Here is a 1,076,333-nt window from a genome sequence, read left to right as displayed (position 1 = left end):
GACGTTTAAACGCCCAAATTACTGCATTTTACGCGCAGAACATAGCGCACGCCGTATTAAGCGTCGAATCAAGCCCGACAACTCGAGAAACTCGATCATTCGTCGTTTTTGACCAAAAATGACCGTAATTTCCTTCCGATTGAGATATTTCGACGTTTAAACGCCCAAATTACTGCATTTTACGCGCTGAACATAGCGCACGCCGTATTAAGCGTCGAATCAAGCCCGACAACTCGAAAAACTCGATCGTGCGTCGATTTTGAACAAAAATGACCGTAATTTCCTTCCCGATTGAGATATTTCGATGTTTAAACGCCCAAATTACTGCATTTACGCGCAGAACATAGCGCATGCCGTATTAAGCGTCGAATCAAGCCCGACAACTCGCAAAACTCGATCATTCGTCGATTTTTACCAAAATGAACGTAATTTCCTTCCGATTGAGATATTTCGACGTTTAAACGCCCAAATTACTGCATTTTACGCGCTGAACATAGCGCACGCCGTATTAAGCGTCGAATCAAGCCGACAACTCGAAAAACTCGATCATTCGTCGATTTTGACCAAAATGACCGTAATTTCCTTCCCGATTGAGATATTTCGACGTTTAAACGCCCAAATACTGCATTTTACGCGCTGAACATAGCGCACGCCGTATTAAGCGTCGAATCAAGCCCGACAACTCGAAAAACTCGATCGTGCGTCGATTTTGAACAAAAATGACCGTAATTTCCTTCCGATTGAGATATTTCGATGTTTAATCGCCCAAATTACTGCATTTTACGCGCAGAACATAGCGCACGCCGTATTAAGCGTCGAATCAAGCCCGACAACTCGAAAAACTCGATCATTCTTCGATTTTAAAGAAAAATGACCGTAATTTCCTTCCCGTTGGAGATATTTCGACGTTTAAACGCCCAAATTACTGCATTGTACGGGCTGAACATAGCGCACGCCGTATTAAGCGTCGAAACAAGCCCGACAACTCGAAAAACTCGATCATTCTTCGATTTTAACGAAAAATGACCGTAATTTCCTTCCTGATTGAGATATTTCGACGTTTAAACACCCAAATTACTGCATTTTACGCGCAGGACATAGCGCACGACGTATTAAGCATGGAAACAATCCCGACAACTCGCGAAACTCGATCATTCTTCGATTTTAACGAAAAATGACCGATATTTCCTTCCCATCGGAGATATTTCGACGTTTAAACGACCAAATTACTGCATTTTACGCGCAGAACATAGCGCACGCCGTATTGAGAGTCGAATCAAGCCGGCAACTCGAAAAACTCGATCATTCTTCGATTTTAATGAAAAAATGACCGTAATTTCCTTCCTGATTGAGATATTTCGACGTTTAAACGCCCAAATTACTGCATTTTACGCGCAGGACATAGCGCACGCCGTATTAAGCATGGAGACAAGCCCGACAACTCGCGAAACTAGATCATTCTTCGATTTTAACGAAAAATGACCGTAATTTCTTTCCTGATTGAGATATTTCGACGTTTAAACGACCAAAGTACTGCATTTTACGCGCAGAACATAGCGCACGCCGTATTAAGTGTCGCAACAAGCCCAACAACACTCAAAACTCGATCATTCTTCGATTTTAACGAAAAATGACCGTTATTTCCTTCCCGTTGGAGATATTTCGACCTTTTAAACGACCAAATTACTGCATTTTACGCGCAGAACATAGCGCACGCCGTATTAATCGTCGCAACAAGCCCAACAACTCGCAAAACTCGATCATTCGTTCGATTTTGACCAAAAATGACCGTGTCACGTCCCGCGCTCTGCACGAACCGTAACGAGAACAAGAAACCACTCTATACACAAATCTAAATAAACATACCAATAACCGATTTGCAAATTGAAACCGTGTTTACAGTATTTGAAATGAAAGGCAGTTAAAGCCTCTAAAAGCTATATCTTGCGAAAATTGATCTATGTTTTTATATTTATCTAATTATGTTTTCATAATGATATTGAGACAATTTAAATTGTAAATAAAGTCGTCAGTTGAACAAACGTTGGAGATCTTCCCAAACATTCTCAAAGGAAGGACCCCGACGCTTTTCCATCTCCGACAGATATAAATAAATGTAGCGACTCAGAGAAGTCAGTATAATAATTATCCTTCGTCTATCGAATAACAATATTACCGTTCAAAGAGTTATCATTTTGTTACCGAAAAATTTTATATCTGTCAGTCAATTGTCAATATCAAAATCGAGCACGATTTGAATAAATCATTAGATATTGTTAAACTACTTTCAAGCAGCTTTATTCCTCTCCCGTGCTAGTATCCCTGCACATAGCAGGTAAGCCGAAAAGTGGAATCGGTTATGCCAGTAGCACCAAACTCTAGTCGACGCTACCCGTAACGTATGAAATAAATAAAAATTTGAAATAGTCCTTGGACTATTTCTGGTGGCAGCAACTACCAATTTCAATCTCAACTTGACTTAAAACAAATAAATTCGTAACAACCGTAATTTCCTTCCCGTTGGAGATATTTCGACGTTTAAACACCCAAATTATTGCATTTTACGCGCTGAACACAGCGCACGCCGTATTAAGCGTCGAAACAAGCCCGACAACTCGCAAAACTCGATCATTCTTCGATTTTAACGAAAAATGACCGTAATTTCCTTCCCGTTGGAGATATTTCGACGTTTAAACGCCCAAATTACTGCATTGTACGGGCTGAACATAGCGCACGCCGTATTAAGCGTCGAAACAAGCCCGACAACTCGAAAAACTCGATCATTCTTCGATTTTAACGAAAAATGACCGTAACTTCCATCCCGATTGAGATATTTAGACGTTTAAACGCCCAAAGTACTGCATTTTACGCGCAGAACATAGCGCACGCCGTATTAAGCGTCGAAACAAGCCCGACAACTCGCGAAACTCGATCATTCTTCGATTTTAACGAAAAATGACCGTAACTTCCGTCCTGATTGAGATATTTCGACGTTTAAACGCCCAAATTACTGCATTTTACGCGCTGAACATAGCGCACGCCGTATTAAGCGTCGAAACAAGCCCGACAACTCGCGAAACTAGATCATTCTTCGATTTTAACGAAAAATGACCGTAATTTCCTTCCTGATTGAGATATTTCGACGTTTAAACACCCAAATTACTGCATTTTACGCGCTGAACATAGCGCACGCCGTATTAAGCGACGAAACAAGCCCGACAACTCGCAAAACTCGATCATTCTTCGATTTTAACGAAAAATGACCGATATTTCCTTCCCGTCGGAGATATTTCGACGTTTAAACGACCAAATTACTGCATTTTACGCGCAGAACATAGCGCACGCCGTATTGAGCGTCGAAACAAGCCCGGCAACTCGAAAAACTCGATCATTCTTCGATTTTAACGAAAAATGACCGTAATTTCCATCCCGATTGAGATATTTAGACGTTTAAACGCCCAAAGTACTGCATTTTACGCGCAGAACATAGCGCACGCCGTATTAAGTGTCGCAACAAGCCCAACAACACTCAAAACTCGATCATTCTTCGATTTTAACGAAAAATGACCGTTATTTCCTTCCCGTTGGAGATATTTCGACCTTTAAACGACCAAATTACTGCATTTTACGCGCAGGACATAGCGCACGCCGTATTAAATGTCGAAACAAGCCCGACAACTCGAGCAACTCGATCATTCTTCGATTTTAACGAAAAATGACCGTTATTTCCTTCCCGATTGAGATATTTCGACGTTTAAACGCCCAAATTACTGCATTTTACGCGCTGAACATAGCGCACGCTGTATTAAGCGACGAAACAAGCCCGACAACTCGCAAAACTCGATCATTCTTCGATTTTAACGAAAAATGACCGTTATTTCCTTCCCGTCGGAGATATTTCGACGTTTAAACGACCAAATTACTGCATTTTACGCGCAGAACATAGCGCACGCCGTATTGAGCGTCGACACAAGCCCGGCAACTCGAAAAACTCGATCATTCTTCGATTTTAACGAAAAATGACCGTAATTTCCTTCCTGATTGAGATATCTCGACGTTTAAACGCCCAAATTACTGCATTTTACGCGCAGGACATAGCGCACGCCGTATTAAGCATGGAAACAAGCCCGACAACTCGAAAAACTCGATCGTGCGTCGATTTTGAACAAAAATGACCGTAATTTCCTTCCCGATTGAGATATTTCGATGTTTAATCGCCCAAATTACTGCATTTTACGCGCAGAACATAGCGCACGCCGTATTAAGCGTCGAATCAAGCCCGACAACTCGAAAAACTCGATCATTCTTCGATTTTAAAGAAAAATGACCGTAATTTCCTTCCCGTTGGAGATATTTCGACGTTTAAACGCCCAAATTACTGCATTGTACGGGCTGAACATAGCGCACGCCGTATTAAGCGTCGAAACAAGCCCGACAACTCGAAAAACTCGATCATTCTTCGATTTTAACGAAAAATGACCGTAATTTCCTTCCTGATTGAGATATTTCGACGTTTAAACACCCAAATTACTGCATTTTACGCGCAGGACATAGCGCACGACGTATTAAGCATGGAAACAATCCCGACAACTCGCGAAACTCGATCATTCTTCGATTTTAACGAAAAATGACCGATATTTCCTTCCCATCGGAGATATTTCGACGTTTAAACGACCAAATTACTGCATTTTACGCGCAGAACATAGCGCACGCCGTATTGAGAGTCGAATCAAGCCCGGCAACTCGAAAAACTCGATCATTCTTCGATTTTAACGAAAAATGGCCGTTATTTCCTTCCCGTTGGAGATATTTCGACCTTTAAACGACCAAATTACTGCATTTTACGCGCAGGACATAGCGCACGCCGTATTAAATGTCGAAACAAGCCCGACAACTCGAGCAACTCGATCATTCTTCGATTTTAACGAAAAATGACCGATATTTCCTTCCCGTCGGAGATATTTCGACGTTTAAACGACCAAATTACTGCATTTTACGCGCAGAACATAGCGCACGCCGTATTGAGCGTCGAAACAAGCCCGGCAACTCGAAAAACTCGATCATTCTTCGATTTTAATGAAAAATGACCGTAATTTCCTTCCTGATTGAGATATTTCGACGTTTAAACGCCCAAATTACTGCATTTTACGCGCAGGACATAGCGCACGCCGTATTAAGCATGGAGACAAGCCCGACAACTCGCGAAACTAGATCATTCTTCGATTTTAACGAAAAATGACCGTAATTTCTTTCCTGATTGAGATATTTCGACGTTTAAACGACCAAAGTACTGCATTTTACGCGCAGAACATAGCGCACGCCGTATTAAGTGTCGCAACAAGCCCAACAACACTCAAAACTCGATCATTCTTCGATTTTAACGAAAAATGACCGTTATTTCCTTCCCGTTGGAGATATTTCGACCTTTAAACGACCAAATTACTGCATTTTACGCGCAGAACATAGCGCACGCCGTATTAATCGTCGCAACAAGCCCAACAACTCGCAAAACTCGATCATTCGTTCGATTTTGACCAAAAATGACCGTGTCACGTCCCGCGCTCTGCACGAACCGTAACGAGAACAAGAAACCACTCTATACACAAATCTAAATAAACATACCAATAACCGATTTGCAAATTGAAACCGTGTTTACAGTATTTGAAATGAAAGGCAGTTAAAGCCTCTAAAAGCTATATCTTGCGAAAATTGATCTATGTTTTTATATTTATCTAATTATGTTTTCATAATGATATTGAGACAATTTAAATTGTAAATAAAGTCGTCAGTTGAACAAACGTTGGAGATCTTCCCAAACATTCTCAAAGGAAGGACCCCGACGCTTTTCCATCTCCGACAGATATAAATAAATGTAGCGACTCAGAGAAGTCAGTATAATAATTATCCTTCGTCTATCGAATAACAATATTACCGTTCAAAGAGTTATCATTTTGTTACCGAAAAATTTTATATCTGTCAGTCAATTGTCAATATCAAAATCGAGCACGATTTGAATAAATCATTAGATATTGTTAAACTACTTTCAAGCAGCTTTATTCCTCTCCCGTGCTAGTATCCCTGCACATAGCAGGTAAGCCGAAAAGTGGAATCGGTTATGCCAGTAGCACCAAACTCTAGTCGACGCTACCCGTAACGTATGAAATAAATAAAAATTTGAAATAGTCCTTGGACTATTTCTGGTGGCAGCAACTACCAATTTCAATCTCAACTTGACTTAAAACAAATAAATTCGTAACAACCGTAATTTCCTTCCCGTTGGAGATATTTCGACGTTTAAACACCCAAATTATTGCATTTTACGCGCTGAACACAGCGCACGCCGTATTAAGCGTCGAAACAAGCCCGACAACTCGCAAAACTCGATCATTCTTCGATTTTAACGAAAAATGACCGTAATTTCCTTCCCGTTGGAGATATTTCGACGTTTAAACGCCCAAATTACTGCATTGTACGGGCTGAACATAGCGCACGCCGTATTAAGCGTCGAAACAAGCCCGACAACTCGAAAAACTCGATCATTCTTCGATTTTAACGAAAAATGACCGTAATTTCCATCCCGATTGAGATATTTAGACGTTTAAACGCCCAAAGTACTGCATTTTACGCGCAGAACATAGCGCACGCCGTATTAAGCGTCGAAACAAGCCCGACAACTCGCGAAACTCGATCATTCTTCGATTTTAACGAAAAATGACCGTAACTTCCGTCCTGATTGAGATATTTCGACGTTTAAACGCCCAAATTACTGCATTTTACGCGCTGAACATAGCGCACGCCGTATTAAGCGTCGAAACAAGCCCGACAACTCGCGAAACTAGATCATTCTTCGATTTTAACGAAAAATGACCGTAATTTCCTTCCTGATTGAGATATTTCGACGTTTAAACACCCAAATTACTGCATTTTACGCGCAGAACATAGCGCACGCCGTATTAAGCGTCGAAACAAGCCCGACAACTCGCGAAACTCGATCATTCTTCGATTTTAACGAAAAATGACCGTAATTTCCTTCCTGATTGAGATATTTCGACGTTTAAACACCCAAATTACTGCATTTTACGCGCTGAACATAGCGCACGCCGTATTAAGCGACGAAACAAGCCCGACAACTCGCAAAACTCGATCATTCTTCGATTTTAACGAAAAATGACCGATATTTCCTTCCCGTCGGAGATATTTCGACGTTTAAACGACCAAATTACTGCATTTTACGCGCAGAACATAGCGCACGCCGTATTGAGCGTCGAAACAAGCCCGGCAACTCGAAAAACTCGATCATTCTTCGATTTTAACGAAAAATGACCGTAATTTCCATCCCGATTGAGATATTTAGACGTTTAAACGCCCAAAGTACTGCATTTTACGCGCAGAACATAGCGCACGCCGTATTAAGTGTCGCAACAAGCCCAACAACACTCAAAACTCGATCATTCTTCGATTTTAACGAAAAATGACCGTTATTTCCTTCCCGTTGGAGATATTTCGACCTTTAAACGACCAAATTACTGCATTTTACGCGCAGGACATAGCGCACGCCGTATTAAATGTCGAAACAAGCCCGACAACTCGAGCAACTCGATCATTCTTCGATTTTAACGAAAAATGACCGTTATTTCCTTCCCGATTGAGATATTTCGACGTTTAAACGCCCAAATTACTGCATTTTACGCGCTGAACATAGCGCACGCTGTATTAAGCGACGAAACAAGCCCGACAACTCGCAAAACTCGATCATTCTTCGATTTTAACGAAAAATGACCGTTATTTCCTTCCCGTCGGAGATATTTCGACGTTTAAACGACCAAATTACTGCATTTTACGCGCAGAACATAGCGCACGCCGTATTGAGCGTCGACACAAGCCCGGCAACTCGAAAAACTCGATCATTCTTCGATTTTAACGAAAAATGACCGTAATTTCCTTCCTGATTGAGATATCTCGACGTTTAAACGCCCAAATTACTGCATTTTACGCGCAGGACATAGCGCACGCCGTATTAAGCATGGAAACAAGCCCGACAACTCGCGAAACTAGATCATTCTTCGATTTTAACGAAAAATGACCGATATTTCCTTCCCGTCGGAGATATTTCGACGTTTAAACGACCAAATTACTGCATTTTACGCGCAGAACATAGCGCACGCCGTATTAAGCGTCGAAACAAGCCCGACAACTCGCAAAACTCGATCATTCTTCGATTTTAACGAAAAATGACCGTAATTTCCTTCCCGTTGGAGATATTTCGACGCTTAAACGCCCAAATTACTGCATTGTACGGGCTGAACATAGCGCACGCAGTATTAAGCGTCGAAACAAGCCCGACAACTCGAAAAACTCGATCATTCTTCGATTTTAACGAAAAATGACAGTTATTTCCTTCCCGTTGGAGATATTTCGACCTTTAAACGACCAAATTACTGCATTTTACGCGCAGAACATAGCGCACGCCGTATTGAGCGTCGAAACAAGCCCGGCAACTCGAAAAACTCGATCATTCTTCGATTTTAACGAAAAATGACCGTAATTTCCTTCCTGATTGAGATATTTCGACGTTTAAACGCCCAAATTACTGCATTTTACGCGCAGGACATAGCGCACGCCGTATTAAGCATGGAAACAAGCCCGACAACTCGCGAAACTAGATCATTCTTCGATTTTAACGAAAAATGACCGTAATTTCTTTCCTGATTGAGATATTTCGACGTTTAAACGCCCAAATTACTGCATTGTACGGGCTGAACATAGCGCACGCCGTATTAAGCGTCGAAACAAGCCCGACAACTCGAAAAACTCGATCATTCTTCGATTTTAACGAAAAATGACCGTAATTTCCATCCCGATTGAGATATTTAGACGTTTAAACGCCCAAAGTACTGCATTTTACGCGCAGAACATAGCGCACGCCGTATTAAGTGTCGCAACAAGCCCAACAACACTCAAAACTCGATCATTCTTCGATTTTAACGAAAAATGACCGTGACTTCCGTCCTGATTGAGATATTTAGACGTTTAAACGCCCAAAGTACTGCATTTTACGCGCAGAACATAGCGCACGCCGTATTAAGTGTCGCAACAAGCCCAACAACACTCAAAACTCGATCATTCTTCGATTTTAACGAAAAATGACCGTTATTTCCTTCCCGTTGGAGATATTTCGACCTTTTAACGACCAAATTACTGCATTTTACGCGCAGAACATAGCGCACGCCGTATTAATCGTCGCAACAAGCCCAACAACTCGCAAAACTCGATCATTCGTTCGATTTTGACCAAAAATGACCGTGTCACGTCCCGCGCTCTGCACGAACCGTAACGAGAACAAGAAACCACTCTATACACAAATCTAAATAAACATACCAATAACCGATTTGCAAATTGAAACCGTGTTTACAGTATTTGAAATGAAAGGCAGTTAAAGCCTCTAAAAGCTATATCTTGCGAAAATTGATCTATGTTTTTATATTTATCTAATTATGTTTTCATAATGATATTGAGACAATTTAAATTGTAAATAAAGTCGTCAGTTGAACAAACGTTGGAGATCTTCCCAAACATTCTCAAAGGAAGGACCCCGACGCTTTTCCATCTCCGACAGATATAAATAAATGTAGCGACTCAGAGAAGTCAGTATAATAATTATCCTTCGTCTATCGAATAACAATATTACCGTTCAAAGAGTTATCATTTTGTTACCGAAAAATTTTATATCTGTCAGTCAATTGTCAATATCAAAATCGAGCACGATTTGAATAAATCATTAGATATTGTTAAACTACTTTCAAGCAGCTTTATTCCTCTCCCGTGCTAGTATCCCTGCACATAGCAGGTAAGCCGAAAAGTGGAATCGGTTATGCCAGTAGCACCAAACTCTAGTCGACGCTACCCGTAACGTATGAAATAAATAAAAATTTGAAATAGTCCTTGGACTATTTCTGGTGGCAGCAACTACCAATTTCAATCTCAACTTGACTTAAAACAAATAAATTCGTAACAACCGTAATTTCCTTCCCGTTGGAGATATTTCGACGTTTAAACACCCAAATTATTGCATTTTACGCGCTGAACACAGCGCACGCCGTATTAAGCGTCGAAACAAGCCCGACAACTCGCAAAACTCGATCATTCTTCGATTTTAACGAAAAATGACCGTAATTTCCTTCCCGTTGGAGATATTTCGACGTTTAAACGCCCAAATTACTGCATTGTACGGGCTGAACATAGCGCACGCCGTATTAAGCGTCGAAACAAGCCCGACAACTCGAAAAACTCGATCATTCTTCGATTTTAACGAAAAATGACCGTAACTTCCATCCCGATTGAGATATTTAGACGTTTAAACGCCCAAAGTACTGCATTTTACGCGCAGAACATAGCGCACGCCGTATTAAGCGTCGAAACAAGCCCGACAACTCGCGAAACTCGATCATTCTTCGATTTTAACGAAAAATGACCGTAACTTCCGTCCTGATTGAGATATTTCGACGTTTAAACGCCCAAATTACTGCATTTTACGCGCTGAACATAGCGCACGCCGTATTAAGCGTCGAAACAAGCCCGACAACTCGCGAAACTAGATCATTCTTCGATTTTAACGAAAAATGACCGTAATTTCCTTCCTGATTGAGATATTTCGACGTTTAAACACCCAAATTACTGCATTTTACGCGCTGAACATAGCGCACGCCGTATTAAGCGACGAAACAAGCCCGACAACTCGCAAAACTCGATCATTCTTCGATTTTAACGAAAAATGACCGATATTTCCTTCCCGTCGGAGATATTTCGACGTTTAAACGACCAAATTACTGCATTTTACGCGCAGAACATAGCGCACGCCGTATTGAGCGTCGAAACAAGCCCGGCAACTCGAAAAACTCGATCATTCTTCGATTTTAACGAAAAATGACCGTAATTTCCATCCCGATTGAGATATTTAGACGTTTAAACGCCCAAAGTACTGCATTTTACGCGCAGAACATAGCGCACGCCGTATTAAGTGTCGCAACAAGCCCAACAACACTCAAAACTCGATCATTCTTCGATTTTAACGAAAAATGACCGTTATTTCCTTCCCGTTGGAGATATTTCGACCTTTAAACGACCAAATTACTGCATTTTACGCGCAGGACATAGCGCACGCCGTATTAAATGTCGAAACAAGCCCGACAACTCGAGCAACTCGATCATTCTTCGATTTTAACGAAAAATGACCGTTATTTCCTTCCCGATTGAGATATTTCGACGTTTAAACGCCCAAATTACTGCATTTTACGCGCTGAACATAGCGCACGCTGTATTAAGCGACGAAACAAGCCCGACAACTCGCAAAACTCGATCATTCTTCGATTTTAACGAAAAATGACCGTTATTTCCTTCCCGTCGGAGATATTTCGACGTTTAAACGACCAAATTACTGCATTTTACGCGCAGAACATAGCGCACGCCGTATTGAGCGTCGACACAAGCCCGGCAACTCGAAAAACTCGATCATTCTTCGATTTTAACGAAAAATGACCGTAATTTCCTTCCTGATTGAGATATCTCGACGTTTAAACGCCCAAATTACTGCATTTTACGCGCAGGACATAGCGCACGCCGTATTAAGCATGGAAACAAGCCCGACAACTCGCGAAACTAGATCATTCTTCGATTTTAACGAAAAATGACCGATATTTCCTTCCCGTCGGAGATATTTCGACGTTTAAACGACCAAATTACTGCATTTTACGCGCAGAACATAGCGCACGCCGTATTAAGCGTCGAAACAAGCCCGACAACTCGCAAAACTCGATCATTCTTCGATTTTAACGAAAAATGACCGTAATTTCCTTCCCGTTGGAGATATTTCGACGCTTAAACGCCCAAATTACTGCATTGTACGGGCTGAACATAGCGCACGCAGTATTAAGCGTCGAAACAAGCCCGACAACTCGAAAAACTCGATCATTCTTCGATTTTAACGAAAAATGACAGTTATTTCCTTCCCGTTGGAGATATTTCGACCTTTAAACGACCAAATTACTGCATTTTACGCGCAGAACATAGCGCACGCCGTATTGAGCGTCGAAACAAGCCCGGCAACTCGAAAAACTCGATCATTCTTCGATTTTAACGAAAAATGACCGTAATTTCCTTCCTGATTGAGATATTTCGACGTTTAAACGCCCAAATTACTGCATTTTACGCGCAGGACATAGCGCACGCCGTATTAAGCATGGAAACAAGCCCGACAACTCGCGAAACTAGATCATTCTTCGATTTTAACGAAAAATGACCGTAATTTCTTTCCTGATTGAGATATTTCGACGTTTAAACGCCCAAATTACTGTATTTTACGCGCTGAACATAGCGCACGCTGTATTAAGCGTCGAAACAAGCCCGACAACTCGCAAAACTCGATCATTCTTCGATTTTAACGAAAAATGACCGTAATTTCCTTCCCGTTGGAGATATTTCGACGTTTAAACGCCCAAATTACTGCATTTTACGGGCTGAACATAGCGCACGCCGTATTAAGCGTCGAAACAAGCCCGACAACTCGAAAAAATCGATCATTCTTCGATTTTAACGAAAAATGACCGTAATTTCCATCCCGATTGAGATATTTAGACGTTTAAACGCCCAAAGTACTGCATTTTACGCGCAGAACATAGCGCACGCCGTATTAAGTGTCGCAACAAGCCCAACAACACTCAAAACTCGATCATTCTTCGATTTTAACGAAAAATGACCGTTATTTCCTTCCCGTTGGAGATATTTCGACCTTTAAACGACCAAATTACTGCATTTTACGCGCAGGACATAGCGCACGCCGTATTAAATGTCGAAACAAGCCCGACAACTCGAGCAACTCGATCATTCTTCGATTTTAACGAAAAATGACCGTTATTTCCTTCCCGATTGAGATATTTCGACGTTTAAACGCCCAAATTACTGCATTTTACGCGCTGAACATAGCGCACGCTGTATTAAGCGACGAAACAAGCCCGACAACTCGCAAAACTCGATCATTCTTCGATTTTAACGAAAAATGACCGTTATTTCCTTCCCGTCGGAGATATTTCGACGTTTAAACGACCAAATTACTGCATTTTACGCGCAGAACATAGCGCACGCCGTATTGAGCGTCGACACAAGCCCGGCAACTCGAAAAACTCGATCATTCTTCGATTTTAACGAAAAATGACCGTAATTTCCTTCCTGATTGAGATATCTCGACGTTTAAACGCCCAAATTACTGCATTTTACGCGCAGGACATAGCGCACGCCGTATTAAGCATGGAAACAAGCCCGACAACTCGCGAAACTAGATCATTCTTCGATTTTAACGAAAAATGACCGATATTTCCTTCCCGTCGGAGATATTTCGACGTTTAAACGACCAAATTACTGCATTTTACGCGCAGAACATAGCGCACGCCGTATTAAGCGTCGAAACAAGCCCCACAACTCGCAAAACTCGATAATTCTTCGATTTTAACGAAAAATGACCGTAATTTCCTTCCCGTTGGAGATATTTCGACGCTTAAACGCCCAAATTACTGCATTGTACGGGCTGAACATAGCGCACGCAGTATTAAGCGTCGAAACAAGCCCGACAACTCGAAAAACTCGATCATTCTTCGATTTTAACGAAAAATGACAGTTATTTCCTTCCTGATTGAGATATTTCGACGTTTAAACGCCCAAATTACTGCATTTTACGGGCTGAACATAGCGCACGCCGTATTAAGCGTCGAAACAAGCCCGACAACTCGAAAAACTCGATCATTCTTCGATTTTAACGAAAAATGACCGTTATTTCCTTCCCGTCGGAGATATTTCGACGTTTAAACGACCAAATTACTGCATTTTACGCGCAGAACATAGCGCACGCCGTATTAATCGTCGCAACAAGCCCAACAACTCGCAAAACTCGATCATTCGTTCGATTTTGACCAAAAATGACCGTGTCACGTCCCGCGCTCTGCACGAACCGTAACGAGAACAAGAAACCACTCTATACACAAATCTAAATAAACATACCAATAACCGATTTGCAAATTGAAACCGTGTTTACAGTATTTGAAATGAAAGGCAGTTAAAGCCTCTAAAAGCTATATCTTGCGAAAATTGATCTATGTTTTTATATTTATCTAATTATGTTTTCATAATGATATTGAGACAATTTAAATTGTAAATAAAGTCGTCAGTTGAACAAACGTTGGAGATCTTCCCAAACATTCTCAAAGGAAGGACCCCGACGCTTTTCCATCTCCGACAGATATAAATAAATGTAGCGACTCAGAGAAGTCAGTATAATAATTATCCTTCGTCTATCGAATAACAATATTACCGTTCAAAGAGTTATCATTTTGTTACCGAAAAATTTTATATCTGTCAGTCAATTGTCAATATCAAAATCGAGCACGATTTGAATAAATCATTAGATATTGTTAAACTACTTTCAAGCAGCTTTATTCCTCTCCCGTGCTAGTATCCCTGCACATAGCAGGTAAGCCGAAAAGTGGAATCGGTTATGCCAGTAGCACCAAACTCTAGTCGACGCTACCCGTAACGTATGAAATAAATAAAAATTTGAAATAGTCCTTGGACTATTTCTGGTGGCAGCAACTACCAATTTCAATCTCAACTTGACTTAAAACAAATAAATACGTAACAACCGTAATTTCCTTCCGTTGGAGATATTTCGACGTTTAAACACCCAAATTATTGCATTTTACGCGCTGAACATAGCGCACGCCGTATTAAGCGACGAAACAAGCCCGACAACTCGCAAAACTCGATCATTCTTCGATTTTAACGAAAAATGACCGTTATTTCCTTCCCGTCGGAGATATTTCGACGTTTAAACGACCAAATTACTGCATTTTACGCGCTGAACATAGCGCACGCCGTATTAAGCGTCGAAACAAGCCCGACAACTCGCAAAACTCGATCATTCGTCGATTTTAACGAAAATGACCGTTGTTCCCTTCCCGATTGAGATATTTCGACGTTTAAACGCCCAAGTTACTGCATTTTACGCGCAGGACATAGCGCACGCCGTATTAAGCGTCGAAACAAGCCCGACAACTCGAGCAACTCGATCATTCTTCGATTTTAACGAAAAATGACCGTTATTTCCTTCCCGATTGAGATATTTCGACGTTTAAACGCCCAAATTACTGCATTTTACGCGCTGAACATAGCGCACGCTGTATTAAGCGTCGAAACAAGCCCGACAACTCGAAAAACTCGATCATTCTTCGATTTTAACGAAAAATGACCGTAATTTCCTTCCTGATTGAGATATTTCGACGTTTAAACGCCCAAATTACTGCATTTTACGCGCTGAACATAACGCACGCCGTATTAAGCGTCGAAACAAGCCCGACAACACGCAAAACTCGATCATTCGTCGATTTTGACCAAAAATGACCGTAATTTCCTTCCCGTTGGAGATATTTCGACGTTTAAACGCCCAAATTACTGCATTTTACGTGCTGAACATAGCGCACGCCGTATTAAGCGTCGAAACAAGCCCGACAACTCGAAAAACTCGATCATTCTTCGATTTTAACGAAAAATGACCGTTATTTCCTTCCCGTTGGAGATATTTCGACCTTTAAACGACCAAATTACTGCATTTTACGCGCAGGACATAGCGCACGCCGTATTAAGCGTCGAAACAAGCCCGACAACTCGAGCAACTCGATCATTCTTCGATTTTAACGAAAAATGACCGTAATTTCCTTCCTGATTGAGATGTCACGTCCCGCGCTCCGCACGAGCCGTAACGAGAACAAGAAACCACTCTATACACAAATCTAAATAAACATACCAATAACCGATTTGCAATTTGAAACCGTGTTTACAGTATTTGAAGTGAAAGGCAGTTAAAGCCGCTAAAAGCTATATCTTGCGAAAATTTATCTATGTTTTTATATTTATCTAATTATGTTTTCATAATGATATTGAGACAACTTAAATTGTAAACAAAGTCGTCAGTTGAACAAACGTTGGAGATCTTCCCAAACATTTTCAAAGGAAGGACCCCGACGCTTTTCCATCTCCGACAGATATAAATAAATGTAGCGACTCAGAGAAGTCAGTACAATAATTACCCTTCGTCTATCGAATAATAATATTACCGTTCGTCAACCGAATAATTAGCATTCAAAGAGTCAGTTAACATTTTGTCTATCGAAGAGTTATCATTTTGTCAACCGAAGAATTTTATATATGTCAGTCAATTGTCAATATCCAAATCGAGCAAGATTTGAATAAACCATTAGATATCGTTAAATTACTTTCAACCAGCTTTAATCCTCTCCCGTGCTAGTACCCCTGCACATAGCAGGTTAGCCGAAATGTGGAATCGATTTTGCCAGTAGCACTAAACTCTAGTCGACGCTACCCGTATCGTTTGAAATAAATAAAAAGTTGAAATAGTCCTTAGACTATTTCTGGTGGCAGCAACTACCGTATTAATCAGAAATCCAAATAAATAATTCATACACAATAATATCATTTCAATATTTCCCTTCCGACTAAACTCTAAATCAATAGAAAAAATTTTTACAAAATTTCAATCTCAACTTGACTTAAAACAAATAAATACGTAACAGAGATATTTCGACGTTTAAACGCCCAAGTTACTGCATTTTACGCGCTGAACATAGCGCACGCCGTATTAAGCGTCCAAACAAGCCCGACAACTCGAGAAACTCGATCATTCTTCGATTTTATCGAGAAATGACCCTTATTTCCTTCCCGATTGAGATATTTCGACATTTAAACACCCCAATTACTGCATTTTACGCGCTGAACATAGCGCAGGCCGTATTAAGCGTCGTCACAAGCCCGACAACTCAAAACACTCGATCATTCGTCGATTTTGACCAAAAATGACCGTTATTTCCTTCCCGTTGGAGATATTTCGACCTTTAAACGACCAAATTACTGCATTTTACGCGCAGGACATAGCGCACGCCGTATTAAGCGTCGAAACAAACCCGACAACTCGAGCAACTCGATCATTCTTCGATTTTAACGAAAAATGACCGTTATTTCCTTCCCGATTGAGATATTTCGACGTTTAAACGCCCAAATTACTGCATTTTACGCGCTGAACATAGCGCACGCTGTATTAAGCGTCGAAACAAGCCCGACAACTCGAAAAACTCGATCATTCTTCGATTTTAACGAAAAATGACCGTAATTTCCTTCCTGATTGAGATGTCACGTCCCGCGCTCCGCACGAGCCGTAACGAGAACAAGAAACCACTCTATACACAAATCTAAATAAACATACCAATAACCGATTTGCAATTTGAAACCGTGTTGACAGTATTTGAAGTGAAAGGCAGTTAAAGCCGCTAAAAGCTATATCTTGCGAAAATTTATCTATGTTTTTATATTTATCTAATTATGTTTTCATAATGATATTGAGACAACTTAAATTGTAAACAAAGTCGTCAGTTGAACAAACGTTGAAGATCTTCGCAAACATTTTCAAAGGAAGGACCCCGACGCTTTTCCATCTCCGACAGATATAAATAAATGTAGCGACTCAGAGAAGTCAGTACAATAATTACCCTTCGTCTATCGAATAATAATATTACCGTTCGTCAACCGAATAATTAGCATTCAAAGAGTCAGTTAACATTTTGTCTATCGAAGAGTTATCATTTTGTCAACCGAAGAATTTTATATATGTCAGTCAATTGTCAATATCCAAATCGAGCAAGATTTGAATAAACCATTAGATATCGTTAAATTACTTTCAACCAGCTTTAATCCTCTCCCGTGCTAGTATCCCTGCACATAGCAGGTTAGCCGAAAAGTGGAATCGGTTTTGCCAGTAGCACTAAACTCTAGTCGACGCTACCCGTAACGTTTGAAATAAATAAAAATTTGAAATAGTCCTTAGACAATTTCTGGTGGCAGCAACTACCGTATTAATCAGAAATCCAAATAAATAATTCATACACAATAATATCATTTCAATATTTCCCTTCCGACTAAACTCTAAATCAATAGAAAAAATTTTTACAAAATTTCAATCTCAACTTGACTTAAAACAAATAAATACGTAACAGAGATATTTCGACGTTTAAACACCCAAATTATTGCATTTTACGCGCTGAACATAGCGCACGCCGTATTAAGCGTCGAAACAAGCCCGACAACTCGCAAAACTCGATCATTCGTCGATTTTAACGAAAATGACCGTTGTTTCCTTCCCGATTGAGATATTTCGACGTTTAAACGCCCAAATTACTGCATTTTACGCGCAGGACATAGCGCACGCCGTATTAAGCATGGAAACAAGCCCGACAACTCGCGAAACTAGATCATTCTTCGATTTTAACGAAAAATGACCGTAATTTCTTTCCTGATTGAGATATTTCGACGTTTAAACGCCCAAATTACTGTAGTTTACGCGCTGAACATAGCGCACGCTGTATTAAGCGTCGAAACAAGCCCGACAACTCGCAAAACTCGATCATTCTTCGATTTTAACGAAAAATGACCGTAATTTCCTTCCTGATTGAGATATTTCGACGTTTAAACGCCCAAATTACTGCATTTTACGCGCTGAACATAACGCACGCCGTATTAAGCGTCGAAACAAGCCCGACAACACGCAAAACTCGATCATTCGTCGATTTTAACGAAAATGACCGTTGTTTCCTTCCCGATTGAGATATTTCGACGTTTAAACACCCAAATTACTGCATTTTACGCGCTGAACATAGCGCACGCCGTTGTCGCGTGTAAATCTAACCTGGCCGCTCATAAATGTCATCAGTGAGGTTATAGTGGCGGGTCTTTGGTTTTGTTTGATATCGAAGTAATTTTATGTTGCTTGTTTTTCCTTATTCTACCGCAATTAGAACATTTATTTATATAAAGTGACAATAGTATCGTTCGTGTGAATATACATATATATATATATATATATATTTATATTGTTTGTCATTTTAATATGACTAATGTTTTGTAATTTTTCGATAGTGTTTAATTTTATATTTCCTCCTTTTTTGATTGAATATATATATATATATATATATATATATGTCGGAGTAGAATTGTTTGAGTTTTGATTATGGGCGTGTAAAGAATCTTCGCCTGGATTGTTCATTGTAGTTTCACAATCAAGATAACGTTTATTAACACAAATACAGAAGGAATAAGTCTGAACAATAACAATGGTAACTAGACGCTGATGACAATGACCTTAGATTCGATATAGCGAATCCACGGCCCACGGGATATCTGATCTACTTTACTTCTAAGTCGAACTCGACTTACTCCTTGTGATGCAAGGATCGCTTGATCAACTCTTTTCTAAGACGTAGAGTATTCACTGATCGTACAAACACAATAGGTAACTAACTAGTGCAACTGTAAGAAAAAGAATGCCTCTCCGTCGCGACGACGCTGCAAAGGAAAACTATGGTGGGATGTGCCTAAGGGCACGAGGTCATAGGATTCGTCAAGGAAAACCTCCGCCCGGAGGGTGAGGGAAATAGACGTTGCTGTTAATTGGTTAATCTCCATGTTGGCGATTAGAAAAGGATGCTAGCCGCTCTCGAGAGAGAGAGTTCCTAGCGGGAAACGTCGTACTTAAGGAAAGCAGACCTCACGTATCCTGCCGCAACAGGCGACAGACACATGGGCTGATATAACAAAGACTGTTTGTCAATCTAAAGGACTTTAGTTATGCGTCGGCATCTGGCGACCATCTCACTCAAAGAATGGGGTCTGTGCGTGGCTGCTGGAGTGTCTCATTGCCAAGTGCCGTTACGGCCAATTCTTTAAAGGAAAGCTATGTAACTTCGTATCTCTGTTAGGTGTAACGTTCATCCCGTGACCGTGGCTACACTCGGCGACCGGTTGTCGCCTCAAGCCTAAGCTCATTGTCTCAAGTTTCGAATGACTGTGTCTGGGTTATTTCGTGAATGCTATTGAGGCTTTTCCAAGCAATTCCAACGGGTGGCCCCGTTGTCCTTTCATCTCCGACACGGCCATCCTGACTGTCACACGTCCTCGGGTGTATCTAGAATATTGGGTTTTCCCCCTGTTAGACTCGATATCATTGATGTTATTTACAATTTGACTAAGTATTAAAATAGGTCAGGGGTCCGGTTTGACAACAAAAATTTTGGTCAGATGTTTGATAAAGAGAAAGTTAAAAGAAAGCGGAAATTCGAAACGTTATGATTGATATTCGAAGTACTAGTTGCATTCTGTGAATTATCTGTCCGAGCGTAAGGGCATAATGGACCATTCTCGATCTCGTACCTCAACGGCTCTCACTTCTCTGGATCATAATACCACACTGAGCATTTGTGAAAACTCATCGTATTGCCTCACTGGGCACTCGCAAACTCATTGTATCGCCCTACTGGGCACTCTCAAACTCATCGTATCGCCCTACTGGGCACTCGTGCGAACACTGTACCATAGTGCCACGAAAACATTGAACTCATAGTATCGCCCCATTGGGCACTCGCAAACTCATCATATCGCCCTACTGGGCAGTCGTGCGAACACTATACCATAGTGCCACGAAAACCATTGAACTCATCGTATCAAGCGCTGTGGTCAAAATGATCCTCCTCTGAGGCCGGGGCACTCGCATCGCCATGGCCACTGCTCTCACCCTCACCGCAGACGTCCAATTCTGTAGGAACGCAACTATCAGGCATTTTCTTCAGCCTATCATGGCTGTATTTATACGACCGTTTGCCGTCTAACGTTTTTAAAATGTATCTATCTCCTTCCAAAATTTCTGATATCACAAATGGACCCCTAAATTTCGGATCTAGTTTCGTTTGATTCCTTTCCTCGTTTTTCTTTAATACAAAATCACCGACATTGAATTTAACTACTTTTGCTTTCGTTTTATCGAATCTTTCTTTATCGTACTTAGCGCTGTTTTCTATACTTTGTACGGCCTGTTGTCTTACGTTGGAGATGTCTACTTCCTTTTCCTCGATATTTTCGGATAGTAATAACCCATAGGGTCTTGCCGTTTTACCAATTAATAGTTCTAACGGACTCGATTTAGTTACACAGTTGGTTGTACAATTTAAGGCTAATTGAATCTCTCCGATCGCGTCTTGCCAGGATCGTCCGGTCGTTTCTACTGTCGTGAACATATTTTTCAACGTCCCCATAGTACGCTCTACCTGTCCGTTAGCTCTACTAGCACCGGTGGCTATTAGGTGAAGTTTGATTTGTTTATCCTGACAAAACTCTTGAAATTCCTTACCGGTAAAACATCGCCCTTGGTCCGCTATTACCCGAGAAGGGCTACCGAATAAGAATATGGCAGATTTGAGTGCCTTAACGGTGCTAAGTGAATCTATCTTACGAGTATGATGTAAGTACACGAATTTAGTAAAGGCATCGATTAAGACAATGACATATTCCTTCGAATCATTCTTGCCGCTCAATTTTCCCGTTAGATCTACGTGAATCGTATACCAGGGTATGCTGGTCTTAGGTATGGGATGTAACTCGGCTTGTATTTTGCCTGAATTTGTCTTAGAAATCTGACAAGCATGACAGTTCTCTACGAATTTGCGAACATATTTCGCCATTCCTTCGAACCAGTAATACTCGTACAGTTTCTCGAGCGTTTTATCCCAACCTAAGTGCATAATCGCCTGGTGTACGTGATTAATGACGGACCACCTAAAGCCTCTTGGTACAATGGGCAGGCAGAGGGTCCTGCCCCTTCTTTGTATCTTACGGTAAAGGGTACCGGATCGTAACTCGTACGTATTCGCGATGCCTTCCGCGAGCTCGTCGTTTTTCAATTTATTGACGATTTCAGAGATTTGGGGATCGCGACGCTGTTCTGCTAGGAGCCAATCCTTTGAAATTTCGGTGAGATTAATCCTCTTTTCCTCGATCTCGCTAGTAGGGGTAGGGTCGCTGTCGACAGGGTTACGCGAAAAGAAATCTACATGAGTCATGCGTTTACCTTCTCGGTACATGATGTCAAACGTAAAAGTCTGTAAATAGGCCCACCACCTATAAACTCGGTCGGTCAATTTTACTTTATTGCGAGCTGCCTTCAACGAATTGCAGTCAGTAACAACAAGAAATTCCCGTCCGTACAGATAGTGACGGAAGTATTTAATGGCGTTTACAACTGCCAGCGTCTCTAATTCATAAGAATGATATCTAGATTCCGCGGGACTCGTTCTCTTACTATAGTATTCTACTACCCGGTTTTTGCCTTCAATTTTGTGCATTAAAATTGCCCCATATCCGTCCGAACTAGCGTCCGTATGTAGTTCGATCGGGTAATTTGGGTTGAATATTACTAATACCGGCTCACTCGTCAGGACGGAAATTATTTTTTGTCTTATACTTTCGTACCTATCTGTCCAAATTAAGTTTTTACTACCGGAAGTAAGCGCGTACAGCGGTTTCATTACTTGCGAAAATTTAGGTACGAATTTTCTAAAGTAGGAGGCTAAACCTATGAATTGTCTAAGTTGAGTGACAGTTGTCGGTGCAGATAAAGAAGTCAATGCTTGTATTTTACCAGGGTTGGGGCGAACCTCTCCGTTGTGGATCACGTATCCGAGATAAAGAACCGACGTCTTTAAGAAAGAGCATTTGGAAAAATTGAAAGAGAACCCGGCGTTTACGAGGGTATTTAATACAATGTACAATCTATCCAGGGCTTCGTCTACCGACTCAGCAATAATTAAGACATCATCTAGGTAAACAACGACGTAAGAATATGCGAGATCGCCCAACGCGTTTAGAATGGCCCTCTGGAAAACGGACGGTGCATTCTTCAATCCGAACGGCATCGTTAGATACTCGTACTGGCCATCAGGGGTGACAAATGCTGTGTATTCCGTCGAACTGGGGTGAATGGGAATTTGATGAAACCCGCTGGCCATGTCCAGGCTAACGAAGTATTTCGCTTTTTGTAATCTCGCGACTTGGTCTGCAATAAGGGGTAGGGGATACCGGTCCGCGATCGTATTTTTATTTAGTTCCCGGAAATCCACACACAACCTATCCGAACCGTCCTTCTTTTTTACCAGTAGCATAGGGCTCGCGAACGGCGAGTTACTAGGCCTTATAATTCCCGCCTTAACTAATTCGCTTATTCGCTCGCGTACTGTGCTTCGCTCCGCCTCGCTTAATCTATAGGGGCTTCTTTGTACGGTGATGTTGGGATCGATCAAACGTATTTTCAACTGTCCCGTCTTTACGCGTGTACGCGGGAACCCCGTAATAAACGAACTCTTAAATTTTTCGAGGACAGAAATTAATCGGTCTCTATCTTCGCCGAGCACCTCGGTGTCGAGTTTGTTAATATCGATTTCGTTTTCGACGGTCTTATCACAACTATTGACGGCCTTTTCCCTGTTAATGGTGACACTATTTCGGGAAATATTCACGTTAAAACCTTGGTTTAGGATCTCGCGGCCTATCATGATGTCGTACGCTAGATAGCTGTCGTCGAGGATATGGAAAGTTATCTCCAACGCAAAATCGTTGATGCGCACTACGGACGAAACTTGCGATGTGCAATTAATACGATTGTTTCCCATCCCTCGCATTACCACTACATCGGTCGTTCTTTTGCCGGAAAATTTCGAAGCCATGGATTCTCTAATTAGCGAGCATTCGGCTCCAGAATCGAAACAAAATGAAAACGACTCACCCAGATGGCTTAATTTGCCCGTCGGAGATTCCACCACGCAGGAGTTGACTTGACGTTCGTTATTGGAGTCGAGGTTTGTTTTCCGCAGTAACGGGCAGTGAGGCGCGATATGGCCCTCTTCGCGGCACTTGAAGCAGGACACCTTGGATGATGCAGCTGGTCGGCTTTTCTCCGGACGTCGTGTAGTCTCTCGTCCCTCGGTCTTCATCCTCGTACGGCACTCCGCTATTTTATGCCCGGGGACGCCGCACTGATGGCACTTAATCGGGGGGTCGGACGGCTTTCGTCGTTTTGCTTCGGGGCCTGCCGATGAAGTTCCTGAGGAAGGTGTCAGCCTCTTCTTCGCGTAGTGGAAAGCGTTCATCTCCGCCGCAAATTGATCCCTAGTCCTCACATCAGTTGTAAGCGCTATCTTCTCGACACGCTCGTCACGTAAACTCAGGTGATAAAGAACGGCGGCGTTGACTGCTTCGGTTATTGTCAAATGTTCCCACCTTGCTCCAAGGAGAGAGCGGAGACGCGTACCATAGGCTCCCGTAGATTCATCCTCCAGCTGAGGTTCGGCCAGCATCTTCATTAACGCTGAGGTTGCCGTCTCTTTTCCACCGAAACGCGCAAGAAATTGTTCTTTGAACTTTGCCCAAGTGAAGCCTGCGACGGTCGATATCTGCGTGAGCCACTGCGCAGCAGTGCCCTTCAGCGCACGGCTTACAGTAAGAAGTAGTTCATTATTTTTAATGGGCCTTTCCTCCATGAGCTGATCGGCAGTTAAGCACCATGCGGCTGGATCGGCGCCTGCGTTATCAGGATTAAATTCTGGTAAGGATACTTCCTTCGGTGCCACGCTCTCCCTTTGTCCTCTGGATTGGTTCATGATGGCCATGAGCTGGTCCAACGTTACAAACGGCGACGATCCCACTTCTGATGTCGGAGTAGAATTGTTTGAGTTTTGATTATGGGCGTGTAAAGAATCTTCGCCTGGATTGTTCATTGTAGTTTCACAATCAAGATAACGTTTATTAACACAAATACAGAAGGAATAAGTCTGAACAATAACAATGGTAACTAGACGCTGATGACAATGACCTTAGATTCGATATAGCGAATCCACGGCCCACGGGATATCTGATCTACTTTACTTCTAAGTCGAACTCGACTTACTCCTTGTGATGCAAGGATCGCTTGATCAACTCTTTTCTAAGACGTAGAGTATTCACTGATCGTACAAACACAATAGGTAACTAACTAGTGCAACTGTAAGAAAAAGAATGCCTCTCCGTCGCGACGACGCTGCAAAGGAAAACTATGGTGGGATGTGCCTAAGGGCACGAGGTCATAGGATTCGTCAAGGAAAACCTCCGCCCGGAGGGTGAGGGAAATAGACGTTGCTGTTAATTGGTTAATCTCCATGTTGGCGATTAGAAAAGGATGCTAGCCGCTCTCGAGAGAGAGAGTTCCTAGCGGGAAACGTCGTACTTAAGGAAAGCAGACCTCACGTATCCTGCCGCAACAGGCGACAGACACATGGGCTGATATAACAAAGACTGTTTGTCAATCTAAAGGACTTTAGTTATGCGTCGGCATCTGGCGACCATCTCACTCAAAGAATGGGGTCTGTGCGTGGCTGCTGGAGTGTCTCATTGCCAAGTGCCGTTACGGCCAATTCTTTAAAGGAAAGCTATGTAACTTCGTATCTCTGTTAGGTGTAACGTTCATCCCGTGACCGTGGCTACACTCGGCGACCGGTTGTCGCCTCAAGCCTAAGCTCATTGTCTCAAGTTTCGAATGACTGTGTCTGGGTTATTTCGTGAATGCTATTGAGGCTTTTCCAAGCAATTCCAACGGGTGGCCCCGTTGTCCTTTCATCTCCGACATATATATATATATATATATATATATATATATATATATATATATTTATATTGTGTGTGATTTTAATATGATTAATGTTTCGTAATTCTTCGATAGCGTTATTTATTGTTTTGAGTAGTTTATTTTATAGAGTGTTTGATAATATAAAACACACTCATACACACACGTATATATACATATGTATGTATATATACATATTTCTTCTGGCAGTATAGTATTTATACCAAATGAAATGTTAATTATTTATTTTATATTAACTTCATTTAATAAGATAGAACAGACACACGCGCACGTATATATGTATGTATTTCTGGCAGTGTGATTTTCATTTAGATTCTTTAGCGATGTAATGTTGTGTATTTGAGGTTATGTGTCAATTATTTGATTTCATATATACATATATATCTTGTATTGTGACAAAATAGTACTGAAGGTTTTATTTCCAAATTATTGTGTGTTTAATGTGTTTTTACTTATTTGTGTTTGATGGTAGAATTTCTGTATGCAAGTCTTCGAGTCATTGCGGTGTTAATTATTTTGAACGTTTGGCCTATCGACAAGTTGTTACTTAGTCCCAAGTGTTACGTTGTGTGTTCTATTTCTTTTATAGATTATTAGTAGTAGTTTAGTTTAGAATATAGATTATTTATATATATTTTTTTTTTTTATATATAGACATGCATGTTTCATAATGTAGTTCCTATTTTATAACTCTTTATCGGAATGTAGGCTAGTTTTAAGTATGTATCTTAGATTTCTGATTTGCACACATATATATATTTCTGATAATGTAACCTTTATTTCTTTAATATTATAACATTGTATGTTTTATGTATTCGTTAGACTATTAGTTTTTTGAATTCATATATACATATATTTCATAAATTGATAATATTGTATTCGTTGCATAGTATTGGAAGTACTGTCTCTAATATTTACTAGGTTATTACATGTTTGGCATATATGTTTATACTTATATGTAACTCTCCGAGTTGTTGCAGCGTTGAGTGATTAAAATATATTTATATATACATATATTCCTGGCGTTTCAATCATTTCCCTTTCTGTAGTTATTCTTATTTCCTGGTTTGTTTGTTTGGTCCATGACTCGTTCAATCCATTAGTTGGTTCTATTTATTTTATTTTATACTGGTTGAGTTTATATTACATTATATTGAACCATAGGTTTCCAAATTGCAAATCGGTTATTGGTAGGTTTATTTAGATTTGTGTATAGAGTGGTTTCTTGTTCTCGTTACGGCTCGTGCGGAGCGCGGGACGTGACACCGTATTAAGCGTCGAAACAAGCCCGACAACTAGCGAAACTAGATCATTCTTCGATTTTAACGAAAAATGACCGTAATTTCCTTCCTGATTGAGATATTTCGACGTTTAAACACCCAAATTACTGCATTTTACGCGCTGAACATAGCGCACGCCGTATTAAGCGTCGCAACAAGCCCAAGAACTCGCAAAACTCGATCATTCGTCGATTTTGACCAAAAATGACCGTAATTTCCTTCCCGTTGGAGATATTTCGACGTTTAAACGCCCAAATTACTGCATTTTACGCGCTGAACATAGCGCACGCTGTATTAAGCGTCGAAACAAGCCCGACAACTCGAAAAACTCGATCATTCTTCGATTTTAACGAAAAATGACCGTTATTTCCTTCCCGTTGGAGATATTTCGACCTTTAAACGACCAAATTACTGCATTTTACGCGCAGGACATAGCGCACGCCGTATTAAGCGTCGAAACAAGCCCGACAACTCGAGCAACTCGATCATTCTTCGATTTTAACGAAAAATGACCGTTATTTCCTTCCCGATTGAGATATTTCGACGTTTAAACGCCCAAATTACTGCATTTTACGCGCTGAACATAGCGCACGCTGTATTAAGCGTCGAAACAAGCCCGACAACTCGAAAAACTCGATCATTCTTCGATTTTAACGAAAAATGACCGTAATTTCCTTCCTGATTGAGATGTCACGTCCCGCGCTCCGCACGAGCCGTAACGAGAACAAGAAACCACTCTATACACAAATCTAAATAAACATACCAATAACCGATTTGCAATTTGAAACCGTGTTTACAGTATTTGAAGTGAAAGGCAGTTAAAGCCGCTAAAAGCTATATCTTGCGAAAATTTATCTATGTTTTTATATTTATCTAATTATGTTTTCATAATGATATTGAGACAACTTAAATTGTAAACAAAGTCGTCAGTTGAACAAACGTTGGAGATCTTCCCAAACATTTTCAAAGGAAGGACCCCGACGCTTTTCCATCTCCGACAGATATAAATAAATGTAGCGACTCAGAGAAGTCAGTACAATAATTACCCTTCGTCTATCGAATAATAATATTACCGTTCGTCAACCGAATAATTAGCATTCAAAGAGTCAGTTAACATTTTGTCTATCGAAGAGTTATCATTTTGTCAACCGAAGAATTTTATATATGTCAGTCAATTGTCAATATCCAAATCGAGCAAGATTTGAATAAACCATTAGATATCGTTAAATTACTTTCAACCAGCTTTAATCCTCTCCCGTGCTACTACCCCTGCACATAGCAGGTTAGCCGAAAAGTGGAATCGGTTTTGCCAGTAGCACTAAACTCTAGTCGACGCTACCCGTATCGTTTGAAATAAATAAAAAGTTGAAATAGTCCTTAGACTATTTCTGGTGGCAGCAACTACCGTATTAATCAGAAATCCAAATAAATAATTCATACACAATAATATCATTTCAATATTTCCCTTCCGACTAAACTCTAAATCAATAGAAAAAATTTTTACAAAATTTCAATCTCAACTTGACTTAAAACAAATAAATTCGTAACAGAGATATTTCGACGTTTAAACGCCCAAGTTACTGCATTTTACGCGCAGAACATAGCGCACGCCGTATTAAGCGTCGAAACAAGCCCGACAACTCGCAAAACTCGATCATTCGTCGATTTTAACGAAAATGACCGTTATTTCCTTCCCGATTGAGATATTTCGACGTTTAAACACCCAAATTACTGCATTTTACGCGCTGAACATAGCGCACGCCGTATTAAGCGTCGCAACAAGCCCAACAACTCGCAAAACTCGATCATTCGTCGATTTGGACCAAAAATGACCGTAATTTCCTTCCCGTTGGAGATATTTCGACCTTTAAACGACCAAATTACTGCATTTTACGCGCAGGACATAGCGCACGCCGTATTAAGCGTCGAAACAAGCCTGACTACTCGAGCAACTCGATCATTCTTCGATTTTAACGAAAAATGACCGTTATTTCCTTCCCGTTGGAGATATTTCGACGTTTAAGCGCACAAATTATTGCAATTAACGCGCAGAACATGTATTGAGCATCGAAACAAACCTAGCATCTAGCAAATCGCGAGAATTCGTCGATTTTGACGAAAAACGACCGTAATTTTCTTCCCGTTGGACACATTTCGACGTTTAAGCGCCCAAATTATTGCAATTAACGCGCAGAACATAGTGCACGTACTACCTAGCGTCGAAACAAGCTGAACAACTGGCAAATCGCGATCATTCGTCGATTTTGACGAAAAATGACCGTAATTTTCATCCCGTTGGAGATATTTCGACGTTTATGCGCCCAAATTATTGCAATTAACGCGCAGAACATAGTGCACGCTGTATTATGCGTCGAAACAAGCCCAACAACTCGCAAATCGCGAGCAGTCGTCGATTTTGACGAAAAATGACCGTAATTTTCTTCCCGTTGGAGATATTTCGACGTTTAAGCGCCGAAATTGTTGCAAGTAACGCGCAGAACATAGTGCACGCTGTATTAAGCATCGAAACAAGCCCAACAACTCGCAAATCGCGAGAATTCGTCGATTTTGACGAAAAATGACCGTAATTTTCTTCCCGTTGGACACATTTCGACTGTTACGTATTTATTTGTTTTAAGTCAAGTTGAGATTGAAATTTTGTAAAAATTTTTTTCCTTTTGATTTAGAGTTTAGTCGGTAGGGAAATATTGAAATGATATTATTGTGTATGAATTATTTATTTGGATTTCTGATTAATACGGTAGTTGCTGCCACCAGAAATTGTCTAAGGACTATTTCAAATTTTTATTTATTTCAAACGTTACGGGTAGCGTCGACTAGAGTTTAGTGCTACTGGCAAAACCGATTCCACTTTTCGGCTAACCTGCTATGTGCAGGGATACTAGCACGGGAGAGGATTAAAGCTGGTTGAAAGTAAATTAACAATATCTAATGATTTATTAAAATCTTGCTCGATTTCGATATCGACAATTGACTGACAGATATAAAATTCTTCGGTTGACAAAATGATAACTCTTCGATAGACAAAATGTTAACTAACTCTTTAAATGCTAATTATTCCGTTGACGAACGGTAATATTATTATTCGATAGACGAAGGGTAATTATTGTTACTGACTTCTCTGAGTCGCTACATTTATTTATATCTGTCGGAGATGGAAAAGCGTCGGGTTCTTTCTTTTGAAAATGTTTGGGAAGATCGCCAACGCTTGTTCAATTGACGACTTTGTTTACAATTTAAATTGTCTTAATATCATTATAAAAACATAATTAGATAAATATAAAAACATAGATAAATTTTCGCAAGATATAGCTTTTAGCGGCTTTAACTGCCTTTCACTTCAAATACTGTAAACACGGTTTCAAATTGCAAATCGGTTATTGGTAGGGTTATTTAGATTTGTGTATAGAGTGGTTTCTTGTTCTCGTTACGGCTCGTGCGGAGCGCGGGACGTGACACCCCCGCCCTTGGAGTTCAAATTTCCAAAGGAAATTTGACTGATGGTGTGTCTGAGTTCGTTCATGGCGGATGTAGATATCTTAGCGAGTTTAATAAATTTTCTGGTGTTATTGGAATATTTCTATTTTCTTTTATCGGTAGGGATACGATGTATTTCCCGGAATCGTAATTCAATCTTGCTGTTACGCCACGAGGCTCTGCAGAGATCGTATTTCCAACCGTCGCTCGCGGTCCTCCAGCGTCGCAGATATACCCTCTTATCTGCCCGACGAAAAATATACATCGTATCGATGAGCGCATATTTATCACCAAATAACGAGTTCTGGAACCGTCGATCTCGGACCGTTATTTTCTAACGAAGAAGTCGGCCTACGTGATCATCGGCGCGTGCGATGGCGTGATCCGAGCATATGGGGGGTCGTCTCCCCGAAAGACAAAGAATCGGTCTAAGGAGGGCAGTCTCAATCGAACACTCAAACCGATCAGTCTCATTCGAAATCTATAACCGAGGAGTCCATTTTCGTCGTCCGAACAGTCAATAAGTCTACCACGGTTCTATCTTCAAATCAATCCGTTTGTAAAGTCTAACTATCTCATCGAGAGATATCGTCAAATCGGGTCACATTTTCTGCAACGCATAAGCTGTACTCATCGTCAAATACTTGTGACGCTCATAATATTGTGTAATCCATTGTTGAATATATACATCATATTAACCTGTTAACACAGTGTTAATTTCAATTAACCACCCCTGTTATCCTAACCGAAACACGGGGAACGACTAATTCGCGGCGTCGATTAGCCGAATCGTAGCGAGAATTTACGCCTCTCGCTGACGCGTTTTCCTCGCGACCGCGTCTCTCCGCGAACGGTCGTAACACTTGCTTTTTCCAACATTAAATCTTCGTAACGAGGCAATTTTCCCGTCTCCTTCATTTCTAATGCTCCTTTATCTATCGGATTTCCATGTACATCTATAAATAACACTCTATGGTCATTTACTCTCGTAATTGAGTGTCGGGTTTCTGAAATTCTTAGTTCCGCGATTATCGTAGGTCTCGTATCCTTTTCTCGTTGTTGAATTAGTTCTGGATTTTCAGTGGAGGGCTCTTCTTCGCTTGTTGTATCCGTGTTTTCTTTTTCTCGATCGAGCTCGGCTAGTGCTTCGTCAAAATATTTTACGGGTGTTTCTTCTATGGTGAGATGCTTTCGAGTAGAAGGTTTTCCCTGTTTATCGTAATGCGACAATACGCGTGGCTTAGCCTCGAATATCGGAGAGTCCTCGGTCGAGGTATCCAATTGAAATCTTTTTAGATGTGGATATCGATCTGGCGAATCTTCTTCTCGGTTCCTGATTGGCAAGCACATCTCTGGCGGATTTCGGGATAATGCATCTGCGTTCGCGTTCGCTCTACCTTCTTTATATTGGATATCAAATTCAAAGTCCGACAATTTCAACTTCCATTTCCAAATTCTCGACGTGGGATCTTTAATGGAATTCATCCATACTAACGGTTTGTGATCGGTTATTATCGTAAACTTTCTACCATACAGGTATGGTCTGAAATGCATCGTACAATAAACGATTGCCAGACACTCCTTTTCTATGGTAGAGTAGTTTTGTTCGGCGGAATTTAATAGTCTTGAGGCATATGCGATTGGTAAATCTTGTCCGATTGGCCCTTGACTCAGTACACCGCTTATTGCGTATCCTGATGCGTCTGTAGTAAGGTTAAAGGGTTTGGAAAAATCCGGATATTGTAGAATGGGTTCTGTCGTGAGAGTTGTTTTTAGGGAGTTGAATGCATTTTCTTGAGTTTCCTGCCACTTGAAGGGAATGTCCTTCTTTAACAATTGTGTTAGTGGTTTTGCAACTTTGGAAAAATTAGGTATGAATCTCCGGTAATATCCCGCTAATCCTAGAAATTGCTTGATGTTTCTTGCTTTCTTTGGTCGTGGAAAATTTAGTACTGCCTCGATTTTCTTTGAATCTGGTTTAACTCCGTTTTCACTGATCACATGTCCCAAATAATTCACTTCATGGCGTAGAAATTCGCATTTATCGGGTTACAATCGCAATTTAGCTTTCCTCAGTCTTTCCATTAATTTATTAAATTTGATTTCGTGTTCTTGGAGAGACCTCGAATAAATCACTATGTCATCCAGATAGACAAACATCTCTATTCCTTGCAATCCTGATAGCACAGAATTCATCAAACGTTGAAATGTTGCTGGAGCATTTTTTAATCCAAAGGGCATTCTTTTAAATTGAAAATGTCCGTATGGTGTCGAAAATGCGGTCTTGTGGGCATCCTCTCGTGCCATTCGGATCTGGTGAAAGCCTGACGCCAAGTCAAACGTGGAAAAATATTTTGCACTTCCCAATTGATCTAGTATTTCCGTTATGTTGGGTAGGGGATAAGCATCGCCAATCGTTTTATCGTTAAGCTTTCTATAATCGATAACCAGTCTCCATCGTTTATTTCCCTGTGAATCTGGTTTTTTCGGCACAATCCATAACGGAGAATTGTATGGAGATATCGATGGTTCCACGACGTCAGTATCCAGTAATTCTTGAATTTGGCGATTTATCTCTTCTCGATGTGCAGGCGGATAACGATATTGTTTGACATTTATTGGTACCTCGTCTGTCGTAATTATTCGATGCTCTAGGATTTCTGTTCCTTCCAACGTGTCTCCTGGAAGATGAAATCTGTCTTGATTCTTCTGTATTAATTCCTCGACGTTTTTTCTCTCTTCTTTATTCAAGTGTTCGAGCCGTAATAATTTGATTATTTCGTCGAATCTGCTTTCCTTTGATTTCGAGATCACGTTGCACGTCATGCTAGGAAGCGAGGTGGTATTTTCGTATTCTTTGATTACCATAGTAGGAGTGATAAATTCGTAGTCTCTTGACGTGGTATTTATTATCCTTAGGTAACCTCGTCCCTTGTAGTTTCTCACAACTGCGTTACCAAAATAGACTCCCTTAATTGGCTCTATTTTTGGAATAAATCCCTCGTTTATTTCCGGATTCGCAATATTGATTGAACATGTTACTGAACTTCGCTTCGGTATAATTATTTTTTCTCTAGTGTCGAAGGGTATATAAATATTTCCCCATTTGATATGCTTTTCCTCATAATCTAAACGAGCTTTACAACCTGCAAAAAATTCGGATCCAAGATTCCGTCTTGATCGATCAGCAATGAGTCATCAACTACATGAAAAATAACTGGATGGCCCGCAACCTGTATTACCGTCTGCCCTAGGGAGACCAGGCTCGTTGCCGTGATTCCTCGAACTTCTATCGATTCTTGCTCGTTGATGATTGCAGAAGCGGGTAAGGCAGGTTTCTTGATAATATTGATTTCTGATCCGGAGTCCAGTAATAAACTCGTCTTGGTTTTTAAATCTGGGGAGACTATTCGCGCGGTTGGAGTACATAGAGAATTATTTGGCTTTATTGAAATAATCCGGAGAGGTCGTTGTCCGAATCTGAGTCCGACTCTTGGTGATTTTCCTTCGCCGGTTGCTTGTGCTTCACTCTTTCTCTTTTGTCTGGAGATTCCGGATTCTCCGTTTGCGACCTCGTTTGGTTGTGGGATGACTCCCCCACAGTATTTAACGGTTGTTCGTTTGACCTTACGGTCGGCATTGCGTTCTCTCTGTCTCTCGTTATGGGTGGTGGAGTCGATCTCGCGGGGGCGGCTGCCCTCGTTCTGTTTGTTGCCGTCGGCGCCGGTCTCCTGGTTGCCGCCTGTACTCTTGGGCGATTCGGCGTATCGTTCCTTCGTGGCTCGCCCCATTCTCCCGAAGGACATGTCTGGTTTCCCGATGGTCTTGAGGTATAGGGTACGATTAATCCGGCATCTACTCGGGCTTTAAATTTGTAACAATCTTTCACTAAATGCCCGGGTTTTTTACAATAATTACATGTGATATTTTGTCTCGTAGTATTCGAAAAATTCTGCGATAGAGGTACCGATCTTCGATCTTGGATGTTGTTCCTGGTGTAGTTATTATTAGGAGAGTTAACGTTGTTTCGGTTGTTCCCGGTGTAATTGTTATTAGAAAGACGTGCGTTGTTTCGGTTATTATTACTCGAGAATGTCGGACGTTGGTATCGCATTCTGTCGTTTACTTGTTTTAGTTCCCGCGTCGCCTTTACGGCTTGGCGATACGCGTCTTCTAAGGATTGGTATTCTGATAACTTTACTCGTAAATATACTTCGTTCGGGAGCCCCTTGACGAAAGCCTCCCTCGTGTCCCAATCGATCGTATCTTGAACGTCTTGTGATATGGGACCGTACTGACTTCTTTCTCCATCAATTATAGCTAATCTGAGGTTTCTGACGCGGTCGATGTAATCTAATATATTTTCTCCTGGTCGTTGGAATACCGTTCCCAACTCTCCCCTGTATTCGTTAACGGTTTTTCCTGGGCCAAACATATCTTTTAATTTATTCCCGAAATCGTTTAAGGTCTCTACCTCATGGTCCTCTACGGCGAGAAACGCGTGTCCGCGAAGTTTATTCATTAATAGTTTTACTAACTGAGGCTCTTGATGCCTAGGAATCATACTTCGCGCTCGCTCGCATGATCTCAAGAATTGGAACACAGACGGTCGGTATCCGTCGAACACTGGTACTGATTCAATCGCGTCCTTTAATTTAATCGGTTGATAATTATCGGTCAGTCTTGTTTCTCGCGGTGTTATCGGTGATGGTACGGGTATTTCGGTCTCGTTCGTTTGTCTGCTTAGGCGCACGTCATCTTCTAATTTAATTAGTCTTGAGCTTATGTCGGTCAATACACGGAAATTTTCGTCCCACGCTTTCAATTTTTCCGTCAACGCCAAAAGCGTATCTTCACCTAGCGAATCTCGGGCGGTCGTCATTTTCCTACTTATTTTTTTAGTTGATATTCGTAAGAGCTTTAATCCTCTGTGGAGCGTATCCCACCGCTGCCACCAAAAATTTTTTCTGTTACGTATTTATTTGTTTTAAGTCAAGTTGAGATTGAAATTTTGTAAAAATTTTTTCTTTTGATTTAGAGTTTAGTCGGAAGGGAAATATCGAAATGATATTATTGTGTATGAATTATTTATTTGGATTTCTGATTAATACGGTAGTTGCTGCCACCAGAAATTGTCTAAGGACTATTTCAAATTTTTATTTATTTCAAACGTTACGGGTAGCGTCGACTAGAGTTTAGTGCTACTGGCAAAACCGATTCCACCTTTCGGCTAACCTGCTATGTGCAGGGATACTAGCACGGGAGAGGATTAAAGCTGGTTGAAAGTAAATTAACAATATCTAATGATTTATTAAAATCTTGCTCGATTTCGATATCGACAATTGACTGACAGATATAAAATTCTTCGGTTGACAAAATGATAACTCTTCGATAGACAAAATGTTAACTAACTCTTTGAATGCTAATTATTCGGTTGACGAACGGTAATATTATTATTCGATAGACGAAGGGTAATTATTGTTACTGACTTCTCTGAGTCGCTACATTTATTTATATCTGTCGGAGATGGAAAAGCGTCGGGGTCTTTCTTTTGAAAATGTTTGGGAAGATCTCCAACGTTTGTTTAATTGACGACTTTGTTTACAATTTAAATTGTCTTAATATCATTATAAAAACATAATTAGATAAATATAAAAACATAGATAAATTTTCGCAAGATATAGCTTTTAGCGGCTTTAACTGCCTTTCACTTCAAATACTGTAAACACGGTTTCAAATAAACGTTTTAAATTACCTTGATTTGAAAGAAATTACCAATTTTACTTTCTTAACACGGGACTTGCTATAGTTCTGTTCCTGGGTTTTTGAAGTAATCATTGCGAAAAGATCGTAAACGAAACTGTGCCGAGGGTAAAAGCATAAAATTCTTTGGTATTTCGCAAGGTGAAACAAAGTATGTACGTATAACAACTATATGTACGCGGCTTTCGTATTTGGAAGAATTTTGTACACCAATTTTTAGATTTAATGCTGTTCTTAAATCATTAAATATTGTAGCGGGCAGGGTTGTCATAGTTTCTAGGAACGCATTCCATCGTAGAGGATGTTTGCTCGTGCACGCGTGTTTACTCTGGAGAGAGACACATAGCTACGTTCAAAGTCAAAGTCAAATACATACACGATACATACACTTCTGAATCAAGGCGGAAAGACGGTCGTCACGGATACGATTACGGGCCTTAATCAGAGAAATACACGAAGGACGTAAATGGCCACTACTCGCAACGTACTCCTGTTCTCGTTACGACTCGTGCGGAGCGCGGGACGTAACACCGTAATTTTCTTCCCGTTGGAGATATTTCGACGTTTAAGCGACGAAATTATTGCATTTTTCGCGCAGAACATAGTGCACGCTCTACTAAGCGTCGAATCAAGCCCAACAACTCGCAAAACGCGATCATTCTTCGACTTGACGAAAAATGACCGTAATTTCCTTCCCGATAGAGATATTTCGACGTTTAAACGCCCAAATTACGGCATTTTACGCGCTAAACATAGCGCACGCCGTATTAAGCGTCGAGACAAGCCCGACAACTCGAGAAACTCGATCATTCTCTGATTTTAACGAAAAATGACCGTCATTTCCTTCCCGATAGAGATATTTCGACGTTTAAACGCCCAAATTACTGCATTTTACGCGCTAAACATAGCGCACGCCGTATTAAGCGTCGCAACAAGCCCAACAACTCGCAAAACTCGATCATACGTCGATTTTGACGAAAAATGATCGTAATTTTCTTCCCGTTGGAGATATTTCGACGTTTATGCGCCCAAATTATTGCAATTAAAGCGCAGAACATAGTGCACGCGGTATTAAGCATCGAAAAAAGCCCAACAACTCGCAAAACGCGATCATTCGTCAATTCTGACGAAAAATGACAGTAATTTTCTTCCCGTTGGAGATATTTCGACGCTTAAGCGCCCAAATTAATGCATTTTTCACGCAGAACATAGTGCATGCTCTACTAAGCGTTGAAACAAGCCCAACAACTCGCAAAATGCGATCATTCGTCGATTTTGACGAAAAATAACCGTAATTTTCTTCCCGTTGGAGATATTTCGACGTTTAAGCGACCATATTATTGCAACTAACTCGCAGAACATAGTGCACGTACTACTAAGCGTCGGAACAAGCCCAACAACTCGCAAATCGCGATCATTCGTCGATTTTGACGAAAAATAGCCGTAATTTCCTTCCCGTTGGAGATAGTTAGACGTTCAAACGCCCAAATTACTGCATCTTTCGCGCAGAACATAGTGCACGCTCTACTAAGCGTTGAAACAAGCCCAACAACTCGCAAAACGCGATCATTCGTCGATTTTGAAGAAAAATGACCGTAATTTCCTTCCCGTTGGAGATATTTCGACGTTACGCGCCCCAATTATTGCAATTAATGCGCAGAACATAGTGCATGCTATACTAAGCGTAGAATCAAGCCCAACAACTCGCAAAATGCGATCATTCGTCGATTTTGACGATAAATGACCGTAATTTTCTTCCCGTTGGAGATATTTCGACGTTACGCGCCCAAATTATTGCAATTAATGCGCAGAACATAGTGCACGTACTACTTAGCGTCGGAACAAGCCCAACAACTCGCAAATCGCGATCATTCGTCGATTTTGACGAAAAATAGCCGTAATTTCCTTCCCGTTGGAGATGGTTCGACGTTACGCGCACAAATTATTGCAATTAATGCGCAGAACATAGTGCATGCTCTACTAAGCGTAGAATCAAGACCAACAACTCGCAAATCGCGATCATTCGTCGATTTTGAACGTCGAATGATCGCGTTTTGCTAGTATTTGAGCTTGTTTCGACGCTTAATACAGCGTGCACTATGATCTGCGCGTAGAGGATAGTAATTTGGGCTTTTACACGTCGAAATATCCCCAACGGGAAGGAAATTACGGTCATTCTTCGTCAAAATCGAAGAATGATCGGGTTTTGCGAGTTGTTGGGCTTGTTTCGACATTTAGTAGAGCGTGCACTATGTTCTGCGCGTGAGTTGCAATAATTTGGGCGCTTAAACGTCGAAATATCTCCAACGGGAAGAAAATTACTGTCATTTTTCGTCCAAACCGACGAATGATCGCGTTTTGCGAGTTGTTGGGCTATTTTCGATGCTTAATATAGCGTGCACTATGTTCTGTGCTTTAATTGCAATAATTTGGGCGCATAAACGTCGAAATATCTCCAACGGGAATGAAATTACGGCTATTATTCGTCAAAATCGACGAATGATCGCGATTTGCGAGTTGTTGGACTTGTTTCGACGCTTAGTAGAGCGTGAACTATGTTCTGCGCGAAAAATGCATTAATTTGGTCGCTTAAACGTCGAAATATCTCCAACGGGAAGAAAATTACGGTCATTTTTCGTCAAAATCGACGAATGATCGCCCTTTGCGAGTTGTTGGGCTTGATTCTACGCTTAGTAGAGCATGCACTATGTTCTGCGTGAAAAATGCATTAATTTGGGCGCTTAAACGTCGAAATATCTCCAACGGGAAGAAAATTACGGTCAGTTTTGGTCAAAATCGACGAATGATCGAGTTTTGCGAGTTGTTGTGCTTGTTGCGACGAATAATACGGCGTGCGCTATGTTCTGCGCGTAAAATGCTGTAATTTGGTCGTTTAAACGTCGAAATATCTCTATCGGGAAAGAAATGACGGTCATTTTTCGTTAAAATCAGAGAATGATCGAGTTTCTCGAGTTGTCGGGCTTGTCTCGACGCTTAATATGGCGTGCGCTATGTTCTGCGCGTAAAATGCAGTAATTTGGGCGTTTAAACGTCGAAATATCTCCAACGTGAAGGAATTTACGGTCGTTCTCCGTCAAAGTTGACGAATGATCGCGTTTTGCTATTTGTAGGGCTTGTTTCAACGCTAAATACAGCGTGCACTATGTTCTGCGCGTAAAATACAGTAATTTGGTTGTTTGAACGTCGACATATCTCCAACGGGAAGCAAATTACGATTATTCCTCGTCAAAATCGACGAATGATCGCGTTTTGCGAGTTGTTGGGCTTGTTTCGACGCTTAATACAGCGTGCACTATGATCTGCGCGTAGACGACCGTAACTTGGGCTTTTACACGTCGAAATATCTCCAAGGGGAAGGAAATGACGGTAATTTTTCGTCAAAATCGACGAATGATCGTGTTTTGCGAGTTGTTGGGCTTGTTTCGACGCTTAATACTGTCACGTCCCGCGCTCCTCACGTGCCGTAACGGAAGCAAGCGAAAGCTACAGCATGCGAATAGCGAATATACGGTATAACATAAATAAAATACTTTAAGTATACTAACAAGATATAGGTACACACATAAAATATAGAAAACCGACGTTATTAACCATATCGAAAATATTGAGATCCATTCAATAGTTCGTATCTACCACTAATCCTAGAATTGATTCCTTGTAACATTTCTAACTCGCGATCTAATATTTTGTAGTAAATTATAATATTCGGTATACTATTCACGATTTACGAAATATTGATCTTCCCTTATACTGCAATATATTGTGAACATGATTTTCTATGGCAAAGCTATCACTACTACTCTTAATTGTCGAACTCTAATTATATAAATCACAATTCTATCTAATATCTAATTATATAAATCTTAACACTTTATTACGAATGAAAAGAAAGAAATAAAGATATATATGTTGGAGATGAAGGGACAACGGGGTCACCCGTTGGAATTGCTTGGAAAAGCCTCAATAGCATTCACGAAATAACCCAGACACAGTCATTCGAAACTTGAGACAATGAGCTTAGGCTCGAGGCGACAACCGGTCGCCGAGCGTAGCCGCGGTCACGGGATGAATGTTCCACCTAACAGAAAAGTACCAATATTATGAGACACACGTTGTATTAACAATCAAACCCTGGGCAAGAGCAATGTCGCAGTTATGTGAGTCTGCCTAGCAATGGCAACAGTTTGTTGGTATCCCAGGCCAACGTTAAACAAAGCCAACGCAACCGTAAGGAAAAGAAAGTTTCCATTACTCAGTTATTCTTGTGATCTCCTTGGTGAGTGACACATCGTTTAGAGAGCAATATAAAGAGCGTCATAGCGAGCAATACTTTTGTGTATAGAAATTCTATTCTGAATTTAATAAAGAGTGAGCCCGTGGACCGTGGATTCGCTATATCGAATCTAAGGTCATTGCCATCAGCGTCTAGTTACCATTGTTACTGTTCAAACTTATTTCTTCTGTATTTGTGTTAATAAACGTTATCTTGATTGTGAAATTACAATGAACAACCCAGGCGAAGATTCTTTACACGCCCATAATCAAAACTCAAACAACTCAACTCCGACATATATATATGTCGGGTAGTGGTTAACACTTGGGTTTGAGGCGTGTAAAGAATCTGCGCCAGGGTCGCTCATCGTCGGTGTACAATCGATGATGTCTTTTATTGTCACAAATACAAGATAAACTACCGGTCTCAATACTCGAACGATAATGACAATGATCGTGGAGTCGGTATAGCGAATCCACGGTCCACGGGATAACTGATCTACATTACTTCAAAGTCTAAGTCGAACTCGACTTACTCCCCGTAATACAAGGATAGCTTGATTAACTCGTTACTAATGCGACTGTAAGAAAAAGAATGACTTTCCGTCGCAACAACGCTGCAGAGGAAAACTATGGTGGGATGTGCCTAAGGGCACGAGGTCATCGGATTCGTCAATGAAAGCCTCCGCTCGGAGGGTGAGGGAAATAGACGTTGCTGTTAATTGGTTAATCTCCATGTTGGCGGTTAGAAAAGGATGCTAGCCGCTCTCGAGAGAGAGTTCCTAGCGGGAAACGTCGTACGTGAGGAAAGCAGATCTCCCGTATCTTGCCGCAATAGGTGACAGATATACGGGCTGATATAATAAAGCCTGTTTGCCAATCTGAAGGACTTTAGTTAACCAGATCCTAAGATTTGTAGCCGAACCTCAGCTGGAGGGTGAATCTATGGGAGCCTATGGCATGCGTCTCCGCTCCCTCCTTGGAGCAAGGTGGGATCATCTGACAGCAGTTGAAATAGTCGATGCCACCGTTCTTCATCATCTGAGTCTACGCGACGAGCGTATCGAGAAAATAGCGCTTACGAGCGACGTTAAGACTCGGGACCAATTTACTACGGAGATGTACGCTTTCCACTACGCGATGAAGAGGCTGACACCTTCGTCAAGAACTTCATCGGCAGGCCCCGAAGCAAAACGACGAAAGCCGTCCGACCCCCGGATTAAGTGTCGTCATTGCGGTGTCCCCGGGCATAGAATAGCGGAGTGCCGTACGAGGATGAAGACCGAGGGACAGGAGCCTACACGACGTCCGGAGAAAAGCCGACAAGCTGTATCATCCAAGGTGTCCTGCTTCAAGTGCCACGAAGAGGGTCATATCGCGCCTAACTGCCCGTTACTGCGGAAAACAAACCGCGACTCCGATAACGAACGTCAAGTCAACTCCTGCGTGGTGGAATCTCCAACGGGTAAATTAAGCCATCTGGGTGAGTCGTTTTCATTTTGCTTCGATTCTGGGGCCGAATGTTCGCTAATTAGAAAATCCATGGCTTCGAAGTTTTCCGGCAAAAGAACGACCGATGTAGTGGTAATGCGAGAGATGGGAAACAATCGTATTAATTGCACATCGCAAGTTTCGTCCGTAGTGCGCATCAACGATTTTGCGTTGGAGATCACTTTCCTTATCCTCGATGACAGCTATCTAGAGTACGACATCATGATAGGCCGCGAGATCCTAAGCCAAGGTTTTAACATAAATATTTCTCGAAATAGTGTCACTATTAGCAGGAAAAAGGCCGTCAATAGTTGTAATAAAACCGTCGAAAACGAAATCGATATTAACAAACTCGACACCGAGGTGCTCGGCGAATATAGAGACCGATTAATTTCTATTCTCGAAAAATTTAAGAGTTCGTTTATTACGGGGTTCCCGCGTACACGCGTAAAGACGGGACAGTTGAAAATACGTTTGATCGACCCTAACATCACCGTACAAAGAAGCCCCTATAGACTAAGCGAGGCGGAGCGAAGCATAGTACGCGAGCGAATAAGGGAATTAATTAAGGCGGGAATTATAAGGCCTAGTAACTCGCCGTTCGCGAGCCCTATGCTACTGGTAAAGAAGAAGGACGGTTCGGATAGGTTGTGTGTGGATTTCCGGGAACTAAATAAAAATACGGTCGCGGACCGGTATCCCCTACCCCTTATTGCAGACCAAATCGCGAGATTGCAAAAGGCGAGGTACTTCGTTAGCCTGGACATGGCCAGCGGGTTTCATCAAATCTCCATTCACCCCAGTTCGACGGAGTATACAGCGTTTGTCACCTCTGATGGTCAGTACGAGTACCTAACAATGCCGTTCGGATTGAAGAATGCACCGTCCGTTTTCGAGAGGGCCATTCTAAATGCCTTGCGCGGCCTCGCACACTCTTACGCCGTCGTTTACCTAGATGACGTCCTAATTATTGCCGAATCGGTAGACCAAGCCCTAGATAGATTGCACATCGTACTAAATACCCTCGTAAACGCCGGGTTCTCCTTTGCTTTGACTTCCTTATCCGCACCAACAACTGTCACCCAACTTAGGCAGTTCGTAGGTTTAGCCTCCTACTTTAGAAAATTCGTACCTAAGTTTTCGCAAGTAATGAAACCGCTATACGCGCTTACTTCCGGTAGTAAAAACTTAATTTGGACAAATAGGCACGAAAGTATAAGACAAAAAATAATTTCCGTCCTGACGAATGAGCCAGTGTTAGTAATATTCAACCCGAATCCAGGTATCATTCTTATGAATTAGAGACGCTGGCAGTTGTAAACGCCATTAAATAGTTTCGCCACTATCTGTACGGACGGGAATTTCTTGTTGTCACTGACTGCAATTCGTTGAGGGCAGCCCGCAATAAAGTGAAATTAACCGACCGGGTTTATAGGTGGTGGGCCTATCTACAGACTTTTACGTTTGACATCATGTACCGAGAAGGTAAACGCATGACTCATGTAGATTTCTTTTCGCGTAACCCTATCGACATCGACCCTACCTCTATTAGCGAGATCGAGGAAAAGAGGATTAATCTCACCGAAATTTCAAAGGATTGGCTCCTAGCAGAACAGCGTCGCGATCCCCAAATCTCTGAAATCGTCAATAAATTGAAAAACGACGAGCTCGCGGAAGGCATCGCGAATACGTACGAGCTACGATCCGGTACACTTTACCGTAAGATAGAAAGGAGGGGCAGGACCCTCTGCCTGCCCATTGTACCAAGAGGCTTTAGGTGGTCCATCATGCCTTTACGCTCGGACTGATAATTCACAGAACGCAACTAGTACTTCGAATATCAATCATAAAGTTTCGAATTTCCGCTCTCTTTTAACTTTCTCTTTATCAAACATCCGACCAAAATTTTTGTTGTCAAACTGGACCCTTGATCTATTTTAATACTTAGTTAAATTGTAAATAACATCAATGATATCGAGTCTAACATCGGGAAAACCCAATATTCTAGATACACCCGAGGATGTGTGACAGTGAGGATGGCCGTGTCGGAGATGAAAGGACAACGGGGCCACCCGTTGGAATTACTTGGAAAAACCTCAATAGCATTCACGAAATAACCCAAACACAGTCATTCGAAACTTGAGACAATGATCTTGGGCTCGAGGCGACGACCGGTCGCCGAGTGTAGCCACGGTTACGGGATGAACGTTCCACCTAACAGAGATATGAAGTTACATAGCTTTCCTTTAAAGAATTGGCCGTACCGACACTTGACAATGAAACATTCCAGCGGCCACACACAGACCCCATTCTTTGGATAAGATGATCGCCTGATGCCGACAATTCATTCGCAGTTTATGTTCAGATAGGCTAAGGAACCGTTACAAATCTTAAGATCTGGTTAACTAAAGTCCTTCAGATTGCCAAACAGTCTTTATTATATCAGCCCGTATATCTGTCACCTATTGCGGCAAGATACGGGAGATCTACTTTCCTCACGTACGACGCTTCGCGCTAGGAACTCTCTCTCAAGAGCGGCTAGCATCGTTATCTAACTTCCAACATGGAGATTAACCAATTAACAGCAACGTCTATTTCCCTCGCCCTCCGAGCGGCGGCTTTCTTTGACGAATCCGATGACCTCGTGCCCTTAGACACATCCCACCATAGTTTTCCTCTGCTGCCTCATTGCGACGGAAGATCATTCCTTTTCTTACAGTCGCATTAGTTAGATACCTAGTGTGTTTGTACGATCAGTGAATAATCTACGTCTTAGCAAAGAGTTAATCAAGCGATCCTTGTATCACGAGGAGTAAGTCGAGTTCGACTTAGACTTTGAAGTAAAGTAGATCAGTTATCCCGTGGGCCGTGGATTCGCTATACCGACTCCACGATCATTGTCATTATCGTTCGAGAATTGAGACCGGTAGTTTATCTTGTGTTTGTGACAATAAAAGATATCATCAATTGTACACCGACGATGAGCGCCCCTGGCGCAGATTCTATACACGCCCCAAACCCAAGTGTTAACTCCAACCCGACATATATAATATTGTACGTTATAACGTAATAGTATATAACGTTATTCGTTTTAACGTAATACCGTATAACGTTAAACGTTTTAACGTAATACCGTATAGCGTTATACGTTATAACGTAATACCATATAACATTATACGTTATAACGTAATACCATATAACGTTATACGTTATAACGTAATGCTACATTATGATATACGTATAAGGCAATAGCATATAACGTTATACGTTATAAGTTAATAGTATAATAACGTAATACTATATAACGTTATACGTTATAACGTAATACCATATAACGTTATACGTTATAACGTAATACCATATAACGTTATACGGTAATAGTATATAACTTTATGTATTATAACGTAAAACCATAGAGCGTTATACGTTATAAGGTAACAGTATATAACGTTATACGTTATAAGGTAATAGTATATAACGTTATACGTTTTAACGTAGTACCATATAACATTATTCGTTATAACGTAATAGTACATAACGTTATACGCTATACCGTAATAGCATATAACGTTATACGTTATAAGGTAATAGTATATAACGTTATACGTTATAAGGTAATATTATATAACGTTGGTCGTTATAACGTAGTACTACATAAGGTTATACGCATTAACATGATAGTATATAACGTTATACGTTATAAGGTAATAGTATATAACGTTATATGTTATAACGTAATGCTACATAATGATATACGTTATAACATAATACCATATAACGTAATACGTTATAACGTAATACGATATAACGTTATACGTTGTAACGTAACACCATACAACGTTATACGTTATAACGTAATACCATATAAGGTTATACGTTATAAGGTAATAGTATATAACGTTATACGTTATACCGTAACAGCATATAACGTTATACGTTATAACGTAATACCATATAACGTTATACTATGTAACGTAATACGTTATTACGTAAGACCATATATCGTTATTCTATATAACGTAATACGTTATAACGTGATACCATATAATTTTATAGTATATAACGTAATAGTATATAACGTTATACGTCATACCGTAATAGCATATAACGTTATAAATTTTAACGTAGTACCATATAACTTCATTCGTCATAACGTAATTGCATATAACTTTATACTATATATCGCAATACGTTATAACGTAATACCATATATCGTTATACTATATAACGTTATACTATGTAACGTTATACTATATAACGTAATACGTTATTACTTAATATCATATAACGTTATACCATTTAACGTAATACGTTATAACGTAATACCATATAACTGTATACCATATAACGTTATATTATATAACATTATACTATATAAGATATTTTACTATAACTATAGTAATACTTTACTGTAATTATATAATTTTATAACATTATACTATATACTATATAAAATTGTAGATTCATCGTTATTTCTTTTGTTCATCTAACTTTATGTGGATTCTTATATTAACAAGAATTGAGAAATCAATTCATCGGATAATATAAGGATTTACATTAAGTTAGGTAAACGAAGGAAGTGGCGATGTAATTAAATTTCGAAACCCGACATTTGACCGAAGCTCGTAAGGTTAGCGTTAAACAGTCGGTCGAGATTGTAAATCGAGCTTTTCAGAATTTTTATTCGTTTTAGCAAATTTTAATTTTTGAAAATTGGCTCGTTTTGAAAATTTTAATACGTACATAGTGATGACATTCGATTAAAATGCTTTAATTTATCTCTCGTTTAATAAAAAATTGTATCGTGTAATAATTTTATGGCATTTTCGTCTAATGCTTATCGACATGTTTCTTTCTTTTCTGTTCATACTGCGTGCTGCCTTTCTCCGTATTATAGAAAATATACAATCGACTCTTTTACGCTCTACACTTTACACGATATGTATTTGTCGTCGCCGAGGAGTCCCGATATTCCACCAATTATATCCAGAGACATAATACTGCAACGCTATTTTATAGCCTATAGTCTATATATTATAGTCTATAGTCTATAGTCTGTAGACCATCGGTATGCCAACAAATAATTTTCCCTGTACGTTTAATTTCTGTATTCTAAACTATACGCGTTCTAACCTTAAAGCATGAACATTTTCTTCGAAACTTCCGTCTTTTAATTTCCAGCCCGCCACTAAATCTATTTAAAATAATCTGTTTAACCAGTTAACTGTTTTTGACGAGTATAGTCGTCATAAAGAAATGGCAGTAGTTTGTGTTACGATGAGTATACTCGTCATGCATAAAAAGTACTTACAATACGCTGTTTAAATTGCAATTTAGTAATTGCAGTAAATTGCGGTAATGAAACTAAAAAATAAGATATTCATATCATTATAAGCTAATTCTATGTTACAACAGCCACGCATACTCCGTGTTTGACGAGTATACTCGTTATCGCTTACTTTTTCCCCAGTTATTTTAAGTACTACACATTTTTAAAAGTGGTCGTAACAGCTAGCCGGTTAAAATATTTACGATACTTTATAGAAATATACTTTTTATAAAATTTATAACTTATGTAAAAAATATATTTATATATTAGAAGAATATCGTAAAAAGTTACATGTACGTATATAGATACTTGGGTATGCGCTCAGAGATTGAAAGGAAGGTGCTGTGGAAGGTGCGCGGCCCTGATTGGTTCTTTTTCGTAGACTCAATACTTACGTCGTAAATTTAAGCACGCATATTGGCCGCAAGCGGTGCATATACAAACAAAAGAATATAGCATCACGTGACGGTTAGCGATAGAGCTAACTACATTTTCATCTTTGCGTTACTACAAATCTGCATATATACATACGTACATACTTATGTAAGTGCAACCGTCTCTCAATTTTTGCGGAGCATTCGTTTTAAGCGATCAAAAATCGCGTAAATAAAGTCTGTTTCGTAAATAGTTACGAAAGAAAAAATATGTACACATACGACGACTAGCGTGTCACGGATCAAATTTCTGTTTAGCACATGCTACGCCAGATGCGATGGTCCTTGCGAGATTCCTCATAGTCTGGGCGTTAAGGGCTATCCATTGTTAACGCTAACCCGCAACAGGCCTAAGGAGACACCGTAAACCGAATCTGTTCAGTTTCATTTCTCTTCACATAAACATTTTCGGTTTACAGATGGTCCTCATGTTTGTCGCACGCTCTTAACTATTACGGAGAAAGCGGGTGTCTGGCGAGATAACAGATTTTTCCCATGAACAAGGATGCCCATATCTGGTTTTCTTTGTCGTAATAACTTCATTCATTAGCCAATGGGCATCGCAGATCATTACCCTCACTTTTCTACCGAAAAGTGCGGACGACGAATCCGCGTTCTGAGTTCAAAAGGGCACACCCACACTGAGCTTTCTTCCTTGATGGTACGAGCCAGGCCCGAACAGTTCTTCTTCCGATCTTTTTGTAACAAAAAACCTAACAGTGAAAAATAAACTTGATTTCATACTGAATCTTGTGCTTTCACTTTAAAAATTACGTGACAAGCGCAACGTAATGGGCTTTCATTCTTATTTCACACAGCGTTTCAACATCGCCGAATAAGTTACTGTATGTATATACTTGTTGCTTTTAAGACTTGTGGGAAAATATATTCTCCGGCCGCTTGAATTAACACATCGAAGACGGTACGCTTTGACAAGCATACAGTTTGAATTGCCGTGTATTTTTGCCGCGTATTTTGAAAAGATTCAAAAGATCGCCCGGAAAGTTCGTTCTAATTTACATTTCGATTCATTAAATTTATATTTATCGACTTATACAGGCGCCATTTCCTTCCACCTTCCATTCTTCCAAAACCTCTCAGGTTTTCCAACGAAAAACTATTGAGTACGATGTTTTATTTCCACCAAATTCCTTAAAAAATCGGTACGGACCTCCCGAGCAGCATTTAACCAGCGTAGTATTTAATTAAAGATCAACGAGCATATTTAAGGATACTTCTAGTAACGTTTTTTTATAGCGAACTGCTTGAAAACAATTTCCCGCATGGATACTGGTGCTTAAGAAAATTTATTATTTTATTAAATTGCTTAAAAATCGGAACGAATTTCCGGGCGATCAATATTACATTCAACATATCGATAACAGTTTCGTATTATTCAAACATGTAACATACAAACATAACATTCACAACATTTCGTTCATAGCGACAGTCTCGCTCGGGCAACCGAGGCGAACAGATGTGTGTAAGCAAACGTGTGCTCCAGTCAAGTGATTCAGAGAAGTGCTACGAATAGTGATAGTGACAAACAATGCAACAGCAGATATCAACGATCAAGATTGCAACCAATGGAGAAAAATATTACATAAAAGGGTCGTCAGATTTACCAGGCTTACAGCAACAACAGCAAAATAATAACAACCAAAATGATATGGAAATAGAAGGAATGGAAGAGCAGCGGAGACAGGAGGAGTGCAGACACGACAACAAAATAAGTTACCAGGACGAAAACTGGAAGCTAGCAAAGACTAGCAAAAAACGTAAAATAATTCCAGGCACAAATGCTGCAGGAAACCCAGATACAGGAAAGCAGCGATGGCTGCAAGAATTACCTTTAAGAAACTCCTTCAGCTCACTAACGGAAGAAATAGACAATGACCCGACAAGCAAAACCACAACTAAAACACCTTACATATCAAAACCACCACCAATATTTGTTGAGGCCCAAATAATAGACCCGCTTATTGATCTACTAAACAATGTAGTCGGGAAGGATAACTACACAATAAAACAAACAAAATAAGAACAAGTAAAAATTCAAACAAACACCCCAGAAGTTTATAGGAAAGTAATAAATGAACTAAAGGAAAAAAATGCTATATACCACACGTACCAACTCAAAACAGAAAGGAGCTATAAAATAGTTATAAGAGGTTTACATCCAAAAACTAACACAAAAAAATTAAGTGAAGAATTAGGAAAAATTGGCCATGAAACAAGAGCAATAAACAATATGACAAGATACGATATGAAGCAACCATTGCCACTATTCTTAATAGAACTGGAACCCAGAACCAATAACAAGGAAATCTATGAAATCAAAAAAATACTAAATACAATTGTAACAGTGGAACCACCACGCTACAAAAAGATATACCACAATGCATGCGGTGTCAACAATACGGACACACAAAAAATTATTGCAACAGAAGCCCGGCATGTGTTAAATGTGCAAAAAATCACCTAACAATACACTGCCCATACACAGGAAAAATAGAAGAAGTTAAATGCTATAATTGTAACGGAAACCACCCAGCCAACTACAAAGGATGTGAAATAAGAAAACAAATACAACGTAAACTGTTTCCTCCACTTCGCAACAGATCACACAATGACCATCAACCACAACAAAGCATAACGGATAACGAAACAACATTGAAAGCACAACACGAACTAAACGCTATAAGCAGAAACATAGATCCCTAAGGTAAACGAAGCTACGCACAAGTAACTAAAAACATTAGCAAACCAACGCTTGCAATCAATCAGAATGAAAACAATAACATCGAAGACGTTACAGACATCAAAGAAATGCTCAAACAATCCATTAAAGGTATGGAAATGTTAGGAAAAATGGTAAGTGATCTAAACACAATACTAAGACAACAAGCACAACAAACAACAATCATGTTACAACTACTCACTAACTTGCTAAGTAAAAAATAGAGATGGACATTTTGAAAATAGCAGTCTGGAACTCCAATGGCTTGCAACAGCGAGCCCACGAAACTAAAATATTTTTGTATAAAAATAATATTGATATACTACTTGTCTCAGAAACACACATTTCACCCTAAAAAACTACATGAAAATACCGTACTACACCATATACGATACCAAACATCCCTCAGGTAAAGCACATGGAGGAACTGCAGTAATAATAAAAAATGACATCAAGCATCACTTACATAGTCAAACAAATCAAGAACACCTACAAGCAACCACTGTCACAATACAAACCAATGACAATTACTTCCAGATGTCAGCAGTATGTACCTCCGAGACACAAAATGACACTTAAAAAATGGGAAGAGTACTTCCAATCCTTAGGCGACAAATATATAGCGGCAGGAGACTTTAATGCAAAGCACACATTATGGGGTTCGAGAATTAGAGAGGTAGAACATTGGAAAAATACATTAGAAGCAGCAACCTCAACGTACTATCTACAGGAAAACCAACGTACTGGCCGACAGACCCCAATAAAATACCTGACCTGTTGGATTTTGCAGTAACAAAAGGGCTAAATGTAAGCAAATTAAAAATAGCAACCAGCCTCGAGCTTAACTCCGACCATACACCAATTATAATAGAATATACAAGCAAACCACTACTTTATAACAAGTCAGAGTCGTTTTGCAATAAAACCACCAACTGGCAAACTTTCAAAGAGCTGATCGAAAACAAAATCAACTGCAATATCCCGTTGAAAACACCTGAACACATTGAGCAGGCAGTAGCAACTTTGACAGAAATAATACAAGAAGCAGCGTGGGCAACCACCACCTATGAAACAAATAGCAGGCAATCAAAAATTATTCCGCAGGACATCCTAGACAAAATCAGGGAAAAAAGAAAAGCGAAAGCAAAATGGCAAAAACAGAGAACACGAGAAAACAAGAAAAACCTAAATAAACTTGCAAAGGAACTAAAGAATAAAATAAGGGAACATCATAATAACGAATTCTCAAAATTCATCGAATCACTATTCGCGCATGAGAATACCGACTACTCCCTATGGAAAGTCACTAACAAAATTAAGAAAACAGTAAAAACAATCCCAGCAATCAGAAAAATGGACAACACATGGGCCAGAACCAACGAAGAACAGGCAGAAGAATTCTCAAAGCACCTACAAAATATATTTTCGCCGTATGAAATTAATAACAGCATCCCTGGATGGCAAACAAATGAAGAAGTGAAAAATGCCAGCAACACAACTGATAAACGCTGCACCATACTCAGCACAACAGCGCAAGAAGTTACAAACTTAATTGAGGCAACAAAGACAAGTAAAGCACCAGGATTTGACTTGATCAATGGGAAAATCTTAAAAAACCTTCCCCCAAAGGCAATAAGACTAACAACGATAATATTTAACGCAATTCTAAGAATACAGTACTTTCCTACACTATGGAAAATAGCACAGATAGTGATGTTACCCAAACCAAACAAAAACCCACATCTAACTGCATCCTACAGGCCGATATCATTACTACCTGCGTTTTCCAAATTATTAGAGAAAATAATATATAACCGCTTAAAACCAACAATAGAAAAAGGAAAACTAATACCGAACCATCAATTTGGATTCAGGAATAAACACTCCACAATAGAACAAATGCATAGACTCGTCAATGAAATCTTACAGTCGCTTGAAACAAAACAATACTGCACAGCACTCTTTATGGATATCGAAAAAGCATTCGACAAAGTTAACCATGAAAAACTTCTTCAAACAATCAAAAAGCAATTTCCAGAACAAATCTACAAACTATTCAAATCTTACTTAAACAACAGAACCTTTGTAGTAAAAATAAATGATGCATACTCTGAAATTAAGGACATCAAGGCAGGAGTACCACAAGGAAGTGCCTTAGGACCAATATTATACACACTATACACGGCAGATATACCAACAACTGTCAACAGTAGAACACTGACGTTTGCGGACGATACGGCCATACTAGTGAGGCATGCAAATCTAGAAACGGCCGCCGCACTACTACAAGAACACACTACAAAAATAGAAAAATGGCTGCAAAACAAACAAATAAAAGTGAACACCAGCAAGTGCAACCACATAACATTTACACTTAGAAAAGGAAAAACACCAGATATTCAACTGAACGGCGCCCACATAGCACAAACAAAGCAAGTCAAATATCTAGGAATAAATTTAGACACACGCCTTACATGGAAGCACCATATAAAATCAATAATAAACAGAATAAGTGCAAAAAGGAAGCAGATGTACTGGTTAATCAATAGAAAATCTAAATTAAGCACAATGAATAAACTAAATATATACAAAACAATAATCAAACCAATCTGGACATACGGAGTCCCATTATGGGGGACGGCAGCAATGAGTCACATAAGCAAAATAGAAATAGAGCAAGCAAAAATTTTAAGGACAATAGTTAACGCTCCATGGTACGTCAGAAATGAAGACCTACGAAAAGATCTAAAAATTCCAACAGTCAAAGAGGATATCGCTAGATACGCAAAAAAGTACAAAGAAAGACTTGCAGCACACCCAAACCAGCTGGCTGCTGAAACAAATAAAACCAAAATAGAAAGAAGACTGAAGAGGAAGCATCCCGCAGACCTCGAAATAGAGATGCAATAGGAAACCTAGAAGATGGAACCCCGCTGGGGGTAACCATCCACATGCTATATTTTATTTGTTTCTATTTATTTTTATTTTTTTTATTTTTTTTTATTCTTTTATTCTCTAAGCTATAACATTTTACCAAATGTCCTTCTGGACAAATTGTAAAAATTTAATAAAACAAATAAAAAAAAAAAAATTTCGTTCATAGCGTCCACTGCTTTTTTTTTTACTGTTTTGTTTAACAGTAGTTAACATTTTTTATAAGATATCGCATTAAGTGCGTAAGACGCGAACGTGTTAAAATCGCGCATAAAAACTACCGCGTAAATCGCGTAAATTATAGTTTACCGCGTGAAAAGAATGGCGCGTAAATAGAGGGACGCATGTATTTACGTGCAACCTACGTCGATTAGGGTGCGAAGCGTGTGCGGTAAACCTATTGCAAAGAATTGCATATCAGCGCCTTCGTAAGTTTCTTCCATATTTGCTGTTTGAAAGTAAACGCGAAAGTAAACATAAATATTTAACATGTATATTAAAAATATTATACATCTAGGTATTTGTTGTGCATCTGTTAACAAACTTGAACTGGCAAGACTGAACGTTTCTAGGACCTTCTCATCAAATTAGTGACTTTTGTCGATTTTACGAATTTTAAACTATTCGTCGAATCGAAATACATACGTAGTACACATTCGTAGTACTTATAAAGTAGACGAAATCTTTGAAACTTAGCTTTAAACATCGGAAAATTTACGCAGTAATAGAATTTTTTAAACGTCCAAGATTTGTATATTTTGCATAGTTAAACCGATTATATCTACGTGCATCGAATGGCACAGTCGATAGAAATGTTAGAACGTGTAAAGAACAAAATACAAATACCGAATATCACGTTTCAATTTTTAATCTCGCATTTAACGGCACGTTCCTTTATCACATATCAATTTATAAGAAAAAGGAGAAAAGAAGAAGAAGAAAAGAAAAAGAAAGGAGAAAAACATGACAAGTAGGGGGTACAGTTTCGTTGTTTGCATTTTGTCTGATTTCTATACGACTAAACAAAAGCATTTTAACACGACTTAATCGAAGACTTTACATCTTTTGCTAATAATTCGTAAGTCGAGCAAATTTTCTGCAAACCAAACGTGTTCATTGGCGAGGCAAGCGATACTCCGATATCTTCGGTATTTGAATATTTGAATATTTGAATACATGGCACCAAAACCAAATATGAAAGCTTTGGTAACACGAGATTGATCGACGACAAGACACTACATTTTTAAACTAAACAACGTACTAAATTTAATGTAAAAAAGTCGAAAATTCTTCTTATATCTACCTATTATCTTTTTTTCGATACAAAAACGTTACCGTCTTACTTTTTTATGTAGCAAATAACTAAACTGTCGCGTATCTGAGATTCTCGCGCAATTTACTACCAAAACCGAGTGTATATTATGTGCTAATGTAATAAAAAATAACTCGTAAGAACTTGTTTAAATAACTCGAGTTAATAAAATACGAAGACGAGAGTATTTTTAATACGCGACGGTTTACGCACAAAATTTACCTATTTTCTGTTGAAATTGTTAAAACTGCTCTTTAACTGGAACATTAGTATTTGTCGCTTCTATCGATTATAAGGGCTCGCGATATCAATTTCTTTTCGGAATTGCGGAATTTTCGGAATAATGAAACGCCCGAAATATTAAACACGTAATACAAATGTATTCAATACGTAATTTCAGCTTTCTGTATTTCCTTTTGTTAGCAGAATCGTAGTGTAAAGTTTCAAGTTGAATGGTTCGATTGGTTTTATCGAAACAAGTTGCTAGAAAGCAGTATTACATAATTTAACGAAATTAATAATTTTGGAAGCAACACTCAGCAGGAGTGACATTTCTTTGAATATTTTTCTTAACGTCTATCGAAAGAGCGCCGTATAAATTAGAACTGAATTTGTTGAAAAGTCCTTAAACTAACAAACAAATGAAAACGATACCCGTCGTTACAAGCATCAAGTTTTTGAATTTCTTGAATTAAAATCCATACGATTTAAGTGTGTGCCACTGTGCTGGTAAATATACGTGTCTACGAAAGTTGCTAATTCTTTCTTTGAGAAATTTCAATTAATCGACCACTAGACCGCCGATACTTCTCAAATTGATATTTCTGTGATCATAATCGAAGAGCTAGAGTTAATTGTAAGTAATAATAATAAAATGCTAGTTTTGTAAAAAGAAATCGTTTAATCGGTCCAAATCTAAGCGTTTGGCGTCAAATATAGGTCAATTATCGTACGATGCTGAAACTGGGAATTTTCATCCATGAAAAATACGTTTTCCAAATTTTACGCCTAACTATCTATGATGGTGGAGGCTGCGTTAATTTATCGATATTTAAATTCAAATTTAAGTTCTTGATCCCTAGGCAGTGTTGCACACGGGGCAAGTATCTTATAGAAAGAAACAAATATAGGAAGAATAATTATCGTCCTTTTCACATTGTCCTGAAATAAGATCGAGATATAAAAACCTGCGAGACTACGATAGAATCAAACTATTTACAGACAACTATCTCGATTATATGAACAAAAAGTGAAAAATTGAAGAACTCATGAATATCGTGTGTAGAAATTACAAAATAAATATCGACAGCAAACACATAGATGAATATTATTATTATTAGTATTATGAATATTATTACGATGAGTAATCGACTGTTTAAATATTTGTCATCTCTGTGAAAGGTAATAGTAAGCTTGCATCTTCTGACAAACTTACATTCCCAGTTTTCAGACAAAATTTCCATACACTTCGTGCAACACGCGTAAGACATTCGTAAAAAGTAGCTACACGCGTTGGAGTTCTTTGGCGTGCTATGATAAACAAATACGAGTAGCATTTGCTTTGCGCGCAGGAAAATAAAAGAGAATACGCAGAAACGAAATGAATGTAAGATCGTAATATTGGTAAAATATATATTTGCATCGCTTTTTTTCTTCTTTTTCCACATTATATTGGATACATTGGATATTAATACCTACAATATATTGGATGTATCTCTAACGATCGGCATTTCTTATTAGTTGCAGGGTCAATACTTTTCGCAATCACTCTCAACAATTTGTACTCTAGTAACATAGAATGTACATTCCCGTCATCCTTCTCAGATTTCAACTTTTCTCTCCGCTTATATATACTCTTAGCATAATAATATTATGCGAATATAGATAGTATGCTGGATATTGTATTACGTTACGCGATACTTTTACCGTTTCGTCATATTTTGACAATGAACAATGGAATGAACGAGACGTATACCGATTTACCGATCAACGATATGCTCAGTTGATCCAAGACGAATTTCTCTTCCGAATAACCGTGTATTATTACCTTGATGTAGAATTTAGAGAAATTACCCTCTTTATCTTGTCTACGATTTTTCTTCGACTACTTTCTGTCGCATTAATAAGAAAATAGAAAACATATTTTCAGTAGGAAAATTTGACGATATATTTCTCTTTTTTAAAAATACTGGGACTGATTGATAAATTCGTGAATAAGGTCGATCGATAAACTTTCACTACCGTATATGTCCTATTTAATAGAATGCTGTAAAAATTATTTAAAGAACGTCGCGGCACCTACTACGTACAAGTACAGGTATTTTCAATTTTTCACGAAGGATACATATTTACGAAGAAATAAGACAAATAAATTATTTCTTAATTATACAAGTATAGATGGATCGTATACGAAACGTAACATCTAATACTTAACGTGCTGTGATCTAACAAAAACGCGAATGAAACTACATGTTACTCGACCTAAGAAATTTGCTTTATCCAACGACTGTCTTCAGTTTCTAGCAACGAATTTACGTGTTCAATGTTATTAGACTGTTTAGAGAATTTACGAAGAGAAAGCACGATATAGATATTCCTCTCTTTAGCGGAATTTTCAAAAAAATTCCGTCCATTTAATTCGATTAATTTTTGCGTTTTATTAATCGGTACCTACCGATCCATTGAAATTCTTCCGTTATCTCTTCAGGTTTCGTTCTATCAGAATTTACAGCATAATTTATCGTATCATCGAAATACGTTTCTCGAAATTGGTTTTCCAACGTACACCGAGTACCTACATGGTACGTATATACTGTATACGTATTATATACTATATATTTAGGTATATACGTACATTCGATACACGATGCAAGCTTCCAAAAAGAATCGGTAAATGGTAAATGACGTTAAACATGTCGGAATACTGTTGTCCAATTCGTTTACGATTAAATAGGAAACGATACGGGCTATCTATCTTGGATTAAACGTTGTTCCTACGACGATTGATATATCGTTTAAATCGCGATCAATCGGTTAATCTGAGAATGCTCTCAAACATACTGATAGAAATTTCCTAAAACAGACATATCTTTCCGCTGTATTTCATTCGATACTGTTGAACTGGTTATATACATAAGATAAAAACAAGTCTTTCCGTTTAACACGATGGATATGTATGTCTAATTATAATTGTTATTGCCGAGGATCACAGCAGTGGTCCGATATTAGTCTTCGGATTCTTCCGCATCTAAGATAGTTTTGAAACAGAATGGCTGAAAAGGATAACCCTGGCCATCGTAGAATTTGCTCATAAACTCTACCCTGAAAAAAGAAAATTATTACTATTATTATTATTGGTATTATCGTCCTGCATACACGTAATGTTTGTACAAAACATTCTGAGATTTCACTAGGACGCGCGGCACATTCGTAAAAATTTTCTACAGTAAGTGCACAAATGATTGAGAAAATATATTATATCTGTTCGAGACATTTACGTTGCTCAAAAGAATGAGAAAGGAAGACGCAAGTGGCGATCGTGAAAAACAGCTAGCTGGTTAAAATCATTACTCAGCTAGCAGAGTTGCAGTTTCCTGGTCCCCATTCCTCTGGCTCCTACCAATTAGTTCCTATTCCGATTAATTCAAGCGATAGTTATTCAAAACGACTAAAATGGATGAAAAGACAAAGAACGAATCGCGTTTCAAAGTTAGTAAGATGACGATACAGATATTGCTTTCCATCGTTATTTTTTCGTCCTTCTACTACTACTACTGTTAGAATTTAATCTTGAAGTTAAGATTAATAATCTGTGACACAATGTTTGTGTTGAAATAATATTCAGTGATGTTTATTAAACAGAACTACAAAACCAAATGTATATAAGCGAGTGATATAATTAACAACGTATGGAGATTGTTGATTGTTGGCCAGTTACTCTCAGACTAGACTTAGGTAGTGACCCGTGATCCCTTAAATATTTTGAACCCCACTCTCTATACAGTAATGAGTATGACCTGTGTAAGTGTCCTGTTCAAATGCCTGTGTGGGTGTCTGTGTAAGGGTATTTATGCCTATGCGTGAAATATCGTTGTATTCCAACAACTACTATAACTCGCGTATCGTCGTTAGACAGAGATCAGCTAAAAAATCGGAATACTTAGGAACGTTAATCAACGGTTATCGATTCATTGCTTTCTACGTACCAATGAAGCCGGAGGGTATGAAGAAAAGCCGATAGCCCTTCCATCATCACAAGGATGGCGACGGTGAAAGAGGCCCACGCAGCGAATGTCAAAAACAATATAACGCTTTGTACATAGTTATCCTCGGTAGCACCTAAACCTTTGCGTAACACCATATTCCACAACACTTCGGAAAGTTGTCCATGGGCCAACGACAAAGCCCATAAACGTAGATAAGAGGCAGTGTGAGATATCGTTGAGAGAACATATTCTATAGTATGAATAACCTGGTGTATCATCACTTCACCGAATGTTTCCGATTCGTGAGCATCGGTGGCTTGACTAACAGCTGCATTATTTTGTAAACCTTCGGTTTGCAATTCGATGTCTTGAGATGGAGTTCCATTGCTCTGAAATTGAAAAGCGATCGCAAGTGAAAACTTTGTACAAAACGAGTGAAAATTGTAGAGTCTTAAAGATACCATTTATTTATCTTTATCATTACCTTTTTACCGAATTTATAAGAAAAGTACACGTATGTATATGTATGAATACAAGCATACGGATGTATGCACAAGGTTGAAAAATATTGGCAACTTTTATACAAAGCGATTTCGATATAGCACTTTATAAATATCCATTTAATCCAGTAGCTAATGTAAAAACGGTTAACCAAGTCACCTATTACGCTGTAATTCGATTACGCGTTCTTTCTCCTTAACCAGTCAACTGCGTTTGACTCGTCGAACGAGAGCTTTATCTCGCAGCGTTTGACGAGTATACTCGTTGTCGCTTGTATTTATTTGCGATCCAGCCCCGTGAGAGATTTCTAAAACTAAATTCCGCAGTTAACTGGTTAATTCGTCGACCCAGTTTCTGAGGAAACGATGGAAGGTAGAAAAACCGATTCGTTCTGCCGATCGACTGTAGATAATTCCAACGTGTCGATACATGATCATTGTAACGGAGATAATCGTACGAGAATTATATTTGCTCACCATGACTCGCCCTTCTTGTCTCTTCTTCTGGAATAAGAAGAGAAGAGGCTTGCCAAGAAGCATTACAGGCACACATAACAGAGCGAGTATCACGCAAACCTTCTGAAGAATAGACTGACCCGGAAACATGAACTCCGAACAACCAAGCGGCACGGTAGCGTGACCCTGCAGTATCATATTAATAAACGTAATCAAAACCGATGGTGCGCACGAAGGACTGTATCTATGGTCTGTAAAAAAAAAAAGCAAGATCTGATTAATTTCACGATTGAATGGAAAATTAGATAGCAACGATAACAAGTATGATACGGTATAATACGTTACCTGTTGCAGCCGGATCATATAAAACCCATTTAACGAACATCAAAACTACCAGATAGAAAAATAATAAAACAAGGAAAAGTAACTGTGGCAAGAATTCTAGGAATAAGCTCGAGTATCTCTTGAAATGCCTGTTGGGGAAACGTAGAAACACATGTAATTAATAAGGTATTTCGTGAACGTGAAAACTACTTACTAATTACTATAGCGTATAATGTACAAAAATACTGTAAAATTTCGTTTCTATGTAAAATTTATTACACAGGCTGTTTCGTTCATCTTGCATTACTTAACATACGTAGATAGGATTATTGTTAATCGGAGATGGCCGATTTCAATGACCTTGAAATACAGAACGATCGTCAAGCTTGATATCCGGGATAATATTTTCCTACGTATGCATGCCGCTTAGCTATAGTTTTTTCTAGGTAGATATTTAATTTCTGACAAAACGCCTGTTCGTGTGACGTTTGTGCCGGATTTGAATTTGGTTGGCCGCAGCCCGAGAGAAGGGCAGGCCAATGGCAGATGGCTGTCACGATGCTGCGCGGCGTCGCGACGGCAGACCGCGATGGGGGTGTGCCGTGGTACTTGTTACTATAGTCCCAAGTCCTACATCCCACAGCGAGGTAGCGTCGATACGACACGAAGTATATGCGTATTATTACGAGTTTCTTTTCGGAGATCCACCGACACGACGCGACGCGTTCAAGTTTTATGGACCGGTAAGAATCCGCAGCTACCTGACATACTTGTCCTACGTTTTGTCCAGTTACCGAAGAACAAGTCCAGTGCGTTCAACGCGTATACACGGGTCAATCTAAATGCATCTCGATGCGGTTAACGTATATACTCGTCATGTATAAAATAAAGCTAGAAATAAGCAATTACCATTTACTATAAAGACTCAAAACTTTAGTAAAAAGTAATATAAACGATATTTAATGGTAATGTTTCCTTCATATTTCCAGCAAACCTGTTATGTATTTTATAAAAAAAAGTTCGATTATTTGATTATTCCCTTTGACGCGTATATCAACCGATTCAAATCATCCATGATTTTCAATGAAATTGCAAAATGTTTTCTATAACTCGCATAATATGTTTGTGATCACCGTATGTTAAGCGATTTTAATCCAAGATAATCGAAACACCCTATTTCTATATATACCTATAAATACAGATTAAGGAACAATATCTAGCATGTATGGACCACTTCGATTTTCAGCTATGTGTAATATCTACATGATTTCGTTTTTGTTTTCTCCAAACTTTGTTAGAATATTTTACAAATATACTCATACGTGTAAGTAACAAAAAAAAAGAAAAAAAACAAAAAATGTTATTTAAACGTGACTCTTTTATAGATTCGTTAAAGTAAGGAAAAGCGAAAGGCTGACGCTTTTTGTGGAAATGAAAAACAGAAACCTATACCTATCTATCGTAATACATGAATGCGCGTGATTATTAGGAAGACAATTAGATAAACTAATTAAAATTTCACAACTTATTTTCCTTTGAAATAACACTGGTCCAATTGCTATCCGATTTCGAGATTTTCAGTTCTCCGAGTTACTTTTGCGAGTTTTGCTTTTACGAGATGCATAGCATTTTAACACTTATACATATGTGTACACGTATATACACGTACATGTATATATGCAGCGCGTTTCACGTAAAATTCCCTGTTAATATTATTCATTTTCCATCGCCTCTTTTGAACTATTCCGAGACATTCCATAAGCTGAAAAGCAAAATGATTGTTTCGTATTCCCATCAGTGTGCCCTACATTACTGCAAATATACGTACGTAGATACTGATTTGAAATAATTTCCGACTATCGTAAATAGAAACTTCCTTTTTTAAGAGCTACGATAAAATCTTCGAAAGAAATTATTTCCAACTCGATGTAGCGATCGATCGAATTATTTCTTTTGTTCTTCTCTAGCTATCTCTGTGTTCATTAGATATTTCCGTACTTATAGGTAAATACACTAAATAAAAGATATAAAGAAGAATCGCTTGAACGAACAAAGAAAAGAAAAAAAGGAAAGAAAAATAAATAAAAAGCGATGATACGTTGAAATCGAAATCGTAACCGGAACCATCGCTGTATCAACTTACATAATATTAGGGATACTCATGAACACGCCAAAGATCATGTGCACGACACCGAAGATGATCGACAGCTTCATTTTGTACGAATTCAAAAATATTATCTTGTTATCGGCTAATACCCAAACAGGATCCATACCCAATGGATAAGGCACTTGCACGTAATTACTGGTAGCTGGATTCAACTCAATCATATCATCTTGCTTGATTGTATCTTCATACGATATGTGCCAACTAGACCCGAATATGTTAAATGACTTTGAGAACACGTCATTGTAGATGATGCCAGTGTAAATGGAAAACAAACCCATAAGAAGGATAATATAACGTCCGGCAAAAAATATATTCCAAATTTCGGACGCTGACTTTTGCGCCATAAACTTCTTCTCCAACGCGATCATATATACAGCGAACAGGCTCAAAATTATACCTAAAAAAAAAAAAAAAGGAAAAGATCGTCGCCTTCCATATTCCTATCTACACACCTACATTCGTACGTTATAAGAAATACACGGTGCGTTTCGTGACTACATAAAACCAGTTTAAAATTTCCTACTTTTTACGATGTTCATCTTTATTTCAATTTCGAATCTAATTAGAAACGTGCAACGTAGAAGGCGCGCATGATCGAACTTACGTTCGACGTTCAAGCGAAAGCTCCATGTTCAAGCTACGCTCACCGCGCAAACTGGATTTACATACAAATAAAATCAATAGAATGGTCAGATTTGAAGTCGTTCGAGTCGAAGCAATCGTTTCGATCGATTCTGCTACGTACGTAAAAATAAACCGAAGATAGAGAAAAACATTCGATCGATGTACGTGTAACGCTTCGTTTACAAGAAAATGACATTTGGACGATAATATCGAGCGAGCATATACGTCGATTCTCCACTAAACACGCGCGAGTCACGATCTTCTTTTTCTTCGCGATTTGCCATGATATTCTCGAAAAACGACATGTTAAGCGAGAAAGCTCTATATCTTCTACGCTTTTCATTTAATACGATACAAACCATACGCTGTAGCTTTATTTAGTAATTCTTAAAATCTGCTTTATCAGTGTAAAAGTTGTTGAAAATGTTGGTTCTTGAAATGCTCTGCGAATTCAATTTTCGTGCACGCTTTCCAAAAACGTATTTTCCAGTCTTGCAGTTCTTCAAACGTCAAAATGATCCTCGCTTTTAATCACGCAAGACTCGCGTTGTTTTTTAGAAATTAACCTCTGATTTAGTACGTACGTTTCTACATAAACGGATGAAACAAACAATGGTTCGTATAGAGATCCGACCACGACACAGTCAAGTGCATGCTCGGTGGAAATTCAAAGTCGATTTTCTCGGAAACGAAGTCCCTCAAATGAATACAATTTATTGCATATTTTCGACTTATTTTCTCATGCGCGATCATCATGTAAGACAGCCTGTATCTTCGACTTATTTTTTCACGTACAATCGCGCCATCTACCAACTGCCAACTGTATCGTTGTTTTATTAGGACACCGTGTATTACTATTGACACTAGTCAGTGTCGAGACGTAAAACGTTTATTTACCGTGTCCACAATCGCCGAACATGACGCTAAATAGGAAAGGGAAAGTGATAATCGTATAAAGAGCTGGATTAGCTTCGCGATACGATGCTACGCCGTAAGCGTCGATCAAATTTTGAAAACCTCTGGTGAACTTGTTGGTCCTGTTAAACGTCGGAGGATCTTCGTTCGTGTAGATAACATTGAGGAACGATGGTATCGTACTACCACAGAGACGCTGAAGAAAGTCAAATTTTAACGCAATTTTTATTATATTCTTGTAATATATAATATATATATCATAACTTGATATATAATATTATAATATAATTTGATTATAGTATAAACGGGAAAGCATATTTTCAGTTGAACGAGCCAGCAAAATATCACGAGGCGTGAAAGAAGAATATTTGAATATTATAGAATTTCTTCGAATATTGAAAAACATGAAAATTCGAAGAAAATCGCAGCGATGTTGAAGGAAGGACACGAGATATACCGCGTCTCGAAGGTATCCGGACATAATTTACGAGACATAATTTACAAGAAAATTTATCATCGTTATCAAATGCTCTAAATAACCATATTTCATTTCCTTATTATTCGACACAACGATGTATAGAACAATGTGTACGATAACAGGAGAAAATTAATTTTTAAAAGCTATTTTTTATAGTGAGAAATATGGTATAGAACTGTAGCTTGTTACTAGAAGTGTTACTCCTATTCGAATTGTTTCGTTCTTGAAACGTATCGTAAAACTTGTATACGTAATATAATTTGAAGAAACCAACCGATCCTTCCGTGAGACAGTCTCGGACAATGGTGAGGTCCGCAACAGGTACCCAACATTCTCCTATAAGGCACTTTTTTGTTACGTCCACGTTGAACAGATTCATCGTATGATAAATAGCCTTCATCTTTCGAACCATAATCGTCCAATTGGGCAACTCCTTGGCAACGTTATGTAACACGCGTTGACGATGATCTTGCGTTTGATTTAAAACCTGAATGATACGAAAAAGAAACGAAGATATTAACGATAAAAGATTCGACGATCCATTCGAATTCATCAGAATTTTTTCATCAGAAACGACTCGACAGTTATTTAAACGTGCGTAAACTCGATTTTGTTCGTACTGAAAATTATTGATCATATAAAACACCTGGACAAGCAGTATCTCTTCGGAAAAATATTTTTGTACATTTATGAGATATACGTAACATTAACGAAAAATATCTTACAAAAAGCCTGGAGAAAAGTGCAAATGACTTCCTTACATTTTACATTTTCTATCGCGTATGAAAGTATTTCAAAATATAGAGTTATACATTTTTTGGCTGTTAATCTCCTACGATATAGGTCTATTTTAGCAGTTATTAATTAGACCAATATTGTTCGTACGTACTGTAATACTCGTAACAGAAGATGGAAATACCTGGATACTTTGACGAATCAAAACATTTTCATCTTGGAACGAAAAAACGTTTAAAAGCAAAAGGGAATCAATCTACTACTGTAGTTACTTTGCTAGCGAATTACATAATCCGCGTTAACCAGTTAGCTGTTTCTGACGAGTATACTGGTCATGAAGAAATGGCAATACTTTGTGTTATGAAAAGCCCCGTTGGTAATACAATTAAAAAATAAAACAGTCGTTTCGTTGCAACTTAATTCCATATTATAACAACCACGTGTACTCTATGTTTGGCGAGTATACTCGTCATGAAGAAATGGCAATACTTTGTGTTATGAAAAACCCCGTTGGTAATACAATTAAAAAATAAAACAATCGTTTCGTTACAAATTAATTCCATATTATAACCACGTGTGCTCTATGTTTGACGAGTATATTCGTCATGAAGAAATGGCAATACTTTGTGTTATGAAAAGCCCCGTTGGTAATACAATTAAAAAATAAAACAATCGTTTCATTACAACTTAATTCCATATTACAACAGCCACACGTACTCCATGTTTGACGAGTATACTCGTCATCACTTACCTTTTGCAACATACTATAGGTACATAGTTTTCAAAGTTTTCTGAGAGGTCGCAACAGCTAAATGGTTAACGATGTTCGCGTGTACCGTATACGTACATATGTACAAGACTCACCAAGTTCAAGTCTTCCAGTCGCGTTCGAACGCCTTTCACCATATCCTCACGATCCGCGTGGCTGTGCGGACATGGGTACAAAGACGCATGAAAACCACTGCAAACTTTCCTGATACGGCTCTTCAGCTGCTCTCCTTGGAAAAACGCGACGAACACCGTTTTAAAAATTTGATTACCCTAAAACAATTCGCAAAACTTACGTACATATATCAAACAAGATTGTATTAGCGATATCGTCAATGTTAGTGAATATATCTAAATGTATCTACCGTGATAGCGATTAGAATAAACTAACGTTACGATATCGCACAGCAAATAAATATCCTTCTTTGAGCGTCAATTATTTGAAAAATATTTGTAGAATGAAATTACTAGTTGCAATAAATTGTTAACCACTTGAATAAACCACCGACGCCCAAACTAATGAAATTTCAATTTTAACGATGTTTTTTACCACCGCATACGCGTGGACATTTCGATGAAATTAAATTATATTTATACGTGAAAATTTCTCCCTTTTCACGATTTAATCGTAATAGCATCTATATGTATATTATGGAAAGGCAAAAATCACGAACGATATTCATATAATATTAGGTGGTCCCAAAGTCCCAAAAGGAAGTCATAAATGCACAAAATTTGTTTGTTTTATATTATTTTATTGAATTATATACGATCCGTTTTAGTCTATTACTACATCTATTATTTCCTTCTAAAATGAAAGGAACTTTTGGCACAACCTGATGTACGCATCTACGAGGGCAAATTAATTACTTAAAAGTTCGTCTCTTTGTATTATTTATACATTTAAATAACAATCGGTGCTATAACATTGACCATTCATGCTTAAAATCTTATAAAAAAAGATAGATAAATGATACAAAGTATACAAGTAATTTAGATAAATTTGTGCAAAATCAAACAAAGCGTGCAGGAGTTGTGATTTTTTTAATTCGAATGAAATTGATCGAGCTTGAATGTCTATCGCGTAAATAGATCAGCAAAAACAGCAAAAAACTAAATTATTATTTCCGAATCGTTAGGTATTTGTATTTTACGATCATCCATCGTGATAAGAGTTACTACTTCTGTCACAATTATCTGACTTTTTTTTCATTTTTACCGAAACGACCAAAAACAGAGATCAAATTTATATTGAGAACAAAGTAAGACGTTTCCTGTAGAAAGTAATTTTTCTTAATTAATAACAGAGATAAAGGCGGTGAGCAGATATTAAAATTAAATGGTAGCGCAGCGTATAGAATGATGGTATATGGGAAAAGAATAAAAATAAAAGGGAAGTAATGGTAACGAAAGAAGAATAGCCAGTTTGTTAATAAAATAATTAATTTGAAGTGAAATCACAAGGACGTTAAATGTAAATTTGTATCTCGCTTTTTCCAAGCACGCCATAAAAGCGATATCAATTACGATACCTAAGATACTGAGAGAACAATTGGTCGATCGACCGATTCAAACGACAAACCAACCGATTAATATAATATATATTTTCTACATTGTTGTGACTATCGATATTTACAAATAAAAAGAATTACAAACGATAGCAAAATATTAAGTTCATCGATACGAGGAATATCTTTAAAGAAGGAATCAACTTAAGATTTTATGGTTGATTATTATAGGAAAATGTGAAATTCCTTGAAAGTAAATCAACATTGAAGCGACTGAAACAAAAGAAAATCTTCTACTTGGTTCATGGATGGACTAGTTCGCATGTATTTAGCTTAATAAATTCAACAACGTACCTACGTTTCTTTTTCTTTTTTTTTTTTTTTTTTTTTTAATTGAATAAAACAAACATCTTCTCTTCGCATATTACGTACAATTACGTACAAAGAAGAGAAAGAGCTTCTACGTAATGATTTATGAAAGAATAATACCTAATGACAATAACGTAAAAAATAGAAAAATTAGAATATCTTACCAAATCCTTCGGATCCTTGCGTACGTGATTTTAGCGATAAATACACGTAAGTGAGAACGATGAATACAATAAAACACAATAAATATACATTAAGAGAATAGAGTTAATATCGTGATAAACGAATCAATTCTCTTCGTAAAGTCTATGCAAGTAATAGGTCATTTTTATATTTCTATAAATTAGATTAAGAGAAGTTAGATGATGGTTTTAAGAAAAAGGATGGAAAGAAGAAGAAGAAGCAGAAGAGAAGAAGAAGAAGAGATAAGAAGCGAACTAACAGTAGCTGGATCTTCCAATGGCTTATCGAGCTCAGCTTGACGTAAAAATACATTTCCACGGGATATTCGCCACAACATTCTCTCGAAAGCTGGTATTCGTTCTCGGCTTATTACTCCAGCAACGAACCTATAAAAGAAAAATTTCATCGAATAAAATATAAGGCTAACACGGTAATTTCGAGAAGTTATAATTGAATTAATCGATTATTACTGGCACACGCAACAGTGTAATTTATAATACAATGACACATAATGTAACGAATGTTACAAATATAACAAATAAAGTACGGTATCTGTAGAAAATAAAATATGTTAAAAAGAACGTCGTTTTAAAAACAACGTTTTAAGCATTGTAATCAATTTTGATCTATAATGGAATTGAGCAATTTCTCGTGTTTCGTAAAAAGTAAAAAAGATTGCAAAATGTATAAAGTTGGACAAATTGAATAAAAGTATAAGATTCTCTTAAAACTAATTTTATAGCGCAGCACTTAGAACATAGGACAGCGAATATGAATCGTGCCTACTGTTAGAGGCATTAGCAAAAGGCATTATCGTGAAAATGACGTAAGTTTCAAAAGAAGAATTACGTTCGAGTTAGTGTAACAATGACCATATATATATAATGTTATTGATTAATTTTTATCTCTACATTTATACCTTTTTTGTTCTATGGAAATAAAATATTTTTCCTTCGCCGATATATCTACATTACGTTTACATTTCAATGTATACTTTTAATGTCTTCAAGATCTAATTTCTTTTTAGAGATTACACGACAGGCTTACGAAATTATTCACGCACGTGTAAACGTGAACGAACGTACATATTATGAGTTATACGAACAATTCTCTTAAATGTCATTAGTATTAAATATCATTATTATGAAACTCGACTATCATCATACTGTAAAAATTTGAAACAAATCCGAAAATATAGATATATAGAAATTACGTTTCAATTATTTAATAGAAATACGCATTAGGCTGATAAAACCTCGATATTCAATGGAACCATATTTAACACTTGTTTATATATATTACATATATGCTTGAGATTATATGGTTATTCATGTGATGTAGTAACTTTTTACTAGACACATGTTTTCAATGAATATCTTGTTGTAATTTCACATTTTCAGATTCAGTTTCAAATTTTACCAATACGACGATGATGATGATAGCCGTCACGACAGTCGTTGTGACAGACGTTACAATGGAAATGAAATGCAAAATATTTTGTTGTAACACGTACGATATGGACATAATAATTTTGTGAACGCTTTCGCGATATATATAAATGCACCGCGTTCTACAATATCTACATATTATTTTCTTCTGTCACGCATTATCCTTTGCAGATGGATCGAGCAACTTACCTTCTGTTTCCAAATTTCTTCCCCTCTTATCGAAAAATTCGGCATTTTCAGATTACTCGAAACGAAGGAAAAAAGATTTTCACAGGACATCGAAACGATTAGCATTCAAATATTTAACAGGACGTTAAACATTTGTCGAATAGTCCGAAATATCATAAACCTGAAGGAAACTGTAATAATTTTTATCATGGCTTGTCACGGAAGAAATCTGTAATCTGATGCATAAACCGATAAACTGACTACTACTCGTAACGTTTCTTTCGTCCCCCTTTTTATCGTTAAACGATACGATTATGAACGCTATTTGTCCAAATGAATTATTGTCGCAAGTATCGTTTCGGCAAGACTTCGCGAGATGTAACAAAGGACAGTACAGATCACACTCGACCGAACTCGATACTCTTATTATTACAGCGTTTATTAGGCTGCATGATTTTTAATTTGCAGAGGAAAGTACTTTTCCGAAATTGTCTAGAACTAAACAATTTAAAACAACACCGTTTGTACTTATAATACAACTTATAATCGAAGAGCAAGAGACGTAATTTATAAAAAAGTAATTTGAAAATTTTAGAATTTTAGAATTTTTATGGGTGTTTGCCAAGCAAATCCGTTTAAATAAAATTTTCTTTTCGATTTCTCTTTCACACATTAAGTTTTTCTCATTGGCCTGAATATTTCGAAAATATCAAATTTCACAGGATTAGTTAGGCTCAGCAGATTATGCTTACAAGCGTTAGCGTTGGGTTTGAAAACTGTTTAAACACCTTAAAAGTTAGTCTAACCACTAATCTTGCGACATTTCATATTTTTGAAATATTCTCTAATTTTAATGTGAAAGTGAAATCGAGAGAGAAGTTTTGTTTGAATTTATTCTCCCATTCTCAAATAATACGCAGGAGCACTGTGTGCCCCGGTGCATAGGCTGACCTCCTTTCGCTCGTGCAAGGTGGGTTGCTCGTGTGCAGGGGTATTTTGTCCGATCTTTAATTGTCAATAACTCAATAAACAAAACATAAATCAATAAACAAAGCCGATAACGCAATTTCGTTATTCTTGATTCTCGTCTTATTTCCACTGCAAGAATCATCCCTTAAATTTTCTGGCACCTGTAGCTGAACACCCTATATATATATATACACGACTCGCGTCACGTTGTTCGCACATAATCTTCGATTACCGTTCTATATAAAGGAAGACGTCATAAAAAAAGGACGTTGAAGAGAGGTTGTTTTTTTAAATATCTCCGAGATATAGCAGATGTACGTGGACTGTGGATATTCACGAAAATTTGTACTACGTATCCAAAGGCGACTAAAGAAATAGAAGTTAAGCAGAGATTTACTTTACTTTCAAAATGTTACATTACGTTCTGTGCAGTTTTGCATGTTCCCGTAAACTTTATTTATGGAAAATAATGACAATAAATATCGCAATTTTCCATAAATGGATAAGAATCCGCGCAGCCTATGTTAATTATTTGTTATTAAATTGGAAAACATACTCGAGACGTCCCCGACTTGACGCGCTTGGATTCTGTGGTTCCTCGTTAATTAGCGTCCTGGTGATCGAGTCATTGGCCTCTTCCTGTTGATATAGAAGAAGATACGAATCTTGATTCTTCTACAGAATGGTAACATCGATTACACGAAGGAGGACGACGCTATGAGCAAAAGCTGCTGTGAACTACTTTAGCTACCTCCGTGAAAAATACTTGAGTCTTCTCGAGCACGTGTCGCAATTCCGTCAACTCGAGGTAGTTACTCTTCAGGTTCACCGCGTTTTGGCTCAGCTCTAAAATGTCGTTCTCCGTTTCCTCGAGATGGGCCTGCAACCAAATAAAATACCTTTATTCTTTACCCTTTCGTTCTATCGTTCCAATACGATGGATGAAACGAAGAGTAGAGGACGAACAAACGATTGGAGAAATAATTATTCGTTTATTGTCGCGATTTCTCGCATTTTCTCTATGGAATACAAAAAATACACGCACGTATACTTTCAACTTCTTACAGGACATAGGTATTAACTTTACAGCTACCGATCTGTAGTTCAGTCTAATCTACGTTTTTCTACCACATCAAATTAATCAGTTAGCTGTTTTCGACGAGTATACTCGTCATGAAGAAATGGTAATATTTTGTATTATGACGAGCTCTGTTGGTAATAGAATTAAAAAGTAAAATAGTCGTTTCGTTTATTTGTGATACATTCTTATAGTATACAGATTATTTAGGAAAAATAATTGAAATTAGTACAAACATATTTGTGTCAAAAACAAACGATTTAAACAATTTAATGAAAGTAACTTTACGAAATCGTATTTCCACTGGCTGTTGGCTAATTCTTTCAGCCCCTTGCCCTCTATATGCGCGTGTTCGCGACAAACGAATACATTTTACTTCGCACATATATTTTTTCTATCTATCTATCTATTCTATTTTTATATATATTTTAGATTGGTTAGAAATTTTTGCCGATATTATCATACCGATAATGTTTCGTTACGATGCTAACGGGATTGTTTTTCAATATATAAAATTGATACGAACGATTAAAAGATCGAATACGATAAGAAGCTAAGAGAGAGAGAGGATAATCGTGAGGAAATTAATTAAGTCATTATCGTTAGGAAGGAAATAGAAATCTTACCTCGAGATCTATGATCATACGAGGATTCGGTGCCCGTGGTAGTTGGGTGAGGTTATCAGCAATCGGTACTCCGTCCTTCCTCACTTCAGCTTCGATGTACCGAAGTTTCCGTTCCATCTCGTCGCATCGACGCACTTCGTTGACGAATTTTCGTTGAAAATAATTCACATCGCCATTGAGCTGCGAACGAATCAAGAGCGAAGAGAGTAAGCAAGAAGATCGTTAATTTTGAACGCACTGTCTAATCGCGCTGTTCGTTCTATCCCTATGCTCATTGCACGTACGAAGGTTCGTTTCATTTTAAGTTCGAACTGCAAGTTTTCTCGAGCGAGTGGCTGTTTCCAGTCAATAGAAAAAAAAATGCAATTCAAAAACATCAAAGACATCGATGAAAGGTCGTTTACCAACTCGGAACGCATAAAACAATACCGATTGCGAGCCACCATTGCATTACGTTCATACGAAACTTCCGGTTAAGCTAAGTTTCGAAGAAATCATTAACCAGTTAACTCGAGAATTTAGTTTTAGAAATCTCTCGCGGGGTTAAGTCACGAAGTGCGTAAATAAATACAGATGACGACGAGTATACTTGTCAAATGCAGTGAAATAAAGCTTTCGTTCGACGTATATACTCGTCAAAGGTAGTTAACTGGTTAAACGAGATGTAACGTAGTCGACGTCTTCTCGACTTCTGTATAATCTTCTCTTCCACTATAATTAATTATCTATACTCGCAAAAAAGCTATCGATATAGGAGGCATAGGAGGTGGAAGCGATACAGCAAGGTCGTAAGATCGAACAGTAGTTAAAATCCTCGAGTTTCTGGCCACGTAAGTACGAAAGTATTTGTATTACATGTACTATGGGAAACATTTTCAACTTTCGTTCACATGGTAATGAAACACCACTGTGCCAAGATTATCTTGTATCGATCGGTCGACCACGTTTTGCGGGACATCCTGTATACTGCAAACATATGCGGTTGCTCGTATTACACGTCGACGACAAAAAACTTAAGTCGTTTAGTCGAATTTAAAAATTTTTTAGAAAAGTTTAAAAAAATTCCGTTTTGAATGCTATTCGAATATTAAAGCAATTGTGTAGGTGTACTTGTACTAACCTATGTATTACCTATAAATATAACCTGTACACATATCTATATTTATAAATATAAATATAAATTTAACCTATATATATATATATATATATATATATATATATATATATATTGTATCTACCTATCTCGTAATTTTTATATACACGTGTATAATTTTCAGATTTCTTTCGATCTTTACCAAACGTAATCCATCAGAGTTCAAGTATATTTCATTCATATGAAATGTATTATCACACGTAATATCGCATATTCGTAAAAAATTTCTGCGAGAGTGGAAATACTTTGGCGAGTCACTGCAAGTACTTAGGGGCTCGTTCAAGGTTAGGTAGAATATTAGCTCGGAACAAATTCTTTTTCCGTGGTATATTTAAAAATAAATACGTATTTATCTGCGTGTAAATACGAACTTGTATCTTTCGTATCTCGAATTTCGTTTTACTTTATAATCCCGTCCCGGTATGTAGCCGTGTAACGCTTCTACGATATCAAAGAATTTAAAGAAAGATTACACCGATAATTAAACTTACATCACGAAACTGCACCGTGCCCGTTTCCCCGAGTTCGGAAACGGAAAGATAGGCCGCCTCTGGTTGAATAAACAACTGGCAGAGGGCCATCTGCTCGCTCCTGAATAATGCACCCATCCCAACAGCCAGTTATGTTTTGTCCTGCAATAACAAAAAAAAAGATTTCCATTTTTCTAAAAGTATAAAAGGTAGAAAGAACGATTATCTTACGTTAAGTTATACCAATGGCTACGTATACAGAGTGTCTTACGTAAATAGGACGAGCTACAACTCTGTGACGGTAGATGATAGGAAAAAGATTTCGTTCGGCAAAATTACATAGTTCTGAGTAATACACGATCCCAAATGGTGTTTTTGTAGCTATTCTCGAAGCGACGCTATTTTCGAGATTTTTAGCTGATCTTCACTCTTTGAAATAAATTTGTCAATTTTTGTCGATACGTAACGTCGATCGATGGATGAGCTTCTTTTTGATTTTCTATTTCTAACTTCTCTACAAAAGGACCAGACTGCTACTTTAGCCGGAAATACTTAATTTAAAATATATTTCGATTTCATAATAGAGCGTACGAAAACCAAGGAAAAGATAGAAGTAATAGACCTGAAAGTGCCGTGTTGCCATTTATGATATACAGTGTCATATAAGAAATGCAATGCGACTTTGACTCTTAATCGGAAATAATCTTTTAGACATTTTGTACGTTCGGTCGGCAGTTTCTTGCCGACTGGAAATCGATTAACTTTTATTCAAAACATTTTTTTATTGTGTATACTCTGTATACACACGTATAATATATACACATGTATAACGATACTAAGAATCGCATAATAAGAATTCGTTCAGTTTTAAGGTTTACTAATTTTCATAACCACCGTTGTCATATAATACTGTGATTTTCTTCGACTCAATAACAGCGACAGCGTGATTACATCTTTGTTTATCGATATTTCTTCGGGATTAAGTTGTGTAACGGAATTAAGCTTACATATTGCTATCGCTTTTTTCTTTTCTCGATTTCCGTTGTATGTATTCACGTATCTCGAAAGTTGTTAACTTATTATCGATCAAATTTTCTCCCGCGTATTTAATTGCGAACAGATGTCGTGCGTGCTGAGATAGAAGCACAGGTGGTGGTAGAAATATATTTACAATAACTTCATATGCATACGATAGTGTATATCGTAAGACAGCTTTAATTATTTATACTATTTAGACTATCATATAAATATCGATATATATAAATGATAAACATTTACGTAAGTAAAATATCGAAAAAAAATTAATAAATACGTATTGTATTAGATTACAAATATAAAGACTATACGAGATAAACGTATCCTTTTCAGATCGAATTTAAAAACCGTCGTATATTATATTTCGATAACGTGTTTCTTCGATAACGATCACGGATGGGATCACGGAAAGAGATTGTCGAAGAATAAATCGCGATATACACACATATAATCTATACGTATACATGTATAAGAAATAAGAGCGTAGAGGCAAGAAAAGCAAGGCAACGTGTTAAGTTCAAGGTGATTGTAATCTTTTTCACATGATTCGAAGTTACAACAACGTTTCCACGTAATGTAATTAATCTTGCTAAATTACTACTAAACACAGGTGTATTCCGCGACTCAACCTTAGATAATTCTACATGATAACTCGTTACGACTACAACTGTTTCTATTCTACTAAATGTTACCAAACTGATATTTTTATTTTTCATTATTTTACTTTATTTTATTTTTCGCGTAATTCTCCTAGTGCCATCGTAATTCTTAATATAATAAAATATTTGTTTTCCCTATGTTCGTTTAACTAATTATCAATTTAACCGAACGATATACCTTTTACGTTATACTTAGCTTTAACCAGTTAGCTGTTGCGACCTCTTTAAAAACTTTGAAAAGCGTGTACCCAAAATGTGTCGCAAAAGGTAAGCAATGATGAGTATACTTGTCAAGGAATAAGTATGTGTGGCTGTTATAATATAGAATTAAGTTGTAACGGAATGACCGTTTAATTGTTTAATTTTATTGCCGATAGGGCTCGTCATAACAGACCGTATTACGTTCATGGAATAGAGCGAGTGTTTAACATTCCTTGTAATTTTGAATTTCAGCTCGTATACATACGTATAGATAAGAATTCCATCATAAATCTTATCATATTTATTAGTTATAATACTTGATAATATTAATGATACATGTCGTTAATACGTATTATTTATATGTAACAATTTTATCGTCGTCGTCGTCGTCGTTGTTGTTGTTGAGCGTTAATGAAGTTTGAAACAATTTTTTCTTTCATGGGTACATAAAATATTCATAGAGATTTTGTACGAGTATCCAAATAGCATCTACTGTAAGCCACTGTATATGTACGTGTGCATATACATATATTCGATACATATGACGAGAAAATTGAACTTTTAAGCTTTATTCATAACGTTTCCTTTTAACTTCGTCCGACATGGTAAGTCAAATATGATCTCATTGGAGTCAAAGATAGGAAGTCGTTTATCGCAAATCAAACGTTACAACGGAACATCGTAAGTTTATGTCAAATACTGATATTTGCCGATTTAACTAACCGATATTTAGGGAAAATTTCAAAGAGTTTCAGATACGTCCGTACTGTAGACTCACAATATTATTTAAACCAAGTATAACTAAGTAAGTAAAGTTAAACTAAGCAGCTATAGAACTCTAACCTCTAGGTTTACAAAACAGTAATGACGATCGAGTTTATTATCTTGGTTATTATGTAGCTAAGGCGATAAAATGTTCTATGGAACTTAGCAACGAAACGTGATCTTATCGACGAATGATAAAAACAATGGTATATACGTAATACTTACAAATTCGGTTTACGAAATAATTTGTATATGTTATAGACGATTAGTTGAGCGATTAGGGAAAAACGATCCATCCGATAAATATACGTACACTGAGTTTTCGAGATCTCGAGCGTAATATTAGTTTTATTATAATGACAAAAAAGAATAAATACGGATTTTTCGATGGAACGTTTATCTAAAGGTGCATGTATTTTTAAATTACCATTAAATTACAGTACACATATATGTATGTATGTATGTATGTATGTATCAATATAGTATATTCGACGTAAATATGCAACATGCTCAAACATTTAAATACATTAGATATTATTTTTCCCAGACATTCACCCAACTCTATCGAGTAGTGATAATTTAGGAAGTTTCCTAAATTATCACAGTTGTAGGATTAATTAAACAATGAATTTGAATTAGATTCGAATAGATTAGTAAAATAATAATAGATAGGTATATTTTCCATATATTCCACATACTTCAAACATTTAAACGTAATCTGAAAACGCCCAAGTATCTGAGAATGCAAAGCACAAATTAAAGTCGTCTCGATCACAGTTGAAGTAATATCATTAGCGAAATTTTACGAGTTACGCGTTATAAATTATTAACCAGTTAGCTGTGGCGATCTCTTTGAAAATTTTGAAAAGTATGTACTTAAAATGAGTCGCAAAAAGTAAACGATGACGAGTATACTCGTTAAACACACAGTAGTACATGTGGCTGTTGATGGATGATAAATGAAATGACCGTTTTATTTTTGAATTTTATTACTGCAGTTTACTGCAATTACCGAATTGCAATTTATATAGCAAATTGTAACTACTTTTTAAGCACAAATATACTCGTCAAAAACAGCTACCTGATTAAGAATCGTCCGTTATTGCATTTGAAACGTTAGAGTCTATAATCCAGCATCGTAACGATAATCTGATAGAATAGATAATTTGATAGAATAAAATTAATTCTCATCCTGTATGTACGCGAATCTCTTCACATTCTTTGATCAACATTTTCATCATTCGTATTACTATTATTATATTGATTATTATTTCATTATATCTTGTTATTTAGCTACGCGCATGCCACAGATTAGGATAGATTAGATTAGATGCTTCTACAATACAGATTCAGATTTTGCTTAGATTCCTTTGAGTGTCTCATTTATCCTACCTTCGATTTTTTAGATAAGATTTATCGATTCTCTGTAGCTTTTTATTTTTTTGTCAAGCTCTCTATCGTAAACGTTTTTTTTTTTTTTTTTTTTTTCTCAAAATGAACTAATACGAGCGAGGAAGAATAGAAAAGGCTGTGATGGAATTGAGAAGCATAGGTAAAGAAGGATCAAGTTTGAAGCGGTTAAGACCTAGCACGACGATACGTATAATAAGCGTTAGAAATGGTCCTGCTGAATATGAAGGTTTATTAATGCAGCGTAGTGGACAATTGACCGCGTTTAATTAAATACCTTTGTTGCAGAGATCGGTCGAGTAGAAAGAAAGTTTTTTTTATCTTGAAACTGGTTCCACTTGCAGCTTGATACGACTGATATTCTACGAAATCTACACACGTACGCACTAAATGTTGCTTCTATATAGATTTTTAGATTTATCTCAAATTTTCTCAATGTAATCATGTTCGTCGTTGGTCTCGCGTTACAGCGCTCGCTGAAATCTCAATATGTTTCATACAATTCACATATACGACACTTTCACAAGCCACACTGTACACTAGATCGCGATCTTGCAGGTATATGAAATTTTGATCGATTAATCGTCTCCTCGACACATAAAACTAATAACGTCGCGTTCCCTATAAAACCAACGTATGTCCTAAAAATTATGAATGACTCTAATACATATATATACTTGATACGTATATATGTATGCGTATAATACGTATACTATACAGGGTGTTCTGTTAGGTGTCTTCGAATTGAGGATCACTGCTCGTCTCACTGCCTAGGCTGGCCATTTTTCGTTCGTGTAAGGAAGTTTGCTCGCGTGCAGGGGTATTTTAATCGAACTTTAATCGTCGATAACTAAAAAACAACACCGAAAATGCGATCTTTTCATTCTTGATTTTCGTCTTATTTCGGCTTCAAGAATCACCCCCCAAAATTTCCTGACCCCTGCAGCTGGATACCCTGTACAGATACGAACATAATCCATTTCATTAGAAGATAAAAATGCCTTTCGACAAACTGATACGTATAAGTTATTAAGTCGAACGATAGCGATACGTAGCTTCATGGAACAGGAAATTTCGTCACACATACACATACACGTACACGTACACGTGCACGTACACGTATGCACAGGCTGGCAATTCTTCACCGGTTCGTTCTCATATGGAGGAACCGAGATACCGAGATACCGAAATAGAAGTTAACACAAAGATAAGTAGAACGTTTCTTAAGTACATACAAATGTACTGCATCCGTATGCACATATGCTCAGCCTTAAATTATAAAGTCTACACCTTGATAGCGCAATTCCTTTTATCACTTCTCTCGGTGGAACAAAAACATCTGTGAAAATATCTCGAAACTCGGAGAATTGCAACGTTTCCAAGTAACGTAGTTTTCGAGTTACATATGTACATATGATACTTCTGTATATACAAAAGTATCCCATTGCTCGGCCTCCTTCCAGCTAAATGTTTCAAGCTGATTGCGAATTGGCTCAGTAGTAATATTAATCCGGCGATATAGTAACATAAGCTTATCAATGTCGATATAAACAATGCTGACCGACAGAACGACCGAATTAACCAGTTAACTGCATTTGAAGGGTATACACGACGAGGAAAAAATTTTCTTCGCTGCGTTTGACGAGTATACGCGTTGTCGCTTGTATTTATTTACGTACTCTCATGACCTAAATCCATGAGGGTTAATATTACTGTTAACTACCAACCAAACTAGTTAATAATAATAATAATAATAGTAATAATAATAATAATAATAATAATAATAAATAAGGTATAGGATAGAGTTGTTCAAAATGTTAAACGATAAAGCTTTGTCACATATCTGAAAATCATCGAAATCGCAATATAAAATACTACGACTACTTGTAAATTGTCAAACGATTCACCTAACGTGCCCAAAGTAATTGGTAATTAGTAATTGCATCAGGCATAAACATAAGTGGCAGAAACTATATTACCGACATTCTTGATATTTTCTATTTAATAATATTTGTTATTTGCATATGTTACGCTCCTTCTCGAATATCTGGCAAAATTTCTGTGAACGTTGACACGTTCTCGCATAGCTCTGTATTTAAGCGAGACTGGTGAAATTGGAAAATGTATAAATAAATGTATGCATGTGCACCATACGTAGGCAGAACAGCGTGCGGTATTAATCGACTGTGCGCGATAAAACGTATCTGCTACGTGCATATCCGAGCAATTGTTTCGAATATATAGATCGTATCGGTATTTACTCGAGATAATAGGAAAAACACTCGACTTTGGTTCTTTCTTTTGAGTTTTCGTAGCTTACAGCTGCTGCGATCTCGTGATAAAGCGAGGAAAAAAAAAGAAGACAACAATGATGGCAACAATTATATAGAATAAAAAAAAAGATAAACACCGCCGATCGTGCTCCACTTACAATTAGATAAGCACGCAATCAAGAACACACAGATGCTACAAAATACGTGTACACCTCGAAAACTAAACGCTTGTAGGTAAACGGTCGTACGATAATACGTATGCCGTGTGTAAATCCGTAGTCTTCTATCGTTGAATAATCGTTCTGTTACATCTAATGGACAAATATTTAACGATACCAAATACTTGTTATGTTGTTAGGCGAAATAAGTTGAAAAAGAAATGGCACGTACACAGCTGACTTACTTATTTTAAATAATTATCATTTCAAAGTCTGACTATCGTATAAGAATCGCGACCGAGTTTCCGCTATCTTCGGAAAATATTGATATGATCAAATACAGGGATAAATTTTGTCGATTTTCATCGTTTCGCCTTGTGGACGTTGCGTAATCGTAAATCATCCGAGATATAAATTTACGCAAAAACAATGGAGTTTCTGAATCGATAAAATTTTTGATAGGATCTATCTGACCGGATAACGTCGATCGCATAAGTTGTTTAAAAACGACAGATGGAACGAAAGACAAGAACCGAGGGAAAAATAATAGAAGAAGCAACGAGAGCGTTAGTGGTTAATTTCATTAAACGAAATGCGGTGTTTGATAGTGAAAATATTAAATCCTTGTTTACCGACGTACGATAAAGGTAAGCTAGAGACAACGAAAGGCTCGCGAAAGGCAAATTCAGAAACAACGAAAAGTTAAAGGAGAACCGTTTGATTTAAGGGGGAACCTTATTTATTCGTGTTCGTCGCGTTGATGGCTAATTGAAACTTTGGTAACGCGACGAACAACCATAAACTGATCGAGGGCGGAGTGTGCAAAGCGGGGCTTAAACGCGATCATTGCGTGCGAAAACGTGTTTGAGCGTCAGTTAGTCAATTAGCAATTAACAGAACGAGCGTACGTTTCCTATAAACTGTGGGAGAACATCAGGGCTTGGATTCTTAAGCATTAACGTTTCTAGTTATCTAAGAAACCAAAAATCCATTAACAATTCCTGTTACATTCGATGGTCTCGTCGTCTCGTTTTCGTTCGTTAATTTCTGATTTCTACCGATTAACCGTTCAGACACGGAACGGTTACGACACGGCTCGTGACAAATATTCTCGTACAGTGAGAAATAAGATGGAACTGTTCATATAAAAAGCAAGGCAAGAAAACGGTTCGTCGCTTCTACGATAGATAATACAAAATTGCCAAAATTGTGTCAATAAATGTTGCTCGAAAAATTAATATTTTGGAGGTTAGGAAGAATTGTTTGTTTCTGTTGACACGATTGAGATTGCGGTTGCGGTTGCTGTTCCTTCGCTTGCTCTATCTATGTGTTTCACTGGTATTTTCTATCGAGACGAATAGTCCGTTGCTTGCACAGCGATATGTACAATTCCACTGAAAGAGAACTCCTTTTTGGTCGTTTGTGTTCGTTTCATTTTCATCGCAACCCGGGAACCCTACGAAACCCCTTTTTCTTTCGTTTCACCCTGTATAGCGGATGCGAAAATAAAAAATATAGATGAAAAATACAGATGTCTATAAAAAGAGAATACAATGTATACATTCGGTATACGGAAAAAGAAATCCTGACACGCTATGGATTGATATTTATACCGGAATTGCTTTAATCTTTTATTTTTCCATGAGGAAAAGCAATTAATCTTCCTTTTCGATCGATTCAATGATACGCGCGAACAAGATGTTTCCCGATCGAACGACACGACGAACCCATCGTTGTTGGTTTACGAACAAATACCCGAAACTCGATCTTGCGACACAGTGCAAGCATCGACCGTAACGTAACGTAGCGAGCCAATTAAACGAAAATTGAACGAACAACGTGGATTCGTGGAACACGCGCAATGATATTCTCATGGAGAACGAGATCCAATTTAGCGGAAACTATTACGTGGTGGGACAAGCGGAAAGAGAAAAACAGACGTAGATTCCACACGCATCCTACCTGAGGCACTAATTAACCGCTGCTAATCGAGACGATTCAGCTCGAAATATTCCATTATTAAAGACGTGGCTGTATCGTTTGTTTAGTTCGAATTGCCACTTGCAATCTTACAAAATGTAAATGCTCCCTGTTTAGCCGACGTCACGAAGCAGAGAAAGAGGGGAATATTCGTGTTTGAGATCGATTCAAAGTATAAGTACCTGCATATACGCACGAAATTACTCGTGAAAGGACCGTGCGTCTTTATTCGTTAACACGTTCCATACCTCGTAAATCAGACGCGAGTACCTAGCAAAGGCAAAAATTGCGCCTGCGTACATACACGTACGTAGAAATTTTCAATAATACCTAAAAGCATAGTTCGTACGTTGTTTCACGAGCCATTATACGTTTTTCGATTCGCCGTTAGAATTCGTTAGCTAGTGACAAATATATACATAAGTATGCAAACATCATGGTCCATTTATCATTTTCCATGACAATATACATGAATTTGACCAAGTTGAAGAAGAACTCCTACTGTACCTACGCATGCAAACGAATACTTTAGCATTTTTCATTTCTGTTTGATATATCTCAAACACATTTTTTGAACAGAATATCCATCGCGTTACATAATTTCTATGAACGCATCCATAATTGTAGAATCGTGCAAGTCGGAAGAATTGTATCTAATTACATAACGAAGTTGCCAACATTACGGACAAAAGTTTTTATGGAGCAGGTCAATTTTTATTGAATGATAACCGCTTCTTGTAACATCGATTCCACCCTGTTACGCGTATTCTCCTTTATGATACACACCCTCCTGTTATGGCACGACGAATTAATAAATAGTGCAAGCAGCTGACATTTAGCATTTGAGTATCACTGCTTGCATTAGCAATATTATCGTATGTCCAAACACGTAATTTCTCCGCGCTTTTGAAACATCCTTCTTAAACTTAATTTATAATTCGAGTTTTTTCAAACTGCGTAAACTAATGGCAAATTAATAATTACATACTGCACGTAGGTAGTAGGTTTCTCCCACGGTTGATCGCTGATCTATAAATCTCATGTAGCCAACGAAAACACTAGTTTCCATATTAATTGCTTTGTATCTCTCGAAACAACAGATCTTCTCATGGGTTTAAAATAAATACTTTGTCGAGTGATAAAATAGTTTTACGAGGTTTACGATTGAAAGCACCAGTTTTATTTTTGTATATCGCCTTTCGAAAAGCAATTTAAATATCGCGTTCCGATATTTCCGTTAGATATATTACACGTAACTGCGATGATAGTAAATTGTAAGGAATGAAATCATTGCAGATAAATTTTGTCCGTAGTTTTCCAATTAAAATACATCTTGTCTTGATAATAGTCAAGTGTGCGGATACTTTTGCACGACAGTGTACGTATAAAAGAAGATTATCGTATCGAGACTTGGGAGCAATTGCTTGCTATTCTTCCTTTGTCCGATCAAACAACTTCGACGTAACTTTTTTACTCAATGTCAATCATCTTACGAAACCTCTGACTGTCGTATGAAAGTTACAAAGTGAGGAACATATGTACACAAGTGACAGCGATTTTTAAATTCGATATACTTGTCACGATCGGAATAACTGTTACTCGTATCAACACTATTCTTTCGTTCGATAATTTTCCCATTAAATACGTGTTTTCCTTGCTCCGCTAGTCACTTAAAATTATTATTGACGTTCGTTGTACAGACTAATAACATGTAACATCAAGTGAAAGCAACGTTCCTGACAGTTAATATTTGATCTTAGTTATCTCTTGACAAAATGACAAATTTTCAAAAAGTATTTTTAAAAGGTTTACATCACCAAAAACGTTTCCATTTTTCAACCGTTTCATACGAGAATACCAGTAGGTTTTAGGCGAGCGACGTAAAATAAAAGTCGGAAGACGAACATAAATGGACCTATCGCATTTTTTCTCTGTCTTTTTACGATAAGGAATTTCTTTAAGCGTTACGTTGAACCAGTTAGCTATTGCGACCTCCTCGAAAACTTAGAGAAGTTTTCTATTTCTAAAATGTGGCGGGAAAAGCGAACGATGACGAGTATACTCGTCAAGCACAGAATACGCGTGGCGTACGTTATAACACGGAATTAAGCTGCAACGAAATCACCGGTCTTATTTCTTAATTTTATTACCGACAGGACTCGTCGTAACAGAAAATGTTGTCGTTTCTTCATGACGAGTATACTCGTCAACAACAGCTAAGGTTTAAACGTTAATCAAATTGACCGCGGTAAAAGTAAAATGTAACTCGAACAAAGGACGAAAGAAATGAAATACAAAGCTGGTTGCGACTATCGCGTTTACTCACCCGCCGAATGATGTGGCGCAGGTATTCAAAAAACAGATTCAACGAATACAGCGATGTATAGCGTTTTCTACGAATGCAGTGGATCGAAACAACCACACGACCGGAAAAAGATGAAACGCGAAAGGAAGAAACAGAAGAAGGAGAGAGAGAAAGAAATAGGGAGAGAGAGTGAGGAAGGGAGAGAGGAAAGAGTGAATTACATAACAAAAGAGCGATCCAACGATTTGACTTGATTCCACACAATACCGGACCGACTAGCGCGCACTCACCGACTCACTTTACTGAATCTAATTCAACACTCGACCCAATGTCCCACCTCCGTATGTTTCGTATGTGGTGGGGTGGCACGATAAAGGAACAGACCTCGTGATGAGTCCGTTCATTGTATATAATCGTACACCGTAAAGATACATTTATTCAAATCAATTTGCTGTGTCAGGTACCACAGGCTCGTTCGTCGACAACGTCTGTTCCGATTCACCGGCGCTCTAAAATCGATCTCGAATTTCGAGATCGTTTTCGTGGTTACGAAGATAGTATGATAACGTTCGAATTATTTGCAAAAGGTAGCTATCGATCGGTTACGAGTCAAACGTTAATATAGTAAAAATGTTAATACAGATATTATGACAATATTATGGATAATAAAAGACAGCCGAATGTTGAAAGTTTAGCGTATTACGTGGAAGCTTTCATGTTTCAACTATAATAACAGTCTCATGTTACAAAGAATCATGTATAAAGTAAGTCTTGAAAAATGATAAATGGCAGGTTATTAGGTACTAGCACGAATAACGTTATTCAAATACTATAAAGAAGATTAGCTGAATTTTAGATTTTATTACTGTAAAGTATAATATAGTATAGACCAGGTATTATACATGAAATTTAATAAAATTTAGTATTTGTGAAAAGATTTGCTCTACTATTCTACTCTAGATAAGGTGCGACTGAAACACAATCGTATCAGATTATTGTATCCGATAAAAAGATTAACATGATTATGAAATATTCAATAAATTCAGGTGATTCGCAGAAGTTATCGGCGGAATAGAAATGGCAGACGAAACGATTTCGCTAGGAAACCGTGTGGCATTGCCCTTTTAAAAGAACGTACGTAAGAAAGAATTTACATAAATACACGTAGCCTAATCGGTAGAGATACAGGTCGGTATCTCGTGCAAGTTGGGATGATATCGTAACTCGTAACTGTAACTGCAATCCACAAGTACAACTACACGATGAAACGGGGCACAATGAAATTACATTTGATCGGTGGAGAATCGTAAACGCAGGAAGAGATGCGCAATGCGCACGGATGTGAGGAAGATTACAGCAACTCGACGCAACGCAACGTACACATAAAATTTTAAAACATAATCAAAGTCACAAGGACGATCCACTCGTCGACGACGAATCAACCCGATTTGGCCGTAACATTTCAACAAATATCACAATGATTCGAATTAAGGAGGCAAATTAGCGTTAAGTTGTTTGCCTCCTGCGACTGTTCTCTGTTCTCTTAATTGCTAGACCTAAATAGAACCTACTTTTTCTTTTATTAATTTAATCTCTGCTAATCGAAGAAGTCGAATTTGCTACGTCGCTACGATTTCCAATTTTTCTGATATAATAAGTTCGATATCTTTTAAAACGATTATACGCTTTACCGGTGACCTCCGATTTTCACTATTCCATCGCAGTCTTTTATTTTCTAAAAGCTTTATTTTATCGGACAAGCGCGAGAAAATCATATCTTTTTTACCTAAGAACGCGTCAAAGTTTTAATTCTTTCCTTTTTTTGCAAAAAAAGAAAAACAAAAGGCTCGAGTTAAACAGCGAAAATTGAGGTTAGGTTGAGGTTAGGTTGGCGTTAGGTAAATAACTGACAAATCTGCGATATTCTCTAAGGGATGAATGCTATTGATCTTGAGTAGTTCTATTAGTTTAACTTAATTTGTAGTAGTCTGTGTAACAAATGTCATTAATATTCATTAAACGATCAAAAGGCTATCAAAAGCACATATTTAATGGCAAAATCAAATGAACGAATAGATTACACATGAAATTGCTCGATAACGTATCAAATTTCGAAATTCTTCTTCTACTATACGAAAGATTGAAAATATGACTAATTATGCTTTCTACTTGTGGCCTTTGTTTATGATTCGATTAAAATCGATTTTACTGAATTTCACTGAATTTCCCTTTATTCGGCATTAATTCTATGATTATGAAAATTTCCATTCAACAGTTTCGCCTTACGTTCGTTGAAATCACTGCAACAAGAAACTAATGATTTCTAGAAAAATTGCTATTTTTTATTCGTAGTTGATCGTTTTTCCATTCTTTCTTTCAACTTGAGTTCTGTCCGATCCTACGGACAAGTGCATTTGGAGACCTCATTTCTACATGAAAAACACCAAGCCAAAGTTTAAACAGTAATGTCATTGCAGCCCATTTTCTCATTCCTGGGTCGTATTTTAAGATAATTCTTCTGAACGTTGTCATGTAACAGCTGCATTAAAAGTAATCGTATAATTTCGGTAATGAACTGGATACAAATCTTCGTTAATCTTCAGATATACCTACATATATACATACAGATAAGATAACACCTGTTGACAAATCGTCAAAAATTTATTAATTTCGAGTGAATGTTTTCGAAAAGCAAGGAAATTCGACCAATGGTAAAAGAAGCGCGTAATTAAATCGTGCGATTAAAGTTGAATAAAATTGCCATTTCGCAATTTGCTGCTTTCTTATTTGTCGAGACAATGGTACGTCTACTGCCACGAGATAAGAAAAATGATAACGGATATCTTCTTTTAGACTTATTGCACACACTTTAAATCAATGTTTCCTTGTCCGGTGATTGTTTAATACGTGTAGCAAATGATTGCATGATCCTTGCACTAGAAAATCTAGTAAAGGACATTTCCTAAGTAAACGTAATTTCAGGCTAAGGCTTATCAACGGAATTCCATTCGTTTTTATCTTTCACTCGAGAAACTTTCAAGTATCCACGTTGTGCTTATTTTCACAACAACAAATAAGCGTAAATATAAAAATTGCGAGATTTCCCTTTACAATAAGTTAAGTTTAATATATGTTAGTATATGTATGTGTCGATAGTATCGTAGATGTTTAATATGTAAGTATTAAGTATACAGTAATTTAGTTAAATTACTATTATATACTTTGCATACTTATATACTTTATACTACATATTATTATACTTTGTTCAAATGTACAATAGCTTAATATATGTCAGTAGACATATGTATCGATAGTATCGGAAATGTTTAATATGTAAGTATTAAGTATACAATAATTTTCATTTCGCTGTAAAGGAAATTCATCGATACAGATGAGAGTATTATCGAATTGAATCTTATTCGTTGACAGATTTCTTCTTTTTGTTTATTTCAATTAGATAACGTCGCATCAACCGTTTGTATGGTTTATTAGCAACCAAGGGCCAAAATTTACAGTTTGCCGTACAGTTTGGTATGTTTTACACTTTGACAGCGTAGTAGGTTTTGGGTCGGATCATTGTCCTTTAAATTGTCTTTCAAGGTGAGTCTCATACCTTCTATTTTATTTTTGTCTATTCAAGATGCATCTCCCGTGATCAACGATGATAATGCGTGCTTCACTGCCACGGTCAGGTGAACTTTGCACAGTTCGCAGATTGGCGCTTTTTCTTTCTTTTCCTTCGTCGAGGAGATATTGGCGAGTGAATTACGTGCGAGTTATTACAATTTTCGATCATCTCGTCTTGCTGGAATACAAGCAATGATCTTCTTTGAAAATGTTTTCGTTTTTTATTATTGCTTGTCGTGGTTTGGACGAAGATTGTCATCCATTTTATTCCAATTGCCTTTTGTTGTCTCTGTTTTCAGTTAAGAAGCGTATAATTTCTGAGAGCAAGCTGTTGCTGCAGTGGTCGGCAGTTGATGAATCGCGGTGGCTGTTGTTGCTTTGACCGCTTTATCCGCTCTTTCGTTCTCAGCGATGCCAAACGTGGGAGGATTGACCCAGACCACTGTAATCGAGTTGTTTCTTTGAATTGATTTGGCGTAGGATATTTGACATTTTTGCACGATCGGCTCATTTTCCCACTGGTTCTCGATCGATGTCGTGACATTTTTACATTTACGGGAAATAACGACATTTTTGTTTTGGCCGGTAGTGATCGTAGCAGTGATCTCAACGTATTTTCATGTTTTAACGCGTTAAATTGGTAAAAAAGGATAGATTCTTTTTGATGAAGTCCACTCTTTTCGACTGTTGATCACTGACGACCGCATATCCAGAATCGTTTAATGCCTGATATTATACATATGACATATACATGTACATACATCTGCATGTGATTTGCGACTGTTTCTTTTAGCTGTTCAAACTGTGTAAAACTACTGGGTCGGTTTTCTTTCTGTGACTGTGCTTGAGTAGAGCGGTATTGATTTCAATTTTCGGAATAGACCACGGATGGATACTGCGAATTTATCTCTTCTTTGTCGATTAGGTTTCCATATCGAGTTTATTCAGTTGTTTATGCTGCGATAAAATGTCAGAGTTCGCTGTACAAGTTTGCAATTGTTCCGTTTGAAGATGTTGTGGAACACATGGGGTTTTGCAGGATGGAGACGATTCTGATCTGCTCTGATCTGTTCTGATCTCAGGCTAATTTGGTAGTTACGTATTTTCTTCTGATCTGTGGTGATAGTTCTGATGTCTTCGCTGAGAATGCCATTGATTAGACTGAAACGGAAGACACCTACTGTTATTCTCAGTCTATTGTGTACAGAGCCAAATGTTCGCCGCTATTGTTTCAAGTATATCAAGTCTTTGATTGTTATCGTATTTCAGTTTGTTCAATAATAGCTTGATGGAGACTATTTCCTTTAGAGTGCTTGTCGTTGTCGTGAAGAATCAATTCTATGCTTGTAGATTGTCGATTATTGCTAAAGATAATTATTTCTTTTTATTAATATTAACCTTACCAGGCACGGCCAAATGACCGGTTTCAAAATTTAATTTATAATTGTACATTCAATGTTATTTCTCTTGTTCATCCAACATTATGTTAATTCTTATATTATCTGATTAATCAATTTCCCAATTTTTGTTGATTATAATAATTTGTTGATTAACATAGGAATTTACATAAAGTTGGATGAACGAAAGAAATAGCGATGAACGTACAATTTTAAATTAAATTTTGAAACTGGTCATTTGATCAAACCTGGTAAGGTTATATTCTTATACTATCTGATTAATCAATTTTTCAATTTTTGTTAATATAAGAATTTCTATAAAGTTAGTTGAACAAAAGAAATAACGATTTTGTCAATTTTAATTTATGTACAATTTTAAATTAAATTTTGAACCTAATAAGGTTAGTGTTAAAGGTAATAAAGCGAATGATTCCTGCATTTCCAGCGTTTCTAGTGTTTCTAGTATTTGTCTAGTGTTTTATTGTACTCGTATCTGGATGGTACAGAGATTTCCCCTTTTACATATTACAGTTAGATCATCGGCAAATAATAGTGCTTTGACCGGGTTTGTTATGTTCAATACGTCGTTTATAGCGACCAGTAATAGGAATACGTTTTCTAAGACCATTGTGGAGAAAGGAATGTATTATTAACTGTAACTAGAAAGGTTCTAATAGATAGGAAAGTAACAATAAAATTAAAGATGTTTCTTTCGTAGCTGTGTTTCTGCAGGTTTCTGGAGTTTCAGTTTCTCTAATCCGTATCGTAGACTTCTCCTACATCTAGACATACGACAGTCGCGTATTGTTTGCTGACGAATACGTCGCATGTGTACATATGTTCATCTCCAAGTTTATTAGATGAGCATGCGTGGAGTGCAACTGTTGGAAGCCACTTTGGTGTTTATCCTACTATTATATAGTAAGTATGTCTACTATGTAGTAACTGCAGCTTTTTTATGATATTCACTTAATGTTTAACAAAAATCATTCAAAGCAATCATAAATAAATGTAGAACAGAAAAAATAAAATAAATAGATGAATCTACTTCCTACAATTAGATCAGAGTACACAAGTACAAAACTTCCTATGAAAACCGCTAGATGGCACATTGTTCTCGCAACTACATTTACCAGCCTGCATTATATGAGATCACCGCAAAGCAGATACTCTATCCTTGTTTTTGGGGAGCAAAGTATTCAATGATCGTTTAGTGAGGATACTGTTGCTAAAGCCCATTGTGAAATAAAACCCGCATCCACGCATTATGTCGTGAGATGCAATTTTTGCCGGCCTCTTTACTTCACAAGAGGCTTTAATAAATAAATGTGAAATTTATAAATGCAATTTAATATATTTTACAGCAAATTATATTAAAGCTCGGTTTATATATATATATACGTGTTGTTGTACATTATCTAAATTTTCAATGAGTAAATAGATACCATATAATGATTATCGATAGTAAGATATACACGAAATGTTAATTATAGGCATCAGCCATTAATTGTATCGATAGCAAGCATCGATATCTACTTAATATTGAAACAAAAATATCGATACAAGTAGTAGGTGTTTGTATCGAATATTTTATTAACGAGGAATGACATTATTAGCAACAATATCTCAATAAAGACGAAAATATAACCTTAAATTATTTAGACTTGCCTGTGAATTAAGAATATTACGATCAAAGTCACTTCTCTCTATTTACATGTACAATGGTATCTTACTTTCTTCATTGCGATGTATCATATTCATTGATTCACTGATTCACTGATTCACTAATGTATCATATATCACCATTGATCATCTTTATACACATACATACTGGATTCTTTATACGACTTGGCTGTGCTTGTCAAAGCTATGCAATGTGCATAGACATGCGACTTACCCAGAGTACGCTCGCTGTGTTGATTATACACTTTCGGTACTCGCTTCATTCGATACGAGTACCTTTTCCTTCAATACTAAGTGGGCATGGTATCGCAATCGAAAGTATCAATACTAAAAATATTCGGTATGGAAATGAAAGTTCGAATATGTACTCGTATTTACTTGCACTGGAACATCCCTAGTTATTTACAATTTCATTAATAAACAATTAAATCAGGAAATGATAATGTAAACAATTTAACCAGCGAATAAATAAATAAATCAATGTATAAATTAGTAATTAAAAATATTCAATCCAGATTGTAAATAAGTTTAGAGGTGTAATTATTTTCCTGTTATTTATTAATCAATGTTAGAGCTATTTCGAGAAATAACATGTCCCACGAGAATAACAACAGTTCATTGTAATTTAAGAAGAACGGAACGAAAAAATGGAAACAGCAATCTGTTGACACTTGACATATACGAAAAGGAGCTTGCTAATATTTTCTCTAATAAGATTTTTTCTCCAGCAAATCATTATTTTTATCACGATTCAAACGATACGTGAACACATTGTCCGTAACGAAGTTGAATACCATCCATCTCATCGAGAATATCGTGTAACGCAACTCTAACTGTTGGAATAGGTAAGTAAACGCCAAATGTGGGCCACGGAACCAGTCCTTCGTCTGCGGTTTTAATTGGTAATACCATGCGCTTATTACACTGCTGTTCATAAGTAGTAAGTATGTCGATGATACACGAATGTAATTAAAGTACACGGATCGATGACAAATTAACATTACGATTACGAAGGGAAATTTCATGGATTAACTTTAATCCGTCTAGATTTTACAAATTTATAAAATTTAAAGGAAGTGAATAACATTACGATGAATTACCACTTAATCATTAACGCATTGATCAAGAACTATATGCTATGGATCTAAATTTATACTACGGTCGAGGTAGAATTTATCAGGAAGATTTTTTGGCTCAAAATACGACGAAATCAAGAGTAACGTGTGAAGCTTGTCACATTCCACTTATAGTCGAGCATACGTATAATTATCGACTGCAGAAAATACAGAAATCAGAGAAGGATATGTATGTATGTACTATGTACCAAGGAGTAAGAGGCAACATAGACACGAAGGGATTGTAAGGGAATGTAAACGTAATGCAAACGAAGCAGTAGAATGCCTCAAACGAGGAAATCGGGTAAACAGAAACTACCGTACTAAAGATATCGATAATAATCATAAGCAGTTGATGCGACATTAAATTTACACAAAATTGAATTTACAATTAGAATAATCCCTTTTAAGCCTGGATTTTGCATGTTTAAGATAACTATTCACGCTGTATACTCATTTTTTACTAACTATATATGAATCTATTTGCAATAAATATTTTGTAGTTTCTAGGTATATATATATATTTTAGATTGGTTTCAAATTTTACCAATATAATTTACGATATTCGTGTCTCGTTAAAGTGTTAACAAAATTTCAAAAAGTTTCCTGTAATCTATAACAAATATAATATATGTATCGATAAAAGTTTTCTATGTTCTATCTCATTATTGCTTTTAACTATTTTCGTGAGTTTACACTGAGTCACTGTAATTTTATATTTCATTGGTACTCAGCTTTTGAGTGCATTTTGTTTCGAATGTTATCTATCGTTAAACAAAAATATGTCTCGTTCGATCAAAGGATTTTGAAAAGTTGTTACGTTCTTCTCCAAATCGAGTAATAGTTGTAAGAGTCGAATAATAGTTGTAAGAGACACGTACGCTGAATTGAGCAAGCGAGTTATTGGCGAACAACCTACGCCGACTACTCGCACGAAATACTTAAGTAGCAGGAGCCTTGGACGACAATCAACAGCTGAGTGACTTCAATAATCGTACAGACCATCTGTCCGAGTGTAACACACATATGTATGTTAGGGAATGTGTGACAAGTTACGAGACTCTTGTGAAATCGTATCTACAAAATCTGGAAATGCGCACCCGATCCTCATTCCTTTGAAATTCCATCGTCTTCGCTCTAGTATTTTAATCTAATTATTATTGGGAAACGGTATTAATCGTAACTTTTTGATAACAACAATCGTAACAATTTGATAGTTTGTATTTAAAATTATTTAATAGCTTGTCCAAAATTCTATGAAATTCTATATGAATCTTTGTTGATTCAGTTACCTCTTTACGATCTCTTTGAAAGCTTGTTGAATGTAAGCAATGACGAGTTTACTCGTCAAACGCAGAGTGCATGTTGCTGTTATGATATAGAATTAAGTTGTAACGAAAGGACTATTTTATTTTTTTATTTTAATACTGACAGGACTCATTGTAACACAAAATATTGCCATTTCTTCAGAACGAGTATACTCGTCAAGAACAGCTAAATGGTTAACAATGGAAAATTTATCTTTTTATACCATTTTCTTGCCTTCTAACAGATAAAGTTACAGAAGCATATATTTTAGCATTACAGAGTAATCAAAGCTAAGGAAAATCTTTTACAAAAGAACTTAAAAAATTTCAATTTCGAATACCTAGCACTCTGCCAATTATTTTGCTTCGTATGATTTTAGATATTTCTTGGGTTATTCTGTCGCAAAGAAGGTTTCTAGAAGATCTGTAGATTTCTCAAGAAATTGGAAATTGTATCTATTGATACAGCAATTACACTACTACATTTCAATTCTCACTGTATCTGCCTGCCTGCCATAATGTTTGTCGTAAATATGGCAAAGATTTCCGACATGTTACACGAAATAGATTTATAATAGGTGTATTTGAGATATAGCTAAGAATATTCCATTATATAACAAATTAACATTGTCGAAGTTTACTTGACAAGACAGACATGATATTTTATAATTACAGAAATAATCAATCGGGAAAGAAACGAACGATAAAAATCTATATTTTTAAAACTTCATTAGTGAAAAATATAGCGATATTAGACATATATTTTCTAGACTTCTGATTTATTGACAGAAGCTTTAGCAGCCTGTCCTTGTAGCTAAAACCCTTATCGTTCTTCGCGTGCCATGGGAGTGTCATTGGCCCCGTACAGTCGTGTGCACGCGAACCTCGGACAATACAGAGCGTCGTTGGGCCTCTTGTCGCCACACTGAGAAACTATATTACACTCGTGGCTCTACAGTCTGTCCAACGAGAAAAGGCGTTTAAACATAAACACAAGTAAACGTAAGCAAACATAAAGTAGCGTTTCACCGTGGCAGCCAATGCGTTTCCTTATCTTTACTACCTCGTCTCATTGGACAAGCTATAGAACCGCGCTAGTCCTTACCGTACCAGCCACCAATCACCACTCAAAACTGCTATAAGCGAACCTAACACTGATGACTGATGACCGATGATTTACGGTTCCGGTGACCGGCAATACGATAATCTTAGAGATGAATCTCCTTTACAGAGGATTCGATTTCAAGTATTTAGGGCTTATCTCACGCGTCGAGGAATTATTTTCCTGTTTCCTCGTTAATATCATGTTATTCACGTTCTATCCGACTGTGAAATGTAAACATATCGTAAACGATACCTTAACATCATTTTTCAAGGAAATCGCTCACGACCTTATTGCCTATGACCTATAGTTCCTTTGTCATGTTCGGTCCTCGTGACGAGTACAATGCGATGCAAGTAAAAAAATGTTTAACCGTAAATATAGAGGTTAATTTTGCGGCAATTGTTTTTAAGCAGATCTGTACCGATTCAGCGGCGTAGAATCACGTGCTGTGGTGGTCGTATCTCAGAAGTGACACGACTCGAACAAGTTTTTTCAAGGAGAGTGAACTATATGCAAGCTTACAAAAAATTATTTACCGAACACATGACGTTAACGGAAAAGAAAATAGACCATAGGAAACAATGATCAAATACCGTTTTTTTATAATTTTTCATTCTTAGCCCTTCTTCGACGGTTTTCAGATCTTTCTAACAAACCCGAAATTGAATTATTTGAGTTGTAATACTTTTGATGGATGTAGATGTGCGATACGTGTAACGAGTTCAATTAATTATCCGAAATTGTATAGGAACACGCAGCGCAAATTTTTCAAAAGTGATATGTTTACATAAATGTACACATAGAATTAGAATATACAAATCTCGGATATGTTAATTTTTGTTAATTGGCATGTGAACGAATGGAATTACTTTAATCTACTCTAATAGTTAATTATCAGGGCCTTGAATTTTAAACTATGTAAAATTTTCAAACATAACACGTAACGATGTATTTAAGGAAAACTACTTCAATGTATGTACCTGCAATTAGTCACCATTGCATTTAAATTCATTAACGATCTAATACTGACAAGTACGAACGCTTCAATGTCAGAACGCTATTAAACATCCTACAGCAAAATTATATTGTTGCATCATCAGACTCCTGATTAAGTAACTGCAATGCAAGCAGGACATTGGAACAAAACGCTTTCGGAATAAATTTTACACCCAGCGTCTCTCAAGCGATCAATTATACCTACGACTTATTATATAACATAGCACGGGCGTAAAATATAACAGTTTTATCGTTAATCTATACACTAATATTTTTACAATAAATTTACTAATTTCTAATAACATAGCGTAATATGTAAGATAAATATATAAGATAATATAATACAGCATAAAGCTTAACACAAATTGTGTCTATCTTACTACTTAATAATATCTCAACTTATTTCACAGTAGCGTTATCTGCGCGTTACGGACGCGCCGCGAGAAGGCCAAATAATTATCTCAGCCATTGATTTTTCCTTCTCATGTGAGTTGAAAATGATTTGTCGGAGATGCGTTAGGTTGAGTTATATAAAAGTACGGACGCCGTGAGGCGTCCGTTTATGCCAGAACGAAATGAAATCGTAACGTAAATTGAACTGAAGCTTTCTGCCAATATCACGGAAACTAAGGCCGGCCGACGGTAACATGCATAGGAGAAGGTTATTCAGAACGTTGACCTCGACAACATATTTCAGAATCATTGAAATCGGTGAAGTGGTCCGCTTTGTAAATAATTACCATTATATTATTTTATCTAACGTATTTGAACAGAAATAGTATTCATAAAGAATCACGTTAGAATTTTATGTAAATTTTATTTGTTTTCTTTTTACCTTGCATATTTATATTCTAACTATTTTATACATTATTCAGGTATTAAATTACGATTAATGATATGATATTAAATACCAGATTACGTAAAACGTTTGTTCGTCTTTCGGTGTTACATTTTCAGGAATGTTATAGAAACTTTACTTATGTTGGCTCCAGTGAAGAAACATATAGGTTACTGATATATGGATTGAAAATTTCATCCTGATCGATTGATGCAGAAAGGAGAGGCAGGCATCAGAAGAGGAAAAATTCTTTAAATTTATTATTAAAGTTATACATATATTATATATATTATATTCAACCGTTTGTAGTTTGAGCATGTATAATATATACATATAACTGACATAAATCTACAAAAGATACTTTTTAAATTTTTGTTACAGGTTCTGATACAAAAAAAAAAAACGTTATAAAAGAGATATTTCTACCAAAACCACTCAAAATGACTGGTCTTTAAAAAATAACTAACAATAGAATATTTTTATATTTATTGATTTATTACTTTCTTACAAAAGGAATTCCATGTTATCCAGTACATTTTTGGTATTACTAACCCATCTAGGACCATGACCCCTAAATGAGGATTAGCACATTTGTGAAATTGTAAGATCAGTCACTTTGACTGGTGTGGTAGTTCTAGTATTAGTATCATGATCGACCCGGAATTTTCCTAATAATTGACACCATCATATCGAATGATACGCGGTAAAAATTCTACAAATGTGTGGGAAGTTATACAAAACAAGGAAACTGATTGATTCGGATTCGGTAAACAGATTGTAGGACCATTTTACAGTTTACCAAGTACAGTTTACAAAATTACAATACAAAATTATTTTCATTTTGAATAAATAAAAAAAAATTTTTTCATTATATTATTCCTTTAGTTATCGCTGCAATTTTATAAATATTATTAAAATACTGCTTATACTCTGTACTAGAATCAAATGATCAACTTTCAAAAGAAGAATTTTCCAGATGCCTCTCTAGATGAAACGAAAGCTCGATCAAGAACATATACTGTGTTAAATAATGAATAATAAAATTTCATCTAGTTGCAAATATTTCTATAAATATCGTCGATTCGAAAACTTGTTAAATACAATACATATATATATTGTACATTCTAATTATCAATCGATATGCTATGTAATTATTTGCTTCGTAACACATGCGATGGGTAAAGATACTGCTTTACAATCATTCTCCAAATAACGTCAATAAATAGAGTTACGTACGCGTAAGAATTTGTAAGAGAAGAAGGAACGGAACAATCATTATCAATCACGTATTCCTGGCAACGCAAGCGTGTAATTTTATCTTCAGCGAGGAAAAATCTAGCGGAGCCCTCGAAACGTAAAGGAAAATATACTTCTTATGCAGCGTGTCCGAGTTCTGCCTCCAAAAAATATTTTCACAGAGTATATTTAGATATCCCCCATTGTGTGCGAGTACATTAATCTGACGTGTACGTGCGAAACAGCAACGTGCCATAAACTTGCAACCTACTTGGAAACAACGCAACGTCTGGCCTCTTTTCTTTCTATATGGTGTAAAACCAGCTAAAAGTTTTAGAGTTTTCAAGGAAAAAACCTGTTCAACGAGCAACTAAACTGTGCAGACCACCTGAATTTTCAAGTATAAATATTTACGATGAACGATTTTTAACTTTTTTCTAGACTCTACATCGTTTTTAATCCAATCGAGTTTTTCTATGACGACAAAAATTTTTGTTTAGAAGAAATCTTTTCAATTGGCTCCGATGTTGTATAATATACCATAGTAAGGATTAGAGCTACACAAATTATCACAAATGGATACAATACTAGAAGCAGTCGATAACATACCAACGAAAGAAATAACAAAATATAGGGTGAAGTGAAAGTTGTTCATACAACCGGAAAGGAGATAATTTTCTGTGGAGAAATGAGTAGAAAATTTTAATGTAACGTTTGTTTATTCGAGGTTTCGTTTTCGAGAGAATAATAATACAAGTTGCTGTACAAAAAAATAGAAAATAAAATTTCACAAAAATTTACGTACACTTGTTATACCATCCAAGAATTCATAAAAAAACATAGATAACCATAATATCGTACTAATGTTTTCCCATTTTTTTGGTATCGTCGAAATCAAAATTTTCGTAATTTCTAATGTAACTATGTTTCAAAACTTTTGTCAATTTAATACTTAATATTTGTTTAATTTCTTCTGAAAATATACTGATCCGGTCTTTGCCCAGGACCTCACACGTATACATAATCTTTTCTTTTTTCTTTTAATAATACGGTTAACTATTCCGTGAATTTCTATCGGTCCGTGGAACAACACCGATTACCACACAGACGCATACAGCGAAGTCGAGACTCGTGAATCGTAAAGCTTCTGACTTCTGACTTCGGCCACACGTCGAAAAGAGAAAGACATTGCTTGGAGGGGGGATCGTATTGCCTCGTTATATACATATATCGTGGCAGTGATTATAAACAAAATACGATCGCAGCTAACAAGGTCGCTGTTGCGTGTTGCGTTGCGAATATCCCTAAACTGTGGTTCGTATTTTCGACTCCTGCTCAACCCCCTTGCTTATGGCCATATCCTGGTGCTTCATACTTTAAAGATATGCTCCCAAAGAACTGCTTGAAACAATGAAAAAAGCCCCATCGAAATCGGACAATCGACAAAACTATAACATAAAAACGCTTATCGTAGACTATCTTCTAAAGAAATCTACATACATGTATGGTGTTTTTAAAACTTCGCATGCTCAACAATTCTTCCATACGCATCGTTCTGATACATACATGTATATATACGTCTTTAACGGTTTTGAGCAGCGTAAGCCAAGAAAGCTTTCGGACAACCGTTTTTTCTTACGTTAGACTTACTTCACTAAAATTCTCGCTAAAATCTCCGCTTCCTCTTGTCATAGATTAATCTTTCGCACAGTTAAACCTTACTCGATATCACGAGCAACGCTTTTTAAGATTAGCTCGAACACACACACACACACACACACATTTTATATGCACATACTATGCGCAGATATAGATACCGAGTAAGTTCAAAGTCACTTTATGCTGACGTGTACTTAATTATGACACGATCTTTTGATAATGTTGTGTTTTTCAGTTCTTTTGGACAAACCGAATATATGTAAATATAAAGTTCAGCCTCCAGATTGTATATAGGGTTTCATAACTGACGAAGCGACGAATCCCCTTTGTATCTTTTTCTTTGTTGAGAGAAGCACACATTTTTATTTATTAGAAACCGTTTAATTTGTTATCATAACATAACATTTTATATATTTTACCAAATTACGCAAACATTCTCACATCACAGGTATTCGTATTTGATTTATCGTTATACCTATGCCTACAACATCTTCATTTTTAAGATCGTCAGGTATTATCTATATATATTAGGTCTTGCCAAAAGTTCCTTTCGTTTTATAAGAAAATAATAAATACACAAAATTTTGTTCCAATAGAACATGTTCTGATCATACATAATTCAATAAAATAATATAAAACAAAAAATGTTGTGCATCTATTATTTCCTTATAAAAGGAAAAAAACTTTTGGAACAACCTAATATTATTAAACAATAAATATCTGGGTAATGCGCCGTTGGAATGATTGGACTTTTTGGTGCGAGCTTTTTCTGGTAATGTAATTTTATTTGACAATTTATTGTCCATATGTTCGATTTTAAAAATAATCACTTACTAGTTGAACAAATCAATAGAGCCTATAACGTATGTAATCTCAAACGCGCTAGAGGAAAAGGCGTACCGTCGAACAGTCGTCCTAAACGTACTACAAGTTTCCGTCTCAAAGTCTGCCATCCCTGTCTATCTTAGAAAATTTAAATAATTCTAGTACTTTCTAGTACTTTTTACTTTTGAAATCGCATTTAAGTAATAGACGATTTTACATATGCCACGAACATGACTATAAGCTATCGAAATCTTATCCCATCATATCTGAAGTGTCACGAGGTTATTTGAGCTAATGTTGTATATTGTACATTGTACACGCTGTACACGCGGATTTACCTATACAAAGAAATATCACGGTAGCCACGATCGCCAATGATATAGCGATACTCGCAATTAATCGAGATCCCAAGGTAGCATCTAAAATGTTTGAGAAAGGAATTAGAGACATACACAAGGCTGACTGAATACGTGGCGAATATAAGCCAATGAAACAAACTCTGTGCACATCACTTTTGCTAGAAGAGAAGGGAACTGTCCTAGTGTCAAGTTGTATGGCCAACTTTTGCCATTTGTAGAGTCCGGTATGTACCTTGGAATGCATTTGAACAAAAGGTTAATGTAATGAGAAGAGCATATAAAAACCAAGAGGGAAGAGCTGCATATCAAACTACGTAAAATTTACTTATTTATTCGTAGGAAAACTCAACTATCACTATACGACAAATTAAATATCTACAAAGTTATCCTGAAGTCAGTGCGGAATTACAGAATTCAGCTATGTACTGAACTGCCAGTAATTCAAATTCGAAAATTCTAGATTCTAATATAGATTCAATAAAGATTCCAAACCAAACTCGTTGTCAGATTAATGCTTGACGTTGTCTGGTGCGTCACAAATGCAGCCATCCATAGAAACCTAGAATTACTAAACAGTTATTGAAGAAATCCAGTGATACAGTATTAACTATGACATAGACCGAATCGCGTGTGGATAAAATTTTATGAGAGTAAGAAAAGCGAAACATAACGAACACGCGAACGAAACGAGTTTTTTATCAGAACTTAATTTTCTATTCGATGTCATGCAAGATAAAGCAACATCTTCGCCTATTGACATTCTACGTATCTATAGTATAAAGATATTCAAGTAATCTAGTTTTACTGTCTATTGTTTAAAATTTAAATACGACATGCAAGATTATATAAAATATCTAAAATGCAAAACTCCTTATCATTGTTGTATATGTAATCGTTAATATTCGTAGATTGTGATGTATTGGCGCCACCTGGTGGTCGTGTACGGTGTATATTATACGTGCACGAGGCGATGGAATACAAGAATGTTTTCCGTTGCAACAAGTTTCCGCGTACAATGCGAAGAGCGCGCGTTCAGTTAGCTAATCTATAAGTTGTAATTACATATACGATATTAAATTGTAAAACATATATATATATATATATATATATATGTACATACATATTACCGAGTGCTACTATACTATGTACAACTACTGTAATACGTAACCAAAGATTATATATAAATATACAAATACATATAGGGTATCAAGTGTATGGTGGTCAAAGAACAAGGCGGCGATTCTACGTGTGAAAATAAAATGTAGAATAAAATTCGCATCGGAAGACGAAATACATCGCATTGTCTAAAAATGTCTCAATGTTCATACGAGGCTTTGGACGAGATAGCTCGTGTGTGCCTTTTTATTAGAATGCGAGATATCTCCAGCTATGATTTGCATAAAAATCAATTCGTAAGACCTTGCGTTTGTGAATGTGAAGAAGATTAGGAATGTTAAACAATGTACAAAAAAACATTATTTTGTCGTATCTGATTACCATTTATCCTTTTTCCAACTTACTCACATATATTTCTTTTTATAACTAATTTCATTTTTATGCAATACACAGTTTTACATATTCCGTAAGAAAGCCTTAAATGGAAAAACTTTATCCTACATTTTTGGCTTATTTTTGTACGTATCGATCATCCACTAGTCACTTGTCCACTTTATGCGGAACATCCTGACACGTATAATATATCACACGGATGAAATACCGCTTAACCTCTTAGTTTTTTTTTTTTTTTTCAGTAGTGTTTATAAAAATATAAATTTACATAAATATCCACAGTTTAATTATCAGATTTTCGCCACTCTAGTAAAATTCGATAGCAGCATAAAATACAAGGTATTAATATAATTATTTAATTAAGCCCATTGTTTTTAAGATTTCACCTACGTATCACAAATGTATGTAATTTTTACAACATTGTATTTTATATCTTTTTACTTTCATTCCCTTAATAAAGATGAAAGCGAATAAATTGTTTTTTATTATTTTAACAATATACATACATATGTCTTAACATGTCCAAAAAATTCGTAGAGTTGATGTTCTTATCATAATATTTTATACTTATAGGACGTAGATAGACTTTTGTCACTGACTGCATATTCCGAACAGGTGAATTCCATAAAAGAAATTATCTGTTGAAACGTTGTTACACAACTTCTTATTCTTAACTTTTCTTTATAACATTCATCTGGTTGTATTCGGTTTCATAAAGTACAGTAAAGATATCGCGAGATACTGAGAAAATTTCACTACGTATATTTATTATACAGCAAAATTGAAATACATTAATTATTAATGATATTCCAAGTGATCAACTATCGATACCACGTAACGTTTTTCTCCATCGCATTTGCATCTGTGCTCTAGTATATTACGCGAGAAACGATTAAGGATTAAAAAAAATATGCTTCGCGTAAAGGCGTTCGTGCATAGCAATCGTCTCACGAGAAACAGGAAACAAGACGAGAAGTGTTGCTTATTGATGCAAGGTATGGAAAATATGCAACGACCGTCTTTAACTATTTGCAATCGAGTTGAAGACCGCTTTTATTCGATAGTCCACATTCCGGTAATTTCAAATCGAAATATCGAACGGTGAAACTAACTATGCGAACGAACCAACTTCAGTCTGGAAATCGTGTCTCGCGTGTTATCTATTCGCCCGTGGTATTATCAAGTTCATCCGATAATGCATTTTAGGTAGCACGGAATATTCTATATTGAACGTGAAGCGAATATTCAAACAATATCTTTATGATTCTTATGAGACGAATAAATTGAAATCCATAAATTCATTTAAGCAATATTTATCGTAAACTAAGAATTATACACTCAGAAATGTATACATTTGAATACCCAATCTAACCCCAACCTAACCTCATCAACGATAAACATAAATATTGGGACATGTGCTGATAGTACGAAGGTAATGCTACTCGTTGTTTTTTTATTTCTATGTATTTGCTCAGTCTCGCGAAAGTATTTCAGCACTTGTAGATACACACATTTTACGAATATGTTATGTGTGTTACACGGAACATTATGAAATATCATTAAATGTTTTATACGAAACATTTGTGAATACATATTATGACAACTGTGTTCTATTTAAATTAAATAAAGAAGATTAATCGTTGTAAATGGAAAAAATTTTTCGAGAGGAAGAAAAAGTAACTTTTCGTGATATAACAACATTTAAAACAGTGATAAATGACTCGGTATTTATTAAAACATCATATTTTTAACGAAACGTCTCCCTCTTCAGTTTTGATCTCTTCATAAACAAAATTTATCAAATTCCTGCAGAACGTACATGTATCGAAAAGAAACACTAATTATTAAAATATACTCTTTCTTTACAATTTAAACTTCACTTTCTCCAGACAACATTTTCCCTGTTACCTTCGTTTCATCTTATCCACAACATCAAAGTTGTCCAAGTCTATGATTATCATGAAAATTACAGGATTTCATTCGCCAAGTTCCGCAGTATCGAACAGAGTGTGATTAATCGACAACGAGAGACTTATTCTCATTCACCCATACATTATGAACAGTGGTTCACGAAAGGATTTGAAAATCTATAGAAATCTTTTAAAAATATATACAATACTATAGAAGTTTGAATAAAGTAATTTGAAATTTCATTAGTTCTGTAGTAAGCCACAATTATTACAATTATTTATTTAATATATATATATTAAATAAAGTTTAAAATAAAATTGAAAGTCTCTTTTGATTTATTCTCGCAAATGTCATTACATATCTATTACTTACTTAAACCTAATTTCATCATAGCATAATAGTAAAATAATAATACAGAGCATAATCATTACACATTATCAATACATAATTTTTAATTCCGTAATTCAGTTACATATTGTCAAAAATGAGCATCTGTTGAGATACTTTTGAGAGATAGTACGTATAATATGTTTATGATTTATGACAGTTTCCTATTGTAAATGTTCTGAAAATGTAATTCGCGTGAAAATCTTGTACGATTATTAACAGGTAAAAACGTCCGAACAGATGATTGACACGATAGTGGTATCGATTGCAATTCCTGCGACAGTCACCCTTCGGTTTTATTCCCCTATACCTGGAAAAATCGATATTATCCGCTTTATTTATATCTCAGTGTTTTCTGCGACGCAGCGCGACGCAGACGGTACTGAATTAACAGCGGACTCTATGTCTAATTAAAAAAGGAAGGAGGGAGAAGAAGGGAATATAACTAGTAAAAACGTCTTGTAGTCAGACGCTCCTAGATTTTCCGCTCTTTCCACCTGCCAAAAGATTCTACCGCCTGTCTAGACGATGTTGACATTCACGACCGCCTTATTACTTTAGCATCGCTGATGCAAGACAACGGCGCCAAGTTTTGTTCTCACACAGCTGGCCGCGAACGTGCGCGCTCGCAAATACTCGTACGATCGTTCTAACTTTACACGCATAGATTTCGTACTTCAACTACACGCAAACACCGTCTGCAATTCATTTGCATGTTCGTACAATGTTCTCGTTCGTTGTCGCGAATGGTTACACACGACGACACATCTCGCGTGACTCTTCGATAGTAATACACAGTGGCTCAAAAAGTATTTCAACACCTGCAATAGAATATTCTCATGCATATACATATCATGTACATAACCTCGTGAAAATATTCCGACACTTGTAGGCACCCTTTATAAATTTACATATTACGTGTACGTTAGACGAAACATTGTGAAATTTCATTAGCATTGTTATGAGACTTGTTGGAAAAATATCATTTTAGTATATTCCTAGAGAATTTTGTTATTAGTGGTTGCCATGAAGAAGATGACATTATGTGTTATAAGTTACGAGCATGAGCGGGTACGAAATGTGAACAGATTAGTCGACTAGAGAGCTGTGTGAAGAGAGCGATGCGACGGCAAGAGTAGAGGACAAAAAAATAAAGAAAACTGTGTAGTTTACTTCATTTATATATATATCCCAAAAACATTGTATATTTTATTCGATTTCATTTAATTTCTATATGAAACGAGGTTAGCATTCATGTTGTATATTAATCTTTTACCAAGTATTTTGTAACTTTTACATATATGTAATGTATATGTACTGTACAACTATAAAATAAGAATGTTTAGGTATAAACTATGTCTTAACCCTTTGTTCACCCTTGTTTCATTTTAGAAATATACTACAGTTCATGGTTAACTGTATCGTCTATATCGGCATCGACAAAAGTTAAAACTTCTTATATCACGCTATACGAACTTCTCTAATATTTTACTTTAATCACTATTTAACTGTGTATGCACTTTCACCCTAGAATTTGATTCTGAAGCATATTTCGTTTATTTAAAAATTATATTTTAAGTAATGAAGTTAAATAATAAATGAATTAAAATAATATGAAAGTAATGGAGTTATTTGATTGTAGTAGATCATATTCTGATAATATTATTTCTACTCAGTCATATCTGTGAATAATTAATTAAATATTAATATTAAGAAACTATTTATATTATCTTATATATTTTTTAATTCACGCTCATTTTGATTATGACTCCTAAATATATACATATATCTACAAGTATAAGATTTAGTATAAATAACGTCATATCTTAAAAATTTACGAAATAATAGAAATTTCTTAATGATTTTAAATAATATATTAATCATTTCTATGCTTAGATATAATATAACGCATACATTAAAATTTAATTTGCGTAAACGTTATATAAAACACATTCTTATTGATATAATTTTTCAAAAAGCTGAGTATGTTAATAGTCTCTTAACGCAAATATCCAACATAAGCCTACGCGACGCAGTAACGTTCAAATTCTTGATAATGATTTGTTAAAATTATCTCCTGCGTTTAAAATAACTTAAAAGATTGAAATTTATGGACCCATATTTACGTCTCTGATACCTTACGCAACGCATATTAATTATTCGTCTAAAATGAATATATAAATATTTCTTTAAAATGTTAGTACGTTAACACACTAATAAGTTTAAAAGTTTCTACAATTTCCACAAAGTACTTAATCATTCGTAATTCAGCAAAAATTCAAATTTACAATTTAAATAATAATTCAGAATTAAATAACAAATGTATGTTTAAAACAGAATTATTTCCGTTACGACCTATTATAAATTAATTATTGGCGTTTCGAAAATCTAGGTAACCGTGTCAGAAATTTCTTTCGATACATCTGTGCGAAATCTAGTAGGAACGGTTGCCAAAACGCGTACCAACTATTCCCCTGCGTCTAATACACACAAGAACGCTTTCTTCGGCTTCGGCGCAACAGATATATAAACCCAATTCGTCTCGTACATCTATTCTTACGTTCATAAGGTTATTTACACTCGGTGTCTGACACCATTTTGGTACCAAAGCACAGTACTCAGGCCAAACGGCACTACTCTTGTTAAAGCACGCAAATCGTCACGGAAGAGTCGAAGCGACACAATTGTTTGCAGCGCGGTTCACCTTGACCGAAAGCTAATTGAAAAGTTACCATCGATGGAGAATATGCGCGTAGCCTAGGATAGAAGATTACCAAGGTCTAATTAAACAACGCTCATACAGTGGTGTCCGTGAAGATTAAGTACTTTCAAGGAGTTATTGCCGATGATTGTTAGCTATGCGAAAATGCACGCGATGAGATAACGGTAAAGAGTTCGATGCACATATCTTGTGTTTCGAAAACCGCGAAACAGCGCAGCAGCAGCACTGCCACGCGATATCGCGTAACGAAAAACCGACTGCACCGACTAATACTACGGCTACGTAACACACAATATGTATATTCGATAATTCGAACGATAGATAGAATACACTCGAGCATGTGCATATATGTATGTATGTGTATACTAAAGAACCCTTGCTGCTCGTCTTTATAATATTTCGTATTTCAATCAGTAATAGTGTAGTACGCGTGGTATAGTATGTAATATCAGTGAACCATTTGAAATAAATGTATATATGTACTTACAATTAGTTACACGATGAGCTTTACGTCAAATATTTTCAGATATCTCAGAAATGATTTCAACAACTTACCGATTTCTTTCGATTATTAGACCAATGATAACACATTTGACACATCCACCACGCCACACTTTATATCCTTGTGAAACTTTCACCGTAAACACGCGAACGATTAGCAGTGATGATTAGTAATTAGATTAAGAAAACTACGACGAAAACGATACCAACCGTTCGAAAGACCGTAAGAAACTGGCCAGTGGCCGCGACCCCACCACGCGGTATACCGTCGTCGAGGATGCCAACAAATGTAAACATCGCTACAGCTGATCGTTGTGACATGTGTGTGTGTGCGCGCACGTAAGTACGTATTTTAGTGGTTTGCTTCCCCTGCTTCGACTAATCGCGTCTGCACGTGCGTGTCTGATTTTACGATGTAAGTATGTAGATACAATCAAATTATACATCGATTTTTATATTATTATTATTATTATATTGCCAGTCGTAATATAATTTCATTATATTATTATAACTTTAAATAATAATGAAGATTACAAACTATGACTGCTAGTATACATGTTACTATCAGCTATCTTTGAGTATGATAGATGAATTCTAGACAGTTTTATATGTATAAAGATTTGTCACGTACGCGCGCGCGCGCGGACACATACCCAATGTAAAGATTTACAGTAAAGTTGACAATAATAAGCAAAACTGTTCATTACTCTTTATATACAGCTCTTAGTATGTATTACGTGCCATCAAATTGAAATATCTGGAAAGTAAATTATTTGTGATAGTTTTCGGGAAATAAAAAAGTGGAAGATGTAAAATTTGAAGGGAATTTTATATCGTTACCATGCTTTCATCTAGCTTATTGTTAAAACTGGTAGAGTAGTACATCCTTCTATTAAATGCAACGCGTTATGAGTGCAACGGAAGAACGGTGACACTACTAAAAGGACAAATTGATTGATTCTGCGGAAACCATTGACTCGGTCAAGGACTTCATTGAGAATTTCATTGAGCAAATCAGTTGAAGTAACGGGTTTCAAATTAGATACATATGATGCTCAAATAAATCGTGAACATCGAGCTCAACAATTTGAAAGAAGAAACAAGACTTTCATAAGGAGATTATAAATCAGAAATGAAAAGTTCCTACGATTGCTCTTATGATTAATTAACTGTATATAAAGATTGTTTTCTTCCAAAGTAAATACGTATATACAATTTCATATAAAACTATAAAACTGGACTATCAACTGTAACATACAGGATATAATATACGCATAAGGTTGTGAATATAACTATTTAGAAAATAATCATGCCATAATTGAATTTTTTAACTATTCCGGTGATTAAATATTTATCCATATTTAAAATATTCCAGTCACGTCGTTTTCTCAAATCATAGACAGTTTAGATACATGCAAAATGTCATACATATTAAGAGTCTTTTCTATCCAATTTATATGGGATTAAAAATTATAAAATGATAATATTAATTCTAAAAACTGAAAAATGTTAAGTGACAAAGAATTGAAATTCGAGATTCTTATGTATTGACATTTTTTAATTACAAAATCCATAGTCTATAATTGGTGTTATATACAATAAATATAAATAAATACATATTTTGAATTGACGTTATTTACTTAATTACATCTGAATATGTGCAATAGTATAATTTGTTATTTTTTAAACAAAATAAAGATAACTAATTATCATTTTTGTTCATGTGCGTATATACATATACTCAAACAGTTAATAATTTTCCGACCTTTATAACATTAATTTTTTCAATTTTTAACATTATCATTGTTATTGAGCATGCATAAATCCATAATTTAAAAATTTATTTCATACGACTATTCATAAATAGTGGCAGTTATCAATATGCTTGATTTAATTGAGAAACACTCAATTGACTGGTACTTATTAATATTATTTTGACTAACTAATCATTGATCAAATGTCTAATTACTATAGATCATATACAATATACATATTATATACAAATTATATACATATGTATGTTCCTAATTGTTATACAACCTCGAAAGAAAAGACTAAGATAAAACATAGGAAACATTTAAAGAATATGTCAATTTTATCATATTTTCATTATGTATTAAACCAAAAATATAGTATACTGTTACTAATAATTTAAAGTGTGAAATTTAGGGAAATATAGAAAATACTAGTTTTAGATTTCATGATTTATAGTCAATAGAATTTGGTTTTATATATAAACTTTCCTTCTCTTTGTCCTTTTCGAAAATTTACCTGGATTCAAGATTACTATAAATTATTTAATGCTTTGAAATAATCTTTTATAACAGTTATACAAATAATTTTCTTAAGTACAATTCTTAAATACAATTCTATTTTATGTCATATAAAAATTCAGCTTTTAAATAGAATTTTCAAATTAAAGAGGAACTATTGTAGTAAATTTGAATTTTCATCTTTTTTTATATGTACACTATTACTTATACCAAATATTATTAAATAATTAAATAATATACCAAAGAGTTTTAGTGTATTATTTTAATTAAATTTTAGCTTTTATTAAGTACATATAAATTAAAAAATGATCAAACATATTTACATGTTTAATATCAATAATATATTAAGATTAAAATTATTAAAATTATAAATTACCTTTGCAAATTTTGTCATGGTAATAAACACTAGCATTAAATAATAAACTTAAAAAGTTTACCTTTATCTTATAAATTTTCTACTTTTCAATCACATATTATTATGGTTGAAAAGAACAAATGTACCACTTGAGTTATTAACAAAGAGTCTAATATATATATCTAGTATATACATTTCTTTTACATGTTATTTAAACAACAAGCATAACATATTTTTAAAATCGTATAATAAAAAAATAAAACGTTTTTAGTAAGACCTAAAGTTTCAAAATCTTAAAATATTACTCTTGAACTTTTAAAACTTTATATAAAAAATATCTAACATTCCATAAACCCATTAACCTAAATTATGCTGAACAAATAAAAAAATATCTACTTTGATATTTTTGTAATTTGAATTCAGAGAAATCTGTCTAGCTTTCTCTATTATAAAGAAATTGATCAATTGCAATAGAATATACAGCAACTTTAGAAAATATTCAAGTACATATTATTATATTATAGTATTATAAATATTATTAATTCTATAACACATATTTTCCAATGTACAGAAAATATTGAAAAACGATTAACATAGAATGCCATCAAGTATTTTGTGATATTTCATAATTACTTGTACTCTTTTGAAGTGGTTCTATACCCATAGTCCATATCACTGGTGAATCTGTATTTATAGTTACTTCAGAGCAATTGTCATATGTATTTGAAGAACTCACAAGACTCCCAAATTGTAATGTTGCATTGTCTAAGAGATGAAACATATTTTTTTTCCTATAATACTGAACCGATTCAAACATATCACTTTCATTATATTGGTCAATACATACTTAAATTCCATTTCAAACCAGTTGTTATTATACAGTTAACAGGTGCACCAACTGGTAACAGTCCACACCAGCTATTGTTTTCTACCAAAATTTTAGGAATGATTATACTGTGAAGACCTGGTCTTAAAACCCATGTCAATGAATTGTTTGCAATTTGAATCACCTAAAAAATACATAAAATTTAATAAATGAAAGTATCTTAAAATAAATCTAAGTTACAATTAAATAAGTAATAATTACTTGTACATGTTCAATAATCTTATCGCTTCTATAAAGTGTATTAATATTTCCCATGATATGATCAAATCTCCCTGAAGTGTCTGCAAACACGTATATTCCATTTAGCTGTAAACAGTAATCGTATCATTATTGAGTATAATTCACTCAAAAAATCTTATAAAATATCCTACATTACCTTTATATCTTCTTTTTTAGCATATTGTCCCAATTGAAGCAAAGCTTTCGTATAATCTGTGTGATCTTGATCAGGTGTTTTAATAATCATTGAGCCCATACTCTTTAGTTTTTCAAGAATTAAAGGAGAACAACTATCCATATCACCAGTAATTAAATTTGGTACATATTCAGTATTATTTCCATTTAATAAATCAATACCTTGCTCTTCTAAATAATGTAGCCATCTGTACGTTCCACCATCAACAGTAACATTAACCTGAGCTGAATAACATATGCTTCTGAATGAATTATTTTTAACAAAGATTGCCAAATATATGTAATCTTCTTTATTTGCTATTCAACTAGTTTTAAGCACAGGAAACATACCTCTTTTCCAAATTTGAAGTAAAGTATTATCTTTCCAATAAAGTGGACTGTTCAGTATAACAACAGCGTACTTGTAATGTGTATGATAATTAAATATTTGAAGAGGATCCCACACAGAGGATCCCGTTGTAAAGTTTGAATCACAGTGCATGACTAGCTTTGATTTATATCTTTTTAGAACTGAAAAAGATACGTATAGATCTGGGTTACGTCACACAATTTAAAGGCACATAATTTTGATTATTTAAATAATATTAAAATATTTAACATTTACTGTAAACGTAATAAAAATTGGAAGTGACGTTCTCTATTTTTGTTATATCTTACGTAATAATTGTTGAACTTTATTCACGACGAAACTCAAATTCAAAATGGTACTTTTAAAATTGTACATAATTTGCATACATATGTTTTATACTCAAAATAATTATATTAACTCCATTTTATATAAAAATTTAAATGCATATTGTTTTGTTATTGCAACACAAAGATCATATGCTTTGGCATTACAAAAAATTATAGAATCCTTAAGTAAATTTGATCATATTCCACGTCTTACGTATATGTAACAGAAATTTTATTCAACAGGAACAGCTATATTGAAGTACTAAATTGTTAAAAATATAAATTCAAGTAAAACTACAATATTACAGCCATTTAATAAATCCGCCGTTCTTTAGCACTAATGTTCGTATTATTATGTAGTAGACATTAGCATTAAACAAATGTGTATAATTGTGAAGGAATTATAAAATAATTTTGCGATAATGTAATTTGTTATATTCACAAATTGGGAGAATATCATAATGTAATTTGTTATATTCACAAATTGGATGAATATAATAATGTAATTTATTATACTTACTTTTATTCTAACCTTATTGCATAAAATCATCTCGGAACATTATGTCATCTAAAATTTGGATTTGGAAAAATGTTCCCGGAATTATCGGTCGATGTGATGATATAATTTATTCACGTCCGATATTACCATCATGTCAGGATGTTCTTTTATATTTTGGAGGTGATATTCAGGTACATAAAATGTACTATATTAAACAATAATATAGTACAGTGTATAAACATTTATATGAACACATTTTTATTATAGGACACTCAAGAAAACATGGAACATGCAGGTAGCAAAACGTATATAGAATGGAGTTTAGAAAATACAGCCAAAATACTTACTATTAGCTTTCCTAAAAAACATGTGTTTTTAATTCGACCATCTAGGTGATATTTATAAGCTATGTTAAAAATGACATATTTGATTTTTATTATTATTAGCTGCAATATTGTTTTAGGGTATTAGAAACGTTAAGTTATTTTGATAACTTTGTACCATCAAAAGAATATGGTATACCAGTATTTTGTCCAACGCATAATGCTTTAAAACATTTACAAGAATTACTTAAATCTTTTGTAAATAGAATTAATATATATAATACAGACAAGGTATACATACTATAAATTATGAACTGTAAATTTATAACTTTTAATTGATACAAATATATTTGATGTTTAGGAACTTACTCACTTGAATATTGAGAAAGCAAAACTAACATTAGTTGGCTTTAGCAAAGGTTGTATTGTTTTAAATCAATTACTCCACGAGTTTCATTATTACCAAAATAAATTAGATCCTGATATTGAAATTAATAACTTTATACGTCTCATTGAAAGCATGTGGTGGTTGGATGGTGGACACGCAGGCTCTAAGGATACATGGATTGTGGAAAAATCCATATTAGAATCTTTTGCAAACTTAAGTAATACTATTTATTGAGGTTGAAGCCTTTACAATATATTTATTAAGTGCTTTGTTAACTTTATATTAAACGTTGATATATATTATTGTAGGGATAGATGTTAATGTTCATGTTACGCCATATCAAGTTCAAGATTCTCATCGTCCATGGATTGGTGAAGAAGAAAGCCATTTTTGTAATACTTTACGAAATTTAGGAATTCCTATAAAACGAACTTTACATTTCGCAGATAAGACAAGAAGTTTACAAAATCATTTTAATGTTCTTAAAGCTATTCGGAATTATACACAATAATGTTATTTACACAGTAACGTTATTTATAGTGATAACATTAAATGGATGTAAACGGATGTTTTATTTCATTAATTAGGTGATATGAAAATATATGAACTTCTTAAGTACAGTATCACATTTCATAGAAATTTTTTTTATGGTAGAGCCTATGATAGAATTATTTGAATTAAGTATAAAATATCAATTTTGTATTACCACATAAGGGAGAGGCTGAAGGGATGTGCAATCGGGTAGAAGATGACTCTATGTGAAAAGATAAGTCGAAAATGTAGGATGAATTTTTTTCATATGACGCTCCGTTTTCGAGAAAATCAAATTTGAAGATTTGAAAAGTATGCTTAAACTTGGCTAATACCGGACTGAAGAGGAATAAATAATCGACAGGAGGCTAAACTGCATATGAAAATAAGTCGAAAATATAAAACAAATCTTTCTGCAGGAAGCTTTGTCTCAGAAAAAAATAGATTTGAAAATGTATCTTGCGCTTGTACAAGACCAGGTTCTTAATCGACCATGTTTGATTTTACATTATTTTATTTTTAACTTATTTTCGTATATAGAATAACCTCCTGCTCATTTGCTCATATCTAGTCGGTACTTAGCCAAGTTTAAATATATTCGAGTAAATCCGATTTTCTCGGAAAGAAAGCATTGCATGAAAAAATTTTATTCTATATTTTCGGCTTATTTTTTCATATAGAATCATCACCAGCCCGGTTGTATCACTCGCCCGGTATCACCCTGTATAATTAAAAAATTGTATATTCATACAGCAAATGAATAAGGAAATCCATAATTGTAACAAGATGATATAAAATTTTAATTATAATTTATATTGAAATTCTTTTTATAAATCGCATTTAGCTCTTTAATTCGACATTTATGCATGTATAAAATGTGAATATAAAAATAAATATCGATAATATATGTAGCATTATATGTTTTAATGCTAAAATATTATTTTCATATGATAACTTAATATGAACATAAAATATATTTTATAACAAATTTTATAACATATTATTAATACATCATCTAAAACAATATTTTTACAAAATTTTGAAATATCTTTTCAACAACTTAAATAACATACCCTTAATATTATATAATATTACAAGTAATATATAAATTTTACAAGAAAATTTTAGAAAATAACTTTGATACACTGTAATGTTTTATCTACAATATAGAGATATTAATTTAAATAATAATCCATACAAAATAAATATTCTGTGATATTAATTTGAATTTTCCTAGCATCTATTTGAACATTTTGTATGATAGTAAATTATACTTCCAGATTCTGAAACAAATTGTTGTTAAATAATTAAATTTATATAGTTTCCATAATAAAAATAATTACCATTATTTAAGTGTGATAATTTAACTTCAGCCCATTCATCAGATCCATCGCAACAATCACAATATCCATCATTAACTTTATAAGATGGTATTTTTATTGGGACTTGTTCAAAAATAATCATAATGTCATTAATAGAAAACTAAATATTATATAATAAAATTTAAATTATTAAGTATACCTATAAATTGCAAGGATGAAAGTTCACAATTAAAGACACCATTATTACATGCATTGGTACCAGGCTCATCACTACCATCCAAAGGACAATCACAGTAGTTATCATTAATTTTAAAAAAGTCTATTTCGTCTTTTGAGGTAAAACAAACAAATTTCCCCCGTACATTTGGCAAGTATTTTGAAATATCTTGATCACGCGTTCCATGTAACGATACAGTTCGACCTCTTTTATCGCGAAGTAATTTTGAATGCAATGGTTCATTCCATCTTGAACTCATTTTACCATCGCTATAATTAGTTGTTCGTACAGATCCACTAATGTATTTTCCTACGATCGCTTGATTAAGTTTTTTAAAGTAAACTAACTGATAAGCAACGAAAATAATAGAAACTATGAATACACAAATTAATGTATACTTCAACTTTTTTCGCAAAAATCGACGTTTCCAAAATCTTTCGATTTTCATATTTACCAATTCCCTATACTAATTGGAAAAAAGTTGTAAGTAATACTTTTTTGTTAAATCAAAATTTTGTTCATATTAATTGGGTAGTTTCTTTTTTCAAGTATATGTTTCATATATCTTATAACAAATTCACATAAAATATATGTTTTTCATAATTAACAATCACACCATTCACACCAGGCTTTATTTACAAACAGCATGTAACTCATTCTGTTTCCTTCAAATTCGAACAAGTCAAAATTAATCTATTATAAACTGATTACACAAATGAAGTTGTCTACAAATCTACAAGTCATCGACAACTCCAATTATCGAAACAGTTCGAATTTCGCCTCGGAAGGTTAACGATTCGTAATTAAACACAAACTTTGATATTAACATAATTGTCATTTTAATTGCTACTATGGTAACAGTGATACTCTTCATAAAAGCTTTTAGTGAAAATTTTTATTCCTAGAATAAGCTTACAGTGAAAACGTTTTAATATTTAAATTAAGAATACAGGTATTTTAGGGATAATGTAAGGTAAGGATAATGAACAAAATTGTTATGTTTTTATCCTAACACTCTTAAACTTGTGAAACAGGAAATGCTTTTTATTAAAAATGGTAAGCAAATGTAAAATGTTACATTAAAACTAAATCGAGACCTATTTGTGAATTTCGTAATACAATGACGGCGAAATTTAATAACAAATAAGCAGTAGTTACCGTTACCGTTGATCTTATCATTTATAAGGTCAATAATGTAATGACGATATTTTCATGTTCTTTTAATTTTTTGCGAAGCATACAAAGAATTTTTCCTTTTAATATTAAATTTCGCAATTAAATCAGTAGTTTACAATTTTATAAATGAAAAGTGGGTATTCTTGTAACTTGTACATATATAAAATACGATAAACATAATATTATGTTACTATATTATCCTGATTGTAATTTTTGCGATAAAATATTGAATTATTCCCGGAACAAGACTTTAAAATTCATTTTATCTTATATTACAATATAGAAAAGAAGAATGTAAAAATTGTGTTGAATAATTTGTAATGATATAAGCGGATTGTTGCAATACATTAGCACATGTTTTTTTTAAGTTAATAAAGCGATTTATTATTACATTGGTCTTCCCATGCCACGACCCATTGGAGCATGTGGTCCATTATCCTGACTACTTTTGGGGTTTTTTATAGTTTCATCAACAGATAAAATAAGACATGCTGCTTCAGTTGCAGCTGTTAAGGCATTGATTTTTACTACAGCAGGTTCCCACACATAAGCCAACATATTATCACCAATGTCTTCGGTGTTGATATCAACACCATAAGTATGCATGCCTTTATGTTGTTTCTGTCGCAATTTGTTCAAAATATTTGTTGCATCAAAACCAGCGTTATCGCATAGTTGTCTGAAATTAATATAATTATTATTTTTTAAAAAATTAAAATTATAAATGTTAAAATAAAAGTTGAACTAAAATACGTACCTTGGAATAACCTCAAGTGCACGAGCTATTGCTCCAATTAAAAGTTGTTCTTTTCCTGCTATTACACGAGAATAGTCTCGTAATGTTTTCGACAGTTCCATCTCAATAGCTCCACCACCAGCTACATAGGCATTTGTTTTAAACAAACGTCTAACAACCATGATAGCATCATGCAAAGATCTTTCCGTTTCTTCTAAAAATTGTTCTGCTCCTCCGCGAAGTATAAATGTACATGTTTTAGCACGTGATCCTTCATAGAAGAAATTAAATCTAAAAATAATTATTTTGATATAATAATCATTAATTATTAATGTCTGATTATTTGTTGCATTTAAAATACCTTTCTCCTCCAATTTGTCTTTCCTCAAACACTTCACATCTACCAAGATCTGATTCTTTGATGTCATGTACAGTTGTTAGAATACTTCCACCACATGCTTTCATTGTCCTTTTTAAATCCTCTTCAGGAACTCTACCTGCGCAGAACATGTCTCGATCTGCGAAATATTGCGTAGCGACATCACCGATTGGTAATTTCGATAATACTACTTGCGCTCCACTCTTGTGAATCTTGTCAAGCTTGTCATATAAAATTTGCCATTCAGCATCAACTATTTTTTGATATTCCATAACATTATCCACACGTATTTCAGCATTGTCTCTTTCTGCTTTAAGTTCTAATTCTATATTTAATAGAGCGATTTTACAATCTTGATATTTCTTAGGTTGCATTTCAAATCCAGCATACGAAAATGTTTTCTTAAAAGCTACACCTTTAATCAATTCTGAATCTTCCAATGCTCCACCGGAAACCTATATAATATGTGCAATAATAAACAAATGTAACTTAGCATTTTTCACAATATTGTGTAAATTAGCTTTCAAATAAATTTACCTTTTTGATACCGATCATATTGAGAGGTAACATCTCATCAAGCATCATGACAGCTTTTACAACCATACGACTGAAAAACTCCTTTTGCTGATGAATTAATTTTGAACTCATAGATGTAGCTGCACACTCTTCTAAAAGTTCCACTAGTTTTGTTTGGTCAGACTTATCTATCTTTACACTTACTGCATTTATTTTTTCAATTGCTACTTGAAGTGCAAGACGAAGAGCTTTAATCATTATACGTGGATGTACTCCTTCTTCAATAAATGGTTTCATTTGTTTCAAGAATTCTCCTGCTAATAAAACTACACTCGTAGTACCATCACCAACCTATAATATAAATGATAAAATTGAGGCATGTATAAAACAATTACGAGTTTAATATAGAATATAATTTAATAAAATGTTTGAACATTATTGAGATAACTACATATCTTCAAGATGTTACCAGTCTATAGGTTCTTAACATACTGTTCTCTGTATATTAACTAGTAATGTTATATTTTGATCACATCACGTTTTAAGTTTTTACAGAGTTTATATTTATGACATATTATTTACCTCTGCATCTTGAGACTTTGCAATATCAACTAGGGTCTTTGCTGCAGGATGAACAATTTCCAGCAGTTTTAAAATGGTTGCACCATCATTGGAAATAGTTGCTTTTCCATTTTGATCAACAATAAGTTTATCCATCCCTCGAGGACCTAAAGTAGTTCTAACAGCATCTACTATTATTTGACATGCATTTATATTTGATATTAGCTGTTGTTTTCCTTGTGATGCATCTGTGCCTTCTTTAAGTAAAATTATTTGAGGTTGCTAAAAAAAAAATACACATATATGAATGAATTAAATATTCATTGTTAATGACGATTATAATAACAATAATTATGTACTCTCATGTATCTTCCCATTTTTAATATTTTATATTTAATACATGTACATGTGCTTTTATGACACTATGGCTGCAAAAAACTAATGATGTCTGTCAGATTTCAGCAAGACAAATGAATTAAGAAACAATATTTTTTTCTTTTGTTATCACGTTAAATATTTATAGTAAGTAAAACTGATCAGTTTTTATTGGAACTTTAGAAATACTACCACCTATTAATCATATTGTTTCCACATGCTCATTGTGGGAGTAAGCCGAAATTAATCTCCATATAAGGTTAGAGCTATAATGCAATACTCATTTTTCTGTATTTCGCTTTACTAGTATTCTAAGCTTAATAACTCATTTGTATAGAATTCCCCGTTATTATTAAAAATAACTGTATTTTGCTGACATAAAATCATATTAATTTTCGACATACAGCGGTTTATAACAAAATTCGTAATATAAATCTAAATTCATATTTTTTAGTAAAAGTTTTAGGTTTTCTGTAATTTAAATAAAAAATTTATTCAGCTTACCATTTTTATAAACCTACGTTATAACTTTTCAGTTTCTTAAAATTTTAGTCACTGTGCTTGAGTAAAGTTACTTCAGTAACCTGTAAATAGTATTCGAGATGATTCTACTAGGATACAAGCGTTAGGTATCATTCACACGTAACGGAAGTAGCTTCATAAAAAATGGCTGACCAATAAAAATCTCGAATTTAAACCTGTTAATATTTGAGATAATTTAAATTATAATTTTTGAAATAGATAATTATATAAAAATAAAATAAATATATTACATAAGTTAGAGTATGTATATATGTACATTTTAATACGTATATATTGATGCAATTACTTTAACTGTATTCCTAACTACGTAACATTTTGTGATTTAATAATGGATAGGAAATATAATAAAGTAATGAAAAAAGTAGATGATAATTCGGCTTTTTACTTTTATTAGTTTTTAATATTTTACAACATAACCTTCATCATAAAAGGTCGAATATTCGAAATCGTTTAAACGAAATTTGTACAAAATTATTGTTTTCGAGTACAGCGTAATATGTATATACGTACTCTCGTATTAACGTTTTAATAGCAAAAGTTTCATGCTACTTTGGAAGCGTAATTTTTTTACAATAACTATGATTAAAATAAATAACATCTATGTAATAACATTAATGTATTTTCTAGTCTTGCTTCAATCTTTTAATGTTATATCATGTATGCCTTTTATTTTACCTAACAGTAATATATATAAAGTAATAAATATTACCATTCCACTAGTTTAGCTTTTAGTAAGCTTTTTTACAACAAGCGACAGATGGCGTTGATTTAAACAAAGAGAAAATTTCGCTCGTTCATCAAAAAGCAGACGAAAACCGCAAGATTTGGAGTCAGCAGCTGACAGTCTGGTACCAGTCAACAGTACGAAGGGGAGTGTTGGGGTTGGGAGGGCGTGGGTGTAATTCGTGATCCGATTACACGAATAGAAACTGGGGTCCAACATTTACCGCATATTTATTTTTAAACATTATAAGCATTCGCTTTGTAAGTTTCGACCGGATGCTTTTATATATATATATAATATATATGTACATCTAATGCCAATACAACCACCTACATAATCTGCGCCCTGAGTGACCAGTGTAAGCGCTGAAATTAATCTAGTCGTGTTAGAGCTTTTAAGCGAGGCGCGCAAGTTTCTGACAATTCTGACGGCAATTAACGATAAAATTCTAAAAAGTGTATATCTTGTGTTGCGCGATACTATTAACTTTAAGTGTAATTCAACGAAATCGTATATTCGTGTACGTTTCGGAACAAGATAATTTTATTGTCGAGGTAAAAGCAAATAAATATTTAAAACTTAAAGAATTTGTATCGCATCTCCCGAATATAATTCCATATGCTTATCCTTCTAAATGTGATTTTTACATTATATATATGATTGTGTGTGTGCTGTAGTTTTTCACGTTTGTCGTCCCTAAAATGATTTTATACATTTTTAAATTGATATTTACGTGTACTAATATTAACAATGGTAGAAAATTCAAGGTGCCAAGGATGTGAGTTACATGAACTATGTAACACAGTACTTGTATTGTATTCATCTTGAATGTAAGATGCTGACGTTACATCATTGCACATGCGTAAAATCACTCCCACCTGAGGACGACGAGCCAATAAAAAATCGATATGTTTAAAATTTTAACGGACAAGCTTTGACTAAGTATTCTCTTAACTTTTAGTAGTTAATAGTGAAATCTTGAATCTGATGGATCTTGAGTAGTAAGTAAGCGGTTACATGTATTGTCGCTGTATTTATTTCGATAGTTTCTTTCTGTCTTGTTAAAATACTGCATAGCGCTTTCATAGCTCTGCAGTCGCGCCATTTTTACTGTTTCGTTTTGCTTTCATTACCGTTATCATTTCAATTATTTAATATGTGTTACAATAAAATGATAATAATAAGTGGCTATCACAATGAATATCGAGTTAATTTATATAACAGTGCGTTTAGTACACTATCAGTTAAAAATTTTAAGTTATTACAAATTTCATATTTGCTCTCATATATACATGTATTCTTTCTTTAAGATGAATAAATATTTCGTTTGTCCTCGTATTTATACTTGAGTGCGGTAGGTAGGTAATACGTAATTTAATATATAATCGTATCTAGTACATAAATAAGCTATATTTTAGCTGTTATAAATAAATTAGCTGTGTTTTATTTTAAATAAGAATGAAGTTATAGATACGAACAGCAATGAAATTGACGAAACTTTAGTTTCGTATCGTTATGTAAAACAAATTTTGTCTGTTTTGAGCATTTTTTGCGTTAGAAAGCGTAAGAAAAAAACTATTGAAATCATATACTATAGAGAAGTTTGATACATGTAGCGCGAACGATAATAGTATGGCAATTTGATTTATTTCTTAATAATAGAAATTGTAGAATTTTGACAATTTTTGGCTAGCTTACTTTCGCGGAGGACGTGCCAATTTCAATCTCCTTATTACGAGCAAATATGAAATACTTATCATGTTTATCGTTCAAGCGATATCATCATTTCGAGATGGAATAACAGCCAATCTGATAAACAAAGTCAGCTGTACAAATAAATACTGTATTTTTCTCAAGTGTTTTCAAAATTATATAAATTGCTGAACATGCATCTAGATTTATTAAAATAAATTATAAAAAAAGTAATATTGTCTCGAGTATTAAGAAAACGATAAAATAATAATATTATTTAATATTATTTATTATTACTTTATCGTTTAAAATCGATAAAAAATATTAAACTGTGTAAAAATATCTTGTGTATTTATTCGTATTCTTACAAATGATTTTCCTTACTATTTTAACGCGATGTAAAAATTCATAATTTAACGTAATGTGGATGAAAAGAGAAAAAAATGTGTACTTTCGTACATAATGTGCACTCGAGACTGGGAATGAGTTTAATTTAGCGCTAGTAAGTATTTTTAACACAATCACGCATACGAACGTTAATTTATGTGGCCATTGGGCTGAAGCTAATGTATAACGTTCAATCCTACTATCATGAAACCTTCATGTATGAAAATTGCCTTAAAGTTCAAGGGAAGTATACATGGTTAGAGAGAATATTAGAAGCAAAGTAAATATATTGATCAAGGGAATCGAAATAACAAGGTAAAATTTATATATATATATATATATATGAATATAATATATATAATAATATATATATATATATATATATATATATATATTATTTGTTTTTTTAGATCTTGCTCATTTATTTACCAATATTCTCTTAACTCTTTTAATGTCACTTGTTTTATACAGAATGCAATAGTATGTTTCCTCTCAGAACGTTTTAATATAATCAGTGAAATCATTTTTTACAGCCCATTGTTTAGTATACGTACTTGTGTACATGTATACGTAGAATATCGAACGTAACGAAGTTGAACGTGGAAAAGAATTTCTCATGGCAGAATGAATTAATGTCCAGTAACATTGGATGTTGTGCGAGTCTTTTTTAAAGATTTCGAAATGTTTCAAAGATTTCAAAGTCAGCTTTATCATCTTAAGTGAAAGCATACAATAGGTATCAATGTATTAGTATAAACTAATTACATTAAATTTTCTATAAAAAGCAAGTTTCTAATCGAAGCACTTGTGTCCGGAAATTATTATTTACTTTTAACAGTAAATCTATCAGATCTATTAGATCGAGTCGTAATGTTTGTATATATGCATATCGATGGTTCTAATTAAAGCGGTTATGAAATATATATATCATATTTCTATCTTAATAAAAGATAATATTAACACTTGCCAAAAGCACTTGTATGTTTTGGGTAATTACTAAATGTCATTCAAAAAGTTAAAGATTAGCTTTGTCTTTTGGAAAATATTGCGAATATAAAAAGATTGAATCGACGCAGTCTGTTGTATGGATCATTAAAACGCAGTGTAACAATTTTTTCCATTTCTAGTCTTTTCACGATTTTCGCTAATCGCAAGGATGCTAATTCATAATAATAATCCATTCAAACGCAAACACCTTGCTTATAAGCAGTCTATCAATGCCGTAATAGATATAAATATATTGTAATAAGTATAAATAAGAGGTATAAGAAAGAGATATAAACCGTGCTTCTAAACCTTAAATAAAATTAGAATATAATATCTTTGTTAATCCCCTGATAACCAGGTATTTAACCAGTTAACTGTGCTTGACGTCTATACTCGTCATTGTTTGATTTTATCTGCGAACACCGTAAGGTATTTTTGATACTAAAGTTCGCAGTTAACAGATTAAAAAGGTTGTTATCAGCGTTTGAAATGGCTAGTAGTGTAATCGTAATCCACATGATATTGCATGGTTCGCGAATCTTTAACCTTCTTCGTTTAAAATTCTGAATTCTAAAATCCTCTATCCTCACCTTTCCTTTTTTCACCTCCTCTACTTTCCGCGTCGTCTTCTATGCTAATTTCTCCCTCTGTTTTTCTACAATCTTGCACTAGATAGATGTCTCAGCGTATCTGTTCCCTTACAGGTCACATCTTCTTTCAGCTATCACGTTTCTTTCTTCCTTCCCTCTTTCCTTTCCGTTGTTCTAATGAATTTATAATTTACACCCTTCACTGTATCTGGATCTTCTTCGCTTGCTTTCCTTCTTTTATCAGTGTATCCACTCCGGCTTGACTTACCCATCTCTCTTTATATGTATTATAACCTTGCCAAGATTTCGTTACGCCTTTTGGCTTGTTTTCACTTTCACGATCGTGTTGTCATAGTCAAATTCGTCGTGAAGCGATATTAAAATCGGAAATTCAAGAAAAACGAGTTTGTCGTGTGATCCTCTTTCGTGATCTTCATATACAATGACGCGCGAATTCTTTTAGTAGCAAATACTTTATTGAATACATATGTACGTGTATTAATTCATTTGTGAAATATTTCACATTGGTGCAACGTGAAATCATCCGTGGAACATTCGCGTATCGATCATTTAGGGAAACTAACCAAGCAGATCGCCATCATAATGTTAAAAATCTGATGGAATTGAATTAATAGGCAAAAGGTACATTCTTGCTAGGACGAAAAACAGACGGCAGTAGCGGACATTTGCAAGTTATATCTCGAACAAGAATTTATATCCACTGTACGAGAAGCATCGGGAAAATTTGAGAGAATGAAGACCGTCTGGATAATCGGTGGGCCAGGATGTGGAAAAGGAACACAGTGCGAACGAATAATTGCAAAATATGGATTCTTTCACATAAGCAGCGGTGATCTACTGCGAGAGGAAGTTGCTAGTGGTAGTCCCAGAGGAGCTTCGCTACAGGAAACCATGTCCCAAGGTTTATTTGTCCCAACGGTAAATAATGTTTCGTAATGTTAAACACGATGTTAGATTATTCCATGAATTTGCGAATTGCTTGAAAAGTATTCGTATTGTATTTGCCAGTTGATTTGTTTTGTTATATCCTACGCGTTGTACGACTCGTTTAGAAGCCACATTACTGACTACCTCCATAAATCAAAAAATAGAGAAAATGGAATCAAAAGAGAGTTATTTAAATATTCTTCTACTCGATAATAGATACTGTTTGCGGCTGGATATCAAATACATCGGTTAAAGATAGAGCAATTAAGTATAGGGAATAATAGTAAATAATAATAGTAAATAAAAAATATTAATTACTCATAAAAAATATTTCATCTTACTCATATTCTGATCTTGATAAAACATTTTTTTATAATAAACAAACTGAATATCTCAAAAGTTTTTAAAAAATAAAAGCTAGGTGAAAAAATTTCAAATGAAGAAATTCATTGTCAAGAGATATAAGTTTTTTTTAGGAAAACACTTACGAAGCTACCTAATACCAAATAAATGGCAGAGAGTTATCGAAGTATGTAAATAATGCAGACGTTGTTTAACGATGTATTAATGCTATAAGCATATAGATACATATGTAATATCTTTAGATTGTTCCAGATTTTACTCTGTCGGTTTCTACATTATCTATCTATCGATAATAGGTCTTTAATCAAATAGTGACATTATATATGTATCATCTATTATTCACTATAAAATATTCAATTATTGCTATAATTACTCGAGTAATTTCTATTTTTGTTTTCATTTTACTTAAATAGAAACTATACTTATACGTATATACGTAATAAATGCCAATACTCTCCTTACACATACATATAACGATACATAAAAAATGGTGAATTTTTGTTTACTTTGTTATCTGTCGAAGTTGGTATCTATGATTAAAATTCGCGTACGTCATTGTACGTTATATGAGTTTTAAGAAATGTCGATACAAGTCTGCAAAAATAATCGTCAAGCGTAGAGCAATAAAGTTATAAACAAGATATACAGGGTGCGGCCAAATAATACGCACAAGCGAGCACGAGGTGATTCCTTATGAAAAAATAAGAGCAAGATATGGAATAAAATTTTTTCATTTAAGGCTTAGTTTACGAAAAAATCGAGTTTGAAAATTTATCAAGTATATTTGAATGTAGCTAATTCCGGACTAGACAGAACTGTATAATCGACAGAAGGTCATTCTACGTGTAAAAATAAACGGAAAATGTATAATAAAATTTTTTCTCAAGACGTTCTGTTTCTGAAAAAATAAATTTGAAAATTCATCGTACGCGTGTAAGTACTAGATCGATTCCTAACTAAACATGTTCGAACTCTATTTTCTTGAAAATAAAGTCTTGAACGAAAATATTTTATTTTATATTTTGTACATACTTTCGCTTCTACGATAACATCCTATCAATTATTTACTCATATCCAGTCGGTAATTAGCCATGTTCAAGTATACTTGATAAATTTTCAAACTCGATTTTCTCGAAAACTAGACCTTAAATGAAAAAATTTTATTTCGTATTTTGTACTTATCTTTTTATTCGGCCTCATCCTGTATATTATCTGGCGATGGATGGTTTATTTGTTATCCGAAGATGAATCACAAGCTTATTAAAGATCCATTTCCGCACGGCGATACCCGTTCTGTGTCCGTCTCGTGTTTGTGCTGTTTACGCGTTAGTATTTTTATACGACCACTGAACAGGGACGGTCCGGGATGTATTCGAGACGAACGTGCCAGTTGGTTTGAGGTTTCAAGTTAGACACGATACAAGAAAATGTTAGCTACAATAGCGATACTTTTGGAAACGAATAAGGCGACATTTCTTTTATTCATCCAACTTTATATAAATTCTTATATTATCTGATTAATCAATTCTTCGATTTTTGTTAATATGAGAATTTACATAAAGTTAGACGAACGAAAGAAATAACGATGAATGTACAATTTTTAATGAAATTTTGAAACCGGTCATTTGACCAGCCCTGGTGAGAATAGGTTAAGGATCGTCACTAATGTTACTATACTTATACTCTTTTACTCTTGGGCAAAAATATTTTTTTCACAGTTCGTTTTGCACGGACTGCCGGAACAGTTTCCATTAATAAAAATCACTAATCTGTGCGAAATTTAAAGTCGATTGGGTAAGGAAGATGGATACCCTTGAACCTTCGAACATAAAAATCATTATTTCAATGACGCGCATAATGTCAATTTTACATGCGATTATCTTCTAAGTTATTGATTATAGGAAAAAATACTGCATTCTATATTACTATATTCTATTCGGTTGTTTCGTTCTTGAAAAGAACGAACGTAAGCCTGGAAAATATTACGAAACTCTTTTTTTCAAATTTTTCAAACAGCTATCGTGTACATAGACAGGAATACATAGTATACATAGCACACACACACACGTATGTCATGTGTTTCATTTCCCATTTTGAAAACATTTTGAACGGAAAATGCACAAGTAGTGTGTACGAGTTAGAAAATATTTATCGCAAATATGTATACACTTTGTGTAAAACATTTAAAAGATTTTTTAAAAGATCGTCCAACACAGAATTATCTTTACATTATTTCATACTTTGTTTGAACATGGCGTATTTTTTAACATCGGACGAATACGTTTGACGTATATGATGAGCGAAAACGATGGAAAAGAACGTAGAAAAGATTATTAACTATATTCGAATGGGCCTATTTTTTAAGAAATGGACAAAATGATAGCTAATAAAAGTTTCAACGATCTTTTTTTGTATTTTGTCTTTTTCCTAAACTACTTTCGTAATCCATAACCTATTAAAAAATAAAAATAAAACAAATAATAAAAAGTAGACAAACGAGAACGCTGTAATTAAAATATACATAGCACGATTACATGACATAAAAGTATAAAAATATTATTCTTTTTTTTTACTAGGATATCGTACTGGATCTGATAAGAGAACGGATGGAAAAGGCTAAGAAGGAAAAAGCTACAAAAACTGGATTTCTTATTGACGGATATCCCCGTGAATTAGAACAAGGTCTCCTTTTCGAAAAGAAAGTAAGCATTAACACGACGATTATAAAAATATTACATATTATGTATAACTAGACCACACATGTTTATAAGAAAGAATCGTTGACGTTTATATGAGCGAATGTTTTATACTGTTTCAAGTATATGGTTTTATAATGTATAACTGCAAGATGTCTCACGAGGAAACATTGGTCATCGATATATACGGTTTGGTTTAAAACCGTGTCTTTTTAATTTATTCCACAGATTTATGGACCTTTTTTTTATCGTATTTCTAGTGAATATTTCCAGTTGTTTATCATTTATGACCAATTTGAAAGAAAAAGATGCCACATACGATAAAATTCTTGGATTTATCCAATGAGTGGCTGAGCAAGTTTCATGTTGTTGTGCGTATAAATAAATAATGAAAAGTAGAAAAAGAATAATTTTTTAACGAAAAGGTGCGTAACCTAAAAATATGAAAATCCTTTCAAAGGAAGTACTTATGAGTAATTATCCATCATACTTGTGCGATTTGTATGATTTTTTTTTTCTTCTATTTGATATACTTGGTACAATATATCGGGGAAAAAATGAGACATCCTGTATCTTTATAATAGATACTACGTACATTCTGTACATTTCTAATAAATTTCTTATAAATGTAAATATTCATAGACTAATTATAGCAATAAGCACTAGCAATTCCCAATAGAAAGATTATCGAAGTTTCGAAACACCAACGAGTCTATGTCGTAACGTTATAACGCAAAGAAATTTATTTACTTTTCTAAACTTCCGTGGAACTTACATATTTTTATTCACCTACAGTGTACAGTAGACTTTCGTATAATACGGTTAATACGTTACGTGCTATATGAATTGGCGTTACAGGAAATCGTGCTACACGGGAAGTTTTCTCACACATAACGCGTATAACCTAGCAAGTAACATGTTTGAAATGATTATCGCTGTGCCAACTTTTATCTTCTATGTTTCATCAAATAGGATGGTATTTTAAAAATAAATGGCATATGTACGAAGATGATTAAAAACAAAACATATTATTAACGTTTGTAAAAATCTCTTATTTCGAAAAATGTAATTATATAAATTTATGTATCATGTTTTTAAAAATTTTTTTAAATTGAAAAATACTTGTACAATTTTGATTGTTAGTCACTGTCCGAATCGTCCAAAATCACATTCCAACGTCTTCGTTCTGTTAGAATTAAATATTCATTTTCAATCGTCGAATCAGCTTCATTCATACAGGTTCGATCCTTTCAATGAATTTATTATCCTGCTTTGTTATATGTATTTGGCGCGTTATAGGGATTCGCGTTGTAAGAACTCGCGTTATACGGGAGTCCACTGTATATTACGCAAATACGTAATACTGTCTGTGTTAAAGTGTTATAAAGTAATGGACCAAAAGTTATGAAATACGTTATGGAATGGAAGGGAAAGTTGGGAATTGGTAACGTAAAAGAGAGAGAGAGAGAGAGAGAGAGAGAGAGAGAGAGAGAGAGACAGACAGACAGACAGACAGACAGACAGACAGACAGACAGAGAGACAGACAGACAGACAGACAGACAGACAGAGACAGAGAGAGCAAAACTAATAGCCAGTGTTTTCATGAATTTAGGTGTGTCCTGTCGATTTAATCATTTTCTTCGATGTCTCGAACGAAACATTAGAGAAGAGACTACTAGGGCGCGCAGCAGTATCGCAAAGAGCTGACGATAATCTTGAAACGATCAAAAAGAGAATTCAGATATTTAACGTAAAAAATGGAGAAATCGTTAATCATTACAAAGACAAAGTTCTAAGAGTGAGTATTCGTGCGATTATTTTCTAATTCTTTTCAATATATTGGGCTATTTGGAAAGTTTGTAGTGAAAAGGAGTTTGAAAGAACATATGTACATATTGTACATGTATATGTATAGTAAGCTTTCATGATATCGGAATTCGCGCTGTTCTGCGTTTTCACAAATAGTTTTCTCCTACATACTTCAGTAAGCGATTACGTTAAATTATGATAATTTTGGTGTCCATCGTCTTTTACCCAATATCAATTTTTATAAAATTTGAAAGTATTGGATCTTTATGGAAAACGAATGACATGCGTCACTTCGACGAGTTTCATCGAGTGATTTATCAAGTAGTTTCGTGATCGTTTGCTTCTTCGAAAGAGTCTCTTGTTCTTCTTTATAAATCTTCTTTTTTCTTTCTTTTTTCTTGTTGTTGTTGGCAAACGACGTATGTTTTCTCGATCAATACCAACTTTTTATCTTTAATCGACGTATTTGTTGTCCAATTAGACGTAGTAACTGTGTTCAAGCAGCGTTCCGCAAAGGTATACGCTTATGTATAATAAGTAATTCTTCCGGAAATCTCATCGGGTATATATGATACGCAGAATAGACTAAATGTAAAGAATAAAATAGATCGACTGTTAAAAATGCTACGAATTTTTCCAACAACTCAATATAAACAAATCCTAATAACGAATAGACGCAATAATGGAACCTTCTTCAATGTTTCATGTAGATCAATGCTGAAGGCAGTGTGGATGACATATTCGCCGAAGTTTCGAAAGCGTTAGATGCTTTGTTGAAATTGAAATAGATCCTGAAGTCTCTCATAGAGATCGTTCTATAAAACCGTCAAAATCATTCGATATAATTCCTTGGAAGTCTACGATCAAAATATAAAATATATATTACGTTTCTTATCCATTTATATTTATACAAATATTTGGTTTATACAAATCTATGAAAGATTTATTCAACGTTTTGATAGTTTGGCGTACAGTAACGGTCGAATACGTATACTAGATACCAAAGAGTACCTGTTCTTGTTGGTGATATATTCTATAACGAGTTAAAATAGAACTGTTAACGAAATAATTCACGATATTTCTTAGAAAATACCTCATTGTTTGATTGTTATAACATCGCTCGTAATTTTATCGATTGTTTCGAATAATAATAATAATAATTAATTAATTACGCTATTTCACGATCATGGAAAGCTCATTCTCCAAAGAACATTTCCTTCCTTTAGTTGAACGTCGACGTCGTTTCAATCGAATTCATCATCTTCATAAAGTCTAGTAAAACTTCGAAATCTGTCGACTGCATAAATCGAAATTCCGTTTCTATTGTGCGCATATCGCGTCGACATACAGGTTAATTGCTTTGTCCGTCGGTCTGTGTCTCTCAATTATCCAAGAGTATTCGAGTTGCACAAAAAAAATCATGCATTTTCAAGTAAACATTCGATCGGATAAGATTCTTTAGTGAATTAAAAAAATGGGAAAGTTAATTATAACTCTAACATACTTGATAGCGTGTTTAGGATTACACTCAATTATATGCGATAATTACTGTGAAATTAATTCACGACAGTTACCATACTACAAATTAATGAAATCTAACGCCCGTTCGAATCAGTTAATACTCTCACGGAAAACAGTGCAAAATGTGAACGAGTGCAGGAAGTTCGCTTCGGTGAAGAAGGCTTTGGCATTTAATTATGGTTTAGACGATGACTATGGTAAGACGAAAGACGCAGATTGGAAACGTATCGTAATGTTCCACGGTGTTCAATCGGTGATCAATAGTTAGACGACTGTGTATATTTATGCATTTACAGTGACAAACAAAAGTATTGTGACACGAAATAGTACCTTCTAAGTAGTCTTAGGTCTTGTGTAAATTCCTGAAAAAGTACGATTCTTTATTAAGCGAAATCTTCCGTAAAATATAACTCTATCAAGGGTTGAAAACAATTACGATTTCGATTCTGCTTCTTCAAATACTCACATAAAACTTTTATTATCAGAATAATTGTTACAATGAATCGAAATTTTCGTTCTCATTCTAATTCTTATATCAATTCTTATATAGCTCCTAGATTATTTTCTTATTTTTTTTTCTTTTGCTTTTGCAACAGATGCAAAACGATTCTACAATCAATTCTGGTATTAATTATACTATAATTTGTATCTTATGTTTGGCCAAAAAACAGTGTGTTATGTGTCTTTAATTTTTATCGTATGCATGTATGCTTAACGATACTGAATCGGCATGTATTTCAGTCTGGAAGTTATACACGTACCTGTCATAAGAAGATGTGTCACACGTACAAAGAGTCAAGTTTTAGACAGATTTATACAGCATTTCTTTGGAAAATCTGATCTATACTAAATATTTAATACCGGTCTTTGCTCGGTCACCGTATGTGAAATTTCAGGATACAAACGAAAAATACACAGAATGCACGTAATACGTATAAATATATGAAGTATTCAAATAATATTCGCTACATTTGATCTTGGTGAATTAAACAAATTTCTGTCTAGATTTTCCTTTAGCTGCGTTTATAAAAATGTGAATTTGCATGAATATCAGCAGTCTATCGGTAATAATATAAAACTGCATGCCAGAGTTTTGTTTCTGTTCACATAGAATTGAATATTGGCGTTCAGAATAAAAGTAAAACAACGAGGAAAATATGCCAGGCGCTTCAATGTCCTGAGATTTACAATTTTACTACGCTTGTGAAAGATAAGAATTATAAATATTACAGCACATATCCCAGCTTCATACCAACTGGTAAAAAAAAAAAAAAAAAAAAAAAAAGAAAATAAAGAATAAAAGTATCGACATGTCGCAAGTAACAGGAATTTATACAAATTATTTTTATTGTAGGTTCTAGCTTCACACTGGTCTGCGTTCCTAGGACAGGGATATTTGTATTTTCAAGCGATAACTTGAATTACAGCCAAGCACGAACAGCTTGCCAAAAAATAAATGCATCGCTGGCTCACATAATCAGCGAGGAACGTACTAACGGGCTTGCAAAATACATTTCGCCAAACACACCTACTTTCGTCGGACTCAGTAACCGTAGGAATGGAAAGTTTTGGATGAACGAATTTGGTATTTAATTTTAACTTTGCATACGGTAGAATTTTGTCACATAACGTTTACATAAATTCATAGTTTTTTTAATTATTGTTTAGAATAAGAACATGATGCTTACGGTTAAGAAACAATTAGTTTAAAAAGGATTCTAGTCTTTGATATCTCGCTTCTTTATAAATTCTGAAAAACTTATATACGGTATGATTAATAAAAATATTATACAATTTTTAGACGAACCACTTTTATGTTTTAATTATCGAGCATGGGGAAGGGGACAACCATCGCATTCAAAAGGATGTGTCACTCTGGTACAACCACCTCAATTACAACTTGGACCTTTTTGGAAAGTTGTCCCTTGTAGTAGTGTGTTATCTTTTATCTGTGAAATTTCACCGATCTATTCATATTTGCATAGCTAGAAACTTTACAAAGAAAATTTACAAGCAAACATATTAATAGGTAGCAGTTTCAACTACACATATATGTGTGACAAGTTAAAATAAAATAATATATTATGCTTTAAGTGCTTTTAATACACACATTCGAATGTACTACTTATTAAAGAAAACTCGAAATAAATATTTTTTTATCAGAAAATAAAATGTTAATTATTAAGTTACTTAGAACTTGTAACATTCCCATATTAATATAACTATGAGTATAAAATGTACAAAAGAGAAAGCAATGAGTTGTACTACTTTGTTGTTGAAATCATATCAAATGAAAAGGATAAGTTGATGCATTAAAAACACAAATACTAATTATATACATAAGTTTAATACGTGGTTACAAGTATGATACTCATTACTAGCAGAAAAAAGTTTTTCCTAACAAATTATTTACATTTGAATTGCTCTGAAAATGATCAATACGAAAGAAAAAATATAATTCTCACTCTTTGTTGATTATATACACTTATACAATTCTAGGATTATACCTTTAAAAATTGTGCTTCTTTCAATTATTTACTTATTATCTATGACATGCTTTCTAAGCTGATTACTTAAGACTTAAAACCAATCATTACGATGTATCGATACTTTATTTGTGGTTTTAATAGGGTTCGGAAATAATATATATACATGTGTATATGTATATATATATCGTAATAATAACAATTTGATTATGTCAAAGTTTCATTGCTTAATAATCTTTAATACAAGCATTAATAATAAAGTAAAAAATTCGAGTTTCAACATGTTACTCAAATAATATATATCTACACTTCATTCGAATAGTAAGTTATCTTAATATATGTATGTTGAAATTCTCCATCAATAAATATTTAATCGGTATTGTATTTATAATAGGAGAAAATATATATTATTTAATCTGCAATTTTATATATAATTTAATATATATTATTTCATATGCATGTACACTAAGCGGTCAAGATAAAATAATTTTTACTTACTCATTTCCATACTCGTATCAAAATTATTAAACAATCCAAATTTTAAAAATGAAACAAAATACAACATGCATTCTAATCTTTTGCTTCATAAATTACTAGCTATCATTTACATTCTTCAAACAGAAAGTAAAAATTGTAGACAATAATAATAATAATAATAATAATAATAATAATAATAATAATAATAATAATAATAATATTATAATAATAATAATAATAGTAATAGTAATAGTAATAGTAATAATAATAATAATAGTAATAATAATAATAATAGTAATAATAGTAATAATAGTAATAATAGTAATAATAGTAATAATAGTAGTAGTAGTAGTAGTAGTAGTAGTAGTAATAATAATAATAATAATAATAATAATAATAATAATAATAATAATAATAACAATAACAATAATAATGGTAATAATAGTAATAATAATAATAATAATAGTAAGAAGAAGAACATGATTTCTTTGTCATACCAAAAAAATTTATCTTCCATGATACATGATATATGCATAATTAATTTGAAACAATTAACTTGCATTCTATAAATGACTAAAACATTTCGACATATGCATATTAATAATAGAAATACTCATTTTTAATGCGTGTGATGCATCATATATTTAAAAATATTTTATATGTAAGCAAGTTTCTATCTACAACTTCATTTATAAAAAAATGCATGTTAGTACCACACAGGTGTTAGTCCATTTGTAAGATCGTTGCTTTGACGATTAATGTAGTAAATAGTCTATATATAGTCTATAATATTCGTTACTAAAGGAAGACAACGTTTTTCTTTATCAAAGTTATTGTATTCAAGTAGTTATTTCGTAACTTGAACATATATTTGACCTAGTTATAATTCAAATCTTCATTTTATGATGGGCTTGAAAAAAATTATTGTGTGATCATAGTAAAATATTATTAATATTATGCACGAACTTGGAAAATTTCCTTGCTTTCGTTTAGGACTATTATTGTCACATATCGTTAATTTGCAATGATGTATGACATTTAGATTTGCGAATAGAAGTCTCGTCATTTTGTAAAATTTAAATGTTTTTTTACATAAAAATCTTACATTAATCTTTCAGTTGTGATAATATATAAAAGTATAAAAGCATTTATTAATGATATTTTTTGTATGGAGTCATATCAATTACTGGACATTTCTGAAATGTGGTCAGTATGCTAAGCTGTTTTTAGATCAAATCGATTGTGTAAAATTATAACAAGTAACATAACTCTTCCACATCCTTTTAAAAATATTTTTACAGAGATATAAAACAAGATAAAAACTAGCGAATATACAATAAAAATACTAGTTTGAAAATTACTCATGGCTTGTATAACTGTTGAAATTAAATTTCTGGATCAAACTACCAATTCAATGTTATTTATTTTGCATTGTATTCATTTACTTCGCTTGTTCGACATAATGGGTGAAAAATCAAATATACTTAACACAATATCCATATAATACATAAAAATATACATTATCTCCTTATGTACAGTAATAGATATTGCAAAGAGAAACATATGACAACAATTTTATTTAAATATGATCAATGTAAAAGGTCAATTTAATTTATTAGGAAATCCGTACACGAAAACAATGTTTTGAATCCTATTATGCAACAAGTTTGTGCTTTTGTATTGAAGTTAGGGACAGACGCTACATGAAAGATATTTTCAGATAGGGTCTATTGCATTATAAGCATAATCTAAAATTCTTCAATGAATTGTAACATACTGATAATTATAATGTTCATGTAATAATTCATGTAAATATTTTGCAATTTCTGATTTACATGCAAACATTTTCAGAGAAAACTTTTTACTCATGGCAGAATTATACAAATTCTTCTATTAGATGAAATTGTTCTTGATATTAATTCTGTAAATAAATACAGATATGCATCCTGTATACAATTAACGACAATTAACTATAATAATAATAATAATAATAATAATAATAATAATAATAATAATAATAATAATAATAATGATAATGATGATGATGATGATGATGATGATAATAATAATAATAATAATAATAATAATAATAATAATAATAATAATAATAATATTGTTCGTGATAATAAACAAATTTCATATAAAAATAAACAAACAAAAGAAAGTACATATAAATCTAAAGTTGCCAAAATTTAACATCTTCTAGTGTCTTTCTTCTCATATGCAAAAGAAGTATTCTATATTTTATAACTATTTCATCCCAGTTATTTATAATTACATCCCATTTAAATAAGCTACATTCAGCTGAAATGTGTAAAAATTTTGTACAATACTAATACTCTAATTTATATATTACATTGGATATCATTCAAAATGTAATGATAAAATTTGTAGTTCAGCTGTAAACTATATAAAAGAAAACTACAAAAATAGTATCTTCAGACAATAAAAGTACTAACATTCTAGATATAATGAAAATAATATAAATAAAAGTATTATAAAGGTATTGTAATTAGAACATAATGTTTATTAAGTTTTCATTAAATTAAAATATTTAAAAAAAATTATATCTATTAAATTTTAGGACAATTTTGTGAAAAAGAAAGACAAAAATTACTATAAATCTGATGAGAAGTACAGTGAAATCATTACTTTTTGAAAGATATACTTATTAACAACGACATTTATAGTGACAGTGTTAGTTTCATTGGCCCTGGCACTTGAATCCTTTAATCACTGCAAATCTGTTTGTTTTAGACTAGAATTTTTGTATATTTAGTAGTTCATTTGCAAATTACTATAGGAATTTACTGTTTTTTTCAACTCATTTACGATACTGGGTATTTACATATTTGCACATAGCTAACGTATAATCTGAAATAATGTGATTATAATCGGAAGAAATATTATAAACCTGCTATTTTTTCTTTTTAGATAATACTGATGTAAAAAATTAAATATTGTTTTGCTTGTATTTATTTCATACACGTATCCTTAACCATCTCATTCTATACTTAAAATTTCATTTATTTAAAAAAATAAAAAGATTTGAAATATTCAACAGTTTTGTGATTATATGGAACAAAGTTATTAATATAATTTGTTTTTTTAAGTGAGCTTTAATGTATCTTGTCACTCTATTTCATTTAGGATAAAAATTATTATTCATAGTTTGCTGCCTCATTTAGTCATATTATAATACGTGATATAAAGTATCACAAGTATTTCATCATGTAGCACCATTTTAAGTTATATTAAACTTACTTCATTTTAAGTAGGTATATTTAATACTTTGTTAATGCATATTTTCTGGAAACTAAATAGTATTAACGTTTTTATGGTAGAGTTATAAAATTATGCAAAGGAAAATTAAATATATTGGCACTTGAATTATTTAGTGGACTTAAAAGTAATTAGTATTACGTTATAAATGCGAGGCAGCTTTTCAACGAAAATATAAAATGCATAGTCTTTACTGATTTAGTAATTTAAGTACAAATATACTCCTATAGTTTTGAGATACAGTTTAAGGAAATATATTAGAAAGATATACGTATTAATTTTAAGATGTTTTAAATGTTTTAAAATAAATCTCTATATATGTATACAGGGTGAATAAATAAGTATTACCATCTGACTCGTTATCTATTGACTTTATCAAAAAATGTTTGAAATTAAATTTAGTGTATTTGAGAAGACTGGTTAGATGAATGTATTTTAGTTTTTTGAAATATTAAAGTGACCTTGGATTTCTCAAATGAAACAAAAATTTATGAAATGTAACTGCATCTCGAGCCCAACAAGCTCTGTATCGATGGTTAATTATTCAAATTCTCAAACAGATTACAACAGGATATTAATAAAAAATGCAGTGTCATTTAAAACATTCCAAAATCGAAAATCAGAAATCGAAATATATTCATCTGGTCGAAATCTCCTCGAATACAAAAATTTCATTTAAACCATTTTTTAAATAAAGTTAATAGATAAGTTATTTCAAGTGGTAATTCTTATTGATTCATTCTCTATATCAGGTATCCATTACTAAATATGCTGTATTTTTACTTTAATTAAGTAATGAAGCTAATATCCTTTAATAGATATAGAAAGATTTGGAAAATTTATATTACATATGTTTTAGAAACTTTGAGATGTCATTAAAAGTAATATGAAAGTAACAAAGAAAATACTTATAGTGAAATAAGATAAACTGACGTAAGTTGAAAAAATGCTTCTTCAAGGAAGGAATGATATATGGAATATTTTACTTAGTCAAATTAAATAAATACTGTTACCACATTAGCGAAACAAATTAAAAATGCCGCTACTAAAATGAATAATTCTAAAAATTATACGGTAAGTATACACTACTGCTCGACGATATTTATAATGGAAAATGAAATTGAGATTTTAGCAGCATTTTACATGAAAAGACATACTGTAGAATTTGTGTTGATTAATCAGGGCTGTTGATTGAAGAGACAGGAGGTACAAATTGTTCCAAAATTTGTCCCATTGTTTGTTGTAACATTGCTTGCTTTTCTTCTAAGGCAACAACCTGTTTCGTGTAATTTTCAATTTAATTAGTAATTATAAATATTATATATATTTGTAGAACAAAATATTACAAATTAATACGAATTAAACATACATGGGAAATATTTAATAACTTTAAGCTAACTCTCTTATTATACTCACCCTTTCTAGTAGTTGATTGTAAAGTGCAAATGGAACATAAGCAGGAGGAGTCCCAGGAGTAGATGAGATTTGTTCAACATGTGAAGATGTGTCACATTTCTGGCTTTGACCTTTATCCTTCAGTCTACTTTCTTCACTTTCCCCTTCCAATTTATTAATACAATCAGCAACATTTGTCGTTGTTAATACTCTACATTAAAATTGGAAAATTATATACAAATTAAAAACTTAATACTCATACCATCATAAGCATTTATTGAAAAATGTAATTTTACCGTGAATTGGGACGTTCTTTTTTTTCTTCGGATTTATCAATACGATCTACCGACACAATCTTTCTCCTTTCCAATTGGTTCAATTTTAATTCCTCTACCTAAAAATGATAGTCAGCATAAAATACATTACATGTTCATACGATTATAATCATGGAAAATACATATGTACATGAATAAAATATATAAATTGAATTACCCAAGGTGCTTTTCTTCTTGCTTTTGCAGCCAATCCTTCAGGTTCTTCTTCCCGTAATTGTTCTAATATAATGTCTGCATTACCGTTTGCTAAGTTATCTTCCTATTGTGAATAGAAAATTACATATTTTAAGAAGAACTAACATTTTAAATACTACCAACACATATACTAAAAACTAAAATAGAGCCAAGAACACTAACAGGTGTTGTAGTGGTTGTGGTAATTGGTGGCCCAGTAACGTGGCGTCTTAAACGTTGTGAAGAAGGTGGACGTCGATGGGGTGCTTTAGCTCGAGAAGCTGTTAAATGTGAAAGCGGTGCACCTTCTCCTCGTTCTACACCATCTAACTCTTCACCCAGAGCTATATTTGTATTTCCATTACCATTATTAGTCCCAACATCAGCTACAAGACGTTTTAAATTTGACGTAATTGAATGTCCACTTATATTTTTCCTTTCTCCACCACTTCCTCCAATTCCTGGAGAAGTTGATGTCGTAGAAGATGTTCCTGTTGATATGGTTTTCTTAGTTACATCTGTAGTAAAAATATAATAATTTCAACAATTTATAGTAAAATAAACGATTTTATTTATAGTTTAAAATTTTATATGATTTTTGTTAACTAATTAGAATGAAAAATTAGATACCTGCATGTAGATCTTTTACATCCAAACTTTTTCTAGTGTGCACTTTTCCATTCTTTTTTATTTGATGAGAATGTTTTGTAATGGACTTCATAGATGCCTTAAGTTTTTGTTCATGATCTTGATGATCGGATGGAACATTTATTACTTCAACAAAATTATCAGGAAATAAGCCTACTTGGCCATTTAATTCTCCTATCCACCAACCCTAGAAGTTATTTTTCATACTCATGACATGAATATTCTCAAATTATAGTTTTCAAAACTTATTCATAAGAAACGGATAATACTCAATTTAAGTAATCAATACCTTATCAGAAGCATTTGTAGATAGAAGAGTTATTATATCTCCTTCGTTTAATGTCAATTCATCTATATTAGCAGCTTCATAAGGAAAAAGTACTTTACACAACCTTCTGCTCTCTTGATCTTTGTGTTTATCAGATTCTTCATAAACTGGAGGAGAAACAAAATTTGATGGAAAAACACCAACTCTGCCTTTAAGTCTACCTCTCCACCATCCCTCTTCTACTTCACCCAAAAATTCTATAGAATCTTGGGGTACTAAAGTTAGTTCATCTTTATTACATGGTTCATAATTAAAAAGCACTTTACAAAATCGTCTTTTAGATCCGCCGTTTTTTAAGGAGACATCTTCAGATTTAGCACTACCAGCTCCTTCGCTTCCTCCACTTCCTGTACTTCCAACCGTTCCACTTGATAAAGGTTCCAATACCTATATTTGATTGTAATTATTTATATTAATATATAAAAATTTTACATCAACATTTCTTCTACAGTGGAAATGTATATAAATCTTATCTTTTAAATATTGTACAAGCACCACATAGAAAATATATTAATATTAAAAGAATGAAAAGTTACCTTGACAAAATTATCAGGAAACATGCCCCGTTTATCTCTTAAAGTCCCTTCCCACCAACCACCTAACATCACTTTAATTTCAGTAATAACGTCTCCTTTCTTTAAAGTTAATTCATCAGGTTCTTGTGCTTCATAGTTATATTCTACAATTGCCTCCATATTTTTTATTCTAACAGTAACTTGAATATTTTAACACATAAATATCACAACCTTATATCTGCAAGAAATACAAACTAATTTACACTAAAAACATCAAGGATACATATGAATTTACATATAGATGTAGATAAACAGAGCACACGAATGACATATAAATGACAGAATACGAACTCTCGAATTAAGTCACTTTTTCTCGAATAAAAGTTTGATAGGTTAATTTATTTACGTGGGCAGTTGAGTGTGAAATCTTTAGTCGTTCTCCTTGTAACGAGTTCTTGTTGCAAATGAACAAATTACTCGTTGTGAAAAAGCAGACTGAACACAGAACGTAGCATACGTATGAGTTAAGACAAACTGCACGTTCGTAAAAGTCATTTGTTCTTCGTGCATCCTCCACCTTTCATATCACTGCACGTATTTATTATATTCATTGTATTATAATGTCTAAGAGGTGCGTCGGTGTAAACTGAAAATTTAGGCGTATCCCATATTCGGTTAACAGTTCGATATATCTGTCATCGCGGCCATCTTGGACTCCAAGCTCAAGTGAACTTCAAGATGCAATTTATGTGTAGTGTAAGGTGCGCATGCTAACCTATCGCTGACTCAAAGAACGCGCCAAGCAATTTATGATTCATTTTCGCTATGTGTGAAGCCCATCAATGAGTAGGCCATTACTCTAAGAGATGTTCAAGATTGTACGAACACGTTGGTGATTCATAAAAGACGCTGTTAACTGGATTATGATTGTTACTTCATATGTATTTACCATTGATCTAGATATTTCACTTTCTGTAGATGTAGGTTATCTACCGATCCTTATCACATTTCTCGTGAGTATTTACATGTGTTTAAAAGAGAACATTCGTCTAGAAAGTTATATGCCTTGCTATATATTTTCAAGCGACTGATTCATATAAATCGGTTACCACTAATAATAAATATCCTCACGTATCAGTCAGATATGCGCAAAGCGCATATAAAGTTTTCTACGTATCTAACGTTTTAATCATATGTAACGAGGTCATTTTATAAAACGTTACATAGTAACGTTATCTGATACAATAGGTAAAACAAATTTGATTTAGACGCATAAGCTAAACTTTACCGTAGAAGTTAATTTCAGCTGAAATATTAACAATATTTGGTAAAGGTATTAGAGAAATTCTTAATCATAGATAAAGGGTATATATATACAGTTTTATGATCGAATCAGATATTAAGTTGCACAGTTGCTTCTATGAATTAAAAAATTATAAATGTATATATGTACATTTGCATACATACATACATACATATATATATATATATATTCGTAGACCAATATTATCGATCAAACTGTTCAAACGAAACATGTGAGATATTCTTATCGCTAATAATAAGGTGTGTACTGATAAAAGAAACGCCTAATAAATGTTCTCATTGATTATATTTTTAGTGAATGGACAAAATATTTTTTGAAAGCAATGCTTCTATTTTTTATTATTTTAGTTCCTAGATATCTTAAGAAATCTTCATTATAGTAAATATCAAATAAGTGTATCAAAAAAAGATTACTATTTTTAAATGGACATCAATAAAAGAAGGTTTATCTTAGAAAGAATTTTTATGTGACAAGTAAAAATTGTCTTTTTTGTTTGTATCCCTTCTTTAAATAAATATTTCAGTCAATTGAGAAGGAAGATATTTTCGTAAGAAGTTGAAGAGGAAGGTTTTCTTTCGGAATATATATTTCCTAACAAAATATGGACATATAAGCGATTGTATTTAGTGAAATATTGACTTTGACCAAACTTTGGATGTTCGGACTAAAAGAAATCAGCGATTTTGTATTTTGCTGAAAAATTATTTACATACAGATAAAGAAGGAGAGAAATTTTTGGAACACCTTGTATTTCTCAATAATATAATCGTGTGTATTGTATTATTGAAAATATAAATCTGTCAAAGCGCACAGCGCGGTATTGCGCCTATCACCATAAGATTGTAATAACATCGCATTATTTATCTGCATCGGGTTTAAACTAATTACATGTATGATACTCTCGATTTCAAATGCGAGAAAGATACTTAAACAATTTCTGTTTTATAAAGTAATAAAAATATATAGTGGCGGGCTAAGGTTTCCAAATCAAATAGATTTTTCAGTTTATATCGTAAAAGCGATTCTAGACGAATTTTAATTAATATACCGTGTATAGGGACATGGCAAGTACAAGAAAAGAAAAGAAGAAAACAATAAAGCAAACAAATATTATTGTATAGTTACATGATATTACTTAAAAATTGTTTCAAATATTACTTTTGGTATATAAAATGGAAATTCTATCTTAGGAACTTGCACCATTGTAACTCCAAATATTAATGCGAATACTATAATTTCAATATTATACGCCTATATATTTCAATATAATATAATTTAAATATTAACAACGAGTAGCTTATAAGGAATTAAGATTTGAAAAGGAGGCAACGTTTTGGATTAATTAAAACAGACTTTTTCAAGAATAATAAAATAAAACGATATTCTAAATAACTGGAGAAACAAAACTGAAGAAACCATGCCCACGTGTACGATTGATCGGCCAATGACCGAATTTAACAATCTACAACAAAAATTCTTTTACATTCTCTATTGTTTATATGTATGCATTTATGTATGTAAGCATGTGTGTATGTATGTATGTAAGCATGTATGTATGTATGTATGTGTGTATATATGTATATATGTATGTATGTATGTACGTATATATCTATATATGTATGTATGCATATATGTACAATGAAAAACATTGATTTCGACATATGCGGGAAATTTGTTAGCAACTTTGGAGATCTAACGATGAATTTGACGATATATCGAACCGTAACCGTACATGAGCTTTGAAGGCATAATATTTATTAGATTCCGCATTAATCGTTTTCACGTGATTTCAAATCTTCGTTTCCGTAAGTGTACATATTCTATTCCATTTCTTCTTTTTTATATCTAATTGCTTGTAGGCGTAACGAAGGCTTTATTTTGTTTTTAACAGCATAAACGAGAAGTATAGTGATCTTAAGTCAAGACAATGTCTGTATAGCTATGCACCTATAGAAGTATCATGCAATACTTGCGTGCTATTACCGTGCTTCTACACCGATTAAATATAAATGAGTTGATGCATTATTCTAAAATATATATCATATAATTCTATCGTTTATACGAATATCTTGGCTATTGCACGTAGAATAATACAGTACCGATTTCAAACAAATTGTGTTAACGTTATTCGGTGTTAATCCTTCTCGTTATTTGTACGACCCTACGAGAATAAATTTAACAATTAAAATCGCCACCTAAAATGTATTTTTGCTTGTGCGCGTTCAAACGAAGCGCTACGATACATATACCTAACACGTACATATGTATTTTTCGTTCTCTAGTTCCTATACATTATTTCATTGTTAACTCTACGAGTCGAATCCGCCAGGTGTTCTCATAGTGATTATCAAGTCGCATTAATCGAAAGTTGGGAAATGAGTGAACTTTACATGCGGCTAATAAAAGCATGTTCAACTAACGAGCATTCATTTTTTAATTAATCGCGAAAATAAATGGCACGATTTTCATAGTAAAGCTGTACTTTACATTTTACATTTTGTCAATCACTTTATAGACGCAAAGTCGAAACATGGGAATAACGTTTGAGGTACGTTATCTTGCAAGTAGAGAGAGAAACGACGGCTTGCGAATATTGCGAATATAGTTTCCCGTATTTAGATTTCTCAACGTAACGTCATCGATCGAACATCATGCAACCTAACGCTTCTAGATCTTTTCTTACGGAACATTGTAAAGGGTAGAGTCTATGCGAAAAATCAATACTTGACCAGACAAACTTTACCCCCTTTCATGCTCGATAATATGTACATCGTACTTTTTAAAGTTATTAATTGACTATTAATTAACTAAATTACATTTGTATTTGTTTCCGATAAACTAACCTCTCAAATTTTAGTGTATTTTAGTAGTATATTTTAATTTTCATTACAAATCATTCGAGAAAAAACATTTGATTCTGTCGTTAATAATTAATAACATACAACTGTTCTTACGATTTAGATCAAAAGGCAATTCAGCGGTGAGACACGAAAAAATGTGATAAGAAATTTCAGTAAAAGAGCAGAGATTCGAAGAGACAGTTTTGGGGCAGATAGTTGAAAGGTATTGTATTTCGAATACAATTCCCATGTTTACACTTTACGTTAAAACGAATAAGGTGATTATTAGTTTGTGAATATTTTATATATTTATGCAGATTCATATTTTCTGGATACAACCAAACAAATGGAATCTAAACAAAGATTTGTTTCACCTAATAGATATTATAAAAGATAATATATTTTAAATCTATTAAGTTTTATATATTGTTGTATGTTACTTGCATCTGGTGCATTTTTCATCTTAAATTGTCCCATAAATACAAGAAATGATAATTGGTAATAATTTTTAAAAGATCGAAAGTGAGACACCTTTTGCAATAATTATGCGACTCAACAAAAACGACTCTTGTCAAACTTTTAGACAATAACGTATTCTAATAGTTAGTAGCGAAACTTACAACAAAATAATGGTATATATTCTGATATTGTAAAAAATGCTCAGTGTCTTGATTTATCGTGGAATGAAGATTAACCTGTTAAAAGTCCTTGTCACGAGGTGCGTAATTCCGCGATTTAATTAAATATGATGCTTCTGTGGTGTATAATTATAAAGACATTTATAATGATTATGTAATATAACGAATATTTTGTCATCAAAAAATTGAGATGTATTAAAGAAAAATTAAAGACTATTATTTTTTCTTGCCTGGGAATAGACAAACATGGAAAAGGAGGAACATATGTTTTGTCATAAATCTCTCAACTTCTGAAGTGTTCATTGTTGGAATACGTTATTAATGTTTAGCTTTGCCAACAAACAAAAAAAGAAACAAATGACTTATTTCCATCAATTTATTTATCGTAAACTGATATTGTTATGAGCTTTTCGATCGTAATCTTAATATATTCCAAGTACAAGAAGGTGACTACCTTTTTTCCTTGAAATCAAATCCTTAAGTACATCGAACGTCTGTATGTCGGTATGTCCGATTTCGATGCAATTACAAATCACACACGCTTCTTCATTAATGGAAAAGCAATGGTCCTCGGTTAATAGCCTTGGCAATGTCCACATCTTTTTGCATGCGTGCTGTTTTATGGTGACGATTGTGATATTAAAAGCTTAAACGAAGTATCTATGTATGTCTTACGTCTTACGCGAATGAGATCGTGCGAATGCTCGAAGCAACAGGAAGATACTGTATCAATAACATCGATATCTGTTTCTTTAGGCCTTGTGTGAACGTTAAGCGAGTTTATCCAAATGTTCGTAAGTACATATTATACATATGTACTGCTTGCAGCTTGTAATATCTGATAGTTGCGCATATATGTGACTTTCAAATGTATTATTTATAATTTGAAAATAAATTCGATTGAACCCTCGGCCGATCGCGATCGAGCCATTTCAGATTTGATCTGCGAACGAAATCAAACAATTGTACGCATTGTAGATTCTGATGTATCTCCATAGAGAAACGTTGTATTGGTAAAATTCGATTTTATAATTTTCATTATTCGCTCTATTATTTGTGTCTTCCTGTTTTTATCTAGTAAGGAAATTCCTTGAAAAATTTGCGTTACAAATATTATATAATTTAATTTTATATAAGTATATGTAAATAATGTTAAATATTAATTCCTTTAATTGTATATAAATATATAATTTTGCTATCAATAAAACAACGCAGGAAACGGGGGCAGAAACTATGTATGTACGTACGTATGTGTATGGGAGAAAAATGATTGGCTGTGGTGTCGTGTGCTTTGGCATCCGAGGGTTAATCAATCGTTAAATCAGAGAATCAACGACGATAACAAGTTTTCATGCACGATTTCCCGCACAACGCACAACTGAATGTGGCACGAGCGAAGAAAAACAATTCTGGAAACTTTTGAAACTACAATAATGTTATAAAAGATCAGCAGTTAGTTCGAGTAAAACTTACGAGTATAATTGTGCAAAATTATTGCTAAGAAGCAATTTGTAACATAGTATATTTAATATAATAGGACTGTGTTTAAAATGTTATAAAACGTTTTTCTTGTACAGTTTCATCGTATGTTTCGCTTAGTATGAACGAATGTCATACATATTTTATCGCAAATTTATTAAGTGCTTCAACCTCTTTAATTTCACATGAACGTTATTGATTATTACAAAAGCTTGGTGAGTGTTTCTTATGTTTCCTCCCGTGAGAAACGATCGTGACCGACTCACAGATGTCACAATGTTATTTCGTCTTTTATTTAAACAGTCACACGCGAATTTCATTATCAACCATTTTCAAAGTTGCCCTGATGATTCACAACAGCGAACAGCTGTTCGTTATTTACTGCAGTTGGAAACATTGTCATTGCAAATGGGCTCTTCTATCGTGCACGTGTATATCAAAGTTAATTTGTGGCTGTTTCAATAATTTGTAAAAAATGAAATAATCATACCGGCTTTTTAGTAGGGCACGCAAAGTTCTTGTAACGTCAGAGCATACATAAGTTGATGTAAAGTACGAGTCTCTCTCTCTTTTCAGTAATAACAATAACGCTTAGCATAGTACATATATAATTGTGCTCTTGTTATATATACGATTTGCGTTGCTCTACTCGTTAATACGCAGTACGTACAATCGTATATTAACGCGAATATTAGCGCGAACGATATATGCGTCCAACGAATTGTATCACTTGTTCGGCGCTTTAAAACCATTAGAAAAGGAATAGTGCAAAATTCACGATAATATTTGCAATATGGCTTGAAGTATTTGTGACAAGTGACAAGTCATTAGCTACACCGTAGACGTACATATAATATCTAGCCTTCGATACAAAAATCTCTTTCTATCTCTTGCTTTCTCATCTTCTAGCCTTGCCTCTGCGAGGCTCGCGACTCCTGCCTTTCGTAAAATTTTACTCAACAAATTCGTTCACATCGCTGTAAATCGCATAGTGTGTAAAATAAGCTCTGCTTAGTTCGTGATATTTTTTCAGTCGTCGCTAGCACAAAATTTAATTCGTTCGAAATTTAATTAAATTTCAATTTAGTAAAATAAACAATTAACACATAGCGTCGGTGTTTTAGTTTATATCGTGCTAAAGATCAATTGACTGAAACCAGCGTGACGAGGTAATAGAGTGTTTCTTTGTCTCTTTGGATTATATATTAGTGTAACTTTTAATATAATTAATCTTACTTGTTTATACATATATATAGCATTTATTTTCTGCTTTAGAAACTAACTAAAATATTAGAAACGTAGTAGTAACCAAGTTTTTATTTCTTTTGTAATTACCACGAAACCGATAAGTTTCAGTAAAATGAATCTTACTTTTAGTTGATAGCATGTTCTCGATGCACCGCTACATCCAAACGATCTTTCCTTATGTAATGTACGCTATTAGTTACAACAATAAAGCTCAAACAAATATGTACACTGTACACAAAATTAAATAGTTGCAAAAACGCTGTTAATAGATTAAATTGGTAGACCGTTACGCCCTTGATTCGGCTACAAAGTACGCGAATGTTAACAGCTAATACAAAAATGTTGAGGTTATCACGAACTTACCAGAGTTTATTCTACACTTACATATATTGAAATAACGCACCTCTCCTCCTTTTATTTTTGTGCGTAACCATAAAAGATAAAATCTTGTCCGGAGTGGATACTTCGTATTTATCGATATTCGAAGTATATCGTGTCTTGATATTATTCTCCATAATTATAGCAACTAACATGCGCACCTCCAAGGTTCAGCGGAAGGGACGGAGACCGAAACCGAGACGTGAGACCGTTCTTCAGACATAACTATATTGTTGGCTCCTTCCCTTTCAGAAGCTTCGAACAAACTAGCCTGAAATTCAACAATTCATTCATAAATATCGTTTATTTAAATTAAAAACTAACGAATCGTATATATACATGTATGATGCATTTTACGCGAATTCCTACCACGATACGATAATTATTATCATTCGGATCATCGCGTTTCTTGTATTTAAAAACTATAACTCGCTATCATAATAAAACATATACTATACTTTTCTCTAATTTAGAAAATAAATTGAACTCACTTTTAATTTCATTACATCGTTTAATACGATGTAAAGAAATGAAGTCTAAGGGAAGAATTTAACTCGTATTTATCTAGCCCATCAAATGTGTCCACCTCGTTTTTTGTAAATGAATTGATATTTAGTTTTTATCGTATGGTCTTCCTTTTTCCTTTATTTTTCTACCGTTTCCGTAGCTTTAATGTAATTTCAAACGATATAAATAGGACCACATGCACTTGTCTGGTGTCACTTGCACCATAAAAATTTTTACATTTTAATTAAGAAAAAAGGTAAACAAGATATAACAGTCCTGCGATTGTGTATGAATTTTAAAAGATTAGGCAAAGAAACTAACGATTGCAATTTTCACGCTTTTTTTTATCTTCTTTTATGTAACGAATTCTACTAAAATAACGTAAAACGAAAGACATGTCGAAGTTCCGCGAATCGTCGATAACGGAACACGTTCAGTCCTCTCATCGTCAATTAAACGATGAAACTTACGTACATTGAATATATTTTATACATATGACAAAAAGCACGCATATATCTGAAAAGAACAACAATACCCGACGTCCTCGTTGCTCTCGTATTCTTCTAGCTAAAGTAAGGAAAGCTTCCTCGATGTTTATATTTTCCTTACAAGACACTTCGAAGAAAGGCATATCGAAATTCTCGGCTATTTTCTGCCCCCTTTCCGCATCAACAGCCCTATGCGCGGTAACGTCACATTTGTTTGCTGCAACTACCTTCACTACATCTGGCGAGGCGTTCTGCAAAGAAAAAGCATTCAAGAGTTTTCATCATTTTTATCAAATATCTATCGAAATTCAAGTAAAACTGTGTGGTTTCTATTCTTTTCTTTTCTATTTTTTCTTTTTTATCTTTTCGTTTTTTTTACTTTGTATTCCAGCAAACAGGATTATTAACGAAATATTATTTCGTATTCTTACTTCTTGAATATTTCGTAGCCAGTAGGATAAATGATTGAAACTTTCTAAGCTAGTGACGTCATACATCAGAAGGATACCCATGGCACCGCGATAATAAGCTGTTGTTAGCGCTCTAAATCGCTCTTGACCAGCAGTATCCCTTAAGAAGTCGATAGTATATTAATAATAGTGATTGATAGAGACATAGTGTAGTAACAATTAATCGTATAATAATAAGTTAGCGTATGCAATGCTTATATTTTGCGGTAGATTATCATTGTTATTAACACATTGTTAAGCAGCGATGAACGACAGAAAATTGATGAGCAGTATGGTAAACAGTAATACGTAAAACGTAGTAAAACACAGGGGTGAAGTTCGCGAGGCAAGTAAAACATTATGAGAAGCGATTACATTGATAAAATCTTGTGAAAATCAATGCCAACATACGTAAAGGTGGTTATACGTAACCGTCGCATGGAAACGTTAGAAAATATTAGGCGATACGAACACATATTATGTAAATTATCGTTCATCTCTTTGCAAATTTATAATGCAAAATATCCGCTTTCACAGCCTCGGCCAGAGTATGGCCACATGAGTATGATTAAATTGTGTACAAATAAAGTTAATGGAACTTGTTATTATTGGTATATAAATTTATTTTATTATGAAGATAACCGATGACACGCATAATTTTTTGAATAAAATTGTTGCTGATATGTAATGATTTTGGGATAAAGTATAATCACCGATTATTGGGTTAGTTTGTCAGTAAAGTAGCTGGTCAACAATGTGTTAACGTTATGCCATAGAGTACTGTATTCGATGTATCCGTGAATGTGTTACAATCAATTACAGGTTGCCTGAACTTACAGTCCTTGAAAATGACTATATATTTCTAGATATGTTACTCTAGATTTAGCAGTTAAATTGATTTATACATATGTATATCCAACACGGATATACGTTTTAACGTGTATGTTTTCACGTATATATTTTACCGTGTATATGTTGTACGAGATAGAAGTTTCAAATATGTTGCTTAAAGAAATTTCAAAAATTGTAGAAAATCAAAATGTGATAACAATCTGTAGAATTCGTCACTTTTTCGACTTGCAATGTCGATTGTAAAAGATGGTCCTTCATATCTATTATCGTTCTGAATGAAAGTGACATATTTGAAAAAGATAATCACAAGTAAGGAAAAATTTACGTAGAACCACTTAAGTCAATTAGCAATAACAAATAATAATTGGTAAGTTATGGCTATAGCAGTCGGTATTTAAAAATACTCAATTAATATCATTTTTATAAAAATAATAAATATGTATAATTCCGATTTATAGATTTTAATTTAAACCATGCAAATAGTCCAACATAATTTAATAAAATTTCTTTCGAGAAGAATACCCTTACACATATGTAAAAGATAATTTAATATTATGCATAATAACAAAACATAATAATCTATCTCAGTTAAAATTTTCAATTTAGAGATTATTAAATTTACAGATTTCGGTATACGAATTTCGATGTTACATTACAAGAATGCTTTCATATCGACACAAAATACTATAATAGTTAGGTAAATAACGAGAGTCGCCTAATAAGTAACATTGATAAGCTTGCTCCCCTGTATCTCGGGAACGAGAAGAGTTACAGCCCCGTGTGAGCACTCATCTTGCAGCTACATCTTTTATTAAACATGCCAAATATCTCGATAAGTTTACTCGACACAGTATCGTTTAGAGCGAGACTGAATATGGATGCGATGTGAACGAGACTCAATCAACACCCAAGGATGGGAAGTTTTTAACCGCGGAAAACATTACTTCGATGGAAATTCATCGCCATGCCATTCATCGTGTCATTACATCAGTACAACGAAGGATTTGCGAATTTCACCATTCGCTCTAATTTTAAGAATCACGATAGAGATTAAACAAGATAGCGTTTGTGGTATCCTTCGAAACTCTCTTCACAGTAGATCTGATTCTTTTCAAGAATCCGATCCAAAACTATTGTTGTGACCGTGTAAAACAATAGAACGTTCGAGAGCGGTTCACATAACCATGATGGCAGGGAAATTATTGGCCGAGCCTTTGTAAGCGACGGTATACCGAACCAAACTATAAAAACAATATTAGTCTGACTCTTCGTTGGGACAGTACGAGGCGTCATTCTGCCCGTAGGAAAAATTTTGTAGAGAAAAATATCTAGAACTCTTCAAACCAAAGACAAAACATGTGATACGAGAAAGAGGCGATATGGCATACTGAATTCACACAGATCATCGATCTCTCTAATTACGCAAAACAATATTGGAGAGGACAACAGACTCGTGAATTAAAAATAAATAAATAAAAGAAAAAGAGATATCTAGGTCGAAATACAATTTTACATGGGATACATCACACGTATTGAAGTATATGCAGGATCTGCATTCATTAGACGACTTAACGTTGAAAAAATTAGCGTAGAAAACAGCGATACTAATAGTATTATGCACGGCTCATAGTTAAGCAGCATCAAAGTTAATAATATAGGAGATATTATCGGACAGGTTGCTGAAAAAAATGTTCGAGTCTCTAAAACTGATAAAATCCTCAGCACCAGATCGTTTCAATAACCAATACAATAACATAGTCCTCCAATGTTTGCAGAGAAGTCAGAACCATGTGTGGCGTCTACTTTATTCGAGTATTTAGGGAAAACCAAACACTTACAGAATAATTGCTCCCTTTATCCAAATCTTTATCCAAACTTTTATCTTCTTTGGATAAGTTTGAGAAGAAGATGAAGTTGATACAAAAATCTTCTCAGCGCACTCGACACGCCACACGGCGATCTCGAAAGCTTAATAGGATAAGAGAAGCTCAAAAAAGAAGTATATATATATATACAGACATATAATTATTTTTGTAAGACTTGTGATATTCAAACGAGGACTATGACCAAAGAGGAATGCAAACTCATATTAAATCAATAATGATAATAAAAAGAAAGAAAGAAATATCTTAAAGTTACTGTCTTTGAACAACTATAATCTAAAGAACGAGACATAGAGGATAAAACGAACTTATGTAATATATGTAATAAGAATAAGTCACTTTCGTTTAGGCAATGTTGTGACATCTAGAGAACGGAAACGGAACGACGTGTAATCTTTTCGAACGAAGCTCTTCAGATATGTAATTACGATTGGACTTCACTAACAGGTAAGTTTGTTTGATCCTTCCATCAGATTGAAAAGGAAATATGGTATTTTGTAGCTGATGAATTGTTCCATTTTCCATCTTTCATTTCCTTTTTGTTTCATTTCGGAAGAACTTTCATTCTCGAGATACAGACGAGTATGCGTTGCTTAACAGTCGACTCTCGTACTTAACATAACTATACTATTTTACGGAGATTAACGAAAGCAAAGTCTTGTATATTATTTACCGAATATCCTTTGATTTTCTTTCCCCTTACCCTTACAATTAATATCAATTATCAGTATGTGCCATTGTAGAATATAAAATTACAATAGAATAGAAAATTAAACAATTTTAATACATATAAGTGTGCAAAATTCTCGAATGTATATATATATATATATATATATATATATATATATATATATATTATATCATATTTCATTATAATATCTTTCGTAAATTTTTTCATAATTCGAAACAAAACGAAATTATATATGTACATACATACATGTGCAGAGAATGGGATATACAAAATTGCACTACATTGCTTTACTGCTGTTTCAATAATTTAAACACTTTTATATTATTAGCGATCTTAATAATATTAATCTTTATATATAATTTTATATTTACAGAATTAAAAGTTATATTTATATACTATGTTTATGACTAGGAGTAATACATTTATAATAAAAGATTTAACCTTTATATTATATGTTATAAGGATTAAAAATATCACGATAATGTAATGGAGTACATAAATTCATTGACTTTTATCGATGAATTAATTTTATCAATTGATTTTAATAGAAAGCACGTTATATTTATATTTCGGAACATAAAAATATAAATATACGCGCGTTTCATATAATTCACATAATATTTACATAACAAATAGGATAAATAAAAATATGAAACTCACCAAATTTGAAGTTTAATTGGCGTTCCATCCAAGTTAATTATTTTTTGCTTGAAATCGATACCTGTTGATTCATTATTCTTAAAAACCACAAAACAGACTTTTACTTTACTAAGTATGTATTAGTCAAACATTATTTATGAAATTCGTATAACAAAAATGATCTACGTAACTATAAGGAAAATGTCCCGTTAGCAATATTGACAAAAAGAAAAAAAAAAGAATGTACCAATTTTAACAATTTTATCTTGATACTGTATGTTCTAATAAATCATACAAATTTCATCCCATTATAATAAACGTGATAAAACAACTTCATTCATATTATATATATTAAAGATTCTTATTGGGGAAGACTCGTTTCCCTGCAATCAGCTGATTGATGTCGTTAAACAGTTATTTTCTAAAATATCGCTTTATCGTGATAATTTTTTCCAATAAAATTACTTCGCTTATCGTTTCTTTCCTTAAGCAAATGCAAGCAGACGCGAGTAAATACATAAATATCTAAATTTAAATGTTGAATATATATGCAAATATAAATAGAATGTGAATGTGAAATAAAACTCTATGGAACCATTATACGTAAGAACATATTATATTGCTAAAGGTAACCATAAATAGATTTTTCGGCAACAAAATTGTCTAGAAAGTAAGAATATGTACTTGTCAACAAGCTCTACAGCTGAAGGATCGAAATATAACATCAATGCGGTCCGTTCTTTCCTCTAACTTGGAATCATTGGATGTTCATTATCATCGGTGTTATCAATTCAATTGGTAGTCGCAATAGCTTCATAAAACTATCGTAAACAGCTTGTTTTACAGCGATCCATCAGCTTATTAATTCTTAACCGTCGAAGTATATATTGAACACGAACGTAATACGCGAGGATTTCGACGATGCGTCTCACCTATCGTTGATATATAAGTATCGTAGTAACGTTCGTCACAATAACGGTGCACGATGCAAGTTTTCCCAACGTTCGAGTCACCTAGCACCAGAACCTTGTAAGTGGCTGCGAAATCAAGCGCCATGTTTGCTTTCGAACTGAACTGTTGTTGAGTTGACAAGAGAGTCGTCGGCCGGCGGTTGTTCTTTGGATACTTTGGGGGTGGAGGATCGATTCGAAGCCTGCGCTTTTCTTCGTGCCGTTAAAGCTGCTCTCACAATTGCAACTTCACGTTGGTCATGCGCGACAACCTTTGACCCAAAGGAAAATGCGTACAATATTACGCTACGATTGAAAAAGATCTTTTCTCCCTGCATTTTCGCCGATCTATAATAACAATATGTGAATCTTAACAACTTAGGTAAATTAATAATTATAGGAGCAATACTTTATATATACGTTTCCTATGGAGGCTGACTACGCTATAGTGAAGTCTATAGATTGTAAATATTAATTAACAATATGGCAATAACGAAAGTATTAAAACTTAAGCACTTACCGTAAGGAACTTTTACTTAAGAAACTATATACATTCCTGTTCGTAAATGTTAGAACACTCGCTAGGAAATGTAACGATCTAAAATTTAAACTATGAAGGAAATAATTGCATGTAACGTAAGATTGCGATCCAATATACGTAGAAAACGGAAATTTTTACAACTATTTAAAAAAATTACCGTAATATAGTAAATTGTAATAATTATACGTTGACACGCACCTTCACGCCTCAAGTTTAATCTAAATCCTATTGAAAAAATTTAATATTAATTATTTCATTTAATTAGATAGTAAAACTATCATCTTAGTATACATGGGGTTAAACAGCCAAAAGTACGATAATAATATGAATATCAGGATTGATCAAAATAATCAAAGTACCAAAATATTGTAATTCTATATGATTTGAAAATTAAAGGCAGATATTGATTTTATTATTGCGTATTGGCTTTTAAAAACTAATAAGAGTCTGAATATTCTACTATATGTAGCTATGACAATTATAAAGAATAAAATCATCACAGTTGTAATTAAAAATTACAAAATACTTTTCAGCGTTAATGTATATATATATCTATAATTCGATAATTCTACACATTACTGGATATAATTAGCGGAATAAGCAATTCATGTTAGTTCATGATTCTTTCTTGTTCAATTCTTTTTTGTACAAAAATGATGCTAAAATATTATTAAATAGGGGATGATGATTATAGAGTTCATCATTTTACATACGTTACATTTACTAATGAAACATGCAAAGCATAATAACTAATATGTAATAAATTATAAATCTGTTCCTCTGAATACGGTATCGATTTGGACATAAAATCTTCTTGCAGTATAAAAATATGTTTTTAATTAATTAAATATATCAATTTATAAAGCTTGCTCATAGGAAACTCCAATTATACTGATTAAAATGTGCCAATGATATACACCTTGGATTTAAAAATTTGTTTAAAGAAATAATGTTGTAATTATTAAGACGCTTTTATTAGTTTTTATTCCTTATAGAAAATACTTTAGTAGAAAATAATTAACGTATCATAATATTTTTTATAGTCTTATTTATGTCTTTTCATTTAAAGTTAAATTTTAATAATATATATTAAATTAATAAATTTAAATGAACTTAAATGTATATGAGTAAAATGCTTCTACGGATGAAATCATCTTTTTCATTTGAAATATAAGTCAAAAGTATTTTGAATCTTTCCGTTATTACGTTATCATGTTTGTTCTCAAAATTACGAATAACAAAATCATGAAAACTTCAATCGTTAAAATAATTATTAATTGTATAAACTGCGAAAAAGCTCTTACGTTTTTTTTTTTTTAATAAAATACTATTTCGTAGATCGAAGTAAAAAAGATATAAATACAACAAACTTTTGTGTAAATTTTATTTTCTTTATACATGTTTCATCAACCACAATTTCAAATACGATATTACATTTCGTACATAGTATTTCTAATATGTTTCGAATACAATATAAATGTTGGGTCGATCTAATTTTTACAAAAGGTACGCAAGAATAAAATAAATTAGATTCTCATTTAAAATTAATACAATAAATTAGTAACTATTAGAAATATAATTTCATATTATAGGCCGCATTATCAACAATGATATTACGAGATATGATCACAAATGTTTGATATGACGAGAATAAATAAATACTAACAGGTAATTTCAGTAAGTACTTTCAGTAAGAGTTACTTTTAAACATTAAAAAATCAATTTGTTTCCGTACTTGTATAATATACGCAGAAATATAGAATTATCAGTGTAGCATATATCACTCAAGTTAGTTAGTATAAAACATTGAACTAATGAATATTTCAATTACTACTGAAACAAAGTCAATGTTGTATATATTCAAAAATAGTTCTACTAAATTCTAAATAATACGATAATAAACGTTTATTGTGTATAATGTTATCATTATACAGAAATAAAATGAAATAAAAGTCTCTGAAGTAATTCAAATATTAATTTGTTTTTGAAATATGAAATATGGAACATACAAGCAGAGAGGATGGTACTGGACTAAATTAAATTACATTTTTATAGTCCTGAAATATTTCTTCTTCTCTCTAATTCAGCAAAACAATGAATAGTGCAAACTATCAATAGTTTTTACTTTGAAATAAACTAATTCTTAAATTAGTTACTTCATTATTGGTTTCCGTAAAAGGTTCTTAAAGTCTTATACAATATCTATTATCACCTGTAGAATCAATTCGTATATTATAATAAGATTAAGTTAATGAGATATTAATGAAAATAATTCGCATTGTATGTAGGCACTTTGTTGTGGCCTTGTTCCTTAACAAGAGCACTGCTCTTCAAAACTGCCAATAATTATATTATATATTCCTTGTTTCTTTTATAATTATTTTTATTTTTAAGAAACGTATCGCGAACGTTGTGTATGATATGTTCCTTTCGTTGATATAATTTATATGTATTATCTTGAATATTCCTCATTTATTTAATCACGATATTTAAATAAATGTGCAAAGCACTGCAAAGCTATAACAATATTTTGTAATTACCTGGTATACACAATATACACAAACAATAATCACAAAAATATATTGATAAATATTTTGAAAACGAGAAAGTGACCTTATCCTTGCATCTAAACTAAACTTCTATAGCTATTATGACTAATATATCGAAAGTAAGAACACATTCGTTAATATCAAAAAGTAGGCAAGTTTCAAATGGTAATGTATACTACTACTTACTTTGGAATTTATTCTGATCTAAATAATTCGTTATTAAATTGATTAATTATTATAGATATAGCAAGAAAAAGCAATTTTTATGACAAAAAAATATGCACAATCTCATCTTTAGACAACTATCGTTGTTCGCTTATCGTTACAGTATACATTTCACTGATGTCAAAGATTAATAGTTAATCAATATTACTAATTAACTATTAATTATTATCGAAAAAGAATAACTATAAATATATTTATTTCAATGCTAAAAAGATATAAGTGATTAATCATAATTTCTCTACTTACATGTACTACATTTTTGTTAATACCTAAAATATATCTTGTTTTAGTAGATAAGATAAATAATTTACTACTTTGCAAACGTAAAAGAAACAAACAACCTAAAAGGATAGCCTTCCTATTGTAAGCAACTTGTACTTTGTAGGCATTTTCAACTATATATATACATATACAATATGTTAAGAATATATAAAATGAAATAGAACATAGAAGGATAAAAGCTCTTTAAATGTGTAACATTGTTTAAGTAATAATGGGAACCACTTTGTAATGGAATCTATAAAACTAAATTGATTAATTGTAAGTAAATTTTCTTTCAGCAAAAGTATCAGCACCATAAAAAGTACTATAAAGCTTTATAAATACAGGATGTACAAAAAAGTTGGAGAAAACTTTAGGGGTATGTATATAGTACTCATCAAAACAAGTAAAAAAGGTCTTAATAAACATGGATCCAAAAACCATTAGTTTTGGAATTACGAGATGTTTAGTGTATAATAGTACAGTTTTATAGTAAACCAATGTAAGAGATAAGAAAAATGCCAGTAATTGATGTGCTTGGAAACAATGTGCTTGGAAACAATGTGCCCAAGTGTGTGTGTATTTGTATGTGTAGATAAACAGGTGGCATATTGAACATATGCTGTAGAGTTAATATCTTATTGACAAAAACATTTTGTAACTCCAAAACTAATAGTTTTTGGACCTACATTTATTAAGACCTTTTTGATTGTTTTGATGAGTGCTATATGCTCCTGAAGTTTTTCCCCAAACCTTTTGCACTTCCTGTATATGTGTACATATATATTTTTTCAATAATATTCATTTATAGATGTACATCTTTCAAAACTTGTATAAGAAAATAAGTTAAATTAAACAATCATTTTATCTTTAAGACACTATTTTTAGGCATTATAATGACTGAATTACAATATGGCACAAATGCATAATCCTATACATATCATTCCCAACATATAAGCTAGATCTCTTTTGATACTAGGATCTCGTTTGGCAGAACCAGGAAGATGATATATATGTTTCCACTTAACTGTCCATAATGGAATAGCAACATGAAGAATATCTGGGATCATAAATCCAAGATCACGTACAACCTATTACATAAAAAATTACTAACTAAACATTATAATTTGTATATACATATTATATATTGCATATTGTACACATATACATATTCATTCATATATAAATGAATTGATGCAAATGATTGTAATATGTTATATTCTAAATTGCATATAGTTCTTATGATAATGACATATGATTCCTTAAATACTATTACCTGATGTGCATGTCCTTCTCCTCTGAAAACATTGGCAACAAATTGATCCCAACTACCTGCTAAAATATGTAAAATAGCTATTGCAGCTATACCAAATGCTTTTCTATGAGTTACTGGATTTTTATTATCTGCCACATGAACAACCAGGAAAGTAGAAATCAGCTCAGTGACAGAGAAAAACAATTGATGGTACCATTGGGAATAGAACTCATCATTCCAATAATTCATATAAACCCACCAAGTATAGTAATGTGAGAAAATAGCAGTTAAAAAAAGGATCATCATAGAAAGTCTAAGGCGATTATGAAAAGCTAGCCATGTTAAATGTTTCACTACTTCATAGAAAGTAACAACTCCAATTACAATCGTAATCCATATTTTTAAAGTATTCGATGTGGCATTAAAATACATATGTTTATAAGAGGCAATGCCAGACTCATATGATCCTGCAATAATATATCAATAATTTTTGAAAACTAATTGAATGTAGTTCTATAACTAGTCACATAAGATATATAAATAATATTAACTTACCCTTAAATACTGTGTCCCAACATGAACAAGAACAATACTGTTTGTCTACGTCTCTTGAATATTCCTGCCAAAAGTAGTACAAAAATGCAATATGCAATGGTGGGATTGTTAATGGTGCTAGTATTCCCAACGTTTTAGAACTGCACGATGCAAAATTTGCATACAGCATACGTTTTAATATCTTTGTAAAACCCATATGTACAAACTTTTATTCACATTGAAAGTCACTTATGTTAAAAGAACATACTTAGCAATCATTTGATAATCCGTTTTTTATTAAATAATTTTTGCTTATATTCGTATTAGGTGAATAAATTATACATCTGCATTGTACACAGTATTTTAAAATTATTGTGAAGTGAGATAATATAAAAACCTTGGCAATAATTCTTTGGTATATATAGAAATAAAATAAACTTATATCTTGATCTCGCACTATTTATTTTAATGTATTTCATTAATAAGATCCTGCTCAAAAATGTATTACAAATTTTTTAATCATTCAGCTTCCGTAAATTTCTTCATGATTGACCCAATTATAAGTCATAATTCTATAAATATCCTCTGCATTATTTATAGATCACGCTAGTATAATATTGTAATTACTTTCACTTATGTCCCTTAATCTCTTTTATAAAATTAGTAGCAAGTAACCGATTGTTTATAATAATACTGTTAATTTCAATAATAATCTTGTCTTGCATTTAGTAATGAAGTAATTACATAAATTAAAGTAATATATTTTGTTTCATAATCAGTCTTGTCTGTGCTCATTCATGTAAATCACATAGAATTCGAATCTATCACTTTCTTATGTCTTAAAGTAAAATATCATAAAAATTAATTTTTGGTTGGATCTTTGTAGCATTGTAAATGTCACATACAATATTTCATAAAATTCTACTTTTATATTAACATGACACCACGTAAAAATATTGAAATTGGCACAAATGTGTTAAATGAGAACTACAAAATAATGTTTCCATTCTTACTGTCTATCGGTTTTATTAGACGAAGGGCTTTGCCCCCTCTGAAGATTTCTCGCGCATGCGTAGATCCTGTTTCCATGCGAGAAACCACGTGTAAATATCTTTTGTAGGCTTGAATTGTTCCGATTTAAACAAAAATAATAAGTGCATATTACAGGCTGCTAACCCAATTAAATAAAGATAAAACGTGCTGTAAAAGTTTATTAAGTTTAAATTGTGTAAAACATAATGTATGTAACTCCGTATCGTTTTAAATACTACACAAAAGCTTCTCGTTTAAAGTTTGCTTTAACTTTGTCAAAGTATTTGTCAAAGTTATAATACATATGAATGTGCCATGATACCGATATTGAAGTTAAGAAAAATGGAGAAAAATGGTAAGTATATGAATATTGCCTTATGTGATTTATGACTTGCATAAATTATCTTTCATTGTATAATAGCTTTGCCCAATATTGAATGAATCTGTTCTTCTTTGAAAAATTTGAAATATAAGATATAGCCAATGAAAGTTTGTTATATTCAATCAAAAAATGATAAAATATTAGAAGAATGATCTTATCTTATCCGAAAACAGTATTTATTCTTTAGAAAGTATTTCTATTGAAAATTATTACACATTTTCTTTTTATTGTTACTTATAATATATACATATATAGGATTATTAGAATTCTATATATATACAGAATTTATTTTCACATTTTAATGTAGAAGATTCATATTAATAATTATATTAATGAAAGCAAATGTATCATTTTAGTTATTATTTTTATTAAAAGCAGTTAATTAATTAATTTAATAATAGCAGTTAATTTCATATATTTATTTAACAACAAAACAAATATATTTTAAGCATTGCCAAAGAGAATAAAAACTGAAAATATAGAATAACCGAACGAAAGTATTTTACAAATAAGATTATACTTTGCGTAGAATAAGAAATAATTACAAGTTTCTTCGTTCGCAAATAGATTTAACGATTTCTTGTTTTTGCGATTACTGCCCGAAATTTTTCATAAATCATTCCAAAATTTGCTAGATAAGTCATAATGATGTTACATTAATTAATGCACAAAATATACATTCTAAATAAATTTAAAAACGTTCGTCTAAATAAATGTATTAATGTTAGTGAATCGCACTCTTATTAAGAAGATAAAAATTAAAAAAAGGGAATGCGATGGAAATATAACTTATAAATTCTATCCTCGAGTATTATTATAGATATAATATTAACATCAGCAGATATCAATTTCCAAAATTAAATCTAATAAATATCGTTCTATATTTATTATATTTATTCTAACGTTTATCTTTTTATACCGTATAATATTTTTGTATGAAATATATATAAAAAAAATACATTATACATATGGTGAAAGTGTCTGAATATTTCGTTGAGATTCTAGAGTCTTTAGGATAAATTTAACAGTTTCTTATATATGTTTAATGTCAATGGCAGATTTCTCAGTAGTAAGCGGTACAGTCTTATTTGTAGGGATGATAGAGCGGATGACTATTACGGGAGGTTGAAGTATTGTTTTATTGCTAGGTAAAAAGAGACATTCGCTCATACTCGCTGTTCCATTCGTTTACGCTCGCTGGTCCATATGGAAGACCGATCTACCAGATTCATATAGACTGTACATGTATTTATCCACAGAAGCAAGATTTTGGTGACTTTTTTACTCTTTTTATTGGTTTTTTCTTCTTTGCATTTGGCGCAATTCATCTATTTAGGTTATCGATAAATTGTGTTGCAAGTTTATAAGTCACAGTACCTACACTTGATAATATGTAATTAATAATTGATTTGAGAATATGAAGATGAAAATAGAAAAGATTAAAAAATTCATATTTTTGTTTCAGATATATGAAGTTACAATTTAATTTGGAATTTATTATTATTTTGATAGTGTGTAACGTATACATATATGTAGTGTATGTAATGTGTGTACAGTATTTTATTTTTTAATAGTGTGTAATACTTTCTGAAGTATTGTAGAAGTATAGAATTCTCCACTCCATTGCGATTGTAGGATATCCTATTCTATATTATGGAATATATCCTATTCTATATTTTATTTATAATTTTGTACGTACAAGAGTATGTATTTTTAATTCAAACCAGCACTATACTGAATCGGTAAAGTTGCATGCGATACGAAAATGGTATGGGTGACCAGATGATCCTCAAAACGTGAAGCTTGTGAAAGCATTGAATATCATGTCTATTTCTGTACCTCGTCTATGATAGTGGTTTAAATTGGAACTAAATTTTCCAGTGAAATTAAAAATAAGTTATCTGTGATATTTCTTGTATTGGCTGTGGCAAATCGCAGAGGGCGTAGGAAACACTCAGATATTTTCCAAACTGGTATTTCAGAACCTGGGATACAAAGTCCCACTTAATATCACGTCTATTCTGTCCTTAATTAGTGATGTCATCACACCGACAAGGTAGTCAATGATGTCATAATGTCACATCTAATGGTTACGTCCATCGATCATGTCTACCAGTCACGTCTACAGAAGCCAATGGTCACATCTATTCTATATATATCTCATCTGTGGTATAATCGCAGACGAGTATAGGAAATATAGGAAATCTTATAGAATTTTATTCCACAGGAATTAATCATAGATAGTTTAAATTCTGAGTATAGATGGCATCGTAATATTATTTTTTACTGTATCGGTAACGGTAGAATCGATACAAAGCTTTGGTGAGTATGGTCATTGACTTAATGTATCTCGTCAATGATACGATACTTTTATTTGATATCAAATGTGACTCATTTACACGAATATTATAAAAGCTTTAAAACGTAAAAGGCGCAAAGCATTTAGAAGACATTGTAATTGAAAGAAGGATGTAATAGTTACGAGTATCAAAGTTAAAAGATTTTAGAGTAGTTTATAACTTTTAAACGAGAAGTTGAAATTTTCGACGATACTTCATAAGAATAGAAGTTGCCGTTAGCTGGATTTCTGCGGATACCATTTAAGAAATCAATCTCTGTAATGATTAGGAATACAAGGGTAATGAGAGAAACACAATACTACGTGAAAGTGCTTTATTCCTTTCGGAGATCGTTCATCGCAGACATCGGCGTCGGGAATGCCGCTCTCATTTTTCTTTTTTTCATATATGTGTACATATATGTATACATATACATACACACATGTACGGATGCATATGTGTACATATATATTATATCTTATGTACGTACGTATGTATGCATATATACATACATATATACTCTAATAAGCGATCCTAATTATCGAGTAAATTACCGTCTGATATTAAAAAATACGCATGTATATGTACATGTACAATTACAACACACGCCAGGACGGCAGGAATCCTGGTCCAGTGAGATCTTAATGGTGATTTTAAAACGAAGGTTGAATGTACAGTATACACATTTACACTTATCGTTTCAGCAACAACAATTTTATTGTACGTAGATTGCAAAAATTAAATAAATAATGACAGTGGTACATCGCGTATTGGACGGAAAGGCCCAAAACACTGCGCAAAGGTGTGAGAGGAAATTATAGGTTTAAATTCGGTCGAGGTGCGATTGCTTCTTCATCTCTCTCTTGTTTTTTTTCTTCTCTCTCGTCTTATCATTTTTCACACACATTCTGTTTCTCATTCATTTCCTTTCTGTATTCATTTTTTCGTTATCTTTGCTTCTGATCGCACTAATGCACTTTATCTTTCCTCATATTTATTTTCACGCTCTCTTTTTCATATATTACCAATTTTATCACGCTTTCTCTCTCTCATTCGCCCCGCCTTTCACTCTTTCTGTTTCGTTCACTCTCTCTCTCTCTCTCTCTCTCTCTCTCTGTTACTTTCTCTCACTCTCTCTCTCTCTCTCTTTCCCTCTTTCGTTCGCTCGTTCGTTTTCTCAAGTAAATGCGGTCCACATTGCGAAAAACAGAAACGGAGAGAGTCAAGTCTCGAATATGAGAATATTCAATGAAAAAGGTCGGAAACAGATTTTTGCGATTTATAAAAAATCTATTTTGAGGCATGCCTGGTAATACCAGACAAATAGCGTCGTTATCCGTTTCTCTGTTCTCCTTTAAACACCATCCGTTAATTTTCATTTGAAATGCTCCTACGTAGTAATAATGGTTTGGTTTCTTCTTTTTCATCTTGCTCTTTTCTTTATATTACAATAATTAACATCGTCACATACAGACTTATACACTAACGATATGACTACAGCTCCAAACCAGCAGAGCGTTCATCGATGGAGAAGTGAGAATTAATTTATTTACGCGTCTTTCTTTTTTTCGTTTTCCTCTCGCTAGCATTCGCTCCCACTTTCGTTCCTTCTCCGACTTTTCTTCCTTTTTATTTCCGGAGGGAAGGTTTCCTCTCTTTCATTCGTTTCCGATTGATAAAGTCGATATGCCAATTTATTTATAAAACGTTACAAAATTATTCGTGAGCGCAGCCGTGTGACCTTTCGATTCTACATATACGAAAGTCTCGCGTTCCTATAAATATATTCATAATCGCTGTTGCCTTCTTGCTGCGCAACGGACCAAGATTTTTCTATCGTAAACACCCTTCGTACCTCTGTCGAGCCTCCTATGATCTTTCCAACGCTCTCTCTAACTCCATCGCTCTCGCACATTCTCTCCACCTTTCTCTCTTCTTTTATCCCTTTGCCCTTGTTCGCGATTTTAACGTTACGAACGCCAGTCGACCCCTCATGCAAAAAGAAACGCTCCGTACGCGTACATCCGTTCAATTTTCTTCTCCTCTCGCGGAGAAACCTTGTCTCACTTTGTGCATCGCGTTTCCACGACCGGCCAATTCAACGAACTTATTCAGCGATATCAACGTGTATCGAGTAAGGCATAGGAAAGTTCGTCGGTGTTTTAGCGGATGTTCATAATATAGCGAATTTCCTTAATTTTAAATCACAACAAATCACTGCACTTAAAATTAAATAAATAAAAAACGCTATGAATAAAATTAGATTTAGTTCAAGATCGATGTAACGCAAAGGAAATCGAAATCAAACGATTGCGTAACGATTTAAAGTTTAATTTAATTAAGTTTAAACAACGTGCAATATTTTACAATCCGCTAAACTCTTGGCGCCGATCGCGTGAAAAATTGAACGGATAAAGGACGTTGTCGCGTGTTACAATTTTTCTCAAGGAATGTTTCGATGATTTCGAAGATAATGCATGCCAATAAAAAAGTAGTTAGGGGATCTCGTTGACGGGCGCGTTATGGCTAGTATACATTATACACGTAATAAAATATTTCTTGTCCGCTCTTTTCTTCATGGAAATTAGTTCGTTCGCTCGCTATCCTCCCTCCCCCCGCCCTATTCACCTTTTTTTTTCTATCCTTCCATTATCGTAAATCGGCGCGATTTTTGCATCTCTTGTGTATACGCGAATTGCCGACTCGATTGTACGAAGGCATCGTGTAGGGAACTATTGAGATGTATAATATAATTATGCGTACGTCTATATACGTAGTTTCAATGATGTTTTTTTTTCCTTTGCATTCTTTCATTCTGCTTTCATCTTAACGAACGATTAACCGATCGATCGATATTCGAGTAACGTTTAAGTACATCGGTTGACACGGGTGGAGCATTCGTTTGTATTTGCCTTCCTGTTTTAGTTTCATTTTTACGTATCGTCTCTCTCTCTCTCTCTTTCTCTTCTCGGTTCATCTTCTTCTTCTTATCTTTTTTTTTTTTGCTTTTTTACTTTTCGTTTAAACACTAGATTGCGGGGATTCCGGCACAAACAAGGAATGTCGTAGTACATTATATCAACATTTAATAAAATATCTGAAACATTAACAAATAGACTATATGAGTACTACATATCTGCCCTTAATAATGTTTTATAGCTAATCGATAAGTAGTAATCATTTTTTTCTCTCCTTCATATTGTTTCCGCTTTTTTTTCTCTTTTCGACTGGTGAATTTTAATCGACAAATAGATAGTAAATTCTGTTTATCATTGAATGCCTATTTCTCTTCTATCTTCCCTCCTGTCGTTTCCTTCTACTACCGTAACGCCGTTTCCCTTCCTATCTCGCGCGAGTTTCTAAAAATATTATGCGTGATCATCGCCTTTTCCTTCTTCTTCTCTCGTTTCGAGCACCCGATATAATTAATCTTCGCTTACGAGTCACACTCGTAGGTATCTCGATCGTTTCTTAAAGACTTTCCTCGCGTCTGCTTATCTCGTCTTTACCACGCCTTTATCTCCTCTTCACGGTTCGCGTCGTCTATTACGTTCTCCTTCCCTGGCCCATTTCTTCATCGCTTTATCGAGAGAAACCAATTATTGTGATTTTTACTTTCAGTGACAAACGGGCTTCCATTTACTATGGTAGAAACTTGTAGATGCAACGACGATAGGGCTGGCTAGTGGACGCGAACACGCTGCAAGACAAATTGCGTCGAATCGAAAGTACGTCGTTTAGAAGATTCACCGATAACGCAGAGCTCGTGTCACGAGATCCAAGCGTTTCGTTTGCATTCGAACGAAAATATTATCACCAGATTTCCAACGATACAGGCAATTTCGCGAATTAAAATTAAAATTTGCTTTGTAGAAAAGTAACCGAACATCACGCTGTTTTAGCTTCGTAATCGCGCGCAGCAGTCAGCCACAGGGGAAATAAGTTTCCATTTCCACCTATGTACTCCGTAATCGCTATATATATATATATATATATATATATATATATATATATATATATATATATTTATATTTATATTTATATACTTATTTTTTTATTCAAAATGTTATATCTTGTTTAGAGAAGGCAACGCGCGTCGCCTTATTTATTTACTTTGCTTTTTTTTTTTAATGCCTACAAATGCATCGTTTATATCTTTTCCGGCATCATGGACATACAACGTAAATAGCCTAGATCATCGTACAAATAAGTTGATCGATATTAATCGTTGCCCTGAGTGCCTTGGTACCCGGCTTGCGAACGGAACTCGGTTTCCGTGCCTCGTTAAGCACGTTCGAACCTCAAACCATTCCCGTTATCTTGTTCGTTCTCGCGTAAACGCGCCTCCCGGTTTCTCGCGCTCCTGTCGTCCACTGTTTTTATTATGCCATTGTTTTCCACTTTAGAAGCAGCTAAAGGAAAATTGTTAAGCGTCGCAACGCGTCGATCGGCCGCCGATCTCGCGCCATCCGCCGCTCTATCGAACAAGCGTGGCATTTCGTTCATTCGCGGCGATTAATCGACGGGAATCAATTTGAAATCCGATCGTCGAGCTGAACTACGCCTATGTCTCGTTCTTTCCTTCCCCCTTCCGTTCCCTTCCTTCTTGCCTTCTTTCCTTTCTTTGCCACACGCGAAAAAGTGAACGCGAATAAGTGTATTTGTAAACTGTACAAAGAGGAGGATGCGTCGTGGAAGCGCATTGTCGATTGGCAATTTGAATGAACGAGCGGGATGCGGTTCGGCTGGACGCTCGAGCGCGTTCGCGGAGAAACTGTCAACTCGCGAGTAAAAAGTGGCAGTCGAATCAGACAGCTCGTTGAAGCGAATTCCGGTGCGAGAATGATGCGAGTGTGAGGCGCGTGGGTGTGCGTGGGCGCACGGGCCGCGCGCTAGACAAAAATTCGGACTAGATGCAGGGGAAAGCGAAGAGGTGGTGTTTCGAGTTCGCGTTCGCGGCCGACGAAATGTTGCCAAGCTTTCAACAACACGTTTGTTTTTGATTCGCTATGTACTCGATCTCAACGCGAGCCACGAGATTCGTGCGGAGATCGGCCGACGACCGCGGTCTCTGCTGTGCTATCGTATTTTGACCCTTTCGCAGTTGCAATTGCGCGACACCTTACAAAACGCTTGAATGTATAGAAATAGTAGATTAGATTTACAAAACTCTTATCGTCAGCAGAGTACGATTAGAAAAAAAAAAGAAAAAAAAGAGACACCGTTTTGCTGTCGAGGCTTGCGGTATGTTCATTAGAAAAATTAGCCATTCTTTCTTTCGTTTCCTCCTCGTTAACGATACAATACAATTTACGTTATAGAATCACTTTGCTCGGGCGAAAAATAGATTATTATGTGTTTCTTTCTCTTCGTTTTTTTTTCTTTTTTTTTTTTTTTTTTTTTTTTTATCATTCTATACCCTTTCCGCGTATGTATACGAGTTACTTTTATATGCGTTTGTGTTTCGTACGAGTACGTGTGTGTATATTATATCCTGTATGAACGTGTGCGTGTGTACGTGTTCACGTGCATGCCGACTGTGTACTGACTTTACGGTAGTATTTACGCGTTTAATCGACTGTTTTTTTTTAAATATCTTCCTTATGTTGTCTGTTATTATCGTGTCCCACTCTGTAAGGCGATCGGTTTAGCTTTTCTTAGCGCTTATAAACGTAGTATTTTTTTTTCTTTTTTGTTTTAATGCAGGCCAGGTGGCTCTTAGCGTAACCCGGGGCAACTCGGCAGGATGTTTATCTGAACTAGTACCGTTAAGAGTATAGTATTTTGTTATTTATACATCTTTTTCTTTGCTTGTTTAAATATATCCTGTAGTAATTCTTGTTTTCATTTGTTAAAATGCGTACAAACGGAGATACGGAATTATAATATGTATAACGTACCGAGGGAGATGTAGCGTTCATTACTTATCGATTATTATTATTTTTATTATTATTATTAGTATTGTTATTATTACTTGTTATATAATTACACATTAATTATTACTATTATTAGTATTAGCGTTATTATTACATATTAGTACTAATGTTGTTGTTGTTGTTGTTGTTATTATTATTATTATTATTTCCCATTACTTCTTATTTATTGTTGTTGTTATTATTATTATTATTATTATTCATTATTATTAATCATGGTTTCATCTTTGCTGAATAACTCTCTCTGCGCGCATAGGTATATTTTTATTCGGCTTTCGTATCTAGTATTTTACGGTTTTACTTATGAAGTCATTATCATTATTATTATTATTATTATTATTATTTCTATTATTATTAATATTGTTATTCATTATTTAGTTTATTTTCCTTGCGTCAGAAAAATTGTCGAGAGTGATTATGCAAAGCCAATACGATAATTACATCATTTTTTTTTCTCCCCTTTAAATTACTTCAGTTGAAGCTTCACACAGCCAAAAAATGAAAAGCACTTAAAACAGTGCTCAACACTATATAAATGAGTTCTCGATTAATTAATTAATTCAGTAATTAATTAATTAATAAAACGAATCCCGATCAACTAGAGTGGCAGAGGCAGCCGCCACCGCATTGCCGCCCTCGTTTCCAATGGACTTTTTTTCTCGTTTCTTTCTCTTCTTTCTTTCTTGTCTGTTCAGCTTTCTTCGTTTCTCGCGTGGCCTACTATACATAGCTTAATCGTGCCCATTGTGTGTACACATGTTTTGTGTGTGTGTGTGTGTGTGTGTGTGTGTGTGTGTGTGTTCCTGTTTGTTCGTGTTGCTATTTGTGTTTGTTCTTTGTCCGTTCGTCTCTCCACGTATTTACGTATGCGCTCGTAAACGTACGTAGCAACGTTGCTTTATTACTTTCTCGTTAAAAACCGATTTCTCAGTATTTCTCCTTCAATTAGTTCGGCCTTCGTTCCCTTCCTCGTTCAAGTTACGTTTTAAATATACGTGTACATAATTCCTATTTGCTTGTTCCTTCCTCTCGTTCTACACGGATAGACGTATATTGCGCGTGTAACGCAGAAACGAATTGCTATCCACCGTTTTCGTTGGAGTAATTCAGCGCACGATCTGGCTGAAGTCAGTGCAACTGTCACTGACAACGAACGTTAATCTTTCATTTTCTAAAATTATCACGGCGTATCAGATAGTTGCCTCGTTTAGTGCCAATTGTAATATCTAACTATACCACTGGAAAGCGTGATTCGCTCGATCTACGAGTGGTCGTACTCGCTTCTATCTTCTTCTTCTTTAAACTATGATACGCGCCATAAGCCATGCGATCAACACTCGACCATCCCCTGTTTTCTTTCAAATTTTCCTCCCACGAGCTACGCTCTTTTTTACAAACTGTGAAACTCTTTTAAACTTATCACCGATTATTCGCCTAACCATGGGTAATTTTATCAAGGAATATCGAATGGAAAAGCGATGGAGATTTGTCTATGACAAATGTAGCGTAACAGGGGATGCTCGACGAACCTGCCATCGCTAATTATTCGTACGACTGTTTCGTTAAGTTAGTAAGCTCTAGCCCAGGCTGATTGCGAAACCACAGTTTACTCGGCGTTCTTGCTGCGAAAAGAAAACGTGACGGTGCGCATATCTCGTATTTCTCGCGTTAAGTAGCATTAAGTTTAATAACAAATTGTTCGTTCTCTACGGCACGACGCGGCGACAGCGGAATATAGGTAATTAGCTTCATAGCAGACTAGCTCTTTCTCTCTCTCTCTCTTTCTCTCCCTCTCTCTCTCTCTTTCTCTAGAATAATTTTCAGTTAGTTACATTGGAATGCATGCTGGACTCTTTTGTCTTGATCGTTTCAGTCACCCGTCCTCCTTGTTTCACACTTCCTTCCTCACAACTCACGCGCCTCCTCACTTTCATCTCACCCTTTCCGAGTCTCTTTCTCTTTCTCTTTCTCTCTCAGTCACTCATTCTTAGTTTCGCTCTGCCTTTTTACATTTTTCCTAGCACCAGCAGCCGGTTGTCAAAGCCGGATGATGCGAAGAGAAACGGTTGGACGAGCGACGATCAGCGATCGATCCGACTAATCGCAATATGCAAGATTTGCCGGAGTGGAGCCATGTGAATTTGGCAGAGCGACAAGTTCAACAGTTGGCATCCTTTTGCAAGCACGCAGGTTCTAGCACGAAGGAACATTATTTTTTCTTATTTTTTTTGCTGTTGTTTCTTTTTTTTTTTTTTGTTGTTTTTTCGCTCGTTCGTTTCGTTCGCATTTGCCGGCTAGCGATACCATCCATTTATTTTACGCGAGGAAATATACATCGATTGTTGTACAAAATGAACAGCATTCTCGCTAACGACTTTTACGCTTACGTCGAGAAGGTAAAAGAAGGCGAGGTGTCGGCGGCCACCTGCACTCGACATACCGTTCTCGCTGAATCGCTATGTTGCAGCGCCACTCTTGTGCAATACTAAATGGAACGCAGTGTAAATATCATAGGATCTTAATTAACACGGATTTGATTTGCTTCATTTCTTCTTCTGTTCTGTTTATTGTTGTTAAAGGTGGATTGATTGGTTCGATCGGTCTTTCGGCTCTCAAAATAGTTACTAGACGCAACGGAATGCAATGGAAGTTCGAAAGATTGTTTGTTTGACTCGTGGCAGGTGGGACGCTTGATGTCGGAGATCGATCAATTTTCTATATCGACCACGTGCCGAAGTGGTTGATCATGCCGAGAGAGAATCGACTCGTTTGCTAGACGCAGTTGTCTCGCTTCAAGAGAAACGCAGCCTCGAGCGTATTCAAGCAAAAATGGAGAAAGAGTGTTGGTTAAAAAGCTGAAAATTCTTAAGAAAACGTACAAACGATCGTAGAAAGGTTTGTTTTGGCCCGCGATCTCCGACGACGAAACCCCGATCGAGGTGAAAGCTCATCCTCCTTTCGTCAAGTTTTAGTTTTACGGACGACAAAAGTCTGCCGATGGCAACCGAACGGAATAACAACGCATTGGCTTCTCGAACTTGTGTATTTGTAAAAGTATGTATGTGTGCGCGTGTATATATGTGTTGGCATATCACCGATCCAGTCTAACATACAAAACCAGCCTCTTTCGCATATTGATCTAAAAAGGAATCGGGAATTTCATAACGATTACTCGATAATTCCACTTGTAACGATACCATACCTTGATACCGTACCAACTACCTAGCTACCTATCTATGCTCTATTTATACCTCTAACAGCTATGACCGTCTAACAGAGTTTAGTTTCTCATCTCGTTAACTAAATATCATTTCGCCATATTCATCTTCCTCCTCACGTCGATAGTAACAGTAGTAGTTGTAGTCGTATTTAGTGCTAGTATCAATAGTAATAGTAATAGTAACAGCGTACAGTATTGGTAGTCGTAGCAGTAGTAATAGTATCAGCAGTTGCAGCAATAATAGTAGTAATAATAATAACAGACGCAGATAATAATAACAACGGAAATAATGGCCACACTACTGTTGATAGTTAGTAATAATATGCAACAGTAGTAGTGTAACGATGACGGTAGTAATAGTAGTAGTAGTAGTAGCAGTAGTAGTAGTAATAGTAGTAGTAGTAATAGTGGTAGTGGTAGTAGTAGTGGTAGTGGTAATAGTAGTGGTAGTGGTAGTAATAGCAGCAGCAGCAGTAGAAGATTAGTAGTAGTAGTAGTAGTAGTAGTAGTAGTAGTAGTAGTAGTAGTAGTAATAGTAGTAATAGTAGTAATAGTAATAGTGGTGGTGGTAGAACTACTAGTAGTAGTACTAGTGGTAGTAGTGCTAGAGGTAGTGGTAGTAGTAATGGTAGTGGTAGTAGTAGTGGTAGTAGCAACAGCAGCAGTAGTAGTAGTAGTAATAGCAATAGTAATAGTAATAGTAGTAGTAATAGTAATAGTAAGAGTAATAATAGTAGTAACACTAGCAGCAGCAGCAGTAGTGGTAGCAATAGTAGTAGTGGTGATGGTGGTAGTAACAGTAGTAGTAGTAGTATCAGCAACAGGAAATGGAAATGCTAACAGTATCAATAGCGGTAGTTGCCGTAATAGTAATAGTAGCAGTAACAGTAGTAGCAGTAGCAGTAGTAGTACTAGTAGTAGTAGTAGTAGTGGTAGTAATAGCAGTAGTAGTAGTAGTATAGTAGTAGTAGTGATGGTGGTGGTGGTGGTGGTAGTAGTAGCAGTAGCAGTAGTAGTACTAGTAGTAGTAGTAGTAGTGGTAGTAATAGCAGTAATAGTAGTAGTAGTATAGTAGTAGTAGTGATGGTGGTGGTGGTAGTAGTAGTTGTAGTGGTAGTAGTAGTTGTAGTAGTAGTAGTAGTAATATAATAGTAATAGTAGTAATAGTATGTTTAGTTAATAGATTTATAACAGTAGTACTAATTTTAATAATAATAAATTTATCTTCCGCGCAGTTATTTTGCATTTTTTCACTTGTTGGATTTAGCTAGGCTGGTAATTTATAATGCGCGTCTTAAAATTTTCCTTTTTCTAACTAAAGTAGCGAGGCGAAAAGTTCAAGTATCGTAATAAAGGCTCGTAACGTAAATCTCTGTATAATTATTGTTTTTTTTTTTTTCAAATCTGTTACACATCGCTCTCGTTACACACGCTCCTCGATCATTCGCTTTCATCGTCACGCACACGGAACTTCGCTCACACGCATTTCCGATTTTGAATCATCGACACGCGCTCTTCGATTTTCCCTTAAAAACTCACGTGCAATTACACTTTCATTTTCTCATAGCCATTCTCGCGCTCTCTTTCTCTCTTTCGTACACAACGTGAAAGTCTCGCTTCGTCTAGCCTTTGCTCGTTTCGTCTAATAAAAGATAGATGAAATATTCCTCGGTAAAACTCGCATCTAAGATCTAATAAATCGAGTAATGGAATCGCTTTTTATTTATTTTTTTTCTTTGCTTACTTGCGTCTTATTACTTTGTTCATTTTGTTTTGATAGATCGCGCGTTACGATATATTATTCTTTCCTTTTTTTCTTTTTTAATTAGCTTTTAATTTACATCTAATGTGTTCACTTTTGTGTTGCAACGTCAGACTTCCTCCTTCATCGTAGTCGATTATCCGTAGAGATAAGTGTGGGTCGCGTTCCGACTTCTCGAAGAAATGTCTTTGTTTATCGGTTTAGAATTAACGATATCGCCCATCAGCTGGTACGTACAACGGTAGCCGAGTTTTCTTTTTTTGTTTTTTTTTTTTTTTTTAACGTAGAGAGAAAATTGCGCGTCGCGATCCACTCGCCGCTAAAGAGAATCGTCGAAATTAACCTTTCGATTCGTCCTTTCGTTTAATCGGACACTAATGGCATCGAAACATCACGTTTTCTTGAACGGCGAACTTACGTAAGTCTTCTTACGATGACTTCAATGCGGATAGATTCTGACGAATCGACGGGTTCTATCGCGACTTACAAAAACAATTGTGACCGTTTTTCGAATCGTTCGGTCACAATGATACGGCCCGTTGTACAACGCGGCAGTTGGAAGGGTCGATCTAAGCGGAAAATATTCGAGCATGGACGATGTTCTCGAAATAATCGTAGATATCGTTACGCGATGTTCTTTTCTTCTTATTTCGTTTTTACTGAGAATGGTGAAATGGCAGTCTTTGCGATTTTGTGATGCGCTTTTTCCACCGGGAAAGAGGCGAAACATCGAGACGACAGCGAAGAGATAGGGAAAGTGTTGTTGCTTCGTATCGAGCACCGACTGGCCTATCAATTCGTTTTTCACCAACTCGCCCCGCCATTTTCTTCCTACTTGTACGATTTCTCTCGCACCGCTGTATTTTTCTCCCTCTCTTTTACGCATTCCTATCCTAGCGACTGTCCTTTAATCCCTTGATCGCTTCATACTTTTCCCACGTGTAATTGCAAGATAATGGCGAAACAAGCCAGCAAGAGAAAATAATCTTGATCGTCGAGATTAGATTCTCGTTACTCGTCGTTCTTCTTCCCTTTCGATCGTCTATTCGTTTTGTAAGTGGAGCGATATTTGTAAAGATAACTTGAAATACTGCTTTGCAATTTGGCATTCATCGAAACTATTCGATATACGTGTAACGACGGACTTTATCACCGTTCTATAATTCTATGTTTTACAGCTGCGCGCTCGATCGAAAGGGCAAGAATCTTAGCGAATTTGCTTGCCGGAACGCAAACGAGAGAGTCAGCAAATCTGCGACAGAAAAAGAAACGAAATCCGGAAATTATCGGCTTTAATTGAACCATTAACGCGCAATTACCACTATCTCCTATCTCTGTCTTGTGTTTTATTTTCCTCTGCCCCCTAATCTGAACACAAAATCGAATTCGCAACTCGATTACAAAATGTTGGCGAATTAGCTTCGCTAAAACTGAATCTCTGCGTGATACTGCTTTCTATACTACTCCACTTTCTCTCTCTGTCTCTTCACAGTTGATGACACTCGTCGCGAGATCGGGACCATGAACACGATAGTACGCACCATCGGCAGACACGTTTCCGGTCATTCGTCGCAACTTTCCACCTATTGCTAGTCGCTTTTCTTCGTGCAAGCACTATCTTTTCGAGCTATCGGTTCCGCAAACTCGTCGCGTCACCGACATCCTACGATAAAGCGGAATCCCTCATTCGCCCATACGAAAATAATTGTTCGCGGAGCTTTTTAGTCGACTCGTTCTCCGATTCGCGCGTATCTCGAACGTGCACGAAGATGAACGATCCGTTCGCCGCAAGCTTTAGAGGAACATCGGTGCAACTATCTTTCCATTATAAATGCTACGACAATTTGATGTAATCGCGTTGGAAAGCGCGGCCACCGATGTAGCGTAAAACTTGAAACGATCCCACCGTTAGAATCTCTTCATATGGCGCAGTTATTCCACGTTATCTGTGTGTTGTTACTCTTAGTCCGTAAATCGTGCACGATCGACGGCTACTTAATGGTTGAACGAGAGCAACGCACGCCTATTCTCCGAAATTGTACAAACGTGGCTTGTGGTCACGCTACTAACTTCGTACATGTATATATCTGCGTGTTTGTTTGTTTGTTTGTGTGTGTGTGCGCGCGCACGCGCGCGTGCATGTTTGTGTATGTGTCGGTGTTATCCGTATGCAGGTACGAGTAAAGTGTTACGCTCCGAAAAACGAATTGCATTCCAACGGTCTCTCGGATCGAAGTACGTGCGACTTAATGTCGCTGTACTTTGAATATTTGTCCTCAGTGAAAAATACTGTTTCTCCGCTGTGAAACACACTTTGTTTGCTTAGCTGCTCGCCGTGCAACCACCTACCGATATCGTCTTCAAAAGTCTGTCCTCTCACCGCGAGCACCATCACCATTTTCCTTCCGTTCTTCTCTCCCCTGTCTTGTTCTCCTCTTCCGTTCGATCGTGGCTTCGTCCGTTTTCGCGCAGTGTTATAATCATTAAAACGAATATCTTTTATTTATTTACTTGTTCTGCTTGTTTAACGTACCTTCGCCTACGTGTACTCGATATAATTACATCGATAATATAATTAATTAGTATTATCTGGTACGATTCCCCTGGTTTCGTTGCCGGCCGATCCCCCTTCGATCCGCCATCCTGGCATGGCGCGTACGTGAACATCGCAGGAGGTAAGGGCTCGACCACGTTCTCTTATGTATTTTTTTTCTTTTTTTTCCTTTTTTTTTCTTTTTTCTTTCTTAATTCGCGAAGCCGCCGCGACTTAATTCTCTTCCCTTCGTTTCATTTATACCGTTTATTTGTTACTTTTTATTTATTTGTTACCATTTGTATTGAACACTGGAGTCGGTGGTGTGGGGAGTGGACGCGCGACTGAAATATCCTGCTCCATCCCCTTATTAGCACGTAGGTCCCTACGCGGGGTGCGTGTGTATCGTGAACACCTCCGAAACGGCTGTCCTCTCGTTCTCCACGCACGGTTCCTCCTCAAAACTGTCGCCACCAGTTTCCTCGTTTATCGCTTTCCCACCCTTGTCTCGGGTTTTTATCGTTACGCCTGCAGATACTCGTTTAAACTCGTTCCTCCACATTTTCCCTTTTTCTTCCCACTTTGCCTCATCGCGTTTCTTTCTTATCTTTCTCTTGTTCCGCCGACGGGTATCTTCGATTTTTCGCGCTGCGCCGATGGAAGAAATTAAGTGGCACCCGTATTAGTCAGCCGATTCTTGGTCGTTGAATTTCTCCGTTATTTCTCGTCCTTTCTTATCTCTCGTTGACACGTGGTAATGGATTGGAAGCACCCCTCGTATTGACAGACTATGGACAGACGGCGGGTTGGCGCGCACGTGCGCGCATGCGCAGCCGCGTGCAATCCAACAGTCAGCGCGCACGCGTACACGCGCTATCGCTAGCGCTCGCAGCTAGCGCGACTACGACGACGTGTGAAGGAGGCCTACGTCAGGCACCGTAGCAAGCTGCAGCTGTTTCTCGATAACCGTTCCAGCATTGGCCACCACGTTGCCACCGTCTCCTTCACTGTAATCATACGAACCTTCTTTTAATATTCTCATCCTCCTTCCAATCGTTTCGATCGTAGATAGCATGTCTAGCGTCAATGATACCGTCAAAGTATCGTCAGGTATGCAAACTATGCCTAACGTTTATGGTGACCCGTTCCATCGTGTCTTTTTTCTCAAATCAGACTCTTCAGACTGTTACATGGTTAGGAAAATCTCAAACGGTAGGGCGAGACGGAAACCGATGATCGATCAAAGCACCCACCTAGTAGTCAGACGTCAGTCTCGATGCTCATACAGGCTGGATTAATATTGTTATTATGGCGAGGGTTGCAGTTGGGCTTCTTCGTAATCTCGGGATGAGTGAGCAGTATGCCCTCTTCCAGCTCCATTATCTCCGACGACGATTCTGACATCGAGCTCTTCTTCAAGTGTTGACCTGCGAAACACACGAGATACAGTTCGACGAGTTGCATCCTCCGCTAGATGCGAAAACCGCTGTACCAGCACTGGGTAAACTCTGAAAGTGGAGCTTAAATCGCCTCTGCGTGCTTTCCAGATAATCCCGCTTAAGTGTGTTCTCGGTTAGCTGTAGCGTCGACCGAGCTATTTCCCGACCTATCAATTTCTCTTTCATCGTTTGCGTTCAACGTGCTCGAGACGAATCTGAGCAAATCGTCGTTCATCGACGAAGGCGCGAAAAATTTACCGGCCAGCGAGCTTGCTCCTAAGCGGATTAAAGTCCCGGTAAACTATCAGCGATAGAACAGACACGCGATATCGGTACAGACTTTCGCTGGGATTTGTCAGCCTGCCGGTAACTTGAAAGCGGAACCACGGCCGAGTATCCCCAGCAAACGCTGTCCTTAACTCGCTGCGCTTACCGAATGATCTCGAACCATCCCTTCGGCCAACGAAATATTATGTAAGTAAAAAATCTTGCTAGCTTCGCTTCGCAATCGACCAACTCCAAATTTTCTCTTTAAATAGCGTTTCGCGTGAATCGTTAGGGTATCGCGTTATCGAGTGCACGAGCAACACGTACATTGCGCTAATCGACGAACGTGAACCATTAAATTAGACCGAAAGAAAGATCTGTTTCACACGACAGAACGTTAGGAGCCTTCGTGTCTCGTGACCGACACCCGCCTTAACAAATAACACGTTGGGTCACGCTGTCAGGGAACGATCGCCCCTTTTAAAATTCAAATGCCGTCACGGTAACATTAATCGGTGCAGCCTAGCCATCGATCGATAGTGTAGTTAGTCCCTGTGACTCGGTTCGATAGACGCTCCCTGAGAGACGGAAATCATATCGGCAAAGTATATGACTGGAAATTTGCTCGGAGGATAAAATAGGAAGCTCGTACCAGGGAGATACGGGCAACTGGTCACGTGATTGAAGTTCTGCGACTGCATCTCTTCCTGGTCAGTCTCACGATGGTAGAAGTAGTTGAAGTTGGAGACGATGACGGGGACAGGCAGGGCGATTGTCAACACACCAGCGATCGCGCACAGAGAGCCCACAATTTTTCCCCAAACTCCGACGGGCCTGAAGCAAAGGCAAACGAAGAGTTTTATACGCGGCCAGCCACTGGCTCGAACGTCGATAGCTTCGTTCCTCGTCTAGAAACTCGGTGCTAGGTGTGGTGTTTCTATCTTGTGTGAGTTTTGCCGTGTCAAGTCGAATGTGGCGCTACTTATGCGGTACTGGAGGCTCCTATAGATATACACGGACCGTCTGCGTGCGTTCTGCCGCGTCGCAAATAGACATTGGCCATGATCGGAAAGAAAAACCACATGAAACCGGCGTACGTTGGTCGAACGCTGCATAACCGCAAAACCGTGTATACTTATAGTGATTCGCGTGTCTAATAAGAAGCGGGCTCTCTAGGCTAGACTAGGGGACTAACGTGACTTTCTAAGAAAAGGCTCTTCTTTCGTGTTCCGATGCACCGTTCCAAACAAGCATCGATGCCATTCCGTTGCTCAAATCCGATCGAATTTTCTAACGGTACGGCATGCAGTTCTCTACGCTTTCGCTCTCATAACAGTCGAGTAAAACACATTGTCTGTAATCGAACTCGAGTTCGAAGATGCGGATAGAGTTTCGCGATCGTTTGCATCGCCTTCGGCCGAGATGCTCGCACCATCTCGTTCTGAGTTTCAACACGGCCGTAATAACACGCGGCTCAGGGACGACTGTAAACCTGTGACTAGAAAATTATCGCGTCGAATCGAAGACGTAAAGAGCCGAGCGACGGTCAGATAGCGTTTCGTCGAATTAAGAGCCGGCCGCTTCGATCTCCTCGTGGTCTTCGAACGTTCCGCATCCTTCGGCAAACCAGCGACGAAACGTAATTTAGAAATTACCGTTCGGCTATTCGATTACCACGCGATAAAGAGAAAAAGAGAAGGAAACGATAGGAAGGAAAAAACGTCCGAGTAGAGTTTTGTTTCGATCGGTGTACGACCTTCGACGACGTTGAAATTCAACATCACGCGTACGCGTCTGTTATGCACACTATCTTTTCTAACGTCAGACAAAAATATTCCAACGAGATACCAATTAATTGTTTGAATGGTAGAACGATAAAAAGCTTTCCTCTCTCAATTACCAGATTATAGAACGTAATGACGCGGTTATTGCCGGCTAATCTATGGCTGCGAAATGATGCATTCTTTGTGGCCGAGTCTAATTGAATAACTGTCGCTATATACGCGAACAATACCGGTTCGAGCTGAAAGGCGGTAAAGAAGAATTCGCCACTCGTCACGCTCATTCACGCTCGCCCGATGAATGCATTTTACCACGAATCTTCCTCTCGTCTTCTCTTTCTTCTCTTTCTCTTCTTTTTTTCTTTCTTTTTTCTCTCTCTCTTTTAAAGCCATCGTACACGAGTCGTTGTTTCAGAGCATGCGAATTCTTCGGACTGCGGCTGTTGCCGCGCCGTCAAACGTCGCGTCGCATAATCGTCGATTGCAATCACGCGGATGCTCGCGTCTCGCGCCAGCTATGTCCATACGGCAGCGACCTCGGTAAGTCCGAGTGTGATCTCTAGTTTTAGTGAGTCATATAATATCATATCGAATTAGTTGCAAAATAACAAATCATTCTTATGCAGGTGTCACTGTACTATGGGCCTTTGTGATCCATGACTGATGGTAGTAGCAGTAATGATAGCGTTGTGAGCGAAAATAGAGACAGAGTACTTCTTAAAAAGAAGCAACACCGTTCACCTTCCCCGGCTGGTAACGATGAAAAGAACATGGAGTATGTTTGGTCGTGGACAGCCATGCAAAAACGTATCGAGAATGTATCGGGAGTAATCCGGGAAATCGGAATTCGGGACAAATGTTAGAAAAGAAATAGAAGAGCTGGAACGTCAGCTCTGCCTTGCCTGATGTCTCTAACTAGAAACTGGAATTGTCGGAGTGCCAATTGTTATGGAAGTCTGGTCAGAGCGTAGAACGTGGTTTCGAGATCGGTTCGGTTTCGAAACGCAGATGGAGCCACGCGTTTCTACCGATATCGATACCTTGGGATGTAAAGCGAGCGCAAGTAGCAACAGGCGAAGGATTTCAATGAGAAACTGCGATCAATCGCGGTAATGGGAAGCGAGAATCGACGTAATGAGACGCGACGTAGCCGAGGGCGGAACATTCGACGATGCAAGTTGGTTGGACGCGAGAAACCAGCTTCGATGTAGAAATGTAGAGGAAGCGAGTGACGCCGGTGTCTCGACAAAGGAGTCCAGCTCGATGCGTGTATCGCAATGGGAAACTAGAACGGGCCTCTTGCGTGTGCCGCGCACAACGATCACTGCTCTTATACCGGGTGCTCTACTCAAATATCAGGATTTTCCTTTGAACATCGTAGTTGCACCTTGACAGGAAGTTGAGCTTACCGATCGAGTTACTTCGTTTTGCTTGCATTCTTCTGCAGATTTGGCAAACACACCGATCCACGTGCAACGTCGTCTTTGATCAAAGTAAAGAATATTTTAGCTGTCGTTTCTACAAATAGTTTTAGGGGCTAAATGCAACCTGCGAAACGTCAAACGCTGTGTATTTATCGCCTTGAACTATAGATGGATGAAGCTTCCAACGAGTTTCTTCTTTTACACAGGTTTCCACGTCGCGTTCATTGCACCTGTGCGGTTATTAGCGACGCGAAAAGAGAGATTTACTAGTTGCATTCCCCTAAATAACGATGTGCCTTTTGAAAAGAAGAAGACACTTGCACCTTTATTTTTATCACACGAATTTAACGTTCCTTTCGCTACGAACGAACCTGAATCTACGAATCTGCGTATATGTTTGATTTAATATTTGATACATTGATAACTTAATATTTGATAAACGACAGTTTATCGGAACGCACGTATCCGCTGTATTCGCTTCAGATACGACAGCTCTGATAAACCTAACGTTGTCAAAAAATGAATAAAAGAAGAAACGATAAACCCTGAAATTGTTAGGTCGGAAATATGTAATTGAATTTCACTCGAACGAGGCAACATCAGCAATGACAATGCTAAATAGGACACCCTGTACGCAGACACGGTATTTATATGCGAGAATAATCAGCAGTCGCTTCGGTTTCGTTCCCATTTGTTGAATTTCAATGGGACAAACGCGCCGGCTACCTCGCCGTCAGCGTCAAAGTACAACTAGCTCAACCTTAGACTGCAACTTGCAAAGAACCGAGCGTACCTAGTCTCTGTAATAGTTGAACAATAGACGTGCCATGTAATCACGATCCTCGGCTCATACGTATTGCTGATATAACCAATGGTCGGACCAATCGCTTGTCCTGGAACGCGTTATACCGATCTCCGCCTCCAGTGTTTCTGGTGAAACCGCCGCGCTACCCTTCGCTGCCGTAGCGCGTTTATCGCTGCGAGATCCGAATCGTCGCGATCTGTCAGCCCTTTGGGCCGAGGGCGTTTCCAAGAAACGAACCGTGCCGGTTGCCCGAGGACACTTATTGATTTACGGCAAGCAATTGCTGAAGAAGCCCCTTCGGTAGCAACACCACAGATCTCGAGTCTCTCTCGACCGGCGCTCTTCAACCTCGAGTGTCTACCGTGAACCACGAAACTACGCTATCGATATCATAATCGTAGGCTGCGTGCGATCCAGTGCGTTGCCATTTGTTTCTTCTATTATTTTTTCTTCTCCGTTTGGTATTCCAAGTACCAAGTGGAAAAGGCAGAGCGGCAAGCAACAATACGGTATACGTGTCGGATGAATTATCGATCTGTATCATCGAAACAGATGCAAATAAAGAGACGGAGCCCTTGGAGGGCTGGTGAATGACACTGCCCCGTGTCAGCAGGTCGTGTTCTATAAAATGTACAAATTCTTTGACGGGCTGAATGGCGAGGAGAATGGAACCGAACGAGCAGGGAAACTGTATCACAGCATTTTCCTCGGATTCTCCGGTATAATCGAGTTTGCAACGTCGCTTTGACTCGCGCGTACCGTCCTTCTCGCATTCTTCAGCCCTCAGTTATTCTTGCAAAGGGTAATTTAAGCGCGCTAAACGCGCCGCTCGCTTCGATCCACAGACGTTTCAACTCGCAGCTGCCGCTTCTCATCTTCTTCTTCCACGAGATCACCCAAAGGTATCGCGAATGGGAAACAGAAATTTCGGCAGAATCCGAGGTGACGAACGAGTCGATCGTCAACTATGTGATAACTAGAAATGGTAACGTCGTGGTGGAGGGAGAGAAAAAGGGAGCGGAGAGCCGGGCGAGCGACTGAATCAGCGCGAACACGCTCGAGGGATGAAGTGTTGAAGTAGAGCGAATGATCGGAAGAGGCTGTATTTTAAGACGATTCTCGAGAAAATGAGACAACGAGATGTTTCCGTGGCTGCGTTGCTCCTGAGACGAAACGTGTTCGTGGGAGAATCTCGAATTCTTCGTTATGATAATACGATGGGAAGAAAACGAACGGGCGACGAGGAGGAAATAGACGATGACGAAGAAAAAGGAGAGAAAAATGACGAAAAATAAGAAAAAACATTGTCGATGTAGGAATAATTGGGGCGGGGGGGGGGGGGGGGAGAATGAAAACATTCCGATTGCATGGAGAGAAGTTAGAGCAGCTGTGAAGAAAAGATGCGGTGGTCAAAATCGAAAAGACTGAAAACTAGCGTGTTCAAGTTTATCAAGCGCCAAGTAGGTTGACAAATTTCAAACGAAAAACTAAGAAAGCGATCAAACAGAGTGAGAGGATTGAAAGGGTAGGACGTGGAATGGAAGGGACGTGCTGTAAGGAAGAAGAAGCTGAGAAGGAATACGTAACAGGGAGAAGAATAAATCGAGTAGTTAAAAGTAGTTAAGTAAAGTATCGGAGGAGAGTAAGTAGTATGTGTTCGTTTGTTTGGCGGGCATTAACTAGAGTCTTAAGTGAAAGTGAGTACATCATACGTCATGTCACCATAGCCCACGGTCGTCATCGTGACAACGGCCCACCAGAACGCGTCCGGAATGGACTTGAAGAACGAATTCTCGGAGCCGGCCTCCGCGAAGTATACCGCCGATGAGAATAGCACCACACCTGCAATGCAAGGAAGAAAACACCGGTTCAGTGGGTTTAACGCCCCCGGTGGCTTTGTACCTCATGTCCCCGTAGCCCACGGTCGTCATCGTGACCACCGCCCACCAGAACGCGTCCGGTATCGATTTGAAGAAGCTGTTTCGCGAGCCCACCTCCGCGAAGTAAACCGCCGACGAGAACAGCACCACACCTGGAACGCACACAAGAGGAACAGACGCTTCAAGACACGCTACTTTGCCGGCCTCTAGCTCTTAGTCCGTTTAGCAGTCCTCTCCATCCGCGTCTACGTCCACTGCCGTGACTCCTTCTCGTGTTCTCGTATCGTCCTCACGACCCTGCATACACGAACTGATCCATCGACCGATCAACCGATGGATCGATTGCCACGCCACGTGCCATTCTCTTCCAACTTTCCTCTTTTTCCGCACGATCGACCAAGATCCACGTCTTTATGGGTCTGCTTCCATTACGTTGATTGGATTTCCAGTCTCCTTGCAGATACGGCACGATCGGCCATCGTTTTTCGTTACCTAGAGATATCTTCACGCAGCCTTCCACCGATTGCAGCAATACACTTTCAAAGGATTCGTCTGTTCCCTCGCTTAAACGTTGGGCGCGAATCTTTCCACACATCCGGGCAACGACTCGTCGAGTGCCAGCGAATCTTTGGCATTCGTGCGATCACGAATATCGAAAACTTACGTAATCGTTTGTCGTCCCTTAACGAAAACCGACACGTTTCTAGAAAAATCGACGAACACGGAGTTTAGAACTCTTCCGGGACCCGAATTACGAATCGATAAGCGAACGAGCCTGTAAATCTGTTGGTGGCAGGCCACCCTCCAAACACACAGAAATCCTCGTCAGCGGAAACTGAAAAACCTCGGAAAATACGCTTCCGGTTTTCGACGAAACGACACTTTTCACCAATACCAGACTACCGTGTTATTTTCGCGGCGACGAGAAGCATCGAAGATTCGGTCGATTAAATTGCAAATTTCTGGCTACCGGTCGGCCCCTCAATTTCACGCTCTTAGAATCCACCGTGCAAATAAACGGCTGTGTCGTTGCTGGGACGCTCGGAAATTGACTAAACTTCCACGGACCACGTAAACACGTTCGACGCGAGGGAACCACTACATCGCCACTGGAAACTTTCCATACGCTTGAAAAAACCACGCATGACTACTTCATTTTGCCTATGACTATCGTGAACCGTTGCTCCATCAAGCATCGATCCCGATCTATCGAAACTGACGTCTGAACGTTCCAGCGACGAAGTATTGGTTGATCGGCAATTAAATGATTGCGAATTTTGTCAATATCGCCTAATGACAAAATCCGCGATCACTTAGTTGCCAACTCAATAGCTACATCTTTTGAAATTGCGGAAAGTGAAAGAATCGTTTAATCGGTAGGTTGCTGCTGCCGAGCTGGTCTCCTATAGAAGTCTAGTAAACGAAGAGACAAAGCAAAGTAACATGCAGAGAATGGTAAAAAGATGGGAAAAAGGAAACTCACCGATGAAGAGGAAAAAGATGAGCAAGCCGAGCTCCCTCATGGAGGCCTTGAGCGTACGACCGAGGATCTGAAGGCCTTTACTGTGCCTGGACAGCTTGAATATCCGGAACACCCTGACCAGCCTGATCACCCTGAGTATCGCTAGGGACATCGCCTGGTTCGTACTCTTGTCCTGCGGGCTTACCGGCGCCTTCGGTACATCAGGCACGTCCTGATCCTCGGCCATCACGGTACCGAGCGTGATAAAATACGGAATGATGGCGATGATATCGATGAAATTCATTACGTCACGGAAGAAGTTCAGTTTATTTGGACAGGCGAGGAAGCGCACCGATAACTCGAACGTGAACCAGATGATACAAATAGTCTCTATTAGGAAGAACGGGTCGGTAATGTCCGGCACTTCGTCCTCCTCGATCTTCGTGCCGTTCGTTGTCGTGTTGAAGACCTTGTAGTGCTTGAATTCCGGCAGGGTCTCCAGGCAGAATATCACGATCGACAGGAGGATCACGATCACGGATATAATGGCGACTACCCGGGCGCCTTGCGAACTTTCCGGGTACTCGAACAACAGCCAAACCTTCCTCTGCAACTCATGCGATGGCAGCGGCTTCTCCTCTTCCTTGATGAACCCCTCGTCCTCCCTGTTCATTTCATCAACATTATCTTTCGCAGTCTGCTCGCTCGCATGTCTAACGTTTACGGGTCCACGCGTAAACGTGATTGTTTAATGGCGCGTCTTTAAGCACAGGCGTACGTCTACTACGTACGTTGCCTCTTGTCTTGCCACGGAAGATGAAACGCACTGAATGAGAACGAACAACTGTCCTCTTTCCTTTTTGTTTTTCTAACCGAAAAGGTAACGAAGTTCGACAAGCGAGACATCTTCGAGCAAAGCTGAACTTGCTTCGAGTATGCGGATCATTCGACAATCTTGCAATTTTGATGTTTTTATTTTGTAATTATTGCGTTTTATCTCGTAGAGAATATATGCGCTATCGTTTAACACTAGAACTACCGATAGTTAACACGAAGATATTTCTACAAAACCAGTAAAAATGACTGGTCTTTAAAAAATACGTAATAATGAAACATTTTTGTATTTATTGAGTTATTACTGCCTTACAGAAGCAATTCCATGTTATGTAGTACATTTTTGGTATTATTAATCCATCTGGGATTATAATCCCTAAACGAGGGTTGACACATTTAGAAAATCGTAGAACCAGTCATTTTGTCTGCTGTGGTATTTCTAGCGATAGTATCTAGCGATCTAGCGATCGATCTGGAATTTTCCTGACAACTGATATCATCATATCGAATGATACACAGTAAAAATTTAAAAAACGTGCGGAAAGTTGTACAATACGAGGAAATTAGTTAATTGGGGTCCGTTAAACAGATTGCAGGACCCTTTTACACCTTGACAAGTATCAGACATTTTGAATGATATTGGTATAAGCAGCCTTGATACAAAATTATTTTCAGTTTGAATACATAAAAAACGAAATAAAATTCATTATATTATTCTTTTAGTTATCATTACGAAAGTCATTACATCATTGCGGAAAAAGATATAACATGAAGTAGGCATTTTAAAATAAAATTGTAAAACCAGCCAATTTGACTATGTGGTAGTCCTAGTGTTAAAAGAGGCATTTCTTTCTTTTTAAGCAAGACACTATTTAATTGGAGAATTTTGGATAACATTTTATTAGGATCACGCTACCTTATGATATATCGTTTACTGGTCTATGAGAATGACGTCGGTTCATACCTGAACTTGTTGGTGGCCAGCTCGCCCAGCTCGTAGAACTTGATTTCCTCGGAGAAGACATCGAGAGGAACGTTGACCGGGCGACGCAGTCTGCCACCGCTCTGGTAGTAGTAAAGTATCGCGTCAAAGGAGGGTCGATTCCGGTCGAAGAAGTACTCGTTGCGAAGCGGATCGAAGTATCGGATCCGCCGATGCGGATCGCCAAGCAGCGTGTCCGGAAATTGGTTCAGCGTACGCAGCTGCGTCTCAAACCGTAGCCCGCTCACCTGTCGAGATCGTCAGAATCGATTATTGGTACAGTGGTACACCGCAGTGTATCACTAACCGTAATCCTCATTCGATCATTCGTGCATTGCTAATTACGACGACGCGCCTTACCTACCAGCTTAACATTTTACCAACCGATAGCCGATTAATCGGTTTTTTTGTCGCCGACATTTACCAACCGAGAGCCTATTAATCGGCTTTTTGCCGCCGACAATCTTTCTCATTATTAGAGCAGTAATTTGTTATTTAGTACTAAGGTACCTTGCTCAGTTGCGTCAGTTGCGTTGCTTTGTAAACTCCCACAGTTTTATAGCAATTTGAAAAACTTACCGTTCGCGATGAACGAAAAGAATAGTATTGAAGAGTCTAAACGGAAACAGAGCCGGCGCCAGGGAGAATCTGCGCCTGAGCTACCAATCGGACGCGCGTATGCTGTCGAACCGCTAGCGGTCGGTAAAGTGCTAACCAGCTTATCGAACTTACCAACCTGTCCATTGTAAATCGCTAGTCTTCTACGCGAAACGAAATCCATCTGATTTTGCTTAAACTTGAATAAAGTTTGAATAAGTTTCACGGTGCATAGCTATTTATAGTAACCCGGAGAGCGATCAGCTCGCGTGGGAGTCTATGTTTGAAGAATGTTAGGAGAGCGGATAGATAGGATGGGTCAGTGAACCTTCTCGGAATAGTTTGCTTCGTTTGACGAGTGGTTGTTTGAAATCGTACAACTTGGAAGCGTCGGACGAGGCGAGCTAGAAACAGCTCGTTAACGCGATTCAAACACCTTCTTCGAGAAGATCTGCAGAGCGTTTGCGGCTGGCCGATACTACCACGATTCAACGATGATCGTGGTTAGCCAGTGTGCGGCAACGTAATGTCAATTACGAAGGGGAAAAGGACAGCTCGGGTGCGGCTGATTTGTTTTGGCTCAAAAATCAACCACTTTCTTTCGATGCTGCTGGCCGCGGCGGAAAACTAATTAACGAAACTAGGCTAATTGCGTGCTGCCATTAGCACGATTAAGAAGAAAAAGAAGAAGTATCGGTTATAACTGTCGCGGCACGACCAGCTTTATCGATAATGTCGGTCGAAAGACCAGCGTCGCTAGTGCACAGCCACACCGCCGCTGTTCGACGATCGCATCTCATCCAAGGATTGGCAACTAAGTGATTGCGGATCTTGTCAATACTACCTAATGACAAAATCCGCATTCACTTAGTTGCCAACCCAATAGTTCTCTTGGCTTCTGGCGAGGCAAAGACGTGTGTCTCGCGGAAATATTGAAATTGAACAAACAGATGTTTCGTTAAATAACGAGTTTTGCTGGTGGAACGAGGGAAACAATCTGCCGTGATTTCCCTTTCATTTCGATAATGAGGATCTTTTGTATCGACTGAGAAATTTACCTGCTTTATCGTTATCGATAGAATCGCGAGTTGCATTTGCGCGGATACACACAGATTCGAGGGAGGAAAGTTGTATAGGCGTAGAGGGTTTAGGCGGGGCATAAAAATCTATTATTTCGAAAGTGCAATTAGTCTTTTTGAAGATGATAGCGTGTGATTGGATTGAAAGGACGGGACCGCGGTGCATCAGGATGACGAGCGGCCCGTCGAGAACAGAAATTGGATTGGATCCGCGAACACACGCGCGTGCATCGTCCACCGACTGCACCGCTCGATATTTAGTCGCGTTATCGAACGTCCGTGAATGGTCACGATTTTTCACGGCGATCGTTTTCTGTGCTCCGCGCGCGTCTCCAATTTACAATTACGTTGCGACGAGAAGGAAACACGACGAGGATGAACAAACGATAAAGATACAGTGCGCAATCTGCTGGTAGTTTAGAGAACAAAGATCGTAGAATACGCGATGAAACAAAGACCAATAGTCGATAAATCGGTTTTCATAATTTCGCACGCGCTGCCAAATCACGTTCGTAACACGCGATAAGGAGACGAGAAATAGGGAAGGAATGGACGAGGCGGTGAACAATCGGTATGGCGAATTTTTCCACCAACGATCGAACGGTTTTACTGTAATTGGCGCAATGCAGTCGTGTCATCCACGAGGACAGATAATTCCGTTCACACAATACGACCTTGGTACTATATTGCCCCTGATTCCAAGACGAACTTGGACGACTGCCAAAATACGGTCTGTAGGTCACTTCGTGTCTTCAGATAATCTTGCCTAGTCGAAAAGAAAAGAAGTATACGGAGGAACGCGCAGCGAGCAAACGGCGCCAGTCGTTGACTGAAAAACGCGTGGAAATCGATCTGAATGCGGCCAGGGCTGGCTGGTTAACGATCACATCGCAACTAACGATATATCCTATTACGACGATTGTTTACTCGGCAAGCGAATCGAGAAACGATTTACATCGTTCTCTTTCGTTCTTTCTTTCTCTTCTACACGTTTATTTCTTTCCTTTGACATATCGCGACAAGTACGCTTCGTTATTCCGGACAATTGCGATCGGATACGGGCGGCGAGATTTTTCTGTCAAACTGAGTTGCAGCTCGTAGCTACGAGGCTATGAATTTCGACTGCAATTATCTGATAAATTGCTGAATGGAAGAAACGTGAAAGGTAACTGGCACCGTTTGTCACTGCACGTTGCAAACACAGCGCAGAAGAAAGCGCGACAAAATTTACATTAATTCGATCGAGTAATTTCGAGTCTTCGAAGTTTCAGCCGCGTCTTCTATACCTCAGCATCGTTTCACAGTTGCTATGATAGTTGACACTTTGACTGCCACGCCGAAATCACGTGTTTCGCTGAGGGCGCCACGGGAGTATTTTTATTATTCAAAACATATAATGGCAAAATAATAATAAATTGATGGTGCAAGACAATTTCTTCCCCAATGGACCGTTTATCTTATTGATGTTCACGGGTGACCACCGTAGCGCCTTGGTGACTGTTGATAGCGACATATTATAACAGGGCTTCGTTTATTTCAACAAACCATTCGCATTTGTTATTTCGTCGTAAGCAAAACGTGCAGAATATATTGTTAGAACGTGTAGAAGATATTAGTAAATATTATTATGATTATTTTTATGATTTCGACGAAATAATCGGCTGAAATGGTAGAGGTTCGGAAAAAAAATTATGCTTCTGATAAACCAATGGTAGTGGTAGATTACAACAGAGGAAATGTGCTGCAGATTTATCAGATCGAATGATAGTATATTCTACACCACATAGAAGAACCCTCGAGTGGTATACAAAATTAGCTTTAGAGTTGTTGTTAAATATATCAATATCAAACGCGATGATACTCTATAAACAAGCAACAAAAACAAAAATCGAGGTATCAGATTTTAGAATGGTACTCGCAACGCACCTTACACAGTGCCATTCACCAGAGCCGTCAAATATACTTATTCGACAAAGATTGCGACAAGAAATGCAGAAGAAAGAAGGGCAAGCGTACCTAGCACGAAAATTTTGCGGAAAGTGCTATAAAAAAATGTTAAACAGTTAGGATGAAAAATTGCTAAGAATCGGATCAAAAAGGTGACCACCTATCGTCCAGATTGTATCGATGAGCCATATTTATGTTTAAAGTGTTTTAACACAGTGCACCGCCAGATGCAACATTTGTCCTCATTTTTTTTATTGATGTTCTAATAAAAATGTTTAATTGTTCAATGGGGCACTTTTTGTTTCAAAGTATCTTCTATTTATCGGTTATACTCAAAATGCCCTAACTGTTAATTTTCATTCAATTTTTACAATTGTAATATACGTGGATCATATATGACCCACGTGGCAGTCAAGGCGTTAATTCGATTGGAAAATGGAAAAGAAACTGGCCAAAAGGTAAATCGTTACTCGACAAGAACGTTCGCCGTCGTTTCTGTCCATCTTTCTTCGTACACTGATATTTCTTTGATCTTGGCGAAGGAAACGCGACAGACGTTCAACACTCGTCGTGGAAACACACTGTAATAGCGCATCCGAGGGAAATCCGAGTGGAATCGAAAGCGAGTGCTATGTGCAGTCGCCACAAGGTGGACAAGAGGCAATAAGAGAGTGACGATGCTCACGTTAATGACGACCCTCTCGCAAAAGTCATGATCGTGCGGTATGGGCTCGAACTGCGTGACGCCTGTGTATTGGGTGTGTGGGTTCGGCCCATCCTCGTCCTGGCTGCTGAGTTTCGGCAGCGATCTGAAAAACAAAGACAGCCGCGTGGTTAAAGTGTCCGCGGATCACGGCCAGCGATAATAAATACATATGTACATACACGAAACACGCAGCTTGTATATAAGACGTACAAACGAAAACTAGGTTGCGCTACCTCTGCTAACAGGCCCTATACCCAGCTATTCTCTTAATGAGCTACTAGACTGGTAAGCCACTAGGTCGACAGTCTAGTAGACTGCGATAGCTTGATAGATCGGTAAAGTGACAGATCGATCAAGAATTAACGCCGATCGAGCTACTCGATCGCTAAAGTGGATCAATGGAATAATACATAGACACACAGACATAGAGAACAGGAAGCCGGTAACATCGGCTATCGATGGCCTACGTTCGTTAATTAGCCGTCTACTACAGTGGAAAATCTAGGGCCAGGGCTAATGCGATTCGACAGATCGCCAACAGAGAGAGAGAAAGAGAGAAAGAGAGAGAGAGAGAGACGCATGGAATTGCAGTGGTGAACGAAGTCCGGACAACTAAGCTCATGGGTTCACGCGATGTTCCAGGGAACGTTGACAGGACGTGGGGAATTTTCCCCCATAAATCGGCCGGATCGTCGAGTTCACCGTCTTTTCTCGAAGGAAATTCGCGTGACCCACGCCGTGGAAGAAAGCTGCAGATTCATTTCGAGCGGAAGTTCGAGGGCCGATTGCCGTGCGACAGGCAACACGCCAGTTGATTACGAAAATCTTAATCAACACTAGCCCATGAGCAATTGAAATAACGAGTGTCAGGCTGCTAGCCAGGAATCCGCGTTACTCGAAAATCATTGTTTTTCAGTCGTTCACTCCAGCACAGGTGTGACGAATGTTCTTTCGCAAGCGAAGTTCCATGTGGCTCGGTTACCTTGTTCAAAGTTAGGTCTCTCTCGAACTTCGAGAACTGCGATCGCGTTTCCTTATTTCGCTGCTTTTGCGGTGATTTTAATCGTTCGATGATACGATGATTCGCAGATGATCATTGATTATACGATTACAAATGATCGTCTGGAAAGTCTTGGTTGGAAATTTGCCTCTTTCCAACGAACTATCTTCCATTCGGGTGAAATGAAAATGTAAAGATTTCGTGAAACTTACGGTTCGATCTACAACTTCGTACGAAATTCTACGTAGCTTTCGTAACATCGAGCAGATCGCACTTGTCTTGTTGCATTCGCACAGCCATCGTAAGAGAATGTTATATGCATCGTTGGGATTAAATTGAAACGAATGTGGCGATTGAAACGATCGAACGTTTCGGAAAAGAATCACCGAGCTTTCGCTGAATTTCCTTTCGGAGGGGGAGCGAGGATGGTGAAGAGACGGCGTCGAGGTGTTGCACGAGCAAAGTGGGAAGGCGCGAGAAGAAACAAAGCGAAAGAAAACGGAAAGTACGAGCGAGATGTGCTATCAAACAGCATCTCCACGTTCCACTTGGCGGGGTCGCGATGGTCCTGGGTCGATTCCCGACATTCTTCTCGTTGTCGCGCACCGCTTTTTCCTTCGAAATGTCTTCTGCTTTAAATCGTTTCGTTGCATTTGAATTCTCCGTTTTTTTCATTGCCACATTCAGGAAACAGCGTCGGTGTTGAACTAACTTGTTTAATTGTTATCGCGTCACGGACGAGTTCTCGAAGACGATGGCGGTGTTCTTATCGCTCGCCACAGGCGAGCATTGTGCTCAGAGACAAATGTTTCTTACTCGCACTACTCGTCGTAGGTCGGCAGCGATTCCGGCGCGAGATAAAGGACAGATTAGCTGAGGAAACGCAACGATTCTCCGAGTAATGAATCGTCTACGGGCATCGCGCCACGCCGAACAAAGGAGAGCTTGGCCGGACGAATTTTCCGGGTTGAAAGCGCTTTGTTAGTTAGCTGTGGTCTCTGCTCGATGCCAGATGCTGTTCGCGGGCCTTTCGTAAATTTCTCCTCAAAGACGCTTTCCTCCAAGTGTTCCACGTTTTCTATCCACGGTATCGCCTAGCTGTCTCCTCATCGAGATCGACGAGAATACTTCTTCGGTGAGGAGATTCCACCAAAATACTCATTTGCACGAATATCGATCCGGTAAGTTTACGCAATTTCCGGTTAACTATCTCGCTGGAACCACAACTATTCCATTAAAATACGATTTTCTTGCCGCTGTCTACGTAACTTCTCGGAACGTAACGTAGCTACGAGTTGAGAGATATGAATTTTACAAAATGAGCCACATGTAACATACGTCGTGTAAAATATAGAAAATATTAATTATCAGGTGAGACGTGTGTAAAGATGTGAACCTATATGTTAGGTTGTCCGGAAAGTGTCTTTCTTTCGCAAACGTGTTTCTTGCAACGATGCACCTTCCTTTCTGCATTTTTTACAAGAAACAATTTCAACTTTTATATAAAACAACTGCAACTTTTACATATAAAAAAGAAACAAATGTATTAGGTTGTCCGGAAAGTGTTTTTCCTTTGAAAACGTGTTTTTTTACAACAATGCACCTTCCTTTCGGCATTTTCTACAAGAAACAACCAACTTTTATGTATAAAAAAAAACAAATGTATTAGGTTTCACGGAAAATATCTTTCCTTTGCAAACGTGTTTTTTACAATAATGCACCTTCCTTTCGGCATTTTCTACAAGAAACAACTTCAGCTTTTATATAAAACAACTTCAACCTTTATATATAAAAAAAACAAATGTATTAGATCGTCCGAAAAGTGTCTTTCTTTTGCAAACGTGCTTTTTGCAACAACACGCCTTCCTTTCGGCATTTTCTACAAGAAAAAACTTCAGTTTTTATATATATATAAAAAAAAACAAATGTATTAAGTTGACCGGAAAGTATCTTTCTTCCTCAAACGTGTTTTTTACAACAATGCAGCTTCATATAAACGTGAAACCAAGTCTGTGAAATGTCACGATGTTTATCTCAACAGAATAAAATGTATCGTACGTAATTCGGCATAAAAGAAAAAACGTTGTGCGTCTATTATTTCCACATAAAACGAAAGAAACTTTTCGGACAATCAATACACTGCGTAGCGTGGATGCTTTCGCGAGTAGATTGAGTAAATTGGCGTCAGACACTCGAGCCTGACACTGCTCTGATTACATGGCAATGATGAGACACAAAACACGAACGTTTCCTCGAATAAAAAAAAGGAAGAGCCTCGTAGCGTCGATCGATGTGACGATACATTCGGCCTGCGGCCGCATCAAAATTTCAATTTTGTCATTTTATTATGTACCACTACGGCCAACTATTTATCAAAATTTATCGATGATGTAAGTGGAGGGAAAACTTGACGCTGCGGTTCCACGCAACACAGAAGAAAATATAGAGCCGCACATGTAACGTACGAATTAGTTCATTGCGATGGATATGGTTTATTCCTAGAGCACCGATGACAGTCGATGCACTCTGTGCAGTCGGAGCGTAACTGAGAATAGCTTGATGTGTCGCAAAAATAGATACGCCGCGCCGCCACGATGCATCCACGAGCACGTGTTTCCTTTCGTTCTTTGGTTACCAGAACCGTCCGAAAAAACATTTAGTCCGTTCACGTCAGCTGATCCTTTGGAAAGCGAAAACCAGTGAATGAACGTTGTGGCGTTGCTTGCAATTTCATTTTCTTATCGAATTACTTCTAATATCGCTACGAACGATTAAAACTGATACGCCGTGTTCGTCGTGCGATCGTAGCTATGTCACTCGATTTGCAGTTACATGAATCCCCCTGTCGACAACGAATTTTCTATTTTCGCGATTCTACACACCTATCAATAGGATTTTTTTTGGAAAGCGCTCCGATCTCAACAGCAAACATGGTAAATTCGCAAAGTAACCGTAGTCGTTTCGACACTGTAAAACATGTTTAGCACGATTCGAAGCACGATGTTCGAAGAATTTTATACTGTACGCTTTTCACGCGATGTAGAGATATATTTTGCTGAAAGGATTAATTCGGATCCGCTCGTTAATACGCAGTGCGTATACGCAGCACAATGGAGACATTCTACCGAGCAGTGGATCAACCGAGACAAAAATAAAAATAAAAATCCAGCTCGGCGAATCATTGTTGGCCGCGTTGTTACAATGCCATTGTTCCTGCCAGACGATCGTCCATAGAAGTCAATTAACAAGCACTCGAAGGGACTGCAATTAATATTCTCAACTTTGATGTTCCCTAATTGAGGGAACAACCGTATTCATGGTCCCCTTTTCCATCCACCGGATCGTATTTCCGTTAAGATGCAGCAACAAGGAAGAGTGCACCGGGTTGAATGAAAACCCATTCGCATTGTCAGCGTCGCGAAGAACAGGTTATTTCCAGTCGTCAATGGGGACGAGTGAGCGAGAGAGAGAAAGAGAAAAGGGGGGGGGGAACTGCGGGGAAAAGGACTCGTTTCGAAGCCCACGTATCCGAAGAGCGACTGAAAATAGCGCATCGCTTCGCGGAAATAACGAGTCGGACGTCTTGTACCGTGACCCAGAAAACATGTGCTCTGTCGTTGTCCAGCGAGCAAAAGCGCGCGTGCAACGACACCACGTCCCACCACGAGAATATGAACGGCGCATCGCTAATTAACAGACACGCACCGTCCTCGTTTCACGATCGACTGCGCGATGCGCATTCTGTCCCCGTGAAAATTGCAGTTTGTTTCTGTTGCCTTCGTACCGCAAAGTTAATCGCACGTTTCCTCGTTTTCCGATCGCGTCCACCCACAACGCACGGTCATCGGAGAGAAAAAAAAATTTAAATGGAATTATACGACGTTGATCAAGCCGCGAGTTAGAAAGTTGGTCGGGGCAAACTATTGGGTTTGGCAACTAAGTGATTTGTCATTAGGTACTAATGACAAAACCCGCAATCACTTAGTTGCCAAACTCAATAGATGTTACACGACGATCCTGCGGATCGAAGACTTTGCAACTGCACGCGTAACGCGCCCTTCCGATCCGTAACGGTGGTTGATCGGCTATCATTTATCCGCGACGAAAGCAGAAACTACGTAATGTAGATGAGCAGGTCGTGAAAACAGGCGTCAGTGGCGAAACATCTGGCAAAACGTTGCAGGTATATTTCAAGTGGACAAGCCTCGCATCCGGAAGCCTCGGCATTAATAGAAACACAGCTCGTGAAAATCGAAAGAGCACGGAACGTTGGCAAGTTTGTTTTATTTTCTGTAGCATTGTTGTGTTTCGAAATGCGATATGTTTGCGTACGATTGGATCCTGCTCGGCTGGAGGAAATCTAGCTAGTTTCACTAGGTGGATTTAAAGCTTCTAAATGTCGAGACGTCACTCGGGGTCCTCGCCTTTTATATTTTCGTCCGTTTACTCGGATACGTGTGACTGGATAGAACCGTTTTTAGACGCAACTCGTCGTACGAACGAGGTGCGATCGGTTGGTCAGAAATAGCACGATATTTAACGAGCGAAGCTTCGCGTGTTTGTTGACGTGTGTTTTGTATTTGAAAGGCAGGGCACGCGGTATAACCGCCAAGGTGCCATAAACGTTTCTATCTTCGAAACTGAAAGGAAAACATCGTTCCGAAGATACACGATCGATAAAGAGTTACTTTTCGCAACAATTCGCACCGCGAAATTAAACAAACAACACGACGCAGCCATCCCGAACGCGGCTACGCTTTGTTCTCGAAATTACATCGAACGTCTGTCTGAAAGATTCTGAAACGTGGCAGCTCTAGAGCTGTCATTTAAAATGACACGATGGCCGATGGAAAAATTAAATTACAGCTGAGCGGATTTGCGATAGTTTCGATGTTCTTTGAGATTCCGAAGTCCTATCAGTTTCTTACTTCGCACTCATACTCCACACCATCGATCGAACAAACACTTAATTAGATGTTGCACTACACGTAACTACGCGATCTCGCCAACGCCAACGAAAGATTGACCGCGGTCAGTCGATCGGAAATACGGTCGAATTGCCCTTGATCCTCTCCACCATACACGAATACTATTTCAAAATTACGAGCGGAGTAGTATCTTTCGGAATAGGCCAACTATCGAGGCGAGTAACGATTCTGTTCGTTAGCCTAACCGGGGCAAAAGTCGCGTGATAAAGAAATCGAATACACGCGGCTTACGATCCTCCTAACTGCCATATGTTTTACATAGATGGTTGCATATCGTTTTGGCCTGTTACATCGGCCAATTCTCTTCCATCGCTTCTGCTTGAGAGTTCGATGGTGAGGCGACAACAGGGCCAAGTTAATCCATGGAGATTCTGCTTTTGCCAACTGATATTCTACTTTTTGTTCCAGACGCTGGAATCAGTGGGCGAATCAGTAATGACCCCACGGCAGCGTGTAGGATTACGTGGAACACGGGTCTGTTGGCATCCGGCGAAATGAGAAACGACGAAAGTCTGGATTCTTCTTACACGGCTTTTATCAACGAGCATCGTAGCGAAACAGAGAATCGGCTTCTCATATTTGTCCGACTTTCTGCAGCTTTTTGTCCGACGTAATAACGTTACAACGTGGGCTTTCTTTACTCGCCGTGGAAACCAGTACGATTGTTAGGCTACAAATGCCTCAGCAAACCATCGACTGTGAGATACCTGAAAGCGCCTTCTTTCCACGGAAGCGTAGTTTCGTTTCAGGCCTGTTGAAGAACTAAGAAGAAATTCTCCGAGCAAACCAATGTCGCTCCGATTTCATTTATTGGGTTGACAACTAAGTGATTGCGGATTTTCTCATTAGGTGGTAATGACAAAATCCGCAATCACTTAGTTGCCAACCTAATAGTATACACGTGCGTACACTCTGATTTTATGGAAATCAGCCGACAGGTTTCCTATGAAAACCGACGAGACATTCACGAGAGTCGCAATTCGGACACAGTTTGGCATAGGTCGAGCGAAAAAATTCTAAAAACCAGCCTCGATAACCATTGGCCTAGCTTCTATTGCAAAACTACAGCGCATTTATGAAATTGCACGTGTCACCCATATTTGGGTGACGGGGAGTTTTGAGGGGGTGTGTCACCCATATTCGGGTAACGCTTATTTGACTACTTGCGAAGATCGTCGTAGGTATTTGAGAAGATATTCCACAGGAAGTAACAAAACTATTGAATTATTATAAAAGTAATACGAAAATGTTTTATTAAGAAAATTATCTAGAATGAAAAACTTTAAAGAAGAAAGAACTCGTCCCGTGAAAACGCAAGTTCCCAAGCTTTCTCCGAGCGAATCCGCGTACTTGCAGACGGAGGCCGCAAATAGAATTATCTTGCGGCTGAAGGTGATGGTCGGCTCAGTTATTATCAATTACACGCTGACACGTCTGACGTTTGTCTTCTGCCAGTGACTGCAGTCCGCCTTAATAGGCATCGAACGTCACCATTACACAACGTACAGAGTATCAGGAATATTGTCGAGTCGCTGTAAATTGGACAGTGATAGGCAAAATTGGTGGCGTTGGACCGCGAGTGCCGACTGTGCCGCAGGATATTTTCCTAGGACGCCTGTCGGTGAAGATATCCGGGTGGGAGGGAAACGACGAGCAACAGAGACATCGACTGACGAAGAAGATTAATCGTTTTAGTGGCAGGGGTTTTTAAGAACTCGTGTCGGATTGTGCCATGCAGCGCGATAGCGCTTCGTTCATTTATTTGCGAGAAATGTCGATCGACACTATCGCACTGCTCTTTTTTCCGTGTATGCAGGTGGTTTAAGATTATTTGAAAGAGAAAAAGTAATTACGAGAGGAAATCCTGATATGACTCACGACGCTACCAAACATCGCATACAGTTCAGCACAGTACGTGAACAGCGTTGCGGTTAACACTTTACCGACAGATTAGCCGATTAATCGGTTTTTTGTCACCGACGCTTACCGACCGATAGCCTACTAATCAGCTTTTTGTCACCGACAATCTATCTCATTATTTGAGCAGTAATTTGTTATTCAGTACTAAGATACCTTGCTCAGTTGCGTCAGTTGCGTTGCTTTTTAAGCTTCCACAGTTTTATACCAATTTGAAAAACTTACCATTCGCGATAAGCGAAAAGAATGGTATTGGAGAGTCTAAACCGAAACAGAGCCAGCGCCAGGGAGAATCTGCTCCTGAGTTGCCGGTCGGACGTGCGTATGCTGTTGAATCGCTAGCAGTCGGTAAAGTGTTAAGTACAGCGAGACTTTCGCTGAACGTGTTGGACGGGTTCAATGCTGTTGCGAACTTTAAGACGAAAATCTGAATCTCAGTGCTTGGAAGATTAGAAAATAAAGAAGTTAGTGGGTAATATTTTAGTCGCGGATGGACGAAGAAGATCGACGGACATCTCGTCCGCGAAAATAGGGTGGCGCATAATTGCCGGTCATCGGAAGCGCCGATAGTTTCTCCCGCTACAGGCCGCCACGGTCGTTCCGAATGGTCGTCTTATGTAAACGCTCGTTATTTTCTTAGCTGGATGTTGCGTGGTTCTCGTCTGATACGCTGCACGTCCCAGGCAATTAATAAGCCGCGCTGAATCGCGATTCACGGCCACGTTAAAGAAGCTGCGTACGTCGAACGACGTACACGGAATGCACGTTTGCCTGCAGAACGGTCGTGCCCCTTGTAGCGCGGAAAATGTTAGATGCACGCGAACTGATATTAAGGAATTTATGGTTGGACGTTCAGAGAAGCTGTCGCCATTGCTGCATCCAATTATAATGCGTTTCTTTGAGAAAATGTACGCGTGATGTGCGTTCCAAGTGCGGAAGCTCTCTCCTTCGTTTACTCATTGGCTGGTAAACAGCTACCCTATCGTTCCGAGCAAAAATAGAATACAAGCGTCCTCGATATTAAAGCGTGCATTCGCTGCTACAATTATATATCCGAAGAAGGAGATGCCGACAAACGTGGCGGACGTTTTTCAGCAGCGGAACACGCAAGCGTGACGGACGTTACGGCGAGCGCCAAACCTATTGGGTTGGCAACTAAGTGATTGCGGATTTTGTTATTACCATCTAATGATAAAATCCGCAATCGCTTAATTGTCAAGACAATAGAAACTCGTAGCTAGCTGCGTTACCACGTCAACCTCTTGCCATACGAGCCGCGACGAGAATTTTGAGCGAAACCTGAATATCACGAGTGAGGCTCGTGGTCCAATCTCATGTCAAACGTGAATATCACGAGTCTCACTCGTAGTGTTAGCCTCAGGCCACGTATGAACGTATCGAATGTTGTCTTTCTTCTAAACAAGGCCGCGGCTATCTACTCAGTCGCACTATCTCATGTTTCAAGTTCCGACACTCTGCGTCGCTTCGACTCTTTTCCTGACCATTCGACCGCAACATTCGGGGCAGGATTTTTGCGAGTTTAAAGTTTTACATTCTAAATAATTTTTTAAATAAATCATTGTCATATTACTTTTATAACAATCCAATAGTTTTATTATTTCCTCTGGAATATCTTTTCAAATACCTACGATGACCGTTCGCAAGTAGTCAAATAAGCGTTACCCGAATACGGGTGATGCGGCCCTACCGGAAACTTTGCTGTCACCCGAATACGAGTGACGTGGCAAAGTATTAACACTTTGACTGCCACGCCGAAATCACACGTTTCGCTCAGGACACCAGTGTTTTAACACACTGCACCGTTAGATGCAAGATTTGTTTTCATTTTTTTTTTATTGATATTCTAATAAAAATGTTTAATTGTTCAATGGAGTACTTTTTATTTCAAACTATCTTCTATTCATCGGTTATATTCAAGATGCCCTAACTGTCAATTTTCATTCAATTTTTACAACTGTAAAAAGTTGAATGACGGTCACCAATGACCACCGTGGCGTCCATGAGAAACCGTGGGTCATATATGACCCACGTGGTAGACAAAGTGTTAATGTTATGGCAACGGGTTAATTTTTCCTTATCAGCTGTTCGCTTTTTTAAGCTTGTGCGACCAATTGTACGCTCGCCGAATTTACGAACGCGCCCCGTGTTCCCGATGACCTTCCCCCGCTGTTGCCGAGTATCTGTGGCGGAGACCTCGTTTTGAAAATCGTGCGCGTGCATTCGTGCTGCAGCATAATCCAGTACAGAGTTGACCCACATTAAGAGAGATCAGTGGCGAAACTGTGAGAACGACAAAGAGAAAAGCTGACACCGCATGCATCCCCGAAGCTCGCTCTAACGTTCCCTAGCGGACGAGGTAGATGAATCGAGGTGCTAACGACGTCTTCGTCGACCCCTGAGATCGTGCGTTCTCGAGAACCGCGATGGTCATCGAGGGCGTACTCTGTCAGCTCGCTTCGAGTCATTAAAGGTTCGAGCTGTTAGTCGAAAAGGCGGCCTCCCGCCGCGCGTCGCCTGATTTCCTCGAGCACTGCACTTACTTGGAGCATCGAGCGTTGCCAAGAGCGCCGGAAAATTCGATGCTGCACATTTTTTCCACGCCATCGAGTCATCTGCGCCCTACCAGTGCTTCGACCCAACATCGAACTTGCGCTCGTTTCAGCTTTCCAAACGCTAAGAAGTCGTTCCTTTCTTTTTCCCAATTTTTAAATATTTTGCCGAATTCGAACGAGGGAAGACGATGGAATTTTCGAACAGGCACAGCGGCGTCATTTGTTCGACGGAAATGCTGGATACGCTGTAGCTCGGTTCAACGTAATTAGCAATGCTGAACTCGGGTAATGCAGAAAGTCAAAGGCTAGGGAATGCAGAACAATTGCTTTTGTTGGAAACCCGTACGAGGATGTAGAATAATTGGTAATCGTAACAAGGTTTACGAGGCAAAATGAACAAACGCGAATGATCGATCCGCGGACAGGATTTTGCATGCGCCACACTTAAATCGCCGAATTCGTTCCATTTCGAACCATTACCCGGAATGAAATCGCGTTTAACGATGCGTACTCACGTTGTCTGTCTGTCATCTGTCTTTGCGCTTCAATGGCAAAATTCGCCGTCTCGTTAACCAAGAATAACATACACGAGAGTTTCAGCAGACAGCTTACTGAAAAACCCGTATATAAAAGAAACAAAAACGATGTTTGAACAAGCAGCTAATATTTCCATAGTTTTTCGAAAAATTGTAATTGCGATTTCTTTGCGCAACTTTCTGTATGTAAACGTGCGAGCCTCGCTTTCCAATTGCACCATTTATTCTCGTTTACCTGAATTAGCTGAAATGCAGTAGCGTATTGTCGTGGAGCATGAACGCAGCCTAAAATTTATCGCAACCACTTTGCGGTTCGTACGGTCCGCGGAAGCTGAAAACTCGCGAGGCAAGCGAGCATTCTCCAAGAGCTTCAGGACGGTTGGTTTGGCGAGGGCAGCACACACGTGCTTCTGCTGGAAGCACGCGACCACTGGAACAGGCTTGTCACAGGGCAAACATTGGCGAGTGCGGGCCGCCTACGTGCGTTCTAACGCACAACGCGAAAAACCAAGCAAAAAACCGTCACTCGACCGAAGGCGAGAACAGCCGCAGCAGCCACTTTCCGCCGTGTGCATTCCACCGTGATCCGTCATCCACCTTTTCCCTTGGAAAAACTCGCCGCTGCTTCAGCCTTTTTCCCTCCTTTTCACGGTTCGTCGCACGAATCTCGTTCGAGTAAGCAGATCTCCGTATGCGACATTAGCTTCGTTTCCGGGCCGAACTCTTTCTTACTCTGTTTTACTTCGTGTATCACACACGAGCGAAATACGCTTGTCTGTTAAACCTGACAATCGGTCATTGTCACATTGTCATCGTGTGGCAATTTGGTCCACAGCCATTCGGGTAGAAAGTCGTGTAATTTGATGCTGGAACTTTTTTACCTTCGTACGTTGCATTTCTTACGTTTGTAGAGCGTTCGTCGAAGAAATCGTTTGAAAGAAGCTTGCGCAGGTTCCAAAAGAAAGTCAAAATTACTTCGTAAATTTATTCGATTTAATTCGTCTTGCTACTTGAGAAAACATGGACTTTGATCGATTCCGTTAATCGAGTTAGCCTGGTCGATCGTAATTTTCGCTATTGTCTTTTTGCTGCCTTCCCTTCTGCTCCCTCCGTGTCCAACTTCCCCATTGCGAATTTTCCTTCGAACGCGAAAATCGCGCGAGCTTGAAAAAGCAGTTTCGCGAGTTTCTGTTCGGTTACACGCAAACACCTGGCGTTGCTTTCTCGCTCGTTAGTTCATCTTCGCGTGAGAGATTCGTAGGCAAACGACGATCCATTCTACTGCAACGATGTGAATGCAGCGCGATACGCGATCGCAACCAAAATTATCTAGCGAAACAGCCACCGCCCCGGTGTCTATCGAAACGCCATTACACGTACGCGCCCCACCGCTGGGGTTACGTTCATAAATATTTATGCAAGTAGTGATCGTAATGGACCCATCAGCGAACACGTCGAATAGACGGCAGCTCTCGTTAACATCGTTTGTTCATCGTAATCAATTACAGCGAACGACTGGTTCCATGCTCTTCGATATTCAACGTGGCAATCGGCTTTGAGGCTGAAAATGCTGGTGCGTTGAAAATCCGACAAAGAATAGCCGCATCGCCACGTAAATTCCAGTCGAGTTTCTCGAATATTACCATGTTGTCTTTGGAGAAGGACGGAAAGCGAGTTCTCACGTATACGCGACACGCGAAGACTAACGCGCGTTCCGCGTGCAACGGATGCTTTGCGCGGTGTCCGAACGTTGCTGAGCAACGTCCGGGTATTTTTAGAGACAGCCGACCTTTCCAGCAGTCGATAATTTCTGGCGAAAGTATTAGCGTAATTGGTTCGCGCGTCTCGGATCTCGGTGAAGAGGAGTCGAAGGAGCGGTAAGGCGTTGCTACATAGCTGAGGTTTATTTTCTCGAGCACGAGTCCGACTCTTGTGTAACTTTCGATCGCGTTGTACGAAAGGAACGCGTGCGTTTAACGAAAAGATGGATCGTTCGCCAATTTCGATTGGGAAAAGTCGATACGGAAAGTGGAATTGTCTGTCGTTGTTGAAACGAGCTATGGTGAAGTACGTGACGTGACGCGTTGTCGAAAAATATCGCGACGAAACGTAGAAATTTCTCGCGCAATTACGCGCACCAGCGAAGGCAAAGGAAACCGGAAAGAAAAACGGAGTATAAAAATCAAACGAAATAGAAAATCAAGAAATTCCGGCCTGCTACGGAAATGGAACAGAGAAACGAGGCGACGACAGGAAGCAAATATCGAATGTCAATATGAATTGCCGGGTATAAAATTGTTACATGTATTACGCTTCCGGATCGTTGGTCATTTGTTCGCCTCCCTTCGGCCATCAGCCTTTGCCGTGTGCACGGTAGCGGACACGTACACAGACAGGAGCGAGAACGCGGGCACAAACGAGGCGTGAAACATGGGCCGTCGATCACGCGAATCATGCCACCAACCGTAAACAGGAATAGATACGACCACGTTCTCGTAGAAAAATGAAACGAGCGGATGGAGATACGGTTGTCGGTATCGCGGCCGTATCCACCCTCTTTCCTTCTCGCCATCGTCTTCTCCGTCTGTTTGCTTGTGCCACACTCGAGCCCGAGTCGTAAACGTATTTTAGTGGCGATAGCTGCGCAACGTCCCGTTGCCGAGATAAACTCGAGTTATACGTTAGAACACGCCGCGTTCCGGACATTCGAAAACCTCGTTCTGTCCGACCATAACCATCGCGTGAAAGCGAAACGTTCGATTATTGTGTGGCGATCACGCGCACGTTCCTATTCTTGGATCTGCGGAATCGCGATCGCTACGGCAGGCGCACGGATCTTGGTAGAAAGAGAAACTCGCCGAGAAGAAGATCTAAAGAAACCTAGTCTAAGCATTCGCATCTACGTTCGAGCGATCGGTAGTGTCTAAAATAGCAGCTGTGGACTAACGAGCTATCGCTAAGTGGCTACGCGAGCTTAATAACTGAAAGGGATCGCGTACAACGTTTAAACCGTGTCAGTCTAACTGTACTACGCTAGATCATGAACAAATGCACCGTATGAACGGTGGCGGACGATCAGCAGTTTTTGATGCCGCGTGTAATATAGTAACGATATTTAACAGTAACATAGTAACAGTAGATAACAGTAGATAACAGTAGAGAATGGTACAGAGTAGTACAAAGTGATAGATAGAACGTAAGGTGTTTTTTGGAAGTTAATAACGCAGGTCCGCATGCAAAAAAAGGTAACTTCTGACGATCGACCGATCGAAAAGATAGAGAACGAGAGACGTGGATGGCTAGTGGTCGTACCTCGTGTCCCCGTGTTCCTCCGCACTATTCCGGTGGGGGCGTAGGTCCTGCCTCGGTTTGAGGACAGGGGTCAGCCCCCATTTCTCGATGAACTCGGTGCGGGAAATCTTGGCGCTTCGCGGCGGTTACGAGAGGGGGCGGATCCCCCTCCCGAGCCCCATGCCCCCGAAGAGCGGTGCACCCCCGCACAACACGCACCCGATGATGCTTCTCCACTCCTCTCCACTTCGCTCTCCTCCTTCTCCTTTTACTTCTCCTTCAACTTCTCCTACACCTTCTCCTCTTGCTCCTGCTCCTCCTTTTCTCCTCCTCCTCCTTCTTCTCCGCACCACTACCAACTCACGACTCTGCGACTCGCAACCCCGTAGTACGTGTGTTTCGGTACACCGATAGTTCTTGGCTCTTCTCGAGTTCTCCCTTGCCTTTTTCCACCTCCTCTCCCCTCCCTTTCCACTTCCTCGCGCTCCTCTACCTTTCCTTTACTCGCCGCCCCCAACCCGCCCTTGCCTTGTCTATCGCATACCCTCCTCTTCTCTTCTTTCTCTTACCCTCCCTCTGTCCCTCTCGTTTCCTCCTTCCCTCCTTCCTTTCGCTTCGGCCTTGTCCAACTTTGTTTGCTCTCTCGCACCAACACCAACGGACACCGACACGAGACCGATCCACCACGAGGAACCAGCACGAGCACTATGAAAAACGATCACTGTGACGCGAACACCAATGATCAGCGACGCTAAGAGGCAGCACCAGCAGCGCAGTCAGTAGCGGCAGCAGCGCACAACACACAGCCACCTATCAAAATGGCTGCTCGCTCTCTCTTTCCTTTCCTTTTCCCTCTTTCTTTTCCTCTTTCCTCAATCCCACCGAAAATCCATTCTCCACCGTTTTCCCTTCTCTCTTCGTTCTTTTTTTTCCCCTTCTCCTCGATCGTCTTCCCGTGTTTCTCCTTTCTCCACTCGCTGTTCTCCTCACCCTCTCTCTCTCTCACTCTCTCTCTCTCTCTCTCTCTCTTTCCCCCTTGTTTCCCTTCTATCGTTCCAGTCGTTTAACGTTTACATCTCCATTCGCACTCGGTTCGCTTCTTATCGCCTATCATTCGCTCACACGCTCGTTCCTCTTCGCTATAATAATACCTGGCACCCTTCTTTCAGCAGCGCACTCGCACGCTTGCATACGCACCCTTCTCGCTCGATCCTCCCTTTTACCGTGACGGCGCGTTCTTTTTATCCGCGCACAACAGTTCGCCAGTCTGCTCGCCGCGTTTCGATCGAAAGAGAAAAGAGCAACGGCGAACTGTCCAAGGGAGGAGAAAGAAAAAGAACGAAGAGATACGCGACGTGGCAAAACGGATAGGAGAGAATAGACGAGAAGAGAAGAGATGAGACGAGAAGAGAAGACATACAGGAACCGTTAACTGACGCGGTACGTTCCGTTACTCTGACGCATCGTTCACTCGCGATCACTGACGGTGGTGGTGTTGGTGGACGGGAGAAGTGAGCGGAACGAAAGCGGGGACGACGACGACGACGGCGGCGACGACCACGACGACCACGACGACGAACGAAGGTACGAGAGTGGAGAGGCGGGTCGAGCACGGTGGCATCCACGGCGCACGAGCCATCGAGATCCGTTCGACGCGTAACTACGGCCAGGCGAACGAGACCGAGTTGTCAAGGACGACAACGCCTTCGGTCACGGGGACGACCACGACGACGGTCATAAAGAGGACGACGAGCTACGGAAGGACGCGAACGGAGGCCGCGACACGCGTCTCGTCGTCGCAGCAGCGCGGAAAATCTCGATCAAACGGATCGCGGCCGGCCGACTGAAGCGCCTCCACCGGGAGGCACCTATCATCTGAACGCACCGTTCGGTACACTGACACACTGTGCGATCTTTCCGCGGGTCTCCTTCCTTTTCGCTTCCCTCCTCTTTCCTCCCTTCCTTCCTTCCTTCCTTCCGTCCTTCCTTCCTACCCTCCTCCTTCCTTCTCACCTCTTTCCTCTTTTCCTTCTCGCTCGCCGTTTCGGATCGCCACGCACGTACCCGTTTCTGTCCGATCGCCCCGCTCGCGCCTGCCCCCTTTCGCTCTCGGCCTCGCTCGCACGCGCGCCTCACACCCGACCACGAGGATCACGGACCGACCGACAGAGTAGTTTTCCGTTCCGTTCCACCTTTGCGCTACGCCGACGAGAACTCGTCTGAGAAACCTACCGCCACCGCTTTACCTTCCGCACACGCTCGCTCCTTCTTTTTCTCCCTCCCTTGCTCCCTTCTCCTTCCCACTCTCCCTTCTCGTTCTCTCTCGCTCTAGCTCTCTCTGTCTGTCTTTGTCGTATCCGAAGCGCCAGTGGAGGATACGCGGTGGAAGTTGGCGCCGGTGGAGGTGGGCCTCGTTCGTAATACGGTGGTGGCGGTCGCGCCGCTGCTGCTGCTATCGGTGGTGGTGGTGGTGGTGGTGGTGGTGGTGGCAGAGAAGAGATCGCCCTGCTGCTGGCAACTACCCGACAAAGAAATATCGCGAATAGAAGGCGCGGTGTTGCAACAAAAGCTCGCTATAAACGCCAGCCACATCCGTTATGCCTACTTTTCTCTTCACCGATGTTTTTCTTTTCTCCGTTCACCCTGTACCCGACTCTCCCCTTCTATTCCTCCTCCCCTCCACTTGCTTACAAACCTGCGCTCTTCCACAAATACCTCGTTGCCTCTCTTTCCCTCCCCCTCGCGCTCTCTCACTCTCACTTTTTCACCTGCACGACTCTTCTTTCTCGCTCGCTCCAATCGTCGCACCCCACCATGCTCCCCATCCACCGTCTCCCTCCCCCTCGCCCGCCCCTACTACCCGCCTGCTCGCCTTCTTTCTCTCTGTTTCGTCGTTCGTCTCACGAAACCGTACGCATCTGCGAGGCAAAGAAGTTCGTCGACGGACTACGCGCGCCGATTACGCGCTAATCCGCCAACCTCGACGGGCACCCAACGTGTGATTGACGAGCGTGCATTGGCCTGCTATCGGACCTGTGTTAACGTGCAACGGGAAACGCTTGTCCGATCATGCGACGAACAATGGAAAATTCACTACGCGATGATCGTTGGACGACCAGCCAGCCTCGCGGCAGCGTGAAATTTAGCGAGTGGAAGCGCGATACGCTGTCCCTGGAGAGGAACGCGACTTAGTCCGGCATCGTGAGGAGCACGAGGTTTTGACTATAGGCACGAGGAGATCAATGGCTGTTGCGTAATCATGCTGGGCAACGAGGTGTACCCTCTGCCACCCTCCCCTCGAGCATCCTCGCGACCCTCCGCAACCCCACCTCGGCCTCCAGCCCCAGTTCACGGTCCTCCTTCTCCCCCCTCTGCGGATAAGGCAGACCGTTGGTCGCGATCAAGCACGCTGGCAAAAAGTACTCGTTTCGAATGGTCTTTCGACGACCATGACAAATCGGACCGCAGGTCATCCGGCTGCTTGCAGATACGTTCGTAGCCTAACGACGTTCGCAATATCAACGACAACGACGACATCGACAACGATAAAGACGCTCGTCCTCGTGAGTTCTCGTATCCGTTCGTCGGCCATGCGCCATTTGTTCAACGCGCGCGCTCAAACACGACCGCGCGCGCACTCCTCCCGTGCCGACTTAGTCCACCGCCGCGCCGTTCCCTTTCTTCTTTCCTGCTGTCTGACTTTTTTCCCTTTGCACCACTTAATCTTGCGCCCGATCCTTCTCTCCTGCCAGCGATCGCTATTTCTCCAGGGGACTTTTGCTAGCGTTGATCGATAGTAGTCGCGCTTCTCTGTTCGCCCAACCAAACACCGACGATACCCGATCCTACTCGCTTTCGAATTTTCCCATCGACCACGCAATTCCATCATTTCTCACGGTTGTTGTATCTTTGGCAATTTCAAGGACTTGCTGCTATCTTCAAAGCAACATTAACATACCGATCTCTTAACCTGGTTTCCAGTTGTTGGAAAAAGTTACACGGACGTAGAACAATGATTGTGTGAAATGTATCGTTTAGAACGTATACCCGTGTCACGTGCTCGATCAGCTTAATCCGTCACGTTGAAAGCACGCATTTTAGCCTACGCTACGAGCAATAGTCGGCGAGAAGCGAACGTCTAATCGATATTTTCGTTCATTAAGAGTACTAACGATGAAATACGAAGTTGTATCATTAATGGATACAGGCGTTATATTGGTTCCGTTAGCGGGCAACGACTGGCTGCGCGAATCCCACACTTTCCTGATTTTCGTTGTACGAAAGCTCGTGCTTTTGGCGTGGTCATGGAAATTTAATAATTTTAAGGTCAGATGAAAAAATGTACATATATACGCTATTGGTCGCTAAACGCATAACCGTAAGCACGTTCCCAAGGAATATCGACAAGTTACGAATGCATAAAAGCTGGCTGTGAAAAATGGAATTGCGGAACGAACGTGGCTTACGTAAGAGGACGATCGCGCTCCAGCGCAAAGCATCGGCGAACAGTAACGAATCGCAAGCCGTAATTCGCACGATATTTCCAAGGAAATTGTATAACGCTGACGTCAGCGAAGACATGGCACGTAAGATATTTCGGTTTGCAGGCGCTCCAGCCTCTCGATTCGTCGATTTCTTTCGGCCCGGCGATGCAGCCCGCGATTCCCTTGAAATTACGAAACCCGATCTGGTTTCCCCTTTGACTCGCAAGTCGCGCGAGCAACGCGCGCCTCAAAGGGTTAGAAAGCGGGCCGACAATCTGCCAGTTCATCTACAACTTGGCGCGTTATTTGCCGCGAATAAAGCGAGACGAGAACGCGGAGAAAAACGCCAGTGGCGATCGATCGGAAAGCTGCGAAGTCGCGCGGATGAATCTCGCCGTTTCGGTTCCATTGCTTTCTCGGATTTTCCATGCGACAGAAATCGACGACTGAAATCTACAACGCGGTCGCGTTGCTCGATCAATGAAGTCGAACTCGGCCACATTGGCGAATCTACAGGATTCCTATTTTTTTTTTCTTCCATGTTTCATCCTTGGTTGCCGTGGTCCCTCTACTTTTTTCCCGCTTCGCCTGCACGGTCTCGCATCGATTTACAAGATGGAGTACGTCGTAGTGATACCGGATAACGTTGACCACGTACTCCGCTAGCTTTTCATACGTTTGTCGCACGATATTTCGCAGTTCGCGTTACTCGCTAACAAGTAAGAGGTATTGGCGCTACATATTCATGTCGGATTATGAATGAGTGGCCCACGCGTGCACCACTGCTTTATTCTGCCTCGTACTACCTGCCACGCCATCTATATTTCTCCAACAGTGCTACCACAGCGTTGGTTAAAAGTGGCCGAGCCAGATACGTGTTAATACCTGACGATTTCCAGCAGACCTACGCACACGCTTTCGTTGGCTATCCGTTCGTTCGATCGATCGCACCCATTCATTGATCGTCGCTGTTCTTGTATTTTCCTGTCCCTGCGCCTTTCGCTATTTTAACACGTAAACACAAACTTTAGCCAAACGATCGTTCTTCTTGAATCGGTGGCTGCAACTTGAAGCAACTCGGGCGGACAAGTTCGCAAAGTCTCGAGAGAAGAGACAAGCGAGCATCCGAGGACGAATTGGTTTACATCGTCGCGCGAGCTATTCGCCTGACGATTCCAGACAGAGGAGATGGGCCGTAAGGATCGCGGAACGCGAAGCGAACCTCAGCATCGCTGTGCATCGAGGCTCGCGTCTCTGGCAGAAGATATTTCCCAAGTAGTTTGGACTTGAGATTTCTGAGTGAAAAATACGAATAACGAGCGAGTAAACGGTCCGTTGGTGGTTCACGCAGAGAAAAAAAAATTGCCTCGTTGGCTGGTTAATATCCGGCACGAAAGGGATACGAATCAACTAGAAAGTTCCGTCGTGAAAATAGAATTCGAGCGTCCCTGAATCATTTCCGGAAAGCCTATCCTCCGAAGGGATTTTCCAATCGATAGCGTAACAAAAACAACTTCGAACTCGGCCTAACGATCGGTGACGCTTAATTAATCCCCGGCAAACGTTTTCCAAGCCGGCGTTCCCCCGTGTAACGAGTTTCTAGTCCGTGCTGCAGGTTCATTCATCGAATAAGAAAAAAAGGCATGCAGCTGGTCGGGTAAATGGGTGGAAATCAATGTCGGTGGCCCATTGATCGAAGAGGCGGTTCGATCTCGGCTGGTCGGTCATTGGAATTCGCCCGTTCCTCCTTCGTGACTTCCATGACACCATCGTGCCGACCTACATCGCTGCGACGCGACGTACCGTTCCATGTAAGTAGACGAACCCTCCGTGAAACTTCGGGTCGCGCTCGATCCGGCCGGAAGGAAATGGAATAGCATGTGGCAGCATTGCAGTGTAACGGCATTGATCTCACTTTCTCTTTCTCTCTCTCTCTCTCTTTTCATCTTCCCTCCTCGTTGCGCGCGTTAAGAATCCCAATAACCAGATTATGCGATTGCCAGCTGCGTCACCGGCCACTTCTCGTCTCGTTCTTCTCGCTACGCGTGTCATGCCGCGCCAGAATAGATACCAGCAACATCCAACAGCAGCAATCGAAAAGGATTACGTCTTTGAAAAACGTTCTTACACGCTGTATGATACCTTTTACGACGTTTCGTATCTTCCTCTGTCGTTCTTTTTCTTCGCGCGCGATTATCCTGCCTTTCGAACGTTTAGCCTACTCGTCCGAACGCTGTTACTGGTTACCGGTCTACCTTTCTTTTCGTTGCGTTTCCAACGTCTTATCCATCGCGCAATCATCTCCTATTTTCCGGCCACTTCCGTTTCTCCCTACGTGACCTAGCTCACCGTTTCTTCCGGCTTCTTTATTTCCTCCTCTCGCTTTATGCAAATGCCCCCTGGCTACCACGAGCGTAGTTTGGTTCCTTGTCTTCCCGTCTCTCGTTCTTCTTCCCTTTTTACCTTCGCTGTCCACCTTTCGCCTCGCTCCTTATCTCCGCGTCTGTTTCTTCTGCTATAATTCAAGTCCCCTCCTCATCCCCCTCCTCCGTTTTACTTTACTAACTCCCTCTCGCACCTGTACGAAACTCCCCGTTGCACCCACCAGCCTGTGTTCGCGCTGTTCGTCTCTCTCGCTCTCTCTTACAGCCCTTTCTACTCAGCCTGTGTCTGTCTCTGTTCAACACACGAAGAACCCTCCTCGTCGCACTAACCGCACGCAATCAATACATCCCTCTCTGCCGACCCTCGCCCTCCTCTACGAGGGACCAGCCACCCCGCCGGCACCCCAACAGCTACTCTTGATCCTGGCCCTTCACCGGCAACTCCCACTTTCCAGTTTCTCCTTTTTCATTTGCCCCTATTCTCCTCTTTGCCTTGTCTCTTCCTTTCTCTCTCGTTTTTTCACCTTTTTCTTCTGCTTTCCTTTCCACACACTTTCTACCTTACCATTGGTAAGCTCCTTCTTCCTCCTTTTCCACCATGTCCCGTCAGCTGATCCATCTACCGACAGCATGCTCGACCACCATAAAGCCAAGGTCAGTGCATGTTGCAGTAGCGTGTGCCGGACCATGGACGGTACTCTACTACTTACGCGAAGCGTAGCGTTTCTCCGACTGAATCATCGCGCGCATTTCCATCTTCCGCTCTTTTCTTCCTTCGTCCTGTGAGACTCGTACGAAGAAATTTGCTATACTCGGAATCGAGGTAGAGTTTCAAGCCAACCTCGGAGCGAGATAACGAACGTAATAGAGCAGCAACCTTCCGAAAGAAACAACCCATGCAAAATACGAATAAACTGAAGGTTTCTGAAACCTCTTAACGAGATGCCAAGTTTCGTAAATTCTAATTTTTCGATTCTTTCGTCCTCGGGCGTTCTCGATGATCGAAGGTCCGAGATATCGAGCAGCCAGTCCGCTGCAAACGAGCGAAGAAGCGGGAGAAACAGCCGAATTAAAGAGTTTATCGGTACCTTGGGCGCCTCCCTTACAAATTGGCAAAGTTTCGTTGAAATTCAGGTCGACCACTTCCTCGGTCCGAGCTTCTTTCTCTATCCAGATCGGACCCTACACATGGACCTTGCTACTTGCCTCGTGTCTGGCGGCACACCTTGTACAGATCTGCGCTACTTCAATTCGCCGACCAATTCATCACGCACATTTGATATTTAAAAATAAATATAATACCACGACCTTGCCCCGAATTTGAAATTATACGTTTGAAACTTTCGCCATGGCGATTGGACCGAGGATCACAGAGTGAAAAAGGGACGAAAGGAAAGAGCGAAGAAAAAATGGCAAAGATGGTCCAAGAAGGGAGTTTCATCGTCGTAATAAAATGATCTCCGAAACTTCTTGCACTATGCTTGTATGCTTCATTCCACGATTCTTCTGCAACATCCTGACCTCTGCAAATACGTTCAAACGATACCATAGACTCCACGTCTTGCCATTTTCAGAGATACAAAGATTTCTATGAGGTGGACGTTGTTCGTTACGTATTTCTGGAAGGAAAAGAACCGCGCGCAAAAGTTTATCCGAGTTCCGTCGCGTGCGTTACGACAGTTAGTCAGATCGTTGGACAAACCGATCTAATTCGGGCTTCCACTCGGAAACGGTCGTTTTGCGTAACTGCGAATAGATTGATTAGAGTTTCGCGTTACAAAAATCAGACAATAATTCGGCCAGGCAAATATTTCCGAGTGGGTGTATCCTGTTTGTTTGGGGGCGGGGGCACTGGAAGCAGCTTCGTTTCGCGACCGGATACGACGCTACAATTACTATGATAAAAGACACGATAAGATCGAAGCGTGGCTGGAAAGCAGCTCGAGTTCTAGCGTGGAGCACAAGCTACGCGCAACACGAGACTGCGTCAACTTTTAACGTTAAACTTTAAACCTTCTAATTACTTCCAGCTAAAGTGTGTTTTAAACGTTAATCATCCGCGATTTCAGCTAATTAATGAACTTTATGAACGCTCGCGGCAACACCAAATTAAACGCAGCTGTTGGTAAAGTCGAGTCGAATGTGGCCGAGTAAGATGCGACAGAGAAGAAAAATGGAAAGACAGTTAGCGTAAGGAAGATCTCGCGAAGAGAGACGATGTACCGATCGAAGACATCGATCGAATTTCACGTCGCGTTGTGTAGGATTCAACGCAGAAAAATTAATACTTTACCGACCGATACCCGATTAATCGGTATTTTGTAGCCAACGCTTACCGATCGATAACCTATTAATCGACCTTTTGTCGCCGACAATCTTTCTCATTATTTAAGCAGCAATTTGTTTATTAGTACTAAAGTACCTTGTTCATTTGCGTCAGTTGCGTTGCTTTGTAAGCTCCCACAGTTTTATACCAATTTGAAAAACTTATCGTTCGCGATGAACGAAAAGAATCGTATTGGAGAGTCTAAACCGAAACAGAGCCGGCGCCACGGAGATCTGCGCCTGAGGTGCGTATGCTGTTGAACCGTTAGCGGTCGGTAAAGTATTAACAACGAATCTCTTGTATAGGACGATTTCGGTGGAGAAATTAGAGGGCAGGCAGAGACGAAGCGGACTAATTGGTGGCCACGACGAAACTCGGCAGCCCATAGAAAACGTGGCCGATGGAAGGAAAGTTACGCGACAAAGGCGACTTTTCTCGTAGGTTCGTGATGAAAGTTGCAGCCGAGTCGATTCGAGGCAAGTTTTCCCTCGCGATCCTGCGAAGTTCCAAGTCGAAAGTTAAGACACGCCAATAAATATCTGTGTATATGGGCCAGCGAAATACAACCGCAACGCGACGTGGAGCTAAGCCAACGACGCGGCTCGTATCCGCAGCCTGGCCGCCCTATTTCCAATTACACCGCACAAGTTTTCATATCGAAATTCGTTCTTTGTGCCGCTGCAATAATTCGGCCAATTGATGCACGACGTTCCTATCCGCCACACCGTCTCCTAATATCTTCGATACATCGATTAGCCGCATCGTCGCCATCCGATCGTACCGAAAACCTCTATACATGTTCATCTTCTAGTTTCTGCTTATTCAACGATTGTACGAATTCTCGCCACTTTGCCAACCGCCCACAAATTATCGATCCTCGAGAAACTCGATCGCAGCGCGTGCTACCACCGAATCGACTGAAATTCGATAAACGAAACGCACAGCTTACGAGAAGCGTGAGCCTCGCTGAGAGAAAACGTAAGGTAATCTGATGTAAACGTAAAATGAGACGAAGCTACCTCGATCGAAGTTGCGATCGGTAAGGCAGGTTAACGAGCGCCACGATATCGAGTAGGAAAGAAACACGCGATCACGCAGCTGAAACACAGGACACGATCCTGCGGATGGACAGATAAAGCGAAAAAGTTTGTGCATGTGCCGATGGGGATGTTGGCGACGCTATACACACCGGTTACGCCACGCGAGAGTCTTGCGGCCGAGGTATTAAACTCATCGTGACAAAGCGTTACCACCAAGGAGACCTCGCGTCAAAGAAGACAATAGGAAGCGTACCAGTGGGTACTCTCGGTGATTGATCTTACCAAGTGCTTCTTTCACCATGAGAACGCCCGCAAGATCCACATTCGGAGCAACAAGAGATTAAACGAGTTGAGATATCGAGGGATAGAACCTGTTAAAAACTTTAACAACTCGCTAAGGATTCCTTCTGTCGATTACCAGTTACTTTTAAACGATCGCCCTATAGTTTCCTCTGGAAACATCTTCGATGGTCAAATACAGTTTCTTCTCATTTTGAATTTGTCAATATTTTATCGCACCAATTGTTTCGAAAAAAAATCACAGCGTCTAGTTGTTGGATTTGGTGCGGTTTGGAAAAAGATGATCGTCGAGAAAACGGAATAATTTAAAGCGTTGCATCACGTTCGACGTTTTTACTTTCGCGACTGTGCCGAGATCTCCTTCCACCGCCATTTGTTCCTCGAATTAATGTTGGCCCGCCTCCCATAGCCCGTCTAATGGAAACCTGCTAGCTAGCGAATTGGAAATCTATTATTGGCCGCGTCTCGCAAATTACATTTGTCGATAATCATGCGTTAGCTCGCGAATTGACTTTTGCCAATTCGCTGTTTCCTATTACCTTGTGTCGAGCAATCGGTCGCTGTGCATCGCACGTTCGTAATATCGCGGAGAACGTGTCTATTATCGGTTGATAAAAAAATGGTTGACACGGGATCCATATTGCTTCGGAAATTTTATTTCTATTTCTTTAGTCTGAGAAACTTGATTGTTTCATTCGAGAAACTCTTCTGTGAGAGCAAATGGAAGAATTTTGATTTGAATAGAAAGCAGGCAATTGTGTACGTCCGTAGGCTAATGCCGAAGAAAAACATCCAGCCAGCAGAACACCCGAAACTAGAAATAAACCCTTTTATTTGTTACGATCCTGAAGGATATGGCAACGATGGAAGCAGACGCGCCGCAGGATGTAAAACTTTCCTCGTTAACGACACGAGCGAACCTGCCGTGTTGAACGAAAAATCGGTAGAGAAGATAAAAAAGTCTTGCAATTTTTTGTCGTTTCCGTCTACGGTAATTGGAAAAAAAATTTGGAGAAATACTCGCGGAGAATCCGCCGTCACGTACTTGTCGATTTTTCTAGACAACCTCAGTTTCCACGTTTGTCTTCTTGCAGCAGCGTACACAGTCGTAAATCTAATGGGCCGAGGATTTCATAGGTGGCGCAATATTTTCGCCGTACGTTGCAAGATACGAGATCCGAGAATAACTCGCATTGTAACCGTACGACAGAGGACGAGGCGCGATTATCGTTAATCGCGACGCGAAAATCGACAAGCTACGCGTTAAACTAATTTTTCGCTCGACCAATATCAACCCATAATCTCCATACGACTTTCAACAGGAATTTTTAACTTCCCCTTTTGAAGCTGCTCTCTCGCTTCCGCTCGCTCGTCTTAGCTATCCTCGTATGTTTTTAACCTGCCAAAGACGTTCACGCGTAATTACCTCGAAACCAGTGTGTCATTAGATACAGCAGTAAACATAACACACACACATGATCGCTGGCAATGTAAAACGTAAAGGACATACGGCGATCGACAGGAATTGGAGATCGCGGAAGGGTAAGAGGGCCGCGTTTTCGATGCTCTTACGTGAGTCCTGACCGGTTACGTAAAAGAAATAAGGTTATGGATTGAGAAAAAGAGAGACAGAGACAGAGTGATGGTTAGAGGGGGAGGAAAGGAGAGAGCAGTATGGTGTGTGCGTCATGTCGGTTCCATTCACCGGCTTCGGTGAAGATGGGGCGAATCGGGTCGTGAGCATAGTTATCTAGGTCAGCTTCCCTGCTTCTCATGGCCTCGATGGGAGTGGTTAACTCTGGTTACCCCGTGAATGTAGCGCGAGGCATCAATGAAACGTCCAGAATGACCCTGATCTGACGAATTACCAGTAACAAGCCCGCAACTGCAGTCGATATGCCCGGCGACTTCTATGTCACCTGGCAAGCAACGTCGATACATCGCTGAGAAATTCTTTTTTCACCGCCACTTCTGTTTCTCGTTTCTGGTTTTTAATGAACGAAAGAACGAAGGGAAAAGGTGATAATAATTTTCCATGTACGCGCAGTTGTCCGAACGCAATTCTTCTTTCAGCGAATAACCCGATCTCGTATCTTCGGATTTGGATTCGATTTGTCGAAACGTCGTGTCGGTAGCGAGTCCGCTGGAAATTCTTTCCGAAAGGGGAAACGATTGACAGGGAAAAGGAATTGGAGATGTTTCCGTAGGAAAAATCGAAGTGGAAAGCGTTCGGAGGTGGAAATGGTCGGTGGGGCTTCGTGTAACGCGGTTATTACAAGCGGCACGTTCATTTCCGTCGATAAGGGGAAAGCGTAGCCACGTAAACGCGGAAACGAGTGACGTGGACGTGCATCGAATTACTGACCTTACCCACGGGAACGGTTCGCGTCCTCTGGCCGCTTTAACGAGCTTATAAAGTAACCGTTCCAGTTCTCTTGATCCATAAACGGCTCGGTTAAACGGCTCAATTCCACTGGTGTCTGGTTCTCGTTCGGGAAAATACAGGAAGCGGAAAGAAAAAACAGGGCGAAATAGCGAGGAAACAAAGATGTTAGAGGGTAAGTGGGACGCGCTCGAGCGTTAAACAGTTCGTTCGAGGCGGAAACTAGTCATCTGTTTGGAGGTGTAAGTCGATTCTCGATTCGAGAATCCCTTAGCCGATTACTCCGAGTACGCAACAGCGTACGTAAAGCAGTATTATCCATCGAGCTATTTAAGCTTCAACCCAGTGACCCAACTAGTTGCCGAGTTTAAGGCAACCAATCGCGTGTCCATACGATTTCCAATAGAATCGCCGTAATAATCGAAAGCGCACGATCGGAAATCCATTTTTTCCAGTCAGATTTCAAGAGGAAATATCCGAGCGGTCAGCGTTCGAGATTTCGAACGTTTTACTCGCGTGGAGATTTCATCGAAAAGTCACGACTCGATAACGAAACTAACGATAGCTGAAAACCTTCTGATTCTTCGTTGCCGTGCGATACGCATCGAAGTAAACGAAAGTGAATCGACCATGCCAGCTAATTGGTTCGCGTTTCACGTGTTAGCCGAGTGTCGATTCGAAAATTTGTTACGTTTCGATCGAAACGTTTTCAAAGACTCGTCTCGAAGATAAGAAGCTCGCGATACGAACACGAGAATTTTTCGCAAGATCGATGCGGCTAGAGTCGTCCGATAATCGTGCAAATCCTGCAAAGAAAGAAGGAACGAGGAAAGCTTCAGCGAATGGTATCTCAACGCGCGTTCCAATTGCGTCACGTCGCGACGTACGGAAATCGCGACTAACGGACGCGATACTCTACGCATGCAGACGTTCTAGCGCCACGTGACAATTCGAGTGAAAAGTTAGCGGTGTTACGCAACACGCAATCAATTCACAGCAACGTGGCTTACGGGAAAACACGTTGCAAAGCATTCGATAAAGCATCCGACGAAGCGGAAGCATCGGTTGAAACCGATCGGTTGCACAGATTGCAAACCGTAACGTGACGACGATCTTGCCGTCGCGTAACACCGTTCCCTTTTCTTTCTTTGGTTTCTCCTCTTTTCGATGTTTATCAAAGCGATTCCGCGCGAATGTTAGCTCACCGAAAGCGTAGCTGGCGTTCGAAGATATCAACGCCGTTCTATCTACTTCCTTTCTCACCCCATCTTACTCCGACCAGGCAACACCACATCCACATCCGTCAGCAAATCCACATGGTCCTTTCTGACAGCATTTTAAATCGTTGAACCGTAACGAAGCGGCGGCAAGTGGCCGCGTCTTTGGTCGGTTGCCGAGCCGAGCCGAGCCCAGCCGAGCAGAGCCGACTCACAGCCGTGCGGAATGCGACGCGTTGGCGAAGAATCGGACGCTATCGTCCGAGTGCCGAAGGATTGGAATTCACTCGCGTAAACAAAGCATCGCACCCTGCACAGCCCTGCGAGCTGGCGCGCTGGCGTGCAGTTTCCCTGTCGAGTCGGGCGATGATAATGCCAGGGCAGATTATTAGATGGCGCCAGCCATCGGCATCCTCGCTACCCTTATCGACTCCATTGCGTCAAGCGATCCTGTGCCGACTGCCGAGAGCACATGCATACCGCTACCCCGACCAACCATACGCGCAGGGCGGAAAATATTTCGGCATGTCAGTCGGCCTGCCAAGCAGGTCGACCAGTCGTCATCCAGCACGATTTTCGCCAAACCGGAAATCCTTTCAGGGTCAAGTTAAAACGCGACCAAATACAATGCGGGAAAAAGGGTTACGCTTCATCGCGCGCCAACTGCGTCGATTCCGATTCGCTAGCACGTGCTCGCTTTTGTCGATCGAATTCGTCTTTCTTATCTTCGTCACCTAACATCTACACATTGTTCCATACTTTCTGAATGATCAGGCGTACTATTGGGTTGGTAATTAAGTGATTGCGGATTTTATCATTAGGTGGTATTGACAAAGTTCGCAATCACTTAGTTACCAACCCAATATTTACACGTTTCGTTAAGCGGACTCGGTCGCGTACTGGCCTAACGCGGAAAAAAGATCGGAACGCTTGAACCGCGTTGCTGGAACGTTGATCCTGGCGCAAAATCTATGCAGTGCTGAATTTATGCCAATCGAAATTTCTTTCCAAGCTGCTGTCACGGTTAAAATACATGGAATGTGAACCGATAATACGACCGTAACACTTATAGTCGTAGCTGTAATTAGGTTAAGCAGAAACTTGGGAAATTTGTAAACCGCCAGGGTACTGGACACACGGAAAGCAGTTTTCATCTTTCTCAGTTGGCGATCCCATCGAACTTGTTCGTTCGTTGTACGGTTAACGCTGCAGATAAAGAAAGTACTCGGAACTGGCGTCGACGATATCGGAGTTAGACTTGTTGGTGTAGCGTTGAAGAACCCAAAGCGACCAGTACAAATGGAACGACGAAGATAGAAGTTGAAAAAGGAAAGGAGAAACGAAAATTGCGGAAGACAAAGAACGATGGAGGAAAAGAGAAGAGAAGTGGGTTTAGCGTCCCACATGACTATTCTGTTCTGGAATCTCCGAGAGAAGAGCACGCGTTTTCTCATTTATTTTTTCTCCGAAGATTATTTGCCCTCTCGAATCTTCTCTTTCAGCGTATTTCGTGATCTTGCTTAACGAACTTGTTTCCATGCTGGAATCGCGAATAATGTCAGCTTCGATTAAACACCGCGACGTGCAACTATCGAGAATTGTGAGATAAAAAAGAAGAAAAAATTTTGCCGACAACTGCAGCAACCGTACGATTGCTTTGATCGACAGAGGAACGTGTTTGCGAAGCTTTTCCGCCAGATACAGGAAATCTCAAATACACAGGTTGAAATGGGAAAAAGCATTTGAACAAAAATGTCGAGAGATTCGGGATAGAAGAAAATTTGACGAAAGAGCAGTCGATTGATCGACGCGAGCAAACAGCAATTCGATAAACGAACAAACAAGCGGATGCGATCTCGATGAACGGAAACAGCATCGCTATAGGCGAAGAGAATGCGCTTTCAACCGCGTTTTCCACGATCGCTAGATCGACAGAGGCGACTGATCGTGAAACATTTTCGGGAAAAATTCGTGTTCCTCGGACGACCGTTTCGAAGGATTTCGGTTATTCGTTGTCGGATGGAAAAGTGAGATTCGCAGATCTTAGGCATCGATCGTGCGATATTTTACGTCGTTCGCGCTATACCTCGATAATAGCTATTCCGCTCGATCACCATTGAATGGAAATCGTTTCGATGAAGCAGAGAATCGAAAATCCTAAGTGGCTCGTTATTTTTCCCTACGTTCGTGTGGCGCTTATGAAATTTGCATCGAGGGATGTTGGTCGAACGTTCGTGTTTTATGACGCAACGTTAAATTAATATGGCTCCGCGTCTTCGCCTTTTACGGCCGTAACGTGTGGCTGCCCTATTACGCTTGCAGATGAAATAAATCGGTCCATGAATATAATCCTACCATTCTCCACTAAATCCCAACGAAATTTAGAAATTTTCTTCTAACGTAAAAATAACGGTCGCCAACTATGCAACTTCCTTTCGAAATTTTCTACAAAAAACAATTTCAACTTTTATGTATAAAAAAAGGAAATAAATTAGGTTGTCCGGGAAGTGTCCTTTTTTCGCAAACGTGTTTTTTACAACAATGCACATTCCTTTCGGAATTTTCTACAAGAAACAATTTCAATTTTTATGTATAAAAAAAAAAACAAATTAGGTTGTCCGGGAAATGTTTTTTTTCGCAAACGTGTTTTTTACAACAATGCACATTCCTTTCGGCATTTTCTACAAGAAACAACTTCAGCTTTTATATGAAACAACTTCAACTTTTATGTATAAAAAAGACAAATGTATTAGGTTCTCCGGAAAGTGTCTTTCTTTCGCAAACGTGCTTTTTACAACAATGCACCTTCCTTTCGACATTTTCTACAAAAAAAAAAACCAACTTTTATATATATATAAAATAAAAACAAATTAGGTTGTCCGGAAACCGTCTTTCTTCCTCAAACTTGTTTTTTACAACAATGCAGCTTCATACAAACGTGAAACCAGGTCTGTGAAATGTCGCGGTGTTTATTTCAACAGAACAACATGGATCGTACGTAATTCGACAAAATAATATAAAACAAAAATGTTCTCATGAAATTATTTCCTCATAAAACGAATGAAACTTTTCCTAATACATAAAAGTACAAGAAAAGTTGGTAAGACTTTTTTCAACAGAAAACAGACTAAGTTATCTCGTCTTTCCTCAATGTTACACGTCCGTAAGTCTAAAAATTCAAATTGAATTGACGGGTCGACACAATGCACCTCGTGCGCCACTCCATCGACAGGAAGATCCGTCTCGCGGATCGTCGACCAGCGTACGTACACTCGAACGTTGATCTCTCGGGAATAGAAGGAGAGCGACACGGTCGTAGGATCGATGGGTTTATTAGCCGAACAGTTCCGCCAGTTCCTTTCTTTGTTCCTGTTGTTGCGCGATGCTGTGGTTGGTGTACGCACATGCACGACAGCAAGAGTTAACGATGCACGCGTTCATACGTGACACGTATTCACGGCATATGGCGTAACGAGGCGAAACCAGGAAGACAGAAAGGCTCGTGGGAAAAGGCGCGGAAGTCGCAGGGTGCACAGTGCACACGCACATGGAAAAGGTGTCGTGAATTGTCATTCGGATCGATCCATGCTGTGTTCTATTCGCTGGTTTGCGAGCGTCGTCGCACGATATAAATCATGCACGTACTTCAACGCGATGTTTCAACGATCGTCATAATAGCAATATTATTATTTACTTGTTTATCTATTTGTTTTATCAACCGAGCAAACCTAATCGGATTTTTGGATTAAGCTAATCGCGCGTTCCAAACGTTTGTCGTCATATTTAACTTGGTAACAAAAGATGTAATCGCCGGACTGCGCGTGTTTTATGACTCTTAAAACTACAAATTGAAAACTGCAAGGAAATATTACACTGTAGTTGGACGTAATAATATAGAAATATGTAGAATGAACCGAAGCAAAGTACATGCTGTAACAATTATAGCTATAAAAATACATCTGTTTCTAAATTTCATTTGTTAATTTATGTACATGAAAATACGAAGCTAATAGAAATATCGTAATGATCAGGTTTGAGATTGAATTATAAGTTTGAATTAAAACAAGCTTGAATTACAAGTTGAAGAAAAATTCTACAGTAGAGAAGAATTAGGTTTTGAGAATGTGGGTAGGTTTAAACATAGTTACCAGAGATATTTTTAACATTACACTGTATTGTCATCGCATTCTTTGCCATTCTATTTCGCTGTGATAATTATTACGTAATAGAGTACCTTGGAAATAATAGAAGACAGAAATTTCCACCGATTGAATTTTAATGAAAGAAAATCGTCTGAATTGTCTTTCGACTACATTGAAAGAGAACCCGATTGAAATTCAGATCAAAGGCGGACGATAATTTTCTACCGCGTCGAGAACCAGATCCCACGCAATCTTGCACGGCAAACGCATTTTCCTCCTTTGCGAACAATCCACGCAGATGAATATTTATCGTTTCGAATTATCGATTACGTACAGGCGTTGGCAGAGAGGCCGACTGACATTTTACGGGATTTCCATGCAGCACAGGATTACCCGGACCTTAATGGAGTTTCCTAAAAGCTTCTTTCGCAAACGTTACACTTGCTGCCAGTTACATCCAATTTTCTTCGCTAATAGGACAAACTATTGGTCGACTACGTAGCCGAGTCACGCGGCGCAATCGTCGTGAAATATTATTATCGTTGTTTGCCGAGCACCACGCTCCTTTTTTTTCTCGCCCGTTCGCAACCATCGCTATTCTTGGAACAATGAAGCGTTTTTTTTTTTTTTTTAACAAGATTTCCGGATAATTCTACCTACAACTACTCCGCTATTATTAGCCTCTTATTAGCTTATTCTAGTAATTGCGTCGTAATTACGAAGCTCGTATTTCCTAATGCTCGTTGGATAGAGCGTTTCAACGTCAGAGAAAAAAAAGAAATAAGAAGCTACGGTCTCGTGAATAATCGCGTTCTAGGCAGCGCATTTCTACGCGTACTTTCGCGTTTCTTCGAAAACTAGCGTCGACCGGGTCAACTCTATGCGTGAAATTCCAGTGAAACATGTCAAGTTCCCAACAGAGAGAATCTTACCGATGGTCAGCAAAAAGAAAGAAAGAAAGAAAGAGAATAGAAAAAAGGAAAATAGAAAAAGACGATAACAGAGAGGAAGAGAAAGATAGACGCAGAATATTTTAAGCCGGTTGAAATCCACACGTTATAGGTCACTCGCCTATTTCCGAGCCGGATCGATGAACGCCCAGTCACATGGGAATCACCATGAATCGTGCGTCCACGTTGCCAAGCTGTCTACAACCGCTGCTCGTATTTTACCATTTACGCGTTCCTCTGGGCTTGTTCACGCTCGTGTAAATTTCGCAAAGCGATGAAAACGATCTGGCGAATTGTACGCTCGCTTCGTCCGATGCCACGTCATGTTTATAAATACACAGATTTTACGTTTCTTTATCTTTGCGTAGCGATCTTTTAAATTCAGTGAGAATATCAGCGAATGGGAAAGAAGATGCGGAGAGTAAAGATAGCTCTTTGGTTGTGGCGTTAATCTTACGTGGAACGAAAGTGGATTATAGTTAATGTCAATCTAATTGCGTAATTAGAATCGATATGACGATAATATCGAAGAAGAAGGCAATCTCTTGTCGTGTAAAATAGCAAACCGATACTTTCGTTCATGCGGTTCTTGCACGTGTTTCCGCCACGTTGTAGCGGAACATACTGTAGTATCATGGGCAGAAAGGCCTAAAAATATCGGGTAAACCATAAGCATTGTCGCGAGCCGGGGTGCCGACAGGCCCATCAATGTCCTTTAGCTGAAGAGTTTCGTGGAAAAAAGGCCTACGTAACTGTAATATCAACCACATCTCAGTCCGCATCGGGGATTAAGCCGCGCTTGGGAACCGATGGGCTGATGACGGAAATAAAGATGTGGCGGCACTCGGCGACAATCTATGTCGCCGAAGCGAAGTGCCTAATGAACCCTCGATATCCCAACGGTCCTTTCGCCGAATGTTCGAGAACGCCTAACAAACGCGTGGATAGTGGGGATATTGAGGGATGACAAAGAAAAAGAATCGGATTCCGCCGAAAGTCAAGTTGTAAGAGTTTCAATCTTGAGAAGTTGCGCCTAGAGTTCAGAAAAAAATTGTAGCTAGTGTAAAACAAGTGTTAAGAAATAAATTTTCTTTTTTAGTTTTTTTTTATTTTTATCTTTTATTTACATCTTCGATTTCCTTTTTTTATTTTCCGTGACACTAGCGTATGGTCCGCGTGAGAGAGTGAACGTTGAATCCGTTGTGACGAGAGTTGCAAATTAATTATTGAGTTGTCTAAAGTATAGTACGTTATTGCGATTAGTTCATGTTAAATAACCATCGTTTCCTGCTTAATCAACATTTGTATCAATCCATATTCTTAAATAAACCATCATTTAATTATTAAGTAGTATAATTCGCGATACTACAATACTGTGATGAAATCACGATACTACGAATCTACTTCAGCTTCCTCTGCCTCTCCAGTAGACAGTTACGCTTAGCAGATGAGAAGAGGTTTCGTGAAAGGTGCTTGCCAAAGAAGAGAAAGTGCCACTTTCCTTCGAGATGAGTGAAGAGGGTGGCAACTGATAATAACAAGGTCGCATTTTAATTGGCGTCTTCAACCGCTTGGAAAATGCTAATTGCCAATTTGTCGTTGGACAATCCTCCGGCTGGTCGTTCCTCTTTTGCTAAGGCAACTGACAGGTTCGATAGATCTTGATCAATGTGCGCTACGAAGCAACTAGTGACAATATCGTGTTTTATTCGACGCAACCTTCCAGCAGGAATAATTTTCTGCTTCTTTTGGAAAATTCTTTTGGAAATGACAACCTTCGACGATCATAATCACGTTTTATTCGACGCATTCTTCCACGCAGGAATAATTTCCTGCTTCTTTTGGAAAATTCGTTTTAGAAGAAACATATTGGAGATTCGCGTTTTATTCGACGCATTTTTCCATGTAAGAATAATCTTCTGTTTCTTTTGGAAAATTCATTTTAGAAGAAACATATTGGCGATTTTAAAAAATATATATATATAAGAAACATATAATTTTAATAAGTATAATATATGCAATTTAAAAAATATGCGGAACTTCAAAGTTTTATATAATATATGTGAGAGTTTGAAAAGAAGGATGACAATCTTCAACAATCATAATCGCGTTACATTTAACGCATTCCTCCACGCAGGAATAATTTCCTGCTTCTTTTAGAAAATTCGTTTTACAAGAAACATATTGGATATTTAAAAAGATATATATGTAAGAAACATATCATTTTAGTAAGTTTGAACAATTTAAAAAATATGCGGAGCTTCAAAGATTCATGTAATACACGTGAAAGTCTAAAAAGAAGAACAACAACGTTCGACGATCAGAATCGCGTTTCGTCGGGGGTGTCCGATCAGTAAGAAGATTTGAATCGCGAGCGTTCATCTCGTGTGCCGTATCGATGTATCAAACGCGGATATCCAGACGGTCGGTAAAGTCAAACCCGTGTTCCGCACTTGCCACACTACTGTACCGTATTCAGAGATGCCGCTCCAACAACGACGGCCAGCGTTGCATTATCCGTACCATTGTCTACCATTTTACACGAAAAACCATTCTTGTATCCGTATCGGATTAACCAACGAAAGCAGAAACTTGTTTCTGCCAGCTTTGCAGAGCAACTCTGCATCGCTCGCATTCTGCATCGATGATCGTTCTCGAGCACGTTCGCGCTCCATAACCCAACTTTTTCACGACCCTGTCGATTCGTCGATACAACCAAACGCCGGCAAATCTTCCGATTGCGATCGATTTCTATCAGCGAGTCGTTGGAAAATCGACATCGGTTGTGTCTGCTATTTGAAAATTAGGTGTCAAAATTAATTGCAACGAACAGCATGAAATCGTCATAACGACACTTAAAACCACCGTTTACGATTAATTATCGATTGGATGCATGGTCGCAGTTACGTTCTGTAGCCTCGTTATCGTTTATCAATCTTGGTCGTTGGATCGGTCATGCATTAATATCGAATCGAACGGATTTTTTAGACAAATGGCTGGTGGCGGTTGGCAAGACAATAACAAACGAGGCTCGAAGGCAGCCTGATAATTAATACGTCAAAATCACCGGCGAACAAACGACCAGTCGTTCCATGCACAACGCGCCTAACTGAAATTCATTTGCGCACCTATACGCGTACAGAAAAGCTGCCCGTAGCCATTACACTCGTAGCCTGACAAATTTCAACCGGGAAACGCACGTGCAACTGGCAGCTCGGCCATTTCCACGCTTTTAATCGATCCGATCTTGATTTCAGTCACTTTCCCATCGCGCTTAGTCGACAGCTGACAAAAGGGAAACGCGACCGGTCCCGTACAGATCGCCGATCTCCCAACTTTCCGGATACCGTGGCGAAGGTTGCTGTTACGCGCGAATTCTACTTGAAACCTGACGATCGTTGGTACCGCGTCTGACAGGAACAGCGCGTAAATGGGAAGCTAGTCGAATGTGTTCATTGCATTCCATTCAATCGAAATGTATTGAAGAAACCTGCAAGTGTGAGGAGATCCACCGTCCCACTGGGAACGAACGATCGCACTTTGTATAGCGTCTAGCGATTTAGCGATCGATCCGAAATTTTCCTGACATCTGATATCATCATATCGAATGATAGGCAGTAAAAATGGTAAAAACGTGTGGGAAATTGTAGAAAACGAGGAAGAAACTGGTTAATTGGGGTTCGATAAATAGATTGCAGGACCCTTTTACACTTTGACAAGTACCAATCATTTCGACTGGTTTATCAAGTAAACTTGATACAAAATTATTTTCAGTTTGAATACATAAAAAACGAAATAAAATTCACTATATTATTCTTTTAGTTATCTTGCGAAAGTCAGTACATCATTATGAGAAAAAATATAACATGAAGTAGGAATTCTAAAATAAAGTTGCAAAATCAGTCAATTTGACTGATATGGTACATCTAGGCTAAAACTAACCTAACCTCAATCTAGTCTAGAAACACCACATCAGCTAAAATGACAGGTTCTACAATTTTATAAATTTGTCAACCTCCTTTAGGGATCATAATTCATATAATGAATTTTATTTTGTTTTTTATGTATTCAAACACAAAATAATTTTGTATCAAGGCTACTTATACCAACACCGGTCAATATGACTGGTACTTGTCAAAGTGTAAAAGAGTCTTGCAATATGTTTATCGAACCCCAGTTAACCAGATCCCTCGTTTTGTACAACTTGCTATATGTTTTTAAAATTTTTACTGCCTATCATTCGATATGATGATATCAGATGTCAGGAAAATTTCGGATTGATCGCTAGATCGCTAGATGCTAACACTAGCAATAGCACACCATTCAACAGACAGGTTCTACAATCTTATAAATGTGTCAACCTCCGTTTAGGTCGATCATGGTCCCACATGGATTAATAATACCAAAAATGCACTAAATAATATAGAATTGCTTCTGTAAGAAAGTAATAACTCAATAAATATACAAATATTCTATTATTACGTATTTCTTAAAGACCATTCATTTTCACTGGTTTTGGTAGAAATAGCTTCGTGTTAACTACCGATAATTCTAGTACTAAAGGAAATCTAAGGAAAAACGTACAATATATCATCTATTTAACGATTTACAAAAGATGGCAAAAACTAACGAACGTTTAGGACGCCTGGTGAGAGTAGCTTCGATCGATAGAGGACAGCAGGCGACTGAACGAAATTGCAGTGGAAATCGAATTTTCCTTTCGAGCTTGCACCGCAAGGCCTTTTGAATGCGTCGCTCGATTAGCAGAATTAAACGGGCCACCTCATCGGTGACCACGAAATGCAGCTGGCTAAGTGCTTGCGTTAACCGCAGGCAAGACGAAATGCTGCCAGGTAAGTAAAAGAAGAAACGAAATGGTAAAGTAAACAGAGAAGAGAAAGTGGTACAAAATGCAATTAACTGGCGCCATCCATCGATACGGACCTATGAATTCTCAATCGCCGTTTAATCGGTACAATCTGTTCCGCAGTTAGCATATCGGTAGTTGATTGTGTGGGGGACACAGGATTGCGCTTGTACGCGGCTCCGAAGGCCGGTCAGCCAGCTATTGGAAATCAATTAACCCACGACCGTGGCACGTCTCAACTCTACTCCTCTGCACTGTCGCGACCTCCCTTCCGTACATACGTGTGCACCGCCGAGATTATCGATATACAAGCGAGCAATAGCTGGAGAAGAAAACACCGACACCGGTGATTAATCCGGTCGCGATTTCCCGATTTACGCGTGCAAACACCTCTTCCAAGTTTGAATTTTCATGGCTGGCAGAGGTAGACGAGAATCGGCCCGATCTTAATTGCTAAGAGCTTCGGCCTTAATTGCTGACAAAGTCCATGAAATATAGATGTTTCGGGTAGGTGGGGGATCGTGTTGCTGCTTGTTAACTTAGTTGTCAATTCACAATGATAATCGACGATTCTCTTCCCATCGACCGTGACTTTCGCGTATTTATACATCTAATCGAAATATTACGTAACGGGTGTCCTTGTAAATAAATGTAACATTTCTCGCGGTGTTTGCAGAATGAAAGATACAGCATCGGTGGAGAAACGTTTGGAAAGTACGGAAAGAGATAGCCGGACGTTGCGTAGTTTGCTACACGAAGAATGCAAATGCAACGATCAATTTCTACGACTCATCGCGGTAAAAACTTTGTAACTGGGTCGGTGCTAGTCCATAGCCAATTTTGAGAAATTCAGCGCGCAGAGCGGAACAAGTACGTCCGCGTTTATACTTCGAAACCGGAGCTGTTCCAGCTTCTTTCTTCCAACGCCAATAAAATATATCGCTCGTAAAGTTAACTGCTGGCCAAATTGACTCTATCATTTGTACTTTGCGATCTCTCTTGGCCCATGAGAAAACCTACGAATAATAGTTTCGTTGCAAACAGTTACAAGAGAAAAAAGAAGATAAATCTCTTCTATGCGGAAACATAGCTCGGTTCGATTCGATTAAGAAATACACGGGAAAAGTGAAAGTAAGTTTATGTTCACAACAATATGCGTTTATATGGTTTCGCCGAGTAGGAGGATCGATTAAATGTGTACATAACAAGAAGCGGTGTTTCGTTCTTCGAAAGCAGCGAGTATAGGCGCAAAGTGATTGACAAAGGATCAGCGTAACCAAGTGACTCGAACCACGTGTCCTATTGCGCATCTGCATTATTCAATTACCAAGTTGCGAGTAAGCGTTACGGGAAGGCAGCTCAGCTGGAAAATGCGAGTTATACCATGCATCCACCAACGCCAAAGAACTCTTCTCCCTTTGTAATTCCCCGTTCGACTCGAACGCATTTTACGAGCCAACTCTTTTTTAATCCCATCACCGATGCCTTGTCTCTCTCGTTTACCACTTTTTTTTTTTTTTTTTTTTTATCGCCTTTAAAATCTCCTCGTTCCTCCTTCGAAATAAGTTTGAAATGAAATCGTCAAATATGTAGCGGCGCATGAGCTAGAGGTCAATTTGGATCATATTGTTATTTTGCATCGGAGTATCAACATCGTTAGCACATACACAATATAGTAATAAATAAACTCGACTAAGAAAATAAGACGAAGACTAATTTGAATTTTCCGGTACTCCCTCGACCAGTATAAATAGATGACCATATTCTCCAGTTTATCAGTCAGTCGTGCGAATCAATATCAGTATCTATCAGTTATCAGTTAGTTTCGAACGATCTTATTAGCGAGTTGTACACTGTCTTTTGCGAATCTGTTAGTACGAGCGTTGTAGCGGCACTCAACAGTAAACTTTCCAATGGTTTCTGTCCAGTGGCTACACAAAGATCCTATTCTTCGGACAAGATGATTGCCAGATGTCGATACATCCTCACAGAATATTTTCAGCTAGCCTAAGTGTTAAGGTTATTGGATGTATGTGAATACAAAGGAACGCGTGGATAAATTGTAAGGTAGAAAATATATATATATTTTGAATATTAAAGTGTAAGTACAAAGTTTGGAATACAATATGAGCTGGTCCAGATCTGCACGCTAGCAGCGTTACCCTATGACTGAAAAACCCTGAAGCCAACGTTGCATGTGTATCGTTTATAGTTTGCCTTCGACGCAGTCTTTTGTGTATGCGCTGTCAATGACTTCAGTGCTTGAGAAAACTAAAGACCAGATGTAGAGTTCTCTTAGAAGTGGCGACCACTTCAACACTAAGGAATAGGCTGTTCATGATCAAATACTTAGACGCTATAACAGCAAGATTTCCAATAGAAGCTGGCATGGCCCAAGGCAGTATTCTCGGACCTGTGCTGTTCACCATCTACACTGCCAATTTACCAACTTTAACAGAGATAACCACAGCGACATTTGCTGATGATACAGCTTTATTAGCAGCCCACTCAGACCCTATAATTGTCTCCTCAACTCTCCAGCGAGGTCTCGACTCTATAGAAAAGTGGTTCCACAAATGGCGCTTCAAAATAAATGAAAATAAATCCAGTCATATGACCTTCACGCTGCGAAAACAATCCTGCCCATAGGTGACCATAAATAATATTTCAAACAAAGATACAGTCGGGTATCTGGGCATGATTCTGAACAGAAGAATGACATGGAAACGGCACATCGTAGATAAATTCAAACAACTGAAATCGAAACTAAAAAAATTCTACTGGTTCCAACTTAAACATGCAAAGTAAAATAATGCTATATAAAGCCATATTAAAACCTGTTTGGAACTATGGGATCCAGCTATGGGAAACAGCAAGTAATTCCAACATAGAAATTTTCCAACGATTCCAATCGAAAACCCTAAGGTTCCTAATAGATGCACCTTGGTACGTCACCAACGAAACGATACATCACGACCTCAAGACACCCACAGTCAAAGAAAAAATATCAAAATTCAGCAATAGACATAGCGCAAGAGTTAACAACCATCAAAACCCTCCAATTGCTCAACTATTCGATACGTCGGAACAGATCCGCAAATTAAAAAGACAATACCCTTTAGATTTGAGCATTGGATTCAACTAGAATCAAACATACTATAAACTCTTATAATCCAAGTTACAGTACCACGCCAAAATAATTTACTTGTAATTTTCAATGAGAATTGATTGTAAAATGTCTACCAAATAAAAAAAAAAAGAAGCTGGCCTAAGGACCCGCTATAAGTCTTAGGATTTATTTAGATAAGGTTCTCCAAAGGAATAAATGGTCTCTGTTTTAACAGTCCCTAAATCTATCACTTACTACAGGAAGATACGAGAAATCTGCTTCTCTTCACGAACGACGCTTCCCGCTAGCAACTTTCTCTCAAGGACGCTAACCGCCCTTCTCCAACCACCAACATAGAAATTAACCAATTAACAGCAACGTCCATTTCCCTCACTTTCCGAACCAAGGCTTTCCTCAACGAATCCGATGATCTCATATCCTTAGACACACCCCATCATAGTTTTCCTTTGTGGCATCATCGTGACGGAAAGTCAGTCGTTAGACGCCTGTCCGAGTCGATAGTTGGTAGTTAGCAGCAATAATTGACCCGAGTTTCGCAACATCTTAAGCAATCATCATCCGAACTTGTATCGTGTATCGAAACGCATCGACCCTGTTGAAGTGGTCACCACTTTTAAGAAAGCTCTACATCTGGTCTTTTTAGTTTTCTCAAGCATTGAAGCCATCGACAGCGTATAGGCAATAATAGACTGGGACGAAGCAGACCATAGACAGTAGACAGACGACGATGGCTTTGTAACGTCAACCAGATGTCTACACATCCTTACGGCGTATCCTCAATATTCGTAAGAACCCAGCATAAAATCATTTTCATAGTTAAGGTCCTTCAGGCCAATAACAAGCGTTCTTTATATTTTTGCCTACTACGGCAAGATACGGGAAAGTCAATTTTTCTCACGTTCGGTATCTTCCGTTAGCAACTTTCTCTCAAGGGCGGTTAGCACCCTCCCTCACCCACCAACCTAGAAAATCAGCCAATTGACATCGAAGTCTATTTCCCTCACTCTCCTAATGAAAACTTATCCTTAACAAATCAGCTCTTTTCGTATCCTTAGGCCCACCCATCACTAGCTTTCCTCCGCCACAACATCGTCACTAAACTTTACTGATTCTCTAACTTTCGAACAGTCAACATCTTTTTACCGCGTTTCTACCCTTAGATCTATATAAAGTGTAATTTATACGTGACAACTCAGTATATACTAAATTGTAATTATTAAGTGCATAATAAAGTGCGATAAAAAAAAGAAAGTTAATAGTTGTGTTTCGGCTTTACCTTCTTATATTTTTATAATCTGAGTTGTGACTTGTGATTTTACGTGACAGCTTCGAGGCTTTCAGTCATAGGGTAACACTGCTAGCGTGAGGATCGGGATCAGCTCAAATTATATTCCTACTTGTACTTAGACTTCTGTATTAAAATATATTTTCTACTTTACAATTTATCGACGCATTCCTCTGTTTATACATTTAACAACCCCAACAGACCCGCAGTCGAACTTGTAATCGCGAATCCTAAGCAAAGTGTGCATGTAAAGTATATTACCTAGTTCCTCTACCTAGCCCAGGTTACACACCGCGCGCAAGATGGCAACTACATGTCTACACATCCTTACTCCGTATCCTCAATAGTCTTAAGGACCCATCATAAATCTCAGGAATTTTCTAGCTAAAGTCCTTCAGACCGAACAAAGATCTTTTTACTAAAAAGCGTTTTCTAAAGTTTATTGTTTGCTACGAGAAGACACGGGAAAGTTAATTTTTCTCACCTATGATGCGTCCGATTAGCAACTTTCTATCGAGGGCGGCTAAGACCCTTCCTAGTCCACCAACCTTCTTATTATCCAATCAGAAGCAATGTCTACTGCCCTCGCTTTCCTAACTAAAATTGTCATCAACAAATCCGATGGTCCCGTGCGCTAGACACACCCATCACTAACTTTCCTCCGACACAGCATCGTCACTAAACTTCACTTGTTCTTCATCGTTAGAATAGTCAACACATATCTTTAACGGGTCTCTACCGTTAAATCAATCACTTACTTAAACTTGTACATACGCAACAGCGTAACTACTTTCTTTACAAAGTTGTTGGAATAAACATTAATTTATACGTGTTAATTCAATGTATACTCAATTGAACCACTCCTATTATCGTAACAGAAATAAGGGGATCGATCAGTTCGTGGCATCGATTATCTAATCTGAAGTGTACATGTTTGTTTGTTGCTGTCTGGCCAGTATAGTTGTTGTGATAGAGCGCTATACTGCTTGTGTGTAGATTGAAACAGGTTCTTCTACTGTAGGTCACTACAGTATTGCTGCTGGCGTACTGCTGCATTTTTCTTCTCATTTTTGTGTTGCAGAAGAAAAATTGGAATTCCGGTCGCCGGGATTTGAAACCTGGGTCCCGAACGTTCGTAACCTAAGGCGCTAACCACTGCGCTACCGTCGTCCGACATTAAGTTAGTGTCGAGTGGTGGTATTTTGCTGTCGAGTGCTGCCACAAATCGTAACGGGAATTTACGACTCCCGTTGACGTGCTTTCTCATGATCGCGTCTCTCCGCGAATGGTCGATTAAACATATACGTCGGAGATGAAAGGACACCGGGCCTTCTCTTTGGAATTCTTTGGAAAATCCCCAATACCTTAATCTTTATAAGTTAACCCGATTATAATTGTCCGAGATTTGTGATAATGAGCTTGGGCTCGAGGCGACAACTAGTCGCCCAACGTAGCCGCGGTCACGGGATGAACGTTTTTACCTAATAGAGGTATAGGGTAATTGTATAGCTCTCCTTAAAAAGAATAGTTGTAGCGGCACTCGACAGTAAACATTCCAATGGTTTCTGCCCTGTGGCTCGCCACACACAGACCCTATTCTTCGGGCAAGATGATTACCAGATGTCGATGCATCTCCACAGTACATGATCAACTAGGCTGAGGACCCGCTATAAATCTTAGGACTTGGTTAACTAAGGTCCTTCAAACGGACAAATAGTCTTTATCCTAACAGTCTCTAAATCTATCACCTACTACGAGAAAATACGAGAAATCTGCTTCTCCTCACGAACGACGCTTCCCGCTAGCAACTTTCTCTCAAGGACGGCTAGCATCTTCCTCTAACCACAAATATAGAAATTAACCAATTAACAGCAACGTCCATTTCCCTCACTTTTCGAACGAGGGTTGTTCTCGACGAATCCGATGATCTCGTGCCCTTAGACACACCCCATCATAGTTTTCCTCTGCAACATCACCGCGACGGAAAACACATTCTCGTGCGATCTCGTCAGCAAGTAAAACAACGTCTTTACGACCAGTGGGTACTTCACGTTTTTAACTATGACTCCGACTTAGACTTTGGAAGAGAGTATATTTGTTATCCCGTTGACCGCGGATTCATTATCGAACCTAAGACCATTGTCATTAGTGTCTAATCACTGCGGTTACTTGTCGATTCTGTAATACTCACACTTGTGCTAATCAACATTACCTCGATTGCATAACAACGATGGCTAATTCCAGAGAATATCCATTACACGCCCCTAACTCTAATCATAATGTGAACCCATGTGATATGTTAATAAATATATGTCGGATTAACGTTGGAGTTCTGGGCGCGTAACGAGTCTTCATGTGAGTTGGCCATAGTTGTCTTATACCAGATGATGTTTATTTATAGGGATGTATTACAGAAGTTAACAAGTGATATCGATGATTGAGTGATTGAGATGTCGATGACGATGAATTTAGGTTCGATAACGAATGCACGGTCAACGGGATGACGATTGCGATTAGGAATTGGGCGTACGTGTACACTGGACTAGTCGCACTTATCGGATTGAACCTCAGTCCAAGTGGAACTGCCCTTATATACTCCTCTCCGTATTTGTCTGTATTCCTCAGGTCAATCTCTGTTTTTAAGGAGAGTAATTTAATTACTTTATACCTCTGTTAGCTCCCACGTCCCTCCCGTGACCGTGGCTACGTTCAGTGACCCATTATGTCACTTCGATCCCAAGCCCACTGTCATAAACCTCGGATAATCATAATTGACTTAATTCATAAACAGCTATTTCTCAGTTTTATTGTTTAAGTACGGCTATAATAAAAAGTCTGGGCTAAAGTATTGGGGACTTTCCCAAACATTCCGAAAGAAAGGCTCCGGTGTCCTTTCATCTCCGACATATATATTGTTAAATATACTCAAGTGTTTCTTCCGCATCTACCACGACCTATTCACCTCAGCGTCTTAGCGGATATTGTCTGTACTTATTTATTTATTATTTTAAAATACACTTGAGGATTTCAAACAGCAAGTTATCTCGTTATTCAAACAACAAACCATCCTTTACATTGGTAACCCCGACGTGAGTTGAACACGACTAAACATCCTCTACAAATATCCGTGGACCAAACTGCAGCGCAATTAAAACTGTTCTCTAGTAGCTTCGATCAGCCTCAACGAGATTCCCTTCATTTGTTCTAAGGACTCCATCCTAAAATCCTACCTATCCAATAGACAATTCATGGTAAAACACTTAGACGCTATAACCTCAACATTTCCAATAGAAGCTGGCATACCCCAAGGCAGTGTCCTCGGACCCCTGCTGTTCAACATCTACACTACAGACTTACCAACTTCGACAGATATAACCACAGCGACATTTGCTGACGATATAGCCTTATTAGCCTCACACTCAGACCCGACAATTGCCTCCTCTACTCTCCAGCGAGGCCTCGACTCTATGGAAGAATGGTTCCACAAATGGCGCTTCAAAGTCAATGAAAACAAATCTAGCCACATAACTTTCACGCTACTGGGCATGATTCTGGACAGAAGATTGACATGGAAACAACATATCTTAGATAAAACCAAACAGCTCAAAGCAAAATTTAAAAAATTCTAATGGCTCATCGGCCGACGTTCCAACTTAAATACGCAAAGTAAAATTACACTACACAAAGCCATATTAAATCCTGTTTGGATCTATGGAATCCAACTATGGGGAATAGCAAGTAATTCCAACATAGAAATTTTCCAACGATTCCAATCGAAAACCCTAAGGTCCCTAATAGATGCACCTTGGTACGTCACCAACGAAACGATACATCACGACCTCGAGACACCCACAGTCAAAGAAGAAATATCAAAATTCAGCAATAGACATAGCACAAGAGTTAACAACCATCAAAATCCTCTAATTGCTCAAATATTTGATACGTCGGAACAGATCCGCAGGCTAAAAAGACATTACACCTTAGACCTAAGCACTAGATTCAAATAGAATCAAACATACTATAAACACTTATTAATCATGTCATAGTACCACGCCAGATAAATTTACTTAAAATTCTCTAACGAGAATTGATTGTAAAATAAACGCAAATAAAATAAAAAAAAATAAAAATTTGTTCTAAGAAGTTTTGCGTTAATAAGTTGCGCGCTAATCGTCCAGCTTTCGTTCTGAACTCGCGCAAAGTATCGTTTACCGTCGACTTGAGTTCGCAAGAGGTTAATAAAGGTTAAACGTACTACGGCGAATGTTTGAATTGAAGTAGATGTCAGCGGAAGCGGTATTTTTCCAGGTGGAAGATAGTTCGGATGTTCGTTAACACAGTGCATGCAACGTAACCCGCATTCAAATGATTTACAGCCATGAAAAGTACGAAGGTAGAAAAGCGAGAAAAAAATAGGAAAGAAACCCTATACGATGCAGCACGTCCCAAAGGAAGTTCTCTTCCTGTCCACTTTTTACGGGTCTTTCGGGAAAAAAACGATCCGTAGAATTTCGCTAGGAATTTGAACGAAATTTCATCCGCGGCAAATGTTGAGATTATAACGCGGAATAATTCGAACGGTTTTTGTTCCTTTTCCCAAAAGACACGGCAAAATAGCGCGAGAAAGGATCGCGAGAAAGGATCGCGTTGCGTAACCGTAAGCGAGAAACGTTCAAGCAAAAGTAGTCTAAGATAGTTCGGGGCTATCGATTCGCTTTCGTCTTTCACGTGAAACTCACGGATGCTGGCGATGCTCGGAATATCTGACGTGTCGGTCCTCTGAGAAGCCATAGATGCCGGCTACCGCGGCCATACCTCAATCTCCACGGGCAACAGAGAACTCGATGGCCATTCCAGTTTCATAATACCTCGCCGAAGCTACGAGCGTGGATGATCCGTGTCCGGTGTCATGTCGTATCTTCGTGAAGCTTGGCGCTCTCTATTTTCAGCCCCGCTTCCCGATCGACCGTCTGCCCGTTTCGTTCTCAGCCGTAGGAACCGCTCGTCGTGCCGCTCCATAAGTGGCCTTGTCCCTCTTTTAAAATAATCCTCGAGACCAGCATCGACCAAGGTCGCGCAGCCCCTTCGCTTATCGCCGATCGCCTGTACTTTCACACCTTCCTCAACTCAACTTATTTATTTTTTTTTTTTATCTTCTATCACTTTACCGTTTCGTCTTTTCTTTCACACATTCTTCGTTACGATTGCACTGAGTAGGAATTGGTTCGTACACGAAAAACTGCCAACTGCTCGACAAAACGAACGTCACCTTACGTTGGCGAATCGCAGATGGTCGTAAGGTAGACGAACGTGCAACATTTATCGTAGATTCGTTTCGTCGAATAAAAAGTAATGGTATCTCTTAACGCCGGTGAGTTAGAAAGAAACTTCCGTTGCAAGTTTTCTGCAAGAAGAATTTCTTTTTTTTTTTTTTTTGCGAACTAAGCGTAGTCGAGTTGAAAGGAAGTTACTTAAGGGGATTGAGTTCTCCGTTAAGGAAGAAGCAGCACCGCGTGTCCGAGATCCGCTAGTCTCGCATTCTCTGTGTATCTCGCGAAAACTGAAAAACGAGGTCCCATTTTGCAAAAGAGCTCCGATTGATTTATACGCACCGTGATCGCTAAAATTAATCGAGTGTCTCGTACGTGTTACAAATTCCAACTCTTTGCGTCCCGTGCTTCGTCGAGAGAACCGGCGTGACCTGTTTACCAATTACGCGTTTCGCGTTACTATTTCAATTTTAACCCAACCGACGTAATAATAACACAACAAGAACGTCGATAAAAGAAATTCCCCTTTGTCGGAGGGGAAACAATTTCCCTAGACTAACCGTCTTACGAGCGAACTTTCTGAAAAATTCTAATCGCGATTTTACCAGCAACGACGACGATCGATCGCTCCTTACATTCCAATTCGATTCGAAACGAAGGAAAAAGCAGCTCGTACGAAACGTACGTTCCGCACCGACGATTTCAAACGGACGAACGCGAAGAGCAATTCGTTTGTCGAGCTTTGTTCCATCCTCTGTCGAACGAGTCGCACGATGCAGCATTGCGGTGCTGCAGCCTCCGTTACCGAGCGGATCGCGATAAACGCGACTTTTCGTCCATCGATTTCAGTCACGCGACCCTCGTTCAACGAAATAGAACGTTCGCGTTCCGCATCGCGAGTCAATCTTCCGCCATTGCTTATTCGCTGAATTTACCTTTTCTTTACTTCATTTCCGTTACCATATTTTTCTGCCCTTCCCCCGAATGGAAAACGAAGTTACAATATCGGCGAACAACGACCGTCGTTTCTCTCCAACGTCGTTTGCAACTATCCGCACTGATACAGTTTGAGTAATATTGCCGAGGTTGGTGTACGAAAAATGTCAGGATCTTGAACAAGCGACGAGAGATGACGTTTATTAACCTCTTAGGTACTGAATTTTGCATGGGCTGTTTCTTTGTACGGCAGAGTTTCACGCGAATTACGCGTAAACGATATGGCACTGCAACGTGTGACGGATAATCATGTTGCCTACGCAAGCACATTGGAACGAATTTTTTGATAATTAAATTGTAATTTTTCTTAGAGAAACGATGCGTATACTTGAACTTGAATAATTTACTTTAATAATCGATAATACAATCGAGTGTGATATATGTAAAGCACCACATACACGTCACAATTTCCGCGCTCATAGCGCGATAGTGTTTTTCAAATTGCTTTTCGTTTCCTATTTCCAAGCGACATTTTCAGCTTGAAGATTCTACGAAATTAGAAGAATACGGATCGCTATGTTAAAAAGAGCATCGAATAATGGTACGTTTATTTTAACGGGAAGCAACAATTGATATTTGACACTGGCAAAAACAAAGACTATATATTCTGTCTGTATATTGTTAACACTGTCATAAACGTCATAAAACGTTGCGAGGGCACAAAAGAATACGAAGCAAGACAATTGAAAAAGATCATTTAGTGGGAACGGTGAGCGAATGAGCGAGTAGAGCGAGCCACCATAGTGGTACGTCGTAATATAAGATGACATCCGCGAAAGCCACTATAGTGGCGCGTCGTACCTAAGAGGTTAAAGGGAGTATCTCGCAATAGGAAAGTTCGAGTCATTGGCGGACCTTCTCTCGTTTCCACGCTTAACGAGTATTCCATTCAAAGCGAAGCTCTCGCTTAACGATCACGACATCCCGTTGTTTATACACAGGTACTCGAGAGTGGAAATTCTATTCGTAGGAGGCGTAGCTCGAACGTGCCCGATCGTCAGCAAAAAATCAGCCAGGAGCAACTTTCCGACAAAGAAACCACTGAACCGCCACACCACCTCGTTACCACGACTAAAAACCTAATTATCAATTAATTTGCAATTATTATTTAATTACAAAAAATTAACGTAACGCAACTCAAAGTCAAAGCCTTTTTCGCGAAGAAAGTAAAGTAAGCCAACGTCAAATCGGGCGTAACTGCGCCCAAGTTACAATTCGGTAAACACACTCGACCAACCACTTTTCACTGTGTGCGATCGACGATTGACACGTTAAACTCGACGCAAAAATCTTTGAAAAATTTGTATAAGGACGACACCGACTCGCTGGACCGGAGAGCGTGACGTCAGAGGCTAAAGCCGCAGACCGCAATGTTCGAGTAATATTTATGCCTCTATTATCGTTCCAGCTACTCCAGAAATGGTAATCGATACTCCGTACGACACTACAGCACACACTTTCGCCGTGGCTCTGACGAATAACATTTCGAACGAACAACTCATCGTTTCGCAAAAAACTTGTCGCGGAAACATGATACCCGAACGAAACATTTTTCTACTGTTTCAACGGCCACTTGCGTGGTAAACAGTAGGACACGTTTCGATGTTTTCAAGATCATCGAATCGAAAGCGAGTGATTTTAACTCGCGACGATACTCGATCAGAAGTCGCACCGTTCGATGCAAGTTCTTTCCGCGACGTAACTGAAAACGACGCGGCCAGCCATAGTCACAAAGAATTGTCGGTTGATTCGCTTTGACTCGACCTCTGACTTTCGATCGTTTCGCTCTTCACTCAGATCCACCACTCGCCTCGTCTAAAGCTGCTGGACAACTCGTCACGTCACTACGAAATCGAACACCGTCTCAATATTTTTCGGAACGACCCGCGCAAATGCAAGTTTCCATCTTTCTCAATGAAACTCGGTGCACTTTCCGGCGATGAAACAAGCGCACGGTTTAAACAACGGGGGAAAAGAAAACGGAGCACTGTGTCGATTGAAAATTTTACTTTCTTTGCACACGAACGTGGCGGCAGTGTTTTCGCGGTCGAAGCGTGGAAGAAAATGAGTGGCGTGGCGCGTGCGACGCGCTACGTCTATTGTTGACAGGTCGAAAGGTAACTGCGGCACGTCCAGTTCTTCGAGGCAGCGTACCACGCGCGCCACGTGCTCCGCTCGCTTAGCTCCGCCTACCAGTCGCTTGGTGGCCAAAGAAACCGCCGTAAATCCATAACGAAGCAGCTTCTGTTAAAGCCGATCTTTCATCGTTATTCGCGATCCTAATTGGACGTGCGCCGTGAATCAGTGAATTTATAGCCGCTGTTGAAAGTGCAGATCGCGCGAACCATCGGTATTTCCGAACGGAAGTGTGGAATTTCTACTGAAGAGTAGAAAACAAAAGTTGGAACTGAAAGGAGCGACACGAACAGCGTGGAAGCCGCAGGGTAAATCCATACTACATTCCGTGGAAAGAAACGAGTTCCCCCAGAAAGTGCAGGTAATCCCTGGCGGTATCAAGGCCTCAATTAGTCTCGCAATCGCGCACGCCACCTTTAAAAATGTACACGTGACGCGTAACGAATTGTGGCTAGCAATTGCCGCCATGGTTTGACGCGCTGAAACTTGTGTTCGCGCGGACAGTGTCACAAGCGCGCTCGATCCTCCGATAATTTCCAGCTTTGTATTTTATGATCGAGCGGAGAAAGAATCGCCGAAGAATCGAGCGAATTTTTTCAACGAATTCCGTATCGAACAACGTTCACGCGAGAAACAGTGGTACCGGTAGCAGGTTTACACGCCACGTTTATCGACGAGGTTTTTAGCGTGTCGGGGAAAAAAAACCGAGCGTCAGCCATACCGTGCAACCATGTTCCTTTATCGCTATCTGCAGCGACAACCGGTTCGGTTAAGGATCTAAGTGCAGTATCGATGTGAAACTTCCGCACTGACTTCATTTACAACGCGACTATTATAGTAGCCACGAATATATTACTATGGCACGGATTAAACGTAGCTACTTCGATGTAGTCACACGATTCCGATGACCTCACGCGACCAGACGGTCTCAAGACAGATTGAAAATATTATTCACGATCGAACGATTAGCTTAACACTTTGACTGCCATGTTGGTCATATATGACCCGGCCACGGTTTCTCCTGTGGCGCCACGGTGGTCATTTGTGAGCGGAGCGCTTAAAGTTCTTATAATTGTAAAAATTGAATGAAAATTGACAGCTGGGTCATTTTTAATATAACCGATACATAGAAGATATTTTGAAATAAAAAGTGTCCCACTAAACAATTAAACATTTTTATTAGAACATCGATAAAAAAAAAAAATGAGAACAAATGTTGCATCTAACGGTGCACTGTGTTCAAACACTTTAAACATAAATGTGGCTCATCGATACAATCTGGATGATATGGTCACCTCTTTGGTCCGATTCTTAGCAATTTTTCATCCTAACTATTTTTTATAGCACTCTCTGCAAAATTTTCGTGCCAGGTACGCTTGCACTTTTTTCTTCTGCGTTTCGTGTCGCAATCTTTGTCGAATAAATATATTTGACGGCTCTGGTGAATAGCACTGTGTAAGGTGCGTTGCGAGTGCCATTCTAAAATCTGATACCTCGATTTTTGTTTTTGTTGCTTGTTTATAGAGTATCATCGCGTTTGATATTGATGTATTTAACAATAACTCTAAAGCTAATTTTGTATACCACTCGAGGGTTCTTTTATGTGGTGTAGAATATACTATCATTCGATCTGATAAATCTGCAGCACACTTTCCTCTGTTGTAATCTACCACTACCATTGGTTTATCAGAAACATAATTTTTTTCCGGACCTCTACCATTTCAGCCAAATGTTTCGTCGAAATCATAAAAATAGTCATAATACTGTTTACTAATACCTTCTACACGTTTCAAATATATATTGTGCACGGTTTGCTTATGACGAAATAACGAATGCGAATGGTTTGTTGAAATAAACGAAGTCTTGTTATAATATGTCGCTATCAACAGTTACCAAGGCGCCACGGTAGTCACTCGTGACCACCAATAAGATTGTTGGTCCATTGGGGAAGAATGTTGTCTTACATCATCAATTTATTATTATTTTGCCATTATATGCTTTGAATACTAAAAATACTCTCGTGGCGTCCTCAGCGAAACACGTGATTTTAAATAGCGTGGCAGTCAAAGTGTTAAAAGCTTCACGAACGTTTCTGTCCGCAATATCCATCTATTGGTAAACTCATCAAGCTTCCTCCTTCGGGACATTTGTGTACATTTTAACATGGACGCAGTGCGCGCGGCTTGACTCGAGCAATTTGTCGATTTGCAACGATGATAAGTAATAGGTCGTCCGAAAAGTTTCTTTCGTTGTATAGGGAAATAATGAAAAACAGAATTATGTTCACATCTGCCTGAAACAGCTGACAAACTAGTGCATTATGGGAAAAAAATAAAAGGGAGAAAATATCGTTCTTTCTTCCTACGTCACGTGAATTTGTGGATGAAAAGCTATTTCGGAAAAATTGAATTTCAAGAATGAAAAAATCAAATTAAACCTCTCGATAAGCTAAGTAAAAATCCAACTTGACTTCATTAAAGAATGCAGTTATGTATAAAAATTAGATTTCTTATGTACCGCGGAAAAGAAACTTAGTTGTAGTGTAAAATTTTCTTGTAGAAATAAACACGTAATTATTAGGTCGTCTGAAAAGTTTCTGTCATTTTATAAAGAAATAACGGATGCACAATATTTTCCATTTTATATTATTTTATCGAATGATCCATTATGATCCATTTTGCTCTATCAAAATAAAGACCACAACGTTCGTCAGATCAGGTTTCATGTTTGTATACAGATGCATCTTTGTAAAAGACGCGTCTGTAAAAGAAAGACATTTTTCGGACAACCCAATACAACATTAGAGTCTGCAAGCCAGCCATCGTCTGATTGTAAATTAATTTGTAATTAAATCAGCGTGTAATTAAAGTCGAGCGCAAAATTCTGCGCTGCACTCGTGAAAACAGCCGATGCACATCTCTGTTCCCTTAGGTTGCAGCAGGCGTATCACATCGTCATCGACGTATCGTAAAACCTTCTCATCTGTCTTTACGTCCAAAGTCGTTAACGAACAGTAAACGAGCGAACAGTTCCATTAGATTTCTCAACCGGTTTATTTAAAAGGCAGCTCTTTGCGAGAGCTCGTATTTCCACCAAAAATAAACGCGTTGGTAGAAGCTCGCTGGCAACTTACGGGGGACGATGAAAGCGAAAATGGTGGGGGGTAGAAGTTTGCAGCATAGAATTCTTCGAATATAATTCATAAACGAGATTGGATCGTATTACATCGGTCGCAACGATTTATCGTCGGTTTCATCGACTCATCGTTAGACGCGAATTTCCGAAGGATTCAGCTCGGCTGTCGATCGCTGTGATCGCTTGCGGCTGTGCCTGGAGGAAAATGCACGGTGCACTGGGCATCGCGTTAGGAAAATTCAACGGACGAGATTTCAGCAGCGACGCGCTGCCAGCTGACTGTAGCTACAGTCAACGATAACGTCATCAATAAATGACGAGAAGTTGGAGGAGTTAGGGACAATTATTGCGCCAGCGTGAAATTTCGTGCCAGGTGGACTATAACACGCTGGAAAGAGACGACGAATTCCAGCTTGTAAGGAAACACGCGAAGCTGAAGTCGCCTCTGCTTCGCAGATAATTTATTTGTTTTTTGATAGCTTCCTCTAACGTTCTTCGCTAGTATGAAAAAGTACTGAAGGAAACGACGAAGTATTCTTATCTTCTCTGATCCGTTGGAAGGAGATGACGCAGTTATTAATTGATTTTTCACGACATTCTTCTCCTGGATGCGTCATGGATATAATAAATCAACTGTAGCAAATTTCCTTCGTCCTGATTCCAAAATATCTATACAACATGACCTTCCTATAGACGCACACGAAATTGAACAGGTCAACAAGATCTAACAATCGTCTCCATCGGAACTTCATCAAACTCTTCGTGTATATTAAAAAATGGAAATAAATAACCAAACCGTACTACTATTCGATACATTTAATTTACCTTCAGCTTGAACGTTAACCCTTTGCAGTGCTATATCGAGTATGACTCGACATCAGATTTAATCTCAGGAGCTGCTTTCCCACCTTTTTTTTTGTGAAACATGCGAAAGAAAAGCAGGATTGCATCCTAGAAATTGTTTCAAGATATATCGTACACTTAAAAATTAGAAAATACCACAATAGTGTGAATAAAACTGGTATTTAAGTCAATTTCTATCTTCCTTTGTTTATTGAAATTGTCTTATTTTTTAGTTCAAGTAAATTTCAGATAAAACACTTAAAAGCGTTGCGAGCTGCTGCTAACGAAATTGAAATAAATTCCGAGTGCAAAGGGTTAATATTTTTAATTTTACCTATATTTCTTTATACTTTTAATTTGAAGTTTCGTACAAACAATATATGAAATCGTTAAATAAAATCATTACTGCAAATATAATTAACCGCTTAAACAATTTTTACACTTCTCTGTTTTTCAAGTAGTGAATATTAGTCTTCGATACTTGAAAAATTGCACCATGGAAACGTATAGCTCGCTGTGACGCACGCGGTTGGCTAAATGTTAAAGTCTAACACTTTATACTTCCTAACAAAGAACACAAAGAGCTAAGGAACCAATTTACGAACCAACGTTGCACTCTCATCAATTGGACATGTCGAAACCTAACATAAATAGGGAGAGTCACCTCTCGAGTGCAAAGAGTTCAAACTTGAAATTGATAGCGTGCGGGTCGCAGGATGACGGACGTACTTAGAGCGTTGCGAACTGCTGCTAACGAAATTGAAGTAAAATTCCGAGTGCGAAGGGTTAATCTCGTCGAAGGTTCGCGATATCAACCGATCGGTTGCAAGCTGACTGATCGCCATTTAGTCGACAACTCTTAACGACAGGATTGTCATAAAAATACATCGAGGTCTGTGGAATCATTTATTCGAACATTAGTACAGATCTCCATAAAAATGTAATATCGATCCTAGTTGGCAATCTTCCGTTTTGGCAACATTTAAGCCACACGTAAGCAACGCTAAAATGATTGCAAAGATCCCGCCATTATCGCCTGTATTATCTCTATATACGCGTATAAATTTCCCGACTAACGTTCAGAAATTGCAAACTGGTACCGGCAATTTTCTATCGCTGTAAGCTCGAGCCCCGAAGAAATTGGGCTAAGTATAAAATACAAGGGAAATGAATTCGGTCAACATAGTAGCTAGCGCGCGATACAGAAATTTACGATCGGTTCGTCCTTCTATCTCGATAAGTTGCTACATTTTTACCGCTTTTCGACGAACGTACTTGCAGGATTCGAAATGGGTCGCGGTCGATGCGTCTCTAATTATCGTTTATAACAGCTAACGAGTGTTTTTCCATCACGCGAGCGTGTTTTTCCTGCTTTTTACTGCCACGAGCCACCCGACGCAACGTCGTACGTTTATTCCGAAACATTCGCATCGACGTGATCTTACTAATAACTATTCGAGTCGAACACTTCTAACCTTATTGTAAACGACATTACAATTTGACATCGTAACTTTACCCCTCGAGCCTCTCCGAACATTTCTATAATCCTGAAACAAGTTGTTGGAATAAAGTACATATTATAACCTGTTAAACTCAGTGTTATACTAATTCAATCAGCTCTATTATCCTAACCGAAATAGGAGATCGATCAGTTTGTGGCGTCAATTATCTAATCGTAACGGGAATTTATGACTCCCGTTGACGCGACTCCTCCGCGATCGGACTAAACAATATCAGTGTCCATCGTGGCAATCCGGCGAAGTTTAGTTGGAAAACTCGTAATCTAGACAGGAGAAGGCGGAACTATGCGAAAGTCGGATACACCGATGGAAAGTAGCAAGTTGCATAAACAAATAGAATCGGAAGAGCATCGTATTTCGTTGTCGACCTGTGTCCCATTAAACGGAATCAGTGGCACCGATAAATTTCACGAATTAAACGGTTGCTGATAGAACAGAAGGCGAGGCGTGCATGCGTCGCCGACTCTATTGTTGCGCGCGCGTGCGCGAATTAATGCACGGACGCACATTTCGGCTGCACCCGTTCGTAAGATTAAATTATCATCCGCCTCGTTCACTCTCCGATTCTATCCCAACCGGCAACTATCTCGTCACGTCGATAAAACGCCTAAAATAAAAGGCTAAACTTGTGACAAAAAGAAAAAAAAAAGAAAATAAACCTGTCTAATCGCAAGAACTAATTAATCTTTGCTTTTCCGGCTATCCAATGATTCGACGAATCAACCTTGAATTCAATTAATGCTAATAGCACGATCAACGCTTAGCAGAGTCGTGCGATCAAATTCTCGGAAATTTTTCCGGTCACCCGGTACAACGATCCGGTCGCGGGACAGTGGAGGACGCAGAGACGAAAAGAGTGGGCCGAGAGGATGCGGCAGATGCTTTCGATTATTTGTGTGGAGAAAGAGAAGCCCGACAGGACTAAAAGTTCTCGCGGATAATCTATGTGCTTGCACGTCCCCTAATTCGCCTAATTCGGAAAGATCGGATTAATGCACCGCCACGTATCTCGCTTGAGCTTGAGTCGAGGGTGCAATTAAATTTCGACTGCAGACACTTCCTAACGATGCGATCGACTGCTGGAAAAGAAGATCGCAGCGAGGTCTCGCACGACTCGTTAAGGATCAGATTAATCGCGTGTCGTCGTGACCAGCATCGATGATGGTTCGATCGTTAAGTAGATTTTACAGGTTTTAACACGTTGACTGCCGCGCTTGTTTTCAATGAAATCTCCATCAGGCCACGAGTGAGTTCCAATTTAAGCGTGCAGAGCAAAATAATGCTATATAAAGCCATATTAAAACCTGCTTGGACCTATGGGATCCAACTATGGGGAACAGCGAGAAATTCTTCAACGATTCCAATCATAAACTCTAAGATTCTTAATAGATGCACCTTGGTATGTTACCAACGAAACAATACATCGCGACTTTAAGATACCTACGGTTAAAGAAGAAATATCCAAATTCAGTAACAGATATAACATAAGAGTTAACAACCACCAAAATCCATTAGTTACTCAATTACTTGACACGACGGATCAGATCCGCAGGCTAAAAAGACATTACCCTCTAGATTTAAAAATTAGATTCAGCTAGAATCAAACATACGATAATCACTTATTATTCACGTTATAGTACCACGCCAGAACAATTTACTTATAATTCTTAATGAGAATTAATTGTAAAATTCTTCCAAATAAAAAAAAAAAAAAAAGAAGAAAAGGCCACGAATGCCGCTGTACCAAGTGTAAAAAATTCCTACCAAAAGATATTCTTCATTGCAAACTAAGAAAAGGGAAGACGGTATCCAAAGAAGATAACGGGATTGTCGTACTCAAATGGAGAGATACACGGGATGTGAGAATTTTATCGACAAAACACGCTCCCATCATGGTACCAAGTATAATAAAAAAAAATCATAACATTCGTGCTATTTCTGCAAGCCAACAAATATCTGCAACATTAAAACAGACCGAAGACCTTTTTCGAGTTATTTTCTTAAAAAGCGTTATAAGGTATGGATATTTTTACACAAATCGTTATATTTCGACGTAATACAGTCGAATTAAACGTTTATTTGATCCCTGGAAAGTTTTAAAAATTTAGTATACCTCGGACCGATACGATCGGGACGTAGGGACTTGGAAAAATTTCGCGCTGGTTCGAAGAGACCGAAGACCTTTTTCCAGTTATTTTCTTGAAAAGCGTTATAAGGTATCGATATTTATACAGAAATCGTTATACTTCGACTAACTGTTGTTGAATATAACGAAGAAAAACGTGGTATAGATTATTCCGACCAAATGGTTTGTTATGCCATCACAATTGGAAAAGGAATCAAACGGTACCGAAAGCTTGGCATTCAACTCCTTCTGGAAATTTCTGTTGTAAACGCTTTGACGGTTTACAAAATTGCAACAAGGAAGCATGTATATATTAGAAGATTCAGAGAATTATTAGCTGGAAAATTATTAGGGTTATCTGAAAATACAAAAAATCCTCAGCATAATATTGCCATTGAGAGAAATGATTCCGGAAGAAGCACTAGACTCGTATGCAAACTATGTTATGCAGATAAAAGACGTCGAATGGACCGAACAAAGACACAAAAGAATCTAAAGAAAACAACAACTTATAGTCCAAATTGTGCCGATTAAACTCAGCTTTGTATAGAATGCTTTAAAGTTTTACGTTCTAAATAATTTTCTTAATAAACCATTTTCGTATTACTTTTATAACAATTCAATAGTTTTATTATTTCCTGTGGAATATCATTTCAAATATCCACGACGATCCTTCGCAAGTAATCAAATAAGCATCAGCCGAATACGGGTGACGCGGTGCAACCAGAAACTTTCCTGTCACCCAAATATGGGTGATGCGACAGTCAACGTGTTAAAGCACAGACTTTATCCTGTCACGAATTTTCCCCGTCTTTGTTAGCCTTCATTTCGATAGATTTCTTTATCTCGTTCGCGAACTAGGCAGGCAAATTCTATGCAAAGGGGAAGAAGAGGAACTAAAGCAAACGATTTGAGGTTTAAAAATTTACGGCTCGTCAGAAGAAGTTTCATTGTCGTACACCTGACGTGTGCGCGATATTTACAGCCGCGACTTTTCTAACAGCTAAGAATATCTACACCTGCTATTTACTACTCGCGATAATAAAAAGTTGTTCACGTTTCTGTTTATTCGCTTTCAAGTATCGTTCTTCTATGTTACTTTTCTTGTATCGCACACTCCATCTCCAATGTTTCTATTTTAGAAGCTTTTTACGCACGCAAAACAATGTAAAGTGAAATCTCTACGCTCTCGTATGGCGGGAATTCTGCGTTGCTGGAAATAAAAAAAAAAAAAAAGAAAAAAAAGAGTATAAGAAAAGAAATAAGAAAAGAAATAAGAATAAGAAAAGAAAGAATAGAAAAGGCGCGTTCTTATTTTCCCTGTTTCAAGCTCGGTTCCTCGACCAGAGAGAAGAGACGTTAAAACAGCACGAAAGGTCAAGCCTGCGGTTTGAAAAAAGCCAGTAACCATCGAACGACGTTCGGTCCGACGATCGAATCCTCGTTTTCTCTTTAATAATAGTTAGCCACGTACGCGGCCCGAATATTTAAGGAGCAACGCGGGAATATTTCAAGGGATCCGGAGGAACAGTTGGCAGTTGCCCCGGATCGATGCGAGTCACCGTTTAATTCAATCGGCAAGTGAAAAAATATCTGCCGGGATTATCGTCGTTGCGATCCTATTGGCCGATGCTCACCGTCGTCTCCAATAATTTCTCGGCCGAGTCTCGTTCGCGTAATCCGTCACATTTCAATCACTAAGAATGTTAATTCTATCAAACTCTTCGATCAGTTTCCTCGATCTTGCACAAGTCAATTCTTTTGATAAAACGTTACCGAGAGGAATTACCACGATCTGTTCGAAAAAAATCTCGAAAGAATCAATACACGTTTCACACTGGTCCGGCTGTAACTCGCACGAGTTCGACGACGATTCTCGATTTCGTAAAATTTATGATCACGTGCCGCGATACGATGCAAGCTCGCCGTCTCTTGTGATCCGTCACTGTCACCAGGCTGAACGCACAACACTGGTTTTTCGTGCGCGCAACGCGAGCACCGCGGTCGCAGCCGCGATCAAGGCGCGAGCGCAATAAAAAGAAGAAACGATCGGCAGCGACAAAGATGTAGAAACGGAGAAAGAACGATCGGAGGACTCGGCGGACCGCGTACCGCGTAAGTACGTTTCTGCTGGTCTCGTCCGCTGCTGCAGATATATCATCCTGCACCAAGGTCCGCCCCCAAACTGAGGCACATCCTCGTTCTGGTGCACGTCGCGCTACACGGCCACACCACTAACGATTGTTCCTTCGAGGAATGATTGTGGCGAAAATGGGGCGTAAATGTAACTACCCCAGCGTCGCTCCGCCAATCAAGTCTCATGGCCTTTTTGAAATCGCGTCGTCCTCGGCGATAGTCGCATTGTTAGCCAATTAGAAAACGAATTGTGAGAATCCCGTGACGGTTGGAATTCGAATGTTTGCGAGTGGAGGGGAGTGAAGCCGCGTGCTAAAGAGAAAACTGAAAAGCGAAACTGTTGTCGAAGTACAAGTTTCTGCGCGTAGAGAGAAGTCAACATTTGTTTCCATTGCATCGCGTTCTTTCTCGTTGTTGTTTTCCATCCGACGTGTCTTTATCGTTCAATTCGGTCGCGGGACTCGGATTGATGCAAAAACGTGGCTACCCAGTGGAAATAGCTTCTAATCTACGAAATTCTCTTCCACTTTCATTTACTTCCGGTGGAGGAAAACAGGTAAATTAATTAGGAAAATTCTGGACGGCGGTATCGAGATATAGCGAACCGATAAAAGCGAAATTTCTTGCCCAGGAAGAAAACCGTAGCGAAATTCGAACGCGTAACACGCGTTTAATTGAAAGCGACTGCTTCAAACTGCGACACGAATGCGCACGTTGCCACGCAACTACATAAACCGCATTTTAAACGAGACTCGAGATACGAAGTGCACGCGGTTCCAAATAACCGACAGGCCGAGTTCTTTAAATTTGAAACACTGCGACAGAGACTGCAAAGGATTCTCTGACTGGAGATTTGGCAGTCCGCTTCGCTTCGTTACGATTAATTCATTGGCGACGTAATAATTTTGGTGGTCGAAGCGAGGACCACGTCTGCGAAATGCAATCAGAAATACGCCAGTGAAATTTATACATCGAACGACCAAGTGGCTGGAAGACGAGAGCCATCATCGAGCTTCGTAGAAAACAAGACTACTGATGATCGTGAATCCTTGAAGGGCACTGACAACGACCATCTAATGGCTCGCTTACCAACGTAAATTCGTTGGTTGCGGACCTTAACACTAAAATTACCGGTAGTTAACACGAAGCTACTTGTTCCAACACCAGTGAAAATGACTGGTCTTTAAAAAATACGTAATTATAGTTATTGATTTATTACTTTCTTATAGAAGGAATTCCATGTTATGTAGTACCTTTTTGGTATTATTAATCCATCTGGGACCATAATCGTCCTAAAAGAGGGTTGACACATTTATAAAATTGACTGCTTTTGACTGCTGTGGCATTTCTAGCGTTAGCATCTAGCGATCGATCCGGAATTTTCCTGATAACTCATACCGCCATATTGAACGATACACAGTAAAAATTGTAAAAAGAAGTGGGAAGTTGTAGAAAACGAGGAAATTGGTTAATCGGGGTTCGATAAACAGATTGCAGGACCCTTTTACACTTTGACAAGTACCAATCATTTCGACTGGTTTGGTATAAGTAGCCTTGATACAAAATTATTTTCAGTTTGAATACATAAAAAACGAAATAAAATTCACTATATTATTCTTTTAAGTATCGTTGCGAAAGTCATTACATCATCGCGGAAAAGAATATAACACGAAGTAGGAATTTTAAAATGAAATTGTAAAACCAGTCAATTTGACTGGTATAGTAGTTTTAGTGTTAATCCAGAAAAGAAATATGTTCCTCGTTTGTTCCTCGATTGTTCCTAGATTGTTTCATCGACCGAGTATATCATCGGCGAAATATGAAAGGTGGGTTTGTCGATGAAACTAGAACGCCGAACATGAGACGTAAGAAGACGGTGATCACAGCGGATTTGCATATTAAAGTGGTGGAAGGTCCCGGATCGACGTATCTAGTTGGCCGCGATCGTTTCTTTTCTACGAATCGCTGTAAAGAAGTTGGCTGGGAAAACGGCAGCGAACATGTCAAGGTTAATGAAACCGAGCAATCGCTCGCAAAAACGTGGATTTTCCTTGGCCAATGAAAATACGGCGGTTTGCGATCCGCAAACAACAAATTTCCATACTTCACAGGATACGCACACACCGACCAGTTTCGAGCAGCATCGCGTTTAAATTTCATCTGAAAAGAAGCGAACCGTTCCCTTATCTCTCGTACACCAATTTCCTTCGAACAAGTGTCTATTCCAATGTCGAATGCCGGGTATTATGCAAGGGACACGTGAAAGGAGAAACTAGGAACGGAGGAATACAAAGCTGAATATCAATGTTATCTTTTAGCAGGAAGCACGAGGAGAAAAACAATATCACAGGCAATTGCATTCTGTTTCCTTGCGTTCGTCTTCAACGAGCTACGAATGGTCAATAGGCGATCTCGTTTTCTCTACTTCTCACTCTCCTCTTCGCCTGTGTCTCGTTCTCTCGCTTTGTCACGCTGAAAATTCAATTAATCGAGGGAACCAACAGACCAACAACGTCTACTGGCTGAAATTTTGTAGGAAAGTGAGAATGCAAGCTGCCTTCCGGCATGGTCGCGATTCTTCTCGAGATCAATTGTTCTTTGTAAAGAGTATGCGACACACTTTGTCGTGACGTCATACCGTTACTTGAGATTCGTGGTCGCTTGTCCAAAGAACGAATCAACGTGGCAAGTTGTGGGAAACGACTCCGGTCGACGAAAAAACGTGCAACGATTTTTTCCGCTCCAATCACGCTCCTTCGCGTCTCTAAACGTGCCTGTTACGCCCCGAGGCTTACTATAGACTGTGTTCCTAACCGTCTCCCTTGATACTACTGTGTCCCAGACAGATCATCTTACATGACCGGCGAGATATACACAATATAGCGATAAACGCATAGTTGTCGTCAAGCAGCGAGTTCTAAAAAACATCGATTCCCCTTCGGTCCGTTATTTTAGCTACACAAAAAAGGTGGCATACGTGATCATAGGCGCGAACGGTCGCGAGACCCAAGCGTGGTGGGGGTCGTCTCCAAGAGAAGACAAAGAAAGAAATCGAAGGGCAATCAGTATCATGTGAGGAGTCAAACCGAATACATCGAGAGGTTCAGAGAAATAAAATCAAGATCGCTTAGTCAAACGAATACGTCGAGAAATACTATAAAGTCGCGTCGAATTATAATAACAAACTAATTGTATCATAGTTAAATCATTTGTAACGTGTTAATTCTAATCTTAAATATTGTTAAAAATAGAAACATATATTAACCCTGTTAATTCAGTGTTACAATCATTTGAACTACCTCTGATATCCTAATCGAAACAGGGAAACGATTGATCCCCGACGTCGACTATCAAAATCGTAGCGAGAATTTACGTCTCTCGCTGACACGTTTCCTCGCGATCGCGTCTCTCCGTGAACGGTCGTAACAGTGCCGTTGACTTCAGGTTACTTGGGATTTTTCAACTATAAATTTCCACTTTCATGCTATTGGGTTGGCAATTAAATAATTGCGGATTTTGTCATTAGGTGGTAAAGTTGGCATTCGAAGATGCAGAAAACACGTCTGCGTAACGCGACACTCGACGTAGAAGTAAATTTTCGTCGATGAAGTACTTCAAGGATTTTGATCGACTTTCCTGCGAAAGTCTATCGATACGTCCTCAAGATCCTACGGAAGTGTTTAATTGAGCCGGATTTGAAAGCTTCGTGCATCGACAGAAACGCAGGAAGCAGCCCGGATCCTTCATAATCCGACGTGGATATTTATCTTGTAGCTGCATCGCTTTAGAAACTTTGACAAGTGAAAAGAACACGTAGTCGATTGTCATCGATTCGCGTCGATAAAGGTTGCCGCGTCATCGACGCAAAAATGCCAGCAAAGAGCAAAAGCTCGTTGGAAAGATGAACACGAGCGCGAAAAACGCGGTCCTACGTCGGCGCGATTTAGTCGCTCGATAAAAATCCGTCGCTTACGTCGATCACCCAGCTACGGCACGGGTTATTCTGAAGCGCGAGTTTTCGCAAGTATCGTTCGTAGGTTAAGTCGACTGGCTGCGACGAAAGCGCGGAAAACGTACGAGCCGCGCCGCGTCGCGAACAGAGGGAAAGTCGGTTGACCGTGAAAGGAAAACTTGTCAAACGGCAAGGCAGTTGGAGTGGGGATGATTCGAGGACGTTGTGCGGAGGTTGGCGTACGGTCGCGGCAATGGGGATAGCTTGAAATATTTATGATTCGCCGGAGTACAGAAATAATATATCGCGTGTAAGTTTGAAACTTCCGCTCTCTCGATGTAATTCGTAGATGGTCATCGATTACGCTGTTTAGAGAATCTTGTCCAAACGAATTTGTACAAATCGTATATCCGGTGATATCTTAAAAAAGTAAACGTTCATGGAATAACGAAGGTTAGTGTGACCTAGCGACCTTCTACCTTACGTTGTTTCCTCGTAGCCGTGCGGTTCTCTTACCGTCCCCTAAATTCGCCTAATTCTGTAAATGAAGATCGTGCAACATGAAAAGAGGAAAAACGATGATTAATTATTAGTCAGCCGCGGTACCGATCGCAACGACCAACGTGTCTTACCGGTGAATTTCAATGGATATTTTGAAATATGTAGCACGCGATACAGCGTAGAAATAGCTCGGAGGATCGCGCCTCTTCAATTATTCTTCGCGATATTTTAAACATTGGGGAAAACATTGCTCGTGCACGAGCGTTTCACGCTGAATGTTTTCGGCGAAAAGAAAAGTTCACTGTTCCAGTTAACCGGAATTTTAGAACGACCCTTAGGGGAGGGGCGGTGCGCCACAACATCGAAATAAAATGATTAATTATTAACTGGATGATACTACGACTACGATTACGATCGATGTGACGAAGGTCGAACCTGGAGGCATCGGCAATACCGACGCGATTATCAACGCGATGTATCACTTCGATATCGGTGATTGCCAGGTGACAGAGCCGGAATGCCGAATATAACGAATTCCAGCCACAATTGAACTCCACTTTGACAAGCCACTGACGATGAGAGACGACCTGGAGACATGCTACCGTGTCCACGTTTCAATCTGTCGTTCGTCTCTAGTTCGTCTGTTCTACTCGCAATGCCTGATACCGTTGCTACCAAACCGAATGAAAACCGACTTTGAATTGCTCGTACGTCTATGAAAATTACAAATTTTTTACAAACTCGTATCTTTTTCACTTCGACGAAGAAAATCAAGATACGTGGCGTAACTCGAAACAGCAAGGAATTTTCCCGCAACGATCGGTCGTGCAAATTACAGACGTGGTTTTCCCCATTGAAATTTACGGTATCCGAGACACTCGTTTAATCCTGCAAACACGATGCGTCCTCGTTTCTGCCACATCCACGAAACACTCACTAGCTCGATTCGCAATTTCGTACGAGCGAGACGATCGAGGACAGCGCGGTGTGAACACTCGATGAAATAGCTTCGACGGTCGAGCAATCGGCGCGATGTCTTTTCGATCGAGCGAAAATAACAGAAAATTGAATACGCCAAGAGCTGGAATTAGCGAGACGCGCACATAAATAGAAAGCCGATGTTGGTGGAAAATAGAAACGAGGAAACCGATGTGGTACACTCGCGAACGCGACGTTTGGCGAAAGCGAAGACGAGCGCGGCTACGCGGCGCTTCCGCGGAAGCGGAAAGCTAAGAGCGTGACTCGGTTAGTTTGCAAAGGCGCGTGCCGCGGCATCCTTCGATTCGAAACTCCTCTCTCTTACGCTTAGTTTGTTGAAGCAGCGCGCGCGAGAAGGTAGCCCACCCCTCGGTCACCTGCCATCGGCCACCCGCAACCACCTTTCTGCTCTTTCACTCGCCCTCCCTTTTCCGCTCGCTCAAGACCCCTTGCAACTTTCCATCGCAACCACCACCGGCTCGATATTCTTTCCGCGCTCCTGCACGGAACACGATCAACCGCTCCGGTGCGCGCCACTCGCTCCACGAGGCAATCTACTCCTCTTACTCTCCCACCAACTTCTCCACGGCCGAGTCGCGTTTACCGTAGTCGTTGTCGTTGCACACGTCCCTACCGTCGCGTCGACCAACAAAGTTAACCTACCTAAGCGAACTTATCTTTCCTATGGTTACGTTAACGTGTTAACGACCGTTTTAACCAGTCCCTGCCTCCTATGTTTCTTTTATGTCCACTCTGATCGTGTTACTGGCTTCCGTTAATGGCGCCACCTGCACCCGTTCGTAAAACTAACCGATCTGTACAGCCGATCGACGTTTTATCAAGCAGCGCTTCACTGATGTTTGCTTGTCGAATGTCATATTTCTGACAAAATAAAGCACTGTGCTTTTATCGAGTATAATCGTAGATGTCGTAATTCCGATTTTGTTTCTTTATCGATGAAGATTATCGATAGAAATATGGTTGGTACTCGATCTTGACCTACCCTCTGCCTCTAGAAATTAACTGGATCGCAATATAGAAAGCGGAAGTTTGCTGGCTTGCGTTGGTGGCGCCACCTGCACCTGTTCGTAAAACCAACCGATCGACGTTTTATCAAGCAACGGTTCATTGATTCTTGCTTGTTTAATGTCATATTTTTGACAAAATAAAGCACTGTGCTTTTATCGAGTATAATCGTAGATATCGTAATTCCGATTTTGTTTCTTTATCGATGAAGATCATCGATAGAAATATGGTTGGTATTCGATCTTGACTCGTCCGCCTCTAGAAATTAGCTCGATCGCAGTATAGAAAGCGGAAGTTTGCTGGCTTGCACTGGCATCGATCAAACTTACTTGTGCATAAAATCAGCAATTCTTTGCGTGAGGTATGTTGCCGGTGAACAGTCGTGCATCCCTGTGCTCGGTATTCCATCCACGATGAGCACGATGTTCAGTTGACGTTTAAACGGAAACGGGTGTCTCTTGCAGCAACCAACAGACGTCGTAAGATATACGTCGACTCGTAATTGTGAACGTAGAATGTAGAGTGTTTCGCGACACGCGAGACTCGATTCGTCTGATAAGCGAGCAGGTGGGCTATCTCGTCTTGCTTTCCAAGCTATTCTCTCCTTCCGGTAATTGCGTCGTGATTCGCTTTGTCTGGCTGGTTGCGAGCAATTGTCCACGTGAAAAGTACACGTCATTCGCGTAACTCCGACTAAATTAATGACAAGCCGTGTCGTCTTATGTCAAGTGTTAAAATCTGGCGTAAAGAACTGCTCGTTTCGTTCTCTTTCGACTTTTCGAGTATCGGGGCAACCGAAAAAAAAGAGAATTTATTCGCCAGACTTTTTACATGCAAATGGATCATTTTGAGCGCGTTTTACAACATTTCGTGCGGATAGCTGTTCAGGTACGAAATATTTTACTTTATAGACGATCAAACGTACGAAGGGTTCACCTCAGGGACGGCGCAAGGCAGGTTCAGCGCGTTCGCTGGAACCCGGCCCCGCGTTCTGAGGGACCCCGCAGTCTACGAAAATTATCCAATTAAAAAATACCGATTTTGGTTAACTTTTTACAGAATGATGATACCATTACTAGATGTAAGACATTTTTTTAGTAACGATGATTCAGTTTAAAAGAGTGAGAAAAATCATGAAAGTTCAGTGCAATTCCATAAAGTGCTCATACCCTGGAAACTACTTTAGATAAAAAAATCCAGACGATTTCAGAGAAATGTACTTTTTAGAGAAATTAAACTACATCAATAGTTTTTTGGAAAAGTCATACACGATTACAGATTTTGTACTTTCATTGAATTTTTTTGCCCCTCGAAAGCGAATTATGGCTGCGAAAAAATATTACTTGGATTTGTTTCAAAAACTTCTTATAAAAAGTACATATATGTAACAGCATTTGTAAATAAATAATTCCTCATTGTAAATTTTAACTGTAAAATTTGAATGTATATTCAGGACCCGCAAAATTTTTGAACCTGACCCCGCAAAAGGTCACGCCGGCCCTGCTTCACTTTTCCCAGCTTATATCGATAAGCATCGAAAAATTAACCTTATCGGGACGATCGTTTTCACGGATCAGCGTGGCAGCAAGCTCCGCGTGCGCGCGCATCCACGTTTGAAAATCCGACGCGCGAAAATCGCGGTCGCTCGCGTTTCCAGGCGAACAGCAGCGTGTCGATAAAATTTCGCGGAGGACACTGTAACGATCGTGTTTATTGCGAGTTACGTGATGGGCGCGAATGGCGTGCACGAGGAGGTATCGAGCGCGCCTGTTTCACCGCGGGCAAACGGCGCGCAAAGGAAAACGTCGCGATCGCCTAATGAATTGAATGTGAACGAGCGGAAGCGCAACGCCAACTTACCACGAAACAAGTCGCCGCTTATCGATGGGTTTTTTCGGGGCGTTACGATGAGGTAACACCGTGACAGAAAGCAGCCGGAGCCACGTTTCACGCGATCCTTTCCGCGATAAATAAGCAAACGCGGGGATCGACTCGACCCGGCTCGTGAATTAATTAACGTTTCGCGTGCCGTTCATTTTCCAGCGGAGCTCATTACAGTGGCCATCCGCTATGTAATAATAATGATTACTCGCCGTGGAGTTTGTAACCATTTTATACAGGCGGAATAAACAAAATGCTGTCGACTGCTGAATATCAAAAGGGAAAAACGATCGAACGCTTTGTAATGAAATTAACCCAAGATGTTTGTAAGACGATTAATTCTCGGATAACGCTATTATCATTTCTCCTTTTCTCACCTTACTTTATTTTTTTGCCAAGATCTATTTATAAGGCCTGTTACGATGATCCTTCTTGTTCTCTGTAAATGTTAATGTTGTGATGTTAGTTCTGCGAGAAAGCAGACGATTAAAATATCAGGGACGATGTTTACACGGTTCGAATTATTATCGCATTGAATAAAAATTGTAGCGCAGATCGCGTTTTCCTTACGCTCGGTTACCGTACAGTGTACGTGTAAGCGTTCGATGACATGTGGAGTTGTTAGAGCAACAGGAAAATCAAAATAAATGCTTTGCTAGTCGATAAGCGATTTCAGTCGATAAATTGATTCCCTTAGTTTTCATTTCCTCAGAAATCATAACCGACAGCGGTTGTGTCTTTGATTCTGGCGAGAGTGTAAGCAGAGTGCAAATGCCGAAATGAAAGATAGCGCAAGTTCGGCGCGTAAATCAAACCTTCCGTGCCTACGGCTATCTGTTTTACACGTACATGAATACGCCCCCACCTACAGCGGCTATCGATTCCTACGAACAACTTCAATAATTCGTTGAAATTTGAAATTTAAACCGATGCGATTGCCGAAAAGTAGCCGATCTTCCACGACAAAGGACCACGTTTAATTTCACAAGTTTTACGAGTTTCCTCGGTCGATATGAGATTTCCTCGCAGACTGATATTAGGACACCGTTGTATTAGGATTTGGGATACCGAAATTTCCACCAATAAACTTCTATTGAAACACATAAAGAAGAATCGTGAAATATTATCATGCTCGTAGATAGTAACACTAGGGGAACGTAGTTTTGTAAAATGGAACGTGAGTGGTTGTGGACGCGCAAATTGCAGTGGCAGGAAAATTATCGAAACTCGCGGTCGGGCGAATCGCTTTTGAAAAAACCAGGCACAAAAGACTATTTCGCTTTGATCGCCACAAACTATACTAATTTTCCTGTACCGTTAGGCCATACTTGCTGCTATTCTATATTTCACCTCTTCGCCAGTTCCATGCAAATATACCATTTTTTAACGATATTTTCAAATCTAAAGGGAGAAGTTTCGATAGAACCTTGCTGGGTTCAAACCTTACCTTGCATTACATACAATATTCGAATAAAAAATAGGAGATCCGACGTTTGTAACAAACTGGCTTGCAATACGTTTATTCGCAGTAAACTTTCTGTAAAAGCGTAGGGACCTTTATCACGGGAAATGAATAGAAGCGTATGCTGTTTTTCATCCACTTTCGGCTGAATAAAACAGCCACTCATCGATGGTAACGTTAAGCAGCTCGAATCGCATATTAGCGCGATCGACTCGGCTCAGCAACCCTCTTTACCCCCACCCTCTGCCGGTGTCGCTATCTGGGAAATTCATCTTGGCTTGGTTACCATTATTACCGTTATCCACTTCCAATAAGCATTATGCCGAGCAAGTCAGGCCACAAGTAGAATGCGAACGTACGAGAACCGGTGCAACCTCGAGCTTTCCAGTCGGGATCTTCTTTCGGTAATCGTCGATAATGCAGTTACCGTACAGTATGCCGCTAGTGGATCGTTTATCGATCGAACTCGTCGTTGACCTATTTTCGAATCCGGCTGAGGAAGCTTTCACGAGCGAATCCGTGGTCGTCCTTCGTCTCAACGGGCCGATACTTGGCTTTTGCTCGAGGAACCAGCGGACCCTGCTGCTGCGTTCTCACGTATCTCACACGTTTTTATCGTTCGAACGTGGCGTGGCGTCCTACCACGTGAGTGCGAAATGCTGGCGAAACGACGAAAGGCTGTTGAAACGATGTGTTGGATAACGCAGGGAGCGGTGAAATCGACCCGGTTCCAGCTGTTCTCCGTCGTCCTGCGGAAACTCTGCCTTGCCGAAATCCTCTTTATTCCGGAAAATCGATCGACCGAATTTCCTGACGTAGGTATACGTGCATCGAGGCGATACTGGAAAATCGGGACACGGACGCGGTGATTTCGCGGTCCACGTCACGCCGCTCGCATCGATTTCAAAGAGAGAGACAGAGAATACGTGGAAAGAGATAGCAGAGACGAATTTCCAGAGGAACTTTGTCGATTCGTCCGCACGGCCTGACGAATTAAGCTTCGGCTTCACCAAGTTATCATTTCGCCGCGTAATCGTTTCAGCAGCCGAACCAAGCGATTCGTCCGGTTGATTCGTCGAGGCTAACCGGTGACCTTACAGAAACTCGGCCTGGAAAAGGCCGATAATTTGAAAACCGATTATCTTCGATACGTTCGACTTAGGCGCAGCGTTTCGCCCAATCCAGCGACCCCACTCGGTCGAATCGTTACCCGAGTCAACGGAACAACGAAGAGGGCGCGTGTCGCGCTTTTCTTAGTCCCGTTTTGCGTACTAGGCGCGGCAAATGCGTGGATAAATAAATAGCGCAGCGGGAACAGTTGGCAGTCCGTGGAAATCGCAGAAAACAGGTGGACGCGCGTTCGTTGCATCCAGAAGTTGGATTAACGCGAGCAAAACGGAAGTTTCGCGTTCGCAGTGAAAATAAATCGAGTGTACCGAGAACAGGAAAATCACGCAGCCGACTAAAAATACGACCTGCCGAAAGTATCACCGCGTCGATACTTCCTTCCTACCCCTAAAAGGATCGCGCAAAACCGTGAACCCATCGTTTTTCTCATCCAAATATTTCCACTGAAAAATCGAACACTGAAAAATCGAAAGAGCTTTCGCGACTGCAACATCGCCTCTTTCCTCTTCTTCACCGTTGTTTCGTGTTGAACCACGGAACGTGGTCGGTAAAAATAACTCAGCAGAGAGGTTGTAGCAGGAAAATTGGACGAGGAATCCTCGCGTGAAAAGCAACGGCAATGAAAATGACGCAGCGGCCATTAATGCCGCATGAAAAATTACTCCCGCCTCCTACCCCCCTCCTACGTATACTCTGCTTTTACGAATTCAGCTGCCACCTCTTCGAGTATCGTTGCACGTATTATTCTAGCACCGGAGACGTCGCGACCATTAGTTTCGTACAGGGCCAAGGAGAAACGAGACGTGGACGCTCTCAGCCCGCGTACATCACCTTCGCTCTGTAACCTTCGAATCTCGTTCGATCGTTCAAACGCCAATAAATTTACCGGGTCTATCCGAACGAGAAGCTTTATTTTTCCTAGAAAAATTATCCGACTGAATGGCAATGGAAGAGAAAATGAGCGCTGTCCAGGTTCGCGGACAGAAGCCAGTGCAGAGAGAAACTTGTTCGTTTGGAGGAATTTCTAACCATTGTACGACCTTGGAAGCGAGAAAGACGCGGTGCAACGAAAGCTGCAAGCTGGGAACGTAGGCTCGTTGCGGGTCCCTGGAGGAAATGCCACGTAAATCAGCGTAAATAAGGAGGAAATTGCCAAAGTTGAGGCGATTTCTTAGCTTTCGAGGCAACGAAAAACCCGCAACTTCCTCTCGCTGGCTATTTTTCCGCTCGCTAGCCAGGTTCTACGGTCTGTCAGAAGAATTTTCCAGGCGCCTACAATCCGTGGGAATATTTTCGTGTAATTTGACGCTAAATAAATTTCCATTCGTCGTCGCAAGCAACTTGCGAGTCGCTTGACATGGCGGCGTGTAATCGACGCGCGCTGTTCATTCTGTCTGTTCGACCAACAAAAAATAGAACGCGGTCGGAGTCACGATGACAACAAAAATATTTTCAATGGCGCGGCGAGTAATTGATTCGTCCGCTTAAGCCAGCCGATACCTGTGCCGGTTTCGATCAGACGAGGAGTTTATGTCAACGAACGAATAAGCGGCCGATCGTTTTGACCCGGATCTTATTTCCCTCGTAATTGACGTTCAACCTGGAACGGTAGGTTTGCTTTTGCAGAAAGAATCGCCGGTGCCTCGCATTAAAAAAATTACTTACGCGTGAATGCAGAATAAAAGCAAGGGATTGTTTATCGAAGGGATAAAATGGCGTGGATACGATGGCGAGTAATAAACGACCACTTTACGCAGCAATGATATATCAGTCGGTAGCCAATAACGACAGGAAATAACGCGTTGACATACATTCCGGTTGCCTGCAGCATCGACAAGAGGCGAATCGACCGCCCGTTCCGCCTCATTTTCCACCAGAAGATTGGACGGTCTTTTTAACTTGTGCAGCAGCATGGTCGTCGCATGTGTACGTTTCTAAAGACATTTCGCTGTCATTGAACGACCCGGTCAAATGTTCTCTTACCAAAAAGGTAACCTCGCTGTTCCACGCGAATAAACGGAACAACATCGTCTGGTCGAAGTTATCCTCGTCTTTTGTGTGATATCCTTTGTAGGAACATTTCCAATGATTATTTTAAGTTATTAGATACGGTTGAATTTTGTGCAGAGTTTCACGCGAATTACGCGTAAACATAATTTTTCTTAGAGATAAACGCGACTTTTCGTCCATCGATTTCAGTCACGCGACCCTCGTTCAATGAAATAGAACGTTCGCATTCCGCACCGCGAGTCAATCTTCCGCCATTGCTTATTCGCTGAATTTACCTTTTCTTTACTTCATTTCCGTTACCATATTTTTCTGCCCTTCCCCCGAATGGAAAACGAAGTTACAATATCGGCGAACAACGACCATCGTTTCCATCCAACGTCGTTTGCAACTATCCACACTGGTACAGTTCGAGTAATATTGCCGAGGTTGGTGTACGAAAAATGTTACGATCTTGAACAAGCGACGAGAGGTGACGTTTATTAACCTCTTAGGTACTGAATTTTGCATGGGCTGTTTCTTTGTACGGCAGAGTTTTACGCGAATTACGCGTAAACGATATGGCACTGCAACGTGTGACGGATAATCGTGTTGTCTACGCAAGTACATTGGAACGAATTTTTTGATAATTAAATTGTAATTTTTCTTAGAGATACGATGCGTATACTTGAACTTGAATAATTTACTTTAATAATCGATAATACAATCGAGTGTGATATATTTTAGAGCACCACATACACGTCACAATTTCCACGTTCATAGCGCGGTAGTGTTTTTCAAACTACTCTTCGTTTTCTATTTCCAAGCGACATTTTCAGCTTGAAGATTCTACGAAATTAGAAGAATACGGATCGCTATGTTAAAAAGAGCATCGAATAATGGTACGTTTATTTTAACGGGAAGCAACAATTGATGTCTGACACTGGCAAAAACAAAGATTATATATTCTGTCTGTATATTGTTAACACTGTCATAAAACGTTGCGAGAGCACAAAAGAATGCGAAGCAAGACAATTGAAAAAAATTATTTAGTTGAAATGGTGATCGAATGAGCGAGTAGAGTGAGCTATCATAGTGGCGCGTCGTAATATAAGACGACATTCACGAAAGCCACTATAGTGGCGCATCGTACCTAAGAATTTAACGAGAGATTCCTTCGATCGCGCGTTATCTCGCGAAACACGCAGCTCGTAATTTGACCGCGAATTTCACCTCAGCTCGTGATAGGTCTTTTGTGCGTGTTAACTGATCCGCGCGAAAATCCCCTACACACAGTTTACGGAAGTGGAAACGAGAGGAACAGGTGACGGTCGTTGCTCGAGTATTTCGAGGGGCAGCGCGTACCTCGCTTAAGCTGTCGTTAGACCAACCGGAAGGGACCATTGTCTGCGAGTGGCGGTCCGCGAGGACAATCAAGTCCGAAGAAGCAAAGTACTTTCGCTCTGCAGCTTTCAAAACAATGACGCGTTTGCGGTAGAACCGACCGAGCTCTTCGCCGAAAGACTATCACCGTTGCCAGAGAAAAACGTTTTACTTTGTTTTTCACGGCGAAGGCAACCCAAAACGGACGGAATTTTCGTAGAAACGAACGTTTATTGTGCTCGGTCGAACGGTCTCGAGCAATCGCGTGCAAAAGACGAAAGAACGTTTTCGAGGAAATAAAAATAAAATTGCGTTTCGGGAAACGCTTCATTTTTTCCAACGGGAATTTCCGAATAATCGAGGCGACCCACATGGAATTTGATGCAGCTTATTACCACCACTTCTATGAAACTTCACGCGTGTTAGGAAGCGATAATTACGAAAACAAACGTAATATCTGGTGTATCTGTAAGAAGAAAAGTATTTCATGCGTCTGAACTTCTTACAAAGTTTTTTTTTTTATTATTTTAGGTGTAATAATGTGTTAATTAGTGATGATAGTGCTACTACTGCTGGTATGCAGATGGCGTTGATGGGGATCGCTGTTTGTCTTCTCGTTTAGATATGGATAGAAAAATCGTATTTACGGGCGCCGGGATTTGAACTCGGATCCCGAACGTTTGTAACCAAAGGTGTTAATCATTGCGCTATAGTCGTCCGACAGAAATTGCTGTTGAGTGCCGCTACATATTGTTTAATTTGTACTTTACAATTTGTCCAGCTAAACATTTGGTAAATTTCTTACAAAGTGAAACTTAAACTTCTTTTGTCTAAAGCCCGGCATTTCTCATACTGTTTCGCGCTCGTCGCGATAGCACAAATCTTTACAGCGGAACAGAAACGAGCTTTAAAGCATAAAAATCACAGCGATGAATCAAGATACGAAAGGATCGATTCGAGTACTAAACATGACACTGGCGAAAAGCCAGTGTAATCCGATGTATAAATGAACAGATGAACGAGGATTTTGTCGCTGAAAGAAACATATGACGTATCAGCCGGCGTATTTCCACCGGAGTATTTCAACGTTTGGATTCTTCGACTTGAACCGCGAGATCGGACAAACCACCCAGAACGTAAACGCAAACGTCATCTTCCATTGACATTTTTGGGCAAACGATCTGTTTGAAAGAAGTTGAAAAATCGCGATGAAATTATCGATCGTCCACGTTATTAAACAAGAACGAACGAAAGTTAAATCGTTGAACTGAAAACGCGGAAGTAAGTGTAATTTCGAACCGGAAATGTGGAAAACGGCCGAGCTTACGTAAGAAGAGATCAACTTTGGTTGCGAGGAGACTCGGGATTACGTAACGCGGTTGCATAATATATCGTCTCCGTGGACTTTCAACGGCGCGCAAATTGATTACTGGAATCATCGTTCCAGCGAAAAGAATTCAATTTTCGCGTGTCACTGGCACACGCATTCTCGAAAAAACGCGACAAACGTGCGCCATCATTTATCCACCGAACAACGTCTACGACCTAATTCTCGTTATCCATCGTCTTTCCCTAACGACTGCCACGCGATTGTTTACGGAAACAATGGTAATTAACCTTCTGCAGTTGGTGAAAGAGATGGCGATGCAATCGAACAGTGCGACAAATTACGTTCATCGGGTTGTTTCGCGTCTGAGGCGCGCAGAAAGCGGTGGCATGTTTCAAAAATGCTTGAAAAACGCTGCGAAATAAAAGGTAACGGGGCGATAAAAATGAAACTGCAGCCGTAAGCTGGAATCACAAGTAACAGAGGACGAGATCGAACAATCGAACGTTTTTGTTCGGGGATGACCTCGTGAAAGGAGAGAGAAAAAAAAAAAAAAGAAGAATATCGCGCTCGAGCAATCGGGTAACTCTGAATGGTCACTTGTTAAAAGTTTCGTGTTGTACAACTCGTTTCCACACGAGCCCGAGTAATTCCAATTATATAATAATGCACCGGCTGTTCGGAAGTTTTAAGGATAATTATAACTTTCTACGACCGGCAGTAATGAAACGGCTGGGTATTAAAGCGGCCGCGGCTTCGCGTATGTTCGAACGAGCGCGCGTCGAGACGTCGCGTCGCGTCACGTCGCCTGGGACGCGAATTTATCGGTTGCGAGTTGACATTTCTCCGCGCGTAACTCGCCGAGCGCGCCGAGTCAATTGCTTCGTTGCAGCATCAGCGAAAGCTTGGAAACATGCTACGTCGCCTTGCAAGTCAGCCACCCAAAACCAAACGCGAATCACTGCAACTGCCTATATTGCCAGCAGCTTTTCCAACAGCGAACAGTCGTTCGTTTCGTTATTGGAATTTAGCTTTCGTACTTTCAAACTCCTTCAAAATTATATGCAGTGTGCGTATTTTAGAGACATTCGATAGATCTCTACGTTACATTCGGAAGTAAATTAATCTTTGGAAACTACTCAAGTAACTCGCAACCTTTGTATTGGAAATTGTGTCTCAGCGATGTCCGCATCAATTACCTCTATTTCTCTCGTGAAATTAATTTGGCCACTTTTATACAGCCTGTTCCATGTAGTTGTAATTTATTTATTTATTAACGGGTTGAAAAAAGGAGTCTCCGGTTTACGACGTAAATATGCAGCCATCGCAGGTGGCGTGTGAATAAACAAAGTGAAGAACTTGGGAAAATTCATTAAAATTGGATAAAATGAGCATAAAGCTTATGATGCGATTATTACGGGAGGAGACTTAAGATGGCTTAAGCTGCGTCGAGAAACAATGTAATTTGAAACAAGATAAGATTTCACGATTTCTAACCATACCGTTTAGTATTTCACAAATAGCAGGACCATCGTAAGTCCTCGACACTCGAGCGACGTTACATTAAGTCGACACATCGTAGATGATTAGTTATAGTTATGGTTATCGTAGGACATGGTGGATACCCAAACAACTTATTTGAAAAATATTATTTCTGTAATTCAAAGATTTCGATAACAGTGTGACCAAACAATAGAACGATACTCCTCACTATAGCGTTATAGTAATATGTGATTCTTAAAGTGTCTATGCTCTTAGAGTACCTAGATTTCCCATAAATAAAACTTAGCATTTTGAACGGTGTATCAGTAATTTTGATATAGATCAATATGACGATACAGATTGCAATGAGATCAGTATAAATGAAAAAATTATAATAAAGATAAAAATGGAATAAGATGTTGAGGTTAACCGACGATGACTTTGTAATAGAAAAATATATTGAAATAAGTATGCTGATCCAGATGCTCGCTCTTACAGTGTTACAATACAATAAGAAGAAGTTATGATAGGGAGCACGTTCATATATTTATAGCAAACGACATTACCAAAAATATTAACCTTGTAGTTCTATCTGAAGGCTACAAGAAACAGCAATAGAAATCTACTTATAGCTCTTTTGTTTCTAGACCTTGTAATCCAAAACAAAATTTATATTCAACAGCACAATAATATGGACCTCTCCTTATTTCCAATTTTTTCTTTCACTAAATTCTATTTTCTCTGTAACAGCAATCTTCAGGTCACGGATACACAAAAGAAAAGGTGTAGAGTTTTTCTTGAAGTGATTACTTCAACATAAGATATGCTGATAACTGCTAAGTGTCGAGCAGTGCTAATAAAGGCCACAGTGGTGCCCTTAAGATATAACTATATTTTATAACGTATAACTATAACATAACTATAAGAATATAATATATATAAGTATATGGAAATATTTCTCAAGTGAAAGAAAAGGATAACCGAACACTTCGATTAATTTTGTCAGTTTGCACTGTAGCGCCACATGAGCTGGAGGACAATTTCAATCATGTCGTTGTTTTGCTAACCGTCAAACAAACTCGAATTTAAATTTTCCCGCTCTCCACTGACCAGTACAAATAAACGAACGCGATCGTAAGGTGACTAGTTTTCTCAATTAGTCTCGAACGATCTTATGAGCGATTTGTACACTGTCTTTAGCGAATATTGTCTGTACTTATTTATTTATTATTTTAAAATATACTTGACGATTTTAACTTCGAATTATCTCGTCATTCGAACCACACGACCAACAACCATCCTCTACAGCATCACGATTCTAAGTTGAACAGATCGCACTGTATAAGTACACGTCTGATAGGGATGAAACAATTTTAAATCATTAGGAAATAAAAGTAAGAAGAATGAAAGTATTCCGATGCATCATTAGTGTAATAATAAATTCATTCGCCGAACGACAACAGAAAGAAATAGATGTGTCTGGGAAATAACTTTTCATCAGAGTTATCCTGTTTCGGAACAAGTTTCGATATGATCAGGTACGAACAACCTTGTGGACGGTAAATCGTTCGGCCATCGTCCGTTGCGTGGAAAACGATCAGAGAGAAAAAGAAGGTTGCCATGTCCGAGCTAGCGGAATATGAGGCAGCAGGAGCTGATGGTCGCGGTGGTTTGGTCGATCGTTGGAAACGATCAATTCCACCCACTCGGCGAGTTTCGAGACTCTCGGGCAAGCAGCTCGAGGATCGAGCGTTTTCAACGGTGCAGTTTCGACTATCATTTGGAGAACGAACTGAGCGATCGCCTGGTTTCTGGCGAGCGTGGATTTAATTACGTCGTAATTAGGTCGGCGGTTTCAGACGTCGCCGTTTGCAAAGGCTTCGATACGAATTAAAAGAAGGTGTTTCGACGTGGAAACGTTCAAAATCACAACGAAACGATAACTGTTCTCGGTTGCCATTATGCTTTGAGCTTGCATCACGTTTCCTAGCGGAGATCGTGAGCTGCGCTAAAAGTACACTTACACGCAGAAATGATGCACTTTGTGGCAGCGTGGCCGTGCGAAGTTTTCGTTCGTCTGAAAGGCAGCATTTGATATTTTAAGCATCGAATGACCTAAGTACAGCGCGCAAAGCGCCTTTAACCCCGCCGATTTTAGACGCCAGCCCATCCACGTTTCAGGTAAACACCGATCTCCTCTAAAATGGCATGCTTCGATTTGTGCAACAAGAACGAATAAATAGAATCAATAAACTTCTCACCTGACGGCCGATGCTTACGCGCGTACATCCGTCCGCTCGCTATCTAAATAAAGTATCGCTGGTGAAACGGTAAACTGTTGCACGAGAAACTCTACAAAAATATATAGCACAACTTGACCAACCCTGTGTCGACAGAGTGGCGCTCGCGAGCAAGCGTATCATATTCAAACGTATCACACACGATACAGCGTCTGTTGGTCATGCAACTTCGCAAGACAGAAGCGGTCAGCGTGCGTAAAACATGCGTGTACGTGCGTAAACACGCGTCCACGAGTTCGCGTTCGAACTTTTCCCAGCGTAGTACGCGTCGTTGACGCAAGAAACAGAGGGGTAAGTACGTGGACAGCCGCGAAGAAAGCTCGAAGGGAAGCACGAGTCGGACGAACGCGTCGCGTAAACAAATTGCCGAGTGAAAATCGAAGCGTGTGCGAAAGTTGGGCGGAAGTTGTGCGGAAGTACAGCTGCACCGCTGCGGCATCAGGGCCTATCTAGGCATGCGAAACGCGAAAACAAGCGGAAGGCAGCTGCACGCGATCGATGCGGCATAGTCGAGACGTCTTCTCGGGAAAAACGCCCTTTGCGCTCTTCATACTTCCGAAGGAACGCGTTCGTTCGTGTTCGGCGGTGATTTGTCCTTTGGAAATGCCAAACGATCCTAACATAGCAGCCCGGCACACTTCCGAATAATCAAGTAGAATCGCCGTCATCGTTCGTAGTATCCCGTTGGTTTGCCTGGCTGATTCGTATTCCACGTTCGAGTCAAATATTTCCAGTCAAGTCGACCACTCGTTCGAACGCGTATTCTCATCGACCATTAACACGTTCAATGCTATGTTAGTTTTACAAGGTTTGGCAGTGGTGTCACGATGAATTTTTTATTATGCGATACGTATAATGTTGAAATATTACCTACAAGAGATATGTTACGGTGTATAATCATCATTGATGAATTTATCTTACTGAGGTCACCGGTACCCCCAATTTGTACCCAATCCCCGCGCTGTACTGCAATTTCGTTCGATTCACTTATCTTTTGCGATTATCAATTATTTCATATTGTTTGTTCGTGTTGCTAAATAATTGTTCTATGTTGTTACGTCCCGGGACCTACCATAAACCATAATCCATCCCTCGATCATACTTATTCGGACCCGCAATAATCCTAAAGAACCGTCATAAGATTTAGCATGTTTGCATTACTGTCAAGGTCCTTAATTGCCATCAAACATGTTTCAAGTCAAAACATTCCTTATGCTTATTGTTTATTAAGGTAAAACACGCAAAAATCCCGTTTTTTCCATGTTTCACAGCCACACATATATTTCATGTATCAATAAAACTATTTTTATGTTTTATACTGCATTAATTTCGTCACGCCATTGTAGTAACGATGGTAATAATAACAAATTTATAACTATTGACATTTGTTCAAATTATGTATCTCTACTAATCTTGGTGCGCAGGTCACCGGTGACCCCCACAGTGTCACGGTTAAGTTGAGTGCCGATTATCGGTGACCCCCATACAGCCATGGCCAAGTTTTGCGCCGGTCACCGGTGACCCCCACATAGCCACAGTCAAATTGAGTGCCGGTCACCGGTGACCCCCATGGCATTCAGCGTGTTAAGCGTGTGATGCGATTACAAGCGATTAGAGTCCCCTTAGAAACACGCGAAGGCGATATTTAAATCGGTGCAAGGTAATAAGCTTGCATAACACTCCGCTCTGTCAATCCTTTTTTCCCCTTCGATCGCGCAGCTTCCCGGTAAACAATTTTCCCAACGCTTTACCGGCCCCTGGTAAAATAAATCGCATCTCGACCAAACATCCTGCCCGTCGACTTAGAAATAACGAGGGTAGAAAAACGAATTCCCTGTCTGTTCGAACGCCACATCCTCGCTTCCAGGCTGCCGAATAAATGGCATCCGTTTTCGTTGTCATCGATGCCGGCGCACGAAGGAAATTTTCGCTCGCAAGACGGACGCAGTCGCATACGCTGCGATCGATGTACTGTGCGATTTTTCCCAGTGGCCGAAAACCGAAAAGGAGTACGAACAAACCTTTTCTCGTACGAGCCGAGGTTTTTCATCGCGATACCACGCTCGCAAAGTACCGAAATACCGTGTCCAACGAGAGACTGTAAAATCGAACGATCTCGTAGGAAGTCGAGGAGCAAAATAAACCATGGGAATAACTATGGAGCTAAGGAAGGAATTTTACTGGGACTGAAACATTCGAATATTCAGTCTTCTTGTCAATACCGCTGACGCGATGCAACGCGTCGGATTACCGTTCGATTCGCTCAGATCGTTTAATCATTCGTCAGACTATCGCTGGAAGTTCAGAGGTAACGTTTAATTCGACTCGTAATTTATTCACGACGTAGCTGTGTGAAACAAAAAAATATAGCATGCATCTGAGCGATTGGCAGCGAGATCCACGTGGTTATTAATAACCTTCTTTTCAAAAAATGATTTAATAGTAGCATGTATAATTTGGTGTATTACGTAACGCTCTCTAGATAACCAGGTTGAAAGCATTTTCAGATTCCATCCCAGAACAGCACAATTGCTATATTCAACCTTCGCCAACCTCTATCGCTAGATCGAATTATTTGCTCGACAGACACGAAATATAATTCACCACGATACACCGTACCGATTTATTATCGGACATAAAGAGTTTCCTCCGGTATCATCGGAGCAGTAGAAACACGCGCAAGAACGCGATCCTATTTAATACGAACACGATATGTTTCACGGGTATAAATATCATTTGCCGGAGGAACAGAATTCCACGACGTTCCTCTCTCCACGGATATAAACCGGGGAGAGAAAAAAAGAGGCGAGGTAGGCTGACGAACGAGCTGCCTGCCCCGTTTCCCCCCTCATGATACACACTATCACACCCCTAATTGCACTCCCACATTCGAACCATACCGGATGAGTGTAGCAACCCGTTCACCATACGAGAATAATTCTATGAATTCCCCTTAGACATGTTTGTCACGCGATCCTGCCACGTTAACGCGCGTTCCGTCTCTCAATTACCGCTGCGGATTATACGCCTTTCAACCTATTTTCCACCCTTTAGATCCGGCTGAAACAGTTGGCGATTATACAAGCGCGCGGCTATCACACGCAAATTTGCCGATTCGTCGCACTGCTCCAATCCTTCGGTCTCCTACAAACGAGACGACTCGGTTGGTCAACGAGTGGACAAAGTTCTACAACGAATCAGGTTCGCGATCGAAAATGGTTACGTAAGTTCGTTAATCGTGCGACAAACTTTATTCGTATCGACTCGATTGAACTTAATTCTTGACGAGTCGTGGCCGTTCAAGCTTCGCATCACCGAGTGAAATTGCACAAAACGGACCAGGAGGATCAGGTTATCGTTCGATGTATCTTTGCTATCTTTCCATCGTAGCAAAGAAACATTCGAAATAAACATCGCGATAAGCGAAATGTCTTTGTAATTGGATTACGCTCGTGAAGATAATTAGTTTCGGACGAACGACCGAGACTATGCTCGGATTGTCGGCGAAAAAATAGTGTTCCGCTAAAAGCGTTTACCCGTCGGCTAATTGCAAGCACGCAATCGATGTTCCGAATTAGAAGTACGAAAATAGAATCTGTGTATTCGTGCAGAACACGGGAATCGCGTTATCGTAGGTCGATGTACCCGTCTTAATTTCAGCTACGAGGCTCGATTCACAAAGCGCTGTCGATAACCTTGAACGCCCGCGAAGAGCGTAATCTGAGGAAAATCGTTTCTCCAATGCCGATATTCGATCCCTTTGAAGAGGGAACGCTACGGTGAACGAACAGCACCGTTGCGAAACAATGGACAAATTTCGAGCAACCAGACGGTAAACGGTGCGCGAGCGCGACGCGACGACTCCGGAAAAATGTACAGTTTCCTCGATGGCTGGTTGAACAACAAAAGAATCAAACGACCGTTCACCGCGTTAGCTGGCTGCAGCTCGCAGCGCGCATCAGCCTTCGCTTACAAAGGAAAAAAGAATCGTCGTGCCGACCATTGAAATTACGCGAGGCACTGTATACAATTTACGTCAGATAGCGATAATTAACGCGTTGTTACCTTCCGCAATTTCTCTATACAATTGCTTCTTCTTAATTTACACCGACCCTAGCTTCATCTATCACGTCGAAAGTTGAAATTGGAATGAAAAAAATATTTCTTTAACCCACGCGATTTTAGCGCCAATCGCTTATTTCCATTTTGATCGATCGAAGATCCAGGCATTTTTTGTACGGACTGCGATCGAAATGTACGTACGTTCGAGAAATTAATTGAAGCCAAACGTTGATATACAAAAGTTTCCAATCGCCTGGTCGAACCGTCAAGAATTATGAAACAGTGTTGGTGTAACCCGGACGATTGATAGCTTGGTAAGCCAGGTCCTGTCGTATTTGTCGGCGACATGTGCGGCTGTACGAGACAAATTCCTGTACGCGTTACCCCTTGCTGTGCGAGGTGATATTTCAGCGGGCTCTGATCGCATGCCAAGAACAGGCGTTTCGAAGGCGGCAAAACAAAGGTTCGTGAGGAAAACGAGACAGCCATCGAAGACGAGTGTAAGAAAGAAGAAGAGGTTAAACAACGACAGTTTACGCCGATAAACTGGATTCGTACTCGTTTTGGCAGCGAACTGAGATTAAAAGGAAACGATGGAATGGGCGATGAACGGCGGCACGTGTAACCCGAATTTACTCGAAGAAAAAGGGAAGAAGACGCGTTTCTAAATTTATTTCGCGATCCCTCGGAATCGATAACGAATGCAACATAAACGTTTCTCGTATATCAAATTCTGGCCTATTTACAATCTGCAGCGACTTAAGAACTTGAACAACTAGTTAATCTTACTGTAGAATACGTACGATTGCTGATAGCTACATGAATTTGGATCTCAACCAAACGTACAAAGTTCTGTTTGCACGCGGCGCTGATTCGCAAACCAATTAGCGATGACTTTCTCGCCAGAATAACGCGAAACTCGCATGGATCGTTTCGTCTCGACCTAAAGGAGACGACGTAGCAGCAAGACAACTTTCAAGGTCATGCGAAAGTTGCACGAGTTCGTTAAAAAAAGAAAAAAAAAAAGTAAAAGTTACAGTAACAACGATAATCCGATGTTCAGTAAATATTACTCTATCACGTGTACTGTTATTCACCGATTTCAATTCGCAATTCCCAGTGAAATATTTACAGAATATCGCTCGAACCTTATCGATCTTCACACACGATTTACCCAACGAAACGATTAAACCAAACGATAAAAGTACAACTAAATGCAAGAAGAAATTGCTGAAAAATAATGGTGCAAAGATCACTTGGATTTGCCAGTTACGAACGTGACGACGTTCGACGTAAACGACGATATATGGCGTACCGATAAATCGAGATAAGCAATATGCTTCTGCGTGAAAAGAAATAAGGCGACGCAACGTCCAAATAACTAAACGTGGAAAAGATTCAATCGCTTAACAAATCATACGAGCATCGTAAACGTTCTTCGTCTTGGCGTTATTAGGTCGCAAGCGAGCGCATTTGAAATTCAAATGTAGAAAGTTAAGGGAGTGTCAGCGGACACACGGCAAACAATTTCCTCAGACGTTATGCAACATTTAACGGCGCAGGGAATTTCGCAAACGGCGCGCCAATTACCCTTCAATTTTTTTAAATCCTTCGTTGCCTTCCTTGTCCTATAGAACACGTATCCTCCGGCAGTTGCGTAATTCCGACGATACGCCGCCTCGTCGGCAGTCATCGGGTTCAAACAGAAAGAATTTTCGCTTTCGCAAGCTTCGCCATTCCCTTTGTCTCTGACTGTCACGAGTCTTGCGCCTCGTCGTGGCACGCGCAAGCTCGCACGCGTGTCTCGATCGAGCAATTTCTGCCTCTTGCGAGAGATTGCTGTAGGTTGGATGGACAAATTTTAATTAACAGAAACGACCGTAGAGGAATGCAGAATCATCGGTCATTCGATTCGCGGGTAACGCGTTGCACGAGATTCTTGTCGCAAGGAACGCGGTCCTCTGACCATCGCAACTTGGTTCACGCATGTTTCAGATATCTGGCCGCTTCTGCCTGCAGCCTTTCGAGATCCCGTGAAGCTTCGTGGCAGTTCGATCAACGGCCAAAACAGCAGAAACATCAAACAAACATACAAACGTGTAGACAAACGAACGGGCAGACGTACGAATGGACGGACAGACAGATGTACGACACAAACACAGAGAAGCCTGGCGGATCGGAGAGTTCCGATTAAATTTGCGACAGTGAGGGTATTACAGCGCTGGCGATAAAACAGATAAGAGGGAAAGGCAAAGGCAAGATAAAGGGGCACACGTAGGGTGTTGTGCGTGACAGTGCGTTCGTTGGGAGACTATGGTGGACTCACCCGCCAGCAACCAGGATCATCTGCATGTTGCATGGAGGCGGCCTCTTTGTCGCTTTTTCGCAGAAGGGGCAGTCCGCAGCGGTGAGTCCTCTAGTTTCGCATGCGGTGACAGAATATAGCTATAGAGTGGTAACTAGAGACAAACAGACGGACGGAAAAAGAAAAGAAAGTCGATGTCCTGCTTAAAGTATCCGATCTCTTATCGTCTTGCGCGCGATGGATCTCCGTGTCCATCGATGGGACAGCGTGGCGCTCGCGTCCATGAAAAATTCACGGTTGTCGGCGAGATCTTGTGAAACCGAGGAGACAACGTTTACGGAAAGTTTGAAAGCACCGCGGTTACCATCCCTTGATCTATTTAGTCATTTCTCGCGGGAGAACGCCGCCGAGATTCTCCAACTTTCGCCAACTTCCGAGCCATCGTATATTTTAAGCAGGGATAGAAAAGGAAAGAAAGATAGACAAGTGTGGAGAAAAAAGTTGAGAAATACTCGCTAAAATATATATATATACATATATATTTATATATATATACGTATATTATACACATACTCTTATATATATTATATATTATATTGGGTTGGCAACTAAGTGATTGCGGATTTTATCATTACCATCTAATGGCAAAATCCGCAATCACTTAGTTGCCAGCCCAATATGTATAGAAATATATAATACATATATATATATATATGTATATAGGTATATACGGTCTAAGATAGTGGCGAGAGAAAGATATCGAGAGCAATGGAAATGGAAAGAAGTGAAAGTAAAAGAGAAACTCTCTACGCAGAGTAATAATTACGTGTGAAGGGATGGTCGTGTCGGTTGTTCCGTGACGGATCAACCTTGAAACCAGAGGCTCGTTGGCCGTCCTCGCGAGTCAACGAGGAAATCGTTCAGAAATGTTGCCAACAAAGTTCTTTCGTCGACGAGATCGACCGTGCACCGAAATAAATACGGCGCGAAACTTTCGCCATTTTTCGTAGAACGAAGCTCGTTTGAGGAACGAAGACCGAGAATCAGATTCGCGGTAACCTTTCGATAAAAGACCGTTTACAGCGAAACGGTAATTCGAGCTAACAGCTTAGGAACGCGAAACTCGAATCTGCCGTTATGTTGAAATAACATTTTTTTCACGACTCGTTGGTATCGATACGCGTGCTATGGTCTAACTTCGTCTAACTGTTCCTTTAAAACTTTCAACGGTCCAGAAAGTTTACGTATTAATCCTCGATCGAAACAGCGTTTTCGAACATCATGGTTTCATGTTCTAGATTCCCCGTCTTGTTTACCGTGCTGTTTATTTATCACCGGATAAACAGAAATTCCGTTAACTGTACAGGTAGATGCGATCATTTTCCACACGCTGTTAAATTAGTTCCTGTCTCTGGACGAAATAAACTCCAATAACAGAGGCAACACGATAAAACAGGGTTTTCGAATAATAAAAGTGCCGTGATTCGATTAATGCAGCTGGTAAGCCAAGAATCGGAAGGAAATTGTCCAGGTAAAAGATGTTTGTGCAGTGGTGTGGAAAGAGAGTTTGCAAGGATAAAGGAAAAGGCGATAGAGCAAAAGTAGGATCTCGAGATCTTACGTAAAGGTAGCTTGAGCGATTCCTCGTTGCACTCGCGCGACGACCAACGACGAAAGGGTTTCAAATTGACTCGGAACGATCCTTCTGTGTGTAACTATATACTTCGTGTCACGTAGTGCACGCGCGTGGATGTGTGCCTGTACGTGTGTAAATGTGTGCGCGTGTGTATGTGTGTGTGTGTGTGTGTAAACGTGTAACAGCGTAAAGTAGATAGATAGAGAAGAGAAAAGTACAGTGGCTAACTGGCGATGGCCCAGCAGATCGCCGTGGCAGCCCGCACTATTGTACCTTCCCGCATGTTGCGTTTATTACCACGAACCCCCGTGTGTCCCACGCACGTCCTAGGACAGCCGGTGGTGTGTGTGTTATGTGTGTGCCACTTACGAATATTCTTCAACAACTGTCACACCGTACACTGCCGCACAACGGTCACGAATGGCCCGACGACGATGTTCGATAACGCGCGATCCTTCGGCCTGTTCATCGTCGGCGACCAGGCACAACGTTCATTATGCCGCGACAGGCGAGTCCACAAGATCCACAGAGTCGTTCGTACGGTGGAAACGGTCGGTCTATCGGTTTCAGAGAACTCGTGGCTCGTTTTCTCGATACACGATGGAGTTTCGAGACGAAGGATGGCAAAGGACGCGAGGAGTGAAGAAGCAGGTTGCGAGAAAGAATGACCGTGACTGTCGTCGGTCGTGTTCACTGGCACACGCGTCGGTGGTCGCCACGCAGTCGCGAAACACAGTGGTTCTGTCTCAACGAAAGTGCGAGCGGAACGCGAAAACTCGGCGAGACTGTGGCCGCCGCGCCGTGTCTCTGTGTGTATCGAGCCGAGCGGCGCAATCACTGTTCCCCGTGTCAGCTGATCGGCGACCGACCACCAGCTTTGCACCGTGTTCTCCGTGCCAGTGAACGGATCGTTTCGACGCGGCGTGTCGCGCGCGCTTCGAACTTTCTCCAGCAGCACACGCACGCACCACCGCTGCACCACGTTTCAACCAGCGTCCCAGCACCACGAGAACAATTGTTTGGCGGCGTAACCTGACCAACGAGCAGCGACAAAGTGGGAGAAAAACGGTTTCAGTGGATATCGAACCGCGGCGGCATCGTCGGCCAGTCCGTTCGTTTCGTCGCGCTAGACGAGTCCACCTCGACCAAGGACATTCCAGGAAATTCGAACGCGGTCGTGCAAGGCATTCTCAAGGACGGCGAAAGCATTCGAAGACGTTGGCGGCTGACAGCGGGTAGTCGGCGAGGGGTGAACCGTACGGCGGAAGGATGGCATGGGCGAAGGCAAGGGAGCTGCAAAACACCGATAAAGCGCACCGTCACGCAATCATTTAATTTAATCGCGTCCTGGACACGAGTTCGCCTCGTGTAACCGCGTTCGCTTCGTCCTCGTCCCCGATTTCGTCCACTATCCGCTCGGTCGGGTTAACGAACACCGCGAAACCACTGCCTTCTCGATCGAAATTTAAAGCGGAGGAAAATACAGAAAGAAGGCGAACGCGATCCGATGGAAAAAGTAGAAAGGGTGAACAGAGAGAAGGGGAAAGGGGAAGAAGGAACGGACACAAAAACATTTGGCAAGCGCTGGTCACATTCTCCACCGAGAAAACCACTGCCACGCGGTCTGTCGATTCGATTAGCTCCGTTAAACCGTTGTTTTTCGATGTTTCAACACCCACGAAATTTTTTCGTCTGCTTCCCCTTGCCCTTCGCCCCCACCCCTTCCCCGTTAGTTTTCCACGAGTCGAACGAAGCACGCTGACGCTCCGACGAAAAACGCCAAGGTACGTTGGCGTCCGAGTGGAGTGTAGGTCACAGCGTGGCGTCACGCGTTCTCTTAATTTGTCCGCGCGAACGCTAGACGGGTCCACTTTGGCGCGTGATCCTGGCCAATCTGGAAAATCGTGGAAATCGGGTCGAACGGTAACGATAAAGTGCCGCGGCCACCAAGATCGCCGAGGTAAGTGTAGGCGTCGCGAGAACAACGAAGGTTTGTCGGCATCGAGCCGAGCTGACAACAAAGGGAGGACAGAGGATAGAAACGTGGACGCGCGACACGGAACACAGGTGACACAGTACAAACAGGGAAACGTAAGAGGAAGAAGAGGAGGGACGGTGGAAGCAGCGGGACGCAGAGTATTCGAGCACCGCGAGACACCACACACTGGCGCACACAGAGAGACGGTTGCTTCGACGACGACGACGACGACGACAACGACGACGACGCGACGCGACGACCTGTAGGCAAATTCACCTCGAACAACCACGTTTCCCCGCGTTTCGTAGGTTTCTGAATCGTCGAGCCGGACGTGCGTGTCGCGAGACCCTCGTAGATACCAGAAAAGGATGAAACGACCGACAGGGTAGGGGCGAAGGGGAAGGGATTGAGGGGCGGGCGGGAGATGGGAAAGGGAGGGAGAACAGCGGGAAGATGGTATAAGCCGAGGAGTACGAAAGGAACAACCACGGAGGATGGAGGTATGGAAACGGTGGTGGAAAGATGGTGGAACAACGGAAAGCGGTAGTTGAAAGAAGCAGCTGCAATGAGAAAGAGAAAACTTTGAAGAAGCGCGTGAAAAGTGGCGGAACTACGAGGAAGGATGACCGCAGGCGTTTAAACGGCTACGAGAGGTTCGCGTACGAGAGACAGTCCCGCGTCTCCGTCGAGTTAAAACGGTGAGGTGTTTGTGCGTTTACGGGTACGGACGGACAGAGAGACGTAGTAGGTTGGACCTGGTGGGACAGGGCGGTAAAGGACGGTGGAGGTGCCAGGCTTGCTGCTTGGAACCGCCGCGGCGCGGCGGCGTTGCACGGCGGCGCCACCGCCGCTGCAAAATCTCTCCCTCACGTTTCGCTTTCCTCGCCCCTGCCTCTATCCTATGTTTCTCTGGCTCTAACTATCTTTCAACCGCCCTATGCCTCCTCGCAATTTTCACTATTTCCATCTCTCTCCCTCTCTCTATTTTTCTTTGTTCATCATGCGTTCGTAGTTTTCAGCGACGTCTTTGTTACGACGATAGTTGCGTCTCGCTCGGTCGTACGGTCAGCTTCCAAAGAGCAAGCGAAGAGAAGTACGAAATGGAGGAGGGTGGGGTTTAGTTGGGCGTGCAACGTGTGGCTGTTGGCGTTCGCGGCACACGCTCACGCTCGATCCCCGTTACGCTCGTAGTCGCTGATTCGTGGCTATGTTTGAGACCGGGTTTCACCGCGTTTGTATATGCCGAAACGGGTTCGTGCGCACCCGTGGGTGCGCGTGAATGTATGAACGGCGAGGTAGAATGTACGACCGCGCGCTCACCGTCCCACCCAACCGGCCACCCACTCGACCATCTATCCACCTCGTCCCCGCCACACCGCCTCCGCTGCTGCTCGTGCGTGGAGTTCCAAAGTCGATATCTAGCCACACCGGCGACTCCAGTATTATCCTCGAACACTTTCCAACCGCCCTTCAGGATTTCCGAGTGTCTTGCCGCGATTTATTTCGTCGCAATAGCCTTATTTGCTTCGGTCTCTCGATCAAGCGACGCGACGCGACGCGACGTGACGCAACGCCACAGGGTCAGCCCGCTGCGCGAAACGGCCCAATCCTCCCTTTGACGGGATGAAGGGATTTGGAAGGTCGTGCGGCGCTACGGCCAACGCGCAATGAATGGATCATAAGAAGCAACGGTAGCAATGTAGCCTTCGTGCAAAATGGTTGCTCCGTGCAATCCACTAGCGACGATACGGAGAACTTGGAATGATTCTACCCGGAGGAGACGCCCGGCAATTCTCGTAAATCTTCGCTGTCTTACGCATTTTCACATCGATCGCCGAAAAGGACGCGAAAGTCGTGCGAGAAGGGGGCAGTTGAGAAAGTTCGACTGGATAAAAGTATCGGAAGTTTCGATAAGCTACTCGTTCAGAGACGATACCTTTCTTCGTGTCGTACGCTATTTTCAATTCGAACGAACAGCTGCAAATGTAATTTTTGCGACGATACAATCAACGAACAGAACGTCGAAAAGACGTAATCCGTCTGCTAGGCCCGCGACAAGCTTTATTTGATAATGTAGATACGAAAAGAGATAAATCTTGAAACCTGGCGTACGACTGAATATACGTAGAATTCGTAATACGTGGCGACGATTTACTATTTTGCGATAAGCTTGGTCGTTGGAAAGTCGATAATGCAGGAATAACGATATATGGCGATCGATAACGAATAATCAAACGCTTGCCTGTTACGTTTCTCGTTGTTTATTTGACTCGATAGATTCGGTCAAAGCCCTGATGCTCTTCAGACGCAATTGCTTTGCCAACTTTATCGCGAGAATTGTAAGTTTGCCAAGCGCCAAACAACACGTTGAACGTCCTCGAGTTCCAGAACGATAACGCCATCGAAAAGATGGGAAAAAGTTTTCTAAACGTTTGATTTAACTCTCAATCTGCCAAATAACGACTTGTGATCGACTGAATAGATATCAGGCTGAATATTATTCGTATGAGCGGCGGTAACTCCTTGCGAAAGGACGTGACCACGCGATCGTTATGCACGCGTCGCAACTATTCGATATTACTTTCTCGATTGAACCTTAAACGAGGGTACTTTGCGCGAGCGCTGAAGGATGCGACGGTTCGATACGTACGGGCGTAGCAATTTCCCCTCGAATAAACGTTGTTCGTTAAAGTGGCGTTCTTTGAAAAATTACGTGATAACGCGATCGACTGCCAAACCATCCCAATTATCTTCCTTTGTTTCGTTTCTGTTTCTTTTTCTCGCTCGATAAATCGAAAGATCGAGATCGATCTGGTGGCCGAAACGAGCCGATTAAAGAGATCGACAAACACTCCGGGAAAAAATATGCATGTTTAACTTGGAGATGGCGCATAATGTACAGATCGGTGCGTCGTGATCTTCGATATCGATGATAACAGGTTCGAACTAGCGTCGGCCACGAGGGAATCTAGGACACGTGAAAATCTTTTATCTGCACTGACCCAGACCTAATTCAGGATCCTCGATAATCAGAGCCCTGCACACGCCGGGTTGGTTCGATAGCGCGGTTTAACGCTAACAGCCCTCTCATCTAGTTCACGGCAGTGATCGATATCTGACTAATCGACAGCTACCAAATCGTTTCTATCATCCTGACCGATGAACTAGCGGCAATTTTCGAGCCCGCTGGCAGTTGCATCCTCGCCACGACCTACACTCTACACTAACGCATGTCGTAATTCCCAACGCAGCTGACCGTGATATCGTTTGACCTAATCGAGTGATCTCGATGCGCATCAAGCTTGCCTTACGAAGTCCAATGATTAACGACGTTCCACAAGACGTTTAGCCTGTTCGGATAAAAATCTCCCTTCCCTTTCTTTCCTTCCTGTCCCTCCAATGACGCGAATAGAATCCGTCGAAAAAGAAATAAGTATTTTCTTCCTTGCGGAAGCCTTTAATGGAAGGTTGAACCGCCCTTTAATTAAAATCAGACAAAGCAGGAAGAAAAAGGTCAGATAGCGCGCAATGATTAACGAATTTTCTAAGAGTCCTGACGATCTTGCAACGATAGCGTCGTAGGCAACGAACGTAGAAATTGACTGAGACGCCGCCTGGCGAGAAGCTCCTGAACTGGCACGTTCAAGCTAAGAGCTCGCGAGCTCTGATTCAAGAGAGCTTTCGTATCGTTCGTCGATACCTGCATTACCAACTTGACGCTGAATTCAAGCAGATTCAGTAAGAACGTGCGACGCGAATTCGCTGCGTTTCGATATAAATTTTCTCGCATTTTTTGGTATCTTTTATCACATATTGTGATCGATCAGAGGATCGACAGACTACGAGTACAACACAAGCGTCGTAATTCTTTTGCGAAAGATAAACGTATCTACATCAATTTTAAAGTTACCATTTTTATCGATTGATACATCTCGTGTTAAAGCAATACGATACGATACGATTACATGACTCGGCCAAAATGCTTCTTTCTAGCTACAGTCGGCTACTAATGAAGTTTGCAATAGAAATAACTTACGAAATAATCGATTACTCAAATCAAGGGCTACTTATAATCGATACAGATTTTCCAAATGAGAAACTACTCGCAATCGATGTTTAATTACCGATACAGAATTCTAAGCGACGAGCGACAGCTAGGTATTGGACGAACGTTATAATCGATTTACAACGATAGAAAAACGATACAAATTAAAAGTGATAAAAGAAGGAATTTTTGATCGATATTCTCGGTTTTTTCTTCTTTCTCGGAAGATAACACGCGCTTAAACCGCGACGACGAGTATTTGCACACCGATTGCTCAGTGGCATTGTCAACTTGGTCGGATTTCTTTCGAACGATAAAGTGACACTGATCGATATATATTGCTATAGAAAGGTTCACGGTCGCGGTTTACAAGCAGAAGCCCTGGACAACGCGATTCATAGCTTTCCGATACAATAAAATTCCAGCTTTGCGCAAACTGAAAATAGTGAGCGTCTAATAGAGCGTACAAGGCAGGGGGAAGATAAAGTCGGACAGCGCGCAGTATTAAATTACTGTCACCGCTTTTTGCGTCGAGGCAACTGATTACGATGGTTTCCCTGTCCACCCGGAAGTATCACCAACGAGAACATTAATCTCTCGATCCACATCGTCATCTTCTGCGGCTCATTCGCATTTTCCCAGTAGCTGCTGTTTGGTAAGACATCGCGTAAAAGTTTTTCGTGCAAACAGCATCTTGCCTCAGAGCCTAAATTAAGAGAGGAATCCTTAGAAACACACCGCCAAATGTACTTCTTCGCCGGAATAAATGCAAACTGTAATTAACCTGTTTACCTACAGTCGCTACTTAACCCTTTGCGATTTGATTTACTTCGATACGATCTGGCCGGACAAATAACTTGCTCGTACTACTTTCTGTTTCGTCGTACACGCTAATATTATACATATTAATAATATGACCGCGTACCTCGATTCTCCCATTGTTAACCACGGTCCAACAATACGTTATTGTCCTTGCCCAGCCAATAACCGTGACACGTGCCATTACGAGGAAAGTAGTTACGGTCGTTCGTGTCAGACGCAAGACCAACGAGATTACAGCGATATTTGGTGGCGGCCGGTGACAGAAAGTAGTTTCGCCCGGTTATGGTCAGACCACGCGCGCAGTAACATTCGCTCGTCCAAGTACAATGCGAAACAAGAGGCAACGGTTCGCAGATTTTTACAGCGTCGTTCTGTTTACGACGAAAGAAGGTTAATAAGAGGGAAAGCTAATTAACCCAGGGAATAAACAATAATAAAGGCGCGTAACTAGCGAGCAGATTCGAGTGAAATCGAAAGTAGTCAGACCGCAAAAGGTTAATCTACTCGAATAACGAGACGTCAATTCGGTACAGCCCATTTCGAGAAATAAGTACATTTGTCCGCGGATCGTAACTGGACGACGGTCGCACGGGACCGCGTCGCCTTACGTTCTCGGTTTTAAATCGTACGAAATTCGATCGTTGCTCGCCAATGCTCGCCGCTTAATAAAGAAAAACGTCTGGTGTCGTTTCATTCGATTACGACAGCACGAACGAGAAAATCCAATTTCAATGTCCAATATTTCCATTTCGATTATCGGCTACCATCTAATCTGCGTTTTCGTCTGCGTTTTCGTGCAGAGTTGGATCCAGCGGCTTTCTCTTTCCACGTCGGAGCATTCGCTTTAAGACTCTGCACTTTCGTTAATGCTTCGCTAATGATCTCGATTTTGATCAATTTACGATCGAAAATACATAGGTCAAGGACTCTTAGGAATCGAAATACGTCGCGAAAAAAAAAAAACAAAATAGAGTCGTAGATACAGAGCTGGTTGATGTTACATGTAGCTAACTTTCGACGATGTGGAACTCTAGCCGACATTAGCTGGTGTGTAAAACTACAAGAACGTTACTTACAAGTGTAATGTGCTGGCGATGATAACTGTTACAATCAGAGAATATGGTAGGCAGAAGGAACAACTTCCGAGAGATCGTAGAACGATGTTGGTAAGGATGAACAAAACCACAGAGTGTAACACAAGGAGTCCGAGACCCATATCACACTAGCAACACATCGTAGCTAGTCTCAGAGAAATCCGCGACCACAAAAATCCGCTGTTATGCTCGGAGCTCGCAATCTGTTAAGCACATTTCTGTTTCTTTCTTTTGTTTTCTTTTCTTTTTTTCTTCTTCCTTCGTTAAGAATAAATCGAATTTAAAGATTCATACAGTCGGAATGGCAACGATTTTTAATTCGAAAATGCGAGATTTGATTCCCGGGAAAAATGACTCGAAAGATTATTCGAGTATACGATCGCTTGATTCGATTTAACAGCTCGACGAATCTGTTCGAATTAAAAATTAACACTAAGTGAAGCGCGAATATCGTCGCAAACGCACGCCTGTTCCACGAATCTTCCGCGTCCTGTTAGTTTCTATCTAAGTACGATAATATTGCGTTGGCAACTAAGTGATTGCGGATTTTGTCATTAGGTGGTATTGACAAAACCCGCAATCATTTAGTTGCCAACCCAATAATTCTATTTTTCCGCATAACTTTCTGCCCATCTTCGTACCATAACTTTACAGTGTGCGACGAGGATCAAAATTTCGTCCGATGAAAATATTTTTTTTTTTTTTTTTTTTCGAAAATAATTTCGCAAAAATGCGTTCGTTCGCCGCTTACGGTACGCCAAGTAAGGTAAAATCAGTTGGACAGGGATGGAAACGAAATATCACAGATTTTTCTCATATTTAAACTAATAAACTTGCCATGGAGAGAGAGTGCGTAATTTCCGAAGCGCGGCGAGCTCCAATGCATAAACACGCGTCACGAACGCGATCGTAAAATTCGCGAAAGATTCATCGTACACGCGAACAGAGACTGATGTTCAACAACGACGGCCTGAAGCCGTGCATACGACTAATCGCTAACTATCGTGCCAGCATTGGCCCGAGATAGCGTTAGCCTGTTCAATGCTACGTCGCTGTATCTTCAGTGACGTAACAATACTACTGACGATTGATTACATATTCCTTATGCGTGCAACATAGATCCGAACGCGGTTAATTACAATAACAGGGAACACATTTGTTCAAGTAAAATAGATCAAACGATAATTTTTTCTATAAATGTGATAAACATTAGATGTAACAACGAACTAAATCGAGATGGTCAATTCGGAGAAAATATGGTACAGTGTCAAGTGACACGTGTGGTACGACGATCGAAAGTAAACATAAATCGATGAGAGTTTGTTCTTCGTAAATATAGGACGATTTTTTGTTGCAGTTGTTGGCTGGAAATGGTGAAAGAAAGGAAGGGCGACTATAGGAAAGAATGACGAGCCTGGCCTGAAGGCAATAGTTTACAACACAAACGCTTAAAAGGCTTCAGAAAGCTTGTAACCACTGAGAAGAAATACCACGAGTGAATGAAGGATCGTGTTAAAAAAATGGACTTGTGGAAATGTGTTAGGTAACGCTAAATTAGATCTCGCCTTGACTCGAAATTAGCACCAATTACGATGGGCCACGGGACGCCAAGAATGATTTATAAATACAGAAAAATGGCCGAATGTATCTTACAATGATACCACTTTAGGTAATCTTCTGCTACATTTGTAAAGCCAAGGCATACAAAACACACGAGTTTCAATATTCTTCGTCAACTACTCGGCTTTCAAAGGAGGACCAAAGACGATTGAACGTTTTCAAGTCACATAATGCCAGTATGTCTTTCACATACACTTAGCGCTGATACTTCTCCTGATGAATATATTTGGATCATCTTGCTATCGTTAACGATAGAACCGAATGTATTTGAACAACACAATCCAGATCTTACCATCAATTGATACATTTCGTAAATGATACCGACCGATAGCCGATTAATCGGTTTTTGTTACCGACCGATAGCCTATTAATTGGCTTTTTGTTGCCAACAATCTTTCTCATTATTTGAACAGCAATTTGTTATTTAGTTCTAAGGTACCTTGCTCAGTTGCGTTGCTTTGTAAGCTCCCACAGTTTTATATCAATTTGAAAAACGTACCGTTCGGGATGAGCAAAAAGAATGGTATTGGTATATATGGAATCGGTATAAACCGAAACAGAGCCAGCGCCAGGCAGAATCTGGGCTTGAGATGCCGGTCGGATGTGCGTATACTGTTGAATCGCTAGCGATCGGTAAATTGTTAGAAACGACTGTAACTCGAGTCGATTTCTAAGCGTTTCTAAGGGAAATATTTCATTTGCCGCGCTATTAATCGTACGCTTGCCTCGTCTCACGATATATCATCCGGTATTCTCCGAAAGAATTGGTTAGCGAATTTATCGGACGTCCGAAGCAAACAAAAAGGCGAGGAAATAAACGACGACCGAGAGAGACTCGATGTTTCCTCGATATCGGAAGCGTTCGCTGCTTCAACGAACCGAGGATTTTCTTCCCGCTATCACTGTCCTTCTTCTATCATTTCCTTCTTTTCGCTAGATCCTGACCGTTCGAGAGCGGCGCTGTAAATTAAATCTCCAGCACGAGCAGCAAATTAAATCTCCAACGCGAGCTACATACCTTTCTACTTTGTCGTTACGGAACAGAAGTCGGCCACCCATCGAACCGACTGCCGTGAATCGCGGGCGACAACACGGCTGACTATAGTCTGTAGTACGGCTGTTCCACTTCACGCGATGTGTATTATTAATCCTGGGAACGTTTAACTCGTCATCTGTCGCTCACGCGATTTAGCGCGCTCCCTCGTCCCTGCGAACGTCGCGCTATCTCTAACGTTTTTCGAGAAACTCGTCGCTTCGCTTTCGGCAAAACGAACTAATAAATTTTCGGATAGAACATTACAAAACGTATAGCAAAATTGTATCTGATATTACCCTTGTTCGGTTTCATTTCGCCACACATTTGGCGAAACATCTACGATTTCACCTGTATTTGCAGAAACACGTGGGTGGAGGTTGAAAAGGCTTTTGAAGAGAGAATAATAGCTCATTCATATTTATCGATCAAGCTGCCCGTACTTCCAATTACCAAACTCTGTAACTGACTGAGAATGCTCGATCGATCGGCCGATTCGAGACTCTTCATTGCGACCACCGATAACCTATTCTTGTTTGGCGCCACCGTATACGAATAAAGAGCAAGAAGAAGTGGTATACTGGAGATACGACATGCGATATTTAATTGTAGTCGGAAATTCTAGTAGCAAAATTGTTTGCAATTTTATAACGGGTGTCGAGATCGAGCGATATATATCAACACGATAGAAATTCGCAGAGAATTTTCAACGATGCACAAGTACGCGTGTACTGTCGATAAAAAAGCGATAGGTATTTATTGAAATATTTTCAACAACGGTATACGGATTTCAAACGGTAAGAGGATTCTCGTGACGTTCGATGCAAATACACGTAGAAAATCGAACGATCCAGCTTATAGAAAATTTCAGGCCAACTCTTTTCACCGAACCAAGCGCACTCGATCACACGATTCGTTGATTAAAAGTTTACCACGAATGTCACAACAACGGGCGAGTTGTTACACGACAAAAAGTATTAATTGTTCATGGGAATATTAACAACGTCTGCCAGTGTAGAATTTGTAATTCGTAGGCGATATTTGTGACGGGTAGGTGGACGCTTCAGTCGTCATATCGTGCCTACCCTGTTTCAACCCCCATTCTCATGTCTATCCCCATCTGAATCGACCATCTCCCGTGACAGTTTTCACGCGTAAATTCACACTCGTCCCTCATTTCAAAATCATCCATCTTGAAGCACACGTGCACATTTGATATAAAAAAAACAACGCATGCAACGGTTCGTGGCAGCGAACGATTAAACATGTACGATCTAGTCGGAGCAACGAACGCAACGCAAAAAATAAAAGAGGTGACATTTTGGCGACACGATACTCCAAACGCTTTAATTAAACATAGGATGAAACATTCCATTGCGCACTGAGAGAGAAACCTGAAAATATATTAGTTTTCTTTTATTTATTTTATTTTTTTTTTCATTTTTCTCGTGTAACGCAACATACAAAGTTGTCGTGTCTCGTTTCGAAATTTATACGAATCGTGTGAAAAATCGTGCACGGACAACGACGATCTCTCGCAGGATTAGGAAAAAACGTAGAGCAACCGTGTTTGCTGGGAGAATTCGTTTTCATGAAAAATGATGTAAAGCGTAGTTCTTCGTGAAATCGAATTACACAGGCGGTGTGAAAATTTAGAACGTCGCTTTCCTCCAGAGTAGCAAGCTTCCCTCCAAGCAATAGAATTTTACAGCCAATTTTTCGTTAGCGTCGCGTCGTTTAACGCCGAACATCGGCGCACGATTTTTCCCACGCCCTTAAACGAATCGTGTGAAGTTATCCACGTCGAGCGTCTCTACTCTTCGATCCTATGATCGAACGAGTGAAATTACCATCGTGCCGATTTATTTGATTGCATGGAAGTACGATCAAGGGAGAATCTGCAGATCGCGGTGGTTGGAACGGGAGTAGCAAGGTTTCTCTCAGTACACGAAGCTTTAGAACGATGGAAAGGAGGGCGGTTCCGGGACGTTTCGATTCCGACTTCCTGCATTTCCTCGCACATTTCTCGAGAGCAAGTGAATTTCTTTCAGGTCGGCACATCGAACAAAGCATTTCAGATATATTCGCGGCGAGAAACGAGAAGAGGACAGAGACGCGTCATCTCTCCAACGGTCCTCGCCGATAATCGAGTAGTGCGTGAAAGCTTTATCGTCCAAGGTGCAAGACTCTTCATTCCATTTCATTCCATTCCATTGCATCGCATTCCAAGCTTCGAAAGCATCGGGACATTTGACGAGACCTGATATTATGCTGGTCGCGTATATTTTTGTTATATATATATTTTTTCTTTTTTTATTTATTCTTTTATTTTTCCTTTACAATAATCGTATAATATATGCGATCTATCGTGGCGACTCGTTGACGACGCATTCGTTCGTCCGAATGACAGGAACATCGACTGAGGATGCAACGCATCGATTTAACCGACGACATGCAGCATAGACCAATACAATAGGCCTTTCGTCTTATCGTGTTACTTTTTGGCTCGTTCGTTTTATAATTTTTTTTTTTTATTTTTTATTTATTTTCAGCGCATTCGTTCGTGACGGGGGTACAACCAGTAAGCGATCCAACATCGAACATCGCAAGCTTGTGTGTGTTTTAATGCCTCGTGCTGACAGATATATGTCGGGAGATGTCGGGGAGGTCTGTGTCCGGCGCCCAAGGTCACGGTGTGGAACATACAAAGCCTCTGTGAACATTGTGCATTCGCTGTCAGTGGAAGCTGTGTGAAAGGCTGGAACGCTGTGTTCCGGAAGGAAATCAGGGATCAAGGTTATGCTAGGATCATGCTTCGTCCAAGTTCCTCGTGTTTTCCGCTTGGCGCCCCCGAGATCGCGTCGCGCCGTACAAATTTCCAACTACTACCGCTATCTCTCGCTAAATTTCAACCGGACGAAAAGAACAGTCAGCTATGCTGAATTGTATGCCGCTACTGTCAGCCAATCGATAACGAATCTATAATGTGCAGCGGAAATAACGTCGGGGAAATTCGTGAGTCATTGTCTTTACGTATCGGACATTTTCCTCGAAACGAAATAATTATATCGGTTACACGTACTTCCAGTAAGCTGTTATTTCCACTGGACATGTTGGGATTCCCGAGAGCGGGAAATCAAGAAGTCATCGCACGGATTCGAATCTCTTGTCTGATCTCGGCGCGAGCAGAGACGTGTAAATTATTCAAGATGAACCGATTCTAGAATAGAATGGCAAACACGTTTGGAGACGGTAGACGGCGGTCAACGACCAGGACCGGCCGGTGTCCAACAGAACCGCAATTTGCTCGCGGAGACACGAGGATTCCAGGATGTTTGCAGCATCGGGTTATAAGGCAGAACATGAAAATAAGGTACGGGTGAGTTAAAGACATACGGAACGAGTTACGCAGCTTGCGCGGCTTGGATCGTCTTCGTTAAAAGCAGAAACAGCAGCCTTTGACGAGCTCTAACTTTTTTACGACTTCATTCTAAACGATATGGTTCGAGCGTCGAACGTTCTTCGCGAAGCTTTCATTTTTTTGTCTATTCGATTAGGGAAACGAGCGCCGTTAAAGCTGCCACTTGGTTCGAACGTTATCGTCTATCCTCTAGAGACAGAAGACGGAAGCCATGGCAAGAACCGTTCTCGTTCCATACACAGAGGTATATAAATTGTATAAACGGCAAGGTGAACACGTAGCTCCGCTCGAACGGAGAAAATAGAAGAAAGGCAATATGCGAGAGAAACTCACCGTTTCGTCGTTTTAACGCGACGATAACGGCGATAGTCTGTGGCGTTTACGTCGTTGGGGTCGAAGCCCCTTCGATGCTTGGGTGGTGAGGACATGGTCGCAGCAGCCTTGGTACCGTTCGAAATCGCGTCCGGCTTGGCGCTAGTATTGTTGCCAATGGAGGTGCAGTTGTTGACGGTGATGTGCAGCGAGGCGAGTGGCGGCGGCGAAGGCGGCAGCTGGGCGGAGACCAGGTGGCCGGATGCTGAGATCGCGCGTTCCGAACTCGAAGCCGAAGTCGGATGATACGGACAGGCCGGTGGTGGTGGTGCTGGCTCGCCGATTACGAGGGTCCGATCCCCGTGACCGACGTCGCTCTTTGGCACCGCGTTCAGCTCGTGCCTGCTAACCCTACCGGCTCCCGGCCCACCCATTCAAATCCTCGATTATCGCCCGTTCACTCCACCTCTCTCGCTCTGCCTCCGTGGCTGCTCCTGCCGCGAGCTCCTCTCGCACACACGGCCACGCTTTGTTCCGATTTTCTCTCTCTCTCTCTCTCTCTTTCTGTATTTTTCTCTCCTTCGCTTCTTTTCTTTCTTCTTCTTCTCGCTTGCAGTTCTTGATCTGGCGAATCGTTCGTCTATCGTCTTCTCGGCCCTTCGATATCCTACTTTTTCCGATTCCTCTGCTTCCTTCGAACGACACGCTCCTGGTCCAATCGCCGTCCGATGTCCTGCAGACGCGGCACATTCGATAAGGACGAAGATAACTCGGCTGTCTTAGCTCCTCCCGACCTCGTGCACGCACGCCACCGATCCTTCGGTTAACCTTCTGCCTATCGACACAGCTCCGCCACTGGCGAGCCGCCCATTCGCGACAGACTCACGCACGTGCAACCCCATTCGCGACTCACACTTGCACGACGAGTATCTTTCGTCAAGCAACGGAAAGCGTCTGACGAAAACGTGCCAGCGCACGGTAAACGAAGCAGAAAGCGAGCGAAGAGGATAATTGGCGACAGGACGAAGATCAGTAACACGATGAAGAAACAGAAGGAGAATAGAGGCCGTGACAACGCGTGTACAATAGCGTACACAGCAACGTCCAAACACGGTCTTCCTTCCGTTCCGCAATCACGCCGACTCACTTCGCGCACCACATCACACGAATCTCTCGCCCTGTACGACTCGTGCTTTTACTGAATACCACCTGGTGGCAGCACCGGTGCGCGAGTCGCGAGAAATTGGCAGAATCACGGGGAGGAGGAAGGTCGGAAGGTGGCAAGGCCACCGTGTGCTCCCGATACCGATCGGATCCCTCTAACCGATACGCCGAGCTGGAAAGCGGCCATCGAGCGTATCCGATCGAGCGACCGTTCGACACGGCGCGACCTCGCGCCCCGAACCAATCTCCGGTGTGGCGTGCTACGCTTCACTTGGGAAACGCCAACGGAATTCTAATAGGCATTCCGACCAATGCTCGGCTATGTTCGCGCCCTCGCGAATCCCTGGATTCGTGCCAATTTTCCCCCATTAGTCTGGCTATCGACGACATTGCCTAATTTGTAACGAAAGGGTGGAACGTTCGAAAAGTAGAGCGAAACTTTACAATTTCTTAAACGATTACGTTTAAGTGGTTTCGCGCCTTTTCCTTTCCCTTACTCGGCTAGTGGTGAAACGCGACCTAAATAGTTGATCGTTAAACGCGAGAAAGAGTGAGCACGAGACGGAGGACTACTCGAACCAGAACATCCATTTACATCCAATCTCACGCATTCACACGTCCGACCAATTAACCCGCTATCCACGCCCTCCTCGCCGCCAAACCAAAATAGATATAGTTGCAATAAGTGCCGCGAGGCGGCAGCACCGAGAACGTCCCACGAGACAGATGCATTGGGAGATAAGCGAGGAATTTCGAGTTGAAAATATTCGAAAGCGCGGATAAAAGGGGAAGAATACACAGGACCGAGCCAGACGAAGAGAAGAGTCGCATTTGGCATGGTGCAACGCGACGAACAGAACCAGTCGGTGGTTACACCACGTGCTCGACCTACCGTGTCGATCGAGCTGGCGACAATCCAGCCTCGCACGAACTCACTCGCGATAGTTACAAACGTCTCCCTTCGTGTGTATGTCGCCGCGAGACCGATGATTCAAACATCTCGGACATTTGCCTTCACGGAGATCGTTCACCCCCGCGTCGATCAGACAAGTCGTGCGACGCATCCGAGTTCATTATTGTTTCGATTCGCCCAATCCTCTCCACTCGAGTGCACGGGACACCGTTGTCGCGCCTTCGCCTCGACATTGCCAGCGTTCGTTCACCTCGCGAAATGTCGCTAAATTTCTTTCCACACGATCGGTTGTAGCTTGCTAGTACGTGCTTCTCTTTGCCGAAGCAATTACAAAGCCGAGTTCCTCACGATGGGAACGCACATCCCGATCGTCAATCACTCGCGTCAGTCGTGCACCTCCCTCCCGCCCAAACTCATTTTTCCGAACGGTGAGCCAAACCTCCGAAAGATGGCGATGGCGTAGCACGCCACGAGCGCCCACCCGGTCAATACCAGAAAACGAAGAAAGGATCCAGAGGTTTGGCGGCACGCTAACCTCAATTCCAACGGCGCGCCACTGCCGCAATTCTTTATTGCCGCGTTCTTGCTCCCGATCCAGGGAACCTGTAGATCGATACGCCAAGCCCGTGGCCTTGAGCGCGGCAAACTTTTTAAACCATTTTTACGCGTTTACAAGATTCATCATCGCGTCGCTTTACATTCGCAACTAAGGAAACTGTCGAAACCGATCTCTCGCCTTCAGTCGTCTTTCAAAATCGGACGGCGTAGTGTTCTCCGTTCGCAGCGACCCGTTTTTCTAATTTAATCACGATAATGCACGGATACGAAACGGTGTCGGATTATTTTCGGATATCGAACGAAAGAGAGGGTCTGTCACGAAGCCATCGGCACTTGCACGTTTAAATCTCATACGGTACGGTTCGATGGTTGCTAATGACAAGCGTGATCCGATCACCAATTTCACCCGCACTAATCGCGCGTGCATTCAAACGGCAGTCTTCTGTTCGAGCGTTTTGACGGGAGAGAAAATAGAAAAAGGGGAAGAATAAAGAGAAATGAAGCGGGGCGTTAACGTGCTGTTTAATTGGAGGACGCGTCGAGAACCAGTCGCGTATCGATCCGCGATCGCGCTAATTCGATTCCAGAGGTCGCGTAATAAAAAATAGTTTTCTACTCTTCGTTACCTTCGCCACGGACATAGCAACCCACTTCGAAACCGGTTCCCTTTCAACTATAGACACACTTGCGACTTGCAGAACGAAACTTTTGAAGTGTCCCTCATTTGCCACATTTTCTACCCTAATCGAATTCTTAAACTCGTAGCACGCAGCGCACCTGCGAGTTTCGCTCGGTCGAAGCGCCGATCCACCGTTTTCCAATTAATTTCGATTTCCCTGCAATCTCCGACTCGATGCGATCATGCGAATCATTCGGCGAAAACTAACGAGGAAACCATCCCATCGCGCTAGAAATTGAGAGCTGTGCCGGAGACTGGCATTTTCAGTGTCTGCAAGAAGATACAAAGTTTCAAGAAATTTCGAATTTTCAAAACTTTACCCTACATTCAGTTTCTACACGAAGATTGAAAATTGACAGCACATTTTAAGAAAATCCGTAGCAATCGACGACTGTTTCTAAACTCCGCACTTTCCTGTTCGAAGATCTCGAGCGAAGCAGAGCAGATTCAAAATTACGCGCAATCTCACACTCGTACCGCCGTATCACCGAGCTAATTCTCTCAAAACTCGAGTCTTCTCTTTGCAGGCGATCGTCTACCCACCCGTCGTCCCGTGACGGAGAAATCGGCGTTGAAAGTGAGATTCGTGGCTATCATCCACGAAGGTGAGAAGCAGAGTAGAATTGCCGAGAAGACGAAGACGAGTTTGCAGACCGATGCTGCCGTAAATCGGGTTTGCGTGGTCGAGCGGTGTGTATGTTCGAGAGGAAGCTATCGTCAGGATTCGGCCAATGAGTGACGCGAATGGTAGCACGGCGTCGGTATAACTGACTCTCTCTCCTGACCCAGCGTACACGACCTGGCTTGTGGCAAGCAAGCAAGTAGCAGGCGTATCCGTGGTTGGTCAGCCGGTAGACCGTTTGCTAGCGATGGACTTGATCCGATTACCGACTTTTCCCTGTCGCGATCGATTCGGTCGCGGGGCCAACCCCTCCGTTCACGATTCAAATACACCTGAATATTCTTTTGACGTATGCTGATACATGCGAAATATCCCGGTAAGAAGAGATCGTTTTCATAAACTATGGTTTATCCTCTAACCTAAAACTTCTTTCGTTTTCTTTTTTTTTTTTTTTTTGTTGTTGTTTTTTATCTTACGATCCATTTTATTGCCGGTATGAAGTCACTGGTATACGTACATCGCTTTATTGGTATAAATTTTCCCTATGCCAGGATAGTAATTTAATTCATTCGGTTGGTAACAAAAATATTCTATAAAATTGTTCTACCATCGAAAATTAAATTCGATTCGAGTTATTATAACGAAGACAACTTCGCTTCTATGGTACTTGGACCCATTGCTGCAACCCGCTTGACACGTCTGTCGACTTGCGTGCGTTCCATACCGTGGGCTCTCGCAATAGCACACGCTGTTCCTTGCAGGATCGGTATCATTAAGAATTTGCTTTCGTCGCTTGTGCCGATGTCGCGTGTTACTCTCGTATCCAGGAAATTAGGTCGGTTGTTCCAAACAGGGGCAACATCGATTCCCGAACAAGGTCGCCAGGAATGCTCTTAAGCAACTCGTTTGAATTACTGCCGTTTCGTTTTCCCATTTCCAGCTAGTTCTTCCGCTTCGCGGAATCTCGCGACGAAATCAACCCCGTAGATGTCGTCACTCTCGAGTGCCAGAGAATTCACATTATTTTTATGATTATCAAAGAAGGACGCTCTTCGATAGCCTAGTTTTTTTCACGATTTTTAAAATGCAAATCCGAGGACACAATCTGCCGTGAACAGCAGAGAACTGACGTAACAATGTTCAAACAATGATTCTTCTAAAAAGGTCAATTAGGGATTTGTTTGTCAAGGCTATGCAGAGGATCCAGCTGCAAGCGTTCCCGCTATTTTCTTTTCACTTGGAGCAATGTTAAAAAATCTGGGCCGCTGGGTAGCGTACACCGTTGGATTTGAAGCAAAGCGGCAAAGGCTCGTACAGAGAGCGAACAACACGCTATAGGCCATCGTCGCCACGTAACAGAAAGTTTACCCTGGGGGCGGTGGTTTGTGGAACGGTCGCCTGCAGGGCGTCGTGACGCTCCGTAACCGTATACCGCATGTCGCCGACCCCCACGTTCACCTGTTTAACGCGCCGTGCCCCAGTAGTCGAGTTTACCGGACATGCACGACACGTTCTGCGCGTCGATGCTGATTCAACCGGCGATTAAAAGATTCTGATTAAAAGACTCATGCCACCCCTCCAACCTACCCGCAAATATATCTCTACTCGCAATATTCGGTATATCCTTCGTTTACCGACATATCGTTCTTGCTTCTTTGATCGCCACTATATTCGACGATAGCGTTTAAGATCTTCGTTTCGTTCTATTTGCGTCGAGTTCACCATACGTTGGCGTGTAATTCTTGCCCGACTATAAACGTGGAAATAGCTCGGCTTCATACGTTCCAATTTCACTGGTCGCAATGGCGTTTACGGTTTCATAATCGTCAATGGAGGCGAGTGAACAAAAAGCAAAATGTTGCCCGACCTCGTGCCATGTGGAACACGTGCTAACAAGGTAACACGAAACCGTTGACAAGTCGTACACAGTTTCGCGTACGACGACCTATTGGACGGGTTGCTAGTCGGCTCACAAGCCGTTTCAGTTCTATAGCTTAGTCGCGTTTCTAATGTACAAACATGCCGTTTGGCATTCAAGATCGCCTATCGAAACGTATTACTACAAAGGAATTTGTTCGAATAACCAGTTATCGACAGTAAGCAATGAAAATATATCTTTGGTTCGATTATTCTGACAGATTGTACGTTCAATTTCCGAAGGCTATCGCGCGATTGTTAAATGATTCTTTTTACGAGAAAATCGAGTAACTTAATCTGGCGTACGCTATTAAAGCAAAACGCCTTGAACGATTGTCGAAGATATTTTCATAGCAGCGATTAATATAATAAGCAGCAAAAGGGTAAATATGTACGTGCATGCGTAGGGAGAGTAAATGCACGGGTATGTTCGTTCCAGGGGTGCACGAGGGGGGAAATATGCGATTACCTGCAGGCGATTCTCGACCTGGGTCAATAGTGCACAGTTCAGTTGCCCCTTTTTTTTCCTTAAACGGCATTCATTAAATTGCCGCCCGCGACTTTGTTCGAACCGACCGGGGTAATGTAGAAACCGTGAAATCGCATGCGGCAATGCGTTCGTTCGACCGCTAAGATAATAAGAAGAATAGCGAAGGATCGACGAACGCAAAGAAAATATGCTCAATTGAATGGCTGTGAATATTTCGCGTTATTCTTGGAACGAAGTTAGCAGATTTCGGGCGAAACACTGCGCCGCGATGGAGGCAAATAACATTGTTTGCGAATGTCAAAGCCTACCTCGTAGTCCGTAAAACTGTTTTACGGCCGAAGGATATATATCCGTAGGTCGAATCGCGTGGAGTAGTCTAGAAGAACTGCATAGCAAGTATGTTAACGGTCACCGTGACGCCGAGGTGTCTGACGCAGGTAATTTTGCGAAACGATCTACACGAAAGCAACGATGTACTCGAGCTTGTCCAGCAGAACTGCCAGAACGCGAAAGTTGTTTGCCAAATTTTCGGCAAAGCGCATAGAAACTCTCGACCGGTTGGCGTTCGATTCGAATACGCCTTGTTCAACTTGAAGGGCGATCCTCCTTGCCGCTCGTGTACACTCGTACACAGCCTGAACTGACCGCAAACTATCCAATCAATTTCAGCCTGTATGCAAGTTGAACAACCTATATAGCGGTTGTCACGGTGTATCTGGCATACTCGGATCTACGACCTGTGCGATTCTATCGTTTCGATTGTCGAGAGGCGATATATGCACACAGTTGGACAAAACATTCCAGCTTGTTTGCCAATCCGAGCGTACGTTTTTCTGTGGTCCTTTGTATCGACGTATACATCGATTCTCGTAAACGAGATGACGCAACGGTCTCATTTTTTAAGTAAAAATTAAGGTAAGTTATTAACGAATCGGTCATTAGAAGTCGGTCATTAAAAGTCGGTCGATTCTATTTTTTCTTCTTAAATTTACACGCAATGAAAAACAAGTATCGCCAAGTATCGACCAAATACTTGATGAATAAACACGTTGCAATTGTTATCTGGCACCTGCATTAGTGTCGACAAGGTCGGGCGCGTCTTTTATCGATTTCCTAGAGCTTGCGTTAGATGGCAGCAGCTTCCTATGAGTAATTTTCGTCGCACTATCTATCTTCCCTGATAATCTATATTTACCCAAACTTTAAAGTATTCTGATAATGAAAATGTAAGTGGGAGGAAACAAATGTCCTTGAATTCTCTGCTTACGATACAAAAGATATTTAAATAATATTAGCTAGTACCATTTCATCGAACAGCGGAAAGGGTTCTCGTATAAATCAAGATTCGAACCTTTTCTAAAATCTCCTCGCTTTTCGAAAGCCATCGATATCTGTCTTGTAATGAATAAATGTTTAAATGATATTTTAGCTCCTACGAAATCAAAAATATTGGCAAACTCGACCGATTGACAATTCACACAATTATTCTCAAACTCTTAGGAAGCGTTATCGCAAAGTGTACACTTTGTGGAAACAAAAGCCGATCGTTACCTTTTCTTATTCTCCGAAGATATCCGTCGGTGTCGCGGTAACATCCTCATGCCGATGAAAGCGCCCCTCATGCCAGCATGCATCGTGATTAATCATTTAGTTATACACACCGGAAATTCAACGAAATTTGCACAATTCAACGAGGAAAGAGAGCTAGCAAGACGAAAAAAAATAAGCCTTCGTAGATCTGTGTCGTCGCAAAGACATTTCACAGACAAAGCGGCCTGGAACGCCATGAAATATTCTCGGACAATTCGCTGAAAGAATAGAAACGCGACTCGTGAAACACATTTCTACTTTATGTACTCGTTACTTGCCGAGAACAACCCTTTAAGACCGACCGAGCGAGAAATCGAGAAACCAGCTTTACGATTTCCAAGAGTCAAACTTTCAATATGATTTACCGTCGGTTTCTTCACCATACCATTATCATCAATGACTCACTAATCCTTCACTCTTTGACCATACGATTTCCGACACCAAATTCCTTCTTTTTATTCACGAGTATACACTTTGTAGACTGCAGTCAGTGTATTTTATACACCCAATTTTCAACGATGACAAATTTCCAGTAGACTTTTTTTCAATTCCGATTGTTGCGCATTGCCGATCGGGTTTCCTTCGCCGCTTGCTTATTTTTCCATCCTGTCTTTATATATCTCGCTTTCGATTCGTAGTCAGTGACACTATTGCACGCGTCGACGAAACACGGGACCTTTCATTTTCAATCGAGCAAAGCCGAGTTCGAAAGGCGATGCTCGCGGGAGGAACCATTAGGGTCCAGTGAAACGAAGAAATCGTTCGACACTGGATGATAGTTTGAACGACACATCGTCCGAGGTCCAAAGTCCTCCGTTGCTATTCGGCTGCAACTATACGTTGAAAGGAGGGGAAAGAGCAACAGAGTCTCGAAAATATCGCGTGCCCGGTCGCGGGAAATCGCACAGTTCAAAATGTAGATTTCGGTGAAAGTAAAGTGCTTCCCTTCGTGTTAAAACCATATCCGCGTACTTATTTTATGAGGGAGAGACAAACGGGAAACGAGTAACGATCGAAATTCGATAACGATCTTTCTTAGTCGATGACAGGATACTGGACGAATATTATGCGAAATAACGCTTCAATTGTTTCGCATTGCCATGACCCCTCCGATGCACTCGTTTCCGCGCAAAAGTTTTATTATTCTAAGCATAGTTACCAATGCAGGTGACGAACTCGCCGCGCATTCGTATCAGGAACAACCATCGCTTTATGTTAATTAACAGATAAGCAACACGATGTAATGGAACGTTGTTTCCAAACGGTCTGCTGCATATTTATGCACGTACGTATATATGGAAATATTTACCAAATGAATAAATATTTGACCGAGTTGATCGTTTACGTTTAATAATCCTCGCAATTTCGAACAAATCATTCGTGACGTAAAACTCACGGGACCGTTGAGGCACGAACTGTTGGCAAAATATTAATGAAATGTTTTCACCGGTTCGAACGTCAGTCATCTGCGCTCTATTATCATTCGTCTAATAATTTACAAAATATTATTGGCACGTTTGCTTTCCTATATTCTCAAGTGCCGCCAAGTTACAGTGTAAACTATATATAGGCTGCAAGTTATACGGCGGTTAAGATTTTAATGGCCAGATAACAATCTTAATGGACTCTGCTAATCTTCCGCGAGAGGAACAGAGGAGTTTAACGTCCCAGGTGTCTACGTAGTAGAGGTCGCGGCGACGGCCTATAAATTACAGTGCCTGCATATACTACGCGCATATACGTAGGTTCGACCGCCTGGCGGAGCGATCGGAAGCAGTCTGAACGAGCAAGTGCTTTCTTGAAAATGGACGAACCGTCGCTGGTAGCGATTTAACGGGACGAATGAAAAAATTTTCTATCGATAGCGATAACGATGATTAAAATTGCTCCTCTGTATAAAACCTGTGCGCGATCTACTCAAAGACGATAGCTTTGCCAATTTCTCCTCAATTTCTGTATTAATCGTGCAGAGGTTTGAATCGGCGGAAGAAAAAAGGTTGACGATTCCTTAAAAAGCCGCAGTTCCGAATTAATGGAGAACGAATGAACGTTGAAAGACAGTCGCGTCTATTTCCAGACACTCGCAGGTGTGGTGGCTCATCGAGATTTTTCGTGCGACTTCCATCGTGAGAAATAGGAAAAAGGAGAGGCGTAGAGGGGTGTCGAAGTGGCATCGTTACACTCCTGACATATTTGAATATGTGACAGAGCGTGGGTAGAGTAAGAGCCAGTATATTTTGGAAACGAAGGTAGCGCTCTGCCTGGCAACGACAAGATGGAACAGCCACGGGCGAAACGCCAGAAACTACGTTTCCCGTGGTAAATAGGGTAGACACTAGACGCGGCGTAGCCACGGCCGCCATTGATAAACGGGCACGATTCGACCCCGTTTCAAGGTTTTCCGATTCATAAGCATCGTTGGTGAATGGTTTAGATTCTCAGCCTGGTAACCTATTAAACGCGGACTCTCTTGATTCGAGTCGTTCTCCGTCTCCGAGTAAAGTCAACCGCTACCAGTTAAGCTCTTTCCAAAAACGGTCTAAGCAATGCCGATCGCAATCTAACTTTCGAACAAATGCGATACATCGCGTGAAAATGGGAAGACCTCTTGTACAGGCAAATACGCGTATTTTTCCATTTAAATATTTCCTTAATTTAATCCTTTGTCCTACAACGAGTGAGACTCGTGGTAAGAAATTTGAGCGAAAAACAATAAACACGAGCCTGACTCGTGGCTCAGTTGTCCTCAATATTTTCTTACTTTAGTTACGTGTAATTCTTCGTTACGTTCGCACGTTTAGGATATAATTCCCTAAAAGAATTAGAAGACCCTTATACCTATTGTGTCAGTGAAAGGAAAATCTAATATTGTTGATAGTAGTGGGAAGTTATTATGTTATTATTGTGAATAGTGATTCGATAGATCTTGATAATGACAGTGATGGTAGCGATATTGTGTTTACTATTGTGTTTCATTGTTTCGAAAAATATCACACAGTTGAAGATTACTAATTTTCTCAACATTGAATATTAATTTAAACTAAGTATTAATTTACAAATTCTTACTGATAGATTGTCCACTTTCAAATAATAAATCATTTTTGTTCACCGATCAATCGATCATAATTACTTCGCAGACATCTTAAAAGTATTAGTTGTTCCCAAACGTGTTTATTATTTCACAATTCCTTTCGTTGCGCAGAAGTATACGTGTCATAAAACGCATACATTTTGCGCAAGATTAAGCACACGACTAAACAGCTAAATGGCTTGACGCGTGACCGACCTTGTTTATTGCGGCCCGAGCAATCGGCAGTTAGCGGGTAAGACAAAGGAATAATAACGTAGTATCGTGTGGAAATTTCACATTCGATACGCGTGCAGAAAAGTTATTCCCATTTAACGTGGCATTCTTTTATAATCCTAAACGGATTAGACAAGGATGGTGATGCACGTGCTCCATTTTGATAACTCGGTTCAGCCGCTCGATCGGTTTAGCGGGAAATCAGCGCTTTAAGAGAATTTCAGTTTACAAGCTGCCGCGAGAAAGCTTTAAAAACAATTACGTCGCGTTTAATTGCGATCCGTGTAAGCGTTTACGGTATACGGAAGCGATTGAATCCGTTACGCTCGCCTGCGTCCGAAATTCCCCGGTAACAAGAGAAAAAACATAAAGGGAAGAGGCATAAAGTACTTTTACACGGGCGACCGATCAAATTTGTAAATCTATCACGTACGTTCCACGTGTTCCCGTTTGAATTTATGAAGCTGCGTTCCGTGCAACGACCCGCCGCATAAAATAACCCGCTATCACAGAGTGACGTGCTCGTGATTAAGCGTACGCAAACATACGATTCTACCTAGGGCTAATTTAAAAACAACCGTTCTCTCGCCTGCTGGTCTACGGTTAAGAGAACAACGTGGAAGCCGTGTTTTGCCCTGGTTCTGATCGAAGATTACTTTCCAGCGGAAATGAGACAGAGGGTTCAACGTCTGAAAAAATAAACGACTAAAGACAAAGGATAGATTTCGTAAGCTAAAATACGAGAAGGTACATGAATATGGATGGGCAGAAGACGTAAAAAATTGAATTTGTAAAAGGATTTTAGAAATCCTCGCGCTCTTAGAACCCTCTACGATTCTTTAGTTTTTTCCCCATTCGAAATATACCAATGTCATCAATGCTGCCGAAAAAACGTAGCGTAAATCTTTTTGCGTTTGCCTTTCGTTCTCTTGTTTGTCTTATGCATATTCGCGATCATAATTATGATCCCGTACTACGTAGGTTGAACATGGTTATCGCTGGAAAACAGGAGACAGATTGCTGACATTTTTATCTTCTTTAAAATTTTACATAATTTCGTCGATCGCACTTAACTTGTCCAGCTTATAAATTTTAGCGCGTGTTCGCGGTCTTTGCGTAATGCTATGGTTTTCCGGGTTGCTATCTTCGCGTACGATATCAGAAACAGCAACTCCATTATCAGGGTACGTACACGTGTTAACGCATTATCGGATCGCGTTCATCAGATTTCTGCATCTTTTCGTAATTTTAGACGTTCGGTGTTGACGATATGTAACGCCTAATTATTTAGACTGTAACATATTTCTCTATCTAACGACATATTCCTGCTTCGCTTTGTTTCGCTCGTAACATAACCTTCAAAATTCTGGAATCTTGCAATGCCTATTATAAACGTATATATATGTAATGAATATGTATATAAATAAATAAATAAATAAATTTGGTAATAATAAATAATAACAATACCGGTTAAGAGCGATCAAAATTTCCCGATAGACGGTACTAATAACAGAGCGGGGGTCAGGTAACATTCGACGCGATAATCGAGCATGGTGACAGCCTAATTAGCTCCGCGGCAGAGAGATACGCAGCCGAAGACCGAGTCTGGTGGACGTTCCATTCTGCGCATTCTCCACGTGCCAAATTCCAAGGTAATTCCCATTCTCTGACACGGGGACGCGTTGCTGGCTGCGTGCTGACCGTTCCGAAGCCACGCGATTCCTGTTGCTGAACGACGATTGCCAGCGATCCACCGGATAGCTAGCTGAACCTTTCTTCAACTGTGGGGGATCTAAATTTCGTCAGGTGCGCGCAATGACGTTAACTGGATGCAGTCGTTGCACGATCGATCACGCGGCCAGGCCGCACTGCGAAAATCGCTGCCACTGCCTCGAAACTTTTCGTTTGTTTTAAAAACATCTGCAACCCGCGAATAATGCCGCTGTGTCGTCGGCGATGCGACGTACAAAACGTCAGCCATTCGCTCGGCCGATTCTAGCGCCTTCGTTTCAGCGAATATGTAGTACGTATGTGTACATCTAATTAGTCGCGACATTGACGCGACGACCACGCCGCGAATCGCTTGCCCCGACATTGAAAGTGCCACGTGAAAAGTCACGTCGGTGTTCTCTGCCGGAAGAGGTCGGCCAACGCTGGATGACAGGCTAATCGCAGACTCGTAGACAGAGAAGCTGGAGATCGGCGAAAGACCATCTAACTGCAGCGCGAAGCGTAAGACGCTACAGTTGACGATTATAAAGTATTCATTAGGTAATTTTCTCGACAGCAGTGGATTTAAAGGATTGGGTGGAGAAAGGAGTGGTGGTAGTTTGAATCTGACGAAATACCTTTTAAGCTCTTATTACGTAATCGGACATAATCGCAGCGTTAGAACGACGCCGAGGATGAAACGAATCCTCGCAAGTCAATAGCTACTTGATATCATTCTTTACGTTCTCCTTGTTATGACGCGTTGACTCGATCAACGAGTAAGACTTTACCTACCGAGAAAACCGATTCTTTCCGAGACCAGTACTATCGGACGATTTTACAATTGGTTTTTACAAAATTCCTGTATGAATTCGTTTACTTATCGGCAGCCAGATGAAACGGGCTCTTCCGATAACTGCACTGAAAGAACAGTTGGTAATACCCACTTTTCGGTCTGTCTGCGAATTTATCGTTCTTGTACGAGTGTTTTATTCGCTCGTGCGGATTTTATTCTCTATGTACCGACAGCTATCCTTTATTTTGATATTTCTCGCCTCAGGAGGCGTCTTTTTCGGGGGATCGTTTGGCATTGGAATTTCAATGGTCTTTCTACGGCGATTTCCATTATTGTTAGTCAAAATTCATGAGACCGAGTGAACGCGGTTTAGTGTCGTCGCACTCTTGAAAGGGGCGTCCTAGGACACGAGCGCGCTGGTACACGTGCACTCACGCCGGTGCACTCTGCCACGCCACGCTAGAAAGGAAAGGGATATTAAAGCGAGAACACATTCAACGGAGCGTTGGTAGGCAAACCGTAATAACAGCAAGTGGAAACGTCAGAACGGAAAACTCGCTCGTTGTCAAGCGTCTGTTCGTAAAGCGGTTTCTGCCCAGGCATTACCCGCTTTCTTCCGCGAATCCTCTTCCTCGTGGTTTTTCATCTAAGAACGAAACCGCGTTCAATTCGCATAGTCGCGAGTTACGCTACATTACTTAGAATCGCGTCGCTCTTCTCCAAATTGTTCCAAATCTAAATCAAATCTGTATTATCGTATTCCATTTCGTGCCGTTTGCATTTCGAGACGAAACTACATTTCTAAAGGAATAAATCACCGACGATCTTTCCTAAAGCACGCCGAATTCTCGATCTTTCCGAGCAGCATTTTAGAGACGCGAGAGGCGTAAAAGCGAATCCATCGATTCCGCGGTAACCACGAAGTCGGTGGTGGACGAGGGGTGCTCGACCACTCGAAAGAGAAGAGAAAAAAGAGCGTGCCGACTGTTTACCGGGGATACGCGCGAGAAGCAAAGCGAGGCGAGGCGAGTGCGAGGCGAGTGCAGGCCAAACAGGAAAGCGGGGCAGAGGGATATGTCGCAATGCGTCTTGACGTCACCGGTGGGACGTCGTTGGTGGGATTCGCTGGTAGATCGTCAGCAGCGGGGCGGTACAGGACGAAAGAGGGAGGAACGGATGCACGTGCACCCGATGCATCTACGCCGCTACGAACCCCGCCATCTGTCGAGAATTCTTGATAACCGAGTCACGAGTTCGTTCGCTGATAAGACCGATCCTTTTTATCGATCTGCCGTTTCTTCACCGCGGTCGTCGCTACCTTTCCCTTTCATTCATCCTATCGCAATCACGAACGTGCCCCAGCCCTTGTCATTAATTTTTAGTAATTTCGATGGAACGAGGTGATGCCAAAGTGGAAATCAGATTCCGCGGAAGAAAATCCATGAAATTTTGTCGAATAAACTTCAAGGGGATAGCGGAACGTAATACGTGTTTCTTTGCTGGAGTTTCTTTATGGTGGCGAAACGCAAATTGATTTATCTATTATTATAAACGATATACGAAATCAGTCGTCCAAATTGTGGTTAGAAGCGTTTAATGACACGAATTAAACGCTTAACGAGAGTAAGGTCGCCGATTCGCAGCCATGAAATGGCAGTGAATTACTTCCACTTTACATTTACCGCATACACACGCGCCTCGTCGTAATCTGTCGGTCGGGCCGTAAGTCGAAGTCAAAGGGATAGAAACGAACAGAGCGTGTAACGATAACGGATAAATATAAATTTCACAGGGCTTGGCCCGACGTTGAAGCAGGCTCGCCCCTGAGTGCCGAACGATTTCGAATTTCCAACTATATTTAGTTAGCCTTTGACACACAAGACGAGAGAGACGATTCGCGCGTCCGACATTAATTTACCGGCTCTGGAATCTTTCACCTGAATATTTCGAAGCCGGCCGCTGCCTCGCTTACCGACTATGTAAATTCTTCAACCAGCACGAGATTTACACGAAGATTCAACCGCGTTACTAATTGCAGGCTCGTAATTCTAAGGGACGCAATATGCCATGTAACGGGTGCAACCGAGTAATTTTCGGCGAAACTTGCTAACGAATTTCCTTGGCTCTCCTGGGACAACGCGTTTCTAGCGAGACGATAAACACTCAGTAAATCTTCGCGAAATTCGCGAGCTTGTGATTCCGTTAATCTCATCTTGGGCCTAATATCCTGAACGGGGGCGACCATGTACGCCGAAAAACCGATCCAAGTGAATTATTATCGTCTCATATGAAGGACGCTCACTAAAATTACTTGTTCTCTCGAACCTTCCGCTCGAACGATAATGTCTGGCGTATCTGCTTCTCTCTCTTCCTCGTTTCCTTCTCCTCCCTTCCCTCCACTTACTCTCTCGGAGAAGATCGATGATCTCGTCGATTTCTCGTCGCTTAGAAACTTCCGGCGAAGGGAATTTAAGCCGGCGAGGGCGTTCATCGCGACCTTAAAAGACGAGGCTATTTTTGTCCCGTCCTTTCTAGCCGGTATAAACGTCCGAGATGAGAAGTTTGCGAACTTTCCGTGGCGACCTTCTTTCCTCCGAGAATCGGGGTTACTCCTCGCGCGTCGCGGAGAGTTTCCGGCCGCGTGTGTGCGACCGTCGTGGCAGCGCGAGCGCGAGCGCGCGTTCGAACGTCATCGAAAATCTGTTCGTGTGCCACGAGTCGGCTCCTACCTACGTTTCCAGATCTATCAAGAACGAAAGCCGAGAACCCTCAACTTTTTCGCTCGCAAGTTATACGAGCTCGTTTCAATACGCTCGTTTCCCACCAGATGACGGTTATCGACGATCGGTTTCGAAGCACGAACGGTGTCTCCCGACCAAAAAACCTATTAATTAATTCGTACTTCTTGCTTGAACGCGCGGCAATCGGTAGGAAGGGCCGAGGATTTCTCTGAACTGTCGGTAATTAAACGTTCGCGCTGACAAAAGCTGGACGGGTGCGTTTAAATAATCGAGAGGAAACGAAGCGTTCGTTAGCGAAACGCCTATCGCCTCGATGGAAGATTAAGAAACGATACAATTTCCTGAATATTCCACGCGATTGGTCCGTCGTTGCCGTTAATAGTCTGATCAATACCCGACGATTCGTACGATCTCGATTCCACGGAAATAATGAAAGAGCGTACGGTCGAGCGGAAAAAAGTAACCCATTTCCGGCGCAAATTGTCTATGTTCTTTTTAAAGGCCTTTACGTCTTTGTCCGCCGGTAATTGGGCTCTCTCTGGCATGACAATTGCCACTCGCATCCCGGTCTAATTTCAAGAAAGAAAAGCACGTGTGTGTATGTGTAGCGGTGCCAATTAAAGGCAGCGAAACGATGGTTACGCCGGAAAGTAATCACAGACCTTTCGACCGGCTATACGCGTCACCTTTCGAAATTGTGAAAGTCGAGTGCCGGCTCTTGCTTCCACACCGTTCAAACACAGCTGTTATTACCGCGTAATCTTCTACTGAAATTAGGCAGAGCATCTTCTTAAAATGATTTATTCTTGTCGTTAGCTTAAAAAAAGTTGTATGACGCGACTTCGAATACGTTTTAAAGTAGAATCGGCTGCATCTCTTCGGAGTCGAGGCAACGTTTCTAAAAATAATTTTTCCCACGTCGTTAATCTGAAAAACGTACGTAAGCAGATTTACCTCGTTATCGGAGAAATTTATCTCCGATTCAATTGCCGACGATATTCTCTACTTTTTCTCCTCGTTTTTCCCGCCCTTTTTTATGTCACCGATGATAATTTTTAGTTTATAACTTTCATAAGAGAGCATAGATTCACCGGTGCGTGTCGATATCGACGAGCACCGCTTTCAAAGCAGGCACGGAAAAGAGCATTTAGATCGCATACCAATGACCGCTCGCGTTTCACGCGGCTTTAAAAAGCGCTTCTCCTTTAGTGTCAACAAATACCTCCGTAACTCGCCGTTGTCACAGTCGCGCGTAATAAAAATAACCAGCGTCGCCCGTAGTCGCGAACTAACTGAAATCTCAAAAATAACTTAGTGTCATTCTCGTCGGTAAAATCCCTAAAAATTCATAAATAAGTAATCGACTATCGATCTGTTCTAATGTTACTGTCCGCGTTGCGATTAAAAAACAAAGTCTGTTGTTCGCACGCCGATCGTCCGATCGAATAACGTCGATATGCCTCGCTGCTTTTTGTTTGGAACGTCGTGTAGAGACAGCAATTTTAAACGGATCTAGAGTTGATTTTCGTTTATTGCGTATAAAAAAAGGGGGGAAGCTATCACGAAAGAGGAATGCACAAAAGAGGCAGTCACGCTCCCGTATGCGGATAATACAGAATTATAGACAGCCGTGGAGATTAGTTTACCGAATGCATTGCGAAAGTTTCCTATCGAGACCAGTAGATGGCTCCACTCGTATGAGTCATGCCGACCCGATACACGTGTATCCTTAAGCACGACGCGCCGCGCTTTAAACGGACTCATACTACTGCGGCTGCTTAATACGATGCTTGTCTCCTCACGATCCTCGTTATTGAGATACATTATACCTCTCAAGCTAAACACTTGCTCGCGTTCACCGATCCACACCGACAAGGGATACTTGTTTTCACTGTCGTGTCGCGAATAATACTGCAAATAACGTAGATAATTATCCGCGATTCTTTCTTTATGTTTATTTCCCCCGACAAATTACATATTACTATTCTCCCACTTATCATTATCCTCTTGTGTTATTAGCATCGTTTCCGTATCTTGCCTTGCAATTTTTGTCAAAATGTCTAATACCATGTACATATAACATATGCGATATCCGATATCTTTTACATTGAAAAACATATAACTAACGATAATCGCGTTTCTAAACAAACAGCGTCGATTGTGTGTATATTACAGAACGAGAGACGAGCTGAGATAATTTTGAGGAGAAATTCTGTGACGCCTTGGTCAAAGTCCGCATAGAATCATAGAGAGGCGAGCGTGCGCGCGCTCTCATTTCTCTACACTTGAACCCTAGCGTCTGGAGCGCACGTTCCATCGATTCATCGTGAAAATCATGAATGAACGTAATCCCTTCGACGCGGAACATGCAGTTTGGTTTCTCGCCCGGCAACAATATCAGTATTTTGTGAAACGAATAGGGAAACATCAAAAGGTTTCGAAGATAGCGTAGCCTGCCAGAAACTTTCGTTTGAATTCTCCTAGGAATTTCAGTGCGTTGGCATTGAACATTTTCGTACGACTATTTAATCGCATTAAAAGACAAATTAAACTGTGCATGAGGAAATATCGTTTGATATTTATAATCGAACGGAACAGGAATGTCAAGAGCAATTTACTGATTGACAGAATTTGGCGTTTAGAATTTCAGGCAAAGACACGAGTTAGAAGATTTAACGAAGCATAGTTGGACGAAACGATTACAATGAAAAATCATGCCGTCGCTTGAGGAGAAGGTCAGGAGCGTGGCGATGTTTCTGGGACACGACGAGCTTAATCTATTCAGCCCTGATTTAAATGACCTTCGATTGTGGACGGCAATGAGTTAAATTTAGGTAGCCCTTTGGGATTCTAGTTCACACTCTTGCACCTTTTATCCCGTCGCTAGCTTTGTTCTTTGCATTTCTTTACCGGCATCGTTACCAAACCGAAACAGTTCACTGCCCAATAAATGTCTCCTCTGATGTACAAAAGAGCACGCTATAAATTACTTCGATAATTTTCAAGCTAAGGACCATTCTTCGATTGCACCAAAGTATACCAAGTAACCGTACGTATCTTCTACTCTAAACGCATCTTCAATTCAACTTTTAATTCGATAGTTTCAGCGATTCGAACTTTTCGTAGATGGATTTCTGGTACTTGCACGTTCGAAGGAAAATACGAGTTCGTGAACTGAATCCATAGTAACTGAAACTCGTAATCAACAGCCACGGCTGTTCGTTAGAATTTCAATGCTTTGCCAGATCGTTCATGCGTACACTCGGCGAGAAAAGTTATCTGGTTTTGCCTTTGCACGTTGTTCCCGACCAGCGATACAAACACAAGCTTCGAACTGATTTCCCTTCGCAATTTGCCCTTAGAACCGTTCGACCAAGTAACTGGCCGTAAAGCTCGCAATGTGGCGATTGTGCGCACAAGAATAAAGATCGACTGGTCAATTAACGCTCCCTCCATTCAGCCTGCAATGCTGAATGAAAGTATCGTATCTGCGATATCTATACTCCGGAGGTGGCTATTATGGTGTCATCGTTAGACGGACAATTTTTGCTAAAACGCCAATTCCCAGTCACACGAAATACAACGAACGAGTCGATATTCGAAACCAGTCATCGGAAGCAGGTATTCATGCAATTATCGGGTCTGACAAGCTCGATGCCAATTTCCGCAACGATATTTCCAAGATTAAGTATGCTCGGATCAATGACGTCGTCGCCTGTACGACCATCTATAATATATACTCGTATAATATATACTCGTATAATACGTACTCTACAGCTCGTATTATATATATAATACCAACCCCCATATATAATATATATAATTATAAATAATAATAAACTAATTGTAGTAAAAATCCTACAATACATATATATATATGCGTCTGACGAGCTATAGATGGTCTATATATATTGCAGGATCTTTACTTCAATTAGTTTATTATTATATTTACAATTATATATATATATTATATATAATAACAATATATATATAGACCATCTATAGCTCGTATAATATTTATATATATATCTGTCGGGTTATCATTAGGGTGAGGGGCGTGTAACGAATCTTTCTTTGGATTAGACATTGTTTTTATACAAGAGCGAAGATAATCACTAGTACAATTATTAATTATGACAGAATTTGACAAGTAACCGTGGTAACTAGAGACTCGGGTTGTGAATGGCAATGATCCTAGACTCAATAACGAATCCACGGTCAACGGGATGACGAACGCGACCTCCTCCACAGTTCAAGCCGAACCCAACCTACCGATCCACGACTCGGGCGCGACTCAACGTACCTGTCCATAGTACAAGCAAAACTTATCTGACTGAATCTCAGTCCAAGTGGAACTACTCTTATATACTCCTCTCCGTACCTCTCTGTACCCCTCGGGTTAATCTTCGTTTTTAAGGGGAGCTATTTAATTACTCCATACCTCTGTTAGGCACACGTCCCTCCCGTGACCTTGGCTACGTTCAGCGACCCGTTATGTCACTTTGAGCCCAAGCCCACTGTCAAAAATCTCATACTCATCCATACTCAGATTAAATCATAAACAACTATTTCTCAGTTTTATTATTTAAGTACAGCTATAATAAAAAGTCTGGACTAAAGTATTGGGGACCTTCCCAAACATTCCAAAAGAAAGGCCCCGATATCCTTTCATCTCAGACATATATATATTGTAGGATCTTTACTATAATTAGTTTATTTACAATAAATGGATTAAACAGATGTTGATTAAACAGGAAATGATGGTTGTTTAACGTGAACTAATCATGATAACGTATTATAATTAAGACAACTAGATAGTTAATTTGCAACTCTCGTCACCACGGATCCAACGCTCTCTCGACAACGCTAGTAACACTCTGTCGACAACGCAATTCGCACTCTCTGACGTCTCAACTCGCAATGACTGTTAATTCGTTTATGTCCCTTAGCAACCCCTTGTCTTTTGTCTTAGCTCCACCACGCACATACTCAGCAACCCCTTGTTTATAATTCGCACGACACCCCCCCAGGCCCCTCGACAACGATACTACAATATATTATATACAATTATTATTATTATTATTATTATTATTATTATTATTATTATTATTATTATTATTATTATTATTATTATTATTATTATTATTATATATTACAGATACACGAATAAGGCTGAAACTTTGCAGCCTGAAAATTCTTTTCGTTGTCGCTGTGAAATGACAGTTGGAAGTTGACGCGAACGCGAAAATCAAACACGAAGATAGAAGGATCATGAAAAAAGTTTGAAAGCTGAAAGTTCCATCGACTAACTTTATTCCGTGCACGAGCTTCTTTACTCGACCGGGTATCTTTAATCGAATCTTCGAGTCTCATAGAGAAAGCTGGAATGCTGTAAAGATAAAAAAAGATCCCGCTTTCTGCAATACGCTATTATAAATGACGAACCGAGCTATTTATACGGAACGATGCGACCGAGGCCGTTACCACGGAAGCTATCTTAAGGGGCAGCATGGTTGTTACCGGTATCGTCCAAGACACGTCTTATTTTAGATGTTCAACTGCTATCTTGAAAATGCCTATGTTAGAGAGGATCAAAGCCGCGCCGATCGTCCTGGCTGAATTCCTCGAAGAATATTCGATGCGCATGTCGATCGAAAGGGAAGAAATGGACGAATGGCGAGAAAGCAGATTCAGACGGGGGACTCGGTTTCCCTGACACCCTTCGTCTAACGTAATTAATACGTCTATAACTCAATGGCTCGCGAATTTTAACGAGATCGATGCAGCCTGCGCGGCGAAGAAACGCGGCAACGTATTTATAAGAATAAAATATTCTTCGTAATTTCGTAATTTCGATCGATTTAACGCACGTTTAATAATTTTCGCAATTTCGCAAGAAATCTCCGAGCGTGTCTTAACTGTTGAGGATGACTGATAGAAGAACGAGTGGATGAATTTGTAATTGAAAAATATATTGAAATAAGTATAGGTATAATGTATGTTGACCCAGATCCTCACTCTTACAGTGTTACAGTACAATAGGAGCACGTTCATATATTTATAGCAAACGACGTTACCAAAAATGTTAACCTTGTAGATATAGCTGAAGACTATAAGAAATAGCAATAGAAATCTACTTATGGCTCTTTTGTTTCTAGACCTTGCAATCGAAAACAAAATTTATATTCGACAATAATATGCACCTCTTCTTTTAATTTCGAATTTTTTCTTTCATTAAATTCTATTCTCTTCGTAACAGCGATCACGGATATACAAAAGAAAAGGTGCAGAGTTTTTCTTAAAGTAATTGTTTCAACATTAACACTTAGCGAATCTATACGCTGCCAATCGCTACTTGAAGAACAAAGAAGTTTAAGTGGTCAATTATATTTCCCTGTGATGATTTTGTTTAACGATTTCACATGTTGTTTATATGAAACATCAAATTGAAGATATATATTAAAATCAATATATATATATATATATAAAGTATAGATAAAATTAAAAACATCAAAGATAACTAAAGATAAATAACATGGTTTGAACGTGATATTAAAGATTCATAATGCATTTACTTAGTCGTAACTGATGCTGTAACTTTTGAATTAATTTTAACACCACTCAATTGGTGTATTTTATCATATAGTGTACTTTATAAAAATAGAAAAAATGGCGCAATTAATTGTCAACAATTCCAGGTAAACAACATACAATAATAAATAAAAAAACAAAAAAAAAAGAAAACGCATTGCTAAGGTCACAAAGGGAGATCTGACCGTTCGGTGACCACTCGATTGGTGTATTTTATTATATACTGTACTTTATAAAAACACAAAAAGGGGCGCAATTAATTGTCAACAATTCCAGGTAAACAGTATTTAATAACAAATAAAAAACAAAACAAAAAAAAAAGAAAACGCATTGCTAAGGTCAAAAAGGGAGATCTGGGCGTTCGGTGTTAAAGGAAAACCAGTCGAGTAAAGTGGCACAAACGAGAAAGGTTTCTGCGTTAGCTGTGAACAGCCTCAGCCGGTGCTGCGTCACGATGCATCTGCATGTCGCATGTAGTCCGCAAAGGCGAAATCCAGTTAATAGTAGTAAACCTGCCCTGGGTAGTTGTTGCGACGATGTTGGTAACGAGGACAATGAAACGGTAATGCCGGTTCGTTGCGCCATGATCGAACGATGATCGAATCTCGTCAGTTTTACACGACAATCTAGTCGGACGTTGATCTCAATCTACCGATAAATTTTCCTAATTTGAAATTCAAAAGAAAAAGTGTAAAAGAAAAGTTCAACGAACGATTCGAAGGACTGCTATTGCTATTGCTATTGCCATTGCTGGAGAGTGGAGGAAACCATACCCCAGCACTGGGCGAGTCCGAGATTGTTACGTAAACACGAAACGTAAAATAATTACACGAAACGAAGTGAACAAGGCACGAAAGGCTAGCCCAATTTGCATAATCGTCACATTATTGCTTCGTTAACGTCAACACAGTCGGTGCGCGAGATTAAACGGATTAGAACAAGCCGGGCCGAAAGAGGGATTAAACTTCACGAGGCTCGAGCACGAGCCTATCTATCGTAGAGTAGATAGGGAATTACTATAATTTACAGCCAACGATCCTATTATACGTTTCACGGTTAGATGGGACACGTTGATCGTGCGCGTTCCGTGTCCATCGCTCAGATCCGATCAGACTTTGAACTTGCAACTTGCGGATTCCGGACACTCCGCCATGTCAATGGCCAATAAATCAAAACTATGTGCATTTTCCGCAACAGATCTACGTAACAGTACGTAGTATTAGTACAGTAATAGCATAGCTGCCGCTGCCTCGAGAATCAATCAGACGCTGCCGCTTGGAAATTGTTTGCGAAGCGACGCGAGACAAGTTAAAAATGTAACAAAGCCAAGTCGTTCGTCCGAGACGACGGGATCTGGTAACAGATATAGCAAAACCTGTCGCGAGTTCACTGTTTCCACGATGACGAAACAGCGAGAAACGCGAAGAAAAGAGAAATTAGAACGTATCGCCACTTGGCGAAACTTTGCTCGATCATCGATCAATGTTCTCCTACGCAACAACTAGCCGATCAGTAGCGTGGGATGTCGGATCGCGATCTAATCCGCCGGACAAGCGAGAAAGTAAGGAAAATTGGTTCGATCTCTCCTCACATTCGCTTCCTTGGGAGCCATCAAAGATTCGCGAAATCCGGAACGTCCTGCTCTCTGGAGACAAGGCGACTCGACTCGGAGTAACAAAACGACTCGACTTAGAGCAACAAAGCGACTCGCGACCATCGACCATGCACGAGGGAACGCGTTTTCCCACGACGATGAAAGTTTCAGTCGGGTAAAGGATAGCTCCAGTTGCGAAAGTCGTTGGAGTAGCGGGCAAAAACGCGAAGCGGAAGAAACAGACAGGAAACTCGATTGGCCGATTTATAGGAGTATCAGGTATATGTGGCGTGTTGCGGTCGAATTTGGCAAGAGTGTCGTTCACGAGCTTGTCCCGCCAGCGAATTCCATTTGGCAACGTTTCAACGCGCGTCATTTTCTCTGAATTCCAACCGATCACCGGTGCGACGGTGCGCGCCCATTGTGCCGGTCAAAGGAACGTGACACGCGTCGACCTAAGCGGAACGCTCTATATACGCGTTTCCAGCCAGCAATCTCTTACTTCTGTATCACCGATGAAAGCCATCTTATCGGTTGCCCGACTTTATCGACTTTTAGAGGATTTTGTCGCCGGCGAGGTATTCGGTTTGTCTTCGCCGGCCAAGGCGCTTGTTCTTGCCGTGTACATTGGTTCATGTCCGACCTTACGAGGACCCTTTCCACTTCAATCCGCGTACCTTTAAACAGCGACTTCTGATGGCTCGGTTCGATGACTGTCCTTCCGGAAATCGTAAAAAATTTACAATCGTAAAGATCGTTTACAAAATCGTAAGAAGTTTACAAAGATCGTCGTTTTCGACTTGAGGAGTGAAAGGATGGTGAACGGCGAGATACGTAGACAAATTTTTGGGAAATCTGCAGAAGAATTTATAAAATTATAAGGAACATGATGCCGAGCATCATCTGACGAAAATGCATCGGCAATGCCAGAATTTCGTCGGCGACGAACGATCTTAACCGTTTCAGTAGCAAACAACGCGATCACGCTATTTGGATTTTACGTGGAAAAGTGCCAGTACGTTTGAACGCTACGGACGATTGACGATATTTTGTATTTCATTGTTATCTTCTCGATAATTTTTATTGAACAAAACCTGAATTATTTATAAACTAATAGTACGCATATATAATAATACAAATATATTTCATAAAATAACAAATATGACGAGCGCTATTGTGCCGCTTGTTTCTCTACGAAATCGATGAAGACAAGCGCTATCGCGCTCTTTCGACCCTGTTTTTTCAATGACACTTAGGATTCAAACGGTTAACACTTTGACTGCCACGTGGGTCATATATGACCCGCTACGGTTTCTCCTGTGACGCCACGGTGGTCATTGGCGACCGGAGCGCTTCAACTTCCTACAATTGTAAAAATTGTATGAAAATTAACAGTTAGGGCATGTTGAATATAACCGATAAATAGAAGATACTTTGGAATAAAAAGTGCCCCATTGAGCAATTAAACATTTTTATTAGAACATCCATAAAAAAAATGAGAACAAATGTTGCATCTAACGGTGCAGTGTGTTAAAACACTTTAAACATAAATGTGGCTCATCGATACAATCTGGAGGTAGGTGGTCACCTTTTTGGTCCGATTCTTAGCAATTTTTCATCTTAACTGTTTAACATTTTTTTATAGCACTCTCTGCAAAATTTTCGTGCTAGGTACGCTTGCCCTTCTTTCTTCTACATTTCTTGTCGCAATCTTTGTCGAATAAGTATATTTGACGGCTCTGGTGAATGGCACTGTGTAAGGTGCGTTGCGAGTGCCATTCTAAAATCTGATACGTCGACTTTTGTTTTTGTTGCTTGTTTATAGAGTATCATCGCGTTTGAAATTGATGTATTTAACAATAACTCTAAAGCTAACTTTATGTACCACTCGAGCGTTCTTCTATGTGGTGTAGAATATACTATCATTCGATCTGATAAATCTGCAGCACATTTTCCTCTGTTTTAATCTACGACTAGCATTGGTTTATCAGAAACATAATTTTTTTTCGGACCTCTACCATTTCAGCCGAAAGTTTCTTCGAAATCATAGAAATAATCGTAATACTCTTTACTAATATTTTCTACATGTTTCAACAATATATTCTGCACGTTTTGCTTACGACGAAATAACAAATGCGAATGGTTTGTTGAAATAAACGAAGCCCTGTTATAATATGTCGCTATCAACTGTTACCAAGGAGCCACGGTGGTCACCCGTGACCACCAATAAGATAAACGGTCCATTGGGGAAGAATGTTGTCTTACATCATCTGTTTATTATTATTTTGCCATTATATGCTTTGAATAATAAAAATACTCCCGTGTCGTCCTCAGTGAAACATGTGATTTCGGCGTGGCAGTTAAAGCGTTAAGCGTCAAAGTAAACGACGTATGATCGCAGCATGCAATTTACGTTGCAGTTTGCGCGATGATCGTTCGCTTTATTACGCTCGTTCCTCTGTCTCATGAAAAAGCATCCGAAGCGAATAAAAACGGTATTTAATTCGCGTTCTCGTTTGACCAGAAGCGGCTAGACCCGAGTTGCTGTTTTGGAAAGTATCCAAAACGAAAATTGAAATACTCGGCCGCAGCCAGTCCACGCGAACAGGTCCTTTATATTGGCTTTCAAGAAGAGTATTTTCACGCGTCTATCTCTTGCGTCTCAAAGCCACAATCGCCTCGCGAATCAATGCCGTACCGACGAGGTATATGAATATAGGAAATGATCCATGTTCTTCCATTTGCCATCGGCAAATTTCATCTTCCATCTTTCTACTACGCTCGATCGTTTCGCCAAATACGATCTGATAGAGTTTATTCGACTTGTTCGATCGTTTCTCTCGCGAAAGAGCGATGCGAAACAGAGAAGAAATATTACATCTGCAAAGTGGATTAGGAACAACGACTCGCTGAGGAGCAAGACACTCGAAGTGTTCGACGCGAATAGAACGAACTCGAAGCGAAGCATCGATACGACACGAGGCGAAACGAGACAACGCGACGAGTAGTAACGAGACGCGTTCGTGTCGAGAGCTGCTTAGGAATCGAGCTGGCTGGTCGCAACGACGTGAACGTCGACGTCGATAGAGCATTTTATTTCACGAGCAGCCATAATCGGCAGGAGAAAAACCCGATAATAACAGAACGCGTGGAAACGCGTGCGCGAGAGCCTGTGTACACGCGAACACGGCTAACTCGGCAGCAACACGTGGCAGGTTATAACGTGTACGAGGGTTGGAGTTTGAGTCGAGCAGTGATTTGGCAAGCTCGTTCGACGTCTGGAAACGCTGGCGACGCTGATGGCGCACGATCTAAACTCCGCAGGAGGTTAAGGCCGAGGAATAGACGAACGAGGATAGCGAGTAATTGGATTAACCTGCCAAGGTTCCGGCTACGGTTCCGCCACTCTCGCGGCTCGTCCTAAACTTAAGACTTTGCCAACTAGGTGCTGTTCGCGAACCGCGTTCTACAGAAAAATCTGCATAACCACGTACGTGTGTGTTTCGCGTGTCACGTGCAGGCCAACTCTGTCGCTTGGTAGTTTGTTCGATATTAGCATAAATCTAATTTTATTTGCACGTTTAACGAATCGATAGTATTTTTATCAGAGTCGAGCGCTACCGGCAAATGCCAAGTGTTTTCACAGCATGTGGCCGACGCAGCGGCTAATCAAACGGACTGTTCAAGTAACAGAAAGCGCGTAATCACCAGCGATCAATTAGTTGGTTAATTGTCGAACGTCATGCATTGCATCGCCGTGTCTCATTTACTCAGAAAACAAAGAACATCGACGCGAGCAACGTACTGCTATTACTTGCACAATCTCGATTCCAGTACTTTCGCAGCAGCAATTAACAGGCTAAATATTAATTACACGTTCGTGAATTATCAAGTATTTCCTCTTGGTATTCTTTTAGCTTCTACGGAAGCTATATCGGGAAATAGATACGCGTACGTGTAGAAGACCCATTGGCCGCAGGTTGCGAGCGAACGCTTGTACGTATAATTCAATAGCGACCGACTTGGGTGATAATTTACCAGAATCGCCGTGCTCCGCGCAGTTCCCCATAAATTTCATTTCCTTTCCGCTGCTGGAGCTTTACGGACACTGGCGCGCTTAAATCCATTCTAAGTACCTAGGATCCGGTCACGTCGAGTGTTAGTCAAGAAGCGATCCGATCGGCGCTTAAAATCAATCGATAGAAGCTCGTTAAATAGGCTAGAACAAGTGGGTACTCGTGCGGGTCTAGCTTGTAAAAAGAAGTGGTCGGTGGCGTTTAAGCGGAATCAAAGCTAACCCGAGTTGCTTTAAGACGCTGCTCGCGAACGCCACTGGTGTTTGTCAAACCCATCCACGCGTCCGACAGCTTCAATGGATGTCTACATTCAAATCCATTTAAGACCGCTTTGGCGTCTCTTTCTCGATGTCCACCACGTCGCATGCCCAGGAGACATCTTAATCCGGACCCGCGAGTCGCTCTTCCCGTCACGCTCTCTACCTATCGCGCGCAACTTCTTCCCTTCGATTTATCGGACCTGTCTGCCTCGTCTCGCTCTCACGTTTCATTGCCACCTTCGCCAATTTACAATTCCGCTTCAACTTTTGCTCGCAGAATGGACAACAGTCGAATGACACTAGCAGGGCGGCGTGACTTTTGCGGGGTAGGGTTAACAAATTTTCCTGGGCCTAAATACACATTCAAATGCTACACTTAAGTTTTACAACGAGGAATTATTTATTTACGAATGCTGTTACATGTATTTTTATAAACAGTTTTTTAAACAATCCCAAGGAATATTTTGTCGCAGTCATAATTCGCTTTCAAGGGGGAAAATTCAATGGAAGTACAAAGTCTGCAAATGATTTTTGCAAAAAACTATTTAGTTTAATTTCTCTGAAAGCGCCTGGATCTTTATCTAAAGTATTAGGTTGTCCGAAAAGTGTCTTTCCTTCGCAAACGTATTGTTTACAACAATGCACCTTTGTATAAACGTGAAACCAAGTCTGTGAAATGCCACAGTGTTCATCTCAACAGAAAAAAATGGCTCGTACGAAATAATATAAAAGAGAAAACGTTGTGCCTTTATTTCCTCATAAAACGAAAGAAACTTTTCGGACAACCTAATAGTTTCCAGAATACGAGCATTTTATGGAATTACACTGAACTTTGATGATTTTTCTCACTCCTTTAAACCGAATCATCGCTACTAAACAAATGTCTTGCATCTGTTAATGGTATCATCATTTTGTAAAAAATTAATCAAAATCGGTGTTTTTTAATTGGGTAATTTTCGTAGAGAGGATGGCCTGGTCACTAACTTTGGATGCCGATCCTCCACACGATAGTAATTTTTCACGAAACATCAATCGCGTTTCGATCGTAACTTTCAATCTGCTATTTAAAATACGCATATTAGCGTATGCGTGAAATATTCCTGCAATAACACGACCGATATTTCCCAAGTAGCACGCGTCATTTTCCGTATCATAGTCAATTAAAAATTCCGCAGATTATAGAATAGCAGGTGTCTAGCTCGGATCGATACGCGATAGAGCACCGGGTAGAGGGCAAAGACGAGACTTCAGAACATTCCAACCACCTAAACGCGACTCGACGACCAGCAGAGATGTAGGATCAAACGTTTCGTCGCGGTTCTAGTACAACCATTGGATATCCAACAGCTTTTATATTCGTTCGCTTGCAACGTACTTATCGTTGGTTGTGTACTTGCGCGAATAAATATTGACATAAATCCGGCCATCGTCTAGTTACTTGATACGAGCTGTTTAAACGTCCTTTAACGCCTGAATGCATTAGAACGTGGTTCTGCTGCTACGATAATCCGTCTCCGCAGCGGCGCGTAAATCGAACTGCATCGGAACGTGGAATATCGAACGTGTCGCAGGAAAATGACTGTTCGACCGTGAATGTTATTACATACACGTTATTGGACCGTGTTCACAGTCTATTCGAAGATACGAGGGTTCTGCTATTGGTCTTCGAACCTCTGTTCTGGTCTTCGAACGTTTCTGTTTCTCAGTTCGAACAAATCTGTTTGTAACGACGTAAGAACGTGGCGCAATGCATCTTTTTATCGCAATAGACTCGATCCGCAACGATTACGTTATACGGTGCTACGAGATTAAACTCGAGCCAACGTAAAATACGTTTAGAGAAATGTTTAAGATACATCAGGGGAAATCAAAGTCAACGTATTGTAGAAATACGGGAAACACAACGTAAGACGGAAAATCGAGGAGAAACTGGCGAATTCGATTGGTTGAAAGCTTTCTTTTTCTTTCTCGTGAGAAGGCAGTTTTTTGCGGGAGAAGAGAAGTTGGCATGAATGCAACTGGCCGTATCGGCTCTACAAGAACCTCTTTCCGAGAAGAGATTACATAGGAGCATTTACGGGTGAAAAAGTATTCACCACGCCCCCTTGTGACCCGAAAAATTCTCAGTCGGTACTTGGTGGCCGATAATCGAATGCGCGTCTAGTCGTGGAAACCAGAGCGACGCGACGCTTCGATGGACTTTTATTCGAGCGAAAATTGCTTTAGCGTTCACCGACCATACCGCATTTGCTCGAGCCTTCGAATCTCCCAGTTGCCGAAACACAAGTTGGCAAAAGTGTTCCGATAGAACATGCACAATTATCGCGTTTCTTCAATTCCGAGTAAAACGAACGATCCTCAGCTTGTTCCGCCTCGTTGTCGTAAGTAAAATATAACCACGTGCCGATTAACGATTTCCTCGAGCAAACGTACAGAAATGAACGTTTGTAGGTCAGAGAATTCATTGAAATGCGAGTTACACGCGTTACTCGGAGACAGATTTCTGTCCAATCTTTGTACATTTCGTCCAACTTGATTCTATGTTGGCGCACCCGTCTATGGGGAATTTTTCTATTGAAATATGTATAATTTTGTGTGTTAGACTAGATTGGCCGCGTAGTAGCACACACGTATGTGAATATGAGTGTGTGAAAGTATGTGTATGCATATAACAACAGATGAATGTAACTGTTCCATTGGCAGTGTGGTATGGAAGATGGCGAGACAAAGAAAGTGCTGAGACGCGTACAAATGTATATCGACGAAGATCCCAGGAATCGTTTCTTAAATAAATCTAACACTATTTTAATTTGAATTCTAAGTGTAATCTTAGTGTTCCTTTACGTATATTTCGGCAATTAAAATCCACAATTTTCAACATTTTCAAAACTTCATACGCTTTGCCGAGCCGTATTTCGCGTTAGTTCAGGTTAGTCCGTGGTACACGTAGATTATTCCGAATAAACGAGGAATTATTTACGAAAGGACGTTTGCAGGGAGTACGAGACGATCATGCAAGAATCGTGTTGCAAGCGTAACTATGCGAGCTGGCACGTCGCTGGAATTTCACAATGTATTCTTCTTCCACGTGCCTCAAAGCTGGTAAGACTTGTTAATGCTACACGCGAACAAATACTTTAGAAAGAGAGGAAAACGAAGGGAAAAGAGGGAAACAGGGCGTGCTACGATCGTCGTGTTTCGTTACGTCTACGACCAGATAGCAAGCGTTCTCTTCCTTTCGATTATAACGTGTACAGTTTTATATGATCGCATATTCTATAGTCGTCTGATCAGCTCTGCTTCTCTTCAAGAACGTCACAAAACTTTCCATATATTTGACATTGACGAATCAACCGAATGAACGAACGACCGTCTGACCTATGCCGATCCATACTACTAGCGTACTACGTGAATCGTGAGAACGCGTTTGCTAAAATCGCAACACACAATCGCGTTAAACAGCGGCAACGCGTTTATAAAAATGCAAACAGCGTTTAATCCCCGTCGAAAGTGTGGCGCCGCTACACACTAATCACCGCCGGTAAACAAGCTCTTAAATATTTACAAAGTCTTGCTAGCTCGAACCTGGGTACGTTCGTTAGCTACCGTTCCTAACGTCGTTAGTCATCGCTCGCGCGAGAAAATATCTTGCAGTGAAATATTGGACTGGCAACTAAGTGACTGCGGACTTTGTCAATACCATCTAATGACAAAATTCGCAATCACTTAGTTGCCAAACCAATATCTCGCACGGATGTGGCAAAGGGAAAATACAGAAAGAAGAAGATGTTGCGGTTAAAAATAATGGTCGTTGAAGAACTAATAAGGCGAGTATGCGGAGAAATCGATGGATTGGCGAGAATTCGGAAGCGAGCGTAGCCAGATAACGAGTCCTTACGAGTTGATCCATAGAAAAAGGGAAAGCTCCAAAGGCGGCGCGTTGAAACGACCGACAACGTGCTGCTACCGCCGCCTATGCAGTCTATTAAACATAGATAGGAGTACCGCATTGCCGTGAATCGGCGTGGGGAAGTGTTAGGGGTTTGCTGCGCCGTTCTCTCTCTCTGTCGGTTTCTCCCTCTACCTCTCGCGTTCTCGCACTCTCTGTGCCTCTACGCGTACTAAGCTACGAACACCGCTACACCAGATACTACAGAACCTGTACTGAACCTGTGCGGGCTATACGAGGAATGAACAAACTGCGGTCCCAGGTCAGATGCGCAAGCTTCTCGCTGCTATATTTACTTTTACCTGTTCGCTTACCTGTGCGACATGGTCGGACGTTGGACGTCGCGTCGTGATGTTTTATTACGCAACGTGGTGGCGTTCGGTAATGTTTTTACGCGAAATTTCCCTGCGCCGCGTCGTCTGCGGGCTTTATGGAAATTTTTGCTTTGTCATTTACCAACACGCGAATTATTTGCCTACACGCTACTTCGCCATTTTAATCGCCGCTTAACTCGATGCGAAAGTTCAATGACGTTGCTTACGAGCCGATGAAACACTCGAGGAAATGATCGTTATATATTTCGATTGTATGATAATTCCGCGATCGTTAGAACACACATCTACACGCTCCTGTGAAACGGATAGAAACGCTGAAAGCCATTTTCCCGAAACACAGCAACCCTTTGTGTAAATTTCACGCGGACAAAGCAAGCTTTGAAACAACGAAAGGTGAACGAATAATGTTCAACGAATTATCAAACACGTTTACGAAATATCAACGGATTAAAAAAAAGGTATTTGTAGAAGAGGGAGAGAGGAAGATTTAAAAGGGAAATGGAAATCGGCACATCTATGTATTTACCCATCTGGCAAACCTTTCGTGATCGAATCACCGATTTTCCTGCCCCGCTGTGATTTATAACTATCGTTCTTCGATGACTTCTCCTTTCTCTTTTTAATTTGTTCTCGTTAAATTAATCCGCCGCGCGACAGGTCGCGCTATAATTGTTTATCCGGTCGCTTACGTCCGTGCCATATTTCCACATTAATGTTTCATTACCCCGTCTATTTTTATAGCATCGCAGCGGCCATGGTCGGCAAACTTTTCTCCTCTCGCGTTCTCCTTCTCGTTCCCGATGAAGAAAAAAAAAATACACGCCAGCAATAATTTGCGCTATCTCTTCTTCGTTTAACTCGCCAATCTTCCCAGCCATCCGTCCAATCGTTTCAAAGCGACCTAACGATTACCGAAAGTAGATTCATCGCTTTCTGTTAACGTTTCTTGATAGGCCAGACGCGTCGATACTCGATAACCAACCCCCTATCGACGTTCCATTGTGCGCTATAATAATCGCTTTTGACAATTACCCAACTAACAGGCTGATCTAGCTAAATCGATCGATTAAACCACCAGCGGAAATGTAGAAAGCTAGCTGAAATCGTAAAACATGTTGTTGGAAATAATCCACGACCAGTTACCATAAATTCCCTCGGTGGAAATATTTCATAAAACGGTGAAAACTTCGTAATCGAAGCAACGAGAAGGAAACAGTCTACCCCGCGGGCCGCTGAAACTCGGTACACCGCTATTTTCCTCTGGTCGAGGAAAACTCGAGAATCGTTCGATATTCGATCTCCTGGCGGAAAGTTTTAAAAAAATATCGAACTAATGATATAACACGTTGACTGCCACACGGGTTTTCAATGAAATCTCCTTCAAACTACGAGTGCCGCTGTACCAAGCGTTCTCTGCTAGACTTCCACCGATATTTTAGACTTACTTACTAGACTAACTTAAAATCTCTGCCCTAATTCGTTACCCTATTGAGTCAAATAGCAGTGAAAAAGAAAGCTTTTACGAGGCTTACACAAATTCGGATAGTGGCAATGAGGAAGAAATCAAATTTCCTAGAAATAAAAATATAAATAGAATTACATCGTCTGATTCTGATTCGGATATTAATAAGTGCAATCGTAATGCTACTGAATGTAATGAAGATACTATTGACGACATTTTACAAGAATTGGTTATTGAGGAAGAAAGAAGAACTGATGATACCGAGGAAAGTACAATTCAGTTTAGTGAATGGAATGAATTTAATGATCAACAGAAGTCATTTTCTTTTCCTGAGACAGACGGCCTCATTAGCCAATTACCTGGCGATATTGATCCATATGATGTGTTTGAGCTGTTCGTTGATGACGAAATAATAAACTTACTTGTATCGGCAAATTGAACAAGGATGTAAATATTAGAAGATTTAGAGAATTATTAGCTGGAAAATTATTAGGGTTGCCTGAAAATACAAAAAATCCTCAGCATAATATCGCCGTTGAGAGAAATGATTCCGGAAGAAACATTAGACGCGCATGCAAACTATGTCATGCAGATAAAAGACGTCAAACGGACCGATCAAAGACACGGGATAATTTAAAGAAAACAATAATTTATTGTCCAAATTGTGTCGACTAAACTCAGCTTTGTATAGAATGCTTCAAAGTTTTACGTTCTAAATAATTTTCTTAATAAACCATTTTCGTATTACTTTTATAACAATTCAATAGTTTTATTATTTCCTGTGGAATATCATTTCAAATACCTACGACGATCCTTCGCAAATAGTCAAATAAGCGTCACCCGAATATGGGTGACGAGGTCCTATCAGAAACTTTGGTGTCGCCCGAATATGGGTGACGCCGCAGTCAACGTGATAACAGCGCGGTGAAGTTTGGTAACGTTAACGGTGTGCCGAATGACGCTAGGCGGAGGGCAAACGATGTCGGTTCAGTGTCACGTAATTTTTGCTCGGCCGAGAGAGCGTGACGAAACGTTTGAGACGATAATAACGGGACGTCGGGGCAACGGAAAACCGGTGCCGGGTTACAACCTCGCTCTTGCTCTCATCCTCGTTTGTTATTCTTAACGTCGTTGCAACCGCGGTCGAATCTACGCGTACCACTCGCACCCTTCTCCGCCAAACCCTCCTATTTTCCACACTTTTGCATCGCGCGAAATGGCTGTCGCCGTTTCATCTCCCCACCCCATGTGCTCGCTTTTTTCCGCCGAATAAAACTTCTATTCCACGACATAGCGTTTTCTGAAAGGCATTTCATCGTCTGCCTGGCCTCTGCCGCCTTTTTAGTCCGAAATGGCCTTCAATTCCGACGCGCGATCTTTGCTTCGCGCTGTTATTTCTTCGCAATTACACGCGGAATCTGCGTATCGCGAAACTACTGTATCTCGTTAACGCTCCGCGAAATCTCCTGTTAAGATCGTCGCTCGTTCAGTGGCTGCCTTTTCACGCGCATTTCTTTGCTGTTTTATTATACTTCTTTACTGTTTTGTTAATTAGACGCTGTCCAATAGTCTTCTTTCTTGTATCTGCGGTAGACAGTGAGACGTGTTGTTGATTAAAGTAATAAGGAGACGAGTTAATGCAATGAACTATATTTACAGATATTTTAAAATGTAGAATACAAAGTTAATCGCAAGCGCTGCTCGCTTGATGATATTCGTTATGAGATTGCGCGATACTGCGGTACTGATACTAATTGTTATGCTGATTCGCTAGACTAATTCGTTATACATATTCGCTTGAATGAGTGACTGACTGACTGACTGACTCGATGATACTGATATTTATTCGCGCGACTGACTGACTGACTGAATGACTGACTCGATGACTCGATACTGACATTCATTCGCTCGACTGACTCCTGCAGAACATAGTCGTCTATTTGTACTAGTCGAGGGGAGGTACCGGAAGGTTTGAACTTGTCGCCGGTTGTAGGTTGCACGCAGCAGTGAAATTGCTTTGTTCAGAGTTTGTTTATTACATTATGTGCGTCGTACAGTGTTAATCCTCTGTGGCAAAACAACTATGTGAGACATCTTCGTATCGAAACGTCCTAAGACGCATATGCTGCTACATATCTTTACTCGATGCGAATTTGTTTGAACGCGTGCGAGCAGCTTACGAGGATGTTAAACGTAGAATGAAGCTGAAAAAATAACCATAAAGCAAAATCGATCGCCGCGTTATTGAACTTTCTGCCAACGTGAGTTCGCATTTGACGCGTCGCGTCGCCCTGACACCAAATCGACCGGAGAAGCGACGTCGTTTCGGCCTTCGTAGACACAAATCCGACTTCGTCGTTCGTATCACCCACCGAACTTACGCCACTTCTGAATATAAGTATATGTATGCACACGTACTTGTACGTGTATCTGACCACATACATGTGTATCACATGACGCGTGTACATAAGGAAAGGGGTAGGGAGTCTGCATCAGCGATACGTCTAATATCTTTATTTCTACGACTGTAACGCGCAAGGTTTACATGCTGATTTATTTAAATGAAAGAGTTTTGCATTTCCAAGGAGAAGAGAAACGCAGATCCGCGCGTGACAATCTGTATAAATAGAATAGGCGTTTCAGTGGCCACTTTAAAAATATACCGTGTAAACGTTGACATGGTTGTAAATCATAAAGCAATAGGATTATACGGCCAGTGAGAAGGTAGTACGTTTATGCGAGCCAATTTTACCGCGAATAATTACACGTCCGGCGGCTAAAAAAGGTACAGGACGGCACGGAAATATGGATCTCGTTAGAGAGAAAGTGTTACGATTTAACACGGCTGGAAAGGCTAGATAAGCGAGCGTTTCGAGTAATGAAAAGCCACCTATTGACCGGACAGAAATGAAGGAGGAAGGCGTTGCACGATGCGCCGCGGCCGGGGCGAACGAGTCCGTTGCAAGCGGACAAAGTAGCCGAAACAAGCTACGCCTCGTCCCACGTCTGCTCTTACGTGTTTTTGTGTGGCGCGAGCTTGTAACCAGGCGTCGCTTGCAACAGGTGCTTAGACAAAGGATAGTGTCTAACGCTGCGCTATCAACTTCCGAGAACTTCTTTCTTTCGCATCGATGATGGACGTAACGAGGGATCGGGTACGGACGGAAGCTTCACCGTCGAGCAGCGCAACAGACTTTCCCTTCCGCGGGATTCTTCTCTTTGCATTGCGTTGAAGCGTAACTTCGAACGCGATCCCTGCAATCCGAGAACGTGGCCACTCCACGGAGAAATGCTGTGCGCGCAACGTAACGCGCGAATATTCGTAAAACGTAATAGAAAAAAAACGGAAGAAAAGGACCGCGGCACGAATCGATGCTCGACCCGCAAAAAGTGAAGCACTCGTGGAACAATAGCGTGGACGGCGTGAAAGGGTCTGGCGTAAAATATATAGCCGCGTTGGGTGTAAAGGCGGCACGCGTGTTCACAATTAAACGTTAAGTGGGACGCTCGATTGATGTCCGATTAATAATAGCACGAAACGAACGAGAGTTGCGTGGCCAACTATTAATCGCTCTATTATTGCGATCAATACGTCACGTCGTATTTGTGATGTATCCTGAGTCCGATAAACACGAGGATGCGCTTATCGACCGGGGACACATCCTCTGGGCTCGCGGATCCTTCAGGCCGACCTCCGATTCTTGCGTTTCACAAGAGTCGTCCCGAATTGTTTATTTCGAAAGAAACGAATCCTGCAAATTTACGATCGCTTTTCACACACACGCGCTATTCCGCAAAAGTCGTTGTTAGTCGCTGAAACGCTGGCTACAAAGCTGCTCGACGAACTGCGGAAAATCAAAGAGGAGGAACGTAAGATTGGGCGTTGAAGCGTTACGGTCGGTCCTATCGAGCCCAAACCTTTCATTTGCAATTATTCTGTCTTTTTTCTTATATCGCGCGTTGGAGGAAACATTGTACGATGAGGAAGATCGAAATCTGTTCACAGATTCGAGCAAGCTTCTCGGGTGAATCTGAGTACGCGAACGGTTCACCGACGATGGTGTCACACGCTCAAGAAGACCACCCGCTCAGAAACAGTAATAGGATAGGCTAAACATCCTACATACCACAGCCATCAAAACAATAACCAAATAGTAACGAAATAGGCGTCTCTGAGATACACCAGACGATAACCCCTCCAGAGGGACTAAAACCTCAGTATAAAAACCCTCCAAAATAAGCGCTTGCCCCAGTCTGTTAAAACATTTTGAATCAGTCTCTTGTAATACTTTGAATCATTCTGTAACACTTTGAACCGTCACTCGGTTGGTTGATAAATTCTATTATCATATATGAAGTTCAATTTCTTTACCTTATTCGTGAAACGTTCGAACTGCGATCCGAGGAGATCACCGGCGATCTATCGGTTTCGTGATTTCTTGTGTCTTCAACGTGACAATGAAGCTGTTTGTTTGGAATTGGCAATTGCAGTCGAATTCGTGAATTCTGAATTCGCTAAACCTTCGTTCCCGGCAGCTCTCTTTTTCTTCTCGCTCTGTGCACTTTCCACACGCGATTATAGGTTGTCCGAAAAGTTTCTTTCGTTTTATAAGAAAACAATAGACGCACAGTGTTTTTTCTTTTATATCAGTTTACTGAATTATGCACGAACGTAATAATAGAAATATAACGAAATGGATCATACCTAATTCAATAAAATAATATGTAGCGGCACTTGACAGTAAACTTTTCAACGATGTCTGTCTCGTGGCTCGCTACACAAAGACCCCATTCTTCAGACAAGATGATTGCCAGATGTCGATACATTCTCACGGAATATTTTCAGCTAGCCTAAGGACCGCTTAGCTGTACGCTAAGTGTACACCTTAAATGTATTATAATAAATTTCTTTTGTTAAATATACTCAAGTGTTTCTCCCTCTCACTATCACGATCCATCACCTCAAATAAAAAACAGAAATCTTATGAAACGAAAGAAACTTCTCGGACAACCTAATATAAAACTGCGCCGCTGTGGCAAATCTAACGTGCCTAATTCCATTACCGAAGCTGATATTTGCCTGCAACGGTAATTAGGAGCGCAGAACTCTGCACAGGTTCGCGAGAATTTTTTTGCCACGAATTCCTAGAACGTCAGACGAAACGAATTAGTCGCGTTTGAATGTGGCTGCGGCGTTTTTAATCACTGGCCAGATTCGGATATTTTCCTTGCGTCTCGTAAATCATCTCGTAAATCATCGATCAAGCAAAACCAGGAATGAAAAAACGAAACGTGGAACTTATCGAGCTCGCGTTACGAGCTTTCCATCGGACAGATCCTGACCAATCGTTTTATCGTGCAAATCCGCAACCGGCCAACTCGTGTTTCCACGACGGACGAATGGCGCGTGTCAGCACGTTGATAAATGCATCGGCGAACAGCTTGAACTCGTTGCTGAAAAATCGAAGGAAACTGGGATGACCGAGCAAGTAGCGAGTCAAGAGCGAAATAATTTGCTCGCCTTTGCCATCTCTTCGCAATGCAATCGCAATCTTCAATTCGTTTCAGCAGCCTCTCCGTGAATTTCTCGCCTCTCTACCGATCGTATAATTATCACGATAGAATTAGAAGTCTTCTACGTTTCCAAGATATCCTCCATTCATATTCGAAGGAAAAAATAGCGCGCGATATCGACCAACCAGCCAGCAACATTTGAACTGTAACGATGACGTCGTTTCTGAATCAGTAACGATCCAGATGTCGAACAATTCGAGATTCAAAATCCAGTCTGTTCTCGGAATTCGTCTCTGAAAGCGGATTATACAGGACAGGTGTACGATGGAACAATTATTCTAACGATCCTGCTTGTGGACTGCAAGAAAATTTGAATGGGACACAAAAATGAAACGCACGGAGGCCAAACGGTTGTTACGTAAGGGGGTGTCCTGAGTTAGAATGTTCTAAAACAGCGTCTTTTTGTGATTTTTTTTAGAAGAGAGAGGAAGAAATGAAGTTATTGAATTTTAAGGTATGGTTTTATATATATTTAACGAATATAAAAAAATTTTTTTAAATAAAAAAGAAAAAACTAAAAAAGTTCGTCAAAAAGTTTATTTAAATAATTGTTATAGCACCTTAAAGTTTATTTTTTCTTTTTCAAAAACACACTTTTTCTTTAAACCCGGCAACATTTTTTATTTCACACTATTTTCTGCGTTTCTTTTAGTTTATCGAGAAGAAAAATTTGTAATAATTTAATCCTTTTTTGGTTTTTCGTTTCAGTTAAGAATTACGAGGTGGATCTTTCACGCAGATTAAAAACTGTTAGAAATCTGTTATAATTTCTTTTTACTTTAAAAAAATTTTTTTGTATTCGTTAAATATATATAAAACCATACCTCAAAATTCAATAACTTCATTTCCTTCTTTCCCTTCTAAAAAAAATCACAAAAAGACGCTGTTTTAGAACATTCTAATTCAGGACACTCCCTTAAACGTCCCAAGACGTCTGACCGAAACTGGGACAAACTACTGCCTAAACAGACGAACTCCGCATTATGTCTCCGCTAATAAATCTGACTAACTAGACGCGCTATATGTATATATATATATACGATGCAAGAATGACGACAGTTGCTGCAGATGTAGCATATTAATACGGAACAGGAGTGAAATCGTTCCTTCGTCTCCGTAGAAAAGCGTTGACAACTTGCTCGCCAAACTAAACTGTACTCGTAAGCGCGTCGTCGTACAAACAATTAATTTAGCGTAATCGTCGCAGGCGTACTAACTTGTCGCGGCTTACGAATATACTAAATATGCCGATCAACGATCAATGGAACTTTTTAATCCTACCATGAGAGATCGTTCGGGCGAATAGAACGACTAGCGTGTAGAGTCGAACATAAAAAGAAGAGAATGTTGTAAAACCAAGTATGGTACAGCGTGTGGCGAAAAACGACCCTAGAAGTAGATGAAAGAGGCTGGGTGACAACGAGAGTGTATACGATGGGGTGAGTGTTGTGAAGGATGAACGGTAGCTACATGATGAGAGGGTGTTTAAAGCGAGAGCCGAAGAAGAGAGGTTTGAAAGAGTATTAAGGAGCAGAACGTGTTAAGAGAGAAAAATTGTCACACGTATGTCTAACTGTTTAGAGAGAGAACTTAGTAGCTGTGTATTCTGAAAATGTATACCTTACGCGAGAGTAAAATTTCTCTATCTAATACTCCGCCCTATCGTGCAATATTCGTAATGATAATCACGCGGTAGTATATTTCCAATAATTAAATCATCTTCGTTATCAGCGTTACTGCCAACTAGCCTAATTGATCGCTGTGATTATTAACGACAACGAAGTTATAATTACCTTCAATCGTTTTAGAGCATTACCACGCGCTATCTAACGACAAATATTTATTCAATGACGAAACGATCATGCAGAAAATATTGCAAATATTTTTTAAGCGCATGCTATCGAAGCGCGTGTAACTCTGCCTCGAAACTATCAACCGATTATGAACCGTGCGCGTTCGATATCAATTTTCCCAGCGAAGCTGAAATGTAATTAGCTCGCCAGGATGATTTACGAAACCGCGCACGATGCAGAAGCACGAGCACACTTTCCATCGGTATTTCCGTTTCTCCCATCGAGATTAATTCGCCGCGGCCCAGCCGTCAACGTTATTAGAATAAAAATCAACGGAACGGAAAGGAATTACGCAAAATCTTGGCGCTGCAGTTTGCAAAAGAAAACCCGTAAAGCGAACGAAGTATCCAAAAATGTATATCTTTTTTTTACTTGAAATTAATAAAGACGAACACGTGGAGGCTAATGAGAGTTTTCAAAATTTAATAAAAGGGACGTGCTCGTAATTGAAAGGCAGCAGCTTCCAAAATTGAGTGGATATTTCAATATTTTCAAACTTTTCACCGCGAGAAATTTAATCACGAGATAAGTTTAATCTAAGTTTAGTCTTCGTGAAAGCGTGAACGAATATGCACACGCTTTCGCATTTTTCCACACAAGTAAAAGTGGTTGCTTCGCAGAAGTTAATTGAGGGTAAACTATGGGAGGAAGAACACTCGGGGAATTTGAGCTCGTAGGCGCGTTCATGTACATTGTGAAAATGAAAAACCCTTCGCCAGCATTTTCTTCTCGCAGTTGAGACATATTTTCCTTCTAACTCGTCCCGTCCCTAATTTTCCCAGCGAATTTCCCTCTTTCCGGCTCCTGCATTTATCCGGAAGATACGCGCAGACGTAAGTTGCGTATGGCAACAATTTTCACCTCTCGCGTTATTTTCCCTTCTCGACGTTAAATTTCACACCTTCCTGAGCGTTCTCGACGACGACGCAGCGAGTACCAAACACGTGCTACCAAAGCTGCCCCCGCGTCGTTTAGCCGGCAGAGTCACGCGATTAAAATACAACTGTGCAAATTTTCGCTATTTTCTAATATCGACCGGCCAGCACATTCCTTTCCATTTCTTTGCGGCATGTTCGCGGAAAAATACAGCGTGGCAGGCCCCATAAATCACACCGACTTTCGGCACCAGACGACTATTTATAGTTGATCCGAGCGTGTGTGCCTTTGTTGGCTCCGTAGCTCGCGTGATCTATAAATACGTTGCATATAGGCACGAAACGTCGCGTCGCGTAGAAAAAACTTTCCCATTTCCACGCTGGCCGTGTTTTACGTCCGCCCATCTAACGGCCTTTTCCTCGCAACAGCATCGTACACGATTCGATATGCTCGAAGGGAAACAAATTCATTGGTTAGCCATGCTACAGGCAATTTCTTGGAACGCGACCGGTGTCGCTTAGCTACCTTTCAGCTTTCAGACCTGAATTGGATACTTTTTACGATATTTTTCCATTACGTATTCGTTGCTTATGAATGAATACACCGGTCATTAAAGATATGTGGCGGCACTCGACCACGGAACTTCGCAACGGCTTCGCGACACAAATCGCTATATCTTTAAAGCGTAAGGCTGACACGTCTAATGTACCATCGAGGTCCCTACTGTTCTTTCGCCGAATATTCGGAAGAATGCATACGCGGCAACTGTTACGGACATTTAATAAACGCATGCGTAGTGGGGATATTGAGGGGCAACAAAGAAAAGAATCCGTTTGGTTTCGCACAAAAGATTCATTCTGCCCCGAGCTGCGAAATACGAAAGGCTTAGCGTCATAGCGAAGCAAGTACAATTCAAGATACGTGATTATTAAACACTAGAACTACATCACCAGTGAAATTGACTGGCTTTACAATTTTATTTTAAAATTCCTACTTCGTGTTATATTTTTTCCGCAATGATGTAATGACTTTCGTAACGATAACTAAAAGAATAATATAATGAATTTTCTATTGTTTTTTATGTGTTCAAACTCAAAATAATTTTGTATCAAGATTACTTATACCGATACCAGTCGAAATGACCGGTACTTGTCAAAGTGTACAATGGTCCTACAGTCTACTTATCGAACCCCAAGTAACCAGTTTCCTCGTTTCGTACAACTTGCAACACGTTTTTCAAATTTTTACTGCGTATCATTCATATTGAGATATGTATAATTTTATGTGCTAGATTAGATTAAATGCGTAATAGTACTACTTGTATGTGAATATCAGTGTGTAAAAGCATGTATGTTGCGGCGTCTCGAAAACGAATGAACGTAAACTGTTCAGTCGGTTAACAATCGGGTATGGAAGAAAGTGAGACGCGTGCAAGTGTGTATCGATGAATATCAATGGAATCATTTATAAAATAAATATTCAACTATTCTAATATAAATTCCAATGTAAATTTAGTGTTCATACACCATTATCTCGGCTATTAAGATCTGAAATTCTCAACAATTCAATATGGTGATATCAGTTATCAGGAAAATTCCGAATCGATCGCTAGATGCTAATACTAAAAATACCACATGAGTCAAAATGACTGATTCTACAATTTTACAAATATATCAGCCCTCGTTCAGAGATCATGGTCGCAGATGGATTAATAATACCAAACATGTACTACATAACATGGAATTGCTTCTGTAAGAAAGTAATAAATCGATAAATATAAAAATATTCCATTATTACGTATTTTTTAAAGACCAGTCATTTTTGCTGGTTTTGGTAGAAATAGCTTCGTGTTAACACGTTCGTCGCCACGTCGCACACATCTATGTGACGGGTATAGTTCCGTGGGGGCCCCGTCACCAAAGTATGGTGACGCTCTTCTTGTTTGAGTTAATTAAATATACGATATTATATATAGGATATACAACATAAAAATATTAAAAGCACATTATACCATACTTTTTATTAATTTATATTCTGGATAATATATTATATTATTCTATATCGCATGGTATTCGTTAAAACATTCCAAACACATTTGGGGTGATTTTGGGTACTTCGAACAATAGTTATAAACTCCGTCATCACTACTCTCCTCACATTCAAATATATTTTCACGCTGTTTACTGAACATTTTGAGGATGAAAAAATCACTGATGTACGTCTCACAAGTATGCTTTTCGACTAAATGAATGATCTGAGATATCTGCCATGAGATCCCTCAGAATACTCTAGCTGGAAAGCTTATCGCTTTCTCCATTTCAGAAATAAATGATCTTTTCTGTACAATGAATCGAAGGCGATGAACGATGAATTCCTGCTTGTCGCTCTATTTACGTTGGGCATACCGGCGGTCGCATTTGGGCCTCGCAGAAAACTTAGCCGAATCATGCTGGGCGACGAACGTGTTTTAACTATCGGTAGTTCTAGTGTTAACTCTTGATTGTTAATCGTTGATCGTTAATTATTGTTGATAGTTAATAGTTAATCGTTAATCGTTAATTGTTGATCGTAAATTGTTGATTGTTAATAGTTTAATAAACCTTTTTTGTTGAACATCAAGAGTATTTCTTGTGGGCACCTTCACCAACCACCTCACATACAACCGACTGTTTCTTCGACCAGTCGCGGAGAAGAATCGCGTCAACGAGAGTCGTAAATTCCCGTTACGATTAGACAATCGTCACCACGAACTGATCGATCCCCTATTTCGATTAGGATAATTAGAGGTAGTTTAATGAGTAGAATGCTTGATTAACAGTTCAAACATATTATATATTTCCAACAACTTTGTAGAGAAGATAGTTACGCTGGTGCGTAGATAACGAGGTAGGTGACTGATCTAAGGATGGAAACCTGGTAAAGATGTTGACTGTTTTAAAGTTGATAAACTAGTGAAGTGACGATGCTATCGCAAAGGAAAACTATTGTTCGGTGGTGATCGCCTCACCACTGGTCGCTTGCTCGTAGAATCTCTGGAGAACTCACGTTTCCTCAATTTTTATCTGATGGAGCAGTAACCGTAAGGAACCTCTTGACTCGAAGACATTTTATGCCAATTGACGGCCTTAACGGTAAATCAAAAAGCCTCGTTTTATGATAGTTTCTTAAGATTCTTGCAGTCCGCTTAATTCTACGTGCACAGCTGACGACCGCCTCGAACGTAAAGAGTCACCGGACGTAACACCGACCTTGAAATAAAATATTCGATTCGATTAAGCGGAATATGGTGTAACACATGATTTCTATAACGAAGCTGGCGGCTTAAATAAATGTATTTGATTCGTCTGGAACGCGAACCTGGAAGATAGTCCGGGTATTGGTGAGCGTTCGACACGCGAGCAGAAAGAACAATGAAACCAATGCTGCCTGGGCTTCTTCCATTATCATTTATTTCCCTTAACACCAATGTATCGGACGTGCTCGATCAAATTGACCGCAAGCCATTGATTCTTACTCCCTCCACCGACTCTTCACCTATACAGGTATCGCGTTGGCAGATAATATCGAGAAAGCTCGTCGATCAAAGTTCCTACGACGAAGAACGACGGAGTTTCGTCGGAGGTGCGAAAACGGAATGCCGCCGTATAATATAAAACTAAGTAAGCTACGAGCGACAGATAAGAATCGCAGCAGATACCAAGTATGCAAATGTCGTGGCGAAGGAAACACCAGCTAGAAAGATATTGCATCCGTTTAAACTGGCTACCATTTTTGAAACCTCGTATCACCGATAAGGGTGAAACAAAGCCGAGAATCGTTCGATCCTTGAGATCATCTTCGGCAGCAAAGATGCTCCTCAGGCGAACAAAAGGCGGATCGTAATCGGCGATTTTACATTCTCTGCCTGTGGTCGTTTTTAGCAAATAACCTTCTCTCTCTCTTTCTCTTCGAACGCAACGCACGCCGATTTAACCAACGAGGCGATCTTCAACGATCGCGCTACCACCGATTTCCTATTCGGCTACATTCGTAGATATTCGGCGCCTCGTTGCCAGGATTCGATCGGAGTATTGAAATGGGACGTCTGAACAAAAATCTCTTCGCAGCTATGGAAACTAGGAAAATGTATTTTGTACAAGCGGCCGAAACTTTCCGATTTACGTCCGGCAAACATGTACTTGCCGCGATGTATGTAGATGTATCGTTCTGGAAGCTTAGAGAGGGAAGAAGATGGAGGATAAAGAGAGGAATCGGAAGGAATATCCGCGAAGAGTTTGTTCTATTATTTAAATCGCTACAAACAAGCGCACGAGAATTCTCGAGACAGGGAAAACAGTCCTCGCCGATTCTTTCGTCGAGGTATAAATTCCTACGAGGAAATAAAGCTCGCTGGCCTTTCCTCGCTCGAAAACCTTTTCTCGCGGAAATTTCAAGTTTATTTTCGCAAAGTAACCAACCGTGCGAATAAACCGCAAACTACCATCTTATGTTTACCAAGCCCCGATTCCACGATAAAGCTGTTCGAGTATTATTCAAAATAGTTAAAAACTCGACCATTAAAAGAGTTAGATTTATATTTCAACGGAGTAATAGAAACCAATTGGATACACGTACTATATTTCACGATAACTGACACAGCTATCGTCTGGAACAAGATCGCTGGAAATATCAATATCGTTAATTTTTCACGAGCCAGCTCGATAGCAACGGGGAATTAAAACACAGGAGATGTATCTGTGCTGCTAAAATACCTGCACCACGAAGATAAAGTATAAGAGGTTTCTCAAAGAAGCGATTAGAGTACCTGATCTTTAGTTCAAGAGCTTTTAGGTTCGAATCTCGTACGAGCTCTTTAATTCATCTCCGGAAATTAATATTCTAACGTTCCTGGAAGGATCGATCGTCGATAAAGAAAGTAACTTCCCGCCAAAAACTAAAATTGTGAAATATTCTTAGACGATTCTCAGTTAACTCTAATATCTGGTGAATCTAGTTGAACGTTCAAGTTGTTAAAAAAATATATGGTTTGTTTCTATAAACGAAAGTAACTATTAAATCGACCGTTTCTTGGACGTTTGATAAATTCTGCAAATGCAGACTGTTTCTCGTGATATTAGTCTGGACACAATTGGTCCGTAAACGAAACATTAGTTGTACGTATTAGTCGTATAGAACATCGAATTATGTACAGGCATTCGTGCAAAGGAGCAGCAATTCACGATACCAGAAATGAACGAGCTATTCGGTGCGATCACAAGGCAGTAGTTAATTCGGTTAATTTAAGGAAGATTTATGGAAACCTGGCTGCGCGCAGGAAACAGAAGATCGACATCTGTTGCTAACGAATGACCGAATCGCTAACGAATGGCTCCGATATTCGATACACTTTCGTAGAGGGGCAACTCGTCGATCGATATTACGATCGATTTTTATGTTAAATGTTCGTGTTAAATTCATAATGCATTTAACAAACGATGAACAAAATCTTCCTGGCTATTTTAAATATTAAATCCGCTGTCACTAATGGCGTACGATACGGATCTTACATCGAACAAAATAGCTAAATTTCGATGTGTCAAAACGGATCGTAGTTATTAATTACGAACTTCGTTGTTGGTATGTTCACCTTCCTCGTGAAACCTGCAATTAGGTCGAATAACGCGCGTTAGAGAAGTGTGCACGACCAAGTGGTTGGTATAATAACTAGCTGTGCAATTCTCTATAAAGTGGCATGGTTAGTAATGCCACAAGCCATAAGAGACCTATTCCTTTATTAACTATCGTAGATTCATCGATTTCCCTTTTTCTGCTAATTTTCATACCAAGGGATTTGATCATTTTTCGAATGACAAACTTGTAGATAAGAAAAGAGTACACGTTGGCACGGAATCGCCTGGAATAAATAACCCGTTTCGAAAGTCGAAAAATGAATTCAACTAGGGCAAATAATTCTGACCTTCTCGTCGATGAAGTATCCCAAATCCGACAAACTTGGCCACAAACTCTTGGCCGAGAACGACATAAACGCGCTGACAAAAGCAGAATTATTAGTCGCAAGAACGAGATACGGGTAGAGAAGGAAGGAATTTAAGGTATAACCAACGAAACGTAACAAAGCGGTACGTAACAGAGATAATAAAAGAAATTTTTGGCACAGCGTGACACAGCAAATCCCAATCGAGTTGCCTGGGAATAGATTTAGTTGGCACGCGTAACGCCACGTAGAATGTGACCGTGGGCCGAGCAGGAAGCAAAAACAGGGTCAGGCCAGCGAAGTTTGGCCGTTCGTCAGACTTACCAGGGCCACCGCGTCACCGTTAAAAACCTCCCATATCGAATACAATCGCCGCTAAGTCCGACAAAAAGCGTAAGACTTTGCGAACGTCAGGCGATTAATTTGTTAATAAAGTTAATGCTGTCGCTTGGGAACAGGTTGCCGCTTTCGTAGAACGAAAAAGCATCTACCGGACGAAAACGTCGATGCTACGGAACGCCGTAATAGAAAGAAGCAGCACGTTCCAGTTCCGCTTGTGCGGTTTTACTTTCTGTGCTGCTGGCATACGCAGATTGCTGTATCGCGTATTCATGGCCCATTAATCCCTTTACGGTCAACATGTTGTCATGTCCGCGCGATTCACCCTGGCTCCATTCGGCCGTTTTTTTTTTTTTTTTTTTTTTTTTTTATATATATTAAGCCGCGACTACAGCAATATGTAAAAAATTATATTAACGAGAAACCAGCGCGATCATCAGCAGCTATATCTTGCCATATCGCGTAAAACTGTATATAAAAATAATGATCAGTTGCGACCTCTTCAAATGTGTCGGAAAAAGTAAACGATAACAAGTATGCACGTCAAGCACAGTATGTGTGGCTGTGCTTCGTAACGTTGAATTAAGTTGTATCGAAATGACCGTTTTACTTTTCAATTTTATCACTGCGTTTTACCGCAATTGCAAAATCGCAATTTAAACAGCAAGTTTCAACTATTTTTTACGCATGACGAGTATACTCGTCATAATGCAAAATATTGCCGTTTCTTCCTGACAAGTATACTCGTCATAACGCAAAGTATTGCCATTTCTTCGTGACGAGTATACTCGTCATAACGCAAGATATTTCAGTTTCTTCATGACGAGTATACTCGTCTTAACGCAAAATATTGCCATGTCTTCCTGGCGAGTATACTCGTCATAACGCTAAATATTGCCGTCTTTTCATGACGAGTATATTCGTCAGAAGCAGCTAATAACTGGGTAATGGTTAACGCGTTAAGAAACGATGCTCCTTAATTACGTTAGAATAAAGAGAAAAAATACGTATCGTTTGACTAAATCGATCGAGAAAACGAGCAATGTGACGAGCAAACAGTGTCGTAATTAGAAATACAATTATAGCGTGACAGTATACCATAGAATCGACGAGTGTATCCCGGTGGGCTATTACTTCCTGCTGGCACGATGGATTCTCGAGGTAATCCTCCAGTTTCGCGATTCTCGGTGAAATATTTAAACGACAACGTAACTTGCGCCACGGGACTAGGATTAGTAGGATAAATATAGCCTTAAAGCGAGTGAAAGTTACAAAGACGAGTCATATCGTTGATAACCTTCAATGACAATGCGCCTCGACCACCGGCTACCCTATCGTTGACTTCAATCCACAAACAATACACAAAGCTATTACGAGTTAGCCGTAATACAACTGGCTTTTATTTGCGTCTACAGTATCCATGTAAATATATTTAGAGTTAGAAATCGTGCTGTTACACTACTGAAAGATTTATATCTCCATACACTTACCAATATAACTGTCATTTGTTTAAATATTAAACGTTTGTCTTATCGTATAGCCCAACGAGATGTCTGCGTTTTGTTTCTACAACTATTATCACCTTTTCTTTTATTTCATCTTGTTATAAAAAATGAGTACAAAATCAAAAAAAGAAAAAAAGAAAGAAAAGAAAAAAGGGAAGATCTGATTAAAGTTGAGTTTCCTCTTACATATTCTCTTACGTACGAGATAACGAAAATTTGCAATTTTCCAGCATAACCGAGCTGCGGGCCATAAGGATTAACTGAAATAAACGTCTCAAGTTTTTGAGATATCTAATTCGGAATTAAAACTCTCGCGGTTGATTGTGCAATCTGCATCGGAAAACATTCACCGGAAAAACGAATATCGCTGGAGAGGAGTTTGCATTGCGAAATGAGGGGAATGAAAATTCGGATTCGACTTCGGATCGCCTTCACGTCGCCACAATAAGAGAAATTTTACGCGCGATCTTCTCTCGCGTTTTAGCTAGCGATCGATTTAACAAGCAAATAGAAAATCTTCCTTCCTCGCTTAAAACCCTAGCGCTCGTCTGTATATATTCGTAACGCCTCTGCCGAACGATCTTGTCACTTGAATATTTTCAGCAGGGCAAGTGTGATGTCATTAAAAGAAGCGGTTCGCGTCCTGAATTGCAGCGCATCAATATCGCGTAATTAGTAACCGCGGCAGTGCATAATTAACAGCAACGAAAGGTGTTTCGCCGCGTTTGTATGTCACGAACTCTGGCTTCGCGTAAATCGAAACTGCGTTTGCCAGACAAATATTACGCAGCTCTCCCTCCCTCTTTCTCGCGTGCCACAAGATCCTCGCGAATTGTACAATTGCACGAACTTCTCTTTTCAACGCTCGGATTGATCGCTTCTGCGACGCGATGCCGATTTTCTCGATTCCGATGACTAGACGCACCACCACGCCTGTACCGAAAGAATTCACTTTCGCTACAATTTATCCAGCACTCGGACGATATCGTAGGATTTAGAGCAGGTTAATGCGTTTCTCCGAATCCGGATCTCCATCGCGATAACATTTTCGTTTACAGTTTCGAGGAGCTCGCGGATTCCAATGGCTCCATTCATCGTGATATCGGGTCGCGACAATTATTTCCAGACGATTTTACTCGGCGTCGGCACACGATATCGGGAACGTGTAATTGGTCGAATAGAACTGTATAAACCCGGCTGCATCAAACGTGTATTTACGCGTCGCCTCTCATATGAACATTCCATCGTTATAAAACGAAATTGCTTATGTCGGTGTTGGCGTGTGTATCAAATATTTTAGTAAACAAAATTTGTCAGTCGATATCGAATTCCAATAAGGAATATCGAGTTGCGCTTGTAATTAACAGACGGATCAAAATAACAGTTGAAGATGCAAGAAGGACGCCAGGACCGCTCTTCCCCCTTAGCCTAATTCATCGATCGAGTCATCTGACCAGGATAAATCATATTCGAACATTCCTCGAAATACGTACGGTTTCCTATTTCGTATTTCTTTTTTCTATTTTTTCTTTAATTACGTTCATTGTTCAAACGTTAAAAAGTAATATATTGTTCCATACGACGTGTACAACAGTGCACTCGTAATAGAACGATGGTTTCTTAAATCAAAAGACAGTGAGAGAGGAGGAGAGTATTGAGATGTGTATAATTTTGTGTGCTAGACTAGATTTGCCGCGTAGTAGTGACACACGTATGTGAATATGAGTCTGAGGAAGTGTGTGTGTGCGCGACGTCTCGAAAAACAGATGAATATAACTGTTCCATTGGTAGTGTGGTATGGAAGATGGCGAGACAAAGAAAGTGCTGAGACGCGTACAAATGTATATCGACGAAGATCCCAGGAATCGTTTATTAAATAAATCTCTAACTATTTTAATATGAATTCTAAGTGTAACCTTAGTGTTCTTTTACTTTTATTTCGGCAATTAAGATCCACAATTCTCAATAAAGAGTTTCGCGTAGATTAATATTATCTGAGGTGATTAACGCGTAGCCATATTTGATGAAGGAACGAGTGGATGAATTTGTAATAACAAGATATATTGAAACAAGTATATGTAGAGAGATAATGTATGCCGATTTAGATCGTAGCTCACTCAATGCCACAATACCAAAAGAATATCATAGGGAGCACGTTCATGCATTTCTATCAACTGACGTTACCACAAAAAGTTAACCTTCTTTTATAACTCTAGCTGAAGTGTTGAAATGGAAAACTCTACATCTTTCTTAATGCAAATTTACCAAATGTCCAGCTGAACAAATTGTAAAGTACAAATTAAATAATAAAAAAATCTTTTCTAATGTTTAGTTTTCTTAGTCCTCGAAGCCATTGAGAATTGTTTAGCGATAAATCAATTTGCAGGGCCTCTCAGCCTCATAGTTTTAGGAACAGATGATGCAATGGGGTGCAGACAGTCCAGTTTTCGTAGTTGTATGAAAACCCATAGACCTATGGCTTCGAAGCTCTTTCGTAAAGTAACGCTGCTAGCCTGCGATCTAGACTAGCATACACGTTGTACTTATACTTAAACTTGCTCAAATATATCTTTCTATTATACATTCATCCACACATTCTCTCTCTCTCTCTCTCTCTCTCTCTCTCTCTCTCTCTCTCTCTCTCTCTCTCTCTCTCTCTCTCTCTCTCTCTCTCTCTCTCTATTACGAGATAAAACCTTAACATGACGATTACAAGAAACAGCAATAACAATCTTGTAACTGAAAACGACGTTAGTATTAAAAAGCACAATAATATGGGAGTCTCCCAGTTTTGAATTTTCTATTTCAACTTGAAACTTTTCCTAAGGCAATTGGCCGCTACGTATCAATGCAAAGTAAATGCACGAGTAAGCAGTTAATTGTACTCAGAGAATTACGATAACGATAGATAGGGCGTACTGACGCGTTACAATACGATAGCATAAAAATCACCACGTGTTAGTTCGCATCGAATCGGCGAATGTATAATTCAATACTCGACGCGTATTGGAATTATCCGCAGGGAGAAGATATTCTCAACTGCATTGAAAGTGAGAAATCAAGTTTCTGTAGGAACGCGTATGAATCGGTGGATCGAAGAAACTGCAATTTTCAAGCTCCTTTTAATAATAAATACGTGATAAAACGAATTCGCGAAAAGAATTGACCGCAGTACTCGACTTGGCTAACGATACGGACAGTAAGGCGAGAGAGGAAGGTCGTACGGAACGGAAAAGAGGATAGCGAAGCTACGGTTACTTCTTCTTTAAAGCGATATTGCTTCTTCCGGAAGATCATACTAATCGGGAATTCCTAATTAAAGTAGGCAACCGGAGAACATATTTCCTATTTTATCGAAATACAGTTCACGTAGTATCGTAAAATAAACGAAGTATTCTTTTAAATGAAATTTGATAAATATTTCCAGAACGAAGTACTAGAAAAATTAGCCAGAGTGTAGCGAATGTGCAGGGTGGAATTTGCATAGGAAACGCAGCTGCCACTTGCAGCAAATTCGAAAAAGGAAATTAGCTATCCTTTAATGCCCCGTCCGGAATGAGTTTACCGAGCGTACCTTAGCATCCTTACGAAACAGGTGCTAAACGAAAACAGCCAAGATTTGTATATCGTAAAACGCGAGAAGTTACTCGAACCGGTTAACGATAACCTTCTTGAAGAATTATTATTAGAAAAGAATATTAGAATTCTAATCTATCGTGCAGAAAATTGCCATTTCTTCGAAATTCTAGACCAAGCGAACCTGTTATACCTCGTTGGTATTTCTCCGCGTTTAACACTAGAACTACCACACCAATGAAATTGACTGGTTTTACAATTTTATTTTAAAATTCCTACTTCATGTTATATTTTTTTCACAATGACTTATTTGTAATGACTTTCGCAACGATAACTAAAAGAATAATATAATGAACTTTCTATTGTTTTTTATGTGTTCAAACTCAAAATAATTTTGTATCCAGGCTACTTATACCAAAACCAGTCAAAATGAATGGTACTTGTCAAACTGTAAAAGGATCTTGCAATTTGTTTATTAAACCCCAATTAATCATATTCCTCGTTTCGTACAACTTGCCACACGTTTTTCAAATTTTTACTGCGTATCATTCATATTGAGATATGTATAATTTTATGTGCTAGATTAGGTTAAGTGCGTAGTAGTAGTCTACTTGTATGTGAATATCAGTGTGTAGAAGCATGTGTGTGCGCGGCGTCTCGAAAACGAATGAACGTAAACTGTTCAGTCGGTTAACAATCGGGTATGGAAGAAAGTGCTGAGACGCGTGCAAGTGTGTATCGATGAATATCATTGGAATCATTTATAAAACAAATATGTAACTATTCTAATATAAATTCCAAGTGTAAATTTAGTGTTCATACATCATTATCTCGGCTATTAAGATCCGAAATTCTCAACAATTCAATATGATGATATCAGTTATCAGGAAAATTCTGGATCGATCGCTAGATCGCTAGATGCTAATACTAGAAATACCACAGCAGTTAAAATGACTGGTTCTACAATTTTATAAATGTGTCAGCCCTCGTTTGGGGATCATGGTCGCAGATGGGTTAATAATACCAAAAATGTACTACATAGCATGGAATTGCTTCTGTAAGAAAGTAATAAATCAATAAATATAAAAATATTCTACTATTACGTATTTTTTTAAAGACCAGTCATTTTTGCTGGTTTTGGTAGAAATAGCCTCGTATTAACTATCGGTAGAGTTCTAGTGTTAAGGAGCATCGAAACCCGCGGAGAAGAAAGTCGCATGCTAACAATGGGTTAGTCTTTCCAAAGGACGTGTAGGTTGGAAGACGAGCCAATGCGGAACGTGAGGGAAATTTTTGGCTACGACTCGGTAGACGGCCTCTGCGAATACGATCGGCGTGGACGATCGAATGAAAAGATCGGTCACAGAGCGACAAAGTCAGGATAACAGGCTCGAAATTCAAAGAGAAAGTATTTATCAGAAAACAAGTAGGTCTGGCGGATGGAGCTGAATGGAAAAAGGGGAGGAAGCATTGTGAATGGCGCAGGAGCGATGCCTGCGTCCCTCTTCCTCCCACGTACCCCTTGGTTGTTGTTTGCTTTGGTCGCAACCTAAACCCTTGGAGAACGAAAAACAAACGAATAGAAAGAAGAAAAGAAAAGCGAAAAAGCGTAGGGGTGGTTTTTAATCGTAGCAACACTCGCTCCGGCACGCGGACTAGCTGCGCCACGATACGACGTTTACGAGTTGCGTTTGTATGCGGCAGCGGTTGCGAAAGTGGTGGAGTAGCAAGCGACGTGGTATTGTTAGAGCGGTGCCGAGGAAAACACTCGGCACCGTTGAAAACCAGGCGAAAGAGAAACAAAGAGGCCGATGCTTGTCCGCGGATTTTTCAAAATCGACAATGCTCGGGTAGGCGTATTGAGGCAGAGGATGCGGAACCATCAAAAGATCCTGCAGGAGTTTTGTCGCTCGGACAAATAAAACTAAAGCCATTGTACACGGTTATCAGCTTTGTTCGAGACGCTTCCGATATCGGAGATATCTTTCGCCACCCCTTCCCTGTGCGATTCACCTTTAATCTGCTGTCCGATACCAGACCACGAGAAATATTTCCGTGCGATCAACGCGGCAAGCTACTGCCGATAAGCTACGTGCATAGAACTCTTCGTCAACGCGAAAGGCAGCGCTTTACCCTCTCGAGTGCTCTTTTTCACTTGACGGTTTCATTACGCGGCTGGACCAAACTCGGTAGCCACCGATCAAAGGTGCAATCTATATTACGAACGCGTGTGAGCAAACGGAAGGGAGATTTACTCGAGATCGTCGTCTAAAAACGATTCTCTTGTACAAGAACGAAACACGTAGCAGGATGCTGGTTTCTTTAAATCGAACATTGCGCGGCTGTATCGAAGAAAGAAGCAGAGGGTGAGAGAAGCTCGATCCCGTAGCAGATGCTGATATCGCGATTGAGTTGTAATTTATTAAATTGCCGCGACAGGCTGCGCAAGCCCCGCGAGAGGAGATAAAAAGGGACCGGTTAAGCGGGTGGAAAAATAATGTTAAATTATCCGCATTTGCTTTCGATTAATCATCGCCTGATAGTAAGAAACGTCGAGGTATTCTTCTAGCCGTGAAAGCTATCACCGTGATTTTCCACGTAATTTCGCGAGATCACCGACGATCGCGATTCTCGCTTGAAACCTTTGAGGGGAAAAAGGCCTAGAAACTACGATGACTAATTTAGAAAACGCGACTTTCCTTCTTCCTTATAAAAATTATTAGCGCCACATGGTCGCGCTTGTGCGGAAGTAAAACGGCTGTTGAATTCGAACTAGTAGAACGAAGTAAACCAACAAACGCAGTGCATTCGAGTATTCTCCGCTGAAAAAGTATGCTGAACTCTCGTTGAATACGAACTACCTCGGGCGAGAGCCCGCTCCATTCGGTCGTAAACTAGAGACGGATCTACGGCGCAAAGTTGATCGCGCGCGCTAAAAACTTGCTCTATGAAAAGGAAACTAAAAGAGGTAAGATAAAGATTGAAGAAGAAAGAAAAGTGTAGCAGTGGTATGACTCACTGATTGAGCGTCCGGTCGTTGCTGCCAGTAGTCGCAGAGCCCTGAACACCGGAAGCGGCGGCAGCGGCAGAGCCCGAATCGTGATGCCTCCTCTCCTTGTGGACAATGCCCATTAATTTCATCCATGGATTGTTGGCCGCATGGGCGCCCATGCCGCCGCTTTGCCACATTGCGCTCGCCAGTCTCGCTCCTTCCTAAGGAGCCCTTCCTGGGCTCCGCACGATCCTCTAGTCCTGCCGAAACCACTGCTCTCTTCTGAGGCACCACTTTTTCCCACCACCACTTATCCTCCCCCCTTGTCACCTTGTTTTGCTCGCAGCACCCTTTTTCGATCCGTAGCCGATCCGATACGCCACCGTCGCGTTCAAAATTCGAGCGTTCCGCGTGCTCGTATCCGCCGCCGACAACTGCACTCGCGGTGCCACGCACCTCGACCTCAATATCCAGCCTCCTCTGCAAGCCGAAGAGGTCCGCGCGACCAATGTCCTCGACGGGTAGTAAATTGGAAGGAAGCTGCGCCGCTTCGCCTGCTTTGGCCTGCTGCCGCGGCGAATAACAATCGGTAAGAAGAGCGAGCAGCCTCGAAATTAAGAAATCATGGTGGAAAAGAACGTAGGAGAGACGCAGCCGCCGACGCGGTTGCGAGTGCACTCTAGCGAGGATGCGGTTCGCAGGGCTACCAGGCCCTGGGTAGGTGCGAGGTGCCTTGATCGGCCCCGTAGGCTCCCTAGCCCGCCTCTCCAGCACCTCCACCATCTAATCCTTAGTTTCTTCACAAGGCTTTTTCGGCCCCGCACTACCTTTGCCCGATCCGCATTCCACGAACGAAAATGCTCGTTGCCAAACCACCTAGTCGTTTCTCTCTTCGATTGCTTCTGCTATTGGTGCACCTTTCTTCCGACGATACCTTCCTCTGCGTTTTACCCCTTTTCTTCTCTTTTTCCACTTGCTAGCTCTCGGCTTCGCCTCGTTCCCTCTTCCCTTCCGCCTCCCTTCCTTTTCCAATCCTACGTTTCTTCGTGGCTCCGTGTCGCCTCAGATTTTTTTCACGTCTTTTCTCTGGCCTTCGCTGCGAACACAAACACGCTTTTTAGTTTATCCCTGCGTTCTGCTTTTCTCGAATCTAGGCAAAGTACGTTGCAGCGAATGGAACAAAGTTTTAACCATATCGAGTCCGACTTCTGCCTTAGTCGCGCCGCTCGTTTAACTACCAGCCGAGCCTCGCGTCGCCGAAATACAGCACTTCCGAACTTTGTTTAACCGTCTCGCCAAATCGTTCACCAAGGCTCGTCAAACTTCGTAACGGCCGGCAATTAAATTTTACATACCGCTGCCATTGTATCGCAATCGAAAGTCGACAAACTGCTCTTGGATCTTACGGTTTCTGCAAAGAACACGAGACAAACCCTAGAGGGGAGGAGAACGAAGAGCGAAACAAGACCCGATTCCATGAATTTTCATCAGTCGAGAAGCTACTTCGCGACGCGTGTCTCTTGACAAGAGCGTGCGTAATATTTCGGATCTTCCGCAAAGGTAGAAAAATCGAGGCTGGAGATTATAAGCCGTAAACAATGGAAGTGGCGAACTCGAGTTCCAGGCTACAGACAAAGGTTGGCTATATCTATTTACCTAAGGTCGTTCGTTATAAAATAGAAGCCTCGAAGACAAAGAAGCTATTGAATGACACTCTTACAAGGAGCGTCCATAAAATTTTGAGCCTCTTTGTAAACGGGATTGCCTCGTATACCATCTCGTGTACCATAATCGACGCTAATTACCTTCGCACGATAGAAATCAGGGATACAATAATTCTCGAAAATTTCTAACAATCTTGCCACAAGATGTGCCAATTAAACAAAAATATTCGCGCGTATCGCATGGATCAGAAATGCGACTAATTCTTGTGCACACGTTCGAATACGAAAAATTATACGACACGAAGCGGAGTTTAAAACACGCGGAAGAAGAAGCTTCCGAAGCGTACGAATCAGGCGCGTGTGTTTCATACTCGGCAAAATATCCAGAAATTCGCGCGATAATAATTAAAATTACAGCTTGTGTTGCTTCGGTTATTTTTTGCACTGTAACAGAAATTCTACTCGGAATATATCGTAACGGACATTTTGCGTGGATGCGACGCGCTTGTCGCGTCTCATTAACCAGAAAATATTGAAGATTTTCAATTACCAGGCAGCCAGCGTGTCTTGGAATGCGACTCGCTCGATTACATCGATTACATCAGCTCACGTTGAATTAGCCGCGTAGATGAAATATAGCAAGATCGACGAAGGCGAAAACAAGCAATTGTACCGCGATATAAACGCTAACCAGATTCCGGCGAAATTAATTCGTTTCTCCGTGGAATTAATGCCATTTCTCGCAGTCGTAATTCAGCTGGGACAACGTGGCGGAGGAAATAGCCAGACCGAATTTACGAGCCACCGACCGCTCCTATTTTCACGAACGGGAAAAATCTCGTTATATGCAGAGATTTCTTGTCGCGCGACAAAGGAACGACGATCCGGTCGAAGGGGGAACTATCAATTTGTGGGCGGATAGAAACTACGGTAGCACGGTTGACCAGGCGAACGAACCGACTGAACTTTCGATTTGCCGAGCCGCGACGAATTCGAATTCCATCGACGCTGCTATCGATCGAACGAGCAGAAGACAAAGCGAAGTGTAAGACAATCCCGGGCAAACTATGGTCTAATTCCGGCGGAAAAGTTGTTGCGATCGATGAGATTTCTCGGTGGCAACGGAACGTTTTGGCGATTAGACATACACGGATCGGTGTTCCAGCAAGTTCCGACTCGGGACAGCGCAATTATTTCACATCGCGATCTGCGAAATTTGCCGCAGAACTTCCGTGTATCTACTAGACGCAGAGCCTTCCTCTTCCCAGCAACCAAAAGGACGATACATTTTTCTAGATTAACGCGAAACACGCGACCCGCGTTCGGATGCTCGAAGAAACTGAATCGTGTTGTTGAAACAACTGCACGCTATTCAAAGAGCATCGATTGCTGAAAGAACGATCACGAGATGCTCGTGAACGTCTGTTTCTCGTGAACGTTCTAATACTAAAACAGCGGCAATAACTTGAAAGAAACGACACGGAACGAAAATCTACGAACAATGCAAGGTACTGTATTTCGCGATTTGATTTGTTTCTCACGTGAGATTCTCCTCACCTTTGTCAGGCGGCGAGTCGGTGAAGTCGAGGAGATAAGCGACGAAGCGAGGAAGAGTACTGAGCGGTGCAGCGTCTCGTTGACGTGGAAAACGAAAAGAAAAAGAGAGTCGGCAGGTGGAATCGAGGGCTGCTGTACGAGCCACTCGGTTTCTTCGTCCTTCAGCCGCCGTCACGGCGTCGCGAGCGCATCTTGCACCGCACACGAGAATATAATCAAAAGAACGAATATTTCACTACAAAACGTCTTCGTCAGCAGCTTCGGTCTTCTTTCCTTACTTCCTGTCTATCTTCCCTTTCTCTGCCTTCTGTTCTTCCACCTTCCACTTTCACCTGGTTTTCACGTTCACCCTTTAGCTAGATTTGTATTGGCCCGAAGTCAGCCGCACGGTCGTTGTTCTCCACGACGAAGAAACGTAGCCACGCACAAGCTCGATTTCGATCTTCCTCCGCCTCTCGACTCGGATCGACATTTCCGCGCGAGTTTACTGCCGATTAGTTGCGACGATGCCCGTTGCTCGCCTCGACCGAACCAATGCCATCTGCGGGATCGTGAAGCAAGTTAAAGTACTCGGTTCGCACGTATCCTACGTCTTCGTTAATTTTCCTCTAACACGATATCGCTAAATCGTTGCAGAAAAGACGTTTGTAAACGCGTAAACGAATCTCGTGTGTTCGAGGGATAGAAGGAGAGAGAAAACGGTGAATCAACAATACCAGAGACTCTATCGTTTGTGGGAAGGTGAAACAACAGTCTACTCGTACGAAAATTTTTGCAACGTATAACTCGGAAGAAGGAAACGGAAGAATTATCACGCGTTCCAAAGAATAGGAAGCTTCTTTGCGAAGTGGCGTTCGAAATGACGTTTCCGACGCCGCCTCAGTAATTATCGCTTTCACGAAGGAACAGCGTGGCTGGCATCGTTAGAAACGCCACAGGTCGTTTCCTAACGTTGTCCATGGGCCGAGACACACGGAGACAACTGCAAAGAGACGAAAAAGCGCGAAGGGGAAGATGACAGCCTGTGGAATAAAAAAACCAGCGAGTATTACGTGCCAGGAGGATGATGGATCGTGATTTCTGTTAAGAGTTGGGTGCTCGCGATAGAGCCACCCCTACTGAATTAATAAACGAAGTGATAAATCCAAATCAAGTAATATCTTTTCCCTAACCGTGACGGAATTACGTCGTTCGTGTGCAATTGGCAAATTAATGAATTAAGGTCGATTAACCGTGCGATACGGTCAGAGTTGTTACAGAGATCGCGTTACTACGGCTTGCGCTTTGAAACTTAGAAAATAGGCACTATCGAAGATAACGACTGCTCGGTAGCTTGAAAAAGGACGAACGCAAATGTATGACCTTCGTCTTCTAGCTGAATATATTTCGAAACTCCGTTCGAGATACTTAAATGCGAATAGCATTTCGCTATAAACGAACAGCCTAAGTCGTTCCCTCGTCCAAGAACGTATCCTCCTCGAACGTACGTGTACGTATGGTCGAGAAATTTCTACGAGATATCACTCTTTCGGCTATATCGCTATGCACCGTACCGAGACGAACTCGGAACTTTCCAACTCGAAATTTAAAACGGTAAATAAATACAAAAATGACATAGAGGAAGTGATGGCGAGCATCGTAACAGAGCTCCTTAAATATAAAAAGAAGAAGGTGAACAGAGTGCAGAAAGTGGTCGAAGGGTAAGTAAATAAGCGTAGCGAGCCGAATAGAGCCGTAAAGAGGAATAAAAAATATATATGTGTGTGTGTGCGTGTGCGTGTGCGTGTGTGTTCGTGTGTTTGTGTGTAGGTACAGTCTCAGCCAAGGTTATTGGCCGGGGTTGTAAAGATTATACGAGAATTTCATTCTTCGCGTTTAAACTGGTCTCGTGACCGCGTAACAGTCCATCTGGTTCGTGACGAGATAAAGCAGAGATAAAGGCAATGTAGAGAATCAAAAAGCGGAAGTATATAGACGGGAGAAAGTAGAGGAGAGACGTAAGCGTTGTAGGAGAATCACACACGACGCGCTTTAACGACACTTAGCAAATAGTCATAACGGTGTATTGATTGTGAAAGCAAGATATACACGTGTGGAAATCGTCAAACGAGAATTATCGGCTCGCGTGGCATGAAAAACTGCCGGTGCACCGAAGTAAGTGGTCGCGTGAAGCAAAGCAGGAATCAACGACCTTGATTATGCCTTCCCTTCCCTTCCCCTTTGTTTCCCTTGCCACGTCCTTTTCCCGGCCGAGATAACCACACTCGATTGCGATCACATATATCTAACGGGTTCACGTTTTAAACGAAAGCTTCGCGACCAAAACAACAAACAGAAATAGCGCACTTTTGATTCGTGACGATGAAACACCGCGTTGGAATTGCTCGATAGATGCTCGGAAACAAGGCTAAGTTTTACCATTAAGCAAGCGTCGACATCGTGTATCGATGTTGAAAAGTTCAAACTGTTGGACGGTCGCGTGAGCGGCGATAGTCAACCATGATCGTTCCTTAGGTCGCGACGTCTAGGTTCAACGCGACTCGAGCGTATATTCCTTCCGCGAATAGCGATACCCGATACATCTTGAAACGCTCATAGAGTGGAATTGCGATGGTCTCTCCGTATACTCGATCGCTATCGTCCGAATGATTTACACAGAGAAATCATTCTACCGTTCACGCAATCGCACGATACGACACACAGGCACAACATCAACGACGGAGAAATATAAACACGGCGCATTACGCTTCGTGATCGCGTTCCGACGAAAACTGGGAGGCCGGTTCTTGCAAAACGTATACCGAGAGACGATTACGAGGAACGCGTTAAATTTGCGGGAGAACATCGAAGGAGAAAAAGAAGAAGAAACGGTCGACGAAGATTGGGAAAACCTGCAGAAGACAAAGGAACGTTCGTCGAGGAGAAGAACTCGAAGAGAGCGAAAGGAAGAAGCGTGACAGAGAAAATACACGCGTACCCCTCGGTCAAACACGAGCATCGAACTTGGACGTACCCATCGCCGACACCACGGCACGATTGCAGCCAATGAGATCGCGCGATCTCAGCCGCATTGGCGGTGCGTGAGAGAGGTCGCGGGCAAGAGAAGCACACGCGGCACCTCTGTTCCTCTGCTTTCAAGAAATCGAATCGTTTCGACCTCTCGATCCTCCTCGATCCACCCGAACTCTTCGATCGCAACCATTCCTCCGAATACCCTAACAAAAGTTCCACTGTTCTCCGCCCTTCCGTGCTACGCTCGTGGCACCTTGTTTTCTTCGTTTTTTACCTCTCACACTCTTTATATCCACTCGTGCAACCGTTCTGTTGTCGAGCCAAGGGAAACACATAGACGTAAATACATGTATGTACAACAGCGATATCACCGTGACCGTCTTCCAAGCACTGTTAACATTGACATTGGCAACGTCGCGGCGCGCTACCAGATCACGTTGCACCTCTCCCTTTCTTCGTTCACTCGGGACATCGAACAGCCACTAAACGAAACGCGATTCTTGCTTTTTTGCCACCGAGCGCCGAATTATATTGCCACGACAAACGACACCGGCACCGACCCACCGATACCACCAATACATCGCAATAATCACCAGGGAAACGCACGATATCCTCTTCTTGTTGAAAGAACCGTAACGAGATCGTGCACGCACCGAACACGGTATCATGTGGCTAGAGCCGGAGGTCACGCACCACCGGTCTTCTTGCTACGATCCTTCGGTACCGCAGCGAACTGCCGTTCACGGTGTCTCCGCGAGTATCACCGTCCCGTCTCGAGTATCCCGTCTCTATCCCCTTCTCCGTTTCTCTCTCCTCTTTTTCCCTCTAGTTTCCCTTCTGTGCGTGCTCTTGCAAATGCGATGCAATCAGCCTGCAAATCGCATCCCGGACCATCTCTCCACGGCTAATCTCATGGCGAACCGATGAGACCAAGGCGAAAAAAAAAAAAAAAAGAGATCGGAAGAAAAGAAACGGAACCAGAAGAACGAACCGTGACGAGATCGTACGCGAAACGATCACGACGATGAGTCGGAGCGAGGTACTCGCGTGCTTTGAAAATAGAGCGACGATGGGTCCGTAGATCTGCGAGGGCGACGAAAAGAGGGCCGGGGGTGGGTGTAAGGAAAAAGGCACCCCGACTTAAAAGAAAAGGCGGGCGGCCACGAGACTCCCGCGCGGAGCCCAACGTTTCGCCTCACTGCCGGGCTCACTGCAGGCTCTGACGCACCACCAGCCTGCCGCCCCCTGTACGCCGCCACCTCCGGCATCCCCTACCGAACACCCCCGACTCCCCTTACTATCCGTTACTACCCCTTCGACCGCCCACCTTGCTTCCTACCCTCGCCATCTGGCTCTCTGCCTGCATCGCTACCTGCCTGCCTGCCTGCCTGCCTGCCTGCCTGCCTGCCTGCCTGCTGCCTGCCTGCCTGCCTGCCTGCCTGCCTGTCTGCCTGTCTGCCGATCTATCTACTCGCCTACCTATCTTCTCTCAGTTTCATCCCTACTCTTTGCTATCTCAACACCTACGGCCCACACGGCCCAAACTACACTTTGTCCTATGTCGCTAACTCTCTCTTTTTCTCCCCATGCCTGTGATTCGTAGTACCAACCCTATCTCCTTTTAGTGTACCCGTACTGGCGTTCTCTCGTCGCTCTTTCGCGATCAAACTGGAGGGTTTCGTGCCTGTGTGCCGCACAGGCGCACCCACACACGCTTTGATCTTCATACTGTCGTTCTTTCGGCGCACACGCGCACCTAAGGCGTGCGGAATACCATGCCAGCGACCGGGCTACCGGCGCACACCTGCGCCGTGCCGTACCGTGTAGTGCTCTCTCCCCTCTGCCACCGAAAACCTCCTGAACACCATACACGTTTTCTCTTTTTCTCTCTCTTTCTCACCCTCGGATCATCTTTCACTGTCTCTCGTGGTGCTATGCTTCTTTTCTATAGTTTTCCTTTTCTGTTCTTCACCCCGCTAGGTGCACCGATTTCTTCCTCACCTTTTGACTCTCTCTTCGTTTTCACTTACTCGTTTCACCTCTCCGATGCCCACGGCGTATTTTATCCACAAGTGTTCGCTGGCTCTTGATTTCATCTTCCTATCGCTCTTTTTTTTTACTCTTCTTCCTTCTTTCCATCGTTATCTTAACGAACATGTTACGTTTTCCGTGCTTCTTTTAAAACAATAAAATTATTCTCAGTAGGAAGCTCTCTGCACATTCTCCCACGTAACCGTCTCGGATAATACGAATTCGCGCAATTAAGGAATTGCTTTTAATTATGTCTGACACGTTCAAAGATATTCGTTACTCCTCACATATCGTAGCTCTGTTAACACCGTTACCATATCTCCTCCGTTAGCTCTGCTTTTACCATTTTTCTATTTCACGTTTTGTCTCTCCTTGCGCTCCCTCCTGGTACTCCGGTATATCCTATATATATTCGTAGTCGTTACAGAATAGTCAAATTGATCGTAAATACGAATAATTAATCTTCGTACAAACGCTGATAAAAGATTCGCGATGCTGTTCTATCGCAGCATCTGTTTAAATCTCGTACCCAATAATTCGTATGTGATAATTTGCCCAACCATGGAATTTTATTTGAGCGAATCGACGTTCTATCTGCTCGCTGTTTTATAAACGAAGTAAACCAAGAAGCTTCTTCCTTGCTTTGTTCCGGTGCAGAAGCGTTGGACCTTCGAAGACAGCGGTTCCTAAAAGAAAATTTTTTGTGTTTGATCAAATAGCAAAACGAACGTTATAACTTTATGCAGTGTTGAATTGAAACAGTATAGAGAGCGCGCTCAAAGGTAGTATGTACTTTTCGCGAGAAGTGCTTTATCTTCTCCAAGTAATACCGTTTAGAAAGATTAATGGGCAAGCAATTTTTATCCGAAAAGCTCGATAAGGGGAATAAGCTCGCAGAGCAGTGCAATCGAATTGACTTTAAAGTTATATGAAATAGAATTACGGTGGAGCTTCAAGTCGTATTCGGTTTACGATGCCGGATCGTGGATCACGGATGCGAGCGATGCACCAAACGTGTGCTTTGCCCCAGTTCTCAAAAGGACCGAAAAAATTAATGAAATTTAACGATACCGTAGAACCAACGGCTATCGCCACATAATCGCGACCGTTTTATTCCGCTTGATGGCGTCGAACATTTTGTGTAGGTATTTTGGCACAAGCAAATAATTCACAATGATAGTACAACAAACATACTGTTAATATCATACTGCTTTAATATCAAACTATGTACCAAACTGTCTCGACGTACCGAAAACAGGAAATTATTTTTCTCTTAAGCAATTTCAAAGCGAAATGATTTCATGTACAAAGATATTGTTGGAAAGAGTATTCAAGATCAATATTAAGTTCTTGAATTGAATCTTTTTATCTGACATTTTCAGATTCAATAATTAAAACCAACGAAATGTACATTGACCTTGATTATAAATAATTTCAGTTTCCTTTATACGACTTAAAGGCAATACAATTTTAGAAATCTATTGTTTCGACTAAATAAACTTTTCCCACGTTGAAACGTTACCGTGAAGTTTATTAATAGAATAGCAGCTCCGGTAGAAAAGTGGCATTCGTTAATGGCGTTATCACCAACGACAAGAAACCGATCCAAACTCGGAACCGCTAATAATTAAGCACTCTACGGCGGAGGGTAAGAGGCACTGAGTTGAGAAACGAGGCGAACCGCTTTTTAAGTTACTTACGCCTGCGGTTTTCCAATTTATTGGGCCGGAGAAAATATGCGGTTAATTCAACCAACTGTTTCTTGTTAAACTATTTCATTGCGTGCACGGCTGTCGCCGTCATCTTCTTTCGTTCTCGAACAAAACAACATTGAAACGTATTCCTAAAATTGTTTTATCTCAAGTAAATTTTAATTACAAAAAAAAATAAGCTCAATTTCATGTACATTTCGATCGTTGAAATTTCGTACGTAACGTTTGTACATTTTTACATAATTAAAAAAAAAAGAGAAGAAAAAATACCAGATATTATATAGCTGTCTGCAAGATTTTTTTGGTCCAAGTGACGAACGATATTCGATAGGATCGAACCGAAGATCAGGCGTTACTCTTCTTCGAGCTCCTGTGGGTATTCGATTATCGACAGGCTTGAAGAAAAATCGAAAAATCTCGTGCAACTGTTCGAATAGAATAACATCATAAAGTCGACACAATTTGCCAGGCTGATTTTTAGACTGGTGAACGATAAGCGACGATGTGGAATCAGGAGTAATTCGGAGTTATTGCAGGGGAATTGTAATTTCCGGGTGACGCGCGCTTAATGTGGCGGGGTTAGTTGGCATCAGACTGTGACATCACGCAAATAGGATAAGGAATTTCTACACTCTCTAGTCCGATGTTTCTGAACAACTACCATATCTGTTTTTGATTAATATTTATTTCAACGAAACACACGTCTCTTTTTGCTTTGTCCTCTATTTTTACATCATCAAATAAATCGCTGTTTTCGAATATGCATTAATTAATTTTCTATAAAGTAGACTTAAATTTGATTTACATTTAACAAAGACATTTGACAAGCCATTAATTTTTTGAACCACGTGATGTAATTTCACTGGTTTCATACGATATAAGTATTAAAGCCAGAGTTTCGAAGCTAAGGAAATACAAGATAGATCGAAATAATTTGTACGAAAGACGTTCTCATAACGATGACCGTTAATATATTTACCTGTACTTGAAGATAAAAAGCTTCCTTCAAAAATGTCAAAAGCGCCATACATCTACAGTAGCGCTATGCACCGAAGTTCGACAATCAACCACTGGCGCCAATTCTGAATGGTAGATAGTTCCATAAGTTATAACATTTGACATTTAATAGTTTGTATAACGCTTTCTTCAATAAAATACAAGAATAACGGTTACAATAACACAAAAATAATAAGAAAATAGAGGCAGAGACAAGTAAGTAATAGATAAAGGCGAAGTCAGTTTCATTCACGCATATGATATTTCTTTACTGATTTGATTTTTCCGATTGATGTGAGGTTTAAGAATAACATTGTTTAAAAAAAAAAGCTATACAATTTCTTGTAATAGAATACCTACAATACAATTACCCTAAACAAATTTATTCAACGTACAGTAATTTTATCGTTGTAATTGATTTTCTTGGAAGTTTTTACTATTTTTAACCCTGGTATCGACATCGTATACACAGGTAAGAGACCGGAATGATTTGGTCCAGTTAATACGCGATGATCCGGTCACTTAACGATAGATGTAACCAAAGATAACTCTGGTTCGATACCTCAACGTCCGGTACATGCATATAACAACATAGATACATTAACACAAACGTCATATTTCACCTTTCAGAAATCTTTGTAAATGTTCTAAATAACAAGTATAGTCTAGTGAAACTTGCTCAACTATCAGCTAAGTTTATCGAAACGTACCAGAGATAAATGTTAAAATCGTATATATAAATTGTCTTTAGACGAATATTTACTTTTCAGTTTCACAAATTATAAAAAGCAGAAATAAATGCCAGGATAACGAATAAACGTAAGTGTGTAATTTGTTTTATTTGTGTATATATATATATACATATACATACATATATATATATAAATATACATGTAGCAGTCGTGAAGGTATGTACACATTTAGAGAATATTGGAATTATCGTAGACACAAAAAAATTCGGATATCTATAAACCTACCAGTTCCATATTGCGAGGTCTCACACAAACTGCTATAATAATTGAAATTCATGAATTTAATTCTGACAATATTTAATATGTACCTAAATTCATTTACCGAAATTACCTTGGTACCAATCATAAATATACAAAAGTCCGAATCAACAAAGTAAAAATAATTACATATAAATCAATAATCCAAATCTGCTTACCTTGCAATATCCTTACTGAGTACATGGTCGCTGTAGATTCTACAGAAACTAAATACTCAATGTAGTCGATTCGATGTTACACTAATATCAGTAGGAAATACAATATATTATTGGCAATTGCGTTAATTCATTATGTCGTGCGTGGTAACGAAAAAGAACAATATAAGAGATATTATTGAGATCAATAGTCTTGTACGGAATCATAGTTATTGTAGGGAGGGGGATCTGGACGACCTTCAGGAATTCTGTATTTCTCTTCTACTTCTTGGTCATTATCATCTTCGTATTTTACAGCGGTAAAGTATGATCCAGACGTTGAGAAAGTGTTACTATAGTCAGGGTAATCTGAAAAATTTTCGTATGAAAATTAATATTCCAACGAATTAACTGATTTAAATGAGACTTGACAATAGATTTAAAAAAATATACCATCCAGAGGTTCCTCTTTGATTCGAATTTCCTTCGTATCTTCATCCTGACGATCACCCCGATCTTTTCTATCTCTACGTTCGCGATCACGATCACGCTTGTCCCTCTTACGGTCCCTATCGCGATCGCGTTCGTTACTCCTGGAACGTCTTCTCTTACGATCTCGATCACGCTCACGATCACGATCTCGATCTCTCCTATCACGTGGTCGTTCGTCTCTTTGAATCTCTTCAATATCCGGATCAGGTAAGCGATCACGGCTACGTCTACGTTTTCGATCGCGCGATCTACTTCTTGACCTTCTTTTACGGTCGCGAGACCTTCTACGTTCTCTATCCAAGCGATCGCGATCTCTGCACAAAATATAAACATATAACAAAATTTAGTATATTTCTATTCAAAATGTTACAAATATAATATGTACAGTATGAACGTTTACCTGTCTCTATCAAGGCGTCCAGAATTCTCCCTCTCTCGTTCCAAACGATACCGTTCTCGTTCTCTTTCATTGTCTTCCCGACCAGAGTGTTTAATATTTACGTCTGGTCCACCTCTTCGCGTTCCTCCAAGTCCACCACCCAGTCTTCGCGGAAGCCACCCTTTCACGGTTCTGGCACGTTCGACATCCACCAACACTCTGCGACCATCTATTTTCTTACCATCCGCATGCTTATAAGCAGCTAGAAGTACCGATTGAAAATTACCATTTGCTCGCGATCCCACGTTCACTATTTAGTAAACTATGGGACTTCTATGTCCCAAGGAAATAAATCTGAGGTGGCAGAAAAGATTGTTATTCTAAAAAGACTTCAATCTTTAGACTTGACAGTGCGAATATCGCAACTAAGAAAATATCTTCTTCAAAAGGCTTTTTTCCACGGACCATGAAATTTCAACAATTCTCGTTTAAGTACAAATGAAAAATATACAGACACGAATACAAGAACAGTCTGAGAATGCGATACTGAAAATACAAAAGAGATAATAAATCGAGTATCGAACGATGCATTCACTATATTACCTATACATGATTCTTTTTTTTTTCCGATATTATTTCTATTTCCGTCAGATTTCTTGTTATTGCCTCAACGATATTATCCAAACTAATAGTTGTTACTATTTTTTCAGAAATGATTGAGGTCGTAAGGTATCGGCACATATTATTCCTGATTATACACGTACCAATTATAACGTGCGTTCTTTTATAAAGTAAAATGTACGTACCATCACGAAACGAGAATCCTCGAATTTGAGACTGGTTAATTTCTGTATTCACGAGATACATATATATATATTATATATATACATATATAGGAATGATGAGATTGCGATTCTTTATGTATAAAGCGTACAAAGAGTCGAATATTCCGAGATCATGTTCGCTACGTTTCTAGAAGAAGGTCCGATACCGTACCGCAATGACCATTTTACCGTATAAAATCACAAGTCTACGTTATATTCGCGGGGCATCAATCAGTAATAAAATGTACGGATTTTTCGGTACCTTAAATCTACGTTTGTAAAGTTCAAAAGTATAGCAGATACAAAAATACCTACCGCGGCTACTTACGTACGGAAGTTAACACAAATCTTAGAAGTACGTTTAATTGTGAAATGAACTTGTAAGAGACTCGCGAGCATAGAGTAGGCCAGCGCGTATGCTATTCATTGGGAAGGTGCCCAGTCTTCATATGTTCGTTCAATCTCCGAAGAAGTTTACTTTGCATTTACCTGGTGCGCTTTTTTTTCTACTTACGACCAAACCGTGCGCAAGTATCGTATGCTTTATACTTTATATATTATACTGTGTTCTAATCATATATTAAATTTAACGTAACGTTAAACGGCTTGTGTTTTTCTCTTGTTTAACAAGGGGAACTTTACCTTCACGAAAAACGTTTGTTTACCTTTTGAACATACACGTATTATTTTCTATGCACGCTTTCCAAGGAATTAACTAATTCGAGATGAAAATCCGAAGCCAGATTTTTCGAATAAATTAGTATTCTATATCGAAATTGATATGTTCAAGGACTTAAATGTAAACAATTGATTGAGAAAGAATGATTAGATGACCTTCCAAATAAGATGATAACTAACTAATTTAAAACTTTAGTAAAACGAAAACAGCGACGAAATAAGATGCTCGAGAAAGAACAATCATTTAGTTTGGAACATGCAATTTGGTACTAGACCTAACGAGAAAATATCTTTTGTCATAGAGTCCATTTATGATGCCCGACATTCGCTTGGTACACGTTTCTACTTAAATTTTAAGAGAGAACAGTTTGACCTACAAGTACTTATAATAATATGCCCATTACAAGAAAAAAAAAAGTAGGTGCTACAACCAAGACACGATGAAGTGTATTGTATTACCCAATGATGCATGATTGTTAATGTATTATTGAGAGAGAATGTGGTTAAATTTTAGTCGAAGAAATTTAAACATTGTCTATTCGTACCTATATACATATATTATATATATAATTTTTATATAATATATATAGATAGTTTGGTTATCACATTTGCAATCTATCTTTATGTACAGACGCAAAGTCTAACTGCTTGCAGAGCGTGTCCCTGAACCTTTTCCCTAAAAGCCCACCAATCAATTTCAATGTAGAATGCTAACTTTTGCAAACCGTGTAGTTAAAAATAAAAGAGTTTCAGCCCAAATCGAAAAGAGTCCTGACTCCCAATATTTTAAAAGTATAACTATCAGCAACCCCCAGAGGGGTGGTACTCAAAAACCGCAAATATAACAAAATCAGATAAATAGGGTAAGCATAGACGCTAACAAACGTTGTTGTATGTTGGATCTTACCACACATACAAACCTATCATATCAGGCAGGTTCAGGGATTTTGCATGGAATAGTGAACGGCACTAGTTGCCGGCAGCGGCCACCACGCTGTACCAAGAACAAGATAAAAACTGCATTAATCAAGACAGCCAATATTTCTTTTTTCAGTTGATCGTTTACCATATATGCATTTACAGAATGGTAATCCTGCATGGATGTATGGCGGGACCCCCCATACCGTCTGGTTTAGTACCAATGAAAATGGGTAGCCTAACTATAGCCCTGCCCCACTATAACTAGCTGGAAGTGACGCTAAGTAAAGTGAAATTCCAGACTATGGACTCACTGAGGTTCTCAACAAGGGATTGATGTTTCTTGCGTTTTACTTACAGTGCATATCTCTTTCGTGCTCATATTCAATGAACGCATATCCCCTAGGTTTGCCATTTATTGTATTATGAATTACCACTATCTAAAATATTGAATAAAAATCTTAGTAATCTGTACAATTCAAAGCGAACTAACTTTTATTTACATACCTTTTTTACTGGACCATATACTTCAAATTCTCTTCTAAGTTTGGATTCTGAAGTATCATAGTTCTAAAAAGAATGTGATAAGAATGTAAATAGGAAGTAAAACGTTTTATTGACATGGTTGTATGAAAATTAGTCTTCAATCATAAGAAATACTCACTATCCGAGCTACGAAAAGGGTTTTAAAAGGATCTGCTGTTACATTTGGAATACCAGCAGGATCCCATACTGCGATTTCTTGCTCTAATTTATATGCCACTTGCTCGGCACGTTCTCTTCTTCTGCGTTCGAGGCGTTCTTCCCTCGTTTCCACGCGTACTGGTGGTGGTGTATCTTTGGGTTCCTATAAAAAATGTACGTTATGCCTTCGTCATTACATTTCGTAAATCATTAAATGCTATTGATAGGCTGTCTTTGAACAGAAAAGACATTTCCACAATACGCGTATGCGTACAATATGAAAGTTTATTTCAATTTTTGTTACCTCGAAATATTTAAGAAAACCTCCAACGCCGATATAGCCTCCATTTTTCTTCTCATGCGGGAGCTTGCTAACCGGTGGTAAATAAGGTATTGGATCACGCGGAGCAAAAAGTGCTAACAAATTTGGAGGCAGAAATTGCGTCATTTTCTCAGGTACACGAAAAATATGATACTAATTTTAGTAAAATATCGAAACAAACAGCATCTTCATGTCACAAACAACACCCCAAAATGGCGACAATACTCCTATCGTCCAAGTATAGTTACTACTAAATTGTAGCTTGAACATTGACTACGAAAAGCCTTTATCGAGTTAGTAAGTTTTCATGTAAATTCCTCGTGTGCGCATGTTCAAACTAGAGCGATCTGAAAAGAACGTAAAATTGCTTTTTCATCGATATATATGATAAATTGTATTATGTAAAATCATGAACAGAGAAATATTTCTATGTTCATGTGGAAAATAAACATACACATAAAATTCTTTCGCAGACAAAAAGTTCTAGGTTATGTCGGAATACTAATAGTATAGTATCGATCTTGAAACAGGGTTTTTATTGTTACGATATTGCCTGAAGTGATTCCACCCATATGGTATCACAAATTCTTTTCATTCACTATCATTGTTACAATCGATAGTCAGAACTACATTAATAAGATATTCAGAACTATACAAGAAAAAACAATAAAATTTCGATTTCCATCAACGCAGTTAACTTTCTTACTGGATAAACCTCAATTGTACAACATATAAATAAAATAAGTGTTGCTTCCAAAACTTAAATTTGTAAGTTCGAGAATTATAAGCTGCATGTCATTTGCTAACTAGTGAAACTCAAATGTCACTAGTCGACAGCCGATAGTTGCAGTCGCAGCAATCAAATTTTGTTTACACATATTCTGATTGTACATTACTTGATCGCACATATTCTGCATAAGCTATGACAAAGACAATAATACAGTTAATATGGCACAAAGTTATATCAAACATCTCTGGTTCTATACGATGTTAGATTCATGTCATGCTTATATAAATTAAACACAATTAATTATATAAAAGCCATTTTTCACATTATCAACGTCATAAAATACACTTAAGTATATTTTGTATATGATATTCGCCATCATTGATATTGATATTTAAAATTTTAAATGACGGTATTTTCATTATTTAGTCAATATTTACCAGAAATTCCTCCAGGTGTCTCTGTTTGTACGTGAAACACTAGATATTCTGCTATGATAAATAGTTTACATTTTAAAATCAGCCACAAGGTGGCGCCGCCTATACCTCAAACAGGGTTTGGTACGACATCAAACGGTAGAACAGTGCATTATTATTGTGACATTTACATTTCCGCGGGTTAATTATTAGTTGTTTCGCAAATTTTAGTTAAAATACCTTATTTCTTTCAATAACAAAGTGTTCGATGTTAGAATCATAGAACAACACCTAAGAGGCTTAGCAAATGTGAGTACAATTTTGAAATTTGATTCATCATAATGCATGTTGTACAACATGCTGAGGGTACGAAATAAGTTCGATCGTATGGCTGACATGACGTCATATCCGTTTGTTTAGGATTAGTGCACGTTACGATTAACTTAAATTACTCGTTGAATAACACACTTGCAGCATTTTAGAACCTGAGTTCTTAAAATTTTTATTTTGAATAATAATATTTAGCCATTATAATACGTTTCAAAAAGAAGGAAAAATGAAATACGTTTCATAGAAAACGGTTTATTTACGTAACTTCTTTTTAAATGTTGTTCAATACGTTTATAAATAACTTAATTACATTCGCATATAGTTATTTAACGTCTACAGTGGAAGTGTGAAACAAAGCACAAACTCTGAAATAATCGTTTATTTTATGAACAGATAGAAATGGAAATAGAAATAAAATTTTCCGATAAGATATGCGCGTTACATCACCGTAATTGCATCGCAAGTAGGTACACTTCTATGTCTGTGGTATACCAACTCGTACTAGACTTTGTACTTTCCGTGGAACAATTGCCAGGCTCTACCGTCTAAAGAATTTTCGTTGTTACAAACGCAATAGATTTTGCAGGAAAGAAACACTTTTCATCTTCGCGTTGTATTTTATAAATTCCCTATAAAATTCCCTATCATACCACGTATACCTGATAACGACGATATACGTGTTACGTACTTGTACTTACATAAATAAGATTCTTTGTACATTTATACGCCTGGCCGAAACTTGACTTTAAGTATATACATATCGAAAATTCCGAAATCGAAAGAGACGAAGAGGTAGGTGGAGCAAGGAAAACTTGGTGTGTGCATCCGCATGAGCTTACATCATCGCAATTAAAATACAAACAGAAATCATAGACGCTCGCACGCACACTACAGACGAGCTCGTATTTCTGTAATACATCGGCTCGCCGCGGACGCTAAAATAATGTAAGATGAATTTGACTTTCGTCCAATATTCAACGGTGCCATATACCTGCTCACGTTCTCGCGCTCGCACGTTCCGAATAAAGAACGCTATCCGCGGCTGCATCCGTGCACACGCACGACGAATACGCAACGCGACTCCACGATATGCATACGGACACGGATGGCGCGCGCGCAATGCCTTCGATGTCGTGATTCCGTGCAATCCGCGATTTTCACGATTCGCTGTCCGTTTCGTTCTAACATCGTACGATTTGTCTAATCGCTTGCAACGATCACGCTCGGGATTATTCGCTGATAATAAAGTTTTTGTTTGCCTCGCGATTGTATAACGCGTAATCGTTCGACAATTCCCGTCGGCACTGATTATTTCACTCGAACGCGACGATACCAACCGAGTAATTGCGCTCGTCTTTTTTCTCCTGACAACTCGAACGATTCTTTTCTTCTTTTTATTTTATTTCTTTTTTGTGGCGTTTGGTCGTTGAACGAGACGCAACATTCTCATCGATAATCACGAGACGTTATCACGAGACCTTAACAAAGCACGATGCAAAATTTAGCGAAGCAAACTCGTGAAACGTGACGTATTGCTGCTCGAGCGAACGTTTATTAGAAGATGTAGCGGATTTAGCTGGAAGCAATCGGAAAATTTCCAGCTATCGTGACACGTTTGATGCACGCGAGTTGGGAGACGCTGATGCAACTCGACCGGCAGCTGCATGAAAATTACGCGTTCCGATTTCCGATAGTCACCGCAAACATTGGTACGCATCGAACCGCGATGCTTGAAACGCGACAAGAGTAGAAGACCGATAGGAGGAAGATGGAGAGAGAAGAAGGAAGAGGTCGTGATGAGAGATGGCGTTGAATATCGGAACGCACCCTCGCCCAAGGAAAAGATTCGATTGCACAGGCGTCGGCACGTCTCCGTCGAGTCGTATGCCGAGCATACTTGTGAGAATGTGCTCGTTTCCCGACTGCCATCTTGCTTTTGCGTGATGTCACGGCGTGGCCTACTTCCGAACACTCCACGTGCAAGGGTCATCGACCCTGCTCTCCTCTAGCCCCTTTTTGCCTAGCCGCTACCGTTCAGAACCACGGATACCAAATGCTCTAGCATCACAGGCCCTCCCTTGCCAACCCAACCACCAGCCAGAATTCCCACCTATCCGGCTTTCTCTCTCTCTCTCTCTCTCTCTCTCTCTCTCTCTCTCTCTCTCTCTCTCTCTCTCTCTCTCTCTCTCTCTCTCTCTCTCTCTCTCTCTCTCTCTCTCTCTCTCTCTCTCTCTGTTCACCTCCTGCAACCGTACCTTTTCCTCTTCCTCTTCCACTTCCTCTTCCACTTCTTCTCTCTTTCTACCTTGTCCTCGTTCCCGCTTTCTTTCTCTGTTCAAATTCAGCCTAGCTTCCTCTAATTGGCGTTGCTCGTCGTTCTTCGTACATCGATTCACCCTTGATCGTAAACGTCGATATAGGAAAATTAATATGCTCGAACCTCTGCAGGTAAACTAACTCGATGATGTAAGCGAAATTCCATCCTTGAGTTTTACTACAGCCTTACCTTCCAATTTTTCTTTTCTTTTTTTTCTTTTTTCTTTTTCGGGGAAGATATTCGAACGAACGAACCGTACAATGTAATAGGAATGTCTGTAGATTTTTCGAAAAGCTAAAATGATAAAAAAATAGAATTCAGTGTTATTGAAAAGAAACGTTGCACTTTGCATATAAGAATTTACCAATCTAGAGCATTGAGGGAGAAATAAGGTTATTGAGCGACATAGGGCAGTGATGTTTAGTCAACGGAAACAGTATCTGTTTTCATTTTGCGAAATTAGTTTTCAGTCGTATTCTCGTTACCTCATTCTGTTCGCTGCTATTGTCCAGCGAGTTCCAATTAGGCCACGTGCAAGCTGATATACAATTTTCTCTCTGTGCGAGAATATTACGTATTTAGCTTACCATTGCTCTTACGTATTTACGGTGTTGCCACTACGACTTATGCGAAACTACGAAGCTTAACGACGCGTTTGTTTTCAGAGAAGGGCGCTCGCTCTACGTTCCTCGATAGAGCAACCCACGTGGAAAATCGAAGGACGAACCAAAGAGATCGCTGACTCGCGTAAGTTTGTCTTACACTAAATGTTCCTCGTTTGCTAGAATCGCTCATAAGCGGGTAGACAGAGCTCGGGGAAGCATCGTGCGTACGCACCTGCTACACTTCGCGTCTACTAAAACTCCTTACGTAACAAACGCATCGACCAAAACAGCACACAGCAGATCGGCTATGTCCACTGTTCGTTCCACGAATCGCTGCTTTCTATTCGAAAAATCATCTCGCTCGGCCTCTCGGTTCGTAACGAATTAGCTTTTTCGATCGAAGTTGCTTGAGTCGTGTTATCGTTAACGTACATAGACGGAAATTTTGGCGACGTAGAACGTTTTCGAACGATCTCTACGAATTTATCGCGCGGTTCACGGTTTCTAGATGGCTTTTTTTTTTCTACGCCTATGTATCAAGGGTTAAAATATCCTTACCTTTATACTAAATTTAGTAAGCTAAAAATTACCTGTACACCATGTGGTAGTTTTATATAAAGTCGTCAGACCGATGTATGGTTTAAAAAAAGAGCGGAACACTGGCAGATTCATGAAGACGTATCCTGTTCGTGTGCCACAAACCAGACTCGGGTCAACAGAGTTGGGAAACGCCGAACGTAACGCGGTGCCGTACCTTGGAATCATGTGCACGCACACGTACCGCGCGTACGTGTGTACACGCGTACACGTTGGTCTTCCGCGCTGAGCACAAGCAAGTCCGTACACTTTGCGCTCGTCCATCCACTTTTCTCGGTGAGCGGAAGAATCCCAAAAAGGGTCAATGCTCGATTTACCACGCTACTTTCAATCTTACTCGACGTGTCTCTTTTCCGCCGTGATTTCTTACCTGCCATGCGTTTCTTAATCACCTCACCTTCGTTCAAGCTCTTCGTTTCTATTTATTTGTACTTGTACGCGGCTCGTATTTCCGTGTTTCTGCGATATTTCTTCCATTCGAATAATACCAGATGCGTTAGTTTATCGTGAGAAAGGAAGAGCAGCTCGTCTCAAGAGATTAGACTTTGTTCAATCAGGTTGCATCGCTTTCTCCGATGCTACGAAACGAAAGGCGAAACGTCGTACGCGTCGTATGGAAATGATAGTGGAAGCTCGTGCATGAAACGAAAGAAATGAAACAAAGGATCGATACGGAGAAGAAGGCGTATTCGCAACGCGACTGATATGGCCTGCTAATCTGCCAGTGTCCGTGCACGTATAAATCGGGTAAAAATAATTTCCGACCAATTTAAATATTTCTAAATGTCACATTTACATTCCATTGGAAACAATACAACGTAGATCTTTTGTTACTGTGAAATTGGCAAATCCATGGCAAAATCTTTGCCACAACTGCGATCTGCTTTTTCACATATCTCGCACTGTTTACGTGGAAACTGCTTTTTTAAAAACCTTCGGTTTTTAAAACTGTAAACGACTGTATAGGTGGCTGGAACATTCTGCAGCTACTAAAACTCGATGCAGTGCTCCTCCGAGAACGCAATATTTCAGAATATTTCTCCTTTGTTTTATACGTCCCTGTTGAACACCAACGACACCTCTGATAGTTGTATTAACACTAGAACTACCACACTAGTCAAATTAACTGGTTTTACAATCTTATTTTAAAACTCCTACTTCATGTTATATTTTTTTCACAAATACTTATTTGTAATGACTTTCGCAACGATAATTAAAAGAATAATATAATGAATTTTATTTTGTTTTTATGTATTCAAACTGAAAATAACTTTGTATCAAGGCTACTTATAACAATACCAGTCAAAATGACTGATACTTGTCAAACCCCAATTAACCAGTTTCCTCATTTTCTACAATGTGCCACGTGTTTTTCAAATGTTTACAGTTATCAGGAAAATTCTGGATCGATCGCTAGATCGCTAGATGCTAATACTAGAAATACCACAGCAGTTAAAATGACTGGTTCTACAATTTTATAAATGTGTCAGCCCTCATTTGGGGATCATGGTCGCAGATGTATTAATAACACCAAAATTGTACTACATAACATGGTATTGCTTCTGTAAGAAAGTAATAAATCAATAAATATGAAAATATTCTATTATTACGTATTTTTTAAAGATCAGTCATTTTCACTAGTTTTGGGAGAAATGGTTTCGTGTTAACTATCGGTAGCTCTAGTATTAACACTATAACACTATATTTATTGATTTAATATTTTCTTACAGAAGAAATTCCATGTTACATAGTACATTTTTGGTATTATTAATCCATCTGGGCCATTACCCCTAAACGAGAGTTGACACATTCATAAAATTGTAGAACCAGTCATTTTGACTAGTGTTGTATTTCTAGTGTTATCATCCAGCGATCTAGTGATCGATCTGGAATTTTTCTGATAACTGATATCATCCTATTGAATGATACGCAGTAAAAAGTTTAAAAACGTATAGCAAGTTCTACAAAACGAGGAATCTGATTAATTGGGGTTTAATAAACAAATTGCAAGATCCTTTTACAGTTTGACAAGTACCATTCATTTTGACTGGTTTTGGTATAAGTAGCCTGGATACAAAATTATTTTGAGTTTGAACACATAAAAAACAATAGAAAATTCATTATATTATTCTTTTAGTTATCGTTGCGAAAGTTATTACAAATAAGTCATTGTGAAAAAAAATATAACATGAAGTAGGAATTTTAAAATAAGATTGTAAAACCAGTCAATTTCAATGGTGTGGTAGTACTAGCACTAATCGTATACGTAAGCGCGCAGATTCGCTCACACGGTAGCTAGTCTTTTTCTGTAAATCAAATTTGCCCACGTTGGAGAAACTTATCAAACGCTGTTTACATTCCTTTTCACTTGCGCATCGTGTACGATCAATGTCGTTATTTTGTCATATTTTGGTACATGTTCGTTCACGCTGATCACACTTCAATCTCAGGCTTCTACCCGTGTGAAGAAATAAATAAATAAATAATAGTTTATAGTGTCTGTCGGAATTATCAAACGTTGTAAATATAAGTTTCATTTCGATCGCCCGATGTTATAAATATTTACCTACCGAGCGTGAAGACGAAGGAATATATCATAGGCGCAATTGTTAAAAACGACGTTAACACTTTGACTGCCACGTGTGTCATATGTGACCGACCATGGTTTCTCCTGTGACGCCACGGTCGTCACTTCTTATAATTGTAAAAATTGTATGAAAATTGAGAGTTGAGGCATTTTGAATATAACTGATAAATAGAAGATATTTTGAAATAAAAAGTACCCCATTGAACAATTAAACATTTTTATTAGAACACCAATAAAAAAAAAAAAAATGAGAACAAATGTTGCATCTAACGGTGCACTGTGTTAAAACACTTTAAATATAAATATGGCTCATCGACACAATCTGGACGATAGGTAGTCACCTTTTTGGTCCGATTCTTAGCAATTTTTCATCCTAACTGTTTAACTTTTTTTTTATAGCACTCTCTGCAAAATTTTCGTGCTAGGTATGCTTGCCCTTCTTTCTTCTGCATTTCGTGTCACAATCTTTGTCGAATAAGTATATTTGTCGGATCTGGTGAATAGCACTGTGTAAGGTGCGTTGCGAGTGCCATTCTAAAATCTTATACCTCGATTTTTGTTTTTGTTGCTTGTTTTTAGAGTGTCATCGCGTTTGAAATTAATGTATTTAACAATAATTCTAAAGCTAATTTATATTTATATACCACTCGAGGGTTTTTCTATGTGGTGTAGAATATACTATCATTCGATCTGATAAATCTGCAGCACATGTTTCGTCGAAATCATAAAAATAATCATAATACTGTTTACTAATATCTTCTACACGTTTCAACAATATATTCTGCACGTTTTGCTTACGACGAAATAACGAGTGCGAATGGTTTGTTGAAATAGACGAAACCTTGATATAATATGTCGCTATCGACTGTTACCAAGGCGCCACGGTGGTCACCCATGACCATCAATAAGATAAACGGTCCATTGGGAAAGAATGTTGTTTTACATCATCAATTTATTATTATTTTGCCATTATATGCTTTGTATAATAAAAATACTCCCGTGGCGTCCTCAGCGAAACATGTGATTTCGACGTGGCAGTCAAAGTATTAATATTCCATTAGCCTATCGCAGATTATCAACAATCGCAAAATCTATAAATCTAATTACAAGATCTGTAGGATACGTCAAACAGCGTGAAATAATTTACTACCGAAAGAGCAGAAAATTTGTCTGCGCTTTGAAATTGGAAAGTGTCGCGGCACGCGGCGATTTTTTAAAACAAGTGTGTCGCTCGCTATTTGGCAGTAGACGAAGCAACCTTCGATAAATGTTGGAAGCAGAGACGCGGAAAATAGTCTACCAAATTTGTACTGGCAGCTGGTACGAAAATATCGACGGCGTCGGAGGGTGAGTTGTCCGCGGTGAGCGACACGTAAATAATTAATATTGGCCGGCAAAGTGTAAAAAGTAAAAAGAAGAGACAGAGGAGGAGCGAAGGCGTGGTAGTGGGTGTGATGACGCGGAGGTATGACGCGAATATAGGATGAAGAGTCCAGCTTTCAGCGTTGAGGACGAGCGTATCCGAAGCAACTGAATTTTCAATGGTGGGGTTGGATCGATAGAAAGGATGACCCAGTGACCTGAAACCTGGTGCGCCGGTTAGTTTACGAACTGCAACCTCGATCGATCTGGATGTGCTGGATGTCCAATCGCAATTACATTTCCACCACCTTTCCGGTCAGCGAGCCAACGTTTTCGTATTTGTCGCGTTCCACTTCTAATTAGCAACTATCGGTAAGATTCGCTACGTTATCGTTCGACGGTGTATTGTACAATGCTCTTAAGGCAGCGATGCTCGTTTATCGAGAGGAAATGGCATTGTGTATCGCGTTTGTTTGAAATGAGAAACCGATGAGTTTGTGCTTGAAAAAAAAAAAAAAAAAAAAGAAAGAAAGAAAAGATGAAGAGTAGGCGTTACGAAGAGGTCGATTGCCACTTTTAGATATTTTTAATGAAAAGTTAACAATATGCCGCCAATGATTTGATACGATTTCATTCGTACGATTTGCATCGCATTCGCGTGTATCGCGCTGGAATATCAAATGAAATATCAAGTTGTTTCGCGATCCTCTTTATCGTATCGTGGTTCGAATTTCAACGTCTTGAAATATATAAGCCGGCAAATAACGAGCCTCATTATCGGTTGCAGCGAAACTTGTTGACTACGCGATTCGTTGCATTTTACATAAAATCGGCACTTGAGGCACCGCGATAACATCAGGTTACGATGGTCTGAAAGCTAGCACGGGCAAATAAAAGTATCGATTGTAAAAGGATACGGCGAAATGTCAAGATCGAGGCTTTATCGAACGGAGAAATTATTCTTGCTAACATATGTAAATCCATTTGTATAGTCGCCATCGAGAAGAAGTCTATCCTCGCAAGAGACGATAAGAACGATAAAAATAGACAAGTTGCACGGATACTTGCTCATCTGGGTCACATTATTATATATAAAATTGCAGACAAAATGCAGCGGGTGACTAACGAAGAGACTTTGCATCTTTCATTTGGCTACCTCACGTCAGACACTTTTCTATGTTGCATTTAAACATAAATTGGAAATACCAAGTTGAATATGTTACAGTGCGTTACGTACACGCGTACACATATTTTATTGCTCGATTTCCAAAACTAAAATTTCCACGCGAATTTTACGCCAATCCCTTGTGTCAATTTCACACACTTTTTAAACGCAAACGAATAAAATATCCTAATTATTCCGCCGTTTGCAGAACAATTTTTACCGAACTTTCTGACATTGACGCGCGATCATTGAAGCAACATGAATTATTTATCTTCTCATTTCGCTGATGCTGCGCCATCGCGTCGATCTGATACGCGAGGGACGCATCAAGTCGCGAAAACTGCACGGACGAGCATCAAACACGATACATTGAATCTTCAACGGAGAAGAGTAAAAGATACAAGAAGAGATAAATGAAGTACAGGTCGCGACAGTGCGAGATCATTTATCGCGCTGGTCTATATAAACGGGCAAGGAACGTGGACGCCAGGTTTTGAAACGCTCTATAAGGAGAATAGAAGAGAGATGCACGTTAGAAGAGTAGGTAGCTGCGGGGTGCGAAGAGAATTTCGGTCGGAAGCATGCGCGCTCGGTTGCGATGAATCCAGGGCTCGATTCCCTTTGCCCCATTGAAATGTTGCTCCCTTTGCCTCCTCATCTCTCTATTGAGCTTCCACCCTGCGCTGTTTATCCCCTTGCAGGAGGCAGGTGGCATCGAGGGAGAGGATACAGCGTACCGAGGGATACGCTGAAAACAGCAGGAACACAGGCAACAGGGGACGGATAACAGTAAATTGTTATTTTTGCAAACAGAATGATTTTATTTTGCCAATGCAGGAAAACACTGGCCGGTCGAACGACTCTACCGGCTCGCTAGAAAATTAGTCGACGTAATACAAGGCGGTTCGAGAGTTCCAAATATTCTCAAGTTTACGTTAAGATGACGACAATCTGCATTTTATCAACAAATTTGCAAATAACGCGCGATATGTTGAAACAGGTCGAACGAAACGAGAATCTCTTTCATTAAAATTGGCTCGACGACGAAGAGTTGCGAGGGAGAATCAATGGTAATTTAGCCGACTACCCGTTGATAATATCAGCTTGACGACAGTATCAGCGATTAAAGGCGCGTCACGGAAGCTATATCCCGGTGAAAAGTGAGACGAAATGTTGTAGCTAAGAGCTTTGCAACAGGAGTTGCGAGAGGAACTGGATCGAGGTGGAAGGTGTAAGAGAGCAAGGGAAGAAGGACGTACGAACGGAGGATTGTGGGTAAGGGTGTGGAAGGAGTGGGGAAACCAGGAGAAACCAGGGCGCAAGTATTGATCCCAGCCTGGGTGGTTGACACATTTACCAAAAACTTGGCGTGGTCTAGTTTCGGTCTGAGGTCACGAAAGAAGCAGCGAAGAAAATAGCTGTATGCTTTTTTCTACCGTTGAATTTTCTACGAACGCTGACCCATATTTCCATTAATTAAAGCTGAAATCGCGATTGATTTCTGGCAACAGTGCAACGTGGCTTCGATGCTTCAATTTCATTCGTAGCGTCCTCCGTTAAAGAGGACACGGATAGGGTGGGTATTTAAACAACGTTAGAATATTAATTAAACTTCTACCGACGTACAGCTGCTGCCTTTTGTCCTTTGCCAAAGATATTTCCAAAGTTCACCAATTTTTTCCATTTACCCGAAATACTACGAATTGGAGAATTTACGTGGACAAGATACCTCGTGGCGCATTGAGTAAACGTTTGCCGTGGCAATGCGGGTTTCTAAATATCCGCTGTCTATTAAGCCGCTATCCAATTATGAAATATCTGGTATATTCGCATAATTCTTGCCTCGTGTCGGACTAATTGGAAAGCGAAGCGTGCCAAAAACGTCCTCCCCCGCGATGTTCACAAGAACACGCTGTCTACAAAGACGATGATAGTGAACAGACTGCAGTTTGGAAGCTAGCAATTCTGATATTTACAGACGCATCGGTCATAGCAATCTACATAGCCTGTAAAAGCCTCCTTGCGTATCTGCTGTTTCAAAGCGTCTTCAACGTATAGCCACACACAGGCAGAAGTAGCAGCTCCACGATAACAATACGTGCGATCGTTTTCCCACGATGCTTCATCGTGCGTGAATTATGGGAAAGTAGAAATGGTGTAGGGTGGGGTTGGCCAGAGTGGGGTGGAATAAAAAATGGAAAAATTAAATTGGTGATCTCATAGAGGGAAATCCCGTGGTCCGAACTCGGGAACTTTGCCAAATGGGTCAGAGCTCGTATCGAGCTGGTACAGCAGCTACATCGTTGTACTGCTGACCTCAGCCCTCCTTGCCCTTCTTCTGCCCGCGTCCTCGTCGCCCTAGATGGCGATCTACAGTGATTCTAGAGCGAGGTCACCGACACAGACCAACTACATACATATTTTGTCGAGCTGCTCATCTTATGTCAGCCGTTCCTTTCCTATTGTTTCGCGACCGATGCCATCCTATCGAGCCTGCTGTCTCGTAAAAGTAATTCAATGAAAGTTAGCACGCATCAGAGAGCATCTGCCATAGTCACTGGGCCTCTTTCCTTTCAAATTACCAGCGAAAAAACGTATCGTCGTTTGCTCGTGCATATTTTATCGCTCGCTGACGATTTCCACTTTTCAAATTCGCATCGCTACACTTTGTCGAATAGATAACGTTTAACATTAGAACCACCGATAGTTAGCACGAAGCTATTTCTATCGAAACCAGTGAAAATAACTTGTCTTTAAAAAATATGTAATAATAGAATATTTTTATATTTATTGATTTATTACTTTCTTACAGAAGAATTCCATGTTATGTAGTACATTTTTGGTATTATTAATCCATCTGGGACCATCATTTCTAAACGAGGGTTGACAAATTTATAAAATTGTAGAACCAGTCATTTTGGCTGGTGTGGTATTTCTAGTGTTAGCATCCAGCGATTCAGCGATCAATCGGGAATTTTCCTGATAACTGATATCGTCGTATCGAATGATACGCAGTAAAAATTTGAAAAACGTGTGGCAAGTTGTACAAAACGAGGGAATAGGTTCAGTGGAGTTCGATAAACAGATTGTTAATTTAAATTTCATTATATTATATTAATATTTAAATATATATAATAATTTTGTTTTATTATCTATTAATTATAAACTATAAATTAATTAATTTTTAATCAAATAAATCTTTAAAAATTATAAAAATATAAATTTTTTATAATATTCTTCTTATAAATGTATCAAGCTATGTTATATTTAAATATAAATTTAATTTACAATAGATTATTAATAATATTAATTTCATATTAACATATTAAGAAAGTTATATAAATTAATTTTTACGCGGTATTGATATTATTATGATTATTTAATTTTAATTATATTAAATTTAAATCTAAATATAAATATAAATGAATAATTAATATCATTAACTAAACTCTGTTAATTTACAAATCAATTTTTATTCTATAAAAAATAGAATATTAAAAAATTATGGCAATTAATTGTTTTAATGATATCATTATAATTATTTATATCTAAATATAAAAATAAATAATTAATTTTATTGACTATTATATAATTTTATAAAAATAATATTAAACAATTTTTATAGGAAATTAAATTTTTTATTATATCATAAAATTTATCTAATTTATTACTAGTTATAAAATTTTATATTCTTTTTTTAAATATTAATTATTATTATAATTATTTTTTTAATTATTTATTAAAATTATTTGTTTTAGATTTAAATAATTTTATAATAAAAACTTTTATGAAAATAAAATTTTTATAATATTAATTATAAACATATAATTTTATAATTTTTATTATTGCAAGATTCTTTTACACTTTGACAACTACCAGTCATTTTGACTAATATTAATAGGTATAAATAGCCTCGATACAAAATTATTTTGAGTTTGAATACATAAAAAGCAAAATAAAATTCATTATGTTATTCTTTTAGTTATCGTTACGAAAGTCATTACATCATTGCGGAAGAAACATAAGATGAAGTAGGAATTTCAAAATAAAATTGTAAAGCCAGTCAATTTGACTGGTGTGGTAAGTCCAGTGTTAACCGAGCGACTCGTTCCACCAACCAACGAGTTTTATGTGTCCGTGTTAAATAGCTGGATGATCGATCGATAGGCAGCGCCGCTAATTCGCTCACTTTGTATTTATAGATATAGAGTGTTCTAAAATCGGTCACATTTAACTGCAATCGCTATGCGTAATCGAAAAAAGGATCGCGTTTGTCCGTAAAAGAAATTCTTGTTGTTGACGATATTTATGTATTTTAATTGCACGATCGACGAGCGCTCTTCCGCATGAAAGTAAATTGTGTGGCGACACATAAGTCATAGGATGAAGCGAAACGAGAGCGACTCATGTTGTTGTTGTTCCGCGGATTAAGGATACTGTCGTGACATACAAAATTAGCGCCTGGTTATCCTCAGGAAAAAAACAATGTCGCCGCTGAGGGCAACCGTCGTTCCAAGTCAAATTCCAATCTTTCGACTCCCCCCCGATCAGTATAAATAAGCGGACACGATCGCGAGCGAGGCATTAATTACGAATAATTTCGAGTAATCATTTTGTAGGTGATTATCGAGAAGTGAGAACATTTACGAGTCATTATCGAGTATCCGCGAGCGATTTATTTCATCTGGTTAAAATCTCCTGTACAAACGTCTATCGACGTTATCAGTTAATTAAGTAATTGATTTGAAATACATTGGACGGTTGCATCAGTAAGCATTCTGATTATTTCTATTATCAATATACCAAATCTTCGTACACCATACGCCACAATTGAAACGAAAAAAGAAATGAAAATGCTTTCGTAATCCTTGGATGGACATGCAGAAAAATATAATTATCGAAAACGTACTATGAATTACGCGATACGATGGTTCCTAATCTCCAACGATTATCATTGTTCAAACATAAATCTCGTCCCTTTCCTCTTCAACGCCATTCAGGCCGTTAAAAAGTCCGTCTGTCACTCGAATAATATTCAAACAACGCGTTATACAACACAAGATAAAAATACATATAGCTATAGGAAAGGATTAATCTTACGTTTATTTTATCAACGATATCAAATAATTGCGCGTCTCCGGCTAAATCGCAATATCGTTCTACGTAACATTTGTTTCTTCTTTTTTACGCTTTTTTAAATTTCGAAAACAAACTTAGCTTACTAGGAGGATTTTTCTTAGCTTCGTTTATTTCTATTGTTATTTACGTAGGTTGGAAACGTCTTTGTTAGGTGGAAAACCGAGCGTAAAAATATTACATCTATGAATTAAACACCTCTCCACGTGTAATTATGTAATGTTAATTGCTTGTATCTTTTATCGCATCACGAGATTGGAAAATATTATCTTTCACGCAACTCACGCCCATATAATCCGCCAGTACATAAAGATAACGATATGAAAAACTTCAGAACTAGTTTCATCGTCTGCAATTTACCATGCACGTCTAGCGCTCGTTAAACGATAACATTCTCCATATTTTAAATTGAAAGCGATTTCAGAGTAGCTGAGATATCGTCAATCCTTTGATCTGCGTTTCACGGAATAAACGGGTCATAAAAGGCTGACCGAAAGCAAAAGCAAAGAAACCGTGCAAAACCTTGAAAACCATGATTAATTGCGCTTATTGCTAATAACTTGCGATTATTAATAACTGCACTTCTCCTAGCATCTTCGTAAGCCATTTAGTTTCCTGTACGCGTATAATACGAACGAAGAGCATAGTATTGTAAGAGTAAGAATACTGCAATTTTTCGATTGGCAACGATCTTACGATCGTACGACTCGATTACGCTAATTATGTTCGACCTATCGCAAATTTTTCCGCTTCTACATCTCGGTTATCGTTTCTTCTTCATTTTCTCTTCTATTACAACATAGAGCAGTGCAGAAATAGTACGTGATAGTATTGCCTACGAAAAAGAGGAACAGAGGGGGAAAAAAAGAGGCAAGGAGATTGTCAGAGTTGACTATTTACAGACTCCGGACGCGAGTTCAACCTCTTTCTTCGATACTGACTCAGCCATAAATAGCGAATGCCAGTATCTGGACCGGTCCTGTTTCGTATTACGGTGCAGCCGATAAAAGGAAATCGCGACGCGGTTGAGATAACACGGACCCAGACGAAAATTTTAAGCGGAACGAGGTGAAAACAGAAACGAACAGAGATAAAAAAGGCAAAAGGCTGTTCGACAGTTTGTCGAATGCAGCACGTGGCACGGGGCACGTGCCTAAAGGTCGTTGCCCGCCTATACCGGATTTTGTTTGATCCCCACCTCTTCACCACTTCCTCGTCTCTCGCCTACGTTCTGCTCTTTGCCTAGTTCGAGCTCGACTAGTACAATGCACATACGAAACACATATACCGATTAAAGATTTATCGAGCAAACGTATATTATCACGTACTCGATGCTTCGCCTTTAATCCCATGCTTCTCTCTTTTTTCTCGCTCGCCTTTTATCCGCTTTTAGTGCCTCCGTTCAACGCGCTGAATTTCGCAATACGAATGCGTTTTATACATAGAAACAACATCGAGAACTTACTTCCTGACACATTGTTCGATCGTCAACTGAACGAACATCGACATTTACGAAACAGAGATCGAGTCTCAGAGATAGAAAACAGGTGTTTGGGGACCAGTTTTAGAATTTTAGCGAGATTTTATAGGTCCTCGAGTTACCACCCATCGTCGTAAATTATCGTTTCGAAAGCGCTGCCACTGCGTTCGAACGCGAACGTTTCACGATTTTTCTTCCATACCGTAACCAGTCGACCGAGTGAACGGACTACGTAGCAAGATGTTCGCTAACTCTTTTATACTTGCACGGATGTCATTACATAAGTGGATGTAATTTACAGCACGAATGATTTTTAATCTAATGCGAACCGCTGACGAGTTACGCTAATTGTAAGCCCGTACACTGCAATCGCCGCGTAAACCACCCGCTATTAATAGGAACCAGCCGCACCTATTTATCTTGCATAGGAGAGTCAAGTGCAGCTGGCCAGCCAGCCGCTGTGCATGGCCGACAACCAACCACTCGATTAACAATCGAGTACTAGAATTCTATCGTCGCTCCTTTTTACTATTCTCTTTCGTATCCTTTTTTTTCTGTTTTTCATATAGTTTGCTCTTTTTCGAAGCTCTTGATCAAATCTTACCGAGATGTTCGAAATAACATAGAAAGATTTTCATCGGATTTTAAAGCTGCATAGATATTATAGGAAACAAGTATCGATGTTTCGAATGTATAATGGTAAAGTAGGAAACGATGAAAGTGATAACCGTAGAACGTTCTATTCGTAGCTGATGCACGTGTAAACCAATCGCACGCATGAATAAAACTACAACATTTGCTTTTATACTCATACACGTGTTCCGCGTGATAAGATAAAAGGTGACACATTCAAGAGCATGTGACGATCTATCTGGTACGAAATGTACGTATCTGTGAAAAAATTGGTATCGGATTGCAAATGTTTAGAAACTCGCTTCTTCCTGGTAGCTTCAAAAGCTACCGGCAATATCTCATAATCCTCATAAAACGTATTCTCCTTCTCTGAAAATTCAACCTTAAGCATTCGGCACGCGAGATCGTATAATCTAAGTACATAGTTCAGGCAGTACTGTGCTAGCACCATCTCTTGTTCCTTTTTTTCGCAATGCGACATTTAAGCTTCGACGTGTTTTTCGGCTGTCGCGTTCCGACTGCATTAACTTTCACGTAAAATCCCATGTGATCTAGATACGTGTACATATATACGCGTATACTTACGTGAGAGGAGGCGGCCGCGCGGACAAAGAACACGTTTCCACGCCTATGCATCCGAACGGACATACGTACGTACCACGTGTCCTATCCTCGCGTGACTAGGTACCGGGAGCACGTGGCCCCCCACCACGCGTCCCTTGGGTCCGTCAGACGCTCACGAAAAAAAGACGGACGTAGATTACCGTGAGGGACAGAAAAGCCGACCTAGGGGGAGAGACACGTTCGAGGCCAACGAAGAAAATTCGGGAAGAATGGGTGGCAACTTGACGAAATCGTAAAAAAGAAACTCGATGGAGAGGGGCGGAATTAGATAGCGAGGGTAGAGACGCGGAAGATGCAGAGGGTTGGCGAGGAGAGGCTGGAGCGAATCGCGAAAAAGAATGGAATTTTTCAGGGCGGACGAAGAACGCAGAATTCTATATAAGCTCGTTGGATTTGTTATATGTTGCATCTCAAGCAAATGTTCGAGTAAATCGGATGATCAATGAAAATTGGAATTTCGATAGAGAAGTGGAAATGTAACGTTAAACGCGTTGCCGCTATTACGCGATAATTACAAATGACGCTTTGGTTGCCAGAATAACGAAGATGAATGTATCTGCGTTCTCAGATTTGAAAACTTCCACTTATCATGGTAATGTCGCAACGAGACACAAAAATGTCGTATTTCATGTCACTGTCCAACCACATAACGAATACACGCTAACCAAGATAACGAGTATTCAAATAATTTAATAATCGAACTCTTCACGCTCCTACTCTAGCGTCTAAGCTATGTACGTACGTACAAAGGTTGACAAATTTCGTCTGATACGACAGCCGCACTGCGGAACACACTTTTTTTAGTCTTGGCTTTTCTTCAATCCGAGTGCCAGAAAATTAAACATTTATGTATTTAAAGATAACATTTATGTATTTAAAAATATACAGACGATCTTGAAAAGAGAACACAATCTTCATATCTCCTTTGTCACACTGACCTCAAAACGGCATTCCACTTGAACGAATGAAATTTCAATAGAAAATTCTCATTTTTCCTATGCATCGTTTAATCCTAGAAATGATCGATCGAAAGACACGAAATATTGTATTAAGCGCAACGTGCAAGCTTTATTTTCATAATTGTTCGTACGCCAGCTTCTTTCAATAACGCCTAACTTTGACAGTGAGTACGTGACACAGGGGAATAGGTTCAGAGAGAAAGGACAGGCAACAGAAAGAACGGAGGATGGAGGTTGTCAAAAAAGGAAGGAAGGAATAGAAAGATGGGGTTGGAATAAAAGAGACTGAGGGGAGCACGAGAGAGAAAAGAACGAGTGCTCACCCAAGAAAGAGGAAGAGAGAGAAAGAGACAAAGAGAGAGCACTAGAAGACGGAAGAAAAGGGGAGCAAAGCGAGAACAAAGTTGGTGGGGTCGATAGTTGGCCGAGTTGGCGAGAGAGCCGGTTGTGTAACAAAGGAACGAAGCAAGTAACAAGAGCCCCAAGGTTCATTCGTCGATTTACTTCGGCTTCCTCGAATGCGCGGCGTTCCGCTGATAAATCAGCAACGATCGTCACTTTCCAACTTGTATTTACTTGCGCGTGGTTCATTTCCAATCCACCGATAACGACGAGATCGTGCGACGAACCATTCCGACCATCTGCTCGGTTACCCTTCTGTCTTTCGCAACGACCATTTTACGCGTCAGAATATTGCAGTTAGAAAGGGTCAATCGATATCATGCGCGATAACACGTTTCATTCGACGAAACTGCATCCTTTCGCTTCTATAATATTCGTATTTTTTGAAATTTTCGATTGGATTCGAAATTAACGATATTTTCAATACTACGTGTAACCTACCTAACCACGAGTAATACGAACGAAGGAAACTACGATTGCGATCGTGAAACATTTTACGTTTTTAACAACAGTATGAATCATGACGTAATTGCCCATGGAAAGATGCAGTTTACCGTTTCGATAAGAACACGCCTTTCGCATCTTCTGGCTGTTTCCAGCACGCGTCAGTCCACGTGACTATTCCGCATCAGGATGCACTAACCAAACCTTCGCTATCTAAATCTTCTGAGCTTGCAACCGTCCGATTCTTAACCTTAATGAACTTGTCAAAGTCGTAACGCGTACTTTCACGAACGATCGACTGTCACGAGAGAGAAGAATCGAGGGAAATATTCGAAAGAAAGGAAGCAGTGGAAAGAAATCGTGGGAGACAGAGTTACGTTTCACAGTGAAATATTATTCTGAAGTGAAGTGTACCGAAGAAGAAGATTGAAACGTCGAGGGTGAAAGGGAACGCAAAAGAGGGAAAGCAGGAAGAAACAAAACACGAGAAAAAGTTGCAAATGTAGGGAGAGGACGGAAGAAGAAAAAGGGGCGCGAAGCCAAGCAAAGGTTTACACGAGGCGTTGCTTACGTAAGTACGTACGCAGATAAGAATGTGCTTATCTGAAGAACGCTGGCATGCGAGCTACCTCTAACAACAGAAAAGTATGTGCGTTAAATCGGATCGGTACACCGCGACGCGACTTCTCCGAACTTTATTGGCTGTTGTAAATGGCGAACCATTTCGCGCATTCCTCCCGCTCATAAGTGTATTTTTATTTGCGTTTCATCGTCAATAGTTAGTCGAAAATGTAAACTCTTCGAAAAAAATTAATTTGCAAAATATCTCGGATCCGTATTGGATATTCTCTCGAGTTATAGTTGCCTAATTCATCGACCGAGACAATTTCCTCTCTCTCTAACATAGGTTATTCACAGAGGTTAGACACACGATAGATATTTGTCCATAACATTCGTACATCCTCCGCGTAGGTAGATCACAGCATGCATACACAACGTACATATTTATCAGATGTATATAATTCCTAATTTGTTTTTCCTCGCATTTACTTCATCATAATTGCTTCATTGTGGAGACGATGTATTGTTATTAAAGAATCGTGTTGCGCAATAGCCACGCACGATGGCGTGTCCAGCGTTTATCAAGCGGAGGTCGCGAATTCTCCGCGTCTCTCGCGCTAATTATTTCCATAACACGGCGAAAAGTGTCAGCAGAAATTACACAAACCCGGTCGTTTGTTGAAAAAATTTGGGTCACTGCAATCGTTTATTTCCCCGTTGAGAAAAATTAACGCCCAAGGTCTTTGTAAGTAACGGCAATCATCGCACTGAAATCCTCGATATATTTCTGCGAAACGCGCACGCCAAAAATACATCTGACAAGAATGCGTCGCGATTCGGTCGAACACGAATAAACCAACACTCGATAATTTCCACGTATAAGAACGGAATTAAAATATAAGTGTTTGGTTGACATAGACCACGATGCAACCACCCTCCCCTTCGTTCCCTACCACGAGATAGGTCGATCCAATTGGGGTTCGAATAGCTTAACGTGGTGTCCTCCCCTTTGAGTTCCCGTTGCGATCAATACCCACGATGCCAAAGCTAACGCGGACTACCGACTTCTCACACAGGTCTCATCGTGAAGCGTCACTGTCCTTGGCTATACAGCGAATCACGAAGTCTGCTCTCCCATCAACCACGCGATACATACCAACTTGCCACAGAATGTGCTAGAATTCCTTGTAATCGCCGCGCGGTTATGCAATTTCGAAGAAAAAAAATGATTGTATCGATTAACGCAGCATTAATAATGTAAGTTACATATTCCATTCGGATCGAGATTCATTGAAATTTCATATACGAAGAATCGAAAGACCTATAGCGAATTCTTATATATATGTAACGCCTTTATATCCCAGAGGCGATCTATTTTTTGAACCTATAATGCGATAAAAGCTATCGAATATTTTAATTTAAACGAAAGCAGCTGCTGCGCGAATTCTTAATTGCATGAAAAACGTAGTTCGTTGTCGTGCAGTACCGTGCTTCCGCCGGCATATCCAGTACTTTATCTACATATATACACGCACGTAAATGTACACACTTGCAAGCACTACATGTTCGTGAATGCTCGTATGTACGTGAATTTATACATACAGCTGCGCGTTGCGTCACTCTCCGCAATTTCGGATACCCGCTTACCTACTCGTAATCGCAACGAGGAAGAGGAAGCGAAACTCCATTCCCCCGATGACCTTTCTCTTTCTGTCGATTATCATCGAGCGTGCGCATATGCGTCCACGAACACGCAGGAACGCACGACACGCGTGCTGCTCATTCTCCTTGAAAGTTGCACAACGCGCCGCCTTACCATTGTCTCGACCTCGCACTGTATCGCTCGTCCATCCACAGAATCCTTTGCGTGCTTGATCAAAAAGCAAGATTATTGGAGCCTTAACCCTTCTCTCGAGAATCCACGCAGGTATATAATTTCCTTACCTCTATCGTGACACTTTCTTGAACCTTTTATCGCCGTGTTACGTAAGAGGAAATAAATTTTGTATACGACAGTCTTGCTAAAGAAACGATACTGCAAAGAAAGAATCGAACATTTTACCGTACCTATCTCAGTCGCTGCTCTATATGGTAAACGTCCCTTTTTCAAACGAGTTAACGTATAAGAAGGTAGGAGCTTCCGGAAATAATTAATCGAAACAAATAAATTCACGTGGTAAAAGTATGGTAGAGAACATTGGACGTGATAGATAGATGACGTGAGGCCGCTAGCTCATTTTGCAGAGTGCATAGAATAGTGCGTGTGAGCAATAGTCACGCACACGGTGTATTCATAAGAGAGCGCGTCTTGGTGTTCCGCGCGAACACACGCGCGCTCGGCGAACAAAGAAAAAGCCCTAGCGACCAGCAATGCGGCAACGGTGAGCGCCTGCGCGCCATGCTATGTGAGTCAAGGACGACACGTGCGCTTGAAACGACCTACTTATATCCCCGTTGCTTCGTGCGCGATCGGTTCGCGGCACGAACCTTCCCGAGCGTAGAAATAGGACGACCAAGTCGAGTTCCAATGTTCTACCGAGCCACCACCCCTTCCTCTTCCCTGTGCGCGCGAGTTTCGTTAATCGACTAACCGCTATTCGCGTAGCACCGTTCTCTCGCATTTAATGTTTGGATAGTAAAGATCGACTCAATTTTTAACACGCTAATCTTCTCTTCTTTGCACTTGCTAACGTCAATTGGTAAATTTTTATTTTCTCCGATTTCTCGTGTTCTCGGATAATATGTGATTATCGACTTTTCCATTTGTATAACGATATTACGCTTTTATGTTTTTAATTTTCGATCTGTTGTGTTTCAAACGAAAAGGAAAAACATTACATTATTTACATAATTCCAGTTGTTTTAAGGAATATCGCGCGTTACGTAACATCAACGATCGTGTGTGCGTCTAATGGTTACGTAGATCTATGAAATTAGAATTACGGGATTAATGGTTTTACTTTTCGAATAAAAAAGGCGATGGATAATATACGTGATCAATGTGTAGGAGTTGAAATACCTGGAAAAACGAATCTTTGATGATCGGAGGCCATTACGGTGTGCCCTATATGCGAAACGTGGAAGATCGATAGAAAAATGGGTCAAAGGTTCGACGGTGTTTTCAGCGTAAGTAGTAATAGCAAAACGCGGTAACCTGGTTACTTTTGTTGGAACATCCTCGAACGAACACTGGTAAGATAAATTCGCATAGACGCTATTAGGCAAAATATTTTTCATGATTTTGCGCATAGCAAGAAAAGGGATTGGCTGACATCCATCCCCGTATTCACGTATGAGAAGCGTATACTACTACGATGGCCTTTTGGACCTGTAGCATGGAGTCCAAAGGCGGCGGGTATAAAGACTGCCTTGATTCGTCGGTTTTCTTCCTATCGGCAGCATAAGTAGCGCGTTTCCGCGCGGCTTGTAGCCAGTTCCTGTTCGACCATCATACGACCGTAGCGAAGCGCGGGCGTGCGGAATCTTCCAATACATGCGCACGCAAAAATACGTCGGTGCCTTCTATACGTGTGCGACAAAAGCTCGCAAGTAGTAATATACATGTACGTGTGTACATATACAAACATGTACAGCTGTGTGTGTTTGTGTATGTGTACGTGGATAGTCGTTGCGCGGTGTCCTCGCTGAATATCGTTCGTGTAAGATCGAGAGTGGCCTCGTGTGCTTCCTACGTGTGTGTTGTGTGTCCCATGGATAGTGAACGCCGCGGGAATTCGTGGTGTGCAATCGACCAATGGCAGGCCAAGTAGCAACGGCTATGCACCAATCAGCGAACAGAAATGCTTGCGAATGCGCGCCTCAGTTACCACCGGATGCCGATCATAGTTGGTAGTGGGGATAAACTGAGAGTGCGGCACAGGCTACGCGCTCGAGCGCATCCTCGTTCGTCGCTGCTCGCCATCGGAGTCGGTCGTGTTTAACGCTCGAATCTTCTCTCCGGCAGTTTTCCGAACTCGAAGATAGAGACCTCTCGTCATTTGCCAAAGACTCGACGCTATCGTGGTGTTACCACGTTTGCCGTCGATAACGACCACGGCATTGTACCTTCGTCTTTGCTTCTCTTCGTCAGTTCGGATCAAACCGCGGTCTGTGCTACTTTGTCGGCCTTGGTTCTTTGAAATATAAAGCGTTATGCATCGTCGTGATAATAGAACTCGTGTCGCATATCCGTTTGATTTTTGCTGTGCCGTGGCGTGGTCCGCAGATTGCGTGCGTGGCGTTTCACCGAGACCGAACCTAATTGGAAACGAGCACCGAATTCCAAATGATCGACTGTGGAACCAAATAACTGCCTTGGACCGTCACTGTGCACCACTTTATATCTTTTTTACTATTTGTCTGTATAAGTGATCGCGCGATCTCTAAAGGTCAGTTATCGTGGTAATGCGCATTTGCATTCGACAAATGTTTTCCGGATATTTCGTTTAAAAATTCATCAACTAATAGTTTAATTCATTATTTAATCCGCATTTCTATATTTCTTTGCTCGCGATTAGAATGATTTGCAGTTTTTCACTTTCGTATTTGTATTAAAAAAAAATCAAATACGTCGTACGTAATTTACCGTATAAAACGTTTGTACGCGCGATTGTCCGATTAGATCCGTTCGTGTCCAATCGTTCACATTTATACATACACACTTATGTACGACGTGTGCAGTGAGCTCCAATAAATGCCAGCGCGGCACATGGAGGGTCCAACGGATCTCTCGCAGATTTAATCGTGAGAGCCTCCGAGGAGAAATGAAAATATGGAACGATGCGAGAAGATATTACTGATTTGGTGAATATTGATCTGACGATCAGAAACTTATCTTTCGTGCATATGACAAAAAAGAAAAAAAGGAAACGTTCATACGTCGACGGTGCTCGTGTCCGTATTCCTCTGGTCTATCAGTGGGTAAAGATGGCGGTCTCGTCGTTCGGTTGGTTCGTTGGTTGAGTGGTGAGAGGGGCAACTGTGACGCAACCTAACGTCACGTGATCAAACCGTGGCTCTGCTCTCGCTGGGCCAGTGTGTGATCTAACGTTTGTTACGGCAGTTGGTGGAAGATAACGTCTGGAGAGTGCAGGGTAGACAAGAAGGAGTACTTTTTTTCGACGTTGCTCTCGATGGTTCGCCCGTTGCCGACGCAACAACACCTTGATCTTTTTCTCGGTCGCTAGGTCAGTGGGGGTGAGAAACTGGCTTGGCTCTCTGTGCTACGATAGTCAGTCTTTTTCTCTCTCCTATCGACCTCGCGACACATCTCTATCAACGTCAATCGAACACGCTCCACTTTTACAAGAAGATATCACGTTACTTTCTCCTTTCGTACCTTTATATACTTTTTAAGATTTCGGAAACGATATAGTATGCTGCAGGAAAAGGACGAAGATTCTGCATACGTGCGTGGGATTATTCATTGGTTTCGTGGGCTCAGCAGTGAAAACCGTGTTCCCCCAGCTGTAATGTACTCTGTTAAAAAGGCTCTGGGATCATGGAAAACACTGTGCGAGTACTGACCATTCTTCAAGCGTATCGTCGTTCCTATCCATCGTTCTGTATTTTTTCAGTTGCGTGTATAGTCGAACGCAGCCACGAGCGTACGCAAATTAGTCTTCCGCTCGTTTGAAGCGTAAAGTACAGTGCACATCCGTCGGTCGGAAAATTTCATTCGTAAAATCGCGTTCACCCGTACGAAGAAGCGGGGAGGAGTCTATGATAATATTTTTCGACATTTCATTTTCAATTTCCATTCGTTCGAGCCGTTTCTTTAGTTCTTTTCGTTTGATTGACAATTTTTTCAAATATTGTAGCGCTTAAAATCACGCACGTTCTCTTAACGGTAGGATTTAGACGAATATGTGGTAAATCGAATGGGTACACCTGCTTCGTCGAATTGTCTTACGTAGCAGCTGAGTAACGCGGTCTCGATCGTCGCTGCAAAGCCACTTTGTAATTGCTGTGCAATATCCCTGCCGTTAGAGCGCCGTTCACCTCGAGCCTTCTGTACTTTCTAAAACCGCTTACTTTCGTAACTTAGCAAACACCGTTGGCCTCGTACCTCGTACCGTATTGCTGCTGGTGATTATGGGCTTACATTTTTTCTTTCTTCGTAAAGCTCTGCGTTGTCATTTTTCATATACATAATAAGTGGATAAGAGCGTACCCTTTTTAACACTTTATGGATGCTTTTTCGCAGGTTGATCAAGTTTATTGCTTCCTTGTACCGATTATTTCTTTTATTTTTGAGAAATTCGTTGAATGCATATTTTTAATGGTACGATGCAATAATTGTTTAAAAAGATTTCAAAGGTGTAGTTTTCGTATGAAAAATCATAGAAAATAGTTTGAACGTTTAATTGTCTTGCGTAGATAAACAAACATTTTGTTTCGTTATCATTTTAGAATGATTCCTTTCTTGAACGTTATGAAAGAAAAAAGTTTTTACGATGTTTTTATCGGATGAGTGTTGTTAGAAGGGGACTATCGCATATATTGTCACGATTTTCACATAAAAAGCGTATGTATATACAAGCGAAAAGTTTGGAAAGTTACCACTCCTTAGGAAGAACGAACAGGTAGGAGACGATGATGGAACGAACGAGATATACCGTGCGCGCACGTACATGCAAGGAGGAAAGGGAAGTGGGACTGGCTTGCCTTGTGCTACTTTGTACGCACGTACCGCTATCGAGATTGTAGTATCGATATGTATTTTGTACCGATCTCGTAATATTTACCAGATTTGTTCCTTCTTTCAGTACCATCAACATTGAATCATTGCTACTACCAAACAATGCGCATTATAAATCTTTAAACGTTTGCACTTGAACCTTCTTTCCTTCTTTTACAAAACTTTCAAAAAAACTTTTGCTTTCGTTCGATCACTTGGTTATTATCACTTTAGCATAACTCGAGCATGATTGGTTCGTTTCGGACATGGTAGCGGAAGGAGGTACATAATTTCATTGGTCGATTTCGGAGGGTCGTAAAAGGAACTGGGAAATGGCCTTGGGTGGCAAGAATCCTAAGCCGTAGGTATTGGTTAAAACCCATGCAAAACGCAAGTGGCGGGTGGTCAACAACCGCCATTTTATAGACGCCACCGCATTGCGGCCATCTTTTGTATAGTAACCGAAACGTTTCCATTTCCATTTGGGATTGCTCGATTGGCTCGAATTCCATTCACGCGCTATCTAATTTTACTCGTTGGCCTCGAATCCGCTTCGCCATGGCCTATAGCGTGCTGTTCTACCTGAGTCCGAGGAAACACGTTGCAATCAAAGTCGTTCGAATAGTTGAACTTCCCGATTTATTGATATTTCTATTGATTTTTTCGATTTTAAATTTAATAACGAACATTTTTATTCACAAACCCGTAGTGCATCTCTATGTTGGCAAAGAACCGAATTTGTTTAATATCATTCGCTTGTTATTAAATGTAGCAATTCTACCGGAAGTAATACGACTGTATATACGCGTATGTAATTGCTTGTTTATATTTATATCCGTAGACGTATACAGATTGTTATTATAAGCAATACAATTTACGATAAATATATGTACATATATATGAACATGTAAAGTAAGATGGTTCTATGTAAGATAGAAAAGAGTTGTTTTTTGTAATAAAGCGTTAGTTTTATAAACTTGAATCTTCTGCGAGAATATTAAGAATAAACATATATATATAATCAGAAACCTTTATTTGCTTCTTTTAAAAGACCACACCACTCTAATTCAATCTGCGGCTAACATTTTTTTAGGTAACTCACGTATCAACATGGTAAAAGATTATTATAAAGATTTCTAGAACGTTTATACCCTCGCCTTGGTAATCTCGTTAACCGCTTCGGTAAAGGATTAAACCTCTTTACGCGCATCAAATACATAATCCGAAACAATGCCGGCTAGTGACTTGGCTCGTCTTCTTCGGGTTTCGACTTAATCCGCTAAATACGAGTTCCGTCCTCGCTGCATCACTTGCACGTTCTATAACACCAGCGATGAAAGTTCCACGCTACTCGTTATGTACGCCAACTGGCTTTAACTGCCACAATTTTTAGGCGAAACGTTTACGATAGTCGCACATCTGTTTATCTATATACATATGTGGAATATACATAAAAAGCACTCGTTTCATAGCGACATCGTCGAGGCGTCAGACTTCAATTTCTACTTTCCGTCGTTTGAAAATTCTCGTTGCCTGCGCCAATGTTGTGGATGACATCATTGCGAAACGGTTGAACGGCGGGGAAAGGGGCATCCGTAAAGATCGTGGATCATCACGAAGAGCGGGTAAAGACGAAGAGTGTGTTGCGTGGCGGACAGGAGGGGGGTCGAGAATGAAAAGGAAGACATGGCTAGCGATGGCCTCGAGACGCTTCGAATTTTTTCCGCCACGCGGAACGGTACAAGTTCTCGATTAGTTTAAACAGCGACGTGTAGTAAATTTGAATAAACGTAATGCGCAACCTTGGTAGAAAGTGATAAATCTATCGAGCTATAACCACGTGGAAAGAAATTATATAACGCGTCTCGTTCATTGTAATTCGTACGGTAAATTACGTTTATTTGTTCGTATATAAGCAGAAAGCGAAACATTTGTACAGTTCTCGATTGATCTTACGAATGATATCAGATACAAGTTGTTGGAGAAATTAAGAGACAGAATCGAACGACCAACGCTAGACACACAGAAGTCCTGGGCGTCTAAAGAGCAAGTGGGAGGAACGGAGAATGGAAGAACAGCGAAGAGAGAACGACCGAGGTCTTTCTACGTAGAAAACTTACAGAGGGGGGAGAGGAGAACGAAACCGTGATGTGATATAAGTATGAGAATTCAGCGGTGGGGTAGACCAGGCAACCAGGCCTTGAACAAGCGAAAAAGAACAGAAAGCTTCGGATCCTTTACAATACGCTACACAAACTACCGCTTCATAAAGTTGCACGAAAATCGGCTACCGCATCTTCCGTTACCAAATCGTCGTTTCCAATCCGTTTCCACGCCTCGTCACTGCGATTTTTAACGATTTGAACGTTGTTTCGTTACGAAAACGAAAGACATGCCCAGAAATAGAAAGTTACACGTCCAAGTTCCTTTTGACTCGAATCACGCGCATAATTTTAAAGCAGCTAAGTCGAAAGTTAAATTCGAACCATCGCTACTTCGAAGTTTGTATAAGCAGTCGCTGTGGGATTATCCGAGGCGATTAAACCCACGCGAAATTTCTATTTTGATTACCTGAAACGAGCGTTACCCGGAGCGAACTTGAATTTTAATGATCGTGCACGCATCCGTAAAATTGACGTTACGCAAGAAAGACCGACCTAACCAGTCTCGTTCACAAAAGTGTGCTTTCTAAAAGTGTCGTAACGAGATATAGTCGCTCAAAACTGGAAGATGCTTCTTCTACAAATAAGCAATCATCGAAGAAAGCAGGCTAAATTTCTACGACACTGGAACAATGATCGAGCGCATAAAGAATTATAAGGTAAACGTGACGCGTTACATGCGATTTTTCTAGAGTTCTTTCTGCTATCGTCCGCCTATCGTTGGATTTTGCATCTCGATAACGTTTCTATCGGAGAAATCGGTTTCCTCGTATTTTACTCATCGAGGAATGTCAGTATACATTTCCATGCTTCTACGTGCGCTGAGGTTCGCCGTGCATCGAGCTTTCGCAGTACGGTTCATCGGAATTTACGTTGCAGGAACTTTTCCGGAAGTGCGTCAGTAGAATACCGACAATGCATAGAATGGCAATGGCAAGAAAAAAAAAAAAAAAAAAAAATAGAAGAAGAAAGGATGGCCCGAGAAGAAAGAGAAACAGAAAAATAGTGAGGGTACGCTTATCGTCGGAAATTCGATAACGCGTTGTATAACCACAATTATATCAAAACGTTAACATGCTATCGGGATTCGTATCCTGTTTTAAGACACTCGAAAAATGTCTGCGTTTTCTGTCCATTGGGCGTCATCGTAGGCGCGAAACTTTTTCTACCTATGCCGTGAACAGAAATGAGGAAGAGAAAGGGAGAAACGAAGGAAAAATGTCTTACTTTTTAGCGTCGCGATATTTACGAACGTCAAACGAAATACGTATCGCTACGTCAAAGGTTGCTAAGCTCTGTAACGTTTTATCCGGACGATTACATTTATCCTCGTGACCGTGTATCGACCGTGTAACTTTACGATTGTCCGTACCGAAGTTCATACATTTTTCATGGGTCAGCTAAATTTTAAATATCGTCGATATATCGCGATATATAGCTTGTCTCTCGAACTCAGCAGAAATAAAGTCCTTTCCTGCTGTTCCGTTGCGTTTTCCTGGGACTAGATCCTGGCTTTATCGTCAAGCTGCGACTGTGTACGATACGACACCTATAGAAGCGACAATTCTACGGGTAAATTATTTTTCGATCCCGCCTCTGCGAATACGAAATTCTTCTCGCGTGAACGGGATCCAATCGTATAGAAACATATAAATCTCGATTCGATTTATCCCCAACTTCGTATCTTCGTAAACTCGAGAAAATATGTTGAAAACAGCTGAAACAGAGATCTCAATTTCGATAAAGTGAAAAGTACGGTAAACCGTATGGTGTATCGGTAAAGATGTTTCCTCGGAAAAATCGGCACCACCTTCTAATTGTTTAAACAGACGAAACGTTCCTCGAAACGATAGTTGTACAATAAAAATGGTATCTACGCAGAAGCAAAAGCATTTGAGGAGACGAGATGAGTGATCGAAGCAGCGCGAAACGAAGCAACGGAGGAAAAGGAAAACGAAAGCGAGGACTTCCGGTGGGGAGAGAAAGAACGAGGGAGAAGAGAGCAAAGAGAAGGAAGTGTTGCGAGGCGTGGGAGAGGGCGTCTCCTTTGACGGAGCGAGGCCACGCAGTGGAGAGAGGATTTTACGAAGCAGCCTGTTCGTGCTTCTATCCTCACCGAAAACCCACCCCAACTTTCACCCTCGCAGCACGCCCGGACGACTCGATGCTCAAAGATGGCCGCCTAGCTGGCTAGGAGGTCACCGGGTGCCTCGCTAGACCACGCCCTACGCTCGCCAAACCCGACGGCTTTCCATCGGCCGATTTAGCTTCCACAGCCAGTATCAAGGGCGCTTCAAGGACGAATGCCATTCTGCTCCTTGAAGAAAAATCGTAGCTCCCTCGCTGCGATTGTTTCTTTCCGGAAATTGCGCAATCACGCCGCTCGTTAGCTTCTTAGTGTAGTCTTTCTTAATCGGCCTTCCTCGTTTTCCGTTATGTGGTACGTTATTTTCACGAAACGATGGAAAGTACCACCTTCTATCCATCTTCGTTAGATCTACGAAATTCTCCTTTCCGTCTAGACTTCGTTTCCAAGTTTTCAATTCGAAGCGTTCACGATTTCTTATCTTTCTTCGATGTTACTTTCGTTTGAAATATGTACCCTGTAATGTCCGCCGTTCGTTATATTTATTAGATATGGAAGAAGACGTTTATCAGCGTTATCGATCTCTTGCCTTTTTTTTCGCGAGATTCTCTTACAAATATGGGACATGGCAGCCACTGAAGGAACTCGACGCCCAAACGGACACGTGTGTTACGCGTAACGAACAATTATGGAATTCAAAGGAACACGACAGGCTATCGAAAGAAATACGTGTGCGCAGAGAAGCGGGCTGAGTCACCGAGACGTATCGCAAGCCCTCCTCCCCCCACTCCTCTTGTCTAAAACCAAATAGGTTTTTGGAGCGTGAGCTTTTTCGGGACAAAATCGATCGACCTGTTTCACTGGCCTAATTACTGGCCGACGTTCTACCGCCGGAGTTCTCGTTCTCGCACGTGTAAACTTGCCGCCTCTGTACATTCTGATACGCTCCGCAAACTCCACTACAGCGGCAAACGTGAGTGTGTCTGTAAGTTCTCTACTCTGACAAAAGAGAACAGGATTTACGCTCGCTAATACTCGAAAGATAAGTAATTGGCAAAGTGTATCGCCAAGCCGAGTACGAAGATGGTGGCGCCAAACGGAAAGATGAAACGCTCGTGTAATCAATGGTCGGACAAATAATGCTCACGCGATCTAGTGGAGCGTAGCCTTGTAAAATTTCACGGCGACTATCTCTATAAACATCATACGAGGAAATTTCTCGCAGATACGTCTAAATTTAGACATTTCCTCTACCAGGTTGCTCGTTCCGCGAAAATGAGACAATAAATGTCGAGCAACTTGATTTCGCGGAACAACGGCACAATTTACTCGCTATAGCCACTAAAATGTTTCCCGATAAACAGTCCCTCCATCTACCATCACGATATGTTAACTGGCTTACAGTGCTATCCGGTATACGCACTACAAATCGAACGATAAATAATATGTATGGATTCATTCATTCAACCGCAACCAACCGGTGTCCTTTTTTTTAATGAACGGAAAACGGAAAGAAATTACTGTTTCTGCCTCGCGTAAGTAACAGGTTACAACCGTGTTTAATAGCAAGTGCGTTTCCACACGTGCAAGCTGCACCTGTACATTCGACGTAGATGTACATTCGTTTCTCTTCTCCTTTTTCTATATCGTCCGAGTTGTTTTCGATATTGCTCCCATAGTATGAGGCGAATATTCACGCGCGATATTTTCCAAGTACGTCATTTATTTCGCAAACAACTTCCCTCAAGCGATGCCGCCGAGATATCCCCTCATTAGCACCCCTACGAGCTGTGCGTCTTCACCTGTCTTTCAATTACATCTCCAGCTTCCCTCGCCGGGATTGCTCGTTATCCTCGGAAACCGAGGCGGGTTACGTAATGCATGCTATAATGGCGCGATTATCGTGCGTGTGAGATAGAATTTTTAAGAACCGAGGAGCTTGAAGAGGAAGAAAAGAAAAATAGCGCTGGACTAACGAGCGGCGCTGCTTCGTCGTCGGTAAGCAGAAATTTCAAGGATACTTGAACGCTGTTTTCTAAGATTTTCTGAAAAGAAAAGAAAAAAAGAGTCATTCGCTAATCGATGTAACTAAAGAAATAACCGACCATTTTGTGATCGACGACGCACGAGTATAATATAGTCTTGAATCGAGCAAAAGGAGGTGGAGCAGGAAATGTAAAAGATAGTAAAGGAGAGGGCGCACTAGTGTCGGAGGAGGGACAGAGGTATTTCCGTTGTTGCAGAGTCTATCCATTTGGCAGGTTTATCAAAGGGTATGTGGACGCGCACGCGCGCTCGCATGTGCCCACCTACCTACTTACTTACTTACCTACCTGCATCTTAGTTTGCCTGCTTACCAGCCAGCCTCCTCTCTAGCTGCTCTCTGGTTGCTCGATTCTCCTGGCCTGCCTGGCTGCTTGCCTGCTAGGCTGCCGGCCTACCGGTTTGCCTTGATCCCTTGAATAGCCAGGAGGTGGGTTGGAAGGTAGGTACGGCTTTCTTACGTAAGCGCTACACTAGAGAGCGAGTTATCGTGGCAGGGTCGAACAGATGAATCGACACAGAGAAACAGATTTCCAGAGATCCATCGACCGAATTCTTTCTCACCGAGGTTAGACGCTCTTCCGAAAGATCGAAGCGAATCGTTTCGCTGTACCATCTGCGATATCCCAGGCGGTCGATTTAACTTTGAAAATTCGAGTCGACTCGACAGATCTGTTTCGAAGGAAAAGCTCGAATTTGTTCATCGACTACGCGTCGGTAAGCAATCCGGTTGATTAGCAGGTCTACCAACGATGAAATGTAACGATGTCTAGTTATTTATTGATCAGCGGCGTGGACGATGAGGCAATCCTAGGGCGATTCATCGTGTACTGTCAAGGCCGAGAACTTCCTCCTTTCGTTCTTCGACTCAATTAATCTTGCGAAGGAAACGCTCGATCCGGAAGAATCGAGGCAGGAACAGTAATATCGAGACGAACGACGCGTATCGTCGATGATGCAACATTCCGCCGATAGTCTCGCGGTTCCTAAGCGGGCCAACAACATAGCTATGAATCGTACTCGGCCGGAGTACGGCGCTTGTGCCGTGACACAGATATCACGCCCTCTCTCCAACCCCCTTCGCAATATCCCTTGCTTTCATAGCCGCTGCAAACTGGGCCAGTGCATCTATGAAACGGACGCGTAAATTTACTGGATCAACTTTAACGTTCATCTCCGCAGAGCTAAATATTAGGGTCGCGTTCCTCGCTCCTCGCTAGCCGCTGCGTTTTCTCCGCTACCTTTTTCTTCCTCCTCCTCCTCTCAATGTTCCCATCTGCCATGCTCTGTATTTTCGAGGCCAAATTCTTCCTTCCACGCGTATTTCTTTACCTTCTACCCTCACATAATGCACGTAACGTACCTACAAAATACGAATCGAACGAGCATCTCGATGCACGGAAACGCGAGTAATAAAAGAGGAAGAGATCGTCCCGAAGATCGTTTCGAAGACGAACAAACACATTCATCTGGCCGATCGAGCCATGAAAATTTCAGGGTATGCGGATGGACCTGTTGGGTGTCCGTCGTGTAGCGTTGCAGCCGTATTTTTCCATAACGAGAGTGCCGTCGCGTCGCGTCAGGAGGCGCAATTGTGGAGGTTAGAATCACGCGTGCGCGACCGCTCGCGTTCTCTCGCGAATCCATAATTGCGCCGCTTCCTGCGCGTGAATACCGTTGTCCTACATTTCGGTAAGTACGCCTCCGTCGCGTTATTTTACGAACTAGGTCGAACGACTCGGCCGTCATACCGCGCAAGCCTAATCGTCGCGAGTCTGCTGGCCTACTGCTCGCTCCTTTCTTTTCACCGATCGACCGCCCGCTATTTTATCGCACCCTTATCACCGTGTCTCGCCAATCATAAATGGTACACCGATCTAGCTGGAATATTCTTTCGTTCAACGATGTCACGGCAGTTGGTGCCTGTCATCGAAACTCTTTCTTCTTCTTCTTCTGCTTCTTCTTTCGTTTCTCCTGCGTGTGCGTATCTGTACATACTTTAAAGGAAATTTCGTCTCAGAACGCCTGAAACGATACCGTCTGTGGAGATTAGGGTTAAGTTGGGGTTAGATTTGAGATTCGTTTCGACCATTAACATCTGAATCACGACAAAACACCTGCGAGAAATTGGGCGATTACGTTGTTGCGTCGAAAACACTTTCAGACCCCCTTGACACGGGACTTGAAATCGTAGCGTAGGAAATCTATCGTTATTGCGATCCGGTGTAATTACGGCTCACTCGTACTTCCGAGATCTTCCTCGCAGAAATTGCTGGAAACATTTATTTTCCTCATTCTCGATTGTTCTCCGCATTCTGTTGCTAAGACCAGTGTCTTCGGTCTCGATAGAATCTCATAGCCAAAATCCTAACAACGATTTCTATCTTCTCCAAGATGAAACACATCGGATCGCGTTGAAAGACGTATCGTTACATCCGAGTTTCCTAACCTATATACCTGACAGTTTTCGTAAAGGCACGGGTTTTGAAGGTAAAAACGACGCATTACGTCATCGACTGTGAAAACATTCGCGTATTCTCCGGGAGGATGGCAGGTGCAGGGATAGGCCGACCCGCAAGCGTTCGTAACGAACGTTCTAAGCTGCGAATCTGCCGCTACACGGAAGCGCGGACCCTTTCAGAGGAAGCGGACTTTCGCCCTAGTGAATCCGCGCACCGGTTGGATCATCGTTAATTTTAGAGGGCAGCAGCGGCCTTCGAGCAACGCAGCTCGGTCTCTCTTTTAACGAGCATCGATGGGTACGAATTTCTCTCGCTGCCTATTCCTCATAATTATTCCACCTTTCGGTTTTTCTTCCTCCGTCCTTCGACCAACTTCCTAGCCGATATTAAACGCGCATCGACTTCGTTAACTCTGCCTCCCCATTATCGCGACATTCCGCTAAAAACGCTTATTTCTTGAAACACGCTTAATTCTAGTCGTCTCTTAAATACCGTGTATACGTCGGCATTTCGTCGCTTCACGCGAGGAGGTCTGATCTTTAGTTTTGCATACTATTCGGCGTGTCTGAGAGGAATCTTCGCCTCGAGTACTCGTCCTTGGTGAAAACTCGTTAAACAATGATTACTCTTGAGGATCTATACTTATCGATAAGGATATTTTGTTTTCTTACAGCAAACAAATATAATACACGTACGTTAGGAACCTGTATTACGCGTTAGCGAAATGACGTGGCTCTTAAGTTTTTTAATTTTCAATTTCAATATTTGAAATTCTAAATGTTTTAAAAATACGACGCACGTCGTTCATTTGATTTTTAAAGGTAGGAATTGCGGCGGTGTGACGATGAGCATATCTACGGTGAGCATGTTTTCGTTACGAAGATATTTCAGCGCCCGAGACGCGGTGAGATTTTTGTACGATTTTGCTCCAGCCACGTCGGACCTTTTCGGACTAATTCTCTGTCTGGACGTGAATGCGTACACACATATACACTCGCGTAAATATACACAGGCAGTACTCTCTGGCGATTCTTACGTAATCGCAAGATAGACTTAGCGATATTTCGTTCTTTTAACGCCGCTGAACGCTCGAGCTGTTTTTACGTCGTGATCAGACAAGCGATTCTCAAAATGTTGCGTGTGGCATATAGGTAAGTATACGTGTGTTCAAACGAACTTCCCATGCGATGAATCGAAAATAACGCTGAAATATTACTTAGTTGTATAGGTATATTGTCGCTAAATAAATCCAAGTGTATAATTTTATCAGATAAATTTCGCTGTGCTGAGTTGCTGGTTTGTTTTTGAATCGTTCGTCCAATTAGAACTTGCTTAAGCCACTACCTTCGAGCACGATAAGCAAATAAGATTCTTATCGCGTTGTAACAGGATGCGCGAAGAACATAAGATCAAGATCATCACCGATTTCTGCTATACAAAATTTTCCATTCGATCTTCTTGCCGTTTGGGAAGAAAAATTCTAATTTTCTATATTTGTTACTTATCTCGGTGTACGTATGGGTAATAAATATATCTCAAAACCAAGGAACAAATCATCGACAGAAGAAATTGTTCGCTATTGAAAAAGACGGGTGACCTTGGACAGAAAAATAGTCGAATTGTTCGCACAAAGACGTCCTGACATAGCGCTGCTGCCATGACGCAAGTATATACTTACTATATACTTACTACAAGCCAATACCTACATACGCATTAAGTAGATACGAGTTCGTGCGTAAGTACATACATTAGAACGACAAGACCACGCTTACAATTACGTTTGCTGATTTTGTGATCATAAATTAATACGATTCCAAATAGATACGACACGACTACGCACGCCATATTCCATGGGAATATATGTATGTATGTATATTGAATTCGCGTTATACACCCGCCTCTGAAGGTAGCGTAACACAGTGGTACTCACCGCGAAAATTATCCGTTACTACTCTACGTCTTAATCCGTCGCGTTGGTAACAATAAGAGTCAGCGTTTTCTACGAAATAAGACACTCGTTGATACTAAAATACGATTTGATGTTCATGGAAGCGGAACGCAAAGACTTTCACGGTATGCGATTTCCATTGTCTTCGTATTCGAAATTAGACAGTAAACGTACCGAATAAATAATTAAGTATAACATTTCGAATATTCGTTCGACTAACGACCGTCCTTCGAAGTATATACGTAATTTAAAATTCAAGTATGCACATCGGAAAGGCATTGGTTTCGTAGGAAGAACCGACTGAGGGAGAAGGCGTCGTTGCGGAAAGCAATTGGTCGAGCAAGTGGAAATATCCAAGATCCAGCGAGAAAGGCGCGCGTGTACGTTGTCTCGAACGACACCGATTTCTAAGTGGAAAAACCAACTGTTACCAACTGTGGTTAACGCATATTGCGTGCACATTCCATGATCGTTCGTTCGTGCGATTCTACACACGGAGGAGAAACGATATTCGAAGAATCCCTTTGACCGTGGCACGAGCAAACTTTCGAGAATTTGATCGGCATGGCAGCGAAAGAGTGAGCATAGCTCGGTGAGTACCACTGTTGTAGAGCGATCATGCGCGCTCCTCCAGCTCTACGGCAACCAACCCCCGCGGCTTGCGTCGCCTATCTAGGCTTCTGTTAGTTGCGTAACGCTGCAGAGTCATGCGATAGGATAGTACTGTCGTGGCGCGACTCACGAACACGGACGAGCATGGTCGAACATGCACGAACGTGCACGAAGAGGAACGAGGAGAAACGAACGGCACAGAGGAAACGAACCGAGCAAGACGAACGGACGTGCGGACGTACCGATAGATCCAGAGAGAGGAAGAAGGAGAGAGAGATGGCGAGCGCGCGTGGTTAGGGGAAAGGAGAAGATGCTTCGTCTTTAGCGAGGACGAAAAGAGTGTAGAACGTAGAGTGTAGGTAGAGTGCAGAGAAGAGATGGTTCAGCCTTGAAACGCGCCGCGAGCGGCTTCGTCGCGAGTTCCGTGCACGAACGCCGACTCGCGGATCGTGTCGAATCGTTTTTTCCGATTTTTTTCCCACGTCTCGGCAGCTCGCCGTTGTTCGTGCCACCTGGTACCGTTACTATTGCCCGTCCTATCAGGATTTTCGTGTTCCCTTGATCGAGCAGCGTTACCTTCTATTTTATACACGTTTTATCTTTTCCCTCGCGCGCCGTTCGACACTTTCGCGACAACGTGAATCGATTTTTAATTCGTATATACCGTGAATTCTATCGTCTGCGATAGCTGCACGAACGATAGCTATTGGATAAACGGTATTGCTCGGTTTTCATTTGGATGCGAAACGCGTACGAATTAGAGAGCAAGTTAAAAATTAAACGTGACGTTCCGCTATCCTCGATCAAGTCTTAGATCAAACCGAAAGCAACTTTCTGACAACGGTAACTGTAACCATTAACGTACCTGAAATAACGTAATTTATCGTTCCACATAGTTTTATCTGGTCCATGGTATCGGGAATGAATAGCCGGCCGGTAAATTTATCGAGGAAACCATGAGTCGGCTGAATGCGTATATCATCAATGCGATAAGGAACGTATCGCTTGGGAATCCTCCATAGGCGATCTCTTTCGAGTTTTCCGATTGTCGCGTGCGTTTCGCAATCTTCCAACCTGACTTGTAAGATATTCGCGGTCGCGACTAGGTTTTCTTCGTAGAGCATCGGATGCGAAGTTCCGAGAAGTACCGCGATAGATAAAAATAGATAAAAGCGACGGCATCGGTGGCCCGTTGGCGTTCTGGGAACGCTTTCGTCAATCAGGGTCACGAGTGCACCGATGCGCCTCGTTATGTCTAAAAGCAGTTTCGTGTAACTCCGAGGAAACGAAGGTTTCGTTCAACGAGCGCAACGTTGAACGGCAACCGTACTGACCTAAACACGTTCTAGATGACAATGCTTTGATGGAAACGCATTAACCAACCGAATTATCGCATTGGTTACGTGGTTTCCGCATTGTTCTTTGCTATCTCTACCTTAGTACAATGTTAAGTTAAGGGTATTTCCCATATACAATCTATAGGTATGTATTTAATCATTTCGTGTCGCATATTTAATTCGTCGAAATAAGAAAGCTGAACTATCATTTTTAAACGAAAAGGAGAATTCGTAGGTCGATTGCAAAAGCCTCAATAGCCATCTCTCTTTCTCACGTATACGTCTATCGAACGAGCTCGACTATCTTTCGTAACGATGAGGTGAAAAGAAAAGACAGGGTCGCGTTGCGTTGGTGGAAAGATAACAGAGCGCGAGTGTGAAAGAAAACAGTGTGCAATCAACGGTATGCATATACGACACTTTTCGCATAAAGTTGCGAAATCGTGCCGCGCGCAAGCAAAAGCAAGAACTAAGCGACTTTTTTTCAGTGCTTCGATAGCAGTTTGCTTTGTCGAACGTGCACGACTTGTTTCTTAATCCACAATCGCGGGAACCAATGTTGAAACCAGGCTTTGCTAAGGACGCGCCCTATATTTTTGTATGTATGTACAAGTACGTTATAAAAATATACGTATATCTGCAAATACGGTTCGTCCCGATATTACACCTGGAAAGATAACAGAAAGCGATTTGGTATAAACAAGATAGATGGTCAATCGTCGAACAGTCTTTTCGAAGAAAAAGATTGTAGTTAAAAAGCAGAAAAAAATACAGAACACTCGTCGAGTAAGATGAGCATGAGCGTAAAGAGGTTAGGTCGAAGAAGTCCGGGAAAGTAGAGCACAGGGAAATTGGAGGAAATGCAGTGAGAGGGAGAAAATGAGAGAAAAAAAATCGCGGGAAGAAGGGCTGGGACGACGACAAAGTGGAATGAAAGCGAGCGCGAGGGAGGCGGAAGCCGAAGGAAGGGGGAGAGGAAAAACGCGGGTGTAAAGAAAAGGAAAGGAAACGAAGGGAAACAGAAAGAAACGCATGGCACGAGAAGGGTAGCTGGTTTCGACTTTGTAGTAGGCCTCGATCGATGCTGTTACCATGGTTACAGGGCAGTACCGCGGTGCTCTACTACTGATTATTTATGTCAAGGATCCCTCCCTGCTTCGAAGCTCGGAGCGCAAACTGAAACGCGAATCACCCTAACCGGAATGGCGATGGTCTTTCGAGTCTCCCTCTCGCAAGATTTTCAATAATTTTTTCACATCGAGTTTACACGTTGCGAACGCTACTCAATTTTCGTCCTAGAAATCCGAATTCGCTTTGTCGAATCAATCCTATTCTCAATTTCGTCTTCGAAAATTTCCTACCGATGAATCAGACGAACGATAAAGTCTCGCACTCAAACTCCAAACTGAATCGAGTACGATGTTATCGAAAACGTAGAATCATTCGTTTAGATGGATCGGTAGCTTAGTGATACTACGACTAAATTAAATGCGAATTCTTATACTATTTATACAATTATTTAGCATTGCTAACTTTGTGATCTATGTATGTAACTACATATGTATACATGTAGATAGAAAAACGTCTCGCGAAATCTAGCTCGTGAAGCAGAACGGGGTTTCTTCGAGCGATTCAACGGCCACGGGAAACCAATAAAAGTTAATGACTCGATTTAAGTGGTTTCACAGAACTTTTCCTTTCTTTCGTTTTTTTCTTACAGTGAAAGAGCTCTAAGAAAGATGTGACTAAAACGGACATATGTATTTTGTATAGTCTCTAAGATCGATGCCTATCAGTTATCAAGCAATTTGTTTCTTTTACGAAATCCCTAAGTTCCCTAAACTTTTGGTAAATCAATTTTCAGTGTTTTAATCGTTCAGATAAATAAAAGTATACGAGTTTGTACGTCGTAACCCAAGAGATAGGTTATGTTTATTCAGCCATAATTTAAAAGAACTTTAACGTTATAAAAAGTAAAAAAGATAACATAAAGGAATAAGGGTTCTTGTAAGAAATGAGATAATAAGATTATCAGATTAGAGGATCATAAGCCACCAGTAAATTTTTTAATGAATCGTCTTAAATGCGTTAAAGCGAAGAATAGTTGGCATTTAAATGATGGCTATTATTAATGGCAAGTAACGACTAGAGATGGAGCTTCGGTGCTCTTTTTAGAGCGAGCAGGACGGAATAGAATACGCAGAGGGAAGTATTCCCGTTGGGAAGGATGCTTTCGACCCAGTTTCACCCTTCCATGGTGGTGGAACCATCATGAGTAATCGATACTGCGTCAAGAGCCACGACGTCGTGCTTTATCATTATGAAAGATATTACTCTACCTTGCGCAGAAACGACAATTAAACGCGAGTAAAATGATGTCATCTTTCTCTTTTAACTTCTCTCTGTTCCTTTTTCGACAAGTTCTTTTTCTAACTCCACGGTTGCCGATATAACCTAATTTTTAGAGTGTAATATTCGACTGTTAGTTTAAAAAAATAATTTAACTCTAAAATACTGCCACTTTCTCTTGCGCTCTCTCTCTTTTCCTTGTCAAGGTGATATACAGAGTTTATTAAAGTTAATTATTCGTTGCAATCAGTAATATACTTGTTACCTATAACAGGCATCTTCGCCATTTACCGTATAGTTTCTTGAAAATCGAGTAATTTATAATTTTAACATGTTAATAAACGTATGATTGGAGAATCATGTAAAAATTTTGTTATATGAAGATGATTATTTGGTACATTATATACGTACATTCACAACGTATCTTTGACGTATTCGTCACGAACTGTTTATAATGTACCACCATTTGCATTCATTTGAATGCAAAATAACCATATTTTTAAGAATTATGATAAAACCGTCAAAATGTGCGTCACGAGTTACGACATAAAGACGAATCCGAAGACAGTTTGTTACAAAAAATAATAAAGAAATTAATTTTCTTATAAGTTTGCAATCGTTCTAAATTAAATACGTAATTATATAATCAATGGTATGTAGGTGTAAGTGTAATCGTACAATTTCAAAGTGATAGTTAAATTATTTCAACTATGAATTCAATAATAATAAGATAATTTAATAATTTATTGACTTTGGTAAATTTATTTCAATGTTCTTCAAATGTTGAATTAATGTAAATCTACACAAATATGCTATTACCGTCTATAGAAATGAAAGTTTCATATTTGAATTTTACGTTTCACCTTACAGTTGCTATTTCTTGTGCGACGTACTTGTTCGAGCTACATCCGGAATAGTAATTAAGAAACAGAGATTTTTAATAGTTACTTTTACATCTGTATGTTCGATGTAAATTGTGCGTAATGGGGACAATTATTCATTATCGAGAATGTGCAATGTTGATAATACACGTAGTGGGCGGATGAGGTCATACATACAATAAATTCAACGAGACGTTACAAGCTGTTCTTCCTACTTATCTTAATTTCTCGAGTTTTAAACAAAATTTATTTCAACTTAAAAATGCACTTTCTTTCTCATTTTATTATAAATTGCATAGAATAATCATGTTTTGAATAAAGATAAGAAATTCAAGCAAGTTCTTCGTTCAAGCATTACCTGTATTTTCTATGTGAAACTGATATATCAAAAGACTGAGTAAAGAATTTCACAAAGAAAAAATCAATCTTACTAATCGCATATTCATCAGAACACACTCACAACGTAACAGCCACTTTCTTTCAAATTATATTTTTAATCATTTTTTTTTTTTTTTTTTTATTCTATAGGCGTACATCTCAAAGTTTGCTACAGTCAACGTCTTTCGCTACCTCACACATTTCTTTAATCTTAATTTACGCGCTATCAAACTAAAGCAATAACTAACAATTATCTTTTTAATATTTACATGTCTATCTCATTAACCAATTGTATATAATACAACTTGCACTTTTTGCTATCAGCGATTTCTAGCAATAACAGCTTGATGTGAGTAATCCGCTCCTGAACTTTTTTTTTTTTGTATTTTAATCTTCTTTTACGAGCCAATCGTATTCGAAGTAAACGACGAATATTACTACAATAGCATAAAAAATAATCAAGGGAACATCTTCATATCCTCTTAACATTGTCAACAAACCACGCGTCAGAAACCTTCGAAATAGAGGAAACCGAATAAAAATACTAATACCGACTGCATATTTCACGTTAATAATACAAACGTTCATCAGTATACATACAATTGTGTACTTTATACAATGAAAAAAAAGAAATTAGTCTTGTACATAATCCCACTCCAATTCAGGCCACATATGATATTACCAGAAAGATGAACAAAAGGTATAAATACCTGACTATGAGAATTGTATTATATATATAAATAAGGTGAAAGATACGATGGCGTAACGTAATTATTTTTTATGACTCGTATGATACAATCCACAATTTTTTTCTTTTTTTGGGACATCAAATGTTTAACTGAACGTGCGCGCATAACGTTATCCTATGTAATCTAAGCTCGATGATTTATCATACAAAACAGTAAATACCAGAATAAACGAAATTTATATGAAAATTATATTTTTGTGAAATAGATTATTGACCATCTATTTCAAATGCTACGTTTTCGAAAAAAGGGGGAGAGAAAAACAGATATGGAATTGAAGTTGTATAGATAAAAACATTCGAGAACCATTTTTAAGATGCAGCTGCTAGTAATTTTTGCATCTCGGTTTTGTCTACTGCTGACACATGATCAGGTTTTTCGCCTCTCGCGAAACGTTCCCACATTTTTTTGTACAGCATTTCCATGCCTACTGCATATAGCTTGCAATTGAATAAAGGACTTTCAGATCTTGCTTTCCATACTTTGGCTCGCGTTGCTTTCAAGCTTAAAAAGAAACAGTTGGTTAATTCATATCGAAACTGATAATAATAAGAACTAAAAAGAAGGGATAGAGGGAAACGATTTACTTACTATTCCCTGTCAGTACCCAAACGAATAGCAATATCCTGATATTCTTGTCGTGTTCGTGCAATCAATTCAGGACATCCCAAAGTATTCAATTGACTAGCAGCAACGCGAGACGCTAACGTTTCACCTGGTAGTGTAACCACCGGAGTTCCGGTCCATAAAACATCCATGCTAGTAGTGTGACCATTGCAAAGCGGTGTGTCCAAGCATACGTCGGCTAACTGCCCTCGTCTAACGTGCTCTTCCTTCGCAGCAACATTGCTAAACAAGATCCTACCAGGAGCTAAGCCTAACTGTTGAGCTGTTGCTTGTAAGTTTGGTTCACCAACGGCCGGAAAGCGTAGCAGCCATAATACAGAGTTTGGCACATGTTTTAGAATCTGAAATTTAGTACCGATATAGAAATATAAAATACGTAATAATTTTAATAGAATAAGTTCGTTACGAAAAAACGAATGAACTTACATGTGCCCACATATGAAGCGTGAGCGGATCAATTTTATACAACTGATTGAAATTGCAATAAACGACTGCATCTTCTGGTAGACCATACTGTTGCCTCGTTGTGATCATAATATTTTGAGGCACTTCTTCACCCGTAGCTGTTTTATTGTTCACTTGCGTAGTGGCCATACCATTTTGAACTACGACACCATTTACGGACATTTGGCATTGTCCAGAAGCAATCATTGTTTCAATAGGAGTAGTGGTTGGCAGTTCTGCAACTTTCAGCGAAATTTCTACTGGTTTGTTTTCAGCGTCCGGAACAACTACTTCGCGAATTTCTTTGACACATGTATTTTCAATCATTGGAGAAAGATCGGTGGCATTTATTACAGCTACGTTATCTGCTACCTTGCCCTTCATATTCAATTTGTCCGTTAAGATGAGACGTTCCTTTAAATGTGGGAACATTTGCCTGGAGAAGAAAATATATAAGATAGAAAAAAATGTTAATTAAATTTCATATATAGTACATATTTTCTCCATAATTGATCGAAAGCCGGGACTACTCGTCTGTCCTCAGATGAATTTTCATGTACAGGTGTCAATTGTATGTAACAGATACGACCTACCATTTTATCCAACTTATTAAAAGAAAGTGCGAATGAAAGAAAATCCGCGAGTGGGCTTGATACAAAGAAACATATTGGTTAGACAATCGTAACGTAGCAATAACAACGGAACTTTTTTATTTTCAGTCCTTATTGAATAAAGCTTTAACCAATGTAATTGTTAGGCTTTCCTGATTAAAACAAAACTAACCACAAAATGATTTGAAATATATTTACTTATTTAATGACATTAACTTATTTTCTTTCTATTATATATACATGTAAATATGATTTAAACTATATCGTGTTTGATCTCATTTTAATCAAAAAACTCTCAGAAATACGTTAGTAAAATTTTAATTAAAAACAAATTAGAGATAAGAATGTTTCAGCACTGAATAGTTAGTATTGTTTTATAGAACTGGAATTGAATTCGATTAAGTTACATTACTAAGCTGTCGAACTTCGCGGTGTGTCTAAGGGAACACTATAGTTTCTTGGGGAGAATTCACTCAGCAGTAGGGATAATGACTAACTCATTGAATTGTGAGAAACATAGTGGCGATCAATTATAGAGAAAATACTATATATAATCGTATATCTTGTAGACTTACTTATGATCTCCAATAAAATACGTGTGTGGCATGTAAGCAAGTTTTTCGCTGTATTGATTAGCAAGTTCCAATGGTGATGTAACTTCATCTGTAATTAAATAATCCATGAAACTAGCTCCTGATGTTCCTGGATATCCAAGCCACATCACTTGAACAGGTGCTGGTCTCAGAGCGAATATTTCATTTCTCGCTCCTTTCGTGTATCCATTCATATTTACTAAAATATGAATTCCATCCGCGTTAATACGATCAGCTGCTTTTCCATTGCACGGAATCTGTGATAGATCTACGAAGTGTTCGGCTTCTCTGGCAATCTTTGCTCGAAACGTGGTTCCGTCATCTGCACTGAGGGCATAGCAAAAGATTTCAACATTCTGTCTTTCGTGCAGTCCTGGGATTGATTGCATAAGATGACTAGTAGGATGATTTCCAAAATCTGACGAGACATATCCAATCTTTAAGCGAGCACCAATCTCACGTGGATACTTGTATGGTTGTTTATGTAGAACATGAATCTGTAATAGATATAAAACCGTCGTGAAACAAACGTATTTGCATTTTTATTGCTTCAGATAAACCGTGTACTTAAAAAATATCATTTACCTTCTCGATGCAAAGATTTGCATGCCTAGCAGCAATAGCCTTTCTAAATTCATGAGACAACGGATAGAGCATGGAATGGTGTGGATGTACGCTAGGCAACCTATTCTTATCCAGTTGTTCGGCAACAATCGAGACTAATTTCTTCATTCGAGCTTCATAATCAGTCCAGTCGCAAACGATCTGAAGGCAATGCGCTAAGTTACAATATGCATCGGGGAAGTCAGGCTTCAGCTTTAACGCAGTTCGGTATGATTGAATAGCCTCAGGAATGTTTCCAGAATCCTTATGAATCGAAGCTAAATTGGAATGGGCGTCAGCGAAAGCGGGATTAATTTGAATAGCTCTTGTATAGCATTGAAGAGCTCCTTGTATATCTTGCATTTCTTTCAGAGTATTGCCCATGTTCGAGTACGCATCCGCGAAAGTTGGCTGAATACGAATAGCCTCCTTGTAATGCATTAGTGCTTCATTTAATTTTCCTTGTTGCTGTAATACGGAGGCCAGATTGCTATGAGCTGCGGCAAACTCAGGGAATACTTCAAGCGCTTTCAGATATAATCGAGTTGCTTCTTCGATGTATCCTTGTTCACGTTTTATGTTGGCCTAGAATGCAGAATACATCGAATAATAAAGAGAAGAAACGTAATAATAATAAAAACTGAAGACAGAAACGCGTTATACGTTATTGTCTTGTTCATTAAACCTTCCCACGGAATTTGAATATAAATATAAGTACCAGATTATTAAGGGAATCGGCATGTGAGGGGCAGAGGCGAAGAGCCGTATTATAGCAATCCTCAGCCTCGACCACTTGTCCCTTTTCCTTGAGCGCGTTCGCCAAATTGCAGTAAGCATCTGGGAAATTCGGTTGTAGTTCAATAGCACGACGGTATGTATCAATCGCCAAATCGATAAGCCTGTAAAACAAAATAAGTTAACGCACGATAAAAAATAAACAAAGTAAATTCCCTTTGATGCTTACCCTTGTTCATAGTAGACACACGCCAGATTTCCATGTACGACTGCATTGTTAGGACTAAGATTCAAAGCACGCAGATAAGCAGCTACAGCTCTGTTACAAACAGAAAATTCGTATGTCGTTAAAATTCATCACACAACGAAAGAGAACATTTAGGTCGTTTTCTGAACGAACGGACGATGAATCACAATTTAATCGATTCCAATTGAATCAATAGAGTCGCATCAAAGTATACGTGGAATTGTACAGAAAGTTCTTTGTTGGTTTCGGTTTGGTAACAATGGTTGGTGATACCACACCCGACGACACACGGTCTTTGGATAAATTGCACACGTGCCGCGCACACCGCTATACGGTGACGTGTCACGCCGGTAACGCTATGCAAAAAATAGTCATAAATTAACCTTTTCACGTTATATTTAATCCACGAGATACATCCACGGGTTGAGGATCGTGAGAGAGCTCGTTCTAATTGCACGCGTAACGAGGGTGCGATCGTGGTCGAGGGCGAGATCACTGTATACACGACAACACACTGGTAGTCCATTCCTTCTCCATTTCCATATCTCAATAAATTAATTTGTCTGCGTGTGTGTGTATGTGTGTGCGTGTATGTATTTTTTAAATATCATTAAACAAAATCAACAACTTCCTCGATAGATCGTAGACACGATACCACGAGTAGCTTTCCGCCGTGAAACTCGCCACGAGCTACGGGTTTTTGGCATATCCGTTAAGAACTTATACACCCTCCCACGGAGAATAAAAGGGGTACTCTCTCCCTCGTGGGGGCGGAGCGATCCTTGAAATCGATAGTTGCCCTCCAGTTTCTCCCGCTATTGTGCGTAACTGGAATTGAGATTCCAAGGATTCCGAACACTCGTAAATAAGAAAATCCAGCTCGTATTCCGGTGATAATTTCGCATCTGTTGCCAAGCAAACCCCATTCTCTCTCCGTTAAAAGGCTGTGTGGATATGTACGTATGACAAGAAGGTCGAGATTCTTGGAAGACGAACAGGATATGAATTCGCGACATGTGTAAATTATCTTTATGCTTGTTTATACATCGATTTTACGTATTATCGTTATTTCTTTTTCATTAAATTTTTAAATGTAAATATCTTTCGGTAAGAATCGATGATATCTCAAATATCGCAATAAATACCGAAAATCCAGAATAAATGAATCGTTTTCAAATTTACACATGCTGCATAACATTACCAAAATAATAGAAAATAATGAAAGCCGTAAATACACCTAAGAAATTAGGAATTCACGTAATGCACGAGTGAAGGTTGCCAGCGGACATCGCTCTGGAGAAACAAAGGACGATGAACTTCAAAGGACGCTGTATGAATATCGATTCGGTGTTTACACGTCGGCTCATGCGCTTTGCTCGTGAATTCTTGGTAAACGTGTTTCAGAGACAGAAAACGTGTGAAATTTTCCGACCTCGTTCGTCTCTTTTAGTGCGTCAAAAGTAAAAATAGAGCACATTTCGTTCGAACATGAAACATTTCTGTACCGAAAATACAGCAAAGAACTTTCGTAAAGACAGTCCCATTATATTGGCACAAAAATATATTGTTTGACTTGTGACTCTCCAATTAATGTAACGTATTGAACATTAAAGGAATAACTATAAGTCAGATTTTTTTAGCACAGACTTTATAAAACGACGTCTATGAGAAATTGAGAAGACGACGATCGATCAAACTGTGCATTTTAAATTATTGTAGGAGCCGATGAAAAATGAGAAGAAGGTTTCATGAGAATCGAACCTAGGGCCTCCGGCTGGTAGGCCGGTACTCTAACCCTATTGCTAAGGTGTATTCTCATGTTTCTTTTCATTATTATACATCTTACTGTGAAATTTTGTATTGTCATATTATAACAATAAAAAAAGAAAATTTTTATATAATTTTTATATAAATCTACTCGCATATCGAATGATTTTTATTTTCTTGCTGAATATTGGTCGTTTCAAGTACTATCGACCGAGAAATTAAACGTTTCAATTGCAAGTTTTAAAGATACTAGTATTTCAAAGCAATATCACAAATTATAAAATTATTGTTACTAACGCAGAATTATGAATAAATATTCTAACTCTATGTATTGTCAACAATTGTTGCATTATTTTGCCGTTTAAATCAGTTCTGTCTAGTATCACGCGTTAGTTCTAAATTCGATCTAATCAACAAATTGTTATGAAAAATGTCATATATGTTAATATCCTATTTGAACATGCAAGTATCTACCTTATTTCAAATAAAATGCCAATTCAAACGTTCTAACGAAATGTACGAATATAGAGCCGTTAAAAATGAATGATTTAATCTCACCTATCAAAGATTCTAGCCTCTTTGAGTACATTGCCAAGATTGATGTAGGCGTCCAGGAAATTTGGGTCCAAAGCTACGGCCTTCTCAAAGTGATGGATCGCCAACCAAATCTCGCCTTGAGCGTTGAATACACAGCCAAGATTACTCCATGCGACTGCAAAGTCTGGACGCGTTTCAATCGCCTTTAGATAGCAAGCCTATAGACATAAACAGAGGATCAGAGAAGATGTTCCCATACTGTCAGAGACGCGCCGCGCGCTTTGCCCGGCCTCTCCTCGCCGCGCCGCAGCTTTCACACATTTCACCACCTTCGAGAAATTTCAGGGAATAAAATTATCTCTTCATACCTTCGTCCTCTCTGTCTTGCTTCATTGCCTCCTTTTTCCTTGTTCTACATCCCTTTACTTCGAATAATTCTTAATGCAAATCATCCGCGCCAAGTATTTTGTTTGTAACAGAGTTGATATAAATACCTTTAAGAATCAATTGTATTCAATTTTACGTGATAAATTTTATCACGTTTATCGATTGCGCGATTATTTCTCTATTACATTCTCAATTTTCATTATTAGCGATCGATATTCGATGAAAGAATAGAAACTTCGTTCGTGATAAAGAAAAATTTGATAAATGCTTGGACATTTGATAATTTTACGCGATTTTGTATCTTGGTGCATTTAATGACATGTAAAATGCATAAGCTGACGCTAACGCGAGAACGATTGATCGATCGAAAGTTAATTAAAAAGAACCTTTCGATTTGTAAGATTTGCTTTAGCTTGGGATATGACTTCTTTCGAAGAAAAACGAGAAAGAATCAGAAACAGAGAGAACGAGACCCATTTTGCAAATCATACAATGTGTAGTGGATTGGAATCTAGTGTGAAAACAGGAGAAAAGGATTTAGGTGCGCGCTAGAAACGTCATCGTAGAAAATAAGCGATACGGGTGTCATGTCTCGTGTCTATCGATTCTCCGGAATGCGTCCGGTGGACTCGACAGCACGTAGTACGCCCCTCGCCATTGTTACTTCAGTTCTGCTCAATTCACTTGGCCAATTCACCTCCAACATTGTCCATTCTCAGTCGACGAGCTTAAACAAACATTGTTCTTCATTACCCATATATTCCCTTGATCAACATTTACCATCAATTAAATTTATATTATCGTTTATCCCTAGGAAAATATTTGGCGAAAATCTTCTTTATATGACGACGCTCCTAAGGGTCAAGCAGGGATGTGCATCGCGCGTGCCGAGAGGCGGGCTGCATTGTTATAAAAAACATAGTAATCCGTACCTAAACAATAAGTAAAAAGGGCATTTACAGTCGGCCGATCTCTATGGGAAGCGGTAAAGAGAGGCTGGATGATAGAAACGAATAGGATTCGTAGCATCGGGATAACTGGATATGGATAGAAACGTTGAAGTTGGATGAGCTTTAACAGAGAGATTCTCGTTTCAATGGAGAAACAGAAATGAGTCGTTCATAAGATCTTCATCCGTATTTCCGTGCTTCCGTATCTGCAATCGCATACGAACGTCGTAAACACAGATGCTGCTAAACCTTTCTATCCCGAGTTAAAATGATCCAACTTTCAATCTCTTTCGATACAGCGGAGCCAATTGGTCTGATGGAATGTTCAGAGATCGGCCTTGGGAATTACTTTACCTGCAGTGTACCCTTTGGTAGGTTGACGGTAGGTACGGCTCGCAAGTTCTCATAATAAACTTAGACCGAGAGACAGTGTGTTACTGAATAACCAGATTCAGATTCACCCTTTGACGAAGGAACCCATGGTAACCGACCAATCACATTGCTCCGACTTCCCCTCCTAGAGTTGATCATCCCATCCACAACAACAATACAGCTGCGTTAATGTCTCTTCACTGATACTCTTCGCCTCAACTTTGTCTTTTTAATTTTTTTATCTTTTTTTTATATTTTCTTTTCTTTTTTAAATACGTATACAGAGGTACCTAGTTATGCGTGCCGCTGAAAGACACGCTTCGCTGAGCTCGTCAGCCACCATATTATAATCGTGCAAATCTTATCCCAGTTCCTCGATATCGATCGTTAACAATTACATTGAAAATAGATTCCCCAATTAACAAGAAAGAAAGAACAAATTAAATCACCTTATATAAAGTACAATAAACGTCTTAATCTCGATCCCAATACATTAACGATGTTTTAAAAAATTATAAAGACCACGAATGAATGTGTACGTCGCTTTTTATAGGTATGAACAAGAAAGATAAATTTGAAAAACCATTTTCCTGTTAAAATCAACTTTCATTTTATAGTCCCATAGACCAGTAGTTCGAACCGATATCATTCTGTAAATGTAACATTATTGGTGGCAAAACGTACTAAGCGAAAAACGAACAAGTGAACTAGAGAGCGCTTAAGAACGACAGGAAATTCAACGGAAGGCTTTTCTCTTTGCTGCAGTAAGTTCTGTCGATGAGTTTGATTGCAGAAAGTACAAAATATTAAATAAAGACACCAATGGGTAATCAATGTAGATAAAGCAAAATTGTCAGCAATTTATACTGTCTGCAATTATTTCTACTCGTCGACTATCGCCGCGCCGCGCTGCTATTATGAAGTAGACCACTTGACTTATTTATTTTTCTATGTATCATTGGAACGAATGAAACTTGTGGGAGTCGAAAAAGTCCCGTGAGTTTCCAAATTAAAAAATATTTTGATGCACAAATGGCTTACATAAATTCATAAAAAATTATCAATTTTTTATATTAGACATTAGGATAGGTGTAGAACTGGTCAAGTGATCTCGCGCAATTATCATTGTACACACAACTTGTTTACTTTTAAAATTGGAAAGAGTAGAGATAGTGGAAAAGAAAGGTCGCATTTGTCCACGTATATGTAACGGATCAGTATACCTAAAGTAAATACACATTCAGAATGAGCTGAATCAAATGAGATGAGCTTAAATGCTACATTCGCGCGCTGCTGATCCTATTGTAGCTTGTAAGAAAAAAAACTAATATCTTTTATTTAATCAATAATAAAAAAAGATATTGCTGTAATAGGACCGGCAAGTTAAACTTTGCAATAACACCAAGTAAAGAAATTTTGTTGCTACTCTTATCAGTGTTATTCCAAAACGCGCAATGCGAAGAGGGATTCTATATAGTTTTCAGCTAATTTTAACTTAAACCCTCATGCTGCGTTTGATGTCTTGAAAAGAACATTATTTTGTATCGAGCATCTTTGTTGATTCTTGATAAAAAGATAAATAAAAACAAAGACACCAAACGCAGTGATTAGTTAATTAAATGGAAAAACACGCACAATGGGCAATCTACTACCAAAACTCAAATTTTCTGTTCATGCCTTTTTAAAAGCTAATTCTGATAGTAGGCCACCATGCGTCGCGCACATATCTTTTTTTACCGCAAAGAGAAAGAGCTTTTCGCCTCTAGTATATGGATACCAGTTGTTCCTAGTTATTCTATAGAGCTGCTAACTAGTACTTGCGCACATTTTACGAAATGCATCTGTACCTTGTCAAAAAAAATTGTCAAACTGAGACTGCAGAAGTCAACATCCTAGTATTTGATTGTGGTATTGATGCATCCGAATATGTGCATGTCACGTTAAATTAAGTTAATTTACAACAATGTGTAACAGATAAAGAAAACCTACCTTGGCTTCATCAAGTCTTGCTAATGCTTTCAAAAGATTACCGAGATCGCTTCTCACACAGTAAAGATCCTGTAACATATAAAAACGTAAAATGTATATTGAATAACCCTAAACAAGCAGTAAACAAACAGTTTTTAGAAAATAAGTCAAAACTACATTTGACATAATGTAGTAGCATTTACACTATATGTAATGGACTAGAAAGAAATATGTATTAATAACAGAGTGGATTTCTCACAGGGTTATATTGTAGAGCAGTTACATATGCTTGAACTGCTTGTTCCATATCTCCTGCAGCTACTAACGCGGCTGCTAGATTGATGTAACCATCAATGAAATCTGGTTTCAATCTAACAGCATGTCGATAGTTTTCCAAAGCTTCCTGTAGTTGGCCACGTTCCTTGTAAACATTTCCAAGATTGCTGTAAGCCTCTGCCAATAATGGATTCTGCTTTATTGCTAAGCTACTGTAATGTGCAGATCTGAAATGCAAGAACAGAAATTTATTAGTGCTGTATTTTATTTAAAAGTTACATAATAAGTAGAACAGATTGCTTACTTTTCTAGCCTTCTACATTGAAAATGGATAGAAGACAATAATAGAAGAACTCCTGTGTTATTTGTTTCCTGCCTCCAGAGTTGCATACAATGTCTTTCCGCGTTCTCATAATCTCCTGCCTGATATTCTCTATGAGCAAGTTCCAGTAGCCCTGAAAAAAATTAACTTATGGATATCTAAGTAATCTTAAAAATTATATAAAAATAAAATTTGTCAATATTCACGTAAATATAAAATGCAATAATGTGTAAAATAATAATTTTTACAGAATATAATATTTATCAATTTTTCATGCAAATCTAGTTTATTTTGCACATATTTAAATATATATATATGTATGTATATATCGAACTACAAGTGCTGCTAGTGTATCACTACACCAATAAGAAATATGCATATTGTAGATGATTTACACGGAATATTCCTGTCTGAAAAACGTCTGGGTAGTTAATACAATCTACTGCATATAAAAAAAATAAACTAATACCTATTAATTTAAGTGTTTTTATGACACTATCTTAACTTCAAAGTGCTTACTTCATATTGTAAACTTCACAAAAGTTTACGTAAATAAAATATACCTATACACGCGCGCAAAATAAAATATATCAATTTGTATAGCCGATTTTTTGGGAACTTAAAATAGCATGAGAAAAGAAAGTAGAAAGTAAAAAATACGAACAATAAGAGTCAACTGCAACGTTAATGGTTTGATTATCAGTGATTGCAATTAGCTCTTTTCCTTGTGTATCTTGTGTAACAACTAGAAGATTCTGTCCATTTTGCCACTCGACGGTTCCATTACAAACGTCATCCGAACTATTGACCACGTTTCCAATTATACCGGTCGAATTTTTTATTACGTTTTCTTTCTTCTCTGCCAGTCTTATACTCATTTTGTCCACGAAATTGTTCCAAACGCGTTATTCTCTTCTTCCCAATGCCGATACGCACGCTGTTTTCACACAATCACCTCTGATTCAATTTCGAGACTTTTCCACGTTTCAATATTGGTAACTCAATTTTTTTCTTCGGTAGTTTCTGCTAGTTGATTCTAAATTAATTTTATGCTTCACATTCACTTTCTTTATGCATACTATTCCTCCATTATTTCAAACAGTGCAATGGTACCTATTATTTCCTCGTTTCTGTACACACTGTGGACTCTGTGTTTCTATACAAGTTACGCTTTGGCCAGGTTATCCCCGGTCCCCGATAGACCAAGAAGCAACCTGATTGGTCAACTCGATGACTATGGCGGACTCCTGCATCGCTGGGTAAAATCAGGAGATGGGGGTAAGGAAGACACCCGGTTCAACACCGTATATATTATGCTTGGTGCCCCATGATTTTCACCTTGTACATTTTGTCTCTTGCGTTTGGTAATTTTGCTTTTTTATCATTGCTGATATAACTAATAACCCTTTTACCCTTGTTACAATCTTTCTATTAATGAAAAAAAGTATCGAATATATATGAAAATATGGTTACATATAATGTACAAAACCTAATAAAAAAACATGTAATACGTTTCAACTTAAAACATTTTACTTATTAATAATAACTACTAATAATCAGAAAATCAACGCAAAATCTAATAAAGAGCAGAAAATTTGTATTTTCAATTTATGAACGAAACCAAACATCTTCTTCGCGTGTAATCAACTTTTGCTAAAAATTAATTTCAAAGTGAAAATTATTTTTATAATGACATGGATATATCCGAATGTAAAAACGTAAAAAATTCGGTAACTCCTAAGGCGCGTGTACATAGTACGTGGCTGGGAGCACACAAAGAAATTACAATAGTGGTTCTCAATCTGTATAAATAAGACTGACTTTTGAAATCGATTGCCTATTTTTAATATCAAAATTTACATCTCAAAGGTCAAAGTAACTTTTGTAGTATTGCAATATCGATTCTTGAAATTTCGTACAGAAAATTCAACAAAAAGTATAACTTATGTTTGTTGAAGTCGAAACACATCGACTAATTTAAGATTTATAATAATATTGATTCTAGAGAGGAAAAGAAAATAGAGAAATCATGAAATTTTGATATATGAATTGATACAGCAACCAAACGTTTAATTGCAAAATTATTATACTAACTAGCAAAAAAGAACCACTGGCGCTATACGAAGGGACGGTCATCCCCACTCTTTCGAACGGAAAGCAGATGGTATAGGTACCGATACCGAGTGGAATATTCCACCGTCACTTTGATGAAGCGGAAACAGCGACTGAAGAGTAAGAGGGGAAGAGTAGTTAGCTTAAGAAAGAATAGGCTTCTAAACAGGAGAAAACCATACACAAACAGCGACAGAATAATAATGCTTCGATTCGTAAAGAAAGTAAAATGAATTCTAAAATTACCGAATAATGTTAAAGGCAGCAATAATATATACATACATATATCATAATAAATTTCTGATAGATTTGTAGAAAAGGAGAATATATACCTGCCATAGATTTATTAGGTTCCCGCTTATATGACGTTTTCTATTTTTTATTATACACCTATAAATATCATCTGCACATAGTTATGTATATACCTCTGTTTTATGTTATTACAGCACATTGCGATAAATTAAATGATGTATAAAATACATATATCATGCACATAAATGAAACGAAATATTGATGATAATTATGTTTCTCTACTAATGTACAATTTTATTCGGTATTTTTTTTTAAATTAAAATTTAATTCCGGTCAGATTATTAAGATTAACCAAATCACAGACATATCGTGGAAAAGCTAACAAATCATATCAATACATTAAATAAATGGGTAAATAAAATACATATCACTAAATAAATCTGTATAATCTTTACTTGCCGATATTAATATTTAGCAGAAATTTGTATGATATACTTTTAATAACACGAATCAGAACATTTCAAAATCAATATCTGCAAACTCATTATCCATCTGATCGGACACTTCGTGAATACAATTTTCGTGATTGTGAAAATGGAATGGTACGTAGTTAAAATCGTTTGACTACGTACCAACTGTCGAAAGCTGTTGTATCTCGTTCATCTTGAGAATGACACTGGTGCCTGCGATTTGTTGATGATTCTGCTGCTGTTGCTGCTGTGGCTGCTGCTGTGCTTGCATGATGACGACCACCATAAAAAATGATACATGAACAAGAACGGCGTAAGAATTTGGTAATCAAGGGCCACTGTTCTTGCCAAAATCCAGTATCAAAATCGAAAGTTGTATGTAAATCAAATCTGAAAATGACTTTTTACTTTCCGAAAAACGGAAACAAAAACAGGTACGTGCGGCACTTACATTGGTATACACTAGCGCGATCTTGTAGCGTGCGCCATTATGGATTTTCAAGCACTTTACTTAAACTGAGAATTACTAGACAATATGCAAATCACATAAAAGACAAATTATATAATGGTCAATTATTTTGTTATTCAAAAATATTTTTCTACAAGTTTTTATCACAATAGCCGAGTTCTTCACAAACGACGGCTTGTCAATGCTATAATAACTCGAACCACGAACGTAATACAGTCTGATACGAAAAACCAATCGATGAACGTATTCCGAGCTAGAGACTCGTCCCGTTCTACGCGCGGGAAATACGTCATATTAATATAACCGATAATCAACTTATGCACACGCGGCTATTGTATTTCACGAACCCTGCAAATTCTTAATGTAAAAATCGTTTTTGATTGATGAAACTATTGTAATATATGCCTTAAATGTCATACAACGTAAGAAAATTTGATTTATAGCTCAAATTAGGATTAATTAATAATCGCGTGAAATTTCTTAGCATAATAACAGTTCAAATTAAAAATTCTTGTTCGAAAATATAATCAATGAAACAAAATATCGAATATATTTCTTGATTGCACCGATTTTTTTTATTTTTCTATCTTTGTGTAACTATTACAATATTTAATCATATTATCGTTATAAATTACATCCTATTTCATTAATTATAGTATAGTTTAAAATAAAAATATTTTAAGCTAGAAATAATATGTTTATTTCACAGAAATATTATAAAAGATTAAGGGCAACTAAAACATTGAGCAGAAATTACTGTTACCACTCCTGAACGATGATACACGAGCGCCGTACGGTAAGAGTTCGAGAATGGCTTCCCCACCACATTGAAAGAATTCGAATAACCGAAGACGTGATTCTCTCCTTCGTTCTCATTCTTCCGGTGCTGGTGCCGGCGTTATATGGTTTTGTGCTCTGTATTGGTTTTACTTCGTTTATTTTGTAGATTAATAATGGCAGGAAATAAGGAACGTACCTTCCTTATGATAAAACCCGATGGTGTTCAACGTGGACTCATTGGTAAAATAATTCAACGTTTTGAAAACAGAGGTTTTAAACTTGTAGCGATGAAAATGATACAGGTAAGTTCCTCTACATATGCTTACGTATCCGATTCACTCCAGAAAAAATATGCATTTTTTAGTTCCTAACAACCATGTGATTAAAAATTTTCATTTCGTAAGTACTTATCGTATTTTATCGATTGTACAATAAATGATAATTGTCGTGACCTTCATTACTAATCTCTGACATTATATTATCTTGTGTCAAGATAATTAGCAGAAATACCAGTTTACGAGTCTTGTATTATATTTGTTTTATATACCATTGATGTGCAATAGATTTCGTTATTCGTATTAAAATTATGTTATTATTAAAGTTTCTTTTTTTTTTTTTTTTTTAGCCAAATGAGGATTTATTAAAGAAACATTATGCAGATTTGGTGTCCAAACCATTTTTCCCAGGTTTAATTAAATACATGAGCTCAGGACCAGTTGTGCCAATGGTATGTAGTTGTTTTTTGTATAATACAATTAAAAGATATTATTTGTATGTTAATTAAATTTAACAATTGCTTTTCAGGTGTGGGAAGGTTTAAACATAGTGAAAACTGGCCGTGTTATGTTAGGACAAACGAATCCAGCTGATTCTTCACCTGGAACAATTCGTGGTGATTATTGTATCCACGTTGGACGCAATGTTATTCATGGCTCCGACTCTGTTGAATCAGCCAATAGAGAGATCAAGCTCTGGTTTGGAGAAGAAAAGGAAGTTATTGATTGGGCATCTTGGTCAGAAAACTTGGTATATGAATAAAACATGTGAAATCTTCAATAAAAATATTTATTGCAATACCTATTCTTTCATGTGCTTCAATCTGACATACATCAAAGATTTTTTATACATAAGATTGATTGAGAAACAATAAATCAGACTTATACATAAATGTATCTAATTAAATAATAAAAAGATTTCAGTACATTAATACAAAACTTATTATTGATGGTAGTAGTACAGTCATTTTTAATTTACAATTCTAGATCTTACATTAAAAAAAATTTTCACATTTATAATATAAATTTTAGAATACTAGTTTATATATGTAATATATATATTATATTTATAATATTAAAATGAACATCTATACTTGTTTAGCAGTCATATTTAAAATAGTGTATAAATTTACAATTGAGTGCTAAGAAGTATAAAACGAGATATTAATACAATTACAAAATTGATTTAAAGGTTATCTTTCTATAAATTATATTGACAACTTCAAATTTTTAATCATTAAAATTAAATTAAGTTAATTAACCAATTAACTTAAGTTGGAATAAGCATCTACAATCTTATGTAAAAAATCTATGTTTTTTGGTCAAGATTATTTTCAAGATTATGAACACTTTAAAAAAAAAAGTAATTGTATAGAATAAATGCGCAAAATATTGTTTATGCCTTATAAAAAGTCAGAATAATATGTATGTATATGTATATATATATATATATATATATATAAGGAAATGGTTTTATTAATGTTACTGTAGAATTAATTATCACTTTGTCCTAAATATGATCTACAAGAAGGACAATAATGTTTCGTTACCAAACAACTATCCATGCAGTAAGGGCAAGGAGCACAACACCAGCATCTAAAAATAATTATAAATATAATTAAATCTTGTTCTTTTCAAAAACCAATGGTAAATCATAATTTATAATTACCCTAAAAGACATAGTCCTAATGCGAAGAGGTGAGTTTTCATGTTTGCTTCCCTTTCAATTATTGTGATCACATTTGCATGACAAGAAGGACATATTATATGCTGTTGTTCAGGACCAAAATTTAAAGTGCTTATGATAACGGGATCTGTAAAATTATATTCTTGAAAAACAATATTCTTTTTGAACAATATTCAATAATAATCACTAATATTCATATAACAATCAAGATTTATTTTATAATAACATAAAACGTGTATAGGTGGAAAATATTGATAAATATTAGAACAACTTTTTATATATCTTAATATTTAATAAATGCTTCAAGAAGCAAACAGCATGGTCTGTAGTACTTTGATCATGATATGTATTAGAAATCTATTGTATATGGTTGGGGTTTAACTGTACTGCATACCGAGCTTTTACTTTAGATTGACTTTGTTTATGAAGATATTCTCTCTAGATTCCATTTTCAGGGCAGATGTGCATCGCAATTTGCAATGCACATAACATGGAAAAATATTGTTCTGGAATTATTACAAATTGCAGCTACCTATTTGGGAAGCAGCTTGCTTAGCAGTCTCCAAGTTGTGAAGCAACTAGCAAATTGTCCTAACAAATTTTGGTACATTTCGTTACTAGTAAACCGCAATTCCCATATCAGGGTGGTAGTTGCAGCGGTATCAACATATACATAAATAATCAAACATTTCTAAATTTTAGTCATTAAATCACTTTATGCATATTTTTATTTTCTTGGCTTCCAGGCTACCTACTGATGCTATCTAATAATGAAAATTATTGCATAATCTTATCATTTCAGTACTTATATATTTTTACGTACTTATTTGTGGTTGCTCATATGACGGTGGTGGGACAGAATGAGATGGTGGTGGTGGTGGGATAAAACCAGGTGGTGGTGGTGGTGGCGGCGGCGACATTGTTACACCTTTTTCCATGACAATATTTTAATTCTTATCTGAAAAACATTGCATCAATCATAAAAATTCATTTTCTTTTAGTTGTTATTCAGGAAATTGATGTGAATTGACTTGAACTAATTCTTTAATAGTATATGTTAGAGTTAACTTTATTAATTATAAAAAACACTATCAGTTATCCTCGTATCCAATCAGATTGAGGATTTTTATATGAAATCAGATATGTCGTATGAGAACATTTGATATTTTAATATTATGTTTCTTATATATCTGACCGTATTGATGTTGCAGGAATTAATATAATATAATATAATAATTTAAATTTAGATATATAATATAAAAATAAATATATACTTAATATAATATAAAGTGCCTGATAAACAGAAAAATATTTACTATATAGTGGTTTTTTATTTTCTCGTTGGAATTACTTAAAGAATACTTCTAAGAATTGTTTAATGACACAACAATTTATATTGTAATAGTTCTACATTAAATACAAAAGGTTTCGTAACCATAATCTAATGTTGCGCAAGTTATTACCGAATGAGTTGCAGTGACTAGAATGCGAGTATTCAAGTTATTTTGTTTCATTGTATACGTGTCATACTACAAAAAAAGGATTATCAAACTTGGAGAAATTTTTAAATATCGAAATCGATTAAATCAACTGGGAAAACATATTAAATACGATTTCTAGCAATTTATTTGTAGAACTGCTATACAAATTACATGCCATAAGGCACTGATAAAATAATTAATTACGAAAACGAGTTTCTATATAATCATCCTCACTATATGTTATAAACAAATGTAATAAAATTGAACCAATGTATTGGTTAATTAAATCACCAAAAAATTAAACTACCGATCGATCGATATTATATATGTAGTGTAATAAAATTACACTAAATCATACATCACGATGAAACGATTATTCCAACGTTTTGTAAATATTCATACTCTTAAGATATTGATTTTTTCGTGACGAATGTTTTATTTCTCGCTAAACTAAGAGCGTGTAGTTATGCTAATTCATTTCTAATTACGTACACACGTACTTACCTCTTGCAACTATTGATATACGCCCAATTTATCACTAATCGATGATCGATATATAACGTTGACATCCAACTACTGAGGTTCAAGTTGGCATTCATAGCCATTAAATTCACATACATATTACCTATCAGAACAGTAAAGGTGGGAGATTCTACGAAAAACGTCAAGAGATACGTAACTTATCTACAGCTTTATCAGAATGATAAGTAAGATACTTCAATTCACCTTAAAAATACATGGCAAAAAAAAGATATACTACTTTCCGGGTTTACTAATTTATATTTTTATTTCGTAAAAAATGAAAAAAATTGTAGAAAAAATCGGGTAGTGAAAAAATACACAAGAAAATATATTTTTGCAGTTAATTCATTAAACAGATAATCCTTAAAATTTGTCTATTTTGGTTTCTTATTTATTTAACATATAATCGTTTTTGGTTAACAAACAACTTTATCTATCGTTGGTAAAAATTTAAACATAATCAAATCAATTAAAATCATTGATTTGTTAGTTGATGCAAAAATTTTAAGAATTTGTGTGATAAACTGTAAAATTTTAAACTGGCTATAAATATCTTCCTGGAAAGCACTGATTCATCTATTGTTTTTCCACTGAATTAGCATTTTTTAATTTGTCATAAACTTCAACGATTTTTGCATTAACGTAACAATGAATCAGATAACTAATCTTACTTATTCCGTGAATTCATAAAAAAACTATTAATTGAAATTCATAAATAGCATATAGAAAATATATACAGAATATGTGATAACTGCATACAATCAAAATTATTCGTTTAATAACTAAAATGAAATTTCTAAGAGAATTTGTTGTTACCCTGAATACGAAGTTGTTACGTGTTTGATAATCGATTATTAATGATATATTATCGGATGCATTTACGTATTATCGATTCCAATCTAATTCATTCAAATGTTCCTATCATGTATACGTTACACAATAGCCTGTAACAGAAACTCGTTATCCAAGCGAACATTGGCTTTTTGGTTTTGATGTATTGTTGTATACAAAAACATATTTAATTTCACAAGTGATGTTTTGCTACAAACACCTTGAAAATTTCATTGGATACTAAAGTGAGTTGCAGATTTGAACATCTGTAATTCTACGAACTAACAAATAAAATTGCGACCGATCGATTTAGATATACATGTTATATGTTATATATGTATATATATATATATATATATTCTTTGACTAGCAGAACAACAATCGCCCTAACAATAACAATGTAAGGATGATAAAACGCGTCATGAATAACATTATTTTACTCACAATCCAATAAAAAACAAAATGCCTAGAAATTTCAGATCCAACTCCAATAATCGTAAACAGAGTTCTTTTGTCTAATATCGTACGCTTTAGTCGAATTTGATCGATCGTTCGCAATAATAACCGTTGAAATTTCAAGTCCTACATAGTGTGACGAGTATTAACAGCCGAAACTTCAGCCAAGGTATATTAGATATAAGAAAGTGAACTACTAGTAAAATGACCGTAACGATCACTTGCGAGGATAAGTTTCTATATCGATATAACTCGAAATCTGTGGTCTTTAATTCGATGTTATTACTAGGAAGAAATTCAGGATTGTATTGCTATCAATATGCTGGCAGTATCGAATTGTTTCTTTAATAGTAAACAAATTCGTTTGGAATGTTTTACCGATCAAGCGAACAATCTCGATAGATCAATGACGGAGCTGAAAAAGGGAGGGAGCACTAAATTTCACGGTGATTTCGCACTACGTGTTCGAAGCACGATAACGTGCTTCTCAGTCTTGGCCTTTTCACGAGGAGCAGTCAGGCGTGGGCTTGGTCTTTGGTTTTCGTCCAAGTAACTTGCGAAACGAGGAGGTCCACCTCGATCGACTAAATCCTGTCGTGCTCTGTTCGTCCGGTTCGCTGCAACTAAGGGACTCGCTAATTTTCCTGCTTTTGCCACTGCTACTGCTGGTGCTACTACCCCCATTTTCATAACATCGTGATCTTCGATCTCCGATTTCCGAAGAAAACCTAAACAATGTGAAAATTTATTGCGAATTATGTTTCGCTACTTCTTATGTAACTAGAAGGTACACGAACTTGGTGAAATATCAAGACAAACCCTGAATCGGATGAAAAGGCTCTAGCCGTAGCTGGAGCGCTCGAGTTAGCCGATGAAAGCGATATTTCAGCAACAGGAGTACTCGGATATGCTTCATCGTCGGACGCGCTGTTACTACTGGTGGTACTGCTGCTGCTAGCATTGCTTCCACCGGGGCTACTGTCGACGCTGGAATCGTCGATGAAACTTATTTCTCGATCGGCCAACGGTGAACTGGTCCTCTGTCCACGCGACATCGACGTCGCGGACGTTGTGCTAGGTCGCAACCAGGTACGTAGATCCTGCAGCGGCGCTTGAAGGCACTTGAAAAGATTTCCACTGAAACATTTGGAAATTTGATAAATGTAAAGGTAAAAACCCTTTCTTCGTTATCGACTATCGGGGCTGGTCTGTTTATAGATACTCGTGTTTCTTCTAGGTTCGATCTACTTACTCGTCGCGATAATCATCGATCTCGGCAAAAGTGCGCCTCGCGTATAAACAAACGGAACACCGTCGTCGACGGCGGCAAGACGTAGCGTGTAGAGTCGCTGCACGAAGATGTCTCGCGGCGTGTCTCAGCGTAATCGTTTCTCGAGTCAGTGCTGCGACACCTTCCTCTCGTCTACGCCTTTCCTCTCCCAATTCTCCCTGTTCTATACGCAGCTTCTCTTTTAAAACTTCATTCTAGAGACACAGAATATACACAATATGACATTATAGCATTGATCGTCTTCATCGAAACAGATATTGTTGCTCAAATTATCATCACCTCTCTCTCAAGAGCATCACGTTCGGCACGAATAACAGTAGCCTGTTTGACAACGTCCTGGCGAGCTCGTTCAAGAGTTTGCCTAGTAATCTCGTTTTGCGCCAGTTGCATTTGCAGACGGCGCAAAGCTACTTCCCGTTGCTTCTCCAGCCGATCCTTAGTAGCTATGCAACTGTCGCGTTCGGTTTTAGCTCTGTCCACCTCTTCTTCCAGACGAAGGCTTCGTTCCAGTTGCAGGAACAGCTCGTCCTCCTTGCCTCGGAGTTCTGCTTCGCAACCCTCCAGTCGCTTCTCCAACGACCGTCGAGTCTCCTCTAACTTGTCCCTTTCAGCCTGAAACAACCGGGCAATTTTGTATTAAACGAGTTTCTATCGTAATCCGATCTTTCCAATTCGTTTCAACAGCAACTCGAATTCAACTTCTTTTGATTAAGGTCGGTTCATTCAAGAAATCATTTGTTGATATTTACTTGATAAGTCATCTCGGTAACTCTTATCTTTCGAGTTACATCTTTTTATCGACTGAGTCACGATTGTTTTCGAGTCTGTACAACTAACGTAGATAGATCGGAGAACAATACCAACGAGGTACATTCGTGTAGCAGTGGTTGTCAACCGATAAGGCGAACGAGTCCGCAGGCAAGCGTTAACGGAGATAATAATTCTAATTAAAAAAGAGAATGCAACCGAATGCTTCCAGCACTGCATCTGATTTCACGGTCGCCGCTTTTGGGTGCCTCCGTTGCGCCTGCAAACGGCTACATGCAAACACCATCGGTATTTATTATGGAACCAATTTTGCAGCTCCAGATTCGAATCTACCGTGCTCGGGGTAGGATGTATAGATATCGAAAGCGTACATTAGTTCGATAAGACGTGTTTATCGCTAAAATACGACTGAAATGACGTTCGTGTATCAAGGGTACCATCGAGAGAAACGCTATTTATAAATCGAACACGGTACTTAGACTATGCGTTACGTTGCGTTGCTACACGTGGCAAATCTATTCTCGCCGTTTGGCCGATTGCGTAAGTGCGACTGAATCGTAAATCATCGATCGTCTGTGTTGCTTCGCATACGAACGACCAGTTCGTCATTGAACGTTTCGACGTTGTTGGTCGAGCCGAGTGGAAGATCGGTAACTGAGCCGGTGGTATGACGTGATCCGGCCGATAATGCCGCCTCGGCCGCACCTCCCTCCTTCGACTGAGTCGCATCTAGCATCGCGCTAGATGCCACATTGTAGGTCAGCTTAGGCGGCCAAACTAGACTGTCGATGGTACGAGGTTGATGAACGGTAGTACGAGCCAACTCAGCTCGGGGTAAGCCGTTCCGCGGCTTCCACTGCAACGAAACTAAACGAGGAAAGGTACGAAAAGAGAGGCTACGAAAGAAACTGGCTGGAAAGAAAGCGAAGAAAGTCAAGAGGAAGGAAGACGAGGGGCGCTGCAGGAACGAGTTGAAAGACAAGATACGAAACCGCAGAGGGAAAAGCGGAGTAACGAAATGTAACCATTTCTTCTCCACGGCGAACTTTTTGCCATTCGCTCGTCGTTGCTCGGCTTTGTCTCTGCGGTTTTGCCACTGTACGGTTCACCACGGTCAATTTTCTCTGGCGGCTAGTGCATAAGCAGACATACAAGTTGACGCGCATCCACTGGAAGGCCAAGGGGAAACCAGTGCCCACGAGTGAAATCGACCTAAGTACTACTTACACGGCCTTCCTCCGGCTATCCTGCTCTGCGTCTATGGACGCGACACGACGCCTCCGCTCTTTTCTAGACCTCTTTTCTCCAAAGGCTTCGCGGATTTGTCTCTTCCTTTTACTTTCTTTCCTATCTTTGTTTCCTGCCCGATATTACAGACTGGTTGCATTCTACAGCCGGTCACGGAAAAATCACGCTACGCTGGTTCAGTTTATCGTTTCTTCGCAACTTCTTCTAGAAACGATTTAATCGCAGGTACATATTTAGTCGGACGAAGCCTACATTCCGCTTATTTTTCCTTCGATCGAGGTCAAATCTCGATAGTCGAATTAAACCTTGGCGTGCCAGTTAAAGTTGTAGGCGACGGTTAATTGCATGTCGATATTTCGAGGAACGCGAATCCGGAGCACGTGATTAGACAAAACGCTGTACGCACGAAGATGGAACGTCTCATTTCCCCCCTTCCGTTTCCCGATTGTTCCCGCGAGAAAGTTTCGTCGCAGAGCTGCCGTCAAATTTCTTCGAAAAGGGCAAAGAGCGTGCGAGAGCTATAAACGAACGCCAAACGGACACTCGACATGGGAAATTCTGCCTGTCAAGGTCTACGGTTACAGTGACTGACTGACTGGCACCGGCTATTCAAACAGGATTGAGAACGTGTAAAGAATGGAACGCGTCGAGCTGTACCGCGTACGGTTTTTTCAGATCACGACAATCATACGCAAGAACTTTTTTGTCAGGAATATTCGACCGTTCCAAAAATAGGAAAAAGAAAAGAAAAGAGAAAGAAAAGGAATTCGAACAGTCATCGCGGACCAAGATATTTGTCGGGAAGTAGAATTTTTATGAACGTAGGAATTCGCGAGAGGAACAGGAAACGAGTCGTTTCTCATCCGGCAAGTGGCGGCAGTGACATCTATCGATACATTTTTGCAAATACTAAATAAGCTGCGTAGTGCAAGGAGACCGTTTTCTCTCGCGCATTTTTACGGATAATATTGCAACAGGCGAGAGCAAGTTGATTTCACTCGCGGTACAAGCTGCCTGGGGCCATAGATACCATCGAGCACAGACTAACAAGATCGCGGAAGGATTCTGATCTTTGTTGCAACCGTCTCGAGAATTAATTATACGTACGCGTTGCTTATGCCAGAGGCTCTCAAAGCTCACGTAGCGATAGCAGCCCGTTATCATGCGAAACTATTTTTATTTTCATCGAGATATAGATTGCTACAGAATTAGGAAAAAGCGAAGATTACGGTAGATTTTTTTAGAGTTCCGTAATTGTCGAGATTAAGATAAGTAGCGCGAACTCGAATCGAATCTATGAAACTCTGACGCATATTATGCTACGTACGTTCTTTACGCGATAGGGAAAACGATCGACGGCGTTTCTTTGGCTTCGTTACGTTTCATCGGTTACCAGTTTCGCGTATCCGATATTTAATGTGCTACGCGCTAGTTAGATTCGCCGACTACTCCGATAAACCGACCTAGATATATATCGTTTTCTGTTACATCCATCTACGATCGTATCATGTGGAACAGCAAACTTGTCTATTTTTTCGAATTACAATAACACGATGATTCCTATCGTTTATCATCGGCTGAATCTGCATTTGACAAGATTCGATTAATTAAAAATGCTTATCCGACGTACCTTCACCTCGTGATAACGTTCTTCCAAGTAGTAGGCGATACCTTTGGCTTCCTCGTATTTCGCCGCCAAAGCAACGTATTTATCGTAGTGACGCTTGAACAGCACGAACCTGAAAGCAAATAGCATATTAAATATCTACTATCTCGAGTACGTCATTTTTCATCATCTTTCGAGAACAATGACGCGAGTGAAAGTAAGTTTACAACAAATGGAAGAAGACAGAAAAATCTCGTGGAAAAATGCTAGCCGTATGATATAATCGCGTGACACCTGCCCGCGATTTTATTCCCATTTATTCGTATCAAACGAAACTCTACGTTTCAGATGTTTCACCCAGCAAGCCTGATTCTATCGTCGTCGTGGACGAAGATTCGAATAGCGATTAAGAGCCGACATAATTCACAGGCAGAACAACGATTCTGAGACAGACAGCCTCGTTTCAGTATCACCGAATGCGCAACAATCTTATTGGCCTATCAATCGCAGCGGATTGAGTTCGTCGTCGACGAGATCTCTCGTTAGAGATCTGCCGTTTGGAAACCGGAAGCGTGCTCGGGTCCCACGCGAAGGTTGCACGTGTAACGAGCGATACTCGCGACGACATCGAGAAGCTAGCGAGCAGGAAGCCGACCTTTCGGTCATGGTGTGGCCCGGTCGGGTCTGATGCGACCCGATGCGCTCGTCGACTGCAAGTTGCCTGCAGTTGGTTCGCCGATCGATTTCTCTCTCTCTCTCTCTCTCTCTCTCTCTCTCTCGTTCTCTCTTCTTATTGATCGCTGCGAATCTGTTGCCCTCCACCGAAACTTCCTCTCTCCGGTTCTTTTTATCTTCGACTGGTTCACTCACTGACACTCGCACTGCCGTGTAACGGCTCGTCCATTCTCTCCGAGACTTTCGCTTTCACGATTGCTCGAGACGCGCGGTGTTCCCGCTTCGAGATCCAACAACGATCTTTGCTTGTCTTCCGGGTTGCCTGCCAACCAGCCAGCAGTCAGCCTCTACTCTGCTCTTCAAGAATCCGCCCGTCACGCCTTTCCGGACCGAATCTCCAGCGTCATGTGAAACTGAAATATCGCAATGTAATTCTAGCCAGGTGTCGAAGGTACCGATCGCAATACGAGCCACCGATTATCTTCGCTTCTGCATTTCAAACTCACACAGCTTCAAAGGATACCGAGCGGAGGACAAAAGTTCAGATTCAGCTGCTGAACCGAGTCAGATTCAGTTCAGCAGCTGAACTATACGTCAGTTTCCAGGATATTCGGTAAGACGATTCGATCGTTGCGATAGTCGTCCATCGGTCGAAAGTCCGAATATCAAATGTCAAAGATGACACACACTGAGGGAACGTTGTTTTCGATGATTCTTGGTTTCGTTGGTAGAATCGTGGAACGGTAGTTCGTTTCTCTTTGTTAAGCCAGAACCAACGAAATTCGCGATTGTGGCTAAGTAACAACAAGTAACAGTTAAGCTACTGTAAGAGAATTCTGAAAAATGTTCGCGGTAGAAATGATTTTAGAGAAAGTGACTACTGGTGGACCTTTGTCCGACCACAAAATAGTCCACGATGGTAGCAGAAATATAGTAGTAGTAGTAAATAGTAGTCTAGTCGAATACATATTTTTTCAGAGACAAATTAGTGGTAGAAATGTTTTTGTATCATATGATTCAGAACGATACGCAGTACAAAATAAGCGACATTTTTCATAAACGAAAAATACACCAATCTTTCTTACATTTCGTTTTATGTCTTGAAAACAGTATGTCGCAGGTGAAAAAGTTTCGGTGGAAAGTTACGGCTAATAAAATTGATTATCTGTAAAATGCGACCTGCTACGTCATTATAAGCTCAATCGTTAGGTTGCAAATTAGTAAAAAGAAATCCACTTTTTCTCAGTCGTCTACAGCTTTGGTTAGAATTGCGATACAATGGTGCAATCGTACAGTCGCACAAATTATCGAGACTTTGTGTGAACTTTCGACCGTTCGTGGGGAGACGCGATCTCGAAGAAGCGCGTCAATGGGAGTCGTAAATACCTGTTGTTACGATTCGATTAATCGATTCGATTAATCGACGTCACGAATCGATCGATCCCTTATTTCTTTCGGGATAATAAGAGTGGTTGAATTAATATAACTCTGATCTTAACAGATTATATAATATATGTAAAAGATCCAACAACTTCAGCGTGAATACAATGTTATTTATGGAATGACAAACTACGAATGAGTACGACCAGAGGCTCTTTTCGTGTTTGATGACTTGACTTCTGTTCCTCGAATTCTCTTGTAATTCGCACCGGTGTTATCTAAGGTTGAGTTGACATAGGAACGGTGGAACAGTGAAGACCCGTCTTGTGTTATTACGGAAGAAAGCTCAGTGTAGGTGTGTACTTTGAACGAAGGATTCAAATTCATAGTTCTCACTTTCGTCAGAAAGTGAGGTTAACAATCCGTAATGCTCATTGGTCATAATCTACGTTAATGACTGAAGGTATGACGTGGAAGTCCCCTGCGGTTTATGGGTGTCCTTGTTTATGCGAAAAATTGCCTTTTCTATTAGACAAACATTCGCTTTCTCCGTAATTTGGAAGAGCGTGGAATAAACCTAAAGACTGTTTTAAGGACCATCCACAAACCGAAAATACTTATATGAATAGAGATTAAGTTGAAAAGTGTTTATGGCGGGTCATGACAAACAAATATTACTCATACTAAGACAAACAGAAAATTTTTTCTTTGCAATAAAAAGCTTATTTCTCTTATTGTCCGAGCTTATACGCTATATAGGAAGATCTATATTTTGATATGTAAGTAAACAAAAATGTAGTCATTCAAACGCTAAAATACAACTTTTGCATTTTTCACTATATCGTAGTGGAACTTGTTCTACCGATTTCTGCAGTCATTTTACGTAATTTAAAAAAAAAGGTGTTTCTCTGGCACCAATCATTTCCAAGACAGGTCTTTTTCCATAAAAATCAGCAACGCTAAACTATTAAACATCAAGAAATGAAATAAGTCTGTTTACAGTTTATTGTTTGCGATACATGTGGGTCATTTTCGATCGGATGCCCATAAAGGGCAGAAGAACGTTTGCGAAGCTGAAAATTGTAACTTATGGAAAAAGTCACATTATCTCGGCAATTGTAGCATTTAGAAAGACATTCTTTTTTTTTTAATTTGGATTACTAAAAAAAAGGAAACGATTGGTAACATCTGTTTCATTGTTGAATATTATTTAAAGTGTGAGACTGTACGATCATACCACTGTATTGACAATTTTGATTAAAGATGTAAACGATTGAAGAAAAACGGATTTCTTCGCGTTTGTTACTAATTTACAAGCTAACGATTATGCTTATCATAACGTAACAGATCTCATTTTACAGATAATAAACTTTATTAGCCATAACTTTCTACTGAAACTTCTACAGTCTTGCAGGTAGTTTCTGGGACGTAAAACGAAATGTAAGACAAAGTTGTGTTTTTCCGTTTAATCGATATTTTGTTTATGGAACATCGAAAGAAAATTGTTTCAAAGTTGCTTATTTTCTTTCAAATATCGTTCCGAATCGCATTATGCAAAAACATTTGTATCGTCAATTTGTTCCCGGATTTAAGCCTCTTCGAGCTTAATTCGCGTGGACCGTGGTATCAACCAGTTAGCCGTCTTTGACGAGTATACTCGTCACGAAGAAATGGCAATATTTCGTGTTGATGACGAGCCCTGTCGACAATGGCTGTTATAATATGGAATTAAGTTGTAACAACCACACTGTATCTGACGAGTATATTCGTCATTGCTTACTTTTCCTGACACATTTTAGGTACACACTTTTCAAAGAGGTTACAACAGGTAACTAGTTAAAGGCCAAGGAACAGTTGGCACACAGTTCAAGACACCTTAGCGCTTGTACCGGCCATAGGCGTAAAAATTAAATAAAATTCTCCTGTAATATACCGATCGTAATACGTTTTTCTGTGAACCTTACGACGACGGATGTTTAATACGTTGAATGCCACGCCAGTTTTACAAGGTTTGACTGTAGCGCCACGATGAATTTTTTATTAAGCGATACATATGAAATATGTTGAAATATTACCTACAAGAGGTATGTTACGGTGTATAATCATCATTAATGAATTTATCTCATTGAGGTCATCGGTGACCCCCATGCTATTCGACGTGTTAACGCGAAATGCCACCAGGTTGCAAAAATATTTTCCCGTGCACCTTTCGCATACTCGGTTAGCAGAATTTTTATAGATTTCAGGTTTTGATCCGCACGCTCTACGCATTAATTACTGCAAATGCCGTAACCATCTATTTGATTGCCTTAACACATTGTTGACCGGTAATTTTACTGAGAATTTATCTCATGTCACTGGCTGTTATTTCGTAATTGGATGTGGAAGTTAAACAATATAAATAAACTTTAATAAATTTTATTTATTATTCAATTTTTAATATTTCTTTTTCGTATGATAAACAGTGTAACAATCACCTACGTGTAATGGTACACAACAACTTTTGCAAATATATCTAGTTTCGCTGCGTTTTTATTTTGAAGAGCATACTCTACACGCTATAGTCGGATTTGTTTTTCTGCCAGTGATTATTTTTTCTAAGACGTGGTCTGACGCTGATGCGAAAAAAAGTGCATCACGAGTTTACTCGTGGCCGGTCGGTAACGTTTGGCCATGAAAACACGAGTTAGCTCGTGACCGGTCAACAATGTGTTAATATTAAGGGAATATTAGGAACGAGGAACCCATGAAATACATGGTGATTTTTCTACGAGTATCAGCAGAGACATACACGTGGAAAAACATAATTCTGGAAAGCATTCGCTTAGCTGTTCCGGACGAAACGAACTTTCCCTTCCTTTTCTATTCTTCTCTCTTTTCCTTCTCTCGTCGCAGTGACATAGCAAATCTTTGTTCAGTTCTTATCGAAAAGATCAGTGGCCATTACAAAGAACACTGCTTGCTGTACGAGTCTCTGTCTCGTCCATCGATGGATATTACACGACGTTTTAATTTAGGATCTCGATACATCTTGCAACTCGAGGCTGCCATACAGTTGCAAATTTGGCTCACAGCCCAATGTGCCACACGTCTATTCAAATGGAAACTTTCGTCGATACGCAGCTCACAAAAAGAAGCGAGAAATCTGGACGCGTATTCGCGTGGCGACATTCGGCGCGTTTCGCCGACAAGTACCAAGGAAATTGCACGTATTGTTGGCGAGTACACGCGTGTTGCATAACACGCGAGTAAGAGAAGCGACGCGGTAAAGCTGGGACAATAAAAAATTTTCGGATTGAGTCGCTCGTAAATCGGGTCATTCGTCGATGGAGAAATTGGCGTACGAATTAGGCTACCGTTTATCACGAGCAGCGCTTCGAATAGTTTGCATAATAACGATTTTCCAGCGACTTTCTAAGCCAAGTATTCCAGTGAAAGGGTTAACGACGATGTGTATCGTCGCGGCCAAAAATGGTGCAGTAACCACAAAAGGGTGTGTTATGCTTGTTTCTTTTCTTTTTTTGCCTCGAGCGATGTGTGTTTTTTGCTAGGAGATCGAATATCTACTCTACTTCGCGATGCGCGTTAGCGAAAGAAAGCGAAGAAACGCGTCTTTTCGGAAACACTGGTGAAATTTGTTTATGAAGCAAGCAGAACGAAACATCGTACTATCGTCACGACATTGGTAAAAAGATTTGTTCTCAAGTAATTCGTACTTCCCTTTTGTCAATAAAAATAAAATATAAGAATGGAATTAATAAATAAATGATAAACCATGGAACACGACGTTAAACGTTAACGCAGCTCCGTAACGAACTACATTCGTACCGTTTAATTTCCAGCGATTTGTTAATTGCAACTATTTCAATCGTCTATGTGGAACGACTAACTTAACCGGTTAACTGCGTTCGACGTGTATACGCGTCAATTCAGAATTTTATTTCGGTGCGGTTGACGTGTATACTCGTCGTGTGAAATAAAAAATTACCATTTACTGTAAGAACTGAAAATTTCGGTGAAAAGTAATGCAAAGGACATTTAGTGGTATGTTTCCTTTATACCTTCGGCAAACTTGCTCTGTATTTTATAGAAGAAAAATCATTTGATTATTCTCTTTGATATATCGGTTATGCTCTGTACGCTTTTTCTAAATTGAATTGATTATTTTCTCCAATGTATCCCCATTCGTGTATTTTACTTTATTATTTTTTGGCAATTTTTAAGTTCTTAATGGCGATGCCTTTTTCAACAATGGATCCTTTCTTTGCAAAAATTGATGATAGGAACATTTGCCCTGCGTTCGACGTATGTACTCGTCCTTGTTTGATTTTAACTACGCAACGCGTAAGGGATTTTTGAAATTAAACTCCGCGGTTTAACAGCTTAACTACGCACGGTTAATTATTTAACCGTAAAAATCTATATGGAATTGGTATTAACGCTAGCCAACTCAGCGAGAGAAACACAACAGCTAGACGGAATTATTTTCCGACCATTACCCGTTAAGACCTAGAAGCTAGCCTCGTTCCTTTAAAATACACTAAACTCTAAATGGTACAGTACATTTTCACGGTATGTACGTATTCTGTAACGAATTAAATAACCACGTACATAGTAGTTAGCTAGCTACGTTTTCACGAATAAACAAGCAAATACCGTGATATCAATAAATCTTGCCAAAAAAAAAAGAAGAGAAAGAAAAAAGAAGAAACCGGATTCCAATGCTTCTTTTCGTTAATCTCGAAGTTAACGAGCAAAGTTTCCAAGCAATTCGCCTGTATATAACGATCGCCGTTGGATATCTCGAAAATCTAAATAAAGACAACCTCACACCGCGTTTCTTTATTTCGCAAGTGACAAGGTTACCCCTTTGCAGACCACAGACTAATTTCTTAAGTTGGTCGCTGTGACTTATATATCTTAATTGGTACATTTACAATATAATGACGCAACCGTTTTATCGATGAGAAATTGAAGAGGCGGAGAAAAATGAGTTTGCAAAAGCTCGAGGAAAATGAAATTAGAAAGCAAATGCTTTTACTTTATTCGCTTCTCCGGGACTCGATCCTATTTTTATTGTAATACGTATGTACGTATGTATTTCGGTTGACGTGGATGATACACAATGGAAGGATAACGAAGACGGAGAAACAGCTCTCAAATATATCGCTATCTTTAGCTTTGTTCTTTTCTGCACAATGACTGAAGAGCCAACCGATGGCGCTCGACATCGGAGGGGCACGAGTCAACGGTTACGCATCGGAGAACTCGTTGATCGTCGATTCCGATACCTACATATATTTAGCTGATCGAAACGATACCGGTAGAACTGGAACTCGTGCTTTTTCCTTCAATGTTGTCAACTCGACGAGGAAGCCTCTCTAATAAAAATACGTGTGAATTTTATGCGATATTACACGTTAATATCACTATTAAAATTGTATCGTTATTTGAGAGGTTAGGTCATCGACCAGATATCAATGAAACATGACAAAGTTTAAAATCATAATGGCTGACAGCTTTTTAATAAAAATACATGTGAATTTTATGCGATATTACACGTTAATATCACTATTAAAATTGTATCGTTATTTGAGAGGTTAGATTATCGATCAGATATCGATCAGACATGCCAAAGTTTAAAATCATAATGGCTGACAGTACTGTTTTAGTACATATGCGAATCGTTTAATGCGTGAATATATATTCTATAGCATATGCAAATGACGACTGTGATAGGAGGTTAGCATGGGGCGTCGTGTTGCCAAAAATGAAAGTTATTTTTAACCTATTCACGATTCGTATTTTTACCATTGAACGTGCATTGCGCGTGAAATATTCGGTATCTGTTTCCAAGCATCTTTCGAGAGAATAAATTTCTTTCCGAGCGATAAAAAAAGAAATATCTAACGGAAAAGAAAAAAAAAGAATTCGTGCTCGCGCTTATGATTAATCATCGCAGTTTGTCTTGTAAGTAACGAGGGTAAAAGAAGCGCGGCTATCTCTCTAATTACAGACAAAATTACTGAAGTTGTTGAAACCGAGGCGAGCTGATTAATTGCATTGATTAAATCGTGTTTTAAGTGGACGCCCGCTGGCTCCACTCCGGAGTCGTTCGTAATTTCCTTCGAAGCCGTTTTCATTGAGACCGTCTCGCGCTATTCTACGGAAGCCGCTCCTTCTTCATTAAAAATGAAACGCTCCTCGCTTTCCGTTTTTAAACACGTTGCGTGTCTGCTGCGTATGCGCGTCTACGAATCAGCTAGCTCGAATAGTTTGTCAATGATTCGACGTCATCGACTAAATTGAACTACATGCGACATGACGCGACGCGACGCGACGCGACGATGCGAACCGGAAACGATTTTCCCTCTTCCGCGCGCCTTTACGTGTACGCGTTCCAATCAACGATTTAAGATATATGCTGTTCGTGATAAATCGAACAAATTCGTCGTCATCGCCTTTCGTAAAAGCACGTCGGCAAAATTCTCGAGAACGTTTATCAGTATTTTGATTATTCGCAAAGAGATGTGGCTTTAATTGTTTCTGTCGTGAAAACGGCTAACCGCTTTTAACTCGTCTTAATCTTACCTTAACTAATTCTTCCAAATCGAGTAGATTGAAATCAAAAATATTCAACCAAATTAAATCGGTAATCCCGTGTTTCGAGAATTCGACAAAAGCGTATTAATTACGGGTAGTGGAAAATTACTAACGATGTAGAAATCTGTGCGATTAATTATCGAAAAAGAAATTGAATCGCGCGGCTACATATCTTTTTTCAAGTTTTAAACTCTCTCCCGTCTACCGATAAACAGAGCAATAATTTTATAGCCTGCTGGGGTCGAACATCGGCGTTAACATGAATACGGACGTTACGCATTTAACGTTTTAGGCATCGTTGCGAAGCATAGGAAATCTCGTAAAACTCGTCTACGTTTATAGTTAACATACATATTCCGTAGTCCCGGATCTCGCGCCTGCGGCACTTGCAAATCTAGTAATATCAGCTTCGAAACAAGCTCTTCGGGTCGTAAATTATCAAGAAGCCGGTACATGAGTATTTCATTGGAATTCTTGGTTTCTTCCATTTAGATCGCTTTTATCGGCACGCTTATTATACGGTTCGAGTACTCGGTCGTACACGACCTCTATCTTTCGATCGAGGAAAGTAGGAATCGAAGCGACTCGTTTCAGGAAAAGATAGTAAGCTAAAAACATGCGTCCGATACCGGACCGTTTATTTATGACTTTCGACAAAAACCAATAGCTTAAAGATAAAAATCGGTGATATCATTGACTTAAATATACAACGTGCTACGTCAATAGGTAAAGTCGAGAGATCGATGTTCACGAAACGTATCAATACGTGCGGCATAAAAGTATCGACTGATGGAAAATAAAAGAAAGAAAAAGAAAAAAATGTGCAAACACCGCACCGGCGAAAAAAGCGATATCAAGATACAGAAAGTGTTCAAAGAAAAATTTGCTTGGGAAGGAACCTCGGAAAAAAGTTGCCTCGTCGACTATCGATCGAATCATTCTGAAACGTTTCTTTTTATTTCAAGTTACGTAAACGAAACAAAGAATGTTCTAGCAGGAAGCTAGCTCTGCATTAATATAAATTGTCACGCACGATAGCGACCAACAACCTTACCCGATCTAATTGCACAGAATAAAGGATCAAAGGAAGAAAAGGAGAAACGTATACGAACCTGTAGAGATCGTTTTCAGTGACGATGTCTCGGATGGAATCCTCTGGATCGATACGATCCGCTGGAAAACCCGCCGGTCCGGCAACCCTCGAGGACAACAAGGGACACGGTGGTTTTATGGTGGAGTCAGTGGCCTCGTGGAGGGCGCTGGCCGCGATAAGGTCGTCCTCGGAGGCGGTACTAGGCAGAGGCACGTTTGGACTCGGAGATCGCGAGCCGGAGATCACACCGAGTAAATCCTCGCTCCTGGAATGTCTCATTTCCATAGCACCGTATCTTCCAGTGGTTGTCGTCATCCTTCCACCGAATCACCGTAGCACGCTCGATTTTTCCACGACCGCGACCCGGTTAGACGCGGTCGTCCTCTTTTCCTTCGTTCTCGTTGCCACGACGACCTAAACAGCCCGAAGGAACCGACCACGATCTAGTCTTCGCTACTCAAATCCGGACTGGCCTCCTCTTACTACCTTTTAGTCGACTCCCTAGAGAACCGCGATCCACCGATTTTCATCTCCGAGATATTTTCTCTCTTTCGCTCCTGTTTCGCCACCGTTGCTCAGTTGCTCCTTCCACTTGGCGCGCTCCTCTTCCACTTCCACGAGAGCGCACGTCCTCCGATTCCTTCTTCGTTCGCGGCCAACCAGAATTCCTATCGCCTTCTTTGCGTTCTAGTTCATCGCTCGATCTTTCACACCAAGTGATTTCTCTTCGACGTTTCTTTTTAAAATCTTTTCACAAGAGGATAGCATAACCGTCGAAGCAAACGATAACGCTCGTCTAACGTTAAATCGCCGCTACACACTTTCTCGATCTCCAGTATGAACACGCGCACGTCGGCCAAGCATCAAATACCACTGAGGGTAACGGACTTTTGCGTCAACTATCCGTTACGTATATTCGCACGTTGGTACGCGTATTACCGAACGTATCACCGATCGCGCCACTTTTTCGGTTTCTTCTCCTCCTCCGATCGATTTCCATTCGAACGTGTTCCTACGATTTATCAGGTATCACGTCGAGATACCATTAACAGGATCAACAGGACGTATCCTCGTCATGGACGAATCCACGTTTCAACGATCGCGCAAAGATCTGTCGGTCACGAAACAATCCACGAATCTAATCATCGATCAGATTCAAGCCGCCATTTTTACCCGATTCTATGAATATTATTGTACCGTATCTTTTAAAAAGCACCAGACACGGAGCACACGGCGATTATTCTGCTCTTTGTAATTAAAGTAATTAGAAAAAGAAGGGTGGTTCTTCTGGACGGACCATGCGCGGTAAACACGATACACACAAGTACCTGGGAGCGTCCACTTTGCACAATACAAGTTTATTTCACACGATCCTTCCGCACACTGTGTGCTCGTTCGTAGATTTTTCCGTCGTTCCGCCTTTCTTTCACGAGCCGCGACCAAAGTCTGCCGTAACGGGAACCGACGAAGCCGCTTTGTCCTTTCGTAAAGAAGGGGCATACGAGAAAGGATATACCTGCGCTCTTGCGCGTTCGTCGGGGATACGCTGACGCTGACATTGACCAATAAACGTCCCTCCGATGAAAACTGGTCACATGACGAGTCACAGGTACAGTCCTTCAACCTTCTCCCTTTGATTTTCTCCCAGATAATAATTCAGGAAGATCATTCTTTTCAAAAATGTCGCGCAATTTCATTAAAGCCATTGAAATGACTACGACATGACGTCTAGTGTTCTCGATCGTTTTACACGTTCTATTTCTTCGTTTCCCCGCAATTTTGTATATAATGTGGCCTTATCGAAAGGGAGGTTAGTCTCTGTTTAAATATTACGTATGCTTTGCATTGTCTCGTGAAACATAATATGTTACACTGCGATGAAAATAAAGCATTAGATTGTTGAATCGTTCAATCATTTGTACAAACAATACTGTAACAATATAATACTATGAATGTTCATCATGATTGCGATTATCAAACTTATTAAAAGTTATACAGGTTACAATACTTCGGTTAACGTCCAAAATTTTGATGTTGCTTTACCGACTTCCATGGTTGGCAAAGTTATGCATGTAATTTCCCTATATATGTATTTCCTAGAACAAGCGTTAGCAATTGGTACTTACAGAGAGGAAATCTCCGGCACTTGCACGGACAGAAGAATCCCCACCGTAAACAGTGGTTTCACGGTAGGGCGATCTATGAACGTAGAAACTCGTAAAAACTACATCAAATACAAAATATCGTACAAATAACGAAATAATCTAAAGGTGGAGTAAACCTTGCTATCTGTTTGTGCTTTTACGAGATCAATACCGTTAAAACAAAAAATATTACGTAGAGTACAATACGGTTTTACTTATCTATTTACAAGTTGACAAGTTGACACTAAATTCGAAATTTAGGAAAATTCGAAAAGTGAAAAATTCATTCAGAATATGTGATGTAATATTTTGGTGGTAAATAATCGCAAAAACTCTAACTAAATCAAAGATAGTATACATATAAGACTATCATTTTCTTACTACGATTAACAGATATTATTTGCCTACGCCTACACATGTTCTAGATTTTGGAACATTGATTGTATTGTTGCTTATAGCATAGATGGCACCTCGGTGGTGTTTTCAGGTATTATCTTATTCCCGCTATTTCCCGATGAAATAAAAAATAACTTGTGCTGTTATTTTTATTTTTAATTATCTTATATCTCACTAACGCTTTCACATTATGACGAGTTCTGTCAGTACAAATCCATCAACATTATTGCCTTTAGGTAAGATGCGCCTTGTTTACAAATTTATTTTTAACCTCACTTTTTTGTTTTGGTTATCATAGTATGAATAATTAATTTTCATTAATTTTCAGAATTAGTTGACAAATGTATCGGTTCTCGGATACATATTATTATGAAAAACGATAAAGAAATTGTCGGTACCTTGTTAGGTTTTGATGATTTTGTAAATATGCTGCTCGAAGACGTGACAGAAAGCGAAGCAACACCCGAGGGACGAAGAGTCACCAAGCTTGATCAAATACTGCTTAACGGAAGCAATATCACAATGGTTAATATATTTTTATACTTTTAACAATTTAAAATACCTTCTTGAATACAATTATTATTAAAACTATTTATCAGTTTGCTAGTTTTATATAACAAACCGTTTTTTTTGCAGCTTGTACCTGGTGGAGAAATGCCTGACACGTAAAAAAGTAACTTTCTCTGGTATATTTTGTACAATAAAAATTTGATCTGTAATTTACACGTACTACTACAGAATATTAAAAATATCTGTCGATTAAGAATAATAATTCGAATAAATATTAAGAACAAAGTAGCATATCGATCTTGCTTATTACTTCGTTGGTTGTAATTCTATCAGTAGCATTTTGTGACCACATTTGTCTATACAATGTTTTATAGACACCTTGAAATTCATCATCAATATTATTATCTGCTGGGCGATGTCCCTTCACAGAAAGATAAATAATCGTATGACTGTGTAATCCAGCAAATGGCAGTTTTCTAAATAACATTTGCCAAGCTACAACTCCTAAAGAGTAAATATCTGCTGCAGGAGTCAGTTTATTTTCTTTTATTACTTCTGGAGCAGCATATCCTGGTGTACCCTAAGAAAAAAAATCTTTTTCTTAATAAACGATATAAATGATTATACAGTAGAAACATACGTGAAATTTATTAATTCCATTTGACTCTTCTATTAATACGGAACTACCAAAATCTGTAAGCTTTGGTTGACCGTCTGCAGACAGTAATATATTTTTAGGCTTGACATCTGCATGAATGACACCAGCATTGTGACAAAATTGCAAAGCACAAGTTATGTCCTTTAATATACAAATTCTTTTGGTTTTAGTTAAGACCGTTTCCTCTATATATTCTTGTAAAGTAGTACCACATAACTCCATTGTTATTAAAGATAGAGAAGCACCTTGTTCTATCATTAGCACTTTTACGATATTAGAATGTCTTAATAAAGAAGCATGTTCTTCACCTTTCAATGTATTGAAAGATTTTTCTGTTTGCATCACTTTAGCTGCAACTTGATCACCTATCAAGTATTTAGTATTCAAGTGATAATAATTAAGACTGATAATAATTAATTAGAGAAAAATACTAAAGACATATTTTACCTTTATACAATGCTTTATACACAGTACCAAATCCTCCACTTCCTAGACATGTACCAGTTCTAGAGGGTAGACCATTTTTCAATATTTTTTGCCTATTGGGAGTATCGATATTAAAAGGAGACAGTTGATTTCTCTTCTCAATACCTTTTCTATATGTCTCTTTTATAGGAGTCTTTGGACTTAGCAAAGTTCTATGACAATGCAACATGAAATGTTCTCTTTAAACAAGTGAATTTGAGTACTATGTTAACTTTAGTATTGTACTACCTTCCATCCACGTTTTTTAATATCTGGGGTGATATGTTACAAAATTTCGTTGCTAATTTTTGAGGTGAAGCCATTTTGTACATTAGAATAACATATACTCGCCTAGTTTCTTGATACTTGAGAACACAGTAACAAAAATATATATTTTTTGTTTCCAATGTGTCATGAACTTTAAGTAAACATTAAGAGAATAAACAACAATCAAGTGACAATGAATAAGCATGGAAGTATAAAAATAACATAGTATCATAATGATTACAAACTTGAATTTGAAATGTAAGGACGTAATTTTAAAAGGCTACAAAATAGAGGGGAAATAAGATGTTTTATTTGTCTGTTTTCTAATATAAGGCATAAACCATCTAATAGGAGCCTATTACTAATTATTACTTTTTAATACTGTATGACAACTAGATTATTTACAATTCTTTTATGAATTCATAACAATTCATACTTATCATGATAATCTTTCAATATAGGTAATATCAGTAGTATGTATATAATAACATGTTAATGTCTAGACATATCTAATGAAATTCTGTGTTATTTCATGCTAATAGTACATGCTCGTAAGTACTACTACCGTGTGTTTTTACAATTCTGGCCCTCTATCACAATTATGCAGCGCAATGTTATTGTTGATTCGCAGCTTTCGTACTTTTGTATAAACAAATAATAAGTAATGCGATTATATATTTTTTTTTTCTTTATGGAAATATTAAGATTAGGTCTGAGTGTTATTTAATAAAGTACTTTAGCGGATTAGCAAAATATTTTAACCGATTAAAATAGAATGTCTTTCTTTTTTTTATAACAGCATCTAAAATATTAATTTTAGTGATTTCTTTTTATTGCATGTATTCAACATACGATGACATTATTATTATTATCATTATTATTATTATAGCTTGGTCTTGTTTAAAGTTTAGAAATTATACATTTGCAACATCAACTATTATTGTAAAATTAACAATCACCACAAAGTAATTGCCAATACTGATCATTTATGAAATAAAATATATACGTAAAGACGAATGTTTAAAGATTTTACCATTGGCGTAGTTAGGTCTCGTCAATGTTAATTTTGCTTATATATTATTTTTAAATAAATATACGACGACAAATTTAAATAAACTCTGCTTGAAATATGTAAATATGACTTAAAATCGATTTAAGCTTTTTCAGAAATATGTAGAGCTCTTTTAACCCTACCCTACTAATCAAAATATTCTTTTCCTGAATCTAACAATGTTACACGATGCTTCTCTAGATGTGTGTTTGGAGTTGTTCTTTGTTTACTTAAATAAATTTATGCTATTTTTAGAATCAAATATATTCAGCGAACAAGGAATATGAAAAAGATATTAAAAGTTTTCAATGTCGTACGACATTATCATTCAAAAATATAGTAAAAAAGAATTATAATAGAACTAATCATGCAATACAGACAAATGTATAAATATTTTTTATTGCGTAAAAATCTACTGCCGCATTTTTAATCTTATTTATAATACGAGGGATTGACTTAAAGTGTTGCCAATGGCATACGAATATAACTTCTACTGTCTAAGAAACTACATATTTATGGAAAGATTTTCACGAAAGAAAATTTTCCACGGGAAAAGAATCGATTTGTAATTGGCAGAACAATAAATTTGACGTTTAAGTACATATAGTCGAAATATAATGAAATCTGTCATTATTTACGTTTGTAACATTCAAGTTCGTTTTTAAGTTATTTATAAAATATTATTTTCATCTAGGAATAGTGATTAATATTGGAGCACATATTTAACGGATATTGCTAAATGATTGTAATTCTTCGCACGTCGTACTAACGAGATACGGTCCTAAACAAATTGTAATATAAGACTTTTAATATCGGACGATGAGAGCAACTAATGACAACTATTCGAACATTTCCTTATAAAAGATTTAGTTTTCATTCGTCTACGTTAACTCTGCATAGACGGACCAGCACCATTTTGTAATTTATGACCTTTTGATTTGGCACTCTCGCATCTCGTGCCTTTACGCCTAAATTTTCCTGAGCAACGTGTCGTTCATCACCTTCCTGTAGAGGCATTCAGAGGCACCTTTTTTCCCACCAAGTCGAAAAGAAGATGAAACGAATATTGAAGTTTCCACTATGATTATGTTAGATAGTATGTAGGTATCGAATATCGCTTGCATTTTATTTCCTACTCCATAATAAATGAACTTTCTTCGACAACAAACTATACCGATTCTAATTAGTTTGTATCCAACTTAAGCAATGATTCTCGATGGTTGTGATTTGATAAAATTCAGTTGTTCAAGTACCTACACATATCCGACGCAGGCGTGATAACACATCTTTTCGTTTCATCTTGTTCACATCATTCTCGATTATTTACAAATTTTGTAGTACAAAATAATCTTTACGAATTTAACGAGTTAACACCACCGTTGGGAATCAGAACCCTCTTATTTATCTCTTATCTACGTTCCTCTCTTAATTCATTGGTATACATACATATTTGCTCTTTCACGAAAATAGACTCTTTTTTTTTTTTTTTTTTTTTTTTCAAGAATTCGCAGTAGTATTCAGAGTCGCTCTGATACGTGACAGGAATTGGAAGTAACAGAAAGCACGAATCCTTTGGACAGACGGGAGAAGAAGAAAACGATGCGGACGTGGGGATAAAGGAGGAAAGAGGGGAAATATTTGTTGGACAAGTCGAATAAGGCACTATCTAACCAGGTAACGGAGCTTCCTCGTAGAAATCTGGCTCGTCCTCGGTACTCTCGTGTTCCGATCCTTTGCTGTCGAGTGCCCTTAGCTCTGCGGCGGTAAAAAAATGCCTCATCTGAGCTCGTAGAGGTATCATGAGAATCAGGAAGAACGGAAGCGCCAAGGCCGCCCTGGTACTTTTCACGATCCACAGTATAGCCAGGCACAGAATTTGTACGAGGGTGAAGATGTGCATCTTGTACGTTTGTACGCGCCGAACGTAATTAGCCGTGCCATGGTGTTTCACCGGCATGAAAAACAATTTCACACGATCGAACAGTTGAACACCGTTCGTCGAGGAGATACCCATGTAGAGAAACACCCCCAAAAGGACGGACATTGGTACGCGTCGTAGAAGCGGCGCCATCAACACGCTTATGCCGATCAACACGGCGACTAATAGGGCGCTCACTCGTTGCTCCTTCACTTCGACGATGTGCGGTTTATCTCCGGGAGCGTGAGTGCGAGACATAACCGTCACCGCTGAGACGTGTGTCAGCGATCGAACCGAGGCAGCGCAACACCACGGGGCGCCCATTAAACCACAGCCGACGTTCATTAAGCACACTACCACTATATCCATGTGGTACCCGTTACCTTTCCGTAATTTACGTTCTTTCTTATCGATGATGAGTCTATAAAAAAAGAAACAAGAGGGAATATTTAATAAGGCAAGGGGTTTATTACGGATTTGTTGATAGAAGACGAAGAGGAGGGAAGATGCTACTTACTCGGAGATTTGAGTCTCCATGAAAACAAGAATATAGACCAGCAATGCCGGCACGATGCAAGCCATGGCCATCCATAGAGGAATAGGTTTATGTATGCCAGCTGGTGACACGATCCAATCCCTATTGGGCATAGTTGGTGTTAAACCCTCCGGAACCAGTAACTTCTCCGTCTTCACTTTGGCCAGATAATCGATCAACGCGAATACGACAATACTGATGGGCACGCCAAAATCACCGAAAGCTCTTCTAGCACTTCGTCCGAGATAATGACTGTTGCGGAAGATACGCAGGTAATAAGCACCGAGGAAAGTACCGAGACACAAAATAGTGCACATCAATGCTGTGTTTGGTTGGTTCATTAACAAGCCAGCGGCGTTATGCGATGGTATCAGAGTTTGAGGTTTGTCCGATAAAATGCTAATTATTTCACCGGTCTTTGGAGAAACGACCCTGATTTCTGTTACGTTCAGCTCTTCGTAAAACGTTTCGTTCGTCTCGGGGATGAAGCTGTACTCGTCTAGCAGCGGATTCTTCACGAAGTAATTGTACAATTTGATAAACGTTTCAACGATATAAAGAATAGAGATTAAGCCCGTGAAGATCTCTTCGGTGAAGCGGGTGAAGAGTCTGACCAGCACGGATCCCTCCACGCAGGCAATCGCCAAGGCTATGATGCCCATCCATACACCGACGTAGACTCTCACGGTTAAGAATTCTAGCCCGTTTGCTAGACAGAAATTGTACAAGCTTTCGTCGAAGAGCAACAAGGGGCCGGTCGTGCCGATGATGACCAGTGGCTGGGTGGAGAACAAAGCCATCACCACCCCGGTCCACGAACCAGAGATCAATGTCTCGGAGATGCCAATAACGTTGTGTGTCTTGTCGCTCATCAAGCCACCGAACGTGATGGCCGTGCAGAGGGCTGCGAAGTACATGAAGATAGCCGCTGCGAGACAAGACGAACTCAAGCCATCGGTGAAATCAGACAGATAGTAAGGATAGCGTCTCTTGATGTCGTTGATGAGGCAACCGAACGGACGTCTGGTTCTTCGAAGCGGATCGTCGTCGTCAGGAGGTTTCTTCTCTTCTTCGCCGGCAAGAAGAGCTGTGCAAATAAGACGCAGATAAATCACGCGTGCTTATTCTTTTTCGCTGGATCTCGTTGGTCGGACGTTAAAGTCGTCTTACCTTTCTTCACAGCCATCTCGTTCTGAATCTGTTTGGTCTTGTCCTCGAGCGCCTTGGCCTTCCGCTTCCTGATGGCTTCGCTCTTCGCCTTCAGCTCGTTAAAAGGTAACAACGCCTGTCTCTCCCAATCACCAGGAGGCAAAACGATCGAATCGTCTAGGAATTCATTGATCGCGGACAGAAGCTCGCGTCTCTCGTTTGCTTTGTACGCGACTTTATGGAACGACGTATTGGCCATCAGCGTGGCGATCGATCTACCGATTTCGTGATAATCTAGGTCAGCGTTCCTTGGCCCCAGCAACGTGAACATGAATCTTACTGGTATCGTGACTTCCGTGATCGATGGAATGAACACACCCTCGGCGAGCCTGACGAACGCGATCGTCGGTTGGTCCAGAAAGTCGACCGCGCCGACGAGCACGACCGTCGCCTCGGCGCCAGCCGGGATCCTCTTCAAGATGTAGTCATTGTGACTCTTTTTCAAGTCCTCGTTGCTGCTCGTGTACGTCAGCTCCTCCTTCATATCGACCACCGTGTGGTTGCTGTCCAAGGCCAAGTTCGACGATACGATCTTTGGTTTCGTGTCGTTCAGATTCTACATGGAACAGGAATACAAGTTACAATCGTTCGAACAACGTGCCGGCCACTTGCAGTGTATGCATACGATGCGTTTGGACCAGGCAGAGGTTTTCAAAAAAGGATTTCCGTCCCTAATCGGACAAGCGAGAGAGAATTTTCCTCGCGCAGAGGCGGATGACGTGTTCTACGCGATCGTCCTTTCCTTTTCCAATTAACAAAACGATTTGTCGGATCGCGTACCGAGTTCCATTCCCTCCGCCTCTGTTTTAAGCTCGAGGAAAAATCGCAGACACCCTGACAGACAATCCGAGATACATACCGTAGGATAAAATGCTACTTAAAGTTCAAGAGGTATGTATTATACTAAGCGAGAATCCGTACAGAAACGAACAAAATCGTAAAAGGGACCATTAAACAGTTCTACGTAATGCAATAACGACACAAAGGAAACACATACCGAACGAAGAAGGCAAGAATTAAAAAAAAAAGAAAAAAAATAAAGAAAAGATTACTAAAGAGGAAGAAAACAGAATAAAGAGAAACAGCATCGATCTGAAAAGTGAAATGCCAATGAATGAAAGTGCAATCGGTACGTAACGACCAAGCGTACGATGGTTACACCGTCCTGGCTCTGTGTGTGTCAACAGTGTATCCACGTTTGGTATTCGAAATACCAAAAAAAGGATATTGAGAAAGCTCGTTGTGAACGACGAACGTAAGTGTAAAAAAAAAAAAAAAAAAAAGAAAGAATTGCAAGCCAATGGAGGGACGACATATATACCCATGGACTTACAGGTGTTGCGCTAAATACAAATCGTACGGAATAAGGTAGAGTTCTACGAGTTAAACGGCGAGATGCCATTCTCCTACGACATCCTCCCTAAAACTAATTGGCGTTACTGCTTATACGCGTAAACAATACGAAACGCTATTTACGAGCCGCGATCGATACTCTGCCATCTATGAAAATGGACATTGACACGATTTCTCCCGCGTAATGTACATGTGCATCCGCGTGTGAGACGTTTTCTCGATGCACATGATCAGACGGGAGAAGATAGGGAAGCGACGAGAAAAAATTGGGAAGACACACTCATTTCCCCTGTAAGTTCATGCCGAAAGATGTTAATGCGTAAATATCGGTACGTAGAATATAAAGTATAGTATATGTATGTATATATATATATTATATATATATGATCGATGGTGGGCAAGCCGTAAACTAGCGATAAAGGTTGAAAATTCTGCGTTTGTAAGTCGGGAAACGAGAGATTTACATGTTGGGTTACATGGTTCTCAGAGGCTTCCCGTTCAGCGTCCTCTTCCTCCAGACAGACGGACTGTGGAAACAACATTAGGGCACACGGTCAGTCAGGCCTGCCGCTTCTACGAATTTCTATTGATTATTTCTCACGATATAAAGTTTCTTTAGCAACGTTCAATTATTTATATAGCGGAAACTTTAGTAATATCACAGTTTAAAGTTCATCGAGCGAGCATGTTAATATTGCAGCTAGAAGCAATCTATTGACTTTGAAACGTTAGAACACGCGTTCGTGCGATAACGTTGCGACTAGTTTCTTCTCTTTTTCCTAATAGCTACGATCGTTCGGGTCTCGATCACGGAACGAAACGAACATATCGAGAACCGTACACGATATTCGATACTAGAGACACGTCGCACGGCTTTTGTTACGTATCGTTTAAGAGCGACCGTGCTCGAGCAGCTCGCACGAGTATAACGTAAAAAGGAGGTTCTGGTGACAGGAACAATTACCTGTAGACTGGTGTAGCTGGAATAGTTGCGCTTGCCGCCAAATCGGAAGCCACGATCGTGATCGTGCACGTGTCTGTGCCTGAGAAGCAGAGCTCTCATCACTACCGGCCTATCCTCTGCTAGAATCAGCTCCTCGATTACCATTTGCTCGACTACCCTATACGCCAGACCGGGGAGATCCTTCTCTTCGAGATCCAGAAGGACCACGCCGGTCTCCAGGCATCTACGAAGATTCAGCAGAGAGTGGAAGCTCAAGGAGGCTACGTGGGGCCTGCCCCATCTGTCCGCGCCTTCCTCGACGTCTTCCTCGTATTTGATCCACCGAGCTGTTTCTCTCCATTCTCTTTCCTCGCCCATTCCGTATAGTTCGTCCAGCTGAACGAACACCTCGTGAGGCGAATGGTCGTACATCTTCTTGAAAGTATCGTGAGGTATGCCGCCTTCCTTTTTGCGGCCTATCTGCACCGTCGAATGGGCAGCCTTGTGCCGCCTCATTCCCCGTGGATCGTCGCTTCTGTGCGACTCCAGGTCGTCGATGTCCAATTCCTGCAGGGTACTCGCCTCTTCCGGTTGCACGCTCACTCTCCTGGTGAACACGCCCGAGCCATCCGGGAGGCCGGCTCCCGATCGCTTTCTCCATTGCGGGTCCTCTTGGAGCGAGTACTTGCGCGACTTGTGATGATGTCTTCTGCAACGTACAATTCAACCAATTTGTTACGTTCTGCCACCATCGATGACGACTGCGTCGCATGTGCGCTGCTGTTATATCGCGATCGTCGGTCAGGGTTAGAGCAAATGTGATTTATGTTTCGTCAAGAGACGAGCACAGCTACGAATAACGTCTATTTCGTTAACTCGGAGTACGTGTGCCAGAACTGTTTTCGTGCTTTGTGCTGGCAGTTGGTCTATCTCGTCATCGGCACAAATCAAGAGCAAGCGTTAGTTGCGGGACAAGTATTCATCACCTGATATTTAAAGAGTGGGTGCGTGATTGTGACACGTGTAAACTGCGTTTCTGCAGAGTATTCGAAACGCTGCGAATCTTTAATAGCGCTGCACTATATATATACACACATATATATTGATGAGATCTGACTAGAAAATCGATGAGATGTGCCGAAGCGTTCGCACGCACGTCTATCGTATGTTAACGGAAACTCAAACAAGTACTTTTTCATTTGTTCCACACGACCGATGTGCAGGGTGTAGCGGTCCGGACGATAATCGAAACCCAAGGACATGGCGGAAGAAAGAAGAGATCGTTACATACGTAGCACTGCGGTCACCGTGAGACGAAGACGCGATCGGATTAATTAGAACAGCACGAAGACAGTGGCCTCAAGCAACAGACTGTTGTTGGGCGCTCGCAAAGTCTGCGTGAAACTCTGGCCGAAGGCCATGGCATTAGACAATAATTGCAAATTGGTTCGCGATTCCTTCCGCTAAATATTATGTCATACAACCGTCTAACGCTGAAAGCGCGCCGAAATGTCCCCACCCTCGCTCGCTTCGCGTTCTCTCTTTCTCGGTACATTAATCAAAGAATCGAATATCCGCTCCTACCAATAGCATTCAACGTCCGGGTTTTTCTCTCGATTTGAAAGACACGTGCGGTACATAGTTGGCGAATATATGCAGCAATTTGCACGCGCCTAGATAACTACGCAACTGTGCCGAAGAATACAGAAATAGGACGGTATGGACGGCGTTTGTTTGGTCGTTGACATCGACTACATGACACATATGGTCGTTATTAACCGAGTAATCCGAGCTTACAAATGCGATATGAAAATCGTCGCGTTTGCGTTCCGACTAATTTCTTTGGCGGTAACGCGGGACAATCGCGGTTGATGCTTTCGTGTACGTAATTGCTGAAATACGATGTACACGACGACGTTGAACCGGCTTTCGTGCCGTATGAAAATTAGCCAAGAACGTCCGGATCGGTTGTTACGAGCAAATTATCGTCAATTCCTCCGACGTTTTAACGGATGATCTCTGTCGATTTTTCTCTGTTCGTCTTTCCACAAAATCCAGCCTTTTTATTTTCCATCAACCTCTTTACAACCTGTGTTACAATTGCGACGTTACAAATTCATCCATATTCCATGCTTACGACTTACTTGTGCTCGTGTTTTTGATGCCTCCGACACTTGCGATCTTCGTCGTGGTTCACAGCTACACCGACGCTCGGTATCTCGTCCCTTTTGAAGGTAGGCACCTCCTCTTCCTTGATTTTTTCGAATTGTACTCGCGGACTGCCTATGGTGGGACTGTCGCTGATACCGGAAGCAGCCCTCTCCGAGATCGGCGCCTCGCTCTCGCTGCTCGCTACGTTCTCCGTTTCTTCGGTCGTCTCTTCATCCACGTTGTGCACGCTCGACGAGTACAATCCGTTGTCCATCGCGTCCGTTTCTTGTCCACCGCCATTTCCTGTCAACACCTGGCCGTTCTCTTCTTCTGGGCCAACTTCCGTCGTGGATCCTTCGCTGTAGACACGAAACACGCGCCATTTCCTTCACTATTTTACTTGGCCATTTAATTGCTATTTTAACTCAAAGTGAACTGAAAGTTTAACTTAAGTGAAATCGCGAAGCTCGCAATACGATTCGTACGTAAACGTAAGACGCCGTCGTTGTCAACGAGGCATTTCGATTTCTCTTATCGGAGGATGACTTACGGTGAAAGGTGTCGTCGCATAGACCTGGAATGAAGGCTTTTCAAGGGCATGTGCGGATGGGGATAGCTTCTTTTCCGATGCTCTGCAATAAAACCATCGAACGAATACGCTTTTACGCGAGCAAAGGTGTTGGCAGTTTGGTTAAGCGATTGCCCTAACATCCCACTGTCGCGTAATCCCCGTAAAATATACGTACAACATCTATGATTTACGACACACGTACGAATTAATCGGGAAATAAAATAGGAATAAAAAGATGCAAGAATCTCGTGGCAATATTATATAAAAGTATAAATAATGTTGCGGTATAGCAGTATTGTTTTAACCTTGGACCGCGAGAAAAATTGATTTACGTAACTGTTTTCTGTGTGCCGGAATCGGAAACGATGAATTATTGCCATCGCGAGTTACGTGCAAAAGCTACAAAAGCTGCGTACGTTTCGCTGGTGAAATCGTGGCAGCGTAAAGTATTGGCTTGGCGACTAAGTGATTGCGGATTTTGTCATTAGGTGGTATTGACAAAATCCGCAATCACTTAGTTGCCAAGCCAATAAATGGAATTTCGATACGAACGAAGGTTTCAGAGGATATGAGATCACGTACGGTTGAAGTCGCGATCTCCATATCGCGACGATGGTCCTCGTTCTCGATCTCGATCGGATCCAGCCGATTCGGAGGGTGAACCGAGCAGGGCTACGTCGAACTTCTCTCCGGTGTCCATCGCGAAGACCTTCTCCATTTCCTCGTCGAGCTCCGGTCCCGTTTCCGCGCCATGGCCGTCGACCTGGTACAAAAACAACAACAATATTATTTCAAATCCAGCTGTTTCTAATAAATCGTCTCTTTGCCGTTTCACCGTAACCGAGAAAACACGACCGAGTTGACGAGTTCGTTTCTATCCGATTCAACGTCGAACGTGATTTCCATTTGAACAGGTAGGCGATCGCATTTCGTCAAATTCTTATCAACTTGCTGCCGATGAACTTTCTTTTTAACGAGTTCGCTACGTTCAACGAACGACCAGCCCATCGTTGGTTTCGTTACAGGTAGTTGCATAATATCGATCTATTCGGAAGGTGAGAGCTCAACACCTTGCAGTAACGACGTTTACTCTCAACGAGCTAATACCGTGACAGCTTTGCAACGTTTTCCTCCGTTAAACGTCGTTACAACGTGTACGTACGAGGAAAGAAAGGGTCGATCGAAAGGGACGGAGATCGGCACGTTGGACGGATCCAGCCGGCAAAACGATTCCGAGTTTGCAAAAGGGAAACAAGAGAGAAAGAGACTGTGATGTGTAGGAACGAGGTGATAAAACGATCGATCAAGTTGAAAAACCGGTTTCAGGCGGAACCGTGAAAACTTTGTTTGAAATTTTTCGAGCGAACGCTTCGATAAACGATGCACTCGAGTTCATCCCTCGTCACCGCCGTTACGAAATCGTTTTGTGTCAAAGACCCTGTGGCGCGAGGAAAATTTTGATCGTTTCCCATCAAAGCCATCGAACCTACGCGCGTCTAAGAAAAGAACCACGTTGACGATCGGATCGGTCCAACCTAATGTCATCGATCTCGTGCCTCGAAACAGGAATCACCCTTTTACTTTCGATGCAAATTCCTTAAAATGAAAAAAAAAGAAAAAAAAAAGAAAAGAAAGAAAAGACTCGGTTGTTTCTCGCGCGATTCTTCCAAAGGCAACACAGCGTCACATTGTTGGAAAATGTTACTCGCGATTACGATAAGTTTATTCCCGATTACCAGTGAGATACGAAGGAAACTGGCTGGCTGGCGACTCGCGTACCAAGCGATTTACTTTCAGGACGGAACCGAGATATTTGAATGGCAGAGCGGAATTCCCTTTCACTGGTGCACTTGGTTTCCACTCTTCCTCGTCTTCCTTTCGTTTGCTTTATGCTCGAACCCTTTTACGATAATGGGAATTAGAGTGCGAGGAATTAAAGCGGGGAAACGGCGGAATGGCTATTAACGGAGAAACGTGAAATTAATTCCGCCAGCGAGGCAGCGCTCAGCTGTCGTTAACGACCGCCAACATCGGCTAACGTATGGCGAAAAGCCGCAGCTGGCAACGACGTTCGATTCAATGCACGCGTTTCGTGCACTGCGTAAATCACGAAAGCGAAACGGTTGTTTCTGCCGAGAATGCTGCACCGTTTCTGTCCCAGCTTCTGCCCGGGTCTTGCTACGCTCGAATTATGTCGGATTACCTCCGATTATCCGATAATCCAGCAACGCAACATAAGAAAAGGAACTCGCCACTCGAGATCACTAAAACATGGTCGGTGGCGGTTGATCGAGTCGTTGCAACACTCGGAACTATGTTCGTTAGAGGACAATTTGCAAGCAGCCCAACTGGTCGAAACACGTCACGGAACAGCTCGATCCGACGATTGCTACATGCTGCAACGATGTTCGGCCAAGCATTGGCATCGGGTGGCTGGACGAGGAAAAAAGGTATCGGGCGAACGAGTGCACTTACGACGCGTCAATCTCGCGTTCTAACGAACACGTCTGAAAGGAGGGAACGCCGCGATCGAAAAGGCAAACGATTTCACCGACGAGATCTGGTGTACGCCAAATGTTGGGGATCAGGTGCACCGGTTGGCTCGCGTCCACACGCAGACACTGGCACGACCGTGCCACAGATATCACCTGATGGCTGGTCCGCAGGGAGCGGCGTAACCAACGGAGAACTTTGCCCGATGCCCGTTGAAGGAACGACTTCCCGGAGGAATTAGCGGCGGCCTCGGGCATGGCATTCCGGGCCGAAGTGACACTCGCTCGCTCGGCTCGTGCTTACAGCTCGAAAATCCAAACTGACGGAGAGGGTAGCGCAACCACCGAGCGTCAGACAGAGAGCCGCACATCCTACGTGGAGGGGATGCCCGCGCTGTTAGGGGTGGGCAGCGGGGAGTATCTCCGCCGGTCGATATCTACCCCATACGTCGCGGCCAGACGACGGATCCTTCGAAAGGTTACCCTTCTCCCTGCGACTCGGATCGCGCGCTGCTCCCGGGACGGGACCACAGCGGCTACAACGATCTCGCGGATCTCGCGATTCTACGTGGAATTCCCACACGCCACGCTGCAAGCCAGTGGCTGTAGGTCGGAAACGGTGTCGTTTCGATCGCCGCTCGAGAACGTTGCGTTAAGAAGGTCGCGGTTTCCGCGGTAAAATTATCTCCGCTCGTTCGTTGCTTAGGGAAGCTACCGCACATCGTAAAGTTACAGCGCTGGTCGGACGATGGACGTTTCGTTGCTGACCTTGGCAATGTAGGAGCTATTGGATTGGCAACTAAGTGATTGCGGATTTTGTCATGAGGCGGTATTGACAAAATGCGCAATCACTTAGTTGCCAACCCAATAGGTTCGTCATGTCCTCCGAGAGGCAGCGGATTTTTCGGCCAGCATCGGAGAGGAGCGTACGGAAAAACGGCCGGCCATTGGTGGACGCTGTGGATGCAACAAGTGTCAGTCGGCCGTGAAATGTAGCCCTGAAGGGGCTCCTCCGCGAACCGATGAAAGTAGATAGCAAGAAGCAGGAAATGGCGAGAGGGAGCAAGAAGGAGGGGTGGCCGAGGAGAGCTTCAGCCAACCGGCCAGAGAAAGCAAGAGAGAGAGAGAGAGAGAGAGAGAAGCTGTCAGCTGGCGATGCAGCTGGCAGAGACACGAACCGGACCAGCGCAACTTCGCCGAGGCCTAGGTCGTAGCGGCAGCTTATCGACCAACGAGGGCATGTCAGCTCGATCTCGTCTGCCACGAGTTTCCCCGACAACTTGCTTCTGCGTGTCGTTTCGAGTCGCCTCGAATGGCGCTTCAATTCGAAAACGTCGTTCGTCAGTCGCGAATCATCCAAAGTATCGAACAAGTTGCAAGTCGCAGGGAGACTCGACGTTCGTCACGCGCGTCCATGTTGACCACCGAAGCTAACGAAAAGCAACGGCTGCATTATTGATCGATCTCATCGGCTACACAGCCACGGCCTGATAAATTATCAAATCGACAGACATCGCGACGTGAATTACGACCGATCAAAGAATCTGCCTCGATGCTCCGCCCCGAAAGGTTTCCGTTATTTCCGGAACGAGCCCACGCTTTTGCAGAATCCGTGCATCGAGTGTCAGCGACGAGGAAACTACCGAGCAATAAATCAACATCGATTTCATCGAACAATTTATATTTAACCACAGAGAATGGCAAAGCGTTACGCGTACAATACGAATTCTCGTTGTGCGAAAAATTGCACGCCTTTACCACGAAGACGCAGTAAAGAGTAGAAATAATGGTTTGTCCAGTGTTCGTCTACGAAGGATTGGAAACGTTGGAATTACAGCGGCGGATCGGTCGTAGCGCGGAGACGAGGCGCCGGAAAGCGAGAAAGGGGTGGCTGGCATGTGGCCGAGGTGGCGCTGCGCCATCGTCGTCGGGAAAAGTGGAAGGAAAGAGGTTTTCCAGCATCGACCGGGCTTCCTCCTCGTCCACCGCTCGCTACGGCCTGTACTCACGTTCGCACGTACACGTATCTTGGTTCCTGCTGCCGCGACCTTGAACCTGAACCTACAAACTCGCATCACTCTGTCTCCCTCTTCTCTGACCTCTCTCCAAGCACAGAGAAAAGCTGCGTGAAAATCGATGCGGCGTTTGTTATTTGTGGCTTCGGGGAATGCGTGTTTCTTCCCCTCCGAAAGATACCGTCGCTCTGCGAGTAGAAAGAATTTTTGCCATTTCGAAAGAGTCTTTCGAGACGACTGAGAAAGCCAGAATCGCATTCGACGCGAGAATCCGATCGATTGAAAGTTCGAACGACAAGTTTAACTCGTTCGGATAATCGAAGTTCGGCTAAAGCGAATTCAATTTCTCGTCGGACATCGAGCTGCGATCGATAGGCTGCTGTTATCGCGTTCCAATAGGTCAGGTTTGCGTGCTGACGTCCTCGACGCACTTGATCGTCCATCAGGTTAACCGTGGATGTTCCGAGTTACCGATCGTCCACGAGGTTAACCGTGGATATTGCGAGTTACCGATCGTCAACTATTTAAGCCGCGTTAGCGTTAACTTGGTGGAGGTGACAGTAGCCGGACGGAGGCGTTTCCTTCCTCGTGGGATGAACGCGAAGGTCGGCCCTCTGGTACGTTCGGTGGACGTCGATATTTAAAAATAACTAGCGACTCGATTCGAGAGCTCGTTGACCTATGTCACGCCTGCTTCGCGATTGAACGTTCCCTCGGCAACCGTGGCATTCCTTGTATTCCGATACATGGACGAAAGCTCGCACAGTCAGCGTAATTCCATACGTTTGTTCGACCGATTCAGCGATCAACGTAACGCGTTAATAATTCTCAGCTGCAGCTAATCTCGCGGCTCAGCTTACTCTTGTTTCCTTTGCGGCGCCTTCCCGACTCTTCTCGTGGTCGTGGACTTGCCGTTTCCTATCGGACACAAAGAGTACGAAAGAGCTGGCTGGTTAAAAATAACGTTTCTCCGACCATCCGTGTTCTCATTTATCGACCTGACCTTCTTAACAATCTTTTGTGTTGCACCTTTATTACATACAGTCCGTTACTCGATTATTGCAATCAGTTTCTCACTGATTTCCTTGACGTAGTCGTAGCAAAACGTATGAAACCTCTTTGCGATAAATTTCTTCCAAACTTCAAATAAATAAAATAAAAATAAAATGTATATTTTTTTTATCTTCCTTGTGTTTCGACGTAACAGAGAAACATTCGTCGATTTCACATTTCCATAGGAATATTCGATAGCAGGCAAGTATCGTATTCCTTTGGTCAACATGACAACAAGGAAGATATCTGGTAACCGGGAACGTTCGCGGCTTAAAGCGACGAGCCAGCTACGAACATATCGAGCTAACCCTTTAAACCCTGGTGATTGGTTGGCTGCAGGCAATTGTGGCCTTTTAAGATACGCCTTTGCAAACGGAATTTGGTCCACACACCTAAATCTATGTACGTAGCCACTAGACCTTGGACTTTACCAAGGCCTGTGACGATAATAGAAGACCCGCGATGACACCAGGAAACCATTCGCAATCGCAAAGAAACATACTCGAGAAATTAAGCACGATAAATAAATAAATAAACAAAGATAAGAACATCAAAAGTATCAAATGTCAGCGAAATTGACGACTAAAGTCTTTGGAGGACGCAGGAAGAACAGCAGGCGCGAAAACAATAACAGAAGAGACGAAGAAAACTGAACAGTTCGATAGAGATTAGCATTATAAAACTACCGATAGTTAACACGAAACTATTTCTACCAAAATTAGCCAAAATGACTGGACCTTAAAAAGTACGTAATAATAGAATATTTTTATATTTATTGATTTATTACTTTCTTACAGAAGCAATTCCATGTTATGTAGTACATTTTTGGTATTATTAATCCATTTGGGACCATCATCCCTAAACGAGGGTTGACATATTTATAAAATTGTAGAAGTAGTCATTCTGACTGGTTTGGTATTTCTAGTGTTAGCATCTAGCGATCTAACGATCGATCCGGAATCTTTCTGACAATTGATATCATCATATCGAATGATACGCAGTGAAAATTTGAAAAACGTGTGGCAAGTTGTACAAAACGATGGAATTGGATAATTGAGGTTCGATAAACAGATTGCAAGACCCTTTTACGCTATGACAAGTACCAGTCATTTTGACCGGTAATGGTATAAGTATCCTTGATACAAAATTATTTTCAGTTTGAATACATAAAAAACAAAATAAATATATTATTATATTATCCTTAGTTATTAATATAATAAATATGAATAATATAATATATTAATAAATAGAATATAATATAAATATATTATTATATTATTCTATAATTCATTATATTATTCTTTAAGTTATCGTTGCGAAAGTCATTACATCATTGGGGGAGAAAATATAACATGAAGTAGGAATTGTAAAATAAAATTGTAAAACCAGTCCATTTGACTGGTGTGGTAGTTCTAGTGTTAGGCAAAGCGTGAAACGGTTTGTAAACCGTTTCGAATGGCAGGGAAAACGAAGAATAAAAGAGTAGTCACCTTGATGGTTGCGGGAGCTGTTACCATCGAATGGATCTTCTTTCGACGGACAGATACGCAGCAGCATACTGCCATAAAAGCTGACCACCTTTCCGAGGGACGTTGCCGCGTGATCGACCTTTATGACACTGCGCCTACGATTCACACCGGTCTTGTAATCGAATTTACGGCTTCTGGCCTTGCGTAAGTGCTTCTCGGCACCGATCTATCCATCGAACAATGCGCGGCCTGAGACTTAAGAGGGAGGAAAGGGGACGACATGTAACTCGCTCTGTTTATCGTTTACCGCGTTAAAACGATTTTAAGGTTCGATCGCCACACCGCCGCTTATGGAATTTCTTCAGTTTCATCGGCTTATCGGTTGCCCGTTTCTGAAACTTTACCCGTATTTGAATGTCGAGTTTAGGCAACTTTAAATTCTCTTCTTCTCATCGATTTTCATTTTTCGCTGAAACTACCGACGAAAATCGGCAATCGAAACAGCAAAATTTGTAGTACGAAAACAGGCGCGATAAAAGCTCGCTCAGAGGCGAGCAAACCTTCGCCGCGATTCAATTTGAACTTTCATCGCACGTCGCTGTCGTAGTTATTACTGTAATTTGGGAGATTATAAAAAAAAAAGAGCAGTGATTGGTCGGTTGCACGGACCAGTGTGTGCGATCGATCTGTGTTTCGATCATTGCGTGAAAATACAGGCAAACGATGGTTGAATGACACCTTCCACACGGTTTCAAACGAAATAAAATGTACATTTTTTATTTTCAATGTGTTTCGACGTAACAGAGAAGCATTAGTCAATTTCAAATTTCCATAGGAATATCACCAGCCTAGCAGGCGAGTATCGCGTTTGTTCGGTTAAGATGACGAGAGAGATGTTCGTTTGGGTTTGTTGATCGTCTGCTGATAAATTCGACAGCTTAGTTGGTATGTAATTGGAGACGGATCGCGTGAAATCGCTTCTTGCTACTGTACGTTAACGCGAATATCGATTTGCGCCGATGGAATTCTAGTAGAAATTCCAAAGTCGACGTGTCGCATTTCATCCTTTTTTTCTTTTCCATCGTCGACGAGTGGATTTGCGCGACGTGACACGTCGCAGATGCAAAATAAACGTACAGAAATGTTTATCTTAATGCGCTGCAAAACGTTTCTCGGTAGCAACTACGGGCGATCCCATGATTCAGAATTTACGTCCGTGAAACATGGAAATCATCAGCGGAGATGATGAACGCGCGTCTGCATTTAAACTCGCCAGCTTACGCAACGCATCCAACGAACATGTCGTTCGCTTCGAGCAACACGTTCCAGAGAAATTAGAGATTTCGCATCGGGCGTGGTTGCGACAGCGAGCAGAGAACCGAGATAGGCGTTATATTTTTCGGAAACGACCAAATCGCTGATAACGGACGTCGAGACATTCGATTGCGAATTCTCGCTTCGTAAGCTCCAACACTTACCATTCGTAGCAAAGAATAAAGTTCAAGAATTCGACTCGCACACGATTTTCATAATTCCTAGTGTTTATCTGCACGGAACGAAGGCATTTCCTTTCGAAATACCATTGGACCGCTACAAACATACAAGATACGAATTTAAACCGATTAGACTCGGAATCGAAGAGATAGAAGCACGCGGATTATCGTTTCACCGCGGTTTTACGTTGAACTTCGGCATCGATTGGAAAAGCGGGACAAGCTCGTGCCGGCTGATTGGCCTGATTGCTGACGGTCGCAGGTCAATAACCATTTAACATGAGACGTCGAGCAGTCCGTTGAATCGCACGACACTCGCCTCGAATCGCATGGAAAAACCAAATTTCTTGAAGCGCGTGTTCCAATGCGCCGTATTCGTTACGTTGCTTTACTCCTTTTCTTAATAAATGCAAAATGCTTGTTCGTGCGACGCTCGTCCACTTTGCGACCCGTGCTCGAAACACCATCACATCGGCGGCTATGTTCCTCAAAGAGCCGCGCAACGTTTCAAGGACGACACTTATTGCTCTTCGCGCATTTATTTCTGACGCGAGTCACAAGTGCCGCTTTGTTTTTCCTATTTGACTTGCTCGCTCTTCGCGACGACCTGCTCGCTACGGGCAGATGAGACTCGAAGAACGCGGACGACCGCGTAAACGAGCGCGTGGAACGACGAAAGAAGCATTCCTCGACGATGATTTCAAGTTTTCGTTACCGTTGATCGCCTAAACGATAGAGAAACAAGGCGCGTTATACTATCGTGGGAAATATTAGTCGCAGAGAATAAACTTAACACTTTGTCTGCCACGCCGAAATCACATGTTTCGCTCAGGATACCACGGGAGTAGTATTTTTATTATTCAAAACACATAATGGCAAAATAATAATAAATTGACGATGTAAGACAACGTTCTTCCCCAATGGACCGCTAATCTTATTGGCGGTCACGGGTGACCAGCGTGGCGCCTTGGTAACAGTTGATAGCGACATATTCTAACAAGTCTTCGTTTATTTCAACAAACCATTCGCATTTGTTATTTCGTCGTAAGCAAAATGTGCAGAATATATTGTTGAAACGTGTAAAAGATATTAGTAGACAGCATTATGATTATTTTTATGATTTCGACGAAACATTCGGCTGAAATGGTAGAGGTCCACAAAAAAGATTATGTTTCTGATAAACCAATGGTAGTTGTAGATTACAACAGAGGAAATGTGCTGCAGATTTATCAGATCGAATGATAGCATATCCTACACCACATAGAAGAACCCTCGAGTGGTATACAAAATTAGCTTTAGAGTTATTGTTAAATGCATCAATTTCAAACGCGATGATACTCTATAAACAAGCAACAAAAACAAAAATCGAGGTATCAGATTTTAGAATGGCACTCGCAACGCACCTTACACAGTGCTATTCACCAGAGCCGTCAAATATATTTATTCGACAAAGATTGCGACACGAAACGCAGAAGAAAAAAGTGCAAGCGTACCTGGCACGAAAATTTTGCAGAGAGTGCTATAAAAAATAGTTAGGATGAAAAATTGCTAAGAATCGGACCAAAGAGGTGACCATATCATCCAGATTGTATCGATGAGCCACATTTATGTTTAAAGTGTTTGAACACAGTGCACCGTTAGATGCAACATTTGTTCTCATTTTTTTTTTTTATCGATGTTCTAATAAAAATGTTTAATTGTTCAACGGGGCACTTTTTATTTCATAGTATCTTCCATTTATCGGTTATATTCAGAATGTCCTAACTGTCAATTTTCATTCAATTTTTACAATTGTAAGGAGTTGAAGCGCTTCGGTCACCAATGACTACCATGGCGTCGCAGGAGAAACCGTAGCCGGTCATAATATGGTCAACGTGGCAGTCAGAGTGTTAATATCCGCGAGGAGCGAGACTCTAAGATCATGGTCTTTCTCTCGAATTAGCATCATCCATAAAATAGTATTCATGCCGAGAAAAGCTCTCTTGTAGCCTGTATAATTCATAGGCTTAATCTTATAAGCCTTGAAGCTTCAATCCACGGAACTTGGTTCTTTTACATTGTTTTTCTCAAGAGTTTCCGGTTTATAGTCGTTCCTTTGATCCGAAAATACCGGGATAATACTAGCTGCATTTGACGAATGAAATCGCAGCGTTGTTCTATCGTCTTGTTCTCGGAACTGTTTCTCGTTCGAAGATAGCCGAAGGGTAATTTTGTCTGAATCTAAGTTTAACCGCCTTAACGCTACACAAAGCATCTTCTAAGACGAAACGATTAATTTCGACCCACTTTGTCACCAGGAAAGTAGTAATTTTCTATTCCGAATTTCTTCGCGTTGTTTTATCTCGAGCGACATTAACGCACGCGATAAAACGTTTAAAAGTCGCCTGTTTGAGAATTTGGACAATATTTGGCGGGAATCGTCATAACGTCGTAATGCGCGGCCTCTGTAACGCGCCACGTGCCTATCGGCATCGGTCGTACGCGATCGCACTAATTTTAGATGCTACGAGGAAAATGAAAATCCATCAGGTGTGGACGTGTATCGAGTGAGAGCCGGTTAAACGCGCGATCTCTGCGGCTCGATAACGACCAGTTTAACGACACCGTGAACTTGCACGGTAGGATACGGTGCACGAACGCGTGAGCAATCACGCGCGACGTGTTAATTAATTCCCTTGCGCACGTGGTACGTTGAGTCGCCAGCTTCATAGCTGTCGTCGGTAACGGCAGACCGCGAGGCAATTGCACCGCGCGATCCTTCGCCAACTTGCGCGCTTCCGTCGCTAAACGCTTAATTCGGAACCTTGAAAAGTCAATTGAAAGTTTGTGATTCTTGCGAGGCAATTTCACCGACGACAGACCCAAACGAACTGCCACCGCTGTGCCGCGCACGCTGCAACGAGTGGAACGACGCGCGTCAAACTTTTTAATCCATCGAGCAACAACACTCGAAGGAGAGTGAAATCAGAGCTTAACTTCGCAATTGCCCCGCGTGGAAATGAAAAGAACGGTCGAACAACTTTCATCGTTTCGACGAAGCGACGGTTGACGTTAAGCGCGACGAAGCAATCTCGTCGCACGTGCCCCGCCAATTTCCTATATTTTGCAGAAACACGTTCCATTTTCTTCTCGCTGGTCCTCGCCAATTTCATCAAAAGCCGCGTTCATCTCGCGCGTCGTAGCGACAACGAGAGACGCGCAATTGCGAACGCAAAATTCGTGCGTCCGATGGATCCGACGTTTGGTTGTTCGTAAATGGAAAATTGAGCTGTGACGCCAGCAACGAACAATACGGGCGTCACGCAAAGGCGAAGGCGTAGCAACATCGCGCTTTCACGTCACTGAATTCGCGTTCGTCGAAACGACAGGAACAACCGAATGCAGCGAAATTTTTACGGTTGCAACGTTCCATCGTAATCAGATCATGTCTCATTAGGGGAGCGCATTTCAATTGATCGGTGTCAGCGATCAACGCGACCAATCGCCATTAATTTAAATCGCAATAAACGTGGTGTAGCGCGTGCTTCAACACGTCGTTGGCACAAACGAGAGAGACGCGCCTGTTTTCACATCATTTTGTCCAACGAGGGAAAATTGGATAAAAGATGGAAACCGGTAATAAATTAACGAGAAATTACAGCGTGTCGGAAGAGCGAGAAGCGGCACGACTTTAATCAATAGAAGAGTTGCTTAAGAGCGCAACAAATAATAATTGGATAAATACGGTAAGTGCGTTTCGTGGAACGTGCACAATACGTATATTGTCAAGGACGATATAGGTAAAAAAAAAAAAAAAGAAAAAAAAAGGAAAAGGAAAAAGAAAAGATGTATTGCAATATCAACGGATGCCAGCAGCAATCTTTCACAAACGATATGATATTTTTTTACTCGTCGTTTAATAAAATCTGCAGACTCGACGCGTTCCCCGCAATAGCAGAAAAATGCTGTTACTTTCATCCGCTATCTATCATCTGTTATGTTTAGAACGTAGCGAGCTCGATGCTGCTACGTAGAACGGCACATAAAAATCCTAATCGCCGATTTTTCTCACTGATAAACGCTTAGACGCGAAACTTAAATCAAAAGCAATATGTTGTATGGAATTAAAAAACGCGCTATCGGTAAGTTCGTATTGTTCCACGTCTATCTATCTATCTATCTGTTTTATCGTGGTCGTGGTTGTTGAACGTTTGTTATTTCCGTCGTGTAATCATCGAACGTGCAGAGAATTTGACAAGCGAGTCAACGGCGTTGCTTTTCTCCGATAGTATAGATTTTCCATTCCGTTCGAGTATATAATAGCAGCCTGACGACGTCTAATCGACCATGAATTTGTAAAGGACGTAACACGATCCGATCGCACAGCAAGAACAGGCGTATCGCGTGAAGCAGAATGCAAGACTTACCGATACCCTTTTACCAAAGCCAAGGAAAGACAGCTTTCTCTTGGTGTTGTCCATGTTTCACCGGTCGCGGTAGCTGCTGCGGCAGCTATCAGCTTAAGGTGTTGTCTTTTTCCTGGGTGCTCGGCCGATCCTGAGTCGGGACGGCGATGTCCACATGTGGAGGAGTCGCTGAGATGGCAGCTCCGTTCTGCTAGCTGTGCAAACACGAATATACCTTTAGCCAGAATTTTGCAAATTCCATGTCGGATTGTCGGATATCTTTATGCTGTATTCTAAATAAACGTCGTCGATCGATCATTACGTGCTACGCTTCTCTAACTCATTCGGTCACGCCTTTTTTATAATTCCTACGTCATTTAATATCGCCAGTTTATCGATCAGAAGGTGTCTTCCCTTTCGACCACCATGTCCAAGAGCGATCAAAACGGATTTATTTATACGATCTCCCTTCGTCACGGTGATAAAAATACGGAAATATAGCGACCGGCGAAAGTACTACACAGCAATGTCAAAGATATAAAGCGGCAAGATACGATTAAGAATACAACGAGGAACAGGAGCGAGGATTTTGCTGAAATTCCATGCTTCCTGCTAAGATCCTCCTATCGAGAAAAAAAAAAAAAAGAAAAGAATCGAAGATGAAACGGCGAATGGAAATGTTTCAATTGGATTTCACGAGGGATGGGATTAACCGCTTTTTTGAATCGCGTTAAAACGTGCGCCGAGGAGAATTTAGCGAAGAAGCAAGAAAATGAAAAGTTAATACGATGGCAGAGATTACACGGGCGAAAAGATGAAAGGAGAAGGAAAGGGACGAAGAAAGCAGGAGGATCGTGTACACACCGAGCGAGACGATACGGTGTGGCGTCAAGAGGACGGAGATCGCGACGATGATGAGAATCGCGAGCGAACTCGAGAACACTTGTTCGCAAACTAAGGATAGTGGAGATCAGTGGAGCGGACTGAACCAGTATCGAGAAGGAGACGTGACTCGACGACAGTGACCGTCCGACTGACTTCGTTTCAGATTGCCACTGCCACCAGCAACGCGACGACCATCCACAGGCAACGATTCTAATATACTTGACAAATAAGGTGCCGGCATGGAGTAACCTTGTCGGCATAAGCAACCAAATAAACCGAAATACGACTTCTTCTCGATCGTTTAGCTGCTTCCATATCAACCCTCGTTCGTCGTTGGAACATCTTCCGCAACGTGTATCGAACTTTTACGTTTTTCTCTGTTAGCTAATTTGTTCCGTACTCACCGAGTCGAGACACAGTCGGATAAAAGAAGAAAGAAACGTATAAGCGTGCGATTAACCGCGTTGAATCGACATTCTTCCTCTCGACGACAATTTAAAGAGCGCAGATGGAATTGAAATACGAGGGGCCAGCGTCGCTCGTCTCTAATTACCGGCTTGCATCCGATAGAATGACGCAACGAAATGCCTGTCGTCTGTTCGATTGGCCGCGCGTGATACCTGGTGCCTAGGAAATTTAGTCGCTCGTTCCAACTACATTCCCGGTGTATTCTTCCGCCGAGGATTATCTTCCACGCCTGCCACGGATAATAGAAAATTGGCATTAGCGGCGATTTTACCAGCCGATTCGTCGTGACCGAATTTCTTCTCTATGTCGACTATCCGACGAGTAAAGAAAAAAAAGACGACTAGGCAAAATCGACTTCTTGCGTTTCTATCGGATCTTTACCGATTTACCGATCCTCCTCAGAGTTTTCTACAACGTGCTGCATCGAATTTCAACGAATTTTCATTTCTTCCGGTTAACGATACTACGCGGTATATGGAGGAAAAGAAAGGTTTCATTCGGACCGCACTTTCTCAGCTACGCGAATCGATTTACCACGCGATCCAGTGATTTACGACGCTCTTTAATGAACCGTCGATCCTACTCTTTATCTTTACGCTATTTTAATCCACGCTGTCTATCAGATAAATCTTCACCGGGCAATAAAGTGTCTGCTGCAGGGAACCAGCTTCCATCGTTTCTCGAATAAAACGAAGCATTTTTTCTCGTTGCCCGTGCAATTTTTCGTGGCGGTCGAGCCATTGCGTCGCGCGTACACGTCGCCGGACGAGAGAAATGGTTGATCGCTGCGAAACGTTGCCAGATCGAAGAACGTAATTTTCGGCCCTTAGCGGTAACGTCAGCCGAGCGACGCGCTCGCACGCAAGCAAAGCTTGAAAAACGAGTTGAACGGTTTCATTCGCCGTGTTTATCCGACTAAGCGAAGCGACTAGCTGCGACGAAACGTCGGGGAATGTTCTCTTATGACACGAGCAAGTATAGAATTCCTGTACGCCAGGATTACGAGGGAATTTCTAGAAATTAGAAACCAGCAAATTGAGTAATATAAATACAGTTCGAAGGCAGATAACAGAGAAATCCGATATCGAATGATCGGCATGTTACGCGCACGTTTCTTTCGCTTCGTAAGTCACCGATGTTTAAACGAACGAAAGCTAAAACTACCAGTTGCCAAGGAGAACAGCGAACCAGTCACTCGGAGATTAATTGCCACGGAAACTTTCGATACCTGCTGTCCCATCCACAACTCCTGTTGCACTATTTTAACGCGGTACTTTTCCGATCTTCCACAATCACCGACATACGCGTCTAATTGTTCTTTTGTCGAATAATCGTTGGCGAGAAACTGCGCGACTGTGGAAATATATAGCGCTGATGGTGCGGCTGGATCGCACAAGGTAGGAGGTTTCACAATGAAAATTCGTATCTCGCGATTAAGCTACTAGGAAAAAGAGACTAGCCGGCTAGTCGTTTATCGATCTATTCGACGAATACTTGTTCACGGACGAACGTCACGTCATCCGATAGGCAAGTATCTTGAAGCTGTCGGGATAAAAAGATCTCAGGCAAGTCTCCTCCAAGGCTTCGTTCGCGCCTGTTTCACTGTACGGCTCTCCTTTGTCATCGAACCATCTGTCGTCGGTAACAACGCGACAATTGGTCTTTTCAAATGCCGTGTTCTTACGTTACGGCTTGATAACGCGCGATTCTCGCTTCTGCCAACTCGTCGCAGCATCTCTCGCCACGTCGCCACGCATTCTTATCGTTCTTCAATTCGAAACAGTTTGAAATCACTCGATCAGACTCCTGGCGGCTACTGTGTCACGCGCTTTTTCCTTCAACCGCCATTGTTGCCTCTTTACGCGCCAGTAAAACCTCGCTATCTCTATCTTTTCATGGAAACACGCATCTGGAAATATTTTACGTATTAGGTTGCCCGAAAAGTTTCTTTCCTTTTATAAGGAAATAATAGACGCAGTTTATTGAATTATGCACGAACATAATAATAGAAATAGAACGAAATGGATCATAAATTCAATAAAATAATATAAAATAGATATTGTTGTTCATCTATTATCACCTTATGAAACGAAAGAAACTTTTCGAACAACCTAATACAACACGCTTTACCGGCTAACAGAGATATTCGCGTATCACGCGCTTCGCTGCTTCTCCGATGCTTAAGTTTACGAACGTAGCAGTGAAAGTATCTCGCGTGCTGACTAGAGACACCAACCCGCTGCTGACATAATTTAACCTTGTTTACATAGCGTGGCTCGTTGCGAATTGTCGAATCCTTATTTCACGCCACCAAACCTGTTTCCAGGCTATTCATTGTATACATACGACAGCTATAAAACATAACCTCTCTTCCGTTCTAAGAGAGGTGTAATTTACTTGGAAAGCCTCGTACGCAAACGAGTCTCGAATCGATAATAAATTACGAGGATGATGTGGGAAACGTTAAATGAAGGTAGGTTGTCAGAATTCACAGACTCTTACACTTCACACGATCGGATATTCTTGTTTATTCTTTGTTCATTTTTTGGCAAGGTAAAAGACACGATAACCAGACTTTTTCCAACCTCTCCTCTCTCTTACGTAACGATATCCATTCCTTGAACCTTGTTTCGTGTGTGTTGCAATTCTCGTGACAACGATTAAACGGTTAACGCGCGGATATAGCGTAATGCGGATCGACGTGCAACATAATATCTAACGCGATATCTCGTTTAATTTCCTAATAGTAAGAATACGTAGCGTGGAGTTGCAGGGGAAAAGAAAACGAAGAACATTCGAAAGGACGACGCGTTACGAAGCAAGTTAAATGTTATACAGTGGATCGGGAGAAATTAGATTTCCATATAAACGAAGGAACTGCGATTACCATTAGATATTAGGAGGAAATTACAGCGAGCGTAGGACAATACAATATTCGTAAATAATTCAGCACGTGGATAAATATGCCCCAGTAAAGGACAATGAATAAGTAAATTCGTATTACGTAGCGACATGACAGTCGGAGGTATGTTTCGTGCGCACTGTCAACTTTCATGGTTCGACTTGTCTGAAATATTCAAATATCGCGGAACGAATTGTATAGACACGAATATCAAAATCGAAGCAAAAGTCGTTTCTCTCTTACGGCGAATGTACTTGAAATTTTGTCCGCTAGAATCGCTTCACGTCTCCTCTCTGTGTCGAGCAATGGACTTTCGTTTTATCGCAAACTGTTTATCATCGCTCGTTCTTTTTGCACGCGATACTGCCTTCTAATCTGAAGATCGAGCCGCTGTGAATATGAAACGGAGCTATTCTCGTTGCGGAAGACGCGACGCGCAGTCTTGTCATCGGAGGAGCAAATAATTTCGGTGAACGTTTCTCATTCATTCTGAGTCATTCGTCATACGCGTGGTTACGAGCTGGCGCTACGAGATTCAACTTGAACGCGCCCACGAATCTCTGGTGCGCTATCGAACCGGCAGTTTGCTCACCAAACAAGGCAAGATAAATACCACGATGCTGTACTGTTACGAGGATTAAGCAAGTAATGGTAGTCACCTTTCACACGTTTCAGCGGAAGAAAGAGCGCAAATATTCCGTGTCTCGGAGAAGCGTGAGATTTCAAGATGACCGCTAAGCGTTTCGGGACAAAGGATGCGTCCGTGAATTTAGAGCTTATGGTGGTAGCGGCTATGGAAAATTTTCGAGTGACTCACGATAAATCGTCGGCCAACAACGGAGAAACCTGTTTCTCTCCCTCTGTAGCGTAAAAGAAGGACAGGGAACAGGAGTCAGAAAGAAGGAGAAGCAAGAAAGAGAGAGAGAGAAAGAGAGAATAAAAAAGTTGCCCGGAGCAGTGCAGCACGTGTACGGAGAAGAAAGGACATACAGACACGTTTGCATGATGCGAGATATCGAAGATTTATAAAATCAGGTCGAAAACCTCGAATCTGCCTGCTTCTTGCATAACCTTGTGCCATAAAAGACACGCTAGAGGAGAAACCAACGTGCTCCTTTCTCTCTGGTCGACTCGAATAGTTTTCTTTCGACGACTTATCGATATCCTGGCGCGTCACGGCTCTCCAGACATTCTACAAAATCGACCTAATCTTTTTCTAGAAGATAAGCGAGGCAGCTGCTTGTGCTTTACGAGAATCCTAACTCGGACCACCATCTACACAATTACGTTCGACCAACGAACGCTGGAAGAACCGGCGTTTCGTCGTAGTTTGTAGTCATGAAATTTACCAAGCATCGAACATCGAGACACTGTCCTTTTGACGAAGCAGAGAACGAATTCTGAACATACCGTTCGTGTAAATAGATCGCTGCTGCTCCACCATTTATGGGAGATGTATTAACATTTAGCCAATGGAATAGGGAGATCCCTTTTGTTGACTTTAGCAACGCGTTTTCTTTTTTTTTTTATTGTTGTTGTTATTATCAGTTATTGTTTACCTGAAATTGTCCAACTTTTTCTGCTTTTATAAAGTACAGTATATAATAAAATATAGCAATTTAGTGGTGTTAAAATTAATGAAAAAGTTACACTATCGGTTATGACTAAATAAAGTTATAATCGAACGATAGCACACTGTAAAAAGATATTAAAATGCATTATGAATTTTTAATTTCACGTTCGAGTCGTGTTATTTATCTTTAGTCATCTTTAATGTTCTTGATTTTACTTATATTTTTTATGCTTTTAATATATACATTTAATTTAATGTTTTATACAAAACAATATGTGAAATCGTTAAACAAAATCATTACCGCAAAATATAATTGACCACTTGAATAATCTTTAGACTTCTTTGTTTTTTAAGTAATGAATATTAGTACTCGATACTTTGAAAATTGTGCGGTGGACAACGTACAAGTTGGCTTGTCCGGGCGCAGTGGAAACGTATAACTCACTATGACGCGCGCGGTTGGCTAAGTATTGAAAATATAGTAAAAATATAGGAAATATACAGATATAAAGAAGAATATTAGTTTGCCACAAGAGTTTCTTTCGTTTTACAAGCAGATAGTAGATGCACAACATTTTCTCTTTTATATTATTTCATTATCTCATTACTATACTATAGTATATTACATTATGTCTGATCCATGTTATAGTAATAGAAAAAAATTATTTCCTTACAAAACGAAAGAAACTTAACTTTAGACAACTTAATACTTGTCGCCGCATTTAAACGGCCAAATAAATCTCTAGTTAGGTTCCTCTTCTTCAATCGTGTTGACAAGTAATAGGAACGTGTACGATCACGTCAGCGACCTATCCGTAGGATTAAAAATACTTGACAAAGAGCGAGTTAGCGTCTGGTCGATAGGAAAATAAAGGAAAATCCGCGTGGTAAACTTCCCACGAGTGCAAAGCGAACGGAAGATCTAATGAGGCTGAAATTTTCGTCGCAGTGAAGAATCGCTTCGTCCGAAGCAACGTCAGAACACGAGACTTAATTGGTTCAATTAACTGTACAGCATGGGCGTGATCAACGTCGTTATTAAACCGAATGAATGCGTGTATTAGCCGCGGCGAGAAATTCCAGTCACGTGGCCACAAGTCTTTCGCGGTTTTCACCCTCAATTGTCGCGAGCGCACGTGCTGCTTCATCTTCGTCGTCGATGACGCTTAATCGTGTCACATGAGACCGCGTTGTCCTACGATCGAGGGCAAACGCGGTGCGCTGATGCAAACGCGTTAAACGGGCAAACAGTGGGAACGTTTAAGACGCCAGACGACGTGACACGTCGCGTCGTAAACAGAACGCAACGATCGTTTATTGCACGCCTATTCGTCTAAAAATGTTCGGTCGGTACACGACGGCACGTTTTACCACTCGAAGATTATATTGGGTTGGCAACTAAGTAATTGCGGATTTTGCCATTAGGTGGTATTGACAAAATTCGCAATCATTTAGTTGCCAATCTAATAGAAACTAAAAGGTAGAGTATGGCCGTTTCTTTACGCGTACAAGAAGGAAAAAGTCGAATATTTTACCTGCGGCGTACGATACGGTTTTCACGCCGAGTTTTTACCCCTTTTCCATTTTCTCGTTCATTGATATTTCGATTTTTTTTTTTTGATTTAACAATTATGTTATATCTCGATAATAAACGTTCGTGCAACGGTAAAGTAAATAACCTTGCAGGAAATTTATGAACTCGTGCTTAACGGTTGCCTAAAAGATTTGGGGAAGTTTCATTTGCATAAGCGGTAAATCAGGTGTGTCACCGAGAAGTAAACGTTTACTGCGAAGAATAAACATCTTTGCTCGCAATCGTAACGTGATAAACAACGTAGTATCTCCGTGAAAATTGGATCTCCGGAGACGTGGCGCGTGCAATGCAAATGATAGCGCTTTTGTGTCTTCGATAACGTCCTTGACGCGTCGCGTGTATGCAGGTGTGCCAGCGCGCCGCTTCCAAGGGATCCAGGGACGCGACGCGACGCGTAACGACGCGCGTAATATCGCGCTCCTACTCTCAATAATTTTCTATGTTTTCAGGTCACGAGCCCGACCTATAACCAGCCAGGCAGTAGAGCAGAAATTTCACGATAAAAATTTCATTCCTAGAACTTGACATTCGTATCGTTCTCTGCATCGTTCGCGTCCAACCTTCTGTCTACTCTCCTTTTTCCAATCGTTTCCCGATATAGCATCCTCGCGTTCTATCAGCTGTGTATATATACTTTCTCGTTGAGCGCCATGTATTCCAGTTCTCACGACGTTGCCCGAGAGCCTAGTTATCCGGTAGAAAGTGTGAAAAACTTGCGTCCATTGTTTTCCACCTATCCTTCCATTTGTGGTACGTTACTACCCTAGCAGCGAGTCACTTGCGGCTTAAAGCGCGTAAACAATTTGATGTAGACGGAGGAATTGTGCGTGGTAAAAATGTGGGAAACAAGGATTTACGCAAAAAGTATAAGATGAGAAAGAAGAAGGTGAGATGACGCAGGAATCGCAACGGCGACACAAATAACATCGAGGCACCTAGGTCAGGGCTAATCGGATAATCGTGCACGGTGATGCTCTGCGAACCAAACAATGCTAAGGGCGCTGACAATGCTAAGGCTACCATCGATCCAACGTTGTGCATACACCTTTACTTTCACCTGTCGCTACTCGACCGTTCAACCATTCCCTTCCAACATTGTCTCCATGAGCTTTCTTCTATTCTCAGGAGACGTTTTCCAGGTAAAAGATTTCCATTTTGAATGGAAGGAACGTTTCAAGGTAGTGTAGATTCCATCGAAGAACAGGTGCACCTACCGATAGGGAACCACGCCTCGCTGTTAACGTCTCTTTGAAAATAACCTTGCCCTCCTCTCGCGGATCACCGATCATCGACTACATAGAATTTTAGACGATCAGCTGATCGGTCGTACGCCATCTTGGAAAAAGCGCGTGATCCCGATACGCAATGAAACTACTAAACTGTAACTTTTACGAAATGTCAGGACGTTTTGCCCCGAGGAGTCACGGTTAGACGTCTAAAAATATCGACCATCTCTATTCAAGGTTGCTGTTCTCGATCTTTAACAATAGCGTCAGCGAATAGGTGGATGAAATAGGAAGATAGGAAAACGAGCACGGTTCGATTCCTCTACCGTAATCCGTAAATATTTCTATGTTAAGAACGTAACGCATGCGCCAAGCTTTTCAACGAAACAACATTCATCGTGCTATCCGGATAATTTTGAACTTGTAGCAAGCGCGCTCTCTATCGTCGACCCGCTTCACGTAACCGATTTAAGTAACCAAAGCCGAACGACTAGCAGCTTTTTTTTCAACTTTCGTTTGGACAGTTGTGCTCGAGCAAATATCGTAAAAAACTATTCAATTACCTTCTCTTTTCACTGGCATTTTCTTCGATCGATCTGACAACGACACGCACGACAATCCCCGCAGTTATTCCATTTCATCCACCGAAATTGTTCGTTGGATGGAACGATCGAGCAATGGCAGTCACCGGCAGACCGATAAATCTCCATTAACGCTTTATCGGAAATCGCTTATGGCAATCAGATCGTCACGATTGCACAACCAAGCAATGGCAGGAGCGGCGTATATTTGCATTTTTCGTGCGTGCTGGCAGCGCTGGCTAAAAGAAATCTCGCACCATTTAATAAATCACTGGAGATCCGCTCGAAGAAGTTGCCGTGACGATAAATGTAACCAAACTTTTGCACGCGACGAGAAGCGCCGGCGTTTTCATACATTGAAACGAGACGGTGCACGGGACCGTGATATCGATCGGTGTAATGGCCCCGTCGTGAACGTGAGTCGTGACACGAACAAATTTGCATAAGGCTTTCGCCCCGTGTTTCCTAAAAACGTATACGCGTACTTGTTTGCGCGACTATCTGGTCTATTCGTTCTATTGGCTTGGAAACTAAGTGATTGCGGATTTTGTCATTAGGTGGTAATAACAAAATCCGCAGTCACTTAGTTGCCAACCCAAAAAACTGCCCTCCCTTCCTTATCTCCGCTCGAATATCTTGCGATTAAACGAGCCGAATATTTCGTCCATGAAAATCACTTAACACCTGTTTCAAACATTTTTTCCTATTCCGAAAGTTATTCGAGAACCGTAAAAGTTGTTTGATCGTCAATCAGGAAATACCTGGTACGTAAACGAATTCATCGTCCCTCAACGAACACGTGCTGTTTACCGAGCGAGTCTGCGTTCTATATAATTTCAATGGGAAACTCAATGGAGAACATACCGGTAATTGCGGATTATAAAATCGTTTGTGCATTGTCGTCGATAGCCGCGCGACAAATAAAATACATACAACGTCCGTTTAACGCCAGCTCGTACGAATCGAATATTGCGAAAAGCAATACGAACCACCATACTCGAAATAATAGCTGTTATCGACCGATCGGAGATTCGAATTGCAAATACGTTGCATCGCTAACGCTCGAATAACTGTCACGCGTAACGCTCGCGTCGCTTTTACAATTCCACTCTACTCTTTTCTCATTCTTTCCATTATGCGTTCGAATGGTAAAAAGTTTGCCGTACGATGAAACATCGTTCGGTTTAAAGCTCCATTACGTTCCATTTCGAATTCGGATATAAATAGCAGTGGATAATAATTCTCTTTCTTTCGTTACTCGCGCTCTGGTCCGCTTTAATCGAAAGCCAAACATTTATTTTCTTTGCAAGCAAACCATTTATCTCATAGGGATGTTCTCATTTTTTGATACAAATACATCTGATAGATTAATCGGCTCGTGATAGGTTCGAAAATTTGTGAAATACGTAATAGACGAAGAAGCGCTGACAATTCGGCATCGTAACGATCTAATTTTAGCTATCTCTTCTGTTACATCACACGCCTCTTTTAACGTTTAACGATGTTCGATTCTCATTCTACCGGCTATTTTTTTTTCTTTTCAGTTGCCGCCTCTGGAAACCTATAATCGTTACCAATGTCGACGCGTGCACGCACTCGCTCTTTTCGACCCAAAAAATAATACACAAATAAATACATACGTAATATGTATTCTTAAATAAATTAGAAAATAAATAATAAATTAGAAGAAAAGCGAAGCGTCTAGTAATACTTCGATACGATACGTAGTATACGTGATGGTTAAAATAAAATTATTGTCATATATATACAGGCTGCGGCCGAATAACATGTACAAGCAGGTGCCAGGTAATACGTTATGGAAAAATAAGAACAAAATATGAAGTAGAATTGTTTCATTTAATGCTCAGTTTACGAGAAAATCGAGTTCGAAAATTTATCGTGTATACTCGAATTGGACAGGATTAAATATAATAATCGACAGGAGGTCGTTCTAGGTGTGAAAATAAGTCGAAAATTCAAAATAAAAATTGTTCTCAAGGCGCTTCGTTTCGGAGAAAAATAAATTTGAAAATTGATCCAAAAGTGTTCCAACTTTATTTTCTTGGAAACGAAGCCGCGAACGAAAAAATTCTACTCTACACTTTCGACCTATCTTTACACGTAGAACAAACTCCTGTCGAGTATTTAGTATACCTGACAAATTTTCAAACTCGATTTTCTCGAAGACTAAACCTTAAACGAAAAAACTTCATCTCACGTTTCCCTCTTATTTCTTTATAAGGAATTACCTCGTACCTGCTTGTGCGTGTTATTCTGTCGCACCCTCTATACAACAACTCTCCCTAAACTAAAAGCTTCCAAGTTACGAGTTACGATTTCAAGCTTCGTCGAGTTCGAGATTTCTGATCGATGACCCAAACTGATCTCACAGAATCTGGATCGACCTTTGCCTGTCGAAGTACCATCTTCGAAGCATATTCGTGCGAGACGCAGGAAAATCAAAAGTACGGAAGCAAAGAGCGAAACGATTGTTTTTACAGCGTAGCTCGTGACCGACCCTTGGCTACGTACCTGGGGAGACGCGGCTCTCCGGGTGCGTTTCACTGCTTTTTTCCTGTCCACGGTTCGATGTGTAGACCTGCGCAGGAAGAACGCCAGCGCGTAGAGCGACCAATCTATCGGACCTGATACACGACCTCTTCGTGGATCACACGTAGCCGACTACACGACCCGACTAACACAAGGAATGACAGCGCGCGTCAACGACGATGCTTACGGCGATAGCGACGAAACGCGCGGTTGACTCGCGAGTAGAAAGTACTGTTCTCCCCTTCCTCGGATAGTAAATATGTACTTCGGCAGACACTCGGGCTCATTCTACTTCACGGCTTAATCGACTACCTGTGACCAGTCTGCCGATTATTAGTCGCTCGTACAACGATCGAACATCGCTACACCTTTGTGTTTATGCACCGGCCACACAGTGACTCTCAGCACTCGCCAGTGGTTCTTATCTAAAGTTCGAAGGTCTAGTAATTCCGCTAATGACTAGGTTCTAGTCTCTGGTCGGCAGATCGATGGTCGAAGGGAAAAGAAGCTTACGGAACAGGGTACGTAATAGCGTTTATGCCGCAGGATTAATTTTAATCGAGTTTCAGTTGCGACGAGGGACAGAATCAATCAATGTCGTGACGATCAGCGATGTTCATTATTTTGCAATTCGATGATAAGAACGTGCAACCGTCTTGTATACGTATGAAAGGAAGTTGGCGTTTTTGCACGGGCTTGTCCCTCGCGATGATGATAGAGCAGGATCGTTTAGCAAACGGCCGATGAAAGGTGGTTGAAAGGCACGTGCAATTTGAACGGGCTGTCGCCTGTGTATACTTACACCGACGTGTATTTGATTAATCGATGTGCTGCTTTCTACCGGCCAACTATTTCGCTGTACGTGGAAAACAGTTCGCCTAAATGAAAACTGTACAAGAATGCAATATCTTTTCCTTTTTCGGTCAGGCTAACGTTAGACAGTTGACGAAGGTTGCAGAGAAAAACGATGTCAAAGGCGCCATGGATCTGCCCGTAATCTCAGTTTACCTTTCTTAAGCCTTGGCAAGAGTCGTAAGCAACAATATAGCCGTGTTCCCATTTCGCACATAATTTTCACGGTGCTGTTTCTAAATGCGAAACGGCCCACTCGCCTTTTACTTTTCGACAAGCAAACTGCCCTTGAAACACTACCTGTCATGCTTTGATCATTTTCGTTGAAGAATCGGCCAGTCCTAGGTACAATGGAAATATACGCCGGCTTCGGGGCCACTGTAAAAGTCAACAAACACGAGTCCACTAAATCTTGGCGATCCGGACTTTTAACAACCTCGCAAATTTAGCGCGTTGCCTCGGCGGTGATTTACTTCACGATCTCCTATTTGACACTACAACTACCGATAGTTAACACGAAACTATTTTTACCAAAACCAGTCAAACTGACCAGTCTTTAAAAAAATACCTAATAATAGAATATTTGTTTATTTATTGATTTACTCTCTTACAGAAGGAATTCCATGTTATGTAGTACATTTTTGGTATTATTAATCCATCTGGCACCATGACCCCTAAACGAGGGTCATGACACATTTATAAAATTGTACAACCAGTCATTTTAACTGGTATGGTATTGCTAGTGTTGCGATCTAGCGATCGATCCGGAATCTTCCTGACAACTGATATCGCAGTAAAAATTGTAAAAACGTGTGGGACGTTGTACAAAACGAGGAAACTGGTTAACTGGAGTTCGATAAACAGATTGCAGGACCCTTTTACACCTTGACAAGTACCAGACATTTTCACTGGTATTGGTATAAGTAGCCTTGATAAAAAATTATTTTCAGTTTGAAGACATAAAAAACAAAATAAAATTCATTATATTATTCTTTTAGTTATCGTTGTAAAAGTCATTACATCATTGGGGAAAAAATATAACACGAAGTAGAAATTTTAAAATAAAATTGTAAAACTAGTCAATTTGACTGGTGTGGTAGTCTAGTGTTAACAGTTGCCTGGTGCGCATCTCCGATCTATCCGACATTTTACGAAATCCGATGCTAAACAAACAGCCGAAGAAAGAAGCAACAGCATTGGTAATAAAAAATCTGGTGGATTGACAATGCAGACATTCCGAGAATGAACTCTTATTCCATTCGTAGTCTTTTGTTATTTCACGTATGATAACGATCTTACAAGGAGGCGAAGTAAATGCCATAATTAAGCTGTGAATCAACGGAAACGGAAAAAAGCATAATCGTTCGAAACGACGTGATCGTGTCGTACAAATATTTCATAATCTTCGATGGAAGAACGAGGGTACGTCACTCGATGAAGTTCGTTCGGTCGATTCGAGAACCACACGCGCGTTTCGATTTCTAGAGGAAATTTATGCGCGCAAGAATACACGCTGTCAAGTTTTATTAATACATCTTACGTGACAAGCATTGGCACCTGATTATACTCTGGGTACACGCGTCCATGTAAATCAGAACGTAAAGAAGAATTTGAAATCGGTTGGATAAGATAAGATTTCGTTGTACGCGCTTGTATCACTCTTCGTCTTTTCGAGTAGCAAATTCGGCGAATAGATCCGACGACGAGATGATAATTACAAAAATAGAAATAACAAGAACAAATGCCGATCGGTCAGTCCACCGAGACTGAAATTATCGCGAGAAGCCAAGCGCGACAATTTTTTCCCCTTACGATTATTACGAAATTTGTACGATCGGCCGTGTATTATGATAATGATAGATACGCGTACGTAATATCGGCGGTGCAATAAATCCGCCCCGCTATCGGACAGATAAGCGCTCTTATTAAACGCATGGAAACTCCTATAATAACAGGATAAATCAAGTTCACACGTGGTAAAACATTGATCGTGCAAGAAATCAATCAATGTTTCACGAGTTCGAAAGAACTCGATAACGCATTGATTTTTACGATACGTTTCAAGTTCAGCTCTATCATTACGTTACGGTTACCGTGTCGTTTGATTACCATGTTGACATTTCCAATCACATCTCACGTATATAAAAAGATACACACGGGGAGGTAAGTCGTTTAATTTACAATTCAACCGAATGGACGCAATGCTTCTCGACCAAAACGAATTCCAAAGATTCGCTGCGATGATTCATTCGAACGAGATGTCGCGTGTTGACCTGCTCGATTAAGCTCATTGAAAGCGAGTTCGTAACTCGTGACTGCGGCCGACTACGCGAACCTATAAAACTCGAATCAAACAAATTATTGTCGATAATCATTCCCTTGACGCGAACGTTTGCTCCGCTCGTGCCTCGGTCGACAAATTGTCGAGAATCGTCACGCCTCTTTCAACCGACTCCACCGGCTACTTAAGCGACAGCAAACATTGCGGGACAGCTTACGGTATATGTGTACATACAAGTATGTACAACTACACAATCGAAATCGGTTCTCGAACTCGCGTGATTTATCGCTGCGTTCCGGGTAAGCGAAATCGCATTAGCCGTAGAAGCTTCTCCATCTTTCCACTCAGATCCAATTGAATTTTTCGGTTTCTGTAAACGATGGAAATCTAATTTGCAGAGAAAAGATTGTCGTCGACGCTCTAAACGTATAGTCATTTTTCCATTGATGATTTCGAGAATGCGCACGAAAATATGAATTTGCTGGCGAAAAGAGAGTGGCATGTGTATGTAGCTAACCGAAAAGCGATCGGAACGTTCTATTAGCCGTAGTAACTAGGAGAAAATAACGAAATTTCCGGCAATCCGAAGATAATCGAAGTCGTTCGAAGAACATCGATCGCGAATACTTCGTTTCGTTCGACGAGATTTGCTCGAAAGAGAAATTTGTATTTACGAACGCTGGCTGCCGTAAATTACACGACGGTTTCAGGTTCGCGTGCACGTTTGTATTATGGCCACGAATTCGGTGCTTCGCTGTAACTCAAACGAATTACGACGGATGTGTGTCAAAGAGTCGAGGACTCGACCGAATAAAATCATAATAGACATATGCGCAACAGTGCACCGCGTTCCGAATAACTTACACGGCATATCGAACGCTATGATTATTCTTTGCCGAACAACGACGATTAAAGTTGGTTTAATGTTTCGAGAGAAACGAGGGCTGCCCTTATACTTTTACTTCTATATTGTCATTAATAGATGTTAAACATAGTTCTGTTTTACGTCTAACGAAAGCTTCTGAAAGCTTGCAGCAATCCAACATTCCTTACTGTTTGGAAATTTCAATAGCACATCCTGTGCATAGACTTTTGTAAGCACATTCTTCGTTAATTATCTGGCTAACCCTTCGTTTAGCATAGGGAATTTGGGATTTATTGTTGAGAGCAGGTAGAGAACGCAATAAAGGACGGCGGCGGTAAAGCTGCCACCAGCCAATTTGCCCACAAAAACATACTTAATTGTACGATGGCGTTAGGCCACGTGTACTATTTTGTTTCTGCTCGCGCGACGGAAGTAATCGTCCACCGGTGACTTCTTGATTTTTATATAAACAAGAGACAAAGCATCTGTAATTAAGCGCCATGTAATCGAGCAACGATTTGAACAACGTTTTTTTCCCATTGCGAAAATGCGATCCTTTAACGTTGCTTTTTTAACTGCGAGTAACATTTACGCCAACGAATTTTTTCCCAAGGCCACTGGCCACATGGCCAATTTCACTGGCGAAGCATCGATCTAAATCTACCTTAACGCGCGTTCCGGGAATACCGAATGATTTGTCGCAATCGTTTCGTTGCGCGTATCGAATATTCGCCAATAAGCGTGTCATTTATTATTTTCCATTGCGCAGCATGCGAAATGAAAAGGGTACTTTATGGCAGTGCGAGAGATATATTTAGTCTACCGATTATTCACTGCCTTTCCACGTGCATCAACTGTCGGGATAGAAAGGTCTCGACAATCGTAAAACTGGAAAACTGTATTTTAATGGACTTGTACACCTGTCGTAGCTAAACTTGTCTAGCGATTGAGGTCCCAAATATCTCAAATGTTTTTGAAGTCTACCGATCTATGAAACTCGAATTTGCCTTGTGTGTGAATTTTGTATTTTACATCTGGAGTTATGAATTTTAAATGTCGAGGAACTTTTGTGCTTGAAAATTTCCCAAATATCAGGCTGGGAAAATTCACAAGAGACTGGACCATTGACATTTTATCGATGGTTACTTGGCAACTATGATAAAGAAGGAAATTTCAAATATTTACAATTGCTTCTAGCAGTTGGACGATATATTTTTAGAATTACCGTATTGCTAGAAAAAAAACGAACATATGTGCGTTTTAGTGTAGTTTACAATGGCACGCAGTCTCCTAGGTTGGATCGTTAGATTACAATAATGCTTGTATTATTTCGTTTAATATTTGTTTGTTATACTACTTCTATTATGTAAATTCGATAAAAAATTAGTCAGTATATTTGTCTAAATACCGTAAGTAGCTTGAATTGTAAGATTAAAATGTAAAAATAGAAAGCAAGAAATACTAGATTATACGATTCGTTACGAGACCAGTATACATTTCGATGTTTTCGTGCAGTTGATGTAGTGTATCATATATAACTGGACGATTCAGCAAATAAAAGTCTTTCATGCAGTATTTTGTCCATACAAAGTTGATTTAATGATCAATTTCAAATCCTCATGTAGGATAAAACATGTAGATGGAATTTTGTAGTATCGTAAGAATGCATTTTGTAATCTACGCGCAGATTAATGTTCAACAAATTTGTAACAAACGTTAACGACGAATTCGGGATAGAATTTAGGTTTGTAAGTTGTATGGAATATATATATATATATCTAAACGTGTACATATGTTTGTTCGATGTAATCGTCGCTGTACAGGTTAGTTTTTCACAGCGCAGGTCATTTTATTCGCAACTGTTTAGTGTAGACGTATAAAAATATAACGAACCAAACCACACATAGCCACATTCGATATACAGAATTGTAAACGTCGGAGAACGGGAAACGCCTGCCGTTTCAACGGTTAGCTTTAAAATACGTACATATTATTATGTAAATTTCAGTACACTTACCGGCTCTGTCAACAATACGTTAAATCGGCCATTCTGCTTATACTTTTTCGTATACATATTGCCGTAGTAAATATGTAATTTGGTGTATCGTTTAATTATGTGCGTATATTTTTATATGAAAGTACATAAGTTCGTGTGGAAAATGAAAAAAAGTGTAGCATAGAGATAGGATACAGCTGTAGTTATGCACATGTGCACGTCTACTTATATTCCGGCGTCGGGTAGACATCAGCGCATGTCACGCTTCAAAGTTTGAAAAATAAGCAAAAGAGCGTCGTCTCTCGACGTTTTCCGACGTAGCCTTTCGTAAAGAATGTGTTTCATAAAGCGAACGCCACAAAAATCTGGCTACAATCGCTCTCTCTTTTTTGGAAACAAACAACGCGTACAACATCTGTATAACAGTGCTATAACCAACGGAATCAGAAATGCTACAATCAATGAAACCTCGGAAACTGTTAATCGTGCACCGGCATACGCGTGTTATGTATGTTCGTTCTTAATCGTATTTTCGATTAGTAATTTTAAGCAATTACACGATACGCTCTATAATACGAGATCCCAATCGACAGTTTCTAAAACTAAATAGGAAATGTTCCACAGTAATTAATGTCATCGTACAAATGCAACGAGGTTTGTTAACAGACGAAGCGTCGTTAATGATAAAAACTAAAATGGCCACAGGATTAGTCAGTCACCGATACGTATTATCAAATGAGATAAAACAACATATTTTAATGAGATTTAAAAATTAGCGACAATGTTGCACGTGAACGGACGGCTGCCAACGAAATATCAATGGAATTTTCGGAATTTGAAGGAACTTTATATCCGAGAAACATATATAATGATTGATCGGGAAAAGAAAAATCGAAATGTTTACATACCCTTGCCCGAGATCGATGCACGTCGAGCCGTTCCTAGAGGTAGTGTGGCCGTCTGGCCTCGATCGAGAAAAAAAGACGGTTCGAACGGTTGCCGGTAATTTGCTCGATACTTCTAACCACTGGAACGTGGAGTCATTGTCTTTAGGCGACACCGCGTTGCTAGGAGAGCCAGTAGAGGCTGCGTGTAACAACTTTTTTCAACCGGCGCGCACACGTTTACCAAGCGACTGGTACGATGATCGTGTTCGCGAAACCACCGTCACTGACTGACTGTTCGGAACTGCTCGGTTCGAGGCTCTCTGGACTGAAGTCGTTTACGACTTCCCTGGGGAAACGTTACTCGGTCTTTCTTCAACGCGACGACCGGTGGACGCGGCGAAACCAGAAGAGGGATAGAGAGAAAGAAAGGGAAAGAACGAAACGGAATCAAATTTGTACGCCAACCAATCGCAGCGCTCCGTTGTTTATCGCGCGAAAACCTTACAAGTTGTGTAGTTTTAAACACTGCCATTGCTCCAGACTTTGTTACACGTGGTAATTCATACGATTCAGACTACATAGTCCAAATGTATATCTTAATCGATGGAACACGACATAATTATTAGGAGATCGTTATCCGTAATTTTCTTTCTGATTTACATTCGTCAGATCTCATTTTACGATGTGTATTATTTGTCCTTGCATGAATGCTCGAATGAATATGTAGTAGTAAATGTTATAGTTCAATCGTAAATACCGAAGCCATTCGGAAGAAACAATTTAAAACTTCGAGTCATTCAATATCGTAGCCAAGCGATATAATTGATGTTCAACTGGGAAATATCGTAAATTGTATACGAAATGAAACCTAAGTGACGTTAAAATTATGTACAAAGTATGTAAATGCATTTAAATTAGATAGTCATAATGTTGTTTGATTCACTGTTAATCTATGATTTTATGTTAGTTTCATGCTCACTGAAATATGCGTTTATGTCTATATGCAACTGAACAGGCTGGTATGCACTTACCTTTCGCTCGTTAACATTCAACTCGAGAAGTCGATTATCATTAGACAATGGTACACGGTGTTTCAATTTAATTTACGAGGTGAGATATTTGCGAGGATTTTCTTTCAATGGGTGAAATTAATGTATAAATAACGCGATAAGGTTGTTCTCGAAAAATTTATACAGATGCGCTATTATGTAAGGCGACAGGTGATTATGCATACGTTAGAGTGCAAAAGACACTGAAGTAAAAAGCGTGCGAAAAAGTTTCACGCTGGTACGATTGATAACGAAAATGTAAATATATTCGTCATCGATAAAAACTTACTTAAGTAGTAAGATTTCAATTTTTACGTAAATACTTTTTATCGAGACAATTAAATTTAAATAAAATGTAAATAGAGAAAAAACGCAACAAAAATATAACTTTCAAACGTAATAGAATAGGAGTTTCGCTAGAGAATAATACGCGACACTTTTTTAATGTTTATTCTATATAACGAGGAAAGTAATAGGGGCAGCGTAAAACAGTGCGGCTCGTTGCAAAAAAATGTACATTACGTTTATTGATGGTAGCTCGCGAAGCTCCTCGTGAATATCGAATGGATTACAAAGAGGCGCTTGGTTTTAAAGGTTCGAGTAATTTACGATGCAACACGTGGTACGATACACGACCGATTGTGTTGCTTCATTGCTTCCTTTTGTTCCCTCCTTCTTTTCCTTACTTTTTTTCTCACTTTAAACAAGGAAAAAGTCCGCTACGGACCATAGAGAAATTGCTATGATGTTCCTATAATTCCAGTGCTTCGATTTCTCGCGTTTATCCCGTTCTTTTTTCTTCTTTTTTCTATCAATCCTCCCGCGTCTCGATCGAAGAGACGGGAAGGAATGAAAACGGGCTGGTACTTGGTACGAGGGGTGGATACACGAAATATTAATATTCTCATCCGACTGATACAGGCAAAATGCTACGGCTTGGTAAGGACAGCGACCGTTTATATTATTACTCTGTGTGGTAATATTTATATATATATATATATATAATATATATATACTTCAACGTACAAACTATATTGTACCTTAGTAACTTCTAAACGCAATGGGTACAAGGGTAGTATTTACACAGCCTAGGACCATTAAACCAGGGTCCAGGATTACGCGATACCGTTTCTCAGAGAGATCCTAAGATTTCACAATCGATCGACCTATATTTTTTTTTTTTTTTTTTTTTTGTTCTGAATCGAACGTGATAATACGCGATCGTTAACGGCGTGACAAGTATCTTCACGTTTCTATCAACTAGTTATCAACATTTATACATAATACAATCGGGTTGCTCGCACGCACGCACTCTCAGCCCCACTCGTAGGATTGCGTAACGTTTCTACTCTTTTCGTTCGATCCTTCGATGACCCCATTTGCATGGTCCGTGGATTCGTGTGTATACGCATATCAAACAAATCGGCGCGCGAATCTAGCGCGGTACATACTCGTCAATGAAAATACTTTCTCGATAATGAAACTTTCGTGAAAAAACTCTCAATCGCTCTTTTCCTCTCACTCAGTTATAGTTCGGTAGAAACACTCTGAAGATGTACAGATCTGTACAGATCGTTGAATGGACATTACACAGTAAACGAACGAACCAGTCAAAAGTGAGAATACGATTTCGGTTTGTACTTGGAAATTAGACAAACACATTTTCTAAACAGATAGGATAACAGGAACGAAAAGCAAAAGTATAGCTTTACTGCTATGTAATAAATAAAAAGACGGGGTTCTTTTTTTCTTCTTTTTTTTTTTTTTGTGTGTGTGTGTGTCAAACTCGATAAAAATTTCCTGACGCTGCACATTCCTACCGTGATCGGGGTGCACCGCTGTGTTTCCGGATCTTTTACGCACGAAGAAGCAGTTTCGCCGCGCGTATCCTCGTCTTCGCAAACACCACGCACGCTTCTACGTAGCCTAACGTTCCGAGAATTTCGACGTACAGCTACTATTTAAATAAAATACCGGTGAATTGATATACGATCCTGTAAAACGGCGACGCGCGATTATTTATTCTTATCATCTGTGTTTCTTCGTGCGTAAAAGCGCGAAAGGACGTAAGGTGACATGGCACGATACCTTAATCATTAAAAGAGAGAGAGAGAAAAAAAAAGAAAAAGTAATAAAGAGAGGGAACGGATCTATAGAACCGTATTTAACACCCTTTACGCTTGAAACGTTTTACATTTTCCTACTGTTGGACGTGTCTGATGATAGTCACTGTTTTGTCACTACCAACACACAACAGACGAAACGAACAAGAACTCGTAATTCGATATTCTCGCGTACGTTATATCGCAAACGAACATAAACATTGCGTCTAATACGATTACAGCAACCGTGAGAAATGTAAGACGTGTCGAAGAAAAGGATCCTAATTCGCCTGTTTCTATACGTATTTACATTTTGGCGCCTGTAAATGGGCGCTCGTAATATGGGATAACTAATTATTATTATAACTTGCGAATTATGCATATCGCGTCAACGAGGCTATCGTCGATGATCGGAGTCGTTTCTCGATAGACTGAGCTTCTTCAATTACGAGGCTCGTATTTAACTCTACTACTTCGTATTTATTATAGACACGCCTTGTGCGATTACTTTGTCTGCTCGTATTCGTTTCACGTATAACGTAAATAGTTTACGTTCTTACAATTCAACGATTCAATATTCTGAATTAGATCAAGATATACGAGTGTTATTGTTATCGGGAGAAACATTACGCAAAATATTGTTCCGTTCAAAAATAGGCCTTGATATTCTTTTCTTTCGCGTGAAATCTCATTTTTCTGTAGAAATCGACAATATTGTTAGCGCAGGCTATATTTCTGTTGTAAACATAACCAAGTTGTGGAACAGGTTGCATCGCACTACCTACGTTCTTATAGGGCGCGATACAAGAGAAAATTACAATACGTAAAGCGACGATAATACGCGTGTCCATTTTGGTACGAAGTTTAATACGAGCCTTCTAACGACGCAAAGAAAAAAGATGAAATTGACAAGTCCGCTTCGTTTAAATTGCAACACGTTTCTGGCAAGAGCCGATGCACGGTACCTCGAGGGTCGGTGCACGCCTCATAGTCGTATGCCATTATATTAAAATAAGAATATAAAATTATAAAACTATCAACAAATGTACACATCGATAGAAAACGTCTCAAAAATAATAAAACTCCAATAAGAGGAGAAATGACGCGATCGACCTTCGGGTTTTAATCATTATTCTTCCCATCTACTTCTTTGCTCTTTTCTTTACTGCTCCGCGATTTTTGAGCAAAATGGCATAAACAATGTACGTACATACATGTATGAGTAGATCTTTGCGCTTGCAAATAATTATCGATAGGCCAACAATGATCTATACGTTGCCAATATTTCGCTCGTTGTCATTTGAACCTGTTCGTTCTCTTATGGAAATCGATACAATTTTCCAAGTAATCGAACTTTCACTTACGACGCTCGATTGAAACTCCCGTCGTTATTAACAAATAAAACTAAACGTAAATTTAATCGAATGTAAGAATAAGAAAGAAAATAACACGTGAATAAGTGATTTTAACCCGAAAGTCGATTATTGTCGTAGCGTTGTTGACATACGTAGATTGAGCTTTGATCAACGAGACCAATTTCACGAAAAGAACGCATTTGTGCATTAAAAGGTAAGAAGAAAAGGGGAGGAAAGTTTGCGTATATTAAAATTTTTGGCGTATACGTTGACCGATATTTATAGTTCGAGGGTAACTTTTCCATATCGGCTAGAGAGATAAAAATTGCAGGGTCAGATGCATCAGCGCTATCTATTTCGACTACTTTCTTGCTTGAATTCTTTGTGCTATCATATTCCTTGTCTTTCTTTTTAAATGTCATCCAAAAAGAGTTGTTCTAAATAGCTTCTTCTTTTTTTATATCATATCGTTTGTCATAAATGACCTAAAACCCTGAGATGCAAATTTGCGTTAACTTCGTCTTAGTCTTTCTTTTTTATGGAAAAATTGGCTAAGTGATTCGGCTGATTTTCAAAGTGTACCCTCTCAGCACGCAATAAATCATTATCATTCAAACTTTACGAACTTAAGAATACATATACACTACTTTGTGTTCATTGTTTTTGTCGAAATTGGAAGAGAGTAAATTTTCAGTGGACGTGTGTATAAAAAAAGTACACTTTCAGAACATATACAACCGTATTCAGGGTTTACTGCGTGCTGTGAAATATAATATAAATACTTTAACGTATAAAAAGAGCGATGTTGTGCGCAACGCAGCTAAATGTAATGAAACCTCTATCGAATTGAAATCATGACCACTCGGTCATGTCTCCAAATCGATTCACCTAAAAATCGTTGTAAGACACCAACAACGTAGAAACTTTCCTGAACGAAAATTAGATAGTCAGAGCGATAGCGAACTATGTATATATGCCTTTCCAGCAACGATATATTAGAAAAAATGTAGACAGTTAAAACTTTTTACGTTACAATAGTGTGATTACGTTAGCTAACCGTTACTTTATGTAGTAAAAAATTGTCAAGCTACACGAGTCTACGATAAAGTGTATCAAATTCTTTTACTTTTTCTAATAGACATCAGATAGTTGTATATACCTGTACGTAGTTCGCGGAACAATCGTCCATTTTTTTTTTAATAAAGTGCGATTTCTCAATGAAATTCACTCGTTAAAGTTACATCTTCGTTAAAATAACTTCTTCCATTTTCCTCTTATAAAAAAGCTCACTACCGTTCTGATGTCGTTGATAAATAATGACTGGTACTATTCGTCACTTTAATATTCAGGTAATACAATGTATAAAAGCATAATTTTAGCAAAAACAGCTGAGTCATGTCCGAGCTGTATATACTTGTCCGTGGCAGTCTCAAGTTCGAAGATGTTCAAGATTAATTTTGCATTTTTTCTTCTTCGCTGCGAGTTGAGAATCGTTAATGCTATACGAATAGTTACGTAAATCTCCTTAACTCTGCAAGCATCGATAATGCTTTCAGCATATCCTTCGACATTCTTCGTCGCTTTAAGTAGAATTCTCGGTAGATTACTTTTTATAAAGTAATCATTTGTCGACATTTCCCGTCTACAGCGGTTCTTTTATATTCTTCCTGTTTCTCCTTCTCTTCTAACGAGCGTTCACACTTGCTACTTACAACGCAGAAAGTAACGCTTCCTTTCATATGTGATAAGTATCGATAACCAAGCGGTTGGAAATTTCAAAGTGTGACGAACTTTCTTACTCCTTTTAATACATCGACGAGATAAAAAATTTGAATACACGCGTTATTCTTTCAAAGAAAGGATATAAATTGTTTAGGGACGACGTTCGCTTTAAAAATACGTTTAGTCTTCGCAATATATTCCAAATTCTCCGTAGAGAGATCACCTCCTTTAACAAAGGACAAAAATTTGAAATGCAGTTCGCGACTTCGAGTCGAGAATACCTATGCGTGAGCATGGTAGTAGAGACATGACTGGAAAGTACGATACCAGTCTCTTGTTGTTCGTTATGTAATGCATTTTCTGCGTTCTCTGATATCGCTCACATGTTATACGCTACGTAAATCGGATCGAGCTGGTCCGCTAGGAAACCATCACGCAAGTGCATTCGTTGCTTTTCGCCACGCGAATTTATTGGAACTACTCCGGGATCTACTACGACTACCACACCGACTACCAGATGGTGTTCTTCTAGTACAGCGCTGGTAACTAATGCCACGAGATCTAAAGCTTCGCTTTCACTTCCGTCGAGTTCCACCACTACTACTAGGAGGTTGGTCCATGTGAATACGGCACTGTGAATCGTACAAATAATTTTTATCACAACCGAAAAGAGAACTATGTTTGAAAATGTGATGTCTGTTTTCACATTGTTATTCTGCTTACCATTCTGCTATTTTCTTGTGACACCTCATTACGCTGTTTTCGATATCGATCGGGTGATATCGCATTCCTCTAAGTAAAATGGCTTCGTCGAGGGCGCCAACCACGAACACAGCATCGTGTAACTCAGAATCACCAGGAACCAGATCCGCCTCGGTAGATGTGTCACCGGGAATGTCACTGATAACCGATTGTTGAACGCTTTCGGTACGTCTTAGGAAACCGAGATAACCAGTTCTGGCGTAAACTTCATTCGTGTTTCCTGTTACGAGACGAGCGTTAAAATGATCCGCGTAGTCGCTTTCGTCGCCATATATCGTGAAATAGCCGCTGGCATTGTGAGCAGACTGCACCCAAATTTCGCCTAAATGAGAATCTCCGCATTGTCCTTTCGTTTCTGGATTGGCAATGATTACTTTCACTCCTGGTAATAATTTGCCTGATTCCATCAGGCACAAAGAGTGCGGACTACCTCTTTCAACCAGAGATACTCGGTCGTTGCGCAATGCGCGGAGATCAACGTATACCGTAGAAGGTTCTGGGCTCGATGCACCCTGCATGTCAATCGTATTATTTAACATCGAGTAACAAAAACCTTAGAAACTTGTTAAATAATCTTTGGAAATTTGGAAGCGATCGAACCTGTAAGCAAATAGCGGTGTTTACTCTACATCCGAACGAGGTCGAGACGGCACGGGGACTCAGACCCAAAGCGGAGAAGAGTTTACTGAAGCTCGTAGTAAGTGCGATTCTCGGTCTTTCTTCAGCGACAACGACGCACGTTCTAACACAGGCCAAACTAACGCCTCTCGCTTTTAGAGCATGAACAGAAGAACCGAGACCTTTCGTGCACAATTCCATCACGCCGTAAGAACAGAACGTATCTCTTACTCTGGATTGACTAACTGCCGATAGCCACAATGCCGGATTTGCTTCCACCTACAAACAAGAATATTAAAAGTTTCTTTTTCGTTCTCACGTTTACGATATGGAAACGAACCTCCGACGGTGGTATAAGTATGGAATGATGACCGCTGTATATACTGCTCAAACACCAAAGAGCGAATCCTAATCCAGAGTAGGGATCCAAGCATAGAGCGATGTGTCTAGATGGATACAATTCGCAGGCAAGTTTCATGGCACGACAAAGAGACGTCACCGCTGCGTGGGACATTTTAATTCCTGCAAGCATCCCCGTCGTCGAGACGCTGAAGTCCAAATAAGCCAGCATCTCCGCTGTGGGCGCTCGGTACATAACAGGTAGCTTCTTCTTTGGCATGTCGTCCATATCGAGAATCGTCGGCCAACTCTTAATGTCGACAACATTATTCGCTTCCTGTACGATAGCAAGGAAAATAGCCAAATTAATCATTCGTGAGATAAATTTTAACACTTTAACCGCTTTAGTAGAAATCTAAGGATAACTCAGGAAGATATTTGTCGGGCAACGGGGGGTAGAACGTAAAAGTTAATCGTCAAGATCCGTTCAAGCTGAGCAGTTAAAGGGTTAAACACAAGATACTGATCGTGTTACGTAGAGTACATTAGAATCATAACGTATCGATGTACCTTTGTTTTCAACAGTTTCAGGATATTTTGATTCGTGAGCACGAGCACAGACTTACTGACGTCCACGATCATGCGAACGGTTGGTAAAGTGGTTTGGAGGTTTTGCGGGTGAGGTGGCCTAATCGTAACTGGCACGGCGCCAACATACAGGCAACCATAAAACGCGCATATCAAGTCAGTACCAGGAGGAAATATTAATGCCACGTGATCTCCGGTATTGATTCTTCCACGATCTAACAACAAATTGCCGATCCGCTCGGCTTTCTTGTGCAACTGAGAGCACGACAAGGAAGTTGCTACCGCTCCTTTTGCATTCAGCGACGTGAAAATAACATGGTCGGAGGTACTGACAGCACGCCATCGAAGTATTTCCGAAATAAACTGATACTGCAAATCAATAATATTAAGTTAAATAAACGGAGAAAAGTTTTAGTAACAATTATCCTTAAAAAGAAGAAACAATTTCTGACAAAGACGAACCTTTTTAGCATTATCACTATCCTCGTCTAGGACACCCATGTCTCGTCCTTGAGCCGAAGCTAGTCTATTACCCTGAACAATGTTGCCCACCATGACACTGGCCGGACCAACGTCTGCAACAGAATCCCCCGCTACACGCCCCCGCACCATTCCGTTAGTAAACCAACACAAACACTCAACCCAATAATGAGTAGCTCACACACTCTCCCCTGACTGAGGCCGGAAAATCAAAGCTAGGTACGTGAACTGGTTCGTTATTGTCGAAAGGTGATTTACGCGCGTCCTTTATATCGACGTGCTCTGAGCATTCCATGGACTGTACATACTTATCAAACAAAAATCAATTCGGTGTTTCTCGAAAACGTGAACGTCTGGTGAGGTAGCGATGTGAAATTAAAGGAAAGCATCGTGTAAAAAAGAAAAAAAAACATGGATGCAACCGATCGAAGGTAAAAAGGCAGCTTTTTCTTTTTCTGCACGCGTGAAAGTTCAGAGTACTTGTATATACAGAGAATATTAAGAGGAATCTCACATCGCTAGAAACAATTTGTCTATAGGCTTGGACTACTACTAGGGTGTTCGGAACTCAGCCAAAAGAAAGAAGGGCAAAAATAATAGAATAACATGCTAAGCATTAAATATTTTTAGTGTTGGGTGGATTAACAATACATGATATGTAGCAAGAGACAGTTATATACTTTGTACATTTGTGCTAAGTTATTGAAGCCTACTGATAACTTTGTAAGAAAGCGTAAGTGTTACGTTCCTTCACGTTAATGAGAATTTTTGAACAGAGCGATATTGTGACCGCGAATTAATTATAAAAGAACTGCTCATTCATTCTCCCAATTAATCATTCTCGTGTACATTTAAGCGAAACGATCCGACAAATTGGTAAATCTTCTATCAATGCAGCATCGTAGTGCACCGTTAAATGTACAGCCTATCGAACTTTGTACCAATTTCTTGGGTCCTCGCTTAAATTATAATAGGCAAAGAAAAAACGAAGTAATGTTACAACAAAAAAGAAGGTATATACGTCTTTGTACTTGCTGACATTCATGTAATTCATCGAAGGTCCGTAACTCTAATCGACACCTGGTTCGGGGATAGTACTCACAGGTGAATGTGCAATCTCTTACCTGAATGGACTTCGCGTGGTTTGGGTAGATTGGTAACACAAGTGTGCGGACAAAGAAGAACATTAGCCGGGTGTAGAGTACCCTCTAGGAAACGTCGTTTCGTTTCCGACAAATGAATACCGCCCAGCGGTGTTTTCGGAAGGTAATTTGGCGGAACCAACGCCAGACAATATATTCCAACAGCGTGAATGGAATCTACCGCTTGAAGCACTCGGGACATCCATTGGAAACTCTGAGGAAATAAACGTCGAACAGATGTGTATCGTACATGTAGAATTCGCGTCGTGCGAATAACGATTCGAGAGTATCGTTAAAAACGTACTTCCTCTTCGCTGCAGTCGGGTCTTTGTTCTGCAACGACGCATATTCGCTCGTCCCTGAGGACGCGTACGCTGAAAACGGCTATTCTTCCACGATAAATGAACTTCATGGGTTCAACGGCTAACACAGTAGCAATGATATCGTCGGCGTTATGTTTCCTTCCCGTGACCGTCATAAGACCATCGCGCGAACCGCAAACGAACACAAGACCACCAGGTCCCAGAAAACCCAATAGACCAGAACGGGTGTATTCTACGTCACCCAGCGGACTTCCATCGGCTTGAAGCGGGGAGACTTTAAACGTATTATTCGTCAGTCCCTGTAGTCCCCAATACTGGTTTCCAGTTGCCGAACTATGCACGCAGATCTCGCCTACTTCGTCGGTTTTGCAGATGAGCGGTTGTCCTTCCATCTTGATTACAACAACGATACCTGAAGAAAAGGAACGTTTCCAATTTCGTTCGCTACGAATCGCTTAAAGTAGAACGGATTGGGAATGTTGGCATAGAAACATACTTCCGGGCATCACTTGGCCGCAATCTTGAAGAGTCAAGGAAGTGAGAGAATTCTCTTGATCGACTCTGACAACACCGTAACTCAGACCAGACATAGAGAGCACGCCTCGTCCAGTGGCGTTTACTCCAGCACGGCCTGGTCTTCTCACCGATACGGTGAGAGCTTCGCTGGAGGACGCGCACGGACACACGGCATCAGGCCGCAGACCTTTAGATTGGAATACCGAAAGGAATTGATCGCAGGAAGAAAGTGACCAGGGATTGGCACCGTCCGCGACCAACAACAATCTCAGTGACGACAAGGAAATGTCCTTGTGATCTTTCGTGGCAAGAAGACCCCAGTGAAGGTCTCGCGATTTCACCACAGCCACGCTGGCACGATGCTTGGTGATCATTTGCATCCAGCTCGCGGGATTTACTTTCATCAGAGCGTACGGAATAAAGATCACGTGCATCCCGTTTAAAACGCTGGTGAGGGTGCTGTGCCACAGGCCAACCTCTCGTTTGAAGTCTAAAACGCAAACGGCGTTCTCTCCCTCCGTGTAGCCGCAGGCTTGCGTCAGAGCTCGACAATGTGCCAGCATCGCCGATCTCGTCACCGTCACTCCCATCACCGACCCGTCCTTGTCCGTGGTGTACTCTATGTATGCCGGAGTGTCGTCGGTTAATCGCGGCGGTGGCAGCCAATCTTTCGGCGTTTTGCCCAGATGTTCCGTAACGAACCAGTGAAGCTTTGGCCAACCTTTGAATGCCACTACCTCGCCAGCCGCCGTTTTTGGCAGACCTTTCAGACAAGCTTCGCTGGTTAATGCCACCTAGAAACCATTTTCGATATACTTGGAGAGGAAATTCGATGGAAATAGCAGAGCAAGATTGTTACTTTGCTCGTTGATTCACCTGAATTCCACAGCTGCCCAAAAGAAAACCGATTTGCTGCGAGCCTGCGTCTCGGCGCGTCAAAGGGACTTCGATCGGCACAGGCACAATGCCGGCTTGAAGACAACCGTAAAATGCGCACATGAAGCTAATCGGGTCGTTGTTTGGGTAAACCAGGGCGATCCGATCGCCAGGTTTCAAACAACAATCCCCGCCGCGACTCAGAGCCTTGTTCAACAGCGTGTAGGCTATTTTATGAGAACGACTCAGAAGCTTCCCATAGGTGAGCGTTACGCAAAGCTTGCCGTTTGGATCGAGAACTGTTGCCACTGGCGCCTTATACGATGCCGAGCCATACCTGTGAAATTTACAAAAATGTACATTCTGTTCAAAATGCTCCATCGTCGAACTATCGATGATCTAAGAGAAAGCAAAAGAAAAAAATACAAAAAAATGACAACCCTCGTCTGACCTGCTTACCTTTGTATGGCAGCCTCGAGCGACCTGGGCAATCCCGCGGCGACCGACAGTGGTTCGCCAACGGCGGAGGTCATAGAGCCGCCTTCCGGTTTCGGAGCGTTCGGATCTTTGGGATTGGCCGCGATTTCCAGCTCGATATCATCGTCCTCGTAGAATTCAGGCAACGGTCGTCGTTTCGGTCGTTTCAAAGTATTCAGTAACTGTTGAATCTTAGCGGATACTTTCCAGCGGCCGGTAGTGCCGGTATTGTTTTGATCCTCGACGACGTGGTAACGATTCACTCGATCAGCGCCAGGTCGCCTAGTCGACTGCTGTGCAGCCGGAGTGTTGCTGGTGTGCGTCACGTCCGGCGGCTGGATGTTGCAGTACGCGTGAGGCGTGTATTCCGCGATATCTGTGATGTCCGCGCAAGGAGGTCTCCTAGCCGGTGGTCTCGGAGGCGGAGGCGTGTCTCGCGCCGAACCGGTGCTGCTGGTATCCGACAATCCTGTGCCTAAAATTCCCCCATGCAATCACTCCGACAGCCATGAGATTCGCCTCTTCGTCGTTATTTCTCGATGGTACTAAACTGCTGTGCCACGAGTCGCTTGTCTCGAGTATCTCGAGTATCACAACGGATTTGCATTAACCGTACGGAATGCAAGCGCTGCGTTCAATTAAAAAGTCGCATAACCTGTTCCATCGTTTGCCGTGTGCAAATAGGTAAACGATCGAGCTAGCTATATAGTCAGGAAGATGCAGGCAATTTATCGTAGCGAAAGAAGGAGACAAGCGAAGGAAGACAATAACGATATCTGAGGATATATACCCGTTGGACCACCGGCACCAGGACTCTCTTCGGTGACGACGCTGTCCTCGTCGCTACTGGACTCCCCGCTGTCGCGACGCTCTCGGTCAGGACTCCTAGCCATCACGGAGGTTCTTTTCGATGGCATCGGCAACGACGGCTTCGGACGACCCTGCATCGCTGCCAAAGCTTGTTGCACCGCCTCCTGGCGCACCTCTGGGCATTCAGAGTCGATTAATCAACCGAACGAGCTCGCGAACTTTTCATAACGCATCGGCATTAGCTGCTATAATAAAGAAGACACGCGAAAAAATCTTGCAACGCTCAACACCATAGCCTAAGTCGGTATGCGGCAAAGCTTTTACGCAACTTGCATAACAGTATGCCTTTTCATTATTTTTTTTCTACGTTCACGCGTGTCCTTTCAATTCCCAACGAGTGTTTCCTCGGTATATAGATACATTGGCATTTGCATGGAAATTTCGACAATTTTCAAATTCGTTCCACGGCGAAAGAATCCAGTAAATTCGAAGGTTGTAGGCTTTCGTGGCTTACTGCTGGGCTAATCTATCGAGAATTTGTCAAGAACCAAGCGTGTCGAATTATCTTATTTCTAGCGGTACACGCGCCTGCACTCTCACGTGCAATTGCTCCGCGTAACGAGTTGTGTCCCGACGTTAGAACGTAATAACGATAGAAGTATAGCCGGAAATGCAACGACTCGTTCATCCAATCCACTCGTTTTTATTACGCTTCGTTATGCCTTTCGACAGATTTGAAAAATATCCTTCTTCCTTCTTTTTCCGGCATCGATACAAATAAAAATACCTGGAGCAGCGTTGGCGCGTCGAAGAATAAACGCGACAGGAATCAAAGGCACTTTGGATACCGAAAATAGTTGCGAAACGGGAAAAGGATGCATAGAGCGACTATTGTGATCTTTCGATCGGAGTTTCCGCGTAAATGAGGCGCGCAAATGTTACTCGGATCGACACGGACTTATCTTGCGCGCTCCAAGTTGGTCCTCTTCGAGCGCTAACGGTGCACCAGCTGCGGCCTGCGGGATGTGCCGGTCAAGCATCTCTCTTCGTCTGTATAAACCAAGTTTCTACACGGAGTTTAACGCACAGAGAACCGTTCGATTTTCGTTCCGTTCCGACGACTACTACCGATATAGATACACGTACGTGTGTGTACGTAACAGGCTTCGATTGGCTAACATGCAGAAAGCTCGTTCGATTTCCTCGTCCGATCGACGCTTACTTTCAACGTTAAACGGTTTTTACTTTGCAACGAATTCGACAAAGGACACATTCTTTCAACACATTTCCGAACGATACCAGGCTAGTTGCATTGTATAGCGTTACGTAGTAGCTACGGGTTTTACAGTTTGCTTAAAAGTAATTGCCCGCATACGCGTTCAGACGCAGCGAATGCTTTGTCAGAGTCGAGACCACTGGCACCGAAAGCGCATTCCTTGCACTCGCCAACCATGTTTCCGTGTATCGAGCTAATCGAGCTTAATGCGCTACGATTCATTTACACGCAGGTCACGATTTTCAAGCGTGTCCAGTGTAGCGGATCTTAATTCTTCGATTAATAATACCGTGTGATCGATCCACGACGCACCCTCGATCAATACGATTTTCACCGATAAGACAGAGCAGACGAGGATCGTCTGCAATTGCCGCGGCGTAACACGGCTAAACGTCAGCGTAGGATTCTATTGATCGAGAATTCGTCGCGTCCAGTTTCTACGATTGCTGGGTTAACCCTTGCGACGACGGCCTCCTTACTAATTCGTCAATTACGTTTGAATATGTTCGAGTGGCTGCCCGGCGGAGCTGCACTGCACCAAGTACAAATTTCAAGATCTGTCGTGTTCCAGCGAAACGACACGAAGCAGGTGTTATCTCCGGAGAAGAAAGGTAACGCCGATTTTAATTACTTCACCGAGACGTAAAAAGCGTGGACGAAGGAAGAGGAAGGAGAGACACGGCGGAGGAGACGTTTACGATTGGTGGGAAACGCAAAGGAGGAAACGATAGCGGGGAAAAAGGAAGATAAACTAGACGGGAAAGCAAGGTAGGATGAAGCCGGTTTACAAGGGAACGAGTATCGAGGGACGGAGAGAATCGTTCGCCGCTACGCTTTGAATAAATAAACGGTGGCGTATGTATTTCGTATCGCCGTCGTGCGAGGGTTAAGGACTCTCGTTAACGTTTCTTTTCGTCGCTTTCGATCGTTTAACACTAGAACTACCGATAGTTAACACGAAGTTATTTCTACCAAAGTCAAAATGACTCGTCTTTAAAAAATACGTAATAGAATATTTTTATATTTATTGATTTATTACTTTCTTACAATTGCATGTTATGTAGAGTATATTTTTGGTATTGTTAATCCATCTGGGACCATTATCTCTAAACGAGGGTTGACACATTCGTAAAATTGTAGAACCAGACGTTTTGACTGGTGTGGTATTTCTAGTGTTAACATCTAGCGATCGATCCGGAATTTTCCTGATAACTGATATCGTCATATTGAATGATACAGTAAAAATTTGAAAAACGCGTGGCAAGTTGTACAAAACGAGGAAACTGGTTAATTGGGGTTCGATAAACAGATTGCGGAACCTTTTTACACCTTGACAAGTACCGGTCAAAATGACTGGTGTTGGTATAAGTAGCTTTGATACGAAATCATTTTCAGTTTGAATACATAAAAAACAAAATAAAATTCATTATATTATTCTTTTAGTTATCGTTGCGAAAGTCATTACACCATTGCGGAAAAAAATATAATATGAAGTAGGAATTTTAAAATAAAATTGTAAAACCAGTCCATTTGACTGGTGTGGTAGTTCTAGTGTTAATCTGTGATGTACTCACCGGAATGATAGCGGCTCTCATTGCGCGTGAGTCTGCGATTGCCGCGTCTCGCGGCCGCTGAGTTCGAATTCCCGGTGTTTCCGGTGGAGCCGCCAGATCCCGGGGGACTGGCGATCCCGCCAGGTACTAGCCGGCCTCCTGCATGCAACACAACAACAACAACGCCACATAGACAAAGAAAGGAGATCTACCAGGAGTGGCAGGGATCGCTAAATTTCTATCGTATATCTTCTACCACCGTACCCAGACGAACCACATTTCACCAACGTTCTTTCGTTTTGTAGGGCAGGTGTCTCGACAGGGCTGTACTTGGACAGGACGAAACGAATGGACCGTTGCAGGCGCTACGATCGCCTCGAGTGTGACATTTAAATCCATTGGAATTTATTAGGTTGACAACTAAGTGATTGCGGATTTTATCATTAGGTGGTATCGACAAAATCCGCAATCACTTAGTTGCCAACCGAATATCGTCGCTTACTGTTCGACTTGACCGACGGTGAAACGCGACGAAACTGGAAACGAGGAAAGGGCGGCGTACGAACAAATTCGATCCATTCGTCTCGACGTTATTATTCCATGGTGGGTTTCTCTTCTAAATTGGATGTGATCTGAACGAAGAAATTGGAAAGGGGTTGAAGAGAGTCGTTTGTTCGGGCAGGTTCTAAACGGCGCCGCCGATGATCGGTCGTTCCACCTTCGCAAACTGCCACGACGACGATTTCACTTTTATCGATTGTTCGCAGCTGTGCAGTGGCGCAGGGAAGTCGGAAGAGGAGGTGGGCTGTGACGCGATTCGATCTCGCCGGCGGGACCACTTCCACGTAACTTGAATTCCAGTTGGCAGCTTTTAAAGACGCTTGGAATGCAACGCGACGACTAAGCACCAGACCAACGTGTTTCACGATTTTACTATCGGCGAATATGCGAATAAATCATACCTATCTCGTCTCGTCTGACTCGTAGATAGAAATATTTCAACGTTTACGAAACGATCGGAAAGGTCTGCGTGCAATTTTACATATTAACAGCTACGATAGCGCTAAATTTTCAACCGACTCTACCATAAATCGATAAAGTAGAGCTTCACATCAAATTCACCATTTTCTTTAAATTGTCCCTTTCCTTTGACCAAAGGCATTAAACAAGGATATTGTACGACTGCTGTGTTTTCTCTCTTCGTTGTTTCTTCTTTATTTTTATCTGCCGCGGAACACAAGTTGCTGTTATTACAAATTGTACACTTTCTAAGGACATTGCTCTGCTCAGGGAAATTAAACAACTCTAAAACGATCGATCATTTTACAACGTCGCTCGGTTAAGTAACAGTCTCTAAAAATTTGGTTTCGCCTGTTTCGTAGCAACAGCGTGTCGGTAACGATTCGATCGAGTTGGTCGCAGCAACTCGCAGTCGCATACGACTTAATGGTCTTAGCAACTTTTCTTCATTATCGATACCGGCATGTAGAAACTGCTGAACGAGTGTAACAGTGCATTTTAAAGACTGGCTATTAGTTTGAAAAAGAAAAGCAATCGAAAAAAAAAAAAAAAAGAAAAGATAGAAGGGAGGGAAAAATAGAAGAAAAAAGGAGTATAAGAGCGTCTCGTAAGCCATCTTTGCAACGTTATCACGAATTTCCGGGATTATCATCCGTTTGAATAAACAAGTATGCGGAAACGCGCTGTTTCGCGATTGTTTACACACAAATTGTCAATGCTCGAGCGAGTAGACTAATAGCCGATACGGAAAAATCGAGATGTTGCGGGCAAATTCGCGAGTGTGTCGAAGCAAGTCGCAAGAATGCCAACGGATGGCTGGCTGCGATCTCGAGTCACCCGAAGGTGGAACAACCGGTCTCGGCTAAGTCGAATTACAAAGGTATCTAAGGTGTAAAAGCATCTCTGCGCGAATCGGTACGTACGAGGGATTACAAGCAAGCGAGCTACATCAAAGAAAGAACGTGATAACCTCTTCAAGTTCTATGCACCTTTAAATCGTTCCACTGTTCTCCCCTTTTTCTTCTTCTTTGTTAAATCCTACGATCCACTGACTTTACCTGTCCGTTAGGATCTGGAAAATAGCAATGGATCGGATAGCAGATGGTAAAAAAGGAAACTTGCGTACTATAAATTTCTAACAATTGAATTAACATACTTTGGTCGATCGTTGTGGCAATATTTAATGTTATTTAAATTATATACTTTCAAAGAAGAACATGAAGAGGTTGAATCACGCATATGCCTGTGATTACTACTGATGAGAATGATGATTTACGGATTACTAAGATTAATTACGGATGAATCGTGACACGTGAAATGATGATGGCTCGAGCGATGATTCGATCTGGCGATCCTCTGCGACTCGTCTGAGGAGATGCCGCGTAGGAATGAGATCGAAATCATCAGCAAAAAAAGAAAAAAAAAAAGAGAAAAGCAAACGTAATCGATTAGATGAGATCAAAGTAACACGGAATGGGCTAAACGTATTCTCCGTTCGATCGATAAAGCACAATTAGACTGTTACTGTACATCATATCTACGTGCGTGGATAAAGATCTAAATCGTGCACACTTACGACAGACCATCAGCGATCGTGTTGCGGAACAACACGGATTCGCTGAAAACAATCTATGTTATCTACACGCGTCGTTGCACGATACTAAACTCGCTAATTTGTTAACACTGGGAAATTTCATATGTACAATACGATCGACTTTACGATATCTTACGATCTGACTTCCAGTTAAATCGACAAGTACGTACTTTGTAACGACGTTTCATTAATCGGCTTGTTTGCACGCGTTCGCGTTACAAATCGACCGAGAACGAAGGGTCTAACGATTAATTCGATCGCGTTCGCGACAACGTGGTTTTTTCTACGGTAGCAATGGCACGGTGCAGAGAGATCGGATTCACGGGAAAAGCCAACGAGTGGTGGAAGCGCAGCCAGTGCCGTGAAGTGCGAACCCCGAGGGGCTCGTCGCTTAATTAAGACGAGCACCAACGGCATCGCAATTATCCAACGAGTGCTCGACAGCCTGTCAGCTATTCAGCGATCCCTTTCTGATGCTTGCGTTCCTCATAAATTTTTTTCCGCGTATAAAGACAACTCTTTGGAGGATATCGCGATTCTTGTACCTTCACGAACCCTATTCTCCTCTCTTCTTTACGGCTCGACAATGCCGCTTTACCAAGCCCTCTGGAAATTTTTATCAAAGACTTTGCTTTACGTTATCTAGCGAACAACGCGGCGTTATATAAAGAAAAAAAAAATAAATAAATAAATAAAGACACACACAGTGGTTGACGTGCACTTTCACACGTTAGATTAACTTCTTAAAAACAGATCGATAACGTTTTAATTGGAAGTCAGATTTCAACCTTCTTAGCTTTTATCTTGCTCCTTCGTATAACGAACCGCACAGCGGTTAAATCAGACGAAGGACCAGATAATCGGACGAAACGAAACACAAGTAGCTAAGGAGGAATTAAGAAAACTATTTAATTAATTAGGTCGGTATCGCTAAGTAAAGACAGACGAGGAAACGATAAATCGGTGAGGAGAGAAAACTACATGAACAGTCGAAAATGCACACTGATTCGGTGAACGTAACAACATCGGATAACTAATGAAAATAATGTTTCCTACCGAAACGACAATCCACACATCACTAACAATGTGGTATCTCTAATGACTAAATGCTGCTCCGCCTAGTAGGTAAGTAGATTCCGCACGAGCCGCTGAGCTAAACTCTAATTCTCTAGGCGTGATACGAGATAAAGAAAAGATATATATATATATGTATGTATGTATGCATGTATATAGGTAAATCTATCGTATATGGTATGTATATGTATATACGTTAAATCGTGCAATAGTTGGCGCTACCTGAATGATAGCGCTTCTCGTTGTGCGTGACACGGCGTTGCGTGCGGCGTGCACGTGGCTGTGGTCGGCCACCGACGCCGACGCCGACGCCGACGCCGACGCACCCACCGACACCAATACCACCACCACCACCACCACCACCGCCGCTTCCATAACCCGTTCTCTCGACCCCTGCGATACCGAGGACGCCGACACCTCCTCCATCCTTTCCAGCCCCTGTGTGCCACACACACACGTGCATATGCAAAAGCCACCCTCCAGACTCTTCTCTTGTTTTCTCGTTCCGATTCTCAAAGCAGGGGAAACTCGCAGGCTAGTTTTTCACTGCCTCTCTTCTCCACTACCCCTTTTCCCATCTTTACCATCTTCGCCACCGTTACCATCGGTTAGACGCGAACGCCTACGCTGTGTATAACACGTTCGAGCGGATTTCAACGATTGAAAAATAATGGGCCAGTCGACAGAAATGTCCACTTTTCTAGAATCCCGTCGCCGTTTGAACGCGTTCCGAGTTTTACGGTTACGGTCACGGTTTCTTCGATTACGATATTCGAGGATATGACAGTGGAGGGAACGCTTGCGCGTACGGTCACGCTCCATGGAATTTAATAAGATTCGAGCGAACCGTGACAATATCGTAACCAGCGGTGTAAATCCAGCTCGGATCGTTCGCTGCCGTGTACCATATTTTTCTCTCTAATGGAATCACGCCTATCGATAACCATCGCTATAAACCAAGGAATCTTCATCATTCCTTTTTTCCAACTGTCGCGTATTACGGTACCATGGTCCTGCAGCTTCCAAAAGAGTACGCTCGAGCATCGTTCTGCAAACGCGTTGACTATCGAAAACGAGATGCGGCGACATCTACGAACCTGCGACCCGCCGCGCTACATCGTCGCAAGTTATTCGAAAAAGGTAGAACGAGATGTCGCTGTAACCGATGAAGCAGCGAATACAATGGTGTGACAGGATAATCATTGGTTATACGTAATATGTAGGTATTGTACGTCCTCAGGCAGAAGCTACCTTTTGTTCGCAGTTGCTGGGATAGTCGTGAATCAAAAGCGACGATAGATCGTTGAATGGGAGGACGAATCGCAACTTGGAAATATTAGGTTGTCCGAAATGTTTCTTTGTAAGGAAATAATAGACGCACAATGTTTTCTTCTTTTATATTAGTTTATTGAATTATGCACGAACATAATAATAGAAATAGAACAAAACGGATCATACCTCAATAAATAAAATAATATAAAAATAAATATTCAATAAAATAATATAAAACAGAAATTGTTGTTCATCTATTATCACCTTATGAAACGAAAGAAACATTTCGGACAACCCAATACCTGTTTGCAGACACCTAAATTCCACGAGTTTTACACGTATCTAAGTTTCCAACGACCAACCACCTCTATTTCCAAAATTTCTCAACTTCTCAATAATAATATTCAAATATCAAATATCGAGCTTTATATGAATCCGTGATATTCGAAGGATTGGTACGCGCGAACCTTCCAATCTCCTCTCTATTTTCCCATTTGGAATAACACAAGGAAAGAAAGACGCGTGACGAAGCGAGTTAAGAAGAAGGCTCGTGCGAAACATCTGCGATAGACACATATTTTATGTACTTAGAGACAACGCGGAATTCCTCGTGCCGATTCTTCCGCATAAAACCATAAGTTATTTTAGCTGATCGCCTGTTACTTGCGATTTCGTGTTTCCCTACCGGTATCGAAATTCCCGTGAAGATCTTGTCGATTATCAGCGATTGCTTGCACATCGAGACGTTAACTCGCTAAGCGAACTGCTTTCTCTCGTTGCGAACAATTTGTTGGATCTAAACGCGACCAGACAACGAACCGCGCAAGAAACTCGCTTCGTCGCGTTCGCCATTGGTACAATGAAAGAGGTTCGCGATAAATGGAATGGATTATAGGCAGCGGTGTGCATCGTGAAGATCATAATCGAGTTAAAAAACGAAGAAAAAGCGAGAGAGAGAGAGAGAAAGAAACGGCGCCGCTGGCAGACACCTAACGAGTTTCCGCGTGCAGGAAAACGGTTGGAAAATCACGAATCAAACGTGACTCGAAGCAGCGAGAAAATTGTCTTTGCTTGGAAGCCTCGTGCGCGACAATAGCACAAGTACCTACGTCGCGTATAACGAGCGGATAACGCGGAAGTGGCTCTTCCGTATGCAAGTACAGTTAAACAGTATGTACATTGCGGCCGATCGCAACGGACCGACCGATCGCAGCTGCAGCCACGAGCCATTGCCGAAGGCGCGGCCGAGCTCGTGATCGTGGCCAAGCTTTAACCGGTCCACACGTTGCGATCTCGCTGCTACACTCCAACTGGTCGCTCTTTATTTCGCAATTAAAAAGATGGAAAAGGCGTTATCGATAAGCTTGAAATCGAACTCGTCCGAATACCAAACTCACGTATCCCTTCAACGTGCCATTCCAACCAACTTAATTCCACGTTAATTGTAAACGAGTATGCTGGCGCGTTACAAGGTCACGCGTTCGATTTTGTAAGAGACAATTCCACTTAGCTGTTCGTTCGTATGGAAACGAACGAAGCTGGTTGGGTCAGGGCGATTCTCCTATTCGAGAAAACCAGACAAAGTGGAAAGAATGCCGTGGCAAAAGCGTTCTTCCATTGCGAAACACAGATGGCATTGCCGGGAAAACGATACGCTGATTAAATCGGTGGAAATATCTTTGACATGGGAGTAGAACCAGCACCGGAGTCCCTGAGCGCGCGATACGGGGATTGCGTAAGAGAGGAAAACCGGTAGAAGACGACGGATGGAAAACGGTGGCCGGGGCGAAGAACACGCGGCCCTGTCCGCTTCGTTCCTTCTTTTATTCCCATTGCGATTGCGTGTACCGGCATTGTGCGCAAAGCAATGCTCGTGTCTCTTGAGAATCGGAACGTGATTAATATTACGAACGACTAGAGAGAGAATGAGAGACTGGTTGCGTATGGATGTGACGCAATAGGCGCGCGCGAGATTATCGCGCGAGCTGACGCGGACCACGAGGACGAGAAGCTTTCGAATGATGCCGCCGCGATCCAACGAATCGAAATGTAACAACTGGTACGTAAGAAGTTTCCAGTTAGTGCGTATTATATTTCGACGAGTCTGAACGTGTAACTCGAGAGAAAACAAGCAATTGGTCGCAGCTGCTTTCTTTTCTGACGTTCTTTCTTATCGGATCGTTAACGATCCTTTCGAAACATTGAAACAGAGACTCCTCGCGTGTCGCTTAGCGTCTATTCGAGCAACGTAAAACGTGTTGGAAGTAGCGCTGACATGACGCAGCGAGAAAGCGAGATAGAGTGAAGCGGCTGTCGCTGACTCGCATTCGCGTCTTTTAAACGAGTCGATAAACGCACCAGCAGACGATAAATCACTGGTCGTTGTCCACGGTAAAAATAAAATGTCGGAGAACTCGGGCTAGGGAACAGCGCGTAAATCCGTACACGGAAGTGACGTAGAAAAGAGCCACGCGGTTGCGATTCCGTCGCGAGCTTCTCGTCCACGCGTGATGTTCGCTAAGGATGAAACCACGATGACCATGACTTGTTCGCTATGATTTTTTCCGACCAGATGAAACGTCCGACTCACCCAACTGCTTCGACGCATACTGCTGCAGTAGACGCGTCCGTTTCTTTTCGTATCCCTTTTGTGTAATGTCCCCTGAAACAAAAATCGCAACGATCAGTACGAGTTTGTTTACGAACGATGTCCGCTGATATCGCCGCCTTACGCAAGCAGAGCTTCAAATAGCGATTAACACTTTGACCGCCACGCCGAAATCACATGTGTTCGCCACGGCAGTATTTTTATTATTCAAAGCATATAATGGCAAAATGATAATAAATTGATGATGTAAGACAACATTCTTCCCCGATAGACCGTTTATCTTATTGGTGGTCACGGATGACCACCGTGGCGCCTTGGTAACAGTTGATAGCGACATATTATAACAAGGCTTCGTTTATTTCAATAAACCATTCGCATTCGTTATTTCATCGTAAGCAAAACGTCCAAAATATATTGTTGAAACATGTAGAAGATATTAGTAAATAGTATTTGGTCATTCTATATATAATAGTAAGGTATATGCACACTTCCAACTTCAATTATATGATTATAAAGCAGCATTTACAATTATTTTCTAAGGTGTGTTTATAATAATATTCGTAGATTACCCCTCAATGATATGGAGGCAAACACAGTGCACCGTTAGATGCAAAACTTGTTCTTATTTTTTTTTTATTAATCTAATAAAAATGTTTAATTGTTCAATGGGGCACTTTTTATTTCAAAGTATCTTCTATTTATCGGTTATACTCAAAATGCCCTGACTGTCAATTTTCATATAATTTTTGTAATTGTAAGAAATTCAAGCACTCCGGTCACCAATGGCCACCGTGGCGTCACAGGAGAAACCGTGGCTGGTCATATATGACCAACGTAGCAGTCAAAGTGTTAACACTTTACCGACCGCTAGCGATTCAACAGCATACGCTCGTCCGATCGGCATCTCAAGCGCAGATTCTCCCTGGCGCCGGCTCTGTTTCGGTTTAGACTCTCCAATACCATTCTTTTTGTTCATCGCGAACGGTACGTTTTTCAAATTGATATAAAACTGTGTGAGCTTACACAGCAACGCAACTGACGCAACTGAGCAAGGTACCTTAGTACTAAATAACAAATTACTGCTCAAATAATGAGAAAGATTTTCGGCGACAAAAAGCCGATTACTAGGCTATCAATCGGTAAGCGTCGGTGACAAAAAACCGATTAATCGGCTATCGGTCGGTAAAGTATTAATATATTGGGTTCGCATCTAAGTGATTGCGGGTTTTGTTGATACTACCTATTGATAAAATCCGCAATCACTTAGTTGTCAACCCAATAGTACGGTTAGTGGAATGGAACGAAGTTGGTACGACGATGCAACGTTTGTCCGTTTGATTACCAATCGCACGTACACGAAAATAGGTAAATAAGAGGATGGCAGATTGCGCGTCGAATCAGCCTACCCTCGAACGAATGGCTAAATAAGAGAGATCAATTTCTCAATGCTCGTTGCATCGAGAGACCGAAAAAGGACGTACTATTTCGATAGCTCATGGCGCGATCTCGTTTCAGGTAATTTCTTCGTGGCACGCAACCCGTGGAATTTCGAGGACGATCGGTGAATGCGTTCGTTCAAGAAACGGTAGAAATTGGCTGGACAATTCGCGGGGACGAGATGGAAACATGGAGACACCTGGTTGAAAGCGACCTCGTCAAACGCGACCAACGAAATCTATCGAAAAATGGAATTCCTAAAACGCTTCGGACACGCAAATTTCTCAGACCTGTTCTAGAACCACGTTCACCGATTCACGTTGTGCCGTTCTATCGGCCAACCGTAGCTTAACGTAATTACGTAACCTATTGTAAGTTAATGGTTGGGAACTGGCGAACGTAAATCATTTAATTTTGAATTTAATGAAAGATCGTAGGCAATGTAGTTTACTGCGTTAAAACTGTCGATAGGTGAGCAGTGAGCCGCTTGAGCGGCGCTAACGGCGCATTGTTTTCAGCGACGACGATTAATTTTACAAGGAAGAAGCGGTCTGACGAGTTTTTTCGTCCGCGAAATTCTAGAAAGGATACGCGTTGTAAATTTCTGCGTCGCAACACAGCTTGCCCACGTGTCCCGCACGATGCGAAACGAGTTGGCATGCTAGCGTCACGCATCGTAACTCGAGAAAATGCATAGAATCGATCGGCTAACGGCCGAGACACGATTTTTCCAGCTACGAGCACCGACACGAAACCAAACTAGGTCATGCAATATTATCACTGAATTTATTTCAACGACCCCGAGTCTTTCGACAAACCCGCGCCGTTCCATTTTCTACCTAATTACCTGCGTGTTTATGGACTCGCCAGCAGCTCGAAAACGCGGGCGCAGCGAACGATCGTTATCGATCCGGGAGAGACTCGATCCGTTTCTATCGCGAACGTTTCTTCCAATATTAATTGTACACGCTCTTTTACGAACGAATCTCGCCTGTACGAAGGGACTCACGAAAGTTCACGAAAAATCTTCGAACGATAAGGCAAGCATAAGGAAATCGCACGATTGTCTGCAAGTAATTCGATCGAACGCGTCTTTCAGACATATTGAAATATTTAGTTTCAAATCTGTAATTGGTGTCCAGAGAATGATATCGAGCTACAATGGAAGGAGAAGGAGAAAGTTGGTGGCTTAATGGAAGAGCGATGTTCGTACGGAATGATAATGGAATGTCTTATTGTATTGTAATGTATATCTTTTCCGGCTGTCCAACCGCTAGTTAAAATTATCAGGACGCGGATCGACTGGTCCTTAGGGTAAAGTGCATATTGTGCACGCACCTATAGACGCGAACAGGTCGAAGGGAATTATTGCACGGTCAAGTTATGGTTAGCACGCGGTTCAAGAATTTCTCTGCTGGGGATGCATCCGGCAAATCCTGCGCCTATTAAACACGCACGACCTGCTTACCCCACGGCTAGAACGTTCACATCGATGATTAACCCTTCAGTCACGACACATACATACATCTACTCGTGTTAGTTTTTCTTCTTCTTTTTTTTTATATGTATCTAATTAACTTTCAACGCACCCTCTGCCTACTAATTGCTTAAATATCACCTTGGCTTGAAGCAAAATCGCTTGTACGAAGTATTTGGCTCGTTCGTGTATCACAATTAGAAAACGACGCTTTCTCGATCGATGAGAGGGTAAACGAGAGGAATGGTAAATAAGAAATTTCAGTAGTGTTGACAATAGTAATCCTTCTCGTTGCAGTCAGAATAAATAAGTACGTATATGGGCAAGGAGCAATCAAGAGCCGGCCAGCTATCGCGGTCGAAAGATTTCAAGAAAGAAATGGGAAAGAGGCGCGATTAGTGGAACGTACGTGCACGGATTCGGATCGAGTTTAACCGGAGTAAAAACAGCGGTGAAACCAAACTTGAACGGCGATTCTGTTACGTGATTAACGTCGATCACGCGGAATGCCAGACGAAAATAAGATAAACGCTAATCGCTAGCAGCTATCGCCCTAAAGTTAAAGTCGAGGAAGGAAGAGCTTGTATCGAACCGTAATTTCGTGTCATTTTCCAAGCCTATGTCACATCGAATACCCGCGTCGACATTATGCAGTGTAAACTTTAAAGCGAATGTCTTAGGAATATCGATGACGTAGAAGATGGTCGCTAGTGGAGCCTTACTGGGTCTTTTCCTTAAGGACGAGCACTTTCGCACGAGAAAGACTGGCTGACCGGAAGCTTTTCGAAGCTGAGACTTTCGCCTGAGTGGCCTTCTTCTGAGTCCCGACCTTTGTCTCTTCAGGTATTGCTGCCTATGCATCGCGTGAGAGCTTTTCCTGCGCTCAAGACCAACACGATCGGACTCGTCCTCGGTTTCGCTGTCGGTAGACGAGAGACACCTGTAGTCGGCCCTCGTTCTCTCTTTGCCGATGAGGTTGCTCGAACCTTTCGACAGGAAGCTGAGAAACTGGTTGCTGGCGAAGTAGTTGGAAGTTATGGGTCGCCATGTGGTTCTTCGTGCGAGGACGCCGCTGGTTCGCAGCTCCTCGGAGAACAGTTTGTCTTCGTTGAAATCGCTGATCTTTGGTGCCCGACAAGCCGACGATGAAGAGGATGTTGCTGAGAAGGAACCCAACGAGGACGAGACCAACGAGTTCAAGCCTCCCTCTCGTCTATCGTTGAAGTCCCCTGAAAGCAACAGCTTCAGATCGTCGAACTGATCGTCCGACAGATTCGACGAACAGTCGTCGATTCTTTCGATCACGGGAATTTCGGTCTCAGGGAAGTATCTGATCTCGCGCCACACTCGTCTTTGACGTCTCGAGCGCCGCCTCTCCGGTGGTACGAACCACACGGGACTGTTCGATCGCACCGGCTGAACCTGAAGCTGAGACTTCTTCGTCCTCTGAGACGTCCGCCTTCCGCGTCGTCGAGAACTAGACCGCCTCGAGCTGTTCGTTCGTTTGAAGTAACCCTCGGCGCTCACGCTTGGCGACGGTTTGCTCGTCCTTCGGTTAAAGAAACCATTCCTCGTAGCCCTGAAGTCAGGCGATTATCGAGTTGCCGTCTACCCCGCAACCTTCGACCGATGAAATTGCCGAAAATCGCTTTGCCAGAAATGTGAAAGGTATCTCGCGTGCGTTCGTCGTAATTTCCGAGCACAAACGCGATACGGCGAAGCTCGAAATACTCGAAGCGGATTACGCGCTAGTCGAAAGCTATGTCTAGTCGTGAAGCTTTGCCGAACGATCAACAAAAATTTGTAAATATAACTCTCGGTTTACTCGGACATCCGCAACCGGGTCGTCATTTTATAGTTGAACTTTCTACGATTCGACTTTCATGGAAACTCTGTACTTTCACGTTTCGCAATTTCATCGTCGACGAAGGCCAATTAACAAATACGAGTGATAGTAACCCTGCACGAAAATCGGCCAGCTTAGTGATCCTCAGAGAAAATGCGAACGCCGACGAGACGTCTTTGCCAGCCACGCTTTTCTCCGGAGCGGACACCGTTCTCGCTACGGTGGGTTGAGGCTTCCTCTCCTTCAGCGCGCTATCCAACGAGTGGTGTATCGACGAACCCGAGGACGAAGGAAAGGGCATCGGCACCGCGTCCCTCCATATGCGTCCGAGATTGATGCTGACGCTAGGTGGTCCTTCGATCGACGGTTCCTGAACCTGCAGGATATCCTGATGATTATTCTTCTCTTGGATCGTCTCGTTGCACACTCTGAACGGCTTCGAGGGCAACACGGGTGACGCGTCCAACTCGAGAACCTTCAGGTCCTCGGCCACGTGGTCGGCTTCGTTTTGCTTTTGAATCTTGGAAACGTTGTTTCTTGCCGGAGCATGTTGTTGCTTGTTTTGCTTGTTCTGTTGCTGTTCGCGGTGCGCCTCGTCCAATTTCTCGCGCGAAGACGAGCTAACACCCTGTAGCCATTCGTCGTAGCTGATCGATTCACGAGTCAACGTGTCGTCCTGTAGCTTTCTTAGTTTCTGCTCCTTTATTATGGTCTGCTTCTCGATCGGTTTCAAGTTGGACTCGATGGCAGTCGGCGCGACAGTCGGCTCCAAGTTTTTCTGAAGCTTGTTACGTCGCTTGCCCCGATCCAAATAACTTTTTCTTATCGATATCCTTTTGAAGGACTCGCTGCGCTTAAAGGACGGCTCGTTACGGTCCTTCTTGCGGCCGACGAGCCTCCTCAGGTTCTCGAAGGACAACGGCCTCATGAGTTCGGCCCTTTGTCCACTCTCCGCTCAAACAGTCGTCTTACGTTTCATCCTCCACTTTCTATTATCCTTTCGCCGTTTCCTCGACGCGTCTGCGAGACTTCTTCTTCGAATACCGCGATCTCATGTGTACAATTGTTTGAAAATTCTCGTTCGTTAGCTATTTAACATGCCTCGTTATCCACCGCGTTGCTTCATACTTTCTCGAATCGCGTCGTCTGCCCTTGAAAAGAAAATCTAACAAAAACGAGACGATCATTCTCCGTTTACGGCCCTACCCTCTCGACGTAGCTGGTCGTTTCCGCTGTTGCTTCTTGGCGAGTTACGATCTCGTGCTGCGAGTCAAATATCCTTTGGAACGAGTGGCCGAAGGATACCTCGCGAACGGAAGGCTCGTTTTGGTCGCTGGAGTGAACCACGCGCGTCCTCCTCGAGTCCTTACATCCTTACAGCTAGCCAGGGAGAAAGAGAGGAGAGGGGAGAGAGAGAGAAAGGGAAAAAGACAGAGGTTGCGAGGCTGCACTGGTTCTCCCGTTGTCTCTCTCTTTCATCTGTATCGTCGTGGTTCTTCTCCGTTTGGTCTGTGTCGGTCGTCTCGGCGAACGTGCACGCTTGCGCGTTTCTGCGATCTTAAGGTACAACTCCGAGGTCTTCCAGTCGCGAATCAGCGTGGCTTTCCTTTTTCGACCTGCCGTCCCTTCTTCCTCTTTCACGTCTACCTTCTCTTTCACCCTTTTCGTACGGTTGCCCCTCCGTTCGGTGAGGATCCTGCGGCAAAAATCGATTCGGCACTAGCGGACCGCGCGACGCCGTCGGCGAAATAACGTTAAACGGCAGCAGATTAATTCAAGTTAATTCGCGTTGCAGCGTTACCTAGCCAGCGAAACCATCTTCCTGTTACGTTCTGCCTGGAGGAAACTACGCTTCGATAGCGGTAACCGCGATTAATATCGCGAATCAACGTCCGCGCAACGTTTACGCCAAGTTATTCCACGTTTCGAAACAGTAGATTTTTCGAGCTTGGTGAATGCTTGTTGTCGAACACGCGTTCCGTTCACAGCGGCCCAACAGCCGATACTGTTCTCCATATATGCGCCTCGTCCGAAAGCATCTAGAATCGTTGAAAACACATTGGACGATACTTTCTCCGCCCTCCGACGATTACGACACTGATTTCACCCTTTCCTTCGCTCCATGATCCCGCAGTATTTATTATTTCGTGTCGACGAGCGACGTAGGCGCGCTGCCAGACACCGATTCACTCGCTCGGCCAATCGCGCTCTGTTCGATGTTTCTCCAAAGTCGTTACTTGTTCGTCGAACGTCCGAAAAAGTTCGAGAAACGTGTTCGCGGGAGAAGAACCAAACGACGTAATGATTCGTCGCACCGATAACGCGCGTCACTACGCACACACACACTCACACGCACGCTATAGTTGCGAATAGGTTTCGAGAAAGGCGATCCTTCGGTCTTGTTTAGTTGGTAGATCGTACCGGCAAATGTATCACGAATTTCGTGATACGCGTATTTCGCTGGAACGGTAAATCACGGTCACGCACCGGCCTCGAAAACACGCTCGACCGACCGCTATCGCTTTTGCAAATAAGGAAAACGCGAACACGGTGATTTTTCACTCTTCCTCTCAATTTTCGCTGCAACGACGCGCACAACGCTCCTTTCCTTCCCGTTTGCCTTCCTATCGAACAGCGACTCGCGTTCTTCGGTTAGTTGAGCGCAACGGCCAGGTAATCGAACACCGGTAAAAATAAATTACCCGCCAGTTTCGAAAGCAACGACGCAACGAACGATAGCGTGAAAGGAGAGAGACAACTCGGAGAATCGTTATTGTTGTTATTCGAAGAACCTTGATCCGCCAACGCGTCAGCTCTGGATCGTGATACGTATCTAGAAAGATTTAGTTCGTTCGAGCGAAGTTTTAAATAAAAGGCAGACGCCGATCCTACACAATGGCAGTGTCTGCTGGTTTGACGGTTGACGAGTGAATTTTTCTCGATTGTGCTCGTTGGTTAAAACAGTAAGCTCAGCCCTACGAGATCAGGGGGAAACTTAGTCGTCTCTGTTACCGGCCAGCTGCTCGCCCACGAGAACCTATTTCACAAGCTTTCCTTCCCTCGACCAGATTCTTTTTACGACACTACGCCGCCGGCAAAAGAACCGCGACGGGTTACGGAATTCATTCTAAGCTGATAGCTCGCCTCTGTCCTTCGATTACCCAAGGAAACGGAGAAAAATGATCTGCGAAGGAAACGAATCGACATAGAAGGCGCGTTAATCGCGACGCGTACCACCGTTCACGAACTCGTACCATCGTAACGTCCTCGAAACGCACGCGCCGAAAATTTCCTAGTTTTGCGCGGCGAAATGTCTCATTTATCGCCAAACGGAGCGAAAATAAAGAGAAATAGAAACGACAGTCGGTAATAGTGATGGTACGTAATGTAGAAACTCCGGCCTGCGATAATACCAATAACGACAAAGAAATAGGGGACTACGAGAGAGAAGAAATGGAAAAAAAGTGGAACAGCGATAGTAGCGGCACTAGTAGTACAAGCAAGAGTAACAGCGTGGCGCGAGTAGGGAAGCAAGGGTAGCGGCCGGTCGTGTTCGTAAAATAGTGCGTCGGAGCGTACTCGAGGCGCAGAGCGTCGCGACGCGGGTCCACCCTTATCGCGAAGGGCAGAGGAACGAGCATCGAGAACGGTCCCCCTCGTCTCGCGAGGAGAAAAACTCTCGTAGTGCGCGTAGTTGAAGTCGCGTCGAATCACTGGCATTTCGCGAGCTCTCGACGCTGCACCTCTCCCTGACTCACGAGAGAACCGCCACGGACCCGGAGAAAGAGAAAGAGAAAGAGAAAGAGTGAGCGTGTGTATGTGTGTGTGTGAGAGAGAGAGAGAGAGAGAGAGACCGCGCGGTGGCCAGACAAAGACAGCGACCTCTGGGAAGCGGGCCCCGTGACAGAGACGGAGAAACGGAGAACATCGAGGGGGGTAAGGAGCGGTAGTGGTGGTATGCCGTCCGTCCACTCTCGTCTGCACAGAACTCTGTTCTCTTGCTTCTCTCGCAGCATCCCACTCTCCTTACCCCTTTTCTACCTCCTCTAGCGTTTTCTGTCTTCTTCTTTCTCCCTTCGTTCCGAGTCTCCCGCTGCTCTCCTCCTCGCTCCTCCCCCGCGGCCAGACAATCTTTCTCCTTTTCTCTCTCCGCTGCCCCTTTCTGTCCCTTCTTTCCCTTCTTTCGTGTACGCTCGGCTCGCGTGTTCCGAGCCTAAGACCACGCTGCTGCCTTTCTTTCTCATTTTCGTGTTACACGCCGATCCTGCGGTCTCGCTCGTGCCCGCGAGATTTTCTACCTCCACCCATGCGCGTTTTCTTAAGGCGGACTCGCAAAGATCGTGAATCGGATAGAGAATCCTCGAGCGATGCGAACGATGCAGACTCGCAAGCGGTAACGTAGATTTTTACCACAGCCCGTGTACACCTTTCCACGCCGTAGAGAGGAGACCCGTGGCTCGAATGCGAACACGTCGCGATCGAACGCGTTCGATTCGTCACCGATACGTTTCGTATTTGGCCTCCCTGAAACTTGCCGCGATTGTCCGCTCTTGCGAAACGCTTCGCTATTATTAATAGCATCGAAGGGCGATTCCACGAACGCTTTTGCCGTCAACGTCAGCTACCTACGCTCCATACCACCCTTTCCTCGGGTTATCCGATCTTCGCCGCCTTCATTTCCATCGAATCTTCCACGTCGATCGCTGCTCGTATTATAGCTTACAACTATGCAATCCACGAATACGTTATCGAGCACAACTTTCATTTATTTCTTTCTTTTTTCTGATACCCGCGCTGTTTAAAAGATACGTTGTCAGCTGAAGAAAATCAGAGATCAAGGATGCCGCGGCGCTTTCGAGCATGGCGTCGATAGACGTATAGTAATCCGACGTACATGTACAACATTGGATACACAGCCTATTGTAAGCCTCAATTCTAGCGCGTAGCAGGTGAGAAGGTACCGCGGAGTCGAGGTTTAACGCTAGACGCGATCATTACGCGTTCTTACTACGAAGATCGTAGAGGGGCAAGTAACCAGCGTATTTCAAGTTTCTATACATACACATGCATATATCGTCTAACGTCGTAACTCTGTTCTTTAAGAGACTACTTTAATCTTCGCAGAAAATAATCGATGACAAACAAAATATAAAATTATGTCTGTCGTTCCTCCGAATTGAAAATTCACCTTCTAGTTTACTAGTTTACAATTTTATAAATGTGCCAGCCCTCGTTCAGGGATCATGGTCGCAGATGGGTTAGAGTGGTGAAAGTAATAAATTAATAAATGGAAAAATATTTTCTTATTACGTATTTTTTAAAGACCAGTCATTTTTTCTTTTTTTGTCATGTCATGGTTTTGGTAGAAACAGCTTCGTCTTAACTATCGTCTGTTTGTTCTAGCGTTAAGAAAGTAATATTTATTTCTGTTGCAAGTGCCGGAGGAACTCTTGTTTCTCGATTGGAATGGAAACGTGGTCCCTGCAGAGAACGCAAGCAACGACCATGGCAGAGAACGGGCAATATCGATGTTCGTTTTACGACGAAAAAAGGTTTAAATTGACGGGTTGATTGCTCGGTACTCTCCGACCTCCCACTCTCTAGCGCTAGCAGCGGCCCTTAACTACCAAAGAACCAAGAGCATCGCCGTGCGTTCGTACTTTCCACGAATACAACTCGAAACACCCACGCTCGATCGTCCTGTGCAAGTAGCACGATCCCGACGAAATCAACGCTTCGTATAGAAAGCATGCAAGTCTTTAAATAAAACTTCGTCGCGTTTCGGCTAGCCGAAACGTTTAATCGCTCTCGCGAAAGGCGCGCCGAGAAGAAAGCAATTGAATTTATGGAATTTACGAAAGGCTGGGAAACGAGGCGGCGAGTCGTGAATTTCGTGAAACGCAAACAACAGCTTCGAAAGAGCTAAAATGCGTCGTATACGACGACGGACGAGGAAATATTAAGCGAATTACGAGAGAATCGCGTTTTCGAACAAAGTCAATAAAGATAAATCTTTACATCGCCGATGACATAGGCCGACTAAGCGCCGAATCGACGATACAGAATTATGCGATGATTTTCATCGAGCCAGCTATCATACGCTTATCGCCGAGATAACGGGACCCTTTAATATTGCTGTTGGAAACCAATTTTTCGCAATATTACTCTGTCGTTTTTCACGCTTACGAGTTATCCGATCGAAATTAATTCACGCTTTGTATCACTACGTCAATTTCGATACGTAGAAAACAAAGAGATTTTCAATAAATGAAGATCAAATTTTCCCTATCTCGAAATCCCTAGTAGAGGAGCGACTTAAAAAAAACGACTAGAGCGGCGTGCAAGACGCGCGAGAAACAATAAAGGTGAGTGAAGAAGAAGAGTAGAAAAATAATCGAGCAAATTCGAAACGAGATTCGGATCGATAACCGATAAAGATAATTCGAAGGCTCGGCTTAGCCGATCGATAAAGACGACACGTTGGACACGTAGCTTTCTACGATGCATCGGTATCGTCGGAAGGTGCAGAGGAGGGATATAATAGCCGATAAGCGTGTGATCTTTGGTCGTGGAGTATATGCAACGCAGCTCGGTGCAACGTGCAACTCAAGGCGACTTCAGGACGTTTACCCACGAAACCAGCGACCTTGATCTTACAAACGGTCCACGAACGAGCTGCGACAGCAGCTGCACCGACACCGATGGATGCATTCCACTAGAGTGCAGCCGCACCTGCGCCACCTAACCAGAGCTGCCGTTCTTCACTCTTATCTTCTAGCAGACAATTCCTTCTTCTTCCCGAGAGTTCCTCTTGTTTACCAATTTCGCTGACCTCTCCGTCTTTTTTCTGGTCCGCGCTCAATACCCGGCAATCTCGTTTTATGGCTTGATTAGCCTCGGGATTAAGTTATCGACAATCGTAGTCGATACGATTCTTCCTCGCGTCTTTCCACCTGTATTTTTCCTCTACAAATTACACTTTCCTTACGGAGGCAACAACGTTCTTGCTGTCCAATTATCTGTCGTACTTTTATCAGTATTCTGTTGTAATCGCGTTTCTCATATTGCTTTACAATTTTCTCGTGCTACCGTTTTAGATACGAACATATCTCGAATTCGCAGACTGGAAATAGTTAGCGCATTATTCACATGTGTTTTATCAGCGCCGCTATTACACAGCTGACCGATAACAAGGTCCCACGCAAAATTAATTAGCCGATTAAAAGCGGCAATGTCGTAAGATTTGTTTTGATTATGTAATAAGTGAATTCCAAGCTGTACATAAACAAAGATAGCGTGTATCTGTGAGCTTCACGAGCAGTAAAGAAAGATACAGTTCCTGTTCTTCCTACAAGCGTAACGTAATCTCGATAACCTTGGTGGCTTGAAAACAATATCCGCAGTAATCCTGTATACCGGTCGTATCTCGTTTGACCCTCGATTGATTTATCGAATATTCGCTCGCGAAACGCTGCTCCAACGATGGAAGACGCGCGTTCGAGATCCTCGTTATCGTGAAACGTTCGTTGGGCCACGAAATACACGAAGACGGGAAAGGGCATCGATGAATTGGCCGTAGCGAACGTTGCCGGTGAACGTTGACCGGAAGTGCGCTGACCTCGGAACTACGAATAGAGGTCGAGGAAATCGCGGCAGAGTGCGAAGTCAGGTTGAACGGGAACGTAAATCCTCGTAACGACGTCGTAATCGAGAACTGACGTCAATAGAAAAATCAGAGGGGTGGCTTGATTTGCGCGTACCCTTGTCATTCGCATGAATTCCTGCCGATAGTGTGTCGACTAGTTGTAATCGAGAACCAGTCCGCACGCTCGCAGCGAATCTGACGCGAAATTGGCCTCGACTTCGACCGATACTTCGTTTCTCCGTGTCTGCGCCAGGTATCGATCCTATACGGTGTTCGGTTACGCTACGACTACGCGGTCGATCGACATCGGAAAAACACCATCGTCTAGCAATTAATTCACCGATATCGACGTTATCTGGCCGATCGAGACGATAATCAAAGTTAATTCGAACCGTATAAGATGGGCCGACCGGCTTCCGCGAGATAGGAAATTCCTTTTCGAGCAGGTTGCTCGGCCTCGAGAGGGCGGTGATGCCTTTAAAACGGCTTTTCTCTAGCTAGAAACTGGTTCAAGATTTTAGGCTCACGTTCGCTTTCTTAAGTGGAATTACGGTTTCCCAAGAATCTACGGCCGCGGTGGCCCATCGCGCCGCCAGTTCGATGCTCCCTGGTTCAAGGTCATTCAAGGTCAAACGTCGGACAAATCAAACGATATCTAAAAATAATTTTACGCTCGGTAAATCGATGGAAGCGCGGAGAAAATTTTTATTGTTCCGTGTATACCGTGTTTTGGGTTAAGATCAGACGAATATCGCGAAAAATCTAAATATTATCGTAAATTGAGAGATTTCGAAAGCATTGGCCCGTGCGTTTACGTTTTATGTAAAAATTATTAGCAAGCGACACGGAGAGAATGTGAGGAGAAGCGGCGATTTAACTTTCAGCCGAAACAACTTGGAATAGGATTATTAGGTTACTGAACTCGCGTCGTAAAGAACTCCTAAGTAGTTTCATAATCGAGTCATAAATCTAGAAGCTGGTGGTTCCGTACGAGGAGCAACTTTCCGCCATAGTCTTCTAAAAATACAGTTCAAGTTCGAAGCGAGATTAAAAATATAGACGCGAAGCAGGTCGATCAGGTTCGTCGATGAAATAACTACGAAAGTGAGCGTTCGAACGATAAAAAATCGATCGGCCAGCTTAACCAAATAGATTCCTTCTTTCCTACGGCAGTCCTTCGCTGCCGATTACACGGAACGTTAATCAGTCGTCGGGGATTCGCATTTCGAGCAATCGGTAAAAACAGTTAAACGCAATTAACCTGGCACGAGCCAACGAATTATTCATAAGGCGCGCGAACGTAACGAAGACTTAATTGCTCGTTACTCGAAAAAACTACCGGATAACCTTCCCAGATAAAAGAAAACTTCATTTGCGTTCGCCCGTTTTGGTCAGTTTCCGGATTCATCGGCAATCACGGTTCTATCCACAGAAGGAAGCATTAACTGGCGGGGCATTGGGCAACCACAGGTGCAACGATCCATGAGACCATTGAAATCACACAGATAAAGGTCCACCTTACCTTTAACCACGATAATAACATGGTTATTATGAAATTGTAGGTTAAGATCGCTTTCTATTCTTTTTACCTGCATCGAATTAGCTAACGGGTCATTTCGAACACTACGATCTTTTTACAGGTCCGTAACTGACGCGACTGGGTCCTGTTCGTATTCTACAGGCTATCTGTCGTTCGAAAGGTTTCCGAATGTATCGACCAAGTATACGTATCGTCGATAATCGAAGAATCAACCGTTTTACGCTACGAGGTTATTCGTGCAATTGGCGTGTCACGAAATCACGCGTTTCGCAGTAAATGGGCGCGTAACTTCACTTCGTTTACGAGAAACTTTCAAGCAAGCCTATTCCGCAGTGGATTATCGAAGCCTGTAAATAATCGATGGATCGGCAAACGAGAATAACGGGTCCGTTTGCTCTAGAATTCGACGTTTGGACAACGCATCTCTGGTTATTTGCCCACGGACCTTCGGTAAATAAATCCCTATTTCCTAGTGATAAAATTTCTATCTACTATTTATGGAACGATCATCGGTAGAACCAGACAGAGTGTTTCGTTTAACCACAATGCGATATCCTTGTCGTTACTGACGACATAACCGAATAAATAGAAAGGAACGATGCTTTAGTGAAACATTATATCCCTCGAAACGGTCATCGTTCAAAAGATTCTTTTTAAGAGACGGTGCTCTATCGATAAGGCAGGCACTCAGCCAGGTGAACTTAAAGGGGACACCCTGTACGATCCCGTGACGCTTTAATATCATTAAAGATTTGCGATGGCAGAAGAATACACGCGCTGACTTCTCTCGAATCATCGAAATTCTCCTACGAATAACCGCTGGGAAACAATTACTGCAATTAAAGTCTTGTTTAAGGGGTTAGTTTAATCGAATCAGGTATTCGCGAATCGAGTAATTTTCCAAAGTTTCCGCTATATTAAGTGAAATGTTATACGTCGTTCATTACATCTATGCAAAGAGGATACAAAGTTCCGCTAGTTGGCACAGCTGGAGAAAATCATTCGGCAATTTTGCATCATCTACGTCTGGTAGAGAAATACCAGTTGTATTTGGTGTTGATCGCGAAGCTGATTGAAATATTCCGCTGACGAACGAAGCGGTGAACGAAGAAAACAATTAGCGGGAATTAGAAAGAGCGTAAGCGCGATTCGTGCATCGTTCGACCGCTAGATAACAGGTGCCGGGTACGTGCCGACTAGAGCCGGCTTTAATGACTCATGCAGAAATCCTATCGTGGAATAAATGAGCCAACAACGCCTCGTTACATCATATCCATTATATTAACGCTGTCGATTACAGGCTCGATTAATTTCCCCTGAATGAATCGAGCCGTGATCAACAAACGGGCCGATCGAGATAGATCTCGCTAAACGAACAGACGCGTAGGAAAAGAAAGAAGCAAGACGGAGGAACGTTAAAGCTTTAGGAAAATCAGAAAATCAGGCGCTCGCGATTTTATTGTCAAAGAAGTTTCCATTGCGATTACGTCAATCGAGCAATTATCGGGTGAAGTAACGGCGCTCTTGGTCAAAGCGAAACAACCTTCTCTAATAACGTCTCTGCTATGCTACGTATGCTACGAGTATCTACACGCTGTAACAAAAAAAAAAGAAGACTATGAGTGGAACGTGTTTTACTGTGCTTCAAGTGGCCCCACCGTTAATTTGCATGGAATTCGACGCGTGGAAACGATCGAACATCGCGATATTACCTCTAGTACGTAGCGACAATTTTTTTTTTTTTTTTTTTCATGTTAGACGCTTTCTTGCGCCGGTGTATACGTGGCCGTTAATCATAGCAGCAAGAAGTCACGCTTAACTCGAGTCTACCGACCGAGGCTGAATCGCTACCGTAAACGTTGAAATCCAACGACGCGCAGCGCATGATTCTGGAAACGGAATACCTTCTATTTAAACGATACTAATCTACCGAATACGCGAAATGAGAACACGCCTGCAAGCTCAGACGATAAACGGAACCGTGTGAATAAGCTACGAGCCGTAATTCGTTGCACGCGACTACCACCAATTTCACCGAAACCTCTCTTACGATTACATTGCTCGCCAATTTCTAGTTTACGTTACGTTGCTATATATCGCGGAAGGATTTTTCCGAAACGATACCCAAATAAATTCGATCGACTCGTGGCCGACGATTGATTCAACTTTTATATCATATCAGTCTTAAATAGACTATGGATTATCGATGACTAAGGCAGATTAAACTTCCGAAATGACCAACGCTCACGTGTCCGCGTTTTGAATCGCATACCGAGCATACAAATGATACGGTCAGGACTAATAGTGTCGAGGATTTCTCTCAAGACGGTCGTATAGTCGTGTTCAATTGAAATACGCACGAACGGGTAATCTGCGCAATTACCTCACATGCAAATAAAGCTTCGCGAAGATGGACGGTGACCCGTCCAGTTGACGTCACGTTGCTACACGAGGACACCGTGTTATAAATGATATTATACGTCCCTAGTCGTACGTTCCGAATATCGTCGGAATAAGATAGACGGGATTCCGCGACTGAGACCGTTTTCCATCGAAAAAGTATCGACCGATGATTCTCTATATTTAATTTGCCTTTGTCGAATATAAATCATAATCCATGCCCGTATCTCGATGTCGTAAGGAAAAGTGCTCGATTGTCGTAGCTACCAGCCAATTCCTCCGCCGAATTTATCCTACGTTCTACCATACACTGGTTCTCGTAGTTGATCAATTCCTTAACACGGCGGCTTTGTTCGTAACGGCCGCGGCGACTCGACACGACATCGGGCCGCGTTTTGTTACACCTCAACACGGTACGTTGCAGCGAATTACGCTAAAAAACTGACGCGAAATCATGCACGTATTTGCATCCTGTATTTTTCCAACGTGAAATGGCTAAGTTCACGGCGCGAGAAAGTGAACGACCATGAGGCTAAGATCCCTTTAAATCGTAAATAGGTGACCAGCTCGTTTGGCAAAGGGAACGCAAAGAAGACCAGTCACAACGAACACCGCGAAATCTTTCTAACTGCGAACGCAAACAAACCGATGGCCGTAGTTGATCAAAGGGAAGCGTAAAACGGTCGAATCTTCACACCTGTAACGTCGAATCGCGCTGACACTGCCACGAGACACCCGTGCGAACCGTGATCAACTGCTTCCCGACGAATAGCCATGTAAGTAGGTATATACACACATATATATACACTCGTAACAACTTATAAAAGATATATTAAGGAGTCGTCAGTTTGTTTCGAAACATTCCGCTAGCCTGGCCTCGATCTCTAACTACCGTGTCATATTATTTATTCCTACGAAATTTCAGTCAATGCCTGATTAAATCGAACGTTAACCTCTGTCGTACGAATAGAAAATCACGGATAGCGAGAGGAATCGATCGAGTACGATTTGTCACCCGTTGGATTCAGATAAATGTAGACTTCGTAGACCCGCTAATTTCTATACATCCGCGTGATGGATAACACACTATCTTTGTCTGAAACGGTACGCTTTATTCCACGGTTTCGAACGAATAAAAATGTCATGGAAAACGTCAAAATTCGGCTAAGAATTTTGCGAAACAAATGTTTGATTTTATACGAATAACCGAATCGTAAAAAGAGAAGCAGGAGATGGCTCATTAAGCGGCGAATACAATGACAGATAAAATTTTAAGTATTCGGAGATGACACGAGAAACCGGTCGATAGCTTGTTATGAAAGACGGAACTTCAGATACAAATAAGCTCACGGGATTGCGTTTGCTTGCCAGATGAAATAGCAGAAAAAAGACCGGACGTTGCATCCTCGCAGCTTTCCTTGTAATATCACCGTTCAACGTCGTACGAGGCATCCGCTTTTATCAAGGTTGGAAACGTTTAATCGAACAAGTGGATGGACCTCGAGACATTTTTAAAATATCTAGGAATCCGGATTTTGATACGTGCGCCATGCAAAATGTCAATGACGTGTTCCCCGAATTTCTTCGAAAACGAGGATAACCTTTTAGAACGCCGATGAATTCCTCCAAGATTATTCATTTACATTCTAATACCTTCTTTTTGCGAAAAAGAATATTCGCGATGTGGAATCCTGTTCCGATGAAATCCACACTAAACTAGGCACGCTTCGAACGGTGTACAAACAGATTTCAGGAGATTCGTTTCGGAGTTTAGGAAAATAGAAGTTTGGATTGTGAGCCAAGAAGTGAAAATAAATAAAAAAGAGGGGTAATGTCGGTCATCGATTGTCCAAAACGAAAACGAAAAGTAAAGGACGTTACATAGAATGAGGCGCGGTCGATAGAGATTCGAGTGTCCATCACGATTGAAGTAGAAGACTCACTTCGAGGAATTCCAATCGTCTTTCGATTATTAATGTTTGACAGGATTCGAGAAAAAGCGTAGTTCGAGCGCAAGATGATATTTCGAAAGGTAATGTATGTAGTTACGGGGGAGGAAAATGGCAACAGCAAGGCTATTATCGATTTTATCAACGGGGACTAGGGGATTCTTTCTCTCGTATGCACAGGGTGAGTCAGAGAAAGGGTTTGCGTAGCGGCGGCGCATCGAGAAAAGCTACGTCTACTCACCTTCGGATAACTCGAGATCCAGCTCAGCAAGTTTCTCCCGTACGTCCTCTGGGAGCTTGCCGATGTCGATGTTGAACTCGGCCATCACTAAGCCATCCGCGCCGAGATCACCAATTCTCCAGCCGTACATTCCACGACCACCGCTCGGCCATCTTGCCTTACACTGATACTATAAACTCCCGTCAGCTGGCGACACCGTTCGATTAGACACCTATCGGGAAAACAGTCGATCCGCAATTGGCGATTACCTGCGGTCCATGATAACGCGCTCATCCATCACTTATCACAAAAACACATCGAGTATCGTTTGTCGCATATTTTTGTTAATTTTTTGCAATAAACTTTTATAATCGGATTGTAATATTACGAACATTTTATTCGTGATATTTTGCTTTCCTGCATGTCAATCTGATTAGATCGTAAAGTATTTCACTCTGTTTGTGTCTTGAAAATAGAGATATTTATTAATTTTCCGAAAGAATATTAATTATTTTTTCTTTCATCGTCAAGTAGAAGTTGACAGAATAAGTCAGAGATAAGTAGATTGACAGTGGGGCGGCAAGGGAAATACTCCCGTCTTTCACTCCCCGCCAAGCAATATTATATATACATACATATATATATATATATATATATATATTATCTTATTTGTAGATGCGGAACTTTCGACCAATATGCGTGCTTATTTTTATGCGTGTATTGGTTTTACCAGAAATGACCAATCAGATCCACGTTCTATCTTCGAGTAGTTCGTCTGATTTAAATACCTACCAGTACCATAGTCTTTTTGTCAGTCACGAATCACGAATTACCGTTATTCTCGACCAGTTGTTCGATTAAGTATCGCGACATATTTACCTTTGTGAAATGGACATTTTAATAAAGATGAATTAAAATGTAAACAAGTTACATCAATTACATTTACCATGTGCTCATTTTGTGAACAATTATCTTGTTTTCGCGATATAATTTCATATTACAGAAATCGTTTAAGCTAACCTATAGTTTTATAAATAATTATAATTTTTTCAATGTTTATGAAAAAATGGAAATACTATCAGACCCAGTGTTTAAAACACAATATCAAAAATATAAAAATCGTGTCAAATTATGGGAAAGTCATTTTACCGCGAAACATGGACGTAAGCCGAATAAGGTATTACACTTCATTTTTATAAATTGTGACATAAAATTAATTCAGTTACAATTATTTTCCGATTACCAAGCTTCAATGATAATTCCTCTATTTTATTTTGTCATTGAAATAGTCGCTTTTAGTCAAAGTTTTTCAGGAATAAAGATCCTACTTTCATATATAATATCTATTTTTTTATACGATTTTACAATTTTATGTGGTTTTATATGAGTTATATGATTTTTTTCACAATTAGATTTGAGCGTTTGTCTTTATCATTTCTGTTTGATGTTTCTCTGTACATTTATGGACATACATCATGTAGATATTTAGTTACTATTGTAACAAATGTCATAAGTATTGTGAATTATAATAGAATAAAATTTTATATGATACTATGTTATAAATATATTTTTATTATTATAGGATGATATTAAAGAGGCTGACATGAAAATCAAGGAATCTTATAAAATGTATTGGAAGTTAAAAACACGTGCTTTAGAAGAAACTCTTATAGATATTTCATTTTCTGATGAGGCAGAAGATAATGTTTCTAAGACTATAACGTGTACATCATCTGAAAAAATTGAAGATGATAATAAATCTCTAAGGAATAATGAGAAACAAGTTTTAGAAATTATAACTGAACAAGATAAAAAAGATGCAGAAAACATAGATGAAAATAATGGAAGAAATACAGATTTAAAAAATATAGAAAATACAGGCAAAATAGATGATGGAGATATAGTAAATCCAGTAATAATAAATCCAGAAGAATGTCAAAGTCAGCATACAGTTAATAGTTTGGCAGCAGAAGAAAATAATTATAAAAATGTAAAAGGTGTATGGGGTGATCATTTAAGTAAAAGTAATGAGCAAATACCCAAAAAGAAACAAACATTACCTATAGCCAGAGCATCTTCTTTTCAACTGTCACAAAATAAATTTACAAGTTCAAACTTTATAAAAAGAAATCCTAGAAAATCCTTGTCTGCTACAAAAGTAAAAAATAAATCTGAAAAATATAATGACCTTAGTACAAATACATTGGAAAAAAACACAAACATAGAACTAAATAGTAAAGATAGTTTTGATATTAATGAAGAAACAAAGTCTATATTTGGTAAGTCTATGAAAGTAACTTACATGGAGTCTAAGCCTGCTACTCAATCAATTGGTACAATACAACAATTAATCGAAGGACATACTGTTAGTAGAAATTTAAATCCTGGATGGTTAGACAGGTGTGCCAAACAAAGTAACTTGGTTTACCCAGCAGTTGATTTACAAAGACTTTCTGGAACAAGTGATTCTGGAACTGAATCACTGGACACAAGTATTTATTTATCTAAAGAAACACTTGTGTCTGAATCGCAAGAAACTTTTCAGATATCGGACGAAGAAGATTTTGTCTGTAACAGTGATTCAGAAGAACATAGAAACAAACGTATTAGAAATTTCAAAAAAAGATTCAGCGATCAAGAAAATCATCCTATCAAAAAGATGTGCCATGAAAATTATACAAATGGCCTAATACCAAGTAAGACAACTTTCTGTGAAGAAAAATGTAACAACTTAAATATAACTAATATAGATTTAGTTAGAAACAATAGCATAAAAGATAATGTAAATATTCAGACAAATTTGTCTAATAATATTGATAAATGTAAGGACAAAATAACAGATGTACTACAGACTGTAGATACAAACACACATAATGAAGAGAATGTAGAAAAATCATCTAAAGAAAAAGCAGCAAATTCTAAAATTCGAAAACAAGTTAAATGTGTTTCATCCGATGACTCAGATCCTGATTTCAATGAAAGTGATGAAAAGGAGAAAAGAAGCAAGAAGAAAGTATCAAAAACAAAGAGAACAAGTACAACAAAAAAGAGTAAAGTTACCAAAGGATCAACATCAACAAATAAGATAAAACATGCACCTACAACAAAAAAGTCTTATAGAAAGAAGAAGAATATACAAGATGAAGAAGATGTCTTAGAAATCTCTAATGTAGATCTTGAAAGTACAGAAGATAAGAAGCCTGAAATATATGGAATAGAAACCTTAGAAGCTGTTCCGCGTTTTGCAATGTGCAAAAGTAACCAAGGAGATCTTATTGAACAATTTGCTAAATCTATTTCTTCAAAAGCTGATGATTTAAGTTCTTATCTTGAACCTAAGGGGACAGCGATGAAACTAAAGGGACAATTAACAAGTAGAGAAAAATTGGAAAAGAAAGTAGCAGATGGAAAATTAAATGAAAACTTTGTTAGGATAAATTTAAAGAAAAAAATATTTGTGCGTGGTAAAAAGAATTTTAATTTTTCAAAATATAGAAAAAATCAATGGAAAGAGAAAAAGAAGGAACTTGCATCTAGCGAGGGTAATTTAGCAGTAGCTGATTTTGTAGAAAAGAAAGGTGCATCCAGTTGTTTTAAATGCGGAAATATCGGTCATTCTTCAAGGTATTGTCCAAATACAAAAAGCGATGATTTGATTCCGTTAAACGAGATAGATGAAAGTTCGGAATTTCCAACTTTAGAAGAAGCTCAGAAAATGGCCAGTCAAAATGCAATTACAGCACATGCTAATAGAATTGACCGTTTACCGGAGAAACCATCGTACTCTCTTGAAACGGAGTCGGAATTGACAGGAAATGAAACGAAGAATAAGACTGACGATGATGATTTATGGGAACCTATTGAAGATGAAGTATGTTTCTATATACTTAATCTTTATATAACTTCGTGATAATTATTTTATGTTGTATAAAATTTGTAGAATATTTTATGTGGCTACAAAATTCCCGAAGATTTAGTACAGAAGTTATTACCACCAGAAATTGGTACAGTACAGCCACTATATAAACTTAAAGAAGATCGGTCGTGCATAGGTAATTAATTTAAGATCTAATTCAATTCATTAATTAATTTTTATACTTATTACATATTAATAATTACAGAAACACCATCTGAAGTTTTCAACACCTTGCAAAAATTTGGTCATGAAACATTTAGACCTGGACAAGAAAAAGCTGTAATGAGAATACTTTCTGGTCAATCGACATTGGTAACTTTATCTACTGGTTCTGGAAAGTCTTTATGTTACCAGTTACCTGCATATCTTTATTCTAAATACTCCAATTGTATCACTTTGGTCATATCACCATTGGTGTCCTTAATGGATGACCAAGTAACAGGTGTACCTTTGTTTTTATCTGCAGCTTGTCTGCATACTAATCAAACGCAAAAAGTAAAAGATAATGTTATGGAAATGGTAAAACAAGGAAAAGTGAATATTTTATTAATTTCTCCAGAAGCTGTAGTAGCTGGAGAAAAATCAACTGGATTTGGTGCTTTGTTAAGGCAGCTTCCACCAATTGCTTTTGCATGTATAGATGAAGCTCATTGTATTTCACAATGGTCTCATAATTTTCGTCCATCTTATCTTATGGTTTGCCGAGTTCTTAAAGAAAAATTAGGTGTCAAAACAGTGTTAGCTCTTACTGCTACTGCAACAAAAGCTACTGCAGAAAGCATAGTAAGCCATTTAGATATAGAAGAAGGAATGGCGGGTGTTATCTCTGATATTCCAATACCTAGAAATCTGCTGTTTACAATTTCTAAAGATGAAAATAGAGATCAGGCTTTAATCAAATTATTATTAAGTGAAAGATTTAAAAACTGTAGCTCAATTATTATTTATTGTACTCGTCGAGATGAATGTGTAAGAATTGCGAGTCTTCTAAGAATTGCTTTCTCACAGGTATTTTGATTGTTATTTTAATGATTTAGTACCGTTAGCAGTATCGTTAGTAATGTATTATGATACACTCTGTTTTTTAATAGGATGGAAATAATTTCGAAAAACGAAACACCAAACTATCTTTTATCGCAGAAGCATACCATGCTGGTTTATCGGCTCATCGTCGAAAAATTGTTCAGAAAGCATTTATGGGTGGACAAGTCAAGATCGTTGTTGCTACTGTAGCTTTTGGTATGGGTCTTAATAAGGCAGATATTCGCGCTGTTATACATTACAACATGCCTGGCACCTTCGAAGGATATATCCAAGAAGTCGGGAGGGCTGGTCGAGATGGACTTCCAGCCCATTGTCATTTATTTTTAAATCCAATGGTACTAAAGTTTATTCTATAATCAAATTTACTATGCGACTGATTTGTAATCATGCAAACATTTTTCTCCGTTATAGGAAGATAAGGATAAAGTAGAATTGCGACGGCATATTTATGCAAATGGAATAGACAGGCATACAATCAGACGATTACTTCAAAAAGTTTTTGTTCCGTGTTCATGTGCAAAATTACGTGAAAACAAAGGAGATCGTAGGTGTCCTGGTCATGAAGTTGCTATTCCGATTGACGATACAGTTGCGGCTTTAGATATTTCAGAGGAAAAGATTTCAACGCTTTTGTGTTATCTCGAATTGCATCCTAAAAGATTTATTACTGTTCTTTCATCTGTATATGTCAGGGCTAGAGTTTCAAGTTATAACGGTCCTCAAGCGCTAAAGCAAGCTGCTCAAACGGTAAGTATATGTAACACACATTTCCACAGAAATCTACTATACTTATCTAATATAGGATTTTCATGAATTTTTCAGTCACCACCACTTGCAATGGCAATAGCATTAGATTTACAAAACGGTATTTCTCATGAAAAGGATAATGTTATTGAGTTTCCGGTTGTGGATGTTGCATCTGCTATTGGTTGGGATAGTGGTGTAGTAAAAGGTCACCTTAAAAATTTAGAATGGAAAGCAGGTTTGTTTTAATCAATAAATTGTAACCCATGTATAAAAATAACATTAAACGTTAATGCACTGTAATATTGTAATACTCTCTGTACTTCCTTGATTAATATTTTTATCTTTTCCTTAGTAAATGGAGTTCCAAAGCGATCAGCTATTTCAGTAAGATATGATAAACTTGGTTTAAGGGTAAAGGCCCCAGGAGACTTGACAGAGGTGGAACTAGATGAAGCACTAGATGCTTTAGTTAGCCGCGCTCAATCTCAAGAAACTTCATCTTTACAACAACTTGAGACAATTAGTGTTATGCTACACAAGTTTAGTGTACCATCTGTAGAAGAGTGCCTTATATTGAACGATGAAATGATTAACAAGTCTGATCAATTAAAAGACGTTATTCGCAATTATTTCGAGGGAAAAGTTCTATTAGATATCGATTTATCACAACAAGTATAAATCTTTTCATGATGTTTAACACCTATATTTTTAAATTAAGTTACATATCTTATAACAGATCTTATGATAATTTAATACATGCATAATTTGTATTTTTTCAGAATATAATGGAAAATGAAGCGCAAGTAGCCTGCGATGTACGAAATTTGATTGTAAGTTACCGTGACAACAATTTCACTGGACGTGCAGTCGCACGCATCTTTCATGGAATACAAAGTCCAAATTACCCTGCTTATATATGGAATAAATGCCGTTTCTGGAGGGCGCATATTTCATTTGATTTCAATGCTTTATATCAAATTGCGACAAGAGAAATTTTAGCTTTACGTTAGGATGATTGTTTCCAATGATTCAAAGAAATTTTTAATGACTTTTTGAACGTTACCGTGCTATAACTGCTATTCTTATAACGTTAAAAGTTACAAAACTCTTATATTATATAGTCCCTGAATGTATGAGGTCTGAGTTATGTATTTATAAGTTCTCCTGCCTGACATTGAGAATTGTATTTTAAAAAACATAAAAGATTAAAGATTATATAACGCTTTATTGTTTCCATAACAAATGACAAAATTCATGTAGATCATAGTATACAAAATATTTACTCGAACGTGCCTTAAAAAGAGTAACTTATTTTTTTTTTATATTTATAGAATAAACTTTAAATACTTTTTTAAAAAAAGGTAATGCGATAATTATTTCCTTCCATCATTGTAATTTTAACGTGTAACAATAATAATTATAAATTTGTACGGGTACATTATTAGTTTCAGTATATATGATACATATCTTCAATATAAAACTTTTTTCCTGCACCGTTGTTATATTTAATTTTTTGTATTTTTGTTAGTAAATTCAATTAATTTACGACAATAAAATCTAAGTGAAAAAAAATCGCAAATAAATTTGTCACCTCTTTAACATAAAAATATAATACGATATGTTCTTATCAAGGTGGGCTGGAATGTTTTGTTTTTCGCTTTTTTTTTTTCCATTTGAAGTTCTATATTCTTCAATATTCTAGGCTAAAAATTTCACGTTACCGCTCTTTTCATATAATTGCATTGTCGCAAGAACTTGTGCATTCGTATTTGCTGCATTTTTCCAACACGGTTCATGCACGTTTCATTTTGGCATAGTGCGCAAAATTCAGATGATATTCCGTGAAATGGAGAACGGAAATAAACGTTGGCATCCTTTAACGTTTTATTTTTATGATGAGCCCAAATGTGCAACGACATCTCAAGGAACATTAATACAGGCAAGAACCAGCAGAAACATAGAACAGCAAGGAAGAATAAACAAACTGGGTTTACTTGACCGAACGTTGCTCCAGCAGGAACTGGCTCTAAATCCATTAGATTCTCACTTTTTTTTAAGGTGGGATCCTTAATTGACAACGTTTCCTTCACTTCTTTCGGAATCTAGAGAATTTTTATTAATTAATCTTAATTCAGGTTTTCACAATTTCCTTCGATTATTTACATAATGTATCAAATTATGTAATTTACATCCATAGACTCATTACCATTTCATAATTCTACCATTTCAGCATGTATTTTATGGTAATCATTTATAATCATTACCTGGAAGCGTATTCTTCGACTTTTAGTAGTTTCTATTCCAACTATGTTGATCTCCGGTTCTCCCGTCTCGGCATTATTTATCGAACTAACGAGTCGTCGAATCTCACAGTCGGAATCTGGAAGACTAATACTCTCACCAGTTTCTTCATCAACGTAGATTCGATCCATTTCCTCGTTAATGTTAGGATATCAAAGAATGCGCGTAAAAACGTATTCGTTGTAGTCCCGTATTTGGTGAGCAGAGTCTAATGTATTCGGATATATGCTCAGGTCCTCGAGGTCACTTCCCGGATACAAAGCTTTGCTCGATTTTTTTATTCTAATGATTAGATAACTTGGTGAAAGTGTTTTCTGAAACAGATTAAATGATCCAATAGCCCGATTAAATATTTATTATTATTTTTATTAAATAACCCAATTTGATAATAATAATATATAATACTAATAATTAATATTTCAATATTATTTTTTTTACTACTGTCCAATGACCTTGTTAAACGACGAACAAATAAATTAACAACTCTTTAATTTTTAACGAGAAAAAAGATCACGTGAATACCTATTGAAAGTATGTAAGGTAGAAATATCTTGTAGTTAAATATATAAAAAAAATAATTGAACGTATCAACTGAAACATACATAAAATCTATTGTCCCACTCTAGTATGCATGCTATAAACTGAATGGATTCTATCCTATTAAACTATATTGATATGTATTCACACTTCGCTACGTTTAGAAACATACAATGGTCAAATCAAATATCATCAATCAATTGAGAAGATATGAACAGTTTTTCAAAAGATATGTAATATTTCTCAATTATTAAAACAATTTTATTTTGTTATACTTCGAAATAATTGAAATTATGTATATATTACAAGGAATTCTATTCATAAATGTAATACCAATTATAGATGGAACGTATGATAAATTGTAAGAACAATACTTAATTAATTGCCTTGAGCGCGCGAAGCATAAACTTTGATTCTTATCGTATCTACTGTATTTTCGAAGACATAACATCGTAATTTAATAACACTCGAACAATGAAAAATTTTTTAAAAACTATTTACTACTCTTAAGATATTGCATTTATTATTAATCTCAATTTCTTATTGTATCTAAGGTCTTAATTAATACGAACAAGTGCCGAATAAAATCATCATTGAGATAGTGAAGGTTAACGACAATAACACGTCACAGAGTGCACGCGAAGTTTGAAATATTACAAGTAACCTTACGGAACACTGAGTTAATTAACGTGCAGCAGTTTAAAAGGTAAAATATTGCAACGATGACAAGCCATGCTTGGAACTTTTGTATAAAATCGAACAGATTATATATTTATATCATGCTATTTTTGTATGTAATAGTAATTATGTACTTGTTTAGGAAGACCAGCTATTAGAACTGCTGTCGTCGTCCACGTCTTGAAAACATGTACTCCAAGTAAAACCGCATTTTCTACAAGAATTTGCCACAACTGTACAAAAATACTCAAGCATACAGCACATATTGCGATATATTGTATATAATATATATCATTATATATATCAAATCTCAAATTTGATCTGCAATTTGTAGGTTAACTGTTTTGCCATTTTACTCGAATGAAGTTTTTCAATTAGACAAAAATATCGTTATCAATCGTTTGTTATTTAAAATATCACTTTACATACAATAAAATATCACTTGCATTTTAAATACTACAACGATAACGAAAAATGTTATGATTAAAGCCAAAAAATAAAATGCCTAAAGCCGTTAAAAATCGAAGCAAACATCTTACATTTCAGTATCTCAAATTTTCGTCAAGGGCTAATCTTCAAATGTAATCTCATGCAATCGCAAATAAAGATTAGACATAGGCTTAAAGACAGGATTTTAATACATTGTACGAAGACTCTTTATAAGACTCGTATCAAATTTCTAGTTTCGTTTAATTTGCGATAAAATTGCAGAATCTGTAATTAACTCGTAACTTGTTACGAAGTAAGGAATCATTTTATTGTCAAAGGGAAAAAAATCGTGCTTACGAACGAAAGAAACTGTTGGTAACATTGAAAGGTAACACGCAAACCTTTTAGTAACATTGGATTAAAAATACCGAGTGTTTCTTTAGAGAATATTCCAGATATAGAGTATATGGTAGTTGTGCATACTAATAGCAGTGAGCTATAATTGCATAGAGATTGACATGCTATATAGTTGGAATTTACGAACAAGTTTTATTTAAATCTTCAAAATTTACATTTAAGCATTGTATTGTTTAACAATAATATAAATTATAGAATGTTATCGTAATCCCACTTATTATTTATAATGATTTGTGAGTGATAATTGTTCCTCAATTAATATTTGTTGTTAATAATAATTTAAAAGTCGACAATATGATTTATGGATGCTATGTTACTGCTAACAACGTATTAACGAGCAAATATATTTTGCATACAAAAAAAAAAGGTTAACTGCAAATCGAACACCCAAAGAAATAAACAAAAGCAATAATATAAAAAATGTTTTAAATGTTTGATTAAATTACTAGAAGTGTGGTATTAATGGATTTGATTCATTAATGAATTCATCAAATATAAAGTGTAATGGATGTATATATAAAAACCAAATTATATGTATAGCTTTTTAGATAAATAATCATAATACGAAGGTATTAATCTATATATAAAATTTTATCCAAATAAATAAGATAGTAAAATATGTATTCCTGTAAATTATAATTGCCAAGAAAAATACATTTTTATTCGCATAAAAAATGAAAAATCCAGAATGTTTAACAATATATCAACCTAAGAAACAGTAATTAAAAAAAAAAAAAAAAAAAATAAAATTCAGTAACACATACATATATACAGGTGCTACAACGATCGTAAATGTGTACATTCGTTGCTAACGTAATAGATACATAATTGACTTACGATTTTGTGAGGATTTACGTTCCGCGGAAGAAATTTTACACTTCGACATTACGTGAATTTGCACTATATCGGAAAACAAGGTTAAAATTTACGTAAATAGGATTATACTAGCAATAAAATATAACATATTGTAACGACGACAGCACTAACGCACATACAATTCCTCACGCATCTCTGATTCAACTGAAGGTGTTCGCCATGCCATGATAACCTGTAACTATGTAAATTGAAGATGGCCGTGCTTACCAATCACAGAAGAGTCGTTAGCATATACACATATATTTCAATATTAGTTTTCCGTGGTTTTTTTTTCATAATAGTGAAGGTAATTTCTTTCATGTTTTATTCTGATAATTAATGATATGTTATTTAAAATTCATAGAAAGTTAACATAAATTTGCAGTGACGTAATAAAAAGATGGCAGATCTACACTTGAAGTTTTTAAAGTGAAAAATTTATTGCAGGGTATACTATATACAGGGTGGGATAGAAATCGTAGTACGACCGGGTAAGAAGTGATTCTGCATAAATAAACATGAAAATAATTTAATGTTACGTTTCTTCATCCGTGGCTTCGTTTACGCGAAAATTGAGATTGAAAATTTGATAAGCATACTTAAATTTGGCTAAGTCCGGACTGAACAAGAGTAGATGATCAGAAGTTTAAACTACATATGAAAATCAAAAAGGTAAAGTAACATTTTTTCATAAGATGCTTCGTTTTCCTATATTAAGCCAATTCGTAATTAAATATGTTCAAATCTTATTTTCTTGAAAACGAGGCCTTAAGCAGGAAAATATTATTTCACATTTTTGATCGATTTTCGCACGTAGAATATTCTCCTGATGATTGTTTCCTCGTATCTAGTCGGTTCAAACCAAGTTCAAATGTATTTGACAAATTTTTAAAGTAGATTTTCTCAGAAACGAAGGATTGTCATATGAAGAAATTTTATTTCGTATTTTCGACTTTTTTTTCATGTACTCTTTAAATTTGTTTCGATGAAATGTACGATTTTGTCACTACTTGTGAAAATAACGATACATTTTCAAAGTATTTAATATATACATTGCTCCGATATAAAAAATTTGTCAAATATTCATTTTACATTCATATAAGAACTATAAATGTAATGTAATGTCAATAATAACGAGTTCGTAATGTTTATATAGATAAACCTTCGTCACCGTTAATGACAGGCGTAGATATAGACCGTGTATCTTACACATATAGGATTTTATGTCACGTGAGTTGGAATACTGACCTTGAAAAAATATAGAAATTTTGTTGTATCCTCTAGTATTTATAGCGATAAGTTCGTGCTGTACTTAACGTAACCGCCGACGTACTTAACGTAATATAACATATTCGCCCAAGTCAATAAGATCAGTAGACGTAAAACGATTCTTTTCCATGACGTTAAATTAACGAGAACATGTTACATAGTATGAATCATCCATTAATTAAAACTTAATATACTTTTTTATTACATCTTAACGGAAGTAATTAATATTGTCTTTTAAGAAGTAATAAAAGTAACTTCAATGACATCTATATTAAGAAGAAACATAATTAAAGCTTTGTTAGATTTGTATATTTAATAAATAATTGATAGTTAATTTATACTTAAGCTCTACTATATACGATAAATGTAACAGTCAATAAAGCTAATGTTTCCTAGTATTGATAAGTTATGATACCATTATTGCGAAAATATATACGATTGCAACATAAACGTGAAAATAGAGGGAGTTGGAAATTTTCTCTTATTTAGTTTTCTTTGTTTAATCGATACATGAACGATGAGAAGTCAAACGTTTTAACTATGATATTTGCTAGCGAGTAAAAAAATGGATAGAAACGATAAACATAAATCAAGTGAAGAAAATATGCCAGATATTTCCTCATTTAAAGAATCGGAGAAGAATTCTGGATTATTTACCGTGTTTCAGTCTTCTGCGAATAAGTTACCTTTTAAATTGTGTCGGCAACCTCCACGTAGTTACAAAACGTAATGAGTATTATATTGAAATTCAACTGAAATTGTATGAAAATTTGTTACTCTATATAATAAGATATATTTTGTGGAAATTTTGATACAGAAGGAAAGATGAAATTCCGTTTTTTATACCACATAAGAAGTTGCTCGAAAAGATCGAGTACAAACCGGAAATTCGAGAACCGTTGGTAAGGATTTATATAAGTTTTTATATTTAATTAATCGTTATTCGTAGATATTTATGAACAATATTTCTGTAGACTGGTTTTAGCGCCCAACAAGAAAAAATTAGGAAACAGATCCATAAACCACGTATTTCATTAACAAAAGTAGAAGAGAAGAAGATACTAACAAAGGACGTTATATCGGATACAGGCATAAGTTGCATTACAAATTTTATAGCTTGTCTCCTAACTTTATTTTCAACGAATATTTCTATTAATTGGTCATTTTTTGCGAAATAGGTGTTGAATCAAGGGAAACAATTTCGTGGGCTTTTCAAAAATATAAAAAGGAAACAGATTTTGATGCTCCTAGGTTTATTGATCAGTTAGAGTTAATTCGACAATTACGAGAGGATCCCAAAGTAGGATTTTTTTATATGATTTACGCTGTGGATCGATCTTCGAAATATTTTACGCCTTACGCTTTAAAGTGAATAGTTCTTTTGTGTTTCTGGTCACGGAAAACTTTCAAAAACGCATGGATAATTCCCAATAATATATTTTAGGGTTGTTCAGTATAAGGATGTAGGTAAAACTTATATGACCATCAGTGCCAGTGGTGTAACTCAGTATAGTCCAGACGAAATGAGTTTTACTCCTATCGAACATTGGGAAAGAGAATACATTTTTTACTTAAAATTATTGAAAGTATGCATTTGTTTTCTGAATCTTTTTTATTTATTCTATAACCGAACGTTTTTCTCATTTTTCGATATTTTTACGATTTATATTTCTAGATAAGGACATTCATTATGTTTCGAATGTGGAAAGCTTTGTACGTTTGGAAAAAGTCAGTTAGTTATAAGAAATTCGTTATGGCAAAGAATTATTTAAAAGAAAATTTGTTTGTATCGGATTCGATTCTTAGTAAGGCACTGTTAGAAATTAAATCAATGTGCTCGATTTTCCTTGATTCGAGTTTCTTTGACAACTCTATTCTTGAGAAGATGTTACTTTTTTATTTTGTAGAAAAACAGGTATGTATCGGCTGTTTTAAAAAAAGATTTCTTTAAAAAAAATATCATATACACTAGGATGGTATTAGGTATAGATGACTGATTATTTTGAACAGATAAGATTTTATATAGATGGAAAACGTTAATATCGAAAACAAAAGCCATCCTGATATATGTATACGTATGCGTGTATCTGTAATAAATATCATATAATCTTCCAAATATTTATTTACAGTTTACAAAACTAGAACTGCTTAGAAATAAGTTAGATGAGTTTAGAAGATTAGCAATAGATATTGTAAATAATGCTTGCCTCGGTGCTTTATTAAAGGCTGGATATACTCCCGATGATTCCAATATAACAATAGAGCAAACTGCATATGGAAAACTTGGTAGTATTTTGGAAGGGGCATGTAGATGTTTTATATTTTCTCCCAACTTAGAATGTATTTTCTAATCTCATATAATTTGCCGCCGTAACAGGTGAATTCGGCGTTGCGAAATTCAAAATGCCGAAAGATGGTATTCTTAAAATGAGTTACATCGAACAAGCACGAAAGAGAGAAAAGTGTTACAGGTTGTCTTGGTAAGCCATTGTTTAAAAATGATATTAAAGTTTTCATGAATATTTTATCCTTCGTACATATGGAAAATAAATTTTGGCGATGAAAAACTATTTTATTATTCAGCTTCATTCATTTGGTTGATTATATGCAAACAAATATGATGTACGATCTTTTATTAAATACTTATCGAGAATTTATACAACTCTTAAAGATTTATACGGAGTTTTTACCGAATGATGAATCAATAGATAACGATATAATTGATCTTCCGTTGAAAGAAAATCGCCCACCATCGCATCGTATTCAGGTATAAAACATGATTGTTATTAAAAGTAGTATGTAAGTACTTACTGTTTTTTAGTTGCCATATTGGGTCGTGGATTTGCTTATTTTACCAACTTCAGAAATTATAATGGATCCATCCGAAAGTATTTTCCTTTTCGTAATAAGAACTATACAAGCTATGTGGGAGGAGAACTTATATGCTATTAAACCTTTGCTGTCCGATCCCTTCTTCCATTCTTTCACGAGGTACAAACGCTAGCTTTTATAGAACTAATTTATGAAATAGTTTTTTCAAATCGTAAGGTTTTATATTTCGTACATTTATTCGAGGCCCATGATCAATCATAAGATAGAAGAACGTATTTGCGGTTACCCTCCAGAAGTTCAGAAAGTCTTGGAACAAGATCCGATTACACTAGCTTTTAAGACGGAATTGAAGGAAATTTTTGAGAAGAATTTAGCCGCGATAAAACGTTATTGCCAACGATTCAATCAGATCAAACAGTTTTATTACGAAGACATGACGTTTGACGAAGATATTATCCGAGACAATCGAGATGTTAAATTATTTCGAGAATGGAGCATTCGTTATAAGAAAGAAGTAGATCTGATCAATACAGTAGTCGATTTTCAGCCATTCGGTCTCTTTTTCATTCAACTTGAACGATTTAAAGGCGCTGCTGAAACTGCTCCCAGAGGGAAATTAAGTGTTATTGAAGCTGTTATGCCTGGGTAAATGTAAAGAAAATATTTTTACGTCATTGTACAGTGTATAGTATTGGTTCTAACACACGCTATTAGACTAGGAAAAAGTCGAGTTGACGCTTTATTAACGCAAGCGATTGACGCCACCAATTACCTGGAAACAGTTCCTGTGACGACTGAAGAATATGTTGCATACATAAAATTTGTAGACCAAGCTCAACAAAATGTAGATGACATGGAATCTCAGTTGGATTACGTGAAAGAGCTGTACGATACAATGGAAGAATTTGCTTTTCCTATACCGTCGATGGATATGGCAAATTATTTGGTAACGACCAAATGATTTTACAATCCTCTTACAGATATGTAACATTAACAAAAACTTTGTATTTGCGAAAACAGGGTATTGGAAGTCATTTTACTAGCTTGCGATTAGTCGTAGAAAATAGATTAGAAGAGAGGCCAAAGCTAATAAACAAATTCGATGCTCAACTTCAGAAGGATATCACAGCATTGAACGAAGAAATATCAGAAATTCACGATGAAATAATGGTACGATCTGACCAAACATATCTTTCACAATCTCTGTTTTACTATTATCTATTTTATCGCTTTTACAGCAACCTTGGCTGTTGGATTATGAAAGCGACGTTGACGCCTGTTTGAATACTTTGAAAGAACTTGATAAACGACTAGCAGCTTGTGCAACTAAAGCGGAAGAATACCGTGCTCATCAAAGAACATTCAAGGTATCGCGACAAGTTACAAAATTTTATTAGCTTCCTGTAGTGGAATACATTATACAATTGATAATATTTTATTTTTTTTTTTCATCTCAAAAAGCTCGAACAAACGAGGTTCGACAGTTTAGATCAAGTAATGAACGAATTGAAGTTACGTACTTTATTATGGGAAAGCTTAACTTCTTGGGAATATGCTATTCATGAATGGTATACCGCCGAGTTCGATACCTTAGACGTCGAAGAGATCACTGCGGTTACAATGCGTACCATGAAACACATAATTCAGTTAGAGAGAGGCTTACCACCGAATAAAATTGTACCGAACTTGAAGGAGAATGTTGAATTAATAAGAAATAAGTTACCAATTCTTGGTTACTTGAGAAATCCAGACTTAAAAGATAGACATTGGGAGAAGATTGAGGCAATATTGAACTATACTTTCAAACCCGATGAGAAGAAAACTTGGACTCGAATGAAAGAGCTCGGTGCTTTCTTGAAACCTCAGGAATTAATGGAAGTTGCTGCCGCGGCAAGCTCCGAAGCTAACTTAGAAAATATGTTAAAGAAAGTCATAGATACATGGGAAGATCTTAAATTTATTATTGTACCCTACAGAGAGGGAAAAGATGTTTTCATCATAGGTAGTCTCGAAGAAATTCAGACCGCAATGGACGAAAGTAATATTAATTTACAAACTATCAACGCATCTCGTCACGTCGGTCCCATTCGACCTGTGGTCGAAGAATGGGTAGAGAAATTGGATTTATTTACGGTTACCTTGGTACGAATATCTTTTTAAATATGATAGAATTTTCAGATATCTAGCTAATTTATGAGATATGTTTGCTGTAGGATGCGTGGCAATACTTGCAACAGCAATGGTTGTATCTGGAAGCAATATTTTCAGCTCCGGACATTCAGCGACAGTTACCTATGGAAGCAAAACTTTTTATTGAGGTTGACAGGTTTTGGAAGGATCTTATGAGACGGACTCATAAGGTTTGCCGCTAATTTCATCAATTCGATTGATAACGTTTGATTGCGACATCGAACATTTTTAGGCGCCTTTGGCTATGCCAGCTTGCACACAACCAGGATTATTAGAACAATTTGAGGAGAATAACCGAATGTTAGACGAAGTAATGAAATGTTTGGAAGCATATCTTGAGACGAAACGGGTAGCGTTCCCAAGATTCTTCTTCTTATCTAACGACGAACTTTTAGAAATTTTAGCTCAGGTATCGATGAAACAAAGGAAAAGTTAAAAGTATTAATCAACATTATGTTTCACATTGAAACGCTTACTAAAGTACCAACTATTGTACGGTAGACAAAGAATCCACATGCGGTACAAAGACATTTGCAGAAATGCTTTGATGCGATATACAGACTGGAATTTGCAATGAAAGAAAATGAATTCGGTGAACTAGTACTAACGACAGATATAGTTGCTATGATCTCACCGGAAGGTGAAAAAGTTCCGCTTGGAAAAGGTTTGAGAGCAAGAGGTAATGTCGAAGATTGGCTAGGTCGAGTCGAGGAAGCTATGTTTTCGATATTAAGGAGAAGAATGAAAGAAGGAATAAAAGATTTGGCTGAGAAAGGGCGAGAGAAATTCCTGTATATGCATCCTTCTCAGGTTACATGTTTTATTTCTACAGTAATTTACAATAAGTCTTGCTTCGAAATATTTTTTACGACGCGAACTTCTTACTAAAAATAAAAGTAAAATAAGGCGTGAAATAAAATATGATTAATAAAATTATGTACTTGTTTTCTTCTTACCTTCCCCAGATAATCCTCGCTGTATGCCAAATATTCTGGACCCGAGATATCCACATTATCTTAGATTCTACTGAGAATGTGATTGAGAAGATGAAAGCGTTCGAACAGAAATGTTTCGCAGTTCAGTATACCTATGTGTCTCTGTGAAACTTAGATTAAAAATTTCTATGAGACAACCTTTCCTTTTGCTATATTATAGGATTTAAATGAATTGGCGACAATGGTAAGGAAAGAATTGCCACGATTGATACGCGATGTTATAATTAATTTGGTAACGATAGATGTGCACGCCAGAGACATCGTTACGACCTTGGTTGAAAATAGAGTAATGTCAAGGTGAAAATTAAACGTAACAATTTTTTAATTCAAAGAACCATATGTTAGAACCATTTTCCAACAACCGATTACTTATATCATAGTACAAGCTTTGATTGGCTGAAAGCATTACGTTATTATTGGGATGAAGAACTCGACAATTGTTTAACACGTATGAGTAACTCTAAATATCTTTACGGGTATGAATATCTCGGTGCTCAAAAGAGACTTGTCATAACTCCTCTAACGGATAAATGTTATTTGTGCCTTATGGGCGCTCTTCAGTTAGATTTAGGTATTAATGAATATTAAAGCAGAATTGTACGTTATCTTTTCAAAAAACTGAGGATACGTATTTACAAATATTATTCAATAGGTGGTGCTCCTGCAGGACCTGCAGGTACTGGGAAAACGGAGACGACGAAGGATTTAGCCAAAGCAGTCGCTGTTCAGTGCGTTGTGTTCAATTGTTCGGAAGGACTCGATTATAGAGTACGTCAAATATTATCGCTTATTCATTTTCGTGGCAGTCGCTTGAAAATTGAAACAACTAAAGATAATTACAACGGGAAAATTGCGTCCCACAGATGATGGGTAGATTCTTTTCTGGTCTGGCAACTTCTGGAGCCTGGTGCTGTTTTGACGAATTTAATAGAATAGATATAGAAGTGCTTTCCGTAATAGCTCAGCAACTAATTACTATCAGAAATGCTAAAATTGCTAGAGCCACCGAGTAAGTTGTTTCAGCTATAATACTTGAATAAATCTAAATGCCCTTTTACCTTTTAGATTCATGTTCGAAGGAAGAATGATCAAATTGGTGATGTCTTGCGCAACTTTCATCACTATGAATCCAGGGTATGCTGGTCGTACGGAATTACCAGATAATTTAAAAGCACTGTTCCGACCATTCGCTATGATGGTTCCAGATTATAGTACGATTATACTAGTAATATAGTAAACTCCTGTTAATCTAGATATTTTTAAACGATACTAAATTAGTGTCTTTTCGTAGAACTTATTGCTGAAGTTACGCTATATTCAGAAGGATTCGAATCGTCAAAATCGTTATCGCAAAAAATGACTCTGATGTATACACTTAGCAGCGAACAACTTTCCCAGCAGGATCATTATGATTTCGGAATGAGGTATCTATTAATGTTGTTGCAATTTCAATAGCTATATGTTGTTTACTGTCAATGAACATCGAATTATTTCTCCATTTCTAAAGGGCTGTAAAAAGCGTATTGGTAATGGCAGGTAGTCTTAAACGAAATAATCCTGATAAACCAGAGGACGTTGTTTTAATTAGAGCCTTGCGCGAGAGCAATATACCGAAGTTTTTACGCGATGACGCTGAACTGTTCGAAGGTATCGTAGGAGATCTCTTTCCAGGCATTGAAATTCCGGAGGAAGAATACGGTATCCTACGGGACACAGCTATCGAAGTAATTTATAATTAATGATATTTTTAATTACATTCATACAACAAGCCCCAACTACATAACATAATTTTTATAGATAATGAAAGAAGCCGGTTTACAGCCAGAAGTTTGCATTTTGAAGAAAATTACTCAACTGCATGAATGTTTGCAAGTGAGACATGGAGTGATGTTAGTTGGTCCAACTGGCTCTGGAAAAACGACAGTTCTGAGAGTAGGTCGAATAACAGTTCACTTCTTTATATTGTAAATGGTATAATTTTTTTCAAGATATTTTTATTTGTTATATTATATATTACTTTTTTAACAAACACAAGAACTATTAAATAACAGCTTTTTATTTCAGACTCTTGCAAATACTTACAGTCGACTGTATGAAATGGCTATACCTGGACCGTGTTATCAGCCAGTTCACGTGTATCTAATCAATCCGAAAGCAGTTACGATCGGTGAATTATATGGAAAAGTAGATATAATGACCAACGAATGGCAAGATGGTTTAATCGGCTTTACAGTTCGTCACGCATGTTCCGTTAGTAGGAATCCTAGCCCGAGTAAAAGCAAAGGAATGCTTTTATGAAAATTTAGTAAATCTCATTTTCATTGTTCAGTTTACCACGGAAGATCATCAATGGATTGTGTGCGATGGACCCGTTGATGCCGTATGGATAGAAAATATGAACACCGTGTTAGATGATAATAAAATGTTGTGTCTGGCTAACTCTGAAAGAATTAAATTCACTCCTTATATGCGTATGTTATTCGAAGTTATGGATCTTGCCCAGGCATCGCCTGCTACCGTCAGTCGTTGTGGTTCGAACACCAGCATCCTATCATTTATTTAATAACCGATTTTATCTTTACGTGTTTTAACTTTTAATTTTTATATTTTAAGGAATGGTGTATGTCGATCCTACAGAGTTAAAGTGGATGCCTTACGTGAAGTCATGGTTAGACACACTTCCTGATGCTATCGTAAAAAACGAACATCGATTACAGATCATCGAACTCTTCGAAAAATATTTCGAAGAAGGATTAATATTCTGCAGGAAAAATTGTGTCTGCCCAATTCTACAGGTATACAATTTGTCTTGTCTTACACAACAATCGAAACATAATTTTTCGAACATCGTCGTTCCAATAGGTTGATATTAGTAAAGCAAGTATGACTTGTTCGATATTGGAATATATTTTAAACGAACCAGATGCGATAGAAAGAACTACGGAAAAGGCGCGAATTAGAACATTTTTAGCTCAGTCATTTGTCTTTGCCTACCTTTGGGCCGTTGGCGGTAACGTTAACGACGCCTCTCGAAGCGTGTTCGAGGCTTTTGTGAGAAAACAATTTGAAGATGATGAAGATACATTGTACAATCTCAAAATTAAATAGCGTTTTGTATTCTTTTTTTCTGTACATATAGTAGCATACTATTCTCCTGTTTTGTTTCGATATACAGTTTGCCGTCGATAGATTTATGGGAGATTTATGTAAACGTACAACAACATCGATTGGATTCTTGGATGGATATTATGCCACAATTTATATATGACAATGAAGTGCCATTTTTCGATATTCTAGTACCAACTGTCGATACTGTACGATTTGGTTACTTAATGAAGAAATTAGTCGGAATAAATAAACCGGTATTCTTTACCGGAGATACTGGTTAGCAGTATTTAACGACCTTTATACTTTCTCTCGATTTACAATTTATAACGATTTATAATTCTAATAGAAGGAATAATTTATAGGAGTTGGTAAATCGGTAATAACGAAAGTTGTTTTAAATAATTTGGAAGATAGTCAGCTTTGGGTACCGATCAATTTGATCTTCTCTGCTCAAACAAGCAGTGGCAGAACACAAGAGATTTTAGAACTAAAATTGGAAAGAAGGAAAAGAACCGTGCTGGGGGCACCCATTGGGAAAAGGGTGTGTGTATTTGTCGACGATGTCAATATGCCAAAATTAGATACATATGGGTCTCAACCACCGATCGAGCTGTTACGGTACTTTAATTATCTTATTATATGTTATTATATTATTATATTTATTATTATATTTTTTTCAACATAAAATTATTCATAATTGTCGAATTGCATAGACAATTACTAGATTTCCATGGTATGTACGATAAAGAGAAGTTGTTCTGGAAGCATATAGAAGACGTTGTTTTCACTGTTGCGTGCGCTCCTCCTGGAGGAGGTAGAAATCCATTAACACCGAGATTTGTGAGACATTTTGCCATGCTATTTATCCCAGCCCCTATAGAACTTTCTCTGAAAGGGATTTTCAAGTAAACCCTTTCCAACAGTAAATTCTTTATATCATATAAAATTGTTTCACGCACGACATAAAACGAATTCCTTTTAGGGCAATTATGAACGGATTTCTGGAAGATTTTGTAGAGTCTGTTAAACAAATCGGCGATAGAATAGTAAATGCAGCAGTCGATGTTTATCAAAGAATCGCAACGGATCTTCTGCCGACGCCAGAAAAAAGCCACTACATCTTTAATTTACGGGATTTGTCGAAATGTATACAAGGTATCATGCAAGTTGACGCGGCGGTCATTAAACAACCCATCGAAATGTACAGGTATAATCGTCACACTGTAACAGCCATGACGTCTGTTAGTATTTTGTAATGAAAAGAAGAGGATAAAAATATTTGTATTCTTTAGGCTTTTTTGTCACGAATGTCTTCGTGTTTTCCATGACCGACTGATCAACGTTCAGGATAAGAGCTATTTCTTTAAACTTCTAAACAACATATGTGTCAACGCATTCGGTATGGAAGTGATGCGGCTTCCGGATGAAGAAATTATCGAAAAACCACCGATACTATTATTTGGTGACTTCATGTCCTTCGGAGCAGCAAGGGAACAACGAATTTACGAAGAGCTTACGGAAATTTCAAAAGTTAGAAGAACTTTGGAGGTAATTATTATACTCCGCTTATGTTAATACTAATTTTATTTCCCTAGATCATGTTTTTAAATATATATCACAGGATTATTTGGAAGATTATCGTTTCTCTGTGGGAAAAGACATGAGAATTATTTTCTTCATGGATGCTATAGAACACATCTGCAGGCTTGCAAGAATTCTTCGTTCTGAAAGAGGCAATGGCCTTTTGATCGGAGTCGGTGGAATGGGAAAGCAAAGTCTGACAAGATTGGCATCTCATTTGAATGGTTATAAGTTTGTACCAACATTAACTATTCAATAACACAAATTATTTTTATCGAAATAATATGATCAAAGAAACTACCACAACTGTCGAATGTTTTAAGATGTTATCAAATAGAAGTTACGCGTACGTATGATAAAAATTCATGGCACGAAGATCTTCGCCGATTTTATTTCGAGCCAGGTACCGAGGCTAAACATACAACATTTTTATTCACCGATACTCAGATTGTGCTAGAAGAATTTTTAGAAGACATCAATAATACACTTAATACAGGTAGCTTTAATACAGTTCTGATGCGTTTTCCAAATAATATTACCGTCAAAAAAGTTATTCGACTGTTTGAATAACTTTAATCTGTAATAACCATCGACAGACATTCTTTTCAGGCGAAGTACCAAACTTGTACGAAGCAGATGAACTTGAGAAAGTTATCATAGCTACCAGGCCTGCGGCGAAACAAGCAGGGATTCACGAAGGAAACAGAGACGCAATTTATCAATATTTCATTGGGAGAGTTAGAAATCAACTTCACTTAATGATCTGTATGAGTCCTATAGGCGACTCTTTTAGGTCTGTTCTTTAAAATATCAATTATTCTTTGTATGTATATGATAACTGACCTCTCTCTCCTTTACTTATTACTGAAGCCATTGATTATATTTTATTATCTTTTATCATATAGATTATATTTTATTATCTTCATAGACATCGCTGTCGTATGTTTCCTTCATTGGTAAATTGTTGCACCATTGATTGGTTTACGAAGTGGCCGGATGATGCCCTTTTATCGGTAGCAGAAAGTTCATTAGTCACAATCGTTCCAAAGGATTCGGGAAAGCTTACTAACCTTAGTATCATGTGCGTCTTGATCCATGAGGTATCGTTTGCATTATAGTAGATTCACCATAAAATAGCATTGGAAAGTATGAGGTTTGAAAGAAAATCATGTAAAATTATAGAGCGTAGAAGAAGTAACAGCTCGATTCTTCATAGAAATGCGTCGAAGATACTATACCACACCGAGCAGTTATTTAGAACTTTTAAAGCTATTTCAAACAACTTTAGAAAGGAAGAAGAAAGAAATAGAGTTGCTGAAAAGTAAAATTGCCAATGGACTCAACGTAAATACTATATAATCCCACATTCCTTCGAATGTTAAAATGCTTTCTTTGAAAGAATGTAACTTCACTAACATTTATAATACAATTAAGTGGATATTAAATTGATTAATACAATTACTTGGATAGAAATTGCGAGAAACCAATGAGATGGTTGGCGTAATGAAGGAACAATTAATAATTCTTGCCCCAAAGCTCAAAGCAAGTACCGACGAAGTATCGAGCCTCGTGAGAATCCTTGCGAAGCAGCAAGTCGAATGTGACAAAGTGAAGTATGTCGTAATGGCTGAAGAAGAAGTAGCAAAAGTACGAGTAACAAATGAAGAAAAGAAAATTTAACGAATAGATGATCTTATTTATCGAGTATATAATTTTATTTTTCTCAGGCGAAAGCCGAAGAAACGGCGGCTTTAGAAGCTGATGCTAGGCAAGACTTGGAAGCAGCAATGCCGGCTTTACTGGAAGCTCAGAAAGCATTAGAAGCTTTAAATAAAAGTGATATTAATGAAATTCGCGTATTTCATAAACCACCTCACCTAGTGCGTTTTGTCATGGAAGCAGTAAATTTACTGTTGGGTGAAAAGTGAGTTTCATAGGATGTATGAAAGTAATACTACTAGTTACGTTACATTTTTATCTCAGGACAGATTGGCCAACCGCAAAATTAGTCTTGGGTGATATACATTTTCTTGATCGCTTAATGGCTTATCCTAAGGACGACATAAGCGATAAACTTTTAGAAAAGTTACAAGAATATGTTCAACATCCAGAATTTCGACCAGATTTAGTGGCTAGACAAAGTAAAGCGTGTAGATCGATGTGCATCTGGGTGAGAGCAATGGATGGATATGCTAAAATCTATAGGGTGGTCGAACCAAAGCGACAAAGGTAGATTATTTCTTCATAGTTCTTAAGAAAACAAAATAGATAATTCTCATAACGCATAGGACACGAGGAACTGTAATAATGATTAATTACACAGATTGCACAAAGCTGAAGAAGAATTGCGAGAGATAGAAGAAGTTCTTGCTTTGAAACAGCAAGAACTCGTTACGGTGGAGAATAAGATCAAGGAGTTGCAGAAACAATACGATTCGGCGATAGAAAATTTAAACAAATTAGAAGCTGAAATGGAATTAGCGGAAACAAGATTGAATAGATCTGGACGATTGACATCTGCGTTAGTGGATGAACGAGTTCGATGGGAAGAATTAACGCGCGTACGATAAAAAGTTGAATTCAGAAAACATGACATGATGAATTATTATCAATTTTCTTTTCATGTTGTAAATATTCAGGGTTTTGACAAGCAAATTGTCAACTTGACTGGCGATACATTGGTAGCTGCTGGAGCGCTTGCTTACCTGGGTGCTTTTACAAATGAGTACAGAGAGGAATTAATACAAACTTGGTTATCCAGTTGCAAAGAGTACGATATTAAAACTACAGAGAACTATAGTCTCATTGCAATATTAGTTGATGCTTATGAAATTCGTCTCTGGAATACGTATGGTTTACCACGAGACAAAGTTAGCACAGAAAATGCGATTTTTGTAACGCAAGCTAGTCGTTGGCCTTTAATGATTGATCCCCAAGAGCAAGTAATTGCAGCAACTTTTCTAATATGTTTTAAGTTATTCGAATCTAATATCGTTTCCTAGCAATATTCTATTTGCATTAAGGCAAATAGGTGGATACGGAATATGGAACAAGAAAACAATTTAAAAATATGCAAGCTAACGGATATAAATTTAATGAGGATACTAGAAGCGTCCATAAGGCTTGGAACTCCTGTATTAATTCAAGAAGTAGGAGAAGTATTGGACCCAAGTTTGGAACCTATTCTACTTAAACAAATATTTATTTTAGTAAATACGATACATTATCTACTTTAAAATAATTCAGCTATTTTTAAATGGTTTAAGTTATACGAGATAACAATTATATTAATATCATTTGATACGATTATATAGGGTGGTAGGACATTGATACGATTTGGCGATATAGACGTCGAGTATGACAGTAATTTCAAATTATACATTACGACGAAAATTGCGAATCCTCATTATTTACCAGAGATCTGTATTAAAGTAACAATAGTTAACTTTACCGTAACTATGGCAGGCCTCGAAGAACAGATACTCGCGTATGTACATTGTTTTTAGTAGTATTAATCTAGTAACACATATTTAATTACGTAACACGTATATTCAACCTCAAAATCCCCTATCTCGTTAAACTTTACGCAGAGATGTGGTACGTCTCGAAAGACCAGATTTGGAAACAATGAGGAATGATTTAATAATAAAAATCAACGCGGACAAAGGTCAATTGCAAAGTATCGAAGACAGAATATTGACATTGTTATACGGTGCAGGCGATGATATTTTGGACAATGAAGACTTAATAGAAACCTTAAATGACAGTAAAGAAACTTCTGCAATTATTGCAACGAGATTAATTGAAAGTGAAGCGACTGAGAAAAAGATCTCAGTTGCGCGTGAAAAATATCGATCTGTTGCGAATCGTGGATCAGTCTTGTATTTCGTAGTTGCAAACCTTGCAAACATAGATCCCATGTACCAATTTTCGTTAAAGTACTTCAGTCAAGTAATTAATTGCACGATATATTTTCAAGTCTGCAAATATATAATTCGATATTGTAACATTCTTCGACATTTTATTAGTTATTTAACACGGTAATTGAAACTACCGAAAAAGAGGCTAATTTGCAGCGGCGTTTGCAGACCTTATTGAATGAAATAACATTAGCTATCTACACAAATGTTTCACGAGGTCTATTTGAGAAACACAAGTTGGTATTTAGTTTCATGCTCAATATTGCAGTACATATAAATGAGCAGATCGTGTCTCAGGCGCAATGGAATTTTATGTTGCGAGGGCCAACACGAATTGTAGTGGTAAGTTATGTCTTCCATGATTTATTTACGTAACTCGTAAATGATATTTTTCGATCGATTTGTAAATGTTTCAAATAGGAAGAAATTCCAAATTATCCATCTTTAACGCCTAAAATGTGGACTTCGATTAATTATTTAGCTAATACGTTTAAAAAATTTAAAGATGTTTTAAATGATGCATTTAAGAAGATTCCGTTAACTCTTGGATATTTTAAGGAGGTAATACATCATTTTTACATTCTGATTTTTATTTCCATTATGAATATAGCTTTACTCCTTCTTTTTGTAGGAAATTAATATAATCCCTACCAATCAAACAATCGCTATGAAAAATTGGAATGAGATATTAACCGACATTGAAAAATTAATGTTGATAAAATCATTGAAGGAGGAAGTATTAATTTTTGCAATCACAGCTTACGTATCGAACAATTTAGGGTCAAAATTTGTAGAATCACCTATGGCAACATTGCAACTTCTGTACGTATAAAGAAGTTGTATGTTCCACATCGCATTACTTCGTAATTATATAGACTGAATTTTTTATCGAAAATTTTCAGATTTGCAGATACGTCAAATAAAATACCATTGATCTTCATACTTACAACTGGATCAGATCCCTTCAGTGCTTTTCAAAAATTCGCACATGATATGGGTTTTTCCGACAGATGTGATTCCATTTCTTTAGGTCAAGGCCAAGGTCCTATTGCAGAAGGACATCTACGAGCAGGTACCATCGAAGGTAGATGGGTGTTTTTACAGAATTGTCATTTAGCTGTATCGTGGATGATCAACATGGAGCAACTTATATTGGAGATTGCTGAAGAACCAGAGGGAATAATTCATAATGACTTTCGATTATTTCTGAGTTCGATGCCGAGTGCTGCTTTTCCAGTTTCCGTTCTTCAAAATTCCGTAAAAGTTACAAATGAGCCGCCAAAAGGACTGAAGGCCAATATCAAGAGAGCATTACATGAATTGGATGAAGAATATTTTGAACATCATCGTAAGAAGGAATTTCTTATATTAATATCCGAAAGGCAAAATATATATTTAATTCTAATGAATTTAGGATTTCTTCTTGTCGTGTACAGATTTAGGCGAAAGCTGGCGCCGAATTATATTCGGAATTTGCTTTTTCCACGCAATTATTCAGGAACGAAAAAAATTTGGACCCCTAGGATGGAATATTCTGTATGAATTTAACGACAGCGACAGAGAATGTTGTTTGCTAAATTTGAAATTATTTTGTGTCCAAGGTCGTATACATTGGAATGCATTAATATACACTACAGGTGTGTAAAACATATTTCAAATTTATTTCTTTTGTTAGGAAGGATCAAATACATTAAACATTCACTATATATTCAATTTAGGTGAAATTACTTATGGGGGTAGGGTTACAGACAGTTGGGATTTAAGGTGTATGAAAACGATCTTAGCTATTTTCTTTTCTCCTAAATCTTTGGATATCAGTGAGTAACTTAAAAACAAATTGTTATTAAAAATAACTTATAATATCTATAACTATTAATATATATTATTATTATAAATAATCACAGATTATGTCTATTCGCCATCTGGAAAGTATTATTGTCCTGTTTACAATACCCTACAAGAGTATCAAGACTTTGTAGAAACTTTTCCTATAATTGACGATCCAGAAATTTTTGGAATGCATGAAAATGCAAATATTGCTTATCAGGTAATCAAAGACAGTCAAGTTAGGAACAGGAAAGACTTTACATCCTTGTGATAAATTAAAATATTTGTATAATTATATTAGTTAAAAGAAGCACAATTTGTACTAAATACCATTTTGGAAGTACAACCACAAGAATCTATCACGGATCAAGATAAATCTAGTTCAGATGTAGCATATGAAATTGCTGACATGATAAAGGATAAAATTCAATTGCAAATAGATATTACAAAATGTAACCCAGAACACTTGAAAGTAATCGACAATGTTCACTTTATACTACTATTAATTATAAAGCAGATGTCATTATAAAATTATTACAGAGAGATTCAATGGGAAGACTTCCATCCTTAAGTACTGTTCTTGTTCACGAGGTTGATAGGTATAATATACTTCTAAAGAAGATACATATATCAATAGAAAATTTACAACGTGCCATCAAAGGTTTTGTTGTTATGTCTGAGGAATTAGAAAACGTCTTTGTGGCTCTTGTCAATAATCAGGTTTTATAATAATTTTCGACCTATTAAATTTTTGTCAAAGAATATTTTCAGTGATGTAATTGATATTAATATCTTTAAATTATTCTTATAAATTTTTCTTAATATTATATTATTAATATTTATTATATATTACACATATTAGGTACCACAAATGTGGCATAATGTAAATGTCTATCCATCATTAAAAACCTTAGGAAGCTGGATAAGGAACTTAGAACTAAGGATTGACTTCATTCAAGTAAAAAAATTGTAAAATATAAAAAATAACTAGTTTAGTAAGTATTATACATTACAGATTTGGTTGATTGATATAAAGCCAATTTCTTTTTGGATTTCGGGTTTATCCTTTCCACAAGGATTTTTAACTGGCATGTTACAAACATGTGCTAGAAAGTATAACATTCCTATAGACCACCTAAAGTTGGATTTTATTGCTACCAAAGTTGTTCTTGATCAAGAAGATATTGAAATAGAGCATAAAAAGGCTGAAAAGGAGGTCTGATCATTATAAATATTTTACCACAATTAAATATTATACAACAAAAGAATGATTCATTCAGATAATTGTTATCATATCTTAGGTAATACAGGTATATAAAAACTTACAAGTACCAGAAGATGGAGTTTTAATACATGGGTTATTTATTGATGCTGGTAGATGGGATTTTGGATCCATGCATTTAGTGGATGCAAATATAGGTAAAAAGTTTGAAAATATTTCAGAAAATATTACTCTTTAAATAATATATCATACACGAAAGGCAAATAAATGATCTATTTTAGGTGAAATGAATCCATCTCTTCCAGTTTTACATATAAATCCAGTATTAGAATTACCAAAAGATGATTCAAGATATGTTTGCCCTTTGTATAAAACAGCAGTTCGAGCAGGTGTATTATCCACAACTGGACATAGTACTAATTTTGTTGTTGCAGTTCTACTTGCTTCTGAAAAAGAACAATCATACTGGATTTTAAAAGGAACGGCTCTTTTGATTGAAATTGTAAATTAAATTTCCTATGCCATAACAGATATACTAATTAATGATTGAGATGTAATAATTAAAAACATAAATTTAAGTAATTCTATATATTTATATTTATGTTATATACATACTTTACAATATAAAGCTTTTAAACTAATGTTAGAACGACTGAATATATAACTTAATTGTAATGAACACAAAAGTTGATAAAGCAAACTAGTATGTATAAGTGAAAATCAGAATAATTCTCTTTGTTTTCTCTTCACAAGATTAGCATGATAATTGTAATCTTCCTTGTCAATAGTCCACATTAAGGTCATATAAATTGAGAGTATCAAAGCCAATAATAATCGGTCTAATCTATAGAATATTAAAAACCAGTTATTTATTTATTACGAACAGTTTGAGTACTATAATATTGATATCTTGAATATGCCTTACGTCATATGAGGATATACCCATAAAATAATAAGAAATCCTGTAAAACTTGGATGTCTCATGTGTGAGTAATAACGTAACAATTCTTTTGACTTCATTAGCATAGGACTTGGTCTAAATGAAAACTTATAATATACTTGTTTTATTCCAACTAATTCAGATATATCCATCATCAAACATCCACTATAAATTATTGACCAAGCCAATACATGTAAAGCAGTAATTGTAAACCACAAAATATTATTAAAAGAGATATTAACATTCCATAATGCAATAGATGAAATAGTTTGCCATTTATTAAATAATAAATGAAGAGTCATAGCACTAGTAACATTATAAATACTTCTTTCCATATAATCCATATGTAATTTGCAAAATAAATGTTTCACAACATCACTTGCCATAAGTGAATGTTGGAACATAAAAATACTTAATAGAGACATGTTTATTATTAGCAACCATAATACAGACTCTGTATCTTCATCTGTAACATAATTTTGTAAAACAAAATATGAATTGCAAACATAAATTGTTATGTACCCTATTGTTTGTTCAATTAACAAAATTAAAATATTACTAATTCTTGTTGTTGTTATTATTTACCTTTTTCTGACGAAGTAATCGTTTCTTTATCTTTATTCGACACATTCGATAAAAAATATGTCAAATTACATAAAATATAAAAGGTGTATAAAAAACAAATAGTACAAACAACAACACTAATACATTTTACAAACATTTTTATAAATAACTAATAATTACTTAAGATAATGTATAATTATTTTACATTCTAATCATTATAAACTTAACAATTGCACACGAATATAATCTGACAATAATATCTTGATCAAAATTTGCACTTGTTTACAAATATACAGAGTTGTAAAGAATTTATAATTATCATTAAATTTATAAAAACTAGATACGAATCTTTGTTTAAACTATCAAAGAGACATCTAGATTGTTTCCTGGCGCGAATTCATATTATTTCAAAATACTTATCATTTACATTAGACGTGTTATAATATATAAGTATGGAATACAGTAAACAGAATAATTTCATAATTATTTTATAAAGTATAATGTTACGATTTTCAATTAATTTTTATTCGTTCCATTTTAGTTACTATATCATAAGTTTTTCTAACTTGATGTAGCATAAAGTTCGGGCAACGCCTGTCGAGACGAATTGTCATCAATGACCGTGGTGTTTCGTATTATCTGTTTCATCAGTTTGGAATGCAACTTTCCGTTGAAAGGAGAGGTCAGGTTAACTTTCATTCTTGTGGTTTAGAGATTTGTACCTCAACCAGCTGGATTTTGAAGAAACTTGGATGGTATTTGTCTATATCTAATTTGTAAGTATATGAGATATATGTCTTATGCACAAGTATTCTGCAAAGAATGCGAAAATATGGAGTAAGATATTTTGTAATTTTATAACAGTAACATGTCCCTTTAATTATTAATGTAATAAATATATTTAAAAGTTCCTGCAGCATCATTATATCTAGTATCAACAAATACTCACAAAATATACTATTCAATTATAATCTTGGATATTTTATGAATATTATTTATATCTACAAAAATAATAAATAGAAGCCTTAACAATAATTTTTCAAGTATTCGAATTTTCTATATGTTTAATTTAAATTTTATTGCATAATCCTTATATTATTTAAGTTTTTGTATATTTACAGTAGTTCATAATATATATAATTATGAAGATATAAATAGTTAGAAATGAAATTGAGAAAATACATACAAAGATCTTGTTAATAATGTTTATAATTAATTCAATAAGTTATTTAATAATAAGGTATATTTTATTAAGTACATGAAGTATAATACTTTCTGAAAATTAAAGTAATTGTTTAAAGATAAGCATAAAATAATTTAAGATTATTTCCTATTATATTTTTGCAGCTGGTCCAAGATGTCAAATCCTGCTGAGCGTTTAAACTATGTTCAAGATAGTAGCAGTGATACTGAAACAGATAAAGAAACAGGTGGCAGGGGCAGGCATCGTATTTATAAGAATAGAATGAGGTACTACGTAAAAGATACAAATGAGTATCATGTTTGTCATAAAATAAAATGAGAGCCATAGGTATTTTAGATATTTTGATATTTATAGATATTTTTAATATTTTAGATATTTATAGATATGTTAGATATTTTATATTATTAGCTTAATTTCTTAGTTTGTTAAAACAAATACTTTAGATGAGCAATAGTATGAGAATTTCATTTGTAATCTATTGTATCCTTGAAACTTAACAGTTACATGTGGCATGTATCAAGGGATGTTATGCAGGACGTCATGCATGTCAGTTAATCTTCTTATCAAAATTTACAAGTTCATACTTCTCTATAATTTTACACTAGATCAATCAATAAGCAGTGTATTAAAAAATAACATAATTCAATCCATATTTCACACTGATATATACCATAAAATTTAATTTATATTATATTATTATATTTCGTTTTAGAATCATACCACATAGGCTTCCTGCAATCGTATTTGGTTTCATTCGTTTATTTATTTATTTTATATTAAAAAGAATAATATGTGTGTGTGTGTATGAGAGAGAGCGCGCACGCGTGTTTGTATGTTGAAACAATAAAAAAGTTAAATAAACAACTAGAAGCCTCCATATTATATTACTTTGACAATAAAATTTGTATTTATATACACTTGTTCATCATTTAAATTATTTATTACATTAGACTCTGTAGATAATACACTATGCTTGTTGTCGAATGCAAACATTAGAAGGGTAATGTTGTTGTTTTGCATGTAGTTGTGGTGGCTCTTCCAAACCAAAATCTTGTTTGGTACAAAGAGATGGAAGCAATGAAAGGCACTGTCATACCTTCAATTCTGGCAGACAAAACACTAATGTTAATCAACAAAGCAGGTAATATTCACAAATGAATAGGAGACAGTAAACACAATAATGTTGTATTTTGTATCCGAAATATTTAATGATTTTAAGTTAATATCTGATAGTATTTATTAAAGTACTTAATTATCGTATGTTTTATGAGTTGTATTTTTATTTCTTATATTATTGATACAAAAGTCCAGGCATCGTTATACAACAGGTAGGTGTTACTTATACGTCGATTTTGTTTCATACATTGTGTTGCGTTTATTCCTTCATTTGAAAATGAACTCTTATAGTCAGATGACTAAAGTACCGATCCTTGCTGGAACTCCATAGATGTCAAGAAATCAAATCAGGGAGACTTTTTTACCAGAGAATTGGGTTGATGATTTGGACCCAGAGCTCCCCACTGGGCCGCCACAATTGAGTGGGCATCAATGCTAACGTACTAAAGCCTGGAAATCCGGTAGCGGAAAACCGCGGGTACAAGAAACATTTAAGAGGATAGTTAATCTAGCTGAAATGACAGCTGGTTTGGTAAAAGCTTCTAAAGAAGTAATTGTCAATGAACCCATTTGGCAAGATAAACCCTTTTCCAAAACCCATCCCGTACAAAGAACTTATAGTCAGAATCCCGATTTCTTCACCTTTGCACTACTGTGTCAAACAGTGTATGCCGATCTGGAAGCAGAAAATTTCCGGCTCCAGCGTGAGATGACACTTACTGCTTTTCAGCACGTAATGAGTAGTATCTTCAACGTTGTAATCATCGATCACGTTAGAACAATTAATGCGAAAGACCCCCATGCATAACATTCCAGAGTGCGCAATTCCCAATCCAAGGATTGAGGCAACTGAGAACGTATCTGAACAGCCAGCTGGTGGATTTGAAGTGGATAATCATAACGCTTATGAATGCTACATCTCCCCTCTTGTGACATCAAGATTAATAGAGGCGACGATATAACAAAATGAAGATAGGCAGTTTCATCCATGGCACCCACTTCCGGACGGAATGTCTCCACCCCATAGTGTGCCTACTATGAACTTACTTGGCTATCGCCACCACGTAGAACGATTAACTAACGAAAGACTACAGATTTGGAAAATGTCACATTCCTTGATGGTAGTGACATGCAGTCGTGATTACGGCGAAGTGGCAAACTCGCTGCTCACATCTCCGGAACACTTCGTGGTATGGAGACAAAATACAAGATGATCATGTGAAAGTCAACACGAGGAACAAATACCGCTAATACGGCTGGATGAAGGTTGACACAATAGACGGTGGTGTCATGCAGCAAAACCGGCAACGCCTTTCAACAGTTATTGGTTCGGTACAGTCATCCGTCGCACTTGGTAGCGCCCAATTTTATTCAGTGGCAATTTTTGCCTTAGAACGTGAGAGAACAAGAACTGCTCGGGGGGTTTGCTAAGTGAGAGCCCAGGGTCTTGCGCTTCCTGGATGGGTCGATACTATAAATAACAACTTCAATATGATTGCCTAATGGTTGAGAGGGATCTGATGACTTTACAGGATGCAAGGCATACGAACACTTCGGCATCGGATGAGCGTACTTCTCTAATAACGACATAGTTGCGAAGAAATTATTTAGTTAAGAAAAGCTAGCTACCCTGACAAAGAATTATTTTCTCCTAGATTTAGTCTAGAAACCCCTAGTATAGGAATGAATTTTGTTACCCTAAGAATTCCTAAGATCCCATTGGAAGTCCGTGGAAGGCCCTTTGTATTAAAGGTGCACCTCTCGCCGTCAGCGGTGCTGAGGGCCATGTTGACGAGCGAGAGGGGCTGGAGGGCGGTCGCCTCCTTCTGCGAGCAAGTAATGCTCCGTAAGGAGGCGGCCGAGTGAGAGAGCCAGCTGCAGGCGCAGCTCGCGCTGGTCCCAACCTCCGGTAGGTCCTAGGCGCTGACCAGTCCGACGCCGCGAGGCTGTCAGTTGCCTGGTTGGGGAACCAAGTTGTCTTGCACGGCGGCCCCAGGGACAGGGCGCGGCGTGCTATGGCCGCACACCGCGCCATATCCACCTTCCCCTATTTACGGACGGAGATAGCGCCAGGGAGCCTGAGATGCATGCTTTCGCGGTTTCAAAGCTCCTTCTCTAGGCGGTAGGGACGGCCACCATGGAGGTTTTAGCCGATAGAATCCGGCACTACTCGGCGTCCTCTCCCCAGAGGACGCGGGGTGCCTATGAAGGTTTCCACCACATAAAAAAGGAAAAAAATAGTGTTACTTACATATTTATTCAATACTCTGCATTGCTTTATATGTTTATTACCCATAATTCTTTTGTTTTATGTAAGTATTAATATTAAATGATCTTCAGTAGTCACTTAGAACATATCTTTTTTCAGACTTTGCTCTGGAGTTAGTGTTGGAAAAAATCAACAAAGTCAAAATAGAGACAATTTACCATCATCAGGATCTATTAATAGTATAAACAATCCACAAGCTAGTGATGAACGCATTACTCTTATTGTTGATAATACCAGGTAGGTATTATACAATACATTTTTTACTATTAATATGATTATATTAAGTAAATTTTTTTTAAGATAAATTTATTTTAAAGATAAATTTTGATTTTAGATTTATTGTTGATCCTGCACTCTTTACTGCACATCCAAACACGATGTTAGGTAGAATGTTTAGTTCTGGTGTTGAATATGCTCAACCAAATGAACGTGGTGAATATGAAGTTGCAGATGGTATATCTGCCATGGTGTTTAGAGCTATTCTTGATTATTATAAAGGTGGCGTAATTCGATGTCCACCGGCAGTTGCTGTTCAAGAATTACGAGAAGCTTGCGATTATCTTCTTGTACCATTTGACGCTAATACAGTAAAGTGTCAAAATTTAAGTAAGTAAATATAATTGAATTATACTATAATGTATAATATAATAAAATTATCAAATATATTTATTATGTTAATATTGCGTAACAAAACGTTCTGAAATTTTTCCAAATTTTTTAATCGGGATCATTTGTTACTATATAAAATTATTGACTCGATTCACAAATAATAAGTCATGACAACTCATAACTATTAAAAAGCACAATGCTTATCGATAATAAATAATAGAAATTCTAAAAATTAGGTGATTTATTTCATAGGAGGACTATTACATGAATTGTCTAACGAAGGTGCACGATGCCAGTTTGAAGTGTTTCTAGAAGATTTAATACTGCCGCTAATGGTAAACAGCGCACGTAGAGGCGATCGCGAATGTCACATCGTTGTTCTATTGGAAGATGATATCGTTGATTGGGATGAAGAATATCCCCCGCAAATGGGAGAAGAATATTCACAAAGTAAGTAAGCAAAGGATATTGCTTTTTACTTCCGTCTTTTTTTACGATATCAAGGTTCAAAATATATGACCTTGCTACGGTATATTGGATGTATAAAATAGAAAATCGATAATCATATCGGTCGTAGTCTTGAATATTTTATTGGCTATATTAAAATTCATTGCCTTCAATAAGAAGTTTGTGATTTATTTCACATTAAAGAAAGCATAATGTTAATAGAGTGTCTTTTATTTTCCAACAGCTGTTAACAGTACTGCGATGTATCGGTTCTTCAAATATATCGAAAACAGAGATGTAGCTAAGCAGGTAATGAAGGAACGCGGTTTAAAAAAGATTCGTTTAGGTATCGAAGGATATCCTACTTATAAAGAAAAAATTAAGAAGAGAGCAGGTGGACGTGCTGAAGTGATTTATAATTACGTGCAAAGACCATTTATTCACATGTCCTGGGAGAAAGAAGAAGCGAAAAGCCGACACGTCGATTTTCAGTGCGTGAAATCAAAGTCTGTGACAAATCTTGCGGAAGCTACCGCCGATCCGGTACTGGATGCTGGTGGAAATCCAATAGCAATCGCTCTTCTGCAAGCTGAACCAGCGCCTCAACCAGAAGTCGTACTACCAGTCGGTTCGGATGGCGACGTTGAGGGTGCCATAGGTTTACCAGCTGATCAAGATCTTGGATCTATACCGCCTGACGAGTTACCATGAATGTCGATTGTAAAAGTTAGAACAAACAGACACGAATTTCGATTACCAAGTATTTATGGACTGCTTTCTTCTTGCGTCAATTTTTAAACCTGATCAGACTTGCTTACCTCACAATATTCGCTTATTTAAAAGGTTAAGCTTTAAATTATTAGTTTCCGAAGAATGAATTTCGTCGTGTTTTCCATATTTTTATAAGATAACCAATACCAGACGAGTAAAACTGCTTGAATATGATTACGCTTCAAATAAAATATGTATTAAGAAACATGCAAGAAATATGTATTTCTTGTAGATTGAGCAAGTCTGATTTTGACCCAGTCAAAATGATGTATAGTGAAGTTATCGCATCTTGTGGATGTTCAACTAGTTTAAAAATGTCCGCTGTGACTTTTTCAATTTTGTATGTAATGTTAAACGTTTCTCATAATTACATGTCAAATACGAAATACATAATGATTCATTAGGTATGTATTTGCGAAGAGTATTCCCGTTTTATACAATTAATAAAGTTGAATACTGTTTCCGAGACTGTGGTTCTTTGTTTTTGCATGTTATTTCGATATGTATTTTTACAAATCTTTTCCATAGTGTGAAATTATGCAAAATAAAGTTATCTCAGGCGCTTCGAACAACGTAATAACAAGACTAAAGACATTATAGCGTAAATGAAAGAAGTTTATTTTTTATCACTGTTTATTGAGCATTTCGTGCGTAGCGCCTTCGCATTTTCACGGATTAAATAATTAAAAAATTCAAGCAAGATATTGAAATATGTAGTAAAACTAATATGTCGAAAAGAGGGGAATTTCGGTTGATGTCAGTCGATAAAACACACGGAAATTCACATAGAAGAAGATGACGCCTCAAAGTATCGTGTGAGATCGGACACATCGGGAAAAGTCGGAAAAAGGAGAATGAGAAATGCCGAAGATGTAGATCGAGAGAACGCAGGCGCGTATGCGATCAATAAATAGGCTAACTCAGTCGAGGACAGGAGATCAGTAGCGTACGAACACGCAAGCAGTGAGGGTGGTAGCGCGTGGTAATATTGTGTCGGGTGAGGCGTACAAAAACAACAAGCACCCCTCCCCGGCGGACGGTGTAAAACGGGCTGCCAGCGGTGAGGCTGCAGAGCAGGCCGCTCGTCCAGCATGCAACCACCACCGAGAAAAGTAAGCCGATAAGCTTGACATCTTCGCTGTCCAATTTTCTTCTATCAACTCCATACGATCTTTTTTCTCTTGCACCCTCCTTACATCAGATTTTATTTCGTGCAACTGTATCGCAATGGCATTTCTCCGAGGATTAATAAATCTATTTCCTGTTTTAATGATCCAGCGCGATATCGTGAAAGTAGGGTTCATTTCTAAAGTGTCATATGTATCGAAGGAAGTATACGAGAAGGTAACAGTTCTCGATACGATCGAAATGAATGAATTTGACCGCGTATCGATCTTTAGCGATATTTTACGAAAAAATTGACGTAAACGGCGTTCGAACGTTACCATGATAGGAAAATCGATGCGCACTTCGGTCTTCGCCACGAATCTATATCAAAAGCTGACCTCAAAATGTATAGAACGGGCCAAAGACCCAGGTTAATATCTTCTCAGATCGAAACGAACGTGCGTCCTACCGATAATGACTTCTACCCTCCTTCAGATTCCTTACTTTCACACTGCTACCATTCGGAAATATCATCTTCTTTGCGCAGATCTAAATCTCCTTGTCCCTGAAATTTCCGTCTGTCTCCTTTATTATATAACAGTACACTATGTTCTCGCCGAAATCGATCCCGAATTTTGAATGTAGGACGATTTTCAGGAGGCCATATTTCTTCTCGAGAAACTTTTCGCAAAATTTATTTTGCCTTGTAATTTGAAGTTTTATCACGAATTAAGATTAAGCAAGAGACAATGTGGTCTTCAAAAAAAGAAAAATGTTTGACTTTTCGTTCGTAATTGCCTTTTACTATAAAATATTTAGTGCAATAATGACTCGAGGAATCGATAGATAATGAATGCCAAAGTACTCTTTTATTGTGGGTACAACTAGTGATTTAATATGCACTTGCAATCTTTCCACGCCTTCAAACACGACTAATGTGTTGTTCGCAGGATAATAAAGTGTCCAGGGCAGACATTACGTAGTTTTATGATTTTTCTATTAATTAATTGGACATCGATGAGAAAATAGTCGAAAGTCTTCCCGTTATTTAGTTAACTCTATTTCTTTAAGGATAATAGGATTCTTCGATCTATTTATCAAGGTAGCGAATCGGGCTTTCGCTTCGCTTCGTGACAACGAAGTTTCGTAGTTAAAGATCGGGAGATTCCTGACCCACTTCCACTTACCGAAAGCCAGTCAAATGATAAGAATCCAGAGTGATTTGCAAGAAGGGAATGCGTGTTTTACGCCTAAGACTATTTGAAAAGTATACTTCCTTTCGGTGAAATTTGGTGCAGCTCGCTACGAATGCTCATCTCTATTTGCTTTTCGCACCGGAAATTTCTCTTCGCATCTTCCGGACAATTTTATGTTTACCCACTTCTTTGCACTCGACAATTTTCCTTTGACGAGAATAGAGCTAATGCTCAGAGAGCAAGCTTCCTATTTTAAAATTTTAACTACACTAATTATTTATGAGATCGAAGCAGCATAATTTTACACGACTTCAAGGAATTCTTTTCGTCTCCTTTCCTCCGTTTCAAGAATTTTCACCGAGTCATTCGATCGAGAAGATATCTTTTCTAACAATAAATCGCCCTATTAGGAGTCGCGATTACGATTTTCTGACGACCTACGGATGCGGTTTAAAATTCATTCCCGTCTCATTATTATCGTATCCCGTCAAGTACATCTTAGACGGGTTAAAATCTAACCTTTCTGTCTCACAGGAAGTAAGCTGAATTAGAAGGAACTATAGTTCCCAAGTAATATTAGATAAAGTTCCGTTCTTAGAAAAGACATAGTGATTTACTTACATGTAAAAACTGACAAATTGACGGACTTATTGAAAATTCTCCTTTATACATTCTTCACACTTTGGTGCAAACGGATTGAAACAAAGCGGAAAGCTCTGCTCTGTCGTTACTTGATATTTCCATTAGTGTGTTTGTCGAATCGTTGGAGCGAAAAAAGACTTGAAAATTTGCATTGTACTCGAAAATGATGAAGTAGGTTTTATCATTTAACGATCTGCGTAACAATGCGTGATATTACTAACACACACACACACACAAACAAACAAACAAACAAACAAACAAACAAACAAACTATATATTTGTCCATAGACTATAAGCGTATCTGCTTGATATATTTTTTAAATATTGGTAGGATCGATAAGAAAATCAATAAAATTGCAATGACTAAATGGAAGTTCATTGGATATTGAATGATTGTTCATCAGAGTTCACGAAGTCAATATGAGTCACGGCGCTTAAAGAAGATATCGATACACCCACTTATACTACAAAATTGAATTTGATTTATAGCAATCTTAACACTAATCAAATCATTAATCCTACACGTTTGCCTATCAGCCAATTAGTACCTCGCCAGTGTGTGAAAAGGACAGAAATTTTTATTTTATTTTATCTTTGTTTTTGTTTTGTATCCGAAGCTATGTGCTTTGTTTGAAACATACTCGATTGAAACTGTGAAGGAAAATTTGAGGTATACGAACTATCTTATTTTTATTGAATACTTAACTTTACGAGTATTAAATAGATCCAATAGTCGAAGACTGTAAAATTTTGTACATGGATAACTCTATCAATACTTGTAGCAACATACAAAAATGTACGAACAATCGAGCTGTATATTTTTCTTAAAGCGTATGTTCACTATCCTTCTATGTATAGTATTCGTTAATGTTATCGTTGCCAAGTCAATTTTTCGGCGCGACATTCTGGCAAAGAACCAAAGGATACGCCTCCATTTATTACAAAGATCTGTTCGTAACAAAATTGGGATATTACTACAGAAACATCGACGTGATTGCGTTTATTAATTGTTAAATCAGATCGCGTTATAACGTTACATTTTATTACGCATATGTCATTACACATATGATATTAATTAGATCTAATGATAGAAAAAAAAATACAGATTGACAATGTGAGCATTTACAGGGAAATTACACGAAATTTCTTAAGAATGTACACGCAGAGCAAGCGGCAAAATTACAAGCGAAAAACCAGCATGAATGCGACCTTCTGGAAGATATACGGTAAGTCTAAAACTTATGTAAAGGAGGATTAAATAAAAGCTGTTTAAACAACCTAAGCTCAGGTCATTTTATATCACCGATCTCGATTTCTTTGACGTTACACTTTTACCTTCAATAAATTTTATCTTATTCCACTCGTATTACAAATGAGTTAACGCCCCTTGATATTTGCTACATATGTATTTTTGCCCTACAACTTTTCTGTAGTATAGTGTGTCTAACATGTATCTCATTTTATAATTTTGTATTTGCAAATAAATTTTCTATTTGAAAGCATTCATTCACAGTGCAAATATATTTTTCAGCAACTTTACAATTAAAAAGTCTGCAATTGAAAAATCATACTCGGAGGTGAGAGAAATATCATTTTCCGTAGCGAAAACTGTATTTGCGAAATCCACGTTATCAAGTTTGCGTTGTTACTGACCAATGATCATTTCAGGCACTTCTTAAAATATCTTCAGCATATTTGAATAAAAAGATACCAAACATTCCGGATTTGAAAGTGGAAGGTGGCGAAGAAAAATGGTACACTTTAATATTATACAGAATATATTAAAATTATCTTAGCCGAAATTATCCCCGTCCCTCCCCCCAATCGAAGAAAGTTAAAATGTGTTGTAATGTTTTTCTACATCTTGAAACAATTCGGTTGAATTTAAATAATTGTTAATTTCAGGAATATGTGGAACGTTTGGCGAACAGTCTTAGAAGAAAACGAAAAATTGGCTAAAGCACGATTAGCTGCTGTAGAAGTTTTTCAACAACAAATTGCTGACGATGCAAAGAGTTTAAAGATGCATAAACTACAAATCTCTAAGAAGGCAATCGACCAATTAATGATAGTACAAAAAGAGTTACAGTTGTGTGTACAAGATGTAGACAAAACAAAGAAATTGTACTTCGATGAAGAGCATAGTGCCCATGATGTACGCGATAAAGCAAAAGATATCGAAGAGAAGTATGTGTTTACACAGATTTGATTAGTAGACAGTCCAAGTTTTGCAATGAATTGAAGACTTAAAACCTGGTACTGATTGATTACAGACTAAAGAAAAAGAAGGGATCCTTCTTTCAATCGATAACGTCATTGCAGAAAAATAGTGCAAAGGTAAAGAAATGTTATGAGAGATATTAAATAATTTATAATAATTCAGATGTTTTACGCAAAAAATTACTATTTCCAGGTAAGCTCGAAACGCGATGCTTTAGAAGAGAAATCAACAGGAGCTCGAAATGATTATTTACTTAGCCTCGCCGCTGCCAATGCACATCAAAATAGATATTTTGTGGTCGATTTACAAAGCACTATGCAAGTAAGTCACTTTTATTACGATATACATATATATATGTATATGTAAACTCTTTCTTTCATTTAAAATAAATAAAAAAGTCCTTTTCCTCTGTTAACAGTATTTAGAGCAAGATGTTTATGATAAAGTTGCGGAATATTTAACGCTAATGGGTCGTACAGAACTTTTAACCTGCTTAGCTACGCAAAATAGTTATGGCAAAATTCGTGATCAAGCGCAACAAGTGAGCACAAAAATTTTAGAGAAATTACCTTAGAAATTAATATACATAACATAGATAATATAGATAAATTAATGTAAACTGTTTCGTTCATTTCTTATCTTTTACAGCTCACCAGAGAGTACAATATACAATGCTGCTGTTTGTATTATCCTGTTTTAAAGCAACATATACAATATGAATTTGAAGCTTGTGACAACGATCCGATAGAGAGGTTTATAAATGATTTATCAGATGGATATACTTTAAAACGTTAATTTTTATGATACTCTAGAAAACAGATTTTTTGCAGGATAACGGCTGATCATTCTGCTGCAGCTACACTTGGAAAAGAAGCTCGACGCTGGTCGACAAGAATAGCTCGTGAAATAGGCAGCGCTCGAGAAAATAGTAGAAAATTACAAGTTCTTCTACAACTAAAAGAGTCTGGACAAAAGGTTAACGAAAGAACACAACTAGTCGCTACAGAAGTCTATTAAATTATCTCTTTTATGTTGTATATCCGGAATTGATTTATTAATAATTATATTTAACAATGATTATAGACTGATCCAAACGATCCACAAGGTCCAGATTTAGATACGAAAATCGATGAACTGAAACATATGATACGACGTGCAGAGGTAAGATATGTGGTCAAACGTGATTCACGTCAATTCCCTTCTTTACCTATTTACTTGTTCATTAGACAGCAAAGCTAAAGGCAGAAGCAAGAATAGAATGCCTTCGAACCGGTGGAGGTTTGTTACATATTTATTTTTCTGTTTACTCGAATGCAATTGTTATTACAAATCGTAACTTAACAATTAATAATTGTATCGCTTTATATGTGTTATTTTTTTTTTTAGTGAATGTTGATGAATGGCTACAGGAGGCAGAAACTTTAAGTGTCCAAGATATGCCACGTTCAGCTAGCTCTCTTTCTGTTAGAACTGATGCATCGGGAACGGCGGTACTGATATTTAATTTAAAACTTGTCAATCTTTTCTTATGTGAAAAATTTTATAAAGTGTCATAAAAAAATCATGTATATGTTATACAGGAACATCCGTCCTCAGATTCGTTTTATGATAGCGATGGCGATGGTGGAAGCGACTTGACGACTGTCGAACGACCGGGCAGTGCACGAAATGCTTCTCAACAAGAAGAAGAAGCAACTAAGGAAAGGCAAAGACATGATAGTGAAGAAGTTGATGGTATATAAGGATTAATAATATATGACATAAATCATGATATAAAAGAGAACATTCCATTCAAAATCAAATTATTTGTATTCTTAATTGATAGCTTTACTTGAGCAAGAGAAGCAACGAATAGAACAACTTACTGTTGGTTGGGACGATCCGACAACTGTAGATTGGGATAACGAGGAAAAGGAAGAACAAACTGAAATTCGTGAAACATCTGAGATGCCTCCTACGCAGCAAATATACAAGTGTACCGCGCTTTATTCGTATACGGTGTGAACACTATATACTTGACAAACAATTACTTATTGTAATAGAATTAACGTTTTAGTAAGAAATTTGTATATTAGAGAAACCATTTTTTCCAGGAAAATATTTATATATACCTTACTGTTTTAAGTATCTTTTACTTAAAATTCATTTTCTATAGGCGCAAAATCCTGACGAATTATCGATTGTCGAAAGTGAACAACTGGAAGTCGTTGGTGAGGGTGATGGTGATGGTTGGCTCCGAGCACGAAATTATCGTGGCGAAGAAGGATTTGTTCCCCAGAATTATCTCGATGTTGAAAGGGATACAACATCCGGTCTAACTTCCCAAGGACCAGGTCTAGTACAACAAATATCCTTCTCCTCGGTAGATTACACAATCGATGATCACGATGCAGTAGATCCAGATGCTAATCTACAAGCTAATCTACCAGCATCAGAAACCATTGTACAAAATCATATAGGAGGTAAGTCTACTTTGCATCTCTAGTGTTAAGTAATTTTTATTTTTTTCAAATACGAAACATTATATTAATTGCATAGCTTATGGCACATAATAATTTATGTAATAAATTAATACACTACATATATTTTATAATTAACGTTATCAGCATCAAATGCCGGTATTGATCTATTTTTCAGAAGTAGAACAATATTGTATTGCCCTTTATGACTACGATGCCACATGCGATGAAGAACTTAGCTTCCTTGAAGGCGATATTTTAAAGGTTTTAAGAAAAGAACCACACGATGTCGACGATGGATGGTGGGAAGGAGAATTACGTGGACAACGAGGATTATTCCCATCTTTGATCGTAGAACCTTGTGCTGCAGATGGTTCACCTTTGACTCCACAGGTTAAATTTTAATTGATCAAAGGTCCTTTCAATTATTAATATATTTATTTTTAACAATCTCTTCTACGTCTTTTATCATTAGGAAAATATAACACCGCCGAGCTCTGCACCACCAGTGTTTACACCACCCGAAGTTCCAGAATTTTTATTAGAAAGTGAAATAACACAAAGTATAATGAAAGGTAACAAGCTTTAAAAAAAAGCTTTAAAAAAATTATCGTAAAAAAGATGATGCTATTATTATATTGATATGATGTTATATTGTGCTATATTGCATAGAATCACAAGATGGAATATCTAGTAATGCAAACGTTGAACAACAGAATCGACAAGAGGGTTTCATAATAAATCTTTCAAAGGACCAAAAAAGTCAATATGGCTCGCAGTTTGAAGGCGATAAATCCGAAGGGCCTGGTATAGTAGGTAAGTTTCAAATCATTACTGTTATTTATCGCGTTTCTATTTAATTTAAATATCAATATGCACAAAACTGCTGCTTAGTTGTAGAAGTATCGGATGAATCGGGAACAAAGGTAAGCAGTTTATTAAATTATAGTACAAAAACATTTATTTAATGATTGATTGTCAGGTAAAATCTAACTATGTATTTTCTATTTTTAGGTAGATGATGAGAAAACAAAGCAGCTGAACATTGACCAGTCTAAAGACGATTTCGGACTTGGGGTTGCACAAATTGTAATTACTGCGGCAACACCAATGGAAGAAATTGAACATCCATTCCCGGAATTAGAAGAAACCGCTGATGATACAGTGAAATCGACGGAAAGTTCTGATGGTGATTTACCTTCAAGCACCACTACCGAAGTAAATGAAAGTGACTGCAAAGAAGCTACTGTAATAATGGATGAAAGAGAAGAACAAGAAACTACAGAAACGACCGAAGATATTGAAGAGAAATCAACAGTTGATGACTTACCAACTGATTCAGCACCATTTCCAATTAGTAGCAGCTCTGGTAGTGAAGGGGACTCAACATCCGGGCCAAGTACAGCAGATAATTCTCAATCTATCCCATCTCGTGGTACCGTAATCGAAGTACAAGAAACAGAAGATATTGAGATCGTGCCAGAAAAAATGGTAATAGGAGGAAGGGCAAGTATTCCAGACGAATTACAACCTGACCAACTAGAAAAGCTACAAAATCTGAAAGAATCGAATGCCTAGGAATGACTAGACCTCGGAGATCCTGATTATCCTGCCTTATCAAATAAACTGGCTCTTCCGAAAAATCATCAAAATAAATTCCAGTATTTACTGAAATTTTGGAAATCTCCAGAGGTTATTGCAAAGAAAGACTAATGAATAACGGGACAACTAAACGATTTTTATGTTGATATTATGTACACAACTTTTTTGCTAGATGATACTCTAGTGAACTATTTAAAGAAAGGTGTTGCGACTTTTGCAACCTATTTACAAGACATTAATGTACAGTCATAAGGTAATAAAGAAAATTGTCGATACCTATAATAGATGAAAACTTTTAGTTGTTTGTGTACATTCTAAGAGAATTATAATGGTGTTGCATGTAAAAAAATTAACGGTTTTATTCATTTTTCATACATTTTTGACTGATTTTACGTAACTTTTATTTGTGACATCCATGTTCTGAAAATCCTTTATCCATGTTCCATGTTAGTATAAACAACAAAAGTATACAAAAAATTATATTCAAGGTTGCATTCTGAGAGCACCATCTAATCTTATCACTTCTCCATTTAAGAGATGATTTTCAACAATATGTTGTGCAAGCTTAGCAAATTCATCAGGATCACCCAATCTGTTTGGAAATGGTACTGTTTTCGTTAAATACGCACGTACTTTCTCTGGTAACGTTCCCAGCAATGGTGTATCAAATATTCCAGGTGCGATTGTAACAACACGAATACCAATGTTAGCTAGGTCACGAGCTAGTGGCAAAGTCATACTAACAATCGCACCTTTGCTCGCAGAATATGCTGCCTGACCCACTTGTCCTTCAAATGCTGCAACGCTTGCTGTGTTAATTATCACTCCCCGTTGTCCATCATTATCTGGTGTATTTTTAAACATCAATGGTACAGATAATCTAGTAACATTAAACGTTCCAGTAACGTTTACTTTAAGCACATTTTCAAAAGTCTCTATAGTGTGTGGAGTATCTGTATTACGATTATATATTTTATGGGCGCAGGCTATTCCTGCTGCATTTACTATGACATCCAATTTTTGGAACTTCTTCTGTATTGTATCTAAAGCAGCATTTACGTCATCTGATGATGTTACCTGTAAAACAAAGTTGCAAAGTATCTATTAATATAGAGATTTCTTTTACAAAAGTTATATATTTATAATATCAAATTATATACAACAAATATTTAATTAATAATTAATTTAATAACATTCAATGTCAATTCATAATGGTTACTAATGCTATTAATTGCAGTATGCAATTAATACTATAAAGTTCTACATTCCTAAGAAATTGTTAGTACGAATATAAATATGTTACAATCTAAGAAAAAATATATTATGTTAATATGTATAATTCTAAATTTCCTTATTTGATGTCTTTTTAATGTATTTCGCTATTAATATACAAACTGGAAAATTTTATTACTATAGATTGTTTACATAATTTTTAATACTATTACTATTAATAGCAATAATAATATTTATGATATTTATTTCATACATACATTCATTGGTGTAAAGACAGCAGACTTTCCAAGTTCATCAGCAATTTCATTTCCTTTAGATGTTGGTAAATCAGCAATAGCTACTTTCGCACCTTCTTTTATAAATTTTCGTACAACACCAAGTCCCAATCCAGATGCACCACCAGTTACTAGAGCAACTAATCCCTAAAATATATGCATTTAACTATAAATATATAAAAGTTTCTTATTTCTTACATATAAATATTTTCCTCTACCACATAATATTATATGTATAATACATTAATTAATGAATATAAGATATTCATTCAAACAAAAACTAATCATTTTTAAACTAATTATCTTTATTGCATTTTAGGAAATACACGGAATGTTTATTGTACCATATTTTTTAATTATCTAATTTTTTTATCTTTTCAAGATAATGCCTATTATCTCGGAAAGAATAAATTTTATGAAAAAACATAACAAGCTTTTAGAAATTAAACAAAGTCCAGTTTTTATCAATCATAAACAATGACATTAATATTAGTGCAAAATAATAAGTATGCAAAACAATTCAACATCGTACGTAATACAAGCGTTAATACCATAAGAAATGAAAGGATTCCGCATGATTTCTTATGCTACACGAATTTATATTCGTAATAATAATTAATATTAATATATATAGCAATAATACCATTAATACTTACGTTCATTATTGTTAAAATAATGTTGAAAATGTTAGAAGTATAAACAAATATATCGTAGAACGATACACGCAACACTTCAATTGTAAATATTAGTTAAGTCTCAACTAATATCTGCGAGTATCAGGTGGTACCAGCTAAATAAAATAATACACCTCACTTGGATCTTGGACTGGCAGTTATGAAATAGACGTGGAAGCAAACAGGATACATGGATTGGAGATAACATTAAAACTATAAGATAGAGGGAGCCAACCAAATTTGGTTTTGTTATCGGCATGAACTTTCGAATAATCATATCAGTATCCCATTCTGCAACTTTTTTATAAGCAAATCAGATAACAATATATAGATCCTATAAAAACAGAATAAACAATAGAAACCAGTTATTATTTAAAAATATTTCATTGTTATATAAAATATTCATTATAACTACAAAATTTGTATTTAAAGCCATTTAATCAAAAATTAAGAAATTTTATGCATTCAATGTAATCTCTGATGTAATATTATGTTATTTTGAACTACAAATCAACTTTTAATTATGTATCAAACAAATGTGAATTAATACTCTGTTAAATTAACGTTAAATAAAAAATGCTTTTCTCTGTATTTTATGATTTATTATCTTATCTATGTATTTACATACAATTCATTATTAAGAATGACTATAATAACTAAATGGGAAATAAAAGATATAAGTGAATATTTAACAAAATATTTTTTATCATTCATGCCAAAAGTTAATATAGTACAAGTCACGATTGTATAAATATACATATATTTACCATTTATACGATTAGTAAAATTTTATTTTAAGGAAACACTTATGTAAACATTTAAATTTAATTTAAATCTTTTATAAAAATTTGTAGAAGAAACATAATAACAAAGAAAATTATTTATACATAATATATAATGCTACAACAATTAAAAATTATTTAATTTAATATTTTTAAAAAGGATTATTTATTTAATAATACAATATAATAGCACATTTGATAAAAAGAAATTAATGAACGGTATCATATTACTGAAAACTATTAAGAGGAGCTAACGTAATATACAGCTATTAATTCAAAACAACATAAAAATATCCGAATTTTAAATAAAAATTTACAATAAATCTTATTCTGTAATAAACATAAATCCAATTATATCTAACTAATGACAACCATTAACATTTATGATTACAGTGAATTAATAATTTGATGTTACTTGCATTATTGGTTATGTTTTTTTAAACGCACAAAATAAAAGGAGAAATATATGACATATATTTAATTTATAATGAAAGTCATACAATGTAATACTTCATTACACTTTAAGTCCTATTATAAATATTGCTGCAATAAGCTCTCTACTCAACAGTTATCAGGTATTTTTTGTTCGTCAAAATGTTAAAATAAAAGTGATGTCTATATAAAATTTATTATTATGATGCCTCTTTCTAGATTTTCCAAAAACTTTTAATAGTAAAAAAATTGAACATGAATGGTATCAGATTTGGAAAGACAATAATCATTTTACTATTAAAAATAATGAAAAAGCAGCATTGAAAATGCTTTTACCTCCTCCTAATATAACTGGAACATTGCATTTAGGACATGCATTAACTGTTACAATTCAAGATATATTAGCAAGATGGTATCTTTACAAAAATTATTTATTTTTTAAATGTTAAAGCAAATAACAATTCAGAAGGTAATTTGCATTTAGGTATAGAATGAAAGGACATCCTGTAATATGGATACCAGGTTTTGATCATGCTGGAATTGCAACACAAATGATGATAGAAAAATATCTTTTTAAAGTAAAAGGTATTAATAAGTCAGATGTAGGAAAAGAACAGTTTCTGTCATTTGCTTGGCAGTGGAAAAATGAAAAACAAAATAATATAAAATCTCAATTAGAAGCTTTGGGTGCTAGTTTAGATTGGTCTAAAGAATACTTTACAATGAGTAAGGTATAATAGGAATTTTTCCATAAAAGGTATCTGAAGTGTTAAACAAGCAAAGTATTCTTTTATATTTGAAATTTCAGAATCATAATGTTGCTGTGATAGAAGCACTTGTCATATTGAACAATCGAAATTTATTATATAGGAAGAAAGATTTGATAAATTGGTCTCCTACTCTACGTAGTACAATATCGGATATTGAAGTAGAACGTTTATACATTACTAAAAAAACACAGCTCCAAGTTCCAGGATACAAAAAAATGATTACATTTGGTGAAATAGCATATATAGCTTATCCAGTGAAAGATTCAAGTATAATCATTCAAATATAATACTACCATATTGTATATAATCCATTTGTAAATAAACTTGTTTCAATTTTTGTTTTCTTAGAACATGAAATAATAGTAGCAACTACTAGACCAGAAACTCTTTTTGGAGATGTAGCAATTGCTGTTCATCCAGATGATGAAAGGTACACAAAATATATTGGGCATCAAGTTTGGCATACTTTAAGAGAAACATATATTCCTGTTATTTCTGATCCTTTAGTTGATAGACAATATGGCACAGGTAATTACATTTTAATTATTTTAAACTTTTATTAGTCTGAATAGCACATTATTATAAAAATAATTCTTTTAGGTGCAGTAAAAGTAACACCAGCGCATGATCCTTTAGATTACCAGATTGCAATGAATCATCAATTAGAAATTATTGAAGTTATTGATGAATATGGAAATATAACAGAAATAGGCAAACAATTTAAAGTATATTTATCTTTTATTTAAATAATTGCATTTTTTACAAACTTCGTTTCAATATAGTAAATTGCTTTATTGTAACTCTTTTTTATTGTAAATTTTAGGGTTTGCCAAGATTTATTGCTCGAGAGAAAGTTTTAAACGAATTGTCAAATAAAGGTATTCTAAAAAGTATCAGAGACCACGAGATGTATGTGCCATTATGTTCACGATCTCATGATGTCATAGAATACTTACTCAAAGAACAATGGTTTATTAAATGTGAAGGTATGGCTCAGAAAGCACTACAAGCTGTGGAACAGGGTCATTTAAAAATAATACCTAATACTTATGAAAAATCGTGGTACGATTATCTCAATAATAACAGGTACAAAAAAGATATAAACAATATATAGAAAAGATTGATAATATCATTTATTTCTTAATTATATATTTCTTTTAGAGATTGGTGTATTTCAAGGCAAATATGGTGGGGACATTCTATTCCTGCATATTATGTTACAGTTGAAGATAAAACTGAATGGATAATTAGTAGAACTGAAAATGATGCAAAAACTATTGTACAAAATAAATATGGACCAGATGTAAAATTATATAAAGATCAAGATGTATTGGATACTTGGTTTTCTTCTGCAATACTTCCGTTTGCAGTAATGGGATGGCCAAAGAAGGTATAAAGCTATAATAATTGAATAATATGTAAAATATGATTATGTTAGAAGACATATTTTTAGACACAAGATTTTGAAAGATATTATCCTTTAACACTAATGGAAACGGGAAGTGATATTCTTTTCTTTTGGGTTGCAAGGATGGTAATGCTAGGATTGGAATTGACTAATTGTATACCTTTTAATGTAAGATCTTCTATTCTGTGGCACATATTTCTTTTAACATTAATATATAATCTTATAAGATTCATTTAACATTTTAATAACAATTGTTTATTCAGGAAGTTTTACTGCATGGTCTTGTATGTGATGCTTATGGAAAGAAAATGTCTAAAACAACTGGAAATATTGTTTCTCCAGAAAATATTATCAATGGTATTACCTTAAATGTAAGGATTAATATGGGTGTTTTATTTGAAAAATTTTCTTTATTTTAAATATTGTAATGTAAATAGGACCTGATTGCACAAATGAAAGAAAGTTATAATACAGGTTTAATTAGTGAATCTGTTTTAAAACGAATGTTAAGTGCAAATAATAAACAGTTTCCTAATGGTATACCAGAAATTGGTGCAGACGCGTTACGTATGACATTATGTAGTCATAATATTAAAAGTTAGTACATATCAATTAATATTTGCTCTTATTATTATACCGTTTTTATTATAATACATACAAATATCTTTGTTTAAATAGATCAACATATCAAGTTTGATATTATGGAGTGCCAAACAAACAAATTTTTTTTAAATAAGATTTGGCAAGCAAGCAAATATGTCTTACTGATGACAAGCAAACAAGTGTATCAAGAACCTACAAATATGACAATTATTGATCAGTGGATTTTAAGCAGATTATCTCTAATGATAAATATAGTCAGTGATTCATTTATGCAACGAGATTTCCATAAAGCTATTGCATCAATGAAACAATTCCTATATTATGAATTTTGTGATTTTTATTTGGTAATACCATGATTATTAAATTGAAATTACTAATGGAGAAATATAATTTAAAATACAATTAGAGATCTTATTTTATATAGGAAGCAACTAAATGGGGATATAAGAGCAAAGACATAGATGCACATATAAGTCATACATATAGCTTAAGAAAATGTTTAGAAGTATTTTTACGTATATCTGCACCTATAATTCCATATATATCTGATGATTTGTATAAAAGATTATCAAATGAGTTCCCAGAATTTTTATCAGTGTCGTCATTAATGCAAGCACAATATCCAGTACCACAACAGGTGAGATAACATATTGACATTTTAATATGTTTCAAAACAATAAATTTATATACATTGCAGTTTAATGAATGGAGAGACGTTTCTCTAGATGAAAAAATAAATGATGTCTTAAATATTATATTAAAAATTAGAAGCATTATCGGTAATGTTAGCAAAAAATTAAACCCAGAAGGTAATTATTTATAGATTATATACTTTCATGGTGATTCATGAAGAAATTAAAAGATTTTTATTTACAGTTCACATTGTAACTAGCAAATTTGAAAATCTTAAATTTTATAATGATGTCATAAATTTAATTAAAGGTGGAAGTAAAATTTTTAATATTTTTATATTCGTAAAAAACGATTATGCAGAAGATAAAAATAGTGTTTTTTATAATTGTAGTTCTGATTGTACATTATTTATTATCACTGAGGTAATTTAAACAATTTTATATATATATACTTTACATTTACAATGATTAATATTTATTACTTTTTTTATTTATAGAACTCTTCTATTTTGCAACAATTTAAGGAGAACATCTTGAAAGAAACAATTAGACAGAAGAATTAAAACTAAATAATTTAAAAAAAATGTAATTTAAATAAATTACGTTAAAAAATATTTTAGGTTGAAATTTGGTGATTGAAATCAGATAATGCATGAGGTAAAAGTCAGATTAAATATTAAAAATAATTTTAAACATAATCTATTTAAGGCATTCTATTGTATAATACAAAGGAATCATTAATTTTCATCAACACCCATCTGCTTGTCTATAGGATCACTCTCATTTTCATCACTGTCATCTGTGTGTTCACTGTCTGAACTAGAATCACTGGAATCGTACCAAATTTGTGAAGACAAATCATCTCTTAATATTGTATTCCACTCGTCTAATTTACGATAATCTATAAAAAGAAACGAATTACAAACAAATTTTTGTGCGTACTAAAAAGATGATTAGAGTGAGGAATGTGGATCTGATTGGCTATCTCATATAGACTCAGCACAATCATAAAGATAAGTACGCGTATTGGCCAAATGCGTTAAATATATAAATATTACATATATAAACAAAACAACATAGCAATGCGTGACGGTGAACGATCCCTGTACTGTTGTGCTGGTCATCTTTTCAGCAACGCACGATATATACAACATTTATAAAATTAATTACGTATGTATAAATTATTACCTAAACTATAAAAGTCGTTGAGTGTATATTGTCTGTTTTCATCCTCAAATAAGCCTCCATATAAATATAAGCTATTTTGCTTTACAACTAATCCAGAATTCATTCTTGGGGATGGAACAAACACATTTTTATATATGTTTTCTTTTTTATCAATAGTAGATATTTGTGTTGGTCCTATTGTAACTGTGAAGATTCCATCATCATCAATAACTTTAGATTCAACAGAATTAGGGAGTGGTTCTTGCATATCCATATCATTATCATGTTCCATTTCGATATCATTTTCTTCCCCATCATCTTCCTTCAATTTTCTTCTTCGACGTCGTGTAGTTATATCTCTTTTTCCATTCAGTGTTACTAATGATAAACAGTAATACATTTATTCTATTATTCTATCAACAGAAGTTTTATACTAATTAATATATTTACCTATGTGCCATTGAAATTTTTCTAAATCTAAAGCTACTAAGTCATTGTAAAATGTTCCACGAAGTTCCTCTTCATTATCTTCTTCATCAAAAACTCCACCAAATAAGTAAGCCAAATTTGGTTGAACCAAAGTGGCAGGTGCGCTACATCGAGGTGATATTTTAACTCCTGATTGTTTTACAGCCACCCACTTCCATTTTAAACCTGACTGATCATTTTCTGTGACATAATATTTAATATTATTTAAAATTTTAATATATGAAACATTTTATATAAAAAATTACTTACTCTCTGGAGTCAATAAGAACATGTCACTATGAATGCAGCCTTTATCAAAATCTTTTTTTATTCTTTCCTTACTATAACCACCATATACAACAAGTTTATTGTCAGGTGTTGGTAGCAGTATACATCCAGATCTTGGAAATGGTGGAGTACCTGATTCATACGAGATATGTTAATATAATAATCTGCTTTTAAACTACACCTTTTATTTACTAAGATTTTACCTCTTAAATCAATTTTGTGCCACACATATGTTTCAAGATTAAAAATATGTACATCATTGTAATATTTATAATCTCTTAAGTTATCATGAAATCCACCAAATACTACCAATTGTTTTTTTATATGTGCCATTCTGTGGCCACTTCTGGCTGATGGCCCACCTGGAGATCTTAAAAGGAAATTAAAGAAGATAAGCAACTGAAAATTTTGACTTGCAAAATATTTAAAAAATATGATCAACATACAAAACTTTTTCCCACTTTTTCTCTCCAAATCGATAAACCCATAAATCTCTATAATGATAAAATTGTGATTCCGAAGGACTTGAAAATTCACCACCAAATACCCATAGTTCTCCTTTATTTGCACTTGTAGTTACAGCTTGATGACCACAACGTGGAGGAGGTGCACCAGGTGCTTTAATGATCATCCATTCATTTTTGTTTAAATTATATATAAACATATCTCCATAAACAAACGTCTGCAGATAAATATGAAATATACAAGAGAAGTAGACATTATTATTTATAAAATCTTATATTAACATATAAAACTTATTATTTACTGTTCGTCCATCATGAAATTCTCCACCAAGCATAACAAGTTCATCTTTGGAAGGATGTGCTGTTAAAGTAAAATTTACACGTCTGGATGGTGGATCTACTGTTTTTTCAATGACACGTTGTCTTTTAGTTTCTTCTTTTTCAATTTGAGCAATCACATTCTCTATATCTTCCTGGAATATATGACAATAAATCAATATTATTTCTGCACTATGAATTATGCATTATGAATCACATTTATAATATTTGGATAATAAAACATATTAAGACTATAATTACATGTTAAACAGGAATGACATAAAATAAATATATTTTTCTCTTGTACTAGATTAAATATATTTCGGCGCAAAATCTGACTTTTTTAAAAATGTTTAGAAGCTTTATAAATATGCTATAATTTTTTATATTTATGTATACATTTCCCTAACCTCACCAAGTGTAGCCAATTCTTTTTTTTGTTTAGCATTCAGCTTTTTTTCAGTTTTAAGTGCAGTTTTTGCACCACCACTTATCTTTTTTTTGTTTTTATCTTTTTTACCCATCTTATATGATAAGTTTTTTGAAAAGTAGAAAGCACTTGTAGTGAACTATACGACGTCAATACATTTGTGTGAACGCCTCAACCTCTACATGCTTTGTGTTCAAATGCATATGCATTTGTGTAGTACAGTATTTAAAACTTATTTAAATTTTGCACCAAGAAGATAGTAGTTTTTTTATTAGCCAGAAAAATTGATCAGATTTTTTTATAAATGTGTATTAAAAAATTATAGCCAATATATATAAGTTAAATTTTACTCTCTTTATAGGCGAATTTTATTTTAGGGCTCCAAAAATTATTGAATTTTTATTTGCAATCTTATAGTTTTCGGCGTGTAGAATCCGACTTGAATATGTGGAATTTTTTTTCAGATTTTCAGATTCTACACATCGAAAACTATAAGATTGCAAATAAAATAATAATAATTATTAAACCCTTAAAGTAAAATTTAATTTTTATTTTCACTTCTATCTTACATATATAAGTATATAAATTTATCTAGAATGTCACAAAATCATACATTATTTTTTATTAACATTATTTTATGATTTTTTAAAATATAATTGTTCGACTTTTTACCACCACTGTATTTCTACTGTATATAGATACATGCATATTTGTATATAAATATATAAACTTGTCTTGTTTGAAATATAATTTATTTATATTCATTAAATCTTCATTTTTAATATTTAAATTTAAAAAAATATTATAGTATCTATTCACAATGGAAACCGCGCTTAAATTTTGATCATGAAACTAAATGTTCTGAAATGAGTTACGTTTCTTCGGTTAAAAGTCGATCACAAGTATGTGCTTCTGCAGCAAACGTCAAAGTTGAAACAATCCTTAATAAGAATTTTTACTTATCGAAGAAAAAGTGATATTTTGAAGATCATATTATTTAAAAAAAAATTCTATTACTGTATTCCTCACAGTGACGCTGTGAGATTGTTGTTGCAATTATTCACAGCATTGTTACCGTTCTAATACGTTCATGCAATGTTAGTTGGCTCTCTATCCCGCGAAGCATTACATTATTTTTTTAGTGGCCACTTCAATGTTGTGATTATTTTCACATCTGATTAATTGTATCGTGGTCGAGTAAGGCGAGGTACGTGGTCGCATCATGTTTTGGGCAAATAATTACGTGTCATCCCCTAATATCGAGGCTCTTCTTAACAAAGAGGTAAAGAAGTCTTTTTTCAGATAAAACTGTTTTTCATCATGATTTAAATTTTGTACATTAAAAAAAATTTGTCAAGAATCCAAGCCACGAATGCAATATACATTTTACTCTTATATTTCTATCTTATTTCATTGTTTTACTTAGCTCAACATTATGTCTATTATTTATTTTCTTGTATGCTATTATTTCTTTCATATAGTTTTAATACTTTTCCTTAATAAAAATTTGTAAAATATATTAATAATTTTTCGGAAATGTTGCAAAACATTAAATTTTTTATGACAGTATGTAATATCTGATAAAGAAAATGAAGTGCTTTCTTGAAAAGCAATACTATGCTTAATAACTGTCATAAGATTTAAATATTTACTATTATGTTCATAGTATTTATATATTTTCTTTTAACCTTGTTCCTTCTACAATAATTTAGTAAATTGTTTCATATAATACTTAGTTATGGTTTTGATACTTTTATAGCCTATAAAAGGAATAATGATGTTTTATAATAATTCCACATTTCAGTTTATTAAATATTTATTTTTGTGCTAATATTAAACAAATTAAATTTAATTTTGTCTATAATTTTAGGATGTTACGTTGCATGAATTAATGGATGAAGAGGACATACTACAAGAATGTAAAAGCCAAAATAAGAAACTTATAGATTAGTAAGTAAGATTAAAACACATTTCTATAAATATTAAATGATATACATATCGTAATATAATATTATTTATAGTCTTATAAGATCTGATGTAATGGAAGAGCTAATAACAATTACAACTAGAGAACCATCAACAGATATAGAAGAACGATGGCGCTATAAATATCCAAATGTAGCTTGTGAGCTACTAACGTGTGATGTCCCAGTCTTAAACGAAAAATTAGCAGGTTTGAATAAACTTATAACAATTTAATTTTTCTGTATAGTGTAAGAAATATATAATCTTAAATATCAAAAAGAATTTTAATAAAAATTCATTGTATTTTAGGCAATGAAGCATTGTTGGCAAAACTTTATTCTTTTATTGATACAGACCAACCATTAAATCCTCTTTTGGCATCATTTTTTAGCAAGACTATTGGAGTACTTATTGGTCACAAAACTGTTCAGGTGATTATAAATTAATGTACCAAATTTATTAAAATTGAATATATAAAACAATATAGAAAGTAGTTTTACATAATAACACTTTTTGTAATTAAAGTATAATTACATTATAAATATTAAATATCAAATTACCTTTATTTTATTCCTTGATCATAACCTGAACTTTCAAATCCCATATTTCCATCTTCTCCACCAGAACTGGTATTCGTATCAGTTCACTTGTTTGCAGCTTTTAGAGTTTTTGAAAAGTCGTCAAACATGTGTCGATCTGCTTTTGCAACATTTAGAGACATCTGCAATTATGGACTTAGTACTGAAGCTTGTTAGTCAGGTTGAAGGAAATATGCGGCAGAATATATTAAATGTAAGAAGTTTGAAATTTTTATCTTTAATATTGTAGTTAATTGTATGCAAAATTTAAGTATTTTGTTTTGTTTTATTGTATTTGACTATACTGTTGTGTTTCAAATTTTATCTACTTATTTTTTATTGGTTTAACAGTGGTTGGATAGTCAACAATTAGTGCAAAGAGTGGTAAAATTATTGTCCCCAAACTCTGAACCAAGTAAACATGCAAATGCTGCACAATTACTTTGTGATATGATCACTGCTGCAAGAGAATATCAACGTACATCTACAGCACGTACTGGTCCGGATCCTATTTTAAATACTCTTGAGTCGTAAGTATAAATAATGGAGATATGAAGATAATTTAAGATATTGAAATTATATTTTTTATTACAGAGCAGATACAGTAAGCCTGTTACTAGAGACTATTTTAACTGGAGAAAAACTAGAAAGTAGTATTCTTGGTGGAATTCAGGTACTTCTTACACTTTTACCAAAAGCTAACAAGTAAGGATGTAAATTATTTAAAAAAATTTTTAACCTCTTGCAAGAAAGTTTACATATCTTATTAACAGCTATGTTTGAAATTTCAGTGGAAGAAATGAGGATAGTGTTCAAGGAAATGGTATTGAAGATGAGATCACGGACAGTGAAGAACGTATAAAAATATCAAATGCAACTTTGCCTTACTTAGAACAGCTTCATAAACTTCTACTCGATCCACCTTATGTAAATATTATATTAATATTATATGCTTTCTCTAAACAAATGTATATGGCTTATAATATTGTTTAATATTTTTATAAAAACTAAATATCTTTGCAATGCATGCAAAAAATTATTTAATATAATTTTTTAAAATCATGTCTTTACACTACAGAAACCTCCTGTTAAGACAACTACAGGTGTATTAGAATGTCCAGTTGGTATTACGCGTTTACATGTTGCAAAGTTGTTTACAACATTAATGGCAACTGAAAATGTGAAGGTTTATGAAGCCTTAGTAGAATTAGGAACATTCCAAACGTTACTTGTAAGTGAATTTAATAATCATTCAAAATTCAATGTTTTATAATACTAAAAATGAATAAGAGATTAATTTTACTCTTTTTAAGGATTTATTTTTTAAATATATGTGGAACAATTTTCTACATACTCAAGTACAATTTTGCTTGGCTTTAGCTATTAATTGTGATTTTAAAGATACAAATGACATTATTTATGTTAATGTAAGTGTTGCAATCAATAAGATTAAAAATATTTATTTTTATAATATATTATAAGTACAAATATTTTTGATTAATGTAATTATATTAATTTTTAGATATTTAACAAGTGCAGATTGATAGATCGAATTTTGGAAGCATGGGACAAAAATGACAGTAAACAGTATGTTAAATAGCAATTGTAAAAGAATATTGCATAAATTTATATTTTATAGTAATACAGCAATTTTAATAAAAAACGGACGTTTTTATGTTTTAGAAATAAAGAAATTGAAAATAAGCAAGGATACATGGGTCATTTAATAAACATTGCAAATAACATTGTTAATCAACGTGAAAAAAATGAAAATTTAGATAAATTCTTGAAGGATAATTTGTTACCCGAGTGTCTTAATAAGTGGGATAATTTTGTAAATGTTGAATTGACAAAAATTAATAAAACTCATCAAATTCTTTTGGTACGTATACAAGTTATTAGATAAATATCATTTATCTTCCTATTAATATTAGAATTGTCCATCATTGCTTAAGTTATAATTCGAATTTCTAGGGTGGAAAACCTCAAGCGTCCATGACAAGCTCCAGTGAAAATCCAGATGAATATAGTTCTTATCCTCAAGAAGAATTTCTTCAGGTTCAACGAGTTGAACAGGTTAGTATAACATATTTTTATACAAAGTAAATATAGACAATAAAAAAAAGGTTGCAGAAAATGTACATAAAATAAATAGATTATTATAGATTAAGAAAGTTTATTTGTGAGTTATAATATTTTATTATTTTTCATAATATTATATAACATAAATAGTTTTACACCAATTATCTGGGACAACATATGACATCACAATTTCCTGAAAATTTTGGATTCCACGATGACCAATTTAATGATGGCGATGACGCTCTTCAGTAAGTAAAAATATATACTTTACTACTAACACTTTATTGTTGATAATTATTATAATTGTATTTGTATATATGTCCATGATTATAAAGTTGTATGTTGCAAAACAATTAAAGAAAAATTAGAAAAATAGTACTATAATAAAAGAACATAATATGAAGCTATACATATCTTCGCAATATCTCTTCTTTTTTATAAATGTTATTATAGTAATTCAGTTGATCAGTTAACAACGATGAGCTTTACTATCAGCGAAGAAGATCTAGACAAAAGGGAAGATATGTTCAATAAGGTACAAGTTACGTTAATAAAATTTGTTCATGAATATTTCAAGCTTTAACTTTTAACGATTTTATATAGATATGTCAGCAAAAGCAAAAGGCCGATCTAGAGGATTGTAACACAGTAGTCGAATGGGGCGATGAAGGAGAACTCACTTTTCAGACGGTTGTAGATAAACGTGACTGGCCAACAAAGCAGCAACATAATGATTCTAATTCATCTGATGAAGACGATGAAGATACACGAGACATGCATATGGAAATTGATTCTACAGAGTGTATGGATTAATTTTCATAATTACTTTCAGTTTTTATTTTCTTTTACGAAATAAATGTTCAATTCGCCATCAATTTCAAATACAAAAATTCTCAACACTTAATTTTTAAATTTACAACACTGCAGCATTAACATTTGTTATCTCAGCTTGGGGTTCAACGGAACCATTACCTACCAATACTACACTTCCTGAAGTGAATCCATGGGACGTTGTACCATCAGAACCAGTTGAATCTACTGGTTGGGCAAATTTTGATAACTTTGAAAACACTCTTAACATGGAGAATGCTGTGATAATAGATAATAAATTGTGTGATGATGGTAAAAAGGAAACGTCGAATATAACAGTTGAGAATAAAATGGATACTGCATTGGGAAGCAAAGCAACTCTAGAAGCTATTGGAGCAGGTGACATGAAAATTGGAGATTCAGTTGATAGTACCGCTTCATATATAGAAACAAATATAAATCATCAAAGTACAGAGAGTAATTTGTATTCTGGTTGTACTGCCGATAAAAATGCAAATCCAAGTGAAATTGTAGATAGCAGGTAAATAAAAAGTATTTATATATTTAAAAGTATTGCATATTTAAAAATATAATGTAAAATATATAACATATATTTGCAAACTTTAGAGAAATCAAGTGTGAAGGGAACATAAAGAATACGGAAGTTGCAACTACTACGGTACAAAATGAAAAGTCTTCAAGCGATTATAAAATCCCATGTAACTTAAAAAATGTATCATCGGAAGCTGTATTATCATCAACAGATACCAAATGAAAAATTATTTGTTGAGTATGGTATTGCAATAGATCAACAAAAAGTCATATCAAGTATAAATTTGTACGAATGATCAGAATATATATTACGTCCCTATATTTTCATTAGATCACATTAATTGTGCTTCATTGCGTTGGCGCCTGGGTAACAACTCATAGCAGGGTATAAGTATGGATTGAAAAGTAAAAGACTAACCGACGCTCAACTATAAATAGTTTATTACTTGATGTATATGTCTATGTTCTCGGATCGCCAAAGTTTCAATTATAAATACAACTTCGTGAAATACAATTTTCCAGATTTTCTTAATGGACATTGTTATTAAAAATTTCTTTAGGTTGTTATTTGTACGTAATTAATACAAAAATTTGATTAAATTGTCACGCATCCTTCGTGTTGCAAATTTGGTATAATATATTAGCATGATGAAGTAGATAAAGTACAATTTGTACAAAATCGACAAATGCCAAGAAAATCTAACTTGGTCGCCCGATACCTGTTCTCACAAAAGTATTACATACTGATGTGTGTGTGTATATGTGAATGTACATACATACATATACACATACATACATATATTGTAATGTTTTAAGTGATACTGATACGAGGCTGCTTAAAAAGAATCACCGTAAATAATAATATTTAATAAAAAGAACTGGTGCTTTTGCTTCTTCGTTCGATAAGGCAAAGGTACTTACGTGCAGTGCCTATTGTTTGATTAAATGTTTGCTCGTGCAACGATGCGATATAAACAAGAAAGAAAATTATGTATTTTTATTACGTTGATGGTAGTGCTCATCCAATGTATACACATGTAATGTAGTGAAGTATTTCAATGATGAATGTACTTTCATTTGCATTCCAGAGAAGAAACTTTAGTAAAACTTAGTAACTATAATGTTTTCTCAAAATGATCTTCCAAAAAAATATAGTATTAAATTGCAAGGATCGAAATTTTAAGTAATTTGTATTTTCAATAATATGTATATAATTTTTTGAAACAAAATTTTGTGATCTGTTTCCTAATTGTCTAAGAAATTTTGTTTGCTTTGAAAATTTTTGGGTATAATAATGTGTTTATAGTACCGTACATGAAATATTGTACATAAGTAATAAATATAAGCAGTGTTCAGAAGTAAAAAAAGATATTATTATTCTTAATACTTTTGTTTCGTATTATTATGTAACATTATTAGAACTATAAACGTACTGCATAATGTCATATATATATCATAATTAAAAACATTGATATAACATCTTAATTCATTGATTTATAAATTATAAAATATTTTTATGGAAAATGCTATAACTCAAATGTACTGCAAACATGATCGAGATATTTCTAAACAAGAAAATAAAATCATAAAATTTCTTTATATTTTACCACATACTAAAAAAACGTACAAACAGTATTTTAGTTATTTAATTAAATCACGTGTTATCATAATCCAATGATAATGCTAAAAGCATTTTGTCATATTTAAAAATAGTATTTAAATACAACAAGAAAATGTTACAGCTTCTAACTTAATGAATTACAAATAATATTGTTCATATTAATAAAAAGAATTTAACAAGAAATGACTAGGATTTTTATTTTTTAGTTTCTTATATAGAATATACAACTAAATAGGATCACCTAAATATCTGCTTTATTTATTGTGATGTGAAAAGCTTCTCAAGACAAAGTTACACTATTTCAAGGATGTAACGATGGAACTAACTTCTTCTCATGATCATTTTTTTTTTACAAGATTTCAAGTCATCAGTGATTTCTTAAACAGAGCTCTAGAATTTGAATTTTCTAATTTTGCCACATACCGATTAAACATAATTAAATATTATATATATATAATATATATATATATATTAATATTATATATATAATGTATATAATATTCAAACGCAATAATTATAATTCAGACTAATTATAATTGAAAAAATATAATTTCGACGCAAATATCTCAAGATTAAATAACTGTAACAGTATGGTCATTAAGGTCGCTGAGTTTGTTTATTCACGCTCTACAAGGATATCGAAAAATAAATATAAGATTCTATTTTAAAAAATTGATGACAACCTTGAAATTTCGTAGAAATTAGTAGAAAATGATCATGAAAGAAAGCCATTTCCATCGTTACATGTGACCCTTGCAATACTGTAACTTTGTTCTGAGAAGTTTCTTAATTGAACAATAAATAAGGCAGATATTTATGTACAAAACTTGGTATGTAAAGTTCATAAAATCTATATACTAAATTTACTATATAAAATATTCAAAATACAAATAACATTTGCACTCTTAATTTCATTATGATAAGTAAGACGGTAGTTTATTAATATTTATCTTTCAACAAAGAATTTTCATCGTACATTTAATAACTCAAACACCAATCACTTTCTTTGAGAGAAATATTTTATCTGAATAGAACAGTTTTATTTACATAAATTTAAAAATTGAATAAATTCCCGCAAAATTTCTCATAAGATAATAATCATGATAATGCTAACACAAAGTATGAAATATAAGATAGATTAATAGATTTAATAATTCCATGCATTTTAACATTTTTGTATCACACAATCTCGAGACACTAGAGACCTCTTTTTAAATAGTGTCAATACATTACGTTATGTAATCTGGAATTTTATTATAAATTTACAAGAATCTTTATACAAGGATAGTTTACGTTACGTTAACGTTTCCTAAAAACATAATTATTCCTTGAAATTCTATAAAGTCATTCATCTTTTGCTTATTTCATCTGTAATATTACATCGCAAATGAAGTTGCTGTGTTCATGCTGTTGACATCTTAAAATTCATTCGTAATCTATTAATCATAAGTATATATTTAAAACACTTATTCGACTGATATACTATTACAATTATATACATTAAAAAAAAATATGCTAACATTATCATTTTTTATCGTTAGTTGTAGCTTAGAAGCAAGATTGAAGTCAATATAGTAAGCTGTATTTTACATGATTACATCATACACATCAATCTCTCAAAAGGTAAAAATTTATTATTAATTTTGTGAACATTTGCTCAGTGTACAATTTTACATATTTACATATTTTATTCTTTTACATTATTCCACACTCGGTTTTAAGAATGTGCGTAGCGATTTTGGTTTCATCTTTGAAATTCTTTTCATACTTATTATTCTTAAAACTTGCTTTTTGTTAAGTACTCTTTCTTATTTATTTTTATCATGTCATAAGAGATATTATGAATATAATTATATTCTATACCTAATTGACAAAATATTATTTTCAATGTTTATCTTTTAGTTTAATGGAGATAGCCAGAGTCTTTCAAGTTCTTAAGAAATACTGGTTTGTAACGTTTATCCCGACCTGTACTATATTTGCAATTTGTGCAGATTTGAGACATACATATTTGTGGAAGAAACAATTAGCTGAAAAGGAGCAACTAAAATCAAACATTTAGAATGCCAGGATTATCACCAGTAGCACGACAAGCTATAGCAACTGTTATTTTTGCATGTTTATATTACACTGGGCGCCAACTTTACAACTATGGCTCTGGGTTAATAATGATAGACTATCGTGATAAATCAGCTTTATATGGAAGAGAATTAAAACCCGGAGAACCTCCATCTTGGCCATAATTTACTCTTATATTATGTTGTATTATATATAATATATTAGTTGTCTTCTAAGTACATCTGCATTTTAAAGATAACTATATGTATGCAAAATAATAAATTAGTAAGAGGAAATAATAAATCATGTAAGTTATAATGGTTTCATTATTTGCTTATCTATTAAATAATTGATGTACAATTGCTTTCCTTATCAAATAATTCCTTATATTGTTTGTTCTTATTCTTTTTTATTCTTTTCATGAAAAAAATAAAAGATAAAGAAAGTATATATATTCCATATCTGTAGATATTCATTTGCTTAAGGAATTTCCCATTTGATTTATCTTTGCACATATCTTTCATTAGAAAAGTAAATTAGTTCAATAATTGTAACATAATGTAATGTATCAATATTTATCTTACTACACTCAATATTATTTAATATTATTTGTAGATCATGTATCTTCATGTAATGAAAACTTCTATTATATCATTGTACTGCAATAGATATATTTCGTTAAACAAATTTTTGTTCCTAGAATATTTCATGTACCGAATGTATTTATTTACATTAAATTGTGTTTATAGTTATATATAAACATAATAATTAGATCATCTATTCATAGAATTAAATATCAATGAATTTTTATATTTGAATTATTCTACTGCAAAAATATATTTATTTCTCAATCAGATTTTGTTTTGTGTTAAAAGGATATCAGATTTCACTAGTGTACTAATTTTTCAACGACATATATGTACTAATATAGGCGCACCTTAATACAAAAATAAAACTAGCAAAAAATATCAAAACGTTTCGAAGTTTTATATTAAAACTGTCCAGTAATTTTAATTAGCAGTAATTTATCTTCTTTGAGGCTATTGGAAAGAGTAAAACAAATTAAATAGAACTTATATAAAATATTGTACAGATTAATTACTAAGTTCTTGAGAATTTTGTAATTTCTATAGTTTTTGAACCTATTTCAAAGGTTTCCCCTAATTTAGATATTTTCAATTTGCAAGTCTATTATAAAGGGGGCGCTATTATTGATTCGTTAATTCAGGGCCATCTAGATGGCGTTCTAAAGTCTCCATGCAAAATTACTTTTTATTTAATTTCATATTATTTCATTTTAAACGATATGATTTATACAATAAATATATAACAAATATTTTATGACTCTTTCTTAAGGTAGTGTTTGTACATTTTCTATATTTAACCAGATTTAACGAATTAATATCTTCCCACCTAATATGGAGTACATATCGACATGCGCGCGCATATTGATTTGACCAATGGTTCCGTACATTTTACTGAAACCAGTATCGTAGATAGAAAATGAGCACCCAATAATATGCTACACGAAGAAGTAAAATAATGTATGATAAAATTAGTAATAAAGTTGTAAATGTAATCGAGGAAAATTACATTGGGAAACGTCATATTTAATTATTACAAAATTAAATATATGTTATAATAATTAATATACATTAAATTATTAAAATAACTGTCTCTAAGTAAGTGAGACAACTTCTTGTTTCATTACTTTTTGGTCGTTTGAAGTATAATTAATATTTGAATAAAAATGGACGTCAGTTTTGTAACAACAAATACATATATAACAAATAGTTATTTTAGTCCTACAAGAGTGCATGTTATATGAATTAAACTAAATATAGTTTAAATATTCATTAGAAACGATCATCGAAGTATTTGAAAGACGTAAAATGAAATTTTTATGGTTAAAAGGAAAGAGAGGATAGGGCGCAGGTGAGGTTTATACGGCAGTGTAAGTTGCGCCGTTGGCAGCAAAATGGTGAAGAGCAGAGGGGGTTAGGAGCTTGCATCGTTGCAGCGTTGCAGTTGTCCGCCATTGCTAGGGAGTTAACTTGAATACTAGGCTAGGCGAAGATCTCGGTGCTTACCGCGTGCCCCCTCTCCCTTGCATCGTGGAAAAAACTATTTAGTGATTTCGTGTTACGATTTTGGGTATTTTGAGATCCGGGCGATTTCGAATCGGTCTTCGTTCGGAAGGAATGGAGAAGAGACAACAGACAATGATTACAACCAGTGAAACGGGCTTACATGCCAATCTACTAACAACGACGGGCCAGCGTCTTACTCCGACAGGCAAAATCAGCCATGCCAAGACGCGTGTCTATACGCAACGGTATCGCAAAGAATGGGAACAAATGCCCGATTTTAAAGGTACTTTTCGTTATCGTTTATTGCTTATTTTGAAATAGCACGTTATCGGCTAAAACGAAAACGTTTCTTCAACACTTCAACACATATTCTAACGTATTGAATATCTTCGTATGTATTTAATCGGGTCGTCACAGTATTAAACAATGATGTGTTTGAATAATAGCGGTTAATTATTTTTAGAGGAAATCATTGTCACGTGCAATAGTACAATCGACTTTATTTTGTTTTGATTTCATCAGCGATAGATACTTATTACGATTTGTAACATCTTCAATTTGCCACAGTATTCTTCTTGTATCTTATTTTCTTATTATAGTATACCTAGAATTGTATATAACTATCGTGTATCACTATTTCGAATTACGCATTATCAATCTTTGTAAAATTTAAATATAATCGTTTATATATATATAGCATAGCTGGTCAAATTCGTCCATACTTAAATAAGTCTCACTTGACGCAAGATTTTTTTGTAGAAATGGGAAAATTCAATGTATTACGTACGCGACACATGACTGTAGTCCATTCAACGAGTCGAATCAATCGAGATAAATAAAACCACGTGATCAAACTCTAGGGGAAACAGGGTCGGTTATAAAATTTCAATTTATTATAAAATAGAAAATTGCTTTTCTAAACATTAATCTTGTAAGTCTTTTCCACGGTCATATAAACAGACCTGGACACTCGCTAGGGGAAATTGCCCATTGAGTGAAGCCTAAAAAATTCACATAGCTGACAGAAGTAAGGGTGTCATTTTGCGCCCGATCATATAAACAAATCGAGTATAATTATAAAATTTCACTTTTGGGTATAAAAGTTATATACTCTTCTCAATAAATATTTCATTTATAATAGCATTTATTATTTAAGAGAATATTTTTAATATTTTTGTGATAATAATCTCTTTCAACATAAAGTTTTTTGCTTATACGTATTTCCTTACTACTATTGTATTAGAGGTTAGTACTAAACTTATAATTTTTTATCTTTCTTAATTTAAGAAATATGTAACATTTAATTTTACAGCTTTTATTGTCTGGGTTTATTATGATTGTTTCAATAATAAAAGAAATGTGAATAAAAGAATACCTACCTAGTCAATTTTAATTATTCAAAATAAACCGTAATTCCTCCCGCATACACGGAACGCGCCTAGCTCTGTCGACCATGTTGATTTTTCAGCGGATAGATGCTTTTATCTATGCTTCCGATATAGTATAAGATATAGTACAAGAAAAACTGTCACATCCTCTGCACATATTTAAATTTCATATCTTTTCTTTAGTTTCTGGAATATTTTTTGGCGAAACTTTATTTTCTTTTAAGAAAATTCAGATCTCTATAATTTTTGTACTGAGATATATTGGATACATCAATCTATATAAAACACAATACAAAATAAACAGTGTTTTGATTGTGTATTCTGCAAGATATACAATCCTTTTTGCTACTTTCTAATTCTTTCAGATATCGCTAATTGGAAAAAGCAAGTGAAATTATATGAGTTCAAATATAAAGAACATTATATGAAATATCTATAAGAAAGAACATTATATGAAATATCCATAAGAAAGAACTAAAGAGTAACAGTGTTGAAAGAGTTCTTACAGAGATAGTAAAAATAACTGTATCTACCAGGAGTTACCTACCACAGAAGTTTCTGAAATAAGGATTGAATGATTATATTACCCAATTTTAAGAAGATTACATTTTATAATGTACTAAAAGATGATATTTAAATGTATGCGAATTGACCACGATAGTTTTCTACATGATACAGAAGATTTAAGAGTAGTAGCTACATAAATGTACAAGAAAGTGATTTTTCATTTTATAATATCTCGAGATTATAAATGCGACGACCCTGTTTTCCCTAGAATGTGTTCATGTAGTTATATTTACCTTGATTGACTCGATTCGTTGAGTAAATCATAGCGTTAATAAGTTACCAGTAAAAGTATTACCAAGGCAACCTTCGATTCGATGTTACCATACAGTTAAAATGTGTTTAGTAACACGGTATATTCGGCAGAATATTTCGTAGCCTTTCGAAAGAGAGAACAGTGCGCTTAAAATAACAAACAAAGAAATATTTAACATGATATTTTACCATAGGATGGTTGGCGTCCGTGCCGTTTCAATCAACACGAGCTTATTGTTTGTATTGCAAGAAAAATCTCCATGCGCACCGACTTTCTTTGTTAAAACATACATGTACGATGAAGCATCAACGATCAGCTTTGTCACACGAAGCGGAAGAAAAGAAGAAGGCTGCAGCTCGAAAGGCAAATGCGGTAGAGGAGGTTGAAATAGAAGAAGTCGAGGAAATTGAGGTTTATATTCTTTCCATTTGTAATTAGCTTTATACTACTTGAATAAATTAGATAAAATTAAATTATATTTATGTTATAAACGGATACATTACGGTAAGTAATATTAAACAGAAATTGATTAAAGCATTTTTTAATTAGGCTATTGAACATACTCAAACTGAAGTAGAAGAAAATGAAGATGAGGTGGAATATGTTGTTGAGAGATTAGAAACGGATGATGAGCTGGATGAAGCTCAGATTAAAGATCCAATTGAAGATGTTGGTGCTGAAGCTGAGGATGAAGAAGAAGAGGAAGAAGATGATGTAGAAGATATGCAGATGCAGATGCCTTCTGATGAAGAAGATGTTAAGCATTCGATAAAAAAGATTAAGATAGAGAGGGTGGTGTGTGATTTTTTTATTTGTATGGAATATACGTTTCATAAATTAAATTCATGAATATTTCACATTATTGTGATCTAATTACATTAATTTAGGAGAACTGCGAGGATTCCTTGACAGAAGCTATGGATCATATGCAGAGTGAATATTTGGAAGAAAGTGATAATCATGAAACTGTACAAATGGAAATAGTTGTAGAATCAGAAGATCAGAGTAATTCAGATATGCAAGTTGTATCGATTCTTCCTGATACTGAAGATTCTAGTAAAGAATCGTCGAAGGAATTACGCGAAAATGGAAGAGCGATTCGACGAGGCGACAGTAAATTAGATAGAAAATCTGCAAAATTATTGGTAAATGTATATAACAATATAAAAGAAATATTATAAATGATATTTTAACAAAAGGTTCAAATAAAATATAGTTATAAATGATGTTTTAGCAAGATGAATGCAAACAGCAAGGAGATTCAGGAATAATGGTGGCATGTCCATTACCTATTTTAGGTACAGCTTATCAAATTAGTTCCTCGGTCGCACCTAGTACTAACACCATTGGTGTTCTTCAACCAGTGAATACAATCCCCATTGCACCTGCGCAAAGTAAAACGATTACTTTGACGACGGGTGGAAAAACTCTGACTTTGACAGGTGGTACATTCCAACCTGGTGCTCAGTATGTGCTGAGTAAATTAAAGGGTAAATTTCCTACGTTGGTAATGGCTGATAAAAAAACTACAATTGTAGCTAATCAAGCAGAGGACACCGCGAAAGGCGCTCAGATAAACAAGGATCAGTTAGATGTAGCAAGTACTAGTTATCAAAGTCCGAAAAAAGTATGTCGATTTTTGGTATTTGCAAATTAATGGTATTTCTTGCCTTATCAATATTTAAACATTATGGTTCTTCCAGCATGTACTTTTAAAAACCGTTAATAGTTCAACAATTAAAAAACCTCGTATTTCAACTCACGTTGTAGACACTAGTAAAGGTTTACCAATTGGAGGTTTGCAAGTTAGCCTTTATAAGTTAATGGATGGGAGGTGGACTTTTTTAAATGAAAGGTATAATACTGAAATCGAATATTTTTTGCGTTTGTCATATCAGAATCTATTAATTCTACAATAAAGTACGCAAAATCTACCTTCCTTTGTTCCAGTAATACGAGCCCGAATGGTCGGTGCGTAGATTTGGTGGATAACATGAAAGTTAATTTCACAGCTGGACGTTATAAGATTCACTTCGATGTTGATAAATATTTTACGCTAAGAAGGATAGAAACAATGTATCCGTTTATCGAGATTGTTTTCGACGTAAAAAATCCTGCTGGTCACTATCACATACCAGTGCTTCTGAGTCCATTTGGTTACACCACCTACCGTGGTTCCGAAAGATAAACATTAATTAAGTCAGCACGTGTTTTTCAAGTATTTTATTTCTTTGTAAAAAAATTAAATTTCACAAAAATAAATACGTTTTACTTTTTAACGTGCAGATTAGGATTAATACACAACAAACGTATTTTTACTAATACGTGGTTGATCATGTAGAAGGAACTATTAGGTGTATACGATAATAATTCCCGCGAGCTTTACGTTCATAGTGTATATGCGTTATTAATTTACAGCTATTATTTCCGTATACACCTAACATTTGTAATCTTGCATTCAACGGCGTAATGCGAATTAGAATGAATAAAATTAATATTCTTTTATTTATATTTCTGTTAGTTGCATTTTATGAAAGAAGTTATTAGTTGTATATGTGTGTACACGTGTTTGCTATACGTGGGGAGAATATTATGAAAAAGTGGAAGATGTATAATCATTGGTAGAATTGTTAAATTGTAATATCAACATTTGTGAAAAAATATATTTTATTTCTTAGTTTATAAAAGTTTGATATGTTCGAAAACGAATCAACTAGTTTGTCAACTATTTTGCGATTATCGAAAAATCGAAACCGGGACTACTAAACTGCCTTAGTAAGGATACATTCATCGACAAGTTAGACAAATAAAGTTGGAGGAAGCATGCAATTACGATAACCGGATAAAACTTTTATACAAGAAATTACGATGTTGAAGAAATTGGGCAAAATATATCTTTTATATTAATTATAATATTAATGTATATTATATATAATTATAATATAATTATAATATAATATATAATATATATTAATATTAATATATAATATAATATTAATAATATAGATTTCTATAAATTATATTACAGGGTAATGAGAAAATTTTTTACTGAGATAATATTGGAACATCGAAGATTTGTTGGTAATGTTTGATCGAAAAAAGTTGTGATGTTTCTCTATTGTGGCGGTAGGTAACTTCTACCGACGCCATTCGATGGTGGGTAACCTTTAAATCCGTTCGGTTCCTGACCACCGCCACGTCCATTTTGGCCTCCTGATCCAGAAGTACGACCAGCCGGGGACAAACTGCCACTACTTGCGTCGCCGGTACCAAACTTAAAGCTGGCTCTATTTCCGTTTTCGTCAGCCTCGTACCTTCAAACGCGTACGAAAGTAAGGATAAATATCGAAACGAAACAACAAAAACCCGCTACCAAAGAAAAATTGAGAAGTTGTCCCTCACTTGACAGAGATGGGAAGACCTTCCGGGCTTTGGTAAGAGAAGCTCCCTTTTACAGTTCGCACTAGCTCACCGTCCACCAATTTCAGCATTTCCGTTTCTTCTTTTTGCACGTCGTCCACTGGCGCATTTACGTTCGAATTCGGACGATTCCTAGCTTTATTATCCTCGAACGGCGTATTTAAAGCCAGTCCGCCAGCACCACGAGCAAACAAAGGCGCCTTCTGATCAGGTGATAACTTTTCACCGGTGCAACGCCACGTACCGAGAATCATTAGCCAGAGAATCTGGGATCAGAGAGGAATGATGTAATATTCGATTAACGAGGACGGTTTTGGAAATGATTGGAAATGATGGATGGAATTTGAAATTATGAGATCAGCGAAACTCTTTACACTAACTGTACACGTTACACAAATCACAGTGACATTCTCAGTTCTTTTCAAATGTGATTGTATTGTGTACGGTTTACGGGAATTAGCCATGTTTCTTTTCGATATATATAACAAATGGACGCTTACCCGAGGTGAATTCGACTTTCGTGTCGAACGATTCGTGATGACCTCTTGACCGATGGGAACGTATAGTAAAAGTACGACTCTCGATTTTACGATCTGTTATCTCTCTTAATACGTATTACGTATTATATGTGCAACCGTATAAAAAGACACTTTCTATTTAATACTTTCCCTCTTAATCGATTTAAATGTAATCTCTTTTATCAAATTCCGTTTATTCGCTTCGAAAGGAAAAATGAAAATCATAAATAGCCGGTGTATTATCCGCGACGCACGTAGATATTCGTTGCGCGGGAATCTCAGATACGCAAGGGGTTAGGATTTCAAATTTCAAATTACTTTTACCATGGTTATATTGAATTGAGTGGAATTGAAAACATACCAGCGATTGAGGCACAATTTTCCGGGTGGTCATCATCACCATAGATTAATCACACTGATGGCACTTTAAATGGCATCCCCCGAGGCACTCGCGATGATATTGCTGGATTTCAGAAGTCACTAACGTCTGTGCATCTTCGCTCTGTCCGCTTTTATATAGCCGCCACTAGCTCTATGCAAGGACGATGCTTTTTTCCCCCTCTGAGACTGTCGATTGTCGTAGGGAACCACAGGGATCACGAATCTCGTTCGCTCGTTCGTCCTTTCAACCAGACTCAGTTTGGTTCTCATATTTTTCTCTTCTCTATAACTTCTATTGCATCTCACAAAAATCTAAATCTCCTTCCTTTTCAATCATTCCTCATCAAACTCCTCGCCTCTTAATTACGAACTGTTCTTCTGTAGATTAGATCCTTTTTTAAGATCTTTTAATTCTTTAAATTCACTTTATCCAAAAGTACGCTGTCTTGGAAACGTGGAGCGTGATTTCAAGATTTTGTCCAATTTCTTTTATGATTGCGATATGGTTTGCAAACAACCAAGCGTCAACATTTTCATCGCTTAGCTAAGACGATTAGTTTAATATAATAAATAGACAAGTAAATACAAGGATGAAGCGGTATCAAAAGATGAGAAGAAACGGTGTTTACAAAACGATACAAGTTACTTGGGAAATTAATCGAGCTTCTAACGGTATTTCGAAACGTAAGCGTCTATTTGACAGGGTGGATGAAGTTTTACAGTTTTTCTACGAAAGATTTGTTATCGAATGACGATAATGCATAGTTTCGAGATGATAGAGGAATCCCACGGAAGGGACGCTTTGCATTATACATCTCGTAGGATACACGGATTGTTGCACGTTCTCGATGAATTGCTCGCATAAGACATATGCGTTCGCGCGTGAGACTCGCGTATTGGTTTGCGCTTATTTTCTCTCGATCGTGTGGGGACGCGGAGACGGCTGGATTTATCGTCATCCGTTTGCCACGCGATTCAAAGGCCAACGTCGTTACGATGGATGAGATTTCGCTCTTTTAAGGGCACACGGGCAAACAATACGATCTCTGAACCGCTAATAGGATGCGTTTGCTCTTTTGTAGGTAGCAACAGAGTCGCGCTGACATTTTATCCTTTTATTCATCGGTCCTTTCGTACCGAACCCATCGCATTCCGTGTGCCCAGTAGTCGACAGTCGACACGACATGATCATCATTCCGTTCGATTCGCGACCGATCTCGATTCCGATCCTCGATCGAAGCGGTACTAGGTTCAAAGATCGTCAGGTTTGCCCTGAATCTTCTCTCTCCTATCCTGCTCATAATCTACGTTACTAGACACGCGGATCGCCATCTCGGTTTCGTTCTTCGAACTCGGATGAACGACAAATCGAACGATATCGAGGGAGGGTCATTGCCCTTTCGTAGTCGATCGCTGGCGAACGGCCAGGTTTCGATCGAGAACCCTGTTTGAAAGTACCCGGAGTTTTTCTAGACTCAACTTGGCTCATCTTATGTACCTCGAAGAGCGTTCCGATGGGACCTTCCGTTCTAATGCGCGACGCTGCACCAATCGTTCGTACCACGTAACGATTTCATAATCCAACAGCTGCTTTTTCTTTGAATGTACAAGAGAGAAAGGACTTTGTCGTTTGTAAATAAGATATACACGCGCGCATCCACGCGCTATCGCATAATTCCGCGTACGTTATCGTCTGAGAACAGATACCCACGCGCGTGTACTTTCTACGATACGACGGATTTATCTCCCGTGATTTACATCTGACTTTTCCGAGTGTTTTTTCATCTTCGAGATTCTTCGTAGCTAACCTCTCCTCTGTTATCTCGCGCGTGTCCAATTAAAATGAGAAACGTAGCTAACGAAAGGACGATCATGAGGCCAAAGTCAATTTCGAGCAACCGTTCGATCGCCAACGGGATTCCAATTCTTTTGACTATTTCGTACAACAACGTAAATAAAAACTCGCGTTTTTACCTACTGAACGATCTTTCATGTTGCGTTAGATCGCTGAACTTGGCTGGAACGCTGTCTTACGTAAACGGACAAAGGCTAGAAACCATATACAGGAAGGGGCTCGTAGAGACGATATCCTTCACCCGTATTTTAATTCTATTTTCTCCGAGTAAAAGAAAAAACATAGAAGTAGGGAACGAGTGATAGGTTTGCTGGGTTTTGATATCTTTAAAGATGTTTCTACTCTGTTTTCTTTTTGTTCTTTTTTTTTTTTTCTTAACAAGACATTTAATATTCGCTCAGTATCTGTAAGCTCAGCAAAATCAACATTTTGCGTGGGAACAGACGTTAAGAATTTCGGTGGATTCCACTCGTTGGTAACGTCGCGTCTTCTCGTGCAACTCGACGACTCGCTCAACTCACCTCGATCGATTCAAAATATTTCGCCAAAGAGATCACCTCGAAGTATACCGCTCGTCTGTAACCAGGCTATTCTTTTTAACATTTATAAAGTGCTATCGGCATAGGTTCAGAGTTTAAAAGAGGCTGACAGAATTTTCGATGAACGCATCCTCGAAATCACGTCGTACCAGGACGATAAAACTCTCGTGCTCGATATTACCCATGGACAACACAGACAGCTATTAACTTGACCCTCTATTACATAGTAGTACTCCTTGAGATGTTTGGAATGATTCATGGCCGCGAGAATAAGATTGCTTTCGATATCACAGGCAGTGTTAAATTTAGATTTGAGTTGAAATTAAAGGTGATCTCGCTCTCTAACGTAAACAAGCGATCGTTGAAATGAAAGAATCGGTCCTCTGTCAACATGACTTGGAACGCGTGTTCGCTTTAGGCTCTGAATCTACCCTTATAGTACTTTTTACAAATTAAAAAGATGCCGTACGTTGAGACGCTAATCGAACAAACTTGTACGGCGCCTTACATCTTTTTTTATTCTTGAACACGAATGTGTACGAATTACCGTTTGCTCGTTTGTGTCACGTACATATGTATTTCTGTGAGCGCACACGCACCTACATTTTTGTTTAGTAAAATAATACCTTTAATCTTCGTTACTCAGCACCCTTCGTACCTCACTTTCTTCAGCATTACGTATAACTCGTATGATTGAACACTCGATTTCTCTCGATACAAAATATACTTAGGTACTCGATGAAACGCGCTAAGGCTTTCAGAGACCAAAACATTGCCGTACGCGATTCCAATCGATCGCGTCCTTTTGTCTCGTAACGGATATGCCCGTTGCTTCGCTCGGATCGCTCCAATTTCCGCCAGTTTTAACACCGAAATGTTTGTCAAATTAGCCTAATGTTCGTATAGAGTTCCTGTAGATATATATTATATAAAACGAGTATTAATAGTTTTGACGCGACACGAGCGTAAATCGATGCGTTTAATCGTGCCAGATATCTCGGAGAAACTACCGGCACGAAGAAAACCAAGCTTCGAGAGTTTCATCATCTTTCCGGTGGTGTTAACACGCCGTGTTCGTTCTTTCGCGGCGGATATTCGTTTTATCGGCGAGCATGTCTCGTAGCATAGAATCGAACGAATCGATAGGAAAATATTTGCATTTTGCGGATAATCGGTTGGTTGCGTGTCCAATCGCGCGAAATCCCTACGCTCTGGACGCGTCAAGACCATTAACATTCAAAAGATTTCCAGTGTAAAGTTTGAATATCCACGTAGATTTGATATTATTAGCTTGAGAAACACGAATCGGAGCGAAATTCGCGGAAAGGTCTTCGGAATTGTTCAATGTTTCTCCACGTTTCGTGTGCGTGTGCGTGAGCGTGTGTACACGCAAGTGTGCAAACGCGTAAATATACATGTATGTTTGTTTTAGAGATATACACATAGTATTTAGTACTCTTTCCGTTTAGATTTCCTTGCTGGTACGTCACTTTCGATTACAATCTGCGAGGACGCGAGTAAATTATTCAGGATCTTCTATTACTTACAACTTTATATTACACGCTTTGCCATACATACATTGCAACGGCGTACAACGAACGAAAGTAAAGGAAATCTTATTCCGCTGGTGTCGGTCTCGTTCTTTCTTTCGCTCTCTATTTCATCATCCTTCACCATAGGATCGCATATTTTTCATAAATATCTTTTGCCCGGACGATCTAGAAAAAATATGCGGATATGTGTATTAAAAAATACAGGCACTCGTGCAGACACACAGCCACGCACACACGTACAACCATTAACGCGAACCAAGCACCGCTCGATACAGGGCGGATCCTTGCGTTCTTTCTGTATCTGTATACGCAATGGTTGGAGAATCGAGCAGTTTTCCACGATCTGACGTTTTTTCTCTGTTACATTATTATTAATACGCATAAAACCGATCAACGGTTTTCCTTCCAACGAACATCGAAACGTTTTTAGCATATACGTTTCATAAACGTGCCTTTTACTCATTTTAAACGAGTGTCTTTTTAAATCTCTATACTTTCGGAAAGATTCGCTTTGTAAGATACACGTCATACACGTATACATGGTTAAATAAAATGAATGGAACGTAGCGGTGAAAGGACACATCGAAGTAAAAGTAAAACGTATAAAACGAAATAAATAATTTGTAACACGATCATCGAATCGAACAAGTCCCGAGAAAGAAATCGTTAAACGTTCATTCGTGCGCCCTATCGTCTACGAGTTACCGTAGCGTTCTCGGCGCTTAATTAATTTGTGCCGCTGCAGCAATCGAGAAACTAGAGTTGGAGCGCGGAGAGCAAGCAACGTCGTCGTCGAATCCGTTCGTCCGCACCAACTCGAATGGAACGTAACGCGTTCTCGCACTCTTCGGATCGCCGACAATCACACTTTGTTTCAAAAAATATCGCGATATTTACACATTTCATGTTTGACGATCCTGAATAGTTACTCACGCGTTTGGACTGGCGAGCGCCAGCTCGCTTAATTACAGCTTTCTCTTTCGATAGGTTTGCGTTTCTTTGATGCGAGGTGTAGAAAAGAATGGCAACAGAATAGAGAAGAAAAGATTGGTGTGTGAAAGTAAAGCGGTTCGATAGACGATATCTTCTTCGCAATAAGAGAAAATACTACGCGTTCTCATGCTTAATCGCGAGAAAAGAAATACGGCCGGCTTGACGTTTCTCTTTTCATCGAGTTGCGTCTCCTTCAACGATCATCATTACGTACAGTTTTCGATAGCGCACATTCTACGCGATGTTAAAAAATTTCGTAAAAGTTTTGTCTATAGAGGTTCTGAGTTTTAGTAAAAACGAGAGTCTATGAATAATCTATGATATTATATCGATGTCCAACGAAGTAATGGCGTTCTTTAAACTCAGTAACTTTGAAACATTCTGTGCAACTGCGACTTTTTCTTTCACGCTCGCGTCTCGCCATTTTCACGCGGCAACGCGCGAAAATATTCCCGAAATCACGATAATTTTGACAGTAATTAACCACAATAATAAAAGCATATAAGCTATACAACTACCATTTCTGTATCTACAATATAGTTTTATGTGTATGTATATATATATATATATTTTTTTTATTTATTCTCTTCTTTTATATAGTCTGTTACTTTATAGACACTCCACTGTCTTTCTGAAAGGCTATCAAGAGGCTCGGTGCTTTTCTACGCTCGTTCAGGTATCTTCCTCAGTGTCGCGTCATGTCAATTCGCTCGGTATCATCGTTGTTTCAACCGGTATCGGGATTCTCTTCTCATTCGTATCGATAACCATCGCTCGCATTTTCTGTACGAATCTTCGATCCTACGAGTAGATTGGTTTCGACGATTGACACGACCAACTCGTATCCTCGTCGTAGAAAAATCGTCGATCTCGTTTCGGAAATAGGAATACGACGCGTTCACGCGATCGCACATTTGCCCTGCGTATCTCAGTTCTTCCGTATCCCCGTGAAACTCGTTTCTAGAGTAGGATGCAACAGAAGAAATTACAATGTTTTCCACGGCACTCGTACAGCGACCATTTCGAAAAACGTGAACCGCAAAGTTATCGGCGACCAAGTCCCGATGCACCTTCAACGACGTTGAATCATCCGACTGCTGGGACATCCATGCGGTAGCTTGTTTCCTTTCCATTACTGCAGAAGACAACATTTACATTTAGGCTTCTTCTTTAAGGTGACGTGTTCGACCTGCGAAGCGTCGCCTGGTCCCTGTGCCGTCATTCTGGCCACTTCGACGGTAGCTGCTCTCGATGCGACAACCTGCAACGTTTAATCACATCTCGTTACTCCATACTTGAACGTCGTCGTGCATGATTTTTCTCGATGAAAAAGTACGTTTACCGATGGGATTCCAATGAGAACTCTGCCACGAAAATATGATTCACCGTTAACATTTCAGGTGACTGGCAACTTTTACGGAAACCATTCGTTTAACGGTTGAACAGTCCGCGGATTGCGTGACTATTCGACGACACGAAATGCTCGATTAAAAATGCTAATATATCGTTACCTTATCGTTGACAGATTGCTGGTTGTTGGCGGTTGCAGCTTTCATCGGTGTACCATGGGCGTTTCCATTTTCCTGGCCAGGCTTCGGCGACGAGTTGGCGTGTCGATTCGTCGAGTTCGCTGAGGATTTCAACAGGGGACTGGAACTGGAGTCGTGGTCGACGGTGGTCTGCGCATTGCTGGTAACAGCGTCGCACCCTGGCAACGGAGGAGCGGTTTGTCCAGGGGTCGGTGTAATGGGTTTTCCACCTTTTATCAATTCAACTATCTCGTCTGCTTCCCTCGAAAGATCGCCGTCTGGTCTGAACGGATTATCCCAACCACTGTCCGTACTGAAAATTCATTTTTTCCCATGAAAGTTTTGCCATCGTTCGTAGACGAACGTACGATTCCATTAGACGCTAAATTATACTGAACGACCTCGAGCAGCTAATCGCTTTTACACTGGAAACATCTACCTTGAAGTTTCAATGGTTTGATACTCGTTTCAAGCTCGCCGATAACGACCAAGTAGGTGTGCACGTATTTTTGTTCGTTAGCCTTCTTATTTCGTGCTTGAAACGTAACCATAAATTAGGCTTAATTATAATTGCCACTCCTGGTTAGCCGTGACATTGACCACGATATCGGATTCCATCTAATTGCAGCCTATCTTCCTCCCCCTCTTTGGTGTTGCACGTGTAACGAGTGCACACGCGATCATTCTCGCCAGCAGTTCGTCTAACGTTCACGATTTTCATGTTATCAATTCGCTGTACTTTCCACATTTTTTATTTTCTCGTTCAACGTTCCAAAGAAAATCAGATACAAATATCGGTGTATCTCGCTAAACAAGGAAAATAAATCTGCGAATTGTGGATTCTTGTTTGCACGAGTTTGCTCCATCGAAATATAATCGACAAAAAGAGAGAATGGATGGTAAAGGATGGTACGGTGGGAAGGAAAAAAGGAGAATAAAAGAAGAGTATTCGTTCGACAGGAAAAGTAACGTTAAATGGTTAGCGTTGGTAGGCTCGGCGGAACCGTTGGACCACAGCCAACGGGACTAATAATGTTCGATATTGCGAAACTAACAACGAGTGCCGACTCTCCCTCACTTTCCCTGCTGCGATTAATCTTTGCAGATTGCATTCCATCGCGTTTGTCCGCAGTTCCGCCATCGTGCACCGACAACAATGGGAGGAGTCGTGGGGATCCGCGCGGCGACAAACCGACCGCCTTTCACATCAACAGGGAACAAGGAAGCGATCGTGTTATTTCTATTGTTATCAAGAAGTTGATCAACGACAGGTAAACCAATGATCGACTACTGTAAATCCTCTTGGAGAGAAGAACCTTTTGTTGCACGAGAAAATCTTTCTCTTTCAAGGACTTTGGTGTCCAAATTTTCATTTCAGAAAAATTTACATATAGTATTTGCATATAGTGTTTCTTATTTAATCCTTTGCACTGCCAATTTTATTTCAATTTCGTTAGCAGCAGCTGCCAACGCCTTTAGGTGTTTTATTTGAAATTTATTTTAACTAAAAAATAAGACGATTTAAATAAATAAAGTAAAAACAAATTCACTTAAATACCAGATTTATTCACACTATTGTTGTATTTTCTAATTTTTAAGTGTACGATATATCTTGAAAGAATTTCCAGGATGCAATCCTGCTTTTCTTTCGCACGTTTCACAAGAAAACGTGGACGTGAAAGAACGTCGAGTTACACTCGACATAGGATTGCAAAGGGTTAAAGCGCGCCGCACGTATTTGCTCTGTATCGAGCGAGTGTAAATCGCGCGGCAAATAAGAAATAAGCGAATTTGGGGAAGGAACGGCGAATGGAGAATTTCAAATGGAGAGCTGCGACAGGCCAATGAATTACGAATTTATTTTCGATCTGTCGTTGCGGTATCAGCAACGACTGTATGTGCGTACGTATGTGTGCCAACGTCCATAATCATAACGCAATGTACGCAGAAACGAAACAGTTTGCTTTGCGCGTGACTCTTCGACTCTCGATGGTCCACACGCCCGGTGAACTCCAACGATCCTGAAAACTCGCGTCTTTCGTTCGATCGGTTTACGCGCGTTAGTCGCGTAGTTCCGTTGGACGAGCGAGAGCTCCTCCGGTCGGTTCGTTCCAATTGCGTAAATTTGAGGTGGAACGAGCGTGGGTGGAACGTATTGGTCCGCAGCTCGTTTGCTTTTAAGACGATTACCTTTCATTGCCATCCGTCTCCTTGGGCACCTTGATCACGTAATACACGTGGCCTCCGTGGGTGGTCGTCATTTTGCTCGCGCTCGCGAATCCACGTCGTTCGATATCAACATCGGAGATACGCGACGAGTTTACTCCGGTTTTCCGCGCTACTTCCCCGAACCAGGCACTTTATTACACCTGGACGTGGTAACGATCGCGATATCGACTCACGGAATTGTCCATTGTCGTTCTTCTCTCGATCGCTCTTCCTCTTTCTTCCCTTTCTCTATCTTTCTCTCTCTCTCTCTCTCTCTGCCCTGTGTCTCTTCTTTTAACCGAACTCGATCTCCTCGTCACTCGTCGACGTTTTGCCTAGCGGTTTAAGCGCTTCCTCGACCCTGTCACCGAGAGAACTCTTCTGTGATTTCGCACGGACCAACTCGAACACCGGCGTAAGACTTTATTTTTAAGCGGATTCGTGGCGGGAGATGTTTGCAACTACCGCTCACTGTCTCTCTCGCACGCCCGCCCCTCCCACCCATCGAGCTTCCACCCCTCTCTTCAACTTCCCCTTTCTCTGTTTATCACGGAACGTCGACGCAACCCGTTATTTCAAGCCACGTCCGCGTTCAACAAAGTATCCTTCGATCTTTTCCAACGTGGCTTTCCAAGCTGAACCGCATCCTCGAGCTTTTTTAGACCGCGAGGAGAACGCTCGTTTTCGATATCGAGAACCGCTGGAATTCGATCTCGGAATAAACTCGGGGATGACTCGTCCTCTCGAGAACGGAACTCGAAACCAGAGCGTGTCACCGTACGCTTTTTCGTATTTGCACGGACGAAAAGATGGTTCGTGAGAACTCGGCGTTAGTTTGCACTCGGATGGCAAATAAGCCGATGGAAAGCCGGCAGTTTGTTTCCACGTCGATCGTAACGAAACGCATAAGCTGTTCATCGATCCGCCTCGCTCGAAGCTGACCTATTTCCTCAAAGTCCTCGACCTATTTACTCCGATTCCCGTGCTGTCTGTCGCCGTCCACCTCCACCGCCCCCGTCAACGGATTATCCCGTTGCGGGTGCCGCAAAAGAGACTGCTTTGCCTTTGTCGGTTGATCCTTTTCGTTGGAAAAATTATCTGGCGGATTCCCGGATGGGAACGAGGCAGCAGCTTTCACAGCGGGGAACCACGTCGCGTGAACGGCGACTACCTGGCAGATCAAACGACGGCCATAGGTTTTCTTGTATTATTTACTCGCAATTATTTGCGCAACCGGCGTACGAAGGTAGACGCGGCCAGCATCGATCCGATTCTGTTTATAACCGGTGTATCCTACACGTATGGCTTCCAGAGAAGTGAATTCTCAGCGATGCGCGATTTTTACAGACGGCCGCGATAACAAAGTTATCGGCGCTCTGGCGATTCCATAGTTTCGTTCGATCAAAGCTCGTGAAAACATCTCGTTATCCCTTGATCGGTTTCCATCGGGCGAAATAATCGCTCGGATGATACCTTTGCCCCCTTGGCGTTATAAATAGCCGCGAGTTCGATGCACGGAATTAAATATACAACGATGTTTTGCCTACGAGAGGGAAGATATTGCTCGCACGATGACAAGAAAACGTGCTGACACGCGAAACTCCACACCTACTTCTTTCGAATTACCCAGCAATTTCCACGTGCAGAACGAGCGTCCAATTGATTTACTTTAGCGACTAATAGGTGAGACATGCAGCTCACCCTCGGCAAACGACGAGATTACGCTGGCAACTCGGCCCTTAAGGGGCTGAATGTCTCGCTAGAAGCAATTTGCTTGGCCGAATTCGTTACATATTTCAAGCGATGACATTTTCAAGATCTCGATTAACGAGCGGCACGACCTCGCGCTACGTGTGTGCTACCATCAGGGACGAGCGACTACGTGTAGTGGCTTCTATACACGCACCATCCTCTCTCCTCGTATTTGTCTGGTCGCTGATGATTTCACCGATGGGGTTGGCTAAGGGTGACGCGACGAGGGTGAGTATATGGGTCATGGCTAGTGGCGGAGTTCTTGCGCGCACTGTTTTCCGCTCGCCATCCACCACTGGCCCACTACCGTCTTTGTCCACGCGTCTAGTATTTCGCAACGGATGCGCGTTCCTTTGGTCTTGCAATTTATTGGTGTTGGGGTGTATTACGAGTGAGAAAATGACAGGAATAAATTACAAGGCTGGCGATTTTCGATCAGCTACGAGTAGATACCGTAACGAAAAATACGGCTAACGAGCGCCAGGATTAGAAAACAGTCTATTTTGCTATATTTGTTTACGCGATTATTTATGCTAATGGAATATACATTAGCGAAATTGGCCAAGGCGAAACATATTACGATAAGCTGTGCCATTACTTGCGATCGAGTCTTTTTTACGTCTTTTAACGCGTGACATTGTTTTAAGGAAATCGAGTCGCTTTCACTCACGTTCCTCGTTACGTCGCTCTAACGAGCTCCGACTCGACCCATTCTCTCGTTTCATCTTCAGAGATCGTCGATTTCGATAGATGCAACGAAAGGGGACTCGCAGTCAGAGTCGCTGGATGGAGCTCGGTGTGAGAGATAATTCCCGAGAAATTCCCAAAATAAAAAGCACGCCCACGACCTTTAAAATCTTGGGAAGTCGAGACGTCGGAATTCTTGGTTACTTTAGAATTTAAAAAAAAAAAAAAAGAAAAGAAGATGATCAGGATGAGAGCGCGTGATTGCGACGACGAGTGTTCGAGTACATGGGATGCGTACAACTGCGCCATCGCGTAAGGATGCGGTTGGTTTTTCCGCGACTGCGTCGTATACTCTCGTCGGGCCAGGAAAATTCAGCCGGAGGAAAGGCGAGAAACGCGGACGTTAAACGCGAGCATGAACGAGTCGCCAATAAACAGACATGTAGGCCAGTGTGTTGGTCGCGGCAGCGACGCGACGCTACGCACCAATTGATTTCCTCCGCGGCAACCCACTGACTCGATCACAGACCACCGGCTCGTTATTCCAACCAATTTGCACCATTTCATAAAATTGCGTACTAGCGCTACATGCTCAACTACGCGGTTCCAGTTTATATCTACAACTGCATCGAGTACGCGACTTTTCTGCTCTTAAGAACATCGTTGCAAAGCTTACGAACGTTGCAATTTTAGCTGCATGCGATGTAAGCGAACTGGCTGGAAGAATGGACCTTCCCGTGACAGTCCTTTCGGCTTCTCCCTTGAGCAACCTTGAGCAACGAGAGAATCTAACGAATTTGCCAGTGTGCCGTCGTTAACTATTTATACTAAGTTCGAACAAAATAGATCGATATAGGTCATGGTTCTCGGGAAACTCTTTCTTCTCTTTATTTTCTATCTTTGGTAGCCACGAAGACGGCGCAACGGTACGCTGGTCGCGGCGTGTTGGTCCGTTTCTATTTTCAAGGAGCCGCAGCTCCGTATTCGCTAGAGCTTTTCTGGAGCTTACGACTACCGAAACTATGCGGCCGACCTTTGCTACGAGTCTGCCGGAATTCTAGTTTCGCGCTACGGGAATAGCAAGGGTCGATTTCCATCATTCTCGACTATCCTGCTTCTCGAGGATGAAAAGACGACTGCGAGTGGTACTCCGCGACGATAATAGGACTCTTTTGAAAACAAGCTTTTCAAAATGCTATATCGATGAATCACGAAAGTGAGCCGATATATTACAACGCACGCGAGGCTTACGAAGTCTCGCGAAGGCGATCGTCGATCGTATTGCGCGATAATTCTGAAACAGCCGCTAAGAAGCGCGTTTCCAAGGTTCGCGTTATTTTCCATGGCCGTGGAATTCCGTGCGCCAGTTATTTTCAAAGGAAACCCGTGACGGCTGAGTTTTGACCGACAGACCTTTTCGAACGTGCAAACAGCAGCTAAAGCGATTTCGTCGCTTCCGCAACGACGAGCAAAGAACGTAATCGAGATCGAACGGTGACACGTTCCGGCGCGGCGATTTTAACGGCTATCGCATCGTCATCGTGCAAAAATCCAACGAACGTTGAAGTGGTGGAGGAAGAAGCTCGCGCGTATCAGCCTGACAGTAATCACCAGGGATCCCCATGGAAGGAGGTCCGATGCATTCGGGCGCACGCCGTACACCGCACACTGCCGACCACGGACAAAGGAAAACGCGGTGCACTGTGAACCAACCGATTGAGAGCACGGCTCTTCGTTGGTGCAGCCGACAGCACAACTGGCGGCTGTCCTACCGCACCTCTGCACATCCACCCACGCTATATCGATCGTTCCTCCTCTCCCTGGCTCTCCTCTACCCACTTCCTTCTCTTCCTCTCTTCTGCCACTATACTAGTACCTAGTATTCCTCGTGGTGGCGGTACTGTTAATAGTAGCATCGCAGATGCTATTTGTACATTGGCTATTCGGCTACTATCAAGCGCCAGCCACGCTTCTAATACGCTGGCTTGGCATCGTCGTGGCCAGACGCACATACGCCCTTTCGTCTTTTCCAACTTGCAGCTTCCGTTACGTCCGACCGCCCTCTTAGCGTTGCAGACGATTTGGTAGACGGTATAACGCGTCCTAGTCAACGTTTTCTCGGATGACAACAGGTGCGATCGACGTAAAAGCCTAGTATTGCGTTGGCAACTAAGTGATTGCGGATTTTATCATTAGGTGGTATTGACAAAATCTGCAATCACTTAGTTGCCGTAATAGATAGCGATCATTTCAGACATTGCACGCGATCGAATTGCCTACGCTTGTGCAAAGGTGGAAATTTTGACTTTCAAATTAACACTTTACCGACCGCTATCGGTTCAACAGTATACGCACGTCCGACCGGCTCAAGCGCAGATTCTCCTTGGCTCCGGATCTGTTTCGGTTTAGACTCTCCAATACCATTCTTTTCGTTCATCGCGAACGGTAAGTTTTTTAAATTGATATAAAACTGCGGGAGCTTACAAAGCAACGCAACTGACGCAACTAAGCAACGTACCTTAGTACTAAATAACAAATTACTGCTCAAATAATGAGAAAGATTGTCGAAGACAAAAAGCTGATTAATAAGCATTCAGTCGGTAAGCATCGGCGACAAAAACAGATTAATCAGCTATCGGTCGGTAAAGTGTTAAACTGTCGTTCCATTCGGCAAAAGAATTTCGTTAATGCCGCGTGAAACTCGAACCGGCGATTCGATAAGGGCGGAGCGATTTCCGTGTGTGCGTCTCGTGAAATTCAGCTTCCTGTTATTGTGATTTTATGGCAATTTAATCGCGCGCTCTGAGGAAAACACGTTTACTCGATTACTAGGAGAAGGAAGGAAGACGAGATTTCGTTAAACCAGTAGGAGAGGAGCAGGACTCGAGAGTTACGTAATTGGTCGCGGCGTAGTAGATAGCTGGTGGGACAACACGAACAATAGAAAAGGAAACGGCGGATGGAGCGTGGTTCCAAAATGTTTCCTCGTTGGCCGCGCGCTTCGACTCTCCGTACGCAACGCACGTTTTGCAGGTAATACGCAGAACAGTTAGTTGCGCAACATTCGTGCAACAAAAAGGAATCTCGTGACGAAAACTAAGAAACGATTGTGTCATTTCGCGCAACTCTAACCACCTTCTCCAACCTTTCGAGTCGTCGGACAAAATTTTTCTGCCATCTACGACTAAATTTACAATGCTGTTCGAATTACGAGCGAATAAATCGTAGCAGCAACGGTCGTTTCTAAAGTATTCTAGCAAACTCGTTTTTCAAACACTTGTTGCCCAGTTCGTTTAACCGCGATCGAACACGTATCAGCGGAACGAACGAGCAATTGCGATCATCAAATACGTAGATCGAAGTCAAGGCAGCGATCGTAACTTCGTAATGACTTGGTAACTTTCGATACGCTTATTACGCGTGTTCGTCGCTTGCGTAAGACGATCGTGTTATTTAAAAACGGGATGTTGTGTCGTGCAAAAGGGGTACACGTAAGATACAGTTCCGTAACACGCGGGTACGTTGCACCCTGAATTATCGATCTCCAGATCCACCCTCTTTCTTCCTTTTTTTTTTTTTTTTAACCCCTATTTACATTTTTCTTCTCGGCACGGCGATCAGCTGTGTATCACGCGAGCAATCATTTTTATCGTGCAAACAGATACGCGACGAGCAGTCTCCGGCGTGAAAATGTATACCGAAACGTAAAACGATACGTTGAAGACAGATTACGATTTAAAATGAAACGAAGTGGCGCGCGAGAGAGAAAGGAAAGAGATAGGGAAGCGAATGATCGGACAGCAAATGATTCATAAAACGATCGCGTCGCAATAAAGACACGCGTGAATATCGAATGCGTAACGGTTACTCGATCAACGAGTCTGTTTATAACGAGAGAGCTTCGTTCTGCGTCTGCGTAACAGTCGCAAAGAAACGTAAATTGGTAGCGCGATACCGTTCGATAGAAAAAGATAACGGCAGAAAGACGGAGAAAAGCGGAGAGACCGAGGGGACGGCACGTCACTTCCGGTCCATTAAGAGCAACACCGGGGGGTCACTGGTGTGTTGCTAGCAGGGAGCTAATTATAATTATAAGAAAGGTAGTGGTTCTCATTTGATCGTGTGCATCCAGATTTTTCGATAATTCTTCCAGATGCTTTAACAGCAGGGGCATCGGGTTACAAACAGATACGCGAGTTCCCAACGCGCAGGCAACAAAGCAAACCAACGTACTGCGATCTATGGCACGCCCTCTTTGTTTACGTCTCGCTGCTACCAAACTTTCAGATATATTTATTGGGTTGGCACCTAATGACAAAATCCACAGTCACTTAGTTGCCAACCTAATACGTGCAGACTACGCCATGTTTTCCATTCGCTTTCGCAATAGCGTTCGTACACGCGTCCCTCTAAATCAGAGAAAACGATCGCATTCTCGGATGATGATCAAGGTAACTGAACGAATGTAATATAACGAGGCGATCGATAACTTGAAGACGTAATCGAGAAGGTGCTAGGTACGAAACCGAAGGAAACCAAGCGAAACGAAACGAAAGCAAAGGGAAGAGAAAGAAGAACGAGAGGCTTACCTGATTTGCGTGTGATAGGCGGGAGCTGTGTGTTCGGTGTGCGTAGTCAGCAGTTCGGCCGGAACGGTGTCCATGTCGATCGGTTGAGTCCTCGATATCGCGATAGGCTGCACCTGAAATACGCCGGGCGTTGTCGGTGAAGGTTGTGGACCTAACAACGACACGCGTACCATTTCCCTACCTTCGCTGTAAAAACAAACAGAACGAAAGATCGTTAAAATCGTGTTCAAGCGGATATTCAGGTTCGATCATCTTACATTCTAAGGCGAGCTACTCGCACAGATCGCGGTGCATCCAGCAGAACGCGAAATTTAAGAAAGCAAAACGTAGTCGTACAACGATACAAGTAACGCGAAAACAACATACGATTTTTATGCAAAAGTTCGCAACATAAACTTGCGACGAATTCTTTAACCGTTTTATGTCGAAAAGTGCCAGTACATTTTGTATTTTGTATTTCATTGTTATCTTCTCAATAATTTTTATTGAACAAATCTCGAAACATTTATAAACTAATAGTACGCATATATAATAATATAGATGTATTTCATAAAAATATTGGGTTGGCAACTAAGCGATTGCGGACTTTGTCAATACCATCTAATGACAAAATCCGCAATTACTTAGTTGCCAACCCAATAACAAATATGACGAGTGCTGTTGCGTCGCCTGTTCTCTTCACAATCGATTAAGACGAGCGATTTTTCGACTCGACGATTTTTCAAGAACTCCCTCCTCCGACTCAAACGGTTAAGATGGCGATCCTTCGCAAGATTAGAACATCCAGCATTCGCCATTTCGATTCGATAGGGGCGCGAGGTTCATTCCTTCGGAAATGACAGAAGACAAAAAATAAGATTACGCTGAATGAAGAGAACGTTTCAACGAACCGACTGCGTAATAGCTGATATCCATCGAGCGATTCATTATGTATCACCTACGACATGAGAACCGAATTAGTTAACGATGATTTATCACGAATTGCTTTCTTCCTTGGCGATAGTTTTTCGGTTGTTAAATATTTCGTTGGGCTCACGTGTTGCACGAATGGCATCGTGCCAAAGGATATGCCGACACTTGCCAATTTGTGAGATCGCTTGACAATCCAGTATGTAGATATACTAAAACCGGAAACATCAAAATGTCGTTAAATCTGATCGAAAATTGTTGTTTCTCGTTAACGTGGCGAATCGCGATCAAATAGAATCGATAAGAGTTTAGCTGAACGATCGAATTCACCGAAGTTGCTTTTAAAAACAGTGTAACGCGTCTTTTGAAAGTAATTCCGTTCTTATCTTGCCATAAATAAAATTACCCACAGGTTATTTCATTTGCCAGGGGGGAAAAAAAAAAAAAGAACGAGTGTAAAATAACGTGGTGCGACCTTGGTTGGAAGACGGTAAAATGAGGAATTTGCCTCGGGACGGATCGTCGCCCCATTCGTTCAATGGCTGTTTGTCACCACCCTGTGGCGTAAACGGTGACCCTCTCACTTTTCAAGGGGCGCCCCACGGATTGCGGAGAGTGTTTAATCGATATTTTTCGACGGCGAAACTTCGCACGCTGGAAAATTCTACGCACGGATCGCTTCCGATTATGTCTCGCAACCGCAACTAACCGCTTTCGCTTCCTCTTCTTATTTCATTATCAATCAACTATCACGCTTTATATAGAAACGCAGCGACTGGTCCCTTTACTATGGAAACTCTAGTTTCCATTTATAGATGACGAACGGAATTAAATATCGACCGAGCGTTTGTACTCGCGATAAATGAAAACGATTGAAATTAGATAAATTATTACTCACATAATGATCTGGCGGTAAACATTTTATCGAGCGAAGCTTTACTACAAATGTTTTAAAATGCATCGAATGGTTGCTGCGCCAGCTATGACCTTTTATTACGGATTACCACGTTTGCCGGAAATACGCGGTTAATCGCACGACAATTTGCGCCAGTATACGTTCCATTGATATAAACAACGATCAACGAATCCGCTCGTTTTCAAATTGCAAAAATGAAGCTACGGTAAATGGAACGTGCTCGAATACTATGAATTACAAAAGCACGATTTTATTATCGAAACCACGATAACGCGACGTATATCAAAATGGCTCAATATTATTGCGGTTACCGACCAACTATACACCCTCTACTGTTATGGCAACAAGACGCGATGGCTCGAAAAAAAACCGACCTGTTACCGAGCGTAGCGAGTCATCCTCTTACGCAATCGGCACGTTCTTCCATGTCGACTTTCGCGTCCAAGTGGGGAAGCAACGGGAAAAAAGAAAAAAAGAAAAAAGGGAAAGGAAGGGAAAGGTAGAAGAAGAGGGTAAAAAAGAACGAAAGCGGAAAAGAAAAGGAAAAGAACAAGAGGCAGTTTTACGCAAGGGAAACGAAAGAAATCGAAAGGATGGAGAAGCAAAGCTGAGGTCTGGCTTGGAACCGGTTTTACCATTCCACGGTCACGCGACTTTTCATCCCGATGCAGCCGGTTACGAAGAAATCGATCTTACGACGATAATGCACGAATGTTACGCGCGTTCAACGAGAGAAATCGACCTGCGTATATATACGTAGATGCAGGCTATCGAACAGCACGCGCGTACATGCGGCAAATACGATTAGGGAAAAATAGAAATACAGAGGAGTACGCGTGTTTACGATTATTTCAACGAGAGCGTCTCGGTCTGCTATACTTTGGCCTCCCATTCCCCGACACCCACGTTTGTCACGTTCGCCACGTTTCCTACGGTAGCATGCGGTCTGACGTCATGGTGCATTTAAACACCTACGCTATACGATTTAAACTTTAGACCTTGAGTTTGTGATATCATCCCGCGCCGATGATGATCTCGGTATGTCGAAATGTTTTTCGTAACTGTCACCAGACTTTACCCGCGAGCAAATACCCTCCCCGACCGTGCCTTTTATTTCAGTCGATATATCCAACCGGTCGATCGTCACGCCACTATTTAACACGCGTTAATTGGAAGCTCGACGTTCGATTTTCCTAAGTGATATCGACAGTGTTAATGTCATCTAATTCGTACGATCCATATGCTACTTCAAATCGAAGCTATACCCAAATACGTGTAAATTATATACGTGTAAATTATAATCAAGTAGGTACTTATTAAATTTTAACCCAGTTTCGTAGACAGGCGTCTTCTTCTTGGTCGAAAAACACACTGGAGAGTAATGGCATCGACTATTGTACGAATAAGGGGCGGATGGTCGATGAATGATACGTGGGCGCCACTGCGTCTATAACCCTACGAGGTCGACTTCTCTATACTCGTACCCAAACGAGACCGTCCTGTGATAGCGAAGAAAATTGATATTTCCAGAGAATGAAATCAGGGACAGACGCGTTATTTTACCAAGAAATCGTGACAAATTTTACGGTAAGAATTTCAGTCGCTTCTCTATAAAAAAAGAATCTAAAGAAAACATGTCGATGGTAAACGGTTGAACACGCCAAGATTTAATAATGATTAGATGAGTAAATATTTTAAATTCGTCACGGGACGTGAATTATCGGCTACTGCTTCGATCGAGATTACCCCGTGTTTTCCATTTTGGGGTACGCCCATTTCGTTTTTACTCGGCGGCATATTTTTAACTCCTTACGCTCGCCAGAATCTATGTAACGACATATAGCACATGCGATCGGTTGTGCGCGATGGACGAGTGTGTGAAAAGTTGTACAGTATCGTCGAAAGAGTTTGTATGACGCGGCACAAACTCCCACATACGCCGCGTCAATTTATATTCATAACTGAGAGGAATTTCTCGTTGGAAACCGGCTTTATTCATCTCGATTTGCGCGTGCTTCCCGCTCAAATTTTCCGAGCGGCACGGATGAACGAACGAAAGACGGATATCACGTCTTAAACGTTTAACCGTTTTAACCGTTTAATCCGTAAAAGGAGACACGCTTGAAACGCGATTCTTCGTCGTGAGCTCGGTGATATACATTACACAGGCTGATCACGCATGACCGACTAGCGTTGAGCTTCGATATAACGCTTAAATCTAAATTGTACATACGAAATAAAAACCAACAAACAAACGTTTCATTTTTTGTTATAGAAATGAATAATTTTCATACTACCGCAATAAATTACGAAATCTAACGTTTACGTCGGTTGCCACGCTTTCTTTATCGAGTTCGCTCGTTAGTGAAATCCGGAAAATAAAAAACTGCAAGTTAATCGTTGGAACGAGTGAACAAAGCACGTGTATACGTATCGTACGTAAAGATATAGAAAAAAATAAACGTTAGAAAAAATAAATGATAGCCAAGCAAAGAGAGATAACGTTATTATCAGAGTGGGCTAAAGATTCGACTGTATGTATTTCAATTTGTATTTCAATTGGCGATAACGACTTGAGCATATTTTACTTTGCGATGCCCTATTTCTTAAACAGAAACTTAAACGAACAAGACATTTTGTAAGTGAATCTGGCAGTGTATTTCAGAAAGCTGATCTTTAGACGTTCGATAATTAATCTATCGACGATAGTAAAATAAAAATGTGCATTATTGTTAGAGGTTGTACGTGCAACGCACTTGAACCGTATACGAACTACGCCTCGCCTCTAGCTTTAGCTTTAGAATATAGTAGTAGTCGGAAAAAGGAGGTAGTGTAGTATGTATAAGATGAACATTAAGTGCAAATTACTAGGTTAACGCGAAAACGTTACCTCCCCGAGTGGCGGTGCCGGTTTAACAAAAGGAAGATCCAAAGATTCGAAAGAAAGAGTTCGTAGTGTGTCAAGATGGCTCGTCGCCATGGTAACTAGCCAGAGAGTACTCGTTCTCTTTTGCATTTTCACCCTCAGTAACTACCATGTTTCTCCCATCTCCACCTTCCCCTTTTACTAGATTGGTTGGTTCGGTTTATAGACTTTTCAGAGAGAATCGATTGCACGGTAATACGCGTAATCATCGTCAACGTGTAGAACTGGAAGTGTACGCATAACTAATCTCTATCATTGTGCTTAAAATAGAATGAGCGATTGTAAGAAAACTATCGAGATATCTTCTTTCGATACGACTGCGTTCGAATGAATGGTAATTTGAACAGCGATTAATTTTATCGAAGTCACTGCTTCAATTCGCCATGCTCTACCAAGGAAACGAACGATCGTTCTGTTTACCAATGAATAGCCTAAAAAAAAAAGAATCATACCTGACAGATGAGAATCCGTCAGCTTCCCGTGGCCGTGGCTCGGGAACAATGACGAGAAGCTCCTGTAAATACTCCTGGCATGCAAGTTCTTTCCCCTGAACTTCGATCAAGCTCAACCGGTATCACTCGATAATGCTAAACACTCGCGAAAAAGGCACACAGGGCTGTCGACCGATGCCCAGGTACGACACGAACTAAACTTCGGCCTCCGGGAAACGAAGCTACGCGTCGCGAAATCGATCGTAAATCTTCGGCACCACGCCTGCGTTTATAAGCTTCCCTTGCTCCACCTTGTCTGGCTTTACACTGAGAACGACCCACGGCACAAGGCACAACCCGACATCGCGTCGAACAACTGCGACGGTGCTATGCTCTGTCGGCGCTTTCGCGAAACATCCCATTATTCGACGCGCGCTGCCGATTGTTCGATTACGTTCGGACCAGTTTTTTTTACAATTTAGTTCTGTTTCTCACATGATAAAAATAACTTGATCTTTTTGAACGTTTGTCGTCTCGTGCATCGACATTAAGATATCGGAGGTATCATTAATTCCTTTGCTTCGTTAGATGCGTATGCTTCATTGGCATTCCTCAGATTATTAGTATTGCATATACATATTATGCAACATAACATTAGATCCAATACTATTTCAATTGTATAGTTATTTGGATAGATTTATGTGGCATAACAAGATATATCACATATAGACGCGCATAAATTCGTATTTGTTCATGTGCAAATTCTAAGGATGACATCATGCCTTACCCCAAGGCAGTTGGAGAATATTTTAAAACCTCGAGAATGATGTCAATATCATTACCTTTTATGTTAACCTACTACAGGTTATTTGAGGAATTATTCACCATACAAATATGTTAAAGAGAACTTTTTACCGTAATACGCAATTTGTCAATCGACATCTGTGTATGCATTCTTATGAGAGGTAACTTCAGATGGCATAGAAAATTAGATGTGAAAGATTCTGCGGAAACCTGTTTATTCAGCTTAAAACGAAATTTAATCCCGAACGTAATGTTGTTGAAAACCGACATTAAGTATTCCGTGCGTGTGCTTTGTCGTTTAACCGGATCAAACACGATAATGATCACACCAGGCAATAAGTAGAAGTCTATTAGGGAGATCGCGCGTGGGCGGAGGTGTCCACATTACCAAACTACAACTAGTAACGCTTGACTCCAACCTCATCGATGAAATGCAGTCTCAAAGAAAGAAATACGAACTGTTAACTGCTTGTAATGACTATGCGGAACGAAAAAGATACGGATTACATAAATCTGTATCGTCGACTTTACATTAATACATACTCAGTATGTATTGTGACGATAAAAGAATTCTAATCACTAAAAATTATACGCTTATCGGAAGATCTTATGTAAAAAGATAATGTTCCTAAGAACTCTCCATATCGATATTTAATGTTTAACGTATCGGATGACGTGACACATAACGGCACACGACATGTATATATATATACATATATGTCGTATATATATATATATGTCGTATATGTATATATATGTATCCCTAAGTAAGTACAAGTGCAGCAGCACGGAAGGAGAAAGAATATTTCAATTACTTACTCGGTATCAGGTACAGATGCGATCATAGAGGGTATGCGGCCGTTGTGGTCCATAAACCGATTGATCTCCGGCTCTTCTTGAACAGGAGTCTCGTATACCAAAGTTTCTACCATTGATCCTTTACTCGAACCAAAGGAAACTCTAGAAAACCCAAGATACTTTTTTAGTCTCTAATATTTAAAATTATGTTATTCTTATACATGTGACTGCGTGTATTAGCGACAAGATAATGAATATAAACGAGATAAAACAGCAGAGGAAGAACTATTAACATAAAAAACATTATTATCCGCGCGGAAAACCGAAAAAAAATAGTTGCCGTAAACCTCAATTTCCTATCGCGTGACAGTACTCGAAGCAAGTGAATCGGACACTCGGCAACCGCAGGAGCAGGCGGTCCGATATCAAAATCGAAATCCCACGATCATGGGATCGAATTACAGGGATCGAGAGCAGTCAGGATTAAAACTACGAGTGTCTATCTTATACAATGTACAAAACACGGTGGTACCAAACTTTAAAAATATCATCAGAGGACAATTGCTATAATTTGTGCACACATATACGTATATCACAGTTCTATCGATTATTGTCGAAACACAAGTATAGAATTTTTGACAATGAAATTTAACATTCTAAACTAAACTAACTAGAAATTAAAATAACCAGTATCTTATCCTGTCTATTTAATTTGTCTATTATGTATATACTCCGATTTTATCTTTTTTTGAAACATGGTTGTGATCTAAGCTGGAGCGGTTGTCAGTACGGTGCTGCCACATGACGACAGTTTTGCTCAACAGAACTATAGTCGAGAGGGTAATACAGAGATACATCGTATAGAAAGATGCTTAAAGTCACATGGTTGCATAGTTGTACAGTAACGTTCTAAATACTATCGTTGTTCTGTTCTCTAACGTACGTAGTGCCTTTCTACTTACTGCCTTGTCTGTGTCACTAACCCGAATTTTTCTCGATGATGTAACTGACTCGTAATTGCTCGCCCACGCGTTGCTTTCTTACTTTCTTACTCAGAAACCTAAATGCGTTCACCTCAATTTTTTTATACTGCAGCGCATTATAATTGCATTAATTCTTCCTAAAATTCGCAGAAGAAAGGAAATATACGATACGTTACACTATTCGTATTTCAATTTTGTGTAGCCACTTTTATATCGTTTTTTAACAGCTCTTTCTGATTATTTTCTTCGTATTCTTTTTTCACGACATTAATGCAAACAATGTAGAAGCTGTAAGTCTAATTGAATAGAAACTTATTCTGTAAACAACCTTCGGTTAAAAATGATTTTATGGCTGTACTAACGGAAAGAGGTTGGTATGTGTTAAAAGTACTGGATAGTTTCAGCAAACACCTAATTAAAAATACTGTTGAGTGGGAGGTTTCCCCTTTTAACGTTGCGTTATCGCGTGACAGTTGAATTTACCATATGTGACTTATCCGTCCATCTATCGTTACTAAATTAAGAAATTTCAGAATTAAACATTTCGATAATACGTTTTTATATGCTGAAAATCATTGAATTTAAGACGTTATATCGCGGACTAAATAAATAAAAGCGGAAGAGGAAATACATAGGCAGAAAATTTTTTAATGCTATTGTATCTGTAACGTCCGATACAAGGCCTGTATTATACTAAGGTTTGTTCAAACGCGGTCCATGAGACGTGGAACGACCATGAGCTACCTTAACGTATAAATGTCACGGGAGTTCCAGCGACTTGTTCCGCAAAGCTTGAGTCACGTTTATTCCACTAAGTGGCATTCAATTGATAACGTAAATTTCTTAATACCGTATATATGTATACGTACACACTCGCAAGGAAATCCTATCGCGAATTCAATCGCGAAAGAAATAAACAGCTACGATCGTAGGTATCTTTGTGTTTTTCAAAGCGATAGATACAATTTTAACTCGGTCAACACTTCCAAACGTTCCACCTTGACAGTGAAACGACTCGCTGCGATCTCCTTTTCCGTTTGATGGCGAGCGCCATTGAAATAGCACTCGCGTGAACGTTACAACCGCCGCATCTTCTGCCTGCTGAATTTTTCCTGCAATTCTGACCGATACGTATGTATTTCGAGTTTTTTATTGTAGCAAAGAGAACAATACGAGAAAACTACGTATATCGCGATCGAACAAAAATATCAATGACGCACGATAGATGCTTTCTATCACTATATCGAACGATAATTTCGATATAATAATAGTGCGTGTTCAAGGGTAAAAAGATAGACAATGACCGTGAATTACCAGAAATAGCAAAGAATTCGGGAGAGTCGATCGCTCGTACTAGTTTTGATACAGCAGAGGAAAGAGGTTAAAGACCGAATGAACCAATTTAGAAAGGTGATCTCGATACGACCTTTGAACTCTCTCTCTCTCTCTCTCTCTTTCTCTCTCTGCATCAACTTTATCTCTATCTCTAGCCTGGATATTCGTCGCGTTTGCCCCTACCTTTTTAGACTAGTGTGCTTGGCTCCGTTGAAAATTTTGTTCTTCCGATCGCTTCCGACCGTACTGGCCTCGCTGTTTATGCTGTACAGGCTGTCATCCTTGGTGACCTTGGACGTGTGCAAAGTCGATTTTTTCACCACGGTGCCATTGTGTTTCGGGCTTTCGGCCGACACTCCGTGTTGCTGCTGCTCATCCTGCCGGTGATGCTGCTGCTGGTCACCAGCGTGCTCCTCGATCTTCGTCGAAACGATCATTGTTTTTCCTGTGTCAACGTACTTTTTCGGGGAAACGGTGATTACTTTGCCTGTCGGCTTCGTAGCGATAGGGGGCCGTTCTCTCAGACTCTTCTGCAACTTACTAGCACGGTAATTGGCCTGATTCGAGTCTCCCGGTGGTGGTTTGTCTTCGGTCGGCAACATGTACGACAACATTGTCCTTTCTCCGTTCACCTGTGCGGGAAAAAAAAAACCAAGCGATTCTACTTTGCGGAAAAGGGAAACGATGGTAATTGTTAGGACAGATGGCTGGGGCAACCTGGCAACACAAGCGCACAAGTCGATTTCCCTGCGCTGGAAATCATTGGCGTATCCTCATGCTCGTGTCCGGTGCTAATCGAGCCACGAAGGAAAGAGGTTGCGCTTGAATTACCAATTGGAACTAATTACACCATCAGCCGTGAGTTAGTATCCGTTAACGCTTCAACGATCTCTATGAAACGCTTTCTTTTCTCTAACGGATCGACATTGGTGGTATTATAACTGTAGAAACGATGCGATCCGATAGGAACGCTTCTGTCATTGTTGTCGAATCATAAATGAAAATTTTCGAACTATCACCGTGGAAAAAGTTGAAACGAACGGTTCTTCGAAATCTATTGGCGGATTAAGGCGTTTTTCAGGTTTCCAGTAAGAAGAGGTTTGAAACAAGTTCAAGCGGTTCTTTAACGTGAGGATTTTAAAGGGGAGAGAAAGGTACGGCTGGAACGGAGAAAGAAACGAGAGGATCTCGGGAACCGTGACGGCAATCCAAGACGTTAGATCACGCTTCACCACATTGGATCCCGTTCACTCTCAAAGGATGCGGTGAGCAAGGATATCGTGACTCACCGATTGTCTCTTGTCACTTTAGATTTCCGTATCGTGTATCTTGACGATCATCTTTGGCGAGTTCGTGTATGGATCGCTTGAAACGAACAACTATTACTGACAAAAAGTAAACTATGGTAGCGCACGCGAGTCTACGACCGATGGGTTGACAACTAAGTGATTGCGGATTTTGCCATTAGGTGACATTGACAAAATCCGCAATCACTTAGTTGCCAACCCAATACATATTATTATACACTTACGTCCGATCGTTTTCGTAACGCTCTTCCGTTTCTAGACGAGAGAAATATACGAAACACTAAATTCTATGGGCGAAAAATGGAAGGAAGAAAAAGGCGCGCTCGTCGGATAAAACGGATAACGCGAACTGGCCGACAGAACGTCAGAAACCTACGACGACCGAAAGGTTATGGAAGGAACGAGGATGTCGGACAAACCTCTTTGCTCGCGCTTCGTTCAAACTCCATTCCCGCCCCCTTTCCTTCGATTACGTCATCCTGCAATAGCAGGCTCTCCCTCGTCTATATCGGACCGGGCGCCGCCGCTTTTTTCCTATATCGACTGGCTGTTCCGCCAGCGCGAGCCAGGCGCAGCTTGCAAATCGCGTTTCGTTTCATCTTTGCCCGCCGCTTTGCGATGCGCTCCGGGGCTTGCCGATGCATTTCAGTCGACACGTACGCCGTATATTCGATCGTTGCTTTTTCTTTGTCTTTCGTCGATTTCACCGAACGTCGTAGTCGCAATAATGACAAAGAAAAAGAAAGGAAAAAAAAAAAACAAGCAGACAACTAAAATAAAATCAATATCGGCGGCATTGTTGGAGCGGATTCAATTGACCGAGTAAAAGCCGTATAGGGAGTGTGGTAAATTCGGCGGCGATTAACCGCGGAACATCGTACGTATTCTCGAACGGTTCTGTCAGGGAATTCGTGGCAGAGAGGAAGTGCATTGGAAAGTAATAAAAAGACATCGGGTAGCATTTCATTCTTAGGATACTTACGTTGTGACCAAGGAGCCTTCGAGTCGGTGACTTTTAAAAGGCTGACGTGCTGGACTGGCATTTGGGCTACCTGCAACACAAACGCGATATTTCGTGTCAGAGCATCGCCTAGAATTTGGACGAGAGGCCTATTTCGAGTGTCGAAGCTCGCGGTATTTTAACGCGAATGGCATGCATTCCAGCGTATCAGCAGCGTGCTCCGCTGGAATTTAAAACTACAAGAAGAAAGAAATATCACCGAGAAAATATCAGCAAGAAGCGGCACTCTGCATTTGCTTTGGCAATTCTAAAAATGCCATTAGTCGCGGAACCTGGAAATCTCTCGGTAGGTTAGGTTAGTTTCAACCCTGGCCGTCGAGGATCGCTCTTTTTCAATGGGCAATGCGTCAACATTGTCAGTAGGCGTGGCACGGGACGAAGCGGGAGCAAGCGATCTCGTTGGCTGAATAGGCACCTGTTTTCGCAGACAGGTGACACAAACGCGTACAACGCGGACTGTATGCAAACGCGTGAGAACCTCGGGATAGACCGAGGGCAATGACTGCTAGAACAGCGCGGGTGCGCCGACAGACGAATGTCTTGAAAAAAAGTACCACCTTCGACCGTCTGCCTGAGCCCTCTCGCTCGAGATTTCCACTGCCAACTGCCACGGACTTGTCTACTCGACAGACAAACCCTCCGGAGAAACCTACCATGTATTCGACGATGCGGGTTTTCCAAGTCGTGCGCGTCTTTCGCTTTTTCCTTTTCACCGTCATTTCCCACGCCGGCCAGAGACATCGTTTTATCAAAGATATGCGCCACTGCCTCGCGCGACATCTTTTTGTATGCAACGTATGAACGCGGAGAACGATAAGAGCGGATCGAATTCTATCGTACGTGGTATTTCGCAGAACGAACGATCTCTGCGACTGCGAGTTTATTTACGTGGGATTATCGGTCTTCGGTAACTGATACTTGCAGGAATGGAGGTGGAAATTTAAACGAATTGTGCCACGCGTGGATGCGAGAAGTTTCTAAGAGTCGGTGATTCGTGAAATATGGATTTACAGGAAACAAATCAAGAAATAAAATTTGCGTTGAAACACATCGCATATCTGGAAGATGCGAGTTTCGTTCGTGGTATGTAAACTGATCCAAAGGGCATTAGAAAAGAAACTGGAAGTCGACAAACTTATCAACCGTTTAAACTAGTTTAAAGCGAGCAAAGCGTAAACGAAGTTACGGATACGTGATTGCGTTTTTATCGTACGATTGGGTCGCGCGTCGTGCGTCGTGATCACGATGCATGACAACTCGCTATAGTTCGGTGCATCGAGCCACTAAATTGATAAATTTGCATGACCCGCTATTCACGGACAACGTCGTTTTACGACGCAGCAATGATTGCAATCACGCTCTCCTTTCCAGTTACGATGATCGTACGCGATTCCTTTCGTCACAGCGAGCGTCCGCTTTCATCACTAAGACTGAACGATTTAATTGTTGCAACTAGTCATCCACCGTTGTCAAGGTAAAAGAGAGTCTGCTTTTGTTGGCCGCGAACGTTGCATTATCGCTGTCTGCTTTATCGTCTTTTTTGTAAAAAGCAACTCGCGTGTCATTTCTTCGCTGTAATACGATACCGACTCGTGTCGTCGTAGTAATCGAGTTGCGTGCCTTTCCAACACTTTCGGTTCGACCAAAGTTTTCTAACATTCGCGCATGAAATTTTGTCAACCAGCGACAGCTATCGATTATGAATCGCATTAACATAACGTTTCTGTTTTACGTTCGGTAAGACGAACACGCGATGCTTACATAATTGCGAGACTCCAATGGAATTGTCGTAAACAGGGGGCTCCATACTTGTCACCGTTAACGTTAGCGCGCCTACGTTTCATCTCATATGACCGCGTTATTTACAAGCTGGTCGCAATGTATGAATATAAAATGGTTTGACCAACCGTGGATACTAATCAATTCTGAGGTTTTACTCGCAATGTTGAATTGTAATTAGAATGATCGGTGATGCGAGAAATTTGCGCAGTCCTGAAAGCGGTCATCCTTGTCAACGCGGAACGATCGATAAAACGTATATCGTAAATATCCAGGCAAATTCGAATATATATATATACACACACATATCGTAGGGAAAACACGATACCAGTTTCGTAGAAAAGTCTATACATGAAACGAACAGGCGTAACGACACGTTTGATGTTTATTTTAACTATGTTAAAATACACGCATCGTAATCGTCGAGCGTAGAAGCTCGCGCATCGTTTGCTACTCTTTGACGCCTCCCTCTTACTCCCTTTACGCCAAACGATTATGCTTCGATGATAAAAGCGATTGAAAAATGTTTATTTCCGGCCACGAACTTCTAACGTTATATCGTACGAGATTTCCGGTACCGTGACTTCCTGTTGCTAACAGTTCCAGCACCTCCTCAACGTTGAAGACGGTCGAGAGGCAGCGAGTGGGAAAATAAAAAGCCGATGCTATTAAATATAGCTTTCACGCTTATACGTATACTACATAGCAAAGTTTGCGATAGGAAAATCTTGCCACAGTAATTCTTGATTGTTCGTTGCTGTGAAGATCAAGCTGAATAATTTGTTCTATACGTAAATCATTTGAAAAAGTATCGGCCACTGCGTCGATCTCGGTTTATGTTTGCTGTTTAAATTCTACGTGTGTATCATTGTCGCTAAGTTTCGTGTTTCGGCACATTTAGGTAGAATAAATAGTACGTACATCGGGGATATAGTCTCTGTACGTTAAACGCGGGCTTGTCGACAACACGGACGCGAAATAAATGATTCTCACGACTTGTGGGAACTTTGTACGTCCGACGCGATTCGCTCGTAAATTCAGCGGAGGATCCAGAAGCCTTTCTTGGGAAGAGCAGCGTATCGAAACGTGGAGAAGTACGTGGGTACATTTCCGAGCCTTTTTCTATGAGATTTAATATTTGCTTGCAATTTACATCTTGATATCTTTGTCCGATTTAATTAATTGATAAAATAATTAATTAAGTAAATTAATTATATACATAATATTTTTATATCTTACACCATCGTGTAAATTCAAAAGCTCGCCTCTGAAGATCTTCCGCTCTTTAAGTCGACGATAGATTTCACAGCTTCTTCTCGTTTTCTTTTGTTTCTCGGCGAAACAACAAATTACACCAAATTAGCACTTTGCGCGGAGGAGACGCGAATTCGCGTCTTATATATTTCACGTGATATTCTATAAAAATGTTAACTACCGTTAAGTAAAACAGAAAAAGAAGCAACGATCGCTATAGATAAAATGTTACGAATGTGTTTTTACATTGCATGCTGAAATAATACGAAACCCCAATTATATAACAGTAATATATAATACGAAAACCCAACCTATCTCTCGGGAAGTTCGTTCCGGTTTTTAAGGAATTTAATAAAATAATACAGTTTATTTAGTATCTCTCCATCGCTAAAATTGTTTCCAAGCATATCGCGCTAAAGAACGTTACCAGAAGTATCTTTAATATGCTCACTGATTTCTAATAAAATATTACACTTGTTAAACGCTGCTCGGTATGTCCGTTCCGATTTTTAAGGAATTCTTAACTTTTTTAAGGAGAATTTTTAAGGAGAGATTCTGGAAGGATGGAATGTTGAAGTTACGTGAAAGACGGAGAAAGGTTGTGGAATTGCCAGAACGGCACCTATATAATTCGACAAACGTATATCGAATCGAGATGTAAATCGGAAAGAACTATCCGACATTTCCGATCTTTTCAATCACTCCAAAAAATACACGAGAATTGAGGTTATACGCTCGTCAGAGCATACTGCCCTCAAAGTGTTAGTAATTTCGCTCCTCCGCCGTTCCCTGTCCAATTTTTGTCCTTCGACGTTTCTCTCTTGCTCCTTTCCTTTAATTTTATCGGTATCGTCGTTCCACTCCACTTATCCTTATTACCGACGCGATTACTTTTAATACGATTCAATCGCTGTCGCTATCGTTACCCATCGATGCGTTTCGAGATCGTGCTCCTCGAACGACCAAACACCTTTTCTCGGGCCAAGTCGTGTCTCAAGAGAGAGTATCAAAGTGTGCATATCTCGACGAGGATGCTCAAAGGGAAAAAGAAGCAGGCTCGAGCCTAGGTTCGTCACGACGCGACGATCCGAATCGTGATGAAGAAAAGAGGAAAAGGTAACGGAACTCGGCCGGTAACATCCGTCCACGCGTGTTGCTTTTAATGGTGTACGCGGTGATCACGGACCAGGAATAGAAGAAGACGATTGGCCAATAAGCTGAACCAGGCTGAGAAGAGCGCGGGAAGTTTGCTCTCCGATAAGGAAGCACGTAATAATCGGTTAAAATATCCGTCCGTTACTCTCCTCTGCTTCGTTTTTCTCATCCTCTTTCTTGGTTCATCGCTTGACCGAACGAACCAAGCCGAGCCGAGTGTCTCTCTTCCCTCGTTCCTTTTTTTCTTGCTCGACGCGTCTCTGTCACGGGTATTAACGTAACTGTAGTACCGAGCGAACCGTAATACGAGCGCGCGCTTCTTCTCGTATGCGTAAGAATCTTCGGCTACGAGTTAAGTCATCAGGATTACAGATGCCGTGTACATATTTCTTTGCGAATGCGACGCACGTCTGTGTTCTGGATGCTCCGCTGGTGCTCGGTGCATGCCTATCTCTACCTACATTCTCCGTATGCACACACGCGCCGCTGTCCGCACGACACGACACTCCGTTCTCAACACAGGTCGGTGAAACGAGTCGTCGGATAATTAGATATCCGATATCGTTCTCCGTGGTTGACTCGCGCGATCTTTTCTTCTCGCCTTGAGCGCTCCAGAGATCGGTCGTGTCTGCGTTTGTCTGTGCGTTTCTGCTTTCTTTGCTCTACCTGATGAATATATAGTACACACGCTACGAGGATACTTAGCTACCGCGATTTAGATGGCAAACTGATTTCATTTGCCAAAGACAACGCAGTAACGTAGAAACAATGTAACAATGATATCGACAATAGCAGTCGATTTGCTTCGTCATTCTAACAATTATCTTATTTAGTATTCCTTCAAAATAGTTTCCACGTGATTGTTGAGTCATAGAGGATATTCCGTTTTTAGCCTGTTAATATGCAAATTTTTATCATAATGTCTTTTACCGTATGTACATAAATATCGATCGCTGTACCCACCGAACACCTTATTAATTATTTCAATATACAAGTTCGTCGCTACGATACTCGCATATCCTTTGTCCACTTTTTCCCTTTGTCCACTATTTCCATCTATATAAATGTACATTTCTGCCTCTACGTTTTACTCTTAGGTTGGCAACTAAGTGATTGCGGATTTTGTCATTTAGGTAGTAGATTTTTGATTAGGTAGTAATGCAAAATCCGCAATCACTTAGTTGCCAATCCAATATCTCTCCTAATGGACGTTTTACAAACGTACACCAACGAAAGCTTCCAGATCCAACGAAACTCTACGTAGGAAGAGAAATCCAAGTCACGATAACTTTTAATCTTCGAAATTGTTATTCGGATCGCCAATATGCCCTGCTACTTTCTCCAGCTGGCAGAATTAGCCGACTTAATCCCGGCAGATTTCATAAACGTAGTAGCTTTCAAGCGCCCTTTTATCGCGAAATGCATACAGAAGCGAGAGTCTCGCGCCAGCGAGGGAGAGTCGTTCGCTCTTCATTCTCCCTTGTAGCGAATAAGAGAGAAAATGATCGCTAATGTACGTACATGTACTTACACAGAGAGCGATTCATCAAGGGATACAACGGATTCCATGACGCGACGCGATTTTCATTTAATTCCGCGCTCTGCCAAAGAGAGTGCAGTTCTCGTCGTTTACCTTACGTTACGGCACGAACAACGGACTGTTGTTTCGTGGCCGAGGTTTCAACGTTTCCGGAAGCACAGATACGCGAAGCAGAAACGCTTTCTCGCGCAACGACGAACAAAAGGTCTCGACTAAATCGTTCGTGGCGAGGAAAGATCGACCAAGTTTACAGCTACTGGACGCCGTGGATACCGTTCCGAGTTACAAAGTTCAAGATAGAATAACCTGAAAAGTATCGGTAACTCTATATTTCCGACTGCCGCGTGAAATTCTCCAACGACGAGTCCAATACAAATGAGAAAAATTAAGATACACCGTTGCAAAATCTCGGCTGCCTCGTGGGTCAGCCTGGAACCGCGCTCCGCTTATCTTAACCCGAATACAGTTGATCGGTTGTTATCGCGTTATTAAATAATTCCAAGACTTGACGATATTCGTCGTATCTGCGTCCGACACACAGCGGTTTCATATTGTCAACATCCTGGTCAATGCCTTACGGCGACTCGTTCGCCGCACGAGTTACAACATCGAGTTCGACGTTAATCTCGTGGAGGCGAGCAAAGTTGCCCGGCAATTGTGAAATATCCGCGCAGATCGTCTACTCGGCACACTGTACCGTGTTGCGAGGTCGACCTGTACGGATGAACCCGTACGGGTTCTAGCAGCTGGTTGGGTGCCAGCGCCAGCCAACGTCTATGCTTTCCGACGTTGTCCGCTGGTATTATAACCAGGAAGATGCGCGCGCCCGATCGAAGACGTAGTCTCTCTCTCTCTCTCCTATCTTATTGTGAAAATCGCTCGAGCCTCATTACCTCAACCTCTGTCACCTTCCGGCTTATTTTCATTCCTCGGACCAGACTCGGATCGACGATGACGTATTGTATCTTCGTGGAACGTATGCGAGCGACCAAGTACGTGCATCGATCATCTTCTCTTTTCCTCTTTTCCCGATTTCCTCGTAGCACAGCAAGTTGCAAGGGTGGTTCTCGCGGCTGGCCAGAGGAGCAGCGGTTAAACGTTCGACGCGTGCCTCGCATTCGCGAATGACGTTTTTCCACAGGCATGACGAGGAACGAAGGAAGAAACAGAGGGACCAAGTGCGAAGCTGGCATGCGAATCGCGATTACATTCGTCGCGATCGTACGTGTACATACACACGTATACGTATCTGTGTATAATGACGCGTGCACGCGATATTCCAGCTGACCCTCGTTCGCGTAATCAAGCCCTCTGCACTCCTTTTTTTCCCGTGGCAAGCTGTCTTCGTGGCATTTGGTTTTGTCGCCGGTTGAAACGCGCCGTTTTACGTATGCGTTCACGCGAGAACGAGGGATCGCTTCGCAGATTTATTCGCCACAAAGGCACAGCTTTTCAATCTCGTTATTTACCTGTGCCGAGTCGCAGGTCGCAAAACGACCCTCGCTACACCCTTCGTTCAACTCGCAGCGAGCTCGCAAGACCATAAAACGAAGTTACAGAATAAAACACGAAAGAAATTGCTGTGCATTGGCAACGACTTTTCAAGTTCGAAATCGAACGCGTTTCACGTCTTGTCGTATTCCAAGTTCATCGTCAACATTTTGTTTGCAGAATAGCCGCCTGTCCGTGGTCATCCGTGGTATCGTCTCGAACCTACCTTTCCTTTTATTCTTCTCCTCTCGTGTGTATCTGTGATAAAGCTAAACGTGGCAGCGAGAAGGCGATCGAAATTTCGCGCTTCAATCTGCCGTCGCGTGTCTCGCACGTTGTGAGCGCAGCGTTTCGAACAGCTGGATAATTTGGAATGCGGACAAAGTGCATTACATAGGTAAGGTTCGTGGAACATCGTCGACTGTGGAAGAGCGTAGGCGCGTAAAGAGTCAACCGTTGGAATTGAACGGGTCAAGTTACGACGATGTGCCAAGCGGTGAAGTAATCCAATAAACTCATTGTCAGCTGCCGCGAACCTTGCGTCGAGCTGCTCGCGAAAACCCTTTTCTTATTCGATTAGACCTCTGCTTCCCCTTAGCGGACGTTCGTGCGCGAATTGTCATGCGCGTTCGTAATTTCCTTCTTTTCTTTCATCTACGAACATTTCGATCGATCAACAACACATTCAAGCTTCGACTTTTAACGATTATCTTAATTGTCACTACCGGCATTTCAGACGTAGCTATCTCTACCAAAGCCAATCGAAATGACTGGTCTTTAAAAAATACGTAATAGTAGAATATTGTTATATTTATTGATCTATTTGTCGGAGATGAAAGGGCACCGGAGCCTTTCTTTCGGAATGTTTGGTAAAGTCCCCAATACTTTAGTCCAGATTTTTATTATAGCCGTACTTAAACAATAAAACTGAGAAATAGCAAGTCAATTATGATTATCCGAGATTTATGATAGTGGGCTTGGGCTCGAAGTGACATAATGGGTCACTGAACGTAGCCACGGTCACGGAAGGACGTGTACCTAACAGAGGTATAAGGTAATTAAATAACTCTCCTTAAAAACAGGGATTGACCTGAGGAATACGGAGAGGAGTATATAAGGGCAGTTCCACTTGGACTGAGGTTCAATCCGATAAGTTCGACTAGTCCAGTGAATACGTACATCGAGTTCCTAATCGCAATCGTCATCCCGTTGACCGTGTATTCATTATCGAACCTAAATTCATCGTCATCGACATCTCAATCACTCAATCATCGATATCACTTGTTAATCTCTGTAATACATTCACATAAATAAACATCATCTGGTAATGACAACGATGGCCAACTCGTAGCAAGGCTCATTACACGCCCCGCTTTCCAAGGACGACCCGACATATTATTATCTTACAAAAGGTACTTCATGTTCTGAAATCATGAAAATTATATAACAACAATTTTAATAATAATAATAATAAGTACAGTAATGAAGAATATTCACAAAATCTTTGGTAACAAGAATGTTAAAATAAATTTCCATTGACGAATATAAGAAGTAATATAATATAATAATAAGCGTAATAGAATAAATAAAATACAAATATAACTTAAATTACTAGATACAAAATTTATCATTCGTCACATTTCTTACAAACGTAAATTTTCTTCTGCGTGCATTTTCCATATACATATGTCGGGTCGTCTTTGGAAAACGGGGCGTGTAATGAATCTTTCTACGAGTTGTCCATCATTGTTGTATACCAGATGATATTGATTGAAGAGAATGTATTGCAAAGGTTAATAAGTGATATCGGTGAGTGAATAATTGAGATGTCGGTGACGATGAATTTAGGTTCGATAAGGAATACACGGTCAACGGGATGACGATTGCGATTAGGAACTCGATGTACGTGTTCCCTATACTAGTCGAACTTCTTGGATTGAGAGTCAGTCCAAGTGGAACTGCCCTTATATACTCCTTTCCGTACCTCTCTGTATCCCTCGGGTCAATCTTTGTTTTTCAGGAGAATAATTATTTAATTAATTCATACCGCTGTTAGGTACACGTCCCTCCCGTGACCGTGGCTACGTTCAGTGACTCGTTATGTCACTTCGAGCCCAAGCCCACTGTCATAAACCTCGGGCAAACATGATTGAATTGAATCATAAACAGCTATTTCTCAGTTTTATTGTTTAAGTACGGCTATAATAAAAATCTGGACTAAAGTGTTGGGGACTTTCCCAAACATTCCGAAAGAAAGGCTTCAGTGTCCTTTCATCTCCGACACATATTTTTTACAAAGATCGCAAATGGTTGTGGTATTATTATTATTATTACAGTAGCCTGTCTGACACCATTTGCGCGAATAAGATGAAGTCTTTGACGTACTTTGGATCGCAGATGCTCAATGTTCTATCCGTGATTTTTCATTGTCAGCGGCAAGTTCATTTGCTAATTGAAACATAAAATCTTTTCTGGATATCCGCTCATTTGTGGTATCCTTATATAAAATCCAGGCATTTATGTCAGCTAAATCTAAAATATTAAAAAATACTTAAAGTGGCCATCTTCTTCATTCCGACTTCACGCTATATCTTTTTGCCATTTGGTTTGCCACATCTACCCCACATTTTCTTTTCTTATAAAATTAGACCGTTTCAGGTAGGCCCTTTTTCCTGAATACGGAAATCCAACGAATAAAACAAGATTAAAGTTTATTATATTATTCCCGCAAAAGTCATTGCATCATTGCGGAGAAAAAATATAACATGAAATATGAATTTTAAAATAAAGTTACCAAATCAGTCATTTTCACTGGCATGGTAGTTCTAGTGTTAAATATCTTCAACTGAAACGTTTGGAAGTTGAACTGCTCGGCTCGTGTACAGCTCGGTGTTTACAATGCCCCGAAACGACTGCAGTCATTGAAACGATTAATTAATCGTAGAACGTGGGTGGAATAGAAACATCAGGCTACGATGATGTTTCAAACGTGGCGCGTAGCACTCGATCATTCAAGCCAAGGCGCATTCGACGTATCGCGTCCTGTGTTCCACAACTGTCGTACGTGAATTGTGTTTAGAAGCGTGGCTTGTAAGAATGTACGTGTGTGTATATGTACACGTGGTTGGATACGTTTCGTATGGAAGATACGTGAACTGAGTCATCGCGTAGTCGGGATAGCAACGCGTAACGGAATAATCGTAAAAAAGGACGCACGAGAAGGCCGACCCATTCACACGAGTCGCAGATCGAAAGGAAAGTTTGGAAAACGTTTGCAAAAACTTACGAGCGAGCGTAATTACGTTACGGTGCATCGACAATACGTTCGTATAAATTGCAGGTTGCGCTCGAAGGGAGGAAACGAAACGATATTACGAATGTTGGAAGATCGCAACGGTGAATTTTCGATGCTTGAAAAAACGACCAACTACGAACAAAAGTATCGCGAATGATAAATAAAAAATGGAGTACGATTCGTCGTAGGATGGTAGCGAATTTAAAGGAACACGCGGCGGTGGTCTATCGAAGGCGAGACTCTCGCAGACAGAAATGTACGAAAAAGGCTAAAAGAGACAGAGGAATTGTAAAACAACGAAGGAAATTAGTTAAGAAGCGATGACAAAGACAAAGAGGAATTTCGATGTTTCCAGGAAGCTACACGAGGCAAAGTTATTTCTATCCGACTGCAAACGTAGGTCAGCGCACCGAGACAATTTCCTGAACGGTTCATCCTACATACGCGCTATCCTCGTTAACGCGCTCTCGCTTTAACCGCGTCTTTAACTTCTTTCGATGTAGCAATACGAAGCATAACCGTGGAAAATAAAATTTATTCAAAGTTTTAAGAACGTCCGGTTCGAATGGCGAAGTCGTCCGGAGCCGACTACCAGAGGAATTCTTTCGCCGTGTTGGAAGTAAAAAGAACTGAAAAAGGGGGTGACGAGCGCGAAGCATCGACGATTGTCGGCTTCCTCTCACGCGCTGGTAAAAACGCGCGAGAAAGACGAGAGGCAAGGTTTTTCTTTTTCCACTTCTCGAACGATCGTGTCAACAGCAATGTTCGCTCTTCTTTCAATAGCGTCGTTCCCATGCGGCACGACGCATCGAATAACCGAGTTCCAGCGAAAATATGCTTCGCGTGGTTCAGCGATTTAATTCAACTCTCGCGGTGCTTAATTTACGGTTGCGGAAGTGTACGGTACCGCGTGCTTCCCATGGCTACAGTTCTATCTATATACCATGGATACAGCTCCGTTGCGAGAAAAGGGCCGCGAAATCTCTTTGGAATTGTTTCACGCGACGCGACTGTCTTTGCTTTGAAATTCCTAGCCGCAAATACATTTTCGTATTGGAGTAAAAATGAGAAATCAGACGATCGTAGAAAAGTTGTTCTTCGATTCGATACGAAACGAAATGACGCAACGCTGGACGAAGAGAAAAGGTTTGTAATTTAGGGTAGGTCGCGATTCGTCCGTTAAACGATGCCAGTTGCATGGCACGTGGCGCGTTGTTTAAACGTTGACCAGGAACCGTGCAACGGAGTTCGCATCTAACGTGCACGCGGCGGATCTCTGGCGTCAAGGGCAAACATTTTGATCGATACAAACGGTACGAGGAAAACGGTGAACGTGGAGGTACGACGCAAAATGGGTACATAACGTGCACCCACGTACCTACACGAATGTAACATACATCGCCGTGGAGTTAAGTCATTCGCCAGAATTAGAACGTACTGGCAAATGATGGACGTCGGTGTTTCAAATTCGATATACATATATGTATAATGTTAGATATACATCGTAGGCTATTTAGCGCTGGTCGACCGTACGACCGGTTGGTCGCGCTGCTTTCAAAACCCACCGCCTGGCCGTAGTGATATTTTATTTTCCCTCTGCCCTTCCCTTATTTTTTTTCGAGTTATTAACGAGATACCTTGCACCGCACTCGACTCTCATTTTAACGATGGTACCGTGCGCCTCGAGTGGCATTCTCCCTCCTTCCTTTGTTCTCTTTTATTATCGAGCCATCGAAATCGTTTCGTACGATTACTCGTCTGCGCTCGCTTCCGTCTACGTAGCTTATGTAACGCGCGTCATCCGCGTGCACGTCGCACTACTCGCTTTTCAATCTAATTTTGACCACAGCCTACGTTCTTCGTTCCGCGAGCTTATTCCACGCGCGAGAATTACGACCAACTGTTCGTCCTTTTCCTTCGAATCTTCTTTCCGATAATCTTCGATGTGACCACGAAGTCGCTCAACTTCCTAACAATTCCAAAAGCTGTTGATACGCCTTATGATATCGAGACTCGGACGAGAAAATGAATTCGAGAGGCGAAGCAAGCTTATCGAGAGATCCGAAAGGCTGGCACGCGTGGTGAGCCGAGTGGCTGGAGAAAGTTGCTTAAACTAAAATAGCCAATGATTCCATAGCGAGCCGAGGATTACCAGTTAATGAAAGTTAATGAAGAGCGAGCGGAATAAATCGGCCGATCGCGTTGCACGTAGATACGTAGCGGTTGCGTACTCGAGAGCGGCAAAACGGCAACGGTAACTGCATCAGCGACAAGGATAACGACATATCCAGGTTTAGTCTCCGAGACGAGACGAGAAACAGGATGGGCAGGATGCATCGAATTTCAAGCACTTAACACAAAGATCGCTACACTTTCCCTCGGCACGACCCTTCCTTCCACTTCTCTCTCTTCATCGACTATCCCTGTCCGGTTTTCGGTATTGTCGTAACATCGCTGACCCGTGAACGCACCGATCCAATAGGTACGAGTTATCCGAGACTATCGAATTTCATTGTCACTGCACCCTCGAAAAGCGGTATCCGATCAGCCTACGGACAGGTGCGGCACGATTTACAGCCAATCTAGCCCGATTCGTCCGGTTAACGAACCAGAAGGATATATCGTCGCGAATGCCTTCAGAGAAATTTAACTTCGCCTACAGTTTCCAATTAGCCATCGAGATAATTTAATTATCCAAGTATATATATCGTATTATACGCTTAAACGTACGATATATATATATATATATAATACGATAGGAACGGAAAGGAGATGGACCATAAAGTGGTGCAACCAGGGATTAGACCAGAAACCGTCTCGCTTCGTCTGGCCAGCCATTTATGGTAGTCGTTATCTGTGCGAGTGGAGCAAAAATAAAATAGCCAGAGGCAGGGAATCGCAGAATTCGCGTAGCTGCGTTACAGTCGATGGTATGTTCGATGTATATTCCGCGGAGATTAACATCCCTCGTGATAGTGATCGTCTGTTGATAGAAGAGGAAATGCTCGTAGGGCGGTAGGTCGGGCGTTTTGCGCGACAAAGAGGTAAGGGAGGATGCAAAGGCAAAGGCAAAAGCAAAGGCAAAGGAAGAAATCGATACGACGCCTGCGCGTCGCGGGACCTAACCCCGCTCGAATCGGCGTCGTTCGTCCTACTCGAAGCTACTACGTTTTTCCCATCCTCCCTTACCACCGAACTTGCCTTCCAACCGCTTTCGTTATCGAAACGGAGAGAACCCTCTTGGCCAGTAACTCACCACGTTTTATTGCCATCGAGCGACGGCTGCCGCTTCATGGGGAGGAATCATCGATGCCAGGATATCCACTGGGATATCCACCAGGAGATACACTGTACGTATATGGGATGGGGGATAGGTGAGCTTCTGCTGGGCGGACCGCTGCGATCTTTTGCGTTCGCCTAATGTTGTCTAGACGTCCTCGTGACACAGCAAACTTTAACCCACTCGCTGTGTACAGCGACTGACCCGGATATTTTGGCTCGAGATTAAATCACTGTTAGACGTCCGTTCAAGATGTTTAAGAGATGTTAGCTTAGATCTATAGATGTACGTTCGTTTATGTACACCGAACTGCACTAACGCCGACCATCTGCCAGGCTATCTCGAAGGTTTACGCGTGTAACCGTGCGACCATCGTTTTCGCAATAATCGCCACGTCCGTTTGTTTCTTCGCAGCTAAAGAAACGCGAAGATACACAGCGTCGATGGGAACGTCGATTATCCTTGCAAAAGGGTCAATTCCATTTCACGGTGTACGATCGCGTGATCCGGCGATCCACACAGCTACGCAATTAGAACTATATTATACTTCGTTATATTAGAACCCAATATAACGAAGTTCGAACAGGTAACGAACAAGTACAAATACAAAGGAAAGTAATGGCATAAGATGGTCTAATCGCCTACAGCTTCACCGCAACCAACAACGATATCAAAGCGGTGTGGCTTAAATTCTAACGTAAATCGTGAGCGCTTTAAACGCACGAAGCAACTTAAAAGCGATAGATGATTATTTAAGCAATGATTATTATTTAAGCTCAGCATCTTTTCCGCGATGGTTTCATACGAACCGAAAGATCGTATCCGGCAAATGAGTAAATACGTCACTCGAGGATCATACTTTTATAGATAACGTAATTATACGTCGTGTGGTGGCGATCGACGGTTCCGATAGAGCATACCGAATAGCATCATCGATCCCAGATTTATTTTCCGCTCATCTTGGAACACGTTGGACCGGCTTCCACTCAAGGAGAATGTTCGTCGAGTGGTCCTCGTTGTTTGTTCGCGTGTAGACTGACACAGTTACAACACACTATTGCTTCTATTCGACAACTTTACCCACACTATCAACCAGCGATTCTTTTCATCTTTTCGCTTGCAATTTCCCCTACATAGCTAGCAAGTAAATGCTTACTTGGGTCGACCCTGCGTTTCCTACCGAGACTCTACACCGTGATATTTGCGAATATCAGTCGAAAAGTTTAATCAACGTCGAAGCCTGACGTACGAACCAAGTGAACACACCTCAGGCGATCGAGTAGTTTTATAACAATCGTGGCTATAAGAAAAACGTGACATTGTATCGTATAAGGTTTCTTAGTATGATCAGGCAAACACTATCAATTCTGAAAGTTTTTCGCAATTTTGCGATTCAACGTCGCTGACTAGATTTTGCGAAATACCTGATTATACGTATAATTATACGTTTGAGATTCGATAGAATAATTCTATATGATTATATACAGGTATATTTGCAAATACGTTTTATAGGGTATTAAGCACGATGAATTAGGTTATGTTCTGGTCGAACGAACCTGGAAGAATGTTACGCAACAAAGTGATCAATTTTGTAAAGCTATTAGCAGTATCGAACAGATGTTGGCTTTAGGTGTCTACCGTAGAAGAACAAGGTGACACGAAAGGAAACGGGGATTCGCGACACAGAACGTGAAATCGCGTAACAGATTTAACGTATTACTTAGTAGTGTATCTGGAACAACCTGTTCGAAAACATGGCCGCGGATTAGAGACGTCCCTGACTTGTATGTAATTAGCCTGATCATACCGCTTCCATGTTTATTCGTTTTAACGGAAACTTGATTTCAGCAAGAACAATCATTTTTATGACTCGATTTTCCAGCACCTCGCACACGTCGGTAATATTTTTATTACGCGCGCTAAAACTTTCGCTTCGCACTTGGCTCGTGAAACAATATAGTATTTCGATATGGTATTTCAATTTTTTGTGTTAAAATATCGTTGACGAATATTTCATAGTCGATCGTTTCAAAAGCGACTGTTTCAAAGTGAACTTTTCAAAGTTGCGAGCATACGAGTTTTATTTCCTTATTATATAAAATAACCGAACCGATAAAACTAGCTCGTGAAAGTTCGTCGTCGTCGAACGAGGCAAATTAAATTCGTTCAATTTCAAGACTCGTTACATTTTTGTGTTAATATTCTTATGCAGTCGTAGAAGCACGTTATGCAATATCAAAGTGATATGACCAGTTCGAGCATTGGATCGTATTACACCGAGTATATGCAACGCGCACGGTTCTGTATTATTGTGTTTTTATACGTGGTTTGAGAAAACTCATCGCACCGTTTGCCACTCTCAATCGCTCTCAAGCTGCAGTGTTATACCGATGAAAAATCAAGTTACCGACGTTCCGAGCCACGAACGAATACCATTGAGTATCGTCTTTTGAAAATTAACGTTTTGAAATAAAGAAGCCCCTTATAATGAGACGCGCGAAGGCACCGAGTTTTTCCTTTTGACAGCGCTCTCATCCACGGTCACGTGCTTCGTATGTTTATTGCGACACCGTCTATACCTACATTGTGTCTTTTTTTATTCGCGTTAAAATACGAGCAAATTCGCACTTAGAAGTTAATCGCGTTCAATTTGAGATACCATACATATTTCATTTTAAAGGTAATATTTCGTGTCATTTAAAATTAAAATTTCTTAACGACAAAGAAAAAAAGAAGTACGAAGAAGAATTACGTTCCTACGTTGTTGTATGCATATCTGTTGAATATCTAGTTGAAGATAAGAAATATCGAAGTGATTCACGCTCGATTTAATTGATGATCGATGAGCGGTGGTGTCGCAGAAAAATTCGAATTCGCGATACGTATTCAAAACGAGTGAGGAAACAATTATTCGGATGATTTAGGCGATAACGAAAGGATAACTATTTGAGAAAGAAGCAGACTCACCGAGGGTAGTCGGAGAGGTTGTCCTGGGCAAACAGCTGATCCGGCTGGCTCTGTGGGTGTCGCTTTCGTTCAAGTTTCTTAATCGTGATCGGCTAACCTCCAAAAGTAGCTGCGCAATCGAGTGAACGGGGCGGGGATAACTGATCGCATGGAAGGCAGTTGGCGTTTCCTTTTCGCGTGTCTTGCCAGCGAAACTCAAAGTCCTGTTGCAGTTAAAGCGGCACCTTAAAGATCACGAGGATCGCGGATACTAACGAAGGGTGGCCGTTGCGTCATATATCGTTGCCAGGCGAACGGGACGTAACCCAATTCGCGACTGGCAGCTTCAGCTTCTGCTTCTGTCTCTCGTCTCATCTCTCTTGTTGCTGCTTCGATTTCAGGACATTCACTCACAGGGGCGAACTATGATACACGAGACACACCGCGAATCACTCTACATTCACCAAACAGTAAACACTCTTCGTTATACAGTTAGTGAATGATCGGACGATTAATTCAGTCCTTTTCGCGAGGAGATCGGCAAAAGCCGATGCCTCCGCGACTACACTGTCAACCACCGCGCATCCAGTAAATTTCGTCTAGGTATTTACTTCAATGGAACAACCACTGAGCAAAGACGCGACAGGGAAGGCCAACGCGAGCGGTAAGGAAGACAAAACCAAGAGACGAAGCGAAACCCGCACTCGCACCAGTGGAAATGATACTGCGGCTTCCTGAGACTTCATTCCGTATATACTGTACATAAACACCAATGCGCAGACGCGGAATAATCGCGCCTGTCATCTACCGAAATCCTTCTCGTCAATTTTACTTTTCCTTTACAGTCGTCACAAATACATCGATGCATGATTTTTTATTCCTCACATTTCTGTCTTCGAAAGCTTTCTATTATTCATTTGTCGCATAAAGATAAAGTTGATTGAACTTTTAAAATATCTTTGTCCCGCGTCAATTCGAACAAAAGGTCAAATACTTTGTCAATGTTTATTTTTTCCTATCTTGTCTATTAATAGGAGTAGATAATTTTTTTATGTTTCTTGTGTAGTTGTCTGTTTCTATTTAAATAGAATAGTCCTCTTCTGTCTTGTATCGAATTGTGTTCAGTTGTAGTATCTTAAATATTAAATGTTATTGTTTATTTTCGCTGGATATGAAAGTCAAATAGAATGGATGTAAAGATAAACGTCATGTTTTTAATATATAATTCATTATTATATTAAAATATAAATACCAACTCTTTAACAACTATATGTTAATGTAGTATATAATATATATTACATATTGAATATTTTCTATCGATTTTACAGTGATTGTAGTTTGTATTAAGATGTAAATTAATTTTTCTGTTCTTTATCTCCGTTCGCGTAGGTTGTATATATGAACATTTTGATTTGAAATGAATATGACAAATGTTCACGTGTTTTGGGACTTGTACATTTAGGACCTAGAGATAAGGCAGTTGTTCGAAAAATAATATAAATCCTAGATTTTCAGTTGTTCTCATTAATAGAGGATATATAAAATACAAGTGATATTTGAAACTTTACAATTCCAACCATATTAAAAAATGTTACACGCTCAATCAAACAGATATAAAGAACGGGATATTTCAAATTTTTCACTGTTCGTCCTTGTCTTTAGCACCGTGTTTTAAAATTCGGGTAAATTCTATGTAGTCAAACATCGATCCTTTGATAGGTGCTTCTCGATACATTTCGTCTACGTCGTCATCCGTAAATCTAGATGTACAAAAAATGAACGATGAATTTCTTACTCATTTCAGTAGAATAATAAGGAATACTACATGCAAAAATAAAAATTACCTGTCTCCCATTGTAGTAAGTAGTTCTCGAAGACGTTCTTCGTTTATGTGTCCAGTATTTTCTTCGTCGAAACAACCAAAGGCGTTCTTAATTACATCTTCCGGATCTGTGCCTTGAAGTCTTTCGCCGAATAAAGTTAAAAACATTGTAAAATTGATAGGTCCTGGAGCCTCATTCATCATTCCCTCCAAGTATTCGTCAGTAGGATTTTTACCTGAAACAAAAATCAATTACCTTGTAAAATTTAAAAAATCTTCACGATACGATAAATAGTTGCTTAGCGTCTTACCTAACGAGGCAAGCATGTCGTGAAGATCTTCTTTATCGATGAAACCATCATGATTTTGGTCGATCATATTGAAAGCTTCCTTAAATTCAGCGATTTGAGCTTGATCAAACATCGCGAAGACGTTTGATGTTGCGCGTTGTGCACGCTTTTTGGTTGTTGCACGGCGTCCGGCTGTTTTACGTGAAGACATGTTTGTATTCCTAAAATTATGAATAAAAAAGACAATTACATCATTTAATTCATATTTTTTGTAAGTATGTATTAGTTATTATTTGCTGTATTTTTATAAATTGCTTAATTCATAGAGATAATATTGGAAAGGGAGTAGAGGTTATGTAAATTTGACTACTAATTAGTTCCTCATGTTAAATTAGAACAGTGTTAAAAAAAAGATAATAGGCACTAGACGTATCTAAAGGATAGTCTTTATTGAGCTACTATTTATTTTTAGACAATTAATTTAGGATATCACGACGTAACCAAAATCAGGATAAAAATAAGATCGTCTACGTGACGGTTCAACAAAGAGGACATTACACTCTACATCTATAGAAATCTATATAAAAATACATATCCGTCATACAGTTCAATTTGAATTTTAAACTATAATTTAAATAACAAAATTGGGACACTAAAATCTACTGCACACTCGTTTGAATAGGTATTATTTGTAAAATAATATTACACCTTACGTTTTCAGCTCTTCTCAATACGCTTACATGGTTAAGTTTTCTTCAATGAAATATCATGCTACAATTTCTATTTTATTACTCTTTGTTTCAGAATTTTCGCTCAGCTATATTCGAACAGGCTATATTTGACTTTTGATAAACATTTATTGGTTATAATTGGAATTCTTATAAAATTGCTATACAAAGAATAACATTGTTTTTAAAGGACAAAAGGTATAAAAAATAGCTTCGTTAAGTTACAGAAATTGACAAAAAACGTATGCATATCATTCGAAGAGACACAATAACAATGGCCGTTCTCATAAGCAAAGTTGGGTAGCTGTCAAATATTTTGTATTTTTCAGATTGTTTTCATATCTGCAAATCAGTCATTGGAAGTTTTCGTATTGAAACGTTAAAGTACACAAACGAATTTCTACCAACCTGATTAATAGCAGCTTCGAAACGAGAAGAATTCCAAAAAGCGTACAGCACAGATACTCGTGCACCACTGTGACTCACGTTACGCGTCACTCTATGGTTATTCACCACACCCGGGTAAGTAACGCCATCTAGTGAAGGATCATTTATCCATTACACGAGCCTTTTCTAGACATCCAAAAATTAGGCCACATGCAACGAAAAAAAAAAAGAGAATTGCGATGACCGATTTTTTCTTCGATATTTAAAATCCGTTAGTGCAATGAATATAATTATTTTAAATTACACATATAAAAATTCCTATTACAAGAATAATAATCATTCTTAATTTTTATCTTTGCAAATTACAATGGATGTTATTTGATATTGCTTTGAAAACGGTCGAATTTATTTAAATATCTTATAATAATCGACGTAATAAATTAATAGAGTGTACTAAAAACGTTGGTTTATCCTCGAAAGGATACGTCATTACAGGTACCTTAGTTGGAGTAAATCGTTGACGGTGAAATCATTACCTTATAAGGCAATGAAAGAATCCGATATATACACATGTAGTTGACATTCATTTCGTAATCATATTTACAGTATATGTGATAAATAATGATACTGAAACGCATTGATCTGAATTGAAACTATTTACAAAAGCGTTATAACTATATTTTTGGTATGTACTTCCCGTAAAGATATAACAAAATATAAAATAAAACAAGAGAGCATTGGTTTCTTTATTTTCATAACCAATGAACACACGAATTTATGTTACAAATTCATCGCTTGAAACTTACAAGTAATTCTAAATTAGGAGAACACGCTATATACATAATAATACATACATGAATTGAATCGTGGAAGTAATGTAATAAAGTTCGTTAATATTACACACTTTCATCATTGGTATGGAAAAGATCGAAGTATTTTTCTCATAGACACTTCTTCATCATCACGTTACTTCTCTTTACTTATTTACATACATCGGCGATGCGCCGAATACAATAATATAAATAAAGATAACAAAGCTTCACGTATTTGTATCCTCCTATCTGTACATTGTACATAAATAATACCTGACTTTAAGAAACACACTCGGTTCTAATTGTCGTATTTCAAACTATCGCACGGATACTCCATTAATTGTAATGCCGTTCCTGTTTGAAACTGGTTCTGCTTCGTAATGTCCCGATCTACCGTAATGTCTTCTCATATTGCTACCGTACCTTCAATTAAATGAAGACAATTTACCATTTTTTCTTTTCTCTACGAGACAAATTCCTAAAAGAAATACTTGTTTCGACTCACCCGTATGTACTGCCACTTAGACTGTAAGGACTGTCGTAGAGACCGTCCTCTGGAACATTTTCGTACATGGTGTTAGTTGTGCCATCGTTAAGAGTGGCATAAGACATAACAGCAGCATTTTGGTCCTCTTTTCTTTCAGCCGCTTGAACATTTTCCGTGTTCTTTACCGGCGTAGCTTTCCTCCTAGAAAGATATGTCATTTTAACAAACTTTTTACTTAAAGATTAATCGTCAACGTTCTCGTAAATTCTACGTACAGTCTTAGATAGACGAGTCCAAGAATAATTAATATAAATATTATAACTCCAGCTCCAATACCAACGCTAGTACCCACGCCTTGTGCTTCAGCTACTTCATTTGGCATAACTATCGAATAACGAATATTTATGGGTAAAAATGCATTTCTCTTTTCCTCTTTTCAATATATCTTTGAATATATTTCTTACATTCGCATTTGGGCTCCTCTCCACTCCATGAACCAGTATCTAAACATTTTCTCAAAAACGGCCCCACTCTTTCGTACTGTGGTAAACAGTGATATTCTGCGGTTCCACCATAAGTAGTACTTCCGTTTACCACTATCACTCTACCATTTTCTATAGGTTCCGGATGTTTGCAATCGACCGCTATAAATACAGATTTGTATTTTAATGTACTAATGTATTCTAGTTAACTAATTTAAAGCTACCTAAAGAAGATTAAAATGATATGAATAATTACAAAAACAGGCTGGCGTGCTTCCACTCCAGGATCCATTCTGCAAACATATTCTAGTTTCGTTCCCTTCCATGTAGAATCCACGCGGACAGCTGTAATGAGCCACTCCACCTACGCTGTGAGTCGAAACTTGCGTGGACAATACTCCCTCTTTTTCGGGGTCCTTGCACCTAATTTCTGTGAGTACAAAGTGCAAATGAATGTAATGTAAAAAAATTTACTTTACGTTTCAAAAGATATGTATCACATTCTTCGATACAGCTTACAATAAGAACACTATCAACGCTTATAACGTAATCGCACGCATCAGATTTTCTACTATACAGAAATTACCTCTTATAAGACTTTTTTAAAACAGCATTTATAATCTGAAATTAAATTCTAATCTAGACGATTACCCTTACAAACTGGGGTGTCGCTGCTCCAGGTGCCATTCTCAAGACACAGTCTCCTAGCAAATCCATCCAATTCAAAATTACCGTCACACTCGTAAAGAGCAGCAGCTCCATAATAGGTGGCGTTCGACGTTAAAGTATACCTTCCATGTTGAATGTGTTCCGGTTTCCCACAATCGACATCTGAAAGATGTATTTATTGAAACCAAATATTTCGCAACGGTTTAAATAATACAATTTTTTAAGTTCCTTACAAACACATCGCGGAACCTCGCCGCTCCATTTTCCGTTGTCTTCGCAAGTGGATAGAGGTTCCCCGACCACCTTGTACCCTCTCTCACAACGATATTTTGCAAGTGCACCGATCTTGTAGGAAGTCGCACCGGTATTAGAATTCTCCGGAGTTCCTGTCCGAATTAGAGTTCTACCATACATTCGATCGTTGCCAGTCACAGAAAGAATTCCGTGCTCCGCATAAATCGGCTCCGGACAGCGAATTTCTGCGAGAAAGAGGAAAGAGACATTATCCTTATTCAAATGTGAAATAAACTGTAAACTGTGTTTAAATAAAACATGCAAGCACCTTCACACTTTGGAGTCGCGTCGCTCCATTGACCGTTGTCTAAGCAGTATCTTCTTGACACTCCATTTAGTCTATAGTTTCTGGTGCAACTGTAGGTGATTTCGCTTCCGAGATGAGTCGTTCCATTTACGTATTCTGCAGCACCATTCAAGACAGGCAAAACTTTCCCGCAGTCCACATCTATGAAACAGAAAGTCGAGGAGATTGTCATCAGAGACTTTTATCGCCGCGGAATTAATCCAAAGAAATCGAGATTCCTTTGAAGGGAATTCTTAACAAATTTAACAACGGTGAAACTTACACTCGCAGGTCGGTACTTCTCCCGACCATTCACCGTCTCTGCCACAAGTATGTCTTGTTTCTCCTTGAAGTAAGTATCCTGCTTCACAGTGGTATTCAATACCACTGTGAACATTTAAGTCGTATCCGACGACGTAGCTTCCAGCCGGTACTTCAGGTTCTTCACAGGTGATTACTGTATCAATCGAAATAATCGAGACATTCAAGTTATCTGTCGTTTTATATCGTTTAATGTCGTATGCGTTTGAGAAAAGATTTAATTTGTTTACATTCGCACGACGGCGTGTCGTGACTCCATTTCCCTTCCTTGGTGCATTCTTGCTTCGCTTCACCAACCAACCAGTAATCTTCCAGACAAGTATACGCGGCCAAACTCTTAACTGTGGTGGTGCCATTAATTAGGGTCACGGAACCGAACTCAATTTGCGCCGGTGCTCCACAATCGACGAATCTGCATTGAGGCGCTTTACCTGACCATTCTCCGCCGACGTCGCACGTGAGAACCTTTCGAAATTGATTATCGATGTTTAATATTCTGTTCTCTTCGCGGTGTAATTGCTTAAATAAACAACTTGCGCAAATCTTTCGCAACATTTCTAAATAATAGCATTGTAATCGCGGTGAAAGATATACATAATAGAATATACGTTCGAAATGGCTGTACGCGGCGAGCATAATAAATGAGAGAAAAGCAAGTAGGACAAATTATGAGCAAAGTTAAAAGTCTAAATTGTATTTAAAGTTGCTTACGTTATCTCCGAATAGAATGAAGCCATTTTGGCAAGAATAAGTGGCTGTCGAGCCTGCTCTCTTTCCGGTAGTTGTCACAACTCCACCGTTAATTTGAGGTGGTTCCGGACACCAGTCAACTACAAAATAATAAACGATACTCTAAATTATGTAGATGTGTCTCTACGATTTACGATAATATCACTGTAAAATTGATCTCGCACATAAACACTGAGGTTGATGTCCACTCCATATACCGCCGTCTCCGCATCTACGCCTCGCATCACCGAGCAACGTGTAGTTTTCTTTACATGCGTAATCAGCAAGCGCTCCGTGAGTCGTTCTTTTATTGACCAACGTGATCGCGCCGTTTTCCAGTTCAGGCAGGGGGCCGCAGTCAACAACTATGAAGCATTTAAAAGATGACGTTGAGTATACGCAAGATGGTTACCGATCACCAGCTGCATCATTATTATCCGAGCAATTATGCAACGCGCGTAGCGACACGCGTGCGATTAATCTTACATTTGCACATGGCCGGCTCGCCACTCCAAAATCCATTTGGTTGACATGTTCTACTCTTCGATCCTGTTAGCATATATCCATCGGGACAAGCGTAATCTATCGTAGATCCTATGGTTCGTTTGGTGCCTATAATTGTTGTGTTTTCGAACTTTTCTGGACTACCGCAAGTAGGTGGCCCTGGACAAATAAATAAAAATATATATGTCGGAGATGAAAGGACACCGGAGCCTTCCTTTCGGAATTTTTGGGAAGATCCCCAATACTAATATCAATAAATAATAAAACTTAGAAGTAGTTTATATTTAATCCTATTATGTGTGCTCGAGATTTATGACAATAGGCTTGGGCCCGAAGTGACACAACTGGTCGCTAAACGTAGCCACGGTCACGGGATGGATTACCTAACGAAGATATGGAGTAGTCGCACAGCTCTCCTTAAAAATACAGTTGTAGCGGCACGCGTGTTCGAGGATAAATCAAGCCACGTGTGGTTTTGCCATCAATATCGTAGGACACACACATATTGTGTTAATAATCAAACTCCGGGTAGAAACAATGTCGCCGCTACGTGGAACCGTCTAACAAAGGCGATTGGAATTTTATCGGTACCCCCTCGACCAATATAATATAAACGAACGCGATCGTAAGGAGAGTAGAGTTTCATCGGTCTCATCCACGTGCGATCTCATCAGCGAGTTACACACCGTCTCTACGATCAGTGAATACTCTACGTTTTAACAAAGAGTTAGTTGAATTCTACTTGTACTTAGACTTAGACTTTGGAAGAAAGCGCATTTGCTATCCCATTGACCGTGGATTCGTTATTGAGCCTAAGATCATTGTCATTAGCATCTCGAGTATCTAATCACCACGGTTACTTGTCAAATTCTGTAATAATCATTTGTACCAGTAAATATCTTCTTTATTGTATAACAACAATGGCTAATCCAAATGAAGATTTGTTACACGCCCCTAACCCTAATGAGAACTCGACATATATATGCATTGCAATTGATAACCGAAAGACTTGTACATAAATTTCATATTTCCATCGCACTCTCCTTTAAATGTTCGACTGAATTTATCGTATAGTTCTCCATGCTTATGTATACATGCTTATGTATATCTACGTATCAATTGCTACTCACTGCTTTGGCATATCCAATGCAAATAGTCAAGGTTACAGCCAACGTCATTCCACAGCCAGCTGCGACCACCGTCCAGCACTACGCAATTTTGCTCGCCGTTATAATTATTTGGTTGATCTTTTCCCCAGGACGGTTTTTGCACAATCTCGCCTAGAAATAACGGAAATTAACGCGATATATTTTACAGGCCTGAAGGAAACTTGCTTCGCCAAACAGATAAATAAGAAGGTCTTTAACCTTATCGTAGGAAGATCGGCATCTAAAGCAAGCCTTTCGTCTGTTCGATCCAGACGCAACAAACAATTAACAGAGATTATACGTTGGAACAGACGCTCGCGGGTGTAACTTCCGTTGATTTCCTCATAGCCGTAACTTTCACGTTCTATTTATTAGCACGTGTTATTACGCCGATAATCCCTGTCGAGATGATCTTTGATTTCCGTAGATAACTCGTCGAGAGACGAATTTCGGATTAACGAATTCAACTCGTCGACGGAACTATAATTATCGTGTAATTGCGAAGCAAATTGATTGGTTCGTGCCGACGAATCTAACCAGGGTTGCTCAACCTCTCCGACCTGGTTCTCATGATCGTTGCCGATAAATCGTGAGAATGGAAAAATCTGTTTTGGCTGCAGTCGATGAATAAACGAGACTCGGATACAGATCGAACAGACTAAAGAGCAAAATATTCACCGTCAACCCATCGCCATGTTCTCGCCGTTATCAGCGGTTCCTTCTGAGCTCCTATCCAAACTAGTTGCGTCTTCAGTTTGTCCTTTCGCCTTTCCAGATTGTTTAGTATATACACCGAGGCTGCACCCTGTATCACAAGATATACGAAGATTACAGTAGAGATCAGGATTGGAACGCGTTCAACAAGATATCAGAGCCCTTGTTATAGAGGCTTGCTATAGAGACCTGGAAACCATGAACGAGATCACCGCCTCTTGTCCGACAATAATTTCTGGCCTCTTGAAAGGAGCCACCCTTTTTCACGATGAACTCGTAACAGGTGGAATTGAAAGCAGCCAGGTCAGCGTCAGCTGGCGTCCCAGTGTAAGCGCATCTGTCAGTTGAGAATTCTACGGAAAAGCAGGTAGAACTTTTCTACAAAAATTTGCCTCGATAGACTGTCGACAGAAATTCCTACTTTTCAGCTTTCGGCTTACCATCAACAGCAAACACCTCCACCTCGCACAAACTCAAGCTTCCCTCGACGCCGACCAGCTGCAGGAACACATATTGGCCGATCAGGGCTCTGGCGCACACGAAAGTCTTCGTGATTCCCTCCTCTGTAGGAATTAAGCGATCAACCAGAAATAGAATTACTATCGTATATTTTAATAAGAAAACAACTGTTTACCAATCGTGCCAGGGAACCAAGCGCACAGGGGATTGCGTTGCAGCTCTACGCTGCTATTACCAACGCGTATTTCGATATCCTGAAGCGGTTGATGACCTGTTGACAAGGAGGAATTATTCCGATTTTCGATTAGACGTCCAACGGTGGAATAAAAGCATTAAACGAACGGAGGATCGTTTCTCCGAAGAAAGTTCTGCACACACGTACAACATTATTTGCTCCAGAAGGAAAGTATTAGGTTTCAATGCGAGTTTTTAAATTTCACAAAATGATATCCACTTTATTCCACTTTCTATATATAATGAAGGTAAACATGTGAGAAATAAGAAGAAACATTTACCGCAGCAACCTCTGGTCGTTACTCTGACCACTTTTACCGAATACGACTTGAGAAGGTCGACCTTCCACCAAGGGCTAGGCTCGCTTTGAGTCTCCGTGCATCTCTTTCCATCGTGTTCCGTACTTGAATCGCCGTCGTTTCCGTGGCTGGCATCTCCGCCTCGTACGGTGGTCGATTGGTTGGTTGGTTTGCGAAAGGCGACGTTCGTGCCTGCAACAACGCGTATTTCACCAAACACGACACGGTGACTAACTCGAACAGAGAGCAGCGAATTAAAGAAAAAGGGAAGGGAAAGAGTAAACGAGCGGGTCGAAGCAAACCGTTGCAGAGTAAACTGCTTGGAACCGAACAAAGCCGAGAGACGATGTCACCAACTACAATCGCGTAACAAAACGTCTATTACCGGCAGGATGCGTTTAGTAATAAAGAGAAACGATTATTCTGCGTCGTAAATATTTGAGGTTTAGGAATTTTCCGCATTCTCGATCAAAATAATTTCCACGCGACGCTGTTGACCGGGTGTCGCAGTTTAAGGCAACTGTCACCGAATAAATCGTTGGTTGCGTAACGTTCCGCCGATACACGTTTTACCGTGCTGCGCAAACTTTCTTTCCATCGGCGTTTCAAACGGATTTTGCCAGTAAAAGTGAAACGTCGCAGCGAATGAAAAAAGCGAGACCAATATCGGGACCAAGGGTCGACGCATTTTAACGAAGCTGCCTCGTAGCATACGAAAAATCGCTTTCTAACGTACGCTCGTCAGAGTAATACCTCCGTGCTGCATTTTAAGAGGAAAGAGTTGAATTTCGTCGATCGCTAAGTGCAATCGTCTCTTTTGCGAAACTGATATACATATCGAGGAGAAAGCTGCGTACCATCTTGTTGTCAAGAGAAACGCGTAATCGAACGTGGTATACTTGGTGAAAAATTTAGGGTAAGAAAGATCCGGAACGAAGTATAGTATATAAGATTAGCAAACTAACGCTTACCGCAGAATGGTAGATCCCCTTGCCATTTTCCACCAGCGTTGCATGTTAGGCTGCCACTGCTGAGCGAGTAATAGTCGAATGAAGTAAATCAGAATTCTCCGTTTCCTTGTAAACAATGCACGGCAAGAAAAGAGAAGGCCAGCACACGAGCAAATATCGTCAACCATACAAATTATAAGAAAACGGAGAAAGTCCGTAATAAACTTTGCTATCGGCGGATATCGTACTTACTATACAAACGATCGTTTCACTCGGTCGTAACTCGAACACATTCGTACATATTATGCGAATAAAGTAACGTCCATTCTGGCATTCGTTTCTTCCCAATTTCGTTTTGCTGTGATTCCTTCGCCATGCACTGTTTGCTTTACTTTTTCTCTAACAAATTCTTCTAAATTACTCGAGTACGATGCTCGCTGCTCAAAAGGGGTGTCCTGGAATAGAATGTTCTAACACAGCGTCTTTTTGTGTTTTTCTTTTACAAGGGAAAGAAAGAAATGAAGTTATTGAATTTTGAGGTATGGTTTTATATATATTTAACGAATACAAATAAATTTTTTTTTAAGTAAAAAAGGAATTACAACAGATTTCTAAGCTTATTTCATGGGCTGCAATCGGCGGGAAAGATCCACCTTCGTAATTCTAAAAAAAAATTTATTTGTACTCGTTAAATATACATAAAAACATACCTCAAAATTCAATAACTTCGTTTTTTTCTTTCCCTTAAAAAAAAATCACTGAAAGAGGCTGTGTTAGAACATTCTAATTCAGGACACCCCCTTAACATTTCACGAGATGTGAATACTCGCGAAGCCTCACTTACCCGAACAATTCGTATCCGGCGTCGCAAGTGTACGTTGCCAAAGTGCCTGTTGTTAAGGATTCATCGGACAGTGACACCTTGGCATTCATCGGTACAGCCGGATGTCCGCACTTCAATCCTATATTTAAGAAAATTATTAGATAGTTCAGCGATGACGTTTTCAAAGTAGAGTTTCAATAAATTCGTTGGTCACTCGAAGGATCAACGTGTTCATACTACATCAAATATTAAATAGAAAGTTGATAGCCCCAACGCTATTATTTGCGATAGACGCAAGGTAGCTAATTTCTCAGGAAAATAAGACGATTACTTTCGGTGAAATTGCAATCCTTACCACTTTCGGCTATTAAAGAGAAGAATATTCTGTCGAAGATCATTATCGATGAGGAACTTTCATTCTTTTGCCATGAACTTCACGCACGACAGAATTAAAAGAGACATCGATTATTATCAGGACAGTAGCTATTAAATTTCAGAAACAGGAAATTTCGAATATAAGTTGTTTGAATATCTTTGGCCTAAATGCCATACGGTAATAGAACAGAGGAATTTCTGATTACGGAATAATTGACACGGCTTACTTTCCATTTAATGTGCCATGATTTTCGTTATGTAAGTATATACCTGTTGTCAATTCGAAAGAACATGTCAAGGACGCATAACGCTCAAGTTTATAAGACCGCCGTATCTCGCTCTTAAAATATGACAAACAATAGCTATGACAGGGTGATGCAAAGTGAAACTACGATGAAAATCCCACGCGTATCCCATTATTCGAATTCTATGAGCCGGGAAAAAGATTTTCTATCTTCTGCAAAAGGTTATAAAATTAGTAGGACGAACATAAAATAGACACAGTGCCATAAAGTTATGGACGGTTGGAAACGCGCGGTACGAGCGGTATGAGAATCGGCAAGACCGTATGTGGCTTGAGGATTCTTGCGATGTAAAACTCAATGGTTGAAAGCTAACGATAGAAATTAACGCGCATACATGTACGAACATTCCTCTGAGAATAGAACTTCGATACGTTAACAAAAGCTATCTACGTACGTATCTCCTTGTTCCACGTTTTCTTGGAAAAGCTTAAACCATTAACAGAGTATTGTAACAAACGTTCACCGTAGCCTGCGATTTAATTTATATGTTTTCGTGTCTAGTATCGGTAGAGGAAGTTAGAACTAACTTAGAACTAGGCGGTTCAACGACAAGACAAGATTCCGGTCATCGAATCGCATATACGATATACATATTGTGTATGAACAGACGCATATTCGTAGCCGATAAGACGTTTGATCGTTGCAACATCGACATAAAAATGCAAAATGTCAGGATGGAAATAAAGAAGGAGAATAACATAAACCGCGTGAACGCTGCTCGTGTATACGAGCGATACAATCGTAAAAGTGATTAGAGAAGCGCAGTCGTGCGACTCATGGAATAAGTTTCCGGTGATATTTCAAGGCTGATCGCGGGAGATGGCCTTAAATTTTCGAATGGAGAATCTTAACGATTCTAATTCACGATCTCCTCGCCTTTGTGCCGTTGATTCTTTTCAATCGAGCGCCTGTGGGAATCCGTTAATTTAAATTTGAATCTTCGTGTGTACTCGATGGCCGGGTGAAAGCCAGCGTTGTCTCCTTTATTCGGTTCGAACTGCCGGGAACTCGGTGTCTCTCGAGAAACACCGAGTTACCGTTTCGTGCGAACGAGTTAATTAAAGCGAGTACAAACGCGTTCGCGCGTGCTACAGTCCACGATTATTTCGATTTGAAACACGGTGTGCTGAGTTCGTACTATGTTGGATGTTTTTTTTCCTCACTTTCTATCTAATTATAGTCATTTCACCAAGATTTGAACCTAAACTTCTTAATTAGTCACGGAGGAATACTGTATATTAAAAGTCATCGAATGTTTACTCTGAATGGCCGTTGTTCCTTTTTAATTAATTAACTTTTGGTATTGCGAATACATCGACTTTTGGTATTTCCAAATTGATCGACGCGTGTACGCGTATGACTCGTTAAAATTCAGGTGTTTTTACAAAACTGTTGAATCCAAATATTTGAGAAAATCGTTAAAAATATGTTACACCTTCGAAAGCTTCCAGATCTCCTTTTCTAAATGTAACTGCGGGTCGCAGGAATTCTGCGAAAGAGCGACGCTCGGTTCAGACCTCGAAGAAACGAAGAGGTCGAGAATTCCCGGTTAATTGTCTGCGTGCATACGTGTAAACACGTTGCTAGCTTTAGCTTGGTCTTTGGCATTCGTTGATCGCTTCGTGGGTCTGGGTCACGCGGTAACAAAACTTTGAAGCCGAAATAACGGTACGACGTGGAGCTACTTCGAATCGAATCGAGACTACTATCGGTGAAGCGTGTCACGATACAGTTCTTGGTTTACCCATTTTTCTTGACTTTTCTACAAATGGTCTAACTATCCCGCAGAAATATAGCTTGACGCATTCCCCATCCGAGATCACCTTTCCTTCCCTTGCAAGTAATGATGATTCTTAACGAATCTATTCTATTCCAACATTCTATATCCACTTCTCTCGCAGGTCTCAAAACATGAAGATCATACGTTAAATTATTGAAAAATGGATGGCGTTGTACAAGCCTTTTGCTACACTTGTTTCAATGTCCATACGCTGTAGAAGAACAAGTATGCAGCTTCTAACTGCATACTTCAAATGTTCTCGTACAATATTGCACGTAAGCGATTGTCAGGAAATGGGAAAGTAGGCGTGGCTGTTTACGTAGTAGTATCTCGTAAAAAAACAAGAGATCGATCGCCGGCTATTGAAAGATAAATTTGGTTCGGATCATTCTTCGAAATTTCATTTTCCATAAGATCACAAGCTGCTGCTAGATAACAAGCGCATCTCCGTGAATGTAATCTGTTCGTTTAAAATCTAAATCTGAAATACAGAAAGATCGTTAACGCATGTTTCAATCGATATTTTGCGGCTCAGGAAGAAAGACAAAAGTACTTGGTCGTAATAACAAATGTTTCCAGTTATCGCGTTTACGTAAACGGCACATACTGAGAGCGAATTTTACAACTGCCTGGAGGGTATCAGTAGGGCATCGGGAAACCGGTTAACGTCGTTATTCGGTTCTACGAAGAAAGATCCACTGGGAGGAACAGATGGTGAGCTGACCACCTTGGAATTCATAACGCTAAAAACCTCTAATTTCGAGTCGACCAGTAACATGGTAAAAAACACGGATTGTTCGTTCTATCAGCTTCTATCGATACAGAACGATAGAAAGTTCTTTTTCGTGAGTTTCCTAATCTATTGTGCATGGTGGCAGAGCACGTGGCGTATGTGTCATCGCGATCGACGGTGACTTGCGACACCTCGCAAAGTCAGGAAATGGAAACCTCGCTGCAGACCGTACACTTTCCTATCCTCGTTTCAGCGTTCGCACGCTTACGAATCTAAAATAATTCAAAACTTTTATACGCTTGAAAAAAAAAAGTTCTACTAATTAATATAAAATCGTGTTTCGTAGACGTTGCCACCATCAAAGTATGCAGAGTCCGCGTCGCGCATGTTGAACACCAGACAGAGAAAACAATTCGTTGTCGCGTGAAATTTCACCTGTATTGGTCGTCGAAGCATGGTGCCCCACCCAGAGAGGTGCGTTTATGGTAGCACAAGTTATCAGGAGTTTCGCATGCCTTGGTTCAGCTAAATCGTCGACAGCTAAATGTTACGTCGGTCTCAGCTTAGAATCGTGCAAATCCACGACGTTCGACACGCTTCCTCTTTCTCGTAAACGAAAGAAAAGCGATCGCCTAGAATCTCGAGGACGCTTTTACTTCCCCACCTTAGCACGAGCTTCAACGCGCTACATTAGCCACACCGCGGTGCACCGGTTCGCTCCCCTGCAGATCGACCTATTATCCTATACTTTTATCGCTAACGATCTCCACGAGCCTCTCGAATTGGATTGGTCAGAATCGTGCGAACTGGTCTCTCTTAAGTATATTCGCTTTATACAACGTTTTATATTAACTTATACCGATCAATTTGTAGACCATTCTATTTATGAGGTAATCATGGGAAAGGCAGCTTCGCGTAATTTAATACAGTTTTTATTGCTTGTCTCGTTTTAATCACAGATTTGGAACGACTAAAGAAAATTCTTAATCGGGAAACGTTTTTGTCGAGGAAACACGTAGAGTGAAGAAACGAGAAAGTGGAAGAAGTCTACAAGATTGACAAAGATTACGTCCTTCTTATGCGTTTTTGTTTGCGCAAATGAAAGTTTACGTGCGTTTTAGGTACTTGCCGATGACGTAAAACGGACCAAGCGGCTCAACATTTACGAGACCTTTGCCGCGTCTAATTCAAGTACAAATTCGAATCGAAAGTGTCTTGGATGCCTCGTAAAATGAAATGGCAGGATGAAGACAGTACGTTATAAAAGTACTCGCTGTTTGTACACGTGTTTCTTGTAAAGCTAGTTACAAGTAGTTTTCGAAAAATTGTCACGTATAGTGATATTATAGAGCCGTTAATATGCGCACACCAGAGGTGTAATGTCTAACTACATAGATGTTTCATGTAGGTCAACCAGGAGAATGAGTTACAAAAGGCAAAACTCGCTTCGATTGACTGCCTCCACAACGAGTCCTGTTTCTTACGTTGCGCGACCAGTCTTGTTCACGTTAAATTTAATCGAATAGAATAAAAAAATGAATCGCGGAGAACACGTAATTTTAATACGAAATTGCTTGGAATTGGCATAGGGTTGGCCAGACAGGAAAACGAATGCAAATTCATCCTGTTTCCGACCGGCTTGTTCGATGAATATTTTTAAATGGTCCGCTGATTTTACGAATCGCATCTGCTGTTGGAACGAAGCGTTTCAAGGTGGCACCGTACACTATTTTTATCGTTAACTATCTGTGGGCAAAGTGATGGCCGTAATTAAAAACCTGTATGAAAAATTCGCAAGATTTCAAGAAAACAAAACACAACGCGGTAGGAACCTGTACGTTTTATACGAGGCGGATACACCGGGTGACCTCGAGACACCAGAAAATCCGCGTGGACGAGAATCGAGTGGGCGGTACCTGTTTTGTACGCTTGTATTCCTTTCTTTAGTGCCAGGGACAAAACTCGAGAACAGATGGAAAATATCATATAGTCGTTGAATTTCAAATTTTGGAACGGCTGATCAGCGCTCCTTTCTTATCGGTTCTTCGTGGTTCAATGAACTTCAAGATACATCGAATCGCACGTCCTACTGCAAAATGTGTTTTTCGGTCAAAAGGAAACGAACGTTTGGTTCCAAATGATTTAAATTAAAAATAACTTAAATAACTAACATCGAAGGTTATTTCATGCTGATTAAACAGTCTTTAGACTGGCCATTATACATAAATTGTTACTGAAAAGTTATGCTATAATACCGATTAACTTATGTTAAAAATACTTGCCTTCTGCGCCCACAACGAGGATTCCCAAAAGGGATAGGAGAATCTCTTGTCCCATCCTCGATATATCGTTTTCTGCTGTGGATAAAAGCCGGGATCACATCGAAAGTGCACTAACTTTGGTCGCGATCATCCACAAGTACGAGTATACGCTACAAGAGAACACTTTATCGTGCACCACGGAAACTTTCACAAGAAGTTTCTTTGTTCGATGCGTGGCACCGATGAAAACTAGTTTCGATAACAAAATATGCTTGTTCTTTAATTCACAAAAATTAAACTGGAACGCTACTATCGAACTCGCGCCAAAGTATAGTTCAAAGGTGACTCAGAAGATTCTTCCTGTTTTACCGTTCAATAAGCAGGTTTTTAGTCACCGTATGTGATCCGCAGATCAAATAATTGTTCTTCCATGGTTTCGTTAAGTTTGTTTAACTGTTATTCGCACTGCACGGAATTATTCGCCGTATTCCATATTTGGCCATAACTTTATTTTCGATTCTTCATATTCTCGTTATTAGTGTCATTTCTTCGGTTGCCAATACCGGGCGGAAAACGGCGGAAAATACAATTACGTTTGGAGAATACAATTCGAAGATCACACTACGACTTCGGTTCATTCACGGCAAATTTAGTTCACGTTTAACCGAAGACCATTAAACGCAACTTTTCGACGGCATTTTCGCTGACCGTTTGGTCGAATGACGACCGAGTATGACGATCCGTTCCCTTCACTAGCTGTCCGTCGAGTGCCAGAGGCTTCGAGTCTCTTGTACTCCTTCGACATTATGAAAGTACAGTGTACTGTGCTGCATGCACCGTGCATCCAACTGACTACTGTAAAGGAACCTATGCTCCACTACGTTCCTCTCAACTTTTCGCTTTACAATCCACACCTTGCACATGGTATAAAGTGTCATACAAAGTTTGAATTGTTCATTTTACATGGATAGTTCTTGTATGTGCACTGTGCACCTATGATACTTATTTTTCAAGATCGAGAGGAATACCGGCTTGTCTGCGATTGTCAAGTATGTATTTTTATTGGACTATGTACTTGTACATTTATTCATATCTATAACGTTTCCAAGGTGAAGCAGTCAACGTATGATCGAGCAGCTACAACGACTTTTACCTGCGCATGATTATAAAAGTTATGTATTAGTGGAATAGTTCCGTAAGAGTAACGATTTGATTCAGAAGTAATTACTTCCGTGTGCGTAGCTGACGCGTGTAGAATCAACATATTGTGATAGTTAACTGCGCCAATATGCGAATCAGATTGTAAAACGACATTTTTTAATATTGCTCGGGTAAAATCGTACTTTACCAAAATTGGCAAGTGTGACCAGAAATGATCAAACCCTGTCTTAGCTGCCCACGATCTCACGACTCGCTCCTTTCAAGAAACCGTCAATAGAAATTACTAGCGATGAAATGAATCTGAAATTACTGTAAATAATTACTTTTCATCCTCAAATTGTCGAACGATGCTCGACGTATTATTCCTTTTCATTAATTAGAACTACATAATTAAAAACTTCACAAGAATATAAAATATGCTTACCTCCCTGTTAATTCTATTGTCTGAATTATGTTTACATTGACACATACAAGCATTATATACATATAATGTACCATTCATTCCTTCTTCCCTCGACTTTTCTCTTTTTATCCTTCCTCCCTCCACACAGCAATGCTGTTGCAAATGTAAACGGTGCCATAAAGTAAGAAACCAAAAGTAAAATAATATTAATCGGTTATATCCAATTTTAGAGTAGTCATTTACATATAATGAATACTTCTTTTAAAAGTAAGCAAACGATAAATTTACGAGTCCAAAAGCAGGTGTTTTCGGACACGCGTTTAAATGGATTTCATTGTTTCCTAGATTCCAAGTTCTATTATTTATCATCGACGGTAGTTCCCATACATTAAGAAACACCCCAGTGTAAAGATCGGGAGACCGCAAAAGGGTATTCATTCGAACATCAGGGTTGTAGTAAGGAAAAAAGGATCGAAAAACACGGCTATAATGTTACACTGTTACACCAACTTTACCGTTAAACCCCTCCCTTCTATCCTTCTTACCACATCACCCTCCCCACCTAAGTCACGATGTCCCTCGCGCGCGATCGCGTTTCCACTCCGATCGGCTTCTCTCCTTGCAACCTTTCTCACCTCTTCCTTTCCTTCTTTCGCCTTCCTTCTGAGCCATTGCTCTATCCTTTTCTTTTTTTATCAACGTCTACGTCACCACACGCTCAGGCCCCTTTCACCTCGCCAAGCGTCGTGTCTTCTCTCGATTTCTCAAATAAATGAAAGACATAATGCATAATTCGGATGATCAGTAAGAAAATAAGCAACAGGATTTAGAAAAGTTTACATAGACTTACCTGATGTGATTGAACGTTGAAAAATAATACTTGAGAACCCTTTGACTTTTCCTTTATAAAAATTATATGCTGCCTTGACAACCATTTAATATATATATATGTAATTTCAATTCGCGTATTGTTAGGTATTGGCATATCAAGTAATTAACTTGTTCTATTTTTTTACATTTGTTTAATGATTTATTCAAATTATTTTCGTAATGTAAAAACAAAATAAGAGTTTTCTGTTACATATAATGAAAATTAGTATATTAATAAAAACAGAATAAAAAATTAATAAGGATAGAAAGTGTGTGCTAAAAACATGATACTCCCTGTCCAAATTGCCTTGAACCATAGTGGTATCCAAAAACTTTTCCAGTTATCTTAACTAACTGTACCAGAATTATTTCATATCACTATCATGTCAATATTAGTGAAAACTTTTATATTCTTTTTATAATCATTGTCATTATTTTTATAGAAATGTTTTACTATAGCATATAATATAAAAATTCGACATTGTTACTCGTAGTATGTTTCATTATTTCAATAGTACATAAATAAAACATTTCTTATAAAAAATATATTGTAGGTATGCAAATGGGAATAGATGATAATAAGAATGAAATAACATTACAAAAATGGTTTAAACTGTTCATTAGAAAATTTTGTAGGTTGCGCGTCACTAAATTCACTACGTTCCCTAGGTTTAGGAGGTTGTTCGATCCTTCGTACAGAACGAGTACAAATGGCGGCATCTGGTCAAGTTATTTCGTATTAAATGTTTTGTTGAAAAATGCAACTGCAGATGAGTGTAACCGTATTTCGGTTTTTGTAACACTGAATCCAAATGATGAGGTATGCACGAGGCAGCTCACAATGGTGCCGGTAACTGTGCTTCAATACCTGCGTCAAATTTGTGATTTGTATTCCTTCTACTAATCTAGTATTGAGAATACACCGTCTAAAGAAAAAAGCATGTAAGTGATCGATTTGCGAAACTTTTTGTTGTAAAATTGTTATCGTTTCAATTCTTGAAGTCCTTTCTATTACAATAAAATTATCATTTCAAAACATTACCATTACTGTATTTATTATTATTCTATCTCTGTTTCTTGTTAAATAATTACTATATTTTGAATATCTTACATTATGTAAACATTAGTTTTTAGTAAGATTTTAAAGATAATCTCTAGCAACAAAGATAAAATCATAGATTTACATTTTATTATATTAATAGGTGGTTAAACTTGCTAATACAAGTATAAAACTTAATAGGATGTAAGTATGGCAGAAGGTGGAATAGAACCAAAGCACAGTGACAATCAGGTATCTAAATTTCAATTGGAGGTAAACGAGTGTCTTGGTAATTGGCTAGTGTACTTACAGGTTTGTATATTTTTTATGAGTTTCATGTTAAAGTACACAAATACAAATCACTTTCTTTGATACAGACGCTTAATGGCCTGTGTACAGCGGGTACAAAATTGGCTCAATCATTACAAACACTTTTGTCAGCTCATGATACGTTAACACAATGCAGATTAACAGGACAGTGTCTTGCCGGTTGGGAGGAGCTTACGAGAGCAACATGCATAGCCAGCAATACTGTGAAAAATCACATTATTTCTGCATTAAGAGATCATGAAACTCGAGAAAATGAAGGGGATAAGCATGTACATATTTATTTTTAGTTACCTTATCTCATAGAAAATTTGTATGCGACAGATTTTTATATTAAGTGACATGATTTTCAGGACATACTTAGAGATAATTTATTGTCATTCATAAATCTACAGTATCAATTCTGCGTTGCTTGTTGCGAATGCCTAGGTGAGAATTAAATTAAATCTTATTTAATTTTTTATTTACTTCAGTGTGATTTATGAAATTATTTTTTTAGGGGGAATGGCAGAATGCTCCTGTTCGCAGAGTGGTACAACTGAATGTGATATTGCCTCTCTTCAACAATGTTTTGAAAGACTGTACAGTTCACAATCACTAGTATCTTCGTCGTCAATGCAACAATCTGTACAAAATTTTCATAGATCACCCTTACCATATCCTTTATTTCCTCTGCAGGTACAAACTTCGCAGCTCTTTTGTGACTTTCTTTTTCCCCTAATATTATATAGTGTTTGTATCGTAACATTTATATAATAGGTTCAGAGGAGATGGTCCGAAACCGCAGCCGCGGAAATGTCAGGTGAAGTATTAGAAAATACTATGAGAAGATGGTCTATGCCATGGGATTGTAGAAACATCACAGACTGGCCGCGACAAGATGTTAGATCGCGATTAAGAATACCTCATCAAAACAGAAGTAGATCTACCACACCAGATACAATATGGAAGGCATCTACTATGGCTAGTCAAGATGGCTTGCAGGAGGCAATTCAATTGTTATCTTGTAAACCAGGTGTGTACAAAAGAAAGAAAACGTTGTCGGTTATAATGATTTATTACAATCTCGAATTGTTTTAATATTTGTATAGGAATTAGGCCACTAAATCAATTAATTGCTTATACAAATCAGCATATCCCAGGTGTTACATTAACAACGTGCAATTTTGAGTCAAACTACGATTCTATTATGTGGCCAGCATCTCGCAAAATAGGTTTTCCAAGGTATTGGCCACGCGGTTCCCATTCAAGTGACCATTCTGATCAATCAGGACATCGCGAAAGTGATCAAAGTGCACATAGTGGAGAACACAGAGATTCGGGTAGAGATTTGATGTATATTAAAATTTATTCGTCATTATTAATTGCAATAAATTATTTATTGTACGCTGTGCAGAACAAAGTGGAACTAGTGGTAGTCACGGAGATAGCAAAGATAGCATTCATTCGCACAGTGATCATAGAGAAATCGAATTTGGTAAGTATACGCGTTAAGTGCAATGAATAAAGTCAATCACGTATAACGTTTGACTTTCCCATTAGGTACCGTAGATACACTACCATTACGTAAGAGCAGTTCTTCGACGGATTCTTGCATATCAGCCTATAGTCGGTCAGGTTCCGAGAGCGCTGGTGGTGGGGTAATGCATGATTACAGTTTAAAACAATCGTTGCTATTATTATTACTTGTGGTTCTTGTATATTAGCTTCGATCCATAAACGATTATCGAGTATTTAGTAAAATCAGTAACATTAATAATTTCAGGAATGCGCGAGATCTCAATTATATTCTATGTGGAGTGGCAGTGATTTGCCTTTCATTAAATTGCCAGAAAGCAATGAAACGCAAGACGAACATCCGCCTGTATAAATACGTGGTATGTAAACATGTTTTGTGTTTATCTTTCAAATGCTGCAACTTTTGTTGTATTTATAGCCGCAATGCAGTAACGCGCGTTAATAATGCGTATATGAATTAATGTATGTGATCGTTGAAAATACGCGTAAAACGCGGCATTTGATGTTCAATATAAAGTAGAGTTGAATGGGTGTGTTTATACAATATATTGCGCGATAAATCGGTACATAATCGTTCAAAGAATGAAATATATTCAAAATAGAATTGTTTATAAAAGTTGACTGTAAGATTTTTGATTGTCTGCGCTAGTTTATTTATGGACGATCATTTGATATTGGCTCCGTTTTCCCTGTCTAGTCTATCAATAGTTTTCAAGGAAAAATTGCTCATCGGTATCTTTCCAATGTAATTTCATTTCCAAGTTCCGCTCTTAGTTCAATATGATAAAACTTTAATGAAATCTCCAATTTTTAATATCAATATTATGCTAATATGTTGTTATTTATATTACATATAACCACATGAATTGGAAATTGAAAACTTGAACATTTTTTCCTACTCGATCCCTTATACTATCTTAATATCATACATTGGTATAACCAAATGCAGTATTAAACCATATAGTATAAATTACATTTTCTACAATTTAATTATTCGCGTGTGCATAATATCATCAATCGTACAGATCGTCTCTGCTCCTCTAACGTGTTATCTTCTTAATATCGTGTTAATATCATAAAACTTTTTATCGTCATAATATTGGTCAAAACATTTTAAAATATAGAGAAGTAAACATTAGAGGAACACAGACAATAGGTTTTGTTTGAATAATTGACACATCGGATACGCGTCAATTAATTATGAATGAGTCGATACATGTACAACTTGATTCATATGGCACAGAAAAAATAAAACATTTGACACCACAGAGTTACTTACATGCATATTTAACACTTAAGAATGAGGAATGAGACTACATGCTATGCCGTTGAAGTCACACCATAAGCCAATCAGTTCGAAACATCGTTAAATTTGTTTGTTGTCTTTCTGCGTTTGCTTAATTAAATCCAAACGCGATACCATTAGATGTATCGACAATCGATAGCTTTCAGCCTTACAGAACATAATGATTTAAATTATATAATTACTAACGAACGAATCCCTTTTAAAGGGAACGATGTCCATCACTTATCTCATATTTTGTAGAAAATCGTTCTAAAAGGACGAGACAGTCGTCAGTCGCAAAAGTTAGTTTTCACATAATGTCGAAACGAGTATCACAAACAAGTACAAACGACGTCACTGTTTGTAATTCAATTCTTGAAAGTATCATCGTCACTGAGATTGCACTCACCCTTGATATTTTTAATTTTTATACATTTTAATACATACAGTCCACTGAAAGAAACAGGCTGAAGAAAGAACCGATAATATTAATCGATCTCATCTTCCACCAAATCATCTTCATCTTGGCCGTAATCGTCGTACTGATCTTTTAAGTCGTCCTCTTCTTTGTCCAAAGGACAATGTATGCATCTGGATTCGTTTATTCCATAGTTAATACAGGTGTCTCCTATACATTCGCAACAACCATCGTGAAACCATCTGTAACTTGTAGCACCCATGCTTTGGCAAGATGCCCGACATTTGTTCCAGGAGTTACATTGAGCCATAAATGCAACGGTGCAATTCACTGTCATTACGTTTGGTTTCAATGGATGTATCTGTTCGTCAGCGGTATCTGAAAGGACCACAAATTTCTTCGTTTGAACGGATTTCATGTAAACGTATCTTTACAACAGCAACAAAGAAGGGAAGTATAAATACATACGCATATGGTATTTCATTTCTTTGTCGTGTTTTGGTGTAAATAAAGACATGTCGAAATCCACCGGAAATGTGAATGTGAGCCAACGTTCGTGCGGATCCGGTTCTGCGGTTAACGCTTGGAACAAGCCTGGCATCGGTTCGCTAAAGTCCTCCACGTGAGACTTCTTGCTTAATGGATTGTCCGTTATATTTGGTTTTGGACATAGATCTACAGACAACGAGATATACGATTAAGAAACGCAGAGATATACTTGTGATTCGTAACGTTCGTTTGCGAACATAGAGAACCGTAGGAAATAGAAGCGACGGCTTACCTACGCATGAACAGCACTCATCGTAAAGGTAACTAAGACAAGAGAAACACTCCTTGCAGCAGGTACATGTAACGAGATCGCATTTGCAGCTCTGCGTAAGCATACACTTACTGACGACACTGGCGCAAATCGCTTCGTTGCATCCTTCGCAGTGTTTGATGATTGCCGACAGAAATGAGATTTCAATGATAGCGACGACTAGCGTTCTGCTCCAACTCATCATCGTGTTCTAAAAAGACAGTACATCGGCGGACATTAATATCACACTGGCTCAACTGGTTTCAACGGTAGACGAAACTTTTCCTTTACGCTTGGCGGATCTTTGCGTCAATCGAACGAAATAAAACACGTCCCGAGGTCAAACTTCTGATGTACATAGCGATAGGAACAGCGGTATCAAGTTTACATATACTGTAAGAAGGTTATCGAGATCAATTAAAAAAGCGATAAATTGGCGCCACTTCCTTCTAATGATGTAACATCGCGAAGGAGCAAGAACACACGCATCTACTATCAAGTCTACGGTGGACCGTGAATCGCGTATGTTGATTACGACCATGAAGCTCGATTAAGGTTATTAAGAATATTCATGAACGTGAGTCAGGATGTCATTAAGAGGGGGTCGTGTGCCGAAACAACGAACTTTTAATCTTCTGTATTTTTGAAACACCTATCCTTCCTTCCAGTAAACGACTAAAATCATCCAGGGGAAACCATTGATCGATGCTATTCTATATTCAAGTTTATTTGTATATTTAAAACTGATTTTCTTTCATTCATAAAAATTTATCAATCGATAACGTTCATTCTTAAATATGCAAAGAATGATATTAATCGAGTGCGTATGGTAATTAATTACACGTTAACGAAAAGTGAAGTATACAAAATACGTAGCAAGACCAAAAAGCTAGCGTATCGAGTACGTAATTCTGCGAGATAGAAGGAGCGAAGGAATGATTGCAAAGACGCAATGCCCGATAATTCGATGCAAAATGATTGCATACGTAATAATTATAGCTTTCAAAGGCCCCAATTAAGTAGCTATTTATATTCTGCATAATTACGTCCTACGATGTTTCAAGTGAATTATTATCGGAAGGGAATTTCATTCCAACGACCTATTACATGCGTGGATCCGAGAAAAATTGCATTTAATTCGAGAATTACCTGGCTACTGTCGCTGTTTACGAATTTCCAGTTTCGACACTTCACTAATATCTTTATTTACGTGTAAAAAATTCTTCGCAAGTTAGGAATTTCCTTGCCTTGTTGACAAACGTATTAGAAACACACGTTCGATATTACGCGATAGATTTCCCGACAAATTCCTCAATTTCACTGTATATCCGGACGCGATCCTTCGACGGTGATCGTCTTGGTGAAACGAACTTTAACCGAGTAACAGGATGGATATTAAAGCATTCTTTTTCATATAGGACCCCCCACTTTAATGTTCGAAAGGTAGCAGTTGTAAATGAATATCGAAAGGAGCGGTTTTATGACGATTCCTTTCGGTTATTTGATCGTTGCTTGACGATTCTGTAACGTCGCACTACTTTTGACAAGTGTCACTTCATTAAAACCTAAACTTTCTTCTAAGACGAAACACCGAATGGAATGTCTCGCTGATTCTACAGACTCATAACAAATATATATAGATAGATCTTTCGAGAAATTCCTTTCCTCAGCGTGTCCATTACGAGTTGCCTTTGCGTAAATATTCACTTTGGATGTTGATTGCTTTGCACAACTGTACACATATACGATACTTAATGCGCAAATACGTGTCGTTCTTGGAATTCGGGAAAGTACATCGTAATGGAATATTGAACTAACGGAAAAGCGCGACTAATTTCGACTTACGAAGCATTTTATTACCACGGTAAAGAATACGATTAAGAAGTTTGATTAAATTGTTTTAACGAAAGATCGAGTGTCCGCAGTACTCGTCAACAGAGCAACGCGAAATACGTTACAATAGTCTTCGGAAATATTCCGCGTACATTATATCGGAAGAAAAAAATCCTCGTCCAAACGTTGTTTCTGCTCGATTGTAAATACACCGATAAACCGTGGAGAAACGGCTGCAAATTTTATTCGTCGAAGTGGCTAATTGAAATGCCGTGGATGTCCTATGCAACGAAGGAATCACGATGGAGGCACCGCGCGCATCGCGACTAGAGACTGAACAATTTTAGAAAAATTCCAACTGTATTGAAATGTAAACGTTCGTCATTCAGGGACAGACGTGCTTACAGCCTCGCCTTGTTCTGGCCCGAGGCAATGGAATAACTTCAATAACAAACAGCAATCGCCTTCGTGGAAGGTATCGTAGCGTTCGCATCGCCATTCAAATTTCTATTTCTTCGTATCGTTTTTTATTTCGGTGGAAGTTGTATCGAAATGATCGCGAATGGCGTAGCATGAGATTCTTCTTTCTCTTTCTTTTCTGCTTCCTTCTCGCTTCTTTCTTTTCGCTCTCCTTGCACCGTTCCTCTCTTTCTTTTGCAGTTCTTTGACTTGTCTGGCGTTGTCGCTGCCGCGAAAACGCATATCCAATAAGAGGTGACGAATAGCATACGGATGCATCAACAATCGATTCAAAATGCGCGAGTATTTCTAGAGAGAAGCGTACTTTTCTGTATTTTCTACATACCGTACATTAATAGTAGTTTCGTTGAAAAATTTACAAACATCTTCGTTTTTATCGGTACAGTTGCTTCGCGTTTAAACGGTTTTCACGTGTTTCGCCTTTTAGCAGGAATTTCTCGGCTGATTTTTTTTTTTTTTTTTTTAAGAATCTCGAAGAACGCGCAACGTATGAAAGATCTCATCGGACCAAAGGCTGCTCTGTTCGTATCGATGCTTTTAACCTGTCGTTTCTTCCTCGTTCTAAGAAGCAATAGAAAAGGGGGACTCGATCGATCGTGAAATGGCCGACTATAAATGCGTGCACGCGGCCAAGATAAACGTTTCGCAAGAATCCGATATCGCGTGGCAACGAAATATGTATATAGAATCGAGCATACTCGGTGGAGCAAGCGTCTCGCTAATTTTATAGAATAGCGAAACCGCAACAAGATCGACTCGATATGATCGCAACACGTCAGATGATCGAAGCTATTTGAATCATAGTAACTGCGCGAGTAGATCCATGGCGCCAAGCCTCACGGCTACGACAAACAGCACGAGCGTTGCTACTTTTTTTCTTTCCGATTTTTCATCGTTGCAAGATCCACAGAAACAGAGATTCGCCAGTATGCTTTTACCTGACAATGCTGAAACGTATTCCAACGAGCAAGCGGTGGGTAGAGCGGTAACCTATGCACGGGTAACTATTTTAAGCACGCGCAACCGGTTCGCGTTGCGACTGGTACGAAACATGTTCTCTCCGTCAAACGTATCCTTCTTAACGTAAGATCAGCGTATTTTCTTGAACAACTTGCGATGTTTTGACTTTTCGCGTCGGATCCTCGGTGTTTCCAGAGAACAACACGATCTATCGATCTTATTCGTTCGGACGGCCCACTCTTGCTCGCACTAGCTGACACTTTCTCTGAGCACGATGTTTGTCCGTGGTTGGTCGCGTATTCGCGCGGACCGACCGGTTTCTAATATTCCGATCTCGGAATCGATGCGTCGCAAGAGCTCGAGGCAGCGCGGTACACACTACTGGCGAACCAGACGATTCGACCGAACCGAAGGAAGGTGGAGAAGAAAAAGTATCCTGAAAATGAAGACGAGCGGATCTATGACGGGTGCGACGAATCGAAGAGCGACTCTCATTGGACTGAATTAAGGAAGGACGTGGACCGAGAGAAACAGAGAAGCGGAAAGGGAAAGAGGTGTAGGAGGAGGAGGAGGAAAAGGAGGTGTTGGCGATGGTAGCCAAGCGAGTTGGTAGTGGTGGTGGTGCTGCAGCCGCTGCCGTTGTTACCGTAAGTCGTTGCCGAACACATTGGTGGTGGTGGTTACTGATAGCGATGGTGGTGGAAAAGGAGAAGAGAGCAGCGAGTCCGCTCTCGCAGTCTGCTAGACTCCAAACTACCAACCGACCGAGACTGGTTTCAATTTTTTCCCGACTTTTTGTTTTACCTGTTCCACTGCGTCTCTACCTTTCCCTCTGTCTCTTTTCTTCCTCTTTCGCTTCTTCTTGTCCATCGCTCTCTTATCCTCCTCCCCTCTCTACTCCCTTCCTACCTTTCTTCTTACCCTTCTTCCTCCTGATCTTCTACATGTTACTTTTTTCTCTTCACTCCTTCCCCCCTACGCTCTTCTCCCCTTCCCCTTCTCTCCCTCTTCACTATGCGATCATCCCTTGCCGCGAATGTCATACTCGAGTAGAAAGGTGGAGAGCACATTCGTTATTTGTCACTAGTCGATAGTTATCGCTGGACCCAGGTACCACGATATCGCAGGAATCTGGAGGAAAAAGCATTTGAGAGCGGAGAACACGAAGGAAAAGCTACTCGTAGCTCTCGTTCCTTTGAATCACCTTAACGGAAGCGGTTTCTCATAGGAAGCGGAAGCCTCTCGATCGCTTATCCTTTATTTCAGATCCATCAGAGATACGCTAAATGCTCGTTTACAACACAAGCTGTTCGGTACTTGCTAGTTTATCGTGTCTCGACGTGACTAAAAATTTTCGGACCGATGTTTGGCCACGTAGCCGACGCTAAAGACTCGAAACGTTCGTTTATGTTTTCTCCGTTTACGCTATCCATCGATTCTTAGTTCGCTACTGATGCTATTGAGTTTCCGACAAAAACAGCTTGAGAATTTTTTCGGTGAAAAATGATACGCCGCGAGAGCTAAAGTAGCTCGGTTCACGAGGCTACGGTGAATTAGAGGGAGCGCGAATGAACGAGCCGAAGCGAGGTTTCGAGTTGGCAATTGGTTTGCGTTTCGATCGAAAGGAGAATGATCGTTCGTTGGCCGATTCGTGGAAGGACTCGCGTCGTTAGCCGCGGTCGTCTTTGGGAACGCTGGTTGTCGCGAGAGATATGAGTCCGTCGTGCAACCTCTCATTTCCCTCCTACTGCAATCAACGGCATTTAAGCCTGCGTTTCGACCGTTTAAGCATTTAGCTGCTTCCGTCATATCTCAACATATAGCGAGAATTTTTTCGCACTCCGAAGACAACGGCTCCTTGCAACCTGCTTCTCTAGCAAAGGAGCACGCTCGTGAAATTGTGCTTCGTCGCGTTCGGCCAGCTCGCTAAAACGAACTGTACGCACTTTCCGAGGAGTATCGAAATCCGAAACGATAAAGAGACGTCTGCCGGAGAAAAAGTAAAATATTTGTTGTGACTCTGAAGTTGTGTACTTTAGCAAGGGAGAGACATCAACGCCCACGTAGAGCAGACACGTTCGAAGGAACAAAAGCCAACGTTGAAATTCCGTATTGGCAGGAAATAATTGGTTGCACCTAATGAATGAACGCTGTCAAGTCAAGGCAAAGAAGAACCGTAAAAAGGAGCTTAGTAAGAAATCGAGGATTAGTTCACGGAGTGTTCGCGTAACTGCACGATCTTGCGGATCGTTTGTGGGGGGGGGGGCGGAGAAGAGACAGAATTGAATAGATATAGAGGGCGAAGGAGAAAGAGAGACGAATAAGGAAAAGGCGGATACGCCAGGTATACCAAGGTCGTTAACTGGAAGAAAAATTAGCCGTTTGTCCAAGTTCCGTCGAAAGATGGGTCAATCAGATACGAAAACACTTGTCCGGCTAGGCATTGTTCCAAAGTAACAGGTCTCTGGACGATCGTAGACACAGGTATACTTTTGTCCTAATGACCGTTCGTGGAATTCAAAAGTTCACGGTTCCTCGAGTGTTCGACGGGGTGGTCACAATCGTTCACGAGCTCTCCTGCTGCCATTTTCCTCTTGAAAGCCCAGCGCGAGATCACGATTATGTGTTACGGTATTTCTGTGGCGCTAGCTCTCTTCGATATATCTTTAACTTTATCTTCTGCCTTCTCTCGGTCTCAAGTATATCTTGCTCAACGTTGTCGAATAAATTATAATTTCTGAATCTTGGTACCACGAACTTGTTCTAAAGCCACTTTTACCTTTGAACAACCTATTTTACCTGAGTAACAGATACCCAAATGCTATTCCTAACATTTTTCATTTCGTTCATATACACGCATATATCCAATTTCATGCACTCTTCTTTCTTATACCTCAGTTTTATCTTTATTCTAAAATAATATTTACATATCTCATGGACAGAGATTTACCTTATAAGTGAGTAAGCACCTGCTCTTTCGGTTCATATCATTACTGTTCTCGTTGTAGCAAGAAAATATTACCTGCAATTTTCTATTCTTTATATTTTTTGTTATAGAATTTTGTTAAACAATGCGGACTTCGATCGATACCGGGGCGTGGTCATAATCTGTACAAGCATATGCCATTGACTTAACACAGGGTGGTTTTAATTCAAGGCAGTACTATACTGAATCGATAACGTCGCATGTGTCATGAGAATGGTAAGAGGGTCAAGTGACCCCCAAAACGTGAGCATACATTCTGTACCTCGCTGTGCATATATGTACATATGTACATATTCTATTGCCATGTATGCATTTGATCCTTTCACCGCCTGTTTAGACTGTTCCCACTTGCCAAGGTAAAACTGCTGTAACATCTACTTGATGATAAATTTATCACTGATAGTGAATATAATGTTTGAACATATTAAATTTATTTGCTATCTGACGTAAAAAAGCTAATATAGATCTGGCTTGTAAAAATTGAAGTCAATTTAGTATACGGTCATTGCGTTGCATATTTAAAGTAACTTTTTCTATTTTTGTTCTATGTATCTATGTATTTTCATTTGTTTCTAATCTCTGTACTTTGATTTTTATTGTCCATACAATTACTTTTGTTATCTAAAGAAAAATTGTCGATATACAATATATGTGTGATGAAATTAGGTTGGCGTTTGTATATATGATGAATTTGCTAAGAATTAACATCGGTTAAAAATCAACAATAAGTTAGAGAAAAAAAACTATTTATTGGTAATTTTGATAAACGTATGTGTATATATTTGTGAGAACACGTGATAATGTAATAAAGTAAATTTTTTAAAATATAACTTCTATCGGTAAAAGCAAGAAAGGAACCCTTGTAACGAAATGGATTCGTATTGCCATCTATCGCACGAACTGCAAACTTCTACAATGTAATAGAATTGTAAACGCATGAGACATCGACGGAAAAAAGATAATCTTGAATAAATCAGTACCTTTCGGTACTGACCGGTACTATCATTGATTACATACGTCTGTCTTTCCTCATCTATGTACTGTATGTAATGTATGTTTAAATCTTTCTTATAATTGTTGTTGCTTGTTGTTATAACTATCAATATCGTGTTGAATTGATACAAGAAGCGAATTTTAGTGCATTTTATATCAGTGACAATCTTGCTATCCGTCGTTGCAACTACGTACCACGGTAATTTTTGTTATTTGCCGAGATTATTATTGGATTTTCAAATAATCGGTATATATTTCACTTTTATATATGTGTAACGTATATAATGTTCAATATGTTCTCACTTTTATCTCACAGCTGATCGTTAATCATACATAATTGTGATTACTTGTACACGGGGATCCACGGTTATTTATTGGTTAAGTTTTAAGTGAGAATAGAAAATCTTCTGTTGTGTGTCAGATGAAAATTTATACATTTATACTTTCACCAAGGCGATCAAAGTAACGGTAAACAGCAATATTGAGAAAAATTCTCTGTATATGCACTTTTTTTGTATGTGGTCTCATTTAATTAGTGTGATTTCAAGTTTCCGAATATTCTCACTTTTATATTTGAGAAATTTTCATTTTTATAGTTTTCTTTTTGTGAAGAGTATTTCGACGTTACAATTTTCGCGTATGCAATTATAATATTAGAAATAAAGAGAATATAGTGTTATTTCGAGTAAACATATTGGTTTTTAATTCGTTGAATCAGCAATTCCAATTGTTAGTGATGCAAGTATGTGACACGATCTAATCAGTATATTTTCCGCGTAAATACCTATTACGACAACTTTCTCATTGAAACATCTGTTGCACGTATGCTACATTAGTGGTTCATACTTTTTCAACGAAACGTGGTAAATCGATAAGATATTGTTTAATTGACTATAATATAACATTATTTTCAACTAATTCGTGTATTATTTTCATTCTTATTTTGTTCAGTAAATAATCAATCGATCAATAATTTTTATCTTTACTTATGGTCTACAATTCTTTTTGGTAGAAAGATGAAGTACTTCCTGTTATTTCTTCTAATAACTGTGACAGTTCAATGGTCAGTTGCACCACCCGTTAATCAAAAAAGCAAAGATTATGATAATAAAAATGAAGTTGAAAACATAGAACCAATGGTAAGTTTCTTACAATGAAGATAATTTTTTATTTTATAAACAATATTCATAGCAAAAGTCTTTTACATAGGTAGACATGGAATATCGTAGATACCTAATGGAAGTAGTTCAGGTGTTAGAGAGTGATCCTGATTTTCAAAAGAAGTTGGAGGAAGCAGATGAAGCAGATATACGTGTAATTTGCAAGAAATAATATTATATTACAATTGAATTTAAAGAATACAATTCATGTTGCTATATGTATTTGTAACTTATTTTTTCATTAGACAGGAAAGATAGCCGATCAACTACAATTTGTGAACCATAATATTAGGACAAGATTAGATGAAATAAAGAGAGACGAACTAGAAAGATTAAGACATCTTGCGACAAAAGAAAATGAATTAAAGAATGGTTTAGATATTGAACATTTAAAAATACCTGAACATTTAGATCATACTAATACACGTACATTTGAGGTCCAGGATCTAAAGAAATTAATTGCTAAGGTAATGCATTGTTAGTATTGTACAAGTTTAACAGATATAAATATGTTAATTGTTCTTTTATACAGACTACTGAAGATTTAGCAAAAGCTGATAGGAGGAGGCGTGAGGAATTTAAACGACACGAAATGGAGAAGAAATACGAAGAACAAGAAAAGTTAAAACGTAATTATTATAAATTAAATGTGTATTGATTATTTATGATAATAATATATTCTTATGTATTCTGTTTTATTACAGATATGAACGACGCAGAAAAAAAGAAGTATGAGCAAGATCTACAAGCAATGAAGGAAAAGCAGAAAAAACACGAACCTGTAAGTTGTAAATATAAATGATTTAATATTCTACTGATATACACGTATTTCTATTGTCTCTTCCATTTTGCACTTTACAGGTACATCATCCAGGAAGTAAACAACAACTAGAGGAAGTATGGGAAAAACAAGATCATATGGAAAGCGAAGACTTTAACCCTAGAACATTTTTTTTCTTTCATGGTATTATATCTTTATTTTATATTTATTTTTATAGTCTTATACATTTTGTGTAATTTATAAAAATTAATACCCTAGATATTGATGGTAATGGAGTATGGGATCAAGATGAAGTTAAAGCTTTATTTTTGAAAGAATTGGATAAACTTTATGCTCAAGGAGCACCTCAAGAGGATTTATTAAAACGAGCTGAGGAGATGGAAAGAATGAGGGAACATGTATTCAATGAGGCCGACCTTAACAAAGACGGTCTTATTAGGTTTGTATATATATATTTTATATATTTTGAATAACATTAGTTACTTCATGTTATTGTCGTAGTTATGAAGAATTTTTGGAACAAACAAAGAAACCAAATTTTCAACAAGATGAGGGGTGGCAGGGATTAGATGAACAACAAATTTACACTCAGGAAGAATTTGAAGCTTTTGAAAGATACAAGCAAGAGGAAATACAAAAAATGATTGCCCAAGGAATGGTAAGTATAATATAGTAAAAATCATTGTTATGGTTAGCTATCACGTTTTTTGCAATGATTATGCATATTATGTTGTTAATGCTTATTTATCCTTGTTTGATTAACTTGTTTCTTTCTAACGTATATCTTCCATTAGTACTATGAATGAATTAATGACCCTAGAAAATTAAAAATAATTTCATTGAATATTTCTGCTTTAAACGAACGTTGTTAAAATTTTTATATATTTTTCTTTAAAATAAGAATTATGTTATATATATATGTACTTCACCTAATGTGATGCAAAAGCATTTATTGTATACGTATACATTATGTACATGTATGTAAGTTGCGGCAAAAGAAAAATCACTGGGTAGTGAACTGGATCGATTCTTACTTAATTTCGGAACTTAGAATAATATTGATGGTGTCGAAAGGTTTAAAAATTATGGAAATGCCAAGGTTATTGTCTTTGGTATATAATGTTATTTAGTCAAATGCGGATGTCAAAGTTGTGCTATTGAAGGTTTGGAGGTGTCATTGAAGCATGATTAAAGCACGGTCCATTGAAATAATGTCGTTGACAAAAGTCAAAAGTCAATTGGAGGTTGTGGGAGCAGTCGCAATCGTGCTATTTGAATTTGTCACTTGGGAACTTTGAAGTGGCATCAAAGTTATTTCGTTATCGCTTCTACATTTTTATACATATATAGGGTGTTCGGCGAAATGGTGTGCACGATTTTTGAAGCATTACCGTTAACAAAAAGAATGTTGTAACAAACATTGATGTGTTTCGAATTGGTTACAAATTGCAATACTTAAAGTCGTTAAAAAATGCTTCTTTCTATAAAAACATTAAGACCAGCTTGATTTTTGTAAATGGCATAGTATCAAGACAAGTACAACGATCTATAATATTATGACCTTTAGATGACCTTGAGTCAGAAATTTTAAATTCATTAATTCATAAGAACATTAACGTGTGAAATTTGGTTTAATAAGGCGCTAGATCAGATGTATACAATCACGTTTGTGCTCTCAACAAACCTCGATTTGTTTTTTATAGAAAGAAGCATTTTTTGGCGATTTTAAGTATTGCAATTTGTAGTTGATTAAAAAGAGATCAACTTGTGTTCGAAACATTTTTTTATTACATTATCGGAAATGCTTCAAAAATCGTGCATACCATTTCACTAAACACCCTATATATAATTTTTTAATACTCTTCTACATAACATAGTATTTGCAAAAATGTATCTAACGTAAGCAAAGAAGAAAGGTTAATTATATATATTTTTGTTTGATCAGAGTAATGAACTTGGAAGCCGCAGCAGTTTATACGTTGATACGTTGATGTGACAAATTGTTTATTGTAAAGAAAGCATTATGTAAGCAATTAATCCGCTTTTATTTGTAGAAAAACATTTGTATAATGTGTATAATAGTATTTCCGCTTATTATTTTAACTAAATTTACGGATAGGAAGGAGTACATATATACATATACCGTAGTGTATTACGTTACCAGTGATTAGGTTTTATTCACTCATTTAATCTGTCTGTTTTTTAAAAAGCATTGTTTGTAGTGTTTTTGTAATGGATAATAATTAGCTTGTGCACTTTTTATTGCTGTTATTAGCGACCACCACACCCAGGTAGTATACCGGCACAGTCCGAGCCGGTAAGTATTCTTAGTTTATCAAAAAAAGAAGATATATAGTACATGTATATATGTTTTATTTAATGTAAATATAAAGTATGGTTTCAAAGCTTTTCTTTGACGCTTAATGATCTAATATAATAAAAAGAAACTTAAAAAAATATTATTTTAACATGTCGAATTATTAAAAATTGAAATTAGATAATGTGAATATATTGTAAAAGTAATTTTACTGATATCTTTTAGTTTCCACCACAATATGGGCAAGGACCAGTTGCTCCTGGATTAGTTCCTCCCCAAGTAGATCCAAATCAAAATATGCTTCATCAACAATTCCAAGACCAAAGTCATCAACAGTATCAACAGCAGCCACAGATTGTAGTTCCTCAGCAACATGGTCAAATTCCTCAACAACAGCAACAACAGTTTCAAGGACAGCTACCATCGAATCAGCAATATCAGGTACTTCAAAATCAAATCCCTGTTCAGCAAGTACACCCTGGAGCGGTACCGGTTCAACAAGGGCAGCAAAATCAGCCTTTAGTTCAACAGCAACATCAAGCTCCAAATTTTCAACAACAATATCAAGCTCCAAATTTTCAACAACAACATCAAGCTCCAAATTTTCAACAACAACCTCAAGTTCCAAATTTTCAACAACAGCAAAACATAGTAAATCAAGTACCACAAAATATTCAGACGAACGCCGTGCCACAAAAACATAGTTCAAATCAAGCAGATTCACAACCCGCACAAGCGCCCGCCCAACAAGAAGTTAATAGAAACAAAATTCCAGTTCACGAGAAAGTATAATTACGTCTTCAAGTCGACAAGACTATAAGATTTAATTTGACAAGAGTACGCTCTCAATTTTTCAAAGAATTGAACTTTGTCATTTTAGAGTATTTTTTATATCTTTCGCTGTTATTTTATTCATTGATTGTAACATCTGTATGATCGTACACACAACACGCTCATCACAGAAGCCGGATAACTTATCGTGAAATGCAAATAAAATTATTTCCAAGAAAAATAGACGTATTAAAAAAAAAATTTATTTGCTGCCTTAGTACTTTACGAAGTAATAATTCATTGTCTTTTTGGTGCAGAACCTTCGTTTTTATCAAGAATATGTAATCGTTGGAACATCGCGTGCATCGAAAGATAAAGAATATAGGAGGGGTTGCTGTGCGATTCAGTGAAAAAGATCATATTTAATTTCTCATATTTATTATTGCATACTGTTTATGTTAGTATATTACTTAGATATATGTGCCAAATAGCAACTTAAATATATGATTGCGTGATTCATCTGTTTGTTTCACCCGTCAAGCACGGATAGGTAGGTAGGTGGGTAGGTAGGTAGGTAGGTAATGTAACGCTTACTCCACTATATATAAGGTGTATTTATAATTATAGCATATGTTGGTAGAACGTCATCTTACATGCTAATCGGTAATAAATAAAAGAGGAATTCGTAATTGGTGACGGGTTTTGCTTGCATCCGTGACTAAAGAAAACTATTTCCAAAGCCTCGTATCCGAGGTGTTTGGAAGAAAACGGAAACAAACGTCGCTTCGCGATTTGTCACGGGTACACACACATATTTCGAGCGTTTTCTTAAAGACACGCGCGCAACTATTCGTATAGTGTGTCGGTTTAATCAATTCGACTATCTACTGAAAAAGAAATACTTTGTTTTAATGTAAATAGAAACAATAGTAACTACAAACTATCGCCATCTGCAAAGAAACTTGCGCTTGTCGTCGTTCTTGGACAGCGAGCGTCTTCTACTGTAAGCTGCGCGACGATTTCGAACGAATCGATTGAGATTAGAAACTGAAACGAAGACAGTTAGACAATTCGGTTTGCAGAATCAGGCGATCGAAGCTGAAAGGCGATAGAAACGTGTATGTAACAGCCGTTATAACGATTCGGAGACATTCTAAATTTTGAGGTAAGAGCTGGTCGGAAATTGCTACGATCAACTTCGATCGCGAGACTGCATTACCTGATCCTTTTCGATTTCGCTCCTAATTATCGCGAGACACTGGTCACGTGAAGCCATACGCGCTCCACAACTTTATTTGCAATTGCTTTCAAAAATATTTATCGTACCAAAAGAACGCCTTTCTATCTGTTACTGCATCGACCAATGCCTCGTTAGCGCACTATGGCGGTAAATTCAAATGAAACAGAGGCTCGGATCTTAAATTACATAAAATACCTTTACGACCGGACAAATAAATATATTACAGGTTACGATAATAAAGATGAACTTTGTCGTATAATAATGTTGCATCCTTTCTATTTACAGTGAACGCGCGGTTGTGCATGTTTGTCGCGTAATATACTGTGTGTTCTCCTTTAGTGTACTTGTTCCAAGAATATATTCCTTTGCTTTCAATTTTGTTTTGTCCGTCGCTATTTCTCTTTCGTTCGTACGTTTACATCTTTCTCATACTCTTTTCTCATACTTTCTTCGTCTTTCTTATACCTTCCTTTCTTACTTTTTCTTTATCCTATCATTCAATAACTTAACTCTTTCCATTTTCCCCCTGTCTACGTTTCCTTAGACGTTTTCTTAGACGTGTACGTAGACGTGTACGTAGACGTGTATGAGCACATGTACGTGTTTTGTGTCATGTGTGTACGTGGCCGTGTGTGTGTGCCTGTCTGTCTGTGTGCGTGCGCGTGTATGTATGTAAGTGGATGAAGTGGTGGGGTGCAGTTGTGTTCGTGGACGCGTTGTGTCGGATATTGGCTCACGGCCGGGGATGTATACGATTAAATAATCGGATTCCGAAAAATGTGCGGTTTCTATTGTTCGACTAATAGTTTCTGTAAATTAGGATGCCACCTAGTTTAGTCTTGAATGTTTAGTCGTTACCGCAGCAGAGAAACGTGAATCGAACCGGGCCGTTCCTTGGTGTTTCTCGATCGCGTTCCTTCCGCTGTCGTAACGTCCCTCCGATAAACGCAGTTACGTGTTACATCCTGTAAACTAGTCGTAAATCGCGGATACGGGGATTACTACGCTTCATTATCGTTTTACTCTTACGGTTTGCTTGAATTCTCTTCGGTGTTTCCTTTTTCCTTTCGTGTACAAGTGTGGCGCGTATGTCGGGTCGATCGTTATTATAATAAGACATTACATCTCGAAGCTAAGGCGAAAATAAAGGAAAGATTCGGCGCGTGCGTAATACATTTCAGATCCTGTTTCGCATATTCTTTAATTCTCATAGAACGAACGTTGAAAATTTGTTTTACAACTGCAGCCGAGTATTAGTTGCCTCGCGGCCAAACGCGTCTCGCTCGCCAACTTTTCCACGCTCTCCTCCGTTCTCGAGACTCGCGTGGATCCTCGCTATATAAGTAATTTCTACAGATGCGGATCTGCCGCGACTTTCCACCGTTTCGATCGATCTTACTGGCGGTTACATTCTTCCACACGGATTCGCAAAGCGTACGTTCGCTTAGGAAATCGGGAAACATGTACGCGCAAGACGGATCGAGAAGACGGAAAACTCGGGAGATCGATCGATAAGCGAGTGAAACGTACACAAGCCACGAGGACAAATGGGTGGAGGTTTTTATCGAAAGTAGTATACTAGCGTCACGCCCGTCCGTCCTTATGTTGCCTCGATAAAAATTCTAAGAGCTACTTTGTCTTCGACTCTAAGATCCTTACTTTTGTCTAACTTAATTCTCCCCGTGAACTTTTGTTTCGTCCTCGACGACGTTTGAACGGAAAACTGCATCATCATATCTTCCTTCAACGTAAAACGTATCCAGCAGCAATCTTATAGCGTCAATATATCAATTTATGTATATATATATTTTTTTTGTCTCATATATATTTACTTTACTTTGTGTCCTATATCAATAATAGCGTATTAGATGCATTTTTTTTCTTCACTTATACCTTATGTATGTAATATAAGTATCTTTGTTTTTCTTCATCTGTTCACAGATATATCAAAATGCGTAAACGAAAGATTCTCGAAATATCCGTTCCCTCTGATAATTCAGTTACACGCTCTCCCCTCCCCCTCCCCCCGCTCCCCACTCTCCGTTTAACCATCCATTTCCGTTCTTTCGTACAAGCGAATCGAAAAGAAACGTTTACGAGAATATGCCATTCAGGGTATTACCGGTGGTGGGTTGATCCAAAACAGAAATTTTGTCGGGTTTGCTTGTAGATTCTGTACATTCGCTCTACACGCACACAAAAGATTCGTAGACACATTGCGTAATCGACAGGAAAAATTTCCGATCCGTTCCGATCCGATCCGATCCGATCCGATCCGATTCGACCCGAATCAATTTCATCGGTCGGCATCGATACGAATCGGTCGAGATCGGATCGATCGTACAGTTGAAAAGTAAAAAGAAAAATTTTCGCAAAATATTCGAGTTCCTCCTTTGATTCTATCCTCGACTATAACCGTGCTGTTTAATCTTCGCAGAAATCGCGCAGCGTCGCCAAGACTTCGAGACGAGACGAAGAGAATATGTACGTACTAAGAAGAAATGTTTATTTTACGCAACGTCCCCACAAATAATTCCTTGTATCTTTATCATCTGTACTTTGTTTTCCGGTTTTCTTTGTTCCGTCTTTTTTTTTTTTTTGTCTCTTTTGCATTTCTTTTCCACTTCTGTCGCAAATGATTCATTTGGTGATGCGAAATTTCGAATGACTTTTCATCACGTACAAGTGGTCACGGTCTACGGGACACGTTAAATTTTTTTTGTTTGGAAGGCACTTGCTACTTTTTTTTTTATACAATATTAATTTTAATCTTTTCCACATTCTCGCCTGTTCACATGCCCCATCCTTTTCTCTCGCACACTCTCTCCCTAACCCCTCTGTCTTTCGGCTAATTCTTTCTCGCAATTTCGTTCGCGGCTCTTTGAATTATATTTCTTCCTTTCTCCTTCCAATCCCATCTCCTCGCTTTGACTCACGAATTTCTTTTGCTCCGCCCTGCCGCTGGTTTCGTTCAAATTTACCTTCTCGTTGAACACATTAAGCCTAAATCGTAATAAAATCTTTTAAATTCGCGATCCTCTTTTCCTTTTCTTTTTCCGTTTCATTTTTTTCCCCTGAATCGATCGCTCTCTCGCGCGTCGTTCCGATTTTCACGAAAAATAAAACGCGTTCGATCGCACTTTTTCTCGTCGACCGAGCGCTCGAATATTTTCACCCAAAAATCTTTCGTATCAAGAATAACGCGTTTTAGAGTTTTCCCGAATTAATTTTCTAATCGCCGATAATTAACTTGCTAATCGATTCCTCCCGAAACTTTCGTACGAACCGTTTAAAGCTTTCGTAGGGGAGTGGCGCGAGAACAACGTTTTCCAGAAAGTTGCCTAAACAACGTATAACACGATGGACAGCCTATACGCCCCATTTTCTTTTTTTTCGAGCAAAAGCGAAAAGCGATGGTCTTTTCCTTTTACAGAAGGCCACTTCGAATTTTTTTTTTTTTTGTTTTGTTTACTTTTTAATACTTACAAAGAGTCACTCCAGAACCAGTGTGCCAACTTTAAAAAATTTGCTTTTTTTCTTGTTTAGAAAGTTTCGTTCTCTCTGTCACACGCGCTCCTTTCTTTCTCTCTGTCTCTTCCGTTCCATTCGCTCTCTCATTCTTCCCCATCCTGTCCATTTCTCACTTTCTCTCTGTCTTCCCCCTCTTTCTGTTCCTAGGATGACTAGGTTCGATACGAACTCGCTCGTACTTAGACGTCGCACGAAATCTCTGAACGGCGGTTCGTGGCTAGAACGATCGAGGAGTAGACGCGAATCATTTGTGAAAGAAATTCCGAGCTGAATTGGCTTGACAGCGTGCGATCGACCGGCTAGAATTCGAACGATTCCGCAAAGGAATCGGTTCGTTTCGACGACTACTCGACTCGTGTCGTTCTTCGATTGTCGAGGATCGAGGGTGTTCTCGCGAAAAGTCGTACGCGTAACATGTAAAATTTTGAAAAATAGCACGATCTTTCCGAAAAAAACATTCACTCGCACGTATCACGCTCACACGTTCGATTCGCTCAGTCAGATGCTCGCGTTCGTCCGCTTTCAATGTTAACACAGGCACACGGCGCTCGCGCGTCTATCCACATTTTCTCTTGTTCCAAATTCAATGAATTTCACGGTAGTGTCGTCATTAATTTTTCGTTCCCTAATCTCTAAACCTTATAATTTTTATACTTGGCATACCCCAAATATGGCAGGAAGGCAATCATTACACTTAATAAAGTACAGCAATCGGTTTTGTTCTCCCTTTTGCGTGCTAACGCGTACGCACTAGTCGAACAACTTTTGTTTCTCTTTCGTTCCGTAGAGATTTCGAACGTCGACGTTGTCTCGATCGACGAACAGTCGCAAAGCGAATTTTGTACATCTCTTTCGCTTTCGTAAGATTATTCATCATTATTCTTCTCTTTTTCCCTTTCCTTTTTTTTTTCTTTTTTTTTTCACTTCGGAAGCGCAACGTTTCTCGAATCGATCGTCCGTTTTACGAACGGCTGTAATTCCACCAGTCTCGTCTTGCTTTGCAGCGTTTCGATGCGATCTACATGTGGAACCGCGTTACGAGAAATCCACGGTATTTTCTCAATCCGTCTGTACGGACGTTGCTTCCAACGTTCGGCGAGTCCCGACGAGCTGTATATGTCGATCCACGCGAATACTGGCTCGTGCCACGAGATCGCTTCCCAATTACTATACATTTGGCATATTAAACGTACGGTTATCGTATATGCATAGATATATAAATCTCGAGTGTAAGCGCGTGTCCGTGCAGCACACTCGCGTCCACGCTTTTGCGCGCAGTCGGGTGCTTCGTAACGAGCTCCGATCGAGCAAAGTTAGCTACGGAACGTTTTCTTAAAATAGGCGGCCTTCGAGACTGCGTCGGAATCGGTCGAGCAATCACGATCGATGCTCGAGGTCGGTAGGGAGGATTTGGCTTGAGATTCGAGGATCGAGGATCGAGGATCGAGGATCGAGGATCGAGAATCGAGGATCAGGGGATCGAGCATCGATCGTGGCTGCTCCACTCGGTTTCGCTTTTCCCATGGCTCCTTCTCTCTCGATCGTTTCCCTTTCCCCTCCCCTCCCCTCCCCACCCCGTTTTGATTGTAAAACTCGAACGATCTTCGCGCGAGATCGCTCTGGTATACTGCGGTATCGTCGCGAGGACGAATGGTCGGAATACGGACCGTTCGAGGCTGGAAGCACGGTGCTCGATTCGCCGTCGCCGTGTCGATTACGCGATCGCGCTCCGACGAATCGATCACCGCGGTTATACTTTCGAATAATCCGTACAGCGAGCGTCGCCTCCTCGCAGATTCGCTTCTGCGAGAAGCGTCGACGAGAAGCCTTTTGTTAGGATCCCGATGGAAGTGAGACGCTGTTCTGCCGATCCAACGGGCAACGATCAGCTCGTTCGATTTCGAGCTTGTCGCGCTTACTATTCGCAACGCGAGTCGGTTAGCGGCTCCAGCTTAACGGGAATTTTGTCTTTGTCCTTGAGTCCATGAGGACTCTTTACGAGATCCGCGATGTCCTCCTGGAAGAGATTCTCCGGTCGTGGGCTGACGAAGCTTCGCGCCGGCTTGTACGTCATACCGCTCACGCCGATCCCGACTTCCACGCTGCTAGGTATGTGTCCAGGATCCATCAGAGGGCCGAGCGGACTCGCCAGAGGACTCTCCATCGGGCTCTCTGGTGGACCACCGGAGCCTGGACTGGCCAAGCCCAAATTTAACGGCGAGTTTCCGTTGTTCCCGCCGCCTCCGCCGCTACCGTTGTTACTCCCAATAACCGGTGTACCGCTGTTGTTGCTGTTGTGGTGATGCTGGCTGGCTTGCATCGCTGCCTGCAGATTCGACGAGAGGCTCGTCGACAGATTCGTCGACAGGTTTGTTGCCATCATATCGTGTTGCTGCGAGTGCGCCGCCGCTACCATGCTGCACATTTGATGTCGCAGTCCTACGTCAACCAACAACCCCGAATATTAATTCTCTTTCATTTTCTTTCTTTCAATAGAAAGCTGCGTCAACAAGACAATTAGAGGGATAAATATTAGCTCGTCCGGAAAGCGTCTTTCTTTCGCAAACGTGTCTTTTACAACAATCCACCTTCGTACAAACGTGAAACTAAGTCTGTGAAATGTCGCGTTGTTTATCTCAGCAGAACAAAATCGATTGTACGTAATTCGACAGAATAATATAAAACGAAAAACCTCGTGAAACGAAAGAAACTTTTCGAACAACCTAATACATATATATGGTAGTCTATCGTTACCTTGAGCGACCGCAGCAACCGCGGCCGCGGCTGCCGCTCCGGGGCTGACCGCGCCTTCGGGACCGTTGCAAGCCGCGTAATTTGCCAAACTCGGATACATCGAAGTCGGCTCTTCCTTCACCATGTGCGGCGAGTGTCCATCGCGGAACACCACGGCTCGAATCACACCGCGAATGTGCTCGTCGGGCCAAACACCCAACAGAATCCTTTGCGGTCTGCCTCTGCCTTTCGGACGAAGATCTGACCAGGCAAAAAACAAACAAATGGTATGCCAATGTTTCGGTATTTCCTTGCAACGTCTGCTTCATTGCGAACTCTAGTTACGCTGATTTTCAAAAATTTAGACGAGTAGTTTCGCCTTGGCGCGTAAAGAATCTTAGAGTATCCGATTAATACTCACCGGCTCCTCCATCAGCGCTCGGACCCAGCATATTGTGCACTCGGTTCGCGTACAATACGAAGGTCGGGTATGGGATGTCGTATTTCCTGCAACAAAGTATCAGAAAGCGTGTGAGAATGAGAAGAGCTGTTGGATCGAGAGAATGTTTGTAGCTGAAAGCGGCAGCACGACGAAATCGATCGATTCTCGTAAAGATTATCGGGCTCGTTCCGCGAAACGTTGCTCGATCGGGCAGCACATGTTCGCACAAAGGGAAACAGCCTTTAACGACTACGCGTTATTACGCGCGTGCGATACGCGCGTTTTACGACTAAGCTGTAAAAGTTCTTAAGTTGATCGCTCGCCGAACCCAACAGCCAATTGTTTTCTCTCTGCTTTAACCCATTTACATCCGACGCAGGTTATCGTTCGGTGTACCGCGATTCTCGCAACTAAATCATTTCCACCGAATCGCTCGAAACTTTCGCCGCGGATTGTTCAGTTGCGACGAAACAAATTGTAACCTTTGTAAATTAATTTCGCTTAACCATTGGCAAAACATCATCTGGAAAAATCGGTAAACCGATACTTTTTGTCTCGAACGATTAAAAGCAAGCGATATCATCGATGGCCCTCGCGAAACCAACCGCGATAATCGCAGCCCGTGTAATCGAGTTTATCGAAAATCTCATTAAAAATTCGGCGTTTCGTTAGAACGGTCCGATGAACTTTCTTAGTTTAATTTGTCCCGTCGCGCCACGAATATCCGCCTGATAATGAAATTCTTCTCGCCACTTTCCGCGAACGGGGCGAACGTCTGATGCAGATGTAATTCGGACCACCCATCTGGTTGAGCAGCGACGCGACGCCTTTCTTTATTTGGTTAACGCGAGAAATTTGGTTTCGGTGATGGCCAGACGGAAGGAGAAAACGAACGACCGTGAACGAAATTTCGCGAACTCGCAACCAATGAAAACTTGATATGCATATAGTTACCTTGCTGCTTGACTCAAGGACAATCCTTCTTTCAGCACGCTGAAGATCGCCTCCGCCATGGTTTCTGGTCGCCAGGATTTGAGCGGGCCGCGTTCTCGAAAGCGCAGATTGTGCACCAGGCTCTGATTGGTATTCCAGCATTTCTGCCACATCGATTGCAGCTGATACTGGTAGCTGTCTGTTTAGTTTACGCCCCCCGTGGAAAAAGAGAAAACAGAAAAAGCATGGCATTAGTAAGTGTCGGGATTTTCATTGGTCGAAGGAAGACGCGTGTAAAGGAAGAAGATGGGTGAATTTTAACATCGCGAGATCAACCTTTCGATCCATCTCTCTCTCTCTCTCTCTCTCTTCTATTTTTACTTTTATACATTTTCGTTGCGTCGTTGCGACGCATCGGTTTCGTTAATGCGATCGATCGATCGATCGATCGAAAAGCTGATTCGCTGTCACGCGAGCGTGTAAACGGACGCTCGTCGATTCGCGTGAACCAATGCAAATGCATCGAAAGAATCGAATTGAATCGAATCGTTTCGAATGCGACGATTCGAATTCGACGAAACGATGCAAGCGTACGACATATAAATAGGGTAAATAACCAGACGTAGGTAAGTCGAGCGAAGGTGCGAGTATCGTGTAGTTAGGTTCCTTTGTAGCTGCTTGGGCGAAGCGTACCTGCGAACAAAGTATTGAAAGGCAAGTTGCGGGCGGGGAAAAGTGGGAACGGGGAATAAACGCTGCGTGTCGTGTACGTTAATCGTATCGATTGTATTATCGTTGGCGTACAATCGTTATAGAATAAAAAAGAAAGAAAGAAAGAAAGAAAGAAAGAAAGAGAGAGAGAAAGAAAGAAAGAAAAAGTTCTTAACGAAACAAGCTCGATCGTCGATAGAAAATATTTTTTCCTTAACGTTAAACGTTAATCGCAGGCTCGCAACCGTTTGCCTTGGAGCGCGCGAGTACCATACGACTCGAATACCGGCTACGCCACGAACGGTTGGCCTCAATTCGCAACGATTATTTAATAGTTAACTTATTGGGTTTAATTGAGCATCCTCCAATTTGACGATTAATACAATTAATTGGAAAGGAAGGCGCGCGTGCGCGCCTCGGTACACGCGCACGCGTGTCCGATCCAGACCGCGAGTCGTCCGGCTTCGTTTTCAAAAGATGCGGCGAGATCGGTGAACAACGAGTAACCTAATGTTAACCGCGATTATGCGATTTTCCTATGCAAATCGATTTTCATCGATTTTCCGAATCGCCGAGTTCCGATCGTTCGTAACGAAGAGACGACGCCGGTCGTGAATCGCGTTAACGTTAACAAAAAATTAATTAACGTTAGGTAACAGACGCAAAACGTAGAAAGGGAAAATGAAACGAACATCGTCGTAGCGCTAATTCTTCAACGCGGATAATACGAGCCACGGTTTTTCCTTGAAATCTCGTCGGTCGTCGAGAGAAACGCGCTTCTATTCGCGACGAGTATTCTACGAGGATCGGACGATGGGTCCGTGCTACGGTTACAAAAGTAATCGGCCGAGATCGATTTAACGCTATTTCCGTCGTAATTAAAGCGAAACGATGCACGAACACCAGGTGGAAAATTAGCGCGACGAGTATATTTACCAACGGAGCCACGGGCTGACCGGGCGTTCCGCGATAAACGTTAAAAGGATGTGTCTCGTGTTACGTTGCGCTGGAAAGTGTCGCTTATTCGCTAATTACGGCGAATGCCGGTCGAGTACACAGCGGTTTGAGAATTTCCAACATCTTTTTCGAAAATATCTTTAACTTTCTTAACGCACGCGCGATAGTTTCGAAAGCATATTTAGAACGTGAAAACACAAGTTGCCCGTCGGGCATAAGGTTGCAACGTTCTCGAATTGCAGTATTTTTCGTATTCTAGCAATTTTTTTGCATACAAAAATATATAACGCAGGCTAAATGTCATCGAACCGCATTTATTGCGCAACGTTCGCTAATCGCGTCAGAATACCTTAGCAGCGCGGTTAACAAATTCGAACGATTTTCAATGTATAAAACAATCGACGACGAGACAGGTGCGAGTCTGTGCTCGAGCAAAGTTGCTCGCTTCCAACGCTAAGCAAATTCGTACTAAGCAAATATCAAGCTGTTATAAAAGTTCCGTCGGACCATAGCCGCTATGCCACTCACATCGGCATCCCAAATGTTTGCTTTGTATTATTAGCAGGTGTTCCACTGCAAACACCATGCTATAGTTACTAATTGTTAAAAAAAAAGAAAAAAAAAAGGAAAGAAAAAAGCAAACGATTCGACGTCATAGTCGTTTTTTTCGAAACACCAAAGAAACCATCTGGAAATTAAAACGACCGGAATGAAATTCCGATCGATGGAACGTAGAACAGAAGCGATGCCGACGTCATGGTCATGGTTTTGCACCGAACGAAACCTCTACGATAGCCTGACGCAATTTCGTCGTAACAAACGTTCTTAACAAATCGTAACGACCAACTTTCCTGTCTTTACGAATGGAATGATCGCAAGAAATTTGATTAAACGTTCCCACCAAGAGTCTATCATTTACAAGCAAGTTTAATAAAATAACTTTTACGTAACTTTTACGTACTTTCAACGATAATAAATTCGTTGATATTACGGTCGAGCAAGATATTCGTAGAAACATCTTGCGATTTCTAGGATTAACGACTCGACGTTTTTATCGATCTATCCGATATTCGTGACGACGAGGCTCGAGTCGCAGCGACTAAAAATAAGAATCGAATTCGTTAAACTACACGGATTGGAAGACGTGGTGCAGAAGGCACTGGATTATCGCTGGAACAATCGTTAGCCGCGATAACGCAATATATTATTATTGCTCTTGCTACGTTCTAAACGTTACCGTTATCATTAATTCCTATCACTTATTATGGTCCCATTGTAAAGGATACGCGTCAGTTCGAGAACGCCAGGCTTGGAAAGAATTTGGTTCGCGAACCAGAAATGGAATGCGTATGGAATGTGAAAAATATCGATCGAAGGGGAATCGCGGAACGCGATAGGAGTCGCTGTTTCGTTATTCGAAACAAACATTGCGGAGTATTCTAACATCGTCTGTCGTCTGCGTTCCCAGCGATTACGTTCGAGCGTAACGTGCGAAAAGTCGACTTTCGGGGAAAAAAGGCACAGTTTTACAAGGCTTGCACGGTTCGCGTTGCTCGCAATGGCGAGACATAGACGCAGAAAGCAGCACGCTGTTTCGAGGAAGACGGATTATCGTTTACTGATCGTTTTCGTTCTCGTCGTTGAAGTAAAGCGATACTATCGAATGCTTTTTACAGAAAGCCCACCACCAACGGAAACCAGAGAGACCGTTAAACACAAAGTTAGGGTCGCGTTTTCGCCTCAGCTTTTCCACGAAGTTGAGGATCGCGTTCAGCGACTTTTTCGTCCGACGATTGTACGGACTGACGCTGATGTCGCAGCAGAATTCGAGCACGGCCGTTTCCTCGCTCGAGTTCAGACCCGCTTCCTCCAGGACCATCATTCTCTTCGTCTTTCCCAGGATGTTGTCGTACAATGTGCCTTTCGGTATTCCGTATTTCGTAGACGCCTGGGTGAAGCGCATCTTCTGAGTAACCACAGCCTCGATCGCTTCCTGGAGATCGTGCCGCGTCCACGTGGGCGCCTTCAGCTTCAGCAGGGTGGAATAGTCAGCTAGAAAATAGTCAGGGATTTCGACTTTTTTCGTGATACCCTGTGGCTGCACCTATCCCAGATCGAACGATCTTGGAGGTAGCTGGCCGTCGGACTCGATACATCGTTATATTTTTCGTTTTTTTTTTTTTCGCTGCTACACTTTCCCGCAAAAACCATCCAAACTTGCCCCTTTCTCGATCCCCTATTCCCACCCCTACACAAGCATCGCCGTGTCTTGCATTCCTTTGTCGTCTCTCTTTGCTCCGTTTGCGCATTATTCGTCGGCCACGTGATCCTTTTTCTGAGAATTTCCGTGAATTGCGAGAACATTTCGGCGGAAGATGTGAAGATTTATCGCGCGCGCGACCCGCGAACAACAGTGGCGCGCGACGGGTGGAAAAGAAACGGAGACAAAGCGGCGAAACGATGAGACGCGGCACGAATCGCCGATAAAACGTTTAATCGCGGCGGACGTTTCGCGAATGCCACCGTTCCACCACACCTTCTACGAAAGCAGAGAAAAATCGGAACGAGTACCGAGAAAAAGAACCGGCATGAAATATGCTTGTAAAAGCAACGGGAATCGTCTGCTGTGTCGGCTGTGAAATCATTGGAAGATACTAATGGCGAGCGCATAAAACGTTCCGTTGCAACATCGTTGATATCGCGCGAAACTTACCAACGATACTACTAAAAAGACGAGAAGCACATAAACGAAGAGATTAGGTAGAAATAAAAACGGAGGATCCGAATGCGCGTCGGTAACCGTCGATGAACCGAGCTATGGACGCGTTGATTCGCGAGAGAAGAAGATTTTACCAGACACAGTTCGGTGAAGGGATACGTAGCACACAAGTGGGAGAACTGGCTGCAAATCGCGAGTACGTTATTGGTGCCATTAACGGCTGTCCCCTTGCTCCTCTATCTAAATTGCTTTCTATAATATATTAAAGTAACGCGGATTCTTGCGCTTTATTATTGCCAAGATAACGACACAGCCTTTTTCTTCCACCGCTATCACCCTTCTCCTTCGTCCTCTACCCTCCTCCTCGTATTCTCATTCACTGCTATACTTCGCGCCCATTCCTTCGTCTATACTTTCGTTGGGCGTTCTCCTTCACCGACGTATTCCCGATTTCTTCGAGCCGCGCCGTCTCCCACCGTAATTCTCCGCTTTTTCCACTTCCGTTTCTTTCCTCCCTCGTCTTCTCGCCACTTCGTCCAAGTCCATTTCCGTTGTTATCGGCATCCTCACCGTTTCGTTCGTCGACCATCGACCGAGGACAAAGATGATCAAGTCGGCAAAGGGGAGGGACCGCGATCGCGAGAATATGGAAACTCGCGGCAAAACGTCACCGCGCGCACCATTTCTTTCTATGTACGTTTTCGTAGAGAATCTCGAGGAACGATCGGTTCGACGTGCAGTTACGTTCTAGTTTCCTGAAATGTGCTGTCGAGACAGCGAGCGGATTAGGTAGACGTGGAATGTGGCGAACAACTTACCTGCTATACTGGACGTGGAGGCTCCGAGCCAAGCGTGGGACGACTCCAACAACTTGGCCTGAAACAGAAGAAACATATCGCGTTAGAATTTTTAAGCCATCTTTCGATCTCGATATTTCGATCGCGTTTCGCAAACCAGCGACTACGATTACCGTTTTTCGACCATTCGCGGAGAGACGCGATCGCGAGGAAGCGCGTAAATGGTAAATTCCCGTTACGATTAGACAATCGACGCCACGAAATGATCGACCCCCTATTTCGGTTGGGATAATAGAAGTGGTTTAATTAGTACAACACTTGATTAACAATTCAAAGATATGTAGAGGCACTCGACAGTAAACTTTTCAACGGTTTCTGTCCCGTGGCTCGCTACACAAAGACCCTATTCTTCGGACAAGATGATTGCCAGATGTCGATACATCCTCGCGGAATATTTTCAGCTAGGCTAAGCACCCGCTATAAATCTTAGGATTTATTTAGCTAAGGTTCTTCAAAAGAACAAATAGTCTTTGTCTTAACAGTCCCTAAATCACCTACTACGGGAAGATACAGGAAATCTGCTTTTCTCACGAACGATGCTTTCCGCTAGCAACTTTCTCTCAAGGGCAGTTAGCATCCTCAGAAATTAACCAATCAACAGCAACGTCCATTTCCCTCACTTTCCGAATGAAGACTTTCCTCGACGAATCCGATGATCTCGTATCCTTAGACACAACGCGTCATAGTTTTCCTCTGCAGCGTCATCGTGACGGAAAGTCAGTCGTTAGACGCCTGTCCGAGTCAATAGTTGGTAATTAGCAGTAATAATTTTTTTTTTTTATTTAGTAGATTATTTACCATCAATTCTCTTACAGAATTTTAAGTAAATTTTTGGCGTGGTACTGTAACTTGGATTATAAGAGTTTATAGTATGTTTGAATCTAATGCTTCAATCTAAAGGGTATTGTCTTTTTAGTCTGCGGATCTGAGTAATTGGGTGACTAATGGGTTTTGGTGATTGTTAACTCTTATATTATATCTGTTTCTGAATTTGGTTATTTCTTCTTTGACGGTGGGTATCTTAAGGTGGCGATGTACTAAGGATCTTAGAGTTTTTCTATGTTGGAGTTGCTCGCTGTTCCCCATAGGTCCAAACAGGTTTTAATATGGCTTTGTATAGCATTATTTTACTCTGCATGTTTAAGTTGGAGCGTCTGCCAATGAGCCAGTAGAATTTGAGCAGTAATAATTGATCCGAGTTTCTCGACATCTTAGGCAATCATCATCCGAACTTGTATCGTGCATCGAAACGCATTGACCAAAAGTCGAACTTGTAATTGCAAATCGCGAACTGCTAAAGTAATCGCGAGTCCTACGCATAGTATACACATAGAGTATATGTTAATATGTTTGCCCGAGATTTATGACAGTGGGCTTGGTATTGAAGTGACATAACGGGTCGCTGAATGTAGGCACGGTCACGGGAAGGACGTGTACCTAACAAAGACATGGAGTAATTAAATAGCTCTCCTTGAAAACAAAGATTGACCCGAGGGGAACAGAGAGGTACGGAGAGGAGTATATAAGGGCAGTTGCACTTGGACTGAAATTCAGTCAGATAAGTTCTACTTGTACTGTGGACAGGTACGTTGAGTCACAGCCGAATCGTGGATCAGTAAGTTGAGTTCGACTTAGACTCAACAACGAATCCACGGTCAACGGGATGACGAATGCGATTTCTTCCACAGTCTAAGATCATTGCCATTCACATCTCGAGTATCTAATTACCACGGTTACTTGTCAAATTCTGTCATAACCATAATTGTACTAGTAAATATCCTCGTAAATAATCCTAAATAAATATCCTAGTAAATTTCCAACAACTTTGTAAAGAAGATAGTTACGCTGGTGCGTAATGATTGAATGATTGAAAACCCGGTCAAGAGATGTTGATTGTTCTAAAGTCGATGAACCGGTGGAGTCCGGTGACGATGCTGTTGCAAAGAAAAACTCTTGTTCGGTGGTGGTCGCCCCACTGGTCCGGGAAACATGGAAAAACGTCTTCCCAATTTTTATCTGATGCAGCAATAACCATAAGGAACCTCCAAACTCGAAGCTGTTTCATGTCACTTAACGGTACATCAAAAATCCCCCTTTTATGACAGTTGCTCGGGAATATTGCGATCCGTTTAATTCAATGTGTATAGCTGGTGGCCGCCTCGAACGTAAAGAGTCACCGAACGAAATAATTACAGATCGCAAGGTTTGCGAAGGAATGCAAAAGGGTTAACGCGTGGAGGCGGCCGGTGGAAAAAGTCAGACGAGGTCGGAAGATGCTGGGCGGAGACAGAGGGAGCGAACGGGTTCCGTAGAAACGAAGCCCGCGTCTCTGTCGACAACTTTACTAATATGCGAGTTTTTCCGGGTCTCTATAAAGGGGTTGCGAGACGCGGCAAAAGCGCAAGACACACGCAAAGTTGGCTCATTTGAAAAGTTTCGGTCCGCGATTTCCGCAATACCGAGAGATCGGACGGCGCGGCCTACCGACGCCGGACTTCTCATATACCGAATCACTTGCAGGAGCCATACCACTCGGCTGACTTTCCAAATGAATTTTTAAGGGTCGAAGGGCTTCGCTCCTCGTTTGATACGCGCCTCTATCAAACTCGCAACTCCACTGTCCTTTCTCTCTCTCTTTCTGCGTCCAATGTGGCTATCGCTGTAACGCCGCGAGAATGCTACCGACGAGAGTGAGACTCTAAACTTTAGCCGGCGATAAACCTGCTCTTTTCCGAGACAACGAGGATTCCTTCGAACTATTCGCCGCGTGTTTACCTTGGAGAAAACGAATTTTCGTTGGTACGTTTGCGCGTTCCGCTGCGAACTGACACAATGAAAGCGGAAATAACAACGGTATAATAACGTAACGAGACGACAAAAGGGAAGATAAAGTAGGTTCTATTAAGAGTTCAAATCCGATCTCCGGAGAGACATTGTGTCGAGACGAAACAGTCGGCACAATAATAATAATAATAATGCTTATAATAGCGGTAGGTGCGGCTGGGTAGCGACTCGTAACCTTGAACGAGAAGATAAGGCCTACGATTCGTTCAACGTTGCTGCAAGATGACGGTGTCTAATTTATTCAAAGCGATAGGAGCGTTACAACGAAACCCGACTAGACGATACTCTAACACGTAAATCTATCGTGTCTCGATACGGGATAGTGGCGGATAAATAATTTGAAGATTTGCTGGCGAAACGATATCCAGCGGTTTGGTAATAAAGAAGAGGACAGCCGGGCCTGCACGCGTCTCGACGAAACCACAAAACGTGTATCGGTGCGACAGGGAAATCGGGTTTACCACGGGAACAAGTCCATTGCACACTAATGCACACACGCCGCATCCTGTCATGCGTGCATTTTTCATCGTCTCGTGCGGCTGTCGCGGGCTGCGCCTTCAAGAATGCACGTCGCGGTGCACGCGACACGTCGTACCGCACGCTCGACCGCTGCATTAACGAGAAAATTGCTCCTCGCATTCTTCCGACCTTTTCTCTTCCTCTCTTCTGCTCGTCTCGTTTCACTCGTAACACCGAGCCGACCTTCTTCAGCGGAAAGAATCTCTGCTCGAGACTCGTCTTGTTACGTCCGTTCGAACGCCAGGATGAAGCTTGTTCGCAACGTGCGTTGCAACAATCTACAGGTTCGGAAAGAAAATCCTGCGCGACGTCTGAAACGAAGCTTCCAAGGGATAGCTTTCTTCTAGAAGGTTTAAGCTCTTGAACGTTGCAACCGGCTACGCGTCGCTAATGTCACGACCGGGACACTTCAAAACTAGACGGCAAGGGAGAGCACGCGGCAGTGTTTTCTCATACAGAATTTTAAGTAAATTTATTTGGCGTGGTACTGTAACTTGGATTATAAAAGTTTATAGTATGTTTGATTCTAGTTGAATCTAATGCTTCAATCTAAGGGGTATTTCCCTTTTAGTCTGCGGATCTGAGTAATTAGGTGACTAATGGGTTTTGGTGGCTGTTAACTCTTATATTATATCTGTTTTTGAACTTGGTTATTTCTTCTTTGACTGTGGGTATCTTAAGGTGGCGATGTACTAAGGATCTTAGAGTTTTTCTATGTTGGAGTTGCTCGCTGTTCCCCATAGTTGGATCCCATAGGTCCAAACAGGTTTTAATATGGCTTTGTAAACTGTTAGTAGTGTAATCAAGGTGTTAGCAAATAAATTCTCTCTTTTTTTTATTTTCACCTTCGATGTCTTTTGACTAACGTCACGTAAAATAAAAAAAAGACATCGAAGGTGAAAATAAAAAAAAAGAGAGAATTTATTTCTTAGCACTTGGTTTACACTAACTACAATTCACTTCTGAACTCCAGACGCGGCTTTTCAAGACTGAAGCTCTTACAACTACTTTCGGCGGAATCTGATTCTTTTTCTTTATCATCCCTCAATATCCCCACTATCCACGCGTTTGTTAGGCGTTTTCGATTCGGCGAAAGGACCGTTGGGATATTGAGGGTTCATTGGGCACTTCCCTTCGGTGACATACATTGTCACCGAGTGCCGCCACATCTTTATTTCCGTCATCAGTCCATGGGTTCCAAAGCGCGGCCTGGTCCCCAATGCGGACTGAGATGTGGTTGATGTTACACAAGCGTCGAAGCTTCCGACGCGTGTACGGCCGATCCGTTACGAATCGCGTCGCTGTTCTTGAAGAACTTGAAAAAAGATTTCATTTTTAGAAATGCAATGGACTTTCGGTGAAATGGTCTGGTCGAATGCTCGCGACGTGATGCTCAGGATCGCGAGGCGTCACCTCGGTTTCCACGCGTTTAGCAGCGCTTACGAGCGCCGACTTGGCTTGACGGAAGATGGATGCCCTAAATCCAAGGGGACAATGATAAACAAAAGTGAGAATAGACGCGGACGAGCGACGGCGGCCTAATTAAGAAAGGCTTCGAATTTACGGTTTTCCGGACATCCTCGCGGAAAATCCTGTGAACCCTGCAACGCGAGGGATTTGCCAGCTAGTCGTCTATCGTTGCTAATTCCTGCAAATATTTGCCGGGCAAGGATATAGGCGTGCGCGAAATGAATAGGCGTCGGAAGGACGCGAGGGGAGACCTGATGAGAGAGTATGAAAGAGAGAGAGAGAGAAAGAGTGAATGTATGCACGGGGATTTGAGTGAATGCGAAGGGACGAGGACGAGGACGAGGACGAAGACTACTCGGTGAGCAGGCTCGTTCTCTCCTTCACCGGTGCCACAGACGCTCTACAGGCGCCCCACCGACGCCGTTGACGTCGTCGAGGCTGCCGTCGACCGGCTGGAGTTTCACGCGGCAGAATGCACCGCGCCACGGCAAATTTCTAATCAGATTAGCGCGGATTAGCAAAGTTCGTTTGTTCTAATGAAATTCGTCTAAATTAACGTCGGAAGAGGGAACGCCGCCTGAGGAGGAACACGCCGAGATCGGGAGAAAAGGGTAGCGAGGGAACGAAGGGGAATCGGCGTACAGACTGCACGTTCAAGAACCATCCTTCGATCCTCTCTCCCTTTTTCTCTCTTTCGTCGCTATTCGATTATCGCGCTTGCGTTACCCGTGACATCAATTTCGCACGGATCCTAAAGAAAAATACAATTTCACCTGTAATTGTTGTTGGCTATGCGCTGCGTTCGTGGCGAGATATCCGGCAAAACGCACGTGCCGGTACGGTGCGAGCGAGCGCTGGAACAGCGGCACGGGACGACGAGATAAAGAGGAAAAGAAGGAGAGGGAGTGGAGCACGCGCGTTGATTGTCGTGGAAACGCGTTGCGGCTCGCGCGAAAACACGCGGCACCTGTGAATCTGCGCGCACGTAGGCACCACGCGCGTGTAATCTAGGACACACGAGCCTCTCCACCTCTTTCGCACGCACGCGCTGATATTTTATTCAGCGATATCGCGCGCAAACTATTCCACCGATAGTCAGCCGGTTGTCGCGCTTAAGTTTCCCTCTCTGTCGCCGGTCGTGCGTAACCGAACGCAAACAACGCGTATTTTATTCATCTGGCAGGTCGGATACGCGAAAAACATCGGAATCGTTGCGCGTGGCGTCGAATTACACGGAAACGCGAGAAACGCGCGTCGACTGTCCGTCTTTCTGTTTCAGAGTTGCGCTTCGTGAAAGATCGGTAAGTTTCGCTTTCTTCGGATCGTCAAAAGTGGGAACGACGCGGGGATGGCAGGGACAGACGAGGGAGGAGATCAGGTTCGCTTTCCAACGAGGGACGGGCGGCAGAGAGGTTGAGCGCGTAGTTGGAATTGTTTACAATTTACAGAGGCAATCGAAGCGACTAGGTCGGCGAAGAGAAGGCCAGGAGGATGGATGGAGTCCTGTTGACGCATTGACTCGTCATTATCGCTCAACGAATCGTCCAGTTCGATCGGAACGACGCTTTTTAGCGAGTGGCTTTATTTGTGTTCGACCCGTGGACAGTCGTCGTTCAACGAGCAAACGTTCCTCCGTCCCTCTCTCTCCCACTTCTCTTCTCTGTGCCAACCCTGCCAGCCGTTTTACTCGTTTTCACGAGTCTCTTGCGCTCTTTGCCGGTCACTGCTTTTTCGTCGTTCCGTTTTATTTCCAGCCAGACTCTACAGGTAGTCACGTACGGGCGACGGTCGATGGAACTGACCGTTCCGATAAATCCTCTCGAATAGTCGCGTGGACGCGGCAAAATATGTTGCCATCCAGCGAAACACCACTCGCTTCCATTCTTCTCCCGCCACCGTACTACGAATTTAACGCCAACTTTCTCCAAATCGTTTGTCCCCCGATCCGCCGCGTATCCAGTTCCTCTCATCGACTCGACTTATTATTCCGATTCGACGTCGATCGATCTACCCCGATGCTTTTCATCAGCGGGAACAAGATTACAGAACGCTGTGGAATCCTGTCGTACGTTAAATGCCTCGCAGTGTCGGTTAGCCGTCGAGGGAATCACCGGTGACGCGTTGGCGTTCGAACGTGCACAACGTAACCGGCTACCTTTATTTCCGACTGAACGGTGTTCTTGACTTCTCGCCAGCCAAACATAACGTCTGAATCTAGCCGTTTAAATACGTTTCCTGTGTATATTATCGTAAGGAGGTTGAGTGGCCTGGCGGATCGCGCGGTTCGCGAGAAACGCCGCGTTACCGTTTCCACTGATTGTCGGCGTTCGCTGATGCAGCACACGCGAAAGAAACGCCGAAAGTGGGAAAGATCGGCCGCCAGCATTTCGGCTAATTTCGTCCGCGGCGCAGCTCGTTCGGCAATCTCGCGATAGATCGTTCTCGGCCTTTAACACTTTACCGACCGCTAGCGGTTCAACAGTATACTTTTAGATTAGACTTACGATTTAGACTCTCCAATACCATTCTTTTCGTTCATCGCGAACAGTAAGTTTTTTAAATTGGAATAAAACTACGGGAGCTTACAAAGCAACGCAACTGTACAAGGTACCTTAGTACTAAATAACAAATTACTGCTCAAATAATGAGAAAGATTGTCGGCAACAAAAAGCCGATTAATAGGCTATCGGTCGGTAAGCATCGGCGACAAAAAAACCTATTAATTGGCTATCGGTCGGTAAAGTGTTAATATATAAGGAATGGATTATGCGTTGAATAATGTGGCGAGCCGTGCTGAGCTGCAAGCAACGTCGGTGGTCGGCGAACGAGCACGCGCACGTGCTGCAATCGCCGTCGACTCACGGCTCCGTGTATGCGTAGCGGTGTACACGCGTGTAGGCGTATAGGCACGCAATCACGCGTGTTGCGATGAAGCTACCTCTCTTCAGCCGGATCGGGGTGCGTTCGATGCTGTGCCGTTAGGAATAGGGATAGAAACGTGTACCGGCGACGATGGCAAGGGGGATGTGAAACAGTGCAAAGCGGAGTAGATCGGAGTAGAGTAGAATGGCGAAGAGAAAGGAGCGAGAGCGGCGGTAGGCAGCTAGACCGGAGGCAGCAGAAAAGGAGAAACGTAGAGAAAGAGAGATAGAGATAGATGGAGAAGGGGGCGGCAGGGGGAGGAAAGGTAGGTCGAGCTGGCCAGAGAACGGAGTTAGCGCGATGTTAGCTCGCACGTATGTAGATAGAGTACTGAACTATGTATTAGAGTCGTGTACCTTCCACATAGATATACCAGGGTTTGTATAGTACAAGATTTGCCATTGGCGGAGCCGGTCTGAAATCCTGCACAACGGGTGCTCTCGAAATCCGCACGTGTACCTCGCGACATCTAAACGATACTTTACGAGCCGCGAAAGCTGCTCTGTCGCTACGCCGGCTGGCTCCTCTCTACACCTATCGGGGATTAACCGATGCCTGGCGATGCTCGTAAATTTCGCAAATTTTCTTGCTTCCGGTTGGAAGTGTGCACCCTCCCTCTGTTTCTCTCTGTCTGCGACGAAAAGTACACAGCGCAGGGACAGCGAACGAACGAGCGAACGAATTTATTTCGTCGGCTCGGACAGCCGGTCGGACGAATCTGCGCAAACAGCGATACGGAAACGGATAAATGGCGAAGAACGAGGAGAAAGTACTCGTAAACTAAGTGTGTAGTATGAAAATACGGCGGTAAGGAGCGGAAACAAAGGGAACAAAGGCGAAAGAAATAGAAAGAAAGGAAACGGGTGGATGTAAAGAGCGGTGCTCCGCTAACGCGAGAACCTACCGAGGCGGCGTCGCGTCACTCGGCGACGATCATGCTCCGAAAGACGCTCAAAAAGCAGAACGTTCTTCTTCGAGCGGAAACCGAGGGGAACGTGAAAACCGGCCGAGAGAGCACGAACGAGCAACGGCGGCAGCATCTGATCGACTCGGGACACTGATGGAACGAGGCAAGGCCGAAGAATCCGGGAATCGTAGACGGTTCCAACGATAATTAAGATAAATAAAAGAGAGAGAGAGAGAGAGAAAATCGAGGACACAATGGAGGGTTACGCTCGTAACGCAAGAAAAACAAAGGCGGGAAAGAAGAAATAATACGCTCGGTTCCGCGTATCGGGCAAGCCGCGCTACGTTAAGAAAGAGAAAGCAAAGAGGGAGAAGGGAAAAAAAAGCACGAGCAGAGAGAACGAGAAGACCCATAGAGACGATAGGAAGGTTGAGAAGGATCGAGAAGCGGAACGGGGGAAAGGGAGGGGAGAAGGAGGGGAGAAGAAGCGAGAACGGCGTAGCGGCGCGAACGACCGTAAACTTTAAATTTACGAAGTGATATACACGCCAAACATCCGGTAGATATTTAAACTCCGGTTTCACTAAACTCAACAATAACGTTCGCGTCTATTTCGGGCATAGCCGGCTCGATCCTCGCCAATCGTGTCATAACCGTTTCAACATTTCAAATATCCTAACCGATTTTAATCGGATCGACGCGTTACAGACTCGAGCACAAAAAACTTTGACGATCCTTTCGAAAATCCACGTTATATGTCGTCTCGATGGCTGGCCCTTTTTTTTATAGCTTCGCTCGGTCGACCGTTCGCTTTGTTCCGTGTCTATAGTCGGACTTTTTCCCACGGATATCGAGAACGAATCCGCCGCCTGTTACTTTAAACATCTTAAAGCAGCACAAATTTACTTATCGCGTGGTTGGTAATCTCCTTGGGTTTCGTTTCTTCGGCGAAAGTTGCGCGATAGAAAGAAAAGAAAGGACATATCGAAGCGAGTAAACGACTCGGTTGAATATACACGTCTGCTGCAACTTTTTTTCCATTCGTCGCGATTAGTCGATACTTGGTTGGTCAGCGAACGGGTCACAGACGAGATCTGTTTTTTTATTTACACAAACATATCGCTGAGACGACTGTTTTATAAATTATCCTACTTCTATGTGCCTGTGTACGCGGGCACGTCTCCCTCAGTTTCTCGAGTGCCGCGAATCAGATCGTATCGTGCTATGTTGTAATTGCATTGTAACCCTTTATCCTGTATATTACGTACCGTACTACCACAATTGATGACGCATCGAAATAGACGGCTGAGCGACTAGCAGTATTGTTTATGAAAATTTGAAACTCCATTCTGCTCGCAAGTTGTATAACCGTGTCGCGACGATGTAGATTATTCCGTTCGTTTGGAAATCGATCGAAATGGCTGTGCGGTGTGCTGATCGACACACAGCTTTTTGCCATCCTTTCTTTCCCAAGTTTTTTTTCTCTTGTTTAGGTTCACTGACCACCGCCATGCGGCGGCAATGGCAATATGTGCAACGTGAAATCGCTGTCGAAAGCGAGGAAATATTTTTTACATTTCGGAAAAAAGGTGGCGTAAAAAAAACGTAATTTAACAGGCAGTGCAGTTAGCAGGTTGAAACGTTGTTAACGAGAAGGAGGCGAATATCGAAGACGAGAAAAACGACAAACGCGTGGAAAACGCGTAAGATCGCGACGTCCTTGTTCGCAAGTTTCGGTCGCGGCCCGCGAATTCCCAGCCAATTAACGTGCCCGATTCTAATTCGAGCCGATTAAAACCGCGACGCCCCGGTAATATCGTTCGAACGATTTAATTTAATGCGGGGTACCGACTCGATTCAATCCAAATCGATTCCGGTGCCACTCGATTGCATTAATCCGGCCGATTAATTCGACAAAAACTAATTCGTTCGTAGAAATTATTCTAACCTCGTTCTCGGGCCAAGTAACCGTCGTCGCCGGCGTCAACGGCGATTGAATTTCATCGCGACGAAGCTTTACATTCGCAGTCGATTGTAGGAAGTTTAGAGACGTCGCGGATTCGTCTCGTTCGTCGAGACGACAAATTGTCATTCGAAAACGATAGGTTTGTTCGTTGTTGAAGATATGCGAAAGAGGCGAAGTAAACGAAGACGTAGAAAAGAAGAAAGGACGAGCGTTTCTCGGTAATTGGGAGCGTGGTTTTGTGCGTAGATTCGCAAAACCGTCGATTCATTATTCATTTCGGCGAGACGGACGCATCTGTTGTACGAACGAGTGGGATCGGAAAGGGCGATGGGTGGAGGGTGGCGAAAAAGGGTAGCGGGCGCGAGGGGTGGATTTCTAAATTCATCAGTGGACGAGGACGTTGCCCTCTGGCGAGTAGCTTTATATATTTTTTAGTGGAGCGAGTACCGCGATTAAAGAGTCGAGAACAAAAGTCACCGTGGAGGCAACGTAATTCCATCCTTATGAATCTTCTATGCTTCTCTTACCGCGTGCCTCGAGCCCAACCGTCATATTCCACGGCTGGGCGCACGATCGATCTCGAATTCTATAAGCCCGCATAATTACGCGCCTATTTTCGAATTCTCTTCGGTACAACCGATACGCATCGTGCTCTCAGCGTTTCCACCGATTTTCGTTCGTTAAAGGGAGAACTGTGGCGCAAAGGGAAACGCACACTCGCCTGTACCGACGTGAAGCGAAGCGAAGCGCGACTGTCCGTGACAAGAAGAGAAAAAGGAAAGGAACGATAGAAGGGAAAAACGTATCGGAAATGGCGTGACGCGTGCCGAGAAAAATTGCGAAAGAAAAAGCATGAAACGAAGAAAAGAAAGGGCAGAGAGCGGTGCGCATCAGTGACGCGGCGACGATGTCTCTGGTCGCGTGCTTTTTTCCTCTAGATCGCGCCAAGTCATCGGAAATAACGCGATTAACTCTCGAGCCCTTGGGGAACAAAACGGGGGAGAGTAGGATTTTTCCCGACCGCGCGTTGTCGTTTCCCGGTGATACCAATCGGTGCCGCATCACTGGCACGGTATTCAAACCCGATTCGCTTATCCCGCTCCATCGACGTTCCAATCGTCCTCGAAGAGCACTCGATGATACCATCCCTTGGAGAAAAGGAGCGCGCGGCGCTCTTCTCCTGCCAACAGTTCGACTCCAACCTATTCGATCCGATTCGATTCGATTCCACTGGATTCGATTTGATCGCGGCCCGCTTTGACCGCATCGCGAGCTCGTTTTCAGTCACGCAAATCAAATTTCTTTGCACGACCATCCACCACACCGCTCTGCCTTTTCTCCTCCGATAAAGATGCCGATTTTCCATCTTTGCCTGGCGCTTTTCATACTTTTCACCTGGCTATGGACACGTAATCGAGACGCGCTATACCAATCGTCCGATAGCTCGATATCGTTCCAACCACACTGATCAGCAAACAACGACTATCGGTCACGAGTTTGTGGCTTATCCCTTGGAGGATAGTGGCGCGTGCAGGATAAAGCGTAGAAAACGCGTGGAAATTGGTTTTCACTGGGCGTGCAGAGGCGTAAGAAAGGTGTAGCGAAGGAAAGTGGAACCGCTTTTCCTAGTTGAACGAGTTGGGTGGGCGAGTTGGCGGAAGAAGCGAGCCAGATTCGGACAGCGAAACGGTTTCGATCGACTTAGCGGTTAGAGGATAGGCTCGAGCATTATTCGTACGTGCCTGTGCCTCGGTTACGCGGGCTATCGATTCCTTGGTCGCTTGCCGGGGGTAGTAACGTTTCCCCTCGAAACACAAACACAGGACCTCGCATGCATGCGCGATGCAACCCCATGGTATGCATTCGATACGCACGTAGGTAGCTACCAAGAGGAAAGAGGTCTCCGCATCGCGCGATCGATGTTTGATTGCACTTTATATCGCGTTCCTCTCTTACCCTGCCCTCCCACTACTTTTCCCTCTCTTCCTGTCGTTTCGTTCCCGTTGCTCTTGCCGACCTCCTCCGTTTTCGTCGATTTCTTTCGATCCCGTTTCCTGTTCGCGATTTCCATCCGCCACGCGATACGTCGGTCGTCCACGTCCGACAATGACACGCCCAGCATCGAAGATCGTCGAAACGAATGGGGAGCAAAGAGCGTGCAAGGAGCGTGGTGGAACGGTTCGATTTCGTTTTGGCCTTTGGCAGCGCGAGAGTCGGTAATTAATTCGATGGCATTAGACGCAGGCCGAGCAACGGTGTCGGTGATCGTGTCGGTGATCGTGTCGGTGATGGTATCGCGCTGGTAGACGCGCTGGAGGTGGCGGCGTCGGCGTCGGCGGCAACGGCAAAATCGTTCTTCTTTTCTTTTCCTTGTTTTTTTTCGCAGTTTCACCGAGACGGCTGATGGATGATCCTCCATATATTTTGCAGGCCGCAAGAAAGGTAAGACAGACTCGGCATCTATCACGTGCGAGTCTATACCTAGCGGTGGTTCGCGGCGAGCATCTGCGGGCTTCAGAGGATTCAGAGAGAAGAGGGAAAAGGGAGCAACGATGAGAGAAAGAAAAACGGCTATTAATAGCGAGAGGCCCGTCGGTGGTTGCAGTATGTCGGTAGATGGTGATATTAACGGCAAGGAATGTTTATAACTTTGATAACGTTCCCAATAATCTATTTCCGCGGGTAATACATTACGCGGCTGGATTTTACCTCGGGACACGGGGTGCGCGCTAATGGCAAAGTTCGGTCGCCCCGTTCGCCGATACGGACGCAAAACAATAGTTTGCAGGCGAATTTGGCCGCGCGCGCTGCTTCTAGCTACGCCGATAATCCGTCAGGATGACCGGACGAGTAGTTGGACGCGTCGTCGAATCGCGATCGCCCGTCCTACTACGGTTTCACCGTCGCGTCGTCTGGCTGTGTTTTTCAACGAAACAGACCGCTGTTTCGGAATGGATTCGTTGGAAATCGCCTGGCGGTCGGCAACGCCAGGCAAACCAGCAGACATATCGCGCGACACGGACGAGAGGCTGGCGGAAAGGCGGGATTTTCCAGCGAACCGTATAGTCGCAAGGTTGCTCAACGCGGCGGCGTCGTGGTTTAATAAGGAGCTATCTATAGCGGAGCATTATGTTACCTCGATACATCCGTGAGATGAGACGTTGCAATATTAATGCGTCTCATGAAATATTCGTCGCCGTCTTGCCATTCATCTCGCTCGCGCTCCGTACATTATATAGAGGGCGCGGGCGCGGGTACGGGGGTGGCTGGGTAGGAGCGCGGAGGCAGCTGCAGCAGGAGGCTTCGTAGCGAAGGGTGAGGCAAGGCCCGAGGGGAGAGCGAGGAAAGCGAGCAGAGGCCGACCGAGGGGAGCATCGTCCTCCTCGGCCGCCGCTGCCATCGGCACCGACTCTTTCGCCTCGCGGCTCCCAGAGTTTCGCCAACCCACCGGACCGCGATCAACGCATCTCGTTCGACTAACTGCTCTACGTTTTACCGTCGCGTTTCCAACGTCTTTCGTTAAGTCGTTAATCGATGACGCGCGTTAAAAAAGCGCGCGTTCGTAGGATCCCAACAGGCTAAACGAAACCAAGTAGATCCGATAGAACGATGAACGCGTCCTGCTGCATCGGACACGGTGATGCGCTCGCTGGATCGCGCACTCCAGCAAACTGCGTCCCTTTGAAACAGCGCGAAAATCATCGGTTGATCTTTGCATCTACGAGCGCATGCGTTTCCTTCGCCGACCGGATATTTCGCTTCGTTAAAAGTTTCTGCCACGCGTCGAACGGTTTCCTCGAATCGATTATCCATCGAGAAGTTTCCGCCTTTGTCTCGAAGCGTTTGAAAAATCACCTGGAATATACGGTGGCGACGAACCGGTTGCAGGCGCGAACGACGAATCGATCTTGGAAACGTCGCGATAAATTTTTCATCCGGTTCTTTCGTCGCGTTGTTCCCGTGCGCGTAACTCACGCGTGGTCTGGCAGAAGCTCGCGTCCGAGCAGAGAACGCGGTGTGCAGCCGGCCAATTCGAAAGAAAGAAAAAAGAAAGAAAGAGAGAAAGAGAGAGAGAGAGAGAGAGAGAGAGACTGGATAGCCAAGGGGAAACGGAACAGAAGGAGCGAAAAGAACGCGATGGTAAGGGCTGTCGAGAGGGGGTTGACGGAGACTGTCGACAGCGGGACCCGGTGAGCACGGGGGTGGGCAGGAAGAGCTGGAGGTGGGAGGAGGCTGTGCGAGAGCGACCTAGAGGAACGGCGAAGGGGCGACGGGTGGCACGGCGGAGGCAGAAGGAGGGGACGGGGTGTAGCAGGGGTAGCGCGAGGGCGAATGCTAATATTAAAAGTAATATTTCTCGGGCCGTCCGCGGCGCTGCGCCGCTCGAATCGGGCTCTCGTTCTCCGTGGTTCTATTTATTTTTAATATAAATTAAACAATTTATTTTCCGGCGGCAGCAGAGAGGGGTGGGCCGCGGCGAGCAGCCGTGTTAGAGCAGAGGCACGGGGAACAGGGAACGGGGGAATGGGGGACCAGGGGACGGGGAACGCGCCGGCTACTGAAATAGAGAAATAATGCCGGGACTGCAATATCGAATGAAATATCGTCCGCGATCTCTCTGCTACAGCTAGAAGGAAAATACAAACGTATTCTTTCTGTACGTACGCGGAGGCTGCGTATGCTTGTAATTTCCGTCTTTCCGAGAGAAACGCTATTTACTTATGTTCGTATTCGTCTGTGCGACGACGTTGAAGTGCAGCCGCGAGAAAAGAAGGAAAGGGGGAGCAAAGAGAGAGAAAAAGGAAGAAAGATACGAACTGAACACGGTTGTCGCGCCACGCCAAGTTCGCGTCTCACCGACGATAGCCGCAAAGGAAGAGGCGATTCGTGTCCAGCCGATGCGACCATCTCCACGCACACAGCCTTTCGAAACTTTCGTTGCGCGAAATTAGCAGTGCTTGAAACTTTGAAAAATCCTGAGTCGTCCAACCGTCTTCGTACTTGATGTATCTCGAGCGTCGCGAAAGTCTTGAAACGTTAAAACGTTGCGCGCTACGGCCGAGGTTATATGGCGTTTGAACGTAAGTAATGGAAGTAACGTAATTACCGCTGTATCACGGCGACTCGCACGGAAATTTAATGGGACGACGGATCCGGCTACAACTCTCCACCGGCCAAAACCATCGCACCTTTCAAACTTCTCGCATGTCGAAATTCATCGAGTTCCCTACATTTTTACTCGTCGTATTCGAATCAGCTTTGCCTTTTTAAAGCACCAGTTATCGATTACACGAAATCTTTAGGTTCTCGCCGCGCCCTCACGGTCGCCGCTACTTAAATATATATACATCTCGCCTTGGCATTGACCCGCTTAAAAGGGAACGCCTTTAACTCTTAAGGCCTCCATCGCCTAAGTAACGGGGCTGCAAACAACGAGCTTGCTAATTCTTGTTAATTGCTACAGCGTGCATATCGATGCATAGCACATTGACGCAAAGTCCGGTAGCCGCGGAATCTTCTACCTGTTTGAAGTCGACGAAGGAGCGAGCAAAGAAAGAAAGAAAGGAGCAGGTCGCAGAAACAATGGACGTGGAGAGCTAGCATCGAGGTAGTCGAGTCAGGGCGGCGATCTACAAAGCGAACCGTGGCGAGATTGTCCAGTGAAAAGGCTGGCTTGGTAGCAAGGTAGATAGGTTAGCAGTTAGCAGTTAGCAGGCAAAGCAGGCGAGCAGAGTAGGCTGGTTGGCAGACAACCAGGCAGGCAACCAGGCAACCAGGCAGGCAGGCAGGCAGACTGGCAGACAGAAGGAAAGGCAATGCACTTTATGATCGAATATAGCGAACAGCCAAGGGGTAGGGCGGACTTCTATGTATAGCGTGGCTGAATCATAAGCGACGCAGTATACCCGCTACCTAGCTGACGGGTCCGTGCGCGTATGCGCATATATACATATGCTTTGGTTTTGTAGGATCGTGCAAACCTCTTTACTTGGCCCTCGTACGCCAAACAACACCACCGTCCGTCTATCGGTTAGCCTTACGTCAATTCGAGTGTTCGGGTGCGAGTTAACCGAAGGTATCTCGGTACCCTTTGTTTCACGGTCTCCTCTGTTTGTGCACGGTCGGGCGAATCAGCGAGGCGATTAGTCGGGGAATAGCGCGAATGGAGTAACGTCGGAGCGCGCGACTCGCGTTCCTCTCGTGAACTCGCTGGGTATAAATTTAACGCATTGCCGCGTGTTCTCTGCCGGTGCACGAATTCGATCATTAGCGGAAGCCTTCGAGCGAGACTCTACAGTCCTAATCTCTTCATTCTCGCGTTCTTTCGCTTCCTTTCGACAATGTTGTTAAGCCGTGTGACTTCTTCTTTCAACCTTCAAAGGCATTTCTTTCGCGTGTGCAAGCTCACGGCAAACTTTGTTCACGGACGTAGTTGCGCGATTCTACAGAAGTGTCTGCCGCTTTGTAATTCCGCTTTGAAAATCGTGCAAGCTGTCTTAAACGGTGCGTGCGATAAACAACGAAAGCGTCTATGAAACCGCCGGAGCTTTGACCTTAAAGCGACGTTGTTTTACTCGGCGGCGTGGGGAAGCAAGAAAGATCGATGTTTGGTTGGAGTCGAACAAGTCCGATACGAATCTAAAAAAATCAACGTGGCTTTTGTCACCTCGTTGGAGGCGCGTGCCACGATCGCGCACCATCGCCAAATGAAAAACGATTTGATCGCGAATCGAGAGCGTGAGCATGCCTTAACGCTTAGCGTGTCGCGTTTCTATTTTTTTCCTCGCCTACCGATAAGCACTCGACGAGCGTGTCGTGGTACACGTCGTAAAAACTCGCCAGGCAAAATACGACGACAGCGTTTTTAACCGGCGCGCTGTATCGCCAAGCGATTAGCGTAACGCGCGTTGCCGCGATCGCTAACCGATAACTTTATCTCGAGCAATTATTTTATTCGCGGATGTTGATCGTTCCTTAATGAGTCACTTCCTCGATTTTACGACTACGCTTGCGAAACAACCAGCAAATCTTCCATCGTTTAACGCGATTCATATTTCTTATGTTCATCGTGCTATCCTCCTCTGCCGTGTCTCTCTCCATCTCAACAAATATTCCAACAACCGAATGGCCTAATTATTTACGAAAACCTAACGTTGTAATTTTTCCCATAGAAATGCCGTGCGGAGGGGATGCGCGCGCGCGCGCGCGCCAACGCACGGTTCAGCTTAATCCGCGTAATTACGATGCGAGAACACGACCCGAGGGGTCGAATCAATTTATCGGCTTAATTCGACTACCGAATCGTTTTCCGCACGAGATTATACGCGTGGCATTCTTCTACAAGCCGCGCACCACCCGCTTTGCCTTCTCCTCTAGACTCGGCTCTACAGTCAGAGTTCGTCTGTGACTCTCTCTCTCTCTCTCTCTCTCTCTCTCTCTCTCTCTCTCGCTTCATCTTCGCTCTCCACCATCCGCCAGTCTCACTTGTCTCTCCTCTCTGCTCCGCTTCGCTCTCTTCTCGGTCGGTCTACTCTCATGCTAATGGTGTTGTGGCTATTACCGTGACGTGCTCCGCCTTTAATAGGTGTCGAGGCTCGTTTCTGAGCCACGATAATGTCCGCGGGCACCTTTGGCCGTGCGCGCTAATTACTCGACGATCGATCCGTTGCGGGATCGAAGCCAGGATGATCCGACGCTCGGACACGAACGGCCGGGGATGTGGTCCCGGCGGACGATCGCGCGAACAACGGAAATTTTATTGCTGTTTATTCGGCGGAATAAAAGAAAAGGGAAAGAAAGGAGAAGGGGGAGGAGGACGCGTGCAAAAGTTGCTGGCTGAACGGAAGAATCGCGTGTCTCGTTTCTTCCTCGTCTGCTTCTCTCGCTCGCTCCCTCCATCTCTGTCTTCCTCTATATCTCTCGTATCCCGGGACACTTGGAACCGTTTTTCGCGCTTATTGTTTTTGACTTCCGGCCGATAAAAGTCGATTCCGCCCACTGGGCAGCCCGTGCACCGTGCGTCCCTATCGGCCGCTTGGATCAGAAGCGAGCCGGAGCGTTCGCAATATCCCGTTCCCATCTGGAAACGACGCGGCGCTCCTTCCCGTCTGCTACAACACGCTCCTTGCGCGGTCTCGCGGTCCCTCGCTACTCGAAGAAATATTATTTAAGCGCTTCCTGCCATATAAATACTCCATACGCGATGATAATTAAAGTCTCCCGGGACGCTATCGGGACCGACGATCTATCTGTTCCGGTATACCGATACGCGTAGCCCTCCCTCCTCCTCTGCTTTTACTCCTCCTCCACGGGTGTTCCGCGCGAGCTGCAACTCATTTAAATATCGGCGGTGGTGCGTGCGAGGCGGCGGAGAACAATGCGCGTGCGACCTCCGATCGCGTATCGAGAGACGGACGATCGCTCGGCAGCGACGCGGTGTCGCGACGCAACAAGGATCGAATACGGACGAGATCGATTTTCATGGACTCGTCTGGTTGTCGAATGGTCGGCAACACAGCAGGCTCTCGAAGGGATCGCAGGAGGGTGCGAGCAAGTGGACGCGGCCGAGGGGCGCAGGGCCGAACAGCAGAGAGTGGCAGAACGGAGGGTGCAGGAATGGATCGCTGAATTTCTCGAATAATTAAGTTAGACCTCGGTGAGCTAGAGGTGGTCGCTTACCTACCGACACATACTCCCATACATTATGTACAAGTGGTGGTACATGACGCGCGCGCGCGCGGCTTCTCTCGTACGCCAGTGTACGAGTATAGCGGAATGGTAGAGCGTGGCAAGGAAAGAGAAAGGAAGATGAAGAGACCGAGAGAGATAAAGCGTGCTGCTGTACGTCTGTATCCATCGACGCGTGGAAACGGAGTTGAACGCGATTCTCGTGTTCGTGTTCGTGTTCCTGGGCCTCGCTGACGCTTTGGGGAACGCGTACTTACGCGCGCGTAAGCGTAGGTAAGCGCGTACGCTGCGACGGGATGTTTGCGCACACCGGCACGACAGCACGAACGCTGCTGTATCGGGCTTCGTACGTCCACCCTCTGCGACTCCTCTACTCTCCTCTTCCTGCTTCGTCCCCGGCGTGTCGGTGAAGCTCGTGCGCGCTCCACACTCGCCGCTATTGGATATATACTTAATGAAGCGTAAATAATTGAGTAATGTGCTCCAGGCCGTTCGATCGACGTTCCTATTGGTCGGTATTAATCTATTCCGGCGCATTAGCGGCCGGTATCTCCGCGAACCGGCCTAGGACCGCGCCTAAATACTATCCTGGACTAGCCACCGGCACTGTTTCTCCCATCGACCGATCGCCACGTAAACCCGCGTTAAACACCGTCTAAACTAACCGACCACCTCCCTTCACCCCGGTCTAATCTCGCTTCCTCCGCTTTTCTCCCACTTTACACTCTTCATCGATTCTTCCTTCGCTTGTCGCCATTTACTCGCCTTCCGATCGTCCACACATCGATCTACGTTTCTTTCTTCATCCTTTGGTCAGCTACGACTCGCAATTCCACAGTCTCGTAGCAGGCAATCGACGTCGTTAAGAACCGTCGTGTTCATCGATGGCGCCTCCATATCGTTTAATTACGTACGTTCCATCCGCTATATTCGGTGTCTTTATTCCGTCTCGCAGCCGTGTTATTCGTAGCGGTGTAACATGGAAATTCGAGCGAATAACTCGGCAAAGATAGATGCCGATAAGGGCGTAAAATATGCTGGCGCTTACTTATTCCCAGGCATTAGGTGGTCTTGAAACTCGCACGAACAGCAAGAGTTCGTCTGGAAATAGATATCGCGGGCGAAGAAGGCGCGCGATCGCGAGTCGAAGCAAGGATCTCTATTCTTGCGGATCGAGATTCCGTTATAGGATCCGAGCCAACTATTTTCGAGGGCGAAAGAATTTACGAGACTGTCGGGAAAGGAGACGACGGCGCGACGGGTCGAACAGGTAGCTTGTTGGAAACCGAGGGCGGAGGATGGCGAGTGTTGGGGGTGGTGGGACGAAGAGAGAAACCGAGAGCGAGGAGGATAGCTCTTACTATCTTTGGAAAAGTCGCGCGAATCTAACGAGCGGAGCCACAGGTGTTTTCCCCGTGAATATATATGGAGCTAGCGTCCCTCTCTCGTGGCTCGCTCGTTCCTCCGCTCTTCCCCGCTTCACCTTCGGCGTACAGGATTTCCGATTCTAGCCGTGGTCCGTGAACAACTTCCATACCGGACAAACTTTCTTTTCTTTTCTTCTTTTTTTTTTTCTTTTTTTTTTTTTTCTTTCCTTCGTCGTGTCGATCGAAAGCTCTGAATCCTCGTAAAGACAGCCTCGCAAGACAGAGCTTTCGTCTCACCGTCTAGACACGCAAAGTAGCTTACTCGCCTGGGCAACTTTCAGCGAGACGAACACGGACGACCGTTGAACGACGTTGATTATTCCGAGGACGATTAATATTATCACGGGCAAGATTCCGTTTTGTAGAAGAGTGCGGCGATGAGTTATGCAAGAAATGTGGTGGAATTGGCTAGGCGCCAGCGAAAGTAACGATCGTTCGATCCGCACGATGCCAAACGTCGACTGTTCACCTTTTCGGGTTCGCGTACATCGCCATTCGGTGTAAGATAAAACGCGATCCTGCAGCGCGTCATCGAATACCTTTGATGGGAAATTTCCAACAACGATAATATCTGGACGAACGATAGCGGCGCAGAGAGGCGGTGGTAGACGGCTAACTGCAGGATATGTGGTCGCATTGATACGCTTTATCAGAAGGACAGATATTTTCCAGGTATTCCACGCATCCAGTGATCCTAGATCATTGGGAACTGGCAGGCAGGAGGTGGAAACAGCGTGGAGAACGGAGGATGGAAGATCGTGGCAGCTACGAGAGCCAGAGGGGCTGCGGAGAGCGAAGGTTTGACGCACAGAGGACAGAGGGACGTCGGTGGAAATGCGCGTAGGCAAATGCGGAATATTAGCCGGTGATTAATTATTAATAGTATCGAGTGCCTGCTAATAGATATAATAATGATATTGCACCGAAATTAGTTGTCCGTGCACGAGGAGATCGAAACGCGAATAGTATTGACCGACCTTCTAACCGTTTGAAAATTACGAGCAGCGGTTGGTGCGCGTCTTCCTTCGTTGCTTTCGTGTTTGCATCTCTTCACCGTCTCCATCGACATCGCGTGGATGAACTCATCTCGAGTGCTTATTACTCGAGAAAAAGCAGGCGCGAACAGCCAAGCAACGAAGTTTAGTTCGTAAAGCGGATCCTTGATGACCCGGCGCTGTTTTTCCGGAAGAAACGCCGAATAAACGACGTTACCGGCTCGTTCCGAGCCGAGATACGCTTTCCCTCGAAAACTTTGCTGCTCGGGCTTCGACAAGGTCCCGCGACTTTACGCGTAAATCGCCTCGTTCCCCAGGGAGAGAACGGCAAATCGCATAACGAGACCGCGTTTAAGCGACTCGACGAATTCCGAGATGATTTCCGCTTGTCGTTTCGCACGGCGTATCGGTAGCCGTACGACACGCGAAACGCCACGAAAATATTTGTCCGGCGAATCAAAGGCCGATCGAAAAGTAATTCGCGAAAGTTTTTGGATTCTCCTGGTCGAGAGAAGTTAACCTCGGGTTTTTCTCCCTTGGCGCGTTCCTTCTTTCCGAGCAAACGTCGGAAAGCCGAAAGGAGAGTCTCTCTGGAAAGAAAGTTAGCTGGCTGTGGCGGTATAATACGGAATACCGGTAGGGTTTTGTAGGAAGGTGCAGGAGAACGGGGTGGTGGCGGGTGGTCCCAAGGCACTTTCTTTGAAGCCGGCTGAGCCACTTGGAAAGGGTGGCACGGACTGCCGAGTTTGGGGCAGGTCGCACATCAAAGAGCGAAATACTTGAAGCCGAGATTCCCGCCCCCTCTCTTCCGTGCCCGTTCCACCGACTCGGCCGCTCCCTCCAGCCTGTGACCCCGTGCCAGCAGCAGCAGCAGCCGCCTTCTCTTTACCGCTGGTTCTTCCTCGTAGTCGACCGAGAGCGAGCGCCACCCTCCCGCACCAAGGTATCATCCTCTCTGCGTTTCTCACCGATGACCTCCGTTCTATTGTCGAGCAAAAACGCTCTCTTATTTTTTGCATGCACCGGAAAAAGTCACCACGCCACCGCCAGTCATTCAGCCGAGAAGGCAATAAGGTAGCCGCCTTAAAGCGACTGTGGCGCGCAACCTTTTTACCTCGAAGGGTTTGTGCGTCGACTACTTTGCCGGCTAATAGACGTAGCACGTGTGTCCACACGCTTTTCTTCTTAGCGGGAAAATCGCTCGTCCACGGCCAATGATCCGCGTTTCCGTTCAGAGATACGACGAGTTTCTGTGTAAACGGTCGACGAGGTTGGATAAGTCGATGGCCGCGTGACTCGGTTCGACGACGACGCGACGAGTGGGCGGTGGGTGGACGGTTAGCAGCGCTCGAGAGCCGTTTTCCAACGTAATAATAAAGAGACCGCGGTTTGTTTATTATATTATATCGCGTTACGCGAACCGCCGTAACGACCGGTATTATTCCGGCTTATACGATGCTGGAACTTCGCTCGGGCAATTTTTATTATTACGCTCGGTGGTTGCAGCTCGATTCTTTTCAAGCGGCGGCTCGCTCGCTCGCTCGTTCGTTCGCTCGCTTACGTTCTTTCCGTCCGCGTCCCGTTTCGATTAATAAACTTTTAATTTCGCCGAACGCGCTTTTAAAAGCGGCAGCCTGACGCTTGTGTCGGCGCTCGAATCCGTTTTCGCGATACCAGAGAGCGCGGACTACACCGGCCGGCCGCCATGGTCCGCCGCTAATTCCAAAGAATAATGTTGTTTTTAAATTCCAATCGGAAACGAGCGAGCTGTACGCCGATGATCACCGGCTGTCTCTATTTTTTTTTCCACCGACCAGGTGCATTAATTCGTAATTGCGCGCCGTTTTTACGCGCCAAGTCCACCGATCGAAAAATAATTGTTTCGAGTTTGCCGATCGCGCGGATTGCCTTGTTTTGCGTTTTAGATGCAGCTACAGTCCGGCAAAAGCTGCAGAGGAAAAGAGTACGCGGACGCGCATTGGAAAACGGCGGGGGAGGGGCGGCGGTGGCAGTGGTGCGAGGCAGCGGATCGAGAGGGAAAGAGCGAGGACGCAAAAGCTGGCTTTTTCGTGGCTTAAAATTAATATGCATGGAGTCGACAGCGAAACGTTTATCTTGCCGGCTTGATTTCGTTTTGATACGCCGACAAATTGCTCGAGTCCGTTCCTCTGTCTACTCGGTGTAATCTAGTGTGTGGAAAAACGCGCGAAAACCTAACGGTCCCGTTTCGTTTCGAAAAAGAAGAAGGGAGCATGGACGCGAAGGTGAACCGTGCTACCGCTATGCTGAAATTTACACAGCAATCGCGAGAGAACCGAAGTGAAGGGAGAGGGGCGGAGAGCGTAGCGAGCGCGCGAACGGAAGAGAAGACAAAAACGAGGGGTGCCGGAGGAGGAGGAGAGTACGCCGGCCGTGGAAAAAATAGAGCGACTCTTTTTTTCGGCGAATTTTCACCGCGAGACAATATTCGACATCTGGACCGAACGGAACGGCGATTAAAAATTAATAACGAATATCAACAGCGGCGGGGCCAGTGGCGCTTCATTACCCGAAATTAAAAATCGTCGTTCGAATCGCGAATAAAAACTGACCGTGGCAGCTTCGGTTCTGTAATTACAAATATCCACATGGCGCCTGTGGAAAAATCGGTAAACAGACTCGTGATCGATGGCTGCCCCCCTCCCCCTCCCCCTCGTTTCAACCTCCATCGCCATTCGTAGTTTTTTTTTCCACGGTGCCACGAATTACCATTGCAAACGTCCGGTGCCTGTGAAAGTCCCGAAACGTATGGGGTTTCGATATGATTTCCAAAATAAAAAAAACATTCTCTCTCGCTGGGATACTGAAAGGGAAAAAGAGAGAGGTCAATCGAACCGGACCCTATTATATTCATGAATCTCCAGTTAGCCGCATCGACGATTCTACGCTCCTTTTTTTCCCACTTTCCCCACCCTCGGTTACTTCAAGCGAACCTGCAGCTGCACCTCCTTCTCGGTCACTTTGTTTCTTGTTGGGAAACCAGCGTGACGATACACCGTTTTTCCTTTCGCAGAATCAAAGCAAGGAAAGGATGGAATGGGAGGAAGGTGCGAAGATAGGAAGCGGATCGGGCCGACGCGCAAATTGTCATTCCACATTTAGCGACACAACCACGCGGATTCAGTGGTTGTCGGTGACACCAATACCGTGGCGCGATATTAAAACGACGGCCGGTGCGAAAATAATTACATTTCATAATTGGCTAAAATATCAGAAATGAAAATTAGTTTATCGAGCGCCGCGTTAATAATTTCGCTTAATCGAAGCGACCGACGGTAGGCAGCCCGCCGGATGATATTCATGGCGCCTGAACGGAATCAGGTGTAACCGGAATAAATCATCTGCGAATCGCCGACTGGCTTCGTCTCGCGATTTTTCTCTCCCTCTCCCTTTCTCCCCCCTCTCTCTCTCTCTCTCCCTTTTTGCTCTCTATGTGCTCGAACATCGAAGGAAAAGAGAATACTCCGATCTTTATCTCGTCCCATTTCTTTCCTTCTCTAACCATGCCGTTCTCTTTCGCTCGTTCCCTGTTTCTGCCAGGTTGTTTCCTGTCCTTTTCCCTGTTGCCCAGATTTCTCCCCTTGCGGACAGACGTTTAAATGTATTTACGAAGATAGGCGGTGAAGCGCGATCGTATAAAACTTGTCATTGCATCGAAACAACGACGCCGCTTCATAGAGAGGAAAAAAAAAAGGTATTTTTACACAGCCCGGAGCTGTCACGTCGAAAAAGTGTAATTGCGATCTTGCGCGGCTCGCTCTTTCACACGTGTCACCGGCCCTTCGGCTTTTAATCGCGATTATCAATTTCGGTGCAGAAAATAGCGGTCGTTTAATTGGCGTATGACACGCTTACCGATGCGGTAATTTAACGTCAGCCTGGCGTTTACCCGATCCTGCGATCGCTGATCCTACGCTCGATTCGCGGCATGATCAAAGTTTCACGCGTGGTCGCCGTTCACCCAGACCAGATCGTCCCGGTTTAATGAGTTTGTTTAGTAATAATTACCGGCGCATGCCGCGACACGCAACGATCCTGCAATCTAGAGATCGCACCTTTTCAACACGCTCGATTAAATCGTCTCCTTTCTGAAAATCTCGTTTCATTCGTCTTCGACGTGTTCGCGAAATTCATCGACCGCTTTGCCTCTCTTCGACGTTACTTTTCTTTCCCTTTCTCTTACCGTTTCTGCCGCTAGGCTTCTGTTCCTCCCCCTCTTCCTCTCCGTTTCTTTCTTTTTTTTCCTTTTCAGTGCGATATTCGAACGATCGATAACGCCCCGAAGAAGCTTGGAAAATTGTCTTTGAAAATTTATGGGTTTACGGGTATAATACACTTACGGCGGTATATCATTTAACGCGGGTTTTACGAATACAATGGGGTTCATTATTTTTAATTAAATTTAAAATTATATCGCGCACCACCGGCCGAACGGTATTTCGCCAAACATGTAATTTATATTTATGCATCGCTGATTCATTTGCGCGATTTAAGTTGGCAGAATTTTTATTCCGCCCCTTTAATTACTCAAATACCGGCGCGTTTTGTACGCCAACCAAGGATTTGCAATATAAATTTCCTAAATAAATTAACTTTTATTCCAGAAAATTGAAAATACAACCGCCTCTTAAACAACTGCAATAATCCGCCGCTTGTTTCCAGCCTCACCGATCCGTCTCGTGCGATCGCGTCGCAGTCCACTGTCCCTTCGACGATCTTGCAAAAGAAAAGAGCCGACATCGAATTAACGAAGCTCTCAGCTGTAAGACTTTCGATGGCCACGAGGAACACGCGAGATTCATACGAGAAAATAGGGGAACCTGGAAGGAAAGCAAGGGCTTGCGGCGACGTTGACGGCGATGGGGGTTGGGCCGAAAAAAAGCTAACGGTGATCAGGGTAAAAGCATTTTTAACGAGACTCGCGTGAAAATCGTTAGTTATTCAATCGGGCGGGCGCGCGGCCCGTAACGAGCGGATTGATTAAGCCTAAGCGATTCTCGTCCGGCCCGTTCTTCCACCCTCGTTTCTTATTTTCCTTTCCTCCTTTTTTCGTTTCCCGCGCCAATTAAACGCGCATCGAAAGTCATTAGCGTACCCGCAGTAGGTGCCCGAGAGAATTTGATCTCGAGAAGGCTGGCTATAGGGACCGAAGCAAAGACCCGACACGAGGGATACGTTCTTAATTGGAGTAGCCTTCGATGGATTTTTCGTGAATTTATGCTCGCCTTCCAACGATATATTCCACGTCGTGTTCCCATCTACACATGCACACGCGACTATACGCTTTGTTAACGGAGGCTACGGACCTGCTGGTTTTTCAGATTACCAGAAACATCGGTAGATGGTAATCGGTCGTAACTGTGCCGATTCCTGACAACAGAAAGCTCACCGTCAACCGTACGTTCTTTTATACGACACAGTGTACGATCGACCAAGCAATTTCACGTCGCTTCTATGCTACGCAACGAGTCCAGTTTTTCCATTATATCGACGTTTACGAGGCTGCTTTACCGTGCGTGAATTTACATCTTGCGACGTGCTGGCGTTTACCTTTGCAATTCACGTTCGCGTCTCTTTAAAGGCGTACATGCGAAAATAAGAACTGGTGGTGGTGCGTTTACGGTTAACGGCAGCAACGAAGAGGCGAGCGCGTGCGTTGCGATATGTTGGAAATTCAGGTTTCAAAGTCGTATTGCCCGGTGCAGAGCGCCAAGTAGGCCGAGAGGCGGCGTCTCGCGCTCTCACGAAATAAATTCCGGAAGAATATAGACGGCCTGACAAAAATGCGAAAGTGCGAGGCAATTGGTTGGCGCTGGGGAACGCGCGCGCGCGCCTACCACGCGCGCTCGCGAGCGCAAATAACGGTCAGTATTTTGCAGTAATATTTCACCGGAGCAGTTGGTATTAATTCGTAATATGTTACCGGCAAACTATACGAAAGCCCACGGCCCACCCCCTTGCTCTCGGCTGCCTCCCCTCCAGTCAGCCCTCCCCTCGTACACCCCCCGGACACCCCCGGCCACCCTCGCCCGCGATGGACATCGTCCCGCGACCACCCTAATATATGGTCCGGTATTATTGCAATGCAATGGACAGAATACTGTCAAAATTTATCGGCAGCCGTTTTTCATGCGCCGCGTCAAATGAGCCGAGCGATTAAAGCGCGTGAATTAGCCCCGAAATTTTCGAGCGCTGTCGCCCGACAAGGAACAAATGGAAGCGGAGCTCTAATAAACGAGCCAATTCGGAGGATCTCGACCCCTCTCGATCTCAGATAGACGACCCGGCGCGACCTTTCCTGCCTTGTACCGCCGTCGTCCCGCGCGTCTCTTGCCTTCTCGTTGCGCGATTCTTCCGTTTAGCAATTTACGTGGACAAAAGTGTTTGACGACTCGAGGATGTTTGACGAGAAGAAACGACGGCGGGGCGACGATCTCGTACGACTGGAAAATCTCGAAACACTGGGATTAAAAAAACACTCGATTAGAAGTCCACTGTGTTTTGATTTTCATCGTTTTGATTGTCGAAAGTTGACGGCGATGTTCGATACGGAAACTGGCTTACCGTTTCGCCGGTTATTCTACTTGAAAGTGGGTCTCTCGCACGGTTTCCAGCGTGGCGAGAGCAACGATAAAGACGGTGCATTAAAATACGCCGTAATCGAGTAAAGCGAATTCAAAGAAACGGGATAGCGTTTAAAAACGGAAGGAGCGGCGATGGCAAGGAAACGGCGCCGATCTTCGTTTCCTCGCTGTTAGCCTGTCGCCATCGCCGTTTGCCCTTCCTTTCTCTCGCTTTCCGTCCCTTCATTCCTTCTTTCGCTCTTCTCGAGGAGTTTCCCGTCGGTGCAATCTCAGGCTAAATTGCCAATCAACGGGGTATTATTTTCCCGTTAGCCTGCCTGCAGCAAGAGCAACGGTCGGAGGAGCCGCTGGTGGCCGCTGCGAAAGACGAAACGGCCCGTACACAAAACCACCACCGGCTATCGATCTTCTCGTTTTTCCAAATCGCAGCGAGGCTTCTGTCATCGATTCACGCAACGCTCCACGTATTTCCATGTTCCTCCAAAACCTTCAAACAATACCTTAAAAGCGTAAGGCCCACACTCCTAATGTACCATGGATATCCCTACTGAGGTGTGTAGGTCGCGATAGGTACTGAAGAATCACTCGGATATATTTAATAATAGAAATTTATTAAAATATATTTTCTGTGTACACGCTGTGTTATATTGGCGGTTCGCGATTCGCGATTACAAGTTCCATTTTTTGATCTATTCTGATGCGCTATATAAACTCGGGTGACGATTGCCTAAGATTCCGAGAAACTCTGATCGATTATTATAAACTGCTAACTATTGCTTCGGACCAATATGTAACGACTGACTTTCCGTCACGATGATGTCGCGAAGGAAAACTGTGTTGGGGTGTGTTTTAGGATGCGAGGTCATTGGATTCGTTGAGAAAAGTCTTGGTTCGGAAAGTGAGGGAAATGGACGTTGCTGTTAATTGGTTAATTTCTGAGGATGCTAACTGGCCTTGAGAGAAAGTTGCCAGCGGGAAGCATCGTTCGTGAGAAAAGCAGATTTCCTGTATCTTCCCGTAGGAGGCGATAGGTTTAGTGACTGCTAAGACAAAGACTGTTTGTCCCTTTGGAGAACCTTAGCTAAATAAATCCTAAGATTCATAGCGGGTCCTTAGGCTAGCTGAAAATATTACGTTAGGATGTATCGACATCTGGCAATCATCTTGTCCGAAAAATAGGGTCTTTGTGTAGCGAGCCACGGGACAGAAACCGTAGGGTTTACTGTCGAGTATCGCTACATTACTCTTTCGCCGAATATTCGGAATAATGCATATGTGGCAACTGTCGCGGACATCTAATTAACGCTTGCTTAGTGGGAATATCGAGGGGCAACAAAGAAAAGAATTCGTTTGGTTTCGAACAAAAGATTCGTTCTGCCCCGAGCTGCGAAGTGCCAAAAGTTCAGCGTCATAGCGAAGTAAACACAATTCGAAATACGTGATTATTAGCGTTAGACTACCACACCAGTGAAATTAACTGGTTTTACAATTTTATTTTAAAATTCCTACTTCATATATTTTTTTCCGCAATGGTGTAATGATTTTTGCAACGATAACTAAAAGAATAATATAATGAATTTTATTTTGTTTTTTATGTATTCAAACTGAAAATAATTTCGTATCAAAGCTACTTATACCAATACCAGTCAAAATGAGTGGTGCTTGTCGAAGTGTAAAAGGGTCCAGCAATCTGTTTATCGAACCCCAATTAACCAGTTTCCTCGTTTCGTACAACTTCCCATACGTTTTTTAAAGTTTTACTGCGTATCATTCGACATGACGATATTAGTTATCAGGAAAATTACCGATCGATCGCTGGATCAATAGATGCTAACACTAGAACTACCACATAAGTGAAATTGACTGGTTTTACAATTTTATTTTAAAATTCCTACTTCATATTATATTTTTTTTTCCCGCAATGGTATAATGACTTTCGCAACGATAACTAAAAGAATAATATAATGAATTTTATTTTGTTTTTTATGTATTCAAACTGAAAATAATTTCGTATCAAAGCTACTTATACCAATACCAGTCAAAATGAGTGGTGCTTGTCGAAGTGTAAAAGGGTCCAGCAATCTGTTTATCGAACCCCAATTAACCAGTTTCCTCGTTTCGTACAACTTCCCATACGTTTTTTAAAGTTTTACTGCGTATCATTCGATATGACGATATCAGTTATTAGGATGCTAACTCTAGAACTACCACACCAGTCGAATTGACGGGTTTTATTTTAAAATTCATTTTAATTCCATTTCATTCTAATTCAATTTCACTTAAAAATTCCTACTTTATGTTTTACTTTTTTCCCGCAATGATAATGACTTTTGCAAGGTAAGTAAAAGAATAATATAATGAATTTTATTTTGTTTTTTATGTATTCAAACTGAAGATGATTTTGTATCAAGGTTACTTATATCAAAGTGACTGGTACTTGTTAAGGTGTAAAAGGATCTTGCGAACTGTTTATCGAACCCTAATTAACTAGTTTCCTCGTTTCGTACAACTTCCCATACGTTTTTTAAAGTTTTACTGCGTATTATTCGATATGACGATATTAGTTATCAGGAAAATTCCCGATCGATCGCTGGATCAATAGTTGCTAACACTAGAACTACCACAGCAGTGAAATTGACTGGTTTTACAATTTTATTTTAAAATTCCTGCTTCATATTATATTTTTTTCCGCAATGGTGTAATGACTTTTGCAACGATAACTAAAAGAATAATATAATGAATTTTATTTTGCTTTTTATGTATTCAAACTGAAAATAAAACTCTTGATTGTTAACCCATTTGCATCATGGCTCTACTCAAGAGGACTGGTCGCTATCACCGTAGGTGCAGTAAATGACATCTGAATTCTTCATGGAGTTTATTATACGCAAACATCGCATCTTACATTCTTTATAACAGAGAAAAAAAGTAAAAATTATTTAGATTAAAATGGAAATAACAAAGAGCAGTTGCAGCGCGCGTAATAAAAGACAGTCGCCCGATTGCGTAATAACCCGCTTAGATGCAAATGGGTGAATCGTTGATCGTTGATAGTTAATCGTTAATTGTTGAGCGTAAATTGTCGACTGTTAATAGTTTAATAAACCTTTTTGTCGAACATCAAGAGTATTTCTTCACCAACAACCAGCTCACAGCTAAGGACCAATGCGAAAGAAAATCGTCCAGATCATCGACGATCGGCGCGCAGCACTACGAATTTTCACACACGGATTTCAGCTTCTCTCGCCTTAATTAATCGTAATTACGATACTCGGGCTGAATTGCGCGCAATTCATATATCCGAGCGTAGGTAAATTTGCGGCGAGCCTGTGAAGAGTAGGCTGGCAACGGAAGAAGGTTTGACGGACGAAAGAAAGGGTGGAAAAGACGAGAGGGGAACGGTGGAGAGGATGGGACGACGAGAGGGAAAAGGAGAAGCAAAGGTGGAGGAAGAGAGGTGAGCGCGGAACACGAAACGCGAAACACGAAACGCGAAACACGGCAAACGAAGGATACAGAGACGCGCGCGTACGTTTAAGTATACGTACGTGCCTACGCGTCTTTTTATTCTCGTGGCTGCGCGACGGATAGCGGCAGAGGGACAGGACAGGGTAAACCTGCCTCTAGTGGTCTACAGAAGTCAGTACAGCGTGGTCTAGGGGTTTCGCGTTTCAACTACCCTCTTATATACTAATTATCATCGTCGCGCAGTCTCTTGATGTAAATGCCTGAATGCACCGGGCGTACCGAGAGGAACGGGTGTTGCGGGGCGGTTGCGGATACGATGCTGGCAGTGCTGTTGCCGTTGCTGGCGGCGGTGGTGCGAGAAGAGAAGCAAGGGTAGTAGGAAAGGGACTGGCACCGGTATTTTATATAAAAATACAGACGGCCGCTTCGTTGCTTCGAATACGCCAACTGACTCTCTTTACGACCTTGCTGACTACCTTGCTGCAACGCACAACCGGCTCGTCTCCTCTTTCTACCGCCCTTCCGTCCTCCAGCAGCGTTTCACCTTTCGCCGCCCCACTGTCACCGTCTTCGCGCGCATCGCCCCTTCGCGTTTTCCTTTCTCGCTGCGCCAACTGCAAGCGGGTTAAGAGAATCCAACACTCGACGGTTACGCGTTTAAGGCTAAAGAGGATATCGTCGTTTCTCGTCACACGCTGCCGTCCTAAACGAAAACTGATCGTATCTGGATAAGAAAAGAAAAAACGCACGGCACTTGTAAGCTACGAGGTTAACGCACCGATGAGTTGGAAGAAGAAGAGGAAGCGGAAGGAGAACGAGATTCGCGGTTCTGCGAAACGAATCGGTGAAATCGAAGCGGCATCTGGTATACATAGGCAAGCGAAATAATGGAAACGGAGGCGTCGAGGGATGGTGAGCGGCTGTAAATTACAGCCGATATTAAGATCTCACGATTGCGCGAAATCGTATGCAAAGTAATTCCGCCGGCCACGCACCAACGCTGTATCGCCACGCAACTTTACGGATCACCTCGCGCGCTACTCACCGTACGCCTCCGGCTTTTGCCGGATACGTCTGTAGAGGATGGTTGGTCGTGTGATTTAAATGACGAGATCACTCGATATTCAAACCGTCAAATATATTTTTAAATAATTAACACTAGAACAACCGATAGTTAAGACGAAGCTCTTTCTACCAAAAGCAGTCGAAATGACTGGTCTTTAAAAAATACGTAAGAATATTTTTATATTTATCGATTTATTAATTTTTTACGGACGTAATTCCATGTTATGTGGCACACTTTTGGTATTTTTAATCCCGAAACGAGGGTTGACACATTTATAAAATTGTAGAACCAGTTATATCGACGGGTGTGGTATTTCTAGCGTTAGCATCTAGCGATCTAGCGATCGATCCGGAATTTTTCTGATGACTGATATCGTCGTATCGAATGATATGCAGTAAAAATTGTAAAAATGTGTGGCAAGTTGTACAAAACGAGGAAACTGGTTAATTGGGGTTCGATAAACAGGTTGCAGAATCCTTTTACATCTTGACAAGTACCAGTCATTTTGATATAAGTAGCCACGATAGAAAATTATTTTCAGTTTGAATACATAAAAGACAATTATTCTTTTAGTTATCTTTTTTTTTTATTTGCGTTTATTTTACAATCAATTCTTGTTAGAGAATTTCAAGTAAATTTATCTGGCGTGGTACTATGACATGGTTAATAAGTGTTTATAGTATGTTTGATTCTATTTGAATCTAGTGCTTAGGTCTAAGGTGTAATGTCTTTTTAGCCTGCGGATCTGTTCCGACGTGTCGAGTAGTTGAGTAATTAGAGGGTTTTTGTGGTCGTTAACTCTTGTGCTATGTCTATTGCTGAATTTGGATAATTCTTCTTTGACTGTGGGTATCTCGAGGTCGTGATGTATCGTTTCGTTGGTGACGTACCAAGGTGCATCTATTAGGGATCTTAAGGTTTTCGATTGGAATCGTTGAAGAATTTCTATGTTGGAATTATTTACTGTTCCCCATAGCTGGATTCCATAGGTCCAAACAGGTTTTAATATGGCTTTGTATAGTGTAATTTTACTTTGCGTGTTTAAGTTGGAACGTCGGCCGATGAGCCAGTAGAATTTAAAAAATTTTTTTAATTTTGCTTTGAGTTGTTTTAGTTACCGTTGCGGGAAAAAATATGTTGAAGTGGTCACAACCTCTAAGAAAACTCTACATCTGATCTTTTTAGTTTTCTCAAGCACTGAAGCCATCGACAGCGCATAGACAAAAGACTGGGACGAAGACAGACCATAAACTGTAGACAGGCGACGATGGCTTTCAGTCATAGGGTGACACTGCTAGCGTGCGGATCTGCACCAGCTCAAATTATATTCCGACTTGTGTTTACACTTCTGTATTAAAATATATTTTCTATATATCCACGCGTTCCTTTGTTCACATACATCTAATAACTTCAACAAAATATAACATGAAGTAAGAATTTTAAAATAAAATTGTAAAACCAGTCAATTTCACTGGTGTGATAGTTCTAATGTTAATAAATACGGAGAATGTTCGCTAAGACGCTCGATACCAACTGATTCGCTAAACACTGTGTATTAATCGCTAATATTTTTGGACCTATTATTATTATTATAATATTATATTATTATTATGTTAGTTTGGACCTATGGAATTCAACTATGAGGAACAACAAGTAATTCCAACATAGAAATTCTTCAACGATTCCAATCGAAAACCTTAAGATCCCTAATAGATGCATCTTGGTACGTCACCAACGGAACGATACATCACGACCTTGAGATACCCACAGTCAAAGAAAAATTATCCAAATTCAACAATAAACATAGCACAAGAGTTAACAACCACAAAAACCCTCTAATTACTCAATTACTCGACACGTCGGAACAGATCCGCAGGCTAAAAAGACATTACACCTTGGACCTAAGCACTAGATTCAAATAGAATCAAACATACTATAAACACTTATGAACCATGTCATAGTACCACGCCAGATAAATTTACTTAAAATTCTCTAACGAGAATTGATTGTAAAATAAAAAGACAAAAAAAAAAAAAAAAATTCACTTTGTCAGACGGTTGCACGTAGCGGCGATATTATTTTACCCGGAGTTTATTTATTATTACATTATGTATTTTCTAACGATGTTGATACTCCAAGACAAAACAACAACATGATTCCTGTAGCTCATGTGCCGCTACACGTCGTCCACGTGACTCTGCCGAGATGTCGTACATTTCGTTTAGGAGGGTCACGTCGAGTCGAAATTTCGATCCACAGAAGCCGAGAAAGCACGTTATCGTCCAAGGTATAATTTGAATCGAGACAATGGTCGTCACGCTAGCTTCTTCGTATTTCAAATTAACCGTACAAAGTTAGCTGGAAGTCGGCGTTCGCGAGTTCGCCAGTTACGCCGAGTCACGGATATTTCCCGCTGGTTGCACGCGTTTTAAATATAAAAGGTAGAAAATCGGTGGAAAGTTTACTCGTGATTGGGTGTGCGCGCGTGACTACGTTCGAGCTTACGAAACGCTTGATTTTCCCAGTCGGTTACGATTTCCATGCGAAACTCGATCGTACCGTTTGGAGAAGTGGCGAGCAAGTAGAGTCGCTATAAACGCACGGTCAGTTTTATTTTCGCTGGGCAGAAAGTTAAATGACCAAAGATAAAATTATCGTATGTGTAGTACACGCGCTACGTTTTCCCAACGAGATTCTTTTTCGTTTCGCGGCGGAAAGTTGAAATCGCGCGAGACGCGATTCGATTTCGATAAAATCGATAGAGCGACGCGACGGACTTAAAAGCCCGATCGACAAGTACAGTGAGAGCGCACGATCCGGATCGTTAATAATCGGAAAAGTACAGGCGTATCGCGTCGACGGCGATAGTATTTCCAGGTAATTCGATTCCAGAGAAGCCGACGCGGTATAGGTATTTAACCGTTTTCGAAACGATTCGATCGATATGCGCGATCCCGATCGTAATCGACTGCGCGCCCAGTAACGGACATCCAGGTATCCTTCGTAGAATATTTATCGAATGCCGTGCGCGAAATACTTGCGGAAACCAGGCGATCCGAGTTTACAAACGGTGGCCGATTCGGTCTGCTTTTCATCGAATTAACCCAGACCCAGTTCCAATCCGATTCCCATATTTTCTCGTCGTTTTCTCCTAACTTAGTTTGCCTTCGCGTACGCAGCTCACCACCCTTTGCTTCCACGTGAAATCTCAACCTGGCAATAAGTTCGCAGGTACATCTATTGCAAGTTGTTCTTAGTCTACACGGCGCATACTTTCTATCTCCAACGTCTAACAAACCCAAGTGTTACGTTCGGTAACTCTTTGCATAAACGAGAATCCATCAACACGGCCACTAGCTGTGCAAATATAATTAATCGGACCGTGATAATCCCAAGGAACAGTGACAAAAGTAAGCATTTTTATTTTACCGCCCCTTAAAAAGATCTTCAAGTTTTAACATCTTAAGACGTTGCTTATGATTATCGTTCAATTAGATAAAAAATGGGAAGGTTGGGTTTTCCCATGTTCAATGTGATTGTGCTGGGACGACGCAGCAATGGTTTTCTTCCGCGATAGCATCGTCATCGAACTTCACTGGTTTCTCGTCCCTTAACAAGTGATCATCTTCGCTTGTTTTTCATAGTTAGATCAGTTTAACCACTTGCGCTACCAATAAACTCAGGTTGCACGTGCCGTGCGCTACGATATAACACGCGTCTGCGAGTGCAAACTTTTATGCAGCGCCTCAGCGCGTTGGTAGAGTTTTACATAAAGAATTTTACACGGATATGAATAAATACTCAGGGCAACAATAGCATTTCATTTGTTAATAAATACTAATAAAATAAAATATTTATTAATAATACTTTATGGTAGATTTGAAAACATTTTGGAACTGTAGTTCGACAAACGAACGATCTGACTGTTAGCCGACGTGCAACGCGCGTGATTTTTATTCCTGCGACAAATTTCTATCGACGTGGTATACACGTCACTGGCGATTTTGGAACAAAAGCATCTGGCACGTGTTTCTAGCGCAAGTGATCAACTTGCTATTGGGTTGTTCGAAAAGTTTCTTTCGTTTTGTAATAGATGGACAACAATTTCTTTTTTATATTATTTTATTGAATTAAATCATCCATTTCGTTCTATTTGAATTATTATGTTCCTGCATAATTCAATAAACTAATATAAAAGAAAAAAAATTGCGTGTCTATTACTACTATATCGTCGAAATAGAAGAAGCATATGCAAAAATAAAAATTTGACATATTAAAAGTTTCTTTCGTTTTGTAAGGTAATAATAGATGAGCAACAATTTCTTTTTTATATTATTTTATTGAATTAGGTATCATCCATTTCGTTCTATTTGAATTATTATGTTCCTGCATAATTCAATAAACTAATATAAAACAAAAAACATTGCGCGTCTATTACTACTATATCGTCGAAATAGAAGAAGCATATGCAAAAATAAAAATTTGACATATTAAAAGTTTCTTTCGTTTTGTAAGGTGATAATAGATGAGCAACAATTTCTCTTTTATATTATTTTATTGAATTAGGTATGATCCTTAGGATGTTCCTGCATAATTCAGTAAACTAATGTAAAACAAAAAACATTGTGCGTCTATTGTTTCCTTACAAAACGAAAGAAACTTTTCCGACAACCTAATATTTACACGTCGCTGAGAATACGCGTAATTATTTATATCTACATAGTTGTTGCAATAAACGCTTAACCAAGCGTTAGCTCAGTTCAATCACCTCTATCATCCTAATCGAAATCGGCGTGGATTATCACTTTGACTGCCACGCCGAAATCATACGTTTCACTGAGGAGACCACAGGAGTATTTTTATTATTCAAAGCATATGGCAAAATAATAATAAATTGACGATGTAAGACAACGTTCTTCCCCAATGCACCGTTTATCTTGGTGGTCACGGGTGACCACCGTGGCGCCTTGGTAACAGTTGATAGCGACATATTGTAACAAGACTTCGTTTATTTTAACAAAATATTCGCATTCGTTGTTTCGTCGTAAGCACAACGTGCAGAATATATTGTTGAAACGTGTAGAAGATATTAGTAAACAGTATTATGATTATTTTTATGATTTCGACGAAACATTCGGCTGAAATGGTAGAGGTCCGGGAAAAAATTATGTTTCTGATAAAGCAATGGTAGTGGTAGATTACAACAGAGGAAAACGTGCTGTAGATTTATCAGATCGAACGATAGCATAATCTACACCACATAGAAGAACCCTCGAGTGGTATATAAAATCAGCTTTAGAGTTATTGTTAAATGCATCAATTTCAAACGCAATGATACTCTATAAACAAGCAACAAAAACAAAAATCGAGGTATCAGATTTTAGAATGGCACTCGCAACGCACCTTACGCAGTGCCATTTACCAGAGCCGTCAAATATACTTATTCGACAAAGATTGCGACACGAAACGCAGAAGAAAGAAGGGCAAGCGTACCTGGCACGAAAATTTTGCAGAGAGTGCTATAAAAAAATGTTAAACAGTTAGGATGAGAAATTACTAAGAATCGGACCAAAAAGTTGACCACCTATCGTCCAGATTGTATCGATGAGTCACATTTATGTTTAAAGTGTTTCAACACAGTGCACCGTTAGGTGCAACATCTGTTTTCATTTTTTTTTTAATTGACGTTCTAATAAAAACGTTTAATCGTTCAATGGAGCACTTTTTATTTCAAAGTATCTTCTATTTATCGGTTATATTCAAAATGTCCCAACAGCCAATTTCCATTCAATTTTTACAATTGTAAGAAGTTGCAGCGCTCCGGTCACCGATGACCACCGTAGCGTCACAGGAGAAATCGTGGGCGGTCAAATATGACCCACGTGGCCCAAGCGTTATCAAATCGTAAAGGGAATTTGGCGCGATCTATCGTCTCTCCGCGAGCGTTCGAACACGAAGAACAATCTGCGCTATCTTATAGACACTCGAGCGATTTGTACATGGCGATCGTGCGAGTAGCTGGCCGAGTGTGCGAAACAGTCGAAGGAAAGAGCGCAACACGCGCGTCTTAAACAACGAAGAAACTGAAAAGCGGAGGTGGTACGGTTGCTCGGTCGTTATCCAGATGTTATTATCCGCGCTAGACAATAGCCGATACACATCGATCCGACAATGTCGGACGATAGCGGAAAGGGAGGCCGCGCGTAACAGAGCTGTCTCATTAACAACTTGTAATGGAACGGCCGTATCTATTGGTAGGTTTCTGTGCGTTGCAGGAGAAACGGTACACACGCTGCACCGCCCTTCGTTCTCACGCGTGTTTCACAAAACGAAACGGCAAAGGATAGGGAGAGCAGCGAGCAGAGAAAACAGGAAAGTGGAAGGGGTGAAAGGAAGAGAGCGAGCGGGTGTGGTGTGTGCGAGACGTGGAAAGCGAAGGTAAACCTTCGAGAACAGACGATACGAAAAGCAGCCGAACGACCGAGCGCACGTTGCGATACGAGTGTGCGAGCAGAGACCGGCGAACGAATGCGCGCACGTCCGATGGATGCAACTTCGCCATCCGCGCATCGGCCCGCATTGTACACGCGCCATTGAAAACAACGAAACAATGCGTGCAAGCTAGGTTTTGTCCCGTGACTTCTCGCCCGTTTCCAAGCAGACCGCAGCCCGAGAAGGAGCGTGCCGCTACTCACACCACCTAGTTGCGCGCGATACCCCGCCGATTCGTCTAGCCGAGTGTGTCTGCATTACGCGAAATCCCCAACGACCAAAGCTCCATCGATACGACCATTGTTGCCTCTATCTTCGATCGTCTTTTCAATTTTCCTGTTCGGTCACTCCCCTCTGCTCCTTGCAGCCGCTATCTTTTCCACCGTTGCATCGCGGAGAAAACGACGGCGACGCGAAATCGCCAGCCTGACCATCGTCGTATCGTTCGCAAGGCTTCTCCATACGAGACGCTAAACGCTATGTGTTTCTACCTTTCTATTTTCCATCTATTGGCGGATGATTGGCGGATTAACAAAAGTCGGGGCACGGCGATTTGTCGCGAGGAGGATCGTAGTTGGATAAAACGGCCGGATTATAAGCGGCCGATAAACTTTTTTATTTTGTTCGCGGCTCTCGCACGAAAAACCGAGCGTCGCGCTATTGCTGCGACCGTTTTTTCTCGCCCGGTCGCATTTTATTTATTTCATTGGCCGCGGCGAACCAGCGATTTCGATGGCTATCGAGAGCAGGGTAATTGGTCGTCATTTGCGGCGAATTGGCCGCAAAAAAGGAACGAAGCGAAAGAACGAATATGGCGATACGCGTGCAAGAAACGGAGGGAAACGTGCGAGCCACGAGACCACTCGCTTCTCGTCCGTCCGTTAAATCGCACGTGTTTACAAACGCAGCTTCTTCTCTTCGGCCGTTTCTCGTAAAAACTTCGTTTCGATGCGCGTCAAATCGAACAGAGGCAAAGATAATCGTAAGAAACGTCGGTGCGGAACGCGTAACGAGTACCGTAGGTGTGAAAATCCGTGGAAATCCGGTTAATCGAGACTCGAGCGGGATACGCGGATGAAAGGACGAGCGCACGACGACGCGACGCGGCACAGGGTTAACGGCGAATTAACGGCGGCGCGTTATCGTGGCAGCTGTGTACATACGCACCAGTATATAGACCGGAAGCTTCGGCTCCGACTCGTGACGGCAGAACTCGCAAACGGGCTAAAACGCCAAACTGTTTTACCGCGACAACGTGCTAACGATTAACCCACCCGGCACACGTATCGTCATACCGCGCGCGATACTACGTTGTATACGCGCGTACACGCTCCCTTCTCTCTCTCTCTCTCTCTCTTCCACCTTCTCGTTTTCCCTCGCTTTTTCTCTCCCTCTCTATTCGCATGTGATCTCTGCCACTGTCCGGCATAAACGCGCTTCGCGTCTCTGTCTATGGTTCGCGCCACCTCTCTCTGCCAGACTAGCGCGCGATCGTTCGTTTTCTCTCCTCTGGTTTGCACGCTCGATTTTCGTCTCTCTTCGGTCTATCGTCTCTTTCGCACCAGCCGAAGCGTGTCGCCCTCGCCCAATCCTCTGTATCTCGCCACTCCTGTGCGCCATCGGTCTCCTCCACCTCCTCCACCAACGCCACCTCATCCTCCTCTTCCTCTCTTCGATTCTCTCTGCCGGCCTCTCTTTCACCCTCCAGCGGACCTCTCTTTCTCTCTCGACGCCCCCGACACCCGATACTCGACACCCGATACCTAATTATGTTAAACGCTTCCGGATTTTGCGGCCGGATTATGCGGCCTCGTTGCCCTCGCGCGGCTCCTCTCTCTCCGCGCTTCTCTTTCTCCATATTCTCTCGCTCTTGCTGCCGTTCGTCACCTCTGCCCATCATTTTCTCTCGTTCTCGCACACTCCTGTCTCCAAAAAGGATTTGTAGCTGCGAGCGTTCGCTGTTCACGCAAAATCCTCGAAAATCGTCGACTCCGACTCTGTCGTTCTGGCGCGTTCCTCATTCTCCTCCTCTTTCCAGGTTCCACCGTTTTTCTTGAAAAATCGCGAGATTACAACGGACGACGAAACAAAAAGGCGAGGGAGAAGGTGCGTGGCTGCAGATAGTAACGGATGGGAAAAATTGGGAAAAAGAAAACGGAGATGCAACGACGCAGGCAACGCACGGACCGAGGTGCAAGGCAAACGAGAAACGCGTGACGTGGTGTTGCGAAAGAATCCGCGGAAACAAAGGGGTTGGCGCTAGCGTTTTAATTTCTCTGTAATCGCGAGGCAAGTTTGGCGCGTGCCAGATTCCACCCTTTCGACGCTCCATTCGTTGGCCCTCGACCGTCGAAACCGACATTCCGCGGAGCTGCGATTTTCCTGCGGAGTTTCCCCACGCATTCCGCGTCCTCGCCGCCACCGTTCTTCCTTTTCCTCGCATTCGACGAATCTCCGATTTTCTGCGAACATCATACGCATCGCTCGTACAGAAGAAGATCGTTTTCGCTATATTTTTATTCCTTCGAAAAGGATCGAGCCATGGGACGAAGACTGGCCGAAAATTCAGCTATTCCTTTAATGCCGTCGATGTATTCCAATTTCGTAGGCGAGGCTTTAAAAATGAATGGAGCTTTAAAGCGCGCCCGTTACATTTTTCCGAGGAAAGATCCGAGATAAATGTTGCAAGAGGTGTTGGCGAGTAAATCGGCCTCGTCCTTGAAAGTAAAATAACGTATTTAACCGAACCAGTTAATAAATAAGATTTTGCCAGCGTGCCATTTATCTACTGCACTGACCTACATCCGTCAGACGTCGATGCAATCAAATTCTTTAATATTGCATCCTCTAGTCGATTCCACTTTTTTCTCCCCTCGCTGTCTATTCGATTACATTGGCTTGGCAACTAAGTGATTGCGGATTTTGCCATTGGCTGCTATCGACAAAATCCGCAACCACTTACTTGCCAAGCCAATAGAAATATTCCCCGTTCCCCGTGTCATTCTTTCGAGATCGTCGTTGGGAAATTGCGCGCTTGCAATTGCAAGCTTTTTCGACCAAAATGGTCGCGGTAATTCGGAAACGATCGACCAAAGTTCAGCGACCCGGCGAAAAGAAAACGTCCAAGCGATTGCCAGGACTTATCGACTTGCGACCTTGCACGATGAAAGGAAAAGAAAGGACTGGCGTGTTGCCGATAACGAATCGAGAACGCTGGCGAATTTACGCTGCGAATTAGATAATTCCATTGACACGTTGCTGTGCAACGATGATACGCGTATACCGCGCGCGACTCGCAGGATTATCGCGACCGTTTCGGTTTAGTTTCGATGCGGCTTGCGATACGTTTAACTCGCTCGCGTTCCCTCTCTTTCTCATTTTGTTGTCTGCTTCTCGTTGCATCTCTATAACTGACCATCGGAATGGCGACAAATCTGGCGGAAGATTCACGCGTGTGCGCGTGAAAATCAGAGATCGAGGGAAATGGGCCCCGCAAGGCAGCGTTGCTATGTTTGCAGGTGGTGGCGCGGCCGCACTGCTTTTTTAAATATTTCTTCTCGCATTCTGTTATTCGCGACTTAACGTCATAAAGCGAGCGGGCAAAAACGCGTCTAGAGTGGCTTGTACTCGCAAAGTGTTGAGGAATAATTAACATTTGTTTTACAGCAGCCGCGTGTAAAAAGTTTCCCGGCAAACGATTCGTCATCCCGATTTCTACTTATTTATTTACCTACTTATTTATTTATTTGTTGCTACACGCTGTGAACTCTTTCCCGAGAATGAATATGTATTTTACAGTAAGAAGAGCAAATCATGGAATCATATTGCAGAATTGGCCTAACGAATAAACAATACAGTAAGCCGGGGCCGGCTGTATCCTTCAATAATGCACATGTTTGAATAATTTGCAAGGATCTAAAGGCACGAAAGATTATATTTTTACAGCGCTGGGCAAAATTTAGGTTAACGGAGAAAAGAATTCCAAGATTCTGCATCGAGTTAAGAGACCGTGCAACGGTACTGTCGAGAGAACGATTAAACGTAATTTTCTTTACGACTAAATCTTATAACTTTGCATCTACCTAAGCTGTGCAATTATTTCTTTACCGAATGCCTATGTTCTTTGTAGTCTAAAAAACTCATTCGCAATTAAAAGATGAGAACGTGCAAATAGAACGAACGGTCGTTAGATCATCGACGTGTAGCGAAAGCTTGGAACAGTTTGCAGGAGACTCGAACATACCGATACAAATTCAACAGATTCAAAAGTTTTGGAAGAATTAGAGACGATCTAACGCGATTCTTTCGCTTCTCGCCAATTCTCAGCTTCCAAAATCGAGCCGATTGCCGAAGATTTCACTTTCTTCCAACGTCACTGTGCGATCTGCGAGTCGAACAGAGCCACGAAGATACGAAAGAATCAAATTGTACGGAGCAATGCGAGACACCTTGACACGGTTTTCGATATTTTTCGAATTACAACGATCGTCGTGCCGTTGCAGGGAATTGATCGAGGCGAATGGAAATTCGCGTTCCGGTTGATTGGTCCGAGGGAAGCGAGATCCGCGTGGAAAGAACAGGGAAACGGCGATCGGCAGGTAGATAGATGGAGGTAACGATGTTTGCAGGAAAACGAAAGCGGTCGGTTTAGTCGTTGGCCGGCGGTGGCACGCGCGCGTGTGAACGAGATCCGTCGTTCTTCGGGTTCGTTTTAATTGTCGACGACCGGTCAACGAGGCGTAAACGTTGGCGCAACACGTGTACGGTCGCGTTAATTGCCCGATAAAAATCACAACACGCCAGCCGAGGCAAAGCACCGGCAGCCTAGGTCGCGTGGTCGTAAAATTAAAAATGCCACGCTTCCGTCGAGGATCGCGTTAGTCGACCATTAATTCATTAATTATAAGGGCACGCGTGTGTCGCGACCATGCAACGCCGCTCAAAGCTGAATCGCAAACGGCACTCCCCTTTTCTCGCCTTTCCCTTTTTCCCCGTATTTTCCATTATTCGACGCCCAGCGCGCGTTCTGCCCAACGCGTTTCGTATCGTCGACAACTTTCTAGAAAGACATCGTCCGACCGATCCGACGTCTTCGACCTTCTAATCCAAATGACGCGCCGTGGCGATTTCAGATAGAACGAGTTTTCATTTTAGCTTCGACAGGACGAGTATGTTCGTTTATTTCCGCACGAAAGGATCGCGCTGGTGGCGATCGTACAACAGGATCGTTCGCTAACTTGCAGCATAAAATGAAACGAAAGAGGAGCGTTTGGTTGCGTGGAAGAAACGGCTGGTTCGAAGGTTAAGCGTGAAACGAACGAAGTCGGAACTGCGACGCAGTTTTCTTGGCTGTATGCGCGTTTCTGGCAACCCTCTCTTTCCCCGTGGATCTTTTCACGGCGGAGGGGACTGAGCCGGGTGGAGGCGTGCAAAGGTAGCTGGGGTGGTTTTACGACGAGCGAAACGCGCCGCTCGTTCCTCACCCTAGCGCCCTGGCGCTCGGCCGCGCTCCTACTACCGAGACATAAACTTTATGGTGTTTATGAATATTTATATTAATCTACATTTTATGCCAGCGTCTACGCGGCTCTGCGAATGGAGTGTGTGCGTGCGAGGCACGAAGAAAAAAGACGAGGAGACAGAGGAAAGCGGGGGAAGAGGGGAGGCTGGGGCGCGGAACGAGCCAGCCTCGGTGGAGAAAAAGGACTAGAGCGAGAGCACGGGTTTTATCCAAGCGACGAAGAAAGTACCGGCGATGAAAAACTTGGATAATAATTTACATCGACGAGCGGCCGAGCGTCTGCGCCGTAATCGTTTCTTTGTCTTCAGCGACAGACAAACGTTGCTGCTCTCCACCGTGTCCGAGGAGAAGGCACGCGCTTCTCGAAATTTTCATCGCCGCCCAGACGCACTCTCGCTTCCACCTTTCTTTCATCTCTCCTCGATCCTTCGAGCGGAACCGCGAGAGTCCGCAGAATCTTCAGCTACGACGATAACGATATCGCAAAGCGGAAGCGAGTAAACGTGCGAGCGTTGCGTCGATGTCGGTAACAGTAACGGTAACGTTGACGCAACAACAAGGTGGTTCGTGGGGGGCGATATCGCGGGGGCGAAACGTAGCGACCGACGAGGACCGGCGACGAGGTACCGGGTTCGCGGTGGCCGCCGCCCGCCGCAACAGGAAATCTTCGGTGTTCGGCAACGACGCCAGATCGATATACCTCGAGGAGACTAAGGCTCCGCCAATGGCTATTATCTCACGCGTATATATGCATCGCTCCGTGCATTGCTCGGTACACTGAATTCCCCATCCACAAATACGTACGTACACGTATGCCTATGCGTTACTTGAGCGCACCGACGCGCATACCTCCGACCCCGCGGCCCCGTCGCCACTCGCTCCTGCACGCCACATCCTCGCGCGCACCTACACGCGTACGAACGCGTACGAACGCGTAGGAGCGCGCGCGTGCACGACGTGAGGACACGCACACCGCGGAAGCGAGTATAACTGGTCGGCCATCTTGGATATTAGCCAACCAGAACAATAGTATACACAATAGTACGCGAGCTAGCGAGCAGTGTTTGGTACCACCCCGACCCTCCGAGTTCTCTCATCCCCTAGTCCTGCCAGCCCCCACCTCCCCCTTCCCCCCCGTCCTCTACCACGACCCAGCTCCCCCCGACCGCGTCTCCTCGACTATTCTCCACCGCCACCTTCCACCGCTCGCTCCACCGCCGTCCACGATCGCCAGGATCGCCTCTTTCGCAACCCCTACCAGCCTTAACTCGTTGCCTCCTAACCCACTACCCACCTACCTACACCTACCTATCCACTACTCTCTGCCTACCCTGTGTGTCCATGTCCATCCTCTGCCACCCTCTATAACCGCCTCTTATCCACCGCTTAACGCGCTCGGTGAAACACGCGTCGTCTTCCTTCTCTTCGATCGTTCCTTTGTCTTCCCGTGCTCTCGTCTTTTCGCTCATCGATCGTCGCGCTACGCTCTCTCTCTCTCTCTCTCTCTCTCTCGCTGTGCGTGTGTTTCTTTCTCAAAGTTGAAAGTCGAATGTTAGCGTAGGAATCGCGGCAGCGATAACGATCACACGCTAATCGCGTTAGCCCGCGGCGAAACAAAAGTACGACGAACGGGGAAAAACCGTGACTCCGGCGAAGCAGCCGGCAACTTGCGGCGCAACCCGCGAAACAACTCGGTTAACGATGGGAAAAACGCGAGCAGGAAAAAGTTGGCGAAAATTGGCGCGTGTTCGTTTCGCCGCGAAACTTGCCACCTCGCTATCGATCGAAGGAAGGCGCATCGTTTCGTCGTCGTCCCACGCTGCCAAGAGATACGCGGGCCGGGCGTCGTCTTCAGATTTTCAAGCAGAAACTCGCGTTCGCATCGGCTTCGTATCGCTCCACGCAGACACGCGAAAGGAAAGAGGGAACGAAAGAAAGTGGCAACACGCGATCTCGATGTGTTGCACGACTCGCGGAGACGCGAGGATAATTCGAACGCGAAAACTCCTACTATTGGGTTGGCAACTAAGTGATTGCGGATTTTGCCGTTACTTGGTATTGACAAAATCCGCAATCACTTAGTTGGCAACCTAATATCTTCCGCCGAACTTGTCAAGTTACAGGTGTTGGCCGTAGATGAAAGAAAGCTCAAACAAGGAAACATTGTTTGAGATGGCGGTAAAATTTCTTGATGGTGGAGAGAGGGAAAAGCCGGAGGTGAGGACGAAGGGCAAAGGGTGGAAGAGGGAGGAGGCGAGACGGAGGACGAGGAGGATGGCGAGGGCGACGACGACGGCAACGACGATGACGGGAACGGCGACGGCGGCGGATGCATTTTGCACCGACTGTACATCCTATTCGCGCACGTGAATATATTAGGGTGGTTCTGCTCCCCCTTGGAACTCAAACACATACAAATTAACGATATTACTCGTACGTACGCGTGCTTACTGTCTACGTAGATCGGAGAGAGACATAAAACGCGGCTGGTATACGGTGTGCCGTATAACGCGCGCAAAGGGGTGGAGCAGCCTACCCGCGCGCGAGGCCGCGCGCACACAATCGTACACACTTTACCGGTCGGCATGGTGTGCGTAACCGCGCACCACGGGGATGAAATATTATAATACGTCACTTGGCAACTGTGCCGCGCCATCGAGCGGTGTATACCAAGTTTCAAATACGCTAATTCGAAAGCCACCCCTCGTGCGTTCCCTGCACCGCAATCGGAATCGTGCTTCTTCTTTTTCGTTTAACCCCTTCCCTACCTCAACGACCGCATCGCCCCATTCGTGGTACGGTTACGCGCGTCGCTACGGATCTCCAAGACTTTCGCGTGCCAGTACGCGCCGCAAAAACACCGTTGCTGCTCGTTCGAAACCGAGCGAACGCTCGAAAGGTTTCGGCTGAGAAATAAATTCGTCTTGCGAACTTGTTCGACGCGGCGTCGTCGCTTTAAACGGCGAGTTTTCGCGAGGCTAGAGGATCACGGTATTTTACACCCTCTTCTCTCTACGCTGTCTACTACGGCGCTCGAGCGAGCTGGCCAAGGGGGATCGCAACCCTACTAGAACCACTGCGACGAGGAACGCGTGCTAAATTTACCAGCGTGAAGTGCACTAGCGAACAAGTCCGGGGAAGAGCCATTTGATTCGCGACTCGTCTAATTTACTTGGCAATAAGAATGGTTGTGCGCTTTTGTCTCGCCAGCTTCCAGACGATAGACAAATTCACTTTGCGCAAGGTACGCGTGTACAGCTACTTTATATTCTGCGATAAGGGCGACGATTCCATGTCGAACGTCCAAGTCGACAGGGAATACTTTCCATGAAAGACGCCCGGTATACACACTGTGCCTATTCGCGAGGGTGTGGTTTGATTAATGACCTATTCGATAGCCCTGCTCTACCCTTCGTGCGAGGATGCCTCGCATCGAGCGTACTATCGAATTCTACGTAAATACACTCGTACGGGAACGTAAGCCTGGCTCGTCGGCGTAAATGCGCCTATCTACTGGTTCTCGTGCGCTTCGGAGACGGGTGGAGAGGCCGAGAAGGGTTGAATCGAGGCAGGCAGAGCATAGAAGCAGCAAGAGCGAGAGAATTGACCGACCGAGGGAGATCGCGAGAAACGGAACAGTCACGGCGCACTTACGTAGACGGGGCGCGATGCATTAATTTTACAGCGACGAATATTCGCAACTTTGGCAATTTCGTGTGCGTTCGAACGGCGTCGGACGGCGGATTCGCGATCCGCGCCGCAAAACGCTTTGACAAATTTGCCTCGATATCTGTGGAAACTCGGCTGGCAGGCTGCAGCGAGCTCTAATCGAAAGGAAACATGGCGTCGCATATAAATAAGAATTTATAGACGATGAAAAATGCGGACGAAAGTTGGAGTTTCGCTCGAGTTTCCCATCCACCGTCTCGGTCTCCGCCCTCCTCCACGCCAATCTCTCTCTTCCCTCGCTTCCTAGTCCTCCTTCTCCTTTCTCTGGCGCACCCCTCCCGGCCGTTTCGTTTCGTCCTCCCTCGCCGCACACTTTCGTCATCCTTCTTGCCTCGCGCTCTCGCGGCACCAGCCTCGCCGAGAAAGAAAGGCAGAATTTACGGGACGGAGTAAAAGTTTTGCGCGAAAAGCGAAAACTCTCGCTAATGGCTGTTTTTCTTGAGCGGAATACTTAAAAAAAAAAAGAAAAAAAAAGGAAAGAGAAGAAAGGGGGGAGAAAGAGGGGTGAAGGAGGAAGGACGGTCGAAACGGTGGAAATAAAAACCAGAGAGTTACTCGTCGGCAACCGCCCTACCTACCTACCACTCTTACCCTCTTCTCCGTTCACGGAAAGAGTAAGAAGGCGTAATTTGCCGCTATTAGGCGACACCCTTCCTTTCTTCCTCGTCCTACTTTACGCGTCGTCTACGTACGGACACTGAAACGTTCGAAATCGGCTCGGCTCTTCCCCCGTTGAAAGCGTTCCGATCGTCGCGTCTTCTGGACGCCGCGTCGACGTTCAGTGAGAAAGAAGAAGAAAAAAAAAAAAGAAAAAAAAAGAAAAACATCGATACGCAACGTGAAGAGCCGACCGCTTTGGAAAAAAATATTTGAATCAGAGTGCGCGGCTCGTCGGCGATTCCGCGCCTCTCGTAGGCGAACGCGCGAGTATACGCGCGGCCGCGCGTTTGCTCTCGTCGGCCCAGCAACTTTAATTATACGGCTACGGAACGAGGAGAGCGGTTCGATGCTCGGCCAGCATATCAAGATAATGGCTTCCATCGGCCGATGGTTCGTATATACCAATCCGCGGTAAGGGGTTGCGCTTGATTTCCATTGCATCGCGTTATCCCTCGCCGGTCGACCAGCCAACCAGTCGACCAGCCGAGCGGAATGTTCTCTGCCGCTCTCTCTCTCTCTCTCTCTCTCTCTCTCTCTCTCCCGCAACCACTGTCTCTCGTTTTGCCGCTCTGTTCACGCGATAGAAGCTTTTCCCGAATCCTTTGCCATCAGCAGCCAGGCGAATCTTCGTTTCTTTCGAAGAAATTTTACGTTTGCTTGCGAGCATCGCAACGTCAATTTCGTCTGGAGAATTGCACGAACGCGCGTTTTACTGGGTTCGATGATTTACGCGCTACCGTCACTTTGAAGCTGCGAAACTGCTACGAATAGCGAGAAAAATCGTGGACGCGAAATGCGATCACGATTGCCACGAAAACAATTACTTTAAATGTAATTTTCCATATTTAATTCCAACGGCATTGCCGTGAAACTTTTATCATTCCTTTTTTTTAAATCGAAACGAATTAATTTACCGCGATATGATATCGTCGGCACGCGTAGAACAGCAGAAAAATGTAATCGACGAGAAAAACCGAGGATTTTAATTATTTCAACGGTGAATTTTTTAGGGGATCGTTTATAATACGAACGCAAAAGCTTCGACCATTCTCCGATCATAATTACAAATTCGACATTATTGTAATCGCGCCGCTTTATTTCGATCTGAATCAATCCGACGTCGGCAAAGACGCCGGGTTCTTCTCCTTTCGTGATCGGCCTGCGTCGTCACCTGCCGCGCGCAACCCACGCAACTTTAAATCTCCGATTCTTTGTGCTACAAGATACAGCACAACTATTCTTCGCATAATTTCAACGAACGATAAAGCGATAATATTTTCCGGCTCGACGTATGATGCCGTTATAACGCGGTCTGTATTAGAACAAAACGCATTCGGTGGGAGGACCAGAGCGGCACGTTGACGTACGTCAATTTGACGCGCATGCAATACGTCAAATTTGCCGCACCGCGTCGGATTCGCTGCTTCAAACGTATTCTCCCTCTCTGTTCTCTCGTTTCTCCCTCGCTCGTTCCCTCTTTCGCCGTTTGTAACGGTGAAAGCAACGCGTCGCTCGAAAGCGCAATAGGAAATCTTAGAGAGAAACAAAAAAATAGCGGCGAATAAATTCGTCCGGCCAGGCATTTATTTAATTATATTTAAAAGACGCGCGCGGACGACCGTGCTCGGCCGATAAGCGGGTTACCACGTAACCGAAGAAATAAACGCGGCCGCTTCTTCGAGAAGGAAGTGGAACGTTTCATTTGCGCGGCGGTTAGCTTCTTTCCGGGGAAAGCCGCTTATAATTCTCGGGAAAATAATTAGAGTTCTAGTCGTTAGCCGTTTCCGGCTAAGGATTAAATCGTACGAATTCTGCCACCAAAGACGATTAAACGCGCCTGGAATCTCGATTCAACGTCGATCGTACATCGCGATCTTCCATTTTTAATCTTATTTTCTATTTTTTCACAGTTACTTTAGTTGGTTTTCTACGAACAAGCAACGCGCGGTGCGTGCGAGAGAAAGGCGATCTACCGAAAGAAAGACGAGAAAGGCGAGACGAATCGAAGCTCCGTTAAGCGAAACTAACCGATTACAGAAGTTATTTTCTAACACAGGCCACGGTATTTCCGTCGCGACGGCTAATAATAACTCGAGGGGAAATTTCGTCCGAGTATTTACCCCAGTGGAAGTCTCACTTGCGGATATTCGTTCGCGTCTACGATCGTTTTCAAGCATAAAGAAAAACGTTTCGACGTTGGAAGGTGGCGAATGTGAATGATTGGTAAGATGGTAGTAGCACCGTGAAGAATCGAGACAACCGCAGCAAAAAGGAAACGTATCTGGGAGCAGCGGTGGATGGAGACGTACGACGAGTATAACGCACACGAGTGCCACGGCTCTCTACACGACGGAAAGAATCCGTAGTGTAAATAAAGACCCGTTCGCAACGCTGGCGAATGTTTGCCGAATGCATTAAGGCGGTAAGAGCAGTGCCCGGCGGATAGCTCGTGACGCGATGTATCGCGCAACACGCGAGTCGAGGTAACAAGGGGAGGCGAGCAGGGGCTGCGACAGGGTGGCAGAGAAACGGGGCGCAGAGCCGGGCTAAGGGACGGCTGGTTAAAAGGGGCCAGGGGATCGGCGACGATGCGGCTTAAGGCCTGTGTACCGCTGCCAAGCTTAACGTTTCGAGGGGCAAAGGGGTTCAGGACATACAGATGACACGGTCTCGCCTCTGTACACGCGCTTCTATCGAACCTAGCGAACGTAGGCATATCCGAGAAGAGACAGGGGAGAAGTAAAAGAGAGAGAGAGAGAGAGAGAGAGAGAGAGAGGGTGGTAGCATGCTCGGAACGAAGGTAGCTCTCTCTCTCTCTCTCTCTCTCTCTATCCATCGCTCTCTCCTCCCTTTGTCTATGTCTTAGGGCTTACATATAATTCCGTGTTTGCGGAAAAGATCGGCAACCCGTATCCGGCAGAGTACGTTCGCGTGCGGAACGGCGGCGCGCGCGGATTTTTAATATGTCGTGCCGTAGGTGGATAAACGCACGAATACGAGAACGCGACCACGGCCAGCTTCGCGACAGAGTCGCTCCGGTCTTTTCTCCACCCCCACCCCCATTTTTCCCTTGCGTCCTCATCTACCTGCGCTCCGCTTCCCCCGCGCTCGCTTCCTGCCGCTTGTATCGCGGATCACCGACGAAGCCGGCATAATTAAAAATAGCTCTATTTTAAAATGCTGATCGCCCAACCAACCCTGCCACCCCTCTTCTCCCTCACTGTTCCTCCGCCTTCGAAATTTCAGCGTAATATAGCAACGTGGTCGCGCCTCTATGCCCTGGCGAATAATTGCTCGCTCCACCAGACATCCGCCGATGTCGTCTCTTTCGCAAGACCAACTCTCTTCATCCTTCGTAGCAACTGACCAATAGAAAGAGCGCGATTTACGATCGGTTTATATTTCCAACGTCTTCGATGTGCAAACGTCTATTTGTTAGAATGTGATTGCATGGAGGGAGGGAGGAGAGGGTGCGAGCAGAGAGGAAGAACGAACAGGTAAAGGAAAGAGAAGGAGGAGACGAAGCAGTGGATGCGGCAGCATGGGCGTAGACGAGGTGGCGGAGATGGGGGTGAGTTATAAATTATAAGGCATTAGGGGGCCGGGCTGACTCCGGTGGATGTGCTCGTCGGATGTGTAAGGGGATGATTATGCCTAATGGTGAGATATTACCCGACTGGTATTACTTGGACACGGGCGCGGCCGTGTTCTAATCTTTTCGACAGCATTTCCTACTTTTCCGGCATCCTGCGCTACCTATGCTCCTGCAGACGAGTCGACGGAAAAAATAATTCGTGCACGCGTCGGTGACAACGCCGAGAGCTGGTTGCCTGGTCACAGGTCTGCTTACGAGCATTCCCGAAAGGACAAACCGTGTCTCGGAAAAACATGCCTGGCGTCGGCCGATAGTGGCGCGATTCGCCGCTACAAGAATTTTCACGGATTCTCCTCATCTGCCCATTCATTCATCTAGCTGCGCGTGTCGCTTTCGTCTGCAAAGTAGTCGTCGTCTCGTTCGTCCTTTTTTCCCTACCATTAGTTGGTGTTGGCGCGCCTGCAACTTTAAAGGTGCCTGGAGGGGACTAGATCCTGGTTTCGCGATTCCGCGGTTTCACGCGTCTGCTCGTTAAACGCGACGCACGACTCCCTTGTTTCGCGGAACAAATTTTCGACGGCCGCGTCGTGCAAACGTCGAAACTACGATCGCGAGAGTTGTGTCGCGCGGATAATTTTACGACGAGCGCGGAGGACGGACGCGAGTGGAAAAAGGGGAGCCTCGTTCGCGGTCAATTTATTGTCGACGTTGAGCGACACCGTAGCTGCTTTTTCAGAGGGTTGTCGGGACACGGTAAACCACCTCGTGTCGTCGCCAACGTTTTCTCGCTCGGTCACGCGAGCCGCTCGTTTCCAAAGCTGAGAAATCGACGATGAATCGACGAGAGATTCCGCGGGAATCGGCCCACGAAGAAGATCGCGGGTAGAAAAATAACGACGACGACTCCGGAGAAGAGGACAAAAAAAATGAACGCAGAGGGTAGGAAAAGGGGGTGAGATGGTAAAAGAAAAGAGCTCGGCCTGTAGTCGCCGCACCCTAAACGGGGTGCAGGCTCTCGAGAATCGTTTTACAGCTATATATCCATAACCGTGGGAGGGCAGTTAGACCCGTTAGCTAATATCTATTTCCTCCAGCGCCATTTTTCTTTCGTTCGTAAAACGCGAGGCTTCGCTCGATGGGTGCGGCTGACACGCGCGTAACACGTAATACGTACTTATCGCGGCTCTGCTCTTTCGTGCAGACATGTTCGCGTTTGCTTAAGAAGAACGAGCAACGGTCTTCGCGTAACGGTATTTGGAGACGCGGGGCTAACCACAGCGGAATTCGGCTTGTTTATTTCACCGATTGCCAATTATTTCCTCGAACAGGCTTCTACGAAACTGTCTACGTATCTCGTATTGGCCGTAAGAAGCGAGTGCTGGACGCTTGACAGTCGCGTGAAATGCGCAACGTTTACGATAGGAAACGTTGTTTCTCGAATCGATACGTTACGCCGCACCTAAACGATGCTTTCTGTTCCAAATTCGAGCGACCTCTCGATCGATCAACGTTCCGCGCGAGAAAATTCTCAGTCGCTTAATTCGCAAACGAGATTTTCATTTACGAGAATTCGTCTGTGACCGGAGGACACGTCGATCGCTTAAAAGCAGCTGTTGGCTTGGCAACTAAGTGATCGCGGATTTTGTCAATACCACATAATCACAAAATCCGCAATCACTTAGTTGCCAAGCTAATATTTCGAACGCGTACTCGTCGAGGTAGGAAAAGTTGGCTGGCGAAGGAACGGCCATGCGGACGAAAGAAACAGCATGGCAAAAATGTCACGTGATTATCGGGTTCGGTTCTCGCGCCTTCGTGAGAATCGCTTGATCACACAAACTCGAGGTTACCGCGGCAGAAGAACGACGTTATTTATAGGCGAGGCAACGACCACCGCCCGACTCCAAGATACCAATCGACCATTTTCTAAATCAGTTCCGTCGTTTTGTCCTCGTAAATCATGAAGGCCGCCCTACACACCATACCCTGCCCCCCAGCGAATCTCCGATTATAATTAACGGTTCTCCAACTAACGGAGGACGCGTCACGCGAAATCTCGTGAACGCGACCATTCAACTCGGTAACTCGATTCCTCGCCTCCTACGAAATCGCGAGAACCGCTGAACGCCACTTACCTCGAACGCCGCGCGACGTCCATTCATGGGTCGAGTTGGCAAGATTCTAGCGCGCGTTGGAAATTTCCTCCACCGGTTCAACGATCGTACGCAAATTAGGAAAGAAACCGTGTTCCCACGAAGCTCCAACAACGAGAAAACTTTCGCGGTCTCATTTGGTTGGATAAGTTCACTGCGCCGCGGCATATTTTCATCCACTATTTACACACTAACGGCAATTCGTCCCTCAACATGAAATTAACAAACGTAATATTATTGCCTTGGCAACTAAGTGATTGCGGGGTTTGTCATTAGCTGGTATTGACAAACTCCGCAATCACTTAGTTGCCAAGCCGATATAATGAATATGCTCCGATGACTCGAAGTACTTTGCTTCTATCTCTCTCCGATTTTTCTTTTATTTATTGCCTTGGCAACTAAGTGATTACGGTTTTTGTCATTAGGTGGTATTGACAAAATCCGCAATCACTTAGTTGACAACCCAACATATTGTATTGTGTTGTCCGAAAAGTGTCTTTCTCTCGTAAGCGCGTTTCTTACAGCAGTGCACCTTCGTACAAACGTTAAACAAAGTCTGTGAAATGTCGCCGTGTTTATCTCAACAGAACGAAAGAAACTTTTCGCACGACCCAATGTAAATTGGCTTGGCAACTAAGTGATTACGGGTTTTGTCATTAGGTGGTATTGACAAAACCCGCAATCACTTAGTTGCCAAGCCAATATATTAGCTTGTCCAAAAAGTGTCTTTCGTGTTTCTTACAACAGTGCACCCTCGTACAAACGTTAAACCAAGTCTGTGAAATATCGCGATGTTTATGTCGACAGAACAAAATCGATCGTAATTCGACAAAATAATATAAAACAGAAAACCTTGTGCGTCTTTTCGGACAAGCTAATATTATACTCGATCGGTTGAGCGTCCGACAGACTTCACAGGCGACGTTTATTAAGATTATGATAATTATTCTGCGGTGAGTTTGCGATCGCTCCATTAGCCTCATCGATAACAACGATGAACAAATAATTTGAGTATTCTAACTGTTACGTCGCGTGAGATGGTCCGTGCGACGTCCATCATGGTCTGGCCGCCAAGACCTACACATCGTTACACTGACTCGCAATAAACCCAAGGAACCACCATAAACCGAATCTTTTTAGCTTAATCTCTATTCATATAAGCATTTTCGGTTTATGGATGGTCCTTAAAACAGTCCTTAAGTTTATTGCACGCTCTTACAAATTACGGAGAAAGCGGATGTTCGTCTAACGAAATAGCAGGTTTTTCCCATGAACAAGAACACCCATGAGCCACATCTGCAGGACACCTTCTCCTCATATTTTTATTTATTAACGTTGGCTATAATCAATGGGCATCGCGGATCGCTTTTCTATCGAAAAGTGTGAACAACGAACCCGCGTTCTTAGTTCAAAAAGGCACACTCACACCGAGCTTACCTCCTTAATAGTACGAGACGAGTCTTCTACTGTTCTTCCAATCTTCGTGTAGTCAACGGTCTCATCCTTAGAGCAGTCATCTACTGTTTTATTCCATCTCAACGCAGTCATCTACTATTGCTATACATTTAGATCAGTCAAATCTAATATTCTTTCTATCTCGACGTAGTCATCTACTGTTGCTGCAAACTTAGGCCTCGCTATGGTCTACGCGACATTAACTTAATCTACTTTTTGCTTATACGAAGCAGCTAGCAAGTATACAATTATTAAATATATCTTCCGACACGGCGCAATAATAAGTGTAGTAAATTGTTGAAAATATAAATCTTATAAAGCTGTTGATTACAGTTTTATCACACAACAAACACTCCTATTATCCCACAAGAAATAAGGGAATCGACCTGTTCATGGTGTCGATTGTTATAATCGTAACGGGAATTTGCGACTCCCGTTGTCGCGCTTCAACGCGATCGCGTCTCCCCGCGACTGGACGAAAAAACACTAACTGCAGATCTGGCGCGTACCATCTCAGCCAGAGTCATTACCACCTAATGACAACAATCCGCGATCAATTAGTTGCCAACCCAACATTTTGTATCAGGTTGTCCGGAAAGTGTCTTTCTTTCGCAAACGTGTTTTTTACAAACATACAAACGTTAAACCAACTGTGTGAAATGTCGCCGCGTTTATCTCAACAGAACGAAAGAAATTTTTCGGACAACCCAATTAATTGGCTTGGCAACTAAGTGATTGCGGGGTTTGTCATTAGATGGTATTGGCAAAACCCGCGATCACTTAGTTACCAACTCAATAGAATATCAACACCTTTGTACCGTAGCTGCGATATCGAGCAATGATTCACGCTCTGCCATATCTTAAATGGAAGCATCGAGTAGCATCGAGTAACATCGCTGTACACCTCCCATTACACTGCTCGCATTAGCCGGCCTTTGGATTCTCAGGTTTCCGAATGACTGGAGCGCGTAATTACCGAGGCTCGGCCGATTTTATTCCGAGCTATCTCGCTATATCGAAATCTGGTGTTGCGCGGTAACGCACGGCAGCGACAATTCGCAACGCTTTGCGTCGTAGGAAAACGAAAGGACAGTCGGATCGGCGCGAATGTATCGCTGACTTGCTCTCGTATACGATCTATTGGTTGGCAACTAAGTGATTACGGATTTTGTCATTAGGTGGTATTAGCAAACTCCGCAATCACTTAGTTGCCAAGCCAATATATTAGCTTGTCCGAAAAGTGTCTTTCGCGTTTCTTACAACAGTGCAGTTTCGTACAAATCTTAAACGAAGTCTGTGAAATGTCGCGGTGTTTATCTCAACAGAAGAAAATTGATCGCAATTCGACAAAATAATATAAAACAAAAAACCTTGTGCGTCTATTATTTCCTCATAAAACGAAAGAAACTTTTCGGACAAGCTAATATTATACGCGATTGGTTGAGCGTCCGGCTGACTTCACAGACGATGTTTATTAAGATTATGATAATTATTCTGCTGCCAGTTTGCGATCGCTCTATTAACATCATCGATGACTACAATAAGAAAAATTCCGAGGATTCTAACTGCAGATATGACGCGTAACGTCTCAACCCGAGACGAACCGAAAACTTTTCATCGGACGTGGCATCAGGTTCTCGGGACGTTGGGCGATTTCGCGGGCTGTGAGGAATTCCGCTGAAGCGATTTGCTGAGAGTATATCGTAGGAAAGGTGAAAGATTCCGTGATTCGCCGGCTTTTGATTTATTAGAGAGCGAAATAACGCATGGACACAGGGCGAAAGGAAAAAGAAGGACGCAGCCGACGAAAAAGCGAAAAACGGCGTAAAATTGGCGAGAAGAGTTGAGGGGTGCGAGAGTGAGTTGAGTCGTGGGAAGGAGTCGCGCGAGTCCTAGGTATTTACGTAGCCTGTGTACGTGTATTGTCGGCAGGTGAGACAGTGTAGCAGAGTGTATACACGATAAAGCGCGTGCACACATGCAGCAGCCACGCATACGCATACACTAGGCGGCGGAACAAACTTCGACATGAATTACTTAGATTAATTTAGTTGGGCGGCAGGGTGGTTGGTTGCCGTTGTTGCTTACTCTCCGACCTTCTCTATATCGCGCCACGATACACCCCCACGACCACCATCGTCGACAACAACACTACCACTAGCGACTGCCTCCTCCTCTGTTTCCACCACCACCACCACCACCATCACCGCCACCACCATCACCACCCTTACTACCACTAGGTGCTGCTATCGATTCTAGCTCCTGCTTTCGCCTAATTTTAGAAGCCTCGCTCGAAGAATAAATAGAGTTTCTACTTGCAGCGAAAGATTTAAGAGTCGTCCCACGGACCGAGCGTTCCGTCCTCTTTTCGCCTTACCACGCACCCTTCCCTTCTCACGTCCAATTGCGCGTTTCTTTCGCAGATCAACGAATCGGCCGATCGAATTTCCATCAGCCACAGAATCTTTATGCATCCGATTATCGTCAATTTTCTCCTCGCGTTGAACATCGACGTTGAACATTCGAATTCGTCGTTCTTTAGATTCTCCGAGGATTTTCGTAGCACTCGGTTCTTCTTTTCGGCTGATGCAGTTTGGAGGAAAGCGATACGAATGGATCGATGGACGCGGTCGAGGGAGGAATATATTTTCGAAGAAATTCCAACGAACGGAAAAGCGAGATGTACGCGGCGATTCGAGCGCAGAGAAGACTGTGGACGCGGCGCGCGATCAAACTTGCAAGGAGGAAGAAGGGAAGGAGAGAGAAGAGGCCGGACGTTTCGCATGACGCGTCTACTCGGTGTCGCGGAAATAATAGATGAACCGGTTACTCGGACCGGAGCTACCATGGGGCTAAACAATGTTTTTCAGCCACTGAAATCCCCTTGAATTTTTCATCGGCCCCTATGTTTTAACCCTTTCGCCAGGCCGGGAGGAAGGATTTCTCCTGCCGCCTCGTCCCGTTCGTCCGCGCTGGTATGGAGCAGCGCGACGCGTCTCCTTGCTTCGAGCGTGTACACGGTATAGTTGCAGCCAGCATAGTCTGCAAGTTTTACGCGCGCGTTGACGTCCGTGTCAACGATGCTGTTGGAGCAACGTCGTGGTCGTTGCGATGGACGTTGCGTGGCGACGCGAAGAAAATTTGACGACGACCGCGCGAAAGAGCCGACTTTTCAGATAAAACGGAAAGACGTCGGCCGTTAAACGTTTCCTCGATTCTCCTTCATCCGGCATTAAAGACTCGCCGAGGGGATGAACGACTTTTCCGATCAACGAGCACCATCGCCTCTAGAAGAATAATGACAGGTTTTTTTTAACGAGAAGGCTGTTTTTTCCCTTTTCCTCTGTTGTTTCCTCCCTCGTGTAAGCAACCGTGCAATATTGATAAACCGCGAGCTACGTATTTCTACCGTTGCACCAAGGAGGGAGAAGGAGGGTGGATGCGTGCGTGCGTACGTACGTACGTATGTGCGTGCGGCCTTTCTGCCTGCCTGACCGTCAGTCCGCTTAGCTGGCTGTTTGCCTGTCTGCGTATATGCGCGCGTACGCGATGATATAGATGGCTACGGTATAAGGGGGAGGACGAAGCAACAGACAGAAAAGCAAATTCTCGGGGTGGGAGAGAACGAAGAGTAGAGAAGGGTGCACGTAAAACCATTATGTAATTACATCTAGAACGGTGGGTCGAATGGACGAGCTGACGAACGAACGGACGTACGAACGAAGAAACGACGAGCGAAGAGAGAGAGAGAGAGAGAGAGAGAGAGAGAAAAAGAGAGAGAGAGATGGAACGGAAGAATCGCGGAACCGATAGAGAACGTAGCAAACAGCACGGCAAGAGGGTGGAAGAGGGTCGAGTTGAATTTGATTTCAGAGAAAAGGGTTGATATACCGCTAGCTACCGCCTGTTCCGATCGCGTGATCCCAAGCTGCCTTTTGTCGGATACGCGTTACGTATCGTGAGCCGGTAAGACACGCGGCGATACGATGGCCGACTACCGCGCGCCTCACCACCCTACGATTCACCGACCTAAGCGCTCCGCTAAATACTCTTTCGCTGTTTCCCTCCCCCTGCCTTCTCAACGTATCCCTGGACGCTTGTCTGTTCGCGATCCGTTGGCCCACAGGCTCTTCGACCTACACTCGGCCAGTTCAACGGAGAAACACCTGTTCCGTTCTCTTGGGCCGTGACTCGAGCGAACGAATCGCGTTTTGCATCGTCGGCGATCGTTTCATCAACGACACAGATTCGTTCGTTTATCCTCAGCGGCGTTCCGGTCGCGCGTCAAAAGCGGCCGACGATCTTTCCGCGCGATCGAGCTCGATAAGAGGAGAAACGAGGGATGAAGAGAAGAAGGAGAGGAGAGGAGGAAGGGAAGGTTTCGCGTACGAATCGCGTACGGGTCGACGATGCGTCGGATCCCGGTCTTTGATTTCGTCCTAACGTGTAGGCATTACGGGATACGCTTTGGTCAACCTCCCGTGGAAAAGGCACCCTCCTGGTCCTGGATCTCCATTACGGTAGTCATGGCGACCGCAATTGATTCCACGGGGGTGAGGGCGGCCGAAGAGAACGGAGAGAACGGAGAGAACGACCGAGCGAGGCCGAGGGACGCGGCACAAGGGTATTCGAGACGGTGAGAGCGAGCGAGAGAATCCAGTCAACGGACCGAAATAGGGAATCAACGAGGGGAAAGAGGGCGGAAGAGAGAGAGAGAGAGAGAGAGAGAGAGAGAGAGAGGGAGAGCCGGAGAGTGGAGAGTGGACCAAGAGAAGGACCGAACAGCAGAGTTACAGAGAGGACCAACGGTGAGATCGACAGAGGGCATGGTGTTACTATGGTGGTGCTACACGGTACTCGCTTTATCCGATACAATTCAGACTAAATAGCACCGGTCAGTTCTATGGCGTTGGATTAGAGATACGTCGGTCGTTTGAGGCCAGGTCAGTCCACCCCTTTTCCAGCTTCCCTTTCCATCCACATCCACATCCAAATCCCCCCTACCCCATCGTCAATGCTCCTGACGCGACTAACTCACCGCCACCGCGATTCACGACTGACCTCTGACCACCGTCACCGCCGCGTCGTCACGTCCGAATTACCTGCGTGCCACTCGCTACTCGCTATTCGCCGCTCGCTGCTGCGGCTCCCATTCTCACCGTCAACGATCGGCAATCGATTGGGCGATCGGCTTTCGGAGAACCTGACTCCTCGGTTTCTGTCCACCCATCGTACGTACCACGTTGCCTCTGTTCCGCTGAAGATCGATCGATAAAGACGCGGAGAAAAATCGCAGCGATTTAGTCGTAGCATACCGTCGCTACGTTGATCGAAACTCTCGTTCGTTGAACGATCGAAAGGCTTGGAATTTAAAAAGAAAAAAATCGCGGAAGAACGACGAGTTTCGTCGTCGTTAACGCAACCATACCGCTGGTTACCTGTCTTCCGAGATATCGGCACGTTGTGCTCGGTCGGGTTTTCCAGTCGCACGATACACCGCCGGGTATTTAGTAGTCGTTTGTATCTCTCTCGGCAAAGAATGTATATAGGAAGGAGCAGGCTGGCTGGAAAGACGAGTGGAACTGCACAGGCGGTAGAGGCACAGGCAGATACAAAGAGAAGGAGAGACGCAGCTATTGTCCAAAGTGCCAAAGTTACATGGCGCGTCGTAACTTACATCGTATTATGTAGGTACACGCGAAGCCGCCGCATATACCTAAGGTACACGACCGCTTAAGTTTCGTCGAGGCGCCTGCTATCTCCCTCGCGACGAGCACCGTAAACAGAACGACGCGACGCGACGCGACGCGCAGCCTGGATCAGGCGAAGGAAGAAGATAGAGACGCGCGCTAAAAGTGGAATTGTCATAGCGTGAGATGGCAATAACGACCGGGACAACGGCAACAACGATAACAATGACACCGATGTTGCGCGCAAATAATCGCCCTGCGGCCCTTCTTCGACGACGCATACGCGTCGAAGGGGAGGCCAGCGACCAACCGACCGACTATACGCGCTCCTCGTAAAACCGTTTGCTCTGACTCCTCGTCCTTGTCCCGTGTTCTCCATCGACGAGCGATCAAATGGTCGACCGCGGGCAATCGGATTTTCCATCGTTTCGCACGACATCTTTTCTCTCTGTCTGTCGGACGATCGACGCAAGAAGCGAACGAACGGACGGATGGACGGACGGACGGACGGACGGACGAACAAAAGGATGTCAGCGTGTCGAAAGAGCGAAAGAGGTTTAAAGGGAAGAGACTCGTAGGGCGGTGGAGTCGGAGGGTGACGAGCGAACAACGACGAGGGTACGGGGAGAGAACGGCAGAGTAGAAAACAGCGCGGGTCGTGGAGCGAGCGAAACCGTAACGATTGCGTTCGGGTACGCGCGCGCGAGGGAGCAGCCTCGGACGCGCAAGAGGGCAGCCAGTGGCATTTTGTAAATTAAATTTTAAATATTAAAAATAGCCGGCCGCGCGGTCTTTCTCTCTCGCCGCCAACCACCGCGTGTCCCCTCTTTCTTTCGCCTTCGCCGCTGCGAGCTTTTTCAAACGCCATACATCGCGAGCCGCCCCTCTGGCCCTTCCGCCGTCACGCTCGCAACCCACCTCCTCCTACCCGATAACCTGCAACCCACTTACTCATTCGTCGATAATAATTTTATTCGAGGGTGAAAAATTGGTGTTTCCTCTCGTCCTCTTTCTCCCACTCGGCCATCTCACCCCCCTTTTGCCACCGCCTCCTCCCCCCGCCGCCACCTGCTCTCAACAGCGGGCCGCGTAGACAGTCGATCTTTGTCAGTAGTTTTGTCGGCGTTTCTCTCTCGGCAAATATCCTCCTCTTGCTCGCTTTTGCCTCTGGTCTCTCGCGGCACAACCGTGCGCGCTACGACCAAGTACCAAAGGTGGATCGGAATCCCCATGCATACTGCAGAGTGCTTTTGATCGGGCTGGACCCCAACGGAATGAAATATAAAAATCGCAATAAAGCGTCGCTACCGGTGCCGGGATGCTTCGATTCCGTATCCGGGATTCACCGTGCTGCTCTCCTTCTGACACGAGCAAATATACCGACGATTTTATACTACTATCGCAACTCCAGCCTCCGTTTTTTTCCCTCTCGCGAGTCCTACGATCGACGATTCGAATCTTCTCTCCCCTCTCTGTGCACCAGTTTCACCATACGACAGTCTTTTTCTTTTCTCTTTTCAAACGGATGTCACGATCTACGAAACGTACGTTGACAACTAAGTGATTGCGGGTTCTGTCATTAGGTGGCAATGACTTGGTTGCCAATTCAAGAGATTCTTCTTGCAGACGACACGCATCGACTTTCGCTGGCGTAACAAAGTGAAAAGGGTCGATTTCGTTAAAGCCGAGAAAAGCGGCGCATCGTCGTCACAGTGACAAGGTAAAAAGAAACGATGGAAGAGAAGCGGAATTATCGCACGTTGGAATAATTTCTGCAGACTCGCGATTACAATAAGCGACAATTTGCTTAACGGCTGGCATGGCTCGCGTTCAATGGCGAATTTCGTCGAGGCACGCGATAAACGGACGTGGTTTCTTAAATTACCGACGAAAACCTCGACTCTTAAACCTCGGGCTCGTTGCCTCGCTCCAATGGAACAAGTGGAACGCGTAAAAACTACAACACGGAAATCTTCGTCGATTTCTTGCGACCTGTCGTTTTCCAATTTTGATTAAAACGCGACCCGCGTTTCGACGTGGGAAACGCGTGGAAAATCGTTGGTACACGTGTCGTGTCGATCTTTGTTTCGAGTTTCGAGGGCTGGAGGAAAAAAGTTAGCGCTCGGTTGGTGAATTGCTCGGTAAACAGTACATACGATCGATGCGAAGAAGATCCGGTCGAATTTCGCGCGAGTGCGAAAGCGCGAAGATAAATATGCAGTTAGAGCGAAGTAAAAAAGCAATTTCTTGGCTGTAGATCGCGCGTCTGAAGAACGCGCGAGTGTGTACGACCAATACACCGGCATCCACGCCACGCACACCGACCACAGGCGTAGCACACGTACGGCCAGACGCAGCCAGACTGATAAATGATTCATACGATATTTTTCTCCCGCAAACTCTGCCTCGGTCTCGCTATCTCGGCGGGCACAACGTTCGCGAAGAAACTGCCAAGCATTAATATATATTTTGTGTTTTATATTTGTTTCGTTGGCAGGTTGGTACCAGTGTCCGCCTTCATGCGCTGCTACCTACTACTTACGTGTACGAGATGCGTTCGTGTTCACTCACGGAAATAGCGTCAGGTCGTTGCTCGTCGCTCGAAAAACGCACGTTGTTCGAAATTAAAAGCACGAGGAGCTTGTATTGGCTTGGCAACTAAGTGATTGCGGATTTTGTCAATAGGTGGTATTGGCCAACGCAATACTTCGTTTCGCGAGTTTTCCCGTCGAAGGAAAAGGGTAGAGAGAAGATGTAGGTTGCATCGCGTGGTTGGGAAGGTTCGGGGTAGGCGCGAAACCGGTGGAAACGAGGACGCGACGAAGAAAAGCGGGTTAATATCGTAGAAAGTTGCTCGCGACCTTTGACCGATAGCGTGGCAAGTATAGCATATTTTAGGATTTTCTACCGCGAATTCGAACGTTTCTCGTGAATACTTTAAAACCGTAAGATACAGAAAAGAACGTGGATTAAAAATTGAATCGCTTGAAATTTCTCGGTTGTTTCGGTATCGACCGACCGACAAATCTCTGCCTCTTTGCTATTCATCGTTACGGTTTAAACTGGTCCGCCGACGAATCCAGAGTCCCGCTGACGCCATACGATATCACCTACCTAATCGCTCGAATACGCAAGCCGACGTTCTTCGAGACAGGCGACGCGCGTTCAACTTTCCTCGTTGTCAAACCAAAGGTACTCACCTGAAACAGAAAAGAGAAAAACGTTGAACGAACGAGTCGACCAGAGGACGACGCACGCTATGAAAACGGTCGTTCGTATGTGCTTGGAGTTTCGCGGACCACCTTCGCTATCGTCACCAACGAGAAATATAGAGCTGGTGGTGGGAGGCGACATCGCTTTATAACGCTGGCCAAAAGAGATTTAGTAGTTTTAATTTCGCGCTGGTGCCACCCCCCACCCGCGGCCCCGCCGCCCTTCTCTATCCCACCGACCAACTATGGAAAAACAAGCATCGGGACAAACACGCTTTCTCGTTATTCACCGTTATTATTATGTAAGCGGAAGCGTAAGTGGCTGTGGCTTTTAATGGGCTCGCAGTTGGCCGCAAAGACTCGGTGATCTCGACGGCTGCGATGTTGTTTTCGGCTGGCGTTTCGATCGAATGCTCGCCACAGCAGCGGCGTTCCTTTGCCGCGGAATTTTTTCAAAAATTCCTCCGTTCGAATTTCGAAGGAACCGCGAGACACGGCGGGGATACGCGCGATTAGCAGCGGTTTGCTTTCTCGTTGGGAAAAGTAAATGGGAAAAACTGGAAAGACGACGTGGTAGCGCGACGAGAAAACTTTAAAGATGAATGTTGCAATCACGCAGAGACGGAAGGAACTCGGCTGGCTGAGGGGGTGGCAGCGCACGAGGAACCGGGGAACAGTGATATAGGCGGAGGGTGGAAACAGGGTGGAAAGCGAGACGAGGGGGCGAGAGAAGAAGCGGGGTGCGGTACACGGTAGGCACAAACATACGGGTAAGCGAGCGCGAAGGGTACAGCCGCATACTAGGAGGGAGGCCCGTCATAGGGCATGGCGTTCTGGCATAACTCAGAATTGCCTCGCTGCAAGGGTAGAATTGACAGCATAGCACTAACATTGTATGCACCCGCGTTATGTATTTATGTAAATGCATACTCGCCCATCCCACGCCAGTGCAACACATACACGCGCAACGTTTCCCTTGGCCCCAACTCGCCTCTCGCCGCACGTTCCACTACGAACCGACGACCAGGCCCACGTTCTCTCGTTTGCAACCGGCCGATGGCAAGCTCTTGCACAAACTATACCGCCCGTGGACGCAGATATATTATACGCGTGCACATAGCAATACGTACGAGTACACGTGTACGCTGCTCTCTCTCGTCTCTGCTCTCTGTCGGTATATACACGCAGTGCACGTGTGTGCGGAATTTGCGTAAACGTACACGTAGACGCGCGTAAGGCGCGTATAATCGTACGCGCGTACGTCTGACGAGGACAGACGCAGCAGGATCGAACGAAGGAGAGAGCGGACAACGACGAATTCGACCGGTAGAGAAAGATGAGAAGAGACGCGCGCGGGTCGAACCAAAGAGACAGAGAGAGAGAGAAAGAGAGAGAGAGAGAGAGAGAGAGAGAGAGAGAGAGAGAGAGAGAGAGAGAGAGAGAGAGAGAGAGAGAGAGTGGAGAGAATGAGGATGAGGGGTATTCATGTAAGCGGTACCGGAGCCAAAGGATAGAGCAACGAGCCGCCGACGCCGCCGACGCCACCGACGCCGTCGTGCCACGCTACACGGCATATATCATACACTGATCACATTAATCAGAGGTTATTGCGCGCATTCCTAATCATCCGGGCCTCTAACTATTCCCAGATTCTGATTGGTGCATTACTCGGCATTTCCGGTATGATTCTGCATTCCAATTGGCCGGCCGTGCTGCACCGCATCTACGAATTTCAATTTGCCCGCTGCCGTTGACCGAGACGACCCGCTCCACTTGCTCCTCCGTATCGTCAGTCCGACACTCTTTCCTCTCTTCGGCCATTCCCCGGAACGCACCAGTGCAACTACTCAGCAAGGACGACACGCGTGCCGCGTATTACACAACGTTGCACCGGAGCAAACGACCTCGGCTTCTGCAACCCCCGAGCGAAACGAGTAGCCGAGGAAGAAACGCGACCGGTCAACGGGACAGACACGGTTCGAGAAGGGGCGATGAGCTGTGTACGTGTATGAATGTAATGAGAGAGAGAGAGAGAGAGAGTCGAAGAAGGATCGTGAAAGTAATTTCGATTTCTGCAATTTCGGCGCGACTTCGATTCTGCCTGCGATAATCACCGAGTAATTAACAATCCCAGTTTCAATTCGGCCGCCGCGGAAAATAGCAAATTCGTAATATCCTACGATATTGCGGCCCTCGTATGGCCTCCATCTCGTGCCCCCTACCAGCCCCCTCTGCCGCTGGAAACTCGGTGAGCGAGCGAGTATCCGAGTTACACCACCCCCTTTCCACGGATACTACCATCACGTAGGTCGACCGTGTCTCGCGTACGAGTGCAATCAACCTTTCTCTGTTTCGCAGCCAGTTCACGCCTCTAACCCTTGCCGTTTCGCCTACTCTCTCTGATTCGGCACACGCCACGCGAGAAACCAGTCGCCCATCGCGTGCCTCTCTTTCTCGCTCGAGGTCTCCTCTTTCCGCTCAGGCTGCAGGACCGCGCGCGATTCTGCACATTTTCGAATTTCCTATTTGTAAATAAGCAATCACGGAACGCGAACCGTTCGACCAGGGCCGCCAGAGGTGAGACAATTAATCATTTCAATTAACGGACAATTCGATCTCCAATCGCCGACCGAGAAGAATATTGGAAAGCCGGGGACAAATCGGAAGCTCGCGTACTCCCTCCGCCTCGCTTGTTTCTTCTCCTCTCTGCTCTGCCCCTGTCACCGTTTCGTTTTACCACCCTACACCCTCTGCCTATCCCTTGTCGCGCATATTTCCATCGCTCGTTCGTCCAACGTCCTTTCCATCGTAATTTCGTAATGCGTCGTTCGACTCGCGATACGCAACGCTCGCCTAACTTCCATTATCTCCGTAGCTTGGTCGACAAGCAGTTGCTTCGTTGAGAATTGCCGCGTCGACCGCGTCCTCGTTCGTTCCGACAATTTCCCTTTCCTATCTCCACCCACCCCCTATCCACTCACCGATCAAGCCGCAATTATTCGGTTTCGTCGACCGATCCCACTAATATATGTATAACATTAACTGAAACGCGCTGCAATTTCTCCGACACCAGTCGCTTTCATTGCACCGACTATTTTTTCCCCCTCCAACAACCTACCTAATCGCCGCTATAAAATCGAAATTGTCGTTGTTCTTGAATTACTTCGTCACTGCCTTTCCTGCACGAGATCACGGAAAACACCGTGGAAGAAATAAGATGCTGTGGCGCGTATCGATTTCGCACGACTCGCTAAACGTGTTCGACTGACGTACGAAAAATGGCTAAACACATTGTCCTTTGCTCTCTCTCTCTCTCTCTCTCTTTCTCTCTGCTGTTTTCAGCGAGATCTACTAGGTGATTAATTTCAACGACGACGAGGCAAGCAGCTTAAAACTGTTTCAAGTTCCGTCGGCTGCGGGTCGGAACAACGCGGCGAAAGCGTTAGCCGCGTAATCGGTCGGAAAGCAAAGATTCCTTGGAAGGAAAACATTGGCCGTCTAAAGTGTAAGTGGTTTAAGTGAGGAATCGCCGTTGTACGGAGGTTGGCAAGTTGCGCGCCCGACCACCAGCGTTTAACGAGGTTAGCGCCGCGAATTACTTCGCGGTAACGGCCTGATTGAGAAAACTGCCGGCTGGCTTCGACGTACCGACGTCGCCGAGGAGATGGAGGAGTCACGACAGGGACGACACTCGAAGAAAAAAGAAAGGACAAGGGAAACCTAGCGCGAGCCAAGAACGAGTAAGATGCAGCCGGGGGTGGACGGGGCGGCAGGAGATGGAATAAGTCGAACGACTGAAAAATTATAAAGGTCGACGAAGAAACGAGATAATATAATATTAGCGAAGCTTCGGAGGGTGAGCGTGAAAACGAGGAAAAAGGTAAAAGCGCGAACGAGGTGAACGGCTTGAGGGGTGAGGCTGGACGCCGACCGGTTAAACGATAAAAAGGTTAGCGGCCACAATGAGGGCCGCTTCGCCGCAACGAAGAACCGGATGGGCGAGAGGAAAGAGAAATCAGAGGTGCGAAAGAAAATAGAAACTGTCGGTAATAATTCGACCAGAGTTCTTCGAAATGAGGATGAAAAGGTCAGCGGGTAACGTCATTCACGTTTGCTTCTCCGTTTCCTGTAAATTATCCATTTGCCCGGGTTACCATCTCGTTACGACAAACAACGATACGTCGATCGCTGTTTACAGGCCCATCGTGGAATCGAACATCGTGGTGCTGAAGGATCGCGAAGAAATCGCGGCAGCCATCTTACAGCCCGCCATTTTGGTTAAAACACGACAAAAGTTAAGATATCGAGGGGTGATCTATGCGTAAGAGGAAGGGGTGGTTCGCCGTCGTGGGGCCAACATGGAAGCAGAGACGAAGGGTGGTAAATAGGAAATAAGTGACTGCCGGAGGGAGCGAGAACGGATTCCGCGGCAATTTCTCGTCTCCGCTCGTCATTGGCGAGAAATTGTCAAATCCCTGCCGCTTCGTCCCGACACGTTCGTTTCCCTTCCCTGGCTCGTCTAATAAACCCAATCCCCCGATCGCATCGCGTACTCTCGTAGAGTTTATCAATTGGCGAGCAAGCGTGCTTCCTAAAGGTAACGAGCTTTCTTGGTCGCGGTTCGGAAAATAAAACAGCGCGCCACTACGCTCGTTTCTCTCTATTTTCCGTTTTCCTTCCGCGGTCCGTTCCGAAGATAAACACAAAAACATACGTCCGTGTGTACGTAGGAAAAAAACGTGACTACGCGTACGTATACGGGCAGCGATAAAATAAAGCGAAAGAAGAGGAAGAAAAGAAAAAAGAGGAGGAAGAACGCAAGAGCTCTTTTAACCTCGGACCGACCATCGGTGATTTTATTTTTTACGTCACTCCCTAACAAATTTTGTAAAATGGAATTTTCAATGCCGCTCCATGACTTTGTAATAGCCCTTTTGGTCGAGACGCTGGCGCGTGTTTGGTCGATTGGTTCGCGCTGAAATAACGACGCTCTGTTTTTCCACTTTGCTAGGCGTTGGTTTCGCAATCGCGACGCAACGCGCGCCAACTTAACGACGCAATCCGAGCGAATGGAAAAGCGACAGATCACCGGACCAAGATATTCACAGCCGCCAAATACAGCGAAGGAAATGTATACAACGAACGAGTTTTTCCTTAGGTTGCGCAGGAACGGCGTTCGATCGCATTAGCTAAGGGGACGTTCGGCGAGACTCGACGGGGGCGGAAGAGTCGAAACGAAGCGTTCGAGCGGGCCAAAGATATTTATTTTTAGGGAGGATGTTGCCTGGAAGGTACACAGGGGAACACGAGATTGAAAGCGTAATAGGTCGGCCATCTTGATTTTCCAACCCTGCGTCAATTAGTGGCGCGGTAGGAGGGTGCGAAGAAGAGCGATGGCGTCGTTGCGACAAGAGTGGCGACGAGAGGCGAGAAGAGCGAGTGAGAGCCGGCGGAAGCGCGCGAAATCATTGGAGAACGCGAACGGAACGAATGCGTTACCATCGTTCTCCTTCTTCTCCTTCTCGTCCTCGTCTCCACTATGCTCAGTAGCTGGGAATTAAAATTCGGTTTCCGCGTCGCCCGGAAATAATGCCACCTTTCGCCGAGCAATCGGGAAATGAAACTCGTATCCTTTCAAGATTCATACTTGACGCGACCCGCCTTCCAAACACTTTTACTTCTCGGTAGCTTTGCGCTTTATTTGCCGGCTGGTCGGTCCCTGTCTCTTCGCCAAACCATATTACCCACGTTTGATGCTTACGCGAGGAACAAGTAGGTTGTTCGCAGCTTTCGCGACTTAAACGAGTCTTTCGTTCGAAACGTGGCTCGAGCTTCGCCTCTGACACACAACAGTGGAAACCGATAGAATAATTAACTCGGTGTTTAACGAGCAAGCGGAATATTTGCGAGTAGAGGCAAACGAGGAATTCGCGGCAAGGAAAAATGAAAAGCGTGCTCGACGTCGTTAGGCTGGACGAAACGAGGCGTGCCACCGTTGCATTTCCAATTGCGCGGTTACGCGCCACGAGGTCGCACCGAGTCGTCCTGGAATAAATAACACGCGCGGATGTCTGGACGTGATCCCGTTGCAGCTGATACGAGTAAACAGCCTCGCGGCGCTCTAACGACGCGTTCGCCGAACGGTGACGTCGCCTTGCAGAATCACTGAGCTCCTTCTTCGCACAATGGCGAATACGAGAATGCAATTAAGTGGAAAATATGCGGAGTCATTGCATATTTCCGAGTAACACCGGTCGTTAGCATCACAAAGCGAGCAAACTCTATATGATCGTTGCTGCGATCGTCCCATTCAAATGGATGAGAAGAGTCTTTGGAAATTTATCTCCTGCACGACCTACCCCATAGGCCTAGGGGACCAACGCGACGCATTAATGCGCCATACCGCGACACCCGTTTCGTTATCATTCCCCTTCGGGTTACTTTGGCGCGACGCGACACCATCTTCCCCGCTTTGCACACGTCGCGCCCCCCTTTTTTTTCCCGCTTTAATCGAAAGAATCTCCTTTAGTATTCAAAAGATTCGAGGAAATGGAAAACCGGCGCTGGTCACGCGTTTATCGTTCGATTCTCTCGCGTTTCTCTGGTTGAGTACGTTGCCGGTATTATTGGCTTGGCAACTAAGTGATTGCGGGTTTTGCCAATACCACTGTTGATAAAATCCGCGATCACTTAGTTGCCAAGCCGACAGTTCGAAGGGTTAGGTTTTAATTCGAAGGATAATCTCAATACATAAAACGATAAAAACTGTGTTACATTTCGAAGTAGTAGGGGAAAGGAGAGATCAACGAGGCTGCAACGACCGCGGACAGTAAACGTCGAGCATAAGAGAGTGGAAGCGAAAATGATAATTAGAAATGTTAATTTGTTTAATAAATAGCAAGATTAATAGGTCGCTGTTATCCGATGCGAGAGAACAAGTGGAAGAAACCGTGAAGGTCGACCGCGCGTGGGAAGTAGAAAAGCGTTTCCAAGTAATCGCAATGCAGATCGTTCGAACGTTCGATCATTGGACCGTGCAACTACGCGAGACGGTAAGAGACTTTCGATGAACGTTGTAGCACGACACTGGAGAGGAAACGGTGGCGCTATCGACTTCAAAAATCGTCCAGCGAATACCACTTGGTGTAAGTTTCCCCGGTTGGAAGGCTCGTCTCGCGTTGATAAATCATCGGTTATAAAGAGAAACGCGGCTTCCGTGGCTGTTGAAAAAAAGCAAGAGAAAAAGACGCGCCTGCGGCCGACCGGTAAGCGAGTGGAATGGACGGCCGGCGGAAGGCGAGCGCGCGTTCGTCAACGGCGTCTTAATTCCGTAAACCTTTGGCACGCGGCGAAGGGGACCAGAACAGAGATTCCATGCAAATACGATTCCTCTCGTTCCCCTTCGTCCTTCCTCCAGGCAACCGGAGTTGCTCTTTTTCCTCTACTCGTGGCCAAGCCATCGTCCGAGGATGGACGGGAAAAAGGAGAAAAAACGGCGACTATCGAGGGTGGATGAGTGGCGAGTGCGGAGAGGAAGCGCAGGGAGTCGCGGCCCGGGCTGGGCCAGGCTGAGCCGAGCCAGCCTGCCAGTAAGAGGAAGAAGAAAGAGCCCGCGAGGAGGAAAAGACGGCGCGAACGAGAAAAGAGCGCGAAACTAAGTAGAAGAAAGGTGGAATGGATGGCGAGGGGTAGAGCAGGGGAAGGAGGAGGACGAAGAGGGCAAAAACCGAGTATCTTATTTATGAATATGTATGGGAGCCTCGAGCAAGCTCGAGAAGCTGACTACGGGCTACTACTACGAACGGTCGAGCATGCCGAAGCCCTTGCAGCGCCGCGCGCACGTTGTCCTAACCTAGAATCAAAGTGACATTAGCTGGAAGGTACTCGTGCCGGGGCTACGTACGTACGCCGCGTGGCTTACCTTCCTTTCGGAATTAATGTCCGCGTGGCACGATATACGACCGCGCGTACGCTCTTTTTCACACGGCTTCCGTCCTACGTCGGAACGCTGGAAACGCTAGGCGGCCACGTTCATTCCTTTTTTGGCCGACATGTTTCGCTTGGATCTCGTCGATGGGCGAACTTGTTACGATCGAGACATTTTCGAGCTCGCGATCGCACCTATACTTTCCCTTTAAACGCGATCCGTTGGGCGGTTGGACGGGTCGCCAACTCCTCCTCTGTCATCATCGTGGTCGCTGTCGCCGTCGCCATAGCTATCGCCATCGTCGCACGACGTTATATTAATATTTTAATATAAATGCAAATCGCATTAGATCGCGCTTACCGATACGGAGAGTTAAGCTCGGCAGGCAGGGGCGGATAGGACTAAGAGCGGCGGCGGTAGGAGAGCCGACGGTGTTGCGAGAACGAGGAGAGGAGGCCGAGGCCGAGGCCGAGGGCGAGAAAGCTTCTCTCGCGTAAATAGCGTCGTAGGACGCGCGATTTACCGCTTGCATTCGCCGCCGCCGCCGCCGCCGCCGCCACCTCCTCCTTCCACCAATATTAAGGAGCGGTCATAAGATACATAGCTTACGAACCCGCCTTACCAACTTCCCGGAGCAACCCTCTTGTTTCACCGACAAATTCGCGTACCTTGAAACCTGCGCGGCAAACCGGATTAAGGATCCACTCGCGCCCGCGTCCGAAACACGGGACACCGTCGCGATAAATAAACGACAGCGGCTCACAATTCCACCAAGATACCGCCTACCGCGCTGCTTTTTCTTCGTTTGCTCAGACTTTTACGCGACCTTAGGAAAAATCCCTCTTTTAGTAGCGCGGCAAACTGAACTCGAATTTTACTCGCAGCGTTGCGCGTCCCTGCAAACTTCTCGCTGCGCGAATCGCACTCGAACGCTTGGCTAGTCGACGACAGACGCTGATCGTAACGCTACCTGAAGAAGGAGCGAGCCTTTGTAGTCGACACGACGATCGCGATAATTCTTTATTTGGTTGTACGAGCGTTAATTTGCTCGGGCGCGATGATTTGCTCGGCGGTATAATTGCGGTCGATAATATAAGAACGAGCGTGAAAGGCGAGGATTTCGCGAGACGCGACAAAAGCGTCTCCTCCCGTGGCGAATCTCGCGGAAACGTAGTCGATTAAAATAGAGTAAACCGTGAAAGCCGGTTGAAGAGGATCCGTGGGTTAACGCGATGCGAAACCGGCGCACGGTTACTCGCGCGAGTTATTAATTCCGGCTTGCGTAGTGGATTCGAGGTAGAAATCGCGCGCACCGCCTACGACCTACGACGACGTCGTCATCCCTTCGCTGTCCTCGTCGTTGCAGCCCCAACGCCGCTCCATCCGCTGCGTATCGTACACCGCGTCGCTGTCGACGTGCTCGTTGTCGATGCCGCCGTTGTATTCGCGATTGCTGCTGCAGTTGCAACTGCATTCTGCGCGAAACCTTGCAACGCGCCTTCCTATTTACGCGACTCAGCGATGTGCGATGCCATTCACCGGCGAAAATATGAAAACCCCATTATGCGGCAACCCGAGTTGTTGCTTTTTGTAGGCCCCGGACCCTCCTACCGTTAGGGGCTGCTCTACCTCGTCGTGCATTCCCACTCTTCTCCGCCTCGAGCACGCGACACCGCGGATACGCGTATGGATTTATCGTATATTTTCGCGTTACTACGTTTACCTAGGTCGCGGCACGCTTCCCCTCGTCCGCCGGTGCACCCTCCGCGGAAACGCGCGTCGCCATAATTTCAACGACTCTGCTGTCTCGCGTGGCAGTCGGAGACAGCGCGTGCCAAGAACTCTGTCCTCAGATCGAGACGATCGTCGTTGCCAATCTACGGGAAAACAATTCTAAGCGAAGTTGCGGTTTCTTTGATCGCGCTGAGTCTCGCAAACGTAACGAGAAATGAAAAAGAAAGAAGATGGCAAGCGGAAGAAAGAGAAAATGGTTAAACGCGCGTATGTAAAGAGCCGGTGGTTGATTTGATATTTCGGTGGATTTGTAGCAAAGGATCGCTTCGTCAGGGAGAGCACGTCGTTCCATGTTAAACTGCTGCCGATCGTCGTTCGCGACGGTGCTTTATCATAAATTATAATTAACCGCATAAATATGCATTCGACCGTGGCATAATTCGACCAATAACAGTAAATTACTCACGAGGCGGAGCGACTCGTCGCTGGTGCCGCGGTACCACGATCCCACCCCTAATACAGAGGAGGGTTGCCCTCCGCGGCTGCCACCCTCTTTCCAGTAACGGCAACAGGAACGAGAACAGTAACGACGACGGCGGCAACGCCACCGGCAACGGCAACACCGGCAATCCCGACAACGAGGCAATAGACCAGCAACGACTATGTAATACGCCGTCTCTATCCGACGATGCATCGTCCACTCGTCCGAGCTGGCAAACGCGTGTCCTCGCTGTAGCCAGGCGCCCGCGCGCCAGCGTACGATAATGCGATTAATTGGTATTGCTAATCGTCGATAATTAATATAAATAGATGAGTGCAATTATTAGTAGAGCGCGGCCCCGATTCGCCCGCATACAGGTGCAATTCCTGCTGCACAGACTCGTCGATCTCGTTCCAGTCGCCCCCTGCCCCCGCCATTCCCTCTCGCCACCACCTCTCATTGTCCGCAACGGTACACTGTCGAAAAACCACGCGATCTCCACCTAGCACTCGGCGTATTTTGCCGATCGTCCACAACGTCGTACTCGGACACAAGTAACGCGGCCGAAACCGGCGAACGAAAGGCGATACGACTGTTCTTCGTTTACCGGTTAGTTTACCGTGTTTTGCTCTCTTCGATCGATCGATCGAATAGAAACGGCGATGCAGCCGCGTCGTCATAAAAATCACGGCGAAATAAAAAAGAAGGTAAAAAGGGTAGAGACGAAGGTGGAGAGTAAAGGAGAGGAGCGAGAGAGACGGGACAAAGGGGAAAGGGAAAGAATTAGGTAAACCGCAGGGAGACTGCTTCAGGGGTATAATAATGGAGCGAGCGTTGTATATTTTTTTATATTCGATGCGTCATATTTTCCCAGACTCGAGACGCACAGGCTCGAGATGCACGATATTGCAAAAAAGAGTGCCACTTCTGACGGGTGCGCTCCGACCCCGACAGAGGAGAGGGGCAGCGCGTGTGGGTGGTTGCGGAGAATGGAAGACCGCGGAAGTGGTACGCGGTAGGGTGACTCGCCTCGACTCGACTCGAATCGAGAAACCGAGACAGAGAGAGAGAGAGAGAAACGGTCGGAGAGAGCTACTCTGGTGTATCGGGGGAACGAGGACCAGGAAAAGAGAGTAGAACGGACTGAGAAATCGAGGAGAGGCAGAAGCTGTGGCAGAGAGTCAGAGCCACAACCACGGGGAAAGCAAGAGGGAAAAGGAAGAGAAGGAGAGGCCGCCGAGCAACGGGAAACAGGAAACAGAGACGGAGAGAAAGAGAGAAGAGGGTCGTGTTGGCAGACTTCACGCACAATTAATTTTCTGAATAATTCTTAATCGAAGGCGAAACCGAACGAAGCGTGGATAGTGGTAACGTTAGCGATGAGGCGACAGCTGGCACTTCCAACCTCGCTCTACGCCTTTCGTTACCACGTTTTCCTTGATAATTATGTGTACGTTAATTAATTCACTAATTATTATTCCTACTACGCCGTGCGGCAATTTCAAGACTCGCTGCTCCAGACTCGGCCCAACCTGATCACCCATACACGCGAAATGAGAAATTCTCCTTATCCCTGTATCATTGCAACTCTTGCAACGTCGACGCGGTCGAAGCTTTCTTGTTTTTGCTCTCAATCATCGAGGAAAATTCGAAGAATATCCGACTATTAAGTAGACGTGGTATTTTTCTATGCTGATGATGGTTCTTCGTTTCTCGTAGTGCTATTTTTGCAGAACGCGTGGCAAGTAGAATAAAATTGGCGAAAGAAACGCGATATCGTTTCCGCGCGTTTATTCTCCCTTTTTTCCCTTTTTGCCTCCTCACAAAGAATTTTTTCCACGACGTCCTCCACTGACTACTCCCCCCCCCCCCCCGTTGCATCGTCTCTTGATTCTTCTCGCTCCTCTTTTAACGAACCGTGCGCGCCTATCTATCCAGCTATCTATTTGTCTCGTTTCTTCATTCGGCCTATCGACGAGTGGACGACGAGCATCGACGACAACCGCCGCATACAGCATCCCTTCCCACGACCGGCCTGCCTGTCCCCATTGTCATAACCCATAGATGCGACCGTAAATCGACGGGAAAGCTGCAAGAACGTTCGATATATCAATCTACGTCGGCTCCTATTTGCTGGTAATTAATCACGTTCATATCCGAGGGCGTACTTAGCATCCGAGAGGAGGAAGCATCGAGAGTAGATGCTAAACGCGTACGAGGCATTGGCCCGAAAGATTCCGAGAATGGCGTCGCGTAAACTATCGAGCATCTCCGAGGAATCAGAACCCAGTTGGTATGTCGGGTGTGAGGTGGTATAGGTCGTCGTGATAGGTACTGCTGGTGTGTAAAAGATTTTTCTCTTCATTCGGGTTGGGGGATTTTTTCTTCCAACCATCCGAACCGCTCTCTTTCTTTTCATTTAAAAATCGTAGAAAAACAGAACTATGAGTGTCGGGATTCGAACTTGGGTCTTGAACACGTTTGTAACTAGTTACGCTAATCACAGTGCTGTCGTCGTCTAGCGAAGGATAGGGTCTTTGTGTAGCAAGCCACGGGACAGAAATCGTTGGATAGTTTTGTTGTTGAGTGTCGCTACAGGTGCTTCTCGGCCCACGTATCGTTTCCTTTTCACGCCAACATCGTCCATCGATCGTTCGAACGAGTCGCGCTTTCGGTCTAACCTCTTCGTCCTTTCATACTCTTGTCACCGTTGCGAACACTGCCGCGTGATCATCTACTCGAAAAAGAAACCGATATCGGCGCGAGAAACCGCGAAATCTGGGGAAACCGTTTAAACGTCGGTCGTGGAACACCGTGGAAAGGCGTGGAGTGGAGTGGAATACGTCGAATGCGTGGAATCATGGCTCGTTGCTGCGTGCAACCTTATCGACGAGAACCTGTATATATCGTGGAAACGCTCGGAATCGTTTCCATCGATTTCCTCTATAGCTCCGCGCGATTCCTTTTATTTCTCTCGCAGGTATTCTAGCTGTTCGATATCAATTGCGCCTTTCACGGTACAACCGACATACTTGTCCGACGCTTTGCACCAATTTCAGCCGCTTTATTTCCACGCGTACCAATTTCAAAATTACTCTTTTATTCATTTATTCGATATAATAAACGGACAGGGTACTTTTCCGACGATGTTAAAGGTAGCATCCTGTGCTCGTCCAACTAACAGATAGTGTCCACAAGGGAGAATATATTACGAATTGGCTGCGTTAATGTGTGCGTGTGAGCCTACATGGGGCACTACGAATTCACTGGACGCGACTTAAGCCGACCACTGAGAAGATTAACACTTTACCGATCGATAGACGATTAATCGGTTTTTCGTCGCCGACAATCTTTCTCATTATTTGAGCAGTAATTTGTTATTTAGTACTAAGGTACCTTGCTCAGTTGCGTCAATTGCGTTGCTTTGTAAGCTCCCACAGTTTTATACCAATTCGAAAAACTTAAACAGAGTTAACGAACTTAAACAGTCTATACCGAAACAGAGCCGGTGCCAGGGAGAATCAGCGCTTGAGCTGCCGATCGGACGTGCGTATCCTGTTGAACCGCTAGCGGCCGGTAAAGCGTTAAGTGCACCACGCGAGTTAAATAGAAGTCGAGGGAATAGCAGGGCGAAGTATTAAGTCGTCCGAAAAGTTTCTTTCCTTTTATAAGGAAATAATGAATGAACATTTTTCGTTTTATATTATTTTATCGAATTACGTACGATTCATTTTGTTCTCTCAAAATAAAGATCACGGTAGGTTAATAATTTAACGAATCTCAACATTTGCCAGTGCCGTCGATACGTTTTCATCGCAGCAACAACTCTGCCTTCTTTCCATTTAAATTATTCTATGTTACCGCCTCAGCGTGATCACAACGTTCGACAGATTAGGTTTCATGTTTGTATAAAGATGCGTCGTTGTAAAAGACGTGTCCGTAAAAGAAAGACACACGGACAAGCTAATAAAAAACACATGGAACGTTTAACTTTATCGGTGGGATCGGAGAGAAGATGAAAGCGACTGTGAAATCTGTTGACTGTGTTACAAACCCTGTGGATGATGTGTAGATGACAGTGTACTGTACGATGACCGTATTTTCATGTGTATGAGAGCTGATAAAATAAATTCGAATGTCCGACAGTCTGACCCAGTACATGTAATTTCCCTCGGATAAGAAGAGCAGGTCAGTCGATCCTATTATTAACGATTTTGTAAAGAAAGATGATCTCAACAGTACGTCTATTGTATAGACTGATATATAGGGTGCGTAGATTGAATCTAGACATTATGCTATTGTAGTCGTGATTATTCCATTCCACGAGTGTATCAATCTGAAATGACAGGAAACGCAAGAAGTTGCATGGAATTTTTGAAAGTAAAGACGTGGAAGAACCAACGAGAAATAATTTTCTCTCGAAAATAAACAACTTGTTAAACGAAACAAGCAACGCGTTATACTCTGTTCTTTATTCGAAGTCGCCGACACAGTGAGAGTTCCGAGAAGGCGTAAAAGTTGTAAGAAACCGTAAATTTTTCTGTTCACATGAACAGTGACGTCGTTTAGTAAGAGACGAATAAAATATGTATAATGCTTTCTCAGTTTAATATCAACGATCCTAATGTGTTATATGTTCCTCGGCTGATCATTTTTATGATTTGCCGCTATCTCCAGCCTTCGTGTTTCTTCTTGTCCCGTTCGAAAACAAAGTGAAGCCGAATAGCACAGTCGACTCGTAATAGGCAACTGACCAGTGCCGAGCGTGATGCTTCATTCATAATGGGACGACTTATTTCCAGACGAAACTGTACAGGCGAGGTGTAACGTATTAGCATTTTTAAATATGAAACAAGCAGGCCCTGAGCAATCCAAATGGCTCAGTGACTGTGTTAGAGGCACGCGTAACATTCGTATCGAATGATAATGAGTTATCAATAAATACACAGAGATCACGAACACACGCTGAGGTGGTAACATCGAATAATTTATATGGAAAGAAGGCAGAGTTGCTGCTGCGATGAAAACGTATCGACGGCACTGGCAAATGTTGAGATTCTCTAAATTATTAACCTACTGGTGTTCGAGTTTAGGAATGTGAAACTGCAGCATCGGAAGATACGAAGGGGAGGGAGAGATGGATTTCAATGTTTTGAAATCTGTTGATTGTGTTACAAGCCCTGTCAATGGTTGATAGTGTAGTATACGATGATCGTATTTTCCTGTGTATGAAAGCTGATAAAATAAATTCGAATGTCCGACAGTCTGACCCGGTACATGTAATTTCTTTCGGATAAGAGGAGCAGGTTAGTCGATTCAATAGGTTAATAATAATTAAGTTAATAATAATTAACGGTTTTGTAATGAAAAAACATACCTTTATTAGGTTGTCCGGAAAGTTTCTTTCGTTTTGTAAAGAAATAATAGACGCACAGTGTTGTTTGTTTTATATTAGTTTATTGAATTATGCGAATATAATAATAGAAATAGAACGAAATGGATGATACCTAATTCAATAAAATAATATAAAAGAGAAATTGTTGATCATTTATTATCGCCTTATGAAACGAAAGAAACTTTTAATATGTCAAATTTTTATTTTTGCATATACTTTTTCCATTTCAACGATATAGTAGTAATAGACACGCAATTTTTTTTCTTTTATATTAGTTTATTGACATAATGCGAATATGATAATAGAAGTAGAACGAAATGAATGATACCTAATTCAATAAAATAATATAAAAGAGAAATTGTTGATCATTTATTATCGCCTTATGAAACGAAAGAAACTTTTAATATGTCAAATTTTTATTTTTGCATATACTTTTTCCATTTCAACGATATAGTAAAATTATACTTTGGGTGAAAGCTTCTGAAAATCACTGTATCTAGTTGAATAACGTATAGTTTAAATTGTTATTTAAATTACATAATTTAACGACGAACGTAAGACTGTGAGTTTATTATTAATATCGAGCTAATAATTTAAAATTTAATGCAAATTCATTATTAATTTCATATTAAGACAGTTGAATCACTAAATACAAGCATTTGAATGATATTTAAATTGTGTGATAAGAATATCTAAGAAATTAGGTATATGCACATCAACGAGAAGAAGAAATCTTTTTCTAAAAATAAAAGTTTATAATATAACGTATCGTGTGCCACCAATAAACATAAGAAACTAAACGAAACTATATTATTAATATATTAACATACTAATACTACAATATACATAAAATATAAAATTTAATAATATTCAATATTATTATTTTATAAAACTTCTGAGAATAAAATAAAATAATTATATATTTCAATAAAACTATTTTCTTCTTACAAATTAAAAAAATGCTCATTATATCATAATCAAATAAATAAAAATATGTTCAACCCTTCGGAGTACTTCCGAGGTAACACCGATAATTTTTAGATAATTCGTAACAGAATTTAACAGCTTGGGCTATGGCTCCAATCTAGTAAACTCGCCGAAATATCGTAACTAGCATTGACAGTTTATTCGCGCTACGACGACTACGCGAAAGGAAGAAAATCGATCCAGTTTCGAGTCATTCGACTCGCAAGTTAAACGGGAAGCGACCTCCTCGTAACAAAATCGAGTAAAAATTGGACACGGTGCGAGAGAAAGAAAAGAATAGTTGATCGCGGTATTCGAGAGGTTTGGGGTTGAAGGGGGTTGGTGTAGCTGAAAGCCGACAGCCTCGAAAGCGGCAAACGTTTCCTCTGTTTCGGGCGTATCCGTCTCGGCGATGCGACGAATTTTCTCCGACACTTTTTGCGTGCTGTTCTCAGCGATTTGTTCTGCCGCGTTTATCCGGCAGAGCCTAACCCGGTCGAAAACCACTGGCAAAGCGGCAACGGGAAGAGGAAAGGGAGACGCGGCCACAGAGAAAGGGAGGTAGAGCGAACGGTACGGAGGTAGGGAGTCGGAGGTGCACGTTTAAAATAATGCGAATCCTCCTTCACTGCTATCTCCCTCCACACTGTACAGAGCGCATCCCCCACGATTCCCGCGCCCATGCGGTCTCGATCCAGCCACTTCGTTCTCCTCGCTTCTTTTTTATTTCACGCTTTCTACCGCGGCCAATGAAAGACCCACTTCGCCTTTTGTCGCGCTTCCACCGCGCCGAGAGTCCTTTCGCACGCGCTTCGAACCACGCGGCAAGCCGTGCTACTCTGGTCGGCACGCACCTTGCGTCGTTACACGCGTCGCGATAGAAACGTACGTCGCATGTGTTTTGCTCTCGAAGAGCTGGCGGGCTCGTTTGGCAACTAAGTGATTGCGGACTTTGTCAAACCTCCTAATGACAAAGTCCGCGATCACTTAGTTACCAAATCAATAGATTCCTCTTCACGCGAAGAATCCGCTACGGTTGAGAACGACAACGAATCGAACGCTGTGTAGGGCGCTATATTTGGCCACCATACACCGTACATCGAGGATCGGCCGCGAATGACCGGCTGATCGAACAATCGAGACGGAAACTAATCGCGGCGATTCGAGGAATTCGAAACATTTTTCGCAGCGTAACCGCGGTTCGCAGAGTAGTATGCGAGGCGATGCGATGCGAAGCGAAGCGGAGTGGAGGAGTGCACGGTGGCGGAAGAGAAAGAGGGAAGGCAGGAGAGCAGAGGTGGCGGCGGGGGTGGAGCGGCAGCGCTTTCACGATTTTGAAAAAAAATCCATTTCGCGATAGAGCCGTCGCGGAATAGATACGGGACGCGGCGGCGTAGGCCCTATACCGTGCAGGGTATAGGGTAGCCAGGATTGACGATACGAATCGGCTATCTGCAGGTACGCGGCGGATAGGGGGCGGAGGAGGAGGCAGAGCTCACGTGTGTGCCGCGATGCACGCGTGTAGGAATTCGCGCGGAGGCACACAGGCGAGGATCGCGCGTACGTACGCGCGAGACTGCACGTGCGTGAAGTTACACGTGGCTGGGTGGGTATCTCCGATATTTATGGGCAATATTTCCGATTCAGCTGCCGCTATCGAAGCCCTTACCAGTTCAACATGTCCGCAATAAAAAACTGGATAAAATTATATCCACATCTCGCCACGGTTTCGACTCGCTGAAACTCGTCAAAAGTTATGGAGCGGGGATACGAGGAATTCTATTCTACTCCCTCTCTACCCCTTTCTCCTTTTTCTCTTTTTTCCGGTTTTTCCCTTTCTCTCTCTCTCTCTCTCTCTCTCTTTCTTTCTCTCTCTGAGTCTCTTTTTTTTTTAATATTTCGCGCGAGCCTGCGATGCGCGAATCGATCGATTTCGAGTCGATAAAGCGGCTATTTCTACCCACCGCGAAACCGATTCTCCCCTGCTCGTTCCAACAGAATCAACAGCAACGAAATAATTCCGCTAGAAGAGAACCGAAAAGGAAGGAAACTTCTCCTTCCGTCACTTTTGTCCGAAGAAATCGCCGCAACTTTATTTCCTGCCAACTGCACCGATCGTTTCGAAGCTTCCTGTTCGCCGTCTTACGAAGAAAGACGCGAGGCAAAAGAGCGACCGCGTCAACAATCTGGTCCTAATCGCGTCGAGCGACGCGCGTCTCGGTATTCGCGTTGCCTCCATCGCTAGTCTTCGTATAACGGCGAAACGTTAACACTAGATCTACCACACCTGTGAAATTGACCGGTTTTACAATTTTATTTTAAAATTCCTACTTCACGTTATATTTTTTTTTTTTTTTTTTACTTTCGCAACGATAAGTAAAGGAATAATCTAATGAGTTTTATTTTCTTTTTTATGTATTCAAACTGAAAATAATTTTGTATCAAGGCTACTTATATCAAAGTGACCGGTACTTCTCAAAGTGTAAAAGGATCTTGCGAACTGTTTATCGAATCCCAATTAACTAGTTTCCTCGTTTCGTACAACATCCCATACGTTTTTTAAAGTTTTACTGTGTATCATTCGATATAACGATATCAGTTATCAGGAAAATTCCCGATCGATCGCTAAATCGCTGGATGCCAACGCTAGAAATACCACAGCAGTCAAAATAACTGGTTCTACAATTTCATAAACGTGTCAACCTTCGTTTACGGATGATAAATCAATAAATATAAAAATATTCTATTATCGCGTATTTTTTAAAGACCAGTCATATTCGCTGGTTTTGGTAGAAATAGCTTCGTGTTAACTATCGGTAGTTGTAGTGTTAAAGGATATGCGACAGCATTGGATCGGTGGAGACAGGTCGTTTACGAAGTCGATGGAGAAGCAAGCGCAACGCGACGATCGAGCGTACAACGTGGCGACCGAGTTTCAAACGTAAAAATTCCAATTTGTTGTGGAAGTGTGCGCGCCGTTAAAGCCACGACGAGGCAGAGAAGCGCGTAATATATTACGAAACTTGGCGGCGAAACTCGGATGTGGAGACCGAACGCTATATTATTCGAAAGTTTTCCACTCTGCGAAAAATTCTTAACTTATGGATTTCGGCCTCCAGAGAAACTACTACGCCTGTTTGCCCGTTTCGCGATACAAAACCGCAGGATGCGCGAACGCGTATCATCTTGCTTCCTCTTCTTCTTCGTAGCTTCGCCTCCGCGTCTTTTTCTATCGTAACCGATCGATTCCACGGAAAATCAGTTTCACGAAACTTCGTAACCTCTTGTTCCGTCCAACGCTGACCATTCGTTTCCTTCTTCGCGCTCCACTAGCCATTTACTTCGAGCGTCCAGTGTACGACCGTTGTTCTCGGATCCACGACGGATGACAACTATTTGCAAGGCGACGGATCCGGTCGCGCGCACCTACTCCGATTACCAAGACGAATCGTCGCCAGATACGTGGAAATACGTTAGGAAGCAAACGGAAGGAAGACGGAGATGCGCGCGAAAGAGGGCAGAGGTGGTGCACAGGTGAGGAGAATGTAGGGAGAACTGCGGCGCGGGGGTTGCACGAAGAAGATGAGGGGCAGGAGGACGAGAGCGGCGGAAAAACTTTTTAAATTCGAGACAAAATGCTAAAAGTTCCCCGAGGCCATGCATACGAAGCGGGAACCAGCGAGAAAAAGGAGCGAGGACGAGGCGAGTGGAGGGAGGCAGGCAGCGACCATTAACATAAAACAGAATGTGGGAAAAGCAAATATTGTGATAAAAAATAATAATAATAGGAGGCCGAGCGGAGAGTACGGAAGGAAAGAGAAAGAGAAGCAGTAAGAGAGAGAAAGAGAGAGAGAGAGAAAGAGGGAGCACGCGCCCAACCCCTGGGGACGAAGCGGAACGACGGATACTTTGGCTCCGCGAATACCGTCCTTCTCTTTCTCTCCTTCTCCCCCTCCCCCATACTACCTCCTCACCCTCTGTGTGCCCTCTTTCTCCGCCCTCCTCCGCTCTGCTGCACCCTCCCGTCTCCGTCTACCTACTCGTATAAATACAAGTATACGCTTGGAGTTTTCCCCGGGCATTTATGAAACTCATTCGGCCAGAACTAACTCTAATAATCGTTGAAACTAATGCTCTCCTTCGAGTACGTGTGCCACCACTACGAATCGCCTCGCTCTCTCGCAACGTCTTCCTCGAGAGGATAGACGCGAGCTTGCAACCTGCTTCGAGGTGGACTGACTCGCCAAACCACAACGAATCTTCCGAGCTTTCTCACTGTTTCATCTACTGGTATCGTTGCTGTTGTCACAGCTTTCGGCAAACAGAGAGATCGATAAGTTTCGATCGATCGGGTGAATGGAAAAATTGGAAAAGACGAACAAAGTGAAGAAAGTTTGGATAATTTCACGAAACCGCCACGAATCTTCCGAGCTTTCTCACTGTTTCATCTACTGGTATCGTTGCTGTTGTCACAGCTTTCGGCAAACAGAGAGATCGATAAGTTTCGATCGATCGGGTGAATGGAAAAATTGGAAAAGACGAACAAAGTGAAGAAAGTTTGGATAATTTCACGAAACCGCCACGAATCTTCCGAGCTTTCTCGCTGTTTAACCTACTGGTATCGTTGCTATCGTCACAGCTTTCGGCAAACAGAGAGATCGATAAGTTTCGATCGATCGGGTGAATGGAAAAATTGGAAAAGACGAACAAAGTGAAGAAAGTTTGGATAATTTCGTGAAACCGCCACGAATCTTCCGAACTTTCATCTACTGGTATCGTTGCTGTTGTCACACGCTCAAGAAGACCACCCGCTCAGAAACAGTAATAGGATAGGCTAGACATCCTGCATACCACAGCCGTCGAAACAATAACCAAATAGTAACGAAACAGGCGCTTCTGAGATACAGCAGACGACAACCCCTTCAGAGGGACTAAAACCACAGTATGAAAACCGTCCAAAATAAGCGCTCGAATCAGTCTGTTAAAGTATTTTGACTCAGTCTCTTGTAACACTTAGAACCGTAACTCTGTTGAATTTGCATAATAAATTTTATTATCATATACAAAGTTCAATTTCTTCACCTTATTCGTGAAACGTTCGAACTGTGACGCGAGGAGATCACCGGCGATCGAACGGTTTCGTGATTTATTGTGTCTCCGACGTGACACTGTCGTCACACCGCCGACACAGCTTTCGGCAAACAGAGAGTGAGAAATCACGGATCGATAAGTCTCGATCGATCGGATGAATGGAAAAATTAGACGAACAGAGGGAAGAAAGTTTGGATAATTTGGAAGGTTGTTGGAATTGGTTGGATGGAACCGTAGGAGGCACAACGCGAATCCGTGGCGGCAAGATGGAGAGGCAGAGGAGTAAAAAGAAAACGAGGCTGTGGAAAAGAGGGAAGAGACGGAGGAAGATGAGAAGATAGGGAGAAGCAGGAGGAAACACAGCGACGTAAACCGTAACGATAACGATTATAGGCGCAGTTACCCTGGGACGTCGTCCTTTCTTAACGATTACGCCGTTGAAAATTATTACGCGTAATAACGCTCTGTCGTTATTACTGTTATTGTTATTGTTATTGCTATTATTACGAGCGTTATTATTGCCGTTATTATTGCTCCGGCTATTACTATTATTTATATTATTATTATTATTATTATTGTAGCCATTATTATTATTATTATTTTTATCATTATTGCTATTGTTATTATTATTATTATTCGCAGCACGCGAGGAACGAAACGTACGATCGAACGTTTAGAAATTCGCGTGATATTCCCAACGAGGGAACGAGCGCAACGACTTTCTTGCCTCGCCGTTCGGAATTACTTTTGCTCGTTGCGAACTTAATCGGAGCGGCGGTGGCCATTGCTTTACAAATTGACTTTGCCAGCCGCGGTTCTACGTCAGCAGCCTCGAAATCGAGACAACCAGCGGATCGTTTTAAACGAATTCACGATTTAAATCTGGCGAATCGACAGGCACGCGAGTCTTCGAAGAGGATCTGTCAGTGGGAAGACTGGTACGCGGCGGGGAAATTTTTTGTTTCGCCGATCACCGAAGAGCTTCCACCCGTCGATCTCGCGCAAGGATTTCGCTGGCCGTCGGCTAAACGCGTTGCCCAACGTTTCCGGCTTGCGCGGAAAATACGCGCCGGTTTGAGAGTACAGGCCCCGGTGGCCGGTTATTTTTTAAGAGTTCGATTCGAACGGTACTCGTCTTGTTTCGGCGTTTTCGCGTTTCCCACGTTTGTTCCAACCAGTTCGACGAAATTGGAAATATCGATGGAAAAAATCCACCGAGCCTGGCCGTTCGAAGAGAAACGTCGAGACCGTTCCGAGATGCCGGAAACGCGAGGGGCACGATGCGATACCGCGTCAAAAAGAATAATTAAACGCGCGGCCACGTCGATCGCCTCGCCTCGCCGCGCCGCGTTCCTCTTCTCTTTCTCTAATTGAGATTTATCGCTACCTCTACCTAAACCCGTTCATTGTTCTACCTACCCTCGCAAGTTACGTCAAGCTGCGCGTTATCTCGCGATAAAGTGTTCATCGATTATTCGTAAAGTAAACGTAAGTCGCGAGAGAGCATCGACTCGCAGCTGCGTTTGCAACAAAAAATGCAGAACCAATGAAATCGAGAGGTTAAAGTTTCTAACTCGTTGACTGCCACGCGTGTTTTCAATGAAATCTCCTTCAGGACACGCGTGCCGCAGTACCAAGCGTTCTCTGATTGATACTCCCATCGATATTTTAGTAATGCGAGTCGCTCAAAATTTTCGACAAACTGGAAAGGAAGTACGAAAAAATATTCACGCCTCGAGAACACGTTGTTATTGATGAAACGTTGCTTCCATGGCGCGCACGACTCATTTTCAAACAATATATAGCAAATAAAGCGCACAAATACGCGATCAAATTATTCAAATTATGCTCAAGCAGGGGATATACATGGGCAATGAAAATTTATTCTGGTAGATCAGCCGACGGTGTTAGAGAAACAGCATTGGCACACGATGTATGTCTACAGCTTGCGGAGAAACTTTTCTACCAAGGACGAACATTATACATTGATCATTTTTACACGAGTTACGAATTAGCGATATTATGACTAAACCGCGAGACACATGTAATGGAAACACTTAGGAATAACAAAAAATTCCTGCCAAAAGATATTCTTCATTGCAAACTAAGTAAAGGGGAGATGGTGTCGAAAGAAAATGATGACGGGATTGTCGTACTCGAATGGAGAGATACACGGGATGTGAGAATTTTATCGACAAGACACGCTCTCATCGTGGTACCAAGTAGAAAAAAGATCGTATCATTCGTGCTGTTTCTCCAAGCCAACAGACATCTGCAACATTAAAACCACTAGCTGTTGTGGAATATAACGAAGGAAAGTGTGGAATAGATTATTCCGACCAAGTTGGTTTCTTATGCCACCACAATTAGAAAATTAATCAAATGGTACAGAAAACTTGGCATTCAACTCCTTCCGCCAATTTCTGTTGTAAACGCTTTGACGATTTACAAAATTGCAACAAGGAAGGATATAAATATTAGAATATTTAGAGAATCGTTAGCTGCAAAATTATTAGGGTTGTCTGAGTATACAAAAAATCCTTGTCTTCCACGGAGTCAGCGTAATATCGCCGTTGGGGAAAATGATTCCGGAAGAAGCATTAGACGCGCGTGCAAACTATGTTATGCAAATAAAAGACGCCGAATGGACCGAACAAAGACACGAGAGAATTTAAAGGAAACGACAACTTATTGTCCAAATTGTCCCGACCAACCTTACCTATGTATAGAATGCTTTAAAGTTTTACATTGTGAATAATTTTTTCAATAAACCATTTTCGTATTACTTTTATAACAATTCAATAGTTTTATCATTTCCTCTGGAATATCTTTTCAAATACCTACGACGATCCTTCGCAAGTAGTCAAATAAACGTCACCCGAATACGGGTGACGCGGTCTTACCGGAAACTTTGCTGTCAACCGAATGGCAGTCAACGTGCTAAAGAAGAGCAGATAACGAGAGAACGCGTATTACAACAATTGATAATCGAGTTTTCCCTCATCCTACATATTACGTATATGCTTTCTTCTTGTTGATCGCGTTCCGTCTTGCGGTCGAATCGGCGTTGATCCTTGTAATCGCGCGATCGCGTGTCAGCTGTATTGTATGTAAAGAAAGAGAGAAAGAGAGAGGGAAAAAGACAGAGAGATAAGGAAAGAAAGAGGAGGAATGACGCGCGGGTCAGTCACACAGCATTTGGTAATAACGACGAATCTACGGATCCAAGCGAACGAACGAAAAAGCCCCGATACAACGTAATATTTGGGTCGACGTAAAATTACAGATAATTGGTCGACCGGGCCGGCAGATGAGCGTAATTTAAGCGGCCCTACCGCCTCGTACGGCGACCCGCTAATCGATTACGAAATGTTTCTCGAGATCCCACTCGAGACTTAACGAGATTTACGATCGCTATATCGGTTCGTTCTTTTCTTTTCCATGCGTCCGTCACACCGCGCGTCTCAGTATCCGGTGTTTAATACGCTCATACAACGTTCCGATAATTAATTAGAAACTAATAAATCTGACGAATTGCGGATGGGAAAGATAGGCGAGTAGAAAGAGGAAGGCGAAAGATAAAATGAAAGTGGGAATTCGAGAGCGGAAAAGAGCGACGATCGCGGACGGTTGCCTATTTTCGGCAATTTCCGATTCGTAAATTGCTCGTTCAGAATTGCGAGTGCGCTCGATGTACGCGCGCGAGAAACTAGTTTTGTCGTTGCAATTCGTACGGCCACGCGTACACCCAGTCGTTCACTATATTTCATCGGATATGATAATCGTAGTTATTATGGTCTGTAAGCAACGATTTCTTCGTATGCAGAATCGTCGCATTATTTCGAGGAAAAGTTGAACGACGCGACTCGTGCATCGATCTTGCTTGACTAGCGCACGGCCGTAAGTTTCTTTAGCGTCGGACGATGATTGGGCGGGCGGTGGCTCTCCACGGGAATACGGTAAATCCGGTAAAACGGGACGTGTTAGGAAACTATTTCGAGATGCGTATCGTGCGTTGAATCTGGTCACGGCAAAAAGATCTCGAGAGAACGATAGTTCTACTCGCGTGACCCGGTCCTCTACAACGTTGAAACGCGTCTAGTTACGCACGCGTTACGCTACGCACGGGCCCCGAGACCAACGTAATTACACGTAAGTTGCTTCGTACGATAAGTGCTTGCACCCTCGTACGTAATTGCGTATAATGCTGGTCGCAACGTTAACACGATAATCGTTTAACAAATATTTGTATGCGGCTAATTGTCGCTGTTTATCGAGCCACGTATCAACGTTTTATATTAGTCAGACCGCGTGAGGCCGGACGTAGAGAAAAATCGGTGCCGAAGTGCGCTGGCTAGTAGTTTCCTATATATTGTAACGTATGTGTGTATAGCGAAGAATGTATATAGCTAACCAGTTACGCGTCACCAGTTCGCGATTACATGAATATTTATATATTTTGGTGCAATGTCGTAATTTAATGAATCGTAAATGCAACTATCCGGAGCCGTTGTCGCCGCGACGACGAGCCATCGCTGCCTTTATAATCGCGTCGTTCGGTTCGTCGTAAAAATACGACTCGACGCGCAAAACAACACCATGTTAAACACAATAATTATTATACGAATGTTTACGCACGTGTACCGATATTATTGTTACCCGCTATTTTAATGATACGCAAATGAAACTGTCCGACCAATTTCAGCCGCTCCTTCGCCGCCTTTACTTCACCGTAATTCACCATTACAAAAATATTTATCTTCTTATCGTCTTATCGCGCGATCGCGTATTTATGGAAAGAACGCTGCTACGCTTCTACTCCTTTCGCAATATCAATACAACTATAGTGTACACCAATGGTACACATTGTACTCGCGTACTTGGCTGCAGCGTTTCGCCGTTTCCTCGGTTTCTTTCTCGAAGGAGGAAATCGAGGAAAAAGACGCGAGGACTCGTCAGACGATAAAGGAACCAAATAGAAGCATCGGTGGAGGAGCGAGAAGGAGACTAAGGCTTCTCCGGCCGCGGTCCACCATCCGGCGAATATCGAATCAATTAGCATAACGTTTTGGACCAGGCAAAAGGCTGTAATTGTTCGGATGTAAACCGATATCTGCTTTTCGCAGCGCATCACTGCAAATGCATTCTCCCATTCCCGCGCGTACTCGTCTCTGGGTGTGTGTGCGTGACTCTCCTCCCTTTTCCATGGCATGCAGCGTGTGCACGACAAAGAATACGAGGGTGATTGAGAGAGAAAGGGAGAGAGAGAGAGAGAGAGAGAGAGAATGTATGTATGTTCCAGTTGAGAATATTCCGTAGCAAAGGGGATTCTGCCGGTGGAAAACACAACGAACGCTTAGCGTGTTCTCTCTCGCGCAACAGGGCTACCCCATGCCGCGGCGCGTTTCGAGTTAAAACGGCCGAGTACTCGTGTTTAGATATCGTTAAACCGCATTTTCGACACTACCATTATGTAAAGCACGTGGTGGAGGCCGATAAGTCGAACAATGGGTGTGCGCTCGCGCCAAACGGGACGCGGGTTAGCGACTTTTCGACGCTCGTTCTCTGCTCCCGTTCAAATTCCTCGCTTTCTCTTCCCACCGCAATTTCCGATTTAGTTTTCTCCGTATTCCCGGTTTTCCACACGTTCGTTCGTTCGTTTATTTCCTTTTTTCCCTCCTCTCTTTTCTATCTTCTTCGCTACACTTTCTTCCTTTCGCCTGGATTAAACTGTCGCTTAGCCATCGACAAGCCGAGAAGGAAAGTTGCCGACGAGGATGACGCGCGATTAAAACACGTTCCTTTTTAAGGAGATACGCGTTTGGTCGTGCAGGCGACGATGCAACGAGCCACGCGACTCGCCTCGATTTCTACGTCGTCGTCGCCGTCGTCGTCGTCTGGAATAGCCGCGATCCGTTAGCTCGTGTCCCCACCGAGCCGTACGGTACAAAATAATACTTTTTACTACCGCGATCTTTACGATCCGCGCTGTATCGAGTATAAAGAAGATAATAAAGGAAGACGCGCGTGGATAATGGCTGGTATCATGCGCGTATTACTTGCTGCATTACCATTTTTATTGCTGACTTTTTTTACGATCTACTTCTCTTATGAGTTGGCGCATGCCCGGTTCGCCAACATCGATCAAGGTCGAATTTATTTGCCCGCTAAATACGCACCTTTCGCCGCTGTGTAACCATCTTTCACCGAAGAAGACCTCGGCATTTGAAAACTTCACGTATCCTTCGTCCTTTCCTTGCTGTTGGTCGAGATCCGCTGTTTCATCTTTCGAGCAAACTGTCCGCCTTCTAACGACACGCCGAGTACGAGCTACTCTTCGACCGGATTTTCTCGTTTCAAGGTGCCGGCACGCGCGCAGAACTCGTTTCACACGCGGAATCATTGGAACGTTAACGCGCGGCTAATCATCCTTATCATCGTGTTACCACATAATTGCTGTGTCGTAACGGCCAACGTTCGTCGCTTTCGATTTCGTACGTTCACCCGAAACGTGTTGCTGCTGCACGTCTACCGCGCTACGAAACCTTAGTCGCCAATATCGTTGAGCTACGACGCTCGCTAGGCTATCGCCACCCCACCCACTCGCTGCGATATCGGTCCGCTACCGAAATATCGAGGCAACCGATCAACTGGTTTCGTCGTATCGGCGAGTCGTTAGTCGCCGATAGCATCGTCCGATAAAAGAGTCGACCAGCCGGAAGTGTTTCTCTCGTGGCGATCCGGCAAAGAAGCATAAGGTGGATCGCGCAGAGACGTACGTCGATATAAATTGTGGCAGAATCGCGCGGACTCGTTACAAGTATAGTAACGATAAATCAGGCGTATCGACGTGCTGCATAGAATTGCAAATGAGAGGCTGCCATCTTTAAAATAAAAAAAGAAAAAAAAAGAAAAAGTTATGACTGTGAGCTCGCGCGCGGCCGCGGTCGTAAGTTTCGACGGTGCGCGTTTAAGCGTGTATATATATATATATATATATATGTATGTATTGGTGGAAGAGTTAGCGGTAGGCGTGCGCGCACGTCCATGAACGCGATCGAGAGAGAAGAGAGGAGACGGAGTCGAAGGAGCCGGAGAAGGAAAAAGAGAGCAGAGGGCACGGGGGAGAAAGGGGGCCGGAAGGGAGTAAAAGGGAGAGAAAGAGGGAGGAAGAGGGAGAGAAAAAGGGAAGGGGAGCGTGAGTGTGCGGGAGCGGCTAGTGTGCGGGTAATACATACGTTCTCCGGACAAGCAAGGAGAAAGAACTTAAAATGAATAATGTATCGTATATTTAATTCTATATATAAGTACACGCGGCGGCGCGCGCGCGCGCGCATACGCACTCATACACGGAGAATCGGTGAAGCAAGAACGCGGCGTGGCGCGGCGCGGTGCGGCGCGGCCGCGTACGTAGCGGCGTAACCGAAGACGTAGGTGTCCCTCGTTGTCTCCGTCCTTCTTTTTTCTCAGCGATCTGGCCGCGTCGGTGTTCGTTCGCGTATTTGCCTCTGTTTCGCGGTCGTTGTAGATTGTAGTGCCGCGTGTGCGAGTGTAGGGGTGTGTGCATCGTTCTGGCCGCCTGTACGTACACGGACTCCCGTGGAGCGGCTCTCTCGTCCCTGTGTTTCTCCGACGAGAATGAAGTAGCATATTTTCTAAGCGGAGGTCGTGACGAACCGACTTTCCAGTTGGCGACCAGAACGATACGAAAATATTTTAGCCGGGCCACGACACCACACAACTAACAGCCTGACAGAGAATATCTATCATTAAATTATTATCGATCGATAAACGCCTCGTTATTGCCGGCCCGACAGTCTCTTTAAGCCACCGGATGAAGTTCTTCGGTGGTGAAAAAGCGTCAGAACTACCAGTCCATCTTTCTTTCTTTTTTATTTACTCGCCGGAAAATTATCCTCGTTAAGACGTTGCTCCGATCGCGTTCACAGCCGACCTTTAATTAGACTCGAATTCGATTGACCGACGACGACGACGACGACGACGACAACGACGACGGACGACGACGGACGACGCGACGCGGTCTCACCACCGACCAGTTCCTGCCAACGGTATGTAATCCTCCTTCCTTCCTCCCACCTCCTTCCTTCTTCCTGCCGATACACACTCGTAACTCCCTCTATCATCTTACACCAGTCACCGATCCACCCCTCCTGTCCTTTCGCACGCCACCATACTCCCTCTCTCTCTCCTCTCTCTTACTCACTGTTTCGCACTCTCAGCGTGGCGCGCTTATGTACAATCGACACCACGGATCGACCATAGTTACCGCAACGAAACACTATACGTTTGTTAAATAATGCCGCACGGTTCGACGTTTTACGAGCGTCGAAGTATACGGCCATTTTCTCGCACGATATTTTTACCTTTCCGTCGAGAAACGAACGGGGACGCGCGTGTTCCTCGATCGTCCCGATAGAACGACGAGCGTCTTGGCGTTGCTCGATCTATACGCGGTACACGGTTGCTGGAAATCGAAACACAGAACGATCGGCAAGCTCGAGAATAAAATGAGAACCGCTTTGTTTCATTCGATAGAGAGAAGAGCGTGTGTCTCGCCATACGGTCGGCTCGAACTGGCACATGACGTAACAATATAAATACGAGCCGCGCATTAACAAATTCCTTTTAATCTTATCGTTTATAATAAATATTGATACGAAACTTTGGTTGCGCTATCGTCTCCGCGCGATACTACACGTAAAATAATATAATTCGCCTAATCTCCGTCTAGCGAGAACGGCCATGAATCGCGAGTCTTATCTCGACGAAATAACTGCGCAATTAGCGTGTGCCGCGGTTCTACCGAAACTCAACGTCCGCCAGCTTCTTCTACACCGTGGCGCCTCGTCTTTCCGTCCAGTTTTTACGTCGCTCGGTTGAATTTCGCGAACCGACGGAACCGCCGCGCTGCATCGACGACACAAGCATCCGATCGCAGCCACAAACGGCCGGTATTATTTTCAAACGTTTCATTATCCGCCAGCGAAATTATGCCACTGCATGGTAATTACATCGGAAGGGAACATAGGCGGCGGAGAGCGAGCGCCGTTTCACGGCCGAGTCACCTTGACGGATATTTTCCGTTGCTGAGTCGTCGCGGTATAACCGATCATAGCTATCGGCTACGTGGAACGCGATTTCGCGCCATTCGATGGTCACACGTTGGAACGCGGATCGCTAGAAACTTCGCAGCGCAGTGGCTGCCAAAAGTGGTAACGGTCGGCGAAAACAGAGCACAGAGTTGCGTGCAGTCGCGACGAAGAAACACAACGGAAACACGGTGAACGCGTTACACGGAACGAAGAGGCTCGAATTTGAGACAATCTCGGTGGAAGAAGAATCGAACGTGATGTCGCGCCGATCGCATGGAATCGGAAAGAGCGACGAGCGCGCCAACGTATTGTAGCTTTAGTGGTGGCGGTAGGTGGCGGTTGAGCGCCGCTGCATTAATAATATACGATACCCGTAATGGCATCGAGCGCGTATACGAACGTATATATTGTATAATAACTTCCAAGGCCTTATAAACGTTTATTATTTACCGCGTAACGTAATGGCAAACGGGTCCCCACTTCTCAGCGGCCGTTATTAAAAATAATACTGTAACGTTCATGCGCGAGCTTCCCCCGACCTCTCTCGCGTGCTCTCGCGTTCTCGCGTGAAATTATTGCCTGCTGGATTTTCGACGCCAGAGTAATTACCCGCGAGAATGCTTTACCCTGGACCAACAACCGGAAACGCCTTCACGACACATTCTTCTTCGCCGCATTTCTCGTCCCGCGGAAACCTGTGCTCGAGTCCGCGTACGATGGCCGAACAGAGGAAAAGACAGATCGAACGAAACGACTCGTGTTTCTTTCGTCTAACGCGGCTGGCGATTGTATTGACTCGGCAAATCGAGCGTGCAACGCAGATCTCGAGACGATCGCTCCCCTCGCATTGGAACGGGAATCGTTGCGAAGGTCGACGACAACGAGCGACATTCCATCAACCGTTTGAATCGGAAGCCGCGCTGAAAAAACGGCACGCGTCAACGTTGAGAAAGCAAACGAGATGCCCCGTACTCGTTTTGCTTCGCGACAGTAGTCGTCTTTTTTTTCTACAGAAACAGAAAAGCTAAGCCTGCGTCGTCGATTCGGACGCGACCCGATGAACGTGGAACGACGGGACGTGGCAGCGAAGCAACCGCGAAGCGCATAGCGTACGATAGAGATTTCTCGTTAGTCCGGATGGTCAAAGTTGGTTGGAGAGGCCGCGGAAGCGGCTCGTCCGTCGCGTATAGAACGTTTGATTTGCAGGAATCAATAAAAATCCGCGAGATAAAAAACTCGCGAATAAAAAATGGTTCGCAGTCGTGGCCAACCGGAAAGCAGAGATCGAGGAGGGGAAGGGTGGGCGCCGCGGCAAGTGGAGGAGGACGAGGAACAGGACGAGCAGGGATAATCTGATTTTCAGCAACTTTATACGTTGCGCTTCGATTAAAATCCAGCCACCGTACAGGGCCAATACAGTTACGCCGCTTGTGCCCTGTTCCGCACCACCTTTTCTGCTTCTCCTCGCGCTATTCTCTCCTCCCCCCTTCCAACTTTCAATAAAAGACGCATCTACGCGTTCTCCCCCTTTTGTTTCTTCCTTTCTCTGGTCCTTTGTTTCTCGCGAGAAAGTCACCCCGCATAGAAAAGCGATCGCCCGCCGGTTCTGTGGATCGACGACGTAGCGATTTAAGAAAAGCGTGAAAAGCCCGTTTGCGGATGGCACGCGATTCGGTAGACGAGCGAGAGAAGATCCGCGAGTATCCGAACACAAAGATCGAAGCAGCGGTTGTGGAGGCGGTGGTGGAAGAAGAGAATCCGGGGGAGGGGGGAAGTGGAGCGGAGAAGAGTAGGAGGATCGCGGCGAAGGCAGGCAGGGAGGGGGGTAGGGAGCGCGAGAGAGACGAAGACGAGGGAGAAGAAAAGTCTGAACAACGAGTACTACGTACGCGCGTTATTGAAACGCAAATCACGTTGCGCAACTCGCTGCCGTAGCGGGACCCGATCGGAATGTCTCGCATTAATAAAATATCAAGTATAAAAAGTTATTAAAAAGAGTAACGAGAAATTCAATGTTTATTCATAGGCGAAAGAAAGGGACGGCCGGGTGAATAGGCGGCACAGGCTGTGATTCTTCGCGACCTAAAAATCGCCAATAAAAAGGTGCGCTGAAATCTGTAGGATCGCGGCAACTTCCGATTCCGCCGCCCTTTGCAAAACTCCCTTAGCTGGTTTCCTACTTACGTGGACGATCGGTCGCCGCGTATCACTCGCAACCAACACATTCCATCGTAGCGTACTCACCTGCAACAAAAAACATAAATGATCGATCGATTAAACGATTATCGATTGACGGCCGCGTCTTATACTACGGGCGTGCCAGTGACATACTAGCGGCGAACGTGCTACAGGCTACGAGACGCGACCGTTGACGACGCGATGCAAAACGCGGACAAACGATTCATCGAGTTGTATAGTTTCGCCTACACGATCGGAACTCGACAGTGGCGATCGACCTCGAGGCTAATATACATAAGTATAATATTGCGCAGAAATAATAAATTACGGTGAGTCGCGAACAGCCGTAAATATGTATTATCTCAATTATGTGTTACACGCACTGCATTTCTCAACTAGCAGCAACCAGCGTGCAATCATCGGCACATTGAAATCGTTTTCAACGGCCCTCGAAACGTATTCCGTAATCCCGGCAGAGTTTTTCCTCGCGTCTTTTCCTCCGCGCAACTTTATTACGAGTTTCCTCGATGTTTAAGCGCAACGATTAGGAAATCGACAGGCGACCAGTAACATTACAGCAAATTACCCGCAGCCTGTATGAATTCTCGTTCACGTCGTGTCTCGTCGTCGATGTTCGCTCGATACGCTCGACCGAGAGCTTTCGCCGACGGGAAAGGAAGATCGTCCTAAAATTCCAGGGAACATGATAAAAGGCGCGCGGCGCTCCAAGGCCATCGCGTGGCTGCGATTAATCGACGAAAAACTGACGTCGAACAAACCATAAATTACCGAGCGATCCTTGGCGCCAGCGGTTATTTATAGCCGACCTCCGAGTACCGTGTACTGGATCGAACGAAATTCCGTGATCCGTGCAACTACGAGTGACACCCGAATGCTGAAATCGTAATGACACGATGCTTCCATGCAACGTACGTTGCACGGCACATTGTCACGGTTGCGGGACAACAGGTTCCGCGGATCTTTCGAATGGCAACTCTCCTTAGTCATCGAAGGATAAATGGAAAATGGAGAATTTTCAGGTGTGTGGGGGAATTTGGAAAAAGCGAAGGGAGAGTTTGGAAGGAAAAAAGAAAAAAAAAGAAAAATAGCGTTGAATGGAACGAGGACAACGAGTCAGAATAGCTAGACGACGTAGCAGGGTGTAAGAGGTGAAGCGGGTCGCGACGAGCCTATCGAAGTGCGATTAAAATATAAAATGGGTTTCGAGGATTCGGACGGTGTTACGCACCGTTTCAATTATTGTCGCCCGGCAACAACACGCAATTTTTGTTGCACGTCCGATCGCGGCTTTTCGTTCATCTGCACCCCGCTCTACCCGAACTACTCCCAACCGTCCCTGTCGATCGCGTCTCTTCGCCTATCTCTCGATTTTTTGCGAGCGCCGATTTTTCCGCCTTTTTTACCAGAGCCACAAAACGGCGCAAAAATCCGATACCGTTTTGCGGAGCCCGGATTAGCGGCAGATCGCGCTACCGATTTGCCGGGCACCGACTACGGCTTCGATGAAAAAATATTTGATTTCTCGTTTCCTTTTTTCCACCGTTCTTCCACCTCGATTTCCACGTAGCGCCAATATCCTGCGTCGACGAAACTTTCCTTCGAGAACGTTTGAGCGGAACGTGCCTCGTCCACGAGGCGAGTTATACACACGGCGGTTCTCGTAAGAACGCGCGAATGCGCGCTTTAAAAAATGGACGATGTTCGAAACAGCCGCGTTCAGTCGTCCACGACGTTGAAAGTGCTCGACGAAGAGGACAGAGAGAGACACCGTTAGGACGGAGAAGCGCGTTACGCGGGTAATTTAGAGGCATCTGAAACATGGAATCCGGCACAATCGAATCACGTCAAATTGCTTGTGCAACAGAAATTCCTAAGATACGTCGTCTTTGAGACTAATAAACCGATAGCCAAAACTTGCCACAGCCATGAAAAGATTCTCAACGCTTCGAATATGACCAATCTCGGACAGCGTGGAATCGTAGCAGATCTGACCTTATTTTTTCAAATCCTCCATTAGTTTGTTGACTGTTCAGAAATTCTTGTATTTTATAGAATATATAACCCCATCGCTATACGACCCCATAATCATTCGAACGTGGCAACTTATTCGTATTGCTACATATCGAATTAACTTGGGTAATTATAATGTTATTAATTATAGTGTGGGTAATTATATCGATAGACGTTGCTCAATTGCGAACATAATCGTCGACTTTCTTTTCAGGATCCGTCACCTCCTTCGAATCATCGATAGAAACTCGTACGAATATTTGACAGCGAAATAACGTATTTGCTTATTATGGATATTTATATTGGGTTGGCAACTAAGTGATTGCGCATTTTGTCAATATCATCTACTGACAAAACCCGCAATCACTTAGTTGCCAAGCCAATATAATGATTGTGCTCCGATGACTCGTCTCTCTCTGATTTTTCTTTTATTTATTGGGTTGGCAACTAAGTGATTGCGGGTTTTGTCATTAGGTGGTATTGGCAAACTCCGCAATCACTTAGTTGCCAAGCCAATAATTAACTGTTATACGTTTTTTGCTCTTCAAGTGTAACCTATTGTACAATTACATAATACTCTCGATAATACTAGGTTATGCTCGTCAGAAGATATTCGTCACTTAGGTGCTACGTTCTAATCCAATTTATCGTTTTTCAAACATACTACGAGTGTCTTCCGTGTTACTTGCAGAACTTTGGCTTTTATTAAAACAGAGCATCTACATTTTTTGAGAACGTAAGCGCGTTAAGAATATCTTCTTGTTCTTTATTTCCCCTCACATTTCAGACACACTGTTCAGCTTTACCAAAGAAGAAGTCGACAGGTACGCAGGAGAATACAAGGAAAGAACGGCAACACATTCAAATCATCTGGCTGCTGAAGCGAGCAAAACTCTCATAGAAAGAAGACTAAAAAAACAAAACACCCCAGTGATCTCACTGAGGAAATAAAATAGTCAAACTCGAAGATGGTATCCCGCTGGGGGTAGCTATCCGCATGTTATTTAGCAATTAAGTTAGAAAAATTTACCAAATGTCCAGCTCGACAAATTGTCAAGTACAAATTAAATAATAATAAAAAAAAAAAAAAACTGTTCGATTGTTTGGGCACCGTATCACCGTAACGTACGCACTGAGATAAACAGCGTTCAACATAAATCCCTGCGCATAGTTATCTATGATATAGGCTGTGCCATGTCGATCTATGACCGCGACTATACAACGATGCTGTCTCGTACTAAACTTGTGCCTTTTTGAGCATATTATTCGCCTATTGTTCACTTTTTGTTTGAATTGAATGTTTCACCACAGTGAACACACAGTTCAACACTGAGACAGTGGAAAACCACTTGTTCCAAAATTCTGTCCTTCTCCGGGCTCATGGCAATCTTGGCCAGCTTTGAGACTATCGAAGTATGTGTAATTTTGTGTGCAACACTAGATTGGCCGCGTAGTAGTGACACACGTATATGAGAATGAGTGTGTGGGAGTATGTGTCTCGTAAAACAGAAGAACGTAACCGTTCCGTTGGCAGTGCGGCAAAGAAGATGGTAAGACAAAGAGAGTGCTGATGTGTATCGACGAATATCTTGTAAATCAAATAAATCTGAAACTATTTTGATATCAATTCTAAGTGTAATCTAATTGTTGCTAAACATTTAAGATTCAGAATTCTCAAGAAAGACTCAATTAGTTTTTACGCCAGCGAGAGCACAAGGCTTTTTATGCCCAGTTTACCTGTTTAAATCGCATATCTATCGATATGAATAATTTCTGCAGGTTTCTCACAATTTTCTCGCCTTTTACACTAATTTCCTACGTATCTCCACTTTTTCTATCCTACAAAAAGAATCTTCTCTTTGATCGCATTCTTTCCGCCATACTCCAAACAGGTTTAGCCGGTTGATCTCGGTGATTAAATGATTAAACCAAATGAAATTGCAATAAATCGTAATTTCAAATCAGTGCTCGCTATTTTCCACCTACTTCGTCCCACTTACTCACACGAAGCAGGCTACGTCCGTGAAAAACGTAAACGAATAAGTAATTGGAAAGTATCCAGCTCGTTGAAACAGCGAAACGCGAAGAGGACCAACCAGGGGGTGGGAGTTTCGTGGTCGCGCGGTTCTCGATTCCGCGTTGGTGAAGTCGAAGAGCGTGGTGCGCGCGCGATACCCGCGGCACTCGGATAGAAAGGGAAAGAAAGAGGAGAGGCGAAGGATAGGGATGCAAGCTCGTCGACGCGCGGAAAGAATCTCGAGCGAAAAGCTCACTCGAGATGCCGCGAAAACAATGTCGAGGGTGGCCCGAGATATACCTAATTGTTGAGAGTACAGCCGGCGTAGAAGGAAAAAAAAGGTGCCGGAGAAGAGGAAGAGAAAGGCGGAAGAATGAAAATGACACCGACTTCTCTCCAGCCCTTCCTCTACGCCCTCCTCCCCCTTTCCCTGTGGCCACGGGGTCCCTTCCTCCGGTTCTGCCTCTTACCCTTTTCATCGTCTCTCGGTCGCACGCAGCCACCTCGTCTCGTCTCTCCAGCGGCGCCGTCGCCGCTGCACCACCCCGTTCCGTCCCGACCACCGTGGTCCGTCTTCATCGCCCAACCCCCGCTTCCATCCCCGCGCCCCGCCGCCTTGCCGGCACACTTGCTTTTTATCGACGGCGTACTTTAACCCTCGAGCCGCGCGGTGGGTGGGGTGCCAGTGGAGGTCGGACCGCGAGCGGAGAAAGGGCACGAGAGGAAACGATGGAACAGAGGTGGCGACGATAGGGAGGATGAGAACGGATCGCGAGAGCCGCGAGGGAGAACAGAGGACAGAGCCAGGATGGTTGCCGGCTGGTCGAGGGTACGGTCGGGGCATTAAACCCATTTAAATATAACCAATACCAGGGTGCGCCTTCTACCCTCGGTTATGGATGATTTTTACCGTTCATTTGAATAACCCGTAAGCTGGAACGGCCCCGCGCAGACGAACACGCAGCGAACCAACACGGACGCGAGTCCTTCCCTTTAGCCGCTTTTCTCTTTCCCATCGTGCAGCGTCTGTTGGCCGGTGATCGCCGATTTCTCGCGACCCACGCCAACCTTTGTCCCGTTCGCTCTCGATGTGTTCGTTTGTTTCACCGCGTGTAACTCACCGGCGAAGAAGGTCGCGCGTACTACGAGCTACGAGCCAAAGATACGGTTGCCCGATAGCAGAGGATAGAAAGACCGAGAGAGAGAGAGAGAGAGAGAGAGAGAGAGAGAGAGAGAGAGAGAGAGCAGAGAAAGCAAGTACTGGTAGTAGCGGAACGGCGGCAGTGGCCGTGGCCGTGGCAGCGTGCACGGCTGTGGCCGCCAGCTGCGACGTAGCAACGCGCTATCGCGTCCGCATCTTCGCGTACAAGTGCGATGACGACGATGACGGCGGCGGATCGGAGGAATACGCGGAGCGATAGTTTGGCGAGATAGAGGAAGGTTGAAAAATGCGTACGCTCGGCGGCGGATCCAGCTGGACGGCGAGAATCAACCTGCGGCGATGCGTGGGTGCGCGCGCGAGAGTACGAGTGGAGTGCAAATATCGGCCGACCGATAATGCGAGGTCGATTCTCTTCCCCCGCGTTCTTTCTCTCCCACCGCATCTTGGTTGTTCAAACCTCTCGACTCGTTCCCTACGGCACGGCGTTACTTCCAATCGACGAGTGATAGACGAACGGCTGGAAATTGGAGCGAAAAGCACGCCGTGTTGGCTCGCGCGCCCTGACTCTCATAAGGAAGTAAAAGCTGGTTAACGGGGACGTTGATCGTTCGGACGTAACCGCCACCGCATATCCTCCGCCTCTTTCTCTGCCGTGCAGTTTTATCGAGAGGACTCGATCGACTATCCGCTGCAGACCGACCGCTTCTCTCAGCAAAGAAAAGAGAAACGATGGTTTCTCGTCCAGTTTCGATTCGAGAAAAAGCGTTTCCCAACGAAATTATGGATCCGGACCGAACCAAAGAAAAACAAAGAGCCGATCGGGCAAGTTCCGCAGGGAAAAAAAATCCAGCTCGTTGGCCGATCGGATCTCGTCCAAACACGAACGATCGGTTCGGACGGCTACGCGACAAAAGTTTTTCTCTCCGTGCTGACCCTCGTCGATTCTCTGCCATTTCCGAGAGGATCCAGATGCTGCTCTCGTCCAACGCCTCGTTACCCTAGCGATCGCGCGACCACATTCGTTCGCTTGATTTCTAATTAAGTGCCGCGGGAAGAAAGCTTGCACCAAGCGTCGATCGATATCGAGCTGCACCGCGCGTTATCAACGACGAAGCTCGCAACGGTAGATCTCTCTTCCTCCACGCAGACGCGTTCTGTTTCTTCACGCGTGTCGTCGCATCGTCCGAATTACGATATCGTCCAAACCACTTGCACGACGTATTTTTTGCACGACACGTTTATCGCAACAGAACAAAATAAATCGAGCGTCTATTGTTTCCTCATAAAACGAAAGAAACTTTCCGGACAATCTAATATTTGGCCAGAATCGGCGAAAAGTCAAGATATTCTTGCACGTGGCGAATAAACAGCGTTTCACGCGACGGCCGAGTTCCTTTGGCCAAAAACCTATTTCTCGAATGGAATGGCTGCGAGCTCGCAGCGATCGCGAATCGCCGACCGAGTCGTCGATGAGGGACGATAACTCTGTCGGTAAAGTGGGTAGGAGGTTTTAAAAGCGGGCGAAGGGGAGGGGAGGCAGAGATCGGAAAAACGGGATATGCGAGTGACCGGTGAAATCGTAATCGTAACCGTAAACGTAAAGGGTGACGTAAACGTAAAGCCGAAATGATAAACGCAACGGGAATACTTAATGGCGCGAGGCGGAACGAGAGCGAGAGGAACGAGCGCGTGCGTTTATCGCGCGGCTCGCGTGTATTTCGTGGCTACGGACGATAGGGACGTGAGAGGGTCGTCGGACGCTATCGTTTCGGCCCTCGACCGTCGCTTCGATGCTCGAATCGTATTTATCATACGCGTTCGATCCATACCGAGTTCGACATTGGATACGGCCATCGGGCATCGAGCGTAGATACCGCGCGGTATGGGTCGCGTACCTCGCGTTACTCGCGCGGAATCGTCACTTTAATTGGCCGTTGCTCATCGACCGTTTTAACGACCGATCTCGTTCACGCGCCTCGATCGTTTATTTTCGATTTCGTCCTCGTTCCTCGGCTTATCGATACCGCGCTCCGATCTTTGTCGCATCGTTGCCACGCTACGAAAAAAAAGCACGTTCGGCTTTTTTGTTGATTTCATCGTCGGTCGGTGGAACAGCGATCGTTAAACGACGATTTGCGATCGTTCGCGATGGGGACGGGGTTCGCGTCGACGGTTCCGGACAAAAGAAACATCGACGAGCGATCGGAGACGGGGCGAAAGGAAGTCCGTGGTGGGTGCGTAGACGAGTCGGCACAGAGAACGACGCGACCATAGAGAGATCGGTAGCGAACAGGAAGGATCGTTTTCCGTGGTACGGTGCCGCAATCGATAACGCCCCAAGTCATTCGACAGTCATCAGAGGCTGCCGTTAGCTCGCCAGGGACTGGCACCCTCGCACACCCGTCATCGTCCTCCGCCAGCTCATCCACAACCTCGTCATCGTGCTCGTGCTCGGTGGTCGCGTTTCGCGTCATCGCGCCGCTCTCTCTCTCTCTCTCTCTCTCTCTCTCTCTCTCTCTCTGTATTCGCAACGGTCGTCATCATCGTCATTGCGACCACGCGATCCCTGAGAGCAACAGCAACGCCAGAACAGCCGTATCCGTGACAGGGATTGCACGGCACTGGGTACACCGTATGGGTAAGCTGAGCGGTAGGATAACTGGGAGGAAGAACTAGGCAGAGGGAACGGAAAGTGCAGGGAGGAGGGACGGGGACGGTGACGGAAAAGAGGAAGGTGGAGAGGAAGGGAGTGGAATAGGGTGCAGCAAGGGTACAGAGGAGAAGGAGGCGGAGGATGGGGATCGGGGTGAGAGATAGGCGAAGGTTGCAGAGTAGGTGGCGGAGGCGGAGGCAAAGCAGGAGGCAATGGGGGAGGATAAGGGAGGATGGGGGTTTGGCGTTGTAGGGTTCGGTGGATCCCGGTTCTAGAGCCCTCGCCTCTCTCTCGCTTGGCAGGATGTAGGCGTATAACAATGACAAACCGTGAAACAATGCTGGGCGCCACTGGAAAAATTCCAAAAAACGCGAATAATAAAAATGAGAGCTCGCGTGCACCGCGTGTGTGAGTCCCGCGATCGTGGTGGCAGCGGCGGCGGCGGCGGCGGCGGCGGCAGTGGCGGTGGCGGTGACGGCGCGATGCTAGTGCGACGCTGATGCGATGCTGCCAGCGGTAGTGGTGGCGGCGGTGAGACAAAAAAAATGGATAGAAGGGTGGGCGGGGGGAAGAGGAGGAGGTGGAGGGTGGAAAAAATGTAAAAGCCCCGGCGCGCAGGGCGCTTCGTCGGGGACAATACGCGGCGATGAATGCCTATTATATTTATCTGTAACAGGCGTTCCATAAAGCAAATAACACAGAAGTGTAGCGAGGAAAAAATCGGGCTTTTTTTTCGACGCGGCGCAGTGCCGCGAGGGCTCGCTCGGCGAAAAAAAAAGGAAAAAAAAAGAAGCAAAAGCAAGGGCGGAAAAGGGGACAAACGAAAATTCCAGTTCTATTCGAGGTTCGACGATCCACTCAGCTCTCGGTGTTGCGCGTTCCGCGCGGTTCCGTCCCCCTTCCCTTTTTCGCCGTTCTCGCCCGGTCGCGCGCCAAGGACCTGCCAAAAGCGCCGCTTTCCATACCTTCCCCTATGAACCTTCGTTTCGCATCCTTTTGGCCCAACGGAGACGCTTCGCCAAATAACACGACCTTGCGTGTTCTCGATCGTCGCTGGTCCGGTTCGTCTTGCAAACGGATCCAACTTGACGTACGAAAACGTTTCGATCAGCGTGCGGTAGTCGGCGGTCTGCGACTCGATCGTGCCTCGTTTAACCCCGTAAACGTGAAACTGGTTGGCAACGAGGCGACGATAGTATCACGCGAGAAATACGAAGACAAGCGTGTGGGTAAACGCGACACGAGGAAGGGAAATTCCGTGAGCGGAATAACGCGGAAAAAGAGAGCGAGGAAAGGATGGGAGGAGAGGGAGCGAGAGAAACGGAAGGAAAGGGCGAAGCGACGGTGTGTGCCAAAAACTATAACCTGTTGCACACGGCGTCACGAAGCCCGAAAAACGCCCCTAGCCTCGTCCCTTCAACTCACCCCCTTAACCTTCCGCCCCTGTGTCAAGCCGAACTTTTCGCGGCACCGTGTTAAACCGAAGAATTTCTCGATGTCGGATACTCGATATCCCGATATTCACGATATCGAGCTATCGGCCACGTTCCACCGTACCGGGTTTCGCATTTTCTACTTTTTGTTGGCCGATGCATTTCCCAGATAAAAAGAGCACAGCGAAAAAAGCTGAAAAAAACCGAGGTCCGGTGTATCGTTGAAAACGGCCTTCGTGTTTTCGGCGAAACGATCGAATAATCGACGCGACATCCGCGCCAAGCTATTTCTTTCCCAAGTGTCCCGTTTCCTTTCGGCTCTATCCCACACGAACAAAAAAAAAAAAAAAAAAAAAAAAAGAAAGAAAGAAAAATCACAGGACATTTAGGATAGCAATAGCAATTCAGTAAAATCTGTTAGCGACATTCGTCTCGGTATGCGTCCAAGTTGCAACCGTACGACTCCTCGCTTCCTTCTTCTTTTTTCATCCTTTTCTCCCGCGATCTTCTGTGCCGCGCGCGATCCCACTCCACCTACCTCTCCCTCTCTCTCTCTCTCTCTCTTTTTCCGTTTCTCGTAGCATCGTGTCTCCAGAGTGGGGCGAATATTTTTCTCGTAAATCGACCGCTCCTCGATCGGTATTCTTGGCTTCCTCTGTGCGCGAGTCGCACATCCCGTGGGTTGCTTCTCTGCCGGCGGCAGTGTAGAGCGCGCACGCACGCACGCATGCACGCAAGAAGGCACGAAACCAGCTATCCAACCAGCCAGCCAGCCATCCAGCCAGGCATATTCACGTGTATTTTTATGAAATCATTGTTTCGAATGACAATACACCGGGATGAGCAGCGCACAATGACTGCATCGACGGAGATGCAGAGGTGGAGCGTGGTGCGGACCGGAGACGAAGGTGGATAAGCAGCAGAAGGGAAAAAGAGGGCAGGAGAGGGTGCTGGTACGCGTTGCAAGAAATCGGAGGAAGGGGAGGCTTATACGACCGCGTCTACGCATACGTGGACGCACGCGATATATGCGCTTCGTTGTCACGGATCGCTTCTACGCTCGTTCGTCGATCCGTTCGTCCGTCCATCCGTCCGTTCATACGTTCGTACGTACGTACGTACGTTGGTTCGTTCGTTCGTTCGGTTCTTTGTGATGACTGTCGATGAAACGATGACATATTTTTCCGGCTTTCACTCCCGGCGTGCCCCGCGGCTCTTCCATTCACGCTTCCTCGCTTCGTCCCTCTGTTTCTCGGCCGTGGCCGCACGGATGCACGCACGGACGCACGCGCATTCGCGTTGCCTCGGGTGCAATATCGTCTCCTACCCCGCGCTCCTACCATCCACTGCCTCTTTTCTACCTTTTTTCCTCCGCTTACTACTCCGCTCTCCTCTACATTTCTTTCTCTTGCCAAACCGTTCGACATTTCCCTCTCGTTCCCTATCTCGTTAAACCGTTCAACGTCCACGGCTTTTCCCCTTCGTTTTTCCAGCATTCGTGGTGACGCGCGCGATCCCCTCGATCGCCGGACGACATCATCGTAGCGTCTGACGATCGAAAGGGAAAAGGAAAGATTCGCGAACGATAGGCGAAAGAGTCGGAAGGAATCGAGCGGTCGGAAAATGAATTCGTGGCGCAGGAAAAGAGGACGAGAGAGCGGCGCGCGGTATAAATCGACGTGGCTGGGGTCGACGCGCGTCACCAGATCCCGTAATCTACAGCGAGAAGATTACGTCGCATCGATTTTGCTCTCGGCGGAAGAGCGATTCCATCGATACGCCGGAAAACGAGGGCCATAGGCACGGGCATATATTTTTTTTTATATACGATAAACGAAATAAAACGTCGATCTCGTAAAGCCGGGCGGCTACAATAAAACGGACACGGGAAATCTGGCGGTACGGTTGCACATTCACAGGATACAGTCTCTGCACGTACATCCGAGAATTATATGTCTGTCGCGCTCTATGGCTCAGCCGACCTCTCGCAGCCTCGCGTATTGTATGTCGATTTTTTATCGTCCCATTTATTTGTACCGACCTTTATTAAACGATGAAAACTTTATTGCTAATTGCCGGGGGCGAAAGGGTTTTTATGGATGCTTGCCCGGCCGCGTTTTCATTTCGATTCCAGGAACATTCCGTATAGGCTCTCTGGCTATGGCCACCCCTCGCACCTTGCCTACCTCGCGCCTTCGATCAGCCGCGCTGCCCCCAACCACCGATATCGACCCCAACGATCCTCGATCCTCCATACGTCGCCAACGCCTGCGAATATACGCGAACAACCACCTACTGTTACGTATCGTCAGCCTGCGTTAAGCAGACAATGATATATCGGTTTTGCGTGGCGTCCAAGCGGCTTCCATGCCGAGTCATCGAAGAAACAAGATTGGTCGGTGGAGAGTCGTCGTGAGTTTTCCTCTTTTCTCTCGGCACGAGCAAACGTCGTTAATCCGCGCGACGACGTAATCTCGAGACGTCGCTAAGAAAACGCCGCTGATAATTTAACATCGTTTAATTCCGACGGCCGGCAAAGAGAGTTTAATTAAATGAAATCGCCGAAGAATTAATCGTTCGATCGGCTAATTCCACCCAATACCGTAACGACGTTTCCATTAACGGCCGAAGAAACGGCCCGACAAACCGAGTCCATTCGCGAAATCCTGCCCCGTTCCTGTCAGACAACACGACCGATTTCCCGCTACGACCAAATTTACGACCGCGAACGCGAAATATTCCTGGAAAAATAATAACTGTAACAACGCGCCCTTTCAAATCAATTCAAATTCAAATCAACGCACGCAACATACAACGCGCGTTTCCGTGTCCTGCGCTTCGCTACGAAGCCACGTAGGGTCGTCGCGTAGCATACTCGGCCAATGTTTTCGAAACGATGGGAAAACTGAATCCCTCGAGGGATGGAATCTCAGTGGCGAAGGCGCGAACAGGCGGAGAAAACCGAGAAGGGGCTTAAATCGCTGGGTCGCACGGACAGCACACTCGGACGAAATCGTTAAACCGCGCGCGTATCTGATACGCGTAGGTACGCGTTTTAATCGCCGTCTCAGTCGTTAAGCGTCTTAAATCTTAAATCCACGAAGCTCGGCCGAAAGAAAGAAGCGCTTCGAGAGAGAATGAAATACGGGGGACGTTGAACCCAATCAAGTGGCTGTCATAAATTTCCATCAAGCCGCACACCCAGTTCTTCGAGCTAATGGTCGATACAAAATTCCGACTACTAAGCACGAAACAACGAGAAAAAGGAGCTGGTCGGGGAAAGGCGAGTAGGTCGTTCGGCATCGTCAAAGAGGTTCGTTGCGTCCGACGAGTGCGCTGCTCGACCGGACGCTTCTTGAAAAAAATTCCAGTTGCTCGTCTTATCGCGTTTCGGACGATCAAATATTTCTGCTCGGTTTTCACCGAGTCGGACGAGGTGGAGACGCGGCGAACGTCGACCGTCGCAACGAGCGCCTTGTCCTAGTCGATGATATTTCGTCGGCGAGCGAAGAAGCAGAGTGAGCCTGGAGAGCGCGGAGAGCCGCGAACAGAGTTGCGAGGGACGGTCTGCCGTGCGTATTTATATCCAGATGCGCGCGTATCCATGCGCATACGAGGCGGCCAGAATATTTCTATAGAAACGGTTATACACTCGTAGAACATATTGAAACGCGTCGTTGGGGGCAGATGCGTCCGATGATATATTAACGCCAACTGTGCGGCCCATATACGCGCGTGCACGCGCGCGCGCACCATCCAACCTCGTTCGCACGTACACGCATACTATGCGAATAAATTATAGAATTATCGTTTTATCGCCGTGGCTGGTGTATAGATATACCGGTACCGCGTGTATACATTTTCGAGTGTGGCGCGCCAGTTTTCGCCGCTTCCTCCAATGCTCTACACCTCCTCCTCCTCCTTTGACTTGCGAGTCGTTGCTCGTCAACATCCAACTGCCGCGAATCTACAGCGTCCATTCTCGAACAAATCGGCGCCGTTCTCTCGGTATTATACATTCTTTTCTTTTTTTTCTTTTTTTCTTTTTTTTTTTTGCATTCCCTACGATGCCACCGCCACCGCGTAGATAATAAATCGCCAAGGCGGCACGCCAAATTAATATCGTAAATTCGTTACGGACGCGATACCGCTTCCCGAAAGTACGGGGGTTGGGCGAGCTGAAACATTCGCTACCACGGTGTAATATTAAAAACAGGCGCGAAATGCGCGCCCGTAGAGGCCGGATGAAAAATAAGCACGGTAATATTCCGCGGGGCCGAGCCCCTTCCTATTCGTTCGCAATTAATTGTTTGCCGCGCGAGCAATCCCACTTCGCGGTACCGAATATAATTACCTACCTAAATCATCGCTCGATCGCGGAATATCTACAACGAGGAGAAACTGCGCGCGCTTTTCGATCAACAACGCGGCGCAGCTCCGCGCGCTTTCGTCTCTTTGATAACACAACGAGAGAGCGTTCCTCGAGAAAATTCGGTGTCTTATTGGTCGAACGAGACGGTTATTCCGTAGGCAAGAAGATTTTACGAATGGAATTATCAGGAGAAAGAAGATTGTTAGAGTTGGTTGGAGGCGGTTGGAGGCAGTACATGGGATAGATTTACGCGCGATATAAATTTAAATAAGTCGTTATAAGTATAATTTGTACGGTTGGCACCGCGACGCTAGAGACGCTAGCGCAACGAGGCTCGTTAAAATATCTACGGCACGCAGCCGGGAATATATTTTAATAATTTCGAATACATTAAAGTTTATCGCCGGCCGGCCAGTGTCGAGTCGTTCCGCTTCTCGAGCGCAAAGTACCCCAAAACGAGCTGAATTCCAACCGGTGGATCCGAGCGGTTCGCTTGGCTCCCGCAGCTTCGCTCGAATAATTACAAGGACGTGTCTCCATTTCGCGGCCGTGCTTTTTCCTCCACGTTGCCGCGTCTTTAGATCGTATCGATCGCCTACTAAAATCCACAGGAAGAAATCAACGTGGATGTTTGGCTGGTTAAAAGAGCCGCGTCCGGCTACGACCAAGCAAACCAATGAATGGAAGTTTCGAACGTTGCCACGATTCTCGTCGTCGTCGAGAAACTTTGGTTAGAAAATTCGTTGGTGAATTATAGCGCGATCGACAGCGATGTCGCGAGAAAAGCGCGTAGCGGCGTTGCGATGATTTAAAGTCGCGAAATGGAACGAACGTAAAAGGAGTAGGAGGAGGAGGAGGGGGAGGAGGAAGAGCAGAAAGATGGGTGGCCGTGAACGACTAGGAAGTCGAAAGGAAGCCAGAGCGAAAGAGGAAGAGCGAGGGGCCGCGAACGAGAGTCGAAGAAAGACAGCAGCGGAGACAGACACAAAGACGCAGAAGCTTGCTCGACCGAAAAGTTTGCCTAACGGTAAAGCGATGAGTTAACATTAATATATTCCGTCGGAAAGTTTTTATAATATTCCCGGGCATTGTCTGCAGTGGAACAATAAAACCGCTGTTCCCGTTTACGACGGACGATTTTTCAACGAGTCGGAGAAACGAAGCGAGGCGAGGCGAGCCGAGACGAGCCGAGACGAGACGAGGACGAGGAGGCGAGAGGAGGCTAGCCAAGGCGACGGCACAGAAAGACAGAGACGGAGTTAGAACGAAGCAGAGGATGGAACATATCGTGAAACGGGGGTAAAAAAAGTCGTGGCACTCTCTCGGCGTGGCCGGAACACGGAAAAGATCCGACAGAAGGAAGCGAGAACGCAGAGGTAGGACACGTCATTGCACGCGCGTGATTCGTCGCAAGAAACGCACCGAGATACATCATCGAATCGAACGAACCTTCTTCTCGTGTACGAGATGCAAAAAAAAAAAAAAAAGAAAAAGAAAGGCTTCGGTTACTTGGAATTTTCCGACCCTTGTTCAACGAGTATCGGGGAACGAACGGTAACCGCGAGAAGGGACAGAAAGTTGGCGGTTAACCAGACGTTTAACGGATCGAAGTTTCGTTTGATACGTAGCACGTCGAACCGAGAAAAGGCTGCAGCGGTAGCGACTGCGCCGCTAGCAGAAGGAATTAAAAGTAAACACGCAGGCTCACGCGTTCCTCCGGGTTAGAGCAATTACGAGCCACGCCAGCTGCCGCGGAGTTTAAATTATAGAAATTACAAAACGCCCTCGCCCCTCCCGCCTCCTTCTTCTCCGCCTCCACTCGATCCTCGCCCTCTCTCTCTCTCTCTCTCTCTCTTTCCTTGCTGCTCTTTCGAAACCTCCGTTTCCCCTCTCGTCACCCCGTAGACCAACATTGGTCGTTTCCTTTTCTCCCTAACGCCTGCGAGCGTTTCGTTCCTACGTACCTCTTTCCAGGAAACGTCGGTCCTTTTTACGCCGCTCTACGTACTTGACTCAGCTCAACTCGGCTCGGCTCGACTCGACTCGACTCGACAAACCGTGGCGAGACTTAAGCGCGGCGATTCGATTAGAACGAACGAAGCGATGGATTTCCTGTTCGCCGCGAACACCGGAAAATCGTTTCAAGGGCGAAGGTTAGGATAAGACGCGTTGAGAAGAAAATGACGGAGCGTGACGGTACGTGGTGGAGTTAAATAGGGAACGACGGCTGGCCGAGGGGTTGGTGCAGCAGCCCGAGTGGAGAACGAAGTGGCCGCGCAGAGCAGGTGCCCGCGGCACAGAAATATCTCTCGAAGATACGTTTTCAGCCGAATGCAGGCGCAGGTAAGTCATGTTGCAGGTAACGCAACGGAATAACGCCGTTGGAATTCCTCGAGGCTGCCGCGGCTAATGCCATCGGCCCTCTTTGTCTCGCAGTGCCATCATTTTTCTCCGCTAATATATTTTATTGCTATCTCGGTCTTGCTCGCACCATCGTCGACGCTGCCAACGACCGCACCTCCACCCTCGCTTGCACAACACCACCTCCATCTCCACCTTCGCCTCCGCGCTTTTGCGACCACTGGCTTCTCCTCCTTCACCTGTCTCCCGACCGCCGACACTCCTCCTCCCCCTCGCCGTTCCTCGCAAGCGTTTCACCCTGGCCCCTCCGTTTCCTCCACTGCACGCTCGCTCGCTCGCGCGGCATCTACGAACACCTTCGCTCGAAACTCTCCACCACTACGCAACGCGATTCCGCGCTCCCCTCGCCGTTCCTTCGGCTTTATTATACCTTTCTGTCCCTTTTCTTTTCTCTCTTCCCGCCCTGACACCGCCGTTCTCCGATCCCCCTCCCCTCCCCGCCACCTCCTCCTCCTCGTCCATTTTCTACTCTATCCTCGTCGTTGCGCGGCCACCGCGTTCCCACCATCGGTATCACGTTCTCTGTTTCCTTCGGATCTTCCGTTTCTTTCGCACGCACGTATAAACGCGTATCGAATCTCGCCGAGCTCTCTTTCTCTCTCTTACCGCCGCGTCTTCGTTCGATGTTCCGTGTCGTGTTGCACGAGTGGAACGAGGAGAGAGACGAACGTCGAGCAGGATGACCGTCGCAGCTGGGAGCGAGGGAACGAGAGAGACGAGCAATCGGACGGTAGAGACACGGACCGACGGAACGCGACCGAGAAAGAAGAAGGGACGAGGATAGATCGGTTGCGCAGCGAGTGCGACGAGGAGACCGATATAATTGTATCTAAATTATAATATACAAATAATAACAGCCAGACCGGCAGTCTGACGCCAGTACAGTTGCTCGAGAAAGTTTTCGTTCTGGCTGTGCCGTGCAACTCGGATCACCGCGCAGAGAAAGCGGCCCCGTCTTCGAACCGCGTTTCGTGACCGAAGCCCGCCAATTCTATATATTCGATTGGTGGAAGGCTGCCGCCGCGATCCGCCACGAGCTCTTTAATAGAGTCGTAAGAGCACGAGTCCGAGGGTTGACCGGAATTCGAGCCGATGTCGCGTGACGATGTAACGCATACCGCTCGCGCGTCTTTATATTCGTCGTGGTCGTGGTCGTGGTCATCCGATCCTTCGGGCCACTTTAGGTCCAACCAGCAAACAAAACAAACATTCGGCGTCCGAATTTTGTGGAAGGGAGCGAGGTAATGCGGATTTTTTTCCAACCACGCGATCCTTGTCCCGTATCCGTTGCATAGGAGAATACCGTACGTTAGCCGCCTCTCTCTCGCAAACACGCACACACACTCACGCACAGCATACACTCGCTTCCGTTCTCCGTCCCCCCAATGTATTCCTCCTTCGTTCGTCCTTGTCGTCGAGTCTTGTCTCTTCCTTGACTAGCAGCGGAGGGATCTCGCCTGCCGGCAGCGCGCGTACAAAAAGGGAACGACGAGTTCGGGGTTAAGTTTTTCTTGTCTAAGAAGGCGAACAGATAAAGAGGGAGAGTAGGCAGGAAGAGAAAGGTGGAAGGAGCGGAGAGAGGAGAGGAGAGGAGGCGAGCAACCATCTGGAATCCAAGTCGGTGGGTAAGAAAAATAAGCTTGGTGGGAGTAATAATAAAGAAATATGTTTCTCTTCGGTCAGAGCCCCACCGCCTGCCTGGTTTCGTTTCTCCCTTTCTTCCTACCACGCGCGCAGCCGGCTCTCTCCACGCCAAACGGACGCGAGTGCACGCTGCGTTAACAGCGTGCGCGCGCGCCTCCTTCGATTCGATCGAAATCGCATCTGAATCGATCTTCTTCTCTGCGGAGGCACGCGTTCCCAGTAACCACGTGGCGTTTATCCGACGAGTAAGAGCAACCGTGCGCCACGGTAATCGCGCCGGTATCATCGTTTCAGGCGGCCCGGCGCGAAATCATTGCCCGCCGGCAACCAGAACCAGTACGAGAGCCGTTAAAAATTTTAAACGAACTAAACTTTGACGAACGCGCGGAAAAATCAACGGCTTGTTCTCACGCGAGCTACGATTGCGATTTTTATCGTTCGCAGCGTGTTTATCGTTGGCGTGGCCGGTTTTCCGCCTGCCAATTCGCCGACATTATCGCGCACCTCACCTTCTCCTACCTCCTCCACCCAGCTCATCGAACGCGTCCTCGGATCCTTCCACCCTGTTGTTCCTGTTCCCCTTGCGAACTAGAAACGCGAATTCTAATCCACGTCCGGCCAATCCCCCCTCGAGGAGAGGGTAAAAGGATGCGGAACAGGTGTAGCCGCGACCGCGTTTTCCAGCGGCTTCGAGAAAGGGGGAGTAGTAACGGGTCGAGTCGACGGAGTTAACAGGCCGTACGCAAAGACAGAAAGAGAGAAAGAGCGGGAGGAGGAAGCCATGACAACAATCGAGGGGAAGAAAATTGATGGATTTGTTGGAAGAAAAGGGCGATCGGAAAAAACAGCAGAGGTTTGTACGTTTCGCATAATCTGCGAAGCACGGCCACTTTTAATGTCAGTGTTCTCCGGTTAGCGTGGAAATCGAGAGGAGGTGCGTCGACGGAGCAGAGTAAGAAACGACGGCGCGGCGCGGTGCGGTGCGGCGTGGCGCGAGGTACCGCGGAGAGGTCGGGACGGAGGTGGAGACGGAGGCGCAGGCGGAGGCGGAGACAGAGAGGAAAAGGAAGCAAGTTATATTTTATATGACAGCGTGATTGCATTTCCCAGAACAAACATCGCTCTGGCCGAGCGAGCGCAAGAAAACGTCGGCGTTAATCGCAGCTCTCCGTTCTACTCTCGTCCATCCGTTTCTCGCTCTTTCTTCCCCTTCTTCTCTTTCCCTTTCACTTCGTCGCCGTTACATTCCACCCCATCGCCAACGCACGCTTTCCTTCCCCTCTGTTTTCTCCCACTTTTCCTTCTCTTCCCTTGTCCCATCTCCGAGTCGTTCCGCAATTTCTTTCACAGAACTATCGAGCGGAGAAACCGATTCGCCGAACAATCGTGCGTTTCCTCGTCGCACGAAACAGCGAGTTCGAACATCGTCCATGTCTTTGTCGCGTTTCCCCATCGTTTTCCTATCCGAAAATGTCTCCACGCTCGAAAAAAAAAAGAAAAAAAAAAACAGAAAAAAAAGAGAAAGAGAGAATCGGGAGCAAAGGCAGTCTCGACGACCGAGTTGAGAAATAATTAAAAGTCGGCAGAGGAAAGAATATCGCGCGATCTTCTCCCCTCCCCCTCCGCCGAAGCTTTCTTCTTCTTCCGCATGCATAAAAGAAGTTGGTCCGTAAGTAATTTTCACGATTATTCCCCTTTCCGGCTGTGCTCGGCCTTCGCTCGAACCGCCCCGTCGGCCTTCTCCTACCCTACTGCCACGGTCCCGCATTCCTCTTTTTCATTCCCTCCTTCTCCCGCTCTCACTCTCCCGCCCCTCGCTTTGCCCCGTAAAATTCTACGGTCAGGACTATTTGTTCGCGGACTTATCTGTATTTTATTATACCCGAAGTTTTCACGCTCTCCCTTATCTGTTCTCGTGTTTACTATACGATATTTATAGCTGCGCTCGTCTGTACTCGGCGCCGGTTATTACGGAGCCCGCTAGGAGAGGAGGCCGTTGTACGAAATACCGCGGGAACCAGCGAGTTGTTGGCCGCGTCCGACCCGAAGAGAAGAAAGAAGAAAAGCCCTGCAGGAAGCAGGGAAAAAAGCTACCGGAGATAGATAAATCGTTTACTTTCTTGTTCTTGGAACGAGTTGTCTCTCGCGAGAACCAGCACCAACAGAAATATAAACGAGACGCGAGAGGGAAATATAAACGTGCGCGCGTTACGAACTGGCATCACCGACTATGCAGCTTGGCTATGCAGGTGTGTCGTATGGATTTCGTCCGCTTTCTTCGCCAGATTCGTAGCCGCGAGAAAGAAAAATAAAGGAGAGGACCGGTGCAACCGAGAACCAAAAAAAGGAAAAAAAGGTACGGCAGACGAGGGAAGGTGGAGAAAGAAGGTGGTAGGTCTGGAAATAACTCGTCGTTTCATGGAAATTGCTTAATCCTCGACTAAAGTTCTCCAACCAGTCGGTTCCTTAGTCCGTTACCTTCTCCAGTATCCGACGGATCCTAATTATCCGCAATGTAACGTCGCTGTTATTATTCGCGAAATGGTTTTTCTTTCGCGGAATGGCCCGGTCGGATCGACATCAACGGGCGACGGCTCGCCTTTCCAAACAAGAAATTTCTTTTTGGTAAACGCGAGGTTGTAGCCAGCGGCCCGTTTATCGACATCGAGAGTGGAAGTTTGCCGAGACACGAAAGAATCGGGACGAATAGCGGGAGAGTAGGTGCGGGTTTCGGTAAACGATGCCGAGTTTCGAGTTCCTTGGCAAGCGTTTTCGGGTTAGCGGATAATTAGCCGGCGACGCAGGGAACTCGCGGAATGTCCGGCTTGCGACTCTCGCGAGCTCTCCTCGGACGCTTGTAGAAGGGATCGACAGAACGAACGTCGAGTCGCATCGCATCCGGGGACGTAACACGCGGATACGTTGCTACGGCAAGCCAATAATTATTGTTTTTACCCGGCAGCAGCGGGCCGCAATTAAAAACTGTTTATTTATTCAGGTCCGGCTTTTTAGCATTCGCCCTCACCCCAGGTGAGGCTAGGAACGCGTGTGTGCAACCACGTACGTGCCTTCACCATCCGGCACGATTTTTCGGCTTGCCAAACCGTTGTTTCCAATTTCCCCCGAACGTGTCATTTTCCAGTCGCCGTTGAGCCGGACGTTGCCGAAAAAATTGCTAGTCGGTTCGATCGTTCGCGAAACAGACATTAAAAAGCATAATGACAGTCTCGTTGGCTGCCGCGCCCCTGCCTCCGCAACTTTTCCGATCGCGATCCATCAAAATCCTCGTTCCAGCGAAAACCATCCTTCTTTTCTTTCGACACTCGGACACAGGGTCCGTGGCCGCTCGACGAGACACGCAACAACGAACGGTCGTTGGACGTGCGAGTTCCGAGTTGGGCGCGAACATAGTGTGCGAACGCGATAACGCTAAGCGATTGGGTTTCGGCGAAACGAGAAACGATCGACAGTGACCTAGGCGTGTTTCTCGAAGCGTGAAATTTCCTAGCGAAACTTAGATGCACGGCAGCGAAAGAGACGGACAGAGCCTCGAACGCGTATCGAGAAATCGACAGACCCGTACAGTACGTAGTCGTCGGACGCTAACGCGCGCGTTATCTCGCGCCGAGATTTATTATTTAATCTCGCGTCACGATATTTATTATTGCACGTAACCCCGTGGGTCTATAAAAATATCGCGCGTTATCGCGTACCGTCCGGTCAATAACAAGCTGACGATACCTTGCCTGATGTCGAAATCGTCGCCAACACGCAATTCTTTCACGAATCCGATAGAAAACAGATCGTCGTCTCTAACCGGACTGACGAACGAACGCGGTGCAATGTATGTTGGTGATGCTACGTCGAGCTACGTACGTCGAGCTACGCGATGAGCCGAAGCGGACACGGAAGAGGCGAGGAGAGGAACGGCAAAGACAAGAGAATGGAGGAGTACAAAGGAGAGGAAAGAATGGAGAAGACGAGGGCAAAGTAGCAGAGCGGGGGCAGATGAAAGAAACTCGGTACGATCGAAGCGGTTCGTCGCAACGCGAGAAGGACACGGTGTGAGAGAGGCCGAGGTGGGGCTACGAGGAGAAGTTAGAACAAATAAAGCGATAAAATATATAATATTACGTCGTACCGCCGGCTGGTCGACTCGTGCATTCCAGAGTGCATTGCCCTCGCAAATACTCCCCCGGCCTTTCCGACGAGGCACACGTCACGCCGGCCTTAATACGAAATTACTGCTAAAGCGTGGCAGCGCGTACGCTTTTCGCCGCGAATTTCTTTCACGATATTTCGCGGCTCGCCTCTTCCATCTGTCCTTTCTTTCTTTTCCTCCTCTCTTCTTTCCTTCCTTCCTTCCTTCCTTCCTTCCACGTCCGTCCGTCCGTTCGTTCGTTCGTTCGTACCCTGGCGCTCGCATACCGCCGTTTCCTGCGTTCGCCGATTTCCTCTCCTTGCAAACCCTCGGCCGCCGCGTTCGCGTTTATTCCGTTTCTGTCGGCGCGTTCCGATCTGCGTGGAAAGAGCGGCGATGTTTTGGTGTGTCGGACTCGGCCCGGAAACACCTCCGAATCCTGTCCTCGTTTCGAGATACGATAAATATGGCTGGAAGGTGAGGCAGGCCGATGGAAATTTTGGATGAAACGGGGAACAGCTTGCCCGTAAACGGGTAAGCAATCGTAGGAAATCGGAATGGTGCGCGACTTTATAATAAACAAAGGGCCGGGCGTACCGAAAATATCTTACACGATGGAGAAGACGCGTGTAACGGAAAGATGAGTTACGAGCGTGGAAACCGTCTACCGTTTGAAAGAAGGCAGCTGCCAAAGGATTTTAGGGCCAATTACGAGCGTCCACTCAGGGACGAGGTCGTAAATAATTTGCCTGGCGAGAAAGAGAGAGGCAAGTCGGTCGTAAATACTTGAAGTATAAAAATCATGCGGCCGCGTAGAGGGACGGTAGAGCGCGTGTACGACGCAAAACAACCGGAAACGAAAATTGTCGCGTTTTATGTATTTTACATATTAAAGTAAAATAAATTCCGTCCCAGTGGATTAAGCCAGGTTTCACCGTCCGTTAACGCATTACGCACGGATCGCGTGTTTTTATGCGTTTCTGGCCAGTGCCGCCACGTTGAAAGCGATATTGATTTTCATTAAAATTTTTATACATTTCATAACGGATCTTTTATTTCATGAATGCGCGGAAACGCGCGCGCGCGCGCGCCCCCTTCTTTTTCCGCACTTTATAATTGATCGAGTAATTCGTGGAAAATTTGCATTTTAATGCCAATGAGAATTTCTGTTTACGCAGAATTTGAAAATGGCCCGTACGTAATGCGCGTTAATAAAAAGTCGGTAAACGAAGCCACGCGATCAAACCGACACCTCTGCAAGCGCAACAAGCATCGCGCCTCGCTTTACAATAACAACCACGCGTCCGACGAATTTCGCCGCTCGACCCTTTTCCACCGGCTTAACACGCCGGATCAGATGCGACGCGGCGAATCCGTCTCTCCACTCTCCTCTGTTTACTACTTGCGTAAACCACGGTCCGTTTCCACGACGGAGAGCGTCGTGGTCGAGGTCCAGCACGCGCGCTGCTACCTTCGCTCCGGAATCACCGAGTAAGAGGAAAGGAATTCCGATTAATCCCCCCGCCGCTGTCTCTCAATGGGCGGTGGAGCGAACGCCGCGCGTTGCCCGTTACGTTGGGAAACTTTTTCGTTTGTGTCGCGGTAAATCAACGTTTTCGTAATACGTTCGTTGAATATCGGTCCCTCGGGCGAACGAAATATTTTTCTAGATATTATCGCGTAACGCCAGGATGCCGCTATCGATGCCGCTATCGATGCCGCTATCGATGCCGCGCGTTCATCGTTCGCAACGACTGACTAGCGTAACGCGCGATTCCGTACGTTGCAACCACGCGTTCGACAATCGTTGGCTCTGTGCGCTCCACTGCCACGGCTAAGGCAAGCGCACTCGATTTCACCGTTCCGCTCTGAAAAACCGCACGGGCGGAATCTCCGTGTGCCACACGTTCTTTCGGATCCGGAATTCGCGATAGGATCGCGCGATCCGTCGAGACGCAAGAGAAATAAATACGCGAAAGGTAGGAGGGTGCACGGCGAACCTGTAACGAGAAAGGAACGAAAGGGCGAGGAGGAAAAGACGCGATTGCAAAGAGAAGACGAGGACGAGGCCGATGTATGTACACATAATGATATACAAATAAAATATTCGCAATGCCGCGCGAGCTTCGAACACCTACAGTCGATCCTCTATACACAGTGTACGCTGTACGCGGTGTCGCGAAAGTAGGTGCCCTGGCCTTCGCTTCTTCTCCATCGTTTCTAATCATCATCTTTCAAAAATCATATTTTGCGCGATTATTTTTCACGGAAAACCTGTCTTTTTATATTCATTTCATACTAGAACTACCACACCAGTCAAATTGACCGCTTTTACAATTTTATTTTAAAATTCCTACTTCATGTTATATTTCCTTTTACTTTCGCGATGATAAGTAAAAGAATAATGTAATGGATTTTATTTTATTTTTTATGTATTCAAACTGAAAATAATTTTGTATCAAGGCTACTTATATCAAAGTGACCGGTACTTACCAAGGTATAAAAGGATCTTGCGAACTGTTTATCGAACCCCAATTAACCAGGTTCCTCGTTTTCTACAACTTGCCTCACGTTTCTCAAATTTTTACTGCTTATCGTTCCATACGACGATATCAGATATCAGGAAAATTCCCGATCGATCGGCAGATCGCGAGATGCTAACACTATAAATACCAAAGCAGTCAAAACGATTGGTTCTACAATTTTATAAACGTGTCAACCCTCGTTTAGGAATGATGGTCTCAGCTGGATTAAAAATACCAAAAATGTGCTACATAACATGGAATTGCTCCCGTAAGAAAGTAATAAATCAATAAATATACAAATATTCTATTATTACGTATTTTTCAAAGACCAGTCATTTAGAGTGGTTTTCGTAGAAATAGCTTCGCGTTAACTATCGGTAGTTGCAGTGTTAAGACTCGCGCACTTTCTCCTAACACACACTCCCTTTCTCCTCGAGGGAGGATCCATTATTTCGTTTAAAAAATTTCATCGACGTCGGTCGTTCGGCGAACGAATCGGTTTCCACGAAATACGACGCGCAACCTCCTGGAGCTCGTCGAACTGGGCTGACTCGGAATTGAGGAGAAGAGAGGAATGCAAACGAATCAGAAGGGAAGAAGAATTCGTTTCGATCGGTAGAAGCACTTGTACGCTCGTGACAACGCTGAAAATCGGCGATGATCGAGGCGTATAGTCGATGTGAAGGAAATAAGGTTGTCGCGGAGATGAAAGCACGAAAGCCGCGCTTTCCGTGTGTCAAAGTAATTCGAGACGAGAATAATAGTGGAAAATGATCGCGTTAATGCCGATGCTTGGGCCGATCGACATCGGCGAGCACGCAATGTCGATCAAACAAAATCGTGGCAAATTACCATTTTAACGTATGAAACGCAGGTTTTTTCATGTCTGACTGAGTTGGCGATAACGTCGTTTCGCTTGCATCGACTATACGTCGGGAAAGGAGGAGCAGCGGCGGATAGCGAAATGGAAAGGAAAGCAAAGCCGAGGAAACGGGAATGGAAATCGAAACGCGTTCCGTTCGTTTTCAACGCGTCGTTCGTTCCTGATCGTTTAGCCGCGACTCGAGAAACAACCCCGCGAACGTCGATTCCGCGACTATTCTACCCTTTTTTCTTGTTCCGATCGGTTCAGCCGTTGCATCGCGAGTTTGAAAATCTTGGAAACTACGCACTGGGAATTTCAACGCGGTCGGATAAACGTTGAAATGGCGATGCGTATCGGCGATCGTTATCATCCGTGAAAAATCTGCCAGCCCTAAAACCTGGTCGCTTGGCGGCAACGACCTATAAATTCTGACCAATCCGAGAGTCGTTATCAATCTGTGACAGCGTTTGTCTTTGGGGTACATGACGGAAGAAACATTTCGTATATTTTTCTTTCTTTGCTCTTTCAACTGGCGACAGGATAAATGGAAAAGCGAAAGATGTAAAAGAATCGAAGGGAAACGATGCGACGAGTGCAACGCACGGTGAGAGCACCTCGTAGACGAGGACGAAGACTGCGGCCGCCGCCGCCACCGCCGCCGCTGCCGACGGTACCGCCATTGTGCACAGCATAGAATAAATAACGCCGTAGTAAGAATGCCGCGGGAGATATTATACGGCGACTACAGTATGGTGCAGAAGTAGGCCACCATTACAATATTTTATTACAAGGCACTAACGTACAATCTAACGTGCTCGTATGCATTCGTAATGAACGTATATGAGTCGTGTCGAACGTACTCTCTCTCCTTCCCCGGCCGTTCTCTCTCCAACTCTGCCTCTCCGACCGCCCCACCCACCGTCTCTCCTCTGCCGCGCTCTCTACGCACACCGAGTGTTTTATTGAAATTTATGACTACTCGCCTTTGTGTGGCTACGTGTGTGCGTGTGCCTGCGTGCGTACGCGTGTACGAGCGCGTACACTGCTAGGAGGCCGTGCCAGTTGCTGCGTGCGAGCACATATGCGCTCCACACGTACCACACATTTCTTTGCTTCTCCACTTCTACATATTATACGCGCGAATAATATATTATGTATAATCTGCATGCCGTATGCGGCTCTCTGTGCTAAATCCAGAAAGCGAACGCGCACCGTTCGCGGATCCGCGTGTCCGATCGGACACCGCCGCTCTCTCTATCTTTGTCTCTATCTATCTTTCGCTTTTCCTTCTGCCTGTTCCTTCTCTCTTCTTTTTCCTTTTTCTTAATCGCACATTCGCGTATATCACGTAGAACGTACGTATGCACGGACGACGGATGGTCGGAGGAAGGCGACGCGACTAAAAACTCGACTATTTTTCCCCTCGTTTTCTCTTCTCCGTGGCGAGATTTTCACGCGATCGTTGGTCGCGAGACGTCGCGTATGGAAAGCGTGGCGAAGAACGCGGTGCGCGAGAGCGCGTTCCGGGCTCGTTTTTCCCCGCTTGTTTATTTTTCGCCAATTCCCCGATCAGAGAGCCACACAGCGTATTCCGAGGAGCGTTCATTCGACGGTCAATGACTTCGGAGAATACATTTGGTGGGAACGAAAGCGATTCGAATCCATCGTGCATATCCGGCCGTGTACGATAGGAATCGCGCAAATTCATCTCGGCGACTGGTCGTATAAATAAAAGTTTATTTAAAGACGTACGCTCGTATACACGATGTAGCGTACGTAACAGTGCGCTCGCGATCGCCAGAGAGAAAAGGGACTGAGACGGGGCAAGGAGCGACGAGAAGGAGGGTGAAAGAGACCGAACCGAGTCGTGTAGCGTAGGTAGTCGCAGGGCTACGCGTTTCATAGGTTAGCGACGCGGTGCGGTGCGGTACACGCCAGCCACACACACACACACACACACACAAAAGAGAAACAGAAACGCCGAAAGAAACGCGAAAGCTCGACGCGCGTCGAACGAGTGAAAGAGATGGTGGGAAGGGGTTGGCGAGGAGGCTGCGAGAGGTCGACAAGGGGCCAGGAGAGAGAGATCGTAGCCATGCGGTTTACAGTGAGCTTATAGTTTACGTTATAAATTATTATTATCGTATTTCATACGAAGAATAAGATTTATTAAAACCCTATAGATTACCGTTCGTACCAGGCAATATATTACGCCGCGTGTACCGTGCACCGGTACATTCGTAACCCGAGCTTCGACGCACACGCGTGCACCCACGTACCGTGGCCGCAAGTAACGCACACACGCCGTAACGAATCCGCTGCCTTCGTGTCCCGAGTATTTCGTATCCTCCACCAATCAATCGCCGCTATTTCTTCGCGCTAATTTCTTTCACCGAGAATCTCCGATTATCGAGAGGTTGGCGCGAAAACGGACGAAACGATCGATCTCTTTTTTAGCCAATTGATTGCTGGCGCGTTTTGCTTTCGTCGATCGAGGTTCCGCTGGCAGCGAGATCGGTTCGTGAAAGTGGCGCGGGAAGGCGAAAAACTGTGAACGTTGTAAACGCCGATTGAAACGACCAGAGGCGGCCGTTGTCTTTGAGAAATCGATCGATTCGTTCACGAGCTATCGTTTCGCCGCTTTCCGCGTTACCCAGCTACTTGCCGATTCCGATAGAATGTAAATTTGCGAGGGCCACGATCCTTGCAGAAGATACGCGCGATCGTTCGCTAGATCCGGCCGTGGAAGGCCGACGTGAAAGAATAAATATAGCGGAGAGAAGCGAACGGCACGGCCGAGACGTAGGTGCCAGAACCTCGATGCTTTCGCGGATATTGGCCCGAGAAAAACTTACGGCTGGCAGCGGATCTTTACAATTGAAATACGATGGATCTTGTTTCCACGAAGCACGGCAGCGCGTCGCTGCTCCGGCCCCCGCCTCTTTCTTCGTGTATATATTATTTTCTGTGCGCGCCATTTCGATTACATCGAAATTTCTGCATAACCGTTGCTCTTCTCGAACTTCGCGGAAACTCGCGGCGGGAAAAATTGCGAAACGCAATTTGCGGGCCGCTGGCCGACACGTACGCACGGCAACGATGCTGAAAAATAGATCGATCGAGCGGAATGAAAAATATTAGCCAGCGTTTCCAGATTTCCTCGTTTTACGAGTTTAAACGACCACGGCCCTTTGGGAGAATCGGCTTGACAAATGCGTCGGATTGCTATGCGTCCAATGATTTTTCTTTCATACAATATCTCTTATTTATCGTTTCGGATGTGAACGAATGGACGAACGGCGATTTAAAGAGCGTCGATATGCGACGGTAGCGCGAGGAAGTCGGTGATTCGGCCGAATCGCGACAAAACGAGGTCCTTGTCGGTAAGCCAGCAGCAGGCAGGATAAGTCGGAAAGCTGGCTGTGTGCGCGCAACGAGGGAATTCGTGCGGCACGCACACTCGCGTGAATGCAGACGCGCGCGCCTGCCTGGCCGCCCGGAAACTCGTAGGTGCACAATTCCGACGACGAACGCGCGCTCGCGGAGAAACATCAAAAAAACGCGCGGAGCACAAAGCGACGCGTACAGGGACGAGGAGCATCCGTGACGAGAGAAGCAGAGGAAGCGAGATGGAAAAGGGCAGCGAGGAGACGAAGGGACGCGAGAGCTAGGAAGTTGGAATAGAAAGAGGAAGAGGAACGACGAGGGAGAAGGATGAAGAGCGAGGCGTGTAGACAGCCGGTAAGGGCAGTAGGATTATCGTGCAACAGAGACGGTCCTAGAGAGAAGAAGCAGCAGTGGCGAAAGAAATAGGAATAAGAGAGAACGAAAGGAAGAACGCGTGTGGCAGCGGTGGCGGGATGATGTGTAAGTTGGTGCCGAGGGGGGCGCAACGGGCACAGAGTAAGCGCGAGAGACAGAGACGCAGGCAAAGGGTAGGGGAGAAGGGGAGCGGGGTAAAGGACGGGGCGAAAGACGGAGAAAGAGGGGACGTATGTACATTAAAATATTATTCTCAGATGAAATACCGGGTGGGGCCCGGCGGCACAGCGCGCGTATATTTTTAGACCTTATATAAATACACGAATCATAATGAACGCGCCTCGTTCTCCCTGTGTATGCCCGTCGTTCGCCCGCTCCTCCGCTCCACCGCTCGACCGCGCTCGTCACGGCCGCGCCTTGCCGCGCTTCGTCTCACCGCGCCACACCGCTCCACCCGCCGACCGCTTCTATCTCGCCGCGTCTTCTTTGTACAGACTTCTTTCCCTTTCTATGGCACCGCCGACTTCTCTTGTGTGCCGCGCGCGTTTCCACGCTTCGACGCGGCTACGTTTCGACCGGCGCGCCGCGCCACGCGCGTCTTCCAATTACTCCAGAACCCGAACGAACCACGTCGACCGTCAGCAACGAGCATTTCGCTTCCGATTTCCAGCATTTCCGCCGATCGATTTAAAGAACGAATTTCTTAGCGCAGGCTAAATTACTCGAACGATCGACTCGTATTTCGTTGGCGGCTCGGACGCCGACCGCGTGGCAGACGTCGACGCCGGATAAATTTGGACCGACCGCTGACCCTCGCGCTCGAACAGAAGAAAATCGCCGGTTTTCATTTTACGACTTCGCCGTACCGTCCGACGCCACGCAGGCGATCGGAATTCCACATCGACGCAACGTTATCGAGTAGCTCGGCAGCATCGGTCTACGGTTTACGGGCGAAACGTTACACGAGCGAAGTTGAGCAGCGTCGCTTCGGCTACGGAGAAGAGTTTCCACGTTCCGAGTTGGCTTATTCGCGTGCGCCTACGTGACACGGGGAGAGCAAAGTCATCGAGAAAGGGAGAGAAACGGGGCGTGGGAGAGAGCAGCGTACGAGAAGAAAAGCGAGAGAGCCGGATGGACTCGAACGCGAGTGCGCTCTCTTTTCTGGCCAACGCGGTCCGCCACGGAGCGATTTACGACGAATCGATCGTTCGATCTCCAAACTGCGCCGTTTGCCACGACAAATCTTTCCTTCGTCTTTCGGTTCGAATTCGGTTCCCTGCGATTTCGCTTCTGGCCAGTACGTTTCCTCCTTCGGTTCGGACAAAGCACGTCGTCATCGTCCAAGGTCATTGGGATTTCAGCAGCGAACCTGATCCTTTTTTCTAGAAATACACTTGCTGTACGTGCGGTAATCTTTGCGAACGATCTCGCTTTGATCTCGCGAGCTGCGCACGAGCTGCTCGTCCCGTAATGAGCATCGAGTGCGTGGCAGGCGAAACGGCGCGGGCTACCGACGCGCTTCGACTACTCCACCATCCGTGTGCGCTTTATCAAAAAAATCGTGACACAATGACCGTATTGTCCAGAGGGAAAGGGCTAATTATACTGGTGAAGCGAGCTCGAGGTAAACACCCATGGCGACCCATACGGCGCATACAACACGCCAGCTTAGAATGGGAAAAATCTACGTTAAAGAGGTCGGCGATGACGTCTGGGGGAAAGACGGATACCAAGCGAAGCTGAATTTCTCTCCATTAAATGACCGTTATGCCAGCAAGCTAATTACAATGAATTACACGTGGCATAGCGCGCGCGTACGTGCGCTTTCCGCTGTGCACGCCCAAACAACGTATCGCGAGTTACCTGACTTTGAACAACCGTATCTCGCTAGCGTTCTCGATTCCAGCGATAAAGAATCGACCGCGCTTTTATCGTATCGTCGCCAGGGAACCCGGAACATTTTTCGTTCGTTGAACCGGATTAGTCGAACTGATCGCTCTGGTCTTTTGCCGCCTCGTCGCCAACGCTTGATTTTCTCGCTGATTTTAATCGACGACGCCTATCTCCGACGAAAATTTTATTCGCACGGTTTCTCTGTACGTGAAACGTTACGGGTAATCGTGGAATTAATTAGTGTGTGAAATATCGCGCTGTTTATCTCAACAGAACGAAAGAAACTTTTCGGACAGCGCAATATAATTGGCTTGGCAACTAAGTGATTGCGGGGTTTGTCATTAGGTGGTATTGGCAAAACCCGCAATTACTTAGTCGCCAACCCAATAGAATATCAACGCGGTGCTCGAAAAAGTTGCCTGTCGCGATCGTAACACCTTTGTACCGTAGCTGTGATATCGAGCAATGATTCACGTTCTGCCATATCTTAAATGGAAGCATCGAGTGGCATCGCTGTACACCTCCCATTACATTGCTCGCATTAGCCGGCCTTTGGATTCTCAGGTTTCCGAATGACTGGAACGCGTAATTACCGTGGCTCGGCCGAATTTATTCCGAGCAATCTCGCTATATCGAAATCTGGTGTTGCGCGGTAACGCACGGCAGCGACAATTCGCAACGCGTTACGTCGTGGGAAAACGAAAGGACAGTCGCGGATCGGCGCGAATGTATCGTTGACTTGCTCTCGTATACGATCTATTGGTTGGCAACTAAGTAATTGCGGATTTTGTCATTAGGTGATAATGACTCTCGCTGAGATGGCACGCTCCAGATCTGCAGTTAGAATACACAGATTATTTGTTTATCGTTGTTATCGATGAGGTTAATACAGCGATCGCAAACTGGCCGCAGAATAATTATCATAATCTTAATAAACATCGTCTGTGAAGCCTGTCGGACGCTCAACCGATCGCGTATAATATTAGATTGTCCGAAAAGTTTCTTTCATTTTATGAGGAAATAATAGACGTGCAAGGTATTTTGTTTTATATTATTTTCTCGAATTACGATCGATCCATTTTGTTCTGTTGAGATTTCACAGACTTGATTTCACGTTTCTACAAAGGTGCACTGCTGTAAGAAACACATTTGCGAAAGAAAGACACCTTTTGGACAAGCTAATACATTACGTGGGTTTGCTAACTAAGTGATTGCGGATTTTGCCAATACTACCTAATGACAAACCCCGCAAGCACTTAGTTGCCCAGCCAATTATATTGGATTGTCCGGAAAGTATCTTTCGTTGTGTTGAGATAAACACCGTGACATTTCACAGACTTGATTTCACGTTTATACAAAGGTGCACTGCTGTAAAAAAACACATTTGCGAAAGAGACACTTTTCGGACAAGCTAATACAATACGTGGGATTGGCAACTAAGTGATTGCGGATTTTGCCAATACTATCTAATGACAAACCCCGCAATCACTTAGTTGCCGAGCTAATTATATTGGGTTGTCCGAAAACTTTCTATCGTTCTGTTGAGATAAACACCGCGACATTTCACACACTTGATTTCACGTTTGTACAAAGGTGCACTGTTGCAAGAAACACGAAAGACACTTTTCGGACAAGCTAATATATTGACTTGGCAACTAAGTGATTGTGGGTTTTGTCAATACTACCTAATGACAAACCCCGCAATCACTTAGTTGCCAAGCCAATTATATTGGGTTTTCCGAAAAGTTTCTTTCGCTTCATAATGTGATAATAGAACTACAATTTCTGTTTTATATTATTTTATCGAATTAGGTATGATCCATTTTGTTCTATTTCTATTATTATATTCCTGCGTAATTCAATAAACTAACACAAAGCAAAAAACATCGCGCGTCTGTTATTTCCTTATAAAAAGAAAGAAACGTGTCGGACAACCTGATAGATTAACAGATGCGAGACCGACGTTTGTCTATTTCAACTATCTACCGCAAAATAGTATTCTTACTATCTTAGTGTCGTTTCCACTCGAACGACTATGAATCGTTTGGATCATCCACGTGGTTCCACATTTTCGTCGCGAATTTACAAATAGACGCGCGAAAGCGAAGCAAACAGCTAACATCCGTGCGATAAGAATAAGACAGACGGATAGATCTCGCTGGTGGAATCCAGAGACGTGGTGTTATTTTTGACAAAAAAATGCATCTTGTCCGGCATTGTTAATTTATTCGGCGTATGTATCCGCGGCACGGCTCGTTGCGCGATTTAATAATGATGGAACGAGCGCAGGCGAGTGTACTGGTCGCTGATGGTGGATGGGTGGCAGCGGCGACCACCATCATCCTCGCCCGATCATTCGGCTCTCGAGCAATTTTCATTGGGAAAAAGTGCGAGCAGCGAGGAAGGCGTCAGAGGCGAGAGGTTGGTGGGAGTGTGACACGCGGAGAATGGCAGAGCGACATGCGCGTTTTAGCGCGCGAAACAATATTTACAAAATGATGCGACCGCAGTCATCGCGGCGCTCGCATCGCGGGTAAATACACGAAGGGAAAACGGTAAACAGAGGGAAAATTAAAATAACAAAGTCGGCCGGGGAAATCGCGCGAGGCAAGTTCGGTCGGCAGACGACATCTAAATACATATCACAGGCTGGCGCGGCTTTCGCTAGCCGGACAGGCTGCTGTCGATGCCTGCAGCCGATTACGAGTCGTCGTCTTGCTGTACGCGCGACCGGCACACGACCGGTAAACGGCTCTAGTGGAATCAGTGATTTCCGCTGGGCGAGTGGAAGGCGGCGCGACGATGAGCGGCGCGCCACGTATCGGACTGCTTCGTCCCGGTATTTCAAATAAATTAACAAGCAAAAGAAGGATAGAGCGGCGCGCGACCACTGACTTCGACAAACAGACAATGCAATTTCTCGGCAACGTAAATCGCTCTGACTCGCACTAATTGCGCAATCGCTCCGGTTATTTAAACAACAATAATAATCGTAATAACGAGTAGGCTGACTGGTTCCACTGCTGTTATTTTTCCTGGCTACGCGTGCTACAGTACAAAAAGGGCGAGCAAAAAGAAAGAACAAAAAACGCTACAACACCGATGAATATTATCGGCTTCTATTCGTACAAAATATACAAAATGCTGGCACGGGACAAGCAACGTCGTCAGCGAACTGTGCCATTGTGTAAACACATTTCCATCGTTATCGCGCACTTACACTCTACGTTATCGTACGGTTAGCATTTTTTTTTTCCTGTTCGTTTTAATCGTCTATCGTACAGCCTCTTCTATTGTTTTTACGCGCAGGCCAGATACGGCTGAGAAATCGGCGATACACTCTTGAAATTGGTCGCGCGGTTTGCTCCAAGATACTGATACAGAGAAAAAGAGAGAGAGAGAGAAAGAGAGAGAGAGAGAGAGAGAGAGAGAGAGCAGCCAGCAGCGAGTTTGCGAGGTGCGATGGAAACGAGGACGGTTGGGAAAAAATATCGTTGCGCTAGGTCGCGATAAAGCCGAATTTATCTGTTCAGGATGAATAACGTTGACGGATGTTCCGGGGCTTGTCGGGGCTTGCATGCACCCCTAAGTGAGCGCGCCACGCCGCGCCACGCCGCGCCGGCATATTATTCGTTTTACGTGGCGTGCATATTCCGCGTAACGCGGTCTATAACCGCAGTCATGGAAAAACACGCACACGCGAAGGATAATTACGCGTTAATAGCTCTTAATTTATGAAATAATTTATTATATAACGCGGGACGCGGCCGCGGCCGCGGCCGTCGCGGCCGCCGGCCAAGTGCAGAGGAGAGGGAAGCAGAGAAGCGAAGCGCAGAGTGCGCGCAAAGCGGAGACCAGAGAACGGAACGAAATGGGACGGGACACGCCGTTGCTTCGTGGAATTTACGGAGCGTTCGTGAGAGCAAAGGTGTAGAGACGGGGGACGGAGGAGGAAACGAAAGGTGCGAAACGATCGATGGAAAGAAAAAAACGCACTTTGTCTTGTGGTATTTCTATTTATCGAATTGCAAATGTTTTCTAAACCATCGGCGAGCAATAGCCCTGTCGCATCGAGAATAATCTTTCGTCGCATCGACGCGTCGTTTCTTTCTTAAGAATATTTTTATTCGACGAATTCGAACGCGTTCTCTTATCTCGTCCGCGTTCCAGACAATAAATAATTCCTTGTTTTACCTGCATTTCTCTACGGCCACCACAGCGAATCCTACATCTGGCGCAATAAAATTGATACTGTTACGAATAACACGCGCATTATGTCGAAAGTTTTACGGGCGGACCGCGCGTACACTACAGTTACGAAGGTTACCGTATTATTGCAGCCTTCGCAATCCGCATTGTTGCCTCTCCGCTTTTAATACTCTTTATTGTCTCTTTTATAACCAGAATGACGCGCTTCTTTCAGCACCGGATAAATTACACGCGGCATTGTACCTCTAATTTTAGAGGGAACGAGAAGGGATACCTCTCGGACGCGCTCGTGTCGTTTCACGAGTTTCGCTCGCGATACGCTTCCACCTCTGTTCCTTCTCCATTCAATTCTACCTTGATGCCCGGCTATAGGCAGTGTGCGGCTACTGAATAAATAAACGCCGATGGTCGATAACATTTTTTTTATACATCGCGCGTACTTGGTCGAATCCACTCAACGCTCGCTAATTCTCCTTTTCTTTCCTTCTTCTATCGTCGATTCAACAATCCGCTTGATCGAGTGAACCGCGCCGCGTCGATGACCAACGCGGCGATGCCTATGACTAGGGGGGCTACTACGACCACGGCCACCAACTCTACTCGGTCGTGTCGAGTATCGAGAAAACGAGAAAACTGGGAAATTACGCAACGGTTACGAAGACGAGCCGCACAGTCGCTCGAGGATGCGATATTGTGCAAAACATAACGTATTCAGCGTAAGCGCTAAGTAACGTTAAGTGGGTCGAATTTACTCTTCGCCTTATTATTTCTACTTTATATGCCAGCTTGCCTCTGTGTGTGCGTAGCTGACGAGCCGCGCGTGTTCCAACCGTGCGTGCGCGGTAGGATGTGACTTATTGCCGCGAATCTAGGTTATATTATTCGCGATGGTAGGAAGTATCTCGACGTATAAGCGTCACACCATCGTCCAACCTTCACCACCTTCCTTCCTTCCTTCCTTCCTTTCTTCGCCAAACCAACAGTTTCCTTCTACTTGCGTATTCCTATCGAACCTACTTCTCGCTGTAAGCTCAGCTCCCATCGTTCTACACATCGTCCAACAACTCCACCTTCGAAAAATCCTTTGAAATTCCTTCCAGGCTACGAACTCGCCACGTTCGTCGACGTCCCAAAGGACGAACCGGCGTAGGAAATTTGTCGAATCGCCGATATACCGTCCGATCGATTGCACTATATCGATGACTACAACGATTGGTAAGAGGAAAAGAGCAACCGGAGATGGTGACGAAGGATCGATCTAGCAGATGCTGGACGAAGTAGGGAACGAGCGAAACAGCTAGCTGTACGTACTTATCTACGTATAAAGCAGCACGGTGAAATCTGCATATAATATTGATGCAATTTGCCATTAGAATAGCGACGGCATAGTCTAGGATGTGAGTTCTATTCTGCATGCGGCGGCTGAATGGACCGGTTCAATTAGAGAATCATAAGTTGCCGTGATGGGGCCATCCTGCAGATATTAACTTCGTACGGCCCTGAACCGATACGCGTCGTTTTTATTATCCTCGAGTATCGCTCTCGATCAAGTACAATCGACGATTACGTAAAGCAGAAAAATCGATAGGTGTACTCGTGCGCGTAAAACTCAATTTTTATTAATTACGCGAAATTGAACACATTTAAATTACATAATGCGAGCTTTCGCGTTTCCATCCACCTTAATCGCTGTTTCGCCACCCTGCTGCTCCGCTACTCTCTTTCTACCCTCGTGTTCGCGTTTCGCCCCGTCTCCTTCTGCTTCTTCTCGTCGCTTTCTCGTCGGCCCAAATGATTCACTCGGTGCGTACTCGTCAGACTTTTGTATTAGGATGTCCGTAAAGTTTCTTTCGTATCGTAAGGTGATAACAGACGAACAAGAATTTCTCTTCTATATTATTTCATCGAATCAGTTGTAATCCATTTCGGTCTATTTCTACTATTATGTTGCTGAATAATTCAATAAACTAATATAAAAGAAAAGATATCGTGCGTCTATCGTGTCCGTGTAAAATGACATTTTTCGAACGATCTAAAATTTTGTATTTCTTGCGGTTGATCGTCGGCGCCGTTTTATTTCTCAATCGACGGTTCTCCATTACGTTTCTTCCGTTCGAACGAACGACGAGGGACGAAGAAGCCGGCTGCGAAACACGTGGCGCGCTAGACGCATGTAGGCTATGATCTGTACAGACCGTACGATCCTAATAGGATTTATAATCGTGCGCGGAGCTGCGAGTTCGTGCAACAGCAATGTTAGACGACCCACGTTGTGTCACGACGACTCGCATTATGCGGCATTATATGCGTATTACGATAATAATAACGACAGCGACGACATCGCCTGCGACGACGGCACAGACGACGCCGACCCTCGCCTCGCTACGGTAATGAATTTCATTATCGCTTCTCCTCCTCCCGCCACCCCCCTCTCTCTCTCTCTAGCTCGCGCGCGCGCACACACACACGTTGAGAAAAGAACGCGCGCTCTTTGCTCTCGCTCTTGCGGCATTCGTGCAACTGCCTGGCGCTCTTTTCCTTTCTAATAACGGTGATAGCCGAGGATGGCAACGGGGTCAGCGAGAATCAGGGTGGACAGCGAGGACCACAGATGCTCCGCCGACTACTGCGTACGATTCTAATTACTATCGTTATCGCATTTGCAACTTTAACCCATTTAACAAGTCGTAATCACGCTGCCGTTACGTCGGTCGGATACGCGGCCCGCCACAGTCGCGCACGCTGACACCAGCAGCGATTTGCCTGTATCGCGCGTCTTGCGACTGCGACCGCGACCACGAGACGAAGAAAAGGCGGATGAATGGCGTGGTGGAAACGGCGGAGGAAAATGCTTGGCCCGGTCGGGCACGTGCCGCTACACGCTGAAACGCGACGGAAAGAAAGGGGGACTCGGGTTAGATTCGTGTGCGGATCGATTCGTTTCTCGCGTCCTTCTGCACTCGGCGAGTCGAGGAGCAACGAGTGGACGATTTCTCGCATTACTCGTAACTCGTTCCATTTAGTCCATTAAACGCGCAGCGCAGCGTCATAATTTATTCCCCACCTTGTAATTCGAGTGCAGATTCGTTCGAGAGCGTACTACAATACGCTGCCTCTCGGACGAAGACATAAAATCCGCGCTCTTGTACAAATGGAACGGAGAGGCGGTTAACAGGAGAAAACTGTGCGTACGGGTGTTTCGCCCGACGACCATCACGAAGACGGTGATGAAAAGGATGCAGACGACGCCAGGCAACTTGCATCCTGTCAGCTTTTCCGACCATAGTCTAACGAGGTCCGATATAAATAACGAGACTGTCGTTAGCATCGTTTGAAAAGTTGCGCTTACCAAGAGGCGAGAGGCGGATGGAGAGCGTCGGCGGAGCTCTGTCTCGAGGTCGGCAGACTCGCGATCCGTTCGTTCGACCGACCAGTCACCGGAATCCTTCGATCAAGTAATTCACGCGCAGTTATTATACGTTCGAGTGGTGAAGCTCGCCTAACTAAACGCGCTTTTTACCTTTTTAACAAAGCACGTGTATGGGAATGGAAGACGCGCGCGCCAACGTCCGATGAATATTCGTCGATACGAGGCAGATCGATGAAACGCGCGAAACAATCGCAACGTACGCCGAGAACGAGGCGGCGAAGACGCAAGGCCGCGACCAGGGTTAACGACAAAATGGAATATTTAAAAGCTGCGTGAAATCGATACGGCGTAAAGCAAAAGTCCAACGTCCCGCCCTGTTCCGCCCCGTGGCATCTCGGCCCGCCCAGCCCCCGTCATCTGTCACCAGTTTTTCATCGTTATTAGATCGCGGTAATTTACGTCATAGACGTGTAAAGGGACAGAGCGGTTGATCGGACGAACAAAATCCGAGAAGAAATACGCGATCATCGACCGAGTTAGCGACGTGTGCGGCGATATTTCATTAGCGATAACGAGTATCTTTTGAAAACGAAAAGGACGGATAATTGATATTTTGATACGCCAGGTTTCATCGAACCCGGGCAATACGAAATTCCCGACGTTCAAATTCAATTTCTTCTAATCATATATATTTTTCAGAAGCAAATAAATGTCTGGACGCTCGATCAAAAGTTCACGTACCGAGTGTCCGATGCCGATGCAACGAGTAACTTTGACCGAGAATATCGCGCACGTTGTTAGCGGAGGCGGCGAGTCGCGAAACTTAAATTCTCATCGCGCTGATCACGTTCCATTCGATCGAACGGATCGCTCATAAACGAGACTGCAAAGAAGACACCGGCGGATCGTAAAATCGTCGAGAGTTACGCATCACCGAGTATGTTAAAATAGAACGGTACGTGAGCGTAATGAATAATGAAAGTCGTGGCGCATACGCGTATTTACGCTGTCGTTCGTCTCGCGTTTATACATATTTATCCGCGGACAGCCGACCCGACACGTATCCCGTGTTAAAGGTTACTTTCCCTGTCCATCCTTCTTGCTTTTCCCTCCTCTGTTCTCGCCCCATTCGAAAATAACCATACTAGACTTTTATCGTATGCAGATGATCCGAAAATCTCCGATGGCATCCGCAACGGTGTATCCAATAAATTCAGCATCGTCTTGACAGATTTAAAGAAAGATAATTCATTTTTCGATCGTGCTACGTATAAATGGAACACCGTTGTCCACGTTAAGCAGCGAAAAGTGTCAACTTGCAGTACAAACTTGTCATTTACGACACAGTGTAACGTCATCTCTCGTAATCTCTTGACGATTCAGTCTTTTTTTATTCCTAAATTCTCCGCTGATAACGACCACGCTCTTACGATTGCAGCGCTCCATTATCCAGCGATTAGGATGTTTCATAATACGAAAGTACTGATCTGCTCTGCGTATCATAATTCCTACGTCAACCAAATTCACAGACGAACACAGCGGTGGTCCTATGACGTGTAGCGTTAAATAATCTCAATCTTCTGGCATTGAGTGACGGCAGAATCGCGGTCATCAAGTTCGTAGAAAAAACAGCCGATCGTTCGATTGTTCTTTCCTTACGTTATTCCTACATCGCTGAGAAACTGCTCTTTTCCACACGCGCACCACCTGTCGCTATTTTAACGCTTCGACTGCCACGTTGGTCATTGGTGAGTAAAAATTGAATGAAAATTGACAATTAGAGCAAATTTTCAATATAACCGACACTTTGAAGGATTAAACATTTTCATGGAAGAACAAATTTTGCGTCTAAAACATCGTGGCGTCCTGAGCGAAACGTGTGATTTCGGCGTGGCAGTTAAAGTGTTTTAACCGCGTTAAATCGAATTGCCCATTCGCCGTGACGTCTATTCATCTGGCCAATTCTTCTCAGAGACGCTCCATGGGACGTATACTTTAACTTTTACGTATATTGCTGTGTATCTTTTTTATTTCTTTGCTCTCGTTTTCCTATCAAAAGATTTATCCAAATAATAATAATAATAATGAGAATAGTGGAAGAAGAGCGAGTCGTCTAGTCGTTGGAAACGTCTTGATTGTGGACAGCACCGTGTTCGGTGCTTACATACGCACACACGTATAACGGCAACCCTCGTTCGATCGATGTCGGCGAACTCCCTGGATTCGCGTTCTCGAGAGTCCGTAACGCGAAGCGAAAAGTCGAACGATATCGACCTCCGGTAGAGTTTCGCCTGCCCCTCCACGCGAAACCCTTTGTTTTCGCGGCGCGGCAAAACTGCAATTAAGTGGCATCGTTAGGATGGAAATAACGCGAGAAGATGGCACGGAAGTGTTGTCAGGCGAGGTATTTAACACGCTGGTCGCGCAGCGTAATTCGGCTAAGTTTCTTGCGGGGGCCAAATCCGATCGTATTCCGAGGGATCTCATGGCAGATATCCCAGATCTTTCATTTAGTCGAGAAGCGTACTTCTCGTGAGACGAGCATCGATGATTTTTCATCCTCCAAATGTTCAGTAGACAGCGTGAAAATATATTTGAAAGTGAGGAGAGTATAGAATAATGGAAAAAATGGTATCGACACAAGTGACCAGATGGTCTCATATGCCACTACGATACGGAAAAGCATCAAGTGGTATGCGAAATTAGCACTATATTTCCACTTAGGAACAACTATAGTAAATGCTCATATTGTGTACCAAACAGCCACAAGCAAAAAAATACAGATAAGAAAATTTCGGGAAATTCTCGTTTCCGAATGGTCCGATGTGTCGTCGGAAAATACTGTGCCCGACAACCATGGGAAGAAAACGAAGATGGTGTCTCACCATTTGGAGATTCATAAGAATCAGCAGGGCAAACCTGTAAGAAGGACGTGCACCCTATGTTACGAGAAGAGTCAAACTGTCGCACGCGAAGAAGCGAGGAAAACGTAAAAAAGACAAACATATTGTTCGAAGTGTCCAAAACCACCGTAAATGTGTTTGGAACGTTTTGACGAATACCATGCGACATAGTATAATGTAATATTTTATTAATAAAAAGTATGGTAAAATGTGTTTTTAATATTTTTATGTATATCCTACATTTAATTAACTCGAACAAGAAGAACGTCACCCATATTTGGGGCCCAATCAAAAACTCTAAGATCCTTAATAGACGCACCTTGGTATGTTACCAAGGAAACAATACATCGCGATCTTAAGATATCCACAGTCAAAGAAGAAATATCTAAGTTCAGAAACAGATATAATATAAGAGCCAACGACCACCAAAACCGTATTAATTACCCAATTACTTAACACGACGGATTTAGACTGAAGCATTAGATTCAAACATACTATAAACTCTTATAATCCAAATCACAGTACCACGCGAAAATAATTCACTTAAAATTCTGTATGAGAATTGACTGTAAATAGTCTACCAAATAAAAAGAAAAAAAATATTTGGGGCCCCACGGAAGCATACCCGTCAGACAGATACGGGTGACGCGGCGACCAACGTGTTAAGGCAAGATGAAACGAGACTAAGAAGACGGTAGATGGTCCGCGTTTTTGCCGGAACCGAGCGTTTTTCGGCCGGCTGCGCCGATTCGTTGACGCGGTAGCGGCCTCGCACTGCTTGCCGTTCCTCCTGAAAGCGCAGTCCCGGCCGTTTCTAGCGAGCTAAGCAAACGAGGAGCTGCCTGCATTCTTTACGGCAGACAGGCGCTTCTCGAGAGCGCCACTTTGCCGTTCTTCTTTCTTTCTCCGCCTCGTTCGCTCGCTCGCCTCTTTCCCTCTCTCGAGATGACACGTCGTTGCGTTTGTACAAGTTGGCGCGCGTAGTGGTGAGAGTGGCCGCGCGTCGCCGATAACACCCGACCCTTTGTAACGTGGCTGTGTGGTTGCAACCCCGTCTCGACGCGGCCCACCACGTTGCCTTCGCCTTTCCCATATATCATATCTGCCACGACTAAACGGAACAAGCCCTTGTTTGCCGATCGTGCGTAAGCCACGTGGCGCAAGGGAATCGCGCCCAGTCTCGAACCATCGAAAGGAAACCTCCCGGGGGAAAAGTCGAATTTATTCGGTTGGGTTCGCGCCGCTGCAGGATATCCGAACCGTGCGTTATTATGAAAAACGGAAGATGTAGAAGAACGAGGAAGAGATGAAAAAAAAAGAGCAAGAAGGAACGTAGGAAAGGAGAGAAAAAGCCTTGGTGATGGAGTATCCAGAGACGACGAGAGCTCGCGGCAAGGCGAGAATCGTTTGAAATCGCAGGTGGTAAGCGTAAAAAGTGGAAAAAGGAAAACAAAGAGGGAGGGAGAGAAAGAAAGAAAAAGGTAGGAATCGTGGGGGCGTGAGTTACTTGCTCTTCTCCGATTTAAACGGTCGGCCGGACGGTAAGCGATCCGAGAACAAGACGGGAGAGCTCTCGTCGAATCGCTGGTAGGAACAATTTCCGGCATTGTCGCGAGCGAAACAAAGTTTCAATTACGCTCTAGCATCGCCCAGTTGCCTCTTTTTAGTTCAACTCTCCACTCTTTGCCGAGTTTCCACCGTCGCATCTGCAAGCGCGCGCGCGCTCTTTCGTCTTCCTTTCTCCTGTGCTCCTTTCCCTTCCGCTTTGCCCTCTACCTTTTCTTCAGCCGTTGCCCCGCGCCGGCAAACTCGGAAGAGAATAAGAAAGAGGGCTGGTCGCGCGACAGAAAAGAAAGCAGGAAGAAAGCCGAGGCGACAAGGACAGAGGACGCGTGTAAACGCTGAACTGAAATGTTTTGCAAGCAGTTTGTTACGAGAGCGTGCGCAGCCAGAGTCCCACGCGGACTTCGGCGTCAATTATATCCGCGGAATAACTTAACGGTCCCTTAGAAACGCGTTGAATGGTCTATTCAGCGGTTCGTTGAACGCTCTCCAGTGTTATATAATAAACAGCGTGTTTCGTACGAACATGACGTAAGTTGAAGCTGCGAGGTTCGGCAGTTCCTTTCTTCCGGTCCGTTTACGCACCAGGCGAAACAACGTTCGCACGCTCTAATCAAATACGATAAAACGAAAGTGCCAACCTATCTGCTATCGGTTTCACAACCGACTAAACTATCGTTTAAACGAAACGATCAGTGAGAAGCTGTTTTAAAAAAAGCTTTTTTACTCGTAGTCTATACTTAGCCAAACATGTGCTGAAATGCGCCATGAAATCATTCGATTATTATTGTTCCGTGGAACAGCGCGGCAGACGAACGCTTTCATTTTTCAATTTAGCTACAGCGGCCGTTCGTTAGGTTAACTTGCTGCTAGTTCGTAAGATCGGAAATAATAAAGAATCCAAGTTTCCTTAAGTCGCGCGCTATAATCCCCTTGACCATGTCACTTTCTTTCGTTGATAAAAGCAAACGTTCGGCTGTTCGATATGGAGGGGAAGAGGAGAAGACGGAAGCGATGATCGACGAAACGATGGAAGAACGGCGATTACGGGCTCGTTAACGGAGCGCGATAACCCTGTCGCGTGAATCTAGCACCGCGCGTCCTAACGGACGTAACATTCGAAATCGACCGTAGTTTCAAGGGCAGGACCTTGCGTCAAGTTGCGCCGATGTCAACGACCGCACCACTCGACTTTCGTTCGCGTACATTTCGATAGGAATTTCATTGCGCTTTATGGTGGAAAATTCGGAGCGAGAAAAGACGACGGACGACGAAGATTCGGACGCTTCGCGAATAAAAACTGTCGGAACGAAGGCAGCGATTTTCATAGCGGTCAACGATTCTCGGAACGATCGTTCGGCCGAAGGAAAAAAATAACGGAGCATAAAAGCGCGCGTAAAACGCTTTCGCCGGTGCGCGATAATTCGGTCTGCGAAACAATATCGTTTTTATCGTTCGTGCCTGGTAATAATATTTATTTCCAAGGCGCGTTCAGTTTTTCCGGAATGCGTCGGCAAGTCCGAGAAACGGCAACCGGTGGTCCAGCGACGAGCAAACAATCGAGTGGCGTTTGTTCGCGATTCTGCCGACGAGCATCGCTTTCCAAGCTTTCGAAAGCCAAGCAGAAACGAAAAATCGTACATAGAGGAAACCCATATTTCGCTATGGGATCGCGAGAAACACGAGCTTTCCAGGACTTTGACGGAAGGGCGAAAGCGACGACGGCGAGCTGGACGATCGGAAGGCGTCTGGCTGGATGGCGCGCGATCGAGTGAAAAAAAGAGGGAGAAATAAAGAGAAAGAGAGAGAAAGAGAGAGAGAAGGAGGTGGTGAAAAGGAGAAGGAAGAGACGCGAGACAAACTAGAGAAGGCGAAAAGGCGATAGAAGGAACGCGTGTATTCCAAGCGTATATGCTTTGCTGGGTTTCCACGAGCGAAGAATATGACGGCGGTGACGTCAGTCTGAATATTTGAAGGGGGCGAGACTTCAAAAGAACACGTGTTACCGTGCTAGGACGCCGTTTAAATAATGCAAAGTCAACTTACTCTCCTCTCGTCCCACTCTACGCGTCTTTCTTTCTCTCTGTGTCTTTCATTGCCTTCTCTTTTTGCTCGTTGCCGTTCTCTCCCTTTGCCCATCCCTCGCACACCTTCTTCCAACTTTCTCGCTCTCTGCTTCGCCATCTTCGTCTTCGTTTCGTCTTCACCGTCTCCGTCAGCGTCGCCGTCGGTCCTCCCCCGTTCTACACTCCAGCCGGTCCGTGCCACTCACCGCTCCCATTCTCTCTCGTTCTTTCACTGTACGTCTCGACGCGACGATTCGCCGGACCGTCTCTGTCTAACACGGTGTCGGTGTCTCTCTATCACGGACGCGTCATATCTCTTTTCCACGTTCTCCGTTTCCTTCTTCTTCTTCTTCTTCTTCTTCTTCTTCTTCTACGCTTTCTCTTTCTGACGTAAGAGCGCGTCTCTTCGACGCTCGAGTCCGAACTTTGTAACGATCGATGTGCCACCCTGGCGTATGTACCGAGCGCGATGAAACGTTAATGCAGCGAGGATCGGCCGTTCGTGCTAGGAATTTCGGATTTCCCTGCAACTCGTGCGTCGTCGAGCAATCGACGATCCATGGCCACTACTGTTACAAATTAACGGAATCCAACTTTCCTAACTCGATTCTCCTTTTTCTTGGTTAAAGCTCCACCTGTATCGCCGCTGCTTCCCACGCTGTTTCCAAAACGACCAGCAAAGATTTCCAATTCGATTACACGCGGCCTTTCTACCGCTGCTTTCGCGAAGGGACCGTAATTTTCAGCGTAAGCAAATGCCGACCGTTTGAAAGGAAACGTTGGACTGAAAAATCGGCCGATCGATCGAAGCCAAAGAAACAGATCGGCGAACGTTAAACATTTGGCGAATGCCATGTAACGGGATCGAATAGCAAAACGTGATACTCTGAAAGCGGTCATCGGTCGTCTACGTATAATCGGATCGGTGAAATAACGTTGCGAGAGAATATCGGCGAGAGGAGCGCGAGAATAAGAAAGAGGACAAGAAGGTAAAGAAGAAGAAGAAAAAGAAGAAGAAGAAGAAGAAAGATTAGAAGAAGGCGAAACGGCGTAAGGCGAGCCGTGGAAAGCATTCGGAGGGGGGAGGAGGGACGGGTAGCGCAGGGCAGGGCAGGGCAGAAGAGGGCAGGGACGGGGGGCGGAAGGAGCGAGAGGGGGAGGGATTGGCGGAGGAATGGGATGGAATAAAATGGGGTGGAGTGGCGGAGGAGAAGGAGGAGCAGGAGGAACAGGAGGAGGAGGAGACGATGAATGAGTCGTGTGTGCAGTCGATGCGATGCACGTGCAGGTGCATCGAGAGTGGGGCGGCAGGAATTCGCGCTGTCGCACCCGCGCATTTACCCCACCTCCGCGTCGCAGGGCGCAGGATTATGGAACCACCCCTGTGTACGAGGCCCTCTGTTTTTAGTCCCGGTTTTTTTCACCGATTGGCCACCCGTCGTGCAGCCGGCGGTGCGCCGTTCGTGGACCGAATTCGCGTGGGCGTTCGTTCGCCGCTCGAAACCATTCCGTTCGGTTCCCTAGCGCGCGGACGATTTGCCAACCAACGAGGGACTGGACCGCGTTCCTCCAGGCTGCTGTCACCGTCCGCGCCAAACAAAAGATGCGCAGCCGATGATTATCGATCAGCCGGTGAGAAATCATGCCACCGATATTAAACTTCTAAATTACCATTGCCACTGCTCATGCCGCGCGTTCCAACGCGAAATCTCGTTAATTGTCTGGTCGTGAGTCGCGCATTCGCGATATTAAAAATTTCCTGTGCCGCGAGCACAGTCTTGTCCGGCAGTGGGAACGCGGCAAAGAGATTGATCCGCGAGATGAAACTTCTCTCGGCAGAGACTCGCGAGTACTTTACCTGCCGTGAGTAAGAAGCTCGCGTGCCACGCGACCGTGTCAACCGTGTACGTACGTGGGTTTTACACGTGTACTTGCACGTTTTACGCGCTACGTGGTAAACGCCGCACAGCACCGCTTTATGCTCCACGACCGAATACATTAACCTCCTGCTGCATCGTCATCGCTGCAGCCTCATCCGCCACCCCCGTGTCTCTTTCGTCTCTCTCTCTCTCTCCCTCTCTCTTCGTCTACTTTTCCCAGCTCCTGTCTACGATCAGCGTCGACCACGTTATCTGCTCTCACCTTCGCCAGCGTCTCTATCAACCACCTACGTGTTCCTTTCCTTTTCGTTCGAGGTCTCGCGTAAACGTAACAGACGGATGATCGCTGCGGCTCTTTGCTTCCAGTATTCGTCGAGGATAAACGACCTCTGTCGCCAAATCGAAACGCGCTTTGAAAATCGTGATGGATAAAGCGACGACGACTTTACTCGCAGCGATCGAAAACGCGTTTTCAGAAACGTTTGTTCGCACGGAACAAGTTTTCACGCAATTATCAGCATCTCCTGACGCCTTTCTGCTACTCCGGCCCTTTCATCGCCTCTCGCTCTCGCACTCGTGGCTTCCTTGCAGTCGCCTCGTCTAGCCCCGCTGTTATCCTCGCGCTCTCGCTTCTCACCCAACGTCTCATCCTCCAACATCGTCTCTTCCTCGCGCCCCAGCTACTACACTTCTACCACTACGCTGCAAGCTAACAGCGTGGTAGTCGGGTCGTCCCTCCTTCACCGCCGACTCTTCGCGCGCCTACTTCCTTCACCCCTTCTTACCCTGCTTTCCTTCTCTTTCTTACCCAGATGATCCTGGCTCTCTAGCCGGCACACTCTCACGAACCTACTTTGCCTCGTACTTTATCTTTATCCGTTTTTCACCCCCTCGTTCAGCCTCGGCTCGGCCCGCTCTCATCCTCCCTCGCCAGCGCGCACGTCATTCCGCATTATTTTCATTTTATCGTCAGCAATCTTGGTTAATGCAATACCCTCCATCGTCCGGGAACATTTTCTTTTTTATTTTCTAACTGAATATTCTAACGCGTTACCGGCTCTCGTGGAAAGTCAGTCGGTGGGGGAAGGATAGGACGAGGTCGACGCGCGTCGGTCCGATCGCGTCTCCAGAGAATTTCCAGTTCGACCTTGCCGTACCGCGTTTCCATCGACGTGGAAGGTGCACGGAACGATGAGGAGCGCGCAAGAAACGACGACGAAGGTGATTGACGGGACACGTTGGGTGAAGCGGCCCGAGGGCTATCGACTTTGGTCTTCGATCGAGCGTAGGTTTGCTCGCTGCCAACCGATTTCGTAGCTCGTTGTATCGCGCAATATAGCGCGTCGCATCGCGTCACGCCGTATACCATAGCACAGCAGTGCACGGCCATTCTATCGACTTTGTTTCCGCGAGTCACCACACCGCGTGTACCCGGCCAAGACGTTGCTACGTATCGATCGCCGGATTAATTTGTAGTCCAGACAATGGGCCGCCATCTCTACAGTTCTAGCCGATATACGCGACAGACACGGAGCATTACGTGGTTTCGTTTACGCTGCACCGGCTCCGCGCTTTCGTCGTGCAAGACGGCGCGAAATTTCGATCGTCGAGAAGCAGAGCGACAGGTGCGAAAACTCGAAAGGGTCGGCCGACTACTCGACGGATGTCGACGATCGACGCGCGGTTTTCTCCTTCGAGACGCAATCTCAACGGTACAATGCAACATGGAATTTTTAACGGCCGGATAGGAATACGAAACGAGGTGCGAGACAATGGGTTTCTCGGGACCGATTCGCTTTTATCTCGACCCGCTATTTTCTTCCAACTCGACTAATCTAGCTTCCGCGAAGAAACTTCCTCCGCTGTTAAACGCTTCCTTCTAACCATCCCGATGTCCTTCGTTATATTCGCTCGACTTTCGAAAATCGATCGCCCGCGCCGACGAGTATCCGTTTAACACTAAAACTACCATACCAGCCAAATTGACTTGATTTCTTCTTTATTTTAAAATTAATTTTATTTTAAAATTCCAACTTTATGTTATGTCTTCTTTCCGCAACGATGACTAAAAGAATAATACGATGAACTTTATTTTGTTTTTATGTATTCAAACTGAAAATAATTTTGTACCAAGGCTATTTATATCAAAATGACTGGTATTTGTTGAAGTGTAAAAGATCCTGCAATTTGTTTATGGAACCCCAATTAACCAATTAAGTTTTGTGCAACTTCCCACACGTTTTTACAATTTTTTCTGCGTACCATTCGATGTAAAGATATCAGTCATCAGGATGTAACACCAGTCAAATTGACTGGTGTTATTTTAAAGTTCATTTTAATTCCATTTCATTCTAATTCAATTTCATTTTAAAATTCCTACTTTATGTTATATTTTCTTCAGCAACGATGTAATGAATTTCGCAACGATAAGAAAAAATAACACAGTGAATTTTATTTTGCTTGTAAGGAATTCAAACTGAAAATAATTTCGTATCAAGGCTACTTATACTAATACCAGACAAAATGATTGATTTTACAATTTCATTTTAAAATTCCTACTTCATGTTATATTTCTTTTTACTTTTGCAACGATAAATAAAAGAATAATATAATGAATTTTATTTTGTTTTTATCTATTCAAACAGAAAATAATTTTGTACCAAAGTGACTGGTATTTGTCGAAGTGTAAAAGATCCTGCGATCTGTTTATCGAAGCCCAATTAACCAGTTTCCTCGTTTTCTACAACTTCCCACGCGTTTTTACAATTTTTACTGCGTATTATTCGATACGACGATATCAGATATCAGGAAAATTCCCGATCGATCGCTAGATCGCTAGATGCTGACGCTAGAACTACCACAGCAGTCAAAGCGACTGGTTCTACAATTTTATAAACGTGTGAACCCTCGTTTAGGGATGATGGTCCCAGCTGGATTAAAAATACCAAAAATGTACTACAAATATTCTACTCTTACATATGTTTTAAAGACCATGTTCACTGCTTTTGATAGAAATAGCTTCGTGTCAACTATCGGTAATTCTAGCGTTAATCTCTTTCGGATCATCCTTTCAAGGAAATTGACGGTTATTTGAGAAAATCGGTGAACGACCGGTGCAGCCAAATATCTTTCGCATGGTCCCGGAGTTGCGTTGGAGCAACGAGGGAGCGGCGATCGTACAAATCGGATCGAATGAATCATATTCGCTGCAAGTATCGCGACGTGAGTCATCGACGTAAATGAGATTATATTCTACCTCCTATTAGTGTAACGCTCGGCATTAACCGACTCGCCACGCCGTTCCGACAAACAAATTTGAGCGCGTGACTCAGCCAGCTCCTATGTAATATGTACAAATATACGCGCGTAAGAGATTCACGCGCGTTTCTCCAAACTCCTTTGATCGATTCGCAAGAGCAAAAGCACGATCGAATGTTGCTGTTGCTTCGTATAAACGTACGTTGGTAAGCTGGATATCTCGATGTTTAGCCGAATTTTCCAGCCTGTCGTTGGTTCTGTTGGACCATTCGTAAGGACGAACGAAGAAAATAAAGACAACAGCAGGCGAAAATAGAAGAAACAAAAAGACGTAACGACAAAGGGAAAGGAAAGAAAAGAAGAGAAAGCGTAGGCTGCGGCAATCCGAGTACACCGGTGGTGGAATCGACGCGTAAGCGTAGCGAGTTTCGAGGGAGCGGATTTAAACGCTGCTCGGCGATTCAACGTTCGAGGCATTGAAGCGTAAAACAAGCGGTAGGATGCGCGACGCCGGCAGAAGAGGGAGGAAAACTCGACGAAACGTCGCTCGGCTTTCGTGTCAGAATTAAACGGGCGTCATCGCCGCGTGTCTTATTTCTATAGGTCGCGCGTGCCTATTATATGCGATCGAGGGTTTTTTTCGGTTGCACGTCGACGCCGGTGAAAACTCGGATGTGCAGCAACGAACAGCGATCGTTTTATTGGCTAGAGAGGAGGATAGGACGAACGGGACGCGAAGAGAGCAGGACGAACAGAAACAGGCGAAGAGAGAGAGAGAGAGAGACAGAGGGAGGGAGAGGGAATGTAATCGAATATCCTAGAATTTAATTCTATCGGTTCGTCCCGCGCGTTCGACTTTCATATCGCGCTTTTTTGCGACAGTCATTAAATCTAATTTATCGCGACGCCCGCGTCGCGTTTCAGGGATGTGTACCGGCCGAAACGAGGGAGGCTGGATTTCCACGATTCGATTCAAATCGAAAGACCCACACTCTCTCTCTCTCGCCCTTCGTCCACCACCGTTTCCGTTCTTTCGCGAGACGCCTCGCGCCACCAGTTTCCCCTCTGCGTATCCGCGCGCGTGTCTTGCCCGCCGTTTCCCTCCTTTCCATTTGCCGGCGAGTAAAAGTTCGAGGTGCGGTGTAGTGTTATACTAGTTTTAGTTGTGGTATTAGGCTGATATATAGTGCTACACTGCTGGCTTGTATAGAGGCCGAGATAGATTTCTGTTGCTTGTTTAGAGTAGACGTCGCTGCTGAGCTATTGCTGCTTTTTTTTCTAATTTTTGTATCGTGAAAGAAAAATCTGACTATGATCGCTGGGATTTGAACAACCCCCGGGGGGTCCCGAACGTTCGTAACCTAAGGCGAGAACCACTCCGCTACCGTCTTCCAACTATGATTGCTGTCGAGTGCCGCTACAAGTTAAAAGCATCGAAAAACGTTTGCTACGGGCCAGCGAGTAAAATATGCAAGAAAAAAAGAGTCTCGCAAAGACGAGACACGATCGATCGATGATCGAGCGGAAGCGGAGGAGCCAGAATGTCCGGGCCCGAGTGGCGTTGCGCGGCAGATAACGACGAGAGGTTATAAATCTGCTTCCGGTCGGAATCGGGAGCGAAGCAATCTGCGGAATGGTCCGGTCATCCGTCCATCAAGTCACGCGTACCGCGACGTACAGTCTACGTATTAATATATCTGCGGGCCGGAGCGGAGATTCGCGCGCGCATGCCGCTCGACACACACGCACACGCGTCGGCTAGGGACGCGCGCCTCCGTTGCAGTCGACGTTGCTTCGGTCGGACCGCGTTGCGGCTGTATCGTGTGTCGTGTATCGTGTATCGTGCACCGTGCATCGTGCATCGTGTATCGTGTATCGCGTACGATGTATAGTGAACGATACGAATATCGTACGGGGCATAGGGCGGCGCACGGTGCGCGGTATACATCGCAGCGTACGTCGCTGATGCCCGACGCGCGATGCACGGTGAACCACGATGCACGATGCACGATGCGCGGGACGCCACCATCCCTTTCCCTCTCTCTCTTTCTCGCACTGGTTCTCCTCTGTTTCCAGCGTTTCCTCGTCGCCCGCCGCTCCGTATATTTATGCGCGTTTCGATGGGAAAAGGCAGCGCGCAACTCGGACGCGACGCAAGATAATTTCTGATTTACCGCGGCTTCGTCGGAGCTGTCGCCTGCCGTACATAGCGCCACCAGATCCATCCTGCGTTGCATTTTCAAAATGGAAACGTTCGTTTCTACCCTCCCTCTCAACCCCTCCGCCCATTCGGGTCCGGTCTACTTGCTCATCCTTTCCTCCGACGCTTATCGCCGCTGGCTAACAACCGCAAAGCTGCTCCCCTTTCCGTTTTCCGACGAATTGCTCTCGCCTCGCAATCGGCGATCGTTCGAATCGTCAGACGTCGCGATTCGGTGGTCGCGCGTCGCGCCACGTCTCCAGCTGCGGCGTTCATAGGACGACGGCGAAACGTCCGTACGCGGCGCGGTAAAAAATTAATCGCGTGGTTCTTCCGACGATTTTTTTGTCCAGATAAACCGTTCGTTCTTGCGCCGTGTTTAACGTTCCGCCTTGTTACGTTATTACGCGAAACTCCTTACGAGAATTTCGGTTGGATTTTCACCACAGTTTTCCGCACGTAGTCGCTGGCGATTACGCGTTTCGACGTTACTTTACGTTCGTACTTTGCCTCTCGCTCAGTCTCGCTTTAATTGTCCTATCAAAGGGACCATCTTTCAGCAAGCAAATTAAGTTAGTTGGGTGAATTAAACAAGTCCCCGGATTGTAGTCTCGCGATCTACTGAGCTGGTAACTAAGTGATTGCGGACTTTGTCAATACCAACTAATGACAAAATCCGCCATCACTTAGTTGCCAAACCAATATTTGTCAGAAACATCGCCAATTTTTTCCTCTTGTTGAAGACACGCGTTGCCGACAAATATCTTGGAAATTCGGCAAAAACTGAACAGTTTCGGACGACGTCGCCGAATTTGGCGAAACGTAAGGGAACCAATTGACCGAGCAACGAAGCTAAGCGAGAAGGCAAGCTAAGCAACGAGGGGGAGAAATGGTAACGGGAAAGGACGAAGAGGCAAAGTTAAGTGTATGCGGTTCGGTTAGCCTGAGATTACGTTCCAAGTATTGCCATTATACGGAGAGTTTCCTAGGAAGGCAATTTTTGAAATATTTCAAACACATAGCATTATACCGTCCCTTATTATAAAACAGTGTGTGCGGATGGATGCTACGTAACACAGAACCGACAACGAGTCGAGTCGGCTACTACGCTTCGACTCTGTCTATTTCAACTCGTTCGAGTTTGCAGTCTGTTCGACTGCGTCCCGGTTTCCCTTCATCGGCCTCGCCCCTTTCTTCCTTCCGTCGAGATCGCACGACGAAATTATAACCGTTGGTCACGCACAGGTACCTACCAATTTCTTCAGGTTCATCGTTGGCGCTTTGCTGTGGCGAAGGCGCGCAGCCGCCTGCCAACCGCCATCGCCAGAAGCTAGCGAGGACAGGACCATCGTCGTCGAATTATCGTATCGCGAAAAAGTTGACGTGAGACGGGCGAGCGCAGGTATCGAGAAAAAGCGAACCAAAGTACCTGAACGGCCGTTTCGTACGACGCGTGTTCGATTTTACGGACGGTTGTGCGACAGAACGCGCGTCGGGTTTGGAATTGGACGGACAGCGAAAGGGGCGACTTAAGATGAAAGCGGCGATAGACGAAAACTCTCGATCACTTTTTGACGGGCGGCGTAATCGAGTAGGCGAGAGCGCAGACGGTGAACGCGCGTCGGGTATGGTGCGGCTTTTTTTCTCCACGTTTCGAAGAAGGGGTCGCATTTTAATACATCAAACTTTTCAATTTTGCCGCGGCTCGTATCGCGCGCCACTCTCTGCCCGTCGAAATGACGCTCCTGATATATCGCTTAGCTAGGCCGTTACGCGTTCATCAACGCGGAATCGATACGCGTGCGTACACGTGTACGCGCGTAGACGGTGTCCGCTGCGAAGGTAGACGCGGACGTTGTCGCAGCGCGCGCCGCACGCCCGCGAAAACACAATCAAGACCGTACGGCAAAAACACTAATTTAAACGGAACGAAGGAAATATGTAGTCGCATCCGTTGCGTATCAGGATGAATGGCGCTCGCCCGGTTACTACACGATTCACGATTCACGATTTACCGTTCTGCCACTTTTTTTCCCCACCCATCTTCTCCCTCGTCCTCTCTTTCCACCGTTCTCTTCGCCTATCCGTCCGTGCGTCTCTCCGTCTCTCGACGCGACAGCGATCGGTCTAACTCGCTCTTACGAACTGCGTACAACGGACGACGCGAAGAGAAAGAGGAGGGGCGAAGCGGTTATTGCCAAAAAGGATAACGCGAGCAAAGATTAAATTTTTTCCAGCCCGACTTTTCAGCCTTCACCGACCGCGTGATCGTAGTTCGCTGCTTTTCGCGTTCGACGTCGTGTACGCGTTTCTGCCGTCCGTTGTCACGCGTTCCGTGCTTCTTGCCGCGGTAAGCGATAACTCGGCTCGGACGATCGCCTAGCGAAATTCCAACGAAAGATCGGATTGCCTCGTATCGCGGTGCGGTACGCGCACGTTGCCGCCGGCGAATTTCCAACCGATCGGCCAGAGTTAAAAGACAATTTATATTTAAATTTCGTTTCATTAAAGCTCTTAATCCGAAGGAAATCCAGCTGCAACGCTGAGAACGATCCTTTGCGGCGACTAAATCTTTAATAATCCATCCTTGAGTGGCGCGCTTCTCGCCAGGGAGTATTTTTCACCATGTTATATACATCGTTCGTTGGCAAGGCAAGTGCAGACACGCGCGCGCTCGCCTATACACAACCAGAGAGATCGTTCGTACGTACGAGCACTGGAGGAAAAGGTAAGCAGGTGTTGGTTTTATCGCGTGTAATTTTCCATGGTCGGTCGTGAACGACCCTTGGACGGATTTTCACGCAGGCCGCGCGCTCTTGTTGCAAACGCACGCATCTCCTATTAGGTGAGCCCGCATCAATTAGGCATTTTAATCGGAGAGGCTTCGCGCCGGTATCGCGGAACAGTCGCGATACACTAGCGTATTACGATACGAGCAGGCATGCCCGGAGAATTGGAACGTGGTTGCGTTAACATAATGGAATTCCGCGGAATGTTATAGCCATTATACATAGCCGATTGCGTCACCACACCGATATACGTATAGCCACGATAGAAAAATAATACTCGGCCTCAATTTTCCGCTGTGCTCGACAAACCACGAATCTCCGTCGAAATTTACCGACCATTTTTTTCTTCTTTCACTCTATCATCGATCCGACCGTATTTTCTCGCCAATCGATCGACAAATCGTTGCTTCTTACGGCTTTCCTACACTGTCTATTGTAACTACTTGCTTTTACGATATTCCGATTTATTTGCTCGTCCTCGAAGGAGGTAGAAGTCTGTTTAACACGTTGACTGCTACGCGTGTTTTCAATGAAATCTCCTTCGGGCCACGCGTGCCGCAGTACCAAGCGTTCTCTGATTGGTACTCCCATCGATATTTTAGTAATGCGAGTCGCTCAAAATTTTCGACAAATTGAAAAGGAAGTATTGAAAAATATTCACGCCTCGAGAACACGTTGTTATTGATGAAACGTTGCTTCCATGGCGCGCACGACTCATCTTCAAACAATATATAGCAAATAAAGCGCACAAATACGCGATCAAATTATTCAAATTATGCTCAAGCAGGGGATATACATGGGCAATGAAAATTTATTCTGGTAGATCAGCCGACGGTGTTAGAGAAACAGCATTGGCACACGATGTATGTCTACAGCTTGCGGAGAAACTTTTCTACCAAGGACGAACATTATACATTGTTCATTTTTACACGAGTTACGAATTAGCAATATTATGACTAAACCGCGACACACATGTAGTGAGAACACTTAGGAATAACAAAAAATTCCTCCTAAAAGATATTCTTCGTTGCAAACTAAGTAAAGGGGAGATGGTATCGAAAGATGATAACGGGATTGTCGTACTCGAATGGAGAGATACACGGGATGTGAGAATTTTATCGACAAGACACGCTCCCATCGTGATACCAAGTAGAAAAAAGATCGTAGCACTCGTGCTGTTTCTCCAAGCCAACAGACATCTGCAACATTAAAACCACTAGCTGTTGTGGAATATAACGAAGGAAAGTGTGGAATAGATTATTCCGACCAAGTTGGTTTCTTATGCCACCACAATTAGAAAAGGAATCAAATGGTACAGAAAACTTGGCATTCAACTCCTTCCGGCAATTTCTGTTGTAAACGCTTTGACGGTTTACAAAATTGCAACAAGGAAGGATATAAATACTAGAATATTTAGAGAATCGTTAGCTGCAAAATTATTAGGGTTGTCTGAGAATACAAAAAATCCTTGTCTTCTACGGAGTCAGCGTAATATCGCCGTTGGGAAAAATCATTTTGGAAAAGCACTAGACGCGCGTGCAAACTATGTTATGCAGATAAAAGACGTCGAATGGACCGAACGAAGACTCGAGAGAATTTAAAGGAAACGACAACTTATTGCCCAAATTGTCCCGACCAACCTCAGCTATGTATAGAATGCTTTAAAGTTTTACATTGTAAATAATTTTTTCAATAAACCATTTTCGTATTACTTTTATAACAATTCAATAGTTTTATTATTTCCTCTAGAATATCTTTTCAAATACCTACGACGATCCTTCGCAAGTAGTCAAACAAGCACCACCCGAATACGGCTGACGCGGCCCTACCGGAAACTTTGCTGTCATCCGAATACGAGTATCGTGGCAGTCAATGTGTCAACACGTTACATCGATAGGAGGTTGAGGTCGAATGGATGGCAAAGATCGATGGAGACAAACGATTTCATGATCGTGGAAGTTTGCGAAAGGTGGTGGAACGCGGACCAGAACGTTGGAAGCGCGTGGCAGGGTAGACGACACGGACGAGTGGCGAAACGAAGCGCGGCCACTAGCTGTTCGTTTAATAACTTGCGCCGGTGGCGAACGATAAATAATGCAGGAGACACCGTCGTCCCGATGTAATTAACGAGAACAGTCGATACCCGGTGTGTGTCACGTATGCGCGAACGAGCGCGTAGTCAATATTTGTCATTCGTTTTAACAAAAAGAACGTTACAAAACGGTCGAATGCTCCGCGTCCAAATATTGACTATGCTCATTGACGTTCATTGATACTCTCAATTAGTGCACACTGTCGAAGCCGATCGCCGGGTAATTGGACCTCTCCGGCAAAGGCTCGGTCTTCCCGTTAGACGACGTTTCCGGTAAAAACATTCGGCCGTTCGTAATTGGCAGCTTCGTCGACCCTAACCTGCGCGATTCTTCGCTGTGTAGCTGTTGGTCCGTCGAAACTCTGCGGACCAACATCCTCCAATTATAAACACGACGCCTTTTCCTCGGGACTTTGTCCAGTCGGCAAACTCGTCGACTGTCGTTTTTCCAAAGTCGTTTCTCGCGAATTCGCTGGAATGCAGGCTGCCACGCGTGCCGACAGTGAGGAAACTTCGCCGCTACAGCGGCGACCGCCGCGAATCTCGTTAACGTAGCAAAACCTAATTAACAACTTTCAAAAACGCTTTCACGTCCCATCGATTTTTTCCCTGGTTCCTCTGTCATCCCTCGTTTCGAAGATTCGCGCGCAACGTCGCGCGTTCCCCGCAACGTTCCGATCGTGCGTCGATAAAACGGTTCGATCGCGTTCGACAAAATGCCCGTTGTGGACGTTCGCGCGCTCGCGTTCGATGCGATTCGACTGTACGCGAACGTAAACGATCGTTGTGAACAACACGGTGATAGTGGAACGTCGTGGTGTCGACGACCGTGGATGCGTTGCGTCGCGAAAGACGAGGAAATAGTAGGGAAGGAAAAATAGCGGAAAAATCGTGCTCACTCACCCTTTCCTCCTCGCGAATCATCTCGGCGATGCCAGGCTTTATCTCGAGATCGTCCCCGGGAGTCGGTTGACCCGCAGCGCCTTGCTGATGGTGTTGCTGCTGTTGCTGCTGCTGTTGTTGTTGCTGTTGTTGTTGTTGCTGCTGAACGGAGAGCTGTTGGCCGTGTACGGTCAGGTGGTTGACGGAGGCGTGGGGACCGGAAGTCACGTGGCCAGGCACGTGGTGAGCGGATATCGAGTGCGAGCTCTGTTGGCCGGGCTGAGGGGGCGGCGGTGGCGGTGGCGGCAGGGGCAGCGATACCGGAAGTTCCTGGAGGTTGATCTGCGGCGTGACAGAGACGTTGGGAGTTCCCGGAGATCCGAGGGATCGCGGAGTCGAGCTGCTGGGCAGCATGCCGTGAATGTCAGGTGGTACGATCACGCCTCCGCCGCCTTGGCTCGGATCTTGATCATCGGGGATGCTTCCGGAGGCGACCCGGTCTGGACTGCAGGCCGGCGGCGGCGATCTCTCGTCCGACGTTCGACGTCGTTTCTTTCTGTGCATCGCTGCCGCGTTCGCCGCTTCCTCCAAGCTCGATCTCGACGTTAGCTCTTGCTCGTTGTTTACGTCGGCCAAGCCGCGGATCTTGAGGCTCTCCGCGACCTTCAACAGCGGCCCGATTTGCTCTTGCGACACGTTTATCTCTCCTTTGTACATGAACTCTACGGCGGCCTTCAATTCCGGCCATTTGATGTCCTTCATGATGACGATAGGATGTTGGCAAGGATTGTCGAAGAAAAGCGCCTGGAAGTACGGGCTGCACGCGGATAGCACCATCTTGTGAGCTTTCACGCTGTGTCCGTCGCAGGCCAACGTCACGTCGACGAAGCTCTCGCTCTGTAGCAGCTGATCGAACACGTTGGTCAGATTCGTCTGGTAGTTGTTCCACCTGAGGCAAAATTGCTGGGGCGACCCAGCGCCGCTTTGCTGTGTCATGTTTTCCACGAAGGATCTGGTCGTAGCGTCTCGATCGTTTCCTCTTCCGTTTCCGTTCCTCTCGTCCTCCCCTTTCTCCACCTTCTTCTCCTCCGCCTGCACCGCGTCCTCCACCACCGCCACCTCCTCCACCTCCTCCTCCTCCTCCTCTTCGTTCTCGCTCTCGTGCTCGTTCTTCTCCACCTCTTCTTTCTTCGCCACTGTCGCTTCCTTCTCCGTCTCCTCCTCTTCTTCTTCTTCTTCTTCTTCCTCCTCCTCCTCCTCCTCCGCCTCCTTTTGCCAACTTTTGGCGCGCTCCTCTACGCCCTTCGCGTCTCTTTCCTCCGTTTTTCGATCAACGAAACTCTGTTCGTCGATGCTTTTACCGATCGGTGGTCGCGAACGAATCAACAGCTAGACCGCATCTGGAACACACACGTACACAAGCACGCGCGCGAAATTACGCGCCAACCACGCGTCTGTTTTTCTCGTGGGAACGCACGCGTCTGTACGTCAAACGTGCGCGGCCGCCGCGATCTTTCTGCCGAGGATCTCGCGATCGAACATCGCCGTTTTCCTTTCGACTCGTTTCACAGTCTTCTCCGTTTTTTTCTCACTCTCTCACTCTTTCTTTCTCTTTCTTCTATTCTTTCCACCGCCTCTTTCGATCGCGATCAACAATCGAAACAATCGGAAAGGATCGCGCGTCGCTACGTTCGAACGCGATCCATCGAACGCATCGTTGCGGAACTCTACGGACCAAAGATTTACGCGTCGCGTCGCGTCGACTCGAATCGAAGAAACGGCTGGCGTGCGCCAGCGCGCGCGTGCACGCGCGCGACTTTCGAAAACAGGGTGACCGTAACGAGTTCCCGCGCGCGCGCGCCACTCAACAAACTCTGCTTAGCGTTTCTCGCGTTTACTTCGTTCCGAGTGTCCACTTCCCTCCCCTTTATCGACGATGTACGGTAGCACGCGGCTGTCCTTTGTATTTCGGCTGACAGGTCGTCGGTGTCTCGGCCGGATGATCGCGATGACAAGAAGAGTACGCAGCAACGTTGCAATTCCAAGCACCGGTTCTCGCGTACTTTATATTTTTTACCCAGTCTCACCGAGTACACACCAGAAAGCACTGAAAACAATCGACGAAGTAGCACTCGGCAGCCTCAAGCTCGATCACGATGACTCTCTCTCTCTCTCTCTCTCTCTCTCTCTCTGTTGAAACGGGGAGGGAAAAACGTGTACGCGCGATAATGCGTGGCCGCGCGCGTTGCGAGGACCGATGGAGCGACACGACGAAGCGCCCACGATCTGCACCCCGTGACGAGCGCGTCGCAACTGAGAGACTCGCGGCAGCGACGGTTCGTTCGAACGGCAGTAGAGAGGTCCGTGAGGCGGCCGAGCGCCGATACCGTGTGTTTGCAGCGGTGCCAGCGCCGACTCGAGGCTCGAGGGGCGAGAGACGATGGACGAGAGACGCGAGACGCGCGGCAGCCACGGGGAGAGTGGCGCGTGGGTGCGACAGAGAGAGAGAGAGAGAGAGACGAGGGCGAAAAGAGAACGGCCAAGGCGGCTGGTCGGAGCGACAGGGACGACCACCGGCGAAACAAAGAACCATCGAGCGGAGCGGCTGGCGAGCGACGAAGAAGGAAGGCGGCGTCGGCGCGAGCGAAACGATGACGCGGTGCGACGGAGACCGCGTCGAGACCGCGAAGAGAACGGGTGCGGGTGGAGGAAGCAACGTAGCTCGCGCGTCCTCGCGTTCCCCTCGCTCCGCCGTCGCATCGGCCAATCGGGAGGCTCACCTTCCGATCGGACGCGCCGACAGGCGCCGCCCCCGGAGACCGCCTCATACCGCCTCTCCTTCTTTCTTCCTCGCGCGAGCGGCCTCTCGCTTCTCTCGCCGAGAAGAAGAGAAATTCTGCCGCGGCAGATCGGAGAGGAGGCCCACCGCCGCCGCCGCCGATCGGCCTCCCGAAACTCCGATCCACCGATGACGACGAGAGGAGGTCACGCCGCACCGATGCCGCTGGTGGTGGTAGTCGCTATCGCTATCGCTGCCTCTGCCGCTACCACCGCCGCCGCCGCCGCCGTCGCCGCCGCCACCGCCACCGCCGCCGCCGCCGTCGACGCCGTGGCTCGCGTTCCCGTTCCGGTTCGCGTTCGCGCCCGTTCTCGCGGTCCTACCGTGTCCTTCTCTTTTCCCGCATTCTCCTTCTTCCCCCCGATAGCTAACAATCCTCTTCTCTTTTCTTCCTTTCGACGTGTCGCGCGCTCCATGTCGATCTCAACGTGGACGTTCGCGTCGATGGCGTGTGCCGCTACCGATCCTCGCTTTTCCCACACGTCAGACTCTCTGTGCTCCGTCTTTAGTCGCGACAACGCGCACGACAAAGGGTCGCGAGCCAGAGCTGCGGCGATCGCGCGTTTCGCGCCGACATCCTCTGAGACTTAAACGAGTGGATCGCGCGGTCAAGACGTTGCAAAATTCTACCGCGTCGCTTCCTCGCAGAAGATTTCGCCGTCTCTGTAAACGTTTCGTTGCGAGTTTGCGTGTCGAGCGAACGGAGTAGATTGAAATGTTTCGCGTGGATTTCGGTGACGAAAAACCGACAACGACGCGTGTAAGAATACGAAGGAAAGAGAATACGCCGGCGTTTCGATCGGTGCACGCTTGCTAACGGGCTAATTGGATCGCGACAGAGCAGATGATTATTTAACGACAAGGACGCGACGAAACCTGACATTTCCTCGAGACAAGCAAAAATATTAACGGTCGTATTTAGCGAGTCCTGCTTCCCGATAACGGAGTTACGGTTCGTCGGTAGAAAGGAGAGATGGCCGCTCTAATGAAATTAGAAGGGTACAAAGAGACGGTTCGCGTCTGTCCCTCCGACTCCACCAGACACTCCTAAATGGCTATTAACGCGAATTTTGGGACTATCTCGTCTCTGCCCTTACTTTCCTCCTGAAAATCGCTCGATCGCTACGCAATTTCTTCTTCCGTATTCGTTCAACCCGGATTTAACGACCAATTTTCCTTCTCCTATTCGTACGAACCTTCGACTCGGCGCTAATAACTTCGATACCGATTCTAGAAACACAATTTTCCGCCGCTACTTTCGCCCAGCATCGTCGAGTCGGTCGCTCGAGTACGACCGCGATATTAAAAGCGTAAACGCGCCTGGCGAACAACGATACTCGCGGCATTCCCAGAGAAGAATATCGTTCGGTTTTTACGGTTATGCCGCGGGATTGCGTCGCGATAAAAGCGTAAATACGCGTTAGTTCGTCGTAGCTTCCTTTTGCGCCAGCCACGAACACGCGGCTAATCGTCGACGACCGGTCGATCAATTCTCAACGTGAACTCGAGAAAGACGAGATGGACGGCGGCGAAATTCAGCGGATGAGAACGAGATATTCGGTAGGAAACGGCCAAGCCATTCGAACGAACGGAGATTTTTGAAAAAACAAAAGGGAACGAGCTGGTTTAGGGTAGTATCCGTTAAGCCGTGGATCATCGTAGGCTGGTAACGCAGGGGTAGCGGCGGCTATAACGCTCGTATTTCTCATATCGTTGATACTTTCAGCCGTGCACACCGAGAGAGAAAGAGAGAAAGAGAGAGAGAGAGAAGGATTGTAAGGGTGTGCGAAGCTGGCTACGGCAAGGGGGCACGGCCATAAATTTTACTACGTAATATTGTTTAACTGCAAACGGTATACTAACGGCCTACGTTCCGGCGGAATGGAAAAATTTCGACTGGAAGAGTGCGAGACGCCAGAGAAGAAAACTCGAATCGCTCGACACGGTTTGCTGGCGATGGGAAACATCGGCCGCAGATTGGCCACCGTACGTCGTTCGCCAACTTGCGAATCTTCGGGAAAACCGGACGGCGGCCTTGGGCGAGACAGGATCGCGCGATTCGCAACAGTCGACAGTACTTTCGCGACGGCAACACGCACTCTCGCAGGCCAGTTATGAAAAAATACGAGATGAAAAAAATGGGCGGAAACGGGCGAGCCAGGCCACAGCGTACTACGAAATAAACCCGTAAAGTATCGGTGTTGGGATTTCCGCGGTTTCATTCCCCGTTACCTTGCCAGGGTCTCACGCCGCGCCGCGAAAAATCATTCTCGCGATCCTTTTCCACCGCCTTTCCACCTTTTCGCTCGGCTGCCGCGATCTTCTCCACCGTCGGCGAACAAGAACGCGATTTCGCGATCGCGTTCGATCTGCAGTGGCGTTTGACGAAAGAACACGCGACGCGGATGGGAAGATCGGTGGCAAAAAAGCAGCGAATTTTTCCGTGGAAAAGATCGGGACGAGTAGCGCTGCATACAGGGTGACTCGAAGTTAGCCATTTGCAGGGAAGATAATAGTTGCTTGGTAGGTCTCTGGTCGTTTCTCGCGGAATTACAGGGACGGCAGCAGCAGCCTTGTACGTATTGTACAAGAACTGTGAGCAAAGAGAAATATTGATGATGCTACTACCGTGTGGCTAAGCGTGCGAGCGAACGAGTGGTCGTGCGTGTGCGCGCGTGTACGCACGTGCAACGTGAAAGGACCGTGCGTACACATTCAGCCGTAGACAAACGAGGAAGAAAGAGGCAGACGGAACGCGAGAAGGTACGCAACGACGCGACGGATAGACAGAGAAGCGAGTACGAGGGTAATAACGAAGAGAAAGATGGAGGAGGGGTGGTTGACGAAGGGGACGGGTGCACAGGAAGAACCGGCAAGGGGGAAATGACAGAAGGAGAAGAAGACCAGTTAACGGAAGAAGAGAAACAGAGAGAGAAAGAGTTATGTGCTTAATATTTTAGCATTGCGAAATTCTGCCCCTGAATCATTAATCGCCTACCGTTGCGGTGCCTAGCCGAGTCTCGCCTCCTTTTCCTCCTACCCTTTTCATTTTCCTCTCGTTCTCGCTCTTGCCTTTTACTTTCACCACCCTCTTTATTCCCCCGTACCACTTACACACCATCTCTTCTCTCTTCACGCCTCTTTCTCTCTCTCTATCTCTCTCTTCCTCTTCGCGAGACTAGAAAACCATCCTAACGCCGGGATATTTCGGCTCTTCGCAAGCCTAGTTGTACACTCGACGACTAAGCTGTAATTAATCAGCCGATTAACTACCCTTTCGAGTTTCTACGATTAAGATCGCGATGTCGCTGATTTCGCTACATTTGACCCTCGCTGGCTTCTTTTTCCACCGAAACCTTTCCTCTTCCACTAGAAAATCTCAGCCGGTTAAGGTTGCGTGATAGGCGGTTCAAAATTTCCTAGAAGCTCCGTTTTCTTTGGGAAACTGTCTCCGTTGTGCATCTTCTCAACCGTTTCGTGCTTCCTTTCGCGCCTGGTCTCTCGCCATGCGACGTAATGAAACGATACCGATACTTTGCGCAGTTTCAACGTCGTTCGCAAAGATGGGAGACACGGTGAACCAATTTTTCGATTCGACGCGGCGCGGTTCTTCTCGCAAGTTGCTACGTTTCTGCTTCTACTCGCTCTGCGTACGTTTCTTGTAATCATCGTATTAACATCTTGACTGCCACGTCGGTCATTGGTAACCGGAGCGCTTCAACTTCTTAGAATTGTAAAAATTGAATGGAAATTGACAGATAAATAGAAGATACTTTGAAATAAAAAGTGCCCCATTGAACGATTAAACATTTTTATTAGAACATCGATAGAAAAAATGAGAACAAATGTCGCATCTAACGGTGCACTGTGTTGAAACACTTTAAACATAAATGTGGCTCATCGATACAATCTGGACGATAGGTGGTCGCCTTTTTGGTCCGATTCTTAGCAATTTTTCACCCTAACTGTTTAACATTTTTTTTATAGCACTCTCTGCAAAATTTTCGTGCCAGGTACGCTTGCCCTTCTTTCTTCTGCGTTTCGTATTGCAATCTTTGTCGAATAAGTACGTTTGACGGCTCTGGCGAACGGCACTGCGTAAGGTGCGTTGCGAGTGCCATTCTAAAATCTGATACCTCGATTTTTGTTTTTGTTGCTTGTTTATAGAGTATCATCGCGTTTGAAATTGATGCATTTAACAATAACTCTAGAGCTAATTTTATATACCACTCGAGGGTTCTTCTATGTTGCGTAGAATATGCTATCGTTCGATCTGATAAATCTACAGCACGTTTTCCTCTGTTGTAATCTACCACTACCATTGCTTTATCACAAACATAATTTTCTTTCGGGACCTCTACCATTTCAGCCGAATGTTTCGTCGAAATAATAAAAGCAATCATAATACTGTTCACTAATATCTTCCACACGTTTCAACAATATACTCCGCACGTTTTGCTTACAACGAAACAACGAATGCGAATGGTTCGTTGAAATAAACGAAGCCTTGTTACAATATGTCGCCATCGACAGTTACCAAGGCGCCACGGTGGTCACTCGTGACCACCAATAAGATAAACGGTTCATTGGTGAAGAATATTGTCTTACGTCATCAATTTATTATTATTCTGCCATTATATGCTTTGAATAATAAAAATACTCCCGTAGTCTCCTCATCGAAACACGCGATTTCGGCGTGGCAGTGAAAATGTTAAAAGTGAAGCACGTTTCGTTAACACAAAGCAGCAAGTTGGACGCGAGAGAAAAAGACTTTGAACGACGATGGGAGAGAAAAAAGGAGCGCGAACGACGTACGTAAGAAGCAAGAGAACGATACCTGGGTGATAATTGGGCGAGAGACAACGCGTTCTGCCAGCAGTTATTAGTCGTAGTCGCGGCAGGGCATACAGGTTGTGGGCGAGGTTAACGTTGCAGAAAGGGGTGGTATAAAAGGGGAGTGGGTGGGTGGTCGGGTGGCTGGCTTGTACCAAACAATGATATCGGGTATTTGATTTGTAACCGACGACAATACCGACTTGCGACCCCGCATTTCATCCCCCGTCTCACTTCTCTCCTCGTTCCCTTCCCTTGCGCCATTCTCTATACCTGTACCGATCCACTATACCTACGCGTCTACGTTCGTTAGGTACGCGTACATAGCCAAACGGCTACACACAGCTATCGATACAAGTACACTTTCGCGCTGTCCAACCAGCCGACCTTTCCTCTCGCGCTTTGCCTGCTCGTTCCAGATACAAACCGCGTTAATACCAAATCGTTGCGCGTGAATTCGCTGAAATGCCAATTTCTCTAGCTTTCCTTCCGGTTTACTTTGCACCGTGCATTCGACGAACGCGTACGATCATCTGACTGACGGATGTTGGCGCGCGACTCGTCCTGCTCGAGAAACCGAAAGAACGAAGGGAAGGTGGAAAAGAGAAAACGAGATAAGAGCGGGCTACCGTTTCACCAACGCACGTACACGCTTACGCATTTGGTGCAACACGGCACCGGCAGCCAGGTGCGACGGACCTATTGACGTGTTAATTGCGCCTGAATAATTGAAGGCGGTCGCCACTCGACAGCGGCGTTCCGTCCTTTTAAAATGTCTGTCGATCTCGTTAACCCGCTCGGCTGGCCAGCGCAACTCGAACGAATCTTACGCGAATCGAAACGAACTTGTCGCGACGTTTCCAGTTTCTTACCTGGTTTCCACTTTTCTCGCGTGTCATATTTCTCGCAAAGCCGTAACGCGTAAGAACACGCAATGGACAGAGTGACACGCGACGACGTACGATCGCCGAGTGCAGATCGCCGAGTGAAAGATGACGATCGATGTTTCGGTAGAAAAGCATTGCAACGAGCGGCGGAGTTTCGTCGCGGACGCACAGCTCGCTACACAAATATCGTATATAGTTGTATGCAATCGGAAACAGGGATAATGCTCGAGCCAAAGACTGAATTATTAACGATTTAGCTGTGTATCGCCGGAAGAGAAGGGTTCTCGGTGATCGTAAGAATATCTAACCTCGACGTGGCTGCTTCTATTATTCAGCGGCTGTCATCCCCGTGTCGGGGTGAAACGCGCTACAAGAAAGCTTGAAAGCCTGATCGTATCGCTTATTTCCGATCGCTCGGCCGCCTCTTCTATTCGCGTTGCTTCTTCGCCGCTTCATTTTTTCTCTTTCTTATATTGGCTTGGCAACTAAGTGATTGCGGTGGTAATTGCATTACCACCTAATGACAAAACCCGCAATCACTTAGTTGCCAAGCCAATATTTCTTCACCGCGCGGAGAACGGATTTCCGCTTTCGCGATACAACGGAGGCAACGGACGATGATTCGCGCGTCGCTAGGAAACAAGCAAACCGTGTGAGGTTAATACGACGAAAAATACCTAGAGAGATTAGTTGTCAGCGACGGTGGAGAGGTAACTGCTTGAACAGGGCCTTTGTCTCGGTCGGGACCTTAAATCGTACCCTTTTCCAGCTACACGCTGTTTACTTTTCGTCTGGTCGCCAGTTCCTCGGCCAGCCCTACGCTTACAGGTACAATTACCAGGGATAAGTCGTAGACATTAGACTGCAAGCGATCGATAGAACGGCGGATCGAGGGTCGAAAGCAGCTAACGCGTCGCGCCGTTAAAAAAGTTGCATCGCGCGCAACCAAGTTCGATATCGAAGGAATTTTGAGATTTCCAGCGACTTTTGATCGACTCGCAAGAAGCACACACGTCGAAATGGCCATTGATATTTAGTCGTAGCACGCTGCACGTAAGAGGATTAAGGGTGGTCACGGCGCTGTATCGGACAGGAGCAGCCACGATCTCGGTCGGACGTGGTGATCCCATGACACGCGACCCAAACCTCGAGATCCAAACATCATCCGAATATTGTCGGAAATAGTAGATTCTGTATCGTGCTGTACTCTGAATTTCATTACAGTCAGATCACTGAATCTCATTGGAAAGGCTGGAAAACGACTACGTATTTATCGTATAATCGCAGCCAGCAGCACGCGACACTCGTCAAACGGATTCACCGATAACCGAAAAATCAAAAGTGCGGGGCAAAATGATCGTCGGCTAGGAGATTAAAATAGCAAGCACGCGATTCGAACGGAACGTTTATCTATTTCTGAAACAGGGCCGTGTTTCAGAACCGCCGTTTGCATACTCGATTTCCACCGTCGTGAAAATAGATCCACGGCAAACCGATCCGCTAGACACAATTCTATACTATATTGATAAATCACCGGCCGTTATGTCGTTATCGTAATAGCGAACATTGTATTCCGAAAGCTAGTAACCGTTCGATTTCTATTAGAAAGAAGCTCGATGTATTGCGTTACGTAACCGATATCTAACGGCCAGAGCGACGAAAGTCGAATCCGATGGAAAATAAAAAGTTAGAAAATGAAGAAATTCGCGATATAATAGCCAGGCTGGGATTAGACGATCGGCAAGATCGTTCGGTGTTTTGCCGCGGTATTGCACACGCGTTCTTCAGCGTCGTTGAATCTGTCTGCTGGTATCGGCGTCGCTAACGGAGACACGGGGTGTTAAGGGTTGAGGGCCTACTGGCCTGAACCCCTCCTCCAATCGATAATATACGATCCTGCATGATTCTGCTTCGCGTATCACAATGGCCCTCTGGGCAACCTATTCTACGACCTAGCAACCTCTAGTCGCGTATGTAGCGCCGATCTACCGGTCTCCGAGCTTGCGGTAGATAATGAGTGATTAGGTGATTAGTTGTCCAATATTCGATCCATCCTACTCTGCAAACCTATCTTCCTCTCGCTCGTCCTTGTTTCTCTATGATCTCTGAATGGTTGTGGCGGTGCCGTTTCGGCTCGGCTTTTCGCTCGTCCGTCGATCGTTCGTTTCGGCGAATAAATGGAAAAAAATATAACGGTGTTGTAAAATTAAAGCGAAACGATAGTTGGCTTTCTTAGGCTGTTGCGAAGATTCGAAGCAATCGGAGCTCGTCGTCGCGAGATTCGCTTGGATCAAAGGCGAACTCGCGGCTACCTTCGTCCTTGTCTGGTATCGAGTGCGCGGCAAAATCGAATAATATTCGTTTCGGGTTGATATCGATCTGTAGAACCGAGGGGTTGCGCGTTCTCTCTTGTCCGAAAAACTGTCGTCGGACCGGTGTCCCTTCCACGTATCACCGTGCACACCAAGCCTGGTCCCCTTTATAAATATAACAATAATTAAATATGAGGGTCGCGGCACGACAGAGACGACAGTGATAGGACAAAGAGCAGATGATCGTGAGAGAAGATGGCACGTAACAGCGCTGTGCCGATCCACACGAGAATGGCATTCTAAACATCGGACGAAAGAGAATTGGTCGGGAAAACGCGTTCAAAAGTATTTGTTTTCCGCGCGATCGTCGTTTTATAGAGTCGTGTTACGCTTGACGCGAGCAATTTTATTGAAAATTCGAACGTTCATAACTGTTCCGTATCGCTTTATCAGGTTTGGAGCGGCACATGCGTCTTAGGACGTTTCGATACGAAGATGTCTCACATAGTTGTTTTGCCACAGAGAATTAACACTGTACGACGTAATGTAATAAACAAACTCTGGACAAAGCAATTTCGCTGCTATGTACAATCTACAACCGGCGACAAGTTCAAACCTTTCGGTACTCCCCACGACCAGTATAAATAGAAGATCAGGTTCTGTAGAAGTCAGTCAGTCAGTCGCGCGAATCAATATCAGTATCGAGTCATCGAGTCAGTCAGTCGAGCGAGTAAGTCTAACGAATCAGCATTACAATTAGTATCAGTACCACAGTATATCATCAAGCTAGCAACACTTGCAATTAACTTTGTATTCTACGTTTTAAAATATCTGTAAATATATTTCATTAGATTAACTCGTCTCGTTATTAATTTAACTAACACGTCTCAGCGACCACCACAGGTTGTCCGAAAAGTTGCTTTCGTTTTACGAGGAAGTAGAGTAGATGCACAATAGTTTTTCTTTTATTTTATTGAATTACGTTCGATCCATTTAATTCTGATACTACAAAATCGAGAAAATGATATAAAATGAAAAATCTTGCGCATCTATTATTTCACTTATGGAACGAAAGAAACTCTTCACACAACCTGCTACACACGCTATGTAATTCTGTCATTCCGCAAAGCCAGAACCACGTAGGATTTCCACGTCGGACTATTCGTAAAAGAGGAAATCGTCGGAGAAGCCTAAACACCGAGTTTCGCTTTCGAAGATGCCGAGGAGGAAAAAAATAGGCCGAGTCGGATTAGATGAAATGAAATTAAATTGCCGGGAGTTAATAAACTAGATTAAATTAGATTAAAGCGAGTCGAATTGAAGGAAGGAGGGAGGGACACGAAGGAGGCAGAGAAGAGGAGCGATCGTCGAAGGTGAAGAAGAATGGAGAGTGTAACGTCGATAATGAGAGAAAAGCGAGGAGAAATGTGGGCGAGTGAGTCAATTCGCGAAAGCGGCGAGACGAATTAAACGCGTGCGAGTTAACGCACGACGGAATCGTCGTTCGGGTCGACTCGGTCGGACGGATAGTTGAGCCGGTCGTAACCATTTAAATGCTCACGGCTGGATAAATTGTTGTATTAGTCACGGCAAGTTTATATCAATATTCCTGGACGTTTGTGCCGGCCGATGGCAAATTTACTTCGTTGCCGAGTCATCCACGGGCTACCGTCCGCTTATTATCGTCTGACCGTAGCCGCTTAAACTCTGCTGCGTTGCTTTGCGTTGCGCGGACGTTTGCTCGAGGCGAAAGCCTGGAAGAATAACGCGATGAAAACGTGATCGCGATCGTAAAACGGTGGAAAGCGGCGGATGATCGAGCAGAAGGACGCGAATAATCGGTGCGTTTAATCGCGTCACTGCGACAAATCGAGATCGCGTCAGAATCGGAATTGCGACACGTCACGAGAGAACGCATAGCTACGACGCGTGTGCGAACTCGCGTGCGTGCGTGTGGGTGTGCGCGCGTTACAGCCGTCTGACGTAATATTTTTATGATCGTTGGCTGCAATTTATCGGTGACAACATTTGCTATTTCGGTCGTCGGCTTTGTATATGCAACGGTCGTTACATCGCGAGCTATGGATATCGAGTAACGTCTTCGTTCGCCGATTTTACGATCGATTTCTCATCGATGCCGAGAATATGCAGATTCTTTCGCCGAAATTGCAACGCGCGATCGATTCTGCGACTTACCTGTAGGCGCGTTACGCGATTTCGAGCGTCGTCGATACCGTTGGTAGCAGACGTCGCGTTTTCTCCATGACAGGTACATCGCTCTGCTGTAGGTCCATTCGCAGCACGACGCCTTTTCTCGATCACCTGTTCGAACGTGAAACGACCAATCGTTAGTTTTCGTCTACGATAGTTCGCCTAGTTGTTTGAAAAAGCGAGTGACACGAGTTAACGATAGGGTTAAATATAGGGTAGCGATCGAGAAGCGCGAAACACGAATTCAATAACGGCTTTTACGACGGTCGAAGAGAAAGAAGAAGCTGGCTCATATAGCCGGCGGATGCAATTTCCATCCTGGAATTTTCTCGCATATATTAACCCGGAAAAGGGTCGACCGATCGACGCAGAACGTGAGAATAGAAACGGCGAACTGGAACGCGCGTTATCGCCGCGTTAACGACGCTCTTAAAGAAGTAGAAGCTGCAACCAACCCTTTCCCATTGTCCGCTATTTCGCAGATGTCCGATCGTACGGACGCTAAGTAGTCGAAGAAACGTCGGTTGCTCTCTGATCGATCGATTTCCAGTGAAATAGAAATATTTCTTGGATAATCCAGCGATCGCGATCTGGTGAAAAAATCGAGAGAAAGGGGGCAGAAGGAGAGGACGTTGAGGTTCGAGTTGGCAAGATTTTAGGCTGCAAAGAGAAATCGAAGGGAAGAAAGGAGAAGGAAAGACGGGAGGCAGGAGTTAGCGGAAAGAAAGAAGGAGGTACGGGTAGCAATGGTTACAGCAGAATAAACTCCTCAATAATGAGTTCCGCGAGTGAATTCCCTCGGCACGGAGAGGCTCGAGATAATAAAACAGAGCGACTGGGACGCAACCGAGCGACGGTGGTAGTAACGGTAGTTGCGATAGTATTGGTGGACGAGGGATGGCGAGGGTGCGGGGGTTGCACACCGGCAAGAGTAATAGTAAGAGGCAATAAAATATAATGAAATAACATCCAATCCAGGAGAGATATTGTGAAAATATTATTACTAACTTATTACTTGCTGGGCACGGTGCACCACGCTCTCTACGTTTTTCTCCTTTTTCTCCCCTTTTTTCTCTCCTTTTTTCTCCGCTCGGGTCCTCCCGCTTCGTCGGCCCCTTGCGTACGCATATCCTCTCTTTCCCTCTCTATTTTTCCCCTTTCGCTCTCTTCACCTTGCCGACCGGTTCGTTCTACCCTTCGACCGTCTTTCCTCCTACCGCAGTCTAGATGAAAATTTCCATTGAACGTGGCGGATATCTACACGTACCGCGAAATTTCATACGGCATTATCCTGCCCAATGTTTCTCGGTATTTGCCAGGCGTAAGGGAAACGCGAGGAAAAGCGGCGCGTAATTGCGACCACGCGACCCGACCATCGATCCAAAATAGTCACGCGTGTTCGATGGTTGTGTGGTTGGTTGGCCGAACGGATGAACAGCCGAAAGAGCGAACGGTGGCGATCGAGTCGACCGGAATATTTGAAATGCAAAGTACACGCTAAGCGGATTATCTGACAGGAAAGATCGGCCAACCGGCGGAGGAAAAAACGTGATTACGAAGCGAGATATCTAGGGAGATCGCAGTCGGTGACGACAGACGGTTATATAAAAGATAGAGAAACGTGTACGCGTACGTATACGACGTACCGTGGCGTATCGTAGCGTGTCGTGGCCGTGGCGCACCATGGCGCACCGTAGCGTACCGCGGTAGGCGGCGGTACCGGTATTCGACCAACAGCAGAAGCAACGAATTGGCATAAAGGAAGAGCGTATTAGCGGCTAGCGAAAGAGGAAGAGGCGATCGTGAGCGGAAGGGAGATGCGAGCCCGTAACAATCCTATCTGACGGTGTAAATCTCCGGCCGTTGTAACGAAGCGGCAAATCGAAACTAAACGGTAGACCATGAATGGGAAATCAGAAAATAACGTTACGGCGCGCGAGGCCGCGCACTTCCGCCAGGGACAGCTCGTGCACGGGGGGAATGTGCTCGCGAACCGCTCCACCAAGTACTTACATACGCGTTCCACGATGTCGCTCGTGCCTACTGTGTATTATGCGAACCTTCGTCCTACCTTTTCTCTCTCTTCTCTCTTTCATCTTCCGCTTCAACACCTTTCTATGTCTCAGCAAACTTTTCCCCAAAATCTATCGTCGAACGTGTGCCCTGCTTTCGCGATCTCGTCTTTATTTCGATAATTTGTCTGTTCCGTGGCGGAAAATAACCGCGTGATATAGAAAAGTAGATGTTTGGTCGAACGTAGGCGTCGGGTAGAAGAGAGGTCGGATCGGGCAAAGAAGAAGAGATGGTTGGTTTTGGGAAATTTCGATGCGAGCTGCAACGATGGCCATTATTCGCGTTAGCGGTTTACGTTGGCGGTAATTTGCAAGAGTAGAACGATTTGCCGGGACAGCTCCGCTTATATAAATAATATATCGTTATGCGAAAGAGCGCATAAGCGAGTAGCGGGAAGAAGAGAGGAGAGGAGGAGAGATGTGGCTCGTCCGTGTCCGATGCACGTGTCTTTGCAGCGAGTTACGTAAGTGCATCCCGTACATTCTACACGATAACCGATATATACGTAGGTGAATACGAGTAGAACGTACACAGCTTGGAAGGAAATCGGCACACGATAGCGGTCTCATGATGCAGCCTGTACGAGTAGTAAGTATTATAATGTCTTTATCGTTATGACTAGTATTCCATGCGACGTACGAATTAAATAAGATGGTCTCGTGACGCTTGCCTTCCGCTGTTAAGTAAATCGACGAACGAATCGTTGCGAAAGAGTAATATCTTTATCCGTGGAATGGCGCTTAAATGAAATAAAATTCGCGCGAGGACATTGCATATCCGTTATTAGGAAAATCGGTGCGCGACATTCTCACAATATACATACAATATAATACAGACATAAGAATAGGTTCTATCGACGTAACTACCATTCCTTCGAGCGCATAAATTAACTCTCCTTTTTACGAGGCTACGTTTCCGTCATTAACTCGCCGCTACGGCGCGTTCTGCCATCTTACGCATCGCTTCCAGTATCAATCAAAATTTACATTCCTAAATGTTCCTTGGAAAATGTTCAAGACGCCGTATGAAATTGTAAAGGTACCGCATGGTGTGTGCGTGCGTGTGAGTGTCCGTAGCGCGTGGGTGGATGTTTCCAACGCACGACGCATCGCTCGTAATTCTTTCACTTCCGCGTATCGCGCTCCTTTCTGCTTATTCGTTTACGCTCTAAGTAAACGATACGCGTCGCCGATTCTTGATCGTCGCTGGACAAACGCGTTTCCAAGTTCCGCCTTATTTTCTATTTCAATTGGCGATCTTGTTGCGCGATTTCGTTTCGCCAACGATCCGTATCGTCCAACATCGATCCCGCAACGGAAATTCTGCATATTTGCAATGGTACGCGGCGAATGTTAGCACGCATAATGCCTTTTAATTCTCACGTGTCTGAAAACGTGATCGCTTGGATTCTCTTTTTGCCGATACGTCGCGGCAGTTACGTTCCCGCTTCTGTCTCCTTTCTCCCTTATTCCGTCTTTCTGTCCGTTACGGTTTGTCTCCTCAACTTCGACGTGATTCTCTTTCGATTCGACAGCCAACGTTTAAATTGTAAATGTATCGTTATCCCGTTGGTGGTTGGACGGAGGTTGGCGCGCGAAAGGAATCGACTGTTAAGCGTAGGCTCAACTATCGCGTGCAAATACGTGCAACTATTTTTCCGCAGGTGGACGAACGTATGAATAAAATACAGTTCCTAGCCGAAGATTTGCCGAGTCGCCGAGTCGTTCTTCGTCGCATTTGCATCCGCATTACGAGACCGTGTATACCGCCGACTTGCGTAATATTATAATCAGCCTCGTGAAAATAAATAACTACGGCGTCTACATGGTCACCTCTCTTCGCCCCTCTCACTCTTTTTACCTATTCGCTAGATAACTATCTTTCCGTTTCCTGTTGACGGGTCGCGGTAACTATGCGTATATCCACGTACATCCACTGCTACGAGAAACAAAGAATCGAGCAAACGATCCCTAGACTTTTCCCTAAGACGATCGATCGTTCGCGATTTTCGAAAATCGACCTGTTTAAAAATAATTATCCGTTCTATCGGATTATCTCAGGACGATTTCCGACTTCGTTCCATCGACAGGTAACAACTTGTACGTTCGTTCCATTTTTCCTTGTTTACAGTTTCCTGGTCAACGTTTCTCTGTTAAGTTGCAACGTTCTCGCGAGGATTGTAAACGTGCGTTGAAAAGATTGGCGTCGGATCGTCTACCGCTACTCGGTTACGCGATTCCGAAGAAGAAGTTTCACGCGTGGCAGCAAAAGTGTCGAAGAATCGGACGATGCTACGGAGAGCGTATATCCTGCGTTTCAGCATTCTAGGCGAGAATTAACGCAAATTATTGGTGCGCGGACGAGCTCGGAAGTCGTAAAAACTGAGAACAGCGACACGGTTCGCGTCCTCGTTCCCGAAAACAAAGTAATCGAGTTCGCGGTCCGACTGGCTGCCAAGCTACTTCCAAGACGTTACACATCGGAAAGCCGTTGCGTCGCATCGCGTTGCATTACGTTGCGTAAGGCGTGCGTTCGGAGTACTCGCCGTTCGACTACCGATTTCAGTCCTTTCCAACCGATTCTCCACGGTTCTCTCTTTCTCCTACCCGGTACCTGTCTATTCCGTGTTCTTGCACGCACGGTCTCTCGTGCAGAGAAAGAGAAAGAGAGAGAAAGAAAGAGAGAGAGAGAGAGGATCGGCAGGTAGGTACGTACGAACGCGCAAATGACAAAACACGTATTACGTGTAACTGGAGTCCGTGCTAGAGATCAATACACATAATAGAGGGTATCTATAGCGCGCGCAACCCGTGCTCATTTACTTAATTGTGTTCTATTCGGTATAACCGAGGTATGGTGTGCGACTCGTGTAGGTACGCGGCTGCCTACACCCCTCTTACCGTGCCTCGCCGCTTTGGCCACCCTTCGGAGCATTGCTCTCCCCCGCCCCGCCTTGTCCCACCTCGTCCCCCGGACGCCCACCCTCCTCTACCCTCGCCGCCCTCTCGTCACCACCCCCCGCCTCGTACTCCTGGTGGTGGTGCTGCTGCTGCTGCTCCTCCTCCTCCACCTCTTCCTCTTCCTCCTGTTCCCTGCTACCCTAGTCCCACCCGTTGCCCCCTCGCTACCACCCCTGATGTCCATAGGGCCGAGTGTGCGTAATATTCAGACGTATAACGTATAACGTACCGGGGCCACGTAGGTACATTGGCATCAATTTATGGGGTGGGAGGGTGCAGCAGATATATACGATCCGATAGGGTTGAATATCTCGTGCTTTTGTGCCCATCTACACCTCCTCGTTTCCATCTCTGCTCGTCTTTCTCTCAACGAGCCTCCGCCACTCTCGCTTCGTTTCGCCTCGCCTCGCCTCGCCTCGCCTCGTCTCATCTCGTCACCCCCTTCCCGGCCCTTTCTCCCATTATCTTCTTGCGTATGCTTTCTCTTCCGCGTTTCTCTCTCCTCTCTTCCCTTCCGTTCTCGTCTTCTTCTCTCTCGCGTTATACCGCCCTCTTCTCTTCTTCAGCGTGTGCCTCGTATCGTTTCGCATCTGGTCGTTCGCCGCGAACCATCTCAAAGAGTGCTTCGACCTCGACCGCGACGCGACGCCAATCCCTCGATCGTTCGATCGAGTCGAGGATCTCTTCGAGCCGAGCGGAAACCTTGCGTTCCGTTGTTACGCGACAAAGGAAATCCTACAACAGGATGGATGGATGGATGGATGGGATCGCGGTTAAATTTCTTTGGGGGAAGGCTGATTTGTACCGTACCGCTACCCTACTGCGGCAGTATAGAGGGGAGAGTAGAATTAAAAGAAGAACGCGCGGCCGAAGGCTTCGGATGGCGCGAATAATTCGCAAACGAGCGTAAATTCGGCGTAACGAGCCAAAATTCGAGCGTACGACGACCAATGCTAATAAGCGCGCGTGATATCGCAAGAATTTTCGAGCGAGAAAATCCGAAAGCGATCCGCGGGTCAGCCGGCCGACAACTGCGACGAACGACCAACAACAAAATGTCGACCGCAATTATGCTGTAATTAACTTGGAAACGTACACATACAGGCGCGCGTACGGGCGCACGCACAATCCCCTCAGCTACGTCGTGGACAGAGCCGCGGAAACGTGTAACCCGTTGGAGAGCGAGCACGAGCGCGCGGCTGCTCGCTCACACCGACAACAAAAACACACCAACGCCCGGGCAAACGCACACATACCGCCGGCACCGGACGGTGCGGCGTGCTTCACAGGTGGTTGGGGATTTTTGTATTTAGCGGTTGGCACCGTCCGGCGTTCACGCGTTTACACGCGCCGCCTGGCTGCATTATGCATGTTTGCGGTAGCAGAAGAGAATTTAAACCAACTATCTCCGATCTATCCTCTGCCGTCTGCTTTTCTCTCCCTCTAATTCCCATTTTCTCGCCGCTCTCCTTCCATCCAATCGCCATCTTCCCTGCTCTTATCTTCGCTCGCCGCTATTCCGTTCGCGCGATCACCAAACGTCTTTGCCACTCTTGACCATCGTAGAGGAATTCGTTGCATGCTAAACCTCGGTGGTATCGTCAACGTAAAAAGAACACGTTCGCGGCTTGAACAAGAAATAGTTTCATGTTCAACAACATTTATGTGACAAGAAGAAGTGGTTGGTAAAGGAAAAAGGAAGGCGATTTTCACGACAAGAGCATCGATCGGGTACGGAATAAACATTTAAGCTGCGAAAGATAACGAGAATAACATCGTCTCTGCGTGAAATTACAATTTAAATTAGTATTATTATGACTTGGGCATTGTCACGTAATTACATTATTATTATACGTTTTAATACTTTATTAAATATTTATTGCTTTGTTATTGCATCAAATACGGTATTAACGACCCCCCGGAGACTCACATTTCACCGGATTTCATCGAACGCGAACGTCCTGGCAGGCGATCGCGACCAATGCAGGGGAACTTTCGAAGAGAACAGAACCAAGACGTTTCTCTACTTTCTCTGCTCTTTCTCCTTCCTCAGTTTTGCGGATTAGACGGAAGAAGGTGAAAGAGAAGAGGGGGCGGGTCGAATGAGAAAGCGATAAACGTAGGGGTAGCGCAGCGTGGTCGACGATCGAGCGAGTGAACGATCGGCATTCTAACACGATGTGGCATACACACGTTTCAGAGCTGTGTGTTACGCGGATGTACGTCAAATCAAAATGCACAATCCCGGCGAATCATTTCGAATATTTCATAATGGGCGCGAAATATCATTACCTGCCGCCTGTGCGACACCCTCCGCCACTCGAGCCCACCCCACACCCCACGTGTCTCCATCCCTGGTGAATTCGCCGCCGGTGACTCCCCGCATCGCGAATATTACCCGCACAGACAGAAGCAGCGACGAACGAAAAGTGAGAGAGAGAGAGAGAGAGAGAGAGACAGAGAGCCGCGAACAGCAACGAGAACCGACCCGGAGAGATGGATGGAAACACGAGGAAGCCTAGAGAAGGAAAGAGACGAATAACCGACCGGTAGATTCGTGTCGCGCGTGTACGTATAGCGAAAAACACATTGGCGAGCTTGCACACGGACGTGTGCGAACACGGTGTACGACGGGCTATGCAACCGGGACTAAATTACGTTCCCCGTAACGCGTTTAGCCGCGAATCGCATTGCGAGCGATCCGTATAACCCGAATATCGGCCGCACGCCAGAGATAGGACAGGACCGTCCGACCAACCGACCGACCGACCGAGGGATTCGTCCAGGAACGATCATTACACCCATCGATGAGAGACTTCGCACTCCATTTTCATCATCGATCTTGCTCTCCGAGTTCCATCCTATCGAACGTTCGACAAATATTCTTTCGTGCGCAACCGTCAAACTGCGTTTTAACCTCAACGACTGCTGAAAAATATCGCTTTCCGGCGTTTTCTGCCGCTTCTCGATTAGTACTTTTCATGTTTGCTTGGTTTTCTCGATTCTGAAATTCTGGCATGGTCGATACGCCAGTATACGGGGAGGGTCACCTTCGATCGACGTGCATCGAAGGTAGGTCCATGGAACGAGCAACGAGACTCATCCTAGAGACCTCACCAGTCTACCACGACTAGGCTTCGTTCTCTGTGCGAAATATTGGCCACTAGCTGGCCACGGTTAGCAACCGTATCGAAGAGGGAAACGCTGGAGTAGCAACGTCATCGACGGTAGGAGAAGGCCAGCAGTCCAAGCAGGAGCCAGACAACGGACAGGAGCTACGGGCAACTAGGTAGGCCGTTGGACAGGCAGGCAGGCAGGCAAGCGGTAGCAGCAGCAAGGGTGGTAGTAGTAACAGCAACAGCAGCAGCCTGTAGTTAGTAGCTAGTAGTAGCTAGACAGCAGTCAAGCACTAGTAACAGTGGCTAGCTCCTCGTCGTTCTCCATTTGCCTTCCCCTATGTCCCCCGATCTATCTAGCCAGCTGTCTAGCTATCTTTCTCGGTTCCTCTCTGGCCCTCGTTTCCTCCCTTCCTTCGTCCCTCTTCATCGACCTTCTCCACCATCGTCGTTGAAATCACCACCACCATCGTCGGTACCATCAGCAGCAGCACCGTATACACGGTACACTCTGGTACTACTCTGGAATCGCATCGCGGCCACTCCAGTTGCATTGCGGCCAACACCGATCCGCACACAACACAGGGTCCGGCTCGTCGACACATGTACCGGAGAAATACGTACGGCGCACGCATATCCATCCAGCCGGAGCAACTCGCCGAACGATGCGTACATACACGCGCATACGCGAGAGCACAGCGGCCTAGCGTTGCCCTCTGCCTCCGGCCAGAGATATCGTTAGCATGCCTTGCTAATCACGGACTCGATAATAATACCGTGATTGATAGGACGAACCCCGTCCCTTCTCTTCGTTCGCCTCCACCTCCACCTCCACCTCCATCTCTACCTTCTCGTACAACCTCCTACAACCTCCCACCCCCACCCCCGCCACCTATACCCCTCGGACCCTCTAGCGAATCCCTACCTCTTCCTCTTCCTCTTCCTCTTCCTCTACCTCTACCTATACCTCTGCTTCTGCCTCTGCCTCTGCCTCTGCCTCTGCCTCTGCCTCTGCCTCTGCCTGTGCCTCTGCCTCTACCGCCACCGCCACCGCCACCGCCACCGCCTCCGCATCCATCTCTGCCAGTGCCTCCTCGAAACCTGGAACGTTCCACCCCTCGAGAGTGCGGCCATTGCGCCCCTCTGACTTTCTCTTGTCCATTCTTCCCCCTCCCCCTCCTGCCCGCCGCCATGCCCTTTCTAACCTCCTTTCCTCTCTTTCGCGATGCGTTCCTTTCTCGCGGTTTTTCGCGCTCGCCTTCTTCTCGCGCAGGACCAACGAATCACTTTTGTCTCTTCTTGAAATTCGGTTCGCGCTTTACCAGTAGAAGACGTCCATGGGACCAACATTTTTCGCGTCCTCGTCGCTCGAACGCGCCGGATTCGTTTTCCTGGTCGTCAACGAGGTGACTGCGATAAACTTGCCTTCCTTCCGCGTCGTCGCTGTCGTAACTCACGATCGACGTTTCGTTTGTTTCGAACGGAGCCGATTACGATGGCGAAACCGCCGTGAAGCAGAGCTAAAGCTAACCGGAGCGTGTCGCTTTATTTATGTATCTTCTATCGCCTCTCGCAACCAGCCAACGAGTGAGCAACAATTACCGCGGAGCGCGATCGTCTAAAGAAAAGAAGGCATGGTACATATATATATATATTGCATATATATATATATATATATATATGTTGTAACCGAGAAGGTGATAAATGCGAAAAAAAAGCGACGCCACTTATCCTCTTGGATGTTACCATTGAAAGGAATCGCAGCCAGAACACGAAATAATGAAGACGCAACATTCGACTGGCTGCCATTTCGCGTTGCATCTAGCAACTGTTCAAGCTCGGTGGCGCATGTGGAAATCCGTGTGTTTGTGTATGTGTGTGTGTATGTGTGTACCCGCGCGAAGGAAAGTTGAGCCGAGAGTCAAGATAGGAAAGCCCGACTGGGCGCATGCACGCGTTTTATATGGGTCGTGCTATCTCTCTTTCTCCCGTTTCCTCTGGAAGCCGGGTGCACGGAATTTGCGTGTGTCCGAGAGTGCGCGCAAGTACGAAACACCTATGCTGGCTATGATACCATTAGCATCAGTGATTAATGTATGCCGCAGCCTGTTCCACGGCAATGCGCGAGGTTCCTGTATACTCCGTGATTGACTCGTAGCCGCGGGAACGACCGACACTGAAAGAAAACACCGAGGCCGAGATCGACCGACACAACTTATTTCTTCCTGAGCCTCTGCTCGATCCACGACAAATTAATCCATCGACTATGCGTATAAAACGCTGCTTGCAAAGAATAGTCAGCTTCTCGCCAAACGATTTTATTCTAAGATTTTCCGTCAAATTTGGAACATTTCGAGGGCCGATCGACTGCTGACATTCAATTGGATAATTCAATTGGCAAAGTTGGAGAAAATCGAGTGGAGATTGGTTGGGGTAAGATATTAAATTTAATACGTTTAGAAAAGCGTGATGACGAGACAAGAGGGCCGTTTGTCCGATCGATTTAATCACGAAACGAGAATGGTAATCGGTAGCTAATGGCACACCCGGTACGTTCAAATTCGGAGATCGTGGATTACACATCGTGTCTGTGCAAGCGTACGCGCGTTCTGTATTTTAGGCTGTCAGAGACGAAACCTTCGAGGTTCCGGCAATGCGTTCGTAGATCGATACCGCAGCTTCGATTCGCGATGGACGGGAAGATCTTTCGTATCGCGTTGCAGCGCGTTACGTGTCCTCAAATGGCTTGCAGCCGAGAAACGGGAATTAATTATCGAGAAACATGCGTTTACATATCGAGCGGCGTACATATAACCTACGCAGAAATTAATAGCTGCTGCGTGGCGGAGAGAATTAAGGTGCCATGTCAAGATCGACCGAACAGGCCGAAACACCTCTTCGATATTTTTTCTCTGGTTCAGGGAAAATTCGTCGAGCACTTTTCGCTAGAGCGATCGCGGCGTACTTGGACAAACGACGAAGAAAGGAGAAAAATAGCAAAGGGCGATAGCTGCTGGCGAATCTTCTTCGGACGTGTTTTATCGTTGCGCTATCCAGCTCGTATAACGCAGAAAAAATGTCAATCGATCGAGGGCGACGTTTTTCTTCGTTAGATTATAGCGCACACGATACTCATAGAATATTTATACGGACTTTACATACATTTGTATACTAGAACACAGATTACAGATTTTTTTTTTTTCTAGAAACTCATAGTTATAAGGTATACCGATGAATTGATATTCATAGATTAAAATCAGCCAAGTGTTACCGGATAACGGCTGCACGTTTACAAGGTTGACGTTGGTTTAACGCGTAGTGCTAAATTAATTATAATGATTACTATCCACGAGGCTCGTATAGTCTTGCTTACAATGTAGATACTATCGAGAGAATGGATGCTGGCTACATGGGAAGAAAAATGTGAAATTTAAGACTGGGAATAATTCTTTGCACTCCTGTTTGCTTCACCGACAATTTATACCATCGGTATCAACGTTACAGGCAAATTCCTCGTTAACGAGAAGAAACTACGAATTAAAACTGAAAGACGTGCTTTAGCCGCCGGTCTACTGTGTCCAACGGCTAGACCTACGTACACATAGATTTTCTATCGGTGATACGCCTAGCATCGAAAAATCAATGAACCGACTCTAGTAGCGATGGTTTACGGTTTACGGGATAATTTGTCACGGAGAAGTTTGATAGTTTGCGGCGAGAAAAAAAAGGGAGAGAAGTGGGAGGGAGGAAACGAAATCGATTCGAAACGAATCAATATTGATTCTGACGATTAATTTCGCAAAACTTTTTAAGAATCGCTGAATAATAAATAGCGAAATTCGACTAACGCGGAGGAAGCGAATCGAGAAGTTTGAAATCTCGAAGGATTTTGTCGTGCGGTTCGGATACGAATACATCGTGTGGGTGGAGGGGAATATGTAAACTGAGAGTCGCATTAATATTCAGGCTCGCGGAGGTCTTAAGGAAGAAGAAACTCGTGGAAGGCAGGCGGGCAGGCAAGTAGGCAAGCAGGCAGGCAGGCAGGCAGGCAGGCAAGCAGGCAGGCAGGCAGGCAGGCAGGCAGGCAGGTAGGTAAGCAGGCAGGCAAGGAAAGAGGGAGCAGGTAGGTAGGCAAGCGGGTGGGCACGGTGCCGCGATCCATAAAAATGTCGGGGCTTCCGAGTGACGGCCGGAAACCAGGAGATGGACAGGGCCAATTGTTTATATTACTCGGTGCAACAATGGAAGTCCAGCGGCGTGTACCGTGTAGTATCGTAATACATGCTACGGTGCTTGCATTCTTTTTCCAGGAATTCGACCGTGCCTCGGTTGTTGCGATAATGCCAACTAATGTTTCTTTTCTTCTTCCATTCGCGCTCGCCTGATTTTTATTGACCCCTCCTCGTTCCGTCGTTACACGAGACATGGAATTCGTTTGGAAACGGAAACCTTGGCGTGTCTTGCATATTTCCACTTTTTCAGGCGAGATCGTTCGAGGAAGTACGACATCGTTGGCCGAGCTGTTGCAACAGAGTTTTCAAACCGCGCGGTTGACCGTCGCGGCGCGACTCGAATCGTCCTCGGTCGATTCGCCTAGCCAAACTGATTCGAACTGCCAAAAGGTATTCCATAGAAATCGGATTCACGGAACGTCGTCATCGTACGCTGCTGCTTCGATTAACGGGTGACGAAAGACACGCGAAAAGGTCAACGGACAAGCAGCGAGAGACACGCACGGCCGAAATTTCGCTCGTAAAAGTTTTACGACATCGAGAAATCCAACGTTGGGCGAGAAAAGGAGAAAAAAAAAGAAGAGGAAACGGCGAAGGAACGACGAAAGGTGAAGCGAAAAGAGACGAGAAACGAGGGAGGCACAGAGAAGGAGGATGGGGGGAGGGGAATGGGGATGGGTACGAGGAGCGGAGGGGTGGGTGAGCCAGGGGTGAGCAGAGGTGGAAGAGACCGCTACCTTTACAGTAAAGTAAAATCTACAGTGCGCTATGCTACAAAGCAGGTCTGGCCATTAGGTATTTATTAAGTTTAGAAATTTATAGATGCCTCCTGGGCGCGGGCCCCGTCGACCCCCTGCGAGTAGATACGCTCCTGCCCCGTGCCCCTTCCCGCCGCCTCAGCCTCTAGGTTTCACCGTCTCCACGGCGCGGCGGCGGCAGTCTCCACCCCCGGCCAGCCGCCAGCCAGTATTAAAATGAATTATTTAATTTTAAACTTGGTAATTTTTAACCGTATTATATCAGAAATTATTTACACGCCTGCTTCAGCGCTGCTACCCGTTCCCGTCACTCCGCTTTGCCTCTTGCCTGCGCTCTCCCCTATCCGTTTTACCATTAAACTCACCGCCACTTACCTCGTATACCAGCCGCGAACGTTTCTTCTTAGCTTATCGCTCCTAATATCCACCTTATATTTTCTTCGTAGCCGAAAAAAATGTAGAATGACCAACCGTACGAGCGTATTGCCGCTTGCTACACGATCTGCCAGGCGAACTCCAATAGACGAGGACACAGACGGTTCTTTACTTCGGGGAAATTCGATTTATTTTCGCGCTGAAGCGAAACGAAAAAAGGCAGTCCGGGTATCCCGATTAATTTTCGCGTAGGTATTTAGTTAACGAGTTGATCGTCGAAATTACAAGGTATAATTTAATACCGACACCGGTCAAATTTACTTCGTAAATAACGGTAAATAAACGGGCCGTTTAGTGCGCGCGCGGCTGCACGTGCCTCTAAAATTTCGCCCTTGCAGACGACCGCGGCCAAATTTGTCAACGTAAATCGGCACGATACGCGCGCATCGTTGAAATCTAATTGAAATCCTAATTGCAGCGACGAGTCTTTTTTTCCCTGCACACCGGAAATTTGTTACGATGTTCCGTCGATTTATGCTAATTACCGATGCCTCGGTAATATTAATTAATACCGTCGATAATATTGCAACTTCGTCTAGACAAACGACCAAGTAATACGTAGATGCTGCGCTGGTTGATGAGCGTTGGTCGCGCGCGGTTCACAACGTATCATAGCGCGGGTCATAGCATGCACAAGCCGTTGTAGCCTACCGCGTACGTGTTTACGCGCGTCAAGAGAACGCGCCGCTCCAAACTCGATGCGTATCCGCACGTCCACGGTTCTGCTAGGTAAAAAGTAGAGAAGCGTGCGCGCGATTAGTGCAACGACGATGGATCGGCAAGCGGGAATAGGACAGGAGCAGCAGCAGAAGAGCGAGCTCGCGAGCTCTCATAGATAGAAGTTGGATGCGTAGTGGTCGCGAGGTATAGTCGTATAACGCGTCTATACCGTCTGGGCACATACGCACGCGATATCGCGTCCAGTCCGCGCGGTATTAATTGTTACGACGAGAAAGGCAAATAATTATTATAATTGTCCGGTATAATAATAGGATTCAGCGCTGGAATACCGCTTATACATCGTTCGTCGTAATAAAGCGGCCATCGATTTCGAGCCGGCGTCCATCGATATCGGTGTAGGCGCGCGGCTATATAACAGGCAAGCGCATGATACGCGTACGCAGCTGGACACGTAGTTCGTACAGGTATTTACGTAGCGGTGTTGTGTGCGTGTACACCGGCAAGTGGTGGGTGTGCGCGTATAACGCATATCGAATGTTTATATTATATGCACACACCTAACGAAAGCCTAAATATACTAGCCACCGTGTGGGATCACGCCTATAGGCGGCTATTTGAGCGATAAACAACCGGGCCCGACGTGTTACGCGGCGAATGGTAAAATGTATGTATACCGGGTGTACGCCTCCATTCTGCCACGTTGTTGGTGTATCAATTGTGATTAGGGACAAAGATCCGACGAATTATTCCCGCTCGGTCTCTAATCTGATAACCGAAGCCAGTACGCGCACACGTCATTGCATCGATTGTTTCTGCATGTGGGAAATCATAAAGGGCAATGAGTGTCCGAGTGTCTTCATTGTGCTCGATAAAACGAAACGCTAATCACTTTTATTGGTACGCGTGTACAATCGCGACGTCACCCGTCACGCAGCTAAACCTGCTCTCGTCGTACGACCTTCTACTACTTTCATCGTCTTCTATTCTCAACGGTTTGTTACGAATAGGTTACAACATTGACGAATCCGATGGGTCCGCGGATGGAACAGCGGGACACTGGTCGAAATTCTTGGCGAAGCGTTTTATGACTTGATCGAACCGTTCCTCCGCTGGCTACCGCAATAATATTCGAGAGTTTGCACTCCCCTTTCGAAAGGCCGCACCCCAAGGACCGAGGGATGAAAAACCGAGGGGTAGTCGGTCGAATCAATTCCAAACAGGGGAGGGTTTCGGCGTTTTCAACGGTGGGTCACGGCACTGGGTTACCGGGTGCGTATACCTCCAATTCGCTCCTTCTTTCCTCCTCTCTCTCTCTCTCTCTCTCTCTTTCTCTCTCTCTGTTACTCTTCTCGGCGCGACACTTCTCGGGCTACAAATTTAACCGGCAGAATAGAACGTTGGAACATCGCGGCTGCCTGTTCGCTTCGCGAAAAACTTTGCAGAAATCGCGATTACCTGAATTTCGTTCGTTGTTTGTCGCGCCGCAGCTTCGACGAGCTCCGAAACGACACGGCGATAGAACACGGTTGGAACGAAATCCTGGAAGGCAGTTTCGCGGATATCGGGACGGTGGCGCGATAGCGGTACATCGGGATTGTCCATCTTCGAAATATCATTTCGGATGTAAATTTCGTGTGGCCGGCTCGAATACAAAATGCGTATGAGATTCGAGATCGGTGGATTTGCGATAGGAAGAGGAACTTTTGGATTTCCATTTACAGGGCGTAGCCTGATTGGACGAATCGACATCACCGGTCGCTTCGCTATTCTCCCCGCAGGACACGTCACGCACATTGGCACAGACTTATGGGTATAATTCATCGACATTACTCGCAACGGGGGTCGGCGGACCACCCCAGCGCAACCACCGTAACCCAGCACGCGCGTTTTAATCCATGCCGTGCCCTACCATACTTTTACACGCTTCCGTATTTACGAGCTCGCAACCATTTGTTCAGCTCTGCTCCTTCGACTCTCTATCTCCACAGAGAACCTGATTCGTATCGATCAGCGAATCAAAGTCCATCACTCTGTTCATGCTGATCAACTACGAGAAACAAGATGTTTCTAGTTGCGGGACTAACTGCGGTCAAAGATGCCAGCAAATGTTTCAGTCGAAGCTAAGACGACGAAAGAACACGGCGGAGGGAGTCGTTGGCCGTCGACCGACGAGTGGGTGTCACGGTGAAACTGACTACCACCGGGTGAAAATGGAGGCAACGACGCGGAGGAAACTAGCGGAGGGTCGCCAATCACGAGGTGTCAGTCGGGGCGAACCGTCATTACGCGATTACATTTTTTCCTCTTGCTCCATCTGTCTTCGGTTGGCCGTCGTAAATCTCGATTAGGTTTCGATATTCCGAGTAGAACGCTGTGCTGCACACGGGGACAAAAAACTCTCGAGTTCTCGCAGTTGTTTATCGTGGCAGTTGACAAAAAAGATGGTCGCGACGACGATCATCGGTGGACGTAACGCTATTAGCACGAAAACGACGTATCAGCAGTTACGACCAGACAACCTAGCAATAACAAATAGCGAGCAATTTCAATTTATTCGAAATCGGAAGTTACTCGGCAGTTTATCGATATTAGATGTTCATACATATAATGAGCGTGCTTTTAAGTAGTTGATTCACCTTTCCCATCGGGTTGCGACCTCCTGACGTATTTCAACATTTATATCGACGCGTTCGCCGTCGAATTAAATATCAACCAGCACCGTAACCGAACACAATTTCATCGTTAGAGAAACCTTAAAAAACCCAAGTTCTCCATCTTGGTCGTTCGTCCGATCCCGAAAGATTCGTGTGGCGAAATCCATGTTACGGGTCAGACGATTCTCGCTGTCAGTTTCTACCAGAGTTCTCGTTGCAGAAGCTTTCTCCGTATGGTTGGAGAACGCTAGGCGAATTCATCGGTCGTAAAATCTCGTATGGATAATGAGTTTCCGTCGTTTTGCGGTGCAACGCGAGCAACAGGAATCGAGTCGGACGAAGAGTAAGAAAGGTTAACAGAGGGAAGGTACCACCGATAGTCGAGGAAAGAACCCGAGGGGAAAGGCAAAGGGAGATGAGAAGAAGAGGCAGAAAAAAGGTGGAAGGAAAGGACGGGACCAGAGGTGGACCACACACACACACATGCAGCGAACGTGACCGAAGCGATCCAAGTCCATATTGTAATGCGGAGGTATCCATCCTGCCGCATTATCGTACAGTCCGCGGCAGCAGCACGATACTTCCGTGATCATGCTTTCCAGCACGAAATCAACTTACCCACGGAAGCAGCTTCGATCCGCACGGCGACAGCCAACGATATACTACGCCAACTTTGTATCTTCGTTTCCACACCGACAGCCACTTTCCAATCTTCGTGTCCGCGATCTTAACCTGTGCGGGACAAACGTATGACCTTTCTCTTTGTTTCCACTCTCTTCGCTTCGCCGAGCGATGACGGACCAGCAGATGACAACGAAAAGGGAGGAAAGCAGCGTAGAATGGTAGAAACGTTTGAGAAGACAGTGGAAAGATTGCGTGGATGATGATCGAAACGTTGAGACGCGTCGGGTAGATTGGACAAAACGGCGCTCCGATTCGACCGAACAAGACTGTACGAAGACGAGATAAACGAATCACGTACTATGATAATAGCCAGTTGCTAAATGATTTTTTCCACGACCAACCTTTCTCCTCCCTACTTTCTTCGCCATCCGCTGTTCTACCCGTGTGGCTCGGTCCGTTTCTAGCTACCTCACCGTTAATGTTTCATTATAACCACGTAATGAAAATAATAAGAACCGTCCCGGTCTTCTGCCTACGCTATCTATCCGATATTTTTCTCCCTTTCTTTGCCTTGCTTCTCTAACTGAAACGATTCGTCCGAAATGCACATAGGTATCGCAGAGTTCGTGTATCGCAACGTGATTATTATTTCTTCGTGGAAGAGGAAAAAAGAGGAAGAAAATAGAATCGAGCCGAGGTAACGTTATCTTGCAAACGCGACGAAGAAAGACTTTCGGTAAGCCAATCCCGCGGATTGATAGCCGGAGAGAATCGAAGGCCTTAGCTATGATTTTTTCAGTTCGACCAAAGAACCAGACAAAGGGGAAGGTAATCGCAAAGGTTGTCATTTGTTAGGAGAATGAAACGAAGCAGCAACGACGAGGACCGAGATTCCTGAGTAAGAGCAGCCGGGGGAGAGATGCGAGGCATTTTCATTAGCATAAGATTCTTTTTAGTAATCTCGCGTAATGCCTCCCCCTTCCGCGAGCTGCCCCACTACCCAGAAAGCAGCAGCAGCAGCGCCAGAGCCTATCATTATAGAGAAGGAATCATTGGATGATCTTAATCATGCGAACCGCTCTCCGTGCCTTCGTGCCGGCCAATCGCGTCAGCCGATTTCAAATAATGGTTTCCACCGGCACCGCACTAAACTCGGAAATGCATACTGGCACGGAGCCGCTCGAAGAAACTATAACTGCTTTCGACCAGCGATTCGCTACTCGTTCGTATTCGTGGAATTGACGTTAAATAGAAAATTAAAAGAACCGAGCAGATTGGCCGAGCGTAAAAACGCTGCCAATCTTTCTGCGAGAATTTGAATTACTCGGAGAAAATTGCGAGTCTGGAGCAGATCGTTTGCTCGCAAGAACCATCCATCACGATTTCGTTCGCTTCCGCGAAATCGGTTCGCGTATCGTTCGCGCGACACGATCAATTCTTCTTCTCGATAAACATAACCTTTTTGCATTTACGATTTTCTCTTGGTCTGGAATTTTCCTTTAAGGTGGATAGTTCTTTCTATCGACGCTCGGTGATCCCCTGATCGCGAGGTAGGTAGGTCGAGTGCAGAGACTCGATCGTCGCTCGACCTATCTCAACTCGTGACGCGAACAACGAAGGGACCAAGTGCCGTAAGGGTTTCCACCCTTAAATTCCCGACAGGAGCTCTGTGGTCGTTAAGGGGTGGCATAGGTACAGAGGGGGTGCAAGTGTCGGCGGTTTTGCCGTGGAAGTGGAAGTGGAAGTGGAAGTGGAAGTGGCGTGGGACTCCATCCACCACCGGCCCGTTCCGTTTCATCCCCTGGAAAACCCGTGAAAACCGCCACTTGTTGCATTACCTACCCTCCATACCTCCGCTCAACGAATATATATTTATACCTATACATATTTACATACACAGGCGCGCGCGCGGTCGCGCACCCACACCAACCTATTTAATCGTACAAGCGACTGTACAACTCCGCGTCACGGAATTTATATATCCAGAGGCGCGTTTATATCCGAATGTTTTCAAGGTCGCGTGTGAAACGTGCGAATCGTGCGAAACGCGGCCAACCGGACGAAGCGTGCGCGTCGTAAAACAACGGCACGGCACGCTCGATCTCAAATTTCCAAGAGCAAGAGAAACAGCGAGAACGAAAAAAGTAGAATTCTTGATCGCAGGTTAGACGATGGCTCAACAAAAAGTTAATGACTGTGTTACATCGACGTAGCGAGCTACCAATCGCAACGGGATAGATGCGTCAGATTCAAACCTCTATCCGTCCGTGTGTCTGCGTCAGAACGATATCGCATCGTCGCTGCGAGCAAAGAAGAACGCGGCGCGACCATCTCGAACGGATGAGAAGCGCAAGCACGGGGCGCGAGAACGCGCGGCCTAAACCGGCGGACCGATCGACGCGACGCGATGCGACGGCTGAGAAGGAAGACGGGGCCGCTGCTGAGATTTGCATTCGAAACGTGCAATTTCCAACGTTTTCGCCCCTTTTTTCAAGGTTCCGAATTTCTCGATCCAACGATACGTAGCTTCTCGATACTATCCTCCGTCCCCTTACGCTACTCCGCTCTACTCCGCTCTACTGGCGTGTGCAAAGGCACACACCCTGCATTTACTACCGGCTAGACGCAAAAAATGTCGACGTCGACTGTTGGAATAAAACGCGCTCTTTCGCTGTAGCGCGTTGCGATTTTCGATGTAGGCGCTGATCACGGGGCTAGGTAATATCAGTGCCTCGAGGCAACCACCATCCAGACCTTGTGTATAAGCGTTATGCCGATCATGCTACCGGGTACCGAATCACCGAATATCGAAATTACCCCCCTAACCTTCTCCTCTTTGCTCCACGCGCTACTTTCTCTTTCTTCCCTTCCATTCTGCTCTTTCTCCTCGTCTTTCTTTTACTTCCCCTCCTAGCCCGCCCTCTTACCATTCACCCTTCGTATTGCCATCTCTCTCGTACACTTCGATTCTCTGTCTATTTCTTTCGCTTCTCCTTTCTCCTCTAAAGACCTAAGACTCGATCGATATAATCATCGGTCTCTCACCTGCGGCAACGAATCGATACGCGAGTTCGACGTGGTCGCGGAAAAGACGAGGCACGAACGGTGCCCTTTGACGAGGGGTCGACGGAGGGGGAAAGTGATGCTTCGTCCTCGGGATCGCGTACGGTTGCCGGCGATTTGATTCGAAAAGAACGCCCCTCGGACCAAGAACCAGCACGGTTCTTCCCACGAAAATTGCCTTCGATTTCGGTTTTGCTAATTCGACGAAGTCGAATCGCGTTCCAACTCGTTGGCGTCTAAAAAATGTTGTTTGCGAATCGTAAACGATGTGTTGGAAACGAGCGAACGAGAACACGGGAACGCTTAACCCTTTGCGCTATGTCGAGTCACACTCGACATGAGTTTTTATCTCGGCAGCTCCTTTGTCGAGTTCCAGCTTTTTTTTGTAAAATCCTGGAAATTGTTTCAAGATATATCGTACACTTAAAAATTACAAAATACGACAATAGTATGAATAAAACTGGTGTTTAAGTGAATTTCTTTCTACCTTTATTTATTTAAATTGTCTTATATTTTGGTTCAAATAAAAATTTCAAATAAAATAGTTAAAAGCGTTGGGAGCTGCTGGTAACGAAATTGAAATAAAATTCACAGTGCAAAGGGTTAAACGGAATAGAAATAGGATCAACGAACGCGCATAGAGTTGGAACGAACGGTTGGATGGAATCGGGTCGATTACGACAACGATGCTTTGATATTGGAGAAAGGAGGGTTTTCGCGAGAGTCGAAACGTTTTCTCGATCGAACGGTGGTTACGGCGAACGAGCAACAGCGTGGACAACCTTAATTGCGATCGGAGGAATTTCGCAAGCTGGTCGACGACGAGGAACATTTGCATGTTGCCGCGATTGCGGCTCGATTCGCGAATGCAGATTTCAATAGACACCGGTAGGAATTCTAGGTCAGTCGAGGCGTATTGTTACTTGTAACAAGACAATTGCGACAACAACGGTAGAGTATTATACGCTGTCGCAGGGCCTTGTATCGGGCCCCGCTTCTCTCTTCCTAACGTAACATCGTTTCATTAAATCCCCGGCCAACTACCTCTTCACCATTTTGTCCACACAAAAAGTCAACCATTAAAATTGCAAATTAACTTTCCGCCCTTTCTCACCCGTCGCTGTGCCAGTAACAAACCAACGGTACGCAAGTGTGTTTTGCGAATCGCGAGACCGCGCCTTTCACCAAACCGTGTTCCGTGGAAATTTCCCGGCTTGTACCTTTAGAAATATCGCGGGGGCCGTGAATTTTACACGACTGTACGGTTTTTTCAACGAAGGAAAACGCCGATTCAACGCGTGTTTAAACGCTCCCGGAATTAATCGGTCCACCGGACGTTCTTTTCACGGTAAATGGTTCGAATGGAAGGAGCGCGGCCCACTATTCCGTAGGTCGGTTGGTTAGTTGGTCGGTCGGTCGATGGTGGTGGAGAAAAAAGAAAAAAAAAAAGAAAAAAGAAAGAAAGAATCGTACGATCGTATTTCTATTCCGAAGAGGAATTTGGAAGTTAGGAGAAAACCGCGTGTTGTTCCGTCACGGTCGATTCTCGATCCGTGAATCGTTCGTCTTCTAGCTGTAAATTCTCGGTGTACGCGCGAGACGATGCGGCACGATGCGAGATGCACGATAATGATACGGTATTTCTAGCATTCCGATAATTTCTTACGATAAATCACGTCTAAACGGTGCCGCGAGATGGCATAAACACACGTTTCGATCGGGCCTCGGGTATACGTTGCCAGTCCGAACGCTCCAAGATTAATGATATTTTATAAATTCGAGCACGGCTTTGGTCGCGCCTCCCGACCAAACCTTTCCCCCTTCTATATGTCTTGCCCGGACACGTTAGACGTCTTCGGAGCTGGAACTCGCTCGTTCCTCGGCCGCGCCGTCCTTCCAGCGATTTCTGCTGGCCGCAGCGTTCGCCGTTACCCTTTTCGCTACGAGTTAACGCAATTTCGATCAACCGAGACCCTTTGAGAACTTGTGCGTTGAGAACAGGGCAAGAACGGAGTCGTGTGCGAGTGTACGCGCGCGTCGCAAAGACATCGAGTGCCGACGTCAAAAGTCCCGCATTAAATTACATCGTATTTCCATGGCGAATAGACGAGGGACGCGGTGCATATGCATACCGTTCCTTTGTCCGACGCGCTGCGCCAAAACCGCGTAACGGGTGTCCCTTTGCGAACGTGTACTCGCAAATCTACGCTTTGCCTTCTTCTTCGGTCAAACTTGCCCTTCGACTCGCCGTCTTACCGCCGATCTCTCGCCGACCGAATTTCCATTTGCGCGTCTCTGCGATTTCACCGTACTGTTCAGGTGAATCGACGATTAGCCGATTGGTACGATGTTAGAGATCGTCATGAAGAAGGTTTGGGACGAGCATGGAACAACGGAAAGGAAGACGTTCGAATTCACGCGCACCCTATAGACGCGGAGCGTGTCGTGGGAAGACCGGTGCTCACGCACACCAAGCATTTCTCTGGCCACGTGGTAGTTAAATCGAATTCTCTCGCTGTCCCGTCCGGCGGAGACACAAAGCAAAGGTTGCTCGAGTGGATGGTTCGCCCTGGGCGACCATCTAGCAAATTGTGGTATCTAAGTGCCCGCCGGAAACGGGCCGCTTTATCGCTCGGTTCTCGTCCAGAATTTCGAATTTTGGAAAGTCATTTTACGTTCGCTTCGGGCTCTCCACCACCTTCTCTCTCTTTCTCACAGTCAGTTCTTCAACGACCCGTCGTTTCCCTAACGTTCGTCACGATAACACGCATCGCGGAACAGCTTTCAATGATCTCGCGCAAAATCAGAGGATTCGTTCGATTCTTTCGAAACTAAATAGCACCGCGGTGGCTTGTGACGAAGGCTCGCGTGCTGCCATTCGGACGATTACACGTGGCACAGGTAGACGAAATTATGGTAGGATGCGATTCGTAAATACGTAGCGATAAATATATTACGTACGTATATTCATGCACGAAGTATCGGTTCTAGAGAAGAATCGAGCACGCATCGAGGAGACACACCGTGGCGGGACGAACACGGGGACACGAAGATGCGAAGCGGTCGGTCGCCAGTCGAACACGACCAGTTGGACGGAAGAAAGCGCGGGACCCGCGTGCTCTGGTCGCGGCAATGCTTGCATTACGTGGCGATGGCGTTCCACCGGTGCTCGAGTAATTCCAGCCTCGAAACGTTCCATTAAAGATTCAGCATGTAATTGCGTATGATCGTAGTAGAGATCGTTCCCTTGGTCCGCAACCGTCTGTTCTGTCCGTTTCCTTCGTGCGTCCCGCTTCGTGCCGCGCTCTCTACGCTCCGACAGACGTGCCACGCCAGACTACCCAAGGGATTATCATCGAAGCAAATGATCGCGCGTAACCGTTGTACGTGAGGCAATCAGGCGACTGCGTGCCGGAAAATCCGTCTTAATGATGCCTCGAGCACCCTGCCCGGTGGTCCGACCCGCGTTTCGTTTCATTCCGTTTCGTATTACCAATGTCGTTTCCATCTCTTCCGTTCTACTACGCGTTCTGCGAACGCGGTGAACGCCTACAAATCGATGCGAACCTACGCCAATATTCGCACTTTCGTTTCTATCGCCACGATTCTTGCTGCTTTTCCCTTCTCTATTTTCCTTTCCCAATGAAACGAGTCCTGACGTATACGGTGTAAACGTGATCGTTACTTGGAAATTAGACGTTTCGTGGGACGAAACGACGAGACGAAAGGAAGAATGGAGAAGGTGGAGGAAAAAGTTATCGTAGAAACTCGTGCCGGGGCATCCTTTTTCCAGCTGTATTATTCCACTGCGTTATTCAGAAGATCGGAATGCAGGTACAGTTATGGTTACCAGTAACGCGGTACGTCGCGTCGTCGGCATATGGCCTCGTGGTTGACAATACCGCGAGTTCTCTGCGTGGTCCCCCGAGCGTCTCCTCTTCTTTCGTTCCTTTCTCCGATTCTTTTGCACGCGTGATTCTCTTTTTGTTCAGCCTGCCAGGTACCCCCTTCCCGAAACGCCGACTCGTCGCGAGCGCGTGTCTTTAACCTCGTCGTCTTCATTGTCGGTTCGCGAGTGCGTGTATGCGATACCTGTGCTTGAACCTAGAACTCCACGACAATCGATAACGTCGTCACGATCGCGAAGACACGCACGCTTCTGTCCCCTTATGTTAATCCGTTCTTAATATTCCACGCGCACGCTTTTCTCCTCCTCCGTCCTTGTCCTCTTCGTCTTCGCCTTTTGCTTTTTCCCTTTGCTCGCCGCGCTACTCTTTCTCTCCCTTCCATCGCTCCCTTTCTACCTGTCCACTGGTTCACCGCTTTCTTTTTTCACTACGCTCCGATCGACTCGCTTTTCGCAAATAGACTACACCGCCACAGGTTACGGTGTTTGGTAATGTTGGCCACTGCGAATCTTTGATGGAAAGCAAAGTGTTCGGACGGCGATGTTACGACCGACTTACGGTCGACGATCTCTTTATTCGCATGGTGTCGGTAATCGCGGCGCTGACACGAGTCACGCGTCCTCACACGAGTTTCGCGTCGTAGCGCGTGCACGTTGCCTCGTTCGTTCGTTCGTCGGCCGAAAACGTCTTCTCTCGCATTCTCCGTAGCTCGTTCGTTCGCCCAGTTGCATCACGCACACGCTCTCGATGGCTCGCAAATTGCCTTTCGAAGAAGGTTCGGTTGCGCCGCCTACTTTCCCGTTGGCCCTGGCCCGTGTCGAAAAAACGTTGCGATAGTGAAAAAAACGCGATGCGTCAGCCGATGCCAATAAATAACAGCGAGGAATTACGTGATTGCCTGTTAGCGAGACGTGTGATATATCGAGGATGCACGGCGCCGCGCCGTTTCCTCGGTAAACCGATCTGTAATTGTAATACCGTCTCGAGAACAGGTAAAAGTCGCTTTGATTCGTTCGCGAAAGATATCGCGGCACGAAGAGCATCGAATGTCTCTCGGATCGATTCCAGGCGATAATCGTCGCTCGTTGCCGCTGCGCGAGAATCGCAGCGGTCCGGTCGGCGAGGGTAGGCGCGACCAGTAACTCGCGAGGAAAAAGACACAGACAACAGAAGAGAGACAGAGACAAAGAGCGCGGTGATAGGAAGAAACGAAGCGACGCATAGGGGAGAAAAGAAAGCGTAAGGGAGGCGGAACGAACAGCAAAGTAAGACGCGAGCAAGTACAAGTATGGCTCGATCGGTACCTCGGCTATGTTGGCGCGTTTAAGCCGGTAAGGGACCCGATATCATTAATAATAATTATACAATTACATGTAGGTACGGCGTATCGAGCGTATAGTTTAGTGCCGTGTTATTATCTCGTTCTCTTCGAGTCCCGCGAGAAGCCGTGGTCAAGAACACGTAGTCTGCTCTCCCTATACCTATATATGTTATTACTTATAATATTTCATCGTCGGAATTGGCGGTTACGCTTTGTTTATGCCATGGGAACGTCACGGGGTTATAACTAAGAGTGGAAAACGAGCCGACCGGAGCGAAGCGGAGCCGAGCTGAGCGTAGTGCGCGACGAGAGCCGCTAATCGCGCGGCTGTAAACACCGCGGACCGTGCGGTTCGCACCTCGCCTCGCCTCACCACTGCTCCACTCGTATCTCGCGAACGTACAGTCGCGCTTTGCCACTCTCCTGTTACAGCGAACCAAAAGGAACCTTTACCTACCTTTACCCTTACCTTTGCGGTGAATTATACGCGGCATTGTAGCCGCCTTTTCAGTCGTTCGCTCGCTCGGAATTTAATTAAAGCTACAGCGCGCGCACCGCCAGTCTCACGCCGCCCGACTGTCTTTTCCGCGTCCAACTTTTCCTCGCGTATATCCCGACCAGCAGCCGTGTTTTACGGTTACGCGTTTCTAGGCGTCGAATGTTCGCGCTTACCGCTGTGCTCGTTGTAACCTTACCGCGAGGTGATAAGGAAACGTGGATCGGACGAAACGAAGTGGACAGAGCGGAGGCTCGGTGTGTACGACGTGTGTAAGCTGGTTCGATCGAGACGCGTCGTTTGACGAACGAGAAGAGAGAAGGATCGATCGGTCGGCAGAGCCACAGCCAGAGGAGAGAAGGTTCAGGAAAAATTTATAACCCGACTGATCGATTATAGGCAGAGGGATTCCGAGAACTACTATGCCTGATTAGAAAGCCAGGCATGCACACGAGTACGCATCTGCAGCCCCGCCTATTCCTGTTCACGCTCGTTCGCACCCCTTTTACACGTGCACGCGTCTACGCGTCTATATTTCTCTATACAAACGTCAGCCTCTATCTTTCGCAAAGGCTGTAATGGAAAATCATGGTTTTTGCGCTTTCCTAGTCCAACTTTGTTTCGCTTGGTGAATTTTCGAAATTGCCTTTCCAGCAACCGGAACGAAACGATCGGCAGGGGAAAATCGGCGACAGTCTGGACGACGATTTGCCGGCGAAGAAGAATATCTGGGATCGTTTTGGCGGTTCGATAGAACCTGACGCGTTACCAGGTCGTCGGTGGAGAACGCTACATCGATGGCTTTTCGAGAGGTGGTTTCGGGCGTCGTTCGGCCTGCCAATTTCTATCGGCATGCAAAGGTGAAACGCGACGCGGTGAGGTCGATCGAGGCAAATCTATACGAACGATAGGCCGTGGCTTCGACAACGCCACCAGCAGCGGCATTTAATCGATGCGTAGCGAAGTTTACACGATTCGCACGATGTAAACTAATTACCTCGCACGCCTATGTCAGCCACGCGCGCACCTACACCGCACACGCGTACGCCTATACACGCACACACGACGAAGCGTTACGGATCTTTTCCCAAGCCGGACAGACCAAACTACCTACTTTTACGCGCCTACGCTACTTCCATTCGTCAATCGTGTAATTATTATCGGCCGTTTCTCGTTACTACGCGATTCAACGGGGATCGGCGACGCATGAAATACGAGGTTCGTCTCGTTCGCCATTGTACGCGATACTGATACTCGTAGCTGTTTCGGTCAGCACGAGGATCCTGTTGATGCCGCCAACGGTTTCGGATAAAAGGCGGATCAATGTCGATACAGGCAATGGGTTGCGCGGAAAAGATGAAAGGCAGATCGGGTTGCCGGCCTCGCACTTGTAGCCAAAACAGTATCTGGACACAACTGTCCTTGGGGCTATGGTGGCCGTCGTGCTTCTCCCGTGCACGCGTCTATCATACGCACTACGTTCATCGTGGCATCGCTCCAACCAGCCAGTTGATTTCACGCAAGCAATCAGAACCAACGACGGGAATTCTAATCAGCATCAGTTTTGTCTTCCAACGATTCCGCGATTTACTTTCTTCTGTTGTATCTGTTGCAACGAGAACTTCACATCTTTTTTAATGTTTAGTTTTCTTAGTTTTTTAGTTTGCTTTCTCTTCTTTAGTTTTTAGTCTTAGTTTCTTTAGTTTTCTTTCTCCAAATCATTGAGTATCGTTTAGCGCTAAATCTGTTTGAAGGGCTTCTCAGTCTCGTAGTTCTCTAGAAACGTGCCTTGCGGGGTACAGACAGGCTAGTTTCTCGTCAATTCGAAATTGTTTCGTAAAGTAACGCTACCAGCCTGTACTAATATACACGCTGCATTAGGTTGTGCGGAAAGTGTCTTTCCTTTGCAGACACGTCTTTTACAACGATACATCTTTATACAAACACGAAACCTAATCTGTCGAACGTTGTGATCTTTATTTTGGTAGAACAAAATGGATCGTACGAAATTCGATAAAATAATATAAAAGAGGAAATGTTGTGCATCCATTATTTCCTTATAAAACGAAAGAAACTTTTCGGACGATCTAATACTTAAACTTATTTAAATGTGTTTCTATTATACATTCATGCACGCATTTCCTCTCTTTCTATTACGAGATAAAACCTTAACACGTTGAATGCCATGGGGGTGATCGGTGACCGGCACTCGACTTGGCGTCGTGGGGGTCACCGATGACCCGCGCACCAAGATTAGTAGAAATACATAATTTGAACAAATGTTAATAGTTGTAAATTTGTTATTATTACCATCGTTACTACAATGGTGTGAAGAAATTAACGCAGTATAAAAGATATAAAAATAGCTTTATTTATACATGAAATATAGATCTATTATGTGCGTCCCCCATCAGTGGCTGTCGAACATGGGAAAAACCCGCTTTTCCCGTGTTTTATCTTAACGAACAATAACGCTAAGCAATGTTTCGACTTGAAAGATATTTGATGGCAATTAATGGCCTTGACAGAAAAGTAAAAAATGCTAAATCTTGTGACGGTTCTTTAGGATTATTGTGGGGGTCGAATAAGTACGACCGAGGGATGGATTGTGGTTTATGGTAGGTCCATATACGGGACGTAACAACATAGAACAATTATTTAGCAACGCGAACAAACAATATGAGATAGTTGATAATCGCAAAAAATAAATGAATCGAGCGAAATTGCAGTAGAGCGCGATAGGGGTCACCGGTGACCCCAGTGAGATAAATTCATTAATGATGATTATACACCGTAACATATCTCTTGTAGGTAATATTTCAACATTATACGTATCGCATAATAAAAAATTCATCGTGGCTAAACCTTGTAAAACCTCGTAACAGTATCGCTACTATCCTATTTATTAGGAAAATTTATTCGATTTCAGCACAACCATGTCGTTTCTAAAAACGTAACTTGAAAATTCTTGTTTATTTTGATAACTACGATATAGGCAATATAGGCGAGCTGATCGAAACTCAAAGAAAAACGTGGTGCTCTCTTCGCCGGTGGGTTCGTGAATGACTTTGGAAACCCTTTTTGCTGATTCGTCGTCAGCTAAAAGGATTTGTTCAAACGTTCGTTCATTCGTCCGGCTGTTGAAAATCAGCCCTGTTCAGCCGCCGTCGCTATCGACGTCTTAACATTAGAACCACCGAAGCTATTTCTACCAAAACCAGTCAAAATGGCTGGTCTTTAAAAAATACGTAATAATAGAATATTTGTATACTTATTGATTTATTACTTTCTTACAGGAGCAATTCCATGTTATGTAGTACATTTTTGGTATTTTTAATCCAGCTGGGACCATCATCCATAAACGAGGGTTGACACGTTTATAAAATTGTAGAACCAATCGTTTTGACTACTTTGGTATTTATAGTGTTAGCATCTCGCGATCTACCGATCGATCGGGAATTTTCCTGATATCTGATATCGTCATATCGAATGATACGCGGTAAGAATTGTAAAATCATGTGGAAAGTTGTACGAAACTGGGAAACTGGTTAATTGGGGTTCGATAAACAGATTACAGGATCTTTTACACTTTGACAAATACCAGTTATTTTGGTATAAGTAGCCTTGGTACACAATTATTTTCAGTTTGCATAGATAAAAAACAAAATAAAATTCATTATATTATTCTTTTTCTTATCGTTGCGAAATTCATTACATCATTGCTAAAAAAAATATAAAATAAAGTAGGAATTTTAAAATGAAATTGAATTAGAATGAAATGGAATTAAAATGAATTTTGAAATAAAACCGGTCAATTCGACTGCTGTTGTAGTTTTAGTGTTAGTATCCTAATGACCGATATCTTCATATCGAATGGTACGCAGTAACAATTGTAAAAACGTGTGGGAAGTTGTACGAAACGAGCAAACTGGTTAATTGGGGTTCGATAAACAGATTGCAGGACCCTTTTACACTTCGACAAGCACCAGCCATTTTGTCTGGTATTGGTATAAGCAGCTTTGATACGAAATTATTTTCAGTTTGAATACATAAAAAACAGAATAAAATTCGTTATATTATACATTTCATTATATTACACAATATGAAGTAGGAAATTTAAAATAAAATTGTAAAACCAGTCAATTTTACTGGTGTTAAACCATCCAGTTAGGTAAATAATCGCGTCCCCGTACATTGTTACAACGCTTTAACGTGGCTGTTAACATCAAATAGACCTGCTCGTTCGAGAACGTGGAACTGAGCGTCTGGAAAACGGACGATCGTCTTTCCCACAAAGCTTTGGCCAACGTCGTATTGCAACCGTGGTCGCGTGGCGTAACACGGCGACCCTTGGAGGAGGTGTGTACCTGTACCCTGGAGCTGGGTACCGCGAGACGCGTAGGAGACGCGTAATTGATCGGGGTGAGAGTGGAGCCAGCAGGCGGTCTCTTTCCATGGTCTTTGGTTGTGCGTGGAAAGCGAGCCACGCGTACGCCTTTATTCAGGCGATGCGGGTGCGGAATTAGGTCAGTTTATCCAGCGGGATAAGCTAATGGGAAATATAAAGTTGTAGACAAATAAGCGGGTAAATTAAATTTAACAACCGCGCTGGCAATAGACGCGTTTCGTGGATGTGTTTGCGCTTCACGCAGCGGCGTAAACCGTGCGATAAAATACGAAAGCTCGGTCGAGAGAGGTCGGACCGGACGAGCTTTTCACCGCGGTACGCGTTACGCTACGTCGTGTTGCGTTAATTTACACTTTTGGTCTTTGTGTCTCGTTCGCGCGTCAAAGAGTCGCTGGCGACAAGGGTACGCGGGCACGAGCTCGAGCACGCGAACAAACGAAACAACGATCGTTCGTCTCGTTAACGCCGCAAGCACGCCAGGAAAAGGAGAGTCGAAATCCGCGCGAGCCGCTTATTTAGCCGCGTCGGAATTTCACTGACGACGCAACGCGAACAACCAAATTATTTTACGACAACCGGTGCTTTTCTTCGTCTTCGTTGCTTCGCTCGCGTTCTCGTCACAAGAATCGAACGATCCTCGACGACGAATCATCTGAATAGCGGCACGGTGACGAATCGATTCGCGCGGCTGAACAGGATTCATCGGCCGGGTTATTTACGAATTTGCAGCGGAACGATTTCGGGCAATTTTCCGAATCGCGTCGCGCATGCCGCGAAACGTCGATACCTTATAAATCGTTGCGTAATTATTACGTATCGTGGCGCGATTATTGCCGCACGAACCGAGAACGCGACCGGGGAACGAGAAGAGACGAAAGGCGGCAGACAAAGACCGGAAACGGAAGAGAGTGGGGTAACAAGCCACAGAGTAGACTCGTTTCGTTCGTTCGGTTAGTCCAGGATTATCGCGATAATCATCGTCGGGGAAGCTCCAAGATATAGAAGGAGACTATGCTCGACGAATAAACTAGGATGTCGGGTAACATTGTCGAGAAGCGGGAGCGAGAGATAACGGCGTTCATCTTTCTCGCGTATAAACCGAGGTAAGTACCGAGGGGTGGGCTGCTGGCGCGTTTGCCCCGTCGTAAATCGCGAATGATTCCGCTAAATTTCCATCTCGTCGAATGCGAAAGGGGATAGTAGTAGCAGGGACCAGCGGTGGATAGGGGTTGGGTCGCCGATGGTGGTGGCGGCGGTGGTGGTACCGTTGGATGGATAATGGCCAGGGTGAATGATAATGCCGCGTGCACATTGTAGCTTCCTGCGCATCGCGTTTCTCTAGACTCTAGAGGCTGTTCGCAACAGCGTGCTCGTTGTCCTTCGTTCCCTTCGTTGTCTTCGTACGCTCGCGCTTACGTTTCGTACGAGATCCTGCGACGATTCGCTGCAACTTTAGCCGGAGATCGAGCGCGCGTCCTTGATATTCAGATATCCGAAATCCGATAACGCGAGCAACAAGAAGCGGCGAGCAAAGACTGGTAGCCAGAATACAGCCGGCCGCTTCTCGAAACCCCAGAATTACGAAAATTATGGACACGATGCACCGGTGGCAGGGAGGCAAGGGGCGTATTTGCTTCTTTTTTCTCTTTACTCGATCACCCCTTACAGACAGAGTTTAAGGGCCACCGCGTATAAAAAAGAAAAAAAAGAAAAGAACCGGCCAGCGGTGTCTCGTCCGCTTCGAAATACAAAAACTGTCGCGTTCTCGATGCGAATGGATGACGCTGGCAAACTATTGGCTTACTGTGTAATGACAAAATCCGCAATCACTTAGTTGCCAAGCCAATAGCTACACGAAAATCGTACGCGACTCTGGAGTGGAAGAATCGTTCGGTGGAGTCGACGATACGAAGAGCGGAGACCGGTTCACTGGCAGAACTTCGTCGGCGCGTCGAGCTCGTTGATCGCTCTACCGTGGCAGAAGAAAATGGACAAGAAAGGGGGGAAAGGGAAAGATCGTGGTACGTGTAAGTACTTGGTCCGTCCTGTGCACCGTATGGTTCTCGCGATGGCGAGTCGGTCACGAATACCTAATCAATAATTATTACCGCGATACTCTCTATTTTTGCGTCCTGGCCCCCTTCGCCAGTTCTGCCGGCGAAACGTTCGTTTGCCGGAGACCGCGAACCCACCGCCGCTCTCTCACCTCCTCCTCCTCCTCCTCCTCCGCCTCCACCCCCTTCTCTCCCTCTCTCCCCTTACACCCCTCCTTCTCCTCCTCCTCCTCCTCCTCCACCCTCCATCTCCTCCTCCGTTTCTTCTCCCTACGTGCACCGTGCCGCCATATTTGCATATTTATAAGGGAATGTAATCGCAGAGCTCGGTTTTCGCCGCTCGTCGCTCGCTACCGTGGAAAGAATTCTCGCAAGATGGCGGAAAGATTCGAGGCAGACATGCGATCCGATTTCCTGTGCTCTCCCTACCGATGCCCTGCCGAACAACAACGTATCATCAGCCCTGTCGATCTAGAAGAAACAATCGTTGTTTCCTCAGTTGCCGCGCGCGTCCCTTGCCATCGCAAAAACAGCGGAAAGCACAATCGGCCAACGAATTCTTTCGAAACTCCAGCAACACCTCGATGGACGCGACGGCGCGTTCTTTCAGCGGACACTGCTGCGTTCTTTTTCCATCCTCCGCGTTGCACGAGAACCGATCGATCGTAGGCATCGTAGGCATCGTTGGCCGACGAGGCGGCCTCTCAGGTTTGCTTTGCAGTGTGTAAACAGGCAGAAAAGAGGACAGAGGGGAACATTGCGTTCGCGCTCGAGGGACGAACCGACAGAAACAGAGAAACAGAGAGAGAGAGAGAAGAGAGAGAGAGCGAGTTAGGGAAGAAACGGAAGAAAGGAAACCGGAGAGAAGGGTAATCTGCTTGTTCGCACAGTTCTCCCGCGGCTTCGTTGCGTCTAGATAGCATTAAAACCGTTTCGGTTCTATCGTTCGACCGATTTACCGGCCAACCACTGGATAAGTGGCAGTTGCTGCGCTCGCACAACCATCCAATGCAACTCACCGCATCGCTGCCGCTCGCTCCGCTTGCTATTGCCATTGCAGTTGCAGTTGCTGCAGCAACAAGCCGCGAATAAGGTGCCGCGTAGCGCGAAAGTGGCGAGTCACGACCGACTCGTTACCGACGATGCTCTCAGTGGTATTGTGAATACCACGAAATCACGAAAATCATCCACCGTCGAAGCGGACCGGTTTTACGTCTTCCTTTCCCTGTCGCCCAATCTTCTAGCTGGCGCTTGCTGTTCGTCGTTTCGCGGGATTCGATCGACGGATCTATCGCGTTCGACGTTCGACGAGACGTGGCGCGTCGTTGAAAGGCGGAGAAGCGTGACGATTACAGTGGCAGGATCGGCGGTCCGGCTGGGCGTTTCTCTCCCGGTCGAAGGGGACAACCCCCCGATATTTGCGTTTATTACGCGTACAATGAAATGTACGCGGTTATCTTTGTAAGTTGGTTTGAAAGGAAGAGAAAGCGCGGCGAATGGGGTAGGAACCCCGGGTGGGCAATTTCGCAGATCGGAAATGAAATTTCGATCGATGAAACAGCCTCGTCACCGCCCGCAGAAATCTAACCTACGATTCGCATTAAGCAGCAATTTTTGCGCCACGGGACACCGCACCAACTCGTCGACGAATCCGACGAAACGCACGCGGCAAGCGTACGTTCGCGAATGCAAACGAAGCAACTAGTTTTCACTTTTGAAAGGTACGTTGTTTCGAGATGAGACGACTGCTCGCGATCGCAGTTGGTATCTACGACTATCGCTACGCGAGTCGCTGCTTCACTCGCTACTCGAGAGAATGAACCTCCCCGGGGAGCAAATCGACGGGTGGTTGGAACCCCGGTGGATAAGAGGAAAACGCGATTATTCGGTTAAGAGATGGATCGCTGGGCCGGTTCTCTAGTCAATCGTCGACTGAAAGCCGAACGAAAGGTTTCGCGTCGCACGAAACGAGTGTAAATCGGATTGGCGACGCGACAAAGCCAAATGTGTCTCGATTACGCGAGTAATCGACCGAAAACCAAACTGGTTGCCGTTGCGACACGCGACATCGTGAAAACCGCGTGATCAAGCAAATAAAAGAAAAGCGACGGAATGTTCGTTGTTGCGCATAGCATCCGAATACCTATTACTATTTACATACAATCGAATCCACCGCGCACATATTTACATACTACGTAAATAGGTCGTCTATGAGCAAGGCCAACGAATATGTTATACAAAATATTCGTGCGATCGCTCTCTCTCTTCGCGCTAAGAGATCGCATAGCGTAAAGAGAATCCGCGCAGGAAAGCCAAGCTAACGGAAAACTGACGATAGTCGACTCGAAGAAGGTCGCTAGGTGGCAAATAAAACTCGCCTACTTTTCCAACAATATCACTGACAGCCAAACGGCTACGTCTCTACGTCAAACGAGGGGATAGTTACCCTTAACGTATTCCAAATGTATTTTTGGGTCGTTGTTGATAATTGTTTCGAAATAAAAAATAATACTCCTCAAATATTGTTGAAGTTAAATGACAAAAACCGCAATCACTTAGTTGCCAACCTAATAATTTTTTTTTTATTTGGATGGATTTTACAATGAATTCTTATTGAGAATTATAAGTAAAACCTAATAATTACTTCAAGAGAAACTCTACACCTTTTATTTTGTATATCCGTGACCTGGAGACCACTGTTACGAAGAGAACAGAATTTAGTGAAACAAAAAGTTGGAAATAAGGAGAGGACCATATTATCGTGGCGTTGAATATAAATTTTGTTTTGGATTACAAGGTCTAGAAACATAAGAGCTGTAAGTAGATTTCTATCGCTGTTTCTTACAGCCTTCAGCTAGAGCTACAAGATTAACTTTTTGGCAATGTCCTTTGCTATAAATATATGAACCTGGTGCCAATCAACCCTCTTCTTCTATTGTATTGTAACACTGTAAGAGTAAGGATCTGGATCAGAATACACTATACTTATACTTATTTCAATATATCTTTCTATTAGAAATTCATCCACTCGTTCCTCTATCAGTCAACCTCAACAGATATAAATAGACGAACGTGCTGTTTAGAACAGTGGAATAGTCGAGTAGTTGAAAAGTAGAAGAGTTGAATTGTTATAGGAGTTTCGATCGGCATACACTGCCTCTGTACTTATACTTACAGTGATTTTAATATAATTGACTATCACAATTTTATCACTCGTCTCTTTGTTAAATAAACCAACACGTTTAACCCTTAACGCTCCAAGCGTGCCTCTCGAGCACCACCGATGTGCAAATGTATTTGTAGGTCGTTATCAATAATTGTTTACAAATAAAAAATAATACTCCTCAGTGAGTTACAAGCGATCCGTAAAGACAGTCAGATCTGAACCTGTTTTATCGTAAACCCATCTATTTGAATTATGTCGAGAAGAAAAATGAATTATCTTTGTGAGGAAAATATGGATAGTGACGATGACAATTTTGATTTCCGCATCTATAATGATGTATCTGTTGACTTGGAAAGCAGTTATAGTGAGAGCAGTGATAGTGATGTTCTTGTTGCTGGAAGAAGAAGAAAAATAAGAAAACCTTCATCGAGTGAGGAAAGTGCAGATGATGGAGAACCACAGGAAGAAAATCTAAGCAAGAGTATTTGTAACGTAAGATCGTCTGATTGGTAGGAAATTTTTAACGAAGATATCATTCCACAATGATATGAATTTTCGACTGATAGAGATACTCCTGGTCTGCGCGTACACAACTTATGTTAACCTATTCAGTACTTTCAATTATCTTTTACTAATGCCGAAAGGGAGAAAGAAAAAGTGTCTTGTTTGTTCATCAAAAGCAAGTAACGCGGTAAAAAAACAAACAGTTTTCTACTGTGAGACCTGTGAACGCAAATCCGGTTTGCATCCCAATGAATGTTTTCAAAAATTCCACACAATACTCAATTATAATTAATACAAATATTCTAATGAAAATTATATTACTTCTCAGATGAATAAAGATCGTTTTCAATAACTTCAATATTATTATTTACATCATTGCAGCATTTCAAATCTGACGCTTAAAAACTTGCAAGTCCAAGTATGACGAGAATAAGTTGAAGTTGCCGGTGGATATTCACGATTAAAACTTAAGGGTTAATATTATGTCGTCCGAAAAGTGTCGTTCTTCTCATAGGGTGGTGATAGATGAACAACAATTTCTCTTTTACATTATTTTAGTCCATTCGTTCTATTTCTATCATTATGTTCCTGCATAATTCAATAAACCAATACAAAACAAGAAACATTCTGCGTCTATTATTTCCTCATAAAACAAAAGAAACTTCTCAACCCAATATAATATCGTTGTTGATCGTAGCAGATCACAGTGGATGTTAAGAACGAGAAAAACTAGAAACAACGCATCGGTAAGAGGGAGACGAGAAGCGACGAGGGACGATGCAGCGAACGAAGGGCGAACAGGCGCGACCAGAGCTCGTTCTACGTTGTTACATAGCGACATATCCGTGCGCGACGATTCTAACGCGTGACAGAGAAAAACGAAACGGCAAGCGGAGGAGGAGGAAGAAGCGGAACGGACACGGGACTGTCGGCACGACAGCAAGCAAGACAGGCGAGAGAGTGCGAGAGAAACGGTGAAAGGATAGTACAGAGAGAGGATGGGTAGACAGGCGAGAAAGAGAGGGTGCGAACGCGTTGCATCTCGAGCGTCGGCAGGTTATCCGGGGGCGAGGGTGGCACCACGGGCATTAAATATACACGCTGATTTGTCGTCCGCGGATTGTCACCTCTGATAGCTTTCATTTTGTTGTATATCGGTGGCGGGCGCGCTCGCCCCGCACGCGCTCCGCGCTTTTCCACGTAATTCGGCCCGCTTGATTGACTTTTGAGCTGGCCTTTATGGCGATATTCGTTGCGCCAACGAATGCGCCAGCGCTCGAATCCGTTCCCCATCCCGCCTCCTCCTTCTCCCTCCCGCCTCCCTAAACGTCTCTAGTAGATTTATCGGACAGCGAACGCGTGTCCTGGCGATTTTTCGTTCGGTCCGGTCATAGCCCGTCATCGAGACCGTGACGCCTGCCCGTCTACCTTTTCGTCGCGCGGTCACAGCCGGAGGCGGCGCGCGGTTCCCGCCAACGCGCAACGTCCTTCTTCCGACAGGTTTTCAAGCGTTTCGAACGCTCGTGTCAAACGTGTGATCGCGACCGGCCGAAGGACACGCGCCAATTGTCGCGGATTGACGCGTTTCCATCGTGTCGTAACGTCTAATTTTTGGCAAGTTGAACGGGGTCGATGGCAGAGGTCGTTGGATACGAACGCTGGTTACGACTCGTCCAACGAGACCGTCGCCGGCGACGTCGGACTTTGTTCGCGGTTGCTGCACCGATTCTCGCCAATCGCGAACGCCTCTGCGCTGTTTCATCAACATCGTCGTCCTGTCTTTCAATAATCGGTAATCGCGATCGCGATATTTGTTTAAAGTGGCAGGAATTCCGCTGGTATTGTCCGCCGGCGAAAACAACGCTCGCGCTGGCCGCGCGCCGCTTGTATTCCGAGCACGACTCGTTGCGTCGCGCGGAGAATAAACGTCTTTCTTCGTTTCGCAGAAATTCCGCCCTCTGCGAGCGTAAATGTCACATTTGTCGCGAGAGATCGATCGGCGATCGCGTCATTTCCATCCTATCCGACGTCGTTCGCTGAATTCTCCGCTTCCTTTCAACCTAATCGCCTCGTTCGCGTAACCGTAGTAGCTTCAAATCCGCTGCAACTTGTTTAAACTGGCGATTCCATCGTTGAGACGAACAAGAGCAGGACGTAAGACTCCTCCGTAGCTACATGTGGCTCGTTCCAGTCGAACGTTCAGAAACGATAAAACGAGAAAGAGAGAGAGAAAGAGGAGAGGCAGAGGTTTGGGTGATCGCGGTGCTCCCGCGAAGAAAGTAGAATCGAAACGAGGGCAACGAGGGAGGAGGACAGAAACGGAGAACGACACAAAAGGGTTCTCCAGGTCTCGCGATAACGTTACGCGGCGGTTATTGGAAATAGTCTGGTCGATCTACCCCACCGTGAAATACACACAGCTCGGCGAGCCTACGTCATACCTTGGCGTATGTACATTATTCATAGCCATCGGTGAAAAGGGCGCCAGCCGCATTACGTATGCCACGGGTTATTATGCCCTCTAAATGTTTAATGTGTTTGCCTTCCTTCTCTCCGGCCACCAACGTGGCTTTATGTTTTACTAACTAAATTACTATTTTTTCTTTTTTTTTTTTTTTTTTTATTATTAGTTCTTCGGCGTTTACGTTGGTTCGGTCGATTCGTCGTCCCTCTCTTACCGTCTCTGTCGTCTTCTCGCTCTCTCCATCTCGTTCTCCTTCCTTTTTCGATAACCTCCGCCTTATTCGATAATCTCCCTCTACTTTCTCGCACGTGCCGACTTCTCTGGATATCGTAAATTTTTATACACCGCCCCTCGAATATTTAATCGTCGTCTTCTGTTTGCTCTCGTTGCACCGTAATTCGCGTTAAACGTTCCACCTAAGAATATCGCACGGATGGCGGAATGGTCTGCTCGGCGGATAACTCTAGTCGGTTTAGTGCAGTTCGAGCGCTCAATGGCGGAGAGGGAGGGAAGAGTTGTCGTGAGCGAGCGTGGCGCGTGAACGAAAATGCTTTCGAAAAAGCAAGCGATTCCGCGAGCGTGGCAAGAAGCGTACTTGTTTACAGGATTAATATCCGACGAGCGTTCCTTGAGCCGGAGGATGCGGGACGAAGGATGGACGAGGTCGTTAAAACCGCGAGTGCTAAAACGCGCAACATGGAAACGCGAAACCCGCTGCAAACTTTGGAATTTACTGCTCGACATATTGGCTGCGAAAGCACACGAAATTAAGGCTAGTAAAACACTTTCCTGACATCTCTTGCACCCCTTGCCCTACCCCCTCCCTATCTACCCCACGGATACTCTACCTCCCTCGCCAACCCTCTCTCCAACTACGGCTTGACATTCGACATTCAACTTTCCAACGTATTACATATGACTCGCCAACGATATGCTCCACGGTAACTTTTCTCGTCGATTCGTCCACTTTCGACAACAGCCTACCTCGTCTTTCTTCTGCACGCTCGATTCGCCGATCCGCCAATTCTTTACTCTCTTCCTTATTGTCGACGATTCTTTGTAACTTTGCGACGTTTCTTTTTACGAATGTTAAGTATTCTTTCCAGACAAGGTTAGATTAACAACGCGTCGTTACTTGTATCGTTAGTCGATATCCTGTTACTTGTCAAAGACGAGGCTAACCAGGTTTTCGATCTTCAATCGTATTTGAATTTTGTCGTTCTACTACGATTTCTATACTAATCCTAGAGTAAATCACGGATATCTGTTGTATTTACAAGCTGGAGATATCCCTGAGAAAGTTTCGATTTCTTTTTCGAACCGATTAGATTCGATAGACAGTTTTACGTTTTGTACCGTTCGACGTTTTTTCTCGAAATTTGCGTAAAAATCACGTATAGTGGAATGCGTTAGAGAGAAACTACTATCGCCATCTGTCGTCTCAAATAATAATTGCAATTTCAACCACAGCCGATAATACAGGTAACCGGCTAGTGTTCCCTACCGACCATCGTCTATCTTTGTACAAATTAATTGCGTTTTAAAATATACATACATATATAATAGCGAATGAAAAATAATAGGGAAAGAATGGGTAAAAATAAAAACGAAAAATCAAGGAACTTACCGGAACGATGAATGAAAATAAACAAGGGATACAGAAGTAACTGTAACAAATGAAAAAAAGTGATTCAAATAAAATGTAAATGGCAACGTGGATGTGTTTTAATAAATACAACATATTAAATTGTTGTATACAACTTTCTTTATTACCAACATATTTCGTGTAATTATTTACACATCGTATTGGGAAATAACATTACCGATAAAAACACGCTTAATTGACGTGATATACAATTTATTTCTGCAAAGAGTATATTTCAAATTGACTCGAAACTGGTTACAGTTAGCGATTTCAATGAACGTTACCGAAATTTGTTAAAACTTGGTTTTATTCTACCCAATAATATTCACAAATTCTTGAATTTGTCTTCGTTTATAATACGCTCGTAAATCTACTACAGATTAGGATCAAAATGTACAAACGTATGGACCAGAATTCAGAAATAATCATCTATCGCTAGGGAATCGACAATAAATTGGTCATCGTCAAATTTGGAAAGATCGAGTTTATGCACAATTCGCGGTACGCAACCACTTGTGGATCGTAGCCACGAGAGATACATGTGTAAACGTCAGCGAACGCGGTTTCGTTGCACCCGCTGCAAACCGATAAACTTTCGACGTTAACGAACATCATCGTGCAACGACACTTGAAAACAAATACTGAATCGAACGATCTTAAATGGTTGTGAATTTTTATAGAAATTTCGACCGAAATCCGTGTGTCAACGCCATGTCAAATTTTTAACTAGTGTTACTTGCGTAAAGTAAAAAGAAATCAACGATCTTACCAAAACTTTTCAAAGAGAGGATTACAGACTGTTTATAGTAATCTTCGATGAAGATTTCACAAGGGAAAAACGACACAAAATTCACAAAATATTCCGAAGCTAGCGGCGAGATGTTTCGTGTGGACAACTGCATGTATACACAGTTGACGGTGCTGCCGCTTTCGATACGACGCCAACCACCAGAAACAAACTTACGACCGCGCTATTTCGAATCGTCTTACGAATATTTCTATCGAAACTCGATACTATAAATTATAAACGATCGTGTTGTAATTATTGTTCCTCTCAATTGCGTACGACAGCTTTTATAATAACTTGTTTTATAAAAACTTGTTATATTCGCCTTTTTCATTTATTTACAACATCAAGACGACACCCGTTTCATGTAACTCTCTTGTGATAAAACGTTAAAAGTAGAAAATAACTCGCTGGCTAAGATAGAACGGTTAGAATATTTTCTACGTAGCCCCTTCCCCCTCCGCCTCCCTCGCCCTATCTCACTCTTTACGCTTTATCTTTTGTCTCTTTTCTAGCTGAACATTGTGACGAAGAAGCGAGAAAACCGAAAAGGAAAGGACTAATAAGGGAAGAATGTAAAATGTAAATAATCGAGAAAGACCGATGAATGTGAGAAAAACGTAGAAGCGATATCTCGAAAAGCAAAGTATGTACTTGGAAAAACAGGGATGGTGAAGTAGATACGAAGTACAATGTATAAACTGGAAGGGCGAGGGAGAGGGAGAACCTCTAGGTTGGACGGTGGAAGAAACAGTGCTGCCTTTAAAGATGGCCACCCGACGCAACGCGCCGTGTCGCGTCTATGTCGAAAAATGATCGAAAACCCTTATCGAATTACGAATACTGACTAAATCGAATCGTACGGTGATCGGAAAGACGTTTGGTACGATCGTTTGGTGACTGTCGAGAAAGATGTTTGGTGTTGCAGAGTGTTTGGTCAATTGAAAAACCAAAAGACAAGATGCGAGACGAACGGGTCAGTCTAGCGGTGGTAGTCATCCTACCCCGTGTCGAGTGACAGTGGCTTACGTAACGATTATTCTCGCTATGATAACGATACTCCAGCCGCGAATGCGAAACAAGAAACTGTTTTACCGGGTTATTCGCGGCGCTGCGCACCAATCCGCTAGAAATACGCATCGCGGCTGACCTGATTACTTATTCTCTGTCGTTCTGATATCGTACCACGCGACTGTTCGAGTATATACACCCTGCTACCTTGTAATCCAGCACGCTGGAAAATAATATTGGATCGCGTTTTGATAAATTATGACAGCGGCGCTCGTCATGGAAAACACAAATTGGGATTCTGGTGAGTAGACTACTTTACGTGTGCTTTGCCACGATCTGTCTGTCCTTTCGTTTATAGTTTATATCGGTCTCTCTTTTTAGTCTTTAAGCATTGCCTTCTAGAATGTCATGAATTACGGTAATCACGATAACATTTACGATTTCGGGGTGTACAACTTCACCGGCTTGATAAACGCGATATTTGGGAAAAGTAGAATCGTACCGTTTTTCTACCGTTTGCACTACGTCTATTTTTACCTGGCAGCAACTTCTTCGACAAAATGTCCGAGTTGACTTACTGCTGTGTTATTAAAACGGTAGATTATCGCATGAAGGCGTTTGCAGAAAATTCATTGATCGATCGGAGAATACACGTCTTGTAAATTCGATACTTCCAGAAAAATATCGAAATACATAAATATAGGTACTGGTTGAAAGATCGTGGCACGATTTCACGAAAGAAACATCTAAACGTGACATTTTTTGCGCAGGCCCTCATATTTGAATTCTGCAATCTCTCTATGTGACATCGATAGAAACCTTGCCGGTATTCGTTGAACGATCGTTGTTTCTTTTTTCTTTTTCAGCGTTATCCAAGCTGCTGAATTCTCTACAGGAGAGCAAAAGTGAAATACCAAGTTGTACCGACGAGGAATTCGGATTCTTGAGCGAATTGTTGCAATCGAAGGAATTGAACGCTTTAGTGAATGTTCATAATAAAATCTTGAACAATGTCAAGGACGACAAATTTTTTCCTGTACTCTCCAATTCCATGGATATCGACATCGAAGTTCTCGATCTATTATCAACAAAAACGCACATTTCCAAGGACTGCAAGGAACTTTTCCATTTGCTTCAAAAACCACACATACAGGTAGCGTACTCGCGACGATTAAAAAAGTAGAATAGTCAACCAAAAAGAAATCGAGATATTTTGTCATAGGGCTTGTTGTGCGCTCATGACGCGGTCGCCCAGAAAGACTATTATCCCCGATTACCGGAGATTCCTCTGGAAGTCGACGAAGACGAAGAGACGGTCAAGATCGTACAGTTGGTGAAATCGAACGAACCTCTGGTACGTCAGATAGGTCGCACGTGTTCCGTCTTTAATGTTTATATTAAAGTTTTTTGCTCAATTAACACGATAAGAAAAGAGGAAAGCTTGATAACGTAGTTCAAATTGATACTCATATCTAATGGAAAGAGGTTGTGTGTCTCTATATATAGACATACGTATAATTATACAATATATATGTATAATATTTTGTATATATTATACATATAACTATATTCCTCATTCTCAGTTTCCACATACCGGTATAGGGTGACACATGGTAATATTTTCCCACGAATATCTTTCGCGCTATTCGTTATTTCGGGTAGATGTGCAATCTATCTCAAGACGAGTTCCATCCTCGTAATACGTTTGTCTTCCAAGAAGGATAGTTCTGTTTTCTCGAAAGTTACCATGTATTTACGCGAAAGTACTATAATGGGTCACTGCCTGTGTATGCAGAAAACAAAGAATGAGTAAGGACATAACTGTTTTGAAGTAATTACAACAATTTGCATGGGACTTGATCTTGATTAATCCTTTGTATCGACTTAGATACCTCGTGTTCCTGTAACAAGTATCGTAGTATCGAATACGTATCGCTCGCGCGATATTCAATACAGTTTCTTAAGTAATCACGTGTTTCTTTCATCGTCAAACTTGCTTCGAAGTGTGGCGCCGGCGTTGAACCGATCGTGGTAAGTCGACTTCAAGCCGAAACATGTACAGGCCTGTAATGCGTTCCATGCGTATCTAGCGATACGCAAAACGATTTCGTAGTGTTTCGTTTAATCCTGTTTCTTTCGTTTCAACTTATCAGACATCTCTAGTCGCTAGAAAAATTTTTATTTTCTGACTCTGCGCGATTTCCCCTCTACACCGAAGTGAACAGAGCTCGTGTAAAGCTAAGCTGTAAATAGAACGCTGTTCATTTCCTTATACATAATTTATTAATTTTGCTTATACCTTACTTTATACACCGTGCGTCCGTTTTAATCCTCGTTGATTTATGTTTTTTTGTTTGTTGTTTTTGCTTGTGAATAAAACAATTTCTCTATCATAACAACTGTACCTTGTGTTATTGTCCCGCATGTCCTTGTGTTGAATGTAGAAAATCTCTCGAGATAAAATTCAACGATACGGTGCGTAGCATATCGTTGAAAGATTAATCTGTATTCTTGCATTTCCATGATCGTGAACGATCTTCAGCTGTCGATTTATCTCGAGATATTTAAAAGACGCAGAGCGTAGCCGTTGAATAACGCTTGAAACGCAGTCATGTACAAGGAACGTACAACGTTATAAGCGTCGACTGCTTCGATCGAATGTGTGTTTATGCCTTCGCGATGAATTCTCTTTGTTTTTATTTATTTTTTTTTAAGAAAAACGAAGGCACTACCTAACACGCTCACCTCGCAACTGCAATCAAAATATTAGTTTACACGTTGACAATAGGGGGCGACCATAAAAACATGCGAGGTCACCGGCAAGATCGTGATAGCGAGAATAATGCATGGCGGTGCGGCCGATAGATCCGGCCTCATTCACGTTGGCGACGAAGTTTGCGAGGTCAACGGCATCAGCGTCGAGGGAAAGACTCCGAATTGTGTTCTTAAAATATTGGTAGGTCGCAGCTTCTATTTCATTCTTGCGACGTGTACTACTTTACCGATCGATATGTACGCTGCAGATTCCTGATCGAGATTTATCGCACTTACCGTTTATATCGCACGAAAGATACATATATGTAAAACGTCATGTTCTCTTTCAGCAAAATTCCGAGGGTACGATTACTTTTAAGATAGTGCCTGCCGATAGTAAAGGGGGAATTCGTGAGAGCAAGGTACGTCATAAAATGCTAGGTTATTCGATCGATAATCGATTCTGGTCAAAGAGGAAAGAATTTCTGACCGGCGATTTCCTCTTCTAATATCGTTTAATATAGAGTTGCTGACAATTTTACGTGCGTTTAATATCGTTATAATAATTTTAATAGGTACGAGTTAGAGCGCACTTTTCGTATAAAGCTGCCGAAGATCCGTACATACCTTGCAAGGAGGCTGGACTAGATTTTTCGAAGAACGACGTTCTCCACATCGTCAGTCAGGATGATGCTTATTGGTAGGACTGGATTTCTCGTTTGACCGTGCAATCGATACTACGGTACATTTAAATTATTTTTTATTGAACATTAGGTGGCAAGCTAGACGAGAGGGTGACCGAAATATGAGAGCTGGCTTGATCCCCAGCAGAGCCTTACAAGAAACACGAATTATACTTGAGAGACAACAAAAAGAGAAGACCGACGACGACAATATAAGTAAGTGATAGCGTTTTCAACAGAGTATAGATAAAATACAACGCTTTAAAATACGATACTGTCCTTGTTTCCAAAACGCGATCGGGTCACGTCATCGATTGCCGATTGTGATCCATGTAAACGCATTGCGATTGGTGAAAGCGTTTCGAAAATTCTGACGTACGCTGAGCTACGATCGCCTTCGTAATTTCATTTCATAATCTCTGTCATCTTATTTGTAATCTTTGATCTCATCGTCGCGTCTAAAAATTAAATCTTATTTTATTACATCGTAATTAAGAGACACGCCATCTGTTAGCAACACGTGTTTGGTAACCACGTACGATGTAAGATGGAGAAACAATTCGAGACGAGGATAAATTGCAATCTATCGTAGTAGAGCGTTAAATAAGAATCGTGACCTCTAACACGGAAACAATCCATGATGAATTGATCTCGGCTGGTCTTCTTAACGAATGTTGGCCTGACGACCTAACCGTCGGTTAGGCTTGTGTTCTGTTCCAGTGCCTTTGCCCGCATTGTGCCCCCGTCCCAGTACCTCTTTACACGCCTCGTCTACAAAGTGCAACTTGCAGGGAGTAAAAACTAAAAAAATCATGTATGACGCTGCAGAGAACGACGATTTCGACCGGGAAGAAATACTGACCTACGAAGAGGTCGCAAAGCTCTATCCGAGACCGGGCCACTACCGGCCGGTGGTTCTGATCGGGCCACCGGGTGTAGGCAGGAACGAGCTGAAGAGACGGCTTATAGCCACCGATCCCGATAAGTACAAGACACCTGTTCCTTGTAAGTTTCCATTCAACTTTTCCATTATATCCACGCGTTTCTTGCTTTCCTCGTTTTAAGTAGCGTTACTTACTTTAATCGTTCGTTCTTTGATGAAATTCTTGTGACTGGCTTCAGATACCTCGAGACCACGGAAACCAGGTGAAATCAACGGTGTAGAGTATCATTTTGTTACTCGGAAAAAGATGGAAGAGTATATCGAGTATGGCAAGCTTATAGAATACGGCGAGTATAAAGGCAACTTGTACGGTACCAGTTCCGAGAGCGTTAGCTCGTTGATAAACGCCGGATACGTGTGTCTATTGAATTCTCACTATCAAGCCCTGAAGATGCTTCGAACTCCGCAGACAAAACCATATGTAATATATATAAAGCCGCCAAAGTTCGAGATATTGAAAGAAACGAGGAACGATGTTAGAGCAAGATCGACTTTCGACGAAAGCAACTCTCGGGGCTTTACGGTAAACCAAAAAATCTTATTGGCAATCGTGTACGTCCTACGTTTTCACCGAATCAACACAGAATGATCGTTCTATCGTTTGCAGGATGAGGAATTTCACGAAATATTGTATAACGCTGCGAGAATCGAATTCCTTTATAATCATCTGTTCGACGAAGTGATCGTAAATGCCGACCTCTCAATGGCGTTCGAGCAACTGGTGAACGCTGTTCATCGAGTCGAGTCGGAACCGCTTTGGGTACCTGCTTCCTGGGTTCAATAAATCTCGCTTCAATCGATTGTTCACGGAGAAACAGAAGAAATCCTTGGGAACGTTGCACGTTCGATACCACGACGTTCGGCGGATGTTTTTCTCCAAATTTTCCAAGCTGTACTTTTTTAGCGAAGCGCGTCCCCTTCTTCCTCCTCTTCTATAGCATTTCAAATTGACGCGTATTCTCCATGAGACTAATATCGATGCCTTTTTGCCCTTAGGTATTTATATACGTGTTTGATACGCGTCGATAGTTGTGAAACTCGGCTCGTCTTGTTTATTACATTGTTTTCTCTCTCCTTTTTCGATCCGGGAATATTACTTGTTCTTCGAATTATACGTACGTATAGATATATGTAGAAACACGTCGACCGGTACGTAGCAGGTGACTGGAAAGGAGAAAGTCGTTCATATTTTTGCAGCGATCTCGTTTTTAAGCGTTCGAATTAATCATTTTTCCACCTTGTTTTCTAACGTATCATCGGGCACGATGCGCGATCCTAGAATTTTTACTGCCACGAATCGAAAGCATCTCGCGGCGAAGGAGGAAGCATTGCTACGGGGAAATTTAAAAGAGGGCTATTGAAGAGAGAAATGGGTGAAACAGTGTTAAAGTTATCGTGTAATTTTGGGATCAACGATTATAAATGGTAAACCTCATTGTGACGAGTCGGAAAATTCTTTCGAAATTTGGTAAATCGAAACTTTGAAATGTTAAGCAATTGTTGCCACCACTCGTGACCTTTGATCCCAGTTGTTGTTGATTATTGCCAAATAAGTATCGTATATCTAGAACACGATGAGAATCACCTTAAAGTTTTATTGTATTTTCCACCTGATCAGCATTGCCACGATATTGCTATTTTTTTCATAATTAAAGGGCTGCCAGAGCATGAGCAAGATTTATGCACGCTATACTCTACTGGCGTTGCATCAAATAGTTCATCCTCGATGTAAACTCTATATGTTATCAAAATACAGCATTACACTTTCAAGTACGTAGTATTGTCTTTTCCCGATTTTTCACCATTTCCAAGACCATTTTGCGCGCATCTTTCGGTCGATGATGTAACGATGACGCAATATATATATATATATATATATTAGCTTGCCTGTTTTATGCGACAGACAAAAATCAGAGTACCTTTGTGAAAGATGGCTTTGTCTTTAAAGTAAAGAGTTATGGCATCTGTCCGGTATGGAACAACGAAAACGAAAAAAATCTACGGAATGACGAATTAGAACGTAAACTAGACTGAATAAATTGCATGCGGATAATTCCTTGCTTTTCATCGATAAGACGCGGCGTCACGAATATGCAGTCACAAACGGCTCTCCTTTTTGCGCATCGTACTATATAAGTTTCTTTTAAAATGCTATTTGTTCGTTGGCCATCAGTATCGCCGGTCAATAGCATAACGCTCTTATGAATATCTATATGCAAAACTTTTGCGTTTTCGCGCATCGATCTCTGTCGATACCTGTTTTTCAGCGCGTTTCGGTGTATTAGATTTTTACCTAAATCATTACCACCTAATGACAAAATCCGCAACACAATACCTATCTATAATCTAAAAAATATTAAGAAAAAATGTTTTTATCTCGACATTTTAGGATAAGCACGTATTCCACGTACGTATTTCTAAATAAGCGATTATTTTACATTCGTAGGAAGATATTTGAAAGTGAGCGCGCGCGCGCGCGCCTTAACCGGAAAACATTGGTTCGCGACAGACCATTTTGGAATTATATGCGTGTAATACGTAAGATTTACCGCGAGTCGCCAAACTTCTAATATAGGATATCGTAAATACTATTTTTGGCAGTCTTGGTTTTCTAATTGAACTTGAATCATCTGAAGTTGCGAACACGTGTGTGCGTCCCATCGGATGGCCGCGCGTTACCGTACGTACGAAAATAGATCGAACGAGGAGCTAGGAAACTTTCAACGGACCTTTTTTCCTTTCATCTTGGAAATTTTGCAGCCAGTAACGCTCGCAGGTGGCGACTAATTAATGAGAGACAGGAAAATATTCGGCAAAAATTATTTCACAATTGGTCCATTATATTTCGTTGATTATTCATCGAAGAGTAACACCTGGCCTAAATCCGCGGCTGCGCGGATCAGGCAACGTGTGATACGACCGCCGTGATACTTTCAGGGTGAGGGTGTGAATTAAACTTTGGCCCAGTATCCAATTAACCCTTACGCGAACAGATTAGTTTGAAAAGTTGCTCGATGGGATTAACGGCGTCGCGGATTATCGTCCTTCTTGTACTTTTCATACGCGATCGACCACTACAAACGCGATACTACTCTACGTTCGCCGAACTTTTTCCAAGAAGATGTGCAAATATTTTTCACGGAGTTTAATAGTGAAGACAAGGTATACGGCGAGAGGCTTGAATTTCAAACAGCGAGAAGATCTCCGTTGCTTATATCGTAAATCGATAAGCACGGATGAACACAGGTAAGTGAATATTATTTGAAACGGTTCTTAAAATGGCACAGAGAACCAGTAAATTCGCTGTTATAAGAGCGACGTTAGATAACACAAGATATAGCGCAGCTGAATGTGTTCTTCTCTTACCATCGATAGATACGATAAAAAATTATTGTATCCGAGAATTCAGGAAATCGAAGTATACAGGATTTACCGATCGTACGTTACAATTCTCCTGATTTTTGTAAACAGATACTGAAATTATTTGCCGCGAAATAGCCCGTCTATTTGCTGTACATCGTCGTGGACCAAAGATCGTTTAACAAATCATAGTTGCGATATTAAGCGAGAAATTTGTCGAATGTCGGCAGTTTGATGTCGACCTGGTTTAAAATTAAACCGAAGCCGGTCAGTAGAGTATGGAAAAGAATGTTGCGTAGAAAGGAAAACCGATGCATGTAAACGATACGTTAAAACTTGCACAGGAGAGTCACAAAGGTTCGCCAGCGAGGTCATTATCGTCTTCGAAATGTGTCAATGACACAATGTCGCACGTGAATTATCAACGAAACATGATCATAATTTTTGATTAAGTCGCGTGCATGCTGTCAACGTTGACAACCTTCGTCGGTTTGTCGAGTTCTCCTATGAATTTTCATTAATCGAGCGTTGCACATATTTAGAAAGTTCAATCTTCAACGCAGCTGTTTATGAAAACCACTTAGCTATTTCTAAAATATCTGATAGGTAGATCGTAGTCGGACGGAGTGTTTCGTTTCACGAATCTTCTGAAATCTTTCGGTGAGATGGGTTCGTGTCGTTCTAACATTTATGTGCTATATTTTCGTCGGCGAGATTAAATTACCGAAACTGGCAAGCAACGATCGTTACTCTCCGGTATATTTTGTTCTAATTAGTATGCATTTTCTTATCGCTGTTAGGCATTCACCTGGATCGTGGTATAAACGAATCGGCTGAATTATTAACACACAGGCCAGATACCAGCCGTAAATATTCTCTCGATACCATTCCATTTTTCCGATACTTTGTACGTAAAAAAGCCTTGTAATCTGGTACTTGTGCTAAAATAACTTGGCCGCCATATGCGCTCTTTCAAACGGCAGATAGGGCAATAATTTTGTAAAATCGATAAACAGTTCGGAGCCGAGCGATTTTTCGACCGTCGGATAATCGATAGATTCTCGTGCATAAGAGAATTCAAAATATTGGCTTAACGCCAGAGGCGACGACGATAAGCCTGTCGGGTAAATGTAACGCCGCCAAAATAAGCACGCGGTCTCCTAGCAAAAGAACCAGTGTACACGACTGCGAAAAGTTCGCTCAACGAGAGTGTCGCCGATACAAAACAGCATCTTCAATCGACAGGTTTAAACTTACGAATGCCACCTTCGGAAACGTAAAAAACGAAACTAAAGTGTCGGCGAATAGTTAAAGTTTCCATACCAATTCTTCTCGAAAAGTGTTTGCCCGTAGCTTTTGAAACGTTGACTTCGTAAATAATATACACGTAAATATAGCAGCTTTGAATACGGAGCATCGTAGCGAGATGTTACGTGGAATCAAAGACCATCGATCGACTTGACGTACCTTCATCGATAACCTGCTTTTACGATGCAGCCTATAACGACAATGACAAAGAACGAAGGAAACAGATCGCCAACGAACAACGCGACTTACTCCGCAAGAGTCTGCCTATCCAGTGGAATGAATTGCATGGTCGGAGACACTATGTTTCATCGTATATCCAATATAGGACGGAACGTCAATCAGGTGAGCGGTTTCTCTTTGTCCTTGCTTCCTTTTTTATGTTTCGCCTTGTTCCACGCAACGAAACTCCTAGAGTGCCACCTAGCATAGGTTTCTGGCGTGTCGGTCTATTCGCACGTCTTCGGAAATCAACCAATCGACTGATTTACGAGTCGTTTATAAACGATTCCTCTTTTTTTACGCTCGAATCTCGCCAGACGATTTACGCGTCTTTCGTTCCGAGAGTCATCGTTTCGTTTATACTTTTACACGTTGGAAGTGAGCACGAACGCGACTAAATGCGAAAATATGAAATGCAAACACGTTCGTCCGAGAGATCGTAGCCGGTTAATCGAAGAGGGAGAAAAAAGAAAAGGCGTAATGATGGCCAGAGGCGACAGGTTGACGACATGTGCGCGAACGAACAAAAGTACTACACGCGTATTGCTCTCGCACAGCTCCTTCGATAGTGCGCGTACACGCGTCGACGAGCCACAGACCGACCGACGTAACGACTTAACCGACATATAAATAGCGTTTAGTTGAAACGGACGCGGTAGAACTCGCGTGCACGTCTTACGAGGCGATCCGGAAGGCACGATTCGTTTTTCAAGGAACTTCTCCTACTCCGAGTACTGACACTCGCTGTGCCGTGATCCGCGACACCGTCAGTGATTTCCGAGAGTTTCCGCGGGAACGATCGATTTTCAACACGCCAACTCATTCTCGCCCTCCTTTCTTCCAATGTCGGCTTAAACAGAAACAAAAGTTCTCCATTTTCTCGTAAGTCTTTCAACCTTTGTTATTCTCTCGTTTTCATTCGAACCATTCTCGCTCGCCAGATTTCTCTTTCGACAAACCACAATTTTAATTTTCACTGTCGCGTTAACGAATTTTTTTTCCGCCAGTATCGTTACAACGTTGACGTACGTTCGTACGTATATTCGCTTGGCGAACGATATTCGTAGTATCCGATGAACTACGAACGCTAAGTTGGTAATATTATACCCAAACAAATATCGCCACAATCGCGTCGATGTACACGAACGTATACGTACGTATCACATTGACGTTGGACATGTTTATGCGCTAGGCATTCGCCTCGTCTTTTTCGTCATTTTTCTTGTCGTTTTCATTTACCTGTCAGAACGTGCAGTTAAGATGAGTTTCAATTTCTTTCCTCGATATATCTGAATGTTGCGTGCTGCGAGCAACGTTCGCGCGGGGTACAAAGACTCGTTTAATGCGCGAATGATCGAAATAGGACGTTGGCCGTATATCGGAAGATCACTGGCAGGCAAACGACGTGCAGACCGCGCGGTTAAAGTTCGATTATTTGCTAAAGGGCAATACCTGTCCTGTGAACAACTACAGCATCGTCGCATCTAGGGGAGAGCTCGCTCGAAATAACTATGCGGTGAGAGAGACATCGTCGGCGCAGTGTATCGTTGTCAAAAGGAACAAGACGGCCGTGAATGCGGGTAGCGAAACTCGCCCCAAACTTCGGGACGACTTGCTCAAAGAACAGTCCTCGGGCAAACAGTTGTCCAAGGATTTCGCAGGATCCACGGACTTTGGCAAGTCTCAGCGGCCTATTCGCAAATCCTTTTCCGTCCCGGACTATCTCAGAGAAGGTACTTGCATATCTAATCCATCGGATTTTCTATTTTCTATTATCAATCGGATATTCAGATATCTTAATCCGAGTATTTAAAAAAGTGTTTAGAAACGTGTGTTTCAAACGATCGATGATGCGCGTATAGTTTCGTTTATTCGAACGTTCCGCTTGATCGAATCGATAATTGTCGATCGTCATCGAACGCGTACAAAGTGGAGGAAACTTTTACGAAATTGTCGTCTTTGCAGGTTTTCCAGCAACGCGGCAAATTGATCGGAGAGGAGCCGAGGAGAGTATTTTCAAAAGATCTTCCACTTTCCTGTCGAATCTCGCCCATTCTGCGAATAAATTTAGAGAGAGAAAACTAAGCGGAAACTATCCCGAAGAGCGCACACTTTGTTCAAATAATCATTGCACCGAGAAAAGCTGTTCGGCCAAGCATCCAACTCTAAGGGGATACTTTTCGATTTTAAGTAGCGTCGCCAACGATCTCGATCCTTTCGAACATTCGTCAGGAGTTCAAACGTTGCCGGTGGAGCGGAGGAAGAAAGGCGGCGCGCGCGTCAAGAAATCGGTGTCCTTCAGTTCGGATACGAGTTTCGAAGAGAAACGCGAACCTTACAGAAGAGCCGCCATACACGAGGCTAAGGTCTATCACAAGGGTGTTCTGCAAGGTACGCGTCTTTCTCTTCCTTCTCTTTGTCTTATTCGTTTTATTTCCCTCGAATTTGTTTGCATCCGACCGGTACGACTTTCCGATTTTCCAATCTTTAGCAGATACGTTCAAAGTTCGAAGCTCGTTCGTCGTAACTATCGCTGTTTTCTTTGGGAATTTGTCAAAAAGAACGCGCATACACGCACGATACACTGAATAAACGAAAGGAGGAAACAGAAATGCAGACAATACAATGCGTTGAAAAATACACCGGATATACGCAGAATCATCGATTTATTATCGGAACTCTACCTACAATGTAAATGATTATGTTAACAACTACTCTCTGTTTAGCACTGATTTCATGAAAATGTTACCGATATTTTCCACTATAGTTTATTACAAATACGTCTGTCATGGCTGTAAACTATCGAGGCAACGCTTACCCGACAGCCTATTTATTATCTTTTCTATTTTCACATCTTGCGAAACGAGCCGTTTGTACAAATTTTTCTTACCAGATGTAAAACATTCGACTCGTTTCGCAGATCGTAGCGTGGCCGAGGTGAATATCGTCAGAAAAGTGCCGTCCTCGTGGCAAGTAACGTCCGAGGGCGCATCGGCCCTTCTCAGGGCAGCCAGAGATGCCGACGACGCAGCCCTCGATGAAATCGCCGTCCATGTGCGAAAATTTGGATTCGGAGACATGGACGTCAATATGACTGATAGCAGCGGCAGGGTAAGCTATTAACAATTACTCGTCTGTAATAAAAAAAGAAAAAAAATTCGTCGTATTTGGCTCGTTAACAATTTACAAGAAAAAGTTAATGAAAAAGATTTCAAGTATTTGAAAAGCTTCAGGATTTCTACGTCTATTATCGATCGTTTTCGATGATGCTATTTTATGCTAGAAGTATTACGAAACAGATGATATTCGCGTAATTAAGTAAACATTTTTTTACCTGGTTACATGCTTACGCTTTTATCAACATATTTCGTTGATTTTTGGTTATCGGTAATAATGTATTTGCAGAGGCACGATAAAATTTTTGGCACTTTGTTATCTCGTATATGTTCTTTTCCAAATGGCAAAGACGGGATCATTGATTGAAGGTCGCGGAAAAAAGAGCTTCCTCATTAGATATGTAAGACGTGACGCGTTAGAAAGAAGTGACGCTCGTTGCTCTTAAGCATACGTACATAAATGTAAATCGAGCGATTTTTTACGATCTCAAGACGTTTAAGTACAATTTAATATACTCAAGTTATGCAGTGTATTAGATCATAACGAAAATTGAATTTTTCCTTCGTGGCGAATTGATAGCAAATAAGAAAAGATATCTAACGATGTAAAACGATACTAAGCTTACGGAACAATAGATTTTTGTCGTGAAGATAGTTTCGAAAAGCAACAGCTTACTCGCAGGGAACTAAGAACTGTAGAGAACTTGTAGAGGATTGGTCGTTAGAATAACGAGAACTTGCTGTTGCAACCCGCCAAATATATTTAAATTAAAATTAAATTAAAAACGATCGTTGTATCGAGTTGTGGTTTCCAATGGCGTGAATCGCGGATAGCGTGCTTTTTGTATTCCCTTAGCAAATAATCAAATCGGCCAGTGTTTAACATCGCTATATTTTTAAACTTAGATTTTCATATCGACGCGTATCAAGTTTCTAGTTACCAAATGTTCAACGTTGACGCGCTATCGCTAGCAAAACGAAGCTTCATATGCCACTAAATCGCTACTGTTTTATAAGGAAATATTTTCTGAACGCGCGTGCGGTAAACAGATCGCACTGTTTTCGCCAACTCGAGGAGCATCGTACGTTCTTTATACGAAAACATGTGCGAGTTCTGCTCCGCACAGTGTTTGCCATGGTGACGCACGTGAAGTAATATGTAACGCGTCAACGTCAGTAACCATTTAATAAATTGACTGTTACCGCACAGTCCTTTGTGCGTCTCTCCGAGGCAAAGAATACCGCGAGCAGGACAGTCGCCGGGCAAATCTCATTTTCTTCCGGAAAGAAGAACAGTTTCGCAATTCTTTTTCTAACGTGAATAACGTCGATAAGCACGTTGCGGTAAACGGAAGTCAATATCGGTGAACGCGCGCGATCAGCAAAAAAAGAGAAAGAATGGAAAGTGATAGAACGAGACGTCCGGCGTGGCGAGGATGTTGCACGTCTGCGGTTGAAAAGTAAAATACGCGCGTTTGTGATTGTTCGCGCGAGAAAGAATTTTATGTAAACGGCAGCTTCGACAAGTTCAACTTATTTTTCGAACAAGTCGATCAGTTTCGATTATTTCTTTACGATGCCAGACTGCCATCAGCTACATGGCGGGAAACGGTGCCGTGACGATGTTGGAGCTAGCTCTGTCGTACGAAAGGGTGGACCCGAATACTCCGGACAACGAGGGCAACACGCCTCTACATTTTGCCGCGCAGGCCGGTAAGTAATTTCGTTGTACTTTTAAAAACGAAGGAACGTGGTCGCGGTTTTTTATCGAGATCCACACGATGACATTGACTCGGACGGGAAAATTCAAATTGAAAAAAGCGATTTCTTCCACGAACGAGGATATTCGAAGAAGATAAAAAATAAAATCTGTTACGCTGAAATCTTTCAAGGACAGCATCCTGTCTGTGCTCGTATTGTACGTAATCGGAAAAATACGGCCACGTGGTGAGCATAAATCTTGTAAATACAACACTTCTCCCATCGTTAAAAAATCTCCGCTACTATATACATACATATATATATATATATATATATATATATAATACAAGTATATACATACATAAACGGACGTCAAATTTTATGCTCGTGATGCCGTAAGCCGTAAGGGTTCCACCGCGTCATCGATACCAGAAATAACCCAGTGTTGGAGTACTTGAAACGCGCGTGGTTTACAGTGACGTACGCCGACGGACGTTTCAAGCCAAAACATGGTCGAACGATACGTTACTCGAAATACGCCAACTCTTGCAACGTCGCGAAGGACGCGAGCTTGTTTCGTTTTCGACTTAATGCCCGTCTCCTTTCGTTTGATCTAGGGCAAACGGAATGTTTGAACATACTGCTGCAGAGGTGTCCGGACATCGAAGTGGACGCGAGAAACGCATCGGGCTTTACTCCGTTGATGAAAGCAGCACTTCAAGGAAGAACCAAATGCGCCAAAATTCTCTTATTCGCTGGTAAACAGAGTCATCTTTCTTCTTTTTTTTTTTTTTTCAAAAGGTGACGGGTTAAGGAAACAGCGAACGCATGGACGCTTGGCTTTCAGGTGCGAATCCGACGTTGAGAGACCAAGGGAGAGGATTGAGAGCGGAACAGTGGGCCAGATTTTGCGGAAGGTACGTCTGCGCCGAAGTAATCGAGAGGTTCGCGAGACATCGGCTCCTGGAGAGGTCAACTTCTTGTCGGTGGGGTAGTGAACCCGAACTGGCAGCGAAAGTACTCCAAGGGAAGGTAAAGATACTTCTAACTGAGACGTTTCTTACGATCAAATAGGAACACCATGAAGGATAGCGAGAAATGTTGGTTAATGTGCAGGTGATGCCCATTCCGACCGCACCCCTGTCGCCACCATCTTCGGGATTCAAGTCGAAGATAAGAAAAGTTTTCCGCACGACATCCGGCCCAGACCGAAGTTTTTCATTGGTCTCGCAATTAACTAGCGCCGCCCTTTGTGCAAGTAGTCCAGCTCTACCAAAATCCAGCCAAGTTCCACCTGTGGTTAAAAGTCTTCTTCGACCTTTAAGCGTTCCACAGTTAAGGTGATGGCTCCGATTCTTTGCGAATTCCACGTTGCATACATTGCAAGTGACAGACGCATTTATTTCTCGTATTCCGACTGTTTCAGGGTGACTCTAGTTTCGCCGCAAGATATTCTTGAACAATCAAAGGACAAGTATGGGCCCAATTTTACAGAAAAGATCGAGAATATAGTAGGAAAGCCTTCGCGATCGAAGAACAAAAACAAATAGATCGGTTTGCCAATCGTTTTGTGGATAAACGTGCGGATAAAGATCGCAGGCGTCTTCCCTCCTCGAAAAAAATACATTCTATTGTATTTTAGATCGTCGTACGTCAATAGGATTTTCGATCTTTTCCGACTCATCCACTGGCTACAGTTCCTATCGATCAACGCTCATTCTAATTCTAATACTATCTATACTGTTAAAATCTTACATGACATTCTCGTTTCTATTAGACTAAAAAAATACAAAGTGCAACTTTTTCACCTTGTAAACTTGTTTATAGAAACCGTATTCCGGAAAAGGGATTGCTACCTTTTGTAGATTATACGTATACATATATATCTTACTTCTTACGTTATCGGTCGTTACTTTGAACTTATTTTTGGCTTACGATCTGGGTAAAGATCAGAATTTGGGAACCAGAATTTGGGAACATGGGAAACTTTTTTTAACTGACTGTCACAAACATCAAAAGATCAACAAGAATTATGTACGCTTATTCGTCGAATCGATGAGATAATTTTTAAATAATTTTAAATAATCTTCTATAGAGAGAAAGAGGGAGAGAGAGAGAGAGAGAGAGATAGAAAGATTCATTCTACAGTTTTTGAATTTATAAGATATAAAAGTATCGTAAAGCACAAAGTGACATTTTTTAATTACGCGATGGTCGCCGAAAAAATTTATAAATAAATATATTGAATAAAAAGATTCGTATTATTTGTACGATATTTTTTCACTATTAAGAGCGAAAACAATCTTTCTTATTAAGGCAAATCAGTACAGTACAATAGGTACTTACGTAAGTACATATATGTATGTATACAGTATTCGTATTACAAAGATAGAACATATCGTGCGAAATTTTACCTATACATGTACACGTTATGTGTTTCGTATTGGAACGTGTAGTGCCAAATTTTCCGAATCAGCAATGCCTTGGACAAAAGAGCACGCAGCTATAATAAGAGATAACAAGGTAGAAGGAACGCTTTACAACGCAGGTTTGTATGATCAATAAATACGGTTTGTCTCGTCGTACCTCGTCTTATTGTTGGTGGAATATTGTAAAAAATGTATCTTTTAGAATAAACATTTACGACGCGCGCAACATTTTCTTAATACGACAAACCTTCGTTTATCGCTAATCTACGAAATATCAAAATGATTGTTACAATAATTTCAGTTGATTTACAACGAATCTTCTATTAACGTAACGTTAAGTAACGTTAATGAACGGGTCATTCGGATTTTCTATTTCGACGTTGCCTACGATTCTTAGCCTTTGAAAGAATTTCATACGCTTGCTGTATTTCCATAAATTTCTCTTGGGCTTGTCTCCTTTCCTCCTCAGTGCCCTTTATCTTGTCGGGATGATTGTCCCTCGAGAGAGCTCTCCAACGAGACGTTACCTCTGTTTGCGTAGCCGTTTGGGAAAGGCCTAAAATCTACAGAATTTGCATTCAGATGTAGTAGTTCCATATAACGAGCTTCGAGGCGTACCTTGTAGGCGTTTATTTCTCCCCTAGGATCTGTGAGATCTATCAGTTGTGCCCATGTTGCCCAAAAGCCTTGATGTACCGCCTGATTCCAGGTTGCTTCAAGACTGGCCTGGAAAATTTCAAATTTTGCAAAACATCTAATGGGTTGCTTCGATTAAGTACGTTCTACGTGATTTTAAGTAACCTTAAGATCGACCCATATAGGAGACGTTAAGAAGTGTTGGATAGCTTCCGATAGTTTAATCTCTTCACCCTCGCTGTCGGTGACAACGGCATTAAAGTATAAGAACGATCCTAGTAAAGACACGTAAATTGCGACAGCTATACCGAGGTAAAAAATCCTTTTAATAAAGTGTCTTTTCTTTCTTGGTTTTAATCTCCATTGTTTGCTGAACGTATCGAAGCCTAAACTAGCAGCAACGACCATCAAAAATATCCACATGCTGTCGTCTCCGATATAAGATAGCGTTGGATATAATAAATATGCAGAACAAAGAGCAATCCATATGGAACCCTGTTCCCTGCCTATATTCCCTACTATCCAGACACCTGATTAAATACAATTTAAATACAATTTTAAATACGAATAAACTGACAGAGAAAAATTGGTTTGATTAGAAAATCATTAACTACCAATATAATATAAAATACTCTGTTCGTAAAATTATTTCGTTAGATAATAGAGCATCGGTTTAAACATTTTTCCAACGCGATACTCGCATTCGTAAAAACCTTATCGACTAATTATGCAAAGAAACCAAGGCGAAAAACATGCGGTGAAAGATAAGCCGAACGAAATTTAAATACACCGCAGTATTTTCATGGTTGATATTCTAAAATATTTCAACAGTTTACCTAAAGCAATGACCAATGGTGTCAGAATTATTAAATGCCTAAAATTTATTCCAAATACTTCGTCGTCTGGAATCGCATTGCGAAATATTTCCGCCCAAAAATATGCAACCGCATTTTCGGTAGCGAATCGCACTGTCGAGAATGGCGGCTGAAATCAAATGACACGTTACGTTAATATTATGCTTATACAATCGAAAATTTCTTATGCCTCGACTGTTAACAAAAGTATGTATTCTTTTCTGTCCCTACGATTAACCGTACTTCTGAATGCTTATTCGAAGAATCCCTAAAATCGATCGTCGATCGTTTTTAATGTACTTACCTTGCGATTGTTTCGAACTTTCTGCTTAAAATCATTCAGAAAGTTAGGATGATTATTTGCATCCTGGACATACGAGGGAATCCTATAGATATCTCGAAGCCATCCAAGACCAACATATCCTCCCAAAGTGCTAAAATATATGAAAGCCTGTGCGTCTCGTTCTAGGTATATGTGATGTGCACCAACTAAACCTCCAAACATCCACAGCACGTACGTCCAAAATACCGACTTCTCTTTTTTCTTTAACTTTTTATTTTTTTCCTCTAAGTTTCCACCATTCTTCAGATCCATTTTTATTCCTTGCATTATAATCTAATTATGCATCGAGTTACACATTATACACGGTTTAACGATTAATACACACCGGTATTAAATAAAATACCTGAGAGTTAGATGCACATTGACGAGCCGGGGTAACACTACACTACCGGCTTTGAGTTTCACGATTGCACTAACAGCTACGTGTGTATTATTTGCAACGTATTCTGATATCATCGACTAACTTCTTCCTCATTATTCTCGCAATAAGAATAGCGAGTATAGTTAAGATAATTTTTACTCGTTTATTATGTCCACCGATAACTAGTTCAACTTAAGTGTTTCTTTTGTAAAAATAAAACAATTGGCTGAAGCGTATCTGTCGATATCGTTTCGAAAAATACCGCAGGTGGTTTTACTACACTGATGCGTACCATTTGTAGTTCAACGCTCTGTCAGATATAACGGTACTTTAACAGGACCGTAGCAATGAAAGCAAACCCAAACCTTAAATGGATACAATGCGAATTAACAATCGTAGCAGATGATCGATTGAAATCGATTAGAAATAGAGTGATTACGAATTCAGATACGTACCAATTTGTAATTAATGATTTATCTTCAGAATGATGCAGCTTTGTCGATTTGTATAAAGTAAATAATAGAAAAACAAATATGTAACATATAAATAAAATGTATTTATTAAATTAGATAAGATTCTTATTTATTGCACTTATGTAAAAGGTTCGATTTGATTAAACGAAAGCTTAATGTATCTCCTTTGTTAGTATATCTTTTTTGTATTTCTCGTATGTTTTAGGAATATACGTACAATATGTATTTTAATTCATATGAAAATTTCATGATACCAAATGTGTACGATAAATATTAACAAGGATCGCAAAATAGAATGTAACATATAATTGTACGGACAACTTTTGATACAGTAAGCTGGAGAGAGAGAATTCTTTTTATTATGTTATCGAACCTTTTATCTATCGACGAATTGAAACAACTTCTTTTACTTAAAAGTGAAACAATCAATTCAAGATATTACTTTTGATATTAATTCTGCTTGTTAAATGAGATTATATAAATTAAACGAAGATATTTTTTATAGATGTTCAATATAGTAAGCATACGCCTATATAATTCAATCTTTTCTGATTATTTACATGTAAAATACTCATTACGTACATTCGTAAAATTCCTTTTATATACGGGTATAACTTAAATAAAACATGTGAAGAAATGGAAATGTGTAATTCACGAACATTCAAGTTCACAAATAAATTCCACCTTTGAATAAACAAACGTGACCATAACATTGAAATGAAAATCCCTAAGAGTAGTGATTCCCTATGTCAGTAGTATATTTATGTTACCAAATATATACCTAATGTTTATCTTATAGTCACAATCGTATAAACAGGTCTTGACACTCATATACCGAAGTATAGGAAAAATTGTTCGAAAATTGAGTCGTGAAAATTAAACATGGAAAACAAGATTTTCGTTCTGCGCGTGTGTGACATACTATGCATGTCTCAGATAGAAACAGACATATTCTACTCACATCTGTCTTGCACGAACGAGAACTTTGTCGTCGTCCATATTGATTTCTCACGACTCAATTTTCGAACGGTTTCCCCTAGCGACTGTCGAGAATTATATGATCTAGTTCACCACACATCAAACTGCAATTTTTTATACATTATATGTTTATTATAATGGTAATATAATAGCCGATATATAAACGGTGAACTATTTTTTAACGATTCCTTCGAAATGTTTAGTTCGCTTTTAACAAAATTAAATTATTTTTTCAGTTTCATTTATACATATTAAAAATTTTCACGTCGCCAATTTATCACTCAATGATGTAAAAGTATTAACAAAAATAGTATTTTATTATATAATTTCGTACACTTTGAAAAAATACGGATAATTCAGATCAAAGCTTCTCGTTTTAAATTTAACATGGCGGCGTGAACGTGTTGTCCGCATTTCTTCATTGAAACCGCTTGTCAAACGTATAACAAATATTTCACAACTCCCAAAAATTTGTGATACTGTAATATCACCGGAAGTAACGCGAGTACAATCTCTTGTGGAAAATGCATAGTAATGGAAGGGAGTCGTTCGACGAAATATAAACACAAAGAGTGGCGTAATATAGCAAAAAGGGAACGTCGGAGACGTCTGCGTCGCAAAGCAGCCGCTCAGCGAGAAGCGACCGAGGAACAGCTGAGGGCAGCACTTGAAAAAAGCGCGGAATATTTAAAATGGCTAGAACAGTGTGAAGTTGAGGAGAAAGAAAAAGAAGCTCGGGAAAAAGAAGAACACGATCAACAGGAAAGATTATGGTTAGAGAAAGAGGTAAATATACAATAAAAGCGAAAAATACTATTTATGTAATCTTAGTGAATTTTCTTTTTAAAAGTGTACATTCTATTTCTCTTATTTGGTCGTTTTAATTTATGGAATCTATTAGCAAGCAATTGATTAACGAACGTTTATCTTGTTATGGTCGAAATTACTTTGTTTTCGGAATCGATAGCATACGTTCGATCAATTACAAAGTTACTCGCAAGAATTTTCCACATGAGTTATAACCCTGAAAATAATGTTGAAATGTGGATACCAAAGCCTGCTAGTTACTACATGGTTCCTATAAATTAAACAGTCAAGCTTTAACGGTAAAATATATAGATAATACGTAACTTTATGTTTCATCTTCCTAGGTGAAAGCCCAAGAAGAATGGCAACTTTTGCAGGAGAAAAAGCAAAAAGCTCGACAGTTACAATTGGAGCAAGAGGCGAAAATCCGCCAAGAATTTGAAACGAAACAGGCGGCTATTCGCAAAAAGCAGGAAGAGGAGAAACGTAGGAGAGATGAGGAAATTAAAAGGCGGGAACAGCTACTTAAAGAGATTGACGACTACATCGATAATGGAATCAAGACTCCGGAAGCTTTGCGTGAGATTATCAATAGTCAACCTGGTAAAGAGCTTTGTCCGTTTTTCACAAAGACAGGTGCTTGCAGGTGAGCAAATAAAACTTAACCTTTCAATCTTTATTAGGTAAGCAGTTAAATAAAAGTATGATATCCAACAAGTCATATACGTATATGTTTGCAGATATGGTGACACTTGTTCGAGAAATCATCGCAGGGTATGTTTAAGTAAAGTCATATTAGTACCTGGTTTTTATACTCATTTTTCTCTGGAGAAGAATTCTGCGGAATACGACACTGATATTGCCCTTGAATTCGAAAGCTCGGAAACACGACGACATTTTCGCGAATTTTACAAAGATGTAGTCCCGGAACTGGAATCGTTTGGAAGAATAAAAACCTTGAAATATTGTTGCAACAGCGAAATTCACTTGCGGGGCAACTTATATGTCGAATATTACACCGAAAGAGAAGCTGCTAGGGCTTTGAGGAGACTGAAAGGTCGATGGTATGCCGGCCGACAACTTAATTGTGAATTTGTCAACCTGAGATCATGGAGGAGTGCTGTCTGTGGGATGTCGAGATGTCCCAAAGGAAGGGCGTGTAATTTTTTGCATACTTTTAAAAATCCACGCGACGAATATGATATCAAAAGCCCGCCGAGATGGGCGAAACAATCGTCTTCATTTACTCAGGAAGTTACGAGCAATAAAAGAACCGAACATAGGTATTGTTTATAAATGATAGATTATATCGTTACAATATATTATTGATATATATATATATTGTTTTGATGTCTTTTGTTTAGAAATAAATCAAAATGGGAAGATGATAGCGACGTGGAAGATAATAAAAATTGGAAGTGGTCCGAATCCCCCGAGCCCGATATAGGTCATCGTTCGAGGAATACTGAAACTCGCCGTCATCATTCCGACTTTCGACAGAAATCGACTCGCGACAAACGACGCGAACAACTCGACAGAGATAGATCTACCGATTATGAGGATTCACCGCCGGCCAAACGTCATCGAACGAGATCCAGAAAACACATAGATGAGAAGATCAGAGATGATGATGTTTCAGACGATCGCGACTATTCTAGAAGACGCTCGAAGAAATACAAAAAAAAGACAGAAGAGGATGATGATACATCGCCGAGGCGTTCTCATAGGAGACATTTGAAAAGCAGCGATCGATATTATCGTTCGAGAAGTCATAAGTTTTCGAATAAACATTCTAAAAGAGAAAAAGAAGATGTCGAGAAAGGTAGACACAGATTGAAAAGTCATAGTGAATCGTGTCAAGTTTCTTGGGAAAGAAAATCGAAGGGCACGTCCGGAAAGTGGAATGTCGAAGAAAACGTCGACGCGATAAATCTGCCTTGCGTAAAATCTAAATGGGACAAAGAAAATTCGGAACAAATTGATTCCGAAAGTACGGGTTTTTCCGATTCTGAGGTCTCCGGCGTTGTCGAAGAGAAAGATGTCGAGAAAGCGGGAACATCGTGGAAACTTGCTAAAAAAATATCCGACGACGAGTGGGCTACGACTGATTCTGAAAACGAAATAAAGATCAAAGAGAATTGACTTAACAGACGTTGAATTTATGTAAATATGTTCTCATCATGACTTTGTTGAAAACTACATAAGGAAACCAAATATAATTTGAACAATAAGTACTTTTTCATACCAAAATATATTTTATAATAAAACGTTGCATACTTATCGCAATAGGTCCTTTCTATTCTTTCTTTTCACTCTTTAATCGTTGTTGAAAATAATTCTAAAGTTCTTTACTCTCGATTTCGAGTGTTACGTAATACAGAGCTGATTTTGACTTCGTTTTAGGAATATTCAATAAATAAGATAAATATTATTGGAATCGGTCAAGCGGTAGATATTATCTTTCTAGCACTAATATCCGTATTTACAATTTGATATTTTTTAATGTATAGAATGTGTAGCCTCCGTGGTGATTAGAGACAATATGTATCAACTTATCAGATAAATTTATTTAATTAGATATAGTATTAAGGAAAATCCGTTCTATATCTCGCTATAAAGTGTTGAAAGAGTCGCAAAGAGCACGTTATGTACCATTGTCCTACGAATCAATCTAGTCGAATTCGTTGAACGAATGAAAATTAATAGAACTTGTCTATAGTTCCGAAAACCGAATATGATGTTCTTAAGTTTTTTCGTGTTATTATGTTTTACCTGTCGCCTCGGCCATGGCGTTGGTCTCCGTGGATTTCATTTTTACGGTTTGGAAGAGCCACGTTCCTTGAACAAATCGGCTAGTGAAAATATAACCGAATTATGGATCCGACAACCCGTCGATCATTTCAATGTTCGTGACAATCGCACTTGGTTGATGGTATGTTGCAAATGGAATTGCACCGTTTAAAAACACAAAATTTTCGTATTTATATTTCGATATATTTCGTCGTATTATGTATCGTATATTTCGACAGCGTTATTATGAAAATTCAAGATATTTCAAGAAAAATGGACCGATTTTGATTATGATCGGAGGAGAATGGGAAATATCTAAAGGCTTCTTAACGACTGGTTTAATGTACGAACTCGCATCCACTCACAACGCGATCATGTACTACACCGAACATCGCTATTACGGCAAAAGTAAACCGACCGAGTAAGTTAATTTCTTCTCAAGCGTTAGTATATTTTTACTTTTGTTTGCCACAGTTTTGCCAAATTTTCTATTACCTTTCGAATCTTTTAGAGACACTAGTACAAGAAACTTGCAATATCTAAGCGTAGATCAAGCACTGGCAGACTTGGCATATTTCATCGAAACGAGGAAAAAGGACGAGAAACTTCAGAATAGTAAAGTGATTGTTTTCGGTGGATCTTATGCTGGAAATGTGGCAACATGGGTCAGATTGAAATATCCCCATCTCGTTCAGGGTGCACTAGCTAGTAGCGCGCCAGTTCTCGCCAAAGTTGATTTTTATGGTGAAGAATAAACTCTTTTGCAATTCCATGTAATTCCTATCAATTAAAAAAAAAAATAGATAAATAGAAAAGGAAGCTTCTTTTTTAGAGTATTACGAAGTCGTAACGGAATCGCTCCGTAGACACAGTCAGAAATGCGTGCACGAAGTTAAAGCTGCTTTTGACGAGGTTCAAGAGTTATTAGCCATTAAAGGAGGCGCAGAGAAATTAAAAGAGTATTTCAAGTAATTATCGTTCGTTGAAAATTAACATAATTTGCCGTGTATAATATTTGTTTAAGTTACACTTGAAACTGTCGTAGTTTGTGCGATGTGCCCGATGTACGTTCCTTCAACGATCTGGCTCATCTCGGCAACCTTCTAGCAGAGGTATAGTTTTTCAAAAAATACGCTGTTGCATCTCGGATAAAAGATAAATGACTGCTTCTAATCATAGTTATCAATATCTTTTTAATCAGGAATTTGCTGGCATCGTTCAATACGATAAAGTGGAGAACAATCGAACAAAAATCGCCGCCTGCTGCGAAAACATGACTGCTTCGTATCTGGGTAGTCCTCTACAGAGATTGGCGCATCTCGTGTCGGACAAAAATAAATGTTTGGAAAATAATTACGACAAGTTTGTCACACTTTACAGAAATGAAACATGGGACTCGCAACCTGATATCAGTACGTTTTCTACTTGCGGCAAGTAAAAAAAGGTTTCGCGCTTGTAAATTATTTATTATTAATCTTCACATGTCGGTGTTTTCAGTGAGACTATGGTTCTACCAGACATGCACGGAATACGGTTATTATCAAACAACAAATTCAAGGAAGTCGGTTTTTGGAACCTTGTTCCCGTTGCCTTATTTTATGGGCCTTTGTAGTCACTTATACGGATACTAGTACGTGTTATAAAACATATTGTTTGATATTTTCTCGAGAAATAGTACACAAACTCTATCGTTTGTCTTACAGCTACGGTAACAGATTCTTGTATACCAGAATTGGAAGAACGAACACAATGTACGGAGGTTTACGACCAGATTTGCAAAACGTCATTTTTACTAACGGGGACATCGATCCGTGGCATGTTCTCTCTGTTCTTCAGGACTTAAATGCATTCTCTCCCGCCATACTCATCAAAGGTATTGTTAAAATAATCGGAGATTGACAAACGTCGACCGATCTAACAAATCCACATTGTTCCCAGGATCATCGCACTGTCGTGATCTGTACAGCGATTTGGATACGGATGTTGAAGATCTTATTCAAGCTAGAGCAAGAGTACGTAAAATTATTGGGACTTGGATTTCTTCTTAATCGTTTGTTATCTTGTTAATAAATAAAATATGTGTAAGAAAATATTTATTTCCAATAATATGATTTTATTTACAAATTACGAAGATGAAACGATATATAAATTATACTTTATCGAACGTAAGCCTAAGGTTTGGGAACTACAATTATTTCATTTATATATCGAACTTTGAGATTCATCTAACACAAAGGTTAGTCGCGTCGATCGAGATCGAAATTTCATTGCTGTTTCCTTTACATTTCTGAATAATATCTTAGTAAGCTCTTACAGCTACAATAATCGCTAGGATAACGTATCTTGTTGTAGCTCTGATAATTCGCTACAACAAAAGTATCGATAACTTTATCCTATCGATATGGTAAATATCGTTTATGAAGTTTATTATTATCAATAACACGGCTTAATCAATCGACTTCGAGCTTTCTGAAAGAACCCGTAATACCGTACATGGTGGAATCACTGGAACCGATATCGGAACAACCAAAGCCTTGTTTCAAGGCCGATACCGCACCTTCCCGAGCCTTCTCCGAGTATAAATCCAAACACACTCTCATCTTATCGTGACTCAATAACGTCGGTCTCATTTCTAGCAACTCTTTCTTCCATAATTCTGCGCAAATAAAAGTTTATTTTCTTCGTTTCGCGGTATAAGCACGCGTTAGTTTCATTTAATTGGAGATATTCGATTTGTACGTTAAAAGGAACATTGTTATTTAATTTGGAACACATTTAATTTCGCAATTTATCAAATTGTACTTACCAATCATTTCTTTCATTGGCATCGTACCGCCATACTCTTTAGGTAACATACTCGTATCCATTTTATGGTTGATAGCGTCTTCTAGACTAGTGTAGATCTTAACGCGTTTTTTTATCTTTTCCGAGATCAATGACATACCAAAGTCAAGCGCGAATTTCAAAGAAGGATGTGTGTTAATCGCGTGAACTTCCTTATGCCGCATAGGTATAGTTCGCTGAAACCATCATTTCGCTGGTTTACTATGCGAGATATTAAATTTCGGATATATTATATCATTTTGAGAACATTCTCGGAATTACGCAATATCAGAAATTCTCCGACTGTTTCATAAGAAGTTGCGTATCGTTACGAGTAAAATGTTATCCAACTGGTTGGAGAACACGTATATAACTAAACTTTATTAATAATTTGGAAAAAATAAAGATAGTTGCAGCCTTCTGTCTCGCTTGAAGCTGTCGCAACTTGTTATTATTTGTGAATGAAAAACATCGCGTAAGGATATACAACGAATATGAGACAAACAGTCGTGAGATTTTCTATGTCCTTCGTCGAACAATTTGAAGTTATGGAAAAACATAGGGTTTATAAGACTCGTACCTCGCCGTTCTTCACGATACGCACTGCCTCCTTCGGTGTAAAAAGTGTCAAATGGGGAAAACTGACACCGGCTCCATCGGCGAAATGAACGAAACCTCGTACTTGACTTTCCTCGTCTTCCATCAGACACTCGTATGTTATCGCGTGAATTCTACACATGTCGGCATTGGTATACTTATGGGGATCAAAGACGCCTGAAAGTGCACGTTCCACGCGATTATAGAAAGTAAATATACATTCGTCAACATTTAAACAAACATTCGTAAGATTACGGTTACACGTTTCCGCAATTACTTTTCAAAACCGTATAATAACAGTTGCAACGAAACGACGTGCATGCTATCTGAAATTGCTCTGAAAGTAGAGGCAACGATTTAATAGCGGAATAAAATAGCACGGAATGACAGGTAATCAACACATCCGTTGTAATTGTTTGGATTTGTTAAGAAGTTCGCGTGGAAACATTTGAAACAGGCAAAGATAACTGTTATTATGCGCGTGTTTTCACAAATTATCCACGTTCAAATATATAATCAAGTTTCGCAATGACAATCGGCAATGCTGAAATTGACACGTTCGCCGTGTCGCCTGAACGACGCTACGGGACACACGCGGTACCCCGCGTCAGCAACTATGTTCAGAGTACGTGCATAATATCGGTTCGAATGAGTGCTGCAAACGAAAAATTGCGAAACTGTGAAAAAGGAATTTCACAATATTTTGCATAAGACGCGTATGAAAATTATTGTCCAGCATATAGTACAGTAGATAATGAAACTCGATTGGGCCAATCAACGTGTTAATCCTTAACGCTCCAAGTGTGCCTTTCAAGCACCACCGATGTGCGGCGCTCTACTCTAAAAGTATTTTTCGTTATCGGTAATTGTTTACAAATAAAAAATAATACTCCTCAATGAGTACTGTGAAACCTGTGAACGCAAACCCGGTTTGCATCCCAATGAATGTTTTAAACAATTCCACACATTACTCAATTATAATTAATATAAATATTGTAATCAAAATTATATTACTTCTCAGATGAATAAAGATTGTTTTCAATGACTTTAATATTATTATTTACACGTCATTGTAGCATTTCAAATCTGACACTTAAAAATTTGCAAGTCGAAGTATGATGAGAATAAGTTACCGATCGATATTCACAATTCAAAATCAGAGCGTTAAGGGTAAACTGACATTAATTTACCTGGTCTGGCAATTATAACACGGCGGCCTTTGGCGTCACGTCCAGGTGCAGCAAATATATATCTGAAAAAACACAGGTTATGCGATCGTTATATCAGTCGTATCACGCGTAGTCTGTACTTTGTTTAATCTCACCCCAAAGATAATAGTTCTTCCATGGTTGGTTCGGTAATGTCCAAGTTATTGAACGCAGGGTGGTAAACTTGGCGCAGCAGCAAATACCTTTCGATCGCCTCTTCCGCCATCGGAACGTTGAATTTTTTACATCTTAGGAATCTTAATAAAAACTGCGCATCTGTCGAACGAGATCGTGTGTCAGTAGCATCGACGCGCGATAGTCTCGCGCGTGACTATACCTACATGTACCTATGTATGTACTAACTGTGTAAACACTATACTCGAAAATAAATTTTCTCACCGAGGCGACAGTTTTGTATACGCGGATTCAGTTTTATCCAATTACGTATTTGCTCAAGAGCTTGGTCTCTCGTATTTTTATCTTCTCTGAGTTCCTCCTTCGCCAGTTTCTGTGTTTCCGTCGACAGGCTGCATTCGTAGTCATCGCCCTCGGTTACCCATTCGATCGCTCCCATCTCGTTACCTTGATTTGTCTCCAACAACAGGCAGCTTTAAATTGTCGATATCCAAAGTATAACGGATCGGTGGAAATTCTAAAAAATCATTTGTTCCTCTTTACCAACGATCCATCTATCGTCCCATTTTCTATCTTACGTTCCCCAATCGGTAAATATACCGCGATAGTTACAGATTTGACGGGCGATATTCGAAATAAGTTTGATCGCGATCTTTATATTCAGTGAAACGGCATTTTCTTGCATTTACATCTTCGATCGTCGAGCGATTCATTTCTTTAGCGAACTGTTGACACAGTTCCCTAATATCATTCAAAGTCACGGCGTGAATGAAAGCATCGTGGTAAGAAGGAACACGCCTGAAACACTTTCTTTCGATCGCGTAACGCCACGTCTTGCGTAATTTCATAAGAACTTAACCAATTATAAGCTAACAGTGATTTTGTGACATAACAATTTCGTCGTTTTATGATATAATGTTTGACCAAGTACGAATACCTCCAAGTATTACGTGTTCCGTGATAGCAACATGTGCCGTGTTGTGAGCGAGTGACTTGTTTCGCAACCACTTTCTCCGATTACGTAATCAACCAGCTTGTGCGCCCATCTTTGTTCTCGGATTTTGTACGACCGACTAACATCGTTCGCGTAATATCTCACTATCATCATCGTAAATAATCAATTTTGTCTATCAGCTTTCTAGCAGTCCACTCGATTCCATATTTTAATTTCTATCAAACATTTATCGTTCATCGTCTTCTTACAGCCTTACGTGTAAAAGGATTCTGCTGTTATTTGATCGACGTGGACTTTATAACGTTCGTTAGGAAACGATCGTTGGAAAACAGAACAAGTCTGGAATGCTATGCTTTTATTTTATCGCTTTTAGTGAATCAGCAGGTTTGAAACGTGAAACTCGGATAGAAAGGGACGAAACAAAGATGTTATTTGAATCATTTAAATCGCCACATTTTTGCCGACAATGCGTATTCAACGTCTCTTCGTTGTATTAGCTACAACATGTTGTTCTTATTGGTTAGAAAATTTCAACAGTTAAAGCAGATTTATGGATACAGAAGATTTCTTTTGCATCTACGTTAACACGAACGAGCATAATACGAATGGGGTTATCGAGCAATCGGCGGAATAAAACACGTAACTATCTTCCGTGTAGAAAGTGCCACTTATCGTCTTATTATTACTCAAGTTCTTTCTCGAATATCGACTGCCGTTCACCCTATATCTAGAAATCTAAGTATTTTTGTTACAAAATATTACGTCAGTTATGCCGACAGATTTGTCTGCGTCCTCTTCTTCCTTTTTTCTCTTTATCGTTCTCCTCTTATAGCTACGTTTTTATGCTTCTCGTGACTTCGAGTACCGAAAACTAGACTTCGTATTAAACAGTACCTACGATATATTGGGTTGGCAACTAAGTGATTGCGGATTTTGTCATTAGGTGGTAATGCTATAAGAGGAGAACGATAAAGGGAAAAAAGGAAGAAGATCGCGGATTTTGCCATTACCATTAGGTGGTAACCACCTAATCACTTAGTTGTCAATCCAATAAATTGTCAAGGATAAACAGTCTGTATAATCGAATATAGACAGAAGAATTATCAAATCAGTAACGTATACATTTTATTCTACTTTATCGCGCGTCAACTAAACACTGTTTCGCATATTAATTCGATTACACGCAACATTTTGGCTATTGGTTTCTGTTTATCAAAGTCAGACGACATTGAATTGCAGTAAAAAAAAAAAAAGAAAAATATATCACGTTTAGATATGTACGCTTCTACATATTCAAAATCATATTAAATCTATCGTATGCGAGGCCTTGGCCTCCAAAATTCCTGACCTCTGAAAACAAGGTTAGGATACAATTACTGGTACTTAGTATTCACCTGACATCGGTCCGGTGAAGTACAACGAAAAAAACAATGTAAGTTCCTACAGACGCGACTAAAATTTATAATAAGTTTGGTGAATTATCGTACAAACAAGGAGATCCATTTGAAGGTATCCGGAATGAGTTATTGGTACACTGTTGCCACGAGATAAGCTAATGTGACGAGAAATATTGATATATTTGGGGAGATAGTAAAATTGTGATAAACTAATAGAGTTTCTAATTTTTTAGAATTTAAAAACCAAGTCAGTCGTATTAAAATGTTCCTTAAGAAATTAATATAATATGAAATTTAAGCAATACGTGATAATATGATTGATACAATTTGTTTAAAGATTTTTATTTTCAAGAACGGACGTGTTAACTTCTCAATGATATGATTCTGACGTTAGCCAATAGCATACGTTACTCAATTTTTCAACATTATTTCAAATTTTGATTCTTAAAAAATAAATTCTTGCGTCTCCAAACAAAATTTTATTAATAATTTATGAAATTAATCGAAAGCCATGTAACATACCCGAGTTGTAGTTGCGCAGGTGAACACTTGGAGGAGACTGTTTCCTCTTGGCTTACGAACCGCTCTTTTATAATTTCCACTTGTACCTTTCTTCTACCTCCGCCTTCGGTACTCACGCGATAGCTTATGGGCCTTATGGCTTATGCCAGCAGACTCAAAGCAAAAGAACAAAGTCCCTTTCAGGGACGAATCTCGCCTTTTTTAAATACTTTTCTTAGTTAAATCGATCGAATAAATTGCCTAACGAAAGATACGTAAAAAACTGTTCCGTCACTTTGCAGCAAACCATCGAATACTATGGTTCACCTAATTGCTCGTCTTTTATAGGTACGTCGGTTGGTATCATCGTTCAGTTAAACTTAAACGATGCACTGTAGTAGTACATTTCGTAACGACTTTTTCTTTTTTTTTTCTCTCTCTCTGCTATCTTACTTTTCTACGATTCTTACAAAACGTCCCGAAAATTGTGGCTCCATATAAAAATGAAAGTTCTATATATTCTCCCTTACAGTTCGTATCTTAATTTTGGTAATTCATCAAGTGATAATTATACTACAAGTCTACGGTCAATATAAATAAGTTAATAAGTTAATATAATAAGTTAAAGGAAATTAATTAATTGGAAATAATTCTTATCTTTCGTTGCTCTTAAATCTAACTGGATAATAATAAAATAATTTAACATCGTATAATATTTCGAACGAAAATTGTATTATTAATCGGTAATATTCTTCACATTTATTAAAAATATGTAATCATATCTTATTTTCTAATCAATCAGTGTATTCCAGGTAACTGTTTCTATCTTACATCACCGATCTACGTAACAAATAATTAAGAAATTTCTTTTTTTGCTACTCTTAATCTTAAATAAGTCTTACAGTTACGCATCGAGATTTATTATGTATATATATATATATATTTTCAAAATACGAGGATATCAGATTACGAATTATATTGGAAGCTATGCTACGTTAGTATTACGTACTTACAATTAACAAACGCTACAATTGTCAATTTTATTTTGTCATTTTATTTTCTTATCGATATTATCAATAATAATTATACTCAAACCTAAGAAAGCTAATTTACAATTCTAAACAATTCTTAAATATGTAGATATTCCTTCCTATAGCAATTAGCAGAGATGAAAATATATTGGAAATGTATAGCGAGTTACATGGATTGTTACGGTTTTGTATAACGCTAGCGATCGTACTGACATAAATGTACGTAATAGTTGTTTCGATGTTGTTTATTTACCAAGCTATGACATGCAATGGTTCGAGCACTTACTATCAGGAAGTGAAATGTGATCATACATGAAGAAGCATTCTGATGTAGAAAATGTAGCGCAGGCATAACGTCTTATGGGATATCGAGTCACGTAAAGTGTAAAGTACCGATCATGGAGAAAAAATCCAAGGTTTTGTTGTGCTCTTCGCGATTTAGGATAAGTTGAAGCATTATATCACAAACGATATAACAGACATAAACATATTATGTAATTTCATAAGAAACGCGTAAAGAATACTCAACGTGCCACGTTGTGCAGAATAAAATACGTACATTGTAAAAAGTAATAACTAGATTGGGTTACGCACATCGAATTTTCATTACCTCTGTATGAATTATTATCAAACATTTTACTTTTACACTTTCGTGATATACTTAAATCAATATTACATTATCTCAAAAAGACATGAATTCGCGTTATCTATCGTATATTAAGATTTAAGCAATAATTGAACGGTATTATCTGTAGCGTCCAGTTATGAAAAAAATAAACAATATTTTATACCATACTATATTTAATATATGTGATGTATTACAAATTTCCATAAAATAAGACATCCATACGTATCGTTAGCGTTCTTAATTGATTAATGAATGAAAAAAACAATGAATAAAGCAGATTAAATACAAAGGACTACAATATTAACTATATTGTTATGAAAAAAATAAACAATATTTTATACCATACTATATTTAATATATGTGATGTATTACAAATTTCCATAAAATAAGACATCCATACGTATCGTTAGCGTTCTTAATTGATTAATGAATGAAAAAGGCAATGAATAAAGCAGATTTTCGACTTCTTATTTTTAATGTTAGTTTCTTTTTGGCAATGATTGTGGCAGAGGGATAAACAATTTTTTTAATGGAACAAGGGAGGGAAAAGTGTAAGAAAGAAATGCAATGAACAAAATCAAGATGAGTGTGATATTTAAATAAAATAAATAACAGCTTTAGCTAGGAGTTTAAACTGTGTAAACTTGATGTTTTTGTTGAACGTATTTTGAAAACTAAAGCATGTATATGTGTAATAAAGAGTGATTAGGATTATGCTATATCGAATGCTTGTTCTGTAGTTTGTCAAAAAATGTAATTTCTGAAAAACATTATCCCAATGAAGAATATAATAAAAATGTTACTATCTTAATTTACCATACTTAACATTATAGGAATTTATAGTGAGACAATAATGTTAGTTTTAGAATACAAAGAAGACACAGATTATGATGGATTACTTGTTTATGTACAAGGTGTACGTTTATTTTTATATAATGAAAAACTATTGTCGACATAAACTTTAAGTAATTCCTCCGCGAGAGAATTGAGGAAATCGAGGGTATTTACTATGAACCGAATGTATGAAGTATTAAAAAATGTTATAATAAAATATAATAATAAAAATGACAGTTTATTAAAAGTCTAAAATGTTTAAAATTAATTTTATTATTTTAGTCTTGAAAATTTTCTATATTTTAAAGAAAAAGGAACATATATGTAAAGATAAATAAATTATTACCTTAAATTTAGTGTCTACCAACAACTTGTACCTTAGCATATGCCCCTTTGCAGCCACTGCCAAAAAGTAATAAATATTGTTTGATTTCATTTATTTGATCCAATGTAAGTGTAAAACCACTGATTGTTGCTGAATCAACTATGCACATTTGTAATACTTCTTCGTTTAAAGGCTCATAAGGAACAATTAAATTATCAACTTTTCTATAGAACAGTTCGTAATAAAGATCTCCCATGACTTTTTTAAAATCTATTTTTCGTTCTAGATTATTGTTCACTTCTTCTATGTTGAAAATGGCTATTACAGTGGCACATTTAGATTTTGTTTGATTTAATACGTCTATTATATTAGAAAAAATATCTAAATTTTGCATTTTTAAATTTTCCAGTATAATTAATTCATACAAATCAAGTGAATTTGACAAGTATGCGTCAATATGATGGTTAAACGACATATCATATATAAAAATTTTCTCATACCGAGGAAAATGTTCTGCTATGATTTGAGCCGTGTAAGATTTCCCAACACCTGTTCCACCTACAAGACATAAAACTTTTAAATAGAAAGTATCCTGATTTAAGAAAGTTGTAATTTGTGACACTGCATTTCTTTGTCCATATATCTTTTGCTGTAATTCTCGAGTAGCATTTGAGAAAAGCATTTCACGATTACAAAATTTAGGTATGCTCACATCTAAAGACATTACAATCATTAATAGAATTGTTAGTAACATAAAAAAGAAACAACCATAGCACAACATATTCGTCTTCTTTTTTGGAGAATTTTTGTTTTTTAATACCAGTGGTCTAAATTTATTTTTTATGTCTTGATATGTCTTTTCATTTACAATTTTTGTATCATTGTTTGGTTTAATTTCAGCAGTTGTTTTCTCACAATTTTTCAGCTGTACAGAAGGAAAATGATCTTGATTTATTGTATTTGCATTTCCTTTCAGACGATGCAATGAAGATCTGGATTCATTTGTAGGATTTACATTTTCAACTTTATTGGATAGTGTCTCATTTAATGGTTTGTTTGGTATAAATTTTGGTGGTTGTAATATATTGCTATTTTTGGAGAATTGTCTATTAAGAAATGTAAACGAGTCGAAATGAGGATTTGTTGTCATGTGATACTCGTTAAAAGTTTTATTGTCGGTTTGCTCAATTTCCGACGTTTCCACTAGACTGAAATCAAAAAAAAATAATTATTCGTGTTACTTTGTCATCAAATTTACACAACAATATCTACCTTGCAGTTACATCTTCATTAGAAAAGGGGTCATAACTGAATTGTCTAACCAACTTTGGCTGTGTTTCAGATACACATATCTGTTTTATGGAGACTCGTTGAGAAGATGGTGTTAGCGAATAAGAAACATCCATTGTTTTCCAATTAGGGTCCGATTGTAATAATTTTAATGATGCAAAACGTTTTTCCATATCAATACTTATAACTCAACTCACGCTATGCAATATCATCGACAAATGAAACATAACCTGAAATTCAAAACATGTCCGTTAAAGGAACGTAAACAAATTAATACAATTTATGTGTTACACTACGATTTTGAGATTGTCTATTTCGTCGATAATCTTAAATCGTTGTTAATCATTATTTTAAAAACAAATTACATGGGAATTATAAATGTAGATAAACTTATATTTGTTATAGATTACATTACTAAGAAAGAAAATAATTTATTTGAGTTTAAATGATATAAACGAGATATATATATATATATGTATATATATATACATATACATATATTCATATGTATATTATGTTTGTTGTAATAGTAAGACAATAATCTTACTTCTTCTTCAAAGATACATAAAGAAGCTTTAAAAAATCGCGCGTAGTTCAATTCATCCGTTCCGTCTATCACGTTGATATTCCTGCTGTTCCAACTCAGTTTCTGCTCGCGTATCGATGGCCGCAGTTTGTGTGTTGCAGATATGATTATTTTGTATTTTCGTGATGTGACATTTTTCTGGTGAAAAGCAGCAAAGATGCAATCGACGCAACTAGTGATACGATGTTTCTGGGCTATGTCAATATTCGTATTAGCAGCGGGTAGAATTCACAAACTCGAAATACGGGTTAGTTCAAGGAATCTTCAGCTATAACGCGTGTAGAGTATATCTGTATAGCTACCTATTATTTTATTAGAATTCCTTTGCTACGTCAATCGCATTTCAACCGGCCACTAAAATTAACTTTGTTATTCGATTTACACATATAATCACATTAAACTGAGATAAAATAAATTAATTATGTAAACGAACGATATATTATATACGATAATATCGTACCGACATTTACGTTCAAAGTTACAATTATCTAAATGGTTGCAAGCATAGTAAACAATATAAAAGATTCCCGCAAAGACTTTATTAAAAAGTTGCAGCATATAGATATAGCCAGTTGTGTTAATTATATAAATTATTGTCTTTAGAGAACACTTTCCTTTTGTCGATTAGTCATAGGTTACGGAATTTTGTTATGCTTATACATATGTACTTGTGATATTGTATGTTACAGAAAGACGTACGGCGATTCATTGCGTTAAGTACCTTTGGTTTTTACAAAGGAGGTACTCTCGATGTAAATTTAACAAACTTCAAAGCTGACCCATTTGACGAGAATGCCCTGGTAAGTAATCGCAATGTGAATATATTCACGCTTCATTCATTCACAAACACCTGTTTCCATTTCCGTCATTCTCATTGCTAAACTGCCGTCAGTACTTTATTCGCAACGGAGAATGCTTCGCATGTAACTGTCAATAAAAATGCGCACATGTGTAATACGCACTTCATCTAATCAATCAGTTGGTGCGTCCCGATATATGGTATAGGGTCATATCGGCTAATTCATCGGATGTTAGGTTGCCGTCGCACAACATTTAAACATATAGCCATAATCAAACAGCAAAATGTGAACATTCGTAATATGTACATTTTTTCATAGATATTTGATTAAACCCGGTAAACTCAAGTTCTTTAACACGCTCTCGGGCCTACAATCCTGATTACGTTTATGTTCAAGGGCACAATATAGCAGCGCTTATTGACGTGTTTTCAGTCTGTTTTATAAACATTACCATTTCTAATTACAAAATGTTTTTTCGAAAAACTCCAAAACCTGTTTTTCTTCTTATATTTATGTACTCTATACTTTTATGGTTTAGTTTGGATTCACTTTGGATCGTACCATAAGCGATCCGCTGAATCCATATTTAGACAATCACCGGGAAGGATGTGAACTCCAAGACATTTCGAGCGTCAAGCCCGATTTCGATCAAAGAAATGACAGCGCCACGATATATTTCATAATGGACCTCAAGAACAACTTGTAAGTATCGATACTTCACATTTGTTTCGGAAATTCGATAACATAAATGAGTATGAGAAAACGTGTTTTAGGTTGAAGATAAACTGTAGTCGAAACGTACACATCGCACATATTTATAAAGATTTCAGCAACGTGTTTCTAATTCGGGAGAAAAGAGATTCTTTCTCACCCAGGTTCAGCGATAACATTCTTCCGGGTGAGTTCAAATTTCCAATTATTATAATTTTATCGATTAATTTATAATAGAATAAAGATATTATATTTGAATTGAAAACAGAATGTCAAGTTATATTTAACTATGTTATAAGAATATTTAAAATAACATTGTAGTTAAAAGTTCAAGTTCTTGGAACTGTTTCTCCTATCAAACAAATCTTTCTTTCTTCGGTTTCGAAAAATTAACAAAATTTCGTTGATTTCTTGAAGAAATTTTTATTTTTTTACTTCTCTTCGGAAAAGAGAGGTGCATTATTGTAAAAAATGAACAGTGTTCAAAAGTGGATAAATGGATTTAATATGTCGATCCTGTAATACACTGTTATTTTTGGCAAGCATCCAAACGTAAGTATGTATGTTTATAGTATTCGCGGGAAAGATTCCATTGAATGGATGAAGTATTACTTCGTAGTATGCAACAATTTTCGCAAATTTGTGCTACTAGTTTGTGTTTTGTTTTCTTATCCGATCGATAAAATATTTGTGTTTAATTTTAATTATAAATCTCACACAATTATCTAAAGATTTTAATTTTACAATAAGTATGACGATTCCTTTTATTATTCATTTAAAGATATTCAATTAAAAAATCGTTACATATTAGTGAAAGAAAGGATTTAAATTTCTGAATAATCTTAAACAACGTCAACCTACGAGCTTAAATAGTATATTATTTTTGTCACAAGTTATTTTTGACACAGTTTGCTACTAATATTAGGAACTTGATTCAATCGTAACGCAGACTAACAGGTGGAAAGTAACAAGTTGGCATGAATTGCATTGATCGCGACCTTAAAATATGTATGTATATATGTATGTAATATTTCTTGTACAAAGAAATTTTTATCGATGTATACGATGTATAAATATTTCGTGTGCATCGTATAATTTTATTTATACTGTAGATTGTAGTTGTAATGATCATAAGAACCTACATTATTGCGGTAATTTATGATTGACGTAAGTCGAATGCCATCTGCCATTAATTGCTATGTCTTTTATTCTTGTTAGTTGAATTTTTGTTATACTGTTTGCATATAATGTACGCATACATTCTCTTGATACCAGCATAAGTTCACCTCTACATTTTAGCCCGCTAGATCATTCGCTCCTGTGTATACGCATTTACTCATACCGCATACTATATACGTATGTATTGTATGTGTACATATATATCTAACTAACGTGAAGATAGCACTACGAATCATCAGATATTTTCATTCAGTTGTACTGATACATGTTTAACATTGGACTTGCGTATCTATCTTGTCTGACACTTAACATGTTTAATTGGTTGTTCGAATTGATTTTACGAATTGATCGTTTGATGACGATAGCGAAATATAACAGCACTTTGTAACGTTTCAATGTTAAATTGATTTCGATCTTAACAAGAGACTTCTGATTCGTACTTATTATAAGAATTGATAAATAAAAATTTCGATACGAAATTTGAACTTGCATTGCTATCGATAACGAAAATAACAATAAAGATGTTTCCTTCGTACAAAACTTTTTTGTAGTAACTTAGTTTCGCATGGTCATAGAACTAAAAACGAATGTGATCGATATGTTATGGAATGTGGACCTGAAGCGACATCGGTGATCGAACACCACTAAGATGAGAGTCGCTATAATTAACGTGACTCGTCCTCAATGTTATAAATACCTCGAAACTCAAGTATTTTTGAGGGTTTGGTTAGGTAACTGTCTTCTAGAGTATTACATTTCATGCCAATAATATTTCAACTGGATTATACCAAATTTACGACTAATATTTAATTAAACCGTTTTAGTGGATTTCCAAATAAAATAACAATTTCTTTCATATATTCTTCCTTCTGGTAGTCTCTGAAACTATTATGTATCACTTATAGCGTAATTTTTCCACAGGTAACGAAAGAACTAATATCGAAGATGAATCTGAGATGGGGTCAGACGGTAACGTTTGTTCTGGTCAAACGACCCCGTTCGCGATGACCGTACAGACCGTGAAAGGAGAAAAGTATTACAATACAAGTTTTTCTATGTATATTGCCAGTGCGGAAGAAGAAGGTCTCTATAATCTTTATTTCCATAATTGTCCAAATTATAAATATGATAGTCAGGTAGCATTGGATTTCACGGTAAGAATTTGTTTCTTTCTTTTTTTGTAGCAATCTTAATTTGCTGAATCTGACATTGTGATAAATACGATGTATAATTTACAGATACAAATATCGGAAATTAACAATGGAAATTTCCTCAGCGCAGGTGAAATGCCTTTACCAGCTCTATATTTCATGATGGCACTTTTATTCTTTCTGTCAGGTTGTTTCTGGGTATTTATTCTTAAGAAGAGCAAGTAAGAATTTCGTTTACATTTGTACAGCAGAGGTTCACCAATATGACAATGTCTTTCGCTCCTTTGAAACTCATGGATGTTTTTTTAGGCACCCTGTTTTTAAGATTCATTACTTAATGGCGGTTTTGGTGTACCTGAAATCCATGTCGTTACTCTTCCATGGGATTAATTATCATTTTATTCAAACAAAAGGGGAGCATGTTGCTGCTTGGGCAATTCTATATTATATCACACATTTATTGAAAGGAGCTGTACTTTTTATCACTATTTTATTAATTGGCACTGGGTGGACATTTATTAAACACATTTTAGCTGATAAAGATAAGAAGCTCTTTATGATAGCAATACCGTTACAGGTTAGTATTTTTATACGAGACACAGGGAGAAAAAGAGAATCGATATAGGTAAATACATTATGACATATTGTCATCTGTCAGGTATTGGCAAACGTGGCAGAAATAATAATCGAAGAAAGCGAAGAAGGAGATATAGAGTATAAAACATGGCGAGATGTTTTTATTCTCGTGGACTTGCTTTGTTGCGGTGCTATTATATTTCCAGTAGTTTGGAGTATTAAGCACGTAGAGGAAGCTGCACACATAGATGGCAAGGCAGCTATCAACTTACGCAAGCTCAAACTTTTTAAGCATTTCTATATTATGATATTTTCTTACATTTACTTTACCAGAATCGTAGTGTACTTACTTAAGGTATAGCTTTCATTACATTACACTATTTTGACCACATTGTACAAAAGGGATTTTATTTCTGTTGTTCTATTTTATAGATTACAGTACCTTTCCAATACGAATGGTTAGATGAAATGTTCCGAGAAATGTCTACATACGTCTTTTTTGTTCTTACCGGGTATAAGTTCCGAGCAGCATCTGCGAATCCGTATTTTACATTAACTAACGATGAAACAGCTCAGGCTGACGAGGACGACGAGATGGATGTCGTGTAAGTATTCACGTATTGGATATTTTTCTCCTACTTATGAAAAATCTTACCGTCATATCAAAGAAGATATTTTCATTCGTTATTTTCAAATATTTTTAGCAGTTTTTACTCTATTAACTATTTTATACTTTGGCCAGTTCTAATGTGACGATCTCAGTCTTTTTTCCAGTGTTTCCGGAGGTAGCGGTATCACCAAAGGTCTCAGTAAAGTGAGCAAGGTGCCGAAAGTTTTGAGGCCCATTACTTCGGATGTTCCATCCACTCAGGAAGAAAGAGACTGTTTGTTTAATAAGACAGAACCTTCTCACGACTATGACTGAACTATCTACGATGTAGGAGTTGGTCGTAATGCAACGATAATTCAGTATGAACGAACGTAAAAGACTAGTTTTCTGTCGTGTGATACTTCAAAAGAGTGCCAGCAGTCAACAATAACACTTATCATGAACAACATTTGAAAGCTATCGAACGAAAACAAAAATATGTAGTTAAAGGTAGCATCGATCCTATTGTTTGGGTTTGTTCCATATATTTTTTTTTTTTTTTTTTTTTTTTTTTTTATAGCAGAAAAACCGATATTTTATTTATCAAATGATTACACAATCTATTCCTCTTTGTCCTAAACTTGCAGAACATATTTTTAATTCATTTTAATTTGGATTTAATATTACACGAGAACCTTTGGGTTCAACAGTTATTCATCTTTTTTGTTTATTTAACACGCAATAGAATTTGTTGCGCGTATACGCAAGTATATACATTACCTGTTTTCCAATACGTAACTTCGAATCGGAGTTTAAAATTTAACGTAATTTATAAATACTGGTAGAGAAGTATTATAGATATTGGACAGAGCTAATCTAGGTGGTTTTAAAAGTTTAATGTTTTCTATACGCGATATAATATGATTATACGTTTAGACTCGTACTTGAATGCAAGCTCAATGAGAGTAAATTCGTGTTTTGATATGCATCTTGTTGTAGCTGATTTTTCTTAGGCATTTAGCAAAACGGGAAACATTTCCATTTATGTTTCCTACAATAAACTTAGTTTTCTTCGAAAGAAGGAGCCGCGCTTCGGCGCTTTAGCAATCTTGTGATAATTGATGCATCAAACTCGGTGTATCATGATCCATTTTTGTAAAGCACTTGATAACCTTTTATATAGAAATAATTATTGTGTCAAAAACAAATGTCATATGTTTTAAAACATCTATTGTGTCCCATTACGAAATACTGTGGTTATTATTACTATTCTCTGTATTGTATATTAAAGTAATTATCGTTATGTCTGTTACTATTAGTACTTTATTGTATGTAACAAAAGGGACACGCAAGAAACGAGGTTTGAGAAATAAAATGGATATTTTTATGAAATGTCTCGTTTCTCTTGATACTATTACATTTTTCCTTATTATTGTGCAATAATTTAATTTGAATGGTATTTTTCGACCCAGAAAGGTATAAAATAATTATTCCATAAAATGGTTTATTCTTTTCTATACCACACAAATTTGTGATTTTATGATTTTTAATGTCTTATACTACCCTTTGCGTTATGTTTCGAGTAGCACTTATAAGAATTAATAAGTACGTACTGTTCTAAAAGTCCTAGCGTAATCTTCGTCAGCGATATAAGCAAATATTAGCATACTTCAGAGACGAGCATAGAATTCTCAAAAAATCGGTTAATATATGTTCGTATTTTAAGCAGGAAATTGTACTACCGTGAGTTTAATTCAAAGAAATAAGAACACGGAATTAGAAACTAATTTAAGCAGCAGTAATTAACAAAGCTGATAGTTCATTTCTAATTTTCTAACAATGCGAATATAGTGAATGTTCACGATGAATGTAATATCTTAATGGCGTAATTTTAACCTGTGGATAGCAGCGACGCGGATTATCACGCGTCATGCAATATCGAACAATTACATGTGCTCGATTTACAGAGTAGAACACCGTGGGCTGACGAATTATGACAAGAGATGCATTTACTCCTACGATATCGACCTTAAATTCAATAATAAATTAATTAATGGCATCGAGCCAGTAACATCGATGAATTACTGTGAACCATTTTCCCGATGACATTACATCTTAATATAACGTTTTTTTACATTTATAAATTTTGATTATCTTGAACGAACGAACAAACGATCCTCCGCCAATAATGCGTCTACTATATTGTCGTTAAAAAACATTAAACAACGCTGTATAATCATAAAATCGCGCTGTATCAGTCTTGAACTCAGACGATTCAAAGTTACGCATTTACAAAAACAGATAACGATAAATACTTTATTAAAAGTTCATGATAATAAACACATGAAACAAAGTATCGTTTAGTGCGTTAAAATTGCTATTACCTAAACGAACGATAAGAAACTGTGACGAGTAAGTATTCAACTTTGCGGTAATAGTAGTTAGGGTTAGGATCAAAAGCAAAGGAAAACCAACGATAATTGTAATCGCGTGTAATTTTTCTGAATAATCTCGATATATTTTTACCGTAACCTTCAAATAATTTTAATCATTTTAGACGATAGTGTTAAAATGTTTAAAGAGAAATATGTTAGTCTACGACGTACATCGACGAAAACATATCAAATAGATAGGTGATAATAACAAATAAAAATGTGGATTTCTAAAACAAAGTTGTGTTTATTATAGCAACTTGTCGGATAATTCGGCCACTGGACGTACACGTTAACTAATCGGTTTGTTAATCGACATGTTATTAATCTTAAATTACTAAAATGCCATTGAATCACAAACTAATCCAAGTAAGAGTGAGAATAATAAATTGCTCGACATAGCCATTGTCCTAGCCCAGTGTGGCACGATGGGAGGATCTCTGGAAGATGCGATGGGACTCTCAACGATCTCTAGTTTCTCCGAGTAGTAAAGTGCATCCGTATCATTGAATATTCCTGCGTTTATTCCCATTGGTATCGTTTTCCCGATCTTCTTTACGAAGATATTTCTCAAGTACACGAGACAACATATCCGACAATAACTGTCTGATTCGCCTGAAAATATTTACTCAACGTTGCAGAAAAACATTTCTCCTTTAACTTATCTTAACCTTTAAGAACGATTCGAGGATTTTGGCCGCGTCACATAGTTCGATAGAACTTCACGCTTCCCTTGAAATCGATCGTGCTAACGAACTTGATGTTTATTAAATTTCTCGTATTTTTCTAAAGTACATCCGTTTTGTCGCGAAAGATATCCTGGAGCATGCGTCGCCCCGACTCAGCGCAGCGCGGCGCGGCGTCCCGGCATCCAAGCGACGTGCCTACGAAACTCGTCGCGGAACTCTTCAGTCAGCGTCGCGACGCGCTGCAAACGTCTTTTCGTTCGTTCGACTGGAAATCGGAACAAGATCGACAACTTGCACAATTTTCGATAGGCGTACATTTTTATCTGTAACTGTGCCGTTAACGATTGTTTCCGATCACGTGTTGTTAAAGCGTGCTATTAAATGTGTCTCCGAAGGTACGTACGATTATATTACAAACATAACGCGCGATCGTTCGCTATAATTGTTTGTTACGTACAATCTTATTTATTTACCCCTACGATATCAGGTCCTTTTACATCGCACGTTCCACTCGCCTTCATATTAATATCAAAGGCGAAGAGAATATTAAACGGGAATATTAAGAATGCAGAGGCTGCAGTTCTACGACGAACAAATACCGGCTACCGTTGATCCGCGCTAACGTATATCGCTAACGTGCTTCGTTATCCTGCGTCTATCTGTTCTAGCTCTCTCTTGCAAGTGGATGTCAAATGCCATACAAATGCCTCAGCTACTTTCGGCGAGAAGCATTTGCTCGGTTATGAATCCGCTAGAAATTACATTTTTCAAGCATATTTGCGAACGTTTGTAAATCATATTTGCCTTAGTGTGTAGGATTAGGAAGTTTGGATTTATTTCGCCGAGTAGTCGAACAAATATATATTTAACATATAACAAATAAATATATATACAATATGTATATATTGGGTTGGCAACTAAGTGATTGCGGATTTTATCATTAGGTGGTAATGACGAAATCCACAATCACTTAGTTGCCAATCCAATATATATAAATACGAATCGGTAACTATGAATCGATATAATCGACATAGATTTGTGAAAGTTAAGACGTTGACGAGAGCAAGCGGATTGAAAAACGTTGACGGTAGAAGGTAGAAGATGACGTTATAACTTCATTGTAATTGGGATTAGCGACTGTGTATGCGTGTCACGAGGGAACAAAAATTGACGCTGTCGTATTTTCTATTATACAGAATGGGAAGAACAGGACCCGCGTTTGCTGTTTCCGGGCACGATTCTTCCCTGATCCTCCTGCAATTGTCTGTAAACCCTGTCTCTGAATCCCGTGTTTCCGATCTTCCGAGGAGTAGAACGTTTAGCCTTTGCGGAGACCAGGTCACGGTACCGGCAACTGTAGTGACGCGAGTGAAATTTCGATTTTAATATTCATACGTTATCGACGACGTTCTTTCATTCGATGAAACGACGTGATCTTGTTGCGGCACCGTTATTACCGATGCGTCTCGATCCCATTTGAAATCCATTCACGGGCAACGTGCCTGAGGAAAAACAGTACAGGCACTCGTCGAACTTAAATTAAAAATGTTGCAGGCGCGCGACGTGCAGCGAATAATTCTAATCCAAACGAATCAGACCGTCTGCAATGGAAATAACCAGTGAGTAGCGAACTTACGATATTTCGAACATCGCTGACTAGATTACAGTTAATATTTATGGCTACACGAGCACAAAGACCGGCGAAACTTGACAAAACTCGATGCACGCTCGGCCAACTTGCAAACGCATTGGCCAAAGAAATCGAGTAAAAAAGGCTACATTCTACTGGAAGAGAATTTGCAGTGTAGTTTCGTAAAACTTTCTCCGTAAAGCTTCCTCATCGTACATATACAATACATAGCTATAATATAAGCAATATCTGTCTGTTGTTGATAGCATCTATCAACGTTAGTTCAACGATGATTTAGTGGAACGAACGTTTTTCCAATCGTAGTGAGTATTATCGTGTCTATAACCTGAAAAGATTGTCAAGTATGGAAATTCAAAATTGTACTGTTTCTTTCAAAAGCGAAGAGTTCGTATGCTACTTCGAAAGTTGGAAATAGCAGAATTTCAGACGATCAACCAGATCGGTAACCGCGTTAGGCTTTAGCCCGATACTGTTCGATTTGACTGTTTGCTTTCTCAGAAAAATCTAGATGAAAAATAAGAACAGCCGGCAGAGCTGTGTTAATCTTCTTGCAGTCGGTGCCCGGAAGGAAATTCGCTCGCAATATGGCTGATACGGTTGGTGGAACGTGAACGTGCTAATTCGAAACGGCCGCATTCAAAGGTCAAATTCAGATGCCGGATGGTCCTGGCGAATCCTTTCATCGGCTATTTCATTCGAATTGCCGCGTTCTCTCGCTAGTTCTGTAGATAATCAACTCGTCGGCCGAGATTCTCGCGACGATTATTCCAGCAACGTCGAACATACTGTGACACGTTTCGTCCGGGCAAAGAAACAGTTTTTTTTTTTTTTTGTTATTTAATTTGTACTCTACAATTTGTCCAGCAGGACATTTGGTAAATTTTTCTAACTTAATTGCTAAATAACATGTGGATGGCTACCCCCAGCGTAATACCATCTTCGAGTTTGGTTATTTTATTTCTTTAGTGAAATCAGTGAGGTGTTTTGTTTTTAGTCCTCTTTCTATGAGAGTTTTGCTCGCTTCAGCAGCCAGCTGGTTTGGATGTGTTGCCGTTCTTTTCTTGTATTTTTCTTCGTACCTGCCGATTTCTTCTTTAACCGTTGGTATTTTTAAGTCTTTGAGTATATTCTCGTTTCTGACACACGATGGGGCGTTGACTATTGTTCTCAGTATCTTCGATTGTAGCGCCTCTAGTTTATTTATGTGGCTCATTGCTGCTGTCCCCCATAGTGGCGTTCGGTACGTCCAAATTGGTTTTATTATCGTTTTCTAGACTTTTAGTTTATTTTCTATGCTGAGTTTAGAGTTTCGACTAATTAGCCATAGTACATCTGTCTTCTTTTTATCCGTATTTTGCCTATAATTGATTTAGTATATTGTTTCCATGTAAGTTGCGTGTCTAAGTGGAGTCCTAGGTATTTAACTTGCCTTGTTTGTGTTATGCGTGTGCCATTCAATTGGATATTTGGTGGTTTCCGTTTTCTTAGCGAAAAGAAACAGTGCCACCGCCGTAACCAGAGTCGAATTCATTTCTCAATGCTGTACAAGCGGCAAATTACCTTGCAAGATGAGACCTCGTACGATTTGCGTATCCGTTTCAAAGCGATACGAAGGAGACGCAGCCTTCTAAATTCCAAAGAAATCAGGAAGATCCCGCCATGTTTGATTTCATCGCTTTAATATCATCCGCCAACGATATCTTGCCTCCTTTTTACAGGCTGCACATTTTTCACGTCTCGTTCTTTATCGCTTTGTTTCAATCTCGTTCCTCCTTTAATTAATTTCTCTACCTCGTTAAATCTCAACGTCGCATTTTTCAACGCATAAATCTAAATGAAAGGCAGAGCCATTGACGAAAGGTGAAACTCGTGCCACAGCTAACCGCCACACGCATCGCAGAGCAAATCTCCAACAATTAATCGGCCTTTGAGATCGTGACGCGCTAAGGATTGGAAAAGCCGTACTGGAAACAGTCGCTGGATATGGAAGCTTCCTTGCAGTAGTCGCGTTTCATTAGCTACGATCTTGAAAGTAATTTCCAGGGCTGCTTTTCTCGACCGAACGACGTTCTTTTTCTTTTTTTCTTTTTTTTTTTTTTCTTTTCGCTTTTGAAACCGTTCGAGTGTAAAAAGAAAACGATAGGATCTTTACAGATAAAATCTCGAATCTGTTACAAACTTTCAAATGTTTTTTGATCCGATGTAGCATGTGTTTGAAGACACAAGTAGGTCTATTGAGTTGGCAACTAAGTGATTACGGATTTTTCAATACCACCCAATGACAAAATCCGCAATCATTTAGTTGCCAACCCAATATAATGGTTATGCTACGATGACTCGAAGTACTTTGCTGCTCTTCCTTTCTCGCAAACTAACTTGTACCCACTTATTTATCCTAGTTTCTTGGAAATTGATCCTTAACGAATCTGCTCCATTTTTATCTCGAATTTATCACGGACTCCGTCTTTCCTTTGTTCGTTCCTTCGCCGTTTCTTTGGATTAACGCTTGTACGAACTGGCGAGAACTGTGCGCGTCTCATTTATTTTTGAAAATAAACTCGTTTTATCTTTAGACCAGGAAGAAATTTTTAACCGTTCAAACAACTTAAAAACAATCTTCGACGATTTAGGTTAAGTTCGTGGTATTTCCGCTGTGCAAACGCGATGCGAATACCATCGTCGATAGGACGCACTTTTGTAATCATTTTATCACTGAAACATCGCGTTTGTTTCGACGTTGCGTCCTCGATAACGTAAAGAGCCTAAGACGAAGTCGTAAATATTTGCTAAATGCATCTGGGACACGAATGAAAGACAAATGTACGGTGACCAATGGCGTGGCATCGTCCAAGGGAAGCATTTCCACTTTTAAAGCTGCCACATACGTTTCCTCCAGTTTCAACGTTCCAGAAATCCTTTCGATATCTACTCGCGATTCCAACGACCAACGCCGTACGAAGAGCACTAAAAAACGTAGAGACAATCTCTAGATCGCGATGATCATGGCGCACAGTACACAGTACAGTAAACTGCTGTTTCGATAATATATGACGCACAATGATGTTGAGAGAGAAAGGAGGAAGTAGCTAGCGATATATCGAAGCTTTCAAGACGAATACTACGAACGTTGGTTTATCGTGGTCGAAGGAATTTACGAGAAATTTCTTCAATTTGATCGGATTAAAATCAAGTAACGCGCATTTCGTATTGCGACCCGCGCACGTTTTGCTACTACAAACGAACGCGTGTGGTGTTAGTCTACAGAACGAGATTTATTTGGGAAAATACGTGCACGTTACTAAACCTTCCCTTTTCGTCCAGTCAAATTGAATAAACGTTGCAGTTGAATTGAATAAACGTACGAGATGTCGATTATTACATAGGTTTTGCGTTTCGATAAATCCTCGAAAGGGATAGGAATGTATAATGCAGGGTCGGCATTAAGTCACACAGCTGTTGGCTAGACGCAGAAGAAGCGAGATTTGTGGAGAAAACTCGTAAGAATTCGTTAGAGTTTCGGTAGGCATGTTGCACGTGGCTGCAAACTTTCTTTCCTTACTTTCCACAGTGTATCAATTTTTAGCGGCTGGCCTCTATAATCGATCAAAGTTGCCGACTCGTTGCAACGTAATTAAGTAACGTGGATATTTCGCCTTTAAATCGAGAGAAATATTACGACCAAGTGGTCGCGTCGCGAAACTAATCAAAATGTAATTCATTCGGTCGTGGCGTCTCCGTCAAAATCAAAGCAGAGCCATAAGCAATGGAAAAGAGGTACGCGCGTCTTACGATATTTCCTCATCTGTACAAACTGTTTCTCACACTATTTCAAGATAGACAAACGTTCACGATACTACGGTAATAACTTAACGCTTTGAGTGTCATGATGGTCATATGTGAACGGCCACGGGTTGTTTTCCTGTGACGCCACGGTGGTCATTGGTGACCAGAGCGCTTCAACTTGTTACAATTGTAAAAATTGAATGAAAATTGACAGTTGGGGCATTTTGAATATAACCGATAAATAGAAGATACTTTGAAATAAAAAGTGTCCCATGGAACGATTAAACGTTTTTATTAGAACATCAATAAAAAAAAAAAAAATGAGAACAAATGTCGCATCTAACTGTGCACTGTGTTAAAACACTTTAAACACAAATGTGTCTCATCGATACAATCTGGACGATAGGTGGTCACCTTTTTGGTCCGATTCTTAGCAATTTCTCATCCTAACTGTTTAACATTTTTTTTTTTTTATAGCACTGTTTTTTCGTCCAGTCGCGGGGAGACGCGATCGCGTTGAAGCGCGTCAACGGGAGTCGTAAATTCCCGTTACGATTATAATAATCGACACCACGAACAGGTCGATCCCCTTATTTTTTGTGAGATAAGAGGGGTGTTTGTTTTGTAATAAAACTTTAGTCTACAGTTCTATAATATATATATGTCGGAGATGAAAGGGCAACGGGGTCACCCGTTGGAATTACTTGGAAAAACCTCAATAGCATTCACGAAATAACCCAGATACAGTCATTCGAAACTTGAGACAATGAGCTTAGGCTCGAGGCGACAACCGGTCGCCGAGCGTAGCCACGGTCACGGGATGAACGTTCCACCTAACGGAAAAGTACCAATATTATAAGACACACGTTGTGTAACAATCAAACCCCGGGCAAGAGCAATGTCGCAGCTACGCGGGTTTGCCTAGCAACGGTGGCTGCAGTTTTGTTGGTATCCCGGGCCAACGTTCAACAAAGCTAACGCAATCGTAAGGAGAGAAAAGTTTCCATCAGTCAATTATTCTTGTGATCTCCTTGGTGAGTGACACATCGTCTAGAGAGCAATATAACGAACGTTACAGCAAACGTTACTTTTGTGCATAAAATTCTATTCTGAGTTTAACAAAGAGTGAGCCCGTGGACCGTGGATTCGCTATATCGAATCTAAGGTCATTGCTATTAGCGTCTAGTTACCGCGGTCACTGGTCGATCTTATTTCATCTGTATCCGTGATAATAAACGCTATCTCGATTGTGCAACAACAATGAACAACCCAGGCGAAAATTCTTTACACACCTATAACCCAAGCCCCGACGTCAACCCGACATATATATATATATATATATATATATATATATATATATATATATATATATTTACAATAACTTACAACACTTGTTGCGTAGACAGTAACTGATTGACTTCCTCGTGACGGAAAGTATAGTAGTTGATTACTCAAATGTTTAGTTGATTTGACTGCGCGAAGATTGATAGAACAGTTTGACTTGATTGCCCCAGGATTGATAGAACAGTAACAAACCCGTCTCGTACTATTAAGGAGGAAAGCTCGGTGTGGGTGTGCCTTTTTGAACTAAGAACGCGGATTCGTTGTTCACACTTTTCGGTAGAAAAGTGAGGGTAACGATCCGCGATGCCCATTGGTTAATAAATAAAACTATGAAGACAAAGAAAAGCAGATGTGACACATGGGCATCCTTGTTCATGGGAAAAGCCTGCTATTTCGTTAGACACTTGCTTTCTCCGTAATTGGTAAGAGCGTGCAAAAAACATAAGGACCATCCGTAAACCGAAAAGACTGATATGAATAGGAATGAAACTAAACAGATTCGGTTTATGGTATTTCCTTAGGTTTATTGCGGGTCAGTGTAACAATGTGTAGGTGTGCACACACGTCGTCACAGCGACGAATCCGCGCTCTTAGTTCAAAAGGGCACACTCACACCGAGCTTTCCTCCTTGATGGTACGAGACGGGTCTGCGACAGTTCTTGTAATCTTTTCGTAGTAAAAACTTAACTGTATTACCAATAAAGGCAGTCATTTTACTGAATTAATTGGTTATCATTTAAAATTACGCGATACGCGCGACGTAACAGGCACTGTGTAAGGTACGTTGAGAATAATACGTTGAGATAAAATCTGATACCTCGATTTTTGTTTTTGTTGCTTGTTTATAGAGTATCATCGCGTTTAAAATTGATGTATTTAACATTAGCTTCAAAGTTAATTTTATGTACCACTCGAGGTTCCTTCTATGTGGTGTAGAATATGTTATTCGATTTGATAAATCTACAGCACATTTTCCTCTGTTGTAATCTACCACTACAATTGCTTTATCACAAACATAATTTTTTTTCCGGACCTCTAACCATTTCAGTCGAATGTTTCGTCGAAATCATAAAAATAATCATAATACTGTTTACTAATATCTTCTACACGTTTCAACAATACATTCTGGACGTTTGGCTTACGACGAAGCAACGAATGCGAATGGTGTTACGACCGTTCGCGAAGAGACGCGATCGCAAGGAAACGCGTCAGCGAGAGGCGTAAATTCTCGCTATGATTCTGATAATCGATGCCGCGAATCAGTCCTTCCCCTATTTCAATTAGGATAGCAGAGGTAGTTCAAATGATTGTAACACTGAATTAACAGGGTTAATATAACCTTATATTTTTAACAGTACTCAAAATTAGAATTAACACATTACAAATGATTTAACGATGATACAATTAGTTTTTTTATTATAATCCGACTCGATTTTATGATATTCCTTGATTTATTAGTTTGACTAAGCGACTTTGATTTTATTCCTCCGAACCTCTCGATGCATTCGGTTTGAATCCTCAAATGATACTGACTGCCCTTTGATTTTTTCCTTTGTCTTCTCTGGGAGACGACCCCCCACCACGCCCGGCTCTCGCAACCGTTCGCGCTTATGATCACGTATGCCACCTTCTCTATATAGATAAAATAACGGATCGAAGGCGAATCGATGTTTCTGGAACTCGCTGCTTGACGACAACTATATATTTATCGCTGCTTTGTGTATATATCGACGGTCATGTAAGACGATCTGTCTGCGACACTGTAGTACCATGGGGGACGGTTAGGAACACGGCCTATAGTGAGCCTCGGGGCGTAACAAATGGTTTGTTGAAATAAACGAAGCCTTGTTATAATATGTCGCTATCAACAGTTACCAAGGCGCCACGGTGGTCACCCGTGAGTAAGATAAATGGTCCATTGGGAAGAATGTTGTCTTGCATGATCAATTTGTTATTATTTTGCTATTATATGCTTTGAATAATAAAAATATTTCCGTGGCGTCCTAAGCGAAACATGTGATTTTGGCGTGGCAGTCAAAGTGTTAACCGTGAATAACAATCTACGGAGTACGCATGATCGACGACAGTCGGTTCGTAAGAAAAGCCATGTATTTTACTTTCTCGAAAATTCGTCTATTACGTTACGTATACGTCGTACGTTACGTTACATTACGTTATGTTCCTCTTCCAGACAGCTTTATTTTTCCACGTCGTATAATATCGCTATTATCGTCCACTTACCACACTTTTTCTCTTCTGCTCTTCCGTCGGTTAACGATCGTGCGAGATCGGCTCAAAGGAAACATTACCCAACACAGCGATCGAACGAACTTTCATCGGAATCCCTCTGAAAATTGCGCATTCACCAGGGAAAAACGTATCGATGGCACGGAGATTATTAATGCGGTGCTCGTATATTCAGTTCGATAGAAGCGATTAGATTTCAGGGCATTGGTAAATAAATTATTAGGGTAATTTTACGAACCTAGGAAATGGAGCAAGTGGAGGAGATGCGAGCGTTTACGGTGGTGTAAAGAGAGAAGCGGAGATCTTGTACAAACGAGAATCTTTATGAAATCTACGAAAGACGTAAAGCTACGGTTGCCTCGTTGCTTTTCATATTTTATCTTTCGAACTCTTTCTACCGTCACGATACATCTCGCGCTTCGCTCGACTCCTTAGAATCGTTTCTAGCGGAAAATCTCCGTGTTGCGAGGAAAGTTTGTCGACTTACTTGCGTAAACATACTCGTGAAATATTTTTATAACGCGTTGCTCTCTGCATCCGAATCGAACGATCGTACACGCGAACAGATATCAAAATTCCCGCCATGTAGAAATATCTTCAAGAACAGCAATAGCGGCACACGTCCTCGTACATTTAACTCTTTTCCCAGAGTTCGTTTAACCCTTTGCACTCGAGTACTTTTTAGGTCGGACGTAGCGGCTACTCCGGGTGATTTAGCGTATACGCGACGCATGTCTTACAGCTACTGTGAAATGCTTTTATATGCAAATTAACTTACCAAAATATTAAATTCTAATAATTTATCTATATTTACATCTTTGAAAATAGGATTTTGTAATATTAATTTCTGTATTTTTGTTTTACAATAATTTATAAAGCATTCACCAAGATGCATTCTTGAATATAATTGATCTCATTTTTCAACAGTTTAAAATTAAGTTCATCTTCGTTTCAGCTAATTTCACTTGCGAAAACCATTATCTTAGGGTTTATAAACTACAAACTTCTAAACTTTTTGCCATGATCGTCGAATCCGAACTAACGTTTTCTTTTTTGTTGTTATTATCAGTTATTGTTTGTCTGGAATTGTTGCCAAATAATTGCGCTACTTTTTCTGCATTTAAAAAGTACAGTATATAATAAAATACACCAATTTGTTGTGTCAAAATTAATGGAAAAGTTATACTATAAATAAAGTTATAATCGAATGATACCACACTGTAAAAAAATATTAAAATGCATTATGAATTTTGAACTTCACGTTCAAGTCGTGTTATGTATCTTTAGTCATCTTTAACCCTTTGCACTTCCATGTCCAGTGTGACTCGACATCAGTTTTTATCTCAGGAGCTCCTTTGTCGAGTCCCACTCGACATTCTTTCATGTCCACCTTTTTTAGTGAAACGTGCGAAAGAAAAGCAGGATTGGAACATCCTGGAAATTGTTTCAAGATATATCATACACTTAAAAATTACAAAATACAACAATAGTGTGAATAAAACTGGTAATTAAATGAATTTCTTTCTTCCTTTATTTATTTAAATTGTCTTATTTTTTAGTTAAAGTAAATTTTCAATAAAACACTTAAAAGCGTTGGGAAAAAGCTGCTGGTAACAAAATTGAGATAAAATTCGGACTGCAAAGGGTTAATATTTTTAATTTGACCTATATTTCTTTATACTTTTAATTTGATTATTAAATCAAATCATTACCGCAAATATAATTAACCACTTAAATAATTTTTAGTATTCTCTGTCTTTCAAGTAGCGAATATTAGTCTTCGATACTTGGGAGATTGCGTGGAAACGTATAAATTGGCTAAATGTTAAAGTCTAACACTTTACACTCCCTAACAAAGAACACAAAGAGCTAAAGAATCAATTTACAAACCAACGTTGCACTCTCATCAATTGGATATGTCGAAATCTAACATAAACAGGGAGAGTCGCCTCTCTAGTGCAAACAGTTCAAACTTGGTATTGATAGCGCGCGAATCGCAGGATGACGGACGTAGCTGCTTGTAAACCTAAACCGCTGCAAACGTACAATTCCCAGTCGAGATACGAAGCCACCGAATCTTTTCTTACGCACAGCTTTGTTATTACGGCGCGAAACGTGAATTATATCCGTTTGCATGTGGCGTGGCCATTTCTTCTCCCTTTTCTATTACGTCGTTACCCGTTTTCACGAGCGCCACTCGTGACGATCTTTTTGCCGCGGCAGGGAACCACCGTCAGACCTTTTCCGGCATCTCATTCCACCACCGTTGGTCCGCTCTTCCCCTCGTTTCCGATTAAGTTGGTGAGAAAATAGACGTTCCACCGAATAAAGCAGGAAATATCCCACTCTACAACGATTCTTTGTTTTTAGGTGAGAAGATGAGAGAATTCGGCGGCGGATAGAAAATGGCTGCGTACAAGTTGTCCGGAAGAGCACGTTCGGATTCCTCGGTGAAATAAAGAAGAGAGAGAATTATCGTAGGTGCGAGCAGTGACTAATCACGCGTTCGGATTCCTCCAATGTCCAAGTGCTTATTCGTAATGAATCGCGAGTCACCGTTGTACCTGTTGCATCGCCAACTATTTTCTACGTAATCCAGTTGCGCGACAGTTGGTTTGAGATTCGCGAACCCGCAGGAGAACACCCGATGAGACAAACGAAAGCCGCGACCAAGCCGACTAACACGTGCAACGCTCGATGTTCTACGTATCGATTCACCAGATGTAAGATGAAATGAACGATTTGGTTCGAAGTTGGGGCAGCTGTAAATGCGAGAAACAACGAGGAAAAGAGTGCGTGGCAGAGAGGGGCAGAAGCAAAATGATGGATACAGTGAACGTAACAGGCGCGGGGACACGAATATGCCTAGCGGAAGATCTCGAAGTTTCGGAGGATCCTCGAACTCCATCTTTGAGACGAATCAGCTATGGCATTATCCTGCCTACCATCTGTTGCTTTGGAATCGTCGGCAATATTTTAAACTTGGTAGTACTTACCAGACGCAATATGCGAGGAACCGCTTACATCTACATGAGAGGTAAGTCATTGTCCGTGGACGCTCTAACGCTTTGTATTTACGTTTTTACGGCACGTGCTGGCGTGCAAGAGAAGAAGAAGAAGAAGAAAAAAAAAAGAAAGGAACAGAAGGTGATTTATACTTTTGCACGAACGTTTCGAGGAATAATGTGTAAGAGGAGTGTAATTATCGTGGATCGTGACCAAGTTTCAACAGGATAAAGAAAAAGCGCAGAGGAGTAAGATCATTAGCGAACCGAGACGCGATATCTTGAAATAAAGTTATTCCATGTTTACGTAATATTGGGGCGAAAGGTACAGCCACGTCGATCTTCGAACGTCTAGTCGACGGCAACCATTCGTACACGAGCGTCACTGTTTAAACGAGATCTACGATTTACGTTCTATCCAATATCTTCCGTCCTATCGTAAAGAAACACGTGGCTCGAACATTTGTCGAAATAAATACGATTACCTAATTAAATAACGAAATAACTCGCGAACGTTTAACTAGCTTGATAAAGGACGCCAGACCTTTGCCAAGTGGAACGCCCGGCTTTATCATCTTGATACTAGGCCAAAATAACAGCGACTGTGATACTTCCCGAACAACTTGTAAACTAAATTCTCCGTCGGACATTCGTTTAGCAATTGGCGCGCGATAGAAAACAAGGGAGAAATAGAGCAGAGACAGACTCGCGCACGATTTTCCTACAGTAATTTCATTAATTTTTCTCGTTACAGGCTACAGCTGTAGATAAGAGACCGACTGTCGCGACGTTCTCTCGGAGGAATCCCGCAAAGGGGAATCATAATCGTTTGTTTTATCGGAGACTTTGTGCTATGACCTATGACTGTGCGACCTGATGCCACTGTGACTCATCGGCCACACAGGTCGTCGTTTTTCAAGAAGTGTCCTATTTCGTTCGACGACGCTTCGCAAGATCTGTTTATCGTTTCTCGTTATATTCGCCGGCCGTCTTAGGGCCATCGTTCGCTTCGTAAAGCTGAAAACATGTTTGCATTAGTAGCTTATCGACTGGATCCAGCCTCGGTCGTTAAGTTTCTTGCTAAAATTTATTCACGATCGTATCTCGAATCGACGATAGAAGTGGAACAAGTCGTTGGTCGTCGTGTAAGTTCGTCTAGAGAAAGAATTTCGTATCGAAGGTTTCGATGGTTTGCGACGTGTATCCTTCGAGTAGACGCTCGTTTCCGATCAGCCGAGGTCGATACATTAGGAGGAAATTACAGGACAATTCAATTTCGATATTTTCCTCGTTCCTCCGGCATTCTATCCTTTCGGCCACGCTCGAATTCACCAAGCTCCGCGGGACACTTTACCATCCATTGCTGGCAAGCCTCTTTCTTAATCTCTAGATATATAGTTGCGCGTATATTTGCGAAATACGTTGAGGTGGTTTATTTACACTTAACCCTTTGCACTTCCATGTACAGTGTGACTCGACATCAGTTTTTATCTCAGGAGCTCCTTTGTCGATTCCCACTCGACATTCTTTCATGTGCACCTTTTTTTGCGAAACGTGCGAAAGAAAAGCAGGATTGTAACATCCTGGAAATTGTTTCAAGATATATCATACATTTAAAAATTACAAAATACAACAATAGCGGGAATAAAACTGGTATTTAAGTGAATTTCTTTCTTCCTCTATTTATTTAGATTGTCTTATTTTTTAGTTAAAGTAAATTTCAAATAAAACACTTAAAAGCGTTGGGAGCTGCTGGTAACGAAATTGAAACAAAATTCGAAGTGCAAAGGGTTAACGCCCCGATTTTTAATTGTGAATATCGATCGGCAACTTCAACTTATTCTCATCATACTTGGACTTGCAAGTTTTTAAGTGTCAGATTTGAAATGCTGCAATGATGTAAATAATAATATTGAAGTTATTGAAAACGATCTTTATTCATCTGAGAAGTAATATAATTTTCATTAGAATATTTATATTAATTATAATTGAGTAATGTGTGGAATTTTTGTAAACATTCATTGGGATGCAAACCGGATTTGCGTTCACAGGTCTCACAGTAGAAAACTGTTTGTTTTTTTACCGCGTTACTTGCTTTTGATGAACAAACAAGACACTTTTTCTTTTTCCCTTTCGACATTAGTAAAAAAATAATTGAAAGTACTGAATAGGTTAACATAAGTTGTGTACGCGCAGACCAGGAGTTTCTCTATCAGTCGAAAATTCATATCATTGTGGAATGATATCTTCGTTAAAAATTTCCTGCCAATCAGACGATCTTACGTTTCAAATACTCTTGCTTAGATTTTCTTCCTGTGGTTCTCCATCATCTGCACTTTCCTCACTCGATGAAGGTTTTCTTATTTTTCTTCTTCTTCCAGCAACAAGAACATCACTATCACTGCTCTCACTATAACTGTTTTCCAAGTCAACAGATACATCATTATAGATGCGGAAATCTAAATTGTCATCGTCACTATCCATATTTTCCTCACAAAGATAATTCATTTTTCTTCTCGACATAATTCAAATAGATGGGTTTACGATAAAACAGGTTCAGATCTGACTGTCTTTACGGATCGCTTGTAACTCACAGAGGAGTATTATTTTTTATTTGTAAACAATTATTGATAACGACCCACAAATACATTTGCACATCGGTGGTGCTCGAGAGGCACGCTTGGAGCGTTAAGGGTTAAACGCGTTGGTTTATTTAACAAAGAGACGAGTGATAAAATTGTGATAGTCAATTATATTAAAATCACTGTAAGTACAAGTACAGAGGCAGTGTATGCCGATCGAAACTCCTATAACAATTCAACTCTTCTACTTTTCAACTACTCGACTATTCCACTGTTCTAAACAGCACGTTCGTCTATTTATATCTGTTGAGGTTGACTGATAGAGGAACGAGTGGATGAATTTCTAATAGAAAGATATATTGAAATAAGTATAAGTATAGTGTATTCTGATCCAGATCCTTACTCTTACAGTGTTACAGTACAATAGAAGAAGAGGGTTGATTGGCACCAGGTTCATATATTTATAGCAAAGGACATTGCCAAAAAGTTAATCTTGTAGCTCTAGCTGAAGGCTGTAAGAAACAGCGATAGAAATCTACTTACAGCTCTTATGTTTCTAGACCTTGTAATCCAAAACAAAATTTATATTCAACGCCACGATAATATGGTCCTCTCCTTATTTCCAACTTTTTGTTTCACTAAATTCTGTTCTCTTCGTAATAGTGGTCTCCAGGTCACGGATATACAAAATAAAAGGCGTAGAGTTTCTCTTGAAGTAATTATTAGGTTGGCAACTAAGTGATTGGGAATTTTGTCATTACGTGGAATTGACTAAATCCGCAATCACTTAGTTGCTAACCTAAAACTTCAACAGTATCGACAGGTGTTATTATAAAAAGTTCGAATGCAACTCCGGTTGAAAATTACAAATAACGGCAAGAATATTTTGTCCGCAGTTCGTTTACCTTTAGACCTAGCAAATCGAAACAATATTGATATTCCAAAGTACAATAATATTAGTCTCTGCGGATTCAAACTTTCTGTTGACTCATGTGTCGTTGCGACATTACCAACGATTTGGTACGCGATCGAACGGAATATCTTCGAATACATAGTACAGAGATATACGCGTAGTATCAGAAGGGTAGCCGAAGCAAGTTTACGCCTTGCTTTTCGACGTTGACGGATCATTAATTTGCGTCATGTTTACGGAAAGTCGAGCAAACGAGCGTTCACGACGGATCAATTACCGTGGCTGTACGAACGCGCGTCCACCTGCAATTCCTTCAATTTACGCTACTCGGAAAATTCGTACGGTGAACGTAGCTTTTTGCAAGTTTAATTACCAGATCGAACTTGAATCTAATAGCGCGACGAGAAGCGTGTTTAACTGTCACTAGAACTTTAGGCGCCGCGAGAAATTATCTTGCTTGTTCCTCGAGAACACGTGCAAATCAGCCGGAAATCGAGTAAATCAGCAAGAAGAGACCACCAATCAGACGCGCGACATCGACACCCGCTGGGAGGAACGTCTGCTGCGCTGCTTCCGGATGCGAAAAATTCTATCGAGATTCCTTCGAGGTTTACTCGGTTTCCTCGAGACGCTGAAACCGCGCGTATCGCTTTAACCCAACTGCGAAAAGTAGCAAAGTAAAAAAGAAGAGCCGCGCGTCCAGCGTCCCCGATTTATAGCTTTCGCTACCGTTCCATTTTGAAAAAAGCTGCTCTCTCGTCCTATTTTCCTTCCATTCTCGTTCTATTTTTCACCACCAATGTCTATTTTCTTACTTGATTTCCGCTTCCGCAGTTTTCAAGTTTCGATAACCAGATGCGGTTAACGAGCGGTTACCTTCGGCTTTTTCCCCTTTTTCTCGTTGCTAAACGATTACGCCCTTACTGTTCGTAATCGCCTTCTCAGCTTCCCAGTTTCCCATTTATCATATTTTCCCTGTGCGCATTCATTTTTCATATTCTTTATCTTTATCATATTCAGTATCTTTCCTTTCCTCGTCCGGTCCACCTTGTCTTTTCGAAGCTCCGTGGCGGCTTGATCGATCCATCGGCATCCATCGACAAGTTTGCTTGGATCTGTCTTTCCGCTAAGGCGACTAAATCGTCGACTGATTTGTCCGCGAAAAGAACGATCTCACGTTTCACGTCTACCTTCGTCGGGTGCGAGTAATCAACGCGAAACTGCTCGCGAACGTTTTTTTCTTCTCCTCTTATTCTCGTTAAGTCGGAGGATATTGAAAAAAGCTTCTCTTTCGATTCGTTTGAAAGAGCAGAGAAAAGTTGGAAAGTATATCGACTGCATATTGCGATGCAGCGCGACGCGCGACCAGACGTGCGATTAAACGATAGGAATCGGTTAAAGGGCAGAAAGGCAGAGGATGGAGCGAGCAAGAGATTGTGGAATGGGTGGCAAGTGAGAAGGAAAGAGGAAAAGGAAGGTGCGGATGGCGCGCGTCGCACCAACTCTCGCAAGTCTATCGATATGCACGATGTGGAACACGCGGTGGGTGAGATCGAGGATTAGGATGAGGTCGGACTAAAAGGACGTGCCTTTGAGCGTGGAAATATTGCGAATCCTAGGGTATTGGGGCGCAAGAATTTGTGCGTAAGGAAATGCAATTTGAGACGTGCACGGAACCGACGAAAGCTACGGCCCAACGCCGTGTATACATATGTAAAACAGACTTGAATACATATATAGATGGCATATTCGCGTCCTACCTTCCACCAATCTTTATCCATCGCTCGACTGAATTTCTATCTGCAACGTTCGCCTCGCGACCATCTCGCGCCAATTCTCTGTTCCTGTTTCGCTACCTGTAACCATATTTTATGTTACTTCTTTTTACATTTAATTTCATTTATGTTAACCTTTTGCATTCGACTAGCAGCAACTCAAGGTGATTTTGCGCGTATGAGTGTCTTGTAGGTAATGTAAAATGATTTTATACAAAAATTAACTTAAAAAAAGTTATATATATTATAGGATTCTTTCTATTTATCCTATATAATAAGTTTATTGATCGATAGATCTATTTACAGTGGATTAGACAGGAAACGATGGTTACTTAACGTGAACTAAATACAGTAATGTGCTATAACTAAATAGTTAACTCACAACTCACAAGTAATAATTTATAACTCATAACAACTCGGTACCTCAATTCTCGACTCCTCACAACTCGACTTCTCATCATTCGACTGTCAATTTACAACTCGACCCTCAACTCACGACTACTCAACTCCTCACACCTCGAATCTCAACTCACGACTACTCAACTCCTCACACCTCGAATCTCAACTCACGACTACTCAACTCCTCACACCTCGAATCTCAACTCACGACTACTCAACTCCTCACACCTCGAATCTCAACTCACGACTACTCAACTCACGACTACTCAACTCCTCACACCTCGAATCTCAACTCACGACTACTCAACTCCTCACACCTCGAATCTCAACTCACGACTACTCAACTCCTCACACCTCGAATCTCAACTCACGACTACTCAACTCACGACTACTCAACTCCTCACACCACGAATCTCAACTCACGACTACTCAACTCACGACTACTCAACTCCTCACGCCTCGAGTCTCAACTCATGACTATTCAACTCCTTACCATTCGACTCCCCGATAAAACTCCCAGGCCTTTTTGGTCTAACGGTCCTTAGGCCTTCCCGCAATATTGTTTATGATTCACCCGATATTTCTTAGGCCATTTGTCCGCGATACTACAATATTTACATCTTTAAACATATAACTTTTAAATATTTTTTTCTGTATTTTTTTTAATGATAATTTATAAAACATCTGGCAAGATGCAATTTTGGCTTTGTTTGAGTAAGAACACACCTTACAATCCTTTTTTCTTTCTGCTAAAATTACATGCAGCTTTCTATTTAACCGAATTTCATCCCAATTAGCAGTCGACATTGAAGCCCGATCTCGCGTTTGTCGAATATCTCCTCTCAACTAGTCCACTTTTGAAAAACAAGTTTTTACAAATCGCAGGTGGTTAAGTGGCCTTTCGTTCTTTTACTTTTTTACGGAATATATGAATTAATTAAACAAATTTCCAAATCCATTTTTTTGGAGCTTCTAAATTTACCAAACTATAATACTTGTACCACGGTCGTCGAATCTGAACTAACGTTGCCAGAACCATAGTTTCGGAAGAATTTGAGCATAAATATTTTCATCTCCATCTTAAACTGTAACGCTTCACACTTCATAAGAAACAATATAAAGAGCTAAGGAATCTATTTACTAACCAATACTGCGCTCTCATAAACAGGGATTGTCGCCTCTCATTCTCCTCTCGAGTTGCCACACGGTTACGCCGTGGCGACTGAGAATTGCCTCTCGAGTGCAAAGGATTAAATTCTTTTTCAATTTAATTAAATCGACGAGTTAAAAACCCTTTAGCGTATAAACTGCTTACGATCATCGGCGACGTGTGTTTCGATGCAAAGTGCAGATAAGACAGCGCCTACAGGCGGTACGTCGAAACAATCGAGATCTTCGCATAATTCGTCACTTACGTATCTTATGATTATGTGATCTGTGCTGTAACAAAAGATTTGTTATAACAATAACAATAATAAGTTGTTTTATTCTTATCATTAAACAAACCGTCACACGTTTCGACGAATTCGTCGGACGTGAGCCTTTCAACGATAAAAATCCACGTACCTACATCATGTGCCGTTACGTCGTCGCAAAATCTCGGCAACTGCACCGTCGATCACAAATTATCGTTAATCGTGTTGGAAGTTCGTTTTCCACGATCCGGCTTTCAAAAGGACAGCTAAATTGCTTCCTTGGCCATTCTACCCGAACACCTGTATATCAGAACGATAGATCGAGTTAGCGTCTGCGACAGAGAAAAAGTTGACTGTATGCAGCCTGCGCGATTTCATCGAAAGAGAATCGAAATGGGAAACGGGCTTCGGTTTTATGTAAATTAGACTAACTCGTAGATAATCTCGGTTATACGGAACGGCGTGATCTTCGATTTCGATTTCGATTGCGACTCGTCGCGCGTTATATAGAAAGCGGTCGTATTGAGAACAGCGAACCACCGGAGGATCGAATTCCCAGTCAATGTTTTTATCGCTGCACGTCCTACCGACGCGATAAATCAGACGAAGATTATTCCATCGTCACTTTCCTTCGAACGCTAGCCTCCTCAAACATGTCACTGCTTCGTCATCACACCTGTCGTCGACACCATTAGCCACCATTACGAAACTATCGACAACTTGCTCTTAATTTAAAAGGTCGACTGGGTATTATGGCATCGTTCGGTGGACACAACTGTTCAATCATTTCGCCATCTACAGTGAAAGTAGGATAATAGTTAACACTAGAACTACCACATTAGTCAAATTGTCTGGTTTTACAATTTTATTTTAAAATTCCTACTTCATATTATGTAATATAATGAATTTTATTTTGTTTCTTATGTATTCAAACTGAAAATAATTTTGTATCAAAGTTACTTATACCAATATCAGTCACAATGACTGGTACTTGTCGAAGTGTAAAAGGGTCCTGCAATCTGTTTATCGAACCTCAATTAACCAGTTTCCTCGTTTTATACAACTTCACACACGTGTTTACAATTGTTATTGCGTACCATTCGATATGAAGATATTAGTCATTAGGATGCTAACACTAAAATTACCACAGCAGTCGAATTGACCGGTTTTATTTTAAAATTCATTTTAGTTCCATTTCATTCTAATTCAATTTCATTTTAAAATTCCTACTTTATTTTATATTTTTTTTAGCAATGATGTAATGAATTTCGCAACGATAAGTAAAAGAATAATATAACGAATTTTATTCTGTTTTTTATGTATTCAAACTGAAAATAATTTCTTATCAAAGCTACTTATACCAATATCAGTCAAAATGATTGGTACTTGCCAAAGTGTAAAAGGGTCCTGCAATCTGTTTATCGAACCCCAATTAACCAGTTTGCTCGTTTCGTACAACTTCCCACACGTTTTTACAATTGTTACTGCGTACCATTCGATATGAAGATATCGGTCATTAGGATGCTAACACTAAAATTACCACAGCAGTCGAATTGACCGATTTTATTTTAAAATTCATTTTAATTCCATTTCATTCTAATTCAATTTCATTTAAAAATTCCTACTTTATTTTATATTTTTTTAAGCAATGATGTAATGAATTTCGCAACGATAAGAAAAAGAATAATATAATGAATTTTATTTTGTTTTTTATCTATGCAAACTGAAAATAATTTTGTACCAAGGCTACTTATACCAAAATAACTGGTATTTGTCGAAGTGTAAAAGATCCTGTAATCTGTTTATCGAACCTCAATTAACCAGTTTCCTCGTTTTATACAACTTCGCACACATTTTTACAATTTTTACTGCGTATCATTCAATATGACGATATCAGTTATCAGGAAAATCCCGGATCGATCGGTAGATCGCGAGATGCTAACACTATAAATACCAAAGTAGTCAAAACGATTGGTTCTACAATTTTATAAACGTGTCAACCCTCGTTTATGGATGATGGTCCCAGCTGGATTAAAAATACCAAAAATGTACTACATAACATGGAATTGCTCCTGTAAGAAAGTAATAAATTAATAAGTATACAAATATTCTATTATTACGTATTTTTTAAAGACCAGTCATTTTGATTGTTTCTGATAGAAATAGCTTCGTGTTAATTATCGGTAGTTCCAATGTTAAAGGCATAGTCGAAACTTGGTCAAAGTTCGAGCGCATTCGAGTCGCAGTTAAAATGGACATCGTCTTCTGGCAGCATCTGGCAAGGATTCGGGACAGTCGGTTCCTTAACCCAAGGTGGTCGCTTGCACATGACGGTTCAATTGGGCTTGCGAACCAGTGAATACGATTGTCAGACAGCTTCTTTTAGCTTGACCCAACTTACTGTTAGATGGAACTGCGAATCATGTTCGGACGATAAGCTATAACTTTAGCAGGTGGCACATTATCACGTGGATTAGGACCGAGCGTTGAACCAAAGAAATTGCGAGGGCACTACGTGTGCAATTGGATATCTGTGTAATTACTCGCGGTCGATGAAAATCTTGCGCGAAGAGCATCAACGATTCGAACATTCGGAAAAATTGGAAGCAGCGAGTGCGCGTTTAATCGAATTTGCCATCGTCTTGAAACGTCTGCGTCTCGAACATGAGCAACTTGATGCCAGATAGATTTAACGATCTACTCGCTCTCCTACGTAGCTCGTGCTTACGTACAACCGTCCAAGCCAAGATTGAGTAACACGTCGCGGATAATATCGACCCTTACTCCTGAATTTGAGTCTCGAAAATTCTACGGCGGCTGTCTTTACATATTATCTTTTTTTTTTTTTTTTTTATGGCATGATAGCAGAACAAACTGGTTCTTCGACCAACATACGAAATTTGCGGAAGAAGACGGAAATATGTGATTGACAAACATTCGTTCCAATTACCAGTCAATTATTCTTGTCGTTGCTATTTAATCGAATTTGGTATAGCGTCTGTCGGTTTATTAGAACATTACGGATAAATATTCATGAAGGTTGTTCGAGACCCCTGCGTTATTTTGTCGTCGTTCTAAGAAACCGACCGAGCTTCGTATCCATCGCCACAGTTGGTGTTGGTTGTTTTCTCTATAGAATGAAACTCGAATTTGCAAAGGCGGTTGTCGTCTCTCGAGGCGATAGATGCCAGGCAAGAAACGACCCTACGTAACACGTTGTTTATCAAAGCTGCTCGAAAAGTTGTTTACTCCGTAGCGTCCGTTTCAGCGACGTATTTTTACCGCGTTAGATTTCTTACCCGTATTTACGTATTATAAATAGAGGCGATATTCGAGTATCTTGACAGATGTACTCGTCTGCCTATCGCAGAAAGCAAAACGAGCGGAAGGATCAAATGATCTGGGTGGCACATAGCTGTGGCGAGAAGATGGTTCGAAAGGTACGCGAAGTGCTAGATATCGAAAACAGTTCGCATTACCAAAGCATTCTTGATAATAAAGGAGCCGCTTCCGGCGCAACTTTGTCGCCAGAAAGTGAGAACGAAGGCGCTTAGAATCTCCTCTGCCTTGTTCGGTGACGTTGCTGCCCCGTTACTTCGCATCGCATCGTGTCTCTACGTTTTGCGACGCGATTCCTCCCTTTCTTCCAATCGACTAGAAAAAATCGCTTTTTAAGCATAACGTCGCGCCGCTCGTGACCACGAATTTCCATTCGAATATTTCTATCCGGTTTTCTCGTACTATACGTGGAATTAAGGTCGGCTACTTGGGGAACGTGCGCAACGATAAAACGCAAAGAGCTTGGATAGTACGATAAAAGGATGTGGTCCCTAGTCGGCAGTCTGGGAAGCGTCGTTCGATAGTTGGCCGTATCCGAATTGCACGAGAAATTGGTCGTATGATTTTATAGTAATAGGAATCAGGTGGCCATTACGATAGTTTGAAAAAGTAGGTCGACTGTCCCGAGCTTGTCCCACGGTGACATTTTGTCACCGGTTTCGCTGATGTTTTCGAAACGAATAATTTTCCGTATTCGCGAACCAAGTTGTCATCGGGTTGTCGAAGGTGTCGTTGTTGATGCAAACGCGAACAACGACACCCGAAATCGATCATCAACCCCTTCTAGTCTCGGAATGTCCTTCTCACAATGACAAACATATGCGATATATTCTATCGATACATCTCGATAACGTGGCGCGATGCACGAAATATTTAAATAGACCTGTCTATACGTACAATTGATTGGCGGCGAAAGAAAATCGCGAATGAACGGACAGGCAAAACCGTGGTTTGCAGCGTTTTCGCCGGATGCAATGGATGTTCATCAGGAGCATGAAGCGGAATTTGCATGACACCGGGAAGGAAGAGGGAGAGACGCAAAGCGGCAGGCGAGAGGAACGAAAGGAGCGAAGGCGGGGCCGTCGTCGTCGTTGCGTTTCCCTTGGTAGCTAAGCAGATTCAGTGGCCCCGATCTTAAGTTTCGTCCTTGGTATCGGAGGATAACGAGAAGAACGTCTCCGCGATTCATCTTCTTTTTCTTCCTTTTCTTATTATCCTCGGTCACCTCTTTTGTCCGAATTATTTCGTCTCTCGTGAATTTCCGATTCTTCTACCTGTGCATACGACACCTTTGGATTTTCGCTGTCGAATCTTCACCGAGCACAGCTATTGTCCTGCTGCGTTTTCCTCGAAACGGTTCGATTTCCTACGGATATATGGATCGTGTGAAAGGTGAACAGTCACGGAAGTCGGAGCTACCGGTTTACCTGTTCGTCACGAAGTTCGTCGTCTAAAGCGCGCGTTTGCTCCCGAACCTCGAACACCGTTGTCAATAACTCGGCGAATAACATTCTCACAGTGAATTCGAGTAAGTACGACAAATGGGCGAAACGAGTCGTAAAGAAAGACTCGCGACGTTCCGGTTCGTTGCTGCCTCGACTACCGCCAGAATCTTAAACGCTGCTGGCAAATTCTCTCTCTTACTCTCTCTCTCTCTCTCTCTTTCTCATTCTCTGTCTGTCCCTTGACAAGTATCCTTCCTAACGCTCGATATGTACGAGCGTCGAATCTAGTCGTCCCGGTCCTATTATCTATAGGATTTGCTAGAGTTTGCCTTCTACTACTCGCTGTAGTCTTCTTTTTACTAGTCGTTGTACTTGTGTCATCATCCTGTATCCTCACTGCTGTACCTACAATTTTATTACAAAATTCAGAAGCTTAAACATTATCTCAAGTAATGCATAACCACATAAAGATGCATGAAGAATAATATAGTGGTATAGTGGTATGGAAAGTATACTTTCATTGGAAGAATAATATAGTGAAGGTGAACAAAGGTAATTACAAATTGAAAATACTCTATGTTTATTGATATTATTACTTTACGACATTTAAATTAAAGATAATAGAAAAATTTAATGAAACAAATGATTTAAAGAAACATTAAGATATTGCAAAGATACTAAATAATAGTAAATAGTAAATACTTGTAAGAATACAATAAACTAAAAGTACCTGGCAGCCAACGAATGTCGTAACTCTGTGCCACCTCGAGTTTTCATGTGATTTTTTAGCTTCTTTAAGAGAATCTTTCTAGTGGTTTGTGTTACCGGATCCACTGGATATCCGTACTCCATCAGTTTGCTACGCAATTCCGCATCGCTCAGGGCAACCACCGACATTTTGTTTACAGTCAAAAAGCGGCTTTTCTCAAAAAAACCCGGTAGAAAATGTTACCTCGTGTGCGAAGTTCTTGCTATCTACTTCTATGAAGCGTAGTGACGAGTTTTGTCCAAGGGCAGTCGCGCAATTAGAAAATTCACACTATCACTAAACCGCACGTGTCCCACCTTTCAGGATATCATGAATGTTTCATCATGATACCAAAAAATGTTAGAAAATGGTTACAACTAAAAAATGGTGCAATTTTCTAACGGTCGTGATCACGCGCATAATCGTACAACACCACTTCACGCAACTCAACGCTGTCATCCATAGTCATAGAATAAAGTTTATCAAGATAACCTCACTCGAAACTCACGGTTTGGTATAGCTTCTTTTATTCGAATTTCTCTTGCTGAAAATCAATTTAACGTTAAAGCTGTTTCTTTTTGCAATTTATTGTATAATTATTTTAAATAATAATGTAATAATTGAGTTTTCTATTCGTATGATTAATGGACAAAATATTGAAAATTTATTAATTCCGCAAAATTTTTCAATGATTTATATACACATCATTGATTTGTGATTTTTGGAACAGCATATTTGTTCATATTCTAATTATAGAACGCACATGTATTCGCGAATTACGCATAGTCTTTATTATGACAAAAGAAAAATAATACTATAAATAAATATTAATCGATGTTTATGGAATTTCGTACTTTTAGAAATGTAACCAGAGAAGTGAAACTTAAGTAGGGATCTTTATTTCATCTACTAAATTTGTGGTCAACGGGTGAAAGAATATAAGTCAGAATTATTAGTTTTGCAAAAGTGCACTTAAAATATCTAAAGTGCGATGTAAGATCAACTATTTTGAATATATTATTAGAATCATATTATTAACTGTATTATTAGAACCGCAAGCAAAAGAAAACAATATAGAATATATAAGTGTATTCTGTTTTGACAAAAATTTGACTTATATTTTTTTTTGTGAGAAATATTATAACAAGTATTTTCTTTGGGTATTTCGTATATTTTTGTATCTTTGATATATTGGGTTGGCAACTCAATATATCCCAGGAAACATTCTTGCGATCTATGTATTTTCCCTTTTTTCTATCCACCCCCTATAGTTCGCTTTTTATCACGGGAAACATGGTCCGGAAACCGGACAATGGAAATTCGGAATCTTCCCTGTCTTTCGCTTTTTATCTGACTTTCCTCTTTCTCGCCGTTATCCTATTTTTCGACGTTCAATCGAGTCGATTGAATCAATCGCGGCCGATTAAAGAAACGAGATCTTGGACAAACCCGTGGACGATAGCGCAGACGAGATCTGTCGAATCGAAATGTCCGAATGACCATGATTTTTATGATGCAATTCTCTTTCATTTTCGAAGGCGAAGTTCGTTACGTGCGATTCAACGTAATCGACCACCCTGGTTTGTCTAACAAGTGCAGACGAAACCGATTGGCTGAAACGACACGATTACAGCTCCATTCAGATTTGTATACTGTATGTCGTGGAAATTTTCTCGGTAAATGAAATATGAAAATTGCTAGATAGATAGGAAGTTTCAATATTTTTCCTGTTGCTCGGCGAAAGACTCGAGGACGTACGCAAACAAGCGATTTTCCAGAGAAGTCAAGTGTTCTAGCAAATATTTTCATAGCAAACATGCCGTATGTTATATACGGTGATTCTAAAACGCGATACATACAATGATTGAAGTGCGTTGACTTCCTTTGAACGAATTAGATAGAAATAATAATTGTCACTAGAACAATTCTGTTAATTATTGTTAGCGAATAATTGTTATTTCTGTACCTGGTACAGTGATCGATATATAGTGTACGTATAATACTTTTTTATTACAGTGCTTTTTAAGTAATTTGCAACTGCGTGTATATCTTAAATCAAATAATGTATTATGGAAATGTACGTTGTAGGTACATGTACCTACATATCTATGTATGTCCTGTATTTTCCTCGTTCACCGCTTTAAATCATAGAGGGCATAAGAAAAGCTTTGGTGTTTTTGAACGATCGGTATTTCAGAACGTCGGACGCTAAGTTCCGTAGGGTAATAAGTTTATCGCGTATCTTCCCTGTGACGATATTCATAGATTATCTGACACAGTGCGTGCGTAGAATGCGCAGAGTATGAAGTAATAACGCACATAGATGGTAGTCTATCTTTACATCCGGCTATCGTACTTGTTTGCTTTGTAAAGACGTTGTTACCCTTTTGTTGCAGGTTATTCAGCAGCCGCGCTTCTTGCAATTTTGTTCTGCATCCCTTTCGCACTCAGGGTCCTTATTCACAAAGAAACAGGTCGATGGAGAAATTGGATACAAGCTTTCTATCATACTCATCTCGAACTTTTCTTAGGGAATGGCTGTTTAGGTAAGAACTTGCAACGTTTTAAATGTTTCGTTGCAGCGGTCCAATCTTTTCGATGTACACGTAGTAAATCCTTAAACGAATACGATATATACGTAATATCTATAAGCGAAACACGTTGGTGTTTAAAAAAATCGATCGAGTTACCGACAACATATCATTCGATGGTAAATGAAAAAAGTCTTATCGCTAAATGCTCGGTTACGAATCAATCATTCTTCTAGGGGTTGGAGTGATGATGCTGCTAGCACTGACGGTAGAACGTTACGTTAGCGTTTGTCGGCCTGGTCAGCACACTCGTCCGCTCTGTGGGCCTCCGCATTTAACGGTGGTTCTCATTCCCCTTGCAACGTTTCTGGTTTATCTTCCGAGTGTGTTCCGTGAAGAAATTACCACTTGTCTTCTAGCACCGGATGGTCCGATTATTTATCAAAAGAGGGAGTATCAATCGTATCTCGACTCGATGTTTTATCAGGTATTTAACACTCGCGCAATTTGGCCATCCCTATCGTAACCTTTTCTAACTTTGTCCGTCGACGTTTCTGCGCAGGTGTACAAGGTAATTTTGGAGATCGTTTTCAAAGTAGCGCCGACGATATTTTTGGCTGGCTTCAATCTTCGAATAATGATAGTCTATCGGCGATCCTGCGAACGTCGTCGACGAATGACACTATCCAGGACAGCAAGCAACGACGAAGATCCGAGAACGTTCGCGGAAGAGAGAAGACTCGTACTTCTTTTAGGCAGTACCAGCATATTGTTTCTGGTCTGCGTTAGTCCTATGGTAATTCTGAATGTCACATTGAGGGAGAGCAATCTCAGTCACTATCCTTATCAGGTAATTGTTCCAGGCTACGCTCGCTAGCCGTTCACGGTTCCATTCACCTCGCTCGGAAACCGATCCCCATTTTTATGGCAATTCTGTCTTCCAGGTGTTTCGCGCTCTGGCAAATTTGCTAGAGGTAATCAATTACTCGATTACCTTCTACATCTATTGCATGTTCTCGGAGGATTTCCGAAACACCTTGATTCGCACTCTGCAGTGGCCCTGGAGGAAAACCAGCCACGAGGGACGAGGACTTCCGATGAAACGTTCCTCCATACCGAGACCGACCACCACCACCACTACCACTACTACCACCACCACCACCACACTACCGACAACCGCTGTTGCGACTCCTGGTCATTTAACGCGTGCCAGCGTTTACTGGCGTTTAGTCTCTCTCTTTCTATCCTATCCGCACCAAAGTCGTCCGAAAGGAGAGAAACCGCGCGAAACCGAATTTTCCCAACCGCAAAACTCCGACGCGGTATATCAGTCTACTTCCTCCGGTAGTGCTTTAACAAGCATCCCGCGGCTGTTAAATATCGTAACGCGATATCGGATACATCGGCAGATATTAGTATATCGCGACTCGCGTTTCACTTATGGAACGAACTCGAACCAACGCGATATCGAGCTATCGTTTCTCCCGTCGAAGCTCTCCAACGAGAAGATTCACCGATTTTTCACTGTGATGCATTCCACCGTTATCGGTTCGGCGACCGAACCACAAATTTACAGTTCTGACCGATATTTCCACGATCTTGTCAATCGTTAGCGAGATCGGCTCGTGCTAATATCGACGCGGAACGAAAGGAAACGGAACGAAACAGAACGAGACGGAACGAAACGGAACGAAACGGAGCGGAGATATCGCGTTGGTTACAACCGTTGTCTTCCCGAACTATATTGGGTTGGCAAATAAGTGATTGCGGATTTTTCCATTAGGTGGTATTGACAAAATCCGCAATCACTTAGTTGCCAACCTAATATATGCACGTGCTACCGATTCATAGATTAAAATTTTGGCGGCCATTTTTTGTCACTGAGATTTTCCCGCATTTCCGAGGAGGCTTTCCTACGCTCTGTTGCGAAAGCATTTTGTATTTTGTCGAGATTCAAATCAGATTTCGTTCCGATCGTTCTACGACGAAGGCGCAAACGATTCTGCGCTTCTATATCTTGTTTTCTATACGCGACACGATGGTAAAAAGAGTACGTGCGAAGTACGACAAGCAAGCTCGATACTTCCGCGATAGAACAGTTCTGAACACAAAGCGATGCGTCAAGAATGGAACGGAAATGTATTCGAAATGTAAGAGAACGGATTTAATAAAAGATATTTGCGAACGTTCCGAAAATATCGAAAACACCAATTTATTTTAAAATAAGAGCGGGATCGATCCTCCCTATTTCAGCGACAGCTCGAATTAAACGCGAATTAAATTGGTTCCACCTTTAGTTCCCTCGAAGACAAATTAAAACTCGTCTTCCCTGTTCTCGCGTTTCCTAACACTAACGTGTTAACAATCTTCATGCCTTTTGTTGTATCGAGAACATTACTCGCATTTGTCTGCTCCGCGTGGGTAAAGTCGAGCGTACGAAGGCTTCGCGTTGATGAATTCTCTTGATAATTTCGAATGTCGGTAAGTTGCGTGACCAAGGATCGAGATATCGCGTCTCTGCTTAGCGAGTCAGCAGATAATTAACGATAAAAGTCAGTCGACGTTTACGGGAGAAAAACAGAAAAAATAAAAAGAGAAGCGGCATTAGTCCGTTTCTCATCTCGTTCAACGAGCAGCGAACAAATGTCGTTGTGGTTATCGTAGAAGACAAAAGCGCTTGAAAAGCTAGTGGAAGAGAAGAAAGAGACGGAAGAGGAGCAGAGAGTTAAAAACAGCAATTTTTTAAACACAGAAAAACACGAAAAAACGCGTACAAAGCTGCAAACGCGGCTGTCGAGGACACGCTGGTTACCATGGAACCTGTGTATTGCCGAAGTCGAAGCTACAAAAAGCATCGCGAAAGATTAATTCACGAATGGATTCTACGACCGTAAATAAAAATATCTGTATAATTTCACTGGGATTGGCTCAGAGAATATACTAAGAAAATAAATCACGCGTTCTTAAGAATGTGCCATATCATCGCGTCAACCTACGCGACGCGGAAGAGCGCCAAACTCGTTCGGTGGACTCGTCCTCGTCGCGACGAAACGATTACTTGCAGCTAAATAATACATCTTGTTGTTTGCCAGGTATTCGTTTCGTGCTGATTCAAGCCATTCCACTCTTCTATTTGCCACCTTCTATTTGCTGTTTCGCCTTTGAATCGACCAACAGAAAAAGCGTCCAAACAGAGGACACGTTCCCATCCGTCTTATTAGGATGATCATGGATCTTAGAATGGATTTCGTTGAAACTGTACGACGAATATACGCAGACGCTAAATTCCGATCGGAAAGCGGATCTCGTTTTAAACGAAATCGCGCGGTCGCGTTTTTAAATCTCCTAACTCGCTCGTCTCCTAAGCACTCGTCATTCAGAGTTTCGACGACTTCTCGGCGGAGTCGATACTCGACGCGTCACGTCCCACGTCCACATCGAACAAACCGTCCCTTTCGAGTTGTTTGCGACGTGGGACAGACGGAGGCATCCTGTCCGAAGCTTCTTTTGTCCGCAGTCGATCAAATTTGGGTGGTCCAAGAAGCCGAGAGAAAGAGAAGAGAGTGGAGAGCAAGACGGGACATCGTGCACCGCGTCGAGAAATTTTTGGAGGACGCGAGATGGCAGCGAGCGATAGTAGACAGGGTCATCTATGGTGGGGGTTACTGTTTGGGTGGGCGTTGCTGGGTCGATACAGGGTGGCTTCGTCGTCGCCGCTCGCAAGGAAAGCGCAACGAGCCGGCGACGGGACCAGCAACGAATACTCGTTTGCCGTTTCTCATTCGCCTTTCCCACAATTCCGCCAGTTTCGCTGCGTAAAAATTGCGCATGGTATCGGCAATCAGCGAGACGGATGAGAGAATCGTCATCGTTTTCGCGGCGCGCGAGCACCAGATGAACGAAATCGTTGCAGATTTAAAAGTTTCGAATGTTTCGATTTTCGCGTCGCGGAACATGCTGAGCCGATCAATGACGAGCCACGCGCTCTCATTTCGAATAACGTGAAAGACACGGTCGTCTGAAACGAATCAGTGTTCCATTAAGAAATCGATGATCTTAAAGCGATCCGGTCGGATGTAATTTCACTTTGCGAACGTTGAGTCGCGAAGTCAGTTCCCAGCGTTTATTTGAGCTCGTAGCGGCGAGCGGAAAACGAACAGCGGAAAGCGAAAAGTGGAAAGCACCTTCTGGCGTTGCTTTACCGATATTCTCGAGCGATGCTGTGTTCGACGCAACGGGACATGACGAATGGAACTGACTGCGCCCTTCGTTGCTCCTCCTCTTTAATTTATCGTGCTAACTACTCGCACTACTGACGCTTTTGGGACTATGCGACAAGCGTGCGGTCGATTATCGGTAAACGTTAATTACTCCGATACCATTGTCTCGTTTTATTCGCGTTCATCCCAATAGATTAGCGACGAAATAACGCGCGGCGCTCGTTAACATCGTTTGTCGTCCGCTTTGTTCATCGGACCCTCGCCGGCTCCGATAATCCTTTCCGACAGAAATATGTAAATAAGTACATACGTTAAGGATAAAGAAGTATCGGGTCCCTACGTTACATTCTCCGCGACAGTTTAGTTTAAATATAGCATCGCTTAAGATACTACGAACGAACAAGACGTCGCATGTGGCGTGCCATTGTTTTGTTCATAGTATCTTAAGCGATGCCATAAATTGTGCGGGAATTGTCGAAACGTTTAGAATCTATGCTCCTTGCAGAGTCTGTAGATCCCATTCGTGGTTTCTGTGCAACAATACGCTACATCTTAGGGAAAATTTAATCCTATTAACGGAATGTGTATATCGGTCAACATGATATTTTTCATTCGTCGTGTAACAGCTCGAAGCGAGCCATCGCTAGCGGTTGTTAATTGTAGTAAGACAATTAGCTTCGTCAAATATTAGTTTCTTTATCTCATTTTATTGTCTTCGTTCTCCGTCTGCTCTGTTCGTCCTGTGTTCTTCGTATCTAACGTACTGAAACCTGTTTCCCGTTAACAAACGTTTACGATACTTGTAACGTTTAAGACCCGCGTGATTCGATCGCGTCGACGGATAACGATCGTTACTATCCCCAACTCGTTGAGGAAGATTAAACTGCGAAACGTTCGAGTGTAAGCACGTACTCGGAGTTAGCAGTGTTCCGTACTTGCGAGGATGGAGGCCAAATTGGTCGTCCGTTACGACCCTGGATCGCAGTCTTGTCCGCTCGATTTTCAGTCGTTTAGACGTTCGTCGAAAGTCCAGAGGTAGGAATCGCTTCAGCTTTTGGGGGAAAAACGCTGCAGCAGAAAGCTCGAGCCGAGTCCGATTAGAACCATCGGAACACAGGGAAAAGTACGTTTTTTTTTAGGCGACAGTCTCGTTCGAATTTGAGCGGAGAATGCGCGACGTCTTTCCATCGGTGATATTGTTGAAAGCTCGTTAGAAAATCCATGGAACATGGTCGCTGGCGAGTCGACGTCGTTTGCACAACGTTTCAACGACTCTCGGCCTGTGCTTGAGACAAGCACGCGGTGGTTACGAGCGCAGCGAGCAACGCAAGTTTAAGTGCAACGACGAAAGATGTAATTTTCCGCGGACACCGCGTCTCACTGTCTGCTGGGAAGAACTGAGAAGCTTGTGTGTTCCTTCGCTCGTAATTTCCTCGATAACGTCGATAACGACGGAGACATCGCGTGAAAAAATTTTGCTTCTCCAGCGAATTTTATTGCGTGCGAATAGCTTTCCACGTTACGCCAGAGCTACCGCAAGAAAATACAATCGCCACGTGTATTTTTGCAAATCCTGCGCACCACAATTGTCGCTATCCAACTTCACGGACCGTGTTCTCCTTTTAGCCTCTTCTATCTTACCCTGTACACTTGCTTTTCCTTTTGCGGCTAATTACGTACTCGCAACATCGACCAGACCATCTGATTTATCCGCAATCGAATTTACAAGATGGATATTTTTCTGCAAGCTCCGACATAGAAATTGGAATAGCAACGCGTGACACGCCGAATATTTTAATCGAATTTCCGAGCACGTTAACTCTGTTCCATTTGGTCGATCTGTGGTATCCTTGAAACACTTCTTACCACGTACGTGCTATTACTTATTCGTAGTTTATCCTCGCTAGACTAGAACTCGCGTTCTTTCCTCTCACGTTATATCTTTCTATACCAAAGGGTTCGAGTACTGATAAATAACTAAATCGAATTTTTCGTCGCAATCGATCGCGCTTGCGTGCCAGTTTAAGCATTTACAACGGCGATAAAGAATGAAGCACGTTTCCCTTTTCCATTTGGCGAGGGTCGAACGCACTCCATAATCACAATCAACCGTTGAAAAAGTTGCCGATGTGACTCATCGGCAGCGATGCGTAGCAATACACCGTAGGTAGCGATTTCGTGGTAAACTACGGACAACTGGACAGATATCGTAATTTGTACGATGGAATACGTGCAATGCCAAGGGACCAGACGATTATTCCTTGTTACTAATTCATTGAACATGGGAAAGTGCATGAGGAACGCGTGTGCTCCTGTTATATGTCCGTATGTTCTACTGTATAGTCGTTCTTATTTACCGAAAGAAACCTCGCTCGTCACGATGTTTTTATTCGCAATATCTTTTCGATATCCTTTCGAGAAACGAGGAATACGCGCTATGGAAGGAGACGAAGCAATGCAAAAGGAATATTTCGACGCGAATCTGCGTACCTGGTACTCGCGATATGCACACCGACGAATAGATTGTGTTCTTTACACGTTGATCGCCACGTCACCCATATCTGTGTGACGGGTATGCGTCCGTGGGCCCCAAATATTTTTTTTTTGTTTTTATTTGGTAGACTATTTACAGTCAATTCTCATGGAGAATTTTAAGTAAATTATTTTCGCGTGGTACTGCAACTTGGATTATAAAAGTTTATAGTATGTTTGAATGACAAAAATCATAGGTTCAATAACGAATAAACGGTCAAAAGGATAGAAAATGCGCTTACTTGTCCAAAGTCCTAGTCAAAACTGAACATATATACTTTTCTATGTATCTCTCTGTACCATCCGGGTTAACTATCTTTTTAAGGAGAGCTATACAACTATGTCATACCTCTTTTTTTTTTATTTAGTAGATTATTTACAATCAATTCTCATATAAAATTTTAAGTAAATTATTTTCGCGTGTTACTGCAACTTGGATTATAAGAATTTATAGTATGTTTGAATCTAATGCTTCAATCTAAAGGGTATTGTCTTTTCTGCGGATCTGATCCGTCGTGTCAAATAATTGGGTAATTAATATGGTTTTGGTGGTTGTTAACTCTTATATTATATCTGTTTCTGTACTTGGTTATTTCTTCTTTGACTATGGGTATCTTAATGTCGCGATGTATGGTTTCCTTGGTAACATACCAAGGTGCATCTAATAAGGATCTTAGAGTTTTTGATTGGAATCGTTGGAGAATTTCTGTGTTGGAGTTGCACGCTGTTCTCCATAGTTGGGTCCCATAGGTCCAAACAGGTTTTTCTATGGCTTTGTTAGCATTATTTTACTCTGCATGTTTAAGTTGGAGCTTCTGCCAATAAGTCAGTAGAATATTTTTAGCTTTGTTTTCAGTTCCTTGGATTTATCTACGATGTGCTGTTTCCATGTCATGCCTCTGTCTAGAATCATGCCCAGATACCTGTCTGAATCTTTGTTTGTTATTGGAATATTATTTATATACCTCGTTTTGGCAAAAACGTCCATCCCGTGATCGTGACTATGTTCAGCGACCAGATGTGTCACTTCGAGCCCAAGCCTACTGTCATAAATTTTAGGCACACATAATCGGGTTAAATCATAAACAACTACTTCTAAGTTTTATTATTTAAGTACAGCAATAATAAATAGTCTAGAGTATAGTATTGGGGAATTTCCGAGAAATTCCAAAAGAAAGGCCCCGATGTTCTTTCATCTCCGACATATATATATGTATGTAATAACGTAAATTCTTGGGGTAAATAAGGCGATCCATTCTGGAAAATCGAGTTTATTTTGGGAATAAATTAAATTATATACGATGCTGCTTTTCCATATATAACCTGCTTTTCCGTTAGACAAATATCCATTTTCTCCGTACTTTGTAATTAACCAACTATGCAATAAACCTAAAAACTGTTCTAAGCTATTATCCATAAACCAGAAATTTTTACAGGATTAGAGATTAAGTTAATAACATCCACTTTACGGTTGGGCCTTAGGATTATCGAGGGTCTCAATAACGGTACGTAGACCGTACGTACGTGGCGGCCAGACATTCAGGGACGGCGCACGCCCATCTTACACGCTGTAACAAATTGGTTCGAAGCTTTTGATAATCAAATTTGTAATAGATATATATAAGATAATAAAAAATATAATTTTTCTTAAAGATATAACGCAGATACTTGAACTTGAATAATTCACTTTAATAAGTAATAATACAATTGAGTATGATATATTTTAAAGCACGCTACGACACATAGGCCCACGTCACAATTTTCACACTCATAGCGCGACAGTGTTTTTCAAATTGCTCTTCGTTTTCTATCTTCAAGCGACATTTTCATCAGCTTGAAGATTCCAAAAAATTAGAAGAATACGGATCGGCATGTAAACACGTTCGTCGCCACGACGCACACATCTATGCGACGGCTATATTTCCGTGGGGGCCCCGTCACCAAATGATGGTGACGCTTTTCTTGTTCGAGTTAATTAAATATACGATATTATATATAAGATATACAACATAAAAATATTAAAAACACATTATACCATACTTTTTATTAATTTATATTCTGCATAATATATTACATTATCCTATATCGTATCGAAAAATAGATTCCGTCATCACTACCCTCCTCACTTTCAAATATATTTTCACGCTGTTTACTGAACATTTTGAGGAGGAAAAGATCACTGATCATAAATATATGATGATCATATCACTGATATATAAATACGTCTCACAAGTATGCTTCTCGACTAAATGAAAGATCTGAGATATCTGCCATGAGATCCCTTGGAATACTCTAGCTGGTTAGCTTATCGCTTTCTCCATTTCAGAAATAAATAATCTTTTCTTTATAATGAATCGAAGACGATAAACAATGAATCGAAAGGGATAAACAATGAATCGAAGACGATAAACGATGAATTCCTGCTTGTCGCTCTATTTACGTTCTGCGTACCGGTGATCGAATTTGGGCCCCGCAGGAAACTTGGTCGACTCACGCTGGGCGACGAACGTGTTAAAGTTAGCATCTAATAATGGTATATTTATTTTAACAAAAAACAACAATTGATATCTGATACTGGCGTATCAGAAACAAAAACAATATATTCCGTTTATTAACATTGCTATGAAAAGTTGCAAGGACAAAAGTGTGAAGCAAGACAAAGGAAAAGGGTCGTTTAGTTCAAACGGTAAGCAAATGAGTGTAGAGTGCGCCCCTATATTCTCACTTGCACTTTTGGCATGCACCCCCTATATAAGAGCGGCCCCAGTCCCAATCCATATCCAATGTCTCGTCTCTGCTCGAGGAGAGAGGAGTCAATCACATTAGCCAAAAACTGATTTTCTGACGAGGATTTTTGGCGAGACTTTCAGAAGATGGAGATCCTACAACGCACACACGATATGTTTCAAGAAGGGATTCGTGTTAATATTGTACGAATCGAGACGCTTCCTACCAATTGGGTCCGAATACAAGGATGGTTCAGAATGACGGAAGTGCTCAATAGAGAGATGTTGGCGCAGCGAATGGTGTACTTGCCGAGCAGTAGTTTGAGACCAGGCATGCTCGTCGCCGTGCTAGTAAATTTTAGAGGAGCTATTTTCTGGGACAGAGGTATTATTTTACGACAAACGATGACGGGTTACACCGTTTTTTTAATCGACTGGGGGATAGAAACCCAGCTAACAGTCGGTTCGATTCGTTTGTTGCCACACACATTTGCGATGATGGCATCATGGGCCCAGGAGGATTCGCCTACCAGGCGTGCAGGACCAAGCGAACCAAACGCTGAAACATCGTGTGGCCAAACTAATTACGTTGAGCCAACGGAAAGGATATATGTACTACGTGGACCCTTCTCCAGGAGAATCTATATCCGCAAGGTTGCTGTTGGATTGGAAGCAGGGAGAATCGCCCAGAGACGTCGGAGAATCGCCCAGAGACGTCGGAGAATCGCCCAGAGACGTCGGAGAATCGCCCAGAGACGTGGGAGAATCGCCCAGAGACGTGGGAGAATATTGGTTGCGGATGGGATTCCTCGATCCTGAATAATCGCTACACTTGCAACACTCTTTTTTTGTTTGTTATATGTATATATTTGTAAATTTTTGTATTATTGTAAATATATTAGTATTATTATTGGATAAAAACTAATAGAAGCTTAGAAACTTGTAAACGTTGACTTATTTTTTCTTGCTCTTCATTCAAGTTTTACAATATTAATTTTTTTTTTTTATTATTTAATAAATTACTTACAAGCAATTCTCATACAAAGTTTTAAGTAAATTTCTTTGGCATGGTACTGTAACTTGGATTATAAGAGTTTGTAGTATGTTTGAATGATAATAATCTTAGGTTCAATAAAAGATCAATAAAGCTCAATAAAGTTCAATAAATAAGAAAAAGTTGAATAAAGAGTTTATAGTATGTTTGATTCTAGTTAAATATAATGCTTCAATCTAAGGGGTATTTCCTTTTTAGTCTGCGAATCTGATCCGTCGTGTCAAGTAGTTGGGTAACTAGTGGGTTTTGGTGGTTGTTAACTCTTATATTATATCTGTTTCCGAACTTGGTTTATTTCTTCTTTGACCATGGGTATCTTAAGATCGCGATGTATTGTTTCGTTGGTAACATACCAAGGTATATCTATTAAGGATCTTAGAGTTTTTCTATGTTGGAGTCGCTCGCTGTTCTTCATAGTTGGACAATATTAAATTTAAAATATCGATCATACTTATTCGGACCCGCAATAATCCTCCCGCAATAAACCGTCACAAGACATAGCATTTTCTACATTACTGTCAAAGCCATTAATTGCCATCAAACATCTTTCAAGTCAAAATTTTACTTAGGGTTATTGTTCGTTAAGGTAAAACACTGGAAAAGCGGGTTTTTCCCATGTTCCACAGCCACTCGGGGGGGGGGGGGGCGCATATAATAGTTCTATATTTCATGTATAAATAAAACTATTTATTTATATGTTTTATACTGCATTAATTTCATCACACCATTGTAGTAACGGTGGTAATAATACCAAATTTATAACTATTGACATTTGTTTAAATTATGTATTTCTACTAATTTTGGTGCGCGGATCGTCGGCGACCCCCACGACGCCACGGCCAAGTCGAGTGCCGGTCAACGGTCACCCCCATGGCATTCAACGTGTTAATAACGGATCTACTACAAAATTTTACCTGGAAAATCGAGATTCGATTTTCCAAGTCCTAAATTACCGTTCTTCTCTCGTGATCTAATCTATCCAGTAAAATGGCTGCCGGTAAAACAAAAGGAAAGTAAAAATGTCGGTTGGCGGGTAGTTTGAATTCTATAGAATCTACATATATATATATATATATATATATGGAGTTCTCACTGGGCTTAGGGACGTTTAACGAACCTTCATTTCGATTGGCTATTTTGCATTATACCATATAGATGATAGTTAATGGTACAAATATGATTATTACAGAATAAAGTTCACTAGCAATAAATCATTTTACTACACAATAATAAGTTCTCACAAAAGACTTACATTATAATAACAATGATTACTTAGTCACTCAATGAATATAATAATAAATTCACAAGGTGATTATCTGACTATTACAGAATTTGACAATGAACCGTGAGTATAACGCTGCGGTTAATAGGATATAATATATATATATATATATATATTTCCAACAACTTTGTACAGTAGGTATTTACGCCCTTGCATAAGGTGTAAGTGTAATAGACGAATAATTGACGGATGAAGTCGAGATGCTTACTGATTTATGCGCGAGATCGAGTCCGAGTATATATGTTGACTGTCCTAATTCGTAGAAGTCCGTTCTAGTGTTATTACGGAGGATAAACAATAAATAAAGTGTTATTGTTATATTATTATATTAGGATTATCGAGGGTCTCAATAACGGTACGTAGACCCTTGGCGACCAGACAATCAGGAACGGCGCACGTCCATTTTACACGCTGCAACAAATTGGTTCGAAGTTTTTGATAATTTGATTTTTGTAAATTTGTAGTAGATATATATAAGATAATGAAAAATATAATTTTTCTTATAGATATAACGCTTATACTTGAACATGAATAATTTACTTTAAAAAGTAATAATACAATTGAGTATGATATATTTTAAAGCACGCTACGACACATAGGCCCACGTCACAATTTTCACACTCATAGCGCGACAGTGTTTTTCAAATTGCTCTTCGTTTTCTATTTTCAAGCGACATTTTCATCAGCTTGAAGATTCTAAAAAATTAGAATACGGATCGGCATGTAAACACGTTCGTCGCCACGTCGCACACATCTATGCGACGGCTATACTTCCGTGGGGGCCCCGTCACCAAATGATGGTGACGCTTTTCTTGTTTGAGTTAATTAAATATACGATATTTTATATAAGATATACAACATAAAAATATTAAAAACACATTATACCATACTTTTTATTAATTTATATTCTGTATAATATATTACATTATCCTATATCGTATGGTATTCGTTAAAACATTCCAAACACATTTGGATTGGTTTTGGGCACTTCGAACAATATGTTTCTGTCTCTTTTACGTTTTTTCTCGCTTCTTCGCGTGCGACAGTTTGACTCTTCTTCTCGTGACATAGGGTGCACGTCCTTCTTACAGGCTTGTTCTGCTGATTCGTACGAATCTCCAAATGATGGGACACCTTCTTTGTTTTCTTCCGATGGTTGTCGGGCACAGTGTTTTCCGACGACACATCGGACCATTCGGAAACGAGAATTTCCCGAAATTTTCTTATCTGTATTTTTTTGTTTGTGGCTGTTTGCTACACAATATGAGTATTTACTGTAGTTGTTCCTAAGAGGAAATGTAGTGCTATTTTCGGATACCACTTGATGCTTTCCCGTATCGTAGTGGCATATGAGACCATCTGGTCATTTGTGTCGATACCAGTTTTTCCATTATTCTACACTACTCTTCTCACTTTCAAATATATTTTCACGCTGTCTATTGAATATTTGGAGGATGAAAAATCATCGATGTGCGTCTCACGAGAAGTACGCTTCTCGACTAAATGAAAAATCTGAGATATCTGCCATGAGATCCCTCGGAATACGATCGGATTTGGCCTCCGCAGGTAACTTAGCCGAATTACGCTGCGCGACCAACGTGTTAATTAATTCATTTATTTATTTATCGTCACGCGTACATTCGCGTCGAGCGACACTGCAACGCGAATGCGCGAAGAGCGTAGAAAATATAAAAAGCGTATCGAAAGTGGGACACGTGGTAATCCGAGTCTGACGCGATATCGATCGCGCTACTTGATCGTTCATCGACTTGAAAATCTTTCATCTTGCTGCGCGACCGTTCAATATAATTTGCATATGGTTAAAGCAGGGCCGGATTTTCTAGCAACTGTTGACGTCGTTTCCTTCACCGCGATAAAGCGATTCTTGCCGCTTTAACGCAAACAGATTTGCTGTCGTTAGAATAACCGAACGCGAACAGCGAAAATCCATTGAACGTAAAATGGGAAAAATCAATTCGGCTGGTAACGCGAGTTCGGTGTGAGCACACCGTGCGAATAAATCATTCGTTCGGTGTCGCCACCGACAGAAATACGCGGTATTTTTATCAATGCCGTTTCTCGTGTACCAACCAAGGAATTCCAAATGTTCCGTCAAATTTTCTCCCTCCTGTACACACAAGACGTGAAAACCACGTTAACTATCCCGCGACAAGGTTACAGGCAAAGGTTCGTTTCAAATAAACCAGCGAAACGCGCGCGCTACCTTCGATTATCCGTTTACGAAACAGGAAACAAGATAGACGGTGCATTCGCAGCGCGATAGAAACGTCGTTCCGCCGATAAGGAAAAATACTCGAGCCAGCAACACGAGTATCGATAAAGATTTCGATAAATATACATTTGCTAGAATTATTGCGTTGGCAACTAAGTGATTGCGGATTTTGTCAATACCACCTAATGACAGAACCCGCAATCACTTAATTGCCAACCGAATAAATGAAAGAAAAATCAGACAGATAGAAACAGGGTGAAAGACGAGATGAAATATCTGCGGATTCGGATAGACGCAACGTTTGACTGGACCTGACAGTGGAAAATCGTAGATTAGACGGAAAATAAGGAAGCGAAGTGTTTTGCGATGGCGCGATAAACGGCGACGGTATTTCGACCGAGAGAAAAGGAAAACGAAAATACGGCGATAGGAGGGAAGAGAAGGAATACAGAGAGGTGAACAGATCTCGCGATATTCTATGTGGCTAGAGAAATGAAAGCAAAGAGTGAAGGTGGTATATCTGGGATGAGAAGGAGAGGAAGAGAGGAAGAGAGGAGTTGGAGAAGGAGATGTGGAAGGAAGTGGGAGCAGCGCGAAGGGTTGCGAGGGGAACGAGATGGAAAATGAAACGAGATGGAACGAACGGAGCAGCTCGGAAGGAAAGAAAGAGGGGAACATGGAGAATTCTCCGGTCTGAGCGGTGGCTCGCGCTTGCGCGAATCAGTAGCAACGCACTGGTACGTAATGCCATCGGCGAGCCAGTCTGACGCCAGGCACCGCGACGCTATGACGTCACTGGTCCGCGTTTTTCCACCGATCGTTTCACCACAGCGGTGAGCAATTCATGAATGAAAACCGCTAACTTGGAAGCTTCCGTCGAACCTCGCGTGCATCCACGAGCCTGCCGTACGTGGAATCGCCAGGGAAATCGTGGTCCGCTCGTGCCACCAACGATCAACCGCGTCGATCGATTTCTCGATTCGTTGCACGAGAGACCAGATACGCGAAATGGAACGGACCCAGTGCTGCGACCAGTTAAATCTCCGCAACGCCTCCTTCACCGGCCAGCACCTGTGCGGCTGCCAGCCTTTTCGTTAACCTGCCACTTGTTCGTCCTTCCACGCGAGTTTCCACTTCGATCATATACGCGTCGTCCTCTTTACGCTCTCTTTCCCTCTCTCTCTCTCTCTCTCTCTTTCTGCGGGAAAACGTTGAGGAAACTTCCGATTGCCTCTCCTTCGTTTTTGTCTTTGTCTTCTGTGCGACAGCTTGTCCGACTGACACAGACTGTTCTTCGAAACTTCTTCAAACGGGAAATCGTTTAGTTTCTCGCGCTCGTCCATGGCGAAACGCGGTCGGTATCGCAAATGCGCTAGTATGCGTATAGTAATTTCGCGTCTTGCACCGCAGTTTCCAGCGACGATGGTGCGCGACGGAGCTCGTTTTCGATGGATCGCTGTGATCCGCGCAAGATTAAGCCGTCTACCGACGGCGCAAGAATACTCTTTTCGTTAGATTATACGCGCGTTGGCTTATCTTTCGTTTAGTAAACGATCATCGTGCAACAATGATAATCGAGTTCTTAGCAAACGAAAGATTCTTGGTGTCAGATTCTTCGTGCTGTGCTTTCGACCGCGTACCGACAGCAACCAACTGCGAATGCGACGAACCGCGTTCTTCTCTTCTTTGCTCGTCATCGTATTAGCGAAAACGCGGTACTCGCTACGCATTGATTAAAATTAGTTGGCGATATTGGCGAAACTCGCAGCACAACGTCGTCCGACGTGGCCGAAACAATGCGTGGAGAGCGCGCAGCTGACGTCGCGTCGGCTACTTCTGGCAATACACGGTGATTCGATAACGCTGCAGTCCCGGTGCCGGATCGTTTCAATTTATCAATTTATCTTTTTTTCCATTTTCTTCGCGCACGTTCCTTCCCTTCGATCAGTCGTCCCCTCGGCCAATTTCATTTTCCTAACGCGTCTGCGACTGGTTTTTTGCATCGTAACCGTGCGACCCTTTGCACGCCGGATGCCACTCGTATGCAAATATAACTTTTACGATCCACAGCGGCCAGAAAATTCTGCCGTTTAAATTCCAGGCGAATAGTTGGTCGACGATCGTATTACCATCGATTCTTTGCAAAAATATATCGCGTTGGAGAAGCAGCCCGCGAGATATCTCGTCCGCGCTTAAGGAAATTAGTCGCGCGCTCGATAGAAATTCGCAGGTTTAACGATAAACTACGAACTGTAGACGCCACGCTGTTGTCCGATAATCGGATTTCTTCCTCGCAAGAGTATCGTTACGTTTTCATCGAAAGGAAAATTCATTTTCCGATATGAATGGGCTTTGCTCGTGATACGCGAAGCCTTCGTTTATTTCGTTGGACTGGCGCGTTCATCCAACGTCAACCTTTGCTCTCCAATGTTTGCTCGAATAATACACTTCGATCTTTGTGATTTCTCATTTACTTTTTAACAAAATCGAAAGTTACGACTTCGCATAGAACGATGCGACACGAAGATCGGCATCTCGATGCTTTCGATTTCCCGATGCTTCGCGATAAGCGAGTGAAGTGTAGGAAATGAGAAAAAAACACGCATTCCGAGTGTTTTTCGCGACCACCTGACGGTGTGAGCTAAGGCCAAGGGTAGTCGCCGGGTCTCGGTTGACCCTGCAGGTTGAGGTGAATAATTGAAGGCAGCACGGCTATACTTTAAACCTTCTCGTGGAACTCGATAAGCGTGGCAACAAGCATGCTCGCTTCTGAAAACGTTTCCTAGCGGTTACATCGACACGGTGGCGCCTAATTGTCACGAAACATCGTGTTCCGCGATCACGAACAACCGTTGCCCCTGTGTCGAGCAACACTTTTTCTTCTTCGTTGAGATTGCGGTATCGATGACTGGAAATGGATCGATCGTTAGTCGAATCATGCAAATTACGCGGGGATTGTAATTTACGTAATGTCGTGAGTCTGTTATCCTTTACCTAAGGAAACGTTGGTGAATAATGCAACGAACAACGAAGCAATTATTCTCAGATAGGATAACGCAATAACGGAAAGCGAGTAGCGGAACAACGGTCGGTGTGCGAGCTGTTGTCGCATCAAGTTGGGAATTACGTCGCTCGACGAAACGCATTTGCCGATTCGATGAACTTCAATCGAAATTCATTTACTCGATACTACTCGAACGAATAGAAAAATGGAAAATTCCTGTGTAGAATCTTGGAACGATGCGACGATCGGGTCAACGATCTACCGAACGCATTAAGCGATCGTCGTGCGATTTAATCGTTTCGTTCGATGAACCGTGAACGTCGTTTAACAACCGCAATCGTTTCTCGCTATTTTTCCTATCGTTTCATACGACTTACGGCTATAAACAGCCGCTCAGATCATTCCACTTTCAACATGTACTTTCTACTTGCACCGAGCACAGTGATTTCATCGGAGCGTTAAACGAAGATCTTCTCGCTATAGTTCGTCCAAGCAGTTTAAAAACCATTTTCCTATTTTCATCGCTCTCTTCTCTTCGCCATTTCTAGGTCACGTACGTATTTTCGACGATCTACGAGAGAAAAAAAGCCTCGAAACGCGACCTGATATTTCCTCTAACGAGTAGGTTAACAAGTTTGCGGATTTCCCAACATTTCGATCGATATATAAATTCTCGAAAGCTTGTTGTAACCGAAAAGAAAATCCACTCGCCGATTGTCCCGACGCGACGCGAAAGAAGCAGAAATCTATTTCGCTCTCTGCTGGTCTGATCTGTTTTGTCCGCAAAGTAAATTTTTCAAGGACGAACGTATGAGTCCCTGGCGATTCGCGGCTCACTTCGAAGAGATGCGACGGCGCGGCGCGGCGCGGCGGAAGAAAAACGAATATGTAGAACGATATCGCATCGAACCGTTGTCTGCAACGCTACCAACGGAAATCGACTTTTCCAGACATCTACCGGAGCTGGTGTGACGCGCGAGTTCTTTCGGCGAACCAGATATAAACCAGGTGAATCCGGTACCAGGAGCCTTTCAACGCGAAACAGAGTCTCGTCCGTGGTGAATCTAAACGACTATCAGCTGCTACATTTTTAAAGAGAAAAATCTTACGGACGAGCGGGAGCCGGCAAACTCGAAGCGACCTTGAGACAACGTGGAGGATTTCCCACGAGATCGTTGGTTGCCTGATCCGCAAAAGGGAAACAGGGACGAAGGGACAGACATTTTCGCGCTTTCTTTCCTTTCTATAGACACGTTTAAATCATTTTGGAATAAATTCGGCCGGTTGACCTTCGAAGAACGCGAAAGATGCAAAACGGGCGGTGAGACGGTTTTGGTGTTGGAAGATACAGAGGAAAATTAGAAAGCTACAGTGCGAGCAAGGTTGATCGTCGCGAAAGAAAAGAAGTCTGCGGAGAAACATGGGGAAGAAGAACAGCAAGCTGAAACAGGATACCATCGATCGACTCACCAATGACACGTATTGTGAGTATCGTTGTTACTTTTTCGTTGCAAAGACAGACTGTAGCCGCGTATACCATGCTTTTTACAAAATTACCCGTCACAGTTTCCCCTTTAACGTTTCGTTTCCGCCACGTCGTTTCTCTTTCGACGTCGCGTCCTTTGCATATTTACACGCTCCGAGCACGCCGCCGAGTTGACAGCCGCAGCCCTTTCTAGCGTCGCGACGCCACGTATCCACCTGTTTAACGAGAAACGCGATGTTTCATCGCCGGAGGAAACGACGATTTATCGGATTCGAACGTCATGCGCATCGAGTCACTCGCGCTGTCCTCGGAGTTACGAACAACTCGCTAGCTTAGGTTTACATACTTTTAATAATTTGATGATTTAATAATTCTACGTTGCTGAAAGCCGAGATCTTTCTGCATACTTTCGTTTGATTCCGTTTAAGCGAGTAGCGATTATCGGAAAAATGAAAAGTCACAGAATCGACAAATCCTTATATCTTCGGGAAACAGTCGTTTCATCGGCGAAACGTTTTTTCGTCAAAGCACGGGTTCGCGTAAATCGTTAAGAAGCATTATCTGCTTGATCGTTAAGGAATCTTAATAAAACGAGCGATCAAAGAATGGAGGTTCGTTGATCGCAACGAGCTTTCAATCAACGACGACCAGCAACGTTAGAATAGATATGCAAATTGGCCTGCCGATGCAAGGACGACCTCTGAATAAAGGAAATCCTTGATGAAAGTTTCGCTGCTCCGTTGGAATTATCAGCGGACAATGAGAACGATCAGACTGTTGGTGTCGCGTTCCATTTAATGATCCGAGATCGGAGATAATTTCGATAGAAGAAATCGTATTTCGAAAGGGACAACGATAAGATGCACGCGATTAAATGCCTAGAGTTCGTTTGCGAAGCTTTCGCTTGGCTTTTATTCCCTCCCCCTCAAAAAAAGAAAAAAAATACACGGGATAAATTATCGATGAGATCGAACGTTTCGACGTTTGATCAGCGATTAAAGTTTTAACGGGTCTGGTCCGGTCGTTAAATTGTATTTTTACGAGGCGAAGAAATCTTCTTGGCGATGGAATATCCAAATAAAACACTCGTGCGCGCACCCATGTGAAAAACAATCGCGATTACGATTTAACAGCTTAGTATTATTATTATTATATTATTATCAGTATTGTAGGATTACAGTGTAAGCTATCCTTGATATAATAATAATCTTTAGGAGGATGGAATAATTTTGCGGATAGGACGATAGCGGAAATACCGCTACGTATCAGGACTATGACAGAGACGTAATCCAGCGACGACGAATTTCACGTATATACCGTGGACGTGAAAATTCAACGTCAGCTTTCTTATTGTCACCGAGACAACATCCCTAGTTAGGTTCGTTCGTAACAGATACGACACGATCTTCTCCTTCTCCGGTTTACCCGCGTATATCGAGCTTTTTTTTATATTATCAACACTTTGACTGTCACGTTGGTCATATTTGACCGGTCACGGTTTCTCCTGTGACGCCACGGTGGTCATTGACTTCAACTTCTTACAATTGTCAAAATTGAATGGAAATTGACAGTTAGGGTATTTTGAATATAACCAATAAATAGCAGATACTTTGAAATAAAAAGTGCCCCATTGAACGATTAAACGTTTTTATTAGAACGTCAATAAAATAAAATGAGAACAAATGTCGCATCTAATTGTGTTAAAACGCTTTAAACATAAATGTGGCTCATCGATACAATCTGGACGATAGGCGGTCAACTTTTTGGTCCGATTCTTAGCAATTTTTCATCCTAACTGTTTAACATTTTTTTATAGCACTCTCTGCAAAATTTTCGTGCCAGGTACGCTTGCCCTTCTTTCTTCTGCGTTTCGTGTCGCAATCTTTGTCGAATAAGTATATTTGATGGCTCTGGTGAATGGCACCGTGTAAGGTGCGTTGCGAGTGCCATTCTAAAATCTGATACATCGATTTTTGTTTTTGTTGCTTGTTTATAGAGTATCATCGCGTTTGAAATTGATGTATTTAACAATAACTCTAAAGCTAATTTTATATACCACTCGAGGGTTCTTCTATGTGGTGTAGAATATGCTATCGTTCGATCTGATATATCTACAGCACATTTTTTTCTGTTGTAATCTACCACTACCATTGCTTTATCACAAACATAATTTTCTTTCCGGACTTCTACCATTTCAGCCGAATGTTTTGTCGAAATCATAAAAATAATCATAATACTGTTCACTAATATCTTCCACACGTTTCAACAATATATTCTGTACATTTTGCTTATGACGAAATAACGAATGCGAATGGTTTATTGAAATAAACGAAGCCGTGTTATAATATGTCGCTATCAACTGTTACCAAGGCGCCACGGTGGTCACCCGTGACCACCAAGAAGATAAACGGTCCATTGGGGAAGAATATTGTCTTACATCATCAATTTATTATTATTTTACCATTATATGCTTTGAATAATAAAAATACTCACGTGGCGTGCTGAGCGAAACATCTGATTTCGACGTGGCAATCAAAGTGTTTGAACCGTTTAAGTCGCAAGCAGTGCGATCGCGCTGTTTAGATTTTATGTGGAAAAGTGCGAGTACATTTTAACGCTACGGACGACTCATTTTGTATTTCATTGTTATCTTCTCAATCATTTTTATCGAACAAAACTCGAAATATTTATAAACTGATAGTACGCATATATAATAACATAGATATATTTCATAGAAATAACAAATATGACGAGCGCTATCGCGTTGTTCGCGATTTTTCAATCCTATTTTTTCAAACAGCCCTGCGACTCAAACGGTTAAGCAACTCGTAAACTACGAGTGCGAGTATCGAGATAGAACATGGTGGCTCGATAAATAGCGTTCTCGTAAGATTTCATCAATCCGAAGCGTGTACCATCGCGTAACGCGAGTCCGGGAAACTTTCGAAAAGAAAAGGTCCTGTTAACGGCACCGTTGCAAAAATCGATACCGTTGGCCCAGAATGTTGTCGCCACTAAAAGTCGTCTACTTCCGTTCGAGTGTCGTTAGAAATATCGACGTTTCGAATAGAAAACGGCGCTGCGATAAACCGATCGGTCCGCTGAACAGGTCGCAAAGTATTTTCGTCGATTCGTTGGAAAACTCTAAAACGTGGAAATAAGCGAAAAAGTATAAAATCGAACGAGCGAACTGGAAGAAAAACAGAACCGTTCTGATTGATGGATGATGCCCCATACGTCGAGAACAAGAAGATTTGTAGAATCGGTTACGTGATAGGAATTTATCGCGCGATTTCACGATAAACGTCCATCTGATAGAAAGTTGCTCGTACAATTATCTTGGTCGGTAGATCGCGGCGCGTAATTAATGTCGCAGTGTATCGCATGGTTTATCAATTTTTGCATATCGAAGCTTCGATACGCATCTCCGCACGAAATCAAGTTAGCTGCTTTCTTTTCTTGCGTCTACGAAACGTGAACTGATTTACGAACGTTGCCGCGACGTAATTATGGTTCGCCATTAACGAGAACGTTATCTATCAGCGCCGTTTTTACGATTTCCTTATCGCCACGAATTGCCTCAAACCTTCCTTTAGTTTAGTATTGTTCGATCCTGAACTGGTTATAACGCGTAGGTTTGTTTCATGAAGAAAGGAGTGAATAAATTCGTAATAGTCCGATGTATTAAAATCAGTATAAATACAGAGATAGTGTATGCCAATTATAATCGTCGCTCGCTCAATGGTACTATATTAATCGAAGAAAGAATAATAATACTAATCGCTCATAGGCAGTACGTCCATAAATTTATATCGACGGACGTTACTATAAAAAGTTAACCTTCTTATGTTGAAGAAACGGAAATAACAATCTGTCCAGAGTTCATTTGCCTTTAGATCTTTATTTAGTTTAGTATTCAAAGGCACAATAATATGAGTCTCTCGCAGATTTGAATTTTCATCTCAACTTTTTCTACGGCCATGAGCCGCTGCGATCCTTATGAAATTTTTTTTTTTATTATTATTTAAGTTGTGCTTTACAATTTGTCCAGCTGGATATTTGGTAAATTTTTCTAACTTAATTGCTAAATAATAAGTGAATGGGTACCCCCAACAGGATACCATCTTCGAATTTGACTATTTTATTTCTTTAGTGAAGTCAATGAAGTGTTTTCTTTTTAGTCCTCTTTCTATGAGTTTTGCTCGCTTCAGCAGCCAGCTGGTTTGGATGTGTTGCCGTCCTTTCCTTGTATTTTTCTGCGTACCTGCCAATTTCTTCTTTAACCGTTGGTATTTTTAAGTCTTTGCGTATATCCTCGTTTCTGACACACGATGAGACGTTGACTATTCCTCTCAGTATCTTCGATTGTAGCGCCTCTAGTTTATTTATGTGGCTCATTGCTGCTGTCCCCCATAGTGGCGTTCGGTACGTCCAAATTGGTTTTATTATCGTTTTCTAAATTTTTAGTTTATTTTCTATGCTGAGTTTAGAGTTCCGACTAGTTAGCCAGTATATCTGTCTTCTTTTTATTCGTGTTTTGTCTATAATTGATTTAGTATATTGTTTCCGTGTAAATTATGTGTCTAAGTGGGGTTATAGGTATTTAACTTGCGTTGTTTGTGTTATGTGCGTGACATTCAATTGGATATTTGGTGGTTTCCGTTCTCGTAGTGTAAATCTAATATGGTTGTATTTACTGGGGTTTGCTTGCCTTTCGAAATGTCTGTAAAATGTGAGTGCCTTTGGGCGAAACAAGTTTGGAATTATCGTTATCGAGGCTCGCAAGGAAATAGCGCTTTGATCGCTGCTCTCTTTCGCCGGACCCATGGAAACGTGCATTTTTCAAGGCTGCGTTGCTGCCAGTTGCCCGAACATTCAACGTACTCGGTGTGAATTGCGATTATTCAAACGTGGAAACGCGTAAGTACAACACGAGGTAATCGAACCACGTTGTATCAACTTCTCCGCGCTATATTCACCGTGGCTCGTGTGCACATTACTAAAGCCAATATTTATCCATTTCGTGGCCGATTCTCTGCTCTAACGAAACGGAACAGTGGAAATTAAAACGAAACAGAACAGTGAAAATCAAAACGATATAGAGATAGTTAATTGTAATTTGATCGCCAGTGTTTCGTCTTTCATTTAAAGTCGAGTATGTCTTTTTCCACACGGTATATCAATTCGCAAAAATACAAATCCGCGGTTGGTTCCTGGATTTTGTCGACTGGCATTTTACCGTTACAAGGGTTTAACGGTGCGTTTACACCGCAGGAAAATTGCTCTTCGCTGATATCGTCGATATCAACGACGTTTAACGTGATTTTTAAGCCGCACGAACGTGTTCATAACCAGTGGAAATAAAGTTAATCGCATTATCCCTAAGCACGTATCACATCGGAGACACGGGGAATGATGAAATTAAGAAAATCATTGGTCGTTTCCTCGCGTCGTTCGAATGATTTCGCGTAAGTTTAAACGTTTCACAAGCGAGGTAAAGAAAAAAGTCAGACTTTAGATATACTGGCAGAATTTATTATGTGAATCCAACGGAGTGACAGTTAAGAATCTTAGGTAGAGAATCTCGAGAATTTTAAGAGGGTTTATATAAAATGGGTTTACCTCCTATGGAGGGAGTGTCGCCGGAGGTGTCGCCGGGGCCCAAGTCAGAGGTAACCGTGCTGTTACTGTTTTCTGACACTGGAACACTCTCTACGTTGTTGTTTCGATGGCCTGCGGGATGTTCGTTGGACCCCCTTGGTTTTTCTACCGCTAATTTATGGCTCGCTGATACGCGCATAGATGATCCTTATTGTACAAAATAGTCGATAAACATCGTTTAACACGTTGACTGTACACGACACCCGTATTCGGGTGACGCTTATTTGATTACTTGCAAAGGATCGTCGTAGGTATTTGAAAAGATATCCCACAGGAAGTAATAAAACTATTGAATTGTCATAATAGTAATACGAAAATGGTTTATTAAGAAAATTATTTCGAATGTCAAACTTTAAAGCATTCTATACATAGCTGATGTTGGTCGGGACAATTTGGACAATAAGTTGTTGGTTTCTTTAAATTCTCTCGTCTCTTTGTTCGGTCCATTCGACGTCTTTTATTTGCATAACATAGTTTGCACGCGCGTCTAATGCTTCTTCCGAAATCATTTTTCCCAACGGCGATATTACGCTGACTCCGTAGAAGACAAGGATTTTTTGTATTCTCAGACAACCCTAATAATTTTGCAGCTAACGATTCTCTAAATATTCTAATATTTATATCCTTCCTTGTTGCAATTTTGTAAACCGTCAAAGCGTTTACAACAGAAATTGCCGGAAGGAGTTGAATGCCAAGTTTTCTGTACCATTTGATTCCTTTCCTAATTGTGGTGGCATAAGAAACCAACTTGGTCGGAATAATCTATTCCACACTTTCCTTCGTTATATTCAACAACAGCTAGCGGTTTTAATGTTGCAGATGTATGTTGGTTTGGAGAAACAGCACGAGTGCTACGATCTTTTTTCTACTTGGTACCACGACGGGAGCATGTCTTGTCGATAAAATTCTCACATCCCGTGTATCTCTCCATTCGAGTACGACAATCCCGTTATCATCTTCTTTCGATACCATCTCCCCTTTACTTAGTTTGCAATGAAGAATATCTTTTGGCAGGAATTTTTTGTTATTCCTAAGTGTTCCCACTACATGAGTCTTGCGGTTTAGTCATAATATCGCTAATTCGTAACTCGTGTAAAAATGATCAATGTATAATGTTCGTTCTTGGTAGAAAAGTTTCTTCGCAAGCTGTAGACATACATCGTGTGCCAATGCTGTTTCTCTAACACCGTCGGCTGATCTACCAGAATAAATTTTCATTGCCCATGTATATCCCCTGCTTGAGCATAATTTGAATAATTTGATCGCGTATTTGTGCGCTTTATTTGCTATATATTGTTTGAAGATGAGTCGTGCATGCCATGGAAGCAACGTTTCATCAATAACAACGTGTTCTCGAGGCGTGAATATTTTTTCGTACTTCCTTTCCAGTTTGTCGAAAATTTTGAGCGACTCGCATTACTAAAATATCGATGGGAGTATCAATCAGAGAACGCTTGGTACTGCGGCACGCGTGTCCTGAAGGAGATTTCATTGAAAACACGCGTGGCAGTCAACGTATTAAAGTCAGCGAAACATTCGCAGGAATACGCTACCAGATCATTGGCTCGTTCTTTCCGCGACGAGAATTGTCGAAGCGTTTTCGAAGTATTCGTGCAGCATCCAAGAACGCTCGGTGTAATCTCTGCGAACGTCCGCGCGCCTACGCCCTGAAGCCACGAACTAATACACGTGTGCACATTAATTTTTTAATTTTACCATATTGAAGTGAGTCTCACTTCTAGGAAAACTCTTCATCTCCTCTAGTGTTTAGTTTTTGGCACAACGATTCTCGTTACAGCGGTTTCTTTCGTCTTTGTTATATTGGATTGGCAACTAAGTGATTGCGGACTTTGTCAATACCACCTAATGACAAAATCCGCAATCACTTAGTTGGCAACCTAATAGTACCGACATACAGACAATGTCGACGATCAAGCGCAAACGCCGACGAGTCGAAAGGGTGGAAAACTTGAATAGGCCTAACGGCCATTAATATGTTTCGGCTTCAGTTAGCCACCGCAGAGTAAAGAGTGGAGAGTCGTTAATCGAGAGTTGTGATATTATACTACTGCATTAAATTCAAGTTAAATAATCAATGTTTTTCTGTTTAATCCACTGTAATAAATCAATACATTATCACATAGGATAGAAACCACTGGAAATCCTAATTTCTAACATTTCTGAATAAAGAATTTCGAATAAAGAATAAAGAATTTGCTCTCTCTATTCTGAGATAAAACCTTAATATACCAGAACGCAGAGTAAACGAGGATTCGTTCGCCTGGCGTAAATGCACCGTAAGGAGAATCATTCGTTTGATCATCGACATTGGATGCGGTGTCGCGTCGCGCGCTCAATGTTGTAGGTCCGATCGATTTCAATGCTTTTCCGCTTCCCGCGCTTCGCCTTTTTTTTTTTTTTTTTCTTTGACCGCTGCACGCACACTTACCGACACGCTCCGTCACGCTTTGCGCGTATTTTCTCCCGGTTGGCAACCCTTCCGCCATTCCTCTAATTCCGATTCTATCTGTCAGCGCTCTCGCGATACAATCTACGTTACTCGGGCCATAGTCTCGTGTGATCTACCGTTTGCACGAGGCATAACTTTTCATTAGACGAACAAACTCGCGAGAATTATCGTTCGATGATATCCGGCGAGATTTTCTCACCGACGGTGTACGTCGGTTTCAGCCGCACAAGTCCATTGGTGCAACGTTTAACGCGATTTCTAGGCCAGTGACCTGCAGTTTACTAACGCGTACGTAAGAAGGTTACTATCGTCGATCAATTTATTCTCGTATAAGCTAGGCGAGATTATCCACGAGACACGGAGCACGACAGTTGGCGTCGAGCATCGTCGATCGTTCATCGCCGAGACGAGACAGACAGTGTAAAAGTAAATTCGAAAAAATAACAGAGCGATCGTCGTAACGCGACAACACTGCCAGCTTATCGATGGAATTCCGTGGAGGTTAGAATCGGCGGAAGTTATCGACAGAGTTATTAGCGTTCGGTTTATCCGTCACGAATCAACGAGATCGGAATTTGCGGGAATTTCGATGCGGTCTGCGCTTGAAAAACATCTCCGTCCTATTTCCCGTGGCTGGAGCAAGCGAAATCTCGAAATTCAAAGGGATTAGCGGGCATACGGAACCGTGGAATCGCATTTCCTCGTTTCGTTGGTGGCTGTCCTATTAAACGCGCCACTCCACACACACACACACACACACACAAGCGTTCGATATCCGCCGTTTCCGTCGCGACACCACGCGTCGATACAGCTACCTGCTGTACATATAGCGCAAGGAAATCGTTAAAATTCACCAAGCAAAGATTTTATCTTCGCGGTGCGCCCTTCGTCTCGACATCGCATTTACCGATCGAACGAAAGTTTCCGTGACACGCGGAACCAGCCGATTTCTAATTCAGAAATCTCCGTTTCGAGGGTACCGTGACACGCAACGCGTTCGAGTAACGTTCACAATCAATTTCCTGGCCCAAATTTCTCACAGTCACGATATAGAAATAACGACAGTAACGGCAATAACCGTCGGAAAATCGAGCAATATCTTTGCTTGCGACGCGTCCAAGAACTGGTAGCGCTGCGATCATCGTCGGTAACGCGCGCGAATTATCGATCGACGATCGACGTAGCAACGACGACCGAAAAAGGTTCTAGTCGTCGATGCCACGTATCGTTCGATCATGGAGAGGGCTGACCCGAAAATTCAACGATGTTCTCAATCTCCTCGCCTCGCTATACGAATATCGATTGGAAGTAAGATGGCAATTATCCCGGAGAAAATGAAATATCCGTGGCAACGAGGTAACGAGGAGATGCGGGCGAGTTGTAAATAGGAGAACGGAACAAATTAACGAAACACGGCTGGGATGCGCGCATCGTCGAAACTGCAAAACTGTCGGGTCGATTAATCGACGCTCGATCCGGTTAATGGGCTTTAATTGACTCGAGCAATCGGATTTTCGACATTTTCCATGATCAAATCCTCCTCACTCTCTGCCCCGTTTCCTCACCGTTTCCTACTTCTCTTCTGCACGCGATTACGATCTTTCGATTCGACCGAGTATGTTACGCTCGCTTTAATTTCCCTTCCCACCCCCTGCCCTCCCGTCAACCTCGGCATTGAGACGCTGAAATATCGAACGAATAAATTTGCCCAGAATGCTAAATTTTCTGCCACTCTTCGGCAAACTTTCCCATCGTTTACGAGATTTATGAAGATATTTGCGCCACCTCTCGGCATTGTTTTTCGCTTTGAAACTTTTCACGCGGTTGAAAAACGGATGGACGTGGTCACCGGAACACCGACGACTCTTTCGCTCGCTCGTATTGCGCCGCAAAATGTGCGCGTTTTAAGGACTGTGGGAATCGCTGAAGGCTCAAGTCATGCAACGTGAAAAATAATTCACAGCCCTGTTGTGTCCTTGTTCAATCTACGATCATTCGAGTCAAGGAGAATCGACGCTGACTTGCTTTTCCTTTATAAGCTTATCAATAGCGTTGCTTTTTGCCCATCAGTCCTTCAACTTATAAATTTTTATGCCTCGGTCATGTCGTCTACATTCACAAGGTCTTTTCTCCTACACCGTTACGGATCCTTCCTGGTGAACTCGAACGTAATAAATTGCGTATGCGATATACCGCACCTGCTCCGATTTCCTCGTTGGCATCGATGGTTTCAGAGATTTGCTTTACGGTATTTTGTAATGGTCGTTACATGTAATGGCCCGTTGTAACTGTAGGTTTGCCACGTGTTCTGCGTAGCTTCTTCGGTTCCAGCATTACATTACATTACATTACCAATGGGAATTTATCCCATTTATCGTCAAATAAATAATCGCGATGGGGATAATCATCAACGATGGGGTGGCAGGATTTATTGTTCGCGAAGAACGCGACTAGCATAACTAACAGGTAATCGCGTTACAGCGACGTTACAGTCGGTCCATTAATTCAGTGCAGTGGTACAAAGATCGGTGTGACGTGTGAGCGAGGGCATCCGGTTTTCCGCTGAAGCGCAACCACCGAAACCTGAGATCAACCTTCTCCTTCCATCTACACCGCAACGCAATTACGCTCATGGAAACTAACGCGAGCGAATGCTAATTCCCGCTAACCAAAAGTTTACTCTGCCAACCGAATTTCCGTTCCACGCGCTTGCTTTTGCTCCTTTCCGTGCCATTTCAAGCCAATCGCTCCGCGTTCGTCTTTGTCCGCGTCCCTTCGATTCCAGCGAATCACTGAAAATTCGTTTCGATAATCGCCGCATTGTTGTGGCGTTTGGCCGCGAACGCGAAATTCTATTACTCGACGATATCCTCTTAACGCTTAGCCAATCGAATAGGAAGATCTCCCCTCTGTGAAGAACATCGTTGCGTGACCGAAAGGGGAGATCTCCCTTTTTGACTTTAGCAACGCGTTTCCTTTTTTTCTTTTTTTTTTTTGTTGATACTGTCAGTTATCGTTTACCTGGCGCCACTTTTTCTGCTTTTTTAAAGTACAGTATATTGGGTTGGCAATTCAATAGAATAAAATACACCAATTTAGTGGTGTTAAAATTAATGAAAAAAGTTACACTATCAGTTATGACTAAATAAAGCTATAATCGAACGATAGCACTCTGTAAGAAAATATTAAAACGCATTATGAATTTTTAATTTCACGTTCAAGTCGTCTTATTTATCTTTAGTCATCTTCGATGTTTTTAATTTTACCTATATTTTTGTATACTTTTAATTTGATCTTTTGTATAAACAATATGTGAAATCGTTAAATAAAATCATTACCGCAAAATATAATTATTCTTAAGTAATTTTTAGACTTGTGTTACGTCGCGCGAGATGATCCGTGCGACGTCCCTCGTGGTCTGGCCGCCAGGGTCTACACATCGTTACACTGACCCGCAACAAACCCAAGGAACCACCATAAACCGAATCTTTTCAGCTTAATCTCTATTCATATAAGTATCTTCGGTTTATGGGTGGTCCTTAAAACTCTTATTAATTACGGAGAAAGCGGATGTTTGCCTAGCGAAATAGCAGGTTTTTCCCATGAACAAGGACACCCATGAGCCATATCTGCAGGAGATCTTCTCCTCATATTTTATTTATTAACATTGGCTATAAAAGTGTGAACAACGAATCCGCGTTCTTAGTTCAAAAAGGCACATCCACACCGAGCTTTCCTGCTTAATAGTACGAGACGGGTCTATTACTGTTCTTCTCATCTTAGAATAGTCAAGTCAATTACTGTTCTTCAAATCGTCAGGTAGTCAAGTCAACTACTGCTCTTCTAAACTTCGAGTCAGTCAAATATTGTTCTTCAACATATCAAATCGAGTCAAAGTTCTTTTAACATTCGAATAGTCAACTACTGTACTTTCCATCACGACGAAGTCAATCAACTTCTGATCCAATAACAGGTCAGCACTACAATCTACGCGAAAACAAGTGTTGTAATTTGTTGTAAACATATATATTATAGAACTGTAGACTACAGTTTTATTACATAACAAACACCCCTATTATCCCACAAGAAATAGGGGGATCGACTTGTTCGTGGTGTCGATTATTATAATCGTAACGGGAATTTGCGACTCCCGTTGACGCGCTTCAACGCGATCGCGTCTCCCCGCGACTGGACGAAAAAACAACTTGTTTGTTTATTGTGGAAAGTGTATAGTTCGCTGTGACGCGCGCGATTGGCTGTGTTAAGTACGCGGTTCATTCACGCGGAAAAGGTACAGTAGAGTTTCGATTTCACAACGCGATTTCACAGCCGAAGCTATTTCGAATAATCCGATAGTTGGCTGTTAATAAATCGTGTAATAAAAAACATTTTGATAATATCGTACGCGCACTTCAGTGTAATTCGAAAAATTAATCGAAAGTTGGAGCAACTGTTACCTAACTATTTACATTTTACTATTTTTCCTGCTCTTTTATATTAAACTTTCTAAAGTCTAAAGTACCTCGGATAATACGGAACTTGGGTTAAGCGGCAGTCTGATAGCCAAGACTTCTCTGTGTTACAGACAAAAATATAGTAAAATAAGAGTGGCATTTTCGACGTATGCAACAGTAAACAGAAGAAGGAGGGCGACGCTGGTTAGGAGCAAATAAAAGTCAGAAGCTTCCAAAGGCAAGAAAACTTGGCGAAAATTCTCATCGCCGTTGAAAAAGTTACAATACTCGTGCGCGTGTTTCGCTTAATCGGCTGCGATGCGCAAGAAACGCAGCAACGCGACCGAACGTAACCCACACATTCTTATTAGCAAGTCTCGCGATATACATCGATGGGAAATTAAATCGTCAAGTAGCGACGTCGATCGATGCGCTGACATTCGGCTTGCCACAGCGTCGTCGCTACTGTTGCATCGTCGATACGGCCGTATCCCTTCGCTTTTCCAATTTTCGTTCTTTCGCGTAAAATTCAATCGCGTTCGCTCGATTTTACCGACAAGATGGAAAAAAGCGGTAGAATTCTTTGGTCGCGTAAAGTGGATCGATTTTCGCTAAATCGCGTTTGATCGAAAGCGTTGAGTCGCCGAGCGTTTCGTGACCACCGCGTTTCCCACGTAGTCTTCCGGTAGCGTGCAGGCGCGCCCTTCTAATTGCAAATTATAAGCGTAATTGTACATTGTAATTACACTACCAAGAAGCTACGGTGAGAAGAAGAGGAAATAGGAACGGGCAGAGTAACACGCGCATCGTCTTCACCGGATATGGCGTTATAAATCGACGATACATCCGAGGCATGTCGGCACTCGAAGATTAAACGACTGCTTACTCACTCGTCATCGTTCGATGCAGCCGGTTGGTTCCGGTGCACACGATGCCGATATACGTAAATACATAAATACATGGAGAAACAAGGCGCTTTCGAGGGGAAAGCAATTTCACGTTGTATCGAATCTGCTGGTACTTCATTTTCCAATCCATCTTCTCATGTGTAGCGAACCGCGGAAAATGGAAATAATTTGATTATCAGCCATATATCGACGTTATCGACGAAACTGTACGCCCCTATTTATCGATACATCGATACGACTCGTTACATTGCCGTAATGACTGGTACAATGACTACTGTCATTGACCAACCTTGCGATAAACGACGGTTCCGCGAAAACATCTGATCGAAAATACTCGGTTGTTCCAACGGATAATTAACATCGCTGCATTCAGTCAGTTTGAATCATTTGTCCTTTTAAACGGGCCAGACTTTTTTCGCTGAAAGGTATTGTTGAGCGCGGAAATATCGTGTCAGTGTTGAAGTAGCCCGCGCGACTCAAACTTCTCTGCAACTCTCCACTTTGCTGCTCTTTCTCTCGAGGCGGTGGAAAATTTCGAAGCGCCGCTCGACAAGTTTTCTCGAGCGTTCGTAATCGTTGGCAAAATTTCAGTGCAAATCGTCCGTAGGAATCACATTGTTCCACTGGAATTACCACACAGACCACGTTCGAAAATCCGGAACGCGGCCAATCAGTTTTACGCGTCCACGTTTGTCATCCCTTCATTTGGGACCATGTTACTATCGATTAATTAGTATAATGAGTCCGTCTGAACAACGTGTAAAATCACGATACGATTCCTTGTGTGGAATAAAATTCGTTCGTTCTTCGGTTCTCGGTATTCGAGGAGATTGAGTTTCGAAATTTGTATTGGGTTGGCAACTAAGTGATTGCGGATTTTGTCAATACAACCTATTGATCACCAATTGGCAATCACTTAATTGCCAAGCCAATAGTATGTCAGGTAGATTTGAAAATGGTTGATTCCGGGCTGGACAGGATTAAATGATCGTCAGGAGGTGGTTCTACGTGTGGAAATAAGTCGACGATGTAGAATAACGTCTTTTCACAAGTCGCTTTGTCCCCGAGGAAAGTAAATTTGGTTTATCTTGTGTAGTTAGTCCATTCTTAACGGAAGAGCGCTCGTAGGAAACGCTGTAAATATCAGCACACAAGTTTCTCAGGAGGAAAAGGGAAGATACGCGTTAATGTAGTCCAAATGGATGAGAAAAAAGTGTACCTATAGGAGAGCCTGTACGGGTCGCGTCTTAGTCGAAACGAAAACTGTTCCATTTATTTAGATGGATGGTGTAGACAAGAACCAAAGGATAATTAATGATGTTTGTTGGAAGTTATATTTTTTTTCTATAGAGATGACGTTGCGAAGTCATCGTCTGGCGTTATTAGAAACTATCTGAAAGGAGAAGTTGCGCATAAATTCTATGCTACAGCATTCTCGTCGGTACGTAGAAGGTTTCCCAACGAAAGCTCAAAGCTTCCCAATTTTGGCGTTTTCTATACAACCAGTCTTCAACTAAACGCGTTTAAACTCCATTTTCTTGAAAATGAAGCTCTAAGCGGAAAAATTCTATTCTACATTTTCCGCTTATTTTCACACGTACAACAACTTCCTGTCGGTTATTTAGTTCCGCTTACTCCGGAACTAGCCATGTTCAAGTATACCTGGTACGTTTTCAAATTCGATTTTCTCGATAAATAAGCCGAGAACGAACTAATTTTACTGTATATCTTTTCCTTCATTTTTCACAAGAATTTACGTCGTCGCCGCTTTCACATTTTACTCGGTCGCACTCTGTAGAACTTTACCTACTCAACGTGGCGTGTTAATTTCACACAACGTAGAACCTGCAACATGTATTAAGTTGTTCGAAAAGTTCCTTCCGTTTTATGAGGAAATAATAGACGCATAATGTTTTTTGTTTCATATTATTTCACCGAATTACGTACGATCCATTTTGTTCTGTTCAGACAAACACCGCGACATTTCACAGACTTGGTTTCACGTTTGTACGAAGGTACATTATTGTAAAAAAACACGTTTGCGAAAGAAAGATACTTTCCGGACAACCTGATATATTGGGTTGGTAACTAAGTGTTTGCGGATTTTGTCAATACCACCTAATAACAAAATCCGCAATCACTTAGTTGCCAATCGAATACATATATATGTCGGGTTATAGTTAGATTTAGGGAACGAATCTTCATTCGGACTAGCCATCGTTGTTGTACAATAGAGATTATATTTACTGGTATAAATATGATTTTTACAAAGTTTGACAAATAACCGTGGCGATTGGACATTCGAGATGTTAATGACAATGTTCTTAGGTTCAATAACGAATCCACGGTCAACGGGGTAACTCTTTGTTAAACGTAGAATATATTTTGAAGCACAAAATAACGTTCGCTGTGACGCTCGGTATATACTGTACGTAAAAACGATGTGAAAACTCTCCAAGGTGATCGCAAGAATAGAAGACTGATGAAAACTTTCCTCTCCTCACGATCGCGTTCGTTTTGTTGAATATTGGCCGGGGATACCAACAAAATTCCAGCCGCCGTTGCTAGGCAGACCCGCGTAGCGGCGACATTGCTCCTGCCCGGGATTTGATTCTTAATACAACGTGTATCTCATAATATTGGCACTTCTCTGTTAGGTGAAAAGGTCCATCCCGTGACCGTAGCTACGTTCAGCGACCAGTTGAGTCACCTGGAGCCCAAGCCCACTGTCACAAATCTCGAGCAAACATAATCGGGTTAAATCATAAACAACTACTTCTAAGTTTTATTATTTAATTACAGCTATAATAAATAGTCTAAACTATAGTATTAGGGATCTTCCCAAAAATTCCAAAAGAAAGGCCCCGATGTCCTTTCATCTCCGATATATACATATATATACATACATATATATATATATAATAACGTAAATCCTTGGGGTAAATAAGGCGATCGATTCTAGAAAATCGAGTTTATTTTGGGAATAAATTAAATTATATAGGATAAGAGTCAACACGTTGAGTGCCACGCCAGTTTCACAAAATTTGGCCGTGGCGCCACGATGAATTTTTTATTATGCGATACATATAATGTTGAAATATTATCATTAACGAATTTATCGCACTGAGGTCACAGGTGACCCCCATCGCGCTCTACTGCAATTTCGCTCGATTCACTTATTTTTTGCGATTATTAATTATCGCATATTGTTTGTTCGCGTTACTAAATAATTGTTCTATATTGTTACGTCTCGGGACCTTCCATTAACCATAATCCATCCATCGATCATACTTATTCGGAACCGCAATAATCCTAAAGAACCGTCACGAAACATAGCATTTTTTACATTACTGTCAAAGCCATTAATTGCCATCAAACATCTTTCAAGTCGAAACTTTCCTTAGGGTTATTGTTCGTTAAGGTAAAACACTGGAAAAGCGGGTTTTTCCCATGTTCCACAGCCACTGGTGGGGGGGGGGCATATAATAGATCTATATTTCATGTATAAATAAAACTATTTATTTGTATGTTTTATACTGCATTAATTTCATCACACCATTGTAGTAACGATGGTAATAATACCAAATTTATAACTATTGACATTTGTTTAAATTATGTATTTCTACTAATTTTGGTGCGCGGATCGTCGGCGACCCCCACGATGCCACGGCCAAGTCGAGTGCCGGTCAACGGTCACCCCCATGGCATTCAACGTGTTAATAACGAATCTACTACAAAATTTTACCTGGAAAATCGAGATTCGATTTTCCAAGTCCTAAATTACCGTTCTTCTCTCGTGATCTAATCTATCCAGTAAAATGGCTGCCGGTAAAACAAAAGAAAAGTAAAAATGTCGGTTGGCGGGTAGTTTGAATTCTATAGAATCTACATATATATATATATATATGGAGTTCTCATTGGGCTTAGGGACGTTTAACGAACCTTCATTTGGATTGGCTATTTTGCATTATACCATATAGATGATAGTTAATGGTACAAATATGATTATTACAGAATAAAGTTCACTAGCAATAAATCATTTTACTACACAATAATAAGTTCTCACAAAAGACTTACATCATAATAACAATGATTACTTAGTCACTCAATGAATATAATAATAAATTCACAAGGTGATTATCTGACTACTACAGAATTTGACAATGAACCGTGAGTATAACGCTGCGGTTAATAGGATATAATATATATATATATATATATATATATATATATATATATATATATATTTCCAACAACTTTGTACAGTAGGTATTTACGCCCTTGCATAAGGTGTAAGTGTAATAGACGAATGATTGACGGATGAAGTCTAGATGCTTACTGATTTATGCGCGAGATCGAGTCCGAGTATATATGTTGACTGTCCTAATTCGTAGAAGTCCGTTCTAGTGTTATTACGGAGGATAAACAATAAATAAAGTGTTATTGTTTATGGGAAAAACCTGCTTTTCCATTAGACAAATATCCATTTTCTCCGTAATTTGTAATTAACCAACTATGCAATAAACCTAAGAACTGTTCTAAGCTATTATCCATAAACCAGAAATTTTTACAGGATTAGAGATTAAGTAAATAACATCCACTTTACGGTTGGGCCTTAGGATTATCGAGGGTCTCAATAACGGTACGTAGACCGCACGTACGTGACGGCCAGACATTCAGGGATGGCGCACGCCCATCTTACACGCTGTAACAAATTGGTTCGAAGTTTTTGATAATCAAATTTGTAGTAGATATATATAAGATAATAAAAAATTTAATTTTTCTTAAAGATATAATGCAGATACTTGAACTTGAATAATTTACATTAATAAATAATAATACAATTGAGTATGATATATTTTAAAGCACGCTACGACACATAGGCCCACGTCACAATTTTCACACTCATAGCGCGACAGTGTTTTTCAAATTGCTCTTCGTTTTCTATCTTCAAGCGACATTTTCATCAGCTTGAAGATTCCAAAAAATTAGAAGAATACGGATCGGCATGTAAACACGTTCGTCGCCACGACGCACACATCTATGCGACGGCTATATTTCCGTGGGGGCCCCGTCACCAAATGATGGTGACGCTTTTCTTGTTCGAGTTAATTAAATATACGATATTATATATAAGATAAACAACATAAAAATATTAAAAACACATTATACCATACTTTTTATTAATTTATATTCTGCATAATATATTACATTATCCTATATCGTATCGAAAAATAGATTCCGTCATCACTACCCTCCTCACTTTCAAATATATTTTCACGCTGTTTACTGAACATTTTGAGGAGGAAAAAATCACTGATCATAAATATATGATGATCATATCACTGATATATAAATACGTCTCACAAGTATGCTTCTCGACTAAATGAAAGATCTGAGATATCTGCCATGAGATCCCTTGGAATACTCTAGCTGGTTAGCTTATCGCTTTCTCCATTTCAGAAATAAATAATCTTTTCTTTATAATGAATCGAAGGCGATAAACAATGAATCGAAAGGGATAAACAATGAATCGAAGACGATAAACGATGAATTCCTGCTTGTCGCTCTATTTACGTTCTGCGTACCGGTGATCGAATTTGGGCCCCGCAGGAAACTTGATCGACTCACGCTGGGCGACGAACGTGTTAAAGTTAGCATCTAATAATGGTATATTTATTTTAACAAAAAGCAACAATTGATATCTGATACTGGCGTATCAGAAACAAAAACAATATATTCCGTTTATTAACACTGCTATGAAAAGTTGCAAGGACAAAAGTGTGAAGCAAGACAAAGGAAAAGGGTCGTTTAGTTCAAACGGTAAGCAAATGAGTGTAGAGTGCGCCCCTATATTCTCACTTGCACTTTTGGCATGCACTCCCTATATAAGAGCGGCCCCAGTCCCAATCCATGTCCAATGTCTCGTCTCTGCTCGAGGAGAGAGGAGTCAATCACATTAGCCAAAAACTGATTTTCTGACGAGGATTTTTGGCGAGACTTTCAGAAGATGGAGATCCTACAACGCACACACGATATGTTTCAAGAAGGGATTCGTGTTAATATTGTACGAATCGAGACGCTTCCTACCAATTGGGTCCGAATACAAGGATGGTTCAGAATGACGGAAGTGCTCAATAGAGAGATGTTGGCGCAGCGAATGGTGTACTTGCCGAGCAGTAGTTTGAGACCAGGCATGCTCGTCGCCGTGCTAGTAAATTTTAGAGGAGCTATTTTCTGGGACAGAGGTATTATTTTACGACAAACGATGACGGGTTACACCGTTTTTTTAATCGACTGGGGGATAGAAACCCAGCTAACAGTCGGTTCGATTCGTTTGTTGCCACACACATTTGCGATGATGGCATCATGGGCCCAGGAGGATTCGCCTACCAGGCGTGCAGGACCAAGCGAACCAAACGCTGAAACATCGTGTGGCCAAACTAATTACGTTGAGCCAACGGAAAGGATATATGTACTACGTGGACCCTTCTCCAGGAGAATCTATATCCGCAAGGTGGCTGTTGGATTGGAAGCAGGGAGAATCGCCCAGAGACGTCGGAGAATCACCCAGAGACGTCGGAGAATCGCCCAGAGACGTCGGAGAATCGCCCAGAGACGTGGGAGAATCGCCCAGAGACGTGGGAGAATATTGGTTGCGGATGGGATTCCTCGATCCTGAATAATCGCTACACTTGCAACACTCTTTTTTTGTTTGTTATATGTATATATTTGTAAATTTTTGTATTATTGTAAATATATTAGTATTATTATTGGATAAAAACTAATAGAAGCTTAGAAACTTGTAAACGTTGACTTATTTTTTCTTGCTCTTCATTCAAGTTTTACAATATTAAATTTTTTTTTTTATTATTTAATAAATTACTTACAAGCAATTCTCATACAAAGTTTTAAGTAAATTTCTTTGGCATGGTACTGTAACTTGGATTATAAGAGTTTGTAGTATGTTTGAATGATAATAATCTTAGGTTCAATAAAAGATCAATAAAGCTCAATAAAGTTCAATAAATAAGAAAAAGTTGAATAAAGAGTTTATAGTATGTTTGATTCTAGTTAAATATAATGCTTCAATCTAAGGGGTATTTCCTTTTTAGTCTGCGAATCTGATCCGTCGTGTCAAGTAGTTGGGTAACTAGTGGGTTTTGGTGGTTGTTAACTCTTATATTATATCTGTTTCCGAACTTGGTTTATTTCTTCTTTGACCATGGGTATCTTAAGATCGCGATGTATTGTTTCGTTGGTAACATACCAAGGTATATCTATTAAGGATCTTAGAGTTTTTCTATGTTGGAGTTGCTCGCTGTTCTTCATAGTTGGACAATATTAAATTTAAAATATCTTTTAAACTAATCATTTTTCGAATCAGGTACTTGTATACTCTTCTGTAGCGAATTAAAAACTGTATCGAATGATGTCTAAAAAATGTATCGTACCATTTAGAAAAACAAAAACCACTCTCAAGTCTCGGAGGTGCGTCCACCTAGGTAAGATCTGCGACCATCGCCAAATGTCCCTCTCGAAATAAGACAAGTTCTATCTGAAAAACTTTTTTCGAATAATGTACAGTTTGTATTTTACGATATTATTTACCGTAATTCCATGTTATTTCCATACCATATTATTTTATATTTAGATATTCGGTATTTAGATATAGAAAATGCACTTACTTGTCCAAAGTACAAGTCAAAACTGAACATATGTACTTTTCTATGTACCTCTCTGTACCATCCGGGTTAACTATCTTTTTAAGGAGAGCTATACAACTATGTCATACCTCTTTTTTTTTTTTATTTAGTAGATTATTTACAATCAATTCTCTTACAAAATTTTAAGTAAATTATTTTCGCGTGGTACTGCAACTTGGATTATAAGAGTTTATAGTATGTTTGAATCTAATGCTTCAATCTAAAGGGTATTGTCTTTTCTGCGGATCTGATCCGTCGTGTCAAATAATTGGGTAATTAATATGGTTTTGGTGGTTGTTAACTCTTATATTATATCTGTTTCTGTACTTGATTATTTCTTCTTTGACTGTGGGTATCTTAATGTCGCGATGTATGGTTTCCTTGGTAACATACCAAGGTGCATCTAATAAGGATCTTAGAGTTTTTGATTGGAATCGTTGGAGAATTTCTGTGTTGGAGTTGCACGCTGTTCTCCATAGTTGGGTCCCATAGGTCCAAACAGGTTTTCCTATGGTTTTGTTAGCATTATTTTACTCTGCATGTTTAAGTTGGAGCTTCTGCCAATAAGTCAGTAGAATATTTTTAGCTTTGTTTTCATTTCCTTGGATTTACCTACGATGTGCTGTTTCCATGTCATGCTTCTGTCTAGAATCATGCCCAGATATCTATCTGAATCTTTGTTTGTTATTGGAATATTATTTATATACCTCGTTTTGGCAAAAATGTCCATCCCGTGATCGTGATTATGTTCAGCGACTAGATGTCTCACTTCGAGCCCAAGCCTACTGTCATAAATTTTAGGCACACATAATCGGGTTAAATCATAAACAACTACTTCTAAGTTTTATTATTTAAGTACAGCAATAATAAATAGTCTAGAGTATAGTATTGGGGAATTTCCGAGAAATTCCAAAAGAAAGGCCCCGATGTTCTTTCATCTCCAACATATATATGATGCAATAAAGAAAAACAGGACGATGCGATCGTCTTTACGAACGTCATTGTGCTGGGCGTCGCGCGTCGTTCCAGTTGCGTTTTCCAACTTTAGCGTGCGTATTGTTCGACCATATGCGCTCAACTTTTCCCAGCTATAACCATATTTTCACGAACGTGCGCCTGTCTCGGATTTCTCGCTGCTGGCTTCGAAACAACGCAGCTAAATTGGCCGTGGTCGTTACGCTATACTCCGCGAAACACGACACTGTGAGCCTTTAAATCTTGCGCTGCGAAATTCGCTCGCATAACGTTGCTACGTTACGTCTTCTGGTTCGCGATAAATATCGCGTTCGACGTTTCGATGGCTTCAGCTTTTGAAACTTTCGTTCCGTTGCGGCGTCGGCAAACAATGACCTTCGAAAAGAGGCGAACTGCGTTCGTGCACGAGCGCGTTAACGACACGTTTAAACGTTGCAGGTTGCACGACGACGACGACCACTATACTCGTGGAGTTCACACGGTTCTCGCGATTGCGTATTACCCTCGAGGAATTTACCTCATTTCTCCCTCGGCTGCTGCATACAGCCTGAAGATCCGCGTATTATTTCTTCCTTCGTTTCCAGTTTTATGCTCGTGCGCTTCATTTCGCATTTCCGGTTGGGAATTTTTCCGAAGGCTGCAGTCACATCGGCTGTTTTCGATGACGTCCGGCCGGATTTTCGAGCGACCCGGTACTCTTTCGTGGTACTTTGCAGATCGATAGACCTTCCACTCGACGATTTTTCCTGCTTCGTCCGTTTCACATCTTAGGATTGCGATTGCATCGCTTGCTAACTACTAACGACGAACTAGTCGTTTTCCTCCTTTTTTCAAGGTTATACCGCGTGTGCCGAGCCGTGGAAACACGAAACGAATTTAGAGACAATTTCGAGTCACCTTTAGCTGCGACCAATGAAATTTCCCAAATTACCATAATCGACGAACTATCAGCTACCGCGTTTCTTCTTCGAAATGTCTCGAAAGCCCGAAATGGTCAAAGAACGTTGCAAACGTAACATCGTGCGTCGCATCGACATCGAATGCAATTTATCGAAAGTTTCGTTCTTTCGAATGCCGGCGATCCTCTCGATCAAACACAAAAGAATGAAATAAAAAGGTAAAATCGCATTCGTTTGATGGTCGGTTTATTCTTCATCCAAGATGCTCATTGTATTTTGAAAATTATTCTACGACGCTGGAAAACGGAGGAAGGCGGTGTTATACCAGCGACGGCAATATCGGTGAATATTCCAAGCGATCCTCTTCATCTTAGGCGGCTTTCTGAGCAAAACCCTTACCAGCAACGCCCCTTCTTCGTCTTCTTTGCCTCTTGAACAAGCCGAGGCGAGGATTAGAGAAGTCGGTGCTTCTAGCGGCACGGCGTTTTCTCCTCAAACCCAGAGATTTCCAGCTTTATTACCGGAACGACGACGGGATATGTACCGTGTTCAACGGCCCTACAAAGCAACACCAACAAGACATTACCAAATGTAAATAACGAGACGAATGGAACATACGTCGTGAAACGTCGCGTTTCGCAAAATAAAGAGAAGTCTTTTAATGAGATAACTCGACTCTTTTAATATAAACATGACACATACACACTTGTCACGTCGAAGACACGGCGAGTGGTAAAATTAAGAAATCATTTGTTTCCTCGCGTCGTTCGAATGATTTCGCGTAAGTTTAGTAAAAAAATTCAGACTTCAGATATACTGGTAGAGTTTATTATGGGAATTCAACAGAGTGACGGTTAACAATTAACCAACCGAATAGGAGAATCTGCCCTCTGTGAAGAACATCGTTGCGTGACCGAACAGGGAGATCTCCCTTTTTCACTTTTGGTTTTTTTTTTGTTGTTGTTATTATAGGTTATTGTTTACCTGGAATTGTTGCCAATTAATCGCGCCACTTTTTCTGCTTTTATAAAGTACAGTATTTTCTGCTTGCGGATTTTGTCGTTAGGTGGTAGTGGCTTAGTTGCCTAATAGAATAAAATACACCAATTTAGTGGCGTTAAAATTAATGAAGAAGTTACACTATTGGTTATGTTAAGGTTATTGGATGTATATGGATACAAAGGAACGCGTGGATAAATTGTAAGGTAGAAAAAATATATATATTGAATATTAAAGTGAAAGGACAAAGTGTGGAATACAATGTGAACTGGTCCAGATCCGCACGCTAGCAGTGTTACCCTATGCCAACGTTGCATGTTTTTTTTTTTTTTTATTGATTGTTTGTTAAATTTTTACAATTTGTCCAGAAGGACATTTGGTAAAATATTATAGCTTAGAGAATAAAAGAATAAAAAAATAAAAAAAAATAATAAAAAAATAAATAAATAAATAAAATATAGCATGTGGATGGTTACCCCCAGCGGGGTTCCATCTTCTAGGTTTCCTATTGCATCTCTATTTCGAGGTCTGCGGGATGCTTCCTCTTCAGCCTTCTTTCTATTTTGGTTTTATTTGTTTCAGCAACCAGCTGGTTTGGGTGTGCTGCAAGTCTTTCTTTGTACTTTTTTGCGTATCTAGCGATTTCCTCTTTGACTGTTGGAATTTTTAGATCTTTTCGTAGGTCTTCATTTCTGACGTACCATGGAGCGTTAACTATTGTCCTTAAAATTTTTGCTTGCTCTATTTCTATTTTGCTTATGTGACTCATTGCTGCCGTCCCCCATAATGGGACTCCGTATGTCCAGATTGGTTTGATTATTGTTTTGTATATATTTAGTTTATTCATTGTGCTTAATTTAGATTTTCTATTGATTAACCAGTACATCTGCTTCCTTTTTGCACTTATTCTGTTTATTATTGATTTTATATGGTGCTTCCATGTAAGGCGTGTGTCTAAATTTATTCCTAGATATTTGACTTGCTTTGTTTGTGCTATGTGGGCGCCGTTCAGTTGAATATCTGGTGTTTTTCCTTTTCTAAGTGTAAATGTTATGTGGTTGCACTTGCTGGTGTTCACTTTTATTTGTTTGTTTTGCAGCCATTTTTCTATTTTTGTAATATGTTCTTGTAGTAGTGCGGCGGCCGTTTCTAGATTTGCATGCCTCACTAGTATGGCCGTATCGTCCGCAAACGTCAGTGTTTTACTGTTGACAGTTGTTGGTATATCTGCCGTGTATAGTGTGTATAATATTGGTCCTAAGACACTTCCTTGCGGTACTCCTGCCTTGATGTCCTTAATTTCAGAGTATGCATCATTTATTTTTACTACAAAGGTTCTGTTGTTTAAGTAAGATTTGAGTAGTTTGTAGATTTGTTCTGGAAATTGCTTTTTGATTGTTTGAAGAAGTTTTTCATGGTTAACTTTGTCGAATGCTTTTTCGATATCCATAAAGAGTGCTGTGCAGTATTGTTTTGTTTCAAGCAACTGTAAGATTTCATTGACGAGTCTATGCATTTGTTCTATTGTGGAGTGTTTATTTCTGAATCCAAATTGATGGTTCGGTAAAACTAACAACGATAATATTTAACGCAATTCTAAGAATATAGTACTTTCCTACACTATGGAAAATAGCACAGATAGTAATGTTACCCAAACCAAACAAAAACCCACATTTAACTGCATCCTACAGGCCGATATCGTTACTACCTGCATTTTCCAAATTATTAGAGAAAATAATATATAACCGCTTAAAACCAACAATAGAAAAAGAAAAACTAATACCGAACCATCAATTTGGATTCAGGAATAAACGTTGGATGTGTACCGCTTATGGTTTGTCTTAGACGCAGTCTTTTGTCTATGCGCTGTCGATGGCTTCAGTGCTTGAGGAAACTAAATACCAGATATAGAGTTTTCTTAGAAGTGGCGACCACTTCAACAGGTTATGACTAAATGAAGTTATAATTGAACGATAGCATACTGTAAAAAAATATTAAAACGCATTATGAATTTTTAATTTCACGTTCGACTCGTGTTATTTATCTTTAGTTACCTTTGATGTTTTTAATTTTACCTATATTTTTGTATACCTTTAATTTGATGTTTTGTATAAACAACATGTGAAATCGTTAAATAAAATCATTAGCGCAAAATATAATTAACTACTTAAATAATTGTTAGACTTGTTTGTTTCTTGTTTTCTCACACTGGGACACTACGTTGTGTCGATGACCTGCGGGATGTTCGTTACGCCCCCTTGGTTTTTCTATCGCTAATTTATGGCTCTGCGACACGCTCATATGTTCTTGGAAAATATCAAAGAATGTTAAATTTTTACGGCAAATTTTAAGATTTATCTGTCGTTCATATAAATCCGGAATATTATAAAATCAATATTTATTTCCTGCTTTAACGAAATTAATTGGCAAATCTTAACGTTTGCTACTGAGCTACGCTAAATGTCAGAAGTTTCGCGTACAAAAGTAAAAGAGACACGGACAAAGTGCTTTCGTTTCAACTTGCACGTTGTCGTCGCTCTTTTCCGCTATTATCGACACAAAATGAGTGTAAAGGAAGCATTCTAAACTATATATTGTACTATATGCAGCGCGCTTGTACTATTTTTGTCCGTACGTGTGCAACATTGACGCTACACACGTACATACGCGTTGCTCGCACGAAAAAATCTAGTCCAAATCGATACCAATTCCACACACGAGTAAATTTAAAAAAACAATGTTTTCACCGAAAATCGCCCCCCTCCCTTAAATTTCTATTGGTTTCAACTGTTTCTTTGAGCGAACGACACGGCCGATTTCTTTCACTCGCTCGTATCCAACAGCGTGAACCTTGCTTTTTTCAGTTTGCACTGACTCGAACGGTAATTCATAGAATCTTCCCTTTACGCTCGTTTTATTTCGATAATAGCAGAAAAGAGCAGCGATAACGTGCAAGTCGAAATAGAAAGACTTGTGATACGGTACGGGTATGCGTCCCTATGCAACTTGTGACATTTACGGCAGCTTAATAGCAAACGTTAAGACTTGCCAATCAATTTCCGTAAAATATTGATTGCATAATATCTCCGACTTGTAGCGACATTGGTCGGTAAATCTGACGATTTGCCAGGTAAACCAAACATTTTCATGTACTTGATCAGTCGAGACACACTCTGTGTGTATTATACTTTTGGCAAGCGCTTTTATTATATTTTATTCAGACACCACAACATTATATCGGACAAATTTTACAATTTTTAATATACGAGTTAATATCTTTAATTAAAAACTTTTGGTTTCAGGCGATCATATAAATGATTAAAATTTGTTTGATCATCGATATGACCATTGTCGACGAGAGGAATTTTATTTCGCTTGCGAATAATTAGTTTCGACGAGACAGGTTTAATTTTGGTTAATAGTGAGCAATATAAACGTCCAGAATTTCTTTTGGTTACCAATAAATATTGTCAATAGTCCGAATTTTATTTTAGCTATCGACGATTATTCGTTGGCAAATATTTCTCCTGGTTACGTTCGATTATTGATAGTTGTTATCAACATTATCGGCAATTAGTATATGTTCATTGACAGCATAAAGAAAATGGATTGTGAAAGGTATATTTTATTAAGCAAAAAAGAAACGCAATGAAAATATATGAAAGAAAGAATCAAATAAAAGATATTGTAGCACGATAAATTAATAAAACTGTTACAATATCGTTTGTTCCTTTGATATAACGTATTTTTATATCATTTTTTAGCAGAGACTGATAGAACGTACAAGTATTATAAGTAATGAAATTCTTCCATGTTTCCAATGAATACTAATCACGAGTAACGTTAGCAACAATTGACAATAATAAAATGCAACCAGAGAAAATTCTTGTAGCTGATATTAGTAAGACATAAGCAAAAAGAAGGATTCGATCATCGATAATGATTATCGGTAACGAAAGTAAAATTCTGGCCGTCGATAATAATGCTCACTAACTAAATTATTTTATTTGTTACTGGTAGCGAAAATAAAATTTTCGCTAGCGATAATAATTACCGGTAGCGAAAAAGAAAAAAATAGTAATCACTCTTATTATGGTTATTCGTAGTCGAAACAATACAAAAATTGATACCTTTTAATCATTTTATTTTCTGACAAATTTCCTTCAAATTCGTCGATAACCGCCTTCCATTTAAATTGAGATGATTACAACGTGTATGCGTATTTAATAAAGTAACGAGTGAATAAATTTGTAATAGTCAGATGTATTAAAATAAGTGCAAACACAAGTACAGAGATAGCATATGTCGGTAGTAATCATTGCTCGCACAATGCTACAAACCGAAGAAAGAAAAATAATAATACTAATGTTATAGGCAGCACCTTTATGCGTTTATATCGACGGACGTTACCATAAAAAGTTAACCTTCTTATGTAACTCTGGCTAAAGATTCCAAGAAACAGCAATAACAATCTATTCAAAGTTCTTTTGCTTCTAGACCTTATAACCGAAAACAACGTTAGTATTCAAAGTCACAATAATATGAGTCTCCTCCAGATTTGAATTTTCCGTTTCAACTTGAAACTTTTCCTACGGCCATATGCCGCTACAAAATGAATGTTAATTTTCACTCAGTATTATTATTGAATAAAAACTAATAGAAGCTTAGAAACTTGTAAACGTTGACTTATTTTTTCTTGCTATTCATTCAAGTTTTACAATATTCAATTTTTTTTTTTATTATTTAATAAATTACTTACAATCAATTCTCATACAAAATTTTAAGTAAATTTCTTTGGCATGGTACTGTAACTTGGATTATAAGAGTTTGTAGTATGTTTGAATGATAATAATCTTAGGTTCAATAAAAGATCAATAAAGCTCAATAAAGTTCAATAAATAAGAAAAAGTTGAATAAAGAGTTTACAGTATGTTTGATTCTAGTTAAATATAATGCTTCAAGGGGTATTTCCTTTTTAGTCTGCGAATCTGATCCGTCGTGTCAAGTAGTTGGGTAACTAGTGGGTTTTGGTGGCTGTTAACTCTTATATTATATCTGTTTCCGAACTTGGTTTATTTCTTCTTTGACTATGGGTATCTTAAGATCGCGATGTATTGTTTCGTTGGTAACATACCAAGGTATATCTATTAAGGATCTTAGAGTTTTTCTATGTTGGAGTTGCTCGCTGTTCTTCATAGTTGGACAATATTAAATTTAAAATATCTTTTAAACTAATCATTTTTCGAATCAGGTACTTGTATACTCTTCTGTAGCGAATTAAAAGAAGATTCCAAGAAACAGCAATAACAATCTATTCAAAGTTCTTTTGCTTCTAGACCTTATAACCGAAAACAACGTTAATATTCAAAGTCACAATAATATGAGTCTCCCCCAGATTTGAATTTTTCGTTTCAACTTGAAACTTTTCCTACGGCCATATGCCGCTACAAAATGAATGTTAATTTTCACTCAATGAATCTCTTCCAAAAATAATTCTTAATCTGAATCTCCGATTTTCTTACGTTACATTTTACACACATCGTATTGTCTCTCGCGTTACGCGAAGAAAGAAGAGACGCGAAAAGCCAGCCGAACCGTTGCCAAAAGCTTCAAGGAAACCCGCTCGAAATAATGTAACTAAATGGATAGGATAAAATTCCGGATATGAAATGAGCGAACGTCGGAGAAGATCGGCAGACGGTTGGAGAATCGAAGAATTCGAGCAGAGGAGCGAGCGCGATATTAAAGAAAAAGAGAGAGAAATGCGAAGACCCTGGGAAATATTCGCGAGCGCGGTTGGTTGAAAAGCAAAGGCGAAAAATAGGGGAAACGACGAACAGAGGGAAAAGGAACATTTAATTGAATTTAATGTAATATACGGAAATAAAGATCGTTGGAGATGATGGAAGGAAAAGGAAGAAGGGGACGTGGGAAAGGGAAACAAATGTACGCGAAGTTTCTAATTAAAGCTTCTTGGCCTCGAACCAATTACGAAGCCTGGCAGATACGCCGTGAGATACACGACGTATCGGCTGGATCGCAACGAAAACCGTCAAGTCCTAACGGTTAGCGTAAAACTTCCTCCGAGCACTGTGAAAATTGTTCGCTAAAACGATCGAACTAATAAGCTAATTAAGCATTTGATTCCAGGCTGTTTTCGTCAATGCGTTATCTACGAAACCATTATGCTACTCCTCTCTCGGATAAATATTTAACGTTGCGGATTCGATAAACAACGCGCGTAGTCGTGTAAACTCGGCTAACAGAAACTCGGCAACAGTCACGTTTGTCATCCTTTCTCTTCCTTGCCAACGGTCTTCCAATTTCCGACCTGTATTTATTTATTCTACGTAATTCACCAATTTTTCGTAGATTCTACAGATTTTTCCTTCGTTTCCAACCCGATAAAATCGCCCAAAGAATCCATCGACCGAAACATCGAATAGCAGAGATTAGAAATCGTCGCGTCGATAACGCGAGCCATCCGCGATGACAACTGCACTGGAATTTCGAGAATATTTTGCACAAAGAGATCCGAATAAATAAGAGGGAAATCGTAGTAGAGCCGAGCAGCGGACGATTCTACGTGAGAAAATAAGAACAGAATTTGAAGAAAACATGTTTTCCTCCGAGGCTTCGTTTCCCAGAAAATCGACTTGCAAGTTTGACAAGTGGATGTAAATTCGGCTAATTCCAGACCGAACGACAGCGAATAATCAACAGATGTTTAAACTACGCAGGAAAACAAGTGAAAAATGTAGAACGACATTTTTTCGTAAGATGCTTCCTTTCCGAGAAAATCGATCTTGCAAGTTTGACAAGTGGATGTAAATTCGGCTAATTCCAGACCGAACGAGAGCGAATAATCAACAGATGTTTAAACTACGCAGGAAAACAAGTGAAAAATGTAGAACGAAATTTTCTCATAAGACGCTTCGTTTCCGAGAAAACTAAATTTATAATTTTTAATTTATAATTAAAAAAATTTATAATTGTTTATATAATTATTTATAATTTTGAATTTTATAAATAATATAAAATTTATTTTTTAATTTAAACGTGCACGGCAGACCAGTTCGTTTTCAATGAAACGCGTTCAAACTTTGTATCCTTGAAAACGTGGCCTTCGCTGGAAAAATTCTATTGTACATTTTTCACTCGTTTTTGCGTGTATAACAACGTGCTGTCGATTTTTTATTCATATCTGGTCATAATTAGCCAAGTTGAAATATACTTGACGAATTTTCAGATCCGATTTTCTCAGATTATTCATATCTGGTCATAATTAGCCAAGTTGAAATATACTTGACGAATTTTCAGATCCGATTTTCTCAGCAACCAAGCGTCATATACAAAAATGTTATTCCACGTTTTCGACATACTTTTTCATGCAGAATCACCGTCAGCCCGACTGTATTGCGATTACTTTTACCCAACCGTGTTCAGTTGAACAGCGTATACACTAAAATTGTTAAAAAAAAAGTCGAGCGGATAAACACGCGAACAACATTCGGTGGAAAGCTAGTTGGAAGTTGACCGACACTGTCAGCTGTCGCGTATACGTGGTGGTATAAATTATTCGTTCAGTGTGACGACGCGGTGTACATCGTCGAGCAATAAAGTGGCAGCCACGTGGCTGAAATTATCGTTAGCTCGTAATATCTTTCCCATGCTTTATTCTTCAGCCGCTGACGCTTTTCTAGGTGACGTTAGCTCGTCGTTTCGTCTTTTGCACACGGATAATCCCTTTTTTTATTCAATACGTCGCGTCGTCGACGTAATTCCCACTTTTCCACTGAATTACGGCCTATCATTTCCTCTGTCGACGAGAGAACTCGACGAACCGGCCTCTTTTTGCTCTAGTTTTTCTTCAATCAGCCGCGAAATCGTATTCCGCAACAAATGGGCTTCTCTTTGTCGATGAAATTTTACCTCGAAGCAGCCGCGATTATACACCTTATTACATCAACGTTATACACTGTGAGACGATTCATGACGCGCGTAATTCACTTTCTCTTCGCCTCATTACACGCTGGTGAGGTTGGAACAGCGCTGTTAAAACGTTCAACGTCCTTTTGCTAAAGGTTTTGGTGGTTTTACACGTCTTAAAAAGCGTTTCAAGCTTCAGCGGACGTTTTCTTCGTAATTAGCTGTCAAGCTGTGCACGCGTCATAATTAATAGTCAACAGGCAAGAAATACGCGCCGCGTCACCTTGCGACAAGAAGTTCCGTAATATTAAATCTTCTTCTAAAACAATTTTTCCACTTGTGTTTCGTCGTAAGACGTCAGCGGAGAAATAAAATTTCCATTTGTCTTGAATTTTACGTCAAATCGTAGTCGGCTAATTTCCGCTACGCGTCAACCGGTCGTCCAGAAAATCGATAGATTTTGTAGCGTTTCCAGTAACGAGTCTCCTGTGCCGGCTGATTACACTTTTTGCAACCTTTGTTTATTCGTGTATTTATTTATTTATTTGAGGATAAATGGGAACAGGACGAATAAACGTTAAATCTGCATTAACGTGCGAAAGATATAAATAAAGTACAAGAGACATGTGACAGCATGTAACCTCACAAAATTACACGAAGCGAATTTCTAAAGCTACCGATGCCAACGCCAAAAACATCGACACACGTGCAGTAAGAGCCCTAGTGGATCCTGAGTAGATCTGCGTGTGAATTTACAAGTAAGGAGTCTCGGCGGTAGAAAAGACTTGGAGAACCTAAACCATCTAAACGATCTGTTGGTGGCATCGAAATTTATAAGTAGAAGGAGTTGGGGGACGAAGAACAACGTTACCGCAAAGTTTGTAAAGGAAAAACAAGTCAGACTCGACTCTTCTTTTCTCAAGCGATCGTAGATCCGACAAGAACATAATGGGGCCAGAGGGTCGAATTTTCTCCGCTGCAGCTATTAGGTTGGTAACTAAGTGATTGAGGATTTTGTCAATGCCATCTAATGACACTTAGTTGCCAACCTTAAATACCGTTTGAACGTGCTGGCACTAAAGAACAGCAGCGCCCCGTTTTGTAAACTCGTTCATTTTTCAGTCTGTGCCCCTTGCTTTGCTTGTCGCGTGTTCCGTACACGGACAAACTTCATGTCCATTTGGAAAATTTTCAGGTTAGCGAATTAGCAAAAGAGAGAAGTTTGCGAGAGGGAAAAGACCTTGTTCTTCGACTCGTGGAACGTATCATACTCGTGCATTCGATTCTCAGAGTTTGAATCGCCTTTTCCCTTGCCGTGTCATTACTTTCCACGCGTAACCAGATTTTACGATGTTGAAACTCAACAGGTTTCGGTCGTTTCCTATTCACCGTGAAGATGCAAATTTTCAACGCGTGCCTTCTCCGTACATTTCTATCGTATTCGAGGATACAGCAACAGGCAAACGCGATCGCGCATCTAATCGCCGCCAGCGATCAAGATCGTCACAGCGATAGCGAAACAACGAAATGAAAAATATATTACGTGCATTTTCCCCTCTCGTTACTCCGTTTTCTCGTCGATGAACGTCGAACGCATCGGCGAATCACGAAACCATGAAATAGAACGATAATTTATTTCGCGACCAGAAGCAACCGTATCTCGAATTTATTTGATTCGCGTAGCTTGCACCGATGATATTCATATACGCTCAACCCTCTTACGACACAGTACACTGAAGACTAACGCGATATTCTTATACAACACGGTTTCGTTGCAACGCCAATTTGCAACCAATTAACCGTGTTATGCGAGGGTCGACTGTATTTGCAGTTCGTCGAACTTTACAGAGCAGGTCGATTCTGGAAAATGGAACGAAACGCGTATGTTGTCGGACGATAACGACGACAGGAGAACATTTTGTAATCGGATATCGAAACGTCAACGCGCTTTTCCTACCGCGTAATTTGTCAATTACGTCTGTTTTGCGCCACATTCTCGTCGTTTTCAGCCAGATCACCCGGTATATGCAACAACTCAGTACTAGCGCTTGGTACGTACGATACGGTGCAACGAAAGGGCATTGCAGCACGAAAGCACCGAAATGAAAGTATTTCTCGAGCCACGTTGCAGGCAACACTCCTTTCCAGTCTTGTGGAAAGATCTCGGCAGTGAGAGGGACGATAGGAATGAAATTTGAGTAATAAATTGCAGGAATCGAGTGAAACTCAAAGGACTAGAATGAAATAAAATTGCGTAGATGACGTTCCAAGCATAATTGCGAGGCGATCCGTTATACGGTACGGAGAGTAGCGAAGAAAAGGTGGAACGCGAGCCGTGTACGAAAACGTGGGTTGGCCTTGTCTCGGTCACTGCGTGTTACCTCGAAAACCATGCGCAAATTTATCGAAGGTTATAAAAGTCAGTTACGACCAAACCGGCCTACTAGAAACATTATGTATGCGCGATTTATCAAAAGGAAACTTAAATAGTTATCGAAGAAATCGACGATTTTCGTATGGTACGTTGAGCTAGCTTAGGCCTTCAAAATTATGTATATTTTTTTGCAAACGAATCGACAACGTCCTTTTTTTCCTTTCACGATTGCAACACGCACGAACTACGAGAAATAGTCAAGAGCGTCGTGTCACGCTAAACTGTTTGATTAAATCTGACCGAAAATTGGGAAAACGTCATCCTTTTTCGGGTCATCGATCGTCTTTTAACGCGACAGAAATTTCTCTGAGCCATTGCTGTAACGTACGTGCATCCGATAATGTTCATCCACAAATCTAGGTTAGTTTTTCGGCGGCCTACAAACGAAAGAAGCGGGCCACGCATTCAACTTAACCTTCTCCTTTGAGGCACGTTCATTTCCCTTGAAACAACGAATCGGATTTACTTGTCTTTTATTTCTGCTTCTCCTTCGACCGACATCCTTCGATTCGTCTCATCCATAAGAATTTTCATTTATTGGATTATCGATCGAACGATCGAACTCTCCGCCATTTTCGAATTCTTCCAATTCGTCGAGCTCGGAACGTCGACGTTCCCTTCTTCTCGTGTTGCACTGGCGCGGGCGCGTCATTTGCAAATAGTTCGGTCTTTAATCTCTTAGATGCGGTTAAATTTTGATCGGGGCTGTTTCTCTGTACGGTAAAGCTTGACGCAAATTATGCGTAAACGATACAGCATTGCGATGCAGTTCTCTACGCAAATACATTCTGTTTCTCGACCGTTCACGGAGAGACGCGATCTCGAAGAAGCGCGACAACGGGAGTCGTAGATTCCCATTACAGATTCGAATAATCGACGCCACGAATGGATCGATCCCCTATTTCGATTAGGATTTGGTTTTAGGCACTTCGAAAAATAGTTAGATTCCGTCATCACTACCCTCCTCACTTTCAAATATATTTCCACGCTGTTAACTGAACATTTTGAGCAGGAAAAAATCACTGATGTATGTCTCACAAGTATACCATACCATATAGATGATAGTTAATGGTACAAATATGATTATTACAGAATAAAGTTCACTAGCAATAAATCATTTTACTACACAATAATAAGTTCTCACAAAAGACTTACATTATAATAACAATGATTACTTAGTCACTCAATGAATATAATAATAAATTCACAAGGTGATTATCTGACTATTACAGAATTTGACAATGAACCGTGAGTATAACGCTGCGGTTAATAGGATATAATATATATATATATATTTCCAACAACTTTGTACAGTAGGTATTTACGCCCTTGCATAAGGTGTAAGTGTAATAGACGAATGATTGACGGATGAAGTCGAGATGCTTACTGATTTATGCGCGAGATCGAGTCCGAGTATATATGTTGACTGTCCTAATTCGTAGAAGTCCGTTCTAGTGTTATTACGGAGGATAAACAATAAATAAAGTGTTATTGTTTATGGGAAAAACCTGCTTTTCCATTAGACAAATATCCATTTTCTCCGTAATTTGTAATTAACCAACTATGCAATAAACCTAAGAACTGTTCTAAGCTATTATCCATAAACCAGAAATTTTTACAGGATTAGAGATTAAGTTAATAACATCCACTTTACGGTTGGGCCTTAGGATTATCGAGGGTCTCAATAACGGTACGTAGACCGTACGTACGTGGCGGCCAGACATTCAGGGACGGCGCACGCCCATCTTACACGCTGTAACAAATTGGTTCGAAGCTTTTGATAATCAAATTTGTAATAGATATATATAAGATAATAAAAAATATAATTTTTCTTAAAGATATAACGCAGATACTTGAACTTGAATAATTCACTTTAATAAGTAATAATACAATTGAGTATGATATATTTTAAAGCACGCTACGACACATAGGCCCACGTCACAATTTTCACACTCATAGCGCGACAGTGTTTTTCAAATTGCTCTTCGTTTTCTATCTTCAAGCGACATTTTCATCAGCTTGAAGATTCCAAAAAATTAGAAGAATACGGATCGGCATGTAAACACGTTCGTCGCCACGACGCACACATCTATGCGACGGCTATATTTCCGTGGGGGCCCCGTCACCAAATGATGGTGACGCTTTTCTTGTTCGAGTTAATTAAATATACGATATTATATATAAGATATACAACATAAAAATATTAAAAACACATTATACCATACTTTTTATTAATTTATATTCTGCATAATATATTACATTATCCTATATCGTATCGAAAAATAGATTCCGTCATCACTACCCTCCTCACTTTCAAATATATTTTCACGCTGTTTACTGAACATTTTGAGGAGGAAAAAATCACTGATCATAAATATATGATGATCATATCACTGATATATAAATACGTCTCACACGTATGCTTCTCGACTAAATGAAAGATCTGAGATATCTGCCATGAGATCCCTTGGAATACTCTAGCTGGTTAGCTTAACGCTTTCTCCATTTCAGAAATAAATAATCTTTTCTTTATAATGAATCGAAGGCGATAAACAATGAATCGAAAGGGATAAACAATGAATCGAAGACGATAAACGATGAATTCCTGCTTGTCGCTATATTTACGTTCTGCGTACCGGTGATCGAATTTGGGCCCAGCAGGAAACTTGGTCGACTCACGCTGGGCGACGAACGTGTTAAAGTTAGCATCTAATAATGGTATATTTATTTTCACAAAAAGCAACAATTCATGTCTGATACTGGCGTATCAGAAACAAAAACTATATATTCCGTTTATTAAAACTGCTATGAAAAGTTGCAAGGACAAAAGTGTGAAGCAAGACAAAGGAAAAGGGTCGTTTAGTTCAAACGGTAAGCAAATGAGTGTAGAGTGCGCCCCTATATTCTCACTTGCACTTTTGGCATGCACCCCCTATATAAGAGCAGCCCGAGTCCCAATCCATATCCAATGTCTCGTCTCTGCTCGAGGAGAGAGGAGTCAATCACATTAGCCAAAAACTGATTTTTTGACGAGGATTTTTGGCGAGGATTTTTGGCGAGGATTTTTGGCGAGACTTTCAGAAGATAGAGATCCTACAACGCACACACGATATGTTTCAAGAAGGGATTCGGGTTAATATTGTAGGAATCGAGACGCTTACTACCAATTGGGTCCGAATACAAGGATGGTCCAGAATGACGGAAGTGCTCAATAGAGAGATTTTGACGCAGCGAATGGTGTACTTGCCGAGCAGTAGTTTGAGACCAGGCATGCTCCTCGCCGTGCTAGTAAATTTTAGAGGAGCTACTTTCTGGGACAGAACTATTATTTTACGACAAACGATGACGGGTTACATCGTTTTTTTAATCGACTGGGGGATAGAAACCCAGCAAACAGTCGGTTCGATTCGTTTGTTGCCACACACATTTGCGATGATGGCACCATGGGCCCAGGAGGATTCGCCTACCAGGCGTGCAGGACCAAGCGAACCAAACGCTGAAACATCGTATGGCCAAACTTATTACGTTGAGCCAACGGAAAGGATATATGTACTACGTGGACCCTTCTCCAGGAGAATCTATGTCCGCAAGGTTGCTGTTGGATTGGAAGCAGGGAGAATCGCCCAGAGACGTCGGAGAATCGCCCAGAGACGTCGGAGAATCGCCCAGAGACGTCGGAGAATCGCCCAGAGACGTCGGAGAATCGCCCAGAGACGTCGAAGAATCGCCCAGAGACGTCGAAGAATCGCCCAGAGACGTGGGAGAATCGCCCAGAGACGTGGGAGAATATTGGTTGCGGATGGGATTCCTCGATCCTGAATAATCGCTACACTTGCAACACTCTTTTTTTGTTTGTTATATGTATATATTTGTAAATTTTTGTATTTTTGTAAATATATTAGTATTATTATTGGATAAAAACTAATAGAAGCTTAGAAACTTGTAAACGTTGACTTATTTTTTCTTGCTCTTCATTCAAGTTTTACAATATTAAATTTTTTTTTATTATTTAGTAAATTACTTACAATCAATTCTCATACAAAATTTTAAGTAAATTTCTTTGGCGTGGTACTGTAACTTGGATTATAAGAGTTTGTAGTATGTTTGAATGACAATAATCTTAGGTTCAATAAAAGATCAATAAAGCTCAATAAAGTTCAATAAATAAGAAAAAGTTGAATAAAGAGTTTATAGTATGTTTGATTCTAGTTAAATATAACGCTTCAATCTAAGGGGTATTTCCTTTTTAGTCTGCGAATCTGATCCGTCGTGTCAAGTAGTTGGGTAACTAGTGGGTTTTGGTGGTTGTTAACTCTTATATTATATCTGTTTCCGAACTTGGTTTATTTCTTCTTTGACCATGGGTATCTTAAGATCGCGATGTATTGTTTCGTTGGTAACATACCAAGGTATATCTATTAAGGGTCTTAGAGTTTTTCTATGTTGGAGTTGCTCGCTGTTCTTCATAGTTGGACAATATTAAATTTAAAATATCTTTTAAACTAATCATTTTTCGAATCAGGTACTTGTATACTCTTCTGTAGCGAATTAAAAACTGTATCGAATAATGTCTAAAAAATGTATCGTACCATTTAGAAAAACAAAAACCACTCTCAAGTCTCGGAGGTGCGTCCACCTAGGTAAGATCTGCGACCATCGCCAAATGTCCCTCTCGAAATAAGACAAGTTCTATCTGAAAAACTTTTTTCGAATAATGTACAGTTTGTATTTTACGATATTATTTACCGTAATTTCATGTTATTTCCATACCATATTATTTTATATTTAGATATTCGGTATAAATTCGGTAAAATTTAAAATATGAAATATAAAGTTATTAAGATCTGGATTTCGATTAATGCAAAAATCTTTTTCGATTGTTGTCGAGTAGTTAATTGTTTGTGACGAGCAAATTTAAACTGATTCATAGCTTTTCATTCAAGCTTTTCCAACGACGATCCCCGTAATTTATTGCTTGCTGATTGATATGTTAATTTTTATGATTTGAACAGATATGAAGCTACTGTCGTGAAACGGTTTGTTCTGAAAGTTCTCGTTCTCTATTTATTTATTTATTCATACGTTCACGCCCTATAGTATCCATACGGATGGTTACAAAAGAAGTAAAAGCTTATCTCGAAAGAGCAGAAACCAAACTGCGCCCGAAGGTGTACGAAGTACGGAAAAAGTTAGTTTCTTCGCAGTAAAGATTCACGTTTACGATCAGCCGGTTTATACCCAGTTACGTTAGCCATGCAAAGTGCAGCGCGGTTCCCATTTTAAAAAAGGGCAACGTTTAACAGAGGGTCGGGATGTGCTCAAGTTAAATAAGCTACAAGACATCGCGGCTTACAACGCCAGTGAAACATAAATAATAGATATTTCATTGAACCTAACAAACACATAAATAATAATTAGCTAACTGTGTATTCAAATTTCCCGCCATCAACGATCCCGAGGATTTTTCTAAGAGCAAGTTAACCGAGTGCGCATCTGTAACGAGAGTAGCGAACGTTGCTGCGAAATTCCTCTCGCTTCGACTTCCTTAGTTTCCAATTTCCACTCGAGCTTTGCCCATTCTGTTTGCCGAACACTTTGCCACCAACCTTTGCTCCTCGTTACTGCCTGTAGCCCGCACTCGATTAAAAGCGTTTTCGCTCGTTTCTGTTTCAGTTACCGAGAAGGAGATTCGACAATGGTGAGTCATCGACGATCAAGCGTTTTGACCAGAATCTCGGATCGAACCAGTTCGTCCCGTTGAGACGCTCTATGGAAATCCATGTCACGACGAGTCAATATGCATAAAACCGCGAAGCTTTCGAGGCGCGACAAGCACGTCCAACGGACAATGAGAAGAAAAGATTACACGTACACGTTGCGTTCGATGGTTTACGAAGCCATCGATGAGACGAAAGCTTTCGAAAATTCCTTGCAAATTTCCTTTAAAACAAGCGTTTGCGAGACCGATATAGGTATTGAGTTGGCAACTAAACTAAAGTAAATTTTATCATTTCATCGTTAGATAAAATCCTCAATCACTTAGTTGCCAACTCAATAGAACGCGAAGTTAGATGATGAGAAAGTCAGAGTAACGTTACGTTGGTCGGATACGTGGCTTTGTCTATCCGGCTTTCGCGGTAATGTTTTATCAATTTACTGGTTCGTTCGTGGAACAGAAAAGTGAGATTGGAAGGGGAGCGAGTAAACGTACATTCGATAACTTTGACGATTGTTTGTTTAGGCACAAAGGATTCCTGAAAGACTGTCCCGATGGCCTGCTGACGGAACAGGTATGACCTGGTTTCAGCTGGCACGTTAATTAAACGAAAATCAATATGTACGCCAAGATAAGAGAAAGTTTGAAGATAAGAGTGCCTGTTGCGTGATTTCAGGGTTTCATAAAGATCTACAAGCAGTTCTTTCCACAAGGCGATCCATCGAAATTTGCCACGCTGGTTTTCAGAGTGTTCGACGAGAACAACGTAAGTTCCGTAACGCCTTTTTAATCCGCGCGCTTTAACGTGTTTGTTCGAGTGCTATCGGTAACTCTACTCTTCCACGAACCCTACTCTGACCACGAAAATCACAAGCGACAGAGAAGCAAAACCTTATCATCTCCATTCGAATATATCGCTAGACGAGCCGAGTTCATTTTTCTCAAGCATTTGTGAAATATCGATTTTCTATAAATGGTTTTGACCTATGCACGGTTCCCGTTTCTCACTGTTAAATCAGAATAACTAAACTCGGCCTTAAAAGAGAAGCAAGCAAGAAATTTCGAACGAAGAATATCCATTAATCATTGGTTTATCGATTGATGGTAATTCGTTTTCTTTTTAGATTTCACTTCTTAGATATTCTCGTTGTTTTAGATTTACCGTTAGCCGAATTTCCATGTTTATCATTTCCATACTAAACGACATCACGCGAGCGTTGTTTCCTTAATTTCGCGCTTGTACTACTTCCCGACGCTATGATTTCGCTTTCTCCGAGGCGAACGTCGTTCCGAAACGACGGATGCGATCGGCCAGATTTCACACGCAAGCAATTTGGGTAATTCCGTGATAAATTCGCCACGTACAGCGTACACGTGGCTACGAAATTTGTTCAACGATCGAAAGCCAAACCAACGTGTCCCGCTTCCGATCGCAAATGTAACGCAAATGCACGAACGATTGTTTTTCAGGACGGCACGATAGAGTTCGAAGAATTTATAAGGGCGCTGTCGGTAACGTCACGCGGCAATCTGGACGAGAAACTTCACTGTAAGTAAACACAGCTAATTGGCATCTGAAAAAACTTGACGAATATAACGATAGGCAGCTTCGAATTAAAAGCTTCGAGATCGACGTTTTGAATAACATGCACGACCATGGCAATGATCTATGGCTGAAATGTCTCTCGGAAAATCTTTGAAAATTTCAAAATTCCAGACGTAGGCACTCGAAACGTTGGAATCGCTGCGCCAAGTAATCTCGCGGCAGTTACCATATAAGTTCTGTTTCTTATTTTTAGGGGCGTTTCGACTGTACGACGTGGACAACGACGGTTTCATCACGAGGGAGGAGATGTACAATATCGTCGATGCGATGTACGAGATGGTGGTAGGTACACCACTGTCGCTTTATACCTTCTCGAAGCAAGTACTTGCGCGTTGTTCTATCTTTGCCAGCTGGAAAAACGTATCTGGATCGAGCTGCGAACATTTCCCATAACAATCGTCGGCTATATAAATTTATTTCTTCGCCGCATGCGTTGCGAACGTGGACGTTTGATGTGGTTCCGGTCGAGAATCGCACTATTGGAACGCAGCGTCGTTTATTACGCGGAGCGATTGTTTCGGTTGATTCTACTGCAAGTAGAATACGCGTTACATCAGATATAAATTAAATTTCGTAATTGCCGCGCCATCCCTTGTTTGATCAAATAAACATAGCCGAGAATTATTCGTCGCGCTAACGCGTTGCGTTGTACGCGCGTAGTCGTCGATCGTATACGCGCGGTCGAATAATTACGACGTTGGAATCGCTGACGCAACGCGTTTTCAACGTGCAAACGTGTGAAACGTCCGCTGAGTTCCACCCATTGGACAGATTGAAGGAACATATTTTTCTGGTCTGATCCGACAACACGATTAATCGTACGGTTAGCTGATCGAAATTGGTGGAAAATATTGGCCGATCGATAGCCGAATTTCCTCGCGGAACGCCGACGCCGGCGCCACGACGCCAACCGCTCGACGTTATCGATAACGTCGGCTTCGCATTGGCGGCAGTAAAGCGGGAAAATTGCAGCTGCGACGCGGATTACGCCGATCGAGAAGGTCATTTCAGCACGCTTTATCGATCATCAAACTGAGAGGCAGAGATCGTCTCTCGTTTTCTTTGAATTCTGCAAATTCATAATATCCAGAATTATTATATTCTTATTACATATGTCGGGTTCTCATTATGATTAGGGTTAGGGGCGTGTAATCTTCACTTGAATTAGCCATCGTTGTTATACGTACAATCGAGGTAATGTTGATTAGCACAAGTGTGAGTATTAGAGAATCGACAAGTAACCACGGCGATTAGACACTAATGATAATGGTCTTAGGTTCGATAACGAACCCACGGTCAATGGGATAGCATACAATGTACTTTCCTCCAAAGTCTAAGTCTGACCCTTTGTTAGAAACGCGAAGCATCCACTGGTCGTAAAGACGCTTTCTTACTCGCTGATGAGATCGCACGAGAGAAAGTGTTTTCCGTCGCGGTGATGCTGCAGAGGAAAACTATGATGGGGTGTGTTTCAGGGCACGAGATCATCGGATTCGTCGAGGACAACCCTCGTTCAGAAAGTGAGGGAAATGGACGTTGCTGTTAATTAGTTAATTTCTATGTTGGTGGTTAGAGAAAGATGCTAGTCGTCCTTGAGAGAAAGTTATTAGCGGAAAGCGTCGTTCGTGAGAAAAGCAGATTTCCCGTACCTTCTCGTAGTGGGTGGTGGATTTAAGGACTGTTAGGATAAAGACTGTTTGTCCGTTTGAAGGATCTTAGTTTACTAAATCCTAAGATTTACAGAGGGTCCTCAGGCTAGCTAAACATATCCTGTGGAGATGCATTGATATCTGGTGATCATCGTGCTCGAAAAATAGGGTTTGTGTATGGCGAGCCACGGGGCAGAGACCACTGGAATGTTTACTGTCGAGTGTCGCTACAATTATTTCTTTTTAAGGAGAGCTATACAATTATTCTATACCTCCATTAGGTAAAACGTTCATCTCGTGACCGCGGCTACTAGTTGTCGCCTCGAGCCCAAGCTCATTATCGCAAATCTTGATCTATTAATACAATTATAATCGGGTTAATTTATAGAGACTAAAGTATTGGGGATTTTCTAAAGAATTCCAAAGGAAAGGCCCAGTGTCCTTTTATCTCAGACATATATTTTATAATATTATTCCATGAAGGCAGATTTTATTTTATTTTATTTTTTCACACCTTCAGAAAACAGGTATAGTTACGCTTATATTCAAATCCGCCGATAGAAACGCCATCTCTAATTGCGGAACAATGTGTGTGTTCATCGTCGTGGGCAAAATTTCAGGAAGGTTAACCTCTCAGCTTCGGTTGAATTGCACCAATCACATTGAAACGAAGTGTTTGATATCTAAATTGTAATTTTTCTTAAAGATATAATGCATATACTTGAAATTGAATAATTTACTTTAATAATTAACAATAAAATTGAGTGTGATATATTTTAAAGCACGCTACGATACAGACCCACGTCACAATTTACACACTCATGGCGCGACAGTGTTTTTCAAATTGTTCTTCGTTTCCTATTTTCAAGCGACATTTTGAGGCTGAAAATTCTAAAAAACTGTAAGGATACGGATCAGCATGTTAAAAAGACCATTTAATGATAGTATATTTATATTAACGAAAAGTCTATATTTGTTACGACCGATCGCGAGGAAACGCGTCAACGATAAATTCTCGCTACGATTCGTAATCGATAATCGACGCCGCGAATTAGTCTTCCTGTTTCGGTTAAGATAATAGAGGTAGTTCAATGAATTTAACACTGTATTAACAGGTTAATATAGCTTGTATATTTAATAATAATGAATGTAATAATAAAAACGTCACAAATTATTTACCGGTGAATACAGTTAATGCGTTACAGAAATTCGACTCGACTTTACGATATCTCTCAATGAATTCATTAGACTAAGCGACTTTAATTTTAATCGTCAGACCTTTCGATGTATGCCGTTTGAATCTTCAAATGAGACTGATCGCTCTTCGATCACTTCTTTGTCTTCTCGGGGAGACGACCCCCCACTACGCTCGGATCACGCCACCATTCGCGCCTATGTTCACGTATGCCACCTCCTTTGTGAGAATAAAATAACGGACCGAAATCGACGTTTCTAGAGCTCAACGCTTGATGACAAATATGCGCTTGCCGCTATATTGTATATTTTCCGTTGGGCAGATAAGACGATCTGTCTGCGACGCTGTAGGACCGCGAGCGACGGTTAGAAATACGACGTAACCTATACTAAGCCTCGTGGAATAACAATATTGTTAACACTGTTTATGTGGTGGACAGTGAAACGTGTTGATTTCGTCAAATGTATTTACAAGTATATTTAAATGTAGAATACAGAGCTAGCCATAAGCGTTGCTCGCTCGATGCAATTCGTTACAAGAATACTCGATACTACTCGCTATGCTGATTCGTTAGACTGATTCGCTATACTTATTCGCTCGACTGATAATCTCGACGACGCATGTTGGAGAGCATGGTCGTCTATTTATACTGGTTGGGGGGGGGGGGGGGGGGGTATCAAAATGTTTGAACTTGACTCCGGTTGACGATTGCACGTACCAGCGATATTGTTTTATCCAGAGTTTGTTTATTACATTTTGTGCATCGTACTGCGTTAATCCTCTGTGGCAAAACAAATACATGAGGCATCTTCGAATCGAAACGTTCTATGACGCATGTGCCGCTACAGTTATAAAACGTTGTGAGGGCAAAAGAAATATGAAGCGAGACAAATGAGAAAGATCATTTAGTTCAAAAGGGAGCGAATAATGAGTCAGTACAGTGAGTCACTATAGTGGCGCGTCGTAATCCAAGATGGCATCCGCGAAAGCCACTATAGTGGCGCATCGTACCCAAGAGTTTAATACGTAGATCAAATTTCCCCGTTTCTCCATCGAAAATTACATTATACCAAACAGAGCAAAGTGGTTTCGTTTCAGGAAGATCCGCCGTGACAAATCTCCTGATGTATCGTCGCTATTTATCAAAGGAGCTTAACAATGGTTAGCAGGTTGATTCGGTGTATACCGAAAGGCTTGCGACTGAATAAACCATGGTATTCTAATTCGTAAACTGAGAGCCATGGGCTTCGCCGGAAGCATCGCCTGGATAGCTAGTTATTTCTCAGGTCGTCACCTGGTTGTTAAATTCTATTATCATTCCTTTAAATCATTTAAGGTTAAGTTGATGATTCACGAGAATCCCACTTTGACCCTCTTCTCTTCATTCTCTTTGTCAATAATATGGTAGTGTTATCTAGGATTATCTCCTTGTTATAAATCTCACATCAGAGATAAACATAATTTTTAAATAACATTTAAACATGTTTCATATTTAGAACAACATAAATTGATAAAATTGGCTACAAACCATTGCGGCAGTTTTACATCGTTTAATTGCCACAATCGCGATGATATTATTATGAAGTTGAATGTTCAAACTCTATTTGTTAGGTGAATCATATGCGACACTATGTTCGTATATGAAATTCTTAGAGATTCTACAACTTATCCCTCGACCGTACGCTTGTGTCGGTGACGATGAAATTGTCCTAAGTTAAGAATGTAGTAAAAATGTACCTCTTATTGACATTGGGTCTGTTTACATTGTAATGACCTGAAACTATGTTTGCAAAGTACGGTAGAAGTTGAATCATTGGATTGAGTTTATCCTTGCGTAATTAAACACAGAATTTAATTAAGGCGACTGTAAATATTTTGGAACGAAAAATATAATAAGGTAAATATAATAACGCAAATGTAATCTTCAGAAGAATGCAAAATTACTTACTGTTAAAGCAACATTTACAACTGCAACCGTTTACGACTGTTGTAGCTGTTTTAACAAAACGATGAATTTCACTGACTCTGTTTTCAGGACGGATTTTATAATTTTCTTATCTTAATCCTTAATTTTATACTCTTTAGCTTCTTCTTCCTAATTATTATTTGTTATCTTTTTTTCATTTTTATTATTGTTAAAGTAATGATATATAAGGTTTTATTAAATATAAAATTTATATATAACAGAATAACTGTTTTATATGTAACAATCTCAAACAGAAATGAATTTGTTTTATTGCATATTCATTCATTCGACACTTACGCGATGCACTCGTCTCATGGCGTTTTCCTTTGTCTTCCTCTTTTTCATTCCTCACTCGTACAATACAGATACACACACATCTATGTTCTAATAATTATCTTGCGTTTTACTATCTTTCCTTCACTCCACTGTACACTGTATCTTTTCTTTTTCGCTAAAGGCATTTTTCTTCCCCGTGAAACTAGTAACAAAGATAAAATATCGAAAGTTTTTGCGTCACGATAACCTCTTTATCGTTTGTTTTTATGATTAAAACAGGTCGAAATTGTCGAGAATTGTGGATCTTGATCGCCAAAATAAATGTATAGGAACACTTAGATTACACTTAGAATTGACAACAAAATAGTTTCAGATTTATTTAATATGTGATTTACAAGATATTCGTCGATGCATATTTGCACGCGTCTCAGCACTCTCTTTGTCTCGCCATTTTCTATACCACGCACTACCAACGAAACAGTTGCATTCATCTGTCTTACGAGACGCTGTGCACGCACATACTCTCGTACACTCATACTCATATATGTATGTCACTACTACGCGGCTAATCTAGTGTAGCACACAAAATTACACATATCCCAATAGAAATCCTTAATCGATGACTTGAACAATCGAAATGATTTGTTTCTATCTCGAAATGTCATGCTATGCGTTTCTCGCGGAAAATAAGACAATACTCGACTAATGATAACTTCATAAATGGTACACCGCCGGATAAACAAGAAACAAAAACTGATTTTAACGGTATTTTTTCCTCCTCGTTACCTTTAACAAATTTGTAGAAAACGACTCCTCAAAATCTCTGGATCTCGTTAAAAACCACACAATGAAACGTTTAGGATGACGTGTTTACAACGAAATTTCTAAAATATACTCGTTTCTAATCGTGTCACACCTGGAATACGCATTTGAAAAATAAAATTCAGCGCAGTCGAATATCATGAAATTGCTTGAGAGCGTGCAACAGGGATTTCTCACACACATCGTCCTCAAAATCGATAAACCGATACTCAAAACTTGCTATAACTACGACAATAATGTGAATATGCGCATTCCTGAACAGTGTGCGAATCTGACATTTTTTTTAAGATCCTCGATCAATTCGTTAATTGTCTAGAAATTGTTGAACTTTTGAAATTATAAAATTTCGATCGTATCGATAGACTCTGCTCAATTCCGAGCGACGTTAGCGCAAAATCACCGACCTTTTCCATGGGTCGCAGATATTTCTTCTGACAATAATTTGATTGCGTCTCTGATAGATCGAAGTAACCCTTAAAAAATTTAATTTATTAGACTTTTTGTATTTTTGTATTTGCATAGACGAACGATTAGAGTTTTTCGTTCAAATAAAGTCAAAAATGCTCCTCCTTTGAAACATCTACTTTCAGTCAGATGAGAGAAATTGCACGAATCGTGTCTTAAAGTTAGTCATCGCTCTTTTGTACTTCGTTTCATGCTTCATTAGGTACTCGTTCATCCGACAGCGAAAAGCCTGAGGTGGATAGGTCGTGATAGGTGCGAAGAAACGCTTGAATATATTTAACAATATATATTTATTAACATATACTCCGTGTGTACACTATGCGTAGGACTCGCGATTACAAGTTCGACTTCTGGTCGATGCGTTATGATGTACGATACAAGTGCGGATGATGATTGCTTAAGATGTCGAGAAACTCGGATCAATTATTACTGCTAACTACCAACTATCGATTCGGACAGGCGATTGACTTTCCGTCACGATGATGGTACAACGGAAAACTATGATGGGGTGAGGCTAAGGATGCGAGATCATCGGATTCATTGAGGAAAGCCTTGGTTCGGAAAATGAGGGAAATGGACGTTGTTACTATTTGGTTAATTTCTGTGTTGGTGGTTGGAGACGAATGCTAACCGCCCTTGAGAGAAATTAGTTAGCGGGAAGCATTGTACGTGAGAAAAACAGGTTTCCCGTATCTTCCCGCAGTAGGTAATAGATTTAGAGACTGTTAAGATAAAGACTATTTGTTCCCTTGGAGAATTTTAGCTGAACAAATCCTAAGATTTATAGCGGAAGTTTAGGCTAATTAAAAATATTCTGTGAGGATTATCGATACCTGGCAACATTTTGTCCGAAGTATAGGGTCTTTGTGTAGCGAGCCACGTGACAGAAACCGTTAGAAAGTTTACTGTCGAATGCCGCTACAAGCCTATGAACAATAAAAAGCTTCTCCGCCTCAAAATTATTTTTGAAATTTCCTTTTCGTTATTATAGGAGGCTAACTGTACAATGATTTAAATGCGTCATAATATTTTCTATTTTCTGCACAAATATAGTCAGTATTCATCGAAAAATGATTTATATTTTTAGAAAATCTTTTATGTGTCATCTCTTAATTGTAAAGAAAGCTAAATGCGCCATTCGGTTAAACTTGAAAGCACTGCGAGTACCAACTCTGTTTGTCCCTAAGTAAATCGTATAAAAACAAAAAATATATTTTTCCAAGATGTTCCTTTCACTTTTATTACAAAGGTGTATTTTACAATGCTCAGAGTAAGAATTGTTTTATAATCGATGATATTTAATATCCATAGATTCGCTTGGATATTATATAATTATATATGTAAACGTTGGACGTATCAGTACTATCATCATTTAACGCCAGTAGTAATTTTTTACGAACGAAAATTATTCTCAAATTTTATACTGTTCTATTCCATTGTAACTTTTATTCTATCATATTTTACTATATATTATTTAATTATAATTCAATACCATTGCTAAGTAGGACACCATACGATAAAAAAGTACATTTTTTAATTTTTCCATTTCAAGTATTATCTACAAGAATACTGCAATTAGCCTGCGAGACAATCGTCGATGAACACTCGCCGCTTACGAATCGATTAATATTTCGATCAGCCGATTCTTGTTCGAGAACCGATCGAGAATTTTCAACGACCATTTAAGCTAAATTTTCGCACGGGCGAGATACAAAAGGCGAGGTCGATACAAGCAATTGTTACCCGACAATAAAATAAAAAGGAACGGAAAGCGTACTATGCCCACTGACCACTGTTATTTTTCTTATCAGAGTTATCGAGCATACAGCTGGCCATTATTCACCTTTTATTTCAACCCTAGCTTTAAATTATGCGCGCGGTATCCGTATGCTAAGGGCGCGTAGCGAGTAAAAACGCCTGCGTACGCCAACCTGGTCATTTCGGACGAAATCGCGTCTGGCATTTGCCAGGCACCCAACTCCGTGCTTTCGACCCTATCTCGAGCATTTTTGTCGCCAGTCTACGTTAATGACCCTATGTTTCATGGCCGAATTTTATCGTTAAACCACCGAAATTTCTCCAGCAGAAATATTTCACGCATTAATTACTATTAATAACTAATATTAATAAAGATCAATAACTAGTCGCCTGGAGCATATGCAACCGGAACGACAGCTGTGCCACGCGTGAAAGCATCCCCTATCGGTGATCAACGTAACTTCTGGAATTTATATAGCGTCGAATCTTAGCTTGCGCTTGTGTTTAGCGCACCAACTATTTCGCCAACTTTTCCGCCCAACTAACTCGATTCGTTGCGAGTTGATTTTACGAAAGACGAAAAGTCTCTGGTTTACGTGACGCGGAATGCGTGGAGCGATTTATTAAAACGCGATTATATCTAGGAAACGACGGAAACAAACGAAGTTGAGCGTTCGATAAGCGAGTTACGCACGTCGACGAAAGAATATGCACTGCGACCGGCGTAATTTTCATTCACGTTAAACGAAACGGCTAGCTTCGAATCCTCCGCAAGGCGGACGCCCGTGAGCTCGAGCTCCGCGAAGAAACTGGGACACCGACAACAAAGAAACATTTTAATCCGATGATTTCTCTTAGCCGACGCGCAACACCGTGTACTATACTCCAGAAATAAACGTTCAGCGCGATACGTTGCGTTTTCTCGTAAAGTACGTTAAATGGCTGCTACGTTAAACTGCTACGGTTAACGTAAATGGTACACGGTTCGTTGCAATACACGTATTTTTCTTCGTCGAGGCAACGTAACGCGAGATCCGAGATAGGTTTGCTCGCAGAATACGTAATGCGTGCATTGTTGTGCAAGCGTTTACCGCTATCGCGATCGGCGCATGAAAAATTTAGCAGAAAAATTTCCACAATCGTCGATGCTACAGGCGACGCGGTTCAAAAAATTCCGTCATCGACAACTATCGCTTTACAAGCTTCTCGTCGTTTGTGCTTTTTCCTCTTACGGTTCGCTAACGTCGTGCGTTAATCGTACGCTTTGCCCCTTTCTTCCTTCGTTATCCGTTTGAGTCGCAAGCAGCGCTATCGTGCTGTTTACATTTCGCGTGGAAAATTGCCAGTACATTTGAACGCTACGGACGACTCACGGTATTTTGTATTGGTTGGTTGGTCATTAGGTGGTAATGACAAAATCCGCAATCACTTAGTTGCCAACTCAATATTTCATTATCTTTTCAATAATTTTTATCGAACAAAACTCGAAATTATTTATAAACTGATAGTACGCATATATAATAATATAGATGTATTTCATAAAAATAAGAAATACGACGAGCGCTGCTGCTCCGTTTGTTTCTCTTCGCTCTGTTGGGAATTTTCCGAACACCCCTGCGACTCAAACGGTTGCAGATCACGCACGTGCGATATGAAAAGACGAACTTGCGAGCGACTGTGGAAAAATGTAAGGAAAAGTACATCGAGTTCGTACATATCGTAGGAAATATTAAAATGAAAAAGGGATGCGACGCTATAGAAACTCGGTGGAAGCAGCGGAAGAGGGAAAAAATCGACCGACTCGATCTGCGTTAAATTCATCGCTCTTTCCAAGCACTTTATCTGAAAACTTGTCGGCACGAGAAATTCGAATTAAGCGGCCTTCCGTGACTTTATCTTTTCTCCATTTCCGAGATAAACGCGCGTGCACAACGTGAACTTGGAACAATACTTTTACGACTTGGTAACGTCATACGACGCGCGTTAACTGTACGCCGGTTCCTTTCTTCGTAATCCTACGCTGCGTATACACGCATTGCTTTCAGAGCTCGCGCGACCTGAACGTTCTAACGATTCCGCGGAAAGTTTCGCGGTGAAAGCTCGCAGATTCGGAGGAGGCGAAGCGCGGTAGAAATATGGAGCTTGTTTCTAACAGATCGGTCGCCTGGTGTTTCAGGGACAACAGCCGCAGGCGGAAGACGAGAACACGCCACAAAAGAGGGTGGACAAGATCTTCGATCAAATGGACAAAAACCACGACGACAAATTAACCCTGGAAGAGTTCCGGGAGGGTAGCAAAGCCGATCCCAGAATCGTGCAAGCGTTGTCGTTAGGCGGCGAGTAACCTCGAGCCCCGTCGAGACCGCACCGTGCGTCGTCGATCGTTTCAAGCCGGACGATCGTCTCGTATCTTCGGTCCGGTCGTCGAAACGGATAGAGAGAGAAATCGATCGCTCGAGCAGATAAGAAAAACGGGCGGCTCGATAACCATAAGCACGCAGTCCGGCGTACACGCATACGTAGGTAGCACATAATGCGAATCGACATGACGCGATCCTCTCTCTCCCTTCCTCTCTGCACTTTGTTTGTGCGAACGACAACAGGGACGAACGATAGAATCAGGAAAAATCAAGTTCTCGTGAAATTGACTTTAACACGTTGACTGCCGCGCGTGTTTTCAATGAATCTCCTTCAGGCCACGAGTGTGGTATAGATTACTTTGATCAAATGGTTTTTTTATGCCATCACAACTCGAAAAGGAATCAAATGGTACCGAAAATTTCGAGTTCAACTCCCTTTGGCAATTTCTGTTGAAAACGCTTTCACGGTTTACAAAATTACAATAAGGAAGAACGTACATATTAGAAGATTTGGAAAATTATTAACTGCAAAATTATTACATAATAAGCATAATATCGCAAAACTATTACATAATAAGCATAACATCACCGTTCGGAAGAATCATTAGACGCGCATGTAAATTATGTTATGCAGATAAAAGATGTCGAACGGATCGATCAAAGACACGAGAGAATTTAAAGAAAACAATAACTTATTGTCCAAATTGTCCCGACAAACCTCAGCTTTGTATAGAATGTTTTAAAGTTTTACATTCTAAATAATTTTCTTAATAAACCATTTCCGTATTACTTTTATAACAATTCAATAGTTTTATTACTTCCTGTGGAATATCTTTTCAAATATCTACGACGATCCTTCGCAAGTAGTCAAATGAGCGTCACCCGAATACGAGTGACGCGGCTCTATTAGAAACTTTGGCGTTGTCCGGACACGGGTGTCACAGCTCCGCTGGAAACTTTGGTGTCACCCGAATATGGGTGACACTTCTGTTGGGGGTTTGGTGTCATCCGAATACGAATGGCGCTGCTCTATTGGAAACTTTGGTGTCACCCGAATATGGGCGACACACCTATTGGGGTTGGGTACCATCCGAATACGAATGGCGCTGCTCTATTGGAAACTTTGGTGTCACCCGAATATGGGTGACGCGGCAGTCAACGTGTTAAAATGCGGAGATCCGACATTACCGAGATCCTTCGATCGGTGTATGCTCGACGGAACGCAAAAAAGAAACTAATTTTCCCGTAGACGCTGTCCGCGTTCTCGCCGTAGAACCTACCACGGCAGTAGAAACATTGTGGTCACACGCTGCCAAGCGTATGGAGAACGAGCGAATGATCAATGGAGCAAAGAATACGCGTAGAACGAAGGCGACGATATTTGTCGAAGGTTTCGATATTCGCGAACGCACAATTTACGTGACACGAACGAAACGAGAATTCGATGGATTCGCAAACGCGGGGTGTGGGAAATTTTGCGATACTTTGGAATCGTCGGTTCGATACCGCGCCAAGCAAGCGCCGAGTGGAAAGCAACCGGAGAAAAAGGAAGGAAAGGTGAAAGAGAGCGGGCAGGAAATGATTAAAATAAGAGGAAAGCGGAAAGGACGAGCGTTTTATCGACTGGCCGCATTTCCTCGTCAAAGCGATTTCTCGTTTCAATCTTCAAACGCGGTCGGTAGAACGACGCCGCGGAACAGTTCGCCCGGGTTCTCCGATTCTAACGAACCTTCGATGCCTTTCGCTCGTCCGACAATTTCGGATCGTTGAAATTGCTTGGCAGAAAATTTCGCTTACAGGAATTCCACCCAGACAGACAAACGAAAAAGTAAGATAAATAAAAAGCATTAATTAAGAAGGAGAGCAGAATGTAGGCCGAGATAGGTTCTCGCGTCGTTTCGAGAAACCAGCTGCGATCTAATTGAAACGAAGAATTCGTGGATGTCGGGTCGATATGTTTCTGAAAAAGTCGAAGCAGTGGCATGCAACACACGCGACACGACGAAGCGTGAAACGAAGTCTGAAGCACGCGGCTCGTTAGCACGCGTCGATTCTCGTCGTCGAGGTTCGTTACTCTTTACCCTGAAGCCTCGCTAAACACCTGACCCATTTCAACGTCGTTTCCACGTTAAACGTCCGCCTTCGTGTTCCGACTTGGACGAGCGAACTGGACACGATCATCGAAATCAATTTTCTTCGCTATGTTTGACTGAAATTGACGACGTTGATCGCGGATAGCTGGTTCGCGACCCGCTGCTTATCTTATTTTTCTATTAACCCTTTGCACACCTATGTCGAGTGCGACTCGACATGAGTTTTCATCTCAGGAGCTCCTTTGTCGAGTCTCACCTTTTTTTGTGAAAAGCAGGATTGCATCCTGAAAATTGTTTCAAGATATATCTACACTTAAAAATTACAAAATACAAGAATAGTGCGAATAAAAGTGGTATTTAAGCGAATTTCTTCCTTCCTTTATTTATTTAAATTGTCTTATTTTTTGATTAAAGTAAATTTCAAATGAAACAGTTAAAAACGTTGGGAGCTGCTGGTAACGAAATTGAAATAAAATTCGGAGTGCAAAGGGTTAACAAGCGACCTTACGCAACAACGCCGTATGCGAATTCACTCGATGAATCATATTTATTTTTACCATAAATTTACATAAACCGGTAGCCCTGACCTTTCTCGTTTCTTGAAACTCTGCAGCGACGAATTTTAATAAGCTTCGCCCGAAGTTACGTATTTCGTTTCACTTTCTTCCAAACGTCTTACGACTATCGTTTCGGCATAAACGCGCCTACAAATCGCCAGATCTCCCTACGTTTTCTTGAACGTTGTACGATCGATCGTTCATGGGTTACAGATCGATGCGTCGGTGATAAACGTGAACGCAAAACAGGCAAAACACGCAAAACTTTCCCGAGAATGAAAATACTCGTTCCAATATGCCTAACATCGGACGAGTGGCGTCGCGACGCCACGATCTTACATCCTTCGTTTCGTGCTGTTACATAAATTATATCGACGCTATCGTCGCCATCCCGGCGCTTATACCCACACACATATCTACATATACGTACACATATAGCAGCAGCAAAAATTATACGACCGACTAAACGACCACGCCTCTGTACGCGCCCCCAGGATTAAGGTCGTCGAGGAAGTTTGGAGACAAACAACTCCGAAAATAAATCCAAGCGAGTTCCTCTCACGCTTAATTCGCTCGTCTACTTAAGTTACGCGTGTTTTTCTCGTTCGACGATTCCATTGATCTACTTTGGTCGGATTAACTTGCCCTAATTTCTTCTTTTTCCTATTGGCTATTATGTTACATTATTGTTACATTATCATTGTAATTACATTATTATATTGTGTTTGATGATTTGATATTCCGCTGTACACCGTAGTTTGGGCGTGCGATAGATTTCGACGCTACGACGTTAACAGATTAACACTTTACCGACCGATAGCCGATTAATCGGCTTTTGTCTCCGACGCTTACCGACCGATAGCCTATTAATCGACTTTTGTCTCCGACGCTTACCGACCGATAGTCTATTAATCGGCTTTTCGTCGCCGACAATCTTTCTCATTATTTGAGCAGTAATTTGTTATTTAGTACTAAGGTATCTTGCGTCAGTTGCGTTGCTTTGTAAGCTCCCACAGTTTTACACCAATTTGAAAATTACCGTTCGCGATGAACGAGAAGAATGGTATTGGAGAGTCTAAACCGAAACAAATCCAGCGCCTAAGCTGCTGGTTGGACGTGCGTATGCTGTTGAACCGATAGCAGTCAGTAAAGTGTTAACGCGCGTCGCATACGTTTTAAAAGACGTTGGCGCGCGATATCCATGACGCACGGTTCGTTCTTTTTTACCTTCGTCGATCGTGTTATATTTCTATGGGAAGCACTGGTCGTTCGAGTGTAACAAATATTTCGCAATGAAACTCTCATTGCCGCCTTCGTTCGAGGGTCAATGAGAAGTCTCTGCCAAATTGTGCGTCCACACATTCACCGATTCGATGCTCTTTTCTCCCGTCGTTACGTTCGCTACTCGGCTTAAAAACCTTTTCAATTTGCGCAGTTGGAGACGAACGATATAAAAACTGGAGGCGAACGAATAGCAGGAGGATAGCGGCGACAGCGGGGAAACGCGCATTTGCGAAGGATCGTGTTTTCTCCTCTTCCTGCTTCTTCTCGCTTGCGCCAAAAATTCGAAATTCATCCGTAGATCGCCTCCTTCCCTTGCAAACCTACGAGCTGCGTCTTTCGATGGGAAGAGCGGCGAGCGTGCAAGATGGGAAATATTTTGCGAACGTCCGTCGCGTTTCAAAGATGCGCGTGATGCAACGTATACAACGTACGTAGCTGGTATTTGCCAAAAAGTTCAATAGCCGTGACATTTGACAGGTTCTTTTCTAGTTGTCGTGGAGCAACTTCCAAGCTACGAGAACGTTGAAAACAGCTAAATCAAAGCGGGAAGAACCGTCCCGTTTGTCGTTCGTATTACCAAAGTTGTTCTTGTTAGAAGGTAGCCTTCTCATCTACTTTACGATCCGTAGCGAGAAAGAAAGTTTAAACGATTTTAGATAGAATTAGCGTTTACTCTTGTTCCTTGGAAATTACACGCAATGCATCGTACCGGTTCCACGTGCAATGCACAAGAACAACGGTTTACATTTATAATGAAAACCGGTAGATTGTAGAACGTGGATTCGCGCATGCGACGACAAGACGATACCCGTATGCGTGCTACGTTCGGCAACTCGTCGACCACCTTTTCTTTTTAATCGAAACTGTACGATCGATGACAGCGCGAATCTCAGCTGGTCGCCGAGTTTCTCCGATCGAAGGTTCCAAAGGTTCGATCGTTGGACGAACGATCGGAGGAAACACGTGGGCGAACGCGAGAAAACGAACGGAGGTTGTTGAACGAACTCGTCGAACCTTGTCAAACAGCAGCAATAATCGAAGAAATACGTTAGCGCTGTCGACAAGACATTTTTTAACCGACGAATAAATGTAAAAAGCCAGCGAATTCGCAACAGCGCTCGCTGTACCAGCAGATCGGCCGCGAGTCAACGTCGATGTTTTCTAGTTTCAACGCTACTTCGGCGATCCTCGCGTTATTCCATCGACTTTAAAACAAGCGGAAGCTTATAAGGAGCGACAAATCTTCGCAAGCAGATTTATCGAATCGAGGTACACCGAGGTGCACCGAACAGGAGAACTACCGGCTCTGTGCTATCATATCGTACGTATACGCCGATCGATCGTTGGCAAGTTAACTCGTGCTGTGTCGTCGGCTCAACTATATCAATTCGATGATTGCGAAATGTTTGCGTTCTTTCATCCGTATGATTGATCCGGATATCCTCGTTGCTCGCGTCGACCGAACGTTAACCATCTTTCTTATCGGAGATTGTTAACCTGTTCGATCGGATCGGACAGAAATACTCGAAAATCCTGTCGCGATTTAACCGACGCTTCGTTCTTCGCATTACTTGTGTACTTCGTTTAGCGACAATTTCTTATTCTCCGAGATATTCTCGAGTTTCTTTCGTTTCGTTTTTGCGAAGCTTTTCCGATCAAGCGTTCCACCGACATGCTACACAGTCGTAGAACGTGAAAATCCGGTGACGTTGATAGCCGACGTACAAGCAACCGTGCGAAGAAAAAGAATCGGCAAATTCGTTTTGGATGTTTGCCGGTTACTCGAAATGGATTGTCGAAGCCGCGGCTGTGACAGCGCGTGCATCGGAGAAGTGGCTCGACAAGACGGCGACTTGTTCGTGTACCGGCGAATCATGGACTGGTAATTGGCTTGATTGAGTAATTTTTACATTTCCAAGAGACGTTATAGGAAAAGGATTTTTGCTTAGAGACTTGTAGATGCTTTCCGTGTAAAGTTCGTGTAGTGAAGCTTCGTCGAGCTACAGTCTCCTCCTTTTAACTTGCCAGTGGTACGAAACGAGTGATACGACGAAACTTGAGAAAAAAGAGGAAGAGAGAGAGAGAGAGAGAGAGGAGAGGAAGAAGCACAAGGAAACGAGTGGAAAAGAGGAAGTAAAAATACGTGGTAACGCGCGTTGAAATATCTTCTTCGAAGTTTTGCATTCCTCCGCAAGATATATCTACTACTACTACTACTACTTTTCGCGCGTTTATCGTCGCGAAAGCTCGTTTTTATAAATATTTTACGAATTAATAAATCCGCAGAGAAAAAGAGAAAGAGAGAGAGAGAGAAGAGAAGAAGGAGAGTTTTTCGGCTTCTTGAACAGAACATTTCACGTGGATATTGAAAATTGCTATGAACGCGATGGAAACACGGTCGTGTTCGTTCGTGTCGTAGGACGCGGACCAGCTGTTAGGATATCGAGTTCGAATTCCATTCGACGGGCAACTTTATCGCGACAATCAAAACGGCTTTATAAGGTTTACAACGTTCTGCCCTTGGTTTGGGAAACGACAAGTTTTTCCGACGAGTTGTATCGAACCAAAGGAAAATCACTTTTCCAACGTTCGATGATTCGCAAAAATAGGATAAAATACGAGAGAGTTGAACTATCGATCGGTTCCGCTCCCCTCCTCTCACTCTCTCTCTTTTTCTCTCTTTTTCTCTCGCTCGCTCGCTCGTTCTCGCTCGTTCGATGACTCGAATGAAAAGAAAATCAATTTCTTCACGCGTACGATTAAAAAGAATTATTCTACTATAGCGTTACTCGATATTTTGAAATGCTGCAAAGTTAAAAGGGCTATTCTAATGCGTGCCACTATACTCGTATCGCTATTATCGCTAGTTATATACTAAACGCTAATCTACTGTTACTCTACTCTACTTACTCAGCAACGTGACAAACTTCTCCGTCTAGAACGCGTACGGTACTCTCTCGTTCGGCGAGCAAACGCGAATGAAAGAAAGAAAGAAAGAAAGGAAGATAGAAAGAAGAAAGAAAACGGAGAAAGAGAAGAAATTACGCGGCGGAAAGGAAGAAAGCGAAAAAGAAACGATTCTCGATGGGTACATACTACACGGACACGCATGACATTCACACGAGAACACGAAACACACAGCAGACACGCGTACACGTCGACATACGTCAAGGTCATTGTTTTACGAACTTTCTGTGATAATTATTAACAATCACTAAATACAAGGAAAATCGTTAGTTACGAGGTGTGGCAGGAAACGAACGGACATGCTTGTAAATTGTAAATAAACGCGACGGCGGGTTTGCGATAATCGCGACTGCGGTGAGTAGAGAAACACAGAAAAGGGGGCAGACAGTTACGATCGGATCGGAAAAAATGTTGTTGTTACGCGATAACACGTTATCCGTGTTCCGTGGTTGATCGAGGATCCACGGCTGGTTCGTCGACGATACGAACGGTCGTACGACGAATGGACGACGGAAGCAACCGAGACGAACATCGTGACCTCGATATACATAGCTAGGTTGCTCGGTTACCACGAAAATCTAAGCGCATTGTTATTTTGTATGGTCCCAGGCGTTTTTTCTAAATAACCACGACATCGTAACACACGATAATGATGGTGATTAATAAAAATAATTTGAAGCACACGTGAACGCACCACCTTGCCCTCCACCTTTTCTTGTCTTTTCAGCAATGCTGCGCAGGTTTGGCTACTCGAACGTCTGCCGATTTCCAGCTGCAGTGCGCGCTAGACGCAACCGATGCAACTCCTCCGTGCGTCGCATATCCTCGCTCAATGCTTTTATCCTCAGCTGCACCTCTTGAATGGCCATTTCTGCAATTTTGATCTTCAGACGTTTCTCCTCCGCCTGTAATCAACCGAACCGACAAACGTCTTGTCCCGCTACGCTGTTCCTGCGCCCAATTTTCTCCGTTACAATTTCCATCAACGTACTTCGAGCTGTTGCAGAAGCAACCGGTGCTTCAATCGACTACGATAATCCGTGAGAAACACGTAGCCCTTTCCGAAGCTCTGGTCCCTTCGAGCTGTCGAGTTTCTCGCGCGGACACCACCGACCTCGTTCTCGTCGCTCTCCGTCGCGATCAGGTCGCCATCTTCCTTCGACGATTTTTCCATTTTCTTATCGCGCGATGAATCCTCGTTCGCGTTGCATTCCAACGAACCGTATACCTCGCTGTCTGCAAAAATATCTCGTTTTCATCGGATCCACAACTATCGACGATCTATGCACCGATTCCCTTTCCCTTACTTGCATTCGTTTCTTTCGAACGCGTTCGATCGTTTTTACATTCCGCTGAATTGTGGTGGTAACCGAATGGCATCGCGCGTGCACCATCGTTCGTGGCGCGTGTTTTTCTCAAATTTAACCAGTCGCCTTGCTGCGCCTGCTGTTCGTTCCACACAGCGTCCGCTAAAATGCAAAAAACGTTGGACATGTTGACCGTTGTTTCCAAGTAACAACGATCTTTTTGCTTTTTACCTGTCCGCCTGGAAGGCAAAGATGCCTGCACCGTGCCGTCGATCGCGTTTGTGGGAAAGTACGAGTTATCGTTCTCGGGATAAATCACCGACACGGTGACGCTGTTGTTGGAAATACGCGCGTTAGACACCACGATCCGATTCTTAGTTTTGCACTCTGTCGCGTTACTCGATAACAACGACGACGACGACGACGACGACGACGATGACGACAACGACGACGATGTCGATACCACCAGACGATCCTCGTTCGCAAGGATCTCCTTTCTCTCCTCCAAATTGATGTCCTCCTTAAGACTTACATTCTCCAATGCGTTCGTGCCTTCCGCCTTGGAATCGTCGGACGCTTGGTCGTCGTTCTGCTCCACTTTGACTCGCGACAGATCTTAAAATGGCCAACCGTTTATTTCTCCATCGTTTCCTCGACAAACTTCAATCGCCTTATCGAGAAATGTATCGCACAACTCGAACGAAAGACTATGCAAGTGCAAGGACTTTGCACAGGCCCCGACATTAAACGGTTTACGCGAGCGAACGATAAACGGGCAGACGGACAACTACCGAGGCAAGAGGTAAAAATATGAGAAGAATACCAATGAAAGCATCCAGGTTGTTGGAATGGTGAGCGGTGGCTGCGTTGTCTTCGTATTTGTCACGAAACCGGCCACCTGATTTCGTCGGCGACCTCTGCAAATGATCGGCCAACGATCGAACAACGTCAGGAATTTGCGAAAACTTAGCCGGCGACCGATTCTCTACGAAAACTTGGTATCTATTCCACTCGAGGCACTCGCTCGTCTCTGATTCTATGCACTTCTTATTTTCCTACAATGTGTCCATTATATGTCAGAGAACTGTTTCAGGAGGAGAAGAAGGTACGCGAAGCTACGGAAGAAGGCGAAAGCGTAAGTGCGAGGATTGGCGCGAACCTTCGATCTCGTTGAAATGTCGAACGATGGGATTTGGCACGTTTTAACACGAGTTCGATGGATAAAGGGAAAATCTGAAGAAAATACCTTGCCAAAAGCCATAGCCTTCTTGCAGTGATACTTGTAGTTTTGCCAATATTTCTTCAATTGTGCGGACGTTTTGCGAGTAAAGCCGGCCTTCTTAAACTCGTCCTCGATGGTCGTCCAAATTTTTTTACGGGCCAAGGTAGAAGCGCTTTTGTCCAACAGAGGCGCGTACTGCTTCATTATAGCCAATAGATGAACTCGTTCTTCCTTGTCGAATTGATTCTTCTTTCTGTCGGCTTCCGACAAATTGCGCGGCATTCTCGGCTAGCAACTGTATGAGAAACCGATACGGTGCGGCGTCGATCGATCGCGATGTATCGTTGGCCGGGGCGCGGGGGGCTCGCCGATTGGATCGCTGTTGCTCGAGCAATCGAGAACGAACGCTTAAAGACGTAAGAACGTAGGATCGCAAGAACGCGTACGATCGTAAGAAAGCGTTTAGAGAAACGCAGACTATCTTGGCAGAAGTGCGATCGCTTTTGTTTCGACAAAACAGATCGCCGCGATTCGTCGTTCTTTTCGCGGTGCGTACAATCCTTAGTAGTTTTGCACGTTGTTTTCTCCGCTTGCTCGCCGCGAGAAACATCGCACTCTCGGCTCCTACTCTGCGCTGTCCTTTTCTCCATTCCACCTTCCTTCGCTTTTATTTCGTCGTAATTCGTTTTAATTAATTTCAAATTCCACGCAACCGCGCCCTTTTAATGTAACATCGATCGTAGCCAGAATCACGCGAAACTCTTCCATCGATGGAACGGACGTACTCACGCGACGTTAGGCTTCGAATAAATTTTTCATAACGGACTGACGGTGATTGAACGCGCTACGTTTCCCACGCGATGCGATGATATTCGTTGGGATTGCAGACGCCGCAGCCTCCTATTGTCTCAACTTACTTGTATTATTTTATTTTATTATCATGATACAGCTTCTAATAGATTTTTATCACGTCAGAAATATCGTGCAGCATGGTCAGTCTGAAGGGGAAAGAAATAAAATATCGCGCGTGGCACTGGTTGCGCTTGGCGCGGAACGCTTCTTCTGCTACGTATACAAACCGCGGACGTATTTACAGATACAGATACATTCTTATTCGGTATATACATTCGTAATGCACGTGTAAACCATTTAACTTTCTATCGTTTAAATTTTGTCGCGCTTGTTTCGCGATTAGCCGTCGGCTATACTTGCGCAATATTTACGAGCGGCAACCCGCGCCAGCCGAGTTTGCGCAATTTACGCGAACCATCCGTGTCGAGATGGAGAACAAGATTCGCTTTGTTTACTCGAAACTAAGCAAATATTTTAGCTCATGGATTAAGACCTCGACAAATTTTCGTCGATGGGAAATTAAGCGCCTTGTCGGATCGCTTGCCTACTCGAGAAGGAAACAAATTGCAAGCGCACGTTCGCTATCGCCACTAATTGTAAGAATTTCCAAGTCAACGAACCAAACGACTTCTCTTCGAGACGGCGCTTGTTCGCGCACGGGAGCATTTCACTTTTACGCGCGGAGAGAAACGCTCGCGGCGAGTGGTCAGTGATAGTAGGTAGCAGGCCTTTCTTTCAAATATTTACTTATGACAGGAAACGAGATCTGGTATCCGTATCCGTGGCCGCAGTCGATAACTATGGCCTTTGGGTCTGAGGAAAATTCTCTCTTCTATGGTTTCGAGTAAAGTCCCTAAACTCGATAGAAGCGAGGACCGATTCGCTCTCGAGATTGCCAGTTGCCAGCCGCAAGATTATGCAAACTCCAGTCAAGTACCGCGAAGAGAAAATACGTAATTAATCAACGAATGTGCTGGTTACAGTTGGAACAACGCAAACGCATTTTACAACCTTTGCTGCTGCACGAACAGCGCCGTCGCTTTCTCACGATGCTTTTCATAACGAAACGCAAACACGCCTGCACACTGGCTGTTTCGCTTGAACAACGTTATGTTGCGAATACATGTTACGAGCGGGGCTGTTTACACCCCCGAAACAAAGAACAAAGCGAAACTCGTCTCGCGAATCGAGTCGAATCGCCACCTACGTAGCCAGAGGATCTTTGTTATTTTGACTAACCGAGTCGTATAAATCATGAGATCGACGTAGGAAATACGTTCAAAGATATTTTCATTTATATTTGTCAAGGTAAAAACGCGATCAAACAGACACACCAACAACGATATTAATATTAATACAAACGAACAAATTGTCTATGTACATTTCCTTCGAACGTATTCTTCGTGCTTCTCTTTAATTACAACTTAGCAAACTAACCTTATTTGTTTCTTTCTACGCTACATTTTGCTCGTTTCTTCTTTTATAATAATAATAAAACATTTGTCAATTTTTATTTTATTAATTTACGTTATATAATATACGTTTTGATAGATGGTAAACGCGATAAACGAAGTAGCGCCGTTTGTTAGAACGTGGAGTCGAAATAAAAAGTCACAGAAGGTGTTGAAGCATGAAACGCGTAGATGTGATTTCCGCTTTGACCGATATATCCGCAACTCGTGAACGAGAGATAACTTGGAGTCTCGTATGGGACATGGCTACGCTATCTCGTCGATCTACATACTCTTTTTCTGTCTTTTCTTCTCCCCACATTCGCCTCGTATTCGATATGATTCAATTATATCGATAGTCAATGTAGGAGATTCCACCTGTACCGTTAGTCTCGTTCGATGCGACGAATATCACGCGAGAGAAAGAAAAACAATACTCGTGTTTCAGGATTCATACAAAACGATCGAGTTTTCGCGCTCGAACTTCAAGATGCGCGAGATACACGAAGAAACGTAGAAAGCTGCTTGTTCGCCGGACACCGAATACATAAAACAGTCGTTAAGCGAAAAGTACTGAAAAATTATGACAAGTGAGATTTCCGGAAGAAAGAGAAGGTTATTGAAATCTGTAGATACGGTTACGGTAAAAGTTATCTGTAAGCGAATCTAATTACGCGTGATTCTAGCTGCGTGTTACTAACTTTGCACCAGATCGCTACAACTCCACTTTTAACCGAGTAGTTTCGCCGCTGAATACCTGTCATCTGTGTTTTACTCGCTACCGCTTTGCGCAATCTCGTTGAACTGTTCGATTTCTGTTTACAACACTACGTTACTCGCAACAAATTTCCCAAAAGACCGAGTGTATTCATACACACAAATGCGACATATATGTGTGTGTGTGCGCGCGCATAGATTTTCAAACGAGCGAATCGAAAGAAGAGAACGTCGAATCAATCGGTTGCGGCGTAATGGAAATAGTTGGTTTATGATATCTTCTGCGAAGGTGGCTCCGGTGTTCCGAAGATCGAAGAAACCGACGGTAAGACCACGAACGTCAATAAGGTAGGATACCATCTTTACCAACTATTGTGTAAACAGCCGTGCCGCCTTCCATCACAGCCTGCTACGTTCAAATCGTTCCAACTGCTAATTATGTACTTTTGTGTCCTTGCCTGTTAAATTTTCATTCCTTTCTTATCGATCGTTCCTAGCACTTTTTACCTCGTAATGTGCGCCCAAAACGCGTTACACTTTACTATTCAGGGTGCTGCTACGTCACAAAACTTTCTCCTCCGTTATCCTTTTGTATTTGCATAAAAAATAGTTCGTTCTGGAACTTGGTCACTCTTTTATGACGCATACCATCCGTTGCTTTAGTCAACAACAAATTTGCATTCTTCGTTGCGTAACGGACAAACTAAAGAAGTATCAAACGGGTCAGTCTGGGTTCGAACATTAAGAGAACCTTTCGCTCGTCCATTCATTCTTACGTTTGCCTAGATGATTCAAACGTTCCAAGGCGGGGAATACATGTAATCGTAGTTCTTCGGTGCGTCTAAACCAAATAGCTATATAACTAAGAAACGTCGAACTATATATACTTCCATTTAATCCCAAAATTAATTCGGATCGTAATTAATTATATCGGTAACCGCAACAACAAGAACAATAATAATAATAATAATAATAATAATAATAGTAGTAGTAAAAGGGAGAAGAAAAAGGGAAATTAACTATGGCGTAAGTCGTAAAAATAACGACAGACCGTAACCGTAGATATAAAGCTGAAATTTAAGTTGAAAAGCAGTAAATCGCATCGCTCTTGTCCGTTGTTTTCATGAACCGCACGACGTAACAGATTTAATAGCCTGAAATTTTCTCATCGATTCGGCTAATACGACTAACACGGCTAATACGGCTAATCCAGCTAATACGGCTTGCAGCTGCCATCAAATTATCGTTGCGCTTAAAATATTCACCGCGCAGTACTCTCGATCCAAATGTCTGTCACTGATCATGCAATTGAATATACCGCGAACTATATCGAAAAATCGTTACAGTTTCTCATACGCGCCTCGTACAAAAGGACGACTTTCAGCATCCTGGCTACGTTTTCTTGCATCAAACAGTTATATCGATACCGATTAATTAATCATCGCTGATATTCGGAAACTTGACTTTCTTCCGCTTCCTTCTCTTTGTTTCGTCTTTAAACGTGTCTTTAAACGAAAATACTCATATTGGAAGGAGTACGACATTGATAGACTTTTTAAAAGTTCGCCACTGTCCATCCCGTTTTCGATGCTATAATCGTTATCGATAGGTTTGGCGCGCTTCGATTATCGCTTTGCTTTACGGTTGTGACGCAACTCATCTAATAAATCATGAAAGTTTTGAGACGTTAAAATCCTTACGAGCACCGGTAGAAAGCTGGTAATAAAAATAACACGATTACAGCGACCTTTTAAACACGAAAAACTCGTCAAATACAATATCTCTCTTTGTTAAACTTTCGCCATTACGCAGCGTATTTTCGTATTTTTCGAAACCGAACGCTTAAATTTTTGACAAATTCTCTTCATTTTCGGTTAGCCCTCGATCGTAATTGACAAAAATATTTCCTTTCGTTGGTAATATCGGCGGATACGGTATGCGTGCATCGGCTGCAACAAAGTTACCGTCTGTTCACGCGGGCCATTGTTTATGGATTTGCCCGACATCGACGACAGTTGACGAGATAAACACGCGTAAATGCGTATTCGCGTGCCGCGAACCCAGAAAACGTGACTCTAGCGAATTGCCGGCGAACGTTTGCCAGGCAACCGTAATTCCTTCGATTCGATTTAACCGGAGTACCAGTGGAAACGAGGCGACCAACATTTTTGCCGCTCTATGTGAGGTTAGCGTCGCGAGAAGTGGCCAATGTAATTGTTCGTTGCGTAATAAAAGGGAAACACGTGAGACCGACCACGACGATAATCGATTATTCGATAACCGATTTTACGATTTTAGAAGGAGAAACTTGAATCGTCGCACGCACTGCAATAAAGACCGCGTAATCGTTCC

The 1,076,333-nt window shown here is 41.3% G+C and overlaps 52 protein-coding genes, 9 long non-coding RNA genes and 1 other non-coding gene across 145 annotated transcripts; 30 read left to right on the top strand and 32 right to left on the bottom strand.

The window, feature by feature from the left end:
* Nucleotides 1-56,298: 56,298 nt before the first annotated feature.
* On the bottom strand, nt 56,299-107,996 carry Vha100-2 (V-type ATPase subunit a family protein Vha100-2). 3 transcript variants are annotated; one of them, XM_072014605.1, is made up of 14 exons: nt 107,842-107,996; nt 73,846-73,986; nt 72,202-72,381; nt 71,249-71,377; nt 71,054-71,172; nt 68,172-68,298; nt 65,949-66,125; nt 64,624-64,836; nt 63,854-64,067; nt 62,309-62,729; nt 60,187-60,314; nt 59,863-60,092; nt 58,886-59,274; nt 56,299-58,001 (listed from the first exon to the last, which is right to left on the bottom strand). In XM_072014605.1, the coding sequence occupies exons 2-14, from the start codon at nt 73,960-73,962 to the stop codon at nt 57,905-57,907; spliced, it is 2,541 nt and encodes an 846-aa protein (XP_071870706.1). In that variant the 5' UTR covers nt 73,963-73,986; nt 107,842-107,996; the 3' UTR covers nt 56,299-57,904. The 3 variants fall into 3 exon arrangements, with proteins under 3 accessions (XP_071870706.1, XP_071870698.1, XP_071870715.1); XM_072014597.1 differs by lacking the exon at nt 107,842-107,996 and adding an exon at nt 84,632-84,923; XM_072014614.1 differs by lacking the exon at nt 107,842-107,996 and adding an exon at nt 84,632-84,922 and having other exon boundaries at nt 71,054-71,136.
* On the top strand, nt 63,970-66,077 carry LOC139993307 (uncharacterized). The gene is made up of 2 exons (XR_011801351.1): nt 63,970-64,109; nt 64,196-66,077. It is a non-coding gene; the product is annotated as an uncharacterized lncRNA (long non-coding RNA).
* Nucleotides 90,805-90,928, top strand: LOC139998304 (U4atac minor spliceosomal RNA). The gene has a single exon (XR_011803248.1). It is a non-coding gene; the product is annotated as a U4atac minor spliceosomal RNA (small nuclear RNA).
* Nucleotides 104,900-106,000, top strand: LOC139993340 (uncharacterized). The gene is made up of 2 exons (XR_011801365.1): nt 104,900-105,808; nt 105,957-106,000. It is a non-coding gene; the product is annotated as an uncharacterized lncRNA (long non-coding RNA).
* A 1,328-nt stretch (nt 107,997-109,324) lies between the features above and the next one.
* On the bottom strand, nt 109,325-116,466 carry LOC139993216 (uncharacterized). Its single transcript, XM_072014728.1, has 7 exons — nt 115,653-116,466; nt 115,475-115,576; nt 112,046-112,225; nt 111,678-111,940; nt 111,503-111,607; nt 111,263-111,425; nt 109,325-111,180 (listed from the first exon to the last, which is right to left on the bottom strand). Exons 1-7 carry the CDS (start codon nt 116,116-116,118, stop codon nt 111,020-111,022), a joined length of 1,440 nt encoding a protein of 479 aa, XP_071870829.1. The 5' UTR covers nt 116,119-116,466; the 3' UTR covers nt 109,325-111,019.
* On the top strand, nt 112,379-115,054 carry LOC139993238 (mitochondrial protein C2orf69 homolog). Of its 3 annotated transcripts, none has more exons than XM_072014803.1 (6): nt 112,379-112,853; nt 112,946-113,080; nt 113,157-113,281; nt 113,353-113,503; nt 113,574-113,817; nt 113,909-115,054. In XM_072014803.1, exons 2-6 carry the CDS (start codon nt 112,952-112,954, stop codon nt 114,109-114,111), a joined length of 852 nt encoding a protein of 283 aa, XP_071870904.1. In that variant the 5' UTR covers nt 112,379-112,853; nt 112,946-112,951; the 3' UTR covers nt 114,112-115,054. The 3 variants fall into 3 exon arrangements, with proteins under 3 accessions (XP_071870904.1, XP_071870895.1, XP_071870885.1); XM_072014794.1 differs by having other exon boundaries at nt 112,380-112,771; nt 112,947-113,080; XM_072014784.1 differs by having other exon boundaries at nt 112,380-113,080.
* A 221-nt stretch (nt 116,467-116,687) lies between the features above and the next one.
* On the bottom strand, nt 116,688-120,074 carry Cct7 (chaperonin containing TCP1 subunit 7). The gene is made up of 6 exons (XM_072014653.1): nt 119,918-120,074; nt 119,060-119,320; nt 118,499-118,828; nt 117,944-118,416; nt 117,604-117,873; nt 116,688-117,525 (listed from the first exon to the last, which is right to left on the bottom strand). The coding sequence occupies exons 1-6, from the start codon at nt 119,918-119,920 to the stop codon at nt 117,234-117,236; spliced, it is 1,629 nt and encodes a 542-aa protein (XP_071870754.1). The 5' UTR covers nt 119,921-120,074; the 3' UTR covers nt 116,688-117,233.
* Nucleotides 120,075-120,818: 744 nt separating this feature from the next.
* Ak1 (Adenylate kinase 1) lies at nt 120,819-131,314 on the top strand. Of its 5 annotated transcripts, none has more exons than XM_072014909.1 (5): nt 120,819-120,940; nt 124,994-125,275; nt 128,224-128,349; nt 129,957-130,142; nt 130,864-131,314. In XM_072014909.1, the coding sequence occupies exons 2-5, from the start codon at nt 125,090-125,092 to the stop codon at nt 130,939-130,941; spliced, it is 576 nt and encodes a 191-aa protein (XP_071871010.1). In that variant the 5' UTR covers nt 120,819-120,940; nt 124,994-125,089; the 3' UTR covers nt 130,942-131,314. The 5 variants fall into 5 exon arrangements, with proteins under 5 accessions (XP_071871010.1, XP_071870981.1, XP_071870991.1 ...); XM_072014880.1 differs by lacking the exon at nt 120,819-120,940 and adding an exon at nt 121,045-121,234; XM_072014890.1 differs by lacking the exon at nt 120,819-120,940 and adding an exon at nt 121,045-121,234 and having other exon boundaries at nt 124,979-125,275.
* Nucleotides 131,315-131,437: 123 nt separating this feature from the next.
* Nucleotides 131,438-133,826, top strand: LOC139993252 (uncharacterized). The gene is made up of 4 exons (XM_072014812.1): nt 131,438-131,871; nt 132,786-132,932; nt 133,029-133,259; nt 133,476-133,826. The coding sequence occupies exons 1-4, from the start codon at nt 131,628-131,630 to the stop codon at nt 133,661-133,663; spliced, it is 810 nt and encodes a 269-aa protein (XP_071870913.1). The 5' UTR covers nt 131,438-131,627; the 3' UTR covers nt 133,664-133,826.
* Nucleotides 133,827-133,999: 173 nt separating this feature from the next.
* On the bottom strand, nt 134,000-147,149 carry LOC139993176 (uncharacterized). 8 transcript variants are annotated; one of them, XM_072014716.1, is made up of 10 exons: nt 141,721-142,063; nt 141,336-141,552; nt 141,066-141,186; nt 140,761-140,906; nt 140,454-140,658; nt 140,007-140,341; nt 139,807-139,908; nt 139,611-139,708; nt 139,336-139,525; nt 134,000-139,195 (listed from the first exon to the last, which is right to left on the bottom strand). In XM_072014716.1, the coding sequence occupies exons 2-10, from the start codon at nt 141,492-141,494 to the stop codon at nt 139,094-139,096; spliced, it is 1,458 nt and encodes a 485-aa protein (XP_071870817.1). In that variant the 5' UTR covers nt 141,495-141,552; nt 141,721-142,063; the 3' UTR covers nt 134,000-139,093. The 8 variants fall into 8 exon arrangements, with proteins under 8 accessions (XP_071870817.1, XP_071870780.1, XP_071870786.1 ...); XM_072014679.1 differs by lacking the exon at nt 141,721-142,063 and adding an exon at nt 146,571-147,149 and having other exon boundaries at nt 140,761-141,186; XM_072014685.1 differs by lacking the exon at nt 141,721-142,063 and adding an exon at nt 142,264-142,991 and having other exon boundaries at nt 140,761-141,186.
* On the top strand, nt 144,743-146,775 carry LOC139993314 (uncharacterized). Its single transcript, XR_011801358.1, has 2 exons — nt 144,743-145,701; nt 145,796-146,775. It is a non-coding gene; the product is annotated as an uncharacterized lncRNA (long non-coding RNA).
* A 207-nt stretch (nt 147,150-147,356) lies between the features above and the next one.
* LOC139993283 (ras-related protein Rab-8A-like) lies at nt 147,357-156,044 on the bottom strand. The gene is made up of 5 exons (XM_072014869.1): nt 155,663-156,044; nt 154,752-154,812; nt 150,648-150,786; nt 150,264-150,467; nt 147,357-149,492 (listed from the first exon to the last, which is right to left on the bottom strand). The coding sequence occupies exons 1-5, from the start codon at nt 155,784-155,786 to the stop codon at nt 149,370-149,372; spliced, it is 651 nt and encodes a 216-aa protein (XP_071870970.1). The 5' UTR covers nt 155,787-156,044; the 3' UTR covers nt 147,357-149,369.
* A 1,537-nt stretch (nt 156,045-157,581) lies between these two features.
* LOC139993607 (uncharacterized) lies at nt 157,582-162,496 on the bottom strand. The gene is made up of 3 exons (XM_072015518.1): nt 161,067-162,496; nt 160,533-160,978; nt 157,582-160,347 (listed from the first exon to the last, which is right to left on the bottom strand). Exons 1-3 carry the CDS (start codon nt 161,260-161,262, stop codon nt 160,162-160,164), a joined length of 828 nt encoding a protein of 275 aa, XP_071871619.1. The 5' UTR covers nt 161,263-162,496; the 3' UTR covers nt 157,582-160,161.
* A 13,171-nt stretch (nt 162,497-175,667) lies between these two features.
* Shaker (potassium voltage-gated channel protein Shaker) lies at nt 175,668-360,981 on the bottom strand. Of its 15 annotated transcripts, none has more exons than XM_072022404.1 (10): nt 360,822-360,981; nt 356,819-357,359; nt 353,625-354,693; nt 193,429-193,552; nt 189,103-189,368; nt 187,326-187,969; nt 185,675-185,804; nt 180,605-180,786; nt 179,500-179,673; nt 175,668-179,253 (listed from the first exon to the last, which is right to left on the bottom strand). In XM_072022404.1, exons 3-9 carry the CDS (start codon nt 353,792-353,794, stop codon nt 179,507-179,509), a joined length of 1,683 nt encoding a protein of 560 aa, XP_071878505.1. In that variant the 5' UTR covers nt 353,795-354,693; nt 356,819-357,359; nt 360,822-360,981; the 3' UTR covers nt 175,668-179,253; nt 179,500-179,506. The 15 variants fall into 15 exon arrangements, 13 of the variants coding, with proteins under 13 accessions (XP_071878505.1, XP_071878507.1, XP_071878504.1 ...); XM_072022406.1 differs by lacking the exons at nt 185,675-185,804; nt 360,822-360,981 and adding exons at nt 185,865-185,994; nt 359,832-360,772; XM_072022403.1 differs by lacking the exon at nt 360,822-360,981 and adding an exon at nt 359,832-360,771.
* LOC139998124 (uncharacterized) lies at nt 180,786-182,441 on the top strand. The gene is made up of 3 exons (XR_011803187.1): nt 180,786-180,898; nt 182,149-182,273; nt 182,360-182,441. It is a non-coding gene; the product is annotated as an uncharacterized lncRNA (long non-coding RNA).
* LOC139998115 (uncharacterized) lies at nt 293,822-304,024 on the bottom strand. Its single transcript, XM_072022429.1, is given in 4 exon segments — nt 293,822-295,115; nt 295,117-295,137; nt 296,179-296,890; nt 300,015-304,024. Coding segments are annotated over 3 exon segments (594 nt in total). The 5' UTR covers nt 296,592-296,890; nt 300,015-304,024; the 3' UTR covers nt 293,822-294,955.
* Nucleotides 307,119-310,063, bottom strand: LOC139997853 (uncharacterized). Its single transcript, XR_011803126.1, has 2 exons — nt 308,862-310,063; nt 307,119-308,777 (listed from the first exon to the last, which is right to left on the bottom strand). It is a non-coding gene; the product is annotated as an uncharacterized lncRNA (long non-coding RNA).
* A 4,459-nt stretch (nt 360,982-365,440) lies between the features above and the next one.
* Snrnp-u1-70k (small ribonucleoprotein particle U1 subunit 70K) lies at nt 365,441-370,269 on the bottom strand. The gene is given in 9 exon segments (XM_072022626.1): nt 365,441-366,082; nt 366,167-366,519; nt 366,606-366,846; nt 369,007-369,033; nt 369,036-369,080; nt 369,363-369,444; nt 369,512-369,574; nt 369,669-369,851; nt 369,993-370,269. Coding segments are annotated over 9 exon segments (1,302 nt in total). The 5' UTR covers nt 370,137-370,269; the 3' UTR covers nt 365,441-365,918.
* Nucleotides 370,270-389,032: 18,763 nt separating this feature from the next.
* Nucleotides 389,033-393,628, bottom strand: LOC139998123 (uncharacterized). Its single transcript, XR_011803186.1, has 2 exons — nt 392,300-393,628; nt 389,033-392,225 (listed from the first exon to the last, which is right to left on the bottom strand). It is a non-coding gene; the product is annotated as an uncharacterized lncRNA (long non-coding RNA).
* A 4,642-nt stretch (nt 393,629-398,270) lies between these two features.
* Nucleotides 398,271-411,355, top strand: LOC139998122 (uncharacterized). Its single transcript, XR_011803185.1, has 2 exons — nt 398,271-399,855; nt 400,076-411,355. It is a non-coding gene; the product is annotated as an uncharacterized lncRNA (long non-coding RNA).
* Nucleotides 411,356-412,756: 1,401 nt separating this feature from the next.
* Nucleotides 412,757-428,032, bottom strand: Sxc (O-linked N-acetylglucosamine (GlcNAc) transferase sxc). Of its 4 annotated transcripts, XM_072022394.1 has the most exons (14): nt 427,763-428,031; nt 427,474-427,701; nt 426,922-426,979; nt 424,460-424,610; nt 424,139-424,382; nt 423,901-423,969; nt 420,224-420,420; nt 417,881-417,970; nt 417,635-417,815; nt 416,899-417,501; nt 416,296-416,810; nt 415,092-415,545; nt 414,630-415,006; nt 412,757-414,542 (listed from the first exon to the last, which is right to left on the bottom strand). In XM_072022394.1, exons 3-14 carry the CDS (start codon nt 426,926-426,928, stop codon nt 414,350-414,352), a joined length of 3,081 nt encoding a protein of 1,026 aa, XP_071878495.1. In that variant the 5' UTR covers nt 426,929-426,979; nt 427,474-427,701; nt 427,763-428,031; the 3' UTR covers nt 412,757-414,349. The 4 variants fall into 4 exon arrangements, with proteins under 4 accessions (XP_071878495.1, XP_071878493.1, XP_071878494.1 ...); XM_072022392.1 differs by lacking the exon at nt 426,922-426,979 and having other exon boundaries at nt 427,763-428,032; XM_072022393.1 differs by lacking the exon at nt 426,922-426,979 and having other exon boundaries at nt 427,474-427,649; nt 427,763-428,032.
* Nucleotides 428,033-428,598: 566 nt separating this feature from the next.
* Awd (nucleoside diphosphate kinase) lies at nt 428,599-429,640 on the top strand. Its single transcript, XM_072022434.1, has 3 exons — nt 428,599-428,862; nt 429,186-429,287; nt 429,365-429,640. Exons 1-3 carry the CDS (start codon nt 428,683-428,685, stop codon nt 429,596-429,598), a joined length of 516 nt encoding a protein of 171 aa, XP_071878535.1. The 5' UTR covers nt 428,599-428,682; the 3' UTR covers nt 429,599-429,640.
* LOC139998118 (lipopolysaccharide-induced tumor necrosis factor-alpha factor) lies at nt 429,599-432,650 on the bottom strand. The gene is made up of 4 exons (XM_072022435.1): nt 432,508-432,650; nt 431,346-431,480; nt 430,505-430,649; nt 429,599-430,431 (listed from the first exon to the last, which is right to left on the bottom strand). The coding sequence occupies exons 2-4, from the start codon at nt 431,458-431,460 to the stop codon at nt 430,329-430,331; spliced, it is 363 nt and encodes a 120-aa protein (XP_071878536.1). The 5' UTR covers nt 431,461-431,480; nt 432,508-432,650; the 3' UTR covers nt 429,599-430,328.
* Nucleotides 432,651-432,854: 204 nt separating this feature from the next.
* On the bottom strand, nt 432,855-450,028 carry LOC139998109 (uncharacterized). 2 transcript variants are annotated; one of them, XM_072022419.1, is made up of 6 exons: nt 448,496-449,983; nt 438,750-438,858; nt 435,383-435,715; nt 435,065-435,297; nt 434,632-434,949; nt 432,855-434,540 (listed from the first exon to the last, which is right to left on the bottom strand). In XM_072022419.1, exons 1-6 carry the CDS (start codon nt 448,789-448,791, stop codon nt 434,315-434,317), a joined length of 1,515 nt encoding a protein of 504 aa, XP_071878520.1. In that variant the 5' UTR covers nt 448,792-449,983; the 3' UTR covers nt 432,855-434,314. The 2 variants fall into 2 exon arrangements, with proteins under 2 accessions (XP_071878520.1, XP_071878521.1); XM_072022420.1 differs by having other exon boundaries at nt 434,363-434,540; nt 434,610-434,949; nt 448,496-450,028.
* Nucleotides 450,029-451,110: 1,082 nt separating this feature from the next.
* On the top strand, nt 451,111-451,814 carry LOC139998119 (U6 snRNA-associated Sm-like protein LSm5). The gene is made up of 3 exons (XM_072022436.1): nt 451,111-451,252; nt 451,345-451,541; nt 451,653-451,814. Exons 1-3 carry the CDS (start codon nt 451,207-451,209, stop codon nt 451,683-451,685), a joined length of 276 nt encoding a protein of 91 aa, XP_071878537.1. The 5' UTR covers nt 451,111-451,206; the 3' UTR covers nt 451,686-451,814.
* On the bottom strand, nt 451,691-453,056 carry Mos (proto-oncogene serine/threonine-protein kinase mos). The gene is made up of 4 exons (XM_072022424.1): nt 452,899-453,056; nt 452,632-452,822; nt 452,167-452,549; nt 451,691-452,106 (listed from the first exon to the last, which is right to left on the bottom strand). The coding sequence occupies exons 1-4, from the start codon at nt 452,979-452,981 to the stop codon at nt 451,801-451,803; spliced, it is 963 nt and encodes a 320-aa protein (XP_071878525.1). The 5' UTR covers nt 452,982-453,056; the 3' UTR covers nt 451,691-451,800.
* Nucleotides 453,057-453,206: 150 nt separating this feature from the next.
* Nucleotides 453,207-495,056, bottom strand: Ae2 (anion exchange protein Ae2). 10 transcript variants are annotated; one of them, XM_072022382.1, is made up of 10 exons: nt 494,236-495,056; nt 475,576-475,769; nt 463,230-463,410; nt 462,627-462,708; nt 462,070-462,435; nt 459,947-460,634; nt 459,447-459,509; nt 457,591-458,185; nt 456,403-457,507; nt 453,207-456,306 (listed from the first exon to the last, which is right to left on the bottom strand). In XM_072022382.1, exons 2-10 carry the CDS (start codon nt 475,627-475,629, stop codon nt 455,634-455,636), a joined length of 3,807 nt encoding a protein of 1,268 aa, XP_071878483.1. In that variant the 5' UTR covers nt 475,630-475,769; nt 494,236-495,056; the 3' UTR covers nt 453,207-455,633. The 10 variants fall into 10 exon arrangements, with proteins under 10 accessions (XP_071878483.1, XP_071878486.1, XP_071878484.1 ...); XM_072022385.1 differs by lacking the exon at nt 494,236-495,056 and adding an exon at nt 487,316-487,465; XM_072022383.1 differs by lacking the exon at nt 494,236-495,056 and adding an exon at nt 478,136-478,284.
* LOC139994011 (uncharacterized) lies at nt 467,036-470,037 on the top strand. Its single transcript, XM_072016259.1, is given in 5 exon segments — nt 467,036-467,055; nt 467,057-467,179; nt 469,100-469,133; nt 469,630-469,783; nt 469,786-470,037. Coding segments are annotated over 5 exon segments (369 nt in total). The 3' UTR covers nt 469,824-470,037.
* A 705-nt stretch (nt 495,057-495,761) lies between the features above and the next one.
* Nucleotides 495,762-536,600, bottom strand: Dip2 (disco-interacting protein 2). 10 transcript variants are annotated; one of them, XM_072022368.1, is made up of 18 exons: nt 526,110-526,262; nt 522,644-524,990; nt 521,407-522,263; nt 517,753-517,824; nt 514,113-514,328; nt 510,224-510,361; nt 507,354-507,548; nt 506,546-507,038; nt 506,087-506,423; nt 505,191-506,004; nt 504,676-505,106; nt 504,354-504,585; nt 503,212-503,324; nt 502,732-503,118; nt 502,163-502,498; nt 501,805-502,101; nt 501,166-501,716; nt 495,762-501,074 (listed from the first exon to the last, which is right to left on the bottom strand). In XM_072022368.1, the coding sequence occupies exons 2-18, from the start codon at nt 523,456-523,458 to the stop codon at nt 500,822-500,824; spliced, it is 6,537 nt and encodes a 2,178-aa protein (XP_071878469.1). In that variant the 5' UTR covers nt 523,459-524,990; nt 526,110-526,262; the 3' UTR covers nt 495,762-500,821. The 10 variants fall into 10 exon arrangements, with proteins under 10 accessions (XP_071878469.1, XP_071878468.1, XP_071878478.1 ...); XM_072022367.1 differs by having other exon boundaries at nt 503,212-503,342; nt 526,110-526,261; XM_072022377.1 differs by lacking the exon at nt 510,224-510,361.
* Recq4 (RecQ4 helicase) lies at nt 532,524-543,734 on the top strand. Of its 3 annotated transcripts, none has more exons than XM_072022379.1 (9): nt 532,524-533,432; nt 537,867-540,155; nt 540,225-540,336; nt 540,406-541,208; nt 541,292-541,579; nt 541,656-541,991; nt 542,067-542,226; nt 542,344-542,663; nt 542,771-543,734. In XM_072022379.1, the coding sequence occupies exons 1-9, from the start codon at nt 533,334-533,336 to the stop codon at nt 542,999-543,001; spliced, it is 4,638 nt and encodes a 1,545-aa protein (XP_071878480.1). In that variant the 5' UTR covers nt 532,524-533,333; the 3' UTR covers nt 543,002-543,734. The 3 variants fall into 3 exon arrangements, with proteins under 3 accessions (XP_071878480.1, XP_071878481.1, XP_071878479.1); XM_072022380.1 differs by lacking the exon at nt 532,524-533,432 and adding an exon at nt 534,557-534,891; XM_072022378.1 differs by lacking the exon at nt 532,524-533,432 and adding an exon at nt 536,999-537,461.
* LOC139998116 (uncharacterized) lies at nt 543,197-548,475 on the bottom strand. Of its 3 annotated transcripts, XM_072022432.1 has the most exons (4): nt 547,191-547,367; nt 545,642-545,721; nt 544,256-544,606; nt 543,197-544,093 (listed from the first exon to the last, which is right to left on the bottom strand). In XM_072022432.1, the coding sequence occupies exons 3-4, from the start codon at nt 544,421-544,423 to the stop codon at nt 543,704-543,706; spliced, it is 558 nt and encodes a 185-aa protein (XP_071878533.1). In that variant the 5' UTR covers nt 544,424-544,606; nt 545,642-545,721; nt 547,191-547,367; the 3' UTR covers nt 543,197-543,703. The 3 variants fall into 3 exon arrangements, with proteins under 3 accessions (XP_071878533.1, XP_071878534.1, XP_071878532.1); XM_072022433.1 differs by lacking the exons at nt 545,642-545,721; nt 547,191-547,367 and adding an exon at nt 548,457-548,475; XM_072022431.1 differs by lacking the exon at nt 545,642-545,721.
* A 136-nt stretch (nt 548,476-548,611) lies between these two features.
* Nucleotides 548,612-567,254, top strand: Dhc16f (Dynein heavy chain at 16F). Its single transcript, XM_072022437.1, has 62 exons — nt 548,612-549,203; nt 549,295-549,379; nt 549,452-549,566; nt 549,656-549,845; nt 549,922-550,063; nt 550,153-550,392; nt 550,607-550,763; nt 550,855-550,957; nt 551,061-551,244; nt 551,299-551,468; nt 551,553-551,954; nt 552,024-552,255; nt 552,330-552,479; nt 552,548-552,676; nt 552,771-553,451; nt 553,523-553,669; nt 553,732-553,908; nt 554,001-554,309; nt 554,465-554,575; nt 554,655-554,791; nt 554,875-555,065; nt 555,147-555,262; nt 555,358-555,503; nt 555,560-555,705; nt 555,786-555,918; nt 556,002-556,218; nt 556,292-556,426; nt 556,559-556,744; nt 556,824-557,025; nt 557,108-557,289; nt 557,357-557,580; nt 557,670-557,878; nt 557,965-558,220; nt 558,316-558,507; nt 558,585-558,809; nt 558,895-559,150; nt 559,224-559,414; nt 559,507-559,679; nt 559,793-559,976; nt 560,112-560,283; nt 560,366-560,527; nt 560,654-560,830; nt 560,911-561,107; nt 561,167-561,412; nt 561,507-561,744; nt 561,823-562,125; nt 562,207-562,392; nt 562,498-562,670; nt 562,774-563,134; nt 563,212-563,445; nt 563,524-563,664; nt 563,735-563,925; nt 564,006-564,451; nt 564,540-564,740; nt 564,822-564,920; nt 565,008-565,150; nt 565,232-565,402; nt 565,471-565,650; nt 565,793-565,888; nt 565,946-566,146; nt 566,232-566,349; nt 566,434-567,254. The coding sequence occupies exons 1-62, from the start codon at nt 549,043-549,045 to the stop codon at nt 566,661-566,663; spliced, it is 12,252 nt and encodes a 4,083-aa protein (XP_071878538.1). The 5' UTR covers nt 548,612-549,042; the 3' UTR covers nt 566,664-567,254.
* Nucleotides 565,908-566,382, bottom strand: LOC139998121 (uncharacterized). The gene is made up of 2 exons (XR_011803184.1): nt 566,257-566,382; nt 565,908-566,135 (listed from the first exon to the last, which is right to left on the bottom strand). It is a non-coding gene; the product is annotated as an uncharacterized lncRNA (long non-coding RNA).
* On the bottom strand, nt 566,856-567,973 carry LOC139998114 (nurim homolog). The gene is made up of 3 exons (XM_072022428.1): nt 567,678-567,973; nt 567,078-567,558; nt 566,856-566,996 (listed from the first exon to the last, which is right to left on the bottom strand). Exons 1-3 carry the CDS (start codon nt 567,811-567,813, stop codon nt 566,873-566,875), a joined length of 741 nt encoding a protein of 246 aa, XP_071878529.1. The 5' UTR covers nt 567,814-567,973; the 3' UTR covers nt 566,856-566,872.
* Nucleotides 567,974-568,251: 278 nt separating this feature from the next.
* On the top strand, nt 568,252-574,540 carry LOC139998110 (BTB/POZ domain-containing protein 10-like). Of its 3 annotated transcripts, none has more exons than XM_072022422.1 (7): nt 568,252-568,411; nt 569,004-569,126; nt 569,885-570,001; nt 572,345-572,482; nt 572,580-572,851; nt 573,107-573,304; nt 573,546-574,540. In XM_072022422.1, the coding sequence occupies exons 1-7, from the start codon at nt 568,314-568,316 to the stop codon at nt 574,010-574,012; spliced, it is 1,413 nt and encodes a 470-aa protein (XP_071878523.1). In that variant the 5' UTR covers nt 568,252-568,313; the 3' UTR covers nt 574,013-574,540. The 3 variants fall into 3 exon arrangements, with proteins under 3 accessions (XP_071878523.1, XP_071878524.1, XP_071878522.1); XM_072022421.1 differs by having other exon boundaries at nt 568,253-568,432; XM_072022423.1 differs by lacking the exon at nt 569,885-570,001 and having other exon boundaries at nt 568,252-568,432.
* Nucleotides 570,008-572,336, top strand: LOC141445958 (uncharacterized). Its single transcript, XM_074112204.1, has 2 exons — nt 570,008-570,709; nt 570,793-572,336. Exons 1-2 carry the CDS (start codon nt 570,494-570,496, stop codon nt 570,907-570,909), a joined length of 333 nt encoding a protein of 110 aa, XP_073968305.1. The 5' UTR covers nt 570,008-570,493; the 3' UTR covers nt 570,910-572,336.
* A 458-nt stretch (nt 574,541-574,998) lies between the features above and the next one.
* Nucleotides 574,999-583,583, top strand: LOC139998102 (protein nervous wreck). Its single transcript, XM_072022395.1, has 21 exons — nt 574,999-575,184; nt 578,146-578,243; nt 578,549-578,594; nt 578,686-578,771; nt 578,923-579,204; nt 579,291-579,354; nt 579,431-579,559; nt 579,657-579,779; nt 579,887-579,990; nt 580,069-580,213; nt 580,322-580,399; nt 580,465-580,516; nt 580,625-580,728; nt 580,819-580,972; nt 581,064-581,236; nt 581,394-581,700; nt 581,876-582,090; nt 582,173-582,272; nt 582,370-582,513; nt 582,592-582,623; nt 582,712-583,583. The coding sequence occupies exons 1-21, from the start codon at nt 575,164-575,166 to the stop codon at nt 583,273-583,275; spliced, it is 3,021 nt and encodes a 1,006-aa protein (XP_071878496.1). The 5' UTR covers nt 574,999-575,163; the 3' UTR covers nt 583,276-583,583.
* A 50-nt stretch (nt 583,584-583,633) lies between these two features.
* On the bottom strand, nt 583,634-585,688 carry Scu (hydroxysteroid 17-beta dehydrogenase 10). Of its 2 annotated transcripts, none has more exons than XM_072022426.1 (3): nt 585,638-585,688; nt 584,790-584,954; nt 583,634-584,376 (listed from the first exon to the last, which is right to left on the bottom strand). In XM_072022426.1, exons 1-3 carry the CDS (start codon nt 585,671-585,673, stop codon nt 583,783-583,785), a joined length of 795 nt encoding a protein of 264 aa, XP_071878527.1. In that variant the 5' UTR covers nt 585,674-585,688; the 3' UTR covers nt 583,634-583,782. The 2 variants fall into 2 exon arrangements, with proteins under 2 accessions (XP_071878527.1, XP_071878528.1); XM_072022427.1 differs by lacking the exon at nt 585,638-585,688 and adding an exon at nt 585,464-585,631.
* An 800-nt stretch (nt 585,689-586,488) lies between these two features.
* On the top strand, nt 586,489-591,322 carry Valrs-m (Valyl-tRNA synthetase, mitochondrial). Of its 2 annotated transcripts, XM_072022397.1 has the most exons (17): nt 586,490-586,838; nt 586,915-587,107; nt 587,180-587,426; nt 587,504-587,732; nt 587,814-587,993; nt 588,066-588,190; nt 588,289-588,551; nt 588,627-588,855; nt 588,919-589,041; nt 589,137-589,244; nt 589,311-589,470; nt 589,552-589,820; nt 589,901-590,113; nt 590,174-590,285; nt 590,353-590,418; nt 590,501-590,531; nt 590,606-591,322. In XM_072022397.1, the coding sequence occupies exons 1-17, from the start codon at nt 586,751-586,753 to the stop codon at nt 590,643-590,645; spliced, it is 2,676 nt and encodes an 891-aa protein (XP_071878498.1). In that variant the 5' UTR covers nt 586,490-586,750; the 3' UTR covers nt 590,646-591,322. The 2 variants fall into 2 exon arrangements, with proteins under 2 accessions (XP_071878497.1, XP_071878498.1); XM_072022396.1 differs by having other exon boundaries at nt 586,489-586,838; nt 590,353-590,531.
* Nucleotides 590,792-593,441, bottom strand: LOC139998108 (kelch domain-containing protein 4). Of its 2 annotated transcripts, none has more exons than XM_072022417.1 (8): nt 593,224-593,441; nt 592,798-592,968; nt 592,478-592,713; nt 592,235-592,401; nt 592,014-592,163; nt 591,726-591,944; nt 591,297-591,653; nt 590,792-591,009 (listed from the first exon to the last, which is right to left on the bottom strand). In XM_072022417.1, the coding sequence occupies exons 1-8, from the start codon at nt 593,335-593,337 to the stop codon at nt 590,846-590,848; spliced, it is 1,578 nt and encodes a 525-aa protein (XP_071878518.1). In that variant the 5' UTR covers nt 593,338-593,441; the 3' UTR covers nt 590,792-590,845. The 2 variants fall into 2 exon arrangements, with proteins under 2 accessions (XP_071878518.1, XP_071878519.1); XM_072022418.1 differs by lacking the exon at nt 593,224-593,441 and adding an exon at nt 593,075-593,207.
* A 675-nt stretch (nt 593,442-594,116) lies between these two features.
* Nucleotides 594,117-599,744, top strand: Fmt (phosphatase 6 regulatory subunit 1-like protein fmt). 4 transcript variants are annotated; one of them, XM_072022401.1, is made up of 19 exons: nt 594,117-594,525; nt 595,114-595,193; nt 595,265-595,416; nt 595,518-595,639; nt 595,833-596,000; nt 596,138-596,316; nt 596,381-596,491; nt 596,578-596,713; nt 596,865-597,017; nt 597,100-597,213; nt 597,309-597,373; nt 597,470-597,668; nt 597,761-597,862; nt 598,019-598,116; nt 598,322-598,403; nt 598,472-598,670; nt 598,817-599,219; nt 599,306-599,463; nt 599,562-599,744. In XM_072022401.1, the coding sequence occupies exons 1-18, from the start codon at nt 594,466-594,468 to the stop codon at nt 599,451-599,453; spliced, it is 2,571 nt and encodes an 856-aa protein (XP_071878502.1). In that variant the 5' UTR covers nt 594,117-594,465; the 3' UTR covers nt 599,454-599,463; nt 599,562-599,744. The 4 variants fall into 4 exon arrangements, with proteins under 4 accessions (XP_071878502.1, XP_071878501.1, XP_071878500.1 ...); XM_072022400.1 differs by having other exon boundaries at nt 599,306-599,468; XM_072022399.1 differs by having other exon boundaries at nt 599,306-599,473.
* A 5,069-nt stretch (nt 599,745-604,813) lies between these two features.
* On the top strand, nt 604,814-609,486 carry LOC139992451 (uncharacterized). 2 transcript variants are annotated; one of them, XM_072013306.1, is made up of 8 exons: nt 604,814-605,282; nt 607,401-607,618; nt 607,757-608,002; nt 608,095-608,352; nt 608,442-608,649; nt 608,746-608,834; nt 608,911-609,062; nt 609,158-609,486. In XM_072013306.1, the coding sequence occupies exons 1-8, from the start codon at nt 605,111-605,113 to the stop codon at nt 609,393-609,395; spliced, it is 1,581 nt and encodes a 526-aa protein (XP_071869407.1). In that variant the 5' UTR covers nt 604,814-605,110; the 3' UTR covers nt 609,396-609,486. The 2 variants fall into 2 exon arrangements, with proteins under 2 accessions (XP_071869407.1, XP_071869399.1); XM_072013298.1 differs by having other exon boundaries at nt 604,816-605,282; nt 608,442-608,834.
* A 682-nt stretch (nt 609,487-610,168) lies between these two features.
* Nucleotides 610,169-615,305, bottom strand: LOC139992522 (uncharacterized). Of its 2 annotated transcripts, none has more exons than XM_072013434.1 (3): nt 611,128-611,492; nt 610,610-610,893; nt 610,169-610,521 (listed from the first exon to the last, which is right to left on the bottom strand). In XM_072013434.1, the coding sequence occupies exons 2-3, from the start codon at nt 610,879-610,881 to the stop codon at nt 610,323-610,325; spliced, it is 471 nt and encodes a 156-aa protein (XP_071869535.1). In that variant the 5' UTR covers nt 610,882-610,893; nt 611,128-611,492; the 3' UTR covers nt 610,169-610,322. The 2 variants fall into 2 exon arrangements, with proteins under 2 accessions (XP_071869535.1, XP_071869524.1); XM_072013423.1 differs by lacking the exon at nt 611,128-611,492 and adding an exon at nt 611,507-615,305 and having other exon boundaries at nt 610,171-610,521.
* A 149-nt stretch (nt 615,306-615,454) lies between these two features.
* Nucleotides 615,455-656,123, bottom strand: LOC139992486 (uncharacterized). The gene is made up of 7 exons (XM_072013365.1): nt 655,423-656,123; nt 638,623-638,692; nt 636,517-636,965; nt 634,037-634,177; nt 627,232-627,417; nt 617,978-618,308; nt 615,455-617,727 (listed from the first exon to the last, which is right to left on the bottom strand). Exons 3-7 carry the CDS (start codon nt 636,945-636,947, stop codon nt 617,599-617,601), a joined length of 1,218 nt encoding a protein of 405 aa, XP_071869466.1. The 5' UTR covers nt 636,948-636,965; nt 638,623-638,692; nt 655,423-656,123; the 3' UTR covers nt 615,455-617,598.
* Nucleotides 656,124-656,905: 782 nt separating this feature from the next.
* Nucleotides 656,906-657,724, bottom strand: Sqh (myosin regulatory light chain sqh). Its single transcript, XM_072013412.1, has 3 exons — nt 657,535-657,724; nt 657,246-657,459; nt 656,906-657,161 (listed from the first exon to the last, which is right to left on the bottom strand). Exons 1-3 carry the CDS (start codon nt 657,722-657,724, stop codon nt 657,041-657,043), a joined length of 525 nt encoding a protein of 174 aa, XP_071869513.1. The 3' UTR covers nt 656,906-657,040.
* LOC139992535 (uncharacterized) lies at nt 657,647-659,360 on the top strand. 4 transcript variants are annotated; one of them, XR_011801139.1, is made up of 5 exons: nt 657,647-657,784; nt 657,986-658,195; nt 658,318-658,439; nt 658,571-658,763; nt 659,109-659,360. It is a non-coding gene; the product is annotated as an uncharacterized lncRNA (long non-coding RNA). The 4 variants fall into 4 exon arrangements; XR_011801138.1 differs by having other exon boundaries at nt 658,571-659,360; XR_011801140.1 differs by having other exon boundaries at nt 658,318-658,483; nt 658,571-659,360.
* On the bottom strand, nt 659,346-674,188 carry Fw (CUB and Sushi multiple domains furrowed). Of its 2 annotated transcripts, none has more exons than XM_072013171.1 (22): nt 673,315-674,188; nt 667,861-667,978; nt 667,038-667,093; nt 666,049-666,258; nt 665,709-665,804; nt 665,515-665,637; nt 665,264-665,427; nt 665,039-665,165; nt 664,343-664,492; nt 663,195-663,371; nt 662,894-663,073; nt 662,691-662,809; nt 662,210-662,444; nt 661,942-662,115; nt 661,641-661,820; nt 661,312-661,557; nt 661,061-661,240; nt 660,666-660,839; nt 660,392-660,571; nt 660,203-660,311; nt 659,946-660,128; nt 659,346-659,863 (listed from the first exon to the last, which is right to left on the bottom strand). In XM_072013171.1, exons 1-22 carry the CDS (start codon nt 673,367-673,369, stop codon nt 659,758-659,760), a joined length of 3,342 nt encoding a protein of 1,113 aa, XP_071869272.1. In that variant the 5' UTR covers nt 673,370-674,188; the 3' UTR covers nt 659,346-659,757. The 2 variants fall into 2 exon arrangements, with proteins under 2 accessions (XP_071869272.1, XP_071869266.1); XM_072013165.1 differs by having other exon boundaries at nt 667,038-667,096; nt 673,315-674,187.
* Nucleotides 674,189-676,425: 2,237 nt separating this feature from the next.
* Nucleotides 676,426-679,879, top strand: LOC139992477 (uncharacterized). Of its 2 annotated transcripts, none has more exons than XM_072013352.1 (10): nt 676,426-676,669; nt 676,930-677,078; nt 677,144-677,365; nt 677,447-677,522; nt 677,593-677,771; nt 677,853-678,108; nt 678,185-678,415; nt 678,490-678,570; nt 678,636-678,733; nt 678,859-679,879. In XM_072013352.1, the coding sequence occupies exons 2-10, from the start codon at nt 676,977-676,979 to the stop codon at nt 678,961-678,963; spliced, it is 1,350 nt and encodes a 449-aa protein (XP_071869453.1). In that variant the 5' UTR covers nt 676,426-676,669; nt 676,930-676,976; the 3' UTR covers nt 678,964-679,879. The 2 variants fall into 2 exon arrangements, with proteins under 2 accessions (XP_071869453.1, XP_071869443.1); XM_072013342.1 differs by having other exon boundaries at nt 676,427-676,669; nt 676,968-677,078.
* On the bottom strand, nt 676,722-938,523 carry Wus (TM2 and DnaJ domain-containing protein wurst). Its single transcript, XM_072013379.1, has 6 exons — nt 937,685-938,523; nt 937,363-937,510; nt 936,692-937,056; nt 936,509-936,616; nt 936,219-936,453; nt 676,722-676,731 (listed from the first exon to the last, which is right to left on the bottom strand). Exons 1-5 carry the CDS (start codon nt 937,988-937,990, stop codon nt 936,247-936,249), a joined length of 1,134 nt encoding a protein of 377 aa, XP_071869480.1. The 5' UTR covers nt 937,991-938,523; the 3' UTR covers nt 676,722-676,731; nt 936,219-936,246.
* LOC139992506 (twisted gastrulation protein homolog 1-A) lies at nt 679,983-684,859 on the bottom strand. The gene is made up of 4 exons (XM_072013404.1): nt 684,365-684,859; nt 681,096-681,324; nt 680,783-680,989; nt 679,983-680,692 (listed from the first exon to the last, which is right to left on the bottom strand). The coding sequence occupies exons 2-4, from the start codon at nt 681,316-681,318 to the stop codon at nt 680,385-680,387; spliced, it is 738 nt and encodes a 245-aa protein (XP_071869505.1). The 5' UTR covers nt 681,319-681,324; nt 684,365-684,859; the 3' UTR covers nt 679,983-680,384.
* On the top strand, nt 688,340-693,458 carry Nucb1 (Nucleobindin 1). Its single transcript, XM_072013320.1, has 12 exons — nt 688,340-688,564; nt 688,682-688,833; nt 689,378-689,504; nt 689,575-689,679; nt 689,771-689,992; nt 690,058-690,154; nt 690,230-690,306; nt 690,387-690,489; nt 690,565-690,745; nt 690,808-690,964; nt 692,582-692,623; nt 692,849-693,458. The coding sequence occupies exons 3-12, from the start codon at nt 689,382-689,384 to the stop codon at nt 693,413-693,415; spliced, it is 1,674 nt and encodes a 557-aa protein (XP_071869421.1). The 5' UTR covers nt 688,340-688,564; nt 688,682-688,833; nt 689,378-689,381; the 3' UTR covers nt 693,416-693,458.
* On the bottom strand, nt 693,816-864,966 carry LOC139992388 (protein bric-a-brac 2). Of its 2 annotated transcripts, XM_072013183.1 has the most exons (7): nt 863,957-864,966; nt 805,811-805,870; nt 707,479-707,536; nt 702,295-702,472; nt 701,320-701,405; nt 700,920-701,159; nt 693,816-700,604 (listed from the first exon to the last, which is right to left on the bottom strand). In XM_072013183.1, the coding sequence occupies exons 1-7, from the start codon at nt 864,929-864,931 to the stop codon at nt 700,084-700,086; spliced, it is 2,118 nt and encodes a 705-aa protein (XP_071869284.1). In that variant the 5' UTR covers nt 864,932-864,966; the 3' UTR covers nt 693,816-700,083. The 2 variants fall into 2 exon arrangements, with proteins under 2 accessions (XP_071869284.1, XP_071869292.1); XM_072013191.1 differs by lacking the exon at nt 805,811-805,870.
* On the top strand, nt 919,023-925,527 carry Metro (membrane palmitoylated protein 7-like protein metro). 4 transcript variants are annotated; one of them, XM_072013285.1, is made up of 11 exons: nt 919,023-919,678; nt 920,244-920,530; nt 920,600-920,731; nt 921,382-921,408; nt 922,166-922,333; nt 922,482-922,553; nt 922,707-922,831; nt 922,906-923,030; nt 923,643-923,819; nt 923,937-924,280; nt 924,365-925,527. In XM_072013285.1, exons 1-11 carry the CDS (start codon nt 919,636-919,638, stop codon nt 924,539-924,541), a joined length of 1,677 nt encoding a protein of 558 aa, XP_071869386.1. In that variant the 5' UTR covers nt 919,023-919,635; the 3' UTR covers nt 924,542-925,527. The 4 variants fall into 4 exon arrangements, with proteins under 4 accessions (XP_071869386.1, XP_071869369.1, XP_071869392.1 ...); XM_072013268.1 differs by having other exon boundaries at nt 919,025-919,678; nt 923,517-923,819; XM_072013291.1 differs by lacking the exon at nt 921,382-921,408 and having other exon boundaries at nt 919,030-919,678.
* Nucleotides 926,704-935,291, top strand: LOC139992406 (uncharacterized). 5 transcript variants are annotated; one of them, XM_072013233.1, is made up of 11 exons: nt 926,704-927,003; nt 928,515-928,767; nt 930,089-930,377; nt 930,610-931,035; nt 931,565-931,755; nt 933,344-933,473; nt 934,079-934,219; nt 934,309-934,493; nt 934,578-934,801; nt 934,888-935,015; nt 935,104-935,291. In XM_072013233.1, exons 2-10 carry the CDS (start codon nt 928,609-928,611, stop codon nt 935,009-935,011), a joined length of 1,869 nt encoding a protein of 622 aa, XP_071869334.1. In that variant the 5' UTR covers nt 926,704-927,003; nt 928,515-928,608; the 3' UTR covers nt 935,012-935,015; nt 935,104-935,291. The 5 variants fall into 5 exon arrangements, with proteins under 5 accessions (XP_071869334.1, XP_071869325.1, XP_071869317.1 ...); XM_072013224.1 differs by having other exon boundaries at nt 926,705-927,003; nt 928,518-928,767; nt 934,888-935,291; XM_072013216.1 differs by having other exon boundaries at nt 926,705-927,003; nt 934,888-935,291.
* Nucleotides 938,524-939,732: 1,209 nt separating the features above from the next.
* On the top strand, nt 939,733-942,630 carry LOC139992400 (uncharacterized). The gene is made up of 4 exons (XM_072013203.1): nt 939,733-940,321; nt 940,687-940,988; nt 941,083-941,625; nt 941,707-942,630. Exons 1-4 carry the CDS (start codon nt 940,070-940,072, stop codon nt 942,482-942,484), a joined length of 1,875 nt encoding a protein of 624 aa, XP_071869304.1. The 5' UTR covers nt 939,733-940,069; the 3' UTR covers nt 942,485-942,630.
* Nucleotides 942,631-942,969: 339 nt separating this feature from the next.
* On the top strand, nt 942,970-945,224 carry LOC139992469 (putative serine protease K12H4.7). The gene is made up of 9 exons (XM_072013329.1): nt 942,970-943,274; nt 943,372-943,553; nt 943,644-943,876; nt 943,965-944,100; nt 944,178-944,244; nt 944,334-944,544; nt 944,630-944,762; nt 944,836-945,005; nt 945,071-945,224. The coding sequence occupies exons 1-9, from the start codon at nt 943,077-943,079 to the stop codon at nt 945,178-945,180; spliced, it is 1,440 nt and encodes a 479-aa protein (XP_071869430.1). The 5' UTR covers nt 942,970-943,076; the 3' UTR covers nt 945,181-945,224.
* On the bottom strand, nt 945,209-951,061 carry LOC139992499 (clavesin-2). The gene is made up of 7 exons (XM_072013392.1): nt 950,770-951,061; nt 948,160-948,412; nt 947,877-948,036; nt 947,743-947,804; nt 946,536-946,729; nt 945,939-946,152; nt 945,209-945,788 (listed from the first exon to the last, which is right to left on the bottom strand). Exons 2-7 carry the CDS (start codon nt 948,332-948,334, stop codon nt 945,583-945,585), a joined length of 1,011 nt encoding a protein of 336 aa, XP_071869493.1. The 5' UTR covers nt 948,335-948,412; nt 950,770-951,061; the 3' UTR covers nt 945,209-945,582.
* Nucleotides 951,062-953,275: 2,214 nt separating this feature from the next.
* LOC139997881 (uncharacterized) lies at nt 953,276-955,539 on the bottom strand. Its single transcript, XM_072021917.1, has 3 exons — nt 955,404-955,539; nt 954,839-955,086; nt 953,276-954,774 (listed from the first exon to the last, which is right to left on the bottom strand). The coding sequence occupies exons 2-3, from the start codon at nt 955,027-955,029 to the stop codon at nt 953,595-953,597; spliced, it is 1,371 nt and encodes a 456-aa protein (XP_071878018.1). The 5' UTR covers nt 955,030-955,086; nt 955,404-955,539; the 3' UTR covers nt 953,276-953,594.
* A 13-nt stretch (nt 955,540-955,552) lies between these two features.
* LOC139997875 (protein GPR107) lies at nt 955,553-961,026 on the top strand. Of its 2 annotated transcripts, none has more exons than XM_072021903.1 (10): nt 955,553-955,689; nt 956,132-956,242; nt 956,781-956,944; nt 957,016-957,140; nt 959,054-959,286; nt 959,371-959,504; nt 959,593-959,860; nt 959,942-960,214; nt 960,292-960,464; nt 960,634-961,026. In XM_072021903.1, exons 1-10 carry the CDS (start codon nt 955,600-955,602, stop codon nt 960,782-960,784), a joined length of 1,722 nt encoding a protein of 573 aa, XP_071878004.1. In that variant the 5' UTR covers nt 955,553-955,599; the 3' UTR covers nt 960,785-961,026. The 2 variants fall into 2 exon arrangements, with proteins under 2 accessions (XP_071878004.1, XP_071878003.1); XM_072021902.1 differs by having other exon boundaries at nt 960,622-961,026.
* A 2,366-nt stretch (nt 961,027-963,392) lies between these two features.
* LOC139997876 (probable G-protein coupled receptor B0563.6) lies at nt 963,393-992,942 on the top strand. Of its 4 annotated transcripts, XM_072021906.1 has the most exons (7): nt 963,393-963,964; nt 965,124-965,188; nt 974,965-975,631; nt 990,612-990,761; nt 990,983-991,233; nt 991,309-991,596; nt 991,691-992,942. In XM_072021906.1, exons 3-7 carry the CDS (start codon nt 975,328-975,330, stop codon nt 992,357-992,359), a joined length of 1,662 nt encoding a protein of 553 aa, XP_071878007.1. In that variant the 5' UTR covers nt 963,393-963,964; nt 965,124-965,188; nt 974,965-975,327; the 3' UTR covers nt 992,360-992,942. The 4 variants fall into 4 exon arrangements, with proteins under 4 accessions (XP_071878007.1, XP_071878006.1, XP_071878009.1 ...); XM_072021905.1 differs by lacking the exon at nt 965,124-965,188; XM_072021908.1 differs by lacking the exons at nt 963,393-963,964; nt 965,124-965,188 and adding an exon at nt 974,472-974,891.
* A 12,605-nt stretch (nt 992,943-1,005,547) lies between these two features.
* LOC139997882 (frequenin-2) lies at nt 1,005,548-1,063,709 on the top strand. 2 transcript variants are annotated; one of them, XM_072021919.1, is made up of 8 exons: nt 1,005,548-1,005,626; nt 1,008,748-1,009,281; nt 1,049,392-1,049,416; nt 1,049,960-1,050,008; nt 1,050,111-1,050,200; nt 1,050,905-1,050,983; nt 1,051,234-1,051,322; nt 1,061,348-1,063,709. In XM_072021919.1, exons 2-8 carry the CDS (start codon nt 1,009,218-1,009,220, stop codon nt 1,061,513-1,061,515), a joined length of 564 nt encoding a protein of 187 aa, XP_071878020.1. In that variant the 5' UTR covers nt 1,005,548-1,005,626; nt 1,008,748-1,009,217; the 3' UTR covers nt 1,061,516-1,063,709. The 2 variants fall into 2 exon arrangements, with proteins under 2 accessions (XP_071878020.1, XP_071878021.1); XM_072021920.1 differs by lacking the exon at nt 1,005,548-1,005,626 and having other exon boundaries at nt 1,006,482-1,009,281.
* A 3,705-nt stretch (nt 1,063,710-1,067,414) lies between these two features.
* Nucleotides 1,067,415-1,071,243, bottom strand: LOC139997903 (uncharacterized). The gene is made up of 6 exons (XM_072021948.1): nt 1,070,986-1,071,243; nt 1,070,563-1,070,794; nt 1,069,971-1,070,354; nt 1,069,740-1,069,901; nt 1,069,424-1,069,668; nt 1,067,415-1,069,337 (listed from the first exon to the last, which is right to left on the bottom strand). Exons 1-6 carry the CDS (start codon nt 1,071,241-1,071,243, stop codon nt 1,069,179-1,069,181), a joined length of 1,440 nt encoding a protein of 479 aa, XP_071878049.1. The 3' UTR covers nt 1,067,415-1,069,178.
* Nucleotides 1,071,244-1,076,333: the final 5,090 nt, after the last annotated feature.

Source organism: Bombus fervidus, chromosome 2, assembly GCF_041682495.2.
Source record: "Bombus fervidus isolate BK054 chromosome 2, iyBomFerv1, whole genome shotgun sequence".
Classification (NCBI taxonomy): domain Eukaryota; kingdom Metazoa; phylum Arthropoda; class Insecta; order Hymenoptera; family Apidae; genus Bombus; species Bombus fervidus.
Note: the sequence above shows the minus strand (reverse complement) of the source record. Positions and strands in the feature narration are given on the sequence as shown.

Excerpts from the sequence above, each read along its gene's own strand:
- Vha100-2 (XM_072014605.1), bottom strand. The coding sequence starts at position 73,962 with ATGGGTGCATTATTCAGGAGCGAGCAGATGGCCCTCTGCCAGTTGTTT. Across the intron at positions 71,173-71,248 it reads CTCAAGTATTTTTCACGGAG|AAGAATCAAGATTCGTATCT; the intron begins GTAGCTAAAGTA and ends ACCATTCTGTAG. Across the intron at positions 59,275-59,862 it reads GACAAGAAGGGCGAGTCATG|AGCAATGGAACTCCATCTCA; the intron begins GTGAGCAAATAT and ends TTTCAATTTCAG.
- LOC139993238 (XM_072014803.1), top strand. The coding sequence starts at position 112,952 with ATGTCATCTAAAATTTGGATTTGGAAAAATGTTCCCGGAATTATCGGT. Across the intron at positions 113,081-113,156 it reads ATTTTGGAGGTGATATTCAG|GACACTCAAGAAAACATGGA; the intron begins GTACATAAAATG and ends TTTTTATTATAG. Across the intron at positions 113,282-113,352 it reads TTTTTAATTCGACCATCTAG|GGTATTAGAAACGTTAAGTT; the intron begins GTGATATTTATA and ends ATATTGTTTTAG.
- LOC139993216 (XM_072014728.1), bottom strand. The coding sequence starts at position 116,118 with ATGAAAATCGAAAGATTTTGGAAACGTCGATTTTTGCGAAAAAAGTTG. Across the intron at positions 115,577-115,652 it reads TTCATCCTTGCAATTTATAG|TCCCAATAAAAATACCATCT; the intron begins GTATACTTAATA and ends TTTTTGAACAAG. Across the intron at positions 112,226-115,474 it reads ATTATCACACTTAAATAATG|TTCTAAAAAGATATAAATCA; the intron begins GTAATTATTTTT and ends TATCTTTTTCAG.
- Cct7 (XM_072014653.1), bottom strand. Across the intron at positions 118,829-119,059 it reads CAAAGTCTCAAGATGCAGAG|GTTGGTGATGGTACTACGAG; the intron begins GTAAATAATATG and ends TTTATATTATAG. Across the intron at positions 117,526-117,603 it reads GCACTTGAGGTTATTCCAAG|ACAACTATGCGATAACGCTG; the intron begins GTACGTATTTTA and ends TATTAATTTCAG.
- Ak1 (XM_072014909.1), top strand. The coding sequence starts at position 125,090 with ATGAAGACCGTCTGGATAATCGGTGGGCCAGGATGTGGAAAAGGAACA. Across the intron at positions 125,276-128,223 it reads AAGGTTTATTTGTCCCAACG|GATATCGTACTGGATCTGAT; the intron begins GTAAATAATGTT and ends TTTTTTTACTAG. Across the intron at positions 130,143-130,863 it reads ACAAAGACAAAGTTCTAAGA|ATCAATGCTGAAGGCAGTGT; the intron begins GTGAGTATTCGT and ends TGTTTCATGTAG.
- LOC139993252 (XM_072014812.1), top strand. The coding sequence starts at position 131,628 with ATGGGAAAGTTAATTATAACTCTAACATACTTGATAGCGTGTTTAGGA. Across the intron at positions 132,933-133,028 it reads TCCCAGCTTCATACCAACTG|GTTCTAGCTTCACACTGGTC; the intron begins GTAAAAAAAAAA and ends TTTTTATTGTAG. Across the intron at positions 133,260-133,475 it reads GTTTTGGATGAACGAATTTG|ACGAACCACTTTTATGTTTT; the intron begins GTATTTAATTTT and ends TACAATTTTTAG.
- LOC139993176 (XM_072014679.1), bottom strand. The coding sequence starts at position 141,494 with ATGGAGGCAATTGTAGAATATAACTATGAAGCACAAGAACCTGATGAA. Across the intron at positions 140,342-140,453 it reads TGTAAAAGATCTACATGCAG|ATGTAACTAAGAAAACCATA; the intron begins GTATCTAATTTT and ends TTTTTACTACAG. Across the intron at positions 139,909-140,006 it reads CCACAACCACTACAACACCT|GAAGATAACTTAGCAAACGG; the intron begins GTTAGTGTTCTT and ends TATTCACAATAG.
- LOC139993283 (XM_072014869.1), bottom strand. The coding sequence starts at position 155,786 with ATGGCGCTTGATTTCGCAGCCACTTACAAGGTTCTGGTGCTAGGTGAC. Across the intron at positions 150,468-150,647 it reads GGCTACGAAATATTCAAGAA|AACGCCTCGCCAGATGTAGT; the intron begins GTAAGAATACGA and ends TTTTCTTTGCAG. Across the intron at positions 149,493-150,263 it reads GAGAGCAACGAGGACGTCGG|GCTAGTTTGTTCGAAGCTTC; the intron begins GTATTGTTGTTC and ends GTTGAATTTCAG.
- LOC139993607 (XM_072015518.1), bottom strand. The coding sequence starts at position 161,262 with ATGGGTTTTACAAAGATATTAAAACGTATGCTGTATGCAAATTTTGCA. Across the intron at positions 160,979-161,066 it reads TTGGGACACAGTATTTAAGG|GATCATATGAGTCTGGCATT; the intron begins GTAAGTTAATAT and ends ATATTATTGCAG. Across the intron at positions 160,348-160,532 it reads GAGAAGGACATGCACATCAG|GTTGTACGTGATCTTGGATT; the intron begins GTAATAGTATTT and ends TTTATGTAATAG.
- Shaker (XM_072022404.1), bottom strand. The coding sequence starts at position 353,794 with ATGTGGCAAAGCGGCGGCATGGGCGCCCATGCGGCCAACAATCCATGG. Across the intron at positions 187,970-189,102 it reads CTGGCCACCAACAAGTTCAG|GGAGGACGAGGGGTTCATCA; the intron begins GTATGAACCGAC and ends TGAAATGAACAG. Across the intron at positions 179,674-180,604 it reads CAGTTGCCCGTATCTCCCTG|GTCAACACTTGAAGAAGAGC; the intron begins GTACGAGCTTCC and ends TGTGTTTCGCAG.
- Sxc (XM_072022391.1), bottom strand. The coding sequence starts at position 425,355 with ATGAGTATAAGACTGGCAGAGAAGAAAGAAAACGTAATAAAAAATTCG. Across the intron at positions 423,970-424,138 it reads CTGCTCTACAATATAACCCT|GATCTTTACTGTGTGAGAAG; the intron begins GTGAGAAATCCA and ends TATATGTTACAG. Across the intron at positions 417,971-420,223 it reads GAGGCTAGAATCTTTGATAG|AGCTGTAGCTGCTTATCTGC; the intron begins GTGAGATTAAAT and ends TGTTTGTAACAG.
- Awd (XM_072022434.1), top strand. The coding sequence starts at position 428,683 with ATGGTTTTGTGCTCTGTATTGGTTTTACTTCGTTTATTTTGTAGATTA. Across the intron at positions 428,863-429,185 it reads TAGCGATGAAAATGATACAG|CCAAATGAGGATTTATTAAA; the intron begins GTAAGTTCCTCT and ends TTTTTTTTTTAG. Across the intron at positions 429,288-429,364 it reads CAGGACCAGTTGTGCCAATG|GTGTGGGAAGGTTTAAACAT; the intron begins GTATGTAGTTGT and ends ATTGCTTTTCAG.
- LOC139998118 (XM_072022435.1), bottom strand. The coding sequence starts at position 431,460 with ATGGAAAAAGGTGTAACAATGTCGCCGCCGCCACCACCACCACCACCT. Across the intron at positions 430,650-431,345 it reads ATATGAGCAACCACAAATAA|ATCCCGTTATCATAAGCACT; the intron begins GTACGTAAAAAT and ends ATAATTTTACAG. Across the intron at positions 430,432-430,504 it reads TTAGGACTATGTCTTTTAGG|ATGCTGGTGTTGTGCTCCTT; the intron begins GTAATTATAAAT and ends AATTATTTTTAG.
- LOC139998109 (XM_072022419.1), bottom strand. The coding sequence starts at position 448,791 with ATGACGACAACCACTGGAAGATACGGTGCTATGGAAATGAGACATTCC. Across the intron at positions 438,859-448,495 it reads ACTGAAAACGATCTCTACAG|GTTCGTGCTGTTCAAGCGTC; the intron begins GTTCGTATACGT and ends ATTTGCTTTCAG. Across the intron at positions 434,541-434,631 it reads GCCTTTTCATCCGATTCAGG|GTTTTCTTCGGAAATCGGAG; the intron begins GTTTGTCTTGAT and ends CACATTGTTTAG.
- LOC139998119 (XM_072022436.1), top strand. The coding sequence starts at position 451,207 with ATGACGAGTTCTGTCAGTACAAATCCATCAACATTATTGCCTTTAG. Across the intron at positions 451,253-451,344 it reads ATCAACATTATTGCCTTTAG|AATTAGTTGACAAATGTATC; the intron begins GTAAGATGCGCC and ends ATTAATTTTCAG. Across the intron at positions 451,542-451,652 it reads ACGGAAGCAATATCACAATG|CTTGTACCTGGTGGAGAAAT; the intron begins GTTAATATATTT and ends TTTTTTTTGCAG.
- Mos (XM_072022424.1), bottom strand. The coding sequence starts at position 452,981 with ATGTACAAAATGGCTTCACCTCAAAAATTAGCAACGAAATTTTGTAAC. Across the intron at positions 452,823-452,898 it reads TTAAAAAACGTGGATGGAAG|AACTTTGCTAAGTCCAAAGA; the intron begins GTAGTACAATAC and ends GCATTGTCATAG. Across the intron at positions 452,107-452,166 it reads ATGGAATTAATAAATTTCAC|GGTACACCAGGATATGCTGC; the intron begins GTATGTTTCTAC and ends TTTTTTTCTTAG.
- Ae2 (XM_072022381.1), bottom strand. The coding sequence starts at position 465,397 with ATGCCCGAGGCCGCCGCTAATTCCTCCGGGAAGTCGTTCCTTCAACGG. Across the intron at positions 462,709-463,229 it reads TGGAGATCGCGACTTCAACC|AGCATCGGAAAAGAAGCTAT; the intron begins GTACGTGATCTC and ends GTTTTATTGCAG. Across the intron at positions 459,510-459,946 it reads CCAGCTACACCAGTCTACAG|TCCGTCTGTCTGGAGGAAGA; the intron begins GTAATTGTTCCT and ends TTGTTTCCACAG.
- Dip2 (XM_072022367.1), bottom strand. The coding sequence starts at position 523,458 with ATGAGGCCGTTGTCCTTCGAGAACCTGAGGAGGCTCGTCGGCCGCAAG. Across the intron at positions 522,264-522,643 it reads CTGGCCGATTTTCGTGCAGG|GGCTACGAGGAATGGTTTCT; the intron begins GTTACTATCACT and ends GCCTGACTTCAG. Across the intron at positions 517,825-521,406 it reads GTCCTTAAGGAAAAGACCCA|GGGACATTACACAAAAGGGA; the intron begins GTAAGGCTCCAC and ends TTTTTGTTTCAG.
- Recq4 (XM_072022378.1), top strand. The coding sequence starts at position 537,351 with ATGGAAATACTATCAGACCCAGTGTTTAAAACACAATATCAAAAATAT. Across the intron at positions 541,209-541,291 it reads TAAGAATTGCTTTCTCACAG|GATGGAAATAATTTCGAAAA; the intron begins GTATTTTGATTG and ends GTTTTTTAATAG. Across the intron at positions 542,227-542,343 it reads AAATTTAGAATGGAAAGCAG|TAAATGGAGTTCCAAAGCGA; the intron begins GTTTGTTTTAAT and ends TCTTTTCCTTAG.
- LOC139998116 (XM_072022433.1), bottom strand. The coding sequence starts at position 544,423 with ATGGATCGAATCTACGTTGATGAAGAAACTGGTGAGAGTATTAGTCTT. Across the intron at positions 544,094-544,255 it reads GTCGAAGAATACGCTTCCAG|ATTCCGAAAGAAGTGAAGGA; the intron begins GTAATGATTATA and ends AAAATTCTCTAG.
- Dhc16f (XM_072022437.1), top strand. The coding sequence starts at position 549,043 with ATGGATAGAAACGATAAACATAAATCAAGTGAAGAAAATATGCCAGAT. Across the intron at positions 549,380-549,451 it reads CGGAAATTCGAGAACCGTTG|ACTGGTTTTAGCGCCCAACA; the intron begins GTAAGGATTTAT and ends ATATTTCTGTAG. Across the intron at positions 553,452-553,522 it reads ATTTATTTACGGTTACCTTG|GATGCGTGGCAATACTTGCA; the intron begins GTACGAATATCT and ends TGTTTGCTGTAG.
- LOC139998114 (XM_072022428.1), bottom strand. The coding sequence starts at position 567,813 with ATGTTTGTAAAATGTATTAGTGTTGTTGTTTGTACTATTTGTTTTTTA. Across the intron at positions 567,559-567,677 it reads GATTACTTCGTCAGAAAAAG|ATGAAGATACAGAGTCTGTA; the intron begins GTAAATAATAAC and ends ATTATGTTACAG. Across the intron at positions 566,997-567,077 it reads TGGGTATATCCTCATATGAC|ATTAGACCGATTATTATTGG; the intron begins GTAAGGCATATT and ends AATATTCTATAG.
- LOC139998110 (XM_072022421.1), top strand. The coding sequence starts at position 568,314 with ATGCAACTTTCCGTTGAAAGGAGAGGTCAGGTTAACTTTCATTCTTGT. Across the intron at positions 570,002-572,344 it reads AATGTTAATCAACAAAGCAG|ACTTTGCTCTGGAGTTAGTG; the intron begins GTAATATTCACA and ends ATCTTTTTTCAG. Across the intron at positions 572,852-573,106 it reads AGTAAAGTGTCAAAATTTAA|GAGGACTATTACATGAATTG; the intron begins GTAAGTAAATAT and ends TTTATTTCATAG.
- LOC141445958 (XM_074112204.1), top strand. The coding sequence starts at position 570,494 with ATGACAGCTGGTTTGGTAAAAGCTTCTAAAGAAGTAATTGTCAATGAA. Across the intron at positions 570,710-570,792 it reads CACTTACTGCTTTTCAGCAC|AGTGCGCAATTCCCAATCCA; the intron begins GTAATGAGTAGT and ends ATAACATTCCAG.
- LOC139998102 (XM_072022395.1), top strand. The coding sequence starts at position 575,164 with ATGCAACCACCACCGAGAAAA. Across the intron at positions 579,205-579,290 it reads GCAAAAGATATCGAAGAGAA|ACTAAAGAAAAAGAAGGGAT; the intron begins GTATGTGTTTAC and ends GATTGATTACAG. Across the intron at positions 580,973-581,063 it reads TGATAGTGAAGAAGTTGATG|CTTTACTTGAGCAAGAGAAG; the intron begins GTATATAAGGAT and ends CTTAATTGATAG.
- Scu (XM_072022426.1), bottom strand. The coding sequence starts at position 585,673 with ATGTATCCTGTTTGCTTCCACGTCTATTTCATAACT. Across the intron at positions 584,955-585,637 it reads TCCACGTCTATTTCATAACT|GGATTAGTTGCTCTAGTAAC; the intron begins GCCAGTCCAAGA and ends CATATATTTTAG. Across the intron at positions 584,377-584,789 it reads CTGTCTTTACACCAATGAAT|GTAACATCATCAGATGACGT; the intron begins GTATGTATGAAA and ends TTTGTTTTACAG.
- Valrs-m (XM_072022396.1), top strand. The coding sequence starts at position 586,751 with ATGAAAGTCATACAATGTAATACTTCATTACACTTTAAGTCCTATTAT. Across the intron at positions 587,733-587,813 it reads TTATCCAGTGAAAGATTCAA|AACATGAAATAATAGTAGCA; the intron begins GTATAATCATTC and ends TTGTTTTCTTAG. Across the intron at positions 590,532-590,605 it reads CATTATTTATTATCACTGAG|AACTCTTCTATTTTGCAACA; the intron begins GTAATTTAAACA and ends TTTTATTTATAG.
- LOC139998108 (XM_072022417.1), bottom strand. The coding sequence starts at position 593,337 with ATGGGTAAAAAAGATAAAAACAAAAAAAAGATAAGTGGTGGTGCAAAA. Across the intron at positions 592,714-592,797 it reads AATTTCATGATGGACGAACA|ACGTTTGTTTATGGAGATAT; the intron begins GTAAATAATAAG and ends ATTTATCTGCAG. Across the intron at positions 591,945-592,013 it reads GTTCTTATTGACTCCAGAGA|AAAATGATCAGTCAGGTTTA; the intron begins GTAAGTAATTTT and ends ATTATGTCACAG.
- Fmt (XM_072022401.1), top strand. The coding sequence starts at position 594,466 with ATGTTTTGGGCAAATAATTACGTGTCATCCCCTAATATCGAGGCTCTT. Across the intron at positions 597,374-597,469 it reads GACAAAAATGACAGTAAACA|AAATAAAGAAATTGAAAATA; the intron begins GTATGTTAAATA and ends TTTATGTTTTAG. Across the intron at positions 598,117-598,321 it reads GATGGCGATGACGCTCTTCA|TAATTCAGTTGATCAGTTAA; the intron begins GTAAGTAAAAAT and ends ATGTTATTATAG.
- LOC139992451 (XM_072013298.1), top strand. The coding sequence starts at position 605,111 with ATGGAGAAGAGACAACAGACAATGATTACAACCAGTGAAACGGGCTTA. Across the intron at positions 605,283-607,400 it reads ACAAATGCCCGATTTTAAAG|GATGGTTGGCGTCCGTGCCG; the intron begins GTACTTTTCGTT and ends ATTTTACCATAG. Across the intron at positions 608,835-608,910 it reads GTTATCAAAGTCCGAAAAAA|CATGTACTTTTAAAAACCGT; the intron begins GTATGTCGATTT and ends TGGTTCTTCCAG.
- LOC139992522 (XM_072013423.1), bottom strand. The coding sequence starts at position 611,548 with ATGGTGATGATGACCACCCGGAAAATTGTGCCTCAATCGCTG. Across the intron at positions 610,894-611,506 it reads AAATTGTGCCTCAATCGCTG|ATTCTCTGGCTAATGATTCT; the intron begins GTATGTTTTCAA and ends CTCTGATCCCAG. Across the intron at positions 610,522-610,609 it reads GGTCTTCCCATCTCTGTCAA|GTACGAGGCTGACGAAAACG; the intron begins GTGAGGGACAAC and ends ACGCGTTTGAAG.
- LOC139992486 (XM_072013365.1), bottom strand. The coding sequence starts at position 636,947 with ATGTTGTCGTACATGTTGCCGACCGAAGACAAACCACCACCGGGAGAC. Across the intron at positions 634,178-636,516 it reads AAGCACACTAGTCTAAAAAG|AGTTTCCTTTGGTTCGAGTA; the intron begins GTAGGGGCAAAC and ends TGGGTTTTCTAG. Across the intron at positions 617,728-617,977 it reads AGCAATCTGTCAACGATAAG|GTTGTCGCATCGAGAGCAGC; the intron begins GTAACGATATAT and ends TAAACGTTGCAG.
- Sqh (XM_072013412.1), bottom strand. The coding sequence starts at position 657,724 with ATGTCTTCACGTAAAACAGCCGGACGCCGTGCAACAACCAAAAAGCGT. Across the intron at positions 657,460-657,534 it reads CGACATGCTTGCCTCGTTAG|GTAAAAATCCTACTGACGAA; the intron begins GTAAGACGCTAA and ends TTTTTGTTTCAG. Across the intron at positions 657,162-657,245 it reads CTTACTACAATGGGAGACAG|ATTTACGGATGACGACGTAG; the intron begins GTAATTTTTATT and ends TTGTACATCTAG.
- Fw (XM_072013165.1), bottom strand. The coding sequence starts at position 673,369 with ATGGGACAAGAGATTCTCCTATCCCTTTTGGGAATCCTCGTTGTGGGC. Across the intron at positions 667,979-673,314 it reads CCTCGTTGTGGGCGCAGAAG|GATTGAAGTGCGGACATCCG; the intron begins GCAAGTATTTTT and ends TCTTAAATATAG. Across the intron at positions 661,241-661,311 it reads CGAGGTTCCGCGATGTGTTT|ATGTCGATTGTGGGAAACCG; the intron begins GTAAGGAACTTA and ends TACATCTTTCAG.
- LOC139992477 (XM_072013352.1), top strand. The coding sequence starts at position 676,977 with ATGGCAGAAGGTGGAATAGAACCAAAGCACAGTGACAATCAGGTATCT. Across the intron at positions 677,079-677,143 it reads ATTGGCTAGTGTACTTACAG|ACGCTTAATGGCCTGTGTAC; the intron begins GTTTGTATATTT and ends TCTTTGATACAG. Across the intron at positions 678,571-678,635 it reads TCATAGAGAAATCGAATTTG|GTACCGTAGATACACTACCA; the intron begins GTAAGTATACGC and ends CTTTCCCATTAG.
- LOC139992506 (XM_072013404.1), bottom strand. The coding sequence starts at position 681,318 with ATGATGAGTTGGAGCAGAACGCTAGTCGTCGCTATCATTGAAATCTCA. Across the intron at positions 680,990-681,095 it reads TGAGTGCTGTTCATGCGTAG|ATCTATGTCCAAAACCAAAT; the intron begins GTAAGCCGTCGC and ends CGTTGTCTGTAG. Across the intron at positions 680,693-680,782 it reads AGAAATGAAATACCATATGC|ATACCGCTGACGAACAGATA; the intron begins GTATGTATTTAT and ends TGGTCCTTTCAG.
- Nucb1 (XM_072013320.1), top strand. The coding sequence starts at position 689,382 with ATGAAGTACTTCCTGTTATTTCTTCTAATAACTGTGACAGTTCAATGG. Across the intron at positions 690,155-690,229 it reads AGAACAAGAAAAGTTAAAAC|ATATGAACGACGCAGAAAAA; the intron begins GTAATTATTATA and ends GTTTTATTACAG. Across the intron at positions 690,746-690,807 it reads AACAAAGACGGTCTTATTAG|TTATGAAGAATTTTTGGAAC; the intron begins GTTTGTATATAT and ends TTATTGTCGTAG.
- LOC139992388 (XM_072013183.1), bottom strand. The coding sequence starts at position 864,931 with ATGACACAGCAAAGCGGCGCTGGGTCGCCCCAGCAATTTTGCCTCAGG. Across the intron at positions 805,871-863,956 it reads TGATTCGCGAGGAGGAAAGG|GTGAGTACGCTACGATGGAA; the intron begins GTGAGTGAGCAC and ends TTTTTGTTGCAG. Across the intron at positions 701,406-702,294 it reads TCCTTGAGTCAAGCAGCAAG|GAAATACGACATCCCATACC; the intron begins GTAACTATATGC and ends ACTTTGTTGCAG.
- Metro (XM_072013268.1), top strand. The coding sequence starts at position 919,636 with ATGACAGCGGCGCTCGTCATGGAAAACACAAATTGGGATTCTG. Across the intron at positions 920,531-920,599 it reads TTCAAAAACCACACATACAG|GGCTTGTTGTGCGCTCATGA; the intron begins GTAGCGTACTCG and ends ATTTTGTCATAG. Across the intron at positions 923,820-923,936 it reads GTACAAGACACCTGTTCCTT|ATACCTCGAGACCACGGAAA; the intron begins GTAAGTTTCCAT and ends GACTGGCTTCAG.
- LOC139992406 (XM_072013233.1), top strand. The coding sequence starts at position 928,609 with ATGCAGCCTATAACGACAATGACAAAGAACGAAGGAAACAGATCGCCA. Across the intron at positions 931,036-931,564 it reads TCACAAGGGTGTTCTGCAAG|ATCGTAGCGTGGCCGAGGTG; the intron begins GTACGCGTCTTT and ends CTCGTTTCGCAG. Across the intron at positions 931,756-933,343 it reads TGACTGATAGCAGCGGCAGG|ACTGCCATCAGCTACATGGC; the intron begins GTAAGCTATTAA and ends TTACGATGCCAG.
- Wus (XM_072013379.1), bottom strand. The coding sequence starts at position 937,990 with ATGCAAGGAATAAAAATGGATCTGAAGAATGGTGGAAACTTAGAGGAA. Across the intron at positions 937,057-937,362 it reads ACCATTGGTCATTGCTTTAG|GTGTCTGGATAGTAGGGAAT; the intron begins GTAAACTGTTGA and ends GTATTTAATCAG. Across the intron at positions 936,617-936,691 it reads CTATATGGGTCGATCTTAAG|GCCAGTCTTGAAGCAACCTG; the intron begins GTTACTTAAAAT and ends GAAATTTTCCAG.
- LOC139992400 (XM_072013203.1), top strand. The coding sequence starts at position 940,070 with ATGGAAGGGAGTCGTTCGACGAAATATAAACACAAAGAGTGGCGTAAT. Across the intron at positions 940,989-941,082 it reads ACAAAGACAGGTGCTTGCAG|ATATGGTGACACTTGTTCGA; the intron begins GTGAGCAAATAA and ends ATATGTTTGCAG. Across the intron at positions 941,626-941,706 it reads AATAAAAGAACCGAACATAG|AAATAAATCAAAATGGGAAG; the intron begins GTATTGTTTATA and ends TCTTTTGTTTAG.
- LOC139992469 (XM_072013329.1), top strand. The coding sequence starts at position 943,077 with ATGATGTTCTTAAGTTTTTTCGTGTTATTATGTTTTACCTGTCGCCTC. Across the intron at positions 944,245-944,333 it reads TCGGCAACCTTCTAGCAGAG|GAATTTGCTGGCATCGTTCA; the intron begins GTATAGTTTTTC and ends CTTTTTAATCAG. Across the intron at positions 945,006-945,070 it reads TCCCGCCATACTCATCAAAG|GATCATCGCACTGTCGTGAT; the intron begins GTATTGTTAAAA and ends CATTGTTCCCAG.
- LOC139992499 (XM_072013392.1), bottom strand. The coding sequence starts at position 948,334 with ATGGGAGCGATCGAATGGGTAACCGAGGGCGATGACTACGAATGCAGC. Across the intron at positions 946,730-947,742 it reads TGTTATAATTGCCAGACCAG|GCGTCTTTGATCCCCATAAG; the intron begins GTAAATTAATGT and ends GTGCACTTTCAG. Across the intron at positions 945,789-945,938 it reads GCCAATGAAAGAAATGATTG|AATTATGGAAGAAAGAGTTG; the intron begins GTAAGTACAATT and ends TTATTTGCGCAG.
- LOC139997881 (XM_072021917.1), bottom strand. The coding sequence starts at position 955,029 with ATGGAAAAACGTTTTGCATCATTAAAATTATTACAATCGGACCCTAAT. Across the intron at positions 954,775-954,838 it reads AATGAAGATGTAACTGCAAG|TCTAGTGGAAACGTCGGAAA; the intron begins GTAGATATTGTT and ends TTTTGATTTCAG.
- LOC139997875 (XM_072021902.1), top strand. The coding sequence starts at position 955,600 with ATGCAATCGACGCAACTAGTGATACGATGTTTCTGGGCTATGTCAATA. Across the intron at positions 955,690-956,131 it reads TTCACAAACTCGAAATACGG|AAAGACGTACGGCGATTCAT; the intron begins GTTAGTTCAAGG and ends TGTATGTTACAG. Across the intron at positions 960,465-960,621 it reads GACGACGAGATGGATGTCGT|TCTTTTTTCCAGTGTTTCCG; the intron begins GTAAGTATTCAC and ends TGACGATCTCAG.
- LOC139997876 (XM_072021905.1), top strand. The coding sequence starts at position 975,328 with ATGAACGATTTGGTTCGAAGTTGGGGCAGCTGTAAATGCGAGAAACAA. Across the intron at positions 990,762-990,982 it reads CTTAGGGAATGGCTGTTTAG|GGGTTGGAGTGATGATGCTG; the intron begins GTAAGAACTTGC and ends TCATTCTTCTAG. Across the intron at positions 991,597-991,690 it reads TCAGTCACTATCCTTATCAG|GTGTTTCGCGCTCTGGCAAA; the intron begins GTAATTGTTCCA and ends TCTGTCTTCCAG.
- LOC139997882 (XM_072021919.1), top strand. The coding sequence starts at position 1,009,218 with ATGGGGAAGAAGAACAGCAAGCTGAAACAGGATACCATCGATCGACTC. Across the intron at positions 1,050,984-1,051,233 it reads TCTGGACGAGAAACTTCACT|GGGCGTTTCGACTGTACGAC; the intron begins GTAAGTAAACAC and ends TCTTATTTTTAG. Across the intron at positions 1,051,323-1,061,347 it reads ATGCGATGTACGAGATGGTG|GGACAACAGCCGCAGGCGGA; the intron begins GTAGGTACACCA and ends CTGGTGTTTCAG.
- LOC139997903 (XM_072021948.1), bottom strand. The coding sequence starts at position 1,071,243 with ATGCCGCGCAATTTGTCGGAAGCCGACAGAAAGAAGAATCAATTCGAC. Across the intron at positions 1,070,795-1,070,985 it reads AGGCTATGGCTTTTGGCAAG|GAAAATAAGAAGTGCATAGA; the intron begins GTATTTTCTTCA and ends GACACATTGTAG. Across the intron at positions 1,069,669-1,069,739 it reads TTCGAAAGAAACGAATGCAA|ACAGCGAGGTATACGGTTCG; the intron begins GTAAGGGAAAGG and ends ATATTTTTGCAG.